The sequence below is a fragment of the Mobula hypostoma genome, chromosome 7 (genome assembly GCF_963921235.1).
Source record: "Mobula hypostoma chromosome 7, sMobHyp1.1, whole genome shotgun sequence".
NCBI lineage: Eukaryota > Metazoa > Chordata > Chondrichthyes > Myliobatiformes > Myliobatidae > Mobula > Mobula hypostoma.
This window is the reverse complement of record NC_086103.1, coordinates 82,802,046-83,955,478: the sequence shown is the minus strand read 5'-3', so window position 1 is coordinate 83,955,478 and position 1,153,433 is coordinate 82,802,046. Positions and strand designations below refer to the sequence as shown.

At 41.8% G+C, this 1,153,433-nt stretch overlaps 2 protein-coding genes and 1 long non-coding RNA gene across 9 annotated transcripts; 1 reads left to right on the top strand and 2 right to left on the bottom strand.

Annotated features, from left to right (window-relative positions):
- The first annotated feature begins 229,222 nt into the window (after positions 1–229,222).
- LOC134349413 (dedicator of cytokinesis protein 2-like) lies at positions 229,223–961,492 on the top strand. Its single transcript, XM_063053680.1, has 52 exons — positions 229,223–229,346; positions 309,319–309,402; positions 310,872–310,912; positions 312,318–312,373; positions 315,675–315,771; positions 336,489–336,637; positions 341,811–341,946; positions 344,852–345,006; positions 347,321–347,402; positions 353,567–353,702; positions 371,003–371,078; positions 375,770–375,849; positions 379,759–379,884; positions 390,915–391,039; positions 391,671–391,769; positions 401,067–401,139; positions 401,895–401,998; positions 437,518–437,698; positions 437,919–438,016; positions 447,301–447,390; positions 451,326–451,426; positions 457,123–457,257; positions 466,494–466,602; positions 471,342–471,412; positions 497,068–497,174; positions 557,130–557,269; positions 597,869–597,961; positions 744,563–744,661; positions 775,123–775,217; positions 814,235–814,313; positions 823,917–824,017; positions 830,934–830,992; positions 834,518–834,666; positions 840,665–840,750; positions 842,689–842,845; positions 845,073–845,113; positions 860,079–860,169; positions 867,901–868,020; positions 874,234–874,323; positions 875,712–875,816; positions 915,656–915,797; positions 923,346–923,427; positions 929,270–929,354; positions 931,225–931,311; positions 933,070–933,246; positions 944,458–944,541; positions 947,993–948,130; positions 949,049–949,176; positions 954,815–954,989; positions 956,832–956,949; positions 958,310–958,470; positions 961,245–961,492. Exons 1-52 carry the CDS (start codon positions 229,304–229,306, stop codon positions 961,272–961,274), a joined length of 5,466 nt encoding a protein of 1,821 aa, XP_062909750.1. The 5' UTR covers positions 229,223–229,303; the 3' UTR covers positions 961,275–961,492.
- LOC134349414 (protein INSYN2B-like) lies at positions 607,334–692,988 on the bottom strand. 6 transcript variants are annotated; one of them, XR_010018664.1, is made up of 5 exons: positions 692,713–692,988; positions 687,324–689,382; positions 657,755–657,829; positions 613,191–613,561; positions 607,334–607,816 (listed from the first exon to the last, which is right to left on the bottom strand). XR_010018664.1 is itself a non-coding variant. In XM_063053685.1 (4 exons), exons 2-4 carry the CDS (start codon positions 688,538–688,540, stop codon positions 607,783–607,785), a joined length of 1,326 nt encoding a protein of 441 aa, XP_062909755.1. In that variant the 5' UTR covers positions 688,541–689,382; positions 692,713–692,988; the 3' UTR covers positions 607,334–607,782. The 6 variants fall into 6 exon arrangements, 5 of the variants coding, with proteins under 5 accessions (XP_062909755.1, XP_062909752.1, XP_062909756.1 ...); XM_063053685.1 differs by lacking the exon at positions 613,191–613,561; XM_063053682.1 differs by lacking the exon at positions 607,334–607,816 and having other exon boundaries at positions 612,014–613,561.
- LOC134349415 (uncharacterized) lies at positions 757,635–952,063 on the bottom strand. Of its 2 annotated transcripts, XR_010018666.1 has the most exons (4): positions 951,824–952,063; positions 773,210–773,348; positions 771,363–771,740; positions 757,635–759,274 (listed from the first exon to the last, which is right to left on the bottom strand). It is a non-coding gene; the product is annotated as an uncharacterized LOC134349415 (long non-coding RNA). The 2 variants fall into 2 exon arrangements; XR_010018665.1 differs by lacking the exon at positions 771,363–771,740.
- Positions 961,493–1,153,433: the final 191,941 nt, after the last annotated feature.

Below are 1,153,433 nucleotides of genomic sequence, written 5' to 3'. Positions count from 1 at the left end.
TGAAACCAAGTAAAATAAGTGCCAGTAAGATTCCAATCTCAGATGAGTTCAGTACCTTTTATGCTCACTTTGACTGTCAAAGCATGGACATACCTTGGCAAGCTCCCACAGACCCCCAAAACCCTTGCTTTCAGTCTCTGAGGCAGACTGAAGTGAGAGCATCTTTCCGGAGGGTGAGCCAATGGAAAGGATCCAGACCAGATGGAGTACCTGGCCGGGTACTAAAGACCTATGCTTATCTCAACTGGCTGGACTGTTCACTGATAGCTTTAACCTCTCACTTCTGCACTCTGAGGTACCCCCTGCTTCAAGCAGGCTTCAATTATACCAGTACCAGAGAAGAACATGGTGAGCTGCCTCAATGACTATCATCCAGCAGCACTTACATCCAGTATGATAAAGTGTTGGAGATGAAACTAATCAATTCCTGCCTGAGACGTGACTTGGATCCACTCCAATTTGCTTACTGTCACAATAGGTCAACAATGGATACCATTTCATTGGCTCTTCACACAACCCTGGAATATCTGGACAGTAAAGAAGCATATGTGCTCTTCATCACTACAGCTTGATATCCAATGCTATCATCCCCTCAAAACTATTCAGTAGGCTTCAAGACCTAGAAATCAATACCTTTTTGTCCAACTGGATTCTGATTTCCTCACTTACAGACCTCAGTCAGTTCAATTGGCAACAACATCTCCTCCACAATCACCATCAGCACAGGTATACCTGTGCTTGTGTGTTTAGCCCTCTGCTCTACTCACTTTATTCTAATGACTGTGAGGTTAAGCAAAGCTCCAATGCCATACTTAAGTTTACTGACGACACCATTGTCATTGGCTGAATCAAAGGTGGTGATGAATCAGCATAAAGGAGGGAGACTGAAAATCTGGCTGAGTAATGCCATAACAACAACCTCTTACTGAATGTCAACAAGACCAAAAAGATTATTATTGAGTTCAGGATGAGGAAACTGGAGGTCCAAAAGTCAGTTCTCATTGGGGGATCAGAGGCAGAGAGTGTCAACAACTTTAAATTCCTCAGTGTTATCATTTCAGAGGACCTGTCCTGGGCCCAGCATGTAAGTGCATTTACAAACAAAGCACATTGTGCCTCTAGTTCCTTAGAGGTTGCAAAGTTTTGGTATGACACCTAAAACTTCTATAGGTGTGTGATGGACACAATATTGACTGGTTGCATCACAGCCTGGTGTGGAAGATCCAATGCCTTTGAATGGATACAGCCCAGTCCATCAGGAATAAAGCCTTCCCCAATACTGAACACATCTACAAGGAGTGCTGGCACAAGAAACACAGTCCGTCATCAAGGATGCCCACCATCCAGGCCTTGCTCTCTTTTTGCTGCTGTCATCAGGGAGGAGGTACAGGAGCCTCAGACCCACACCACCAGGTTCAGGAACAGTCATTACCCCTCAACCATCAGGCTCTTGAACCAGAGGGATAACTTCACTCAACCTCACTCACCCCATGTCTGTACTGTTCCATCAACCTATGGACTCTATTTCAAGGACTTTTCATCTCATGTTCTCGATATTTGTTACTTACTTACTTATAATATTTATTTGTTTGTTTGTTTGTTTGTTTGTTTATTTATTTATTTTCTCTCTCTCTGTATTTGCACAGTTCATTGTCTTTTGCACATTTTGGTTGTCCTGTTGGGTGTGGTCTTTCATTGATTCTATTATGCTTTCTGTATTTACTGTGAATGCCCACAAGAAGATGAATCTCAGGGCTCTATATTATGACACATATGTACTTTTAGAATAAATTTACTTTGAACGTTGCACTTTGAACAGCAGTATGGCTAAGTGCCACTGGCTCAAAGATGTCTTACAAGAAAGTTCCCTGCCCACTGTAATTCTCTCACCTTTCAGTATTTTATCTGGTTGTCTCCCCACGTCTATCAGTATGTAGTAGTGTTTTAGTAACGCTGCAGTGCTATTGAGGTGACAGCTATAGTTGCCTGCATCTGGCCGATCTGTCACTTCGAGGTGAAGGATGTTGCTGTGGGCATTCTTGGAGAGTGGCACTCCATCCAGGCGCCAGTGGATGCCATCCTGGAGCTGATCTGAAGTCGCATTGCAACTCAGGTGTACCAACTGATTGGTATTATTTACAATAGTGTCTGTGGAAGATAAATAGATAGATACTTTATTGATTCCAAAGGAAATTACAGTGCCACAGTAGTATTACAAGTGCACAGATATAAATATTAGAAGAGAAGTAGAAAGATTAAAAAAATAAGTTCCCACAAACAGCCAAACAGGAGGGGGTCATCACTTCCCCAGCAACAGGTTGACTCATTATAAAGCCTAATGGCCGAGGGTAAGAATAGTATGTTAACTCACGTGTTAACTCTGCTGTAAATATTGGAAGGTGGTCAGAACTTTCCCAGCAAATATAACTGGGACTTTTTTGAGCAAGAACATAACTGTATTTATATAGGGTCTTTTGTAATCTCATGAATTCCTCCAGTGTGGTCAGTGCATAACCCAACATGACACTGGAAGGAGATTTTCCTAATCAAGTCAGATAGAGAGGATGAAATATGCTTGATATCTGTATTGTTTCAATTCAATCTTCCAATTTCAGAATGATATGGGTTCAGTCCTTGTCTTTAGACACATAAGCACCACACTGAAATAGGATTCCGTTCTGGAGTCCTTCACTGTTGGCAGTGCCATCATCCTTGGAAATATTAAACTTAAGCCCTCTCCTCTCTCTGCAGATGAGAAAAGATAATTCTCTACCACTTCAAAACTAAGTTGAGTACTATGGCCACTATCCTACCAACATATTTACTCCATCACCAATACTGAAAACAATAAATTAAACATAACGTATTATGTTATATTTTCAGTTTTTTTGATAATTGATTACTGCATTTTTTCTTATAAATAAGTACCTGTTCTTCAGATATCAAATGTGATTAAATGAAAGTGTTGTTTAACTCTTGTGGCCAGCTTTAGGTGACTGAGAACTGCTCAGAAAATATCATTAAAGCTACCTTAAGCATCCCAGGTGTTATAAGTTCTCCCCTTCCTCACTTAGTGTCCCTCTTTTTCTTTCTCTCTCTCTCTCCCTCTTTCTCTCTCTCCCCCCACCCCCCTCTACCTCTCTCTCTCTCTCTCTCTTTCTCCTCCTGTACAACTTTTGTTTTTCTCTTTCCTTCTCAGGTTAATTTTGCTCTCTCCCTGTCCAGTTTCTCCCTCAGCATTCCAGAGTTCTGAAGAAAGCCTTCATTGGTCCCAAAACTATGACCCTCACAGACTGCAGAGAACTGTTATAATTCCCAGTACATGGAAGAGTACTTTTCTTAGCGGTAACCTTTGGGAGACCACTTGTTCATTCTGATGGCCTCCTCACATCTAAAATGAGGGACACAGCGGGACAGCAGATAGTGCTGCTGTTTCACAGCTCCAAAGACCCAGATTTTATCCTGGCCTTGGGTGCAATCTATGTGGAGTTTTTAGGTCCTCCCTCTGGTTACGTGTTTTCACCTGGTGCTTTGGTTTCCTCCCACCTCCCAATGTCCTGCTGGTAGGTTATGTAAGGGGGTTTCGTCTTTTATGTTACTGCGGAGGCTAATTAAAAGGCTTCTTTGTTATGTTAAACGCTGAGAAAACTTTGCGCTAGCAGCTTGTTGTGGGTTAAGGGGTGATAAGAGGATGTTACGAACCAATTGGGGTAGTTGTTATGACTTTATTGTATGCCATGGGGTGTTGGGGCAGAAGGCGGGAGAGAAAGAGAGAGGATGGACCAGGTGCTGTGAGTCCGCTAACGGGGTCGGACCCCGAGCGGGGCGTTCATCGAGGGGGGGGAGATGGAGACGGACTTGTGTGGAGCGGCTGGTCGACCACCGTTGATGGTCCCAGGTGGCCGGTCGAGGTGGTCCGAGGGGTCGCATGGTGAAGAAGAAGGTTCTTGAGCTCCAACTGTTTTGTGCACGAAGAGCTTGAACTTTGATAATTGTGGTGCCTTTTATTTTCCTTTTATATTTTATTCTCTATTAATTATAAAGTTCCAGTAATATCTATAAACTGTAAATCATTTAATTGTATCTGGTGTATTGTCTGTTATTTGGGCGGGGTGGGGTACATCACACAGCATCCACACAAACTAATTACCCAGTTTGGCGGGGCCGAGGGCTGTTTCCCTAGACGACAGCGAGCCGAGCGACCCTGAGGGTGGCCGGGGGGCTGCAGTTATAAAGTCATGGAGTCATTCGGCATGGAGACAGGCTCTTTGACACAACTGATCTATGTCGACCAAGATCCCTACCAAATCTAGCCCTATTTAACTGTCCACATTGCTTTAAACCTTTCCCATCAAAGTACCTGTCCAAGTGCTTTTAAAGTGTTGCTATTAGAGCTAATTGGTTACTGCAACTTGCAAACTCTAGTTAGGAAGGTTGGTAGGAGAGTTGGGCAGGGAGTGAGAACTTGATGGATACATAATGTTGAAAAAGGAACAGAAAATAGGAAGGGAAATAGATTTGACGGGTTGCTCTGTGAACAGCAATAGACTGGATGGGCCAAATAACCTCTTTGTATATTGTAGAACTGTAAGCTGATCTTCCTGGATATGTCCATGGTGTCACCTCACAGCAGTTGATATAGCTCCCTCTATTGTAGGACTGCAGAAAGAAGCCTTTCCTTAAGTGTAGTCAAGAAATGGTAAAAAAGCACCAGGTATTACTTACACTTCCATTCAAATGCCATTCTCACTGTTGTAATCAGTGACGAGAACCACAAACAGAGCAGCCAACGGCCAACCATCTGTCAGAGAAGGGGCAAGACAGAAATCAGATTAGTGTACAGAAAACTGCCCTGAGCTTCAGCTAATAAAGCTGAAAGGAAGAAGCCCCTGTGCTCTGACTGTTGTAACTTGGGAGTTGTAAAATATTAGTTTGTTGCAGTCTAATTTGATTGATACACACCATGCTGAAAATAAAAGGGAAATAAAGATTCTTGGTTTTTATTGCACCTTCACAATGTGAAGATGCCCCAAAAAGCTTCAGTGCCAATGACGGGCTTTTAAAAAAGTTCTCACTGTTGTTGTGGTAGAAATTCTAGTTACCTCCCCCTTTCTCTTTAGGGATTGCTAAGGTATTCATTTCAAACTTCTTCCTTTTCAATACATATTAAACAGCTAAACTAGTCCTTTTATGTCAATATTTCTCAAATGAAAATAGTACAGTTTTCACATTGAAGAAATGGAATAATATAATGTGTTTCATTTCTGTGAAATAGTTTGATGAATTTCATAGATGGTGCAAAAGGCACAAATATTTTATTTTGTTTTTTAAATTTTATTTGGAGCTTTAGCATAGTAACAGGCCCTCCCAGTCCAATGAGCCCATCATCCAACTAAACACATGTGACCAATTGAATATTATTCCACAATTCAAGGTTTCTTACCGGGAAGCTTTGCAATAGTGATAAAAGGGAATACTGTTGGTCAATGTAGGGTACGCAACACTAACCATAGGCGTTCACAAGAGGAGTCGTCTCTCTTCCTCAGACTTTCTCTGATTAACTCTACTAACGGACGACTTGGTGTGATATCAAGAGTAAGGTCTTGGCACAGGGAAAGATGTTAAGAGATGACCTCGTCCATGAGAAGAAACACATGTGATGCAAAGTTGTAACAAGTAGAACTACTGTCTTGTAGTTCCAGGGACTTGGGTTCAGCACTAACCTGTGGATTTTGAGATTATGAGGGTTTCTTCCAGGTGCTCTGCTTTCTTTCCACATCTCAAAGATGTGTGAGTTGGTAAGTTATTTCACTGCTGTAAGTTGTTCACTATATGTAGTGTAGGTGGAGGGACTGGTAGAGATACAAAGGCTCTAGGGAAAATTACTTAGGCAATGGGATTTTTCTAAACGTTAGTATAGACTAATATGTGGAATGGTATGCTTCAATACCATATGGAAAACAGTGTTCTAACAAACAGAGTTGTTAGATATATATTCACCTCTCCATGCACTGTAGAATTAACATTCATAGTCCATGCTGGGCTCTATCTACCTCCTGATGTTTATTCAGTGGAATTGAAAGACTCATGTGAAGAAAGGTGGGAAGTACATCCTCCAACTAGGTGAAAAGAGAAAATCTGTAGATGCTGGAAATCAAAGTAATACACACAAAATGCTGGAGAAACTCAGCAGGCCAGGCAGCATCTATGAAAAAGAGTAAACAGTTCAAGTTTCAGGCCCAGGTGGCGACTGTTTACTCTTTGCCATAGATGCTGCTAGCCTGCTGAGGTCCTCCAACATTTTCTGTGTATTACAAAAAAACAGGTGAACTCATTCTTCTCATTGATATCTGTGGGCTGTTGTTACCTTTACATTTTACACATGAAGTTATAACTGCAAGAAGGAGGCTATTTAGTCCACTGAAGCATGCCATTACATTGTGAGAGTAATATTTCTCAGGGCTCCTCAATATGCTTTCTGATGAGTGCCTAATTCCCCTTTGAAAAACCTCACTGTTTTTGTTGGAAATATCACACAACAGATAGTTGTAAATAACAAATAATCTGCATTAAAAAAATCTCTTCCCTGTGCATTTTTCATATTTTCATATACCTTTAGATCTGAACTTCCTGGTCATTGAATTATACACTCATGAGAACAGTTTCTCTCCACATACTCTGACTAAGTCTGTCAGGGGTATGAACATGTCCATCAAATGATCTCTCAAAGTTGAGAAAAGAAAGGCTGCAGATATTGAAAATACAAAATAAAAACAGCATGCACTGGGAAGTCGGCAACTATGGAGAGAAAAACAAAGTTCATATCTGAGGGAGGGACAGTTCAGATGGAGAATCTTCAACCTGAAATGTAGCTCTGTTTTCTTGTTCTTTGATGCTGCCAGACCTGCTGAGTATTTCAGACATTGTTCCAAAGACAGCCACCTCATACCTGGAACCCATGTAATATGCAGTATTTTTATTCTACAAAATGAAGTTTCCTTCATGCTGACAGCAGTTTGTTTGACGCTTGGAGTAATAAACGTTTGATTAATTCAGTAATTATAATCCAGGCAATGGTTCAACACTGGTCAAACTCAGTGAGATCAAACTACTAAAAATTAGACATACAACAAATTTTAAGTTGCAAAGAATGGGAGGAGGGAAGAAAGAAAAAAATATCTGTGCTGGTAGAACTCAGCGGACTTTGATTGATTCAAATGTGGTAGTTTTGAGCAAAGGAGAAAGGTTATTGAAAAGCAAAGAAGTATTTCTAGAGAAAGCATAGAGATGAAGGTAAATTAATCTGAACCATCAGGAAGAAACAGGAAAAGTGATGGTCAATTCTAATGGCTTGTTATCTGAAATTATTGAATTCAGCACTGCGACCTGAGAGGTGTAACGTGCCATTAGATGGCTCCTTAATGCTCTACAGGAATGGCAGATTGTTGCCCATTGATTAGGCTAGGCTAAAGTTTTTCATTCAGCCTTCTAAATATCACTCTTAAGTGAAAACTACAGTTTGTCAGTTACATCTATCTGTAGCTACAAAGCGAAATCTGTATTGTTCAGACCATTGCCATATTTTCCACTTGCACTTCTTTATAGAAACATAGAAACATAGAAAATAGGTGCAGGAGTAGGCCATTCAGCCCTTCGAGCCTGCACCGCCATTTATTATGATCATGGCTGATCATCCAACTCAGAACCCCACCCCAGCCTTCCCTCCATACCCCCTGACCCCCGTAGCCACAAGGGCCATATCTAACTCCCTCTTAAATATAGCCAATGAACTGGCCTCAACTGTTTCCTGTGGCAGAGAATTCCACAGATTCATCACTCTCTGTGTGAAGAAGTTTTTCCTCATCTCGGTCCTAAAAGGCTTCCCCTCTATCCTCAAACTGTGGCCCCTCGTTCTGGACTTCCCCAACATCGGGAACAATCTTCCTGCATCTAGCCTGTCCAATCCCTTTAGGATCTTATACGTTTCAATCAGATCCCCCCTCAATCTTCTAAATTCCAACGAGTACAAGCCCAGTTCATCCAGTCTTTCTTCATATGAAAGTCCTGCCATCCCAGGAATCAATCTGGTGAACCTTCTTTGTACTCCCTCTAAGGCAAGGATGTCTTTCCTCAAATTAGGGGACCAAAACTGCACACAATACTCCAGGTGTGGTCTCACCAAGGCCTTGTACAACTGCAGTAGTACCTCCCTGCTCCTGTACTCGAATCCTCTCGCTATAAATGCCAGCATACCGTTCGCCTTTTTCACCGCCTGCTGTACCTGCATGCCCACTTTCAATGACTGGTGTATAATGACACCCAGGTCTCGTTGCACCTCCCCTTTTCCTAATCGGCCACCATTCAGATAATAATCTGTTTTCCTATTTTTGCCACCAAAGTGGATAACTTCACATTTATCCACATTAAATTGCATCTGCCATGAAATTGCCCACTCAGCCAACCTATCCAAGTCACCCTGCATCCTCTTAGCATCCTCCTCACAGCTAACACTGCCACCCAGCTTCGTGTCATCCGCAAACTTGGAGATGCTGCATTTAATTCCCTCATCCAAGTCATTAATATATATTGTAAACAACTGGGGTCCCAGCACTGAGCCTTGCGGTACCCCACTAGTCACCGCCTGCCATTCTGAAAAGGTCCCATTTATTCCCACTCTTTGCTTCCTGTCTGCTAACCAATTCTCCACCCACACCAATACCTTACCCCCAATACTGTGTGCTTTAAGTTTGCACACTAATCTCCTGTGTGGGACCTTGTCAAAAGCCTTTTGAAAATCCAAATATACCACATCCACTGGTTCTCCCCTATCCACTCTACTAGTTACATCCTCAAAAAATTCTATGAGATTCGTCAGACATGATTTTCCTTTCACAAATCCATGCTGACTTTGTCCGATCATTTCACCATTTTCCAAATGTGCTGTTATCACATCCTTGATAACTGACTCCAGCAGTTTCCCCACCACCGACGTTAGGCTAACCGGTCTATAATTCCCCGGTTTCTCTCTCCCTCCTTTTGTAAAAAGTGGAGTTACATTAGCCACCCTCCAATCCTCAGGAACTAGTCCAGAATCTAACGAGTTTTGAAAAATTATCACTAATGCATCCACTATTTCTTGGGCTACTTCCTTAAGCACTCTAGGATGCAGACCATCTGGCCCTGGGGATTTATCTGCCTTCAATCCCTTCAATTTACCTAACACCACTTCCCTACTAACATGTATTTCGCTCAGTTCCTCCATCTCACTGGACCCTCTGTCCCCTACTATTTCTGGAAGATTATTTATGTCCTCCTTAGTGAAGACAGAACCAAAGTAATTATTCAATTGGTCTGCCATGTCCTTGCTCCCCATAATCAATTCACCTGTTTCTGTCTGCAGGGGACCTACATTTGTCTTTACCAGTCTTTTCCTTTTTACATATCTATAAAAGCTTTTACAGTCCATTTTTATGTACCCTGCCAATTTTCTCTCATAATCTTTTTTCCCCTTCCTAATTAAGCCCTTTGTCCTCCTCTGCTGAACTCTGAATTTCTCCCAGTCCTCAGGTGAGCCACTTTCTCTGGCTAATTTGTACATAACCACAAATTACCCTACAAGCTTTTCTCTTACATGTCCCCATCAATAGAAAGTTCATTGTCTGAGAATATATACTTTTTCTGACCACTATGATGCAGAAAAATCAGGCGATGTTCTTTTCACCTACTGTATCTTTGACTGTTTTAACTTCTCTGCTCCCATCACCCACTCTAACCATCCCCCAAACCCAAGCACACAGTACTCTATTTACTTCATACCAATTGCAATCTGGTCACCAGTCCTGATGCAGGGTTTTGACTTGAAATTTCACAATTCCTTTCCTCCTACAAATGCTGGTTGACTTGTGGAGTTCTGATTGTTGCTCCAGAATAATTTATATTTATTTCAAATATTCGACATCTGCTGTTTTTCTTTGCTTTTCAATATTCCCAAACAGTGTAATAAATAACGCTTTCAAATGATTTGCTATTTGTCATGCCAGCTTTTGTTTTGAGTTAGACGTACAGTTTCCATGCAGGCATATTCGAAATTACCTCATACCCAGTCAGCTTTCTCTGGCCCAGTGTAATTGCCCATGTTGAGCTCTGGATTACTCTCATTTCTGATGCAATGTGTAGAATAAACCTATCTTTGGAATTCCTACAAAATCTCATGTGGTCCTTCGCTATAGAACTAGGCTAGCAATGCTGCACAGCCAGAGACAGTGTCATTTTCCAAAAGAGGTATTAAAGTTAGACTCTGCTGATGGATGTCAATGCTGCTCTGCCCAAAATCTCAAGAAATTGCAGACAGCTGTGAATGCAGCCCGGTCCATCACAGAAACCAGTCTCCCCTTCATTGACTCTCTTTACCATTTTTCTGTATTGGGAAAGCAGCCAATGACTCCTTCTGCCCTGGTTATTATTCTCCTCTTCCTGCTGGGCAGAAGATATTAAACATTGAGGACATGTACCACCAGACACAACAACTTTTATCCTGCTATTATCAGGCTCTTGAACAGCCCTCTTATGTGATAAAGATGAACTCTTGATCTTCTAATCTATCTTGTTGTGCCCCTTGCTCTTCATTTGCCTTCCTGCGATTCATTGTAAAGTTACATTTGACATTTCATTTTCCCTGTTTATTACTTTAATGTTCTTAGCTATGGAGTGATTTGTCTGGATGACACACAAACAAAAACTTTTTCCTGTATCTCAAGTGATAATAATGAACTAATTCCAACTCCAATAACATGTCAGAATGGTGCAATTGCTTTGGTTTATTTCTGTTTCTCATCCATATCATTGAGAACACATTAACCAATTCTCTCAGTTCTTTTGCTTATCAGAGCTTGTTAAATTCCTCCAATACAATAGCCATCACTTTTAAAAACTCCACACAATATACCAGATGGGGAAATAAATTCATATTCTCCATTAAGCAATTTTAAAATTAACATTAAAGTCAGTAAACCTCGATTTACTTATTCTTGCCCCATAGGTGTTCTGGACAGACTGTCACAATGGCGTGGTACTTCTTTGACCAGCTTTTAAATCCCAAGTTATGAGCGGGAAAATAGATGTTAATGTTAAGTGTTAGTTTCAGTATTATAATTTCATTTGATATATTATGCTATATTTTTTCCTTCCTAAGTGGAGTAGAACGGCCCGTTCAAACAGAAGATATGACGAAACTAAAAGCATTATGTTAACGCTATTTATTTATTTTAAGATGTTTTAGTAGTTTTTACCGCTATTCAGTTAACTCCGAATAACCCCTGACAGTTTCAAAATGAACACCAAAAACACTTCAGAATAAAAATGTTCAATCCACTCCAACGAAGTCTCGCAACCTGGCAACATCCTGACACTATGTGTGTCTGCATCTGATAATGGCTCAGGGTTAACTTTAGACGAGTGTTTTCCCTCTGAAATCTCGCACTCACTGTAGTTTAGAAACATTAAGTCCATTCACCGTCTGCCCCTTATACATGAGAAGTCTATCTTACCTTACATGAGACCTTTGCCGTTCATCTCCTACTTGAACAGCAGAGGTTCACGCGCTGTGCTTATAAATATTTCTGAACCGAGTTATTTTTGCATAACTCTGAGTAAGGGATTCCTTCCGGGGGTTACCACAAAACGAAAGCTACAGGAATTTTAGATACTCTTGTCTCTCGCCCATTTTAACTTTTTTTTCGCGTAGGCGGGTTAGTAGAGTGTATGACAGGTCGAACCATGGGGGCAAAATGTTGAATCATCGAAATTTTACGTTCGAAAAGTAACAGTGAATAAAATACAAAATTTAAAGCAACACTAAAGCCCTGAAAATCTGAAGTTAGAGAAAAAAATGTTGGAACTATAAGGCAGATCAGGTGTCATCTGCATAGAGTTATCCTTTCAGGTCGAAGACCTTCCATCGGGCATGCTAATCTTTCTTATCTTTTTAACTATACACCAATAATTTCGATCCGCAGCAATTAATTGTGGTTCTGGTTACGAAAGTTGTAAGTTCCATTCAACGCTTTAGAAAATAATTTCTCAAACCCTCTATCTCAAATGTTCCCGTATAAAATCAAACATTGCTTTTGACCATGATTCTTGTTATCACCGATAGCTAAAGAAAAAGGAAAAAATGCCATTTGAAATGCCATTAATTTACGAGAAAGCACAATATTAAATTCATCGGCAAAAAACCATAAAACATATCAAATTAAAAGATGCAGGCATCCGCTTTACACATTACCTCCTGAAACTTGCACATGTCAATGTCTAGGGCTGCGAAATACCAATGTTGTTACTGTTTTTATAGTTCAATACCGTTCTCCGTGTTAGTTTTTAGTTTAAATCTCGACAGTTGTCACCGATATCCTTACAAATTATTTCTGAACGTTAGATCGAAAATAATTACACATTAAACTGATTTCGTTGTTAGTTGCTATTAAATAAACATCGCATTGATAAAGTTTACAATAAATTGCATTACATATGATTCCGTTCCATTGCATTTACCTTGTATCTCGTAGTGCGGTGCTACTTGTTCCCTCACACCTGAACTCGACTGTCAAGCGTCTTTATAACTGATATCGTGCGGAGGTGTGGTGATGCGGTGAAACGAACTGAAAGTGGAAAGATTTCACCACGTCTTTGAATAATGGATATGAAAACAACCGAAAGACTCGGCCATTTTACTTTGATGTAAACAATATTTCAGATATGCGACTCTCTTTAGTATATTTCCCTGGGAGATCCCCTCACTCCGTTATTATTTTTAATAATGTTCCGTGCTGTTAGTCAGTCTCCCGCATCATCTTTCACAATCACACCTTTAACTCTGATTTGGCACGCTTTGCCCCCCACAGGCACCTTTCTTCTCCCACCCCCTCCCCCACTGAAAAGGTAGTCATTACCTTTTTCAGTAACTTTCCAGAAGTTTGATTTTTGGTGCAGTTATGTATGATGGAAATAGGATGGAACCCCGGACCAATAAGAACCAAGGGAATCAGAATAAAATGAAGCAGTTGAGGATCCAATGAAGTTTGAACAAAATTACCTTTCATAAATAGAATAAGTGGCAACGTTTACTTTTATCCAGAAACTAAACTTTATTCGTGAAAATACAAGCAAGCAATAAAATGTGATCAGTGTATGTCTCTATACTATATTCTGCCAGTAAGTCAATCTGCAATGGAGACACAGGAAAGTACAGATGTTGTAGTTATACTTGCAGTGCATCGATGCCACTATTTAAACAACGCACTTTGAAGTATGTACTTACATGTGGTAGTGGGGCAGGCTAAAGTGGGACTGAGCCCTTGCACCATGAAACCAATAATAATGGCAACCTCATATATTGGTTAGAACACTAAAAGAATATTATATTTTATACATTTATTTTGAGGGTATGCTACATCGTAGGTATTGGTAGGTGACTGTCAGAATGACGCATTCACGTACGCACACGTCAGACTTTTTCGTTTGGAGTTTTCCAAACCGGGTTGCTCTCGCTCTCACTCGTTGTTTCGTCACCTCACGTACTGGATTATTCCAAAAAGCAAACCCCGCTTCCAAGATTTACTTCCCATAATTTTGCTTAAACCTCGGGGAAATTCACATCCCGGAGTCAAACTTCCTCTCCCAGCGCTCTCCGCCCGCTTCCACATTAGAACCCCTTTGACGCTGACTTGTTCTTCACTTTCAGTTTCTACTCCGTCCTGTGTGTAAACGCGAGACAATACATTTATGTAATGCTGAGGGACAACCCCTGTAATAACCCGACCGCTCTGTGTCCACTCTCTGGCTATGCTACATGCCTTATTAGTTCCGTATAGGAATATTTTTGTGTGTCAGAATCAAATCGCACCTAAATTAAGTTGTCATGTAGTATCTAAACAACATTGTAAACAGAGGGAAAGGGCCCGGAAACTGGAGCTCGGCGTTGAGATTTCCGTGTAGCACTATAGAAGTGGCCAAGTTCATCCCAATGTTCTTTTGGCTCAGTGATAGTGGATGCCATTTTACTTTGTAGTAAAATAGTCCTTAGTTCAGTGGGATATCCCTCGACAGGACACCTTCAGCAATGATTCACATATATGTGCCACCAAACATCTTGCTGCAAAGAATTAATAGCAGAGGGAGGAAACTAACAGAAGCCCAATTAATAGGTATTCTTAGAAAAGGAAGACTGGTGAAATTTAGCATTTCTTTCTGTGGTAGCTCTTTGAAACAGTTCAGTATCACAACTCGTTTTCCTTCTCATTGAGTCATAATGCAATGCAGAACAGAAATAAGCCCTTGGACCATCAATTTCACTGTTGCCATTAATTACCCATTTACACTAATTTCATTTCAGTCTTTTCCATGCTCAACTCCTCCCAAATCCTATCCCCATTGATCGACAATTGTCAATCTACACTGCTCAAGCAACCCATGGCTCACACATGTTGGTATGTGGGAGGAAACCAGAGCAAACTGAGGGAATTCGCCCAATCCTGGGAGAACATGCCGGCCTCTACACAGGCAGCATTAGATGTCAGGATGAAGCCCGGGGTCACTGCGAGCTGTGAAGCCACTTTGACATTCCGGACCCTTGCAAAGTCTATGTTCCTTTAGAGTTAAATTCTACAAATAATTCAGATTGTTTGTTTAAAAAGTTATCAACCTCAGAGTGAAATAACTAGTCATTTCCTTCTATCGCTTTGTCAATCATTTTAAATCAATCCCTTCTGTCTCTAGTCTAACTTCTAAGTGGAATCAATTTGCTGCAAGCTGTTATCTTAAAAGCTCTATTAATTTACGTAGCTTCTCTTCTCTCACCAATACAATCCAAGCAGTCCTTCTATGTAACTGTATTTCTTCATTCCTGCTAACATTCTGCTCCTTCTGTTCGGCCTTCACACCTTTTCAGAAGTATGATGACCAAATCTCCGTAAGACACTCTGATGTCTAACCAGTATTTTGCAAAAGCTAAGTTTTTTAAAAATATATTCAATGGTATGAGGTACAATACCAGTATCCATTTTCCTTGTTGTTTCTCCTGTTTGATCTGTCACTTTCAACAAATTGTGAATATGCACTCGGCCTTTTGTTCTTGTATCCTAATCAATAGATGACTGTACAATTCCAATGACCCTCAGGAGTTTGATGGTACTGCACTACCAGACTTTCCAGACGGTTGGATGCTCCTCATACTAATATTACAAAACACACTTTTAATTAATGTTTTTCCAAAAAGTTAAAAAAATTGTACTCAGTTTTCTGGTGAACCTGTTGCATTTAAAGAAAGCATGGGAAACAGAACTCCATTGAGGTTGAATGGAAAGTGGGAAATGGGGGCTGAGGGAATTCGGGAAGAGTATGAGAAACAGGGCCCTGGTAAGTTTGAACAAATGTCAGGAAATGGAGCCCCAGTTAATGTAAATGGATAATGGTGAGTTGAAACAAAATATGGGGAATATGGCCCTGGTAAGTTTAGCAGAAACTAAGAAACAGGGCCTCTGTGAGTTTAAAGCCGTAGAATGTTAAATTTGTGTGAGCAGAGTTGCTGCTGAGTTTAAGTAGAACACAGGAAGCAGGACCTTGGTGAATTTAATGCAAAGGCAGAAAATGGGGCCGGGGGTGGGGGGGTTGAAAGGGAATGGAGGAAGTAGCATTCCATGGCCCATCTCACCTACTGTCACCTTTCTATCAGTTCTATCTCTCTATAGTTAGATGTTTGTCAACTTCACCAGCTTTCCACATCCACCCGAAATAACCCAGAATGGCTGGTATGGTGGATCAGTGACAAGTGGCTGATATCATGTTTGTGATACCAATAAATTTAAGTTACTTCCACTTTTGCCTGAGGTTCACTACTGCTGCCTGGCATTCTATTACATTCTATGAGCAAGAGCTTGGTCTGAGTGATTTGCTTCATGATTGCCCTTAAAGAAGAATAGAGGAGTTTGAGAAATGAACTCCACAGTTTGCAGATTAGGTATAGCAGTAACATAAAAGAAGCAGATGAGGGCTGAATTGGAGGGATGCAGAGATCTCAAAGCGATACAGTGTAAGGAAAGCTTGCAGAGATAGTGAGACTGATTGAAAGCAAGAACAAACCTTCTCTGGAATATGAGCAAGTGGAGATGAGTAAGATACAAGAGGCACTGCAGGTGCTGTAAATCTAGAGCAATACACACAATGTGTTGGAGGAGCACAGCAAGTCAGGCAGCACCTCTGGATGGGAAGAAACTGTCAATGCTTCGGGTCGAGACCCTTTATCAGGACTAACAATTTGTCTTTGTTATGATTACTGCTGTAGTCAAAATCCTTTTCAAGATTTACTAACCCTTACACTGCAGAAAGGTGATGCAGAGAAGTTCTCAAGGTTCCTTGATTGAATTATTTGTTTACAATCCCATATCATCATCATCATCATTATGTGCATTGTCACATGACATGGGCAGTCATGGTCTTCCATTTGCCTTTAATCTGTGCCTGTGAGGAAGACCCCCTTCACACTGTTCTTATTCTTTTCTCTATCCATGACCATGATTGTTCTTGGCAAATTTTTCTGCAGGAGTGGTTTGCCATCACCTTCTTCTGGGCATTGCCTTTACAAAATGGCTGACCCCAGCCATTATCAATACTCTTCAGAGATTCTCTGCCTAGCATCAGTGGTCACAGAACCAGGACTTGTGATATGCAGAAGCTGCTCATACGACCATCCACCACCTGCCACCTGCTCCCACGACTTCTCATGACCATGATCGTGGCGAAGGGGTGGAGGGAGGGGTGCTAAGCAGGTGCTACACCTTTCCCAAATGGAGGGAAGGAATGCCTTACACCTCCTTTAGTAGAGATGTGTAATACAATCCTATAAGCTTTTGCTAATGGTGAGGAGACTGCCTGATTACGCATAATTGCAGAGTGCAGTAGTAACAAACAATCTACTGGAGAAACTTGAGTCAGGCAGCATCTGTGGGGGCTGAGGAGTTTTTGATGTTTTGGATTGAGGTCCTGCATCAAGTTTAGAAGGCAGTGTCTGGACCTGAAACGTCCACAAATATGGCTCGCCCACTGAGTTCCTCCAGCAGATCGCTTGTTTCTCCAAATGCCAGTACCTGTAGACTCCAGAGTCTCCAGTGGAACAGGAGCAGGCTGCCACCCATTGTTATTTTGCTCGCATCCTCAGGAATCTATGGATATGCTTCTGAGATTCCTCCTCTCCTCTGTAGACCTTTGTATCCTACCTGTTACCACGTTTGTCCCTTTCAAATGCATAAACTCAGTTCATTTGTGCATTGCATTCTTCTTTACCCCGCCTCCTTTTTCACTGTTAAGCACATCACTATGCATGGTCACCAATTTTCGATGAAAATCTGTCCAAATCCATCTGTCCTGAAATGCTATATATCTGCTTTGAAAATCAGGCAACGAGGATTTGTTTTGTAAGCCACCTTCAAGTTTCTCCTGTCAGCTACTCCCCTTTGTTTTCTTCTGTTAAAGTCACTTATAATCTATTTCACCACTTTCCCTAACATCAAATGGATGATCACTTTTCTCTGTTCAATCTGAGATGTGGAACCACCAAATACCTTGCTGAAACCTTTGTTTATGGCATCAAGCATTCCATCCTCAACAACCACCTTGCCAAAGAAATTTAATTAAGCTCATCAGACGTAACCTTCTGTTTACAAATCCCTTCCCTAAATATTATGCCATTCATCAGAATCTTTCCCAGTAATTTCATTAGCACTGACGTGAGATTGGCTGTTATCATGCCAATAACATTCCAGTCTTCCAACAGCATTCCTATAATCAAAGAAGATTGAGAAATGGTGTTCAGAATATGTGTTATTACCTTTCTTTTCTTATAAGTGCTTGGGATGTGCTTTATCTGGAACTGATCACTTATCCACATTTATAAATTCTGGACTTCTTAATATCTGTTCCAATATGTAAAACTGCAAAGATTCAGCAACAATCTCAGATTTTTGGTGGTGCCAGTCCAACACTTTTTCCATACTATAGAATATTGTTCTTACTAAAGCCCAAATATAATTTGATATTGCTTTATTCACATGCTTTTCAGCTGAATACTACATTTTTCAGTTGAATAATGAGTTGAATGGGAGCACGAAATATGCAAACACTCTGGTTTCTGGGTGTGGTCTCCTCACGTTCTGAACTTCAATACTGTCTCTGCTTCCACACAACCTGACTACAGATGTTGGCCCAGGTCCTGAACCTCGTCAGGACTCCCGGCTCAAGCCCAGACTAATAAGTGAACCAGATGCCAAATCCTCAAGATTTCTGAACAATCAGATACCAGATTATCAATCTGAATATCCCTACTTTCCTCTTTAGTGCCAATGTCTGTATCACCATGGTTTCCCAAAAGATGCAGGCAAAGTATTGATTATAAACATTATACATCTTCAACCTTCACACTGAACTATTGTTTTGCTAATCAATATAGCTGGCTCTTCTAATTACAGAATATTAGAAGATATTTTTAATTTTACTGGCCAATATTTTTGCACAAATTGGAAATCAAAAATACCGTAGATAGTAAAATATGAAAAGTTGAAAATTCTGTAATCAGCAAATCCAGCTTCAGTGGAAAGACAAATGTTTCTGAACTGATGAAGGATCTTTGAATTGAAACATTTACTTTTTTTCTCTTTTTGTCTCGATGTTGCCTGACCCTCTGACTTTTTCCAGTATTGTTTTCTTTACCATACCATTTTTTGCTTTTCAAATGTCTTTATTACTTCACCCTGCACCTTTTATAGCCCTCAAGGCTTTAAACACTATTGTCTAAACTTTTGTTTGCTTTATCCTGACCATTAAGTCACTCTGCATGCATACATGGGTGCGGAAATGGAACCCATCTTTTTATGTTAATTAGAACCTACTTGACTGAAGTTTATCCGTTGACTCATTACAATAAATACTTTCCACTGTTTCGGCACTGGTTTACCCTCAAGTTCAAAGTTAATTAATTATCCAGGTACATATATGTCACCATATATAACCCTGAAAATCATTTTCTTGCAGGCATACATACTAAATCCAAGAAACAATAGAATCAACGAAAGAGTGCACCTAACAGATGGACAGACAACCAATGTGCCAATACAAAAGAAAACAAATAAATAAATAATTAACAATAAATATTGAGAACATGAAATGAAGAGCCCTTGAAAATGAGTCCATAGTTTGGGGGAACAGTTCAATGATGGGGTCAGTGAATTTGAGTGAAGTTATCCCTTCTGTTTCAAGAGCCTGATGGTTGAGGGGGTAATAACTGTCCCTGAACATGGTGGTGTGAGCCCTAAGGCTCCTGTACCTTCTTCCTGATGGCGGCAGTGAGAAGAAAGCATAGCCTAGACAGTGGGGGTCCTTGATGATGGTTGTTGCTTTCCTGCGACAGCGCTTTGTACAGATGTGCCCAATGGTGGGAAAGGCTTTACCTATGCTGGATAAGGCTGTATACACTACTTTTTGTAGGATATTTCATTCAAAGGCATTGGTGTTTCCATACCAGGCCATGATGCAACCAGGAAAGTAACTGCATATGGTCCGCTTATCAGAGAAGGCACTTATCTCTGTTTTGTAAAATTACTGTAGTCTAGAATTTTTTTTACTGCTATTTTAACTCGGCTTTATTCCAAAACTATTGAAGGCAAATGTTTTTCTGCTGTGATGCTTCCAACATACCCTGGTTCATTCTGTAAGATAAAGTCCAGTGCCATCCTTTCTCGTGCTTTGCATCGATTAAAGCAATTCTCTGAATGCTTCCACATGTTGGTGGCTGATTAGATATCTGCATTAACAAACAGGTGTACTGTGTAACTAGTAAAGTGGCCACCGAGTGTATTTTTCCTCTTATCACACAATTTGAAAACAAAAAAGAATAAATGATTAACTAGCTTCAATAGCTATAATCACCTGCTTATATTTAATATTTTGAGTATAGACAGGTAACTTTGAAAAAGTACATATTTAGAATGATAACACATCCCAACTAGAAGAAAGCTTTTGAATATTCAAATAATGATGGTTGGTACGAGAGTTTCTAACCACAAACTGTAGATACCCAAATGTATCTTGTTTGTTACAGTGTTAAGGGATGCATATAAAAAAATAAAACAAATGAAAATGAAATTTTAAATTTAAAAATTGGCATGTCCTGAAATATGCCTAAAGTGACAGGAACACACCTTTGACAATATGTTAATAAAGAGCATCTACGGCAGTAAAGCAGCATCTATTATCCAGTGTTTGTCCCTCCTGTTGTGTGTGGTCTTCCAGTGATTCTATCGTGCTTCTTGTTTTTACTGAGGCTGCTTGCAAGAAAATGAATCTCAGGTTTGTATATGGTGACATATATATACTTCGATAATAAATTTGCTTTGAGCTTTGAACATTGAACTTAATACCTTCTCTGATCTCATGCTGAAGTTTTCAATAACTACCAATAACCATTGGACTCTACTCAATACATCATGTGTACATCTTATCTCTCCAAAGAAGGTATCTCAGGAGGCACTGCTTCAAGAAAGCAAAATCCATCATCAAAGTTCCCCACTCTTCAGGCCATGCAATCTTTACACAATAGGAGGCATAGAAGCCTGAAGTTCCACCACACTAGATTCAAAAGCAGCTATTTCCCTTGAACCAACCTGCACAACCCTCATCACTACCCTGCTATTGCAATGCATTCATTTAGATTACCCTTCCAGGGGCAGCAGTTTGGGAGCTGGTAAAGGCATTGACTCATAACTACAGTGACCCAAGTTTAATCCTGACCTCCGAAGTTGTTGGTGTGGAGTTTCCACATTCTCCCCACGACCACATGGGTTTCCCCGGGTACTCCAGTTTTCTCCCCTATCACAATAACTTGTCAGTTAAGTGGCCACTGCTAATTGCTCCTAGTGTAGGTAAGTCTGGGAATAATTGATGGGGCAGTGGCAAAAATGAAATGGGATTAGTGTAGAGGGGTGGATGATTGGAGAGGGCTTCATGAATTGAAGGGCTTGCCTATGTGCTTTATGACTCTAATACTCTAATTCTCTCCTCACTGGCATGTAGCACTGTTCTCTTTCTATCTTTGCTGTTCATACCAACATTGGCTACAATCAAAATGCAAAAAGCTGAAGGACTCAAAGGATCAGGCAGCACTATGGAGGGAAATGGACAGTCAGTGTTTTGGGTGGAGACCCTTAACCTGTATTGAAAGACAGAGGGGAGATAGCCAGTATAAAGAGATGGAGGGAAGGGATGAGGGATGGAGCGAGAGCTGGCAGGCAATAGGTAGATCCAGCTGATGGGGGGGGGGCGTGGGTGGGAGGGCATGTGTAGTGGGAAGGGGCTGATTGGCGCATATGCAGAACTGGAGCATGCCAGAAGGTAGAAGGTTAAAGGTGGAACTCAGCAGATTAAACAGTATGGGTGAGATAAAGACTGGGAAAAGGAGATCAATGTGCTTTACTGTATATACATTAGAGCAAATAGAACTCCCTATTACATGAAAGGACTCAGGATAAATATTTGATCATTGATGGCTTTCCTCCCCACTTCCTGACTTCTGTCTCACTATTTCCACACTCTGCTCCTCCATCATCCTAACATTTCCTCCCCTTCACCTGGATCCACCTATCACCTGCCAGATCTTACTCCAACCCTTTCCTCCATGCCTTTATCCTCGCTCTCTCCTCTTTATCTTTCAGACCAGATGAAGGGTCTTGACCCAAAAAGTGGACTGTCTATTTCCCTTCACAGATGTTACCTCCTCGCTGAGTTTCTCCAGTGATTTGTATGTTGCTCCACATTGCAGTGTTTCCACTTGGGCCAAATTTAAGGCCTGTTCCCCATTCCACCGCAGAATGTTTTCCAGCTGCTCAATGGCATCCTTGACCCTGAAACCTGACAGGTGAAATAGCTATGTCTCGTCTTACAAAAACCTTTACCCTTCCCTAACTCTTGAATCTCCTATTGCAGCAGCTCATGGCAATCAGTTGTGGGACCCTTGGGATAATGAATGTGGGTCTCTGCATTCACCAGTTAGAGAGTGTGAAATCACAACATTTAAGTCATATGGTGACTACATCCTGAAGGAAAGCAAACATCTTGGAATGAAAAAGCCTGTACAAAATAAAACACCAGAATCGGCTAAGTGGATTTATTACATTGTGGATTACTTCTATTTTTATTTATAAATGTTAAAAAAATATTCTTTACCTTTTCTGCCTTAAAAGAATTTAGTCAATCATGGATTACACCAAACATCAGATCTGGCACAGAGTCAATCAGATTATAAGTTTCATTAGTATCAACATAAAAAGAAAAAAAAAACAAACAGATCTACTAACTTGCAGAGCTGACTGCAAAAGACCTAGAGGTTGCTTTCCAATTTGGACCAGGAAGCCTGTCTTTCTTTTTGGTATGATGTCACTTTGTGTGTTTTAAAAGCAAGTGCCCTCACTGAGAAAGCAAATGTTGAGGTGATATGTTTGATACTCTTAGGACCTTGTTGGAAATGTATAAAATAACATTAAACATGGTATTTTCGACTGTCTAGAAGAGTAAAAAACAATGTTTAATGTGGGAAAAGTCATTAACTTGCTTGCAGAAACAATATTTGAATGAATGGACAACTTACAGCACAGATATCCTTGGAATCTGCAGTATGTAAAATTTACTGATTCATTTAAATGCAAAAAAACAATTTCGTTCAAAAATTACTGTTTTGTGGCAAAACTTATGAGTAATTTGAGGCAAAACCTGTGGTAAGTGTAATATGCATGGGAGGGAAAAGGTACCTTTGGACTTATGGTTCCCACAGGTCTCCACCAGAGGGATTTCCCTTGTGTCATCTGGTCTGTTGTTTAACTAGGTCATTGGTTTATTATTGTTATGCATACTGAGGTACAGTTAAAATCTTGTTTTGCATATAGTCCATATAGATTATATGCAAAACATTATAACATTGCATTGAAATCATTCAAGGTAAAAACAGTACCAGAATGCAGAATAAAGTGTTGCAGTTACAGAGAAAGTATATTGCAGGTAAGCAATAAGGTGCAAGGCCATAACAAGGTAGATATTATGGTTAAGAGTCCATCTTATCATTCTAAGGGGCTGGTGAATAGTCTTATAATAGCAGGATAGAACTGTCCTTTAGCCCAGTGGTATGTGCTTTCAGGATTTTGTATCTTCTGCCCTGATGGGAAGGGGGAGAAGAGAGAATGTGGACTTTGATTATACTGGCTGCTTTATGGAGTCTGCAAGGTGTGGAGAGGGGAGTCTATTGAGGGGAGTCTGATTTCCATGATGTGTAGAGCTGTATCTACAACTCTCTGCCGTTTCTTCTGATTACAAGCAGGGCAGTTGCTATACCAAGCTGTGCTGTATCCAGATAGGATGCTTTCTATGGTGCATCAATAAAAGTTGGAGAGGGTCAAAGGGAACATGCCAGACATCAATAAAAGTTGGAGAGGGTCAAAGGGAACATGCCAAACTTCATTAGCCCTCTGGGGTGCTGCTGAGCTTTCAGGCTACTGGTGATCTTTACTCTCGCAACCATCTCGACACAAATCAATAGGGTTTAATTGCACAAGTAATCAGCAAATCAATGATAATTAAATGTTGTCAACACTTGGAGATGGAAAGACTACTAAATATTTTATAGTATTTAATCATCCAAAAATTCCCATGTAGTTAATCTCTTATACTAATATATCTCCTATCTATGAATCTCTTGTAAACTTAATCATCTCCATCATGGGCACTAGCCTCTGCAGTATCCAGAATATTTTCAAGGAGCAATGGTGACATCCATTAGCAAGGACTTCCATCACCCAGGACAGGAACAGCTTCTTCTCCATTGCCAACCGATTTATGAATGGACATTGAATCCATGAACACTACCTCACTACTTTTTTTATTTTTTATTTTTGCACTGTTTATTTAATTTTACTATTTAATATATATATTAAATAGGTTCACAAGTTGGGGTCGATGAGCTCTTCGATTAATGGCAATACTTCATGGCATAAAAAAAGATTGGGAACACCTGCCCTAGAGATTGAGTTCCATTTTGAAAATGATGCTTGAAACTTCTTTCATCACCTTTTCAGTCCATGCATTCAGAGAGTGGCAGCTTGTCCAACTAAGTATTCTCTCCCCATCTTCTTCAGCATACATCCCCTCCTATTAGTTTTTCAATCAGTCAGTGCCAACAACTTGGTCATCAAAATCTTCTATTTCAGTTGAGTGTTGATGACATATTTTCATCATAGTGACATTTGAGAGGCATTTAGACAGGCACATGAATGTGCAGGAATGGAGAAATATGGATTATGTTCAGTTTAATATGGCATTATGGTTGGCACAGATGTCATAGACCAACGCGTTTACCTTGTGCCAGACATTTCTATGTTCTGTATTGATTTGTCAGATTGGAACTGTTATTTGCATTGACTTTTTGGAATCATTTTGTTGCATTACAAGAGAAAATGGCTAATTACAGCATAGATAAAATCATAATTTGGCTCTCTGGTAGAAGATACAAGCCTCAGGTCTTGCACCACCAGGTTCAAGAACTGTTGATACACCTTAACCATCAGGCTCTTGAAGAAAAAGGGGTGACGTCAGTCAACTTCACTTGCTCCATCATTGAAATCTTCCCACAACCAAAGGCCTTAGTTTTAAGGACTCTTCATCTCATGTTTACTATTATTTATTTATATTTGCATTTGCACAGTTTGTTGTCTTCTGCACTCCAGTTGATCTTTCACTGATTCTGTTATAGTTACTATTCCACAGATTTGAATGGTGATGAAGGGTCTTGGTCCGAAACGTCAACTGTGTACTCTTTTCCATAGAAGCTGCCTGGCCTGCTGAGTTCCTTCAGCATTTTGCATCTGTTGCTTGGATTTCCAGCATCTGCAGATTTTCTCTTGTTCGTGATTCTACATGACCACAAGAAAATGTATCTCAGTTGTATATAGTGACATATATGTATTTAAATAATAAAATTTACTTTGAACTTTAGTAAACCTTTGATTCATAGAAACATAGAAACATAGAAAATAGGTGCAGGAGTAGGCCATTCGGCCCTTCGAGCCTGCACCGCCATTTATTATGATCATGGCTGATCATCCAACTCAGAACCCCGCCCCAGCCTTCCCTCCATACCCCCTGACCCCTGTAGCCACAAAGGCCATATCTAACTCCCTCTTAAACATAGCCAATGAACTGGCCTCAACAGTTTCCTGTGGCAGAGAATTCCACAGATTCACCACTCTCTGTGTGAAGAAGTTTTTCCTAATCTCGGTCCTAAAAGGCTTCCCCTCTATCCTCAAACTGTGACCCCTCGTTCTGGACTTCCCCAACATCGGGAACAATCTTCCTGCATCTAGCCTGTCCAATCCCTTTAGGATCTTATACGTTTCAATCAGATCCCCCCTCAGTCTTCTAAATTCCAACGAGTACAAGCCCAGTTCACCCAGTTCATTCAAGCCCCATTGAACAGCAATGGCCAATGTATTAATTCCATACAAAGGGTTGCTCCACTGATGAAATACACTTTTTCTGGATAAACTCATAGACATATACCTTGTCAGATGCAAGCAAACAATACCATTCTTCTTAGTAAGGAGAGGTAGAACACTTTGCCTTGTGTCCAGTCTGGTATCTGTCAGCATGGACGTGATTGGTTAAAGAGTCTGCTTCTTTGCTTTGTGACTCAATGACTAACACTTCCAATTGCCAAACATTTTGGGATTGATTTAACTGGTCATGGGCTCAGCTAATAGTCAGTTATTCTAAGACATCCCACATTCAGGCCAGGACGTGTGGAGAGATCGAGGCTGATCTTCCTGATGTTCCATTGCATCAGTGAGGTTCATCTGGAATCCAAAGGCCAAGTCTAGTCATTCTAGAAATCCCAATGTTACAGTGGGAAATCTGCACTACACTGGTCTAGGAGAATAGGATCAGAATTCCTATTGGCTTAATTGGGGATTCCTGAAATAAACATCGTGGATAAAGGTTAGCTATTTGATTTTTACATATGCAACACACATCAAAGTTGCTGGTGAACGCAGCAGGCCAGGCAGCATCTCTAGGAAGAGGTACAGTCGATGTTTCAGGCCGAGACCCTTCGTCAGTTAGTCCTGATGAAGGGTCTCGGCCTGAAACGTCGACTGTACCTCTTCCTAGAGATGCTGCCTGGCCTGCTGCGTTCACCAGCAACTTTGATGTGTGTTGCTTGAATTTCCAGCATCTGCAGAATTCCTGTTGTTGTTTGATTTTTACATATTATAGTTTAATATTTTAATTGTTTTTGTGTTATTAAATAACGTCTGTTATATTGATAAGCTCTTGTTGGGTACAAAATGGATGCTTTCTTACATTACAGCAGTAACTATTCTTTGAAAATAATTCATTGACTGCAAAGCATTATAGGACAAGTTGAGAGACACAAATGTTTCTCATAATATTTGCAAGATGTGTTTAATAACAATTATTTTTGCAAAGTTTATCAAGTTCTTCTTGTTGTACGTTACTCTTAATTTTCTGAATGGTGGCTCAGGGTTGGATTATCAGAAGTTATAGCTGCTGCTGTTGAGGATGAAATTGGGGAAGGAAGTGATGGCCCATGTGGAAGGAAGTGGTAGCCTCAGAGGGGAACATCTCTGGTGAAAGTGATTGTCAATAAACAGTGTGACAAGGTACTCACTGACACAATTTCTTTCACTGCTTGTTTGTCATAATGCTAAGAAAGAAAATTCTCATTGATAGCTTTATGAATTGTGTAATGTGTGTGGCTTGTTCTCTCATTGTTTAAAGGTAAGAGAATTCTATAGTTTACGTGAGCTGACTGGACTGCCAGCATGAACCGGAGGTGAAATCAAAGCCAACAGACCATGTTTTGCTGACCTAAACCAAGTTGTGGTGTGGCTTGACATTAGAGAATCTACAAAGATCAGGAGTAGTCCATCCTCCCCCATCAAGCTTGCTTCCCCTTATCAATATACTCAATATTGAACTTTTACAATAACTCACAAGAGAAAATCTGCAGATGCTGGAAATCCGAGCAACACACACAAAATGCTGGAGGTGAAACTTTTACGTCGACTGTACTTTTTTTCCATAGATGCTGCCTGCCCTGCTGAGTTCCTTTAAAATTTGTGTGTGTTTCTACTGTTTCTCCAAAATATACTCATTGACTTAGTGCCACAGTTCCCTCTTTCCATTCCCCTTAAAAATGGTAAGGTGGTCCAGGATCTGAACCCAGTAACAATGAATGGTGCTAAACAGCAACTCCTTTGCTTGCATCTTCGAAACAGCTCTATTTCTATCTTTGATATCCCTTTTTTTTTCTTTTTCAAAGTTCTTTTGAAGAGCCTGACCTGGAGTTACACTCTGACTTCACGACCACCTGCTTTCAGATATCCGAAGGATGTGGCCTGGAAGTCTAGTGTACTTTCAGGGTGCTGGGTTTTCGTAGCTCTGGAGATGGGCTGATTCAAGGCCCCAGTGTCCCTGACTGAGGTATTCTGGGAGAACATGGAACATCAGGAGCAGCGGGATAGATGCCAAGGACTGTGTGTCTGGAGACCTGAGCTCTCTGGGCGCAAGAGCTCAGAAAAAGCAATGCAACAGACTTTTAAGATCATAAATCAGTGAGTTGTTTGTTATGTCTCCCCCTCACTATGAAATGGAGATACCTCTTTCTTCCTTATTAGGGAGAAAGAGAGAGCCTGTGGTATGTCGAATTACTGGGTGAACGAGTAGTCTTTGGGGTACTGAAGTCTGTGTCTTTATTGATGCTGTGCTGCACACTTGAGCACTCGATGGAGGGGAAGTCGATGTTTTTTTGCTGGTGGGGGTCTGCATACCATCCAGGAGTCAAAAAGGTTGAGAAGAAATCTGGCTGTAGTTTGGCTTGATCTGGCAAATGCATATGGTTCTGTTCCCCATGTCCTGATTGAGTTTGTGATGGAATTCCTATGGATTCCTGCGAAGGTGAGGAACTTTGTTATGCAGTAATACAACGATTTCCGAATGAGGTTTTCCACTCAGCAGTTTACAACTAGGTGGCAGAGCTTGGATGTTGGAATCCCAATGGGATGTGCAATTTCACCCATCCTTTTTGTGTTAGCCATGGAGGTTATTGTGAAGGCTGTAGAATCAGTGGGACCAGGTGTTGCACTTGATGGCGGAGAGGAGTTACCACCAATACGAGTGTTCATGGATGATCTTACCCTTTTGGGTCCCAGCACGGAGGCAGTGGAAAATGTACTATCTAGACTCGAGGAGCTAATGGATTGGGGAAGAGTGAAGTTCAAGACCAAGAAGTCAAGGAGCCTTGTTCTTAGGAGAGGAAAGCTGGTTGACTTTCATTTCACCCTTTGTGGAGAGGAGATTCCATCCATTCAGGACCAACCAGCTAAGAGCCTCGGGCAATGGTACACAGAGGAGCTGAGAGACACCAAGAGGGTTCAAGAGACAGCAGAACATAGCAGCAGAGGTCTGATGTCTGTTGACAAGTGTGGCTTGCCTGGCAAGTTGAAGTTGTGGTGCTTGCAGTACGGACTGATGCCACAGATAATGTGGCCGCTAACTGTCTATGAAGTGGAAATGTCCCATGTTGAGGCAATGGAATGGAAGATCAACAAGTATGTGAAGAAGTGGCTTGGAGTACCGAGCAGCCTCACCAATGTTGCAATCCACAGTAGCCAGACAAAGCTTACCATCCCAGTGCAATCCTTTGTTGAGGAAGTCAAGGTAACCAAGGTAAGATCATTCTTGATGCTTCAAGACTCAAACGACCCTGTCATCAAGAACACCCAGCTGGATGTGAGATCAGGCAGGAAGTGGTCAGCCCGTGTAGCAGTTGATGAGGCAGAGTCCAGATTGAAGCACAAGGAGACGGTTGGGGCTATCCAGCTAGGCCGCCAGGGACTTGGATGGACAACCCACAGGTGGTGGTCATCTTCTACAGGTAAGGAGCACCGTGAGCTTGTAACACAAGAAATACGAGCGGTAGAAGAGGAGAAGAGGTTAACTGAAACAGCTGGCCTGGCCAAACAAGGGGCTTGGACCCGGTGGGAAAGTGTTGAACAGCGACATCTATCTTGGAATGTTCTGTGGCAGATGGAACTGCTCCGCATTTCTTTTTTATGCAGAGCAGTGTACGATCTGCTCCCAACACCTGCTAACCTCAGCACCTGGTATGAAGATAAGACAGACAGGTGTGCTGCTTGTGGCGAGAAGGGAACACTTCAACATATCTTGAGTGCATGCAGAGTCAACCTTTCCAGTGGCATGTACACTTGGAGACATAACAACGTTCTCAAAGTCGTAACAGAAGCGGTTGAGCAGAGAGTACTGCAGCACAACTTATCTCATGCCCCATGCTGCACAGAACATCACATATCATTTGTGAAAGAAGGCTCCAAGTCAAGGGTGTACAGCATAGGCTCACGATCAAGCATACTTTCTTCAGCCAATGATTGGTGTGTCAAGGCCGACCTGGACAGGAAAGGCAGTTTCCCAGAGCAAGTAGCTTTCACAACATTGCGTCCAGATATAATCGTATGGTCTGACAGCAGTAGAGAAGCGGTTATTGGTGAACTGGGAAGACAACATCAGTGAAGTCCCCTGGGAAGACAACATCAATGAAGCTCATGAGCGCAAGTTAACCAAATATGCAGAGTTAAGATCAGAGTGCAGAGACAGAGGGTGGAAGGTCTCATGCTATCCATTCGAAGTAGGCTGCTGTGGGTTTATTGCATTCACTCTCCAGAAGTGGCTGCGTGACCTTGGCTTCACTAGAAGAGAGATCAAGTCAACCAGCAGGGCTGTAGCTGAGGCAGCAGAGAAAGGATCAGCATGGGTGTGGACCAAGTACGTCCAGAGGGGCAGATAGTCAGACAGTGTATACATATCTTGCAAACCCTTCAGTAGTTGCATAGACACCTGAAGACCAGACTATCTGTTGGATGGAAGTGACCAACAACTCTGATAGAGGCAGATGCCAAGTTTTTAAGCTCACCAGTGGGAGGTGGTGCTTTAGCACTGCTGGCCCACCACCTCGAGGGAGTCTTGATCATAAGCGGGCCGAAACTCCTGAAGACAGGTGGCAGATCAACTGATGATCCCACTGGTGATAGCACAGGACAGTTAACATCTTAGTCCACGTGTATTTTGTAACTCTAGCTTCTGTGAGAAGTATAGCTTAAACCTAACAAAACCTGCAACAGTGCAGCATTCCCTACTGTGCTAAGCTTAAATCTCTTAGTTGAATAGAGTAGGATTGGAAGGAGAGAATTAAGAGGGGAGATTTTTCAGCTGGGGCTGTTTCTTTGGGTGCGAGTGAGACTGAGCAGTGATCTTACTGAGAAGCATAGAAGGGTAGAGAACCACAAATCGTTTCCCGAGGCATGGCAGTCAAATACCCAAGGGCATAAGGTTAAGGTGAGAGGGGAATGATATAAAGGGGGATCTGTAGAGAAAGCTTTTCATACAGGGGATGGTAGATCTATGGAACAAACTATGAAAGGAAGTAACATACATCAAAGTTGCTGGTGAACGCAGCAGGCCAAGCAGCATCTACAGGAAGAGGTGCAGTCGACGTTTCAGGCCGAGACCCTAGTGGTGGGTATAATTACAAGGTTTTAAAGATATTTGGACAGGTTCATGGATAGGAAATGTTTAGAGAAATATAGGATAAACATTGGCAAATGGGATTGGTGTTAAAAGGCACCATGACCAGTACAGATGAGTTGGCTGAAGGGCCGGTTTCTGTGCTGTATAATTCTATAATACTCAATGGAGGTCAAACCTGCTCCCAGCAAGCTAAGCCAACACATAAACATAAATACTAAGATATTCAGTAAAATGTCCATATTGCACTTTAGTCAAAGTTATCATTCAGGAAAGTAATCCCAATTGTCACTCTGACTAACTAAATGGATCGAGGGAAAAAGTTACTAAAGTTCCTCCCACTCTATACCTAACTACCCCCATTACTCCACTTGCTGATGCATGTCACCCTCTGCCCTTTGGTTTGTTCCCAGATGTGAAGTTATCACATAAAAGTTTCCCATCTAGAAGCTAAGGAGTTTCCATTATTTTCATTGGGAATCCACAGCCAATCAGTTGATTTCCTCATCACTCCATTCAGTGATGGGGCTGGGGGGCATGGACAGAGGGGCAGGCAGGGGTATGTGAAACTCAAGTAGATAGAAGGATTTGGGCAAAAGTACAAATGGAAGAGTAAACTCTTCTGTGAGATAGTACACTTCTCCTGCCATGTTAATCATTGTTGACCAGAAAACTACCAGCAGTATGCTTTGATTACTTCTTAGTTCAATTATGAAAAACTATTTTTAATAAATACCATGGCTCCTGAATGGAACTACTTGAATGGTATGTGCCAAGTCAGTACCAGGAGGCACAGTGCTCAAGTCCCAGTGAGGACAGTTTGGGAAATGGTAAAATGTTTTGGCACAAGGTTATGATAACAATGAGATTGTTTAGTGCTGAAGGAGCCCTCTTCGGTGTCCTAACTTAGCACAGATGATCTAGGAGTGGCTGAATACAAAATGATTACTTTGAACATGATGGGAATCCAAATGGTTGTTCTGTGTTGCTAGCACAGTGCTTGACCTGGCAATCAGAATCCTTTCAGATACACACTAGTTCGACATTTCTCCTCCTTCCTTTCAACCTCCTGGGATCTGAATTATTTACCAATAAAAAGGGAATGATTAAGCATATCCTATGAGTTGATTGAGGGATAAATATTATCCCAAACTTTTATTTAACCTTGAAAATGAGCCAGGCCTTAGTTTGATCTCTTCGGCAGTATCCCAACAATATGGAGACATCAGCCTATATCCTCAAGTCTCTGTAGTGGAACTTGACCCCCTGAACTTCTGACAGAGGCAAAAGTTCTTGTGGTCATAAAGAGACACGTCATAAAATCAGGCCATCTGGCTTACCAAGTCTACACCAGCCATCAGCACAAATATTTATACCTTTGTAACATTAATGTGATTTCTTACTCTCTCTACAGTTCCAGTAACTCTTCTCAAATTCACACCTGCACACCAGAGGTATGACCACCAGGTAACCCTGTATAAATAGTAGCAGGCTCAATAAGCTTTTTTCGAACATTTTGAAGGAGGAAAATCCAATTGCAGAGGTACTTTCGTCATCTAGTGAGATGATTTTAACCCCCATTTATTGTAATGTGAAGAAATGCAACAGTTAACACAGAGCAAGCTCTTCTAAACTCCAGTGGCCTTATCCAGACTCTCTGATTTTCTTATCTTTGTCAGTCACAGAGTACTTCCATGTGGCAGAAATTATACCAGGAGGCCACCTATTACCATTAATCATGCTTTGACAAGCACTATGATGAAATTCTGGTGTAAGTCCTGCTGCAACCTTTTTAGTATCTAACAGGCTTGAGAAAGAAATTGAAGCCTTTTGCAAACAATTTGATCACTCCTAGAGATATGGATCAATTACGTTGTTTTTGATGCCTGTGTTCTCCATGCCCGGATGCACTAATGTATGAACATGGTCAGATATGTTCATTGACATCCAATGGGCATGCCGTGTATGTCTGGATACTGCTGCTTCACATTATTTGTAGGTTCATGGCACATCACTGTGCAGTCCACTCACGCAGAAGTAAGCTGTCCTATAAATTTAATGTCTGTACTCAACAATTGTGAAATCCATCACTAGGAATCACTTTTGCATAGGTGCCCTCTGCCTCACAAAAACCAGGTTGTGGCTCCAAACTGAAATGCAGTCGAAATTAGGCACCCATCGCCTTCAATGCTGTCTACTGATCCCATATATCACCCAAGACATTCAAGATTCCATAACCTGCTGCAGGCTTGTTTCCCCAGTACCCTACATCAAACAACCCACATATCAGAATAGGCTCACCTATCACTTTCCAGCTAGCCTCTTTCCCCTCCTCCTACCTTCTTATTCTGACCTCGCCCCCCCCCCCCACCCCCAGGACTGAGAAGAAAGGGTCTCAGACTGAAATTCATCTACCTATCTGCCTGACCTGCTGAGTTACTCCAGCATTTTTTATGTGTACCTTTGGACTTACAGCATCTGAAGACTTTCTTGTGTTTAGGCTCTGAAAGCTTTATTAATGGAAGACCAGTTCCATTGTGCATGATGCTTCTAGTGTTTGTTTGCCTGTAATCAATTGCATATTCATTGCAATTTTCTACGGGAGATATAGGAGAATCATTACCCCACCTCTCTGACTGATAAATTGTCTTGGCATGTGTTGTGTAATTTTCATTTATTACTTAAGTCTTCAACAGGTGGTTAAACAAAAGGAAGGGGAACAGAAATAAGAAACATGGGAGGACTTTTTTTATACTGCAAGTTAACTCCATGGTAGAAACTAGAAGGAAAATTGCTGGGAGTCCAAACAGAGAGCTTAAGGTCTCTGGCCATATATTCTCATACTGGTACAGGGGAGAAATAGGGATTATGTAACAGAAATGAACGTCAATACAATGGGTCTTCCTGACCTTTACAAAGAAAATCAAAACTAACCTCAACCACCTGTGTAGGATAAAGAGGAATTTATGGTTGTAAGGGGAAACTAATGATGGATACTTCCTGAGTGGCTGCCCTAGCAACCAGCTCCGCCTCTTAAACAGAAGCATGTTTGTATATGTAAAACAAACAAATATAAATCAGCAGATTTAGCAAAGGAAGGGAAGGTAACACTGGCAGTTCTTGGAAATCTAGTTTTTGTGTTGCTGAAGTACATTTTTCAGTGACACAATGTATTATTTTAAGTGTTTTTAAAAAATTTGTTCATGAGATAAGGAACTATCTGTTCTGACCATGATTTAAAAGATGGTGGTATCTGTACTGCTTTAATCACAGCAGAACGTAGAGTCACAGAGCAACAAAGCAAGGATAGAGATCCTTTAGCCCAACCAACCCATGGCAATCGCAATGCCCATCCAGCTAGTCCCAATTTCCTGCATTTGGCCCATATACCTCCAGGACCAGCACCTACATGTACCTGTGCAAGTGGTTCTTAAGTGATACTATTCTGCCTGCCTCAGTCACTGCTTCTGGCAACTCATTCCCTATACTCACCATCCTCTGTGTGAAAAAGATACCCCTCAGATCCCTTTTAAATATCTCCTCCCTCACCCTAACCGAATGCCCACTGGTTTTGGGCTCCCCTAATCTGAGGAAAGGCCTGCTACCATCCACCATATCTGTGCCTATCATGATTATAATTAATAAGGTTGGTATTCACTTCCTGAAGTTCCAAGGAATAATGACCTAACCTGGTCAAACCATCTCCATAATTCAGTCCCTCTAGTCCTAGCAACGTTGTCATAATTCCAGTCCATGCCCTCTTCTTGTTATTACTTTTGGGCAGGAGGTACTCGTGCTACCAAGTTTAGGAACAGTTATTGACTTACTGCAATTAAGCGTGTAACCAGCATGGACAACTTCATTCATGACTACTCTGAACTGATTCTATAACCTACAGATTCACTTTCAAGGACTCCTTACAACTCATGCTCTCAGTATGATTTTTATTTGTATAGTTTGTCTTCTCTTGCATATTGGCTGTTTGTCTGTCTTTGTTTATGTACAATTTTTTTGTAAAATTTTGTTTTTTTTTCCTGTAAATGCCTACAAGTAAATGAATTTCAAGGCAGTATATGGAAACATATACATACTTCGATAATAAATTTAATTTGAACTTTGAATCTTTTCTGCACGCTTTCCAGTTTAACGACATCCTTCCTATATCAAATACTTTACACAGTACTCAAACTGTGGCCTCATCAATAACTTATACAACTGTAAGATAATGTCCCAATTTCTATATTTCTATATTCAGCTGACTGATGATAAATGCTTTTATCACCACCTTGTCTACCTGAGGTGTGGCTTTCAATAATCTATGCACTTGTACTCCTTAGTCCTTCTGTTCCATTACTGCACATTCCCTAGAGCTCTACAATTCAAAGTACATGTCCTATGCAGGTGTGATTATCCAATACTTCTCTGAACTGAAATCCATTTGCTACTCCTTGGCCCACCTCCCTAAACAACCAAGATCCCCCTGTAATGGTTATAGAGAACATATGGAGAAGGAGGTCAAAAAGTAGATATTGAAAATCTGAAATATAAACTAGGAATGCTGAAAAAACTCAGCAGGCCAGGCAGCATCTGTGGAGGGAGAGCAGAGTTTCAGGCCAATGGCTTTTCATCCTATGTTAACCTCAGATGCTGCCCACCCTGTTGGGTATCTCCTGCATTTCCAATTTCATCCCCACAAGGCCATCAGATACTACTTCAAGACTAGGATACTGTGACATTGAAGGTATGGCAATAGATTTCTGAGTCCAGGTGATCTGTGGCCCAGAAGGAAACTTGCAGAGCAAAGCTGTTCCGATGCTCATGGCTGCCCTCGTTCATGTGAGGCAACAAAGGCCGTGGTTTAGAAGATGTGGCCACAGAAACCAGATGGTAAACTCTCTGACCATGGTATTCAGGTGATGGAGAAAATATTATTCAGACTGTCAATCAAGCAGATGGTTTTATGTTTGGAGTATTGTAAATGTTTTGGAGCTGTACTCATTCAGGCAAATGAGGGGTATTTCGTCACATTCCTGATTTGAGCATTGCAAACGGACAAGTATGGGAAAGTCAACAGGTGAATCACTCACTGAAGAATGCCCCATCTCTTGTTCAATCTTACCTTCATAATATTTATGCGGCTAGACTAAATGAGTCAATGTTAACAACCAGGATGCATATAGTGGGGGATTTGTCAATGCTAATTCATACAAATTGTTGACTCTTATTTTCCTCTTTCTTTGAAGCTGTTTTTACACTATTCATGACACACCTGTGTAAACAACTTATCTTTGCTATAAGCTTTGGTGTACATTTTTCCACATTATATTGTTCTGTTCCTGTGGACAGTTCACATCCCAAACTGTTGATAAGTCATAAATGAATGAGTAGGAGAGGATCACAGAAGCAGCTATTTATTTATTTACTGAGATACAGCACAGAATAGGCCCTTCTGGCCCTTTGAGCCATGCCACCCAGCAAACCCCAATTTAACCCTAGCATAATCGCAGGACAATTTACGATGTCCAATTAACCTACAACCTGACAGGAGACGAGTAGGTGCAGGAAGAGCAGCTGCCAGCCAACCTCACTGCCTCAATGAGTGAATCTGCTCAGGGTTCCCAGGTCTGCCTGGCTCCACCTAGCTACTACTGCAGCTTTGGGGAGGTGGCGCTGAAAAACAGCATACAGAAATTCCCTATAATCCACCCCTCCCCCCACACACCCTGCAGAAGATGGCTACAGCTTTGCAGCAGCCAGCAATTCCATTTCCATTCATCATCCAGTCTCCCAAACACTTTATCTGCCTTTGTTTGGCCTCATTACACATTTTGTGAAGCTCATTATGCACTGTCTAAAATACCACCTCCAATTCCACTGTCTCTTTCCCTGTCTCTCAATCTGACTCATTTGCATTTGGCTCCCCCGAGTCAATGGACACGTTCTGGAGCGTCCCCAGGGGTACTGCCCCCCACCCAACAGTTCTGACATAACCCTCCAGTCAGTCATGGCTCAGTGATAGTTCCCTTTCCTCATGGACAGATGGCTGTCAGCTCAAGTCACACTCCAAAGGACCCAGTCTATGTTCAGTTACATGTGCAGTGCTGAGGGAGCTGTGTACAGCTCCGCACTTGATTTTTCTCCAGAATAGGTTTACTCTTAACTGAAGCAGACAAAAATTCAGTTCTAATCTTATGAATTACACTTCCTCATTGCCTTTAAACTCTATATCAATCACTGGAAATGAGAGATGTGTAGGGTACTCTAAATGTGGTCTGCCAATGTTTAGTAGTAGTTGATAATAACCCTTCTACTTTTCAATTCTTTCAGGTAAAATATTCAACCCCAGGTGTGCAGAGCACAGAAAGGTGCCTTAAAAGGGCCTGCAATATCATGAAGGATCCCACCCTCCCTGCTCATTTGTCCCACTGCCATCAGGGAAGAGGCTATGCAGCGTCCACGGCAAGACCAGTCTCAAAAACAGCTATTTTTCTCAAGCTGTCAAGCTGATGAACACCTCTACTCATTAACCCACCCCGCCTCACCCTACATGCACTACTTTATCATGGCAAAAATAATCTTGAACCTTGAATCTTTAACCTTGATCAGAGGTGCAATCTGTTCCTTCAGGAAAGTTGTTTCCACTGGTAGGTGAGACTCGAACTCGGGGCATAGCCTCAAGATTTGGGGGAGTAGATTTAGGACAGAGATGAGGAAGAACTGGTTTTCCCAGAGAGTGGTGAGTCTGTGGAATTCTCTGCCCAGTGAAGCAGTGGAGGCTACCTCAGTAAATATAGTTAAGACAAGGTTGGATAGGCTTATGTGGAAAAGGCAGGTAGGTGGAGATGAGTCCATGGTCAGATCAGCCATAATCTTATTGAATAGCAGAGCAGGCTCGATGGGCCAGATGACCTACTCCTGCTCCTATTTCTTATGTTCTGACGGACCACACTTAGAAATCATCTATTGACAGTGAGGTACCTTGTGGCACCTCTACAATGCAAACACTCACTGTCTTGTGTTCTTCCAACAACTTCGTAACATGTCCATTGTTACCCCTTTCATCTCTAGAGAGGAATATTATCGTGTACTTTTAAAAGTCTGTATCCAATACAAGATGTCTGAAGTCATTTGGGAAATCACTTACTCAGAAACAGGAAGGCAACATTCATCATTAGGATTTCCACCATCTGAACCATACCCTCCTCTTTATGCAGCCATCAGGCAGGAGATCCTGGAATCTGAAGACTCACACTTCAAGGGTCAACAGCAGCTTTTTATCTATTGCTATCAGGTTTTTGAACTAACCTGAAAATCTTAATTTTCTCTCAGATGATATTTCATTCAACTTATGTTATTTTTGTTTATCATGTCATGTAAATTATGTATAATTTATGTTATATTTTTCATTCTGCTAAACCAATTTTATCCCCCCCCCTCTATTCCCCATTGTGACCTTTTACATTTTTTCAGCTGCCTATTACTTCCCTTTAGGCCCCCGCTCCTTCCCTTTCTCCTGTGGTCTACTCCCTTCTCGATCAGATTCCTTCTTCTCCAGCTCTTAACCTTTCCCAGCCATCTGGCTTTGCTTATCACTTTCCAGCTCCCCCCAACCTTTTATTCTGGCAGTTTCCCTCTTCCTTCTCTGTCCTGAAGAAGGTTCTTGGCCCAAAATGTCAATTATTTATTCATTTCCATCGATGCTGCCTGACCTGCTGAGTTCTTCCAGCATTTTGTGTGTGGTGCTTTGGATTTCCAGCATTTGCATACTTTCTCATCTTTATATTAATTTGTTATTGATGTTTATCATATTTATAATGCACTATACTGGCACTGTAAACAAGCAAATTTTCATGGCATTTATACTCTGGACTTAAAATTAAACTTAAACTTGAAACCTGAAACATTAAGGAGGTTGCCATGTAAAAGTTTCAACACTCCAAATCCATGCTGACTGTTACTTCATGGACATAATGGTGTAAATATTCCTCAGGCTCATAATGTGAAAATTCATTTCAAAATTCTATCTGTTTTTCTATGTTCGACGTAGACAATTGTCCAAGAAAAACAAAATATTTCAATTGGTCACCATTTCCACTGAAGCAAAGGATTAGTTCAAACACCCCTCTAATTCAGACTTAACGAACACAACACCGACTTTGCACGCGCGCACACACACACGCCCCACACACACCAAGCACACAAACGTAAACTCGCCTGTGTCCACACCTAACATAACATTTCTCCTGAATCCAAACCATTCACTATTTATAATAGGGGGAAGGGGTGTTGGCTGAATGACCCCCTCGCTTCAGTGTTGGGCTGGGAAGGTAGCGCCGACTCCCTAATGCCTGCTGCTACTGAAGGTCTGCCAGTGCCCCTTGCAGGGCCTCCACCAAGGGATATACAAGGAATCCAGCAGAGGACAGAGAAGCCCTTACTGGGTTTGAAGAATTACCTTTCCCCCTTACTGGCCTCCTGTCCTCCACACTGCATAGAGGGTGGGAGTGGGAACCCATTTATCTTCTCCTTCAGGACCTTGGCTCTGAGCAGCACAAAGAACATCTCCTTACGGATCATGCGGGATCCCCCACTCCCGGTCTGCTTACCCAACTTCTGTACCTAGGTATATGCACCTTGTTCTACATAATCCAACCTTTCTTACAAATGGACGGCTGCATTTCTGGGACACCTGACTGCCGGTCCCAATAATCACTCTTTCCAAGTGGGGAGTCACAGCTGTAACCAGCTGCCCCATCATGGTAGGGGTTAGTTTAGAATCCTCTGGCCGACTACCACAACAACAGTATAAGCATGTAATTAGATCCCACTGGCAAAGGGCTCTGGTCCCTTCCTCTGCTGTGCTCCACTCCACCTGGGGCTTTAAGTGGCACTCAAGGTGGGAAGGGTCCTTGACCCTGACTGCTGCTGCCACCCAATCTCATAATGATGCGTAATGCCCAGGGCAAATGAGCAGCATCCTCAGCATGTTATTGATCATGTGTTGGGACATTAGGCCACCTAAAACACATATCTTTCTTCTAGATAGGCTCACTCCAGTTCCCTGCTCATCCCATATCTTCAACAACCATGTGGCCTGAGGCCTTCCTGGCTTCTGTCTGTACCTACCTCCTAATCTCACAAACTCCTTAGCAGAGAATTCCCCGATCTCTGATGTCATGAAGGGGCCCATTGTACCACTCCCCACAGTTTTTTGATCCTTCTCTTCCTCTCCCTCCCGTGAGGAAAAGGCCGATGCCCTCCATAGCACGTATGGGACTGCGTGATCACTGTCCTGGCCTGTATTGTTTCAGTTGCATAGGGGAGAGAGTGATCATTTCAAGGGAGAATCATAGGACTCCACTCTCCCCTCTCTTTATCCTCACCATCTAGCCAGACAGCCCCATTCCCTAATCACACATAGGGATAATTGCCTCGCCATGTCAAGGTTTGGACCTTAATGGGATCCCATCGCTAATTAGCCTGTCAGGCCACTTCTGACTGCTGCACCTTCATTAGCTGACAGGCTATCTTTGTATTCTTACCTTCTAGCTCTGTGGCCCGAGTCCATGCTAACCGGACGACTTCCCCCATGATGGCACTGTGCTGATACAGTACATCTACCTTGTTCTTAAAACCTGTATCTCCCGCTCTCTCTATGTGATTGTGTCATGCTGGTGCCTTACAATGGCTGACGGCAGCCAGAATGCACCCCTCTGACTACCCTTCCTCTTGGCGATCCCTGCTTTCCTAAGTCTGAACATGATGTGGTATCCAATTTTCACCCCATTTCTGACCAGTCTACGGGCATCCTGTAGTCTGTCAGTAGGTTGGCAAGACTCCTAAATCTCACACTGTTGTCTGTCGACTCTGGAACTTAGCACTACTCACAAAATTGTTATGGGGAAACAAGTTCATGGGTTTGGTAAGTGAGGCAGAAGACACTGATTATGACTAAGCACATTAACCATTTATTTACAAACAAATAGTAAAACATATGTCCAAACATCTAAGACAAACAAATACTCACCTAAGCCACCCTGAGTTACAAAAAATATGACACTGAACATTCAGTAACACTTCAACCTCAACAGGTATTTTATTAAGCCTTCTTAAGTTTGACAACTACAAAACAAAAATTCACGAACAGATACTTAGTTAAGTGCCTGCGTGCGCCCTCCTGTGTCAGCAACATACCTCCCCAATGGTTCTTCAACACTGGTTGTGACCTCAGTGAGAAGAGAGGCCCCTGAAGACAAAGGAAAGTGAGCAAGTTTCTCACAAGTGCTATTCTTATGTTCCTGAGGCACCTGAACTGGATACCAGGGCACTGGCAGGCAAGGCAACCAATGGGGGAGAGCTGATGCATCTCTTGATTGGGTCGACCAATGACCAGCACGGTGGAAGCGGCTTTCGACTGGCAAGTGAACTAACCGTTCACATCTGCTCCAAGTGACTTAACTACGTTCAGATTTTCAGCTTCCCAAGCACCTCCTCCTTCGTAATAGCAATGACACTCACATCTGCCCCCGACACTCTCGCATTGCTGGTATTCTGCAGAAGACTGACACAAAATCTCTATTAATTTTATCCACCATTTATTTTTCCAATTACTGCCTCTCCAGTGTACTTTTCCAGTGGGCCAATATCCACTCTTATCCTTCTTTTACTTTTATATATCTGAAAGAGCTTTTCGTAATCTCTTTGCAACACACAAAATGCTGGAGGAACTCAGCAGCTCAGGCATCATCAATGGAAATGAATAAACAGTCGATGTTTTGAGCTGGGACCCTTCTTTAGGACTGGAAAGGAAGGGGAAAGACACCAGAATAATAAGGTGGGGGAAGGGAAGGAAGAGAACTAGAAGCTGATAGGTGAATCCAGGTGGGTAAGAAAGATAAGGAAGGACTGGGGAGGAAGGAATCTAATAGGAGAGGAAAGTGGACCATAGGAGAAGGGGAAGGACGAGGGGACCCAGGGGACAGTAATAGGCAGGTGAGAAGAAGTGGGGAATAGAAAAAGAGGAGAAGGGGAGGGATTTTTTTTACTGGCACAAGAAATTTATATTCATACTGAAGGCTAACCAGACAGAATATAGGTGTTGCTCCTCCACCCTGAGGGTGGCCTCATCGTGGCTCAGCAAATGACCTCCCGCGCTGGAAGCAGTCTGCTGAATAGAGCTGAAAGCACTGAGCACTGTGATGAAAAGTGCCTGATGAATTTTAATACAGTGAGACACAAAGTATTATATTTCAAAGTGCATTTACTGTCAATGTATGTATACATTATACAACAGGGGTCGACAACCTTTTTGCCTCTGTGGGGCGGATCGCGTATTAATGAGTGGACGGTGGGCCAGATAAATGCCATAAAAAGCTTGAAATATGGGAATTATCCATTTAAATACATCTACTTATGTTTTGCCTCAAATTAATGCTAGAAATGCCAGAAAATCATTCGTGCTTAACCAAGAATGCCAATTGGAAATCAAAGTTTTTCTGTCCCACCATTGCTGGTGCCCCATCAGTTGTGACGCCAATTAGCTTCGACACATTAAGTTTCATTTCTGACATGATTTTCAGGAAAGCTTCAAAAATGTCTGCTCCAGTAACAGTGTCCTTCATAGGAATTAATTGAATAAACTCTTCATAAATTTGAAAAGTTGTGTTCACTCCTCACACAAACACTGCTAGTTGAGCAGTGTCTCTCAACTCTGTAGTCTCATCATGCGCAATTGAAAAACAATGCAATCCGTTGCAGGCATCCCTTAAACAACTTTTAACATCAGCTGACATTTCTTCAACTCGCCGTGTGATCGTTCTTGCTGACGGGCTGATAGATGCAAAAACAATATCCACCACTGCCAGTAAACATTCTTTGACAAACTCAGCTTCATCTTTTCTGCAATACCTTTTGAGACTTCATAGTTGGCACGATATTTCCTTCATTTTCACTGCTTTTTCGGCACTCAGCGTCTACATTCCTGCGTTTTGCATTCATTGCCATTGGAATTTTTTCCTTTGATTTTATTTCGAAACGCGAGTTATTCAACAAGTATCATGGCACATGTAAATATCTGGATATTTAGCGTGGATTTCTTGTTAAAACACAGTGACGCTGTTTCTGTTCACAAATTTGAACGATGCCATCTGAAAACCTGCGCGTGCACGGAGAGTATCTAATAATATCAATAGGGTAGTCTGCCTTCCCGTCATTGGTACGTACCAGTGTTTGGTTTGGAACAAAACGGAAACTGCGGCCAGTGTAACAAGACGCCATGCATGTCCATCAGTATGGTCGCGTGAAACACTCAGAAAAAGGAAAAATCGCTCGCCGGCCGGTCAAAATACCTTCGCGGGCCGTAGGTTGCCTACCCCTGTTATACAACTTAGAGATTCATCACCTAACTACAAAACTGTACAAAGAGAATTGAGAAGAGAAAACAAAATTTGAGGTACAATTCTAAGTGTGATATAAGGACTGTGTGATTTGGTCGCTTTTTGAAAGTAGCGGAGCAGGTACGGAAATGGATTAAACATGCCGTGACTCGTGCTTTATCAGAATCAGTATCATTAATGCTGACATATGTTGTTTTGCTGCCGCAAGTCAGTGAAAAACATAGAAAACACGAAGTTACAATAACAAGCATATGAAATAAATAAATAGTGCAAAAAGAGAGCAAACTAGTGAAGTAGTTTTCATGGGCTCATGGACCGTTCAGAAATCTGATGACAGCGGGGAAGACACTGCCCCTGCAATGCTGAATGTGAATATTGAGGCTCCTGTACTTCCTCCCCGATGGTAGTAATGGGAAGAGGGCATGACGTGGATGGCGAGAGTCCTTAATCATTGATGCTGTTCACCTTCTTGAAAGATGTCATGATGTTAGTCTTCGAGGTAGATATCACAGGGTCACCAGATGCAGGGCTTTGCACAGGTATAATTTATTTTGCCTTTCAAAGTGGGCATAAAAATGCTGAGCTCATCTGGGAGATGCACAGTGCCATAAAATATAAGAGCAAGAAGGTCATATCTATCTGTTCTAAGCTACTTATTTAGAAAACTTGTTCTGAGGGGGCTAATATTCTTGCAGGCTGGTTTGTCAGAGCTGTAGGGGAGGGTATGAACTAAATTGGCTGGGGGCTGGGAACTAGAGAAATAGGGCTGAGGTTGGGATACAGGTCGATGCAGTGCACAGTGAGACTGTGAGGAAGGAAAGGCAAACGTTAGGGCAAAATGGCAGTCAGACGATGAGGTGTAGCATGACACAGGTGCAAAATTGAAAAGAGTGATGAATACAGGATTTAAGTGTTAGATTTGAATGCACACAGTTTATAGAATCAGGCAGATGATGATCTCTGAGATGTGGCTAACAGAATATCACAGTTGGGAGCTTAACATCCAAGGATAGACCTTGTATTGAAAGGAAAGGCAGATAGGCAGCAATGTTGGGGTGGCTCAGCTGGTAAAAAAATGAAATCAAATCTTTAGAAAGAGGTGACATAGGATCTGAAAATGTGGAATTAAGAAACTGCAAGGATAAAAGGACCCTGATGGGAAGTATATACATGCCTCCGAACAGCAGTTAGGATATGGGATATAAATTTCAATAGGAAATAGAAAGGACATGTAATCAGGACAATGCTACAATAGTCACGGGGGATTTCAATATGCAGGACAATTGGGAAAGTCAGGTTGTTGCTGAATCGGAAGAAAGGGAATTTGTAAAATGTCTAAGAGATGGCTCTTTGGAACAGCTTGTGGTTGAGCCCACATGGAGGGAGGCAATTCTGGATGGGGTGTTGTGTAATAAACCAGATTTGGTTAGGAAGCTTAAGGTAAAGGAACCCTTGGAAGACATTGACCATAATATAGAACCATAGAAACATAGGACACTACAGCACAGAAAACAGGCCATTCAGCCCTTCTAGTCTGTGCTGAAACATTATTCTCCTAGTCCCATTGACCTGCATCCAGTCCACAACCCTCTAGACCTCTCCCATCCATGTACCTATCCAATTTATTCTGAAAATTTAAGAGTGAGCGCACATTTACCACGTCAGAGGCAGCTCGTTCCACACTCCCACCACTCTCTGAGTGAAGAAGTTCCCCCTAATGATCCCCCTAAACCTTTCCCCTTTCACCCTAAAGCCATGTCCTCTCATATTTATCTCTCCTAATCTAAGTGGAAAGAGCCTATTCACATTTACACTGTCTATACCCCTCATAATTTTGTAAACCTCATTCAAATCTCCCCTCATTATTCTACGCTCCAAGGAATAAAGTCCTAACCTGTTCAATCTTTCCCTGTAACTCAACTCCTGAAGACACAGCAACATCCTAGTAAATCTTCTCTGCACTCTTTCAATCTTACTGATATCCTTCCTATGGTTAAGTGACCAGAACTGTACACAATACTCCAAATTTGGCCTCACCAATGTCTTATACAAACTTCCCATAACATCCCAACTCCTATACTCCTATATATGATTGAATTCACCCTGCAATTTGAGAGGCAGAAGATACAGTCAGATGTATCAGTATTACAATGGACTAAAAAGAATCACATAGGCTGCCAGTGGTGTAGTGGCATGGTGTAGTGACTTCTGGTCAAGTTAGCACCTGCGTATAATGCTCCTTTGGTCCATATTTTCTGGATAGCTCATGGAACTATATATTTTATTTCTTTTATGTCTTTTACATTTGTTTTTCACTTTGAATGTGATTCTGGAATTGTTGGAGCCTGTGATTTGCAGCTTGCAATGGGGAGAAGGCTGTAAGCTGATGTTCAACTCTATTTCACCGATTAAAGCTTACATTGTTCGCTGATTAAAACAATGAGGGAGATTGAAACACCAGCTGCCAGAGAGTGGAGACTGCCTTTTTATCGCAGGTGAGATCGCTCTGCAATGGAGAGGGGCTAATGTTACCTTTTTCTCACTGGTGAGATCATTCTGCTTTGAAGATGGAAGACTGTCTTTTCATCGTTTGTGAGATCGCACTGTTATGGAGAAGGAGAATGTTGCCCAGGTTTTCTGCGTTTTGGATGTGGACTTGGACTGAGGACTTCTTTTCAGTCTTATAGTCTTTTTTGTATCCTGTGTTTCTTGCCTGATGGTTCTCATTTTTTTGCGTGCGGGGAGGGGGATTTTGGGGTCGATGTGCCCGTTCTGTTTTTGTTCATTTTTTTGTGTGGGGAGGAGGGATTTGGGGGTCGATGTGCCCGTTCTGTTTTTGTTCATTTTTTTGTGTGGGGAGGGGGATTTTGGGGTCGATGTGCCCGTTCTGTTTTTGTTCATTTTTTTGTGTGGGGAGGAGGGATTTGGGGGCTGGTGATCATTCTTTTCTTTCTTTGTTTTGTGGCTATCTGCAGAAGAAAGTTTTCAGACTGTTATAGTTCGATAATAAATGGGTGAATGGTTCCGCGTTCGAACCTGGCCGGTTCCTTGTATGCTTTCCATCCGCACTGGGTTGAATGTTGAGCTAGCAACTTGGCCTCATAAAAACAGTAAACTCCTATGGAGATGGCAAATATGCTGTCCGACATGCCACAAGATGCAAAAAGGAACAACATCAACAAAATGAATTATAGAGAGAGGAACTGATTGGAAAGGGACACTAGCAGGGATAATGGCATAACAGCAATGGCTGAAGCTTCTGGGGAGATACATCCCAAAGAAGACAAAATATTCTAAAGGGAGGATGAGGCAACCGTGATTGATAAGGGAAGTCAAAAACAGCATAAAAGCAAAGGAGAGGGCATATAATGGAGAAATAATTAGTGGGCAGTTAGAGGATTGGAAAGCTCTAAAAACAAGCAGAAGGCAACTAAAAACAAACCAAAGGAGAGAAAAGATGAAATACGACGATAAGGTAGCCAATAATATGAAAGAGGATATCAAAAGTTTTTCAGATATATAAAAAATAAAAGAGCTGAGAATGAATATTGGACCACTGGAAAATGACAGTGGGGAGGTAATAGTAATGGGGATGAACTTAATAAGTATTTTGTGTCAGTCTTCACTGTGGAATAAATCAGCTTTGATGGAATGGCAGAGCAAACTCAATGTGCCAAATGGGCTAAATCTGCTCCCATGTCCTATGGTGGCATGGTCTAGAATCTCTGGGTTGTATATGGTCAGGCAGTAGATATTTGTACTTTGATAATAAATTTATTTTGAACTCTGAACATTGAATAACGAAGGTGCAGTGCAGTTATGGACTAATGTGGCAGTGGGCCCTTGTTCCGTGCCACATTTTCTACAACTACTTGAGGAAGTGGCCATTGGAAGTGATGAACTTAAAAGCAGAGGCACGGTAAATGCACTGGTACTTGAGTGAGATTTAAAGAGGATCCCTGCAGGCCTGCGCTCCAGATGATTCTACTCATTAATGTTTGACCGCTAGAGAATAAACTGGATTACCTATATCCACATCTGAACTATCAGAGGATGTGGGACATCTGAACACACAACCTGACAGAAGCGTGGCTCCAGGATACCATGCCATCCAGCTAGAAGGACTCACCTCCATAACAGATTACAAGTCCATCCTGTGCATCAATGACAGCAACACGTCCATTCCTGATAGGCAGAATGCCTTCTATGCGTGATGTGATGCATTAATTGGTGTGACTCTTAGGAAAGCCCCATCTCCCATAAGGAACAGGCATCCCTCTGGCTGCAGCTGAGATGAGGATCCTCGCCAGAGTGAATGCACGCAAAGTTGCAGGACCTGATAACATACCTGGTTAGATGCTGAGGAACTGTGCAGCTCGGCTAACTAAGTCTTAACAAACACCTTTGCATATATCTTTGGAACAGTTCACTGTTCCTGAGACATCAAGGCAGCCACAATCATTCCAGTGCCCAAGAAATGGTAACTGGCTGAAACTATCACCTCCCAGTGGTACTGACTTCAACAATCATGGAAATTCCCTCCTCCCAGCTACATCGGACCATTTCCAGGTCACCTACCACTCAAACTGGTCCAGTGATGATGCTATAGCTTCGGGCCTCCACTCCATCCTGTCCCGCTCACAGAGCAATGCCTAGTATGCCAGAATGTTGTTCGTTGACTTCAACTCGGTGTTTAACACAATTATCTCTTTGAGGCTGGTGGGAAAACTGTCCTCATTTGGACTCAGTACCCGTCTCTGTAACTGGATCTTAGACTTCTAGTCAGAAAGAACCCAGTCAGTCCAAGTTATCAGCAATATCTCAAGCTCCATCACACTGAGCATTCGTGACCCCCAGGGCTGTGTGCTCAGCCTGCTGCTGACTCATGATGGCACTGCCAGATCCAGCTCAAACTGTGTCATCAAGTGGCTGGCCTCATCAGCAACAAGGATGAGTTTGCACACATAGAGGAGGTAGAGAGGTTTGTTAAATGCTGTGAGAACAACTTGACTCTCAGTGTGGACAAGACAAAAGAGATGACTGTGGACTTCAGGAAGGCACAGGTCGACCACTCTCTATTGCACATCAATGGCTCAGCTGTGGAGAGAGTGAAGAGAACAAAGTTCCTTAGTGTGCACATGACGGACAAACTAACCTGGACTCACAATACCTCCTCGCTCATCAAAAAAGCACAGCAGCATCTACACTGTCTGAGAAGACTGAGGCATGCAAGTCTCCCAGTCCCCATTCGAACACCTGTCTGCAGGAGCACCATCAAGAGAGTCCTGTCTGGTTGCATCATTCCGTGGTATGAAAGCTGCAAGGCATTACAGAGGATAGTAAATACTGCCAAGAGGATCACCAGGGTCTCCGTCCCCCACCACTTGTGGCATTTACCAGGAGCATTGCAGACGAAGGGCCCCCAAACCATTGCTGAGGATTGCTATACCCCATATTCCACAATCTCTTTGACCCACTACTGTCAGGAAGAAGGTACAGAAGCTTCAGGGCTAGGACCATCATACTGGGTAATAGCATCTGCCCTCAGGCTGTGAGACTAATGCCACCTCCAAAGTTTCGTCATGCGGGCAGCGAGCTGTTTGTGTTCTGTTTTCTGTTTACTTGTGCTGCAAATTCCATGCATTTTGGATTATATTTTTGTAACTTATTTGTGATAATACTTTGACGTATGTGCTGTGTGTGTGATATACCTGTATGTTTTGTGGATACGCCATGGTCTGGAGGAACATTGTTTCATTTGGTTGTATACATGTGCAGCTGGGTGACTTGAAATTGAACTTGATACGTGGATAAAATGGAATTGCTGGAGTCACCCTCTCACTGTAAACTTGGCTCATTAGCTAACTGTACCAACAGCCCCATGTCTCAGCGGTGAGAAGTCTACATTCCATAAGCAACACAATTTCGGCATGATTTGGGTTTAACCAAGCAGAAAAGTTGGGGATGTTCCGATTAAGGAACATTGATTGTAGCGAATACTGTGTAAATACTGCCCTATACGCAGCTATCGGTCACCAGAAAATGACAAAAATGGCATAAAATTACAAAAATGCATTTTTATCAATTTTTCAACTTTGACCAATGGTTGAAATAGATACTATTATAGCTTGTTTTTGAATGGAATATGGGCTCCACAAGCTGAACAGTCTTCTGTACTATAGACAATCTGTGGTGCTATGATGCTGAAAAACCAGCATCTCATTAGACCACCAACAAACATAGAACATAGAATAGTACAGCACAGTACAGGTCCTTTGGCCCACAATGTTGTGCCGACACTCAAACCCTGCCTCCCATATAACCCCCCACCTTAAATTCCTCCATATACCTGTCTAGTAGTCTCTTAAACTTCACTAGTGTATCTGCCTCCACCACTGACTCAGGCAGTGCATTCCACGCACCAACCACTCTCTGAGTGAAAAAACTTCCTCTAATATTCCCCTTGAACTTCCCACCCCTTACCTTAAAGCCATGTCCTCTTGTATTGAGCAGTGGTGCCCTGGGGAAGAGGCACTGGCTATCCACTCTATCTATTCCTCTTATTATCTTGTACACCTCCATCATGTCTCCTCTCATCCTCCTTCTCTCCAAAGGTAAAGCCCTAGCTCCCTTAATCTCTGATCATAATGCATACTCTCTAAACCAGGCAGCATTCTGGTAAATCTCCTCTGTACCCTTTCCAATGCTTCCACATCCTCCCTATAGTGAGGCAACCAGAACTGGACACAGTACACCAAGAGTGGCCTAACCAGAGTTTTATAGAGCTGTATCATTACATCGTGACTCTTAAACTCTATCTCTCGACTTATGAAAGCTAACACCCCCTTAAGCTTTCTTAACTACCCTATCCACCTGTGAGGCAACTTTCAGGGAACTGTGGACATGTACCCCCAGATCCCTCTACTCCTCCACACTACCAAGTATCCTGCCATTTACTTTGTACTCTGCCTTGGAGTTTGCCCTTCCAAAGTGTACCACCTCACTCTTCTCCGGGTTGAACTCCATCTGCCACTTCTCAGCCCACTTCTGCATCCTATCAATGTTTTTCTGCAATCTTTGACAATCCTGTACACTATCTACAACACCACCAACCTTTGTGTCATCTGCAAACTTGCCAACCCACCCTTCTACCCCCACATCCAGGTCGTTAATAAAAATCACGAAAAGTAGAGGTCCCAGAACAGATCCTTGTGGGACACCACTAGTCACAATCCTCCAATCTGAATGTACTCCCTCCACCACCACCCTCTGCCTTTTGCAGGCAAGCCAATTCTGAATCCACCTGGCCAAACTTCCCTGGATCCCATGCCTTCTGACTTTCTGAATAAGCTTACCATGTGGAACCTTGTCAAATGCCTTACTAAAATCCAATGCACTACCCTCATCTATATGCCTGGTCACCTGCTCAAAGAACTTTATCAGGCTTGTTAGACACGATCTGCCCTTCACAAAGCCATGCTGACTGTCCCTGATCAGACCATGATTCTCTAAACGCCCATAGATCCTATCTCTAAGAATCTTTTCCAACAGCTTTCCCACCACAGACGTAAGGCTCACTGGTCTATAATTACCCGGACTATCCCTACTACCTTTTTTGAACAAGGTGACAACACTCGCCTCCCTCCAATCCTCCGGTACCATTCCTGTGGACAACGAGGACATAAAGATCCTAGCCAGAGGCTCAGCAATCTTTTCCTGTCACAATGGCGGGGGCATTGGGAGCAAGGGTGGATCCAAATGCAAGACACATCTTGTGAGGTTACTAGATTTAGTTTATTGTACGATACCAGGAGACCAAGACAGAAGCAGGAATAGCGAACAGGATAAGGACTCAGGACTACGACTGGGCTGGGACCAAGGGTCTGGGATTGGACTCGGAATCGGCTCCCAGAACTAGAGGAGACATGAAGAGGCTAGGGTATGGACTCTGAGCCCGAGACTGGGCAAGGACCCAGTACCTGGGTCTTGCCTCGGGCTCGGACCCCAGAACCAGGCATGGACATGACATGGACTAGGGAGAGGAGGAACATGGAAAACAGAGCCTCGGTCTCGGGAGAGCAAGTACATGGAACCATGGACACATACACAGAACAGAGAGCCAGGACCCCTCCTTGGGTACAGGACATAGGGCCGGGACTCATGACCCTCCGTGGGGCAACAGCAAGACGGCCTGACTTACCCCACGGAGGCGAGGACAAGACAAGACAAGACATGACTCTCCGCGGGGTGATGGCAAGACGGCCAGACTTACCCCACAGAGGCGAGGACAAGATGAGAAAAGACATGACTCTCCGCGGGGCAATGGCAAGATGGCCTGACTTACCCCACGGAGGCAAGGACAGGAGGAGACATGACTCCTCGTGGGGCAACGGCAAGACGGCCAGACTTACCCCACGGAGGCGAGGACAAGACAAGACAAGACCAACATGAGTGAACACCAGACAATACCTATCTAGCTCTGGTGATGGAACTAGACCGAAGTGCAGGCAGGGGCTCAGACGAGGGCTAGAGGTGAGAGGGGCAGAGAAGGGATTCAGACAAGGGGGCAGGACAGGAATCACAGACCACCAGGGCCAGGACTAGACTGAGAACTGGAAGCCGCCAGGGCCAGGACTTGACAACGTACTTGGATGCCGCCGGAGCCAGGACGTGGTGCTTGGAACCTCGAGGTGGTGCCGAGCTCAGGATTTGGCCCAGGAACAGTAGACACCGGCTCCTGATTCTCTCCGGCAGGTTAACTGACAGACCCACCTTGATGAGGAAACTTTGCAGGCTCGCTTCGGCGAGGTAACTGGACAGGGTTGCTCCGATGAGGAAAGGCGAATTACTGGCACTCGCTTCGGCAAAGACTAGGCTTGCTCCGGCCAGATGACATTGGCACGCCGTACCTTTGGTGACTTTGCAGACACTCCCGCACCGAACGGCTGAAAGCCGGACACTATAAACTACCAGTTCAGCCGAGTGTTAATTGCCTCTTATCACCAAAGTCGAGGGACACGGGAAAACAGGGAATCAACAGTCCGGATCGTAACATAAACAAGCTAAATTTAAGGGGACCCTGATCCAGACCATGACACTTCCCTCGCCTTGTGGAGTAGCCTGGGGAATATTCCGTCAGGCCCCGGGGAGTTATCCGTCCTAATGTATTTTAACAACTCCAACACCTCCTCTCCCTTAATATCAGCATGCTCCAGAACATCAACCTCACTCATATTGTCCTCACCATCATCAAGTTCCCTCTCATTGGTGAATACCAAAGAGAAGTATTCATTGAGGACCTCGCTCACTTCCAAAGCCTCCAGGCACATCTTCCCACCTTTATCTCTAATTGGTCCTACCTTCACTCCTGTCATCCTTTTTTTCTTCACATAATTGAAGAATGCCTTGGGGTTTTCCTTTACCCTACTCGCCAAGGCCTTCTCATGCCCCCTTCTTGCTCTTCTCTTTCTTTTTAAATCTTTTTATTGAGTAAGTATACAAAAAAGGTAAGCCATATAAACATTAATACAATGTTAAAGTATAATAAAATTCCAAAAGATAACAATACCAAAAAGAAAATACTACAAACAATGTAATTTAAGCATAAGAAACCAAGATAACATAATAGTATACTAGATTTTATATATATCAATGGAAAAAAAGAAAAAAAAAAACCCAAAAAAAAACCCACCGTGCAGCTAACTAAAAGCAAAGCAAAGCAATGGGCTAACTTGAAACCAAACAGAGTTAAACTTAAAATCACGTCCTCAATCCCGACCTCCATTAAAACAGTGAAAAAAAACAAGAAGGGTAAATATTACATTAAATGAAAATATCGAATAAAAGGTCCCCAAATCTGTTCAAATTTAAATGAAGAATCATAAAGGTTACTTCTAATTTTCTCCAGATTCAAACATAAAATCGTCTGAGAAAACCAAAAAAAGGTAGTTGGAGCATTAAGCTCTTTCCAATGTTGTAAAATACATCTTTTCGCCATTAAAGTAAGAAATGCAATCATTCTACGGGCTGAAGGGGAAAGATTACTAGAAATTTTAGGTAGTCCAAAGATAGCAGTAATAGGGTGAGGAGAGATATCTATATTTAATACCTTAGAAATAATATTGAAAATATCTCTCCAAAAAGTTTCCAAAGTAGGGCAAGACCAAAACATATGAGTTAAAGAGGCTATCTGCCCCGAACATCTATCACAGAAAGGATTAATATGCGAGTAAAAACGCGCTAACTTATCTTTGGACATATGTGCTCTATGCACCACTTTAAATTGAATTAGGGAATGTTTAGCACAAATAGAGGAAGTATTAACTAATTGTAAAATCTGCCCCCAATCATCCACAGAAATGGTAAGCCCCAATTCCTGTTCCCAATCTACCCTAATCTTATCAAATGGAGCTTTCCTAAGTTTCATAATAATATTATAAATCATAGCCGATGCACCTTTCTGACATGGATTAAGGTTAATTATCGAATCTAAAATATATATAGGAGGAAGCATTGGAAAGGAAGAAAGTATAGTACTTAGGAAATTTCTAACTTGTAAATATCTAAAAAAATGTATTCTTGATAAGTTATATTTATTAGATAATTGTTCAAAAGACATAAGGGAACCATCTAAAAATAAATCCAAAAACCGTAAAATACCCTTAGTCTTCCAAGTTTGAAAAGCGCGATCCGTAAAAGAGGGAGGAAAAAATATGTTACCTAAAATAGGAATCGCTAACCCGAATTGATTAAGATCAAGAAATTTTCTGAATTGAAACCAAATACGCAAAGCATATTTAACGATCGGGTTAGAGACCTGCTTAAGGCGTTTCGAATCAAAAGGAAGAGATGAACCTAAAATAGAACCAAGTGTATAACCCTGAACAGATTGTAATTCCAATGCTACCCATTTAGGAATAGATAGTATATCCCGGTCAAGTAACCAAAATTTCATATGTCGAATATTAATAGCCCAATAATAAAATCTAAAGTTAGGTAATGCTAAACCTCCATCTCTCTTAGCTTTCTGTAAATGTATTTTACCCAGTCTCGGATTCTTATTCTGCCAAATAAATGAAGAAATTTTAGAGTCGACTTTATCAAAAAAAGATTTAGGAATGAAAATTGGTAATGCCTGAAACACATATAAAAATTTTGGCAAAAAAAACATCTTAACTGCATTAATACGACCAATCAAAGTTAAATATAAGGGAAACCATTTAGATGCTTTAGATGCCGAGAAAGCTTTTGATAGAGTAGAATGGCCTTATTTATTTAAGGTGCTTGAAATGTTTAATTTTAGCTTGAAATTTATATCCTGGATTAAACTGTTATATCACTCCCCTGTAGCCTCGGTTCGTACTAACTCTTTAAACTCACCTTTTTTTCCTCTCTTTCGTGGTACTCGACAAGGCTGTCCTCTTAGTCCCCTATTATTTGATATTGCATTAGAACCTCTTGCAATTGCTATTCGAGAATCTTCAAATATTACTGGGATAACTCGGGGATTAAAGTCCCATAAATTATCACTCTATGCTGATGATTTACTTTTATATATTTCTAATCCTGAGAGATCTATTCCTGTTGTTTTAGAGTTATTAGCACAATTTGGTCTTTTCTCAGGTTATAAATTAAATCTTAGTAAGAGTGAACTTTTTCCGATTAATAAACATCTTCCCTTATATTATAAATTTCCATTTAAATTGATTAATAATTACCTTTCATATCTTGGGATTAAAATTACTTGTAAACATAAAGATTTATTTAAGACTAACTTTTTACCATTAATAGACCATATTACTCAACCTTCTTGCTCTTCTCAGCCCCATCTTAAGCTCCTTTCTTGCTTCCCTATATTCCTCAATAGACCCATCTGATCTTTGCTTCATAAACCTCATGTATGCTGCTTTCTTCCACCTGACTAGATCTTCCACGTTACTTGTCACCCATGGTTCCTTCACCCTACCATTCTTTATCTTCCTCACCGGGACAAATTTATCCCTAACATCCTGCAAGAGATCTCTAAACATCGACCACATGTCCATAGTTCATTTCCCTGCAAAAACATCATCCCAATTCACACCCACAAGTTCTAGCCTTATAGCCTCATAATTTGCCCTTCCCCAATTAAAAATTTTCCTGTCCTCTCTGATTCTATCCTTTTCCATGATAACGCTAAAGGCCAGGGAGCGGTGGTCACTGTCCCCCAGATGCTCACCCACTGAGAGATCTGTGACCTGACCAGGTTCATTGCCTAGTACTAGATCTAGTATGGCATTCCCCCTAGTCGTCCTGTCCACATACTGTGACAGGAATCTGTCCTGGACACACTTAACAAACTCTGTCCCATCTAGACACTTGGAACTAATCAAGTGCCAATCAATATTAGGGAAGTTAAAGTCACCCATGATAACAACCCTGTTATTTTTGCACCTTTCCAAAATCTGCCTCCCAATCTGCTCCTCTGTATCTCTGCTGCTACCAGGGGGCCTATAGAATACCCCCAGTAGAATAACTGCTCCCTTCCACCTGGTGGAAGTTACTGACTTCCACCCATGCTGACTCAAAGGAGGATGCTGCTACATTACCCACCCTTTCTGTAGCTGTAATAGTATCCCTGACTAGTAACGTCAGCCCTCCTCCCCTTTTTCCGCCCTCTCAATCCCTTTTAAAGCACTGAAATCCAGGAATATTGAGAATCCATTCCTGCCCTGGTGCCAGCCAAGTCTCTGTAATGGCCACTACATCATAATTCCATGTATGGATCCAAGCTCTCAGTTCATCACCTTTGTTCCTGATGTTTCTTGCATTGAGGTACACACACTTCAGCCCTTCTACCTTACTGTCTTTACACCGTTTATTCTGCTTCTCTTTCCTCAAAGCCTCTCTGTATGTTAGATCTGGCTTTACTCCATGCAGTTCCTTCACTGCTCTATCGCTCTGGGTCCCATCCCCCTTGCAAATTAGTTTAAACCCTCCCGAACCATGCTAGCAAACCTATCTGCAAGGATATTGCTCCCCCTCGAGTTCAGGTGCAACCCATCCAAACTGTACAGGTCCTACCTTCCCCAGAAGAGATCCCAAAAATCTAAAACCCTGCCCCCTGCACCAACTCCTCAGCCACGCATTCAACTGCCATCTCCTCCAATTCTTATCATCACTGTCACCTAGCACTGGCAGCAATCCTGAGAACGCCACCCTTGAGGTCCTGTTCTTCAGCTTTCTGCCTAGTTCCCGTAACTCACACTTCAGGACCTCATCCCTCTTCCTGCTTATGTCGTTGGTCCCTACATGTATCATGACTTCTGGTTGCTTTCCCTCTCGTACCAGGATGACGTGCACCCGGTCAGAGACGTCCCGGACCCTGGCACCTGGGAGGCAACAAACCATGCGGGTGTCCTTCTCACGTCTACAAAACCTCCTGTCTGCTCCCTTGACTATAGAGTCTCCAATGACAACAGCTCTCCTCTTATCCGTCCCACCCTTCTGCACCACAGGGTCAGAGGCCCTGCCACTGTGGCTCACACCTGGTCGGTCGTCCCCGCCAACTGTATCCAGAATGGTAAACTTATTATTCAGGGGAATGGCTACAGGGGTGCTCTGCACTACCTGTCTGCTCACCTTCTCTTTCCCCCCTCTGACTGTCACCCAATGACCTGCTTCCGACAACCTGTCTGGTATGGAGGGGCTACTGCACAGGACCGAAAGAAGCTACAGAAGGTTGTAAATCTAGTCAGCTCCATCTTGGGTACTAGCCTACAAAGAAGTGGAAAGTGCAATAATTTGGCCACATCACGGAGAGCAACAATTTCTCTGACAATATTGCAGAGACCAGAGGAGCTTGGAAACATTAAGCAGTCAACTGCAAACTCCTTATCTGAGCCTGAACTGTCAAGTAATCCAAAGGATACCCTTCAGGTAGTCACAGTGATATCAGCAGTGGGTTGAGTAGAAGAAATAATATGCAGCTGAAACTCCCTTGCCACTTGAGAAAGGCAGGGAGATTTACACAATGATGAAGCTAACGATAATAGTGTGAAGGAAAACATTGACACCAGGAAGTGATGCAACATGTGTTACTACAATCTTGCAATTCCAGATGAGTTTAGAACCTGATTAATGATGTGTTTATATTCTGGAGATTCCTTCCTTTATTTCCTAATGATCTCTCAGGAATTGAACATCATCTTGAAAGGATATTATCGCCATTCAAATGCAACACAACAGTCTACTGTCAGTTCCAGGACACCTAAACATAACCTGGGATCTCTGTGTTTAAAATAATGATCTCTATCTGCTGACTAGGCTGGCATTTCCTTCACATCCATCATTGTCTTTATACATTGACCCACTTTATCGTTTGAACTCATTGCAAATGGATAACAAAGTTTTCTGTGATCTGATATTGTGCCTAATAACTCACTGAATGAATCAGATATCAAGTGTCATTGAAATTTCTAAAATGTCAGGTTTCTGTACCTCCTACCTATTGGTAACAGTGAGAAAAGTGCACGCTTTGGATGCTGGAGGTCCTTAATAATGGACGCTGCTTTTCTGAGACACCGCTCCCTGAAGATGTCCTGGGTACTTTGTAGGCTAGTGCCCAAGATAGAGCTGACTAGATTTACAACCTTCTGCATCTTCTTTCGGTCCTGTGCAGTAGCCCCTCCATACCAGACAGTGATGCAGCCTGTCAGAATGCTCTTCATGGTACATTTATAGAAGTTTTTGAGTGTATTTGTTGATATGACAAATCTCTTCAAACTCCTAATGAAGTATAGCTGCTGTCTTGTCTTCTTTATAATTGCATTGATATGTTGGGACCAGATTAGATCCGCAGAGATCTTGACACCCAGGAACTTGAAACTACTCACTCTCTCCACTTCCGATACCTCTATCAGGATTGGTATATGTTCCTTCGTCTTACCCTTCCTGATGTCCACAGTCAACTCTTTCGCCTTACTGAGGTTGAGTGCCAGGTTGTTACTGCAGTACCACTCCACTAGTTGGTATATCTCACTCCAGTGCGCTCTCTCGTCACCACCTGAGATTCTACCAACTGTGTTTGTATCATCAGAAAATTTATAGAGGGTATTTGAGCTATGCCTAGCCACACAGTCATATGTTATATAGAGAGTAGAGCAGTAGGTTAAGCACACACCCCTGAGGTGCGCCAGTGTAGATCATCAGCGAGGAGGATATGTTATCACCAATCCACACAGATTGTGGTCTTCTGGTTAGGAAATCAAGGATCCAATTGCAGAGGGAGGTACAGAGGCCCAGGTTCTGCAACTTCTCAATCAGGGTTGTGGGAATGATGGTATTAAATGCTGAGCTGTAGTTGATGAACAGTATCCTGACATAGGTGTTTGTATTGTCCAGGTGGTCTAATGCTGTGTGAAGAGCCATCTGCCATTGACCTATTGTGGCGAAAGGCAAACTGCAATGAGTCCAGGTCCTTGCTGAAACAGGAGTTCAGTCTAGTCATGACCAAATTCTCAAAGCATTTCATTGCTGGAGATATGAGTGCTACCGGGCGATAGTCATTAAGGCAACTCACATTATTCTTCTTAGTCACTGGTATAATTGTTGCCTTTTTGAAGCAAGTGGGAACTTCCACCTGTAGCAGTGAGAGGTTGAAAATGTCCTTGAATACTCCTGCTAATTGCGTGGCACAGGTTCTCAGAGCCTTACCAGGTACTCTGTCTGGACCTTCCACCTTGCGAGGGTTCACTCTCTTTAAAAACAGCCTAACTTTGGCCTCTGAGATAGGTGCAGCAGGGATCTTCATAGCTGTAGTTGTGCTCTCCCTCTCAAAGCGGGTATAGAAGGCATTGAGTTCATCTGGTAGAGAAGCATCGCTGCTATTCACACTATGGGGTTTCACTTTGTAGGAAGTAATGTCTTGCAAACCCTGCCAGAGTTGCCGTGTATCCAATGTCCACTCCAACCTCATTCAAAATTGTTCCTTCACCCTTGAAATAGCCCTGTGCAAATCATAACTGGTTTTCTGGTACAAGCCTGAGTCACCAGACTTGAATGCCACAGATCTAGCCTTCAGCAGACGACGTACCTCCTGGTTCATCCACGGCTTTTGGTTTGGGAATGTACAGTAAGTGTTTGTGGGCACACATTCATCCACATAGGTTTTAATGAAGTTGGTAACAACTGCAGCATACTCATCCAGGTTCAAAGATGAATCCCTGAATACAGTCCAGTCCACAGATTCAAGTCAGTCCACCATGTATCCCTTCATGCCCTGACCAATCAAGAATCTATCAACCCCTACCTTAAATATACATAAAGAATTGGGCTCCAGAGCTGCCATCAATTCTGCCATCCAAGTCATTGAAGTATAACGTAAAAAGAATCGCTCCCAACATAGACCCCTGTGGAACACCACTTGTCACCCACAGCCAAGCAGGAAAGGTTCCTTTTATTTCCATTCTTTGTCTCCTGCCAATTAGTCATGGCTTTATCCATGTGAAGAAATCCACAGATTTACCAGTCTCTGGATAAAGAAATTCTCTGTTCAAAAGGACACCCCTCTATTCTGACGCTGTCTCCTCTGATCTTAGATTCTTCCACCATAGGAAACACCTTCCCTACATCCAGTATATCAAGGCCTCTCACCATTTGATAGGTTTTGATAAGGTCACCCCTCATCCTTCTGAATTCCAGTGAATAAAGGCCCAGAACCATCAAACACTCTTCATATGACAAGCTATTCAATCCTGAAATCATTTTTATGAACCTTCTTTGAATTTTCTACAATTTCAGCACATTCTTTTTAAGGTAAGGGACAAAAACTGCTCACAATACTCCAAGTGAGGCCACATCAGTGTTTTGTAAAGTATCAACATTACATCCTTGCTTTTACATTGAAGACATTTTGAAATGAACGCTAACGTTGCATTTGCCTTCCTCATCACAAACTCAACCTTCAAATTAACCTTTGGGATTCCTACACAAGGACTCCCAAGTCCCTTTGTACCTCAGTTTTTTTGTATTTTCTCTCCATTGGCTGTAGTGGCCACACCACATGAAAAGAAACATCATGGCGCTTAGAGTGAGGCATGCTGAGCAGGAATCCAATGAGTTAAAAAACCAGTAGATGATGCACCTTCTTCCGAAGGGGATACCAGAAAAGGAACACTGTATTCATTGAATGAACTTTGACATCCAGAATGCACTAGTTCAGCATACCACTAAGCCCCTCTGGTGCACATTTCAAAAGAAGACAAAATGATTCTCCCGGATGAGGGAAAGGGCACAACCTTCAGGCAAAGTGTGACCATGAAGGAAAGATTAAGAAGGACTAACTCCAACAAATGTGCTTTGACAAGATGGCTGCAGCATGGATTTGTCCCATCATTTTTGAGTACACAAATCACTGGCACATGTTGTGAAATTTGTTGTGTTGCAGCAGCAGTAATTTACAATGCGTAATAATGAAAATGTTATAAATTACAATAAGGATATATAAAAAATAAAATAAATAAGTGGTGCAAAAAAGAGAGCAAGGATTAAATAAATAGTGAGCTAGTGTAAATGGGTTCATTGCCCATTCAGAAATCTGATAGTGGAGGGGAGGAGGGTATTTTTGGAATGTTGAGTGTGTGTCTTCAGGCTTCTGTACCTCCTTCTCAATGGTAGCAAAGAGAAAAGGGCATATCCCAGGTGATGGGTGTCCTTAATGATTGATGCCGCCTTCTTGAGACATTGCCTTTTAAAGGTGTTCTTTGCTAGTGCCCATGATGGAGCTGGCTGTTTCAAATTTCTACAGCTTTTTCGGATCTTGGGCAGTACCACCCCCCCATACCAGACAGTGATGCAGCCAGTTGGAATGCTGTCCATGGTTCATTTGTAGAAAGTTGCTGGTGTCTTTTTGATGACATAGCAGGTCTACTCAGACTCCCAAAGAAATATAGCTGCTGTCATGGGTTTTTTACAATTGCATCAATATGTTGGCCCAGGATAGATCTTCAGAGATGTCGACACCCAGGAACTTGAAACTGCTCACCCTTTCCACTGCTGATCCCTTGATGAGGACTGATGTGTGTTCCCTTGACATCCCCTTCCTGAAGTCCACAATGAACTCTTACGGACATTGAGTGCAAGGTTGTTGTTGCAACATAACTCAACCAGCTGATCTGTCTCACTCCTGTATGCCTCCTTGTCACTATCTGAACTATCATTCCAACACTAATTGGTCCAGGCACTTGAAGCTGTTATATTACCGTCTGAGGGAGGGATGATGGAGATGTTCACATCACCCCTGGCATGACTGCTGGACTGTTAGCACCTTATCCACTCTGTTCTCTCCATCTGCCTGGCTTAAAGACATTAGCTCAACAGAAGCAATGCTGTATATATAAAAAAAGACAATTGCAAAGTTCACTAAGGCAGCTCTTCTATGATAGTGCCTTGCAGATGGCCTGTCAACTCCCAGCCTATGGGAGCCACAGAATATCCACAGTATAAGGACTGCCCTGAAGACTACCTGTGAAGTGCCTCTTGGCACTCATCTGACAGCAGGATCCAGGATCTAACCCTCTGCAAATCAAAGGGATTGGAAGTTCCATCTTTATTCTGGAAATAGCGCTGCAGGCACCTGAACATAGAAGTATTGGAGAAAACCATGGTGGAGTGACTGCAAGAGAATAAGCGTTTTGCTCTTTGCCATGATATGTATAGGTTGTTCTATGCTGTAAAGCTCTCCGTGTCAGAACCTCATGCCGAGAACTCCCAGTGTCGGATCCAATAGGCAGAGTAGCATGCCGTGGAATCCTGCAGAGGAACACCATCCATCATTCTCTCATCTGATAAATGCTCTCAGAAGGAGAAGAGAATGGAGCAAACATGCACTGTAAATCCTGGGTAGAAACCTCTATACCGATTGCCACGTATGGGTCAGTGGTGCCACCAGCGACCGAGCTTGCAAAGTCTCTAGGGACGTATCTGACAGACCTGAGATAGCTGGTGAGTGAACCAATACAAGGGATAAACCTATCTGATCTCATCCTCAGCATATGTAGCTGTCCAACATATTTTGGTAGACATGACCATTTCCTATTCACTTTGCAGTTGATGTCCCACATTGTGGATAGCCCCTTTATATTATGTGGCAGTGCTGCCATTCTCAACATTATGGATTTAGAGCAAATCCAGCAGTTTTAAACTTGTTATATTAAACCATCGCTGTTACCCAATGTTATGCCAATCTGTAACAAAATAGTTTAGCCTATCCTGTTATCTAACATTGCTGGATTGTGACAAAAATGTATGAATTATTAACAGCATTATTTGTGTGCCAAGTAGGTGACAGAGATGTGACCGTAATATGCACATGTAGTCACGAGGAAAGCTATAAATAATGAGGCAAATGGGGCAGTAAAATGGCAGACAGTGCCTATAAAGTTTATTCACCACCCCCCGCCAGAAGTTTTCATGTTTTATTGATTTACAACGCTGAATCACAGTGGATTTAATTTGTTTTATTTTACACTGATCAACAGAAAAAGACACTTTCGTGTCAAAGTGAAAACAGATCTCTACAAAGTGATATAAATTAATTACAAATATAAAACACAAAATAATTGATTGCATAAGTATTCACTCCCTTTTAATATGACACACCAAATAATCACTGGTGCAGAGAAATGGTTTTAGAAGTCATATAATTAGTTAAGTGGAGATCTCCTGTGTACAGTCAAGGTGTTTCAATTAATTGCTGTAAAAATACACCCGTATCTAGAAGGTCCAACTGCTGGTGAGTCAGGATCCTAGCAAAAACTGTACCATGAAGACAAAAGAACACTCCAAGCAACTCTGCAAAAAGTTATTGAAAATCACAGGTCAGGAGATGGATGCAAGAAAATTTCCAAGTCACTGAATATCTCTTGGACTACAGTTAAGTCAATCATCAAGAGATGGAAAGAATTTGGCACAGATGTAAATCTGCCTACAGCAGGCTGTCCTCAAAAACTGAGTGATCATGCAAAAAGGGGACTAGTGATGGAGGCCATCAAGAGACCTATGACAACTCTGGAGGAGTTAAAACTTTAGAGGCTGAGATGGGACAGATAGCGCATACAACTGTTGCCCGGGTGCTTCACCAGTTGCAGCTTTATGGGACAGTAGCAAAGAGAAAGCCACTGTTGAACGAAACTCACATGAAATCTCAGCTAGATTTTTCCAGAAGGCATGTGGAAGACTCTAAAGTCTGTTGGAAGAAGGTTCTATGGTCTGATGAAACAAACATTGAACTTTTTGGCCATCAGACTAAACACTATGTTTGGAATAAGCTAAACACCACACATCATCAAACACACCATCTCTACCATGAAGCATGGTGGTGGCTGCATCATGCTGTGGGATGCTTCACTGCAGCAGGCCCTGGAAGGCTTGTGAAGGTAGAGGGTAAAATGAATGCAGCAAAATACAGGGAAATCCTGGAGGAAAACCTGGTGCAGTCTGCAAGAGAACTGTGACTTGGGAAAAGGTTTGTTTTCCAGCAAGACAATGACCCCAAACATAAAGCCAAAGCTACACAGAAATGGCTTAAAAACAACAAAATTAGTGTCCTGGAGTGGCCAAGTCAAAGACCAGACCTCAATCCAATTGAGAATTTGCTGCTGGACTTGGAAAGGTCTGTTCACTCACGTTTCCCATGCAAACTGTCTGATCTTGAGCAGCTGTGTATTAAACAATGGGGAAAATTGCAGTGTCCAGATGTGCAAAGCTGATAGAGACATATCCACACAGACTGAAGACTGTAATTGCTAACAAAGGTGTATCTACTAAATACTGACTTGAAGGGGGTGAATATTTATGCAAACAATTAAGTTGTGCTTTATATTTGTAATTAATTTAGATCGCTTTTTAGAGATCTATTTTCACTTTGACATGTAAGAGTCTTTTCTGTTGTTCAGTATCAAAAAAGCCAAATTAAATCCTCAGTGATTCAATGTTGTAAAACATGAAAACTTCCAAGGGAGGGGTGAATACTTTTTATAGGCTCTGTAATAAGATAAGCAATTATTTGAAGTGACAAAGATACATTTACAATAGAATTCAGACAAGCAGATTATCTGGACCATTGCGTATTAATATACCAACACGTTTAATTCATTCTTTAAAAAACATTTGTACACTATAATTTTTCCAGTAAATTAAGGGAGCAAGAGAAACTGAACTGTAGATAGATAGCCTGTCCTGCAATTATATTATTTTTTGATTGACATCTCAATCAATCTTGGAGGGGAATATCACACTATAACTATTTAAAGTAAGTCATGAAAACCTGATTATACATTACAAATAAATTAATAGAAATATAAGCACTATAAATAATGATGCATATGATGTTATATGATATTAATAAAGGTATGCTGTAAAATGTTATAACCTCTACATTCTGTACCTTGTTTGCTTTAACTCTTAATTACAACATCTCTACATACAGTGTGATTTTAAAAATTCTCACCCTTGATAATTGATGACAAAGATCAATTTGATCACAATCAGTACCTGACTCATGATTCTTATCCAAGGATTTAAATCAATTATCGTCCCCGAATTGTATCCACCATGAAGTGGTTCTGATGTTTCAGAAGTTTCCATCTCTGGCTCAGTTCCCAGATTATACACTACGGTGACACTGAGATCATGTTGAAGCTTGTTTATTTAGTCTGGACTTCAGATAATATCCCAAGTGTGGCCTGACCAGCATCTTGCACACTGATGGATTAAGTAAATCGATATGCCTTCCCTTTCCCTGGTATAAGTGTGTCCTATCAACACTTACTGAGCTGGCACAATGCAAAAGCTTTGATGTTTAACTGACCATGTCTGCTTAACCCCATAGATGAAAGATTTTACAGTTTCCTTTATTAACAAATTCACCTCAATGATTTCAGCTGCAGAGTAGAGGTTTGGCACACAGATTCCGCATGGTCATGAGAACAGTAGGGACAAAATGGAATCAAGCATTGACTTCCTATAATATCTATGGAAAATCATCTCTCTGCTGTGCTTGCAGAGATAATAAATACTACAGAGAGAGCATGATCTTTACGTTCAGTTATTATTTGTGTCCCATTTAATATACTTCCAATATTTTCCATTCTGAATAGAAGATACTTACAATTGTTTGGAGTAATTTGTACCTGCTGGTAGTGAACTGTCTGTCAATTATCTTAGAGTTTACCACTAATCCATTCAGGTACGTACCCTTCCTTGAATCTCTTCAAGTTGTGGCAAGATTGCTCAAGGAACCAATTGATATATTTCATACACCTGTCATTCTGAGATGCTCAGAATGGGCATTTTGATTTTCCTTTATAATTTTAAAATGGTGGCATGGTAAAGTGGTGGTGAGCACAATGGTTTACAGTACCAGCAAACCGGTTTCAGTTCCCACCAACACACACAAAATGCTGCAGGAATTCAGCAGGTCAGGCAGCGTCTATGGAAAAGTGTAAACAGTTGACATTTTGGACCGAAACACTTCTTCAGACTGAGAAGGAAGGGGCGGGATGTCTGAATTAAAAGATAGGTGGAGGAGTTAGCTGGAAGATGATAGGGGAAGCCAGGTAGGTGGGAAAGGTCAGGGCTGGAGAAGAAAGAATTTGATAGAGGGGAAAGTGGACAATAGGAGAACGGGAGAGGGGAGGGGACCCGGGGAAAGTAAAAGGCAGGTGAGAAGAAGTAAAAGGTCAGAGTGGAAGATATAGGGGTTGGGGAATTTTTGTTCACCGGAAGGAAAAATCGATTTCATGCCATCAGTTTGGAGGGTACCCAGATGGAATATAAGGTGTTCCTCCTCCACCTTGAGGGTGGCCTCACCTTGACATGTTGGAAAGGGACAGGAATCGGAATTTAAATGTTTGGCCACCGGGAAGTCTCATTTGTGGCAGATGGTGTGGAGGTGCTCGATGAAGCGATCCCCCAATTTAAGCCGGGTCCCACCAATTAGAGGAGGCCGCATCAGGAGTCCTGGACACAATAGATGACCTCAGCAGATGTTCAGATAAACCATTGCCTCACCTTGACTGTATGAGGCTCTGAATGGAGGTGAGGAGGAGGCGTACGGACAGCGATGGCATTCAGTTTGCTTGCATGGATAATTAGTGGGGAGGAATGAGTTGACAAGGGAATCACGGAGGGACCTATCCCTGTGTAAAGTGGATGTGAGGGAGGTAAAAATATGTTTAGTAGTAAGGTTCCTGAGTAGTAAGAAATCTGATGTGTCGGTATTTCAGTGGAGTAAAGGAAATTACAGTGGCATGAGAGAGGAACTGGCCAAAGTTGACTAGAAAGAGACACTGGCGGGAAAGACAGCAGAGCAGCAGTGGCTGGAGTTTATGCGAGAAATGAGGAATGTGCAAGACAGGTATATTCCAAAAAAGAAGAAATTTTCCAATGGAAAAAGGATGCAACCGTGGTTGACAAGAGAAGTCAAAGCCAAAGTTAAAGCAAAAGAGAGGGCATACAAGGAAGCAAAAATTAGTGGGAAGAGAGAGGATTGGGAAGTTTTTAAAACCTTACAAAAGGAAACCAAGAAGGTCATTAAGAGAGAAAAGATTAACTATGAAAGGAAGCTAGCAAATAATATCGAAGAGGATACTAAAAGCTTTTTCAAGTATATAAAGAGTAAAAGACAGGTGAGAGTAGATATAGGACCAATAGAAAATGATGCTGGAGAAATTGTAATGGGAGATGAGGAGATGGCAGAGGAACTGAAGAAATAATTTGCATCAGTCTTCACTGAGGAAGACAGCAGTATACCGGACACTCAAGGGTGGCAGGGAAGAGAAGTGTGCGCAGTCATAATTACGACAGAGAAAGTACTCAGGAAGCTGAGTAGGCTAAAGGTAGATAAATCTCCTGGACCAGATGGAATGCACCCTCGTGTTCCGAAGGAAGTAGCTGTGGAGATTGCGGAGGCATTAGCGATGATCTTTCAAAAGTCGATAGATTCTGGCATGGTTCCGGAGGAATGAAAGATTGCAAATGTCACTCCGCTATTTAAGAAGGGGGCAAGGAAGCAAAAAGGAAATTATAGACCTGTTAGCTTGACATCCGTGGTTGGGAAGTTGTTGGAGTCGATTGTCAAGGATGAGGTTACAGAGTACCTGGAGGCATATGACAAGATAGGCAGAACTCAGCATGGATTCCTTAAAGGAAAATCCTGCCTGACAAACCTATTACAATTTTTTGAGGAAATTACCAGTAGACTAGACAAGGGAGATGCGGTGGATGTTGTATATTTGGATTTTCAGAAGGCCTTTGACAAGGTGCCACACATGAGGCTACTTAACAAGATAAGAGCCCATGGAATTACGGGAAAGTTACATACGTGGATAGAGCGTTGGCTGATTGGCAGGAAACAGAGAGTGGGAATAAAGGGATCCTATTCTGGTTGGCTGCCGGTTACCAGTGGTGTTCCGCAGGGATCAGTGTTGGGGCCGCTTCTTTTTACATTGTACATCAACGATTTAGATTATGGAATAGATGGCTTTGTGGCTAAGTTTGCTGACGATACGAAGATAGGTGGAGGAGCCGGTAGTGCGGAAACGGAGTGTCTGCAGAGAGACTTGGTTAGATTGGAAGAATGGGCAGAGAAGTGGCAAATGAAGTACAATGTTGGAAAGTGTATGGTTATGTACTTTGGCAGAAAAAATAAACGGGAAGACTATTATTTAAATGGGGAAAGAATTCAAAGTTCTGAGATGCAATGGGACTTGGGAGTCCTCGTACAGGATACCCTTAAAGTTAACCTCCAGGTTGAGTCAGTAGTGAAGAAGGCGAATGCAATGTTGGCATTCGTTTCTAGAGGAATAGAGTATAGGAGCAGGGACGTGATGTTGAGGCTCTATAAGGCACTGGTGTGACCTCACTTGGAGTACTGTGGGCAGCTTTGGTCTCCTTATTTAAGAAAGGGATGTGCTGACGTTGGAGAGGGTACAGAGAAGATTCGCTAGAATGATTCTGGGAATGAGAGGGTTAACATATGAGGAACGTTTGTCCGCTCTTGGACTGTATTCCTTGGAGTTTAGAAGAATGAGGGGAGACCTCATAGAAACATTTTGAATGTTAAAAGGCATAGACAGAGTGGATGTGGCAAAGTTGTTTCCCATGATGGGGAAGTCTAGTACGAGAGGGCATGACTTAAGGATTGAAGGGTGCCCTTTCAGAACAGAAATGCAAAGAAATTTTTTTAGTCAGAGGGTGGTGAATCTATGGAATTTGTTGCCACGGGCAGCAGTGGAGGCCAAGTCATTGGGTTTAGTTAAGGCAGAGATTGATAGGTATCTGAGTAGCCAGGGCATCAAAGGTTATGGTGAGAAGGCAGGGGAGTGGGACTAAATAGGAAAAAATGGATCAGCTCATGATAAAATGGCGGAGCAGACTCGATGGGCCGAATGGCCTACTTCTGCTCCTTTGTCTTATGGTCTTATGGTCCTTTGGAGATGGTGGAAGTGTGGAGTATAATGTGTTGGATTATGGTTTGAACGTTCTCCCTGTGGCTGCATGGATTTTCTCCTGGTGCTTTGGTTTCCTTCCATAGTCCAAACATGTACCAGTTGGTAGGTTAATTGGTTATTGTAAATTGTGCTGTGAATAGGCTAGGATGAAAATCGGGGGATTGCTGGGCAGTGTAGGTTGAAGGGCCAGAAGAGCCAATTCCACAATGTATGTCAATTAAATAAAAAATAATAAATAAAAAATTCTCAGCTAAAGTTATAATTGTTCTGCTGTAATATACTCCTAATTCACTATTATGCTTCTTTTAGTTTGTTATTCATGATTACTAGATCTATTCCCTTATAAAAACACACCTACCCTAGTAACTCCTGTTACTACATAACTAATCAAGCTCGTTTTCTTCTCCCTCGTCAACCTTCAGATATGATCACATTGGATGAAGTCTACCATCTCTCCATATCTTCAAAAGGGTTTCCTAAATCTTTAAATTCCCATTGGATTTCCCCCATAACCTTTAAACACTCAGTGCCAGCTTGTAAGTCTTTTTGTCAACATCAAAACAGAAGTCTATATAAGCTGGACTGAACATAGCTGGTTGGTGAAATTAACGACTTTGTAGGTAGCATGATATTTCTGCCCTGTGAATATACATCTATGTCAATGAACGAACTTGTAGCAGTCCTACGTTTGTACTATATTCTAAGGTTACGCGCTCAGACAAGAAAAGAAGACATAGAACCATATAACACAGAAATCTTTGCTTCTCAAAGACATGTGGGTTGGGAGGTTGATTGCCCTGGTGTGTTGGAGAGAACAAGTTATAGCGAATATTATGTGGGAAATGAAATGCTATGAGCTGGACTGAATGGCCCCCTTATATATCATTTGGAAGTAAGGAATCTAAACGCATTGAAACTGTAAAAAGAGGTTTGTGTAGTTGCATCACCAAAATGCTACAAAAAGTTAATGTTGCTTGTAAGAAAGTGGAATAGAAGTGTATAAGCAAGCTTACAAAACCCTGGATGGACTACGTGTGGGAAAGTGTGAAGGTTCTGCCTTTACACCTTTGATAAATACAACAGATTCATCAGAATGATATTTGAAATATTACAAAGAAAGAGGACACCATCCAGGGTTGGATTCTTTGGAAGTTAGATGATTAAGTGATGGTTTAATTGGACTTCTCAAGCCAAAATGGATCCTGCACTGGTTCGATTGCATTCGCTCCTTATCCCTGTAACTTTCTCCTAGACCCTGCCATTCACCTAAACACTAGAAGCAGTTCTTAATGGCTTGTTAAAGTCTCACTATGCAAACTAGCCTTGCATAAAGTTAAACTGTCAATAGTAGGGAAATGAGTGAGAATTGGGAAATTTTAATTTCACATGATAAGTAGTAGAATCATAGTGATAAGGATTGTTTGAGGCTACATCATGATGTTGACCAGCTGGAAAGTTGAGTGGAACAATGGCAGATGGAATTTAAACTCCACAGCATTTAAGAAGCAGCTAGGCAGCAGTTGAATTGCCAAGGCATTAAAGCAACAGATCAAGTGCTGTGAAGTGGAACTAGTATCAATAAGTACAATGGTCATCATGGATCTGATGGGCTGAAGTGCCTGCTTTGTGCTGTATCACTATAAACTTCTGGGGAGCTAATTTGAGAATGATCTTAGAAACTATTTCTGCTGGCTAGAGAATCCAAGATTTAGTGTCATTCTAAAATTTAAAAACTAGCTTTTGAGAAATGAGATTAGTTAATAACTTGACATACGGGGTTTCAGAGTGTTGAACTCTCTTCAACAGATGGAAATAGGATCAGGTAAACTATTCATTTGAAATATGAGAATAAGAGATTTTTTGTTAAGCAGAGCATGAGGGGATGGGAAAAATGTGTAAAATTATGTCACTGATATCATGCATTAGAACAGGTGCTAAACTGCCAACTCGATTCACTGTTCTTACAATTTTCCTCATCTTTGTAACAAGGCAGGAGTAAAAAGACATAACAACTAAAAGCTGGAATAAGCTGTATTGGTCCTCCATGTGTGAACCAATTTCATGCTTGGTTGAAACTCTTTATCATCTGAATAACTCTTATTTTCAATTGTAATAAAAATCAGCCTACGTTGGTCTTGAAATACACAAAAGATAAAAGTCCACAATGTCAACAATCCTTTAGAAATTCGCAACCTGTGAAAAAAGAAATTTCTCATCTTAGTCCCAGATGAGCTATCTTTTCCCCTGAGATTATGCAGCCTAATTCTCCTCTCTTCAGCCTGAAGACTCTGCACACTCCCTCTTCCAGAATCTTTTATGCTTCAATGACATTTAACCACTGTAAACACAAGATAATCCAAGTCAATCTGTTGTAAATTAAGCCACTTCTTTTTAAATCATTCCAATGAATGCATTATCTCCAAGTAAAGTTTATCCTTTAATATGAGCAAGGTTATTTGTGTCAGATTTAACTACAGCCCTGAACTGCAGGAATGTCCTAATAGAGACCACATACATAGCTCTTGCTTTCCTAATTACTCTGTTTACCAGCATGTTTATTTGCAATATTATAAAGGAGCACATCAAAAGCTCCCTTCGCACATTACAAAAGATGCAGGGGGCGGGGTGGAGAGAGAGAGAGAGATTTCAGATCATGTCAGTTTAACTGTGTGCAATTGTCTTTCTCATTCTCTTAAGAATTTTATATTATTATTTTTGATCACTTTAAAATGTATGAGGATGTTTCATTTTTATTTGTTTTTGAAAGTTAGGAAATACTTTTTAAAGTGTGTGGAAGTAGAAAGGCATCTTCAGATGTGCTGCTTTATAAAATTGTAAATAAACATTCAGTTAAGCAAAGTAATTGGGAAAGCAAGATCTATTTATGTGGTCTCTATTCAAGACTGTGGTTTGACCTGGCATAGAGTACTGGATGTAGCTTTGCTCATATTAAAGGATAAGTTTACCTGGGGGATAATCCCTACACTTAGAAACATAGAAACATAGAAAACCTACAGCACAATACAGGCCCTTCGGCCCACAATGCTGTGCTGAACATGTACTTGAATGATTCTAAGAAGGAACAGGTGAATTTATGAGAGATTGAGTTAGATTAGTTTGAATCTCCAGTGATTTAGAATGCAGGAAATGACATTAAAAGATTCTGGGCGAGGGTAGATGCTGAGAAAATGAATCCTCAGGCTGCAGAGACAAGATTATTCTCTGTAAAAACCACTTCTCAGAGTCTGCCAGCCTGGGTGTTATTTATTTCTCTCTTTGCTTCCAGTCTGATCACCAATTCTCAATCCATGTCAGTACATTATCTGAATCCCATGCACTCTGGTCTTGTTGTTCAACTTCCATGCAAGATATTATCAAATACCTCCTAAAAATTTTAAAATGCCACATTCTCTGGTGTCCTATGATCTATTGTAATTGGCACATCCTCGAAGTGTTGCAGAAAAGTTGTTAAATATGATTTTCCTATTAGTTCTACTGAATTTCAATATTCTCTGCATGTTCTTTTTATCAGATTATTCATTATTGATTGTTGCATTTTCCCTAACTTGATGTTAGTCAGAAAATGAACTTCTTAAGCTCATTGTACCGAATTAATTCATGTTTTTCAAAATGAAGGTTTATATGGCCCCTCAGAACTATTTCCAGCATCTTGCTCGCTACTAAAGTTAATCCAAATAGTTAGCAATTATCCTGTTTATCCTCTCCTCCTTTTTGAAACAAATGTACAACGGAAACAATTTTCATATACTGTACTTTGTACCACTCCCGAAGCTAGGGAGGATTTGAAAATGATAGTCAGAGCTTTCACAAGATCCTCCCTTGTTTCTTTTAACAACTTGTCAATGCTAAATCCAGGCCTAGTAAAATATCTACTGTCTAAATCCCTAATCTCCATAGTACTTCTTTTCTAACAATGTCTATAACATAGATTCCCAAAGTGGGTGATATCACCACCCCCCCCGCCCGAGGGACGTGGGAGTTTCTAAATTGGTGATAAAGATAAAGGAGGTGGTGGGGGAGGGCACACTAAAAGATAAAGGGGGGCAGCTGAGGGATTACAAACTTAATTTAAGAAATTAATTTCTTATGATAAGCATTTGCTCCTCAGTGCCTTATAATTGATTACAATGATCATGAAATCACCTCATCTCTTCTTACTGTTCTCTTTGCTCAAAGCGCATAATAATTGTTGAAAAGCAATGTGACACTTCTATGTTTAGCATATCATGAGAAATCTGGACTAAGGAAATTGTGTTATTTCCAGGCTCAGCATGTACATTATTGCGATTTACAGTGTTGGCTAATATAATTCCCATGCTCTAATCATGCAGTGATGCATTTCCTGTGAATTAAGCTGTGGCATTCAATGGGGTAAAGTTCCGAATCTGCCCTTTCAAATGGTCTTGTCCACATTTTTCTAGCCCACAGCTCAACTGGGATATAACTGCCCATTTTATGTGCCTTCAGGCAGAGAGTCAGGTTTTGCCTGAGCTTTTATGATGTCATAAATTTCCCTTTTATTGATTGCAATACTTGAGATTGGATTTAAACAATAAGCAATTGACTGTATTGTTAATCCGTCAGGAAAATAAAGTATAAAGTATAAATGGCAAAAGCAGACCATATGAAGCCCAGCAAAGAGGGTGTCATGGGGCCAGGGGAACATAAACTCAGCATGAAAAGAATATTTGCAACTTCCATCCATAAACATGAGAAACAGTTAAAAGAGGATGTCTATATTGTTCAGAATCTCTTCTCACCACTACTGAGACGACATGCTATCGAGAAGCTAGACCTCACTGTGAGGTTGAATGCACAGTGGCAGGAGAAGTACCCAGAATTTGTTCATGGGCCTGGGGGTTCTGAAGGAAGAGCACCTTATCCAACTAAGCTCCAGTCCCACTAATAAGCAAAGTCAAAGCTGAACTTGAGAGAACGGAGACACTTGAAATCATAGCTGGAGTGAACAGACCTATTGACTGGTGAGTGGGCATTGCTCATGTTCCCAGGCTGGACGGCACAGTGATAATCTGTGTTGACCTAACAAAATTGAATAATGTGGTGAGGCAGGAAAAGTTTATTCTGGCCTCTGTTGAGCACACATTGGGTATGGTGGGTGGAACAAAGTTCCTTACCAAACTAGAGGCAAGCTCAAGGTACTGGCAGATCTGTTTAGCTGAGTCACAGAAGCTCATAATCTTTATTACAGCATATAGAGGGACTGGAAGGAATGGTCTGCCACATGGATAATATACTCATTTTCAGAGGCTCCAGTGAAGAACATGACAAAAGAGTCAAAGCTGTCTTGGGGAAACTAAAACAGTCTGGACTCACCCTGAACAAAAAAGAAATGCAAATTTGCAATGTTGTGGGTGAAGTCCGTGGGCTACCAACTGCCCTCAGAGAGAGTGCAAATAGATACAGATGAACTGACAGGAGTTCCGAACAGGGAACAACCTATGAATGTATCAAAGATCCGCAGTTTCCTTGGCATGGTAAACCAGCTGAGAAAGATTTCCAGATTTGGCAGAGAAAGCAAAGCTACTATATGACCTCCTATCTCAGAGAAACATTTGGACCTGGGACGCACCACAGAAGTTGTTCTCATCACTTAAAGCAGAGCTTAGCTCTACGCCAACATTGGTGTTCTTTGATCCGAACAAGGTAACCAAAGAATGCACACAAAATGCTGGAGGAACTCAGCAGGCCAGGCAGCATCTGTGGAAAAAAGTACAGTCGACATTTCAGGCCAAGGCCCTTCAGTAGGACTGGAGAAAAAAAGATGAGGAGTAGATTTAAAAGGTAGGGGAGGGGAGAGAGAAATAGGTTCATTAGGCTCAAAGGTACATTTAATGCCAGAGACATATATGCAATATACATCCTGAAATTCTTTTTCTTTGCAAACATAGAAGGTGATAGGAGAAACCAGGAGAGGAAGGGATGAAGAGCTGGGAAGTTGATTGGTGAAAGAGATACAGAGCTGGAGAAGGGGCAGTCTGATAGGAGAGAATGGAAGGTCATGGAAGAAAGAAAAGGGGGGAGGAGCACCAGAGGAAGGCAATGAGCAGGGAAGGAGATAAGGTGAGAGAGGGAAAAGCGGGTGAGGAATGGTGAAGGAGTTGGGGGGGGGCATTACCAGAAGTTCGAGAAATCGATGTTCATACCATCAGGTTGGAGGTTACCCAGATGGAATACAAGGTTTTCTTCCTCTGTCTCTACCACATCTGCTCTCAAGATGAGGCTTTTCATTCTAGAGTGAAGGAGATATCCTCCTTTTTCAAAGAAATGGGCTTCCCTTCCTCCACCCTCAACTGCGTCTCTTCCATTTCACGCAAGTCTGCATTTACCTCATTGTCCCGCCACCCTACCAGGGATAGGGTTCCTCTTGTTGCTACCTACCACCTCATCAGCCTTATAATAGTAGTGTAGAAGCTGTCTTCAGCTCTGTCATTCTCTGATATGCTTCATTCTAGCCTTAGTTAATCTCTTATTCTTTAATTATAAAATATTCTTAAACTTCATTTAACTTTATTTGATAGTATTTTATGCCCTCTCTTTGCTTTCAAATTTCCCCTTTAATTTCACTCCTGCACTCTCTAGGCTTTATGCTCTACAGAGATCTCAGTAGCTGATGCAACATTCCTTTAGTTTTGTTTTAAGCTGGGCTTAATGCACCCCCTTTCATCAATGTTCTGCAGAGTCAGTGAAGTACAGACACAAACCCTTTGGCCCATCCTGCCCACCCTGATGATGGAACCATTTGCCTGTGGTTTGCCATATCCCTCCAGACCAGGGGTGGCCAACACTTTCTATGCCGTGGACCAATACCACTAAGCAAGGAGTCCATGGGTATCCGGTTAGGAGTCCCTGCTCCAGGCTTTCCCCATCCATATACCTAACCAAATATTTCTTACTTAAATTTTGCACTTCATCTGGCAGCTTGTTCCATTTATGTATAGAGTATATGCCAGCCTCTGTGTGGAAAAGTTACCTGTGTTCCTATTAAATGTTTTTCCTTTCATCTTAAAGCTCTCTATTTCTTAATTCCATGACACTGGGAAGCATTCCATGTGATATTATCTTCTTAGGTCCCCCATGATTTTATACTCCTCTATAAGATCACCATTCAGTCTCCTATGCTTGAAGGAATAAAGTCCTAACCTGCTCAGCCTCTCACTATAATCCAGTACCCCGAGTCCCAGCAACAGCACAGTCAATCGTTTCCGCACTCTTTTCAGCTTCATGGCATGTTTCCTATGGTAGGGTGACCAAAACTGTAAACAATACTCAATGTGTGGCCTCACCAACATCCCATTTAACTGCAACATAATAGTCCAATCTCTGGAATCAATGCTGTGACTGATTATGTCCAATGTATAAAAAGCCTTCTTCAATACCCTGCCTACTGTGATGCCAGTTTCAAAGAACCGTGTACCTGATCTCTAGCTTTCTCTGTTTCACAGCACTACCCAATGGCCTGCCATTCACCATGAAAGTTCTATCCTGGTTTGACTAAAACCCTACTGTAATTCTTGACAGACTTCTTCACTGTCTGCGATGTTGGAGACATCGGTTTTGGCCCTCACAAATGTATTTGTCACTTGTCACTTGGGCGGCCTGGAGCCATAGTGCTTAGCACAATGTTTCACAGTACAGGTGACTGGTTGAATTCCCGCAGCATCCTGTGGCTATGTAGGTTTCCTCCCACAGTCTGAAGATGTACCGGTTTGGAACTTAATTGGTCATTGTAAGTTGTCTTGTGATCAGGTTTGGATTAAATCAGGGGTTTCTGGGTGGGATGGCTCTAAGGGACAGGAAGCCTTATCTCAATAAATTTATGACTGTACCTCAATAAATAAATAAATAACAGACAGAAGTTATTCCGGTAATAATGTTGTATTGCTGCATAAAACAGACAGATGAATGCTTAGCTCCAGCATTGGAATTTTATTTTAGCTTGTCACACCAGACAGTCAGCCATTCTTGTCTGGCGCGTAGTGTCAGGATTGGTCTCCTTTTGGATTAACCGGGTCACGAAATGAACATTCCTGACTCGACCCTTTTTACTTTGACTGAGGGTGAGTGGCTAGCTTGACGCTCAAACCGGCACGGATGGAAAGCATGCTCGGGGTGGCCCGACTTGGATTCGAACTCGGGAGTCTTCTCTCCAGAGTCCGGCGCTGATGCCATTGCACCCACAGCTGGCATAACATGACATGAGCAGATACCCACATATGAAGTTCTTTTTTGATTTTGGCCTTTCTCCTTCTAATGAATCTCCATTAGTAAATACATGCATATGCTACTTGTTCATCTGATCAACTGATGATGCAAGTATTGGCAAATGATCAGAAATTACTTAATGAAAAATAGTGGCATCAAAAGCAAAACATTTCCTGACATCTCCTTATTCCAGAGTCAGTGCTTTATGTTGGGCTTGTGTTTTACAGATTTTGGTAACTGATAGCCTCATGGTGTGAGCATGGTGGTCCATGGATCTGTGCTTAATGGCATTGGTCCCTATCATAAAGAAGGTTAGCAATCCCTGAACTACAGGATATAAAGTAATATTAAGCATTTTAGCTGCAGACTAAGTGGAAGTATTATTTATGTTCCATCTAATTCAGTAAGGATGGAAGTCATGAATAAAGGTGGTATGCATGCAGAGATTGAGATATTGGTGCAATTGATCGGGGAGTCATTTTCCAAAAGAATCTCAAAGGAGCAGTGGATGATTTATGGAATTAATTTCTGACATTATGACCTGGATAGATGAAGGTATAGTTATGAATGGTGGTGAAGTTATAGTTTGATCATATGAGGTGTCAGAGGAGGAAGAAAGGGGAGTACTTGGGTGGCTGAGGGAATTTGGAAGTGCTGACACAGATTTTTAAATCGAGACATTGATGGACTGGGAACCGTTCGAGATCGATGAACACACAGCTGAGGATATTTCCCTTCCTTGTCCCTTGGAACACTGAGGTCACTGTAATAGAACCTTCTCCTTGTTGAAAATAACAAAAGTTAGCTCATGCAGCACCTAGCAAATAACATCCTTGGGACATTCCTGGTCAGTATCTCTTGTGACCTCTCCACTTACCCAAAGAGCCATTGTTTTGTGTCAGTGACCATGTCTCCATAAAGGGGAAGATAAACCCACAGGCAATACTTTTATTTCAGAAGGAAAATCTTATTCACTGTTGAAACAAACAAAGCTGCTAGTAGTTGATGAGCTCCACTCTCAGTTCCTGCTTGGTTTCTCAGACACATGGCTGATGGGAAGCATCAGCAAAAACTGCAGACAGGCTCCAGTGGGAAGGAGGTTGCATTGACTTTGGACCATTCACTTTTAGCTTGAACTTGCATCCCATAATTCATAGGATGTATTTCAAAATCCTCTTGGAGTGTGCCCACTTGGCAACATGATCATATGAACCAATGGTAAATGATAACCAATAGCCAGAGTTCAAGATACAGATAATTCTTAATAATATCTAACCTGATGACTTTCTTGTATACAGTGTGTCATAAGACCATTAGGCCATAAGATATAGGAGCTGAATTAGGCCACTTGGCCCACCTAGACTTCTCCACCATTTCATCATGACAGATGCATTTCCTTCTTAGCCTCAGTCTCCTGCCTTCTCCCCATATCTCTTCATGCTCTGACTAATCAAGAATCTATCAACATCTGCCTAAATATACCCAATGACTCGAATTCCACAGATTCACCACTCTCTGGCTAAAGAAATTCTACCTTATCACCATTCTAACTGGATGCCCCTCTATTCTGAGGCTGCGTCCTCTGGTCATAGACTCCCCTACCATAGGAAACATCATCTCCATATCCGCTGCATCAAAACCTTTCAATGTTCAATGAGATTTCCCCCTCCCCCGCTCTTTTGAATTCCAGTGAGTACAAGCGCAGAGTATTAAACGGTTCTCATATGCTAAGTCTTTCAATCCCGGAATCATTTTCATGAACCCCTTTTGAACCCTCTCCAATGTCAGCACACATTTCTTGGAAAGGGGCCCAAAACTGATCGTAATACTCCAAGAGAGGCCTCACCAGTGCCTTATAAAGCCTCAACATTACATCCTTGCTTTTATATACCAGTCATCTCGAAATGAATGCTATCATTGCATTTGCCTTCCTCATCACCTGCAAATTAATCTTTAGGGAATCCTGCAGGAGGACCGCCAGGTCCCTTTGTACTACATTGTTTGTTTTGCACCAAGGACTTGCATTTGCACAGTATTTTTATTTTTCCTTTTTTGCTGTATTGAGTAATTTCACATGTAATTTATATTCAGTATGTTTTCTTTGCCTACATGCCAGTAAGATGCTACAAGCAAGTTTTTTAATTTGCTGCACCTCACGGTATTGTGTACATGTTAGAAACTCAACTTGCCTGATCTTAATTTTGCGCAAGAATCTAAAAATGTTGATTTCAAGTCCACAATTCAGTGCCCATTTCCATTTTGATTTTAACTAAGTTCAGAAAGGGATGTACAACTGGTTACTGGTCTGTTATCACAGATTTTACAGAGTTGTGCATGATTAATATCTAATCCAATTGAGAAGAGAAGCATTCTGAAAGCATTAAAATATCCCTCGATTTTTTTATCCTCTATAAATAGTTCTGATACAAAACAATTGCAAACAGATTATTTTTAACAATTGTGATTTTGCAAAACCACTTAAAAAGATATCAGGATATGCAAAAAGTTTGAGTATTTTTTTAAAATTTATTCTTCCTCATCAACCAGGCACAGACAGCTAAACAAAGTAAAAGCTCAACACTACTTTTGATATCAGGAACTTTGGGAATTACCACAAGTTTGCAGTTTCAACAAATTTTGAACCGGTAAATGGTTTACCACTAAATGAATCTTGGTAAAAATTCATCTAATTCCCAGAAGATATCTCAGAACTGACTCGTAAGTAATAAAAATATTTTCCACCCTCTTATAAATGAACTGCAAAGACCACTTCCCCTCGTCAACCTATGCTTAAATACGGTACAAGACATCAAAATAGTAGGCAGCCGTTGATCCCAGGGGATGATGGGTTTCCACTTCTGGCGGACTGTGTCCTCTCCAGGGTGCAAGCCTGGGTGGGAAGATTAGAAGAACCGACTATTGCCCATGCAGTGGGTTCCTCCTCTCCACGTCACTGATGTAGTCCAAGGGAAGGGCAAGGGCCGATACAGCTTGGCACCAGTGTCGTCGCAGAGGTTGCTGGAGTGAAGCTGTGAACAACATCAAACTGCCTTAAGGACCCCGGCTCCGGATTTCCTCCTTGGGGTTTACTCCCAAAGCCTTTTCCATGGATGGATATGACTGCAAGGCAGCGGATGTTTAAAATCAAAGCTTTCTTTCTCCTAGGCGGGCTACTGTCAAAGGCTGTCGAGCCCCACCTGCCCGAAAAGAAATCAAAATAACATCTAGTTTATTGCATTGGATCGCAAAATGGATAGCATTAACTGAAACATCCACTCTTGATGATGCAAGGAAATTTAGATAGAGATGTGCTCACACTGGTGCCATACTTCTACGAGTGGTATGCCAGCACTGTCGATCCAGTCAAATGCAACATGCTCTGCTGGAGTGAAAAAACTTCAATCACACCATCAGCTTCACTTGTTGGACCACTATACCTTTCCATCATTTTACCTCAACTTACCCATCAAGATGCATATTCCATTCACCGATCACTTACTGTGTACATAAACACTTTATACTGGTTCCCAACTTGTTCTTTTCTAGTATGCCTTGTTCTCTGTCCCATGCCAGCTAGTTGCAGCTGTGTTGTTTGTTTTCCAATAACATATTGAAACATTAAAAATAAGTTGTTTGTGAATATAAAATTGACTAGAACAAAAGCTGATTCGTAATTTTGTAGATGGCAGAAAAATCTGTGTTATTGTGGATGTGTAGAAGATTGTCAAAAAAGACAGCAGAATAGACATACACAATGCTGAATCTCAACAGGTCAGGCAGCATCTATGGAGAGGAAAATACTGTCAATGTTTCAGGCTCAGGTTCTTCATCAGGACTTGAAAGGGCGGTGGGGGGGGGGGAGGGGGAAGAAGCCAGAATAAGAAAATGAAGGGAGTGGAAGGAGGACAAGCTGGAAGGTGTAGGTGAAGCCACGTAGATGGGGGAGGGGGATGAAGTCAGAAGCTGGGAGTTGATTGGTGGAAAGGTAAAGAAGGGCTGAAGAAGAAGGAATCTGAAATGAAATGAGAGTGGACCAAGGGAAAAAGGGAGAGATGAGAGGCAGATATTAGAGGGCATAGCTTTAAGATGAGAGGTTAAGCTCGGCACCTCAATTGATGAAGGCAAGCATGCTATATGCTTTCCTTACCACTCTACTAACAAAATAAGGATGGCAGTGTTTAAAAGGCATTTTGGCTGATGTATGAACATGTAGGGAAAGGAGAGACATGGATCTCATACAGGCAAATTTAGTTTATGGTACTTTAATTTGGCATCGTTTTTGGCACAGACATTGTGAGCTGAACTGGCTCTATGTTCTATGTTCTAAGAGCAGAGTAGGCCATTCATCCCTCTGTGTGAATTCCGTAATTCAATCTGATCATTGGCTCATCATACAAATTCAGTTTCTTTTGGCTTTCTTGGAGTCTAGATTCATAAGAGTCATAGAGCAGTACGCACAGAAATGTGCTCTTTGGCCCATCTAGGCCGTGCTGAACTGATATTCCACATAATCCCATCAGCTTCCACCTTCACTATAACCCAGGAATTGCCCTTCCCCTTTAAAACCTCCTCCGCTATCTTGTCTAAAACAACAGAATCCTGGAACATTGAGCTCTCAGTCCTTTCCCTCCTGAAATTAAGTCCTTTTAATGGCTACAATATCATAATTCCATGTTCTGATCCATGTTCTAAGATCATCTGCCTTACTTGCAATACTCCTTGCACTGCATTGTTGCCACCATGCTCAACCTTTTGATTCCTGTCTTTGTATGTAGGCTTAACATCACCCTTCCCCACAACCACTCCACTATGTGCCCTGGCACTTTTCTTTCTATCTGGTTTAAATCCCTTCTCAAATCCCTTGATCTCTTTAAGCTCCTAGTAGTATATTCCAACTCCATTCTGAATATATTTAGTGATTTGGCCTTACACATCTTCTGTACCTTTCCTGTTGCATAAAAACATACGGGATTCTCTTTTTTTCTTGAAATTGAAGGCATTGTATCAACATAATTTTTTGGGTAGAAATCAGCCTTGATTTAGAGATAGCACACTTGTCCTTAAGTCAGGATGTTGTGCACTGAAATTTCACCCAGAGACTTGAGAGTGAAAATAGTCAGGATAACTGGATATCATTTAAATACATCAAGAGTACTATGGGTAGTTTTGGTCTCCTTATTTAAGAAAGGATGTGCTGACATTGGAGAGGATGCAGAGAAGATTCACTCGAATGATTCCGGGAATGAGAGGGTTAACATATGAGGAACGTTTGTCCGCTCTTGGACTGTATTCCTTGGAGTTTAGGAGAATGAGGGGGGACCTCATAGAAACATTTCAAATGTTGAAAGGCATGGACAGAGTGGATGTGGCAAAGTTGTTTCCCATGATGGGGGAGTCTAGTACGAGAGGGCATGACATAAGGATTGAAGGGCGCCCTTTCAGAACAGAGATGCAAAGAAATTTTTTTAGCTGGAGGGTGGTGAATCTATAGAATTTGTTGCCACGGGTGGCAGTGGAGGCCAAGTGGGTGTAGTTAAGGCAGAGATTGATAGGTATCTGAGTAGCCAGGGCATCAAAGGTTATGGTGAGAAGGCGGGGGAGTGGGACTAAATGGGAGAATGGATCGGCTCATGATAAAATGGCGGAGCAGACTCGATGGGCCGAATGGCCGACTTCTGCTCCTTTGTCTTATGGTCTTATGATATATCGCGCCCCCCCCCTTCCATTTTTCATGCAGAGATCATGGGAGCAGTAATCAGATAGATTTAGTGTAATGTAAAAGCTTCTTGGATAAGGTTAGTGTTCCTTCATTTGAGGGTATGCTGGCATGGATGGAGGATTGGTTCATCCACAAATGGCCAAACAAGTCTGTTTTATAAGAGTAATGAAATGTTTCAGGAATTAGTACTCCAGCTTCATGTATTTACAATTTTTATTGACAATAGGTACTAATGATAAAATATATGTGGGGATGTCTTTTGGGGGGACAGAAGGAGACTGCATAGGATAATGTGACTCAGTTAAAAGGTCAGCGATGGAGAAAAATATGGTTAAAATGAGGCTTGATAGTAAGCATATAAAAGCCGAATTCTGTTGAAAGAATTTGAGTATTAAAAGTTGATGATCAGGGAGATTTGGGTATTGGCTTTCAGGTACTGAAATATGCAGTTGAAATGATAGTCTTGATTGCAAGTGAACAAAGGAATGGAAGTCTTGCCATAGCTAGGCAGAGGTTTGGTGAGACCACACCAGTAGAATTGCAGAATGTGCTGGACGAATCAAGCTCCTAGGACCTGGTTAGAGTGTACAAGATATCTCCTCAAGGATGACTCATGACAAAAACTGTTTCAGTCTTGCAGCCATGCTAATTGGGTGGGGGTGGCCATCATTCATATCTTCTCTCTCATTCACACAAATACCCCTACGCCAACTGTTAAACAATAAGAGCCACATATCCCGGTAAGTTGCAAGGCAGCAACTGACTAACTGGAAGTACAAGTAACTAATCAGGAATATGATTTCTTGTGGAGAACAGGGACAAGTGCATTTTGTGAAGCTTAATCAAAGGGATTTATTTGATATCAAGGGGATTAGAGGGATTAAACAACAATTTGGTATTGACCTTTGTGTAGAGCCTCAAGCCCATTCAGTCCAAGAAGTGTTGACTATATTGTTTACATCTTCACAACGTTGCAATAGAAAGGCTAATACTCTACCATTTGTAGGTGCCCAACATCTGACTGCTGCAGTAGTCTTAGATGATAATAATGAAAGATCTTTAGGGAAACGATGGGGAAAATCCTGGGAACTATAGAACAGTGAGTCGCATGTTGTAGCAAAATTGATGGAGAAAATTCTTAAGGATAGGATATATGACCATTTGGAAACCAATGGCCTAATTAGGGAGAGGCATCATGGCTTTGTGTGTGTGAGATCATGTCTTACCAACCTGACTGAGTTTTTTGACAAGGTGATGATAGAGATTGATGAAGGTAGGATGGTGGATGTTGTCTACATGGATTTTAGTAAAGCATTTAACAAAATCCCTCATGGGGGGCTAATCCAGAAGATTAAAATGCATGGGGTCCACGGTGAATTGGCTGTTTGGATTCACAACTGGCTTGTGTATAGAAGGCAGAGTGTAGTGGTTGAAGGTACTAATTCAAGCTGGAGGTCTGTAGTTAGTGAAATTCTGCAGGGATCTGTGCTGGGACCTCTGTGTTTGTAATGTATATAAATTACCTGAATGAAAATGTACATGGGTGGGTCAGTAAATTCACAGATCAGACGAAGATTGGTAGAGTTGTGGATAGTGTAGAAGATTGGCAAAAAATACAGCACCCATTTGCAGATATGGGCAGAGAAATGGCAGATGGATGTGAGGTAAATATGAGATGTTGCTCCTTGGTAGGGCAAATGCAAAGAACTAGTACACTGTTAAGGGCTAGATCCTTAACAGTGTTGTTGAGCAGACTGATCTTGGAATTGAAGTTCATAGCTCCTTGAAAGTGGCTACACAAGTCACTAAGGTGGTTAAGAACGCTTATGGAATACTTGTTTTTTATTAATTGAGGTATTGAGTTCTAAAGTCAGGAAGTTATGTTGCAACTGTGGAATAGTGACAGAGCTTAGGAGACAATAGCGCCTGACAGCAACTCCTTTGCTTGCATCTTCGGAATAGCGGCCAATAGTGAGACCGCGCTAGCAGGTCCCATTCCTGCAAAGAGCCAAAGTCAGCATGTAACTTCAGGTCGGGATCTTCACAAGAACCCTGAAAGGGAAGAAAAAGAGATATTAAAGATAGAAATAAAGCTGTTTCCAAAGATGCAAGCAAAAGATTCGCTGTTAGGCGCTATCGTCCTCCTTAAGTATCCCTTTCAACGCCATTTTCTGCCTTCTATCCATAACCTTTAATGCCCTTACTAATCAAAAAACTATCCACACCTGGTTTAAATATACTTAATGACTTGGCCTTCACAGCTCTTTCTGGTAATGAATTCCACAGATTCACCGATCTCTGGCTAAAGAAATTCCTCCTCATTTCTGTGCTAAAGTGATGTTCGTCTATTCTCAGGTTATGCCATCTGATCCTAGACTCCCCTATTATAGGAAACATCCTCTCCTCATCCACTCTATTTGGGCGTTTCAATCTTCAGTAGGTTTCAGTGAGATCCCTCCTCATTCTTCTAAACTCCAATGAGTACAGGTGTAGAGCTATCAAATGCTCCTCACACATTAACCCTTTCTTTGCTGTAATCATTCTGGTGCACCTTCTCCGGCCGTCCCCAATGCTAGCACATCTTCTCTTCGATAAAGGGCCAAGTAGGTGGAATTTGAGTGATAATACATAACAGGGAAATAAGTGGGGTAATATGATTAATAGATTGTTCTGATTGATAACACTGATCGAAAGAAATGGGCTGAATGTTATTAAAATGGGAAAATAAGTAGTAAACACAATTCAGCAAAAGATATAGATCGATGCAATCTCAATGTTCATCCTGGCAACCTGCCCATTATGTTTGAGTTAAGAAGGTTACTGTCACTTAATAGAGAGTAGCTGATGCATAATATTGACAAGATTTGGCTATGTCCAGAATCATGGAAGAAGATAAGAGCCAGAGCAAAGCTTTCCGTGCAATGATGTTAACAGAGAACAATCATCAGTATCAATGTGACAAGTCAAGCCTGAAATACTGCTATTACTATGAAGACAACTACTCCAAAATCCAGATATCCAGCTAAGGGCTAATCATATCATATGTTTGGACACCCAATAATTTTTGTAAAAGATTCTCATTCAGCAGTTTGCAATGAGCATTGAAGTCTGTGCAGATCAATAACTACTCCGATGATTCTGAGAACAATGTAGTTATTCATCATATATGTCAGACTATGCAGGTCTGGATAGAAAAGAATATTTGTAACTCACAGATTGATGGACCACTGATACAGGAATATCTGCCACGACAATGAATGATCTTTAATGATTTTCACCGTTTCCAACTTCAACTCCACATGGAAATTCAAGGGTGTTTCCTTCCTGTTGTATTGTATCTGCTGCATTGCAATCAAAGTGTCACTGGATAATTTGTACTGTACCCTACAATATTTAATTTATGCGCTTTGTTTTGTTTGTCAATGCGTAATTCATTTGTAGATTTAATTCTTACTTTCCTAAGTTATTATGTGTGTAATGTGTACTACTGTGCCTTACACTCTGCCCCAGAGAAACATTACCTCATCTGACAGCACACATAAATGACAATAGGCTTGACTTGACTTGCCCTGACTTGATTTGAACTTCCCCATGTCTGAAAGTGCCTTCATCATAAACAAAATTCAGGAAACAGAGTGTAAATTCCTGACTTCATTCTCATCTTGTTCAAAAAGGGAGAGAGAAGCCGAATCCAAAACATGACATAAGAACCTGCCTTGAGATCAAGATGGGTCCGAATGGGGCATCACACAGACCTTCAAAACCTGAACATAATGAATTGGCATCAGGATTATTATCACCAGCATATGTCAAGAAATTTGTTAACTTAGTGGCAGCAGTACTGCAATACATGATAATATAGAAAAAAATAAGTAACTCAGTTACAGTAAATATATATATACACACACACTAAATAGTTAAGTTAAAAGTGAAAAAACAGAAATAATATTTAAAAAACTGAGATAGTGTTCATGGATTCAATGCCTATTTAGGAATCGGATAACAGAGAGGACGAAGCTGTTCCTGAATTGCTGAGTGTATACGTTTAGGTTTCTGTACCTCCTTCCTGATGGTAGCAATGAGAAGAGGCATGTCCTGAGTGGTGGGGGCCCTTAGAAATGGACGTCACATCTTTGAGGACCGCTCCTTGAAGATGTCTTGGATACTACGGAGGGTAGTACCCAAGATGGAGCTGATTAATTTTACAGCTTTCTGTAGCTACATTCAGTCCTGTGCAGTAGCTCACCCTCCACCCAAGCTAGACAGTGATGCAGCCTTTCAGAATGTTATGTGGAAGTTTTTGAGTGTTTTAGGTGACAAATCAAATCTAGTCATATTCCTAATGAAATATAGCCACTGTCTTGCCTTCTTTATACCTGCATCAATATGTTGGGACCAGGTTAGATCCTCAGAGATCTTGACACCCAGGAAGTTGAAACTGCTCACTCTCTCTACTTCTGATCCCTCTATGAGGTTCCTTCATCTCACCCTTCGTGAAGCCCACAATCAGCTCTTTCGTCTTACTGACTGACGTTGAGTGCAAGGTTGTTGCTGTGACACCACTCCACTAACTGGTATATCTCACTCCTGTTCACCCTCTCCTCTCCAGCTGAGATTCTGCCAACAATGGTTGTATCATCAGCCAATTTATAGATGGCATTTGAGCTGTACTTAGCCACACAGTAATGGGTATAGAGAGAGTAGAACAGTGGGTTAAGCATACCTCCCTGAGGTGCACCAGTGTTGATCGAGGAGGAGATATTATCACCAATCCACACAGACTGTGGGCTTCTGGTTAGGAAGTCAAGCATCCATTTGCAGAGGGAGATACAGAGGACTGTGGGAATGATGGTGTTAAAAGCGGAGCTATGGTCAACAAACGGCATCCTAACATAGGATGCATTGGAGGCCGGTGACTAGTGGTGTGCCTCAGGGATCTGTACTGGGTCAGGTTTTCAAAGCTTGCAGAGGGAATTAGGCCAGTTAGAAGAGTGGGCTGAAAGATGGCAGATGGAGTTTAACGCGGATAAGTGTGAGGTGCTACATTTTGATAGGACTAATCAAAATAGGACGTACATGGTAAATGGTAGGGCATTGAAGAATGCAGTAGAACAGAGTGATCTAGGAATAATGGTGCATAGTTCCCTGAAGGTGGAATCTCATAGGATAGGGTGGTGAAGAAAGCTTTTGGTATGCTGGCCTTTATAAATCAGAGCATTGAGTATAGGATTTGGGATGTAATGTTAAAATTGTACAAGGCATTGGTAAGGCCAAATTTGGAGTATTGTGTACAGTTGTGGTCACCAAATTGTAGGAAAGATGTCAACAAAATAGAGAGAGTACAGAGAAGATTTACTAGAATGCTACCTGGGTTTCAGCACCTGAGTTACAGAAAAAGGTTGAACAAGTTAGGTCTTTATTCTTTGGAGCGTAGAAGGTTGAGGGGGGATTTGATAAAGGTATTTAAAATTATGAGGGGGATAGATAGAGGCAACGTGGATAGGCTTTTTTCATTGAAAATAGGGGAGATTCAAACAAAAGGGCATGAGTTGAGAGTTAGGGAGCAAAAGATTAGGGGTAACACAAGGGGAAACTTCTTAATTCAGAGAGTGGTGGCTGTGTGGAACGAGCTTCCAGTAGAAGTGGTAGAGGCACGTTCAATATTGTCATTTAAAGAAAAATTGGATAGGTATATGGACAGGAAAGGAATGGAGGGTTATGGGTTGAGTGCAGGTCAGTGGGACTAGGCGAGAGGAAGCGTTCGGCACGGACTAGAAGGTCCGAGATGGCCTGTGCTGTAATTGTTATATGGTTATATGGTTTATATTGTCCAAGAGATCTAAGCTGTGTGAAGAGCCATTGAGATTACGTCTGCTATAGACCTAGAGTGGCGGTAGGCAAATTGCAATGGGTCTACGTCCTTGCTGAGGCAGAAGTTCATTCCAGCCATGATCAACCCTTTACCGTAAGGTTAGGCGATAGTCATTATGGCTGCTCAGACTACTCTTCTTGGGCACTGGTATAATTATTGCTATTTAGAAGCAGGTGAGAACTGCCGACTGTAGCAGTGAAAGATTGAAAATGGAGATGGGGGGAACCTCGCCACACAAAGGAAAATGATTAAAAGTTAACCATTCCATCCTCAGACATCAACGCAGGAGTTAAAAACAAACTGCTGGAGAATCTTGACAGTTTGAGCAGCATCTATGGAGGCAGAAGGAAAATCAATATTTCAGATCAAGATTCTGCATCAGGACTACGTTGGTTAGTTCAATGTCTTGGGACCAGTCAGCTTCTCCTGCTTTAGTAATTGGTTTATTAGCAACACATGTACCATGATGCAGTGAAAAGGTTTTGTTTGCATGCCATCAGCTATATTATCTCATAAATAAATATATTGAGGTAGAACAAAGGGAAAGCCCTAAACAGATTTCAGAAGATAGTGTTACAGTTACAGAGAAAGTCCGGTGCAATTTAGATAAATTAGTGCAAGGGCCATAATGAGGTAGGTTGAGAGATCTGGTTTTCTGCCACATCATAAAGCCAGAAGCAGAGAAGTTTGGTCATAAATCTATAGCTCCATTCACAAATCCTCAGAAAATGAAAAGGGCCTCACCCAGCATGACCTGGACAACATAGAGAGATCAACCTGTGTGTGACTAATATCCATGCCAACCAAGCATGAAGAATTGTCATCTATAAGAAGGGAAATTCTAACAGCTTTCCCTTGACAAAGTATAGTTTGGTACAGTGTTGCCAAATCTTCCATCACCAACACCCGGGGAAGGAAGGGGGATCGTGGTTTGAAGAGGAGTTACAATCTGAGAATGTGGCTTAGAGTTCTTCACACTAAAACAAAATATGAATTAGCAGCATAATCGTGTATTTGTCACTGCCTGGATGAGTACAGCTTCAACCGCACTCAAATGGCTCATCATAAACAAGAAACAAGAGGAAATGTGCTTCTGCATAAGAATAACACTTAGACTAACTGAATTAAACAGCTTTCTCTGTGTTGTCATTAGCCAGTAGTTAATCACTTTTTAATTAAGCAAACTGCAGATTGGTGACTTTCAATCTACTCCATACCATTGACGCTCCAGCTAGATGGTGCAGGGTTGATGTGGCTGAACTGAGATTAAACCAGACAAGATACTTAATGAGTCCAAAAAAATAATGAATTTCATGTCATTGAGAAGAGCAAGGATTTGGCCCTAACCTTTCAAATAAACATCTATCTGCTCCTTGTGAAGTTGCAGCCCTAAAATCAATGCAAACCTGCTTCAAATCACATATGGGCCCATAATTGTGTAGCCAAAAATCGGTATAACATTACTGACAATGCCTGTGCAATTAAGCATTTGTAAGGGATGCAGAAATACTTCAGCTGTTGAACTCACTCTAAAATTGAGTTTTGTGTTTGGAAAGTACAATAGGCATAGTGAAAACTAACTTCACCATGGACGGTCCCAAGCTTGGGTGCTAAAAGAGGGGGCTCAGGCATAGGGCTAGCAACCCCATCCCATAAAAACCCAGAGCTGCAGAAAAGCCAATACAACTTCCAAAGATCTCATCCCTAGGAAAGGAAGGATATACCAAGAAGATTGGCTACATCTGGGGGCAACTTGAAAGAGAGGCCCAGAACAGAACATTCTGGCAAGCAACTGTGAGCAGCTTATGACCAGTATGGGTGATGGACTAAAGAAGAAGAAGATAGAGAAAAGTGTGAAGTCGTGAGGTTTCTCAATTTGATGATGGTCAGCATCAAGTTTTGCAAAAACTTGGACTTTGACAATAATCACATCAATTTTTAATGTTATTTGGCATTCACATTTGATCATTAGATTTGATGTGCACAAATGCGCATAAGTACAAATGGAGATTTAACTCTTTGGCCTAAATTTCTCACAGTGGTGTTGAGCTCAATTTGCTTTTAAGATTTCTCCCAAATGCAAAAAGGAATTCTGCATTGTAGTTATATGAATGGGTGTACACTATAATTGATATGCAAGATGGACTTTCGGTTTTCCAAGGTTAAGGAAAGGGGTCAATGTGTTGGGTGGACGCATCCCTAAGTGCATCACTACATACTTGAAAAAGTGATCCTATGTCAAAACTCGTAAGTGTATCACAGCCATTCCAGATCTTAACTCATGAAGTTCACCACACAACCAATTAGCCATGAGCTTTCCTCCTCACATCACAAGTGTTTCCAAGATGGCAACCAATCAGCTGCTTGAAAATTGGCCAAGCATTTGGAGGATACTCCACAATTAACAGTGCAATAATGATGCCTCCTTGTATGGTGATGAAATGTTTACATGTAAATTGGCATGATTGGAGAACAACTCAAACCAACCATCAGCCACCTGAGCTACACATTTTCTAGATCAATTATAAATTATAAAATTATTGTAGCATGGAAAAAGCACTATAGTGCCAAATTTGTGATTCTAATTCCCACCCTTGACAAAAGAGATGGTTGTTGATTTCAGGAGGACATGGAACGACCACTCTTCGCTGCACATCAACGACTCCTCCGTAGAGATCATTAAGAACACCAAATTTCTTGGTGTTCACTTGGCGGAGAATCTCACCTGGTCCCTCAACACCAGCTCCATAGCAAAGAAAGCCCAGCAGCATCTCTACTTTCTGCGAAGGCTGAGAAAAGTCCATCTCCCACCCCCCATCCTCACCACATTTGACAGAGGTTGAATTGAGAACATCCTGAGCAGATGCATCACTGCCTGGTTCAGAAATTGCACCATCTCGGATTGCAAGACCCTGCAGCGGATAGTGACGTCAGCTGACAAGATCATCGGGGTCTTTCTTCCTGCCATTACAGACATTTACACCACATGCTGCATCCGTAAAGCAAACAGCATTATGAAGGACCCCACGCACCCCTCATACAAACTCTTCTCCCTCCTGCCATCTGGCAAAAGGCACCGAAGTATTTGGGCTCTCACAACCAGACTATGTAACAGTTTCTTCCCCCAAGCCATCAGACTCCTCAATACCCAGAGCCTGGACTGACACCAACCCACTGCCCTCTACTGTGCCTATTGTCTTGTTTATTATTTATTGTAATGGCTGCACTGTTTTGTGCACTTTATGCAGTCCTGGGTAGGTCTGTAGTCTAGTGTAGTTTTGTGTTGTTTTATGTAGTTCAGTGTAGTTTTTGTATTGTTCATGTAGCTCCATGTTCCTGAAAAACGTTGTCTCATTTTTACTGTGTACTATACCAGCAGTTATGGTCGAAATGACAATAAAAAGTGACTTGACTTGACTTGTCTTGACTTGACTTGACCTGACCTTGCTGTTTAACGTTGCCATTTACAATGATTGGGAGCAGACTGATCATGGGCTCATGTCCAGAAGAACTGGATTAATTCTGTTCTTCATTTCATATCCTTTCATATCAGTGCAGAATTAATTGAACTCAGGTTGTTTATGGCAACTTGTTTATATCCAGGAGTAACACACTAGTATTGTGTAAGGATTGTTGTTCATTCTTTATCTAATTTCTGTGGATGGAAGTAAGGGGACTCTTGAGGTGTCTAAACAAAGTTTAGTTTCATCATTTATGAGTCAAGATACTTCTTTCTATGCCAGCTCATTCTCATTCAGTTCACTAAACCAGGATTTCATAAATTATGTGGGAGGTATCATTTGAGTGGATTGAATTGACAGCAGGGAACCCTGGGACTTTCACAAAGAAATCTGTGAGTTGGGTCATTAATTTCAATATCCACCTAGGTTAGTTTTATTTGCGTTATTAGACTTCTAAAAACATAACAATGTGAATGATGAAATACTATGACCAGTCTCTATTCAAGCCCTTCAATATAGTACATCTACACACACATACCCATGCACATACAGCTGGGTCAAGTCATTCTGTGATCATACGGACTCTTGCAATTATAACTTATAAAATCATAGAAACTGGAACTGCTCTGCTCTGTCCACACTACCCATCAAACATGCTTTCACACTAATCTTACCAAGTACCACACACCCCAGAGTTTATCTCCTATCAACACACTAGGTGTGATTTATAGTGAGCAATTAATACACCAACCCATATATCAGAATCAGAATCATGTTTATTATCATTGACATATGTCATGAAAGTTATTTTGCATCTGCTGTATAGTTCAATACATAAAACCTACTATAAATTACAATACGATACATATTAAAAGAATTAAATGAACTAAGTAGAGCAAAAACAATGAGAGAATGTTCAATGGGTTCATTGTTTGTTCAGAAGTCTGATGGTGGAAGGGAAGAAGCTGTTCCTAAAATGTTTCATGTGTGTCTTTAGGCTCCTGTATCTTCTTTCTGATGATAGTAATGAGAAGATGAGGAATTCAAGGATCCAGTTGCAGAAGAGGTGCAGAAGGCTAAGTATTAAAACTCGGTGATTAATCGTGTGGGACAAGCACTGAACTCCAGTCGATGAATTGCTGTTGTCCGGATGGTCCAAGGCTGAGTGGAAAGCCATTGAGATTGCATCCACTGTAGACCTATTGTGGGGGTAGACAAATTCACAACAGGTGCAAGTCATTGCTTGGGACGAGTTAATTGGGAAACTAGAACACCTGGAACAACCATGCAAACTCCACACAGAAAGCATCTGGGGTAAAGAATGAATCCAGGTTGTTGGAGCTGTGGGGCAGCAGCTCTGCAAGCTGTTCCACTCTCCCACCTGAAATGAATCATCCTTTGAAAACAGTATAACATCTTCTCAAGTTATTTGTTTACACCTCCTTACCTCGTAAAGTCATTGACCAGGTTTTCACTGCTTGACTTAAGTCATCCTGTTATCAGTTCAGATTTTGCTTGTTTTCTTCACAAGTAAGTGACTTCTTTCTACTCGCTCTATATATCAATAGATAGAGTGGACAGCCAGCGCCTCTTCCCCAGGGCACCACTGCTCAATACAAGAGGACATGGCTTTAAGATAAGGGGAGGGAAGTTCAAGGGGGATATTAGAGGGAGGTTTTTTACTCAAAGAGTGGTTGATGCGTGGAATGCACTGCCTGAGTCAGTGGTGGAGGCAGATACTATAGTGAAATTTAGGAGACTACTAGACAGGTATATGGAAGAATTTAAAGTGGTGGGTTATATGGGTTTGAGGGTCAGCACAACATTGTGGGCTGAAAGGCCTGTACTGTGCTGTATTATTCTATGTTCTATTGCCAAAGTTACCATAGAAATCCAATATTATTGTAGACTGGTGGTATCTTTCTTTGCCCTCATCAACCTTTCTTAGATTCTACTCTTTTCAATGTTTCTGCTATTGAATGGCACCAGCACTAATATTGTTACGTCTCTCTTCCATCAAAAGGCGTGGTTCAACATGCACCAGCAGCCCAACCTGTGAAGGATACTGATTGCAGCTGAGCCTCATTCTGATCTCAATGTGCATTTGCAAATGTGTTCTTTCCAAAACATTCTAAGCAGTACATGCAGCAGAATCAATTTATTTCACTTGCACGTTGGAATAGACTCTGGAAAATAAAGCAGTGTTCACGTAGTAAATGGAAGAAAGCTGCAGGTACTGGAGATCTGAAATAAAAACAGAAAATGTTGAAATTACTTACATAGTTAACATTTCAGATTGAAGATTCTTCATCTGATAAAAGGCTTCGGATCTGAAGTGCTAACTCTGTTTCTTTTTCCACAGATACAATCTGACCTACTGAGTATTTTGAAGTTTATTGCTTTTTATGTTTTGCTCCATGTGCTGGCACTCCAGGAATAGATAGAATAGACCAAGCAATTAAGCAGAGTGTGCTGACCTGATACCAATGTATGGCTGCTTTTCAGTTGTAGATGAATACCAGACAGTGACACAGTTCCCTTTCTCAGTCCTTGGAATGACTACATTCTTTGTACCAAGGGTTATCCCAGTCTGATAGAGATTGCACAAGATGATTTCACTATCATCCTATCCTGCCAGGAGAAATTGAAGCATTTCATTCCAGTATTATGGTTTGGTGCTAAATTTAGTTTGTAGGATTGAAAAGGTGTTGTGCTAAATAATTGATCAATTTGTACCCAGTCTCCTTCTCATCAGTGGCTGAGTTAGCATTTGTTGGCGCTCAGAATTCAAAGCAAACATTGTCAGAACAATAGCATATTGACAGACTTCATGGGTTGGTAATTCCAAAGATTTAAAGTAAAATTTCAGAGAAATCAATTCAAATCTCAACCCAGCAATTGGGGAATTTAAATTCAGTTGAATAATTCATCTGGAATTTTTCATTTAGAAAAGTTAGTCTCATAACTATGACCATGAAACTAGTGAACTGTTGTAAAAACTCCATCTGGGTCATTAATGAGCTTCAAGCAAGAAAATTTATCATCCTTATCCTGTCTAGTCAATTTCTAAGTACAGACACATAAATCAAATTTATTAACTTTTGAAATGGCAGTTCAGTTTTCTTGAACCATTTAAGAAAAACACAATATTAATAACATCAAATTAGTTCAGGACATTTACAAAGACAGGTGTGTAAAAAGGGCCCATAGGATCATTGGGGACCAAAGACAGCAAAACCACAATCTATACCAGCTGCTACCATCCGGGAAATGGTACTGCAGCATAAAAGCCAGGACCAACAGGCTCTGGGACAACTTCTTCCACCAGGCCATCAGACTGAAGAACTCACGCTGACTTGAGTGTATTCTATGTTACACTGACTGTTCTATTTATTATAAATTACTATGATTGCACATTACACATTTAGACGTGGACGTAACATAAAGATATTTACTCCTCGTCAATATGAAGAATGTAAAAAATAAAGTCAATTCATTCATCCAAATTCATTCATTATCCAGCATGAAATCAGATAACAATTAATTCTTGACATAATAAAGGCTCATGTCCACCAGCCAAACTTGCAGAGGCATTCTTATGAATATTTGGGAACTTGTTCATAGGTCTGGAGAACTGTCCCATAAACTAGTCAAGCAATTGCCTGACATAGTCTTATATACATGAATTTTAGTCGGTGTCCTAGATTCCTGCATCGTGAGATTGGACTATCCTGAACTCTTCCATCATGAACCTACAATAAAGCAGTATCCTACAATTCATCCATGATGGGATTGCAGTGATGGAAGATCCAAAGACAGGGTTGACAAAGGATGCTTAATATTAACCTCAACTCTGTTTGAACTGGGATATTAATAATAAAACTAATCTTATTTATATAGCACCTTTCATACATTAAGATGCAGGCTCAAAGTGCTTTACATGGATTGTAAAGACAAATCAATATAGTGATAAAAATAAGAGTCAAAATTAAATATCCTAGGACAATTCACATAAACATTTTAAAAATGGCAATTTTACCAAAGTTCCTGTACCTTTTCCAATCTATCCCAATTTCTCCTCCATTATATTTCTTTTATTTATTAAAGAAATTTTTTTTCTAATTTTATCTGGAATAATAGACATCCAAGACTCAGGCTTTCCTTGTTATATTTGCCGTATGATAGAGGTGGCTTACAGCTACCAAATCTTAGATGGTATTTCTGGGCAGCCCAAATTAGAGCAGCAGTGTTTTACTTTGTTAAGGATCACTCCCCTACTTGGGTTTCAATGGAATGCCAGTCGATCAATATCCCTCTACAACCATATATGTATTAAGCAGATAAGAAGAAACTGGTCAAACAAGCTAAAAACCCTTTCTTAAAGAATGCAATAATGGTTTGGCATGATGCTCTTGTGTATTTGGGAGAGGCATCACAGTTATCCCAGTTTACTCCTATCTTTGGTAATGATAGCTTCCGGCCCGGCAGAGCAGACCCTGATTTTAAAACTTGGTCGACCCGAGGCATAGCTAAGGTGTTTGATCTTTATAATGGCAATACATTTATGTCATTTGAAGAACTCAAGGCCACATATGGAATTCCAACAAAACACTTTTTTAAATACTTTCAATTGCGAAGTTTTATTATGTCCAGGCAAGGTTACAGTTTGAAGCTCCCGCCTTTATCTACCCGAGAAGACATCACTCTGAAATTATCTGAAGCTAGGGGATATGTGTCTGTATTATACAATTTGTTTGCAAGTAAATGCAAAGAGTCATCAAACAACATACTACAAGCATGGAGAACTGATTTGCATGAGAATCTGTCAGAAAAAGAGAGGTCAGAAGCTGTTCCTTAATTCAAACCCAGTCAGTGAACACTCATTCTAAATTACTACAAGTGGATAACCAGACAGTATATTACTCCAGTCAGGTTGCATCACGTTGACCCCAACATTCCAGACACATGCATTAAATGTAACCACCAAAGGGAGTCTCTCTTCCATTGTATGTGGGAGTGCCCCCAGATAATCTGCTTCTGGAAGAAGGTGCTGGATTTGATTAGTCAGATTATTGGAAAAAAGGTGCCCCTTGATCCTAAGTTATGTATTCTGAATATTTATCCAAAGGACTTTGTAACCTCCAAAAATGTAAGGTCTCGGCTCAATGTTTGTTTTTTGGAAGCCAAACGCTGCATAGCCTATTCATGGAAGAAACCAACAACCAGCGGACTCTCACAATGGCTGAAAGGAATGACTTCTTATCTTGCTCTAGGAAAGATAAGCTACATCATGAAAAACAAACTTGGCAAATTTCGGGAAATTTGGGACATTTTCTACAAGTTTCTGGAGAACAATATTCAGGATGATGAAAGTAACAAACTGAATTGACTGCTTTTTTAATGTCGGGGCATTTGCTTTTTTTGTGTGTTTTTTTCCTTTAGATTTCTTATGCATTTTATTTTTTCTTTTTCTTTAACTTTATTGTACTTTCAAACCTATGGATGATCTAATGTGTTTTCTTTTCACTCTGTAAAAGCAATAAAGAGATGTTTAAAAAATATATCATAAGACAATCATGATGTAGTATGAAATGTAATTGAATTTACCAAATCGGACAAATGTAATTAACATCAACAGGCATTAAGTAATCCTACAAATTAAAAAAGTAGGTTTTTAGAAGTGTTTTGAAATGCTCCACAGTACGAGACTGGCATATCTCTAGGAACACGAGGCAAACCAATATTCACGGATCTAAGATTGCAATCAGGGACATAAGGGGATAGACACTCCAAAATATACAGAGGAGCTAGATTATTCTGAGCCTTATATACAGTAAAGAGTATTTTAAAACTGACCCTAAAAGGCACAGGCAACCAGTGTAATGATGCCGAAACTGGTGAAATCTGCTCAGGTTTTCTGTTTTTGGTTAAGGTTCTTGCTGCTGCATTTTGAACAAGCTGCAGCCAATTTATATTTTTCTTAGGCAGTCCTGAAAAAAATGCATTACAGTAGTCTAATTGGCTAAAACCAAAGTGTGTATCAATTCTTCTGCAACTTGAGATGCTATAAGAAATCAAACTCTTGCAATGTTCCTTAAGTGAAAGAGCACTGTCTTAATAATATGGTTAATATGTGATTTGAAATTTAGTTTGGAGTCAATAATAACACCTAAGTTCTTTACTTCTGACTTGATTTGTAAGGCCAGACATTCAAGTTTATTTCTATGATTCACATTTTTTATTGCTATCAATAACCAAAATTTCCTTTTTTTCCCTTATTTATTTGTTCGATTGTTCATTTGTTTATGTATCTATCTATTTATTTATTCTTTGTTTATTTGTTTATTGAGGTACAGTGCAGAATAGGTCTTTCCATCCCTATGAGCCAGATCACTCAGCAACCCTCAATTTAACCCCAGCCTTATTATGCGACAATTCACCATGACCAATTAACTTACCGTCCGTTTAAGGAAATTCAAACTTATCCATTACAGAGGGTGTAGAGCTTCAGTGTCATCTGACATAACAGTCAAATGGAGTTGTGTATAACTTATAAAGCTGTAGTAATTCACCTTATGTTTTGAGATAATCTGACTTAATGCGAGCATGTGGAGTGAGAACTGCAAAGGCCAAGAATTGATCTTTACGGCACACCAAACACAATATTATGGATCTTGGGTACATGATCACCACATGAACTTTCTTCATTGTATGTAAGATTGAAACCAGTTTAAGCCTTTACTGGAAAGACCTTCCATTGACTAAAGCAGTTTAAAATAATGCTGTGATCTGTGGTATCAAATGCTGTGCTCAGACCTTAAGAGAACAAGAACTGATAAGTTACCTGTATCAGCATTAAGCTGTAAGTCATTAACTACTTTAAGCAATGCAGTTTCAAAATGGTTCAAATGGTTTAATTTAATATCTGAGAATGTATGCAGTATACAACCTTAAATTCTTACTCTTCACAGAGACATCTACAAACCAGGAAACCCCAAAGAATGAATGATAGCAAAATCAGAACCCCAAAGCCACCCATCCCCCACCCACACACCAGCAGCAGAAACATGAACCCTCCGCCCACTTGCGCCGGCAAAGAAACCACAGTGCCCTCCTCCATGCACGCAATAGTAAAAGCTCCCAACGAGAACTTGATCTAGAGTTGATAAAAAATTACAGTCCATAATGCAGCACTTTGCTGTCTCAGACAGGTTCTCTCACCAGCGAGCAATGGAGATCACTCTTTCAGCAATAAGAGTGGGAGACCAGCAGCTCGCTGTTCCGAAGTTCCAATCTTCCATGTCGCTTCTCCAAGCCCCTCGACTTGAGGACTGACAATTTCTCACTCTCCATCAAGAGAAAGAGAGAGAGAGGGATTGCTCAAGTACAGGGGCCTTCTTTCAACAAAAGCGCACACTACCTGCTGTCCCAAAGTTTCAGTCTCCCACGATGCTTCAGTCAGCAAAATTGGTGAGGAACTGGGTCATCTATGGGGCTGCTCCCTGAAGGTGCACGTCTTCCAGGTTGCACCTGGAGATATCGAAATGCCAGGCCGCACGGCTAATGTGAAAACCCACCGCTTGCGGAGAACTGTAGTTGTGGCTCCAGTTTACATAGTCCAACAGAATCCTAGCCACCTTGAAAAGAAAAGAAATACATAAGAAAGGAAGGATAAGCTGTCGTGTGGACGATCTGGAAGAAGTTTGGCTAGGTCTGCAAAAGCCTTTGGTGTCATCTTTCCTAACGCCTCCCACAATCTGTATTATAATTTGATCTAAAACCTGACTAATACTTGTCAAGAATCAGGAGACTTCTCATCTGTTGTTTCCCTTTAGTGGTAAGTCAATGGTCCTCCTTGTTGAATCCAAGGAGTTGTGGCATCCATGTACTCGAATGGAGAAGACTTCAATGGGCATCATCAAGAATGCCTTAAAGCTGGAAATTGATGAGGTGATAGTAGATGTAAATCCTTCCACTATCTGTACTCTGAAGGCTTGACACATGCCCCACTCCAACATTACGTATATTGCCATCCTTCTTCAATTAAATACTTGGAAGATCATGACGTGTAATGCTACACAAAGTCGAGGGACCAACCAGCTATATAAGTTAATAAAGTCCATGTACAATAGTGGAGGCAATTCCACAAATAGCATATCAAAATTCTATCTTCCAGTTATATTTATTAATGCATTGTAGTGATTAAGCAGCAAGGGACTTCAAAAAGCACCAAGTTCCTCCAAACATATGGAGTGGATGCTTCACTCTGCCTTCTCCTTGGGTAAACGAAAAACATTCTTTAATCTGCTTTATTCATTCCATAAGATATCAAGAAAAGGATGTCTTTATCTCAGGAAAAAAATGTGTCTATTTAAGCTTCCCACAGTTGTCAGTCAGCTTTCAACCTTCAGCAAGGCAATGGGAGATACAGAATCAAGGGTAGAACACTCTAGTGATACAGGTCTCTTCCGGTTAAGATGGTGCTACTGAACATATGCGACAGCTTCTGGTAGTCAAAAAGATAAGAAATCTGACTAAAACCATCACTAAAAATACCTTTTCTGTGGTAAATTGTATTAAAATATCATCACAAACAGCGAAGGGGTAAGCGATAGCAAGGCAAGTTCATGATGTCTTGCAGAATTGTTGCAGTTGGCGTTCCGATTGGCCCAGGTATAAGGTTGGATTGCTCTGGGCGCTGAAAGAAGTCGGGATCCAGGCAGAGAAGTTTCAATGCCCGGTCAGCTGGACGGGTGTGAGGTTGGATCACTCTAGGTGCTGAGCTGACCTGAAGAGCTTGAGAGTGGCTTCAGGCTGAGTAGTGGAATCTGGGCCTGGAGCGAGTTGCTGGTCAGTATGTTCTAGGCCCTGATCTTTTTGCTGCAGCTGAGTCTGAGTGTAAGGTACAATGCACTGTTTAGACAATGTAAACGCCAGACCAGATCACAGTCAAGAACCGATTTCGCTCACTCTCCATGATGTTCACTTGTCTCTACAGGGCACAGAATCTTTCACGGTTCTGTCATTAGTTCAATTTAAATGCAGGCTCAGATATACTGAAAAGGCGGGATGTCAGTCAGGCCTAGAGCCAATATCACTCGTACTCTCTATGGCACTGAGGCTATGAAGACTGCCCCGGCTGCTGTGCTCCATGCCCGCTAATATGCTGAACTGACAAGTGAGGCTTTGGGCCTACTTTGGACTGCTCTGGGGATCAGAAATGAGGACTCAATTTTGGTTCAGAATGCTGTTGTTGTTTGCTTCAATTGTTTTATTTTTATTCTTTTTTCTTTAATTGGGTTCTTTTGGGTTTCTTGCTTTGTGGCTACCTGTGAGCAAGCAAATCTCAAGGCTGTATAATTTAAAAATTGTTTGTCAATAAATATATCTTGAATCTGCTCGTATTATTGACCTCTGTTGTCACGGATAATAAAATAAAATAGCTGAATTAACTGGGCCTGGAACACACGCACTCTTACAACTCAAATATATATTTTTTACTTGTGCACAAACAGGACGGCATGGCCCCTGTCACCCACTCTGTTCTGAGATCTGAACAGAAAACTGCTATTTTTATACAGAATTGGCTTATCAATTAGAGATACTGTAACTGATTTAGTTATTTATTTATTATTATCTTTTTTTTCTTCTTCTTTATTATGTATTGCTTTGAATTGCTGCTGCTAAGTTAACGAATCTTATGTCATATGCCGGTGATAATAAACTTGATTCTGATTCTGATATTGACCATTTGGTAAGTTGTATATGTTTGAATTCCTTACTCGCAAGATCAATCCCCGTTCGCAATAGCGGTGTTCAAAGTAAGCCGAGACTTCAAGCTGACAAATGATGATATTTTGCAGTTAGTAAAGCAATTGTCCACCATTATATATCCTTCCAATATTCCTACCTCGTCTGTCTCCAGCACCTCCGATTGTGTAAAGGGATGCTATGCTTTAAGAAGACCTTTCTAGAAAAGGCTCACTTGGCTGGCTTGAGTGAACACTGCCATCGTCATCCCAGAGTATCTCATCTGTACTTCGCAGAGTTGTCTCCAAAGGTCTCACGTGACTGCAAATGCCCAGGTTATCTTTGCCTGGATGTTGTCTTTAACCCTTGCCTTACCACAACTTCCACACCTGCCATCTTAGAAATCAATCTGGTGAATCTTTACTGGACACCATCATTGGGAAATACCTGTATTTGGACTCCTTTGTTGGGGAGACCAAAACTGTACACAGCACGCCAGGTGTAGTCTCGTCAAGTTTCAATTTAATTGCAACAAGACGCCCTTGATCCTGTACTCAAGACTCCCAGTAATGAAGGCCAACATACTAATTGCCTCGTTAACTAGTGAGCTGCATATGCATGATGCTTCTTGCTCTATTTCTGCATCAGCTATATCCAACCAGGGCCATTCAGATAATATTCTGCCTGTCTGTTTTCCCCACTGAAGTAGATAACTTCACATTTATCCACGACATAACTTTTCCGTGATATACTTACATGATCACTCAACTTGTCCAACTCACCTTGAAGTCTCCCTACCTACTCTCATACTAATAATCTCACCCAGTTTGGTGTTGTTGGGAAACTTTGGAAATAGTGTATTTGATTATTTCATCCAACTATGTAGTGATTACCTGGGTCCCAAGCATTGATCACTTTGGTGAGCCTAAAACCCTCAAAAAATAACCCGTTCAGTCCCTTTTACTGCTTCCTGTCTGTCAACTACCTTCCAAAACATGAGAGTATATTACCACTCCCCCCCCCCAATGCTGGTGACAAAACCTGCAAGAAAAATGTGTCGAGCTGCAGGTCTTCACTGACACATGGGGTAGGTAAAGCTGCAATTAGATTGGCTAAGGAGCGTTTGTGATATTGAGATACAGTAGTTATAGACAATAATTTTAGTGAAGTGGTCCTTCTGAAGAAGGTTTGGTTATCACAGGAAAGGCAAAAGTGGTAGACAGGGAGTGCGGGATTCTCCTGTAGCCATTCACCTCAGTAACAAGTATATTGCTTTGTGTATTGGTGGAGGTGAGGTGGGGGCATGCTGTGGCCTTTCAGAGGAGAGCAACAGCAGCCAGGTATGTGGTACCAGAGCTTGTTCTGATGTACTGTAGGGGAGGGTGGAATCTAGGAAAATTGTAATGATAGGAAACTTGATTGTTAGGAGGTCCGACAGAAAAAACTGGGGCTGAGAATGTGAGTCCAACAAGGTGTGTTGCCTCCTTGATGCCCAGGTCAAGGATGTCTCCAAAAGTCAGAGATTTTTCCATCTCAGTTAGTTAGATGAGATCTCAGAAGACTGGAGGATGATTAATATGTTTCCTTCAAGAAGAGCTACAAGGGAAAACCAGGGACCTATGGCAATACACAAAATGCTGGAGGAACTCAGCAGGTCAGGCAGCATCTATGGAAATGAATAGAATAGCAGTTTTGGGCTGAGACCCTTCTTCAGGACTGAGGAAGAAAGAGGAAGATGCCAGAATAAAACGTTGGTTGCGTGGGGGTGGGAGGTAGGGGAAGGAAGCTATCTGGAAGGTGATGGGTGAAGCCAAGTGGGTGGGGAAGATCAAGGGCTGGAAAAGAAAGAATCTGATAGGAGGGGAGAGTGGACCACCGGAGAAAGGTAAGGAGGTGGGGACCCAGGGGGAAGTGATAGGCAGGTGAGAAGAGGTAAAAGGTCAGAGTGGGGAATAGAGGGGGAGGGGGAAATTGTTTACTGGAAAGAGAAATCAATATTCCTGCCATCAGGCTGGAGGCTACCCAGGCGGAATATAAGGTGCCTCTGGGCAGCCTTGTCTTGGCACAAGAGTAGGTCATGGACCGACATAACAGAATAGAAATGGGAATTAAAATGTTTGGTCACTGAGAAGTCCCGCTTGTGGTGGATGGTGTGGAAGTGCTTGATGAAGTGGTCCCCAATTTATGACGTTTCTTACCAATGTAGAGGAGACATCAGACACAATAGATGAGCCCAGCAGATTCACAGGTGAGCTGTTGCGTCACCTGAAGAGACTGTCTTGGGCCCTGAATGGAGGTGAGGGAGGAGGTGTATGGGCAGGTGTAGCACTTAGGCCACTTGCAGGGATAAGTGCCAGGAGGGAGATAAGTAGGGAGAGATGAATGGACAAGGGAATCATGGAGGAGACTGTGAAAAGTTGTGGGGAGGGGAGTGAGGTGGTATCTATAGCCTAGTGCACCTTGCAACACAGCTAGGAAAGTTGCTGGAAAGGATTTTACTTGTATTTGGAAAGTCAAGAACCGATTATGGATGATAAGCATTGTTTTGTATGCTAGGAAAAACATAGTCAACGGTAGAGCCCTGGAGAGTGTTACTAAGTCCATAGTTCGCTGATACATATGAAAAGAATGGAGAAGAAAGTGCATGTAATACATTCTGTATAGTTGTACAAATTATTAGCTAGGCTGTACTGGGACTATTGTGTCGTTCTGTTTGCTAGGGTTCAACTGAGAGGATGATGGGTATATGGAATGAGCTGCCAGAGGAAGTGGTAGAGGAACAGTCACAATGTTTAAGAGCCTTTTTTTATAGTGCATGGATAGGAAAGATTTAGAAAGATACAGTGTAAACTTAAATAAATGGTATTAGTATAGATAGGCATCTGGTTGACATGAAAGAGTTTGGTCAAAGAGCCTGTTTCCTGCCTGCCCATGCATTTTAAGTTTTCACACTAAGTTTCTGTGGAGGACTTTCAATAACTTTCTGAAGATCCAGATATCTTTATTTCTCCCTTATCTATTCTACTAGTTGATCTTCAGAAAACCACAGTAGTTTTCTCAAATTTGATTTTCTTTTCAAAAATCCATACTGACTTTACATAAACAAATTGCTATTTCTAAGAGTCCTGTTAATGCAGCCTTTATGATAACAACTAGCATTTTCCCTATTACAGATCCTGGGCTAAACATTCTGCATTTCTCTAATTTCCCTCTCTCTCTCCTTTGTTAAATAGTAGAGTCATATCTTCCACTCTTGAACTGGCAGGATCTATTGTCTGACTTACAAAATTTTGGATAATAACAACCAGTACACGCATTATTTCAATGTTTCCCTCTTCACTAATGTGGGATGTATATCATTAGGCTCCAGTGACTTAGTTTTCAGTCCCATTAATGCCTCCAAACTATTTTTTTCCTCCTACTAATTTCCCTTAATTCTTCATTTTTCATTAGTCTATTGGTTCACTTGCATTTTGGGGAAATTATTTGTGTAATTTTCTATGAAAACAGCATCTGTTTAATTGGTCTGTCATTTCTTTGTTCCCCAAATGTACATTCTGTTTGAATTATGCTTCTGACCATGAGGGAGTTGCTATTGTGTTCACCAATCTTTCCCATTTTGCATATGTATAATCTTTTTGCAACCTAATTTACAAGTTTCCTCTCATACTCTATTTTGGTTCATATAATTAACCACTGGTTTCTAATTTACAGATTTCTAATTGCTCCAGCCATCAGGCTTGTTCTTTTCTGTGACTCTTCGTGGATCTAATACTGTGATTAATCTTTCTTGTTAACCATGATCTAGTCACTTTTGCTTTAGAGTTGTGTGCCAGAAAGGAATGTAGTTCTTGCAATCTTTCATTCTTTCCTTAAATACTAATTATTTTCTATCCACTAGCACACTTTGCACCAATACTCTGCAATACATTCTGGCAGACCACTCCTCATATCCAGTAGTTTTTGTTTAAATTTAGGAACCTAGTTGTTAGCTTGAACCTAGTTCTTCACTTTTCATCATAATGAAGAATTCTACCATGTACAATCACTCTTCCCCACATAGCAGGATTATTGTCTACCTGACAGTCTTGTCACTTACTACATATTCACCTGTACCCTGTTCATTTCTGTTCACTCTTGTCCCCGCCGTTCACTCGTATTCCTTACATTCACTCCTTTTCACTCCTGTTCCCCTGTTCTCCCATTCCCTCCTGATCCCTGCTATTCACTCATGTTCCCTCCTGTTCACTCCTGTTTCCCCATTCCCTGCTGTTCACTCGTGTTCCCTCAATCCTGTTCCCCATTCCCTCCTGTTCACTCCTGTTCCCTCATTCCCTCCTGTTCACTCGTGTTCCCCCATTTACTCATGTTCCCCCATTCTCTCCTGTTCCCCTCTGTTCACTCCTCTCCCCCTCTGTATTCACACTCCTCTCCCCCTCTGTATTCACTCCTGTTCCCCTCTGTTCACTCCTTTTCCCCTCTGTTCACTCCTCTTCCCCTCTGTTCACTTGTGATCCCCTCTGTTCACTCATGTTCCCCTCTGTTCCCTCCTGTTCCCCTCTGTTCACTCCTGTTCCCCTCTGTTCACTCCTGTTCACTTATGTTCACTCCTGTTCACTCCTGTTCACTCCTTTTCCCCTCTGTTCACTCCTGTTCCACTCTGTTCACTCCTCTTCCCCTCTGTTCACTTGTGATCCCCTCTGTTCACTCGTGTTCCCCTCTGTTCCCTCCTGTTCCCCTCTGTTCACTCCTGTTCACTCCTCTACCCCTCTGTTCACTCCTGTTCACTCCTCTTCCCCACTGTTCACTCCTGTTCACTCCTTTCCCCCCGTTCACTCCTGTTCACTCATGTTCCCCCTGTTCACTTCTGTTCACTCTTGTTCCACCATGATCCCTCCGTTCACTCCTGTTCACTTGTGTTCCTTCACATTTACTTATGTTCACACTTGCCCCCTCCTGTTCACTCATGTTCATTTTGCATCATAATAGGACCAAATGTGTCTTGAAGATGCCCTGTAAAAATAAAACCAATCGATACTCACCTAACCACGCCATCTTCTGGGGTTTAGATGGTCTGACTCTCCATAATATGGATATCTTGTGCAGCCTCTTCATAGGCTCAGCCCTGTCCCACTAATTGGCAGCCATGTTTTGCTGCCGGGATTTTAATATTTAAAGAGCATCTGATCAGTCGTCAGCTCTACTTTGGATTCTATTTCAGTGTCTAGTTTAGAACCCTATCCTCATTTCAGTCTTATATCATGTCTCAATTCTAGTCTCAGATACTCCAGCATTTGTATTCAAAGCATCCTCGCCTAGGTCTCTTGTCACAGTATCAAAGGGACTTGCATTTCACTTGATTATATTTGTGACTGTTGGAGGTCAAGTATCTTAGTTGACAGGGAATCAGTTCAGAGTTTTTCACAGTAGTGTCGTATTCTCAACCTCTTCTTTTGGTTTCTTCTGCCTTCCAAATACACTTTCTTTATCCACCCATGCTTCTCCCTTCTAAATCTTTGTGCATTTTCCATCCTCCTACAAACTAGTTTAAACTCTCCCTAACATCACTGACAAAACTCCCTATGAGACTATTGATCCATCTACAGTGTGATTCATACTGGTCCAACCTTCTCCATGCAGTTCCACTCTCCCAGAAATCTGAAGCACTCCATCTTCCACTATCATTTCAGCAAGTTATTCATTGGTACTCTTTTCCTACATCAATAAAAGAATTCTAGAGATCACTCTCCCAAATCATACCTTTTAGCTCCCTAACATCTGTCTTGGGTAGCAGGGTGGAGATAGGTCTCTGTGAAAGGAGGTGTAAGGCACTCTTTCCCACCTCTAGCCTGCAGACCACCCTTCGGAAAGATGTAGCACCTGCTTAGCCCCTCTGATCAGGGTCGCGCAAAGCCATGGGAGCAGGTCATGGATGGTTGTATCATCATCTGGTGCATATCACAAACCTGGTTACACGACAACTGACGCCAGGCCATGATCAACTTCTGAAGAGTATTGATAATGGCTGGGGTCACCTGTCTTGTAAAGACACAGCCTTTAGAGAAGACAAATCACTCCTGTAGACAAATTGGCCAAGAACAGTCATGGTGAAAAGACCATGATCCCCTATGTCTTAAGACATGGCACATAATGAAGATGATGAGTGTCTGTCTATAGGATCTTAAACTAGTTTGTTGCCATGTAATAGGTAAATCACCATTAAATATAGTAACTGATTCAGGCCCTTGAGTCTGCTCCACCATTCAATCATACCTGATTTTTAAAAATTCCATTCTCTCCATAAATCTTAAGTTACTTACCAATTAAGAATCTACCAATCTTTGCCTTAAATACACCCTATGACTTGACCATCACAGCCCTCCATGGCAATGAATTCCACAGTTCCCCACTCCCTGGCTGAAAAAATTCCTCCTCATCTCAGTTTAAAAGGGAGTTCCATTTTTTCTGTGTCCTTAGATACCATATCCTTCTCTAAATAGAAAAATCCTTTCCATATCCTCTTTGTACAGGCCTTTCAGTTTCTGGCAAATTTCAGTACAATCCCTCCTCAGTTTTCTTAATGTTATCAATATAGACCATAACCTTTGACTCTTCAGCTTCATCCTTCAGACTATATACAACTTCTCAGTGACAATTTTGACTCCAGGCCTAGGAAGAAAACATGCCATCCTGTGAGCTCGCCTGTGTCCACTCAAAATGTCTGTGAGACTCCCTAACCGATGAATCCCTCATTAATGACGTCACCATACTCCCACCACCCCAAAACAACAGAGCAACCAGTGATGTTCAACACACATATTGTTTCACATGTTCATTACATGATGTTCTGATGCAGGTACCAGAGCTGAAATATTGACTGTTTCTCTTTCCTCAGATGTCCCCTGAATTTCTGTGGCCTTGATTCTTGCTGTGGACATGGACATTAATTAGAAGTGATCATCACACAGGAAGATGCCCTTTAGAAATTACCATAAAACAATAAAGCTATCTGCTTGACCCTCCTCGTTCAGCTTGCAGACAACTGTTCCCTTTTCCCTCCAAAGCCATGTTGGGCCCCATCCTGAAATATGCTTTCCAAGTAATTCCCAACATGCTTACACTGTAGTAGAAGTCACCTTGTGTGCAAGCTCTGGAATCTAGAGTTTGAGCTCCTTCATCAGGTGACATGATGTTCCAGGTCACAAGTACACTGGAGTTCCCATTCAGCACATAGCATCACAGAATTATTACAGCACATGTCCCTGACCTGCTTTTACTTTTATTTTGTTAAGAATGCTAACAATACTTTGTCAGAAAAAATCCAGATTCCTGAGCTGAAGTAAAAAAAAAAGTAAAATAACATTTAAAAAAATAACGTTTTGTTTTCTTTTATAAAGTTAGTCTGTACTTAAATGCATAAGGGGCAGGGGAATACAGTTGAAGTGATTTCTTAATAATTGCCACCACTGATGATGACTGATAATTAATTGGAATACACAAGATGCTGGAGGAAATCACCAGATAAGGGAGTGTCTCTGGAGAGAAAAGGACAATCGGTGTTTTGTACCACTCGGTTACTCCAGTATCCTGTATGATGCTCTAGATTCCAGCATTGGAGATCATAGGTGTCCAGCACAATGGTCAGATAGTATAGGTGGAAGAGTTTGTTTTAACATTGTAGGATAAAGAGGATATGAATGAAAGCAGTTCCAGGAACCAGAATTTAAATTATGAGAAAGATTAAGACTTCTGCTGACAGTCTTACGGGAAAGTTGCTATGACTAGAGGGCCTGAGTTGAAGGGAAAGGTTGACCAGGCTGGGATTTGTTCATTGGAACATAGGCGAGTGAAGGGCAACCTCGTAGAAATGTCTAACATTAAGCAGAGGCATGGATAAGATGGATGGTAATAGTCTTTTCCCCAGGGTTGCAAAGTCCAGAACTAAGGGGCATAGGTTTCAGATGAGAGAGGAAAAATTTAAAAGAGATAAACATGAGAAATTCTGCAGAAGGGTCTCAGCCCAACATGTTGACTCTTTCCCCATTTCCATAGATGGTCCTCCAGCATTCATGTGTGTTGCTTAAGATTTAACAGAGAGCTGAATGTGACATTTCTACAGAGAGGGTGGTGAGTATCTGGAACAAGCTACCAGAGGAAGTGGTTGGGGTGTGTTCAATTGTACCATTTGAGAACTATTTGGATAGCTACAAGCAGAGCAATGCTTAGTGGGATATGGGCTGAAGGCAGGATATTGGGAGAAGCCGGGTGGGCACTGTGCTCATCATCAACTCAAACACAAAATAATCTGCAGATGCTGGGGTCAAAGCAACACCCACAACACGCTGGAGGAAATCAGCAGGTCGGGCAGCATCCATGGAAACGTAGACTGATCTTTTCCATGGAAGCTGCCCGACCTGCTGAGTTTCTCCAGCATGTTGTGAGTGTCATCATCAACGCATTGGGACAAAGAGCCTGTTTCCATGTTGTATTACCTTACCACTCTATAACTCCTTGGTGGTGGTACTTCATTTGCAAGTTTATTTTCCATAGCCTCAAGTTCACTCAAGACTCCCTTTCTCAAAACACCTAAGTGACTTCATACACAGTAACTTTAACATTCATCCTCGGGAATCAACATTCAACGTTATCCACACACCAGATCCTTGGGAATCTGCTCTCAGCCCCATCCACACTCCAGATCCTCAGGAATCTGCTGGCATCCCCATCCACACTCCAGATCCTCAGGAATCTGCTGGCATCCCCATCCACACTCCAGATCCTCAGGAATCTGCTGTCAGCCCCATCCACACTCCAGATCCTTGGGAATCTGCTCTCAGCCCCAACCACACTCCAGATCCTGGAGAATCTGCTGTCAGCCCCATCCACACTCCCGATCCTCGGGAATTTGCTCTCAGCCCCAACCACACTCCAGATCTTCGAGAATCTGCTGTCAGCCTCATCCACACTCCTGATCCTCAGGAATCTTCTCTCAGCCCCAACCACACTCCAGATCCTCAGGAATCTGCTGTCAGCCCCAACCACACTCCAGATCCTCAGGAATCTTCTCTCAGCCCCAACCACACTTCAGATCCTTGCGAATCTGCTCTCAGCCTCATCCACACTCCAGACCCTTGGGAATCTGATGTCAGCCCCATCCACACTCCAGATCCTCAGGAATCTTCTCTCAGCCCCAACCACACTTCAGATCCTTGGGAATCTGCTCTCAGCCTCATCCACACTCCAGACCCTTGGGAATCTGCTGTCAGCTCCATCCACACACCAGATCCTCAGGAATCTTCTCTCAGCCCCAACCACACTCCAGATCCTCATGAATCTGCTGTCAGCCCCATCCACACCCAGGAATCTGCTGTCAGCCCCATCCACACTCCCGATCCTCGGGAATCTGCTGTCAGCCCCATCCACACTCCAGATCCTCGGGAATCTGCTGTCAGCTCCATCCACACTCCAGATCCTCGGGAATCTGCTCTCAGCCCCATTCACACTCCAGGTCCTCGGGAATCTGCTGTCAGCCCCATCCACACTCCAGATCCTCATAAATATGCTGTCAGCTCCATCCACACTCCCGATCCTCGGGAATATGCTCTCAGCCCTATCCACACTCCAGATCCTCGGGAATCTGCTCTCATCTCCATGCACACTCCAGATCCTCAGGAATCTGCTGTCAGCCTCATCTACACTCCTGATCCTTGGGAATCTGCTCTCAGCTCCATCCACACTCCAGATCCTCGGGAATCTGCTCTCAGCCCCATCCACACTCAGAATTATTTTGCTGAAACTTTTATAGCTACGGGGATGAAAGGTAAGAATTAGGTTATATTTTTGTTGATCATTTGAGGTTGTGGTAATGATATTAGTTCCTTAAAGATCTTAAAGTGCTGATGTAATCCTTAGTTTGGGGACATTAAAATCCTTGACAGCTTTTACAGATAGCAAACCAATAGAGGATGTTAATCATCAAAGATTCCTGAGGAGTTCCATTGTTCTCATAGAGTCAGAGCATCATATCGTACAGAAACAGGCACTTCGGCCCAACAGGTTTTGCTATCCCTCAAGTCCTACCTCTACTAATCCCACTTGCCAACACTCAGTCCATAGCCTACTATCATTCGTAAATCAAGAGCTTATTGAAATGTTGTGGTAGTCTCTGCCTCCCCTCACCATCATCTCAGGCAGTGCATTCCAGATTGCAACTGCACTCTGGGTAAATAATTCTTCCTCAGATCCCCTCTAAACATCTTATCCTCACCTTAAGCTTACAAAATCTGATCTTAGACACCTCGACCACAGGGATGTGTATTATTATCCGCTCTGCCCATAATTTTGTATGCCTCTATCAGGTCTCCTTCAGCCTCATCTGCTCCAAACCAGGCTGATCAAATCTCTCTTTGAATCTGAAATGCCCCATCCCAGACTACATACTAGGGAACACCTGCATTCTAGCCCACAATCTGTCCTATTTGAATTCAGCAAGGAGCTGGTGCTTCTCTAGGCTTGCAGACAAAGTAAGTGTAAGATATTAGTTCTTTTCCACAGATGCTGAGCCCTACTTAGTGACCTCGGGACCTTAATATTACACTCCTTTGATTGAAATACTCTCACCTAATTTTCTGCCCTTTGAATCCAACTAAATGTCAGCTTTGGTCATTTTGGAATGGGCAATGGTAGCAACTAAGTTGGAAATTCATTTTGTTGAATAACCAAATAAGGTTTTATGAAGCTTCAAATGGCATTAATAAAGAGGGAAGCAATCTTGTACATGTCTCTAGGTGTGTGAATACAGACCATTGTCATCCAATGTCCATTTTGGCGATGATTTACTTCCTTGCTGTCTGTCAAATACCCTAATGCAGCTCACAAACAACATCATCAAGGTTAATATCAGCGAGATTGTCAACCACATCGATCTGAGTGACAGTGGGTGCTGTTCACTAATAGACCCACCACCCGAACACTCACAAAAAAAATGATCACATTAAATCTGCATTTCACAGTTACACCACAGTATATATCCACAGCTTACTTAACTTTGAGCTTTCCTTGTGCCTCCAAACATAGTGTTGCAAACAAAACTACCTTTGTCTAGATCTAGGATGACTTGGGTGTGCAAGTGCTACTTCTCACGATCCACTGTGAGAGCGTCACAGGAAGAATCCACCAACACTTTATCTAGTTGGGTTTCAGGAAAGCCACTGTCAGTGACACTTCTCAGAGAAGCTATGCCTGAAAGAGGCTGTGTTTCCATTTGATGGACCTCACTCGCGTCAGTGAGCTCACAATGACTCATGCATAAGCTAGCAGATGTGCTTGCACTGTTCACACAGCAGGCTTCACAGTCACGCCCCCTTCTGTCCTCAGGGTCATTCCAACTCACACTTTATGGCTCATAGATTGCTGATGACCACTGTGTTAGGGAGATTGTTGACTCCGTAATGCACAAGACCACACTATACCTACTTCTCTGTTGACTCATTGGACAGGCATTTGCTTACATTGACAGCTTCCCTGAAGTTAATGGATTCTGAGTCTGCACTTGCATCCTTATGGAGACCTCCCTATTAACTTCTTATCTGGAACATCAGGCTGTACAGTAGCTTGGAGGGTCCTTGCCAGGGTAGATAACAGTACTGTTTCAGAATGGACACCACCTTCTTCAATGGCACATTTTCTGTCACTGTTCTACATCAGTGGGAGAGCATTTTGGAGATAGTGATCATAATTCTATTTCCTTTACAATAGCATTGGAGAGAGATAGGAACAGACAAGTTAGAAAAGCGTTTAATTGGAGTAAGGGGAATTATGAGGCTATCAGGCAGGAAATTGGAAGCTTAAATTGGAAACAGATGTTCGCAGGGAATAGTACGGAAGAAATGTGGCAAACATTCAGGGGATATTTGTGTGGAGTTCTGCATAGGTACGTGCCAATGAGACAGGGAAGTTATGGCAGGGTACAGGAACCGTGGTGTAAAAAGGCTGTGCATAAATCCAGTCAAGAAGAAAAGAAAAGCTTACAAAAGGTTCAGAGAGCTAGGTAATGTTAGAGATCTAGAAGATTATGAGGCTAATAGGAAGGAGCTTAAGAAGGAAGTTAGGAGAGCCAGAAGCGGCCATGAGTAGGCCTTATGCGGGCAGGATTAAGGAAAACCCCAAGGCATTCTACAAGTATGTGAAGAGCAAGAGGATAAGATGTGAAAGAATAGGACCTACCAAGTGTGAAGGTGGGAAAGTATGTATGGAACCGGAGGAAATAGCAGATGTACTTAATGAGTAACTTAACTTCAGTATTCACTATGGAAAAGAATGTTGGTGATTGTAGGGATGACTTGCAGCAGACTGAAAAGCTTAAGCATGTAGATATTAAGAAAGAGGATGTGCTGGAGGTTTTGGACAGCATCAAGTTGGATAAGTCGCCGGGACCGGATGAGATGTATCCCAGACTACTGTGGGAGGCGAGGGAGGAGATTGCTCAGCCTCTGGCAATGATCTTTGCATCCTCAATGAGGATGGGAAAGGTTCTGAAGGATTGGAGGGTTGTGGATGTTGTTCCTTTATTCAAGAAAGGGAGTAGCGATAGCTCAGGAAATTATAGACCAGTGAGTCTTACCTCAGTGGTTGGTAAGTTGATGGAGAAGATCCTGTGAGGCAGGATTTATGAACATTTGGAGAGGTATAATGTGATTAGGAATAGTCAGCATGGCTTTGTCAAGGACAGGTCGTGCCTTATGAGCCTGATTGAATTTTTTGAGGATGTGGCTAAACACATTGATGAAGGAAGAACAGTAGACGTAGTGTATATGGATTTCAAACAGGCATTTGATAGGGTACCCCATGCAAGGCTTATTGAGAAAGTAAGGGGGCATGGGGTCCAAGAGGACATTGCTTTGTGGATCCAGAACTGGCTTGCCCACAGAAGGCAAAGAATGGTTGTAGATGGGTCCTATTCTGCATGGAGGTCGGTGGCCAGTGGAGTGCCTCAGGGATCTGTTCTGGGACCCTTACTCTTCGTGATTTTTATAAATGACCTGGATGAGGAAGTGGAGGGATGGGTTAGTAAGTTTGCTGATGACACAAAGGTTGGAGGTGCTGTGGATAGTGTGGAGGGCTGTTAGAGGTTAGAGTGGGACATTGATAGGATGCAAAACTGGGCTGAGAAGTAGCAGATGGAGTTCAACCCAGACAAGTGTGAAGTGGTTCATTCTAGTAGGTCAAGTATGATGGCAGAATATATTACTAATGGTAAGCCTCTTGGCAGTGTGGAGGATCAGAGGGATCTTGGGGTCCAAGTCCATAGGACACTCAAAGCAGCTGCGCAGGTTGACTGTGTGGTTATGATTGATGAAGGCATACGGTGTATTGGCCTTCATCAATCGTAGAATTGAATTTAGCAGCCGAGAGGTAATGTTGCAGCTGTATAGGACCCTGGTCAGACCCCACTTGGAGTACTGTGCTCAGTTCTGGTCGCCTCACTACAGGAAGGATGTGGAAGCCATAGGAAGGGTGGAGAGGAGATTTACAAAGATGTTGCCTGGATTGGGGAGCATGCCTTATGAGAATAGGTTGAGTGAACTCGCCCTTTTGTCTTTTGAGCGACGGAGGATGAGAGGTGATTTGGTAGAGGTGTATAAGATGATGAGAGGCATTGATCATGTGGATCGTCAGAGGCTTCTTCCCAGGGCTGAAGTAGTTGCCACAAGAGGACACCGGTTTAAGGTGCTGGGGAGTAGGCACAGAGGAGATATCAGGGGTAAGTTTTTTACTCAGAGAGTGGTGAGTGCGTGGAATGGGCTGCCGGCGATGGTGGTGGAGGCAGATACGATAGGGTCTTTTAAGAGACTTTTGGATAGGTACATGGAGCTTCGAAAATAGAGGGCGATAAGTAAGCCTGGTTCTAAGGTAGGGACATGTTCAGCACAACTCTGTGGGCCGAAGTGCCTGTATTGTGCTGTAGGTTTTCTATGTTTCTATGTTTTGGTATACAATCTTAACTTTTAAACTATTGTGCTGGTATTGCTGATATTACTGCCTCTTTTCCTCTCTGAACAAAAAAGGTTCCTCCTGTGGGCAGTGTGATCTACCTGCCTCTTGAGACCTTGTCAATAAACCTGGGCATGTGCTTCAGTGGCATATGGAGCTCTCATCTCAAGATTTTTAAGAGAAATTTTGTTTAGTACATGGATGTGAGGGATATGGAAAACTATGGTCTAGGTGAGAATCAATGGGAAAAGGTAGAACAACTGTTTAGTATGACTAGATGGGCTGAAGGGCCTGTTTCTGTGCTGTTGTACTCAATGACTATGACTGTATTTCCTCAGGAATTATTGGGCATCCATGGGGAAGAATATGACACTCCCCAGTATCTAGGAAAGTACTGGTGGAATTATGCATGTGTGCCTCTAAGGGCTGGCTGAAAGGATCCCCACTATGTCTGAATGCCAGCACCAATGATAAATTTGATTAGTAATGCCCACAGTTCCTGAAACAGAGTGATGTCACTTTATGGTCTGCTGCTGGCACATGTTGCAATGATGATATAACATACAGAAGTTGCAGTTGATGAATATCCAGGCCCCTGTTTTGAATTTCAATAATGTACTACTGGCAATAAAGTGTTCTTTTTCCTCTCTCTCCTTCCAAATAGAGAACTTCCTCAGCCTCATCGAGCAATCTGATAACATTGTGGTTTCACTTCACATGATTCTCAATGACTCAGTCCTTGGTGAGTTATTTCATGACCTCTTACTGAGTTTCAATGAAAATCCGATTCTGACCTGAGTTATGTGATGTGAGAGTCCATGATCCATGTTAATAGATGAGTAGGTTCGGGAATACATTGTAAATGTGCATTGTTTGTCTATGTATATAGATTCATAGAGTCATAGAAAGTACAGCACAGAAGCAAGCCCATCTAGTCCATGCCGAAACCATTTAAACCATCTACTCCCATTGACCTGCACCAGGACCATAGCCCTCCATACCCCTATCATTACATGTACAAATCCAAACTTCTCTTAAATGTTGAAAGGGAGCTCGCATGTGCCATTTGCACTGGCAGCTTGTTCCACAACCCTCTGAGTGAAGAAGTTTCCCCTCATTTTCTTTTAAACTTCTCACCCTTTGTACTTAACCAATGAGCTCGGTTGTAGTCCCACCCAACCTCAATAGAAAAAGCCTACTTGCATTTACCCTGTTTATACCCCTCATAATTTTGTGTGCCTCCATTAAATCTCCTCTCAATGTTTTATGTTCCATCGTATAAAGTCCTTACTGATTCAATCTTTCCTTATAACTCATGTTCTCCAGACCCAGCAACATTCTTATAAATTTTCTCTGCACACTTTCAACCTCATTTTTATCTTTCCCACCAAAACTGCACATGATACTCCAAACTAGACATCACCAATGTCTTATACAATTTCAACATAACATCCCATTTCCTGTACTCAATACCTTGAATTATGAAGGCCAATGTGCCAAAAGATTTCTTTATGACCCTATCTATCTGTGACACCTTTCAATGAATTATGGAACTGTTTTCCTAGATCCCTTTGTTCCAATGCCCTACTCTTCATTGTGTAAGACTTACCCTGGTTGCTCCTACCAATGTGGAACACCTCACATCTTCTGCATTAAATTCTATCTGCCATTTTTCCTGCTGGTCCAGATCCCACTGCAAGCCATGATAGTCTTCCTTGCTATCCACTACACCCCTAATCTTAGTGTCATCTCCAGATTTGTTGATCTGCTTAACTACATTATCATCCAGATCATTGATATAGATGACAAACAATAACTGATCCAGCGCAAATCCTTGCAGCACACCACTAGTCACAGGCCTCCAGTCAGAGAGGCAACATTCTACTACCTCTCTCTCGCTTCTCCCACAAAATCGATGTCTAATCCAATTTACTACCTCACCTTGAATGCCAAGCAACTTCCAATGAGAGACCTTGTCACATGCCTTGCTAAAGTCCATGTAGACAACATCCACTGCCTTGCCTTCATCAGTTTTCCCGGGAACTTCCACGAAAATCTCAGTAAGCTTGGATAGACACGACCTACCATTCACAAAGCCATGTTGACTAAACTTAATCGGCCCATGCCTATCCAAATACTGATATATCTAGTCCCTTAGAATACCTTCCAATAGCTTCCCTACTATTGCTCACCGGCCCTAAATCTTCTGGTTTATGTTTAGAGCCTTTCTTAAACAACGGAACAACATTGGCTATCTTTTAATCCTCCGGTACCGTACCTGTTGCTAAGGCTGATTTAAATATTTCTGCTAGGGCCCCAGAACTTTCTGCACTTGCCTCCTGCAGGGTCCAAGGGACACCTTGTCAGGCCCTGGAGATTTATCCACCCTAATTTGCTTCAAGACAGCAAACTTCTCCTCCTCTGTAATTGGTATAGGGACTATGAAGTTGCTGCCATTTTGCCTCACTTTTATAGACTCAGTATCCATCTCCTGAGTAAATACAGATGCAAAAAAAGATTATGACCTCTCCATTTCTTTTGGCTCCAGGCTCCATTCTGATCTTCCAGGGGACCAATTTCATCCTTTACAATCAGTAGCCCATAATATATGTACAGTATAGATATGTGTGTGTGTGTGTGTGTGTGTGTGTTTGATATGTTTGTTCATGTATATGTATATATGCTTGCTTGCGTGCATATACTTTATTTGTGTAAGCACAAAAGTAAATTCACTTTGAACTTTGAATATATTTGTGTACCAATGCTCTCATTTACAGAGATTTGTGAATGTATGCATATGCCTATGGGTTTAGTATTCCGGGCACAATTTCAGGGTTTCCAGATGTCATTAGGCTCTGAAATTATGAATAATGAGGGACAAAAAATCAATCTGCTGGAGGAGTTCAGCAGGTCAAGCAGCATCTGTGGGGAAAAGAAATTATTGATGTGTCAGGTTGATATTCTGCATAGGTAATGAGGCTCTGGGTCCATAGACCATAGACTCTGGGAAGATAGGACAGATGGGTGAAAGACGGGATATGGCTGGATAAAACCAACACAAAGAAATTAAAGGAGTGAATTTTGGACACATAATGAGAGGATGTTTTAACAAAATTATATCAAGAGCAGAGACTTAGAAATGGCATGCACATAAACATTTAAACATGGTTTGATAATTATCTAACATAAAAATAGAAGCAGCAGTAGGCTCTTCTGAACCTCATATCTTCTTCTTGGCTGATCTCTTACCTCAACACTACTTTTTTTTGCACTAATCTTATGTAATTGAGCATCCTAAGTTCAAAGTTCAAACTAAATGTATAATCAAAAAAATATATATGTCACAATGTACAACCTTGAGATTAATTTTCTTTTGGGCAATCACTGTAAATGAAAATCAGACAATAGAATCAATGAAAGACTACACCCAACAGGATGGACAACCAATGAGCAAAAGACAACAAACTGCAAAAACAAAAAGAAAAAATAATAACTGAGCAATCAATATTGAGAACATGAGATGATGAGTCCTTGAAAGTGAGTCCATAGGTTGTAGGAACAGTTGAGTAATGGGGCGGGTGAAGTTAAGTGAAGTTATTTCCTCTGGTTCAAGAGCCTGATGGTTGAGGGGTAATAACTGTTCCTGAACCTGATGGTGTGAATCCTGAGGCTCCTGTTCCTCTTTCCTGATAACAGCAGCAAGAAGAGAACATATCCTGGATGGTGGGGGCCCTTGATGATGGATGTTGCTATCCTGCGAGTGTGCTCTGTGTAGATTTGTCCAATGGTTGGGAGCACTTTATCCATGAAGAACTAGGCCATATCCACTATTTTGTGTAGAATTTTCCATACACGGGCATTGGTGTTTCCACACCAAGCTGTTATGCAATCAGTCAGTATATTCTCCACCATTCATCTACAGAAGTTTGCCAAAGTGTTAGATGACATGCTGGAACTTCACAAACTTCTAACGCACTTATGTATGGGCCCAGATCAGATTCTCTGAAATGATAACTCCGAGGAATTTAAAGTTGCTGACCCTCGCCACCTCTGATCCCTCAGTGAGGGCTGGCTCATGGATCTCTCGTTTCCTCCTCCTGAAGTCAATAATCATCCCCTTGGTCTTGCTGAGAGTTTGTTACTGTAGCACCAACTAGCCACATTTTCAATCTCCCTCCTATATGCTGATTCATCACCATCTTTGATTTGGCCAACCACATTGGTGTCATCAACAAACTTGAATAAGGCTTTGGAGCTGTACTTAGCCTCACACTCACCAGTATAAAGAGAGAGGAGCAGGAGCGAAACACACAGCCTTGTAGTGCACGTGTTCTGATGGTGATTGTGGAGGAGGTGGTGTCAATTTGAACTGACTGAGGTTGGCAATTGAGCAAATCAAGGATTCAGTTGCATAAGAAGGTTTTGAGACATAGGTCTTGAAGTATTTTGATGAGTTTTGAGGGGATAATCGTATTGAATGCAGAGCTGTAGTCACCCTAATGTATGTGGCTTTGCTGTCCAGACGTTCCAGAATTGAGTGAAGAGCCAATGAAATGGCATCTGCTGTTGACTTGTTATGACAATAGGTAAATGATGTGGATCCAGGTTACTTTTCAGGCAGGATTTGATATGCTTCATCACTACCCTCTTGAAGGACTTCATCACAGTAGATGTAATTTCTACTGCACAAGAGACAATGAAGCAGGTTACCATTATCTTACTGGGCACCAGTATAATGCAAGCCTGCTTGGAGCCGGTGGGTATGTTATTCTTTCAAAGCAACAGTTAAAGGTATTGGGGAACATTTCAGACAGTTGATCAGCACAGGTCTTAAGTACTTGGCCAGGTACAACACTCTGGGCAGATGCTTTCTGTGGTTTCACTCTCCTGGAACATGCTTTCACATCAGCCTTAGTGACTAAAATCACAGGGTCATTGGGAGCTGAGGGAGTCCATGAAGATGTCTCCATGTTTTGATGTTCATTGTGAGAATAAAAGGTATTGAACATCTGAGAGTGAAGACTTGTTGTCATGTATGATGCTTGGTTTCACTTTGTAGGAGGTGATAGCACTCAGCCCTGCCACAGCTGCCTAGAGTCCTTCAGTGATTCTAGTTTAGTCTGGAATTGCCACTTCACATGTGATTTGGTTTTCTGGAGTTCATACCTGGACCTCTTGTATATAACTTGATGGCCAGACCTGTATACCGCTCACCAAGCAGATTTGAGGTCTCATGGTTTCTACATGACTTCTGGTTAAGGAAGTCCCTAAATGATTTTGTGGGAGCACACTTGCCTACGACTGTTTTATAATGCCCATGACGAGCTGTGGTGTATTTGTTCAGTCCTTGAATGCAGCCTAGTCCAATGACACGAGCAATACCCTAGCCACTCCTGTGCCTCCCACAACCACCACTCATTTGTTCTTATCTCTGCAGCCCTGATCTTTATCCTCTGCCTGTATGCTGGTAGGAGGAGGCAGTTTTCCTGAAATGCAGTCTAGGCATGGAACAGAAGGCATTCCTAATCACAGTGTAACAGTGCTTGAATGTGTTGGCACCCCTGCTGCTGCAGGTGATATGCTAATGATAATTGAGCAGAGATTTCTTCAGGCAAGCCTGGCTGAAGTCCCTGAAAATTTATTGGAAGGAGTCAGGGTGAGCTGTTTCTCATTTGCTGATCGTGACACTCAATACCTTGAGCGCATGCTTAACATTGGCCTTTGGTGGTATGTAAACTGTGGTCAGGATCACAGAGAACTCCCTCAGTAAGTAGAATGGTCAGCACTTAATCATTAGACATTCCAGGTCGAAGGAACAAGACTGCTGTGTTTGAGCACCACAAAGAGTTTATCATGAAACAGAGACCCCCCCACCTTTTGCCTTCTCCAAATCAGCAGCCCAGTCCATCTGGTGTATCTTACAATCATATCCAGTGAGTCCGAAGTAAGACACGTCTCCATTTAACAAGAGAACAGCAATTCCTCACTTTCCTCTGATACAGCAAACTTGCCCTTAATTCTTAAGTCTTGTTCTCCAGTGACTGTACATTTGCTAAAAAAAGTCCATTGGAGTCTTTTCCATTCAAGTCTTGAATATACTTAGTGATTAAGCTGAAACAGTCCTCCTTGGTAGAGAACTCCAAAGCTTCATTCTTTCATCATCTGTTGTTGAAGATTCCTTCTCATCTCAGCCCTGAATGACTAATCTCTTGCCTTTAGACTGTGACCCTTTGATGCTAATCAATTCAACCAAGAGAGGCAACATTGTCCCATCTAATGTATCGTGTCCTAGAAGAATGTTAATTTTGTCATTGAGATGGGTCCTGTCTATGTAATCTCTCCTCACTGGACAATCCCTTATCGAAGAAGTCAAACTAGTCAACTTTCAATGCACACCCTTTAAGACAAGTATGTCCTATCTTGGGTAGCAAGACCAGACATCCACATGATATTCCAAGTATGGTCTCACCAGGGACCTACCTAAATTTAACTAATGCACCTTTACTCTTGTACTCACATCTTTCAGCAATAAATACCAATGCACTATGTGTCTTCCCTATTGACCGGTGTACCTGTATATTAACTTACAGAGCTTCACAGACACTCCAATACTTCCAAAAACCACATCTTAGCTCTCAGTCTTTTGTTAGGTACCACGCTTTTCTCTTTTTTTCTACCCATGGGAATGACCATACATCTTTTCACATCAAATCAGCATATCTTTACTTTTTAGAAAGCACATTACTCGGTACAAAATTGTGAACAAGTTTATAGAAAGATTGGTCTTGGACCCAAGTGTTCGAATTATGTACAGGTCAATCTGCAAGAGTAAGTAGAATAGTGTAACTTATGGTGGTCCAAAGTTAATGCATTCCAGCTGTAGCTGACAAATTTTGCTATGACGTTTTAATGCCTTTTGCTGGTGTTCTGCTCTCCCTTCATGAAGGCAATGAGAAGAATAAAGATGTGTGTAAAAAAATGTGCCTGCAGCTTTGGTCTAAGTTGCAGCTGTATAAAACTTTAGTTTTGCTGCAACTGTGGTACTGCATTCAGTTTTGGTCACTCCATTATAAGAAGGATGTTAAGGGTTTGGTGAGGGTGTAGAAGAGGTTTACCAGGATGTTCTCCTGGTTTCGAAGACAACTGCTATAAGGAGAGGTTGAACAAATATGGGTAGTTTTTTTCTGGAGTGGTGGAGGCTGAGGGGAAATCTGATAGTGGTTTATAAGAATATGAGAAGCTTAATTGAGGTAAGTGTTGGCATGTGGCCAAGTGGTAAAGGCGTTTGTCTAGTGACTTGAAGGTCGCTAGTCCGAGCCTTGGCTGAGGCAGCGTGTGTGTCCTTGAGCAAGGCACTTAACCACACATTGCTCTGCGACGACACTGGTGCCAAGCTGTATGGGTCCTAATGCCCTTCCCTTGGACAACATCGGTGGCATGGAGAGGGGTACTTCCAGCATGGGCAACTGCTGGTCTTCCATACAACCTTGCCCAGGCCTGTGCCGTGGAAACCTTCCAAGGCGCAAATCCATGGTCTCATGAGACTAACGGATGCTTAAAAAAAAAATTGAGGTAAACAACCAGCATCTTTTTTCCTAGAGTTGAAACACAGTGCCTATAAAAATTATTCATCCCACCCCCTCAGAAGTTTTCATGTTTCATTGTTTTACAACATTGAATCACAGTGGATTTAATCTGGCTTTTTAGACACTGATGAACAGGTAAAGACTCTTTTGTGTGAGGGATGGTGTAGTGAAGAGGATTGGGGATATACAGAGAGCTAATGTAGGTGAATATAGCTAAGCTCAATCTTCTGATCTGATGAACTCACTATTGTGATTGAATGCATCACTGGGAAACATGGCCCTACTGATCATTGCATGTCTGGCTTACACATCCAGTATGACGTTCAGTCACTATGTCTTGACTAGTCTACACTGCTGAGGCCACATCTGGAGTGTTGTGTACACTTTTGGTCAGCATGTTATAACAAAGATATCATTAAATTGGAAAGAGTACAAAGAAGTTTTATTTGAATGATACCGGGACTCAGGGACCTGAGTTATTAAGACCAGAAGACCATACGATTTAGGAACAGAATTAGGCCATTTGGCTCATCGAGTCTGCTCCACCATTTCATCATGATTGATCCATTTCCCTCTCTGCCTCAATCTCCTGCCTTCTCCCTGTATCCCTTTATGCCCTGATTAATCAAGAATCTATAAACTACTTCCTTAAATATCCACAATGACTTAGCTTCCACAGCTGCATGTGGCAACAAATCCACAGCATCAGCACTCTCCGGCGAAAGAAATTCCTCCTCATCTTCATTCTAAGTGGACGTCCCTCTATGCTGAGGCTGTGCCCTCTGGTCTTAGACTTCCCCCACCATAGGGAGCATCCTTTCCACATCCACGCTTTCAAGGCCTTTCAACATTTGATAAATATCAATGCGTTCCCCACCCTCATTCTTCGCAATTCCAGTGAATACAGGTCCAGAGCATCAAATGCTCCTCATGATACGCCTTTCAATCCTGGAATCAGATTGTGCCAGATTGGACTTTATTCCTGGAAGAGTAGGAGACCATATAGAGGTGTATAAAATCATGATGGGCCTAGACAGAGTGAATGCACACAGTCTTTTTCTCAGGGAAGGGGAATCAAAAACTAAAGGACAATGGTTTTTTGAGATTTAAAAGGGCCTTGAGGGGCAACCTCTTCCCACAGAGGGTTGTGCGTATATGGAATGAGCTGCCAGAGGAAGTGGTTGTGGCAGTATAATAACAGCATCTAAAATGGGTGCATGGTTTCAGGAGATATGGGTCAAGGGCAGGAATTTATTGTTTCCCAATTACTATCACTGCAGAGTCCTCCTATCACAAGCCCTGTATCTCCTCATGGGAGGGTTATGGATAATACACAGGGAGAGGACATTCAGTATAAAATTGTGCCATTATTGACCCAACATTGTGGGCCAAAGGACCTGTCAAGTGTTGTAGTGTTCTATGTCCTGTGAGTTCAGGAAACTAAACCTCAAGATCTCCACCATATCAGTAAGGATTCAGACCTCCACTTTATTTTCTAATCTGTGGATTGAATTAACAATTTCTCAATGCACCTTTCCTGATTATCTGAATCACTTTTAATATATCTGATTAGCCTGATAGTGAAGGAAGATTATAGCCAGTCTGTGCTCTTGAAAATCTCATTCGGTAATAATTGGTTTTGCTTCGGCTGTGTGTTTACTTATTAGAAATTCATTTGACAGTCTGTAACAGGATGGTAGGACTACCTTAGTGTGAGGGAAGATGTTGACCTTTAAGGTATGTACGAATTCAGTATTCACTAACACTTGGCCCTTTTCTTCCTGTTGTCCCAGTTAGTCTTTATCTCATAACTAGTATCAAATGGACAGATTAGTTCAAACATAAAGTTGGTTTTAGTAACAGTAGACCAGCATTTGGGGTCGGGTGTTACTCCTACAGTACACAGAATGATCTTGTGATGATCAAGATCTTCAGTTCCCAGATTCATAGAATAATTATTTGATGTAATGGTACCTGATATCAGTTCCAGTACAAAGTACTTTATTGATCTATTTCAAGTTCTCACATTTGTAGCATTTAGTCTTGCTGCTTTTTCCTCAGATTGGGGAATCAAGAACTAAAAGACGTAGGTTTAGGGTGAGAGAGCAGAGATTTAGTACAAACTCAAGGGCAACCGTTTCACACAAAAGATGGTGTGTATATGGAATGAGCTGCCAGAGGAAATGGTTAAGGCAAGTACAATAGCAACATATAAAAGACAATTAGAGAGGTACTGGAATAGGAAAGGTTTAGAGGGATATGGTCAAACGTGGGCAAAGAGGCCAATTTAGATAAGCATGGATGTGTTGTGCTGAAGGGATTATTCCATACTGTATTACTCTATGACTCTATCCTCCTATTTGTTAAAATGACAGCACAAACAGCACTCTTCCAGCTCCAGGGGAGTGATGCTACTTAATAAAGAAATGTGGCAATGATGATTGGTGTTGATGGTGGTAAAGTTCTTGTATAGGACCAGAGTGTATTGGATAGGTTGAGGAAGACACAGAAGGCATCTTTTTATTTGAAAGAAGATTCTCTAGGACAATAGACAGGCATTGCTGGTCAGGGATTAAATGGCAACACAATGTTGATGCTGTCTTACAGTTCCAGAGACCCAGGTTCAATCCTGGCTTGGAGTTCTGTCTGAATGGGCATTGTATGTTTTCCCTTTGTTTTAGATGCAACAGAGTGGGAAGGATTAAAGAAGGAAGGTTGGCATTACTAGTCAAGGAAAATGTCACAGTAGTCCTGAGTCAGTACAGACTGGAGAACTCGTCTAGTGACATGTTATGGCTGGAACTGAATAATAAGAAAGGTATGACCACGTTAATGGGGACCACGTTAACAGACTACCCAACAGTCCAAGGGATTTAGAGCAGGGGTCCCCAAACTTTTTTGCACTGCGGACCAGCCGAGCCGGGGGGGGGGGTGGGTGGGTGCGGGGTAGGGTTGCCAACGGACAAGAGCAGCAGTCAAATACGTTGTGTTTACCCTGAGAAAGACTACCATGACCATGAAGCCTTGCGCGGGCACCTGTGTGCGCATGCGTGTATGTGCCGATTCTTTTCTACAAATTGTTTTTGACAATTCTGTTCGGGGGGGGGGGTGTTAATCATATAATTTCCTGGTTTATCATTGAAATATAGGTGATAAGTGGCTAATACACTCAATTTCATTTCTAAAAGGGTTTATCTAATGAATTTAAAGAATTTAATATTAAACACACAGAGCTTATTTTGCTCGTATGAATACAGTGATAAGTCAATTATCAGGGGAGGACAGGGGAGCTTGAAGTAAGCGTTGAATGAACTTCCAGTAGAAGTGGTAGAGGCAGGTTCAATATTATCATTTAAAGAAAAATTGGATAGGTATATGGACAGGAGAGGAATGGAAGGTTATGGGCTGAGTGCAGGTCGGCGGGACTAGGTGAGAGTAGCGTTCAGCACGGACTAGAAGGACAGAAATGGTCTGTTTCCGTGCTGTAATTGTTATATGGTTGTATAAGTCGCTTATAAGCCAATAGCATCATAAACGTTTTAAGTAACGTTTGGATATTAAACACACAGCACGTATTTTCCCCCTATGAACATATAAAATCATTGCAACACACCAATATTGCTGAATCAGTGGGAGCCCTGGGCTTGTTTTCCTGCAACCAGACGGTCCTATCGAGGGGTGATGGGAGACAGCGATACTCGAACGGGGTTCCTTATGTCCAGTCTATTCCACAATTTAGTTTTCGTTGCATTCATTGCAGAGGTACGGTGGAAATGGAAGCAACATTTTCAGTGCTTTCGTAACTATCTCAGGATATTTAGCCTTGACTTTGATCCAGAATGCCGGCAGAGATGTTATGTCAAACATACTTTTCAGCCCGCCATCATTTGCAAGCTCGAGGAGTTGATCTCCTTCCTGCACTGACATGGATGACGCACGGTAATGACCTCGCGTGCGTTCAAGCTCAACAGTGGCTGTGACAGGGAATGAGGAAAGGTGCAGCTGACTCATATCGTCAAATCATATCGCTTCCTCGTGGCCCGGTAGCACATGCTTTGCGGCCCGGTGGTTGGGGATCGCTGCTCTGGAAGATGAGAATGGTAATCCATGCATGGTATCAAAAGGGATTAGAGGATCTTAAATGCATTTTTTTTGCATCTGTAATTATTCAGAAGATGGATACAGACTACATAGAAGTAAGGGAAAATGGTATCAACTTCATGGACTCTATACAGATTACAGAGGAGGAGACATTTGCTGTCTTGAGGCAAATTTGGATGGGTAAATATCCAGGGTTTGACAAGATGTTCCCTCGGACCCTGTGGCAGGCAAGTGCAGAGATTGCTGAGGCCCCAGCAGAGATATTTAAATTATCCTTAGCGACAAGTGAGTTGCCGGAGGATTGGAGGATAGTCAATGTTGTTCTGCTGTTTAAGGAAGGCTCTAAAGATAAACCAGGAAATGATATGATGGTGAGCCTAGTATACTAAGGGACTGAATATATGACTATTTGGATAGACATAGACTGATTAAGGATAGTCAGCATGGCTTTGTGCATGGTAGGTTATGCCTAACCAACCTTATAGAATTTTTCAAGGAAGTTTTCAGGAAAGCTGATGAAGGCAAGGTAATGGATGTTTTCTATATGAACTTTAGCAAGGCATTTAACAAGGTCCTGCATGGGAGGTTGGTCAAGAAAGTTCAGTCACTCGGCATTCAATACCAGGTAGTAAGTAAACTGGACTAGACAGTGGCTTTATGGGAGAGATCAGAGAGTGAAGTAGATGGTTGCCGCTCTGACCGGACTAGCGAAGTGCTGCAGGGATCGGTGTTGGGTCAATTGCTGTTTATTATCTATACCAATGATTCGGATGATAATGTGGCTAATGGGATCAGCAAATTTGCAGATGACACCAAGATTGGGGTGTAGTGAACGGCAAGAAAGTGGGATCTGTACCGCTAGAAAAATGAGCTGGAAAATGACAGATGGAATTTATTGCAGACAAGTGCAAGGTGCTGCATTTTGGTAGGATCAACCAGGGTAAGTCTTACACAATGAATGGTAGGGCACTGAGGAGTGTGGTAGAGCGTGGAACTGGGAATACAGGTCCATAATTTATTGTTAGTGGCGGCACAGGTTGATAGGGTCGTGAAGAAAACTTTTGGCGCATTGGCCTTAATAAATCAAAGTAATTGAGTACAGGAGATGGGATGTTATGTTAAAGTTTTATAAGACATTGGTTGGGCCTAATTTGAAGCATTGTGTACAGTTTTGGTCACCTCCCTACACGAAAAATGTAAATAAGGTTGAAATAATACAGAGAAAATTTTCAAGGATGTTGTTAGGTCTGGAGAACCTGAGCTATAAGGAAAGATTGAATAAGTTAGGAATTTATTCCTTGGAACGTAGAAGATTGAGAGGAGATTTGATAGAGGTATATGAAATTATGAGTGGGTAAAGATAGGTTACATGCAAGCAGACTTTTCTTTTGAGGTTGGGTGGGACTGCAGCTAGAGATTGTGGGTTAAGGGTGAAGGGTGAAAAATTTAAGGGGAACATGAGGAGAAACTTTCTCATTCAGAAGTTTGTGAGAGTGTTAAATGAGTTTCACAAATGGTGCATGCAAGCTTGATTTCAACGTTTAAGAGAAGTTTGGGCAGGTACATGGATGGTTGGGGTATGGAGGGCAAGTTTAAATGGTTTGGCACAGACTAGATGGGCTGAAGGGCTTTTTTTTTTGCTGTACTTTTACATGACTCTATCAGTTTCTGTGGGATGCTCCAGTTCTTCCTACATGCCACAGACGTGCTGATAGATAATCGTGGCATTGAAAAGAGGCAGAAAGAACCAACAGGAAGTTAATGTGCAATTGAGAAAGAATGACTTGAAAGTCTGTGAGGGAATAAGGAAAGGGGAAACAAGAGTGATGGGATTATTTTGAATCAGCCATCATGACCTGACAAACTAAAGTGGTAATAAGTAAGTGAGAGGTTATCAGTTAGGTTTCCATAAAGAAAGTACTACATGAGAATAGTCTCTGAATGCCTTTGCTTTGGGGAACCTTGGGAGTTCCCTGCATCATCTCGACGTGCTTCTGTGGACTGTGGGCTATCTCATCACCTCAAGTGTCAAATTTGCTGATTTCTTATTGTGGCAGTGAACAGCAAATGATGAGAGTTGAAGGAGATCAGCAACAGCAGGGTGCAATGACCTTGAAATTTGGAAGTTATGAATAACAATGAAACATCTTTTCTTGATGATAATCAGCATACAATTAACTGTATTCAAATAATGCATAAGTCACACCAAATATGGACATTAATTTAAAAATACAAACATACATGCATTCATATATTCAACAACCCAATTAAATTCTGGAAAAATGGATTAGAAAAGTTTTGATATGATTTGGTTAAATAGACCTATCATTGTTTAGGCCACAAAGCTTAAACATTCTGATTGCAACAAACTTTTCAAGTCACACTGCTGTTTAAATCACTTTGAGGAGTTTCACAGTAAAGCAGACACCCACCCCAGATATTCTGTCTTCACCCTGTCCCATGGTGCAGATGATACAAAAGCCTGAAAGCATGTACCATCAGACTCAAGGACAGCTTCTATCCCAGTACCTACATCAGGTTGTGTCTATTGATTACAGTTCAGCATGCAACACAATCATACCCTCAATACTAATACTAAGCTCCAAAACTCCCTCTGCAACTGGATCCTTGACTTCCTCATCAAGAGACCATAGTCAGTAAAGATTGGAAACAACATCTCCTCCATGCTGACCATCAATACTAGCACGTCAAGGATGCTTGCTTAGCCAACTGTTCTACTCTTTCTATACCCATGACCACACTGCTAGGAACAGCTCAAATGCCATCTGTAAATTTGCCGAAGACGTAACTATTGCTGACGGAATTTCAGATCGTGATGAGGAGCAAGGTTAATCAGCTGGTTGAGTGATCTCGAAACAGCAGTCTTGCACTCAATATCAGTAAGACTAAGGAACGTCTGGGAGCGGAGAGGACTCAGCCTTACCACCAAGCTGAAGGTCTACTGTGCAGTGGTCCTTACCACCCTCCTTTACGCCAGCGAGACCTGGACTGTCTACAGCAGACACGCCAAAGAGCTCAACCACTTTCACCTGAGCTGTCTCCGCAGACTCCTCCACATCAGGTGGCAGGACAAAGTCCCCGACACGGAAATCCTGGAACGAGCTGGGCTCTGCAGCGTCTGCACCCTCCTGCTGAAGGCCCAAGCCAGGTGGGCTGGACATGTGGTCGGAATGCCAGACAGACGATTGCCTAAGCAGCTGCTGTACGGAGAACTGTGTCAGAGCAAGCGCTCAGTCGGGGGGCAGAAGAAACGTTACAAAGACTGCCTCAAAGCGTCCCTCAAAGGCCTGGGTGTCGACATCAACATGTGGGAGACGCTTGCCCTCGACCGTCTAGCTTGGTGCAGCAAGATCACCACAGGAGCCCGAGCAGCTGAAGTCAGGCGCAACGAAAGCGTGCTGTGCGCAAGGCCCGAGCGGCATCCACTGCCACGACAGCACCCACCCACTTGTGTCCCACATGTGGGTGAGCCTTCAGGGCCCGGATTGGCCTCATCAGTCACCTCCGGACCCACAGCCACCAATCTCCCATTTGACTTTGAAGCCATGGTCATCTTTGACTACAAAGGACGAACAACAACAACAACATCAGTAAGACTAAGGAATTGATTGTCAACTTCAGGAAGGGGAAGTTGAAGGAATGTGCATCAGTCAAAGATAATGCCTCAAAAAAAAAGCGACATCCATGGATTCTCAAGGAGGGGATATAAGAGCCTGAACTCACTCACTCGACATTTTAGGAACAGCTCTTTCCCTCTCCACCATCAAATTTACCAATGGACAATGAACCCATGTACTCTACCTCACTATTTTTTACTCTCTTTTTGCACTACTTATTTCGTATATTGTATTGCAATTTATGTTTTTTATTATGTATTGCAATCTGTTGTTGCAAAACAACATATTTCGTGGCGTATGCCAATGATATTAAACTTATTGCTACCCTGTGCCAATCAACCACCTCCCTCGGATTCCTGGATTATGATGCCTGAATGCTTCGATGGAGCTCCAACCTGATGCTGCAACTTCCTGTCCCAGTGCATCTTGCACTTAGAGCTGCAGCCATCTCTGTATTTTATGGACTGAGCCAAGACTGCCTTCATCATCTCTCACACAATTGGGTCAAATTGTTGTGATAGTGTCTGCCTGAGTGTTCTTGGAGCCGGGACAGAAGGAGATGGTGAAGTTGAATTGCTTGAAGAAGTGGTCCCAGCAAGCCTGACATGGGTTGAGTTGGCATGTCTATTGTATGCACATGATGTTCTCGTGGTCATTCCAGATCAGGAAGGGCTCTGTGTTTCCCAACAGCCTGTGTCTCCATTCCTCCAAGTACCCCTTAATGGTGAATAGCTTCCTGCCTCCTACTCCATAATGACACTGTGTAGATTTGAACTTGTACCAGTAGAAGGACCAAGGGTGTGTCTTTCCATCTAGTCCTTGCTGGGAGAGGATGGCTGTATCACTCACATCAGATGCATCCACCTCTACCATAAAAAGTCCAGAGAGTTTCAGATGTTAGAGAATGGGAGTGATGGAAAAGTGTTTCTCAACCTGCTTGAAAATGTAGTCTGTGGTAGCTGACCAGGTTATCCATGAAGTTTGTTACTTGGGGAAGGAGGTGAGAGGAGCAATGATTTAGCTGTAGTTTCAGAGGAAATGGTGGTAGAAGTTGGAAAAGCTCAAGATACATTGTAGCTGTTTGAGGGAGTGTGGTCAGGTGCACACTTTCTCTGGGTTCATGTTATGCCGTGGGTAGAGAGGACATTGCCCAGGAAGGAGACGGCAGGGATGTGGAACTAGCGTATTTCTACTTTGCAGTACAGTTGGTTTTCAAAAAAGTGAAGGACTGAATGGATGTGACAGATGTGGTTTTGGAGGCCCTTGGAGAAGATGAAAATGTTGTGGAGATTGCATGTCTCAGAGGATCTTGTGATTTAGCCTTGAAAAACAGCTGGACTATTGGAAAGTTTGAAAGGCATTACCAAGTATTCGTAGTGGATAGTAGATTTTATAAATGCCATTTTCCATTCATTCCCTGCCAGATCAGTATCAGGTTGTACATGCTCTGTAGATACAGTTTGGTGAAGATCTGGGTTCCGCAGAGTGTTTTGAATATGTTGTCCATCACCAGGTGAGGGTAACAGTCCTTAATGGTGTTTTTTGTTGGTAATAGGTGACCCCCATCTTTCTTTTTGACAAAGAAGAATCCTGCATGGGTTGTAGACTGGGATTATTGCATGAAGCCATGCTGGAGAGCTTCGGCAATGTAGTCATTGATGGTTTGGGTCTCTGGAAGGAAGAGTGAGAACAGATGACCTCAGGAAGGGGTGATGTCCAGAAGGAGGTCAACCGCACAGTCTTGCAGTCTGTGAGGCAGCAGGGTGTTAGTTTCCCTCTTACTGAAGGTGATGGCATGGTCGTGATATTCCTGTTAGAGTTTGGTGAGGTCGAGGGCTTTCTTTGTCTCTATAGATTTACAAGGTGAAGTTAGCTGAGGCTGCAGGCAGGTAGGTCCCCAACTCAGCAGTGAGCCAGATCACCAGGAGAAGTGAGGGTCATGCATGGAGAGCCAGGAGTAACTCAAGATAAGAGGAGTGTTTGGTGAGTTGATCAGGAGGAATGCATGCATTTGCGGTGCTCTCTGATGCTCATGTGCACATGTCATGTGCATGCTCTGACCATCGCAGACTCCAAGGAACATTTCTCAATGACTATAATGCAAAAGGGGTGAGAGATAAACCAGAATCCACCAGAGCCTCCTATGAGCATATAGCCGTTGGGCTGTGAAGGACAGAAAGTTATTCGTGCTAAGGTCCTGGAACGAGAGGTCGGGGAGAACTTACCAGATTGAAGGCCCCTCGACTCTACGTGGTGGTGTCATTTCCTGGATGCAGTAGGCATTTGATGTGTTGGCGGTCGGCTGTTCCGCAGCAGGCACACAAATTGTTTCTCCACCAATGCCCATACGCTTGAAGTATTAATGGAGTTCTCCCTAGCTACCTGGATTCTGGAGGCATTGCTGATGATGGTCCTCCAGCCTGAAATGGTTGTGGGAATGGAACTGGGGTTCTGGCTGATTATCCAGTGGGTCATTCCATAAGATGCTTGTCAACAAGGAGGGCTGGAGTGTTGAGGCTTTTGAAGCTGGTGAGCATCTCCAGGGTACACAGCTCACCTTTCAAGCACCCCCAGAGGCTGTGGTAGTAATAGGACAGCAGTGCTTAATGCCACTAGGCCAGATGACTCCAGGCTGGGGGCAGTGTTTGGCTGTCCAACTGACATCTGCCCCTGCGCACTGGCTCATGCAACCTCTCACCCTGGTTCATTGGTCCCTTCAAAGTTATCAATCACCTACCATTTCCATCTGCCACTAACCCTTATGATTACACCTCCCTTCCACATGTCCTACCTCAAGCCCATTGTCCATGGATCACCCAGCCCACCTGAGTCTGCACCTTTGAAAACCAGGATGGTGGAAGGTGGTCCAGTGTACACAGTTTTTTGTTTGATGGATTCATGTAGTCTTGGATAGGACGTGTGGTACCTGGTCGAATGGAAAGGTATGGTACAGAGGAGAGTTCTTGGGTGCCATTCAGTCTAATTTTGACTCCGTCACTCATCAAGGAGTACCACTGGACCCATCTGGATTATCCTGGGCCATTGAGTGCTGGCTGTAGTTGGGGAAGGGGAGGGGATTCCTGTCAGGCCTGCACCTCCCAGTGTCCACCCAGATAACAGTAGTCACCTGCCACTCATTTCCAACTCATCACCTGTAGCCTATTTAAACCCCTCTCTCATCCACAGCCCTTGATCGCTCAGCCAACCAACCAGCCTCAGATAATTGTTCCTTACCTTCAGTGACCTTGTTGCCTTGTCACGGTAAGTCTCTGTTCTTTCTTGTCTTGTGGTCCCTCATGCCTTGTCACTGCTAAGTTATCTCTGCTGCTCTGTGCTTGGGTCAAGCCTCCTCTACATTTCCTGATACAATGTGTGAATGGGATAGGGAATTAAAATATTCTGCAACGGGGAGCTTTGGATGGCCATTGCAGACTGAATGTTGCTGTTCTGCAGAACGGTTGAAATGTAACGTTTACTACCTTGATATATTTATGTATGGCATGATCTGCCTTGATAACACATAGCCAAAAGCTTTTCATTGTATCTCAGTACATGTGACAATAATTAACCAACACCTATAAACCTTTCTGTAAGATTTTGTTTTGATTCTGTTTTCTCTGACTGGGTTCTAGCGTGTTTCTTTATTTCATGGCTGTTGGTGGGAAGGTGAACCTCAGTTTTGTATACCGCATATGTACTTTGATAATAAATGTCCTTTGAGTTTTGAAGTAAGGATTTGTATTTTCCAATGAGCACCAAGGCAAGCAGAATTGGGCTTCTATTTCACACTATTTCATGTTTAACTGCCAGGTACCATTTTCTTTTCTTTAGGGACAATGCAAAGGAATTTCCTGTTGCTGATATATTATCACATTGTTAATAATGAGCTCCTGCTAAATACACAATATCAATGGCCTTTCTTGCATTGTGAAAAATTGAATCTCTGGCTCATCATGTGAGAAAATACTGCTTCTTTCCAAAGTGAGTAGGAGTTATTACTGCCCGTTTCACTGCAGGGGTACATGTCGAGTCAGAGACACAGAACAGACCACACACAGCTGCCACACATTCATGATGCAGCTGGCTTTCTGTAGAAGTTATTTCTGTCCTGAATCTGAGCCGAAGGCACACCCACAAGTTTGGTCACCTCTTCAACAACACCACTTCACAGGTCTCACTTCACATAGGAGTAGTTAGTTATGTGTTGTTCAGCTTTTAACCCTGCTTTTCTGTTCCCTTTCATTGATTGTATTTACTTTTTTCCTCTATCCAATGAAAATTTATGAGTCAAGCTGGCACTATTAACATTTCACTGTGACCCTTCCACATTTCCATTAGTTTCAGTCGAAAGGTGTTTCTTAGTTTCAGTCTAAGATCCATTTTTGAGATAACTTCTCCTTATTCTAGAACAAATAATATATTTTTATCAAAGTGCTTAATTTTCTGAAAGTGACTGTTAGTGGTTCCCAAGACTTCCAAAATCAATTAATTTAAACCAAGTTTTCTAATCTCCCCTCAGAATCTGATAACAGGAATCCAATTTAAGCTACTTTGGATTTTTTTTGGGGAGTATTTTAAGTATCCTATTTTCCCGTGGGTTTTCTAGAAACCGAGCAATCACTTAGTAACAATCCATCAAATGTGTATTGACAAGTTATTTGAAGTTATTTCATACAACAGGAATTAAAACTTATTGATCTGTGACTTTTCTGCTCTTCAACATTTCCACTGTTGACTGTAACTCTCACAGTTTATCCTTGTGTGCATAGTTTATATGTAATGTGAAAAATGATTGAACAATGAACAGTAAAATCCAAGAAAAGGCCTTTCTGTTCACCAAACATTCTGCCAAATTATCTTCTGCCTGTACGTGACCCACATCCCTCCATGCCCTGCATATTCATGTGTCTATCTAAAAGCCTCTTAACCACCACAGTTATATCTGCTTTCATCACAATTCCTGGCAGCCTTTTCTCGGCACCTACCATTACAGGTTTCAAAAAAAAACTTGTCCCACACCTTCCCTTTAAACATTTCCCTCTCACCCTGAATAAATGTCATCTGTTATTTGACCTTTCTACTCTAGGGAAAAAATTCTGACTGTCTATCTTATAGAAGCATAGAAACATAGAAAACCTACAGCACAATACAGGTCACAAAGCTGTGCCGAACATGTCCTTACCCGAGAAATTACCTAGGGTTACCAATAGCCCTCTATTTTTCTGAGCTCCATATACCTGTCCAGGAGTCTCTTAAAAGACCCTATCGTATCCACCACCACCACTGTCACCGGCAGCCCATTCCATGTACTCACCACTCTCTACATAAAAAAACTTCTGATATCTCCTCTGTACCTGTATCTAAGTTTCCCATAATTTAATAAATTTCTTTCAAGTGCCCCTTCAACCTGCTATAGAAAGTTGTTTAATTTGGTAGAAAATAAAACCGAGAAGAGGTGTATTCATTAACTGCAAGAGATTGAAACGTGTAGCGTTGAAAGGGACCGGTATGTTTTTCTTATGAAACACGGAAAGTTAATGTGCAGGTGTAACGTACAATTAGGTGGTAAATGGCACAAAAAAAAATTTAATGTAAAGAGATTTAAAAATAAGATAAAAGTTTCTTGCTGTAATTACATTGTGAGACTGCATCTGGAATATTATGTATAGGCTCTGATGTCTCTATCTCAGGAAGGATATATACTGTATATGATAGGGAGTTTTTTTATCCAAAGGGTGGTCTGTATATGGAATCAGCTAACAGAGAAGGGTTTGACATTTAACATTTAAAAGATAATTGGGCAGGTACATGGATAAGAAAGTTTCAGAAGGATATAAGTATTATATAGGCAAATGGGACTAGTTTAGATGGGTGTTTTGATTAGCATGGACAAGTTAAGCCAAAGAACCTATTTCCATACCATGTGTGTCTTATATTTTAGGAATTAACAGAATTAACTGAGGTCCAGAGGTTCAGTACAGGAAAGTGGCATTGATGTAAAAGGTCAGCCAGAACTTATTGAATGGGAGAATCGGTACGAAGAGCTGAATGGCTAACTTTGTCTCAGTTTCTAATATTTACATGTTCATGCTCTTACAATTCAAAATGCAGAGGAGAGATTTCTGAGCCTCTGGCTAGGATCTTTATGTCCTTGTTGTCCACGGGAATGGTACCGGAGGATTGGAGGGAGGCGAATGTTGTCCCCTTGTTCAAAAAAGGTAGTAGGGATAGTCCGGGTAATTATAGACCAGTGAGCCTTACGTCTGTGGTGGGAAAGCTGTTGGAAAAGATTCGTAGAGATAGGATCCATAGGTATTTAGAGAATCATGGTCTGATCAGGGACAGTCAGCATGGCTTTGTGAAGGGCAGATCGTGTCTAACAAGCCTGATAGAGTTCTTTGAGGAGGTGACCAGGCATATAGATGAGGGTAGTGCAGTAGATGTGATCTATATGGATTTTAGTAAGGCATTTGACAAGGTTCCACACGGTAGGCTTATTTAGAAAGTTAGAAGGCATGGGATCCAGGGAAGCATGGCCAGGTGGATTCAGAATTGGTTTGCCTGCAGAAAGCAGAGGGTCGTGCTGGAGGGAGTACATTCAGATTGGAGAATTGTGACTAGTGGTGCCCTACAAGGATCTGTTCTGGGACCTCTACTTTTCGTGATTTTTATTAACGACCTGGATGTGGGGGTAGAAGGGTGGGTTGGCAAGTTTGCAGATGACACAAAGGTTGGTGGTGTTGTGGATAGTGCAGAGGATTGTCAAAGATAGCAGAGGGACATTGATAGGATGCAGAAGCGGGCTGAGAAGTAGCAGATGGAGTTCAACCCGGAGAAGTGTGAGGTGGTACACTTCGGAAGGACAAACTCCAAGGCAGAGTACAAAGTAAATGGCAGGATACTTGGAAGTGTGGAGGAGCAGAGAGACCTGGGGGTACATGTCCACAGATCCCTGAAAGTTGCCTCACAGGTAGATAGGGTAGTTAAGAAAGCTTATGGAGTGTTAGCTTTCATAAGTCAAGGGATAGAGTTTAAGAGTCGCGGGATAGTGATGCAGCTCTATAAAACTGTGGTTAGACCACACTTGGGGTACTGTGTCCAGTTCTGGTCGCCTCACTATAGGAAGGATGTGGAAGCATTGGAAAGGGTACAGAGGAGATTTACCAGGATGCTGCCTGGTTTAGAGGGTCTGTATTATGATCAGAGATTAAGGGAGCTAGGGCTTTTCTCTCTGGAAGGAGGAGGTTGAGAGGAGACATGATAGAGGTATACAAGATATTGAGAGGAATAGATAGAGTGGATAGCCAGCACCTCTTTCCCAGGGCACCACTGCTCAATACAAGAGGACATGGCTTTAAGGTAAGGGGTGGGAAGTTCAAGGGGGATATTAGAGGAAGGTTTTTTACTCAGAGAGTGGTTGGTGCGTGGAATGCACTGCCTGAGTCAGTGGTGGAGGCAGATACACTAGTGAAATTTAAGAGACTACTAGACAGGTATATGTGGGGGGTTATATGGGAGGCAGGATTTAAGGGTTGGAACAAGATTGTGGGCTGAAGGGCCTGTACTGTGCTGTACTGTTCTATGCTCATTCACATTTAAAATACAGATGAGGGCAGGAGGATTTCTACATCTACAAAGTTTGTAAGAAAAATGATACATAGTGTTGGTAAGCTCATGGGGATTGTGATGTTTAATTAGAATTTGAATTATGTTTAATGTCATATGTTGTGAAATTTGTTGCTTTGCGGCAGTGGTATATTGCAATACATAATAGAAAAATACTACAAATTACAATAAGAAATGTATATAATGATTAAATCGTCCCAGTGGCTATCATATAAGTGGACAGAGTTAGAGTGGAGATTTTGTGGGTTCAGCAAAGAGATGCTTCAGTCAGAGAAAGCAAAGAAAAAAAGTTATAGGTAGAGCTTTCTCCCCACCTTCATTACACTTGCTTAATTAGAACTGCAGAGATGCCAGGCAGGATAGTTAAGTGCAACCCTTGCGGGGTGTGGGAAGGCAGGGAGACCTCCAGTGTCCCTGATGACTACAGCTGTGAGAAGTGCATCCAACTGCAGCTTCCAGCAACCAGTTTTAAGCAGTTGGAGCTGGAAATGGATGAACTCTGGATCATTCGGGAGGCTGAAAGGCTGGTAGATAGGACATAGAGAGGTGTAGGACACAGGAAAATGGGTGATAGTCAGGTAGGGGAAAGGGGTTAAGGAGCCAGTGTAGAGTACGTCTGTGGCCATTCCCCACAACAACTTGTCGGGGGGGGGGGTGTATTACCTAACAGAGGAAAGTCACAGTTTTAGGGTCTCTGGCACTGAGATTACCTATGTGACTGAGAAGGAAAAGAGGAGAGGAGGTGTGCTGTAGTAATAAGGGATGCATGTCCATTCAAATACTTTTATAACTGGTCCTTTAGAATACATTCCAATAACTTTCCCACAACTGACGTCAGGCTCACTGGCCTATAATTTCCTGGTTTATGTTTCGAGTCTTTTTGAAACAGCGGAGCAACATTGACAATCCTCCAGTACCCCTCCTGTCACTCGAGATGATTTAAATATCTCTGCTTGGGGCCCCGGCAATTTCTGCACTTGTCTCCTGAAGGGTCTGAGGGAACACCTTGTCAGGCCGTGGGGATTCTAAATGAGTTGTACAAAACGAGAGGGGAAAACAAGGAAAAAAAAGTAGTGTGGTAGTGTACATGGGTTCATTGTCCATTCAGAAATCTGTCGGCAGTGGGGAAGAAGGTGTTCTGGGAATGTTGTGTGTGTGTCTTCAGGCTCTTCACCTCCTAGCAACAAGGAGAGGGCATATCCTTGGTGATGGGGGTCCTTAATGATAGATATCACCTTTCTGAGGAATTGCCTTTTGAAGTTGTCCTTGATGGTGGGGAGGCTTGTGCCCATGATGGAGCTGGCTGAGTTTACAACTTTCTGCAAAGTTTACAACTTTGTGCAGTGGCCCCTTCATGCTAGACTAGTTAGAATGCTCTCTGTGGTACATCTGTAGAAATACGTGAGGTTCTTTGGTACATACCAAGTCTCCCCAAACTCCTAATGATACTAACATGCCTTCATTGTAATTCGTATTTATTGATTGATTGATTAATTGATTGATTGAAATGCTGCGTGGAACAGGCCCTTCCAGTCCTTCGAGCTGTACTGCCCAACAAGCCCTGATTTAACACCAACCTAATCACGGGACAATATACAATGACCACTTAACCTGCCAACTGATACGTCTTTGAACTATGGGAGGAAACTGGAGCACCCGGAGGAAACCACTGTGGTCACGGGGCGAATGTATAAACTCCTTACAGGCAGTGGCAGGAATTGAACCCAGGTCATTGGTACTGTAAAGTGTTGTACTAACCACTATGCTACTGTACCATGCCACAACTTATTTAATATGTTTCATCCAGGATAGATCTTCAGAGATGTTGACACCCTGGACCTTGAAACTGCTCACCCTTTCCAATTCTGATCCTTCAATGAGGAATGGAGCGTGTTCCCTCAAGTTTCACTTCCTAAATTCCACAATCAATTCCTTAGTCTTATTGATGTTGAGTGCAAGGTTGTTGTTGTGATACAACTCAACCAGCTGATCTGTCTCGCTCCTGTATGTCACTTCGTCACCATCTGAAATTCTGCCAACAATAGTTCTGTCAGCAAATTTATAGATGGCGTTTGAGGTGTGCCTAGTCATGCAGATGCAGAGAGAGTAAAGCAGTGGGCAAAGCATTCATCTTTGGGGTGCACCTGTGTTGATTGTCAGTGAGGAGATGTTATTTCCAATCTGCACTGATCGTGGTCTCCTAGTGAGGAAGTCAAGGATCCAGTTGCAGAGGGAGTTACAGAGGCCCAGGCTTTAGAGCTTGCTGATTAGAACTGAGGGTATGATTGTGTTGAATGCTGAACTGTAATCAATAAAAAGGTGCCTGACATTGGCATTACTATTGTCCATTCAGGTGATCGATACAATTAACCTGTTTCTAATCACCGAGGTAAAGGCTGCATGCTACGTTCATACACTTTGTTTCCAGATGCTGCATGTGACTCAAAGCAAAGTATTAAGTGGCCAGACATCTTTGAACATCAATAAATCACCATATGAATAAACTATATATTTAAGGTACTTGAAAGAAACAAGGGGGAAATAATGGAAAATCTGACCACAACCTTTTCTTGGCAGGGAGTGGAAGAATACCATTGTGCATTGTTCATTAAGAAAAGGAGATAACGCTGTATTGAGTTACGAAGGGACATCTGTGGAGGTGAAATTACTTGAAAAGATTCTGAGGAAGGAATCTCTAAAAATCATAAGAAAATTAGGAAAGTTTGTAATCAGGTCAACTTAATTGTCATACACACTGGACAGGGATGACAGGGAAAATAGGTCCAGCCTAGTTTAAAGGTCAAATTAGAAGGCACAAAGAGTCATTATGTTAGTGAAGTGTTTAGATTACAACGCACAATGAGCTGAGGCAGAGATAAACAAATGGGGAATGGAATATAGGAGAAATGCAGGAGAGCTATTGATAGGATAAGCAGTGTCAGAGTAGAAAGACAAAACCATAGAGCATCGAGTTATTGTGAGAGTGGTGGAAATGGCAGTCTGGCAAATGAAAGCAAAGTTCCATCCATCAGGCAGAAACAGACAACTTCTGCAGAGATCAAATACTACAAAGAAAAGTGGATTACTGATGAAATTGAAATTGTGAAATTTCCAAGTGCTATTAATTGATGGAAGTTTTTTGGATCGGTGGGTTATTTTTGAGCTCTCAGTCACAATGCTCCCCAGTGTATTACTGGGTGGCATTACTGGTCAGGGATACTATTACAGCTACAGAAAGGGTGGGTAATGTAGCAAGATCCTCTTTTGAGTCAATATGGGTGGAAGTCAGGAACAGGAAGGGAGCAGTTACTCTACTGGGGGTATTCTATCGGCCCCCTGGTAGCAGCAGAGATACAGAGGAGCAGATTGGGAGGCAGATTTTGGAAAGGTGCTAAAATTACAGGGTTGTTACCATGGGTGACTTCAACTTCCCTAATATTGATTGGCACCTGATTAGTTCCAAGGGTTTAGATGGGGCAGAGTTTGTCAAGTGTGTCCAGGATGGATTCCTGTCACAGTATGTGGACAGGTCGACCAGGGGGAATGCCATACTAGATCTAGTACTTGGTAATGAACTGGGTCAGGTCACAGATCTCTCAGTGGGTGAGCATCTGGGGGACAGTGACCACCGCTCCCTGGCCTTTAGCGTTATCATGGAAAAGGATTGAATCAGAGAGGACAGGAAAATTTTTAATTGGGGAAAGGTAAATTATGAGGCTATAAGGCTAGAACTTGCGGGTGTGGACTGGGATGATGTTTTTGCAGGGAAATGTACTATGGACATGGGGTCGATGTTTAGAGATCTCTTGCAGGATGTTAGGGATAAATTTATCCCAGTGAGGAAGATAAAGAATGGTAGGGTGAAGGAACCATGGGTGACAAGTGAGGTGGAAAATGTAGTCAGGTGGAAGAAGGCAGCATACATGAGGTTTAGGAAGCAAGGATCAGATGGGTCTATTGAGGAATATAGGGAAGCAAGAAAGGAGCTTAAGAAGGGGCTGAGAAGAGCAAGAAGGGGGCATGAGAAGGCATTGGTGAGTAGGATAAAGGAAAGCCCCAAGGCATTCTTCAATTATGTGAAGAAAAAAAGGATGACAGGAGTGAAGGTAGGACTGATTAGAGATAAAGGTGGGAAGATGTGCCTGGAGGCTGTGGAAGTGAGCGAGGTCCTCAATGAATACTTCTCTTTGGTATTCACCAATGAGAGGGAACTTGATGGTGAGGACAATATGAGTGAGGTTCATGTTCTGGAGCATGTTGATATTAAGGGAGAGGAGGTGTTGGAGTTGTTAAAATACATTAGGGCAGATAAGTCCCCGGGGCCTGACGGAATATTCCCCAGGCTGCTCCACAAGGCGAGAGAAGAGATTGCTGAGCCTCTGGCTAGGATCTTTATGTCCTCGTTGTCCACGGGAATGGTACCGGAGGATTGGAGGGAGGCGAATGTTGTCCTCTTGTTCAAAAAAGGTAGTAGGGATAGTCTGGGTAATTATAGACCAGTGAGCCTTACGTCTGTGGTGGGAAAGCTGTTGGAAAAGATTCTTAGAGATAGGATCTACGGGCATTTAGAGAATCACGGTCTGATCAGGGACAGTCAGCATGGCTTTGTGAAGGGCAGATCGTGACTAACAAGCCTGATAGAGTTCTTTGAGGAGGTGACCAGGCATATAGATTAGGGTAGTACAGTGGATGTGATCTATATGGATTTTAGTAAGGCATTTGTCAAGGTTCCACATGGTAGGCTTATTTAGAAAGTTAGAAGGCATGGGATCCAGGGAAGTTTGGCCAGGTAGATTCAGAATTGGCTTGCCTGCAGAAGGCAGAGGGTGGTGGTGGAGGGAGTACATTCAGATTGGAGGGTTGTGACTAGTGGTGTCCCACAAGGATCTGTTCTGGGACCTCTACTTTTCGTGATTTTTATTAACGACCTGGATGTGGGGATAGAAGGGTGGGTTGGCAAGTTTGCAGATGACACAAAGGTTGGTGGTGTTGTGGATAGTGTAGAGGATTGTCGAAGATTGCAGAGAGACATTGATAGGATGCAGAAGTGGGCTGAGAGGTGGCAGATGGAATTCAACCCGGAGAAGTGTGAGGTGGTACACTTTGGAAGGACAAACTCCAAGGCAGAGTACAACGTAAATGGCAGGATACTTGGTAGCGTGGAGGAGCAAAGGGATCTCGGGGTACATGTCCACAGATCCCTGAAAGTTGTCTCACAGGTGGATAGGGTAGTTAAAGCTTACGGGGTGTTAGCTTTCATAAGTCAAGGGATAGAGTTTAAGAGTCGCGATGTAATGATGCAGCTCTATAAAACTCTGGTTAGGCCACACTTGGAGTACTGTGTCCAGTTCTGGTTGCCTCACTATAGGAAGGATGTGGAAGCATTGGAAAGGGTACAGAGGAGATTTACCAGAATGCTGCCTGGTTTAGAAAGTATGCATTATGATCAGAGATTAAGGGAGCTAGGGCTTTACTCTTTGGAGAGAAGAAGGATGAGAGGAGACATGATAGAGGTGTACAAGATAATAAGAGGAATAGATAGAGTGGATAGCCAGCGCCTCTTCCCCAGGGCACCAATGCTCAATACAAGAGGACATGCGTTTAAGGTAAGGTGTGGGAAGTTCAAGAGGGATATTAGAGGAAGGTTTTTTACTCAGCGAGTGTTTGGTGCATGGAATGCACTGCCTGAGTCAGTGGTGGAGGCAGATACACTAGTGAAGTTTAAGAGACTGCTCGACAGGTATATGGAGGAATTTAAGATGGTGGCTTATATGGGAGGCAGGGTTTGAGGGTCGGCACAACATTGTGGGCCGAAGGGCCTGTACTGTGCTGTACTATTCTATATTCTATGTTCTATGTATGCTGTAACTTTGCATGAATAAACCAGCACATTTGGCAAACTCACCGCTGCTGTACGAGAGATTTCCTTTGTCTGTTGTCCTGATCAGAGTTGTAATTAAGATTAGCCAAGTATTCAGGAGAGTTGCCTTCACAAAGGCAAACTAAAATGTAGATGTAAAAGTACTGGAGATCCTCATCAGTCAGCATCTGTGGTGCATGATCTGTCAAATATCTCCAGCATTTTCTGTTCTTACTTCAGGATTATGGTCTTTACTGTGTATGATGTTAAATTTGTATGTAACGGTAGTTAGGCCACAGAGAATACAGCCTGGTGACTGCAGGATGTAATAGTCAGAAGGAAGGCAGGAAATTTGTGAGAATATTGGTAGGTCTGCAGAATTGTAGGTGTAAGGAGAGCCTGGTCAGGCTGAGTTTTCTTAGTGAGAGGGACTGAAGGCTTAATTGGAAGTGTATGGTATGAGCAGGAGCATGGACAGGGAATCTATTTCCTTATGGAGAGCAGGCAACAAATGGAAACATTTAAGACAAAATTCATAAGGCATAAGACATAGGAGCAGAATTAGGCCATTCAGCCCATCGAGTCTGCTCTGCCATTCTATCACTGCTGATCCCAGATACCACTCATCTCCATACATCTGCCTTTTCACCATGTCCTTTGATGCACTGATCAATCAGGAAATGATCAACTTCTGCCTTAAGTATACCCACTGATTTGGCCTCCACTGCAGTCTGTGGCAGAGCATTCCACAGATTCACTACTCTCAGGCTAAAAAAATTCCTCCTTACCTCCGTTCTAAGAGGTTGCCCCTCAATTTTGAGGCTGTGACCTCTAGTTATGGTACCCTCAACAAAGGAAACATCCTCTTCACATCCACCCTATCTAGTCCTTTCAACATTTGGTAAGTTTCAATGAGGTCTTTGCTCACTCTTCTAAATTCTAGTGAGTACATGCCCAAAGCTGCCAAACACTCCTCATATGTTAATCCCTTTGTATCATCTGCAAACTTTGCCACAAAACCATCAATTCAATTATCCAAATCATTGACAAACAAAGTGAAAAGTAGCGATCCCAATCCCCTAAGGAACATCACTAGACACAGGCCGCCAGCCAGAAAAGGCCCCTTTTCTTCCCACTTGCTGCCTCCTGCCTGTCTACTATTACTCTATCCATGTCAGTATCTTTCCTGGAATGCCATGGGATTTTATCTTGTTAAGCAGCCTCATGTGTGGCACCTTATCAAATGCCTTCTGAAAATCCAAGTAAATGACATCCATTCCCTCTCCTTTCTCCACCCTGCATGGTGCTTCCTCGAAGAAATCTAACAGATATGTCAGGCAAGATTTCCCTTTACAGAAACCATGCTGACTTTGACTTAACTCATCATTAGTTTCCAAATACCCTGAAACCTCATCCTTAATGATAGACTCCAACACCGTCCCAACCACTGAAGTTAGGCTAACTGGCCTATAATTTCTTTTCTTTTGTTTTCTCCCTTCTTAAAGAGGTGAGTGACATTTGAAATCTTTCAGTCCTCCAGGACCATGCCAGAATCAAGTGATTCTTGAAAGATCATGATCAATGCATCCGTTATCTCTTCAGCAATCTCTCTCAGGGCTTTGGGACGTAGTCTGTCTGGTCCAGGCGACTCATCCACCTAAGTCCTTTCAGTCTGCCTACCACTTTTTCCTTTGTATTAGCAATAGCACTCACTCCTGCTCCCTGATACTCATGGACATCTCTGCTAGTGTCTTCCACAGTGAAGACAGGTGCAAAGTACCCATTAAGTTCATCTGACGTTTCTTTGTCCCCCATTACTACCTCACTAGCATCATTTTCCAGTGCTCCATTGTCAACTCCCACCTTCCTTTTACTCTTTATATAACTGAAAAAACTTTTGGTATCCTGCTTTATATTATTGTCTAGTTTGCCCTCATATTTAATCTTTCCCCTTCTAATAGCTTTTTAGTTGCCTTTTGTTAGATTTTAAAAGCTTCCCAATCATCCAACTCACTCACCTTTGCTACCTTCTCTGCCCTTTCCTTGGCTTTTATGCAATTCGAAAAATATGGAAGGATTAGAAAAAGTTGAGGAAAGGATTTATTTTAAATTCAATGGGATTTGGATAAGGCAAGAAAGGTTCTGTTAAAGTGCCCTGAAGAGCCATTACTTACAAGGCTATAGTCTAAGAGCTGGCAAGAAGGTGAAGCTTATCATCGGTTTATGGCCAAGATTGATACAGTGGACTGAATCTATATTTCCTATGGTTTTCCAAGATTTTGTGATTCCAGGGGTCAATTGACACTATGTATATTCTTGATCAGCATCTCAACATAGGTGCTTATTTCAGGTGTGGTTAGAGGGAGAAGGAGCTGATTGCACTAGTGAAAAATCCAGGCAGATAAGCGAAGGTTAAATGTGGTTTCAGAGCCAATGGACGTGACTGCAATGATACATGTGACTTGTTCAGAATGCGGTGGGAGGAAGTGGAGGAACTCCAAAGAAGCCCAAGTGATGACCAGAGGGCTTTGGAGAAGTCGCGATGATCCATGTTCCTATGGCAAAGATGGAATAATTGTAGAAGGACTTTGAGATCACTAGACGAACGCCTTAACGACTTGGCCACGTGCCCAACAATAATTAATGATTACACTTAGTGTTATGACTAATAATTATTGCTGATGTGTTTACCCAGTAAGATTTTAAACAATCTAAACTTTTTTCTAATATTTTAAAATATATTGAAACCATTTAAAATCTTCAAGGCTGAAAATTAGTAAAGTTTAAAAGAAAAAGAACTAGAAATTAAACTAAATGTATGACCCTTGTTTCAGTGACATTTTAGGCCGAGACCATTCTTCAGGACTCAAAAGGAAGGAGGAAGATGACACAATAAAGTGGTGGGGGGGAGTGGAAGGAGACTAGCTGGAAGGTGCTAGGTGAAACCAGGTAGGTGGTAAAGGTAAAGGGCTGGAGAGGAAGGAATCTGATAGGACAAAGGGAAGGAGAAGGTGAGAGGCAGGTAAGAAGAGATAAAAGGCCAAAGTGGGGAATACAAGAGGAGGGGAGGGGAGGGAAAATGGTTGTTTTACTGGAAGGAGAAATAGATGTTCATGCCATCAGTTTGAAGGCTACCCAGATGGAATATAAGGTGCTGCTTCTCCACCCTGAGGATAGCTTCATCTTGGCACAAAAGAAGGCCATGAACCAATATGTCGGAACAGGAAAGAGAATCAGAATTAAAACATTTGGCCACTGTGAAGTTCCACTTTTGGCAGATGGAGCACAGGTGCTCGACGAAAACCTTTCCCCAATTTACAACGGCTCAATATAGAAAAGCCTGAATCAGACAACCGGACACAATAGACGATCACAGCAGATTCGCAGGTGAAATGTTGCCTCTGCTGGAAGGACTGTTCGGGGCCCTGAATCGAGGTGAGGGAGGAGTTGAATGGGCAGGTGTAGCATTTAGGCTGCTTACAAGGTTAAGGGCCGGGAGAGAGATTAGTGTGGAGGGTCGAATGGACAAGGGAATCATGGAGGGAATGATCCCTGTGAAAAGTGGAGGGGAGGAGGTTGACTAATGGTAGGATCCCTTTGGAGATGGCAGGAGTTGTGGAGGATGATGTGTTGGATGCGGAGGCTCATGGGGTTGTAGATAAGGACAGGAAGAACTAGTTTTAGGGATACCTGCTTCATATTTCCAAGGCCTGCTGAATACAGGAGGAAGATAAGACTGGGGGAGTTGATGCATCCCAACGTTCATCTCCTGGTCTAGCATGAGGTAGTTTAGAAGACAGGGTATTAACATTTGATTCAACAGGTTGCCAACAATAGGAATATAAATAATTTTTGAATTGGCATAGATGCAGCACCATTAGAAGAGAAGGAACAATTAGCATCTTATTATTGATAAAGGAGCATTGGCATGTTCCACTTAGGATAGAAGGTGGCTTTACACTAAGCTTTGCAATAATTGACTGGGGAAGAGAAAGTTTAGTCAATATTGATTAAAGATACAGCAAGAAAAAAATAATGTGCTATTTGCAATTTCAAGGAGAGAATTTTGAATTTAAATGCTGGTGCACTGCAGTTAGCTGCTATAGGACAGAACCTAGTGGAAGGAGATGAAGGAGAGGATCTGTAGAGTGGATACAGCAATAAAAATCCCTTATTATCCTCATGATGACATTTAAAAAAGCAATTTTGTGATTAGTTGATGCTAGCAAGACCCACATTTATTATTTGACCCTAATTGTCCTTAATAAGTGGTTCTTGAACTGCAGTAATTCATCTGATGGAAATGCTTGAACGGTATTAATGGGGAGGAAGTTGCAGGGTTTAGATCCATTAACAGTGAAATATTTTCAACCTATGATGATTTGAAACTTGGAGAGAAGCCTGTTTGGGAGGCATGTCAGAATAGCCTGGGCAAGTGACTTCAATGCATTTTGTTGATACATGAATTCTCCAGTCACTGAACATGGTGGTTCTGGAGACATCAGTCAAATCGATGGTGTTTCTTGAGAGTTGTTGATGCTGATCCAGGCAAGTGGAGACCGTTCATCAGGCTGTGCCTGTGCCATATACAGTAGCTGGTAGAAAGGTGTTGGTGTATCAGGAAAAAATGGCTAAGAAGTACTGAAATAGAGGGCAGTCACTGTAAAGAGGCCTGGTCCAAGTGGGCTAGAAGCAAAGGTGAGGGCTTTCAAACCACAAGTGGTTTGGGAACAGGTGAGTTACATTCCCCGAAGGGTGGAAAGAAGTTATTCAATGTAAGACAATAAATCAAAGATTACAGAATTAAAAATAACACAGGAAATTACACATACGATCATTGCTGAACTACTAATATGGAAGGAAACTAAGATGTGTACAGGAAATATGTTTTTTTTCCAGCTGACCCATCTTAATAGCTGTGCAAAAGGTTTAGGTCTTGACTACGTTAATTAGTTGGGAGAAAGGGATTGTACATGAATGGTCCAATCAATGACCAAATAGGCAGGAGCTTAGACCTTATCGAGTCATCAATAAAGGCATGCACTACAATTTCAAACTCTTCTTCTGAATGGTCAGGTTTTTATCTGAGTAATCTAATCCAGGTAAAAGTTGAAGACTGTACAACATATGGCTTACTTTAATTGCATTGTGATGTCTTAGTGCCCATCCACTGAGGTGGTATGCAGAATAATTCTTTCTGATCATCAGGGCCAGACTGACAAGCCTTAAAGGATTTATGAGAGACAGGACTGGTAAAAGAATGAAGCAGTTCAACAAAGCAATGACCTGGGGAGGCAGGGAGATGTAAGGGATAGAAGGAAAACAAGTGGCAGGGTTATGTTGGGAATTGCAGCAAAATAATTAAAAAATGAGCACTACAATTTCAAGAGTTTAAAAAAAATACCATATTTTTGAAATAATAGACGTTTTAAAGAAGTAACATTCAAAGTGTTTCAGTTTGTCAGTCCAGTCCTCCCTTCAAAAAAAGTAGTGTTGTTTTGTGCCGAAAAATGAACTTGTTAGTAATACTGAAAGCAAGAATGCTAACGAGGTTGAGCAGGCAGAAAGTTGAGTGTAACATCCCCACTAACTCCTGGGAATTCCTAACTTATGACTTCTCGAGTGTAGACAGAGTTCTTGGGATGGAATTAAGAATCTTGAGTTAAAAGAAACCCTCTGTAAATGGCATACCTCCTAAATATCCACCCACTCTTCCCTTCAAGCACTTCCTGTCCTGTCTGCAATAGAGACTGTGGGTCCCACTTTGGCTCATCAGGAACAATAAAACCAGAGTGGAAATAAATCATCTTTGAACGCAAGGCACCACTAAAAAGAGACTAATTTTACGGAGTAAACAGGGAGCTGTTTTACAGAATGGAAGAATGTTTATATTCACAATCCCAGAATGGTAGTGTTAAGGCTGCCTACTTTTTTTTGTATAAAAATATAATTTGAACTTGGGACTGGACAAGGAGTCAGAAGTTTAATCATTGTGGATAAAATATAACTCAAAAATAACATAATGGTGTGAAAAGTACACTAAAAGATAGCATGGGGAAAAAGCCTGGTTTAAAGGTTAGATGGCAGGTAAAGCTCAGTGCGGAAAATCTATCGATTGACTTTGTGAGGTAGATAGAGGAGGGGCAGTGGTGTCAGAGCAGAGAGACCTAGGCAAGTTTGCAGAGGGACATGAATTCTTGAAGGTGAGAGGAAACTGAGGAATCACTGGAGTAGACATGGGAGATCAGTGTAATTCTAAAAAGAGTCACGAAAGCAATATGGAGCATACGCAGGCGAAGATATTACGTAAGCAACAGAAGATGCTGGAGAGACTCAGCAGGCCAGGCAGTATCTATGAAAAAGAGTACAGTTGATGTTTGAGGCCAAAACCCTTCAGCAGGACTGGAGAAAAAAGACGAGTCAGAGTAAGAAGGTGGGGGAAGGGAGGGAGAAACACAAGGTGATGGGTGAATCCGGGGAGGTGGGGGAAGGGTGAAGTAAAGAGCTGGGAATTGGATTGGTGAAAGAGATTCAGGGCTGGTGAAGCGGGGGAATCTGATAGGAGAGGACAGAAGGCCATAGAAGAAAGAAAATGTGGAGGATCACCAGGGAGAGGTGATGGGCAGGTAAGGAGATAAGGTGAGAGAAGGAAATGGAAGTGGGAAATGGTGAAGGGTGGGGGCATTACCAGAAGTTTGAGAAATCGATGTTCATGCTATCAGGTTGGAGGCTACCCAACCTGCGTGTGGCCTCATAGCAACAGTAGAGGAGGCCATGGACCGACAGGTCAGAATGGGAATGGGAAGTGGAATTAAAATGGATGGCCACTGGGAGATCCCACTTTTTCTGGCAGATAGAGCATAGGTGCTCGACAAAGCGGTCTCCCAATCTACATCGGGTCTCACTGATATACAGGAGGTCACACCAGGAGCACTTGACACAGTATATGACCGCAACAGACTCACAGCTGAAGTGTCACCTCACCTGGAGGAATTGTATGGGGCCCTGAACGGTAGTGAGGGTGGGGTGAGGTGTCGGGATGGGTGTAGCACTTGTTCTGCTTGCAAGGATAAGTGCCAGGAGGGAGATCAGTGGGAAGGGACGAATGGACAAGGGGGTCACGTAGGGAGCGATCCCTGCAGAAAGCAGAAAGTTGTGGAGAAGGGGGAGTTGTGCTTTGTGGTGGGATCCCATTGGAGATGGCAGAGGTTCCAGAGAACTATGTGCTGGATAAGAATGCTGGTGGGGTAGTAGGTGAGGACAAGAGGAACCCTATTCCTGGTGGAGTGGTGGGAAGATGGGGTGAGAGCAGACATGTGTGAAATGGAAGAGGTATGGTTGAGGGCAACTTTGATGGAGGATGAAGGAAAGCCCCTGTCTTTGATGAAAGAGGACATATCCTTCTGGAATGAAAAGCCTCATCCTGAGAGCAGATGCAGTAGAGACAGAGGAATTGAGAGAAAGGGCGGTATTTTCACAAGTAACAGAGTGGGAAAAGATATAGTTCAGGTAGCTGTGAGAGTCAGTGGGTTTATAATAGACATCAGTAGATAAGACTGTCTCCAGAGATGGAGACAGAGGGATTGAGAAAGGGGAACTGTCTTGATGAGCCATACTCAGGTTGGAGGAACAACACTTTATATTCCGCCTGGGTAGCCTCCAATGTGATGGCATATACATTGATTTCTTGAACGTCCAATAATGCCCACCCCTTCATCATTCCCTACTCCAATTTCTCTCTCTCTCACCTTATCTCCTTACCTGCCCATCACCTCCCTCTGGTGCTCCTCCCCCCCCCTTTCTTCCTTCCAGGGCCTTCTGTCCTCTCCTATTAGATTCCTCCTTCTCCAGCCCTTTATCTCTTTCACCAATCGACTTCCCAGCTCTTTCCTTCACCCCTACCCCGCCTCTTGGATTCACCAATCATTTTCCTCACCACCTTCACCTTCTTTCTTTGACTCCTCATCATTTTTTCTCTAGTCCTGATGAAGGATCTCGGCCCAAAACATCAACTATACTATTTTCCATAGATGCTGCCTGACCTGGGAGTTCCTCCAGCATTTTGTGTGTGTTGCTTGGATTTCCAGCACCTGCAGAGTTTCTCTTGTTTGTGAAGGGATTATGTAAGTATCATTATCTTAATTAATTGTGTAATTTGTAAACTGCAGGGCCCTCTTGCTGAGCTGTACTAATTCAATAACTAGGTATGGGTCATCGATCTACTGCCTCATAGCTCCAGCACTTGGATTCATCTGGATCTTGGCTGTTGTCGGTGTGGAGCTTGGATGGTCTCCTTATGACTGGATGTTTCCTCTGGGTACCACAGTTCCCTCCTACTTCCTAAAGATGTTCTGGATGATAGGTTAAACAGCAATTAAATATTACCCATAGTATGTATTTGTCTAGTAAAATGTGTGGAGAATTGATAGGAATGTGGAGAAATTGGATCGGCGTAACCGGTTGCTTGCTGGCTCGCACAGAGTTTCTGAGCTGAGACCCTACTTCTATGCAGTATGGTTCCATGGCTCTAAGTTCGAATGTGCTTTCAGACTTCACAGTGGAGAGGTATAGCTGAAGTTGTACCACTTTTTTTGTCAATTGTCTCAATGACGGCTTACAACATCCATCACTTCCAATTAGAACTGATTGTAATGAGTCAGAGGCAGAAGTCAAATGTTCAGTGTTAACTGGAAATGGCAGATATTCAAAGATATAAAGCTTGGGACTTTTATCTAAAATCAACATGTATCCTTCATCAAATACATTATCCCTACTAGGTCAATCTCTTTGTAAAATCATTGACTGAATCAGGAATCCATAAAAATTTGACAATTATGACACAGAAGAATGCCATTTGGCTGTGTGTGTCTGTGCTACCCAACTATTGATCTAGGAGGAGTGAGGAAAGATGGTGCCAACGGATTTTACAGTTCCAGGTGACTTCTGACAGTTCATCCATGAAACACCTTATTCCTCTCCTCTTATACTATTTCTTTCTTTTCTAGGTAGTTGGGATTCTGTCGGAGTCCGTGATCTATAATTCAAACTATGGTTCTTCGCAAGCGGTGGGTTTTCGGACTGGCTGATGGCCCTCTCACTTTACTATCCCCAGGGATGACCTTGAAGACATGCGCCCTTGGAGAGCAGCATCGTGGATGACCTGGTTCCTCACTGATTTTGCCGGATGAAGCCTTGTGGGAGACTGAAAGCAGGCGGCGTGTTTTCTAATTGATGGCTGCTGTTGGAAGAAGACCCCTCTACTCGAGCAATTTCTTTTTCCTCCCCCCGCCCCTCTCTTTTGATGGAGAGTGAAAGCCTGTCAGTCCTTGAGATGGGGGGGGGGGGTCTTGGAGAAGTGACATGGAAGTTTGTAACAATGGAAGAGTGAATTACTGGTCTCCGTTCTCCTTGTTGCAGTAGTGACCTCTCTTTTGCTCGATGGAGAGAGAGGGAGCCTGTCTGAGATAGCAAAGTGCTAGTTTATAGACTGTAGTTTTGGTGGATTCTGGATCATGGTCTCTTTGGGGTGGTTTTATTGTTGCTTGCGTGGTGGAGGCATGGAGTGGGGGTCAGTGCTTCTGCTGGTGTGAGTGGGGAGAAAGGGGGGGTTGATGATTTTACTGCTGCTTGTGCAATAGGGTGGGGGAGGGGAACTTTGGGGCTTTGATATTTCTATCATTCATTCTATGGGCGTCTCTTTTCTCGTGGATATTTGTGAAGAGTACAAATTTCAGGTTGTATGCTGTACGCATTCTGCAATATTAAATGAACCTTTGAAGTACTTAGCTCACTCATTTCCAAGCCATTGATCTGTGGTTTTGTACTTTGGCAAATTTTCATCCAGGAATCTTTAAACAAGCTGACTTTCTGCCCTTCCCCCGCTCCCTCCCCACTCTCTCAGCCAATAGGTTCTAGATGCTTACTATTCTTTGGGTGAAAAACAATTTTCCTCAAATCCTCTTTAATCTTAAATCCAAGCCCCCTGTTTGTAAACCTCTATCAAGGGAAAAAGATTCTTCCCCTTCAACCTTGCTAAGGGCCCTCATATAATTAGGAACCTCAGTGAAATCTCTTTCATTTTCCATTTTCCTTTGATGTAAAGAAAATAACTCAAACTACTTATTCTGTCTTCATAATTGAGATTCTCCAATCTTGACAGCTTTGTATTTTATGTTGCCATAACTCCTTGTGTTGCAGTGACTAGCCATGCTAAAGCTCACATGCTATGCATTCTAGCATGAACATTCCACTTTAATATTCTGTGTCTTGACTGATAGTTGTCCCTTCTAAATTACCTCATCTACCTGTCCTGCAACGATTAGGCATCAGTGGATGTGCAGTCTAAGATCCAGCTGATCCTTTACTCTTCTGAGCCCCTTCTCATACATTGTGCATTCCCTTCCCTTGTTTTTCCCCAAAAGCATGATCTCATTCTTATTTAATGCCACCTGGCTCTGTGGTGCCCTCCTAACCAATATATACCTTCCTGCCATGAGTTTTCTTTCCCACTAAAACCACGCTGTAATTTTTGGTATTATTAGTAAACATCTTAACTGTAGCCCCCAAATTTAAGCACATATCATTACACGTACAACGAAAAGTAAAAAGCTGGGTAAAAATTCTGTGGAACCTCACTGAGACAATGTTCGGTCCATTGCTTCTTTCGTTTTCCCAACCAAGCTTCTATGTTAGTCTACCCTGAATGTCTTTTTGAAATCATTGTAGGCTACATCAGCTGTGCAATTCTTACCAATCCTCCTCAAAAAGTTTAATCAATTCAGTCAGGTGCAACCTCCCTTAAAACAATCCAATTGCTCTTGAAGAATCTGTACTTTTCTATAAATTTCCTGATGATGCAACCGTTGTTGGCAGGATTTCTGATGATGACAAAAGGGCGTACAGGAACGAGTTATACAGTTAGTTGTGTGGTGCTGCAGCAACAGCCCTGCACTCAACGTCAGAAAGGGCAAAGAGCTGCGTGTGGTCTTCAGAAAGGGAAATCGAGGGAACACACACCAATCTTCAGAGAGAGATCAGAAGCGGAGAGAGTGATCAATTTCAAATTTCAGGGTGTCAATATCTTTGAAGACATAAGCTGGATGCAATATATTGATACAGCTCTAAAGAAGGCAAGGCAACGATTATATTTCATTAGGACTTTGAGGAAAATTGCTTTGTCAACTAAAACACTCAAAAACTTCTACAAATGTACCGTAGAGAACATTCTGACTGGCTGCATTCTATCACACCATCTGGTATGGGTGGGGTGGTTGTTGGGGGCTACTGCACAAGTCGAAGTAAGTTGCAGAAATGAGTAAAATTAGTCATGGGTACTAGCTTCTGTAGTATCCAGGACATCTTTGGCTCAACGGGACTTCGGCGAAGGTAGGAAATCTGTGTAGAATACAAACAGAAAGTATATTTGTGAGGCCGGTTTTCTGTGCTCGGTGTCAAATGTGGGAAGTCCTGGAGACTCCCAGCCTCCCAGATGACCGTATCTGCACCCAGGTGCTTCGAGCTGCAGCTCCATAAGGGCTGCATTAGAGAACTGGAGATGCAGCTCAATGACTTTTGTCTGGTCAGGGAGAGTGAGGAGGTGATAGAGAGGAGTTATAGGCAGGTGGTCACACCAAGGCCTGGGGAGGCAGGTAAGTGGGTAACAGTCAGGAGAGGGAAGGGCAAGAGACAGATGCTAGAGAATACCTCAGTGGTTGTCCCCTTTAACAATAAATACTCCTGTTTGAGTACTGTTGGGGGAGACGGCCTACCTGGGGGAAGCAACAGTGGTCACACCTCTGGCACAGAGTCTGGCCCTGTGGCTCAGAAAAGTAGGGAAAGGAAGAGGATGGCAGCAGTGATAGGGGCTGTATAAATAGGGGGTCAGACAGGCGATTCTGTGGATGCAGGAAAGAAACGCTATTGGTAGCCAGGGTCCGGGATGTTTCTGATTGCATCCATGATATCCTGAAGTGGGAAGGAGAACAGCCAGAGGTCGTGGTACATATTGGTACCAACGACATAGGTAGGAAGAGGGAGGAGGTCCTGAAAAAAGACTACAGGGAGTTAGGAAAGAAGTTGAGAAGCAGGACTTCAAAGGTAGTAATCTCAGGATTACTGCCTGTGCCACGTGACAGAGAGTATAGGAACAGAATGAGGTGGAGGTTAAATGCATGGCTGAGGGATTGCAGCAAGGAGCAGGGATTCAGATTACTGGATCATTGGGACCGCTTTTGGGGCAGGTGTGACCTATACAAAAAGGACGGGTTGCACTTGAATCTGAGGGCAACCAATATCCTGGCGGGGAGGTTTGCTAAGGCTATTGGGGAACCGAACTGAAGTGAAGGAGGAAGGGGAGGTTGGCTCACAAACAGAGAAAGCTTGGAGACAGTGCGAAAGGGAGGATAGGCAGAGGATAGAGAAGGGATGTACTCAGACTGATGGTTTGAGATGTGTCTATTTTACTGTGAGGAATACTATGAACAAAGCGAATGAGCTTAAGAGCATGGATCGGCACTTGGAGCTATGATATTGTGGCCAATACAGACTTGAATGGCTCAAGGGCAGGAATAGCTACTTCAAGTGCCAGGCTTTAGATGTTTCAGAAAGGACAGGGAGGGAGGCAAAAGAGGTGGGGGCATGGCACTGCTGATCAGAGATAGTGTCACGGCTGCAGAAAAGGAGGAAGTTATGGAGGGGTTGTCTACAGAGTCCCTGTGTGTGGAAGTTAGGAATAGGAAGGGCTCAATAACTCAACTGGGTGTTTTTTATAGACCACTCAATAGTAACAGGAACATCGAGGAGCAGATAGGGAGACAGATTCTGCAAAGGTGTAATAATAACAGGGTTGGTGTGGTGGGAGATTTTAATTTCCCAAATATTGATTGGCATCTCCCTAGAGTGAGGGGTTTAGATGGGGTGAAGTTTGTTAGGTGTGTTCAGGAAGGTTTCTGGACACAATATGTAGATAAGCCTACAAGAGGAGAGGCTGTACTTGATCTGGTATTGGGAAATGAATGTGGTCAGATGTCAGATCTCTCAGTGAGAGAGCTTTTTGGAGATAGTGGTCACAATTCTATCTCCTTTACCAGAACATTGAAAAGGGATAGGAACAGAAAAGTTAGGGAAACGTTTAATTGGAGTAGGGAGAAATATGAGGCTATCAGGCAGGAACTTGGAAGCATATATTGGAAACAGATGTTCTCAGGGAAATATACGGAAGAAATGTGGAAAATGTTCACTGGATATCTGTGTGGAGTTCTGCATAAATATGTTCCAGTGAGACAGGGAAAGGATGGTAGGGTACAGGAACTGTGGTGTAAAAAGGCTGTTGTAATTCTCGTCAAGATGAAAAGAAGAGCTTACGAAAGGTTCAAAAAAACTAGGTAATGATCGAGATCTAGAAGATAGGCTAGTAGGGAGGATCTTAAAAATGAAATTAGAAGAGCCAGAAGGGGCCATGAGAAGGCCTTGGCAGACAGGATTAAGGAAAACCCCAAGGCATTCTACAAGTATGTGAAGAACAAGTGGATAAGACGTGAGAGAATAAGACCATTCAAGTGTGACAGTGGAAAAGTGTGTATGGAACTGGAGGAGATCGCAGAGGTACTTAATGAATACTTTGCTTCAGTATTCACTACGGAAAAGGATCTTGGCGATTGTAGGGATGACTTGCAGCAGACTGAAAAGCTTGAACATGTAGATATTAAGAAAGAGGATGTGCTGGAGCTTTTGAAAAGCATCAAGTTGGATAAGTCACCGGGACCGGATGAGATGTACCCCAGGCTACTGTGGGAGGTGAGGGAGGAGATTGCTGAGCCTCTGGCGATGATCTTTGCATCATCAATGAGGATGGGAGAGGTTCCGGAGGATTGGAGGGTTGCGGATGTTGTTCCCTTATTCAAGAAAGGGAGTAGAGATAGTCCAGGAAATTATAGACCAGTGAGTCTTACTTCAGTGGTTGGTAAATTGATGGAGAAGATCCCAAGAGGCAGGATTTATGAACATTTGGAGAGGTATAATATGATTAGGAATAGTCAGCATGGCTTTGTCAAAGGCAGATCGTGCCTTACGAGCCTGACTGAATTTTTTGAGGATGTGACTGAACACATTGATAAAGGTAGAGCCGTAGATGTAGTGTATATGGATTTCAGCAAGGCATTTGATAAGGTACCCCATGCCAGGCTTATTGAGAAAGTACGGAGGCGTGGGATCCAAGGGGACATTGCTTTATGGACCCAGAACTGGCTTGCCCACAGAAGGCAAAGAGTGGTTGTAGATGGGTCATATTCTGCATGGAGGTCGATGACCAGGGATCTGTTCTGGGACCTCTTCTCTTGGTGATTTTTATAACTGGATGAGGAAGTGGAGGGATGGATTAGTAAATTTGCTGATGACACAAAGGTTGGAGGTGTTGTGGATAGTGTGGAAGGCTGTCAGAGGTTACAACGGGACATTGATAGGATGCAAAACTGGGCTGAGAAGTGGCAGATAGAGTTCAACCCAGATAAGTGTGAGGTTGTTCATTTTGGTAGGTCAAATATGATGGTAGAATATAGTATTAATGGTAAGATTCTTGGCAGTGTGGAGGATCAGCGGGATCTTCAGGTCCGAGTCCATAGGACACGCAAAGCTGCTATGCAGGTTGACTCTGTGATTAAGGAGGCATGTGGTGCATTGGCCTTCATCAATCGTGGGATTGAGTTTAAGAGCTGAGAGGTAACTTTGCAGCTATATAGGACCCTGGTCAGACCCCACTTGGAGTACTGTGCTCAGTTCTGGTCGCCTCACTACAGGAAGGATGTGGAAGCCATAGAAAAGGTGCAGAGGAGATTTACAAGCATGTTGCCTAGATTGGGGAACATGCTTTATGAGATTAGGTTGAATGAACTCGACCTTTTCTCCTTGGATTGATGGAGGATGAGAAGTGACCTAATAGAGGTTTACAAGATAATGAGTGGCATTGGATGGTGTGGATAGTTAGAGGCTTCTTCCCAAGGCTGAAATGTCTAGTACGAGTGGTCATAGTTTTAAGGTGCTTGGAGGTAGGTACAGAGAAGATGTTAGGGGTAAGATTTTTACGCAGAGAGTGGTGAAAGCATGGAATGGGCTGCTGGCGGCGGTGGGTGAAGGGGAAATGATAGGGTCTTTTAAGAGACTCCTGGATAGGTACATGGAGCTTAAAAAAAATAGGGGGCTATGGGTAAGCCTAGGTAGTTCTAAGGGAAGGACATGTTCGGCACAGCTTTGTGGGACAAAGAGCCGGTAATGTGCTGCAGGATTTCTATGTTCTATGTTCTATCTTCAAGGAGCGGTGCCGTAGGAAGGTGGCATCTATTATTTAAGGGTCACTACACCTAGGACATGCCCTCTTCTGATTGTTACCACCAGGTAGGAGGTACAGAAGCCTGAAGGCAGACACTCAGTGATTCAGGAACAGCTTCTTCCCTCTGCCATCTGATTTCTATATGGGCATTGAACCCATAAACACTACCTCACTACTTTTTATTTCCGTTTGCACTATTTATTTTAACTGAACTATTTCATAGACAGATCATGTGACTCACTGTGACAGTTTTTTATCTGTATCTATCATGTATTTCATTGCACTGCTGTCATAAAGTTAACAAACTTCACAACATATGCCAGTGATATTAAACCTGATTCTGATTCTCTGTGCCACGTTCCAAACTGGCAATTTTCTAGTTTCCCTGCATCATACCTGATGTCTGAATGGATTGAACTTTTCAAGGCCTATGCCATATCCCCTCATGTTTCTTGGGTATGTCAGTTTAAATATGGTTGACCCATCTCATACAGTATATTCTCACTGAGTTCATAATTTTTAATATTTTGCCTATCTTCCCCTTATGGTGCCATCTGTATCAACACCCCCTCCTGTGAAGATAGACAGAGGGAATTCATTTGGAACATATGCTGGCTCCTCACATTTCTTTTACATTCCAACGGTAGGTTGGTTAGCCTCTGTAAATTTCCTCTTGGTGAGTAGTGGATCTGTGTAGGAACTGAAGGTATTGATAAAATATGGATTAGTGCAGACCGGTGTACAAAGGTCAGCACTGACTCAAAAGGATGAAGGACCTGTTTTCTCGTTATAATGCTTAATTACAACTGGGTGTTTTTTCATTCTTTCAAATGGATTTTGTTTGTTCTGAATCCCATCTACTCTTCATTAAGTACCTTCCACTGTACTGTCAATCAATTACATTTAATTTATCATTTCCAGGTCTCTTTTGCTAAATATGTGTCTAGCAGGTAACTTTCTGTAACATATAAATTTTATTCCAGCTCTGTCTTTAACCATTTTCTATAACTCTGCTAAATCCAGCTGAATTATGCTCACTGTCTCCCAAGTGCTCTCCCACTGTCATATTTTTTATTTATCCATGTCCATGATCTAAACCTCTCTAGTACCACTCCTGTTGGGCTTGCTATACACTAAGTTTAAAACATACATTTCAGGAATTCTACACTCTCCACACTTTCTATGTCCTTCATGCAGTTCCTGTTTCAGTTATTCTAGCTGAAATTCCAATTTGACAGCAAAGCTCCAATAACCTGTCACGTCTCAGACTTTATTAAAGCTGGACTGGTAGATCTTCTCAAGCATTGGATGTTATTTCTATTAATACCCAAAAACAGTTTAAAATGTGACATAATATGTATCATACATAAAATGCTGGAGGAACTCAGCAGGCCAGGCAGCATCTATGGAAGAAGTACAGTCAATGTTTCGGATCTATTGTTCATAGTACAGTATAGTTATTTTTTTAAATGAAGTAGGTGAGTTTAAAGGGAGCATGGGAACAGGACCTGGTGAGCCAGGTTCTAAACCATTAGGATTTCCAAATAAGTGGACCATGGATAATTAAAGTTTTGCTCTTTTACTATTTTGGTTTTTGCTGTTCTCAGAAGCATGCATGAATATTTGTTCAGCAATTTCTCTCTGGCTGTTTGCACTTTTCTATAATGCATTCACCAAGGTGACTGTCATAAAAACATGTAGGGTTCTCAGTAATATTAACTGTAATGTTAACTGTTAACTGCTAATAATAAAATGGCTTCTCGGTAGTGTTATAATGAAATAGCTTCTTTGTAATGTTAACTGATGAGGTAATGTTCTTTGCAGCTGAAATGTTTGGGTTATAATTATAGATAACAGGGAACTATCCAATGGAAGTTATGTTATTCTATCTTTATGTGTGGGAAGCTGAGTGAGTGCACTGGAAGTTTGGCGAGGAGAGGCGAAGAGGAAGGACGTGCGGGAAGCGCCCTGGTAGACCACTGTGTTTGGTCCCAGTCCGAGGGTAGAGGGGTTTGGAGGAGATCGAATGGTGGAGAGAAGACCTCTGTTTCTTGAGCTCCAACGATTGTGCACAAAGGGAAAAGGGGATGGGAGGTTTGAGAATATCTCAGCCCTGTGGAGCCCTTCGGACAGAGGTGGGATGCAAAATGTGAGGAGGCTTTTAAATCGCTGAAGGAGTTGCTGACCCAGGCACCGGTGCTGGCTTCTGCGGACCCCTGACTGCCCAATGTACTACACACCGATGCCAGCCGAGAGGGATTAGGGTCCATCCTGTATCAAGATCAGGGTGCCGGGTTGAGACCTGTAGCATTTGTCAGCCGGAGTTTGTCGCCCTCCGAGAGGAACTACACCACCCACAAGTTGGAGTTCCTGGCGCTGAAATGGGCGGTGGTGGATAAGCTGAGTCACTATCTCTATGGGGCCAAGTTTGAGGTGAGGACGGACAAAAACCTGCTCACTTACATCCTGACCTCAGCGAAACTGGATGCAAAGGGCCATCGGTGGTTGGTGGCATTGTCGGTATATGATTTCAGCCTGATGTACTGGCCGGGGAGCCTGAATGCTGATGCGGACGCTTTGTCCCGACGGATGTGTGAGGAACTGGAGAGGGGTGAGAAGTGGGAGGGCATTCCTGCCCCTGGGGTGAAGGCCATGTGTCAGTTTGCTATCACGTTGAAGGCTGAGGAGAAGGAGATGCCGTATCGTGCAGTGGATCCACTGGGGGCTTCTGATGACACCCTACCCCCAGTTTACTGTGACCTGACTGCTCTGAAGACCAAGCAGCTGCTGGAATTGAGTCCAGGGGAAGTGGCAGCTGCTCAGTGAGATGACCTGGGCATTGAAACCGTTTGGTACGCGGTGGAAAAAGGGGGATATGGTGTGGGCGGAGAAGACGAAACATGCTTCGGTGCCTCCATTACTGAGGGAATGGCCTTGTTTGAAGTTGAGGAACCAAATTTTATACCAGGTAACATCACCTCTGGACTGACCTCAGTGTTGGCAATTGGTGTTGCCTGAGAAGTATCGGAAGATTTCATTGAAGTCATTGCACGGCGATTCTGGACATTGGCGGGTGGAAAAGATGTATGGATTGCTCAAAGACCGGTTTTACTGGCCTCGAATGAAGTCGGAGATTGAAGAGTACTGCAAGTCGTGCATTCGCTGCATATGCCGGAAGACACTGCCTGTACAGGCCGCTCCTCTGTCATACCTGCAGAGTGCAGGGCCCCTGGACCTGGTGTGTATGGATTTCCTGTTCATAGATCCCGATGCCAGCAACACGGAAAATGTCCTAGTCATCACGGACCACTACACTAGATATGCTTTCGCTTTTCCTACCAAGGACGAGAGGGTGAATATGGTGGCAAAAGTGTTATGGGAGAAGTATTTTGTGCATTATGGCCTTCCCCGGTGGATACATAGTGACCAGGGACGGGACTTTGAGAGTAAGCTCATCTATGAGTTACTGGGCATGCTGAGAGTTGAGAAATTGAGGACCACGCCCTATCATCCACAGGGCGATCACCAGCCAGAGAGGTTTAATTGGACCCTGCTAGACATGTTCGGGACTCTGGAGATCAACAAAAAGAGCTGATGGAGCCAACATATTGGGCATCTGGTTCACTGTTACAACTGTACACGCAATGAAGCTACTGGGTATTCACCCTATTATCTGATGTTTGGGCTCAAGGCAAGGTTGCCCATTGACCTCTGTTTCGGGATTGACCTGGGTGATGTACCGCTGAAACATTATTTGAGAGCTGAAAAGGGCTTGCGAATTGGCCGGGGTGGTGACTGCCAAGCAGAATGGGGAAATAAAGGAGGTATGACCAGAGAGCGAAGTTCTCCCAACTCCTGCCAGGAGAACGAGTCCTCATAAGGAATTTGAGTTTACCTGGAAAGCACAAGTTGGCTGACTGCTGGGCGGCCACACCCTATGTGGTGGAGAGTCAGATGCCAAACCTGTCGGTTTTCCAGGTGAGGCCAAAGGGCGGGAAGGGGCCTGTCAAGATTCTCCATCGGAACCACCTGTTGCCCCGGGACAAGAGGTGCAGGTAGACCTAGAGACCGACTTGGAGTCTACACCTAGCACGAGGACTCTGCAGGGGCACAGGCCCAGGGAAGTGCCCACTGTGAAAGAGACGGAGCCGGACCCAGCCCCGGAAAGGGATACTGATTCAGAGGATGATGATTCGGATGAGTGGTACATCCTGCTGTTCACTAACTTCCCCGTGATGGAGGAAGAGACTCCAGGTCCTTCTCCCACTGCGTCAGGTGAGGTGAGGGGGCTGTTGTTGGGCAACAGGGAGTACGGCAGGACTCGGTGGGAGAGAAAGTGGGGCCCGAACCCGAGGCAGGGGGCTCTGGGTTGCAGGGGGGTTTGAGTGACAGATCGTGGGAGGTTTTGCCAGGTAGTCCCAAAGTGTCTCCAGTAGTGTCTGAGCCGGAGGAGCTAGAAGAGGGGGTACAGAGGACTCAGAGGATTAGGAACACCCCCGGAGAGGTTGGCCTATGTGATCGCTACTGTTTTGGGGAGTTATGTCACTGCTTTCTGCTCTTGGATTGGGCTCTGTATTTTGCAGGAAGGGTTGGCGAATTATCTGAATGTCACGAGAGCATGACTAAATTTGGTGGGGGGAGCATGTAGGGTTCTCAGTAATAGTAACTGTCATGGTAACCGTTAACTGCTAATAATAAAATGGCTTCTCGGCAGTGTTATAATGAAATGGATTCTTTGTAATGTTAACTGATGAGGTAATGTTCTTTGTAGATGAAATGTTTGGGTTATGATCATAGATAACAGGAAACTAACCAATGGAAGTCATGTTATCTCTCTGTATGTGTGGGAACCTGAGTTAGTGCACGGGGAATTTGGCGAGGAGAAGTAAAGAGGAAGGACGTGTGGGAACCGCTCTGGTAGACCGCCATGATTGGTCCCAGTCCGAGGGTCGAGGAGTTCGGAGGAGATCGAATGGTTGAGAGAAGATCTCTGTTTCTTGAGCTCCAATGATTGTGCACAAACTGATTAACTCTGATAAGTGTGGCACCTTTTTCTTTTATATTTGTTTCTCTACTAACCACATAGTCACAGTAAGATTTATAAAGTGTAATCATTTATTCGTACATTGTGTACTGTCTGATGTTTTACGTTGTGGGGTTTGTACCGGGGTGCATTACACAGCATCTATGCAAACGTGAGACACAGTTTGGCGGGCAGACGGCGGTTTCCCCTAGACAAACAGGAGCTGATAAAGCTGTGTGTTACAAACAGAAAATGTTGGAAATGCTCAGGAGGCAGACAGCATCCATGAAAGAGAATCACTTAACGTTTCAGGACTGTGACCCTCATGAATACCACATTAGCAGGTAGTCAATACACTTAGCAGACCCTCCTCACCCTCTGTATCGAATACCCACATTGACCATCTTTCTGTGCCTTCAGCACTACGCTCACTTGTGTATGTTTAAACAGGGTTTTTTTAAACAAAATATACTTTATTCAAAAATAAAATTATGTACAATAAACCATTCAATGACTCAATCCTTTACAGATGTTTCCATTATGGTCTATACATTTCCACACTTTTAGCCACCCACGTGGCAATCCGTTAGTTCACCTTCTCACACCATTGTTGAGGGGTATACTTCCCGCCACCCGACCCCTCCCACTCCCGCGGGAAAAGAACCCTAAACAGTGGTCCTTCCACACCGGGCCCTTGCGGTGGCTGCACCAAGTTTCAGTGCGTCCCTCAGCACGTACTCCTGCAGCTGAGAATGTGCCAGTCGGCAGCATTCTCCCATGGACATCTCCATGTGCTGGAAGAGTTTCGGGCCGACCAAAGAGTGTCTTTCACCAAGTTGATGATCTGCCAGCAGCACCGGATGTTGGTCTCCATGTGCGTCTCCGGGAACAGCCCGCAGATCAGACAGTCCTCTGTTACGCAGCTGCTGGGGATGAAACGTGACACTAGCCCGTCTATCCTCCTCTGCACCTTCTCTGCGAACTCACAATGTGCAAAGAGGTGGGTCACAGACTCCTCCTCACTGCAGTCCTCCCGTGGGCAGCGGGGTGTGGAGACGACGTTCCGGGCGTACAGGAGGGATCTGATTGGGAGGGCCCCTCTCACCGCCAGCCAGGCGAGGTCCTGGTGCCTGTTGGTGAGGTCTGGCGATGAGATAATTTGCCAGATGAACGGGACGGTCTGCTCAGGGAACCACCCCACTGTGTCCATCACGTCCTTCTCCTGTAGGACATTACGTGCCGACCACTGCCTGATCGCCCTGTGGTCAAAGGTGTTGTCCTGGAAGAACTTTTCTACAAAGTCTGACTGTATGAAAGTATGTCAGCCTGACTCCAGACCTGATGGGGGAGCCGTCTGTTTCCCACCCATTGACTTAGACTGCACTACAGACGTCTGTGTAGAGCAGTCTGATCCAATTCCGGATTCCCTCCCCAAATCCCATTTTGGAGAGCACATCCGCCATGTATGTGTGTGATATCCTGTCGAAGGCCTTCTCCTGATCCAAACTGACCAGGCAGGCGTCCACTCCCCTGTCCTGCACATAGGTGATAGTGTCCCTCAGCAGCACGAGGCTGTCAGAGATTTTCCTGCCTGGTACAGCACAGGTTTGGTCTGGGTGGATCACCTGTCCCAGGTATGGCAGCAACGACCAGCTGACTGGGGCATTGAGCGGGAGTGGGGCCAGGCCCGTCCTTTGTAGCCAGGGCGACAGGTAGAACCTGGGCACATAGTGGTACTTGGTGCCCACATAGCTGGGTTCTACACACAATCTGACGCAGCCACACATGAAGCTGGGCATCAGGGTGAGTGCGACATTGGGGACGTTCTTGCCCCCATTGTCCAGGGACTTGTGCATGACGGCCCAACTGACCTGCTCCATCTTGGATCCCCAGACGAATCTGAAGCCAGTTTGGGTGATTTCCGAGCTGTAGGAGCAGGGGACGGGCCACACCTGCGCCAAGTACAGCAGCCCTGAGAGCACCTCACACCTAATGACCAGGTTCTTGCCTGTTATTGACAGGGAGCGCCCTCCCCACATTCCCAGTTTCTGTTTCATCTTGGCAGTCCGCTCCTGCCAGTTCTTGTTGCACGCCTCGGCCCCTCCGTACCAGATCCCCAACACCTTCACGTGGTCAGACCTGATGGTGAAGGAGACACTGGATCGGTCGGGCCAGTTGCTGAAGAGCATGGCTTCGCTCTTCGTGCGGTTGACCCTGGCCCCCGACGCTAGCTCGAACTGTTCGCAGGTGCCAATCAACCTGCGAACTGACCTCAGATCAGAGCAGAAGATGGTGACGTCGTCCATGTACAGGGAGGTTTTCACTTGGGTCCCTCCACTGCCTGGTAGCATCACCCCCCTTATACCCTCATCCCTCCTGATGGCTTCCGCAAAGGGTTCTATGCAGCAGACAAACAAGACGGGGAGAGGGGACAGCCCTGCCTGACTCCAGACCTGATGGGGGAACTGTCTGTTTTCCATCCATTGACTTAGACTGCACTACAGACGTCTGTGTAGAGCAGTCTGATCCAATTCCGGATTCCGTCCCCAAATCCCATTTTGGAGAGCACATCCGCCATGTACGTGTGTGATATCCTGTCGAAGGCTTTCTCCTGGTCCAAACTGATCAGGCAGGCATCCACCCCGCTGTCCTGCACATAGGTGATGGTGTCCCTCAGCAGCGTGAGGCTGTCGGAGATCTTCTTGCCCGGTACAGCACAGGTTTGGTCCGGGTGGATGACCTGTCCCAGAGCAGACTTGACCCTGTTGGCGATAGCCTTGGACAGGATATTGTAGTCCACATTCAGGAGAGAGATGGGCCTCCAATTCCTAATGTCCTCCCTTTCCCTCTTCTGCTTGTAGATGAGGGTGATGATGCCCTTCCTCATGGACTCAGACATGCAGCCGGCCAGAAGCATAGTGTTGTACACTTCTAGTAGGTCAGGGCTCATCCAGTTCCACAGAACCGAATACAACTCAGCCGGTAAGCCGTCGCTTCTGGAAGTCTTGCTCGACTCAAAGGAATGGATAGAGCCTGTCAACTTGTCCAGGGTCAGTGGCTGATCCAGACCCCCCTGCTTGCCGTCGTCTAAGACCTGCATGATAGATGACAGGAAGATGCGGGAGGCTGTGGATTCTGTAGCCTTTTCATCGTACAGACCAGCATAGAAGGACCTGCAGATCCTCAGTATGTCTGTCTGCGAGGACGCGACTGAACCGTCCTGTTCCTTAAGGTTGAGGATCACAGAGCTCCCCCTATGCACCTTTTGGAAGGAGAAGTGTGAGCAAGTCTCATCCTGCTCCATGGTTTGGACCCTTGATCGGAAGATGATCTTGGAGGATTCAGCGGCGAAGTGTCGGGCTTGTCGGCCCTTCACCTCTCGCAATTCCTCCCTGACATCCACCCCCTTCGACTGCAGGAGGAGATGTTGCTGCAAATCAATCTGGAATTTACGCAGTTCCGTCTGCTCCTGCCTTGCCTTCTGGACACCCTTGTGAATGAAGAACCTCTTGATGTTCTCCTTGGTGGCTTCCCACCAGAAAACCAAGGAATCAAAGAAGGCTTTCAAGGTTCTTCAACCTGTGTACTCCCTCTCTTGCTTCTCGATATTCTCTGGGGTCAGTACCTTTACGTTCAGCTTCCACAGGGTCACAGTTTGAGGATAAAGGGGAAGCCTTTTAGGACCGAGATTAGGAAAAATTTCTTCACACAGAGAGTGGTGAATCTGTGGAATTCTCTGCCACAGGAAACAGTTGAGGCCAGTTCATTGGCTATATTTAAGAGGGAGTTAGATATGGCCCTTGTGGCTAAAGGGATCAGGGAGTATGGAGGGAAGGCTGGTACAGGGTTCTGAGTTGGATGATCAGCCATGATCATACTGAATGATGGTGCAGGCTCGAAGGGCCGAATGGCCTACTCCTGCACCTATTTTCTATGTTTCTATGTTTCCACATTCCCCTGCCTGCCTTCTGGTCCTCCCACAAGTGACAGGTGGCTCACAGAAGGCAGTGGTCCGAGAAGAACACAGGCGTGACATCGATGGATCTGACCATGAGGGACTCTGAGAGGAAGAGGAAGTCGTTCTGTAGCAGAGTTTGGTTCACAAACAAATGTTTTGCCTGTTTTCTTTCTCTAGATGTTAGTGCTGTTGTACCAGACTGAGTGATCTAAAGCTTGATGATTTTTACAAGATGCTGCAATGGTTTATTGGTTGTTTTGCATTAAAATATTAGAGATGTATTTAAAGACACACATCCAATATAGAAACATAGGTAATGGAGATAGGAGCAGGCTATCGTGTCCTTCAGATCTTCTCCACTATACATCATGGTTGAATCCCTTCCTCTGAACCCTATTCCTGCCTCGTCTCCATTCCCTCTGTGACATTATCTTTGCCATTATTCAGAAAAGTTCAATGACAGAATTGTGTAAACAAAGTAATCACTAAGGATGATCAATGGTAATTGCCGTATAGCTGTGAGGAAAATGGTATGCAGCCGGAAGTGTAGGAACTTGTGATGTGTAATAAGCAAAGCTGCAAATTATTTGGCCTTAATTTTCAGGGACTTTTCCCTGTGAATTAGGGCCAGTGTTATGCATGTTTTAATACAATGGCACAAATATCTAGGAAATGGGTCATCCTGCATAGGAGATATTTATTTATTTAGTACTATAATGTGGAATAGGACCTTTCTGGCCACCAAGCCATGCCACTCAGCAGCCCAACTATTTAACACTAGCCTAATCACAAGGCAATTTAACCTACTAACTGGTACGATTTTGGATTGTGGGAAGAAACCAGAGCACCCAGGGAAAACCCACTCACTCATAGGGAGAACATACAAGCTCTTTATAGACGGTGCCGGATTTGAGCTCCAAACTGCAGAACAGCCCAATCTGTAATAGTATCACACTAACTGCTAAGCTACCATGGTGCCCTTACAAAGCAGATACATGTCACTCAGTGAAATGCATGATGATAATATTTGTCTGGACTCATATGTTTCTGGTTTCTGGTTGCTGCTTTTCGTTGGTGCTTTGTGTGATGTTGATCGGGTGGGCAGGCTCTGCAGCCTGTGGAGTGAATGGCACAACACATGATTGAACTGAACTGAGCTGAAGCTGGACATATCTGGACTGTTTTGTTGACTTTGTGGTTGATGTTTTATATTGTGTTTTTTACTTGCGTTTTTGCCATTTGCACAATTTGTTCTTATTTTCGGTTGCGGCTTTGGTGTTTTTCTTTGAATGGGTTCATGATTTTCTTTGTTTTTTGGCTGTCTGTGGGAAAACGAATCTCAGAGTTGTATACTACATACATACTTTGATAATAAATGTACTTTGTATCTTTGAATCATTTGAAATGCAGCAACTAACAGATAGAAATCATTTGTAATACACACAAAATGTTGGAGGAACTCAGCAAGTCTGGTGGCATCTGTGGCAGGGAATAAATAGTCAACATTTCGAGCTGAGACCATTTATCGGGGCTTGAAACATCGACTGTTTATTCCCTTTCATAGTTGCTGCTTGCCTTGCTTCTCTAACGTTGTGTGTGTGCTGTTCAAGATTTCCGGCATCTACAGAATCTCTTGTCAGTAACAAACTGGGATATCTGTCGAGACTTCAGATTCATAAAGGACAGCCTATCAACAAGTGGGTTAGAGGTATAAGGATAGGGCACTCTGCTCACTAATAAGGGAAGAATTTTTATCATGTGCCTCCAAGTACCCCAAAGCCACATCTTTAACAATCAACTCCAACATCTTCCCAATCACTGAGGTCAGACCAATCAGCTTATAATTTTCTTTCTTCTGCATCTCTCCCTTCTTGAAGAGTAGAGTGTCAGTTAGAATTTTCCAGTCTTCCAGAACCATTCCAGAATTTAGTGATTCTTGAAATATCATTACTAATGTCTCCACAATATCTTCAGCCATCTCTTTCAGAACTAAGGGGTGCACACCATCTGGTCCAGGTAACTTATCCACCTTCATTCCTTTCAGTTTCTCTAGTAATGGTAACTTTACACATTTCATGAGCCCTGACACCTGGCACTTCAACCATACTGCTGTTGTCTGCCACAGTGAAGACTGATGAAAAATACTTCTTCAGTTTGTCCGTCATTTCTAGTTCCTCATTACTACCTCTCCAGCATCTTTTTCCAGCAGTCAGATATCCACTCTCATCTCTCTTTTACACTTTATGTATCTGAGGAAGCTTTTGGTATCCCCTTTAATATTATTGACTAGCTTACTTTCATATTCCATCTTTAGTTTCTTAATGGTTTTTTTTAGTTGCCTTCAATTGATATTGCCTCCATGACATTGGCAACCTTGATTTTACCTACCCCTTTTTAGCATGTAGTTCACTCAGAACCATTCCTGTTATCATGAAACATGCTGATAAATTAGCACAGTAGTGATCTGGCAAGGTGACCTTTATGTTCCAGAAGACAAATGAGAACTCTCAGGCAGATCCTCAACCTCCCAGGGAATCATAGCCATGCATTAAACATCCGGACATTATCTCCCACAAGAGCACGGACCTTATAGCTCAGGTGATCATCTCCTCCAATAGTCTTCAAACTTGTCGAACCTCAAGTTTGCATTGCCTACTTCAGCTTTCTGTCAAAGATCCACAACTTGGACTGTCATGGCAGACAAATTGTTTCAGCTTGATCTTTACCAGGCTTACTTCTTCCCACCCCAATTTCACACATTCGACCCTAGTCCAGTCCTTTCCCACCTGCAGTACATAATTTTACTCTGATATTCTTCACTATTTTCCCAGCTTCCCATTCCCTGATCCCAACCAGTTCATCTTTACAAAGGATGTTCAACTCCTCTACATCTCCAGTCCACGTGAGGAGGGTCTGAGGGCCTTTCATTTTTTTTCATGAACAGAGGCCCAACCAGTTTCTCTTCACCAATACAGTCATTTGCATGACTGAACCTATTCTGTCAGTGAACAATTTCCCTCAAACTCCGCTCACTCTCCCGATGAAAGATGTAGTCATGGCAATTCACTTGGCCCAATTTACCCCTACCCTTTTATGAGATATGTGAGTCAGTCTTTGCTTCATTTCTTTTCTGGCTCCCACTCTCAATGGTATATTAATGACTGACGATGCTGCTTCCTTTATTGATGATGAACCTCAAAATGACATCACTTTTGCTGCCAATTTCCATCCTGCTCTCAACATCACATAATCTATGTCTGACTTTTCCCTTCCTTTTCTGGATCTCTCTGCCTTTATCTCAGTTGTTGGATTACCCTAGGCATCCTAGTTCACAGACACTTACTGCTATTTCAATGATACTTCTGTCACTTTTTGGACGGACCTCTACTACAATAAAGATGAGCTCTTCTCCTCACAAATTACCCCATCATGGCCCTGGCATCTTCTACCTGCTCCACACCTGCTCCATAGCTGTAACTGCAATGCAATGTTCTGTATACAATTATTGCTTTTCCCTTAAACTACATCAAACTATTTATAACTTGAAATTATCTGTACAGTTGGCTTGCAAAAGTAAGTTAATCACTGTATCTCGGTACCGGTGACTATAATAAACCAACGTCAATAGCAATAGTTTAACTTCATTCCATTCTCCTCACTCCTCTGTCGCCATTGTTTTTGATCCAGTGATGTGACTCTCCAACCAACTGGTTCCTTCTTCCTGAATATGACCTCTCCTCTACCATGGTTGACAGAAGCCTTGGCTATATCTCATCTATTTCCAACTCTCTATTCCCACCCTTAACTCCTCTTAGACAGAGCAAGAATAGGATTTTCCTGCTCCTCGCCTTCTATCTGTTCATACTCCATATTTCAATGGGCCTTTTTTCATACATTCCACAATCCAATACATCCTCCCCTTCACCTTTCAGCATTTCAGGACTATGCCCTTCAGGACTCTTCCCCCTTAGTCACTCTTCTTCAAACCACCATACATCTGTAGCTTTTATAACCAAACTTTTACCTCTTGTCAGTGCCCAGGAAAAGAAGCAGACTTCCCAGGTGAAGTAGCAATTCACACACTTCTTCCAATCTAGTATTTTTTGCTTGGTGTTCACAGCTCTTCTACTCTGTGGAAAATCAATCACAGACTTGACGATTACTCAGAGGAACACCTGCCTTCAGTTCATGGGAGAGGCTCTCAACAATCCGTCAGAGATCACTCCTTGCAGCAGGCCGAATTGGGCCAGAGGTCACTCCCCATAAAAGGCCACGTCAGGCACGAGGTCGCTCCCCAGGACAGGCCACGTCAGGCTGGAAATCACCTCCTACAGGAGGCTGTGTCAGGTCAGAGGACACTCCCCATGGTAGGCGGCTTTGGGCTAGAGGTCACTCCCCATATGAGGCCAGGTCAGGCTCGAGGTCACTCCCCATGGGAGGCTGCTTCTCGACAGATGAAGGCCCCATAGAAGGACTGTCAAGCTGTTGCTTTCCTTTATGCTGATGGAGAATGTTTACAAAATTCTGAGACATATGTGATTATCGGTGTGGACTGTAGTTTATCTTGGTCTTCAGTTTTTCTGTGCTTTCTTTCTTTTGCCAATTGGCAGATGGGTAAACTGTTACTATTTCTGGGTGAGGGAGGGGTTGAGCCTTTGATGTTATTGTCACTTTTTTTTTGTGGGGGAGGAGTCCGGCAGTTTGGGGCTTGATGTTTTAGTTGGTGTGTCTGGGTGGACAATCTGTTAGTCTTTGTGGGAGAGAGAGGTTGGGGGTTCAGGGTTTGATGTTTTAATTGGTGTGTCCGGGTGGACAATCTGTTAGTCTTTGCGGGAGAGAGAGGTTGAGGTGTTTGGGGTTTGGTGGTTTGTTTCTTTTTCTTTTATGTGCAGGAGGCCAGCCTCAATAACTTCCTCTATTTTTCTGTATCTTATGGCTATCTGGAGAAGTTGAATCTCAGAGTTGTATTCTGTGTACATACTTGGATAATAAAAAGAACCTTTCAGCCTTTGAACCTTCATACTGAGTTAGTGATATAGTGTTGCTATATTGAGGTTGTGATTAGGATAGTGCTGGCTGGTTCACGAAAAGGAACAGTTCTTGAACCTGGTAGTGTGGGATTTCAGCTTCCATACTTCCTGACCAATAATAGCTGTGAAGAGATGCTATGGCCCAGATGGTAGGGATCTTAAATGATAGACATTGTCTTCCTGATACAGTGCCATCTGTACATATTACCAATGGTTTTATGCTGTTTTGTCTGAGTCCTCATTTCCCAACTACTCTCATTTTGTAACCTTAGTCATATCCTTCCTCTACAACAGGTTTCATAACATTCTTGATCAGAGACCATTTCAACATACTATCCAGATGGCATCCCTGGTCTCATTATATCAGAGATAGTCAATCCACTCTGCCCTCCCTTGCAACATAAAACTTTCTTTCTCTGTTATTAGATCGTAGTGCATTGATACCAATTCCAGACAGTCTCCATTTAGACAATATATTCCTTTCTAGCAAATCAAATAGTCCCCAAAAATCCATATTGCCAATGTTAGTCATAGAGTTCTAAAAGTATACAACCCAGACGTACGCTTTTTGGCCCATCAAGTCCAAAGTCACACTAACCACCAAACGGCCATGTTTTTGCACTAGTCCCTCCCTGACACTTTTTATTCTTCCCACCCTTCAACTTTCCCCAGTACACACCACACGCTAAGATGTGGATTAAGGCCAACCATCATTTTAACCTACTTTTGGGATGTGGAAGGAAATCAGAAATTATAGGTCGGTAAGTTTGACATCGGTAGTAGGTAAATTATTCGAAGGAGTACTAAGAGATAGGATCTACAAGTATTTGGATAGACAGGGACTTATTAGAGAGAGTCAACCTGGCTTTGTGTGTGGTAGGTCATGTTTAACGAATCTATTAGAGTTTTTCGAGGAGGTTACCAGGAAAGTGGATGAAGGGAAGGCAGTGGATGTTGTCTACATGGACTTCAGTAAGGCCTCTGACAATTTCCCGCATGGGAGGTTAGTTAGGAAGATTCAGTCGCTAGGTATACATGGAGAGGTAGTAAATTAGATTAGACATTGGCTCAATGGAAGAAGCCAGAGAGTGGTAGTGGAGGATTGCTTCTCTGAGTGGAGGCCTGTGAATAGTGGTGTGCCACAGGGATCAGTGCTGGGTCCATTGTTATTTGTCATCTGTATCAATGATTTGGATGATAATGTGGTAAATTGGATCAGCAAATTTGCTGATGATTCAAAGACTGGAGGTGTCGTGGACAGTGAGGAAGGTTTTCAAAGCTTGAAGAGGGATTTGGACCAGCTGGAAACATGGGCTGAAAAATGGCAGATGGAGTTTAATACAGACAAGTGAGAGGTATTGCACTTTGGAAGGACAAACCAAGGTAGAACATACAAGGTAAATGGTAGGGCACTGAGGAGTGCAATAGAATAGAGGGATCTGGGAATACAGATACAAAATCCCCTAAAAGTGGCATCACAGGTAGATAGGGTCGTAAAGAGAGCTTTTGGTACATTGGCCTATATAAATCAAAGTATTGAGTATAAGCCCGAAGGGTCTCGGCCTGAAACGTCGACTGCGCCTCTTCCTATAGATGCTGCTTGGCCTGCTGCGTTCACCAGCAACTTTGATGTATGTTTATTGAGTATAAGAGTTGGAATGTTATGGTGAGGTTGTATAAGGCATTGGTGAGACCGAATTTGGAGTACTGTGTGCAGTTTTAGTCACCAAATTACAGGAAGGATATTAATAAGGTTGAAAGAGTGCAGAGAAGGTTTACAAGGATGTTGCCAGGACTTGAAAAACTCAGTTACAGAGAAAGGTTGAATAGGTTAGGATTTTATTTCCTGGAGCGTAGAAGAATGAGGGGAGATTTGATAGAGGTACATAAAATTGTAATGGGTATAGATAGAGTGAATGCAAGCAGGCTTTTTCCACTGAGGCGAGGGGAGAGAAAAACCAGAGGACATGGGTTAAGGATGAAGGGGGAAAAGTTTAAAGGGGACATTATTGGGGGGCTTCTTCACACAGAGAGTGGTGGGAGTGTGGAATGAGCTTGAGGCTTAGTCCTGACTATGACCAAGGCCATGCAGCTGCCCCTGCCGTCCATCAATGAACCAGTGAATTGGACTTGCAGCATTCCACATTAACAATGTCCAACAGCTTCTTGCGAACATAAGAAAAGCAACAAAGATGATCACTCACTGTTAATTGCTCACTGCCTTCGCACAATGATGCTTCTCTGACTCAATCAGCAACACGATCTGCACCAAGTCCAGCTCCTTCAGTTTTTCTACCAATGAGCAACTGGCTGATGGGATAGACCAGCAGTACTTTAAGTTTTTTAATATCTAGCAGGGTCTTGTGATCATAAGAAAGTACATTTAAAAAGCACAACAAACACCTTTGGTTGAACCCATAAAAGCCACTGCAATCGAACCCAGTGCCATCTTACTAAAATCATTTAAATCTCTTCCCTCTCACTATAAACTAAGACCTTCTTGTTTTGAACTCCCCTGCCCTGGGGAAAAGTCTTTGGCTGTTTATCTTATACATGCCTCATTATTCTATAAAATATATAATCCGTGTGTGTAATAATTGATGTTTTTTATGAGACTGCCTGATCCATCTAAACTGTGCTTCTCCTGGTGCATCCCCTATTCCTCCACTACTTTCCTGTAACCTATTCCTTCTCACAAGCCTTTCAACAACTCTCACAACCACAGGCTTGATTTTCTTGCCTCCCATTCAAGCCAGGGGCAATTTATAGCAGTCAATCAGCTTTTCAGTACATCTTTGGGATGTGGAAGGGAACTGAAGCAGCCAGGGAAACCCACACATCATAAGGAGAATTTGGCAAACTTCACACAGACAGGACACTCCAATCATGTTTGTTTTTCTTTGTGGATTTCTCCCAGCTGCTTTATATGCTGGAATTTCCAATGAGACAAGACCAGTAGCAAAGCAGTAACCAGGTTCATTTTACTTTTATTATAAGATAGAATATACAGTGCTTTTTTTTTAGATTATATTATGAGGACACACAGTCCCCTTTTATTGTCATTTAGTAATGCATGCATTAAGAAATGATACAATGTTTTTCCAGAATGATATCACAGAAACACATGACAAACCGACTTAAAAACTAACAAAAACCACATAATTACAACAGTGCAAAGCAATACCGTAATTTGATAAGAACAGACCACGGGCACGGTAAAAGTCTCAAAGTCTCTCGAAAGTCCCATCATCTCACGCAGACGATGAACCTCCAGTGCCGCAAACTTGCCGATGCAGCATCCTGGAAGCATCCGACCACAGTCCGACTCCGAGTCCGTCTGAAAACTCTGAGCCTCCGACCAGCTCTCCGACACCGAGCACCGAGCACCATCTCTGCCGAGCGCTTTGACCCCGACCCCAGCAACAGGCAATAGGCAAAGCCAAGGATTTGGGGCCTTCCCCTCCAGAGATTCTCGATCGCACAGTAGCAGCGGCAGCAAAGCAGGCACTTCAGAAATTTCAGAAGTTTCTCCAGGTTTTCCTCCATACTTCTCACGGCTGTCTCCAATAGACAGTAGTTTACAGTGAGATTTAATTTTTTGTGCTTTGCTTCATAATATTGAAACAGTGAACAGTAAAGTTCTTACACTAACCTACCTTCACACTTGTAGGGATGAACCACTACATTCTCATGCTCATTCTTCCCACTGAGGCTGATTCCATTCTCTGATTTGGGTGACCTGATGAGAATTTTCGGTAATTTTCCACTCTTACTTCGGTTTTAGAACATAGAACATGGAACATAGAACAGTACAGCACAGAAACAGGCCTTACAGTCTGTAATGTTGCGCCAAACCAGCTGAAAAGTAAATAAAAAAAACAAAGTCAAATCACTCCTACCTACACAATGTCCATATCCCTCCAACTTTCTCACATTCATGTGTCTATCTGAACCTCTTTTAAAAAGCCTCTAATGTATTAGCCTCTCCCACCATACCAGGCAGCGCATTCCAGGCGTCCACCACCCTCAGACTGAAAACTTACTTTCTCATCCCCTTTGAACCTATCCCCTCCCACCCTTAATGCATTTCCTCTGGTATTAGACATTTCTACCCAGGGAAAAAGATACTCCCTGTCTATTCCATCCATTCCTCTCATAATCTTAAAAACCTCAGTCAGATCTCCTCTCTGCCTCCATTGGTCCAGATAAATCAACCCAAGTCTGTCCAGCCTCCCATGATAGCACATGCCCTCTAAAACAAGGCAGCATCTTGGTAAACCTCTTCTGCACCCTGGTTTTCTGGTATCTCCAGTACTTTGATATTGTTTCATTGTTATGCTATCTTGTCCTGTCACACTGAAATCATAGTCATATAGTACCAATACTGGCCCCTCAGTCCACTCTGTCTATGTCATCCATCAAGTACCCATCTATACTCATCCCTTTTGCCAGCACCATGGCCTTTTATACCTTGGCATCCACTATTAATGATGCTCACCACTCAGGATATACTCTCTTCCCGTTACTGTCATCATGAAGCTGGCACAGGACCCTAAAGCACACACTCAACATTTTAGGAATACTTTCTCCTCTGATTTCAGAAAGGTGCATGAACCCATGAGCATTACCTTGTTATTCCTCTTCACACTGTTTGTTTATATTGTTCATTGTAATTTAGAGTAATTTATGTCTGCACTGTACTACTGCCACAAATGTCAAATTTCATGACTAATGCCAGTGTCAATAAAGCTGATTCTGATTTTGCTTCTGAATTAAATTACTTGTACACAATCTTCTTAAATATTGTGAGAGTTACTGTTTCAACCACCATCTCAGGCAATCTGATTGAAACTCCAATCACTTTCTGGATGAAAGGTCTCTTCCTCATATTTGCTCTAATCTTCTCACTGCACATTTTACAAAAAGATTGCACAGGATGTTATGGTCTTTTTCATTTCCATATGTCACGAGCCTTGCGGGCCTGTGTACCTGTATTTAGAAACATAGAAAACCTACAGCAAAATACAGGCCCTTGGCACACAAAGCTGTGCCAAACATGTCCTTACCTTAGAAGTATCTAGGGTTACCCATAGCCCTCTATTTTTCTGATCTCCATGTATCTATCCAGGAGTCTCTTAAGAGACCCTATCGTATCTGCCTCCACCACTATCACCAGCAACCAATTCCACGCACTCACCACTCTAGCATAAAATACTTACCTCTGACATCTCCTCTGTACCTACTTCTAAGCACCTTAAAACTGTGCCCTCTTGTGTTAGCCCTTTCATCCCTGGGAAAAATCCTCTGACTATCCACACAATCAATGCCTCTCATCATCTTATACACCTCTATCAGGTCACCTCTCATCCTTTGTTGCTCCAAGGAGAAAAAGCCGAGTTCACTCAACTTATTCTCATAAGGCATGCTCCCCAATCCAGGCAACATCCTTGTAAATCTCCTCTGCACCCTTTCTATGGTTTCCACATCCTTCCTGTAGTGAAGTGAACAGAACTGAGCACAGTACTCCAAGTGTGGCCTGACCAAGGTCTTATATAGCTGTAACATTACCTCTCGGCTCCTAAACTCAATTCCACGATCGATGAAGGCCAATGCACCGTATGCTTTCTTAACCACAGAGTCAACCTGCGCAGCAGCTTTGAGTGTCCTATGGACTCAGACCCCAAGATCCCTCTGATTCTCCACACTGCCAAGAGTCTTACCATTAATACTATATTCTGTCATCATATTTGACCTCCCAAAATGAACCACTCACACTTATCTGGGTTGAACTCCATCTGCCACTTCTCAGCCCAGTTTGGTATTTGTTAATTGTTGTTTTATCTAGAGTTGTTAAGCCATTGTGCTTTCTGTTTAATCTTGTCAACCTTATTTTGATTAGCGTGAGATTTCAGAGTACTGTGATTATTTAAAGTAGACCCCCAAATTAGCGCTGATTGCGGGCTCCTTGTGTGTTTTGATAATGATTCATCTTGCAGTATCACTCGCTCAAGCCACTGACATTCAGTTGGAATTCCTGTGAATGAATTCTTGTTTCTGTCTCAATATGTGAGTCTGTCATTCCTCTGCACTCTGGTTCAGTCACCTGTCAGCTCACACTGTGACACCAGGTGCCAGCATAAAATAGCTTGTCAATCTAGTCTTCAATGTTGAGTTATAAAATTATCACTTACCAAGCAAATGGTGCTAAATGGCAACACCTTTGCTTACATCTTCAGAAACATCTCTATTTCTATCTTTGATATCTCTTTTTTTTCCTTTTCAAGGTTCTTTTGAAGACCCTGACCTGGTGTTACACCTTGACTTTGGTTCCTTGCGGGAATAGGACCCACTCTCAGGGATTCACAACCGGCCACTTTTTGATATTCCAAGTACGCGGCCTGGAAGGCGAGTGTGCCTTCAGGGTTCCAGATTTTCGTGGCTCCGGGGCCATGCTGTTTCTAGGCTGATGCCCCTGACTGAAGGGTCGCGGGAGAACACGGAACATCGGGAGCAGCGGGTTAACTGCCGGGGGTTGTGCGTCCGGAGAGCTGCGTCTTTTTGGTGCTGACTCTCTGGGCGCAGGGCTCGGAAAAAGCGACGCAACAGACTTTTAACATCGTAAATCAACAAGTTATTTGTTATGTCTCCCCTTTCACTGTGAAACGGGGACATCTTTTTTCCCTTTATTAGGGAGACAGAGAGCCTGTGGTGTGTTGAATGAATGGGTGAATGAGTAGATTTTGGGGTACTGCAAGTCTGTGTCTTTATTGATGCTTTGCTGCACGCTTGAGTACTCGGTGTGGGTGCTGATGCTTTTTTGCTGGTGGGGGGTGAGTTGGGGGTCTTGCCTTGCTACTGCTTGTGCGTGGGAGGGTGAGGTGGGGGGGTGCTTTGGGCTTCTATTCTTTTAACTGCCATTTATTCTTTAGGGTAGCCCTCTGTTTTCATGGATGTTTGCAAAGAGAAAGAATTTCAGGATATATATTGAATATATTAAATGTACCTATTGAAACCTATTGAAATGTTACTTCTAACTTAGATTCTGCGCTGTTGAAATGACTAAAGCATTACCAACTAATACAATTCTAATATCTAAGTAAGTTCCATTTGAATAGCTTCATGTGCCTTGAGGAGATCCTCCCTAGGGAATATCGTGAAAAGAAAGAAATATTTATTTTCTTTAGGGATTTTGTCTGTCAGAAATGTAGAGGAGGCATGACTCAAATGTAAAGCAGCAGAGAAGATTTAGCAGTGAGAGGTAACTTTAATAACAAACTGCAAAATAACAAGGTACAGGTAGCCATGAAACAAGGGAGAACAGAAATTTAACACAACAGACCACAATGTAACTCAGGAGCAACTGGTTGAGACTGGCTGGTTTGATGGGTGAACAAGGGCTATGGGTGAGAGATGGTTTTAAATAAGCTGCAGGTGATGAGTTGAAAACAAATGGCAGGTGATTCCTGTTAGCCAGCGAGGCAAAGCTAATAGTATTTCAGAGGCTTTTAGATAGGTAGTGACTATACAGGAATAGAAGGAAATGGATCAAGTGCAGGCAGAAGGGATTAATAACTTAATTTTCATCATGTTCATCATCAACATCATGGGCCAATGGGCCTGTTCCTGTCTGTACTGTTCTGTGTTCTACGTGTACTGTGAAAGGTCTTGTCTTCCAAAACTTCTATTCCTTCAAGATCTCATGACATTGTTTTAGAGAAAAATACAGGTTCTCTCAAGTTTCTGGAACAATATTTATCCAATAACCAGTGTCAGTTAAAAACGGGTTGTCTGTTCATTATCACACTGCCGCTTGCATTTTTCCTTTAATAGTTTTTTTTACTCCAGAGTATCTTATTGATTGCAACTTTCTTTGAGGCACTATAAGAGCTGCATAAAAGCACCATGTCAGTTCTATTGCTAGTCTTGCTAGGCAATTTACCTAGCCAAACAATGAAAATACAACAAATGGTTTTAGCTCTTCAGGGCCACGGGCAGCAAAATGCATCCAAAGATCCCATTCTTGATAGTTAATCATTCATATATGCTAAGGAATCAACATGTTGAAGTTCATCTGAGACTCAGAACTGACTGTAATCTATACTCTCAATACATGGGCAAATGCCACATGTTATTAATCGATATGCAATCTGTAAAAATGGTCATTTTCAGGACAAAGATAAAATGGATCCTTTTCAAGGATGTGTCTGTGCTCACTTACAGTAGATGAGAGAATGTGTAATTTTGACAGGCACAGTAACTATTGTCTCTTCTATTAAAAAAAGCAACTGTGTTGGTTAACAGAGTATGACGAGAGGACTAGGCAAGGATGATAAGGGTTCAAGTGCTGGATTATCGGAGACTAGAATCGAGATGAAATTTCAACATGGAGACAAGAGCAGGGTTCTGGAGTAGATGCTAGATGAGAACCTGATGGCACTAGACGAGAATCCAAATGAGACAGAAATTCTAAATGCAATTGCAGATGGAATCAAAGTTGAGCTGACGATTGAGCACTAAACCTGAGTTCAGGTGCTCATTAAATATCCAAATCCTGGCGCAAAAATATGGCCGCCAATTAGTGGAGCAGTCCAGAATCTTTAAAGTGATTGTGCCAGCTATCCATTCTCCAGAGAATCCAAGCGTCTAAACCCTGGAGGTTGGCACGGTTGGGTGTGTGCCGTAACATATAACATATATTTAAAATTCATGATCTGAATTGAAAGTGTCATCAATCATCTTGATTAATCAATGCAAGTTGATCACTCAGAGCCTGCAGACTGAGAGAGGAGAAAGTCTTAATGTGGAGTGTTGCTGGAGCTTGAGAGATTTACCACAGGCAGTGGCTGAAACAGAAACTATTGAATCTTTTAAGGAAAATGTTGAAAAATGTGTGCAACAGGGTCAGAAGAAGTTGATTTTGGATTACTTTAGTAAAGCACAGCTAATACCATGGGTCAAATAGTTTAGTTGCTTATGAAAAATATCCTTTTTCTTGGGTAAGAGAGCTGGAGAAAGAGGGTTAATAAGATCATTGGTAGAATATATGGATGACAACACCTTGTGTCTCCTGGTGAAGGGGGATTGTCGCATTGTTTTCTTTTCGGTTGGGGACATTTACAATCGACTCTCAACTCAGTTTTGGAAATACCCAAATATTCATCTTCCAACTCTAGAGTCAGTTGATGAAGAACATCTCATTGAGTGATTGTGATTGTGATTAAAGATATATTTATCGAAGTGAAAAATACTTGATATTGCAATTGTGTGAATTAAGATAAAAAGTGTCACGTTTGATGATTGCTGAAGTGCTTCAGAGCAGAGTGTCACTGGTCTCCTGCATATTCAATATTCTAAGAGTGTGATTAGACTCTATTTTTTTATTTTCACTAATGGGGAATTCATTAGAAATCAACACGAAGGGATTTTTCTGAGACTCATTGCTGTAATTTTTTGCATTCTGCCCTATCTCATCCCTTTACCCTGAACTATTCGTTACTGATCACTCTCTCATCTGAGATTTGATGGCTAAATTCCTTACAAAATCTCATTCAAGAGTTTGTCTATAACCCCCACTATATTTTACACTCCGTTCATCTGTGGGAAAGTCACATGGTTGAATCCAGGACTATGAACACCTGGTATCTGTACACATCCTTTCAAAATTGTGTCTCACTAACACATTATTGGGGACGATTGGAGATGGGCAGCAAACACTGAGCTGCATCCTAAAATATGAATTAATTAAAAACAGAAATTTTCAGCAGCAGTGGTGCTGAGGTCAATGCTGAGTCCAGCAGATTAATTAACATAATCTGGAGTCAAAACTGAGATTTTCAAGACTGAACGATCCAGCCTCACTCCGGTGTCTGGCTCTCTTTTCTGGGCTGCCATAAAGATGTATGTGAGATTAGTGGTGATGTTGGATGCCCAGTCTTCACTCCCACCCTTCCCATTCCATGGCCTAACTCTGCTGCCATATCAAACAGTCACCCTATTGTCCGATGTGAAGCTATGAAGAGAGAGCGAATATCACAACATGTCAACCTTTCAATCTGTGGGGAGCAGAATACTTGTGCAAAATGAACCACAGTTTATAAATGGATATAAGCATAAAAATAATGAGAGAGTATACTATGCTTGACATGCCTCCAAGATGAATATCACAAATATCAATTTTTCCAAATTCCAGTAATTTTACTTTCTTCCCCTTCTCTCCTTTTCCACTCTACATTCTGACTCCCCTCTTATCCCTTTTCTTCTCCTCACCTGTCTGTCAATCCTTTCTGGTGCCTCTTCCCTTTCTCCCATGGTGCACCCTCCTCTCCTATCAGATCCCTTCTTTGGCCCTTTACCTTTCCACCTATCACTTCCATGCTTCTCACTTCACTCACCCCTCCCCCACCCACCTACCTTCCCCCTCATCTGGCTTCGCCTATCACCTTCCAGCTTGTACTCCTTCCTGTCCCCCAACTTCTTAGTCTGGCTTCTTCCCCTTTCCTTTGCAGTCCTGATGAAGGGTCTCTGCCCGAAATCCCTTGGAATAGAAGCTACTTGACCAGTATTTGCTATGTGTTATTCTGGATTTTCAGCCCCTGCAGAGTCTCTTTTGTTCACGTAACACTAAGGTATCCTTTAAGGAAAGGTGGATGGATAGTTTGAGAAAATGGTGGGGTGGGAGACACAAGAGGTTATAGACACTGGAATGTGAATCAAAACAAAACAACCTGCTGGCCAAGCATCATCTGTGAGAGGAAAGGGAATGTTGACCTTTTACGTCAAAACTCTGCATCAGATACAATGAGAAGAACTTCTCCAAAGTTGGCATACCTTGAAGAGACTTCACAACTGAGTAGTAACATGGAGACACAAGAGACAATCTGGAATTAGGAGCAACAAACAATCTGCTGAAGTAATTGAATTAGTCAAGCAGCATCTGTTGATGGGGAAGTATTTGGTGACTAAGATTATTTCAGAATTACTCTAGCTGAGTGCCAGCATTTGACGGGCCAAGTAACCTCCTCCTCTGTTGAAACTGCCTTTGGCTGTTTCCTGCTTCCTAGTATCCTGTCCTGATTTTCAAGATCCACAATGTAATAAAATCACAACTCATCACAATTTTTTCCTACTCTCCTTCCAATTTGACAGCTTACCTTCATGGTGGAAGTCCTTTCTCAGCAATTAACTGTTGTAGCATATCCTGAGGTTGTGAAATGGATTTACATCATTGCAACAATTCTCATCAGAATAACAAGTCAAGATTAAAAGAAATACAAAGCAGACTCATGGATGGAATCCTAATCAACATCTACAAAACACTGGAGGAACTCAGCGGGCCAGGCAGCATCTGTGGAAAAAAGTACAGTCGATGTTTCGGGCTGAGACACTTCAGCAGGAATTCTCATGCTCTGTTGTTAATTTGAAAGATAATACAAAAATTTCAAAAGCCTCAAAATTTTAAAATCAATGTTTTAATAACTTCAGTGACAAGTGTGTAACAGTGACAATGACAAATTGCATAAAGTTGATCAGGAGCTACTTTTATACAATGTTCAGAGCTAGTCAGAGTTGTTTTGTCAGCTTTTGGAAAATAATGGTTGCTGTTCCCTAAGAGGTTGAAGACTTCCTGACTGGTAAAATCAGAGTGGGTGAGATGATTCCCTAGCAACCTCAATAACCTCATCTTGAATGTTACCAACCAGCATTTCAGACTTGTTCAAACAACAAACCGCAAGAAGAACCCAGTGGGTCAAGTAGCATCAAAGGAATAGTCAACAGTTTGACTCAAAATCCTTCCTCAGGACCTGATGCAAGATTCCTAACCGAATGTGTCAGCTATCTTTTCCCTTCTACAGATGCAGTTGGACCTGATTCCTAACCTAATGTGTCAGCTATCCTTTCCTTTCCCTTCTACAGATGATGTTGGACCCAGTGGGTTCCTTTTTGCTCCAGCATCTGTAACATCTTGTATCTACACATTTCGAATGTGCGTTTGCTGTTGTAACGGTGACCTGAGTCACTGGAGAGACACTGAAGCTGGAGATATAGACACCCTTATTTATCACGACAAGCAGGTATTCTCCTGGATATCCTTTTGGTAGAGTCTCCCAAACTCAAAGTACACCACATTTTTATACTTTTAAGATAAATGTAACAGCAGTGAATTCAATACAATTTCAGTAGTTACAACATCATCATTTAGTTCAATATATTGAGTCTGTCAGTGGTTCCTTTGAGTTACATATCAGTGGGAGACACTTCTGAATATTCAAATCCCTTGGCTGGGACAGAATAATTCACACAGATAGTCCAAAAGCTTCTGGGGACAGAGAACCCAGATATCCAAAATTAACAATGTAAGGGCTGGCTCTCTGAATACACAAATACCCCAAATTTTTCTAGATCAAATTTGTCTATGAACATATTTTAGAATTGATTTATTAATGTCACATATACTGAGATACAGCAAAAAGCTTATCTTGCATACCATTCATACAGATCAGAGCGCTACTCAGGGAATTGAGGTAAACCAGGATAAAACAATAGCAATGCAGAATAAAAGGTCAAATAGCTGCAGAGGAAGGTGCAGTGTGGTGCAGGTTTCACACACTATGTGACAAAATCAGTGTGGTCTACAAGCTTCCTTGAACTCGGTCACAATGGTGCAAACAACAGCCCATGGTTGCCTGGCTTGATGTAGAAAAGTTAACATTGTTTTGTATTTGGCAAAGAAGGATGCCTCATGGTCACTTTGCACACCATACCTCTTAGCAACCAACCCCTGCTATGGGCCAGCAGCTTGTGATTTGAAGACAGTACTGTTTAGATTAGATTAGATTATGAGGACACTCAGTCCACGTTTATTGTCATTTAGAAATGCAATGCATTAAAAAATGATACAATGTTCCTCCAGTATGATATCACAGAAACACAAGACAGACCAAGACTAAAACTGACAAAAAACACATAATTATAATATACAGTTACAAAAGTGCAAAGCAATACCGTAATTTGATAAGAACAGACCATGGGCATGGTAAAAAAAAGTCTCAAAGTCCCGATAGCCCCAACATCTCACGCAGACGGTAAAAGGGAGAAACTCTCCCTGCCATGAGCTTAAAGCGCCGCAAACTTGCCGATGCAGCATCCTGGAAGCACCCAACCACAGTCCTACTCTGAGTCTGTCCGAAAACTTGGAGCCTCCGACCAGCCCTCCGACACCGAGCACCATCTCTGCCAAGCGCTTCGACCCCGGCCCCAGCCGCCAAGCAACAGGCAAAGCCAATGATTCAGGGCCTTCCCCTCCGGAGATTTCGGATCACACAGTAGCGGCGGCAACGAAACAGGCATTTCAGAAGTTTCACCAGATGTTCCTCCGTGCTCTCATGTCTGCCTCCATCAAATCAGTATTGTGCACGGCGTCCTACTTGACAGATAACAGATGTTCATCACCGGAGAGACCGCGCACGCTGCGTTGTGCTGCCATCTTCTCCTCCCTCCTTGCAATGCTGCCCTTTTAACCTCGAACTGACTCCTGCTTGCAATTTACATTAAGAACAGAATATCCAGTTCTCATTTGAATTAACAACTGTTCCATTCCCGCAAATTCCTGAATCCCTAATAGGTTGCCCAGACCCACATCTCCCTCAGGGGAGACATGTTGCTTGGCTGTGTTATTGAATTCTGCCACATCTTTGATTGGCACAGACTGTGAAGTAGAATCGCTTACTGAAGCTTCTTGTTCTCTGGTTAGCACACTGAAGTACTTACTTACAGTTTTAAGGAAAGATGACACTGTGTGTAACCAATGTAAGGGATATGTGCTCCACCCAGTGGAGTCAGAGATATATGCACCTTGGAACACAATGGGATTCATTGTGACTTTACTTCTCTCGTGTTCTCGGTTGATCCACAGCTTTGCTCATCTCCCTGGATTTAGTTTCAAACTGCATCGGACTAGGTGACTATCATCAAATATGATCCAGGAATCACAGAATGTTTACTGTGAGGAAAGAGACTATTCAGTCTGTCAGATCCATGCCGGCTGTTTGTAATCCAGTTAGTCCATCGCGTCTCACTTATCTCCATTAGCCTTGCAAATTGAATCCTTTCGATTGACAGAGTTAGACATGCTTTTTGGCCCAGGCCAGTCATCTTTTCCCTTTTACCTTAAACTGATGTTTAAGGATGTAACTAGTAGAGTGGATAGGGGAGAACCAGTGGATGTTGTATATTTGGATTTTCAAAAGGCTTTTGACAAGGTCCCACACAGGAGATTAGTGTGCAAACTTAAAGCACACGGTATTGGGGGTACGGTATTGATGTGGATGGAGAATTGGTTAGCAGACGGGAAGCAAAGAGTGGGAATAAACGGGACCTTTTCAGAATGGCAGGCGGTGACTAGTGGGGTACCGCAAGGCTCAGTGCTGCGACCCCAGTTGTTTACAATATATATTAATGACTTGGATGAGGGAATTAAATGCAGCATCTCCAAGTTCGTGGATGACACGAAGCTGGGTGGCAGTGTTAGCTGTGAGGAGGATGCTAAGAGGATGCAGAGTGACTTGGATAGGTTGGGTGAGTGGGCAAATTCATGGCAGATGCAATTTAATGTGGATAAATGTGAAGTTATCCACTTTGGTGGCAAAAATAGGAAAACAGATTATTATCTGAATGGTGGCCGATTAGGAAAAGGGGAGGTGCAACGAGACCTGGGTGTCATTATACACCAGTCATTGAAAGTGGGCATGCAGGTACAGCAGGCGGTGAAAAAGGCGAATGGTATGCAGGCATTTATAACGAGAGGATTCGAGTACAGGAGCAGGGAGGTACTACTGCAGTTGTACAAGGCCTTGGTGAGACCACACCTGGAGTATTGTGTGCAGTTTTGGTCCCCTAATCTGAGGAAAGACATCCTTGCCATAGAGGGAGTACAAAGAAGGTTCACCAGATTGATTCCTGGGATGGCAGAACTTTCATATGAAGAATGACTGGATGAACTGGGCTTGTACTCGTTGGAATTTAGAAGATTGAGGGGGGATCTGATTGAAACATATAAAATCCTAAAGGGATTGGACAGGCTAGATGCAGGAAGATGGTTTCCGATGTTGGGGAAGTCCAGAACAAGGGGTCACAGTTGGAGGATAAAGGGGAAGCCTTTTAGGACCGAGATTAGGAAAAATTTCTTCACACAGAGAGTGGTGAATCTGTGGAATTCTCTGCCACAGGAAACAGTTGAGGCCAGTTCATTGGCTATATTTAAGAGGGAGTTAGATATGGCCTTTGTGGCTACGGGGATCAGGGGGTATGGAGGGAAGGCTGGGGCGAGGTTCTGAGTTGGATGATCAGCCATGATCATAATAAATGGCGGTGCAGGCTCGAAGGGCCGAATGGCCTACTCCTGCACCTATTTTCTATGTTTCTTATGTTTTTTACTAGTTTAGACTCTCCTACCCTAGATGTGAACTTCCCACTATTCAGGACATTTACAAAGACAGGTGTGTAAAAAGGGCCTGGAGTCTTCAGAAGTTTTCTGATGACTCTGCCATAGTTGGATGCATCAGCAAGGGAGATGGGACTGAGTACAGGGCTACTGTAGGAAACTTTGTCACATGGTGTGAGCAAAATTATCTGCAGCTTAATGTGAAAAAGACTAAGGAGCTGGTGGTAGACCTGAGGAGAGCTAAGGTACCGGTGACCCCTGTTTCCATCAAGGGGGTCAGTGTGGACATGGTGGAGGATTACAAATACCTGGGAATATGAATTGACAATAAAGTGGACAGGTCAAAGAACTCTGAGGCTGTCTACAAGAAGGGTCAGAGCCGTCTCTATTTCCTGAGGAGACTGAGGTCCTTTAACATCTGCCGGACGATGCTGAGGATGTTCTACGAGTCTGTGGTTGCCAGTGCAATCATGTTTGCTGTTGTGTGCTGGGGCAGCAGACTGAGGGTAGCAGACACCAACAGGATCAACAAACTAATTTGTAAGGCCAGTGATGTTGTGGGGATGGAACTGGACTCTCTGACGGTGGTGTCTGAAAAGAGGATGCTGTCCAAGTTGCATGCCATCTTGGACAATGTCTCTCATCCACTACATAATGTACTGGTTGGGCACAGGAGTACATTCAGCCAGAGACTCATTCCACTGAGATACAACACAGAACGTCATAGGAAATCATTTCTGTCTGTGGCTATCAAACTTTACAACTCCTCCCTCGGAGGGTCAAACACCCTGAGCCAATAGGCTGGTCCTGGACTTATTTCCTGGCGTAATTTACATATTACTATTTAAATATTTATGGTTTTATTACTATTTAATTATTTATGGTGCAACTGTAACAAAAAACAATTTCCCCCGGGATCAATAAAGTATGACTACTACTACTATGGGGATTATTGGGGACCTGAGTCACCCCAACCACAAACTGTTCCAGCTGCTACCTTCCGGGAAACGATACCGCAGCATAAAAGTCAGAACCAACAGGCTCTGGGACAGCTTCTTCCACCAAGTCATCAGATGGATTAATTCATGCTGATTCAAATGTAATCTATGTTATATGACTATCCTGTTGTACGTAATATTTATTATAAGTTACTATAATTTGAATGGAGACGTAACGTAAAGATTTTTGCTCCTCATGTATATGAAGGATGTAAGTAATAAAGTCAATTAAATTCAATTCAATAAATGTTTGAACATTCACTTTATCAGTCTTTCATGATTTTATGTACTTCTATAGGTTCCCCTCAACCTCCTATGCTCCAGGAATAAAAGTCGCAGTCCATCTGGACTCTCCTTATAACTCAAGCCCTCTGGACCTAGTAACATCCTTGTTAAACTTCTTTCAGGTCGAGACCCTTCGTCAGGACTAACTGAAGAAAGAACTAGTAAGAGATTTGAAAGTGGGAGGGGGAGGGGGAGATTCAAAATGATAGGAGAAGACAGGACGGGGAGGGATGGAGTCAAGAGCTGGACAGGTGATTGGCAAAAGGGATATGAGAGAATCATGGGATGGGAGGCCCAGGGAGAAGGAAAAGGGGGGGGGGGAACCCAGAGGATGGGCAAGGGTACAGTCAGAGGGACAGAGGGAGAAAAAGGAGAGAGAGAGAAAGAATGTGTGTATATAAATAATGGATGGGGTATGAGGAGGAGGTGGGGCAAATAGTGACGTAGTGTTCAATAGTCCAATTTAATCAGGGAATGTATACAATATCCAACCTAAAATTCTTACTCTTCATAGACATCCATGAAACAGAAAAAAACCCAAAGAATGAGTGACAGAAAATGTTAGAACCCCACCCAGTGATATCCCCATTGACAAACAGCAACAAAAGCACCAGCCTCCCCCTCCTGCTCCTGCTCCATTGAGAGAGAGAGAGAGAGAGAGAGATTGCTCGAATGCAGGGGCCCTTCCATCAGCAGCATACACCTGTCTGCCATCTCAACCTTTCAATCTCTCACGACGCTTCAGTCAGTGACATTGGTTAGCAGCTGGCTCATCCACAGGGCCTCACCCCAAAGACGTATATCTTCCAGGCCGCACCTGAAGATATTGAACTGCCAAGCCACACGGCGAGTTTGAGAACAAGAACCTCCACCTGTGGAGAACTGTAGTTTGAGCTACAGCTGTAGTTCATGGACTCTGACAGGACCCCAGCCCCCTTTAAACAAAAAGAGTGACATGAAAAAAGAAGAATAAAAACTCAAACAACAGGAATTCTGCAGATGCTGGAAATTCAAGCAACACACATCAAAGTTGCTGGTGAACGCAGCAGGCCAAGCAGCATCTATAGGAAGAGGCGCAGTCGACGTTTCAGGCCGAGACCCTTCGTCAGGCCTGAAACGTCGACTGCGCCTCTTCCTATAGATGCTGCTTGGCCTGCTGCGTTCACCAGCAACTTTGATGTGTGTTGCAAGAATAAAAACTGTTTTGTGGACGAACTAGAAAAACTTGTCTGGGTCTACAAAAACCTCTGGTACCATCCTTAGCTCCTCCCACTCCTGTTCATGGAGTCCATGGTCCACTCAGAAATCTGATGAAGCTTTTCCACAAATGTTGAATATGATTCTTCAGGCTCCTGTCCTTCCTCCCTGTTGATAAAAATAAGAGGGCAAGTCCTGGATTGTGAGGGTCTTTAATGATGATGCCATCCTCTTCAGGCACAGTCTTGTGAAGATGTCCTTAATAGTGGGGATTCTAGTACCTGTGGTGGAGGTGGCTGAGTCTAAAATGCTCTGCAGCTTTTTTAAAATCATAAACCATAAGACCTTAAGACATAGGAGCAGAATTAGGCCATTTGGTCATCAAGTCTGCTCCACCATTTTATCATGGCTGATCAATTTTTCCACTCAACCCCATTCTCATACCTTCTCCCTGTATCTTTCACGCCCTGACAAATCTAGAACCTATCAACCTCCACGTTAAATACAGACAATGAGCTGGCCTCCACAGCTACCTTGGTAATGAATTCCACAGATCCACCAAAGGTTCAAAGGTTCATTTATTTTCAAATGATACAACTCTGAAATTCTTCTTCCTCGGGTAGCCATGAAACCAAGAAAGAAAAGAAAAGAAAGGCAGCACAATCATCAAACCCCCACCAAATACTGGCCCCTCTCAAAAAAATAAACAAAACATCGACCCCAAAATTTCCCTTCTCCACGCAAAAGCAACGAGAAAGGTCGGGTGCAAATAATAAAATGCAAAAAAAAAGACGGAAAGAGTCTATAGTCCAAGTCCACATCTAAAACACAAAAACCTGGGCAACATTCCCAGAGCAGAATGGTAGGCTCACCCCTCTTCATTACAAAGTAAAGCAATCTTTGGTGATCAAAAGACAGGTAGCCGGTGCTCATCTTCTGCATTCGCGTCGATGTTTCAATCTCCCTCATTGCTTTAATCAGCGAACAATAGAAGCTTTAATTGGTGAAATAGAGTCGAAAATTGACTTCCACCCCAACCAGCAGCCTGCCCACCATGAGATTCATGCATGCAGCCTCTGGCTCCTGAAATCCCCTCAGAGACTGTGGCGCACTAAAACATTGAAACATACTCGAAACAGCAAATCACAAGCCTCAACAGTTCCAGAATCACATCCAAGATGAAAAACAAATATAAAAGACATAAAATAATCCTCTGGCTAAAGAAATACCTCCTCATCTCCATTCTAATTTGATGTCCCTCTATTCTAAGGCTATGCCCTCTGGCCCTAGACTCCCTCACTATATGAAACATCCTCTACATATCCGCTCTATCTAGGCCTTTCAACATTCAATAGGTTTCAATCCCCCTGATTCTCTTAAATTCCAGCAAGTACAGGCCCAGAGCCATCAAACGCTACTCATATGATAACCCTTCATTCTCATAATCATGCTGCTGAGCCTCCTCTTCACCTTCTCCAATATCAGCAAATTCTTTCTTGGATAAGGGGCCCAAAACTGCTCACAATACTCCAAGAAACACACATCAAAGTTGCTGGTGAATGCAGCAGGGCAGGCAGCATCTCTAGGAAGAGGTACAGTCGACGTTTCAGACCGAGACCCTTCGTCAGGACTAACTGAAAGAAGAGCTAGTAAGAGATTTGAAAATGGGAGGCAACTTTATGTGTGTTGCTTGAAATTCCAGCATCTGCAGATTTCCTCGTGTTTGCACAATACTCCAAGTGAGGTTTCACCAGTGCCTTATAAAGCCTCAGCATTACATCCTTGATTTTATATTACAGTATAGTTCTCTCGAAATGAATGCTGACATTGCATTTGCCTTCCTTACCATTGACTCTCCCTGGACAGTTACCTTTAGTGAATCCTGCATGAGGACTCCCAAGTCCTTTTTCACCTCAGATTTTAGAATTTCTGCCCATCTAGAAAATAGTTTATGCTTTTGTTCCTCCTACCAATCTTCATGACCATACTCTTCCTGACACTGTATTCCATCTGCCACTTCTGAATGCTAACACCACAACTCCTTCCTCACTACAGTCTCAATTTACAAATTAACCTTTAGCGAACCCTGTACAAGCACTCCCAACTCCCTCTGCACCTCATTTTTTTTTGTATTTTCTCTCCACATAGAAAATAGTCAACTGTTCATTTCTTCTACCAAAGTACATGATCATACACTTCCCAACACTGTATCCATCTGACACTTCCTTGCCCATTCTCCTAATCTAAGTCCTCCTGTACACTCTATGCTTCCTCAAAACTACCTGCACCTCCACCTATCTTTCTATTGTCTGCATAACTAGCCACAAAAGCATCATTTCCATCATCCAAATCATTGACATATAATGTAAAAAAAGCAGTCCCAGCACTGACCCTTGCAGAACACCACTAGTTACATCTTTTCTGCAGACAACCAGAAAAGTCTCCTCTTAGTCTCACTCTTTGTTTCCTACCAATCAGCTAATCCTCTATCCATGTTAGTATATTTCCTGTAATACTATGGTCATTTGTGGCAACTTGTCAAAGGCCTTCTGAAAATCCAAGTACACAACATCCACCAATTCTCCTTTGTCTATCCTACTTATCTTTTCTTCAAATAATTTCAACAGATTTGTCAGGCAAGATTTCCCTTTTGACTTGCTGACAGTGGCCTATTTTATTATGTGCTTCCAAGTATGCTGAGGCCTCATTCTTAAGAATCAACTCTAAGATCCTCCCAACCACTAAGGTCTGGCTAACTGGCTTATAATTTCCTTTCTTCTACCTCCCTCCCTTCTTGAAGCATGGAGTGATATTTCAATTTTCCAGTGTCCGGAATAATGCCAGAAACTAATGATTCTTGAAAGATCATTACTGATGATGAGGTAGTTGGTTTACAAACAGAGGCAATGTGTTCTGAGACTCTTAGCAAGGAGAGGCTGTTGATAGGGCAAAATTGTAATCAACAGGATGAATTGCATCATAAAAGGTGGACAAATTTGAAAAGGGTGAATACGGGACTGAAAGGGTTATATTTGAATGTGCACAGTATACAGAATAACATAGATGAAATTGTAGCACAGTTACAGATTGGCATGTACGATATAGACATCACTCAGTTATGGCTGAAAGAAGAATATAGCTGGGAGCTTATTGTCCAACGATACACATTGCTTTGAAAGGACAGGCAGCAAGGTGGAGGGGATGGTGTTTCTCCATTGGTAAAAAATGAAATCAAATCATTAGAAAGAGGTGACATAGGGTTGGAAAGTGTTGAATTATTGTGGATAGAGCTAAGGAACTGCAAAGGTTAAAAGACTCTGATGAGATATATATATATATATATATATAGATCTCCATTCAGTTGTAAGGATGTGGGAGATAAAAGTGGGAGATAAGAAATGCATGCGAAAAGAGTAATGTTACAATAGATATGGGGGAATTTCAATATGGAGGTATTTTGGGAAAATCAGATTGGAACTGAATTCCAAGAGGGAGAATTTCTAGAATACGTGTGAGATGGCTTCTTAGAGCAGCTCATAGTTGAGTCCGCCAGAGGATCAGCTATTCTAGATTGGGTGTTGTGCAATGAATTGATTACAGAGCTTAAGGTAAAATAACCTTTAGGGGAAGTGATCATAATATGATCGAATTTACCTTCAATTTTGAGTAGAGAATCTAAAGTCAGATGTATCAGTATTATAGTGGAGTGAAGTCCAGGTGTCACGGGGTGGGAAGTGTATGAAGTTACCATAGATAGAGAGAAGGTTCTTGGGAAACTGAAAGGTGTGAAGGTAGATAAATCACCTGGACCAGATGGTGTACACCACTGGGTTCTGAAGGAGATGGGTGAAGACATTGTGGAGGTATTGGTAATGATCGTTCAAGAATCATCAGATTCTGGAATGGTTCCAGCAGAATGGAAAATTGCAAATGTCACTCCACTTTTCAAGAAGGGAGGGAGGCAGAAGAAAGGAAATTATGGAGAGTTAGGTTGATCTCAGTCGTTCGGGTAATCTAAGAGTCAATTGTTAAAGATGTGGTTTTGGGGTACTTTGGGCAAATGATAAAATTGGCTGTAATCTGCATCGTTTCATCAAGGAAAATCTTGCCTTGAAGAAAAAAAGTTGGAATTCTTTGAAGAAATAACAAGCAGGAGAGACAAAGGAGAATCGGTCGGTGTAGTGTATTTGGATTTTCTGAAAGCCTTTTGACAAGGTGCCACACATGAAGCTGCTTAACAAGCTATGAGCCCATGGTATCACAGGGAAGATTCTAGCACGGATAAAGCAGTGGCTGATTGGCAGAAGGCAAAGAGTGGGAATAAAGGGGGCCTTTTGTGGTTGGCTACCAGTGATTTGTGGTGTTCCTCAGTGGTCAGTATTGGGACCTCTTCTTTCCACATTGTTTGCCAATGATTTAAATAATGAAATTGATGGATTTGTGGCCAAGTTTGTGGATGATATAAAGATAGGTGGAGGAGTGCTGGGAAGCAATGCGTTTGCAGCAGGACTTAGATAAATTGGAATAATGAGCAAAAAGGTGGCAGATGGAATAAAGTGTTGGAAAATGTATGATAATGCATTTTGGTAAAATGAACAATAGCGTAGACTATTATCTAAATGGAGAGAAGGTTCAAACATCAGAGGTGTAGATGGACTCATGCAAGACTCCCAGAAAGTTAACACAGGTTGACTCTGTGATAAAGAAGGCAAATGCAATGTTAGCATTTATTTCAAGGGGAACAGAATATAAAAACAAAGAGATAATGGTGAGGTTTTATAAGACACCCGTCAGGTGTATTTTCAATAGTCTTGGGACTTATATCTCAGAAAGGGTGTATTGTCATTGGAGAGAGTCGAGAGGAGGTTCACAAGGATGATTCCAGAATGAAGTGGTTAATACATGAGGAGCTCTTGGCAGCTTTGGGCCTGTACTCACTGAAACTTACAGGTATGTGGCGGGATATCATTGAAACCTACCGAATGCTGGAAGGATTAGATAGAGTGGAGGTGGAGACGATATTTCTAATGGCGGAAGTTGATAGATTCTTGATTGATCATGGCTTGAAGGGTATATGGGGAGAAGGCAGGAGATTGGGGCTGAGAGGGAAAATGGAGCAGCCACGATGAAATGATGGAGCAGAATCGATGGACCAAAAGGCCTAATACTGCTCCTATGTCTCATGGTCTTGTGGTCTAATTCCTCTACAATCTCTTCAGCTATCTCTTTTTGAACCCTGAGGTGTATTCCATTGACTCTTTAGTTTTCCATGCACCTTCTCCCTAGTAATAGCACTCATTTCTGCCCCCTGACGCTCTTGAACTTCTGGCATACTGCTAGTGGCATCCACAATCAAGGCTGAAGCAGTTCATCTGCCATTTCCTTGTTCCCCATTACTACCTCTCCAGTGTCATTTTCCAGTGGTCTAATTCTATTCTCACCTTTCTTTTATATATCTGAAAAAATGTTTAGTATTCTCTTTAATATTATTGACTAAATTACCTTCCTATTTCCTTTTTTCCCTCCTTATTGCTTTTTTAGTTGTGCTCCATTGTTTTTTAAAATCTTTCCTAATCTCTAACTTCCCATTAATTTTTGAAGTACTATATGCCTTCTCTTTTGCTTTTATGGTGTCTTTGACTTCTCTTGTTAGCTGGGTTTGTGTTATCCTGCTTTTAGAATACTTTTTCTTTGGGATGTATCTCTCTTTTGCCTTCCAAATTGCTCCCAGAAACTCCAGCCTTTGCTGTTTTGCCACCATCCCTGCTAGTGTCCTCTTCAAGTCAACTTTGCCAGCTCCTCTCTCATGCCTCTGTTATTCCCTTTACTCGACTCTAATACTGATACATCTAACTTTATCTTCTCCCTCTCAAATTGCAGGGTGAATTTGATCATATTGTGATCACTGCTTCCTAAATGCACCTTTGTTTTAAGCTCCCTAATCAAATCTGAGTTATTACAGAACACATATCGAGAATAATCTTTCACCTAGTGTGCTCAACCACAAGCTGCTGAAAAAGTAATTTCATAGACATTCTACACATTCTCTTTCTCTCAGCACCAACTTGATTTTACAAATCTACCTGTATATTGAAATCGCCCATAACTATCATAACATGGTCCTTTAGACAAGCATTTTCTATCTCCCTTAGTAATTGTAGTCTACATTTTGGCTATTGTTTGAAGACCTGTATCTAACTCCCATCAGGGTCTATCTCCCTTTGCAGTTTCTTAACTCTACCCACAAGAGTTCTTCATCTTCCAATCCTAGTTACATCTTTCAAAGCATTTGATTTAATTTTTTAACCCCCCCCCCCCGCATACCTGCCTGTCCTTTTGATACAACGTGTATCATAAGGCCTTAAGACATAGGAGCAAAATTAGGCCATTTGGCCCATCGAGTCTACTCCACCATTCAATCATGGCAGATCCCTCTTCCCCCTCCTCAGACTCACTCCCCGGCCTTCTCCCCGTAACTTTTGATGCTTTGTCCAATCAAGAACCTACCAGTCTCTGCCTTAAATACACCCAACAACCTGGCCTCCACAGTTGCTCCACCCTCTGGCTAAAGAAATTTCTCTGCATCATTGTTTTAAATGGACAACCCTCTATACTGAGGTTGCACCCTCTTGTTCTAGACTGCCCCATCATGGGAAACATCCTTCCCACATCTACTCTGTCTAGACATTTCAACATTCAAAAGGTTTCAATGAGATCCCCCCTCATCCTCATCCTTGGATGTTAAGTACCCAACTATAATCTTTCATCCACGACTCAGTGATGCTCAAAATGTCATACCTGCCAAACTCTAACAAATTCTGTGCAACAAGATTATTTACCTTATTTCATATACTGTGTGCATTCAAATATATAACTTTCAGTCCTGTATTCATCACCCTTTATGATTTTGTCTCCATGTAACACTGCAACTCATCCCACTGACTGCAATTTTGTCCTGTCATTGGCCTGTTCTTCCTGACTGTCTCACTACTTCTTGTGCATTGGAGCCTCCACCCCAGCTGGTTATGCAACCAGTCAGAACCTGCTCCATATTACATCTGTAGAAATTTGCTAGAGTCCGTGCTGATATATCAAATATCCTCATACTCCTAATGAAGTATAGCCTTTGGCATGCTCCCTTTTGAGTATTGCTAGTACATATTCTCCAATACTCCACCTGGAAATGATTCAAGACACCATCCTTTCACTTTACAGTATGCTTATATATATATATTATTCTTCTTCAGTTTTCTGAAACTTTGGTCTATAACTCCTTCATCATACCCTATAGTCCCTAGAGTATGAACAGAAATGCTGCCTTCTTTTGGTGACAGTTATCTGTGCATTTAGAGTCCCGTGGCAGTGAGTCAGCCATAATTGGTGGCTGCACTTTTCCCTTTGCATCAGCAGATTGTGGGTTTGTAATCTACAGCAGAGTTTTGAACACAAAAATGCACGCTGGAAATCCAGCGAGGGGGTTTTGCCTCTGTAGTGCTGATTGAAGATATTAAGATATTGGCTTGTGTAAGAGCAGTGACGGCTTCCTTAATCCTCACCCAAATTTTGTTCTTCACCAACCAATGTTAAAATAGTCGATCTCACTGTTAGTGCATTACAAGTTGATGAAACCTGACTGCTGTGAAATGGGTGCCATTTCCTGTGTTAGATTTCAAATATACAATGGGTGTGTTGCATTTTCTAACCGATTCACACCTGTTAAATGCAGTTGCTGCCTTCTTTTATAAACTTCAAATCATGTTTTCATTAGCATATAGATATCTCAACTAGCCAATATCTCAATCACTTTTGGCTTTTTCATTCAATACTTCAGTGCTAAGGATTCAAGAACAGTATTTTCAAACCTTTAAAACTCTACATGCACAATAGGATTTGAAGTAGAATCAAACTTCTTGGTTATACAGTGCCACAGTGCCATTATTTTTGTAATATGGAAAACTGGCCTAAATCAGCAATGTACTAGCAACAGTAATTTGTATTTCTGTAGCAAAATATCCAGGCTGTCTTTTGAAGTGCTATCAAATATGATACGGCACTGAACAACACGTGTAGATGAACAAAAGCTAGTTCAAAGAGTTAGTTAGATTTTAAATTGCTTCTAAAAAGGTAAGAAGGCTTGGTGAGTTGGGGAAGTGATTCCAGAGCTGAAGTCATGGCTATACGTGACTATTGGATTTCTGATTAATGGCAAATGATGTGACTTTCACCAGATGTATTAATGGTGATGGAAAGGGAAATACCTTTCTCCATTCTCCACAATGAACATGCTTACTTTAGGCACCAGTGTGGCTGTTTTGCAAGAAGGATATAAAACCACAAGAACACAAAGGATCTTTAACAGGCAGCTGATAATAAATTTAAGGACATGAAGTCATCAAAAACAGAGGTGTATGGAATGGAGAGATTGGAAAGTTGTAGACTGAGAGTTCAAAGGAACAACTAGGATAACACACTGAAAGGATCTGAAAATAAGCATGATAATTTTAAGATCAAACATGTAAGCGATGGGCGAATGGAACATATTGAGAGTTAAGATGGACAGCAGAGAGTGGAATGAGGGTTGCTGCTCAGGAATGCATTTGATCAGCTAAAGCTCAGTGTAACAGCTATGACTGTAAGTTCAAACTTTCTGTCCCATGCTTCTCTTCCACCTGCTGAACCTCTTACTCCTTCATTAAGATAGCCTTTTATATTTCATATGCATTACCTTTCCACAATTCAGCATCATAACTACTTTTAATGATGTGGGTCCTTTTAGCACCTTGGGTGTAAAATGATGATGCTAAAGAAATTCGGCAAGTCCCCTTTGACATGTACCATTTCTTATGGAAGCATCACTAAAAGCATCCTATTAAGATGCAGCATGTTTGGTATGGCAGCTGTTCTGCATGAGATGGCAAGAAGCTGGAGATAGTTGTGGACATGGTTCAGTACATCATGAAAACCAGCCTCCACTCTTGTCTCCACTTCTCGCTGCCTTGGTAAAACAGTGAACATAATCAAATACCCCCTCCTCCCAGGCATTCTTCCTTCTTCCCCCTCCCATTGGACAGAAGATACAAAAGCCTTAAAAACATGTATCACCAGAGTCAGGGACCATTTCTATCCCACTGTTATAAGACAGTGAACAATATCTTAATATGATAGGATGGACTATTTACCTCACAAAATATCTCATCATGGCCTTATACATTGTTGTCTGCCTGCACTGCACTTTATCAGAAACTGTAATACTTTATTCTGCATTTTAGTATTGCTTTTCCTTTGTACTACCTCAATGTACTAATGAGATGAAATCATTTGCATGAATGGCACATAAAACAAAGTTTATCACTGTACCTCAGTATATGTGACAAAAATAAACCTATTTACGAATTTCCCAATTACTAATTGTTGTAGTGACAGTTGCATTAATCTGCACGCAGCAAGAATCCACAAACAGTAATGAAATAACGACAAGATAACTAGTATGACATAAATCATCAGAAAGTGTTTTTGGCTAGTGTGGTCTCGACTTTCAGAGCACTGGGATGCTAATATGATGACACATAATACAGAAACAAAGTTAACAGAATGGAGGAAAATTTGGCGCTTTCAAAAGCTGCAACACACAGTTTGTCACTGAACTGATAACACTGAGGAAGTTAAAGATGCTGACTTTCTCTTTCTACCTCTGATTCCCCCTCGGTTTCTTCCTCCTGAAGTCAATAATCAGCTTCTTGATCGTGCATGGTTCCATTTTCCAGTTATTAGAAGATTTAATAAATGGAAATAAAAGTTAACGGTTTGTTGATTGCCTGAATATTTGTTGTATGAAATCTGGTGGAGAGAGCATTCACCCTTACAAACCTTCTTAATAGTATATTTATTGGTCAAACATGCATCATCGCAGACAACCCCTCCCCTGCCCCAACCCAACGTTTAAACAGGACAAAAAGCCTAACCATTTCCCATTCCCACTATTGTCATTTAGCAAGTGACAAGCCAACAATCTATAGAAGGTACAAACGCTCGTACATCATTTTATGGTATTAGCTAGTGCAGAAGATATTTGCACTGAAATTATTTTGAGCAATAATTGACAAATACACGTTCAATTTTAATCAATTAGTTGCTGGAGGAGAATTTCACAGGCTGAGATGATGTTGCAAAGCCAGATTTGTTATCATTATTCTCTAATTGGAATAATTATGTGTTGATAGTTCATCTATTGACAAAGGTGTACAATTAAATCTAATTTCTTCACCCAGAAACAAAATGGCAAGTTGCATTTGTAGTCGGTAAATATTATGGAAGGTGGTTTTAATAGATTTCAATGGAAACAGAAGTGAACATGTGATTCATCAGTCATACTGGAGAAACGTTGGAAGAAAATGAAGGAGATATCAAAGTTTTGTAAATTTATTATCGAAGTACATTTTTGTCACCATATACACCCCTGAGGTTCATTTTCTTATGGGCATACTCAATAAATCTAATGACCATAATAAAATCAACATAAGACCGCACTGAACAGGGCTGACAATCCGTGTGCAAAACCCAACAAACTGTGCAAATATAAATAATAATAATCATAATAATAAATAAATAAGCAATAAATATTGAGGACAGATGAAAAGTCCTTGAAAATGAGTCCATGTGTTGTAATGGGGCAAGTGAAGGTGAGTGAAGTTATGATGTTATTCCTTTGGGTTCAAAAACAGGATGGGATTTCTCTGTAAGGTGGCATAGTTTCAATGGGCCAAAATGAACTCCATCTATGTTGTAAGGAAACACTGAAATAACAAAGACAGCTGATGATGGAGCAGATGACTAGTGAGAAGCTCAACACCATGCCAAGTTTGCCTTCTGTCTGGCCCAGCTACATTTTTCAAGGATGGAAACTGCAGAGGGGAAGATAAGTGATAAGATTAGTCCACTATCTGACTGGAGTATTTTGTGTTCAAAGTCTAACAGGTAATGTGAAAAACCAACGGCAGCACAAGAATTTGAAGAGGAGCTAAAGAAGGAGAAGTCTATGCCTCTGGCATTCATTATTGGCAAAAATAAAACAGACTGCTGGAGGAACTCAGAAGGCCAGACAGTCTGAGGGATTGACAACATTTCGGGTTTAGAGCCTACATCAGGACTGAGAGTGTATAATGAGATAGCTAGAGAGGTAAGAGGTAAAGCAGGAGTTGGTATGTGATAGGTTCATCCAGGTGAGGAAGGTTTGATGAATAAATGAGGCAGGTGGCTTTGGAATCAGTTATTGGCCTTCCGATGCTGTGAGAAACTGCATATAAGTACATTTTTTATTACACCATTTTGTTTCTGTAGAATTACAGTCTAATTGTTATTCATTTATATGGTTTCCATGTTAACTCAAATCACTCACAAGTGTTGAGCCTTCTTTAGTTTCCCTTTGAAGTTCCTCAATTTCACAAACATAGTAATTAGTTTTCACACAATTAAGGATATTTTGTTCAAATTGGAAAGGACAGTTACCCCTCTCCTTTTAAGGAAGATACCACAATGTTGCAACAGAACACAAAATGCCAGCTAGTTTTGAGCTTTAATTAAGGTCTGTGATCAGGCCGGATATCCATAGCAACTAGACTGTCTAGGCTTGACTTTATTAGGAGGTGTGCAGATGGAAACATCACTTTCAAGTTTACATACATCTGTAATGTAATAACATTGCTATAAGGGCTGCATGCTTTATTAAAAAGAACTGCACTGAATGTATTACTTCTGGGAAATTCATTGCAAACATTTTCTCACTTACCCACCATACCACTGGGTGGCAGTAAGAACACAAAGGCAAAATAACTTGAAGAGACGAAAGATTTAGAGCAGGGTTTCCCAAATTTTTAAAGACATGGACCCCTACCATTAACTGAGGGCTCTGTGGATCCCAAGTTGGGAATCCCTGGTTGAGAGGAACATGGACCAAAGTGGAACTAGCATAGTTGAAAACCTTGGTCGGCATAAGTGGGTTGGGCCAAACGACTTGCTAAACAGTAGTGTGTCTTCTATGTAGATTAGTGGATCACACAGATTTGGGAAAACTGAAGGGGTTGGAGGGGACCAGCTGCAGAAATCATTTTTTGAAGAATTGCCTTTAAAGGTCAGAACTGTTGGAAGAATTCAGTGGGCCAGGCAGCATCTATGGAGTGAAATGGACAGTCAATATTTTGGGTGGAGACTCTTCATCTTGATTCATTCATCTTGACCCAAAATGTTGACTGTCTCTCTTATTTCCCTCCAGATTCCAGCATCTACAGTCTATTGTAACTTCTCCTTTAAGGATTATTGCTGTGATCATTCATCATTCTCTGGTTAAAATGTATTATCCATTCAGTTGTGCACTTGTGTTATGCTGTGATCAAAAAAAATGTAGGCTCTCAATTTAATATCATAATGCTTGTATCACCAAATGAGTCATTCAGACCTTGTACAAAAAATGAGCAGAAGGTAATCCAAAGAGAAAACACTAACAAATTTTTAATATGTGCTGTGGAGGGAGAAGCAACATCTCCAGATTGATGACCCTTCCTGCTATTAGGGAAAGATCATCTGCGTGAAATATCAGTACCCTCTCTCTCCAACAAGTTCAGCTTCGTTTCATGCTGGCACCCTGCATTTTTCTGCTCCTGTCAATAAACTACTTTAGACTGAAATATGGATGGGTGGGGTGGTGGGAGGGAATGAAAACTAAAAACAAGTACCCCGTGATGCATTGGTTTAACAGTTACTTATCACTACACGACACTACTGAAATATCACCCGGGGATGTGCCGAAGTCCTTCGACAATACTATACAAGAATGAAATAATCTGACACACATGCAAACTTATTCTTCTTCCATTTAACGGAATACCTAATCCAACAAAAGAAATCCACCCTGTAATTTCAATTCTGATAAATTGTTATGCCAAGATGAATATAACAGTTTTTCAATAAAATCCTTCAGGCTCCTATATAATAAATAATTGTCAAACTGCAGTCTTCCAATTTCTGTCTAAGGGGCTGAGCATTCTCTCTGCTACAGGATCTGCATTTAAAGTTTATGTCTCTAACTTATTTTACCTCATGGTTTCCACTCATAGCTAAACTACTCTATGATAATCACCATGTTATCTTTTAAATGTCTGAAACTATATCTGGGAAGCTAGAACATTACATTTGACAGGTGACAGCTTCTAATCATCATCATCAATGCTTTCAGCTGGTGAACTGGATGACTTGAATATATGCAGTTGACATTCTCTCTTTGCACATGAGCAGAGGTTGAACATAAAGGAAAACAAGCCCTTATTAGCTCAATGCAATGATGTGTTCTTGCAAGGTGGAGTGGCCTACTCTGTAGGCAATCAAATACTTCAAAAGAAGAGCATAGCTAGCGATGGTACAGTGACACAACTAGTATAGGTGCTGTCCCATAGATCTAGAGACCCACCTTCGATCCTGACCTCTGATGCTGTGAGTGTACACTTGACATGTTCTCTCTGTGACCATGTGGCTACCTCCAGAGGTACTGCTTTCTTTCAATATCTCAAAAATGTGCAGGTTGGTATGATAATTGCTCCTCGTGGTAGTAACATCTGGGAGAGGAAATGGGAAACCAGGAAGAATCAAAGGAGATTACTAAGTGAATGCTTGATAGTCAGCACAGACACGACAGGCCGAAGGGCCTGTTTCTGTGCTGTATGATCATGACTCTATGACAAGGACTATGCAGACTTTGGATAACAAACATTGGTCACTTCACATTGGATGCAATACCTTAGCTGTTGTCTTAAGCAGTAGAGTTACCACTGCCATTGAGCCTGTTAACTGGAAGAAAAAAATCTATATTGTCTAAATGTAAGTCCTCCTATTCTTCATTACAATTGGAGATATGATGTGCAATTCAGGTTAGTACTAGAAAACGTATTGTTTGAATTCAGGGAAAATCCCCCGAAGCCTCTCTGCAACCTCTTCGCAACCCACGCTGCTATCCAGCATTGTGTCATCAGGAGAATTAATTCCTTCAGATAAATCATTGATATAATGTAGATTGTGAACAACTAGGGACAGGTATCAAACCTTTTCATTATAATCTCTATGATTCAAATGGATTTGTCAGACATGATTTCCTTTTCATTAATCCATGCTGACTCTGCCCGTTACTGATTATACATCTAAAATACTCTGCTGTGATTTCCTTAATATGCAGTTGTAGCATCTTACACTCTCACATTAATCGGAATTGTACATCACAACTCAATTGTAATGAGGATCTGAAAGACTTGTATTTACATAAAACATTTTCTGCCAGTATTAGATCATCTTTTTACATTCAATCACTTACTTTTTTCAGTACAGGAAATGTGCCAGCCAATTTGCACTGAGAACACTGTGATAGCAATCTCTTTTAGAGGGATAATCATTAGCTGGGACCTCTTTGGCCAAAAAGATGCCTATTGCCTCTTTCATGGCTATCTGTGAGATCAGGACATTAAAAGGAAGCATCTCCTAGATGTGTGTACTTAACTTTCTAACCTGGGATTTGAAATCAGATTTCTGATTTGGAGGTAACTGAGTCACCACAGTATACTGTAGCTGATATGAACACATGGTAAGATGATCGCCATCGTCGCTAGGTCGCATCTGGAATTTCCAGTTGGCAGACGATTTTCCTCCGTGCCACTCTGTCCCGACACTTGTCCACAACATCCCTAGTCTTGTCCAGCTTGGTCCAATCCTTGATGTTATCCAGCCACATTGTCCTTTGCCTTCCTCATCCTTTCTTTCCCTCCACCTTTCCATATAGCAAGTCCGACAAGCTGTTATCTTTCTGAGTAACGTGTCCACAATAAGCAACTTTTAACTTCATGATCTTCTCCAGCAATATCCGTGGTCTATTAACTTCGGAAAAAACCCTCTCATTTGAAACTTTCTCTACCCAGCTGATCTTCAACATTCGTCGATAGCACCACATTTCAAAAGCATTAATTCGTTTTATGTCATCCTTCTTCAGGGTCCATGTTTCTGATCCATACCTCAGCACTGATCACACATAGCACTCGAGGAAGCGGATTCTACTTGCACAGTAGATGTTTCAGCTTCATGAACTGGGTTTTAGCCATACCTATTCTCCTTCTGATCTCAACTAGGCAGAGTGCTTAAAGGATGTGCAGACCAGCTAGCTGAAATTCTCACCGACATCTTCAACATCTCCCTGAGCAGCACCATTCTTCCTGCGTGCTTCAAGTCTGCCACCATTGTCCCCGTGCCGAAGAGGTCTTGAGTGTCCTGCTTCAACAACTACCGTCCCGTCGCACTCACATCCATCATCATGAAGTGTTTCGAGAAGCTTGTCAGGAGGCACATCAAGACCCTGCTGCCCCCCTCACTGGACCCCCTGCAGTTCGCGTACCGTCCCAACCGTTCAACAGACAACGCTATTGCCATCATATCCACCTGGCCCTAACCTATCTGGACAAAAAAGACACATACATTCGAATATTGTTTGTAGACTTCAGTTCAGCATTCAACACAATCATTCCTCAGAAACTGATTGGAAAGCTGTGCCTACTGGGCCTGAACACCTCCCTCTGCAACTGGATCCTAGACTTCCTGACTGGGAGACCTCAGTCGGAGTGGTCCAGATCGGAAGCAGCATCTCCAACACCATCACACTGAGCACGGGGCCCCCCCAGGGCTGTGTGCTCAGTCCACTGCTGTTCACTCTGCTGACCCACGACTGTGCTGCAACACACAGCTCGAACCACATCATCAAGTTCGCAGATGACACGACCGTGGAGGGTCTCATCAGCAAGAACGATGAGTCAGCATACAGAGAGGAGGTGCAGCGGCTAACCAACTGGTGCAGAGCCAACAACCTGTCTCTGAATGTGAAGAAAACAAAAGAGATGGTTGTTGACTTCAGGAGAACATGGAACGACCACTCTCCGCTGAACATCAATGACTACTCCGTAGAGATCGTTGAGAGCATCAAATTTCTTGGTGTTCATCTGCGGGAGAATCTCACCTGGTCCCTCAACACCAGCTCCATAGCAAAGAAAGCCCAGCAGCATCTCTACTTTCCGCGAAGACTGAGAAAAGTCCATCTCCCACCCCCCCATCCTCACCACATTCTACAGAGGTTGTATTGAGAGCATCCTGAGCAGTTGCATCACTGCCTGGTTCGGAAATTGCACCATCTTGAAACGTTAGACCCCGTAGTGGATAGTGAGGTCAGCTGAGAAGATCATTGGGATCTCTCTTCCTGCCATTACAGACATTTACGCCACATGCTGCATCCGTAAAGCAAACAGCATTATGAAGGACCCCACGCACCCCTCATACAAACTCTTCTCCCTCCTGCCATCTGGCAAAAGGCACCGAAGTACTTGGGCTCTCACAACCAGACTATGTAACAGTTTCTTCCCCCAAGCCATCAGACTCCTCAATACCCAGAGCCTGGACTGACACCAACCTACTGCCCTCTACTGTGCATATTGTCCTGTTTATTATTTATTGTAATGCCTGCATTTTTTTGTGCACTTTATGCAGTCCTGGGTAGGTCTGTAGTCTAGTGTAGTTTTGTGTTGTTTTACGTAGTTCAGTGTAGTTTTTGTATTGTTCATGTAGCACCATGGTCGTGAAAAACGTTGTCTCGTTTTTACTGTGTACTGTACCAGCAGTTATGGTCGAAATGACAATAAGAAGTGACTTGACTTGAACTTCACATCTCCCATCATCTGTCAGACAACTACCAAGATAATCAAACTTTCGCACTTGTTCAATGATAGGCTGAATTAATTTTCAGGGTCTGAATATTGCATGAAAGGCTATCATTTATTCCCATTCCTGCCTTTGGTAATTAGTAATTTGGTTTATTATTTTCACACGCACCAAGATGAAGTGAAAAACCTCATTTTGCAAACCATCTGGTCAGATCACTTCCCAACATGAGTATATTGAGGTAGTATTTATTATTTATTGAGATACAGCACAGTATAGACCCTTCCAGCTCTTCGAGCCACATCGTCAGCAATTATCTGTCCCTGAGCCTGGCAGTATGTGCTTTCAGTCTTGAAACTTCTGCCCAAAGGAACTGTGGAGAGCAGAGAATGTCCAGGGTGTGAAGAATCTGATCATGTTGACTGGTGTACCAAGACAGTGAGAAGTGTAGACTGAGTCCATAGGGAAGGCTGGTTTTCACAATGAACTGATCCGTGTCCAGAACTCTCTGCATTTTATTGCTGCCTTAGGTAGAGTAGTTGCCCTACCATTGCTTTCTATAGTGCATCTATAAAAATTGGTGGTGGTCGAAGGGGGCAAACCAAATGTCCTTTGTCTTACATAGAAACATAGAAACATAGAAAATAGGTGCAGGAGTAGGCCATTCGGCCCTTCGAGCCTGCACCGCCATTTATTATGATCATGGCTGATCATCCAACTCAGAACCCTGCCCCAGCCTTCCCTCCATACCCCCTGCTCCCCATAGCCACAAGGGCCATATCTAACTCCCTCTTAAATACAGCAAATGAACTGGCCTCAACTGTTTCCTGTGGCAGAGAATTCCACAGATCCTCTTTTGGCGCAGGCGTGACCTGTACGAAAAGGACGGGTTACACTTGAATCCTAGGGGGACCAATATCCTGGCAGGGAGATTAGCGGGGGCTACTGAGGTGACTTTAAACTAGAATGGTTGGGGGGTGGGAATCAAATTAAAGAGGCTAGGCGTGAGGAGGTTAGTTCACAACAGAGGGATGGGAACCAGTGCAGAGAGACAGAGGGGTGTAAAGTGAGCGTAGAAGCAAAAAGTACAAAGGAGAAAAGTAAAAGTGGCAGGCCGACAAATCCAGGGCAAGCATTAAAAAGGGCCACTTTTCAACATAATTGTAGAAGGGCTAAGAGAGTTGTAAAAGAGCGCCTGAAGGCTTTATGTGTCAATGCAAGGAGCATTCGTAATAAGGTGGATGAATTGAAAGTGCAGATTGTTATTAATGATTATGATATAGTTGGGATCACAGAGACATGGCTCCAGGGTGACCAGGGATGGGAGCTCAACGTTCAGGGATATTCAATATTCAGGAGGGATAGACATGAAGGAAGGGGAGGTGGGATGGCGTTGCTGGTTAAAGAAGAGATTAACGCAATAGAAAGGAAGGACATAAGCCGGGAAGATGTGGAATCGATATGGGTAGAGCTGCGTAACACTAAGGGGCAGAAGACACTGGTGGGAGTTGTGTACAGGCCACCTAACAGTAGTAGTGAGGTCGGAGATGGTATTAAACAGGAAATTAGAAATGTGTGCAATAAAAGAACAGCAGTTATAATGGGTGACTTCAATCTACATGTAGACTGGGTGAACCAAATTGGTAAAGGTGCTGAGGAAGAGGATTTCTTGGAATGTATGCGGGATGGTTTTTTGAACCAACATGTCAAGGAACCAACTAGAGAGCAGGCTATTCTGGACTGGGTTTTGAGCAATGAGGAAGGGTTAATTAGCGATCTTGTCGTGAGAGGCCCCTTGGGTAAGAGTGACCATAATATGGTGGAATTCTTCATTAATATGGAGAGTGACATAGTTAATTCAGAAACAAAGGTTCTGAACTTAAAGAGGGGTAACTTTGAAGGTATGAGACGTGAATTAGCTTAGATAGACTGGCAAAAGACACTTAAAGGATTGACGGTGGATATGCAATGGCAAGCATTTAAAGGTTGCATGGATGAACTACAACAATTGTTCATCCCAGTTTGGCAAAAGAATAAATCAAGGAAGGTAGTGCACCCGTGGCTGACAAGAGAAATTAGGGATAGTATCAATTCCAAAGAAGTAGCATACAAATTAGCCAGAGAAAGTGGCTCACCTGAGGACTGGGAGAAATTCAGAGTTCAGCAGAGGAGGACAAAGGGCTTAATTAGGAAGGGGAAAAAAGATTATGAGAGAAAACTGGCGGGGAACATAAAAACGGACTGTAAAAGCTTTTATAGATATGTAAAAAGGAAAAGACTGGTAAAGACAAATGTAGGTCCCCTGCAGACAGAAACAGGTGAATTGATTATGGGGAGCAAGGACATGGCAGACCAATTGAATAATTACTTTGGTTCTGTCTTCACTAAGGAGGACATAAATAATCTTCCAGAAATAGTAAGGGACAGAGGGTCCAGTGAGATGGAGGAACTGAGTGAAATACATGTTAGTAGGGAAGTGGTGTTAGGTAAATTGAAGGGATTGAAGGCAGATAAATCCCCAGGGCCAGATGGTCTGCATCCTAGAGTGCTTAAGGAAGTAGCCCAAGAAATAGTGGATGCATTAGTGATAATTTTTCAAAACTCGTTAGATTCTGGACTAGTTCCTGAGGATTGGAGGGTGGCTAATGTAACCCCAATTTTTAAAAAAGGAGGGAGAGAGAAACCGGGGAATTATAGACCAGTTAGCCTAACGTCGGTGGTGGGGAAACTGCTGGAGTCAGTTATCAAGGATGTGATAACAGCACATTTGGAAAGCGGTGAAATGATCAGACAAAGTCAGCATGGATTTGTGAAAGGAAAATCATGTCTGACGAATCTCATAGAATTTTTTGAGGATGTAACTAGTAGAGTGGATAGGGGAGAACCAGTGGATGTGGTATATTTGGATTTTCAAAAGGCTTTTGACAAGGTCCCACACAGGAGATTAGTGTGCAAACTTAAAGCACACGGTATTGGGGGTAAGGTATTGGTGTGGGTGGAGAACTGGTTAGCAGACAGGAAGCAAAGAGTGGGAATAAACGGGACCTTTTCAGAATGGCAGGCAGTGACTAGTGGGGTACCGCAAGGCTCAGTGCTGGGACCCCAGTTGTTTACAATATATATTAATGACTTGGATGAGGGAATTAAATGCAGCATCTCCAAGTTTGCGGATGACACGAAGCTGGGTGGCAGTGTTAGCAGTGAGGAGGATGCTAAGAGGATGCAGGGTGACTTGGATAGGTTGGGTGAGTGGGCAAACTCATGGCAGATGCAATTTAATGTGGATAAATCTGAAGTTATCCACTTTGGTGGCAAAAATAGGAAAACAGATTATTATCTGAATGGTGGCCGATTAGGAAAAGGGGAGGTGCAACGAGACCTGGTTGTCATTATACACCAGTCATTGAAAGTGGGCATGCAGGTACAGCAGGCGGTGAAAAAGGCGAATGGTATGCTGGCATTTATAGCAAGAGGATTCGAGTACAGGAGCAGGGAGGTACTACTGCAGTTGTACAAGGCCTTGGTGAGACCACACCTGGAGTATTGTGTGCAGTTTTGGTCCCCTAATCTGAGGAAAGACATCTTTGCCATAGAGGGAGTACAAAGAAGGTTCACCAGATTGATTCCTGGGATGGCAGGACTTTCATATGAAGAAAGACTGGATGAACTGGGCTTGTACTCGTTGGAATTTAGAAGATTGAGGGGGGATCTGATTGAAACGTATAAGATCCTAAAGGGATTGGACAGGCTAGACGCAGGAAGATTGTTCCCGATGTTGGGGAAGTCCAGAACGAGGGGTCACAGTTTGAGGATACAGGGGAAGCCTTTTAGGACCGAGATTAGGAAAAACTTCTTCACACAGAGAGTGGTGAATCTGTGGAATTCTCTGCCACAGCAAACTGTTGAGGCCAGTTCATTGGCTATGTTTAAGAGGGAGTTAGATATGGCCCTTGTGGCTACAGGGGTCAGGGGGTATGGAGGGAAGGCTGGGGCGGGGTTCTGAGTTGGATGATCAGCCATGATCATAATAAATGGCGGTGCAGGCTCGAAGGGCTGAATGGCCTACTCCTGCACCTATTTTCTATGTTTCTATGTTTCTATTCACCACTCTCTGTGTGAAGAAGTTTTTCCTAATCTCGGTCCTAAAAGGCTTCCCCTTTATCCTCCAACTGTGACCCCTCGTTCTGGACTTCCCCAACATCGGGAACAATCTTCCTGCATCTAGCCTGTCCAATCCCTTTAGGATTTTATACGTTTCAATCAGATCCCCCCTCAATATTCTAAATTCCAACGAGTACAAGCCCAGTTCATCCAGTCTTTCTTCATATGAAAGTCCTGCCATCCCAGGAATCAATCTGGTGAACCTTCTTTGTACTCCCTCTATGGCAAGGATGTCTTTCCTCAGATTAGGGGACCAAAACTGCACACAATATTTCAGGTGTGGTCTCACCAAGGCCTTGTACAACTGCAGTAGTACGTCCCTGCTCCTGTACTCGAATCCTCTTGCTATAAATGCCAGCATACCATTCGCCTTTTTCACCGCCTGCTGTACCTGCATGCCCACTTTCAATGACTGGTGTATAATGACACCCAGGTCTCGTTGCACCTCCCCTTTTCCTAATCGGCCACCATTCAGATAATAATCTGTTTTCCTGTTTTTGCCACCAAAGTGGATAACTTCACATTTATCCACATTAAATTGCATCTGCCATGAATTTGCCCACTCACCCAACCCATCGAAGTCACTCTGCATCCTCTTAGCATCCTCCTCACAGCTAACACTGCCACCCAGCTTCGTGTCATCCGCAAACTTGGAGATGCTGCATTTAATTCCCTCATCCAAGTCATTAATATATATTGTAAACAACTGGGGTCCCAGCACTGAGCCTTGCGGTACCCCACTAGTCACTGCCTGCCATTCTGAAAAGGTCCCGTTTATTCCCACTCTTTGCTTCCTGTCTGCCAACCAATTCTCCACCCACATCAATACCTTACCCCCAATACCGTGTGCTTTAAGTTTGCACACTAATCTCCTGTGTGGGACTTGTCAAAAGCCTTTTGAAAATCCAAATATACCACATCCACTGGTTCTCCCCTATCCACTCTACTAGTTACATCCTCAAAAAATTCTATGAGATTCGTCAGACATGATTTTCCTTTCACAAATCCATGCTGACTTTGTCCGATGATTTCACCGCTTTCCAAATGTGCTGTTATCACATCTTTGATAACTGACTCCAGCAGTTTCCCCACCACCGACGTTAGGCTAAGGAAACAGAAATGCTGGAGCAATTTCTTGGTCTCTACATGGTTGAACCATGACAAGCTATTTGTGATTTTTATACCCAGGAACTTGAAGCTCTCACCCAGCATCACCTCCATGTTATTGATACATACAGGGGTTTGTGCTCCACCCCACTCTCTTGTTTTGCTGACATTGAGGAAAAGGTTGTTCTTATGATAATGTCCCACTAGGATTTGTATTGCCCTCCTGTACTTCATCTCTTCATACTTTGAGACCTGGACTACTATAGTGATATCATCTGCAGACCTATATTTGGAGATAGAACAGAGTCTGGTCGCACAAGGACCAAAGGAAGGTGGCTGAAGATGCAACCCTACTGAGCATCAGCGTTGAGGATAATCATGGTAGGGGTGTGGTTGTCTATCCTTACAGATGGCGGTCTGATGCTCAGAAAATCAAGGGTCCTATTGAGAGTGTTGTGCTAAGTCCTAGGTCTAGGACTTTGGAGATGAGTTTGTTTGAAATTAAGGTTTGAAATTAAGGTGAGGCTGTGGTCAATAGATAGCTGATATCGTTATGGTCAAGTTGATGTGTGCTGTGACCAGCATCTAGAAGCATTTCTTGACGGTGGATGTCAGGGCCACCGGGTGGTCACTACTAAGGAACATTACTTTTCTTATTTTCTTTGGCGTCAGTGTGTGATAGTGGTCTTCTTAAAGCACGTAGGATCCTCAGATTAGAGTAAGTAGAGTTTTAAAATATCTGCAAATACTCTGCTAGCTGATCCATGCAGGATCGAAAGACCTGACCAGGAACTCCATCTGCACAAGATGCTTTCTGTGTGTTCACTCTCTGGAAGACTGATTTGATGTCCACAACAGTGATTGTGGTTACAGGTACTTAGGAGGCTGTCAGGGTGGCCAATACCAATCTCATTCTCCTCAAATGTGCATAGAATGCACTGAGCTCATTAAGGATAAATGTCTTGTTGTCAGTGATACTGCCAACTTTATTTCACAGCCTATTGTAGCATGCAAAAACCGCTACAGATGACAACTGGTCAGGAACTCAAGTTTGGACAGGTACCGTCTCTTGGCAACACTGATAGGTATATGAAGGTCATAACCGGATATCTTGTATAGATAAGGGTCTCCTGGTGTGGGTGGACTGAAGTGATCTCCTGGTTCAGCCATGGTTTCTGGTTGGGGAACACTAGGATTGACCTCTTCAGTACACAGTCCTCTACACCCTGGCTGATGAAGTCTCTGATGGCATAGTCATTTAAATTGGCCACTGAGTTCTTGAACTTGCGCCAGTCCACCAACTCAACATAGTTACATAATAGCTTCTCTATTTTCTCAGAGTAGCACTATATGAATTTCTGTACCTGTTCTTCTCATTTCAATTTCCTGTTGAGACACAGAGAAAAAGAGCAGAGCCAAAGTTTGATCTGGTTTGCCAAAGTGCAGGGGAATGGATCGATAGGCATCTTTAAAGATTGGGTAGCAATGATTGATGGTGCTTGGGCCCCTCTTGTGACAGGAATCATGCTGGTATTATTTTGGTAGCACCCTCTTGAAGTTGCCCTGGTTGAAGTCACTGGCCGTGATTAGGAGGGTTCAGGAAATCCCATTTCAAGGCTGTTGCCTGTGCAGTAGAGCTTTTGGGTACATACTTCTTATCGACCTAAGATGGGAATGTAGACAGTCATCGGGATTGCTGTAGTAAACTGCTCTGGCAGGTCGTATTGGTGGCACTTCTCCGTTAGATATTCCAAGTCATGTAAGCAGGAACTCAGTAGAACAATCACATCAATTAGTAAGTAGACCTCTCCACCACTTCCTTTACCCAAGGAAGCTGTACAGTCCATCCAATGAAATGAGAGGCCATCGTGTTGTATTCTTGTTTTGAAAGGGGAGTGGTGAGCCACTTCATGAACTTCTGCCTTCCTTCAGATACAGGAACTCTGATCATCAGGGGAAGGAAGCTTCAGGATTTAGACTCAGCAGCAACGAAGGATTGACAAAATATTTCCAAGTTTGGATTGTGGTTTGAGGGGGGATAATGCTGCCCCTGTCCATATTGATGGTAGAGGTGTTTGGGACTTGCTCTCAGAGAAGCTCAGACAACTAACTACTGTGTATTTTGTAGATAATACACAGTGCAGCCAGTTACCCTGCTGATGGAGGAAATGAAAGTTTCAGACAGTTGATGGAGAGCCAGTCAAATAGGTTGGTTTGTCCTGGATGGTGTCAAGACTTGGAGACTGTTCCATCAAATCTTAATACTTTAGATTTAGATTTGCAAGTGAACCAGATGCCAAAGTAATTTAAATGCTGTTTGACGTCAAGGACTGTTGCTTTCAACCAGGGCTGTGATGAGGTTTGGAGCCAAGTTGTTCTTGCAAAACCCAAACTGGGCATCAGTGAGTAGGTTAATGGTTGGTAAGTGCCGTCTGCAGCACTGCTGATGACATCTTATGTCAGCTTGCTGATGATGAAGTGCAGCCTGATTAGGCAGTAGTTAGCTGGATAGGATTTGTCCTGCTTTGGTGAACATGACAGACAGTTCCTGACTAATTTCCAACATTGTTGCATAAGTGCCAGTGTTAGAAATGTATAAGAACAGCTGGGCTAAAGGCACAGCTAATTCTGAGCACAGATCTTCAGTAATACATATGAGACAGACTAACCCCTACTGACATCAATGGATCTGGGGTTGAGAGGGTGAACAACTTTAAGTTCCTCGGCATCCACATCACCAAGGATCTCACGCGGTCTGTACATACCAGCTGTGTGGTGAAAAAAGCACAACAGCACCTCCTTCACCTCGGACAGTTGAAGAAGTTTGGTATGGGCCCCCAAATCCTAAGAACTTTCTACAGGGGAACAATTGAGAGCATCCTTACTGGCTGCATTACTGTCTGGTATGGGAACTGTACTTCCCTCATTCGCAGGACTCTGCAGAGAGTGGTGCGGGCAGCCCAGCGCATCTCCAGATGTGAACTTCCCACTATTCAGGACATTTACAAAGACAGGTGTGTAAAAAGGGCCTGAAGGTTCATTGGGGACCCAAGTCACCCCAATCACAAACTGTTCCTGCTGCTACCATCCAGGAAATGGTACCACAGCATAAAAGCCAGGACCAACAGGCTCTGGGACAGCTTCTTCCACTGGGTCATCAGACTGATTAATTCATGCCAATACCATTGTATCTCTATGTTATATTGACTGTCCTGTTGTATATACTATTTATTATATATTACTATAAATTGCACATTGCACATTTGGACAGAGACGTAACGTAAAGATTTTACTCCTCTTGTATATGAAGATGTAAGTAATAAAGTCATTTCAATTCAATACATGTTGACTCATCTTTGCTTTACTAAATGCTTTCAGCTAATATCACATGAAATGAATTGAACTGACTGAAGATTGATTTCTGTGGTGGTGTTGATCTCAGAAGGGAACTGAGTGAATCTCGCACTCTGCATTTCTTCTGAATTTGTTTGTAAATGATTCAACCTTTTCTTCACACTCACACTGGGCCTGGCAATTGTGAGGGTAGGGATACTCTTGGAGCCTCCTACTCACATTAGTTGTTTAATTATTTACCAACATTTACACATACTGTAGATAAGGCAGGACTGCCAAATTCTGATCAGATCTATTGGCAGGAAATCACTTAGCTCTGTCTGTTGTGTGCTGTTCTTGCTGCTTAGCACACAGGAAATACTGAACTGCACCTTCACTGGGCTCACACCTGATAGTTTGGTCCGCCTGACGCTGCTCCTGAAAGTCCTTCCACATCCCTTATTGGACGAGGACTGAGCCAACAGCCCTGGTGAAGGAGACTGGTGGTGAGTGTACACACTGCCGCAGTTGCAGCTGGTCCACAGTAACTCCTGGTACCCATTTTTGAGATGCAAGAACAGCTCAGATTCTGCTCCATTCAGGACACCTGCGGTGCTGCAAAACAGGATAAAATGGAGACAGCTAGGTGCCTCCACAAGAATAATATGACTGTCTTTTGCAGTCATAGAATCAAAGACTAAAACATCATGGAAACAGACCCTTTCATTAACCTGCCCATGTCAAGCAAGATCCCCATCAAAGATTGTTCCATTTGCTCACATTTGCCCAAATCTAAACCTCTCCCATTCATTTACTTATTCAAATATTTTAAACATTGTTATTGTCTCTGCCTCAAATACTTCCTCTGGCAGCTCATTCCAATTGTATGAAAACATTGCCCTGCAGGTCCCTTTTACATCACTCTCCTCTCACTTTTAAATCTTAGCCCTCTAGTTCTATTTTCCCCAACCCAGAGACAAAAAAATACTCTGTGCATTCACCCTATCTATGTCCCACATGACTTTATACACCTTCAGAAGGATACTCCTCAGTCTCCTTCACATCATGGAATAAGGACCTAGCCTGCCGAATCTCTTTCTATAGCTCAGGCCTTGAGGTCCTGGCAGCATTCTTGTAAATCTTCTTTGAACACATCATTCCTACAACATGTGCAGCCTTACCAACATCCTGGATAACTGCAAATCAATCTTCCAGCAATGTTATCATGGACAGATGCGTCTGGTGCAAATCGAGTAGTGAGGATGAGGTCAAGCTGGTTTGTTACTGTATTCACTCATTCATCGTCTACCATAGACCCACTATGGGATCTCTGATCTTCAGCTCAGTCTGTAGTGATGAGATAATTGATGGTTATTTAGCAACCGTCAGGAAGGTTGAGGATTGGCATTATTTTAAAGTGAAATTTTTTCAGGTTCTCTAATGTCAGTTCATGGCCTCCTCTACTGCCATAGTGAGGTCACTCATGTTGGAGGAGCGCACCTCATGTTCTGTCTGGGTAGCTCCAACCTGACATCATGAATATTAATTTCTCTAACTTCCAATAATTTCTCCCCCTCCCCCTTCTCTTTTTTTCATTCCCTTTTGTGGCTCACCACTTACCCCTTCTAATCACCTCACCTGCCTATCACCCCTCTCTTGTGCCCCTTCTCCTTCCCTTTCTCCTGTGACTTCTCTCCTCTACTAACAGATTCCTCCTTCTTCAGCCCTTTATCTTTCCCACCTGCCATTTTCCAGCTTTTAGTTTCATCCCCTTCCCCAATTACTTACCTAGTCCCTCACCTGGTTTCACCTATCTCTTTCCAGCCGCTACTCCTTTCCCTCCCCCACCTCCTTATTCTGGTTTCTTCCCTCTTCCGTTTCAGTCCAGTTGTGGGCTCTCTACTTGAATTGTCGACTCTTTATTCCTCTTCATAGATGCTGCCTGACCTGCTGAGTTCGCCCAGCATTTTGTGTTTGTTGCTCAGGTGTTTTTACTAATTATTTTAATTTAAAATAAATGATAACCTTGTACTTGCAACATCTCCATTGCTAGACTTTGTAGATCTAAACAGAGATATTACCATCAACATACATCAAAGTTGCTGGTGAACGCAGCAGGCCAAGCAGCATCTATAGGAAGAGGCGCAGTCGACGTTTCAGGCCGAGACCCTTCGTCAGGACTAACTGAAGGAAGAGTGAGTAAGGGATTTGAAAGCTGGAGGGGGAGGGGGAGATGCAAAATGATAGGAGAAGACAGGAGGGGGAGGAATAGAGCCGAGAGCTGGACAGGTGATAGGCAAAAGGGGATACGAGAGGATCATGGGACAGGAGGTTCGGGAAGAAAGACAAGGGGGGGGGTGACCCAGAGGATGGGCAAGAGGTATATTCAGAGGGACAGAGGGAGAAAAAGGAGAGTGAGAGAAAGAATGTGTGCATAAAAATGAGTAACAGATGGGGTACGAGGGGGAGGTGGGGCCTTAGCGGAAGTTAGAGAAGTCGATGTTCATGCCATCAGGTTGGAGGCTACCCAGACGGAATATAAGGTGTTGTTCCTCCAACCTGAGTGTGGCTTCATCTTTACAGTAGAGGAGGCCGTGGATAGACATGTCAGAATGGGAATAGGATGTGGAATTAAAATGTGTGGCCACTGGGAGATCCTGCTTTCTCTGGCGGACAAAGCGTAGATGTTCAGCAAAGCGGTCTCCCAGTCTGCGTCGGGTCTCACCAATATATAAAAGGCCACATCGGGAGCACCAGTGTGAGAATCGGGAGAGATATTACCATGATGTGCAGTCAGTAAGTGTTCAGTAACACTGGGATGGTTGGGTCGAGATTTTCACATTCTTATGTTCTGTCAGTACAATATTAAGATATGGACCTGATTTCATAATCTAATATTGATAACAATTATTCAATGTACTCCAGGGATTTTATCACCTGCAGTTAACACCCCAGCCTCCCTCCTCTTCAAATTACCACAGGTCCAGTACTTTTCATCAACTAATAATAAATAGATCCAAAGAAATAATCACAATTTAAATTAAACATCAAAAACTGTCACATAGTGTAGATGCCACACTTACTGGAGCAGGATGAAATTGTCTCCCATTGGTTAATTGAGTACTCCTTCAAAAGGCTTGATACAGAAAAAATAAATGATTGCACATCTTAAACATGCTTTCTCCCCGCCACTGGCACGCTGTCAATGCTAATCTGTCATCTACAAAATATTCTGGAACAGTTCTTCGAGGCTTCCTTGTCATCCTAACAAGCTGCATCACTGCTTGGAAACTGCACTGCAGTGGGCAGGAAGGCTCTATAATGGGCAGTCAAAACTGCCCAACGCATCACCTGCCATCAAACACATATATACAGAAAGATGGCGGAAAAGGGCCAGTAACATCATAAAGGATCTCACCCATCCTGCTCGTTGTCTATTCACCCCACTCCCACGAGGGAGGAGGCTGCATAGCGGCCACTCCAGGACCACCAGACTCAAACCCAGTTACTTTCCACAAGCATTAAGGTTGATCAGCACCTCATCCCACTGACCTACTCATCCATGCTCCCAACCACCACTGCTTTATCTACTATAATATACGTATATAATGTAACATACTACTATATGTACAGACACTCCTCTGCCAAGCGTCACTTTATAGACATACAATCAATTTATGTATATAAGCTATCCTATGCATTTATACGTTTGTGTGTTTTAATTATTATTGTGTTCTTTTGTGTTTTTTTTGTGTTGTATTGGATCTGGAGTAACAATTGTTTCATTCTCTTTTATACTTATATACCCAGAACGATAAGGGCCACAGACACTGGGGAACATCAGCACCTGCAAGTTGTCCTATTCCATCCTGATGTAGAGTCGTAGAAAAGTATAGCACAGAAACAGATCCTTCAGTCCTTCTGGTCCATGCTGAACCATTTAAACTGTCTACTCCCATCAACCTGCAACAGGACCATAGCCCTCCATGTCCCTACCATCCATGTACCTATCCAAACTTCTCTTAAACATTGAAATCAAGCTCACATGCACTGCTTGCACAGCAACTCATTCCATACTCTCACGGCCCTCTGAGTGAGGAAAATTCTCCCTGTGTTCCCCTTAAATGTTTCACCCTTCACCCTTAACTTTAACCTCTAGTTGTAGTCCCACTAAACCTCAGTGGAAAAAGCCTGCTTGCATTTACTCTTTGTGATGCTATATTCCTACTACTCCATCACTGCAAGATCAAATTCCCAGAATACCTAACCACACCAGCACTGCAGAGAAACGTTCATCACAACAATTGCAGAGGTCTAAGAACTTGTCATTTCACTATTTCCTTAGAGAGATTAGGGCCGGAGCAGCTGCCTTAACCATGTATGAAAGGGCTAGATTCCAAAGACTTCTCGTAATTATTAGAATATTTTCAAAAAGGCACATGTGATATTAATCAGACCTAATTTATTTTTGGAAAATTATCTAAAATAAGTTATTTCCACTCTCAGAAAATAAAAATTAACTTTCATCAGTGTGAGTAAAGAACGGGCATGTTTTTATTAAGCTGCCTGATTTGCTGAGCTTTCAATATGGGACTTTATTGTCACTGATTTTGGCACATGTAACATTCAAGCAAATGCAAACTGTTGACTAGCAAACAATCTGCTGAGAAACTCAATGGGTCAGGCAGCATTCCTGGGAGAAAAGGATCTGTCAATGCTTCAGGACAGAGTCCTGTTTGTAGATCCTGGGTAAGATAAAAAAAAAAGCAGGGAGAGTGGGGTTGACACATTATCAGGTTAGAGGCTGTGGAGGGGAGACCTCCTGATCAAATGAGATCTGTGATGCAGCGGGAGATTATGACCTATTATTGGTTCATTGTACTAGGTTTGGTTAGAGGAGGTATCCAAGAGCTGTTACCTGGCCTCTACAAGGTAGAGTCAGTCTGCCAGACTATGGTCCTGGTCTGCAGGTTGCAAGACAAGGTTGAAATTGGTGTAAAGTGAATAGAAGGCCTTACTTTTGGTGGGTGTGAAGTTGCAGTGGATCAGGGAGTGAAAAAGTTGAGGCAATTGGAGATGAAAAGTTTGAGGAGGACGTAAAAGCCCAAACAGGATGTCCAGGTTTTGGAGACGTGAGGAGTGTTGATCAGTGGAGGCGTGGACTCAGGCAAAACATTACCTTTATCTCTTTTTCCCTCTGCTCACCTGAAATCTTCATTAAAATGAAAGAAACATAACTTTTATTATTTGGTCAAAACATCAAAAATCCAGTTTCAAATTTGCATTTAAGCCATATTCAGACATGCACAAACTGAAGTGGTTGTGGTTCACTTGGAAAAGTAAATAATAGAATTAGAGTTGAAGGTTAATCAAAAGATTTTCTAAGCACCTTCAAAACTACCAGAGCCTGGCAAAATTCTCCCATTCACATGGAAACATGAATATTTCATAGCATAGTGAACCAAAAGCCTAGTCATTGCATTCCAAATTGTGGCATAAACGTATTTATGCTTCTCTTTATGTCTTTACTTTTTTATTTTTCTCCTTCTTTGAGTTCAATATCTTTTTGCTGGTTTCCCTCAAACTTCCTGTGATTTGCTATGAATCTTCATAGCAGTCATAGAGTCCATTCTCGCGTACGGATGTGAGGCGTGGACACTCACCAAGACTGTGCAAAAGTCCCTAGATGGTTGGTATAAACAAATGCTCCGGATGGCTCTCGACGTGTGTTGGCAACAGCACATGACGAACGTTGAGCTCTATAATGACCTACCGATGCTCACCACTAAAATCGAGGTGAGAAGACTGCAACTAGCGGGACACTGTCTACGCCACCCCGAGCTACCTGCTAGCCTAGTCATCATATGGGAGCCCAAGCACAGGAGGATGAACCCTGGGCGCCCTCCCAAGACTATGGTCAACACGCTCCTAGAAGACAGCGGTGCGGCTAAAGTAGATGAACTGAACACACGGATGAGGGAGAGGGAGAAGTGGAGAGTCCGTCATCATGCCCGACGCCGGCCCCCTTAGGCCTGAGTCGATGTAGTAGTTCCTGTGATTTGTCACTGTTTCCTATTATTTGTCTCCCTGTTGTGTGTTTGACTTTGAATTTTTCTCATTACCTTCTTGTGATTCCCTTTGACATCTATCCCTCATCCACTTGGTTTCCACCCAGTACCATTCTCTCCTCTTTCTCTCTGGTGCATTATCTTTCACCTATCACTCCACCTCTTTCTCGACTTCTGCTTCTCTTACCCTGTTTGTGGCAATGGAGTGTTTGAAAGAGGGTCTGAGCCAGTGATTCAAAGATTCAAAGCACATTTATTATCAAAGAATGCATGAATTATACACTTTGAAATTTGCCTGCTTACAGACAGCCACAAAGCAATACACCCAAATAATCCAAATTAAAAAAGAGTAAGACCAAGAACCTCTGTGCAGAGAAAGAGAGAGAAAAAGAAGGGACAAATCCTGCAACCAGCAGAAGCAAGCCAACAGTATTCCAAACTATACTGAGTCCCACATCTGCCTCCAGAGCAGCCTGAGTAGGCTCAAACCTTGGTCCCCAGTTCATCATACAAGTGGGGCAAAATCACAGAGCAGTCAGGTCAGTTCACAGCTTCGGTGCCATGGAAAAAGGAATGAACATTCGCAGGAGACCAAGTGAGGTCAGCCCAAACCTCGTCTCCATCCCCAACATTCGGTCTTCCAGTTTATCTGTGCTGGCGGTTAAATTATCCAAGCACCAGGTGGTGCCTTGCTCTAGGACCTGGACCCGAATGCTATGATATGTTTGGGTTGCCCAGCCTGAAGTCATTCCTGATCCCATTAAATCAGCTTGGCACTTATAGTGATCCAACATCACCCCTGGGTTAGGTGGATGGGCATCAAAACTCTTTCACATTGACTCCTCTCCAAATCTCTCACTCCATCTCTGGCAGTGATACAAACTCCGACTGCAACCATGGCTCAGACACATTGCACCACACAATCCCTCAGCAAGGCTCATCCCCCAGACCAGCATCACCTCCACGTGCCTCTTCACTGCCAGCGATAGTTCACCACAATTTACTTCAGAAAAGATGTTATAAGCAATGTTTTTAGTCAAATATCTTGGCTTTCAATCTACCATTAAGCTGTCACAAATCTTTGATATGCCATCTTAAACTGGAAGTCCCTTATCAGAGATTAGGAAACATTTAACTTACATGGGCAAAGGAATAAGTTGACACTTGGTTTGACATCTGTATCAGGTGTGGATGTGATCAGAGCTGAAAGACCAGGTGCTCAGTATACTTCTGAATGCTTTGGCTACATATGTCATACACAAATCTGTCCCTTAATGCATCAGAAAGTCCATCTCTAAAGTCACAGTCTGGGAAAGTTTGCACAGTTCTGCAAAGTATTCAGAAATGCATTCATCCTTTGACTGGTTCCTTTCATAAAATCTAAATTGCTCAGCTATTACCAGCAGCTTAGGGCTCACCATTTTATAAAATTGTCGAATTTTGTCCAACATCTTGCTTGCTGACTCTTCAGGGGTTACTAAGTTGAGTAGGAGATTGTAAGTTCTTGCACCCATTAAGCTAAGAAGTGTGGGGACTTTCTTTTGTTAAACCACATCATTTACCTTAAAATACAGTTCAACCCTCTCGATATATGACTCCCAGCCTTCATTAGCGCTATCAAATTCACCAACTTTCCTGACTATAGCCATAGCCATGTTATTTTCGCTTTAACTTTAATAGTTGTGCATCTTTCACCGTGTAAAATGTAGTTACTCACACCTGCTGTTGTTAGTGTCCCTGATGGCTTTCTCAGTACTATTTAACTCTTTCCTCATGTTTTGTCCCGTAACTGTCGGTGTAGTTGGTGATATTCTCTGACATTCAGTTTCGCACTCAGCAACAATTTATTGTGGCTATGAAACTACATATCAATTAAAATAGAAGCACACATGTGGGAGATGGCTTTAACTGGTGTATTCACATTGTAGCTAGAAAGAGAAAGAGAAAACAATGCACAATCCTAATCAACAGATCAATACGCATGCGTAGATGACAGATCATATATAGTACTGAGGAGAATCATTGCTCTGAAAGAAATGGGATCCATGCATTACAACTTCTAATAAAATATAGCTACATTTGTGTCTTCTTTGAAGCTGAACAATATGTCGGGTCCAGTTTAGATCCTCAGAGATATTGACACCCAGGAATTTGAAATTGCTCACTCTTTCCACTTCTGATCCTCTATGAGGACTGGTGTATGTTCCCTTGTCTTACCCTTTCTGAAGTCCACAATCAGTTCTTTGGTCTTACTGACATTGAATGCAAGGTCATTACTGTGACACCACTGGTATATCTCACTAGCTAGTATATCTCACTCCTGTATGCCCTCTCATCAACATCTGAGATTATGTCAACACTGATGGTATTGTCACCACATTTATAGATGCCATTGAGCTGTGACTAGCCACACAGTCATGCGTGTGGAAAGAGTAGAGCGGTGGGCGAAGCACACACTTCTGCACGTTGGTTGTTTGTCAGTGCTGTTGGGTGTGGTCTTTCATTGATTCTATTGTGTTTCTCAGATTTACTGCAAGAAAACTAATCTCAGGGTTGCCTATGGTGAGACATATGTACTTCGATAATAAATTTACTTTGAATTTTGAACTTTGATATGGATCATGTGGAGGCAGAACTGACAGTTTAACTTAGCATTCTGTTTGGCACCAACATTATGAATCAAAAGGTCTTCCCTGTGCTGTACTTCTCCATGTTTTGTGAAGGGAGAGAAAAGACTGTGTTATACATGGAGTAGTCTGGAAGAATCCTTTCAGTCAAAGGAACATCAATGCTGAAGCAAATTTCAAAGACGTTAGAAAAAAAAATATTCCTTGGCCTGATTACTCTGAATTGTGTTCTAAGCTTTTAAATATTCATCAGGAATTCCTCCTCTGTTTTATGAGGATGGGTATGGCAGACGAGGATTTTCTTCTCCAGATTCCTCAATGTGTTGCTGTTAAATCCAGTAGATCACGGAGCCAAACAAGTCAATTCACTGTCAATTTGTGTTCTATGCTTAGTATCCCACACTGAATTAATGGATCAACTGAAGCCAGTTTATTTGTCTCATTAACACTTAGTTTTTGGTAGGTATAACTGTTTCAAAGCAGGGTGGAAATTGGCTACAATAAAACCCACATCCCTGGCATAGTCTTGGCCAGGAGATGAAGACAGCACAGAGCCTTACTCATGGAGCTGCAAGTTGCCAAGAGTAAGTAAAAGGTGGGGGAGCTGGTGGAACTAAGTAATTAGGTTAAACAGCACTTCCTATTCTTGGCACTCACTTGTAACTGACAACTTTTCTCTGCTAGTTTCTACAAGGAGGAAGTTTTCTTTGAGGACCTCTTTACCGCAGATTAATCAAACCATTTTTAGATGACTGGTTAGTTTGTTCAACAAATTAAAGAGGAAGCACATCCAATCCCAAATTTTAAAATAACTCACAACTCTCAGCAAGTTGCTCAGACTTTCACAATTTTCCTAGAATTCCAAAATGACCACTACGATAAAGCATATAATCAAATTGCAAATGTTTAAATGTTTTATCAGTGGTGGAGGCAAGAGCCTCCTGACAGGGAAGGTCAGCTAAACATTACATGTTGAAGCCGATAGACAGACGTCAAGCCAGTGTAGGTAGATCAAACAGTTCTATGTAACAGAAAAAAAATTCCCTCAGAACATAAGCTGATATTAGTTTAAATTCTCCAAATGAATAACAGCTTTGTAGAACAACCATAAAATCTGTTAATCATACAATTGTTACGGAATATTAGAATATCAATACTTTGCACATTTGACTCAAATTTCTTTGTTCAGTCTGATTACTCCACTTATAAGATAGGTCCACTGAATCATAAAGTATGGATCCCTCTGTGAGTACACATTTTCTGGGATTCAGTGCCGTGTCTGATGATGTGGTCATGCAGAGAGCATGCTCCAGCCTGCAGCCTGTATTCAGAAGCAAATTTCCAGCTTGTTTTTATTCCACAGCTTGCTTGCAGGGAGATTGGATGATTGAGAAATCTGAAGACTTCAGAGGTGTACTGCTGGGAGATTGGAGAAGAGGGTGCGTCAGTAGGGGAGACAAGAGTGGAATGGGAATGGGGACAGGGGATAGAAAGCATAATTATCCTGCTGGATCTTCAAACAATGCACCCAATGCCTATCAGCCAATTATACTCTGCAATGCTCAGTGTATTGTGAATCTTGACCAGGGTCCAGATTGTGTTATGGCATTATTTGTGAATGGTGTCTAAGCAGGTTTCAACAGGTTGAATCAAACGTGATGATGGATTGGCATGCAGGAAGGAGAGTAACAATCTGGTTGAGTTGCTCATCAACAACAACTTCACCCTCAACGTCAGCAAAACCAAACAGCTGATTATGGACTGCAGGATGAAGAAGCTGGAGGTCCATGAGCCGGTCCTCATCAGGGAATGACAGGTGAAGAGAGGCAATAACTTTAAATTCCTGAGTGTTATCATTTCAGAGGATTTGTCCTGGATCCAACATTTATGTGTTATTACAAAGAAAGCATGGCAGCATCATTACTTCTTTAGGAGTTTGCGAAGATTTGGCATGTCATCTACAGCTTCGACAAACTTCTATAGATGCATAATAGAGAGTATGCTGACTGGCTGCATCACAGCCTGTTACAGAAACATCAATGCCCTTCAATGGAAAAGCCTGCAAAAAGTAGTGGACACAGCCCAGTCCATCTCAGGTAAAGTCTTCCCCACCACTGAGCAGATCTACAAGGACTGTTGTCGAAGGAAAGCAGCATCCATCATTGAGGATTCAACCATCTTCTGGAAACTTCTAGTAAAGCTGGCGCTACCAAACACATGCAACAGTTCACTGATAGTTAAAAAATGAAGAAATCTGACTGAAGCATCACCAGAAATGCCTTTTCTAAGGTAAATTGGGTTAAATTATTGCTGCAGACAATGAAGGAGCAAACGATGGAGAGGCAAGTTCGAGGGATGAGCTGAGATGGCGTGTTGGAGATGAAGTAAGCCACTCAGAGATTAGTGGTCAGGGCAATGAAGTTCCAATTCCCGTACAACTGGTCCGGGTGTGATGCTGGATCACTCTAGCCACCGATACAGCTGGCCCAGGTGTTAGGTTGGATTGCTCTGGGTGCTGAGCTGATTTGAAGAGCTTGGAAGTGGCTTTGGACTTGATGATGAAACCTGTGCCCAGTGTGAGTTGCTGAGTGGCAGGTTCTAGGGCATGAACCCTTTGTAGCATCCAGGTTCTAGTGTGAGGTATGATCCACTGTTTAGACAATTTAAATGCCAACCCAGACTGGAGATGATAGCTGATTTTGCTTCACTCCTCTCTCCAGGGCCTTTCAGAGCTCAGTTGTTTAGTCAATTTAAATGCCAGCCCAGATAGAGGCAAGAGCCAATCGCACTCACTCTCCACAATGGGCACTCCCCTCTCCATGGTGCTGAGGCTATGAAGACTGCCCCAGCTGCTGTGCTCTGGGCCTGCTAACATGATAAACTGATAAACGAGGTTTTGGACCTAATCCAGGCTGCTCCGGGGTTCGTATCTGAGGACTCAATTTGATGTGGAATGTTGTTGTTCGCTCCTAGTGTTTGCATGGTTTATGTTTTTTTTTCTTTTTCTTGTGCATCAGGTGTTGGTCATTTATTTTTATAGTTTTCTTTAATTGGGTTCTTTTGGGTTTCTTGCTTTGTGCTACCTGTAAGCAAACAAATCTCAAGGTTGGATAATTTTATACATTCTTTGATAATAAATGTACTCTGAATCTTTGGATCTTGGATCTTTGAATATAGGCCATGCTTCTTTCTCACTGCCGCCATCAAGAAGGATGTACAGGGATCTTAGATCTCACATCACCAGGTTCAAGAACAGTTACTACCCCTCAACCACCAGGCTCTTGAACAAAAGTGAAAATATTGCTGAAAGCCATTAAATTGTGTAGAGAAGGGATACAGGACCAATTGTTTTATATCGTTCATTGCTGTTTGCCTAAAATGCCTTAAGCAGGTCCCATTTAAGCCAACCCCCTGCACCATTCATTGTACCTTGCTGCCTTTGTGGTTGAAACGTCAGCACTGGCTCATCGTGAAGTTTCCGGAAATGCTGAAGTGAAAGCGTTTCAGACATAGCTCTGCAAGATTACAGCTCTGCTACGTTTGTAGTTATCAGCAGTCTCCAGATTGACGGCCTTCAAGGTTAACCAAACCATGCCTTCTTGGAGCAGGACGGTGAGGGAGAGATATGGAGTAGGTAAGAGAAACCAGCTTTAATTATTTCAGCACGTATGTACTACTAAAAAAGTGAAAAATTGTACAAATTTGCCACAGAACTTCTCTCTGTCAACAGGATGTGGCTAACTTGTTTCAAAATTGGAACTGCTTGAAGAAGCTAAAGCAGAAATTGGAACGAGATGGCATAAATCTAAAGTAAAGTCTATCAAACATAATATAAAAGTAGTTGTTTTAATTTTCTCCATGACTTCTTTGGTAATGTTCACAGTAAAACAATTTTAAGTTTCAAATTTTACATCATGTTAATTTCAACAACTCTTTGGTCTAGAGATTATGTTGAGGCCTTCCGTCTTGGTTAGAAAGACCTTAAAACAGATGCCCATCAGCACTTCGGATTGATGTGGATAAATGATGGAGAAAGTGAGTTGTGTGTCTGATTGATAGTGGCTTTTTCCATGAGATTATTGAGGAACTTGTTTACCTGGAGGTAATCAAGCAAATACAGATTTATTATTATTCACTAATTCATGTGCCTAACTAACCCTTTGGTTAAGATCTTCGGACATTATTTTAACCACATGCATTTAATTGGAGTACTTTAAAATCTGATGTCTACTTCCTGACAATGATACTGCAATCTTGTCCCTGCACATATTATTTGTGTCTCTTATCCCAGTAACTTTTCTGATCGGTCTTTATTAAGGAAATATAAAATCTATTTCTGCATGTGGTTTTACCGTGGTTAGCCATTTCAATGCCAAGAATTTATAAGAAATTCCCCTTTTAATTGTATGCCCTTGTCATGCATTCTTTAAATCCTCTCTGCAACTACTTTCAATTATGTTGTGCATTAACAAATGGGAAGCAAGCATCAGCTAAGCTTTACAATCATTCAGTTTGATAAATGTAGGCCATAATCTTCCTTTGCTCCCAGATCAAATCTCGATCAGAACACAGAATCTGAAACATGTGGCTATGTGTTGTGATGTTAAAAGCCAGCTGATAATGCAGATTGAGCTTTTAGCTCACCTCTGTCAACCTTCCTTTGCTCTTTGATCAGACTTATTTGAAGATTTTCATAACTGATATCATTACACCTAAGGTCTTAATGTATGGAAGGGATAAGGCAACATTTGGTTATATATCTAAGAGATGATTGTGTGAACCCTTACAATGGTAAAGACAGTCCATAGCTTAATTTTAGATAATATTCAATTCAGCAAATCACTCTTGCCTCCCTAGTGTTAATATTTGATTAATTGAAGGATTCATGTGCGGTAACTCTTTACTGATTTGTAGCATGGATGTATGTAAGACAATAAGATATAGGAGAAGAATTTGGTCTTTTGGCCCATTGAGTCTGCACTGCCATTTCATCATGGCTGATCCATTTCCCCCTTATTCCTAATCTCCTGCCTTCACCCCACTCCCTTCATGCTCTGACTAATCAAGAATCTATCAACCTCTGCCTTAAATGTACCCAATGACTTGGCCTCCACAGCTTCATACGGCAACAACTTCCACAGATTCACCACTCCCTGGCTAAAGAAATTCCTCCTCATCTCTGTTCTAAATGGACGTCCCTCTATTCTGAGGCCATGTACTCCGGTCTTAGACTCTCCCATCATAGGTGGGAAGGGGATACAACAAACAAGAGCTTTAACTTAGGTGCACTTACTTGTCTCATTGAAGCAGCACAATGTGAATAGTCTAGAGTGAATGCAATTTGGGAAATTCATTTGAAAGGGCCCTCTTGTAAATGGCAAACACTAAGAATTGCATCTCTATATTTTAATGATATTAAACCAGTATTGTTCACACAAACAGTGCTTGTAGGAGTACAATTTTGATTGAAATTTTCTTTAGGAGATCCATAGCTCAAAGATGTCGGGAGTCCATCTAATGTTGCACTGTGGCATACTTCCTGTTCTAATGCAAATGCTTGCAGCTGCTGTCATGTGGCCTGTGTGCGCGATCACTACAACTTCTGAAAAGGGTGTGTCAAAACAGCAGCAAAACCCTTCAAGCTTCAAGGGAGTGTTGTTACTTTGTGAATGAAAGTTGCAGTGAAGAGTGGGCAAGAGAATATTCTTCGGATCTCAGACTGCCTGATGAAGAACAGTGCCTAGAGAAGGCATGCCCTTTGTACAAGGGAATTTTTCAGGGATACATCCATCTGCACTTGGCAAGAGGTGTCAGGCAGGTCTAATTAATGCCAAAAGACCATAAGACACAGGAGCAGAATCCAGAACAGGCATGATAGGCGAAGGGGAATTGGTTGATGTTGTGTAGTTGGATTTTCAGAAGGCATTTGACAAGGTGCTGCACATGAAGCAGCTTAGCAAGATAAGAACCTATGGTATTACAGGAAAGATACTAGCATTGATACAGCATTGGTTGATTTATAGGAGGCAAAGAGTGTGAATAAAGGAAGTCTTTTCTGACTGGCTGGCAGTTACTAGTGATGTTCCCTAGGGGTCTGTGTTGGAATAGTTTCTTTTTACATTGTATGTTAACGATTATGTCTTTATGGCCAATTTGTGGATGATACAAAGATAGGTGGAGGGGCAGGTAGTGTTGAGGAAGCAGGGAGTCTGCAGAAGGACTTATACAGATTATGAGAATGAGCAAAGAAGTGACAGGTAGAATACAGTGTGGGGAGTGTATGTTCATGCACTTTGGTAGAAGGAATAAAAGTGTAGACTATTTTCTAAATGGAGAGAAAATTCAAAAACCTGAGGTGCAAAGTGTCTTGGGAGTCCTCTTGTAAAATTCTCTGTTGGTTAACTTGCAGGTTAAGTCAGTTGTAAGGGAAGCAATTGCAGTGTTGGAATTCATTTCAAGATGACTGGAATATCAAAACAAGGATATAATTCATGGGCTTTATAAGGTACTGATGAAGACTCACTTGGAGAATTGTGAGTGGTTTTGGGCCCTTTATCTAAGAAAGGATGTGTGGACATTTAGAGGATTCAAAGGAGGTTCACGTAAATAATTCCAGGAATGGAAGGCCTATGATATGATGGCTGTTTGATGGTTCTGGACCATTACTCACTGGAATTTAGAAGAATGAAGCAGGATCTCATTGAAACCTATCAAATGTTGAAAGGCCTAGATAGAGCAGAGTTGGAGACAATGCATCCTCTAGAGGGGGAGTCTAGGACCAGAGGGAATAACCTCTGAACAGAAGGATGCCTATTTAGAACAGAGATGAGGAAGAATTTCTTTAGCCAGAGAGTAGCGAATCTGTGGAATTTGTTGCCACTACTGGCTGTGGATCCAGGTCAGTGGGTGCATTTAAGGTGGGAATTGATAGATTCTTGATGTCATGGCCTGTAAGGTTACTGGGAGAAGGCAAGAGAATGGTGTTGAGAGGGAAATAGCTCAGCCATGATTAAATGGCAGAGCAGACTGGATGGGTCGAATGGCCTAATTCAGCTCCTATGTCTCATAGTTGTATGGTCTGGTTCTACCATTCACCCCATTGAATCTTTCCACTCTTCCAACATGGCTGATTTATTTTCCCTCTTATCTCCATTCTCCTGCCTTCTCCCCGTTACACTTGATGCCCTTACTAGTCAAGAACCTATCAACCTTTGCTTTAAATATACACAATGACCTGGTCTCCAGAGTTGTCTGCGGCAATGAAATTCACAGATTTACCACCGTCTTGTGAAGGAAATTCTCTCTCATCTCTGTTCTAAAGTGATGTCCTATTCAGAGGCTGTGCCCTCTGGTCATAGACTGCCCACTGTAGGATACATCTTCTTCCCATCCACTATATCTAGGCCTTGTAATACTTGATAGGTGTCAATGAGCACCCCCTTTATTCTCCTAAGCTCCAGCGAGTACAACACAGAGCCATCAATCGCTCCTCATACAATAAGCCTTTCATTTCCGAATCACTCTTGTGAACCTCCTCTGAACCCTCTCCCATCTCACCACATCCTTTCTTACATCAGGAGCCTGAAACTGCTCACAATACTCCAAGCAAGTCCTCACCGGTGTTTTATAAAGCCTCAGAATTACATTCTTGATTTTATATTATAGTCTTCTTGAAATGAATACTAAAGTCGCATTTGCCTTCTTTACCACCAACTCAACCTGCAAATTACCCTTTAGGGAATCCTGCACATGGACCACTAAGTCCCTTTCTAACCCTGATTTCTTAATTTTCCACCTGTATAGAATATAGTCTATGTTTTTATTCCTTCTACTGAAGTGCATGACTATATACTTCCCTACATTATATTCTGTCAACCACTTCTTTGTCATTCTCCTAATCTGTCTAAGTCCTTCTGCAAAATCCCTACATTCGGAATGATACTAGATCGTCCACAAACTTGGCCACAAGGCCATCTATTCCATGATTGGCATATAATGTGAAAAGAAATGGTCCCTATACTGACATCTGCGGAACACCACTTGTCACTGACCCCTCTTAGAAAAGACCCTTTTATTCATACTCTGCCTTCTACCAATCAGATAACTTTATATCCATAGTACCCATGGGCTCTTAACTAGTTAAAGGCCTTCTGAAAATCCAAGTAAACAACATCCACTGACTTTCCTTTCTCTATCCTGCCTGTTATTTCTTCAAAGAATTCCCTTAAGGAAACCATGCTGACTTTGGCCTATTTTATCATGTGCCTCCAAATACCCCAAAAACATATTTTTAATAATGGACTCCAACATCTTACTAACCATTGAAGTCCGGCTAACTGGTCTGTAATTTCCTGTCTTTTGCCTCCTTCCCTTCTTAAAGAGTGGAGAGACATCAGCAATTTCCCAGTCCTCCAGAATCATTCCGGAATCTAATGATTCTTGAAAGGTCACAATTAATTCCTTCATAATCTCTTCAGCTACCACTTTCAGAACCCCGGCGTGTAGTCCATCTGATACAGGTGACTTATCTATCTTCAGACTTTTGAGATTCCCAAACATCTTCACCATATGCTCCCTGACACTCTCACATTTCTGGCATTCTGCTAGTGTCTTCTACAGTGAGGACTGATGCAAAATATCTGTTAAGTTTGTCCAGCATTTCTTTGCCCCCCATTATGACCTCTCCAGTGTCATTTTCCCTTGATCCCATATCCACTCTTGGCTCTCTTTTACTCTTTATGTATCTGGAAAAACGTTTGGTATCCTCTTTTATATTGCTACAGGAACCTAATCTGTTTGCCTGCAAACAAGGAAAGCCCTTGTGGATAATCCTGTGAGTTTAAAAAAAGTAGACAAATTCTCCTCTCTTTGAGTATGGAGTTTAAGTTACCTCCTTAAAAGTATAAGGAATCAAACTATGAGATACGGCAAGAATCAGCAATAAGCTGGTAATATCTTGATTCTGGGAAAAGTGTGATAATGACCGTGGTCTCCATGGACTAAGCAGTCTAGGTACACATGCTGTTGTGTTTAAGGTGACAGGAGATCACAGATCTCCACAAGGTGCATTAATATAGTCTGAGGGTTATGTTGCATGGAATCGGGGGTGGGTAAGGTGGATGGATAGGTTAGTGGCACCTGGTTGTCTGAAGGGTTAATAATAGTTGTTTTGCAGGCTAATGATGTCAAATTATCACAGCTGATCTGATTTCTGTACTATTATTCAGGCGATTTGGGTGAGTTTCACAATGCAGGAAAGATTCAAGGGTTAACCAAGATCTTGTTGAAAGCTCAGAGGTTAAATATATTAAGAAACAGACCCAAGCAACACACAAAAAATGCTAGAGGAACTCAGCTTTTTTCTCAGCCTTCAGCATTTTGTGTGTGTTGCTCAGATTTCCAGCATCTGCAGATTTTTTCTTGTTTGTGACGAAACAGACCCATATTGCTCTACCGTAAGTTATGCTGATTCTTATCTACACTGAAGTGTATTTTTTATAGAGTTTTATTAAAGTACTTCTCGGCCTCTGTATCTGATGAATGGTGACTTTGCTCACAATAACGTCCAAATAAGTTACAATATGAAAGCAGCCACAAGTGCCATTCAACAAATGATATCTCAACATTAGTCAATAACTCTAATGATATTTAGTCATTTTATTGCAAAATGTCTTTAAATATCCTTTGTATTTCCTTAACTTGTCTGAACAATACAACAAATCATCACCTTTGCCTCAGTGACAATACCACCATTGGTGCCCACTTGGGATTTGAGCAGAAACCTCTGCACTGACATCTGAAGCATCTTTCACCAGACGGTTGAAGAAGTTTGGGACGGGCCCCCAAATCCTAAGATCTTTCTACAGGGGCACAACTGAGAACATCCTGACAGGCTGTATCACTACCTGGTATGGGAACTGTACCTCCCTTAATCGTAGGACTCTGCAGAGAGTGGTGCTGACAGCCCAGCGCATCTGTAGTTGTACATTTCCCATGATTCAGGATATTTACAAGGACAGGTGTGTAAAAAGGGCCCATAAGATCATTGGGGACCCAAGCCATCCCAACCACAACCTATTCCAGCTGTTACCATCTGGGAAACGGTACTGCAGCATGAAAGCCAGGACCAACAGGCTCCAGGACAGTTTCTTCAACCAGGCCATCAGACTGATGAACTCTCGCTGATTTGAGTGTACTCAATATTACATTGACTGTTCTATTTATTATAAATTACTATGATTGCACATGGCACATTTAGATGGAGACGTAACATAAAGATTTTTACTCCTCATGTATGTGAAGGATGTAAGAAATAAAGTCAATTCAATTCAATTCATTCTGAGAGAGATGCTGCACAACAGCTCTGTTTTCATTTCATCTGAATACCATCTGAAATTAAACAGAGGAAATATTTCTGAATATCCTGTCTGATGTTTATGTCAACCAATATTCAAAGCATCCTATCTATTCCCATCTCTGTTTATGTGAGAGTAAGTTATAATAATAATATAAATGTTTCTCCCTTGCATGAGTCAGTTTTGTGTCTATAAAAAGACAAATGTTGCTGTGCTGTGGAAAATGTAAGCTCCCCTTGGTGCCATGAGATTTTCAGAGAGTTGTAAATGAAATTGGATTAAGGAAAATCTTATTCCCCGTCCCCTGGGCTTGCTTTATGTACCAATTGTTGTTGCTTGGATGACTTTGAACTCTTCCCCTATCCATGGAGCAAAATTGTGCCTAAATTCCCTGCTGTCGTAGAGTGAGATCAACTGCTTTCATGGCAGCACGTAAGTGTAGATCATCATTGCCTCCATCATTTGTGTAACTCTTCTTGGCCTTGGTTTCCTTATTACATTTTGGCATGAGGAAATATACGAGTCACTAAAAGAACACAAGAACTTAGGAATAGGAGTAGGCCAGCGGTCCCCAACCACCAGGCCGCAAATCATGTGCTACCGGACCGCGAGGAAATTATATGAGTCAGCTGCACCTTTCCTCATTCCCTGTCACACACTGTTGAACTTGAACATAGGGTTGCCAACGGTCCTGTATTAGCCAGGACATCCTGTATATTGGGCTAAATTGGTTTCTCCCATACAAGATCTCCCTTGTCCTGTATTTCCCCCACTAAGGTAGAGCATTCCTATGCAACCTTTCGTGCCGATGGGTAGAGCATTCCTATGCAACCTTTCGTGCCGATATGGCGTAAAGCGAAGAAGCAATTACCATTAATTTATATGGGAAAAATTTTCGAGCGTTCCCAGACCCAAAAAATAACCTAGCAAATCATACCAAATAACACATAAAACCTAAAATAACACTAATGTATCGTAAAAGCAGGAATTATATGATAAATACACAGCCTATATGAAGTAGAAATAATTTATGTACGGTATAGTCTGGAAGATTAAACCAAAACCGATTTGTGGAGAAAAAAATCGACACGCCATGCGCACAGAGTTGCCTGTGTAAGGCTTCATGGTCATGGTAGTCTTTTACAGGGTAAACCCAAGTGTCCCTTATTGGGAGTGAGAACGTTGGCAACCCTAACTGTAAAAGACATGTTGAGGTGAGTTTAACCCTACTTGAACCCCCTCTGGGTCAGCTGGTCCGCAAGAATATTGTCAATATCAAACCGGTCCGCGGTGCAATAAAGTTTGGGGACTCCTGGAGTAGGCCACTTGTCCCCTCAAGCCTGCTTTGCCAAAGTCAAAGTCGAGTTTATTGTCATATACATCAGTACATCAGTACATGCAGATATGCAGAGGTGCAATGAAAAACTCAGCAGCGTTACTGGGATGAGGGCATCGTATAAGCAACATTCACACCAAAAACATTAGTGTAAATCAGATGCTGCTTGGCCTGCTGCGTTCACCAGCAACTTTAATGTATGTTGAGTGTAAATTATTCACAATTTTTGCAAGAAAAAACACAATTCGAACAAATAAACAAGGTCCATTTTAATGTTCATAATGTTGCTAAACTGCAGTAATTTATTGAACTGAGGTGTTATATTAAACGATTCAATATAATCATGACTGATCTCTGCTGGCCTCAACACCTCTCCTGTTTCAGTTCCTCATAACCCTCAATTCCATGATCTTTTAAATATTTATCCATCTCTAACTTAAATATATCTTAACTTTTGGCTTAGTCCACTCTCAGGGGAAGGGAATTCCTTTCTGTTACTGTTTGTTTTTTCCATCATTCAGGGGGAATTTGGTAGACATGGTGAGTATTATTATGACTTTCAACATAGAAAAGTACAGCACAGGAACAGGCTCTTTGATGCACAATGTTGTGCTGAACTAATTAAGCTAAAGGCACCTAATCCCTTCTTCCTGCACATAGTCCATATCACTCCATTTTCTGCATATTCATGTGCCTATCGAAGGACTCTTACATGCCTGCATGTATCTGACTACACTCCTGGCAGTGTACTGCTGGCCCCACCACTCTCTGTATTTGCTCTGCACATTTCCTTTGAACTTTCCCCTCTCTCCCTAAATGCATGCCCTCCAGTACTAAACACTTCAACTCTGGGAAAAAAAGATACTCTTTGTCTACTCTATCTATGCCTCTCATAATCTTATTAACTTCCATCAAGTTTCCCCTCAGCCTCCATCACTCCAGAGGAAACAATCATTTTTGTCCAACCTCTCCTTTCAGTAAATGACTTTTAATCCAGGCAACATTCTGCTAAGCATCTTCTGCACCCTCACCAAATCTCCATGTTTTCCCTCTAATGGGGCAAGCAGGTCTGAATGCAATACTCCATACATATTCAGTGTAACCAGACTTTGATCAAGTGAAGCATATAGTAACCTCCTGACTCAGTATCTCGACTGATAAAGGCCAGCATGCCACATGCTATCTTTCCCACCTTATCGACACGTACGGCCACTTTCAGGGAGATATGGACTGGGGTGCCAAAATCCCACTGTATGTCAACACTGTTAAAAGCCCTGCCTTAACTGTGAACGTGCCCAATCACAAACAAGAGAAAATCTGCAGATGCTAGAAATCCAAGCAATGCACCCAAAATGCTGGAGGATCTCAGCAAGCCTGGCAGCATTGATGGAAAAGAGTATAGTCAACATTTCAGGCTGAGACATTTCAGCAGGATGGTAGAATAAAAGATGAGGAGTCAGAGTTAGATGTTGGGGGGTCGCGGGAGGGCAGGAAGAAACACAAGGTGATAGGTGAAACTGGGAGGGGGAGGGGAGGGGTGAAGTTAAGAGCTGGGAAGTTGATTGGTGAAAGAGATACTGGGCTGGAGAAGGGGAAATCTTATAGAAGAGGTCAGAAGGCCATGGAAGAAAGCAAAGGTGGAGGGACACCAGAGGGAGGTGATAGACAGGTAAGAAGATAAGGTGAAAGAGGGAAAAGGAAATGGTGAAGGGGGGCAATTACTGGGAGTTCTAGAAATTGATGTCCATGCCATCAGGTTGGAGGCTACCCAAATAGAATATAAGGTGTTGCTTCTCCAACCTGTGTGTGGCCTCATCGCGGCAGTAGAGGAGGCCATGGACTGATATGTCCAAATGGGAATATGAAGTGGAATTAAGATGTGTGGCCACTGGGAAATTCTGCTTTTTCTGCCAAATGGAGCATAGGTGCTTGGCGAAGTGGTCTCCTAAACTACGTCGGGTCTCATCGATATACAGGAGGCTACACTGGGAGCACTGGATACAATAGATGACCCCAATAGACTCACAGGTGAAATGTTGCATCAACTGGAAGGACTGTTTGGGGCCCCAAATGGTATTGAGGGAGGAGGTGTAGGGGCTGGTGTAGCAGTCGTTCCACTAGCAAGGATAAGTTTCAGGAGGGAGATCAGTGGGGATGGATGAATAGACATTGGAGTTGTGTAGGGAGTGATCCCTGCGAAAGCAGAAATTAGGGGAGAGAGAAAGATGTGGTTGGTGTTGGGATCCTGTTGGAGATGGCAGAAGTTATGGAGAATTTTGTGCTGGACAGAGAGGCTGGTGGGGTGGTAGCTGAGAACAAGAGGAACCCTATCCTTGGTGGGGTGGTGGGAGGATGGGGTGAAGGCAGATGTGTGTGAAATGGAAGAGATGCAGTTGAGGACAGCGTTGATGATGGAGGACAGGAAGCCCCTTTCTTTGAAGGAGGAGGTCATCTCTTTCGTTCTGGAATATAAAGCCTCATCATGAGAGCAGATGCAATGGACCAGGTGAATTTCAGGGCAGGGTGCAAGTTGGAGGCAAAGTGGATGAAGTTGACGAGCTCCGCTTTGGTGTAGGAAGCAACAAGAATGCAATCATTGATGTATCATCGGAAAAGTGCGGGAGTGACAGCAGAGTAGGATTGGAACATAAACTGTTCTACATGGCTGACAAACAGGCAGGCATAGCTGGGATCCATGCAAGTATCCATGCTATCCCTTTTGTTTGAAGGAAGTGGGAGGAACCAAAGGAGAAATTATTGAGAGTGAGGACAAGTTCCACCAGACAGAGGAGAGTGGTAGTGGAGGGGAACTGGTGGGGTCTTGTGTTCAGAAAGAAATGGAGAGCTTTGAAGCCTTCCTGGATGAAGGTGTATAGACACTGGACATCCATGGTGAAACTCAGATGCCTGGGGCTAGGGAACTTGAAATCAATGAAAAGATCAAGAGTGTGTGAAGTTTCACGGTTGTAGGTAGGAAGTGACTTATCTAGGGGGGGATAAGGCACAGTTGAGGTATACAGATATGAGTTCAGTGGGGCAGGAACAAGCAGAAACAATGGGTCTACCTGGACAACCGGGTTTGTGAATCTTGGGTGGGTAGGAGGTAGAAATGGGGTGTGTGGGGTGCGAGAACTATGAGGTTGGTGGCAGTAGATGGCAGATACTTAGAGTTAATAAGGTTGGTAATGGTATGAGAGACAGTGGCCTGGTGCTCCTTAGTAGGGTCCTGTTTGAGGGGTAGGTAAGAGGAGGGGTCTGACAGTTGTCGCTGGGCTTCAGCAAGATAGAGGTCAATCTGCCAGACTATTACAGTACCTCCTTAATTGTGCATTTGATGGTGAGGTTAGGATTAGTGTAGAGAGAGTGGAGAGCAGTGCGTTAGGAAGGAGTGAGGTTGGAATTGGAGAGAGTGGTGGGGTCGAGATTGTTGATGTCCCGTTGGAAGGTGACAATGAAAAGATACAGAGCAGGCGGAAGACCAGAGTGGGGTGTCCAGGAAGAGGAGGGATGAAAACGGGAGAAGGGAGTCACCAGCGCAGGGTGGTGAGTCCTTGCCAAAAAAAAATTGGCACAGAGATAGAAGCGGCAGAAGAAGAGCTTAACCATGTACTTTCCTTTTAGATGGTCTACTAGATTGCAACAACTCACATTTCGCTTGATTAAACTAACTTTGATTAAAAGAAACAAGAACTTGTTTCCATTCTTGTATGCTGTGGCACAGCTGTTATCTGAGCAGCATTGTGCTGTAGCAGCGGCTGAGTCTGCCCCAGTACTACAGCAGTCCTAGTTCGATCCTGACCTCAGGTGCTGTTTATATGGAGTTTGCACATTCTACCTGTGATATCATGGGCTTCTACTAAAAGCTCCAGATTCCTCCCAAAGGTTAATTGGCTAATCAAAGCTATCCATTGTGTAGATAGGTAGCAAGAGAATCAGATCAACTTGATGGGCAGCTTATAGGGAGATAAGGGAGGCCATGGGACTTGGTAAAGTTCCAAGTTTATTGTCATAGACGTAAGAACCAGGACTTAAGTGTCACAAAATTAGCTTTATGCAGCTGCAGCATAGTACATTGAAAACATCACAACAGAACTTATGTAAACCTAAATTAAAATAAATTGTCCATACCTTACATAAAACAATAAACAATTGAAAACATGACGACGTTGGTACAAATTGAGAAAAATATAATCTGAAGTAGAGTTAAGATTTTTCAGGTCTGATAGCTGTTGGGAAAAAACTGTTGTTGAAGCTTTGAGGTGTGGGTCTTCAGGACCCAGTGATCCAACATTTTAGTTCTGATTCTGTCACACTGGCGAGGCATTGGGAGCAAGGGTGGACCCAAATGCAAGACACATCTTATGCGGTTAATTAGATTGTTTATTGTTCGATACCAGGAGAGCAAGGCAGGAGCAGGAAATAACGAACTGGACAAGGACTCAGATCTACGACTAGGCTGGGACCAAGGGTCTGGGCCTGGACTCAGATTCGGCTCCCAGAACTAGAGGAGACATGAAGAGGCTAGAGTATGGACTCCGATCCTGAGACCGGGCAAGGACCCAGTACCTGGGTCTTGCCTCGGGCTCGGACCCCAGAACCAGGCATGGACATGACATGGGCTAGGGAGAGGAGGAACATGGAAAACAGAACCTCGGTCTCAAGAGCAGGTACACAGAACCATGGACACATACACAGAACAGAGAGTCAGGACCCTTCCTTGGGTACAGGACATAGGGCCGGGACTCACACACAGAACGGAGAGCCGGGACCCCTCGTTGGGTACAGGACATAGGGCCGGGACTCATGACCCTCCGCGGGGCAACGGCAAGACGGCCTGACTTACCCCACGGAGGCAAGGACAAGACGAGACAAGACATGACCCCCCGCGGGGCAACGGCAAAATGGCCAGACTTACGCCACGGAGGCGAGGACCAGACAAGACAAGACATGACCCCCCGTGGGGCAATGGCAAGACAGCCTGACTTACCCGACGGAGGAAAGGACAGGACAAGACCAACACGAAAGCACACCAGACAGTACCTATCTAGCTCCGGTGATAGAACTAGACCGAAGTGCAGGCGAGGGCTGCAGACGAGGGCTAGAGGCGAGAGGGGCAGAGAAGGGATTCAGACAGGGGGTAGGACAGGAATCACAGACCGCCAGGGCCAGGACTTGACTCGGAACTGAGAAGCCACCAGGGCCAGTACTTGACTTGGTACTTGAATGCCGCAAGGGACAGGATTTGACTTGGTGCTTGAATGCTGCCAGGACCAGGAGTCGACTTGGTGCTTGAATGCCGCCAGGGCCAGGACTCGACTTGGTGCTTGAATGTCCCCAGAGCCAGGACTTGACTTGGAACCTCCAGGTAGTGGCAAGCTCTCGACTCGACCCAGGAACAGTAGACAGTGGTTCTTAATTCCCTCCGGCGGGTTAACTGACAGACCCACCTCGGTGAGGAAACTTTGCAGGCTCGCTTTGGCAAGGTAACTTGACCAGGTTGCTCCGGTGAGGAAAGACGAATTACCGGCACTCACTTCGGGCAGAGATTAGGCTTGCTCCATCCAGATGACATTGGCACGCCATACCTTGGTTACTTTGCAAACGCTCCCGCACCGAATGGCTGAAAGCCGGAGACTATAAACTACCGGTTCAGCCGAGCGTTAATTGCCTCTAATCACCAAAGTTGAGGGACACGGGAAAACAGGGAATCAACGGTCCGGATTGTAACATAAACAAGGTAAATTTAAAGGACCCCGATCCAGACCATGACAGATTCCCATTCCCATTCTGACATGTCAGTCCATGGCCACCTATGATGATGTTACTTTCAGGGTGAAGAAGCAACACTTTATATTTCATTGAGTAGCCTTGAACCTGATGACATGAATATCAGTTTCTCTTTCTGGTAAAAAAAATCCCTTCTCCTTCCCTCTTTTTTCCCCACTCTGGCCTCTCACTTCTTCTTTAGCTGCCTATCACTTCCACTGGTGCCCCTCTTCCTTCCTTCTCCCTTATGGTCCACTCTCGTCTCCTACTAGCTTCCTTCATCTCCAGTCCTTTCCCTTTCCCACTCACCTGGCTTCACCTGTCACCTGCTAGCTATCCTTCCCCTCCCGAACCTTTATATTCTGTCACCTTCCCCCTTCCTTTCCTGTCTTGAAGAAGGGTCTTGGCCAAAACATTCACTCACTTCCATGGATGTGACCTGACCTACTGAGTTCCTCCAGCATTTTGTACCTCCTGCCTGATGGCAGCAACAAGAGGGCATAGCCTGGACGGAAATGCGCTGATAGCTGGCATTAAACTTGATAGACTGAACAACCTCCCCCTACATCAAGAGAAAATTTGAGTATGAAGAAAAGAATTCATGGAGGTTGCTAAGAATTTGTTTTATTTAGAATCAGAATCAGATTTACTGATAATATTTACCTGATGTGAAATTTGTTTTATGACTGAAGTATAGTGCAAAAACTTAAAAGTTACTATAAATTACAAAAATAAAAGGATGTTCAAAAATGGAATAATGAGGTTCATGGGTTCATGAATTATTCAGAAATCTGAAGGTGGAGGGGATGAAGATTCTGAATTTTAGATTGTGGCTCTTTAGGATCCTATACCTCCTCCCTGATGGCAGTAGCAGAAGAGGGCATGTCCTGGATTGTGAGGTTCCTTAATTTTGACTGTCTCCTACTTGAAGTGCCATCTCTTGCAGACGTCCTCAATGGTGGGTCAATTACTCATTATAATATGGAAGGCTTTGCCCTGAGGGATGAAGAAAGCAGACTCAGAGATAGCTTGGAAAAGGAAATTGTTTATTCAGCTGAAAACAGAAGTTGCAGGGCTGTAGGAAAGGCAGGAGGGCTAATTGATAGCTGTTTCAAAGAGGGAGGGCAACCTAAGGTAGTCCAAAGGACTTTAATCAATATTAGACCAGAACAACAAGACTTGGAAGATAGCTTTGTGGAAAACGCCTGTCAACTGTGCAGAATCTAAGGCCAGGGATGGGTGAACAATGGTATCTTTTTGCGCCAACACGTGTCTTGAGAAAGCTTATCAAAGCTGGGCTAATTAAAAAACGGCAGCACATATCCAATCTTTGAATTAGAACAAGATAGAAACATGGTTGTCAAGGACAATTAATACTGAGCGAGAATGAGAGACAACTCAAAGAGACAACCAGTGTTTTAAAGTCTCCAGAGGGAATGGTTATACACTTAAAGTCAACAATGATTGTCTCCTGCTGTGAGCAACAGCAAAATGGTGCTTTAATATTTTCCAAAAGGCTTTTAAAAATCACTATTTGTGTTTGCCAGAAAATAACAGTAATCATAGATCATTGCAGGCAATAGCTTCTATCAGATTTTACTCCTCTCCTTTGAATTTTCATGCTCCGATTTCCAATAACAATGGGACTTTAGTTACAGCTTGAAATCTTGCACTCAACAGCTTGTTAACTAAAGAAGTTAGGGGTATGGTTATTGACAGTAGTTTCGTAGTTATAAGATCTGAATAGATAAATTCTTAAAGTTCAAATTATAGTTTAAGAAACTGAAGTTCGATTCCAAATCTTCAGAAAAGGAGTAATGATAGCGATAAGATTGTTGAACAAATAAGGATTAAATATGAGGTTCAATTGCATTTGTTCTGTTGTACCATATTGGGTTGGTATTCTGACTTCTGTACCTGAAAGTTCACAAGACAATTTTATAGAGTCTATAAACAGAGTTTGTTTTATCAAACTGAGGAGTTAGGAGCTATAGGGTATGATCTTAAAGTTCTAGCTATACTTACCTAGGATGGAAAACAGAACAGTTCAATTCTAAGGCTGTGGAAATTCTGTGCTCCCTTTGCCAATAGATTGTGTACATTGTTCCTTTTGCTTTCAATCCTGAGGTCAGTGGTTGGGTGTGTGAGTGGATTCAGGGTTGTGAAACAAAAGCTGAGATGCAACTAGCCATGGCTCTAATGAATACTGCTGCAGCTGTGAAGAGGTATATTGTTTTCACCCTGTTTTTGCTAAACCATTGTGAATTCTTGGCCACTCATTTTTTTTTTGAAGTGTGGACTAAGGTGTCAGTGAAACCTTATGAATCTTAATGCAATTCATCTCATGATCTTTATCCGATTGTATATTTAGATTACTGCAAACTTCTGTCATGATAAAAATATTGGCGTTATTGGCCAGAGCTTGGATGGACACATGAATGTCATTCATGTTTGCTTGGGAAGCCTGAAGCAATAATGACTTCTAGTGCATGAGATGCCACCTATTCCTCACTGAAATTGTGAGTGGTAATCAATGGTACGTGTTGTGCAGAGCCAGCTTAAAAGTACAGCAGAGATTGGCTGTGATGTTTTGGAGTGACTAGGACAGTGAGAGGCATTTCCATCTTGAATCTCTTTGTAGTGAGTGTAAGAGCATGGGCAAAGATATTTACTCAGAATGTCACCTATCAACTTGGTGATTGCCTTCGGAAACTAGAACCTGTTCTTCAGACAGATGCAGGTGAGATGTAGAGTTTCTTCATTGGGAGATGCTCTTCGCTCCCTACTCTGAAGTCCCTAGGGTATCCTGTGTGACTTGCCACGCTTCTACAGATACTGAAGCTTCTAGCAATGGGGCACATAGAAGTGTATCTTAGCAGTTCAGTTTTGGTTGGCTTTGGGATGTGTTGGCAGTATTGAGCAATCTGTTTTGAGGCTGCCCAATGAGATCACCCAGTGTCAGCTGAGTATCCCTTTAATCATTGAAAAGCAGGAATACAATCTGAACTGCTTCCAGTTCTTCTGAGGTTGCTCTGTGATGATCACTGTGCTGAGATTTGAGCAACTGGTATTGGTTGTGATGCACAAAATGTGTTACATAGCCTATAGTGTCATTAGGTGTGCACCTTACTTCCAGGTAAACAGATGGGCTAACATAGATAATGACTGGAAATGACTCTCTAATTTCACAAAAGTCTAATTTCCATGAAAAAATAATTGCTGAAGTGATGTCTATGCAAAAATTGATTTCTGATTGTGTAGACTTGAAAAGAAAGAGAAGTTTTAATCCTCCTGTCTAATGTTATAGTTCAGTCTGGTGTCTGTGTGACTCCAGTCCAAAACAAGATGATTAACTCTTTTTAATTGCCCCTTCCTTGAGTAACTAACAATATAGAATATTTGCAGGGCTGCAAGGAAGGTGTCTATCCTCATACTGTATTGAAATTAGTGTCTAACGGAAGAATCTGCATGAACTGAAGTCATCTTCCATATTCTGTGTTGAGCTTGATGGGATGTAGCACAGGTAAAATAACTAACTTGATTCTCATTTATTTGCCTTAATGAGGATATCAGAAATGGGTCAACATCTCATATTGCTTTGAAATATGCACCACTGCACATGCCAAAGTCACCTTATTAAATGTTGGCAGGTTAATTATCCTCTGTGGGCCAAGAGAATGGTTCCGTGCTCTATTACTCTGTGAACCTATGACTAATATCCTGTTGTAGATTTATTTATGTAAATATCTTGGGCTGCTTTCCTTAACCCCTTCCCTGAATGGATGGAGGAATTGGGAGGCACTGTGCTTTGTCTACAGTGGAGATCAGATCATTCAATTCATGATGAATTGTAGGAGTGATTATTCCCATACCCACATGAATGTTGGCTGAATGTTCAAATGCAGAAAGCATGCCCATGGAAACATGGGTCAGGGACATGTCTTAAAGTCACTCTATGAAGAGCCTGCAAAGAGTTGGGGGGAGTTGTCTGCAGGTTGTGAGGCTAGAGTATTCCTATAGTTTTAGTCCTTCCCTCTATCTTGTCGAGGATGTCTATGTTTAATAGGCTGTTTATCTCTATCAAAGTATTCTGATCCCTGCAGTATGGCTTCCGGTCTAAGAACAGCCTGATTATTTCCTAATTCTACCACTGATGATCATTCACAGAAGAAAATAAATAACTAGGACTGGTAGTGACACCACACTCTGCAAGGAGTCCTTGATAGAAATCCTCACTCCTAAATGTTATTAAGGAGAAGGAGCAGGAAGGAGTATTTATCATTATATATACATAGAGTGAAGAAAAAGCTGCCAATAAGGCACTGAAAACAATTAAATGTGTGCTCCTGGGCTAATGCTGTGAAAGCATGCAGCTCCTGGAGTGTTAGCAGCGTTACTCGGTAATTTCTGTAAGATGTTCTACATGATCTCTTAATGGTCTGTCATTTTATTGGAAATGATAAAGAATTTCTGGAAAATTGCATAAGTGGCTAGCATGCAAACTGGAGAAGAGTAGAAATTCATCCCTAGCAGTGTCTGATGAACATATACACAAGATCTGCTTCACCAGCAGATATGGCAACATGTTACAGCACCTTACAGTTATTGTGCTTGGAAATAGGCCCATAGGCCTGCCACATCCCTGCCTTGTGTGCTAATTCAATTTGCTTGTATTAGGTCTATATCCTACAGTGATTTCCCTGTGGAATTTTTAATATCTGTTGAAAGTTGTGATTGTATCTGATTGCACCATTTATTCTGACAGTGAGCTAGGGATATCAACCATTCTCTGTGTAAAAAAACTTATTCCTCAAATCTACTTTGAAACTCCTCCATAGATAGGAAAGTTATTGAGGGATATGGGCTAAATTAAGGCAAACAGAACTAACACATGTGACCACTTTTGTGGGTTAGCATGTATCAACTGGGCTGAAGGGCATGTTCTTATGCTGTATATCTCTATGACTCTGACGCCTTCCTCTCACCTTAAAGCTATGTCCTCGTACTCCTATGTACTCCTACTCTGGGAAATAGATTCCACCCTATGTATGCTTCTTATAATTATAAATATTTCTATCAGATTATCCCTCAGACTCTTTTGATCCAGGGAAAACAAACCCATTTTATCCCATCTCTCCTCTAAACTAATAATCTACAACCCACACATCATCCTGGTGAATATCCCTGCTATATCCTTCTCCTTGGAGAATACAGATGGGATTTGTCAGTCTTTATACATTCTCCTGACATCTATAACCTTCTCCTTCTTAATATAGACCTGCAACAGATTACCCACATACCTCTCCCAAGACTCATTGCATTCAGTGCCCTTCTCCTTGATGAATACAGATGAGGAGTAATCAGCAGAACTTTTCCCACTTTTCCTGGTGGCATATATAGACTACTCCTTTGAACCGCAATGGACTCCATTCTTTCCCTGACCGTACACTTGATCCTAATTTATAGAATGTATTGGGATTCTCCTTATTCTTGCTTGCAATTTCTGTGCTCTTAATCTCTTTCTTGTGTTCCCTCCTACATACTCTATACTTCTCAAAAGACTTCATTGATTCCATATTTATATATCTTCCATCTGCTTCCTTTCTTTCCTGATCAAACCTTCAGCATACCTTATCATCTGAAGTTCCCTAATATTCCTATCTTTGTCTATGACCCTTAATAGAACATGCTTGTCCCGAGCTCGTTCTTGTACAAATGCCACCTACCCTGGAAGTGATGCCAATAATTCAAGTATCTGAAGCAGTCCTTGCCTATACCCTTCAACTCTCTCTAACACATGGCGTAAAGAGATTATGACCTTAGTACTTACTTACTTATTCCGCTGGCATTTAGGGCAGAAATGAAGGTCCTTAATCCCTGTTTGTCTTTGGCCATCTTGGTTTTGGTCTTGATGACTTTCAGGGCTTCCTTTATCGTGCCAGCAGCTTCCTTTCAGATTTCACTATTGTCGGCCATGAAAATCCCGGGTGGAGACTCAGGAATACCATTATACACAGATGTAGAAGGATACTTCACTGCTGTTTCCTAACAGTTTTTTTGACCAGTCAGGATTGTTAGCCCTGAATTGAACCACCAAAGCAAGAGGAATAGTGGCTCTCTCTACGTCTGGCGTCTAATCTCAGACCTATTTGGCATGGGTGATCCTACCAAGGGTCAAAGCATAAGGCTTTGTGTCCAACCAGCATAGCTCTCTGGGTCATTGAGGAATGCAAGCCTCTAAATCATGACAAGGTTGCAGTCCATTTGGAGGTATGACTCTAGAAGTTCTGCTTTTTAACCTCTCCAACTTCTTAAATGTGCTGTGTAGGATCTCATCCTTCCACTTACTCGCATCTTTCATACTTGTGTTCACTATGATTTCTGACTGTTCTTGCTCTCTCTTCAGAATGTTCTTTACCCTGTCTGAGACCATGTGACCATAAGACATAGGAGCAGAATTAATCTATTCAGCCCATCGTGTCTTCTCTGCCATTCCATCATGGCAGATTTATTATCCATCTCCACTCCATTCTCCAGCCTCTCCCCATAGCCTTTGACATCCTTACTAAACAAGAAGCTATCATCCTCTGCTTTAAATATATTGAGTAACTTGGCCTCCAAAGCTATCTGTGACAATGAATCCCACAGATCCACCACCCTCTGGCTGAAGAAGTTACTTCACATCTCTGTTCCAAAGCAACATTCATGTATTCTGAGGCTGTGGCCTCTGTTCTGAAGTCATCTATTATTAGAAACATCCTCACAAAGTCCACTCTATTTGACAGGTCTCAAGACATCCCCATCCCTCATTCTTCTAAAGTTCAGCAAATACAGACCAGTGCCATCAAACTCCTCTCAAGTTAACCCTTTAAATCCTGGATCATTCTTGTGAAGATCTTCTAGACCCTTTCTAGTTCCAGCACATCCTTCCTTAGATAAGGGGCCCACAGGAGCTCACAATACTCCAAATGCATTCTGGCCAATGCTTTATAAAACCTCAGCATTACATCCTTGCATTTATATTCTAATCTTCTCGAAATGAATGTTAACATCGCATTTGCTTTCCTTTCTACTAACTCAATCTGCAAGTTAACCGTGAAGAAATCCTGCACTTATACTCACAAGTCCCTCCAATTTCACTTCCATTTTTGAATTTGCTCTCTGTTAGGAAAATAATCTGAACCTTTATTCCTTTTACAGAAGTGCATGACCATACAGTTCCCTAAACTGTATCCCATCTGGCACTTCTTGCTCATTCTCCTAATCAGTCCTAATCCTTCTGTGGACTCCCTCCTTCCTCAACAGTACCTGCACTTCCACCTCACTTTGTATCAACCTAAAACTTGGCCATAAAGCCATTAATTCTATCAACCAGGTTATTGACATATAACGTGAAAAGAAGTGGTCTCAAAACAGACCCCTGCAGAACCCCACTAGTCACTGGCAGCCAAACAGAAAAGGCCCACTCTGTGCCTCCTGCCCAGTCAGCTATCTCTGATCTTGGCACCAGGGAGGCAATACATTATTCCAATGTTTTGCTCTCAGCTGCAGCAGCGCCTATCTATTCTCCTCACTGACAACAAATTCCCCACAACCAATGCTTGCTAAGATTTTTCCTCTGCTCCTGTGATCCACAGCCAAACATGGTACCACCAAGCTGGCTTCTTTCACTGATTTCCTTCAAGAGGCCATCCTTCCCAACATTATAGAAGATAGTATTTTTGTGTGATTACAGAGGACTCCTGCACTTTCTGACCTTTTTGGTAGTCACTCATCTTCTCCCTTTCTGCACCTGTGCTGTGATCAGCTCACTAAACATGCTATACTATATATGATATTTTCCACATCTCAGATGCTCCATCACATCCATCTACAGTTCCAACTGCTCTATGTAGTCTGTCAGGAACTGTGCACACTTCTAGCAGGTGTGCCCACTAGGGAAAATTTGCTGATCTTCCACATTCTGAAGTAGGTACACATCATTGCTCTGGTTTCCATATTCTTTATGCCCAATCCTTTCCACTTAGAGAAGATAAAATCCTTACCTGGTCCTTACTCACCCTCCTTACTGAAACCGGATTCTCACCAAAGTCCACACTTCAACCTTAATAGTGTCATATCAGCCACACAAAACGGGCAGTTCCTAAGATGCTCACTCCCTCATTACTTGCTCTCTTTTTATACCTCCCAATCACCACCAAGCCCACAGGTACCAGCAGTACTGCAGATGCCCTTAAAATGGTAACTTGGTAAATTGGTTTATTATTGTCACGCGTGCTGAGGTATGGTGGAGTATGCAGATAATACAGGGGAAAACAATAATAGAATGCATAATATATTGTCACAGTTACAAAGAGCAATACAGGCAGACAACAAAGTGCAAGGTCATGATGAGGTAAATAGAAGTATCTCTCTGAATTATTAGAACTTTCCTTCTTTGGAATATAATCATGTTTCTTGACAATTGCGTTTATGCCTTAAACACCAAGGCAATAATATTGTCCCGTGCTGGACAAGGACACCAATCTAACCACCAGTTCCTACAGATCTTCAATAAAATTAGAAAATGCTGGAAATATTCAGCAGGTCAGGCTGAATAATGATGAACAGAATTAATGTGGCAAAGAGTAAACAAATTAGCTTTGAGTTGCAGGGAGAGTCATGGAATGATGGACAGGACAAAGGGGATATGTCTGCTAAGGAAACAGCAAGGTTGTGCTGGAGATCACAGTACTTACAGAGCTGCTTGAATTATCAATTACAGAGGGCAGTTTGAGAAAGAGGACAAAGAGACATGTTTAACGCTATTGTTGAACCTGAAATCAAATCGAGGGTTTTGAAAATGCCAGTAGATTGGATAGGGTCTGGAAGAGGGCAAACAGTTTATATTACAGATAATTTCCAATAAATGGATCTCCAATTGCTTATTACAGAGAAAGGACTGTAGAAATCTAGCAGTTAATTCATTATTGCATGCATGCACCCTTGTTTTACTCATACACTAGCTGTCAACCACAATTATAGTGCATTATAAATGGGATATAAGTACATCTCAAAAATAGTTACTGGTCTTATTTTGATGGACATTCTATGATCCTTCATTGCTGTGCTAAACAATTTCAACCAATATAAAAGCAGAATGCTGCAACTACTCACAGGTCAGGCAGAATCTGTGGCAAGGGAAATGGAGTTAGTGGGATAGAGAATTAAAGGGGATGGTAATTTAAAGCTCATTGTCTCCACTTTGTTAGACAGTGAGCCACAGACATCAGTCTGAATTAGAACAGCAAAAGCAAAAATAAAATAGTTTCTAGAATATATCTAGCAATGGCATTTCAAGCCAGTTCCCATTGATTCTGCAAGCTAAAGCACACTGTATCAGGTGAAGAAAGTTCTCAAATTTACCTGGTCCATTTCTGACACCTCACTCCCCTTTCTCGATCTCACTGTCTCCATTGCTGGAGGTAGCTTATCTACTGTTGTCTATCATAAACCCACGGACTGAACTATATAAATCTACCTGAACTATACCTCTTCCCACCCTGTTACTTGTTAAAAATGCCATCTCTCTTCTCTCAATTCCTCTGTCTCCATCACCTTTGCCCTCAGGATGAGGATTTTCATTCCGGAATGAAGGAGATGTTCTCCTTTTTCAAAGAAAGGGGCTTCCTTTCCACCACTGTCAATGCTGTCCTCAACTGTATCTCTTCCATTTCATGCAGATCTGCTCTTACTCCATTCTCCCACCACTCTACCAAGGATAGTGCTCGCCTACCACCCCACCAGTTTCCACATCCAGCATTTAAGTCTTTGGAACTTCTGCCAACTCCAACGGGATCCCACCACTAAACATATCTTTTCCTCCCCTCCACTTTCTGCTTTCCACAGGGATCGCTTCCGATGCGATTCCCTTGTCTCTTCCCACTGCCCTCCCTCCTGGCACTTATCCCTGCAAACGGAACAAGTGTTAGACCTGCCTCTACACCTCCTCCCTCACTACCACTCAGGGCCCCAAATAGTTCTTTCAGGTGAGGCAAAACTTCACCTGTGAGTCTGTTCGGGTTATATACTGTGTTCAGAGCCCCCAGTGTGGCCTCATGTATATCGGTGAGAATGGACATAGATAGGGAGAATGTCTGCCAGAAGAAGTGGAATCTCCCAGTGGGTACCCATTTTAATTCCACCTCCCATTCCCATTCCAATATGTCAATCCATGACCTCCTCTACTATCGTGATGAGGCCACACTGGGGTTGGAGGAACAACACCTTATATTCCATCTAGGTAGCCTCCAACCTGATGGCATGAACATCGATTTTTCGAACTTCCTGTAATGCTCCCCCCTCCTTCACCATTCCCCTCTTCCCTCTCTCACCTTATCTCCTTCCCTGCCCATTGCCTCCCTCCAGTGTTCCTTCCCCCTTTTCTTTCTTCCATGGTCTTCTGTCTTCTCCTATGAGATTCCCCCTTCTCCAGCCCTCTATCTCTTTTGCCAATCAACTTCCCAGCTCTTTACTTCACCCCTCCCCCCTCCCAGTTTCACCAATCACCTTGAGTTTCTCTCTCTCCCCTCCACCTTTTAAATATATTCCTCATCGTTTTTTTCTCCAGTCCTGCTGAAGGGTTTCGGCCCGAAACATCAACTGTACTTTTTTCCATACATGCTGCCTGGCCTACTGAAATCCTCCATCATTTTGTGTCTGTTGCTCAGGTTTCCAGCATCTGCAGACTTTCTCATGTCAGATGAGGAAAGTATTTGTTTTAGGTGGAATGCTTGCCATGAACAGGCAGCTCAGAATATTTCCTGATTAACTTCACGGCAGGTAGTGCCTCCATTTAACATCGGAAGAGACAGGTGACATTCTTGATGTGGCAGCCCGCCTTTACTGGTCTACTGGAGCTGAATCTGGAAGCTCTGTTGAAACTCCAGTGCACAACCGTCAGCATGCTGCAGGATTGAAGATGTCACATTTCTGCTGAAATTTTAAGTAGGCTTCCTGTCTGGGTGAGCTCAAACGGTTCACAGTCTTTCGGGTTGGACTGAAACCACTGAGTCACAGGCAAAAATGATATTTATTGAACCTTGAGTAACATTATCATTCATTTGAAATGAAAGAGATGTGCATCATTTGCTGTTAAATCAGGAGGAAACAGTTTTAAAACACAGCTCCTGCTTTATTGTTTGCTGCGTATGTTCAGAAAGAGGATGGATCACTTTCGTAACCACAGAGGATGAAAACGTTTAGTATACCCATTATGCCTGTATTTCTAAATGAGAAAGAAAGTCATCTAGGAACCAGCACACTGAGAAATACCTTTTAGATCTATTATACATACTGTACATTTACAATGCATGGGGAAGTTATATCACATACATTAGACAGATGGTGAATTAGATTTGTACTAAAAATGTTTCATGTGTATGCATTTCCTTTCAGCTTCTCACTTTATAATTTCCTATAAATGGAAACGGATATATCAACTTATTATTGCCATACTAAGAGCCATCGGTTGGACTTTTGTCCCTGTAGACCTGCATGCTCTAATAAACTCCAATGCTGCAATATTTGCCTATGTAATGTGTCTTCAAGTTTCTCTCAAATGTGAGGTCCTATATTTATGTTGTGATTTATATAAAACATCATACTGGTGACTCTTACTTATGTACACATGAGTTACAGTCATTGAAATATGTTCAGAATCTCTGTGTGTCATATTTGCACACTAGTAGAGCCACTGCCTCACAGTTCTAGTGACTTTGGTTCATTTCTGACCTTGGATCCTTTCTGAGTGGGGATGGCATCTTCTGCTTGTGACTACATGAGTGTCCTCCAGGTGCTCCAGTTTCCTTCCTTTTCCTGAAGGCATATTGGTTGGGAACACTTCTCCTGCAAACTGTTGGGATTGTCTATTGTATTCAGAGCTCCCAATGTGGCCTTTTCTACATTTGTAATCATTGAGGTAATCACGGTTGAAAGGTTTTTAGTACAAGTCTAGGTCAACATCTTCTTGACTTGTATGATGTAGTTTCCCTGCTTGAAAACTATATGGTTTTGCAAGTTGTGTAAGGTGTATTGGTGCTCTGCAAGGTGGGTGATCTAAGGACTACTGTGAGCCTTGAAACTTCTTCTGCTACGCAGTCTCTAAGACTGGACTGAGTTCTAGAATGTTCACCAGCTTCTGCTGCTGCTGCAGGTTGTCTATCTCTAACTGGTTGCTAGGCTCCCATGATGGTGGCCACCTCTGAATGGTTGGCACAATGCATGCAGCAATATATAAATGAATAGTTAGCAGAGGTTGAATAGCCCGCATTGAGCGCAATGGGAGTGAGTTTCTCACACAACAAGAATAGGTCCATCTTTGGTTCTATTAAACTCAACTCCTCTTGAGTGGATAAGTTGCTGAAAGATGCCCTGTTCAACAGAAATATTCATGTATTTCCTCTCTGTTATATATAAACAAATGGTTCAAATGGTTCGATTTAATGTCAGAGATGTATTCAGTGTACAACTTGAAATTCTTACTCCTCACAGACATCCACGAAACAAGAAACCCCCTTAGAATGAAGGATAGAAACACCAAAACCCTGCAGCTTCCCCCCCCCCACTACCATGCACAAGGAGCACCGAATCATTGACCGCACCCTCCCCCTTCACTTGTGCTAGCTGAAGCACTGGCAAACCACACCCTCCACACCCTGCAGGCAATAGTAAAATCCCTCCAAAGAGACCTTGATCAAAGAGGCCAACAAAAACTACAGTCCATAACCCAGCATTTTGGTACCTTAGACAGACTCTTTCTCATCAGTGAGGGAGAGTGAGATTGCTCCTGCAACAAAAGCAGAGACCAACAACTCACTGTTCTGATGTTACAATCTTCTGCATCTCTTCTCCAAGTCACCCCCCCCCCCATCTTGGGGACTGACATGCTCTCATCCTTCGTTAAGAGAGTGGGGGATCTCTTGAGTACAGAGGCCTTCCTCTGACATCAGCCTGCTGTCTCAATGTTTCAGTCTCCCATGGCGCTTCAGTCAGTGACATCACTGAGGAACCCAGGTCATTCACAGGGCATGTCTGAAGGTGTACATTTTCCAGGCCATTCCTAGTGTTAGCGAAGTGCCAGGCTGCTCAGCCAGTCTGAAAACCCCGTGTAGATCACAGACTCTGATAGGACCCCAACCACTTTGAAAAGAAAAGAAATGCAAAAGAGAAGAAGGATAAGGGCAGAAATTTATCACTACATTGATTAGAACTGCGTCTATGAACATACCCAATTTTTGCTTGTCTTCTAGTAACATTCATGAGTCTTCATGGGCTCAGTCTGACTTCTAGCTGACTATCTGTTTGGAACAGAAATTCAGTGAAGCATAACACATGCAAAGTGCTGGAAGAAATCAACAGGTCAGGCAGCGGCAATAGAGAGGAATAAGCAGTTGTTTTTCAGGCCAAGACCCTTCATCAGGAAGAAAAAGTGAAGAAGTCAGAATTAGAATCTGGGGTTGGGGAAAGAGTACAAACCAGAAGGTGATAGATGAAACAAGGTGGGTGGGGGAGGGGGCTGAAGTGAGAAGCTGGGAGGTTGTAGGTTGGAAAGATAAAGGGCTGGAAAGGAAGGAATCTGATAGAAGAGGTGAGTGGATCATGTGAGAAAGGGAAGGAGGAGAGGCAACAAGGGGAGGTGAAGAGAAGAGGTAAGATGGGAGCCAGACTAGGGAATAGAGGAAGAAGGAAGGAGAAGGGAGAAAAATACTGGAAGTTAGAGAAATCAATGTTCATGCCATCAGTTTGGAGGCTACCCAGATGGAATATGAAGTATTGCTCCTCTGACCTGAGAGTGGCCTCATTGTGGCAGAAGAGAAGGCTATGAACCAACATGTTGGAATTGGAGTAGGGTTGAAATTAAAATGGTTGGCCACCAGAAATTCTACTTGTTTCAGAAGGAGCGACAGTGCTCAACTGAAGAGATATGATTCAAATGTCTGGCCTCATTTACATCAGATCTGTGTTCTAGTGAGGACTATTGTTCTAAAATCCACTTATGTCAGCCCTACCACCTAAGCAGGTTCATAAATGCCATGGAGGGATGATATGGTCAGTAGTGTGCTGAGGCAACAGAGTCCCCATTAGGGAAGTAATGTCCAGCTGATTCCTTCAGAGCACATAAAGATAATGCCAAATATACCTCGTCTCCATTGCCATTGGAGCTGATGCTGTTCCCCTGTGAAAAGTCAGCAGGTGACCAGTTTATGTAATTTGTGATATTGCATACAGCAAGTAGCTCACACTGGTTCTGGATTCTCAATGTTCACAGAATCAAACAGAGTTGCATACCAAAAACAGGCTCTTCCACCCACCCAGTTTGCTTTGATCTGCAAGCACCCATTTTTACATGGTAGCAACCCTTGCCCATTTTTTTTCTCCCCACATTCCCATTAACTCCCCCCAGAGTTCACCACTCATCCATACACTCGGTGCAATTTATGGTAGTCAATTCAACTTTCATATTTTACGATGTGGGAGGAAGTCAGAACATCCAAAGGAAACCCAGCTGAGCGAAGAGAGAACCCTCCAAACTCCTTGCAGTCAGCAACAGAATTGAGAATCGAACCCAGATCATTGAAGTTGTGAGACAGCAGCCCTGGCAGGTCTGTCATAGTGCTGACCATATTTAAGTTCCATTTAGAAAGTAAGCTGACTTCTAAAGGAAGTCAGCCTTATTGTTAGAAACCAGTTGTGTGACCCACCCTAAGTGGAGCACATTGCCATTTCGTTGGGGTCAGTTAACACAAGTGTTGACTCTGTTCCTGCGGTGCTACAGGTTAAATAAATATATTCCGCACAACTACACATTGAGTCTTGTATGTACAAGTTCTTCCTACTGGGCAGCTAAGTGATTTAAACAACAGCATCCCTTTGTCATCATATTTTAAGCCTCTGCATTTTCTTTAGTGAATAGTAAAAATTCACCGTCCAATCTTTAGTGAATAGATTCAGAATTGAATAGTTATGATCCATAAGTGAGATTTTGTCAAGGAAATGGTGCTGAAATTTTAGCTTGTTTGTGCTGTTGCAAACAGAGCAGAAGATTTTAATGTGCAAGGTCAAACAGGGGATTTCAGATGAAAGCACTATGTTCAGAGAAGAGGTGTTCAGAGTCATACAACAGAGAATTAAGCAGGTTGGGTTACCATGTCTATGCTGTCCACCAATTATCTATCTACATAATCTCATTTACTAGCCCACTCTGCCATGGCATTCAACTCAGCTATATACTTCTTACCACATCCTCAGAGGGTGCACTCCAGATTCCAACCACTGGTTGGATTTTAAAAAAACCCTTCCTTCCTAAAACTGTACTGGGACCTTTGCTGTTTGTAATGTATATAAATGACCTAGATGAAAATGTATATAGGTGGTTATGTTTGCAGACAAACATTTTGTAGCTCTGTAATGAATATTTATCTTTACAACTCAGTAAGAGAATGCAGAAGCATAAGATTTTTTTTAAGGATATGGGCATTTTGGCTTGACAATCCATGCAGCAGAGCATTTAACACTAAGGCAACATTAGACCTAATGTATAATCATCAATAAAGTCACTAATATTCAATTAAAACCTTGAGTTATGGGAGATGGTGGTAGTTGATGGAGTTCAATCAACCCAGCCACAGGACATCACTACTGAACTCTTCCTGTGTAGCAATGAGCTGTACTCATCAGTAGACCAACCATCTTCAGCGTTTCATCAGTATTCCCTTATCATGCTGTTGCAACTGCAAGATTCACTAATGATTGCAAAGTGTTTGGTCCATTCCCAGCTCTTCAATTAATATGTCTGCACGCAGGAAGCCCTGCATTACATCCCTGCTGCGTTAGTAAATATCGCAGGATATTTGTCCTAGAGGAAATAGACATCTCCAATAAGTGTGTGTAACTACCTCCCATTATCAAACTATGATACTGGCATTACTACCATCACCAACCTTGTGGTGACCTTTGACCTGAAACTTAACAGGACTTGCTGCATGTAAAATGTCCTGGAGTGGGGTTAAGATAGTAAATTTGTTTATTATTGTCATTATGTACCAAGGTACAGTGAAACATTTTGTTTTGCACTCCATCCATACAGATCATTTCATCGCATCAGTACCTTGGGATAGTGCAAGGAAAAAGCAATGTTACAGTTACAGAGAAAGTGTAAACAGGCAGACAATAAGATGCAAGGCCATAATTTGATAGATTGTGAGGTCAAAATGCCATCTTATCATACTAGGGAATAGTTCAGTCTTATAAATGCAGTATAGAAATTATCCTTGAACCTGATGACTTGTGCTTTCAGGCTTTCTCTTATATATTTTGCCCAATGGGATGAGAGAATATCTGTGGTGGGAGAGGTCTTTGATTATATTGGCTGCTTTACCAAGGCAGCAAGTCATGTACATAGAGCCCATGAAGGAAAGGCTGTTTTTTGTGATATCCCGAACAGTGACCACAATTTTCCCTAAAGTTTCTGAAGCTGGCTGTTCTTCGGTGAGTTGTGGTCCTTCTGACTTCCCAGAGCCAGAGGTCAGGTGTACAACTCTTTATCTTTTATTTGATTTGTTGGGTGCAGTTCCAAAACCACTCAAAATTCTCAACGCTGTCCACAGCAAACAAATCATTTTAAGATCAACTGATAGCTTAACTTAATGTCCACTCCTTCCATTGGTGGACCATGGCAGCAGTGTGTATAACTGTCAAAAGCCAGTGTAAAAAGACAAAGAGGCTTATTTGATAGCAATACCTCTGGTGATGGTGGTAGAAAAAATGGGAACAGATGTGTGGGAAACCACCATCTTAGACTTCATGCACTTCATGCTCTGTACTTACCTACATATTTCGCCATTCTTCATCCTTAATGTGTTGAAATTCAAGAACTTTTCTCCAACCAACACTATAGGAGTAAGTTCAAACAGACTATACTGTTCAAGAAGGAGGCTCATTACCAAAACATCAAGGTAATAGAAGTACAGTTGTAAATGCTGTATCACGCATTAATGTTAAAGTCTGATGAAAGAAAAAAATACAGTGTTCCTCTTAATGCACATTCTGTTTCTTTCTTTGTTCACTTCTGTTTTTGCCGGTGTCTCTTTACAGATAGTTGACAGTTATGGGCTCATATTTGATTGTGTAAGTTCTTCTGTACCCAATGAGCCACTGTTCAAACCCAAAACTAATTTGTTGACTGAAATATCTGAATTTGTACTGAACTCCAATGTGTTCAGCTTGAGAAAAAGCAGGAAATTAATCTTGTAACTTGAGAAGCAATGGCATTAATTTGTATGTGTTTCTAAATTGGAACACAGAGTAAATGGAGAAACATAAAGAAAGCTGCCAGAGCAACTGTTTTTTTAATCAACCAATAACGGCACTGTGTATGTGTTTGCTTCATACATGCATGTCACACATTTACATACATTGCACTGCCTTTCCTTTTCGAAAAGGAAGAGAGGTTCATTTCTATCTATAACACACAATGTACGGCCCATAACACAGGTTCTTACAAGAAGGGTCTGGTAATCCATGCCCTGCAAGATCCAGTAGTTTTCCAAATGGTGTCATTATCCTGGATGTTGCAATTGCATAAAATACAGAAAAGTACAGCAAAGGAACAGACCATTTGGCCCAACGATGTCCTGCCAAACTACTTAAACTAATGAGACTAATCCCTTCTACCTGCACACTCACCATGTGCCTTCATTCTAGTCATATTCGTGTGCCTATCTAAATGCCTCTGTCATATCTGCCTCCACCACCAACCCTGGCAACATATTTCAGGTACCCAGTACTCTTGTTGAAAGGAAACTTTCCCGTGTATCTATTTCAAATTTTCCCAATTCACCTTAAGTGCATGCTGCAAAAAGAGCTGGTTATTGATTCAGGATGATTGGGGGATATTCTTGCTGTAATAGACAACCAGAATGCAATACTCCAGGTGTGGCCTAACCAGACTTTAATAAAGCTCCAACACAACTTCCTGAGTCTTGTACTCATTGCTTGACTCATAAAGGAAAACATGCCATGCACCTTCTTTACTATCCTATCATCTTGTGCAACCATTTTCAGGTAGCTATGGACTTGGAGCCCATATCAGCACTGTTAATGGTCCTCTCATTAACTGAGTATTTTCCTAGAAACATAGAATCATAGAAAACCTGCAGCACAATACAGGCCCTTCGGCCCACAGAGTTGTGCCGAACATGTCCCTACCTTAGAAATTACTAGGCTTACCTATAGCCCTCTATTTTACTAAGCACCATGTACCTATCTAAAAGTCTCTTAAAAGACCCTATTGTATCCGCCTCCACCACCGTTGCTGGCAGCCCATTCCACGCACTCACCACTCTCTGAGTAAAAAACTTACCCCTGACATCACCTCTACACCTACTCCCCAGCACCTTAAACATGTGTCCTCTTGTGGCAACCATTTCAGCCCTGGGAAAAGGCCTCTGACTATTCACGCGATCAATGCCTGAATTGCTGTTACATTTGATCTTCCAATGTGCAATGCCTCATGCTTGGCCTGATTACAGTCCATCTACCATTTTTCTTCCAGCCATAACTGCACTTCTGGTATTGCAAACAATGCACAGGGATCTCTATGTGACTTCATTTCCTTAAAAGGAGTAATGAGTGGCATCATTCAATATGAAGACATAATGATCAAGAAATTACAGCTGCAGGTTCAACTACCACTCCCAGGGCATTTACCCACATGAAACCAAGCCCAACTTTCCGAGACATAAGTAAGATTTGGACAAGGACTAGGGCCTCAATAGCAAACAACACTGAAGATCAGAGACTGAGGTACCATGGCAAGTTCACTCTGGCTGAGTGTGTCCAGGTTCCTGACTGAACAATGTAGGAAATATTCATCCAATATAGGAAGGTATATCTTTTTTTAAAGAGCACAATTAGCTTTAACATATTTTTCTAGGAGAATTTGACAAAATGTTTTTGGTGAGAGCATTGTAAATGTGTTATCGGCCACTGATGTATTCCCTTTATTTGTAGTTCCCCGATCACAGGTTTTTTGTGTCGCTTGTGGGGTTTGTATTGGATGCACTTATTGATTTAACTCACCTGACTCAATTCAGTGGATAATTTTGTCACAAACCCTCAAAAAACTGGCACAAGAGTAGAGCATTCTGTCTCTCAAGCCTGCTGAATTATTCTATAATATAATGGGGAGGTGGTCTGATATTGAGATATTGACTTCAGTTCCACTTTCCTGGTCCAATAATGCCTGACTCTTATAATCAAAAACATGTTTATCACAGTCTGAACTCTATTCAATGATTCTTCTTCAACCTAATTGCAATTGATTTCATCTCATATATCCACAAGGTATCCTTGCATTGCATATTGTATCACTTCAACATACCATTTTCAGAAGGTAGACACAATTCCATCATTTTGTTTGAACTGTTTCTGTCCATGATTTGAGCCACATTTTCACATTAGCTTTTTCATTCTGTCATCAATATCTGGCTTAACTAAGCCTAGTCAAACTTTTCTATAACCCCTTTGGAAGTGTAGCATCATTCCATAGTTGAACCAGAAGTAAACTCATCAATGTCCTATCTTTAAACTTGAGCACCCTTGTAACATTCATTTATTTAGAATTTCTTTGACAACTAGTTCTCACTCATTTCTCTGTTGCATCATTTGATATTGGTTTCATGAAGCACTCAAGCAGAAATGAATGAAATTGGAGATTGTAATCTGGAAATATATCTTCTGGTAAACCATGACATGAAAAATGTATCTCAATCTTCTGTAATACAAGACCCTTGTGAATCTCTTCTAAAATTTGTTTTCTCAATACACTTGGTATGACACAACCTTGTCATGTTTACAGTTCGTATTTTAAGTAACGTGTAATTTCTTGTCTTCATTTTGGCATTTGCTTCATGCTGATTATTTCTTACATGTTTTTCATGTAAGCTATCTTCCCAAATCCCCAATGAGTATCTTCAATGTGACGTTAATGCTTTAACACCCTATTTCCAAATTCTCAATTGGTAACCTTGACAACGCATTTTGTCTTCAACTCCTATATTCAATCACATAATCATACTGAGACAACAAAAAGACCCACTTTGCTTGCTGAGGCTGCTGTTGTCAGTGTAAGAGATTTAGGCCCAGGAACAGCTGAGAATGAACATATGACTGTGCATTGCGGGAACAGATGAAATATTTTCTGTCCGAAGACAATTCCTAATGCTTCCTTTTGCTTTTAGACTCTTCATCAATATGATGCAATCACCATTTGCTTTTTATTGATGACCATCCATTACATTATCGATTACAGATCCTAATCAATATCCAAAGCATCAGACATGTTGAGTTGTAGTGAGCTAACGAAGATTCACTTCCCAGTTTCTTTTTACAGAAGTCATATTCTCTCTGCTGTTTTTGTTAGAATACCATTTTTCATTTTTCTTCAGTACCTAATATCATAATAGATCTAGTATTGCTAGATCCAACAAATAACTAGCAGAGTCCCATATCATGTCAAGTAAAGAAGAGTTTTGTAACGTTTTCAAGTATTTTTGCCTTTATTTTTGCTTCCATTTTTTATTTGACTAGTTCTACTCCTTTTGAAGTTTAAAGTAGATGAGGGACACTCCGTCAGCTCTGTTTCACTGTTACTTTACGAAACAACACAGTCAACATAGAACAGGCCCTTTGGTCCATGATGTTCTACTGAATTTCATTAACTAGTGCTTAAAAGCTGAACTAAACTAGTTTGGCTGTATTTGCATCCACTGTTACCCCTGCCAGCGTATTCTAGGCATGCACTATTCCATATAAGCAACTTGCCTTGCACATCTCTTTAAATGCATACAACAGGAATTCTGCAGATGCTGGAAATTCAAGCAACACACATAAAAGTTGCTGGTGAATGCAGCAGGCCAGGCAGCATCTGTAGGAAGAGATGCAGTCGACGTTTCAGGCCGAGACCCTTCGTCAGGACTAACTGAAGGAAGAGTGAGTAAGAGATTTGAAAGTGGGAGGGGGAGGGGGAGATCCAAAATGATAGGAGAAGACAGGAGGGGGAGGGATAGAGCCAAGAGCTGGACAGGTGATAGGCAAAAGGGATATGAGAGGATCATGGGACAGGAGGTCCGGGAAGAAAGACAAGGGGGTGGGGGGAAACCAGAGGATGGGCAAGGGGTATATTCAGAGGGACAGAGGGAGAAAAAGGAGAGTGAGAGAAAGAATGTGTGTATAAAAATAAGTAACAGATGGGGTACGAGGGGGAGGTGGGGCATCAGCGGAAGTTAGAGAAGTCGATGTTCATGCCATCAGGTTGGAGGCTACCCAGACGGAATATAAGGTGTTGTTCCTCCAACCTGAGTGTGGCTTCACCTTTACAGTAGGGGAGGCCGTGGATAGACATGTCAGAATGGGAATGGGATGTGGGATTAAAATGTGTGGCCACTGGGAGATCCTGCTTTCTCTGGCGGACAGAGCGTAGGTGTTCAGCAAAGCGGTCTCCCAGTCTGCGTCGGGTCTCGCCAATATATAAAAGGCCACATCGGGAGCACCGGACGCAGTATATCACCCCAGCCGACTCACAGGTGAAGTAACACACATCAAAGTTGCTGGTGAACGGAGCAGGCCAGGCAGCATCTGTAGGAAGAGGTGCAGTCGACGTTTCAGGCCGAGACCCTTCGTCTGGACTAACTGAAGGAAGAGTGAGTAAGAGATTTGTAAGTTGGAGGGGGAGGGGGAGATCCAAAATGATAGGAGACGACAGGAGGGGTAGGGATAGAGCCAAGAGCTGGACAGGTGATAGGCAAAAGGGGATACGAGAGGATCATGAGACAGGAGGTCCGGGAAGAAAGACAAGGGGGGGTGACCCAGAGGATGGGCAAGAGGTATATTCAGAGGGACAGAGGGAGAAAAAGGAGAGTGAGAGAAAGAATGTGTGCATAAAAATAAGTAACAGTTGGGGTACGAGGAGGAGGTGGGGCCTTAGCGGAAGTTAGAGAAGTCGATGTTCATGCCATCAGGTTGGAGGCTACCCAGACGGAATATAAGGTGTTGTTCCTCCAACCTGAGTGTGGCTTCATCTTTACAGTAGAGGAGGCCGTGGACAGACATGTCAGAATGGGAATGGGATGTGGAATTAAAATGTGTGGCCAGTGGGAGATCCTGCTTTCTCTGGCGGACAGAGCGTAGATGTTCAGCAAAGCGGTCTCCCAGTCTGCGTCGGGTCTCGCCAATATGTAAAAGGCCACATCGGGAGCACCGGACGCAGTATATCACCCCAGTCGAGTCACAGGTGAAGTGTTGCCTCACCTGGAAGGACTGTTTGGGGCCCTGAATGGTGGTAAGGGAGGAAGTGTAAGGGCATGTGTAGCACTTGTTCCGCTTACACGGATAAGTGCCAGGAGGGAGATCAGTGGGGAGGGATGGGGGGGACGAATGGACAAGGGAGTTGCGTAGAGAGCGATCCCTGTGGAATGCAGAGAGAAGGGGGGAGGAAAAGATGTGCTTAGTGGTGGGATCCCGTTGGAGGTGGCAGAAGTTACGGAGAATAATATGTTGGATCCGGAGGCTGGTGGGGTGGTAGGTGAGGACCAGGGGAACCCTATTCCTAGTGGGGTGGTGGGAGGATGGAGTGAGAGCAGATGTACGTGAAATGGGGGAGATGCGTTTAAGAGCAGAGTTGATAGTGGAGGAAGGGAAGCCCCTTTCTTTAAAAAAGGAAGACATCTCCCTCGTCCTAGAATGAAAAGCCTCATCCTGAGAGCAGATGCGGCGGAGACGGAAAAATTGTGAGAAGGGGATGGCGTTTTTGCAAGAGACAGGGTGAGAAGAGGAATAGTCCAGATAGCTGTGAGAGTCAGTAGGCTTATAGTAGACATCAGTGGATAAGCTGTCTCCAGGGACAGAGACAGAAAGATCTAGAAAGGGGAGGGAGGTGTCGGAAATGGACCAGGTAAACTTGAAGGCAGGGTGAAAGTTGGAGGCAAAGTTAATAAAGTCAACAACCTCTGCATGCGTACAGGAAGCAGCGCCAATGCATGCTCTGTAGTATTAGACATTTTGGCTAGGAGAAAGATACTAGCTGCTACTTTATCAAGGGAGGGGCATTTGTCCAGTTGAGCTACTATGGTGTTTGTGTTCAAACACTCTTTTATGTCACTACAACCCTAATGAATTGTAAGTTATCTACATCTTCTTCCATACGGCTTCTCAATACATTTGGGGCAGGTTTCAGCTTGCAATGGGTTAGTTTTCCAATTGATAAGGTTATGAACATTGTAATCTAGAATATCTGTCCAGGTATTCTAAGAACATTGTTGTAATACTTTCCTATTAAATTGCCTCAGTCAGAATATGAAGCATCCATTCTGAGCTCCTGACATTAATGTTCAGCGCCAATCTCTGCACACTGATATAGTAAGCTACAGTGTTTGCTGACCATAGTAGTGTACTGACCTTTCGTCTGGTCCATCGCCTCAGACTTGCCTATAATTGCTTTCAAGTTCACTGTGATCTTCATTATTGATATTTTGCAAAATTAACTTGGGTCTACATTCTTGTCCCTTTCTGAGTAATCTGAACAATTGATGCTCACATCAATGCACTGACTATTAAGATGTTGCCCTGTTTTTCATCATTGCCACTTCTAATATAAATGCTACATAACTACAATTCTTCACTGCCATTGCCATCAACACTGTAGACTTCCTCTTCATATCTTCTTGTGTGCAAATGTTCTTTCTATGAAGATATCATAATACTAGAATTATCTTTTCATATATTTTCAGATTTCTATTCCAACATAAAAAGACAATACATCCATCAATTTCATGTTGACTACCAGACTACTCCTATCTATTCTATTTCCCCAATTCCTTCCCTTTAAGCTATTCTCTTTCACATGCCCTTCCAATTCTCCTAAAGTAATTCACAGTAATCAGCTGACATATCAGCAAATCCTTGGAACCCGGGAGGAGATTAGAACACGCAGTCACAGGAATAACCCACAAATTGCACACAGTCAGCACCCAATATCAATGCTGAAACGAAGTCGCTGAAGCTGTGAGGTGGCGCCTGTATCTATTGCACAACCACGCTGCATATTCTGACTCAGACTTCAGTTTTAGGCTTAAATGTTGAGGATGTGATCTTTCTTTCCCATAGTCAAAACGTGTCTCTGTCTTAAATAGACTTATACGGTAAATGGCTTCTTTCATACTTGTAGTAGCAGTCTGCAGCAGTCACAACTAAATGGACAAACTTCTGCTTTCTATAATACTAAAAAGAATTGCAAATTGAATTGGAATTGAAATTGGAATTAGTTTATTTTTGTCATGCCGACAGAGATACAATGAAAAGCTTGTTTTTCATGCTGTTCATACAACTTATTACACAATGCATTGAGGTAGAACAAAGTAAAACAATAACAATGCAGAATGAAGTGTGGAAGCTACAGAGAAAGTGCAGTGCAGGTGAACAATAAAGTGCAAGATCATAACAAGGTAGATTGTGAGGTCAGGATCTGCCTTATTGTACTATGGAGCTATTCAGTAATCTTGCAACATTGGGGTAGAAGCTGTCCTGGAGCCTGGTATTACATGTTTTTCTAATGGAAGAGGGGAAAAGAGAGAATGTCCTGGGTAGGAGGTGGTGTTTTGGTAGAGAAAGCAAGAAGAATAGAGTCCATAGAGGTGAAGATAGTTTCGGTGATGTGCTGAGATGTGCGTACAACTGTCTGCATGTTCTTGCGGTCACGAGCAGAGCAGTTACCAGGCCAAGCCACATGTGTGCAGATAGGATGATTCCTATGGAGCATTGATAAGAATTGGTAAAGGTTAACAGGGACATGCCATATTTCTTTAGCCTGATGAGGAAGTAGAGGTATTGATGAGCTTTCTTGGCATGGCATCAATGTGTTTGGACCAGGACAGTCTATTGGTGATGTTCACTCCTAGTAACTTGGAGAAGTCAACCCTTTCAAACTCAACACCTTTGATATCAACAAGAGCATGGTGATGCCAGCGTGCTACACTCTCTTGGTTGATATCTTACAGAGAGCTCATGAAAAATTATTTTTTACTTCTCCTGCAGCTGGTTTTCACCTTAAATGTGTTTCTGGGACTGTTAGAGTCTGTTATATACTGTTTGGAGATTGTTCAAGTGACCCAGCACTTTGCTTTTCCAAGAAGATTCTTGGAAGTGAGTGTGTACTCAGACAGCCTCAATGTGAAGAAACTTCGAGACGGGGTGTGAGCCGATGTTTGACTCCATTCCATCGGTTAAAACATCCATTAATCACTGATTAAAGTGTCGAGGTAGATCGAGGCATCGAAGAGAATGTGAAGGGTGAGCGAGAGTTCAGCACCGAGAACTTTCCTTTTGATGGCTGCCAAAGAAGGAGTCTGTGAGTGGCCACTCGCTGTGGCAGGCGGGTAGACCTCTGCCTCGTGTGGTGTCCCCCTCTTTCATTGAATGTCAGTGATATTGGAGGGTGGTATCGTGGTTCCGCGTTTATGGATTGGACTATTGTGTTTGTGGATTGTGGATATTTCCAGACATGATCTTTAGATTCAGTGTTTTTTTACCGCTGTTTTGTGGTGCAAGGGAGGGCTTGCTTGGGGGGCGGGGTCGATGCTGGTGTTAGTTATTAGTGTGGGGGAGGGGTTATTTGTTTGGGGGTTGATATTGGTGTTAGTTACTTGTGTTGGGAGGGGTTGTTTTGGGGGTCGATGTTGGCGTTAGTTATTGTGTGAGGGAGGGGTTGATGGGGGAGTTGAGATTCTGTTAGTTATTTGTGTGGGGGAGAGGTTATTTGGGGGGGTTGATGTTGGTGTTAGTTATTTGTGGGGGAGGGGTTGTATGGGTGGTCAAGGTTCTGTTAGTTGTTTGTGTGGTGGAGGAGTTGTTTAGGGGGATCGATGATGGTGTTAGCTATTTGTGTGGGGAGGGGTTATTTGGGGGGGTCGAAATTGTATTATTTATTTGTGCAGGGGTGGGGTTGCTTGATGAAGTCGAGATTCTATTAGTTAGTTGTGTGAGGTGGGGTTTGTTTGGGGTGTCGATGTTGGTATTAGTTATTTGTGTGAGGTATGGTTTGTTTGGGGGGGTTGAGCTTCTGTTAGTTATTTGTCTTGAGAATAGTTGTTTTGGGGTCGACGCTGGAGTTAGTTATTTGTGTGGGGGAGGGGTTGTTTGGGGTGGTCAAGGTTCTGTTAGTTTGTGTGGGGGAGTGGTTGTTTAGGGGGATTGATGTTGGTGTTAGTCATTTGTGTGGAGAGGAGTTGTTTGGGGGTTCGAGGTTGTATTAGTTATTTGTCTGGGGGAGGGGTTGATTGGGAGTTGTTTAGGGAGGTCGATGTTGGTGTTAATTATTTGTGTGAGGGAGGGGCTGATGTTGGAGTTACTTATTTGTATAGGGGTAGGGTTGATTGAGGAGTCGATATTGGTGTTAGTTATTTGTGTGAAGGAGGGTTTGTTTGGGGGAGTCAAGATTCTGTTAGTTATTTGTGTGGGGGAGGGGTTGTTTGCGGGGATTGATGTTGGGGTGCTAGTTATTTGTGTGAGGGAGGGGTTGATGGGGGGGTCTATGTTGGTGTTAATTGTGTAGGGGAGTGATTGCGATTGTTTGGCATTCTGATGTTTTGTTAGTTATTTGTGTGGGGATTTTTTGGGGGGTCGATCTTCTGTCAGTTACTTGCATATGGTGAGGTTGTTTGGGGGGGTCGATGTTGGTGTTAGTTATTTGTGTGGGGGAAGATTTATTTGGGTGGGGTTGATGTTTCTGTTAGTTATTTGTGTGAGGGTGTGTTTGTTTGGAGGGGTCGATGTTGGTGTCAGCTATTTGTGTGGGAGAGGGGTTGTTTGAGGCTCGATGGTCTGTTAATTATTTTTGTGAGGGTGGTGTTGTTTGGGGGTGTATGTCCTGTTATTTATTTTTGTGAGGGAGTCATTGTTTGGGGGGTTGTTGTTTGAGTTTCTTATTATGTGGGGTAGGGGTTGTTTGTGGGTCAATATTCGTGTTAGTCATTTGTGTGGGGGATGGGTTGTTTGGGGGTCGATATTGGTGTTTGTTATTTGTGCGGGTGAGGGGTTGTTTGGGGAGTTTCAGTGTTGGTGTAGTTATTTGTGTGGGGGATTGGTTGTTTGGCGGTCAATGTTGGTTTTAGTGTTCTGTTAGTCAGTTGTGTTGGGTCTGGTTGTTTGGGGTCTGGTGTTCCTGTTCCATTTTGTGGGGGTGGAGCTGTGTTTAAGGATTGATAATTGGGATGCTGTTCTTTCTTGTGCAGTGTTGTTGCGTTTGATGTTGCTCCATGAACAACTTTCACGTTCTTGCTTTGTTTTGTGGCTACCTGGAGAAGACAAATTTCAGAGTTGTATATGGCTAAAACTGTTTGATAATAAATGAACTTTGAACTTTTGAACCTCATTAAAATACAAGTAAGGGTTTTTTTTACATAATCAGTGGTAATATTTCTCTTTCACCTTGTGATGAAAAGCAAGATCTTATCATTATTGTCTTGATTTTTTAATTCAGATTTAGCTGGGAGCTTATCTGGGAGTAAACTTCTGAAGTACTTCAAAAGAGAATTTTTGAGATCTCCTAGGGTCCAAATTGTATTGTTTGTGATCAAATTTAGCATTGTATCATATCATGCTAACTAAATGATTAATTATGTCCATCTTAAGCTTGTATATATTTAGCAAAATATTGCCCAGCTCAGAAGAAGAGAAGAGGTGAGAGTGTAACCAGAATGGGGAATGGAAAAACAGAGAAGGGGAGGGGGAGTAATTACTAGAAGTTAGAGAAATCTATGTTCATGCCATCAGGTTGGAGACTATCCAGTGAGTGTCGCTCTTCCAACCTGAGTTTGGCCTTATTGTCACAGTAGAGGAGACCATGGACAGACATATCTGAGTTGGAATGGGAAATTGAATTGAAATAGTTAGACACTAGGAGACCCGATCTTTTGGAGTGGACAGAGTGGACAGTCACAACAATTTCTCTTTCAGCTCATCCCATTTTCTCCAAACCAATGGTATTGCTATGACACTCACAAGCTCTCCAGCTAGATCTGCATTTTCAGCATCTTTATAGAATAGTCTATGTTCCAAGCCTAATACTGCCCAGTCTTTCTCTGTTACATTTATAACTGTATTGGTGCTGCTTCCTGCATTATTGCAGAGCTTATTAGCTTTATCAACTTTGCCTCCAAATTCCTTTCTGCCCTCACATTTACTTGTCCTTCTCTTGGCACCTCTCTATCCTCTTTTCTGAAGACAGACTAGCTACTGATATCTTTACAAACTCATTGACTCTCCCAGTAATCTTCCCACGCTGTTACATGTAAGAATGCTGCTCCTGTGTCTCGGTTCCTCTTCCCACCCTGTTACATGTAAGAATGCTGCTCCTGTGTCTCGGTTCCTGATTCTGCTGCATTTGTTCTCAAGATCAGGCTTTTCATTCTAGAACATCTGGGATGTCCTCTTTTTTGCCCTTATCCATATTTCCTCTATTTCCTGCATGTCTGCTCTCAAAATTTGTTTCCCACAATTGTCAGGATAGGTTTCCCTTTACCTAGGATTTGACTAGCTTTTGTATCCAGCACATTATTCTCTGTAACTTCCAGCTTCTACAGTGGGATCCTACCACTAAGCACATCTTTCTCTTCCCCCTCCCAAATGATCTCCCTGCAAGCAAGCTACACCAGTCCCTGTGCCTTCTCCCTCACCAATATTCAGGGCCTCAAAACAATTCTTTCAGGTTTGGGATCACTTCATCTGAGGGGTTGTTGTGATCATCTATTGTATCCGGTGCTCCTGGTGCAGCTTCCTTTACATTAGTGAGTCACAACTCAGACTGGGGAACTGCTTATAATGTCATAGATCACTACAGCACAGGAACTGAACTTTCAGCCCATGTAGTCCATGCCGAACTGCCTTGTCCCAGCAAACCTTACCTGGACCACAGCCTCCTATAGCCTCGCATTAATGTACTATTTCAACTTCTCTTAAGTGCTGCAATTGAACCCGTATCCACCACTTCTACACTCAGCTCATTCACACTTACAGCACCCTATAGGTGAAGAAGTTCCTCCTCAGGTTCCCTTTAAATGTTTCACCTTTCACTCTTAACATATGACCTCTAGTTCTAGTCTCAGCCAACCTCAAAGGAAAAAGTCTGCTTCCATTAACACTACCTATATCCCTCATAATTTTGTATACCTCTATCAAATTTCTCATCATTCTCTTATGCTCCAGGAAATGGAGTCCTTATATAGTCAGCCTTTCCCTGTAACTCAAATCCTCAGTCCTGGCATTATTCTTCTAAATTTTCTCTGTATTCTTTTAATCTTATTGACAGCTTCCCTATATGTAGGTGACCAATACTGCACAAAATACGCCAAATTTAGCCTCACCAACAGCTTATATAACTTCAACATAACATCTCTACTCCTATACTCAATGATTTGATTTATGAAGGCCAATGTGCAAAAGCTCTCTTTGTTATCCTATGTACATTTGACACCACTTTCAAGGAATTATGGATCTGCATTGCCGGATCCCTTTCTTTCTACCACACTCCTCATGCCCTACCATTTACTGTGTAAGTCCTGCCTTGGTTTGTTGTTGCAAAATGCACACTGCACATGTGTCTGCATTAAATTCCATCTATCATTTTTCAACCCATTTTTCCACATAGTCCAGATCCTACTGCAAGCTTTGATAGCCCTTTTCGCTGTCCATTATGCCCCAAGTCTTGGCGTCATTTGCAAATTTGCTGATCTAGTTTACCATATTATCATCCAAATCATTAATTTAGATGACAACAACAATGGACCCAGTGGACCATGCCTGGGTGGTGGGGGGCCTTGATGATGGATGCTTTCTTGTGACAATACTCCTTGTAGATGTGCTCAATGGTGGGGAGGGCTTTCACTGTGATGGACTGGCCTGTATCCACAAATATTCGTAGGCATTTCCATTCAAGAGCATGGGTATTTCTATACCAGACCATGATGCAACCAGTTAGTATACTGAGTACCATGCATCTATAGATGTTTGTCAGATTTTAGATGGTATACCAAATTTTCACAAACTTCTAAGAAATTAGAAGCACTGCTGTGTGTCCTTTGTAATGGCATTTATGTTCTGGGCCTAGGACAGATCATCCGAAATGATAACACAGAGGAATTCCTCTGTGGATCCTTAAACAACTTTGAATTGAGAAGTGAACATCTTGTGGAATTTTGTATAGACTTGTTGTGTATTAGTTTGCTTTTGAGGGAAATAACATTCAATCATTTGATGAGTTTTCCACATACACTGAAAATTGTGTACTGACTGAATTGAGCAGTATTTTAAAGCAAGTGGAATAGCCAATGAGAAAGGAGTATCAGTTTTGCTGAGTGCATTGGATAGAAAAGCATATTGTTTTCTTAGATGTTTGACTGCTCCCACCAAACTAGCCAGATTGAGCTTTGCTAATATTGTGAACGCAATGCAGGAACATTAAGAACCAAAGCCTTTGTTGATTGCAGAATGCTTTAGATTTAATAAGCAGAATCAAATGGAAGCTTGTATGGACTGACATAGACTGGCATTTGTGAGAGATAAAAAGGAAAGGAATATATAAAACTGATTTGGTAAGTGCATTTAACTGTCATGTGATGGAAAAGTATAGTGATTATACTCAGATTTATACAGATGGTGCTAAGGAACCTGAGACAGGAGTGACAGGGTTTGCGGTGGCTATACCAGCAAAAGAAATCGGAATCAGCAGAAGAACATCTAAGAAGTTAGGGGTGTATACAGTGGAGACGCTGGCAGTGTTGGTTGTCTTGCAATGGATGGAGAAAGCTAGACGAGTCAAAAGTGCTGATATGCTCAGTTTCATCCTCAGATCTAGCAAGTTTAAGGTCTTTTCACTCAAACAGTCGGCAAGATGTACTTTTTGAAATCCTTCAGTCAGTCACAAGAATTGCAAATCAGGGAGGTCAGGTAAAATTTCTATGGGTTCCAGTACATGTCGGGGTGAAGGGGAGTGAGGGGGTGGATGAGATGGCAAAGAGGGCATTAAAGAACGAAAATATAGAAATGCACGTTAGTATCAGTAAAGCAGAGGTTAAGCGTTTAATCTGGGAAAAAATCAACCAAATGTGGCAAGAAAGATGGGACAGGGAGGGGAAAGGGACACATTTATATCAAATACAAAAAAGTCCTGACGAAGGGTCTCGGCCTGAAACGTCGACGGTACCTCTTCCTATAGATGCTGCCTGGCCTGCTGCGTTCACCAGCAATTTTGATGTGTGTGACAAAAAAGTGTTGCAGGTATTAGGGTAGGTGGTGGATACAGAAGAGAGGAAACTGTGTGGACCAGGTTAAGGCTGGGGCACTGTGCATTAAACAAAACATTGAAAATGATAGGGAAACACCAGGCAGGATTGTGTGAGGAATGTCAGGAAGAGGAGTCAGTAGAACATGTAGTTCTGAGTTGCAGGGCTCACAACACGCTGGAAGAACTCAGCAGGTCAGGCAGCATCCGTGGAAAAGATCAGTCAATGTTTTGGGCCGGAACCCTTTGTAAGGACTGTCCTTCGTCAGTCCTGACGAAGGGTTCCGGCCCGAAATGTGGACCGATCTTTTCCACGGATGCTGCCTGACCTGCTGAGTTCCTCCAGCATGTTGTGAGTGTTGCTTTGACCCCAGCATCTGCAGATTATTTTGTGTTTCTGAGTTGCAGGAGGTGTGGGATATAGAGAGAGATGATGAGAACTTAACTAAGGGAATTGGGGGTGCAGGAATTCACATTAAAAGGGTTGCTTGGCATGGGTGAGAGAGCACAGGTTGGGGCATTTTAAGCTTTTTTAAGAGGTACAGGGTTTTTTTTTATAGGATATGATAGCTAAGCAGGAATAGGGTACTAGGATGGCCAAAGATGGGAGGATAAAGTGTAGGTTAGGGTATTATGGGTGTGTGATTGGGTGAAGGGATTTATGATGTAAGTCTATTGCACACTGTGGAGCAGAAGGTGGCGGTAATGCACCATCAAGCTGGGTGCCAAATGCTGTAAAATAAGATGGAGAGAGAGAGAGAGATACAGCGGGCAGCATCGTTTTGCGTGCAGCGGAGTGAGCCGGGAGCAGAGTGAAGGCCTGAGGGCTTTGGCTGAACGGGCTTAGGCAGAAACATGCAAGGCGAAGAAGGTTTGGTTTTCAATTTTTCCTGCTATTTGAGGAAAGGGGGGAAGTATGAGTGTGAGGGCAGCTTGTTGTTCTCGGTGCCGGATGTGAGAGGTCCTGGATTCTCCCAGCCTCCCGGACGTCCATATCTGCGTCAGGTGCACCGAGCTGCAGCTCTTAAGGGACCACGTTAGGGAACTGGAGCTGCAGCTCGATGACCTTTGTCTGGTCAGGGAGAATGAGGAGTTTATAGAGAGGAGTTACAGGCAGGTGGTCACACCGGGGCCACCGGAGGAAGATAAGTGGGTCACGCCTAGGAAGAGGAAGGGGAGGGGTCAGATACTAGAGGGTATCCCAGTGGCTGTACCCCTTGACAATAAGTACTCCTGTTTGAGTGCTGTTGGGGGGAACAGCTTACCTGGGGGAAGCAACAGTGGCCGTGCCTCCGGCACGGAGGCCGGCCCTGTAGCTCAGAAGTGTAGGGAAAGGAAGAGGAGGGCAGTAGTAATAGGGGACTCGATGGTTAGGGGGTCAGATAGGCAATTCTGTGGACGCAGTCAGGAGACCAGGATGGTAGTTTGCATCCCTGGTGCCAGGGTCTGGGATGTTTCTGATCGCATCCAAGGTATCCTGAAGTGCGAGGGTGAGGAGCCAGAGGTCGTGGTACATATAGATACCGATGACATAGGTAGGAAAAGGGAAGAGGTTCTGAAAGGAGAATACAGGGAGTTAGGAAGAGAGTTGAGAAGAAGGACCGCAAAGGTCGAAATCTTCGGATTACTGCCTGTGCCACGCAACAGTGAGAGTAGGAATGGAATGAGGTGGAGGATAAATGCGTGGCTGAGAGATTGGAGCTGTGGGCAGGCGCGGGTGTGACCTGTACAAAAAGGATGGGTTACACTTGAATCCTAGGGGGCCCAATATCCTGGCGGGGAGATTTGTGAAGGCTACTGGGCAACCTTTAAACTAGAATGGTTGGGAGGTGGGAATCAAATTGAAGAGACTAGGAGAGAGGAGGTTAATTCACAAATAGAGAAAGCTAGTAGACAGTGTGTAAGGGAGGATAGGCAGGGGACAGAGAACGGGAGCACTCAGACCAAAGATGTAGGGGAGAAGGAAGAAAAAGATAACAAAGTTGTTTGTTCCATTAGAGATAATAAGAGAGTAAGAGGTGGAGATTTTCTTAAATGCATCTATTTTAATGCTAGGTGCATTATAAGAAAGGTGGATGAGCTTAGAACATGGATTGATACCTGGAAATATGATGTTGTAGCTATTAGTGAAACCTTGTTATAGGAGGGTTGTGATTGGCAACAAAATATTCCTGGGATTTCGTTGCTACAGGTGTGACAGAATCGGAGGGGCAAGAGGGGGAGGTGTTGCATTGCTTGTCAGAGAAAATATAACAGCAGTGCTTTAGCAGGATAGATTAGAGGACTCGTCTAGGGAGGCTATTTGGGTGGAATTGAAGAATGGGAAAGGTGTAATGACGCTTATAGGGGTGTACTATAGACCACCAAATGGGGAGCGAGAATTGGAGGAGCAAATTTTTAAGGAGATAGCAGATATTTGTAGTAAGCACAAGGTTGTGATTGTGGGAGATTTTAATTTTCCACACATTGACTGGGTGTGCAAAATAGTTTTTTGCAGCAATACATAGAGGTACCAACTAGAGAAGGGGCAGTGTTGGATCTCCTGTTAGGGAATGAGATAGGTCAGGTGACGGAGGTATGCGTTGGGGAGCACTTCTGGTCCAGTGATCAAAATGCCATTAGTTTAATATAATTATGGAGAAGGATGCGACCAGACTCAGGGTTGAGATTTTTGATTGGAGAAAGGCTAACTTTGATAAGATACAAAAGGATTTAGAAAGAGTGGATTGGGACAATTTGTTTTATAGGAAGGATGTAATAGAGAAACGGAAGTCATTTAAGGGTGAAATTTTGAGGGTGCATAATCTTTATGTTCCTGTTAGGTTGAAAAGAAAGGTTAAAAGTTTGAGAGAGCCATGGTTTTCAAGGGATTTGGAAACTTGGTTCGGAAAAATAGAGAGATCTACAATAAATATAGACAGCTTGAAGTAAATGAAGTGCTCGAGGAATATAAAGAATGCAAAAAGAATCTTAAGAAAGGAATTAGATAAGCTAAAAGAAGATATGAGGCTGCTTTGGCAAGTAAGGTGAAAGTAAATCCGAAGGGTTTCTACAGTTATATTAATAGCAAAAGGATAGTGAGGGATAAAATTGGTCCCTTGGAGAATCAGAGTGGACGGCTATGTGCGGAGCCAAAAGAGATGAGGGAGATTTTGAACAATTTCTTTTCTTCGGTATTCACTAAGTAGAAGGATATTGAACTGTGTAAGGTAAGGGAAACAAGAAGGGTAGTTATGGAAAGTATGATGATTAAAGAAGAGGAAGTACTGGCACTTTTTAGGAATATAAAAATGGATAAGTCTCTGGGTCTGGACAGCATATTCCCTAGGACCTTGAGGGAGGTTAGTATGGAAATAACAGGGGCTCTGACAGAAATATTTCAAATGTCATTAGAAATGGGGATATTGCCAGAGGATTGGCGTATTGCTCATGTTGTTCCAATGTTTAAAAAGGGTTCTAAGAGTAAACCTAGCAATTATCGGCCTGTGAGTTTGACGTCAGTGGTGGGTAAATTGATGGAATGTATTCTTAGAGACGGTATATGTAATTGTCTGGATAGACAGGGTCTGATTAGGAACAGTCAACATGGATTTGTGCGTGGAAGGTCATGTTTGACAAATCTTATTGAATTTTTTGATGAGGTTACTAGGAAAGCTGACAAGGGTAAAGTGATGGATGTTGTCTATATGGACTTCAGTAAGGCCTTTGACAAGGTTCCACATGGAAGGTTAGTTAGGAAGGTTCAATCAGTGGGTATAAATATCGAAGTAGTAAAATGGATTCAGCAGTGGCTGGATGGGAGATGCCAGAGAGTAGTGGTGGATAACTGTGTATCAGATTGGAGGACGGTGTCCAGTGAGTGTGCCTCAGGGATCTGTACTGGGTCCAATGTTGTTTGTCATATATATTAATGATCTAGATAATGGGGTGTTAAATTGGATTAGTAAGTATGCAGATGATACTAAGATAGGTGGAGTGGTGGATAATGAAGTAGGTTTTCAAAGCTTGCAGAGATATTTAGACCACTTAGAAGAGTGGGCTGAAAGATGGTAGGTGGAGTTTAATGCTGATAAATGTGAGGTGCTATATTTTGGTAGGACTAATCAAAATAGGACATACTTGGTAAATTGTAGGGCATTGAAGAATGCAGTAGGACAGAGAGATCTAGGAATAATGGTTCATAGTTCCCTGAAGGTGGAATCTCATGTGGATAGGGTGATGAAGAAAGCTTTTGGTATGCATAAGGATAAATAAGAGCATTAAGTATAGGAGTTGGGATGTAATGTTGAAATAATATAAGGCATTGGTAAGGCCAAATTTGGAGTATTGTGTACAGTTGTGGTCACCGAATTATAGGAAAGGTGTCAACAAAATTGAGAAAGTACAGAGGAGATTTATTAAAATATTGCCTGGGTTTCATCTCCTAAGTTACAGAGAAAGGTTGAACAAGTTGGGTCTTTATTCTTTGGAACATAGAAGGTTGAGGGGGGACTTGATAGAGGCATTTAAAATTATAATGGGGATAGATAGAGTTGACGTGGATAGGCTTTTTCCATTGAGAGTAGGGGAGATTCAAACAAGAGGACATGAGTTGAGAGTTAAAGGGCAAAAGTTTAGGGGTAACATGAGGGGGGACTTCTTTACTCAGAGAGTGGTAGCTGTGTGGAACGAGCTTCCAGCAGAAGTGGTTGAGGCAGGTTTGATGTTGTCATTTAAAGTTAAATTGGATAGCTATATGGACAGGAAAGGAATGGAGGGTTATGGGCTGAGTGCAGGTTGGTGGGACTAGGTGAGAGTAAGAGTTCGGCACAGACTAGAAGGTCCAAGATGGCCTGTTTCTGTGCTGTAATTGTTATATGGTTATATGGTTATAAGGATGTTATCCCCCAAGAGTAAGAAGGTCTCCACAGTGATTAAATCATTAGGCCTGAATGGAAAAATTTAAAATTTACTATGCTGTGGATGTCTATATAATAATATATTATACGATTATACGTAAAGACATATATAAATTTGAGACGCATTCTATATTGAGTTGAAGTTTATAGCTGAGCAGGGAGATGTGTTCTGTATTCGATATTTCAGTAATATTTGAGTAATGTTGTAAATATATTGTTTGATTAAGCATTCATTTTTGTTTAAATGGTCTATTATAGGTTAGAAGAAATGCAGATAAGTGGCATGCGAAATCACGCCACCACATCGTACATGCTTAAAGTAAAATCAAAACTAACATACACTGTTTCAGACTCCGGTCTTTTTCTTTTTATTAGTTTTATGTTTTGGAGTTACAAACCATAACATCCAGCATGTTCTGCACAGTTGTAACAACAACAAAATGGTGAGTGGATGCATCATTAGGAAAGGAACAACCAGTGAAGAGAAGAATAGAGCTTAAAGTCCTTACTGTGAGGAATATTGTTTCAGCTAATGGAGGAAAGGCAATCTAGGGTGCAGAGAATAGGGATTCTCAATGGAAAAATACCAATGGTAAAATGGAGGGTTCTTGAACTCAGCTACTTAAAGAAAGATTAGAAGTTCATTAAAAAGAAAGGCCCAAAGACTTGAAGAAGGGGAGTATAAAAGACTGCTCGAAGAATAGCTTTAGAGAACAGACGCATCAGCAGGATGCAAATGATCCATTCCTATGCTATAATTTCCACCATCTGCAAAACTACTCCACAGGGTGTAGAAATATTGACCTAGGGTATCTTTAGAACAGTATACACACTGAGAAGCACTCAAAAAACCTGTGTTCACTGCCCCTTGTGACCCCTCCCAACTTTATGCTTTAGCTCTGTCTATACAAATTATAAGGTACAGGAGCAGTATTAGGCCATTTGCTCCATCAAGTTTGTTCTGCCATTTCATCAGGGCTGATCCATTTACCTCTCAGCCCAATCCCTTGCTACTTTCCATATCACTTTATGCCCTGGCTAACCAAGAACCTATCAACCTCTGCCTTAGATATACTCAATGACTTGGCCTCCAAAGCCACCTATGGCATTGAATTCCACAGATTCACTAATCTCTGGCTAAGGGAATTCCTCCTCATCTCTGTTCTAAATGGACATCCCTCTATCCTGGGACTGTGTCCTCTGGTCTTAGACTCCCCCACCATAGGAAACATTTTTTTTTATGAGCGAAGTATTAATATGGATCAGTTACTTATTCAGAATCAACTAATCACCATTGCTAGCTATAAGCGTCTTTTTTATCTTGGCTGATAGCATTGGTTGTGTAAGGAGCACCAATCAGTGACTTACCGTATGACGGTTATGAGATGAGTCTCCTTCTTCCGAGTATAATTTACTAATGCAGTTTGGGTGAGCCATTACAGTTCTCTATACACCAGGATGGTGTTCATCAACTTCAGTTCACCATTTAACACGATCATCCCTCAGAGGCGGGTGGATAAATTCTCCTCTATGGGATTCAACACCCCTCTCTGAACTGAATCTTGGACCTCTCGACAGAAAGACCCTAGTCAGTCTGGATTGGCAGCAATATCTCAAACTCTATCATATTGAGCACTGGTGCCCCGGTGCTGCTGCCGACTCATGACGGCACTGCCAGGTCTATCTCAAACTGCATTATCAAGTTTGCTGATGATATTTTGTTTTATTTGTTGTGTGTAATGTGGGTGCACCATGCTCCAGAGGAACATTGCTTCATTTGGTTGTAATATATACAGTCAGCTGATAACCTTGACATTTTGGGTCGTGAAAATAAAAAAAAAGTCTACAGATGTAGGAAATCAAAAATAAAACAAGAAGTACTGGAAGCACTCAATAGTTCAGATGGCATATGCAGGAATTAAGTGACTATTTCAGGGCTGAGACCCTTTGACATTATTGTCTGGGAGGTGGTAAAATGTTGGGGTGATTAGAGAGGAGGGTAACGAAGAAGTTGGGGAGTTTATGATGCCTACCAATATTTAATGGTGTGACCGCAAAGAAGAACGAAAAAGCTTCAGACATGCAGGAAACACTCAACTAGTCAGGCAGTACCTACATAAAAAGAAGTAGTTAATATTTTAACTCCAAAAGATGGATGAAGAGTCCTAGATATAAGAATGTTCAGTTTGTTTCCTGCTGAGCAGTTGGACCAAGAGGTAGCCATTGCTGCTCAGTGGTTTTGAGCACCACTGGTAGAAAGCCAGAGCACAAACCACTGAGAAAGATCTATGTAGTTCACAATTCTGAGGAAACACACAGTATGTTTGGTACAGATCCAATGCAAGGAGGTGGGATATAGGAATGACTTATTGGATCTTCTCAGAGTGATAGAGTAGTAGGACACTTTAGATGTGATATTGGTGAACTTGAATGTAGCTTTCTGATACAGATGGTCATCTAATGTCTTGCAACTGGCTTTATCCTGTGATGCTTGGTGAAACAGATAATTGGATGTGAAGGTTTTTGGTGCTGATATCTTGCTAACTTTAATTCAGGAGATATTTGGATATGATGTTGAGGGCACGTGGCCAAGTGGTTTAGACGTTCGTCTAGCGATCTGAAGGTCGCTAGTTCGACCCTCATCTGTGGCAGCGTGTTTGTGTCCTTGAGCAAGGTACTTAACCACACATTGCTCAAGTGTCTGTGCGAGGAGTGGTGCCCCACAGACTTCCAATCTGCGCCTTGTAAGGCATGAAAATGCCCGACGCAGGCTTCTCATGGTCTGAGTTGACGTTCGACATTCGACATTCCCCTTGAGGGGGCAGGTTCATTTTCTTCCGTTGCAGTTAGTATATGTTTGGCACCCACCAACACCCATTCCCACACAATCTCCTTTCATCAGCCTACGGTCCAAAGCTGCCACTGAGAACAAAAGAGACCTGTTGGCTTATTCACTTGCGGGCAGCATTAACTTGACTGTGTCCGTGTAAGGAGTAGTGTGCATTGCAAACACTAGGTCTTCCTTCCTTTTGACAGCAATGCTTTTTGTCTCTTATCTTCTTCATTGTGCATTAAGCCTGACCTAAATGGGAAAGTCACTGGGGTTCACCTCAGTGTTTGTTCTGTGCCTTTTTGAGTACAGTTTCCCTGATCTTTATGAGTTCAGAACTGTGGGTCAGATCTAGGCATCCATCCATAATTATAACTGATAAGGATTGCACCTTCTAGGATACATGAGATATTCAAAGCATGCCTTTTGCTATCAGCAGTTTATATGAGCTCTCACATAAATATATGAACTGGCATGCCAATGTGTGAAGTTCCACCCTTCAGTTGAGATGTTAAGTCTTCCTGCTTAGGTTGATGTAAAAACATCAAAGCAAATTTTCTCAGTGAAAAGCATGCAATTTCTCCCCATATCCTAGCCAACAATAATCCTGCAACATAACACAGAAACAAATGTAGTTCTAGTAGTATTTTTATTGTCTTTTATGGGGTCTGGATGTCTTCTGATTAGCTGCCAGGTGTCATACTTTAAAAAGGGTAGCTGAATTTCTAAAATATTTTATCAGTTATAAAATGCTTTGAGATGTTTGGAGAAAGTCAAAAATGCTTTAGAAATGCAAATTCATTCTAAAGCTGCCAGTGAAGCTTTATTATGTTCTATATTACTTCATGTACAGTCATTTATTATTTCTTTATTTATTGAGATACAATACAGAATGGGCTTTTCAAACCATATTGCCCAGCAACCCCTGATGTATCCCTAGTCTAATCATAGGACAATTTACAATGATAAATTAACCTACCAGCCTGTATGTCTTTGGGCTGTGGAAGGAAACCGAAGCACCTGAAAGAAAACCACATGGTCAAGGGCAAAACGTACAAACTCCTTAGAGGCAGTGGCGGGCATTGAACCTGGGTTGCTGGTACTATAAAACATTATGCTAACCCTTACCATGGCACCCCGAGTGATGGAGTGATACAGCTCAGAAACAGGCTCTTTGGTGACTCTGCACTGACCATCAAGGACATATTTGCATTACTCCTATTCTAATCTAATTTTATATCCATATCCTATCAACGCCACCCATATTCAACCACATTAGGAGCAACTTATGTTGGCCAATTGACCAAACATCTTGGAGATATGGGTGGAAATTGAAGCACGTGGTGAAAACCTGTGTGGTCATAGAGAGATCATGCAGACTCCACACAGAAAACACTATAGGTCAGGACCAATCCACATTCAATGGTCAGAGAGGGCAGTATCTCTATGAGCTGCATCAGTGTCCCACACTCTTCCCACTGCACAAGGAAAAAATGCAAAACAAATCCAATTTTTATAATAAGACCAAAAGAAGATACAAAAGAGAAGTAGGAAAAGGCCATTCTGTCTATTGCTAACTTTCCCCCCGCACCACTTCCCTGTGCAAACCACATATATTATCTCTAATATCCAACACTCCTTTGATCTCTGTCTTTAATATACATGCTCATCGGAACACAAGTATTGCTTGGGTAAGGACTAGACTTCAGTGAATCCTACCTTATGTTACCCTTCCAACCGAATTTCTAAAAGCTCCCTAGTATTCATACCTCAGGCTCTTGGGTTACTTGTTCAACCAAAAGTACCTGAAAACATTGAAGTCTACAGATCAGTAAAACAGCCTGTTCAAGGAAGTTGAGTGGAACAGCTAGATTCTAGAAATAGAATTCAAGGGACAAAGCAGAGGTAAAATCTAAGGGATGTAGGAGGGGATTTGGGGCAAGGGCAGGAAAATCCACTAGCAAGCTCTTTTCTATTATAATATTGCATAAGCAATAAGCCATTGAAACATAGTAATCCATTCTCTTACTGCAGTAGTTGATAATTTGGTGCTGTGAAAACCTGTGCCAACCAACTAGCGGCAGTATTCAAGGACATTTTCAACCTCTCACTGCTACGGGCAGAAGTTCCCACTTGCTTCAAAAAGGCAACAACTATACCAGTGCCAAAGAAGAATAATGTAGGCTGCTTTAATGACTGTCGCCTGGTAGCACTCACATTGACAGTAATAAAAAATGCTTTGAGAGGTTAGTTATGACTAGGCTGAACTCCTGCCTCAGCAAGGTCCTGGACCCATTGCAATTTGCCTATCATCACAATAGGTCAACGGCAGATGCAATCTCCATGGCTCTTCACATGGCTTTAGACCACCTAGACAACACAAACACCTATGTCAGGATGCTGTTCATCGACTATAGCTCAGCATTTAATACCATCATTTCCACAATCCTGATTGAGAAGTTGCAGAACATGGGCCTCTGTACCTCCTTCTGCAATTGGATCCTCGACTTCCTAACCGGCAGACCACAGTCTGTGCAGATTGGTGATAATACATCCTCTTCGCTGACGATCAACACTGGCGCACCTCAAGGGTGTGTGCTTAGCCCATTGCTCTACTATCTGTATACACATGACTGTGTGGCTAGGCATAGCTCAAATACCATCTCCAAATTTGCTGATGATACAACCATTGTTGGTAGAATCTCAGGTGGTGCACATTTTTAATAATCTACTCAATATACGTAATGGATTTACTTGTTTATTTATTATTATGCTTTATTTTTTTTCTCTCTCGCTGCTGGTTTATGTATTGCATTGAACTGCTGCTGCTAAGTTAACAAATTTCACGTCACATGCTGGTGATAATAAACCTGATTCTGATTCTGATTCTAATTCCTTTTGGAAACTCATATGCCATATCATCCGTGAAAGTGGCTGCAAAAGTTGATAGGGTAGTAAAGTAGGGATATGGCATGCTTGCCTTTATTAGTTGAGGTATTGAGGTCAAGACTCAGGAAGTTATGCTGCAGCTTTATAAAACTCTAGTTAAGCCACAACTGGAGCATGAGATTCAATTCTTGTCGCCCCATTATAGAAAGATGTGAAGACTTTGGAGAGGGTGCAGAAGAGGTTTACCAGGATGCAACCTGTTTTCAAGAGCATGTGCTATGAAGAGAGATTGGACAAACTTGGGTTGCTTTCTGTGAAGTGATGGAGATTGAGGGGAGACTTGATTAAAGTTAATAAGACTATGAAGAGGCATAGATGGGCATCTGTTATCTTTATCTCAGGGTTGAAATGTCTAATAGGCATGTGAGCAGGGGTAACTTCGAAGGATGTGTGTGGTGCGAAATGTTTTACACAAAGGGAGGTTAGTGCCTGAAATGCTCTGCCAGAGGTGACAGTGAAGACAAATACGATAGAGCTGTTGAAGAGGTGACAGTGAAGACAAATATGATAGAGGTGTTGAAGAGCTGACAGTGAAGACAAATACGATAGAGCTGTTGAAGGGGCACTTAAATAGGCACGTGAATGTCAGAGAATGGAGTGATATGTTTGTATAGTCAGAAGGGTCTGGTTTGATTATGCATTTCAAAGATTTGAAGTACATTTATTTATCAAAGTACATATGCAGCATACAATTCTGAGGTTCGTGTTCCCCACAGTCACAAAACAAAAAAACCATGGAACTAACCATTTCAAAAAAAAAGTCAAACCCCAGTTCCCTCACACAAAAAAATTGCAAATGGCAACAAAAAAAGAGGAAAAACAGAACATAAATCACAAAATTAAAAGGCATTACGTATTTCAGTTCAGTTCAGTGTTCATTATCTGCCACCCTCATTCTAAAGTTTCGTAAAAGTAGCAACCATGGCGATTAAACCTTGGTCTGGCCACACCCTCCAAAAGCATTAGCAGAAAGAGATCACTCGATCGCAAGAACCTTCCTTTGAGAGCAGTGCGTGAGAGGGAGAGAGAGATTGTCATATGCAGACCTCTCCTCGGGCAGCAGTGATCAAGGGGCTGATAGACAATGCTGAACTCTCACTCGCCCTCTGCACCTGCCTCGATGATTTCAGTTTTTCCTCAGTAATTTAATCCACAAGATTGGTGTGAGATGAAGTCGATCATGGGCCTGCACCCTGTTTCCTGGCTTCCTGGCTTTGCTCACAGCCTCCTGGTGACAGCAAAGCATCTGATCACCCAATTGGCTGAAAATGCACTGCCAAAATGTAGATAGAGGCTCTAACTGTAGTGGAGTGTGTATCAAGCTTCAAATTCCTTGGTGTCCACATTTCCGAGGATTTCACCTGGTCCCTGAACTCCTCCATCCTGATCAAAAATGCGCAACATGTCCTTTATTTCCTGCGGAGCATCAAGAAAGCTCACCTCTGTCCCAGGATACTGACGGACTTTCACCACTGTACCATTGAGAGAATACTCACCAACTGCATCTCAGTGTGGTATGGCAATTGTCCCGTATCGGACCGCAAAGCACTCCAATGTGTGGTGAAAACTGCCCAGCGGATTATTGGCACCCAATTGCCCATCATTGAGAACATCTACCATAAACGCTGCCAGGGCAGGGTGAAAAACATTATCAGGGATGTATCTCACCCTAACCATGGACTTTTTATTCTCCTCCCATCCCGTAGGCACTACAGGAGCCTCCACTCCTGCACCAGCAGGCACAGGAAAAGCTTCTTCCCTAAGGCTGTGACACTGCTGAACCTCACATCACAGCGCTAAGCAGTATTGCACCCATATTGTACTGTCTCTGTACTTTCATATTTGTGTGCTGTATCACTTTTTTTATTCACAGTTATTTTGTAAGTAACACTATTCTTTGCATTTCTGGTCAGATGCTAAATGCATTTCATTGGCTTTGTATCTGTACTCGGCACAATGACAATAAAGTTGAATCTAATCTAACAGTAGCAGAACCACATCTGAAGTAAAAAGAAGATGCAAAAGAAGTGGAAGAAGTTGTTTTGTAAACCATCTTGAGGATATCGCCACTGGTAGTGTTGTTGTTGTTGTTGTTGTTGTGTTGTTGTTGTTGTTGTTAGTGTTGTTGTTGTTTTTTCGCTGGCATCATCCTTCTTCTACTACCCATTGTTTTCAGGGCTATAACGTCAATGCTTCCCCTCCCCCACCCCTTTGTCTTTCAAATTACTGGTCTTTCAACTGAAGCTACAAGCATTCTTCAAATCCTTCCCCATCTTTCATTCTTCAGTCCTGACGAAGGGTTCCGGCCCGAAACGTCGACTCATCGTTTCTAACTGATGCTGCCAACCTGCTGAGTTCATCCAGCGTACTGAAAGTGTTGCTTCCATCTTCTTCCAGTGATTGCCAATGAATTCAGCACAACATTGTGAGCCAAAAGTTTTGCTCCTGTGCTGTGTTGTTCCACGTTCCATGTTTTATATTCTCTTCTTATCAGTTCTGGGATAGCCCCGCCCACACGCAAATGTAACTTACTGACCTCCTCCCACCCCACACATTCCAAATAACTTTCATGCTAAAATAGAAATGCAAGTCCCTTCTCTTTCCAATACAGTTTTTCAGACTGGCTTATGAATGTTGAAAATCTCAAGGACGAGCACATCCATATGCCTCTGCCCTGACTGTTGCCTTAGCTTTCAAACACATCAGGCGCCCCTCTGCACTCATTCAATCAGATGTGGGCCAATATTCAGTCAGCAGCCAGTTCATTCCACTTGCCGCCAGATTGAATCATTATCTATGGTGTCTGTAGCACAATCTCTCATCAGCATGCCTACTGATATTGAAAGACAAAAGAAATTGAAGCTTGCCTCAAAGGTTATTGAACCCATCATATTTACTTCTTCCATTTCACACATGGCTACCTTAATCATGCTTCAGATATGCTCCTTTTCGCTCTCTGCACGTATCTAAATGATGTGCAGTGAGACAGGACAGTGATTATTATTTTTCCCACTTTTGGTAATCATCATCAAGGTTAGTGCTGAATAATGGAATACTTCTCTAACTTTAGCGAATTACTATCAGCATGAAGCATCATATGTTAAATACACAGTAAAACTTCCTCATATTCTGTCCTATCAGACATTAGCAGGACAGGAATAAAACTGGTTACTGCAGATTCATGTTGGTATTGTGAATGAATCCCAGAATAAAGTCAATCTTTTGATTCATGTTCTTCATTCAATCTCACTGTGTTATTTAAAAGAATGCACACTAATAGCATGTGCTGTTGCCTCACATTTCCAGAGACCTGGGTTCAAAGTTCAAAGTAAATTGTATTATCAAAGTACATAAGTCACCATATACAAGCCAGAGAATCATTTTCTTGTGGAATAAATCCATAGAATAATAACCATAACAGAATCAATGAAAGACTGCCCAACTAGGGCATTCAGCTAGAGTGTGGAAGACAACATACTGTGTAAATACAAAAAGAAGAAATAATAATAAATAAATAAGCAATAAATATCAAAAACCTGAGATGAAGAGTTTGAAAGTGAGACCATTGGTATGGGAATATTTCAATGATGGGGCAACTGAAGCTGAGTGAAGTTATCCCCTTTGGTTCAAGAGCCTGATGGTTGCAGGATAGTAACTTCCTTGACCTGGTGGTGTGAGGCCTGAAGTTGTTGTACCTTCTTCCTGATAGCAACATCGAGAAGAAAGCATGCCCTGGGTGGTGGGGATCTCTGATGATGGATGCTGCTTTTCTGCAGCAGTGTTTCATGTAGATGTGCTCAATGGTTAGGAGGGCTTCACGCTGTCTGAAATATAACCAGAAGAAGGAAGAAAATCACAGACTAAGGCAGCATCCACGGAAATGAATAACAGTCAATGTTTCAGCTGAGATCCTTCATCAGGGCACTTCAACTCGATGAAAGGTCCAAAACGTGGACTGTTTATACTAGATCCCATGAATTAGAAGTGACCAATGTATCACTGAAAACTTCAACCAATTACTGACCCTCCAGTGCCAGTCTCAGACTCTTCAGAAGAGAAGACATATAAGCAATGTCAAACTCCCACTGGTCTGGACCCAGGCATATGCCAGGCTCTTAAACTCTTGCTTAATGTCTCAATCCACAACTTGAACACAAAATAATCAATTCACAGTGCAGTTCTGAAAGCAATGGAAATTATGTTGTCTTTTAAATGAGATATTGCATTAAGACATTGCTTTGCTTTTCTCTTCTGATGAAATTATAAGATCTCACAGCACCTTTTGAAGCAGATAGTGGGAGTTCTGTTGACTGAATCAATAGGTGTTATATATTGTAACTTGAAAACATTAAACTAATTCAAAGGAAGACACAGAAGTCCAAAATGCAGGTTTAACTGTGTTTACTTTAAGCGAGGCATGCACGTATCACCTGGTAGCTTGAAAATGTATGCAATTCATGTAATGTATTAAATACACAACATTCCTCCCTGCTCAGCTATAAATTTTAACTCAATAGAGAATGCTTCTCAACTATACACAGTATATTACAATATATAATACAACTACTATATAACATACATCCACAGTAGAATACATTTTCAAACTGTCCCAATCAGGCCTAAAGACTTAATTGCTGTGGAAGCGTTCTTACTCTTGTGAGATAACGTCCTGCTTGACAAGGGGGATCACTCTGCTTGCCAGGTGAGATTTGTGACTGTGAAACTATCTCAAGTTCTGGGGCCTCCTCCTTGGTAGTTGTAGAAGTTGACTCTGAGACTGCAGGAAGTGGTTCTGACAGTGGTAACCACCTTTCTTCTTCTAGTTTGAACACCTTGATCTTGGGAAGGCACATTAAGTTCAATGGAGTATTCTCTTATTAATCCTATTGCTCCTTTTATGATCTGATCTTTCCTTTTGATTTCCTCATCCACAACATCTTCTGATGAATTCTCTGTTTTCGTATCTCCACTGATTCCTTTTTTTTTGCCCTTCCATTCATCCAGTTGGGCTTTGGTCTTTGCATCAACTTTTACAAGCAGCTTTCTGTCTCCCACTTGAAGTTCATGAAATAGCCTTCAGCAACACAGAGAAGATTCTGGTTCTTTATACTCACAAAAATCAAGTGCTTGCAACTTTCCAGAACTCCTTAAACTCTCTTCCAGCATAAAACCAAGCCACATTTTGCCGATAACTGCCTAAATGATATATCAGAAGTTTTCGCAGATATGCTGCATAAAATAACTTTTGTAGTCAAGCGACAGCTTTCTGCATTTTCACACATCCTCTGAGTGGCATGGTCCTTCCTTGATCCAATATACTTTTCAACTAGAAACACAGAGGTTGGCACCAACACCTGTTTGCCCTCTGTGTGGGAACAGTTCATGGTGCTCTGCCTGCTGACAATTGTGGCATCATCCAGTACCTTTCTTAAATTGCTTTCAGATGGCTTCATGGCAGGGGATGTGGCATGCAAATAGTAGATGGATCTCCAAGCAAATTGTCATTGTCTCAGCCAATCACGTCCCCACAATGCTTATCTTCTTGTTTTTCCCACATACAAGCTCAATGTGGCTAGCTGACTGTCACAAACATCATTCCCAAAGGAGTTACCTTTTCTCCAGTATAAGTTTTTAGCAGGATATCTGCAGGCTTCAGTTTAGTGTCAAACTCATGTTGTGGGATGACTGAAACAGTCAAAACAGTGTCTAATTCAATTTTAATTAATGTTCCATTCTCTTCTGGTGTAAGCCATATTACTTGTCTATTGTTAATTTTTGCACTATAAGTCTCAAGGATAAAGAGTCCTGTGTCACCATCATCATTATCAGATTTTTCAGCAATAGAGGGCAGATTAGTGCTCTTTTTGGAACAGCAACTTGACTTTTTAACTTTTTCTCTTCTCTGTGCAGTCCATTTATTTTTGTCTGTCCAACATGCTCTTTGTATGTGACCTTTTTGTTGCATTTTCTGCAAGCTTCACCTTCAAATCTGCATTTGTGAGCCCTTGCCACAATGGTAACACAATTTCCTTGACCATGCTGTTTTCTGATTAGATACTGCAATTTTATTCATGCTCACTTTGATTCCTGACTGCAACTTAATTGCATCTTTGTCTGCAGTTTCCATTGAAACACCAATTTCAACTTCTCTTTTGAATGTAAGTTGTGCTTCTGTTATGTCATCAGCAACAATGAATATAGAATAGAGTCAGATTTTATAAATAAGTATAAACATCTACTAAACTCTGCTCAACACTAGTGAAAGTAAACAAATGACTAACTTAACTGGAAGTTAACTGCTATACGGCAATTTAATAAACAGCCAGGCTCTGGCACAGTTCTTAAAGTGGTAAATTCAAAAGTCCATGTGATTTATACAGTCAGTAAGGAGAGACATCCCTGAAAACTGATTTCTTTGAAGACGTGATGTTACTGCTGATCCCAGCTGAGAGATGCCTTGTCCAAAGAATTCATGATGAAGGAAATAAAACTGCTGAAAGGAACTGGCCTTTTCCTGGAGGGTGAACACTTCACAAACGTTCCTGATCTTGCAGGGGTTATCTCAGATGCAGGCCACTATTCCTGAATGAAGATTCAATAAGGGTGATCTTTTATAAAATCACCGAACAACACCCACTTTACTCAATCCTTCGGGTTCCCATACTTTAGTGAGGTCTTCACTCTCCAATACTAGACTGTAAAGGTGAAACAGAGGTACAACAAACAAAAACTGGCAGTGATTGGTGAAAATGCTGGTACAACATGTTTGTACCTTACAATAGAAAGCAAAAACTCCACTTTAAAATGAAACTGCGTCATGAGACGAATTCGCGGGAACACTAACTAATGAATTAACTGATGAATTAACTGCATGTCAACAGGTGTTTCCCCTTTATATACCTGTTGGGAACATGCCATCACGTGACCTCACACTGGCGGGAAAATTACATCACTCCACCATCACAAGGCCATTACATCATGGTCACGAGATACCCATGAGGTATGTAGCACTTCAATTAGGAGTTGATTTTTAATACTTTCTTGTAATCTTCCACAAATTGAAAGGTCTGTCAGTGCATCATTAAGCCATTACTGAACTGACAATTCTCAGACAATCTCTACAATTTAGCCACATACACTGAAATGGATTGCCCTTCCTTTTGATTCCATTTCTGAAATCTAAAGCCTTCTGCAATCAACAGTAACTTCAGATCCAAATGTCTCTGCATTACTTTAGCAATAGCAGCAATACTCATGTCCACTTGTTTGGTTGGCACAGTGAAAATTTGAAGCAAACTGTATGCCTTTAAACTTAATGCACTTAGCAGAATTGGTACTCTTTTCTCAGTAGCTATTTCAGTTGTTTCAAAATATTGTTGAATTTGCTCAAATATACATGTTCCAGTTATCTTTTGTGTAATCAAATGCACCAATCCTTCTGACATAGCCAGCCACTTATGCTCTTTTTATAAGATTATTATCACCTAGTGCTCACTGTTATGAACCAGAGAATTCTTCCATTTTCTGACTTCTTTTTACAAATTCTATTATGTCCTCTTCTGAAGATCAAGCGCTGAGCTGCTTTTTGTAACTTGACTTTCTCTGCATGTGCTATGCTGTGTTCTTTTCACTTGTGATTGCTCTTGATGTACTTTTTTTGTTTACATGTCTCACTGCACTTTAACAGGTCAGTTTTCGGGTTCATATTAAAAATACATCATCACCAATGTTATGTTTAGTTCAGAAGAAGAAATGGGAGTGTGAAATGCAGGCCTAACTTTGTGCTTACTTTAAGAGAGGCATGCATGTATCACATGATAGTGTGGTGATGTACATATTTCATGTATTTGCACATATAACCCATAATGAATTATTTAAGCCAACAGGAATACTTAGTAAAACAACATATATACAAGCTTACCCAAATATAATTGAAATATTAAATACACAACAGTAGACACTCTTCAACAAAGGTCAAAAATAGCTCACTTGTAAAGTGTATTTAATATTCCAGCAACACACATCAAAGTTGCTGGTGAACGCAGCAGGTCAGGCAGCATCTCTAGGAAGAGGAGACCCTTCGTCTCGGCCTGAAACGTTGACTGCACCTCTTCCTAGAGATGCTGCCTGGCCTGCTGCGTTCACCAGCAACTTTGATGTGTGTTGCCTGAATTTCCAGCATCTGCAGAATTCCTGTTGTTTGTGTTTTTAATATTCCAGAATTATTTGAGTAGTATTGTAAATATATTGTTAGATAAAGCAATCTTTGTTTGTTTACATAATGCATGATAGGCTGTATATAAGAAGTACATGACTGGCATACATCATTACACCATCAGATCATACGTGAGAGCCTCAATTAAAATAAAAAGAAAAAAAAGTAGACAAGTACCCTGGATCCTGTGTTTTCTTTTGGATTAGTTTGTGAAGTTACAAAACATAACAGTAGCAATGAGGAAGTTTGCAACAAACCTGATATGACTACAAACACAGCACATTTTTTCTTTGGAAGGAGAGAGAGAGAGATGTTTCAGTTAAATAAAAAGGCAGGGGGATCTGCTTCAGTGCATATATCTCAATTGAAGAAATTGTCCGACCATTGTCAGTTCAATGTTGGTCTTAATGGTGCACTGAGATATTGTTTAGTTTGTGGAATCTCTTAAACTAAAAACAGCTTTCAAAAACAACTCCTAATTGAAGCACAACTCACAATTAAAAGAGCAGTTGAAATTGCTGTATCAATGGAAACAGCAGCTAGGGATTTATATGACTTGCAGTCAGGAATGAAAGATAGGGTGAACAAAATTGCAATGTCTGAACAGAAACCTGCCTGAAACAACAGATTGCGTTATTGTTGTGGCAGGAGATCACATACTGTACAACAGAGCAATGCAGGTAAAACTGGATTTTACTAAACTAAAGCCGGCAGATGCAGTGCCTATAACAAGTATTCACAGCACCCCCCACCTTGGAAGTTTTCATGTTTTATTTGTTTTACAATATTGAATCACAGTGGCTTTATTGTGACTTTTTGACACCAATCAAAAGAAAAAGACTCTTTCGTGTCAAAGTGAAAACTGATCTCTACAAAATGATCTAAATTAATTACAAATATAAAACACAAAATAATTGATTGCATAAGTATTCAGCCCTTCAAGTCAGTATTTAGTAGTTGCACCTTTGGCAGCAATTACAACCTTGAGTCTGTGTGGATAGGTCTCTATCAGCTTTACACATCTGGACGCTACAATTTTCCCCCATTCTTTTTTAAAAATCTGCTCAATCTCAATCAGATTGCATGGCGATCAAGAGTGAAAAGCCCCTTTTACAAGTCGAACCACAAATTCTCAATTGGATTGTAGTCTGGACCCTGACTTGGCCATTCCAGGACATTAACTTTGTTGTTTATAAGCCATTCCTGTGTAGCTTTGGCTTTATGCTTGGGGTGATTGTCTTGATGGAAAACAAATCTTTTCCCAAGTTGCAGTTCCCTTGCAGACTGCATCAGGGTTTCCTCCAGGATTTCCCTGTATTTTGCTGCATTCATTTAGCCCTCTACTTTCACAAGCCTTTCAGGAGCTTTCAGTGAAGCATCCCCACAGCATGATGCCCCACCACCATGCTTTGTGGTAAGGGTGTTCTGTTTTTGATGATTTGTGGTGTTTGGCATATGCCAAACATAGTGTCTAGTCTGATGGCCAGAAAGATCAATTTTGGTTTCATCAGACCATAGAATCTTCTTCCAGATGACTTCAGAGTTATTGGTTACCCATACACAGTTATTGGTAGCCCAGAAATGGCACGATGTACACCAGCATAAAATTATAAAGAAAGTATAGTTACCAAATTTTCAAATTTAACTAACAGTTACAGAAAAAGAAAAGATAAATAAAAGTGCCTATTACAATTAAACCAGTTCAAAGTGCACAAAAACATTAGAGCTCATTTCTGGAGTAGTCAGGGGTGTATCTTTTCACTCATGCTCTGGACCCATGGCCTATGTGAAAGCACCCAGCATATTCCAAACTTCCCTTGGAGACCATCTCGAATGAACTGGCTTTCAGGAGTATTGGCTCTTCCTCTTTGGAGTCATTCATCTGCACAAAGCATTTCTGCGATGTGGAGTCTCCTTACAACGACATTCTTGGATATCTTCCCTTGTTTCCCACTCCACAGATCCCACCAAAACACTCCATACCAGATTAATGGTCCTTCAGAAAACTCTTCCCCACAGCTCTCTAGAGCCTTCGCTCACATCCCGCAATCCTGATTGGCTGACAAACATTCCTAAGTTGGACAACATGGCTCCTTATCTTTAGCCAAGGCCAAAGCACTCTTTCCAGCATAACTCATTGTTTTTACAGAAAACTGCTAAAGTAATCAACTTCACAGCATAGCAGTAGAAATCTTTACCAGGGCATAGAGTTCCTCGCTTATGCTCACCATTCTGCTTAGGAGGAACTTGCGCCTTCTCAAAAGCAGCTCTGACAAAGTTTTCAAAAATTCTCTCCAGTTCTCTTCTTTCATGCTCCCATGAGCCTTCTCACAATGGGAGTATTTGCTTCCACAAGAAAGGAAGCTTCACCTTTTTCAAGCAGAGCTGGGCAGACCAACACTGGTCAATGGTAAATGTGTCAAGTATTGGTTGTAGAAGGATCTATAAAGCAAAGTAACTTGAGAACATGTGCCAAGTAGGGCTCTAGCATAAACAATCTGTATGGATGCATCAGAACTTGGTCCCACTAAACTTTCAGGAATAGTATTTTGCACTTTAACATTTCCCTTGATACACTGATTGGAATGTTTCCTCTCTGAGATGCCAGCCTGTTCCTTTACTGGGTCCCTCTATAATTTTGCTTCTTTTCCTCTCTGTTTAATTAACCACGGACTTACTTTTTGAAGATTTTCCTGTCCCTCACAGTCTCGTTTGAAATGTCCATCTTCTCCACAGTTGTAACAGAAAATAGTGGCTGCCTCTGTAGTCAAGAGACCTTCTTAAGCAGCAGTCCTCTGCATCATAAGGCCTTCAGGTGGTTCAGGTTTCCCAATGGACATGTCACATTTAGCTGAAACATCAGCAGACATCCATCGAGTCAGCTCAGCTCGAAGGGTTTTTACCTCATTCCTGAAAAGTTCTATCTCTGTGGCATCAGGGGTCACTTTAGCAGCAGACGCTAACACTGAAGACACAACCTGCCTTTAGAAATGTCCCGCTTCTCAATCATGATTTCCTTCTCTCTAAATTCTCTGAGTAACTCGATAAAAGAGGGTACATCTTGTGGTTTGAATACGTAGAGCAACCAAGCCATGTGACAACCAAAAGCATCTTCCAGAGCTTTCAGGTAATTAGCTGACGAGGCTAATGGATTTCTGCCTTTAGGAATTTCAGTTTATCAGCTGCCAGGCCCTTTATCTCTCTACCAGTCTCTGTTTTATCAGATTATCTGAGCACTAACATTCATCCAGAAACTGAGATGCCTGCTCAGCCCAAGCCTCATATTCTTCTTCCCCACTGGGGTGGGCTTGACTGCAGAGAACACTCCCAGCCTACAATAACTTTGGCTCTCCACAGATACACTTCGGCATTCATCAACCAGGGATGTAATAGCTGAAACCAGCTTAGAATTTAAATCACCCGCTGGAGGATCCATTAGATTTTTCACATCAGCCAACTCCTTTCCCTCACTTCGCAGAAACGAAAACGTTTTAACGTTTTCACTCACACCTACATTCCCCCCTTCTCTAAAGATTTGGTCTGGCCATGGCCCTGCCCCTCCAGGTGCCCCTATCAGGTAGCGTAACTTTAGTCACAACACTGATAGCCAGGACTAACAGGACATCCGTACCAGCCGATTGGTCAAAATGCTGTTCAGTCAGTGTAGGTTAAATAATTCACACTTTTATTATGCTCTGAGCCCATAATCTTCTAATCTTTTTAACACTGGCTTGAGACTTTGGAGATGTTCCTTGTCATCCTCACCAGGAAGTGTGAATTCTTTAACTTAAGCATTACTGAGTGTGGTTACACCATTGACACACAGCATTTACACAAGTGTGCTGAGAAAATCAAAGCAGTGGGGGATGTCCCAAGGCCAAAGGATGTGTCACCTTTGTAGTGCTTTTTAGAATTCGTCAATTACTATATTAGGTTTGCCCCAAACCCGTCTACTTTGCTCCACTCCTTGAACTCATCACTACAGATCAGGAAGAAATGGCAATGGAAAAAGCAATGAGAGATGTCAAAGGCAAAGAAAACAGTGTAATCAGACAATGTACTCACTCATAATAGTCCACATTGTCCATTGAAGGTTACCAGTGACACCTTGCCTTATGTTAAATATGTAATCATGTCACATGTTAGAGTTGATGGAAGTGAACAGACCATAGTCTTTCCCTTGCATTCTCTTACCACAATAGAGAAAATATATGCACAGATTGACAGGGAAGCCTTGAGTCTGCTTGTTGTGTAAAACATTTCAACCAGTGTTATATATATTTTGTGTGTGTATATTGCATGTATTATATTATACATAATATATGCAATATTTTCAATATTACACAAACACTAAATACACAGCACTCCTCCCTACTTAGCTATAAACTTCAACTCAATATAAAATGTACCTCAACTGAAATATGTAACATATTGTTCTCTAGTCATCATATAATATATATGTTGTGTACTTAATATGAAAAAATCTTGAAAATATTCGGTTTCTTTGAGCATTCTTTGTTTGATTACATAATTCTTTATGAGTTATATGTAAGAAGTGCTGGTATATGCAATCATACAACCATGTCAGATGTGAACGCCTCAATAAAATAACAAGTAGGCTATATCTTGTCTCCTGTGTTTTTCTTTCAATTATTTTCTGGAGTTACAAACCATAATAACTTGCACAGCATCGCACAGCTGTCTCTTTGATAGTACTCTGCAAGGTTTCTGACATTGCCACCGTGGTTTCATTCCAGGACATCCTTATCAGGATGTAAAATACTTCAGCATGTCCTGTGGTTATGGAAGGTCAAGTACAAATATTACTTCTCTTTTTTTTCCTTTCACAGAACAGCAAAATGAAGCACTCCACTTCATGTTTTGTAGAGTAAAGTAATGGCATAGTGGAGATTTGATGTATGGCCAGGATCACCCGCAAGGGTTTGAAGGATGATGGGATTGCCCATGTAGATTTCATGCATTCTGTTGGAACAATGTGTTGCAGAGTCAGGTAGCTTTTTACACAGAATTGTAGAGGATAGAAAATAGATTCTGCACTCAGTCCATGTCACCTTTTATACTTCAGTCGACAAGAACCTCAGGATCACTAACAGTTACCCACCCCACAACCATCAGGCTCTTGAACAAAAGGGGGTAACAACATTCACTTGCTCATCCATTGAGATGTTCCACAACCAATTATAACATTCTTTATCTTGTTATCACGTGTTCTTGTTATTTATTGCTATTTAATTTTGTTTTGCAATTGCTGTTTGTTGTCTTCTAAACTCTAGTTGATCTTTTATTGATGCTGTTATAGTTACCATTCTATAGATTTCCTGAATATGCCTGCAGGAAAATGAGCGCCAGGGTTGTATATAGGGACATATATATATATACTTTGATAATAAAATTTACTTTGACTTTGAATACTCAGTTATTCTTTTTCCATCTATGCCATCCAAACTATCCTTTCCTTCTCCCTCCCATTTTTCAGTATCTTCACCATGCTGATGCTTTTTCTGCTGGTGGGGGGAGGGGGGATCATTGCTTTGTTGCTGCTTGTGCATGGGAGGAGGGGCTGTGGGACTTTGGGGTTCTAACATTTAACTGTCTTTCATTCTTTGGGGGCACTTTTCTGTTTTTGTGGATGGTTGAGAAGAAAAAGCATTTCAGGATGTATATTGTATACATTTCTCTGACATTAAATGTACCTTTGAAATCTTTGAAAATGAATATTAAAACTTACTTGGTCTACATCCTGCTGTGACAATTCTTTATGTGTTAAATGTATGTGACTGGCATACGTGACTGTGACAAGTTCCAAAGCGGAATCTCTCTTTGGGAAAATAAAGTCTCATCTAAATTACCTGTTTAATTCTTTACTGATTATTTTACATTTCTCAGCTTTGGTTTTAATTGCCCCTCCCTGCTGTCTCTTTCTCTGCTTTATTAATGTCACTTATTATTCTAAAGATCCTGTTAAATTAACATTCAGATTTCTCTTTTCAGGAGAAAAGAACCCCAGTCCAATTAATATTTTCCAAAGCAGTACTACCATATTTCTTCTATAGTGTTTTAAAATTCTTTCTTTCACCTTCCTTGCTCCTTTATTTTCTTTTTATAAACACCATAAGGCCATAGGAGCAGAATTAAGTCCATTCGGCCGATTGAGTCTGCTCAGCCATTCCATTATGGCTGATCTTTTATCCCCTTCAAGCCCAGTATCCTGCCTTGTCCCTGTAACCATTGATGCTCTTACTAATCAAGAACATATTAACGTCCATGTTAAATATACCCACATTCATCTCTGGAAATGTATTTCACTGACTCGTTACCCTCTGGCAAAAAACAATCCTCCTTATCTCATGTTCTAAAGGGATGTCCTATTCTGAGCAATAAAATAAATAAAATGTTCATTGTATATTGTTATCCATTTCTGATCTAACCAGGGTTCTCTGTAAGGTCATTAAATGGACTAAATCACTATTACTTTGTGTGCTCTACTGTGTATACTGCAGATTACAGAGATCTGTAAAAATGGTGACAGGTGAAGGCAAGAAGTTGTGGGCAAATGGCTGGGGTGGGTGTGGATTGGTTAGAGATTAGCCTTTTAAAGTTGTGTTCTTTGGAGGTGGTGGAGATGGTAGTGGGGCTCATGCAATCCTGGATTGACCAGCGACCAGTGAGGTGAGATTGTCGGATGCTTTAGGGGTGTTGGTAAGAATGGGGAAATTCCCAAAGGATGGCAAGTAATAGTCCCAGAGCAGTGTTTTAAAATGTGATTGCCCTGGGAGTACCTAATATTTGGTGTAGTAGGATATCGTGACGTTAATAAAATGAGTGCTTCATGGGAACTAAATAATTTGATGTGCATCTGATGCAGGAAACATGTGAGATGTGCTGGTGGAATCTCAGTTGGACATACTTTGTTTGAATTTCCAGATGCCCAATTCCAACTGGTGGCAATTACATTCCACTCTGGGGCAAAAATCAACTTTCAGCTACTTAGAAAGGAAGGAGAAAAAAGCTGGCTTTTTATCTCTGAATTTCTAAGCCAATACATTTCACACTATTTCATTGCTTGTCAAGTCTATCCACTAGAATTAAATCCCTATTAGTTTGCTTTATTACAGTATCATTAGCTTGTAAACTGCATTTGTAATTTGTATAATTACACAGAGAGCTGCTTTTATTCTTAGATTCTCACTTTCTAAATAATGTGATTTTTTTATCTGTATATCCAAATTAAGTCCTTATCTATCTGTCCCAATTAATTTACCAATCATATCACCTTCCTTCAAAGCTTTTAACTTCTTCCATAAATATGTTCCTGATTTCTCAGTGTAGATTACCCCTCAACTTGTTTTTGTCAGAATGTATTCAGTTTCATTAATGCAGAAATTAATTTTCCGACTATATACTCATTCTGTGAGAAAATTAATATGTTCTCGTAATTTGTCACCGTCCTCCTTAGTGTTGACTGTTCCTACCAGCCTGACAAAAATTGGTTGTCTACACCTTAGGAAATTATTCTTTTTGATTCCAAGTTATATCACTCTATTGTTCCCAGGGCATTATCTTCTAACTTCATATTATCTTCCAGTTCTCAGTTTCTAAATTATTTGATAAATAATTTTTAAAATATGTCTGCTGTTAGTAAATTCACAAAATTTGCATTTGCAATTCATCACCATAGTTCATTCACTTACTGTCTTTATTTTAAATATGGTGCATATTAACCTAACAAGATAACAATTTCAATCATAAACCGAAACCCAATTGTGTTCTATAGGCATATAAATAGTAAAAGTGTAACACATGGAGAAATGGTTGTTATTAAGGACCAAAATATGGAAACTTGTACATGGGTGATGAGAATGCTGGTGAGGTACTAAATGCCTACTAAAGTACACTTGCACTTACCTTCATCAGGGAAAGTAGTAAAAGTGAAAGAAAAGATAGTGAGTTGTTAGATAAATTGGCTGGTATGGGTGAATCACCAGGATAGACACATTCCTTGATTCTGAGGCAAGTAAAAGGGAAAATTGTGGAGATACTGACTGTAGCCTTTCAATTCTCCATAGAAGCAGGATGGTGCCATGGAAGAAAGGGGAATATTACTCACTTGTTCAAGGAGGGAGTAAGGATAAGCCCAGCAACTAAAGGATACTCATTTTAACCTCAGTGGTATGAAAGATTTTAGAAACTTTGATCTAGTTCAGCATTCATAATTGCCCAGGCAAAAATGGATTAAGTAAGTTAACCAATATGGATTCTTGAGGGAAAGTCCTGTTTAACCACTGATAGAATTTCTTGATGAGTTTTTTGGTAGAACTGAAGAGAGGGTGCAGTTAATGTTGTATATGGGCTTCTAATGATTTTAACTAAGGTGCCATATTGCAAGCTTAACAGAAATGTCAGAGTACATAAACTGAACATTGATAATATGGACACAAAGTTGGCTAAAAAATTGACAATTGATATTTCTCTTGAGTGGTCGGATCTCAGAATATAGTAAGTTTAGCCTGAGTCAGAACTGCCTGTTAACCTGCTGTATTCTATCTGTTATTGATCTAGACTTGAGGTTGCAAGCCATAGCTTCTAATTTCATGGATGAAACAGAATTTTCCAGTAGTATGAACTAGAATGGGCAAATGGAATGTACTGTGAAGAACAGCTGGCAGGGTAGATCAGCTGGTAGAGTTTCTGTCCCATGGCTCCAGTAACCAAGGTTCAATCCTGACCTCCAATGCTATCTGCGTGGAGGTTGCACTGTCTTCTGGTGACTGAGGGGGTTTCCACTCATTCCTCTGATTTTCTCCTACATCTTAAAGAACGTACAGTTGATAGGTTAGTTAGCAACTGGAAAAATTGCCTCTCGTGTGTGGCTGAGTGGGAGCTGATGATAATAAACACATGAAAATGATGTGGTACTGAGGAAGCAAGTTCACGGGTTTGGTAAGTAAGACAGAAAACACCGATTACAAATAATCCTTTATTTACAAACAGTAAAAGATTTGACCAAACACAAAATACTAAGGAGATACTTAGCTAGAAGTGCATGCAGGCCCTCCTAAGTTTGCAGCATACTTTTCCAATAGTTCTTCAGCACTGATTGCAACCTCAGTGTGAAAATGAGGGCCCTAAAGATAAATGAAGGGGACCTGCATCTGGTGACATGTAAACTAACCGCTGTCCCCCGCACACACAACAGATATAGTACCAGTGTAAGTTGTGCATGTGGATTTAGTGGGTGACAGGAGCCAATTCTGTGCTGCACAGCTCCATGATTAGATGTGAGGTGATGGATTTTGATAGGATGAATAAAGAGAGACTATATTGAATAAAGGGCACAAATTATGAAGGCAGAAAACTAGTTTGAGAACGATGATAATATCACATACATGATTTTGGGCTTTATCAATACAGGGTGAAAAGTAGAAATGTCACCCTCACTCTGTAGAAAACATGACTCCATCATGAACTGAGGATTGTGTTTCATTCTGTCTAGGAAAGAGTTGGAGGCATTATAGAGTTTTGAGAAAATATTGTAGAGGGTAAGTCCTGAATGAGAAACTATAGTTACACTGACAAATTAGAGAAACGTGGCTGTTTTCTTTGGAGAACAGAAGGCTGAGGGGAGATTTGACTACATAAAATGATGAGGGTCTGGATGGAGTGGATACAGGAGGCTGTCCCCATTGGTGGATGGGTCCCAGACCAGGGGTGACAGGGAAGAAAATTAGAATTGACATGGAGACAAACCTTTTTGACACAACATGGCTGGAATCTATAAAGCACAGCTTGCTGCTGAGGTGGAGGTGAGTTCCATTGTGGTTTTAAAAAGGGAACTGGCTAAAAGAAATTGCAAGGCCACAGAGAAAGAAGAAGCATGTGAAATTGTTGGTTTGTTCCAGACCGGAAGGGCAGTGTTATGATCATTGTGGGGATTTATACATGCCAGTGGATTGGGAAAATCAGGTCGCACTGGATCTCAAGAGAGAGAATTTGTAGAATGTCTGCGAGATGGCTTTTTAGAACAGCTTGTTGTTGAGCCCACTAGGGGATCGGCTGTACTGGATTGGGTATTGTGTAATGAACCGGAGGTGATTGGAGAGATTGAGGTGAAGGAACCCCTAGGAGGCAGTGATCATAACATGGTTGAGTTCACTGTGAAATTAGAAAAAGAGAAGCCGAAATCTGATGTGTCGGTGTTTCAGTGGAGTAAAGGAAACTACAGTGGCATGAGAGAGGAACTGGCCAAAGTTGACTGGAAAGAGACACTGGCGGGAAAGACATCAGAGCAGCAGTGGCTGGAGTTTATGCGAGAAGTGAGGAATGTGCAAGACAGGTATATTCCAAAAAAGAAGAAATCTTCGAGTGGAAAAAGGATGCAACCGTGGTTGACAGGAGAAGTCAAAGCCAAAGTTAAAGCTAAGGAGAGGGCATACAAGGAAGCAAAAACTAGTGGGAAGACAGAGGATTGGGAAGTCTTTAAAACCTTACAAAAGGAAACTAAGAAGGTCATTAAGAGGGAAAAGATTAACTATGAAAGGAAACTAGCAAATAATATCAAAGAGGATACTAAAAGCTTTTTCAAGTATATGAAGAGTAAAAGACAGGTGAGAGTAGATATAGGACCGATAGAAAATGATACTGGAGAAATTGTAATGGGAGATGAGGAGATGGCAGAGGAACTGAACAAGTATTTTGCATCAGTCTTCACTGAGGAAGACAGCAGGATACCGGACACTCAAGGGTGGCAGGGAAGAGAAGTGTGCGCAGTCACAATTACGACAGAGAAAGTTCTCAGGAAGCTGAATAGGCTAAAGGTCGATAAATCTCCTGGACCAGATGGAATGCACCCTCGTGTTCCGAAGGAAGTAGCTGTGGAGATTGCGGAGGCATTAGCGATGATCTTTCAAAAGTCGATAGATTCTGGCATGGTTCCGGAGGAATGGAAGATTGCAAATGTCACTCCGCTATTTAAGAAGGGGGCAAGGAAGCAAAAAGGAAATTATAGACCTGTTAGCTTGACATCCGTGGTTGGGAAGTTGTTGGAGTCGATTATCAAGGATGAGGTTACAGAGTACCTGGAGGCATATGACAAGATAGGCAGAACTCAGCATGGATTCCTTAAAGGAAAATCCTGCCTGACAAACCTATTACAATTTTTTGAGGAAATTACCAGTAGGCTAGATAAGGGAGATGCAGTGGATATTGTATATTTGAATTTTCAGAAGGCCTTTGACAAGGTGCCACACATGAGGCTGCTTAACAAGATAAGAGCCCATGGAATTACAGGAAAGTTACATACATGGATAGAGCGTTGGCTGATTGGCAGGAAACAGAGAGTGGGAATAAAGGGATCCTATTCTGGTTGGCTGCCGGTTACCAGTGGTGTTCCACAGGGATCAGTGTTGGGGCCGCTTCTTTTTACATTGTACATCAACGATTTGGATTATGGAATAGAGGGCTTTGTGGCTAAGTTTGCTGATGATACGAAGATAGGTGGAGGGGCCGGTAGTGCTGAGGAAATGGAGAGTCTGCAGAGAGACTTGGATAGATTAGAAGAATGGGCAGAGAAGTGGCAAATGAAGTACAATGTTGGAAAGTGTATGGTTATGCACATTGGCAGAAAAAATAAACGGGCAGACTATTATTTAAATGGGGAAAGAATTCAAAGTTCTGAGATGCAACGGGACTTGGGAGTCCTCGTACAGGATTCCCTTAAAGTTAACCTCCAGGTTGAGACGGTAGTGAAGAAGGCGAATGCAATGTTGGCATTCATTTCTAGAGGAATAGAGTATAGGAGCAGGGATGTGATATTGAGGCTCTATAAGGCGCTGGTGAGGCCTCACTTGGAGTACTGTGGGCAGTTTTGGTCTCCTTATTTAAGAAATGATGTGCTGACGTTGGAGAGGGTACAGAGAAGATTCACTAGAATGATTCCAGGAATGAGAGGGTTAACATATGTGGAATGTTTGTCCACTCTTGGACTGTATTCCTTGGAGTTTAGAAGAATGAGGGGAGACCTCATAGAAACATTTCGAATGTTAAAAGGCATGGACAGAGTGGATGTGGCAAAGTTGTTTCCCATGATGGGGGTGTCTAGTATGAGAGGGCATGACTTCAGGATTGAAGGGCACCCTTTCAGAACAGAAATGCGTAAAAATTTTTTTAGTCAGAGGGTGGTGAATCTATGGAATTTGTTGCCACGGGCAGCAGTGGAGGCCAAGTCATTGAGTGTCTTTAAGGCAGAGATTGATAGGTATCTGAGTAGCCAGGGCACCAAAGGTTATGGTGAGAAGGCGGGGCACTGGGACTAAATAGGATAAAATGGATCAGCTCATGATAAAATGGCGGAGCAGACTCGATGGGCCGAATGGCCTACTTCTACTCCTTTGTCTTATGGTCTTATGGTCTTATTGATATGATGGCTTGAATGTTCTCCTGTAATGTGATCTGTCTGCAATTCTCCCTTAACCTCCTCACTGAACCTTGCTTTCTTCTTATGTCCTCCAGTCAGTCTCAGTATCTCCATCGCACCTCTTCCTTTAACCTGCATCCCTTCTTCCCTGAGCCTTTCTGTATTACAGAGTCTCATTAATGTTTTATTTGTTGGCAGATTATATTGTGCAATCTGTCGTGCTTTAATCCATATAAATACTAATGGGCCACACTCATGGTTTGAGGCTCAGCTGTTGTATAACAGGGATCAGCAAACTAATTAAACTACTAAATTGCATGTCTTCAACAAATCCACATTTTGAGGACTCCAATTCCTTGTGGCTATTTAGAATGATACTAGTTTTGCTCAAGGGGAAGGGACTCGAAGGGTGGCAGTTCCTCCATCAGTAGAAGTGCCAGGCATGGTATAGAGCATCCAGACCTACCACTGAGTGAAATGGTGACTGAGAAATGGTAGCAGGTTGCTGGACAACTGGAGAAAGGAACTGCCTTCTGCTCACTTTGCACGGTGTTGTGGTAACTTCATACCTTGCTATTTGGTGCTTATTGAGAAACAGAACTGAATAAAGGCTGTCTGAAAACAAAAAACTGTTTATCACTGACATAGAACTTGCCATTGTTTTGCAATATGTCATTAGATACTACCTGGCAATTTGTTTTCATTGCTATTTTTGACAAAAATATTATTGTGCAATCTTTGTTAATTGTTTTAAACATTCTGTTTTATTTCTATCTCTGTGTCATGCACTGCCATGAGTTAATTGGATTGTTCATTATTTTATAAGGTTCCCTCTGTAATGTCATTTGCAGTGATAAATCTACAAAGTAGACTGGCTTCCTTCTAATGCTACAAGGTTTCATTTGTATTTTTAGATCAATGCAATCTCATTTATTTTTAGCTCAAATAACTCTGCACATTAGAATACACTGGTCAAAATCTCATTCAAAGTCAAAGTCCACCTTATTGACACAATGTGCAATTATATGAATGCACAAGAACACAGCTTCAGATTAGCAGCATTATCAAAAATAAAAACATAAATTATACACAATTTTACAAAAATTAACCCAATTAGCAGAAAAAAATGAAGTCCATTGCAATGTAAAATGATCAAAGTGGAAATAATGTTGGGGTAATGATTTCTGCCCATTCTATAATTGTGAACTAAATATATCTACAGAATTGAGGCGAGAAGACGGATTGGAGAACAAACAAAAGCAAATACCGCTGCACAGATAAAAGTTAAGCATGACAAACTATAGGCCCATGGGTATTTAGGCATAGATTAAAACAGCAAATGCAGCACTGACACTGGACAATTTTTTTCAAAAGTGTTGCTTCCTCAGAATTTTTTTTTTTGTTTATGATAAACTGCTTGAAGGTGAATACAAACATAATTTCAGTCTACTTGTATCACGTAGGAATTTGGAGAAACAACAAATTAACTTTTATTGAATATAATGTGTTTAATTGCATAATGGTGCTGATGCTTTGCAATAGTTCAACTGTTAAAAATACTTCGTTAATAATTTTCATTTGTACTCAGTATCTGAGGCTTCTCACTTAAGTGTCCAACAATAATTCACCAGCCAGCATTGATGGATTCCAGTTGCCCTGGTATCTTTTCTCCATGACCACAATGTCCTGGTGAAAACTTTCACTATGCTCGTCACTAACAGCACCAAGATTTGCAGGGAAGAAGTCTAAATGGGAATGCAGAAAATGAATCTTTAGTGACATGCTGCATTTCATGGTTTGATATGCTTGAAGCATGCTTTCAACCAGCTGCATGCAGTTTGGTGCTCTGTAGATGTTGAGAAAAATTTCAACAACTCCCTTGAATGCCTTCCATGTGATTTTCTCTGGTCCCACTGGAAATTCTACATATTGCCTGTCATTGATGATCTGTTTGATTTGTGGACCAACAAAAATGCTTTCCTTAATCTTGGCATCAGTTATTCTGGGAAGCATCTGCCTCAAATATCAAAATCCTTCATAGAAATTTTTGTGCCTGGTGATAGCAAATTCCATCCCTACAGTCCTGAACCTAATAATTATTACTAAACCCTGTCCTGCCGTGCAGCAGCCGGGCCACCTAAACATGCCCAAGCATGCCTGGACAAGATAGGAATCTTTCCAGCTTACATTGTAGGCAACATTTTAATTGACTTGAGTTATGAATTGAAATAATAAACATGAGTTTATTTTATACATGGTGCATGATAGGAAAATGTCATGGTGATTTTCATGATCAGTAATCCAAAATTCATAAGATACACCTAAAGGTATTCAGGAAGCAAAATCTTTGTTGTCCAGTGTTATAGTTCAGTTTAGGCTGCCTTGCAGAGTGCTGTGTGGGGATAGGTCTACAGCATAAATATTATATTCCACACAATGCCCTAGAGACAGTTTCTAATCTTAAAATCTTAGAGTATTTCCTTCCCAAATGTCTCAGCTTTAGTCTGGATTTGACTAGTGTATTCGAGTCTGCAAAATTACTAGGGGAGGAGGAAAAGTGAAATAAAAACAGAAAAAGCTGGAAACACTCAGCAGGTCATCAACATCAAAGTTCAAAGTTTAAAGAAAATGTTATTATCAATGTATATATATTTGACCATATACAACCCTGAGATTCATTTCCTGTGGGCATACTCAACAGATCTATAGAATAGTAACTATTACAGAATCGATGGAAGACCACCCAATTACAGCATTCAACTAGAGTGCAGAAGACAACAAACTGTGCCAATGCAAATATAAATAAATAGCAATAAACAATGAGAACATGAGAGGAAGGGTCCTTGAAAGTGAGTCCATAAGCTGTGGTAACAGTTCAATGATAGGGCAAGTTAAGTTGAGTGAGGTTATCCTCTACTGTTCAAGAGCTTGTTGGTCAAGGAGTAGTAACAGTCCTTGAGCCTGAGGCTCCCGTACCTTTTTCCTGCTGGCAGGAGTGAGAACAGAACATGACCTGGGTGGTGGGGATCCCTGATGATGGATGCTGCTTTCCAACAGCAGCGTTTCATGTAGATGTGATCAATGGTTGGGAGGGCAACAGTGGAAATAGAAGCAGAGTTAACAATTCAAATCAAGATATCATTTACCAAAATAGAAGTTTGCATAATCTGAGAATGCAAGTTAAAATTTATACTATTAAAAGAATATCCCTCTACATTTCTAAATTACCCATTGCATGTTACATTACAGTCAGAACCTTACTGATTAGTGAATGAACCAAACCACCTCATGTAATGCCAATACTAAATGAAATTTCTGAAGTATTTTATTTCTAATGTGAAGGTATGGTATTTAGAAGTGAGGAAATGTAAAGGGCTTGCCCACGAAAAAAATTAAATGACCAATTTTGCTCAACATGACCATGTTCTGATTTTAATTGTTTTTATTATTTCTAGTTATCTTCAATTTTGAGGCCCAAAAGGATCCTCACCTCTCTCTGTGTGTCGGAGATACAGTACAAATCTTGGAAAAGTGTGAAGGTAAAGTGGGAAGCAAAGAAAGACTAGTAGCATGAGACCACTGGAGGTTGGAGGCCCAGCAGCAGCCTATTCTGGGGTCAGAGGACTGTCTGTGTGTGAGGTGGGAGGAAAGGGCCTTGTTTTGCTGTTGTTGATTTGTTATTCTGCTGAACATAGTGGGCATGTTGTATTGTAGCTGGATTGACTGACAACACCTGCTGGCTGCCCCAGCATATCCTTAGCAATGTGATGATTGTTAGCACAAATTTCACATTCCACTATATGTTTTGATGTACAGGTGTAAGTAATTGAATCAGAATCTAAAGTTATGTAAGGAGGAAATGCAATGGGAAACGCAATGCTTTGTTTGCTGTTTATTATAGAAAGAACAAAATAATCTCATGGTAAGGCAACTGAATAGCAGCCATAATATGGAAGGAAAGTTCTCAATTTCTGATCTGTTGTTTTGCTTGGCATTCACATCAAGTTCTTGCTTTATCTTATTCAGCAGTTTTCCTGTGAAGAGTTTCCATAAGTGAAAATAAACAGGAACATTTTGGAGAAAAAGAATCACAAAAAATAAATAACACGGATTCTGGAAATTTGAAATAAAAATAGGCAATACTCGGTGGAATAGCCAGCATTGGTAGGGTAGTGAACTATTAATGTTTCAAACTGATGACCTTTCAGCAGACTATTACCATTATTTCTCTCTCCGGAGCTGTTAACTTATCTGTTGGGTATTCCCAATATAATGCTCATAAACAAGTATATTTTCTGGTATTTCCCAACTTGCTTTGTACTGTAAGTCAATGATCGTTATCAGTTGGTAATGGTCTCAACTTTTATAAGAAATCATATAAGGTTACTAATTACAAATTAACTATGTCACCCAATCTGTCTCTTAAGAATGTTTTGGATTACTAATCTTTAGCAAATCTTTTATAATACACTACTTTCCACTTGAGTGTTTATTCTTTTTAAGGACACAAACTAAGGAGGGGTACCAATCATCAACATTGCTCCTTGATCCACCTCCACCATTCAATAACATTGCAACTGATGTGGCTTTGGTCTCAATTTTACTTTCTGCATGTTTATCATAACCCTTTAGGACGCCATAGACCAAGCAACCACCCATTCTAGGCATAATGTGGACAATACCACTAATCTGTTTACCAACATTGGGTCCATCTCTATTCAAACTGCCACATTACCAGGTTTTTCCAGACTTCTTTATTTTCATGAGCGTTACATAATATGCATAACTCAACCACACTTTCAATTATACACCATGATATTGTAAGTGCACACATACATTTAGGGTATATTAGTTAAGTTTGTGAGGTGATAAAAATGGATTTTTGATAAATTTAGGTGAATCGCATTGGAAAGATTGTCCTGAGCAACATAATCATCATTGTGTTCTATTGACAGCCCTAGCCTGATTCTGCTCCCTGAGTTTTACTAAATCTTTATCTTTCCCACAGGATGGTATAAAGGATGTTTGATGAAAAACAAGTCACAGATGGTGAGTCACTATCACGCTCATTTTGAATTTTAGCTCTGGGCTCTTGGATCTATGCATGTTTTTTTTAAAGGGCTAAATTCCCATTAATGCAATTAATCTCAAGTTTACTCAATTGAGATTTAGTTTGACTCAATTATTAATAAAAGATCTTTGTCAAAGATTACAGTTAAATAATACAGTGAAAGCTGAAATGTCAAAAAAATAATTGTGGGTGAATAAATTTTCAGTATTTCAATTACAGCCATATGTGGCATTGAGCTTCTTGTAAATTCTATAATCTGATTTGCCAAGACATGGAACCGCATGGCAAACAAGATGTGGTTGAAATCAGTCACTGTATATACCCTCGGTGTAGTCTTCTGGCCCTCTCAATCAGTTTATGAATACAACAAAACTCATTCAGAAATCTTAATAGTTTCCCATTCTTCATTTTCTGCAAACTGTGGAAGTTCAATATAGTTTAAGCAATCATATTAAAGTCGCAGTTCCGAAGACATTGGCTGTGTTTTCATTTGTTTCCTGTAGATGGGTATGTTTCATTAACTGTTAACTCAAACATCAGGCTAAGCTTATTAGAATAACAGATTGCCCTTTCTGCAGGTGACAAATGCCTGGTTAAGATCACACAAGACATATAGTAATTATTAGGAGAGCAGAATATTCAGTAGGGATGTTAATCTTTTAGCATTAATTTAAGTAACACATTTACAAACTATATTTTATGTGATATATATCCCTTCTCATTACAGAATTAGTTTGCCAGATATTATCAGAATGGGCTTTGCTTCTTGAGGCAATATCATTGTTCTAAAGAATGGAAACTGGAATTTCAAATTTTGACCCAGACAGTTAAAGTTGCAGTGACTAATTTTTCACTAAATGTTCCGGAAATACACCTTTAAATGTGCCACTGCAATCTGATAACTATAAAATTTGTTGAGATGTTCACTAAATCAACTACCATTCTGACAGACCTCATGAGCCCGACAGTGATTTCAATGACAGCGTCCTTTATCTTAATTTTTTTTCAAAAACTAACATAGAACAGCTGCTTTAATGGAAGCTGAAAAGTGTGTCATCATTATTTTATTTGTAGGGACTCCTTACTTGTTCCATATCAAAGACCACATGCTCTTAGCTCCTAGCTAATGTTCTGTGTTATTACATCAAAAAAATGTTGCAAAACAACACACGTTAGAGAATGAAAATATTTCTGCGTTTGCCATCATAATTCTATTTTATGATGGCAATAGATATGATTTGATTCTATTCCATAATTCATGGACAAATGTTTGAATGATTATAGTAATGTAGAGATATCCAAAAAATCTCTAGATATCTAAAAAATTTCTAGCATGGAAATCAGTGATGGCATCTGCTAATGGAGATCCTGTTTATTTTGCAGGGTGTATTTCCAGCATCATTCGTCCATGTCAAAGAAGCTATCATTGAGAAAAGAGGGTATGAATTAAAACTGAAGTCTTCTAATATCACCCTTAACTTTTGTTTTTTTGGGTATTTATTCAAAGGATAGAGACTTCACGGGCTGAGCCAACACTTAGTTTCTTAGTTACTCTTATAAGGTAGTGTTAAGCTGCTTTCTTGAACTGCTGCATTCCTTGAGGTATAGATACTCCACAGTGCTGTTAGAGAGAATGTTCCAGGATTTTCAGCCAGCGACGAAAACGAAACAACAATATTATTTCCAAGTCAGGATGGTGTGTGGCTCGGAGAGTAACTACCAGCTGGGTGTGTTCCAGTTTGTTTGCTACCACTGTCCTGCTAGCTGATGCAAGTTGTGGATTTCGAAGGTGCTGTCTCAGGAGACTTGGAGAGCTGTGGCTGTGCACCCTGTGAATGGTAGAGACTGTTGCGACTGTGTGTTGATGGAGGAGTGAGTGAATAGTTGCAGATCAGATGCCTTTTCATGCAGACTGATATGTCCTTGAATGTTGGTGAATCTGAACTCATCCAGGTAAGTGTAGAGTATTCCATTACACTTCTGACTAGGACCATGTAGAAAGTACAGAGCATTCCATGACACTGACATGGACCATGTAGAAAGTGTGGAGGATTCCATCACATACCTGACTTGGTCCATGGAGATAGGTGACCAAGTTTGGTAATTAAGGTGTGAATTATTCACTGTAGAATTCCTAACTTCTGACCTGTTCCTGTAGTTATAATGTGTGTATGGCTATTCTAGTTCTGTTTATTTAAGCTTTAACTTAACCAGCTAGTAACAAGCTGGTGTGTTGTAAACACTCGTCCAAATACTATTTAAACTGCAATAGGTCATGGTAATTTACATTCAGGTTACATTTCCTTTTGTTTGGAGCCTTGGACCTGCATTAGATGAGTTGATTGCAGAGTAGTGTCTTTTATCAAAGAGTTACAATGGGCATTTAAACTGTAGTTCTGTACAGTTGTGGATGTAATGAGACAGAAGCACGGGAAATCATCACTTTCTACTGGTTGCATTGTCTAATTTTGAAGTACATTGAGCAGTGTCCATCCAATTGATAACGGAAGTGAACCCGACAGGTTGGATTTATTAAGCTAAGGGATATGTTGTCAGCAAGTAAAACATTTATTGTCTATCTCTTCTTGCCCCAAAACCATTTACAAGGTTGTCTCAGGGGGCAGTTAAAAGTCAACATCTTACAGGGTTGGGAGTTCTGACAACGTTATCACTGATAATAAATTTTCAATTCCACTTTTAATTGCTTGGATTTGGAGTTAAACTCCTTTCCGTTAATCAAGGACATTGGTCTGTGCTTACTAGCCCAATAAACATAACCACAATATACAGTAACGGCTTACAAGTTTAGGTGCCTTGCTTGGAAACAAGCACCAAATGTATCCTAATGCCCAAGACAGGCTCTACAGGCTGCAAGTCATCTTCTAAATTAAAAACTAAAGTCATGTTATGGTAAAAATGCCATGACAATGTTGAACAAAATCATCACCATAGTGAAAAGTTGAGGCCATGGTGTGTGTTGTGACTGTGAATGAAGTCACCAACAGACACCAAAGCCAATGATATAGAAGTCTTTATTCAGTAGACAAGCAGGCATCATACTGGAGACACTCTTAGAAGAGGCTCACTGATCCAATATTGCATGACATTTTATATGCTAAAGATCAAAGATAATGGCAGGGCAATTCTATAGTTACAATGCATCCACAATGCTTCCTTTGAATTACATATAATTTTTAAACACATAAATATTCACACCAATACTCCAGACACCCAGAGTGAATACTAATCATTGTTGACTCTGAGTTGCATTCATGCATATGCAGACATCGCAGGTCAATAAGTGTTTCCTGTTTTGCAATCAATCCCAGATAACATCTCCAACAACACCGTCATTCAGACACGAGGAAATCTGCAGACGCTGGAAATTCAAGCAACACACACAAAATGCTGGTGGAACGCGGCAGGCCAGACAGCATCCATAGGAAGAAGCACAGTCGAAATTTTGGGCCGGAGTCTCAGCCCAAAACATCGACTGTGCTTCTTCCTATGAATGCTGTCTGGCCTGCTGCATTCCACCAGCATTTTGTGTGTGTTAGCATCATTCAGAGCTGCATTTTAAACTTAATCTACAATACACATTCAGATCTGAAGACTGACAGCTGTTGAAATTAATATTTACTATATTACGTAATTCCAGAATAAGCCCTAACAGTGTGCAGAGCAACATGTGGGAAAAGGAATGTAAATGAAGATGAAACGATATGGCATCTCTAATAAAAGAATTACAGGACAATCTTATTTTGAAGTAAAGAGAGAATGATTGAGACAAAACCAAATGGTACTGAAGATAGGTTTGGAGGGGACCTCGTGACGATAACTTGTTGTGATGTGCATCGGGCCAGTTCTTACCAAAGGCATGTAGATGTTGAAAGAACAACTGAGGAGAATTGTTGAAGTTTATGCATAAAAACCTCAGGCAGTTCAAAGTAGGAGCTTGAAATGAGTGCTAAATATTCCTTGTGACTGATCATTCTAAAAAGAACATCCAATACAATTAGCTATTACTGACAATTTAAAACAAATTAGGCAATTCGTTGGATATATTAAAATAGTTGAAAGTTAGAATAGAAAAAAAAGATGAAGTACAGGAAGCAATAAAAAGATACTGAGTCTACACTGTGCTGTCAATAATTGCAGGCTTTCCAGTGAAATAACCTTCTTTATCCTCGAGCATAGCTCAACCTTAGTTAACTCAAAAACATTTGATTTCAGAATGAAACAAAAGCACCCGACTTTGGAGGCAGGGAGTAGATGTGGCGGCAGCTGCAGATAAAACAGAGGATGGATGGAGTCTTCCTCAGAACTTTGCATTTTATATAATCAGCACCTGCATTATTTGATCTCATATCTACTGTACATTAAAGTGGCCCCCGGCATCTAAACAAAGACCTTCCAAATGTTAAAAGATGTTCCATGGATTTTCAAATTCAATGAAAACAGCAGCAAGTTAACAAAATGGACATCCTAGGTGGGCTGATAGATATTGGTGACAGGTGCAGGACAAGGCCAATGTGACAAAGAGCAACTAGACTAAATTACATTTTGGTGCTCCACTTAATTCCAAGTAATTCCTTGTGTTGAAGCTGCTAGAATAGCTCAGTTAATTTTGCATAGAGGTTTGAAAACTGAAAATTCTCACTAACAGACGGTTATCTCTGTGGTCTGCAATTGCATAATCCCTGCCTGTGTTTATTCACTACGTCACATGTTTCATTCCAGAAATGTGGAGAATGTTTCCTCTGCTGAAATGCCATTGGTGCAGGAGGTCACCACCACACTGAGGGAATGGGGTAACATCTGGAAACAACTCTACACGGTAAGGAGTCATCATAGTTTTGCCATTTACTTACTCTTAAACTAAATGTTTTACAAAGCCCTTTCTGACAGCAATTAAAAGTCAACCCTTTATTCGGCCTGCAATCACATTTATGCTCGGCCAGTAAAAGATGCACATAAATAATCTTGTAAAATATATTATTAAAGTCATAGAATCATAGAAAACTACAGCCCAGAAACAGGCCCTTTGGCCCATCTAGTCCATGCAGAACCGTTTAAACTGCCTAGTCCTATTGACCCACACCTGGACTATAGCCCCCTATAACCCATCCACGTACCCATCCAAACTTTTCTTAAATGTTGAAATTGAGATCTCATCCACCACTGGAGCTGACAGCTCATTCCACACTCTCACCGCCCACTGAGTGAACAAGTTTCCCTTCATATTCTCTTTAACCTATGACCTCTAGTTGTAGTCTCCCTCAACCTGCTTGCATTTACCTTATTTATACCCCTCATAATTTGGTGCACTAACTTAAACCAAGCATGCTGCTAGCTTTAAGGTCACTATTAATAATATTAATGTGACATAATTAGATTTAGATTCAAATTCAAATCCTTAGCTTTCAAGGAGTAAGATAAACCATCAATTCAAACCCCAATTATCAGCTCAAACTGCATGGTGAGAATTCTTCAGTGACTTCACCACCCAGACTGGAGTTGAATGAAGGTCAATCTTTTGGGACAAGTTTCTTCTTGCGGATACACAAGGCTGTTGGGCAGCTCGAATTCCAAAACTTAGTAAGCAGGAAAAACACGTAGGATAATGTAATGGGTGACAGGTGACGCATGTTGTTCATAATAGAAACTGTTCTACATAATTCACAAACACCATCATTGAGTCGTACTGCTTTAAGAGACAGTGTCTGCCATAATGACATCAGTGTAAAGTGACATCTTTTACCTTAGTTCATAATGGAAGTACATAAAAAGCACATAAAATGACTTTGGCGTGTTGTATTGACAAAATCCTACATAGGTGACCATGACACTCTCAGAAGATTCCAAAATTTCAGAGGTACTCAACAACAGTTGCTTTGAAGCTGCTGGAGTTTTGGAAGCAGCAAGCTACTACGTGGTTTTTACAGGTGGAAGCCCAATTCAGGCTGCAAGAAATCACCATGGACAATGCCAAAATTTTACTATGTCAGAGCATTGCTAAGTAGTTCTACTGCAGCCAGAGTGATGAGCCTACTAGAAGATCCACCAGCACGTGATAAATTTATCACTCTGAAAATTCATCGATTATTAGCTTTGTACTGTCTGACATTTTGCACATCAAACAGCTTGCCCAGCCTTGGTGATGCTGGGCCTTCAGAACTAATGGACCACATGTTATCTCTCCTGGGCAATCACCACCCTTATTTTATTTTTAAAGAACTCCATGCAACAAGTGCCTAATCCAGTTCGCAGACCACCCCCCATCTCCCCAATATAGCTGTAAAGGACTATAGGGAGCTTGCTAAAATGTCTGATAGTCTACACTCAGCCAGGGGAAGGTGCATTGTTCCTCCTCCTTTCCCTGTCTCAAGAAGCCCTTTCAGTAGAGCTTTCAGCAGACTCATGCTCGCGGCTCTGAACCAGAACACGCCGGGTCTATGTTTTTAACATGCATGCTTTGGCACGAACATCAAGAAGTGCCGACTGCCATGCAGCTTTGATAGAGCCAGTGCATTGGGCTATCCAAGATCTGTGAACACTGTGACCTCCAGTTGCTAGGATCGTCTTTTGTTAATTTTAGACAACCTTTCAGGTTCAGCATTTCCTGTGTGACATGGGCACTCAACTGAGTGGGCTGCCAGCATCGCCCATGGATTATAAGGCAGACAGCAATGGCCTATTCCTGGAGGTTGCCAATGGCAACAGCATCTAGACTTATGGGACATGACAACTGGCAGCTTAACTAAACCACCGCCACCAATTGTGACGCACTGCTTCTGTGGATGATGCTACACATGGGACTCCGTCTAGGCTAAAATAGCTAAACCTCTGCTCAGCACAGATTCCCTGTGCAGCAAAGGACTGTTAGGAGATCTTAACATTTGCCGGCTTGTGGATGCAAAAGCCTTTTGGACATTACCCTGTACCCAGTAAGTTCCACCACATGTGAATTCACTCACCTGCTGGGCAAATTCACAACCCTCACCAAGGGCAGGTCATGCCTTACGAGCCTGTTTGAATTTTTTGAGGATGTGACTAAACGCATTGATGAAGGAAGAGCAGTAGATGTTGTGTATATGGATTTCAGCAAGGCCTTTGATAAGATATCTCATGCAAGGCTTATTGAGAAAGTAAGGAGGCATGGAATCCAAGGGGATTTTGCTTTGTGGATCCAGAACTGGCTTGCCACAGAAGGCAACGAGTGGTTGTAGACAGGTCATATTCTGCATGGAGTTCAGTGACCAGTGGTGTGCCTCAGGGATCTGTTCTGGGACCCGTACTCTTCGTGATTTTTATAAATGACCTGGATGAGGAAGTGGAGGGATAGGTTAGTAAGTTTGCTGATGATACAAAGGTTGGGGGTGTTATGGATAGTGTGGAGAGCTGTAAGAGGTTACAGCGGGACATTGATAGGATGCAAAACTGGGCTGAGAAGTGGCAGATGGAGTTTTACCCAGATAAGTGTGAAGTGGTTAATTTTGGTAGGTCAAATATGATGGCAGAATATAGTATTAATGGTAAGACTCTTGGCAGTGTGGAGGATCAGAGGGATCAAGGGGTCCGAGTCCATAGGACGCTCAAAGCAGCTGCGCATGTTGACTCTGTGGTTAAGAAGGCATATGGTGTATTGGCCTTCATCAATTGTGGAATTTAATTTAGGAGCCTAGAGGTAATGTTGTAGCTATATAGGACCCTGGTTAGACTCCACTTGGAGTACTGTGCTCAGTTCTGGCCACCTCACTACAGGAAGGATGTGGAAGCCATAGAAAGGGTGCAGAGGAGATTTACAAGGATGTTGCCTGGATTAGGGAGCATCCCTTATGAAAACAGGTTAAGTGAGCTCAGCCTTTTCTTCTTGGAGCAACAGAGGATGAGAGGTGACCTGATAGAGGTGTATAAGATGATGAGAGGCATTGATCGTGTGGATAGTCAGAGGCTTTTGCCTAGGGCTGAAATGGTTGGCGCAAGAGGACGCAGGTTTAAGGTGCTGGGGAGTAGATACGGAGGAGATGTCAGGGGTAAGTTTTTTACTCAGAGAGTGGTGAAGTCATGGAATGGGCTTCCGGCAACGGTGGTGGAGGCAGATACGATAGGGTCTTTTAAGAGACTTTTGGATAGGTACATGGAGCTTAGAAAAATAGAGGGCTATAGATAAGCCTAGTAATTCCTAAGGTAGGGACATGTTTGGCACAACTTTGTGGGCTGAAGGGCCTGTATTGTGCTGTAGGTTTTCTATGTTTCCATTTTCTATGTTTCTAAGCCCACGTTTCCCACTACAGTCAAAAAGTTTGGGGTCAAGCACCACATTTCCGCACCCATGCACGTAGACTGGAATCATAAAAGATGGCCAGTGAGAAGTCTGATTTTGCTAACATAGAATAACCTTTGGGCTTCACCCATCCACATGGTCCCTAAGCCCAATGGTGGTTGCCATCCATGCAGCAATTACCACTATCTTATTGAGGCGTCCACTTCAGATCGTTACCAGGTCCCACATATTCAAGACTTCCTGGCACATTTAGCCAGAAAAATAATTTTTTTAAATATGGAGATAGTCAGGGGCTATCATCATGCACTGAGAACATTCCCAAACCTGATGTTAAAATCCCATTTGGCCTATTTGTATGCCACTAGGGCTGCAAAATGCAGCAGAGGCTTTCCAGCGACTAATGTCAGTGTTAAAAGATTTAGATTTTCTTTTTGTTTACCTAGACAAATTACTTATCACCAGTGCATCCAGAACTGAACAATTATCACACCTCAGTAACTTTTTAACACTTAAACCAACACAGGCAGATTATTAACTCCGCTAAGTGCCAGTTGGGTATTGACTCTCTCAGCCATTGCAACTCCACAGAAGGTTCAACACCCCTACCATCAAAAGTCATCACTATTATGAACTTCTACACTGCTACGCACTACCAAAGCACTGCAAGAGTTTTTAGGTGTGGTGAATTTCTACAACCGATGCATTCAGCATGCTGCTGAACTTGTGCTATCTTGGTATAGTGTCCTTAAGTGCAGTGCCTCTAACCACATGCATGACTGGTCAGCTGATAACACCAGGGCAATTAATGGCACCAAATGAGCTCTTTTAAACATGACCCTACTGGCACTTCCACCTAAAGCCATCACTACCAATGCCTCAGACTATGCTCTGAGTGTTGCACATGAACATTTGGTGGAGGCGTGTGGCAGCCACTCACCTTCTTCAGCTGGCCTCTCCGCCACCCTCCCCACCTCCACCCCCACCCCAACGAGAGGAAGTACAGCACATTTAACCACAAGCTTCAAACTTCTCAGTATCTCTCTGGACATCTGCTAGTTTTGTTTTCCACTGGAAGGTCAGCATTTCACAGCGATTGTTGACCACAAGTCTCTCGTGCTTACAATGGCTGAAGCATCAGACACTTGGTCTGCATGTCAGCAATGTCACCTGCCTATATTTCAGAATTCAATACTGACTTACAGCACATTGAAGGGAAAAATAATGGTGTGGCTGATAGCCACTTAAGGCTTGCTGTCGAAGTCTTACACAATGGAGTTGAATATGCCAGCATGGCAGCTGACCAAACTACCGACCCAGAGGTCCAGGCTTATCAGACAATAGCAACACACATCAAAGTTGCTGGTGAACGCAGCAGGCCAGGCAGCATCTCTAGGAAGAGGTACGGTTGACGTTTCAGGCCGAGACCCTTCGTCAGGACTAACTGAAGGAAGAGTTAGTAAGAGATTTGAAAGTGGGAGGAGGAGGGGGAGATCCAAAATGATAGGAGAAGACAGGAGGGGAAGGGATGGAGCCAAGAGCTGGACAGGTGATTGGCAAAGGGGATATGAGAGGATCATGGGACAGGACGTCCAAAACAATAGTCATGGGCCTGTGGTTGACTGACATCAAGTTTGGGGATGCAGGACTTTTTTTTCTGTGCAATGTCTCAACCAGTCGCCCTCAACCCATGGAAACTAGGGGCATACTGTTTTTAACTCTTTTCATGTCCTCTCGCATCTGGACAGGAAGGCTTCAGAGAAACTGGCTGCTGTAAAGTTTGTGTGGCATGGCCTCAGGAAGGATGTGCAACACTGGAGTGCAGCCTCTGTTGAGTATCAGCGGGCAAAAGTTAATGGTCATGTTTGGGCACCATTGGCACATTCTGAGGTCCCTGAACGATGGTTTGACCACATCAATGTGGTCCTCTGCCCCATGCACCCCAGCCGTTCCATGCGTCTCCTTACCATGGTGGACTCTATCACCAGGTGGCCAAAGGTTGTCCCTCTCACATCGATGATAGCTGTGGAGATGGCTCGGGTGTTCATCAATACCTGGGTCATTCAGTTCGGCACCCCATCTGATATTTCTTCCAACCGCTGTCCCAAACTCATATCACGCCACAGCATAACACCTGCAGTCTAATGGCCTGTGGGAGTGGTTTCACTGTTCCTTACAGGCTGCTCTGAGGGCCTCCCTGACAGATGAGAGTTGGCACAGTTGTCTCCCAAGGGTCCTGTTGGGATCCAGAATGGCTCCAAAAGAGGACCTGCAGTCCTTCACAGCTGAGTTGGTGTACAGGCAGCTGTAATGGGTACTGGGTGATTTTATTCTTGGTGTCACAACTGACCCGTCAGTCTCTTAACAGCATTTCACCCTCCTCAGGAAACTCAATTCTTTTACACTTATTCCTACTTCCTATCATGCTATACAGAACCCTTGGGTTCCAGTTGACTTACGTTCTACCTCGATTATTTTTGTCCTCCATGATGCACATCAACACCCCCTTAAGCCCCTTTACAATGACTTACTCTACATTTTGGAATGGGGCAAAAAGACTTTAATTGTAGGTAGGAAGGATAAACCTGAACATATTTCAGTAGATCGCCTTAAGCCAACTGATCAAGATCCGGATGTTTCCATTACTGTACCCTCTGTATCACGACATGACCACATGCATGTCAGCACACCACTGGACGAGCCAGAAGCACCTGCAGTTACTCAAAGCAAAGCATATAGGATCCGAGCCAGGAGACTCGTAAGAGCTCCAGACAGACCTACAATGCTGGTTTTGGTGAGTTCTAGATCGTTTGGGGGGGGGCTGTGTAGGGTTGGTAATGTAATGGGTGACAGGTGACACATATTGTTCATAATAGAAACCGTTCTACATAATTCACAAACACCATCATTGAGTTGTTGTGTTCACTTTAAGAGACAGTGCCTGACGTAATGGTATCAGCGTAAGGCGACTGCTTTTGGTTTGATTGTAATGGAAGTAAGGGATTGCAGCTTTTGTTAAGCATATAAAATGACTCTTACATATATTATTCACAGAATCCTACAAACACCTTAACACTCCCAGACCAAAGACTGAGCTTACATGTTCTCATGATGAAACTTACACAGGAAAGGCTGTGGTTAGGTTGAAATTAAAAATATTCAGACTGTGTCATCACAGGAAGGTAGGAATATGTCACAGTCCCTTGAGAGTGCAATGTCATTCAACTGATCTGTGTCAATTTTACCTACCTGTCTTAATTCTACAAGTACTTAAATCTTTACTGCACTATATATACCAAGATGAACTTCTAAAATTTTCAGTTGATCTTGATTTTCAATTCTTATCTAGTATTCCGGATATCCATACTCGATTTTATGATTCCTGATTTTCAACCTGAACCTCAGTAGAGAACATTGCAAACGTAACAGTTCTCTCCTGACATGTTAACAATATTGCATTCTCCACTGACACTGTCTGGCCTTTTCAACATAGCCAGAAATTTCTGTTATTATTTCAATCCCTCCGTACTCACTAGATCCCCCAACAGTTACATTAATCATAAATAACTTGCTTTATTACTCATAAATAACTGATTTGTTCAACTTTTCTAAGCAATTAAACCATACATAATGGAAGCAGTCATCAAGTTAGGCAGCATCTCTGCAGAAAGAAACAGAGTAACCCTTCAGAATCATCATCAGAACCATCAGAATCGCTGGTATGCCACCTCCAAATGTCAGAGATCAAAATTGTTACATTCCTGGCAGATTTTGCAGTCAATCTGAGAGACATCAGTGTTGGGATTTTAAAAAAAACTCATATTTTCGCCAAATTATAAGCTTCTAAAAATTTTGTTCCCTTTATCAAAAAAGAAAGAAATCTCAGACCAATCCTCCTTCAACAGGCTATAGACATTTACTCCTAACTTTCCTACAGTGCGGAAAGAAGAGGTGGTCTTTTCAGAATCAAAATCAGCTTTAATATCACTGTATATGTCATGAAATTTGTAACTATGTGGCAGCAATGCATTGCAATACTTTAAAATTAAAAGTGTGAATTACAGTAAATATATATAAAAGTATAAGTTGAATTAAGTGAGTAGTGTAAAAGAGGCAGTGAGGTTCAATGTCCATTCAGAAATCAGATTGTAAAGGGGAAGAATTTGTTCCATGAATCATCAAGTGTGAGCCTTCAGGCTCCTGTACCTCCTCCCTGATGGTAGCAATGAGAAGAGGGCACGTCCTGAGTGATGGGGGTCCTTAAGGATGGATGCCATCTTTTTGAGGCATTGCTCCTTGAAGATGTTCTTGATACTACGGAAACTCTTGCCTGTGATGGAGCTGAAGGAGTTTACAACTTTCTGCACCTTATTTTAATCCTGTGCAGTGACTCCCCCACCCCACCGCCCAATACCAGATGGTGATGCATCCAGTTAGAATGCTCTTCACGGTATATCTGTAGAAATTTCAGGAGAGGAGGGATGAAAACTGTTGTTGGCAATATAAAGACAGATCAAACTTTATTCCCATAACCTACATACAATCTGCTAAATGATTTTCTTTCTGTACTTTGTCCTGTACTTTGTCTGGCACCCGGCATTCTCTCATCTGTGAAGGATATTCCTTTCTAATCATCACTAATATATTAGCCTTGCTTGCTTGTCACATCTGTTTTTCCAGCAAAATTGAAATGCAGTAACCCCTTGCTCTCTTGTTCCCTCTGGGAGCTGGGTTAAAGAACTGTTAAATCAAGGGTTGTCCTGCAGGGAAGTTTTCTGTGCATCACAGTCAAACTGTGGGACAGATAATAGATTCTTTAATTTATGGTTACAATTCCTCACATGTGGTGCTGGAAAATATCAAATCTTTTTTTTTTGACATTCTAAGATTGTGGGAACTTTAGGGTTCAATATTACTCAGTTGAACTCACAGAATGTCAATAGTTTCTCCGAGTTACCATGAGTGTGAATTGAGGGGCAAATTGCTTGTAGTGACTGATGAGGTGTTTCTGCTCAGTGAATCAGATACCAGATCACTCTTGCTTTAGTTTAAGCCTAGTATCACTCACAATGCAAATGGATTCATTCATGCAGTGGGTTTTCGGACAGGAGAAAATAAGATTGCTTGCAGGACAAAGGATCTTATCTGGATTCTGCCAATTCATTGCCTGAAAATGGTCAGTAACGCAAACACCAGCAACTGATACACCAATGGGATGGTTGATGGTCAGCACAGAGTCAGTGAGCTGAAGGGTCTATCTCTGTGCTGTATCCCACTATGACCTTACAATAAATAAAATGTGTCGATGCTGGAATTCTAAAATGTTTAAAAAGTACTGGTATTACTTAGAAGGTCAGGACACATTTCAGGTTGAAGACCATTCCTCACAACTGAGGAGACAAAGTGAGATTGTTACGCTCATCGTACCAGTGCAGGAGGGAACAGGTCATTGTACCAGTGCAGGAAAGAACAGCTCATCATACCAGTGCAGAGGGAACAGCTCACTGTACCAGTGCAGGAAGGAACAGGTCATTGTACCAGTGCAGAGGGAACAGCTCATTGTACCAGTGCAGGAAGGAACAGGACATTGTACCAGTGCAGAGGGAACAGCTCATCGTACCAGTGCAGAGGGAACAGCTCATTGTACCAGTGCAGAGGGAACAGCTCATCGTACCAGTGCAGAGGGAACAGCTCATTGTACCAGTGCAGAGGGAACAGCTCATTCTACCAGTGCAGAGGGAACAGCTCATCGTACCAGTGCAGAAGGGAACAGCTCATTGTGCCAGTGCAGAGGGAACAGCTCATTGTGCCAGTGCAGAGGGAACAGCTCATTGTACCAGTGCAGAGGGAACAGCTCATCGTACCAGTGCAGAGGGAACAGCTCATCGTACCAGTGCAGAGGGAACAGCTCATTCTACCAGTGCAGAGGGAACAGCTCATCGTACCAGTGCAGAGGGAACAGCTGATCACACCAGTGCAGAGGGAACAGCTGATCACACCAGTGCAGAGGGAACAGCTCATCGTACCAGTGCAGGAGGGAACAGCTCATTGTACCAGTGCAGAGTGAACAGCTCATCGTACCAGTGCAGAGGGAACAGCTCATCGTACCAGTGCAGAGGGAACAGCTGATCACACCAGTGCAGAGGGAACAGCTCATCGTACCAGTGCAGGAGGGAACAGCTCATTGTACCAGTGCAGAGTGAACAGCTCATCGTACCAGTGCAGAGGGAACAACTCATCGTACCAGTGCAGAGGGAACAACTCATCGTACCAGTGCAGAGGGAACAGCTCATTGTACCAGTGCAGGAAGGAACAGCTCATTGTACCAGTGCAGAGGGAACAGCTCATAGTACCAGTGCAGAGGGAACAGCTCATTGTACCAGTGCAGGAAGGAACAGCTCATTGTACCAGTGCAGAGGGAACAGCTCATAGTACCAGTGCAGAGGGAACAGGTCATCGTACCAGTGCAGGAGGGAACAGCTCATTGTACCAGTGCAGGAGGGAACAGCTCATCATACCAGTGCAGAGGGAACAGCTCATTGTACCAGTACAGAGGGAACAGCTCATTGTACCAGTGCAGGAAGGAACAGCTCATTGTGCCAGTGCAGAGGGAACAGCTCATAGTACCAGTGCCGAGGGAACGGGTCATTGTACCAGTGCAGGAGGGAACACCTCATTGTACCAGTGCAGAGGGAACAGCTCATCGTACCAGCGCAGAGGGAACAGCTCATCGTACCAGTGCAGGAAGGAACAGCTCATTGTACCAGTGTAGGAAGGAACAGCTCATTGTACCAGTGCAGAGGGAACAGCTCATAGTACCAGTGCAGAGGGAACAGGTCATCGTACCAGTGCAGGAGGGAACAGCTCATTGTACCAGTGCAGGAGTGGGAGTGTGACAGGGAATTCAAGTGGTAAGCAATGGGGAGCTCAGGGTCACCCCACAATGCTGTCCTTGGTCTATGATTGGAGGGATACGTTTCCTCACAAATAGAGACTAAAATAGTGCACTCTATTCCAAGGGTGATCTTACAAAGGTATTGTATAGTCATAACATCACTATCTTATTGTTTCATTCCAATCCTCTTATAATAAATGCCAACCTACCTCATGCCTTCTGAAATGTTTGTGCTGTCTATATTTTGCAATTTGTTACAGCACACTTTTCTCACTGTGTACAACTCACGGTAGTTTCTCACAGATGAGAAATGTATTTTTATAGTCTTCTCATCAAAGTGCATAATAGTACACTTTCTCGTATTATGTCCCATCTGCCACTATCACACTCACTGAGGTGGTTGTGTTCCTTTGCAAACACTTTGCTCCTCACAACTAGCTTGTCTAATTATCAAATCTTTATCTTCATATGTGTTATTAACCTGGATTGTAAATCCAATTTAGGGCTCTGAACTAATCCTCAGGAGCACCTCTCCTCTTCTGGCTCATGAAAGGATTACCTAGTTTACAAAGGGGGGGGGGTGTGTTTGTCCTTGCTGACCAGCAGTAGAAGCTCCAGCACTCAAACACTGGTTAAAATTCAGTCATAAATTAAAAGAGACAATGTTGAAAATATATATTGAGTTGGGCACCATCTTCGGAAAAATAAGTGGTTAATGTTTCAGGTTCAGAACCTTCATCAGAAGTGGGGAAAAGAGAAAAACAACCTGGTTTTCACCAGCAGAGAAGGCCTGAGATAAATGGATGGATTGTCTCTGAAAGAGTGAGAAAATGTGGACTAATGGAGAATATTAGAGAAGCAGTTAAAAACATTTCATGTTTAAAGCTTTGGAAGAGTGTCATTAATGTAGTGACTTAATTTGCATGAATGTACCTCTTGCATCCAATTGTCTCTTCAACTAGTGAAAAATAAGATGGTGGCCAAAGATAATGATTTCTGAGAAAGAAGACTATTTAAAATTGAACCTAGATCCAATGCCGTGTACTTACTAAGCCTTTAACATGCTAGATGGAGTATTGGAGGGACTATCCACGCTGGCATAGATTATTGGTAATTATGACGACATGTCAGGCCAGGCACAAAAGGCACTGATCTTTGTTAATTAAGATAAATTTCTGAGTAAGGTCAAGTTAAGTATTGATTTTAATTTTTAATCTCTGTTGAAAATTAAATAATTCTGAGTTTGCTTTACCACAATGACCGTAAGACCATAAGACATACAAAAAATGCTGATATTATCTTAACCTCAGGGAACTAACACATAGAAAACAATAGGGTGCATGAGTGAGATCTGTTGCCCTGCATTGTTATAATGTGGGGACAAGTGAAAGGGTAAACATTTGTCTTCAGACATTGACAGATGAGTTTTAGAATGTGCCATGCATCCTGAGTAAGCCTTGTGGAGCCAGTGATTATCTGCCTTTTCCACAGCTGGTTTTATAAAACCCTGGCCACTTATGTTAGTCAAGGGTATGCAGACATGCTTTGTGGCATCCATGGTCTGTCATAAGGTAGAAGCTGGGAATGGACCCAAGTGCAAGACACAGACACTGAAGTACTAGGGACAGGACTAGGATACAGGCTGATGGCAAGGACATGGACACGAAAACCAGGAACTTGAAACAGGACTGGACAAGAGAGCTAGGAGCCTGGGCTTGGACTCAGAGCCAGAGACTGGACAGGGACCCAGTACCTGGGACTTGCCTCTGGCTCGGACCCCAGAACCAGGCAAGGACGAGGCTTGGCAGGCAGGCAGGACGAGGTTGGAGTCTTCAGACTTGAGGGTAGAGGCGAGACTTGGCAGAAGGCAGGAGGCTGGCGTCTTCAGGCTTGAGGCTTGAGGCTAGAGGCAAGGCTTGACAGGAGGCAGGAGGCTGGAGTCTTCAGGCTTGAGGCTAGAGGCTAGAGATGAGGCTTGGAAGGAGGTAGGAGGCTGGAGTCTTCAGGCTTGAGGCTAGGCAGGCTCCTCCTGGGCGGGGCGCAGTTCATCAGGGCAGGGCGCAATACTCCACCCGATGGAGGATTGGGACAGGAAGGGACAGAACCAACCGTAGGTAACGGCAAGATGGCCTGGCTTACCCGACAGAGGCAAGGGATAGGAAGGGAGCTAGATACAGGGTGGCTTCAGGACAAGACTGCAGGCAAGACGAGGCGAGAGTTACCAGCAAGACAAGGCAAGGCTTCAGGCAATTCAAGACAAGACAAGAACTTCAGGTGAGGTGAGAGTTATCGGCAAGACAAGGCAAGGCTTTTGGCAAAGCAAGGTGAGACGAGAACTTCAGGCAAGGCGAGAGTTACCAGCAAGACAAGGCAGGGCTACAGGACAGGAAACAGAAGGCAGGAGAAGGGATACAAGGAGTAAGGACAAGAACAATCCAGCAGCCACACCCTGGTCTCTGAAGGTATTATGCAGCCAGCCCCAACTAGCATCAGCTGCCTCAATTAATGCTTAACAGGAACAGAAACAGGGTAGACAGGAAAACCTGGAGCAAGGGTCGATGGACCAGACCGTGAACCGGAATACGGATTTCATGGACTGGACCATGACATGGTCATGAGTTGTGAAAGTCAAATTTTTTTACTATTAATTTTATAGGTTGTGGGCATCACTAGCAAGTTCACTAAAGCTAAATGTTCTTGAAGGTGGTATGTAACTTCTGTGAATAATTCATGGGAGAAGGTTCCAGGATGTAGACCAATGAGGATGCAGGAACTATAATATATTTCCAAGTCAAGATAATGATTTCCTTTGACTGGGAGCCTGCAGGCGATGATGCTCCCTTGTATTTTCTACCATTGACCTTCTTTGTGGTAGGGGACATGAGTTTGCAGGTGACAAATAATTACAGCGTACTTTGGCAATGGAACACTCTGCAAACACAGTTCACCAATAGCAGAGGGATTGAATATTTTGGGCTGTTGACTGTGTGCCAATTCTGTGGGTGACTAATGACATTCTTCAGAGTTGTTGAGATGACACCTACAATCTAGATTTATATTGGGAAAAATTTGTGGTATCACAAGATTCACTCAGCAGTGTATCAACATCTATGGAGTTGAACCAGCTGTGTTTCTGTTCAATGCTGATTCCCAGGATGTTGATGTTGGAGATTCATCAATATCAAGAGTGGGCTTTCAGTTTCTCTTTTGTTGTAAAAAGTGATTGGCCCTTATAGAGACTGAATTGTGATTATTATTTGTCCATGTTTGAATTGGATTGCTGGATGCAGGTGTGGGCTGTTTCATGTGTTGACAAGTTGCAAAAGAGATTGAATATTATGCAAGCAACAGCAAACATCCCCATTTCTAACCTTATCATGGAAAGAAGCTTATTGATAAAGTTGTTGATGATTTATCCTAGGTGCGATGCTGTGGCTGGGAAAACTGATCACAAGCATTTGCATTTATACAATGTATAACGACAATGTTACAGTGTTTCCCTTAGCTATTTATTGATTTCAGTTTTAGCAACACTTCTTTACACTTTACTTGATCAAATTCTGCCTTGATGACAAGGGCAATTATCCACTCTATCACAGCCTTTCAATATTCAATAGGTTTAAATAAGATCCCCTCTCATTCTTCTAAACTGTACTGAGTAGAAGCCCAGATTCATCAAACGCTCCACATACATTAACCCTGCCATTCTGCCATTCCTGGGATCATTGTCATGAACTTCCTTAGGACTCTTTCCAATGCCTGCATATCTTTGCTTATAAGGGGCCCAAAGCTGCTCACAATACTCCAAGTTTAGTCTTTCTAAAGCCTTGTCCTCAGCATTACATTTTTGCTCTTATATACGAGTCCTCTTGTAATGAATACTAACATTGCATTTGCCTTCCTCACCACTGACACAACTTGCAAATTAACTTTTAGGAAATCCTGCACAAGGATTATCAAGTCCCTTTCCACCTCTGATTTTTGAATTTTCTTCCCATTTTGGAAATAGTTTAGCCTTTATTCCTTCTACCGAAGTGCAAGACCATACACTTCCCTCCACTATATTCTACCCGTTACTTCTTTGCTCATTCTCCCAAACTGTCTAAGTCATTATACAGACTCCCTGATTCTTCAATACTATGTACCTGTCCACCTAACTTCATACCATCTGCAAACTTGGCCACAAAGCCATCAATTCTGTCATCCAAATCATTGAAATATAACATGAATATAAAGCAATCTCAACACTGATCCTGCGCAACACCATAAGTCACTGGCAGCCAACCAGTATAGTCCCACTTTTTGCCTCCTGCCAGTCAGCCAAACTTTCCTGTAATACTATCACCTGTTGTTTTGTTAAGCAGCCTCATGTGTGGCACCTTGTGAAAAGCAGTCTGTGTATCCAAATAAGTAACATCCAATGATTCTCCTTTGCCTATCATACCTGTTATTTCCTCAAAAAATTCCAACAGATTTGTCAGGCAAGATTTTCCCTTAAGGGAACTATGCTGAATTTAGCCTATTTTATCATGTGCCTCCAAACATCCCGAAAACTCATCCTTAATAATGGACTCCAACATCTTCCCAACCACTGAAGTCAGGCTAACTGGCCTATAGTTTCCTTTCTTTGGCCTCCCTCCCAGTGGCGGCGCCAGAGATTTTTTCTTGCTGGTGCTATAGTGGGGCTGAATTATTCTGTGATGGTGCTGAGGGATGTACCCTATGGTAATATGTATTCGCAAGGCCAGACGTGTGGCGTTCAGAAGTCTGCTTCAAACATTACGTGCGTACTATAAATGCCTCTATTGATTCACAAGCAACAGCAATTGATAAATATAATATAGAAGTGAACTGTGACAGTGTCAACAGCATCGGAGACAACCCGGGCTACACAGAGCATAAACAAACAAACCAACAGAGCATCCGACCCACAACGCACAACGAGAATCATGCACCAATCCCGCAATCAGCGTCAAATGCGTGCTTTTCAACTGAAAAACACAACACTAACCCACAATGTCATAGAAACATAGAAACATAGAAAATAGGTGCAGCAGTAGGCCATTCGGCCATTCAAGCCTGCACCGCCATTCAGTATGATCATGGCTGATCATGCAACTCAGAACTCTGCACTAGCCTTCCCTCCATACCCCCTGATCCCCGTAGCCACAAGGGCCATATCTAACTCCCGCTTAAATATAGCCAATGAACTGGCCTCAACTGTTTCCACTGCTATTCGCATTACATAGACAGACAATGCCAAAAGATACACCGTTATTAAAGTCAAATAAGGCAAACGACAGATGCAAGGCTTTACCAGGAGTTGGACAAATTGTACTCTGACCATGCAATACCTCAATTAATTTGGCTACTGAATTTAAAACAAAAATCAACAGAATCACCACTTGGAAGTCTAAGCAAAACCGGTCGGCTTAATAGCAGTAAATGTAATAGTTTAGGATTTGCAGAAAACATAAGGACTGTGGGGTATCCACCACAAAATAATAATAATAATCAGCATTAGTTTTGGCCCAAATTTTAAAAAAAATCAACTGCACTCACCATTGATGTTTTCAGAGAAGCACAATCCGTCTGTTGTGATTGGTGGTGAAAGCATCAATGATTTTCTGGATGTCAAGTGCCTTGGACCTCCGGCTGTTTATGCCCAACAGGGCCAAGTTGCTGTTCCGAGTATCGCCACTGCTATCCGTTAGGTAGTTTTTGAGGTGTCTGACGCAAGAGAAACTCCGTTTGCGTGAGGCAGATGTCACAGGTAGAGTCAGTGATATGCAGATTAGTTTGTATAAATCTATAAATGCATCGCTGTAGGGTCTCACTGGAGCTAGAAATTCCACTGTGTAATTCACTGTCTGTCCTTGCTAGAGACTCAACCACAGCTCTCATATACTCATGATTTTCTTGGACAATCTTTGCATGTCCTTTGTCAAGCATATATCCTAATCTTGAACTGTCTTGTTTTCTCAATCTGAATTCGGCCCATGCCTCATAGCAAACTTATGAGCTGCACTTACATGGTGGGTTTTGAAAGCTGTTGTAGCTTTCCGCCAGTTGCCGTAACCGGTGACAGTGAAGGTAGACTCAGAATGGAACCCATGTCCTCCACACAGGAAATGTCGGCATGCAAAGCAGAACATAGTATCATTTGTGATCGAATATTCCAGTCAGTCAAACCAGCCATGAATAAAACTCCTTGGCTGGTTGCCAAACTTGTTGCGAGCAGTGAAGTGTACTTTTTCAATGCTGGCCGACGAGGACCTTCCTCAGGCTGCTGGCTAACATCGCTAACGGTATTCCCACTAGCACTAAGAACAGCTTCATCTACGTTCTCTTCCGAATCCCGCTCCATTTCTTGTTCCTCTACTTTGCCCTCACACTCCTTCGATGAACTGCTGTTGTCCTCGTCCCCACTTACTTCTTTCTGCATGTCACTTTCAATTAAGACATGCTCAGGCTGAGACACCACTGAATCCTCTGGATGAGGTTGTTTTCTCACTAAAAATCGATCCATTTTTCACGCCTGCCAAAATAATGCACGTGCCAGGCCGACACTAGCTTGTAAAAGTACAATGTGTGTGTGGCATCCGTTAGTCTCGTGAGACCACGGATCTGCACCTGGATGTATACTATCAATCTCTCATGTGAGTGAGAGTGAGTGACGTCATCACCTTAAGTGATCTCAGATCAGCTTAACTGATCTGAGGACAGCAACGGCAAGATATTGACAACGAACAAATAAGCAGAAGTGTAGAGTGGATCTGACAGAGTTTATAACTTTATTGTTGCGTGGGTGCTATGGTAATTGGGGGCACCATTTCACTCGATCAACTCGAGAAATAAGCTGTATTCAAAACTATACAGAGAAAGCAAAACAGCTGCAATTTGTATGTGAAATTTCAGTTAATTTCTTGGTGGTGCTACGCCGGTGCTATTGCAATTTCAGTTGGGGCTATAGCACTAGCTAGCACCACCTTAGCGCTGCCTCTGCTCCCTCCCTTTTTAAAGAGTGAAGCGACATTTGTGATTTGCAATTTTCCAGTCTTCCGGAACCATTTAAAAATCTAGAGTTTCTTGAAAGATCATTACTAATGCCTCCACAATGTCTTCAGCTACCTCTGTCAGTTCCCTGGAGTGAAGTCCCTCTAGCCCAGGAGACTTATCTACCTTCTGTCCTTTCACCTTCTCCCTATTAATAACATGAAATAACAATATAAAGAGTCCTTAAAAAGAGACCATTGGTTGTGGCAACACCAGAAACAGAATTAGTGCAGTTATCCCTTTTTGTTCAAGAACCTGATGGTTGATGGGTAGTAACTGTTCTTAAACCTGGAGCTTTGAGTCCGGAAGTACCTTCTGCATGATAGCAACAGTGAGAATAAAGCATGGCCTAGGTCCTTGATAATAGGTGCTGTTTATCATATAGATGCGCTGAATGGTTGGAAGGACTTTACCCATGATATACTGAGCTGAATCCACTACCTTTGAGATTTTCCTCTCAAAGTTATTGGTGTTGCCTTACCAGGATGTAATGCAGCCAGTCATCACACTTTCCTCCACACATCTATAGAAGTTTGTGAAGGTTTTTGATGACATGACAAATCTCCACAGAAAATCCTGAGGAAGTAGAGGCACAGTCATGCTTTCTTCGTAATTATATTTATATGATGGGTCCGGGAGAGGTCCTCTAAGATAATGACACCCAGAAATTTAAAGTTACTGACCTCTCCACCTCCGATCCTCCAACATGTACTGGCTCATGGACCTCTGGATTCCGTTTCCTCAAGTCTACAATCAGTTCCTTGGTCTTATTGACATTGCGATTAAAATTAGATTTTACACACAATTTAAAATATTAATGCCTAAGAAATGGATTTTAACCTTTTTTATTGTAAACTGGAGATGTGTGTGACACTAAAGGTATTTGGCTAAAACTATGTCAATATCAATGGCTAACACCCAGAAATGTATGCTAAAGTAGTACCTGAGGTGTTTGTGACGGAATCAGACTCAATTCAGAACATGTCCCAAGAGTTGTTCGATTCCTTCTAAAATCCCTTAAAGGAACACCACCAAGGCTGACCTGAAGGACACAAAGAATGCAGCAGAGAGCAGGAGAAGTCCCTAGGATTAAGAGAGAAACCTAGACATTCTCATCAGTAAGATGAATACCAGCTAATTATTTTTTAAATGCACAATTAAGGCATTGGTGAGGAGTATTGTGTTCAGTTTTGGTCACCAAATTACAGGAAGAATATAAATAAGGTTGAAAGAGTGCAGAGAAGGTTTACAAGGATGTTGCCGGGACTTGAGAAACTCAGTTACAGAGAAAGGTTGAATAGGTTAGGACTTTATTCCCCGGAGCGTAGAAGAATGAGGGGAGATTTGATAGAGGTATATAAAATTATGATGGGTATAGATAGAGTGAATGCAAGCAGGCTTTTTCCACTGAGGCAAGGGGAGAAAAAAACCAGAGGACATGGGTTAAGGGTGAGGGGGGAAAAGTTTAAAGGGAACGTGGGGGGGGGGGCTTCTTCTCACAGAGAGTGGTGGGAGTATGGAATGAGCTGCCAGACGAGGTGGTAAATGCAGGTTCTTTTTTAACATTTAAGAATAAATTGGACAGATAGATGGATGGAAGGTGTATGGAGGGATATGGTCCGTGTGCAGGTCAGTGGGACTAGGCAGAAAATGGTTCGGCACAGCCAAGAAGGGCCAAAGGGCCTGTTTCTGTGCTGTAGTTTCTATGGTTCTATGGTTAATTATTAAGAAGATTAATGGAAAAAGGGACCATATTTCAGCACAATTTTCAACAAGGCAGTTTTACATGTAAACAACAACTCAAATATCACCAGGCTCCCTGTTTGAGACAAGTCAAAGTCAAAGTCACGTTTATAATCGTACGCACAAGTACATGCAAGCACAGATGCAGTGAAAACTGACCAGCTGCAGCATCAGAGGCATATAGAAACTTACAAGCAGCATTCGTGAGAAAAGAATAAATTAAACATATTATACATAACTTAGACAAGAACACAATTAGAGCTAAAAAGTATAATTTAATGCTAAGCAATCAAAGCAGTCATAATGTTGCTAAACTCTGGTGATTAAGTTAGTTCCAGATGGTTCAAGAACTGACTGGTTGAAGATGGGAACGCTCCTTTTGTCATTAATGATCTGTCAAAAAATTCTGAAGGAACGCTGACTTTAATGCATTAAGTCAAACATCAGCATTTCTCGCACAGCTGTTGAATTAAAACTCCTCTATGCTACATGGGACAAGCAATCAGAATATGGGATAGAGTCTGGACCTGGACTTCATTGTTCCTCACTAAGGGTACCAGAGATGTTTGGGATGGAGAATGGTTTTGGTGTGGCCAAAAAGACCTATGCTGGGAATTCTGAAAAAAAATCTTCACAGGAGGTGACTCCACCTGTACGCTCAAGAGTAAAACTCTTACAGATTTATAACTTGTTTTCAACATTGCAGACAAAACTGCACCTCACAGAGATCTCCATGACAACCTTCTGCAATGTCTATCTGCTCTCATCACTTATTTTCCCACCAGTAATAAAGTAAATTACCAGTATGCAGAACTGTTAAGTGTGACTGACCCTTTAAATATGGTTGTTTCTGAGCTTTCACTATTAGTAAAATCTGCTTAGAGTGAACAGCTATCATTTTTTTGGATCAACATGATATAAACTTTCACAAGTGATCACTTGTGAGATGTTCCCAACCAGAGATATCTAATGAGAATGTAATAATCACCTTGAGAGATGAGGACTTGGCATTAAACATGTGTTAAGGGATCCTGGAATGCAGGCAAAATTGCTTCACTCCAAGTTACAGCAAATTAACAGCAACAGGTTTTTTGGTAAACTGAAGATAGACCCATAAAGTATAGAGTATTATCTGAGACACTAGATGCCATACCTCTGGCATGACCATCATTTTATCCATTCGGATTACTACTAATCTAATAAGGACAAATAATTCACAAGAGATTTCAGATGCTAGAATCTGGAGAAAGGCACAAAATGTTGGAGGAGATCAGTAAATTAGTGGCGGTAATGCACCATTAAGCTGGGTACCCACCGCTGTAAAACAAGAAGAAGAAGATCAATAAATTAGGCAGCATTCATGGAGAAAAATAGACAGTCAATGTTTCAGGTCAAAACCCTTCACCTGGACACAAGCCCTTCCATTAACACAAGTCACAGAAAGGCTGTGATTTGTTATGTCTTTGATAGAGGTGTTTTGAGGTTTCATCACAGACATATTGTTGTAGCAGGATGATATGTCACCAGATTTCAGCTCAGATGATACTAATTAATCAACTCTTTTCCCATATTTCAGGCTGGTAAGAAGAACAGGTTCAAGCAAGTCCGCAGCATGATGTTTGAATTGATGGAATGGCGATCGCAACTGCTTTCGGGGACTCTGCCAAAGGATGAGCTGAAGGAACTGAAGCAGAAAGTCACTTCCAGAATAGACTATGGGAACAGGTATGTAAAAAGAATCACACAAAATACAGAACTATACCCACCTTCTCCCATAATCTTTCCTCCCTCTCTCTCCCCCTCTCCCTCCATTCCCAATCTTTCTTCTCTCACTCTGTTGTTCCCCCTTTCCCCTTTCCCCGTCTCTGTCCCACCACTCTCTCTTTTTCTTTCTCCATCTCCGTCCCTGCCCATGGGGTGGGTTTAGGGAATATAATACAGTATGCTTTGTTACTAGCTTGTGCAAATTATCAGTCTGGCCCTTCCAGTTTAAAACAAGGCATTAGAGTGCAATTCCAGGTGTAAGTGTCAGAAAACCTTCCCACAGTTATATAATCATAGTTTCTTGCATTTGTTCTTGAGTTCTCGGTGGAGGCTGCTGATGCTTTCATCCTGGTGGGGTGGGGGGTGGGGGTTGGGATCATAACCTTGCTGCTGCTTGTGGACAAATACAAGGTGGCAGGTGATAGGTGAAACCGGGAGAGAGGGAGGCCTGAAGTAAAGAGCTGGGAAGCTGATAAGTGAAAGAGAAAAGGTTTGGGGAAGAGGGAATCCGATAGGAGAGGGTAGATGATCATGGAAGAAAGGGAAGGGGAGGAGCAACAGAGGGACGTGTTGGACAGGTAAGGAGATGTAGAGAGAGAGGGAAATGGGAATGGGAATGGTAAAAGTGGGAAGTTACAAGAAGTTCAAGGAATTGATGCTCATGCCTTGAGGTTGGAGGCTACCCTTACAGAATACAAGGTGTTGCTCTTCCAACCTCAGTGTGACCTCATCGCGACAGTACAGGAGGCCATGAATAGACATGACAGAATCGGAATGGAAAGTGGAATTAAAATGGGTGGCCACTGGGAGATCCCGTTTTTTCTGGTGGACAGTGTGTTGGTGCTTGGCGAAGCGGACTCCCAATCTATGTCGGATCCGATGTACATCATTTCACATTTTTCTGGTTGCACACCTTCTGTCAATTCTCAACCAAGCTCTGTAACCTGTAAATGTCCCATTCTAACCTATGACAACCTGCTACACTAGCCACAACACCAATAACTTTCCTATCATCTGCATACTTACTAAGCACACTTCAATTTCCTCATCCAAGCTATTTATAGGGGTTCCAGAACAGATCCCTGTAGAACACCACTGGTCACTGACCTCCTGCTAGAATACACTCCACCTACAACCACCTTCTGCTTTATGTGCTTAGGCTAATTCTGAATCCATGGAGCCGGGTTTTCCTAATTCCTAACTTCCTGAATAAGCTTCCCATGGGAATCTTGTTAAGCATATTAATAAAATCCATATGCATCACATCCACTGTTGTATCTTCGTCAATTGACTTTGTTACTTCCTCAAAGAATTCAGATAGGCTCGAGAGGCACAACCTGCCCCTCACAAAGCCATGCTGATTATTCCTAATCTGGCTATGCTTCTCCAAATACTCGTAATTCCCATCTCTAAGAATCCTCTCCAATAGCTTGCCCACCACTGACATATGACTTACTGGTCTATATTACCCAGGGTTATCGCAGTTACCTTTGCTGAATGAAGGAATAAAACATGGCACCTGCTCCTACTCCAGTGGCCAGTGAGAATGTATGTGACCAATTAATGTACTAACCCATACATCTGTGGAAAGTTGGAGTAAAGTGAAGTACCCAGAGAAAACCCACAGTCATGGGGAAAACATACACATTCCTTACAGACCGTGGCAGAATTGAGCACAGATCGCTGGCTCTGTAACAGCGTTGTACAGTGTCTACATTATTGTGCTGCCCCAACGTATCATTCTTGTATTCATAACTCTACTCTTTGTTTTTGTCACTTTAGCATTTCTCTTTGCATCACCTTAGTTTGCACTGTTACACTTTGCACTATTCTGTTGGTTTTGAGTTCATCATTGTATTTATTGTCTATTTATTATTGCCACGTCTATTGTTTACTCTCTGAACTTCATGCAAGCAAGGGATTTCATTGCACTTAGGTATCTATGACAATTAATAAGCTCAAAACTGAAAACTAATAAACTCACTTGAGGGAAGAAAAGAGTATTTGGGGTAGTGACTGAACTCTTCCTTGAACAGTTTGATATGGTGACATGGACAGGAAGCATTTATCTCTGATTCTTACATTTGGTGTCAGCCTAGACTAGCAGGAATGGAAATCATTTTCATGATCTCATAAGACCAGACTTCAAGAGCACATGAAAACAGAAGAAGTAGGTGGTTCATTCAATATGATAACCACCAATCTGTTTCGGCTTCATTCTCACTACGATACCAGTTGCACCCAACAGGGAACTTTCAAAACTATATCTATTGCCTTCTTCAATACCTCCAATAATCTTGCCTCTGCAACTATTTGGGGTAGAGAATTCGAGTGGATCTCCACCTGCTGTCAGAAGTTCCCATATTCTTCAGCTTTAAATGACCACCTCCTTATGTTCCCTTGATCAAGGTTCTCCCAGTACTGAAAACTTACCCACGTTTGTCCTTATATGTTTGAATAGGATCATCCACCTCCCCATTCTTCTGAACTCCAAACAATGCAGATACAATTCTTCTACCTTCAAGTAGTAGGACAAACCTCTCAGCATTGTAATTAGGCTTGTGAATCTCTTTTGCACTGACCCCAACACTTATATATCCTTTCCTACATGTACATTGTAATCCAGTTGTGACCTGAACAACACTCTGTATAATTGTAACAAAATTTCTCTATTACTAAATCCCAACCCCATTGCAATAAAGAACAATACGTCACTTGCCTTCTTAGCTACTTGGTATAGCAGACAGCTAAGTTATTTCTGGTTTAGGCACAAGTACAGCTCAATCTATCTATACTCCTCTGATTTTCAGCTTTGTAATCTTTGCAAAATACATGACCTCACACATTCTTACATTAAACTCCAGTTGCAAATTTTGTCTGTTGCTGAACCTAATACGTCATTGCAGTATACTCTGTCACCTAGTTCCATGTCATTGGCAAACCTGGATTCATTATCCTCCACTGTCCTCCACAGACATTAAGGGATTGATGGTCAAGAAATTATCCTTGGGGTACTCTATAAGTCACAATTCCCAACCCAAAAAAGAGCCTTTTATTCCATCCTCTGTATCCAGCTCTGACACAGAGTGGTCTACAGGACTAAGCCCTCCAGCAGCAAATCCTACAGATCTCAGAATGGCTACTGTGATGCTTCTGCAGAGGCATCATTTGGCACAAATTACTCAGATTTATTCTGCTCCTGATTGCTGGTTGCCCCATTACAGGACAGATGTAGGGGATACAGAGATGATACAGAAAAGATTTACTAAGATGCTGCATAGTTTAAAGTGTATAAGCTATAAGGAAAGACTGGACAAACTTGGGTTGTTTCTCTGGTGTGTCAGAAGCTGACAGAAGACTTAACAGAAGTTAATAAGACCATAAAACCATAAGACAAAGTAGCAGAAGTCGGCCATTCGGCCCATCGAGTCTACTCCGCCATTTTATCATGACCTGATCCATTCTCCTATTTATTCCCACTCCCCCGCCTTCTCACCATAACCTTTGATGCCCTGGCTACTCAGATACCTATCAATCTCTGCCTTAAATACATCCAATGACTTGGCCTCCACTGCTGATCGTGGCAACAAATTCGATAGATTCACCACCCTCTGACTAAAAAAATTTCTTCGCATTTCTGTTCCGAATGGGCGCCCTTCAACCCTTAAGTCATGCCCTCTCGTACTAGACTCCCCCATCATGGGAAACAACTTTGCCACATCCACTCTGTCCTTGCCCTTCAACATTCGAAATGTTTCTATGAGGTCTCCCCTCATCCTTCTAAACTCCAAGGAATACAGTCCAAGAGCGAGCAAACATTCCTCATATGTTAACCCTCTCATTTCCGGAATCATTCTAGTGAATCTTCTCTGAACCCTCTCCAACGTCAGCACATCCTTTCTTAAATAAGGAGACCAAATCTGCCCACAGTACTCCAAGTGAGGTCTCACCAGTGCCTTATAGAGCCTCAGCATCACATCCCTGCTCCTATACTCTATTCCTCTAGAAATGAATGCCAACATTGCATTCGCCTTCTTCACTACTGACTCAACCTGGAGGTTAACCTTAAGGGTATCCTGTACGAGGACTCCCAAGTCCTGTTGCATCTCAGAACTTTGAATTCTTTCCCTATTTAAATAACAGTCTGCCCGTTTATTTCTTCTGCCAAAGTGCAAAACCATACACTTTCCAACATTGTATTTCATTTGCAACTTCTTTGCCCATTCTTCCAATCTATCCAAGTCTCTCTGCAGACTCTCCATTTCCTCAGCTCTACCGGCTCCTCCACCTATCTTCGTATTGTCAGCAAACTTAACCACAAAGCCAATAAGCTTAGGTAAGGTAAACAGAAAAATTTTCGTGCGGTTGGAATGTTAAATACTAGAAGAAATGCACTTAAAATGAGAAGGGCAAGTTTAAAGGAGAAGAGTGGAGTAGTTGTTTTACTGATAAGTGCTTGGAATGGGCTACCAACAGTAGTGGTGGAAGCAGATACAATAGCAGTGGTTAAGATGCTTTTATGTAAAACATGAAAATGAAGGGAATGGAGGAATATGTATTGTGTGCAGGTAGAAGAAATTTTGTTTAATTTGTCCGTGTGTTCAGCAGAAGCATCATGAACTGAAGGGCCTGTTCCTGTGCTGTACCATTCTATGTTCTATATTCTCGTCACTTGCTTATACTTGGGCATTTTTCACTTTCTGTGGCAAATTAAGGATACCCCATATTTCCTCAGATCTCAACTACATAAGCATCAAGTGAAACTAAAAACAACATCCTCTCAAGTTGTATTTCATACTAACAATCCTGCCTTGTCCAAATTCACCTGTTAAGCATACACTTGGTTCACACCGAAAGCCATGCTACTAATTCCCACTTAGCTCTTCATCACAACACCCCACACACAAACGGGAGAAATCTTGTTTGACACCCTCAATAAAAGAAGTCTGTAAAACAGTAGAATGAAAGAAAAGACATGGACTTACTTTCTGTCGTATGAATAACATAACTTTACCTAGAACAGAAACAGGCCACTGAGTCTGTGTCAACCATTGTACTCAACTATACTACTCTCATTTACTGGCATTTGATCCATGGCCTTCTACACTTTAACAATTACTTATTATCTGTGCAGGATACTTGAACTTGACCTTGTGGTCAGAGATGAGAACGGCAATATTATGGACCAAGACAAGACAAGTGTCATCAGCTTATTCCATGCCCATGAGCAGGCCACGAAGCAAATCACTGAACGGATAAAGGAAGAAATGGTATTAGTAATTTTCTCTGGCTGATGTGAGGTCCAAGTCTGGGTAAACATGATAGTCTATGGAAACTCTGTTGGTGTTTGCATAGACTACCACATCTATCTCCGGGCGATGTGTAAAGAATCTTCTGTAAATGAAACACAACAGTGTTCTGGGTTACCCCGCCATTGAATTGTCTCACTAGAGAGAAGGAGTAACAGCGCTCCCATAAGTAGTTCATGGCCTTACAGATAAGCTTTCAATTTTGTTACAATACATTTGTTAGAATCTGTTAATGTTTATAGCCTAATTCTTCCAGAGACCAAAGAAAACTGAAATACTGGAGATTAAGTTGCAAATATTATATTCTTATCAGTGGCTCTCAACCTTTCTCTGCTCGTGACCCACTTGTAATTTTCATTTACCTCTGCAGACCCCATGCTCTATACTCTCCATTAGTTGCTAAAGTTTTTTTTTGTCAACTGTACTATTTATTCTATTATACAGTTAATATTTAAAGTAGACCAAAAATAATTTTAGCAACTAATGGAGGCTATAGGTATTATTGAAAGGTTTATATGCATTATTATATGTTAAATGTAATGTTACAGGTGTATATGAAAAATACATTTCTGAATAATATATATACTAGTCTTCCAACCAGCAATGAAAAAATGCTTACAACAGGAATTCTGCAGATGCTGGAAATTCAAGCAACACACATAAAAGTTGCTGGTGAACGCAGCAGGCCAGGCAGCATCTCTAGGAAGAGGTGCAGTCGACGTTTCAGACCGAGACCCTTCGATTACTCCCTTACTCACTCTTCCTTCAGTTAGTCCTGACGAAGGGTCTCGGCCTGAAACGTCAACTGCACCTCTTCCTAGAGATGCTGCCTGGCCTGCTGCGTTCACCAGCAACTTTTATGTGTGTTGCATGAAAAAATGGTTAATATTGTTACCTTGGGTATTTAATGAGATCCTTGTGAGTGATGCAAACTAGCGCGTTTTTGAATATCTGGTTGCAACTTGGTAAAGATAATCGAAGATCACCTCTTTTAACAACATCAAGACAGTTATGAGCTTTTGATAGCAGGTGAAGACCTTGACTAAAACCATATTCAACTGGATAAGAGAGGGGAAATCCAATTAATAACAACTTTGCTTCTCTAGGAGCTGTGGACACTTATTTTGAATATCACTAGTTATCAGAAGTTTCGTTTGCTGTGTTTGGGTTTTGCTTGAACTGTTCTATCACTCTGCTACTCAATAAGAAATTCTTGCAATATGTCAACATCATTCACATTCATCCCAAATGGATCCACCACCCAGTCTGGGATATGGATCTCCAACAGGTCTCTAAACCAAAGTTCCATATCACTGTGCAATTGTTTCAAGTGATCAAGATATATCACCATCGTCATCTTGCAATTGTATCCTCCTGCTGCAGCCAGCCCCACCCAATCTGCAGTTTGTGATTTGGGGGTGGGTGTGGATGCCGATTTGCGCATGGTGAAGCAGGAGGAGAGATAAAAATTGACATGTTGCATCCCGTACACAGATTTACTACAGCTGTTTTGCTGCCTCATTTGCATCATCTGTCATATTTTCCCTTTCATTTCATTCAGGGTTCCAATTAAATTACACATGTTCAGTTCTTTATTTTAATTTTGCTGCATCGCCCACTTGGGGGCCCACATGACCCATGTTGAGAACCATTGCTCTTTATAACACAGTAAAATCTTGAGACAGACACAAACTTTCCTTTTGCACTGGCTTTTTGCTCCTCATGCAATTTAACAATCACACTTCATTAGTTTGCTGAAGTTTCAGCTTGGCTCTCTTTCTCACATCAGTTATATAAATTGGTCCTGTACCTGAGCTCATTAGAAGGTGCATAGGAGAGTACTCCTGGTCACTAACCATAGCAACAGAGCCGTGTGACAAGAATTAATTCCAACTGTTCCCAGTAGACTTTAGATATGTTTCCTTTAAGGGAGCAGATTGGGAAATGCAGGTACAATTGCTTGCAGAACCTTAATGAAGATCTATTTATTTTTCTCTAAGCTATTGATGAAATTTTCTTTAATCCAGCGGCTGTCTTCCCACTAATGCTAGGAGTGTGTAACATTACACATCTAACCTCCAGCTTTAGAACTGGGAACTGCTCTTGTAGCTATATCATAGACTCTGAATTCAATTCCTGGTCCAAAGATTTGAGAGCAGTATCCACAATTCAATATCTATGTGAGAGCTGTGGTCAATGAAACGTTGTACGGTCCTCTTCATTATGCCACCAAACCAGGGTCCACAAAGCACATGGAGGAACATTCATAACATAACAGGGATTTGCAGAGTCATTCAGTACTTCATGTTCTGCCAAACAATTACATTAAAACCTCTGCTGAGCTTCTGGAAAACAAAGCTCTGAGATTTAGGATCTTGCAGAGCAGTGGAAGAAGAAACTGTCTGTTTGTGAGGAATTGGGAGGATGACAATCAGTTGAAGATAAATGTCAAGAATGAAACAATAACTGGGGACACAAGGGGCTGCAGATGTTAGTATCAAGTATAAAAAAAAAGCTGTTGAAAAAAGAAGTAGATTAGGCAGTATCTGTGCAGGCAAAGTGATAGTCTACTCTCCCTTTGTCTTTATCGATGATGCCTGACTGCTGAGTTTCACCAGCAGTTTGTTTTTGGCTTTGGAACAAGAACCACTTTGGTTGGGAGTGGTGGAGGTTCAATACTTCTGTGAAAGAGCAAGTGTTAGGAAGAGAGGAGTGGAGTGGGAATCAACTCAACCACAGCATGTAAACTTTTGAGAGACCATTTAAGGAGTCAGGATCCTAGATCTGACTGCTTTCTCAGTCTTATGTAAATCCAAAAGGAAGATTCAAAGTAAAAATAACTCATTTCCTATCCTTGTTTCCACAGTCCCAGAACCAAGCTGACAGCTGCACCTTTGCCCGTATGGCATCATCCCCAACTCACGGCCTGTATGTGTTTGTACGAAATTTTGTGTGTCGAATAGGAGAGGACTCTGAACTCTTCATGGCTTTGTATGATCCACAAAAACAGTCAATTATCAGGTGAGTCTACAAACAACCCAAAAGGAGCTTTGCTTTGGCCACCAATAGCTCATTCTATTCTTAGTCACACAGCTAGTGGTAAACTGCTTACTTTCCGAATTTAATTGAATAAAATTCTTTAGATAATTTACCAAGTACAATAACTTAATGCTAATGAGTGCTGAGACACAGAGTCATAGAGCACAACAGCAAAGAAACAGGTCCCATGGCTCACCTACCTGAATCTGGATCATAACCCTCCCATCCATATACCTATGTAAACTTCTTTTCAATGTTACAACTGAACCCGCATCAATTACTTCCCCACTTGTGCCACCCTCTGATTGAAAAGGTTTTCCTTCAGTTTCCACTTAAATATTTAATTTTTCACCCTGATTCTAATCTCACACAACCTCAGGGGAAAAGGCCTGCATGTATTCACCCTATCTGTAGCCCACATTATTTTGTATGCTTCTGTCCTCACCCCTCATTCTTCTGCACTTCGCTGAATAATGTCCCAAACTATTCCACCTTTCCCTTTAACTCAGTCCCTCAGGTCTCAGAAATTACCTTGTAAGTTTTCTTTCCGCTCTTTCAAGCTCTCTGATATCTCTGTTGTGGTATGTAACCAGAGATTCAACATAACATCCCAACTCTTGTACTCAGTGTGACAATGCATGGAGACCAAAGTTCCCAAAGCTCTCTTTACAGCCCTATCCCTACCTGTGATGCCACTTCCAAGGTGTTATGGATCTGTATTTCCAGATCCCATTGTTCTACCACACACATCAATGCCCTATCATTCACTGAGAGGATAACATTTCAGCCTATACTCTTAGAATGTCTTCTCTAGGTCCATGTGCTTCTTAGAATTACAGAGTTATACAGCACAGAAATGAGCTTTTTGTCCCACCATATCTATGCTAACTATTTATCTATCTCCTCCAATCCCACTTGCCCATATTAGGATTGTAACTTGCTATGCCTTGAAATTAAGTGTCTGTCTAAATTCCTTTTTAACATAGTGATCGTATCTGTTTCCATCACCTCCTTTGGCAGTGCTTTCCAGATACCAACCACTCTCTGGGAAAAGTACCTACACCTCATATCGCCTTCCTCTAAGCTCAACCCATGTCCTCTTGCTTTAATAGCCATATCATGGGATAAAGATTTTGACAATCTATCCTATCTATAGGGTACATAATTTGCACCTACCTTCAATAGGTCATCCTCAGCCTCCATCCCTCCAGGGAAAACAAGATAAACTACTCAGACTCTCTCCAAAATAAAGTCCTCCAATCCATGCAGCATCCTGGTGAATCTCATCTGCACTCCCTCCAGTGCAATCACATCAATCCTTCCTTTCTAATGAAGCTGCCTTGTGGTTCCAGTAGTGTGTCTCTTTACTGGGCTGCTGGTGACTTGGGGGATAAGGGGATAGGGACAATTCAAAGAGAAAACCAAAACATTAGAATGGGGCCCACATTAGAGTCATTAGTGATGAGTGTAAGAATGGAGAGGTTTGTATTTTTCTAAACTGTGTGAACATTAGCAGGGCAGTAAGAGGGGATTATTTTAATTGTGTGTCACTTGCTTATCACTTTGAGAAACATATTAACCAAAAGATCATAAGACTATAAGATATAGGAGCAGAATTAGACAATTTCAAACATTGAGGTTGCTTTGTCATTTCATCAGGGCAAATCCATTTTCCCTCTTAGCTCAAATCTCCTGCCTTCTCCCCATATCTCTTTATGCCCTGACCAATCAAGAATCTATCAACCTCTGTCTTAAAGACATGTAAAGACCTGGTCTTCACATCTGCCTGTGGCAATGAATTTCACAGATTCACCATTCTCTGGCTGAAGAAATCCCTCCTCATCGCCATTCTAAATGAGCACCCTCTATTCTGATGCAGTGTCCTCTAGTCCGAGACTATCCCACCATAGGAAACAACCTCTCCACATCCACTGTATCAAGGTCTTTCAACATTTAATAGGTTTCAAATAGGTAACACCTTATTCTTCTGAATTCCAGTGAATACAGGTCCAGAGCCATCAAAAGCTCTTAGATGACAAACGATTCAATCCTGGAATCATTTTTGGGAATCTCCTTTGAAGCTTTGAACCTTCTCCAGTGTCAGCATATCAACAGTAATCAGCACATTAACAATAATCATTCATTGACAGGCATGTGTACAGTTATCAGGTGGCAGGAAGTGTGCAACCAGCCCATTTCTTGATGCCGGCAAAAGGCCGCTGAAGTACAACGCATACATCATCCTCAGAACCTAAGCTTTACTAACTTGGCTGTTTCAATTCTCCCTACCTTCCAGTGAAAATTATTTAGTGCGATGGGGCAGTACAGGACTTCCAAAAGAAATCGACATGTTGAACAATCTCAAAGTGGTGTTCACTGTAAGTATTAAAATGTATCTTGGACCAATATTGTTTTTCTTTAAGGAGAGTCTCATCATTTTCAACTGAAAAGCCAAGGAATAAAATAATGGGTGAAATGATGGATATTTAGAAGCTTTGTCTTCTGGCTTTGAATAAACATGCCATTTGATATGATACCAACTTATCAAATATAGAGATATATTCTTACATTCATTTCTGGATAAGCATTGCTCATAATGTTAACGTTTATGACCCATCTCTAAATGCACTAGAAAAGATGGTGGTGAGCCACCTTACTGAACCACTCTCAGTTTTCCTATGTTGCTCCTGCAAAATGTACTCCGAACATCAGTAAAAGGCCAGTGAAGCACTTTGCCCTCAGATCATGCTAACCTGTGGGCGGTGGTGTTCCTGAGCATCTGCAGAGCTGAGTAGCAGAAAACACAGATTTGGAGGGTGCTATAGTAGTAATCTTGCTCAGTAACTGCAGTGGATTTTGCAGCTAGAACACAGAGCAGTCACTATGTGCCATTGGTGAAGGGAATTAATGTTAATTTCCTGTCTATGATAAGATGAGTGACAATAGTTTGAATACCAAAATCAACTTCAATGAACTGGCCCAAGAAGCAAGAGAGTGGTTCCTGCTTCTACTTACCATCCATTGATCTCCTTGGAAGCTGGCTGAGATGGAATGCCATGCTTTGATGGATGCTATGGTCTTGGTAGGATGGTCTTGTGATGGTCAGGGGTGGTAAATAAATAGAGGGCTCCCGTCAGTCTCAGAATCATGACAGATTAGAAACAATGACACAAGACATTTTAAATGCAGCAAATCTGGAATAATACTCAAACACCTGGAGGAACTCAGAGGGTCAGGCAGTAGCTATGGAAGGAAATGTATAGCTGCTATTTCAGAACAAAATCCATCATCAGAAATGAAAAAAAGAGGGGGTGTGGCGATCAAGAGAAGGTAGGGAATGGTGGGGGAAAGGTGGAGCAACTTTCTTCCCTTTACTCCATGTTCCGCTGATGTCTCCTCTCAGACTGCATCTTCTTCAGCCCGTTGTCAATTCCACTTATCACCTCCCAGATTCTCAAATCATTTCCACTTTTACCTCTCTCTAACCTACCCATCATGTCCCTCACCTGCATCCACCTATCACCTGCCAGCTCTTGTTCCTCCCCTTCTCCACATCTTCTCATACCCCTCTCCCCTCTTTCTTTCCACTCCTGAAGCATCTTGATCTGAATTGCTGACTGTCCGTTTCCATCCATAATTGCGACCTGCCCTGCAACGATGCAGCTCTCACCCTTCGAATTAGTTTCAGAGTTAATTCAAAGAACAGTCGTTATTACTTCACCTTTGTTATTAAGTTCTTTTGCCCATGTTGGCTCTGCCTCGGGCTGCCCATCCTCCATTCTCAGAACGTCCTGTACCACTTCAAGAATGTCTCTCAGTGGGTATAGGAGATTCAGAGAGGGGAGGGTGAGCAGCCGGAGGATGTGCCGTAAAGGTATCAATGACTTAGGCAAGAGCAGGGATGAGCTCCTTCAAATGGATTTTTAGGGAACTGGGCAGAAAGTTAAAAAGCAGGACTTTCAGGGTTGTAATTGTAGGATTCCTACCCATGCCATGTGCTAGTGAGGTGCGAGACAGAATATATAATGCAAAGGATTTAGTACAGGATGGAGGGCTTCAGATTAATGAAACATTGGGCTCTCTTCCATGGCAGGTGAGATCTGTAGAAACAAGATTGTTTGCTTCTGAACTGGAGTGGAACCAATATCTTCACCACGTTTGCTAGTGCTACTCAGAATGGTTTAAACTGTAGTGGTGAGGTATGGAAACCACAGGAAGCAGGGTAACAGATGGTGGGTTGAGAGTAAGGAAGATGGTATGGCAAGTAAGTGTGAAAGGAAGGAAAGTAGGCTAATAAACATGGTGGGACTGATGGGCTAAATGTGTTTATTCGAATGCATAGGAATATTATGGGTAAGGAGGATGAATTAGAGCCTGGATAGGTACATGGAATTATGATGTTGTTGCCATTACAGAGACCTAGTTACATCAGAGGCAGGACATGTAACTCAGCGTTCCTCGAACATGTTGGTTTAGTCAACATAGATAGGGGGAATGCAAAAGAGGTTGAGGGTTTGCACTGCTGAGAAGTAAGAATGCCATAGCAGTGCTCAGCAAAGTCACACTGGAGAGCTCATCCACAGAGGTAAATTGGGTGCAACTCAGAAATAAAGAAGATGCACTTACACTGATGCGATTCCACTGAAGGACTCCAGTATCCAGCAAGAGGTGGAGGAACAGAGATGTGGACAGATTATGGAAAGGTGCAGAATAACAGGATTGTCATAGGGAATGACTCTACCTTCCCCAGTATTAACTCCCCAGATAGGGTAGGATTTCTTCAATACGTCCAAGAGGAGTTCTTGAAATGGTAGGTGAAGAGTCCAACTAGAGGAGAAAACATATTGAACTTGGATTTGGGAAATGTGCCAGGCTAGGCAACAGACCTGATAATACTTGAATATTTTTGGAATAATCACCACAGATCATGGGGGGAACGGACTAAATTGGGGAACAGCAAATTACAACAGGGTAAGAATAGCAAACTGGTGCTGTTTGGGATCAGCTTTTGTGAGACAAGTCCATGAGTTGTTTAAAGATCAACTGAGTTCAGTTCAGGATTGACATGTTCTGGAAAGGAATAAGGACAAGGATGGAATCAAGATTAGATAGATCTATTGTCACTGACATATAACATGAATTTTGTTGCTTTATGATAGCAGTATAGTGCTAAGACATCATATCTATCAATTATAAAAAAAAGTAAATAGTTGAAAAAGGAATAAATTTAGTCAGGAAGAAAAAGAAAGTAAACATAAGGTTTAGAGCTAAAATCCCTTGTAGAACAGAAAGATGGGAAGAAAAGCAGGCAATTAGGCTGAAAGACTTGGTGTTCAGGATGAAGGAGAATCCCAAGGCTTTCAACACTTAAATTAAAAAAAGAGAATAACTGGGGAGAGGATGTGTCCACTAAAGGATGAAGGAGGAGATCTGTGCTTGGAGGCAGAGCAAGCGGTTGAGGTACTAAAAGAGTACTTTGCGTTAGCATTTACTGAAGAGAAGGATTTGGATAATAGTGAAAGCAGAGTGGGGCATGCTAATATGTGGAGACATTTTGAGATTAAGAAGGGAGTAGTGCAAATAAATAAATAAATCAATTAAATTAAATAAGTAGTGCAAAAGGAGAGAAAAATGTAAAAAAGCAATATAGTGTTCATGAGTTCATTGCCCATTCGGAAATCTGATGGTGGAGGGGAAGAAACTGTTTGTAAAGTGTTGATTGCGTGTCTTCAGACTCCTGTACCTCCTCCTTGATGGTAGCAATGAGAAGAGGGCATGTGCCGGGTGATGAGGGTCTTTAATGATGGATGGCATTTTTATCAGGCATCACCTTTTGAAGATGCCTTTGATGCTGGGGTGGTTAGTTCCCATGCTGGATCTGACTGAGTTCGCAAGTTCCTGTAGAATTTCTGATCCTGTGCAGTGGCCCTTCCATGCCAAATTAGAATGCTTTCCATGATACATCTGTAGAAATTTGCGAGTGTCTTTGATGACATACCCAGTCCTCTCAAACTCCTAATGGAATATAGCCATGATTGTGACTTCTTTAATTTTGCATCAATATGTTGAGATAGATCTTCAGAGGTGTTGACATCCAGAATCCTGAAACTGCTCATTCTTTCCACTGCTGATCCCTTAGTAAGGACTGGTGTGTGTTCCTTCAACTTCCCCTTCCTGAAGTCCTCAATTAATTTCTTGGTCTTACTGACATTGAGTGCAAGTTTGTTGTTGTGACACCACTGTATCAGCTGATCTGTCTCACTCCTCACCAAATGAAATTCTGCCAACAGTAGTTGTTGTGTCATTAGCAATTTTTTAGATGTGTTTGAGCTGTGCCTAGTGACACAGTTGTGGGTGTAGAGAGCAGGGAGCAAAGCATGCATCCTTGAGGTGCGCTGGTGCTAGTTGTCAGTGGGAAGAAGTTATTTCTGATCCGCACTAACTGTGGTCTCCCTATGAGGAAGTCAAGGTTCTAATTACATCAGGAGATGCAGAGGGCTACATTTTAGAGCCTGTTGATTAGTACTGATGATATAATGGTGCTGAATGCTGAGCTGTAATTAATAAATAGCAGCTTGACGTAGGTATTGTTATTGCCCAGATGATCCAGGGTCAAGTGGAGAGCCAGTGAGATTGCATCTGCTGTAGACCTATTGTGGCCAAGATCCTTTAACAACATTGTGATACAGAAGGTTCTTGGGTTCTGGGTCCATAGTTCACTGCAAGTGGCTTTGTAATTGGATAAGGTGATAAAGAAGGTGTATGGCATGCTTGGTTTCATTGTTATATGTGCTGAGTATAAGAATAAGGAAGTCAGCTATATAAAACTTTAATCAGATAGTACTTGGAGTGTTGTGATCAGTTTTGTTTGCCGCAGTATAGGAAGGATGTGGAGACTGTGGAAAGGGTGCAGAAGAGGTTTATCAGGATGTTGCCTGGATTAGAGAGTGAGGTATCAGAAAAGATTGGACAGACTTCACTTGTTTTCCCTAGAATATTGGAGGCTAAGGGGGAGAACGGATAGGGTTTTTTAAACTTATGAGAGGGATAGGTAGGATAGACATTCAGAATTGTTTTCCCTAGAGCAAAAATGTAAACACTTTTTAAGATAAGAGGAGGTAAGTCTAAAGGCAATGAGAGGGACATGTTATTTAGCCAGGAAGTGTTAGGTGCCTGGAACAGGTTACCAGGGTAGTAGTGGAAATAGTTAGGTGGAGTTAAGAAGATTTTTGAGAGGCATATGTGTATGAAAGGAAATGAGCCATAAAGATTAAATACAAGAGGAGAACATTTAGTATAAATTGACAGCAAATTCAGCACATCATGGACGGAATGACATGTCCAGTGCTGCACTGATCTATCTTCTACATTCTATGTTTGGACTATCACTGCAACAAGGCTCAAATGAGGTGAAATATTATATAATTACACTGAACAACAAAGGTTTTACTTCTAGAATACTTTTGTGCGTTTCCTCTGGATTTTGGGCTTCTGATCATAAAAATCACCAGGAAACTTCCCTATTACACACCACTTTTTTAATCACCTGTATTTGTTATTTCAATTCATAATTCAAGTCAGAATAATTGATACCAAGATTAAGGAAGACATTTTTGTTGGTCCACAAATCAAACAGGTCATCAATGACAGACAATTCCAAGAACTTCTAGTGGGACTGGAGAAAATCACGGAAGGAATTTAAGGGTGTTGTTGTAATTTTTCTTGGGAACTACAGATCACCAAACTATGTGCAGTTGGTTGACAACATGCTTCAAATATACAAAAACTGTGATGTTCAACATATCACTAAAAATTAACCTCCTGCATTCCAACTTAGATTTCTTTGCTGCAAATCTTGGCACTGTCAGTGACAAACATAGTGAGAGTTTTCACCAGGACATTGTGGTCATGGAGAAATGATATTATGGCAACTAGAATCCATCAGTGCTGGCTGATTATTGTTGGACACTTAAGCGAGAAGCCTCAGACACGGAGTACAAATGAAAATTATCGGCAAAACATTGTTAGCTTAGTTAGATATTGCAAAGCCCTTAGTTAGATATTCCTTCAATTCCTGTTATGCAATTATATTCAACAACATTTATTTTCTTGATTCTCCAAATTCCTACGTGATACAAGTAGTCTGAAATTATATTTGTGTTCAGCTTCAACCAGTCTATCAGAAGCAAAAAAAGACATTCTGAGGAAGCAGCACTTTAAAGAAGATTGTTGCCCAGTGTTAACTGTATAATTATGGGTTCAACTGCACTTTCAAGATGTTCAATAACATCCAAGAGAAAGCAAACTTCTTAATTTGCACCATCCTAAATAGTCATTCCTAACAGAACCCAAAAATAACTATGCACTGGTGAGCAAGTACAGCTTCATGGCAGTCGAGATGACACCTACCATTCCTGCGAAAATGATGCTCTTAAACATTATTGTATTTAGTTGGAAATAATCATGCTTCATTTTATTTAATTCCAGTGTGTAAATGTCAAAACATAATTTCAGATCAATGTTCTTCAAATTATTTCTGTAGGATCTTGGAAACAAGGATTTGAATCGGGAAAAAATTTATCTGATTTGCCAGATAGTTCGAGTTGGGAAGATGGATCTGAAAGAAACAACCCAGAAGAAATGCACCCAAGGGTTAAGACGGCCCTTTGGAGTGGCAGGTAATCAGTAATTACGCAAAATATTGTGTTCCAGTATTGCTGGCTGGAAATATGACAGAGGGTCAGTATAATTTATTGTGACTGCAACAATGCTTAACAGAAATAGGATGTATGAGAGAATAGAAGAATCAGACTTTGAATTACAACAGGTACAGATAATTTGGTTTCAAAGAGATAACTCATCTGTGAATAGCAGCTTAAACTAGACCTCGGGGTTCAAAGTAAGTTGGTGGAAAAAATAATTAAATCTTATTGATAAATTTACCTGAAAATTTTCAATTTTTTTCTCTGATAAAAGCTTAACGTGAGGAATTCTGATGTCTAATAAGCTAATACTTTGCAACTCAGGAACAGTATTACTGACAAGCTCCTTAGCTAGGGTTGTTGCCGTTTAGTCTCCACAACAAGTGCTTGGGAGTTCAATAGCTTAATGCTTTTCCTTCACTATTATGAGTTGAAATGCTTTTGAGTTTCCAGAATTAAACATGATCTTGACTATTTCCTGCTCATTTCACGTTACTCCATAATTTTGACAAGGCGTTTCCTGTCAACGGTCATTCTTGACACCTTGAGGACCTTCCATGTCACAAGATTGATGTTCTTCCCCAACAACACCCTCTGTGAAACATCAGGACTACACTATCCTGGAAAACAAGCCATTGGATACTCACATGGGTTTCACCAACTGGCAGCACAGTATCTACAAGCAATCTTGAGTCTTACCTTCAAAATTGCAATGACCTCCAAATGCCTCATCTTTAGGGTAGCCCCCAATCTCCCAAACTGCAAATGGTTCACAACTTTTTTGGCTCAGTTTGTTACTGATCCTGATTGCCCAAATTCTTTAGAAATGTACAGAATCCTGCTGATTGACCCAGGTTTGACCTGGTCTTTCCCCTAACCCACTCACCATAAAAAATATATATACCTCCAGCAAGGAAATGACTTTCCGCCAACCATGATCCCAGCTTGCTGCCTAGTAACTTGTCTCAACTGCTCTCCAGCTCTAACCGGTCTTGCATTTTGGTGAATGAATTACACACTTTTGCCCAAGAAAATGTGTGATGCTGAGTCTACTATGATTAAGGCCTTGAGTGTAACAGGAATCAATGACCCCAACTATTACTGGCACACTGAACCCATATAGAATGAGCACAAACTAACTGGTACACTTGAATACTAGGGTTTGCGGAGTTGCCTCCAAACCACAGAAGAGCATGCGCTACAGAACCAGTGTGACAATTTTCCCATTCTTTACATCTGTTGTTCAGCATCTATGTGTGAAGTTTAACCTACGACTACAAAAAAGGAGGCTACTTGACCCAACAAATACTGGTTAGCTTCCAATTTCCCCAATTTATTCTCTCTCAAAATGCCCCTCAGCTCCCTTTCAGTTAATTTGCTGAATACCTATTCGAAGTAGCTTATAGTAACTTATCAACCTACCAGCATGTCTTTGGGAGATGGGAAGAAATCAGAGAACCTGACAGAAGCCAGTACAGTCACAGGGAGAACAAATTCTACACTGCACCAGAGGTCAGAATTACATGCAGATGAGCAGCAATATTAACTGCTGCAGCACCGCCTTGCCAGTTGTATATTATTGGTATGCTAGTATGAAGAAATGAATGGTGTTAATTCAAATCAGGTAAAGTTCGTCATTCTACTTTTTGGCCTTTAACATGTCTAGAAAGTTAAATGTCACTCTATAGATTCTCCAGAGACACTGAATGAACATTTTTGGCAAATTCAACTATTTAGAGTTGATTACAGATTGAATTTGTTTGGTGATAGGAAGGAACTTCACAGAATATTATCCTTCCAACCTTCCAGATGTTTGCTTGTAGTTGATGCCTTCCTGAGAGTATTTCATCGGTTGGCTCAATTCAACATTTCAGCTCTGCAGCTAGATTTTGAAAGAAATGGGCTTGATGGAATGATTTTTTTTTTGTCATTCCATTCAATTCTACGTTTCACTATTTTTATTTTGTCATTCAGGAACAGAAAAAGTAGCAGGACTTACACATTATGACATTAGTGAGTCAATAGTTCGATATAAGCACTGTGTGTGTGCGACTATTGAAGCTATCCATAGCATAAAGTCAATGTGCTTTGTAATTGGCTCATCCAATCAATAAATACTGAATTTGATACTTTTGTTCCCTGAGCAAATCACTTACAAAATGATTCCTAATTTCTAATTGACATGCCACTTCTCATACTTTTCAGTTTTACAAACAAACATTGCACAGAACTTATTGTGAGCAGCATTTCAACAAACTCCAGTGAAACAAAAAAAATTGATGTTAAGTATAACTACTTCAAACTAATCTTATGATAGCTTAAGGGAACACAGATCTGAATTGGTACAAATCAAGATTAACGCTGATATTACAAATAAGAAAAAATCTGCAGATACTGGAAATCCAAGCACACACAGAAAATGCTGGAGGAACTCAACAGGCCAGACAGCATCGATGGAAAAGAGTACAGTGGTTTCATGCCAAGACCCTGCATCAGTCCTGTTGAAGGGTCTCGGCCCAAAAACGCCAGCTATACTCTTTTCCATTGATGCTGCCTGGCCTGCTGAGTCCCTCCTGCATTTTGTGTGTAATGATCTTCACATACGAATTAACATCTCATCTCGTGAAATTGATCTGTTGGACAGTAGTGGTAAATAGATTAGAAGCTGAATATTCAGATTTTTTGGGAGATACAGGATGCCTCTGGAAAGATAAATAATGGTCATTGATTTGAACATTTGAATACCTACTTCATGATTTAACAAAGTGACTTTGGAATTGAATGTTGCATTGCTGAGTTGTGGATTTTTCTGAAACCTTTTCCAAGTTACATTCCATGCAAAACTTGCTGCCCAAATAAAATTCTACATGGATTTACAATGTGATATGTCTACATTATATAGATGCTACTGCCCACTATCTCAATATGGAAAATACCATTTTCAAAGCCAAAATATAATGGCTACTGATTTTCTTTTCCAAGCTGCAATAAATTGCAATATTGAACATGGCATTTCATTTGCAGTCCTTTGACCTGTTAAGCAGTAGATATAAAACTTCTTGAAAGATTGAAGTGTGATCTCCAAAGCTAATACACTTGCTAGAATATACTGTTAAGTTTTTGACCATCAAGAGCCTATGAATGCTTGTGTATCTAACTTCAGTGCATTGTGAAGTTCCAAAACAATGTGAGTGGCTATTCAGCCAATCATGCCTATGCTGGCTCGTTCAAATCGAGTTGAATTGGATTTATTTTCAAATGCATAAGAACACATATACACAGGTGCAATGAAAAACTTACTTGCAGCAGCACCACAGGCACACAGCATCACATATGCACCATTTACAAGAAGAACAAAATCTAAATTATACTCAATTTTTACAAAGAAAACTCAACGAGAGCAAAAACAATTAGAGCAATGTGATTAGTGTTTTTTGCAGATTGTTTCAAGAACTGAATGATTGAAGGGAAGGAGATGTTTTTGAACCTGGTGGTATGGGGCTTCAGGCTTCTGTACGTCCTGCTTGATGGTAGCTGTAAAAACGATGCCATGGCCCAGATAGTGGGGATCTTTGATGATGGATGCTGCCTTTTACTGATAGTGGGGAGGGATGTTCCTGTGATGTATCGGGCAAAGTTCACTACTCTCTGCAGCTTCTTAGATTCATGCACATTTAAGTCAGGATACTTTCAAAAGTACATCTGTAGAAGTTTATTTGAGTGTTCTGTAACAAGCTGAATCTCCTTAGCCTTCGAAGAAGGTAAAGAGGTAGACATGTTTTCATTATGATTGCGTCTATGTGCTAGACCTGGGGCAGGTCATCTGATATGTTAACACCAAGGAATTTAAAGCTGCTGACTCTCTCTCCCAATGATTCTACAATGCAGATTAACACATGTTTGCAATCCTTTCTCTTCCTCAAAGTCATCTTTCAGCTCTTTAATTTTACTGATGTTGACCATGAATTGGTAATTGCAGGATCTCTTAAACAGATGTCCTATCTTGCTCCAGAAAGCTGGCTCATCACCACTTCAAAGAGCAAATCGCTCCAAATATTCTTTCACACAGGATATCCTTGATATGTCAGTTCCCACTTAAATGTCATTGAATTTATATCTCCCATCCCATGAGCCAGTCTAACAATCCATTGCATATAATACACTTTTTTGTGTTAACCTTTTACCTTTTTAAATCATGTGAACACTTTTGATTTTAACATCTTTATCAAATCCAATCCTTGACCATCTATTTTATAGAGAAATTGAACATTACGGCACAATACAGGCGCTTCAGCCCAAGACGTTATGCCAATCTGTTGACCTTCTCTAAGATCAATTTAACCTTTCTGTCCTGCATAACCCTTCATGTTTCAATTATCCATATGCCTATTTAAGAATTTCTTAAATGTCCCTATCTATCTGCCTCTACCACCAACCCTGGCAGGACGTTCTACACAACCAGTACTCACTGTATGCAAAGAACTTAACTCTGACATCCCCCACCCCTATACATTCCTTCAATCACCTTACAGCTATCCCCCCTTCTATTAGTCATTTTTGCTTGGGAAAAAGTCGCTGGTTGTCCACTCTGTCTATGTCTCTTATCATCTTGTACATCTCTGTCAATTCACCTGTCATTCTCCTTCGCTCCAAAGAGAAAAGCACTTGCTCACTCAACCTATCTTATAAGAAATACCCTCTGGTCCAGGCAGTATCCTGGTACATCCTCTCTGAATCCTCTGAAAAGCTGCTACATGCTTCCAGTAATGATGCAACCAGAAATGAACACAGTATTCCAAGTGTAGTCTAACCAGAATTTATAGAGCTGCAACATTGTACAGGAAATTGAACTCAAGAGTCAACAGGTACTAAAGCCTTATGCCTTCTTAACAATCCTATCAACATGTGCAGCGACTTTGAGGGATCTATGGATGTGGACCCCAAGATCCTTCTATTCCTTGATACTACCAAGAATCTGCCATTAACCCTGTATCTGTATTGTAACTGCAACTTCTGTTAACACTGAAGCCATCTTAACATACTCAGAAACAAAAATCTAAGCAAGTATTTTTCATCGCAAATGAAGGCATATGTAACTACACAAGTCTGGTCCTGATTAGTATAACAATTTCTGAAAACAGCAGAAGAACTTTATTCTTAAATAGTTGAAGCACCAAGCAACCTGTCCATTTCAGACACTCACCATTAAAATTGAGCTTTCCCATCTCAGATTCACACCAAAGTCCCACATGTGCAGCACAAAAAAAAAATTCTCGTTCCAAACCATAGATAATTTTTCCCACAGACACTTCACTTTTTTCAGTTACAATATCCTAGTATATCAAGGGAGTAGGAACTAGAGCATCAGTTCAGAAGTGAAAGGATACAGAGCAAGGTTGAAGTCAGGGCCAATAAAAACAGGCATGAGCAAAGTATAGATATATTGGGATGGACAGTTTGAAGTGCATATACTTTATTGCTGGCATTTTATGGATAAAGGTCTATTCATGCATGTGAAGGCAGACTCCGGTGGATTGAGCGGACCAGACCAATGGAGGGTCCAACGGTCAAGAAGGCGGTCTCTGCAAGCATCGTGGAATGCGTAGCGCACACAAGACACAAAAGATGTCCTGGTCATCCACTGCGCCTAGTCCCATCTCCAGCCGTCTCGACTCTGTCTTGCCACTGGATCCAGATGGGAATTGGGAAGAGAGAGTGAGGCTGACGCTGCGCAACTCTCCCTCACTTAAATCCAAATCACGCGCTAGTCTCGGCACCATAAGAAGCTGGCTGGTGGCATAGTGACATCAGTGCCGGACTCTGGAGTGAAGGTTCCCAAGTTTGAATCCAGTTGGGCCACTCCTGGGCACGCTTTCCATCCGTGCTGGGTTGAATGTCAAGCTAGCAACTTGACCTCGTAAAAAGTACTAATGGTGTCGAGGTCTTCATTGATGATGATGGACGAACCTTATTATGGGTAATGTGTTGAACTTAGAATGTGGATCAGTACATGGAACTATGATGTGGCCAGTACGAAGACTTGGTTGAGAGAGGGATGGGAATGGGTGCTGAATGGCCCAGCATTTTGATGTTTTAGAAAAGATAGAGAGGGAGATTAAACAATAGGGAGGTGGTAGGAATTGCACAACTAATCAGAGACAACCAACATCACAGCCACACTCAGAGGGCTCATCCAGAGTCTATGTGGATAGAACTCATGACTAGAAAGCATGCAATCACTGTGATGAATTGTACTGAATGAATGAGAGTGGGGAGTATCACTCAGAGGGCTCATCCACTGAGTCTATTTGGATAGAACTCAAAACTAAAAAGGATGCAATGACTATGGTGGGATGAGTGAGGGTGGAAAGTATCAGAGGTGACATTATGGAGGTTTGTTCACTGAATCTATATCGACATAATTCAAAAATAGGAGGAGTGCAATCACAGACAGGATTGTACTACAGAGCTACTAAAAGACACCAGAACACTGAAGGACAGATATGTAGGCAGATTCAAGAAAATTGTGAGTAACACTAGAGTTGCTGTCATGGGAGACTTCAACTTCCCAAATATAAACTGGAACTTTCTTAGTGCAATTGACTTAGATAGGGTGGAATGTGTTACATGCATCCAGGAGGGTTTCTTAAATTAGTATGTAGATAGTCCAACAAGAGGAGAGGTTGTAATGGACCCGTCATTTGGTTAATAAGCCTGGCCAGATGATTGAACTTTCAGTGGGTGAACAGTTAGGGAACAGTGAACCAAACTCCTTAAGTTTTAAGATAGCTATAGATAAGGATACAGACAGCATACACCTTGTGGGAGAATATTAATTTGGAGTAGGGCAAATTACAAAAGCATTGGACAGGAACTAGGGCAGGTAATTGGAAACAACTGTGCCGGGTGTCTTTAGGAGCATTACGGTGGGTAAGTCCCCATAGCCTGATGGGGATATACCCCAGATTATTGAGAGAGGAAAGAGATAAGTTTGCTGGTGCTTTTACCAATATTTTTGTGTCCTCTCTAGCCACAGGCGAGGTCCCAAAAGACTGGAGAGTAGCTAATGTTGTTCCATTATTCAAGAAAAGAACCAGAGATAATCTTGGAAACTATAGATCACTGATTCTCATGTCAGTGGTAGGAAAGTTACTGGAAAGTATTGCTAGGAAGAGGATTTATGAGCATTTGGAAAGCCATGGCCTAATTAGGGAGAGCCAGCATAGCTTTGTGTGAGGTAAGCTGTGTCTTACTAACTTGACTGAGTTTTTTGATGAGGTGCTGAGGATGATTGATGGAAGTAGAGTTGTGGATGTTGTCTTCGTGGATTTAATAAGATGTTTGACAAGGTCCCACATGGGAGACTCATCCAGAAGATTAAGATGCACAGGAATCATGGTGAATTGACTGGTTTGATTCAGAACTGGCTTGCCCATACAGGACAGAAAGTAATGGTCGATAGGATATTCTAGCTGGAGGTGTGTGATTAGTGGAGTTCCACTTGTATCCATACGGGGAGCTCTGCTTTATGTGATGTATATAATTGACCTGAATGACAATGTAGATAGTATGTTAGTAAGTTTACAGATTATATGAAGTTTGTTGTGTGTTGTGGATAGTGTGGAAGTCTAGAGAAGAATACAGCAGGATATGGATTAATTGCAGAAATGGGTGAAGAAATGGCAGATGGAGTTTAACCCAGACAAATGTAAAGTGTTGCACCTTGGTAAATCAAATGTGAAGAGACAGTACACCATTGTCATACATTGCAAGACGGTTAACAGTGTTGATAAGCAGAGGGATCTTGGAGTCTTCGTTCATAGCTCCTGGAAAGCAGCTACGCAGGTTGATTGGGATAGGGTGGCCCAGAAGGCATATGGAATGCTTGCCTTTATTAGTTGAGGCACTGAGTTCAAAAGTCAGGAATAAAGTTGCAGTTTTATAAAATTCTAGTTAGGCCCCATCTGGAGTATAGCATACAGCTCCAGTTGCCCCATTATAGGCAGGATATTGAAGCTTTGGGGAGGGTACAGAAGAGTTTACCAGGATGCTGTCTGGATTAGAAAGTGTCTGCTGTAATGGGAGGTTGGACAAATTTGAGTTGTTTTCTCTAGAGCAGCAAAGGATGACAAAAGACTCAATATCCCAGACGGAAGACTCAGGTTGTGAGTGCAGCTCCCCTTATGAAAAGGGAAGAAGGGAAGGCTCGCTGGGCTACAGGTACAATTGAAATGCAGAGGCCTTAGAATCCCACTCCTGACTATTCTACTGGTGCATGTATAGTTTCTGGAAAATAAAATTGAAGACCTCAGAGCAAGATTGCAGTCCCAGAGGGACTGCTGTGTACTTTGTTTCATGGAAACAGGATGTATCCCTGCTGCTTTGGGCACAGCGTTGCATCTGGATGGCTTCATCATTCTCTGTAAATTCAGAACAGTTGAGTCTTTTAAAGGTAGAGGAGGGGTTGTCTGCTTCATTATTAACTCATTGTGATGCACAGACATGATGGTTCTGTCTCAGTCTGCTCATCTAAGCTGGAATGTCTAGTGGTCAAATGTTGTCCATTTTATGTGCCAAGGGAATTTTCCACCGTCATCCTGGTAGCGATTTACATTCAACTTCAGGCCAATGTCAGACAGGCACTGGAGGAGCTGAGTACCATGATTAGCAGTCACAAAACAGCGCACCCTGATGCCTTCCCTATCATTGTGGGGGTTTCAACCAGGTCAGCTTGAAGAAGTCTCTGAACAGATACCAACAACATGTTACTTGTGGAACCAGAGGATTTAACACACTTGACCACTGTTACATCACCATTAAGAATGCTTACCTAGCCATTCCACACTCACGCTTTGGAAAGTGCAATCACCTGTATGTACTTCTACTCCCAGCATATAGGCAGAGACTGAAGACTGCAGCCCCAGTGATGAGGACCAAGAAGGTATGGACAAGGGAGGTGGAACTGGTGGAGTGGGCAATATTCAGGGACTCATCTTTAGATCTGAATGAATATGCCACAGCTGACATCGATTTCATCAAGACCAATGTGGATGAGTATGTGCCCTTGACAACATGCTGGACAGACCCAAACCAAAAGCTGTAGATGATTCTGCAGATTTGTATTCTGCTGAGGGCCGGATCTGTCCTTTCAAGACCAGTGATCCAGAAATATACAAGGTCCAGGTACATCTATGGAAGGTTATTTTAATAGGGAAAATCAATTCCAATTGAAGACAGAATTGGAATTAAGTGAGCTCTGCCAGGGTTTGCAGGTCATTACTTCCTATAGGGTGAAATCGGACATCATGAATGTCTGTGGTGCTTCTCTCCCAGATGAGCTAAATGCTTTTTATGCATGCTTTGAAAAGGAGAATAAAACTACTCCTGTGTGAACCCCTGCAACATCTGGTGACTCTGTCATCTCTGTCTCAGAGTCCAATGTCAGAACATCTTCAAGGGTGAACCCTTGCAAGGCATCAGGTCCTGATGGTGTACCTGGTATGGCACTGAAAACCTGTACCAACAGCTGGTGGGAGTGTTCAAGGACATCTTTAATCTCTCACTGCTGCAGCTGGAGGTTCCCCACCCACTTCAAAATGGCACAATCATATCAGTGGTCATAAAGAACAGGGTGAGCTGCCTCAATGACTATCAACCAGTTGCACTCATATCTACTGTGATGAAGTGCTTTGAGAGGTTGGTCATGGCCCAAATCAACTGCTGCGTAAACAAAGACATGACCCTCTGCAATTTGCATCTCACCATAATAGGTCTACGATGGATACAATCTCACTGACTCTCCACTCAGCCTAGGATCACCTGGACAATAGCAATACCTGTACCAGGCTGCCATTTATTGATTCAACACTATCATACTCTCAGTATTAATCAACATCTCCAAAACCTGGACTTTTGTGCCTCCCTCATCAGGAGACTACATCATTGTAGATCAGAAATAATATCTCCTCGCTGACAATCAAAACTGGTGCACCTCAAGGATGCTACTTAGCCCACTGCTCTATCCTCTCTACACCCAGGACTGTGTGGCTTGGCACAGCTTGAATGCCATTTATAAATTTGCCGATATCCAATCCGGGAGAGATCATTCTTTAAAAATCTAATCTACACGTTTGTAATCAAAACTAATTAGCATAGGATTTTTGTTATCTAATACACAACTTTAGGAGAGCTTTTGTGGTCATCTTAAAGATCTGAGACAGGACTGCGGTTTAAGCTGAATAACAACTGAGTGATAGTGAATTAATTTCCTTTGAATAAACAAGTGACAATTGATTGTTAACACATTGAGGTTAATGTGGAAATTGTTTACTGCAATGGTGCATCCTTTCACTTTCCTTGATTCTGCACATCTGTATTCCATCAGACTCTGCAAAGTAAGTTTGCTAAATGTAAATGTCAGTGGAGTTAAGTTGAATTGACCTCTGGTGAAATTGATATTAAAAGAAAATTTAAAATTACTTTCAAGAGTGTTATATCTATGTTGCATACTTGTCAGAGAATTTTTAAAATAAAGCTCAATACATAGTGGTAAATCTTTTATTTTAGCATACTATGGCGATTCTACATGTGTGGAACTATTGAGTTACAGGGAAATCAGCTTGTGTTTATATCTAGTAGCAAACAAGTGAGTGAAATCAGTACCACCACCCCCAAGCAAAACAAAGAGTTGATAGTTCATAATGTTTTTCCTCATGATTTATTTGTGGCTCATCCATCTACCCTTATCTTGTTTTCACAGCTGTGCTATCGCTCCAAGGAGTAGTTGTGGCCAGCACAATGATCATAGTTTTGTAGGCTTACAACTTATTTGAGAAAACACAGGATGTCCACAAGGTCACAAAGCTTTAGCAACATACAGCTCTTTTAACCCTATATTCAAAATTTTCTTCCACAATGTTATAGTGTGGTTTGACTGAGTAATATACATTATTCAGTGCATCAACCTGAGAGAGGGGTGCTCAAAAGCATAGAACATTTTCTCAATTCTGATTCCATGGTTGTTCCTTGTTTTCTGGTTACTATTTCTCCTGTCACATGTTTCTTGTAAGCAAGCTTTGTCAATTCCATCATGCTTCACCTACCACCAATCCATCACCCAAACTTCTCTCTTCAACTTCCATTCAACCTTTGGGTTCAATGATACATCTACCAGCAGATTCAGTCTCCTTCTCAGTGTAATTTTTCAGAACAAGACATGTCAGGTTCTCTTTCCTTAGATGCTTGGAACGTATCAAAGATTATACAATCTGGTTACCCCATTTGAGGCAGGATGTGGAGGCTTTGGAGAGGTGCAGGACACGTTTAACAGGAAGCTGTCTGGATTGGAGTGCTTTTGCTATAAGAGGTTGGACAAACTTGGATTGTTTTCTATGAAGTATCAGAGGCTGAGGGAAGACCTTATGGATATGTATAGAATTATGAGAAGCATAGTTGGGTGGACAGAGGGAACATTTTCCCAAGGAAGAAATGCCAAATACTAGGTGGCATAGCTGTAAGATAAGAGGACTAAAGTTTAAAGGAAATGTATGGGGTAAATTATTTTACACAGAGAGTGGCAGTGCTAGTAATGTAGTGCCAAGGTTTGTGATATAAGCAAATATAAAAGTGGCATTTAAGAGGCTTTTAGATAGATACATGACTGTGCAGAGAATGGAGGGACTTAGATCATGGCAGTAGAAAGGATAAATTTAATTTCACATCATTTTAGAACAGACACTGTGGGCCAAAGAGTGCATTGCCATGCTGCAGTCTTCCATGTTCCACAGCAACCCTGTGGATTCAGGAACTGATTCCAATAACAGACATCAGCGCAAACCTGAAGGGCAAAGATTGTAATGAAAATAAATTCAACTGATCCTAACTCATTCCACAAGGATTCCATTCAGGCACCAGAAGGAGAAGCCTTATCCTACACCTCTCTTTCATTCCAGCTGCAGATATGTCAAACATTGACTTTCTGTATCTAACATCAGCAAGAGTCAATATTAGTGTTAGGAGTGAGAACGTATTTTATGAAGTGGTTATTTTAATTATACCATTCCATCAATTAATCATTCCATCAGCTTCACTGATAGCAAATAATTACTGATAACACTCACAACAAAGATTTTGCTTCCTGAGTACTTTTGGGTGTGCTTTATGTATTTTGGGCTGCTGATCATGAAAATCACCATGAAATTTTCCTATCATGTGCCATTTTTTGAAACCATCTATATTTGATATTTCAATTCATAATTCAAATCAATTAAAATGTTGCCCACAATGTAAGATGAAAAGTTTTCTATCCTGTCCAGGCATGCCTGGACATGCTTGGGCAGGGCGGATGCTGAATGGCAGCACAGGCTTTAGAAAGGCTATAAAAGCATCACACACATACCGTTCTAGGCATTGTGTTTACATGTATATTGGTTTGAAATCACACTGATTTGCATAGTACATTGTATGTACTCATTATAATAAAATAATTATATTTTTCAGAAGATTCATAATAGCAAATTGTCTCACCGATGTTGTAACAGCCATGATACTTTCTGTTATATTTGTGGGGCGTATACACTTAAATCTCAGGATGGAGCATGACTCCTCTTATTAAGAAAACCTATAGGCTCTACTTCGGGTGTAAAATTGGTGACCAAAACAAAACCCGGGCTCCTCCCATTTTTTGCGCAACGTACACTGTTGACCTCAGAGCTTGACTCAGAGGTACTCGGAAGTCAATGCCATCTGCTGTCCCGGTGACATGGCAAGAGCAGAAGGATCATGTCACAAACTGCTACTTCTGTCTGACCAGTGTGTCTGGTTTCTCTGCTTAAGAAAATAAATCCATTGAATACCCCAATCTCCCTTCAGCCAGGAGACCTGTGCCACATGACGATGATTTTCCAATACCAAAGCCACCAGAAATATGGAGTCTAGAGGAGGCAGGCAAAGATGCCATGATGTAAGAGCCAGGAATGGAAAATGATATTGATACTGACACAGATTTTGAACTCTTTATGTCAAGTAAGCCTCATCTGATAACTCAATCAGAGTTAAGTGACCTGGTCAGAGACTTGGGTTTGTCAAAGTCAAAAGCAGAAGTCCTGGGTTGAAGACTGCAAGGATGGAATCTGCTGTTACCAGGCACAAACGTTTCCATGAAGGATTTCGATATTTGAGACAGATGTTTCCCAGAATAACTGATGCCAAGATTAAGAAAGGCATTTCATCAAGCAGTTCATCAATGACAGGCAGTTCAAAGAACTTCTAGTGAGTCTGGAGAAAATCACATGGAAGACATTCAATGATGTTATTGAAAATATTCTTGCACAGGGCACCAAACTGCTTGTACATGCAGCTGGTTGACAACATGCTTCAAACATACAAAATCATGAAGTGCAACATATCACTAAAGATTTATTTTCTGTATTCCCATTTAGTCTTCTTCTATGCAAATCTTGGTGCTGTCAGTGACGAGCGTGGTGAAAGGTTTCATCAAGACATGGTGAAATGTATCAGGCAAATGGAATCCATCAGTTCTGGCTGATAACAGTTGGACATTTAAGGAAGAAGCCTCAGACACTGAATACAAATGAAAATTATCAATAAAACATTTTTAGTTTAGTTGAATTATTGCGAAGCATCAGCACCATTATGCATTTAAATGCATTATAGTCAATAAAACTTAATTTCTTGTTTCTCCAAGTAGCCTGGAATTATACTTGTGTTCAGATTCAAGCCGCCTGTCATAACCACAAAATTTTTTGAGGAAGTAACACATTAGAAAAAAATTGCTATCCAGTGTAATACATCACATGGAATGTCCAACTCAATCCTAAACATAAAGCACTTGCTGAAGTGATGTATGTGCTGAGATTTCCAGCATCAAAAGATGGAGGACAGCAAGTAACAACACTGAAAGCAGGAACAATGTGAATTGTACACACAGGTTGCCATCTCCCAGCCTGATTTGGATCCTACCTTCATTAAATTTTTTCCGATTTCTCAAAACTTCAGCTATCTAAACTGCTGCAGCTCAAAAGAATAAGACGGTTAATGAAAGCCAGGTTCTTCCAACTACCAAAGACAGAAGAACAAATTAATAACAATAAAACTAATAATGATGTAAACTGAGTTCAAATTCTCATACATCATGTTAGGATTGCAGTTCGTGGTTTCTGGATTTCTAGGTCTAGAATTCATATCCAGTGAGAAAAACACACCAACATTGAGAGAGGTTTTCTCCCTGCTACCAATATGCACCACTCTTTGGCTTTCTGTAACTTTTCTACTTTGACTTCTAGCGTTTCCTCTGGTGCTGTGTGTCTTCAGAGGATAGAAGACATTAAAGAGGTTTCATGAAATCACAGAATCTCAAAGGGATTTCTTCAACTCATCATGCCTGCAGCTTTGGCAGAGCATCTCAAGTAGCCCTACACTCCTACCCTTTCTCCAGAGTTTAGATGCTCTCTTTGTTCTGAGATCTGCGAATAAAAGTTCCTTGATGTCCTCTGAATGATCACTCATTGCTAAAGAATGGGTAAATCTCCAGAGATTCTTCTTGGACAACTCAGTATAGGAATGCCTGGTACAACGAGCTACTCCAGGTTTCTTAAGTTGTCTCACTCCTGAGTTGTAGTCACAAAACAAATAACTCTAGATTTCTAAAGAGGACAAATAAAATGCTAACACAAAATAGTGGCACCCTGGTGCAGCTGTTAAAGTCGCAGCCTCACAGCACCAGAGACCTAGGTTCAATCTCTGATATTAAACTTGATTCTGATACTGATTCAATCGTGATCTCAGATGCTATCTGTGTGAACTTTGCATGTTCTTCATGTGAGCAGGTGGGTTTGCTCTGGGTGTGCCAATTTCCTCCCATGTCTCCTAAAAGTGTGCAAATTGGTAGTTTAAGTTGTCCCATGTGTAGGTGAATGGTAGAATATGAGATCAGTGGTGTGGGGGTGGTGTGGCTGGAAACAAGGAAAGAATAAAATGGAATCAGTGTGGGATTAGTTAAAAAAATGAGTCCTCAATGTTTAGCACGGAAACAATGGCCAGCTGAACCTTTATCCAAAGTGTATCACTCAATAACTTACAATACATTTGAGACAACATAAATATATACATATTGTAACAACATTTAAAGCTCAAAGGAAGTTTTATTATCAGAGTACATATATGTCATCACAAACAACCCTGAGATTCTTTTTTTCTGCGTAACACTCAGGAGTTTAAAATTACTAACCCTCTCTACCTCTGATCCTCCGATGAGGACTGGCTCATGGACCTCTGGTTTCCCTCTCCTGAAATCTACAATTAGTTCCTTGGTCTTGCTGACAGATTAGATAATAACTATATATTATATAGTTACTTACTTGAACTAATGTCTATAATTGCTTCTGACTGTATTTCAGTATTTAGAGGTTAGAATGAAAAGGTATTAAAAAGTTGGGGAATGAGTAAAGAGTCGGCAGGAGAATTTGAGCCACTGAGAGAGTGGTGGAAACAATTTATTTCTTCCTACAATCACAAGGGTGAGAATAATTATAAATTGGATCATATTATGCCCATTTTACATTACAAATTTGATCAATTGCAGGAATCCGTCATCATATGTGCAATCAAAAATCAAATACTGCAGAAGCTGGGAAATCTGAAAAATGTTAGAAAAGATCAGAAAATGAAACAGAATGAAAAGAAACAGAATTAACGTTTTAAGTCTTAATTAGAATTGGAAATGTGGATAAGTAAGTAGCTGCAATATGTCCAACTCAATACAAATTTGGAATCATTTAAATAATTTTGTATGACTTCTGTTTCAATCCCAATTAATAAGATTTATAGACTCAAGATGTTCACCTCAAGGAGGTAGATTTATGTCTGTTATTTAGGATAACAGCTTGTCAGGAGGATGAAATAGATTTTCCCCCTGAATAAACTGTGAAGGAATATGTGGTTCATTTGAGCAAAGACACTATTTGTTCACAGTTTCTAAGCTATTTGTTAGGTTTAAGAAGGCATCCGTTAGTCTTGCGAGACCATGGATCTGCGCCTGGAAAGTCTTCGCTCTCCAGGGCGCAGGCCTGGGCAAGATTGTATGGAAGACCAGCAGTTGCCCATGCTGCAAGTCTCCCCTCTCCACGACACCAATGTTGTCCAAAGGAAGGGCATTAGGACCCATACAGCTTGGCACCAGTGTTGTCGCAGAGCAATATGTGGGTAAGTGCCTTGCTCAAGTACACAACACATTCCCTCGGCTGGGGCTCGAACTCACGACCTTCAGGTCGCTAGTCCAATGCCTTAACCACTTGGCCACGTGCCTACACAGGTTTAAGAAGAATGATTTATAAAACATCTTGAGGCATACAAGTGAATAGGTTGTATGTTTGTCACAATGGTCAGTAAGCCAACCCGCTACCTCACAATTACCCAGTTTCTGTCTGACCTAAAGTGCTGCCTGCATGGATTTCCCATGATCACGCTGTGATCAAGTGCTGCCTGCGTGGATTTCCCATGATCACGCTGTGATCAAGAGGGTTTCATCCAGCTGCTCTGGTTTCCTCCCAATCTTAAAGGGGTAAAATTTAGTGGATTAATTTGCCACTGTAGATTGCCCTTCATATGGTCGAGTTGTAGAATGCAAGAGGTTGAGCGGTGTTGATGGGAAACTGGGAAAATATAATGGATTTGTGTGGGATTAGTGAGAAATGAGTGTTTGATTTTTAGCGAACCAAAGTCTTGTTTCTAAAACACAAAATACTCTGCAAATAGTCTTGTTTCTGTACTCTGTCTTTCTATGATCCTGAGTCTATCAGATGTTTTACCTACAAAAGAGGAGATTTACTGAATTTATTCTCTGGCACCTGCCTCAGTGGGATAGGTTACTGCTCTAAGAAAGAGTGACAGAAATATTATATCTACCTTTGTCAGTCTGCCTTCCACTAAATAAGAGAATTAACAAGTTGTACCTAATCATCAAGTAGTCGGCATATGGACAGTTCTCTGGTTCATGCAATTCTTTAGCTATCAGACATCACAATGTTGCACTTTTAGCCAAAGGAACAGAAAATCCTTTTATGATGATGATGAACCTTTCATATCACAGTCTCCAAAACTATTACTAATGATGTATGTTAATTATTTTCCTTTTGGCAGTCCTTGTGCTGCACTTGATGGAATTTGTAAAAGTCAGTTGTACCTTAGCACACACTATTATTAAAGACTGTAGTGATGCTTCAACTCTGCTTCATTTAATATTTTCTGTCTCCTTCCAGTTATGGACATCACTGACATTGTGAAAGGCAAAGCAGAAAGTGATGAAGAGAAACAGCATTTTATTCCTTTCCACCCGTGAGTCAATTTATCTCATAAATTCTTTGCATAGAACTTGTGTAGGCAGTTATCTACAAGTTTGGATTGGATAGCACTCATGAGAATGTTTTATTAGGTCTTTATAGTTATGTTAATTTGAGAAAGAAATCAGATGTAATGATTTGTTTTAGTCAATAATTTTTAATGGCAGTCCCACCACTTTAATCCCATTAGTCCTTTACTTCTCATGAAGTCATTCCAAACAGCTCTGTAATCAGTCCAAATGGTGTTTGCAAGAAACTCTCCCCACCACCACCACTATATTAAAGGGGTCACAAATTATTTCTAACAAAGGAAAATCTTCTCTTACTTTTTAAGATTTCAAGCCATGAGTAGGATACAATCAAATTTCTAACAAAATCAGGTTTATTATCTCTGATGTATGTCATGGAACGTGTTGTTTTGTGGCAGCAGTACAGTGCAAGAATTAAAAGCTTACTACAGGTTACAATAAATAAATTGTAAAACAGGAATAGTGAGATAGTGTTCCTGGGTTCATGGACCATTCAGAAATCTAATAGTAGGGAAGAAGAAGCTCACCCTAAAACATTGAGTGTGGGTCTTCAGGCTCCTGTACTTCCTCCCTGGTGGTAGTAATGAAAAGAGGACATGTCCTCGATGGTGAATGACCTTAATGATGGATTCTGCCCTCCGTAAACACAATCTTTTGAATATGTCCTCAATGGTGAGGAGAGTTGTGTCTACAACCCTTTACAGCCTCTTGCAACCCTGTGCATTTAACCTTCATACCAGGCTGTGATACAACCAGTCAGAATGTTGTCCACTGTTAGAGTCTTAGGTGACACACTAGAATCTCCTCAAACCCATAACGGAGTATAACCACTAGTGTGCCTTCTTTGTGATTGCATCAATATGTGGACCATAGGATAGATCCCCTGAGATCTTGATATCCAGGAATTTGAAGCTGATCACTCTTTCCACCTCTGACAGCCCAAACCCCCACTCCAACTCATGAAGACTGGTGTGTGTTTTCCCAGTTTCCCCTTCCTGAAGTTCATATTCAGTTCCTTGGTTTTGCTGATGTTAAGTTCAAGGTTGTTGTCGCAACACCACGAACCCAGCTGATCTATCTCATTCCTGTACATCTACTTATCTCCATCTGTAATTATGCCAATACTGTGGTATCATTAGATAATTTATAGATGACATTTGAGCTGTACCTAGAGAGCATAGAGGGGTGAACTAATTACACATCCGTGAGATACATCTTTCCTGATTGTCAGTGAGGATGAGGTGTTATTTCCAATCTGCATTGACAGGTGGTTAGGCATGTGAATGGTGTGTGTGTGCGTGTGTGTGTGTGTGTGTGTGTGTGTGTGTGTGTGTGTGTGTGTGTGTGTGACTCTTAGCTTCACCAGTCATGTGCAAGAAAGTGAATAACAGTCAGATTTATTTCTGATGGCTTACCAAGCAGATATTATGATTAGGTGGCAGGGCAGGGTGGTGAATTTGTGGAATTTTTTACCACAGGCAGCTGTGGAGGCTAGGTCGTTGGGTGTATTTAAGGCAGAGATTGATAGGTTCTTGATTGATTGGATGTGGCATCAAAGATAATGGTGAGAAGGCCGGGGAGTGAGGTTGAGGAGGAGAAAAAAGGATCAGCCATATTTGAATGGCGGAGCAGACTCAATGGGCCAGATGGCCTAATTCTGCTCCTATGTCTTATGGTCTTATGGACTAATTGTTCTTCTGTTGGCCATAGTTGTGTATGCAACAAGCAACCAGGCATGTGTTTAAATCCCACAATGGCAGCTGAAATTAAGAGTAAATGTCTGTGTTCTGATGGACATGAAATTACTTGCTTTATGCAAAAAATCTCCTCTGGTTAACCCATTATCTTGGAGCAAAGGAAATGTACTGCCATTATCTTTAACGGAAGAGATCTGTATATGCTGGAGATCTTGAGCAATACACTCAAAATGCTGTAGGAACTCAACAAGTCTGACAGCATCTATGGAGAGGAATAAACAATTGATGCTTTGGGCCAAGACTCTTCAGCAGGACTGGAATGGAATGGGGCAGAAGACAGAATAAAAAAGTGAGAGAGGGGGAAGAGTACAAGGTGACAGATGATAGGTAAAACCTCATGGGGGGAAGTTGGGTGGGTAAGGGAGAGTAATAAAGTAAGAAGCTGGGAGAGGATAGGTGGAAGAGGTAAAAGGCTGAAGAAGAAGGAATCTGATAGGAGAGGACAGTGGGCCATGGATGAAAGGGAAAGGGGAAGGGGAACAAAGGGACATAATGTGCAGATATGGAGAAGAGAAGGGACGAGAGTTTAAGCAGAAAGGGGAATGGAAAAAGAGAGTAAGGGGAGAGGAAGAATTTCCCAGAAGTTGGAGAAATCGATACTCATGCTATCTTTTGGAGGCTATCCAGGTAGCATTGCTCCTCCAACCTGAGTCTGCCCTCATCATGGCAGTAGAGGAGGTCATGGAGAGACATGTCCGAATGGGAATGGGAAGTTGACTTCAGTTGAGTACTGGGAGATCCTAGCTTTTGCAACAGACAGAGCGAAGGTGTTGCCACATCTGGAAAGGGTGTTTGGGAGCCTGAGTGTTGGTGAGAGAGGAGGTGTGTGGACAAGTGTAGCACTTGTCACACCTTCAGGAATAAGTGCCAGGAGAGAGATCAGTGGGGAATGGGGGAGCAGGTAGGTGGACATGACAGTCATGTAGAAAGCAATCTCTACAGAAAGCAGAGTGGGGAGGGGGAAGGAAAGTGGTAGGATCCCACTGGAAATGGCAAAAGTTACGAAGACTGATCTGTTGGATACAGAGGCGTGTGGGTTGGTAGGCTGCTGCCTTTATCTAATTTGCTTCTATGTGTCTCCAAACCAATCATTGTGGTTAACTGTTAACTGCTGGCAAACTGAGAAGGTATTTAGAGACTGACAATGAAGATCAGTATTATTTGTGGCAACCACACCTCATAAGTGATTGAATAAAAGTCTCTTAATGCTCCTTGCTCATAGGCACCTACAAAAATTAACCTGAAGGCTATCAGGAGGATCTGCTGTTGCTACCTGTGCCTCCTTAGTCAGGAGAAAATAGAATGTAAAGTGAATGAGATAGAGTGTGTGTGAATATGAATGCATTTGCAAGACTGCTGTCTGAGATTATGTGTGAAAGTATGTGTATACTGCAAGAACGTTTCTGGTCTGAGAGTGTGGGAGCATGTGTGAGAATGTTTGTGTGTGTGTAATGCTAGAATCTTTAAAATTTGTGAGTGGTTGTGTGTGAGTAGTGTGAGTGTGTGTGGGGTGACCGTGAGAATGTGTGTGAGTGTGTTTAATAAGAGTATATGGGAGTATGTGTAAGAAGGTGTGAGTTTGTGTGTTCATACTATGTATTTTGGAGTATTCATGAAAATGTGTGTGTGTGTTTGTGTGCAAGCATGTGTAATTTGATTGTATGGCAATGTGTATGAGAAAGCATGTGAGTATTTTTGTGAATATGAACGTGTGGGTGTGTGTAGGAATGTAAGTGCTTGTGTGTATAATGTGACTATATTGGAATTGGTTAACAAAGAAAATTTAATCATTTCCTATTACAATGAAAAGCAAACATTATTTCTCCTCCTACTCATACATACATATGAAAACCGTCATTATACTTAATTAAAAATAAGTGTTCTACTAATTCAATTTGCAAGTTTGGAATTGTTCTCTGACGGGTCAAAAAATTGGATTGCGATCTGTTATCCAAACCATGAATGCATATAGTGTTGATTAATCTTCTCCCTGAGTTGGGACGGAATGAGAAGCCAATGGGAAAGAAAAGAGATGGTTACAGCAGAAGGCAGCCAACCTGCTGCACCCATTTACTGCAGGTAGTGACTGCAAAGCTCTGTACTAGTGTGACAGTAGTGAAACTCTGAAATGGAATATAGGATTTGTTTTAATAGTTGATGTAATAAGCAACTAAGTGTGGGCACAGGTTCTCGGAATTTAGAAGTGTACATGTAGATCCTTAATATTATGAAAAAAGTATGCATATGTCCATAATCTCGTGGAGACACAAGAGATTGCAGGTGCTGGAGTCTGGAGAAACATACCAAGTGCTGGACAATCTCAGTGGGTCAAGCTGGATTTATGGAGGGAAAAGGACAGCTGACATTTCAAGTTGGGACTTTTCATCTCAAATCCATAACCTCATGTTTTTTTTAAGATAGTTAATGATAGGAAAATTGTTCCTGCTTGTCGTCCCAACTAGTGCATGTCTTTGCATTCACACCATCCAACTTAATGGAAGTGAAAGGCACTTAATGGAACATTCAGCGAAAAGTCCAGGAAATGGAGGAAAAACAAATACATTGACAACAAATTCTGCTGACCAAATTGACAGTAAGACACCCACTAGGGTTAACAGTCCTCCTGCATTATCCTAGAGCCTTGAGGATTTATAGATATATTTTTGGATACGTACTGGGGAAAAAAATCCCCTTCTGTTTTGATCAAGAGTTTATACCTGCCTCTAATGATAAGAAGACCTAAGATGCAAAGGATAGCAGGATTATTGACAAACGCTGTTTAGATAAGAAGATGTTAGGTGTGACCACATTGCATCCAGATATCTTTACATCCAGCCTTTTGTATTGATATTTTGCATTTACATTTCTCTTGTGTGTATTTCTTTTCTCACATTTTGCAGATTTGTGGCAGAGAATGACTTTTTGCACTCTTTACTTAATCGAGTTATCTCTACGAAAACCGGGGATGAGAAAGGACAAGGTAATCCCTTCGATCATGCTTGCATTTCTTACTTCCTGTGTTATTTGTACATCAGAATAAAGTAAGTTTATATGTTGTCACTATTATCAGCAAATTATAAACACCAAAGGTTCTGCAGATGCTGGAAATCTTGAGCAAAATATGGAAATGCTGGAGGAACTCAGCAGCATTTATGGAGGGGAATAAATAGCCAATGTTTCAAGCTGAGACTGCCAGTTCTGATGAAAAGTCTCAGCCAGAAATGTTGACTGTTTATTCACCTTCACAGATACAGCCTTACTTGCTAAGTTGCTCCAGCATCTTCTGTGTGTTATCTGCAAATTAGTATTTTGCTTCAGATGCCGTTGGATTGAGGAAGTGTTCGATATATCGGGCTGGATTTAGACAGTGCTGGGCATGACAATAAACTAACTACAACAATATTGGGCAAGGTACCAGAATATTGAAACAGGTTTGAATACATTACTGGAGCATGGACATTAGCTTCATAACAATGTCTTGATATCTTGTAACCTCTTGGATTATTTATGTGTTTATGCAAGTACTCAGCAGGAAAAATGTGAACAGGACATAGAGACCTTTATGCATTTCCTTGACTAGAACTTAATAACAATGTAGAATTTTTGTTCAGATGCTACCAGCATATTATGCCAGCATATAAAAATATATCTATGCTCCACCATAGAATGTTAAAGCACAGATGTTCTGAATACAAACTGAACTGAATTGAATAAGACCCATAGAACTGGGGCTAAAGTTGGTTTGAGCTTGTATCCGGAAAGATGTTAGCAGCCAGGTCTAGTGAGATGTCACTTATTCCACTACTTGGTAAATCAAACTGAAGATGCTGCATTTGAGGGATAGGAGTGGACTGCTTCTGTTAGTCCCACAGAACCGACAGCCACTTGTTACAAATTGAAGAAGCCTATAGGATTTGTCAAACTTAATGAACAACTGGCCAATGTGCAATGGAATCCTCAGCAATAGCTATTTGAATAATTCAGATTAGACATTGATAAAATCAAAGAGATTGTTTGGTTTCTGCTGTGTAAACTCTATTGTCTAGTAAATAATTCAATTACATTTCTCTCTCCTTCAACTGCTTATCATCCCCTTTACCTGGATCCACCTTTCACCTACCAGCTCTTGCTGCACCCCTTCCCTTCACAATTTTATACTGGCTATCTGCTCTCTACCTTTCAGTTCAATTGAAGAGTCTCAACTCAAATTATTGGTTGTCTAATTCTCCGTTGCCTGACCTGCTGATCTCCAACACTTTGGCCATTGCTCTCCTTGGTAATTGACTGACTTCAGAATTCCGACATCCAAATTGAACTTAAAAGGAGCTTTTGAGCATTATTGTGGCCACTTCTTTGTATTTTCATATTATCCCCACCCCCATTCTCTCTCTCTCACTCTCTCTCCTTCTCAAATTATCATTCATGTTTTTGTTACCTCAATACTTGAATCATTCAGTGCTGTCCTAATCCAGATCTTCCACATACTCTGGACTTAACACAATCAAAAACTCTTCATATTCTATCTCCCACCAGGTTTGATTCTTTGATCATCCAGGCGCTTGCTGACTTATATTCGCTCCTGGGCCACAAACATTGTAAATTTTAAATTCTCATTCTTTTATTTAAACCTGTCCAAGACATTGCCCCTCTATTTTTTCTGAAACTCTTCTAGCCACCAGAACCTTCCTTAATCCCCAGTCATTCATGCTTAAAAATCCCCGTGATGGTGCTTTTCTTATGAGGTACTTCATAAGAATAATAATGAGGCACAAAATAATAAACACAATTTCTTATTGTTCCCTACCACTGAAATCCATTAACTATTCAGGAACTAGGTTCACAACCAATTGTTCAATCAGTGAAGAAATTATTTGACATGGATTACAACACAAACATTGCAACCTTTTTCTTCTTGAGTTGTGTGAAACCATTTGAAGTGAATCCTTAAGCCTACCCTCTAATGATTTGCTACTAGCAGTGAGACGATTCATATCAAAAGGTGCATGGATTGTTTAAAAAAATGAGAAGGAAAGAAACAAAATGGGTCTTGAGATTGAAAATAGAAATAAAAGTGGAAGCAGGGCATACAGCTTCTTGAGCTTGTTGCATTATTCATTAATATCCTGGGTACTTCTTGATCTGAAGTCCACACTCTCAGCCAGTTCCCAAATCCTCAAAATGAAAGCAGAAAATGCTGAAAATACTCAGCATCTCCTTCAGATTTATGGCTTTTGTTAGGATCTAGCAAATGGTAGAAATCTAGATGTCTTTCATTGTTAAACAGGAGAATGGTGGAGTGAGCAAAGGGAATATAGGATGGACAGTAAAACAGACTGGATGACACTGATGTTACTGGTACCCACACAGAGAGGGTGTGAAAGACAGTGGAGCAGGAGTGAAAACAATCAGCTGAATGAGAAGGCTGTGCAAGAGAAAACACTGTAGTTGCTCGAAATCTGAAATAAAACAGAATACTAGAAAAGTCCAGATTGTCTGGAAGTATACTTGGAGAGAGGATAATGAAATTCACATTAGAGGTCCATGATATTTCATCAGAGCAGGTCAGTTAGATACAATTTACAATGACCAACCAACTTACCAACCGGTATATCTTTGGACTATGGGAGGAAACCAGAGCACCTGGAGGAAACCCACACAGTCGGGGGAAAACATATCAATTGTTTATAGGCAGCAGTGGGAATTGTACCCAGGTTGCTGGTACTGTAAAGAATTGTACTAACCACTATGCTACCATACTGACTTTGACTGTAAGTAACAGCAAAGTGTCAATATATTCTGTCATTAAGATGAGAAATATTATGACATTTCATTTACAACTTGGAATATATTGAATAATCTTAATACAGTCTTGCCCAAAATCAAATTATTTCTCCATTTTATAATTTAAAGAAAAACATTGGCAAAATGTTTTAATAAGTTGAAATATAACAGAAACTGGAAATGCATATATTAAGTATTCCCTCTATATTTTGCAAATGGATTGGTACATCATGCCTAATTTTCAAATATTTATTAATGCAACAATCTTCAAAAAAATGTGTTTCATGCATAATTAGGACAGCCTAGGGACATATATTGTAGTCCATGTTTCAACAATATGTCAACACTAAAGTAGTTTCAGTGTATTTATGTAATTTATGAAGACATATTTGACAAATTATGTTGAGGCTACAAGTGTCAGATGTTAAGTTCTTTCTTTTTAATCTGACTTTGCTGCACAAGTAATTTTCATCGATCTTCTGGTGTTGTATAATTGAACCAATTTATGTAAATGTACTTATATTAGTTTATTTGGAGACACAGCACAGAACAGGTCTTTCTGGCCCAATGAACCATGCCACTCACTTATTTACCCTTAGTGTAACCAGAGGACAATTTACTCTGATTAATTGACCTACATTAGTAGATTAATTGGTCAATGTAAATTGTCATGGAGTGTGGGAGGAGACCAGAGCACCCGGAAGAAACCCATGCCTTCTTGGGGAGAAATGTACAAACTCCCTACCGAGCTCGCTGGAATTGAATTCTGAACTCCGACGGCCCAAGCTGTAATAGTGTCACACTAACCGATACACGGTTTACCACATATAAACTGTGCTACCGCAGTTTATAGTATGCAATAGTAGGGTCATTGATGACCAGTTTTACCAGTCAACAGAATGTCACATTAACTGAATATAACTTATGCTTTTCCTTTAGCTACTAATTATTTAAATATTTTACAGAGGCCCCTGGACTTAAACACCCAGAAAGAACTAGTCCACTTCTGATACCAACATCTGGAACCACATAGGGAATTGCCAGTAAAACACATTTTTCTCCATATCACATTAAAAAAAATAAACAAGTTTCCTTATTTCATTTATAGGCCTGTGGGTGACCATGAAAATGTTGGTGGGGGATGTATCCCAGATCAGAAAGGATTATCCACATCTGGTGGACAGGAACACAGTCGTTGCCAGGAAACTGGGATTCCCAGAGATCATCATGCCAGGTGGGTTTTTACTATTTGTCTTTCGTGCAATAAGAAATCAACAAAATTAACAAGGAATAGAGAATCAGGAATTTCCAAAGAAAAACTATGGAAAATGTTTGATTTATGCTGTTGGCCATGTTATCTTCTAATAAAAACTCTGTTACTTGTATGTTAAAATGAGCACAACTTCACAATTTACCTCATCAAGACACTTGCATTTTATTGTCGCTAGTAAGGCACTTCCTCTGTAACTGTAACACTATTTTCCATACATTTATTGTTTTTCTCTCATACTAGCTCAACGTACCTATGCTTTGAAATGATCTGTATGGATGGCATGCAAAACAAAGTTCTTCACTGAATCTCAGTTCATGTGAGAATAATAAACTAATTGCCAATTACCTTCATTAAAAAAAAAGGAAAACTAATCTTTGGGTGAATAGACCAGAAGACATAGGAGCAGAAATATACCATTTGGCCCATATTCTCTGCCATTTCATCATGGTTCATCCATTTTCCTTTCATCCCAATCTCCTACCTTCATGCCCTGACTAATCAAGGATTTATCAACCTCTGCCTTAAACATGCCCGTGTATAGCATGGTCAAATGAAAATAGAGATGTTCTCTCCCACAAGCAAATGGAATAAGGATAACATTATAAAAATAGACTATTTATTTATTCATTCATTAGTGGGACCTTATCTTTTAGAAGCTGTCAGCCACAATTGTTTTAGGTAGTGTTATTAGCCAAAGTATGTGGCATAATCATATTACAAACTATGTTGGCATGCATGATAACATATGAAAGGCAAATCCTACCAGTATGTGGACGCTACTCCCACACCAATTTACCACAGAAACTGCCAATCTTTAGTTAGCGTCTCTTAAAGACACAGCCGAAATGGTGCAGTTTCCAGATGGCCCTGTAAGCTTTGTTTAAAACAATTTGCTGATTGGTTTCTGCAGGTTAGTGCTATGGCTCTACAAGAGTTTGGTACTTTCAGGTCCACTACACAAATAATTGGCTCCCAGGCATGACACTGCTAATCAATATGTTAGGAGGAATAAGAACATGTTACACAACCCTTCTGTAGGGGGATAAGAAGGACTCAAGTGGAGATTATATCTGTCCACCCGATGGCTTGGATCTTTGACAAGGCAATATAGCCCCTGGGAATCTCTGTAAAGAAAATGTTCAATTTGAGGCAAACTGAAGATAATATTTTTATTAATTTGTCTTATTTACTGCAAAAAGAAGCAAAATAGAATATTCAACTGTGGTTTACATTGCCATGAACTTGGAAACCTCAGATCATCAGAAAGGATTGGAGAGAATAAGGACAGAATAGAAAAAAAGGAAATAAAGTAGAATTGAAGTAAAATGAGAGGTTGATGGTTGATGCAGATTTGATGGACTGAAGGGCCTTTTTCATATTATACCTCTCCTTGACTCTATGGGTTAATAAGACATTGGGTGATAAACTCATGAACTCTGTCGCTAAGGGCAAGCTTGGAAATTCCCTCTGGGGTAACACACCAGCTTGTTTTGAAATTCATCACTATTCCTTTATCAAAAAGAGGATTGGCGTATTGCTCATGTTGTTCCATTGTTTAAAAAGGGTTCTAAGAGTAAACCTAGCAATTATTGGCCTGTGAGTTTGACGTCAGTCGTGGGTAAATTGATGGAAAGTATTCTTAGAGATGGTATATATAATTATTTGGATAGACAGGGTCTGATTAGGAGCAGTCAACATGGATTTGTGCGTGGAAGGTCATGTTTAACAAAACTTATTGAATTTTTTGATGAGGTTACTAAGAAAGTTGACGAGGGTAAAACGGTGGATGTTGTCTATATGGACTTCAGTAAGGCCTTTGACAAGGTTCCACACGGAAAGTTAGTTAGGGAGGTTCAATCCTTAGGCATTAATATGGAAGTAGTAAAATGGATTCAGCACTGGCTGGATGGGAGATGCCAGAGAGTAGTCGTGGATAACTGTTTGTCAGATTGGAGGCTGGTGACTAGTGATGTGCCTCAGGGATCTGTACTGGGTCCAATGTTGTTTCTCATATACATTAATGATCTGGATGATGGGGTGGTAAATTGGATGAGTAAGTATGCAGATGATACTAAGATAGGTGGGGTTGTGGATAATGAAGTAGGTTTTCAAAGCTAGCAGAGAGATTTAGGCCAGTTAGAAGAGTGGGCTGAAAGATTGCAGATGGAGTTTAATGCTGATAAATGTGAGGTGCTACATTTTGGTAGGACTAATCAAAATAGGACATACATGGTAAATGGTAGGGCATTGAAGAATGCAGTAGAACAGAGGGATCTAGGAATAATGGTGCATAGTTCCCTGAAGGTGGAATCTCATGTGGATAGGGTGGTGAAGAAAGCTTTTGGTATGCTGGCCTTTATAAATCAGAGCGTTGAGTATAAGAGTTGGGTTCTAATGTTGAAATTGTACACAACATTGGTAAGGCCAAATTTGGAGTATTGTGTACAGTTCTGGTCACCGAATTATAGGAAAGATGTCAACAAAATAGAGAGAGTACAGAGAAGATTTACTAGAATGTTACCTGGGTTTCATCACCTAAGTTACAGAGAAAGGTTGAACAAGTTGGGTCTTTATTCTTTGGAGCGTGGAAGGTTGAGGGAGGACTCGATAGAGGTATTTAAAATTATGAGGGGGATAGATAGAGTTGACATGGGTAGGCTTTTTCCATTGAGAGTGGGGGAGATTCAAACAAGAGGACATGATTTGAGAGTTGAAGGGCAAAAGTTTAGGGGTAACATGAGGGGGAACTTCTTTACTCAGAAAGTGGTAGCTGTGTGGAACGAGCTTCCAGCAGAAGTGGTTGAAGCAGGTTTGATGTTGTCGTTTAAAGTTAAATTGGACAGCTATATGGACAGGAAAGGAATGGAAGGTTATGGGCTGAGTGCAGGTCGGTGGGACTAGGTGAGAGTAAGAATTCAGCACGGACTAGAAGGGCCGAGATGGCCTGTTTCCATGCTACAATTGTTATATGGTTATATGGTTATAATGTGGTGATTTATGTTTAACCATAGTTCAATATTCCAACTCAGCAGTACACCAATGTATGGCTATGTGAAACTGACACCTTAAATAACCTGCTCTTCAATCAATCAGTTTACAATTCCTGGCTATCTGAAAGGAAAATTCAGGATGAGAGAAGTAGGCAAAATAGAGGTTTACACTTCCATCAGCTGCAGTTTATCATTCAGATGAGGATGTGAGATGGAAGCAAAATCATACAATTCAAAAATCCCAATGGCTTAGCAGCTGGCTCACTAGGTGATGTTTGCCAAGCTCTTATCCTATTTTATCCTATTTGCAAAAGCCCTAGTTCTTACACTCTCCTTAAACTGATCAGACTCCAATTCAATTGAGTTGTATGGAAAATTTGCTAGTGTAGCATCATTCTGAATATCTACAGGGGAGATTGATATCGATATCAACATCTGTTGTTGACACACACAAAAAATGCTGGTGAACGCAGCAGGCCAGGCAGCATCTATAGGAAGAGGTACAGTTGATGTTTCGGGCCGGGACTCTTCATCAGGACTAACTGAAAGAAGAGCTAGTAAGAGATTTGAAAGTGGGAGGGGGAGGGGGAAATCCGAAATGATAGGAGAAGACAGGAGGGGGAGGGATGGAGCCAAGAGCTGGAAAGTTGATTGGCAAAAGGGATACGAGGCTGGAGAAGGTAGAGGATCATGGGACAGGAAGCCAGAGGAGAAAGAGAAGCGGGAACGGGAGCCGGCGGGTGGAGAGCAGGCAAGGAGTTATAGTGTGAGGGACAGAGGGAGAAAAAAGAGAGAGAGAGAAAAAGGGGGAAAAATACATTAAAAATATATTAAATAAATAAATAAATAAGGGATGGGTTGTGAAGGGGAGAAGGGGCATTAACGAAAGTTTGAGAAGTCAATATTCATGCCATCAGGTTGGAGGCTACCCAGACGGAATACACCGCCCCCCCCCCCCGTCTTCTCCTATTATTTTGGATCTCCCCCTCCCCCTCCCGCTTTCAAATCTCTTACTATCTCTTCTTTCAGTTAGCCCTGACGAAGGGTCCCGGCCCGAATCGTCGACTGTACCTCTTCCTAGAGATGCTGCCTGGCCTGCTGCATTCACCAGCATTTTTTGTGTGTGTTGCTTGAATTTCCAGCATCTGCAGATTTCCTCGTGTCTGTTGCTGACAGTTATGTCTTATTTTATTGTGCTAGGGAGGGAGAAAGTTGTTTGTGAGTTTCCTGTGTGTTCAGCTTTTAGAGCTGTCACAAACAGCTTTGAGGTATATCAGCACCAGTTGATCTTTATGTATGTATCCGTTAATAGAGATTATTGGAAAGTTAGTGAAGGAGGAATGGCACAGTTACTAGAGTGTGACATCTAAGTACTGAAGGTGCACTCACAAACCAAACCACGTGAACCAAGTCATGGACCTTCTTGCAGAGGTGCATCCAGACCCTTGAGGCTTTGAGGCTACTATTGACTGAGGCTAGTGAGGCTCTCCATCCCTGTGCTAACAACATTCTGCTGGATCAATAGTGTCCTGACCAGCTGTATCACTCAACACACATCAAAGTTGCTGGTGAACGTAGCAGGCCAGGCAGCATCTCTAGGAAGAAGTACAGTCAACGTTTCAGGCCGAGACCCTTCGTTGGGACTAACTGAAGGAAGAGTTAATAAGAGATTTGAAAGTGGGAGGCGGAGGGGGAGATCCGAAACAATAGGTGAAGACAGGAGAGGGAGGGATGGAGCCAAGAGCTGGACAGGTGATTGGCAAAAGGGATATGAGAGGATCATGGGACAGGAGGCCCAGGAAGAAGGAAAACGGGGAGGGGAGGGGAAACCCAGAGGATGGGCAAGGGGTATAGTCAGAGGGACAGAGGGAGAAAAAAGGAGAGAGAGAGAAAGAATGTGTGTATATAAATAAATAATGGATGGGGTACGAGGGGGAGGTGGGCATTAGCGGATGTTTGAGAAGTCAATGCTCATGCCATCAGGTTGGAGGCTACCTAGACGGTATGTAAGGTATTGTTCCTCCAACCTGAGTGTGGCTTCATCTTTACAGTAGAGGAGGCCATGGATAGGCTGTGGAATGGGATGTGGAATTAAAATGTGTGGCCACTGGGAGATCCAGCTGTATCACTGTTTGGTATGGGAATTGCAAGCCAGTTGACCCATGGACCCTGCAACAGAGTGTGAGGAGCGCTGAGAGAATCATTGGGGTCTCTGTCCTTCCCATTCAGGAGATATAACAGAAGTGTTGCATTCACATAGCCCTCAGCATTGGCAAGGACCACTCCCATCTGTCCCAAAATTTCTTTGACCTCCTACCTCAGGTAGAAGGTACCATAGTATAGAACAAAGACTATAAGGCTGCATAACAGCTTCTTCCACCAGAATGTGAGACATCTGAACACCCTGTTGTATGCTGTTTTATGGTGTGTCAGGGCCAGGTACACGATGTTCAGAACAAGACCTCAGCCCATGCCATAATGCTGTTTATTTAGTCAGTTATCTCCCTGCCACCTAAGAGCATGTTACATTAAATTGGAACATTTATTGATATTCATTCAGTGCCTGCATTTCAGTGCCTGGTTACCACCCAGTATATATTATTTATCAGAACACCAGTAGCAATAATTCTGTTGCATATTAAACTACAGTATATGTTATATAAGCACATGTCAACTTGTACATCTCCAGAATATATCTTTCATCTGTACATATTATTTTCTAGGCTCTATGGAATATTTATACTGTGCTTTGCATGTGAGGAATGTTGCTTCAGTTAGTTGTATACACGTGGACAGTTGAATGACAATAACTTGAACTTCACCACTGATTTCACCACCTTCTAAACTTGTTGTGCAAAGACCTTCTTGGACTCTGCAATAGAGGATTTTGCTTGCATATTTTACTCCCTCCAATAAACACTCCAGTGTTGAAAACCATGGAGTCAACTCTTTCTTGTGAATATAATCTTCAGTAGATCTACAGCTACAATAAACTCTTGAACGCCTTTCTTTAAGGTGTTTTCTTTGAGGTGCCAGTTTTAAGCAGATCGGTCAGCTTTAAATGTATTAGCTACTCCTGGCTGGGTGACTGCTGTGGAACATAACTGATCATCATGGCTGCTCCCATACTCCATACGAATGAAGTAGCAGAGTGAGCTTGGCCTGCTGCCTGCACGAGAGGCAAAGAGCACAGGTTAACAACTCAATGCAGTCCCTGCAAACATTTTACCTCCCAAATTTCTTCTTCCTTTTCTGGTATTGTTACTCAGTAATTAAACCATTTTGCCAGAAATTGCACAGTCAGACCACCATTTCATATACGCACGATCTTCAGGAGAAAGAAAGCACTTGCATTCTTATAGCACCCTTTGTTACCTCAGTACAATTAATAAACCAAATGTCTGAAATGCAGGCACTGAATGAATATCAATAAATGTTCCAATTTAATGTAACATGCTCTTAGGTGGCAGGGAGATAACTGACTAAATACACAGTATTATGGCATGGGCTGAGGTTAAATCTTGTTCTGAACATCGTGTACCTGACCCTGACACACCATAAAAAAGGACACTTTCATATCAAAATGCTACTTCTAGACTTCCGCTCGGCATTCAACACTATTTTCCCACAGGCCCTGGTAAGCAAACTCCTACACTTCGTTCTAAGTACACCACTGAGCAATAGTGTGTTAGACTTCTTAACTAACGGACCTGAGACAGTCAGAATGCACAACTGCTGCTTCCTCCCCATCATCCTCAACATCAGGGCTCCCCGGGGCTGTGCGCTGGGCCCATTGACGTACACTCTGCTCACTCATGACTGCATGGCCAAACACCTGAGCAATCATCATCAAGATTGCTGATCATAAGACAGTCGTGGGGCTGACCAGTGTTGAGATAGCCTACAGAGAGGAGGTGAAAGAGTTTGAGGCCTGGTGTCAGGCAAATTATCTCTTCCTTAACGTCAACAAGGCAAAGGAGATGGCTATTGATTTCAGGAGAACTCGCACCACTTACACTCCCATTTACTTCAGTGACATAGTAGTGGAAACAAAGCAGCTTTGAACTCCCGGAAGTGCACATCACATACAAGCTCTCATGGTCCTAGAACACTCCTACACAGTCAAGAATACTCACCAATGCCTCTACTTTCTGAGGAGGCTGAAGAGAGCTGGACATTGCTTATCTATACTCACGTCATTCCACAGATGTGCAATAGGGAGTGTCATGACAAGCTGCATCCCTGCCTGGTACAAAAGTTGCATTGTGGCAGACCGGAGGGCTCTATAAAGGTTGGTCAGAAGTGCCCGCTGCCTACTGGCTTGCCTACCATCAAGGACATACATACAGAAAGGTGTCAGAAAAGGGCCAGTAATATCATGAAGGATCCACCCACCCTGCTCTTGTCTCACTCCCATCAGGGAGGAGGTTACATAGCATCCACACCAGGACCATGGTTACTTTCATGAGGCAGTAAGGTTGATTGACACCTCTACCCACTAACTCCACCACTACTTTATTATATCCTGTCAATAACCTTATGTGCAGACTAGTGTCTCTTTAGAGATACACAATTTATGTACACTGTAAAAACTATCTTGTGTATTTGTTTTGATTGTTTTTTAAAATTATTATTGTGTTCTTTATCTTTGTGTTAGTTTTGTGCTGCATCCGGAGTGACAATTATATCTTTCTCCTTTACACTTGTGTACAGGAAATGACATTAAACAATCCTGAATTCTGAAAATAGGGATTTAAATCTTTTAATTCTGAGAACATTGTACTGGGTCTGAAATCTCCAAGTAGCTTTCTGCTTCCCAAAATAACTGAATTTTTTAAAATAAAGCCTTGAGTCTTAATGCAAATTTAAGGAACAAAATCAGTATAAGAGCAGGGGAATGATTTAAAAATAGAGAATTGTGCCATGTCAAATTTCTACCAGTCTCAAGTTTGATTCACTGAACAATGTACTTGATTTCTCTTCCCTGCATGTACCACTCGAGATAACCAACTGGTATTTATATATAACACAAAATGAAGCCACGTCAATGCATTCAGTAGCTTTTAGCATTACCTCTTAAGTCCTTTATCCTTAACAATAGTTCAAAACAAAATCAAGCCATTCCAGAATTTAAGGATGAGGATAAGAATGAATATTGTTTATTCTATGTGGTGTGGGAAAATTGTTCATCTAAGTCTGCACTTTTTAGAGAGCATTAATTCTAATGTTTCTCGGGTTGTAGGTGGTTACAGTCCTGCCTGTTGTGATCATACTTTGAGCAGCTGTGAACTGGCGTCATTTGGCTAGCTTCTCAATGCCCATATGCCTTTTTTCTAATTTTGACAAGGGAATTTATTCTCCTCCACATGGGACTAGATTATGTTGTCAAGAAGAGAGGACATAGTTCAAGCACTGAAGTTTCTTTTTTAACATCCCATTGAATTGGTCCCAGCTCTCTCAAGAACTAGTTGCTAACACCTTTGATTTGTCTTCATCAGAACTTGACTATTTTCATTAGGATTCCGCCAAATTGCAGGTGTTTTAACATATAGGATAAACTTCATGACAATGTTGGGTATCAAAGGAATTAAACATGGCAGTGGAATGAATGAAGAGGGAGTATTACATTAACTAGCTGGACAGAGATAATAACATGTAAAATATTAAAATAAGGCCGAATGATGCATTTAAAATAAAAAGTGTTTACAAAGAATTGAGGTTGACAGAAAGAGAAACAGGATTTCATTCTGATGCTGGGAAAGACAAACACCTCTCATGTTTGAGTTTCCTGTACAGGCTTCCCATCATCCTGCGTTGGGATCATTAACTCACTTGTTTAGAGATACAACATGGAATAGGCCCGGCCCTTCCAGCCCAACAAGCCACACCGCCCAGCAACCTACCGATTTAACCCTAGCCTAATCACAGGACAATTTATAATGACCAATTAACCGACAAACCAGAATGTCTTTTGATTGTGGGAGGAAACCAGAGCACCGGGAGGAAACCCAGGTGCTCATGGGAAGAATGTACCAGCTTTCTTACAGAGAATGCCAGAACTGAACTCCAAACTCCAACCCCTGAGCTGTAATAGCATCACGCTAACCACTACCCTACCGTGATGCAGTCTGTACATTGACTTCATTTCTACAATAAGGCGTTCGAGTGTGAAGTACATCTCACAATCACAGAAGTTTAGCAAGCACATTGAGGCCATTTGGCTACTAACTCCATTGTTCCCAAGAAGAACTATCCAGCTTGATCTGTCTTTTTATCTCTGGGCCTGTTTCCCCATTGATTATGACACATTAATCCAAGTATATCTCAACCGTGACAATAGCTTCTGCCTCTTTCTCTCTTTCAGGCAGTGAGTTTCACACCTTGAGTCATACAGAGTAGTGAAGTTAAAAAAACAAATCAGTTAATAAGCTATAATTTAAAATGAAACTGTTAGTTCTTGTAATGATGATCCATGGGGAGTGTGGGGAGGATTGTCTATGAATCCATTTAGTTTACGAAGGAATGTTCCTCAGGATAGCAAATCATCCATCCTTACCAGGTTTGACCTGTATGTAACAGATGTGTTAGACACTGAAATGGTTTGGTCCGGAAGGGACAATAAATACTGGGGCAACACACAAGTGTGCTAGAGGAACTCAGCAGATCAGTAGCATCCATTAAGGGAACTGTACAGTCAGCAATTTGGATCTTGACACTTCATCTGGATGGGACAGAAAGAGGGGAAATTGTTCAAATAAAGTTCTATTCAAAAGGTTCTAAGGAACATCTAAACAAGCCTGATGCATTTTGGAGACAATTCCTGTGGACTGATAAAGTTAAAATAGAACTTCTTTGCCTCAATGAGCAAAGGTATGTTTGGAGAAAAAAAGATGCAGAATTTCATGAAAAGAACCCCTCTCCAACTGTTAAGCATGGGGGTGGATCGATTATGCTTTGGGCTTGTATTGCAGCCAGTGGCACGGGGAACATTTACTGGTAGAGGTAAGAATGAATTCAATTAAATACCAGCAAATTCTGGAAGCAAACATCACACCCTCTGTAAAAAAGCCGAAGATGAAAAGAGGATGGCTTCTACAACAGGATAATGATCCTAAACACACCTCAAAATCCACAATGGACTACCTCAAGAGGCGCAAGCTGAAGGTTTTGCCATGGCCCTCAGTCTCCCAACCCAAACATCATCAAGAATCTGTGGATAGACCTCAAAACAGCAGTGCATGCAAGACGGCCCAAGAATTTCACAGAACTAGAAACCTTTTGCAAGGTAGAATGGGCGAAAATCCCCCAAACAAGAATTGAAAGAATTGAACTCTTAGCTGGCTACAGAAAGCATTTTCAAGCTGTGATACTTGCCAGAGGGGATGTTACTAAGTACTGCCATGCAGGGTGCCCAAACTTTTGCTTCAGGTCCTTTTCCTTTTTTGTAATTTTGAAACTGTAAAAGATGGAAATAAAAAAGTTTTCTTGCTTAAAATATTAAAGAAATGTGTCATCTTTAACTTTATGCCTTTTGGAAATCAGTTCATCTCTTACTCGCTTAGCTATTCACAGTAACAGAAATTTTGACCGGGGTGTCCAAACTTTTGCATGCCACTGTACATTCTTCACTTGTTTCGGTGGGTTTCCTCCCTCATTCCAAAGACGTGTTTTAGAAGCTAAGTTGGTCACGTGGCTGTAGTTGGGCAATGTGGGCTCATTAAGTAGAAAGGGTGTGTTACTCTGCTCAACCAGATACTTTCTAAATGTTGTGAGGGTCTCAGAATCCACCACCTTCCCAGGCAGTGCACTAAAGGTTGAAACCAGTCTCTGGTGAACCATGGCATACTGTGCTCCAACTGTGGCCTAATTATATGACTTCTATGTAGCTGATACCTGTTTAGACTTAGGAGATGGTGTCCTTTTTATCATGTTTTCCCTCATATACTAAAATATTATAAAACTACTCATGTCAGAACAATTCTCTCCCTCATTAAACTATAGGTGATGTGAGGAATGATATCTACATCAACATTCAGTATGGAGATTTTGACAAATACAACAAGACCACCCAGAAGAATGTGGAAGTGATAATGTGTGTCTGCAATGAAGATGGCAAAATTATTCCGGTAAGAATTTTTGCTTTGATTTTATGGAGTCTGATTAATGGAAGTCAACAGTCTTATCTACTAGTCCTCTCAGTTGACGATTGGTGTTGAATTAATCTTGGTTCAACTTGAACTTCAGTGTGTGGGGAAGTAGAGTCAATTCAAATGCCACTCCAGATTATTAACGGCTGGAAACCCAATGGCATGGAATTCCAATGGGAAAAAGTTGAATTCTCCTTGAGGTTAGCATCCACGGGGCCACAACCAGGATGCCAGGTCAAGATCTCTGGGAGATGTTGGATCACTGGTGACAATTACTAATAGTCAAGCAGTTAGACCTCCTGGAAAGAGAAGGATACACTGATGGTACAGGTGGGATTGGTCAATAACCAGAGGTGAGAGAATTTGGATCAACAATAAGTGAATGAGAGGGGAACTGAGGTTTCAGAATAGCATGGATCTTGGAGGAAGGTGGAATTAATGGATGAAGCATGATTAAAGGAATTGTAAAATGAACGAAGAGTTTTAAAAAGATCATTAAGTATTCTGTATCAGTATTTGGCTGTAGTTTTGCTGTTTAGTTACTTGAAGCTGTGTTATTATGTATGTGTTTAGGCAATCTATTTTACATGCCTACACTGTTCTGGTGCAGAATTCCATTTGCTTAGGAGCAGGAGACAAGCTGGTCAGTGAATACCGATCGGTCATCTACTATCAGGTCAAACAGCCACGCTGGATGGAAACAATCAAGGTCAGTGCAACTATTACAAAACTGTTTATAAACATAGGTTACAAGGAAAATGTTGCATGTTACAGCATCTTCCATATAATTTCAGGTCATTCAAAGGAGCATGTTTGAAGTGAAGTCAGTGTTGTAGCATTGGTAGCTGAGACACTCTAGTTTTAAACACTATGGCATGTTTTGTTGATACCATTGTGATATCCTCAGTGCTAAGACATTGGACTAGTAATTCATTTACGCTATGTTACTGTAACCTTCAGGTTCGGCCGGCAGGCATTTGTCTAGGGGAAGACAGCCTCTGGCCCAGCCAAACTGAGAAATCTCGTTTCTGTAGATGCTGCGTGATGTGTCGCCCTGTTACAACTCTGCACCGCAAAATATCAGACAGTACACCATGTGCAATTAAATGATTGAACTTTATAAATCTTAATCTGATTATAGGGTTAGTAAAGAAAATAAAAAGAAAAAAGGCCCATTTTAATGAACCAGTCTGACGTGCACGTTGGAGCTCACAGTTCCACCCATTCATTCCCCATCAAGCTCATCTGAGCGTCAGGGACCCTCAGACTCTTGATCCAAATCCACTCTGTTTGGCGATCTACCAACTCTCTCCACTCGTCTCTTTTCTCTTCATCTCTCACTGACGAAAGACCACGAAATTCCTTCTCTCAGACCCACAAGAAAGAACAACATGCCCCTCACTGGATGGCGCACATTTCAAAGCCCCTATTATCTCTAGTCATAACCCAAACATTACTGCTACAGAGAAACTGAGCAGTGAAACATTACAGAGAGGCCATTACATTAGCAGTGAAACCTTACAGCGTGTTACATAACTTTAATTCTTAGAGTAAAACATGAAAGTAACTATTTCCATATTGGTCTGAGTCACTCCAGGTATTTCTGAGAGTGATTACAGAGATGATGCTGTTCCTTGTGCAATGCTGTCATTGGAACATTGTGGGAGGACTTATAGCATGTGTTTCTTGGAACAACCAACAGAGGCTGGCTCAGAAATCTCAGGTGGCTGGCACGGATATCCTGATGTCTACTATCCAGCTAGCCCCACACTATCTCTGCATACAACCAGTTATCCAAAATGGATCTCATCATCAGAACCAATCCTCAGCCCCAACATCCATTCTGGATCTGCTTTGCAGATCTCATCACCCACAATTCTACCTAGCTGGTTATTTTCCTTGGCAACGTGACCTTATCCAGCATCCTCCCTGACTGCACAATACTGCTAGATCACAGATGCAATAGGAAAAAAGAGAGGGAAGCCTACATTCATAACCTATTTTAACAGCAACCATGTATGAATTAGCCAGCCGGTGGCATAGTGGCATCTGCACTGGACTTCGAAGCGAATGGTTACGGGTTCGAATCTGGCTGGCTCCTTGTGTACTTTCCATCCTGCTGGGTTGCGTGTCAGGCTAGCAACTCAACCTCGTAAAGTAAAACAGACTAATGCTAAAGAATGACAAGGTTACCACTCGATTCACCACAAGGTGCGGAGAGGAACAATAACAATGTGTGAACTAGGTTTTTGAGGATAGTGAGTCTGACAATTGTTTATTGATTTTGAGCTGGGGAGAATACATCCCCAGGCTGCTCTGCATGTTTGGCAGGGTATAAGGTCTCATTATGGTGATGACAGGATATAGTCACGTGACAATCTGATATCCGAATGTGAAGCATGAGAGGGGACATGAATAGGAAATAATACCTTACTGTTCACTTGACAGTGGCAAGGTTTAACATCAGAAACAGACAAGGATCATCGATGTCACAGTTCCCAAGTACACAGGATACAATATGGTGATTTCTCTCTTCACAGACCTTCAAACACACATGCAAAATTTTCAGTACTTCGCAACCACGACAATTTAAATGTGTGATAAAATTCAAACGTGTTGCAGATGCTAGAAAACTAAAATAAGAACATGTTGGAATTATTCTGCAAGCCAGGCAGCATCTGTGGAAAGAGATACTGTTAATGTTTTAGGTCTGTGACCACAAACACATTTACACTTGCACACTTCTAACATAGTGATGTATCCAGGCGTCACAACAGTAACCTGGCCATTAATGTCAGCGAGGTGAAAGAGGTGGTTACTGAGCTAAGAAAATAGTTGCGTGAACAGAACATTATTCTCATAAACAGAAATGCTGTAGGGGTGGTCGACTCCTTCTAGTTCCCAGGCATCTGTATCACCTACGACCTCTCCACGTCCTTACATACTAATGCAGTGATCCTGAAGGTATATCACTGCATGTACATTCTTATGCATCCGAGAACATTTGGCATATCCATGAGGATTTTTTTTTAATTTAACTGATGTGACATAGAGCATTTGCATTTCAGCTTGGAATGTCATCTGCTGTGCTCTGGACTGATGAGTGGTCAGCACTGCTCAGTCTATCACTTCCTTCCATCCACTCCATCTCTCTGGTGCTTTGCATCCAGAAGGCTAACATATCATCTCAGGTGCCTGCCACCCTGGTGATCTCCCTTTCTCTCTTCTACTTTTTGAGAGAAAATACAGGAGTTCGAAAACCTGGGTGACCAGATTCAAGAACATCTACTTCCCAATATTCTCAGTCCTCTAAACCTATTATCTCTTTCATATCTCTTTACTGGTGGTGCTGCTACATCTTGAACCGTGAATTCTTCCTTTTCCGATATTGTTACTTTAGCACTTCGTTTTGCACTACTTCAGTTTGTGCAAAAATACTTCCAGCTTTCCTTTTCCTTGCACTCATCACTGGTATATTTATGATTGCCATGCATAATGTTAACACTATGAGCTTCATCCAGACGAGGAATTACACTGCAGCATGGTGGATAAGGCAATATACGTATCTGATTTGATGTGACTTCCCAGATGTGCAACTATACCTGAACTGCAACATAATGCGATGTTCGAGGAGGTGACCCATAGGAGGCATCGTGGTAAAAAAATTGATCCAAAATCAAAACAAAACAATTGCACAAGCCTGTGAACCCAGATGGAGCTGTTATACTCACATTGCATGTCCACGGTTCCAATGATTGCTTCAAAGCATCAAATTCCGTATTTTGATCCTTTAGTAGCAATTAGCAAATGTACAATTAAACATTATTGAATGTTATCTAAGTGGTCAGCAAAGATATGACCTCCGCTGGTCCCAAGCTGCAAACTGACGTGAAACAAGCATGAACATGTAACCTTTGCTTTTAGCACGCCTGCATTAATGTGATGAGTTACCATAATACACATAATAAATGCACCACACAGAATACATGGCTCCCGCAGAAGGGATTAAGAGAAGTTTCAAGGCTATCCTAACGGAAAAATGATTTGGAGAGACAAAATTGAAGGAGGAGCGGTTGAGAGCTCTGCTGGGAAGAAGGAAGGAGAAGATGGAAAAAGAAGTCTGGCTTGGAGATGAACAGCCTTCAAGAGGTTGCATGTTGGGAAGAGTGTATAAGATAAGAAGAAATGAATTCATGCCGGGATTTGAACACAGGAGATAAGATTTTTTAACATGAGGCTTTAATAGACCCAAAGCTAATGTAACCATTATTTTTATTTGCTCTCAGGGTATAAGTATTACTAGCAATATAATAGTTTATTGTCCATCACTGACTCCCTCCACAAGCTGAGGTACTAATTAGACTCAATAATATTCGTGGCTTAGAGACACTTATTGATCAGACTGGAACAATAGTAAGGATTGAAGGATGTTAAATGAATCTGTAGGATATATTGCCCCAGAAGTTGTGGAGGTCAATTCATTGGGTATACTTAAAACAGAAGTTGATAGGTTCTTAATTAGTAAGGATGTCATAGGTTATAGGAAGAAGACAGGAGAAATCAGTTGAAAGGAAAACAAACTATCCATTGTATAAATGGTGGAGCAGATTCAAAGTGCCAAATGGCTTAATTTTGCTTCTATGTCTTGTGGTCTTATGAACCAGGTGCTTTCTTTACAACAATGCAGTAGACCCATGTTTAACATTAATTAGCTTAATTTTAAAATTCAAGTGCCAGATTTAGCTACTGATTTGAACTTACGTTTCAAGTGGGGCCTCAAACTTGTACATAGATTGAAACACTAAGTGCTGGATACACTAAGCAGTTCTGCTGGTATTCATGAAGATTTGTGGTCAATTCAAAGGTCATTGAAGTTTAACTCTCTCTTCCCACAAATGCTGCCTGATCTGCTTAGATATTCAGCACTTATTGCTTTTATTTTTCTGCATTTGTTTACTTTTTAAATTTGTGCCTTTAAAGTAATTGCACAGAACCCAGCTTCACATCTGGTGAATACAAGTGGTTTATGTGCAATTGCATCCCTTTAAGAATTGCAGCATGTGATCAATGACACTCACTGTCTATACTGCTGCTTTGTAAAGGCTAATTTATACTTGTGCGTACTAGCTCACGCTGGAGCCTATGCAAGTGGCCTACGCCATTGTGAGCATTTATACTTGTGCGTTGGTGTGTCTGCATCACTCTGCAATTCACTGCCAAAACGTTAGTTGGCAGTGGGGTTTCTATGCCACTGTATTGAGTTTCTTTGTGTTGAAACCCAACACGAAGAAACTCAAACTTCAAACAATGGCAACTGGAGCTGAAGGAGGGTGAATTTTCAGTGCTTGTCCAGCCACTGAGAGGCATGGACGAGGAAATGGATTTCAAATATTTTCAGATGTCGGCAGGTAGATTCGACGATTTGGTTCATTGTCTCCAACCATTTATTTTGCATCAGTGTACGTACAGTATCCTCAGAGACTGGCAATCACCATTCAAGTTTTAGCTTCAGGTGGAAGTCAACAGGCTGTAGCAGCTAGCTACAAACTGGTGTCAAGCACACTGTCCTCCATAACTTGGGAGGCCTGTAAAGCTTTATGGAAAGCATTGCAATCAGAGTTCCTTCCCTGCCCTTCAGTCGCCCAATGGGAAGCTATTGCAACGCAGGAGGAAATGCAATGCTACCAAGCGGACCAATCACAGTTGTTGCGGTCTGTGTCACCGCAATGTGTAGTTACATTTTTGGGGAGGTGCACGTCAGGCTACGACGTAGGGTACAGTGTAGCGTACGCGGCTACGTAGGGTGTTTGCTTGGTAGAAATGTCCAGGCTTTTTTTGTAAGTTTTTTTTGTTAAATAAAGCTCTAGTGTTTTTTTTAGCTCCATCCACTGCTGTCCTCCAACATGATAGGAAAGTAAATAAAGACAGAATGGCTGATCCTTATCAGGTCCAATAGTACCAATAGGGAAGGGAACAATAACATATTCAGGCATTGAAGGCTCTTCATCCAAACATAGATCTTTACATGCATTTGCTGTCTAACCTGATAAGTGTTTCCAGTATTTTCTCTTTTTAATTTAGAAAATTAATTTAATATTTTTAATTTAATTTACTTCTAAAATAATTGTGTACACTCTGATGCTTGTCCTAGACTCTAAGCAAGCTGAAATAATTTATTTTCTTTCCACGTTATCAGCTCTATTTGCTGCTTAATTCCACATCTGTAGACAGCTCACTATGCTGTTAGTGTTATCAAGAGCCAAAGCCTATGTGAATGGCCTTCCACATGGAGGCTTCACAGATTTTGCAAGATAACTGGGTGGTCGTTTAAAACTGAAGTGGTTGGGAAATTATTTTTACAGAGGTAGTAACAATCTGGAAATCTCTGACCTAGAGGATTGTGGAAGCTGAATTACTGGAGGTATTTTAAAATGCATGTTTGAAATGTCAAGAAATTGAGAGCAATGCGGAACAGGCACAGAAGAGGAGCTGAGGGCTGGGACAAATCATATTGAATGGCTGGGCTGGTAAGGGTTAAGTGATCCACTGCTCCTGCTCTCTTGTACTCTTGAGCCTTGGCTGGGTTCTGCCAATTTCCTCTGTAATGGGTGCGTATTGCAGTCTAGGACTTTGCTGAAGCCTTGATCATGTTTAGCCACATTGAAGTTCCTGATGAATTTCAGGCCTACACTTGAATCCAGCTACTTAAATGGGACAGCAGAGAGCTGCCTTTTGACTTCTCGCTCAGAAAGTGTTGTCAGCTTCACTATGTTAATGACAAAGAGAGTTTTTATAACTTCACTGCAGTTGTCAAAATGGCAACTGATGTCTGACATACTCTTATTGGTTTTGTAATGTTCATTAATGTTACTTTAAAACTCTTAAAGTATAAGTATATCACAAAGTGGAGGAGCAAGCTCCATAATGACTGCAACTTCTTAAAAAGACAATTACCATAATCTTCTCTGTGCTTCCATGGAAGATGATCAATAATTAATCACAGCAATTTCAAAATGAGCAAGAGCATGTCAAGAATTTGATTATTTTCAGCGAACAATCATTAGGACCTGATTGATGGGGAAGAATCAGAATATTTATTTTTTAATTAAATATGTAGTGCAAAAAGAAAGAACAGAGATAGTGAGGTATTGTTCATGGGTTCATTGTCCATTCAAGCGTATGGTGGCGGAGGGAAAGAAGCTTTTCCTGAAATGTTAAATATGTGTTTTTAGGCTTCTGTACCCTCTCCTTGATGGTAGCAATGAGAAGAGGGCATGTCCTGTGTGGTGGGAGTCCTTAAAGACAGATGTCAACTTTTTGAGGGACCATCTTTTGAAGGTGTCCTGGATGCTGGGGAGGCCAGCACCCATAATGGAGCTGGCTGAACTTAAAACATTCTGCAGCTTTATCTGACCCTGAGCAGTGGCCCCTCCGTACCAGATAGTGACACGACTAGTTAGTATGCTCTCCATGGTATTCAATCTTTCTGTGATTAAAGACTAAACCATTAAACAACTCAACAGTCAGGTCATTTCTGTATTTGCTATTTCCTCTCCTTGTTCTGTGATGAATGACTTATCAGAACATCATTCGTTCATCAGTTTGACAGATTTGAGTTTGCCTGCTCGTGGACACTTTGTAAAGTCTCAGTGGGATGCGATTCCAGCATCTGCAGTCTCTCGTGTCTCTATGAATCTACAGACAACACTGCTCTGCTTTTCCTAATAGATGACCTCAAACACTGCCACAAGTTTTGCTTTATTATTTAAGCACAGACATCAATTTTAAAGTGACACACATTATATTAACATTGATTCCGAGGGAATCCACAGTTAACTGAACTAAAAATGTTGTTCCTGCCAAGTTTATGCATTTCAATGGAACATTTGGACGTAGTACAACACATCACTGTTTATTTGGGGATTAGTCCAAGGTAACAAGGATGAATTCCACTTCAACTAAAGTCAAGATATTGAGCCATAATTTGAAAAAACCTGTTCCTAAAATATCATGTGTATTTTCAGGCTCCTGTACCTTCTTTTTGATGGTAGCAATGATAAGAGAGCATGTCCTAGCTGATGGGGGTTCTTACTGATCCTTGAGGCTTTGCCTTCTGGAGGTGTCCTCAATGCTGGAGTGGCTAGCAGCTAGTGATGCAGCTGGCTGAATTTATGACTTTCTGCAGATTTTTCTGATCTTGTGCAGTGGCCTCTTCATACCAGATGCTGATGCAACCAGTTGGAATGTTCTCCACGGTACATCTGTGGAAATTTGTGAGTGTCTTTGGTGACATGCCAAGCCTCCTTAAACTCCTAAAGAAATATAACTGCAGCTGTTCCTTCTTTGTAATTACAGTACATCAATATGTTGGGCCCAGGATAGATCTTCAGTGATGTTGACACCCACGAACTTGAAACTAGTCACCCTTTCTACTGCTGATCCCACAGTGAGGACTGGTATATGTCCCTTGACTTCCCCTTCTTGGAGTCCACAATCAATTCCTTGATCTTACTGACTTTGAGTGCAAGGTTCACACACACAAAATGCTGAAGGAACTCAGCAGGCCAGGCATTTTGTGTGTGCGCTTGGATTTCCAACACCTTTAGATTTTGTTCTGTTTGTTGTTGAGTGCAAGGTTGATGTTGTTACATCTCTCAACCAGCTGACTTATCTCAGTCCTGTTTGATTTAGGATCAAGCGTTGTTCTGATCCTAAAGCTGTAACAAGGCCTTCCATGATGGAGTACTTCCAAGTAGGTGAAGCCACCACAAGCCCTAATGATAAAATAGCTGAAAAGATCTTTGTTTAGAAAACCATGCCAGCAGATTGCTGGCTGTAGTTTGCCCATCAGAAGCACTTAAATTAAAAGAAATAAAATTAAGTGATTGAAAGCATTTTAATTTTAAAAAGCACAAACGTTTGTAAAGGAAATTCAGCTAGTTCAGAAAAAAATATTACTTTTCCTTCTCTCCTGTTTCTTTCCATTCATGTGTAAGGCCATATGCCATGTGTAATCTGGCACAAGTTCAGCAGAATTTGTGACTCCACATCACTGTTGGTGGATTGAGCTAGAACATGTCTGCTATTCTATTCGATGCTGAATTCCCATCGGAGCATGTTTGGGAAATTGAACCTGCTGTTGGAGATCCACCAGAAAGTTGTGCATTTCTGTGTGTGATCCCTCCAGGGCATGTTGGTTGGGGCTGGTGATAGAGTGAGAAGTTAGGAGAAGTTGGTTAAATGCTCACAAATTGGTAATTCCCTGTACCTTAGTCAGCTCCATCATGGGAACTAACCTCCATGGTACCCAGGACATCTTCAAGGAGTGATACCTCAAAAAGGTGGCATCCATCATTAAGGACCACCATCATTCAAGACATGCCCTCTTCTCATTGCTAGCATCAGGGAGGAGGTACAAGAGCCTGAAGGCACACACTCAATGATTCAGCAACAGTTTCTTCCATCTGCCATCAAATTTCTGATTGGACATTGAACCCATGAACACCACCTCACTACTTTATCTTTTCAATTTTTGGACTACTTATTTAATATAACTATTTAATATATACGCACTTACTGTAATTCAAGGTTTATTTTCTATTATTATGCATTGCTTTGTACTGCTGCTGCAAAGACAACAAATTTCATGACATTTGCCAGAGATATTAAACCTGATTCTGATTCTGATTCTGAAGTTCCGGCCCAGAGTTCCTTGCACGGTGTTCTCCTATCGCATACTATTGCAGAGGAAAATGCTGTTTACTCTTTTTTCCAACAGCAGAAGAGGAAGAGGGAGTTCTTAACCAAAATATGAATATTTGTAAAAATACTTAAACCAAAATCTACTGATTTCTTCTTAGTATTGGCTTGAATTGATAAATATTGAGAAAGCTAAATGAAAGGGAGTCATTTGGAAAATGTGCAAAGTGAAATATAACATTGTATCTGAGTTATCAAGTTAATGAGTACAACTGATTAATTTTCTCACAATTCTGCCTTTTACTAGTTGGCTATTCCAATGGAAGAAATGCAAAGGATACACCTGAGATTTATGTTTAGACATAGATCATCACAAGAATGTAAGTATAACCTACATTTAAGAGCCAGTTATATTTATGCAGCATATTTCATCAAGCTAGATAAAGTATGTTGGCAAATTGTATCTCCCCTGGCTGTGCATGCATGCTGCACCCACATTTTCTGGTTTATATCCCCTTATACTCTATTTCCTCTCAAAATCTCCCCTCACACGCTGCGGAGTGTTGTCAACACAGCTCAGTCCATTATGCGAACCAATTTCCTATCCATAACATTACATCTTTTTCATTTTCTGCTGCCTTGGTTAAGCAGCTAATATAATCAAAGACCCTTCCACCCCGGACATTCTCTCCCCTCTCTTCTTCCATGGGTTAGAAGATAAAAAAAAGCTTGAAAGAAATTACCTCCAGACTGAAGGACAGCTTCTAACCCACTGTTTTCAGAATTTTGACAGACCTCCCAAGCACTAAAGATAAACTCTTGATCTCCAAATCTACCTCATTGAGACCCTTACACTTTATTTGTTTGTTTGTTCACATAAATATGCACTTTCTCAGTAGCTACTGCACTATATTCCACATTTTTTTTCTTTTTGCTACCTTAATGTACTTAAGTATGGCATGATCTGTCTGGATGTCATGCAAACAAAAGCTTTTCACTGTGTCAGGAATATAGCAATTCCTATTCAATTTGTTCACCTCATTCTCGATGAACTCTTTGGCTTTCCTTGTCCTCTCTGTTCTCTTTCCCTCCAATCTTCAGATTTGATGGGCTTTACTTTCTTTATAACTTACAGCAAAAGACAAAAGTGAGAAAAATTTTGCAATGGCCTTCGTAAGGCTGATGAAAGATGATGGTACGACACTGCAGGATGGTACTCATGAATTGGTGGTGTACAAGGTATGTGGTCCTAGCTTTACAAAAATTGGATAAGTATTGCTCTCCTGACAGTAGCAGATTGACTGAAAAGACATTGAATTGATTTTGGATTGCTACTTTTTATATGTAATTATCAAATGTTACATTTCATTACTTTGGTGAATGTTTGCAATAAACTTGGGAAGGGATTCTGATGCTGGGAATGGAGCATCTTTCATTACAAGGCACCAAATATAGGCAGCATGCAACCTTTGAGAGGCAGGGAGAACAAATATAAAGGGACATTTCACATTTAATGGCAAAACCATGTTGGTGTAGAAGAGAATCTGAGGATTTGAGTCTGTAGTTCCCTGAAGGTGGTTGCATAGGTTGATGGGGTGGTGAAGAAGGAGTTTGACATGCAAACCTTTATTAAGGCACTGAATTGAAAAGTCTGGAAGTTACGTTGCAGCTTTTTGAAATTCTGGTTAAACTGCATCTGGAGTATTGCATTCACTTCTGGCTGCTCCACTCCAGGAAGGATATGAAGGCTTTGGAGAGGTGCAGAGGGGGTTTACCAAGATGTCGCCTGGATTAGAGGTTCTTCACTATAAGGAGAGGTTGTACAAGTTTGGGTTGTTTTGTCTGGACTGGTGGAGTCTGAGGGAAGATCTGACTGAAGTTTATAAGACCATGAGAGGAATAGATAGAGTAGACAGTCAGTATCAAATGAAGACATTTTAGAAGGTCACAGATAGACACAAAAAACATGCAGGGAATGGAAGGGATATAGACCTTGTACAGGCAGAAGAGATTAGTTTTGTTAGCAGTTTAATTAGTTCAACACAACTTGGTGGATGGAGGGCCTTATCATGTGCTGTTCTGTTCTCTGTTATATAGGGGTAGTACAACTTAATGTAGCAGAATGCTCATTTGCACTACCTTATACTTTAATACTTTATACTTTATTGTCGCCAAACAATTGATACTAGAGCATAAAATCATCACAGCGATATTGGATACTGTGCTTTGTGCTCCCTTAGGCGTAGCATTGGGAAAAAAAGATCCAAATCCCAATTTTTTATACTCCACAAAACATCAATCCACAATCTTTTAAAACAAGAATGAATTTTGGTGCCAAGTAGATCCAGAAGGTAGCATAAGCAACAGGATGAGGCATTTGTTTAATTTGTCTCTGGAGGTGAATGATACTAGAAATGTTATCTTCAATGCCTTTTCCCAGAAAATACCCAGTGAGCCTTCTTCTCTGATCTATAATGCTGGCTTCCCACAATGGTACACTTGGAGATTTCAAACTATTGACCATGAACAAAGCAGTAATTTCCAAAAAAACTCATTATAATTTCCAAAATAATCTTGGAGATTAGGAATTAATCTGTAGCCAATGTATCAATCACTAATTTTATGAAATAATTTTTTTAATCGCCATTTGTAAATTCAGGATGTTGGACCTATGTTTTTTTTAGCTATTGTTTCAGCTCACATCAAAGTTCAGGGTCTCATGTTCATTACTATTTTCCTTTGTCATGTATCAGCTGTGATATTATTTTAAAATTTAAGTGTCGAAACACCCCATTACATTTCCAGATGCTTAGCAAAGCATCAAAACTAAAAATGATATGGGCAGTAGGAAATCAGTAGGACAACTTATGAGAAATGAAGAGGTTAAGGAGAGATTCATCTGTTTAGTTTTGTTCACAGTAGGTTACGTACTTTCCACAGTCTGGTAGCTGTGACAGATTGCACTGCTCAAACCTACTTGTGCTAATAACATTAATGTCGACTCACAAAGCAGTGAGCACCCTGGGTCAGTAAAATGGGATGTTGTTTTGGAAATACAGATTCCCTTTCTTGAATCAGTTTGATTTTCATGACAATTCAGACAATTCAGCAGTTTATCTAATCTTTTGACCATTTATTGTAATTTTTTTTAAAATCTGTTTCTTAACACTTCTTTTGGGTCAACATTTGACCTTGGTCCAGCAAAGGTTTTGATACTGGCAATAAACCTGTTTCTCAACACTTCTTCCTGTGTGGTTGTCGTCTTCTTATCGTGTCCATGGACAGTCTATACATGGCCCAGCCAGAACTGGACACATTTTTGTGCCTTGTTGTTGAATTCGGCAAGATCTGCAACAGTACAGGGTTCAAATCAATGGTACAAAAATGTTGAATACACTACTTGCTGCGTGTGGTGGTGGTAGAATTGGTTGAAACAGCGCCACAATGTGAAAGCTTTTATTGTGTAGTGGGGTTCCCCGATGATGGATGCTGCTTTCCTGTGACAGTGCTTTGTGCAGATGTGCTCAATGGTGGGGAGGGCTTTACCCATGATAGCTAGGCCCGTATCCACTACTTTTTGTAAGATTTTCCATTCAAGAGCATTGGTATTTCCATAGTAGGCTATGATGCAGCCAGTGAATATACTCTCCACTATATGTATATCTATAGAAGGTAGTCAAAGTTTTAGATGCCATGCTGAATCTTCACAAACTCTTTAGGAACTAATGTTTTATAGTATTGCATTATTATTGGTAGTGTTGTTATTGTTTCTATATTTCATTTACATACATAATTTGTTACTCAGTTTGTATTTTATACCTTTTTAACGATTTCCATGAAACTCTGAGTAATTAAGGCATCCACCTTAATTGGGTGAAAATGTGCTGCTCCAATCTGTCCCAATTAACCAGAAGCTACTGTGTTCAAAATGTTTGACATTATTTTGTGAAAGCATAGTCAGAATTAAATCTCATCTTATCATGTCCTGTCTCAGTAACCCCCTGTGTATTTTGGTGTAATGGTTTCCCTGAAAGCAGCAATCACTAAAGACATTTTATTCAGTCCCTTCTCTCTTCATTCCACTAACAAGGACAATGTAGATTGTGTTTTTTTCTTCTGACAAATGGGACCAATAGATTCAATGTTCCCCTTCATCATTCATATATTGACCTTCCACAGCTTTCAGACTGTGGAAAGTACTTCTAGCACTTGCCCTTCTCCAAATGAATGAACTACATGTTCTGAGGACAGCTTGCAATTCTTATCACTGTTGTACAATATTTGACCTTGATCCAGCAAAGGTTTCAACACTGCCAGAAAAACCAGGAGTGAAGCAGCATTTAATTGTAGACATAAGTAAGTCCACAGAACCCTACTAACCACACTGGAAAAACTATTGTATTGCAACAGAGATGGAGTAGAGAAGTAAAGAAATCTAGTTACAACTGTATTGCCTGGAGTATGGAGTATTGATTTGTCTTGTTATCTGAGGAAGGATCTACTTTAGAAGCAGTACAGAGAAGGTTCACCCAGTTGCTTTCTCAATAGAAAATGTTGTCTTATTAGGTAAAACCAAACAGTTTGGGTCTGTACTGCAGAGTCTAGAAGAGTGAGAAGTCATCTCACTGAAGTAAACAAGATTCTAAAGTTGTTTGAAGGGTAAATGCAGATTGCCATTTGCCCCAGTGAATCACAAACAAGAGAAAATCTGCAGATGCTGGGAATCCAAGCAATACTTACAAAATGCTGAAGGAACTCAGCAGGCCATGCAGCATCTAGGAAAATAGTAAACCATCGATTTTTGAGCCGAGATCAGCCCAAAACATTGACTGTTTACTCTTTTCCCAGATGCAGCATGGCCTGCTGAGTTCCTGCAGTAATTTGTGTATGTTGCCCCAGTGAATCTTGGGAATTCCTTACTTCAGATGGTTGTGGTTGTTCAGGCTACAATGAAGACTGAAGCAGGAAGATCGGGACTGCAGAGTCATGGGAATTGAGCAGCAATTTGTGATGGCCAAGGATTAGGTCAATTGCTATTTTACCTAATGCTGGATCAACGTCAAGGAGCTGCATGGCTTCATCCATCTTCCATTTTTTGTATTCTTACTTAAGTACAGTAAGCTTTCACTGTAAGGTATGAATACACTTCATAGGTCCTTTATCTTTTGTATCTGAATAATCTTGGAAGGCTGTATACTCCCTAAACACAGCTTCACTTTCCCATGGGCTGACAAAAGGGAAAAAGGATCTAGTGCTTTCCCGGTGTATATGATGAAAAAACTCTTCTTGGGCTTCCAGCTGGGCACAGGTATCGATTATACCTGATGTTTCAATGACAAACTCTGCCATCTTCTTCAAGGATGATGCCTGAGTATGTCTAGTCCAGTGGTATTTAACTGAGGGCTGATGTCCTTGTCCTGGCATCTCAAAAGGAATGCTAAAGAACAAGAAAGCTTTGCCTTTTCTTTACACAATGATTCAATGCCTGAGAGTGTTTATTCATGATAAAAGGAAATATGTTGCTCATCAACTGTGGAGGGTTGATGAGGCACGTGGGTGGGAATCAGTTACATGCAAAGGGCTGTGGCTTCAAGCTCTTTGAGGCTGAAGGTATGTTGTTGGGTTACTCTGATGCACCTCTGCCCAATTGTGCTGCAGCTCAGATGAAGGGGTATTGCAGAGATGGTGCATTGGAGCCCACATATTGTGGTGTGGTAGGGTGTGGGACTGTACTGTTGGAGAAGTGGAGGGGTGCTGGGTTTTACCATCACCTGCAGCTCTGGAGACAGCTGCCACTGTCATTCAGGACAGGACTGAGGTGGGCTCAGCAAGGTGGCATGAGATTTGAGAGTGGAGGATCAGGACTTGGAGTATTGGAAAATGGCACAGAGTGGACGTGGCAGACTGGATTCTGTCAATTCTAAACAAGTATGTGGAGACAGATAGTTATAGTTAATGCCAAGGGTATATATTGAGAGTGTTGGGGAAGGTCATTCTACTTTGTAAAGTCTTGAGGAAAAGATTAAATAATTTATTTAGCTGTGGCAAAAACAAACTGCAGGGATAATTCTGCGGGTCAGACAGCATCTATGAAGGCAGTGAAATCATTAACCTGCATCAGGATCCCAGCCTGAAATATCAACTATCCATTTGCTGTTTGACCATCTAAGTTCCTCCAACAGCTTGTTTTTTTTTTCACTCCAGATCCCAGCAGCTGCAGTCACTTGCATCTCTAATTTATTTACCTGTCAGGGTTAACCATCCGGTACTGTACTGTACTGTGCATGTCATTTTGGTAATGCTTACAACAGTTGCATTCAGGACAACGTGATGTAATTTTCCCTGCAATACAGCCAAAGTTGAAATATTGTTTCACCCCTGTGCTTTCATTTCCACAATGCTGAACAAAAATGTTGTGCAATTAAATTTCTAAGCACTTAATTTGACACAATGTGAGTATTTAGCTAAAATATTAGCAGAAATCCAATCACATTCTCCAAGACAATAGACAATAATGAGCTTACATTAAACTTTAACAAGATTGCACTTGGAGAACTCTGCAAAGAATGTAGGAAGGAAGTCAGGCATTAGGGAATATAGCAATGTTTCTAGATGCTGCTTGGCACAGCAAAGTGTGGCTTTTCTCATTAGAATAAAATTAATTAAATAGAAATATTCCAAAATTATGGAAATGTTGCTCAGTATATACTGAACAAAGTTGAAAGAATATGGGAGTGGAGTTTATAAATGTGTTTAGAAAACTCCTGCATGATGGGAAAATGCTGGTCCTAACGATGTAAATTCAATAACCTGCTGCTGTATTTCATTGTGTGCCTTTGCCAGTACATATGACAATGAATCTACATGTACCTGTGAAATATTAACATATTCTCACAAGGCCACTTGAACAAGCTGGTTCAGTCAGAGAAGATCTAATTACATTTTCTCTGAACTCAATTTTAATTCCTGAAATAAAGTGATTCCTGATGATGATTGAAGAGACTATCAGAGTTTAAGGGCCAACTTAAATTGGTGCCAGCTTTTTTTATTCATTTTGAGTCAAAAAGTACATAAACGACTGATGATGAATATTAACATGAAAAACATTTTATTTTCTCCACATTCCCAACAACTCCCCTCAGATTCTACCATTTGCCTAAATACTAGCAGTGACCAGCCAACTCACCAATCCACACTCCTTTGGGAAGTTGGAGGAAGCCAGGGCATTTGGGAGAAACCCGCCTGGCTGGAGTCTGGGTTTGATCCAGGATGCTGCAGCTGTTGGGCAGCAGCTCTACTGCATTATTCTGGTGCTTTTGTGTTACAAAGGAATCAATTATCGAAGTTACTTGTTTCATGTAAATATGGGAATTTCTTTTTTTAATTAAGCTGCACTGCATGCATTGGAAATGTCTGTTTTGCACAGACTGGAGTAGCATCGAAATCCCATTGTCCTGAGCAATCTCAATTAAGTTTCATTCTATTCTAACTTCTGTCCTTGTAGCAAAACGATCAACCTGCGCTTTGATACTGTTTTATCACCTCATATGTTACCTGACTGCTTTGTCCCTTTCCTGCCCAGGACCTCAGGCCAAGGAAATTTGTATGTCCCCGTTGACCTTCACTAGTTTCATCAATGCACCACAGAATGCATCCTATCTGAATGCATCACCTTTGATATGGAACTACTCTGCCTCTGACTACAAAAAATTGCAGAGAGTTGTGGACACAGCTCAGTCCATCAAAAAAAACAACCTCCCCACCAAAGACTCTGTCTGCATTTCTTGTTGCTTTGGAAAAAGAGCCAACATAAACAAAGACCCCATTCTCTCTTTCTCCCACTTTCATCATGCAGAATTTACATAAGCCTGATAGCATGTACCACCAAGCTGAAGGACAGCTTCTATCCCACTATTATAAGTCTATTAAAAGGTTCCATAGAACAATATGATGGACACTTGACATCAAAATCTGCCTCATTATTGTCTTGCATATTAATGTTTACCTGCTCAATACTCTCTCTGTAGCCATTAGATTTTATAGAGTCAGAGAGTCACAGAGAAGGCCAACACAAATACAGGCCCTTTGGCCCATCTAGTCCATGCTGAAACCATTTAAGCTGCCTACTCCCACCAACCTGCACCAGGACCATCGTTCTCCATACCCCTTGCATCCATTTATCCATCCAAACATCCCTTTAATGTTGAAATCAAGCTTGCATCCACCACTTATGCTGGCAGCTTATTCCACACTCTCATGACCCTCTGACTGAAGAAGTTTCCCATCATGTCCCCATTAAACTTCTCACCTTTCACTCTTAACCCATGACTTCTGGTTGTAGTCCCACCCAACCACAATGAAAAAAGCCTGAATGCATTTACCGTATCTATACCCCTCATAATTTTGTTTATCTCTGTCAAATCTCTTTTCAATCTTCTATGTTCTAAAGAATACAGCCCTAACCTATTCAATCTTTCCTTATAACTCAGGTCCTCCTGACCCAGCAAAATCCTTGTAAATTTTCTCTGTACTCTTTCAACCTTGTTTGCATCTTTCCTCTCGGTAGGTGACCAGAACTGCACACAATACTCCCAATTAGGCCTCACCAATGTCTTATACAAATTCAACGTAACATCCCATCTATTGTACTCAGTACATTGATTTATGAAGGCCAATGTGTCAAAAGTTTTCTTTAGGATCCTGTCTACCCGTGACACCACTTTCAAAGAATCATGGACCTGTATTCCCAGATCCCTTTGTTCTACCATACTCCTTAGTACCCTACCGTTCAGTGAGTAAGACGTATCCTGGTTGGTCCTACAGAAGTGCAAAACCTTGCACTTTTCCGCATTAAATTCCATTTGCCATTTTTAAGCTAATTTTTTCTGCTGATGCAGATCCCTCTGCAAGCCATGACAGCCTTCCTCACTGTCCACTACACCCCTAATCTTTCCCCAAATTTGCTGAGCCAGTTAACCACATTATCATTGATATCATTGATATAGATGACAAGCAATAATGGACTCAGCACTGATCCCTGCAGCACACCACTAGTCACAGACCTCCAGTCAGAAAGGCAACCCTCTACTACCACTGTCTGGCTTCTCCCACAAAGCCAATGTCTAATCCAATTTACTATCTCATTCTAAATGCTAGGTGACTGAACCATCTTGACCAGCCTCCCATGCGGGACCTTGTCAAGTACCTTGCTAAAGTCCATTTAGACAATGTCTACTGCCTTGCCTTCATCTACTTTCCTGGTAACTTCCTCAAAAAACTCCATAATATTGGTTAGTCATGACCTACCACACAGGAAGCCATGCTGACTATCCTTAATCAGTCCATGTCTATGCAAATACTCAAATATCTGATCCTTTAGAATAACTTCCAATAACTTTCTCATAACTGATGTCAGACTCACCGGCCTATAATTTCCTGGTTTATGTTTAGAGCCTGTTTTAAGCAGCAGAAAAATGTTGGCTAACTTTCAATCCTCTGGTACCTCCCCTGTTATTAAGTATGATTTAAATATCTCTGCTGGTGGCCCACCAATTTCAGCACTTGCCTCCCACAGGGTCCAAAAGAACACCTTGTCAGGCCCTGGGGATTTATCCACCCTGACTTACCTCAGGGTAGCTAACACCTCTTGCTTTGTAATCTGTATAGTGTCCATGAAATTGATGCTGCTTCGCCTCACTTCTATAGACTCTGTATCTGTCTCCTGAGTAAATGCAGATGCAAAGAATTCACTTAAGATCTCCCCATTTGATTTGGATCCACACAATGATTACCATTTTGGTCTTCCAGAGGTCCCTTGCAATCTTTTTCTCTTAACATATCTGTAGATACCCTTAGGATTCTCCTTCACCTTGTCTACTAGAACAGCTTCATACCTTCCTGATGTATTTCTTTAGTGTTCTCTTGCATTTTTTATACTCCATAAGCAGCTCATTTGTTCCTACTTGCCTATACCTGCTATGCACCTCTTTTTCTCTCTTAACTAGGGCCTCGATATCTCTTGAAAACCAAGGTTCCCTACACTTGTTATCTTTATCTTTTATTCTGACAAGTATATACAAGCTGTGATCGCTCAAAATTTTGGTTTCTGAGGGTCTCCCACTTTCCAAGTACACCTTTACCAGAAAACAACCTGTTCCAATCCACACTTGGCAGGTCATTTCTGATACCATCAAAATTAGTGTTTCTCCAGTTTAGAATCTCAACCCACAGCAGACCAGTTGCTGGATGCAAAGTGTTCCCCTACACAAACTTCTGTCACCTGCCCTGTGTCATTCCCTAACAGCAGATCCAGTATTGCACGTTCTCTTGTTAGGACGTCTACCTACTTATTACGGAAACTTTCCTAAGCACATTTGACAAACTCTATCTCATCTACTCCTTTTGTAGCATGGGATTTCCAGTCAATATGTGGAAAGTTAGAATCACCTACTATAACAACCTTATGTTTCTTGCAACGGTTTGCAATTTCTTTGCAAATTTGTTCCTCTAAATCCATAGGACTGTGTGTGGTCTGTAGTATAGCCACATTAACATGGTTATATCTTTCTTATTTCTCCTTTCCACCCATGACACCTCACTAGTCAATTTCTCCAGTGTGTCCTGACGAAGTACTGCCGTGATATTTTTTTGACTTGTAACACCATCCCTCCTCCTTTATTCCCTCCCGCTCTGTCACGTCTAAAGGCAATGGAACCCCGGAATATTGATGCGCCAGTCCTACCCTCCTGCAATCAAGTCTCACTGATGGCTACAACGTTATAATTCCAGGTGTTGATCCATGCCCTGAGCTCATCTGCCTTTCCTATGATATTTCTTGTCCAGAAATATAGGCAGCTCAGGACACCAGTCACACCATGCTCAACCTTTTGATACCTGACTTTATCTGAGGTCCTACCAATACCTGCTTCCACCACCTCTCCACTAACTGTTTTTGTATTCTGGTTCCCATCCCCCTACAAACCTAGTGTAAACCCCACTGTGCAGTACTAACAAATGTTCCTGCTAGGATTTGGTCACCCTTCAATTCAGGTGCAAACTGTCCCTTTTGTACAGGGGACACTTCGCCCAGTGACAAAAATCTTATGCCTTCCCTCCTACACCAACTCCTTAGCCACGTGTTAATCTGTATAATCTTCCTATTTCTGCCTCACTAACACGTGACATAACTAGCAATCCTGAACTCACAACCCTCGAGGTCCTGCCCTTTAAGTTAGCATCTAACTCCCTGAATTCCCTATGCAGAACCTTGTCACTTAATCTACCCATGTCATTGGTACATACATGGACCACAACCTCTGGCAGTTCACCCTCCCACTTCAGAATGCTGAGGACTTGATCCGAGATTTCCCAGACTCTGGCACCCGGGAGGCAATATACCATCTGGGAATCTCATTCTCAGCCCTATCTAATGAATCCCCTATCACCACAGCCCACCCCTTCTCCTCCTTCCCTTCTAAGCCACAGGGGCAGACTCAGTGCCAGTCCCAACCACTGTTATTTTTCTGTTAGGCCATTCCCCCTAAGAGTATCCTGTTGTTGAAGTGGTTGGTCAAAGGGGATCTCTGCACTGGCTGTTTCACACCTTTCCCCTTCCTGACTGTCAATCAGTTTCCTGTGTCCTGTGCCCCGTATCCTGCACCTTGGGTGTAACTACCTCTCAGTATATCCTGTCTATCACCCCTTCAGCCGCCTGAGCGATCCAGAGTTTAGTTCATCCAACTCCCTATAGTGGATTGTTAGAAGCTGCATCAGGATGTAGATCTCGCAGCTGCAGACATCAGCGACACTGGAGCTCTCCTTGCCTTCCCACATCCTGTCATAAGAGCATTGTGTTACGGCTTTCACCTTGTACTGTCACCATGTACTTATGTTTTGAAATTTTCATTGTATCTTGGTGCATATGTCACTGAATTCTTTGGCACGCTAGTATAGCGGTTAATGCAATCTTTTTAAAGCGCCAGCGATCACTGATCGGGGTTCAGTTCCTGCTGCTGTCTGTAGAGAGTTCGTACTGTTACGTACCCCAGCAGAAATGGATCACTCAGTTGGAGTCTGGATTACTAGAACTAAGAAAGTTTTATTAAAGAAACAAGCAACACAGTACTCTAATCAAAAGGATAATGAATGCAACAGTTCAGCAATGATAAACATACATGTACACAGAATTAAGATAACAGGATCAATCAAGCTCTATCGCTGTCTAGGGGTAAATAACCAGTTTCAAAGTGACGCAAAGTTCAGTTCAATTTAGTTCAGTTCAGTTCGCAGTAATCGCTGCCGTGGCGATGAACAGTGGGGGGAAGGAGAGAGAGAGCAAAACGAATGAATATTCAAAAACGGCTTCCACACACAGACCTTCGCAGTCAGCTTTCGGGCGAGTCCTTTGTGATGTCATCTGAGGTCACCGACCGTGACCCCTCCGTTTCCCAATATGATCGTTTCTCTGCGGTGAACCCAGCACCCAGGCAAGGGTGGACACACACCAGGTTCCCGCCAATCGTGCCTTTCCACGCTGTGCGTCTAAGGCCTGGTCCCGCAACCGGCCTTCCAAAACTTCCCACCGATTTGTGAGAGACGCACCGCTTCCAGGGTCTCGTTACCTCGGGTGTCGTGTGTGTCCTGCCTTAGCGAACCTGTCCCTTTTTATACCCCTGCTGGGGTATCGCCTGTCCATCACTTCAAACAGTTCAGGGCTCAAAGGGGGATCAAATCTTGACAGCTCTCTTTCCGTTCCTTCATTAACATCTCCAAATGCTGCTCCATTGTTTTCCTTATCTCTCTCTCTACTGAAGCCAGGTGGCAGACCAACTGCTGATCCCACTGGTGCCAGCACAGGACAGCTCACATCGTAATCTATGTGTATTCTTGTCACAGTATGTTCTCCCCAGGACTGCGTGGGTTTCCTCCTGCACTTTGTACGTTCTCCCCGGGACTGCGTGGGTTTCCTCCTGCATTTTGTACGCTCTCCCCGGGACTGCACTGGGTTTCCTCCTGTATTTCGTACGTTCTCCCCCGGGACTGCATGGGTTTCCCCCTGCATTTTGTACGCTCTCCCTGGGACTGCGTGGGTTTCCTCCTGCATTTTGTATGTTCTCCCCGGGACTGCGTGGGTTTCCTCCTGCATTTTGTATGTTCTCCCTGGGACTGCGTGGGTTTCCTCCTGCATTTTGTACGCTCTCCCCGGGACTGCACTGGGTTTCCTCCTGCATTTTATACGTTCTCCATGTGACTGCGTGGGTTTTCTCCTGCATTTTGTACATTCTCCCTGGGACTGCGTGGGTTTCCTCCTGCATTTTGTACGTTCTCCCCCAGACTGGGTGGGTTTCCTCCTGCATTTTGTTCGTTCTCACCCGGACTGCGTGGGTTTCCTCTTGCATTTTGTACGTTCTCCCCGGGACTGCGTGGGTTTCCTCCTGCATTTTGTACGCTCTCCCCGGGACTGCACTGGGTTTCCTCCTGCATTTTGTACGTTCTCCCCCGGGACTGCGTGGGTTTCCCCCTGCATTTTGTACGTTCTCACTGGGACTGCATGGGTTTCCTCCTGCAATTTGTATGTTCTCCCCGGGACTGCGTGGGTTTCCTCCTGCATTTTGTACGTTCTCCTTGGGACTGCGTGGGTTTCCTCCTGCATTTTGTACGTTCTCCCTGGGACTGCGTGGGTTTCCTCCTGCATTTTGTACGTTCTCCCTGGGTCTGCATGGGTTTCCCCCTGCATATTGTACGTTCTCCCCGGGACTGCACTGGGTTTCCTCCTGCATTTTGTACGTTCTCCCCCGGGACTGCATGGGTTTCCCCCTGCATTTTGTACGTTCTCACTGGGACTGCGTGGGTTTCCTCCTGCATTTTGCATGTTCTCCCCGGGACTGCGTGGGTTTCCTCCTGCATTTTGCACGTTCTCCTTGGGACTGCATGGGTTTCCTCCTGCATTTTGTACGTTCTCCCTGGGTCTGCATGGGTTTCCCCCTGCATATTGTACATTCTCCCTGGGACTGCGTGGGTTTCCTCCTGCATTTTGTACGCTCTCCCCGGGACTGCGTGGGTTTCCTCCTGCGTTTTGTACGTTCTCCCCCGGACTGCGTGGGTTTCCTCCTGCATTTTGTTCGTTCTCACCCGGACTGCGTGGGTTTCCTCCTGCATTTTGTACGTTCTCCCCGGGACTGCACTGGGTTTCCTCCTGTATTTCATACGTTCTCCCCTGGGACTGCATGGGTTTCCCCCTGCATTTTGTACGCTCTCCCTGGGACTGCGTGGGTTTCCTCCTGCATTTTGTATGTTCTCCCTGGGACTGCGTGGGTTTCCTCCTGCATTTTGTACGTTCTCCCCCAGGACTGCGTGGGTTTCCTCCTGCATTCTGTACGCTCTCCCCGGGACTGCACAGTGTTTCCTCTGCATTTTGTATGTTCTCCCTGGGACTGCGTGGGTTTCCCCCTGCATTTTGTACATTCTCCCCCAGGACTGCATGGGTTTCCCCCTGCATTTTGTACGTTCTCACTGGGACTGCGTGGGTTTCCTCCTGCATTTTGCATGTTCTCCCCGGGACTGCGTGGGTTTCCTCCTGCATTTTGCACGTTCTCCTTGGGACTGCATGGGTTTCCTCCTGCATTTTGTACGTTCTCCCTGGGTCTGCATGGGTTTCCCCCTGCATATTGTACATTCTCCCTGGGACTGCGTGGGTTTCCTCCTGCATTTTGTACGCTCTCCCCGGGACTGCGTGGGTTTCCTCCTGCGTTTTGTACGTTCTCCCCCGGACTGCGTGGGTTTCCTCCTGCATTTTGTTCATTCTCACCCGGACTGCGTGGGTTTCCTCCTGCATTTTGTACGTTCTCCCCGGGACTGCACTGGGTTTCCTCCTGTATTTCATACGTTCTCCCCCGGGACTGCATGGGTTTCCCCCTGCATTTTGTACGCTCTCCCTGGGACTGCGTGGGTTTCCTCCTGCATTTTGTATGTTCTCCCTGGGACTGCGTGGGTTTCCTCCTGCATTTTGTACGTTCTCCCCCAGGACTGCGTGGGTTTCCTCCTGCATTCTGTACGCTCTCCCCGGGACTGCACTGTGTTTCCTCTGCATTTTGTATGTTCTCCCTGGGACTGCGTGGGTTTCCCCCTGCATTTTGTACATTCTCCCCCAGGACTGCGTAGGTTACCTCCTGCATTTTATACGTTCTCCATGGGACTGCGTGGGTTTTCTCCTGCATTTTGTACATTCTCCCTGGGACTGCGTGGGGTTCCTCCTGCATTTTGTACGTTTTCACCTGGACTGCGTGGGTTTCCTCCTGCATATTGTACGTTCTCCATGGGACTGCGTGGGTTTCCTCCTGCATTTTGTACACTCTCCCCGGGACTGCATTGGGTTTACTCCTGCATTTTGTATGTACTCCCCTGGGACAGCGTGGGTTTCCTCCTGCATTTTGTACGTTCTCCCTGGGACTGCGTGGGTTTCCTCCTGCATTTTGTAAGTTCTCCTTGGGACTGCGTGGGTTTCCTCCTGCATTTTGTACGTTCTCCCCCGGACTGCGTGGGTTTCCTCCTGCATTTTGTATGTTCTGCCTGGGACTGCGTGGGTTTCCTCCTGCATTTTGTACGTTCTCCCCCAGACTGCGTGGGTTTCCTCCTGCATTTTGTTCGTTCTCACCCGGACTGCGTGGGTTTCCTCCTGCATTTTGTACGTTCTCCCCGGGACTGCGTGGGTTTCCTCCTGCATTTTGTACGCTCACCCCGGGACTGCACTGGGTTTCCTCCTGCATTTTGTACGTTCTCCCCCGGGACTGCGTGGGTTTCCCCCTGCATTTTGTACGTTCTCACTGGGACTGCGTGGGTTTCCTCCTGCATTTTGTATGTTCTCCCCGGGACTGCGTGGGTTTCCTCCTGCATTTTGTACGTTCTCCTTGGGACTGCGTGGGTTTCCTCCTGCATTTTGTACGTTCTCCCCGGGACTGCGTGGGTTTTCTCCTGCATTTTGTACGCTCTCCCCGGGACTGCACTGGGTTTCCTCCTGCATTTTGTACGTTCTCCCCCGGGACTGCATGGGTTTCCCCCTGCATTTTGTACGCTCTCACTGGGACTGCGTGGGTTTCCTCCTGCATTTTGTATGTTCTCCCCGGGACTGCGTGGGTATCCTCCTGCATTTTGTATGTTCTCCCTGGGACTGCGTGGGTTTCCTCCTGCATTTTGTACGTTCTCCCCGGGACTGCGTGGGTTTTCTCCTGCATTTTGTACGCTCTCCCCGGGACTGCACTGGGTTTCCTCCTGCATTTTGTACGTTCTCCCCCGGGACTGCATGGGTTTCCCCCTGCATTTTGTACGCTCTCACTGGGACTGCGTGGGTTTCCTCCTGCATTTTGTATGTTCTCCCCGGGACTGCGTGGGTATCCTCCTGCATTTTGTATGTTCTCCCTGGGACTGCGTGGGTTTCCACCTGCATTTTGTACGTTCTCCCCCAGGACTGCATGGGTTTCCCCCTGCATTTTGTACGCTCTCCCCGGGACTGCGTGGATTTCCTCCTGCATTTTGTATGCTCTCCCTGGGACTTGGGTTTCCTCCTGCATTTTGTACGTTCTCCCCCGGGACTGCATGGGTTTCCCCCTGCATTTTGTACGCTCTCACTGGGACTGCGTGGGTTTCGTCCTGCATTTTGTATGTTCTCCCCGGGACTGCGTGGGTATCCTCCTGCATTTTGTATGTTCTCCCTGGGACTGCGTGGGTTTCCACCTGCATTTTGTACGTTCTCCCCCAGGACTGCATGGGTTTCCCCCTGCATTTTGTACGCTCTCCCCGGGACTGCGTGGATTTCCTCCTGCATTTTGTATGCTCTCCCTGGGACTGCACTGGGTTTCCTCCTGCATTTTGTATGTTCTCCCCCGGACTGCGTGCGTTTCCTCCTGCATTTTGTTCGTTCTCACCCGGACTGCATGGGTTTCCTCCTGCATTTTGTACGCTCTCACTGGGACTGCGTGGGTTTCCTCCTGCATTTTGTATGTTCCACCCGGGACTGCGTGGGTTTCCTCCTGCATTTTGTACGTTCTCCCCCGGACTGCGTGGGTTTCCTCCTGCATTTTGTATGTTCTGCCTGGGACTGCGTGGGTTTCCTCCTGCATTTTGTACGTTCTCCCCCAGACTGCGTGGGTTTCCTCCTGCATTTTGTTCGTTCTCACCCGGACTGCGTGGGTTTCCTCCTGCATTTTGTACGTTCTCCCCGGGACTGCGTGGGTTTCCTCCTGCATTTTGTACGCTCACCCCGGGACTGCACTGGGTTTCCTCCTGCATTTTGTACGTTCTCCCCCGGGACTGCGTGGGTTTCCCCCTGCATTTTGTACGTTCTCAATGGGACTGCGTGGGTTTCCTCCTGCATTTTGTATGTTCTCCCCGGGACTGCGTGGGTTTCCTCCTGCATTTTGTACGCTCTCCCCGGGACTGCACTGGGTTTCCTCCTGCATTTTGTACGTTCTCCCCCGGGACTGCATGGGTTTCCCCCTGCATTTTGTACGCTCTCACTGGGACTGCGTGGGTTTCCTCCTGCATTTTGTATGTTCTCCCCGGGACTGCGTGGGTATCCTCCTGCATTTTGTATGTTCTCCCTGGGACTGCGTGGGTTTCCTCCTGCATTTTGTACGTTCTCCCCGGGACTGCGTGGGTTTTCTCCTGCATTTTGTACGCTCTCCCCGGGACTGCACTGGGTTTCTTCTGCATTTTGTACGTTCTCCCCCGGGACTGCATGGGTTTCCCCCTGCATTTTGTACTCTCTCACTGGGACTGCGTGGGTTTCCTCCTGCATTTTGTATGTTCTCCCCGGGACTGCGTGGGTATCCTCCTGCATTTTGTATGTTCTCCCTGGGACTGCGTGGGTTTCCACCTGCATTTTGTACGTTCTCCCCCAGGACTGCATGGGTTTCCCCCTGCATTTTGTACGCTCTCCCCGGGACTGCGTGGATTTCCTCCTGCATTTTGTATGCTCTCCCTCGGACTGCACTGGGTTTCCTCCTGCATTTTGTATGTTCTCCCCCGGACTGCGTGCGTTTCCTCCTGCATTTTGTTCGTTCTCACCCGGACTGCATGGGTTTCCTCCTGCATTTTGTACGCTCTCACTGGGACTGCGTGGGTTTCCTCCTGCATTTTGTATGTTCCACCCGGGACTGCGTGGGTATCCTCCTGCATTTTGTATGTTCTCCCTGGGACTGCGTGGGTTTCCTCCTGCATTTTGTACGTTCTCCCCCAGGACTGCATGGGTTTCCTGCTGCATTTTGTATGCTCTCCCCCGGAACTGCATGGGTTTCCCCCTGCATTTTGTACGCTCTCCCCGGGACTGCGTCGATTTCCTCCTGAATTTTGTATGCTCTCCCTGGGACTGCACTGGGTTTCCTCCTGCATTTTGTATGTTCTCCCCCGGACTGCGTGCGTTTCCTCCTGCATATTGTATGTTCTCCCTGGGACTGCGTGGGTTTCCTCCTGCATTTTGTATGTTCTCCCCCGGACTGCGTGCGTTTCCTCCTGCATATTGTATGTTCTCCCTGGGACTGCGTGGGTTTCCTCCTGCATTTTGTATGTTCTCCCTGGGACTGCATGGGTTTCCTCCTGCATTTTGTACATTCTCCCTGGGACTGCGTGGGTTTCCTCCTGCATTTTATACGCTCTCCCCGGGACTGCACTGGGTTTCCTCCTGCATTTTGTACGTTCTCCCCCGGGACTGCATGGGTTTCCCCCTGTATTTTGTATGTTCTCCCCGGGACTGCGTGGGTTTCCTCCTGCATTTTGTACGTTCTCCCTGGGACTGCGTGGGTTTCCTCCTGCGTGTTGTAAGTTCTCCCTGGGTCTGCTTGGTTTCCCCCTGCATATTGTACGTTCTCCCTGGGACTGTGTGGATTTCCTCCTGCATTTTCTACGCTCTCCCCGGGACTGCGTGGGTTTCCTCCTGCATTTTGTTCGTTCTCACCCGGACTGCGTGGGTTTCCTCCTGCATCTTGTATATTCTCCCCGGGACTGCGTGGGTTTCCTCCTGCATTTTGTACGCTCTCCCCGGGACTGCACTGGGTTTCCTCCTGCATTTTGTACGTTCTCCCCCGGGACTGCATGGGTTTCCCCCTGCATTTTGTACGCTCTCACTGGGACTGCGTGGGTTTCCTCCTGCATTTTGTATGTTCTCCCCGGGACTGCGTGGGTTTCCTCCTGCATTTTGTATGTTCTCCCTGGGACTGCGTGGGTTTCCTCCTGCATTTTGTACGTTCTCCCCCAGGACTGCATGGGTTTCCTGCTGCATTTTGTACGCTCTCCCCCGGAACTGCATGGGTTTCCCCCTGCATTTTGTACGCTCTCCCCGGGACTGCGTGGATTTCCTCCTGCATTTTGTATGCTCTCCCTGGGACTGCACTGGGTTTCCTCCTGCATTTTGTATGTTCTCCCCCGGACTGCGTGCGTTTCCTCCTGCATATTGTATGTTCTCCCTGGGACTGCGTGGGTTTCCTCCTGCATTTTGTATGTTCTCCCCCGGACTGCGTGCGTTTCCTCCTGCATTTTGTACGCTCTCCCCGGGACTGCACTGGGTTTCCTCCTGCATTTTGTACGTTCTCCCCCGGGACTGCATGGGTTTCCCCCTGTATTTTGTACGTTCTCCCCCGGGACTGCATTGGTTTCCCCCTGCATTTTGTATGTTTTCCCCCGGACTGCGTGCGTTTCCTCCTGCATTTTGTTCGTTCTCACCCAGACTGCGTGGGTTTCCTACTGCATTTTGTATGTTCTCCCCGGGACTGCGTGGGTTTCCTCCTGCATTTTGTACGCTCTCCCCGGGACTGCACTGGGTTTCCTCCTGCATTTTGTACGTTCTCCCCCGGAACTGCATGGGTTTCCCCAGCATTTTGTACGCTCTCCCCGGGACTGCGTGGATTTCCTCCTGCATTTTGTATGCTCTCCCTGGGACTGCACTGGGTTTCCTCCTGCATTTTGTATGTTCTCCCCCGGACTGCGTGCGTTTCCTCCTGCATATTGTATGTTCTCCCTGGGACTGCGTGGGTTTCCTCCTGCATTTTGTATGTTCTCCCCCGGACTGCGTGCGTTTCCTCCTGCATATTGTATGTTCTCCATGGGACTGCGTGCGTTTCCTCCTGCATATTGTATGTTCTCCCTGGGACTGCGTGGGTTTCCTCCTGCATTTTGTATGTTCTCCCCCGGACTGCGTGCGTTTCCTCCTGCATTTTGTACGCTCTCCCCGGGACTGCACTGGGTTTCCTCCTGCATTTTGTACGTTCTCCCCCGGGACTGCATGGGTTTCCCCCTGTATTTTGTACGTTCTCCCCCGGGACTGCATTGGTTTCCCCCTGCATTTTGTATGTTCTCCCCCGGACTGCGTGCGTTTCCTCCTGCATTTTGTTCGTTCTCACCCAGACTGCGTGGGTTTCCTACTGCATTTTGTATGTTCTCCCCGGGACTGCGTGGGTTTCCTCCTGCATTTTGTACGCTCTCCCCGGGACTGCACTGGGTTTCCTCCTGCATTTTGTACGTTCTCCCCCGGAACTGCATGGGTTTCCCCAGCATTTTGTACGCTCTCCCCGGGACTGCGTGGATTTCCTCCTGCATTTTGTATGCTCTCCCTGGGACTGCACTGGGTTTCCTCCTGCATTTTGTATGTTCTCCCCCGGACTGCGTGCGTTTCCTCCTGCATATTGTATGTTCTCCCTGGGACTGCGTGGGTTTCCTCCTGCATTTTGTATGTTCTCCCCCGGACTGCGTGCGTTTCCTCCTGCATATTGTATGTTCTCCATGGGACTGCGTGGGTTTCCTCGTGCATTTTGTATGTTCTCCCTGGGACTGCATCGGTTTCCTCCTGCATTTTGTACATTCTCCCTGGGACTGCGTGGCTTTAATCCTGCATTTTGTATGTTCTCCCCGGGACTGCGTGGGTATCCTCCTGCGTTTTGTATGTTCTCCCTGGGACTGCGTGGGTTTCCTCCTGCATTTTGTACGTTCTCCCCCAGGACTGCATGGGTTTCCTGCTGCATTTTGTACGCTCTCCCCCGGTACTGCATGGGTTTCCCCCTGCATTTTGTACGCTCTCCCCGGGACTGCGTGGAATTCCTCCTGCATTTTGTATGCTCTCCCTGGGACTGCACTGGGTTTCCTCCTGCATTTTGTATGTTCTCCCCCAGACTGCGTGCGTTTCCTCCTGCATATTGTATGTTCTCCCTGGGACTGCGTGGGTTTCCTCCTGCATTTTGTATGTTCTCCCACGGACTGCGTGCGTTTCCTCCTGCATATTGTATGTTCCCCTGGGACTGCGTGGGTTTCCTCCTGCATTTTGTATGTTCTCCCTGGGACTGCATGGGTTTCCTCCTGCATTTTGTACATTCTCCCTGGGACTGCGTGGGTTTCCTCCTGCATTTTTTACGCTCTCCCCGGGACTGCATGGGTTTCCCCCTGTATTTTGTATGTTCTCCCCGGGACTGCGTGGGTTTCCTCCTGCATTTTGTACGTTCTCCCTGGGACTGCGTGGGTTTCCTCCTGCATTTTGTACGTTCTCCCTGGGTCTGCTTGATTTCCCCCTGCATATTGTACGTTCTCCCTGGGACTGTGTGGATTTCCTCCTGCATTTTGTACGCTCTCCCCGGGACTGCGTGGGTTTCCTCCTGCGTGTTGTACGTTCTCCCCCGGACTGCGTGGGTTTCCTCCTGCATTTTGTTCGTTCTCACCCGGACTGCGTGGGTTTCCTCCTGCATTTTGTATGTTCTCCCCAGGACTGCGTGGGTTTCCTCCTGCATTTTGTACGCTCTCCCCGGGACTGCACTGGGTTTCCTCCTGCATTTTGTACGTTCTCCCCCGGAACTGCATGGGTTTCCCCAGCATTTTGTACGCACTCCCCGGGACTGCGTGCATTTCCTCCTGCATTTTGTATGCTCTCCCTGGGACTGCACTGGGTTTCCTCCTGCATTTTGTATGTTCTCCCCTGGACTGCGTGCGTTTCCTCCTGCATATTGTATGTTCTCCCTGGGACTGCGTGGGTTTCCTCCTGCATTTTGTATGTTCTCCCCCGGTCTGCGTGCGTTTCCTCCTGCATATTGTATGTTCTCCCTGGGACTGCGTGGGTTTCCTCCTGCATTTTGTATGTTCTCCCTGGGACTGCATGGGTTTCCTCCTGCATTTTGTACATTCTCCCTGGGACTGCGTGGCTTTACTCCTGCATTTTGTATGTTCTCCCCGGGACTGCGTGGGTATCCTCCTGCGTTTTGTATGTTCTCCCTGGGACTGCGTGGGTTTCCTCCTGCATTTTGTACGTTCTCCCCCAGGACTGCATGGGTTTCCTGCTGCATTTTGTACGCTCTCCCCCGGAACTGCATGGGTTTCCCCCTGCATTTTGTACGCTCTCCCCGGGACTGCGTGGAATTCCTCCTGCATTTTGTACATTCTCCCTGGGTATGCATGGGTTTCCCCCTGCATATTGTACGTTCTCCCTGGGACTGCGTGGGTTTCCTCCTGCATTTTGTACCCTCTCCCCGGGACTGCATGGGTTTCCTCCTGCATTTTGTACGTTCTCCCCCGGACTGCGTGGGTTTCCTCCTGCATTTTATTCGTTCTAAGCCGGACTGCGTGGGTTTCCTCCTGCATTTTGTACGTTTCCCCGGGACTGCGTGGGTTTCCTCCTGCATTTTGTACGCTCTCCCCGGGACTGCACTGGGTTTCCTCCTGCATTTTGTACGTTCTCCCCCGGGACTGCATGGGTTTCCCCCTGCATTACATTTTGTACGCTCTCACTGGGACTGCGTGGGTTTCCTCCTGCATTTTGTACGTTCTCCCTGGGTCTAGTGGGTTTCCCCCTGCATATTGTACGTTCTCCCTGGGACTGCGTGGGTTTCCTCCTGCATTTTGTACGCTCTCCCCGGGACTGCGTGGGTTTCCTCCTGCGTTTTGTACGTTCTCCCCCGGACTGCGTGGGTTTCCTCCTGCATTTTGTTCATTCTCACCCGGACTGCGTGGGTTTCCTCCTGCATTTTGTACGTTATCCCCGGGACTGCGTGGGTTTCCTCCTGCATTTTGTACGCTCTCCCCGGGACTGCACTGGGTTACCTCCTGCATTTTGTACGTTCTCCCCCGGGACTGCATGGGTTTCCCCCTGCATTTTGTACGCTCTCACTGTGACTGCGTGGGTTTCCTCCTGCATTTTGTATGTTCTCCCCGGGACTGCGTGGGTATCCTCCTGCATTTTGTATGTTCTCCCTGGGACTGCGTGGGTTTCCTCCTGCATTGTGTACGTTCTCCCCCAGGACTGCATGGGTTTCCTGCTGCATTTTGTACGTTCTTCCCCGGACTGCGTGGGTTTCCTCCTGCATTTTGTTCGTTCTCACCCGGACTGCGTGGGTTTCCTCCTGCATTTTGTACTTTCTCCCCGGGACTGCGTGGGTTTCCTCCTGCATTTTGTACGCTCTCCCCGGGACTGCACTGGGTTTCCTCCTGCATTTTGTACGTTCTCCTCCGGGACTGCATGGGTTTCCCCCTGCATTTAGTACGTTCTCACTGGGACTGCGTGGGTTTCCTCCTGCATTTTGTATGTTCTCCCCGGGACTGCGTGGGTTTCCTCCTGCATTTTGTACGTTCTCCTTGGGACTGCGTGGGTTTCCTCTTGCATTTTGTACGTTCTCCCTGGGACTGCGTGGGTTTCCTCCTGCATTTTCTACATTCTCCCTGGGTCTGCGTGGGTTTCCCCCTGCATATTGTACGTTCTCCCTGGGACTGCGTGGGTTTCCTCCTGCATTTTGTACCCTCTCCCCGGGACTGCATGGGTTTTCTCCTGCATTTTGTACGTTCTCCCCCGGACTGCGTGGGTTTCCTCCTGCATTTTGTTCGTTCTCAGCCGGACTGCGTGGGTTTCCTCCTGCATTTTGTACGTTCTCCCCGGGACTGCGTGGGTTTCCTCCTGCATTTTGTACGCTCTCCCCGGGACTGCACTGGGTTTCCTCCTGCATTTTGTACGTTCTCCCCCGGGACTGCATGGGTTTCCCCCTGCATTATGTACGCTCTCACTGGGACTGCGTGGGTTTCCTCCTGCATTTTGTACGTTCTCCCCCAGGACTGCATGGGTTTCCTGCTGCATTTTGTACGCTCTCCCCCGGAACTGCATGGGTTTCCCCCTGCATTTTGTACGCTCTCCCCGGGACTGCGTGGATTTCCTCCTGCATTTTGTACGTTCTCCCCGGGACTGCGTGGGTTTCCTCCTGCATTTTGTATGCTCTCCCTGGGACTGCACTGGGTTTCCTCCTGCATTTTGTATGTTCTCCCCCGGACTGCGTGCGTTTCCTCCTGCATTTTGTTCGTTCTCACCCGGACTGCGTGGGTTTTCCTCCTGCATTTTGTACGTTCTCCCCGGGACTGCGTGGGTTTCCTCCTGCATTTTGTACGCTCTCCCCGGGACTGCACTGGGTTTCCTCCTGCATTTTGTACGTTCTCCCCCGGGACTGCATTGGTTTCCCCCTGCATTTTGTACGTTCTCACTGGGACTGCGTGGGTTTCCTCCTGCATTTTGTATGTTCTCCCCGGGACTGCGTGGGTTTCCTCCTGCATTTTGTACGTTCTCCTTGGGACTGCGTGGGTTTCCTCCTGCATTTTGTACGTTCTCTCTGGGACTGCGTGGGTTTCTTCCTGCATTTTGTACTTTCTCCCTGGGTCTGCGTGGGTTTCCCCCTGCATATTGTACGTTCTCCCTGGGACTGTGTGGGTTTCCTACTGCATTTTTAACGCTCTCCCCGGGACTGCACTGGGTTTCCTCCTGCATTTTGTACGTTCTCCCCCGGGGCTGCATGGGTTTCCCCCTGCATTTTGTACGCTCTCACTGGGACTGCGTGGGTTACCTCCTGCATTTTGTATGTTCTCCCCGGGACTGCGTGGGTATCCTCCTGCATTTTGTATGTTCTCCCTGGGACTGCGTGGGTTTCCTCCTGCATTTTGTACGTTCTCCCCCAGGACTGCATGGGTTTCCTGCTGCATTTTGTACGCTCTCCCCCGGAACTGCATGGGTTTCCCCCTGTATTTTGTACGCTCTCCCCGGGACTGCGTGGAATTCCTCCTGCATTTTGTATGCTCTCCCTGGGACTGCACTGGGTTTCCTCCTGCATTTTGTATGTTCTCCCCCGGACTGTGTGCGTTTCCTCCTGCATATTGTATGTTCTCCCTGGGACTGCGTGGGTTTCCTCCTGCATTTTGTATGTTCTCCCTGGGACTGCATGGGTTTCCTCCTGCATTTTGTACGTTCTCCTCCGGGACTGCATGGGTTTCCCCCTGCATTTTGTACGCTCTCACTGGGACTGCGTGGGTTTCCTCCTGCATTTTGTATGTTCTCCCCGGGACTGCGTGGGTATCCTCCTGCATTTTGTATGTTCTCCCTGGGACTGCGTAGGTTTCCACCTGCATTTTGTACGTTCTCCCCCAGGACTGCATGGGTTTCCCCCTGCATTTTGTACGCTCTCCCCGGGACTGCGTGGATTTCCTCATGCATTTTGTATGCTCTCCCTGGGACTGCACTGGGTTTCCTCCTGCATTTTGTATGTTCTCCCCCGGACTGCGTGCGTTTCCTCCTGCATTTTGTTCGTTCTCACCCGGACTGCATGGGTTTCCTCCTGCATTTTGTACGCTCTCACTGGGACTGCGTGGGTTTCCTCCTGCATTTTGTATGTTCCACCCGGGACTGCGTGGGTATCCTCCTGCATTTTGTATGTTCTCCCTGGGACTGCGTGGGTTTCCTCCTGCATTTTGTACGTTCTCCCCCAGGACTGCATGGGTTTCCTGCTGCATTTTGTATGCTCTCCCCCGGAACTGCATGGGTTTCCCCCTGCATTTTGTACGCTCTCCCCGGGACTGCGTCGATTTCCTCCTGAATTTTGTATGCTCTCCCTGGGACTGCACTGGGTTTCCTCCTGCATTTTGTATGTTCTCCCCCGGACTGCGTGCGTTTCCTCCTGCATATTGTATGTTCTCCCTGGGACTGCGTGGGTTTCCTCCTGCATTTTGTATGTTCTCCCTGGGACTGCATGGGTTTCCTCCTGCATTTTGTACATTCTCCCTGGGACTGCGTGGGTTTCCTCCTGCATTTTATACGCTCTCCCCGGGACTGCACTGGGTTTCCTCCTGCATTTTGTACGTTCTCCCCCGGGACTGCATGGGTTTCCCCCTGTATTTTGTATGTTCTCCCCGGGACTGCGTGGGTTTCCTCCTGCATTTTGTACGTTCTCCCTGGGACTGCGTGGGTTTCCTCCTGCGTGTTGTAAGTTCTCCCTGGGTCTGCTTGGTTTCCCCCTGCATATTGTACGTTCTCCCTGGGACTGTGTGGATTTCCTCCTGCATTTTCTACGCTCTCCCCGGGACTGCGTGGGTTTCCTCCTGCATTTTGTTCGTTCTCACCCGGACTGCGTGGGTTTCCTCCTGCATCTTGTATGTTCTCCCCGGGACTGCGTGGGTTTCCTCCTGCATTTTGTACGCTCTCCCCGGGACTGCACTGGGTTTCCTCCTGCATTTTGTACGTTCTCCCCCGGGACTGCATGGGTTTCCCCCTGCATTTTGTACGCTCTCACTGGGACTGCGTGGGTTTCCTCCTGCATTTTGTATGTTCTCCCCGGGACTGCGTGGGTATCCTCCTGCATTTTGTATGTTCTCCCTGGGACTGCGTGGGTTTCCTCCTGCATTTTGTACGTTCTCCCCCAGGACTGCATGGGTTTCCTGCTGCATTTTGTACGCTCTCCCCCGGAACTGCATGGGTTTCCCCCTGCATTTTGTACGCTCTCCCCGGGACTGCGTGGATTTCCTCCTGCATTTTGTATGCTCTCCCTGGGACTGCACTGGGTTTCCTCCTGCATTTTGTATGTTCTCCCCCGGACTGCGTGCGTTTCCTCCTGCATATTGTATGTTCTCCCTGGGACTGCGTGGGTTTCCTCCTGCATTTTGTATGTTCTCCCCCGGACTGCGTGGGTTTCCTCCTGCATTTTGTACGCTCTCCCCGGGACTGCACTGGGTTTCCTCCTGCATTTTGTACGTTCTCCCCCGGGACTGCATGGGTTTCCCCCTGTATTTTGTACGTTCTCCCCCGGGACTGCATTGGTTTCCCCCTGCATTTTGTATGTTCTCCCCCGGACTGCGTGCGTTTCCTCCTGCATTTTGTTCGTTCTCACCCAGACTGCGTGGGTTTCCTACTGCATTTTGTATGTTCTCCCCGGGACTGCGTGGGTTTCCTCCTGCATTTTGTACGCTCTCCCCGGGACTGCACTGGGTTTCCTCCTGCATTTTGTACGTTCTCCCCCGGAACTGCATGGGTTTCCCCAGCATTTTGTACGCTCTCCCCGGGACTGCGTGGATTTCCTCCTGCATTTTGTATGCTCTCCCTGGGACTGCACTGGGTTTCCTCCTGCATTTTGTATGTTCTCCCCCGGACTGCGTGCGTTTCCTCCTGCATATTGTATGTTCTCCCTGGGACTGCGTGGGTTTCCTCCTGCATTTTGTATGTTCTCCCCCGGACTGCGTGCGTTTCCTCCTGCATATTGTATGTTCTCCATGGGACTGCGTGGGTTTCCTCCTGCATTTTGTATGTTCTCCCTGGGACTGCATGGGTTTCCTCCTGCATTTTGTACATTCTCCCTGGGACTGCGTGGCTTTAATCCTGCATTTTGTATGTTCTCCCCGGGACTGCGTGGGTATCCTCCTGCGTTTTGTATGTTCTCCCTGGGACTGCGTGGGTTTCCTCCTGCATTTTGTACGTTCTCCCCCAGGACTGCATGGGTTTCCTGCTGCATTTTGTACGCTCTCCCCCGGAACTGCATGGGTTTCCCCCTGCATTTTGTACGCTCTCCCCGGGACTGCGTGGAATTCCTCCTGCATTTTGTATGCTCTCCCTGGGACTGCACTGGGTTTCCTCCTGCATTTTGTATGTTCTCCCCCAGACTGCGTGCGTTTCCTCCTGCATATTGTATGTTCTCCCTGGGACTGCGTGGGTTTCCTCCTGCATTTTGTATGTTCTCCCACGGACTGCGTGCGTTTCCTCCTGCATATTGTATGTTCCCCTGGGACTGCGTGGGTTTCCTCCTGCATTTTGTATGTTCTCCCTGGGACTGCATGGGTTTCCTCCTGCATTTTGTACATTCTCCCTGGGACTGCGTGGGTTTCCTCCTGCATTTTATACGCTCTCCCCGGGACTGCATGGGTTTCCCCCTGTATTTTGTATGTTCTCCCCGGGACTGCGTGGGTTTCCTCCTGCATTTTGTACGTTCTCCCTGGGACTGCGTGGGTTTCCTCCTGCATTTTGTACGTTCTCCCTGGGTCTGCTTGGTTTCCCCCTGCATATTGTACGTTCTCCCTGGGACTGTGTGGATTTCCTCCTGCATTTTGTACGCTCTCCCCGGGACTGCGTGGGTTTCCTCCTGCGTGTTGTACGTTCTCCCCCGGACTGCGTGGGTTTCCTCCTGCATTTTGTTCGTTCTCACCCGGACTGCGTGGGTTTCCTCCTGCATTTTGTATGTTCTCCCCAGGACTGCGTGGGTTTCCTCCTGCATTTTGTACGCTCTCCCCGGGACTGCACTGGGTTTCCTCCTGCATTTTGTACGTTCTCCCCCGGAACTGCATGGGTTTCCCCAGCATTTTGTACGCACTCCCCGGGACTGCGTGCATTTCCTCCTGCATTTTGTATGCTCTCCCTGGGACTGCACTGGGTTTCCTCCTGCATTTTGTATGTTCTCCCCTGGACTGCGTGCGTTTCCTCCTGCATATTGTATGTTCTCCCTGGGACTGCGTGGGTTTCCTCCTGCATTTTGTATGTTCTCCCCCGGTCTGCGTGCGTTTCCTCCTGCATATTGTATGTTCTCCCTGGGACTGCGTGGGTTTCCTCCTGCATTTTGTATGTTCTCCCTGGGACTGCATGGGTTTCCTCCTGCATTTTGTACATTCTCCCTGGGACTGCGTGGCTTTACTCCTGCATTTTGTATGTTCTCCCCGGGACTGCGTGGGTATCCTCCTGCGTTTTGTATGTTCTCCCTGGGACTGCGTGGGTTTCCTCCTGCATTTTGTACGTTCTCCCCCAGGACTGCATGGGTTTCCTGCTGCATTTTGTACGCTCTCCCCCGGAACTGCATGGGTTTCCCCCTGCATTTTGTACGCTCTCCCCGGGACTGCGTGGAATTCCTCCTGCATTTTGTACATTCTCCCTGGGTATGCATGGGTTTCCCCCTGCATATTGTACGTTCTCCCTGGGACTGCGTGGGTTTCCTCCTGCATTTTGTACCCTCTCCCCGGGACTGCATGGGTTTCCTCCTGCATTTTGTACGTTCTCCCCCGGACTGCGTGGGTTTCCTCCTGCATTTTATTCGTTCTAAGCCGGACTGCGTGGGTTTCCTTCTGCATTTTGTACGTTTCCCCGGGACTGCGTGGGTTTCCTCCTGCATTTTGTACGCTCTCCCCGGGACTGCACTGGGTTTCCTCCTGCATTTTGTACGTTCTCCCCCGGGACTGCATGGGTTTCCCCCTGCATTACATTTTGTACGCTCTCACTGGGACTGCGTGGGTTTCCTCCTGCATTTTGTACGTTCTCCCTGGGTCTAGTGGGTTTCCCCCTGCATATTGTACGTTCTCCCTGGGACTGCGTGGGTTTCCTCCTGCATTTTGTACGCTCTCCCCGGGACTGCGTGGGTTTCCTCCTGCGTTTTGTACGTTCTCCCCCGGACTGCGTGGGTTTCCTCCTGCATTTTGTTCATTCTCACCCGGACTGCGTGGGTTTCCTCCTGCATTTTGTACGTTATCCCCGGGACTGCGTGGGTTTCCTCCTGCATTTTGTACGCTCTCCCCGGGACTGCACTGGGTTTCCTCCTGCATTTTGTACGTTCTCCCCCGGGACTGCATGGGTTTCCCCCTGCATTTTGTACGCTCTCACTGTGACTGCGTGGGTTTCCTCCTGCATTTTGTATGTTCTCCCCGGGACTGCGTGGGTATCCTCCTGCATTTTGTATGTTCTCCCTGGGACTGCGTGGGTTTCCTCCTGCATTGTGTACGTTCTCCCCCAGGACTGCATGGGTTTCCTGCTGCATTTTGTACGTTCTTCCCCGGACTGCGTGGGTTTCCTCCTGCATTTTGTTCGTTCTCACCCGGACTGCGTGGGTTTCCTCCTGCATTTTGTACTTTCTCCCCGGGACTGCGTGGGTTTCCTCCTGCATTTTGTACGCTCTCCCCGGGACTGCACTGGGTTTCCTCCTGCATTTTGTACGTTCTCCTCCGGGACTGCATGGGTTTCCCCCTGCATTTTGTACGTTCTCACTGGGACTGCGTGGGTTTCCTCCTGCATTTTGTATGTTCTCCCCGGGACTGCGTGGGTTTCCTCCTGCATTTTGTACGTTCTCCTTGGGACTGCGTGGGTTTCCTCTTGCATTTTGTACGTTCTCCCTGGGACTGCGTGGGTTTCCTCCTGCATTTTCTACATTCTCCCTGGGTCTGCGTGGGTTTCCCCCTGCATATTGTACGTTCTCCCTGGGACTGCGTGGGTTTCCTCCTGCATTTTGTACCCTCTCCCCGGGACTGCATGGGTTTTCTCCTGCATTTTGCACGTTCTCCCCCGGACTGCGTGGGTTTCCTCCTGCATTTTGTTCGTTCTCAGCCGGACTGCGTGGGTTTCCTCCTGCATTTTGTACGTTCTCCCCGGGACTGCGTGGGTTTCCTCCTGCATTTTGTACGCTCTCCCCGGGACTGCACTGGGTTTCCTCCTGCATTTTGTACGTTCTCCCCCGGGACTGCATGGGTTTCCCCCTGCATTTTGTACGCTCTCACTGGGACTGCGTGGGTTTCCTCCTGCATTTTGTACGTTCTCCCCCAGGACTGCATGGGTTTCCTGCTGCATTTTGTACACTCTCCCCCGGAACTGCATGGGTTTCCCCCTGCATTTTGTACGCTCTCCCCGGGACTGCGTGGATTTCCTCCTGCATTTTGTATGCTCTCCCTGGGACTGCACTGGGTTTCCTCCTGCATTTTGTATGTTCTCCCCCGGACTGCGTGCGTTTCCTCCTGCATTTTGTTCGTTCTCACCCGGACTGCGTGGGTTTTCCTCCTGCATTTTGTACGTTCTCCCCGGGACTGCGTGGGTTTCCTCCTGCATTTTGTACGCTCTCCCCGGGACTGCACTGGGTTTCCTCCTGCATTTTGTACGTTCTCCCCCGGGACTGCATTGGTTTCCCCCTGCATTTTGTACGTTCTCACTGGGACTGCGTGGGTTTCCTCCTGCATTTTGTATGTTCTCCCCGGGACTGCGTGGGTTTCCTCCTGCATTTTGTACGTTCTCCTTGGGACTGCATGGGTTTCCTCCTGCATTTTGTACGTTCTCTCTGGGACTGCGTGGGTTTCTTCCTGCATTTTGTACTTTCTCCCTGGGTCTGCGTGGGTTTCCCCCTGCATATTGTACGTTCTCCCTGGGACTGCGTGGGTTTCCTACTGCATTTTTAACGCTCTCCCCGGGACTGCACTGGGTTTCCTCCTGCATTTTGTACGTTCTTCCCCGGGGCTGCATGGGTTTCCCCCTGCATTTTGTACGCTCTCACTGGGACTGCGTGGGTTACCTCCTGCATTTTGTATGTTCTCCCCGGGACTGCGTGGGTATCCTCCTGCATTTTGTATGTTCTCCCTGGGACTGCGTGGGTTTCCTCCTGCATTTTGTACGTTCTCCCCCAGGACTGCATGGGTTTCCTGCTGCATTTTGTACGCTCTCCCCCGGAACTGCATGGGTTTCCCCCTGTATTTTGTATGCTCTCCCTGGGACTGCACTGGGTTTCCTCCTGCATTTTGTATGTTCTCCCCCGGACTGTGTGCGTTTCCTCATGCATATTGTATGTTCTCCCTGGGACTGCGTGGGTTTCCTCCTGCATTTTGTATGTTCTCCCTGGGACTGCATGGGTTTCCTCCTGCATTTTGTACGTTCTCCCCCGGGACTGCATGGGTTTCCCCCTGCATTTTGTACGCTCTCACTGGGACTGCGTGGGTTTCCTCCTGCATTTTGTATGTTCTCCCCGGGACTGCGTGGGTATCCTCCTGCATTTTGTTTGTTCTCCCTGGGACTGCTTGGGTTTCCTCCTGCATTTTGTACGTTCTCCCCCAGGACTGCATGGGTTTCCTGCTGCATTTTGTACGCTCTCCCCCGGAACTGCATGGGTTTCCCCCTGCATTTTGTATGCTCTCCCCGGGACTGCGTGGATTTCCTCCTGCATTTTGTATGCTCTCCCTGGGACTGCACTGGGTTTCCTCCTGCATTTTGTTTGTTCTCCCCCGGACTGCGTGAGTTTCCTCCTGCATTTTGTACGTTCTCCCCCGGACTGCGTGGGTTTCCCCCTGCATATTGTACGTTCTCCCCTGGGACTACGTGGGTTTTCTCCTGCATTTTGTACGTTCTCCCCTGGACTGCGTGGGTTTCCCCCTGCATTTTGTATGTTCTCCCTGGGACTGCCTGGGTTTCCTCCTGCATTTTGTACGTTCTCCCCCGGACTGCGTGGGTTTCCTCCTGCATTTTGTACGTTCTCCCTGGGTCTGCGTGGGTTTCCCCCTGCATATTGTACGTTCTCCCTGGGACTGCGTGGATTTCCTCCTGCATTTTGTACGCTCTCCCCGGGACTGCGTGGGTTTCCTCCTGCATTTTGTACGTTCTCCCTGGGACTGCCTGGGTTTCCTCCTGCATTTTGTACGCTCTCCCCGGGACTGCACTGTGTTTCCTCCTGCATTTTGTATGTTCTCCCCCGGGACTGCACTGGGTTTCCTCCTGCATTTTGTACGTTCTCCACCGGGACTGCGTGGGTTTCCTCCTGCATTTTGTACGTTCTCCCCGGGACTGCGTGGGTTTCCCCCTGCATTTTGTGTGTTCTCCCTGGGACTGCGTGGGTTTCCTCCTGCATTTTGTACGTTCTCTCCCAGGACTGCATGTGTTTCCTCCTGCATTTTGTATGTTCTCCCTGGGACTGCATGGGTTTCCTCCTGCATTTTGTACGTTCTCTCCCAGGACTGCATGTGTTTCCTCCTGCATTTTGTATGTTCTCCCTGGGACTGCGTGGGTTTCCTCCTGCATATTGCACGTTCTCCCTAGGACTGCGTGAGTTTCCTCCTGCATTTTGCACGTTCTCCCGGGGACTGCGTAGGTTTCCTCCTGCATTTTGTACGTTCTCCCTGGGACTGCGTGGGTTTCCTCCTGCATTTTGTACGTTCTCCCCGGGACTGCATGCGTTTCCTCCTGCATTTTGTACGTTCTCCCCGGGAATGCGTGGGTTTCCCCCTGCATTTTGTACGCTCTCACCGGGACTGCACTGGGTTTCCTCCTACATTTTGTATGTTCTCCCCCGGGAATGCGTTTGTTTCCTCCTGCATTTTTTATGTTCTCCCTGGGACTGCGTGGGTTTCCTCCTGCATCTTGTTCGTTCTCCCCGGGAATGCGTGGGTTTCCTCCTGCATCTTGTTCATTCTCCCCGGGAATGCGTGGGTTTCCTCCTGCATTTTGTACGTTCTCCACCGGGACTGCGTGGGTTTCCCCCTGCATTTTGTACGTTCTCCCCGGGACTGCACTGGGTTTCCCCCTGCATTTTGTATGTTCTCCCTGGGACTGCGTGGGTTTCTCCCTGCATTTTGTACGTTCTCCCCGGGACTGCGTGGGTTTCCCCCTGCATTTTGTATGTTCTCCCTTTGACTGCGTGGGTTTCCTCCTGCATTTTGTACGTTCTCCCCCAGGACTGCGTGTGTTTCCTCCTGCATTTTGTATGTTCTCCCTGGGACTGCATGGGTTTCCTCCTGCATATTGTACGTTTTTCCCTGGGACTACGTGGGTTTTCTCCTGCATTTTGTACGTTCTCCCCTGGACTGCGTGGGTTTCCCCCTGCATTTTGTATGTTCTCCCTGGGACTGCCTGGGTTTCCTCCTGCATTTTGTACGTTCTCCCCCGGACTGCGTGGGTTTCCTCCTGCATTTTGTACGTTCTCCCTGGGTCTGCGTGGGTTTCCCCCTGCATATTGTACGTTCTCCCTGGGACTGCGTGGATTTCCTCCTGCATTTTGTACGCTCTCCCCGGGACTGCGTGGGTTTCCTCCTGCATTTTGTACGTTCTCCCTGGGACTGCCTGGGTTTCCTCCTGCATTTTGTACGCTCTCCCCGGGACTGCACTGTGTTTCCTCCTGCATTTTGTATGTTCTCCCCCGGGACTGCACTGGGTTTCCTCCTGCATTTTGTACGTTCTCCACCGGGACTGCGTGGGTTTCCTCCTGCATTTTGTACGTTCTCCCCGGGACTGCGTGGGTTTCCCCCTGCATTTTGTGTGTTCTCCCTGGGACTGCGTGGGTTTCCTCCTGCATTTTGTACGTTCTCTCCCAGGACTGCATGTGTTTCCTCCTGCATTTTGTATGTTCTCCCTGGGACTGCATGGGTTTCCTCCTGCATTTTGTACGTTCTCTCCCAGGACTGCATGTGTTTCCTCCTGCATTTTGTATGTTCTCCCTGGGACTGCGTGGGTTTCCTCCTGCATATTGCACGTTCTCCCTAGGACTGCGTGAGTTTCCTCCTGCATTTTGCACGTTCTCCCGGGGACTGCGTAGGTTTCCTCCTGCATTTTGTACGTTCTCCCTGGGACTGCGTGGGTTTCCTCCTGCATTTTGTACGTTCTCCCCGGGACTGCATGCGTTTCCTCCTGCATTTTGTACGTTCTCCCCGGGAATGCGTGGGTTTCCCCCTGCATTTTGTACGCTCTCACCGGGACTGCACTGGGTTTCCTCCTACATTTTGTATGTTCTCCCCCGGGAATGCGTTTGTTTCCTCCTGCATTTTTTATGTTCTCCCTGGGACTGCGTGGGTTTCCTCCTGCATATTGTTCGTTCTCCCCGGGAATGCGTGGGTTTCCTCCTGCATCTTGTTCATTCTCCCCGGGAATGCGTGGGTTTCCTCCTGCATTTTGTACGTTCTCCACCGGGACTGCGTGGGTTTCCCCCTGCATTTTGTACGTTCTCCCCGGGACTGCACTGGGTTTCCCCCTGCATTTTGTATGTTCTCCCTGGGACTGCGTGGGTTTCTCCCTGCATTTTGTACGTTCTCCCCGGGACTGCGTGGGTTTCCCCCTGCATTTTGTATGTTCTCCCTTTGACTGCGTGGGTTTCCTCCTGCATTTTGTACGTTCTCCCCCAGGACTGCGTGTGTTTCCTCCTGCATTTTGTATGTTCTCCCTGGGACTGCATGGGTTTCCTCCTGCATATTGCACGTTCTCCCTGTGACTGCGTGAGTTTCCTCCTGCATTTTGCACGTTCTCCCGGGGACTGCGTAGGTTTCCTCCTGCATTTTGTACGTTCTCCCTGGGACTGCGTGGGTTTCCTCCTGCATTTTGTACGTTCTCCCCGGGACTGCGTGCGTTTCCTCCTGCATTTTGTACGTTCTCCCCGGGAATGCGTGGGTTTCCCCCTGCATTTTGTACGCTCTCACCGGGACTGCACTGGGTTTCCTCCTACATTTTGTATGTTCTCCCCCGGGAATGCGTTTGTTTCCTCCTGCATTTTGTATGTTCTCCCCCGGACTGCGTGGGTTTCCTCCTGCATCTTGTTCGTTCTCCCCGGGAATGCGTGGGTTTCCTCTTGCATTTTGTACGTTTTCCCCGGGACTGCGTGCGTTTCCTCCTGCATTTTGTACGTTCTCCCCGGGACTGCGTGCGTTTCCTCCTGCATTTTGTACGCTCTCCCCGGGACTGCGTGGGTTTCCTCCTGCATTTTGTACGTTCTCCCCGGGACTGCGTGCGTTTCCTCCTGCATTTTGTACGCTCTCCCCGGGACTGCGTGGGTTTCCTCCTGCATTTTGTACGTTCTCCCCGGGAATGCGTGGGTTTCCTACTGCATCTTGTTCGTTCTCCCCGGGAATGCGTGGGTTTCCTCCTGCATTCCAAAGACATACAGTTTAGGCTAATGAGTCGAGAGCCCAAAACGGCAACACTTGCGAGCTGACTTCAGCAGAATCTTCAGGCTGTGTTGGTTTTTGATGTAAAACAAAGCATTTCACTGTATATTTCAATGTTTTGATGTACATGTGGGAAATAAAGTTCTCTATTTATTGCTTATTTATTTATTATTAGTTTGTATTTAACTTTTGTGTTTGCACAGATTGTTGTCTTTTGCACACGTGTCCCAAGTTGGCGTGATCTTTCATTGATTCTGTTATGGTTATTATTCTACAGGTTTATTGATTATCCCACAAGAAAATAAATGTCATGGTTGTAAACAGTGACATATCTGTACTCTGATAATAAATTTACTTTGAACTTTAAATAAGGCTGATCTCTTTAAGGAACAGCATGGTAGTGTAGTGGTTAGCATAACACTATACAACCCAGGTTCAATTCCTGCCTCTGTCTGTAAGTAGTTTGTACATTTTCCCCGTGACCCCATAGGTTTCCTCCGAATGATCCTGCTTCCTCCCATATTCCAAAGATGTACAGGTTAATAGGCTAATTGATCACATGGGTGCAAATGAGTGGTTCAGACTCATTGAGCTAGAGGGGCCTGTTAATGTGCTGCATCCCTAAATTAAAAAATTAATTATACAACAATGACAAATTGCCCTGATGACCAGTTGTAGTGACTCCTTCCTGTATCTCTAGTTCACATGGTGCAGGGAGGATGGAATCTGCCACTGTCATAAAGGCCTGTAATATTCAACTCTTAAACCAAGTGATATATTTACCTACTCAGATCATGTGCTTTAAAACAAAACATATTTGATCTCGTTCTCTGTTTGCTTACGGTCTACAGGGTGACAGCAAGAAGTTGGAAGATGCCAGTATATACTCCAAGATGCAGTCTACCCGTCAAACCAGTGATTATAAAGGTTCTACACTCAGCCGCAGTAATACAAATGCAGGTCTCTCCAACAGTTTCAGAGACACCTTCATCATCACTTCAGTTGTGTGCTCCACAAAACTCACGCAGAATGGTACGCATGTGTTAGAGTTTCTTACTATTTAGGCTGTACTCTGGGTGTTCTCAGAATTGTTTGTTTCTTCCTCCACAGATGTTGTTCAACCTGTTGATCTTTTCCCAGCATTTTCTCACCATGCTCTGTGTTCCACAGCATCTGTTGGATTTTTGCCTTTGGCTGAAGGTGAACCTTGTTGAACAGCTCTGATAATAATAGGTTGCTTTCTTTCACACAGTGGGCTTGCTGGGTCTCCTGAAGTGGAGAATGAAACCAGAACTCTTGCAAGAAAACCTGGAAAAACTGAAGATCGTGGATGGGGAAGAGATAGTTAAGGTATGGTTAAGTTCTGTACTAAATCCTTTTCTAGGCTCTATATCTTCACCAAATTTCCTTTGCACTTTTCATGAATTTTCTTGCCAACCCCAATATCACATCTTCAAATGGCAATTCATCAACAACCAAGGTTAAACCACAAAGTATCTGATGGGCAATCAAAAGTATGTTTGTGATGTCTCTGAAAGTGAAAAAGAATGTCACAGTTTCCCAACCAGTTATCTTCCTATAAAGCTGAACTAAACTTTATTATTGTGTTGAGAGCTGAATTGTTTTATCACGATCTCTACAATTGCAGATTGACTATGATGCAATTGAATGATAGTAAATAGGTTCAAGAGATTAACTAGGTAACTGTTACTCCAATGCCCTAAAAATCTTCATGATTGAATCATCTATTGGCTTTAAAATTACTACTGAACAATGAAATTGTCTAATAGAAATCAGAATGACTGATTAATTTGAACTGAACAACATTGAATCTAAAGTAACAAGTACAAAATTCCGCAGGAATTCAACAAGTTCCTCCAACACTTTGTGTGTCTAGTTCAAGATTTCCAGAATCCTCATAACCTCTTGTGTTTCTGAATCTAAACTGCTCGGTAATTTAATAATTTTATGGAGTGTTAAAAGCAGCCTCCAAATTTGAGGTCAGTGACTTCAGAGTGAGTCAAAGCGAAAAAGAAACTGAGCTGAAAAAGTTGCCCAGTCTTTAATTTTTGCAGTAATAAAAACATCATAATCAAGATCATTTCTGCAGAGTCCTCAGGCAAACCCATTAACACATCCTGTTCTTTACTACAGGCCTCCCATGTGTAAGGTAATATATTATTTCAGTTGATTAGTCTTTGGAAAGGAGACTACCTATGGTTATGCCAAATCTCTAAAACAAATGTATAACTGTTCACCACTTTAGTCTAACCTGCAGGGATTTTCAGAGCCCAGACATGGTAAATTGATTAGTCTTATGTGACACTCTCTTTCTTTGGTGCTTCAGTATAGTCACCTGGGATAAATTAGGCTTGAAATGGTGACAGCTCCAAGGGTTACATCAGCTACATGGCCAATGGAGAGCTACCAGTCACTGAACTGGAAAATCAGAAGAAAGAACTAGGAGAATGTTTCTGATGCAGCAAATTGTTGATGTTGGAACTTAATATCCTGAGGAGAAGGTGGAAGATAATTAAATAGAAGCAAGCAATTTTCTAGAGGGTCAAAATAAGCTGCAGAGAGTTGTAAGCTTAGTCAGTTCCATCATGGGAACTCCATAGTATTCAGGACATCTTCAACGAGTGATGCCTCAAAATGGTGGCACCCATCATTAAGGACCCTCAGCACCCAGGACATGCCCTGTTCTTATTGTTACCATCAGAAAGAAGGTACAGAAGCCTGAAAGTGCACACTTAACAATTCAGAAACAGCTTTTTCCCATCTGCCATCCGATTTCTGATTGGGCATTGAACCAATAAACACTACCTCATGACTTGCTTATTTCTATTTTTGCACTACTTATTTGACTTAACTATATAATATAAACTTACTGTAATTCACAGTTTTTTCTATTATTATGTATTGCATTGTACTTCTGCAACAAAGACAACAAAATGTCATGACATGCAGTATGCCGATGATATTAAACGTGATTCTGATTCTGAACTCAGTGGGTCCTGCAGCCTCCATAGGGGGAAAGAAGCTGTTGATGTTTTGCATCAAAATGTGGAAAAACTCTGAAATGTCTACAGTTGCTCTCCACCCAAAATGATGCTCGACCTGCTGAGTACCTCCAGCAGATTGTTTGTTGTTCCAGATATCAGCATCTACAGTTTTTTGTGTCTGCATTGATAAAATGGCAATTTTTATAGAAAATGACAGGTTTATTTGTAAAGGACAATGAAGCAACAGCTAAGAAGAGAGACTTGCTTTTACAAATGTTATACAAGGATAATGGGTCAAATAGCCTTAAGGTGCTATTAATACATGGTGTTGACAGCAGTATCCTTTCAGCAACTGTAGAGTCTCTAAATTTGAGCACTCACAGACTATGTAGGTTTCTGTATGAACTAATTCTGCAGAGTTTAATGTGAGTTAATTTTATAGGAATTGTGGCTGGAATACCGAACCCTCAAATTACTTTCCAAAAGTTACTGCAGAGTGATCTGTTCAGCTGAGTGGTTCATACTGCTTATTAGTGAACAATATATTCACAGGATTTCCCTAAGGAGAAGCATACGGTTTCGTACCCCGTAACTGGGTTGCCAAACCAGCAGAAATGGACCACTCAGCTGGAGTCTGGATTACTGGAACTAAGAAAGTTTTATTAAAGAAATAAGCAACAGAGTACTCTAATAGTAAGGATATAAATGCAACAGGTTAGCAATGAATAAACACGCATGTACACAGAGGTAGGATAATAGGATCAATCAAGCTCTATCGCCGTCTAGGGGTAAATGATCAGTTTCAAGTGACGCAAAGTTCTGTTCAATTGAGTTCAGTTCAGTTCGCAGTAATCACTGTTGTGCCGTTGGGGGCCGGGGGGCGGGGGAGAGAGAGAACGAATGAATATTCAAATCGGATTCCAAACAGACCTTCAATATTCCTCGCAGTCAGCTTTCGGGCGAGCCCTTTGTAATGTCTTCTGAGGTCACTGACTGTGACCCCTCCATTCCAGATAGGATCGTTCTTCTGCGGTGAACCCAGCACCCAGGCAAGGGTGGACACACACACCAGGTTCCCGCCGATCCGTACCTTTCTACCCTGTGCGTCTATGGCTGGTCCCGTGACCAGACCTCCAAAATACACCCACCAACTAGTGGGGGGTCACACCGCTTTCAGGGTCTCATTACCTTGTGGAGTCATGTGTCGATTGCCTTAGCGAACCTATCCCTTTTTATCCCCCTGCTGGGGTATCGGCTGTCCATCACACTTCAAACAGTTCAGGGTTCAAAAGGAGCCGGTCTTGACAATACTCAGACCGGTGTCTCCTTCCGTTAAACTCTCTCGTCTCTTCATTAACATTTCTAAATGCTGCTCCATTGTCTTACTTATCTCTCTCTCCTGAAGACAGGTGGCAGATCAACTGCTGATCCCACTGGTGCCAGCACAGGACAGTTAACATCTTAGTCTATGTGTACTTTTGTAACCCTCTTTCGTCACACCCCCTCCTTTAAGGATTTTTACCGGGGTAAAAATTATAAGCATGAATACATTATTAGATACACACAAATATACATTTTCATCAGCTATTTGGCTAATACAGAGAATTTTAAGTTGTCAACACCTGGACAGACAGTCAGCAATCACACTTTCCATTCCTTTTATACGTGTTATTTTAATAATCCTTTAAACCAGGCTCCAATTTAGCAAACTTCATAGTGGCCGAAAACACTGATGAATTGTGATCAGTGTAACCTCTCATTGGGTTTCGTCCCGGACCACGATAACAAGGGTCGTCCCATCCTGACTTAGTTTTCTCTCGCAAGGGCTTAGTAGGAGGGGAAGGGGTGGTAACCGCAAAGTTATTGCAAAACTTCCTACAGTACCCCACCATCTCCAAGAGCCTTCTGAGGGCCCTCTTGTCTGTCGGGGTTGGGATGTCAGAGATAGCCCGCATCTTAGCTTGCATCGCCGCCAGCTGCCCCTGTGTTAACACAATTCCCAGATAAGTGACCTTCGCGTGGTCGAACTCATTTTTTTCAAGGTTCACTATCAAACTGGCTCCAGACAGCCGTATTACATCGCCAATATACACTTCTGTGTTCTTTAGCCCTTTTGTCACTGAATTACTCATTCTATAGGAGTGTTGCTCACTAGGGTGACCTAGCGTGCCAAACACCACCTAACGTCCCAGTTCTTTGCATCGCCTCGGGACAATCAAACACACGTGTGCGAGCCGTTTAATTAGATCCCCTAACGGGTTGCTTTGTTCGGGGATTAAGGGAGAGACCTTATCACCAGATGCCTTCTTCCATCTGGTCAGTACCATACTCATCTTTTCAAAATGGTATTTCCCCTTATCAGGTGGCACCCTAGCTTCATTGATTTCCGCGCTAACAGCGACTAGGTTTGTTAGCATATCAAAAGCCTGTGACCGTCTCAGTTCGTGTCTGCAATAATCAATAACATCCTTCCTCCTGTGCAGCCAGAAAAACTCTCTCATGGCTTCGCCGACTGTTTCCTTCAGCACCTCAAAATGCCCACCGAGGGGTACCTTGTGGGCCAGGTTAAAAATCTCATCTCCATAACTCTTTTGCACCACCCCCCATTCCTCATCTGCGGTACTTGGTCTCCCTTTCTTCCTTAGCACACCCTCCTCCACACAATAGCCTACTGGCTTTCTTTTTAATCCAGCTTCAGAGAGAGCTGTTTCCTCGTCTCGCTCCTGTGCCTGCCAAAGTCCTTCTTTTCTAATGATAAATCTACCTTAATTTCCCCACTTCCTCCTGTTTCATTACGCTCCTTCTTTTCACTTTCTACCCCCTCCTCGTACAAGGCTGATAGAAACGTCTCAGCAGTCTCTCTGGACATACAGCGAGTCACTGCGCAAACAGGATGAGCCTGTGAGTCCATGGGCGGGGCCTCAATGCTGGCAGGCTGACCTGTCAATCTCACTGCCGAGAACACAATTCCCCCGGCGAGGTCATTACCGAGCAAGACTTCCACGCCTTTCATCGGTAATTCGGGCCTCACCCCGATCGTGACTAGTCCGGAGACCAAGTTGCTTTGTAGATGTATCTGGTGCAAGGGTACTGCTTCTGTCCCTTCCCCAATACCTTTGACCCTGACCTCCCCAGTCTGGGTCTCTGAACTAAACTCTAACATACTCTTCAATATCAATGACTGACACGCTCCCGTGTCTCTCCAGATCCGTACTGGAACTGGGTTTAACCCCTCCTTCACCGACACCAATCTGGCCGAGATAAACCTCTTGCGCCTTTCCTGAACTTTGGCAGACCTTTCCTCTCATAGCGGTTCGTTTACCAGCTCGATACAGCCAGTCGAAATCGCCGTTTTTCCTTTCCCCATCTCCTTCTTTGGGGCAAAGCACCTGGACGCAAAGTGTCCGACTTTCCCACAATTATAACAGACGACCCCAGGAGACTTCCTACCAGACTTCTCCTGGTCTACCTTATCCTTCTCACTAGTCCCCGGCTTACTTTCTGACTTTTCTGGCGGACTCTCCCCGCCGTCCTGACTACCCTTCTGGCAGCCTTTACTCGGAGCAAACTTCGTTTTATGTGTCAACGCGTACTCATCCGCTAACTTAGCAGTTGTGGCTAACGTGGCTGCCTCCTTCTCATCTAGGTAGGGTCTCATACCCTCAGGGACACAACCTTTAAACTGCTCAATCAGGATCAGCTATAGCATTCTGTCATAATCCCCATCTACCCCTTTCGAGGCGCACCAACGCTCACAATATGTCTGCATCTCACGGGCAAACTCTAAATACGTGCGGTCCCATTGCTTCCTCGCATTCCGGAACCTCTGCTGGTATGCCTCCAGGACCGACTCATAAATCCTGAGGATGGCCTCTTTCACCACCTCATACCTCTGGGCATCTTCCGCGGACAAAGCTGAATAAGCTTGTTGGGCTTTTCCTTTAAGTACACTCTGAAGCAAAACAGCCCACTTATCCCTTGGCCAGTCCTGCCTTGCAGCAACTTTTTCGAAATGGAGAAAGTACCGATCCACGTCGGTATCGTCAAATGGGGGAACCAGCCTAACCTCCTGGGTCTCCCTGAACCCTTCACCTTGGTTCGGCATGGGCCTCTGCTCTGCCATCATCTTTAACCTCTCCAGCTCGAATTCCCTTTCCCTCTGCCTCTCTTCTTGCTCCAACTGTTTGTCCCTCTTTCTCTCTTGCCATTCTAACTGCTTCTCTTCGTGTTCTAGCTGCCGTACCTGGAACTCGTGCTCGAGTCTCAGTTTTTCAATCTGCACCTGTACTGCGTCTCCACCAGGTTTTCCAATAGATATCACCTCCAGCTCCCCTTGGGGAAACACACCTTTAGATACATAGTGCTCTACGATAGCTCTGTGTATCTCCTCTCTCCTCATTATCGACTTCCCCTTAAGAAGATTCAACCGTTTGGCCACAGCTGCCAATTCCGCTTTCCTGGCATCCTCTAATGCCTCCAAGGTCGGCGCCTCTAGAAATTCCTCAATCTCCATTTCTGCTGTTTGCCTTTTCTTTCTTTCGGGAATTTTAACCCAATCAATTTACCCCATCCCAAATTTAGCGTTCAAAATCGCGGATGAGACCCCCACTTATGTTACGTACCCCATAACTGGGTTACCAAACCAGCAGAAATGGACCACTCAGTTGGAGTCTGGATTACTGGAACTAAGAAAGTTTTATTAAAGAAATAAGCAACAGAGTACTCTAATAGTAAGGATATAAATGCAACAGGTTAGGAATGAATAAACACGCATGTACACAGAGGTAGGATAATAGGATCAATCAAGCTCTATCGCAGTCTAGGGGTAAATGACCAGTTTCAAGTGACGCAAAGTTCAGTTCAATTGAGTTCAGTTCAGTTCGCAGTAATCACTGTTGTGCCATTGGGGGCCGGGGGGCGGGGGAGAGAGAGAACGAATGAATATTCAAATCGGATTCCAAACAGACCTTCAATATTCCTCGCAGTCAGCTTTCGGGCGAGCCCTTTGTAATGTCTTCTGAGGTCACCGACTGTGACCCCTCCGTTCCAGATACGATCGTTCTTCTGCGGTGAACCCAGCACCCAGGCAAGGGTGGACACACACACCAGGTTCCCGCCGATCCGTACCTTTCCACCCTGTGCGTGTATGGCTGGTCCCACGACCAGACCTCCAAAATACTCCCACCAACTAGTGGGGGGGGGGCACACCGCTTTCAGGGTCTCGTTACCTCATGGAGTCGTGTGTCAATTGCCTTAGCGAACCTGTCCCTTTTTATCCCCCTGCTGGGGTATCGTCTGTCCATCACACTTCAAACAGTTCAGGGTTCAAAAGGAGCTGGTCTTGACAATACTCAGACCAGTGTCTCCTTCCATTAAACTCTCTCGTCTCTTCATTAACATTTCCAGATGCTGCTCCATTGTCTTACTTATCTCTCTCTCCTGAAGACAGGTGGCAGATCAACTGCTGATCCCACTGGTGCCAGCACAGGACAGTTAACATCTTAGTCTATGTGTACTTTTGTAACCCTCTTTCGTCACAATACCCAAGAGGGAGTGTTGTGGCTATGGAGATCTTTGAGGGCATCAGAAAAAAGGAAACAGAACCTTATAATAATGGAAGCTAGACACATGAGAGAACCATGGAAAGATGGGATCAGAAATAAACTGATTAATCTCCCAGTATTTTCCCACCAATAAGTGACATCATGGATAATCTGTGACCTAGCTCCATAATACTTCTGGTTATTAAATGATTACCAATGATAGATTTAAAATTTACAATTGGTTTATGATCAGTTTCTGTTTGCAGAAGTTCCAAATTTCTCTGACCCTTTGCTTGTGTCAGTGTTACCAAATTTCACTCCTCTCGAGCCTGGATCTAGTGTTTTACCATCTCCTCAGAAACCAATGGCAGCTACCTCTATCCAGTTACCTATTCTCTTAGATTTTCCTCATATTAAATTGAAAAATACCTTTAAATGTCTCAACAAAAATGAAGCCTCAGTAATATCTCATGATTTAAACTTCTGAATCCAGGTAATATTTGCATAACTCTCACTGTACCCTATGATACACCCTTTCTGAAGTATGACACCCACGTCTGCTAATGGTTCTCTGACTATGGATCAACCACAGTCATGCAGCATTTTCCATTTTCCTTTCTGTTTATTGACTGCACCATTGTGTGTCATAATACTGATATGTGAATAAAAGACTCCTAATTTTCTTTATAATTCCCATTACTTATGGATTTCTATTATTGAAATGGAACTTGACAATGCTGTCTAGCAAACTGGATGAATTTGCTTCCCTCAGGAAATGTTGTTCTGCAGAAGGGGTAGTGGGAATCTGTGAACATTGGTATAACTGGTGCTTTCTACATTGAACCTAACAGCTAAAAGAATGAATCACACACAATGCTGGATGAACTTAGAAGGTCAGGCAGCATCTAACACAGGTTAATAAGCAGTCAACAGTCAACATTTCAGGCTGAGACGCTTTATCAGGTCTGGAAAGGAGGGGCGAGAGAGGCCAGAGTAAGAAGTTAAAGGGAGGGGCAGGTGATAGGTGAGACCAGGAGAGGGGAAAGGTAGATGGATCGGGTGTAGTGGTGGAGTAGGAAACTGGGAAAGGACAGGTGGATGAGGTAAATGGCTGAAGAAGGAATCTAACAGGAGAAGACAGTGTACCATGGAAGAGAGGGAAAGAGAAGGGGAACCAGAGAGTGTTGATAGCAGGTGAGGAGAAGAGGACAAGTAAAAGGTTAACCAGAATGGGGAATGAAAAAAGGGAGAATTTGAAGAAATTGATGCTCCATTAAAGAATGATAAATTGGGGCAAAGCCAATTAAATGCAAATGAAACATGCAGCATCAGTGTAAATAACAACAGATGCATCAGTGCAAATAACAATGGAGACATAAGTGTAAATAATGACAGAGACACCGGTGTGAATAACGACAGGAACACCAGTGTAAATAACAATGGAGACACCGGTGTAAATAATGACAGAGACACCGGTGTGAATAACGACAGGGACACCAGTGTAAATAACAATGGAGACACCGGTGTAAATAATGACAGAGACACCGGTGTGAATAACGACAGGGACACCAGTGTAAATAACAATGGAGACACCGGTGTAAATAATGACAGAGACATCAGTGTAATAACAGAGACACCGGTGTAAGTAACTACAGAGACATCAGTGTAAATAATGACAGAGACTCCGGTGTAAATCATGACAGAGACACCGGTATAAAATGACAGAAACGCCAATGTAAATAACAACAGAAATGTCAGTGTAAATAATGATGCTATGAAGTTGGCTGTTGGTTTGCTCTTATACCAAAGATTTTCACGTGTTTGTGGAGATAATTAGAAGCATCTTTCAGAAGTCTGTGATCAATATTCTTCATAATTCCAGGTTATAAGTATGAATTCAACAGGGTGTTCATGTTTTGTGTGAGGAGTTCACAATCTCAGGTTGTTGGCTTCCAAGTGGAAGACACAAGTAAAGATCTAGATCGAGTCCTAACGAGATGTGTGAGGTCATGTCTTTCAAAGATCACTAGAGTAAAGATGATTCATTATGGAAATAACCGATGACCTATCCTTCATTTAATTAAAGTTCCTTCAGGACACTCTGGATGCACTCTTCAACATCATGATGGAGCATTCTCACACAGATAAATATGACATCCTTGTCTTCGATGCTTTGGTAAGGCACTTCTTGTAACTTTGCTAATGTAATTTTTGCCGGTTCCTTCTATTGTTGGGTTTTCCCTGTGGAAAGTAAAGAGAAATTAAGGAAGGCTGATCAAGTCTGGGTAGGCTGTTTGTTCCATTCCAGCACTCTTCCTTATGCCAGCCCATGGGATTTGTTTGAAGCATGTACAATATTTGGGCTACCCTAAACCTCTTAAATATCTTTGTGGAAGTGGTGGTGAGCTGCCTGCTTGATACTGTCCAGGTTGTGATTTGTGATTGAGCTTGCTATGTACACCGAATGTTGAGGAAGAAAGGGTGATAAAGTTCCACACACCATAGTCCTTGCTTCTTCCGTGCAACCCCTCCTCCCGCCAACAGGGAGGAAGATACAAAGGCCTAAAAGCACGGACCACCAGGATCAAGAACAACATCTTATTACGTCCTGCTGCTATGACTATTGAACAGACCCTTGTATGATAAGCTGTACTCTTGACCACACAATCTACTTTAACCTGGCTTTGCACCATATTGTCTGCTTGCACTGCACTTCTACTGTAATCAAAATACTCTAAACTGCTTTCTTTTACTGATTTCACACGTGCTACCTTGATGTATTGATGTGAGTAATGATTTGTATGCAAAACAAAGTTTTTCACTGTACCTCGATACAAAAAAAAACTATTTTCTTATTTGTGGACACAGATTCTGCAGATGCGGGAAATCCGAAGTAACACACTCAATCCCTTCTGGTGTCTCCAGCCTTCCTCAGCTTCTCGGACACCATGCTCTAGTCTTCTGCCCACCCTGGATCTTTTCATCTCTCACTACTGACAGGACATCAACCATCTCGACTTCAGTACTTCTCACTCCTATTCAAACCCTACCCCCTATGAACACACTGTCCTCCACTCACTCCACACCGCTATCAACCTCATCATCAAACCTGCAGACAAGGTGGGGTGGTGGTGGTGTTGGTGATGGTGGTGATGGTGATGGTGGTGGTGGTGGTGATGGTGGTGGTGATGGTTGTGGTGGTGGTGGTGATGGTGGTGATGGTGATGGTGATGGTGGTGGTGGTGGTGATGGTGGTGGTGATGGTAGTGATGGTGGTGATGGTTGTGATGGTGATGGTGGTGGTGATGGTGATGGTGATGGTGGTGGTGGTGATGGTGATGGTGATGGTGATGGTGGTGGTGGTGGTGGTGGTGGTGGTGGTGGTGATGGTGGTGGTGATGGTAGTGATGGTGGTGATGGTGATGGTGGTGGTGGTGGTGATGGTGGTGGTGGTGGTGGTGATGGTAGTGGTGGTGGTGATGGTGATGGTGATGGTGATGGTGGTGGTGATGGTGATGGTGATGGTGATGGTGGTGGTGGTGGTGATGGTGATGGTGGTGGTGATGGTGATGGTGATGGTGATGGTGGTGGTGATGGTGGTGATGGTGATGGTGGTGGTGATGGTGGTGGTGGTGGTGGTGATGGTGGTGGTGATGGTAGTGATGGTGGTGATGGTGGTGATGGTGATGGTGGTGGTGGTGATGGTGATGGTGATGGTGGTGGTGATGGTGGTGGTGATGGTGGTGATGGTGATGGTGGTGGTGATGGTGGTGGTGGTGGTGGTGATGGTGGTGGTGATGGTAGTGATGGTGGTGATGGTGGTGATGGTGGTGGTGGTGGTGGTGATGGTGATGGTGATGGTGATGGTGGTGGTGGTGGTGGTGGTGGTGGTGGTGGTGATGGTGATGGTGATGGTGGTGGTGGTGGTGATGCTGTTTTACTCTGGAGCTTCTCTCTGTCTTTTACATTGGAGCTTCCATACCAGGTGGTGATACAAGCAGTCAGACTGCCTTTCACTGTACATCTATCGAAATTTACATGGAGCTTAGGTGACATTCCAAATCTCCTCAAATGCCAAATGAAGAAAATCCTTTGATGTGCCTTACTCATGCTTTTTATGTCAGATGAAGTTTTTAAAAATCCGCTTGAAATCTAATACAACTGCCACCCTCCCCCTACACCTTGATCAGTCCAATAAGGTGGCCAAATTTCCACCTGTTTTGTCCATTTACTAGACTCTTCATTTTAGGTGTCTTTCAATAGATGCCACCGCAGCAGTTTTTAAAACCTTTCTCTCTTATTGGAGTCCGGTTTGCAGGTAACATTAATATATTCCAGTACAGCTCAGGCTAAGGTAATCCAACTAATACTGATGTAATTTGAGCCTTTCTCTTCAGAATTTCAATGTGTATCAGTGCCAAAAGATATACAGAGCTCAGCACTGATTGCCTCGATCTTCCCTGTGCAAGCTGACCATGGGAAATGCAAGCCATTGCCTTGAATATTTGACGCGAAGACCTCAATCTGGGACAGTGTTGTTGCTATGCAGAGCTTCTGCAGCAGCTGCTGCTCCTAATTCTTTAATAACGTGGTTGCAACAGAAATAAAAATTATTATGATGAAGCTCTCTGTGGTCCTTCCCTTTCGGCAACCTCTATGGATGCAAGGCAACAATTCAGTTTAATTTGATGGTCATCTCAAAGCCCTGCTAAGAACAAGGGAACAGGAATGGCAATATGAGACTGCACTAATAATGCAGAAGACCAATCTAACAAGCAGAGCAATAAGAATTTAAATCCCATCATGGCTGGTGGAAAGTCAGAATGGAGTCAAATCCTCAGTGGTTCTAATTATGCTTGTAATACAATGAAATCTGGCATTCTTGCTATCTTTGTACTTTATGGAGGGCTCTAGCCTCAACAACTTGTTAACTCATAACTGGACAAACAAGTTACACAGGGCAACTGCGGATGCACAATAAAAGTCAATCTCCCTGTTGCTCCCACAATCTAAAAGTGACTAATAACAAAAACATACAACCACAGAATGTTCTTCAACTACCTTACCAGCTTGACTTGGACAATAACTGGTGCTTCAACAGAGGATAAGAATTTGGAATTTTCTTCACAAGGCTACAATAGGAGTATCATTGGTGTAAGTAATACAGCACCTCTAGGAGTAATTTGAGCTACATATTCCCAGAGGTGTAATTAAAGATGTGTGCACTGGTTGTATCCACCTTCATGAGATCATGAACTCTTTGTCAGTTCTCCATTCATGTTCTTGACCCCACTCCTGGCATTGACCTTGACAGTTTACATTGTATCTTTTAAGGGTTTTGCCCATTTGCAGTGAAAGGACCACTCTCCTATTCTCTACCCCCATGAACCCTGCTCATCTCCATATCATCTATCAAGACAGAACACAGATCAGAAGAGCATAGGAGTCCATTTGTCCAGGATCTCTGTGCCAGCCATAATGCCAATGTGAACTAATCCCACCTTCCTGCACATAACGTATATTCCCCCATTATGAAGGGTCTGAGCCGAAAGTGTTGATTGTTTACTATTTTCCATAGGTGCTGCCTGGCCAGTTGACTTCCTTTGGCATTTTGTGTGTGTTGCTTTGGATTTCCAGCATCTGCAGATTTTCTAGTGTTTGTGATTCCCCCATTACTGACCTGTCCTTGTGACTGGCTAAATGGATCTTAAATGCCACTCACACACCAGCTCCCACCGTTTCCCTGGTAGCACATTCCAGTCACATATTACTCTCTGCATATGAAAATGGTTACTCCATACACTTCCTTGAAACTTTCCCCTCTCACCTTAAAGCTATGTACTCTAATAATGTTATTTCTTGCCTGAAGAGAAAGATGTTGACTATCTACCTTATATACACCCATCATGATTTATATAGTTTCGATTGAGCTTGGATTATTCATGATTAATTCTAATACCTTTCTTTAACTTAGTACCAGTGAAGCATATTGGTCAAAGTACACAAAGCAAGCCCTGTAAGAGAAGTTCAATAAAAAAAAACAAACTCCTGTTTCAGGTTGACACTGTCATCAAAGCTGATGGTTGTAATATTATGCGTTTTATTTTACAGATATACATAATAGGATTGATCGCAGACCGGAAATTCCAGCATTTCAATGCTGTCCTCGAAGCCTACATTAAGCAACATTTCAGTGCTACTTTGGCTTATAAGTAAGTTCTATTGCTGAAACTGGTAGTGATTGCTGCCTTGCTTTTAATTGGATCATCCTGTATCACTGCATGATTAAAGTCCAACAACTCAGACCAACTAAGTGCTTACACATACAGTACATATAGTGCCTTGCATTTTCCTATCATTAGTGGAGCACTGCTGATAGATGTGAATATTATGGAGTGCATATTTATTACCATTGTGAGCGCACAACTCCTTATATCTTCATCTGAGGAAGATCAAGAAAAAAAATTTCATGTGGAAAATCTAATAATGGTCACTAATAAAGGGAGCAAAGTGTCTTTATCTGAAGAAATTGGACAGCTAAATCTTCTTTTCTGTGGATTAATTGTAACAAGTTATACTAATTCATCTTAGGTAATGCTTTAAATAGGGAAGGTGTGGGGAAATAGAACACGGGGAGAGAATTGAGAAATTGGAGATGCAAAGGAATGTGGAATCTGATTTTAAGATTCCCTTAGGGTTAACTTGCCGGTTGACTTGATAGTAAGGAATGCAAATGCAATGATAGCTTTCATTTCAAGAGAACTAGAATATAATTGCTGAAGTTTTATGAGGCATTGTTCAGGATGCATTTGAAATATTTTAAACAATTTTGGGCCCCTTATCTAAAGTAAGGTTTTCTTGTCATGGAAAAAGTCCAGAGGATGTTCATGAGAATGAAAAGTTTAATATATGTGGATCCTGTGATGGACTTCAGAGGATTTCAATGAAAACTAATGCATACTGAAAGGCCGACATAGAGTAAACGTGGAAAGGATGCTTCCATCAGTAGCTGAGTCTAGGATCTGTGGGCCATCACAAAATAAAGGAGCATCCCTTTAGAATTGTGGGGAGAAATTTATTCAGCAGATGGGAAGAGGAGCTGTGGAATTCATTACCACAGAAGTTTGTGGAGATTCTGTCACTAGATGTAGTTGAGTCGAAAATTGATAGGTTCCTGACTGGTAAGGGGATTGCGGGGGAGGGTGTAAGGTTTAGGTGGACAATGTGAGAGAATGGGCCTGAGGCAAAGAAATCAATCATGATTGAACAGTGGAGCAGAGCTTAATTCTGTTCTAATATCCTATGGTCTTAATAGACAAGGTACGACTTAGAGGAAGATGGTTTATGCAGAGTTTAAGCATGATCATTGACTATTTGGACAAATTAAATGATTTCTGTGTTGGTAATTTTGTGTTAACCTATGTGTTACTTATCCTAAAAATTTTTCTTCTCTAACCAACAAATTTCCATCCCCTCCTTCCTCTCCTCCTTGAAAGGTCACAGCTAATTTTACAGTGCTTCATCATTTAAAAGAGCCTCTCCTGTGCCTTTGCCAGTTTTTCAGTTTTTCTGTATATCTTCACTGCCAACCAACTGGAACTGTGAAATTCCAGGGAAATTAGAGGGAAGTGAATCTTGGAAAACCTCTGCCCCTGAAGTTGGTGAAGGCCAGGTGATTGGATGTATTTGGGGTAGAGATTGATAAATACTTAAAAGAATAGGAACTGAGGGTGATGGGGACTTGAGGCCTGCATTGATCAGCAGTGATCATTTTGAATTATTAAGCAGGCTCAAAGGGCCCGACGGCTTGCCTATGCTCCTTTTCTCTTGTACTGTTGGATCCATACACTGGGAAAAGCCATTTCCAAAAATAATTAGGAAACACCGTTGTGAAAAAAAATCACTTTCTAGCAAGAAGAAAGAGAGAAAATAGGAAACATTAAACAAAACACAAACAATGGTAGCTTGTAGGTTATAAGTATACAAACATCATAATGATAGCTGGGTAGATCTCCATATGCTTACCCCAGGAACACAAAAGTGAATCTGTCTACTCTTCATCATCGACTGCAATTGTTTCAGTGGGTGGATTGGTGATAAGCAAAATCACAGGGTTTTTTTTTGTCTCGACCTTGCATCCTTATGCTATCCTGCATTATGAGTTTTTGCTATTAGCATTAATACATTATTGAAATATGGTGAGACTCGTGTGACAAATCCATATTCTCTTGAGGAGGAAATAGATGATATTGAAGGGAAAAAGAAATTGGAAGCATGGATTAGGAAATACTGTTTTGTAATGTGGTAATGGGGACTGATAGTACCAACTGAGAAAAATGACCAGGGTGAGTAGTTGTGATGTCTGTAGACAGGAGTAAAAGAGTGAATAACATTGAACAGAAGGAGTAGACCAGGAAATAGTTACAAAGCTCACTGAAACTACTCCACAATTCAATATGATCATGGCTGATCTTATATCTCAAGTCTGTCTTCTTGCCTCATCTCCATATTCATTGATGCCCTTGGTTTTCAGAAATATATTAATTTCAGTTTTGGAAATGTGCAGTCATTGAAAATTTCACCTACCAGGGGATGAGTGGTAAGGATGAAAGCAATTTCTCTTCATTTCAATCCTAAAAGGCCAACCCCATTTCCCACACGATGATGAATCTGTCTTTCAGCATCAATCCTTAATTAGAAATATTAAAATAAAGAAGGTATATCTGTGAAAGTTGGAAATTTAGTTTGCTTTGGTTCTTTGCATACTTAGGATCAAAGGGATGATATGCAACTGAAAAGATAGTGTGCATGATACCACTTCGGTTTAGTTCAGTCTTCAGTTTAATCAGTTTGAGAGGCTTTGTTCACAAGTTGTGGCCTTATTTTTGATCATTTTCTAAGTTATAGTATATATAATCTTTCTGCATAAATCAATAGAACACCTCTGTAGCAGCAAAAACTAATCCAAAATCAAAAGAAAACTGTTGCCGCTAGCCTGCGACCACCAGGGGGTTGTTACACTTGCATGACACAACCTCTGCTCCAACAAAATGATTATTATGGTGACTAGTTATCATAATAAATATGCAACACAAAATACAAAGCAAATAGAAAACATATATATATATATCTCCTACAACCTCTATATAAACTCAAGGGAGTTCACAGTTTGAAGATTCCAACATTGATTCTGCCTCCTGTACAAGTTGATTACAGACATTTCCCTTCTTTTCGAGCTTGGTGTCTTGTATCCTTAAGATCAGGTGTTGAGGTATCACTTTATTCAGCTAAGGAAAACAAATTATTCAGGATCTCTGTACTTATCCTCTAGTAACCTGTTATCAATTTAATGATGCCATAGGTAGACTCTGGAGTTCAGTGAAATCATTTTTTCCTATAAAGAATCTGAGTGGCAAATTTTAGATAGTTGTGGATTCTCTAGTGTATAATAATGGGAGCCAGAACTGTAGTAGTAAAATCTAACGTGATTGGATTTGATGACTTCATTTAAACAGGTCAAGAGGTTTATACCTGGCAGAAAATAGCTAAATCGAGGCCTGATGAGGCAACATTCAGTTGTATTAAAATTAATTTCATTAAGCAGTAAGAAAATACACAAAACAATAGTAATAGTCAGCGTTGCCTTGTTCTGTCAGTATGAAATGATCAGATAATGTTACAAAATAAAGAAAATTCCATGCTACCCCACAATCTACAAAATATTCTTTCTGTGTCCTGCCCTGAACTTGACCACAGGCTGTAATCCTTTAATGTTCTAAAGCCTTTAGCTGCCCTGGTGCATAAAAACCCACAAATTGCTGGAGGAACTGAGCTGGACAAAAGAATGGCTGACTGATCCTTTTCCATCACAGATGCTGCTTGACACCCTACGTTCTGTCAAGCATTGTATTTTGCACCATATTCCAGAATCTGCAGTCTCTTTTGTCTCCTTTTCACTGCCTTAATTGCCTTGCAAAACAGTTTTTTACAGATCACATATTCTGATTAGTTTATTGTAATATACACCAGAGTGCAATAAAATCCCTTGCTTGATTGAAGCTCAGAGAGTAAACAATATACATGGAAATACTAATAAATAGAACAGTGAGTGTTAAACAGCAGAAAAGGTGCAAAGATATTATATACTACAGGAATGCAGAAAGAAATGCTGAGGAGTGTTTTGGTAGCTGCTTGTCATCTTTCTAGCAACTTCAATCGTGGTGAATGACAATTAAGGAATTTATACATACATAAGAAACATATTCTAATTCCCAATATAGCTAGCAATTTACTTATTGCTTGTTGCTGTGAGGAATAAATCTCCATATAACACCTGATAGAAGGTCTTGGCCCAAAATATTGACTCTTTACTCCCTTGCATAGATGCTGCCTGACTTACTGTGTTCATCTGGCATTTTGTGCGTGCTCCTCAAGATCTCTAGCATCTGCAGAATATTTTGTATTTGTAATTCACTTAATATGTTTCTTCCTTCTCAAAAGAATAATTTTGTTTTCAGTTCCTGCACCTGGCATCTAAAACTTTTTGTTGTCAGTATTTAGCCAAATAAGGGTAAATCAACTCAAGAAAGGAGACAGAAATGAAGGACAGATCTTAAAGAGACTATAAAAACACAGTCTCCTGCTCAAGCAAAACATTTTCAAATGGTACTGGAATTTCCACCTAGAAGTACATGTCAAATGTGTGAAGAATTGTGAAGAGTTTCCTGCATTATTGCAATATTTACCTTTTTGAATATTGCAAATTTGCTCAGGTCACCATTTAATCAGTTTTAGATTTACTCTTTCCCAAATAATGAATTATTTATTTCGCTAAGAGTATTTCAATCAATAACTTTTGATATCTGAAGACTCGATATGCTCAGTCTTTCACACTTGTAGCTCCTCTCTGTGGCACATTCAGGATCTTCATGCCTTTCTTGGGTGTCAGTACCTAGAGATGAACATATTTTGAACACTTGATCTTCTGCAGGTTACAGCAGGATTCTGTTCCTGTGAACTGTATGCAAGTTGGAATTTTGACTACAGACCGAGATCCCACATGGCAGAAGATGCCTGCAGCCTTGCAGCAGCCAACAACGGCATCCTGCCAGTTTCCCAAACACTCCTTCATATGTATGAGGTGTCCATAAGTTGGGCATTCATTAGCTGGAGGCTGCCAGTGCCATAAAGGGAACTTTTCAATGATTCAGTATCTTATTTTCTCTAGTGACTCCCAGCTTCCTTTTCTCAGAGCCATCTCTGTTTCAGGAGCAGCCCCTTTGCTTCTGAGTCAAAAAGTCGGTAGATTCACATTAATTTTGAGAGACTTAAGCAAAAACCTGGGGCTAATATGTTGGTGTGCTGCTGAGGGATTTCTGAACTGCTGAATGTGCTATCTTGCAGATTGATTTTAAAAGGAAGCACTGTCTCCCCTCCCAGCTTAATATACACAATCTCGGAGCACCATTTCAAAACTCTAAACAGTCCTCTGGATAACATTTATTTCTCAGTCAACATCTCTTAAAACAGATATTCTGGTTTTAATTGCACTGTTTTATGGTAGTCCTTGCTCTGGGCAAATTGACTGTTGTATTTCTTACACTGCAGTATTTCAAATGGACTTAATCATTTGTAAAGAGCTTTAGGCAGATGCTGTAGAAGGCCATAAAAGGCACTTTTATATAATTCAGTATTTTATTTTTTGAGTAAGCTGTTTTATCAGTTTCTGGACACCAATTCTACAAATTCTCTTCAATTTCTTTAAATATGCTGGTAGATATTTCAACATCAGTTATTTTATTTGAAGATCCCAAGGTTCCATGCACATTAAAATCAAGTTACTAACACATGTACATCGCTATTTAATAAGCTGTTTATTGATTATTTTCTCGCTTGGATATTGTTCTAGAAAACTGATGACAGTTTTGAAGAACTACCTGGACATATGTTGTGAAGGCAAGCAGTGTGAACCAATCTTACGCACTTTGAAAGCACTGGAGTACATCTTTAAATTCATTGTGAGGTCGCGATCATTATTTGCACAGTAAGTTCTAGACGTTGATTTAATTAATTTATTAAATGATAATTTAACTTTTCGTTCAGACTGCTGGCTTAAAAAATAAATTCCAGCTTGATTTTTTAAAAAGTAATGTCAGTCAGTCCATTTGACTTTACTATTTAGAAAGATTGTTCAGTTGGAGGACTTCAATGAATCCCAGAACGAAGAGATGAGAAAGATATGCCAGAACAAATACTGTAGTATCTGGAACAGTTATTGACTTGCTCTCAATGATGAATAATAAACAGTTGAGCGTGCTTTCCTCTGCATCTTAGCTGACACTTTATGATGGAGAATCATTAGTAAAGTCATTATGTATGGTACATAAAAGGATATAAAGTTGCTGGGAAAGCTGCTGTTTTACAGCACCAAAGATGTGTATTCAATCCAAATCTTGAATACTGTCTGCATGGAGATAGCACTTACTCCCTGTGGCCATGTGGGTTTCCGTTCAGTGCTCCAGTTACTTCCCACATTGCAAATTTATGCATTTGGCAGGTTAATTGGGTATTGTAAAAAATAAAGTCAATTCAATTCAATTCATTCATATGCCTGTCTAAGAGCCACTTGGATGGTACTTTCATATTTGCCTACACTATCAACCCAGGCAGCACATTCTAGATACCCACCACTTTCCAAGTAAAAAAATACTTGCTCTGCACATCTGCTTTGAACTTATCTCCTGTTACCTTCAACGTCAAATGCCTCTAGTATTAGGCATTTCAACCCTGGGATAAAGAAACTGGCTGTTATAATGTTATACATCTCTATTAGATTTCCCCTCAGCCGCCACTGCTCCAGAGAAAGGAGTCCAAGTTTGTCAGTCCCTTTTCTTATAGCACATGCCCTCTAATCCAGGCAGCATCCTGATGAACCGACTTTGCACCCTCTCCAAAGTCTCAATGTTTTTCTTATTTTGGGGTGACCAGAACTGAATGCAATACTCTACATGAAACCTAACCAGCATTATGAAGCTGCAACATTGTCATTTCCTTAACTAATAAAAGCAAGTGTGCCATATGCCTTCTTTACCAGCCTATAGACCTGTGTAGCCATTTTCAGAGGGCTTTATACCTAGACCCCAAGATCCCTCTGCACATCACCATCATTATGAGTCTTGCCATTAACAGTGTACTGTTCATTTGGCTGGTTAAACTCCATCTGCCATTTCTCTGCCCGTATCTGCAACTGATCTTTATCTCACTATATGCTTTGCCACACTTCTATGCTATGCACAACCACAGTACAGAAGTGCTAGGCATATATAAAAAAAGTCTTTAAAGTGAAGATACTTACAAAAATAAATGAGAAGTTTCTGAATATCAAAAAAAAATTCTATAAGGAGCAGTAAACAATAAAAATTTAAATCAAATCAATAAAGGCCATCATTCGCCTTTAAAACTGCAGTCAGCTCTCTTAGGTACACTGCTGTGCAGTTTCATAAGAAAGTCAACTGGTAGGTTTTTTTAAACATCTTGGAGAACTTGCCAAAGATCTTGGAGACTTTATCTGTCTTGTATGCTTCTGTCTCACTGGATAATCCCAGTCTACCTCAATGATGTTGAGGTCAGGGCCCTGTGGAGACCATACCATCTGAAACCAGATAAAAAATCTAGGGTGTCTAAGACTTTTGCACAAAATATAGATAGATATCACAAATATCGGAGGCTCATTATGGAGAATCCATGTGAAACATCAGTAGTCACAGACCTCCAGCCAAAATGTCCCATTGATCACTAACTTCTAACTCCTTCTAACTTCTATGGGCAAACCAATTCTAAATTCAAACAGCCTATTCACTGAGGATCCCATGGAATTTAATATTCTGGATGCACCTCCCACAAAGGACCTTGTCAAATGTCTCACTAAAATTCATGTGGACAACATTCATAGCTCTGTCTTCATCAGTCATCTTCATCATGTCTTTGAAAACCTCAATCAAGTTAGTAAGACAAACTTGCTCCTCCCAAGCCCATAGCAAACTTCCTTAATTAGCCATGTATTTGCCAATGTTCATCAATCCTATCCCCATGAATCCTCTCCTGTAACCTCCATACACAGATGTGGGTCTAACCAGTCTGTTGTTTCCAGGATTATATCTATTTCCTTTCTTGAATAAAGGAATAACATTAGCTATTCCTCTAGAGAGGACATGAAGATATTGATCAAGGTGCCAGAAATCTCATCTATTGCCTCTCTCAATAACCCATCAGCTCCTGGGCATGTATAATATTGTTTATGAAGTCCAAACCTGCTCCTTTTTTGTCTTGAAATGTCCAAAAATTAGCACACTCCACATTGATCAGTTTATTCTCCATGTCCTTCTCTTTGGTAAATACTACTGTAAAGTACTCATTTAGGACCTCATCCACATCCTCTCTCTCCAAGCACATATTCCTTTCTTTATCCTTGAGTGATCCTATCACTTGTTCCCTAGTTATCCTTTTGTGTGTATATTTAATGAGAAAGTGGGGAGGATAAAAAAATAGGATTACCATCAGTTTGGTACAAATGGGTGGTTGATAGTTGATGTGGACCTCGTAGCCTGAAGGACCTATTTGGCATTGTAGCTCAGTTAGAAGAGCTATTACTTTATGGCTCTTATGATCTGTATTCAAACTTGGCCATGGGTGTCCATGTGATTTAGTACCTTTCAATTCTATCTTTGTGAGTTACCTCCTGCCATATCCCACAAACATCTGTGGGTAGATAAGTTGGCCACTATAATTACTAATGAGTAGGTGAGTAGTAGAATTAGCTGATGGGAATGTGAGGAATATAAACATTAAAGTTAATATAGAATGAAGGTAAATGAGTTGGTGAAGTTTGGCATCGACTCACTGAGCTGACAGCCTGTATATGGGTCTCTCTGTGGCTCTATTTCCAGCAGCAATCATAGAGCATGGAATGACACAGCGCGGCACAGACCCTTCAGCCCACAATTTTGTGCTGACCTTTTAACCTACCTCAAGATCAATCCAACATCTCACTTCCACATAACCTTCCACGTTCCTTTCATCCATCTGCCTAAAGAAATTTAAAATGTCTCTAATGTATCTGCCACAATACCTGGCAGTGTATTTCCTCCTAACACCTTGAATAATTCACTCTTGTATTAGCCATTTCCTCCCTGGGACAAAGGTGCTAGCTGTCCATTCTATTCATCCCTTTTATTATCAACACACATCTATAAAGTCATCTTTCATCCTCCTTCCCTCCAAAGAGATCATTGCTAACTCACACAACCTATCCTGGTAAATCTCCTCTGCACCCTCTCTAAAGCTTCCATATCCTTCCTATAATGACAAGACCATAACTGAATAAAATACTCGTGTGGTCTAACCAGAACTTGATAGTGCTACAACATTACCTCTACCTCAAAGCTCTTGAACTCAATCCCCAGACTAATGAAGGCCAACACACCATATAGCTTCTTAAACACCTTATCAACTTGTGCAGCAACTTTCAGCGATCTTCCACAATTGCTACATAAGGTGTCTTCCAAAGAGTCATCTTAGCTCTTGCAGTGGATTGCATGTTTCTGAGCCAAAGAGTTGTCTCAAGCTTCATACCAACACCAGAGCACCTTAACTGGGAATGATACTTGGAGACTGATGTGTTTTCAGAAGAATTATTCTGCACTGACCATTTTGTTCTATAGCCCAGTGATCATTAAATTAACTGTACTCATTAAACAGGAATTATTTTGAGATAATGTAATGAGCAGTTATCACTGGAGGATATTTGGAATAAATGGGTCTGTTCTTAAATTGGAAAGAGGTAACTAGTGGAGTGCACCAATGTTCAATTATTTACCATAAATATCAAAAGCTTTGAAAAGTGGGTGGAGTATAAGCTATCCAGATTTGTTGATGACATAAAGGTATGTGGGAAGGCAGACTTGATGAGGAGATTGAGACCCTGCAACAGATATAGTTAGGTTGAGTAAGCAGGGGAAAAAATTAGGAAAATGGTGTTCAATGTGGGAAATTATGAGGTCAGCACTTGGTTAAAAGGAATTGTATTCTTCATGGAGGTCGGTGACCAGTGGTGTTCTGCAGGATCTGTTCTGGGACCCGTCCTCTTTGCAATTTTTATAAATGACCTGGATGAAGAGGTAGAAGTGTGGGTTAGTAAGTCTGCTGATTACACAAAGGTTGGGGGTATTGTGGATAATCTGGAGGGTTGTCAGAGGTTACAGTAGGACATTGATAGGATGCAGAACTGGGATGAGAAGTGGCAGATGGAGTTCAACCCAGATACTGTGAAGTGATTCATTTTGGTAGGTCAAATTTGAAGACAGAATACAGTGTTAATGGAAGGACTCTTGGCAGTCTGGATGATCAGAGAGTTCTTGGGGTCCATGTCCATAGGATACCCAAAGCTGCTGTGGAGATTGACAGTGTTGTTAAGAAGGCATATGGTGTGTTGGCATTCATCAACTGTGGGACTGAGTTTAAGAGCAGTAAGATAATGTTATAGCTATATAAGATCTTAGTCAGACCTCACTTGGAGTACTGTGTTCAGTTCTGGTCACCTCACTACAGGAAGGATGTGGATACTATAGAAAGATTGCAGAGGAGATTTACAAGGATGATACCTAGATTGGAGAGCGTACCTTATGAGAATGGGTTGAGTGAACTTGGCCTTTTCTCTTTGGAATGACAAAGGATGATAGGTGACCTGATAGAGGTGTATAAAATGATAAGGGGCATTGACAGTGTGGATAGCCAGAGGCTTTTGCCCAGGGCTGAAATGGTTAACACGAGAGGGCTCATTTTTAAGGTGCTTGGAAGTAGGTACAGAGGGGATGTCAGGGATAAGTTTTTCACATAGACTGGTGGCTGTGTGGAATGCACTGCCAGTGACAGTGGTAGAGGCAAAGGAGTGGGTAGTGTTGAGGAAACAGAGAGCCTGCAGAGAGACTTAGATAGTTTAGGGGCATGGGCAAAGAAGTGGCAAATGAAATACAATGTTGGAAAGTGTATGGTCATGCACTTTGGTGGAAGAAATAAACGGGCAGACTATTATTTAGATGGGGAGAGAATTAAAAATGCAGACATGCAAAGGGACTTGGGAGTCCTTGTGCAAGATACCCTAAAGGTTAACCTGCAGGTTGCGTCGGTTGTGAAGAAGGTGAATGCAATGTTGGCATTCATTTCTAGAGGTATAGAATATAAGAGCGGGGATGTGATGTTGAGGCTCTATAAGGCACTTGTGAGACCACACTTGGAGTATTGTGTGCAGTTTTGGGCTCCTTATTTTTGAAAGGATATACTGACATTGGAGAGGGTTCAGAGAAGATTCACAAGAATGGTTCCAGGAATGAAAGGGTTACTGTATGAAGAACATCTGGCAGATCTTGGGCTGTATTCCCTGGAGATTAGGAGAATGAGGGGATATCTCATAGAAACATTCTGAATGTTAAAAGGCCTGAACAGATTAGATATGGCACAATTATTTCCCATGGTAGGGGATTCTAGGACAAGAAGGCACAACTTCAGGATTGAAGGGCGTCCTGAGATGCGGAGAAATTACTTCAGTCAGAAGGTGGTAAATCGTGGAATTTGTTGCCACGGGCGGCTGTGGAGGCCAAGTCATTGGGTGTATTTAAGGCAGAGATAGATAGGTTATTGATAAGCCAGGGCATCAAGGGTATAGGGTGAAAGCAGGGGAGTGGGGATGACTGGATAAAGTGGATCAGCCCATGATTGAATGGTGGAGCAGACTCGATGGGCCAAATGGCCTACTTCTGCTCCTAAATCTTATGGTCTTACGGTCTTATAGATGCAATAGGGTCTTTTCAGAGACTCTTAGATAGGTACATGGAGCTCAGCAAAATAGAGGGTTACGCGATAGGATAATCCTAGGCAGTTTCTCGAGTAGGTTACATGATTGGTACAACATTGTGGGCCGAAGGGCCTATAATATACTATAGATTTCTATGTTCTATGAATCAGAAGATTATTTCTAAATGAAGAGTGAGTTAAGTATAAAGGCATGCAAGTGTTCTTGTACAGCAAATAATTAGGAAGGCAGATGGCCTTTCAAATGGTCTTTAGTGCTAGGTAGTTAAGAGTTTTAAATTAGAGAGGTATTGTTGCAATATACAGGGTGTTGCTGAGGCCATTCCTGGAGTACTGTAAGCGGTTTTGGTTCCTTTATCTGAAAGGGATACACTAGTTTTGGAGGTTGTCCTCAAGAGAGAATCTGGACAAATTTCTTGAAAAGGACATTTGTCCTACCTCAAATGACTAACAAGTTCAGTGCTTAGGTGAATAAGGAATGATCGATAAAACATGTATGATTCTAAAGGTGGATGATGAAATATGTGCTTGCACTAGAAGGGGCGATTTGAACGAGGGAATTTGGGACAGTCATTTAATCCTGCATAGCAACTTCTTCTTGCAGAAGGTGATTAATCCCTGGAGCTCCTATTCCCAAAGGATTTTAGAGTCTAGATCATTGAGGTATTTGAATATGAGGGAGAGAAATAGTTTTTTTAAAGGTTGGAAGAGTAAGGGCAATTTGAAACTGAAACATATAGAAGAGGACTTGAAAACTGGAGCAGATCAACCATGGTCATATTGAATGGCAGGGCAGGCTTGAACAGCTAGCTGGCCTAATCCTGCTTCTACCTTAGACATAAGACTATAAGACATAGTGGCAGAATTAGACCATCAAGTCTGCTCTGTCATTTCACCATGGCTGAGAAGTTACCAGTCTCCTGCCTTCTATCCATATCCCTTCATACCCTGACCAATCAATGATCTATCAACCTCCGCCTTAAATATACATAAAGATTTGGCCTCCACAGCTGCCTGTGACACTCCTACCATAGGAAACATCCTTTCCACATGTATTCTACCAAGGTCTTTCACCATTCAATCGGTTTCAATTAGGTCACCCCTTATTATTCTGAATTCCAGTGAATACAGGCCGAGTGAATACTTTCTAATATTCTTGTATGTTCTTGGATGGTATGAATGCATGCATGAATACAAATCATTCATTTATGAGGATAGTAGAGGAGGTAAATTTTGAATCTGTTTGGACTTTTAAAACAAATAAAAAACAAAATATAGGTCTAGAAATACTTCTGCACTTCCAAAAGAACATCACACAGAGATAGATGTGTGTTGAGCCAGTAGAACTGTTGTCCTTAAGACCCCACAGCAAATGACCCCAACTTAAAATGTCCTGAACATCTCACAGTACAAGGAGTTTTCCTCTAATACCTTTGCCTTGGTGGAGATGGCTAACGAATATAGGTAGTTGGAGAAGCAGTCACGTTAGGGCCACATGTGGATTTGATGGACAAAGAACAACAGGGTAGGTAAAGGAGAGTCAGAACTTTTGGGCAGTCAGAGGAGCTTGAGGATAGGGTTAAGGTAAAGATGAGTGAGGGTAGTGACAATTGACAATGGGCTAGGGCCAGCATCATATTTGACTGCTGAGGAACTGTGATCAGTTTCTGGTAGGTGTTTTAGAAATCTCTCCAATGGAAAGGATGACTCCATAGTCTTTGAATTGGAAGCAAGCGTGAAAGAAGATAGCAGCAGTGTCAGCTCCCTGAGGAGAGGGCTTTGTGGAAGTGAAGAGTAATAATAACCTCAGCAAGACACTTGGAGGTCATTTGTAGGTGTCCCAGAGGCAGCAGCCTTAAGCAGGGCCTCACACAGAGCTTGGAGCCTAGTTTTCCAGGTAAGAGACAATGTGATAGCAATGGTTAGAAAACATGTTTAGCACTAACAATCTGACATGAACTTCCAGGAATGAATGTCTAAGGAATGTCAATTCATGCCTTTAAAAAATATAAGTAAAAAATAATTGAATTTCAGAAAGTTGTGAAGAGAGAAGAAAGGGATAGAAGTAATGAATCATACGTACTCTTTGAATTCTCATTGATTTCCAATACACCATTCATGCAATTTCCAACTTGGAGAGAACATTGTACAGCCCAAGAACATGTCCTTCAGTCCATTTTGAACTCTAACACCTCCCCTTGCAAAGCAATGCTAATCTCTCTGTAAAACAAATGCTTGTTTTGCATATTTCATTTAAACTCCCCCCACACTCACCTTTAACCAATGTCCTGTAGATTCATATCCCCACCTTGGGAAAATGCCTTTTCTGTGACTTACATAACTTTATATACTTTTATCAAGTTGCCCCTCAGTCTCCAGCCTCCAGAGAAAACACAATGTACGTTTGTCTAACCTCTCATATATAGCTTTTCAACTCCAATCCAGGTTTATCCTGGTGATTCTCTTTTGTGTTCTCCAAATCATCTATATCCTTCCTGTAATGCAGTAACCAGAACTCCACACAGTACTACAGATGTGGCCTGACAAAAATTTCATACTGTTGCACCTGACTTCACAACTTTTATACCCAATGCCCCCACCGATGAAGGCAAACATCCTGTACCCCTTCTTTACCACCCTTTCCATTTGTATTGGCGCTCTCAGGGCTCAATGGATTTGCACCCCAAGATCAATCTGTACATAATTGCTCTTGAAAGTCTTGTCATTTACTGTATATTTCACTCAAGCATTTCCCCTCTGAGTGTGTCACCTCAAACTTGTCTGGATTAAACTTCATCTACCATTTTTCCAACTAGATAGATAGATAGATGGATAGATCCTGATCGACATCCTACTATACATTTTAATAACATTCCTTACGATCTACAACTCCATCAATTTTCATATCATAGAACCCATTACTTCTTGGTTTTTAAGAATCAAAAACCAAAATTGGCATTACTTTAATGCACCTTCCGATGCTGTCCATGTAGAGTGTGCAGGTTTTTCATGAGACTGTGTGGGTTTCCTCTGTGAACACTGGTTTCCTCCCACATCCCAAGACATTTGGGTTTGCAGTATAATTGGCCACCCTAAATTTTCCTTGGTGTATAAATTGATGGTAGAATCTGGGGATAATTGATAGGAATTTAGGGAAGATAAAAATGGGATCAGTGTAAATGGATACTTGATGCTGGTAGCCTGAAGATCAATTTTCATACAGTATGACTATATAATAAATACAAAAAATGGTTTGCAGTATTAACAAGGGCTACAACAAAATGTTAAAATCCTTTCTTAGAAATGCTTTACTTATAAATATTCACAGATTATTTTCGGTTTATGAAATTCAGTCTTATGTTTTAAAAATGGAATGTTGCTCCCCCATCTACAAAGCCTTTCTCTTTGTCTCAGACTGTATGAAGAGAAGGAGCAAGCTGAGTTTGAAGAATCACTGAAAAGGCTGTTTGAATCCATCAACAACCTGATGAAGAGCCAGCAAGTGACAACAATTCTGCTGCAGGTCAGGTGGCCTCTTCGCCTACTACAGATGTAACCTTTTAGGAACTTTCTGTGTGCTGCAATGAAAAAGATTTGCCTTCACATCATAAGTGGCTACAGAAAAATAACTCACATTCATGGGTTCACCAAGAGTCTGTGGGAGGTTATTGTCACTGGAAGAAATAACCAGTTAACCACCTGACACTGTTTTTCTATGTAGTCTTAAAAGTCTTTCCCATTTTATATCTGCACTGTTTCCTTTTCAAAAGTCACTGTTTCCATCTGGAATGCACAGCATAAAATACTGATCTGATAAATGACTTTCAAAAGGATTTGGATAAATGCTCGATTGAAAGATATTTGCAGGTCTATGGGGTGAGAGTAGAATGGGACACATTTTTCAATAAGTCAGTAAATCTTTTACTGATTGCCATTCATCCATCCTATATCATTTGTCATTCTACGAATGATGATTTGAATGGCTATTTTTATTTGTCAGTCCTACCTTCCTTACCTGCCAACTGTCCAACAGTGATGTCTATATTGGTAGAGCTTCAGTAGCCTGAATGGTCTATGTGTTGAATGAGACTGTGTAGCTTAGGTGGTGGTGTGGATTGATCTATTGAAATTATTCTTATATCCATGCTCAAGGTATGCCTAATTTTCCAATATACAATTGTTCATCTATTATCTTACTCAAAATTCTTCCTACCTTTTACATCATTCCTTGCTAACCATTGCTTCCCCTCTCATTGTTTCACAAATGCGATAGAAAAAAATCTTTCATTCTTAAAGGATAATGAAAGAAATAAAGAAAGTGAGAGAATGTTGAAAGGAAGAAACAAAAAAACATAATTTTGGAGAAAGAGAAGGGAAAATAACTTTAGAGGCCTGTCAAAGACATTTGTTCTGAATCAGGGTTTCGGCCTGAAACTTGACAATCCCTTTTTTCCAGAGATGTTGTGCAGCCTGCTGAATTCCTTCAGCAGGTTGTTTGTTGCAGGAAAATAACTTTCAGTCTTATGCTCGTTTATCACATTTTAAAATCCCTCTTTCAACAAGTTTATTTTTTGTGATCTGTAACCGGGGGCAATGAAGCAAGTCAACTACACTTCCTTTGTAGCTGCAACACCATATTTAGCATTCTGTTTTCATTTCGACAACCTTGATATACTTATGTATGGCATAATAAGTATCATGCAAACAAAACCTTTTCACTGTATCTTGGTACATGTGACAATACGTAAACAAACCAATACATAAAATGTGAAATGTAGAACAGTACAACATAGCACAGGCCCTTGGGCCCACAATGTTGTGCCATCCCCTTAACCTACTCCACGATCAATCTAGGCAATCTCTCCTATATAGCCCTCCATTTTTCTTTCATCCATGTGCCTATATAAGAATCTCTTATGTTTACAAATCTCTTAATATTTAAAGCAGAGGTTGATAGATTCTTTATTGGCAGGACTTGAAGGGATACGGGGAGAAGGCAGAAGACTGGGGCTGAGAGGGAAGATAGATCAGCCATGATGAAATGGCGGAGCAGACTCAATGGGCCAAATGGACTAACTCCGTTCCTATGTCTTGTGGTCTCAAATGTTGCTGATGTATCTGCTTCAGCTACCACCCCTGGCAGTGCATTCTATGCATCCATGTCCCCACTATACTTTCCTCCCAATACCCTGAAGTCATGCACTCTTGTATTAGCCATTTCAGCCCTGAGAAAATTTCTCTGGCTGTCTCTGCCTCTTATGACCTTGAACACCTCTATCAACTCTCCCCTTATCCTCTTTCTCTCCAAAGAGAAAAGTCCTAACTCACTCAACCTATCCATATAAGATCCAGGCATCATCCTGGTAAATCTCCCCTGCAGCTTCCTAAAGCTTTCACATCCTTCCTATAATAAGATGATCACGACTGAATTCAAGTCTCAGCTAATGAAGACCAACACACCTTAGGCCTTCTTAACAACTCTATGAATTTGCACAACAACTTTGAGGGATCTATGGAGGTGAACCCCAAGATCCCTCTGTTCCTCCACACTGTTAAGAATCCTGCCATTACCCCTGTATTCTGCCTTCAGTGTTGGCCTTCCAAAGTGAATCGCATCACACTTTTCTGGATTGAACTCCATCTGGCAATTCTCAGCCCCGCTCTGCATCCTCTCAATGTCCCACTGTAACCTAAGTCAACTTCAACACAAACCTTTGTCTCATCTGCAGACTTACTAAACCACGCTTCATTTTCTTTAACCAAGTTATCCAAAAATTTCAAAGAGAAGGTGCCCTAGAACAGAACAGATCCCTGTGGACTGGTCACCAAAATCCAGACAGAATATGCTCCATGTACTACCACCCTCTGTGGACAAGCCATTTCTGAATCCACGCAGCGAAGTTTCCCTGGATTCAATAACTCCTGATCTTCTGAATGAATGTACCATGGAGAACCTTGTCAAATGCTTTGCTAAAACCTATATACACCAGATCCACTACTCTGCCTTCACCAATATGTTTTGACACTTCCTCAAAGAATTCACTCAGGCTCATGAGGCAAAACCTACCCCTCACAAAGTTTTGCTGATTATCTTTAATCAGCCTATGCTTATCAAATGCTTGTAAATCCTTTCTCTAAGAGCTCCCCATTGGTTTCCCCATCACTGACATAAGATTCACTGGTCTACTGTTCATCCCTTTGCCTTTCTTGAAGAAAGGTATAACATTTGCCATCCTTCAGTCCTCTGTGACTGCTCCTGTGGCCAGTGAGGATGCATCATCACCAAACGTGCAGCAATCTCTTCCCTCATTTCTCACAGTAACTAGGGGAATATCCTGTCTGACCCCAAGGACTTAACTATCCAAAGGTTTTTCAAAAGTTCCAGCTCATCGTCTTTGTTAACATCAACATGTTCCAGCGTATCACAGTCTGTTTTCCGCTGACCTTACATTCTTCAAGGTCCCTCTCACTGGTGAATACTGAAGTAAAGTATTCACTTAGGTCCTCCCCTACCTCTTCCAATTCCAAGTAGATGTTTCCCCTTTCTTCGTTCCTGCCCTCACTTTAGTCATACTCATGTTTTTCACTGATATGAAGAATACCTTAAGCATTCCTTGATTTTGCTAGACATTTCAAAACATAGAACATAGAAAAGGACCGTCTGTTTGTCTGTGCTGAACATGATACTAAATTAAATACCTTCTGTCAGTACACGATCCATACCCTTCTATTCACTGCATATTCATGTATCTATTTAAAAGCCTCTCAAATATCTCGATCATATTTACTTCACCACTACATCTGGCAGCCTATTCCAAACAGCTGTCACTTTTGTGTAAAAAAAAACTTACCTCACCTTTCAGTTTTCCTCTTCTCTGCTTGAAGGTTTGACATGTCCACTGTGGGTAACATGTTCTGCTTGTCTACTTTATTATGCCTTTCACAGTTGTAACATAAAATTTTTAAAAATTGTTTTAAATAAATAAAATTTTAAAAATAATCGGGTAGAATGCCTCATCACCAGAACTTCCCAACAGGCACCAGGACCTTGCTTGGGGCCCTCAGAGTCAGGTTCTTACTGTACAGATAACACATCATTCCCAATGTACCTGGGATGGATGTAAAGGACAACAGGCAGTCACCTACCTCTTTGCAGGCTGTGGATTTGCTTAGAGGATGTGGAGAAAGATACAGAGGTCCCTATTCCAATTCATCTCCAGCAGCTGTGTAACGTAAGACTTTCAAGTCTATGGGCTGTTCCAAGGGGTGTGGGATGCACTGAAACTTGGTGCAAACAATACAGAGACTTTTTAAGGAAGTACCTCAGTCTAGACCCCTTCTGCTGCTGCACTTGGAAGGACTGAGTTGGGTGGGGCCCTCAGCAATGAAAGGGCATATCACCCAAGTGGTCACATTGGTGGGAATAGAACTACAGTGTTTTTAAAATAAGTTAACACTACTAAAATGTAATGATAATATATGAACAAGTTTGCACTTTTTCTTCTCATATACATTATGAATAAAGGTTATTTTTGCAATATCTATCAGGTCTGCCATCAGCCTCTAACACTCCAAAGAAAGCAATTTAACTCTGCCACTCTCTCCTTAAAGCTCATAACTACTAATACAGGCAGTATCCTGGTAAATCTCTTCTGCATGCTTCCCAAAGCCTCCACCACCATTACGTAGCCAATGCTTCCCCTCTCATTGATTGAACTAAGATAGCATTTCAGAGTGAAAAACAAGCAGCTGGAGGAACTTAGTGGGTCAATCAGCATCTGTGGAGGCAAAGGGCTAGTTGATGTTTCAGGTTGATTCCCTACGATATTGCTCAGTTGCAATTAGAGAGTTTAAAAAGGCAGTGAAGAAATCCGGAGCAGAAATTTAAACGCTAAGGCCCTGTCAGTCCAAGCACCACTCTTGAAGCTCTCACTCTCTAAGATTCGGCCAGAGTAAAGATCAGTTTTACATAATTATTTTTTCTACAGAGAATCGGAAGTAGAAATTAATTTTGAGTTGTTTTGTCCTCCTATTAAAATGGTGACCACATTGGAAATACTGTATGGATGTTTCATAACCTTGGAGGAGGAATGTAACAAGCCTGCTGTGGTTTAATGAATGCTTCAGAAACAGTGACAGCTTCAATACACAAGTTATTGTCAGCCCATTAGTTCTCAAACTGTGAAGACAATTGATGTCTGTGAACTGTAGGCTTGCAAGGATTCACTAATTCAGTTTATCTATTCCTTTCCCTGATCCCAGGTTGCTTCTTTGAAGTACTTGCCCTCTGTGCTGCATGACGTAGAATCAGTATTTGACGTCAAATTATTGAGGTAAGATATAGCTTGCTGAAGAGGCATTGTCTTTATGGAGAAAACTTTTGTGTTATATTTACGTCTTCAGTCAGAAATAGAAAGGCTTGAAAGGATTTGAACAGCTATGCAAGTTTGTATAGAATCATAAAGCAATTCATTATGGAAACAGGCCTTTTGGGCCATATCCTCCATATGAACCAGGATGTCCATCTAAACTACTCCCATTTGCCGGCATTTGGCCTACATCCCTCAAAATCTTTTCCATCCATACACTTGTTCAAGTGTCTGAAATGTTATTATTGTACCTGCCTCAAATGCTTTCTCCGGTAATTCGCTACGTGTGCGCACCACCCTCTAAATGAAGAGGTGGCCCGTCAGGTCCTTCTGTAAATCTTTCCCCTTTTCACTTAAGCCCATGCCTTCTGGTTCTTGATTTACATTCCCTGGGAGAAAGATTGTGTGCATTCACCCTACCAATGCCTGTCATGATTTTATACACCTCTGTGAGATCATCCTCATTCTCCTCTGATGCGGTCAATAAAATCCTAGCCTACCCAACCTCTTGCCATAACTCAGGCCTGCAAGTCCTGCCACCTTCCTTGTCCTCTTTCCATCTTAATGCTATCTTCCTCTGACATTATTTCAAAATCTTTACCACAATCATTTTATTTTAATCTGGAAGTGAAGTACAATGTACCAGATGAGACATGAGAAATAACATATGAGGTATAGTGTCAAAGAGTGATGGGTCTTCAGCCCACTGATGACTTACTGTCACGAACCACCCAATCACAATACTCTTACATTAACACATTTTTCTTATTCTTTCCACATTCTCATTGAGTCCTATTTGTTTCTACCATTTAATCACACACAATTTACTGTGCCGAATTAATCTGGCCTTTGAGATATGAGGAGAAATCAAAGCACTGGCAGGAATCTGGGCAATCACAGGGAGAACTTGCAGATGTCCACATGGGCAGAACTGAGTGCAGGTTGCTGGCACTATGAGACAGTGACTTTATTACAGTGTGTCAAGAAGTCACAACTAACAGATCAGGTAAAGAAAGACTGAAAAGACCTTTTTAAAACAAGGCATTATTGATTAAAAGTTTCATGGATTCATAAAGATATAAAGCATGAAACTGGCCTCTTGGCTCAACACGTTCATGCTGACTAGTATGCGTATTTCCACCAATCTCATTTGCCTGATTTTGGCCCTTATCCTTGTAAACCTTTCCTGTCTATGTTCTTATCCAGATGACTTTTAAACATTTAATTGTACCCACCTCTACAATCTCCTCTGGTAGCTTGTTCTGCATAACCACCACCCACGCTGTGAAAAACGTGCCCTTCAACTCTCCATGAAATCTTTCCCCTGTCTCCTTAGACCTATACCCTCCAGTTATAGACTCCCTTCTTCTTTTTTGGCCATTAGCTCCCAGTGGTTACCATTAATGACCTCCTGTCTCCAACATCCAAAGACGATGGAATGATTGGAGTTTATCAATGTTTCTATAATCCATTGTATCTACTGTACAGGGGATTAGCCTGTACATCCTCATCAGAGCCCTATTCGCCAGCCTTTCCCATTTGCACTTCTGACAATAGGGATGTAGGGTTGGACTTTGAGAGGCATAGATTCCCTTGATCTGCGAAAAAGACAGGGAGTATCTACCTTTTCTGTGTTTCATGTAAATTTGTAAACATCTATAGTGTCATCCTTTACTCCAGGGGATACAGTCCCAGACTATTCAATTGCTCATTATAACTCAAGACTACCAATCCATGCAAAATTCCTGTAAATCTCTTTTGTACACTTTTGCTTAATTACATCCATCCTATATCATGATGGCCAGAACAGCATATAGTGCTCCAAGTCCACCCTAACTGACAATAAACAATGAAGGACACACACTGATCCCTGTGACATACGACAGGTCATCCTTCATTACCATTCTCTAATTCCTACCACCAAGCCAATTTTGTATCCATTTTGTTATTTCATCCTAGATCCCATGTTCTATCCTTCTAAAACAGCCTACAAATTGGAATTTATCAAAGGCATTGCAGAAGTGCACGTAGACAACAACCACTACCCTGTCCACATGTCATCTTGGCCACCACCACAAAAGCCCTCATTCAGCTTTATGAGATATGATCTCCCACAAACCAAGCTGTGCTGACTATTCTTAATCTTTCCAAATGTAAATAAATCCTCTTCCTCAGAATTGCTTCCAGTAACTTTTTCCTCCAGAGATGAAACTCTCACCGGCTGTAGTTCCCTGACTTGTCCTTGCAGCCCTTCTTAAAAAAAGCCATCCTCTATGAGTCATAAAGTCAAAGAGTGCCACAGCACGGAAGTGGGACATTTGGCTCATCTAGTCCATGCCGAACTTTTATTCTGTCTGGTCCCATCAACCTGTACCTGGGACATATTCCTTCATACCTTCCCATTCATGTAAACATCTTTTAAATGCTGAAATGTCACCTCTACCGACAGCTTGTTCTATACACACACCACCTGCTGAGCGAAGAAGTCCCCGCTCAGGTTCTCCTTAAATACTTCACCTTTCACTCTAGTTCTAATTTCATCCAACCTTAGTAGGAAAAGTGGGCTTGCATTTCCCTATCTGTACCCTTTGTATACTTTTCCTTCATCTTTCAGTACCTTATCCATGCTATTTAAAATACAACAATATCTCCCAGTGCCTTGGCAGTCTCCTCCTTTGCTTCCTAAATTGTCATACAATACACCTGCTCAGGGTCTTGGGACATTTTCATGCTCTTCAGGACTGCAGGAACCTTGTTCTTAAGTAAATAGGACTCTAGCACAATTATAATGGCACTCTTCACTTCCCTGAACTTATTAGCATCCATGTCTATTTCCACAGTTATGGAGTATTTGCTTATCTCCCATAGCTTCACACATGCAGATTACCACACTGGTCCTATGCTTTTCCTGGTTACTCCTTTGTTTTAAATATTCATCTGGAATCTTTTAGGATTGTCCTTTAACTCATTTGCCAGGAATATCTCGTTCAAGTGTAAAGATTTAAAGTGTGGAAGGGAAGCAGTCAGTCCGTGTGCAGTTTATCATTCACCTCTGTAAATTCCCTTTCGGTTACCCATGTTTACCCTGAAGCCTGTTTATTTTATAATGCAAAAATCACAAGCATTACAGCTGGATTGCTGCATGCTCCGTTTAATTGTGCCATAAAGTCTGTTTGTCATGAGCCTATGAAATAGTTCAGTCCTGTTTCACTTTCTAACATCAAACTTCGGGTGAACTTTGAACTAAGTTACCATGGTTAAAACTATCTTTTCTTTTGTGATACCATCTCTTTCCCTGAAATGGCATTTGTTAAGCATTTTGGGCTAATCAAGGTGAGAGTTGTCACTATCCCTATCTAGAATACTGTCCTTTCCTAGTTATCCATTCCTGGCTGCACTCTTAGTCCCGATGTAGGGTTTTGACAAGAAACATGGGTAAGTCCTTTCTCTCTACAGATGACTTGGCCAGTTGAGTACCTCTAACAGATTTTCCATTGCCAATGTACATTGTCAGAACCAATGACTCCCAAATGAAGCAGAGGTGGAAGCTAAATAAGCCTCTCTCTCCTCCACCCTAAACAAAATAGATCAGTTCTGATGTCGGAAACATCCACTCTAACCTTACTAGGGAGAGGCAACGAAAGGGATTAGGGGAGTGACAGTAGAGCTCCTGCCTTGCAGCTCCAGAGACCCAGTTCTATCATGAACTCAGGTGCTGTGTGTTTGGAGCTTGCCTGTTCTCTCTTTGACCTTGTGGATTTTGCCTGGATGCTCTCGTTTTCTCACAAATCCAAAAGTTGAGAAGGTTGGAAGATTAATTGCCTATTCTGAATTGCCACTAGTGTGCAAGTGCGAGGTGGAATTTACAAGGGTCTTTGAGGTAATGTGAGAAAAACAAAATGGGATTAGAGTAAATGAGGATTTGTACGTTGGCAGAGATTCAATGGGCCATATGGTCCATTTCTGAGCTGAACGACTCAATGATATTTTCATTTCTCAGCACAACTTTGATTGAGATTGCCGATTAATGGCATGTCAGAGGCAGAGTTTTTTGTTTTACTCTACTGCCTTTGCTCACAGTGACTCATTTCACAGCAATCCTTTCAGATAACAGGGGAGTTTGATTTTGTTTCTCTGGGCTGGTTTACAACCCATCTCCAGTGGTAAAAACCAACTGAGGACAATTTCTAAACAAGCAGCTCATTTTCATTTAATTTCTCTCAGCTGTTATCATCTGGAAGACACTGCTCAAAGAGTGGTACCTGCAGATTTAACATTAGCTTTTAAAAGTAATACTCCAGTGGTGCATCATTCCCAGATTCTGAAAGCATTCTTAGGATTAACAATAAACTCTGAGTATACAGTTAAAGTTGAATTACATAGTGAAAATACCTCAAGTGTTAAATGGGTTATGCTTTGGAAATTTTCTGTCAAGGCTTACAGAGCAGCATAAAACAAAATTCTTTTAAGTATTCATTAAGAATTAGCAAGCATGATAAACAAAATATGTTTGATTCAAGCACTGCAAATAACATAAGGCATTGTCAGAAAATTATATACAGTAGTATATAATGTTACAAATTGCAATGGTCTAATAGAACCTCTGTTGGATCCTAATGTTTTTGCGATTCAGAGGTTCAGAAGTCAAGAATGAGGCGTAAAACTTGTTGCTTACAGCCATTTTATTAAGTGTTACAATGAAAAGAACTACCAAAGAAAGAAGAGCCAAGAACCACTAAATCATGATCGTCTCATACAAAACACCTAACTCTGACTGAAAAGATAACGCTCCAGTTATAACAATTAACAATTAAGCTATAAAATGGCCAGATTCAAATGATATGACATCTGCAGCATAAGAACTAAGAAGATTCTAGAAAAATTACTGGAAAGTTCACTGAATAATTACACATATATAGATAATTATAGATAAATACAAGCAAGCATAGGAAAGATAAGCTATAAAAACTAATTCTAATCCTGAACCAACATTCCCCACTTTGATTCTAAATCACACATTTAAAATCATCACATCTGAAATTTCAGAGGCAGACAACTTGTGGTACCAGCATTAACTGTAAAATATTCAAACACTCACCTGGAGTTATGAAAACATTGAAGGATATGTTGTGACAGTGACTAAGTCACTGGAGAAAATGGATAAGTTGTAGAAATGAAAGTGTTTATTCGGCACAACAAACAGACACTCTCATAGAGACCCTCTCAGTAGAGTTTCACAAACACAATGTACATCTCATTCTTATAGCCTTACGATCAAATTAACAGCAGGTGATTCAATACAATTTCAACAGCTATAATGACATTGTTTACATCAATACTTTGGGTGGATATTGTTTCCTTTGAAGTGCATGTCTACAGTGAGAGACACCTCTGAATGTTCAAGTACCTTTGCTGGGACAAGCTTGCAATGCACAATTTACATTAAGAACCAAAGACTAGTTCTTGCTTGAATTAATATCTGCTATTTACACGTATTCCAGGTACTCCCTAACATATCCTCTCCTTGGTCCCTGTAAGTTTGAATCAGGTTCACAGATTTACGAAGTGAGACGGAAAGCACTGACTGTGAATAAGTATATTAATCATTTATTTACACACAGTAAAAATTTGACCAAACATTCGTGTTCCCCGAGTTATACAATCAATAAACATCCTTAGCTAAAAGCACATACAGAGCTTGTGGTTATGTGCACCGCTTGCCTTAAACAAAGGAAGAGAGAGCAAGTCTGCATGTGCTATTTTATACCTGGGACATTTGAAACTGGACACCAGGTGACTAACCAATGGGGAAAGCAGCTGCAGTTTTTAAACTGACCAACCACGACGGATGCGACTTTCAGAATATGCCATGCCCCTTCCCCCACCCCCACAAATCCCCAAAAGGATGAAAGAAATATGTTGCAGGAAGGAGAAATTCTGAGGATCTAATAAAGGAGCAGCAAAAATTACCTTCACTTCAGATCCCTTCCTTAATTACCAACCTATCATATCCCTGTGTGCCTACATATACACCACCTATTATCTCTAATTGACAATTGTGAGATGGATACGAGATGGCAATAAAATGTTCCAGATATTTGATTACATCCCCTTCTTGTACATATTTGACTTTGTTAATTCAACCAGCCCTTAAAATGCAGCTTTGAAATTCTGTGCTTGTTGCCTCCTTTCCCACTGGCCCATTATACTTTGATCACTTACCTTCATCCTTTCAATCTGACAACGTTACCTTTATGTGAACCTGCTACAGAGTAAATACTGGCCGCCACTATTAAAACTATCAATAGTGGCGGCCAGTATTTACTCTGTAGCAGGTTCACAGAAAGGTAACGTTGTTTCTGGTTCACATTCCATGCCATGACAGAAGATTATCAGAGTGATCTGACAACGGTCTCTCAGTCTCTTTAATCTACGAACAGGAGGGTTTGGGGTGTCTCCAACTGAATAGCTGCAAGGACCTCACCCCAGTTGCACCCCCCCCCCCCGTATGTCCTTTTAATTGCTGGCCCAACCACTGAAAGGACTAGCTGATTTGTGTTCACTCACCATTCAAGGTGGAGAGGCTGGCTTCTGATGCTGTGTGCAATGTCTTCTCTCTTTCTCAGTCTGCCAAGATTGTGGATTGAACGAAGGGTGGACCCTGATGCCTCTGCCATAACCCGATCCTTCCCATCTATTTTCCCAATAACTTTATGTTCTGATCTATATAACTAATCAACTACCTTCCAGAACTGTTGTATTTTTAACACTTTATTCATGGCTTGCTGACAAGCTCTGTCTCTGTCTTCTGCATTTGCATTCCCATTCCTTTTCATTTGTTAGGTCTGTTTCAATCAGGAGGTTGAAGGTCATTATTTAAGTTTTCTATAATGAGATTTTTAGTGGGCTGACTCACTTGTTCTGCTGTGCTCCCTCAGGTCCTCTATGGTCAGCAGTGGTGAACTCTCATTTGCATTTGTTACGTACCCCGTAACTGGGTTGCCAAACCAGCAGAAATGGATCACTCAGTTGGAGTCTGGAGTACTAGAACTAAGAAAGTTTTATTAAAGAAACAAGCAACACAGTAATCGAAAGGATAATAAATGCAACAATTCAACAATGATAACCACACATGTGCACAGAATTAAGATAACAGCATCAATCAAGCTCTATCGTTGTCTAGGGGTAAATGACCAATTTCAAAATGACTCAAAGTTCAGTCCAGTTTGTAGTTCAGTTCGCAGTAATCGTTGCCATGGCGGTGGACAACGTGGGGGAAGAGAGACATAGAATAGGAACAACTGATCATTCAGAACGGCTTCACTCACAGACCAGCGGGATGGCTCACAAACAGCATTTGGGCGGGTCCTTGGTGATGTCACCTGAGGTCACCGACTGTGACCCCTCCTCCAGATGCGGTCGATCCTCTGCAGTGAACCCGGCACCCAGGCAAGGGCGGACACACACCGGGTTCCCGCTGATCGTACCTTTCCACCCTGGTCGTTGTCTGGCACTTCTCACCCACTCGTGAGAAGCGTACCGCTTCCAGGGTCTCGTTACCTCGGGTGGCGTGTGTGTCTGTCTTAGCGAACCTGTCCCTTTTTATCCCCCTGCTGGGGTATCGCCTGTCCATCACTTCAAACAGTTCAGGGCTCAAAGGGGGGAGCCGCTCCAGACAGCTCTTCCTCCCACATCCCTTCATTACACATCTCCAGACGCTGCTCCATTGTTCCTTATCTCTCCTTCCCCTGAGGGCAGGTGGCAGACCAACTGCTGATGCCACTGATGCTAGCCCAGGCCAGCAAACATCTTAATTTTATGTGTATTCTCGTAACACTTCCCCCCTTTAAGGATTTTTACCGGGAGGTAAAAATTACAAACATGACTACATTATCTGATACATACACAATATACATCTTTAACAGTTATTTAGCTAATACAGAGAATTTGAAATTGTCAACACCTTGACAGACAGTCATCACATTTTCTGTTCCTTTTACACGTGTTATTAATAATCCCTTAGACCAGGCTCCAACTCAGCAAACTTCATAGTGGCCAAAAACACTGATGAATTGCGACCAATGTAACCTCTCATTTGGTTTTGTCCCGGACCACAACAACAAGGGTCGTCCCATTCCGACTCAATTTTCCCTCGCAAGGGCTTAGTAGGAGGGGGACGGGTATTGACCGCAGAGTTATTGCAAAACTTCCTGCAGTACCCCACCATCTCCAAAAGCCTTCTGAGGGCCCTCTTGTCTGTCGGGGTTGGGAGGTCAGCGATAGCCTGCACTGTAGCTTGCATCACTGCCAGCTGCCCCTGTGTCACCACAATTCCCAGGTAAGTGACATTCGTGTGGCCGAATTCATTTTTTCCAAGGTTCACTATCAAGCTGGCTTCAGACAGCCGTGTTAAATTGCCAATACACACCTCTGTGTTCATCAGCCCTTTAGTCACTGAATTACTCAAAAAATATGGGTGTTGTTTACTTGGCTGCCCTATTGTAACTGACATAACCCAACGTCCCAGTTCTTTGCATTTCCTCGGGACAATCAAACACATGGGTGCGAGTCGTTTAATTACTCCTTCGGGGATTAAGGGAGAGACCTTATCAGTAGACCTGGCCAAAACAATAGCCTTCTCCCATCTGACCGATCCCATCCTAATCTTTTCAAAATGGTTTTTTCCTCTTAGCAAGGGGCCCCTAGCTTCATTGATTTCCACGCTAACACCGACTAGGTTTGTTAGCATATCAAAAGCCGGTGACCGTCTCAGTTCGCGTCGGTCATGATCAATAACATTCTTCCCCCTGGGCAGCCGGTAAATCTCTTTCATGATTCCACCAACTGTTTCCTCCAGCACCGCAAAATGTCCACCGGGGGGTACCTCGTGGGCCATGTTAAAAACCTCATCCCCATAACTCTTTTGCACCACCCCCCACTCCTCATCTGCGGATGCTGTACTTGATTTCCCTTTCTTCCTTAGCACCTCCTTATCCGCACAATAGCTTGTCAAGGCTGTGTCAGAGAGAGCGGTCTCGGCCAAAACCATCAGCCCCTCGTCTCGCTCCTGCGTCTGCACAAATTCTTTCCTGGCTACTGCTACGTCCGTCCCAGCTCCCTCACTACCTCTTATCTCACTACACCCTGTCTCATACAAGGTTGGCAGAAATGTTTCAGCCAAATTCACCATCGCGGGCGGGGCCTCCATGCTGGCAGGCTGACCCGTCAATCTCACGACTGGGAACACGATTCCTCCGGCGATGTCATTACCGAGCAAGACTTCCACGTCTTTCATCGGTAATTCGGACCTCACCCCGATCGTGACTAGTCCAGAGACCAGGTTGCTCTGTAAATGTATCTGGTGCAAAGGGACTGACTCTGTCCCTTCCCCAACACCTTTGACCTCTACCTCCCCAGTCTGGGTCTCTGAGCTAAACTCTAATACACTCTTCAGTATTAGTGACTGACACGCTCCCGTGTCTCTCCAGATCCGCACTGGAACTGGTTTTAACCTCTCCTTCACTGACACCAGTCCGGCCGAGATAAACCTCTCGCGCCCTTCCTGGACTTTTTCAGACCTGTCCTTCCCTAGCGGTTCGCTTAACAGCTCAATACAGCCATTCAAAATTTCCGCTTTTCCTTTCCCCGTCTCCTTCCTTGGGGCAAAGCACCTGGACGCAAAGTGTCCGGCTTTCCCACAATTATAACAGACGACCCCAGGAGACTTCCTACCAGACTGCTCCCGGTCTACCTTATCCTTTTCACTAGTCCCCGGCTTACTTTCTGACTTTTCCGGCGGACTCTCCCCGCCGTCCTGACTACCCTTCTGGTAGCCTTTACTCGGGGCAACCTTCATTTTATGCGTCAACGCATACTCATCCGCTAACTTAGCAGTTGCGGCTAACGTGGCTGCCTCTTTCTCATCGAGGTAGGGTCTCATACCCTCAGGGACACAACCTTTAAACTGCTCAATCAGAATCAGCTGCAGCAGTCTGTCATAATCCCCCTCTACCCCCTTCGAGGCGCACCAATGCTCACAATATGTTTGCATCTCACGAGCAAACTCCAAATACGTGCGGTCCCACCGCTTCCTCGCATTCCGGAACCTCTGCCGGTATGCCTCCGGGACCAACTCATAAATCCTGAGGATGGCCTCCTTCACCACCTCATACTTCTGGGCATCTTCCGCGGATAAAGCAGAGTAAGCTTGTTGGGCCTTCCCTTTCAGTACACTCTGAAGTAAGACAACCCACTTATCCCTCGGCCATTCCTGACTTATGGCCACTTTTTCGAAATGGAGAAAGTACCGATCCACATCGGTATCGTCAAATGGGGGAACCAGCCTAACCTCCTGGGTCGCCCGGAACCCTCCACCTTGGTTCGGCACGAGCCCCTGCTCGGCCCTTATCTTTAACTTCTCCAGCTCAAATTCCCTTTCCCTCTGTTTCTCCTCTCTCTCCAACTGTCTGTCCCTCTCTCTCTCTTCTCTCTCCAACTGTCTTTCTCTCTCTTGCCTTTCTACCTCTTTCTCTCTCTCCCGCCTTTCTAACTCTCTCTCTTTCTCCGGCCTTTCTAACTCTCTCTCTTTCTCCTGCCTTTCTAACTCTCTCTCTTTCTCCTGCCTTTCTAACTCTCTCTCTTTCTCCTGCCTTTCTAACTGCTTCTCTTCGTGTTCTAACTGCCGTACCCGGAACTCGTGCTCGAGTCTCAGTTTTTCAAGCTGCACCTGTACCGCGTCTCCAGCAGGTTTTTCAATAGACACCTCCCCCAGCTCACCTTGGGGAAACACACCTTTAGATACATAATGCTCTACAATAGCTCTGTGTATCTCCTCTCTCCTCATTGTCGACTTCACCTTAGCAAGATTCACCCGTTTTGCCACAGCTATCAATTCCGATTTCCTGGCATCCTCTAATGCCTCCAAGGTCGGCGCCTTTATAAATTCCTCAACCTCCATTTCTGCTGTTTGTCTTTTCTTTCTTTCGGGAATTTTAACCCAATCAATTTACTCCGTCCCAAATTTAGCGTTCAAAATCCCGGACGAGCCCCCACTTATGTTACGTACCCCGTAACTGGGTTGCCAAACCAGCAGAAATGGATCACTCAGTTAGAGTCTGGAGTACTAGAACTAAGAAAGTTTTATTAAAGAAACAAGCAACACAGTAATCGAAAGGATAATAAATGCAACAATTCAACAATGATAACCACACATGTGCACAGAATTAAGATAACAGCATCAATCAAGCTCTATCGTTGTCTAGGGGTAAATGACCAATTTCAAAATGACTCAAAGTTCAGTCCAGTTTGTAGTTCAGTTCGCAGTAATCGTTGCCATGGCGGTGGACAACGTGGGGGAAGAGAGACATAGAATAGGAACAACTGATCATTCAGAACACTGCCTCACTCACAGACCAGCGGCATGGCTCACAAACAGCATTTGGGCGGGTCCTTGGTGATGTCACCTGAGGTCACCGACTGTGACCCCTCCTCCAGATGCGGTCGATCCTCTGCAGTGAACCCGGCACCCAGGCAAGGGCGGACACACACCGGGTTCCCGCTGATCGTACCTTTCCACCCTGGTCGTTGTCTGGCACTTCTCACCCACTCGTGAGAAGCGTACCGCTTCCAGGGTCTCGTTACCTCGGGTGGCGTGTGTGTCTGTCTTAGCGAACCTGTCCCTTTTTATCCCCCTGCTGGGGTATCGCCTGTCCATCACTTCAAACAGTTCAGGGCTCAAAGGGGGGAGCCGCTCCAGACAGCTCTTCCTCCCACATCCCTTCATTACACATCTCCAGACGCTGCTCCATTGTTCCTTATCTCTCCTTCCCCTGAGGGCAGGTGGCAGACCAACTGCTGATGCCACTGATGCTAGCCCAGGCCAGCAAACATCTTAATTTTATGTGTATTCTCATAACACATTTTACCTGACATTGGAGGACTTCAAGTGCATCCTACATTTGCATTCAAGGAGATAGGAATGACCTGAGTCCGAGCCTCTTATTTGCATTTCATGAGACACTTACTGTGACTATGTCTCAACTTCGGAAAGTTCTTTCCAAAAGAACTAAAACTCAATCTGTGCATTGAAAATACCCGATATATATTTGTTTAAGCTTACGGAATATTCTTGTTAAGAAAAGCAATGTTTTAGGTCACTCCACTGGTGTTCCCATCTCCCTTCTAAAACAAATCTAAATCTCCCAATTTGAGTGTACACAAATCACAAGTTTCCCAAAATGTCAATTTCTCTCTAAAATGTGGGAATCTCATATCTCTAGAGTTGGGCCTCTCACATTTCCATCACCTTAATCTGGATTCCACATGGCCTGTGTGGAATCTCCGTCTCTATCTCTAATACTGATTCCAAAGTAAAGAAGTAAATAGACATTGACTTTAAACAGAGATAAGACAAAACAAAATCCATGCTCACATTTTTCTTCCTTCTGAAGTTCATAAATAAACTGAAAAAAACTTGGAACAAACATTTAACACACAATGAGTAGATATTCAAAGGAAAAGAGAAGATGGATGGGGCCCCACACAATTTCACATCAATTAACAGGATCTTCCTCTTGGATTAATTTGAATATCCCCCAATACAGATGGCTTAGCACTCTCTCTCTCTATCGCTCTCTCTCTCAAGTGACAAAAGTCATATCAGATGAAAAAAGTATTACTATGGTGTGACAGGTGGAAGGGTGGAGATACGTCTCTACCAAAGGAGCTGTAAGGCATTCCTTTCCTCCGTCAGTCTGCAGGTCACCCCTGAGCAAGGTGTAGCACCTGCTTAGTCCAACAATCAGGGTCACGTGAAGCCACGGGAGTAGGTGGTGGCTGGTTGCTGCATATCACAAAACCACTGTTGCCAGGCAGATAGTCTGTGAAGAGCATTGATAATGGCTGGGGTCATAAGTCTTTTAAAGTCTTTTAGAGTGTGGCCACACCTCTTGCAATATTTTTGAACTCAAACCATTCATGTTTTAGTTACTTTCAGTGGTTAAACATTCAGCAAAACATCTTTTAGCACATATTCACACCACCCTCCAGAATCTTAGATCGTAAGGCTTTGAAACACAGAATTCTGGAAGTTATCGGTCATAGACAAGCATTTAACCATCCCCGCATCAACAAAAATTCCAACATCTTCTGAGCTTTCCAAATTCAAAATGCTCGATATATAAAATTCTGATTATATGACCTGGTTATCTTACAGTATTGGGCAATGTGTCCTAGTTTAGAACAACTCATCCTTCTGGGACCATTCATTAGTTCAGACCTTTGTTTCCACTTAATGTGTAGGGGCTTTTTTGATTCTTCTGGTCAAGTTAGGTCTATTATGACTGGTTCACAATCTTATTTGTATTCAGCCAGAGTTCTGGGATCTCTTGACACAATCTGAATACATCCTCCTGTCTCCAGTCTCTGCTCATTAGGGTTGCTGTGGCCATGTTGTTGGTTCTGTAACTATTATGTTTCCTGACTCTGACTTGTCCTTGTAATCTGTCCTGTCCAAGAATCTATGACAGCACCCGCCTTACTAAGTGCATCTATCCCCAGGGTAGTATATTTCTTGCCTTTGAATCTCACAAACAGAAGAGATTCAAAGACGTCTTAACAGCCAACATGAAGAAATGTAACATCGACATCAACAATTGGGAAACCAATGCCAAGGACAGGAAACTCTGGCAAGCCATCATCCGAGAAGGAACAGCAACTTTCAAAGCCAACAGATGTGCAGAATTAGAAGAAAAGAGAAGAAAATGGAAAGAGAGGCAGCAACAACCAAAGCCCGATCTGCCATCTGGAACTACCTGTCCTGAATGTGGAAGAACTTTCAAAGCCAGGATTGGACTCATAAGCCACTTGAGAGCCCATAAGTAGATCAACAGAATGAAGACCATCATCCTCGACCTCGAGGGACAGCCACAACGATATTTCTTGTTCAGCAATATTCTTAACTCCACTGGAAAGCGCACTTCCTCTAACTCAAATACTAGAGGATCACTTTTTCTCTGCCTTCACTCTTTATCCTCTCCTATACCTGTAAGATAAATATCCTATCCAGTCATGGGCAAGGGTAGTTATCAATACTAAAGCTTCTGTGTCCACTAACATATCACATTACTGGCTCCCTATTGTGTACATCCATGGATGACCAATTCTGGCAATGGGGTCTGCCGATAGCTGCTTGTCAGACTTGGAAGCTATCCTTCCAAGTTCTATAATCTGGTTAGTGGTCAATCTGGGTAGGGAAGGTTTTGCCGTGGTTTCTGCCTGCCTCAATAGGTAACTGTCTCACCTTCTTTCCCTCTTGCAGCATTGCCTTTGAACCATGGCTTGAGACACCATAGATGAAACGAACCATCTCCTTTACCCTTCTAGCAGTCCCTTGCTTAGTGTCCTGGTTGGTGGCAAACAAAGCAAGTTCTTTGTGTGTTTGCAGCAGCTATATCCACTACATCACTTTATGACCCCTCTTCCCTTTTTATTCATCTATTTCTCCAGCCCATGAAACTATTGTGGAGTTATTCCCAAGTCAGTTATTCCCACCTCCTGGTGGGCTGAGCTCAGTCCTCGAGCATTTCAGGAAGATTTTATCGTACCTCCCCTGATTGTCCAGCCTTGAGTATTCTTCATAAGCCTGGTAATTTTACTTTGCATAGTCCATGCCAGGTTCATCGACATCATCATTCCCCAGTTACTCTCTCCTCCTCCAGATCATTGCCTCACTACTTCCCTAAAGTTCTGATATCTTCCTTCATTGCTGGCGTTCCCACTATTTGCCCATGTTCTATCTTGCACCTCTGGGTTTATACTGTCCCACATACTTCTTGGGTTTTTAGCTTTAACCAATATGTGTACAGTATGTGTTTGGGTGCATCTGGTAGGCAGCTTTGTCCATTCCCTGTTCAACATTCTCAAGTTTATCGAGTATATACTCTGTGAGCTCTCTCCCCTTTCATAACTGAGCCCATGATGTTGCTGTATCCTTTTTACATAGAAAGTTAAGTATTCCAGTATTATTGTCCCTCTTGGGCTTTGGCTCTAGGTTTTTCCACACATGCAGTCAAACACACATTTACAAACAATGCACTGCGATACAGTTTCCCAGGCGAGTATACATGCACCTCTCCGATATCTTCCACACTACCCAAGTGCTGTCAGTAGTCACGCTACATTTACCTTGTTGCTTACCAAATGAGAATACACACACCCCTCTGGCATCAAGGACAATCAGAAAGTACCTTTTGAAACTGGCGGCCTGGTCTCAACAAAATGTCTAGCTTCATTTAGAAGCTTGTCCCTTACACAAAGCATACACACTACTCTACATTCACATACACCTCTCCAGTTCTCATCTGTATTCTCTGCTACTTCGTAATCCCATGGTCGTTGGCATAAGCAAATCTAAGCATGGCATGTCATGATCAGATGTAATCACCCTCCTTAGACTGCTGAGGTTACTGACCATGTAATTGGTCACAAACGTATCCTGGGTTGACAAGTGCGTCCCTTAAATTACATATTTATAGTGGAAGACACCTCTAGGGCATAAGGTATAGAGATCCTGAGATGTCCAGTCGTCAAGATCCCCTTCTTGGCCTCGCCAGTGTAGTCCAAAGGAAATCTTATGAAGCAAAATGTTTGGCACCAGCTTGGCTGCAGGAGCTGCTGGAAGGATGTGCAATAATGTCCAGCTATCTTAGGGGCTCCACTCTGGATCTACTGTCTCGGTTTAGTCCTGTAGCCTTCACCAATGCCAAAGCTATCCACAAGGCATTGGAGCTATTTACTCATAGCTGGGGATCTGGTTCATGAGCACCAGGGCATGTCCTCACACTGGTGGGCCTGCGTCCTCTATGTCCTCTGTAGTTCAGCCTGAGTCTGAGTCTCTTGATGACTGGAAATCTCAGGATCTCCATACCTTTTGCGCCAGCTTGTGATGATAACCACCACCACCACCACAATTCAGTTTCCATGTCTTGCCAGCACTACATGAGGCTTGCTGTTGGAGAGCCTCTGTACTGGTAGGGAGAGACTCATACATTCAGCTCTCCTTTTCAGGAGCCAGCGAGCCAGCGGTGGAAGCTGTAAGTGAGAGCGACAAGCACCACCCACTATATACCGTGCTAGATGAATCACAACAACCATTGCCTGAATTAATATCTGCTATATTCACATAACTCCAGAGTACTCCCTACCAGGGTATTTATATAATTATCATAATCGAGTGCATTGTCCTTATAGGTATGTATACTTTAAGTAGACACATTTATGTGAGTTTGAGCAGCTCTCGTAATGATGGCCCTTATACAAGTAATTGAGTTGTAAATTATGATAAAACAAATATTATAGTTTGTAATATCGAGTAACCGCAGTTTTCTAGCTTTGATTTGATAGTCAAAGAAATCCCATCAATCGGATTGATGTATTTTAGCTGCTTCTTTATGGATATGATCAGCCAGATCAGTTATGTCTTCAGACTCATCAGATATCTAAGTACAATACTCCTTGGCTATAACTGCATGTGTTCCCAACAAGGGAAGATGTAATTCCATCTGATTTTGGAAACCATTTTATGCATTGCAACCATTTCTGTTGCTGCTCTCTGCAGATGTGTCATTGTTGACTCTTTATAAAGCTGTAGCAATATTTTTAATTTCTCATGGTTGGTTGAAATACAACAACAAATAACATCATAATAAACATCGTGCCCAGTAGTTAACAACTTTGTTCGACGACTTCTGGATGATAACTTGCTCACTCTAGCCTAGCCACGTAGGCACTGAGTCGGAGTTACTAGCACATTAACCTCAGTACCTGTTGTCTTTCTTGGGCATCTTGGGCACTACTTTGGCTCACTTGCAGCATATATCCACTTATTTTTACCTTCTACTTTCACAGCTGAGTTTGTAATCAACAGCCCTTCATAAGGTCCTTCCCACTGAGCTCCTAGTGGCTCTTCATGTGGTTTCTTGATCACCAGAAATCAATGTGTGTCCTCCTTCTATGGATCACTCCAAGCAACAGAAACCAGTTGAGAAACAGATTGAACAGCCTGGGTTAGGTTCACACAATAATTAACTAAACTCTCTGCCATAATATGTATGCTTACCTCTCTGAGGTCAATAACACCAGGAGGTGGCATGGGTCACCTTGTTACACCCTCACGTGGGCTTAATTTAGTTTTCTTCTTTGGGTTTACTCTGATGCTACATAAGACCATAGGAAGGGCCATAGGCTATGATGCACCCTCTTCATGGTACCCTGTCATTGTTTGATCCTATTCATTTGTTTGACTTGCCCTGATGATTCTGGATGACGTGGACAATAGAAAGACCATTCAGTGTTCACAAGTTGACATAATTCCTAACAAACACTCCCAGTGAAATGTGTTCCTTGGTCAGAATCAATGTGACAGGGCAATCCCTTTCTCGAAATGTAGTCCTTGCTCAGTTTTTGCTGTACATATGGCAGTGGCTTTTTGTGCTGGGATAGCTTGATAGCTTATGCACTATTGCCAGTACATTGGGGTGTCCTTGGCACTTTGGTAAAGTAATATAGTCCACTTGTAGATGCAAAAATGGTCCTGTTGGGGCAGGAGCACATAGTTGTAGTAGTTTTTCCACTGTTCCAAGATTGGTTTTCTTGCACATAATACATATATCTGTGCCCTGAAGAGTTTTTACCCTGGACTTTGGATTCTCACACCACTGGAAGAATCTGTTAATTATCTTTTTCCACTCCAATACTATAAGTCCTAAGGAATGTATCTGATGTTGCATGGAAGGAAGCAATTTAGTTGGCATGACTAGTTTGTGATTAGTGTCATCGCTGCATTGAACTTGCATCTCTCGACCACCATCTATGTTTGTCATAGGAAAGTACAGCACAGAAACAGGTCCTTAGGCCTTTCTAGTCCATGCTGAGCCATTTAAATTGCCTACTCCCATTGACCTGCACCAAGATGATAGCCTTCCATACTCCTACCATCCATGTATCTATCCAAACTTCTCTTAAACATTGAAATTGAGCTTGCATACACCACTTGCACTGGCAGCTCATTCCACACTGTCACAACCCCTGAGTGAAGAAGTTTTCTCTCATCCTTCCTTCAAGTTTTTCACCCTCCACGCTTAACTCATGACCTCTACCTGCAGTTCTGCTCAACCTCAGTGGAAAAAAACCTGCTTGCATTCACCCTATCAATATTCCTTATAATTTTGTCAAATATCCTAATCTTCTATTTTTTCAAGGAATAAAGCTCTAACCTATTCAATCTTTCCATATAACTCAGGCCTTCCAGGCCCAGCAACATCCTTGTAAATTTCCTCTGTACTCTTTCAACCTTATTTACATCTGTCCTGCACACAGTATGTTGCTTGATTTTCAGCATTGGCAGATTAGCTCTTGTTTGTCACAATGTTTCAAATTAGGCCACAGTAATGTCTGAAACAATTTCAATATAACACGTTATCTCCTGTACTCAATACTTTGATTTATGAAAGCTAATGTGCCAAAAAACTTTCTTTATGACCCTATCAACCTGTGATGCCACATTCAATGAATTATGGACCTGTATACCCAGATCCTTTTGTTCTACCACACTCCTCAGTGCCCTACCATTCACTACCACAGTTGGTCCTACTGAAGTGCAACACCTTGCACTTGTCTGCATTAAGTTCCAAACACCATTTTTCAGCCCCAATCTTGGTGCCATCCACAAATTTCCTGATCCAGTCAACCACATTATCATCCAGGTTGTTGATATAGATGACAAACAACAACAGACCCAGCACCAATCCCTGTGACACTCTACTAGTCACAGGTTTCCATTAAAAGAGACAACCATCAACTACTACCCTCTGGCTTCTCCTGCAAAGGCAATGTCTAATCCAATTTACTACCTCATCTTGAATCCCGAATGACTGAACCTTCTTGACCAACCTCCCATGTGGGACCTTGTCAAGTGCCTTGGTGTGCAAAATCACTTCCGGGTTTATTAGAGGCATTTCTTTGTAATGGTTTGCCTCTTCATGGCATGTTATTATCCATGCATAGTTATGGTCACCATAGTCTACTGATGACGGTCAAGGCATGAAGGGATATAGTGGGAAGGTAGGAGATTGTGGCTGAGAAGAAAAATGGATCACCCATGATGAAATGGTGGAGTAGACTCGAAATGACCTACTTCTGCTCCTATATCTTATGGTCTTATAGTCTTCCATGTTCAGTTGGCAACAGTGGATCTGGATTCACTGGACCTGCTTGCTGGATGATGATATTAGGTGTCCATTTGGACCATCAAGCTGCTGTTAGTTGAGAGACCCTATTCATTGACCGTAAGGTGCAAACTGAATGAGTACATCAAGTATTCAAAATATGATCAAGCATAATACTGGAAACAGCCATATCTGCCAGGTAGGTTGCTTGTAAACACACACCTCATTCAAGTGGCACACAATCCAATTTTGCAGATAGTAGTCAAGAACATAGAAAAATAACTCTTTATCTCCATGTTCCTGACTCAAGACTGTTGCCATGCAACCATGTTTTTCACTGGTGTACAGAGTAAAAGCTATACCAGTGTAAGGAATACATAATGCAAATGTTGTACATGATGTTGTCTTTGGAGTTTGGAATGCTTCTAACTGTTCTTCATTAGGAGACACATGGTCTTCTGAGCACTTGCTGTCCTTCAACAAATGGTTGGGTGGTTGTGCAATTTCAGCATATGAATGGACCATGTTCTGCGGTAGTTTCACAAATCCAGAAATGATCAGAGTTACTGGACTGTTGGAGGTGGTGATGCTGATTTGAAAGTCTTTGCAAAATCCTCAATATTTCCCAATTGCCTTGAGAAATTTTATGTCCCTGTTGTTGCGTGAATGAAGTTATTGGAGAAAATTACTGGTAGGTACAAAATAGCTTCTTTATTCAACAAAACAAGGTACAGCAGGGATCATATGGAGATGCTTTCGGTCAAAAGATCTACTGGCCGAACATAGGACTCAACATTTTATGTGCCAAACATCAAAGGACTATTCCATATTTACAATGTAGGGACCATGCTTCTTTTGAAACGACATACAACCTTCACACCTCCTGATTCGCATCCACACAACAAACACCAAATGAATTTTAATCAGCATTGTCTGGTCTGAGATTCACTGCTTTTAGGAGCTCATTGTTCAGAGCTGTACTCCAAATTAAATCCACAACACATATTCAGATGTGAAGACTGGTAGCCAAAGTCAACTGCTAAATGTATAAGTCCTAAACCCAAAAATTGCTCTAACAGTTCCAAGTAAATCATTTATTTTGTTGCAATTGTTCTGTGACCCTCGGAGGATAAATGATTGAGTAAATAAAGCACATCTCACTCATGCTGCTCTGCAGTGTCAGATGCAATCAAGACATCATCCATATAATATATAATAGTCAAGTCAATGGCTGGTAAGTCTCTTAGATGTTGTCTCGTTGTCTCAGAGACATGTGGTACACAGTGGGTCTGTTGTGGAACCCTTGTGGTAGCCTCATCTACTGGGTATTGTTGTCCATTAATTGTAAAGGCCAAGCACAGTTGACATCTGGGCACCAGTGCTTTGGACCAGAATCTACTGGCCACATATATAACTGTAAACCACTTCTGTGATGGCTTCAGTGCATTGAAAGTAGTTGATGGATTGGGCCACAAGAGGAGTTAGCTTGTCAATACATTGATTAACAACCCTGTAAAACAGTGGCAATCTCCAGATGCTCTTCATTTTCTTAACAGGCCAGACTACACTGTTTAAAGACAGTGATTTTTAAAATCAATCCCTCTTTCATCCAACTGGTTAACAATACATAAAATAAAATACCTTCCATAGTGTAAAATTTTGGCACATCTGCTTTCAGACCATCTATAAAAGTTGACGACAGTTGAGCATATTCAGATTTCTCCATGTTATCTTTATTTGCTTCATGAACTTCTCTGTAACTCAACCACACTGTTCTGTACCATTCCACAGAATCAGAAATGTCTCAAAAGTCTTTTCCTTATACTCAACCACCTTCCTCCCATCATTCTGTATTAGTGTCAGTTCCTCTAACTACCTCTTAATAGCTTTCCAAACACCTTGTAGATTTTGCCTATCATCTCATATGTCAGTGTTAACTCTATGAGTTTATTGTCAGATTTACTGAGGAGATAACATAGTAGTCAGAAATTAGAAACCATCATATAGGGGGGAGAAGATGGCGGCATGAAGGCAGCGCACGCGACCACTTCAGTGGTGATGTCTGTTATCTGTCAAGTAGGGGACCGTGCACAATCCTGATTTGATGGAGACAGACGTGAGAGTACGGAGGAACATCTGGAAAACTTCTGAAATGCCTGCTTTGCTGCCGCTGCTACTGTGTGGTAACCGGAATCTCCGGAGCAGAAGGTCCCGAAATCCTCGGCTTTGCGTATTTCAGCGTCCGGGGCGAGGTCAAAGGCACTCGGCAGAGGATGGCGCTCGGGAGGCTGTATCGGAGAGGCTGATCGGAAGCTCAAAGTTTTTGGATGGATGGACTCAGTGTTGGCTGCTTCCAAGGCATCAGCAAGTTGACGTTGCCTGGAGGTTTATGGCAGGGAGTTTCTCCCTTTTGCCGCCGCTGTCGGGGACTTTTGAGACTTTATTTACCATGCCCATGGTTTGTTCTTCATCAAATTATGGTATTGCTTTGCACTGCTGTAACTATATGTTATAATTACGTGGTTCTGTCAGTGTCAGTCTTTGGTTTGTCCTGTTTTCTGTGATATCACTCCGGAGAAACATTATATCATTTCTGAATGCATGTATGCATTTCTAAATGACAGTAAAAGAGGACTGAGTGTTCTCATAATCTAATAGGTTCAGACTGCATATGTTCTTGGTACACTGAATCTCAGCCCAAGTCTTTGAACCTTCTTTTCTAAGATACAAAACCTCTTTGGACCACTTAATCAAACTTTTTTGGTTTGGATGGTTCATAAGAAACCACCTGCCTCCTTTTGCAGGATCCATCTGCGTTCCTGTGCATTTTCATTTGCTTAGTCTTTGCTTGGGAAAGTTGTGATATGGCTGCCAAGCCGATTGCTCCACAAGTGCCAGCTTCACTTGAGATGCTAGAGTTCACGTCATGTTCATCCTGGGGTTCCTCTGAGTTCGGATGGAGGCACTGTTTTGAAGTACTGTCTGGTGTGGGGGGTGTGCCTCAAGGAGGAGGGCCACTGGCAGTTCGCCTTGAAGTTCTGTGCAATGTACTTTGATTCAATTACACTTCTGTTGTTCTCTCACTTGCTCAATTAATGCACAGATCTGTTCTTTAGACTTTTCACTATCTCTGTCACACTGATTTTGTAATGTAGTAGTTTTCCTTTTCCTTTTTTCATTTGACAAGTCAAGTTTCCCATTTGTTCAGTCAAATGTTTCAGTTGTTCAATCAAACCATATATTTGATCTAACTCAGCACGTTCTTATTTTCTTAATTGTGGCAAGACTGCTAACATCTCCAACAGCTAACTTCCATTAGACTCAAAACTAATAGTATATTTCATCTTTATTTCTTCATTAAACTTATCAAACTCAAATACTTTGTTCAAATAGGAATGCAAACCTTTAGTCATCTGTTCACACATAACAACTGGAGGTTCAGTTCCCCTTATTACCGGAAAAGGTTTCTGTAATTTATCCATGGTGTCAATTCTCCTTTAAATTCCCTATGCAGAACATCTAATACATACATGCTTTCATCAATGGATTATAATCAAAATTCCAATGTCACTAAATCTGTGCACCCAAACTCCACACATGGTACTCAGTCAACTTGTACAATCAAACAATAGTAATCCTAAGGCACATTTAAGTTAAAGTAGAATAGAGTTTTCCTTTACTTTTAGATTTCCTTTAGATGGTGTGTTGAAGCAAAAACTAGCTGTTTCTCTGATGATTAGGAAATTAAGGAGAAAGATCTTACCTCCTATTAAATGTGTATATTAAAATTTTCCACTCATCTGGGATTCCTGCACATCCTTAAATCTTTGCAACCATCCTGCTGATTATACCAAACTGCGGATCATGGTGCTTTTGCAATACAGAGGAAGACAAGAAAGAGGCATAAAACTTGGTGCTTACAGTTGGTTTGTTAAGTCTTTCAAGAACAAAGAATGAACAAAGAAATTGTGGTTGTCTGATACAAAACACCTAGCTCCCACTGAAAAGAAAACATTACAGAGATAACAACTAACCGATGAAATAATCAGATTCAAGTGGCATGACACCTACTGAAGAAAAATGAAGAAACTTTTAGAAAAATACAGAAGCAGTCATACCACTGGAATATTCACTGATTGATTACACATAAGATAAACTACAAAAATAAATACAATTCTACACCTTAATCAACACCTCTGAAACTGTGATTCCTGCATTACAGCCTTTCAGGTAATTTGCCCTTACAGAGTTCACAAATCATTGCCCAAAATTTTGAGATATAAAATTAAATTCCGTCTCACAGAATTTATGCAGAAAAATAAGCAATTTTTTCCAACTTACATTTCTAGCTGCATGTACAAATGACATAACTTTAATTTATGGAAAATCATGAATCGTCATCTCTAGGAATGGTCCCTCTGGTATTGTTGTACTTCCATGTCCTTATGCAGTGTTAATCCTAAAACTAGGTAGAATATTACTGGGAGCATAATTTATTCCAGTAAAGAAGTTTATTCCCAAATGACAAGAGGAACAGTTCTGTCTACTATCCCATGAAAGTTTCCCAATTTTATCTATATCCTTCTTATTTTATAATACAAAGATGAAACCAGTGACAATTTGATTGTTGTAACCCTCCCTTTGATTGTAATCTCCTTATTCTAATCACTTGTTATTCCCCTGTCACTGAATTGGAACAATACCCTTTCAAGAGATGGACAACCTTTTTGTTGTTTTGACCATTTTCACACAAGTCTCACACATAGAAGTTTCTGGTGGAATGCAGCAGGCCAGGCAGTATCTATAGGAAGAGGTACAGTTGACGTTTCGGGCCGAGACCTTTCGTCAGGACTAACTGAAAGAAGAGATAGTAAGAGATTTGAAAGTGGGGGGGGGGGTGATCCAAAATGATAGGAGAAGACAGGAGGGGGAGGGATGGAGCCAAGAGCTGGACAGTTAATTGGCAAAAGAGATATGAGAGGATCATGGGACGGGAGGCCTAGGGAAAAAGAAAGGGGGAGGGGAGGGAGAAAGAAAGAGGGAAGGTCTCACAAGTCTGTTTGGCTGGAAAGTGTTCTGATTTTATCATTATTTTGAAAGCCGATGACAACTACTTTATTGAGTATTAATAACTTTGGAAGCTTTAGGTAGGACAATGATTATTGTTTCTCTGTGGATTTGAATGTTTTGTTGATGACCATACCACAGGGTGTTCAAGGGAAGAAGAGACAGTTCATTTCTTTCAGTTCACAACCTGCTTAAAAAGTTAATTCCCAATGCCTATGGTTCTTCACAGCATGCTAAGACATGAGACATGGTCAGTTTTCGTCTGTGAAGGCTGCCTGACCTTTTTTACTGCTGGTTTAATTTGAGTTAAATGCACTCACTGCAAGTTTGGCTATAAGTACTAATAAACAGATAGAGTTGCCTGCTGTGTTCTATGAGTTGATGCTGCAATTTGACATGACCGGCATAACCAATGAGTAACAAATCAGAAATGTTCATAATCTGACCCAGCTAAGGAATGTTCTCCCACCTGAAACAAATCAAATTGCTCATTCTCATTTCTTTGTGGTTACTACCATCAATTGTGCCAGCAAGTTTATTAGGAAGGCAGTAACCCACACAGTCCTCATTAGTCCAATCCTTTATTATTAATCTGTGCAAGGATTGAATATATCAAATAGACAGGAATATTTATACAGCATCCTATTGCTTTATAATCCAATAGACGAAGCAGCACATTTTGGGTGTTCTCACCACCCTAAGGCAAAGTTGAAGAATCAGCTCATGCCAAGGGCCTGCAAGCAAGGATAAGCTGAATGGCACATTCTGGTTTCCACACGTCCTTTCAAAAGAAAGGGAGGCTATTTGGCCCATCAAGTCTGTACTAGTTCACAGAGTGATGCCATTTCCCCGGCACTGATTGATTTGCCCTGTAGCTTGTTGTTCTCATAATCCCATCAGCTATGTTTCATCACTGGCTTATACACTGGGAACAGCTTGCAGCAGCCACTTAACCTAACGGCCTGACATGGGAGGAAACAAAAGCTGATGCAGTTACAGTAAGAGAGTGCAAACTCTACACGGACAGTCCCAGAAGTCAAGGTGAAACTAGAGTCAACTGAGCTGTGAGACAGCATCTCTTCCAGCTGCATCGCAATGTGAATTTTAGCAATCATTTCTTGGTGCTGTTGACTAAAGAGTATATGTTTGTCAGGGCACTGGTAAAACTATCATATGGCTTTGGGATCCCCTCAGTTCACTTGTACTTGCAGTAAGAGTTTTAGTTTAACATCCCCTTCCCGTTCTGTCAGTCTAGATGTAAGCGGTACTAGTCTTATATTCTCAAGTCCTATGATGGAGTTGAACAGTGTCTTGTCTCTTGCTCTGCAGCCAGCTCCTGTTGGAGTTTTACACTGTCATTCCACCAAACAAGTTGCAGAAACAGAAGATCCAGTCCCTGACTGATATCGTATGCAGCGAGCTCTTCAAGAAGAAAGGTAAGTCCATCACAATTGCTCTGAGGTTGGTAGGGGGGAGTGGGCTCATGAGGACTGCGGGGTACAGGAGAAGAGCTGAAATTATATTCACAAGTGTACAGATGTATGATTGAATTTTTCCCTGTTCTTGTTAGCTATCACCATTTCACCTGCTTTATCTCAGAGGTGGCAAGTTACATTCAGCTTATCAGAGATATCATCAAGAGAAATAAGAAGGAACTGTAAATGCTGGAAACAGCAGATCAGTTGAAGGAGAAAAATGTTAACTTCTCAGCCCAATGATCATTCATTAGAGCTAAGAGTTAGGTAGAAATCAGATATGTTTGAAATTGCAAAGAGAGAGATGTATAGAGAGAATTGGGTTGCCTGTGATAGAGTGAAGATGAAGAGAAAGGGTCATGTGATGGTACCAGCTAAGATTGCATAGTAATGGTGTATTAAATCCAGATGATCTGTTTGGAAGAGGTTTAAATGAAAGGAACTGAATGAGAATATAGAAGAGAAAAAATGTATAGACTAGAATGGTAAGATATAAACATAAGAAATCAGGAGTACGTCATTTGGCCCTTTGAGGCTGCCCTAAAATTTCACACAGTTGTAGCTGGACCTCCACCTCAATGTCACATCTTGCACTTTCCTTGTACTCCTTGATGCCTTAAGCATCAAACAATCTTTTAAACTGCTTGTTACATGTATTAATCAGCTTGGACTCATCAGCTAACAAGGTAGAGGATTTCACACCTTCTCCACCTCTGAGTGAAGAGATTTATTCTCATCTCAGTACTAGATATTTCACTTCATGTACCCAAAACCATGACAGCTGGTTCTGATATAAGAGCCTCAGGACTCGCACCACCAGCTTCAAGGACAGTTACTACCCCTCAACCATCAGGATCTTGAACAAAAGGGGATAACTACACCCATAAAACGCTGGTGGAACGCAGCAGGCTAGGCCTGCCGTGCTCCACTAGCGTTTTGTGTGTGTTGCTTGAATTTCCAGCATCCGCAGATTTCCTCATGCTTGCGTAACTACACTCATTCTCTTTGTGATGTTCCCACAACTGATGGTCTCACATTAAGGACTCTATCATGTTATTTCATACTCAATATTTTTTGCTATTCATTTATATTTGCATTTGCACAGTTTATTGTTCATTGATCCTGTCGACACTTACTGTTCTATAAATTTGCTAAGTATGTCTGCAGAGAAAACAATCTCAGGGTTGTATGTGGTGACATGTATGTATCAGATAATCATTGATATGGACCTCAAGTTCCGATTCCTGTGATAACCCATTTGTCACTGCCTGCAACCCTGAGGAAGGAAGCAGGGTAGGAGGAATTGTGGTTAAAACAGTTAAGGAAGTCTGAGCTGGTAATAGAATTTGTTTGCTAATACCAAAAAAAAATGACATTGGTAATTTTACTTCAGTGCATGACATGCGACAAATTAATTCTGTACTTTAAACAATGGGAAGTTTCCAAGAGAGGACCAGCATTTTATAGTTGCCTGAATTTAATGGCTAGAAAGACCTCCAGCCATATTCAATTCAACATGGAAATTGATTTTTATGAATCTTACTGACAACAAAAGCACAAGACCAAACTTCCATAATAGTTGGACCACGGCTAAAGATCAGTACATTACTCCTCTAATTGTAGCTCATGTTGCTTGCAATTGTTAGCTGCAGTTCCACCTTTTTATCTGTATGTAAATTTGACTTGCTTAACTTTTTAACCATTTGCAGAACCTAAGTGATGTGACATGAGGTATTATGATACCTGCAGCTTTAACCATGCAGTAATCACTTAACTGCACTGGACATAGAAATTATTTTTCTCTGCTGTTCATGATTTTTTCAACATTGAATATCATAAGCACTTATATCCTATAAGTACTTTATTATCAATCGATTATTGGTTTCAATAACATTTCTACTGAGTATAGTCAATACTTGGTAGGAGCAGTATGGAGAGTAGAGTAGGTGTTACTGCATATACTAGATTTGAAAGCGATGTGAGGGAGATCTCACATCTTTTCTTTTCTTTGAGCTGGAGCAGGTCACACCAATCTGGCCATAATTCAGAGTTAGTTTATCTGTTTTGAACAACAGGACAGATAAGGGAAGTGGAAGTCTGAATATTTTACTCATTATAATTTTTTTTGTCCAGAACAATAGGGGTGTTGCACCATGGTTTAATCCGCTGCAGTGATGAACATGGGTACAGGTCTCAAAAGTAGTGTGCTACCAGCATCAGCAAAGGAATCATTGTGGTTGCAAAGGGAAAAGTTCAGATGCCTCGGGTTAGAAGAGTAATTCTAGAGGTTATAGCATACACAGACATTTTCATCATCCCCTCCAGTCATTTTGAGATCTGTGGGGATAAACCTGGTCAGACATTAGCAGAACATTTTCTGAAATATTCATGGTGGTCTCAGGCAGAACGTTGCATTCACCTCATGAGTCATAGCTCAGTATGAAGAGGCCCAATAAAATAACACGGTCTCTGAAAGTATTCCATAGGTAATTCAAGTTGTAAGTATTTTATCTTCCTTTCCCTGTGCCTGTGAATTGTCATGACAGAGTAATAATACTGTGACAATTGCTCACAGAATAAATACAAGGTCCTATCTAATTTGACCATTACTTTTAATGTAATCAGCAATCTACATTTGTGGATGCAGGTACAGTAAATAATTTAGCAAGCTACAGAATACTATTCTTCATTGCTAGTAGAACTGAATACATAGAAACATAGAAACATTGAAAACAGGTGCAGGAGTAGGCCATTCAGCCCTTCGAGCCTGCACCACCATTCAGTATAATCATGGCTGATCATCCAACTCAGAACCCTGTACCAGCCTTCCCTCCATACCCCCTGATTCCTTTAGCCACAAGGGCCATATCTAACTCCCTCTTAAATATAGCCAATGAACTGGCCTCAACTGTTTCCTGTGGCAGAGAATTCCACAGATTCACCACTCTCTGTGTGAAGAAGTTTTTCCTCATCTCGGTCCTAAAAGGCTTCCTCTTTATCCACAAACTGTGACCCCTCATTCTGGACTTCCCCAACATCAGGAGCAACCTTCCTGCCTCTAGCCTGTCCAATCCCTTTAGAATTTTATACATTTCAATAAGATCCCCCCTCAATCTTCTAAATTCCTACGAGTATAAGCCTAGTCGATCCAGTCTTTCATCATATGAAAGTCCTGCCATCCCAGGAATCAATCTGGTGAACCTTCTTTGTACTCCCTCTATGGCAAGAATGTCTTTCCTCAGATTAGGGGGCCAAAACTGCGCACAATACTCCAGGTGTGGTCTCACCAAGGCCTTGTACAACTGCAGTAGTACCTCCCTGCTCCAGTACTTGAATCCTCTTGCTATGAATGCCAGCATACCATTCGCCATTTTCACAGCCTGCTGTACCTGCATGCCCACTTTCAATGACTGGTGTACAATGACACCCAGGTCTCCTTGCACCTCCCCTTTTCCTAATCGGCCACCATTCAGATAATAATCTGTTTTCCTATTTTTGCCACCAAAGTGGATAGCCTCATATTTATCCACATTAAATTGCCTCTGCCATGAATTTGCCCACTCACCCAACCTATCCAAGTCACCCTGCATCCTCTTAGCATCCTCCTCACAGCTAACACTGCCGCCCCGCTTACAGAAGTAGAGAGATTATGAATCCGTTATTATGGGGCATTGATGAGGCCACCTTGGAGTACTTTGTATAGTGTTGAATTAGGATCAGATTTATTATCACTCACTTACTGTATATGACATAAATTTTGTTTTGCAGCAACAGTACGGTGCAAAATGTAAAATTACAAAAATAAATAAAACCATTATTGAGTTTGTGTTCATGGACATTCGGAAATATGATGATGGAGAGGAAGAAGCTGTTTCTGAATCATTGAATGCGGGTTTTTAGGTTCCTGTGCCTCCTCCTTGATGGTAGTAATGAGAAGAGGGCATGTCCCTGATGATGAAGGCCCTTAGTAATGGACACCATTTTCCTGAGGCACCAGCTCCTGAAGATGACCTCAGTGATGGGGAGGGCTGTGCCCCTGATGGAGCAGGCTGAGTCTATAACCCTGGCACCATTTTGTGATCCTGGGCCTTGGAGAGACCATACCAGTCTGTATTGCAATAAGTCAGAATGCTCTGCATTATACATAGTGAGGCCTCACTTGGAGAACTGTGAGCAGTTTTGGACTCCTTATCTAAGAAAGGATGTGTTGACATTGGAAAGTGTTCAAAGGAGATTCATAAAAATGATCCTGAGATTGAAAGGCTTATCTTATGAGGAGTGTTTTATGGCCCTGGGCCTGTATTCACTGGAAGCTGTGGAGGCCAAGTCTTTATGTGTATTTAAGGCAGAGGTTGATAGATTCTTAACTGGTCAGGGCATGAAGGAATTTGGGGAGGAGGCAGGGGACCCGGGCTGATATGAAAATTGGATCAGCCATGATGAAAAGGCAGAGCAGACGCGATGGGCCAAATAGCCTAATTCTGCTCCTATATCTTGTGGTATGATTGTCTTATGTCAGACGTAGAATTTTGGAAGTGCAGCCCTTGTTGCAATATGTGGTCCTTTTGAACGTAGAGGATCTCAAAAATGGCACTGAGAAAATGACTGGTCCATTTGTCCAACTGATGTTAATGAAAGAATAAATACTTGGCAGGACAGCATTATTCTTCAATATCTGCTTGAGAGGACAGGTTAACATCTTATTGAAAGAGTAGGGCCTTGGACAGTGCAGACCGTATTACTGCTCTGTAATGTCAGCCAGATTACATGTTGAATCAACAGCCTTCTGACTCAATGTTTGTTTATGGCTGCAATGATAGATGGAAACAGAAATGGCCAAAGCAATGTAATAATGCAATTGAGCTTACCAGCTTTGGAAACTATACAATCCTTTATTGCTCACCAAAATTGCAAGATTCATTCCTGTGTTCCATGATTCACTCCATGAAGAGTGCTACTCAAAGATTAATGCACCACATTAGTGTCATGCCCATGACTGGTAATTAAAATCAATTGCCCTAAAATTAAGAGTGGCTGTGGATCTGGCACACTGATCTTTGCAACCAGACTGTTCCACCACTGACAAGATTCACTGTGAACAGAGTCCAATGGACTTAGAGCCAACTTCCTTGTTTCACCCAAGTAAATATAGGACTTGTTGTAATTGTTAAAAAATGCAGCCTGTGATGCCAGAATAATGAGACCAATGTCTAGCTTGGATTTATTCCATGAGATATAGGAGCAGAATTTGGCTATTTAGTCCATCAAGTCTGTACCGCCATTTCATCCTGTCTGATCCATTTTCCTCTCAGCCCCAGTCTCCTGCCTTCTTCCCATATCCCTTCATGCCCTGACCAATCAAGAATCTAAAAACCTCTGCCTTTAATATCCCCAGTGACCTGGTCTCCACAGAAGCCAGTGGCAACAAATTCCACAGACTCACCATTCTCTGACTAAAGAAATTCCTCCTCATCTCAGTTCTAAATGGGCATCCCTCTATTCTGAGTCTGTGTCCTCTAGTCTTCAACTCTCCTGTTATAGGAAGCATCTATCTGGGCCTTTCACCCATTGATATGTTTCAATTAGGTCACCCCTCATTCTTCTTCATTCTAGCGAATACAGGCCAAGAGCCATCAAACATTTTTGTGCACCTCTTTTGAACCCTCTCCAGTTTCAACACATTCTTTGTAAGATAAAGGCCCCAAACCTACTCACAATACTCCAAGTGAGATCTCACCAGAGTTATAAATTCTTAACATTACATCCTTGTTTTATATTCTAGTTCTCTTGAAATAAATACTAATGTCACAATCGCCTTCCTCACCACAAACTCAGCCTGCAAATTAATACGTAGGGAATCCCGCTCAAGGACTCCCAAGGCCCTTTGCACCTCAGATTTTTGTATTTTCTTATTATTTAGAACATATTCATCCTTTTCATTTCTTCTTCCAAAGTGCACGACCACACCCTTCCTGACACTATATTCCATCTGTCACTTCTTTGCCCATTCTCCTAATCTGTCCCAACACGGACCCCTGTGGAACGCCACAAGTCACCGGCAGCCCACCAGAAAAGGCTCTCTTTACCTCCTGCCAACAGCCACTGCTTTATCCATGCTGGAATCTTTCCTGTAATACCATGGGGCTCATAGCTTGTTAAGCAGCCTTGTGTGTGGCACTTTGTCAAAGGCCTTCTCAAAATCCAAGTATACGACATCAACCAATTCTCCTTTGTCTATCCTGCTTGTTATTTCTTCAAAGAATTCCAACAGATTTGCCAGGCAAGATTTTCCCTTGAAGAAACCATGCTGACTGCAGCCTATTTTATCATGTGCCTCCAAGTACATTCGATACTTTTGGAGGTAGAGATAAAATGAGTTAAACAACGCCACGTTTCATTACATTTCATTTTATAAAGATTCCAGTGCTAGTCAAAGATCAAAGTAAACTTATTATCAAAGTATATAGTGTGTGTGTGTGTGTGTGTGTGTGTGTGTATGTATGTATGTATGTATATATATACAACCCTGAGATATGTTTTCTTGCAGGCGTACACAATAAATCCAGAAAATACAATAGAATCAACAAAGGGACCCACCCAGCAGGATAGACAAACAATCAGTGTGCAAAGGACAACAAACTATGCAAATATGAAAGAGAGAAAAGCTAATAAATACTTTAAGTAAGAAATAAATATCAAGAACATGAGATGATGAGTCCTTGAAAATGAGTCCATATGTCGTGGGAACAATTTTGGAAATATGAGTGAAGTTATCCCATCTGTTTCAAAAGCCTGCTGGTTGAGGTGTAATCACTGTCCCTGAAACTGGTGGTGCAAGTCCTGAGGCTTCTGTATCATCTCCCTGATGACAGCAGTGAGAAGAGAGCAATTCCTGGGTGATGGGCATCCCTGATAATGGATGCTGCTTTCCTGCAACAGTCCTCCATGTAGCTGTGCTCAATGGTGAAGAGGGCTTTACCCCTGATATACTGGGCCATATCCACTAATTTTGTAGGATTCTCCATTCAAGGACATTGGTGTAGATACATAACAAGAAGAAAAAGTCATTGCTTGATCTTGAAAAGGGTAATGAAGCAGAACAGATACGAGAAGTGTCCCTTAGCCATAGTGATCACAATGAAGCAAATTTCAAGGTTAAGTCTAATGGCTAAGATAATAAATTATAAACAGCATAATATAAAAATAGTATCTAGATTTAAAGAATATGAACTGAGAAAAGAATTTGGTAAAATGCCAGCAGACTGATAATCTGAAATCTGATTTAATTAATAAAATTGATAACAAGTCCTTTATTGAAAACCAAACCCAATCAAGTTAGCCTGGGATACCATAGATTTATAATGAATAAAGGAGAAATTAAAAAATACATGCTAATGTGGTTGGATAATAAATAAAAGATGGAATTGAATAGAAAACAAACAATAGATACGAGCTGCAAATTGAAAACTTATAACAACAAATTATAAAGGAATTAAAGGGTTTTGAAATTAGAATATTTTCAAAAGCATTCAAGATTATAAACAAAAGCAGAAATTATTTGTATTTATGTAAAGGTTTTTATGAGCTCAGGTGTTGCAAAATGCTTTACAGTCATTGAAATACTTCTGAAAAATAGTTACTAATATAATGTAGGAAAGTTGGCAGGTAACTCAGTAAACCCCCACAAAAAGCATGTGATGATAATGTTTTATTATTATTGGTCAGGTAAACTGGGGCTGTGGCTGAACATTCAGTTTGTCAGCAATTCAAGGATAATGCCTTCCCAAAGTGGAGCCAAGTGCCGCCAAGTGCCAGCTCAGTTGCTCAAACCTGTGTTTCTGAAAACATGACTTTCTGACTTGGGACTTATGATGTTACAAAGTGAGTCACAACCAACATGTACAGAGGGTTGTGCTGCATGTACAGAGAAAAGGAAATGGAAGTAAATGCTAAAAATCATTGAAGTGGGAGAATTTTAAAGAGCCTATACTAGTAAAGAGTGGCTGAACTGGATAGGTTAATTCATGATCCTACCTAAGTTATGACTTCTGTAAAATAGAATTCTTGTTAAATAACAAAGCATCATATCACACTTTTGTTCACATTTCACTTGTCCCCACAGAACAATCAGTGAAGACAGGTTTTAGTTGCTAAAATAAGCCTTGCAATCCAGTTAATTTTCTTCTGACTGTACATATGTATACACAACCAAATAAAAAAAACATACTTCCGTACCACACGGTGCACCCACAAAACATATAACACACACAGCACATCAGCCAAAATATTACCATAAATACTTTAACAAAATACAATTCAAAATGCATGCAGCACAGGTAAACAGCAGAGTATATAGTAAACCTAGCTGACCTAGTGACAAGACCTCAGTGGTAAGGTATTCGTTAGTCTCACAGTCTGGGGGAAGAAACTGTTACACAGTCTGGCAATCCTAGTCCTGATGCTTCTGCACCTCCTCACTGACAGCAGTGGGTCAACAAGATTGTGGGATGGGTGGTGCGATCCTCAGCAATGCTTTGGATAATCTGAGAACCATCAGCTTTGCTGCTTATGTAAGAAACTATGACAAAAGGAATTATTCTTCTATAAGCACAGAAAATTGGATTTGTAAGCTGTCAAGAAAAGCTTTCCATTTCACCAATCTGGATGTTAATTTTGAGCTTACCATTAATCTTTATACACAGAGTGCTGACATCAAGATATAAAGCCAGACACACACAACACATTAGCTGCAAAACTGGGTCATGTAGCAATGTCTTTAAGTGCTCAAGGTGACAGTTTGCTTCTATTATAAATCATGTCTTTCATATGACTTGTGATGCTCAGCAAAACAGGGAGGAGGGTTGTGCTGCATGAAGTATTTTTTGTCACCAGTCCTGGTGGGATGCTGATTAGGGATCAATCTTACAGTAATGGACTGCAGCAATCAAACTTACACCAAATGCCTATTACGCACTTGCCCACACTGTTAACCCAGGCAACCTGCTCATGTTCTATACCTTCACTGTATGGTCTGGTCAGTTTTGACCCGGCCCAAAAATCCCCTCATAACAAGTATCTATACCATATTTTGAACCACAGATCTATTTAGAATGTATAAATAGCCTATCTGACATTAATAAATGGGTGATTAATTCTTAATTAACGTTTCAGAGATCTAAAATCCATTTCAATAGATACAGGTCAAATTTGACCTGGAACAGCCTCAATGTACAAAAATTTGTAGCACCTGTACAAAAGTATAAAATTTTTAAAATATTTTCATTTTTGCACATTTTGGGTCACTTTAGGAAAAGTCAGCAAATTTCAGCTAAAAAACATGGCAGTTAGGGTGTTTTTACTGCTGTCAAATATCAAAAGGGGTCAAATTTGACCCAAACGGTATGTAAGGGTTAAAAGTGAGGTTCAATTTCTCTTCAGTTTTATCCTGGGATTGAATAGGAAAAGATTTGGTTGCAGACAATGTTGTTGAGTGGGAGTTTTGCCACATGATACACAACAGTGTCTAACACAGCTCTAGCAGAAGGATCCCTCTTTCTGTTGAGAGTCAGGTTATTTAGCTGATAGCATTGCCAAGAAATCTGTATGATGGAGAGAATGGGGAGAGTAAGCCCAAAAAACTCCATCCACTGAGGAGGAAGCAGCAGAGAAAAACCTCTGTTTGAAAGAGCTTATCCTCCAAGGGCATTGATTCTATAACTAACTTTCTAAGGTGTAATGTGTAGATACAAAAATTCTCAAAGGACGTGGCTGCAGAGATTTGCCATTTGTACAGGTGGAGGAGCAGCCTCAGGTCTGTTCCTGACCAATGCTTATTCAGATCACATTAATTCCCTCTTGCAATTTACAGAGAACATCGGCATTCGGAGCTGACACTGACTTATTATCCAAGGATGAAGTGGAGTTCACATCACTGTTTTAAGAATGGTTAATGATAATAATTAACTGACGCTACCTGGGGTGCCCATATTCCAGAAGTGGGCAGAAATGAATATTCTCCAGTGCACATCAATTTCTGTCTTGTCTTTGCTGTGCTGCTATGGACATGGTTGTGACTAAACTAAATCATAACTTCAAGCCATGTTTATAAAACAATCAGGATAAAAAAACATAGGCAATTAATTTGCTGCTGTCACATGTACCAGGATACAATGATAAAAATTGTTTTGCATGCCATGCTAAGAGATTATTTCATCTCTTTGTTACATCAAGGTAGTACAACACAGAATAATGTTATAGTTACAGAGAAAGTGCAGTAAAAGCAGACAATAGGGTTCAAGGTCATCATAAGGTAGCTTGTGAGGTCAAGAATCCATCTCACTGTAGAAGTCTTACAATAGTTGGATAGTTACAACAGACTTTTGCACCTTCTCTCTGGTGGGAGTGGAGAGAAGAGAGAATGCCCAGAGTGTGTGGAGTCTTTGATTATGTTGGCTGTTTTCCCAAGGCAAACTGAGTCCATGAAGAAAAGGCTGGAAGGCATGATGCGCTAAGCTGTGTCCACAACTCTCTGCAGTTCTGGTGGTCTTGGGAAGAGCAGTTGCCACACCTAGCTCTGATGCATCCAGACAGCATGCATTGTATAGAAACCAGAGGAGGGTCAATGGGGGCATTCTGAATTCCCTTACCTCTTCAGGAACTACAGGCACATGAGCATTTTCTTTGCATGGTTGGATTAGGACAAACTATTGGCAATATTTGCACTTAAGAATTTGAAGTTCTTAGCCCTTTCTACCTCAGTACCGTTGATGTAAACAGGAGCATGTGTACCACCTTCTTCCTAAAGGCACTGTCCGGCTCTGTTGTTTTGCTGATGCACACTACCCGAGGGCAGTGTATTCCTCGTGGTGGTGGAGTACCGCCTACCTGTGGTGGAGGAGGAAGATGGACATGAAAAAAGCTCCCTGGGCTTGGATGGCCATGATTCACACTGCGCTACTTCACCATGGAGACCAGCCAAATCGATCTCAGGAAATGGAATGGTAACATAATGACTGCTCTCATCATGAGCAAGAAAAAACAATCTATGCTGCTGGGGCAGGAACCCAGCTCACGTGGCTCTAGTAGTTGTTGGCACATGGGCTGCTGGTACTGCATTCAGTCTCAGGGGGTCTCTGATATCATGAAAGCCAAACTTCTGCAACCAGACGCTACATAAAGGTTGGGTCTGCTGGTGTAGAATTACACCTGGGTTACTTCCATGCCAGAAGCGCTCAGCTCTAGCTCCACAGTGAACCATGTGCACATTTGGAACTGTTCTGTTTCTTGTTCTTCAACACCTTTGGTCTTCAAATGTCCCATCAAGCCTCAGCTGCAGGCTCCTACGCCATGGTCCAATGTGTAAGCTCAGCCCCTGGAGAGCCTCCTTTCCTTCCCTTACATGGTGATTATCCAGGGACCAGGAGTCAGCTGCAGTTGTGAGTGTCAGATCAAGCAATGATGTGGCTTTTCCTTCATTTTTGGTGAAAGAAGGCAGCACAAGTAAAGGATAATAGTGAGAGAACAGTCAAAGTACAGGATACCTACCTACACTATCCACATAAAGTCGCTGAGATGTGAGAAGGCCGATTAAATGTGCGTATGCTTGCATCCTTTATGGTGTCGTGGAGACTTTTGGCAGGGAAACCAGCCCATCAAATCTGTACTGGCCAACACCACTCATTTACACCAATCCTGCCGTATACTCTTATTTTACGTGTTTCTATCAATGTCCCCCATATTCCACCACTCAACTTGCATACTAGGTGCAATTCACAGTGGTTAAGTAACCTATTAGACTAGATGCAGTAAGAAACTGGATAAACAAACAAATTTACAGGAAAAACGTTGCTACTCCCAACAGACAGTGCCAGAAGTCAAGAATCAACTTGTTTCTGTGGTGCTGTGAGGTAGAACCCTTCCGGTATGCCACTGTGCTGCCCACAGCCTTTATTAACATCCATAAACCTGACTCTGTGATGGTGGTTACAATATCCATCAGCAATCTCTGTCCTAGGCAGCTGTACCAATGTGGGATTGACCTCCGCCCCTTTTGTAAGGCACTTAGATCATAAGAAATAGGAATAAAATTAGGCCATTTGGCCCATCGAGTTTGCTCCACCATCCAATCATGGCCAATTTGTGTTTTCAACTCCATTGCCTTTCTTCCTTCCTATAAAGTTAAGAATATATTAGTCTCTGCTTTAAGTACACTCAGCGACTTAGCCAGCACAGCCCTGTGTCTTTCTCCTGCATGAAGTGTGTTGTGGCTTCCAAGTAATGAGCCTGTCCTCCTTACTGGATTGTTATGGAGCCCGTTGAGGTCAGTGTGAAGCTTGAAGTAATGTTGTTTAATGGTAGGTTACAGAGATTATTGAGGGATGTTTAACACTGAGTAATGTGTGAGGCAAACAGTATAAATAGTGAAAGACTGGATTTGGTGACATCATCCACTGGTGTGAGATCCCTAATCCTTCCTCTCGAACTACATTCATACCTTGGCCGTGTCATTCCATTTTGAAGTATCTCACTCTTAATACCATTTCTTTCCAAAGATACAAGAGATTGCAGATACTAGAATTTGAAGCACAAAGAGTCTGCTGGAGAAACATCAGTGGATCAAGTAGCATCTATGGGAGGAAATTGTTAATGTTTCAGATCAAGACTCTGCATCAACACAAGAGATTCTGCGGATCTGAAAATCTAAAACAACACATACAAATGTTGGAGGAACAGGGCAGATCAAGCAGCATCCATAGAGTGAAATAAGTAGTTGATATTTTGGGCCGAGACACAAAACTTAAGAGCCCAAAACATTAACAGTATACTCCCCACAATGGATGCTGACTGATCTGCTGAGCTCCTCCAGCATTGCTCTAGGAAAACGGAAAGCTATCTACAAGGGAAAGGCAAGATCAATCTTAGTGTAGGTTAAAAGGTCAGCACAATGTTGTGGGCCAAAAGGCCTATACTGAGCAGTAGTGTTCTATGATAATTTTATTTATGAAATCTTGCATCAGGACCATCATTTCATCACTTATTTATAAACCTGCATCACATCCTAGGTGCTAGAATATTAATTACTTCTTTCCTTTATCCAACACAATTGAGAACTGGAACTTGTATTCATTGGAGTGATTTCCAGTGGAATTTCCAAACTTTTACTGCTCACCTCAAGTTTCTGCCAAACCAATCAACAATCATCCAGTGATAACCTCTACAACTCATGGCTTATACTGGTGTCAGGATCTCAGAAAGCGACATTAAGAGTATGGATCATCAGTGGTAGGTGGTCATAGCCAGGGTGAGGCATCATTGTCTGCTCTTGCTAATGATCCTGTACTGTGCATTTGTGATGAGACCTTGATGTTTAAGGTCAGCTTTAATTGTGTCGATTTCTCTGATGTTAACTCTAATGCCATGGCAATCTGTCACTGATAGCATGTCAAGTTTCACTGGCCTTCAAAAACAGTGATGACTGAGAACTTTTTCCTTCAAAGCACTTGTGTATAGCATACAAAATGACATGTCCTTAAGAATAATGGACAGGTTCACTAAATCGACTAATTAGTGGATTTGAAACAAAGGAACAGAATAATGATTGTATAACTAGCTTTGGGGGATGGGTGCAGGGGTGGTTAAATTATGAGGTTGTGTAGCAAAACAAGTTCGGTGCAGATTGCTGTGCAAGCTCTCATGTCACTATAAGTGTACTGAACTACTTACTGCCCATTATGCCACTGGTGATCAGGGCAGCAATGAAGGTCCTTCATCTCTGGTGGTGTTCAGGGCTTCCTTTATCATCTCAATAGCTTCCTCTTGGCTTTCATCACTGTCAGCCATGCAAATCCCAGACTGAGACACAAAAATGTCATTCACAATCAGATGTAAAAGGGTTCTTCATTTCTGTTTCCGTAACAATTTTGTTTTTGCCAATTATAGTCGTTAGCCCTGAGCTGAACCCCCATACCTGAAGAACTGGTGGACCACTCTTTGTCTGGCCTCTACCTTTTGATCTGTTGGGATGAGTGAACCTACCAAGAGCCAAAGTATAAGCCCTGACTCCAGCGAACATAGCTCATCGGGTCATTGAGGCACACAAACCTCCAAACCCAGCGACTCGAACATCTTGCCAACCACTTCAGTCAGGCTAACTAGCCTACACTTTTTTTTTAAGATTAGATTAGATTAGATTATAAGAACACTCAGTCCTCATTTATTGTCATTTAGAGATGCATGCATTAAAAAATGATACAATGTTCCTCCAGAATGATATCACAAGAAAACAGGACAAACCAAGACTAAAACTGACAAAACCACATAATTATAACATATAGTTACAACAGTGCAAAACAATACCGTAATTTGATAAAGAGTGGACCATGGGCACGGTAAAAAAATTCTCAAAGTCCCGATACCCTCATCATCTCACGCAGACAGTAGAAGGGAGAAACTCTCCTTGCCATGAACCTCCAAGCGCCGCAAACTTGCCAATGCAGCACCATTGGAAGCCCCCGACCGCAGTGGACTCTGAGTCCATCCGAAAACTTCAAGCCTCCAACCAGCCCCTCCGACACAGCCTCTCCGAGCACCATCCTCTGCTGAGCGCTTCGACCCCGCCCCGGCCACCGAGCAACAAGCAAAGCCGAGGACTCAGGGCCTTCCCCTCCGAAGATTCTGGACCACACGGTAACAGCAGCAGTGAAGCAAGCACTTCGGAAGTTTCACTAGATGTTCCTCCACACCCTCACGTCTGTCGCCATCAAATCAGGATTGTCCGCAGCACCCTACTTGACAAATAACAGACATCACCACCAGAGTGGCCGCTGTGAGCTGTGTCGCGCAACCATCTTCTCCTCTCTTCCTTTTGTATCTTTTATCCCCCTCCCTTTTTAAAAAGTCGAGTGACATTTGCAATTTTCCTGTTCTCTGGAACCATTCCAAAATCTAGTGATCCATGAAGGATCACCAACACCTTCACAATCTCTTCAGCTACCTCTTTCAGAGCACTGGGGTGCTTTCTGTAGCCTTTCTGGTTCAGGTCACTCACCTGCTTTCACACATTTCAGATTTCTAAGCTATTTCTTAGTAATAGCAATTGCACACACCTTTGTCCCCTGACACTCAAGATACTGACATACAGCTGGTGTCTTTGACAGTGAAGATAAGTGCAAAATACTTACTGAGTTTGTCCGCCATTTCTTTGTCCCTATTACCTCTCCAGAATCATTTTCCACCAGTCTGATATCCACTCTTGCCTCTCTTCTATTTGTATATCAGGGAAAAAATCTTTTGTTATCCTTTTACATTATTGATTAGCTTACTTTCATATCTCATCATTTTTCTCCTTATTGTTTTTTAGTTGCTTCTGTTGGTTTTTAAAAGTTTCCCAAGCCTCTAGCGTCCACTAATGCTTTACTATATTGTATGCCCTCTTTTGTTTTTATGTTCTCTTTGTTTCCCTTGTCAGCCACATTTGATTCATCGTCCCTTTAGAATGCTTCGTCTTCTTTAAAATCAGCAGATCCTGCTGCTTTCAAATTATTTCCAGAAACTCCAGCCATTGCTACTCTAACATCATCCCTACTGGGATCCTCTTCCAAACAGCTTTGGCCAGCAACTCCCTCGTGCCGCTGCAGTTTCCTTTACTCCACTGTAATACCAATATATCTGATTTTTGCCTTATCCCTCTCAGCTGTAGGGTGATTGAATGAATGAACCTCAAGGTAGTAAATGGTGACATATACATATTTTGATGATAAATGTACTTTGAGCTTTGAATTGTATCACATTATGATCATTGCCTCCAAAGAATTCTTTTACCTTAAGTTCCCTAATCAAATATGGTTCATTACACAGTGCCCAATCCAGAATTACCTTTTCACTAGTGGGCACAACCACAAGCTGCTCTGAACAGTCATCTCATATGCATTCTACAAATTAAATTTTCAACCTGATGAAAGACCATTCAGCTCGTCTCCCAGGGAGCGAGCCCTGGAGAGCATCACTAGTGGAAGAGCTGGCCTTGCAGGAGCCAGCCACCAAGCCTGCATGGATTCCAGCATGTCCACTATGACCCTGTTCTCTCTCACACCACCTCCAGTGCCTCCTCCCCGGCTGGCTGTAAGAGGTGACGCCGCAGTAAGAGGGCCTGGTCTGCGCAACGTCTGAGGCGACGCAGCTGCCCGGCTGTCAGTCTCGCCAATGTACCGATGAATCGGACTTGGAATATTTTGTATTACCAATATCAATAGGGTCTTGCAATCACAAGAAAAAAAAACATTTAAGACATGCATTTGCACCATTTTTTTGGACCTGGAGAGGCCGCTGCGACCAAGCATGCTGGAACCTAGATGACTGGAAGTAATGAGGTGGTGTGCATGGACCATTCATATATCAGGTAGCAGAGGAGATGATGATGTTTCTGATTTGTTGAATATGTGTCTTCAGAGTTCTCCATCTCCTCCCTGATGATGGTAATGAGAAGAGGCCATATCTCATATATCCTTTAGTGCATCGAGAAGGCTGCATTGTCTCTTGAAGATGTCCTCGATGGTGGCGAGGGTTGTGCCCACGATGTAGATGGCCAAGTCTACAGCTCTCTGCAGCCTCTCGTGATCCGGTGCATTGGAGGCTCCATACCAGCCTGTGATGCAATCCGTCAGAATGCTCTTCACCGTACACTGGTGACATGACGTGACAAACCTCCCCAACTTCTGGATTGGACTGTGAAACAATCATCACCAAATTCAGAAGCACGCCAAGCCATCATATTTGGGAACCAGTTAATTAGTATTTGATCCCCTTTCTTCTCATATTTTGGAAGAGTCTGGAATCTGATTCTGGAAGGGTCTGAACAGACCCTACCATTGTTAGCTTTGCTTGCCCAGGTCAGATCCTACCAGAGTAAGAAAACTAAACTTTGGTACAGCCGGTAGAAAGTTGTGACTCCACATCACTCATCTATATCTACTTGGCTTTGTATTGCTGCTTTCTCATTGTTACTTGATTCATATTTTGGAGTTTTATAATATCTTGTCAAAAAGTTTACCTTCTTGTCAACCTTGTCAGTGAGGTCCCAAACCAAAAATGAATGACAAAGAACATTTTCTCACGAATCAAGATAGATGAATTTACTAACGCAAACACAAGGAAATCTGCAGATGCTGGAATTTCAAGCACACATAAAAATTGCTAGTGAATGCAGCAGGCCAGGCCAGCCAACTTACTCCAGTTGGCTTTAGGATTCGTTTTCGAGCCTTTCAATTTGGACCTTCTGAGGATCCCAGGTACTCACATTTTATTGACTCTGCCTCCCCATCGCCTCTCCCGTCAAGCTCTGAAGGCGACCCTCTCCGCCATGAGGAGGTACTTGGTGTCCCTATCCCAGACCCTTCCAGACCTCAGGGGCATTTTTTCGCCGTCTGTAATGGACCTGCCCGTTATTTCATCCTCCATCAGATCCGTGCCTGCAATCGCCATTTTTTTGACTTTGTCATGTTAGGCAAGGATTGCAAGATCTTCCATGTGCAGACCCCAGAGTCTGTTGGCCCCGACGCTAGCAGGCATGAACTTCGGATTGCGGCCCCTGCCATTGATCTCGCCGGATCCAGCACTCCAGGGCATATTCAAAACCTAGACTCCAGCAACAACCATGGACACCTTCAAAGTGATTGTGCAACCACCAGCTGCGACTCCAGCCTTGAAATCCAGGCCAGGTCTTCACATGCTGCTATTGTGACTCCCGTCTCCCCTTCCCCCACCACCACTCTGCAACCCCGTCTCCCTCAGATCCCACTGTCAACTCCTGGACCCTCGGAAGCTCCTTCTTCCTCTCATCTCAACCCTCCCCTCTCCACTGACACCACCAGCCTCCCTCCCCACCTCCCCTCTGATCCCACTTCTTGTCCGTGCCGGGTCTTTACCATCCCCTCTGACCTTCAAATGTCTGAGGCAGAACGCTCTGCCGTCAGTAAGGGCTTCACCTTTGTCCCGCTTCGCCCACACCTCAGCGAGTTCTGCATTCGCCATGACGCTGAACTCTCTTCCGCTGGCTCCGTCTTCGAGCCTACTTCTTTGGCAAGGACTCTCCCACCCCCCACCGATGACCCCTTCTTCCGTCTTCAACCCTCCTCCTCTTCATGGAGGCCCCACTCTAGTCTTCTGCCTGCTCTGGATCTCTTTATTGCTAACAGCTGACGGGACATCAACCGTCTTGACCTCACCACACCTTGTTCCCATTCCAACCTCACTCCTTCCAAACGCTCTGCTCTCCACTCCCTCCGGACTAATCCTAACCTTACTATAAAACCCGCCAATAAGGATGGTGCTGTTGTAGTCTGGCGTACTGACCTCTACCTTGCTGAGGCACAGCATCAACTCAAGGATACGTCCTCTTATTTACTCCTCGATCATGACCCCACTAAGGAGCACCAGGCCATTGTCTCCCACACCATCACCAACTTTATCCACTCAGGGGATCTCCCAGCTACTGCTACCAACCTTATAGTTCCCACACCCCGCACTTCCCGTTTCTACCTCCTACCCAAGACCCACAAACCTGCCTGTCCAGGTAGACCCATTGTCTCAGCTTGCTCCTGCCCCACCGAACTCATTTCTGCATACCTAACCACTGTTTTATCCCCCCTTGTTCAATCCCTTCCGACCTATGTTTGTGACACTTCTCACACTCTGAAATTTTTCGATGTTTTTAAGTTCCCTGGCCCCCACCGCTTTATTTTCACCATAGATGTCCAGTCCCTATATACTTCCATCCCCCATCAGGAAGGTCTCAAAGCTCTCCGCTTCTTTTTGGATTCCAGACCTAACCAGTTCCCCTCTACCACCACTCTGCTCCGTCTAGCGGAATTAGTCCTTACTCTAAATAATTTCTCCTTTGGCTCCTTCCACTTCCTCCAAACTAAAGGTGTAGCCATGGGCACCCATATGGGTCCCAGCTATGCCTGCCTTTTTGTTGGCTTTGTGGAACAATCCATGTTCCAAGCCTATACTGTATCTGTCCCCCACTTTTCCTTCGCTACATCGACGACTGCATTGGTGCTGCTTCCTGCACGCATGCTGAGCTCGTTGACTTCATTAACTTTGCCTCCAACTTTCACCCTGCCCTCAAGTTTACCTGGTCCATTTCTGACACCTCCCTCCCCTTTCTGGATCTTTCTGTCTCTATCTCTGGAGGCAGCTTATCTACTGATGTCTAATATAAGCTACTGACTCTCACAGCTACCTGGACTATTCCTCTTCTCACCCTGTCTCTTGCAAAAATGCCATCCCCTTCCCACAATTCCTCCATCTCCACCGCATCTGCTCTCAGGATGAGGCTTTTCATTCCAAGACGAAGGAGATGTCTTCCTTTTTTAAAAAAAGGGGCTTCCCTTTGCCCACCATCAACTCTACTCTCAAACACATCTCTCCCATTTCACGCACATCTGCTCTCAACCTATCCTCCTGCCACCCCACTAGGAATAGGGTTCCTCTTGTCCTCATCTACCACCCACCAGCCTCTGGGTCCAACATATAATTCTCCGTAACTTCCGCCACCTCCAATGGGGTCCTACCACTAAGCACATCTTTCCCTCCCCCCTCTCTCTGCTTTCCACAAGGATCGCTCCCTACGCGACTCCCTTGTCCATTCGTTCCTCCCCCATCCCTTCCCAGTGATCTGCCTCCCGGCACTTATCCGTGTAAGATGCCCTTACACTTCCTCTCTCACCACCATTCAGGGCCCCAGACGGTCCTTCCAGGTGAGGCGACACTTCACTTGTGAGTCGGCTGGGGTGATATACTGCGTCCGGTGCTCTCGATGTGGCCTTCTATATATTGGCGAGACCCGACGCAGTCTGGGAGTTCGTTTTGCTGAGCACCTCTGCTCTGTCTGCCAGAGAAAGCAGGATCTCCCAGTGGCCACACATTTTAATTCCACGTCCCATTCCCATTCTGATATGTCTATCCATGGCCTCCTCTACTGTCAAGATGAAGCCACACTCAGTTTGAAGGAACAACACCTTATCTTCCATCTGGGAATCCTCCAACCTGATGGCATGAACATTGACTTCTCTAACTGCCGTTAATGCCCCACCTCCTCTTCGTACCCCATCCCCCCCATCCGTTATTTATTATTATATATTTTTTTCTCTCTCTCTTTTTCTCCCTCTGTCCCTCTCACTATACTCCTTGCCCATCCTCTGGGATTCCCTCCTCCCCCTTTCTTTCTCCCTTGGCCTCCCATCCCATGATCCTCTCATATCCCTTTTGCCAATCAACTATCCAGCTCTTGGCTCCATCCCTCCCCCTCCTGTCTTCTTCTATCATTTTGGATCTCCACCTCCCCCTCCCACTTTCAAATCTCTTACTATCTCTTCTCTAGTTAGTGTGTCAAGGGTCTCAGCCTGAAACGTCGACTGTACCTCTTTTGTAGAGATGCTGCCTGACCTGCTGCATTCACCAGCAATTTTTATGTGTGTTATTAGATGAATTTACTATTCTTTTGGATCACATTATTAAGGCCTTTTCTTCCCATTCCCCAAACTTCCCATAAACATAGGCAATTTCTTCTGCCCTGGACTAAATTGTAATACTAATACCTGTATCTTGAAGTGGATGAGGCCGTTAGATTCAGCTACTCATTCCGCTAACAGAAGCAAAGTCCTGTGACAATTAATAAGTCTGCTGTTCAAATATGATATTAGGCGTTCACTTTCAGGCAAAGGTGTATTTGGATTTTCATTGATTGGATTCATGAGGAAATTAAAAAAGCTTATATTAAACAGTGCAGAAATGTTAATTTCCCCACAGGATTCCTAAAGCTCAAAGGACAACAAATTTAAACATGAAGAATAAAAGGAGAACAAAGTTGTTAGAGAATTGGACCAATGGTAACACAGCATTGGAGATTGTAGTTAACAGCTGAACTTCCTGTGTCCCTGTGGGAATGTGAAAAGCTGGTGGTGTGTACATTTGAGGCAGAGAGGCATGATTAACTACATAACATTTGTAAACAAAACTGTACAGTTAAAGTAGCAGTATTGTAATGAACTGATGTCAATTTCATGCAGAACTGAAACTTTAAATTTAAATAGAAATTTAACCACTGACACCGTGGAGATTAGTGTCAATATTTCCAAATAGATTAATTCTTTAACTCATATGAGTTGAATGGTAGTAGAACAGTCCTTCCTGAGGTCCAAAATTGTTCACAATTGCACTGAGGTCAAGTAACATTTAAAAAAATTTATTTGAAGGAATTATGAAACTATTAAGTTTAGACTTCAGCAAAATTACTTTTCAATTTGTAGGTGCTTAAATAATTAAAATTGATAAATAAAGGAGAATCAAAAAACTGAAAGACATCTGAAAGGGAAACAGAAGGTGTCAGAGTTTTTTTTAATTGTTCAGGCAGCATTTACGGAAAGAGAAACTCAACTCTTATAAAAGGGCTTAGATCTGGAACATTAACTATGTTTCTTTATCCACATATGCTGCCTGACCTGCTGAGTCTTTTTGCCAATTCCTGTAAAATAACTAGAAAACATATTGCAATTACTTGGTAGGACCTCACAATTGATGACTCAGCAATGAGGAAGGAGAAGAGTTCAGGTGCGTGGAACCCTGCAGGTTCACTTTCACGTCACCACCCATTCACGCAGTATCTGTTGGGTTTAATTCTCAACAGCGCTGTTGGTGTACCTTTGCCAGAATGACTGCAGGACTTCAAGAAGGCAGCCCATCTTCTCAAAGGTGATTAAGAATGAGCATTAATTATCAGCACTGTCTAATTTCCAGGAGTAAATAAAAAATGTTTCTATGGAAGTATGTGGACATAATTCAACCCATTTAGTGTCACCCAATATATCACCCCCACATTTTACATGCACTATAAATTTAATTGATATTTAATCAAATAGTAATTCAAATGAACAGTAAATAGGATATTGATTTGGAGAAATGTACTGGACTTACCTTATCATAGTAACATATTCATGATGGTAACCAATTGCTAAAGAGGAGCTGAGACAAAGGATTGAAAGAAGTTGGACTTTATACACATGTAGTGAGGAAAACGAAAGGCAACATTGATTAGCAAGTAAGGAAATCAACATGGGACTGAAGAAAAATAAACAACAAAAACTCAAAGAATTCAGAAAAATACCAGGAAAAGAGAAAACAGCTATCCTGAAGAGAATGAAAGGAAAAGCAATTGATAACCCACTGAAGTGGCTTTGCAGTTATTGAAACTGAGGGAAGAGGCACTAACGAAACCGCTTAAGTCTGCTTCTGAAACCATTGCATTTCTTAATCCAGAGCAACCCACACAATATGCTGGAGGAATTTAACAGGTCAGACAGCATCTATGGCAGGGTTTTTCCCACCGGGGTTTCACAGAACTCTATGGTTCTGCAAGAGATCGTGGTTTAAAAAGAATTGTTTTTTGGACTTTATCCCATGCTAGCGCTCATAGTGGTGGACAGTGGCTGAACAGCCCCATTGGAGGTCCCTCAGCCCAGTAGGACCATGTTTATTTGGTTGAGTCCATTCTCAGTTTTGATGCGTGATAGGGGAGAACATTAATAAACCGGTGAGCGCTGTATTACACAGAGAGGAGGATGGTAGGCTAAAAAAAATTTCCCCATTCTTCTTTACAAAACTGCTCCAAGCTCTGTCAGATTGCATAGGGATTGTGAGTGAACAGGACTTTTCAAGTCCAGCCACAAGTTTTCAATTGGACTGAGGTCTGGACTGTGACTTGGCCGCTCCAAGACATTAACTTTGTTGTTTTTCAGCCCCAATCCTGTGCAGCTTTGGCTTTATGCTTGGGGTCATTGTCTCGCTGGAAAACAAATCTTCTCCCAAGTCAAAGTTCTTTTGCAGACTGCGTTAGGTTTTCCTTCAGGATTTCCCTGTACATTGCTGCATTCATCTTACCCTCTGCCTTCACAAGCCTTTCAGGGCCTGCTGCACTGAAGCACCCCCACAGCATGATGCAGCCACCACCATGCTTCACGGTAAGCATGGTGTGTTTTTATGATGTGAGGTGTTTTGTTTAGTCTGATGCCCAAAAGCTCAATTTTGGTTTCATCAGACTATAGAACCTTCTTCCAGTGGACTCCAGAGTCTCCAATATGCCTTCTGACAAACTCTAGCTGAGATTTTTTTTCAACAGTGGCTTTCTCTTTGCCACTCTGCATAAAGCTGCAACCAGTGAAGCACCCGGGCAACAGTTGTAATACACACAGTCTCTCCCATCTGAGCCACCAAAGCTTGTAACTCCTTCAGAGTTTTCATAGGTCTCTTGGTGGCCTCCCTCACTAGTCCTCTTCTTGTACAGTCCTCTTCTTGGCAAGGATGTGATCAATAGGTGGGAAGCCTTCAAAGGAGAAATTTTGAGAGTGCAGAATTTGTATGTTTCTGTCAGGATTAAAGGCAAAGTGAAAAGGAATAAGGAACCTTGGTTCTCAAGGGATATTGCAACTCTGATAAAGAAGAAGAGAGTGTTGTATGACATGTATAGGAAGCAGGGAGCAAATAAGGTGCTTGAGGAGTATAAGAAGTGCAAGAAAATACTTAAGAAAGAAATCAGGAGGGCTAAGAGAAGACATTAGGTTGCCTTGGCAGTCAAAGTGAAGGATAATCCGAAGAGCTTTTACAGGTATATTAAGAGCAAAAGGATTGTAAGGGATAAGATTGGTCCTCTTGAAGATCAGAGTGGTCGGCTATGTGCAGAACCAAAGGAAATGGGGGAGATCTTAAATAGGTTTTTTGTGTCTGTATTTACTAAGGAAACTGGCATGAAGTCTATGGAATTAAGGGAAACAAGGAGTGAGATCATGGAAACTGTACAGATCGAAAAGGAGGAGGTGCTTGATGTCTTGAGGAAAATTAAAGTGGATAAATCCCCGGGACCTGACAGGGTGTTCCCTTGGACCTTGAAGGAGACTAGTGTTGAAATTGCAGGGGCCCTGGCAAAAATATTTAAAATGTCGCTGTCTACAGGTGAGGTGTCGGAGGATTGGAGAGTGGCTCATGTTGTTCCATTGTTTAAAAAAGGATCGAAAAGTAATCCGGGAAATTATAGGCCAGTAAATTTAACGTCGGTAGTAGGTAAGTTATTGGAGGGAGTACTAAGAGATAGAATTTACAAGTATTTGGATAGACAGGGACTTATTAGGGAGAGTCAACATAGCTTTGTGCGTGGTAGGTCATGTTTGACCAATCTATTGGAGTTTTTCGAGGAGGTTACCAGGAAAATGGATGAAGGGAAGGCAGTGGATATTGTCTACATGGACTTCAGTAAGGCCTTTGACAAGGTCCCGCATGGGAGGTTAGTTAGGAAAATTCAGTCGCTAGGTATACATGGAGAAGTGGTAAATTGGATTAGACATTGGCTCAATGGAAGAAGCCAGAGAGTGGTAGTAGAGGATTGCTTCTCTGAGTGGAGGCCTGTGACTAGTGGTGTGCCACAGGGATCAATGCTGGGTCCATTGTTATTTGTCATCTATATCAATGATCTGGATGATAATGTGGTAAATTGGATCAGCAAATTTGCTGATGATACAAAGATTGGAGGTGCAGTAGACAGTGAGGAAGGTTTTCAGAGCCTGCAGAGGGACTTGGACCAGCTGGAAAAATGGGCTGAAAAATGGCAGATGGAGTTTAATACAGACAAGTGTGAGGTATTGCATGTTGGAAGGACAAACCAAGGTAGAACATACAGGGTTAATGGTAAGGCACTGAGAAGTGCAGTGAACAGAGGGATCTGGGAATACAGATACAGAATTCCCTAAAAGTGGCGTCACAGGTAGATAGGGTCGTAAAGAGAGCTTTTGGTACATTGGCCTTTATTAATCAAAGTATTGAGTATAAGAGCTGGATGTTATGATGAGGTTGTATAAGGCATTGGTGAGGCCGAATCTGGAGTATTGTGTTCAGTTTTGGTCACCAAATTACAGGAAGGATATAAATAAGGTTGAAAGAGTGCAGAGAAGGTTTATAAGGATGTTGCTGGGACTTGAGAAACTCAGTTACAGAGAAAGGTTGAATAGGTTAGGACTTTATTCCCTGGAGCGTAGAAGAATGAGGGGTGATTTGATAGAGGTATATAAAATTATGATGGGTATAGATAGAGTGAATGCAAGCAGGTTTTTTCCACTGAGGCAAGGGGAGAAAAAAACCAGAGGACATGGGTTAAGGGTGAGGGGGGAAAAGTTTAAGTGGAACATTCGTGGGGGCTTCTTCACACAGAGAGTGGTGGGAGTATGGAATGAGCTGCCAGACAAGGTGGTAAATGTGGGTTCTTTTTTAACATTTAAGATTAAATTGGACAGATACATGGATGGGAGGTGTATGGAGGGATATGGTCCGTGTGCAGGTCAGTAGGACTAGGCAGAAAATGGTTCGGCACAGCCAAGAAGGGCCAAAAGGCCTGTTTCTGTGCTGTAGTTTCTATGGTTTCTATGGTTTTGAGGACAGTTGCTCCAGGCAGATTTACAACTGTGCCATATTCTTTCCACTTCTTGACGGTTGACTTAACTGTACTCCCAGGGATATTCAGTGACTTGGAAATTTTTTTGTATCCATCTCCTGACTTGTGCTTTTCAGTAACCTTTTCACAGAGTTGCTTGGTGTGTTCTTTTGTCTTCATGGTGTAGTTTTTGCCAGGATACTGACTCACCACCAGTTCAACCTTTTTTGTTTTATGGCGGTTGGTGACCAGTTTTCAGTGCATTACCGCCACCTGCTCGACTTCTTGTGTTCCAACCAAATATATCCTGGAATTCTCTACTTTTGACAACCTAGTTCAGCCTGCAGTTCTCTATTAGCATCACTCAATTCCTCGTGAATGCTTAATGCGCTCATTAGACAATGCCGCAAACTGCTATTCTTCCCTAATTTTGTCACGTTTTCATGTAGTTGCATTACCTCAATTACACTGATTTCACCTACATCACTTGTAAGACTAAAATCGTCTTGTTAAAGAATAGTAATTATCGCACATTATACTTTTAAAATTGCTGTTTTTCCAAGTCTATCTGCTTTTTCAGGTTTTCCTTTTCTTGGATCACAGCCTGCAGTAGCATCGTACTTCTTTGCCATCTATTTTACATAATCTTATCACTTTGCCTTGCTGAGCACTATCCTGACAAATCACTAATAGCGATCCATTTCGTAAAATCTTTGCTCCTTTAATCTCGCCAATAATTTTGTTGAGCATCTTCGTCAAACGGATCGGGTTCCAATCACCAAAAGACACCCCGTCTTCACTTAGTTTTATAATTGCTTTAATCTCATCTTCTTTCCATTGTTTTGCTGTCCTGTTTTGATCATCCGCTGACTCCTCAGAGTTTGATATTCTGTACCTCTGCTTTCTTTTCTTCCTCTTTCCATTCCGTTCCTCTTTCCCACCAACCTCCATCTCTAGTTCACTTCCACTCTCGCCGATAACTTCCTTCAACAGCTTGGCTCTTTCCTTGATGGTCTCTCTTTCTGCCATTTTCCAGTGACCTCCACAATCAACTCATCAAGTTCAATCCTAGCAGTCCAACCTTCCTTCCTTCCTTCTTTTTTGTTTTATGGCGGTTGGCAACTAGTTTCCAGTGCATTACCGCCACCTGCTAGACTTCTTGAGTTCCAACCAAATATGTGCTGGAGTTCTCTACTTTAGACAATCTAGTTCAGCCTGCAGTTCTCTAGTAGCATCACTCTGTAGTTGCAATTCCTCATGAATGTGCTCATTAGACAATGCCGCAAACTGCTATTCTTCCCTAATTTTGAAACGTTTTCATGTAGTTGCATTACCTCAATTACACTGATTTCATCTACATCACTTGTAAGACTAAAATCGTCTTGTTAAAGAATAGTAATTATCGCACATTATACTTTTAAAATTGCTGTTTTTCCAAGTCTATCTGCTTTTTCAGGTTTTCCTTTTCTTGGATCGTAGCCTGCAGTTGTTTACTGAGACGTCGGAGTTCTTCTTCATTTGCTTCCATGTTTTCATTTTATAATCTGAATGTAGATAATTCACTTTGCAACACATTCCTTTTCCTTTTGTATCCTTGTAGTAATTTCCTCCATTTTCCAATCTCTTTCCAACTCACCGTTGTTCTTGCCGGGTACTTCTATTTGTTGTTGGAGTTCTGCACATTTACCCTGGGCTTCAACCATAAAATCTGAGGATTTTCCTTAAGTTCTGAAACATTTCTTAAATTCTTGACCATTTGCTATAAATAGGTTGCCGTTAAGATTCCATCTCCCCTGCCTGTGAACTGTTGGATCCTCCATTCAGCGTTTCTTTGACTTCTTCCCACCTAATCCCTTTAATACCAAGATACTTTTCTGCAGACTTGACGATAATTTTAATTTTCTCAGTTCTTTTGCTTGTTTGCGCTGAACAATTAATTGCATCCACCATAAAAAGCACAAAATCTTTTCTACTCATTAATAGAGTATCCTTATTTTTCATATTACAGCTCTCACAATTCACCAGTTTATTATTCCCTGTATTTGCTTGCTTGACAGCCTTTTTTTCATCAAATTCTTTCACTGCCTCTGCATAACTGATTCCTTGAGTTATTTTTACATATTGTCTCAGCTGCCTTCTTGCTATAAATGCACCCTCGATAAGCTGCGCTGTGTTCCTCGCCACAATTGCAGCATTTCAGCCCAGCTCCTGCTTCACATTTCCCATATTCATGTTCTCCAGTGCATCTCCCACATCTTTGTTTTCCTCTGCAGACCGCCGCAATGTGCCCGAATTTCTGACATTTATAGCATCTTAAAGGTGGTGGTATATGTATTCTAACCGCATAACACATACACCCTAAGTAAATTTTAGTCGGCAATCTCTCTTTATCAAAGCTAATCATTACCAATAAACTATCACACTTTTTCCCATTTCTGGTAACTTTCAAACGTTTGGCCTCAATAATTTTTGGTCCTTTTATGTTCTGTTTAATCTCATCCATAGTAACTTTTGTTGGTATCCCCGAAATAGCTCCTCTAGTCCACTTTCTATTGTTGGGTATTGAGCATTGTACTTCTTTGCCATCTATTTTACGTAATCTTATCACTTTGCCTTGCTGAGCACTATCCTGACAAATCACTAATAGCAATCCATTTTGTAAAATCTTTGCTCCTTTAATCTCGCCTATAATTTTGTTGAACATCTTCGTCAAACGAATCGGGTTCCAATCACCAAAAGACACCCCGTCTTCACTTAGTTTTATAATTGCTTTAATCTCATCTTCTTTCCATTGTTTTGCTGTCCTGTATTGATCATCCGCTGACTCCTCAGAGTTTGATATTCTGTACCTCTGCTTTCTTTTCTTCCTCTTTCCATTCCGTTCCTCTGTCCTGCCAACCTCCATCTCTAGTTCACTTCCACTCTCACCAAAAACTTCCTTCAATAGCGTGGCTCTTTCCTTGATGTTCTCTCTCGCCAGCATTTTCCAGTCACAACTCAACTCTTCTCATCTCATGCCCTCCATCAGCCAGCAATTCAACCTTTCAGCTACTGGTGTATTTTTACTACAATCAATTGAAACACCTTGATTGCACACAGATGATCTCCATTTAACTAATTATGTGACTTCTAAAACCAATTGGCTGCAATTGTGATGATTTGGTGTGTCATATTAAAGGAGGTGAATACTTACGCAATCAATTATTTTGTGTTTTATTTGTCATTAATTTAGATCACTTTGTAGAGATCTGTTTTCATTTTGACATGAAAAAATCTTTTTCTGTTAATCAGTTTAAAAAATACAAATTAAATCCATTGTGATTCAATGTGGTAAAACAATGAAACATGAAATCTTCCAAGGGGGTGTGAATATTTTTCATAGGCACTGTATGTTGGCATCTGTACCAATGGTGCCCCATCAAATGGTGGCTACATGAGAGATTTTATTTCTCTTGTATGAAAAGAAAATCCTGATGTTGTCACAACACACTGTTTCAACATTACAAATAGATTTTCATGCTGTAAATAGCATTAATTAAAATCAATTTACGACTTTTATTTAAATTAAATCTACCCAGCCTACCTTTAGAAACATTAAATCCCATTTTTGTTTAAGCCGGTTATTTAACAGCAATTTGTTATATTTACCTTATGAGTTTTTAAAATGTATGAAAGGGAAAGAAAGAGATTAATTTCAAGAAAGGTAAGCTAAGCTTAGCTACCTGTCTTTTTCAAGAAAAGTTTGCTAAAAATTCATTCTCTACTCAAAAAAGCATCAACAATTATTTTTGGACGCAAACACGAGGAATTCTGCAGATGCTGAAAATTCAAGCAATACACATTAAAGTTGCTGGTGATCGCAACAGGCCAGGCAGTATCTCTAGGAAGAGGTACAGTCGATGTTTTGGGCTGAGACCCTTCGTCAGGACTAACTAAAAGAAGAGCTAGTAAGAGATTTGAAAGTGGGTGGAGATCCAAAATGATAGGAGAAGACAGGAGGGGGAGGGATAGAGCCAAGAGCTGGACAGTTCCTTGGCAAAGGGGATATGAGAGGATGATGGGACAGGAGGCCCAGGGAAAAAGAAAAGGAAGAGGGGGGGAAACCCAGAAGATGGGCAAGGGGTATAGTGAGAGGGACACAGGGAGAAAAAGGAGAGAGAGAGAAAGAATGTGTGTATATAAATAAATAACGGATGGGGTACGAGGGGGAGGTGGGGCATTAGCGGAAGTTTGAGAAGTCAATGTTCATGCCATCAGGTTGGAAGCTATCCAGACAGAATATAAGGTGTTGTTCCTCCAACCTGAGGGGGTTGTAGGTGAGGACAAGGGTAACCCTATTCCTAGTGGGGTGGCGGGAGGATGGAGTGAGAGCAGATAAGCGTGAAATGGGGGAGATACGTTTGAGAGCAGAGTTGATGGTGGAGGAAGAGAAGCTCCGTTCTTTAAAAAAGGAGGACATCTCCCTCGTCCTGGAATGAAAAGACCTAGAAAGAGGAGGGAGGTGTTGGAATCTTTCTGTCTCTATCTCTCGAGACAGCTTATCTACTGATGTCTACTATAAGCGTACTGACTCTCACGACTATCTGGACTATTCCTCTTCTCACCCCGTCTCTTGCAAAAATGCCATCCCCTTCTCGCAATTCCTCCATCTCTGCCGCATCCCTCTCAGGATGAGGCTTTTCATTCCAGGACGAGGGAGATGTCCTCTTTTTTTAAAGAAAGGGGCTTCCCTTCCTCCACCATCAACTCTGCTCTCAAACGCATCTCCCCTATTTCACGTACATCTGCTCTCACTTCATCCTCCCGCCACCTCACTAGGAATAGGGTTCCCCTTGTCCTCACCTACCACCCCACCAACCTCCGGGTCCAACATATTATTCTCCGTAACTTCTGCCACCTCCAACGGGATCCCACCACTAAGCACATCTTTCCCTCATCCCCCCAGCTTTCCACAGGGGTCGCTCCCTACGCGACTCCCTTGTCCATTCGTCCCCCCCATCCCTCCCCACCGATCTCCCTCCTGGCACTTATCCTTGTAAGCGGAACAAGTGCTACACATGCCCTTACACTTCCTCCCTTACCACCATTCAGGGCCCCAAACAGTCCTTCCAGGTGAGGCAACACTTCACCTGTGAGTCAGCTGGGGTGATATACTGCGTCCGGTGCTCCCGATGTGGCCTTCTATATATTGGCAAGACCCGACGCAGACTGGGAGATCGTTTCACTAAACACCTATGCTCTGTCCGCCAGAGAAAGCAGGATCTCCCAGTGGCCACACATTTTAATTCCAAGTCCCATTCACATTCTGATATGTCTATTCACGGCCTGCTCTGCTGTCAAGATGAAGCCACACTCAAGCTGGAGGAACAACACCTTATATTCCGTCTGGGTAGCCTCCAACCTGATGGCATGAACATTGACTTCTCTAACTTCCGCTACAGCCCCACCTCCCCCTCGTACCCCATCCGTTATTTATTTATATACACACATTCTTTCTCTCTCTCTCCTTTTTCTCCCTGCGTCCCTCTCACTATACCCCTTGTCCATCCTCTGGGTTCCCCCTCTCCCCCTTTTCTTTCTCCTTGGGCCTCCTGTCCCATGATCCTCTCATATCCCTTTTGCCAATCAACTGTCCAGCTCTTGGCTCCATCCCTCCCCCTCCTGTCTTCTCCTATCATTTTGTATCTCCCGCTCCCCCTCCCACTTTCAAATCTCTTACTAGCACTTCTTTCAGTTAGTCCTGACGAAGGGTCTCGGCCCGAAACCTCGACTGTACCTCTTCCTAGAGATGCTGCCTGGCCTCCTGTATTCACCAGCAACTTTGATGTGTGTTGCAACAGTTATTTTGGATTATTTTATCTGCAACTTACTGATCACGCTCACTTACCATGGGCTATATATATAATAATTTTATAATGGGGTTCCCTGAGACCTGAAAATTATTTCAAGGGTTCCTCTGGGTCAAAAAGGTTGAGAAAGGCTGATCTATGGATGTGAGTAAACAGTTAACTTTTCGGGCCAGAACCATACTTCAGAACTGAAAACTTGGGGAAAGATATCAGAATAAGAAGGTGAAGCGGGAGGGAAGAAGGCTAGCTGGAAGGTGAAGGTGAAGCTAGGTGGGTGGGAAGGTCAAGACCTGAGATGAAGGAATCTGATAGGAGAGGAGAGTGGTCAGTGGGAGAGAGGGAAGGAGGAGGGGACCTGGGGGAAGTAATAGGCGGATGAGAAGAGGTAAAAGGTCCGAGTGTAGAACAGAGGGAAGGCGGGGGAATTTTTGTTTACCGGAAGAAGAAATTGATATTCATGCCATCAGGTTGGAGGCTACCCAGATGGAATAAAAGGTGTTGCTCCTCCAGCCTGACAGTCACCTCATTCAGACCCTGTTCTGTTTTCCAGTGTGAATCCTAGTGCAGTAGCAAAATGATCATCATTTACTGGTATTTTTCAGTATTCTCTAAAGATCAACTCATTAATTAGCTATTTTCAGTCTTTGTTGTAAATAGCTAAGACATTTTATGCTATTAAGCAGTCTCTTGTGCCTCCATCTACTGTGGAACAATTATTTTTTGTTTCAAGATTGTAATAACACCCAGAATATCTCAGGATGAAGTTCAAATTTATCACACTAAAGTCCATAAGGAACAATAGTGGAATGTGTTGGGTTAGTCATATAATAATTTGTTTGAATCATGATTTATCTATATTTCATGACCTAGATAGAGTGACATTGTTATGAAGCAAGTGATATACTGATAAACAGTATGCAGTGTGTTCCAACAAGGACACATTCTTCTTCTTCTGAGGCAGTCCCCTGGGACTGTGGATGACTTTCTTCCATTCCAGTTTTTGAAGTTCAGAGATAGCTGATGGATCTATTGTGGGACTCACAGGATAGAAGATGGGTGGATAGGGTGGCTGTGTGTGTAGTTTGTGAGGTGATGTATTTCTTCCATAATTGCCACAGGGTTTCTGTGTGCATCTGATGCATGGACTTGTGGTTCTTAACATCAACACAAATGCTCCTTTGCTGCTTTGAGTGTCAACAGCCAGAAATTTCCAAGATTCAATAGGGATGTTGCATTTCTTCAGGGAGATTTTGAGCACATCCTGGAATATTCTCCTCTGACTGTTTGATAATCTCTTCATATGCTTGGAATTTACATTGTATTTTTCCAGAATCTGGTTTTAGGCAAACAAGTGATGTCGCAGTCCAGTGTGGCTGACTGAGAGTATTGGGATTCTTAGTGCTGAGGGTTTTGGCCTGGGGAAGAATTGATTTGCTTTTCCTTCTGGTGAATGTATTTGTGGAGATTGCATTGATTGTATTTTTCCAAGATAGGTAGTACAGGTTTCAGAAACATAAGCAGGAGAGCGGAAATTCAAGTGAGTAGAGTTCAAGGCATCTACTCACTGCAACTTAGAAGAATGAGTGGTGACCTCATTGAAACTTATCAAATGTTGAAAGGTGTTGATAGAGTGGATCTGGAGAGGATGTGTCCTTTGGTGTGGGAGTCTAAGACTAGAGGACGCATCCTCAGAATAGAGCGACAACCTTTTAGAATGGAGAAGCGGAGGAATTTCTTTAGCCAGAGAGTGGTAAAATCTGCAGAATTCTTTGCCATATGCGCCTATAGAGGTCAGATCCTAAGGCCGAGGTTGAAAGACTCTTGATTATTCAGGACATGAAGGGACACAGGAAGAAGGCCAGGAGAATAGGGCTGACAGGGAAAATGGATCAGCCATAATGAAATGGCGGAACCAGATGGCCTGGTTCTGCTTCTGTATTTTATGGTCATGTGGAAATTATTGCTGCATTGTAGGTCATGTATTTTGTGCCTTTTCAGGGGTCTTTATCTTCAAAAACTCATTTCCTCTATGACTGAAGACTGCAGATAGTACAGTGAAGGCAATGGTGACCATTAAGGATATGTTAATGTTACTGTGTTGTAACAATTCTTCATAATTCTACTTTACTGTACAGGAGAATAGCATTAAATGGGGCCTTGGTGAAATATCTATTCGATGACTCAGATAAAATGCATGACAAAATCATTGTGCAGCTTATGAAGGTATAATCATTAAACTGTTCTCCGTAAGTTATTCAAACCAAGATTCCAAATACCTATCACTGAAACCTCCCCTAGATGTTTAATAATTAATTCTGACATATTTTGGTCAATTCAATTTGACTTCAGCCCAGACATATTGTATTGGTGAGTTACAAGTTTACTTGTCACTGGGCAACTACTTAACGAAAAGCAAGGCTCAATAAATTTATTGTGAATGTCTCTGAGATAAAACCCTGCATGATATGTTTCTGATGTTCATACGAAATTTACAAAAAGAGAGATATCCCTGTCAGGATTTATCAGCATCTTATATCAAGACTTTTAATGAATTTCATTAGACAACCTGCAGAATATTTTGAATGTGAGTAAACTCAAGAAATCCTAATTTACAAAATGAATGAAAGGATTATAAATAATAGAAGACAGTGCTATTCGATCATCTAGTGAGATTATGGTTGATCTTTTGCCTCCAACTTTCTATCTAATCCCTTGACCCTTTATTTCTTTGTGCCAAAATGTATTGATTTAAGCCTTATTTATCTCAACAGCTCAGTGTCTACATACTAATGGAATACAGTTTCACAGCCTTGCAAGTAAAGAGATTCTTTTTCCTCATAAGAAACAGAAAATCCTTGTAAAAAGCAGCAAGTCAGACAGCATTTGTGGAAAAGAAACAGAGCTAATGTTTCTGATCTGAGATCATTTGTAAATACTGAAGAAGAGAGAAAACCACACACACACACACACACACACGCTCACACGCGCATAGTTGGAGGTATTTAGCAGGTGAGATTGCGTACAGGGCTTTTTAAAAGTTTTTGGCCCCCTATCCTTTGTTCACATAAATGAGTGATTTTGATCAATTTAATTGAGAATTTTTACTTGTGAATTACATGCTTCTTTTTTCATAGCAGAGCAGAAAAAAAACAGGGGAAATTGTAAAGCATGAAAAACTAAACTTTCAACAACTGAAATGTCAGGAGTTCAAAAGTCTTCATCCCCATTTTCTCAGCAGTTAGTTGAACCCGTTTTTGCAACTAATACAGTCAGTAGTCTTTTTGGATAGGTCTCTATTAGCTTTGCACAATGTTAAGGAGCAAGATTTGCCTATTTCTCCTTGCAATATTGCTCAACTTTGCCAGGTAAGGAGCAAACTTGAGGTCTTGCCAGAGATGTTTGATCAGGTTAAGATCTTTCTTTTTCCTTTTTCCAATATTTTTTACTGATTTCTATACAGAAGAATACAGAGTCTAAGAGAATACATATTATAAAACAAAAGAAAAAATATAATAATACCAGATACAGTATATTGAATCACATTAATGAACTCCTTACTCTGTATTCAGATAGATTAGATTAATTTGTGTATTAGAATATAAACAATTTTATTTTTAAAAAAGATCTACACCCACTACCAAAGTTGAAGCTGTTTGGGGGAAAAAAGAAACAAAAACTTATCAGATAATAAAATATGCTATTAACCAACTTCTGTACTTCAACAAGTCAAAGATTATGAAAATAGTTTAAAAACAACCCCCACAAATTTTGAAAATCTTGGTTAGATTCAGAAATTGAACAACAAATCTTTTCTAAATTTAGGCATGCCATAACATTTCATAACCACTGAACATGATTAGGTGAAACAGCATCCTTCCATATAAACAAAAGTGCCCTCCTAGCCATAAGAGAGATAAAAGCCAGAATGTGCAGATCAGATGTCTTCAAAATGATATCTTTCCTTCCAACAATAACAAATAGGGCAGTCAAAGGATTAGGCTTAAAATTTACTTTAAAGTGTACAGAAAAAGTTTGGAGTATTCCTTCCAATATTTTCCAAGACTTGAGCACGTCCAAAACATATGAATAAATGAAGCTTCTCCATTGTTACACCTATCACAGTAGGGAGATATAGCCATATAAAAATGAGATAACTTATCCTTGGTCATATCAGCCCTATGAACCACTTTAAATTGTAAAAGGGAATGATGAGCACATAACGCTGAAGTATTAATCAATTTAAAAATCTCATTCCAAGTTTCATCAGAAACTGAGGTCTGTAAATCTTGTTCCCAAAGATTTTTAATTTTGTCTAAAGAATCATTTCTCATTCCCAATAACATACGATAAATATTGGATATTGAACCATTATAGAATGATTTCACATTAAGAATTTCATCTAATACATTCTTATCAGGACTATTAGGAAATGTATATAATTGAGATCGCAGAAAATCTCTAATTTGTAAGTACCGAAAAAAATGGGTTTTTGGTAAACTATACTTAGTTGACAATTGTTAGAACAAAGAAGGACTTCCTCCCTCAAACAGATCCTGGAAACATGTAATGCCAAATCTTTGCCATTGTTTAAAAACTACATCAGTCATAGAAGGCTTAAAAAAATAATTTAAAAAAATGGGACTAGAAAGGGAGAATCTCAATAAACCAGTGTTTTCTAAATTGGATCCAAATCCTCGAAGTATTTTTGACTACCACATTTTCAGTTATCTTACTTAAGGATAAATGAAGTGACGATCCCAAAAGGGCCATAATAGAAAATTTATTAACCGAGTTAGCTTCTAAAGAAACCCACCCGGGACAGTCCTCGTAATTAATATAGTATAACCAAAACGTGAGATTCCATATGTTAGCTGCCCAGTAATAAGATCTAAAATTTGGTAAAGTTAAACCTCCATTCTTTTTAACTTTCTGGAGATGGACTTTATTCAGTCGAGGATGTTTATTTTTCCATATGTAAGAGGATAAAATAGAGTCCAGAGTGTCAAAAAAGGATTTGGGAATAAAAACGGGTAATGCCTAAAAGAGGTATATAAATTTAGGTAAAACATTCATTTTAACAGAATTAATTCGACCCATCAGTGATAACAAAAGGAGTGACCGATTTGATAATGTTCTTTTTATATAATTTCATACAGTAAGAACATTTTCTTTAAATAAGTATTTATACTTCTTAGTAACTGTTACACCCAAGTAAGTGAATTGGTTTCTTACAGCTTAAAAGGGTGGTTAACATCAGTTAATGGCAAATGATTCAAAGGAAAAAGTTCACTCTTGTATAGGTTCAGTTTATATCCAGAAAACTGACTAAAACAAGAGAGTACAGAAAGCACAGAAGGTAATGAAGTTCCAACATTAGAAATGTAAAACAATAAATCATCCGCATAAAATGAAACTTTGTGGATAGTACCCTTCCGTAAAATACCAGTGATATCATTAGATTCTCGAGAAGCAATAGTTAAAGTTTCTAAAGTCATGTCAAAAAGCAAAGGACTCAAAGGGCAACCTTGTCTGGTTCCACATTGAAGTTTAAATGGTTTAGAATTCTGAGAACTAGTAAGAACCTGAGCAAAAGGGGACAAATACTGTAATTTAATCCATTGAATAAAGTTGGACCCAAAATTAAATTTTTCTTAAATAAATAATGCCATTCAAACCGATCAAAAGCCTTCTCAGCATCTAAGGATATCACACACTCCGATATCTCCTTAGAAGGAGAAGAAGTAACATTTAATAATCGACGAATATTAAAATGCGAATATAGATTTTTAATAAAACCAGTCTGATCGTCAGAAATGACAGATGGTAAGATATTTTCCATCCTTACGGCCAGAACTTTAGCATCAACATTAAGTAAGGAAATTGGTCTATCTGAAGAACATTCAGTTGGGTTCTTATTTTTTTTAAGGATAAGCGAAATAGAAGCTTCGTAAAAAGATTGTGGCAACCTACCTGACTTAAAAGAATCTGAAAAAACTGAACATAAATGAGGTATAAGCGAAGAAGAAAAAGCTGTATAAAATTCTCCAGAAACTCTGTCAGGACCTGGAGCTTTCCCTGAATGCAGTGAACATGCAGCTGCGGCTATTTCTTCATGAGAAATACATTGATACAACTGTTTTCGGTTATCAACAGAAAGCATAGGGATATTTATTTTGTCTAAAAAATTATCCATTACAGTGTTATCTTTATGAAGATTAGAACTATGAAGTTTGGAATAAAAGTATCATTTATTTCTAAATGATCAGTTGTTCTAATACCGTTAGCTTTATAAATTTCCTTAACCTGTCATTTAGCACTAGAAGTTTTAATTTGGTTAGTCAATAATTTACTTGTTTTATCTCCATGAAGATAAAATTTATTTTTATCCTTTAGGAGTTGAGTTTCAATAGGGCATGTTAATAAACATCATATTTAGTTTTCATTTCAACCCGTCTTTTATATAAAACAAGATCTGAAGTCAAAGCATAGTCTTCATCTAATTATTTCAGCTGATTGGCTAAATTAATTCTCTCTTTATTAGCTTTTTTCTTAACACTTGCAGTATAAGAATTGATTTGTCCTATAATATATGCTTTAAAGGCTTCCCATATGACAAGGCTAGAAGTCTCCTCCACTGTATTCTCAGATTAAGATCTAACTGGGCCACTCAAGGACATCAATTTTCTTCATTTGAAGTCACTCCATTGTTGCTCTGACAGTGTGCTTTGTGTTACTGATCTGCTGAAAGATGAACTTCTTCCCCTGTTTAAACTTTCTGGCAGAAGCTAGCAGGTTTTTTATCCAGGATCATCTGTAGTTAGCAGCATTCATCGTCTCATCAATCCTGACCAGATTTAGAAACATAGAAACATAGAAAATAGGTGCAGGAGTAGGCCATTCGGCCCTTCGAGCCTGCACCGCCATTTATTATGATCATGGCTGATCATCCAACTCTGAACCCCGCCCCAGCCTTCCCTCCATACCCCCTGACCCCCGTAGCCACAAGGGCCATATCTAACTCCCTCTTAAATATAGCCAATGAACTGGCCTCAACGGTTTCCTGTGGCAGAGAATTCCACAGATTCACCACTCTCTGTGTGAAGAAGTTTTTCCTAATCTCGGTCCTAAAAGGCTTCCCCTCTATCCTCAAACTGTGACCCCTCGTTCTGGACTTCCCCAACATCGGGAACAATCTTCCTGCATCTAGCCTGTCCAATCCCTTTAGGATCTTATACGTTTCAATCAGATCCCCCCTCAATCTTCTAAATTCCAACGAGTACAAGCCCAATTCATCCAGTCTTTCTTCATATGAAAGTCCCGCCATCCCAGGAATCAATCTGGTGAACTTTCTTTGTACTCCCTCTATGGCAAAGATGTCTTTCCTCAGATTAGGGGACCAAAACTGCACACAATACTCCAGGTGTGGTCTCACCAAGGCCTTGTACAACTGCAGTAGTACCTCCCTGCTCCTGTACTTGAATCCTCTCACTATAAATGCCAGCATACCATTCGCCTTTTTCACCGCCTGCTGTACCTGCATGCCCACTTTCAATGACTGGTGTATAATGACACCCAGGTCTCGTTGCACCTCCCCTTTTCCTAATCGGCCACCATTCAGATAATAATCTGTTTTCCTATTTTTGCAACCAAAGTGGATAACTTCAGATTTATCCACATTAAATTGCATCTGCCATGAATTTGCCCACTTACCCAACCTATCCAAGTCACCTTGCATCCTCTTAGCATCCTCCTCACTGCTAACACTGCCACCCAGCTTCGTGTCATCCGCAAACTTGGAGATGCTGCATTTAATTCCCTCATCCAAGTCATTAATATATATTGTAAACAGCTGGGGTCCCAGCACTGAGCCTTGCGGTACCCCACTAGTCACCGCCTGCCATTCTGAAAAGGTCCCGTTTATTCCCACTCTTTGCTTCCTGTCTGCTAACCAATTCTCCACCCACACCAATACCTTACCCCCAATGCCGTGTGCTTTAAGTTTGCACACTAATCTCCTGTGTGGAACCTTGTCAAAAGCCTTTTGAAAATCCAAATATACCACATCCACTGGTTCTCCCCTATCCACTCTACTAGTTACATCCTCAAAAAATTCTATGAGATTCGTCAGACATGATTTTCCTTTCACAAATCCATGCTGACTTTGTCCGATCATTTCACCGCTTTCCAAATGTGCTGTTATCACATCCTTGATAACTGACTCCAGCAGTTTCCCCACCACCTACGTTAGGCTAACTGGTCTATAATTCCCCGGTTTCTCTCTCCCTCCTTTTTTAAAAAGTGGGGTTACATTAGCCACCCTCCAATCCTCAGGAACTAGTCCAGAATCTAACGAGTTTTGAAAAATTATCACTAATGCATCCACTATTTCTTGGGCTACTTCTTTAAGCACTCTAGGATGCAGACCATCTGGCCCTGGGGATTTATCTGCCTTCTAGTCCCTACTGCTGAAAAGCATCTCCATATTATAATCATGGGATGATCCTCCTGTCCCATGATTCTCTCATATCCCCTTTGCCAATCACCTGTCCAGCTCTTGGCTCCATCCCTCCCCCTCCTGTCTTCTCCTATTATTTTGGATCTCCCCCTCCCCCTCCCACTTTCAAACCTCTTGCTAACTCTTCCTTCAGTTAGTCCTGACGAAGGGTCTTGACCTGAAACGTCAACTGCACCTCTTCCTAGAGATGCTGCCTGGCCTACTGCGTTCACCAGCAACTTTGATGTGTGTTGCTTCCATATTATAATGCTACCTCCACCATACTTTACAGTAGGGATGGTGTTTCCTGGCTGATGCACAGTATTACATTTACACCAACGTATCACTTCGAGTTGAGGCCAAGAACTTCCACTTTAGTCTCATCTGAACACAAGACCTTCTTCCAAATCTTTACAATATCCTCTCAGTGACATTTTGCAAAGTCTTTACAGGGCAAGTTTATGTCTTCTATTTAACTGGGGCTTCTTCCTTGCCACTCTCATAAATTTCATTGTTAACAGGTTTTGAAATTTTTCTTTTGATTTGATATGATGGACAATGATCAGTTCAAAAATCTTACATTAATATATTTTAAATTTTAAAAATGAGACAGTAAATTGTGGAAATAATTGTGGGTGCTGAATACTTTTCAAGGCACTTTAGTTAGGTGGTAAATCAATTAGTTTTCAATTGTAAGGTAGGTTGGGGGAAGGATGGTAGAACAAAGGAAATATTTCTGAGAGTGTGACACCAAATGTGTTAATCTAGACATGGTGGATAGTCAGAGTCTTTCTCACAAAGTGGAAATGTCAAATACTAGGGGGCATAGCTTTAGGGTGAGGAGGAGAAATTTAAAGGAGTTATACAGGGTGGCAGGATGGAGATAAATCTCTACCAAAGCTGGTGGAAGGGCCTCCTGCTCTCTGCTAGCCTGCAGGTCACCCTTGTGCAAGGTGAGGCAGCTCGTTAGTCCCCTCCTCCCCCGATCAGGGTCACATAAAGCCATAGAAGCAGATTGTATGAGTAGCTGGTGCATATCACAAGTCCTGATGCCAGGCCAACAGTCTCTGAAGTGTATTGATGTTGGGGTCACCCATCTTGTAAAGACGCTGCCCAGAATGAGGTAATGACAAACAACTTCTGTAGAAAAATTTGTCAGGAACAATCATGGTCATAGACCATGATCATCTATGTACATGGCACAGCACATAATGATGATGTGATGCTATGGGCAGGTTTATTATGCAGAGAACTGTAGTGCCTTGGCAGGAGAGGTGGCAGAAGTAGTTATGTGGTGAAGTTTAACAGGCACTTAGATAGACATGTATAGCAGAGAAGAGAGGAATATAGATTATGTGCAGGTAGACAAAATTAGTTTGGATTGGCATTATGGCAGCACAGGCATTGTAGACAAAAGTGTTGGTTCCTGGGCTTCGTTGTTCTCATTCTAAGTTGTACACTAGTGACAATTTACAATCTGTTTCAGTTGTCCTTGTCCCTGGAATCCTTGGAATTGAGAAGAATTTGACATTTTTTGAAAAATATTCTAATTCTCTCTTTGAAGCACCTTTCTTTTTGTTTATTTGTTGCCCAGAGTGGTTGCCTTAGGAATCCGGCACATGGTTGATGTGGTCCTACCTTTGGAGTAGGTTGAGGGTGCAGGCACTGTTGGCTGGGACAGAACACTGATGTTAATTTAACATGCAAGATCCCAGCAGAGCTCAGCAGGTCAGGTGGCATGTATTTGGGGGAATGAACTGTTGACACTGTGGGTCGAGAACCCCCAGCTGGATGATAGGTGCTGCTTGATCTGCCGCATTCCTCCAGAAATGTTGCTCCTCATTCCAGCATCTGCAATCTCATGCAGATACTCTAATACCAGTTCTCCTATCCTGCTTGGAAAGATATAATTTTGAAAATTCTCAAGCTACTTTCCCATTGCCTTGCTGTGCAAGTCATTTACGCTGCTTGGTAGATCAAGAGCCTTACGTCAAGGACAAATCTACACAGTACAGGTAGCTGAAGACTATGTATTGATATAGTCTTAGATTTCATCACCATTGTCTGTCTTCACTGAGAGCCGGACCCTGAGGTGTGGGAGGGGATCCCCACTGTCCGTACCCACATGAACTGAAATCAGAAAATGCTGTAACTGCTCAGCTGGTCAGATAGCATATGCAGAGAAATAGAAATAATGTTTCTGCTCAGAAACCTTTCATCAGTACTTGAGTATGTTTAGAAAGAAAACAAGTCGCATTGCATAGATAGTGGGACATAAAACAAAGGAGAAAGTCTGGGATAGACTAGGAAGGATAAATTTTAGTAGTAATGGTAGAAAAATAATGAAAAATGAAAGGTATCCCTAGAGAAGATGTATAGTAAATAGAGGTTGAGATTTGAATGGTAGAATGCCACAGCTAGCAAAAATATTGTCTCACAGTTCAAGTGACCTGGGTTCAACCCTGACCTCTGGTGCTGTCTGGAGGGTACACATTCCACCCGTGACCTTACTATTTTCCCTGGGGGATCCTTGCGTAGGATTTGGGTAACTATGAGTGCTTGATGGCTAGTAATGATTCATCCTATTTCTGTTCGGTACTGCACAAAATACATGGAAATTTTGCACGCAGCATGCTTGTTTTCCACCACTCGCCTACAGAGCAGGGCCAATTTAAAGACCTTATAACCTGCGCATTGTTGGGATGTGGGAAGGAACAAATATGTTTGGGGGAAACGCAGACGGTCACAGGCTCCCTACAGAGAACAGGGTAGGATCAATGCAAGGTCTCTGGAACTAGGAGGAAGCAGCACATTTAGATGTGCCACTGTGTCACCCTGTGCCCAGAGTGGGAGGGGAAGTGATGAAGATGTTAGAAATATTTAACAGGTATCTTGTCTGCCGTCAGCCCTTGTGTGTTTCTGTTGCCTTTTGCCAGGCAGGGATAGCACCAAGGCTTGGCAGGTCATTGCTATGGACTGGAATGAGGACACATGCATCACAGACTGAATCTTAGTTCAGGAGATCTTTGAAATACTTCAAAAATATCTTCAAAGGTACCTGGCGTAAATAACATATGGTTATATTACATCATTCCATGTCCATTAAAGCACAGATATAAAGCTTCTGCGTGGTCTAACAGGAATATCCTGCATATACAATGATCCTCTGAGGAGAACAAAGAAACAAAAATTAGAATTTAGTGCAAATAATCTCTAACTGTCTTAACAGTTATAATTCTTGTAATTAGACTACTAACGTCAAGTAAATCCGGTCATTGTCTTGTGAATTCTATTTGCCATTTTAGTATGCAGATGTTGGGCACTATCTGAATATGGATGCGGCCCCGCATCCACATCCTCATCCAGCCTCATTCCCTTATAATAGTATTTGAGATGAAAAGTAGGAAATGCTTAAAGCTGTAATTTACAGATCTGTTGTCCGTAGTGTCTGTCAGATTTAAATTTTCCTGTTTTGGATTGGCAGGCATGCACATTCCTGATATGTATGAGGCAAACTTGAGTGCAGCCTTTTCTAACATTATACTATCTTATTTTGGGGTGATAGTTAGGGTGGGGGTCTATGTCCTGGTTGCCCCCTGCCCACACACAGGGTGAACCAGAGTCATGACCCAAAAACAACACTTCTGAGTAAAGCCCCCTGTGAGGAAATCGTTCAGTGCTGAGGCAAGCTGCATCATACCAGTATTAGTGATGGAATCCTGGAGCTTATTGTTTTTTTTGCTTTATCCCATTTCCAGGTACTTCTAAACTACTTTTCCTTCAGTCACCTTCTGTAGCTGTACCTGGACCAGGTGAAATTTGTTTTTTTGCAACGGCACGTTAAAGTACTCTGGAGCTGTTTGAACAATGGAACACCTTGCTAAAATTATTTCTGTCAAAACTACTCCCCCCACCACAGCCTTGCATATGACTACATTGGCACAAACAACTTTTCAAAAGTTGCTTCCTCAAAAATTTGCTTTTGCTATGTTAGACTATTTGAAGCTGAACAAATATAATTCCAGACTATTTGTATCACACAGGAATTTGGAGAAACAAGAAATCATCTTTTATTGAATGTAATGTATTTAATTGCATAATGGTGCTGACGCTTTGCAATAGTTAACTAATCTAAAAATGTTTTGATGATGATTTTTATTTGTATTCAGTGTCTGAAGCTTCTCACTTAAGTAGCTAACAATAATCAGTCAGCATTGATGGATTCCAGTTGCCCTGATATAGTTTCTCCATGACCGCAATGTCGTGGTGAAGCCTTTCACCATGCTCATCACTGACAGCACCAAGATTTGCAGGGAAGAAGTCTAAATGGGAATGCATAAAATGAATCTTTAGTGACATGTTGTAATTCATTGTTTTGTGTGCTTGAAGCATGTTGACAACATCTTTGAATGTCTTCCATGCAATTTTCTCCTGTTCCACTAGAAATTGCATATCATTGATGACCTGTTTGATTTTTGAACCAATGAAAATGCCTTCCTTAATCTTGGCATCAGTTATTCTGGGAGAAATCTGTCTCAAATTTCGAAATCGTTCACGGAAATGTTTGTGCTTGGTAACAGCAGATTCCATCCTTTCAGTCTTCAACCCAATAATTCTGCTTTTGACTTTGACAAACCCAAGTCTCCGACCAGGTCACTTAACTGAGATTGAGTTATCAGATGAGGCTCACTCAACATAAAGGGTTCAAAATCTGTATCAATATCAGTATTGTTTTCCATTCTTGGCTCGTACTGTCATGGTCCGGATCGGGTTCTATTTAAATTTACTTTGATTGTGTTACGATCTGGACCGTTGACTCCCTGTTTCCCTTTGGTTCCCTGTTTTCCCGTGTCCCTCAGGCTTGGTGATTGGAGGCAATTTACTCTCGGCTGAACCGGCAGTTTATAAGTCTCCGGCTTTCAGCCGTTCGGTGCGAGAGCATTAACGAAGTCACTGAAGGTACTGCGAGCCAATGTCTTCTGGCCGGAGCAGGCCTAGTCTCCTCCCAAAGCAAGTGCCAGCAAGCCACCTTCCCTTGTCAGAGCGGGTCAGTCAAAGTTAACCCGCCCGGGTGAGTCAAGAGCTCGCTGCTGCTTGTAGCGTTCTTGTGCCCAGTTATAGTACTGTCCATCGTTGTGTGGTCTCCGTATCCATGTCCTGTGTCTAAAAGGGGTCCTGGCTCTGTACCCTGGAAGGGGAAGGGTCCTGACGCTGTGTCAAGAAGAGTCCCAACTCCGTCCTGTGTCTAAGGATGATTCCCAGCTGAATGTTTTATGTCCTGTGTCTGAGTCTTTCCAGTGAATAAGAAGAGTTCCTGGCTCTGGAGGCTTCAAGTATCAAGTCCTGGCTCTGGGGGTTTCAAGTATCAAGCCCTGGTTCCGAGGTCCGTGTTCCGAGCCCTGGCTCCGATGTCTGTGTTCCGAGTCCTAGCCCAGACCCTTAGTCCCAGCCTAGTCCAGGGCCTGAGTCATCCATTACACTATTCCTGCTTCTGCTTTGCTCTCCTTGTAACGAGCAATAAACTCAATTTAAGTTAACCTCACAAGACATGTTTGTGTCTTGCATTTGGGTCTGCTCCCAGCACCCCCATGTGACACTTTCATCATGACATCTTTGTCTGCCTCTTCTGGACTCCATGTCTCTGATGGCTTTGGTACTGGAAGACTATTGTCAAGCGGCACAAGTCTAATGGCTGAAGGGAGAATGGGGTATTCAAAGGATTTCTTGTTTTTAGCAGAGAAACTAGACACACTGGTCAGACAGAAGTGGCAGGCTATCACATGATTCTTCTGCTCTCGCCGTATCACTGAGATAGCAAATGACACTGACTTCGAAGTACCTCTCAGCCAAGCTCTAAGATCGATGGTGCATGTTGCACACAACAAATGTGAGGAGCCCCGGCTTTGTCTTGGTCACCAACTTTGCACCCAACGTAGAACTCGTAGGTTTCCGGAATAAGAGGAGTCATGCTCCATTTTTGAGATTTAAGTGTTTACTTGCCACAAATATAACAGAAAGTATTGTGGCTCTTGTAACATTGATGAGATATTTTGCTATCACAAGTACTCCTGAAAATACAATTACTTTGATACAATATGCTATGTGCGAAAATCATGTGCATCAATACAATGGCAAACAGATATACATGTAAGTGCAATGTATAGAATGGTGTGTGTGTGATGCTTTTATAGCCTTTGTAAAGCCTGTCCTGCCATTCAGCATCTGCCCTGCCTAAGCTTGCCCAGGCATGCCTGGACAGGATAGAAAACTTTTCATCTTACATTGTGGGCAACATTTTAATTGATCCGAATTATGAACTGAAATATCAAATAAAGGCAGTTTCAAAAAAATGGTGTGAGGTAGGGAAACTTAATGCTGATTTTCATGATCAATACAACTACACTCAAAAGTACTCAGGAAGCAAAATCTTTGTGGTCTAGTGATATTAATAAACATCACCACCAATGAAGCTTGATGCTAACTGAATCCAATATTATGTAGTTTCTATTCTACTCTGCTGTATAAATACTTTACTCAAACACATTGTGGTAGGACAAGTAGAGAGTTACAGCCAACTCCAGAAATTTAGATAATATGATCTAAATCTAAATCTAGATCTGAAGTGAAACATTGGATGTAAACCTAGCATTCTCAAGTATTTGCTAACTATGTGCTTAATAGTAATATTGAAGTGACAGTTCAGTTCTTGGTCAATGTCAGGGTTAGTGGCTTATGGGTAGAAATGCTATTTTGATGATCAATTTGTAATGCTTTTCTTATTTGAACTTATTCTTGCTGAGAGTAGACAGGGGTATTTGATGCCTTCTGGTATTTCTTGTTGTGATTTGACTAATGTGCAGTGTAGGCAATAAATATTAGAAGATCATTTCATCATCAAGAGCCTCATAGCTAATCCCCTAATTTCTGTTATCAGATCTACTTACAGTAGGGTGGATAAATTATTTGGGGAAACTAAATGTTGATGTGTTGAGACCTTATAAATAGTTGCATCGATCCAAAATGTCTGAGAAACCTCAAAAACAAAAGCAAATGTTACTTACAGAAATAACAGGGAATTAAAGGAAGTAAAACAAAAATTGTATCACTTTGAAATTTAAAGAAACTTTTTTTAGGAATAATCAGCAGATCAATTGGCACCCATAGAGAGTGAAATTGGGTTAATGATTTAGACTAGTAGTCTATACTGGTAAAAGTTCATTATCCTGAACTTTTAACTTTATTTCTCTTTCCACATACACTCCCTGACCTGCTGAGTATCCGCACATTTTCTGCTTTTAATTTGTGACGTTGTTCCTGACATAAATAAGGAGAATGTGAAACTTATGTACGCATTGCTCCTTGTGCAGCATTATCACACCCAGAATAGCTGGAGCCAGTTGCTAGGGTCTTGCTATGTTAAGCACCGTGAGTTTTCTAATCCCTTTTACCGGTCTTTACTCTGCCATGCAGGATCTTTCTCCTATTAATAATTTCACTGATAGGAATATCTGGATCCCTTTCTGTAACACTCGGAGATCACTCATTTTCCCCTCCAGTCTTGGCTTCCTCCAAGGCAGCCACAATGTGGGCTGCACACCTTTCAGGTCTGATCCCCAACTCGCAGATGTGTATCAGCTTGTCAGAAGCTGTTGTCAGCTGAGATTGATCCTGTTGAGAAACAGCACTGATCCCATTTCAGCTGATGAAACTGCGAGTAAATCACCCCAGATCAAACTGTATTTCGGACGATTTTGTGATTTATTTTTCTTTAGGCCATGATTGGAAACAAAAAATATCAAAAGACCATTGGGGGTGAAATCCAATTTCCAGGCAATAGCCTGCACATCTTTGTTCTCTGTCCATGTTTGTTCGGTGCCATGTCATATGATGTAGGCGATCATGATATTTCCATGACCATGATTGTACTTGGCAAATTTTTTCTACAGAAGTGCTTTGCCATTACCTTTTTCTGGGCAGTGTCTTTACAAGATGGATGACTCCAGCCATTGTCAATATTCTTCAGAGATTATATGTGGTCACACAACCAGGACTTGTTATATGCATCAGCTGCTCATACGACCATCCACCACCTGCTCTAATGGCTTCACATGACCCTGATCAGCAGGGGGTGGGGTGGCTAAGCAGGAGCCACACCTTGTCCATGGGTGACCTGAAGGCTAGCAGTGGGAAGGAGTGCCTTACACCTCCTTTGGCAGAGGCGCATCACCACCCTTCTATCCTTGTAAGGTAGCAAATTCTATTCCTCCTTTCCCTCAAAATGGACAATAATTGGTTAACTCTTCAGCTTGTTGACTTTTCAGCTTGCAGTTTGAATGTCTGCAGTAATGCATTGTGTAGGTGGCTCAGTTAATAACTACATTGAGAACTGTGGTAGAGGGTGAATGAAATAAGGTGTTTCATGGCCTCATATGTAGCCTGTGTGAGTTCACCAGTTTCACCGTGTTAATGGAATTGCTGGCCATGATGGTTTTTCATTCAGAGGGATATCAGTGAGATCTGTAATATCTCTTGTTTAAAACTAAATGGGCCGGATCTTACTTGGATTTGCATCCTATTTGCAATCACCACATATGGTAATCTTGAGATACACTGACCAGCTCCAGATGTGGCTGGCATCCTGGACTACAGTGGTGTGTCCTGGGTGGTGTCTGGTCTCCAACAACAGATGCCTGAACCCCCATTCCCAAATTGTCCTAAAAGATTCAATGGCTGACTAAGCTTTCACCCAGTTTGACATGTTTTCAAAGTTGTGAAGACAATGAATGTCTGTGGCATTCAAAGATATTTAAAAACTGAAAGACAGAAAATAAATAGTTTAAAAGATCAAGCATACAGAAAGACAAAGAAACTTCTAAATAATAAAATAATGAATAAAAACAAACTAACTTTTAAGAAAGACATCTCGACTTTGCCTTTCCTTTTTTTTTGCTCGTCTATGAAATCAGGGTGGTCCATGATCCTCTACCAGCTTTAACCTGTGTTGTATCTGAGAGCCAGTTCCAGGTAAACCTTTTGGATATTTCAGCAGGATCCATCTCTGCACTGGAATCCATTAGAAATCCAACAATGTAATGTTTTGACGATTAGAATGCCCATTTAGCATGTTAGTTTTTGGCTTATATGTTTGATGACCCACTTGCAGAAGCTCTGTCTACTGACAAAGTCAAGGTCAAGACCAAGTCTATTGTGATGCCGTTTGTGGTTGAAAAGGCCACCAGCTCTTGCAGCCTGTGATCATACATAACTCTTCTCCTTTTCTATTGTACAGTTTATTTGTTTGTCTGTTGTACGTGCATCACCTGTGCATGATTCATGTGTTATTTTTGTTGTTTTACTCAGTCCAAGTGAGTTTACTTTGAAGGGTATACTATTTTCTAAAATAGTGTGATTTTAACAACATAACTCTGTCCAAGTTTCCAGTGAGAATGAAACTTTTAGTTTTCTTTCCTCCTCTTTGTGGAGCCTATTTACTCACTAAACCTGACTGACTCTCCTTGAAGGTGTTGATCATCTTTTCCTGGAGTTTTAGCCCTTTTCCTTAACCTGTTCTTTCGCAAATGTATTTGCTATTCTACTCTGAACACGTTGGTTTCTGTCCTCTGAGCATATTAACCACTCGTTCATGAAGCTTCCATTCAGAGTTCTCTTGAATATGTTGACCATCTCCCTTACAGTGTTGACTAGCCTCTCCTGAAAATGTTTATTGAAAATGCTTTTCATTTTCTGCTGAAGCCAATCAACTTTTAAGCTGATGGTCAGCCTCCACATAACATATGAACCACGTTCTCACATTGTGTTAATCAGCCTTTCCTAGAAATCTTAATCAGTTGACCATGAAATTGCTAACTCTCTCTCTGAAGTTGATTCTCCAGAAACTCTAAGGGCAATATTTTGTATGCAACAGAAGTGATTATTGTTGTCTGCAGTTCCAAGTGTCAAAGACCAATTCAACATTACCAGAAAGATTAGTCCTCTCTTCTACATTCACATCCTTTGGTGCTGCTTTTGAATAATGATGAGGGACAGGAAACATGGGACATTTTCTTCTCATTGGCCCAAGTGTCAAAGGCCAACTATTGCATCCACCAGCTGCCATCTTTGGCCATTCAGCTAAGATCAGAAATTATGGCCGGCTGGTTGTGCTTACTAACTTACTGTTGTAACTTACTTAAAACTGTCAGGAGAATCAAGATGGATGGTGTGTATGTATATTTTCCCTTAATCTCAGGACCTCTACCAGATGGTTTGGCGCAGTATCCTTGCTAGTCCTCATTGTGCTCTCTTCTGGACTGAAATCTCAGATGTTGTTCCTGGGATTTGTTGGAGCCACTCTATCAGTGCAGGTGTCACAGCTCCAAGCGCTCCTGTCACCACCGAGATTACATTGGCTTTAACCTTCCACGTTTTTCTATCTGCTCTTTCAAGCCCTGGTATTTCTCCAGCTTCTCATATTCTTCGTTCCTGATGTTACTGTCACTCAGGATTGCCACATCTATTACTATTGCTTTCTTCTATTCCTTGTCCAGTATTACTGTATCTGATTGGTTGGCTCATACCTGCTTATCAGTCTGTCATTGTCCACTACCTACTTGGAGTGTTTCCCATTTGGATTTGGGAGTGTCCAATCTATACTCAGCGTAGTTGTAACTGGACACAATTCCTGCAACTTTGTTGTACAACTTGGTCAGTGTATGCTGTCCCCACCTGCAGCTTGCACCCTGCTACTACGTGCTGGATGGTTTCAACGGATTCTTCACACATTCTGCATCTTGGTCTTGTTTGCTGTGATAAACACCTGTTTGGATTTCTCTTGTGTTCAGCACCTGCTCTTGTGCAGTCATGATTAGAATCCCTGTGCCGTCCCTCAGCCCTGCCATATCCAGCCATTGGTAGGACTTTTAAATGTCAGCTACCTCACATACTGTGCAGTAGCTTGCCCTGCCACGGCCTCTGGGCCTCAGCTCTGCTTTACCCACTTCTATTTCTGCATCTCCTGCCTGCTGACTGAGGTATTCTCCTAGCAGGTCACCCTTAGGGACCATCTTCCTGACATACTCATGGACGTTGCTAATTTCTTCCAGGACTGTGGCCTTGACACTTCCAAGTCTTGATCCTCCTTTATTCCGACGTGTGTACAGTCATTCGCCATTGGGCTTTGGGTGGAATCCTTCATGTATTGTTAGTAGTTGCCAGGTCTTGATGTCAACGCCATCCAGTTCATTCCTGGACCAGTACAGTATTGCCGCTGGGTCCCTGATGACTATTAGGGTGAGTGCGTTGATGGCTCTGATCATGTTTTTCCCATTCAGCTGGACTTTGAGGACCTGTCTCACTCTTTGGAGGTACTTGGATGATGCAGCCTTGTGTCCTCATTGTGGCTTCCATGCACCTGCAGGATGCCCAGGTATTTGTAGCTGTCCTGTACATCTGGTGTGTGCCCTTCAGGTAACTCTGCTACTTCAGTCTTGATGTGTTTGCCTCTTTTCAAGACCATCCAGCCGCACTTTTCCAGTCCAAATGACATCTCGATGTCTCTGCTGTACACCCTTGACAAGTAAATCAGTGAGTCAGTATCGCTTTCATTTCTGGCATACAGCTTGATCTCATCCATGTACAGGAGGTGACTGATGGTCACTCCACTCTTGAACCTGTACTCACATCCACTCTCTGAGGTAATCTGGCTGAGGGGGTTCAAGCCTATGCAGATCAGCAGTGGGGATAGTGCATCACTCTGGAATGTTCCACATTTGATGGTTGCTTGTGCTATTGGCTTTGAGTTAACTTCTAGCATTGTCCTCCAACAGCCCACTGAGTTCTTGATGAAGGTTCTTTATGTCTTGTTGACCTTGTTCAGAGACAGGCATTCCAGGAACCATGTTTGGGACATGGAATGATATGCTTTCTGGTAGTCAATCCAGGCTGTGCTTTGGTTTGCTTGCCTGGTCTTGGAGTCTCGCAGGGCTGCTTTGTCCACCGGTAATAGGTGCTTGGAGCCTCAGTCAATCCCCGTCTAAGCAGAGCTCAGTAACTTACACACACCTTCTTCAGCTTGGTGGCTATGATGCCTGATAGGAGCTTCCATGCTGTTGACAGGCAGTTTATAGGCCTGTAGTTTGATGATGTTGAGGATCCTTCATTATGACTACCGTCCTTCCTTGAGTTAGCCGGTCAGGGTGGGAGCCTGCTGCAAGCAGCTGGCTTATCTGAGCTGCCAGTCATGTATGTAATGCTGTTAGTCTCTGGTGATGTCCAGTTCTTCTTACTTGCTATCCGCTGCTGGACATCTCTGCTATGATGGTGACTGGTTGTTCCTCTGGTAGATTGTAGAGGTTTGATTGTAGGTCTTTCAGTCATTGGGCACTGGTGTTGCGTGATGCTCGTTTCTCCTATATGCTCTTCCAGTACTCCTCATTTGCTCTTTTGCTTCGTTCATGTACTGGCAAGTTGTTAGTCTGGATCTGTTCCAAATACTTTCCCAGGTTCTTTGGAGAAGAATGCATTTATTCACCAAGATAAGTCTTTGATCTTCACACCAACTTTGATGTGTGTTGCTTGAATTTCCAGCATCTGCAGAATTCCTGTTGTTTACTCTCCACTATATTTCATTTTGTAGCCCAGCATTTCTAGGACTAGTGCTGCTGATGCACATTTCAGGCTACTGGTCGCAGTTATGTTGGAGATTACAATTGTGAGTAGTGCTTCATTAGCTACTTCTAGTATGCTGCCTGTTGGAATTTCATCACTAAGTCTGGGGAGCCTAGTTCATTGATTGACACCAGTTCACCAGTTTAGCAATGATCTTCTTTCTGCAGCAATCAGTGTCGATATGTCCTGAGGTGAGGTTTGAACTTGCATTTCCTGTGTACAAGGTGATGCTATTTCCTTTGCACTATCTGGGAGTTGTGGAGGTGGTTTAAGTCGTGGTTCCTGATTGGCTTGGTTCTGTGGCGATGTTGCTGTGGTGAATTGTGTTTGTACGTCTTCCAGTTCAAGATGTGATAGCAACCCTTTGTTGGCAATGTTTGATTGCTGAGTAACCAGTCGTTTTTCTGTGAATGTGGATGACAGTCTTCACTGTTGCTAGAGTCCCCACATGGGCTTGACGCATCCTCTTTCATGTAGGTTGCTGTTGAAGTAGCATTCCATTAATTCTATGTTGTCCAGTCTCGTCCATTTATGGTTTGTTCCAGTAGCCAATTTATCACCAGTTAGTCCTGGTTCCCCAACAATTTGCCCGGACCTTGTTAATCTGGGCAAAGTTCGAGCTGGCCTTACCTTTCTTGTCCTTGTCACTCTAATCCGGAGGTTTTTGTGGGCAGATATAGCATGAAAGTGAGGGGTCAAGCTCAAAAACCCTACCAGACTGCCACCATCGGGATCCACACCTGAACCTCCACACCACAATGGGTGATGGGGCAAAGCCCGGATGGTTCCCAGTGTTGGCCTCCACTCCCAGCAGCCTCAGGCTTGGCCTGTTTAACAGCGGCGTCCTGCTGATAGTTGCACCCAGTGACCTTGCAGTGGCCTATGCTACCTCATAGCTAAACTATCAGGTATTCAAAATCACTTCTTTCTATACATCTCTTGGGCGTTGATGCTTATTGTGGTTCAGTTCCAAAAGAGGCAATCACTGACATTCCTAAGTGGTTTTGACTCATAGGTGAATCTAGATTCAGTTGTCAGCCTGATTGATAATCTGGGCTGAATCGACCAAAAATATTCCTTTAATTGGATACATAAGAGGCTGCACGTGCTAGAACCTGGAATGAGAAACAATCTGTTGGAGTAACTGTGGTTTGGGCAGCACCTATGGAGGGAAATGGAGAGTTGACATTTTGGGTCAAGTCTCTTCCTCTGGACTGACAGGTGGAGGGGTATCCAGTGAAGAAAAGTGATAGTCAGATAAAGTCAGGTTGAAGGGACCCAACCCAAAATGTCAACTGTCCATTTCCCTCTACAGATGCCACCTGACTTGCTGAGTTCCTCCTGCAGTTTGTTTTTTTATTCTTTTACATTATTTACTCTTAGACTGCTTTAAATGTACCCAATGATTAGACCTCCACAGCGGTCTGTGACAATGAATTCTACCTAACTAGCCTATCTATGAATTCCACCAAATTACCCCAACTAATGACCACCCATTCTGCCCCTTTGCCACCAACGGTATTGATCTTGGCCATTTGTGAAAGTCTTTATTTTAACCTAACTCCAATAATGTTACATGCACAAAATACTGGAGGAACTCGCCAGGTCAGGCAGTATCAATGGAAAGAATAAACAATCGACCTTTTGGACTAAGACCCTTCATCAGGACTGAAGAGGAAATGCCAGAACTAAAAGTGGGGAGGGGAAGGAGGGTAGCTAGAAGATGAGAGATTAAGCCAGATGGGTTGGAATGATAAGGGGGTGGAGAAGAAAGAATCTGATAGGAGAGGAGAGTGAACCACAGGAGAAAGGGACTGAGGCGCATGTGATTGGCAAAGGAGATGAGGTAAGAGGCCAGAGAGGGGTATATAAGAAAAGTGTAGGGAGAGGGAACATTTTTTTTACCAGCAGCAGAAATCAATATTCTATCAGATTGGAGACTACCCAGAAGGAATATAAGGTTTTGCTCCTCCACCCTGAGGGTGGCTCCATTGTGGCACAAGAGGAGGTTATGGATCGACATGTTGGAATGGGAATTAAAATGTTTGGCCACCGGAAAGTTCCACTTTTGGCGGATGGACCAGAAGTGTTCGATTAACCCATCAAGCATTTAACCCATTAATGTTATACTTAATGGATGTAAATATTCTAATTGAAAAGTCTTTTGTATAATGCTGCCATAGTTTTTCAAGATTGTTTGCAGCATTGTCCGGAGGTTCATCCAGCTGAATGATACTGTAATAAACAGCAAGCTAATCATTGTTTATCAATGGTACTATACATCAAAGGTTGAACCAAGTTGGAGTGAGGCTCATGTTCATTCAGTCACAGCAATGTACTGTAACCCAAAACCACCCAAAAACTGTCCCCTACTGCACCAGACACATTGTAAGATCACCAGGAATAGGCACTGTTAGCCTCAAGGGGCAATACTCTATAATGTAGTTGGCCAAATGGTGACCTTCAATCATCAATTTGACACTGAAGCCCTAACAGTCAGAGGCTGTTTTCAAGTTGCATTACTTTAATAGAATAAACAGTAAGTTTAAAAACATTTTTCATTCTCAGGATGCAAGATCATGTGCAAAGTCAGCATTTAATGCCATTTCCAGAATTTGTGGTACATATTGGTACCAACGATATAAAGGGATGAGATCCTGAAAACAGGATACAGGGTGTTAGGAAGGAAGATAAGAAGCAGAACCTCAAGAGTAGTAATCATGGATTTACTGCCTCCACTGTGGCACGCGACAGTGAGGATAGGAATAGAATGAGATGGTGAATAGAAACGTGGCTGAAAAATTGGAGCAGGGAGCAGGGATGCAGATTTCTGGATCATTGGGACCTCTTCTGGGGCAGGTGTGACCTGTACAAAAGGGATAGGTTGCACTTGAATCTGACGGGGACTAATATCCTTGTGGGCAGGTTTGCTAGAGCAGTTGGGAGCGGTTTAAACTACTGGCAGGGGGATGGGAGCCAGTGTGAAAGAGTTAAGGATGAGCCTGCAGGTTTACAAGTAGATGATGGGTGCACTATGAATGTAAGGAAGGACAAGACAATGGTTGGGTACAAATGCTGACAGTGCAACGAGTTCAATTGTACCACAGAGGCAAAATTCACAAGGGCAAAGAATACAGATCTGAAGGTGTTGTATCTAAATGTACAAGCATTCATAATTCAGTGGATGAACACTTGGAGCAATTAGAGATTGGTCGGTACGACCTTGAGGGCATCATTGAGCCATGGCTGAAAGAAAGTTATAGTTGAGAGCATAATATCAAAGGATATACTTTGTATCGAAAGGACAGGCAGGAGGCATAGTTGGTGGTGGGCTATGTTGGTAAGAGATGGAATTACACCTTTAGAAAGAAGTGACATAGGGTCAGAGAATGTTGTATCTTTGTAGGTGGAGTTAAGAAACTGCAAGGGTAAAAAAGCCATTATATGAATCATATATAGACCTGCAAATAATAGCCAAGATGTGGGGCTGAGATTGTAAAGGGAACTGGAAAGAGTGAGTAGTAAGGGTAATGTCACAATTGAAATGGGCACTTCAATATACAAGGGGATTGGGAAAATCCGATCGCAAGAGGGAGAATTTATTGAGTACTTACAAGATGGCTTTTTAGGCAATCTTAGATTGGGTGTGTGTAATAATCCAGATTTTATTGGGGAGCTTAAGGTAAGTGAACCCTTAAGAGGCAGTTCATAATATGAGTGAATTCATACTGTAATTTGAGAGGGTCAGATGTATCAAAATCACAATGGAATAAAGGTAACAACAGAGGCATGAGTGAGGAGCTTATGCAGGTGGTTCAGTGGGGGATACTGGCGGGGATGATGGCAAAGCAGAACTGGCTGAAGTTTCTGGAATAGTTCACAAGGCACCGGATAGATCTGTCCCACAGAAGAAGTTCTCAAATAGCAGGGGTAGGCGACCGTGACTGACAAGGGAAGTTAATGACTGCATAAAAGCCAAGGAAAGGGTATTTAAAGTGGAAAAAATGAGTGGGAAGTGGATGATTGTGAAGTTTTTAAAATCCAACAAAAGGGAACTAAAAAAACCTTAAGAAGGGAAAAGATGAAATACGAGGGCAAACTAGCCAATAATATAAAGCAGGATACTAAATTTTTTTCAATTATATAAAGAGTAAAAGGGAGGTGAGAGTTAATATTGGACCACTGTAAACTGATGCTGGTGAGGTAGTAATGGGGGACAAAGAAATGTCAGATGATCTTAATGAGTACTTTGCATCTGTCTTCACTGTGGAAGACACTAGCAGTGTGCCAGAAGTCCGTGAGTGTCAGGGAGCAGGAGTGAGTACCATTGCTATTAGAAAGGAAAAAGTGCTAGAGGAACTGAAAGGTCTCAAGGTGAATAAGTCATCTGGACCAGATGGACTACATCCCAGAGTTCCGAAAGAGGTTATTGAAGGAAAATATAGGCCAGTTAACCTAACCACAGTGGTTGGAAAAGTGTTGAGTTCCATTATTAAAGATGAAGTTTTGGGGTGGTTGAAGACTAATGGTAAAATACATCAAAGTCAACATGGTTTTAGAAAAGGGAAATCTTGCCTGACAAAGCTGTTAGACATTTTCGAGGAAGTAACATGTAGGGTGGACAAAGGAGAGGCAGTGGATGTCACTTACATCGATTTTCAGAAGGCATTTGATAAGGTGCCACAAATGAGGCTACTTAACAAGATAAAATTCCATGGCATTACAGGAAAGATACTGGCATGGATAGAGGAATGGCTGACAGGCAGGAGGCATTGAGTGAGAACAAACAGGGTCTTTTCTGGTTGGCTGCCAATGACAAGTGGTGTTCCTCAGGGGTCAGTATTGGGACCACTTCTTTTCACATCGTTTGTCAATGATTTAGATAATGGAGTAATGGCTTTGTGGCAAAGCTTGTGGATGATATGAAGATAGGTGGAGGGTAGGCAGTGCTGGGGAAGCAGTGTGATTGCAGCAAGACTTAGACAAATTGGAAGAATGGGCAATAAAGTGGCAGGTAGAATTCAGTATTGGGAAATATATGATAATGCATTCTGGTAAAAGTGCAAACTATTATCCAAATGAGAAGAAAATTTAAACATCGGAGGAGCAGAGAGACTTAGGAGTCCTTGTGCAAGAGTCTCAGAAGGTTAATTTACAGGATGAGTCATTGGTAAGAAGGCAAATGCAATGTTGGCATTCATTTCAATGGGAATAGAATATAAAAACAAGTAGATAATGCTGAGGCTTTATAAGACACTAGTTAGGCCACACTTGGAGTATTGCCAACAATTTTGCACTGCATATCTCAGAAAGGACGTATTGTCGTTGGAGAGTCCAGAGAAGGTTCACGAGGATGATTCTGGGAATGAGGGAGTTAACATATGAGCAGCGTTTGGCACCTTGTACTCATTGGGATTTAGAAGAATGTGGAGGGATGTCATTGAAACCTACCAAATATTGAAAGGACTAGGTATGGTGGATGTAGAGAGGATGTTTCCTATGGTGAGGCTATCCAGAACTAGAGGGCACAGCCTCAAAACTGAGGTGCGACCCTTTAGAATAGAAAGGAGGATTTTTTTTTAGCCAGAGAGTAGTGAATCTGTGGAATGCCCTACCACAGACAGCTATAGAGGCCAAGTCCATGGGTATATTTAAAGCAAAAATTGATAGTTTCCTGATTGGTCAGGGCATCAAAGGTTATGGTGAGATGGCAGGTGTAAGGGGTTGAGTGGAATCCGGGATCAGCCATGATGGAATGGTGGAGCAGACTCGATGGGCTGAATGGCCTAATTCTGCTTTTATGTCTTATAGTCTTATTCCTGTTGGGCTAACTGTAAGAACAGCTGGTGCAGGTTGACATCCCTGAATGGTCAGTCCAGTGGATAATTAGGAGTTCACATCCTGAGTGTGATCTGTGACTCTAGCCACATGTAGTCTGGAGACTGACTTTGTGAGGAAGGTTTGTTTGGTTTCCTGACAAACATTGGTTCTAATTATTTAGTCACTGAAAGAACAACAGTTATCAGTTTAGTAATCCCAGGTCCAGAAGGTAACAATCCAGAGACATGTACTCTAATCTCCCACAGCTGTTCTGGAGTTAAATTCACTTAATAGCCTGGGTACTAAAACAAAAGTTATGAGAAATAATGGCCTTAGCCTTGAAGGATTTTATAGAATTCTTTCAGCTTCACCAATGTGCTTCAGGAATGGAAATATGTTATCTTTACCTAATCTGGATGATATGTGACTTCCAAATGCCCCCATTCACCACAGGGATTGGTGCCAGGTCCTTCATTGTCCTTCGTAGAAATTAATGAATTGGAAGAGAATATAAATAGCATGATTAATAATGCAGATGACAACAAAATTGGTGGTAAATGATGTTGTTTAATGTTACAACAGGACCTCGGTCAAATAGAAAAGTGGGCAAAAGAATGGCAGATGGAGTTTAACTTGGACAAGTGTGAAGTGATGAAGTGTGGGAGGGCAGGACATACACAGTGAATGGCAGGGCCTTAGGGAGTATTATTGAAAAAGTGAGACCTTCAGGTACAAACACAAGGAAACCTGCAGATGCTGGAATTTCAAGCAACACACATTAAAATTGCTGGTGAACGCAGCAGGCCAGGCAGCATCTATAGAAAGAGGTACAGACACCGTTTCAGGCCGAGACCCTTCGTGCCTGGCCTGCTGCGTTCACCAGCAATTTTTATGTGTGTTCCTTCAGGTACAAGCATCCTCTCGCAATACACAAAAACTAAAACCAACTGTCAGGTTAGCAACGTAAGTCATTGGCTGCAGTCTGCCATCACTGCAGGGCTTGTATGTGTCCAGGTTGAGTTTTTAATGAGTGAGTGGATAGGCTGGGACTGATTACCCTGGAATGAAGAAAGCTGAGAGGCGGCTTTATAGAGGCTTATAAAATTACGAACAACGTAGCTAGAGTAGATAGTCCCAACCTTTTTACCAAGGTAGTGGATTTTAAAACTAGAGATTTAACTAAGAGAGAGAAAAAATTGAAAGGGGACCTGAAGGGCAGATTCTTCACCCAGAAGGTGAATGATTTGACAGAGGAAGTGGTGGGGGTGGAGATAATTATAACTTTTAAAAGGCATTTGGATGTACATGGGTAGGGGCGGTTTAGAATGATATGGACTTAATGAGGTAGGAATCTTGGATGGCATGGGCATGTTGGGTCAAAGGACTTGTCTAGTTATATGAATCAAAATGCTCGAGCAAACCACTCAGTTCAAAAGCAATGCATGTGATGCCCAACTCTTGAAAGCTGTAGTAAAAATAAACTCCATCCAGCAGTTTTGTTATCAGATCCACTGATTATCAGTACATATCTCCAGTCGTGTAATCACATCCTCAAGCTGTTGAGTCTTATTACACCTGTCAGTTCTCAGAATGTGACTTCAAACTTCTTTTTTCAGAATGCCGGGACATTCTGCTCCCCATGATAACTGACGAGCTGAAGACCCTATTAGTGGAAAAGGATGATCAGCATCAAGAGCTGAAGTACTGCATCGAACTACTCAACAGCATTCTTGAGGTGTTGAGTGAAGCCAGTGAGGTAGGTGATTGTAACAACAGCACCACCTATTTCATTCTTGATCTATTAATGGTCGTACCAATTTCTTTTCTCACATGCATTGTGCTAATAGAGAAATTAAATCTCTGAAAAATATGGATGTTTTGTAACCATAATGATTCTGGCTGAAGCAAGTGTGATGCATTGTATCCTGCTGCTAATTTTATAAACTTCAAAGTTTGAACTGAATTTATTATCAAACTAGATATATGTCACCAAGAGATTCATGTTCTTGCAGGCATACATAATAGAATAATTACCATAATAACCCTTTGGTTCAGGAGCCTGACGGTTGAATGGTAATAACTCTTCCTGAGCCTGATGGTGTGAGTCCTGAAGCTCCTGTTCTTTCTTCCTGATGGCAGCAGTGAGACGAGAACATGTCCTGTGTGTTGCGGGTCACAGATGACGGATGCTGCTTTCCAGCAGAATTTCATGTAGATGTGCTCAATGGTGGGGAGAGCTTTACCTGTGATGACTGGGCTGTATCCATTACTTTTTGTAGAACTTTCTATTCGAGGGCATTAGTGTTTCTGTATCAGACCATGAGATGTATATATAGATTTAATATATTCAGCAAACTTGAATATTGCACACAGCCACACAGTCAAAAGTGTAAAGCAAGTAGTGCAGGGTGCTAAAGCACACAGCTTTCTGATGCACCATGAAAGACTCAGTTGCAACTGGAATTAGATTTGCAAGCAATAAACTAATCATCTATCAACCTATGCTGTACCTTATCATGCCCCAATCCCCACCTCTGCATTGTTAGTTTTGTATTATGAATAGAAACATCTGAATACACATTGGAAGTATATGTTGAAAAAGACAATGATAGAGTCATAGAGTTGCGCAGCATGGAAAGAGGCCCGTTGACCCTGCTCGTTCATGCTGACCAAGGTGCCCACGTCAGCTAGTCCAATTCACCCATATTAGTCCATATTCCTCTTGACCTTTCCTATCCCTGTACTTATCCAAGTACCTTTCAAAGTTAATTTAGGAGTGTTGAACTATCAGAGGAATGAGGTCCAAGGAAGTTAAAGCTTCATATCTTCCGTCACCTTTCTTCTCGGTGGTGTTCGGATGTGAATTTATGAAAGCAACTAATCCACCTTGAAATATTTAATCTTAGCCTCAGATACTGCTTGTTGAGCTGTCAATAATTAGGTTATGCTCTTATGCTCCCTGTTCCCGCAGAGCTTGGTTCACATTTTTCCTCAATTTCTTAGGATTATGCATTGTATATTATCATAATGGATACCTCCACCCTCACAAACCCACTTTCCTCACCCTCACGGTGTGTGGAAAATGCTGAATTTTGCTGGACTAGGAAACTGACTGTAATTATCTATAGGACATGGAGTTAAGTGTAACCATGTGAATTAAGTTGTTACTAAGATCATCTTAAATTTCCATTAAGTGCGGGAAGTTCGCAGGGATGGGTCAGGGATAGTATAGTGGTTCACACAACACTATTACAGCTTGAGGCATCGGAGTTCAGAGTTCAATTCTGGAGGGATCTTTAAGGAGTTTTTATGTTCTCACAATGAGCACATAGACTTCCTCCAGGTGGTTCAGTTTCCTCCCACTGTCCAAAGATGTACAAGTTAGTAGGTTAATTGGTCATTGTAAATTGTCCTGTGATTAGGCAAGGGTTGCTGGACAGCATGGCTCATTGTGCTATGTCTCTAAATAAAATAAAATAAGTAGTTTTTCTATAATTTCATATTTTATTCACAAATAGCATTTCCCTGTTGTTACCTCATGTAAAGATTACATTGGCGTGGTCTTTTGGGATTGAGTGTAAAATTGGTTTTACAAACCATTGAATGACGTGTCATTGTAGAACCAAAATTACACCAGGTCTTCCATTTCTCCTGCTGGGTGGGTGAGGTTAAATCATTCCTGTCACTCTGGATGTGGCATTCCAGCTAAAGGAAGAATACTTGCCTGATGAGTCAGAACCAGAAATCCTCAAGGAGCCCGGCATCAATCATGTTAAATAAGTCCATTTGTTTGGCATTCGATCCACCATCCAAAACACACCTTTGTCTCTGCCATTAGCTCACAGTGGAAGTGAGGTGCATACCATCTGCAAAATGCACCCCAATCATTTGCTCAGGTTACTACAACAACTTCTGAATTTAACACCTCTAAAAATAGAAAAGAGCAAGTGCATAGGAATGCTGCCAAATGCAGGATCACCTCCAAGTTGTAAGCTATCCTGACTTGGAAAAATATCCTAATATTTGCTGGGTCTAAATGCAGGAAATTCCTAGCCAACACCAGGAGAAGGAGGGAACATTGACTCAGGCCATGAGAGGCCTGTGTCAGGCATTTTTATGCCTCACAAGGCGCAAATTGGAAGTCTGTGGGAGCGCCAATCCTCGCACAGACACTAGAGCAATGTGTGGTTAAGTACCTTGCTCAAGGATACAAACACACTGCCACAGCTGAGGCTCAAACTAGCAACCTTCAGATCACTAGATGAACACCTTAACCACTTGGCCATGTGCCCAACACCAGAAGGACCACAGTAATTTAAGGAATCCAACATGTACTTCCCAAGGTCAGTTGGTTAGGGGTGGCCGATAAATGCCTGTCTTGGCAACAATGCCCAAATCTTAAAATATAAAATAAGAATGGTTAATTATCAGATGCACACTTCTATCTGTGTCATCTGTCCAGAACCTACTTGTCAGCATGACATGATTTATCTAGATCGCAGAGTAACAATTAAACAGTTATCCAAAAGGGCTGTGACACAATATTGAATTACTGGTGGGATCAGTCTTGGTCGCTTCAGTTAACACTGGAAAGGTAAAAGGTACGAGGCAAACTAAATGAACAGATTAGGCATTTAATGCAAAAACAAATTATTTTAATCCTATAGACCTAAGTTAGGTGAAATCTCAAATGGTTAAAGTGAACATCAGTGTGTTAATGTTGCCAGTTCAAGCTCTTCCATTTTCAATTGTCTGTATGCTTTGGAGAGATCCAGAATCAGGATGAGAATCAGAAACAGGTTTAATATCATTGACATATGTCATGAAATTTGTAGTTTTGCAGCAGCATTACAGTGCAATGCATAAAATACCATAAATTATATATATATATAATTTAATTAAATTAGCGCAAAAAGGGAGCAAATATAGTGAGATAGTATTCATTGTTCTGATGGCGGAAGAGTAGAATCTGCTTCTAAAACATTGAGTGTGTGTCTTCTGGCTCCTGTACCTCCTCCCTTAATAGTAGTAATAAGAAGGAAGCATTTCCGAGCTAATGAGGGTCCTTAATGATGGATGCCGCCTTTCTGAGGCTGGGAGGCTAGTGGCCGTGATGGAGCTGGCTGAGGTTGCAACCACCTGCAGCTTTTTGCAATCCTGTACGTAGTCCCTCCATGCCAGACAGACATGCAACCAGTCAGAATGCTCTCCACAGTACAGCTGTAGAAGAGTCTTTGTGATATAAAAAAATCTCCCCAAATTCCTAATAAAATATAGCCACAGTCATGTCTTCTTCATAATTCAAGGCTCAAAGTAAATTTATTATCAAAGTACATATATGTCACTATATGCTACACTGAGGTTTATTTTCTTGAGGGTATTCACAGTAAATATAAAGCAACACAACTGAATCAATGAAAAACCACATGCACCAATGTGAGGAAGACAACAAACGGTGCAAATACAAAAAGAAAAATAAACAAAATAATGTTAATAAATAAAAAAAGCAATAAATATAGAAAATTGAGAAGAAGAATCTTTGAAAGTGAATCCATAGGATGAATTGACTGAAAGTGGCTTCTCTAATAATTTGAATCGCAGGCGTGACCTGAGAAGGACCATCACATTTCCGGCTGAACTTAATTACGAGTGTTTCAGTCTTTTACTTAGCCCTCACATGTAATACTTTGTCGATGGATTTTATTACAGCCTTCCATTCCCATTAGCTCTCTGAAAGACCACCACCATCCATGATGTGATTTATAGGGTGACAAAGCCTTAATCTGATACATCAGATGCGAAGTCAAATAACTGATTATTTCATGCTACATGTGCATTATGCTGTGTTGTAGCTTCACAGGTTGACACCTCATTATTTTTAGGCGAACATCAGTCACTTTTCAGAAATTTCAAAATTCAAAGTAAGTTTAATATCAAAGTACATGTCACCATACCATGAGGTTCACTTTCTTGTGGGCATTAACAATGAAAAAACTGCACATAAGAAGACGGTCAAACAACCAGTGTGCAAAAGACAACAAACTGTGCAAATACAAAGAAAAGCAAATAAAATAATAACACTTAATAAATAAGAAATCAATATCAATAACATGAGGTGAAGAGTCCTTGATGGTGAGTCAATAAGTTGTGGGAACAATACGGTGTTCGGATGATTGTTTGTCCTCTCATTTAAGAGATTGATGGTTGAGGGCTAATAACTGGTCCTGATCCTTGCGGTGTGAGTCCTGGGACTCGTGTACCTCTTTCTAGATGGCAGTAGCAAGAAGAGAGCATGACCTGTATGGTGGCAGTCCTTGACGATGGATGCTACTTTCCTGTGACAGGTCTCCTTGTAGATGTGTTCAGTGATGGGGAGGGCTTTACTTGTAAAGGACTGGGCTGTATCCACTGCTTTTTGTAGGCTTTTCTGTTAAAGGGAATTGGTGTTTACATATTAGGCCATGATGCAACCAATCAATTTATTTACCACCACGCATCTATAGAAACTTGTCAAAGTTTTAGATAAATGTTCGCTAACTTCTAAGAAAGCAAAGGCACTGCCGTGCCCTTCCTTGTAATGGAACTTACATGCTTTGCCCAGGATAAATCCTATGAAGTTATAACATTGAGGAATTTCAATTTGCTGACTGTCTCCAGCTCTGATCCCCTGATGAAGACTGGCTCACGGACCTGCAGTGTCCTCTTCCTCAGTAATCAGCTCTTTGATCTTTCTGACAGTGAGTGAGAGTTGTTGTTGTGGCTCCTCTCAGCCAGATGTTCAATTTTCCTCCTATGTGCTGATTCGTCATTACCTTTGATTCGTTCAATGACAGTGATGTCATCCGAAACTTAAATGTGGCATTGGAATTGAACTTATCCCCATAGTTGTAAGCATCAAGTGAGTAGAGCAGGAGGCTAAACACACAGTCTTGGGGCCCTGTGCTGATGATGATTGTGGAGGAGACCTTGTTGCCAATTGGAACTGGCTGGTGTCTGGCAAGTGAGGAAATGAAGGGTCCAGTTGCACAAGAAGTTATCAAGTCCTATGTCTTAGAGTTTATTGGTCCGTTTTGAGGGTATGATTGGATTGAATGCCGAGCTGTAGTCATCCTGATGTATGAATCTTTACCATCCAGATGTTCCAGAGTTGAGTGAAGAGCCAATAGGATGGGATCTGCTGTTGATCTGTTGTGTAGGTAGACAACTTGGAGTGGATCAAAGCCACTCCTTAGGCAGGATTTGATACGTTTCATCACCAGCCTCTCAAACACTTCATCACAGTGGACGTAAGTGCTACTGGATGAAAGACGTTGAGGCAGGTTACCACCTTCTTCCGAGGCACCGGTATAATTAAATGCTGCGTGGAGCAAGTGAGTACCTCAGACTGCCAAAGTGAGAGGTTAAATATATCAGTGAATGCGCAGTTAGTTGATCAGCACAAGACTTCAGTACTCAGCCAAGTACTCCAACTGTGCCAGATATTTTCTGTGGCTTCGCCCTCCTGATGTGGACGACGTGATCTGCTCACATTGGCCTCCTGGACTGAAATCACAGGGTGCTCACAGGCTGTGGGAGTTTGTGAAATTGTCTCCATGTTGTATTACTCAAATGAGCATAAAAGTCATTGAGCTCAACTTGGAGTGAAACCTTGTTGTCGCATATGTCTCTTAGTTATGCTTTGTAGGAGGTGATAGCATTCAAGTTCTGCCACAGCTGTTAAGTATCCTTCAGTGATTCCAGTTTGGTCTGGAATTTCAACTTTGCATATGAGACGGCTTTCTGGTGTTCATAGCCGATCCTCTTGCATGTTACTTCATGGCCAGACCTGAACATCACTAATCTGACCCTCAGCATATGGCAGATCTCCTGACTCATCCATATCTTCTGGTTTGGGAAGACTATAAATGATTTGTGGAGAAACAGTCATCTACCATGATTGACTTTATGGTATATTCATTTAGATCCTCTGATGAGCTCTTGCTCAAGTTCGATGACTCAAAGCAGTTCCATAGCACCTCCTCTGCAACCTGTTTGTTGTTCTGACTTCTGGAGTCCTGCTCTTTAGCCTCTACCGCTATGCAGGCAGGAAGAGGACAAACAAATGATCAGTTTTCCTGAAAAGTGGTCTTGGGATGTAATGGTAGACATTCCTTATGGTTGTGTAGCAGTGATAGAGTGTGTTGTGACCCCATGGTTCTGTAGGTTATACGTTGATGATAAATGGGCAGAGATTTCTTCAGGCAAGCTTGAGTGGAGTCTCCAGCAATGATTTGAAAGTCATCAGGGGAGGCTATTTCTTGTTTGCTACTCGTGGTACCCAGTACATCGAGTGCTTGCTTAACATTGGCCTTTGGCGATATGTAAACTGAGATCTGGACCATAGAGGAGAACTCTATTGGAAAGTAGAATGGATAGCACCTAATCATTAGATGTTCCAGCACAACAACACCACTATGTCCAAGCACAATGAAGAGTTTATCATGGAACACAGGCCCCTAACTTTTTCCCTCTTCGAATCAGCAGTGCAATCCATCTGGTGGATCAGGAAGCCTTGTTGTTCTTCCTAGGCACCGGTATAATTAAATGCTGCTTGATGCAAATGGGTACCTCAGACTGCCAAAGTGAGAGGTTAAAGATACCAGTGAATGCTCCAGTGAGTTGATCAGCACAGTCTTCTGTACTCAGTTGTTATACTGTGGTATCTTCTGCCTGACAGTAGGAGGTCAAAGATTATGGGACAAATGAGAGGGGTTGTTGACAATGCTGAGGACTGTGCAAATGCAGAGTCTCTGGTATATGTCCTGGATGAGAGGGAGAGAGACCCAGTGATTTTCTCAGCAGTCCTCACGCTCTGTCGCAGGGTGTTGGGTTCAGATGCCTTGCAATTCCCATACCAGATGGTGATACAGCCATCTGTAAAAATTGGATTAGTGTAAATACATAAGTGCTCAATGGTTGGCATGGATTAAGTCAGTCAGAGAGTCTGTTTCCATGCTGTGTGATTCCATGAATCTATAACAACCCAGAAGCCTGGTGATTCCATCTTGTGACCTCTCAAAACTCATTGTCGTTTTGATAGCATGGAGTCCAGTATTGCACACTATATTCTCAAGGTAATCTTATTAAGACTTAATGCTGGCTCATCATTGTATCCTTGTTTTTATCATCTCAAGTTTTCATTTGCATTTTAAAACTTTATCAGCCTTCGATGCCTGGTCAACCTACACCTCAGCATTCTTTGTTCTGAAGTAATTGTTCTCTGCCATGTACAGTTTTATTACAGTAACAAGTCTTTAAGACTCCTTGCTAATCTTATAACTGTCATGAAGAATGCAATAACATAGGAATGCATTTATATGGTGATTCTCACTTCTGTTTCAGGAATCGCAAGTTATTTTAAGGCATTTTTGTTGTGTAGCCAGCTGTTGAAATAAGGCAACTGATATGCGCAAACTAGCTCCCACAAACTCCACATGGAGACGCCCACAGTCTTTTTGCCTTATTTTTATCTTATTTTATTTTATTTAGAGATATAGCACAGTAACAGCCCTTTCAAGCCCAAAGAGAACACGCTGCCCAATCACACCTCAGAGATCAGTGAAGGAAGAAAACTGGCCTGTATATTATGAGATAACTCTTGCTGTTCTTTGAAATCATGTGGTGGGATATTCTGTACTGAACTGAGAGGGGTTACATGTTTTTTTTAACATCTCATCTCAAGGATGGTATTGCTGATGGTGCAACTGTAACTTGTCTTTGATACTGCAGTAATATTTCTGCGTGGATCTACATATTCAACCCTAGAATGAGACTTGATTCACAAAGAATTTAACTCAGAGATGAGAAAGTTGCTAGCTGAGCTACAGCTGACTACAACTGTGCACTGGAGAGTCTTGGTAAATTATTTATTGGGCCACATTAATGCATCAGAGACCGAATGAAGTAGAAGCATTATCAAGTCAGAGAATTATACAACATAGAAACAGGCCCTTTTGGTCCATCTAGTCTATGCAGATCATCAGTACCCATCTACACTAATGCAAATGTTATCTTTCCTTCCGATTCTACCAACTATCCATACTATGGGCAATTTACAGCGGCTGATTCACAGAACAACAAGCGTGTTTTAGGGAGATGGGAAGAATCTGGATCACCTGTGGGAAACCCATGTTGTCAGAGGAAGATGGACAGGACATGAGGAGATTGACACATTGATTCCAACCATGGGCCACAGAGGACATGCAATCCCCTCATTTAAGCAGCTCTCCACCAAGTGAAGAGTGGCAATATCCATGCTGATGTGGGCATCAGTAATGGGGTGTCTTCTTGTTGGCATTCTGACAGCTCAGCAGCCCGGGCTGAGCAAAGGGAAAGCTGTGGCTTTAAAACCAGGCAAGGGTGTGATCATGACTAGTGTAATGGAGCTGTAAGTCGCAAATGCTTATGCCGCTCACCCTTGTAAGTCAGAAGATGTTTGCACTAAGAGGGAAGTGTGATGCAAAAAGGAGAATTAGAAGTCAGTACATTACTGCTGTCTATCCACCCTTCTAGGCCACTGAGCCAGTGGAAATGTTAGTTACAGTCATTTGTTGTTAAGGACATTTCTTCACGAGGGCAGTAGATCTTTAGAACTGTTTGCCCAAGAGGATTGAGGAGGCGCAATCTAAAATATATTGAAGACAGAGACTGATAAGATTTTACATATTACTTGAAACAAGGTAAATGGGGTCAGTGCCAGTAAGTGATGCTAAGGGAAAAGATCAGCCACAAGATGGCCCCTTCAGATTACAAATGCTGAATTATGTACTTTCCATACATATGAATGACCATTTGGGAGTCCAGCCATGTGGATTTGCTGTCTTCTGCAAGGCTGCTGGCATCTTCTGCCATGTGGCAACTCAATTTACAGCAGTATTCCTACTTGCAAACTGTTTGAGTTCTAAATAGCTTTCAGGAACTGAACCCCGACATAACCTGGAAGGACCTGTAATCCTTATAGAATGGTGGAACTGGAATGAGGGGCAGAGTGGCCCACTCTCGCTTCTCCTTCTTTACGTCCTGATGCTCCTACAACAGTAGATGCCTTCAGCTGGTGCTCTTCTCTAAAAACAGCACACTACAAATGTGATAATCAGTATGTTTACCACTGGCAAAATGCTGCAGTCATGATAAAGAGGTGTCAGCACTAATTTCAGCTGTGACCTGTGCTGAAATTCAGTTTGATAACATTGCTCCTTCTAATGTATTCCTGCAGTGACTGCCAGATTGCTGTTCTTGGGTGTCCACAATCAAATGGAAAATGTGTGTGAGGAACGAGTTCACAAACAGATGCTCACGCCATAAACAGTTCATTTGTCTGAGGAGTAATGTGAGGAGGAATTCGGAAAGAGACTCAGAGCTAGTTACAAGAAGAGAGGCATTTCCAGTAGACACAGATGCACTGGTGGTCATGGCCATCGTAATGAACATCACTGTGATAGCATATGAATGTTAAGTATCTGTTTTGATCAACAGCTATTGATTTAAGGTGAATTTGGTGATTGGGCAATCCTGTCCAGTCAGGAGGAAGTGGGATTTATTCATTGATCTTGAGTGTACACATCAGGTCATTGAACTCCCTGTGCAGTGCATTCAGTCTTTCAGACTTTAAGCCTGGCATTAGGCTGTGGGCGTATTAGCTCCCATTATCTTCAGAGTGTGCGTGGACCGCATCCTGCCTCCCTCCACCAACATATCCAGCACAATGAGGAAAATGCATAGTTCAAAGTTCAAAGTAAATTTATTATCAAAGTACATATATGTTACCATCTACAATCCCAAGATTCGTTTTAGAAACATAGAAAACCTACAGCACAATACAGGCCCTTTGGCACACAAAGCTGTGCTGAACATGTTCCTACCCTAGAAATTACCTAGGGTTACCCACAGCCTTCTATTTTTCTGAGCTCCATGTACCTGTCCATGAGTCTCTTAAAAGACCCTATTGTATCCACCTCCACCACCGTCACCGGCAGCCCATTCCACGCACTCACCACTCTCTACATAAAAAACTTACTGCTGACATCTCCTCTGCACCTACTTCCAAGTACCTTCAAACTGTGCCCTCTTGTGCTAGCCATTTCAACCCTGGGAAAAAGCCTCTGACTATCCACACGATAAATGCCTCTCTTCATCTTATACACCTCTATCAGGTCACCTCTCATCCTCTGTCGCTCCAAGGAAAAAAGGTCGAGTTCACTCAACTATTCTCATAAGGCAGGTTCCCCAATCCAGACACCATCCTTCTAAATCTCCTCTGCACCATCTCTATGGTTTCCACATCCTTCCGATAATGAGGCGACCAGAACTGAGCGCAGTACTCCACGGGAGGTCTGACCAGGGTCCTATATAGCCTAAACATTACCGCTCGGCTCCTAAACTCAATTCCATGATTGATGAAGGCCAATGCACCGTATGCTTTCTTAACCATAGAGTCAACCTGCGCAGCTGCTTTGAGCGTCCTATGGACTCAGACCCCTAGATCCCTCTGATCCTCCACACTGCCAAAAGTCTTACCATTAATGCTATATTCTGCCATCATATTTGACCTACCAAAATGAACCTCCTCACATTTATCTGGGTTGAACTCCATCTGTCACTTCTCAGCCCAGTTTTGCATCCTATCAATGTCCCGTTGTAATCTCTGACAGCCCTCCACACTATCAACAACACCTCCAACCTTTGTGTCATCAGCAAATTTACTAACCCATCCTTCCACTTCCTCATCCAGGTCATTTATAAAAATCATGAAGAGTAGAGGTCCCAGAACAGATCCCTGAGGCACTCCACTGGTGACTGACCTCCATGCAGAATATGACCCCTTAACAACCATTCTTTGCCTTCTGTGGTCAAGCCAGTTCTGGATCCACAAAGCAAGGTCCCTTTGGATCCCATGCCTTCTTACTTTCTCAATAAGCTTGGCATAGGGTACCTTGTCAAATGCCTTGCTGAAATCCATATGTACTGCATCTACTATTCTACCTACATCAATGTGTTTAGTCACATCCTCAAAAAATTCAGTCAGGCTCTTAAGGCATGACCTGCCTTTGACAAACCCATACTGACTATTCCTAATCATATTATGTCTCTCCAAATGTTCATAAATCCTGCCTGTCAGGATCTTCTCCATCAACTTGCCAACCACTGAATTAAGACTCACTGGTCTATAATTTCCTGGGCTATCTCTACTCCCTTTCTTGAATAATGGAACAACATCCACAGCCCTCCAATCCTCCGGAACCTCTCCCGCATCCATTGGTGATACAAAGATCATTGCCAGAGGCTCAGTAATCTCCTCCCTCGCTTCCCAGAGTAGCCTGGGGTACATCTTGTCCAGTCCCGGAGATTTATCCAACTTGATGCTTTCCAAAAGCTCCAGCACATCCTCTTTCTTAATATCTACATGCTCAAGCTTTTCAGTCTGCTGCAAGTCATCCCTACAATTGCCAAAATCTTCTTCCGTAGTGAATACTGAAGCAAAGTACTCATTAAGTCCCTCTGCTATCTCCTCCGGTTCCATACACACTTTTCCACTGTCACACTTGATTGGTCCTATTCGCTCACGTCTTATCCGCTTGCTCTTCACATACTTGTAGAATGCCTTGGGTTTTTCCATAATCCTATCCGCCTTCTCATGGCTGCTTCTGGCTCTCCTAATTTTTTTCTTAATCTCCTTCCAGCTAGCCTTATAATCTTCTAGATCTCTATCATTGCCTAGTTTTTTGAACATTTCGTAAGCTCTTCTTTTCTTCTTGACCACATTTACAACAGCCTTTGTACACCATGGTTCCTGTACCCTACCATCCTTTCCCTGTCTCATTGGAACGTACCTATGCAGAACTCCACACAAATATCCCCTGAACATTTGCCACATTTCTTCCATACATTTCCCTGAGAAGATCTGTTCCCAATTTATGCTTCCAAGTTCCTGCCTGATAGCCTCATATTTCCCCCTACTCTGATTAAACGCTTTCCTAACTTGTCTTTTCCTATCCCTCTCCAATGCTAAGATAAAGGAGATAGAATTGTGATCACTATCTCCAGAAAGCTCTCCCGCTGAGAGACCTGACACCTGAAACCAGGTTCATTTTCCAATACCAGATCAAGTACAGCCCTCCTCTTGTAGGCTTATCTACATATTGTGTCAAGAAACCTTCTGGAACACACCTAACAAACTCTACCCCATCTAAACCCCTCACTCTAGGGACATGCCAATCGTTATTTGGGAAACTAAAATCTCCTACCATGACAACCCTGTTATTATTACACCTTTCCAGAATCTGTCTCCCTATCTGCTCCTCAATGTCTCTGTGACTATTGGGTGGTCTATAAAAAACACCCAGTAGAGTTATTGACCCCTTCCTGTTCCTAACTTTCACCCACAGAGACTCCGTATGCTGCCCGACCTGCTGAGTTCCTCCAGCGTGTTGTGAGTGTTGCTGAGACTCCGTAGACAATCCCTCCATGTCTTCCTCCTTTTCTGCAGCCGTGACACTATTATTGATCAACAGTGCCATGCCCCCACCTCTTTTGCCTCCTCCCTGTCCTTTCTGAAACATCTAAAGCCTGGCACTCGAAGTAACCGTTCCTGCCCCTGAGCCATCCAAGTGTCTGTAATGGTCACAACATCATAGCTCCAATTACTGATCCACGCTCTAAGCTCATCTGCTTTGTTGATAATACTCCTTGCATTAAAATAGACACATCTCAAACCACCGGTCTGAGCACGTCCCTTCTTTATCACCTGTCTATCCTCCCTCTCGCACTGTCTACAAGCTTTCTCTATTTGTGAGCCAAACGCCTCTTCCCCCATTTGGTTCCCAACCCCAGCAATCCTAGTTTAAACTCACCACAATAGCCTTAGCAAACCTCCCCGCCAGGATATTGGTCCCCCTGGGATTCAAGTGCAACCTGTCCTTTTTGTACAGATCACTCCTGCCCCAAAAGAGGTCCCAATGATCCAGAAATCGGAATCTCTGCCCCCTGTTCCAATCCCTCAGCCACGCATTTATCCTTCACCTCATTCTCTTCCTATACTCACTGTCACATGGGCACAGGCAGTAATCCCGAAGTTACTACCTTTGAAGTCCTGCTTCTCAACTTCCTTCTTAACTCCCTGTAGTCTTTTTTCAGGACCTCCTCCCTTTTCCCACCTATGTCATTGGTACCAATATGTACCACAACCTCTGGCTGTTCTCCTTCCCACTTCAGGATATCGTGGACGTAATCAGAAACATCCCGGACCCTGGCACCTGGGAGGCATGCTACCATCCATACTTCTTTGCTGCATCCACAGAATTGCCTGTCTGACCCCCTAACTATAGAGTCCCCTATCACTGCTGCTATCCTCTTCCTTTCCCTACTCTTCTGAGCCACAGGCCAGACTCTTTTCTTGTGGGCATTCACAATAAATACAAAGAAACGCAACAGAATTAATGAAACACTGCACACAAGATGAACAACCGATATGCAGAAGACAACAAACTGAAAATACAAAAATAAAACTAATAGTACTAATAAGTAAACAAGCAATAAATATTGAGAACATGGGAATAATAGTCCTTGAAAGTGGGTCAGTAGTTTGTGGGAATATTTCAATGATAGGGCAAGTGAAGTTGAGTGCCAAATCTATGCAAACTTCAAAGAAAATGGAGGTGCTGCCATGCCTTCTTTGTAATGACACTTACATGCTGGCCCAGGACAGATCCTTTGAGATCATAACACCACGAAATTTAGAGCTGTTGGCCCTCTTTTTTTTGTAATTCCAATTTTTATTATTATTTATTCTTATTTTACAAAGCAGCACAGCATGTCATAGAGCAGATAGAGTACAGCATATTGACACAGCCATCCCATGACAGGAAAACAAGTAAAATTTACGACCCTCTTCATCTATGATCGCTCAGTGAGGACTGACTCATGGACCTCAGTTTTCTCCTCCTACAGTCAACAATTAGCTCCTTGGTCTTGCTGACAGTGAGTGAGAGTTCGTTGCCATGGCACCGCTCAGCCAGATTTTCAGTCTCCCTCCTACTTGCTTAATGGGCACAAAGGGCCAATTCACTGCCATGTTTCCATATCAGATTCCTGTACACTACGAGCATCTGTTCCAGCTGAAATACATCTCCCCTTTCTGTTGTACATCCACCTTCAAGCAATGAGGTCCAACAGTACATAATTCCACTGATTTACCTGTCTAACGATGAAATGCAGGTATTGGCTATGTGCTATCAAATATCGAGTGATTAGGGCGAAAACGTTAGTGTGTTAGTTGAAAGCATCACTTTCCCCATGCTCAAATCAAAGCTATCAGGTTTAGAATCAACATTCAGATGAGAAATTTAGAATGGTATTTTATTAATTTAGAAGAATATGAGGATGGAAGAAATGGGGACTGAGTTTGAATGTGCTAGCGTGGACATGATGGTCTGAATGGCTTCGTCCCGCATCATAAATATTTGAGTGGACTATTGTTGATATTTCAGGTGCTTCAGCCAACATTTGAAGCAGTCTGCAACTTTGTAGCCTTGCTTCAGTGCAGCATTGTGATATGAAAGCTGCAATGCAACTTTGCCATTGAATGCACGGTATCCAGGGTGCAACGCTCTTCAGCACCTGCCCTGCATCCTCGTCAATATTGTCAGAACCTTTGGTGCTGCTCTTTCTAAAGTGTTTTGCTCCATCCTGTCTCTGTTGTTCAGCACCAGTATTGCAAATAGCTACTCATTAAATTGAAAACATTTCTTCCATCTGGGGCTGTGAACCAGTTAGTGGAGGGAGTATTTACTGTAATTGCAGATTGTGGTTCAGATTCCAAATTATTAGAGATTTTGCAATCAAGGCTGATCACAGAATATACACAGAGCTTTATATCTTAGTAGACAACTGTCATGCTCGAAGTATACGCATGTTTTAATCTTCTTTTCACTGGCTAAGTCAAACACAAATATTACCAAAATAAATTAATGCATCAAACTTCAGTGAATGAAAAGCCACAAACATGCCAGATCAGAGTTAGAGGTTTCTGCATCTCATATGTATTCAGTGGAACTGTATCTGTGAACTTATACTGGGTTATTATTCTGACTACAGTTTACCTGAATGGACAGGTGAGTTTATCTCGGGTGTATTTGAAACTAGAGATCAGGAAATTTACAAATCCAATTTTCAGAGCTAAAAAAAAGTGATGGAGACACAAGAGACTGCAGATGCTTGAATCTGGAGCAACACATAATCTGTTCGAAGAACTCAGTGGAGAGAAAATTCAATCACAAACAAGAGAAAATCTGCAGATGTTGGAAATACAAGCCACACACAAAATAGTAGAGGAACTCAGCAGCCCAGGTAGCATCTATGGAAAAGAGTAAACAGTTGACATTTCGGGCTGAGACCCTTCATCAGGACTGGAAAATAAAGATGAGGAGTCAGAGTTAGAAGGTGGGGGGAGGAGAGGAAGAAACACAAGGTGATAGGTGAAACCGGAAGGGGGAAAGGGGTGAAATAAAGAGCTGGGAAGTTGATTAGTGAAAGAGATACAAGGCTGGAGAGGACAGAAGGCATGGAAAAAAGAAAAGGGGAGGAGTAGCAAAGGGAGGTGATAGGCAGGTAAGAAGATAAGGTGAGAGAGAAACATCGACTGTACTCTTTTTCATAGATGCTGCCTGGCCTGCTGAGTTCCTTCAGCATTTGGTGTATGTTGTGGGGAGAAAGCATTGTTGACATTTTGGGTTGAAACTCTGCATCGGGACCTGAATCTGGGTTGTACCAAAGTAATTATTCTGGCTTTGTGAGATGAGAAATTGGTAAGTGCCAAAAGCATGCAATATGAGAAGGGAAGAAACAAGTTAGTCTTTTCTGATGACACAACTGTTGTTGGTAGAATCTTAGATGGTGATAAGGTGGCATATAGGAGTGTGATAGAGTAGTTAATTGAAAGATGTTGTAACAACAACCTTGCACTCAATGTCACTCAGAAAGACCAAGGAATTGACTGTGGACTTTAGGAAGGGAAGTCGAGGGACCACAGACCAGATGTTATCAAGGGGTCAGCAATGGAAAGGATGAGCAGTTTCAAGTTCCCAGGTATCAATATCACTGAAGATTTTTCCTAGTCCCAACATGTAATGTACTGATGTAATCATGAAGAGGCTACGCCAGTACTATATTTCATTTCAGAGCTTGAGGTGATTTGGTATGTCATCACAGACTACAGCAAATTTATACAGAGGTACCATGGGAAGCATCTTAACTGGTTGCATCACTGTCTGATATGGAGGGGCCACTGCACAGGGTTGGAAAATTCTGCGGAGATGAGTAAACTGAAAAGAAAATGCCTTAAAAAGACAACATCCTTCATTAAGGACCTGCATCACCCTCTTTTCATCCCATCTGAGAGGAGATACAGGAATCTAGGAACAGCTTCTTCCTGTCTGTCGTTAGATTTCTGAACAGATAATGAGGTCTTGAAGACTACCTCATAAAAGTCAACTGTTTATTCATTTCCATAGATGCAGCCTGACCTGCTAAGTTCCTCCAGCATTTTGTATGTGCAACACTAACTCACTACTTTTTACTTCTTCCTTGCACTACTTATTTATTTTTAAATGTATTTCTTATTATAATTTATAGTGTTGTGGAGCTCTGGGGGCACGGTCGACAGCTTGCTCCAGCAATCCTAGCAGCCAGCACTAGTTATTGTTCTTGTTTTAAAATGGGTTCATGGGTTTATTGGGATGTTCAAGTTCATTTATCGTTATATTTTAGCTTGGGTTATAGTTGTTCACTTGTGTTTTTGTGGGTTACCCTGACTGTAACTGGGGTGTGTGATGGTCACCTCCCCCATCTGTATGAGACTGGGCTGGTTCTCACTGAGCGATGGCACTCTGACTGTTATTGTGCTTGTTGCAATAAAACTGGCTATAGAGATAAATGAGCTCTTCTCATCTGTCATCATGGACCGAATGTTGGCCACTTTAGGGTCAGGAGTGGGATTAGAAATTGATAGCAAAATTGAAGAGCTACAACATGAGATGGAGCGCCTTAAGATTGGGGTGATAAGTTGAAGGACAGAGCGATATGCCTTCCCCGCACTCCCGGGTGATAAGTTGAGGGACAGAGTGATATGCCTTCCCCGCACTCCCGGGTGATAAGTTGAGGGACAGAGCGATATGCCTTCCCCGCACTCCCGGGTGATAAGTTGAGGGACAGAGCGATATGCCTTCCCCGCACTCCCGGGTGATAAGTTGAGGGACAGAGCGATATGCCTTCCCCGCACTCCCGGGTGATAAGTTGAGGGACAGAGCGATATGCCTTCCCCGCACTCCCGGGTGATAAGTTGAGGGACAGAGCGATATGCCTTCCCCGCACTCCCGGGTGATAAGTTGAGGGACTGAGCGATATGCCTTCCCCGCACTCCTGGGTGATAAATTGAGGGACTGAGCGATATGCCTTCCCTGCACTCCCGGGCTGAGCTCCCGAATACAGGATGCTGACCCGGAAGGAGTACTTGGAACCAAGCGCCAAGCCTTCCCAGGGAACTCTGATGAGGTGAGCAGACCCAGGCTCCCCAATCCGGATACACCGTGGAGTGCATCACCCGCCACCCTCGCGGCCTGTGCTGGGGAACCCAAGATGCCGCACCCACGAGAGGATGGGCAATGCTGCAGGCACTACCAACGCCACTGGAGAACGAGAAGGACTAAAGGGTTCCAGCAGTTAAAGCCACAAGGTCCACCCTGAATCTACCCAGATACAATGGTACTGGCTGTCTGGAGCCTTACCTGGCGCAAGTCAAACTTGCCACATGGCACGATGGGTGGAGCCCCACCAAGATGGCAGTGAACCTTGCCCTGGCGCTGGAGGGGGATGCCTTGCAGCCCCTCCTCAAGCTAACACTGCCTGAGCAGTGTGACCACAGGGCCCTCATAGCTGTATTTCACGCCAGTCCCACTGTGTGCCGTGGAACGATCTCTGCTACCTGTGTGGTGAGGCAGGTCATGTGGCCTGGGACTGCCCCACACTAGCTCCACATCACAGCCCAGTGTAGCTATCGGGAATCTCTGAGTGGGCAGCGCTGCCCGAGACCTCCAGTAGAATCCCTCCATCGTCCTTTCTCCGGGTGGGCCACTTAGGTGAAGAGAAAGGCTTATACATGGATTGCGTGGTGGAGGCATGAGATGCCATGTGCTGGGAGACATGGAGTAATCTGCCTGGGTGTCCTCCCCAACACAGACCAGCCATCCCCACCTGGGTAAGCAACAATGTAGATCCAGCTGGCTACGGTAACTGGCGACTGTGAGGCATGTGAGGAAAGAGGAGGCTGCGTATCACAGTGCGGAACACTGCGTATCACCATCTGTGCAGTGAGCTGGAGAATGATCCTGTGCTGGCCCGGGTGAGGGGAGGACAGTGGCTGGAGTGGGCAGAGGTCTCTGCCCTGGATCCAGAGACCAAAGCCCTGTACTCTCAGCAGGGCACACTGAAGGTGTGTGAAGGGTTGCTGTTCCAGCGGTTGCTGCTTTCCAATGGCGACAGACATCTCCAGCAGCTGGTGGTCCTCCGAGGGCACTGTGACACAGTGCTGCAATCGGTGCATGGGCTGGTGGCGGCTGACCAATTCGGGTTTGCAAAGACATTGGGCAAGCTGCACAAATGCTTCTATTGGCCTGGGTGCAGGCAGGATGTGCTGCGATGCTTGCATGTCACAGAAGGGTCTGGACCACCAGTCTAGGATGCCAATATTCCAGTACCTGGTGGAGGCCCCAGTATGGGTCTACTGTACTACTCCACCCAGAAGAAGGGACCATCCCCCAGGCTGGGAGCCACTGGAATGGTCCGGGAAAGGCGCTCAGCTGCATCTCTGATGTGGTATACTGGGTGCGGTTACCTCAGTGGTGGAAGACTGTCATGATCTACCAGGACTGTCTGGCACTGTATTGGCCGTTGGTCACCACTGACCCAACGAGGCTGGAGGAAGGAAGTGACCCCCCCAGGTCCCTTGCCTCTTGCCTCACCACACAGAACCTCCCCTGGGGGGCTACAGACTTCACCCCAGCACCCCAGGTGGCGGCGACAACCTCCACTGGGACTTCCAGACTTTGTTGTGGACTCTGGGGTTGCTGGGGATGGTGTACCCCTCAGGTGGGGGCAGTTTGGTGCTCCGGGGGTGTGATTGACTGCTTGCCTCAGCATTCCTAGTGGCCAGTGCAACTTATTGTTCTTGTTTTAAAATGTGTTCATGGTGTGTGTGTTCAGTAGAGTTATGGTGAGATGTTCACATTCGTTTATTGTTACATTTTAGCTCAGGTTGTAATAGTTGTTCATTTGTGCATTTGTGGGTTGTCCTGACTGTAACCGAAGTGGGTAATAATCACCTCCCGTGTCTGTATGTGACTGTGTTGGTTCTAGAAACATAGAAAGCCTACAGCACAATACAGGCCCTTCGGTCCACAAAGCTGTGCCCAACATTTCCTTACTTTAGAGGTTCTCATTGATGGCATTCTGTCTGTTATTGCTTGTCACAATAAAAACAGCATTTGAGATAAACGAGCCCTTCTTGTCTGTCATCATGGACCAAATGCTTGCCAGGGTATATTTTATGTACTACACTGTACCACTGCTGCATAACAACAAATTTCATCACCTGCAGTATGTCAGTGATAATAAACCTGATTTTAATTCTGAACTCTAACAAAATACAGGAAAATGAGCTTGTCTTATCCAACCTGCTGTTTCATCAGAGAGGCAAGCAAATAACCTCATGAGTCCAGCCCAAGCACTGGCAAGTATTAGATTAAACAAATTTCTGAGCATGGGATTGCAAAGATGTCATGGTGTCTTCCAGTAATATATCATGGAAACAAGTCATCTGGCTCAACTTGCCTCTGCTGGCCAAGGTCCTTTCCCAAGCTAGTCCTATTTACCTGATTTTGGCCTATTTGAACCTTCCCTATCAATGTAGATATCCAAAAATATTTTGTTCCTGCAAATATATTGTTAGTCGGAATGTTTCAGGTAGGATGTGGAGATTGCATTGACTAAATGGCAGGTCTCTGCATACCTGAGGTCCCTGACAAATACACATGACAATTCAGCACAGAGATATCCATTGAATCAGTTACTCAGCAGCAAATCATAGAACAAACCCACAAATAAGGAGGTACTGTAGTGATCTGGCAGATTAACCGTTACCTTGCTGAGGCCATGCAACAACTCTCAGACATCTCCTCTAACTTACCCCTTCAGCAGGACCTCACTAAGGAGCACCTGGCAATTGTCACCCGCACCATCTCTGACCTTCTTATATCTGGTGATCTCCCATCCACTGCCATCAATCTCATAGTTCCCGTACCCCGCACCTCCGATTTCCACCTCCTTCCAAGATCCATAAACCTGCCTGTCCAGGTAGACCCATTGTTTCTGCCTGTTCCTGCCCCACAGAACTTATATCTGCATACCTTAACTCAGTTTTATCACCCCTGGTTCAGGCCCTTCCTAACTACATCCGTGACACTTCGCATGCTCTTGATCTTTTCAATGACTTCAGGCTCCTGGGTCCTGGTTGTTTCATTTTCACTATGGATGTCCAGTCACTATACAACTCCATTCACCATCAGGAAGGCTGGAAATCTCTCCACTTCTATTTGGACACCAAGACCCAAACAATTCTTCTCCACCACCACTCTCCTCTCTCTGGCTAAACTTGTCCTCATTCCCAATAATTTATCTTTTGGCTCCTCCCACCTCCTTCAAACAAAAGACGTTGTCATTGGCACTTGCAAGGGTTCCAGCTAGGCCTGATTTTGCCGGCTATGTGGACAGTCAGTGTTCCAAACTTACAATGGTATCACTCCCCAGCTTAGCCTATGCTACACTGACGACTGCATTGGTGCTGCTTCCTGCACCTATACTGAGCTCATCGACTTCATCAACTTCCATCCTGCCTCAAATTTACCTGGACCATTTCTGACACCTCCTTCCCCTTTCTCAATCACTCTGTCTCTATCTCTGGAGACAGCTTATCCACTGGTATATTTTAAACCCACTAATTCCTACAGCTACCTGGACTATATCTCTTCTCACTCTGTCACTGGTAAAAATGCCTTACCCTTCTCTCAATTCATCCCTCTCCATTGGATTGCCTCCCCCCCTTTACCATTCCTCATTCCCTTTTCCCTCTCTCACCTTATCTCCTTACCTACCCATCAGCTCCTTCAGGTGCTCCTCCTCCTTCCCTTTGTTCCTTTGGCCTTCTGCTTTTTCCTATCAGCTTCCCCCTTCTCCAGCCCTTAATCTCTTTCACCAATCGACTTCCCAACTCTTCACTTCACCTCTCCCCCTCTGCCAGTTTCACCTATCACCTACTACCTTGTGCTTCTTCCTCCCCTCCCCTCATTTCTTACTCTGACTTCTCATCTCTTTTCTCCAGTCCTGATGAAGGGTCTCAGCCCGAAACATCGACTGTTTACCCTTTTCCATAGATGCTGCCTGGCCTGCTGAGTTCCTCCAGCATTCTGTGTGTATTACCCTGTACTTCTATTTCCAGCATCTGTAGATTTTCTCTTCTTTGTGACAGAACTAGCCCTGATGACTGCTGGTCTGACCACCTCCTAATCTACAAAATTATCTCCATCAAAACATTAACATCAACAGGAGCATTGGCTCAATGAGATTAACTGTAAATGTGAAATGTGATCTGAAATGAAAGTCTGAAAAATTGTGTGTTAGTCTGCGAGTGTGATATGAAATGTGAAGATAAGAAATCAAGGCAATGGTCACAATACCACTCAGCTTGATCGATTGTGTACTCACTTCACCGGCTGTGACACTTATTATGTATGAACTAGGCAATAAGTAGCTTAAGGTTCACTGATCCAGATAGCTTGGAAGTGTTTTGTTTCGTAACTTCAAAACATTAAACTAATTAAAAGGAAGACACGGGATTCCGAAATGTGAGTCTAACTTTGTGCTTTGACTTTAAGCGAGACGTGTACGTATCACGTGATAGAATCATGATGTATGCAATTCATTTAGACCATAACACCATAAGACATAAGAGCAGAATTAGGCCATTTGGCCCATCAAGTCTGCTCCATCATTTCATCATAGCTGATCCGTTTTTCCTCTTAGCCCCGATCTCCTGCCTTCTCCCATATCCCTTCATGCACTGATCAACCAAGAACCTATCCATCCCTGCCTTAAATATACGTACATACTTAGTCTCCACAGCTCCCTGTGGCAACGAATTCCACAGTTTCACCACTCTCTGGTGAAATAAATTCCTTTTCATCTCCATTCTAAAAGGATGCCCCTCTATTCAAAGACATCCTTGCCATAGAGGGAGTACAACGAAGGTTCACCAGATTGATTCCTGGGATGGCAGGACTTTCATATGAAGAAAGACTGGATGAACTGGGCTTGTACTCATTGGAATTTAGAAGATTGAGGGGGGATCTGATTGAAACGTACAAAATCCTAAAGGGATTGGTCAGGCTAGATGCAGGAAGATTGTTCCCGATGTTGGGAAAGTCCAGAACGAGGGGTCACAGTTTGAGGATAAAGGGGAAGCCTTTTAGGACCGAGATTAGGAAAAACTTCTTCACACAGAGAGTGGTGAATCTGTGGAATTCTCTGCCACAGGAAACAGTTGAGGCCGGTTCATTGGCTATATTTAAGAGGGAGCTAGATATGGCCCTTGTGGCTACGGGGATCAGGGGGTATGGAGGGAAGGCTGGTGCAGGGTTCAGAGTTGGATGATCAGCCATGATCATAATAAATGGCGGTGCAGGCTCGAAGGGCCGAATGGCCCACTCCTGCACCTATTTTCTATGTTTCTATGTTTCTATTCCCACCGTATGAAACAGTCTCTTCACATCCACTCTATCAAGGCCTTTCACTATTGAATAGGTTTCAGTGAGATCTCACCTCATTTTTCTGAATTCCAGTGAATATAGGGCCAGAGCCATTAAACGCTCAAAATATGACAAGCCATTCAAAGCTGGAATCATCTTCGTGAACCTCCAAGTGAGGCCTCACTAATGCTTTATAAAGTCTCAACATTACATCCTTCTGCAGTTGTACAGGGCCCTGGTGAGACCACACCTGGAGTATTGTGTGCACTTTTTTTCTCCAAATTTGAGGAAGGGCATTCTTGCTATGGAGGGAGTGCAGCGTAGGTTCATGAGGTTAATTCCCGGGATGGCGGTCTGTCATATGTTGAAAGACTGGAACGACTGGGCTTGTATGCACTGGAATTGATGGACCTGCACCTATTGTCTATTGTCTATCGAATTTAGAAGGACAAGAGGGGCTCTGATTAAAACATATACGTTTGTAAGATTATTAAGGGATTGAACATGCTAGAGGCAGGAAACATGTTCCCAATGTTGGGGGAATCCAGAACCAGAGGCCACAATTTGAGAATAAGGGGTAGGACATTTAGAACAGAGTTGAGGAAAAATTTTTTCACCCAGAGAGTTGTGGATCTGTGGAATGCTCTGCCTCAGAAGGCAGTGGAGGCCAATTCTCTGGATGCTTTCAAGAAGGAGTTAGATAGAGCTCTTAATGGTAGTGGAGTCGAGGGATATAGGGAGAAGGCAGGAACGGGCACTGATTGTGGATAATCAGCCATGTTCACAGTGAATGGTGGTGTTGGCTCGAAGGGCCGAATGGCCTACTTCCTGCACCTATTGTCTATTGTCTATCCTTGTTTTTATATTTCAGTCCTCTTCAAATGAATGCTAAGATGACATTTGCCTTCCTCACCATAGACTTAACCTGTAATTAACCTTTGGGGAATTCTGCACAAACATTCCCAATTTTCCTTGTGCCTCAGTTTTTTTTGGATCTTTTTCAGCGTTTAAAAATAGTCAACCCTTTCATTTCTTCTACCAAAGTGCATGACCATAAACTTCCTGACACTGTATTCCATCTGCCATTTCTTTGTCCATTCTCCTAATTTGTCTAATTCCTCTGTAGCCTCTCTACTTCCTCAAAACTACCAGCTCCTCCTCCTATCTTTATATCGTCTGCAAAATTTGCAACAAAGCCATCATTTCCATCATTATGTTAACATAGAACATAAAAGGAATTGGTCCCAACACAGCCCGCTCTCGCACACCACTAGTCACCAGTAACCAAGCAGAAAATGCTCCCTTTATTTCCACTTTTTGCCTCCTGCCAGTCAGCCACACTTTATTCAAGCTAGAATTTTCCCTGTGATACCATGGGCTCATACCTTGTTAAGCAGCCTAATGTGTGACACCTTGTCAAAGGCCTTCAGTAAACTCAAATACACATCAACTGATTCTCCTTTGTCTATCCTGCTTGTTATTTTTTTCAAAGAATTCAAACAGATTTGTCAGGCAGGATTTTCCCATGAGGAAACCATGCTGACTATGGCCTATTTTATCATGTGCTTCCAAGTATCCCGAAACCACATCCTTAGCAATAGACTCCAACGTCTTCCCAACCACTGAGGTCAGACTAACTGGCCTATAATTTCCTTTCTCCCTTCTTGAAGAATGGAGTGACATCTGCAATTAGCAATTTTCAATTTTCCAGTGTTCCGAAGCCATTCCAGAATCTACTGATTCTTGAAGGATCATTACTAATGCCTGCACAATCTCTTCAGCCACCTCTTTCAGAACCCTGGTCCAGGTGACTTATCCACCTTCAGCTCATTCAGTTTGCCAAGAACCTTCTCCTTAGTATTGATAACTTCACACGCTTTGTGACCCCTGACACCTGGAACTTTCACCATACTACTTGTGTCTTCCACAGTGAAGAATGATGCAAACTACCAGGGGTGATTGATAATTTCATGGCCTAAGGTAAAAGGAGTCAATTTTAGAAAACCTAGCACATTTATTTTTCCTACATTTACACACTGAGTCCAGCGGTCGTGGAGAATACGGATCCCTCCTTTGTAGAAGTCAGCGTCTTGGACTTCCATAAAGTGGTCCACAGCAGGGGTGATTGATAAGTTTGTGGCCTAAGCTAGAAAGAGATGAGTTATTAACTTCAAACTTTCTGCATTCTCACTCAAGGAGTTGAACTGCACGTGCATGTAACAAGAGCTGTATAACTCATCTCCTTCTCCCTAAGGCCACGAACTTATCAATCACCCTTGCTGTGGACCACCTGGAGGTCTAAGACGTTCTCGTTACATCCACGTGCAGTTCAACTCTTTGAGTGATAATGCAAAAAGTTTGAAGTTAATAACTCATCCCCTTCTACTTTAGACTACAAACATATCAATCACCCCTGCTGTGGAGCACTTCTACAAAGAAGGGATCTGTATGCTCCACGACTGCTGGACTAAATGTGTACATGCAGGAGAGGACTATGTTGAAAAATAAATGTGCTAGGTTTTCTAAAATTGACTCCTTCTACCCTGGGCCATGAACTTATCAATCACCACTTGTATTTATTCCGTTCGTTCGCCATTTCCTTGTCCACCATTACTACATCTCCAGCATAATTTCCCAGCAGTCTGATATCCACTCTCGCCTCTCTTTTACACTTTATGTATCTGAAGAAACTGTTAGTCTATTATTGGCTTGCTTACTTATGCATTCCATCTTTACATTCTTAATGACTTTAGTTGCCTTCTGTTGGTATTTGAAAGCTTCCCAATCCTCTAACTTCCCACTAATTTTGCTGTTATGTACTCTCTCTGTCGTCATCCCTGCCAGTGTTCTTCTGTCCAATTAATTCTGGCCAACTCGTCTCTCATGCCTCTGTAATTCCCTTTACTCCACCGTAATACTAATACATCTGACTTCAGCTTCTCCTTCTCAAAATTCAGGGTGAATTTAATCATATTATGATCATTTCTCCCCAAAGGTTCGTCTCCCTTAAGCTCTCTAATCAATTCTGGTTCATTGCATAACATCCAATCAAGAATAGCTGTTCCCCTAGGGGCTCAACCATGAGCTGCTCTAAAAAGCCATCTCATAGGCACTCTAGAAATTCCCCTTCTTGGAATCCAGCACCAACCTGATGTTTCCAATTCCTGCTTATTGAAGTCCCCCATAACTATTGTAACATTGCTCTTCAACATGCTTTTTCTATCTCCCATTGTAATCTATGTCCACATCCTTACTACTCACATTAGGGTCTTTTTACCCTTACAGTTCCTTAGCTCTATCCACAATGATTCAACACCTTCTGACCCTATGTCACCTTTTTCTAATGATCTGGTTTCATTTTTACCAACAGAGCAACACCACCCGCTCTGCCTTCCTGCCTGTCCTTTCAATACAATGTGCCTTATTGGACATTAAGCTCCCAGCTATAAGCTTCTTTCATCAATGATTCAGTGATGCCTACACCATCATACATGTCAAGCTGTAACTGTGATATAAGTTCATCTATCTTATTCAGTATACTGCACACATTCAAATATAACACCTTTAGTCTTGTATACAGCACTTTCGATTTTGTCCACCTTTTATTGCAATTCATCCTGTTGACTGCAATTTTGCCCTATCATCAGCCTCGAGTTTCACTACACATTGCCTCAGTTTGTAAGCCAACTACCTCATCACATGGTCTGTACACACCGGCTGTGTGGTGAAAAAAGCACAACAGCGACTCTTTCACCTCAGATGGTTGAAGAAATTTGGTTTGGGCCCCCAAATACTAAGAACTTTTTACAGGGGCACAATTGAGAGCATCCTGACTGACTGCATCACTGCCTGGTATGGGAACTGTACTTCCCTCAAACACAGGACTCTGCAGAGAGTGGTGCAGACAGCCCAGTGCATCTGTAGATGTGAACTTCCCATGATTCAGGACATTTACAAAGACAGGTGTGAAAAAAGAGTCCAAACAATCATTGGGACCTGAGTCACCCCAACCACCAACTGTTCCAGCCGCTACCATCCAGGAAATGGTACCGCAGCATAAAAGCCAGACCAACAGTTTCTTCCACCAGGCCATCAGACTGATTAATTCATGCTGATACAATTGTATTTCTATGTTATATTGATTGTCCTGTTGTACAGAATTTTTATTATACATTACCATAAATTGCACATTGCACATTTAGACAGAGAAGTAATGTAAAGATTTTTACTCCTCGTGTATATGAAGAACATAAGCAATTCAATTCAATTCAATTCAGTCTTCAGTACCATCACTCCAGTTCCCATCCCCCTGCCAAATTTGTTTAAACTCACACCAACAACTTAGCCAACCTGCCCACAAGGATATTAGACTCCCTTGGGTTCAGGTGTAACCTGTTCCTTTTGTACAGGTCATATCTTCCCCAGAAAAGATCCCAATGAATCGGAATCCCTGCCCCACACACCAGTTCCACAGCCACACATTCACCTGCCAAATCATTCTGTTCTTACCATCAGCAGCACGTGACTTATACAGCAAACAGAGATTACTACCCTGGAGGTCCTGTTTCTCAGCTTTCTACCGAACTCCCTGAAATCTTTTTTCACGACCTTCTCACCTTGTCTATCTATGTTATGTTTACATATAACCTGTAATGAATTGCTTAAATGAAGTAGAATGCTTAATCAACAATATATTTACAATATTACTCAAATATTACTAAAATATTAAGTACACAACACTTCTCCTTGCTTCACAATAAACTCCAACTCAGTAGAGTGCATCTCAACTACATACACAGTATACTACATAACACAACTACTCGATGTAGACACACACAGAAACGTAAATTTTAAATTGTCCCATTTAGGCCTAAAGATTTAATCGCTGTGGAGGTTTTCTTACTCTCGTGGGACTTGTGGTTCTGAAAATAATCTCAGGTTCTGGGACCTCCTCCATGCTGGTCGTCAAAGTTGACTTGGAGACTGCAGGAAGTGGTTTTGACAGCGGTAGCCAACCATTTTCTTCTACATTGTGCAGCTTGATCTTGGGAAGGTGCATTTAGTTCACTGGAATATTCTTTTATTAATCCTTCTAATATTCCCTTTATGATCTGATCTCTCCTCTTGGTTGTCTCGTCCACAACATCATCTGTTTTCATATTTCCAGTGACTTCTTTCTTTTTGGATTTCCATTCATCAAGCTGGTCTTTGGTCATCTATTTTTACAAATAGCTTTTTGTCCCCCACTTGAAGTTCATGCAATATTCTTACTTATTTATAATCACAAAAGCCAAATGCTTGCAACTTTCCTGAAACTCCATGAACTCTCTTCCACCTTAAAACCAAAGATTTCATAAATAACTGCCTGATTAACATAGCAGAAGCTTCCTCAGATATGTTGCTTACAGAAGTTGTTGCTGTTGGACCAGTGCTTTCGTCTCTTTCGTGATTCCTCTGACCAGCATGATTCTTCTTGGTCAAATATGCTTCCCAAGCAAAGGCAAAGAAGTTGGCATCAATGCTTTTTGTTGGTGTACAGCATGAAGACAGATCTGGCATCATCTAGTACCTTTCTTAATTCACTTTCAGTTGGCACGGTTGCAGAGGATGTGGTATGCAAACGGTGGATGGATCGCCAATCAATTTGTAGTTGTCTCAGCCAGTCATGTCCCCACAATGCCAGTTCTCCTGCTTTTAACACAATGTGGCTTGTTCGTTATTGCTTTTCACTGTTACAAATGTCATTCCTACAGGAATTATTAATTATGCATTATAAGTCAGTATGAGTTATTAGTTGAATATCTGCAGGCTTCAGTTCAATATCTTTGAATGCTTCTCACACTCATCTTGTGCAATGGCTGAAATAGCCAAGTCAGTGTCCCTTTCCATTTTAAGTGTGTATTGCTTAGTTTTTACATTGTAAATTTCAAAGCTCAAAGCTACATTATCATTTGTCATTCTCATCATTACCAGATTTTTCATCAACAGCATGCAGATTAATACTCTTTTTGAAACTACAACTTGACTTTTTATCCTTCTCAGTGCAATCCATTTATTTTTGTATGCCTGACATACTCTTTGTATGTGTCCTACTTTGTTCCATTTTCTACAAGATTTTCCTTTAAATCTGCAATGATCTGGTGTATGTGAACAATAGCCACAATGGTAAAACAATTTGTTTGGCCAGGTCCGTTTCTGTTTAAACATTGCAATTTTGTTCACAGTCACTTTCACTCCTGAATGCAGCTCAGTTGCATCCCTGTTTGCTGTTTCCATGATACATAATTTTCAACTGCTCTTTTAATGTATGTTGTGCTTCAGTTAGGAGCAACTTATGAATGCTTTCTTGTAGGATTTTGCAAACTAAATGATCTCTCAGTGCATCATTAAGCCCATTACCGAACTGACAATAATCAGACACACCGTTCAATTCAGTCACATAGGCTGAAATGGACTCCTCTTACTTTTGACTCCGCTTATAAAACCTGAAATGTCCGGCAATCAACAATAGTTTTTGTTCTAAGCATTCCTGCATTACTTTCTCAATAGCCGCAAAGCTCATTTCTGCTGGTTTTGTTGGAACCGTTAAACTTCAAAGCAAACAGTTAGCCTTTAAACTCAGTGCCTCATCAAAATTGGTACTTGTTTTTCATTGGCTGTTTAATTTGTTTCAAAATTGAATACAATAGGATCTTTCAAGAGACTCCCGGATAGGTACGTGGAGCTTAGAAAAATAGAGGGCTATGAGTAACCCTGAGGTAATTTCTAAAGTAAGTACATGTTCGGCACAGCATTGTGGGCTGAAGGGCCTGTATTGTGTTGTAGGTTTTTCTATGTTTCTAAAATACTGTTCAGTCCATTCAATATATAGAATTTCAGTATCTGTTGTATAATCAAGTGCATCAATCTTTCCTATGTATCCAGCCATCTCTGCCTTTTAAAATGACTATTATCACCCAGTACTCACTCTTTATGAGCCTGTGAATTCATGTTTTCTTCCTTTTTTTAACTCAACAGTTTCTGCATGTGCTGGGTTGCATTTTTTACTTGCTGTTTGTTGCTGCGCGTTTTTAGTTCAAGTGTCTTGCTGTGCTTCAGTAGGTTGGTGGCCGTCTCGGGTTGTTTTAAAAATACATCATTGCCACCGTTATGTTTGTAGCCCCAAAACATTAGCCTAGTTCAAGGGAAGACACAGAGTCCGAAAAGTGAGACTAACTTCATATTTTGACTTTAAGTGAGGCACACGCATATCATGTGGTATCATCATGACCTATGTAATTCACTTATTTTTACATATAATGAATTATCTAAACAAACAAGAATGCTTAATCTACAACATTTTTACAATACTACACAAATACCACTGAAATATTAAATACACAACAGGTAGAGCATTGGCTTGTTTGTATATGTGTAGAACTGTTTCTTGTTGAAGTACGTGAACAGTTCTCAAGCAGTAACAGAAGAGCATGTTCAGCTCAAACATGAGGAACAAAAAGCAATCCCATATCACGTTTCATTGAGAATCTGGGGACCATGAGGAATGGCTCAAGTTTTCCCCCCCTTGCTTCCAAACGATCATCAATGAGACTCAATGTACTTCTGCAAGTGCTGGGACTCTCTGTTCCTTTACCCCAAAGGGCTACCCTTTGCAAAGTGACCATTGACAATTTCAGTCACAATTACCATTACAATCAGGTTGATCTTATCTTCCGCAGTATCCCACACTGGAAAACTGTCTCTGAGTTAGAAACTACGAAAATCGTTGTTATGTTGCCCATTTGATGCAGATGCCAAGATTCTGTTGCAGTTTCCATACTTCTGCACAACTGAAGAAGGTACATTGACAACATTTCAATGGCACTTCAATAGGAAGGGTTCAGAGGAATCTAGTCCACACATGGACAAGTTGGACTAGCTTAAATGGAAATCTTGGTTGGCATGAACCAACTGGGCTGATGGGCCTACTGCCGTGCTTTGTGAGTCCATGCCTCTGTAACTGATCTGGCAGGGTGTAAGAAATGAATGCAAATTGTGGATTTCAGGCAACTGCAGAATTTCTCTTGTTTATAATTTTATGAATCCAGTTTGTTTCAGTAAAAAAAGGAAGTGAAGGGCCATCTGGGAGGGAAGGGTTGGATTGATCTTGGAATATGATTAAAGGTCAACAAAATATTATGGGCCAAAGGTCCTTTATCATACTGTACTGTTCTATGTCCTATGTTTTATAATATATCACTGATTTTCCATCAGGGTATAATTCACACAGTAATTAATTGCATCTTAAACAAGAATAAGATGTTCATTAACACAAGAAATTCTGCAGGTGATAGAGATCTTGAGCTAAGGCTGGTTATTGTTCGACTGCAAACCCCAGTCAGAGGAGTTAGCAAGTCCTTCAATGTACCAACTATTTGAAGCATATTGTGTTTGCTTTCATTTGAGAAGGGGATTAGAGGTGATGAGGTTCCTAAACACCACTTTATCCTCATGGGTGATGGATGTCTTAGGTTTGGGAAGGACTATCAAAAAAAAACCTTGGCTTGCTGATCCATTGCATTCATGCACTTTAACATCTGTGTTCCAAGCAGCAAGACTACGTATACTTGAAATGCTTCTGTCCAGAAGGACTGCAGCCGCTTCTCACACATTCCAATTACTTACTAATAACCCATTGCCTGTGGAATGTTGGCAAAGCCAGCAATTGTTCGTCTCAATCTCTTTTTGTGGCTTAAGTACACCTTATTATTTCTCAGATTTATTTGCCTGTTGAGGTAAGTGTCACAAATCACTAAAGGTACTGAGCTGGTTAACAAGGAAATAAAGAAAGACAAACAAAGCACCTGGGGTCATTTAAGGGGGAAAAGTATTGATGAACAGAAAAGCTATTTTCAACTGGTGACACCATACCATAGTTTTACTGTCAGATTTAAAACAGATAATAAAATGTTTTATAATTATGCAAAATGGAAAAGCATGTCTAAAGTGAACACAGATCACTGGGAAGATGATAAGAGGGCATTAATATTGGGTAAAATGGAAATGGCTGAGGCCCTTAATGACTATTTTGTGTTGGTATTCATGATGGAAGACACATCTGACAGGCGAAACAGAGATGTTATGGATGCAAAAGGAGGTCTCTAAAGAAGTAGTGATGAGAAAACTAGTGGGCCTAAAGGTAGACAAGTCCCCTGGTCTTGATGGAGACAGATGTGAAAGCACAGAGGAACATCTGGAGAAATTTCTGAAACGCCAGTTCGCTGCCGTTGTTACTGCGCGATCGAGAATTTTCCGGAGGGAAGTCCCCAAAATCCCCAGCTTTGCCTGCTGCTGGCGACCGAGACTGAGGTCGAATCGTTCGGATAGAGATGGTGCTTGGAACTCGGTGTCGGAGGGCTGATCGGAGGCTCGAAGTTTTCGGATGATTCAGAGTCGGACTGTGGTCGGGCTTGGCAAGGAGAGTTTTCTTCCTTCTCCTGTCTATGTGAGATGTGGGACCTTCGAGAAACTTTGAACTCTTTTACTGTGCCATGGACTGTTTTTCTTCAAGTTATGGTATTGTTGCACTGTTGAAACTATGTGTCATAATTATGTGGTTTTGTTAGTTTTTTCAGTCTTGGTTTGTCCTGTCTTTTGTGCTATCACACCGGAGGAATATTGTATCATTTCTTAATGCATGCATTACTAAATGACAATAAAAGAGGACTGCGTGTCCTCATAATCTAATCCTGGGATACTGAAAGAAACAGCAGAAGTTATAGTAGACTTGTGATAAATTATCAAAATTCTCTTGATGCTGGACAGGTCCTGGTGTATTGTAAGGCAACAAACATCACACCACTGTTTAAAAAAGTTTGGGCCATTAACTTAAAAATGTTAGAATGGAAAATGCTTGAAGCTATTATTAAGGAAGAAATAGAAACATCTGGATAGCAGTGGTTTCATCAGGATTCATGAAGGGCAGGTACTGTTTGACAAACTTACCGAAATCCTTTCAGGATATTATGAGCACTGTGGATAGAGGGAAATAGATGTATGTTATATACTTGGATTCCCAGAAGGTATTCGATAAAAGACTTATCCATAAGATAAGGGTAATTGGGGTAATGTGTTAGCTCAGATAGAAAATTCATTGACCAATGGAGGGAGGAAGTTAGGATAGTTGTGTGCTTCTCTGGTTGGCAGTTGTAGTGAGCAGAATGCTGCATGGATCGGTGCTGGGTCTGGAACAGTTTATGATATACGTTAATGATTTGGAAAAGAGGACTGAGTGTACCATATCTAATTTTGCTGATGACACTAAATTCAGTGAAAAAGCAAGTAGTGCAGAGGATATGGAGAGCCTACAGAGAGATATTGATAGATTAAGTGAGAGTGAAAGGGTCTGGCAAATGGAGCATTTGTAAATGGGAAGTCATCCACCTTGGAAGGGAAAATAGATCAGATTATTCAAGTTCAAGTTTAATTGTCATTCAACCATACATGAACATCTATGAAAACAGCCAAACAAAATAGCATTTAGCCTGGGGCCAATGTACAAAACACAGTACCAACAGTCATATACAGCATAAGGCACATATTGCACATGAAATAACAATATGCATACATTCATTCAAAAAATATATATAATACAGCTCAAGTCTCTAAGTCCATGAATGATGCTGGCAAGAGCAAGCCTGCAGCAGTCTGCAGATAAACACAATCCAGTTTATCTTCCACTGGGTGAACACTAGGGGGCAGCACTGCACCATATTGCCTCCAGGCACCTACTCCGACGCTACGCTCCTGGGTGGCTGTGAACAGGCATGGGCCTCATCCCCACTACAACCAAGGCCATGCAACGCACATCCCACCGTCTGTACCACCAATAAACCAGTGACCACTTTCCACATCACCAATGTCCAACAGGGTCTTGCAAACACAAGAAAACTGACCAAGATAATCACTATCTTGACTGCATTTATAGAATTGCAGTCTATTGTTAGGATGCATACTATCTCCGTGCACCAACTCCCAGTGCCTCTCTATTTCAGGTATCAACACAGTCCACACCAAGTCCACTAATGAGCAACTAGCTAATGGGATAGACATGCAGAATTTGAAGTTCTTATTGTCCAGCAGTATATTGCGAATGTAAAAAAAATACATTTAAAAAGGAAAATAACACCTTTAGTTGGCCTTGTAGAGACTACTGCATCAGAGAATGCAGCCATTTTACCATTTGTCATTTAAATGGTGAAACGTTTTAGCATGCTGTTGTGCCGAGGGACTTGAGAGTGCACGTGAAAAGTCTGGCTTGCAGGTGCAACAGATTGTCAAAGGCAAACAGAATGTTGGCCTTCATCGTTAGCAGTATTGAATTTAAGAGCAGGAGGTCTCTGCTGCAACTGTACAGGGTAATGGTGTGGTTGTACCTGGAGTACTGCATGAAGTTCTGGTCTCTTTACTTAAGGGAAGATATACTTGCTTTGGAGGTTGCTCAGAGGAGGATCATCAGGTTGATCCTGGAGATGAGGGAGTTAGCCTAAGAGTCGAGATTGAATCATCTGGGACTACACCGACTGGTGTAGACCTAGATGCTCATAGAGGGATCAGAAGTGGAGAGAGTGAGCAGTTTCAAGTTCCTGGGTGTCAAGATCTCTGAGGACCTAACCTGGTCCCAACACATCGATGCAGTTATAAAGAAGGCAAGACAACAGCTATACTTCATTAGGAGTTTGAAAAGATTTGGCATGCTAACAAATACACTCAAAGACTTCTATAGATGTACTGTGGAGAGCATTTTCTCAGGCTGCATCACTGTCTGGTATGGGGGGGGAGGGGGCTACTGCACAGGACCGAAAGAAGCTGCAGAGAGTTGTAAATTTAGTCAGCTCCATCTTTGGTACTAGTCTACAAAGTACCCAGCACATCTTCAAAGACCAGTGTCTCAGAAAGGCAGCATCCATTATTAAGGTCTCCAGCACCCAGGGCATGCCCTTTTCTCACTGTTACCATCAGGTAGGAGGTACAGAAGCCTGAAGGCACACACTCAGTGATTCAGGAACAGCTTCTTCCCCTCTGCCATCCGATTCCTAAATGGACATTGAACCCTTGGACACTAACTCACTTTTTAATATACATTATTTCTGTTTTTGCACTTATTTTTAATCTATTCAATATACCTATACAATAAATGATTTACTTAATTATTGTCTATTATTATTTATTTTTTTCTTTTTCTTCTACATTATGTATTGCATTGAACTGCTGTTGCTAAGTTACAAAATTTCACGACACATGCTGGTGATAATAAACCTGATTCTGATTCTGGTTCTGAATTCAGAAGAATGAGGGGTGAATTTTATAGAAACATATAAAATTGTGAAAGAGATACATAAGATGGAGACAGGAAAGTTGTTTCCATTGGTAAGTGAGACTAGAACTAGGAGACAGAGCATCAGGATTCAGGAAGTAGGTCATGACATTGCAGGGTGGAAGCCAGAGCTAAGAACAAGAAAGATAGTAAAAATATTTTTTTTTGTACGCCAGGAAACTGAAGGGTGACCTTATAGTATTTCCTAAGGAAGCATTTGATAGGTAGCTATATGGAGGAGGTTTTGCTTGTTGAAAAGCTGAAAACAAAGAACAATTAATGTCCAGCACCATTACTAATGTGAGATTTAGAATATATTTCCTCACCGAGAGACTTGACAGACTTCAGGAGCATAACCTGGATACTTTAATGGAACACCAGAAAAAGCATGAAGGGAAAATGACTAGAAGAATATGCTACTGGAGATAGTTGAAAGAAGATTCTCACAACATTTTTGTGCATAAACACGGGTGAAGACCAGGGGACATAATGACCTGTTACTGTGTGGTACATCTGATGGGTGACTGAGTAGCCTCATGAAAGTGACTCTTTACTACCTGCTTCACATTGAACTGTACTCAAGAGCAAGAAGTTTCTCCATTTGAGTTAAGCCTGCCACAGAAAGTTAAGACTCATTACTTTATATCTAAATAGTCTTGAACAAGATGAGAAGTTTTTAATTACTGACCTTTCTGGGCTGAAACTTAATTATTTCACATGGAGAACTGCAATCCTCCAGGCATTAATTGTTTATCAGTCAGGTTGTTTTCACTACAGGTGGTCGCGGAGATGAGTATATTGCAGCTCTCCCTTCCCACATGAACTTACTGCATATCTTTCTTTAGGAGTATCTGCTAATTGTAGTATTGTTCTTATTTTTTAGTGATCTCAAAATCCCTGGCTCTACCATCTTATTTTGATGATTCTTGCCTGTCATTGGAGCTGGGCCCACTGACACTAGTTTCTCTCTGTATTTCAGTAAAGTCACCAGTTGTTGTGTATGTTTGATGGCCAATAGCATGTCCCAAGATGTTGAGAGGGAAATGGATAAACCGGCCATTGTTAAAGCTAGATGCAGATTGGCAGTTGACTCTTCTCCAGCTCAGGGAATTTTAGAACACAAATTGTTGGCCTAACTTTCTTCCTTTACATAGGACATAGATTATTACAATGCAGGTACAGATCCTTCAGCCTATGATGTTGTGTTAGATTAATTAAACTGGCAATTAAATCCAAGCAAAACCAATCCCTTCTGTCCCTATTCCTCCATTCTTTCGCATTCATGTACCTACTAAGAATCCCTGAAATGCTTCTATTATACCAGCCTCTACCACCACCCCTGGCAGTGCATTCCAAGCACCCACCACTCCTTGCGTAAAAGAACTTGCCCTGAACATCTCCTTTAGACTTACACCCTCTCATGTTAAATACATTCCCACTGGTATTAGATATTTTCACTCTTTCTTAACAGCTTTTCAAACTCTGAATTATTTTTATCCCAGAGAGACTACAGAGGAGAGTTATTTGCCAATTCCTGGGAGTTATAGTTAAGAGGAGAGATTGGATGGGTTGAAATTATTTTCTGTGAAACAGAGAAGGTGAACATGAGATTTAAATAGATGTTTAACATTATTAAAGGTCTGGAACAGGGTGAACAGAAAGAAGTTATTTTCCTTGACAGAGAAGTCAATGTTTAAGAAACTTTGGGTTACATTAATTGGCAGAAGAATTAATGGGGATTTCAGGAAAAAGAAGTCTTTTCATTCAGAATTCTCTGCCTGAAACGATTGTGGAGGCAGAAATATTTAAATAAGTACTCAGATGAGTTTTCAAGTGCTTAACCAAAAGTTGATGGACTGAAAATGATCTAGGATGCATAATTTTTATGGCCAGAATCACACATGATGGGTGAATGGACTTCCTCTGTGCTATAAATTCTATGATTTAGGAGAATTATTTGTAGATATGCTTAATCAGTATCAAAAATGATGTCTATGTAACCATTAACAAGAGAAAATATGCTGATGCTGGTAATCCAAGCAAAATACAAAATGTTGGAGGAACTCAGCAGGCCAGGCAGCTTCTATGGAAAAGAGTGCAGTTGATGTTTCAGGCTGAGATCCTTCAAAGTCCTGCTGACTGTACTCTTTTCCAGCATTTTGAGTGTGTTGTGTGTGTCTATGTAACCACTTTTAATTATTCCTTATTGTAGATCAGAGTGATTATAGTCACAACACAAGTGCTCATCTCACACATACACACACACACACAAACACACACACACACACACACACACACACACACACACACACAGAGTTAATCAATAGTCTGGAACAATTCTCTTTTAACTGGAATGCTGACAGATTAGGTCTAGTTAAAGCACTTTTTACATTGTTAAGACCTCCTGAGTGCTTTTTAGCCAAAGTACCTTTGAAGGACGGTCACTGTCAAAATGTTGATTCATACACTGTAAGCTCTTAAAAATGGCAGACGTAAATGACTAGATTATGAACTGATGGCTAAGAAGAGAAATTAGTCACACATTATTTTGTTGTTTAGCCTTTGTGTAGTTCGGAATGGATTTTTCTTCATAAATGTTTCATAATAATGAGCATTATCTGACACTCCATAGAACTTCTTGTGCATTGCTCAAGAACACAATGAGTCTTCTGGTTAGGGAGCTACTGGAACGATATCATTTCATGGCTGGTTGTCCTATTGGAACACCACAGGGGAACTTGGACCATACTGCCCTCTGGTACTCCCAAGAAAATTAGTTGAATTGTGAGGGAAACCTTGACCAAAATTCTATCCCCATCCATAAGTGCATTTTCAAGAACCTCAGATCTTCAATGTCCCACTAAATCAGTGACCCTTCACTGACCCTACAGTCCTATCAACCCACATTCCTTACACCCACTCCATCTGCCCATCATCCACACACTCGTCCAACTGGTTCCTCTCCACCATTGTCCCCATCTTTTCACCCAACCTCCCTCATTTGATTCCACACTTCATCTTCCTTTCCCATCAGACTCTACAAGTGGAATCCTTGTTGCTTCCACCTATCACCTCCCAGCCTCTGTTGCAATTTCCGCTCTCCCCACACTTTCTGCCTAGTACCACTTCTCACCTGCTTCCACTTGCCAGTTATTGTCACACCCCTTCCCTTCACCTATTTATACTGTCACCACTCTAACTTTGAGTCCAGATGAAAGGACTTGATCAAAAACATTGTCTCCCTGTTCCCCCCCCCCCCACAATCGGTGGTGCCTGACACATTGAGTTCTTCTAGCATCTTGTGTGTTGTTCTACTTCTTTTGTTCCCTCTTCCATGTGCAAAAACTGTTGGAACTTTGATTAGTGCCTGCAAAATCCTGGCAAGCTGGTGATCCCAGATGTGCCCCAGCTTTCCCTCAGGCCTGTGGCTGGCTTCCCAAGCTTTGCCTCAGGAGTGCAGGACTGGGTCCTACCTTGTAACTTAATTCTGATGGCACAGGATAAAGGCCAAAATGACTATTGACATTCACATCATGCTATAGCGGTCTTGAATCAAAGAATTACATACACTTTCTCTTCTCAGATCCGGCTAAAGTTGATTGATTTCCATTGGTCCTAAGCCTTACCGGGCATGAATTACGCCCTATCTCTGATTATACATAGAATGGCATTCTATTGTGCATTCAGAAATAAGGTACTACAGGTCTTTTCCTGATGACCAGACATATAGTTTAGGGTCCGATGGATTTGTGATCAGTTGTTTCTGACATTATGAACACTCTGCGAAGATGAAAAACCCCCATGATGTCATGATCACATCTCATTATTGACAAATGCAAATGGTCAAACTGAGTCTCAGATTTCTCTAGCTTCATCTTCGGAGGCTCACCAGGGCTAAATCTGTAGCCCTCCTTCAATAGGTCCCAGTACCTTCACATGTGTTAACATATTAACTCAGAGAGTGCTTCCCTTAATGATAAGAACATCATTACCAAAGACATTCCATAGATGTGCTGTTATGACTCAGGGTCAGGTTGTGGAATCTATGTTCCTTGTCCTACACTTACAAGGATGTTACCTAGCTTGTGAAATTGTTACTGCAGAAAGTTTAACTAAAAATAGCAAATCCAGCATTCGTTAATGACTAACTAGAGAAAGCAAGGACATATTGTTACTCTCTCTTCCTTTGCATGGGGCAATGCCTTGTTCTGATTCTTCTTATGTCTAACTACCTCAATGAATCCAACTTCCTGCACAACTGTTGGCTGAGGAATGAGCATTGACTAGGAAACCAGAAAGAATTTCCGTACTGCTCCTCAAGATTCTCTCTGTCCAATGAGGCAGTAATATTGCATTTACTAAAGCATTCAGAAGCAAGCATCTTGGAGAACTATCCCCAAAGCACAGTTGTAGGAGCATTGGTCTGTGAGGTGAAAGAATGATCTTTGAGTTGGGACTGGGCAAGTGAGAATACATTGGATTGGAAGAGGCAATGGGAGTTTGTAGACCCAGCCAGATCCATCATGGGCACAACCTTCTCCATCTTCAAGAGATGGTACCTCAAGAAGGTGCCACCTATCACGAAAGATCCTCACCATCCAGGACTTGTTACTGTCCTGAAGGGTGGAGATACAGGAGCCTAATGATCCACACTCGACAATTTAGCAACAGTTCCTTCCTCTCCACCAGCAGATTTCTGATTGGCCCATGAATCCATGAACATTACCCCATTATTATTTTTGTTACAGTATTTATTATTGTAGTTTATAATAATTTTATTTTTTTTTCACAGTAGTGATACTGCAAAACACTAAAAACAATAAGCTAAGTCATGATAATGAATCTGATTCTGATTCTGATGAGTTGGTACATCTTAACCCAGGAGGGAGAGAAAGAAATAGAACAAATACAAAATAGGAAGATAGCAGAGTGAAAGCCAAGAGTGCTGTTGGTGTATCAGAATTATTAAATGTGCCTGAATCTAGACCTATAATGGTATTTGGAATTTTGTCCTGAAGTTGAAGATTGTATTATCTGGTGATTATGGTGATTTATGTACTTCGTTTCCTGCTATCAACTATCTTCTTTAACACTGATCTTTTCTTTTCTCTAGGACTCAACTCACAGCCATCTTCAGGGAATCATAAATAATTTGCTACGAACTGTGAACCAGACAATTATTAAGATGGGAGGCCACAAACTGGTTGTAAGTACTTTCATGGGGTGAGGGCTAGTTTCTCGGTCTATTTTGTGTGAGTGATCTCTGCTCCACACTGCATCTCAAAGGCATCATGTATTCAACAGGCTTAGTGCTGTCAGTGAAGCACAAGGTGATTGGTGATCCTTGGAAGGCTCATAAACTGAACAACTCTTGTCATATTATGGTACTAAGTTCTGGAGAAGATCACATTTTCCACCATCTCTGCTACCGATAGGTCTGACTGTGCTGTAGAAGACTAGTTGGTGATAGGTGTAATGTGGTTGCTCCATTTTTCTTATATCTATCATGAAGCGATATGCTGGGTAAATTAATGAGTGCACATGGTAGGCTACAAAGTGAAGTTAAAATGTTCCCTTGAAATGTTGGACCAATGTTTCTTATTCTCTTCTACAGCTGGATAGATCCTATGATACTGATAAGACCAATATTCAAAGACGCCAACTTTTCAATAGCTGTCTAATAAAGAAAATGGAAGCTTTATTGCTGCACACTGTTTCCATAGGAACAGCTCACATAGAATTACTTCTTGGTACTTGCTCTTGCTGAAAGCTCAGTCTTGAATATAGGGCGTGGGGAGGTGAGAGCTACAATTGCAGATTTATCTGATATTTCCAGGAGATGAACAGAACTTTTCCTCACATAATAAGATGCTTTTTGACAAAATTTTTTGCCACATGACTGTGTATGATTCATTGAGGCTTAATTCCTCATGGGCTACTTAAGCTTTTCCTCGGTGCTGAAAAGCAAGTTAGTTAATTATATCCAAGTACCTTGACACAGGACTAAAGGTAGACAATTATACTTTTGGCAAAGTCCGGATGAGGGCCATGTCAGGAATCATTAGTCATTAAGCTGGGACTGTGTTTAACATGGCATGCTGACCAAGGACAGTGTTTAAAGTCAGGAAGTTAGCTCCAACCCTTGTGTTAACCTCAGACCTTACTTCAGCCTTGGGTCTTTGGAGACATCACAGGGTTAGGCTGATTGGCAAGGTCATTGCATTACCCTGGCAAAGCAGGAACATCTTAAAATGATGTTGAAATATCAGATGAGAGCTAGTTGCAACAAAATAAATTTTTCCACCAGACACATAGTTGATTGAAAATTATGCCAGGTCGTTGCCCAATTAGCTGGAGGTCTGAGGGAATGTGGTTTCAAAAATGGCGCTTGAAGATGTCGCACCGAATTTATTGTAGGCTCAGAAAGGAAGAGAGTGTGAATAGGCCATTCAGCCCTTTGAGCCTGCTATGATTCATCAAGATTGTGGCTAAGTGCCATTTCCTGCATTATCCTCATATTCCTGGAGTCTCTTGGCAATTGGAAAGTTATTTGAGTACTGTAAATTACTTCTGGTGTAAGTGGTGGAAGGAGAACCAAAGGTATGTGTGAGAGAGAATAAGTTACAGGAAATAAGTGATATGCCTGATTGATGGGATATGTCTGAGAGCAATGTAGAGTTGATGGACTGATGAAAGGATGCGGTCGGAAATGTCAACTATTCATTTCCCTCCACAGGCGCTGCCTGACCTGCTAAGTTCCTGCAGCATTTTGTGTGTTGCTCCAAATTTCCATCATCTGCAGTCTTTCTTGAAAATTTCCTTGTTGTAGCCATCACATTTGCCATTAACAACCTACTGCTTTTAATATTAATGACACGATTATTCATGCACATATTTCTGACAAGATTGGTAAATCCTTGATGAGAATAGAAATGTGTGCAGCAAATCACAAGGCAATTTGCTTTCAGAACTTGCAACGGATGCTGTTACACTGATAAACCAAAATAATCTGGAAGCATGAATCATTTATTCTTTTCTCCTCTAATTAGACTGAACCTATTTGAACGGTTGACCAGGATAAGCTGCCCTAACTATGGTTTTTGGTCAGGTTGAATAACAAAGATAGCTCAGGCTGAGACACATCAGAATTAATTTGTTCTCTGAGGTTGGAGTTGAAGCCAAAAAGTCACAGCAATTAAGGATGTGAGGTTTGATGTCTCATACAGGAATGCTTAATACTTTCAGCAAAGCATTGGTTTTCAAGATAACAAGCCAATGTACACAACCCAAAGGAGTGTACATTTTCTGGACAAATAGTTGCACGGAACATAACTAATGTGATATGTGCACTGCTCGTGCTGAATACAGCACTGTCACAATCTGGGAATGCATAAACCAGTTGTATAATGAAAGTTCACTGTCAGCTTCTGAACAGTAAGTGGCAATGGGCTGTACGTAAATGCCAATTCTGCCAACAGTGCTCGGATCCAAAGAATTCACACTGAATGCAGATATTTTAAAATGTTTATTCATTTTTCAAGATGTTGGCAGCATTTATAACCCAGCCCTGATACGCCTGAACAGAACAACTTGCAAGGCCATTTCATAGTCAACTACTGTGTCACATTTAGGCTAGACTGGATAAGGGCAGGAGATTTTTTCTCCTTAAGACTTTGATGCGTCAACTAAGATTTTATTACAATCTAATAGATTTATGGTCATCATTAATAAGACTTTCTATTTTAGATTATTAACTGAGTTTAAAAGGGCAATGTTGTTAGAGTTTATTTTATTTAAGTGCTGAATGTTCCTGGCTATTATATGTAAGAAATAGTATTTGATTTGCAAAAGAAATAAATAAAATTTATGGTTTGCTTTTCTCTGAAAACTATAATCTTTAACACTACATCCACTTGCACAACATGCACATTGGAATGCTAGGTGCTTTAGTCACAGTGCCCATTTGATTGTATCTTGCAGCTTCATGATTTTGACAAGTACTTCAATTTTTATATATTCTCAGTTTGCATGTTCTTCCTTTGACCATGTGGGTTTCTTCCAAGTGCTCCGGTTTCCTCCCACAATCGCAAAGAATGCTTTGTTGATTGGCCTCTGAGGGGTAGAATCTAGGATCATTGTTGATGGGAATGTGAGGAAAATTTAAATAAAGCAATTAGTGTGGGATCAGTGTAAATGGGACCTTGATGTTTGACATGGGACGGCCTATTTTTATGCTCTATGACTCTGTGGACACCACAGCCATGTGAGCTGAAGTAGAGAAATGAGAGTTCAGAAGTATATGGGTTAAGCATATGGAAATAGGACTAATTCAATGAGACAACTTGGTTGGTGTGGATGAGATATGCCAAAGGCTCCATTTCTGTTTTCTACAATTCTGTGACTCTTTAACACATTCAAGGTGGTACTTAAAGAGCTAGAAAGCTGAAATGTGTCTAAATGTTCCATCTCCATTTGCACAACTCCAGGATGAGACAAAGACATAGTAAGTGACACAGCAGTAATTGCTCTGGTGTGTTAGTCACAGGTTCCGTCATAAGTATAACTTTGTCACAACTTGGGGGAAAATGCATCATTACAGTGGAGCGCAAACCTAAACCAAAGTTTATATCCAGGGTTTAAGTTTAATTGGGGATAATGGCCGATTGTCAATAGAATGAGCATTTGTTTCACCTCAGCTAGTCATTGTGAAAGTCTGGACCAGTATTATTTCTCAGCCTTATACATATATCAGTCCTAGCCTGCTCAGTGCAAGATGTTCGGGCTAGTGAGCTGTGACCACAACAGCACAATAAAAGACATGACTCCTGTGGAATGGATCCTCGGGCAATATAGAACAACCACTAGTTAAGGTCTTGGTAGTGAGTAGTATAACAAACTATAGATACACTGGGTCTAGGAACAGAAGTCCTCAGCTCAAAAAAACAGTATCCTTTTGTTGATCTGTAAAGCAAGGTAACATGAAATAACTTACCTTTTGGGAACCAGTACTCTTCAGGACTGCTCTTCCCTTGACTTCATGACTGGTTAGAGTTTGACAGATGTCGCTCTTGTTTGAGGGCAAAGAATCAAGTTATACCTCCCGTGAAGTGACAAAACTTGGTTACTTAATGGATTGGTGATTACGCACACTCCTGGACGTATCACAGCCTCAAACACTAGGAAGTCCCAAGAACTTTCTCTGGTGCGCTGGGATTCTCTGATTGCAGTAAAACCAGGCAACTCAGAGATGCAGCTATTGATTATCTATTGCAGTTCAAATGTTGCAGGCTCCAATTCAAGAAGGTGGAAACTGTGAAACTAACCTGTGAATTGGGAATGCCAAGGTGGTGCAGATGATGGAATTGTTGGCTCATTGTACCGGTGATCTGGCTTTGATCTTGACCTCTGATGCTGTCATAGTGGAGTTTGCACATTATCCCTATACCTGCATAAGATTCCTCCAGGTGTTCCAATTTCCTCTCAAATTCCAAAGATATGCATGTTGGTTGATTAATTATCACCGTAATTCACCCCAAATGTTAAGGACCCTTAGCATTGCCAATGATCCCTCCCATCTGTGCAACAATCTCTTTGACCTCCCACCACCAGGCAGGAGGTACCGTAGCATTAGAACAAGAACTGTTAGTGTGGGAAACAGCTTCTTCCCCTGGGCCATAAGGCTACTGAATTCCCTGTCACCATCCAGATCTCACCACTTGTGAAGCACCAGTAGCATTTTACTGTTTACTTTTTAGTGTGTGTCATAAATGCATTTAATGATTTGTTGATTTGTTTGTGGTAATATTACTTTATGTGTCGTGTGTGTGAGTTATATGTACTGCATTGTGCACTTTTGTCTGGAGTATTGGCCAGAAACAATTACAGTCTTCAAATCAGTGAATTTGAATGAATTAAGGACAGTGGAAGTAGACAAGCCAATTGTCTTTGTTCTTGCCATGAGGTTGGAGGATGCTGCCATTTTGTGAATCTGTATCTTCCATTTTGTGAACTGGTTTTGCTTGGCTGAATCATTGTTTTAAAGTAGACACAGTGATGCACCAGATAATCTGCTGGACTAAGAAGTTATTTGAGAGGTGTGCTTTGGTATAATATAATCTGCTGGTTTGTGAGTGGTGAGGTCTGTGTCTGCCCTGAGCGATTCAAGCTGGTTACTAGTTTGGTAACTGATTTAGAACAAAGAGCCATAACTTACCAGTTGTCACTTGTGGAAGAGGGCAATAAGTGAACGCTGGCTTGGACCAGAATCAATAAGAAGTTGACACTACTTAGTCATATGACCTCAAGCCAACATTTGAACTTGTAAGGAAAGTGTATAAAATAAGAAGCTTCAAATGTGAGGCAGCAACAACTCTCTGGAGACTAACCATCATGGGCATGAAGGGCCTTTAATGCTGACAAGTATTCGGTGGGGTAAATTCACGTGCTTTTTAATTGAGACAATAAAGGTACTTGTAAGTAAATACAGATTCTCTTTGTGTGCATAACTAATAATTATTACTGGGGCGTAATTCATATAAAAGGAGGGTGATTTTACGTTGAGGTGGTCTACGTGTGTACGGTTGAATGACAATAAACTGAAATTGAAATTGAAATGTGTGCATGAGTGGTAAAATCTGTAAGCATTTATACGTGGACAATAACATGGGGGTTATGTAAAATCAGTGCAAGTGGGTGCTTGATGGTCAATGTGGTCTTGTTGTGCCATAGGCCTACGAGTGCTCTGCCTAATTCTAAGTCAGGATATTAGAGAGACTGAAAATGACTTTGAGTAGTGGATACATCCTACATAAAATAAAGTTCAAAGAGGTCTATTTTCATTTCACCCAATGGTGTGGAGACTTTCTAAGAACTGAGGGCAGTGGTGTTACATCTTTTTGAAAGATGGTTGAGATAAAATCATTTACACTGATGGTAAACAGACTTCAGCTGCTAATCACAATTCAGTAAGCCTCTGTTAAATTGTAGCCCTCCTTCCTCTAGTCCCCATTTTGACTTTTATCTCTTCTTCCCTGCCTATTACACTCCCCTTGGATCCCCTCTTCCTTCCCTTTCTCCTATGGTCCACTCTCCTCTCCTATCAGATTCCTACTTCACTTGCCCTTAACCTTACCACCCACCTGGCACCTTCCAGCTAGACTCTATCCCCTCACCTCCAAATTTTTATTCTGGCATCTTTTCCCTTCCTTCTCAGTCCTGAAGAAGAGTCTTGGCCTGAAACGTTGACTATCTATTTATTTCCATAGATACTTCCTGCCTTGCTGAGTTCCTCCAGCATTTTGTGTGTGTTTGTCTGATAAACTATGCTGCTGCAAGTGTTTAAAGGACCTGACTAGACAATGATATTCCCACATGACTGAGGATGACCGTTTGCAGTTTAAACACAAATGGTTTTACAGTTTGGGTAATGGGGAAGTAGTATTCAGTGCAGTTACAGGGACATACAAGGTGGTGATGTGGATTGCACAAAACTACATGTATTGCGCCTTCTCTCAGGGATGGCTATAATTATATTGTCATCAGTTTCCATTATTCACGGGGATATATGAATTAATAATTAAAAACATGTTGTCAGGAAGTGTACTTAGATAAAAGAATCTTAGAAAGATTCATGATGGAAAAGTGGATTCCACTATATGGATTTTGATGAAATATTTCACTAATATAGGTGAGGGAAGTTTATAGAAGCTCAGTGCATAAGTCATTGTCTCATCTTTCCTGCAGTAATTTACAGTATTGGTGAGGTTCATTTTTGCAATGATGGAAATCTGCCAGCAGTTTCAGGAATATGCAATGGATCTATAGATATTCAGAGATTGGTGTCTGTCAGTGTTTGCTTTTCCAAAATGGGAACTTTTTTTTGGTTTCCTCTAAGACAATCGGCGGAAATTAGTGAGATAGTGGGAACTTTACAAATTATTCTTGCTCTCAAAAATCTGAAAAATGCTCATTACATTTTTAATGATTGGCAAATCAGTAACTGTGGAGGTCTGGGACGCAGAGTTTGGAAATATCGCAGAAGTAGAAACATTCAGTGTATTTAAAAAAAGTATTGGGATGCACACTTGAATTACTGAAGGACAGGACTATGGACTAAAAGTTGAAAATTGGATTAGACTGGATAGATTAATTTTAGCCAGCACAGATACAATGGAGCAAATGGTCACTGGTCCTATGATTTTCTATTCTATATATGTCATTTCATTCCCTCGGGTAATTATTTCAGAATTTCTAAAAGAAGAATCAGGTCTACTATCACCTCCTTTGATGACATAAATTAGTTGTTTTGCAGCAGCAGGACAATGCAAAGATATAGAACTACCAAAAGGCATAAACGGAGCAAAACAACAGAATAATGTGGTTACATGGACTGTTCAGAAATCTGATGGTGGAGGGGAAAACAGATTCTGAATTGTTATGTGTGAGTCTTCAAGCTCCTGTACCTGTTCTCTGATGGTAGGAATGAGAAGAGAGCATGTCCTGGATGGTGAGGGCCATAGTGATGGATACCATCTTTTTGAAGCACCTTGACTTGAAGATGTCCTCGATGGTGTCTAGAGTTGTGCCTGTGCTAGAGCTGGCTAAGTCTACAGCTCTTTCCAGCCTCTTGGAATCCTGTGCCATGGAGGCTGCATATCAGGCTGTGATCCAATTAATTAAAATTCCCTCCATCATACATACAAATCTCCATAGGAATTTGTAAGAATTTTTGGTGACATACCAAATATTCTCGAATGCCTAACAAAGTAGAGCCATTGCTGTGTCTTCTTTGTGATTACACTAGTATATTGAAAACTGGTTCATATTTTAATTTTAAGAAATGAATGAGGTTTATATTTATCCCAAATATGTGGCCTAATCTATATTGCATTCTTTGTAAATTCTACAAAGAGTCATTTAGAGATTAGGGTTTTCTACCCATACAATTTCTTCAACTTGGTTAGCCTCTTAGCCTTCTGCATGACAGCCCTGTGACTGTACACTGCAGATCCTATGGAGCTGATAGTTGACAATTAATGTACGGAAATGGAAAATTCATGTCACTGTGATCATTAACCCTTAGTAGGGAGTTTACCTGAGCAACACCACAATACCATTCATTATAAAATCCAGGTGATGATATCCTTTTACCATCTCAAGCTTATTACATGTATTGAAGAGCATATTTAATAGGCAACAAAATTATCAGTAGCTGATCTGTAACTCTGTGCATAAAACAAGGTGCTTCTTTCTGGTTGCCCATTGCCATGGTCTTACGAAGGCAAGTTGGCAATTTTATGCAGTGAATGTTTCATTTCTCAGTTTGCCTTGGCCAACGATCTCTGGCGATAGTTTACCAACCACCAGGCGGCCATTTACACTCATCCTATATTAATCCTAGTTTATTTTCCCCTCATTCCTGTCAATTTCTCCAAGATTCTATCATTCACCTTCACACATGGATTCACAGTAGCTGATTAACCTTATAAGCTGCACATCCTTGGTATTTGGGAGGAAACTGACTGACTATATAAAGCCCACATGGTTATAGTGAAAACGTGTAAAATCCAAAATAGACAGCAGCAGAGGTCAGGATTGAATCGAGGTCTATGTGGTTGTGCCAATGTGCTGTATTATGGCTGATGCTCCAGTGGAATTGCAAACAGTGTTCCAGAGCAATATAGCACCCGTAGAGTTCGTTGGGCCCACCCTGTCCAGGCTGATCACCCAGCTAGTCCCAATTTCCTGCCTTTGGCCCATATCCCTCAAAGCCCAGCCACACCATGTCCCTATGCAAATACTTCATAAATGATGTTATTGTATCTATCATAACCAGTGCCTCTGGCAGCTCATTCCATATACTCGCATGGAAAAATATTGCCTCTCAGATCTCTTTTAAACCTTTCTGCTCTCACACTAAACCTATGCTCCCAAGTTTTGGATTCTGCTACCATAGGAAAAGGACTGTAACCATTGACCTTATCTATGCCTCACATAATTTTAAACACTTCGTTAAGGTTGCTTCTTTTTCTCCTACGTTCCAAAGAATAAAGATCTAGCCTGGCCCACATCTCCCTATAGCTCAGGCCCGCCAGTCTTGGTAACATCCTCATAACTCTCTGTTTTTTCCCCTGTCTTTTATGTAACAGGGTGACCAAATCTGTACACAAGTCTCCAAGTTCCTCTTTGGAATGCTTCTCTGGTGTATGTTAAAGATTTGCTTAAAAAATTCTTGAAATCCAATTTTCTAACCACACATTAGTTCAGCTCTTGTATGTATTTTCTTCTCCTTTGGGTTTGGCGCAGTGCTATAAAGAATTAAGAGTGTATGTTACATTACCAGCATATTTAATGACTGGTAATGCTGACGAATATTCTGCTGATACCTTGTACAAATTTGTAAAGGTCCGCACCACCAAGGTTATTAATTAATAAGCTGAGGTCTGATACAGGGACACATTACTGCAGTGTAATTGTTTTGCTCATATACAGACAAAAATGTCACTGCATGCCCAACAAAGTTCATGCCAAAATGCTTTGAGATCTTGACATGATCAAGTGCTTATTGTTGGTACAAATATTTATTTCTATATGTTGATCAGCAGAAATAGATACTCCATTGTGAAAAATGAAAAGCCAAGTTAAGCTAAATGAAAAGTGAAACATTTTTAAAAATATCATTGCTTGTATGTATTTTACAATTATATTCAATGCCGTACAAAGAGAACTTTTACTCTAGTACAGACAATATACAAATGCACAGTACTTCATGTGCCTGTCATACAAGTGCTACTCTCATTTAGTGAGGTAAGACACATATCTTACAGGATCACATGCAATTATCAATTTTTACTATTTCACAATTTTCAGAATAGACTTTCATACCTTCATCTCTAACAATTGGTAGCATCTTTTTTATTCCCTTTTACAAATTCATTCCCATCTTTTCTACAGGGTTTCATTGCTAATAGTTGACTGTTCTTTTCCATTGATGTATTCGTCCTCTGGTACCTCGTCACTTGTCCATCTTCATGTGGGGATGTGAGTCTCAGTAGTTGTTGATCTGTGGATGAGAGGGAAAGGAGAGCACAGTCCAGCTCAACTCTGCTCCACCTTGACATCCACAAACACTGCATATTCCTGCAAGTATTATTGGCAAGAGCTCAGGAACAGCAGCCAACCTGATCTGAGTGCTCCATATCAACTTGGATATACTTTGCTTGCAATCTGTATGATGGACATCACCTGACTTCACCTTGGTTTAGGATTGGGGGAATATAACTTTATTTAAGTTCCATTTCAACTTCTGGTTATTCAATCTAATGTAAGTATTCCTCTTTTGTTAGTTACATTGTTTACTGGCATGTAGGTAACAACATATTGACTGTGCTGCCATGAAATCTCCTCAAGTCCATGAATCTGCATCCCTGATTTTGAGAAGCACCGAGTATTATTCTTCATTTCTTCTTACATTTGCTAAGAAACTGGGTAAAACTCACATCAAACAATCTATTTTTACCTTGGTTATTTGTACTCTCTGGTAGACTCAAGTAGTTCTACAACCTTGGCAGCACTTACATTTTTGGGATAACTCTTCCAAGGTTTTGTTTTCACAGATCTGGGCAGGTCACAACCACAAGCTTATTGAATGGGGATTCCTGTCTAAATTCTTCACTTTCTTGCTGAACTTGTATTGTTAATGAATGGATCACAGTCCATACTGTGTGCTCCTCTGAACTCCCTAAACTCAAGTTACAGCTATATTTCTTCAATGTGCTCTTACCTTGCCTAGAGTTTGGAACTTACCTATTTCTTTGATAAATGCAAACAGCTTATTATTCCTCCTCACTTCCTTGACCTTTCTTTTATCCCAAGCTGTTCGTTAGTAATTATAGGCAATAACAGGACCAAATACATCTCTTTCATCTGGGATTAGACCACTTACAGTATCTTCTCATTTTTTATATATAAGTTCACATAGTATGGTACTGGAAACAAATCACATTTACAGAAATACCTTTAATATTTTTGCATAGGACTGAAATTTCCTGAAAAATTTCAAGAAGAAAAGAAAGGAGCACAAAATCTGAAAAAAAAAGGACTGTAAGATTTCCCAGCATATGAATTAAAAAGTCAGTGTAATGTTCAGATAGCCCCGTTTAGGTCTATTTCTGCAATTTGTTACCTTGTTAGCATGGATTATCATCAATTACTTCAAAAATAATGACATAATTTTTAAAAAGTAATGTCTTTTCCCCTTTAACACTATAAAGTTGAAATGTTTATTAATTTGTAAATAACTGTTACTTTGGAGTGCTGACTTCATTTTTGCTCAGTGTACTTGTGTACAGTTCAGAGGAAGCTAACGTGATCAATCAAGGATAATGATACGTGGAACATCGGAAGAAATTGGGATTGCTCATTTTCATAGCAGGGAAGCTCTAGGAGATAAATACGTGTCCAAGTTAAGAGGAATTTTCATGGAGCACTTTGGGAAGGACTGTTCTCACACATAGGAAGATAAATAATGTAAGATTTATGTTATTGTCAAGAGAAATAAAAGGAGAGAAATTTGCTTATGAAGCAAGATAATGAGATGAGGGATGCAAGTGCAGTCATATATTGTATTCTGGAATGCATTCTTGAAGGGTGTTGGAAGTAGGGATTTAGAGGTGTGGTGCTCATGGTAGCGGTAGAAGAAGGTTCAGTAGTTTCCTTGATAAAGTAACATGTAGATAAACAATGGGGAAAGAGTAGGGAATGGGGCTCACTGCATAACCCTTTCAAGGAGTAAGACCAAGGAATTGATTGTGGACTTCAGCACGGAAAAGTCATGAGAACATACACCAGTCTTTGAGGGTTCAGTGTTGGCAACATGAGTAGCTTCAGGTTCCTGGATCGGCATCTCAGAACATCAGTCTTGGGCCCAACACAGTGATGCAATCATGACGAGGGCACACCACCAGTTCTACTTCATTTGGAGTTTGAGGAGATGTGGTATATCACCAAAGACCCTTGCAAATTTCTGCAGATGTACAATAAAGAGCATTCTGACTTGTTGCATTACAGCCTGGAATGGAGCTTCTAATGCACAGGATTGCAGGAGGCTGCAGCTCCACCATGGGTATAACCTTCTCTATCATTGATGACATCTTCCAGAAGCGGTGCCTCAGGAAGGCAGCACCCAGCACTAAAGACCCTCACCATTCAGGATGTGCCCTCTTCGCTTTACTACCATTGAGGAAGAACAGCAGGACCTTGATGACCCACACTCAATGTTTTAGGAACAGCTTCTTCCTCTCCGCCATCAGACTTCTAGAAGTCCATGAACATTAGCTCATCATTTACACTATTTTTGTAACTTATAGTAATTTTTTGTCTTGCACTGCTGCCACAAAACAATGAATTTCATGACATGCATCAGTGATAATAAACCTGATTCTGATACCGATTCAGATAAGATGGTTAATTATTCTCTGACACTTAAGTGAATCCAGTATTTATTATGTGATTCCAGGCTTGAAATTTAACCTACAGATGGTCACAGAAAGAAAATAATATCAGGGTTGCCGAGATTTTCTGCTGTTTTGAGTTTATGGGAATGGGAGGAGAGCTTGAATCTAACCGCCCCATTGCAATATCCAACAGCACACAAGTCAGATGCAAACTGCAGAAAGCATGTTATTCTCTTCAGCTTGCTGGCACAATCTTGCCTCATTAGTAATTTAGATGGGTTCAACTTACAGACTGGCTGTGTCAGAAAGTGAATTGCATGTAACAGTTCGAAAAATAAAACCATAACAATGGATTGGTTAACTTGTCATATAGGTTTAACTGGTGTGGTAACCTCTTTGAAAATCTGCCATACTTACCTTTTCTGGTCTGAGTTCCAGGTCCATACTAATGTGGTTGATTTTTAACCGGCTTATGAGGTGTCTTAGGAATCACCAAAGTCACAATTACTTTGATTACAGAAGGATGGTACATACTGACCTTCCCACAAGAGGTTGCTTTCCTGAAATGTGTTACTAACGGCTCCTTTATTGCTACCATTGGATGAATTTCAGTTCCTACTGATGAAAATACACTAAATGTTTTTGTAATCTAATCCATAAAATCTTTTCTTGAAATCTCTATTCTGGTGCCAGTCCTGTGTTCTCATCTCTTGTTACAGCTTTTGTCAACAATGGAAATAATTGATCACTTGTCTTCTTCAATCTTTTCCAAACTTTCAGAAGTTTTGTTCTCTTCAGGTAGAACATGATTTTGATTTTCCTCCGTGATGATATCCTCTCAATCATGGTTGTTGTTAGTATTTCCATGGTTTAGTATCTATAAGGGCAAAAAAGAGCTAGCCTTACCAGTGCCATCTCCATCCTGAAAATGAATTTTAAGTAAAAATAGGGGAACTGCTCCAGAAAGTAAATTCAGCACTCCAAAGTTGAAAGTGAGAAATATTCTTTAAAGTTTTGGCATTTGATACCACAGCACTGGAAAGATTTTGGGAAGCACAGTAGAGTCACTGCCTCACATCGCCAGGTTCAATCCTGACCTCAGGTACTCTCTGTGTGGAGTTTGCATGTGACTATGCGGATCTCCTCTCACATCCCAAAGATGTGCAGGTTGGTAGGCTAATTGGCCATAGTAAATCGCCTTTAGCATGTGGATGAGTCGTAGAACCTGTGAGGAGTTGATGGAATGAGAGAAGAATAAAAAAAAAGGATTAAAGTAGAAATGGTAAAATTTAATTACTGATGGTTAGAGCAGACTTGCTGAAAGGCCTGGTTCTGTATTTTGGGACTCCATTCTGGTTTGCAGTCCTTTTGGAATATGGGTCTGAGTGCAGAATTGGGACACTTGTAGTCCAATCAGTGTTTTATGAAAATTCATCTTCTCTTCAGTCAATGGCCACATGTTTGAAAATTAGAATGCTAGCTACTTATTTGCATTACTCTGCACTTTTGTCATCCCTCTGCCCAATGAAGGGCAATGTATGGGAAGAATGAAGAAGATAATATAAATTTACTTCCTGGCAAGAAATGGGATTGGGTACAAGAAAGTATGACATTATGATTTCAATTGCTATCTAAATCTGTATTAAAAGATGAAATTCTGCTAAACATTTCTAAAATAGGTTGTTTATGCAGCAAACATTGTTATGTTTGTAGGAATCTCTGTTTCTGTGGTAACCAGTGTCTCCACAGTGCTCACAGCTTACCCACACTATCTGAAGCAATATCAACCATGCTTGAAAGTTAGATTTTGTGAAGGGCCTGGTGTCTGCAACCCACCATCTTTACCTGCTCTTCCTTTCACTTGAGTCTTTCTCTCTCTTTCATTTTTAAGCACCTCTGGGTCTTCTCTTTACTGCATTCTATATAGTTTTACAAACCAGCCCAACTGTCTGATTGATGAGAGGCCATCTCTTAACCTGTAAATGCCAAGGATGTTAGGACCAACAACATTTAATGTGCTCATATGACATCTCTTTTTGTCATTGCTGATGCAGCCATTAACCTGTTTATTTGGGTCATTGTTAGACATAATAATATGTTCCTATACTGTTAACACTACAGATTATTCTTAGGCTAAGAAGTAATCGCCTACCCTACCACATTCCTGGATTCAACATGTTTTTGTGAACATTTATGGCATATCAAATTATGCAGCTATCTTACAAACAAATATTTGCCACCACATGCAGGACTTGAGGTGAATAGCAAAGAAGATACTGAAAGGGAACAATGTGTCAGAGAAAGGATAGGGTGAGATGCAGGCTGAGATGAGAGCAAGTCTGCATGTAACGTAAATGTAGGACACAGATTGTTAGGTGACCCAACCTGTTTCTCTGCTGTATGTTCCATATAAAGGCAGAACATGCTGGAGGTCAGGTAGAAGGAAGGTTAAGGTTCTGTGTGGACATCATGGAACATTATTCTAAGGATCTGCACTTTGCAACACTTCAGGTTTCAATTCACCATCCAGCATAAGCAGATTTATTTTTAATGTATAAAAGAGTCACCACTTGAACACCAAGAGCGAGATAGAACTGCAATGCTGAATCTGACGTTAAAAAGCAGAAAGATAATGGCCATTAAAAACACGAGAATGCGCATGTTTCCTCCTTTGTCAATAATGAATGAGACTGCAATCATTATTATTGGAGTGAATTGATTTTGCTAGCTAACTTGGAAGCTTAAGTGCTCCATTGCATCCATTATTGCTGTGTTCTCTTCTGTTCATTAATCAGATATAAACTCATTATCAGACACAGTGCTGCATTAACCAAATGTAGCTCTAAAATGATCCATCAACTTGTACCAAGTGACCTTAATTCGGCAGATGATATGGGTCACCTACACTGTTACGGTGTTATTTCACTTTGCAGTTCCACAATGCTACGGTAGTAGAAGAGGTCTCAGTGTAACTTTTCTTACCTCAACACCTTGTGGTTTGTCCTTTTGCAGATAGCTGGGGTAACTGCATTGCTTTCCTGGTCTAATACAACTGGCTGCAGCTCCCCTGAAATGCAGATGTCCCTCAACAGCCCTTGATTTTCAAAAGTCACACGGGACAAAAAAAACCCACTATTTTTCAGGCAGGTAATTTGACAGCAATTGCTCACAGACACCAAAAACAGGTTTTCTTAGGCTTGCGTGGTTTATTCTTCATCTCCTGTTTCTGCCTAGTCTGGTTGTCAGTATTCCCTCTGGATAGGTGCTGCTGCTGTGAACTTTCATCCTCGCTTTCCAGGGCTCGGAGAACATGATGGAATCTGCCTTCCTGCTGTCTAAAGTCGTATTCTACACTAGGGAAAAAATATAGATAGATCAAATAGAACTGCTGCCAATTAAAAGTGTAACAATACCTTAGAGTTAGTTGCCCAGTATACTACAATCCCTTTCATCTTGTGTTTACTTTTCCATTCATTGGAACATGAGATAGACATCGGAACCTGAGCCCAAATCCTTTCTGACCAATCAGATGAAAGTTTCCTTGGTCTTTTCAGTGATGAGCAGCTTTCAGTAGCAAAAGACAAGCAAGTCTCAACAAACTGATAATTTCACGCAGGACAATGTGAAGGAAAGCCATTTGAAAAAGGAAGCATTGTTGCCTTTTGTCACAAGGTTGTCTACAATTTAGACTGTACAGAGCTCATGATCACTTGAAAATACTTAACAGTCACATCTTTGTGAGGACAAAATTATTTGCTTGCATTATATTAATTATATTACCAACAGTGTATTATATTGTTTTTGTAAGAAGGACTTTTGGAAGCCTCTCCCTGCATTCCCTTAGCCCGGTTCTTCAGGATCTCCAAAATTCACCCTCCTTCATCCTTATAAGATACATGGACTGGGGAATTTCTTAGATAGCACCCATTTCTCATGATTAATAAAGCAAAGAGTTTACTTTCACAATCCCTGTAATATAATACTCGAAGTTTGGGATTATTTTTAAAGAATTTCCTGTCCATTGGTACCAAGAACTCAACCATGTGAAAAGAAGTTATCAAGGTGGCTTTCCCACATGCTATTTAAATATTGTTGCCATGGTTACTTATGAAAATGCAGAGGCCTTCAATTTATTAGAAGCCAAGTGCAATATATTCCTTTGATAATTCTTGAAAGCTAAATATTAATCTAGGGGATCAACTATACATTACCAGAAATAGCTTCACCAGTCTAATAATTTATCTGGCTTTGCCTGTTACTAGGGTTATTCCCACAGGGATTAGTTAAACATTAGTCATCCAAAAGGCAGGCCAGGTTAGCACAAAATATCTGAAGCTTTCTGGTTGACCCATCCAGACCTTAGGGAATGAGATGAGAAATCAGTTTAAGATTAGTCAGTTTAATTTTTTTAAATATAAATGACGCAGTGTTATGTAAATGTCTGCAGTAAGATAAGGTTGCTTTATTAAAATAACAACTTGAAAGTTTATGATTCAGCAACATGCACAAAAGTGTAAGTGAACAAAGCACAAAGCTAGATCTCAATTATTACTCACAAGGTGGTGTCTGCTTGAACAGAAACCCCGAACACAATATACCAAGTATGTATAGGTGAGGAAGAGCCTTGTCTCAATTCATGTCATCTATCCAGATTCCCATTTCAGAACCATCAGATCATGCTGTGTAGAAAAAAAGCTGTTCAACTCTGTGTACCTGTGCTGTTGTGATGAAGAGTTAGGCATTTTCCCATTCCCTGTTTTCCATCATAATCCTTCAGATTTGTCCTTCGCCACTTCATTTTTAGGGCATAATTGAATCTACCTCCAACATCTTTTCAGGAGTTACCTTCCAAATTATAACTATTCACCATTGTACTGATAGAGTACCTCATTTTCTTATTGAATGGAATTCTTTCTAAGTTTACTGCAATACCTCAAATCATTGATGATCATGGAATGTCATTACAGATGTTTAGAGAAGTAACAATTCCTGAAGTGTTTTACACTGGGCTTATTCAGTAATCATGAGCGTTGAACAGCTGTGTTTGTGTTTCTGGAAGCAATCTTCCAGTGTTTGCTTTTCCCATCCTATTATGTATCTCAGAATAATATTAGCTAATTTAGCTTTATCATAAACTTTCAATTTGTGATATTAGAAAGTACCTCTCCTGGTTGTGGTGCTTGAGTTTCACTTCATCTGCTCATCATATTATACTGAATATTTTAGTAATCTTGTGGTTCAAGCTCCTTATTAACACACCAGCAATGAGCTCACAAAGTGTATCTTAATAACAAATGAATTAAGGTTCTTCTGCTTATTATTGTTATTCAGTGGTTTCCATATTTCTATAAAGGCCCCTGCAGTTCCACTCAAGCAGAATCGTTCAGTTTTAATAAAGAAATTAACAACTATTTACATATAATTGCCCACATAATACACAACAAACACATTAATCAATGCATTTAAATAGTGCACAGAGTGAATTTAACTGCAAAATAATTTTCATTATTATTGTTGCTCGATTGTGCTTCCACATTACTTCATTGAAATGAATGAAATGTTTCTGGGCCTTTAGAATATTACAGCTCCAGAAGATTACAGAGAGAGTATTTCTGACATTTACTCATATTAACCAAAAGTAGTAAAGCCATGGCTCTGTGATATTGATTAATTTCAGTCAGTGATTTCATTAGATGGTACTTATTGAAAAATAAATGTTCAAAACTTGTCAGCTAAGTTATTCACACATCATTGTGTTGATTGTAGAGAGCTTAACTTAAAATGATTTTACATATTATTTTTCAACATTAGACTTGGTTAAATATCAAGCATGGATCTTAACTTGGCCATTTCTTTGGGAGACTAATGTTTGAATTTTCCATGAGATAAATGTGCTCACAGTATACAAATCAAGACAATTATTGGACTGTTGAGGCTATTTGTATATTTCAAGCTGATAGTCAGCCTTTGGCTTTCTTTTGTATATAACAAAATGTACATAAAATTTTCTAACAGGTATTTATTGTTTTGGGCTTAAAATATACTGAAGGTTTTTGCGTTTTGAGAATTAACCATGGCAACCATATTTAAAGTAAGACATTATGATGCAGACCTTTGTAGGCACTCAGATAAAGAGAATTCAAACTGTATGTAAAAAATAAATAACAATACATAATTTTCTGGGCAAAGAGTGAAATTAGGATTAATTCTTTCATTCTTTTCAATTGTTAGCACATGCATGAAGGTTATCATTAAGTTCAAATTATCATTCTTCTGTTCTATAAGACCCTCAAAAGAATTTTAAAAATGCATTAATTTAATAAGATCTCTAACAGGGTACAAAATTCAAGTGAATTTTGATTTATATGTACATCCCAATGTAAATAGTGGTTCTAGATTGATTGAATCCCCATTATTAATGGTTCAAAAACAATACATTCAGAAATGTCCTTTCCCCCATAAATAGCAAGCCAATATTAATAGAATAAACCCTTATAAAATGTGGCCTAACATTAGAGTGCAAAAAAAATGGGTATGTAGATATAAAGATTAATAACGGAGCTGATTTAGGGATTAGGCACAAGAATAATTGTTAGTTAACAGGTACTAAAAGTTTAAAAAAAGGGTGAATAGAATATTAGTATTTATATCCAAAGGATTTGGAATGTATAGGGTTGAAAATTAAATAAAATTTTAGTTTATTATACAAAGTTCTGCTTTAACCAACCCTGAAGTTAAAGTCTTAGCATGGAAACAGGCTCTTCGACTCAGCATATCATGTGGACCAGTTTTACACTCGGCTCTGTGCAATGCACATATTGATTATAGAGATGGTATCAGAGTGACACTATGTCAAAAGGATTAAAATATTAGTATAAGTTGTGACAACAAGCCTTGCAGTTTTCCTGTGTTCGGTAAATTAAAGTTTATCTGATCAGAATTTTCTGGATGACTAAAAGACTTGGGTGGATAGGTAGAGCTATGTTGTCAGGGCAGAGATCAGGAAGGTGAGTAGAAATTGGAAGGTTGATGGAAATATTAAAGTTAAACTGCGTTAATTGAACTGCAGTGGTGAAGTTAACCAAAATGTGAAAAGCGGCATGGATAGGTTTTGTCAAGCTGAGATATCATGGATCTCAATGAATGAAGACTAAGTGGGATTGCACTTGTCTCATTCTGCCCTGCAGAGCTGATGTATGGTTAGAATGACAATAAAGTTTTTTGAATCTTGAATCTTGAATTGATCATATTCAATAGCATAACTGGTGTGATGGGCTGAATGGCCTGCCCTATTTCTGTGTTCTTAATCTCCGTCATTGTTTCTTCTACCATGAACACTAAAAGTTAATATTCTACTTAAGTTTCAGAAACAGCAGCAGGAGTAGAACAGCTCCCCAGCCCCGCCAACCTCGAGCCTATTGCATGCATCATACTAGCTTTAGTTTTGCTTTCAAACAAATATTCAACTAGTTCTTTTTTAAAAAAAAATGTAGACATCAACAACAGAGTGGCAAATTAATTTTGGTTTGTGTTTCTTCACTATCTACTAAATTTGTGGGAATAAAACAATTTCATGTATATATGACATGTAAATTTCTAGTTTTTGTCCTGATTGATCTCCAGCTGGATACAGTTGCTAAGTAGAAGAAACAGTGTACTGGATCAACTTTAACAACCTAGCTACCTTGACCAAGTTCAGATCAGTAATCACAGTGGTTTATGCCTTAGGTTTAGTCTTTACAACAATCTCTGAACGAGCTGTAGTACATGAGCTTTTTAATGCTACATCACGCCAGGTTGTTATCTTGTGAATTCTAGTTAAAATTATCTTTTTTTTACTTTTAATGCAATCCTTTTCAAGAATTCTTGGATTAGCTTGTTCAGAACTTTATTCTCCTCAAATATTCCAAGACTTTAAATCATTTTCATGAGGCAATGCTAAGACAAGTTGGAGAATATCAAATTATTGCCATTCATGGGCTTTCTTCACACATGCTAATTAGTAATCCTTGGCTCCATGTCAGATTTCATGACATGTGGTGACATTTCACCTGAAGGATCAACATTGCTGTTCAGAAATGAGCTCAGTGGAGACCTCATTTCACTTGTTCATTTAGATTTCTTTGACAGATCTAAGAAGGTAGATCCTATACAACCAACGATAATAGCCTCTGATGTTTCTTTTGGAATATGACACTGGACTCTTCACTGAGTTCAACTCCTTCCACATGAGAAAGCCATTGTAGCTGACATAATGGTTTTACAACATTTAGACATCAGAGGTTGAGTTCAGGGACATTTTGTGGTGGAAGAATCGGAGCCTTAGATTTCTGTCAGACACCTAGACTGAGGAACCAAGGGTGCTTGTGTTGGAAAGAGTGACTGGCAATCATGTTTTTTTCACCATCTCTATTTCTGCATTTCAGTTAGTTCATAAGAACAATTGTCAAATATTCATGAATGCCCTATTTTTGTTTACTGCGTCTAGGCCCTTGTAGAATTGGAGGCACTGTCACTTTTGAGCAAACCTAAACATTTTGATAAACCTTTGCATAACTGTAGTACAGTGTAATTTTGTGAAATTAGAATCTAAAGCATCCTAGGAAAGCAATGCAACCACTCTCTTTATCTCAGGGTTCAGCAAAATAGCTGTCCTATGAATGTATCCTTTTTAACTATCTTGCTACTTTGATATTTTCAGGGACCTTTGAGAAAACTCCAAATACCTCACCCTGAAAATGCAGAACCATTTGCAATATTTTTATAATCTGTCTTCTTGACAATCAGCTGAATTTTCTAAGATACGCTTATGTTACATTTATCAGCTTTGGACCCTGGAGTCAAACACATAATCTAGCACCCTTGGGACTTGGCAGATTTGATTTGATGCAAACCTACATTTCATTGTATGTTTCGATGTTTCGAAATATACATGACATAAAACTAATCTTTAATTCTGAATCTTTAAAAATATTTTCTAGATTATTAGATGCTACTCTTTTTAATACCCAAAATTATTTTGTTTTACTGCATTACAGGTTACACAGTAGCCCAATAAATTTTCCAGCAGAATCAGTAAGTAATATAAATTACTCCTGACCCAGCTCCAGTTGTCAATTTATTTCATGTTCCTGATGAGCACCTAGCCCATAGTATGGAGCCTGGTCCTAGGTCTATTCTAGTTCATTGGGTCTGGCTGATTACCCACCTGTCCTCTGGATCCCTGGCTCACATAGCAAACTAATGAGTCAGCCAGATGCCAAATCATTAAGAGTTTCTGAACAATTAGATTCTGGATCATCAACATTTTGTTGTAGGTCTTTAACATAGACAGTCTTCAAGAATTGTTCAAAACATGTTGCGCATGCTGCCTTTCTAATAGAGCTGGAGGTTATCTATTAGTTTGATGTCAGGTCTATTTTAGTCTTCATCACATTGCTGGTGACCTGGTAGTGTGAAGCCTCTGCTCACATTGCTGGTGACCTGGTAGTGTGAAGTCTCTGCTCACATTGCTGGTGACCTGGTAGTGTGAAGCCTCTGCTCATGTTGAGTGTCACTGACTATAATTCCATGAACGGAAAATTTGGGGAGGTTCTTCGAGGGCATTGAGATGAGCACCGTAAATAACTCCCCGCAATACGGTAAGAGATGGCTGGCCGGTGGCATAGTGGCATCAGCGCCGGACTTCGGAGCAAAGGTTCCTGAATTCGAACCCAGCCGGCTCCCCAGGCATGCTTTCCATCCGTGCTGGGTTGAGCGCCAAGCTAGCAACTCGACCTCGTAAAAAAGAAATTGCCTGCTACAGAAACATCAACAGCAAAAAGTTGATGGCCTATGCTCTCTTGTGAGTTTAAAAGGCAATTTCCTTCCTTTTTTATAGGGTAAGAGACAAGTCAAATTGTTCATCACCTGATTAACTAGGAGATAATAAATAACAAGTTGAGAACTGCTTGATATTATACTCCGTTTTAAAATTTATATATTTAAAAATTTATATATATTTTCAGTTATACTTTTCCATTGACTAAACCAATTAGCTACTTAACTTTTAGCTTCAAGAATCCTCACTTTCATTTAAATTGGCTTGCTAGAGTAATGGTTAGTGTAACTCCATTACAGTGCCAGTGATCCGGATTTAGTTCCATCGCTCTCTGTAAGGTATTTGTACTTCTCCCCGTGACTGCGTGGGTTTCCTTCCACGTTCCAAAAACGTACGGGTTAGTAGGTTAATTGGCCACATGGCTATAATTGGTTGGCGCAGTCTCACTGGGCCAGAAGGGCTTGTTACCACACTGTATCCCAACATTTAAATCTAAATCATTTAATATAACATTGTCATAGATTAGATATAGAGTCTCCATCTTTATCAAATTCTCCAATTTTAGACAAATGATGTCAAAATGCTTCCTTTCCAGATGTGTTCATTTCTGCATATTATTGTGAGGGCAGCTTGAGGTGTTTTGAATTCTTCAATGCTTTCTCCTTATTTAATGAAAAATTCAATATGAAATTAAAAGCATTTTGGATCACAGCTTTCCTGTTTATAAAGTGGTGCAAATGATTTGAGCCAACATCCAATAAGAGCTTGGAACGAGGTTTTCTCCCCTCAGTAGATTTTCCCTGATATTCACTAATATCTCAAGTGACGACACAGTCAATCTGTTTTTATAATCCAGGGTTAGTCTTCCCTGTTGATTTGCAAACTCAACATAAAAAGTGTATCCTGTGATTTGATGCAATCACCTGCTCCAAACTTGCTGTTTAATTTAGGCAGTTAGTAACCCGATTCAATTTAATAGAGTTTTGCCTTATCTCAAACTCTACTGGATAGACCTCATTATGCTTCTGTGGAGAATTTTTCATTGTATTGAGAAGAACATTATCAGGAACACTGTGGAGTGCTGTCCTCAGCTCCATTTACATGACAAAAGCTTCCATGCCAAGAGCAGCAGAACTGATGTTCAGCGAGGTTGGAGATTGAATTATGGATGGTTCCATTTTTCTTATGTCTCCATGCTTTATTCCCTCCCTTTATTCTTTTTAAATCATGATTATGTTCACTGAATGATTGCCCCTGGATTATAAATTAGGCTTGCCAATTAACCCACTCCACCAGGCAGATTTCATGAACTGCAGGTTCTTCAGTAAGTCATTAAGATCTGTCTCTGCTGAAGGCTTATCTCAACCAGTAAATTATGAGTTTTTTTTTCAATTTTCAAACAGTACGGAATTGTATTCAAATGAAAAAAAAAACACTCAATATGAATGACTGGTTTGGCTTAGTTGGGGGCAGATTTGTTTATTATTATTACACTCATGATTACAGGAATTAGGCTTTAAACATAAGCTCGACATTAAGCAAACATAAAGTGTAATTTAAAAATAATAGAGGGGAAGCTGGAAATAACAGGCTATTAGTTGGGCATTTGTACTTGAGAATCTATTATAAAGGGTAACAGGACACTGAGAAAAGATCAATGAAATAAGGTGGATTCACAAACCTGAACCTCTGTCATTCTTATCAGAGGTTTGGGGGGAAGAAATTGATCAAACTGATAAACCAATGAACCAGTGAATATGGTGCATTTGTATTCTCAGGAGGCCTTTGTTCAGTCATCAGCTCACTGAAGATTAAGTTTCACAGCTTATTGACTCATTGATCAATATTCATGCATACATCCTAGCTATTGGTAAATTTTTCACTTAGCACACTCACAACTACTTTCCAGCTGAGGTTAATGGAATACACTGGAGAGGCTGTCAAGGTATGGTCTAGATTTCAGTTCTAAGGATGTTTGGATAGGCTGGATGTATTTTTCCTGGAGCTCAGTGGTGTCCTGATAGAAGTGCACAAAATTATGAGGAAACGGGAATAAATAATGTAGTTTGTAAGAATCTTTTACCCATGGTGACATTGTCTAAAATATGAAGGCATGGATGTAAAGAGAAAGATAGGAGGTTTAGAGCAGATTTGAGCAGCTGTTTTTACATAGATGCTTGGCACTTGGACAAGAGTTTGAATCATTAAAGCATAAAAGGCTATGGACCAATTTGCAGGCAATAGGGCTAATATAGATATGTTCATGTGGAGTTTGTGGTTCAAAAGGCTTGATTCTGTGCTGTATGACTCTTTCAATCTACTAAATTGAATAGGCCAGTTCTAATTGTTTCTCTGTAGCTTTGGGTCTGACTGATCGCATGACAGCATAACAAAGTACACATCCCAGTAATCCAAGATGAGAAGTATTTTACAATACAATACCAGACTACCTAACTACCTACTTCCCCGCTGGTCTGGAGGCTAAACTTTTTTAGACAGCAAAGCTCAAGTTGAATGAAGGAATTCGTAACTTTGATCTGGGGTCCCTCCGCTGCCTGTAACGTGTTTGTACCTTCTCCCCGTGACTGTGTGTGTTTCCTCAGGTGGCTCTGGTTTCCTCCCACAGCCCAAAGATGTACCGGTTGGTAGGCTAATTGTTCATAGCAAATTGTCCTGTGATTAGGCTCTGGCTAAATTGGGGGAATGCTGTGTGGTGTGGCTCGATAAATATAAATCAGCAGTTTTAATGCATGAGGGGCACCAGTTTAGGTGAGAGGAAGAAAATAGAATGAGGCAAATAGAATTAACTTCTCAGATTTTGATTATTTGCCAAAATGGTTGCAGAGCTGCAAGAAGATGCTCAGCTACACTTTCTCCAAGGCTGTTAGGATGAGCAATAAATGCCATCACTGCTGGAAAACCACCAATCCCACAAAAAGAAGATTTCCTTGCTTCACTGATAGTTCTGGGGCACCCTTTGTCAAAACTCAGCTTGTCTCACCAGCGACTGGGCTCCAATTTATTTACATACTGCCTGTTAGGCCATTGGCATTTAAGGAAGCAATGAAGATCCTATTTGGTGACATCTTTTTTACAACATATTCTGGGTACTGATGTGAACACAGTATTAAACAGTGTTCTAAAACCCTGTTAACAGCAATCCTACCATAAGTTAATTGCCTCTAAACAATATCTATTTAATACAACTTCTTGTCAACAATCAAATTTTGGAGACAGTGCATATAGATGATAATCTACTTATATTAGCATTCCTTGAGCTCTGAATTCTTTAGTGATTGAAATTTTTATACTCAAGCCTAGTTTTCTGACTGTGTTTAGAATTGCTTATGCATGTTAAATTGGGTAAAATTAATGTTTATTACAAATTCAAAAGAAAAAAAAGTGCAAGGTTAAATGAGAATCGTAGCAGAATTGCAACCATCTTTCTTTCACTCAATAATTAATTTCTTTATCCATCAAATGCAAAAACAGGTCATGACGAAAAAGCAAGAGTTTTAGTTTTTATGGAGAAATGAAAATGTTTGCACAAATATGTCTATGCAAAAGTTGTGTTGTAGGACAAAATAGAACCTGTTTTAATGTCAAAGGGATTTTCACGGATCCGCTAGATTTTACATATTACGTGGATGATCTTTATTCAGAGTACTTAGTAAAATATTTTCAATGATCAAGGAAATCAGTCATCAAATATTAATGCTCTAGTGCTACATACGGAGTCCTCAGGCATAGTACCATAGCGGTTAGCACAATGCGCAACAGTACCAGTGATCTGGATTTCAATTCCTGCCGCTGTCTGTAAGGAGCTTGTACGTTCTCCCTGTGACCATATGGGCTTCCTCCAGGTGCTCCAGTTTTCTCCCATGGTCTCAAGATGTAGCAGTTGGTAGGTTAATTGGTCATTGTAAATTGTTACATGATTGGGCTAGGGTTAAATCAGGGTTGCTGGGCAGCACGGTTCAAAGGGCTGGAAGGACCTACACTACACTGTATCTCAATTAAAAATAATTTTGCCTTTTCCATATTGATTACTGTATCAATGATCTGAGAATAAAAGTTGAGTCCAGGAGCAAAAGCTGTGGATGAGTTTAAGTCTCTTCATTGAGGATAAGGAGGGTTACTACTGATGACTTTGAGTGTAGGCTGTAGTGTGATGTTATGGAAGAAGGTGCCAGATTGAGATCCAGCTCTGTGCCAAGGTGGTGGGAAGGGTATTGAGATTATCAGGCAAGGCTGAATTGGCAGCAACACTGATCTTTCTGTAAGAAGATTGTAAACTTGAAGACCCATCTAAATTTGAGAGTGCAGCCAGATTTTTCAGTTTAATTCTGCAATTATTGGATTCTACTTATATAAGCAGGCAAAGGTTTGAGATCCCTGAGCAAAGTTGGAAAATCTGAAGTGTACACAACGAATCAGCAATCCTGGGCCAACTGCTGTTTGATCTTGGAGTATTGCTGGATGGTTCAATTTGTAGATCTCCCCAAACTTAAGCTCTAGAGAGAAGAATAAGTACCAGGCCACTAATGTAATTAAAATGTACTTCATTGCTTTGAATTATTTCCTAATGTTTTTAAATGTTCTAATTTTTTTATTGTTTTACTTTTTTTGTCTCTTTTAAAATTTTTAATTTAATCTTGTTGTCAACAGCACTTTTTAATATTGTGAGTGTTTTCGAGTCTTTGATAAACTTGAAGACATTTACAGAGAATCAATTTTAATAACACTTTGACAGTTAGGAAACTGGGAATTCTGTTTTGCCAGCCTTCAAAAAAACTTTGGTGATATAGCCCATATATTTCATTTGAAAAGATCCTGCTCTGGGTCCAGCCTCATTAACAAGCTGGGAAAACCTTCCCAATGGAAGTTTGCGCTGAAACACCTCTTCATATGAAGAGAGGCACACTTCTCCATGCGGACAATCCATGCCAATGTTAGGCTGACAGTTCAGTCTTTACTGAACTATGGATGTGGTTTGGCTAACTTGTACAAACAAGGACTGTGGGAGATTAATAGATTTTCATCAAATTGCTTGGCATTGGAACTTGGTGTGTCAACTGTAGACTAGTGTAATTAGGCTTCATAGTTCGCTGTGTTTTTTCAAAGCTTTGGAGCATAGAAATATGGTGGTATTTCTTCCTCAAGTGGTTCAATTTTTTAAAAATTAGTTTTTTTCTTCGCTTATTAGATTGTAGTCCTACATTCTCAGACTTAATTGGATGGTGTTGTAATGTGGATCTGTCAGAGAGAAACCTCAGCTGGAGCTAGTTATTTTTTTTAAAATACAAGCTACCCTGTAAGCTTTTCAATAGGTTAGTGTAGAGAGAATTCATTCACTTTTTACCCTGGGAATGTGTAGCAGAGTAGTTATCCGGAATGGGAATACTGTTCATTGTGACTAAGCGACATGCCAAAGATAAACATTTTTAATGTTGGCACAGTGTGAAACACCAACCAATGTACCAGTAAGTTGTCATTTTACACAATATTGGATTCTGATTAAATAATAAGTAAATGAAAGTGTTTTCTTTAAACTGGAACAAACATGTTTGAAATCATTTCTAGGTAAATTCCGCAAATTCTGAAACTTGACTGGGTACGTGCGTCATGAGTCACCCATGTGACATTGGCTCAGTTTCTGTGCCAGCACCAAAGGAGTGCTTCGCTTGCATTTCCAACTATGGCATTGCATTCAGTGGTGCAATGTGGCCTCCTCAACACTGAAGAAAGCAAATGCAGATTGGCTTATCACTTCTGCAAAGCACTTACACTCAATCTGCAGGAGCAATGCTGATCTTCTGGCTGCTTCTCACTCTAATTTGCAGACCCACTCCCACTCAATGGCCAAACTCCAGCTTGAAGAGCAATACCTCAGAATCAGTCTGCATATTGAGACTTCTGGACTAAATATCAAGTCTTCAGATTTCACAATCTTGCTTTGTCTGTATTATAACTGTCCATTTCTGTTATATGTCATACATCTGTGATATTGACTTAGTTTCTTCCTCTCCATTACAGCTTGAATTTCTGGGCATGTCCCACACACCTGCTAATAGCAACACATTACACCGGCAAATATCTATCATCACCCATATGACTTGACCTCACCTATCACAGATATTCACTTTGTCCTATTCATTCCCCTGCTTCTCTGCAAGCTAAAATGACCTTCATCCTATCGCTTTCCCAATGTTAACTCTGTTTCTGTCTCCACAGATGCTACCTAACCAGCTGGGTATTTCCAGTATTTTCTGTTTTCATTAGAGGTTTCCAGCAAAGAATCAGGACACTTTCTAAGCTGTGCTGTGGGACCACAGAACTGTGTTGCCTTGGGTGCTCATCACTGGGCATTCAAGGGACAATATGAACTTTCTCCCATGTACTTGATTTGGAGATCCATAAGGCAGTAAGATGTCATAGTCACATGATGCAGTATGGAAACAGGCCCTTCAGCCCATCATATTCATGGCAACCATCAAAAACCCATTTACTCTAATTCCACACTAATCCTATTTTATACCCCTCATTTCTGTCAGCTCTTCCCAAATTCTACCATTCACCTGCTTACTACAGACAAGTGGCAGTGCCCGTCATTGGGTTGTGTGAGCAAACTGGAGCACATAGAGGAAACCCAGAGAGAGAGTGTACAAACTCTATACAGACAGCATTAGAGGTCAGTATCAAACTCTGTATCTGCCTCAATGAGGAGATGGCTCTACCAGTTCCAACACTATGTCATCCCCTTTGCTCCTCCAACTCATCATCATACAAAGACTAATCCACACCCAATCAGCTTCCTTCCCCTTCAACACTGATCCCCGTTCTGGGAAACACCACCATTACCTGACTTGCTGGTTCATTTAAAGTGGTAACTACCTCCAATATTCTCTATGCCATGCCAGCCTTCCCAATCTTTATCTGCATGCTCTGAATTCCATGTCCCTGCTAACCACTGCCCATCCTTTCTGACTTTGTGCTGAATCAGTTTCTGAATGTGAGCTCCAAAACAGCATGGGGTGTGCTTCACCCCTTACCCTTCTCCTTCTAGCCACATGATCGACCTTTTGAGCTCAAACCTGGCACATGTGCACTGTCCACCACAATTTTTCACTTGATGTGTTGTAGCAGATTTGGCATTGCATTTTATGTATGCCTGGTTTTGCAAGGTAGTGTGAGGTATATGCTGGGCTATAAGATTATTGAATGTGATGGTTTATATTTCTGCAACTGTGCCATACTTCTTGTATGCCCAATTTAAAGCGACTAGATATATTCTGTGTCACATTTAATATTATTGCAATGCTGCATCACACAATAGTAGGTGTCTTCCACTGAGGTTTGGGGTTAGACTGTGAATGTCGATCTCCACTTTATGTGAAGTTAGGACTTCCGTCTCCACAAGGACTATGTGGTGATTACATCTACCAGTTCCATCATGGATTGATGCATTTGCCACTGGTACGTTGGTAGATGAGATAACACAAAATAATTTCTCCTGTTAATTATCTCATTACCTTAGATTGGGCATAAACGTAGACCATTTTCTAAACAGGCAGATAATTCAAAAATCCAAAGTGAGTCCTTGTACTTGGGAGTCCTCATGCAGGATTCTCTAAAGGTTAACCTGCAGATTGATTCGGTGTTGAGGAAGGCAAATGCAATGAGAGAATTAATTTTGAGAGAACAAGAACATATAAAAAACGGCTGACGCTTTATAAGGCATTGGTCAGTTTGAACTTGGAGTATTGTGAGCAGGTTTGGGTCCATATATATAAGAAAAGATGTGCTGACATTGGAGATGTTTGGAAGAAGGTTCATGAGAATGAAAGGGATATTTTATGAGGAGCATTTGATGGCTCTGGGCCTGTACTGGCTTGGATTTGGAAGAATAAGGGGGTATCTCATTGAAACATATCAAATGTTGGAAGGTCTTGATAGAGTGGACGTATCCTCTAGTGGAGGATACTAGGATCAGAGGGCTTAGCCTCAGAACAGAGGTGTTGTTCCTCCAACCTGAGTGTAGCTTCATCTTTACAGTAGAGGCGGCCGTGGATAGACATACCAGAATTATCAACATATCAACACCTTATATTCCATCTGGGTAGCCTCCAACCTGATGGCATAAACATTGACTTCTCTAACTTCCGCTAATGCACCACCTCCCCCTCATACCCCATCCGTTATTTATTTATATACGCACATTCTTTCTCTGTCTCTCCTTTTTCTTCCTCTGTCCCTCTAACTATATCCCTTGCCCATCCTCTGGGGTTTTTTTTCCCCCACTCCCCCTTTTCCTTCTCCCTGGGCCTCCTGTCTCATGGTCCTCTCACATCCTTTTTGCCAATCACCTGTCCAGCTCTTGGCTCTATCCCTCCCCCTCCTGTCTTCTCCTATCATTTTGGATCTCCCCCTCCTCCTCCCACTTTCAAATCTCTTACCAGCTCTTCCTTCAGTTAGTCCTGACGAAGGGTCTCGGCCCGAAACGTCGACTGTACCTCTTCCTAGAGATGCTGCCTGGCCTGCTGCATTCACCAGCAACTTTGATGTGTGTTGCTTGAATTTCCAGCATCTGCAGAATTCCTCATGTTTACGTTTAACAATCAAACAACAATATACAAACTATGCCAGATGGAAATAAGTTCAGGACCAGCCTATTGGCTCAGGGTGTCTGACCCTTCACGGGAGGAGCTGCAAAGTTCGATGGCCACAGGCAGGAACAACCTCCCATGACGCCCAGTGTTGTATCTCGGTGGAATATGGCCGGAGTCCAACAGCAAAAAGTTCAATATCCGGGCTACAACCACGTTCCTCAATCGTAATATGACCAGGATCGCACTATCTGTTGTTAACCAGAACAGCAAGCACCCAAATCCTTTACGCTTTCGCTCTCAGTGCACTTCCGGTCAGCCCAAATGGTCTGGAAGCCCTCCATGGAAAAGTTGTGGTCAGGTATGACCATGTGCAGTCCAAGTGGAGAACTCCTCTTCTCCATAAGTCTCTGTTGTCTAAACCGCTCTGTTCGCTAAACCGGCCGGCATAAGCGCAATCAGCTGGTCCCTGGAATAAACAATGCGCCCATACTGCTGCCTCGTTAATGAGACGTGTCCAAATGTAACTATTTCCAGCGCTAAAAACCCAAATAAAACTCTCTCCACCAGCATGTTAGAGAGGGTGCAGGTTCAACGTGTTACCATGAAAAAAATACAACAAATAACATAATTTTAAAAAGTAAGAAAACTAGTCGGAACGGCTGTAACAGGCTGCACGCTCGACCGGCGAATGCACATTTGTTGCCACAGGTAGCTGTGGAGGCCAGGCCATTGGGTATATTTAAGATGGAGGTTGATAGGTTCTTGTTTAGTCAGCGTGTGAAAGCTTATGGGGAGAAGGCAGGATAATGAGGTTGAAAGGGAAAATGGATCAGCCAGGATGAAATGGCAGAGCAGACTTCATGGGCTAAATGGCCTAATACTACTCCTATCCGTTATGGCCTTACATGCACATCTCAGACTGTCTACACTTTTTGCTGCCTCAGTAAAGCAACCAATATAATCAAAGACCTTGCCCACAATATAATCAAAAATCTTCCCCACAATACAATCAAAGACCCTGCCGACTCCAGACATTCTCTCTTCTCACCTCCAACTATTGAGCTGAAGATATAAAAGCCTGAAAGCACTTACCACCAGACTCAAGGACAGCTTCTGTCCCACTGTGATACGACCATTGAATGGTAAAAGCTACAGTGTGGCACAGTCTAACCCAAAGTTCAAAGGAAGACAACCACCATCGTGTCATATAGCACTACAATCATATTAAATGTGATGCAGAATAGACCTAGCAGCTTAAAACTGTACAATTTTAAAGCTGTTTAATACCAAAAGGTACTGTACAGTTACAGAAATGTGTACCATCACACTCAATAGCCCTAGTTTGGTCAGATGGACTCTACACTTCACAGTCCACCTTGACATGGTCTTGCACCTTATTGTCCGTCTGCACGAAACCTTCTCAGTGTCCATAGTACTTTATTCTGCTTTCTGCTTTTGCTTTTCCCTTGTGTACTGATGTGATGAAATGATCTGTATGTATCAATGGCAAAACAAAGTTTTTCACTCTATCTTAGTACATGTGACAATTACTAATCTAACTTAATTGACTGATAGCTTAGTCGGTTGTGCACTGCCAATATACTCTTGGTGGTGGACTTTGTAGGGGCACAGGATATAATGTTCCATTGCTTCAGTGGGTAGGTAATAACAATAATTTATGGCATGAGTTTTGATGGCTTTGAAAGGTTATTTACAATTAAAGCTCATTAGGATATTTTCTACCATAAAGGTACCACATAAATGGATCAGCTGTGACATGCTTCTGATTGTGCAGAAATCAGCTTGTCACCATTAGCATGGGAGATTTGGTTCTGTGCTTTGTAACTGATTATGTCTGCTATTACATTGTAGCTGTATTATTACCAGGCCACTGTATGAAACAGCTTTAAATCTTGGTTCTAAAAAATATGTCTTTGGTCATTAATCAAGAAATGTTATCACTAAAATCAGTGCAATGCACTAGCCAATGTCTCTGTGACCTTTTCAACGGGCTTCACATCTCCCCTGTGTCTCATCACCAATGTGCAATGCATTGATTAGTTGCCAAATCAACACCTCTTCATTAGCTGGTTTGTCAGCAGTCTGGGCACTTCATTAAAACAATGGTTTTGTTTGGGGTTATGTACTATAATTCATTTGAATAGAGGAAAGCAAATGAAGGACCTTAGCCACCATGAAATGGTCAAACAACAAGCAGAGACGTTACTCAGTCTTAACTCTCTTTTCAATTAGATTACAGATTATCTTTACTAGATTTCTATTTACCCCATATACTGCTGTCACAACAAAATAGCCCTTAATATACCAATTCTGCAAGGGTATGAGTTAAAGACAGGAATAGGCTAAGTGACTGCTCAAGCATTCTGCATCTCTCAAGACAATCATGACTGATTCTGTGTCTTGGCCATTTTAAGGCACAGCCCTTATGTCTATTAATTCCCTATCAGAAATCTATCCATTTCACATATTCTATGAAAAATAATTCCAAAGTGCTTGAATCCTTCTTCTCATTTCTAAATATCCAACCACTTATTCTGAAACGGTACTGCGCTCCAAAGGATAGCGGTAAACAAAATGATCCATTCTGTATCTATTTCAGTCTTGACGGCTTCACTGCACCAAAGCCACAGTGTTTAAAGGTCACTTTTCCAGTTAAGTTAATTCACAGTGAACTTGGTTTTAAAAGAGCATGGGTTGCATGAGAACAACTTGCTTGAAGTTGGAGAGAGCATATTATTTAAAATATTGATAAGGCTTGAATAGTATAGAAAGGGTATTTGGAAAGGTGAAGAATGTCCTTTGCTGGGGTAAGCTTAAAGTAAACAAAAAAGAATATTTGGAACATCCAGGTATCAGTAAAACATGAAGGAGAGAAGTTGAAACCTTATTGCACATAAGACAGAGAAGCAAAATTAGGTATTCAGCCCATCATGTCTGCTTTACTATTCAATCATGGCTGATATATTTTCCCATTCGACCCCATTGCTCTGCCTTCTCCCCATAATCTTTAATGCCCCTGCTAATCAGGAACCTATCAATCTCCACTTTAAATATACTCAATGACTTGGCCTCCACAGCTTGCCATGCTATGAATTCCACAGATTCACCTGTTCTCTGTTTCAAGAAACTCCTCCGCACCTCTGGTCTAAAGGGATGTCCTTCTATTCTGAGGCTGTGCCCTCTGGTCCGAGACTCTCCCACTATTGGAAACATCCTCATGATATAGCTTTTTGAAGATTAATCAAGCACACTACTGTGCCTCAAATACTTTTCTGTAATGCGAATTCCTGTAATTCGATTTGAAATAATTGCCATCACTTCAGTCTGCAGAGTTTTTGCTCACCAGCTTGATGACAAAAGGTGTGAAAATAAGACTTAGATGGCAGCAGTCTTGTCTCTCAGTCAAAAGCATGGGTATTAAAATTCACTCCAGAAACTTGTGCATAATATCCTAGGTTGACCCTCAAGTTGTTCAGTGAGCAACATTGCATTTACAGAAGTGGAGGTCTTTGAAGGAGACATTAAGTTAAGTCTGTTCATGGGTGGATGTAGTGGACTGAATGTGGCCAGGAGAAGAATTCAGCAAGTGTCTTGGTGAATATTTAACCCATGAACTATATCATGAAAATAGTATTGGATAGAAGTTCAATGACATCTTGATGTTTTATTTTCAACGTTATACAGTTCAAAATATTATTTTTCCTGAAGTGAATTGGGACAGTGACCAAACTGTTTGACATCGCACTACAAATATGAGTCAGCATTTCTCAGCATGAATCAGTCATGTTGGGAGCATTGCCCATTCGCTGATCATTCCAGATTCTGTTTAGTTTTTTCAATTTCTGCCAATGCAGTAGTTCTAGTGGGTAACCATACCTTCCTATTGCATTTCTGAGTTCTTGCATCTTGAGTCAGTAAAGGAGTAGATTAATGTCTTTCCCATTGTTTGGTCTGGGTGCATCTGAGTAGAGGGCCATCTATAGAAACCTGGTGAAACTTCCAGAAATGTTGCTCTTGCAGATCTAGGGGCAGTTCACAGACCTATGAGATCTGTGAGTACCAATTACACAGGAAGCCTATATATACTTAGACAGTCCTAGCATTCTGCACCCACCACTGTATCCTACCTCATCTCAGCTATTGTCCAACTACATTCAGGCAATCTGTCTATGATTACTCTGGAGTGAATCAATTTGCCACAATACAAGTCAGTGTTACATATCTTGCAGCACTGGGTAAATAAGAACTTCAGTGCTTTGCATACTGTCACAGAGATTGTTTTCAAACTGTTAACATACTTTGGACTATTTGTTAGGATTCTTAGCTTTATTACAAATGCCCTAAGGCAGATTCTGAACATCACACAAGTCTAAACGTCATCCACCATGGTGGATCTGTCAACTGTTGAAGCAAACATATTATTTTTATCACTATTTAAATTCACAGAATTGAAAATCAGGTGGATTTTGCGATGTCCACCCAACTTGATGGCAGTGTACACCCAACAGAAAGGTAAATCCACCATACAGTTAGATTAAAGACAATGGGATACCACTGACAACATTTACATCTTTTCTTCATGGTTAATTTCCCTCTATGCCCAGTGTTAATCAAAAGCAGAATAGGTTTCATGTACTTGGATCATTTGAGGTAACTTGGAATACATTTTTTTGGTTTTCTTTTGACCTTGCTGTGCTCTCTATGGGTTCTGATTGATTCTGGCACATTGCAAATAGTGTAACAATGAGGAAAAGTTGACAGTTTGGCCACTGGCCATTGATGAACAGAGTATAATTTAAATTCGGGAGTTTTGAACACCAGGGTACTCCATAAGGAAGAAGATTAGACCCTGTTAACTTCAGGTCTTTGGAATTCTCCTTCACAGGACAGATGTATATTGAGTAGTCCAATACTTGGCGAAAACGTCTACCAGTGTATGAGTTTGATCATGGTCTCTGACGTTAAGTTTATGTACTGTCTAACTGGGTCTTGTTTCTTACTCTATTTTGAATATTTATCTAACTTGCTCTTAGATAATGTTTATTTTCCTTTAAATTTATTTAAGATAGCTGCTGTTATTTTGATTCTTCACCACTTTTCTTTGGATTTTGAGGATTTGAAATTGACTGTATACAATGTTCATTCCTGTACTATACCTATCTCTAAGGCACACAAAAGGATTATTGATCTGATACAAGTAGAAACATGACGGGCTATTGCCAACTTATTGTTTCTCCTAAATCCCTCCCAATTCCCATTGCCAGCATACACGATTGCAGAATTATTTAAGGTTCAGTCCCTGCACCTTCACATGCTGGGTAGAAGCTGAGGACAATTTCTCTTGGACTTGGAAAGGTGAATGAAACTGTTGACCAGAGAGTAAATCTGCCTGTGTCTCTAAAGCTTAGATAGGCTATATTGACTTTTACAGTTCTGCACTTCATAAAAGAAAATGGTTAAAGAACAATTTACTTCCTAGTAGAAAATTATTTATCAATTTAATAATTGAATTGTGATTTAATTGACAGGAATACTGTGAACAGAAACATAGACAGACAAAAAGGAATGCAGACGCTAGAAATTTTAAAAAATGATATGCAAGAAGCACTTAGTGTTCAGCACCATTTGTGGAAAGAATTAGTGTTCCAGTTGATGATTCTTTCTTATCACAAACAAGAACTGTTATACTTTGTGACTTCAAAACATTAAACTAATTCAAAAGAAGACATGGGAGTCCAGGAATGCAGATCTAACTTCATGTTTACATGAAATGAGGTATTCCTGTGTCATGTGGTAGCATGATGACATAAGCAATTTATGTATTTATCCATAAAACACATAATGAATTACTTAAATGATCAAGAATGCTTAATCAACCAAGATATACATATATATATACATACACATATATATATATATATATATATATATACACATACACAAGGTTACACAAATATTATTAAAATTCACAACACTCCTCCCTGCTATAAATTCCAACTCAATAGAGAATGTATTTCAGCTATATGCGCAGTATATTGTATAATACAACTTCTACATACAGATATCCACAGCATAGTAAATCCTAAATTGCCCCATTCAGCACTAAGGATTTAGTCAGTGTGGACAATTTCTTACTCTTGTGGGATAACATCTTTCCTGACATGAGGGATCACCCTGTTTGGCAGATGAGACTTGTGGCTGTGAAACCAATCTCAGATTCTGTGCCCCTCTGTGGTGGTTGTAGGAGCTGATTCTGAGATTGCAAGAAGTAGTTCTGACAGCAGTAGCCACCTTTCTTCTTCTTTCTTTTTCTTCTTCTAGTTTGTGCGTCTTCATCTTGGGAAGGTGCATTTAGTTCTCTGGAGTACTTTTTTATTAATCCTATTGCTCCCTTTATGATCTGATCTCTCCTCTTGGTTTTCTCATCCACGTTTTCTGATGAATCCTCTATGTTTGTATCCATTGACTCCCTTCTTTTTGGCCTTACTTTCATCCAGCTTGGCTTTGGTCATTGCATCTACCTTTACAGGTAGCTTTTTGTCTCCCACTTGAAGTTCATGCAATAACCTTAATGTACGCAGAGTAGATTTATAATCACAAAAGCCTACTGAAACTCCTTGAACTCTTCCAGCTTAAAACCAAATATTTTCCAAGTAACTGCCTGATTAACGTGCTGTTGTAGTCAGACCACTGCTTTTGTCACTTTCACAATTCCTCTGAGCAGCATGGTCCTTCCTTGGTCCAATACGCTTTCCAACCAGAGGCACAGGGATAGGAACTAACACCTGTTTACCCTATGTTGGGCAATGGTTCATGGTGTTCAGCATGGAGACAGGTGTAGCATCATCCAATACCTTTTTTTAATTCACTTTCAGTTGACTTTGTTGTCGGGGATGTGGCATGCAAGAGGTAGATGAATCTCAGTCAATCACATCTCCACAATGTTGGTCCTTCTGTTTTTACCACGTAAACGATCAATTTGGCTTTTTGTTTGTTGTATTTCACTGTTATGAATGTCATTCTCAAGGAGTTATCTTTTTTCTAGTATAAGTTCTTTGTTGGATATTTGCAGGCTTCAATTTAGTATATTTGAAATGCCTTTCAAATTCTTTTTTTGCAATAACTGAAAGAGGTGAACTAGCATCTTATTCCATTTTAATTAATTTGCCATTCACTTCTGGTATAAGCCATATTACTTGTCTATTGTTATCTTTTACACTGGGAATTCTAAGGCTACGCAATCCTGTATCACTCTCATAATTGTCAGATTTTTCATCAGCAGCAGATTAGTGATCTTTCTGAAACTGCAACTTGGCTTTTTATCTTGTTTCTCTTCCCTGTGCAGTCCATTTATTTTTGTCTACCTGATATGATCTTTGTATGCATCCTAACTTGCTGCATTTTCTGAAAGTTTTGTCTATAAACTAGTGTATGTAAGTCCCTGCGACAATGGTAATGCTGCTTGTTTGGTAAGACCGGTTTCTGCTTAGACATTGCTATTTTGTTCACACTTCACTTTCATTCCTGACTGCAACTCAGTTGCTTCTCTGTCTGTGGTTTCCATTGAAACAGTGATTTCAGCTGCTGTCTTCAATTTAAATTCTTGTTCAGCTAGGAGCTGTTTTTGAATGCTTTCTAGTAAGATTCCACAAACTAAATGAGTATGTTTAAGGGTATCATTAAGCTGATTATCGAACTGACAATGCTCAGTCAATCTCTTCAATTCAGCCACATTTGCTGAAATGGACACCCCTTCTTTTTGATTCTGCTTTTGAAACTAAAGTGTTCTGCAAACAACAATGGCTTTGGTCCTAAATGTTCCGGTATCACTTTGACCATATCAGTGAAGCTCATTTCTTCTGGTTTGGTAGGAGCAGTCAAACTTCGAAGCAAACTATATGCCTTTAAATTCAATGTGCTCAGCAAGATTGGTATTTGTTTCTCATTGGCAGCTTCATTTGCTTCTAAATACTGTTCGATATACTCAGAAGAAAATTCTAGTTATCTGTTGTGTAAACATGTCTAACTTTCCAATGTAGCCAAATATTTCTGTTTTTTTAAAGATTATTATCAATCAGCACTCACTTTTTATGGACCCATAAATTTTTTCATTTTCTTACTATTTAAAAAAAACTCAATCGTGTCTTCCCTTCCGAAGAACACGTGCTGGGCTGCTTTTATTTTTAACTCGACCGTCTCTCACTGCATTTTTTTTACTGTTGGTAGCCATTTTGGGCTCGTTTTAAAATACCTTGTTGCCACTGTTATGTTTTGTGACTTCAGAACATTAATCTAATTAAAGAAAGATATGGGAATCTGGGAATGCGGGTCCTACTTAACGTTTACTGTAAGTGAGGTGTCCACATATCGCATGGTAGTGTGATGACGTATGCAATTCATGTATTTATACATATAACCCATAATGAATTATTTAATTGAACAAGAATACTTAATCAACCAATTTATATACAAGATTACACAAATATTATCGAACAAAGACAAAACGATTTTTCAATGCAGAGAGAGGACATCTTAAAACTTGCTGCTTATTCCTGATTGTGCTGTATGATCACTGATCTTAAACATTAACCATGTTTCCTTTACCAGAGATAACCTCTGACCTGCTGAGCAATCTAAAATCCTTAACTACTTAGTGAAGAATCTCCTGGCAGAGCCCATGTACTTAGTAGTTGGTCAGTTCTTGCTAAGAAGTGATAGACAATCATTTGGTTATGAGCTATTAAATGTTTTCTCAAGGATTTTCTGCTGGTAAAATAGTAGCATCTTAAGCTCAAGGAATCATAGGTAAAAGTTTTGCATGTGGCACCAAGGCCTTTATTTTACCCATTGCGGATTACGTAAAAGAAATCAGATGTGTCCATTGGGTTGGGAAGTGATGGTCAAGTGAGAGACTTGCTCTGGAGTAGGATGGAGGCAAAGAACAGATGCATACAGGATGGGAACAGGCTCTTTGGCCAAATGGTCTGTGCTAATCAATAGGTGAGGCAACACTTCACCTGTGAGTCGGCTGGGGTGATATACTGCGTCCGGTGCTCCCGATGTGGCCCTTTATATATTGGCGAGACCCGACGCAGACTGGGAGACCACTTTGCTGAACATCTACGCTCTGTCTGCCAGAGAAAGCAGGATCTCCCAGTGGCCACACATTTTAATTCCACATCCCATTCCCATTCTGACATGTCTATCCACGGCCTCCTCTACTGTAAAGATGAAGCCACACTCAGGTTGGAGGAACAACACCTTATATTCCGTCTGGGTAGCCTCCAACCTGATGGGATGAACATCGACTTCTCTAACTTCCGCTAAGGCCCCACCTCCCCCTCGTACCTCATCTGTTACTTATTTTTATACACACATTCTTTCTCTCACTCTCCTTTTTCTCCCTCTGTCCCTCTGAATATACCCATTGCCCATCTCTGGGTCCCCCCCCCCCCACCTCCTTGTCTTTCTTCCCGGACCTCCTGTCCCATGATCCTCTCATATCCCCTTTGCCAATCACCTGTCCAGCTCTTGGCTCCATCCCTCTCCCTCCTGTCTTCTCCTATCATTTTGGATCTTCCCCTCCCCCTCCAACTTTCAAATCCCTTACTCACTCTTTATTCAGTTAGTCCTGACGAAGGGTCTCGGCCTGAAACGTCGACTGCACCTCTTCCTAGAGATGCTGCCTGGCCTGCTGCGTTCACCAGCAACTTTTATGTGTGTTGCTTAATATTCACATCTGATTGTTTCATTTGTCCATGTTTGGCCCATATCCCTTGAACTTATTCTTATCCTTGTACCTTTCCAAATGTCATTTAAATGTTGTTAATGTACCTGCCTCAACTATTTCAAATGACAGCTCATTCCATGAGCTGACCACTCTCTAGGAGTAAAATTTGGCCTTTGGGTTCCTATTAAATTTCTCCTCTCATACTTTAAAACTAATTCTTGATTCCCCAAACCTGGGGAAAAAGGCTGTTAGTATTTACCTTATCTACACCCTCATAATTATATACACCTCTATATACATAGCTTTCACCTATCCTCCAATGAAAAAGTCTCAAACTTCTCCTTAGTCCCTCGAGATACAGCAGCATCCATGTAAATCCCCAATGGACCCCTTTAGAGTCCAGATGAATATTCAGAAAGATCAGGAATGGGAAAGATGTTGGTAAGAGTTTCTCAATGTTTGGTGGATTTTGAGTTGAAAGTTTACCATTTGGTATTGTTGAGAAGAATTTGTAATTATAGTTGATGTTGATTGTCCTGGGGCCAAGTTCTGCAAGAGGAGATTATGGGTGGAAGTGTGGAAAATGTATGGTGGGTGGCTGGGAAGGGTTATGAGTTTTAGGAAAGGAGAGAGGTGATAGCATGGTGTGGCAATGAAGGAAATCCAGTGAAGTTCAAAGTATACTCACCCAACTCAGGTTTCAAGTGCCAGATTGGAACAGTCCACACTTAACTTCACTGTTGCCCAATCACATGTTTCAGCACAAATCCCTTGCTTTTGTGATAAATAGTAAACATATAGACTTAAATATTAAGGCTATTATTAATAATTTTGCAAGTGATTCTGAAATTCGTACTATGGTTGGTTGTAAAACCTGAAATTCTATGATGCAAGATAATATCAATAGATAATAGAGTGAGTACATGAAATGGAATTGAATCCAGGGTGGTATGTGGTAAAGCATTTAGAAACAAGGATAAAGAGATATATGTATACAATAAATGTAGGTGGGGAGGGGAAAGAAAAGGTCTTTGAACACATCAATGTGTAGAGGGCACCAGATATATAGATACATCGGCTATTAATGGAAGATATAATAAGATTATAGAACGTGCTAAGGAAGTTTATGAGGATATTGCCAGGGCTGTAAAACTGAGGTTATGAAGAGAAACTGGCTAGGTTGAGGTTGGTTTCAGGGAAAAAATGGAAGAGATTGAATTGACATGAACAAAGTGATAAGAGAGCTAGAGAGAATGTATAGGGAGGAATGATTTACCATGACAGTGATATCTATAATCATAGAGACAAAGAATTATGTAATTACTGTAAGACTGGGAGAGCAATGAAGGAAAAAATAATCATCCAAAAATAGTGAAGTCTGCGACTGCCAGAGTTTCTGCCCATTGTTCCACTTTCCTCCCTCATTTCAAAGATATGCTAGTAGTTAGTCGGCCGTGGTAAAGTCAACCCTTAGTACGAGTAAATGGCAAAAACATAGCAGGAACTTAATAGGCATGTGAATCAGAGTAGATTGTGAGGCTACTGGGAAATAAAAAGAGGGAATGAGAGTGGTTGGATGGTTGAGATGAGACCCAAAGTGGACTTGATGAGCCATAAGTTTCATTTCTTCACTGTAGTAAATAAATAAGTAGATTATCAATTTTAGATGTCACACATCTCACTACAAATGCTCTCCACATTCCTTTGGTGGTTTTCGTTACTTATTTACTCATCTTCCAAGTAATCTCCTGTTTTGGAAGTATCCTTCTTCCCCTGCACATTCACTCATATAATCCCACTTGTTCTCACCCACATTTCTATCATCTACTCACCTCACCCCTTTCTCATTATCTTGATTTATCTTACCTTTTCCTAGCTCTGTCCAGACATCAGTGACCCAAACACTGGACTATTTTCCTTCCTTAACAGGCATTGCTCAAAGTGCAGAGCATTTCCGACATTTTCTTTTATATTTTGGATTTCCTGCATCATCAATATTTTGCTTTTGTGTTAGCAGAACTCAAGCAGGAATGGATTGCTTCAGTAACAAGAAGTGTCAAGACATGGTGAGAATTAATAGAGATTTTTAAGATTATAAGAAATTTTAATAGGGTTGGAAAAGCTGTTTTCACAAGTAGTGAGACAGAAGCCAAAATTCAGAATTTTAAAATAGTTGGCAAAAGAACCAGGCTGGAGATGAAGAGAAATATTTTGTACATAATGAAATATTATAGTCTGGAACCTACAGATGAAAAGCTGATGCACGCAGATTCAATATTGACTTTCTAATGCGATTTAGGTTGATACTCAGAAAAAAAAGTTTTGAAATTTATTAGAGCTGTTGGGCTGTTGAAGCAAACTATGAAAATGGCCAGGCTACCAGATGATACTGATTGCCTGCTTACCTGCTAACTCACATGGCAGAGGATATCTGGAACAGAACTGGGTCTTAGTGAATTGGTGGGTGGAGGTGGGTCAGAGATGTTAGAGACTCTTGATTAGATCCTACCAGAGAGGAAGGATCTGGATATGGCATTGGTATGGCATTGGAAGGAGGTATTGAGGCAATTGGAATGATGATGGTCAGGTACAGAGCATTGGGAGCATGATGTGAAGAAGATTTGGGACCTTTGAGAAGGAGTTGTTTAGGATATTTGGGGGTGCCCCAAGTTCATGGTCTGCATCTGAGATTGAAGCTTATGGAGTGATATCGGGACAGTGCAGTGTGGAGAGAGATGTAGAGTCTACAGATTGAGGACTTTGGTCTGATTTGTACTGTCTGGATTTGGACTTGGGTCTGATGCTTGTAGTCTTGTCATGGATGGAATCAGATATCAGGAGGTCATGGAGGATTAGATTTCATCACACCTGGGGGCAAAGTTATGAGGAAAGTTTGGATGGAAAGCAAAGATGAATGGTGAGTCTTAATCATAATCCTTGTAGTGCCTCATTAAATAGTTCAGTTGCAGATTATGTATCATTGAAAAACAGGTTTGTTTAGTGTGCATCTACCTCTCCATGCTGCTTCGAAAAATGTGATCTAATTTTCCAGCTGGGATTGAAATTATCCAATCTACATCTAATATGGAAAACATGGTATTAGTGTCAGGGTTATTTATGATCAAAAGTGCCAGGGTGAATTTCCAGTGAGGGTTGATTCATCCTGAGAATAATTGCAATCTCTTTCTTCACCCAGTAAATGGTTTTCAGATACATTGTGCTGAAAAAAAAAACACAGACTTGGACAACAGATTGTTTATGTCAAAATCTTTTACAAAAGTAAAGAACAGAGTTTTTTCATTTACAGAGCCAGGAGAGTAAAGAGAGGCCAAATGGCCTTCCTGCACTGTTTGATTCTTTCAATCCCTTGCAACAGTCATGCATATATTTCAGAAGAGCAAAGACAGAACCATTGAGAAGAAAAAACATATAAATCTAAGATAGAAATACTCAGCACATCGGGCTGCATCAGTAAAGAGAGAAACAGAGTTAAAGACCTTAAACATTAACTCCTTCTGATGAAAGGTCTTTAACCGGTAATGTTGACTCTGTTTCTTTCTGGATAGATTCTATCTGTCTATTCATTTTAGAATTAACACAGAGCATAGAATAGCACAGCACAGGAACAAGTCTTTTGGCCCACAACGTTGTGCCAACCGAGTTAAGCAAATGATATTCCATCCTCCCTGCCAGCACATGATCCATAGCACAACATTCATGTGTCTATCTAATAACCTCTAAGACATCACCTCAAGTCTACTTTCACCACCACCCTCGGTAGCACAATCCAGGCACTCACCACTTCCTTTGTAAAAAATATTTCTCCCATACATCTCCTTTGAACTTTCCCCATTTCATCTTAAATGCATACCCATTTATTATTGAAGATTTTGGAACTTTGGTGGAGTACTATGTAACTGTTCCCAGCATCTGTGCTCAAAACAACAGAAATTAAAATGTTAGGGGCCTACCCAGATAACTTCAACATTATTAGTAAAATTAGATCCTAATCTAAGGATTTAATATGCATATAATTATATAATATTCTGTTTTCTCTGTATTTTTTTCTTATCTACACAGAGTTTGCTGCATTAAAGCAATGCCTTTTTCTGGGTTCTGCAGGAATATATTAGCACAGGCATTGCTTTTATGGTTGAAACACAGATCTGTACATAAAACAAAGCAAATCTTCCAGAATCTATGTTAAAATAATTCACATATTTTAAATGTCACCTTAATATACTGTAAGTGCATCAATTTCTCCACAATGATCCATAAACAAACAAACTCCTCCACAAGTTATCCATCCTCTTCAGGGCAGCTCTGTCAGACCTCAATGGACTTTAGTATCTTTGGTCAAAGGTGTATGTGGGGGCTGAGGTGATGCTGGGGCAGGATAATAAGTCATGGTTCATATTACGCACTGCCAATCATTGATGCTGATCACAGCGTGGGAGTGTGTGCATGTCGGGATGGCTGAGATCTGACATATCACATGGTACTGCTTCCTAGCTGTAGTCCTATTGCTTAATGTTGTTAAAATTTGAATTTCCCTTTCAACTTAATAATACCCCAGTGTAAAGAATAATGATGGTTGCAAATCCAGTAGAACAAATTCTTAATCCTTGGCAGTACTAGAATTGACCAGTGCCATACAAGATCTGGTCATGATTCCCAGTTAATATCCCTTTCCATTGATCTCATCTGCATTGTTTCCTTGGTTTCTGTTCTGGACTTGCATGAAGGTGGCAACTTTGAACTGAGAATCTTAGTCTGATGTTTAAATATGACTTGGCAGGCCATCAATAATTTAGATTTATAGAATCTAATTAAATAAAATTTGACATTAGCCCCTAATAAGGATTTTTGGGCTATCTAAAATTTTGTCAGAGGTAGATTTCTAAAAGTGACTTATAGAGCAGCAGAGATGAAGAAAGAGAAAGCTTTAAGAAGGAAAGAACTAAACAGAAAAAGTGTCAAAAACATCTCCATTCAGATATTTTTAAATTAATATTTATCCCAAAACTTTTCAAGTGTTGGGTTAATCAGTCTCACTGCATCTACTGCAGTGAAGCATCCTGTCTTCTAACAGCTCAAAATTTCATTCATATTAACCTTGTGTTATTTTGTTTCCTGTGGGAACCCAACATGTTCACAGTAAAGATCCCAGAATTCACAAACCCATTTACTGGATACATATTTCACTATATTGTTCTCACTCAACACATTGTTCTTGGTTCTGTATAAGCGATTAGTTCTCAAATCACAGTCTTTCTTTCTTCCTTTTCCCTTGACAAGTTACCGACTTCCACTTCTGTTTGAAGGTGCCCTCCTCTCCCTTGAATTGTCATGCCCAATCATTCTCCTTTTCCCTCTGCAACACCTAATTCCCTTTTTCACCACAACCCCAAATCCCCTTTCTCTACATAACAGTAAATTTCCTTTATCTCTTTTCCTTTCCTATTTCCCAAATTCTGAGCACCTCCTGAAACCTCCTCAGTTTCATTCCCTCAGATTTTCTCAATACATCAGCAGACCCTGACCTCTAGCAAAACTGGGCTGACTTCACTGGATAGTAATAAGAAACTGCAATTGTAAAGGTCTTCATGTGCCAGGAGATGAAGCTTGTGGGTATTTAAATAAGGTACATCAATTAGATGTGTGGACAGCTACAGTGTGGTAGTGCTCAATTTGAACAATTGGTGATTGCTGAATTTTGTTAGATACTCTCCTTACCAAGCCAAAGGCTTGTCCCCTTTTTTTTAATATATTTATTTTTATTGAAGGAATGACACAATACAGAATATATAATGGATTACATTTTCCTCCATTTTGCTTTAGTATCGTACCCCCAAAACAAACCTCCCCCCCACCCACCCTCCCCGAACATATCATGGCAGCTAATATATCTACAACACAACAATTCACAAATACAAGTATGGACATTTCACAACCGTACCCCCACACTACTTCAATACGACAGCTCATACACATCTGCAACATGTCAGATGATCCAAATTACACTCATATTTACAATTCATCAACCACCCTGTGAGGTAAATTATAAGTGTGTTAAATGAGAGGCAACTTCCTAAGTACAATCAAATGCCCTCAACTAGTAGGTAATTCCTTAAGACTCCCAAAATATGATAAGAAAGGTCCCCATTTTGAATAGAACTTTTTCACAGACCCCCTCAAAGTGAACTTAATCTTTTCTAATTTCAGAAAAAACATTACATCTTCTAACCAAGCAGCAGCAGTTGGGGGAGTGGCAGATTTCCAAACCAGCAAAATTCTCCTACGGGCCAATAGCGATGTAAATGCAATGATATCCGACTGGCTTGCATTTAAACCCAAATCATCATCTGCCACACCAAATACAGCTATAAGTGGGCAAGGTCTCAGTGTCACACCCAAAACCTCACTGATAATTTTAAAAACCAGTGCCCAATAGTCATCAAGCCGAGGGCATGACCAAAATGCATGTATTAAACCAGCCGGAGAGAAGGAACACCTGTCACAGCCAGCGTCTGTCCCAGGGTATATGTCTGCCAGTCTGGCTTTACTTAAATGTACCTTGTGTAAAACTTTGAATTGTATGAGCCCCAGTCTAGCACATGATGATGAGAAATGAACCCTATTCAATACTTTTGCCCAATATTCTTCCGCAAGGTCCATACCGAGGTCGTCCTCCCACCTACTCTTAGTTTTGTTTAGATCTTGAACTCCCAAAGACATCAGCTGAGAGTATAGTTCAGAAATCAGCCCCTTATTGTTAAAGCTAAGAGTGAATTTTTCCCATAACATAGCAGGTGATAGAACAGGAAAAGAGGGAAATTTTTCCTTGACAAAGTGGCGAATCTGCAGGTATTTAAAAAAATGATTATGCGGAAGGCCATACTTACCACGCAGGTTATCAAAGCTATCAAATATGTTGCAATATCCAAGCATGGCTTCCAGCTACAAAATTAAATCAAATCCTTTGAAGGCCACTCAGTGCATCAGGCAAGATTATGTGGTACTTCTCACAGAAAATCAGTGGAATTATCCCCAATATCACCGAATATCAAGTATCTGCTTGACATTTCTGGCACTTTGATGTGTGCAAACTGTAATTTGTTGCATGTAAAGCATTTTTGGATGTCCTGTAGAAACAGAGTGGTACATAGAAGCAAATGCTTCTGTCAGAGCTGATTCTGTGTGTGTAGCCACTGGCAGAATGCCCACTGACTGCAACAAGTACTTTCACTAGTATAAACTGCACTTCAGATCATCTTGGAAAGGATTCCAGCAGTATGTATTTTGTTTACCACAGCTGTGCATTAATCCGCAAGGGAACCATCTGGTTTCCTGTTCTTAAAAAAAAACAAACCTATACTGTGAGCAATCTGTTCATGACAGCAACTAATTAGGTCACAGTCAAGTCAGTTTTTAGTGTTTACAGTCCTCCATCATTGGAATAGGGCCAATTGCTTTGCATTTGGGACAATTACAGTACCTGCCTTAGGGCCTGAAAGGTTTCGGGTACTGCTGTATTAGGATATAAAAATCAAGTAGCTTTCTAAAAGTTTTTTTTCAATTCACTTTACTGGATTTGTGCAATACTGACAATGTCTGCATATATTGCACATTGTGATTGCCTTCACAAGGAGACGGTGGGCCATTTTTTGGAACCAAGGCATCTGCTCTACTAAATCAGGGGTTCCCTACCTGGTGTTCACCGAGCCCTCGGTTAATGGTAGGGGTCCATGGAATTAAAAAGGTTGGGAACCCCTGTTCTAAAGGTTCTGAGAACACTGATGAGTTGGAAGTTCCAGAAATCTGACCCATCCAGCAGTGATGCTGTGTACAATCCATCAGTAGACTTTTAGGTTGACGAATGAGCAGTCAAACAAGGAAAATTTTATTAAACCATAAATCCTGAAGACATAGAAACAGATTGGACCATTTGGCCCATTGAGTCTGCTCTGCCAGTCCCTCATAGCTGATTTATTACCTTCTCACCCCATTCTCCTGCCTTCTCCCCATAGTCAATGAAGCCCTGACAAATTAAGAACCTATCATCGGACATTTTAAATATACTCAGTGTCTTGGCCTCCACAGCTGTCTGTGGCAATGAATTCCACAGGTTCGCAACCCACTGGCTAAAGAAATTACTCCTCATCTTTGTTCCAAATGAGGCTGTGCCCTCTGGTGCTAGACTCACCCACTAATGGACGCATGCACTCTAATTCACTTTATTCAGGCCTTTCAATATCCAATAAGTTTCAATGAGATACCCCCTCCCTCATTCTTCTAAACTCCAGTGAATACAGGCCCAGAACCATCAAAGGCTCCTCATACATTGATCTTTTCATTTCCAGAATCGTTCTTGTGAACCTCCTGTGGACTCTCTTCAATGCTAGATCATTTTTTCTTAAGCAAGGGATACAAAAATGCTCACAGTACTCCAAGTGTGGTCTGGCCAATGCTTTATAATGCCTCAGCATTACATCCTTGCTCTTATATTATAGTCTTTTTGAAATGAATGCTAACATTGCATTTGCTTTCCTTACCACTCAACCTACAATTAATCTTTAGGGAATCCTGCACAAGGACTCTCAAGTCCCTTTGCACCTCTGGTTTTTGAATTTCCTCTGCATTTCAAAAATATTTTATGCCTTTATTCCTTCTACCAAAGGGGATGACCATATACTTCCCTGCTCTATATTCTACCTGCTACTTCTCCGTCCATTTCGCAAATCTGTCAAAGTCCTTTTTTTGTTTATTGAGACACAGCATTTTGAGCCACACCACCCAACAGCCTTGATTTAACTATAGCCTAATAACAGGAAAATTTACAATGCCCATCTATCCTACCAACCAGTATATCTTTGGACAGTGGGAGGAAACCAGGGCACCTGGAGGAACCCCATGCGGTCCATGGGGAGAAAATACAAAACCCTTACAGACAGCGGCAGGAAAGTGCAAACTCCTTCTGCTGACTGTCTGATTCCTCAACCATACCTGCCATTCCACCTATCTTCATATTGACCACAAGCTTGGTCACAAAGCCATCAATTCTGTCATCCAAATCATTGACATATAATGTGAAAAGAAGTGATCCCAACACTGACCCCTATGGAACACGAGTAGTTACCAACAGCCAGCCAGTATCCTTTATCTCCACCCTTTGCCTCCTGCCAGTCAGCCCATCTTCTATCTAGTACCCTAGATTGTTATCTTGTTAAGCAGCCTCATGTGCGACACCTTGTCATAGGCCTTTTAAAAATCCAAGTAAACACTATCCACTGACTCCCTTTTGTCTATTCTGCCAAATATTTCCTCAAGGAATTCCAACAGATCTGTTAGGTAAGATTTCCCCTCCAGGAAAGCATGCTGATTTTGGCTTATATAAACATGTGCCTCCAAGTACTCCAAAACCTGATCCTTAATAATAGACTCCAACACTGAAGTCTGGCTTACTGCCTTATAATTTTCTTTCTTCTGCCTCCCTCTCTTCTTAAAGAGTGGAGTGACATTTACAATTTTCCAGTCCTCAGAAACCATTACAGAATCTAGTGATTTTTGAAAGATCATGACTAATGTCTCTATAATCTCTTCAACTACTTATTTCAGAATGCTGGGGGATAGTCCATCTGTTCTAGAAAATTACCTACCTTCAGACCTTTCATCTCCTCAAGCACTTTTTCCTTAGTAGTAGCAACTACGCTCACTTCTTCCCCCTGGCACTCTCGAACATCCGGCATACTGCTAGTGTCTTCCACAGTGAAGACTGACGCAAGTACTTATTCAGTTTATCTGCCAATTCTTTGTCTTCCAGCATCATTTTCCACAGATCAATATTCTCTCTTGCCTCTCTTTTGCTCTTTATATTTCTGAGAAAAAACCTTTGGTATCCTGTTTTATATTATTGACTGGCTTACCTTCATATTTCATTTTTTCTCTGCTGATGACTATTTAGTTGCCTTCTGTTGATTTTTAAAAGCTTCCCATCCTCTAACTTCCCATTAATTTTTGCTATAATTATATGCCTCTCTTTTGCTTTTATGCTGTCTTTGACTTCCCTTATCAGCCATGGTTGCCTCGTGCTCCCTTTAGATCACTTTTTCATCTTTGAGATGAACAGTATTTATACTATGCCTTCCAAATTGCCCCCAGTAACTCCTGCTATAGTTGCTTTGTATTGCTGGAGTTACTGGGGGCAATTTGGAAGCTATAGTATAGATACTGTATCTTCTAGTGTCCCTCTTCAAGCAATTTTGGCCAGCTCCTCTCTCGTGCCTCTGTAATTCCCTTTACTCCACTCTAATACAGAAATCTGACTTTATGTTCTCCCTCTCAAACTGCAGGGTGAATTCTATCTTGCTATGATCACTGCCTCCTAAACTCCATAATCAAATTTGGTTGAGTACACAACACCTAATCCAGGATTGCCTTTCCCCTAGTAGGCTCAACTAAAAGCTGTCGTAAAAAGCCAGGTTGTAGGCGTTCTATAAATTCCCTCTCTTGGGATCCATCACCAACCTGATTTTCTGAATCTAGTTGCATATTGAAATCATCCATGACTGTCATGACATGCCTTTTCTATCTCCTGTTGTAATCTGTATCCCACATCCTGGCTACTTTTCAGAGGCCTGTATATAACTCCTATCAGGATCTTTTAACTTTTGGTGTTTCTCAACTCTACCCACGAAGATTCTGCATTTTCCGATCCCATGTCATCCCTTTATGAGGATTTGACTTGAATATTTTCTGACAAAGCCTCCCTACTCCCTCCACCTACTTGTCTATCCTTTTGATAAAATATGTGTGCTTGCATGTTAAGCTTTCAACTATGATCTTCTTTCAACCGTGACTCAGTGATGCCCACAGCGTCACATCTGCCAATTTCTAGCTGCACGACAAGATCATCTACCTTTTTCTGTATACTATATGCATTGAAGTATAACTCCTTCAGTTCTGTATTCATCACCTTTTTCAATTTTGCCCACATGTTACACTTCAATTCATCCCACTGACTGCAATTTTGCCCTATTATCTGCCTGTCCTTCCTCACAGTCTTGCTAAATATTGCTTCTCCTTGTATTCCAACTGCCCCATCCTCCAGTTCCCATCCCCCTGGCAAATTAGTTTAAACCCTCCCCAGCAGCTCCTGGAAAGCTGTCTGCAAGGATATTGGTCCCCTTTGGTTTCATGTGTAATCTATCGTTTTTGTACAGGTCATACCTTCCCCATAAGAGATCCTACTGGATGATAAATTTGAAATGCTATCCCCTGCACTAATTCCTCAGCGATCCATTCATCTGCTAAATCATCCTATTCTTACCCTCACTGGCACGTGTTGCATGCAGCAATCCAGAGATTACTATGTGGAGGTCCTGCTTTTTGTCTCTCTACCTAACTCCCTAAAATCTGCTGCGCAGGTTGATTGTGTGGTTAAGAAGGCATATGATGTATTGGCCTTTATCAACCGTGGGATTGAGTTCAAGAGTTGAGAGGTAATGTTATACCTATATAGGACCCTGGTCCGACCCCACTTGGAGTACTGTGCTCAGTTCTGGTCACCTCAGGAAGGATGTGAAAACTATAGAAAGGGTGCAGAGGAGATTTACGAGGACATTGCCTGGATTGGGGAGCATGCCTTATGAGAATAGGTTGAGTCAACTTGGCCTTTTCTCCTTGGAGCGACAGAGGATGACAGGTGACTTGATAGAGGTGTATAAGATAATGAGAGGCATTGATCATGTGGACAGTCAGAGGTTTTTTTCCCCAAGACTGAAATGGCTAACACAAGAGGACACAGTTTCAAGGTGCTTGGAAGTAGGTGCAGAGGAGATATCATGGGTAAGTTTTTTATGCAGAGAGTGGTGAGTGCGTGGAATGGGTTGCCGGCAACGGTGGTGGAGGTGGATACAACAGGGTCTTTTAAGAGAAGCTTGGATAGGTACATGGAGCTTTGAAAAATAGAGGGCTATGGGTAAGCATAGTCATTTCTAAAGTAAGCACATGTTTGGCACAGCATTGTGGGCTGAAGGGCCTGTATTGTGCCGTAGGGTTTTAGCGTTTCTATGTTTCTATTTCTCTTCAGGTCCTTCTCCCTTTTCCTACCTATGTTGCTGGTACAAATGTGACCACAACCTTGAGCTGCTCACCTGATCCAAGTTATCCCTGAACCTGCCACCTAGGAGGAAAGATACCATCCAGCTGTCTCTTTCACATCCACAAAATCTCCTGTTTTCTCTTCTAATGATGGAATCCCCTGTCACTGCTGTACTCTTCTTCTCCCTACATCCCTTATGAGCCACAGACCCAGTCTCAGTGCCAGAGACCCCGTTGCTGCGCCACCCCCTCAGTAGGTTACCGCCCCCACCCCCCAGAAGTAGCTGAAGTGATATACTTATTATTGTGGGGAATGACCACAGGGGTACTCTGCACTGACTGCCTAATCCCTTTCCCTCTCCTGACAGTCACCTAGGTACCTGCATGCTGCAGCCTCGGGGTGACTACCTCCCTGCAGCTCCTATCTATCAATCTTCATTACCCCATATGAGTCGAAGGTCATTGAGCTTCAACTCCAGTTCCCAGACTGTCTATAGGGAATTGCAGGTCAGTTCACTTCATGCAGCTGCATTGATCAAGGGGACTGTAGGTCTCCCAAAGTTTCCAGATCTCACACAAAGAACATACCACTAACCCTGAACCCATTCTAACTACACTAGCTATGTACTAATAGACGTAAAAAGAAAAAAATACTTACCTGAAGCTTACATAGAACCTTTGCTGTACTTGCCCAAGCCTGTTCTTGCTAAAGCCTGTTGAGCCAAAGCCTCCTGCTCTAACAATAGCCCACTCCAACAATGGCCACTCCATTTACACCTCCCTTCTTTTTATTGACACAAATTTTGACTCACTCGTGATGAGACATGTTCTATTCAAGTTGCAATGTTGTCTCTCTCTCACTCAGTACTTCAAATTATTGTCCCTTGAATATGGTTAGTCAGTGGTGTTAAGATTCTTAAATGTTTTTGGAATCACATTCATTCAGGCAAGTGGAGAGTATTCCGTCATGCTCCAGCTTGTTCCTTGTAGAAAGTCTTTGGGGTATCAATGGTGAGTCAGTCTCTGCAATATAGTCTGATTGTGTTTGTTATATTAGTTTTGATGTTGCTAATCCAGTTAGGTTTCTGGTTCATGGTTAGCTGCAATGTTGACAGTGGGATCTCAGTAGCAGTAATATGAAGGAAATTGGTTAGATTTTCTCTTGTTAGATTCAGTCATTGATATGTTTTTTTGAATGCTGCTTGTTACATATCACCCTTTGCCTAAACATTTACTAGGTTTTGCAGGAGGAAGTCGTGAACCGCTTTATTTTCTCAGGAAATGAGAATAATAAATTGAACATTGTACAATCATCAGTGAACAAACCAATATATCAATTTTCTCCAAGTCTCATCTTTTTCCCAGTCAATGCACTTTTATTCTTATCAAATGTGTATTTCTGAAAGTTCTATCTAAATTTGCTTCCATCACATGATCTAATAGTTCAATGAAGATCATAACCTTCTCTGTAAAACATCTCGTGATATCTTCTTATTCCAGTAATTTTAAACAGCACCCTTAGTTATGTACCCACCTGTCAATGGAAATAATTTCTCCCCAATGCCTCTCAACAACTCTACTAATACTCTCAGTTCAACCTTCTCTGTTTTGCATCAGTGTATCTTCTCACCTGACACGGCTGGGGCCCCTCATGCCCAATATCACTGAATGATTCTCCTCATCCAGACCCTACATTCCTCCTTAAAGTGAGATGCCTGGCATTTGATGTAGAGCTTCATTTAAAAACTACCTAATGGTTTTAAAGCAACACACATAAAAATTGCTGGTGAATTCAGCAGGCCAAGCAGCATCTATAGGAAGAGGTACAGTCAACGTTTTGGGCTGAGACCCATTGTCAGGACGTAATGGCTTTAAAAGTTGTAGCTTAACTACAGAAGATGCAGCTTTACAAAAAGGAACAGCTTGACAATATTTCCCTCTTTTGTGCCATAATTTCTTATTTTACATTTGACAGTGGTGATATTTTTGATGGAGGACTTGAGCTGGAATCTCTAGTGAGTGGATAATTGCTCTCTGTGCTCCTCACTTGATTATCATTTGCCTTTTAATAGGCAAAGCACAAAGAAGCTTAAGAAGTTACAGTCCATCTATCTTTAATATACAAGAGAGTGTGACTTTAAAGCTTGTGATGGTTAAATGCTGACACATTTCATACAAAAATTTAAAATGCAAACAGTTACAAAAAGTTACACTCAGTGGCTACTTTATTAGCTAACTCCTGCACCTTACAGTGGCCACAGAGTACAGCGTGTACGTGTGTGGTCTTCATTGCTGTAGCCCATTCACTTCAAGATTTGAAGTGTTGTGCATTCAGAAACGCTCATCTGCACACCAACATTGTAACATGTGATTAGTTGAGTTATTGTTGCCTTTTTGTTAACTTGAACCAGCATGGCCATTCTTCTCTGACCTCTCTCATTAAGCAAGACATTTTTGCCCACAGAATTACCACTTACTGAATTTTTTTTTTTTGTTTTTCACACTATTCTCTGTAAACGCTAGAGACCGTTGTGCATGAAAATTCCAGGATATTAGCAGTTTCTGAGATACTCAAACCACCCTGTCTGGCACCAACAATCGTTCCACAGTCAAAGTAATTTAGATCACATTTCTTCCTCATTCCAAAGTTTGGTCTGAACAACAACTGAACCTCTTGGCCACATCTGCATGCTTCTATGCATTTAGTTGCTGCCATGTGATTGGCTGTTTAGATATTTGTATTAATGAGCAGCTTACAGATGTACCTAATGAATTCTGAATAAACAGAAAAGTCTGGTGATTGTGTACTCATGAGCACACAAGTAATTAGTCTGAAGACAATAACAAAATCCATGCAGTTTTGAACTTGGATCTTTGAATACTTGGAATTGTTTGGAAGCCCATCCAACCTCATTATGGCAAGTAGGTAGAAGTTGTTTGGGTTGGGCTGGATTTGGGCTCAAAAAATTGGTTTTGAGGTTTGGATTAACCCACTCATCCATTCTTCAGATGTCTGTAGGTAGTTTTCGGATGCTCAAAATTTCTGAGAGTTACAGAAAACTGAACCTTGAGTATCCCCTCACATTCACAGTCTGACTTCAAGACACAGATCAGAATTGATTGTCCAATGCTGAATAAATTTAAAAAATGCTAGTATTTAGATCTTTAATCAATCTCAAAAGTATTAATTTAAGAACACACAGTGTCATATTCAGCACAAAGACTTTTATTTCTGCGTTTACTTGATTTCCTGACACTAAAACAGTAAATTAAACACAAGACAATCAGTCATCTGAGCCTATTTATCTTGTTAAAAATAACCTTGGCTTTGTAACCTCATCTCCAGTTATTTTCAGTTTCATCAAGGGAAGAGTGTTGAGCAATTGAAGAACATTTATTTTCTTTTAAGGATGTGTTGCTCTTATTATAGACCCCTTTTGTACTTGAGTCTGAAACTCAAACACACTGACCTACTTCTCCAGCCTAGGATTACCATTCATTTCAACCCTCCTCTTTGACATGGTTCACATCAGGCAAGCAGTGAAGCTGAAAGCCAGTTATATACTGTGGTGCTGCATCCATTGGGAATTGGACTGAGATGGTTTGAATTGATGTAATTTTTTTTAGTAATTGTCAAGTGGGCTGTTGAATAACAAAATGAGACCTTCACTTCATTTTAACTGTTAGCGTTACAAATTGTATTCTCAAAATGGGTTATTTCATATAACAAAGGTTTTTGTGATAGTTTAGTTACTCAGTATTGGGATTGTAACCCTTGTTTTTTTATATAGAGTCCTAGAGCTCTACAGTACAGAAAAAGCTCCTTTAGTCTACCATGTCCTTGCCAACATTTTGCCAATGCATACCGTTCCTAATTTTCCTGCCTTAGAGCTGTAACGTGTGAGTGTGTCTGAGTCTGCCACCTCTGCTGGTAGCACATTCCAAATATTAATCATTGCGAAAAAAAATTTCCTCAGATCCTGCTTAAGTCTCTATCCGTTCACCTTTAACAGATGTCTTTTTGTTTTTAAGACCTTACCAGGGAATAGACATTCTGTCCATCTTCTCTATGTCTCTCATAATATTATACACTTCATCAGTTCAACCCCCAGCCTTCTTTGCAGCAAGAAAAAAAAAATTCTCTTCCTTCAACTGAAGTCCTCTGATCCAGGCAACTCTTGAGTTTCAGTAGACTGTTGTCTGGATACTGTACCAGGATTGGAGGACTTCAGCTCTTCAGTTCTTCCTTGTTCTCCATTTGCAACCTAAAGATGTGAGTGTGTTTATGGAACACCATCTAGTTCAATCCAATACATAGATGTCACTCAAAGATGTTGGTTCAAGAACAGTAATCTTGCATGCAAATATATCAAAACAGGGTCATTAGAACAGAAATTATCAAAGTGCATTAAGTAACAGATAATCTAATTTTGTGTTGGTTGCAGATGAACATTAGGCAGTACATTGCAGGAAATTCCTTTTCTTCCTTAAATTATGCCAAAGCATTCAGTCCATGCATATCTGAGAGGGCTTAATACCTTGGTTCAATGTTTTGTGAAGTTAAAATGCACCCATGTATCTAGCCCTTGCATTCTCTGGATGTCCGGAAGTGCTTTACACCTTATGAAATAGCTTTGATGGAGTGACACTGGAGGAACTTGGGAAATACAGCAACCATTTTTCCATAGGAAATGGAAAGTGGAATATGAGAATGGTAAAGTCATTTGTGTTCAGTAATATTGCTTTATGACTCTATCTTGGCCACAACTCTCAGATCCTAGGATTCTAGAATTCTGTGTGGACTCATTAAAAAATACTTGTGAACTTCACACCCATTTTAGAGTGGATTCTTTCAGTAGTCACCAGACAGTCAGTTGAGATTTATATACTAAGGCTTTTGGAATGGAACCTATATCATGGATCAGTGATGAGGTGTTACTAGCTGCACCACAGTTGATGCTTACATAAAAGCTAACTCATCCGGTGACTCCCTTACTACTGCACTGAAGTGCCAGCATAGAAGACTAATCAATTGGATGAGAATCCCAGGAACTGGAGGAGGAGTAGAAAATTGGAAGGAGGAAATGGTACTCTTGAATTTTTCATGTCCCTTTAATGTTCAACAGTAATTTCTTTGTATTTCACTGTTTCACCCTGAACTGCCGTACAGAGTAAAAGTACGGCAGTTTGGGGTCTGAATGATTTACGCTGCCATCCTTAACCTTCAGTGTTTCCCCAACCACAGTGTAATTGTAAAGATCCATCGTACATTTCTCATAATAGCAAGTTCTTGTAGTTCCGATTTTAATGCTTCTTTAGTCAATGGTGTGGAAAGAAAGATCTTGCACCTGTATGGTACCTTTCACCACTTCCATTCAAAATCAATATACTCCTGATGCTGAAAATCTGAAATTAAAGCAGGACATGCTGAAAATACTCGGCAAGTCAGGCGACACCTAGAACACAGGCACACAGATGTTGCTTGATCCAGAGGTTCTTTTCGGCTTTTAATGTTTCTCAATCTTAAGATCTCACAAGACAGTTTGTGAAGTACTTTTTGAAATAGCACTGTTTTAATTTAGAGAATGTGGCAGCCAACTTTTACAGGAGTGCTTAAAAACAGCTGTGACATTGGCACCAGATCATTTAATAACTCTTGGGTCATTATGAGTCAGGGAATTAGGATGACTCTCTCACTCCTTTTGGACATACCATGGTATCATTCATATCCAGCTATGCAAACAGACAGGGCCTGTTTGATATTTCAACATAAGGATGACAGCTCTTATGGTGTGCGCTCTCTTAGTTCAGCTCAGTAGTGTCAACTTGGATTATGCACTCAATTCCCGGGTATGGAGCCCAAACTTTCATCCTCACAAATATCAGTCAAATGAACAGATTAGGAAAGAAACATTTCATGGGATGTATCCATCAAATCTCTCTGTTCGTATATCATTCATTGTACTGTGAACTGAGCAAGCATGTAAGGAGGCAGCTGAGAGTTGCCTAAGCTCCTGAAGTCTTTCTCTAAATTTCTCAACTTCTGTCTCCATCTTTATGATACCCTTTAAAAACCTTCCTCCTTGAAGAAGTTTACTGAGACCTCCAATATCTCCTTAGGTGGTTACCAAGATGACTAATAGCAAACCTGTGGAGTGGCATGGGATATACAGTGCCTTGTAAAGGTATTCAGTCTCCAACCCTTTGTTCACATAATTGTTCCTATACATCCAGGGATTTTAATCAATTTTACTGAGAATTTTATGTGTATATCACATGCTCCTTTTTTCACAGCTGAGCCTTAAAAAACCAAGGAAAATTGTAAAGCATGAAACACTAAAAATTCAGAAACTGCAATGTTGGAAGTTCAGAAGTATTCATTCCCCTTTCCTCGGGACTTAGTTCAACCACCTCTCACAGCTATTACAGCCAGTAGTCTTTTTGGATAAGTCTCTACTAGCTTTGCACAATGTGATGGAGCAAGATTTGTCCATCCCTCCTTGCAAAATGTTCAAGCTGGTTAAGGTTTGGACTCTGACTAGGCCACTCAAGAACATCAATTTTCTTCATCTGAGGCCACTCCATGGCTGCTGTGGCAGTGTGCTTTGGGTTATTGTCTTGCTGAAAGACAGATTTCCTCCCCAGTTTAAGCTTTGTAACAGAAGCTAGCAGGTTTTTATCCAGGATCTCTTTGTATTTAGTAGAATTCATCTTTCCATCAATCCTGACCAGATTTCCAGTCCCTGCTGCAGAAAAGCATCCCTATAGCATAATGCTACCTCCACCATGCTTTACAGTAGGGATGGTGTTACCTGGCTGATGTGCAGTATTAGATTTATGCCACATATACCGCTAAACAAATCATATCCTTCCCCATAAACATTTTGCAAAGTTTCACTCAGAAGATACTGTAAAGATGTGGAATAAGGTTTTGTGGTTGGATAAGACTAAAGTGGAACTATTTGGTCTCAACACAAAGCGATAAGTCTGGCATAAATCAAATAGCACTTATCCGCCAGGTAGCACCATCCCAACTGTAAAGTATGGTGGAGGTAGCATCATACTAAGGCGATGTTTTTCAGCAGCAGGGACTGGAAACCTGACATGCAGTATCATGTGGTTGTAATACTCACTTATGTTAACAAAGAGTTGGCAGCTGAATACCTTTACAAGGTACTAAATAACTACATTAAAAGCATTATGTAAATGAAAGCTGTTGCAAAGAAACAAGAGAAAATAGTAATAAATGAGTGAACTGCTATACCTGTAGATGATACAGGCGGTGTTCTGACAAGTGCTGCAGTTACTGAGGTCCTGGCCAGTCCGATAGAAGTTCCTCCTTTAATGTAAAGATGATCAGTGTAAATAAAGGAAAACAGAATCTCACACCAACTGATTGCACTGGAGTGGGCAGTAATGGAATGTGGAAACAGGTGAATCATTCAGTCAACACATCTGCTCACAAACATCTGTTTGAAATTGTCATGGTCCCATTCCAGGAATATTTAAAACTTTTTATCTCTTGAACATCTTTTAATCCATTAAACTCATTATGATTTGAAGCATTATGGAGAGAGATAAAAATTTGCTATTTGTCAGGGAGTTCATAAGAAATAAAAGAAACATATATATTCTATACATACACTGTGTTTTGTGTGTGTGTGTGGGGGGGGAGGTGGGGAGGTCAAACATATTTCTGGCAATATCCTTTGCCACATCCTTGCTGATGAAGCACATCTCCATGGCATGATGCTACCTCCACCATGCTTTACAGTAGGGATGGTGTTACCTGGCTGATGCGCAGTATAGCCATAGGCTGGCATGGTAGTGCAGTGGTTAGCACAATGCTTTACCACACAGGTGACGCAGGTTCAATTCCTGCCGCTGCCTGTAAGGTGTTTGTGTGTTCTCCCCATGACTGTGTTGGTTTCCTCCGGGTGCTCTGGTTTCCTCCCACTGTCCAAAGACTTACTAGTTGGTAGGGTAATTGGTCATTGCAAATTGTCACATGATTAGGCTAGGATTAAACTGGGGGGTAGCTGGGTGGTGTGACTCAAAGAGCCTACTCTGTGCTGTATCTCAATAAATAAATAAATGCACATCATAGTGAGAGCAGGAGAAGAGAAATCGAGAGAATGTGCTCAGAAAACTAATATCAGCTTGGGATGGAAATGATGTTAATTCCTGTCTCAATAATATTCGGGTGATAATGACATTAATTATTTTTGTATATGTGATTTACCTTATATACTCATCCTCCATTTTCTATATTTTATTGGATAAAATATTCATCTTTATCAGGAGGTTTTGCTATAGTTTTGACCTCTGTCAGACTGGTCAGACAGTCTTTGTTATTCAGTAAATAGAAAAGTTGCTGTAATATGCAGTTAGAATAAACTCTGACCATTTAGTAATTAGACCAATTGCTGCAGAACGCTGTTCAAATGCAAGATTTGGTGAGTAAATAAATTCATTGGTTGACATGCCGGTGTCTGTAGATACAGTCATAAATGTGACCTATGCTGTAATGAGGTCAAAAAGGACATTCAATGATAATGAACCTGGAGATGATTACATATTCAGGTAGCAAGTTCAACAATGGAAGCAGAGTGTCTGACAATAGATTTGAATAAACATTGAGAGTCCTCAGGAAAGAAAACAACAGACTAATTTATTGGCAGCTTATTGAATATTGAATTCAGTAGCAAAGCAACGTGCTTCAAGGGACTGGGCAAAATAGGAAAACAAATCAGAGTACAGGGCATATTGGTTAGAGCTCAAGGCAGAGAGGGTGAGAATGTTGGCAGAGAATAGTTTTTTTAAAAAAGAAGAGTAAATACCACATTCTTAATTGTTGATGAGTAGCCAAAATGTGTGCAAGAAGAGACAAAGATTAATTATGGGTCATGGGAGAACGGCAGAGTTTAAGTGATAATCTGAGGAGAGGAACTGCCTGTGTCTGAGTTGGTGACATCTTGGCATCTCTTGTGTCTCCAGACAGCACACAGAAACTGTGGAGGGTCAATACTGTGCAAAAGACCAATGTCAACCCGATATTTGATAGAATGCATTCATACCTAGTATGTCCCTGAGGGATAAAGCACTGAAAGAGGCCCTTTAGTGCTTCAAAGCCATGCTAACCATCAACCACCAATTTACACTGATCCTACAATCCTCCTCCTCCCCTTCTTGACTTGATCAGCCTGTCATCCTTCACTCTCTCTCCCTGCCAGTCTACCAATCATCTTTGACCACTGTCTCACTTTTCATCTTTACACCAGGTAAAGGCTCTTAGATATGACTCTCTTAGATAAGCACATGGATGAATGAAAAATGGAGGTCTATGTGGGAGAGAAGGATTAAATTGATCATAGAGTAGGTTAAAAGATCAACACAGCATTGTAGCCCGAAGGGCCTTTATGGTGCTGTACTGTTCAATGTTCTATGTTCTTATCCTTCATCTTCACTCAGTCCTGATGCAGAGCTTTGACCCAAAGTGTCAACAGTTTCTTTCTCCTCACAGATGCTGCACAATTTACTAAGTTCCTCTAGCAGTTAACGATGTTAATCATACTCAGTATCTCAATTCTCCCCAAATTCCCATCAAATCTCCACAGGTTCTGCTATTCACCCACATACCAGAGATGATATTACCTGGCCAGTTAACCTTTAACCCACATGCCTTTAGAAAGAGTCACGCTCAATGATTCACAAACAGCTCCTTCTCCTCTATCATCGGATTTCTGAATTGTCTGTGAACCCATGTTATTCCTTTTTTCACTCTTTACTTATTTTTGTAATTTATGATAATTTTGAGTCTTTGCGCTGCACTGCTGCTGCAAAACAACAGATTTCTTGTCACCCAAGTCAGTGATATTCAGCCTGATTCCGATTCTGATGTGGGAGGAAATGCATGCTGTCACAGGAAGAACAAGCAAACTCCACAGAGGCAGCAAATGATCTCTGACAGTTCAATAAACCAAACCAATTTGTTCATTTAATATCATTGGGATAGTTTTCTCTGGAAGCTCCTGCAATTCATGGAGGTGATTCCACTGGTTAAAATACTGCTTCATACCTGACCAAAGTAGTCACTCAAGTACCACCCCAATACTATGTGCCTACTGCTGATCTCAAAGGCAAGACATGGTATGGCAACTGCTCTGCCCAAAACCACAAGAACTTCCAGAAATTGGTGTTTGAAAATACAGTCACACTCTTTGAAACCTGTCCCTCGCAGAATCTCTCTTTACATTTATTACAATTGTTCTACTCTTAAATCTCAGTTCAAAGACTGACAGAATTATTAACAATGTCCTCTGTAGCTGTAACATGATATTCTGCATTCTGTTTTCTTTTTCCTATATATTGTACTTATGTATGGCATAATCTTCCTGAATCTCAGTAAACTCGATAATAATGATTCAATAATAATTCACTATAGTAGGTCACAGCTTTTGTTTGCATGCCATCTAGACAGATCCAGACTGAGGTGGTACAAAAGCAAACAAAAAGAGATTGCCGTATACAATCTTACAGTTGGAGAGAAGGTGCAGGGCAAGTAGACAAACAATGGACAGAGACCATGATGGATTAGACTGACAGACTGATGGATTAGATGATGGATCATCTTTATCATGTACGAGGTCCTTTCAAGAGTGTTAGAGAAAAAGGACAGAAGCTGTCCTTGAGCCTGCTGGTATGTGTTCTCAATGTTTTACATCTTCTACCTGATGGAATGGGAGAGAGGAGAAGATGATGGTGTGGGAGGATGATGTTAGCTGTTTTCCCGAGGCTGCATGAAGAGTCAGTGGAGGGGAGTGTGGTTTTCATGATGGACTGGGTTACGTTCACAACTCTGTAATTTATTATGAAATTGGGCAGAGCAGTTGTCACACTAAGCTGGGATGTATTTGGATCAATGCTTTCTTTGGCGCCTCTCTGTAACTTAATTCACTTCATCATTTGCCAAGACCCTGTAGAAGTAGTTCAGATTTACCAGAATGATAGCAGTGATTGAAACCTTCAGTTCAGAGGAGAGAAGGAGAAACTGAAGCAGTTCTCCTTGGAGCAGAGCAGATTAAGGTGGTATTCAGCAGAGATGTCTAAATTGCCACGTTTTATTTTAGGGGGCAAGGAAGAGACAGTTTGCAGTTGGGATAGAAACCAGAGAACACAGCATTAAAGTTAATAGGAAATAAGGAGGTGAACATTTTGTGGTTGGCAGACTTTGAGAGCATTGACAGAAGATAATTTAATAATATTATATACTTCATAAAGAAATAAAAAATACAGGGCTATTGGAAAGGGCAGGGGAATGGGAAAACTTTGACTGTTCTTCAGAACTACTTTCTGTGAGACAGGATTCTATGATTAACAGGGGCCTGCCAGTCTTTGCTGATTTCAGCTGGTTCAGCTCTGATTATGAAATGAGATCCCTGGTGGCCACCAAGCTCAGCTAGCCTCAAAAACAGAAAACTCAGTCAAAGGAGGAAGCTGTCTATTGACTGCACCAATCAAAAAGCAAGGCTGTCTTGCCCAATGATCTGATTAGTATTCACCCCCTTCACAACATCAGTGACAGTGAGTTATTTTGTCTTTATCACATCTTTAATGTGGGATATCACTATGCACAATTTGGCTGCCAAGGTGCAAATATAACATTCCAAAAGTCACCTTCATTCATCTTTGGGGCATTTCAACATTGCTAATGGCACACAGTTTTTTCCCCCTAATGACGAATTGCTTGTTATTAACTTTGAGGAGCTGCTTCTTCTGATGATTAATTAGTGCAGAGATGAACTGACTAACTCACTGACAGGACTCTGGATTAATGACTATCTCTTGCCCCATTAATTCAACTACATCACACTGCTACAAGTTAACTTCCAATATCCACTACCTTCAGCAGATTGTCAACAATATGGTAAGAAATAGGCAGGCAACATCCTATAAACCTCAAGTCTGTTAAAGGGGTCCTGTTTGCTAATCTGCTAAATTGAGATTCCGTTGATTTAAAATCCTACAGTGGAGCAGCTGGATAAGGAATTGGTCTTTAAATTACTTGAGACTAGTTAGGTTGTAGATCCTCTGTATGCTCTGGGCTCCATATCATTTGATGCCATCGTCTAACAAAAACTTATTGATCTCCTTTCAAAAGCTTCAATTAACTCCCAGCGAACAGATCCTTTTAAAAGAGGATGCTCCAGAAGTTCACTGAGCGGAAAAAAATGAATGCTGCTCTAATTCATTCTTGCCTTGAAGTTAAGGTTATGGCCTTCCTTGATTACTCTCTAGACAAAAGAGTTTCCAGTGCTGATGTAAATTAATTTGCTTGACAATTTAAACATTTCAGTTTGATTAAAGCATTAGTCAGCAAGAAAACAGGTCCTTCACCCCACTAACCCGCTCTGACTATTAAACATATATCTGCACTAATCTCGAGTTATTCTCCAAACATTCTCATCAACTCCACCTGTAGTCTACCTCTTACCAATACTCTGGGAGGATTTGGAGTAGGCAATAGGCCAACAACGTTCATATCATTGGGATATGTGAGGAAATTAGCATACCCCGGGGAAACCCATGTGGTCACAGGAAGAAGATGCAAATTCCACCCAGGCTACATTGGTGGTTGCGACCGAATCTGCTGAAGCTGTGAAGCAAAACCTTTATGTTGTGCAGTAATGTGCAGACTGGTCAACAGTTAATTCCCCCAGACTTCAATAATATCTGCATGTTTTTCACAAATATTCAGTCGTGCTGTTGGTGCTGATTATATGAGTGGATGAACCTGTCATGTGATATCTGTCACTTTGCAGAGATGGCTTTGGGAGTGGGGGTGGGGAAGTGTGAGGATGATACTCCAACCAATATTTTTTTGGGTGTACAGTGCTTGGCTAAACAAATAAGTTTCCATGAAGTACGAATCTATGTTACAGTGTGAATCAAGTTTTGTTTCTGTAGCTAGTGCTTTTAGTTGAAACAGTATCTTTCATGACATGTATGGAGTCTGTGCTAAGACAGAGCAGTGGAGTTAATGATATAACATAAAGTAATGGGAGCTGCGTCTGCTTCTCATTCTTGGGGTGCGACTGTGTCTGACCCAAGTTCTTTGTGACATGAGTCAGTGAATTAATTGAAGCTCTTCCTATGGAGGCATTATGCAAGTGAAGGAAGGGGAAGTAAAAGAGAGGGGAGGGTGGAGATAAAATCGTGAAACAGATATTGCATAAGTGTATCAGAGGCCTCTCCTTCTCCAAAGATTCTCACGTACATATAGACATGACATTCAAGCATCATTTCACATTAGTGCCCTGAATATTTGGATGCACTTCACTGGAGCTTCCTCCACATGCTTGCATTAGAGGTCAGAGCTGCAGCCTCTACTTTTAGCAGTCTAACAGCCAGACAGGTACCTGAGCTTCCACCCAACTCACCCTGATTAACTGGCCACCGCTGAGATGAAATAAAGACACAAGTGCTGGAAGCACTCAGCCACATAGACAGCATCTATGGAGAGAGAAGCAGAGTCAATGTTTCAGGTCTGAGGCCATTCAATAGAACTGGGAAAGAGAGAGACATATTATTTTTAAATTGGAGATTTGGTGTCAAAGGTAAATTAAAATTAAGTTGCTCTCTCGCTTTCTCAATTCCAGTCTCGGACGTTAAACATTAACTTTATTTCTGTTTCTACAAACGCTGAGTATTTTACACACAAAGTGTAGCTAGTCAGTAGTGTTTCTGGCATTTGCTGTTTCTATTTCATATTTCCACCGTTCACAGAATTTTTTTGTTATTTTGATCAAGGAGATGGTCTGATGCATCTGTAGAATCAATAGTCAGAGGAAACAGTACGAAAGGCCCTGGCCCCAGTTTCACTCAATGTGACTATTTCACAATGGATTACACAGGGCACCAATAAAAATGTGCACTGATAATCAGCATCTATGCATCTTCCAGTCCAAAACATAGAAATCTACAGCATATTACAGGCCCTTCAACCCACAATGTTGTGCTGACCATGTAACCTACTCTGACAACTGCCAAGAATTTCCCTACCGCATAGCCCTCTATTTTTCTAAGCTCCATGTGCATATCTAAGAGTAGCTTAAAAGCCTGACCCTATCTTTCTGGGGACTCATTTTGTGGATACTGGATCTCTACCTAAACTTGAGTGGGGTGGCAATATCTGCTATAATTTGGGAATTACATGAAAGATACCACACAATCAGCCCAAATGATACGCAACAATATGCTTCACAAAAATCGTTTTTTGCTGTTGAGATTCAAGCACAATACCTGACACTTCTTTGCACAGGTTTCCAACTTCTATTAAAACAATTCACTGTTGTGTTATCGTACTCACTCCTCTTCCCAAGTTCATTGCTTGGGAAGAAGTGTGAGTGTGGTGAGTAAGAAAGTTCCTTAGTGAGGAACTTTCTTCTGAATCCTCCATTAGAACTAATGGAGTCTATCTAATATTTATCACATCTCACTTTGATCTTGCCAGATAGTAGCATTTCCTCATTATCAACAATATCAAACATTTATATGCTACAAAATGCACTATGGTTACTTAACTGGAACCACTCAGACAGCCAGATCTGTTGACCCGATCACCAAAGAGGACAAGCACAGCAGGTGCAAGAGAATAACACTTCCTGTGAGTTTGCCTCCATCCCTGACCTGAAATTATGAAGCTAATCCTTTGTCATCAGTGCATTTGAATATTGCAACTTCCCACCCATGAGCACAATTCAAATACCTTCACTGGCAGTTCAGTGAAGTGGTTCTTCAAAGGCAATTTAGGATGGGCAGGTAAAGCAGGTCAAAGTTTGGCAACACACACACACACAATGCTGGAGGAACTCAGCAGACCAGGTAGCATCTGTGGAAAAGAGTACTTGTATAGTCGATGTTTCAGGCTGAGACCCTTCATGAGTCCTGATGAAGGGTCTTGGCCCGAAATGTCGACTATACTCCTTTCTACCTGGCCTGCTGAGTTCCTCCAGCATTTTGTTTTGTGTGTGTTGCTTGGATTTCCAACGTCTGTAGATCTTCTCTTGTTTGAGATTACCAGCTGTTACCATTATAATGTATGTTGGATCTTGTTGTGCACACATTGGTGGTGAATTTATTCCATTACAACTGTGAACAAAATTCAGGCATATTTAAATGGTAGTCTATTATTTTGGAGAACACTGGCAAGATTGGTATTGGTCCAGAAATCCTCAGTGTCTCATCTTTCCTTAGACACTCTTTCTGGTAGATGGTTGACACTGAATTTTTTACAGGATCCCAGGATGACCGGGTAACACTCCATCCAATGAATTTTGTCTGTGTGCCTATTTTGCGTATAAGCTGCGCAGAGAAATGTCAGCATTGGGAATGGTGCAGTGCTGAACTCACTAATGCATACGCAATTCACAGTGTAAGCTGGAACTTTTAAATTATCTTAGTAATTTTTCTTACTTGTACTTTGGGGCATAAGGTCTGTTATATGAAACTGTTTCAGTAAAGTTCAGACATGCAAATGATGATATCATTAAAAGTATATGAAAGAGCTTAACTCTACCTCACAGCAATACAGACAGTAAGCTCACACTGACAGCAAAAACAGACAATGCTGGAAACATTCAACAGGTTAAGCAGCAATTGTAGAGAGAGACCCAGAGTTAACATTTACAGTCTGAGACTGGAAATAAGTGAAAATAACTTAGTTTTATTTTACCTCATTTACCGCATCTCCAATTTTAAAATAACATACTCTTTTTCTTCCTTTCTTTACCTCCCTGTCTCCAGCTCTATCAACATCTTTTATAAACCTACCGATTCACATGGCTATCTTGACTATACCTCTTCCCACCCTATCTCCTGTAAAAAAGCTAATCCTTTTCCTCAGTTCCTTTGTCTCTGCCACATTTGTTCCCAGGATGAGGCTTTCCCTTCAAGGACTTCAGAGATATCCTCCTCCTTCAAAGAACTGGGTTTCCCTTCCTCTACCATTGCTGCTGCCCTCACCTGCATCTCCTCCTAATGCACTCACCCCATCTTCACGCCAACTTAACAGGGATAGAGTTCCTCTTGTCCTTACCTACCATCTCTTGTGTCTCCGCACCCAGCACATCACTCCCCAAAAATACAGCCATCTTCAACGAAATCCTATCACCAAGCACATTTACTAACCCCCCCCCCACCCCCATCCCCAGCTCTCCTCTTCCTGCAGGGATCACTCCTTTGGCGATTCCCTTGCCCATTCCTCCTTCCCCACTAATCTTCCTCCTGGAAACAGAAATGTTACACCTGCCAATTCATCTCCATTCAGGGCCCAAACAGTCCTTCAGGGTGAGGCAACACTTCACCCGCAAATCTATTTGGGTTGTCTATTGTATCCAGTTTTCTCAATGCAGCCTGCTCTGTATTGATGAGACTCAATGTAAATTAGGGGGCAGTTTTGTTGAGCGCCTCCGCTCTATCTTCCAACAACGGAATTTCCTGGTGGTGAACCATTTTATTTCCTATCCCCCATTCCCATTCAGACATGTCAGTCTATGGCCTTCTCTTCTGCCAAGATGAGTCCACCCTCAGGGTGAAGGAGCAACACCTCATATTCCATCTAGGTAGCCTCCAACCTAATGGCATGAATATCAATAATTTTTTTTCTTTTTTTTCTTTTTTCTTTCCCCACTCTAGTCACTTACCTTTTTTCCTCACCTGCCTATCACTTCTCGCTGGTGCCCTTCCTTATTCCCTTTCTCCCACAGTCCACTCTCCTCTCCTATCAGATTCTGTCTTCTCTAGCCCAACACCTTTCCCACCCAGCTGGCTTCACATATCACCTTTTAGCTTGTCCTCCTTCCCATCGCTCAACCTTTTTATTCTGGTATCTTCCCCCTTCCTTTCCAGTCCCAATGGAAGGTCTCACCTGAAATGTTGACTGTTTATTCATCTTCATAAATGCTACTCGACCTGCTGAGGTCCTCCAGCAATTTGTGTGTGGTGTTTTCTTTCTTCCCCTGTTTTATCGAAAGGCTTCAGACCTGAAACATTAACTCTCCTCAGATGTTGCCTGACCAGCTGAGAGTTTTCAGAGTCTTTTTTGCTTTTGTTTCTGGAGTTGTTTTTCATCAAGCTCTGTCCTAAACTGTGTTTTCAGACTAAATATCATTACTGGTCATGTTTATAAGTAAATTTCTATTTTAAATATTCATACACCTGCCACAGTCAGATCTTTAACTCAGTGTGGAAGACAGTAAGTGAAAAAAGATAAAGTGCAGGACACATATATACTTCAATCTCCGTTTTACACACACACTCAGTGGCCACTTTTTTAGGTACACCTGTACACCTGCTCGTTAATGCAAATATCGAATCAGCCCTAATGTGGCAGAACTCAATCCATAAAAGTATGCAGACATGGTCAAGAGGTTCAGCTGTTGTTCATACCAAACATCAAAATGGGGAAGAAATGTGATCTAAGTGACTTTGACCATGGAATAATTGTTAATGCCAGACGGGGTAGTTTGAGTATCTCAGAAAGCACTGATCTGGGATTTTCATGCACAGCGGTTTCCAGAATTTACATAGAATGGTGTGAAAATAAAAAAAAAACAGCGAATGGCAGTTCTGAAGGTCAAAATGCCTTGTTAATGAAAGAGGACAAAGCAGCATGGCATGACTTGTGCAAGCTGGCAGCAAGGCGACAGTAACTCAAATAAGTACACGTTATAAAAGTAGTGTGCAGCAGAGCGTCTCTGAATGCACAACAGATTGAACCTTGAACTAGTTGGGCTATAGCGGCGGGAGCCCACGATAGACATTCAGTGACTACATTATTAACTACAGGAGCTAACTAACAAAGTGACCACTGAGTGTATAACTACTATCAATAATTTAATGCCATCATTAAACTTCTGATAAACCTGTTACACTTAATCACATGGAATCATAGAATTGTACAGTGTGGTAATAGGCCATCCAGCCTATCTTAACGACAATGACCAGTGGGTATTCTCTTGAATTAAAACCATTGCTGAATGTTTGGTCCATAGTTCTTCAATGCATAAGTGATTCAAGTGCTTAACTAAACACTTTTCAAATCCTGTTACCTTCCTGTCAGCAATAGCTTCAAATATAGGATGGGCAGCTGTGTATCAGGAAATGAATGCTTCCCACTTGGGCAGCACAAAGGTGTGGCTTGTGGGGCTGCTGCTTCACACCTCCAGTGATCCAGGGTCAATCCTAACATTGGTGGAGTCTGTGAATGGAGCTTGTGTTCTCCATGTGAATGCACATGGGTTTCCTCAGTACATTCCCACATTAAAAGGAGAGGTAGGTTTTTTCACACAGGGTGTAATGGTTAGATGAAATGAAGTAGTGGGAGGGTAGATACAATTCCAATAGTTAGAAGACATTTAAACAGGTACACTGGTAGAGAAGGTTTGGAGGAATATAGGCCAAATGCTGACAAATGGGACTAGCTTGGACAGACATATTGATTGGCTGTATAACTGTAACTTTCTGTATGGATTAGTATATTCATTGGTCACCCTTGCTCACCTCAAGTATGTAAGGGAGTAGTTAACAGATGACGGAGCTTTTATGAGAATAGGTTACAGTGAAAATTAGTTGGGAATGGGAATGAAAGGAACTCGTGGGCCAATTGACCACCTTCTATGTCAAAAGGACCATATGTATCAAAATATGAAATGCATATGCAGGAATCTATATTGGAAATGCAGTAAGTAACATTGGAATAAACTGTTACAGTTCACAGTACGGCCTCTAGAATGTCATCTAGTATAGGGGTTCCAAACCTGGGGTCCACGGACCTCTCGGTTAATGGCGGGGTCCACAACATGAAAAAGGTTGGGAACACCTGCTCTGGTGTATGAAGGTGCCACAGTAACGTAGCAGTTCGTGCAATGCTATTACAGCTCAGGGTGTCGGAGTTCCGAGTTTAATACTGACGTTATTTGTAAGTTTGTACTTCCTTCCCATGATGGTGTGGGTTTTCTCCAGGTGCTCTGGTTTCCCCCACAGTCCAAAGTCATACCAGTTAGTAGGTTAATAGCTCATGGTAAACTGTCCTGTCATTAGGCTGAGGTTGAATTGGTGGGTTGCTGGGTGGTACAGCTCACTGGGCTGGAAAGGTCTGTTCCACGCAGGATCTCTAAGTAAATCAATAAACAAAATGGTGCATGGGATTGGCTGGATGAATATAGCAGGTCATTGCCTGAGAGTGTCAGTGTGAAAGAGCCAGTCAGGGTCCAAACAAAACTGATACAGGAATGCATTTAAAAACGCTAACACAAGGAAATCTGCAGATGCTGGAATTTCAAGCAACACACATAAAAATTGCTGGTGGACGCAGCAGGCCAGGCAGCAATTTTTATGTGTGTTGCCTGATACAGGAATAATGGCATATTGCCAGTGATCAAGGTAAGTCCCGAAACAATAGCAGACCACACCAAAGGAGGTCTGATATCTGTAGAGAGTGTTGGTGGAAGTGGAGTCTCAGTGGCTTTGGCTGGTTTCTTGATGAATACTGTTGATCTGTCCAGTCCTCCCCCCGCCCCAAAAAAAAATAGAGAGGAGCTTACGCTCCTTGGCCAGTTCATGACTAAAATGTGAAATGGACTCCCAGGTTCATTATAAAGATCCCAATGGGATCCTGCTTGGGAACTTGCCTGTTTTTGTGCAGTAACCTTGGTGAATGTTAGTATGGGAACAGCTGTGCATCATCAACAGGTTTGAAATGGGCCCTTAGTATTATTAAGGATCCCACCCATCCAGCCTCCATCCTCTTTGACTCTAATGCATAAAAGCAAGAATGATCAGGATGAGAAACAATTTCTTCCCTTAGGCCATTGGGCTTCTGAACTCCCTGCAGCATCACACGTGAAATGTCACTGGTTAATCTGTTCTGTACTTTACAATATTTAATTTATGCACTTTACTTTGTTTACTTATGCGTAATTTTTTCTGCAGATTTTACCCTTACTTTCATAAGGATGAGGATGTTAGGAGAATTCAAGGTGACTTGGATAGGCTGGGTGAGTGGGCAGAAACTTGGCAGATGGCATTTAATATGAATAAGTGTGAGGTTATTCACTTTGGGAGCAAGAACAGGAAGGTGGTTATTATCTGAACGGTGTGGAGTTAGGTAAGGGAGAAATACAAAGAGATCTAGGGGTACTTGTTCATCAGTCTCTGAAGGTGAATGAGCAAGTGCAGCAGGCAGTGAAGAAGGCAAGTGGAATGTTGGCCTTTATTACAAAGGGAATTGAGTACAAAAGCAAGGAAACCCTTTTGCATTTGTACAGGGCCCTGGTGAGACCACACCCGGAGTATTGTGTGCAGTTTTGGTCTCCAGGCTTAAGGAAGGACATTCTGGCTGTGGAGGAGGTGCAACGTAGGTTCATTAGGTTAATTCCTGGGATGTCTGGACTGTCTTACGCAGAGTGGTTAGAGAGACTGGGCTTGTACACGCTGGAATTAAGGAGATTGAGGGGGGATTTGATTGAGACATATAAGATTATTAATGGATTGGACAAGATAGAGGCAGGAAATATGTTGCAGATGCTGGGAGAGTCCAGTACCAGAGGGTATGGTTTAAGAATAAGGGGTAGGTCATTTAGGACAGAGTTGAGGAGGAACTTCTTCTCCCATAGAGTTGTGGAGGTGTAGAATGCGCTGCCTCAGAAGGCAGTGGAGGCCAATTCTCTGGATGCTTTCAAGAAGGAGCTGGATAGGCATCTTCTGGATAGGGGAATCAAGGGTTATGGGGACAAGGCAGGAACCGGGTATTGATAGTAGATGATCAGCCATGATCTCAGAATGGCAGTGCAGGCTCGAAGGGCTGAATGGTCTACTTCTGCACCTATTGTCTATAAGTTATTGTGGGTTAAATGTGTGTTATGTATATTACTGTGCTTTGCACCCTTGTTTAGAGAAAATTTAACTCGTTTGAGGGTATACATGTATATAGTTAAGTAACAATAAACTTGACTTGTCTTGACTAGAATAAAATATTTCAATGTGAATATATGGTTATTTCAATGTGAATATATGATTATTTCAAAGAAACATTTAAACGACAGAGAGTGAGTAACACAGATATATGGAAGTGAAAACACTCTGCACTCTGCTTATTTCTATCGATAACTCCAAAACAATTATTACTTTGTAATTCTACATTATATTCTTGAAACTTACTTTTGATTATGTTTACTGGTTTTTTTAGAAAGGGAAGAAATAAAAACTGGGCAGAAAACAAATATAATAATAAAAGCTATAGATTTACAATATGACAGAGGGAAAAACAGAGCACTGAAAATCACTGAATTTGGTTCTTAGTAGAATGGTGAAAATACCAAACTAACATATTGTAAATATATTTTAATTATTTAGTTGAATCGAGAAAGTAGTTTTAATAAAAATATTTTACTCTTTACATTCTACCAAAAATCTACATATTATGCATAGGTCCTAAGTGAAAGGTCTCACATCAAAACTTCGATTGGTTATTTATTTCCATAGATGCTGCCTGATCTATTGAGCCTTTCCAACATTGTGTTGTACCTTTATTATCTACTAGATGGATTTGGATTAAAATGCTAAAAGATGAATTTAAGAAGTTATTTCAAGTGAATCATTCCTGTTCTTTCATCTACTGATTACCGCTGATAAAGAGTCTCAGCCCAAAATATCAACTGTTTATTCCAGGGGTTTCTAACCTGTGGTCCATGGACCCCCTAGTTAATGGTATTGGTCCATGGCATAAAAATCATTGGGAAGCTCCGGTTTATTCTTTGCGATTGACGCTGCCTGACTGGTAGAGCTCCTCCAGCATTTTGTGTGTCTTACTCTGGATTTCCAGCATCTGCAGAATCTCTTGTGTTTATTCCTGTTCTTTGATAAAAGAAAGGGAGAAGCTCAGAGGTAGATCATTTGCTTGTTCAAATCAGGAAGTAAGGAAGATCCCAGCAATTAAAGGCTATTCAAATTAATCTTGTTTACGAGAAAACTTTTTGAAACATTGGTTCATGACTGGATACTAAACATATGGAAGAAAATGGAGTAACTGAACCAAACCTAAGTTATAGACAAATGTTGGGCAGACTAAGAGTTTATTTATTGGAACATGGAGGCTGAGGGGAGACCTTATAGAGGTGTATAAAATCATGATAGTCATATATATAGTGTGTGCATACATAGTCTTTTTCCAATATTTTCAAAAAACTGGAGGATAAGTTTAAGGTGAGCAGGAAAAGATCTAAAAGAGGCCTGAGGGCAACTTCTTCCTGTCGAGTTTAGTGTGTATATGGAACGAGCTGCCAGAGAAAAAGTGGTGCAAACAGGTACAGTAACAATATTTAAACAACACTTAGGTAAGTAGATAGATGGGAAAGGTTTGGAGGGATAAAGGCCAATCATGGGCAAGTGGGAATGGTTAACATGGACATGTTGTTCAGCTTGACGAGTTGGGCCATTGGGCCTGTAGCCAAGTTGTATTGCTCAGTCACTTTATGCCGACAATGTATTACTAAGGACATATTATGCTTGACCAATTTGATAGAATGTTTGATATGGTAACAGCGTTGATGAGGATAATAAAACTGATGTGTTACACATGGACTTCCAGAAATCTATTGATAACACTTATCAACAAAGTTGAAGGCATGACGGAAAAACAACATTGATAGTGTCAAGCAACACACATCAAAGTTGCTGGTGAACACAGCAGGCCAGGCAGCACCTCTAGGTTAAACCATCATTGGCTCAGTAACTGGCAACAATGGCTTGTGGTGAATGGTTGTTTTTTAGACTGTTGGAAGGAGGATAGGGGCATTAGAGTTAGGGTCTTTGACATTCTTTTATATCTTTAAAAATGATCTACACTTGAAGGTGCAAGTTGAAATTTCTAAATTTGCAGATCACACAAAATTTGGCAGTATTGTGAACTGTGAAGAGGATAGTGACAGTTTGCAGCAAGTTATGTGTTGGCCAGTGGAATGGGCAGACAGACACGTAGCAGATGGAATTTTATAAGGAGGTTGAAGCATACTGTTCTAAAGGTGATGGAGGAGAGAGGAAGTTACGGATATGTGTGCACAAATCAATGAAGATAGCAGGGCAAGCTGACAAAGTAGTTAACAAACCATGCACAATTCTTGGCTTTATCCATAGAGGAATTATGAAAAAAATCAGAAAGTAGTGAACCTTTGTAAAACACTGATCAGCCCTTAAATGGAGTTACACTCACAAAATGTTGGAGGAACTCAGCAGCTCAGGCAGCATCTGTGGGAAAGAGTAAACAGTCAGAGTTTTAGGCCGAGACCCTTCTTCAGGACTGTTGGAATGTTCTGTTCAGTTGTGGTCACCTCCTTATGGGAAGGATGTGAAGGCATTGGACAGTATTCAAGATAGATTTACAGGTTTCCTGCAATGAAGGGCTGCAGTTACAGGGGTGGATTAGAGACACTCGTCCTGTTATCCTTCTGTCTCCACAGAACAGAAGGATGAGGGGATATTTGGTAGAAGTATATAAAATGAGGAGAGGTCTGGAAAGTGGGAAGCTATTTCCATTGGTGGAGGGTGCTACTGACTAAAGGACACAAGGATAAAATAAAGGGTAAGAGAGGGAGGAGTGACATTAGGAAAACTTTTTTATGCATAAAACAGAGTGGGAATAAAGGGTTCCCATTCTGGCTGGCTGCCGGTTACCAGTGGAGTTCCACAGGGGTCAGTGTTGGGACCGCTGCCTTTTACGATGTATGTCAATAATTTGGACTATGGTATCAATGGATTTGTGGTTAAATTTGTCATGATACAAAGATAGGTGGAGGAGCGGGTAGTGCTGAAGAAACAGAGAGCCTGCAGAGAGATTTAGATAGTTTAGGGGAATGGGCAAACAAGTGGCAAATGAAATACAATGTTGGAAAGTGTATGGTCATGCACTTTGGAGGAAGGAATAAACAGACAGACTATTATTTAGATAGGGAGAGAATTGAAAATGCAGAGATGCAAAGGGACTTGGGAGTTCTTCTGCAAGATATCCTAAAGGTTAACCTCCAGGTTGAGTTGGTTGTGAAGAAGGTGAATGCAACGTTGGCATTCATTTCTAGAGGTTTAGAATATAAGAGCAGGGATGTGATGCTGAGGCTCTATAAGGCACTCGTGAGACCACACTGGGAGTATTATGCAACACACATCAAAGTTGCTGGTGAACACAGCAGGCCAGGCAGCATCCGTAGGAAGAGGTGCAGTCGACGTTTCAGGCCGAGACCCTTCGTCAGGACTAACTGAAGGAAGAGTGAGTAAGGGATTTGAAAGTTGGAGGGGGAGGGGAAGATCCAAATTGATAGGAGAAGACAGGAGGGGTAGGGATAGAGCCAAGAGCTGGACAGGTGATAGGCAAAAGGGGATATGAGAGGATCATGGGACAGGAGGTCCGGGAAGAGAGACAGGGGCGGGGTGACCCAGAGGATGGGCAAGAGGTATATTCAGAGGGACAGAGGGAGAAAAAGGACAGTGAGAGAAAGAATGTGTGCATAAAAATAAGTAACAGATGGGGTACGAGGGGGAGGTGGGGCCTTAGCGGAAGTTAGAGAAGTTGATGTTCATGCCATCAGGTTGGAGGCTACCCAGACGGAATATAAGGTGTTGTTCCTCCAACCTGAGTGTGGCTTCATCTTTACAGTAGAGGAGGCCGTGGATAGACATGTCAGAATGGGAATGGGATGTGGAATTAAAATGTGTAGCCACTGGGAGATCCTGCTTTCTCTGGCGGACAGAGCATAGATGTTCAGCAAAGCGGTCTCCCAGTCTGCGTCGGGTCTCGCCAATATATAAAAGGCCACATCGGGAGCACCGGACGCAGTATATCAACCCAGTCGACTCACAGGTGAAGTGTTGCCTCACCTGGAAGGACTGTTTGGGGCCCTGAATGGTGGTAAGGGAGGAAGTGTAAGGGCATGTGTAGCACTTGTTCCGCTTATACGGATAAGTGCCAGGAGGGAGATCAGTGGGGAGGGATGGGAGGGATGAATGGACAAGGGAGTTGCGTAGGGAGTGATCCCCGCAGAATGCAGAGGGGGGGGGAGGGAAAGATGTGCTTAGTGGTGGGATCCCGTTGGAGGTGGCGGAAGTTACGGAGAATAATATGTTGGACCCGGAGGCTGGTGGGGTGGTAGGTGAGGACCAGGGGAACCATATTCCTAGTGGGGTGGCGGGAGGATGGAGTGAGACCAGATGTACGTGAAATAGGGGAGATGCGTTTAAGAGCAGAGTTGATAGTGGAGGAAGGGAAGCCCCTTTCTTTAAAAAAGGAAGGCATCTCCCTCGTTCTAGAATGAAAAGCCTCATCCTGAGAGCAGATGCGGTGGAGACGGAGGAATTGCGAGAAGGGGATGGCGTTTTTGCAAGAGACAGGGTGAGAAGAGGAATAGTCCAGATAGCTGTGAAACTCAGTAGGCTTATAGTAGACATCAGTGGATAAGCTGTCTCCAGAGACAGAGACAGAAAGATCTAGAAAGGGGAGGGAGGTGTCGGAAATGGACCAGGTAAACTTGAGGGCAGGGTGAAAGTTGGAGGCAAAGTTAATAAAGTCAACGAGTTCTGCATGCGTGCAGGAAGCAGCGCCAATGCAGTCATCGATGTAGCGAAGGAAAAGTGGGGGACAGATACCAGAATAGGCACGGAACATAGATTGTTCAACAAACCCAACAAAAAGGCAGGCATAGCTAGGACCCATACGGGTGCCCATAGCTACACCTTTAGTTTGGAGGAAGTGGGAGGAGCCAAAGGAGAAATTATTAAGAGTAAGGACTAATTCCGCTAGACAGAGCACGGTGGTGGTAGAAGGGAACTGATTAGGTCTGGAATCCAAAAAGAAGCGGAGAGCTTTGAGACCTTCCTGATGGGGGATGGAAGTATATAGGGACTAGACATCCATGGTGAAAATAAAGCGGTGGGGGCCAGGGAACTTAAAATCATCGAAAAGTTTAAGAATGTGAGAAGTGTCAAGAACATAGGTCGGAAGGGATTGAACAAGGGGTGATAAAACCGTGTCGAGGTATGCAGAAACGAGTTCGGTGGGGCAGGATCAAGCTGAGACAATAGGTCGGCCAGGACAGGCAGGTTTGTGGATCTTGGGTAGGAGGTAGAAACGGGAAGTGCGGGGTGTGGGAACTATAAGGTTGGTAGCAGGTGGATGGGAGATCCCCTGAGCGGATAAAGTCGGTGATGGTGTGGGAGACAATGGCCTGGTGCTCCTTAGTGGGGTCACGATCGAGGGATAAATAAGAGGAGGTATCCGCGAGTTGTCGCTGTGCCTTGGCAAGGTAGAGGTCAGTACGCCAGACTACAACAGCACCCCCCTTATTGGCGGGTTTAATAATAAGGTTAGGATTAGTGCGGAGGGAGTGGAGAGCAGAGCATTCCGAAGGAGTGAGGTTGGAATGGGAACAAGGTGTGGTGAAGTCGAGACGGTTGATGTCCCGTTGGCAATTAGCGATAACAAGATCCAGAGCAGGCAGAAGACCAGAGCGGGGTGTCCATGAAGAAGAGGAGGGTTGAAGACGGGAGAAGGGGTCATCGGTGGGGGTGGAAGAGTCCTTGCCGAAAAAGTAGGCTCGGAGACGGAGATGGCGGAAGAAAAGTTCCGCATCATGGCGAACATGGAACTCGCTGAGGTGTGGGCGAAGGGGGACAAACGTGAGGCCCTTACTGAGAACAGAGCGTTCTGCCTCCGACAGTTGAAGGTCGGAGGGGAAGGTAAAGACCCGGCACGAATGAGAGCTGGGATCAGAGGGAGGAGGGGGGAGACTGGGTGTGTCAATGGAGAGGGGAGGGTTGGGGTGAGAGGAAGATGGAGCCTCCGAGGGCCCAGGAGTTGACAGTGGGATCTGAGGAAGACGGGGCTGCGGAGTGGTGGTGGGGGAAGGGGAGACCGGAGTCACAACAGCAGCACTTGAAGACCCGGCCTGGAGCTCAAGGCTGGAATCTTGAGAGCTGGGATCAGAAGGGGGAGGGGGGAGGCTGGGGGTGTCAGTGGAGAGGGGAGGGTTGGGGTGAGAGGAAGATGGAGCCTCTGAGTACCCAGGAGCTGACGGTGGGATCTGAGGGAGACGGGGTTGCAGAGTGGTGGTGGGGGAAGGGGAGACGGGAGTTGCGGTAGGGATCGCTCCCTACGCAACTCCCTTGTCCATTCGTCCCTCCCATCCCTCCCCACTGATCTCCCTCCTGGCACTTATCCGTGTAAGCGGAACAAGTGCTACACATACCCTTACACTTCCTCCCTTACCACCATTCAGGGCCCCAAACGGTCCTTCCAGGTGAGGCAACACTTTACCTGTGAGTCGACTGGGGTGATATACTGCGTCCGGTGCTCCCGATGTGGCCTTTTATATATTGGCGAGACCCGACACAGACTGGGAGACCGCTTTGCTGAACATCTGCGCTCTGTCCGCTAGAGAAAGCAGGATCTCCCAGTGGCCACACATTTTAATTCCACATCCCATTCCCATTCTGACATGTCTATCCACGGCCTCCTCTACTGTAAAGATGAAGCCACACTCAGGTTAGAGGAACAACACCTTATATTCCGTCTGGGTAGCCTCCAACCTGATGGCATGAACATCGACTTCTCTAACTTCCGCTAAGGCCCCACCTCCCCTTCGTACCCCATCTGTTACTTATTTTTATGCACACATTCTTTCTCTCACTCTCCTTTTTCTCCCGCTGTCCCTCTGAATATATCTCTTGCCCATCCTCTGGGTCCCCCCCCCAGCTTGTCTTTCTTCCCGGACCTCCTGTCCCCTGATCCTCTCGTATCCCCTTTTGCCTATCATTGTCCAGCTCTTGGCTCTATCCCTCCCCCTCCTGTCTTCTCCTATCATTTTGGATCTTCCCCTCCCCCTCCAACTTTCAAATCCCTTACTCACTCTTCCTTCAGTTAGTCCTGACGAAGGGTCTCGGCCTGAAACGTCGACTGCACCTCTTCTTACAGATGCTGCCTGGCCTGCTGCGTTCACCAGCAACTTTGATGTGTGTTGCTTGAATTTCCAGCATCTGCAGAATTCCTGTTGTTTGGGAGTATTATGTGCAGTTTTGGGCTCCTTCTTTTAGAAAGGATATACCGACATTGGAAAGGTCCAGAGAAGATTCACGAAAATGATTCCAGGAATGAGAGGGTTACCGTATGAGGAATGTCTGGCAGCTCTTGGGCTGTATTCCCTGGAATTCAGGAGAATGAGGGAAGATCTCAAAGAAACATTCCGAATGTTAAAAGGCCTGAATAGATTAGATATGGCAAAGTTATTTCCCATGGTAGGGGATTCTAGGACTAGAGGGCACAACTTCAGGATTGAAAGATGTCTATTTAGAACTGAGATGTGGAGAAATTACTTTAGTCAGAGGGTGGTAAATCTGTGGAATTTGTTGCCATGAGTGGCTGTAGAGGTCAAGTAATAGGGTGTACTTAAGGCAGAGATAGATATGTTCTTGATTAGCCAGGGCATCAAAGGGTATAGGGTGAAAGCAGTGGAGTGGGGATGACTGGAAGAATTGGATCAGCGCATGATTGAATGGCAGAGCAGTCTCCATGGGCTGAATGGCCTACTTCTGCTCCTATATCTTATGGTCTTATGGTCAGTCTGTGTTTGGAACCTGGAATGCACAGCCTGCTGATATGGTGCAAGCAGGTTCCATTGTTATCTTTGAGAGATAATTAGATAGATTCAATCCATGATGTAGAAAAATTTGCAGGAAAGAGATGGCAACATGACAGTGCTCTGGTAGAGAACTGGTGCAGACAAGATGGGCTGAATGGCCCTCCCTCTTGCAGTGACCATTCTATGACTGATTCTATACCACTTTTCCTGCTATGCTTTCTTGACAGAGCAGGCTGTTCCTTTAATGGCCAATCTCTGTCACATTCCTGCTACTTGCGCTTCAGCATGGGGAATATCGTAATACAAACAAAATGCTTCCCTCACCCACATCTCCTCCTTTTCCCAAGCATGCACCCTCAACCCATCTCCCCGCTACATTAACAATCAGTAGAGTTCCTCTTGTTCTTACCTACCACTCCATAAGCCTCCGCATCCAGCATATCATTCTCTGCAACTTCCACCATCCTCGATGGATTCCTACCACCAAAAGCATCTTTATCTTCCCCTTCCTCCCACTCACTCCATTTTCCACAGGGATCACTCCCTCCATTCGTCCCTCTCTACTAAGCTCCCTCCTGGCACTTATTCCTGAAGGAACACCAGCCTATTCATCTCTTCTCGCCTCCATTCAGGGTTCCAAACGGACCTTCTTGGTGAGGCAGCACTTTAACCTGCAAATCTGCTGTGGTCATCTATTGAATCTGGTGCTCCTGAAGTTGCCTGGTCTGCTTTGGTGAGACCCAGTGTAGATTGGGAAACTGCTTAGTCGAGCACCTTGCTCCATCTGCAGCAAGCATGGTTTCCCAGTGACAAATCATTTCAATTCCACTGGCCATTCCCATTCTGTCATGTCCATCTAGGGCCTCCTCTTCTTCCGTGGAGAGGCCACTCTCATGTTGGAGGAGCAACAGCTCAGTTTTCATCTGGGTGGCCTCTGACCTGATGGCATAAACATTGATTTCACCCCCTTCTGGTAATTTTTCCCCTCCTCCTTCCCTCTTCTTCCATTCCCCACTCTGGCTTTCCTCTTACCCCCTTCTTTTCTCCTCACCTGCCAAGCACCTTTCCTTTCTCCCATGGTCTATTCTCCTCTCCTGTCAGATCCACTCTTCAGCTCTTTACCTTTTCCAACTATCACCTTCCAGTTTCTCATTTTATCCCCCCTCTCCCGTCCACTTACCTTCCCCTCACCTGGCTTCACTTATCACATTCTAGCTTCTACCTCTTCCCCTCCCCACACATTCTTATTCTGGCTTTTCCCCCCTTCCATTCCAATCCTGATGGGGAGTCTTGGCCTAAAACATCGACAGTTCATTCCTTTCCACAGATGCTGCCTGACCTGCTGAATTCATTAAGCATTTTGACTGTGTTACTCTGGATTTCCAGAAAATGCAGAATCTCTTAGTGTTTACGGGGAATATTATGATTTGCTCACAGTACAGGTTAAGTAAGAGTTATAATGCTTCAAAATATAAACATTGAACAAAAGTTTAAAAAAAAGGTTTTGTGGATGGAGAGATGAAACACAGTGGAGTAGTTGTTGTTTTAGTTACCTGCTGTAAGTGTCATTGAAAATAAGTATGACATTCACTTATGGAATTTCAAGACAACTTCTACGTAGAATTCCATAACAACTATGGAAACAAATGTCAGAAATGACAAACAGCAGGCACGTACCATCATATCATTCATTTTAATGGATGTGAACAAAGATGAACTTACATCTGAGGCTTATAAAACTGAAAATACAGGTGAAAATGATAAGAATTTTGATGGAATGCAAACAAAAGATGAGGATGGCTTAGAAGGTATATTAGAAAAGTCTGAAGATCAACACAAAGGAAAAATAGCAGGAGCTTTTACACAACTATTACAACTTAAAAAGAAATCAAGGAAGGCAAAGGGCTCACTAAAGCATTAGTGGTGCCATCTTGCATATGCGAATAAGGAACTTGATTGATAAATACCTTAAAGTTCTTTTGGCAAAGAAAGATGAAAGTGGTATTGTAGGAAGACCTGTAGACAGATATAAAGGAGCTTTTACTGTAAACCAATAGCCAGAGGGATGCTGCACTTAGAGTATATAATGATCGGCCTGGATGGTATTCAACTGATAAAAGTGAAGAAGCTGACAGAGGTAGCAATAGAGGCACTAACAGTAATTGTGTTAAGTGACTGCTGTGGGGAGCACTAAATGATCAATCTCTGTCCTGGCCAATTTCAAATCAGCAAAGGTAAAGATCAGGCCAGACTTCTAATGTAGGCAGTTGATGTAAGCTTTAATTTCATATCCTGTTGCAAAATTAATAAACAGCTACTCAGATGTTCATAATTAGTGAATGTCAGGAACTTCCATAAGGGCAGAAAGGAGGACAGTCAGCAGAGGATTACAAAGTGCAGATTTAGCATGAGTATTTTATATGAATTTGGGAATAGGCAAACATGTGGGATACTGTATAGACTATTTTAGGAGGCTTTTGATATTTAGCAAGAAAGAAACAAATCCCCTCGCCTTTCACTTCCAACCCTATTGAAGAGATCAGTATTGTTTACTTTTAAGTAGAGTCCTGACACAGGTTTTTGATCTGAAATGTTGACAATTTCTTTCCACCCACTGATGCCGTTTGACCTGCTGAGTTCTTCCAGCAGATTATGCGTTGCTCCAAGTTTATGTTCGTCTTGTGAGTGCTGTGTACCTGAAACTCACTGCCCCTGATGATGCTGCAGGTAAGTATTCACTGCACCTGGGCATACGTGTACTTGTGCAGAGGACAATAAACTTGACTCTGACTTTGAAAATATCATTGCCTTGATGGATTGAAGCACTGGCTTGAGTCTAAAAATAAGTGCCTGAACAAGGCCCTTGGATTTGTTCTGTAAATGAGTCCATGTCATCAAAATTAAGTGATGCTGAATTTCTAGAAATTAAGCTGTATTATTTATCTTTTTATTCAGTCCTTCTATTGTCTTTCCTCTCATTATCTTTGTATGTGTCTCTAACCTCGACGTTGTCCAAGACCTTTGTTGTTGCCCTCTTGGTTTTGCTATGTTTTAATTCACCACTGGTGGCGAGCAGCCAATTCTGCCTGTTTCCTGCAAGATGTGAAAAATGACTTGTTTGCTCAAACCGTTGGGTTCTAGCCCTCATACTTCCTCATGTGGTTTGTAGGGAAATTTAGGTTTAGCAGACTGTCAGAGCCCTTCTCACAGAGTGGAAATAGAGGGCTTAGCTTTAAGGTGAGAGAGGTGAAGTTTAAAGGAGATATGCAAGGCAAATATTTTGCACACATTCCGTGGTAGATATCTGGAATATATCTGCCATGGTAAATGGTGGAAGCAGATAGGATAGTCTCAGTTAAGAGGCATTTAGACAAGCATATGAGTAGACCTGGAATGGAAAGATGTAGACCAATTACAGGCAAATGGGATTAGTTTGGATTGACATCACATTGACACAGATATCATGGATCATAGAGCTGTACTGCTTTATGTTCTGTGATCACATTCCTGCGAAGACATTTGAGACAAGTTGTTGTTATGGTTGCACATATAGGATAGTGCTGAGTAGGCAGGGAGATATGAATTGGGGGATGTCTAGATGAATTTCTTTTGGGTGGGAAATGGGCCAGACAGCTGTGGAGATTTCCATTTATAATAGCAATCTGAAGACAAGAAATTAGCTCCATTGAATGCTGAGAGAAGGCAAGTATTCATTTTGTATCATGTCAGTGTAGACTCCATTAACAATATAGCCTTTCTGTTCTTGGTAATGTCTCGCATCATAGGCCCACAGTTCAATTTGTTCAGCCGATCTGCATAAGTTATTTCCTATATTTTCTGAGGACAAGACTGTCACAAAACTAGAGGGGTGCAAAATAGATTTATGAGGATAAAACTAGGACTGTAGAGTTTGACTATAAGGAGAGGCTGGAAAGGCTGTGACTTTTATTTTCCTGGAGAGTAGGATAGTGAGGGGTGAATATATGGAGATTTATAAAATCATGAGGAGTATCAGTAAGGTGAAAATCAGTCTTTTTTTCCCAGGGTAAAGAAGTCTAAATCTATAGGGAATAAGGTTAAGTTGAGAGGCAAAAGATTTCAGATACCTAAGGGGCAATATTTTCACTAAGAAAAAAGTGAGTATACAGAATGAGCCAGCAAAGGAACTGGTGGAAATGGGGTGGCGTGGTAGCATAGGGTGAAGATTTTCCAGGCACAGATCCATGGTTTCGCAAGACTTAACAGATGCTGTAGATTTCTATGTTTTATGATTGCTGGGCGGCATGGCTTGAAGGGCCAGAAGGGCCTATTTTGCGATGTAGCTCAATAAATAAATAAACAAACAAATAAACAAGCAAACAAATAAATAAATAGAGGTGGGTACAGTTACAATGTTTAAAAGATATATAGACACATATGAAAGATCAAGAGTGATATGGGCTAACTGGGACTGACTCAGTTCGCCAGCTTGGTCAACATGGACAAGTTGGACTGAAGCACCTGTTTCTGTGCTGCATAACTCTATAACATGGGGAGATCATTCAGCGCATCAAGTCTGTTCCACCTCTCAAGGCAATCCCATCTATTCTGTTTCCTCCCTCATATCTCTGTAGTCCATACACTCTTGTGTGTTCATTGACTCCCCCAAACCCCTATTCTCCTGCCATCCATTCATACACTGAGGTCATAGGCAGTGGCTCATTAACCTTCAACCAACACTGGAAGGTGGGAGAAAACTGGTGCAGTCACAGGGAGAAAGAAATCCTACAAATACAGCACCGAAGTTCTGGTTCGAACCTGAGTCACTGGACCCGTGTGGAAGCACTATGAATCATACACCATTCACTGCTCCGGTGAGACCACGCCCACCACCACCTTTCTCATGGTCAGTCTATGAGGGGAAGAAATTAAGAAAGTCATAGTCACAAATGGATTGCCAACATGGAGATAGGGAAACGCCACATTTTGAAACATTAGCTGAAGCGTTTGCAGGATTATGAGGGAGTGCAAACAGTTTGAAAGCTCTTTCAAAGAGCCAGAATTCTAATAAGTTGAATGACCTCTTTTGGCTTTATAAAGTTCCATGATCATAATTATAGCGGGTGCAGTTCAAATGTCACTGTCCTGGCCGGACAGAATGAAACCAGGAAACTTGCTTCAACCTCATGCCCAGAAAAACTTCCTGAACTGTGGGCTGTTTAGAAGTAATGTGGATACTTCTCCTTCATTCTTCAGCCTGTTAATTACTGATGGCATAAGGCAATCTTACAATGCCTCCCCAGGCCTCATCACCCAGCTCTGGGAAAGTCAAGGTAATGGGGTCACGTCACAACATTAATTCAATCACATTTAGATCGACAATTCTTCATTAAAGCTAGATCAAATTGCTGAAGCTCCTGCTTCACCAGATGGGCTGCAGCCAAGTAAGAAGGCTCTCTATTCATGGTAAATAACTGATAAATTCAGTCTGACCAGTGTTGGACACCTTCCTGCATCACATTAAATAAAAGAATATAGGAGCAATAAAACAACCATAGCCCAGATGGGAAAACTAATTGGTTTATAGGCAGAAAAAGTCTAATTTTCATAATTACAGTGTAATTATCACACTACACCCTATAATTTCTGCCACTGTCTTTATGTAGATTATTTGATTTTGTCAAATGCTTTTTAGTAGTTACAATGCTGATTTTACGCGATATGGTAAAACAAGTGTTGGCACACCATCCAAAGGCTCCGAAATTTTGATTTGTTTATAAATCTGGAATGTAACACGGGTGGCTAAAACATGCTGTAGCTTGCTCTAACTCAAATCTCAAGACACAACCCATTTCTCTCATTATGTAACATTCCTTATCAATGTTATATACGAGTCTCTTCTTACAGGTCTTGATAGTACATTGCAATCACTTTTCATGACAGCATATGTGAGAGCAACAACGCAATTTATTTTGTTGTTGTTAAACTTTCTTTATGGATGACACACTCCAACCTAACCATTGCATGGGTCCCAAATATTTCCAAGACTTTCAGGATTCCAAATAACTAATTAGAATAGGAATAGGAACAGTGAGACAAGCCAACACCAAGTGGCAATGCTAATACACATGATGGAACATACAAATAAGTGTCATTCACAGTGAATGGCTCTGATAGGACTTTGAATGTAACATACACCATTCCTGAATAATAATTTTGTCAATTCATTTACTATACAAACTAGTTCTCTGAGGCACAAAGAAAGCAACAGGTATGTTTACAAACATCTGAAGAAAGATACCAAAAGAGATAATAACTTTAAAGAAAGACTGACCAAGCCAGGGCTGCTTTCTATAGAATCTGCAAGGCTAGGGACCAATAATAATATGTTTAAAAAGGAAAATACAGCCGGGGGGTGGGGGGGAGGGGCGGGTTCAGAAACATTGAGCCATAATTATAAGGTAGCATAATTTTCAGAAAAGGAGTTTGGGAGTGGTATCTGTAGAGAATTTGTAACCCACTGTCATGTAGGATGGCAGAAGAAGTTCAAAGATGTAAAGGAGAAGATAACATTGAGGAATCTTTGTGTGGAGTTGGTCTGAGTGACCATTTTCAGTATAATACCATTTACTTACTAGATCTTGACATGATACAACTAATTCAAATATGGGTAATTGCCAAGTAAAAACAGAAATGCAGAAATCTGAAATAAAAGCAGAACACACGCGAAATTCTGAGCAAACCAGACAGCAAAGTTAACGTTCCAGGTCATCTATCTCTCATCAGTTTCTGGAAGACTTTCTAATGAGCAGTACTGTGATGTGGCTGGAAGTGCCACTAAAATCACAGCCCCATCAATTGGGATTTCATCCTGACAACCAGTCTTGTCCTTGTGGGATTTGCACATTCTCTCTGAGACTTTGTGGGTTTTCTCTGCTGCTCCAGTTTCATGCTGGTTTTTTGGTAGAGTAGTTGGCCATTGTAAATTTTCACAAGAGTAGATGGGCAGTAGAGGAATTGGAGGGGAGTTGATGCAAATGTGAGATAGTTGGGTGGCTGAGAAATAAGTGGGTGAATGGGGTTGCTGACATAGACCCAATGGGCCAAATGGCATCATTCTATTTCATGAGAAGACATAAAGTCAATGTGAAATATCAACTTTTTCTCACTCCATAGATACTGCCTAACCTGCTGAGAATTTTCATCTTTTTCTGTTCTTATTACAATCCAGATAATTCATTGATTCATCTATACTGCCAAGTTAATTATCACTTATTGTCATTTAACTTCTAAATTTACATTGACATCTAATCCTCTGTTTGTACCATCCTGCTTTTGGAATACCTTTGTCCTATGAACGGGGTGAGCATTGTACTTTAAGATCACTAGTAGTTATTTGGTTGTTTATTTTACCTTAGTGACATGAGTACAAAATAAGAAAGTCACAGCAAAGTTGTTAAACCCTCTCTGAAGTATTGTATTTACTTCTGAGTACCACATCTTAATTAATACAGACCCAAGAATGGATGTAGTACAGAAACACCAACATGAGAATGGGCTTGGAGTGTTAAATTATGTGGACTGATTTTATATGAGCGTGTACAGTACCTCTTGATCATTAACGAATAAAGGTGATTTGATGAAGCTACGTAGAATATTCATAATATCCAGTAGGCTCAATGCAGAAGAAATATTTCCTCTGGTCGGGAAACTAAGAACCAAATAATATTAAATTTAAGGTTTAGTCAAGGAAAAACATCAGGATCACTCTGCCATGCAAAATGTCATAAAGACCCAGAACTTTTAACCCAAAAGACTGTGAATACCAGGTTAATTGGAGCTTATAAGAGCAAAACTGGTGGATTTTTATTAGCCTGGCATCATGAAGGATGTGGAGCTAAGCTGATTTTAGTAGAGCTCAAGAGGTACAGGATCTGGTAAGTTGGGGAAATGAGACTTAGGGCTATGCCTTCCTTGTTTTTCTGTCTCTCATAGTGTGCTCACACAGTCAATTCACTGACTATATCCACCTCGATAACCTTCTGATGTCAGTAGACCAAGGGATATTGGTATGTGATTAAATTCCAAGGAGCCTCTAAATATTAAAATACTGGGAAAGAAGTGTTATGAGACAAGTGTTACAAAGAACTAAAAATGTAATAAAAGTCACCGTACCCTTCATTAAGTGCTTTTGTTTTCTCCATGTCCTGAATTACATTCAGAAGGACTTTGATCTTGTATTCGTTTGACTGTAGAGTGTCCTCGATGAACTGCATCCTGCCTTGTAGATCAAATAGGTCCCCTTGTGTCAGATGGATTTGATTAATTTCCTTAATCTTTTTGCTTGCTTGAGGTTTTATTTCTGTGCTACAGGAAGCTGTATGATTACCAACATTGTCCAAAGCAAGTTCAGTGTCTGAGATAACTGTCTTGCTGTTGTTTGGTGAGCAGGCCCTTGACTTTGGCACATCTGTGACCGCTCGTTCACCATTACCAATACATGCAGGATGAAGGTCTGAACACTCTGGCCAAACTTTATCCTCCCAATGACCTGCCCCTTCAGGTTCAGCTGCAGTTGATAGCTGTGTGGTCACAGATTCTGAATCATGTAGCGCAGAACAATTTAGATATGAAGGATATCCACCCAGAATACTCTCAGTCAAGGAGGCACCAGTATTGGAATGGGGAGATCCGGGATCTGATGGGTGGTCTGACACCACTAATTTCCCAGCGTTATGTGCATCTGTTGACATATCTGGAGAGTTGCATAAATCTGACACTTCACTTAGTGCCTTTTGTGGCTTCAGCTCTGATGCTTTTGATAAGGGCTTCCTTCTACCCATGCTGCAGGTGCTTGGTTGGGGAGATGCTCCTGCAGCTCCTTTCACCAGTGTTAAACTTGGTTCCGAGCACTCAGCCTGTGTGGCAGCATCAGTGGCTCCCAAAGCCATGTCTTTCTCAGTGGGGGCAACCCCTGCAGCTCTCACTGACTCAATCATCGCAGAACCCTTGGCTGATTTGCTGCTGTTCCTCAATTTACTTTTGAACCTCGGAAGGTGCTTCCTCAGACTGGGCGAAGTCTGAATAGCGATACTTTTGAGAAAACCTTGCCTCCTGGGAATCGCCAGTGAGCAGCTGGCTAGTCCCTGTGGTTTAGGACGTTGTGCTTTGCCTTTAGGGACAGGTTTGCCTTCAGCCTTCTCCCTCATGTTGGGTACTTGTTCCTCTTTGAAGTGAACTTGCTGAACTTTGCTCTTGCGCTCTTGCACTTGGTTGGTGGAGTCGGCTGAGTTTTGACCCTGTTTAAGCTCAAGGGAGCGTGCTTTTGAGTCCTGTAGTGGAGCGCTATTACATCTGGAAGGTTGCAAGTAATTGCGTTCTTTGCGACCCATTACAGTACTCAGTGGCAAGAGGCAAGGTTGAGGCTGTTCATGAGAATTGCAGATGGAAACAACTCCCTGGCCAAAACAGTTAAAATTAGTGTATCTCAGATGAACCACAGCACAAGGTCAATGGGTAAAGTCTGGAGTGTTCATAATGCTAAGTAAACTGAAGGAGATTTAACAGTGGAGAACAGACTTTTTATCAACACCATTAGCTCTGCTCACAGTGGACTGACAGATGGGAAGGTTGACAAGAAAAGAAACAAAGTTGAAGTATGCATCAGAAAAGAGACCTTCTCATCTCTAGGTTTACGTGGAACTGTACAAACTGTGCTTTGTGGCTTTGCAGTGTAACCTGGCCCACATCATAAAATGACACAAGAGCGTTTTAAAGGTTGTCACCCGACCATGGAGCATAAAGTGTAGAAATGAAATGATTCTGTGCAGTCAATCTCAAATAAGAGTAGGAGTTACTCAAGTTTCTGGGAAGGCTTGGGCTGAGCGAAGGGAGAAGCCACCACAGCTCCTATGACAAGTTCCTTGGGTGTGTCCCCTTACTTGTGATGATATTTTCAAGTGGGTTCCACTGAGAATAGTCTCCATCCTGCAGAGTCCTTTCCTTCTCAGCCAGAAAAACCCAATCAGCTCCAAGATCAGAAGGAGATCAACGTCATAAAATTAAATCGAAGCAAGGTTTATTGGAGTATATCCCATTGATTTCTGTTGAATGCCAGGTCGAGACTGCTGAGGCAATCTTCAGTAACTTTGAAATTTGGATGCATGCCCTAAAAAACAGAGCTGGAGACTTGAGAACACAGTGGACAACTGGCTGCGGAAAATCACAGTTGTTTCTGGAAATGAAATACAAAAGAAAAACCATTTAATGTTTTGCTTGGGCTGAACATTTCAATTTAAGAAGAAGGATAATGTGATTTCCAACTCTAGAACACCTTCTGCACTGGTAGTCTTTGATTTCCTTCAAAGCCTCATCTCAACCCCCAAAGGCTCGGTTTCTGAAGGATTTTGGTTTTCCTCTCTACAAATTTCTAGCTTCCATTTATAGAGTTTGGTAAATTATTCAGGCTCAGTCAGGAAACTGATGTGAGCTCAAGATTCATTAATCAGCTGGGATTCTTTTGCAGCAACTGCTACTGGAGAAGCCCATGGATGCATATCAACTGGGTAAAAATGGGAGTGACACTGCTGCAATGAATTGAGAACAACGCTGAAGGGTAGAATGTTACTGACAGGACTGTGTCTGAACACCAGGATTCTAAGAGAAGGGGAGAGTAAAACGAGAGCTTTAAAAAACTGAAGAAGAAAGAGTCAACGTTGGATTCTTTCCTACTGTCGACCGTTATTTTGTTACAACTCTATTTAGGAATATGAAGAGAGAATTTGCAGCATATGGAACATTTCACAATTTCAGGATATCCCAAAGGGTGTGCTTGCCAAAGACTTCAGTGAAGTATTTTTCTAGTTACAATAATGCAGGGTAATTCAGTAAAAATATTGGCTTGATGGTGAGAACACTGACTGAACGTTCAGTACACATGAGTTGTTGATCCTCCAGGTCTGTCTCCAAGGTTTGGAGCAGTACTTCAGAAAATCCATGGTAAAACTCAAAGGCAATTGAAAATAAAAGTTTTTTTTAAATTTCAATTCCTTGGAATATTTCATTTAATAATTAGAACTACGGGTGACGTATTGTGTTATGGCCATCTAGGTTGTGGAAATTCACCCTTACAGAGTTCAAAAATTGCTACCCAGAAAGGAAGTTATGTGAAAAAGTAACTAAATAAACATCAAGTTTTATTTTTTCAACTGTGTTTCCTGACATATGCACAGATGATGGGCTTCACATTATGGAAAATCATGATAGGGACCATTTCCTAGGAACTCAACCCACAACCCCCTAGCACTCCCCACCCGCCATCCCCAACACGTGAATGTCATCAGGATGTTATTGGACTGGTGACATGCTTGGAGGCCAGTAACAATGTGGTTAAAAACATCTATAGATCCTACCACAGCTGGCAACCCTAAATACTGTGTATAGTTCAATAATAACTGACACTAATGCATATCCCAAACATGCATTTATCAGGAATACACTAATTGTAGTAGAAGTTGTACACGATTCTAGACATATTAGTAAGCATTAATGTAGACCTGTTTTTCTGTTCGCATCTATTCTGCTGTAGAAAGCATTAAACAGGCCATATCTAGTTAAGACAAATGGAGAGATTAACAGTAAAACACTACATATTGAGGAATTGATAGGTCTTCTTAAAGAATATTGTTACATTTGGCCTAATTAAGACAGCATAAGGAAGTACTATAAGAAAGAATAAATTATTTTAAATAGTTTACCATTTTACGAAGAATGTAGATACTGAAATTACCATGCACCCCTTCCCCTTTGGATCTGGCATTATATATTTATAAGATAAAAGACATTTTATATATTTTAAAAATTTTTAAATATATGTATTTTCAGTACATACATGTATTGGAAACTACTCTAGATTGCATAGACAAACCCTCATCTGACCTGAGCGTGCTCTTGGATCTTACAACTGGATTTTATGACCATGGTTTAAGCAAAGAGGAGTTTTTGATCTCTGTTCACTGACCTCTGCTGGTGTGTGGGTATTAGAATAAAGACAAGGTCAGACTGGACCATAGCCACTGCTCGTTGTCTAGATTTGAAAGGTATACAGGATAGAAAAGGGAAAAGCCACAGGAACAAATTGTAATTGACCATCAGGACTAATTTCATGTGAGAAAAGTCATCACAATTATTATACATTTTTGCTCATACAGTTCTATTGAAGTATCATTTTCTCACAGTTACTTATTACCAGTGAACAAATGTGAATTTTTACTCCATAATTTCTCTGCAAACCAGTCACAGCAAAGATTAATACCTCAGAGATAGACGTTGACTAGAGACAACAAGAAAGCTTTGACTGCCGAAGCTGTTAGAAAAAACAGATGAAAGAGTTGTGTGAAACCAGTACAGATCCGTCAGCATTTTAGCAAGACCCACATTGCCTGGGCTAAGAAAGCCTCCTTAAATTATAATTTTAAAGGAAAATAATGTAACGTCCTTAACATTTACAAACAGGTATTAACTAGGACTAAATTCTGTCATTAATAATCTCCTAGAAGTAGGTCAGGTCTCAGGAGGTCTTCAAGTAAACAGAGTTAAGGGAGACTATTTGACCCATCCAACCAGTTCATGCATTTCTGTTCCTCCTCAAAAATTGTAATTGTCTCCTAAAAGTTTCCAGAACATTTGACAGTGTAAACCCTTAAAAAGATCACTTATTTTTTTTTAAAAGAACACCCGGTAGTCACCACTTTAGACTGAAAACAAGCAGGAGAAGGTAAAGCCTGTAACATAACCACAATCATGTCTCATGTTTACCCATCTTCAATAATCTGCAGTACTTCAGACTGAAGACTGACTGATTGAAATGAGGCTGTAGTGCGTGATTACATAGCCATACACCAGGGAAATGTAAAAGTTGGACATTGCCTATGTGGGTACAGGAATATATAAATTGTTAAGTGGCTGCAAAGTACTATTAACTAAAGGACAAGCCAGCTAGTCTGTGATTCTGTGTCTCCCATCTTTCATCCAACACCACACTCTCCTCTCTCCTTCTCTGTATGTCTCACCCAACTCTTCCTGTCTCCTCGCTCTGTCTCTCTTCCACCGACTCTGTTTCTCACCCTATCAAACCAGTTCCCCTGAGCAGTTCCTCTAGCTGGGGTAGCACCTTGTGGCTGCTACAGAGCTGAGGGGCTAAGGTGAGACTGGTCGAGAAGCCAAGCAGAGGAGACGGGACTGAACAACCTTGAGAGGGCCACTGTTTGTGATATATTAAATAAAGCACCAGAATAACTCAGCAGATGTGGAGCAGGAAGCAGATGTGAAGATGAAGTGATTAAAATCCACAGTCTGTCTGAAAACATACCTGCCACCTCATAGATCATTATAGCTGTAGCTTTAACACTGATTTAAGATGCTGATTTGACTCACACAGGGAGGTTAATGCACGTTGCAAGGCTGCTTAAAAGCACATAACGAGTTACCCCCTTTTATTAGCCACATGCTTTAGCATTACATGGTAAGTTCTGCAGGCTATTATTGGTACTGAAATACTCCTCACCTGCTAATTCCCCCGTGGTGTGCAATATCCATGGCATGCAATGAGAGCGAACACGGGGGTCCATTTTCAACTCTTCCCTCGAGGACACCTCTGAAGTTAGCAACCTGACGAAAGCAGCAAAAGCTTTAGTGAGACCCACTCCTCAGCCAGCACCTGCTCTCCAAACCCTAGCCCTCATTTTTTTTTCCAGGAACAGGGTAATCTGGTCCGAATATGACTTCTTGTCCTGGTGAAGCACGAAGCAGAGAAAAAAAATCTCAACAGAGCTTTGTTCAGTGATACTGTACCATGCCACCAAGAATCAGCTTTCGAATATTTTCAATCTGAGCTGCAGCAGTGGTAGCAAATAAAGCAGAGGCAAACTCACAGTGCTGTCGCTCTCTCTCTCTCTCTCTCCTTCCTTCCTTCTCTCTCTCTCTCTCTCTCTCTCTCTCTCTCTCTCCCCCCCCCCCCCTCACACACACATTCCACGTGAGAATTACAGACCACAGTCAGACCAAAGGGGTCTGAGTTAGGAGTAGAGGTGGGATTTGAGTAAATAATTATCAGTGAGCCAGTCAGTTTATCATTCCCAAGCCTGCCTGAGGTTGTAAATTACTGGTGCTTTGGTAAATACTGTTCTCTCCATCCAGTCTCAATCTGTTCCACAGTCTGCCTATCAGTGCAATCTGCTCATTCCTGTGCATCATTAAAAGGGCAATGGAGCTGTGCATTTGTTTCTGTTGATTCACTGATTATATCAGATCCCAGTTTCCTATCATGTCCTCACTATTCTCCCCAATGCTCCACCAGCTCATTAAACATTTTGCAATGCAATAATTCACACAGCAAAAAAGTCACTGACTGGATGGTTTTATTGTTGCCTCTTGAGTTATTTTGGACAGTGTGAGGAGGTTGGATTATAATCTCCAACTACTCTACAGATATCTCCCAGAAAATGATTAATGACACTGAATCCTACTTTAATGTCCGGTGGGATTACATTTCCAGTGGGTATTGCTAGACCTCCCACCCTGTATAACAAAGGCAGATTTTAGTATAGCCCACCTTGAAGAAGATACTCTGTGAATTGTGAAGTTGATGAGAATCCATATCATTTATTGTCTCCAGCATTTCCCACTATCCGTTCCTTTACATGCCTTTGATTTGCTATGACTAGGATAGAGCTCTGTGGACCATGTCTCACTTTCATCATGGATGAAGCTTTTAATATTTTGACCATAGGGCTATAAAGTCAAGCTCTGTGCAAATGCTCTTCTACCACACAGATCTCAGACAGCAGTCGGGTGGAGAATAGTCTAACCTAGGCACTGAGGCCAGCTGTGCTGCCCCAACTGCTCGTGTGACTCAGCTCAGCTAACTCAGCACTGAGGGCCCCAAAGAACCACATGACTAAGAATAAATCTCTGCTGACCAACTGCAACCTGGATGTGGAATCCCTTCTGAACAATTTATGATTCATGGATATTACTGAATTGGAAATAATTCAGAAAACATGTAGCTCCAGTGGTTGATGTTTGGGTTGGGTTGCTCTCCGATCTTGGCAACTTACTTGCAAACATTCTGTCACCATGCAAAACATCAAAAGTGCACTGATGATGTCTCTTCACATGGTGATGAAACGGTTGCAAGTAAATTGCTAACATCAGAGAACAACTCAGCCCAACCATATCATTGAGTTTTGTTGTGAATGTTGATCTCAAACAGAGAGTCATTTCGCCCTAGCTACCTACTTCCAAGATCACACGAATAAAAGAATGGGATTATCTCTCATGATCACTAATCAGTCACTGGCTAGAAAGCATGTGAAGTCAGGATGACAGCAGTGAACTCCAATCTCCACCCGACTCCCTTCCCACAGCAACACACACACACACACACACACACACACACACACACACACAATCTGTCAGCCATGAAGAATTACTAATCGACTGAGGAACTTGGCAGAGGTGGTCAGTGCTTGGAGAACATCAGAGCTTGATGTAATATTGCTTTCTGCTTTGGGATTGCACAAATCCTCATTCCAAGATGCCGAGTTTATGGATGCCTTTTGTCTCCCACAAAACACCAGAAATATTGACGAAGTAAATCTCACTGCCTGTGTGAGGATATTTCTCCTGAATTCTTTTCTAAAACAATCCAGTGGTGATTGATATTCAGTTGGAAATCACATTTGCCTAAGCCATAGGATGACTGAAGAGGGAGATAGCAATGTTGCTGTGGTCCATTAGATGTTACGTGGTTGAGTTTTATAGTTTCTAATGCATTTCAGACTAACATGTTAAATAGAATAGCCATGGAGATATGAGTTTACACAGATGTGTTGATATCCATATCTGTATACACACACACACACACACACACACACACACACACACACACACACTCTCTCTCTCTCTCTCTCAGAAAGAAAGAAACAAGTACACCCACAAAGATCCAGCTACATTTCACTCACAGTCATGCACATACAGGCAGAAATACGTCCATAGATTACAGAGCTGCAGTCCTGCCTTTCTAGGTTAAACACAATTCTTTATTCTTGTAGGTGTATGTTATTCTATCTACATTAAATAATTCCTTTGTGATTTCTTGAAAGCACCAATTGCTCTCTATTTCCTCAGTTGTTTTAACCATGTTCACTGCTTTATTATGAACACTTCAATAAAACTTAACCAACATTTTCCTTTTACAAAAGCATCTCTGAACCTGCTCATGATTTATTGGTGTTATAAATTAGGCTATCGTATTGATTCCACCTCACACCATTCACTTTTGACTTTGCTTCTGCTAATTATTTGTCTCTTCCTCTTCTGAGGAAAATGGTTTTCATGGAGCTAGGATTGTACACAACCATTCCTTCCTCTTCTGTTGTATAACACCAGTAAGTGAAAATTGCCCATCTTCTCAGCCACAGTGTACGTCACAGCCAAGCTCACAGCAAGTCCGAAGTCTCTGATAGAAATAAGAAGCAGGAAATCTCACCCCTATTAGATTTACTGTAAACTTCACCCACTCAGACTTCCTATCCCTTTGCACTCCTGAGGTTGAATTTTTCTCTTCCATGAGATCAGGCAGTTCATCGCCAAATAAGCTCAGAGTTCATTCTGCTGGGCTCACTCCACACTATCTTACATGTTTAATCACTCAAGCACTGGGGAACGTGGAAGTGGGATATGGATTTGGGAAGTCTAATCCAAGAACTTGAGTCAGAAAAAGGAGGCTCTGCAATATAATGTTAAAGTGATACTCCACCCTCCAATATTGACATAAAAGCTAACACTGAACTAAGAAGTGGAGTAGGGCTTCTCTCTCAAGTATGTAGTCAGTCTTCTTCAGTTAGCCAACATTATTGTAAGGCAATTAACTGATCAAACAGTTCTCATTTCTGCTCATAGGATTTTACTGTGTTCTTATTGGCTGTTTCATTTGCTCTTTATTTAAAGCAGGACATGATACCAAATATAGTTTGAGTTATTTGCCAAAAAAGGGCTGCAAGATTGTATGAAGAAAAAACATTTCTTTAAGAAAATAAGTTCTAACAGGCATTTAGAGTAATTGTACTGCTTTCTGCCAGTTGATCTGCAGTGGAATTGCTAATGAATTGCATAGACAGATTTATAATAACAGACTTTAACAGTGTTCAATTAATAATTCAGCCAGAAGTGTCACCATTAGTAATACCAAGGAACCCACAAATCATAAATTGCATTCAGAGTGTGGGTTCTTTAAATTATTAAAGGCTGTCATTAATTTAATTCTATGGACAATCCATGACTTAGTCAGTGTTACATTTACCTCTGAATCTGAAATTGTGTGCTGAGGCCGTACACTGGTGGCTTGGGCACAGAATAAGGGTTGACAGCCTGGCACTGAACAAGTGCTAAACATGTTGGATGAGCTGATTAAAGCGAGCTTTCACATGCTTACGGAATCTACCATTCCATAAATTGCTTCAAGGTGTGTCGACGCAATATTGTCCCAGACTTTCACAGTAATGTCGAGTTTACCTGGGATATGCTCAGAACTCAGATGAATACAAATTTAAATATATTTTATTTGAGCTATTAAGTGAAATTGTTTCTGTATGTGTAGTGTACTTTGCCCTCATTTCTCCATCCATTATGTACACAGAACCTAACAATTTTATATCAAGGTTTGGAGCCACACTTCTTAAGACTGTGATGTTCTTTTAGCTGGAGACAAACACAACTCATTACATAGCAGTATGTTTGACAAGTTCATGCTGTGTGACAACTGATCTAACGAACTGCAGGTACATTCCCGCTCATCTATGCGATAATTTGTTTTCCTCAAAGCTGTAGTTAGCTGATGTAATGGAGTTTTAATTAGAGAGTTCATGGAAGAAAGGAGAAGTTGTCCTTAGTCGTTGTCAAGTCTCTATGACCTTCATCTTTTCCAAAACACTACTGTCTCTTTGCTAACTTGCTCCAACATGCTCACTGATAGACACAACTCTATTCCTAAATGCTTACGTTTCATGTTTCTCCTCCCTTGATCAATTTCTCCTCAAGTAACTATAGATTTCAGTGGTCTTTATATTCCTCCATCTTTCACCAGTTCCCAGTTTCTTCTGAAGGTTATAGCTGCCACAGCCCTCTGTTCAAGAATTCTATCCCGAAAGTCCCTGCCTCCTCACTTTTTCCCACCTTCTTCATAATCCTCGACTGTCCTAACAATCCTAAAGACATCTTTAGTTTGTTTATTCTGGTCCATCAGAGGCACTGTGTAAATGCACAAAGATGATAAAAGATCTTTAGCGAGTTTTGCAAGATCACAGTGATGATCCATCTTTCCACACTAGCTTGAGACAATGTGAAGCAGATATCATGAACTAATCCACCGTGTCTTACAGAGCTCCTCTTTCACAGTGTGATGGGGGGGGGGAGTGTCCTCTTCACCAGTGCATGGAACCACGTAGCAGGGGTATGTGCTGGTTCTGAGCAGCAGGTTTACAGGACAAGTTGAACCTCTATCCTTTATCCTGATCCAGCTCAGATAGGTCCTGTGGGAAGTGAAAAGGAATCAAAACTCCAAGAGCAATAGAATCACAAATGTTTGCTGATAGTTACAGTTGAAGTCAGAAGTTTACATACACTTTAGCCAAATAGATTTAAACTCAGTTTTTCACAATTCCTGACATTTAATCCTAGAAAACATTCCCTGTCTTAGGTCAGTTAGGATCTAGTTGGGGGCTTGCTGTTCTGGTTAACAATGGATGGTGCAATCCTGGTCATATTACGATCGAGGAACATGTTTGTAGACCGGATATTGAACTTTTTGCTGTTGGACTCCGGCCATATTCCACTGAGATACAACACTGGCCATCACGGGAGGTTGTTCCTGCCTGTGGCCATCGAACTTTGCAGCTCCTCCCGTGGAGGGTCAGACACCCTGAGCCAATAGGCTGGTCCTAGACTTATTTCCGTCTGGCATAGTTTGCATATTGTTGTTTGATTGTTTGTGGTTTTGTATTGCTATATTTATGCACTATTCTTGGTTGGTGCAGCTGTAATGAAACCCAATTTCCCTCGGGATCATTAAAGTATATCTACCTTATCTATCTATGTAGTGAGATTAAGATAACATTCAAGTAAATGTGGTCAATGTAATGGACATTTCCAACAAGAAAGAATTTAGTCATCTACCCATGATATTCCGTGCCATGAACAGCATTGATTCCCCCACCTTTAGGTTGGCCAGGAGCGGTCACGAGTGACCAGAAATTTGACTGTACAGGCAGACGAATTCTATAGCTCAAAAGCTTAGAAACCTGGAATAGCTAATTTTTTCCTGACCAGCAACACCACCTGCATTTGTCTCTCTAAGCTACTCAATATCTTCTTTAAAAATACATTTCTATTCCTTTGCTGTCACCGCATTAACTCTGCTCAACAGTCTGCAGACATCAACTGACAGCACTTTAAAGAGACCGGAGCAGATGAAAGAAATAGCTAACCAAGGTAATTAGGAATGGGCATTAAATGCTGGTTTTGCCATTGATGCCCACATCCCTTTAATTAAGTGAGGTGCTCTCTGTAAATTTAAAGCAGACCCTCTTCAGTGTATACAATAAGTATTTCTGAATATTCAATCTACTAACGTGCCAAGACTGTTTTTTCAATTTGCGTGATACAAACAATAAATTCACTTTTATCAGGAATGTCTTCTAATATGAAAATAAATTGGCTTGATGATAAATAATTTTCTGTGTCACTCATGTGTAATCACCCATCTATCCTGATAGGGATCCCTTGATAGTTACAACACAGGTATCTTATAATTAATATTGTCCATTTTACCTAAACTCCTGCTTGTGAGCCTAACTTTAGATACAACACTGAGTCATGTCCTCGGCAAAAATTCTCTGATGACTCAGCAATATTTGAGTGTATAAAGGGAGGACAGGAGGATGAATGCAGGCCCTGGTGGAGGACTTTGTCAAATGGTGCAAGCTGAATCATCCACAGCTCAACATCAGTAAAACAAAGGAGATGGTGATGGACTTTAGGAAGACTAAGTCTACATTGTTTCCTGTTACTACTGAGGACCTACAAGTACCTGAGCGTGCACCTGGATGACAGACTTCAGTGGAGCACTAACACAGAGGCTATGTACAAGAAGGGCCAGAGTCACCTCTACTTCCTAAGGAGACTGAGGTCCTTCAGAGTATGCAGGCCTCTCCTTCACATGTTCCACCAGTCTGTTGTCGACTCTTCTATGCGGTGGTGAGCTGGGGCAATGCCATCAACACGGCTGATGCCAACAGGCTCAATAAACTGATTAAAACAGCTGGCTCTGTTATAGGAGTCAAATTGGACACACTGTAGGCTCTGGTAAAACAAAGGTCCCTACAGAAAATCCTGGCAATTCTGGACAATGTTTCTCACACTCTGCATATCACCTTTGCTGAATAGAAGAGCACTTTCTGTAATAGACTAAGACAACAGCGCTTCTCCCAAGTGCACTATCGGAGATCATTCTCACACTTGGCCATTAGGCTCCATCATGAGACAACCTATAGCCAGGGAAGTGATGACCCCCTCCTGTTAGACTGTTTGTGGTAACTTATTTTTCATTCTTTCTACTTCTCTTCAAATAATTATATCTGTGCACTTGTTATGCTGCTATGACACTGCAATTTCCCTTGGGATTAATCTTTCTATCCATTACCTATTGAAGCAACAGGTTGTGGTGAATGGAATGGGAAAACAAAAATACTTATATTGAATGCAAACAACAGGAATTCTGCAGATGCTGGAAATTCAAGCAACACACATAAAAGTTGCTGGTGAACACAGCAAGCCAGGCAGCATCTCTAGGAAGAGGTGCAGTCGACGTTTCAGGCCGAGACCAGTCCTGACGAAGGGTCTCAGCCTGAAACGTTGACTGCACCTCTTCCTAGAGATGCTGCCCGGCCTGCTGTGTTCACCAGCAACTTTGATGTGTGTTACTTATATTGAAGCTGAGCCAGTCGAGCTGTGTGGTGGCAACACTAACTGCTGTGCTACTCTGCTACACACTGAGGCAGGATGGTCCCATGGATCCATTAGCCCCCAGAAGCTGAGGATGAAAGGTATGAATGAAGGATGGCCCTAAGCAGGGCAAAAGGAGTTCGATGGAAACAAAGCCTCTTTAACCACAATGTCTTGATTTGCCTTGGGCTTGTCTTAGTGTGCAGGTAACTTAGAGTCTAAGTTAGACCCCTGTTGATTGTACCCTAAACTGTTTATCAATAAACTAGGTTCAGTATTGCCCAGTTTCTTTGAAAATGGATGCGAAACATTTTAAAAGATCAAGACTTAATGTGATAACTTATTCTGTTGAACATTATAGACAGCACAAGAATATTGGAAATAGTCCATAAGACCCAAGAGCAGAATGAAGCTGCTCGGCCTCTAGAGTCTGCTCTGCCATTCAATCATGGCTGATTTATTATCTCTCTCAACCCCATGCTCCTGCCTTCTCCCTGTAACTATTGGCACCCTGACTAATCAAAAAACTATCAACATCTTCTTTAAATACAAATGTATATCTAATGATTTGGCCTCCACAGCAGTGTGTGGCAATGAATTCCACAGATTCCCCACACTCTGGCTCAAGAAATACCTCCTCATCTCTGTTAAAATGGGATATTCTTCTATACTGAGGCTGTGCTCTCTGGTCCTAGAGTCCTCCACTATAGGAACCATCCACTCCATCTAGATCTTTCAATATTTTACAGGTTTCAATGAGAACACCCTTCATTCTTCTAAACTTCAATGAGTACAGGCCCAGAGTCATCAAATGCCTCTCACACATTAACCCTTTCATTCAAAGGATCATTCTCATTCTCATAAACCTCGTCTGGACCCTTTCCAATGCTAGCATTTCCTTTCTTAGATAGGGGGCTCAAAATTTGCTCACAATACTCCAAATGTAGCCTGACCAGTTCTTTATAAAGCACTGAACCTCCCAAGACCCTTTGCATCTCAGATTTCTGAATTTCCTCCCTGTTTATAAATTAGTCTACAATTTATACCTTCTACGCAAGCACATAACCATACGCTCCCCTATACTATATTCCATTTGCTATTTCTTTGCCCATTTTCTGTCTGTTTGTCTTTTTGCAGACTCCTTTCTTCCTTAATGCTACGTGACCCTCCACCTATCTTCACATCCTCCGCAGAAACCTCAGAATTAAATTTCACAGCTAGATTAATTCATCCATCCACTAGGAATAAGAAACAGAAGCATGATACACTGGCCTATGTTTTCTCTTAGTCAGCTTTTTTTGGTACGTGCTAACTTTGGTTCAAATTAAGTGAGTCTTCCTTTGACAAGCCAAACTCTCCATATAGATTTATATAGACAACAGATTGCCCCATGATTTCCACCTTTTCTTTCTCCTCACATGCACATGAAATTAGTTCCCGGTTAGCTGAATGGAAGGTTTGCTTATTCAAGTATACTTTTGCAACAGATGCAGCTTGAACATCTGATCTGAGATAACATGTGTTGCATGGAGGGGCGATGTGTGGTTTAAACTTGAGTTGCAAGGGGGTGGGAACCAGAGTGCCAGAACCAGTAGTGGAGAGGTTGAGGAGACAGAAGTTATTAAGACTGCAGACAAAGTCAGGAATCAAAGGTTGAGCATGGTGCGATGAATGTTCTGAGCTGTGTATATTTCAATACAAGAAGTATTGTAGAAAAAGCAAGTGAGCTCAGGGCGTGGATCTACATATGGAATTATGATATCGTAGCCATTAGTGAGACTTGGTTGAAGAAGGGGCAGGACTAGCAGCTCAGTATTCTAGGGTTCCATTGTTTTAGATGCGACAGAGTGGGAGGGATGGTGTTACTAGTCAGGGAAAATGTCACAGCAGTTCTCAGACAGGACAAACTGGAGAATTCATCTAATGAGGCTTTATGAGTCAAAATGAGGAATAAGAAAGATAGGACAACGTTAATGGGCCTATATTATAGTTGGTGATTTTAACTTTCCACATATTGACTGGAACTCCCATACTGTAAAATTATTAGATGGGATAGAGTTTGTCAAATGTGTTCAGGAAAGATCCTTTAATCAGTACTTAGAAGTCCCAACAAGAGCATTGTGATGCTTGATCTGCACTTAGGGAATGAGACAGGACAGATGACAGAAGTTTTTCTAGGGGAACAGTTAATATCTAGTGATCATAATGCCATTAGTTTCAAAGTGAACATGCAAAAAGATAGGTCCAGTCCACAGGTTGAGATTCTAAATTGGAGAATGGCCAGTTTTGATAGTATCAGAAAGGATGTGGCAAGTGTGTTTCAAACAGGCTGTTTTCTGCCAAAGGAATACTTGGTAAGTGGGAGGCCTTCCAAAGTAAAACTTGGAAGTCCAAATCTTGTATGTGCCTGTCAGAATAAAAGGTAAAGATAACAGGTTTAAGAACCTTGGTTATCAGGAGATATTGAAGCCACGGTTAAGGAAAAAAAAGAGGTGCATAGCAGGTGTGGGCAGGTAGGAACAAATGAGGTATTTATGGAGTATAAGAAATGTAAGAAAGAAATCAAAAGGGCTAAAATAAGGCATGAAGTTGCTCTAGCAAACTAGGTGAAGGAGAATCCTAAGGGATTCTACAGATATGTTAAGAGCAAAATGATTACATAGGACAAATCTGATCCTCTAGAAGATCAGAATGATAATCTATGCATGGAGGCAAAAGAGATGGGGAGATCTTAAATTGATTTTTTTTTGCATTTGTGTTTACTCAGGAGATGGACACAGAGTTTATACTAGTGAGGCAAAGCAGCAACGTGGTCATGGACCAAATACAGATTACAGAGGAGGAGGTGTTTGCTGTCTTGAGGGTGGATAAATCTCCAGGGCCTGATGAAGTGCTCTCTCAGACCCTGTGGAAGGTAAAGGCAGAAACTGTAGGGGCTTTAGCTGAGATACAATATTTAAATCATCCTTAGTGACAGGTGAGGTACAAGAGAATTGGAAGATACCTTCTGCTGTTCAAGAGAGGCTCTAAAAAAAAACCTGGAAATTTTAGGCTAATGAGCCTGACATCAGTAGTGGGAAAGTTATTGGAATGTATTCTAAGGGCCTGGATATATGAGTATTTGGATAGGCATGGACTGATTAAGGATAGTCAGCATGGCTTTATGCGTGGTAGGTCATGTTAACCAATCTTAGGGTTTTTTTGAGGAAGCTACAAGGAATGCTGATGAAGACAAGGCAGCGGATGTGTCTACATGGACTTTAGCAAGGCACTTGACAAAGTATCACTTGGGAAGTTGGTCAAGAAGGTTCAGTAACTTGGCATTCAAGGGAGATAGTAAATTGGATTAGATACAGGCTTTAAGGGAGAAGCTGGACTGTGGTAGTAGATGCTTGTCTCTCTGACTGGAGGCCTGTGACTAGTGGAGTGCCGCAGAGATCGGTGCTGCATCTATTGTTGTTTGTCATCTATATCAATGATCTAGGCGACAATGTGGCTAACTATATCAGCAAATTTGTGGATGACACCAGGATTTGGGGTGTAATGGACAATGAGGAATTCTATCAGAGATTGCAACAGGTTTTGGACCAGCAATGGCAAATGGAATTTAATGCACAGCACTGTGAGGTGTTGCACTTTGGTAGGACCATCCAGAGTAGGTCTTACACAGTCGATGGTAGGACACTGAGGAGCATAGTAGAACAAAAGGCTTGAAAATACAGGTTTACAATTCATTGAAAGTGGTGTCACAAGCTGATAGGTTCGTAAAGAAAACTTTTGGCATATTAGCCTTCATAAATCAAAGTATTGAGTACAGGATATAGGATGTTATATTGAAGTTGTATAAGAAGCTGGTGAGGCCTTACATGTGCAGTTTTGGTCACCTACCTGCAGGAAAGATATAAATAAGTTTGAAACAGTACAGAAAAAAGGAAGGATGTTGAGGAACTGAATTAAAAGGAAATATTGAACAGGTTAGGACTTTATTCCCTGGAATGTAGAAGACTGAGTGGAGGCTTGAAAGAAATATACTGAATTATGAGGGGAATAAATAGGATAAATGCAAGCAGGCTTTTTCCATTGGGGTTATGGGTTAAGGGTGAAAAGTGAGAATTTTAAGGGGAATATGAGAGGGAACTTCTTCACTCAGAGGGTTGTGAGAGTGTGGACTGAGCTGCCAGTGCAAGTGGTGCATGGAAGCTCGATTTCAATGTTTACGAGAAGTTTGGATAGGCACCTAAATGGTAAGGATATGGAGAGCTCTGGTCTGGGTTCAGGTCAATGGGAGTATGCAGTTTAAATGGTTCAGCATGGACTAGATGCATTAAAGGGCCTGTTTCTGTGCTGTACTTTTCTATAACTCAATGACTCTAAGACATTTTCATCAATGTCCCTGTCTTTATGTAGACTTTTTTTGATACCTATCTGTCTAATTACATCCCACCCATACTCTGGTCACATTGACTGCAGCCTGGAGATTATTAATAGAATTCACATAATTTTTTTTAGCAAATCGGACTTTTTCACTTATCCTATGTAACAGCTTCCCTTTAATCTCCAGTTTGACAGATGTGACAAGGTGATAGGGGCACCTTTCAAGGGGAGTGAAACCCCCACATAAATAAACTCTAGGCTTTGGTGTTTGGTGAGCACTTTCCGTGAACACATTTGTGAGATGAATCAGTAGTCTTCTGGTCTCAAAATTCAGTAATGCTAGACTTCTGTGCAAAAAGCAGCATGGGGCATAAACGATTGCAATAAATAAATAAACTTTTGTAAGATTTACTGCAATTACAAACTTGTTGGTTTGAACATTTATCAGATACACAAGGTTACTCATATTGGCACCTTGTTAGAATTGTAGTGACATATATATACTCACCTGAATGTTATGTCAGATTTGCTTTTTAGCTTGCTGCACAACATGATTCTGTATGTGCAGAAACCAGTACAATAATCAGCAGACAGATGTCTGCCAAATAGAAATGCTTTGCATCGGCCAGAACACAACCGTCAACACATCGACTGACAAACACTTTTAAGAGAAAGAGAAAATTGGGCCAATTTGCTCTTGTCTAAATTATTTTAAAAATGACAAAAATGACTGAGTGGGAGCCATGGATGACGGAAAGCAAGGAGCTTCATTCAATATATCTTGACGACAATGTAAGTGCTAAGAGAGGTTTTAGTTAAAGAAGCCTGGTTCTAGCTTTCTCTATTATTTGTCTGTGTTGCTTTCCTTTAGGTGAAATAAACATTGGAGATCTGTAACATTAATTTAAATCAATAGAGATGGTTTATTCTGAAAAGATATATTCTCCAAAGCCTGTGGACCTTTAAAAATCTTAGAAAGCCAGCACAATATCTCTAATATGTTTGATGAATCCACTTCTTTCATTTGGTCTGTTTCTGATATTCACTAACGCTTCTTTCTTCCTAAACAATGGATAGGGCAGATTCAACAACAAAACAGACCATCTGATGGGAAAACTTAGTTGTCCCATCAGTAACTTAGTGATAAAATAGCGCTCGCCTTCAAAATCACCATCTCCTTGAATCTATGAATCTGACAAATGATGTCTATGTTAATCCCAATTTAAGGCCTATTCACTGTAGGCCCAGTTTGCTTGCTCACTTTTCTCCTTCGTTAACCTTTATAAACACACAAGGTGATCTTAGAGAGATTGCTGTTTGTGGAACATTGCTGTGTGTGTTTTAATTTGTTTCTGCATTACAACAGTAATCACCCCCAAACATATTTTTATGGGCCATGATATGTATGAGGAAGTACTAAGTTAGTAGAAGATGTCTTGTTAGTAAGCAAATCTTAATTTACTACACTATTGGAACTGTCCGCCTCAATAGAACTGTCCCATTGCCTGCTGAACCAATAGGGGAAACTTCTGCCTCCAGCCTGATAGTATGAACATTGATTTCTGGTAATTGCAACCCCCACCCTGGTCCTTCACCATTCCCATTTCCCGCTCTCACTTTATCTCCTTACCTGCCCATCACCTCCCTCTCATGCTCCTCCCCTTTCCCTTTCTTCCATGGCCTCCTGTCCTCTCCTATCAGATTCCTCCTTCTCCAGCTTTTTATCTCTTTCACCAATCGACTTCCCAGCTCTTTACTTCACACTCCTTCTCTTGTGGTTTCATCTACCAACTAATACCTTGTATTTCCCCCCCCCCACCTTCTTACTCTGATTTCACATCTTTTTTTCTCCAGTCGGTGGCGGGTCTCGGCCCCAACTGTTTGCTCTTTTCCATAGATGCTACCTGGCCTACTGAGTTCTTCCAGCATCTTCTGTTTGTGGCAGGAAACATAAAGCTTGTTCAATATCTCTTTTCACAAATGATCAATGTGAATGCAAACTCTGTTATTTCCATTCTGAGAAGAAACCCATTGTGGAGCATTTCATCAACATTCTGTCATCAGAACATGAAGACACACTCTTCTATTAGCAAGCTGAGTTGGCATCTTGCCAGAAGTTCGCATTCTTTTATGTAAGTTAGAAAATTAATTCCAGTATTCCTGCTGGTGAATAAACAAAGAGTGGTTGATTTGTTAATCACTTTTTATAGTGTTATTCTATTTTCTCTAGCTTGTAGTTTCTGATCTGCAATTTTAGTGGAATGTTACCATTCTGTGGAGTGATATTCACAGTAGACACTGCTTGGTGAATTTCACAAAATGTGTTAGCTGGAAAGCTTGTCAGAAGCAAAAGTCCAAAAGTCTTCAGGCCAGTAAGGGGAGTAAGGGAGGAGGAAGGAAGCGATGTAAAAAAAGGTGGGGTTGACAGATTGATATGTGCTGAGAAGGTTAAAAGCTAAAGATGTTGTGAAAAAGGGACAAAATTACAACAAAAATAAGGGAGTCTGTAAACAATGTGACTCTCTTAACATGGGTCAGTAATTGATATGCATGTTAAATGATTATGGGCGCAATAGATTTTTTTTTGACTAACATGATCTGAACTGGAGCCTTAGATTTTCCCCATTCAGTTGAAGAAATGATTTCCAGACTGCATTGCTTTAGGAAGCATTGCCTGTTATGGGAGTTGGATGAGATGCTCTGAATGTGCAAACTATAGCAGCTGGAGTTTCTTGTGCAGAACTGTGGGATTGTTTGCTTTGTGTTTGGAAATATTTCAATGAAATGTTTTATTATTGCTGATGTTATGGAAAAAATTCTGATGTACATGCACACATCTCCTTAAAGGCTACTACACTAAGTCCTAAAAATCCACAAGAAATGGAAATGGGAATACAAACTTCCACAAATATTAAGTGTGTACACCATTGAAGCCCTCTTCCTTCTAGTGCATCATCCCAAATACACACAATGTGCCTTGTTATGTTCTAAATGCATTAGTAAGCACATTGAAACATGTAATTTTCCAAAACAAAATGATGTAAATGACTTCCATTGAAATTTACAAGCAGTGGTAAGTTTAAAATCACAAGTTGCAGTTGTATAACTATTTATTCTATTCTATTCAGATAGTGTAGAGCAAGGAGCCAATAGTCAGTGGCTTGGAAATTGATCACTGTCTTTTGATAGACTGTGATCGGCCCCTCAACAAATACATATGCATATGGGTATATTTACACAAAGGGAGATGATGAAATCTGGTGTAGGAAAGAACTCATAAAGCTGGAAAGAGTGCAGCAGAAATTCATAAGGGTGTTGACTTGGACTTGTGGAACTGAGTTATGGAAAAGGCTTGAGCAGGTTGGGACTATTTATATTGGAGTGCAGGAGAATGAGGGCAATCATATAGTGCTGTATAAAATCATGAGGGGCACAGGTAGGGTCAACATGTACAATCTTTTAGCTAGCATTGAGAATCAAGAACAAGTAGACATTGGTTTGAACTGAGAGGGGAGAGATTTAATAGGAATCTGACAGGCAACTTTGTCACACAGAAAGTAGTCAGTATGTGGAATGTGCTGCCAGAGGAAGTGGTTGAGACAAGTACATTAACAATATTTGATAAATACTTGGGAAGCTACATAGATAGGAAAGGTTTTATGCATTGGACCATAGGAAAGGGTCTATGAACCCCAGGGTGGGAACCCCTGGTTTAAAGCGATTTGTGCCAAACACGTACCAATGGTACAGGGAAAGGATGGTAGGGTACAGGAACCATGGTGTACAAAGGCTGCTGAAAATCTAGTCAAGAATAAAAGAAAAGCTTACGAAAGCATCATAAAACTAGGTAATGATAGAAACCTAGAAGATTAAAAGGGTAATAGGAAGGAGCTTAAGAATGAAATTAGGAGAGCCAGAAGGGGCCATGAGAAGACTTTGGTGAGCAGGATTAAAGAAAACCCCAAGGCATTCTACAAGTATGTGAAGAGCAAGAGGATAAGACGTGAAAGAATAGGACCAATCAAGAGTGACAGTGGAAAAGTGTGTATAGAATCAGAGGCAATAGCTGAGGTACTTAATGAATACCTTGGTTCAGTATTTACTAAGGAAAAGGATCTTGCTGATTATAAGGATGACCTACAGTGGACTGAAAAGCTTGAGCATATAGACATTAAGAAAGAGGATGTGCTGGAGCTTTTGGAAAGCATTAAGTTGGATAAGTCTCCGGGATCGGACGAGATGTACCCCAGGTTGCTGTGGGAGGCAAGGGAGGAGATTGCTGAGCCTCTGGTAATGATCTTTGCATCTTCAATGGAAATGGGTGATGTTCCGGAGGATTAAAGGGTTGCAGATGTTATTCTTTTATTCAAGAAAAGGAGTAGAGATAATCTGGGAAATTATAGACCAGTGAGTCTTACTTCAGTCGTTGGTAAGCTGATGGAAAAGATCCTGAGAGGCAGGATCTATGAACATTTGGAGAGGCATAATATGATTAGGAATGGTTAGCATGGCTTTGTCAAAGCCAGGTTGTGCCTTATGAGCCTGATTGAATTTTTTGAGGATGTGACTAAACACATTGATGAAGGTAGAGCATTAGCTGTGGTGTATATGGATTTCAGCAAGGCATTTGATAAGGTACCCCATACAAGGCGTTTTGAGAAAGTAAGGACACATGGGATCCAAGGGGACCTTGCTTTGTGGATCCAGAATTGGCTTGCTTATAGAAGGCAAAGAGTGGTTATAGACGGGTCATATACTGCATGAATGTCGGTGACCAGTGGTGTGCCTCAGGGATCTGTTCTGGGATGGCTTCTCTTTGTGATTTTTATAAATGACCTGGATGAGTAAGTGGAGGGATAAGTTAGTAAATTTGCTGATGATACAAAGGTTGGGGGTGTTGTGGATAGTGTGGAGAGCTGTCAGAGGTTACAACGGGAAATTGATAGGATGCAAAACTGGGCTGAGAAGCGGCAGATGGAGTTCGACCCAGATAAGTGTGAGGTCGTTCATTTTAGTAGGTCAAATATGATGTCGGAATATAGTATTAATAGTAAGACTCTTGGCAGTATGGAGGATGAGAGAGATCCTGGGGTCCAAGTCCATAGGACACTCAAAGCTGCTGTGCAGGTTGACTCTGTGGTTAAGAAGGCATACGAGATGCATTGGCCTTCATCAACCATGGGACTGCATTTATGAGCCGAGAGGTAATGTTGCAGCTATACAGGATCATGGTCAGACCCCACTTGGAGTACTGTGCTCAATTCTGGCCGCCTCACTACGGGAAGGATGTAGAAACTATAGAAAGGGTGCAGAGGAGATTTAAAAGGATGTTGCCTGGGTTGGGGAGCATGCTTTACGAGAATATTTTGAGTGAACTTGGCCTTTTCTCCTTTGAGTCACGGAGGATGAGGGGTAACCTGATAGAGGTGTATAAGATGATGAGGGGCATTGATCATGTGGATAGTCAGAAGCTTTTTCCCAGAGCTGAAATGGTTATCACAAGAGGACGTAGTTTTAAGGTGCTTTGAAGTAGGTACCGAGGAGATGTCAGGGCTAAGTATTTTATGCTAGGGTGATGAGTGTGTGGAATGGGCTGCCGGTGATGGTGGTGGAGGCAAATACGATGGGTTCTTTTAAGAGACTCCTGGATAGGTACATGGAGCTTAGAAAAGTAGAGGGCTATGGGTAACCCTAGGTGATTTCTAAAGTAAGTACATGTTTGGCACAGCATTCTGGGCCAAAGGGCCTGTATTGTGCTGTAGTTTTTCTATGTTCTATGTTTCTATGTACAAAAGGGGTTAACTTAGATGAGATCTTGATTGTCATGGATGAGTTGGGCTGAAAGGGTGGCATAGTAGTGTAGCAGTTAGCATAACACAAATAAGGTACCAGTGATTAGTGATCAGGTTTCAAATACCCCCCATCGTTTGTATGGGACTTGTAGGTTCTTCTCATGACTGTGTGGATTTCCTCCAGATGCACCAGTTTCCTCCCACATTCCACGTAAATTCTGGCAACACACACACGCTTTCCCAAGTGCATATTCAGTCCATGTTGGTACTTGAGGCAAATGATGCATTTCAAAGGTTCCAAGATTCATTTGTTATCAAAGTATGTATGCAGTATACAACTCTGACATTCTTCTTCTCCAGATAGCCACAAAACAAAGAAAACCGTGAAAGTCAGTTCAGACAGAAAGAGCAAATCCACCCCCTCCCACACAAAAAAAAGAATGGCAACACTATCATCAACACCCAAACCCCACTCCCTTGCACAAAAAAAAACTGGCAAAAATGCAACAAGAACATTGACCCTCAGAACCCCATCTCCTCATACAAAAATACAATGAGAAAGAATGCACAAAAACACAGAATATGAAAATCATAAGACTAAAAATAGTCCATATTCCAAATCCATAAATGCAGAAAAATCAGTAAAATCCTCCAACATCATCAAAAAAAGAGAGACACAAAGGCCTACCCTCCAGGCACAGTGACAGGCCACAAAGGCTTTCTCTTCGGGAGCAGAGCAATCCCACCAGCAATCAGCAGGCAGGTAGTCACGACTTGCCCTCTGCATTCACTTCAATCTTTCAATCTTCCCCATGGCTTTAATCGGTGAAATGGAGTCAATCATCGGTTTGCACCCTGGTTCATAGTTCCTTCGCTGGGTCATTCAGTCGATCTCCAAACTGTAAATCACAGGCTCTAGCAGTTCCAGAAACACATTCAAGATGAAACTCAGATGTAAAAGAAGAGAAATAAATAGTTTCATGGTCTATCCAGAAGATGTCAAGCAAGGGAGCATTGTACTCAGGCACCATCTTGGGGTCACTCTATGCTTAACTGTTTCGATATACATGTGACAAATAAAGCCAATCTGGTAATCTTTCATCTTTACCATGCCAAATAACCCAATGACTCAATGACTGAGTTCAGGAAGTATTCAGATGGATTGATGGAATGTTGGCTATTATCTCCAACAAGTCAGGACTCTTCATAAGATAAGTGATATACCATAGGCTAGTGTGGTAGTCTAGAGGTAACAAAGTGGATAACATAACGATATTACAACAGCAGTGACCTGGGTTCAAATCTGCCACTATTCTTCCCATAACTGCGTGGGTTTCCTCTAGGTGTTCCAGTTTCCTCCCACATTTCAAAGACTAAGGGTTAAAAGGTTAATTGGTCACATAGTGTAATTAGGCAGTGTGAGTTCAGTGAGATGGAAAGGATTATTACCATACTGCATCTCTAAGAAAATATTTGTACAAAGCATTGCCAGGATCTACTTGGAATACCAGTCCCTCTTCTGGGCACACTAATCCAAGCATTAGTTTTCCAGACAATACTGTTTAGTTTCATCAGAAAATAGTCTTAAACCTTCAGAAGTTAAATTATAAAGATCTTTTGCTTGTATTCCCATGAGCAAGAATGCTAAGATGTTGTCTAATTAGTAGAGAAATGAGTTAGAGACATAATAAGGTAAGTATAGAGAGAGAGAAAATTTGTTGGGCTAGTGAAGGAAGATCACACGAGAATGAAGTTACAGATTGGCCATTTGGGACAGAAATTAAAAGGCACTTATTCACTTAAAGGGAAGTGTGGGATAGTACTCTGACAGCACAGATCTGGGTCAATTGGGGTAAGCTTTGGCTTTCTAGACAGCAGCATGTAAAGAATGTTTAGAACAGATTTATCTACTGTCTCTTATACAAGCAAGTAGGTGAACCTGTAGTCAGGTGTAATAAGGTCAGGAGATCAGAACTGGAGAGGATCAACAACTTTAAATTCCTTGGCATTATCATTTCAAGAGATCTGTTGTGGGTCCATGCCTCCATTACAATGAATGCTTGACAGCACCTCTACTTCCTTAGAAGTTTGCGAAGATTCGGCATGTCATCTAAAACTTTGACAAATTTCTGTAGATATGTTGTGGAGAGGATATTAAGTGTTGCATCATAGTCTGTAATGGAAACACCAATTTCCTTGAATGCAAAAGTCTAAGAAAAGTAGTGGATACAGCCCAGTCTCTAAGGGGTAAATCCATCCCCACCATTGAGCACATTTACAAGGAGTTCTGTCAGAAGTAGCATCCATGATCAAGGATATCTACCATCCAGGCCATAGTCTCTTCTTGCTGCTACCATCAAGAATGGAGTACAGGAGCTTCAGGTCCCACAGGACCCACACGTCCAGGTTCAGGAACAGTTATTACCCCTCAACCATCAAGCTCTTGAACCAAAGGGGATAACTTCATTCAACTTCACTCAGCCCATAACTGAATTGTTCCCATAACCAATGGATTCACTTTCAAGGATTCTTCATCACATGTTCTTGATATTTATTGCTTAGATATCATGATTTTGTTTGTTCTTTTTGTCTCTTTCTGTATTTGCAGCTTGTTGTCTTTTGTACATTGGTTTGTTTTGTGTGCAGTTTGTCATTGATTCTTCTGTGTTTCTTTGTATTTACTGTGAATGCCCAGAAGAAAATGAATCTCAGGGTAGAATACGGTCACATATATGTACTTAGTTAATAAATTTACTTTTGAACTTTTTAGTGTATCACAGTTCTGCAGGACTGCGCAAATCGTCCTCTCTAAATGCTTTGTATGACATACTTCCTCCGGACTGAACTCCTTCTATAGACAAAAGACAGCTAAGAAATGGCCCAGTTAAAGCTTCACTTACAGGTCTGTTTGTTGAAAAAAAATGGAGATCTCATTTGCTAAAATTAGTTAACTATCTAGCCATCTGATTAATCTGGTATAAGTGGTGTTCTGAAGGTATATGGTCTTAAGTTAACTCAAAGAGGTTTAGTTTTAGTGTCATTAAATCAATCAACCTCTTGTTGCCTTATTATTCCTGTAGTCCATAGAAAAAAACCATAGAAAAAAATATAGAAACTACAGCACAGAAACAGGCCTTTTGGCTCTTCTTGGCTGTGCCAAACCATTTTCTGCCTAGTTCCACTGACCTGCACACGGACCATATCCCTCCATACACCTCCCATCCATGTATCTGTCCAATTTATTCTTAAATGTTAAAAAAGAACCCGCATTTACCACCTCATCTGGCAGCTCATTCCATACTCCCACCACTCTCTGTGTGAAGAAGCCCCCCCTAATGTTCCCTTTAAACTTTTCCCCCCTCACCCTTAACCCATGTCCTCTGGTTTTTTTCTCCCCTTGCCTCAGTGGAAAAAGCCTGCTTGCATTCACTCTATCTATACCCATCATAATTTTATATACCTCTATCAAATCTCCCCTCATTCTTCTACGCTCCAGGGAATAAAGTCCTAACCTATTCAACCTTTCTCTGTAACTGAGTTTCTCAAGTCCTGGCAACATCCTTGTAAACCTTCTCTGCACTCTTTCAACCTTAGTTATATCCTTCCTGTAATTTGGTGACCAAAACTGAACACAATGCTCCAGATTCGGCCTCACCAATGTCTTATACAACCTCATCATAACATTCCAGCTCTTATACTCAATACTTTGATTTATATAGGCCAATGTACCAAAAGCTCTCTTTAAGACCCTGTCTACCTGTGATGCCACTTTTAGGGAATTTTGTATCTGTATTCCCAGATCCCTCTGTTCTACTGCGCTCCTCAGTGCCTTACCATTTACCCTGTTCTTGAATCTCTGAGTGTGTGCTTTCAGGCTTTACTACCTCCTACCTGATGGTAACAGTGAGAAATAGGCATGCCCTGGGTGCTGGAGGTCCTTAATAATGGATGCTGCTTTTCTGAGGCACTGCTCCCTAAAGATGTCCTGGGTACATTGTAGGCTAGTGCCCAAGATGGAGCCATCTAGATTTACAACCTTCTGCAGCTCCTTTCGGTCCTGTGCAGTAGCACCACCACCCCCATACCAGACAGTGATGCAGCCTGTCAGAATGCTCTCCATGATCCGATTTACCACATTATCATCCAGATCACTGATATAGATGACAAATAACAATGGACCCGACACTGATCCCTGTGGCACACCATTAGTCACAGGCCTCCAGTCTGAGAAGCAATTCTCTACTACCACTCTTTGGCTTCTTCCATTGAGCCAATGTCTAATCCAATTTACCACCTCTCCATGTATACCTAGTGACTGTATTTTCCTAACTAACCTCCCATGCAGGACCTTGTCAAAGGTCTTACTGAAGTCCATGTATACAACATCCATTGCCTTCCCTTCATCCACTTTCCTGGTAACCTCCTCGAAAAACTCCAATAGATTGGTCAAGCATGACCTACCACGCACAAAACCATGTTGACTCTCCCTAACAAGTCCCTGTCTATCCAAATGCTTGTAGATTCTGTCTCTTAGTACTCCCTCCAATAACTTACCTACTACCAAGGTTAAACTCAAAAGTCACCCAAAATTATTCATCAACACCAGCATTTTGTACAAATATGTCATTAAAGTAGTAGAGGTTACATGCTCACATCAAGAGGATAATTAATTCAGAAGATGATTCAGTTATAGATCCCCTAAGAAAGAAATAGTAAGATTATGATTTCCCAATTGCAGGAATTCTCAAATTACACTACAGCAGGTGAAATGATTTTGAATTGTATTGTTGAAAGCAGCTGCAAATTTGCACACAACAAAATCCCACAAAGTTAATGATCAGGAAGAGATAAGATGACAATATTAAAAGAAGAAAGTACAGCAGCATCACAACAAAGAACAGACCTAACGTGAACAAAGAGGAAAAGAGAAGAGTCCTTTGTAAGCAGCATATCCTTTGAAGTGAAGATGCTAACACAAGTAGATTCAGAGGGGTACTGGAGTGGAGAGGGAGTGGTTTAGATCCCTGGGATCATGATGGGGAAGATGGTGCCTATGCAGATCAGTTAGATTCAACTTCCACCATTACTGGAGCTACTGCAGGTGTGGACAGGCATGTTTATGTATTTGGGGAGAGTATAAATTAGCTTGACAGGGAATGCAAAAAATCAACAAAGACTGAAGGAAGAAAGCTGACCTGGAGATGGAAGGCAGAAAGTTAATGAGAAGGGCTAAAAGGCTGAAATAAAACAAAGGTTAGAACAAAAAGCAGTGTGCCCAATACTGTATACCTCAATGCAAGGAATATAGCAAACAAGGCAGATTAGGTGAAGCACTATTAGACACAAGAAAATATATGATAGCTATTGCAGAAGTATATAAGACTGGCAACTTAACATTCATGCTTCAGCTGAGATATAGACATGGATAAGAAAGGAAAGGTTGTGGGGGAGGGAGTGGTAGTATTGATTAAAATAACATTTACAGTTGTGAGAAATAAAGGTATGAAGCAGGGGTCATCTAATGAGGCTGAAGGCACTGAATTAAAAATGAAAAAGGAGACAGTAACATTGTTTGACCTCCAAACAGTCTGAGAGAGCTAGAAGGGAAAATATGAAACAGGTTCCTGACTGTTGCATAAGCACTGGGGCAGTAGTAGTGGGAGACTTCAATGACCTAAATATTGCAAGACAGGTTACAAAGTACAGAAAAAAAACAAAGTCCATTTGGGTGAAAACCTTTAGCTAGTGTGTGATAAACCACATAAGTGTAGAGAAGCCCTGAATTAATTAGGCAGGTAGAAGGAACAGTTTTTGTGGTACTGATCATAATTCAGCTAAATTTAGAGTAATTCTAGAAAAGGACGAAGCTAAAGGAGTAATAACAATTCTAAACTGAGGTCGGGCCAATTTTACTAAACGTCAAGGTTATTTGGTGAATGTGTATTGGAAACAGCAGTTTGAAAGTAAATTAATTTCAGTATACTGGGAAGAATTCTAGAAAGAAATCCTCCGTCCCAGGATACTGACAGACTTTTACCGCTGTACCATTGAGAGCATACTCACCAACTGCATCTCAGTGTGGTATGGCAATTGTCCCGTATCGGACAGCAAAGCACTCCAGCGTGTGGTGAAAACTGCCCAGCGGATTATCGGCACCCAATTGCCCACCATTGAGAACATCTACCATAAACGCTGCCTGGGCAGGGCGAAAAGCATTATCAAGGATGCTTCTCACCCTAACCATGGACTTTTTACTCTCCTCCCATCCGGTAGGCGCTACAGGAGCCTCCGCTCCCACACCAGCAGGCACAGGAAGAGCTTCTTCCCTGAGGCTGTGACCCTGCTGAACCTCACATCACAGCGCTAAGCAGTATTGCACCCATATTGTACTGTCTCAGTACTTTTATATTTGTGTGCTGTAGCACTTACTTTTTATTCACAATTATTTTGTAAATGACACTATTCTTTGCAGTTCTGGTTAGATGCTAACTGCTTTTCATTGGCTTTGTATCTGTACTCGGCACAATGACAATGAAGTTGAATCTAATCTAATCCATATGTTCTCACAAAGATAAATGACAAAACTGCCAAATCCAGAGCTTAAAATGTAGAATAAGACAGGAAAGGAGAGGGAATGTCAAGAACAGAGGGCTTTACATCTCAGATGGCCTGTGAAAGTATTGGAAGTATAGGAATGAAATTCAGATGACTATGGAAATAGTAAGGCTAATTCAGGACTGGAGGTTTTCAATAAATATTTTGCAATCTCTTCACATTAAAGGGCATGACACTGAGGTTGCAGTGTGAAGTACTGGATCAGGTGAACATAACAAAAGTAGAACTATAAGGCATTAATATCTTTGAAGGTGGATAAAATGCCAAATCCAGCTGTTTAAAAGGAAACAATAAAAGGGAAACTACAAGAGTCTGCTACAATTTTAAAAATTTTCATAGATACATTCAGTTTTAGAAGGGTAATAAGGGACATGAAACATTGTGAATTACCAATTCAATGGAATTTTGTGAGCTTACAAAGAGGGTCATTGAGTTCAACATTTGGATGTTATAGTCCAGGCGGATTTTGCAAGTCTTTTGGTAAGGTCTGGTATTTGATTTACAAGGATGTTGCCCAGATTGGGGAGCATGCCTTATGAGAATAGGTTGTGTGAACTTGCCCTTTTCTCCTTGGAGCAACAGAGGATGAGAGGTGATCTAATAGATGTGCACAAGATAATGAGGCATTGATTGTGTGGATAGTCAGAGGTTTTTTTCTCAAGGCTGAAATGGCTAACACAAGAGGGCACAGTTTTAAGGTGCTTGATACTAGGTACAGAGGAAATGTCGGGAGTAAGTTTTTTACGCAGAGAGTGGTGAGTGCGTGGAATGGGCTGCTGGCAATGGTGGTGGAGGTGAATACAATATTGTCTTTTAAGAGACTCTTGGATAGGTTCATGGAGCTTAGAAAAATAGAGGGCTATTGGTAACCCTAGGTAATATCTTAAGTAAGCACATGTTCGGCACAGCGTTTTGGGCTGACGGGCCTGTATTGTGCTGTAGGGTTTCTGTGTTTCTATGTTTCTATCTCTCTTCAGGTCCTTCTCCCTTTTCCTACCTATGTTGCTGGTACCAATGTGTACCACAACCTTGAGCTGCTCACCTGATCCAAGATATCCCTGAACCCGCCACCTAGGAGGCAAGATACGGTCTGGCTGCTGAAGGGCCTGTATTGTGCTGTAGGTTTTCTGTTTCTATGTTCCTATGGCAAGATAGTCAAGAAAAAGTAAAAGCCCGGGATAACTTACAAATGAGGTCTGAATTTGGCTCAATAGCAGAAATATTTGATGAGGGTTTTGAAGCAAAAAGTGTGTCATTAATAAGTTTCAACAGGGTTTAGTGCTCTGTCTCCATGTTTTTCTATCATACATTAGACCAACATATAGTTAACATGATAAAGAAGTTTGGAGATGAAACAAACATGACTATGTGATTGAAAGTGAGAAAGAGGGATTTAGACTGCAGGAGTTATTGATCTGATCAGTTGAATAGAGACATGACAAATGAGATTTAATCCAGTCAAGTTTGAGGTAATGTACTTGGAGAGGCACAACATAATGAAAGAATATATAATAAAAGGGAGGAAATTGGCTCATGTGGAGGAATTTTAGAATATATATCTACAGATCCTTAAGGGTAGCAGGACATTTGGGATGTATGAGAGCTAAGTAACAGAATCTATGTGGTTGGAAATAAGGAACAATAAAGGAGCTGTTATCCTGCTTGATAGCTTTAATAGGCCAGCTAGTAAGCAAAGTGAGATGGAGTAACAAGCGTTGCAAATCTGCAAATAGACTGGTTAAATGGAGAGGATGATAGCAGGAGACTTTACCTGCCTAAAAACTTGCCCAAAGCTATAATTATGCCAAAGAAGAAGTTGTGGGGTAGAAAACAGAAGTTCAAAGAATGTTCAGGATAATTCTGATAAGAAAGAGACATTGTTGGATCTGATCCCAAGAAATAAAGTAGTTAAAAGGATGGCCAACATCACAGGAATAAATATCATATGGAAAAGGCAGGATGCTGGGACCAGAGGCAAGGGTTGGGAGGGTTCTGCTCCCTGCTCTGTGCTGGACTGAGACAGTAGCTTGCTCTGGCTACTCTGAGCATCATGTCTAAGGACTCACTTTCATTCTAAATGCCCTTTGCTTATTCTTATTGTTTGCACAATTAGTTTCTTTTTCTCTCTGTACATTAGCTGATTGACACTCTTCTTTGTTCTTTTTGGTTTCTTTGTTTTGCGGCTGCCTGTAAGGAGGTGATTCTCAAAGTTGTAGGATGTGTACATCCTTTGAACTTTATGATTATAAAGGTTACACTAGTTATAGAGAAAGGCAAGGAGCAGCCCACCTAGCATTCTGGAAGTTCTGGGCAGGGTTAATTGTAGTGAATTAAAATAGTATCTGGTGGGATAATAAAATATATGACAAAGACAGGCAGGAAAAAATAAAATAGAGTAATCAGAGGACCTTTAAAGAGAAGCAGTTGTGTTAGAGTGTATTGAACAAGGTAAAAGAAGAGGGCAGCATGCAATTTCTGCCTTTTGATGGAAGGAGAGAATAGAATTCAGCAGAAAAAAGTAGCATGTGACAAAACAGCACCTGGACGATTTGACACTAAATATAAGGAGAAATATGAAGGAAAATATACCAGAAGAAAAATTTAGACATTAACATAAATGAGAACCTAAGATCATCTGTATGTCCCTAAGCAATAAAGGACCCAGTTTCTGCGTTAAATAAAGACCTATTAGTTTGAAATGGTTATCGAATGGTGACTGAGGTGAATTACTTTACTAAAGTTATTATGATTAAAGGTCTTGTCAGAAAACCAGGCTATATCAATTAAGTAAGTTAGATGTCTGAGAAGTTACAGCATTCCCCAAAGTGGACAAGGCTGCCTAGAAACCTTGAAGAAACCAAGCTCAGAAAGCTGCTGTTGACATACTCCTAAACATACTTGGATCGAAGAATTGTGCCTGAAGACTGGAAGTTTGCAAATGTAGTAGCCCTAAGATGAAAGAATCATGATAAGCAGGGTTACAAATTGAAGGCATTAAACATGAAAAGCATGTTCCTTTTATTTAGCATCTTTCCCAATCTCAGCAGATCCTAAAGTACATTACAACCCATGCAATCCTTTGAAGTTACTGCTGCAACATTAAAAAATCCAATATTTAATTTGTGCATAGCAAGGCCCACAAGCTTTAAGTGATGTTGGTTAAAGGATAAATATTGACAAGGGTACTGGAAATAAATTCTACCTTGTAGGATTTTTACATCCATTTTTGAGGAAGCATGTGTTTTGTTTAGCATCCCATGAAGTAACCATCAGCCAGGCTGAAGTACTATACTGGAGTGTCAGCTCAACAACAGGAGAAAAGAAAAAGATTCAGCCAATGTTACAGACTGAGATGGGGGAATGGTTCTGGAATAAGGAAATGGCAGAGAAATTAAACAAGTATCTAGCAGTTGATGCCACAGAAGGTACAGTAAGCCTCTTGGAAATAATGGAGAACTACAAGTCAGGAGCAAAGAAAGATTTCCAGAACTTGTGATCAATAAAAAAAAAGTGCTGGAAAAATAAATGGACTGTTGGGCAGTAAATCCATAGAAGTTGATATCTCACACCCTCAGACTTTGAAAGGATAGCTAAGGAGTTAGAAAATGCATTTTTTGTTATCCAACGGAATTGTGTATATTTTATTATGGAATCAATAGAGTAAAAAGTAAAAAATGGAACTCAGCCTTTAAAAAAGGGAAGGAGATAAATCAAGAAACTATATAAATAAAGAGGGAGGGAGATAAATCAAGAGGGGAGTGGTCATTGCTTTACTGCTGCTTATATGACGGGGGAGTTGGGGTGGGGTGGCTCTGGGGTTCTAACATTTAAAAGTTATTCATTCTTTAGGCACTCCTCTGTTTTCATGGATGTTTGTGAAGAAAAAGAATTTCAGGATGTATGTTGTATACATTTCTCTGACATTAAATGTACCCATTGAACCTATTGAATTTACTTTTGGTTGACTCGATTGCAGGGAATATGGTATGCTAATGGTGGATGGATCTCCAATTAAATTGTAGTTGTCTCAGCCAATCATGGCCCCACAATACAGGTCCTCCTGCTTTCAACACATACAACACTAATGTGGCTCATTGGCTGTTGTATTTCGCTGTCGCAAATGTCATTCCCACAGGAGTTATCTTTTCTCCAGTTTTGTTCTTAGTTGAATATCTGTAGGCTTTGACTCAGTATCTTTGAAATGCTGTTCAAACTCATTTTGTGTAATGACTGAAACAGTTGAGCTGATATCCACTTCCATTTAATTAGTTTCCCAATTCACTTCTGGTGTAAGCCATATTGCTTGCCTATTGTTAGTTTTCACATTGCAAACGTGAAGGTTATGCTGTCCTGTGTCACGCACATCACTATCAGATTTCTCATCAACAGCATGCAGATAAGTGCTCTTTTTGAAACTGCAAATTGACTTTTTAGCTCTTTCTCTTCGCTATGCAGACAATTTATTTTTGTCTGCCAGACATGCTCTTTTTATGCATCCTAATTTGTTGCATTTTCAGCTGGTTTCACCTTTAAGCCTGTACTGGTCTGGTGAATGTGAGCCCCAGCGACAATAGTAACACAATTTGTTTGGCCATGCTGATTACTGTTTTGAAGTTGCAATTTTGTTCACACTCACTTTTCTTCCTGACTGCAAATCAGTTTAGTCTTGGCTGCTGTTTCCATTGATACAGCGATTTCAACTGCTTTTTAAAATGTGAATTGTGCTTCAGTTAGGAGATATTTTTGAATGTTTTCTTGTAAGATTCCACAAACTAAGTGATCTCTCTGTGCATCATTAAGTCCAATGCTGAACTATCAATGCTCAGGCAATTTCTTGAAATTAAACACATAAGCTAAAATTGACACCCCTACCTTTTGGTTCCATTTATGAAACCTAATACATTCTACAATCAAACAACATACATCAAAGTTGCTGGTGAACGCAGCAGGCCAGGCAGCATCTATAGGAAGAGGCGCAGTCGACGTTTCAGGCCGAGACCCTTCGTCAGGACTAACTGAAGGAAGAGTGAGTAAGGGATTTGAAAGCTGGAGGGGGAGGGGGAGATGCAAAATGATAGGAGAAGACAGGAGGGGGAGGGATGGAGCCGAGAGCTGGACAGGTGATAGGCAGAAGGGGATACGAGAGGATCATGGGACAGGAGGTCCGGGAAGAAAGACGGGGGGGGGGTGACCCAGAGGATGGGCAAGAGGTATATTCAGAGGGACAGAGGGAGAAAAAGGAGAGTGAGAGAAAGAATGTGTGCATAAAAAGAGTAACAGATGGGGAACGAGGGGGAGGTGGGGCCTAGCGGAAGTTAGAGAAGTCAATGTTCATGCCATCAGGTTGGAGGCTACCCATACGGAATATAAGGTGTTGTTCCTCCAACCTGAGTGTGGCTTCATCTTTACAGTAGAGGAGGCCGTGGATAGACATGTCAGAATGGGAATGGGATGTGGAATTAAAATGTGTGGCCACTGGGAGATCCTGCTTTCTCTGGCAGACAGAGCGTAGATGTTCAGCAAAGCGGTCTCCCAGTCTGCGTCGGGTCTCACCAATATATAAAAGGCCACATCGGGAGCACCGGACGCAGTATATCACCCCAGTCGACTCACAGGTGAAGTGATGCCTCACCTGGAAGGACTGTTTGGGGCCCTGAATGGTGGTAAGGGAGGAAGTGTAAGGGCATGTGTAGCACTTGTTCCGCTTACACGGATAAGTGCCAGGAGGGAGATCAGTGGGGAGGAATGGGGGGGACGAATGGACAAGGGAGTTGTGTAGGGAGCGATCCCTGCGGAATGCAGAGAGAGGGGGGGAGGGAAAGATATGCTTAGTGGTGGGATCCCGTTGGAGGTGGCGGAATTCTACAATCAACAATGTTTTTTTTTCTAAATGTTCTTGCATTACTTTCATGATTTCAACAAAGCTCATTTCAGCTGGTTTTGTTGTAGCAGTCAATCTTCTAAGCAGACTGTATGTTTTCCCACCAATTGCACTCAGTAATACTAGCATGTCCTTATCATTGGTTATTTCATTTGTTTCAAGTTACTACTCAATTCTTTCAGTATACAATAGCCTGTTTTCTGTTGTGCAATCAAACTCATCATCCTTCCAATATCACTCGGTCCTCAGAGTTTATGAACCTGTGAAGTTCATCTGTTTACTGCTTTTTTTTATTCAACCCTCTCTATCCCCTTGCAAAGAAACACATGCTGCACTTCTTAAACTGAAGCATCTCTCTCTCTCTCCCCCCCCCTTATGAAGTTAAAAAACATAATATGTTTTTAATTTGAACATCTTGCTGCGCTTCAACAGGTAGGCAGTCATCTCAGGTTTGTTTCAAAACTTCTCATCATCACTCAGTAGATTTGTAACTCCAAACAAATTAAAAGAAAAACACGGGAACCCCAAATGCAAACACTAGGAAATCTGCAGATGCTGGAAATTCAAGGAACACACACAAAATGCTGGTGGAATACAGCAGGCCAGACAGCATCTATAAGAAGAGGTACAGTCGACGTTTCAGGCCGAGACCCTTTGTCAGGACTAACTGAAAGAAGAAGTAGTAAGAGATTTGGAAGTGGGAGGGGGAGGGGGAGATCCAAAATAATAGGAGAAGACAGGACAGGAGCTAAGAGCCGGAAAGTTGATTGGCAAAAGGGATACAAGGCTGGAGGAAGGAGAGGATCATGGGATGTGAGGCCTAGGGAGAGAGAAAGGGAGAGGGAAGCCCAGAGGAAGATGGAGAGCAGGCAAGGAGTTACAGTGAGAGGGACAGAGGTAGAAAAAAGAGAGAGAGAAAAAATGGGAATAAAATAAAAAATAATAAATAAGTAAGTAAGAGATGGGGTAAGAAGGGGAGGAGGGGCATTAATGGAAGTTAGAGAAGTCAATGTTCATGCCATCAGGTTGGAGGCTACCCAGAATATATGGTGTTGTTCCTCCAACCTGAGTGTGGCTTCATCTTGACAGTAGAAGAGACCATGGATAGACATATAAGAATGGGAATGGGAATATATTTACAATATTACTCAAATATTACTGAAATGCTAAATACACTGTAGTGTTTTAGATAACAGGTGGGGATGGATTGAGTGTTTGTTAATGAATGGAAGACAGAGTAGAAATAAATTTTATTTTGAATTGGGAGATGGTGATAAGTTCCATAAGCCATAGTTATGATAACACAGCCTTTTATAAATGATATCAATAATTTGGAAAGAGGATCAAATATAACATATCAAAATTTGGTGATGACACAAAGCTGGATAATACGTGAGCTGTTATGAGGAGGTGCTAAAGGTGAATTAGATAGGTTATGTGAATGACGAAGTTGTGCCAGATGGAAAATAACATGCAATAATGTGAAATTATTACTTAAGTAGAAAAAAACAAAGCTTATGTATTTATTAAATGTTGGAATTTGGAAATTTATTGACATATAAAGGGACCTTGGTGTTCTTGTACTTAAAAAAAGTATTGTATGTAATAAAGCAATATAACGAACAATTATGAAGGTAATTGTTAGCTTCTTTTACACCGCATCTAGCTCTCCCTAGCTACGTGGAAGTGTATTTTCAGGACAGAGAATCCTGAGGTGGCAGTTCTATGGTGTGAGGAGAAATTAAACAGACCGGGCCTGTATTCACCTGAATTAAGAAAAATGGGAGTTGAGTTGTTTGAAAATTATGAGATTTTTAAGGGGGTTAACAGGGTAAATGCAAGGATATTTCCTGTGGCTGGAAAGTTTGGAGTCAGGAGTTACGGTTTCACATTTAGGGTTCGAAACAGAGATGGAAACAGCATCGAGTAGTTGTTTCAGATTTTCTCTCCATTGCACCATTGAAGGTTCAGCTGTTTCAGTTATCCAGTATATTCAAAATAAGGAAGATCAGATTTTAGTTATTGCAAAATTCACTGGATATGAGATTTGTTCAGGTAAGTGTCACCGAGGTAAAATATCAGCCATGATCTTGTAGGCATTGAGGCAAAAGATCAACCATAATCTTAAAGACAACAAGCAATCTGCTGGAGGAATTCAACAGGTCAAGTAGGATCTGTGGGAGGACAGAAATTGTTGACAATTTGGATCGAAATCCTGTATGAAGACTTGATGTAGTGTTCTTACCTGAAACATCAACAATTCCTTTACTCTCACAGATGTTGCCCAGCCCACTGAGCTCCTCCACCACACTAGTTGCATCTCCAGTTTCCAGCATCTGCAGTCTGTTGCATCTCCTTAATCTTAAAGGCTCTGAGGTAAAAAATCAGCAATGATCTTACCAAGTGGTGAAGAGATATCAGGGACAAAGATTCCTCTCCTTCTCCTGCCTTTATTTTTTATATTTCATGGCTGTTGAATGGATCTGGAAATAATAGGCATTCAGACCATCAAGGAGGGTGGTACAAATGAGACAAATCTGATTCCAAAGGATGTGAGATCGGAATGGGAAAACATTTCCTCCTCATCTGAACACCCCAGAAAAAGAGAAAAAAAACTACAATAAAAAAATCCAGAAAATTGACAGAACATTAACTAATGACACAAAAATACAGATAAGGGATAACCCTGGGAGCCAGTGTTCTGTAAGTAATGTCGGTACTTCACTTAAGTAGCAAGATTAATGAGGTGGAAAAAGGAAAGAGAAGGATTGGACAGCAGGAGAACAGTCCAAGGCTTGCCTGATTATATTTATTATTTTTATGCTGAATTAAGCTACTTTATATAACAATGGGACCTCCAGTGTTATAGTATAGCTGAGAGCATAACAAAGTCCACTTCTCTCCCCATAAAGTCCAGCAGCTCTGCATCTCTTTGCTTGGGTTTTCAATTTGTCTATTATCTCTTTGCCTGGTGACCACTGATAGCTCCTGCTCCAACAACAAATGGAATTTAAAATTCATGTGTATGGTTTTAAATGCCATTCCGTCTTCACTTTCTTGAGTGTAACTTGGTCTTCAATGCAATGGCACAGGAACACAAAAGGTGTTCACAGAATTTTGGTGGAATCACGTTTGGTTTTGCTGTTTTGGGTTCCGTACCTTTAAACTGATGTACTTGCCTTGCTGTGAAAGCACAGTAAATGCATTATGTTTATTCCTTGGAAAAGGGATTGTCCAATGAAAAGAGGGATGATTATTCAACTCAATGGTGTTTAAAAGATATGAGCTGATCTTATTGAGAAGGATTGACAGAGAAAGTGCTGTGAGATTGTTCTCTCAGGTTAAAAAATCCAGAACATAGGTGCAGACTCGCAGAGCATTTAAAACTGAGATAATACATTTCTTTATTCATGAGTTGTAAATCTTTGGAATTTTTACATCAGTCTGTGAATTCTTAATTGTTGAGTGTATTCAAGGCTAAAACAAATTGGGCAGCTATTTCAAAAAGGCAGCACTGGCATTGTGATCCTGAAATTGGAATTTAGAAAGATATTTCTAAATTCCTCCTTTAGCTATTCTTTCAAAACTATTCTTTGGTCTCTGCAGTTGTTGTATAAGCAGAATATTAGTGTCACGTTGGTTCCTTATTTTAAATGATTTTTATGTATTGCAGTGCTTTACAGTGTAACAGGATAATGTTAATATGAGGTTGTGAGCCACTGCCATCTTTACAGCAGGCTTGCAAGTTGAATGATTGTGTTCTCAAAGATGTGATTATTGACCAGAGTAAAAGTTCATGACTGAATTTCTTCGAAACTCAACAAAGTCTCAAATACTTGAGGCACATTTTATTATCGGGTTGGCAAAGCTTTGGTAGAACTGGAAAATTAAGTACAGGACTGTGTTTTAAATTGAAGGGTTAAGGTGCGAAGTGGGGTGAATAATTAGTAATTGCTAATTGATTTATTATTACCACATATACTGAGAAACACTGAAAAAATTTGTTTTACATTTCATGTATCATGGAAGTAGTATAAGAGGGGAAAAGCAGATTGCGGAATAGAATGTTACATTTGCAAAGAAAGCACAGAGCAGGTAAACAAGTAAATTGCAAGCGTCATGGTGAGTCTATTGAGATATCATGAGTTCATCTTCATCATGCAAGAGGCCCATTCAAGAGTCCATAACAATGGGCCAAATTGCCTGTTCCTATGTTGTACTGTTCTGTATCCAAATGTAGGCATCTACTTGAGGACGTAGCTATTATTATCCCCGTCTAAATGCCCAAGACAACTTCTTCTTCAATCAGTCTCTCACTGTGTTAAGTAGACATAGGCCAATCCTGAGTAATGAACAGGTTTCATTTTTACAGATGTAAGTAAATTGATTTGGTTCATAACTCAGAAAATACACGAAAGCCACTGAATATGGCATTCGTTCCTCCATAGTTTTGCAATGAATGCAGCAAAAGCACACCAGGCTCTTAAGAATGAACAATTATTAAAAGTGGAGGGACGGAGTAAACTTGTTCAGCCATTCCTGAGAAGGAAGCTGTGACTACACATCAAACTTCAGAATCTAATAATATTATTGGAGCTTGTCATCTGCAATGGTATCCATAAATTGGTCATTTGTAATCCACAGACATCTTGTAGTTTCAAAAATTGAGTTGGAGGCAATGAAAAGTGTATCATCATATTTCCATGTCAGGATTTAGAAGGAGCTTGTGATGTTCCCACATGCCTGAAGCACTTGTCTTCCAGGTGATGGATTTTGCTTGCTTTGTTGAATTTAGGTTAAGCATCTCAAAGCTGATACACAATATATATTGCAACAATGAATCACTGGTTGGAGAGAATGAATGCGAGGAGTAATGGAGGTGTTGTCAAAGCAGATAACTTTTGCTCTGGATAGAGTGAGCTTCTTGTCCATGGTTGGCATTGCCTTCTTTCAGATAACTGGAGATTTTTTCAACACATTCCTGGCTTGTGCTTTATTGAATTTGCAAAAGTCTTAGAGGTCAGAAGATGACTCCCCAAACTTTTACTTGCTCTTGATGCCACAGACTTACTGTTCAGTTAAATTTCTGGCAAATGCTATCTCTACTTGGGCACTATTGGATGTCTCCTTTTGTTGTCATTTGTGTGGGACAGATTAGTGCAAGCCTATTTATTGTCCAGTTCTTAGTGAGTGTGACCAATGACTGCTTTATTACAGAAGAGTCATAAGTGATTAACCAGAACTATCTCTGAAAAGGGACATAAGTTCATAATATAAATTACTAATGACTTTATCATTGGTTGAATACCTGAGTTGGTGTGGTCCTTCATTGATTCTGTTATGGTTATTTTTCTATGGAGTTATCGAGTATGCCCACAAGACAATGAATTTCTAGGTTTGTATATGGTGACATAGATGTACTTTGATAATAAATTTCCTTTGAACTGAAATGGTTGGGCCTAGAACAATAGGAACGCCTTCAATGACATCGAGAAGCTGAAATGATTAAATTCAACAACCACAGTCATAATTCTTTCAGGTAGCAATAACTTGCTCTCAGACAGTTTTTCATGACTTGGAATTTCCTTTTGTCCTTGGTCCTATGTTGTGTTGATATCATGGACATCCTGTCCTTCCAACTGTCCCATTTACTATGGACTAATCATCATTGACATTACATTTATATAGACCCATTAACCATGGAACTCATTATTAACAATGGAGACCAATTTAAACAGATGGGCAGAATATTACAGTGTGAAACAGAAGATGAAACATGATCTAAGCATATAATTGAAGATTAAAATCTAGTGATTTGATGAACAATAATTTCATCTCAACAAAGCTAATGTGCTTCTTGTGCATGAAGGATATAGCTCTTTTTCATGACTGTGGGAATAGGAATTAAGGAACTTACATTAATATAGTGTCTATCTTATCAGAGCAATTCAAATTACTTTATGAGTAACAACTCACTTTGGAAGCTTGATAACTACATCAGTCCAGTTGCCGTTTTCATGATATAATGACCTATTAGTTTTTACTTAATAGTCTAGTGGAGACGTGTTGGCCAAATACCAAAAGAAATTTTGTGTATTGAGATGAGCCAACAAGGATGCTTAATGATTTGGTATGACAACTGCTTTGAATGTGACTGCGAGAAGCTGCAGGAGTTGTGGGTATAGCTCAGCATACATGGAAACAGACTCCTTTGTCCTCGCACTGCACTTTCTCTGCAGCTAGTACACTTTATTCTGCATTCTGTTATTGTTTTATTTTGTTCTACTTCAACGCATTGTGTAATGATTTGATTTGTATTGACAACATCCAAGATAAGCTTCTCACTATATCTCAGTACATGTGGCAATAAAAAAACAAATTTAATTCAATTGAGTTCCAATGGAAAATCTTATCTGAAAATCAGGATCTCCAACAGTAAAGCACTCACTTACTAGCGGCAGCCTAGATTGTAAAATTATAGCTACAATCTCCTTACTTAGAAATCAAAATGTGACAATTTAATATCACACCACTATTTGATGAAATTCCAATACTTCTTAGGGAATATATGCAGCATTCACTCTGAAACAGAATAAAACTCTAATAAGCCATATCTGACCATTTGAAAGTTTCAATAGTTCAGCATTTGATTCATATAATGATACCCATGCTCCCAAAACTCACTGCAGCTCTTTTGTCAGTACACCCTTGAAACTGACTAGGTTGACTGGAAATTTTGTAATAGTACTGCGTAATATACAAAAAGAAGTGAATATATTAGGAAATCATGTCCAATGGTCCAAAATGTCTGCTATTTCAGTCCCATCAATGCCCCATTATTGGAATTTTACTGTACTCACTTTGCAAACATTGAAAATGACAAAAGATATGAGAAGGAAAAGAATGAGCCACCATTATCCTGAATGGATTGACGGTGCATTGAATTTCCTCCAAAAGGTCAAAAGAGATTCATTAGGCTAATTTCTGGATAAAATTGTTGTCCTATCTGGAACCTGAAAATGAAGGATCTGCATTGTTTAAGGATAGAAGAAAGATGGGTGACCTTGTTAAAACATACTTATACAATCCTAAAGGGAAATGGCGTTGTAACTATCTGAATGCAAAACAGCTTGGTAAGGAAACTGCTCTGCTCATCACTGCAATAAACTGCAGAATCATAGTCATAGTCATAGTCATACTTTATTGATCCTGGGGGAAATTGGTTTTCGTTACAGTTGCACCATAAATAATTAAATAGTAATATGTAAATTATGCCAGGAAATAAGTCCAGGACCAGCCTATTGGCTCAGAGAAGGGAGGAGCTGTAAAGTTTGATGGCCACAGGCAGGAATGACTTCCTATGACGCTCTGTGTTGCATCTCGGTGGAATGAGTCTCGGCTGAATGTACTCCTGTGCCCAACCAGTACATTATGTAGTGGATGGGAGACATTGTCCAAGATGGCATGTAACTTGGACAGCATCCTCTTTTCAGACACCACCGTGAGAGAGTCCAGTCCCATCCCCACAACATCACTCGCCTTACGAATGAGTTTGTTGATTCTGTTGGTGTCTGTTACCCTCAGCCTGCTGCCCCAGCACACAACAGCAAACATGATCACACTGGCCACCACAGACTCGTAGAACATCCTCAGCATCGTTGACAGATGTTAAAGGACCTCAGTCTCCTCAGGAAATAGAGAGGGCTCTGACCCTTCTTGTAGACAGCCTCAGTGTTCTTTGACCAGTCCAGTTTATTGTCAATTTGTATCCCCAGGTATTTGTAATCCTCCACCATGTCCACACTGACCTCCTGGATGGAAACAGGGGTCACCGGTGCCTTAGCTCTCCTCAGGTCTACCACCAGCTCCTTAGTCTTTTTCACATTAAGCTGCAGATAATTCTGCTCACACCATGTGACAAAGTTTCCTACCATAGCCCTGTACTCAGCCTCATCTCGCTTGTCATAGTGGTTTGAGGGGCCTAGTGGTCTACTTCTGCTCCTATTTCCGTTTATATTCTTGTGTGTCTGTGTTTACTGACAGGCTATCGGCATCTCCATCAGCCTGTTGTTTAGCTATCCAAGTCATCTGATCCTGTCATCAACTTTCATTGTCTCTTTTCCAGTTCATTTGTTGCTGAATCATCCTGGGATGATTTTCCAATCCCTAAATCCACAATCAAACAACATTGATCCCTATGGGAATAACTAAGACAGCACAGATCAGAAACTATAGCTAGCTGAACATAAATATTTGTATGAGATGCATTGAAACCGTACAATGATACAGCATGAGAACAGACCCTTCAGCCCACTGAGTCCATGCTGACAATCAAGCACGCATTTACACTAATTCTGCACTGACCTCATTTTATTCTCCCTGTATTCCTATCAGATCCTGTTAAATTCTTCTGCTGTCCTCTGACCAATTTACAGTAGCCAAATGAATTGCCAATCTTCAAGTCTTTGACTTGTAGGAGGAAACTGGAGCAACCAGGGAAAGCCATGCCATCTCAGGGAGAAGGTGCAAATTCCACACAGACTAGGTGACCAAGATACATATTAAAAGAGCTAGGTAGGCATTGCCAGATTACAGGAGTGGTGAAAAGAGACAGACATGTTTTTGAGGTGACTTAATAACCTAGAAATGAAACAGCTGAAGACAGATCAAGGACCGTAAGCTCTCAGGAAGCCTGTTTTGAGATCTTGTCACTTCTATAAATGGATCTTTGCAAATTCATCAGAAGTAATTCGAGATGAATAATAGTCAAAAATGGTAACACTAGATAAATCACAGTCAAGTTCAAAGTGGTTCGTCCTTCAAAAGGAAGCAAAAGCAATTGGATCCACCCTCATTTTTACATTATGTCTATCTGCCAAGCAGGGGACTAGGCCTATCTTTAAATTGAATTCCATTTTCCTTTGCCACATACAGCCCCTTTCCACTCACTACAGCAATTAATGAGGCAGAGACAAAGTGTCAGCACAAATTATTTTTACAGCTAAAAAATTGGAAGCATCATTGAAATCAGAGGCATCCCCACCCACCCAGCTGATTATTCAGAGAGAATATTGTAGTTGGTTGTGAGGGGGAGAGGACAGATCAGATCTTGATGGAAAAGCTATTTAAAACTAAAAGAATCACAGTTAACTAAATGGTGCCCGCTATTGTGGCACTGCCCTCGACTTCTCCAGGTGAACCAGTTTTCAGAGTTAAACAATGTTCTCAAAGATTACAAATGAAGCACTTTTGGGTTTACATTGCTTGTTCCTCTGGCAGTACAGGAATGATACTCTGCTGGTTATGTAAGGTACATTCTAAGGAAGGTAATTTTGAGTACTGGTTACTTCTACTAATAGATCTTTGCAAATTTATCTGAAGTAGTTAGAGTTGAATTATGGACAAAAGCTGCCAAACTGAAGTAAATCAGAGACAATCTGATTTGAATGAGAAAATGTTTTGTCTTTCAAAATAAAGGCCGTTAGTATTGATATGTCCAAATATAGATTAAGTGACATGCAAGTAATGAAATCTGAAGATGCTGCAAGTAATCAATTTGGAACACAAGTATTAGCAGTGTGCTTGGTGGCAATTGATGACTTTTGATCTGTGATGCCCAAGTGCTCCAATATTGTGGTTTATCACAATGTACTGGTTTTTTTTAAAGACTAATGGAGAGTGATTACATTTAAGGAATGTTTGATCACTCTTTAGCATAAGCCTAACTTCCACTTGATAGGTGACATATCAGACAGGTTGCCTTTCATTATTTAGCCGTTATCAAGTTGGTTATTTTTCTCATTTAACTTCATTCATAACAGGATATTCATATTTGTTACTCCTCTCAACATAATGATAAATACTTAGCTCTACATATAAAGGCTGTAAGAACAAGTTACAGTTTGTCTACGAAGGCATCCATTAGACTTGCGAGACCATGGATCTGCGCCTGGAAAGTCTTCACTTGCCAGGGCGCAGGCCTGGGCAAGGTTGTATGGAAGACCAGCAGTTGCCCATGCTGCAAGTCTCCCCTCTCCACGACACCAATGTTGTCCAAGGGAAGGGCATTAGGACCCATACAGCTTGGCACCAGTGTCGTCGCAGAGCAATGTGCGATTAAGTGCCTTGCTCAAGGACACAACACGTTCCCTCGGCTGGGGCTCCAACTCACAACCTTCAGGTAGCTAGTCCAATGCCTTAACCACTTGGCCACATGCCCACACAGCTTGTCTACATAACCCAGAATATTAGCAGAAATGATGGGATTTTGGTACCAAAATGGTAATGCAAGAAACTAAGAATTTTATCTTTGAGCTCAACAGACCTATGAAGTGGTCTTCAAAATACTAAAAGGCAAAGAGATTCCACGTCCCATTCCCATTCTGACATGTCCATCCACGGCCTCCTCTACTGTAAAGATGAAGCCACACTCAGGTTGGAGGAACAACATCTTATATTCCGTCTGGGTAGCCTCCAACCTAATGGCATGAACATCGACTTCTCTAACTCCTGCTAGAGCCACATCTCCCCCTAGTACCCCATCCGTTATTTATTTTTATACATACATTCTTTCTCTCACTCTCCTTTTTCTCCCTCTGTCCCTCTGACTATTCCCCTTGCCCATCCTCTGTTCCCCCCCCCCGTCTTTCTCCCCGGATCTCCTGTCCCATGATCCTCTCATATCCCCTTTGCCAATCACCTGTCCAACTCTTGGCTCCATCCCTCCCCCTCCTGTCTTCTCCTATCATTTTGGATCTCCCCTTCCCCCTCTCACTTTCAAATCTCTTACTAACTCTTCCTTCAGTTAGTCCTGACGAAGGGTCTCAGCCTGAAACGGCGACTGAAACTCTTCCAATAGATGCTGCCTGGCCTGCTGCGTTTACCAGCAACTTTGATGTGTGTTGCTTGAAGGCAAAAAGAGATGTCTTGTCAAATTGCTAGTAAAACAAATTAATAGATTTTTGTTAACTAAGGATATAGGAATAGTGGGTATGTAAAATCAGGTAACGCATTAGCAACAACCTCATTGAAGGTGGAACAAGCTTATACCTGACTCCTGTCCATGTTCTGTGGAATATACTGTACATTATCAATATTGACGTGTACTCTTACTGAGGAAATTACCACCTATCAATCTACTGTCCTGGATTATCACTTTGCAAGTTGTTGCCTGCCAATTAATCATGACTTCACCACCGTGGCTCATGAACCAAGATCAAAATTTTGCTTTTTCAATGCATTTTCAAGTCATGTCCTGACTTCTGTCTCAGCTTCCCTGTTACTTCCCATTGAATTACTCCAATTGAATCTCCAGGACAAATGCAGCTTTGGAAGATCAATTGTTGTCCTGCTGTCAGTCTGTGCTGTCATACACTGAGTCTTTTGTTTCTGCTTAATAGCTATTCGGTTTATCTAAAGAATTATTATAGGTACTTACTAAATTGTGAAACTAAATGCAGATGGTGTTCCTATCTGAGTGTACAAAACCACAGAAATATGAGAAGAGTATTTTGTTCCCTAACAACTTCAATTCCATTCAATGGAGATATCGCTCAGTTGCTGGTATGAACGATGATCTGGGCATGGTGTAGAACCCAAGTAATTGATCATGCTCAGCATTTCTTTATCAGCACCTCCAATTCCATATCTTTGTCAGCTAGAGAAATAAAAGATGTTGGTGTGTGGAGCACAGCTACTTCCAAGTGATGCACCAATTTTTAGTGGAACACCCTTCTGGGGTTTGAAAATGGATACTAGTGGTTGATGATCAGTAATGATGGTAAAATCTCCCTCATACAAATGCTAGTTGAATCAATTTATATTCAAACAAGACTCAAGGCCTCTCTGTCAATCTGTGCCTGCAGCGGTAAGAGACTGTTATACAAAGGCACATCACTCATAATAAGTGACATGACTGCATCTATACCATAAGGTAGACAATGTGGATCATAATGTGTAAGTACAGCCTCTGACATCACCATTCTTTTGCCTTTTGGAAAGCCACATCACACTGTTTTGTCAATTGCCATTTTTTCACTATCTACAGTGAAGGGTTCAAGGGGTAGAGCACAGTAGCCTGTTTTGGCAGGAACATATTACAATAATTGACAAATCCTGAAAAGCACCTCAACTGTGACACGTCCTTTGGTCTTAGGGCACCTAGCACTGCTTAACTTTTCTCACCATACTTGAGTAATACTGGTGTATCAATTCCGTGATCACAGTAAGTGATGCTTTGCATAAGGAATTCACACTTGTTACATCGAGTTCTGAGCCCATAACCTTCTAATATTTTTTAAACTGTCTTGAGATTTTGGAGATATTTCATGTCATCCTCACCAGTAACAATGATGTCTTCCATGTAACACTAAGTGCTTGGAGAGCCATGCAGCACCTACTCTATAGCTTTCCACTTGTGACAAAGCCCCTTGCTAGTGTTTATGGTGAGAAACACTTTGGACTCTTCTTCCATACCCATCCGTAGGTGGCCCTTAACTAATTCAACTTCACTGAAGTGTCTCACTTGACAAAGGTTTGTGAAGATATCCTCTAACCTGGGCAGAGGGTATTAATCTCCTTTCAGTACTGGGTTGATAGTGACCTTAAAATCACCACAGATCCTAATATACCCATTCTTCTTGGTTACTGAGAACACTGGATTTGCCCTTGTGCTCCACTCAACTTCAGAAAGAATTCCTTTGGCCTCCATGCAATCTAGCACAGAGGCTTCTTTATCATGGATAGTGTAAGGAACTGGATAGGCTTTATTAAACCTGGATATGGTGTTTTTATTTAACACTATTTTACACGTGATATTGTACTATCGTATGTTTGAATTTTCCAATGTCATCCTTGAACACTGCTGAGGAATCAGCCAGTACCCTTCTTAATTATTTTCAGTTGACTCTTTTGCAGGGAATGTGGCATGAAAATGGTGGAATCCAATGAAATTGTAGTTGTCTCAGCCAGTCATGTCCCCACAATGCTGGTCCTCTGGTTTTTACCACATTTATGCCCAATGTGGCTTGTTGATTGTTGTGTTTCACTGTTACAATCATCATTCTCAGTGTAAATTCTCAGTTGGATATCTATAGGCTTCAATGCAGCATCTTTGAAATGCCAATCAAACTCATTTTATGGAATGACTGAAACAGCTGAACCAGTGTCAAATTCCATTTTAATTATTTTGCGGTTCACTTCAGGTGTAAGCCATTTTGCTTCTCTCTGGTTCATTTTCACATTTCAGATCTCAAGGCTACCCAATCCTGTGTCACTCTAATCATTGTCATATTTTTCATCTGCATGCAGATTAGTGCTCTTTTTGAGATTGCAACTTGACTTTGTCTATTTTTCTCGTCCCTGTGCAGTCCATTTATTGTTGTCTGCCCAACGCTTTCCTTGTATGTGTCCCGCTTTGTTGCATTTTCTGCAAGTGTCGCATTTTAATCTGCTTTGGCCTGCCACAACAGTAACATATTTTGATTGGCCAAGCATTTTTCTGTTTAGATGTTACAATTTTGGTCATGCTCACTTTCAAACTCATTTGTATTTGTTTTTCTGTTTCCATTGATACAGGTATTTCTATTGTTCTTTTAAATGTGAGTTGTGCTGTACAGTAAGAAGCCATTTTTGAATGCCTGCTTATAAGATTCAACAAAGTAAACGATCTCTCAATGCATCTTTAAGTCCATCATTGAACTGACCATTCTGAGTCACTTTCCTCAATTCAGCCACGTGTGTGGAAATGGACTCTCCTTCCTTTTGATTCCACTTATGAAACCTAAAGTATTCTGCAATGAGCAATGGTTTTTGATCTAAATGTTCCTGCATTACTTTCATGATATCAGCAGAACTCATTTCAGTTGGTTTGGTTGGAGCAGTCAAATTGCACACCTTTAAACCCAATGCACTCAGCAAACCTGGCAGTCACTCCTCATTGGCCATTCCATTTCCTTCAAAATACGGTTCAATTTGCATTACCTAGATACATTACTAGGTACATTACCTAGTCTTGTACAATCAAATGTGTCTTTCTTTTCAATGTAGCCAGCCATTTCTCCTTTCTTATGTTAACTCCAAAACATAAACTAATTGAAAGCAAAAACAGGAAGTCAGGAATGAATGTCTCAGTTTGCATTTCCTACTTTAGCAAGACATGTACATCTGACGTGGCGGCATATTGACGTATGCCTTTTACATACTTTTACGTATAACTCACAATGCATTATGTAAACAACAAAGAATGCTTAATCAAACAATATATTTATAATATTACTGAAATACTAAATGCACAACAAATATATGCTGGACCCAGGACGATTCTCTGAAATGATATCACCAAGGAATTGAAAATTAGCAAATGCTAGTCAACCATTCGGGTATGGTCAAATAGTCTTTCATTGTAACAATTTCACCACCCTACTTTGCTACTACCACAGTGAGCAGCATATCAACAGCAGGGACTTCTGACCAGAGATGTACCAAACCTTTCTTTTTGTTTCAAGAGTAAACTGTGCATGTAAAATATACAAGGGAAGTACAAAACAAATATTAAATGTCTTTTTACTTTACATTTTTAGGGTTGACCATTCTGTATATCTGCAGTCTTATCAAATCAATATGTTCAGAGTGTCATTAGTTAATATGCAGTATATGACTTAGAAAGCACCAGTGCCACTTACGTGGCCTTTTAGAACAATATGCCCTTCAGGTGTTAGTTGTACTGTGATGCAGGACCCAACCAGTACCCACTGCCAGCAGAACCTTAGATTGTATTTTCTAGTATCAAGGATATAAAGCCATCTAATATAAAAATTCTGCAGATACAAAGCCTATGTGCATCCTCAGCAAGTACTACTGCAGCCTGGAATGAGCCAGACGGAAGCATTCACTTGCAGACATCTTATTGCACAGGAGGACTGACAAGTTTTGGACGGATCAAATAGCATCATCCACTTTGCTGTAGATTTTCCGGTAGTCCTTGATATTTGTGTTAGTATCCATTCCTGGAAATAGCCTGCAGAGTCCTGTGTTAGGCAGCTGCTCAGGATGAACCTTGGCAAGGACACATCCTTTTACAGACTTCTGTACAAATCCGCTAACAACAGAGAGGTGGATGATTGGCTTATCCTCATCACAGTCATCTTAATAGAACAGTGCTGGAGGTGAGACTGACTGTGCATGAAGGATCTGATGAGAAGGGCCATTCTCACTGCTAGCCAACTAAATTATGCTGCCTATTGGTGAGTTCTAGGAATGAACCACTCTGCCAAATAGCTTTGACAAATTCTTCTGGGAACAATCACACAGAGTTCCGTCATGTTCTTCTCCTGCAGGGTTTGCATACTGACCACTGCCTGGTAGACATGTGGTCTCTGCAGAGGCTTTTTCACTCGGTAGTGTGGAAAAATCTGACTGAATATAGCACTGGATGGCAACAAGGTCAGAGGCATCCTTCACAAAACTGGGAACAGCTTCTAACTGGTGTTGTTCTATGTGGATGATCTGTCAGTTTTTTGTATGAGAGAGATGGGCTGGGGGTTTTATGCTATTGTTGCCTTTCTTTTCTGCAAGGAAGGGGGTTGGGGATGAATATTATTGTCACTTTTTTCTGCGAGGGACAGCATTGAGGATTTGATGTTATTGTCACTGTTGTTTTCTGTGAGGGAGGGGATAGTAGGTTTTGGGGTTAGAGAGTTTTGTTTCTTTTTCTTTTTCGTGCTGGGAAGGAGCCAATACTTTTTTTTACAAAATCTCCATGTTTTCTCTGTATTTCATGGCTATCTGGAGAAGATGAATATCAGAGTTGTACTGTACATGCATACTTTAATGATAAAAAGAACCTTTAAACCTCAGCACATTGTGGCAACTAGTAATTGCTTAACTTAGTTCTACTCATAGCTTGATACAAATATGTTTGTGAGAATTAGATCAATATTGGGTACACTTTCTCCACTGTTCTCTGGAGACACATGCACTATGACTTGTCAGAAATGCTCTTCCTTGGTTTTTCCAGATGAAATGCTCCCACGATGGTTCTTATGGTTCCAACACAGCAATCTAGGCCAGAATATAGAAGGAGTTTCATTGGGAAAACAGCAGTTTAACTTTCGAGTGAAAGTGGAAATAAGAAGCCAATGCACTTTAGTAATTATCCAGTTTCTAGCTTCAAGGGAAAAGGTCTTGAGTACTGTGCTCAATTCTGGTCGCCTCACTACAGGAAGGACGTGGAAACATAAAAAGGGTGCAGAGGAGATTTACAAGAATGTTTCCTGGATTGGGGAACATGCTTTATGAGAATAGGTTGAGTGAGCTCGGCCTTTTCTCCTTGCAGCGACAGAGGTGACCTGATCGAGGTGTATAAGATGATGAGGGGCATTGATCGTGTGGATAGTCAGAGGCTTTTTCCCAGGACTGAAATGGCTATCAAGAGAGGGCATAGTTTTAAGGTGCTTGAGAGTAGGTACAGAGTAGATGTCAGGGGTAAGTTTTTTACGCAGAGAGTGGTGAGTGCGTGGAATGGGCTGCCAGTGGCAGTGGTGGAGGCGGAAACGATAGGGTCTTTTAAGAGGCTCCTGGATGGATACATGGAGCTCAGAAAAATAGAGGGCTATGGGTAAACCTAGATAGTTCTAAGGTAAGGACATGTTCAGCACAGCTTTGTGGGCCAAAGGGCCTGTATTGTGCTGTAGCTTTTCTATGTTTCTATCCATACATGATAACACATTTCTTTATTGGTGCAGACTAAGAATTCAATCACTGTTTCCATGCCCACAGCTAATCCAAATTAGTAGATTAGATGTTGTATTGAGTACAATGCTGCAGAAATGTAAATGACACTTGGCTGTAAACTAATTTCTGAAGATGATAAGGAATACAGTGGATTCCGGTTATTTGGGCCACCGATTAATCGAGGCAGCCACTTACTTGGGACAACATAAAGAACAAAATCAAATCGAGAGAACAGCCAGGGTTCCCTTTGTTTATTTGGAACATTATGCTGCTTATTTGGAGCCGGAGACTGTTACCGAACATTTTCTAAATAGCGTCAGTCACATGCTCCTCGTGTAGTCATTAGACACTACGCCATGCTTAGAGCAAACAGTTTTTAATAGTGTCACTTGTGTGCTTGTGTTCAAAAAATAGTAACTTCTGTCACTAATAGTTGGCGAGTAGTAAACAGCCAGTCAATTCTGAACTTTTAGCTCACTGTAGTTTCAGGCTTGGAGATGCCAGAAACAGCCAGGAATGAAAATAAAATGATTTCACTACTATAGCAAATTAGGAACTATAAAGAATTTGAAGGTATCAGCAATACTCTCGAACGTCACAATTGAAATAAAGATTTGGACGATGCAATTGTCAAAAGCACTGTTTGAAGACAGTTCACTGTCTGAACTAAGTGTCTGCTGACTTTGTTCATTTACAGCCAATCAAGATAACAGATCAGTGGACACTGAATAAGTTCCTGCATTGTTGACTTTTACACAGTTTTATAGTACTGTGCTAGTTTTGATAGTGTTTTAATTTATTCTATATTTCACTTACATACATAATTTGTTAATCATTTAAATGGTAGTTTGTCTTTTTTATACCTTTTTAACTGTTTTCCATTAAACTTTGGCTGATTAGGGTAGCCACTTAATTGGGCCAAAATATACTGTTCCCAATGTGTCCCAATTAACCAGAATCCACTGCTGCATCATCACCTCACAGATGTGTAATCTTTGCTTTCAAGATGTTCAGAGAAAATGGAAACATGTCCTTTGGCCCACTGAATCTTTGCTGGCCATCGCACACCCATTTAAACTAAATCAGTTTATTCTCCCCCACAATGCCATCAACTCCTCCCCCACCAGCCCCAGATTCTACTGAAAGAGAGATATAGAGATAGAGATATTGAGATAAAGATAGGGTGAGCGAGAGAGAAGGAGAGAGAGTGGAAGAGAGAGAGAGAGAAAGTTGGGTGAAGAAAAATATCTATTGCAATGAAAAATGAGTTTATCACTAAGATTAATGATGTAAATATAAAATCCAGGCCTTTCAGAAATGACAGAGAGAAACCTGCGGAATGGAAGGAAGTTCAGATTTATCCACAAGAGGCAATTGCTGTTAGGTCTGGTGAAAATATTAAATCTGACACTGATGTGCTTCTGTATACCAAAGTAATTAAGGGATATGAAAAAGAAAGACATGTAGGGTCAGGTCACACTTCAACCATGAACATGCTGAATGGTGTGAAAAGAGCTTAAAAATCTAAATAGCAACATAAAAAGGGAAGAAGCTATTTTCCAAAGTAAGCAAAACAAGTCCTTTATTAAAAAATAAGACATTTGAAGAACTGACACTCAGTAAGCATTGTCTAGGGTTGGGTCCACTGATGTCTTAAGAATGAATGACAGAATCAGAGATTTGTTTCAACACAGAATAGGTTCATTCCACCCCTCAACTCTATACCTGTTCCTATTAGAACCATCCATCACCCCTTTCCCTCTCTCTCCACAGACCTTGCATTGGTTGGACTGTGAAGAGCAGGACATTTGCAATAAAGGTACCTACCAACATGGGTACCAGCCACGAAGGTTTGCTAAGCTGCCTCTCTTTTAGCATTCAAGCTTAATTCGCAGATATCCTAACATTTCTCATGCCTTCCATGCTCACCTACCACCCCACTGGCCTCTGTGTGCAGCATATAATTCTCCATAACTTCCGCCATCTCCAGCAGAGTCCCACCACAGGCACATCTTCCCCCCTCCTCGCCCCCACATTGGCTTTCCACAGAAATCGCTCCCTACATGACTCCCTTGTCTATTCATCCCTTCCCACTGATCTCCCTCCTGGCACTTAGCCTTTTAAGCGGAACAAGTGCCATACCTGCCCCTACACCTCCTCCCTCACTGCCATTCAGGGTCCCAAACAGTCCTTCCAGGTGAGGCGACGATTTACCTGTGAATGTGTTGGGGTCACCTATTGTATTCAGTGCTGCCAGTGTGGCCTCCTGTACATTGGGGAGACCAGACGCAGATTGGGAGACGGTTTCACCAAATACTGTCCGCTAGAAAAAGCGGGATCTCTCAGTGGTCACTCTTTTTAATTCCACTTCCCATTCCCATTCCAATATGTCTATCCATGGCCTCTTCTACTGTCGTGATGAGACCACACTCAGGTTGGAGGAACAACACCTTATATTCCACCTGGGTAGGCTTCAACCTGATGGCATGAACATCAATTTCTCAAACTTCCAGTAATGCCCCCTCCCCTCTCCTTCACCATTCCTCATCCCCTTCCCATCTCTCATCTCATCTTCTTACCCACCTACAGCTCCCTCTGGTGCTCTCCTCCTTTCATTTTTTCCATGGCCTTCTGTCCTCTCCTATTAGATTCCCCCTTCTCCAACCCTGTATCTCTTTCATCAATCAAATTATCAGTTCTTTACTTCACCCCTCACCCTCCAAGTTTCACATATCACCTTGTGTTTCTTCCTCCCCTCCTTCCACCTTCTACCACTGACTCCTCATCTTTTTTTCTCCTGTCCTGATAAAAGGTCTTAGCCCAAAATGTCGACTGTACTCTTTTCTATAGATGCTGCCTGGCCTGCTGAGTTCCTCCAGCCTTTTGTATGTGTTGCTTGGACTTCCGGCATCTGCAGATTTTCTATTGTCTGTGATTTCCCAAGCCCTCTGTATTTGCAGAGGCTGCTGTTTGGAATATCCATCTGCCCTGTATGGTATTTATTTCCAAGTCCTCTCCACTTCAAAGAATATCACTTACTTTTAATGCCATCACCTTCTGTGCTGTAGACCCGGGGTCCTTTCTGAATATAATCTCCTCCTCTCATGACTTGGTATTAACTACCATGTGCACCCAGGGGCAGAGTTGTAAAATAGAAACAAGATGTCAGCCACTTAAACCAGAGGTGCATAAAAATTTCTTCTGTCAGTGTGTTATGAATCTCAGGAATTTTCTGCACCAGAAGGTGTTGAAGTCCATATTATTAAATATATTTAAGGTGGAGATCAATAAATATTTGGTAAGTTGAGGAATTAAATGTAATGGGGAACTGGGGCAGATGAGGTGTTGAAGCCAATATAGATCAACCATGATCACATTGAATCACCTACTTTTGCTCCTTGTTTCTTGAGATCTTGCATGTTTTCTGTTCTACCTCTGCTGACTATTCATGCCTTACTACTCCTATCTAAGGAGATAGACCATAACCTCATTACCTCCTGAGAAACAGTGAGTGACTGTGAGGGAAGACTGGTAGATTTCACATCGTGCTGACAGACAGACATCAAGGGCTGCTAGAAGATCACCAACTCAGTGAAAGGTGAACTTTGGTTAACCTGAAACATTTGGTTTCCCAGCACAGTGAGAGGTCTGTAAGGGAATGTAGCCAGCTTGCACATCCCAGGCTGCAGGGATGCATACTGAGGGACACACTGAAACTTGTTGCAGTCAGTGCAAGAGCTCTGTGGGGAAAGATCACAATCTACGTTCTTACTGTACATGGAGGGTCAGCACTGAGTAGGAAAACCCCTCAGATGTTGAAATGGTGTATCACCAACCAGGCCACATTAAGTGGTAATTGTGCTATGACTTAAGAAAAATGCGGTAACACCACTGAATATATTGACAATGAATGTCAAAATTTTGCACTGTTTCTTCCTCTGTAAAAATTTCTTACCATAAATAAAGTTTACTTTTAAAATATTTCTGACAATAATGAAATGTTTCAGCATAGTGATGCAAAGCCTGATGATATTTATACAGTGTTCTAGAAAATGTCTAAATTTAAAGTGTAACTTCCATGGGTGCTATTGTTCTTCACATCAATTGCTAGTAGTGTTAAAGATTAATTGTCAACTTCCCAGATGAGATTGGAAGGCTTGCAGCCTGCTCAATGTAGAAAGAGGAAGGGAGAGTACGATTAGAAAGGTGCAATTTGGCAGTGCAGAGGAGAAGGTGACTCCTAGCAGACTCCATATTTCTCAGCTGGAGTTGCTTCACCCTCCAAGGAGAAAGAAAACACGCAGCAGTCAACATCATTGTGATTCATTTGGCCAGAACACAAGAGGCATAGGTTTAAAGATCCTTTCAGTTATTTTATAGAAAGAAACTTGAAAAAAAGGATATAGAAGTAGGGCTTGAAATTACATAAAGCAACATACACAAAATGCTGGAGGAACTCAGCAGGCCAGCAACATCTATGGAGGGGAATAAAAATTTGACATTACTGGTTGAGACTTTTCGTTAGGATGGGAAAGGGGCAGAGGCCAGAATAAGAAAGTAGGGGATGGGGAAAGGATAAGGAGGGAGTGATGCACTATCAATTACTCCAAAAGACTGAAGGTAGAGTAAATACTGAAAGGCTTTTATTAGCAGTAAAATGTGACCTCGACCATGCTGAGTATCTGCATCTCAGAAACAGATTCAGGTTTAATATCAGCAGCATATGTCATGAAATTTGTCATAACTTTATGACATCAGTACAATAAATGATAAATAAATATAGAGAAAAACAATTACAATAAGTATATATATATGTTTATTAAATAGTTAAGTTAAAATAAGTAATGCAAATAAAAACAGAAATAAAAAAAAAGTGAGTTAGTGTTCATCGGTTCAAAGTCCATTTAGAAATTATATAATGATTTTCATAGCTGATTGCCTCTTTTCTTCCTCTATTGCAGAGTAACTTTGTGGCGTGTATGACTGCAATACTTAAACAGATGACTAACGAACATTATTCCTGCTACCTGGAATCCTTTCACACTAACCAAGACTTGGTCGTAAGTAAACTTTCATTTGCTGATGAATAAGCAATAAAGCAAACATGCAACCTTTCTGTGTTAATCCATCAGATTTTGCTACCATTATACTTTTTTAAGTAAGGAAAGTCACCTTGTTTTAGAGTCATGGAGTCTTACAGCATAGAAACAGGCCCTTCAGTTCAGCTTGCCCATACCAACAAAGATGTCCATCTGCACTAGTCCAATTTTCCCATGTTTACCCTAAACCTTTCTTATTCATGTACCTGTCTAAGTGTCTTTTAAATTTTGGTATCTTACCTGCCTTACCACTTCTCTGGCAATTCATTCAGTATAGCTACTACCCACTGTTTGAAAATGTTTACTCTCAGGTCTGCTTTCAATATTTCCCCTCTCAGCTTAAGCTTATGCCCTCTATTTTTGATTCTCTTTCCCTAGGATTTCTCTAGGACTGTGTGCATCTTTAAAATTCTGGGGAATGTTAATCGCACACCCTTGTTTGTTTATGTTGATACAAACACAGAGAATACGGCATGGCTTTGGAGCTAATTCCGCTGCGCTGTGGTCACATCAAAGAATGACTTTGTAAAGCCTTTTCTGTAAGGAGTTGCTGATGAGGTCTAAAACTACAGCAAGTTCTTTCTGCCTTTCCATATTACCTCATGACCTAGAGGGAGGCTATTTCATCCCATTGAGTTTATGATTGAACACAGAGCAAAACCACACCTCCCCCCCATTAATTGTGGAGACAAAAGAGATGACAGATGCAGGAATCTGGAGAATCAGACAAAGTGTTGGAAGAACTCACTGGGTTGTGCAGCATTTGTTGGGGAGATGGAATTGTCAACATTTTGGGTCAAAGCTTTGTATCTGGATTGAGAAAAGAGAGGAAATATAGCCAGTATAAAGAGGAGAGGTGAAGTGATGCAACAGAGGCAATTTGTGGACTGAGCAGGAGATGAAAAATGAAGGGCGGATTATACCAGGTGGAGGTGGATTGTCATTCAACCATACACATGAATAACTACAATCATACAGCCAGGCAAAACAGTGTTCCTTTGGGGCCAAGATGAAAATCACAGTATCAAATGTCACACACGTATATAGCACATATAATTATGATAGCAAAAAAGCATACAGTTACAAAAAAATATATAGCCCAAAACCCTGAGTATCTTGGCCTGTAGATTTATGGTGCATGGATATTGTCTTGGAGCCACGTTTCCGCAAGAACAAGCCCTTAGCATTCCCCATGTCACATAACTGCAGCCACAGAAGTATACAATCCAGCTTCTCGTCCACCGAGTGAACACTGGGGGCAGCACTGATGGGAGGGACCAGACCCGACCCAGTACACAATCCAGCAGCACACAGCCAGCTCTGACATCTATTTCCCCGGTGGCCACAACAGGTATCCACGCAGCATGGGGGCCTAGTCTGCACCAAAAGCAAGACCACTCAGCTCCCCTGCTGCTGAACCAGTGAATCAGACTCACAATATTCTACATTAGTCCAGGGTCACTGAAGCGATAAGACAGCAGCTGTCACTGGGCTGCCTTGAGCATGGTACCTGTTTGACAGAGTTACTGCTAACGCACTGTAGTGGTGACTTCAATTTGTTGTCTGGTGGATTATACCCTGTACGGACTTTGACACAGCTGTGAGTAACAGTTATGCAGTCTTATGTAAACAAGGCTCAATAGGTAACTCCTTAGTCAACCCAGTCACGTAATTCTGTCCTAGACTACACATATTGAGAGAATAAGTTGTGTTAGTACAAATTGCTTACAACATAAAAGGCGAGCTCCAGACTGGCCACGTGTGCCCTCATTTTTCATTATACATGAACTTGGAATATCCTTGCAATGCACATATCTCAGTCCCTTGCCACTAATAAGTGATTTCAAGTTTCAACGTTGATGCATTAATTCAGCTTATAAAACTGCAGCAGCTGAAGCTCACTGCAAGTCCTACTGCTCCGATTCAAATAATAATGAGACATCAGTTAGCACTGCAAATGGGAAACCAGGGAAGCAGAGATTTAGGGAATTCACACAGTGATATTACTGAAAGACAGTGGATAGACTCAAAAAACCTTTCTGCAAAAGAGATTGAAATCTAAATAAGTGCATTAATTACAATTAATTAAATTAGTTAGACCTCAGCTAAACTTGGAGAGAATAAGCTGTGATATAACTGTGGTATGATAAAACTGAGGTTTTTCAAAAGTGATAAAATGATTTAATGAGGTAGATAGCCATGGTGTCCCCCTGTATACAGCTGCCAGGAGAAGGTGTCAGAGCCGGTGGGCTCCACTGAGGGGTAGTGTAACGCAGCGTCCAGGCTGGAGTTGGTGCTATCCACCCCCACCGCCCCCCCGCCCAGTGCTCGCTCGGCAGAAGCCAAGCTCTCGTGGTCATCTGCAGATCTCGGCGGCATTGCATGGCTTGAGTTTGGACTCTTTTATTGAGTGGCTGCATCTTTCTATCTTATACGTGCTATTTGTGCTTTGCGCTTTGTGTGACTGTTACTACTGTGTTTTGTACCTTGGCCCCAGAGTAATACTGTCTCATTTGTCTGTATTCATCAGAATTCATGTATGGTTGAATGACGATTAAACTTCTATTGAATAGAAATGATTTCTCTGATGGATGATTCAGACGGAGGCTGCAAAATTACAGCTGAGCCATAAAGGGATGACATCCTAAAGTACTGCTACATTAAAGTTTCTGGACATCTGAAACTCCCTCACTTGCTTTCTTTCTCTTCCCTGGTATGTCTAACCACTGATATACAGTTTTTCAAGGAGGTCACCAAGAAAGCTGACAAAGGAAAAGCAGTGGACTTTGCCTATATGGACTTTAGTAAGATCTTAATGAAGCCCCACATGTGAAGCTAGTCCAGAAGGTTCGGTTGCTTCAGGATGAAGTAGTAAATTGGATTCAACTTTGTCCTAGTGAGAGAGGCCACAGGGTGGTAGTAGATGGTTGTCTCTCTGAGTGGCGCCTCTAATATGACTAGTGGTGTGCTGCAGGTGTTGGTGCTGAGTCCATTGTTGTTTGTCATTTATATTACTGATCTGGATAATAATGTGGTAAACTGGATCAGCAAATTTCAGATGACACTAAGATTGGGTTCGGAGTGGGCGGCGAGGAAGACTATCAAAGTTCACAGTAGGATCCAAACAAGCCGGAAAAATGGTGTGTAAAATAGCAGATGGAATTCAATGCAGACAAGTGTGGGGTGTTGTATTTTGGCAGCACAAATCAGGTACAGCACTGCGGAGGGGGTAGCACAAAGGGATTTGGAAATACAGATCCATACTTGCCTGAGTATATTGCCACAGCTAGATAAGGTTGTAAAGGGAGTTCTTGTCATATTGGCCTTCATAAATCAGAATATCGAGTGCAGGAGTTAGAATGTCGTGTTGAATTCATATAAGATGTTGGTGAAGCCAGATCTGGAGAATTGTGTGCGGTTCTTGTCATCTACCTACAGAAAATATATCAATAAGATTGAAAGAGTACAGAGAAAATTCACAAGGATATTGCAATGATTGTGGACATCAGTTATAGGGAAAGGTCGAACAGGTTAGGACTTTATTCTATAGATTGTAAGAGACTGAATGGAGATTTGTTAGAGGTATATAAAAATATGAGGAGTATGCAACAGGCTTTTTCCACTGAGTTTGGGTGAGATCAGAATTAGAGGTCATACTGTGGATTAAGGATGAAAGGTTAAATACTTAAGGGAAACGAGGGGAAGCTTCTTCAGTGTGGAGTACGAGTGTGGGATGAGCCAGCAGCAGAAGAGGTGGGTGCATTTTAGCAGAGTTTGGATAGGTACTGTGCATGGATGGGAGGAATGTGGGGGACTGTGGTCCAGGTGCAGAGCCAACGGACTAGCAGAATAATAGTTTGGTACATACTAGATGGGCTGAGGGGCTGCTTGGTGCTGTAGTGCTCTATAACTCTCTCTCTCTTCAAGTCTCCCTCCACTCTTTCTTTCTCTCAGGCTCAATTAAAATGTATAAAACTCAGATTTCTGTTTACCAAAATGCTTAAGGCTTATAAATCTAATGGTTAAAATACAGATTAGCCATGATCTAACAGAGTAATGAGATAAGCTTGAGAGTATGAACACCCCCTCATCTTTCCTCTATTTCCATGCAAGCCTGCTCCCTCTGGTGGTTGCAAGTGTCCGAAGTGAAAGGTGTTTCAAACACCCCACCATGGTATGTTTTAAAGAGTGGGCAGGGAAACAGTGTGAACCTGCTGAAGAAGGTAAAAGGGCAGTGTAGATTTTACTCAGTTGGAAGCAAAGCAGCTGGGAACCCATTTTGCTCTGAGATTAGTGGTGCTGAATCTGACCTGAGAGTGCTGCTTTCTGGGCCTAAGACTGCTAATGACCATTGAATCTATGGTATTCTCCAATACTTTATTAAGTGACCTGTTGCTCCACCATATCCCTGTGCAGCCCTGCACGGATCACCTGATACATTCATTACCTTGTCAGAAGTGCTTTCTCATACATTTTGAAAAAACTTGATCATGGACAAGGATAGATCTGGTCCTAGGGTTGAGGTTCTTAATTGGAAGAAGGCCAAATTTGAAGAAATGAGAAAGGATCTAAAAAGCGTGGATTGGGACAGGTTGTTCTCTGGCAAGGACGTGGTCGGTAGGTGGGTAGCCTTCAAAGGAGAAATTTTGAGAGTGCAGAATTTGTATGTTCCTGTCAGGATTAAAGACAAACTGAATAGGAATAAGGAACCTTGGTTCTCAAGGGATATTGCAACTCTGATAAAGAAGAAGAGGGAGTTGTATGACATGTATAAGAAGCAGGGAGTAAATAAGGTGCTTGAGGAGTATAAGAAGTGCAAGAAAATACTTAAGAAGGAAATCAGGAGGGCTAAAAGAAGACATGAGGTTGCCTTGGCAGTCAAAGTGAAGGATAATTCAAAGAGCTTTTACAGGTATATTAAGAGCAAAAGGATTGTAAGGGATAAAATTGGTCCTCTTGAAGATCAGAGTGGTCGGCTATGTGCGGAACCAAAGGAAATGGGGGAGATCTTAAATAGGTTTTTTGCGTCTGTATTGACTAAGGAAACTGGCATGAAGTCTATGGAATTAAGGGAAACAAGTAGTGAGATCATGGAAACTGTACAGATCGAAAAGGAGGAGGTCCTTGCTGTCTTGAGGAAAATTAAAGTGGATAAATCCCTGGGACCTGACAGGGTGTTCCCTTGGACCTTGAAGGAGACTAGTGTTGAAATTGCAGGGGCCCTGGCAGAAATATTTAAAATGTCGCTGTCTACAGGTGAGGTGCCGGAGGATTGGAGAGTGGCTCATGTTGTTCCGTTGTTTAAAAAAGGATCGAAAAGTAATCCGGGAAATTATAGGCCAGTAAGTTTAACGTCGGTAGTAGGTAAGTTATTGGAGAGAGTACTAAGAGACAGAATCTACAAGCATTTGGATAGACAGGGACTTATTAGGGAGAGTCAACATTGCTTTGTGCTTGGTAGGTCATGTTTGACCAATCTATTGGAGTTTTTCAAGGAGGTTACCAGGAAAGTGGATGAAGGGAAGGCAGTGGATATTGTCTACATGGACTTCAGTAAGGCCTTTGACAAGGTCCCGCATGGGAGGTTAGTTAGGAAAATTCAGTTGCTAGGTATACATGGAGAGGTGGTAAATTGGATTAGACGTTGGCTCAATGGAAGAAGCCAAAGAGTGGTAGTAGAGAATTGCTTCTCCGAGTGGAGGCCTGTGACTAGTGGCGTGCCACAGGGATCAGAGCTGGGTCCATTGTTATTTGCCATCTATATCAATGATCTGGATGATAATGTGGTAAATTGGATTAGCAAATTTGCTGATGATACAAAGATTGGAGGTGTAGTAGACAGTGAGGAAGGTTTTCAGAGCCTGCAGAGGGATTTGGACCAGCTGGAAAAATGGGCTGAAAAATGGCAGATGGAGTTTAATACAGACAAGTGTGAGGTATTGCACGTTGGAAGGACAAACCAAGGTAGAACATACAGGGTTAATGGTAAGGCACTGAGGAGTGCAGTGGAACAGAGGGATTTGGGAATACAGATACAAAATTCCCTAAAAGTGGCGTCACGGGTAGGTAGGGTCGTAAAGAGAGCTTTTGGTACATTGGCCTTTATTAATCATAGTATTGAGTATAAGAGCTGGAATGTTATGATGAGGTTGTATAAGGCATTGGTGAGGCCGAATCTGGAGTATTGTGTTCAGTTTTGGTCACCAAATTACAGGAAGGATATAAATAAGGTTGAAAGAGTGCAGAGAAGGTTTACAAGGATGTTGCCGGGACTTGAGAAACTCAGTTACAGTGGAAGGTTGAATAGGTTAGCACTTTATTCCCTGGAGCGTAGAAGAATGAGGGGAGATTTGATAGAGGTATATAAAATTATGATGGGTATTGATAGAGTGAATGCGAACAGGCTTTTTCCACTGAGGCAAGGGGAGAAAAAAAACAGAGGACATGAGTTAAGGGTGAGGGGGGAAAAGTTTAAAGGGAACATTAAGGGGGGGCTTCTTCACACAGAGAGTGGTGGGAGTATGGAATGAGCTGCCAGACGAGGTGGTAAATGCGGGTTCTTTTTTAACATTTAAGAATAAATTGGACAGATACATGATGGGAGGTGTATGGAGGGATATGGTCCATGTGCAGGTCAGTGGGACTAGGCAGAAAATAGTTTGGCACAGCCAAGAAGGGCCAAAAGGCCTGTTTCTGTTCTGTAGTTTCTATGGTTCTATGGTTCTATGGGTTTTCTCCAGCTATGCTGGTTTCCTCCCATATTCCAAAGATGCCCAGTTCAGTTAGTGAATTGGCCTCTGTAAGTTACCCTTTTGGTGTGTAGATTTGTGGTAGAATCCAGAGAAATGTTGACAGGTGTGTGGGGAGAAGAAGAAAAGCTGTATTGATGTGGGATTGTTCATGGTCAGAGCAATGTGATGGGCCAAAGGGCTTGTTCCCCTTCTGTATCCCTCCATGACAATGCAACACACTGCTCTGCCTAACTGGATGAAGTGCTTCTCAGCTCACCTCCAATATGTCTTCTATTCTGCTGGTGATTTGTATAATAGATTGCTTATATTCGTATCTGGGGACTAATTTTTAGTTTCTGGTTTCCAGTGCAATCCAGTGAGGTGGGATCCACCCAAGTGCTCCAGTTTGGAAGAGAGCTCCCCTGGAGATAATTAGCTGCTATAATTTTAGGTACTTGGCCAAATCACCTCGAGGACTTGTTTTATTCTGGAAGAAAAGAACAGCTGTGCTTGGCTGGCATTTAGATGAAAGGTTGCCTAGAGCTTCTTGGAAAGCATTGCCTATTAACTCCGTACACATTTCAAAATTCCTTTTCCAATATACAGTCTCTTATTTTATCCACTTTAATAACCATTCCATGTTCTTTTTGTATTATAATCCAGAATTTCATGATTAAAGTGTTAGGAAGTTGCAGAGAAACCTTTATTTGTCACTGGGGGCTTGAACTAGGAATGGTTCTACTCTATTTCTCAGTATTGAGTGTTTCTCAGCCATGAGCCTGTGCATGCATTTGCTTCAGCGACTTCATAATGCCCCAATTACAAATTTCTGGACGATAAGACAAAAAGAATAGCAGATGGCTGTTAAAGTGGGTAAAAATAAGAAACTCTATGCTGGAACAGGAATTTTGAGATGTGCACTGAATTAAAAGGCGCTGTTTTCTTCACAGCTTGCAGTTGTCTAAATACCATCCAATCATAACTGTGCTCAGCTTCCAAAATCAGATAACATCTGAGGGTGATTTGGCTGTGTACCTGAAACTGCAGCATCAAAGTATCTCTAGGCAGTCCTATCATTCAAACAGAGAATTTGATTTGAACTAGACATTTTAATCATGATGAATTGGTGAGGCTTGAAGTGTACATTATGGCCTTGAGGAAGACTTTCCAAATGTGACATGGGAGTTTCTGCCTTTGACAGCAATGCATTATTTGATTGGGAGTGGCACCTTAAGGAACCCTGCTGGAACTAATGTCGATGTATTTCAATGACAATGACCCTAATCCGTCTGGAATTTTATAACATATGCTGGATTTTATAACTAATCCAGGCAGCCTTCTGGTAAAACACTTTTAGATCCTTTCCAGAGCTTCCACATCCTTCCTGTAACAGGAAGATCAGGGAATGAAACCCACAGCATCAGGACTACAGGTAGTGGAGCTGAGGGCGAGAAAGATGGTATGGCAAGTGAAAGAAACAACAGTGAGAGAGGCTTGCTGGACATGATGGGACAGACGGGCTAGGGTGTGGTTACCTCAATATACTACAGGGAGGGAGGACCACCTCAAAGCCTAGATCAGTGCATGGAATGTTGATGTGCTATTACAGAGACCTGTTTCTATGAGAGATTAGATTAGATTAGATTATGAGGACACACAGTCCTCTTTTATTGTCATTTAGTAATGCATGCATTAAGAAATGATACAATGTTCCTCCAGAATGATATCACAGAAACTCAAGACAAACCAAGACTTAAAAAAACTGACAAAAACCACATAATTATAACATATAGTTACAACAGTGCAAAGCAACACCATAATTTGATAAAGAACAGACCATGGGCACGGTAAAAAAATGTCTCAAAGTCTCTCGAAAGTCCCATCATCTCACGCATTCGGTAGAAGGGAGAAACTCTCCCTGCCATGAGCTTCCAGTGCCGCAAACTTGCCGATGCAGCGTCCTGGAAGCACCCGACCACAGTCCGACTCTGAGTCCGTCCGAAAACTTCGAGCCTCCGACCAGCCCTCAGACACCGAGCACCGAGTAACATCTTTGCCGAGTGCTTTGACCCTGGCCCCGGCAACAGGCAATAGGTGAAGTTGAGGATTTGGGGCCTTCCCCTCCAGAGATTCTTGATCACACAGTAGCAGCGGTAGTGAAGCGGGCATTTCAGAAGTTTCTCCAGGTGTTCCTCCGTGCTTCTCATGTCTGTCTCCATCAAATCAGGATTGTGCATGGTACCTGCTTACAAATACGATACCATTTTGGAGCGGCGCGCCGCCATCTTCTCCTCCCCTCTTTGCACTGATAGCTCAATGTTCCTTTAGATATGATGTTGGGGGCGGGGGTTAGATCATAGAACATAGTACATTGCAGCACAGAAACAGGCCCTTTGGTCACAATGTTCTGCCAAGCCAGCTAAAAAGTAAATTTAAACAAAAACAAAATAACACTACTGGTGAGACAGAATGTTACAGCAGCACTCAGAGATAACACACTGGAGGCTCACGCACAGAAGTAATTTGGGCAAAGCTCCAAAATAAGAAAAATGATACTGACAGAATTATACAATAAACCCCCAAATAAACATCAAGGGTGGAAGAACAGATATGTAGACAGATTATGGAAAAATGCATGGTCAGCAGAGTTGTCATAGAGGTGTCTTTAACTTCTCCAGTATTGTTTGGATCTTCCCTCATACAAAAGGCTTAGGAGGGGTAGGATTTCCTCAGTGCATTCAAGAGGAGTTCTTGAAACTATATTTGGAGAGTCCAACATGTATAAGAAACATACTGGACCTGGTTTTGGGAAATGAGCCAAGCTTGGTGACACACAATCAAAAGAAAATCTGCAGATGTTGGAAATCCAACCAGCACACACAAAATGCTGGATGAACTCAGCCGGCCAGGCGGCATCCATGGAAAAGAGTAAACAGTCAACTTGATAGTGGGTGAACATTTTGGGAATAGTGACCTTAACTTACTATGATTTAAGATAGTTATAAGTAAGGATAAAATTGGATCTTGCTGGAAGGTACTACATTGTGGAAGGACAAATTATGACAGGATAAAACAGCAGCTAAGAAGCATTGACTAGGAGTAGCTGCTGTCAGACAAGTTCATGTCTGACATATGGGAGTTGTTTAAAGACCAGTTGATCAGTGTTCAGGATCACAAGTTCTAGTAAGGATAAGGATGGTAAGATAAGGAAACATTGGATGTCCGGAGAGATCCTAATTTTAACCAGGAAGGAAAAGGAAACATAAGTAAGATTTAGAAAGCTAAAATCAGACTGGACCTTTCAAGAATATACAGAGAGAGAGAGAGAGAGAGAAAATGCCCATGCCCAGATAGGTGATTAAGCAGGCCAAAAGGGGCAGTAAAATGTGGGCAGAATCAAGGAGAATACCAACATATTTTATATGTATATTAAGAAAAAGAGGATAACTAGGAGGGTGTATGTAGGTCCACTCAAGGATAAAGAGGGAATCTGTGCTTGGAGTCATGCCAAATAGCCGAGGTATGAAAAGAGTGCCTACTTTGTGTGAGTACCCAAATGAACGACTTGGATGATAATGAAAGTAGAGAGGGACATGCTAATGTGCTGAAGTATTTTGAGAATCAGGAGGAGGTAGTGCTGGTTCTTCTGAAAAGCATTAATTTGGATAAGTTGTGCAAAAAGAGAAAATAAAGTAGTGAGGTGGTGTTCATGGATCCATTCAGAAATCTGATGGCAGAGGGGAAGAAGCTGTTCCTGAATTGTTGAATGTGTGTCTTCAGGATCCTGTACCTCCTCCCTAATGGTAACAATGAGAAGAGGGCATGTCCTGGGTGATGGGGGTCCTTAATGATGGATGCCACCGTTTAAAGGCATCGCTCCTTGGAGATGTCCTGGATGCTGGGATGCCTAGTGCCAATAACGGAGCTGACTGAGTTCACAACTTTCTGTATGTATCAATGCTGTGCAATGCCCCCCACCCCCGTACCAGTTAGAAAGTTCTCCACGGAACTTCTGTAGAAATTTGCAAGTGTCTTTGGTGACATACCAAATTTCCTCAAGCTCCATGAAATATAGTCGCTATCATGCCTTCTTTGCAACTGCATCAGTATGTTGGGCCCAGGATAGATCCTCAGAGACGTTGACACCCTGGAACCTGAAACTGCTCACCTTGTCCATTTTTGACCTCTCAATGAGAACTGGTGTATCTTCCCTCATCTTATCTTTTCTGAAGTCCATAATCAATATTTTGGTCTTACTGATATTGAGTGCAAGGTTGTTGCTGCGACACCACTCAATTAGCTGATCTACCTCACTCCCGTACATCTTCTCATCACCACTTGAAATTCTGCGAACAATAATTGTGTCGTCAGCAAATTTTTAGATGACATTTGAGTTGTGCCTAGGCACATAGTCATGGATGTAGAGAGAGTAGAGCAGTGGGTTTAGCACATCCTTGAGCTGCACCAGTGTTGATTGTCAGAGGTGGAGATGTTATTTGCGATCCGTATGGACTGTGGTCTTCCAGTGAGTAAGTCCAGTTGCAGAGGGAGGTACAGAGGCCCAGGTTTTGAAGTTTTTTGATCATAACTCTAGGAATGATTGTGCTTAGCTGTTGTCAATAAACATAGATCACATCTGCTGTTAACCTATTATGGCAATAGGCAAATTGCAGTGAGTCCGGGCCCTTGCTGAGACAGGTGTTGATTCTAGCCATAACCAACCTCTCAAAGCACTTCACCATGGTAGATGCGAGTGCTGCTGGATAATAATCATTAAGGGAGCTCACCCTGCTCATATTGGACACTGGTACGATTGTTGCCCTTTTGAAGCAGGAGGAAACTTCTGACTGTAGCAATGAGAGATTGAAAATGTCTTTGAACATACCCTACAGTTGATTAACTCAGGTTTTCACAGCCATACCTGGTGCACCATCAGGGCTTATCACCTTATGAGGGTTCACAGTCTTGAAAGACGTTCTGATGTTGGCCTCCAAGGCAGAGGTCACAGGATCACCAGATGATGCTGGTATCCTCGTAGCTGTAGTTTTATTCTCTCTTTCAAAGCGCGCATCAAAGGCATTGCGCTCATCTGTGATTAAAGCATCACTACCATCCATGATGCTAGGTTTTGCTTTGTAGGAAATAATGGCCTGCAAACCCTTCCAGAGTTGATGTGCATCCAATTCTGCCTCTAACCTCAATAAAAATTGTTCTTTTGCTCTTGACATAACTCTCTGTAATTTGTACCAGACCTCCTTGTATAGTGCTGAATCACCCGACGTTAATGGTAGACCCCTTCATAACACTGCGGTAAAGATCGATCTTGGCTTGGGGTCCAGGCCCATAGCTCACTGAAAGTGGCTACTCAAGTTGATAAGGTGGAAAAGAAGACCAATGAATAGCATGCTTGTCTTTATTGGTAGCTGGATTGTGTATATCAGAATTCTGTCTGAATTAGAGTGTATGAATTATGAGAAAGCATTGGACAAACTTGAGATGTTCTCCCTAGAGTGCCTAATGCTAAGGGGTGACCTGATAGATTTTTATTATTTAATTATGAGAAGCATAGACAGGACAGACAGCCAGAATCTTTTCCCCAAGATAGAACTGTCAAACATCAGAGGATATATTTTTAAGGTTAGAGGGGGAAATTTAAAGGTGACTTTAGGGGCAATTGTTTTTTTAATGCAGTTGCCTGGAACAGATTAACAGGGGGTAATAGTGTAATCAAACAGATTGGTGAACTTTCAGAAAATCATGCCATTGCTGAGGGATGGATTCTCAAAAACACAAATATCAGGAAATCCTAATTCGATAGAAGAGGTTATTGGTAGCAATTGCACTTCTATTTTCATATTTCTGAATCAATATTTCTGAGCCAAAATTTATTGACTTCATATCTGAGCTGCCAAAGAAAGTGATTTCCACACTTTGGATAACAGGAACATGAGAATGCTTAAAAGAAACTTTTGAAACCAAAGGATTCTCCATGAAAATCGGTGATCTCCTTTCAAAAGCCAATGGCAATGGAAATTGGACTAATTTCAGTTCAAGTAAGAAGAACTTGTAAAACAGAATCTGCCTTGCTTTCCAGATAGTCAACTGTGATGTATGAATTTATATACTGTAGCACTTCATGAAGAGATCTGAAAGTAACTCCTCAGCAACCTATGAGTATCATCAAGTAAGAAGGTGGCAAGCTGTTCAGCACACTGCAGTGAAAGATTTGTATAGTTTGTCTACTGCACAGAGAATTTCCATCAGGGTAATGAAAAAAATGAGTCCTCAAGAGGATTGTCAAACATTTTAGTTGATTAACAGAATCTTCTACATTGAAGCATTCTTTCATGATTGAGCATTTAGTCTTAGAGGAATATTAGAGTTCCAAGATGCATAAAAGATCAAGGTTCAGTGAATTCACTTTCTACTATCCTGGTACTTTGCACAAAACAATGATATCATGATTAACAATTGATCGTTAGAATACATCTCTATCAATTGTTCAACTACAGTCCCTCATGAAGAAAAAAATGCCAGCAATGAATTCTCGGTTATCTGTGTTGCTCAATAACACTGTACCCCAGTTAAGATTTTCTTCCTGACCAGACCCATGGGTTTGAGCAAGACTTGCTCCCACTCCACTTTTGACTAAGGCGGCTATTGAGGCCAGTGTGAGAAGAGCAAGAGGTGGTTGATGGCATAAGCAGTTGAGTACTTTAATTTGAAGTCTGCTCCTTCTGACAATTATGCAGGTCTTCCCTGTGCTCCTGATACATGGCCTGAGAGTTCTGAATACCATCTTACAGGTTTCATCTCCACTTTGAGTTGTCATGGGCCAGAGATTCTCAAGTCTCAGTGAGAATAATCCATTTTTCTAAGGATGTTTTGAGCGTATGCTTGAATCTTTTTTCTTTATCTGTCCTGTAACTGATTCCAATGGCAGAGTTTCAACATAAAGCGAGTGTTTTCAAACACAGGCCTAGCAAACAAACTAGCCCACTCAATGGAGATGGCTGAATTCATCTTGGGTCTTGGTAACGGTACAGTTAACCTACAGAAGTTTAACTAATTTACATTTGAATGAATTTATACTAGCACCTTGGAAGCCTATTTTAATGGCTTAAAGCTGATTTCAAAGGTTCAAAGGTCCAATTTAATGTCAGAGAAAGGTATACAATATACATCCTGAAATGCTTTTTCTTCGCAAACATCCATGGAAACAGAAAAGTTCCCCAAAGAATGAATGACAATTAAACGCGAGAACCCCAAAGTCCTCCCCCCAGCTCCCCACTCCTGCGTGTAAACGGCAGCAAGCAACAATCCCCCCCAAAAAAAGCGTACCCGCTACCGAGCACAAGCGTGAGCTAGGTGATAGCAAAGACACAGACTTGCAGTTACCCCAAAGACTATCACATTTCATCCGGCATTTGACAACCCACAGGTTATCTTTCTCCCTAATAAGGGAGAAGGAGGTGTCCCCCATTTTCACAGCGAGCGGAAAACATAACAACAACCTGCTGGTTTACAATGTTAAAAAGTCAATTTCATCGCTTTTCACAAACTCTGTGCCTGAAGATTGCAAAAATCTCGGGTCTTTGAGCCCATAGCAAAAGATTTTCCAGCCTCCCCGACGACACACGAGTCTCCTGCCATGACAGTGACACTTGATCTGCCCGTCTCCAGGGCTCCGAGATCTCAGGCTTCTGAATCCGAGCCGGACTGTCCGGCCAAATCCTTGGCATGCCGAACAACAATGGCCGGTCCTGAAACCCCGAGAATGAGTCCCATTTCTGCAAAGAACCGAAGTCTGCAGGTACTCCAGGTCAGGGTCTTTAAAAGAACACTGAAAAGGAAAAATAAAGATATTAAAAATGGAAATAGAGCTGTTTCCAAAGATGCAAGCAAAGAAGTCACCGTTTAGCGCCATCGTAACTCCATCTCTTATCTTCGAGAAGTATTGTAACTTTGAATTTACACCTCTTGAGCATAAGGCTGCGTTCGTTCGTGGTTCTGTTGCCCCGAAAAATTAAATAATCTTTCATAGAATATACACAAAATGCTGGAAGAACTCAGCAGGTCAGGCAACATCTATGGAAATGAATAAACTGTCGATGTTTGGGCTGAGACCCTTCGTCAGGAATGAGGAAAATGCCAGAATAAAATGTCTGGTGTAGGGGAATGAGGCTAGCTGGAATGTCACTGGTGAAGCCAGGTGGGTGGGAAAGGTAAAGGGCTGGAGAAGAAGGAATCTGACAGGAAAGGAGAACGGACCACAGGATAAGGGGAAGGAGGAGGGGATCATTACCTTGTTTTAGAATTCTGATGAGAACAAAAAACATATTACTTCTTAATCCTCCCTTTTACTGAGATCATACCCAAGCACAACACCTTAATGATCTCATTGTCTCGTATCTTCATCTTTTCTGGTTACCTTCCTCTACATTCTTTCAATATCTACTTGGTGTGAGTTAATCATTTCAGATTCAGACTCAGAATCATTCATTCATTACATGTACATCAAAACATACAGTTAACAAGCAACACTACCTAAGGATGTGCCAGGATTTGTTGCCTCACATTATGCAGCCAACGTTGCATGCCCACCATGTTGACCAGAATAACACAAGCAATAACAGCAACAGCAACAAAACAAAAACAACAAAACAAGTCTTTTCCTATCCTACTCCACCTACTCATATATACAGATAGGCCTCAAACCTCAGGGCACGCCACTTCCATGCCTTCAACCTCCAGGCCCAGGTCTAGACTCACAGATTCTGGACATACTGACCCAGGAGCTTTGACCTTCACGCCTTGACTCCCAGACTCGCTGACTTCGAGTCTTCAACTTCAGAATTTGACCTTTAGTAATGACCCCAAGGCTAACCAGTCACGGGACTTTGAGCTCCAGGTCTTGAACTCTGGACTTGCACGGGCCTCTATTCCCGGACTCGCCAACCTGGAAGTAACAAGATACTGCTGACCTCTGTCGTTGACCATGAGGATTGCTCTTCTTCCTACTCAGTGCCTGCCCTCTCAACATCCATCCATGAGGGATCACTGGCCTTCAACCATGAAACGCTCTGACCAACTGCTGCTGTCCCTGACTCTTCATTAACAGTCCCTGACCTCTAACTCCCTCTCATCCCTGTCCTTAAACCCTAACCTGGCCCCTAATTCCAGATTTTTCTCTCTGAGGTTGATGAGAGTGCATCCTTCAGGAGGATGAAACCACAGAAAGCATTAGACCCAGATTATGTACCTGGCCAAGTATTCAAGACCTATGCTGGACTGACATCTTTAACGTTTCGCTTCAGCAGTCTGAGGTACCCACCTGCTTCAAGTAGGCTTCAAATATACCGATACCCTAGAAGAACGTGGTAACCTGCCTCAACGATTCTCACCCAGTAGCACCTACATCCATTGTGACGAAGTGCTTTGAGCGGATGGTCATGAAACATATGAACTCCAGCCTGCGGATTGACGTGGATCAGCTCCAACTTCCCTATTGTCACAACAGACAGGTGTCATTGCATTATTCAGCTCTGCAACGTCTGGACAGTGAAGATACATACAACAGGATTCTCTTCATTGTCTATTGCTCTGCATTCAACACTATCAGCCCCTCTAAACTAATCAATAACCTGTAAAACCTAGGCCTCAGTACCTCCTTGTGCAATTGGATCTTCAATTTCCTCACTTGTAGACTCTACAGTTACCATCAGCACAGGTGCACCACAAGGCTGTATGCTTAGCCCCCAGCTCGACTCACTTTGTACTTATGACTGTGAGGCTATGTACAGCTCCAATATCATATTTAAGTTGGCTGACGACACCACTGCTATTGGCCAAATGAAAGGTAGTGACAAATTTGCAGAGGGAGATTGAAAATCTGGCTGAGCGGTGTCGCAACAATCTGTCACTCAATATCAGCTAAACTAAAAATCTGATTATTGTCTACAGGAGAGGGAAGCTCGAGGTCCATAAGCCAGTCCTCATTCGGGTATCAGAGGTGGAGAGGGTCAGTAATGTTAAGTTTCTTGATGTTATCATTTCAGAGGATCTGTCCTGGGACCAGCACCTAAGTGCTGTTACAAAGAAGGTACGGCAGCCGTCTACTTTCTTAGAAATTTGCTCAGATTCAATATATTATCTAAAACTTTGACAAACGTACACAGTGGAAAGTATCCTTACTGATTGCATCACATCCTGGTATGGAAACATCAATGCTTACGAAAGGACAAGCCTACAAACAGAACGGATACAACCCCATCTGGAAATCCCTCCCTATCACTAAGCACACCTACAAGGAATGCTGCCATTAGAAAGCAGCATCTCTCATCAAGGAACCCCACAACCAGGTTCATGATCTTTTCCTGCTACTGCCATTAGGAAGGAGATCCAGGAGTCTTAGGGCCCACACCACCAGGTTCAGGAACAGTTATTACCCTTCAACCATCAGGTTCCTGAACCAGAGAGGGTAGTTTCATTCACCTCAAAACTGAACTGATTCCACAACCTATGGACTCACTTTCAAAGACTGCACAATTCTTGCTCTCAATGGTAGTTATTTGTTTGTTTGTTTATTGATTGCACATTTTTTGTCTGTCTTTGTTCATGTGTAGTTTTTTCAATGTGTTTATTTGTAGCTGCTGATAATATGAATCCCAGAATTGTACTATAGAGACATATACATTAATTGGTCATTGTAAATTGCCCTGTGATTAGGCTGGGGTTAAACTGGAAGATGTTGCGTGACATGGCGCAAAGGGCTGGAAAGGCCTATTCTGCGCTATATCTCAATAAAATAAATGAATTAAAATTTAATTTGAACTCCCTGCACTACTCCAAAATGATCCCTATGAATGTAAACTTCACTCAAATTCACTCACCCCAACACTGAACTGATCCCAAGGCCCATTGACTCACTTTCAAGGACTCTTCAATTCATGTGCTTGATATTTATTGCTTATTTATATATTGTTATTGTTTTTTCTTTATTTTGGCTTTGTTTTCGTTGGCACATTGGTTGCTTATCTGTCTTTCTTGTATGCAATTTTTCATTGATTCTATTGTGTTTCTTTGTATTTACTGTGAATGCCTGCAAGAAAATGAATCTTAGGGTAGTATAGAATGAGAATATGCACTTGGATAGTAAAGAAATTTACTTTGAACTTTTGAACTTAGATGGACATTGCAGATCAACACTATCTTGACCAGGTTTCACAATTTTTGTATTCATTTTCATAATATTCTAAATGTGTCTCATCAGTGATTTATAAAGTCAAAATGTTGTACTAACGTTTTGGCTCAGTGTTGGCTACATAGCGGAATTGTGGAATTGTTATTGGCCAGAAAGAGACCATTCAGCCCACTGAGTCCATAAGACCATAAGACAAAGGAGCAGAAGTCGGCCATTTGACCCATTGAGTCTGCTCAGCCATTTTATCATGAGCTGATCCATTCTCCCATTTAGTCCCACTCCCCCGCCTTCTCACCATAACCTTTGATGCCCATTTAGTCCCACTCCCCCACCTTCTCACCATAACCTTTGATGCCTTGGCTACTCAGAGACCTATCAATCTCTGCCTTAAATACACCCAATGACTTGGCCTCCACTGCTGCCTGTGGCAACAAGTTCCATAGATTCACCACCCTCTGACTAAAAAAATTTCTTCGCATTTCTGTTCTGAATGGGCGCCCTTCAATCCTTAAGTCATGCCCTCTCGTACTAGACTCCCCCATCATGGGAAACAACTTTGCCACATCCACTCTGTCCATGCCTTTCAACATTCAAAATGTTTCTATGAGGTCTCCCCTCATTCTTCTAAACGCCAAGGAATACAGTCCAAGAGCAAACAAGCGTTCCTCATATGTTAACCCTCTCATTCCCGGAATCATTCTAGTGAATCTTCTCTGTACCCTCTCCAATGTCAGCACATCCTTTCTTAAATAAGGAGACCAAAACTGCCCACAATACTCCAAGTGAGGTCTCACCAGCGCCTTATAGAGCCTCAACATCACATCCCTGCTCCTATACTCTATTCCTCTAGAAATGAATGCCAACATTGCATTTGCCTTCTTCACCACCGACTCAACATGGAGGTTAACCTTAAGGGTATCCTGTACGAGGACTCTCAAGTCCCGTTGCATCTCAGAACTTTGAATTCTCTCCCCATTTAAATAATAGTCTGCCCATTTATTTCTTCTGCCAAAGTGTATAACCATACACTTTCCAACATTGTATTTCATTTGCCACTTCTTTGCCCATTCTTCCAATCTATCCAAGTCTCTCTGTAGACTCTCCGTTTCCTCAGCACTACCGGCCCCTCCACCTATCTTCGTATCGTCAGCAAAGTTAGCCACAAAGCCATCTATTCCATAATCCTAATCGTTGATGTACAATGTAAGAAGAAGCGGCCCCAACACGGACCCCTGTGGAACACCACTGGTAACCGGCAGCCAACCAGCATAGGATCCCTTTATTCCCACTCTCTGTTTCCTGCCAATCAGCCAACGCTCTATCCAGGTATGTAACTTTCCCGTAAGCCCATGGGCTCTTATCTTGTTAAGTAGTCTCATGTGTGGGACTTTGTCAAAGGCCTTCTAAAAATCCAAATTAGCAACATCCACTGCATCTCCCTTATCTAGCCTACTTGTAATTTCCTCAAAAAATTGTAATAGGTTTGTCAGGCAGGATTTTCCTTTAAGGAATCCATGCTGAGTTCTGCCTATCTTGTCATATGCCTCCAGGTATTCTGTAACGTCATCCTTGACAATCGACTCCAACAACTTCCCAACCACCGATGTCAAGCTAACAGGTCTATAATTTCCTTTTTGCTTCCTTGACCCCTTCTTAAGTAGCGGAGTGACACTTGCAATCTTCCTGTCCTCCAGAACCATGCCAGAATCTATCGACTTTTGAAAGATCATCGCTAATGCCTCCGCAATCTCCACAGCTACTTCCTTCAGAACACAAGGGTGCATTCCATCTGGTCCGGGAGATTTATCTACCTTTAGACCATTCAGCTTCCTGAGTAGTTTCTCTGTCGTAATTGTGACTGCGCATGCTTCTCTTCCCTGCCACCCTTGAGTGTCCGGTATACTGCTGATGTCTTCCTCAGTAAAGACTGATGCAAAATACTCGTTCAGTTCCTCCGCCATCTCCTTATCTCCCATTACAATTTCTCCAGCATCATTTTCTATCAGTCCTATATCTACTCTCACCTGTCTTTTACTCTTTATATACTTGAAAAAGATTTTAGTATCCTCTTTGATATTATTTGCTAGCTTCCTTTCGTAGTTAATCTTTTCCCTCTTTATGACCTTTTTAGTTTCCTAAGTCTAAGGCATATTCAAATAAAATTGGCTAAAACCATTAACCCTTACGATAAGACATAGGGAAAGAATTAGGCCATTCAGCCCATCATATCTGCTCTGCAATTCAATCATGTCTGATTTATTATCCCTCTCAATCCTATTCTTCATTCTTCTCCCTGTAACTTTTGATACTGTTATTAATCCAGAACCTATTAACTTCCACTTAAATATACTCAATGTTTTAGCCTCTACTGCCATCAGTGGCAATATATTCCGCAGATTCATCACATTCTGGCTGACAAAATTCCTCTTCATCCCTCTTCGAGAGGGACATCCTTGTATTCTGAAGCTGTGCCCTATGGACTTATGAAAAGTCCATATTGAATTATGAATGGCCCTATGAAAAGTTTTAGACTCTCCCACTATTGCAAACATCATTATCCCATCTGCACTATCTAGACCTTTCAATATTAGATAGGTTTCAATAAGAATCCTCCATCCATTCTTCTAAACTCTAGTGAGTACAGATCCAGAGCCATCCAACATTCCTCATCCATTAGCTTTTCCATTCCTGGGATCAATCTTGTGAACCTCCTCTGGACCCTCTGACTTCGCCAGCACATCCTTTCTTAGATAAGGGGCCCAAAACTATTCACAATACCGCAAGTAAGGTCTGACCAATACCTCATAAAGCTTCAGCACTTAATTTTTACCTGTCCTTTACATGTTCTGCCAAGAATGTTGACTCTCTGTTCCACTGATCCATGAACATTCAAATACTCGGAGCTGTTTCTTTCTACCTAAAAAATCTCTGTTTAAACTCATTTCAAGAACTTTTCTCCTAGGATAATAACACCAGCTTCTCCATTCTACTAGCTGAAGTCTTTCACCCCAGGAACCACTCTTGGAGCTCTTTTCTGCACGCTCTTCAGATCCTTCACTTCCTTTCTAAAGCACAATGACCAGAACTGGATTCAGTCGCCCAGTCATGGGTTAACTGGAGTTTTCTACAGATACAACAGAGTTCCACTGGTAAACATCATATATCATCTTTCAGTCTGAAAAGTCAGGCATTTAGGCACTTCAGGCTAACTGGAAATCAAAAGCTACAGATGCTGGAAAATTTGAAACAGGAAAAAAATGCTGGAAACACTCAGCAAGTAAGACAGCATAACGAGGTCACCCTATCTCCAACTAGAAGGGGCCACAACTGTGAACATAGAATACAAATCAGTATCAGGTTTATTATCACAGTTAACTTGTTGTTTATAAGAATGGAGGTACCTGTGTTTCACTGGAAGGATTTTTTGGGTTCCTGAATCTCAGAAAGAAAAGAGATGAAATGACACATCTTGTACCCCCAGTGGTTTCAAAATCAGGAAAGGTCCACTCAGGACCAACATGGGAAGAAACCGCTTCACCTAGAGGGGAATGAATTTTTGGAATTCTGAACCCCAAATTGCTATGGAGGTTCAGTCGGTGAGTCTATTCAAGGCAGAAATTAATAGACTCTCGGAAACTAAGATAATTCAGAGTTTTGAGATTAGGCTACAAAGTGGTGCTGAGGTAGAAAACAGCCATGTTTTATTGAATACTGGAACGAATACAAAGAGCTGAATATCCTACTCTTGTTCCAACTTCTTGTGTTAAATTCTTCTATTGAATTCCAACTTTTGTTAGTTAAATTCCATTTGAATACCCTGGGGAGGTGTTTAGTGCTGCAATTTATAAACATCAATATTTCTCTGTTTCTCTTGAATATTTAAAAGCAAAAAAATGTTCTTTGATGAATGAAAGGTCATACAAGTAAAATATCAGGGTAAAAGCACTGGTGTAAAGAATCACAAGAAAGTTAGAAAAAAAAGGAGGGCATTAAAGAGGAAGGTGAACACTTAAATGTGGAATATGTGTATAGAGGAAGGTCAGAGCAAAGGTTCAGATTAGGTTATTTCCTTTTACACAAAAGCGTAGTGAAATTCCGTGTACGTGGGAAATTCACAGTGCGAACGGTCTATATAGTAATAATGAATTGAAACAATAAATACAATAATGACCACAAAATCAATGGGATAATCCAGTAGTGAAAATTGGAACACTGCAAAAAGAAATGCTAAAGCAGGGGTTCCCAACTTTTTTTATGCCATGGACTCCTACCATTAACCGAGAGGACCCTGGAGCCCAAATTAGGAACTCCTGCTCTAAAGTGACAATAACAGAAGCATTAGAATTAAGGGATTGAGACTGTGGCAGCACCACTGGAAAAGAAAAGTATAAAAGGAAGGAATTAAAATGAAATTATTCAAGAACAACAATAACAAGTAGTGCTTATATGGGGTCTTCAACATAGTGAAATATCTTGAGTTTTTTTTCTCTTGGAAGCTGCTTGGGATTTTTAGCCAAACCTGTTGTTTGTTTTTTTTTTAATCTTATAGGTCATTGCTTAGTTTAATTAATCTTCTTAAGGATTATCCTTTTAATTTCTTTTTTTAAATAATAAAATGGATTATAATATTAAATTAATTAGTCTTAACATGAAAGGATTAAATCATCCTTTGAAACGAAATAAGATTTTTGCCTACATTAAAAAAACTTAAGGTCCCAATTATTTTCTTCAAAAAACACACAAACGTAATTCTGATAATTCACACCTTTTTAGCTGATGGCGAGGCATACACTTTCACTCAAGTTTTCAGGCCAAAGCTAGAGGTGGCTCAATTTTTATAGAAAATACAGTTCCTTTCGTTCAACACAAGGTTGTTTCTGATACTAATGGATGATTTGTTATAGTATCAGGGAAACTAGAGTATAAATTGTTGGTATTTGTAAATGTTTATGCCCCAAATATAGATGATCCAGGATTCTTTGAGTGATTTTTTTCGTTTTTGCCTGACCTGAGTGTGTATTCATTGGTGTTGGCAGGAGACATTAATTTCTGGTTAGACCCAATTTTAGATCGGTCCTCTTCTAAGCCAGCGACACTTAATAAATCACCCTCGTTTATCCATTCATTTTTACTGAAAAGTGGTGTTGTTGATATATGGCGTTTCTTATATCCAACAGATAGAGAATTCTCATTTTTCTCCCATGTTCATCATACGTATTCCAGAATTGACTATTTTTTTATTGATAACCAAATGATTCCATTAGCTCGATCGTGTGAATATAAAGAGATTGCTATCTCTGACCATGCTCATGTGCTTTTATCCATAAGTCTTCCTGGTTTTCCTCAGATAAACAGATTCTGGCATTTTAATTTAACTCTGTTATCTGACAAGGATTTCTTAAAGTTTTTGGAGAGGGAAATCACTCCTTTTTTTTGGAAGAGAATACAGTGGAGGAGGCTTCTAGCCTTATCATATGGGATGCCTTTAAAGCATATATTAGAGGACAAATCATTTCTTATACTGCAAGTGTTAAGAAAAGAGCTAATAAAAAGAGAATTAATTTAGCCAATTAGCTGAAACAATTAGATGAAGAATATGCTTTGACCTCAGATCCTGCTATATATAAAAGACAGGTTGAAATTAAAGCTAAATATAATTTTTTATTAACATACCCTATTGAAACTCAACTTTTAAAGGATAAAATTCAATTTTATATCCATGGGAATAAAACAGGTAAATTATTGACTAACCAAATTAAAACTTCTAGTGCAAAATGACAGATTAAAGAAATTTATAAAGCTAATGGTACTAGGACAACTGATCATTTGGATATAAATGATACTTCTAGAGAATATTATTCTAAACTTTATAGCTCTGACCTTCTTAAAGATAATACTGAAATGGATAACTTTTTAGACCAAATGAATATCCCTACACTTTCTGTTGATGACCGGAAACAGTTGGATCAACATATTTATCACAAAGAAATAGCCAAAGTAGTATGTTTGTTGCATTCAGGGAAAGCTCCAGGTCCTGACGGATTTTCTGGAGAATTTTACAAAGCTTTTTCTCCTTTGCTTATACCTCATTTATGTTCAGTTTTTTCAGATTCTTTTAGGTTAGGTAGGTTACCACAATCCTTTTACGAAGCTTCTATTTCGCTTGTCCTTAAAAAGAGTAAGAATCCAACTGAATGTTCTTCATATAGACCAATTGCTTTACTTAATGTGGATGCTAAAATTTTATCTAAAGTTCTGGCCCGTAGGATGGAAAATATCTTACCATCTGTCATTTCTGACAATCAGACTGGCTTTATTAAAAATCGATTTTCACATTTTAATATTCGTCGATTATTAAATGTTACTTCTTCTCCTTCTAAGGAGATATCGGAGTGTGTGATATCCTTAGATGCTGAGAAGGCTTTTGATCAGGTTGAATGGCATTATTTATTTAAAATTTTAGAAAAATTTAACTTTGGGTCCAACTTTATTCAATGGATTAAACTACTGTATGTATCCTCTTTTGCTCGGGTTCTTACTAATTCTCAGAATTCTAAACCATACAAACTGCAACGTGGAACCAGACAAGGTTGCCCTTTGAGTCCTCTGCTCTTTGAACTGGCTTTAGAACCTTTAGCTGTTGCTTTTCAAGAATCTAAGGATATCACTGGTATTTTACGGAAGGGTACTATCCATAAAGTTTCACTTTATGTGGATGATTTACTGCTTTACATTTCTAATGTTGGAACTTCATTACCTTCTGTGCTTTCTTTACTATCTTGTTTTAGTCAATTTTCTGGATATAAACTGAAACTACACAGGAATGAACTTTTTCCTTTGAATCATTCGCCATTAACTGATATTAACCTTCCTTTTAAGATTGTAAGAAACCAATTCGCTTATTTGGGTGTAACAATTACTAAGAATTATAAATGCTTATTTAAAGAAAATTTTCTTACTCTATTAAATTATATAAAAAGAGCATTATCAAATTGGTCGCCCCTTTTGTTATCATTGATTGGCTGAATTAACTCTATTAAAATGAATGTTTTACCTAAATTTATAAATCTTTTTCAGGCATTACCTGTTTTTATTCCTAGATACTTTTTTGACTCCCTGGACTCTATTTTATCCTCTTACATATGGAAAAATAAATGTCCTCAACTGAATAAAGTCCATCTTCTGAAAGTTAAAAAGAATGGAGGTTTAGCCTTACCAAATGTTAGGTTTTATTACTGGGCAGCTAATATACGGAATCTCACGTTTTGGTTATACTATATTAATCACGAGGACTGTTCCGGATGGGTTTCTTCAGAAGCTAACTCGGTTAATAAATTTTCTATTATCTCCCTATTAGGATCTTCACTTCCTTTATCCTTAAGTAAGATAACTGAAAATATGGTAGTCAAACATACTTCAAGGATTTGGATACAATTTAGAAAACACTTTGGTTTATTGAGATTCTCCCTTTCTAGTCCCATTTTTTTAAATTATTTTTTAAGCCTTCTATGACTGATGTAGTCTTTAAGCATTGGGAAGGATTGAGCATTACATGTTTCCGGGATCTGTTTGTGAGAGGAAGTCTTTCTTCGTCTGAACAACTGTCAACTAGATATAGTTTACCAAAAACCCATTTTTTTCGGTACTTACAGATTAGAGATTTTCTGCAATCTCAATTATATGCATTTCCTAATAGACCTGATAAGAACATATTAGATTAAATTCTTAATATGAAACCATTCTATAATGGTTCAATATCCAATATTTATGATATGTTGTTGGGAATGAGAAATGATTCTTTAGACAAGATTAAAAATCTTTTTGAACAAGATTTAGAGACTTCAATTTCAGAAGAAACTTGGAATGAGATTTTTAAATTGGTTAATACTTCATCGCTATGTGCTCATCATTCCCTCTTACAATTTAAAGTGGTTCATAGGGCTTATATGACCAAGGATAAATTATCTCGTTTTTATAGATATACATCTCCCTATTATGATAGGTGTAACAATGGAGAAGCTTCACTTATTCATATGTTTTGGACTTGTCCAAGTCTTGGAAATTATTGGAAGGAAATATTTCAAAATTTTTCTGTACTCTTTAAAGTAAATTTTAAGCCTAATCCTTTGACTGCCCTATTTGTTATTGTTGGAGGAAAGATATCATTTTTAAGACATCTGATCTGCACATTCTGGCTTTTATCTTTTATCTCTCTTATGGCTAGAAGGGTGCTTTTGTTTATATGGAAGGATGCTGTTCCGCCTAATCATGCTCAGTGGTTACGAGATGTTATGGCATGCCTAAATTTAGAAAAGATTCGTTGTTCAATTTCTGAATCTAACCAAGATTTTCAAAATCTGTGCGGGTTGTTTTAAAATTATTTTCATAATCTTTGACTTCTTGTTAAAGTACAGAAGTTGGTTAATAGTATATTTTATCATCTGATAAGTTTCTTTTTTCTTTTTTTTTTCCCAAACAGCTTCGGCTTTGGTAGTGGGTATAGAGCATTTTTTTCTTAATAAAATAAAATTGTTTATATTCTAATATTAGATTCGATTAGATTATGAGGACATGCAGTCCTCTTTTATTGTCATTTAGTAATGCATGCGTTAAGAAATGATACAATATTCCTCCGGTGTGATATCACAGAAACACAGGACAGACCAAGACTGGAAAACTAACAAAAACCACATAATTATAACATATAGTTACAACAGTGCAACAATACCGTATCTTGATGAAGAACAGGCCATGGGCACAGTAAAAAAGTTCAAAGTCTCTCGAAAGTCCCACATCTCACACAGACAGGAGAAGGAAGAAAACTCTCCCTGCCATGCCTGAGCACAGTCCAATTCTGAGTCGTCCGAAAACTTCGAGTCTTCGATCAGCCCTTCGACACCGAGTACCGAGCACCATCTCTGCCGAATGCTTCAACCTCAGCCTTGGTTGCCAGCAGCAGGCAAAGCCGGGGATTTTGGGGCTTTCCCTCCAGAGATTCTGGATCGCACAGTAGCAGCGGCAGCGAACTGGGCATTTCAGAAGTTTTTTCCAGATGTTCCTCTGCTTCTCACATCTGTCTCCATCAAATCAGAATTGTGTACAGCCCCTACTTAACAAATACAATATCATTTCACTAGAGAGCTGCGCACGCTGCGTCACGCCGCCATCTTCTCCTCCCGCCTATATATGAACTAATCTAATCCATATGAATATCGAGTAAGGAGTTTGTTAATGTGATTCAAAATACTGTATCTGGTATTATTATATTTTTTTTGATTTAGAGCATGTATTCTCTTGAACTCTGTAATCGTCTACATATAGAAATCAAAATTGATAAAAATATTGAAAAAGAAAGAAAGAACAACAGTAACAAGTAGTGCTTATATGGGATCTTCAACATAGTGAAACATCTTAAGGGACTTCATAAGAATATCAGAAGAGAAAATTTGGTACTGTAACCAGATAAGGGAAAGGATAGATAATCAAAGGCTGGTCAACAAGGTAGATGTTAAGGTCAAACAACAGGAATTCTGCAGATGCTGGAAATTCAAGCAACACACATCAAAGTTGCTGGTGAACGCAGCAGGCCAGGCAGCATCTGTAGGAAAAGGTGCAGTCAACGCTTCAGGCCGAGACCCTTCGTCAGGACTAACTGAAGGAAGAGTGAGTAAGGGATTTGAAAGTTGGAGGGGGAGGGGGAGATCCAAAATGATAGGAGAAGACAGGAGGGGGAGGGATAGAGCCAAGAGCTGGACAGGTGCTTGGCAAAAGGGGATATGAGAGGATCAGGGGACAGGAGGTCCGGGAAGAAAGACAAGGGGGGGGGCGGGACCCAGAGGATGGGCAAGAGGAATATTCAGAGAGACAGAGGGAGAAAAAGGAGAGTGAGAGAAAGAATGTGTGCATAAAAATAAGTAACAGATGGGGTACAAGGGGGACACATTTTAATTCCACATCCCATTCCCATTCTGACATGTCTATCCACGGCCTCCTCTACTGTAAAGATGAAGCCACACTCAGGTTGGAGGAACAACACCTTATATTCTTTCTGGGTAACCTCCAACCTGATGGCATGAGCATCGACTTCTCTAACTTCCGCTAAGGCCCCACCTCCCCCTCGTACCCCATCTGTTACTTATTTTTATGCACACATTCTTTCTCTCACTCTCCTTTTTCTCCCTCTGTCCCTCTGAATATACCTCTTACCCATCCTCTGGGTCTCCCCCCACCTTGTCTTTCTTCCCGGACCTCCTGTCCCATGATCCTCTCGTATCCCCTTTTGCCTATCACCTGTCCAACTCTTGGCTCCATCCCTCCCCCTCCTGTCTTCTCCTATCATTTTGGATCTCCCCCTCCCCCTCCAACTTTCAAATCCCTTACTCACTCTTCCTTCAGTTAGTCCTGACGAAGGGTCTCGGCCTGAAACGTTGACTGCACCTCTTCCTACAGATGCTGCCTGGCCTGCTGCATTCACCAGCAACTTTGATGTGTGTTGCTAGATGTTAAGGTACTATTCAAAGATAATACGTTTAATTAGTTTATTGATACAGACACAATTTGAATTGATGCACTTACAGGTAACTAGCTTCCTATCTGCAGTTAGTGTGGATGGCAGTGTTGATGAGGACTGGCCTTGTAATTTCCAAATGGGCTTTTATTAGGTTCTTGATTCACCGTCTTCACAATCTGAGATGACTTTTAATATTTAAAAGTCCTGGAAAGAAATGCAACATGCGAAATTAGTAAGTTCCAAATCCATGAGAAGCACACCATCTCTAAGAGAACTGAATACTATTCTCTTCATTAGACTCAGAATATGGGTAATGTAACAGGGCTTCAAGTTCAAGTTTATTGTTATCTGACTATATATATACAACCAAACAAAACATTCCTCTGGGCCACAGTTCATCCGCGAAACATATATCACACACAGCACATAAAAAATGACCACAAATAAGTTAATAAAATATAAAGTATAATTGAATGTGTATGTAGTGTGCAGCACAGGTAAACAGTAAACAGCAAACGGCTCACTGTCCTAGTGACAAGAGCTCGGAGGTGGCAGGATGTTCACTGGTCTCACAGCTTGAGGGAAGAAGCCTTAAGCCGTCTGCCAGCCCGAGTCCTGATGCTCCAGTAACTCCTTCTTGATGGTAGTGGGTCAAAGAGATTGTGGGGTGAGAGATAGAGATCCTCAACTGTGTTTGGTTCATTCAGGGGAAGTTTGATGACATTTACTTTCTAATTCCTGATTTCTTTGGGAGAGTGAGTAAGATGTAATAATGAGGATGATCATACTGGAATCAACCTATTCCTTCTTTGAATAATGTGATGGACAGGAGGGGAGATTTGTTGCTTCAATGCCAGAGCCACAAGCAGCATTCCTCCAGCTCCTTAAACAAGGTCTGGACCATATAGGATCTGTATTTTGCTGGGCTGGAGATCATCTCATGTAAGAAGTAAGTGTCCTGTAAGCGTGAGTCAATTTTGTCCCATAAACTAGTTTCAATCACTTTAGGGAGTCAGAAAAATTTTCCAAGTGTTATTCCCTTATTTGGCCATTCTTTTTGTCTGATTTTTTGCATGTTTTCTGGAGGTCACTTGGACTAGTCTGTTTAGAGGGTCTCCACAAGAAACCCAACTATGGGAATGGCTGTTCACGTCAATGTCCATCACTTTTATCGTCCTTATTTTCTTCTGTGCATCCTAATCTATTCAGCCGAAGTGCATTGGAACTGCCCAGATGGAAGTTCTGGAACTTTGAGAAACAGTTGGTGTGTGATAGTTGCTCTGTCTCGGCCTGATTCCAGAATCAGTATAAAATGAACATGCACTGTTGTTTAATGATGGTGATAGTGTTTTTCAGGGACTGACATTATCACTAATGAGCTAAGCAAAAGGGGCGATGGTAGTGAATGTGATCATTTAAACAGAAGAGGGTGTGTCCGATGAGCCAAGACTGATATCACATTTACATTAATTATGAATCATGAAATATAGACTATGGTAGAATTTGATGGGCGGTCTATCGTTAGTACATAGACATTGTCAAGTTACTGTCTGCAAAGCACAGGAGTTCTCAGACGCACCATATTTACCAATCAGAAGAAATGTAAAGCTTCCCATTGTTCATGCTTAGAAACATCAATGTGCAGGAAATGGAGGGATATGGATCACGTATAGACAGAAGAGATACAGATTAATTCAACACTGTGTTTAGTACAGACATTGTAGGCCTTTGTTGTACTGTTCTATATCCATTATTCAAATGTAATTTTCTGTGCTTAAATTATTAAAGCATTGAACTCCTGCTTCAAAGAAAGTTTACAATTGGAAAAGTCCCCTCATTTGTTGTGAAGCCTTAATCCTTAAATTTCAATCAAGATGATTGGTCAGTTATTTCAGTGCTACATGTAAGAGACAGATTTCTCCTGTTCATAATTCACTGGTTTTGTCACTTGTTTCTTACCAATGGATTTTGCCCTCAGGATTTCTTCATGGAAACGTTCATTTTGTTCATGGATCTGATAAAGAAGAATGTCTATCCTGCTGACTGGATGGCTATGAGAATGGTGCAGAACAGGTAGGGTCTACAATCATTATTGTCATTATATCAGCTATGTCACAGTTGATTTTACTCTTCTTGTCTCTGAGTTAGAACATTGTAAGTTCAAATTCCGGTTGAGATATTCTAGCATATAGCTCAAGCTGCCTTTTCACTGAAGGGTGACATAGTGCCTTCTGAATGGAATGTTAAACAGGGTTCACCTGACCCATCAAGTGAATGTACCATTTGAAGATAGGAGTTATTATAATGTCTTAGCTGTTAACTTCTCAGGATCAGAATCAGAATCAGGTTTATTATCATCGTCAATTGTGTTGTGAAATTTGTTTCTATGGGAAATTCTGAGTTTGTAGAAAGTACTTTAAAAATATAAGCCCTTTCTTTGTCTATACATATTACTTTACATCTAACTTTGAGTTGGTCCAGATGTATTGGTAAGACATTAAAAAAACAATGGAAATAAAAGGTTAGAATTTGTTTTAGTTTGGGAATCTGACTGTGCACAATGCCATCACAGAAATCTTCCTTTTTGTTCCATGTCTGAGATAGTTGTCTTGAATTGAGGCAGCAGAATGACATTTATCTATCATGTTACTTTTCTTGAATGCAGATAGTTAAGCAATAATGAATATATGTCTCTAATGATTAGTCAGAAGGTTTCAAGTGCAGTTACAGCTTAACTCTGGTTTGCAGCAGAACAAAAATCCACTCTCCTTCGAGGAGAACAGTATATAAAACACAGTTTGAAGATTTTGTGGAAAGATAGAGGGTATATTATTGTTCAGTGCTTGTGTGAGAAAACTCAAAGAAACATTGCAATTGTTTTTGAATTAATCATTGCACTAAGTCTGTGAAAAATCTATTCTGGTTTAAGATGGTGCTGGTGAAACACAGTTACGCCTTGCTGGCACCAAGCAAAACTATGTTATTAATTACATAGTAGTTCTGAAATAAGATTACTGCAATCAATAATCTGTAACTTCCCTTGTGGAGCTGAGTCTCTGAACTGTACAATCTGGCATCTTTGCAATGTGAACTGAAGACTCAAAGGTGCAGTATGGTTGCGGCATTGTGTGTACAGGCTGAACTGAGGCAGTGGGGCCCCGCCCAAGAGCAAGGAATGAGGCAATGTTTGGCCATTCCTGGAGTGGACTTGGAATTGATTCCAAGCAGTAGAACCGAGGCAAGGCAGATTCTGGGCCCGAGAGCAAGGAACAAGCTGATGTTTGCCTGCTTTAAATACAGGACCAGATTAGAAAGGTCGGGTATAGGCCACATCGAGGCAGCGAGACCTGGGCCCGAAAGGAAACAGTGGCAGGGCCCAAGTACAAGTTTGGCCGATTTAAGTGCCAAACCAGATTGTAAAGATCAGGGAGTTGGGGCCAAAGGTGAAGGACAGGCCGGTGTTCAACCCACTGTTCAGCGAGGTTTACTTGTCTGTGCTGAACTGTGAGGCTGTGGTCTGAACTAATGGGCTCCTTCCTGGACCAGTTTACCTTTTATTCTTTGCACAATTTGTTCTTTTTTTTTACACATTGGGTGTTTGCCGGTCTTCTTTTTTAATGGGTCCTATTAAATTCCTTTGCTTTGCAGCTACCTGTAAGGAAATGACTCTCAAGTTTGTATATAGTATATATACTTTGATAATAAATGTACTTTGAACCTTCAACTTTAAACCCAGTAAAAATAACACATCTTTGTAAAGCGTTTAAATGCAAGGGAAATGCTGGGTCCAGAATAATGAGAAAGCCACAAGCCCATGTGGGTAAAATGACCAAAGCAGAGACATGGATAACCAGGAATTATCCATATAAAAGCTAGGAAGCATGAACTTAGAGCACAGAAGATAGAACAGAATGGCACAGGAACAGGCCCTTCAGCTCATTATGTTGTGCTGAACTAATTAAATCAGTAATATAATACCCAAGTGAACTAATCCCTTCTTCCTATACAACGTCCATATTCTTACATTTCCTGCACATCCATGTACCTATCTAAGTGCCTTTAGAATGCCTCCATTGCATTTGCCTCCACCTCCACCCTAGACAGCGTATTTCAGGTACCTGCCACTCTGTGTAAAAAAAAACTTGCCCCACAATATCTCCTTTGAACTTAACCTTTTTCACCTTAAATGCTTGCCTTCATGTATTATCCATTTCAATACTGGGAAAAAGATACTGTCTGTCTACTCTGTCTATGCCTCTCATAATCTTACAAACTTCTATCAGATCTCTCTTCAGCTCTCCTCAGAATCCAGAGAAAGCAACCTCAGTTTGACCAACCTCTCCCCATAGCAAATGCTCTCAAATCTAGACAACATCCTGGTAAACCTCTTCTGCACCCTTTGAAAAGCCTCAGTCAGCAGTTAGTGTGATCTATTCCAGCTCAGGACATCAGATTTCAGAGTTCCATTCTAGTGGCCTCTGTAGGGAGTTTGTGTTTTCTCCCCATGACTGCAAAGGTTTTGTCCAGGTGCTCTGGTTTCTTCCCATAATTGAAAAACATTTCGATTTGTAGGTTAATTGGTCATTGTAAATTGTCCTGTGATCAGGTTAGTGTTAAATAGATAGGTCACTGGGTAGCACAGCTCGTTGGAGGGCCTGTACTGCACTGTAAATAAATAAATAAAATGGGGCAACCAGAACGGAGAGAAATACTCCAGACACTGCTTATCTTGAGTTTTATAAAGCTGCAACATAACTTCCTGACTCCTGAACTCAGTTATATGATTAAAAAAGGCAAGTAAAGGCATGCATTTACCAACCTATCAACCTCTGTAACCACTCTTAGGAAGCATGGATTTCGACCCCAAGATCCCTCTTCACATCAACACTATTAAGGATCTTGCCAAATTTGATCTCCCAAAGTGAAAGAGCAAATTTACCATCCTCACTGAGGTGTTGTAACATCAACTAGACAGTCAGCCAAACTTCTTTCAAAAATGACATGATAGTCAGGGTATAGCCTCCTAGATCTCTGGTTTTATTGCTGACTCAATGGCATGACATGGTGAATAATGTGTGAAACTGAAAATCAACAGAATACAGTACAATTACCACACTGTTCTGGTCATACAAGTAAATATACACAGGTAAGTAAGGACTTCGTTAAATTTTCTACAGGTAAATATTTTCAGATTCCAACGAGTAAATAGTATGATTAAACCATTAGCATCTAGATTAGCGTCTAATAAACTCAAAATAACATTCTATTTCAGCCAAATCTTCTTGATACCTTTAGATTAACTTCTAAACAATACAACATCAACTGACAAGCAACGCTTCTGCATAGAAGTGACCTAATACAGATCTGAAACTACTCATGAATCTGCTTATTCATATAGTAAAAAAACAATTGCACAAAGGGCAGAACAGCAAATCTGTACTGAAATATCAGCTTCCTCATACCCTTTAAAATGAAGGGATTACTTGATTTTATATTGTTGTGGAGACAAATCTCGTCATCAGCATGTGGTTCTACAATCAGAAAAGGTCTGAACAGCTAGAGATTAATATTAGTTTGTTCCCATGGTTTAGTTTAATCAAAGGGATTGCATGTATCACCAGGTCCAGTAAGGAGGGGTGGGTGACAATTGTCCTGTTGAATTTTAAACCTAATTTAATCATGAAATGCCCAGATTAACACATTACCAATATCTGTCCATAACTCTAATTTCTCAGTAACATACAGTATAGGTCATTGCTTCCTTGGACACAAAGCTAACAGCAATTTGGCTTTTTCATTAATTGTTGACATCCAGTCTTGCCTTTACGTAAAACGAGTCATTATCTAATTGAGGAGTTTACCCCGTGGTACTGATGTGGAACCAATGTTGCTGAACTGGGATGTTGTCTCTTTGGTTAAGCAGGTAGATCTTGCATCTTTAACCATACACCTGATGACATAAATGGTAAACAAGAATGAAAAACTTTCAGACCAATCAGCCTGAATAAATAGAAAATGAATAGAAAATGGTTGTATACGTTGATGTATGTGTACTTTGATAACAGATTTACTTTGAGCTTTGAACTTTGGAATAGCGTAGTTTCATCTAAATGGAAGAAGGGCCTGGAACACAACAGGCAGACAAGACTAGAGCTGAGGATTTGGGCAGATAACTGTGAATTGTTCCAAGTAAAAGACTTCTCAACAGAAAGGTAATTTTATGGACCATGTTCTGTTAAATGGGAATAATGTAGATGTGTAGTTGATGCTCGGTATGGACAAAGTGGGTCAATTGTCCTGTAAGTATGCTGTGTAACTATATGACTCTAGTGAATCGGAGGCTGTAGGAGAAAGTGTATTGGTTGGGCAGGAAAATTGTAAAGAAAAAACAAATGACTTATCATTAAGTGGTAAGAGACAGTTATTGATGAAAACCACTATGGTGACAGATAAAAGGAAAACTGGGAAAAGATTGCCAATTTGTGACAGTGATGGTCAGGGAGTAACATTGGATGGTAATGTGTAAAACCTGTTGCAGTATAAAACCTCGGATAGGCCACACTTGGAGTATTGTGTGCATTTCTGGTCACCTCATTACAGGAAGAATATGGAACACTGGAAAGGGTACAAACGAGGGTTTCCAGAAACCAGCCCATATTGGACCATATGAACTATAAGGAGAGATTGGACATATCTGAGTGGTTTTATATGGAGTGTTGGAGGCTGAGGATAGACCTGATAGAAGATTATGACAGGCATAGATAGGGTAGGCAAACAGAACCTTTTTTTTCCCAAAGCGTAATACTAGAGGGCTTAGCTTTAGGGTGAGAGGGGGAAAGTTTAAAGGAGATGTGCAAGGAAAGTTTTCTTACAAAGTGAATAGGCTTCCAGAAGCAGTTGTAGAAGCAAAAATGATAGTGGTATTTAAGAGGCTTTTAGATAGCTATTGTACATGAATATACAGGCAATGAAAGGACATGGATCATGTGTAGGCAGTAGGGGATAGTTAAATTTGGTGGGCTGAAGAGCCTCTGCCTGTCTATGGACAAGATGCCTGTGTTGTGCAAACAACAAGTGAAATCATCGATGCAAATCTTCCTACCAGCAGTGTACCATTCACAGAAAACCCATCACACCTACACTGCCAATCGCCTGAATGCAAGTTGGGATTGCCATTCCAGTGTGGAACTGGTACATCCAATATTAAAACTGGAAGGCTGTGGAATTCTCAGTACAATAGCGAGGATCGGTTCCTCTAACTGAATCAGCAGAGGAGTGCAGGAGGGAGGAGAATTGGACTCTCACGTTGGAAGTTCTAGTAGTGGCATTCTCTCACAGTTGCAACAGTTTATGTGGGGTTTGCACATTGCTCCCATTACCACATATGTTTCCTCTGAGTCTTTCAGTTTCCTCCATCATCTGGAAAATGTTTGGGTTGGTTGGTTATTTAATTGTCCATTGAAAATTATCTCCAGTGTGTAGGTAAGTGGCAAATTAGTGGGGGGATGGGGGGCATTTCACAAAATGTGAGTAGAATAAAATAGATTAGGTTATAGGATTGTTTTAAAAATGGGTGCTTGATAGTCGGTCAGAGGGCCTGCTGCCATGCAGTATCTCTAAGCGCTAACGTCACACACAAAACGCTAGAGCAGGATCTATGGAAAAGAGTACAGTCAATGTATCTGGCCGAGACTCTTCACATAAAGAGTCTCGACCCCAAATGTCAACTGTACTCTTTTCCATAGATGCTGCCTGGCCTGCTGAATTCCTCCAGCATTTTTGTGTGTGTGTGTGTGTGTGTGTGTTTGTTTCTTGGATTTCAACCACCTGCAGATTTTCTCTTGTTTGTTACCAAGTGTTAGCAATGGTGTTGAACCAAACCAGAGGATAATTTGCTCTTACAGCAAATTGATTAACATGTTTGTGCCTAATTCCTTGCTGTATAGCTTTAAAACAGGCATTAAAGTTGGGCACCAAGTTAGCCTATTAGCCTAGCAGTTAGGCAAATCAGGGAAATCTCAGGCCCTCAAAAGGACCCAAAGGAAACTGTGTTTGAACTATGGACTGGATATAGTGATGCGTTTTCTGGATAAAAGTAAATGGGATATGTATCTGAAAGGAGTGTATCTGCAGGGCTATGTGAAAGGGGAGTTCTAGACAGAGGCGTGGAACTAACTAGACTGTGCATACATGAGGACTATGCACTCAGCTGCCAATTGGTTTCCTGCAATTAATAAGCAATCTCTTCTGATATCTCTATCAATCCATCTGGCAACTGGTCCAATGGAAAAGTTGAGTCTACAGTGATGAAGCTAACTAATTCACTCATCAATAATGCAAAACTTAATATTTCCATCATTAAGTAATTGTCCAATAAGTGATAATGAAACTATCTCAATTCCTTCAGGCAACAGGAAATTGCTTGAATTTCCAGCATCTGCAGATTTCTTCGTGTTTGCGTCAATTACTTCAGGATAAGGCAACATCCATTTTGTGGAATTCTACACCATTAACTTTGTAATCAATATTTTTAACTGGGTAATTGTAAATGTAGCTGTCCTGCTACTTTCCATGAATTCTGATTTCCCATTTCCAAATTCTTCCTGGCCTCCATACACCTCACATGCGCTGAGTTTCTGTCTTTTCCCTCCAGAACCTCTGGTGGCTTTTCTCCAATGTGAGTCTGTACAATGCCAGCAAGTTAATCATGCATGCAAGTGTTCAAATGCCAAGTCTGACCTGTTCCAACTGCAACCTCCACACTTGTTTACTCAGCAGCCAGAGTTAGTAGATAACTTACTTTATTCATAAAAAGACACAAAAGAACAAACACAGTGCAAAAATTTTTACATTCTTGGTGTCATTTGTACTGAAACTGGTTTGCTACTGTCACAAGTACTGAGATACAGTGAAAAGCTTGTCTTGCACTCTGTCCATACAGATCAAATCATTACACAGGGCATTGAGCTAGAATAAAGTAAAACAATAACAATGCAAAATAAAGCATAAAAGCTACTGAAAAAGTGCAAGATCATAATGAAACGAGTTGGCCTGTGAGGCCAAGTATCTATCTTATTGTACAAGGGTACATTCAGTAGTGATAACACTTTTTTAAAAACATACCACTTTGCGGACCCCTGGGGTGGTACACCATTTCAATATCTGAGGCCCTTTCAAAACAGACAGCCCCCCACCCCCATGTGTGTCAGCGGAGGAAACCTAGACTGTGGAACTTCCCCACAAAGCCTTGCACTGGCTGCACCAAGCTTTACCTTGTTCCTCAGTATGTGCTCCTGCAGAGCCTGGACTGTGCCAGTGCCCTTATGAACATCTCTCTGTGCTGGAAGACTAAAGTGTGACAGACAGACAAAAGAGCATCCACCACCAAATTAATCTTTCAGCAGCATTTAATGTCTGTCTTAGTCTGTGAATAGCCTGTGGATCAAATAGTTCTTGGTTACATAGCTGCTTGGAATGAACCAAGAAGTCGTCTTGCATCCTTCTCCACATCCTCTTTGGAAATTCAGTTTGCGAAGAGGTGGGTGAGTGTCTCTTCCCCATCCCAGCCATCCTCAGGGCAGCTTGCATTGGGGATGATATATTATCTGTATAGGAACAATCTGACAGGAGCCTCCCCCCCGCCGCCTCGCTATCAGCCAAATGAGGTTTGTAGTTAATGCAGAATTCTTGCATGATCTTTATCAGACGCAAATCAATTCAGTTCCAGACTGCCTTCTCATTTCTACTCGCTTCCTTGTTCTCACTTCCCAGCTGAGGTGAGTGAGAGCGCAGTCAAGGATCAAGTCCCTCCTGGGAAGATTCACTCTTTCAATTAAATTATTTTGATGTTTTTCTCAAATTCAAATAGGCTAGATACAGATTCTCACACAACATTGTATAAGCTTGGCGATTTGTTATGTCTGATTGTGGCCAAAAGATAAATACATTCCCTCCTCCATCCACCAGCAAAGCATATATCTTTTGAACTAAAGTTATAAACCACATTTATCTATCGTTTGTACTTTCAACGAGAATCTTTTATTGCCCAGGAGACATTGTGAAGACCTGGTGGAAATAATATTGTAAAGTACGCTGGGATACAAAGTCTTTCTTTGTATCAAAGGTTGAGATTCTTCATCTGGATTCAGTGACTTGACTATCCATTCCCCTCCATAGATGCTGTCTGACCTGTTGAGTTCCCATTGTTGATTTGTCTTGCTGGGGTACAAATTTGTCTTTGGTTGCTAGTGCTAAACAAACATTGTGGTATTGGTTGCCTATTGTATTCCCAACATTCATATCTATTGCTTTGTGCTCCCGTTGGTAAAGGGATAGGTTCCCATTGGTTGATGCTAAAGGCATCTGTGCAGCACTAAAAGATGGCACCTCACATGAACACGAACATGCTCCAAGATATGCAAAATAAAATATGGATCAGTTAACCCATTACTAATTACTCCTGAGTTGATATCAAGCCTGAGAAGAGAAATGAGAAGCCAAATATTGAGTCAAGGTTATACCCTGGGGTTACAAATTCAACAGCACAGGATGGGTATGTGAATCAGAACCTGAAGTAGGCTTAACACCTGGAAGGATGGCTTTTCAAACTTTCGTACAGCTCCTGTTGCCTTCATCTGACATGTACACAAATAGATATTGTGAATATATAGTCCCTAAGTTATTTTATCATCCTTAGCATTTTTGTCTTTTTCATTTTGTCATTAAACAATCATACATTGATTCCCAATCCTACTTCTCTCTCCACATTTTCCATCAATATTCTTCATTTGACTCTCATATATGCTGTTCTACTTTTCCACTGTTCTGTTTCTTCTTCAATCCTTTAAATCTCATTGGTTAAACACAAAGAGAGGGCATTGTATTTGTATGCTGACTTTTACATTCCTCTAAGCACTTTACATACATCATTGTTATATAGGAAACATAGTTGCCAGTTTTGGCACAATGGGTTCAATCAGGCAGATATGTGACAGTCAGCCAATCTGTTTTATGCAATGGTGGGTGATGTAAAAGCATTTGGCAGATTACAGAAGAATGTTTAACTGAAATTTCTTTTGAAACAGTGCAGTTGAAAACGTTAATGCCGACTGAGACTGCATCTCAAACCTGACATATCCTCCAGCATTACCATCTTCCTGAGCACAGCAGAAGACACAAGTAATAAGAGTCAGGGGCAGGTGGAGGGGATGGGAGCAGGAGTACCCACCCTATTATAGATGTGTATCCTTCTAATTTGAATATGTCTAACTTGAACCCTTCAACTTTTAGCTCATAGTCAATAGCGAAACACCATGGTAAAGAAGTACTCAAAAAACACAGCTTCTCAATGATTGTACTCTTTTATCAACATATATGTCACTATATTCTAGCTAGAGATTCATTTTCTTGCAGGCATTCACAGTAGAACAGAGAAATACAATAGAATCGATGAAAAAATTGCATACTAAGACTGACACAACCAATGTGCAAAAGAAGACAAACTGCAAATGAAAATAAAATAAGTAAATAACGAATACTGAGAATCTGATTTGTGGAGTCTCTGAAAGTAAGTCCATAGGTTGTGGAATCAGTTCAGAGTTGAGCTGAATGAACTTATCCATGCTCATTCAGGAGCCTGATTTTTGAAAGGCAATAACTGCTTCTGAACCTAGTGGTATGGGACCTAAGGCTCCTGTACTTCCTTCCTGATGGCAGCAATGAAAAGATAGAATGGCCTGGACAGTAGAGATCTTTGAAGATGGATGCAGCTTTCTTGTGGCAGTGCTCCTTGTAGATGTGCTCAGTGGTTGGGAGGGCTTTGCTTGTGACAGACTGCAGATGGATAGTGGTATCTGCTCCACTGACCGTGGCTATAAGACCCTTGCTTTCATTTGCCATACCGCCTAATGAAGATTGGGAGTTATTCAATGACCCTATACTCCATTTTGCAGAACCCCTGCACATTTACCTCAATTACCTGAACTTAGATAGCAGTTTCTCTCTTTCTCTCCCTTTTTCCACTCATGCCACACAATGAACCCATCTATCGCTTTGCTCACCTCTACTGAACCTGCAGCCATGTACACTGTTAAGCAATGCAATTGGAATCCAATTATTATTTTCAATTGATGCACAAGCACACTAGTTTTCTAAAGAAATTATATTTCAGTATGACAGATAGGACAATATACATCTGGTTTAATACTGCTTTAAGCCTCGGGCTCTTAATGATTGGAACTGGTAGCAAGAGAATGTATAACAGGGAGGATGAGGGAGAGCAAGTAAATGAAATTAAACAAAAGGGAAAGTTATAAACCAAAACCCAATCAAATGGTGCTGCCTGCATCTTTGAGCAAGGAGAATAGCAATAAAAATTGATAAAACCAGAACAACCCAAACTCATGAGCACTTATATAGAGTTACAAAGCAATATCCTCTTGGCAACATAGGCTTTTGCAACACAAAAGGGGGTCATTTGACTCATTATATTTGTGTGGAGTGTTTTGTCCTATTTACAGCAGTCCTCTGCATTTTTTCCATCTATGTAATCGATCCAACCACTTCCATTCAGTTTAGTCTACTTGGTTTCTGAGGTCTGGGAAATGCAACCAAAGCAGATTAAAAAAAACATAATTTGGCATAAAAAGATTTTACCCTACCTTCTGTTAGTGCACAGGTTGCTCATCGACCCTCAGCCCTCCCCTCACTATCTACCCTTTGACCTGTGCTTGCACTGGCCAACCAGCCCACTCCATTCACCATTCATTTTCCCCATTGACCCCACTTTCCCCCACCCAGCCCCCATTCTTCACCACTCTCCCCTACCACCCATCTCCTCTCCACCACCATACATCCTTCATTTTCTGCACTTACACCCACCCTTCCCTCTTCCCCTCACTGCCTCATCCCCATCCCCTCATCCACACTCATCATTAACACTTGCCCCACTGTCCTCTTTAACACCTCCCTCAAACATCCACGCTTCCCTTCCCCCCACAGTCCATCTTTGCCCCCCCACCTCACCATCCACCCCTGCTCCCCACCCCCCATTACTCACTCTTACTTCATGCCCCGGGCTGATTCAGTTACACTAGAACCAGGCAGGATGAAGCTGGGTTTGATATTTGAACCAACTTTACTTTATACTTTATTGTCACCAAACAATTGATACTAGAACGTACAATCATCACAGCGATATTTGATTCTGCGCTTCCAGCTCCCTGGTTTAAAAATCGATAGTAAACATTAAAATTTTAAATTATAAATCATAAATAGAAAATAGAAAAATGGAAAGTAAGGTCATGCAAAAAAACCGAGAGGCATGTCCGGATATTTGGAGGGTACGGCCCAGATCCGGGTCAGGATCCGTTCAGCAGTCTTATCACAGATGGAAAGAAGCTGTACGAGTCTTCAAGCTCCTGAGCCTAAGAGGGACGAGAAGTGTGTTGGCTGGAAACTCTCTCTAACCCTGATATACCAATCTCAGTAAGACATTATGCTTAAATAAAAGGAGACAATTACTTTCCCTTACTACAACCCTCCCAGCTTTTGAAAACTGAGATTGTCTTTCTTTGTCCATCAATGTGCAGAATTTTTTTTTTACAGTTTATGGCTAAACTCTCCCTCTGTCTGTGGGGTAGATTTCAGATTAAAACAAATTTCCAAGCTGCTTTTATTTATTTTTCAATGTGAGAAAGCAGGTGCATGGATATTCCAGCTGGAGATGGATTGGTCTGCTCAATAGTATTTCTGCTTCCCTTGTTCTGTCACGTTCCACTCAGACCACCTCTGCCAATGTTTAATTACACCATTTGAGATTCCATTTGTTAATTCCAAATGAAAAAATTATGATTAACTCTATACAGACTAACTGTTTACTTCAAAGCTTGCTTGACTGCTTTCCAGCATTTGTCTGGTGCTGCTAATTTGCTTCACTGTTGGATTAATCGGTGAACATTCAGTATGCGACCTGCATCTGAAGCCAGCCCGGACTGGTGAAGGAGTACAATTCCCTGCATTGTCCTCTTGTTGGGACATGCACTAGATCAGCTTGTGCAGCTTCACCCCAGTTCTTAATGAGTGTAAAAACACTCAGCCAAGTTGGCTAATTGGGATGCTGTTAGTATGCCATTATTGTTGGCAAATGGGGAAAATTAAGAAAGACACCAGCATAAGTTAATGAGGTTCTGAGAGAATTAAAGTTCAGAAATCTTCCCTTGCCTTGCATCTCATTCCTAAGTAGCTATAAATGGATATGTTAATAACTAACGTCATGCTTATTTTATTGCAACTAAACCTGTTAGCCAAGAAATGAGATTGACACCAAATGGAATACTTGCTGTTATATTGTCTTTCAAAACAGATAAGCAAATGATTTGGGGAAATCCAGATGAATACATCAAATGCTACTGTTACCAATGTTTAAGTTATAATACAGAAAAAATATCGTAAAGAGAAATGAAGAAATACACTGACTTTAACCTAAGATAAATCTTGAAATTTAGAAACATTTTACTCCCTTTACAAATTGAGAGATGACTGGATCCATAAAGGCAGTGGCTGGGTAAGTGGTAAGCTTGTGCATGCTGCTTTCGGTCTGGAATGCCATGAAAATAAAGCTACATCTAATTTCAAAATCAGATTACAATGAGCGGATAGATCATTTTTAAGTCTACGATGCAAGTTCAATTAAATGGAAGCCCCATGCTCTCTGCTACCTGGCGGTTTTGTGTGCCTAGGTGACTAACAGGCCAAGGTTCAGAGCAAAACCCTAAACATACCTTGACCCAAAAACATCTTTCAACTTATTGTTGATGTTGGACTACTTAAGTGCCACATGGCATAATTGTAAAAATGCTTGGTCATGTTGCACATGAGACAAGTAAAGCAGTTCGTAGCTGTCATTTTAACCCATTAGGACTGACCCCACATCTAAGCAAAATATTTCACATAGAGAAAATATCTCATATGGAGAAGAAAACTGTAATTCCCAGTCTCTGATCCTAGTATATAATTGATTGTTTTGATATGAGGGTACAGAATGTTTAAACAAAATAGTAAGTTTTAATATGTAAAATTTGTATTTCCAACTTTCTCAAGAGCAGCTTCACAGGATGCTCAAGCTTCAGGATTAGTTTCATAACTCTTGACATTGCCATTACAGTTAATTTTACAACCTGAATTCACTTTCTCTGTAAATGCAATACTATATTCTGTTTTCTTTTCTGGGTGGCATGCAAAAAACAAAAGCTTTTCACTCTATTTCAGTACATGTGACAAAAGTAAACAGTACCAATAGCAATACGAATATCAATATTTCCTATCTCCTTCCATCTTTCAGCAGAGAACTTGATACTTGCTTGGTGGGGAATGAAAGGGACAAGGGTACAGATGTGCTATAAAGTCCCATGTTCCACATGAAATGTTTATGAACATCTAACTGGTGGCAGCTTGTTTCTGAAGTTAAGTTTTTATTCTCCCTAAATTCCACCCTCCTCTGAAATTCCTGAGAGGCAGATACTGACTCTGTGACTTGTGTGCACTTCTAGCAATGATTTCAAGGTAATCTGAAGACATACAAAGCAGAAGGTTTAACCGTTAATCTCACTTATACAATAAGGTACAAAATAAGTATTTGCCTTTTACAGTGATACTACTCCATAAATCCAGTGTTTCAAGAGAATTACAGAGAATAGGACTGGTCCTCTGGTTGAAATTTTAAATTGGAAATCAGCCGATTCTGATAGCATCCAAAGAAATCTAGTAGCTGTGCATTGCAATAGATTCTTATCTGACAAAAGAATACTTGGTAAGTGAGAGGCCTTCAAAAGTAAAGTATTGAGGGTATAGAATTTGTATGTTCCTCTTAGAGTAAAAGACAAGGCTAACAAGTTTAGCAAAGACCATAAGACATAAGAGCAGAATTAGGCCATTCAGCCTTTTGTGTCTGCTCTGCCATTCCATCATGCCTGATCCCGGATCCCGCTCAACCCCATATACCTGCTTTCTTGCCATATCCTTTGATGCCCTGACCAATCAGGAAATGATCAACTTCCGCGTTAAATATACGCACTGACTTGGCCTCCACCGCTGTCTGTGGCAAAGCATTCCACAGATTTACTACTCTCTGGCTAAAAAAAAATTACTCCTTACCTCAGTTTTAAAGAGTCACCCCTCAATTTGCGGCTGTGCCCTCGAGTTCTGGATACCCTCACCATAGGCCTCTCTAGGTCCACCCTATCTAGTCCTTTCAACATTCAGTAGGTTTCAATGAGATTCCACCACATTCTTCTAAATTCCAGTGAGTACAGGCCCAAAGCTGCCAAATGCTCCTCATATGTTAACCCCTTCATTCCTGGAATCCTCCTCGTGAACTTCCTCTGGATTCTCTCCAATGTCAACACATCATTTCTGAAATATAGGGTCCAAAACTGTTGACAATACTCAAAGTGTGGCCTGACTAGTGTCTTATAAAGGCTCAACATTATCTCCTTGTTTTTATATGCTATTCCCCTTGAAATAAATGCCACATTGCAATTGGCTTGCAACACACATCAAAAATGCTGGTGAATGCAGCAGGCCAGGCTGCATCTATAGGAAGAGGTACAGTTGACGTGATAGGAGAAGACAGGAGGGGGAGGTTGGAGATACGAGGCCTTTTGCCAATCAACTTTCCAGCTCTTAGATCCATCCCTCCCCCTCCTGTCTTCTCCTATCATTTTGGATCTCCCCTCCCCCTCCCACTTTCAAATCTCTTTCTATCTCTTCTTTCAGTTAGTTCTGACGAAGGGTCTCAGCCCGAAACCTCAACTGTACCTTTTCCTATAGATGCTGCCTGGTCTGCTGTGTTCACCAGCATTTTTTCTGTGTGTTGCTTGAATTTCCAGCATCTGCAGATTTCCTCATGATTCCAATTGCCTTCTTTACCACAGACTCAACCTGTAAATTAAACTTCTAGGAGTCTTGCACAAGGACTCCTAAGTCCCTTTGCACTTATGTTGTCTGAACCTGCACCACATTTACATAATAATCTGCACTATTGTTCTTTTTACCAAAATGCATTATCCTACATTTTTCAACACTGTATTCCATCTGCCACGTCTGTGCCCATTCTTCCAATCTATCTAAGTCCTGCTGCAATCACATTGCTTCCTGAGCACTACCCACCCCTCCACCAATCTTCATATCATCCGCAAACTTCTCCATAAAGCCATCAATTCCATTATCTAAACTGCTGACAAACAATGTAAAAAGCAGTGGTCCCAATACTGACCCCTGAAGAACACCACTTGTCACTGCCAGCCAACCAGAAAAGGCCCCTTTTATTCCCACCGCCACCAGCCTGTCAGCCATTCCACTATCCATGCCATTATCTTCCCTGTAACACCATAGGATTTTATCTTGTGAAGCAGCCTCATGTGTGGCACCTTATCAAATGCCTTCTGAAAATCCAAGTAAATGGCATCCACTGCCTCTTCTTTGTCCACCCTGCTTGTTACTTCCTCAAAGAACTATCAGATTTGTCAAGCAAATTTCCCTTTCCAGAAACCAGGCTGACTTTGACTTATTTTATCATTAGTCTCCAAGTACCTCGACACTTCATCCTTAATAATAGACTCCAACACTTTCTCAACCACAGAAGTTAGGTTATCTGACCTATAATTTCTTTTCTTTTGCCTTCCTCCCCTCTTAAAAGTGGAGTGACAATTACAATCTTCCAGTCCTTTGGGACCATGCAAGTGATTCTTGAAAGATCATGACCAATGCATCCGTTATCTCTTCAGCAACCTCTCTCAGGACTCTGGAATGTAGTCCATCTGGTCCAGGTGACTTATCCCACCTTAAGACCTTTGAGTTTGCCTATCACTTTTTCCTTTGCAATAGCAATGACACTCATTCCTGCTTCCTGGCACACACGGACTTCTGGCACACTGCTAGTGTCTTCCACAGTGAAGACAGATACAAAATACCCATTAAGTTCATCTGCATTTCTTTGTCCCCATTACCACCTTACCAGCATCATTTTCCAGTGGTCCATTGTCAACTCTCACCTCTTTTGCTCTTCATATACCTGAAAAATACTTTTGGTAACCTGCTTTATATTATTGGCTAGTCTGCCTTCATATTTCATCTTTTCTCTTCTTATAGCGTTTTTAGTTGCCTTTTGTTAGATTTTAAAAGATCCCCAATCTTCCAACTTTTGCTACTTTATATGCCCTTTCCTTGGCTTTTATACAGTCCCTAACTTCATTTGTCAGCCATGGTGGCCTACCCCAGTGATTTGAGAACTTTGTCCTCTGTGGGAGACATCCATCCTGCGCCTTGTGAACTATTCCAGAAACTTCAGCCATGTCTTTTCTGCCGTCATCCCTGCTAATTGGGTAAGCTCCTCTCTCATGCCACTGTAATTCCCTATATTCCATTGAAATACTGATACATCTGACTTATGCTTCTCCCTCTCAAATTGCCGTATGGACAATGTGGAAGGATGTTTGAAGTCAAAACACTGGATGGATTTGAACTGGTTTTAGTATTTGAGGATAATTTGAGGGTATAACTGTCTTCTGATTTAGAAGTGATTGTATAGTGAGGTTAAACAATGATTTGATTCTATGGGTGATTTGATCACTGAAGCCTAATTCAATCAGTACTCTGCTGAAAAGACAGAAGTTGTTTCTATCAAAGAAAGCACTCTGCTGCCACAGGGCATGAACAACATCTGATTACTCTCCATCATCAAGCAATTTCACAAGTCTGGGGTTGAGAAAAATCAATTAATGCAGGCATATAATTCCTGCACGGGAGGACAGGCATGAAGACAGTTAGTTACCAAACAACAACAAAGGCAGAGCTGCATTTCTGTAGCAGCCTTTATGACCTCAGAATGTCTTGGGACAATTTACAGTCAATGACAAGTTCATAAATTGCTCTGTGTTGCAAGGTTATCAGTTGCCAGCAAGTCTGAGATGAAATAAGTAAATTGGTAGTTTCATTTATTATTGTCACATGTACTGAGGTATAGTGAAAAACCTGTCTTGTATACTGTTCATATAAATCAATGCATTACCATAGTGTATTGACAAAATACAAGGTAATGTAATAACAGAATGGTTATTAAAGTAAAATTACTCTTGTAATGCAATATATTGGCACATAGCAAGGGTCCTCAAATGTAATATGTTTAAGTGATGCAATTCTGACAGATAAATAATACTGGCGATGTCAAAGACTACTTCCTTTCACTTCAAAATAGTGCTGTGTGATATTTCATGTCAACCTAAAAGAGAAAACAGAGTTACAACTGGCATCACATTTTTGCTTGGAAATAAATTGCTTTAACTGTGATTTACAAAGTTGTGCTGATGATAAATGTAAGCTGTGAATGGTTGCCTGATGTTTTATGATGGTCGATGACAGGGTGAAAATGGCACAAGCACAAAGCTTATTTGCATGGAACAACAATTTACATTTGGATGAGACACATTTGCACGCACAGTGTGGGCTTCGCTTGAATAATATAGCTAGTGTGGTTTTGAAAGTAAACTGAAGGAGCTCACAAGACAGTGATATGTTTTAAACAACAACAACAAAAGCTCATCCACTTGTTGTGAAAAAAGTCTGCATTATGGTGTGAAGTAAAAGGTCCAATTACTGGAATGAGTTCATCCTGTAAATTCAGTGTCTTCCTTTCTGCCTATATTTGCAAAGGACTGGTAATTGAATTACCTCTGCCTGGCTAGAGATTTTAAATGACCAGAATATCTAAAGAGAGATCTGAAGAACTCCAGTTGAGAGACTGTAGTAATTTCAATTCAACATCTGACACTTTCTTTCTAGTCTCCATACTACAAGTGGAACCCTGAATTTATGCAGAGCTACAGTATCTACATAGCTACAGAAAGGAAGGAGCATGGTGGGGGAAGGGTAATCTGCTGATGAACTGGTGAGGTGTGATCAGTTGATCACTTCATCCTTCCTTTGATTTGAGTATTTTCCTGGACTTATTTTTAAGGGGAAATCCTGTTGACCATAAATAATTGTAATTACAAATTCATCTTCGATTAGCACTGTGTTTTTGACTCCCCTCATCCCCATCCCACCTCTTCAACTGGGCCCTGCAAACAGGCTTTAGTTCTTCTCTCCTTTCTAGTAGCTGTTTCAGTACTTTGATGGAATTCTTAAAATGTTATAATGCTGAATAAAAGTCCTCACATGGTATTGGTGAGATACTCAGAACAAGGTTCAGGTGGAAAGGCAGTTCCAATGCGACTGCATGTTCACAGTGGAGTTACGTTGTAGGTGGGAAAATATTAACATGTGTATTTCCCTACATCTGCTGTCGCAGTTGTTGAAAGCAGCTAACTGTATACCATAATGTAGTGCAATGTAAAAACAGACAAGTCATCATACCCTGTGTCTCATTATTTTTTGATAATGTAACTCAATTGCTTCTGACTGTGGAGACTTTATTAATATTTTGTAAATATTACAGCTCTGTGAACATTTCAGACGCACCACCTTCTCTCCTCCCATTGTCCAGTCACAGACCTCAGTGCTCTCAGGGAATTGCTTGGGTCCTGCAGCACTGGGTAACTTCTGAGACTGTGTGCCACAGAGACTCTCTACTGTACTGTTGCCCAGACAACCATCCAGCCCTATAAAGTAGGTGCAGTGAAATCTTATCACTAAGTAAAATGAAGGATCCAGTCACGGGAATATTTTGCTTATTTAGTTTGATTTGATAATTGATATTAAAATACAACTGTATCAAAATCTGACCAATATGCAATTATTCTTATGAGACACCAAGCGCATCATCCTTGATAACTGTCTAACATGCAAAACCCACAAAGGAGATTTAATTTATATTAGTTTACACTGATATAGAGACACATGGAGAAGCTTTATTTACTTTATATAAGGAACAGCCTAAAGGGAGACTTACATCTGCCCAGTATTGTACATGAATATTAAGGACTTAATACAATGTGTGCCTGTCAGAAATACTGTGTTTACATTCTCTTAATTATTATTGCTGACCTGCAGTGCTTGACATTATTGAAGAAGTGTCTGAAGAGCAGTCACAAGTCTGTTAATTTAGATGAAACCATGAATCTTAGTTTTAGGGCAGCACACCAACTCTATCTTCTTTCAATTGACCTTTTAAGCGCTTTTTCCCCGCTGTCTATTCACATTATGCTGCAGTCAAACTCTGCCATGTTTTTTCCCATTCTAACACACTTATCTGGCCCCTATCAGTTTGTGAGCACCTCATTGTCCTCACTATCCTTCTAGGTATCTAACAAGCTATAATCAGCCTGCTGGTGCATTAATTGGCTATGTAAATTGCTCAGTTTGAAGGTGGGTTTGTGAGACAGGAGAATCAGGTTGAAGTTAATGGATATGTGGAAGAGAGTAAGTTACCGGGCAATAAGTGGATAAATGAGATTGTTCTAAAAGTCAGTATGCTCAGTGGGCCAAGTGGCCCCCTTCTTGCTGAAAGAAAATTTGAAATGTATGATAATGTTGACTAATCAAGAAAAGTGCTCTGTTCCTCAAAGCCTGTGTATGCAACAACAAAAATAATTGGTATATTATTGATTTGGATTTTAAAAAATTGGCATGGATGGTAAATTTACAGATAGCTCCAAAATTGGTGGTATGGTGGATTAAGAAGGTTACTTCAGATTATAATTGGTTCTAGATCAACTGAGAAGTGGTTAAAGAATGGCAGATGCAACTTGACTGGGACAAGTTTAAGATTTTGCATTTTGACAGGTTAAACCGGGGCTGGACTCACATAGTAAATGAAAACACCCTTGAAGATATTTTCAAGTAGAGAGACCCTGAAAGTGAAGACATAAGTTGACAGGGTGGTGAAGAAGGCATACAGCCCATTGGCCTTCAATCAGCAGCATAGTGAGAACAATGTTCTCAATGCCACAACTGAAATTGTAGGTGAGACCTCACTTGGAGTATTGTGTGAAGCTTTCATCAACTAGCTATAGGAAGGATGTCAATACATTGGCAAAGGATGCAGAAAAGTTTCCTAAGGATATTACTGGGACAGGAGGGCTTGAGTTATAAGCAGAGGAGGATGGATAGGCAGGGGCTTAGGAGGCTGAGCGGTAACCTTATAGAAGAATACGCTCAGTAGCCACTCTTTTAGGTGTACCTGTATACCTGGTCATCAATGCAAATCTCTAATCAGCCAATAATGTGGCAGCAATTCAATATATGAATGCATGCAGATATGCCCAAGAGGTTCAGCAGTTGTTCAGAACATCAGAATAGGCAAGAAATATGATCTAAGTGACTTTGATCATGGAATAAATGTTGGTGCCAGTTGGGGTGGTTTGAGTATCTCAGAAACTACTGATCTCCTGGGATTTTCATGCACAACGATCTCTAGAGTTTACAGAGAAGGGTGTGAAAAACATAAAATATCTGGTGAGTGGCAGTTCTGTGGACAAAAAGACCTTGTTAATGAGAGAGGTCAGTGGAGAATGGCCAGACTGGTTCAAGCTGAAAGGAAGGCAACAGTAATTGAAGTAACAACAGTGATGTGCAGAAGAGTGTCCCTGAACGCACAGCACATCGCACCTTGAAGTGGATGGGCTATAGTAACAGAAGACCATGAGGATACACTCAGTGGCCACTTTATTAGGTACAGGAGGTACCTAATGAAGTGGCCAATCAGTGTATAAAAACATATCATCAGTCAGGTAAACTATCACAGTTTTTATCCCAGGGTAGGGGTGTCTAAAGCTAAAGGGTATAGGATTATTGTGAGAAGCAAAAGAATGAAAGGAGATCTGATGTGAAAGTTTGTTTCCACAGAGGCTGGTGGTATATAGAATGATCTGCCAGAGGAAGCTATAGTAGTAATTTAATTGCAATGTTTACAATGCATTTAGATGAGTGCACAGATTGGAAAAGTTTAGAAGGGTGTGGGCCAAATTCAAATATGTGGGATTAGGCCAAGAACACAACTTGGTCTGTGTTAAAAAATTAGGCTGAAAGGCCGACTTCCACATTAGTAAAGTCTGACTTGTTAATCCTAGGTTAAATTTTAAATTCATTGAGGAGTTGCAGACATATGTTTAAACAGACATAAAGAAGAGAAAATGTGAGAAATTCTTTTACCCATGTAGGCAATTCAGAGCTAGTCCAGGAGATCTCTCTGGATTGGTTAATCCCATTTCCTGTCAACCTTTTGTACAAAATGCTCTTTGCCCCAGACAGAAACTGCTCTACTGCTAATGAATTCAAAACACAAAACATTTTTTCTCATCAAAGCACTCAACCCTTTGTTGATTACATTCTGCTCTGAGTACAGCAAGTACTCCTGGCTTTGGAAGTAAAACATTATCATAGACATAAATTTCCAAGTAACAGCTCAGTATGGAACTGGTGTGAGATCCTGAACATCTTCCTAATATTCTCTTTCCATCAGTAGTAAAGCGAGTGCAACAGCACGTTGTGAAGGTATCGCATTGCATTTAATATACACACTTAATGGATGAGTGGTATCGCTCAATCCTATTACAGTCTGACTGCCTTGATTTATAATATTTGTTTCAGACTGACCAAAACTTACACAATTACATAATGGCTCCACAGTAGTTCAGTGGTTACCATGACACTATCACAGCTCGGGGCATTGGAGTTCAGAGTTCAATTCTGACATCATCTGTAAGGAGTCTCTACATCCTCCCCATGGGATGCATGGGGTTTCTCCAGGCGCTTCAGTTTCCTCCCAAAGACCGGACATACCTGTTAGTAGATCTATTGGTCATTGTAAATTGTCTCGAGATTAGGTTAGGGTTAACTTGGAGTTGTCAGGTGTTGCTGGGGTGGCATGGCTCAAAGTGCTGTAATCTATTCAGTGATGTCTCTCTACATAATAAAGGAATGTGATCGTCTCCTGCACAATCACCATCACACAGGGCAGCACAAGACTGTGAATAGCCCCCTCCTCCACTCAATTTTAAACTATGACTAAGGGGCTAAAGTATAGCTCCAATGCCATATTTAAGTTTGTTGACAACACCACTGTTGCTAGTCAATCAAAGCTGGTAACAAATCAGCATTTAGGAAGGAGATTGAAAATCTGGTACTACAGCAGCCTCTCACTCAATGTCACCAAACCAAAGAGCTGATTATTGACCACAGGAGGAGGAAACCAGAGGTCCATGAGCCGGTCCTCACCAGGGGATCAGAAGTGGAGATGATTAACAACTTTAAACTCCTTGGTGTTGTCATTTCAAGGGACCTATCCTGACTCCAGCACATAAGTGGTATTACAAAGAAGGCATAGCAGTGCCTCTACTAGTCCATGAACGTTCGTCATCTCATCTAAAGCTTTGACAAACTTCTATTTATGTACAGCAGAGATTATGCTGACTAGTTACATAATGGCCTGGTATGGAAGCGCCAATTCCCTTGAATGAAAAACCCCACAAAAAGTACTGGATACAGGCCAGTAAAGCCCTCACTACCACTGAGTACATCTATAAGAAGCGCTATCACAGGAAAGCAGCATCTATCATGAAAGAGCCCCACTATCCAGACCATCCATTCCTCTTGCCGCTGCCGTTAGGAAGGAAGTACAACAGCCTTAGGTCCTACACCACTAGGTTCAGGAACAGTTATTATTCCTCAACCATCAGATTACTGAACCAGACTGGATAACTTCACTTGCCCCAAAATTTAATTGATTCACAACCTATGGACTCTGCAAGTCACATTTTCAATACTTATCACTTATTTATTTATTATTTTATTACTATTTTGTTTTTCTTCTTGTATTTACACAATTTGGTGACTTTTGCATCCTAGTTATTTGTCAGTCATTGTGTGCAGTTCTTTTGCTGTTTAAGACAGCCAGACTGCAAAGATTTCCAATTGATTCAGTATAAAGCTAACTACCTGTCCAACAGATATTGTTATTGTTCTTTAAGGGTTTTCTTTATCATTTCTAATGTATTAAACACTATTATTTACTGAGGTGAGTGACATATAGAACTTCAACTGATATAACATAGCATATCGTACAACTGTATCTATAATCTCAAATAAATTTTGGAATTTTCCTAACCTAATCTCATTTTTCTCCTGCACTTTTACATGAGATATAACACAATGATAGTTTTGGTTTGGTAGGATGTAAAACCAGTAAAAAAACAATAGCTATTCTCCCATCATTGGCATCTTGGACAATACTCAATTGAAACTGTTATTTGTAACAGTCCAAGGTGAATAAGAGTGAATAGTGTAAGTTCTACTAATGCTGGACACAAGTCTTCACTCAGACTGTCTCAACACCTTCTCATATTGGCAAGGTAACTCAGGAAGATTGATGTTGAAGATGTAGCAATATCAGCCAAGTGATTTGGGGAAGGTTTTAATGTAGCTGAGTTTGGAGAAAGTTGTGGAGATAAAATGGAATAATGGAGGTAGATCTCCCTCCAGATGTAGCTACATCTGGCTGCGATTGATCTGATGTAAAAGAGACATTAAATATAGAAAGTTAAAAGCAATATTTCTCAGCACTGACATAGAACAGGAGCATGACTGAACCAGCTCAAGTATTTATTAGCCCATTTCAGTTATTTGATTTCTTTTATTTATGCATCTAATCCTTCACTCTTTAGGTTCTTGAATATTATTGCTCTTAAAAGCTTTTTCCTGTTTCAAAAGTCTAAATGTTCTACCATTTTGTGTAAAGATATTTCATATTGCCTCAAAAATCCTTTGGTAACTTACCTTGAACTCCAAGGCCAGTTTGGTACTTGCACATTACCAATAGAAAGCCCAGCACTATATGTGCAATTGTAAGACATAGCTTTCTGATATTGGAAAAAATGGGACAATACTTGAATCTTGTTTTATACTAGGCCATTGCATCTACAGTATTTGTTTTAGGTGTCATTACTAAAGGAAGAGGTCACTCATTGTCTAGGCAATGTACTCCCAAAGTTTGTTTTCAATCTCTTCAGTCCGATCACCACCAATCACACCTCCAGACTCAACAACCCATTTCTGGTAGCTTATGAAAACATCTGTTCATCCCAGATAAAATTCGCTGAGCTGTGACTGACCTTAGTCTTCTATGAGGTAGCCAATATATTTTCACCATTCACCAAAATAGCACATTGGCAAAGCAGTTAGTATTATTGCCTCACAATTTCAGAAATCTAGGTTCGATACTGACATGTACAGCACATTCTCTCTGCGATCACTTAGGTTTCCTCTAGGTCTTCCAACATCAGCTTATCTCCCCTACACTACGTGCCTGTGATTATGCTGCACAAAGTTTTAAATTGCAATTATACATACATGTACTTTTCAATTTTTACTTAGACTTCGATGATGAATGTGCTTGACACTACTATTGGTAAGTGGCCAAAGAATCAAAGGGGGAATTGATGGACATGTTAGAGAGAATAATCTGCAGGGCTACAAGGAAGTAAAAAGGAGATGGAGAGTTTGACTGATGTGATTTCTCTGCTAAGCGTTGGCTTAGACACGACAGGCTGAATAGACTCCTCCTTTAAGTTATGCTTCTGCCTTTGCACAATCTAATGGTATCATCTAAATCAAATGAATTATTTATACTACAAAAATTTTGGATATCAGAAGCAGTGCTTCAGAGATTCCCCTTATCACTGACTAGGACCCTGTGTGAACAAAGTCCTTCTTGTGAGAGCTCCTCATCTTCAGTGACTCCTTTATGATACCAGGCTGTAACTATGGTCTTCATGCAGAATTTTTCAGATACCTTTTCAAAGCCCATTATTGATCAATCTCTAAGCAATGTTCAGTAGCTTCATCAAAGGACAACTCCATTAGGTTAGTTAGACGTAATCATCCTTTTAACAAACCCTGCTCATTCTTCCTAATCAGTTAATACTTTGCTAAGTGCTCACTTACTCTCATCATGATGATGAATTCTAGCAATTTCCCCTACTACTGATGCTAGACTAATTAGCCCAAAGTCATTTTGCTTTATTCCTTTATCCTTTTCTTTCAAATGAACTTCACTATATTTAAATTTTGAAACCGGAGTAGACCTGGGATGTGAATGCGCTGACTCATTGAGTTAATGGATGTTATAGCTTTGGCGTGAGACTGTCCACTTTTTACCTTTAGCAATGTATATAGGGCTAAATCAAAGAGTCCCTGATGACCTGATTCTTTTCAATAAAGCTTTCTACCTGATCCGAACAGGTATCAATTTGATGAGCTCTGTATCTTGTAATTAGAACATTTAAGGCTCTATTCACTTCATTTAAAGTTTTGAGGCAATCAAATTATGTATGTAGGCCATATTAGCATAATTCAATTTACTGCATGTCTTATTAAGACGGTATGTTTATGTACACGTTCTTGAAAGGGGAACTAATTTTAGTTTTTGCATGACCAGAGAGGTCCAGAGGGGATGTATTTGCAGACTTTTTAAAATTATATTTTCAAATGCCTTGTGTCAAATGGAATCAGGCAAACCATTTGGTGAAGTTGATAAGCTATCTAGTGTTACCCCTCTGGTTAGAGCCATACAGCTTCCCTCTCTACAGACTGGAACTATCCTATTTGATATGTATATAGGACAGTAGAAACCACTTCTCAGAACTGAGTGACCTATAATTCAATTTTAATATGCATAAAAGAAGCAGAGTCTTATTTTCTGACCTTGAGATGTAGATACTGATAGTAAGAATAAAATTTATTGCTTCTCCCGAATTACTGAGTCGACTAAGCAAGTGGTTCTGCTGAAGCTGACAGTCCCATGGGAAGATAGCTTGGAAGAGGCCTTTGCAAGGAAGCTCTCCAAGTATGCAGGACTGGTCAGCGACTGTCAGCAGGCTGGATGGAGAGCAAGGTGTCTCCCAGTGGAGGTTGGTTGTAGGGGATTCACAGCCCATTCTTTAGTTAGAGCCTTCAGCATTTTGGGCATCGAGGGAGAGAGGAAGAGGAGAGCCATCCGCAGTACCACCGATGCAGCAGAGAGGGCCTCAAGATGGCTGTGGCTCAAAAGAGGGGAGCCATGGAGTCATAAGTAGCTAGCCATCTGGACACAAGCTGGGGTCTGATCAGCCCCGGCTGGGTCACCTGGAGGAGGGTGTATGATGTTGAAAGACCCAAAACACCCGATGATTCCAGGAACATCACTGAAGATGTGTCCAGAATCATCAATAGATGTATGTACACAACATATAACAAGATAATGTGTGACTGGATCCCTTGTCTGTAGGACTTAATAGAAACTGTTGGTTTTGCAAAAGTCAAGATTGTCTTCAATATTATTTTGCTTTGTACCAAAATGCAGACTTTAGTCAATTTCATTTTCAAACTTGTAACGGTGCTATTTGGATTCACAATATTTGCAATGTTGGTACAACACCAAAATCACAGGGTTATGATATTTTATGGCCTTTATTATTGCCTAATGTAATAGGCACTGAAAAATAACTGAGATAAATCTACTTTAAATCTACTTTATTGACCCCTTCCTGTGACTATTGTTCATCTCTTCTGCAATGCATTGGAACTTTATACCATCAACTCCAAATTCAGCTCCCTGCCAGCTACTGATACAGTACAGTAAAAATTATAGTGGCTGATAACGTTGAATGTCCATGTGAAAATCCAGTTGCTGGAATGATTAGTTGAGTTTAAAGGGGCAAAAAGTGTTGTTCTTGATGAAATTTCCAATGTGAAGTATTGTTCCTCCCTCTGGAGAAATGACTGACGAAAAGAAAACAGAAAGAAAACTGCTGGAGGAATTCAGTATTTCAGGGAACAGATGTGGAAGCAATATCTCTTTTAGTGAAATTTCCATTGTTAATTAAAATGAGGTTCCTGTCACATGAAGTTTTTGCTTATTTAGTCTGGTTTGATAATTGGTATTAATTTATGATAACTGTATCCAAACTCAACCTCCACATACTTATCGATACAATCAATTGAAATGCAAAGCATGTTACGCTTTGTTGGCTGTCTAAAATGCACTAGACATTTAATTTATATTAGATTACACTGACAAAGAGGGACATGGAGAAGTTTTATTTACGTTTACAATGTACAGCCTAAAGAGAGATTTATATCTTTCTGGTATTGTACATGATGATTAAAGTCTTAATAACATGTGTGCCTGTCAGAAATACATTCTCTTAATCATTACTGTGGCTTGCAGTGCTTGACTTTATTGAAGAAGTGTCTGAAGAACAGTCACAAGTCTGTTGATTTAGATGAAAACCATGCATCTCAGTATTATATATCTCATTGATCTCACTTTAATTGTCTATTTAAATACATCCCCCTTCCCCCAAGTGTATTCACATCATTCTGCAGTTAATCTATGTCACAGGTCTCCTTCCTTCTGACACACTCCTCTGACCTGTTGGCTTCTGAGCACCTCATTACCCTAGCCTTCCTTCTAGGCATCTAGCAAGTTGAAATTGGCTGGTTGGTGCTTTAATTGGCAATGTAATTTATTCTGGCCTGTCCCCTAAAACCCTCACTAATTTTTATAGATGCACCCATAGAAAGCATTCTTCTAGGGTGCATCACAACCTGGTATGGAAGTTGTCCTGTCCAAGACCAAAAGAAGCTGCAGAAGATCGTGAACACAGCGCAGCACATCACACAAACCAACCTTCTGTCCATGGACTCGCTTTACACCACACGCTTTTCGGAGCACTGCTGCCAGGATAATCAAGGACACGACCCACCCAGCCAACAGACTTTTGTCCCTCTTCCCTCCGGGAGAAAGTTCAGGAGCTTGAAGATTCGTACGGCCAGATTTGCAAACAGCTTCTTTCCAACAGTGATAAGACTGCTGAACGGATCCTGACCCGGATCTGGGCCGTACCCTCCAAATATCCGGACCTGCCTCTCGGTTTTTTTGCACTACCTTACTTCCCATTTTTCTATTTTCTATTTATGATTTATAACTTAAGTTTTTAATATTTACTAATTTTAACTATTTTTAATATTTAATATTTGTAATCCAGTGAGTGTGAAGCGCAGAATCAAATATCGCTGTGATGATTGTACGTTCTAGTGCCAGTTGTTTGGCGACAATAAAGTATAAAGTAAATTCGTCCCCGCATAGCTGGGTGGGTGGCCAAAGAACCAGAGTGAAGCTAATAGGTATATGTAAGAGAATGGGTAACGGGGCAGGAAGTGTGGGAATAGGATTGTTTTAAGAGTCAGTATAGATTCAGTGGGGTAAACTGGCTCCTTTTCAACTCAAGTGTTGCTCCTCCCTCTCCAGAAATATCTGAGAAAAGGAAAAGAAAACAAAAACTACTGGAGGAATTTGACAGGTCAGGCAGCAGATTTAGAAGCAATGGGATGGGTGATATTTTGGGTCTGATACTAGGACTAGACCCAAAATCTTTCACTATCCTGCCTCCAGAAATGCTGCCTGACACGATAAATTCCTCCAGCAGTTTGTGTGTTGCTCCAGAGTGTAGCATTATGAGTCTCCCTTTGATAAAAGGAAAAGCCTGATTATTCTCTTCCACCTCTATCCTTGCAGGTTTTAGATGGTGAGATAGTAATCTCTTCAAATTAATATCTGACTTTGGAATCAATTTAAGAAATCTTGCAACCTTGAAGGGGAAGTAGCCATATCTTCTGTTAGAACTCGCTGGTCATCTTTCTTGGCAAATCAGGGAAAGGAGATTTAGTTTTGCCAGTAGTTGCTTAAAACCCCACTAACAGGTAACATAAGAAACCCTCTACAATTTTGCGTAGCAATATAACAGCAGCCACATTAACTTTAATGGACAATAAATAATTCAGGATTTCATTTTGCAAATATGCAGTCTTAGTGTTTGACTCCTGTGTATTTTAGATTACTATTAAGATGTGCTTACATGCTGATAAAGTGTGGAAGCTTATATCAATCTCCATTATAAATAAGAATGTTGAGAGCAAAGCCTCAACTTTGCTAGAAAGATAAAAAATAATTTATAGACTTTTGCTTTTCACTGTTTATTCAGACAAGGGGTAATTGTTTTATAATTAGTATAAACAGCTTAAGAAGATATATGTGAGAGTTCAGCATAAAGAATTCAAACAATAAAATAGTTACAAACAATAAAACTGTCCTTAAATCCTTCACTGATTAGCTGGCGGTGGTACTTAGACATTTTTAACTTCTCCTAGCTTCATTCTGAGGTTTCCAACTGCTTTAAGAAGACCACCATCATTCCATACCTAAGAAAAACAAGGTAACATGCCTGAATGACAACCCCCTGTAGCTCTGATATCCAGCATCATGAAGTGCTTTTAGAGATCAGTAATGGCACCAATAATTCCAATTTACCAGACAAACTTGACCCACTGAAATCTGACTCATGCGGAGATGGGTCTAATGTATACACCATTTCTCTAGCCCTATTTTCATCCCTACAGCATCTGAGCAGTAAAGACTCCATTGTTAGATTAGCATTTATTGACTACAGTTCCATCTTCATTATTACAATTCCAAGCGAATGAGCTTAAAGCGTGGATCAGTACTTGGAGCTATGAGATGATTCCTGCCCCCGAGCCATTATAGAGACTTGGATGGCTTAGGGGCAGGAATGGTTACTTTGAGTGCCAGGCTTTAGATGTTTCAGAAAGGACAGGGAGGGAGGCAAAAGAGGTGGGGGCGTGGCACTGCTGATCAGAGATAGTGTCACGGCCGCAGAAAAGGAGGAAGTCATGGAAGGATTGTCTACTGAGTTTCTGTGGGTGGACTTTAGGAACAGGAAGGGGTCAATAACTCTACGGGATGTCTTTTATAGACCGTCCAATAGTAACAGGGACATTGAGGAGCAGATAGGGAGACAGATTCTGAAGAGGTGGGACAATAACAGGGTCGTCGTGGTCGGAGATTTTAATTGTCATCTTCACAGAGCAAGGTGTTTAGATGGGGTGGAGTTTGTTAGGTATGTTCAGGAAGGTTTCCTGACACAATATGTAGATAAGCCTACAAGAGGAGAGGCTGTATTTGATCTGGTATTGGGAAATGAACCTGGTTAGGTGGTAGGTCTCTCAGTGGGAGAGCATTTTGGAGATAGTGATCATAATTCTATCTCCTTTACCAGAACATTGGAGAGGGACAGGAACAAATGTTAGGAAAGCATTTAATTGGAGTAAGGGGAAATATGAAGCTGTCAGGCAGGAACTTGGAAGCATAAATTGGGAACAGATGTTCTCAAGGAAATGTAAGGCACAAATATGGCAAATGTTCAGGGGATATTTGCATGATGTTATGCATAGATACGTTCCAATGAGACAGGGAGAGGATGGTAGGGTACAGGAACCATAGTGTACAAAGGCTGTTGAAAATCTAGTCAAGAAGAAAAGCTTATAAAAGGTTCAAAAAAATAGGTAATGATAGAGATCTAGAATATTATAAGGCTAGCAGGAATAAGCTTAAGAATGAAATTAGGAGAGCCAGAAGGGGCCATGAGAAGGCCTTGGTGAGCAGGATTATAGGGAAAATAGGGCCAATCAAGTGTGACAGTGGAAAACTGTGTTTGGAATCGGAGGAGATAGCAGAGATACTAAATGAATACTTTTCTTCAGTATTCACTACAGAAAAGGACCTTGGCTATTGTAGGGATGAATTACAGCGGACTGAAAAGCTTGAGTATATAGACATTAAGAAAGAGAATGTGATGGAGCTTTTGGAAAACATCAAGCTGGATATGTCACAGGGACCGGATGAGATATACCCTAGGCTACTGTGGGAGTGAGGGAGGAGATTACTGATTGTCTGGCAATAATTTTTGCATCATCAATGGGGATGGGTGAGGTTCTGAAGGATTGGAGGGTTGCAGGTGTTGTCCCCTTATTCAAGAAAGGGAGTAGAGATAGCCCAGGAAATTATAGACCAGTCAGTCTTACTTCAGTGGTTGGCAAGTTGATGAAAAAGATCCTGAGAGGCAGGATTTATGAATATTTGGAGAGGCATAATATGATTAGGAATAGTCAGCATGGTTTTGTCAAAGGCATGTCGCACCTTACAAGCCTGATCGAATTTTTTGAGGATGTGGCTAAACATATTGATGAAAGTAGAGCAGTAGATGTAGTGTATATAGATTTCAGCAATGCATTTGTTAAGGTACCCCATGCAAGGCTTATTGAGAAAGTAAGGAGGGCTGGGATCAAAGGAAACATTGCTTTGTGGATCTAGAATTGGCTTGCCCACAGAAGGCAAAGAGTGGTTATAGACGGGTCATATTCTGCATGGAGGCCGGTGACCAGTGGTGTGCCTCAGGGATCTGTTCTGGGAACCCTACTCTTTGTGATTTTTATAAATGACCTGGATGAAGAGGTGGAGGGATGGGTTAGTAAATTTGCTGATGATATAAAGGTTGGGGGTGTTGTGGATAGTGTGGAGTGTTGTCAGAGGTTACAATGGAACATTGATAGGATGCGAAACTGGGCTGACAGGGGGCAGATGGAGTTCAACCCAGATAAGTGTGAGGTGGTTCATTTTGCTAGGTCAAATATGATGGCAGAATGTAATATTAATGATAAGACCTTTGGCAATGTGGAGTATCAGAGGGATCTTGGGGTCCGAGTCCATAGGACACTCAAAGCTGCTGCACAAGTTGACCCTGTGGTTAAGAAGGCATACGGCGCATTGCCCTTCATCAACCATGGGATTGAGTTTAAAAGCCGAGTGGTAATGTTACAGCTTTATAGGACCCTGGTCAGACCCCACTTGGAGTACTGTGCTCAATTCTGGTCACCTCACTACAGGAAAGATGTGGAAACTATAGAAAGGGTGCAGGGAAGATTTACAAGGATGTTGCTTGGATTGGGGAGCATGTCCTATGAGAATAGGTTGAGTGAACTTGGCTTTTTCTCCTTACAGTGGCGGAGAATGAGAGGTGACCTGATAGAGGTGTATAAGATGATAAGAGGCATTGATCGTGTGGATAGTCAGAGGGTTTTTCCCAGGGCTGAATTGGCTAATGTGAGGGGCACAATTTTAGGGTGCTTGCAAGTAGGTACAGAGGAGATGTCAGGGGTAAGTTTTTTACGCAGAGGGTGGTGAGTGCATAAGAGACTCCTGGATAGGTACATGGAGCTTAGAAAAATGGAGGGCTATGGGTAACCCTAAGTAATTTCTAAAATAAGTACATTTTCGGCATAGCATTGTGGGCCGAAGGGCCTGTATTGTCCTGTAGGTTTTCTATGTTTCTAAATTCATCTCCAAACTCCTAATCCTAGGTTTTAACACTTCCCTTTGCAACTGGATTCTTGGCTTCCTGACCAACAGACCACATATCTATGTAACACTGGCACTCCAGAACTCTGTGTCCTTAACCCTTATTCTACTCCCTATGTATTCATGACTGCCTGGCCAGATTCTACTTTAGTTCCATCTACAAATTTGCAGATGACACTACTGTAGAAGGCCATATCTTAAATTATGTTGAGTCGAATACAGGAAAGAGGTAGAGATCCTAGTGATGTGGTGTCATGACAACAGTCTTTCTCTCAGTGTCAGTGAAGCAAAAGAGCCAGTCATTGATTTCAGAAGGGGATGGTGCACATATGCCTGTTTCACTAATGCTGAATTCAAGAAGGTTGAGAGTTTCAATTTCCAAGGAGCAAACATCACCAATGGCCTTTTCTCAGGCCACTCTCAGAGTGGAGGAGCAACACCTCATATTCCATCAAGGTAGCCTCCAACATGATGGATTGAAACATAAAAACATAGAAACATAAAAAATAGGTGCAGGAGTAGGCCATTCGGCCCTTTGAGCCTGCACCACCATTCAGTATGATCATGGCTGATCATCCAACTCAGAACCCTGTACCAGCCATCCCTCCATACCCCCGATCTCTTTAGCCACAAGGGCCATATCTAACTCCTTCTTAAATATAGCCAATGAACTGGCCTCAACTGTTTCCTGTGGCAGAGAACTCCACAGATTCACCTCTCTCTGTGTGAAGAAGTTTTTCCTCATCTCGGTCCTAAAAGGCTTCCCCTTTATCCTCAAACTGAGACCCCTCCTTATGGACTTCCCCAATATCGGGAACAATCTTCCTGCATCTAGCCTGTCCAATCCCTTTAGGATTTTATGCGTTTCAATAAGATCCCCCCTCAATCTTCTAAATTCCAACGAGTATAAGCCTAGTTGATCCAGTCTTTCATCATATGAAAGTCCTGCCATCCCAGGAATCAATCTGGTGAACCTTCTTTGTACTCCCTCTATGGCAAGGATGTCTTTCCTCAGATTAAGGGACCAAAACTGCATACAATACCCCAAGTTTGGTCTCACCAAGGCCTTGTACAACTGCAGTAGTATCTCCCTGCTCCTGTACTCGAATCCTCTCGCTATAAATGCCTGCATACCATTCGCCTTTTTCACCGCCTGCTGTACCTGCATGCCCACTTTCAATGACTGGTGTATAATGACACCCAGGTCTCGTTGCACCTCCCTTTTTCCTAATCGGCCACCATTCAGATAATAATCTGTTTTCCTGTTTTTGCCACCAAAGTGGATAACCTCACATTTATCCACATTAAATTGCATCTGCCTTGAATTTGCCCACTCACCTAACCTATCCAAGTCACCCCGCATCCTCTTAGCATCCTCCTCACAGCTAACACTGCCACCCAGCTTTGTGTCATCTGCAAACTTGGAGATGCTGTATTTAATTCCCTCATCCAAGTCATTAATATATATTGTAAACAACTGGGGTCCCAGCACTGAGCCTTGCGGTACCCCACTGGTCACTGCCTGCCATTCTGAAAAGGCCCCGTTTATTCCCACTCTTTGCTTCCTGTCTGCCAACCAATTCTCTATCCACATCAATACCTTACCCCCAATACCGTGTGCTTTAAGTTTGCACACTAATCTCCTGTTGATTTCTCCTTCCAGTAATTTATTTTTTCCTCCCCCCTCCGCTTGCTCTTTTTTTATTCCCTACTCTGCCCTTTTATCTCTTCTCCTCGCCTGCCAATCACAGCCCCCTGGTGCCCCTCCTTCTTCCTTTTGTTCTGTGGTCCATTCTGCTTTCCTTTTAGTTTCCTTCTTCTCCAGCACTTTACTTTTCCCACCCACTCTCTGCTTTTTAAAGTGGATATCAAAGATCACACTTTTAGAAGAAGGGTATTGTCTTTTCTGAATGTCAATAGTCCCTTGTTGACATAAAATATGATTATTTACTCAGTTTTTCTTCACAATGATCTAGAAAAGATGTTGAATCAGAGGTATTTTGACAAACATTGAAAAGATTACAAAGATTATTGCAACTGACAAATTAAAGCCATTGTTGTTAATCAGTTTCTCGAAGGAAGTATTTTGCATACTTTTCAGAATTTGCCTGCATCGACAGAACAGCTGTTAAATTACTCTTTTGTGATTATTTTATGTCAAATCATAACAACAAAATAAGTCAATAAACTAATGTTTAATAGCTAACAATTTAATATTAGCAAGCACTTTGTCTGCACGTTGATTGTATAGATTACATGGGTAATGTAAAATCTATGGACTCAGATGCTGGGAGTCAGAAATAAAGAAAGAGAAAATGCATCATTTGCAAGTCATGTGTGGAACGTTAAGTAGGGTTAACGTTTCATGTCAATGGCACCAAGATTGAAAGGTCACTGACCTGAAATGTTAACTCTTTTCTCTGTCCACAGATGTTCTCTGAACCGTGAAGCACTTGCAGCAAATTCTGATTTTTAAATATTAAGGGAACTCGGGCTGTGGGGTTACAGTAGGTGATGAGGTACAAAATTATCTATAAACTTAGTGATGAAGTGGACAATGAGGAAGCGGCTCCTTCTATTTTTGTATCGGTGTGAATTATTGTCCTATTAATAAGCATTCATTCATCCAGTGCAACACACTGAAAATGTTGGAGGAACTCAGCAGATCAGGCAGCATATATGGAAATTAATAAACAGTCAAAGTTTTGGGCCGAGTCCCTTCTTCAGAACTGAAAAGGAAGGGGGAATATGCCAGAATAAGAAGGTAGGGGGAAGGGAAAGAGGCTAGTTCAAAGGTGATATGTGAAGCCAGGTGGGTGGGAAAAGTGAAGGGCTGGAGAAGAAGGAATCTGATAGGAGAGGAGAGTGGACTGCAGGAGAAAAGGAAGGAGGAGGGGACCCAGGGAGAAGCAATAGGCAAGTGAGGAGAAGTAAAAGGCAAGAGTGGGCAATAGAGGAAGCTGGGGGCGGGGGGGGGGATTTGTTTACAGGAAGAAAAAAATCGATATCCATGCCATCAGGTTGGACTGTACCCAGACAGAATAGAAGGTGCTGCTCCTCCACCCTGAGGGTTGCTTCATCTTGGTGCAAGAGGAACATTGAGTGGCTTACTCATCTTGACAATAATATGACTGTTAGCCAGTGAGAGAACCAGTGTTGTTTTTTTCTACTATTGCTCCTGTACATTGTTCTGTAGAACCTGTTATCATTAAGCTGGAAAGAGTATAAAGGAGGTGTTGCTAGAAGCGGAGGGCCTGAGTTATCAGGGTTGTGGGGTTATAGGAGTTGGGGGGGTCTTTATTCCTTGGACCACAGTAGGCTGAGAGTTGACCTTATAAAAGTGTATAAAATCATAAGAGACTTTGGCAGGGTGAATACACATAGTCTTTTCTCCGCAGCAAAGGGGAATCAAAAGTTAGAGGGCATAGGTTTAAGGTGAAAGGGGAAAGACGCAACAGGGACTTGAAGAGATCATTAGGTTCGCTGGCAACACAACAATGGTTGGCCTCATTAGCTGCAATGATGAAACAGCATATAGGGAGGAGGTAGAGCAGCTTGTGGACACCTCCTCTTTAGCCAAGAGAGCACAGCAGCATCTCCTCACCTTGAGGAGACTGAGGCAAGCAAGATTACAGCCACCCTCCTTCTCCAATTCTCAGCACATTCTACTGGAGCATCTTCAACAATGTCCTGACCAGCTGTCTCAGTATCTGCTATGAGAATTGCAGTGTATCAGATGGCAAAACCCTGCAACGTACAGTGAGTACTGTTGAAAACATCATCACAATTTCTCTCTTCCCACTCAGGACATATATCGGAAGTGCTGCCGCATACACAGTGCCTCCAGCATTGTCAAGGACCCCCCTCCCCCCATCCTTCCCACAATCTCTCTGACCTTCTGCTATCAGGTATAAGGTACCACAACAGAAGAACCAGGACTGTCAGGCTGGGTAACAGGCTGTTCAGACTGCATTACACCCTGCTGCCACCCAACACACACGTAAGCTCTGTCTGAATACCTCCTCCCCAAACTCTCCAACTCACAGACTCGCACTGGTCAATTTTCATCTCTCATTGCTCCTGGCTATATGTAATACCTCTGATTTAGAACCATGTGCTATTTTATTAATATAGTGATGCTGTTGGGCATTTTTTTGCAGATCCCCTCAAAATGCAAATCTAAATATTAAAAAGTGTTCCCTTAATTACATTATACAATTTAGAATTTCATTTTGCTCTTTAAAATAAAAACTCAGTTGATTAAGTTATGTTCATTGTAATTAACTAATAGGACTTGTTTACATTTTTTCTCTTGAGAGTGTGGGAAAACAAATGATAGCCATTTTTTTTCTAGAGAGTGCAGGATCAAATGAGGTTCAAGAAGTTTTGGAGATGGGCAGCGAACATAGTGGAAGAATATGGTGAAACACTCACAGAACCAGTTTTGGAAGGATAGATACCAATGTCTGAAAATCCTCACGCAGATTATGGTCTCACAGAGAATGTGCAGATAACTTTTAGTTAGCACAAGCATTGGAGAAAGTTTGAATTTTTTTCCTTGGATAGTTCATGGATCTTTTTTAACTTGGACTGGTTCTTCAGCGTAGAACCGTTCTGGTACCATGAGTAAACAAAGTGGATTGATTACGCAACAATGAGCTCCAATGATTATGTGCACCTTAAAGATTGATATATATGCTGTATATGATGGGCCTTGTTCTTTATTTTGTTTGTTATCATTTAAAATATGTTGTCAATACAATTTCAATCTAAGATTATACTGATGTGAGTTAAATTACTGCTTCCTGGCAAACAGTAAGTTTGCACGGGTGTGTCAGGCAGGAAATAGTCATATTTTTCACCATTATTGTCCATGCATTGTAGAGTTATGTTGCTGTTAGTTTGTCTTCACAGTAAGAACTAACTCATTATGAGCCTACAGTGAGAGGATTATATTTACGACTGCTTGTTTTGTTATAATAGAGCCAACAACATTATAACGCCTTACATAAACATGCACCTTGCACATTATGTCAACCTGACAATCAGAGTGACCATGCCACTCAGGGACTTGTGCTAACATTATTTTATGACTGTATATGCTGAATCATAACTGTACGTGCTGTGTGTGACTATATGTACTATCTTTTTCACCTTGGTTACAGAGGAACGATGTTTCATTTAGCTAAATATCAATGAATGATTAAATGACAGTAAATTTGAACTTGCTAAATGCACTCTTCACCACCCTGTCTACTATGCGACTGCTTTCAGTGAACAGTGCAAATGTATTCCCAGGTCCAGCTGTTCCACAATGCTTGTCAGAGACCTACCATTCACTGTGTTGGTCCTACCCTGGTTTCACCCTCCAATATGCATCACCTCAACTTATCTAAATTGAAATCCTCTCTCAATCATTAGGATCTCTTTACATTCCGTTATAACCTGCTTCACTAACAACAAGACTCCTTAATTTATTATCATTAGCAAACTTACTAATCATGCCATCTACATTCATATTAAATTTTTTACATAAATAATGAATTATAGAGGTTCCAGTGCTGAACCTGGAGGAATTCTACTCGTCACAGGCCTCCAGTTGGAGCATCAACCCTCTGCTTCCTATTATCAAGCCAATTCTGAACTCACCTTACCAGTTCTCCCTGAATCCCATGAGATCTAGCCTTCCAGATCAACTTGCCATACTGAAAACCTCGAGAAGATTCGTCGGACACGACACCCCTTCAGAAAAACATGCTGACTATTTCTGATCAGGCCTTGACCATCTAAGTAATGGTAGATCTTGTCCTTTAGAATTCCTATCAGTGAACTTTCATACAACCGATGTGAGGCTCTCCAGCCAGTAGCTCCTTGACCTGCCCTTGCTCCCCTTCTCAAATGGTGGAACAACATTAACCACCTCCAGTCCTCTGGAACTTCGACAGTGGCAAAGTTCTCTATAAGAGCCTCTGTAATTTCTTCCCTGGTCTCCCATGAGATCTCAGGATGCACCTGAATCCCTTGAGATGTTCAATACCCCTTGATTGTCTTTTGCCTTTAACCATGCAGTGGTATTAAACAGCAACCAATTAACCTGTAGGTTTTTTCAGATGAAAATGGTGGAGAAAAAAGTGTAGCACTCATTTATTGTACTCCAAACCTGAACACAAAGCACTGTAAAAATACTTGACATAATTACATCATCACATCAGAGCAGCTTCTCAAAGTGAACCCCAGCTCAATGTTGGAGGCTGTGTATTATGTACATTTCCATCAATTACATTACCCTTTAAAAACTTAGCGGTACATCTTTGCATTTGAGAGCATCCAGGGAAAGTGCACGCAGACAGGACATACAAATTCCAGAAGGACAGAAGTTAGAATCAAAACCACATCCTTCGAGCTGTGAGGGAGCAGCACCAGCTGCCACAGCATGGCACACTTTCTCCAAATGACACTGTTAGCTGCTTTGTACTTTGGTGCCAACCTCTATGAAAAATGTTATCATTGCAAAGACTCTGCACACATTTTATAAAAATGCATTACCAAGGATGATAGTAATTAACAGTATGCAAATATAAAAATATGAAGGAACTTATATAAGTTGTTTCTTGAAAGGGGAAAGGAACCCACAATGGAAAAATCTACCATTGTTAAGCTGAGGCCATCTCTTCTTTTCATCCAAGGTTAACAAAAGGACAGAGAACTTTTATGTTATCTATCTGGGCCACATTTGATCCCTTTTCACATAAACGTAAAGAAAGCTCAGTTCACAGGATTCGTTAAACAACTTGCAAACCTGTAACTTGATAAATCTGGATTAACTTATTGTATTTTTTGTTTGCAGAGTGTTTTTACGAGCTATTAACAAGTTTGCAGAAATCATGAACCAAAGATTCTTGGAGAACATGAATTTCGAGCAACAGGTATGAGACAGTACTCAATATTAAATACATCAGTCATATAGTCATAGTCATACTTTATTGATCCCAGAGGAAATTGGTTTTTGTTACAGTTGCACCATAAATAAAAAATAGTAATAAAACCATAAATAGTTAAATAGTAATATGTAAATTATGCCAGTAAATTATGAAGTAAGTCCAGGACCAGCCTATTGGCTCAGGGTGTCTGACCCTCCAAGGGAGGAGTTGTAAAGTTTGATGGCCACAGGCAGGAATGACTTCCTATGATGCTCTGTGTTGCATCTCTGTGGAATGAGTCTCTGGCTGAATGTACTCCTGTGCCCACCCAGTACATTATGTAGTGGATGGGAGACATTGACCAAGATGGCATGCAACTTAGACAGCATCCTCTTTTCAGACACCACCGTGAGAGAGTCCAGTTCCATCCCCACAACATCACTGGCCTTACGAATGAGTTTGTTGATTCTGTTGGTGTCTGCTACACTCAGCCTGCTGCCCCAGCACACAACAGCAAACGTGATAGCACTGGCCACCACAGACTCGTAGAACATCAGTGCTATCATGTTTGCTGTTGTGTGCTGGGTCAGCAGGCTGAGGGTAGCAGACACTAACAATATGAGCAGAGCCACTGGTAGCCAAGTGCGAGCTCAGGAATGTAACCTGACTGGAAAATGATTAACGTTTTTGCAGCTTAGAGGGTCTTCCACATTTAGAGCTGGCTAAATGTGAAATTATTAGATTTTTACTTCACAAACTTGATGTGGAAGAAAATGCCCTTGACTACTTTACAGAGGTCAATAAGTTGATTAAACCAAGGAAGATCGGTTGTATACTTTGAAATGGTCAGTGAAGTGGATTTTGAAGATAGCTGAGTTTCATACTTTAAGCCAACTTTAACAAATTAATATCTTTAATTAGCAGAAGGGTATGGGAAATAGGGATTTTCCTCCTTCGAGCAAGATAGACCTAGAAAAGATTTAATGGATATTCAGTTATGAAATTATTTGGTTAAGTAAAGAAGTAGAAAACTCTCCATTAATAAGGTCAAAAAACAAAAGTCAATGATTTAAGATAATTGACAAGTAAACTAAGTAAGTTCTGTTTTGCAATGTGAATTGTTACACTCTGGAATGTATGCCTTAAAAAGGTTGGAATCAGATTCCGTTTTAGCTTTTCAGAGGTAATTAGATGTAGAAAAATATTACAGGGTTATAGGAATGTATTTGACTTATTAGATAACATTTTCAAAACTGCACAAAAATGAATGCAGAATGGCCTCCTTTATCCTGTAATATTTTAAGTGTTGTGATTGTTCTTTTTAAAGACAAACGGCATGGGTAAAAACACTAGAACTATTTTACTTACAGAATAACAACAACGGGTTTTGCTCCAGCCCGACCACGTGAGATGAGCTCACCAGCATCATTTCTGGATATGGGTGAACCACCCACATTGCCCACTGGGAAATGAAGTTCTTTATTATGTACACACTTAATATCATATTAACAATCAATGAATAGTTGATTCTCTGTTGATATTTGTAAATATTAATGTCTATCTTAAAAATAACTCATTTAGAGCAGTGGTCCCCAACCACCGGGCCGCGAGGAAACGATATGAGTCAACGGCACCTTTCCTCATTCCCTGTCACGCCCACTGTTGAATTTGAACGCATGTGAGGTCATTACACACACGAGGTCATGACCCACGCGTCATCCATGTCAGCACGGGAAGGAGATCAACTCCTCGAGCTTGCAAATAACGGCGGGCGGAAAAGTATGTTTGACATAACATCTCTGCCGGCATTCCGGATCAAAGTCAAGGCTAAATGTCCTGAGATAGCCACGAAAGCACTGAAAACGTGGCTTCCATTTCCAACATTTTTCTGCGAAGGGGAGTTTTCTGCAATGAATGCAATGAAAACTAAATTGGGGAATAGACTGGACATAAGGAACCCCCTTCGAGTATCGCTGTCTCCCATCACCCCGCGATAGGACCATCTTGCTGCAGGAAAACACGCCCAGGGCTCCCATTCATTCAGCGATATTGGTGTGTTGAAATGATTTTATATGTTCATACGGGAAAATATGTGTTGTGTGTTTAATATCCAAACGTTACTTAAAATGTTATGATGCTATTGACTTACTTGTATAACCAGAAAACAATTACAGCACGGAAACAGGCCATCTCTGCCTTTCTAGTCCGTGCCGAACGCTATTCTCACCTAGTCCCACCGACCTGTACTCAGCCCATAACCCTCCATTCCTTTCCTGTCCATATGCCTATCCAATTTTTCTTTAAATGATCATATCGAACCTGCTTCTACCACTTCTACTGGAAGTTCGTTCAACACTTGCTTCAAGCTTCCCTGATAATTGACTTATCACTATATTCATGCGAGGAAAATATGCGCTGTGTGTTTAATATTAAATTCATTAGGTAAACGCTTATAGAAACACAATTGAGTGTATTAGCCACTTATCACCTATATTCCGGTCATGATTAACACCCCCCCCCCCCACCGCCCCCCGAACAGAATCGCCAAAAACGATTTGGGGGGGGGGGGGAACAGCAGGTATCAGGTCACACATGCGCACTGGTGCCCGCGCAAGGCTTCATGGTCATTGTAGTCTTTCAGGGGTAAACGCAACGTATTTGACTGCTACCCTTGTTCGTTGGCAACCCTACCCCCCGCACCCTCATGGTCGGCCGGTCCGTAAGAATATTATCAATATTAAACCGGTCCGCAGTTTAAAAAAAGGTTGGGGACCCCTGATTTAAAGAAAAAAAGAACAAAGTTGTATCTTACACAGTCTTAGGTCCTCCGTAGTCACTTCACAGGTAACAATTTATTCCATAAAGCCCATCTGCAATTGTCCATAGAAAACAGAGAAGCTAATTTATGCACAGCAAGACCCCACAAATATATAACCTGACAATACCCAGACAAACAACAGGAATTCTGCAGATTCTGGAAATTCAAGCAACACACATCAAAGTTGCTGGTGAACACAGCAGGCCAGGCAGCATCTCTAGGAAGAGGTACAGTTGACGTTTCAGGTCAAGACCCTTCGTCAGGACTAACTGAAGGAAGACTTAGAGATTTGAAAGTGGGAGGGGGAGGGGGAGGGGGAGAGGGAGGGGGAGATCCAAAATGATAGGAGAAGACAGGAGGGGGAGGGATGGAGCCAAGAGCTGGACAGATGATTGGCAAAGGGGATATGACAGGATCATGGGACAGGAGGTCCGGGGAGAAAGACAAGGGGGGGGAACCCAGAGGATGGGCAAGGGGTATAGTCAGAGGGACAGAGGGAGAAAAAGGAGAGTGAGAGCAAGAATGTGTGTATAAAAATAAATAACGGATGGGGTACGAGGGGGAGGTGGGCATTAACGGAAGTTAGAGAAGTCAATGTTCATGCCGTCAGGTTGGAGGCTACCCAGACGGAATATAAGGTGTTGTTCCTCCAAGCTGAGTGTGGCTTCATCTTTACAGTAGAGGAGGCCGTGGATAGACATGTCAGAATGGAAATGGGATGTGGAATTAAAATGTGCGGCCACTGGGAGATCCTGCTTTCTCTGGTGGACAGAGCGTAGGTGTTCAGCAAAGCAGTCTCCTAGTCTGCGTCGGGTCTCGCCAATATATAGAAGGCCACATCGGGAGCACCGGACGCAGTATATCACCCCAGCTGACTCACAGGTGAAGTGTCGCCTCACCTGGAAGGACTGTCTGGGGCCCTGAATGGTGGTAAGGGAGGAAGTGTAAGGGCATGTGTAGCACTTGTTCTGCTTACAAGGATAAGTGCCAGGAGGAGATCAGTGGGGAGGGATGGGGAGGGACGAATGGACAAGGGAGTCGCGTAGGGAGCAATCCCTGCGGAAAGCGGGGGGGGGGAGGGAAAGATGTGCTTAGTGGTGGGATCCCGTTGGAGGTGACGGAAGTTACGGAGAATAATATGTTGGACCCGGAGGCTGGTGGGGTGGTAGGTGAGGACCAGGGGAACCCTGTTCCTAGTGGGGTGGCAGGAGGATGGAGTGAGAGCAGATGTGCGTGAAATGGGGGAGATGCATTTGAGAGCAAAGTTGATGGTGGAGGAAGGGAAGCCCCTTTCTTATAAAAGGACACCTCCCTCGTCCTGGAATGAAAAGCCTTATCCTGAGAGCAGATGCGGCGGAGACAGAGGAATTGCGAGAAGGGGATGGCATTTTTGCAAGAGACAGGGTGAGAAGAGGAATAGTCCAGATAGCTGTGAGAGTCAGTAGGCTTACAGTAGACATCAGTGGATAAGCTGTCTCCGGAGATAGAGACAGAAAGATCTAGAAAGGGGAAGGAGGTGTCAGAAATGGACCAGGTAAACTTGAGGGCAGGGTGAAGGTTGGAGGCAAAGTTAATAAAGTCAACTAGCTCAGCATGCGTGCAGGAAGCAGCGCCAATGCAGTCGTCGATGTAGCGAAGGAAAAGTTGGGGACAGATACCAGAATAGGCACGGAACATAGATTGTTCCACAAAGCCAGCAAAAAGGCAGGCATAGCTAGGACCCATACGGGTGCCCATAGCTACACCTTTAGTTTGGAGAAAGTGGGAGGAGCCAATGGAGAAATTATTAAGAGTAAGGACTAATTCTGCTAGACGGAGCAGAGTGGTGGTAGAGGGGAACTTATTAGGTCTGGAATCCAAAAAGAAGCGTAGAGCTTTGAGACCTTCCTGATGGGGGATGGAAGTATATAAGGACTGGACATCCATGGTGAAAATAAAGCGGTGGGGGCCAGGGAACTTAAAATCATCGAAAAGTTTAAGAGCGTGAGAAGTGTCACGAACATAGGTCGGAAGGGATTGAACAAGGGGTGATAAAACAGTGTCGAGGTATGCAGAAACGAGTTCGGTGGGGCAGGAGCAAGCTGAGACAATAGGTCGGCCAGGACAGGCAGGTTTGTGGATCTTGGGTAGGAGGTAGAAACGGGAAGTGCGGGGTGTGGGAACTATAAGGTTGGTAGCAGTGGATGGGAGATCCCCTGAGCGGATAAAGTCGGTGATGGTGTGGGAGACAATGGCCTGGTGCTCCTTAGTGGGGTTACGACCGAGGGGTAGATAAGAGGAGGTATCTGTGAGTTGTCGCTGTGCCTCGGCAAGGTAGAGGTCAATACGCCAGACTACAACAGCACCCCCCTTATTGGCAGGTTTAATAATAAGGGTAGGATTAGTGCGGAGGGAGTGGAGAACAGAGCGTTCCGAAGGAGTGAGGTTGGAATGGGAACAAGGTGCGGTGAAGTCGAGACGGTTGATGTCCCGTCGGCAGTTAGCGATAAAGAGATCCAGAGCAGGCAGAAGACTAGAGCAGGGTGTCCATGAAGAAGAGGAGGGCTGAAGATGGGAGGAGGGGTCATCGGTGGGGGTGGAAGAGTCCTTGCCGAAAAAGTAGGCTCGGAGACGGAGACGGCGGAAGAAGATTTCTGCATCATGGCGAACACGGAACTCACTGAGGTGTGGGCGAAGGGGGACAAAGGTGAGGCCCTTACTGAGGACAGAGCGTTCTGCCTCCGACAGTTGAAGGTCGGAGGGGATGGTAAAGACCCGGCACGGATGAGAGCTGGGATCAGAGGGGGGAGGGGGGAGGCTGGGGGTGTCAGTGGAGAGGGGAGGGTTGGGGTGAGAGAAAGATGGAGCCTCTGAGTACCCAGACAAACTGTTTTAATGTTATTGTTGAGGGATAATTATTGTGAAAGGATACCAGGAGAAACTCTCTGTTCATATTTAAAACAGAGCGGTAGTCTTTGCAGTCTACCTGAGAGAGATGTTGATGAGGAATCAAAATTGAAGAATGTGCAGAGATCACTCAGTACTGCAGCAAAGTGACTCAAATTGTGTGCCCAAGTTTCTGCAGCAGGACCTGCGTCTGCTACCTAATGCTAACAACATCAGCCTTTACTGATTCATGGCTGTTTTTAAGAACATACGCTGTTAGATTATTTGGAGATTTAACAGTTCTTTGAACTCTGATCTATGCAATCTTCCTTTTATCGTCAAGTTAATGAGGCAAGGTAGGTTGGGGTTGCCCATGTCATCTGGTCATCTGGTTCTCTGAATTGCTCAGCAAAACAGATCACAGAAGGGACATTTTCTCCATGGCGTCACATGCTGGGGATTTTCCTCATAGAACTTTGAGCATCTAATTAAAAATAAATAAGCACATCAAAGCTTTTGGACCAAATAATTAGAGAAGATTACTTCACAGAAAAAGTAACAGAAGGAGAAGTAAGATTTATAGAATAATGGAGAGTGACTTCTTTATGGCATCAGACTTCTAAAACAAAGAGCAGTGTTTCTGGTGAGTAGGTTAGTTGGTTACTGTAAATTATCTTTGGTGTTGGAGAATTGTGAGGGGATATTTTAACTGGCATGTGAAAACAGGTCACAAGGCAATATATAGAGGAATGGGATTGTCCAAGAACCTTTATAGACGTGTTGGGCCAAATACCCTCCTGTGTCAGAAGAAAATACAGAAATATATGATAAATATAACAATGTCACACTTAGCAAGAGCATTAATTGACTGTGTTGTGGAGCTTTCAGATGTGATGTCTTGGGAAAGAATGACCAGAGAGTGGTGAAAGAAACACTGATTTGAATTCAGGAATACATAAGGAGGAAGACAGGAGTAGGGTAATAACCCAATGTGGACAATGAGAATTAGTGTAGATCAGCAAAATGACTGGCATGGGAATGGTTGGTGGAAGAGATGTTATAAAACATAGAACATAGAATAGTACAGTGCATTACAGGCCCTTCGGCCCACAATGTTGTGCCGACTCTCAAACCCTGCCTCCCATATAACCCCCCACCTTAAATTCCTCCATATACCTGTCCAGTAGTCTCTTAAATTCCACTAGTGTATCTGCCTCCACCACTGACTCAGGCACCAACGCACCAACCACTCTCTGAGTAAAAAACCTTTCTCTAATATCCCCCTTGAACTTCCCACCCCTTACCTTAAAGCCATGTCCTCTTCTATTGAGCAGTGGTGCCCTGGGGAAGAGGCCCTGGCTATCCACTCTATCTATTCCTCTTAATATCTTGTATACCTCTATCATGTCTCCTCTCATCCTCCTTCTCTCCAAAGAGTAAATTCCTAGCTCCCTTAATCTCTGATCATAATGCATACTTCCTAAACCAGCATCCTGGTAAATCTCCTCTGTACTCTTTCCAATGCTTCCACATCCTTCCTATAGTGAGGCGACCAGAAATGGACACAGTACTCCAAGTGTGGCCTAACCAGAGTTTTATAGAGCTGCATCATTACATCGTGACTCTTAAACTCTATCCCTCGACTTATGAAAGCTAACACCCCATAAGCTTTCTTACCTACCCTATCTACCTGTGAGCCAACTTTCAGGGATCTGTGGACATGTACCCCCAGATCCCTCTGCTCCTCCACACTTCCAAGTATCCTGCCATTTACTTTGTACTCTGCCTTGGAGTTTGTCCTTCCAAAGTGTACCACCTCACACTTCTCCGGGTTGAACTCCATCTGCCACTTCTCAGTCCACTTCTGCATCCTATCAATGTCTCTCTGCAATCTTCGACAATCCTTTATACTATCTACAACACCATCAACCTTTGTGTCATCTGCAAACTTGCCAACCCACCCTTCTACCCCCACATCCAGGTCGTTAATAAAAATCACGAAAAGTAGAGGTCCCAGAACAGATCCTTGTGGGACACCACTAGTCACCAATCCTCCAATCTGAATGTACTCCCTCCACCACGACCCTCTGCCTTCTGCAGGCAAGCTAATTCTGAATCCACCTGGTCAAAATTCCCTGGATTCCATGCCTTCTGACTTTCTGAATAAGCCTACCATGTGGAACCTTGTCAAATGCCTTACTAAAATCCATATAGATCACATCCACTACACTACCCTCATCTATATGCCTGGTCACCTCCTGTTAGACATGATCTGCCCTTCACAAAGCCATGCTGACTGTCCCTGATCAGACCATGATTCTTTAAATGCTTATAGATCGTATCTCTAAGAATCTTTTCCAACAGCTTTCCCACCACAGATGTAAGGTTATAGTGCTGCACAATTCTGCATGTCTTTGACAGGGAGGTTAGCTGATATCTGGAGGTCTCATCACAAAAACCAGTAAAAGTCAAGTCAATTAAGCATTTCAGAACTGGGAGATATAATTGACAATTTATAATATTGAAGCTACAAGACACCTTAATGGCTAAAAAGAAAGCAACCATCATACAATCATTGATTGCCCAGTGATTACACGTTTTATTGGAGATTTGTCTAATTGAAGAGTATGTCGGACTGGAGGGGCTGAATTGCTTGTCCTTATTACCGTGCCCCTTCTTGCATTCTGACTACAAATCTTCAGATGTTCACAGTAACACTTTGTCACAACATTATAAAGGAATCATTCCAAGAATAGGTCAATATATAAAAATCTTGTATAAAACGTATAAAATAGAGACATTGGCACAATTAGGTTTGACAGAATCTTGCGTGCATTACACAAACGATTCTGTAGATGCCGGAAATTCAGAGCAACACACACTAAATGCTGGAGGAAGCAAGTCAGTCAGGCAACACCAGGAAATAAATAAACAGTCAATGTTTTGGTCAGAGACCCTTCATCAGGACTGGAAAGGACGGAGGAAGATGCCAAGAGATGTCCATCCTCTCTCACCTCATTTCAGGGCCCCAAACAGTCCATCCAGGTGAGGCAACATTTCACCTGAAAAATCTATTGACATCATCTACAGTATCCAGTGCTCCTGATGGATGAACTTCCTCTACATTGGTGAGACCCGACATAGATTAGGGAGCCACTTCGTCAAGCACGTCCGCTCTATCCACAAAACGTGTGATTTGCCGGTGGAAAGTGATTTTAATTCCTATCCTCATTCCTGTCTGATATGTTGTCCATGGCCTCCTCTACAGCCACGGTGAGGCCACTCTCAGGTTGGAGGAGCAACAGCTCACAGTCCATCCAGGTAGCCTCCAGCCTGATAGCATGAATATTAACTTCTCTAACTTCTGGTAATTCTTATCACACTTCCTCCTTCCCTCTCCTTCTATTCACCACTCAGGCCTCTTACCTCTTCTCCTCACCTGCCTATCACATCCTCCTGGTGACCTTGCTCCTTCCCTTTCCCTCTCCTATCTGATCCCTTCTCCTCCAGCCCTTTACCTTTTCCACCTATCACCTCCCAGCTTCTTACTTCATCCTCCTTTCCCCACCCAGCTGGTTTCACCTTTCACCTTTAGCTTGTCCTCCTTCCCCTCCTGCCACATTCTTATCCTGGCATCTTCCCCCTTCCTTTCCAGTCCTGACGAAGGGTCTCTGCCTGAAACGTCAACTGTTTATTCAATTCCATGGATGCTGCCTGACTTGCTGAGTTCCTTAAGAGTTTTGTGTGTATTGCTATATATAAAACATACTTTATTTTATTGTTTAAAAATGCTGTTTTTTCTCAATAACTGAAATGCCAGGCTAAGCTCTAACATTGAGGTGTTATTTAAGTAGCGAATGGGTTTTGAAATGTAATGACATTTTTATTCAATTTCTGTGTAACTTAAAATGATTTTTTTCCTGTAGCTGTGGAATAACTACTTTCTTCTGGCCGTGGTCTTCATTACCCAGGATTCACTGCAACTGGAACACTTTTCTCAGGCAAAATGCACCAAGATCTTGAACAAGTAAGTGCTGTACTCTAACAATATGTTAATCAATCCTGGATATGACACATTATGCATTTAAAACATACTCTATACAATAAGAAACCCAATTCCATCTGCTCATGTAGTCTGTAATTTACTAATTTATCCCTTTTAAAAAGTAGGCCGGTGTCCATTGATTAAACTTATTTTTCAGTATTTTTACTTGTTGATGGATAAATGCATTACCTTGTTGGTAGTGGATTATCATAATACTTAGTTGTCATATGCACAGGTATATTTGTGGTTAACAACATAACCTGTACAAAATTATACAAGGAAGAACACAACTAGAACAAAATAAAGTCCATTGTAGTGCAAAGTGCTTCTTCCCTTCCGCCATCAGAATTCTGAATGGACAATGAAACCACCCGTGAACATTACCTCACTATGCTGCTCTCTGTTCCAGTTAATTGGGCTTTCAGTTAGCTGTGGCAGCTGGTAATTTGGAACAACACTTTAAAAAAATTATTCGAGAGTAAATTGTCGGGATTCTATTTGATTATTTGAGATATCTTGTATTTTAATTGGAGCAGGAGACTTGCCGAATATGTTCTTATTAGTGTCAGCCGCACACACCTATGTGACTGTTAGACACTACACTGTGCTTAGAGTAAACAGTTTTTAAGTAGCATCAGGTATGTGTGTGTTTATGTTCAAAAAGCAGTGATTTTTGTTACTGATAGTTGGCGAGAAATAAGCAGTAAGACATTTCAGAATTGTTTTGCTGGCTACCGTTTCAAGCGTTCAGGCTTGGAGATACAAAAACGGCCGGGAGTGAAAATAAAATTATTTCACCCTTTCAACAAGTTAGGAACTATGAAGAATCATCTGAAGGCATCAACACTCATCTTGAATGCTATAATACTGTACAAAAGACTTAGGCTCAGATATGTATAGGTAGGGTGGCTAAGTCTTTTGCATAGTATTGTACTCGTCAACGTGGAGTGGTGAGTGAGTTTGTAAATCGGGCGGGACCAAAGGGTGTTGGGAATGGTGAAGGAAGAGCACTTCAGGGACAGTGTGGAACAGGTGGCAGAGAACAAGTGCAGGGGCAGGGTGTGGCGGATGTGCAGACACACCCAGCCTTGAGACACCAGGCAAGGGCATTTGATTCTGAGCAATTGGTTTATGTTTTATCTATACATCATTTGTGCACACTAATCATTGTTTATGAAGCTACAATTTCAATGGTCCTGCGAGAGACCAAAGCCAAGGACTCAGTACCAGATATTTGTTTCAGACATCTTGTGATCCTCATCTGACTGCCAGAGCTTCACCGAGGTTGGTGTTACCTTGCATGGATATCGGTGGGGCGGGGGGGGGGGGAATCATGGATTTCAAACACTGATGGACGGGTCACGAATAATGAACAGTTTATTTTCCTCAATGCACTGAATTTCAGACAAGGTTACAGTGTCTCATTGCGTCAAGAGAGGGAGCTGTTTTTTCCAGCACAGACCTCTAGGGTGGTGGAGTTTTCCAAAGTCTTCCACTGTTATGCTGCTTTGCAATGAGGAGTCAGTCATACAAAGATGGTTGTGGCTACACCTTGTCCACAATGGTGCACAATTCTCCCTTGCACTGTACATGTTGTTGATGTTCACAGCTCTGAGTCAGAAACTCTTTTATTTACTAGTTCCTACAACAGTGAAGTTCTTGCCATCACGTTGCTGGCTACTTTCTCAAGGGTGATTGAAGGATAGTATGTGGCCCAGCATCACTATAAGTCCTGATACAGAGAAAGCAGTAGTCTCAATAATGATTGCTAGGTTAACCAATACAATTGACTGTATTTTGTGTTAACTACCAGTAAGATCAAGAGATTAAGACATATGTCAGATATACGTATTTCTGAAGAATTAAGAATGCTTTGTCTTTCATTTTATGCATATAATACCCCTCATTATTTTTAACATCTTGATGCATTAAGGCTGATTTATACTTCTGCGTAGTAGCCTACGCAAGTGGCCTACACCGTTGTGAGCATTCATACTTGTGCATTGGTGTGTCTGCGTCGCTCTGCAATTCGCCACCAAAACGCTAGCTGACGGCGGGGTTTCTATACCACTGTGTTGAGTTTCTTCATGTTGAAACTCAACGCGAATAAACTCAAACTTCAAACAATGGCAACTGAAACTGAAGGAAGGTGAATTTTCTGTGCTTGTCCAGCCACTGAGAGACATGGATGAAGAAATGCATTTCAAATATTTTTGGATGTCAGCACATAGATTCGACGATTTGGTTCATCATCTCCAACCATTTATTTCACATCAGTGTACGCCCAGTATACTCAGAGACTGGCAATCACCATTCGAGTTTTAGCTTCAGGTGGAAGTCAACAGGCTGTAGCAGCTATCTACAAACTGGTGTCAAGCACACTGTCCTCCATAATTTCGGAGGCCTGTAAAGCTTTATGGAAAGCATTGCAGCCAGAGTTCCTTCCCTGCCCTTCAGTCGCCAATGGGAAGCTATTGCAGCGTAGGAGGAAATGCAATGCTACCAAGCGGACCAATCACAGTTGTTGCAGTCTGCGTCGCCGTGACGCTTAGTTACATTTTTGGGGAGGTGCGCGTCAGGCTACGGTGTAGGGCAGGGGTCCCCAACCTTTTTTGCACTGCGGACCGGTTTAATATTGACGCTATTTCTTGCGGACTGGCCTACCCGGGGGGGGGGGGGTAGGGTAGCCAACGGACAAGGGTAGCAGTAAAATACGTTGTGTTTACCCCGAGAAAGACTACCACGACCGTGAAGCCTTGCGCGGGCACCTGTGTGCATGTGTGTATGTGCCGATTTTTTTCTACAAATCGTTTTTGGCGATTCTGTTCGGGGGGGTGGTTAATCACAACTGGAATATAGGTGATAAGTGGCTAATAGGGGTTTCGTTTCTAAAAGGGGTTACCTAATGAATTTAATATTAAACACACAGCGCATATTTTCCTCGCATAAATATAGTGATAAGTTAATTATCAGGGGAGGACAGGGGAGCTTGAAGTAAGTGTTGAACGAACTTACAGTAGAAGTGGTAGAGGCAGCTTTGATATTATCATTTAAAGAAAAATATGGACAGGAAAGGAATGGAGGGTTATGGGCTGAGTGCAGGTCGGTGGGACTAGGTGAGAGTAGCGTTCGGCGTGGACTAGAAGGGCAGAGATGGCCTGTTTCCGTGCTGTAATTGTTATATGGTTATATAAGTCACCTATAAGTCAATAGCATCATAACATTTTAAGTAACGTTCGAATATTAAACACGCAGCACATATTTTCCCCGTATGAACATATAAAATCATTTCAACACACCAATATCGCTGAATCAGTGAGAGCCCTGGGCTTGTTTCCCTGCAACAAGACGGTCCTATCGAGGGGTGATGGGAGACAGCGATACTCGAAGGGGGTTCCTCATGTCCAGTCTATTCTGCAATTTAATTTTCATTGCATTCATTGCAGAGATATGTTGGAAATGAAAGCAACGTTTTCAAAGCTTTCGTGGCTATCTCAGGATATTTAGCCCTGTCTTTGATCCAGAATGCCAGCAGAGATGTTATGTCAAACATGCTTTTCAGCCCGCCGTCATTTGCAAGCTCGAAGAGTTGATCTTTTTCCCGCGCTGACATGGATGATGCGCGGGTAATGACCTCGCATGCTTTCAAGCTCAACAGTGGGCGTGACAGGGAATGAGGAAAGGTGCAGCTGACTCGTATTGTTTTCTCGCGGCCCGGTAGCACATGCTTTGCAGCCCGGTACCAGTCCGCAGCCCGGTGTTTGGGGACTGCTGGCATAGGGTACGTAGCTACGCCATACCTATGGCGTAGATTTGATGCAGAAGTATAAATTGGCCTTCATACTTGCCAAGAAAAGGCTGGTACTTAGCAATCCATCACTGATGATTGACAGAGTGTTATTCAACCTCTCTGTCCTCAGAAAGGACTAATTCAAATTGTTCACTGTCCTTGCTGCCTACAGTTAATTGTTGATAGAGGAATGCTTTTTCTAAACCACTAGTCCTAGGTCATATTTGTTTGAGTCCAAGTCGTTGCCATGGTGTACATCAACAGAGAATTAAGTACATTCTGCAGGTCCACAGAACTCAAGTAGTTCTACATGGCCTTCCTTTATTTCATTACATGGACAGAATATCGCCAAGGTTACTGCATCTCTGGCCTGACTCAAAGTTTATTAATGAGTGCTCCAAAGAAAAGGAAAGACTCGGTTTTATTCCTCAGATGTCATCACCTTAGGATGAAGTGAACTGCTTTAGTGTCAATTAAGTGCTTCACTTGAAATGGAATCACTTTAGTACGATATTAAAGTGGCAGGCAAAAAACAAGATCTCACAAATAGCTCTACGATGATAAGCAGATGATCTGCTCAACTGCTAATGACTGAGCAACATATATTGACCCTGACACCAGGGAAAACCAAAATAATACCACCTTGTAGAGCAAATATTTTGTCCAAGGACCCCAGCTCAAACATGCAGCATTCTCTCAAGCATATACTGGACCAGCTCATGAATTCTGTGTGGAACTTAACCTGTGAAATTGTGATGCTGAGGCAAAAGTATCACAGCTGACACAAGTCATGGTTTAAAACAGTAATTACAATCTGCTTTGGTAGCATCTTAAATCCACTCTTTAAAACTTCATCGATCAGAGTCATATGCCCATATTTTCCCTCTTCATGTTAAGTTTAAGAATGCAGATTCCTTGGGTAAGAGCATGAGATTGAGAGCACAAAGTTCAGACTAGGTATCACTTTTTCAAATGCTATGCATTACTGTGTCTCCCCAAAATAGTACCTACAGTATATGCTAGTGGTGCTAATTTATTCAGATCCCATATTAGGTTTTGAATTAACATATGCACCCTGGAACCATACATTATCTTCTGTTGATGACTCTAGTGCTTTCATATTAGAGTTTAATGCTTCAATGGGTCCTTCTCCTAATTTTGAATGGCTCAACACATGTTCAACAGCAGGGAGGATCTCCTTAGTAATGCTATTTAAAGCTATCATTTATGATTAGTTGTTTGTTCATTTCTTCTGGGTAAGTTATATTGTGTAATAAAAATTCAGGCAGCAATGCAGCTGTTTTTATTGACTTTGACACCATGGATAAACCCTTTCATGTTTTGTGTCAGCAATGGCATCTAGAGTATCTCTATAAGCTGAATCTTCACTCTCACTAACTTGAGCTGACCGGAGGTGCTTGGAAGAGGATATGCCAATACACATGGTGGGCTGTTGCGTGCTGAACTAACTGACCAGTGTGAGGCCCTTCATAGAGTAGTACCACATGAAAACATGCTGACCTAGATTGTCACTGTGGTTCCCATTAGTCTTGGAACCAGCCTTCCAATGAGGAGAAAGAGCACGATGAAGAACAGGAATCTGAAGGGTTCATACAAGAATTATAATGTCAATTCCAACCATATTTTAACATCCCCAACAGAATCAAAATCTGGTTTATTATCACTGGCATACAGTACAAACTGACATAGTAAAGTGCAAGAGATAATAAATTGCTATAATTTACAACATAAAACAAATAAATAGTACAAAAGAGGAAGAGTGAGGTAGTGTTCATGGGTTCAGCACTATTCAGAAACCTAATGGCAGAGGGAAGAAGTTGTTCCTAAAACACTGGGAGTGGGTCTTCAGGCTCCTGTATTTCCTCCCTTGTTGGTAGTAATGAGAAAAGGGCATATCACAGATGGTGAGGGACTTTCTTACACCTAACGTGCTTTCTGTTATTAATCGTCACAGCAACTGTTGAGGCACAATAAGAAGTAAAATCTATTACAGAATGAACATTTCATGATAAATTTATAAATGGCATCCATAACATGTTCAATATGATAATCAGCCCTCTTCATTGTCTGGGTGAGAAACTTAAGTGGAATTCTGAGGTGTAGGTTTTCCACAGAGAGGCTGGTGGTTATCTGGCATGAGCTGCCAGAGAAGGGCAAGGCAGACACATCTACAATATTTAAAAGGCATTTTGGATAGGTGCTTCAATAGGAAGGACATAGATATGAAGCTAAATGTAAGGAAATGAAATGAGTGCAACATGAAAGAGGTGGCTAGGAAGCCTGTTCCTATGCTGTATGTCTGCATGATTCTATGATTCACAGCATTTTAAGAAGCACCTGGATGAACATTTGGCTCACCAATACATAGAATACTACAGATCAAGAACTGGTAAATATCGCTAGGTAATTAATGGTCGACAGGGACATGACCAAAGGACCATGTGGTATGGCTCAATGACTTTTAGTTAGTGGAGTATCGTGATTTTCATCCCTATTTCAAAAGCTGTTGAGCTCACCCTTCAAATCTCATCAGCTCTCCTTACTTGGATTATCTCCTCTGCCTCACAATTTCTGTCTTTTGACAGGGCAAAAAAGATTGAGAGCCTCCTCTTGCTGAGAGGGAGACAAGCATGGGTGAGAAAGATATGAAAGTAGGAGCAGAAGTAGTAACATTAGACTTGCTTCTCCATAGCTTATCTTCTAACTCAACTCCACTTTCCTCCTCTGACTCAGCTCAGAACTTCATCAGTCTCAGCTAGAACACACTCAGCATTGATTAGCCCTCTGGAATAAGAAAATCTAAGGACAAGCACCTTCTGAGTGAAGAAACTTGCATTTCTTTCAGTTCTAAATGGATAACCTTTCATCTTTAGACTGAGTAGACATTTTTCCAATTGTCTTGTAAAAAGGTTATTGGTTTATAAATCAGCACTGCAGGGTAACTATCTGGCTTGATCCCATGTGTTGTTCTGCAGTGTTTCCTACTAAAGTTTGGACAAGTGAGTGATTATGTGGGTGGAATATATTTGCTTACAAGTTTTGGCTGTTATACAATTTTTTAAAAATTAAAATGCTCTTTTTTTTCAGGTATGGGGACATGAGGCGACAGATTGGGTTTGACATTCGTGACATGTGGTACAAGCTTGGTGAGTGAAAGATTATAGCCCAGAAATTCTGCTTGATAAATAACAATTGTAGAGCAAAATCAAGGACTCGTTACAAGATGCACAATTATCTGTGACTTTCCACTGTGCGACAGATGTGCTGATGCATGCAGATACATGTATTAGCATCATGACTTGCAAAGTCTGCCTCAAAAAGACTTTCATGACCTATAACATAGAAAATAGGTGCAGGAGTAGGCCATTCGGCCCTTTGAGCCTGCACTGCCATTTATTATGATCATGGCTGATCATCCAACTCAGAACCCCGCCCCAGCCTTCCCTCCATACCCCCTGACCCCTGTAGCCACAAGGGCCATATCTAACTCCCTCTTAAACATAGCCAAGGAACTGGCCTCAACAGTTTGCTGTGGCAGAGAATTCCACAGATTCACCACTCTCTGTGTGAAGAAGTTTTTCCTAATCTCGGTCCTAAAAGGCTTCCCCTCTATCCTCAAACTGTGACCCCTCGTTCTGGACTTCCCCAACATCGGGAACAATCTTCCTGCATCTAGCCTGTCCAATCCCTTTAGGATCTTATAAGTTTCAATCAGATCCCCCCTCAATCTTCTAAATTCCAACGAGTACAAGCCCAGTTCATCCAGTCTTTCTTCATATGAAAGTCCTGCCATCCCAGGAATCAATCTGGTGAACCTTCTTTGTACTCCCTCTATGGCAAAGATGTCTTTCCTCAGATTAGGGGACCAAAACTGCACACAATACTCCAGGTGTGGTCTCACCAAGGCCTTGTACAACTGCAGTAGTACCTCCCTGCTCCTGTACTCGAATCCTCTCGCTATAAATGCCAGCATACCATTCGCCTTTTTCACCGCCTGCTGTACTTGCATGCCCACTTTCAATGACTGGTGTATAATGACACCCAGGTCTCGTTGCACCTCCCCTTTTCCTAATCGGCCACCATTCAGATAATAATCTGTTTTCCTATTTTTGCCACCAAAGTGGATAACTTCACATTTATCCACATTAAATTGCATCTGCCATGAGTATGCCCACTCACCCAACCTATCCAAGTCACCCTGCATCCACTTAGCATCCTCCTCACTGCTAACACTGCCGCCAAGCTTCGTGTCATCCGCAAACTTGGAGATGCTGCATTTAATTCCCTCATCCAAGTCATTAATATATATTGTAAACAACTGGGGTCCCAGCACTGAGCCTTGCGGTACCCCACTAGTCACCGCCTGCCATTCTGAAAAGGTCCCGTTTATTCCCACTCTTTGCTTCCTGTCTGCTAACCAATTCTCCACCCACACCAATACCTTACCCCCAATACCATGTGCTTTAAGTTTGCACACTAATCTCCTGTGTGGGACCTTGTCAAAAGCCTTTTGAAAATCCAAATATACCACATCCACTGGTTCTCCCCTATCCACTCTACTAGTTACATCCTCAAAAAATTCTATGAGATTCGTCAGACATGATTTTCCTTTCACAAATACATGCTGACTTTGTCCGATCATTTCTCCGCTTTCCAAATGTGCTGTTATCACATCCTTGATAACTGACTCCAGCAGTTTCCCCACCACCGACGTTAAGCTAACCGGTCTATAATTCCCCGGTTTCTCTCTCCCTCCTTTTTTAAAAATTGGGGTTACATTAACCATACACACAAAGCCTGGGATGGTCTTGTCCAGCAGTGTTCATGGTCTATATAAGGCCTATTTTTGTCTTTGTTTAAAATGACCTGCATGAGAATGATCGGAAGGGGCATTCAGTCCAGCACTGGAGAATTCTTTGACTCTTATTTACATATTAACGTACTTCACCCTGGTGATGGTGCTCCCTTCATCAATTCCCCCACCCCACCCATTACCCTAACCTTCTCTGAATGTGATGTCAATGTTCATTGTAAAAGTTTGCTTTCATTTTGAGCCTGACCATTACACTCAGCAGTATCTCCCATTGATCTGATCCAACTCTCAATGTTCTTATTCTAACCCAATTAATTGGCATCCTGATCCATCCCAGCACTTTGATGCAAACTCTTTTCTTCTGTACTTTCCAGAAGCCTGATTTGTGGGAGGTCTGATGTACAACACATGGTAATGTGGGTTTCTCCTGCTTATAGAAACAGGCAATGTCAGAACCATGAAAGAATATTCATTGGCCTGCAGTGCACTGATGGATTAATAGATCTTTCCAAGTGGGAAGCCCTATGTCTTTTCATTGAGAATTCATCATTTATGCAAATCAGCTGGAGGACCTATCACAGGAATGCTCTGTCCAATGTAACTCTGAATTTGTGTTATCGATTCAGGTCAACTGCTTCTGTCACATAATTTTCTGATCCAGGACATTGATGGACCTGAGATATTAGACGTGGCCTGACTAGCATCATCACCATCGTTATGTGCTGTATCATATGGTGTAGGTGATCATGGCCTCATGATTGTTCTTGGCAAACTTTTCTACAGAAGTGGTTTGCCATTGCTTTCTTCTGGGCAGTGTCTTTACAAGATGGGTGCCCCAGCCATTATCAATACTCTTCAGAAATAGTCTGCCTGGCATCAGTAGTCGAATACCAGGACTTGTGACATGCACCAGCTATTCATAAAACCATCCATTACCTGTTCCCATGACTTCCCTAATTGGGGGGTTAAGCAGGGCTGTACTTTGCTCAAAGGTGAGCTTCAGGCTAATGGAGGGAAGGAGTGACTTATACCTCCTTTAGTAGAGACGTATTTCCACCCTGCCACCCAGGGAAGGAGTAGAAGCTCAATCAGAATTATTATCCTTGAATCCTTTGGTCTAAGCCAGGCCAATGCCCACTCCAGCTGCTAGCTATTCATCTTTCAGGAAAATATTCTTCAGTGGGAGTGAGGAAGACAGGGTGTGAGTTTTCTGCAGTCTCTCTACACTCATGGTGGTCCTCTGAAACCAATCATACTCGATGTTTTGTGTCCAAGGGCACCCAGACATTGTTCAATAGCACCCAGGGTCTGAGACTTCAGTTAAGGGGGGAAGAAAGTTAGAGGCAAATACAGCAACCAGGTTCTGATCTGGTATTTGGTTTATTATTGTCACATATATTGTGATACAGTCAAAAGCTTTGGTTTGTATGACATCCAGACAGATCATTAAGTACATCGAAGTTGTACAAAAAATAGAAACAAAATACTGAGGGTAGTGTTAGATTTACAAGGGAAGTACCGTGCAAGTGAGCAGATAAAGTGCAAGGGCAACGACAAGGTAGATTGAGAGATCATGAGTTCAGCGTTTACGTAAAAGAAGTCCATTCAAGGGTGTAAATGCATTATAGATTAAAGATGAGAAAATCGCTACTAATACTCAGCAGTTCAGGCTGATTTTTTTTTTCTCTCCAGGGATGCTACTTGGCCTCTTAAGTGCTTCTAGTGTTTGTTGTGTTTTTTTATCTCAGATTTCCAGCATCTGCAGGTTTTTTTCCCTCCTTCAGGTTGGGTTTGCTATAAGGGGTATTTTCGGGCATCCACTTCACTAATGAGTCCTCATTTACATTTTAAATGACAGCACAGAACAAAATCCACTTCATCCCGGAGATGGTCGGCCCAATTCTCGAAATGACGTTGATTCCGGAGGTTGAACTTCGCAAGGCCACAATCCCGATCTTCTTTGACATGATGCTGTGCGAGTACTCTGTGTTTAATAACTTCAGGAAGGTATGCAGGAGAAGATGAACATTGATGCACAAACCTTCACAAGGCAAAGTCCAGAGTGATTTATGATGCACAAGATAGTTAAAGACATAAGAACCTCTGTCTGCTAAGCAGAATCTTTAGGTGGGAGGCAGGATGAGAGGTGGGGGAAATAGAGGGAGCAATGTTGTGTAATGCTTAGCCATTATAATTGCACCATAAGGATGTCTATCAACAATTAGAATTGGACAAGCACAATATAGCTGGTGCTAGCCGACACAAAAATTAGTGACGGATGATATGCATTCTATTAAATGATAGCAAGAAGGTGCACAATTGCTACTCTGAAAACATGCCGCAGAGTAATATCAATTCATTATCCCTTATCTCCGAGATACATTTCATTGCAATCGATGAATAGAATTCTGAATGTAGAATGCAATGTACTAATGTGATTATCTTACCTAAAGGAAGTGAATTGTTATTTTTTAATTTATTTATGCAATGAATGTGGTCGGTGCTGCTATTTATTGTCCAACATTAACTGCTCCTGAATTATGGAGTCATTTATAAATCTGGTTTGAAGTCACATATACAATGTTTGCAATGAAACATCGAATGATACTTTAAAGATATTGAAACCACCTATTAGGTGCAGGAAACTCTCGCTTTGTGCTATTGTGAATAACACAAGGCAAAACAATAGATGAACATTTATGTTTATTGGCCCATATTGAAACTTTCAGGATGAGATCCAGGGAAGGTATTAATCAGTCATCCTGGCACTTGACGTTTAAAGACACAGTATTTGCTCTATGAATCAATACTTGCGGTGTTTGTATATCCAGGAAGCTACCTCTCAACACTGTAAAAATTATATAAAAACTATATTTTGAATATCTGGGGTATTGTGCTCAGAGCCCTGTGGACGATCCGTAAGTGTTTGAGTTGGTATCTTGGTAGCTGAGATATGCTTCAATTATATTTACAACATAGGACAGCGAATTTGCTATCCCAGTGGACATTAGTTAGCTAACAATGCAATAGCTTTATCATTGCTTTTACTAAGTAATGGGTCCACACCTGACTGAGTCTTGGAACAGACTGAATTGAAATAAGACAACCTTGTCACCCTGGTGCTTTCCTCAATTTTTTCTCAATGAACTTCCCCTCCAAGCCTCCTGCTGGTGGGGAGCAACTCTACAGGATTAGTGGGAGCCTGTTTAACCTACTTAGCAAAGGACAGTCAGTGAGGCACACACTATTCCAAGCCATGTCAGAGGAAGAGATTACCAGTCAGATGAAGAGAAAGGTTCAGGAATGTGTTCAAAGCTTCAAAGATGTGGAAAATACCAAAAGAGCTGGGAATCCCTAGCTATCAGCCACTCAAAAGTGGAGGGAGAGCACTTGGTTTAGTGTTGAGAACCTTGAGTCCAGTCTGTGTGAGCAGACAGAAACCATGTGTGCCAACAGAAGGACTGCATCACTTCATATGCTGCCAACTCTCCTGTCTCATTACTCACCTCTTGATCCATTTGTAGAAAGGTTGTGTGATTCCCACATTCACCTCAACAGCCATCTCAGAACCCAGAAAACCAGAGGGTAAGCGAGGGACCACTTAAGAAGAACAATACAAAAGAACACATGCGTATTCAGAAATTCAGCACAAGGTCATCTTCGGTTTGTTCACTGAGGCACATGAGAGAATTGGGCTTACACACATCTTCAAACAAAGGACCTGTACCAGTTTCCTCACTGTTTCAACCTGACCTCCAACAAAAAAGGGTCTACAAGGAGTTCTTAGAGAATAGAAACTGCTTCCTTAATCTCAGGAGCTACCTCTTAATGAAGGTGGATATTGGTGAAGAAAATTATCATCACTTTCATTACTCCAGCATGGATTTTGGCTCCCTGAAGAAATGATTAAGACCTCAAATGCAGTACACAGCTCAAGGTCTATCCATCATTAGTGATCCTCTTCATCCTGTGCTCTTCTGAGATATTGGCCTTGAGCAAAAGGCGCTTCAAAGCCTGAAAGAGATGCCATCAGCAGGATTTCCATAAATTCCTGCTAATAATATAGCCAGAAAAATGAAACTACATCAGTATGCTCTCCTAGGCCACATAGGTCCCAGTTACAAATAGTACAAAATAATGGGCAAAGCATGTTACTTTCAATCCTTATATCATACTCTACATCAAAATTTTCTTGAAAATATCACTGACTGCTGGGAATCTCTGGCCCGTGTGGATGAAAATAGGGTATTTACAATGGAATTAGAACCTTGAGTCTATTTCCCAGTTTCGGTGGCAGAAGGCAACCATGGCGGACAAGGGAAGTTAAGGACTGCATAAAAGCCAGTGAGTGTCAGGAAGCAGGAGTGAATCCCATTGCTATTACAAAAGGAAAAAGTGTTAGACAAACTGAAATGTCTTCAGGTGTATAAGTCACCTGGGCCAGATGGACTATATCCTAGAGTCCTGAAAGATGTTATTGAAGAGATAATTTTCCAAGAATCACATGATTCTCGCATGATCCCAGACGACTGAAAAATTGCAAATGTCACTCCACTCTTTAAGAAGGGAGGAGGACTAAAGTGAGGAAATTATAAGCCAGTTAGCCTAACCTCAGTCGTTGGGAAAGTGTTGGAGTCCTATTAAGGACGAGGTTTCGGGGTACTTGGAGGCTAATGATAAAATAAGTCAAAGTCAGCATGGTTTCTGTAAAGGGAAATCTTGCATGACAAATCTTTTGGAATTCTTCGAGGAAGTAATAAGCAAGGTGGACAAAGGAGAGTCAATGAATGTCATTTACTTAGATTTTCAGAAGGCATTTGATAAGGTGCCTCACATGAAGCTGCTTAACAAAGTAAAATCCTATGCTGTTACAGGAAAGATACTGGCATGGATTGAGGAATGGCTGACAGGCAGGAGACAGTGAGTGGGAATAAAGGGGCCTTTTTTATGGTTGGCTGGCAGTGACAAGTGGTGTTCTTCAGGGGTCAGTATTGGGACCACTGCTTTTTACATTGTTTGTCAATGACTTAGATAATAGAATTGATGGCTTTGTGGCCAAGTTTGCAGATGATACGAAGATAGGTGGAGGGGTAGGTAGTAGTGAGGAAGCAATGGCATTGCAGAAGGACTTAGACAAATTGGATAAATGGGCAAAAAAGTGGCAGATGAAATATAGTGTTGGGAAATATATGATAATGCATTTTGGTAAAAGGAACAATAGTGCAGGCTCTTATCTAAACGGGAAGAAAATTCAGACATCAGAGGTGCAAAGGTACTTAGGAGTCCTCATGCAAGACTCCCAGAAGTTTAATTTACAGGTTGAGTCCATGGTAAAGAAAGTAAATGTAATGTTGGCATTTATTTCAAGGGAAATAGAATATAAAAGCAAGGAGATAATGCTGAGGCTTCATAAGACACTATTCAGGCCACACGGAGTACTGTCAACAGTTTTGGGCCCCATATCTCAGAAAGGATGTGGTGTCATTGGAGAGAGTTCAGAGGAGGTTCATGAGGATGATTACGGGAATGAAGGGGGTGACATATGAAGTGTGCTTGGCATCATTGGGCCTGTACTCACTGGAATTTAGAAGAAAGCATGGGGATCCCATTTAAACCTACTGAATATTGAAAGGACTAGATAGGGTGGATGTGGAGAGGATGTTTCTTCTGGTGGAGGTATCAAGAACTAGAGAACACAGCCTTAAAATTGAGGGGTGACATTTTGGAGCAGATATAAGGAGGAATTCTTTTAGCCAAAGAGTGTTGAATCTGTGGAATGCTCTGCAACAAACTATGGTGGAGGCCAGGTCTGTTCGTATATTTAAAGCAGAAGTTGATAGATTCCTGATTGGTCAGGACATCAAGGGATATAGTGAGAGGGCAGGTTTATGGGGTTGAATGGGATCCAGGATCAGCCATGGTGGAGCAAAGTCGATGGGTTGAATGGCCTAATTTTCATTCTATGTCTCATGGTCTAAAGGTGTTCACCACTTTGCGGACTACCTCTCCTCCCCACAAGGCACCTCATGTTCCAGCTGTGGCAGAGTCTGCAGATCCCACCCTGGGTCCAGTTAGTAATCACTTGCACACAATCAGTGACCTGAAAAGCCTAAAATGTCCAGAACTGGATTAAATGTGATCCTGACAGATGAACAAAGGCTCACAACCAATGAAGAATATGTTAAGGCTGATACCTCAATCTCACAACCAAGAGGGACAAAGTAGCAAGTTGATGGAAACAACCCTACCTGCACACTTCATCCAATTCAAAGTTGTAGACTACATTGACTTGAAAAGTATGTTGCCATTCCTTCTTTGTCACTGAATCTAGATTGGGGGATTAACTGCAAAGGAGCAGTACACTTTTAATGGCAGGGACCTTAACAGCACTGATGTACAGAGGGACCTTGGGGTCCAAGTCAGTAGCTGCCTGAAAGTGGTTGCACGTTGATAGGATGTTAAAGAGGATGTGTGCAAGCTTACCTTTAATAGCTGAGGCTCTGTGATGAAGAATCAAGTTATGTGGCAGCCTCATAAAATTCTGGTTAGGCTGCTTCTGAAGTATTCATTTATTTCTGGTTGCTCCATTATAGGAAGGATGTGGAGGCTTTGGAGATTGTGCAGAAGAAATTTACCAGGATGTTGCCTGGATTAGCGGATTATTTTCTCTGGAGTGACAGAGACTGAGGAGAGATCTGATTGAATTTTTAAAAATTACTTTTATTTGTTTGATTGTTTATTTGTTTATTTAGATTGTTTAGATTGTTTATTTATTTATTCCGGCACAAAAACCCACACTGCTCAGCTACCCACTTATTTCATCCTAGCTTAATCACAGGACAATTTAAAATGACCAATTAACCTACGAAGTGGTACATCTTTGGATTGTGGGAGGAAACTGGAGCAACCAGGGAAACACACATGATCACAGGGAAAACATACAAATTCCTTACAGATGGCATTGGAACTGAGTTCCAAACTCCCATGTCCTGAGCTGTAACAGCATCATGCTAATGATTACACTACCATGGCACCACATGGAAGACATAGATAGAGTTGACAGTCAGTAACATTTTTTTTCCCTAGGGTTGAAGTGTCTACTAATAGAATTAATTGTGGCAACAAGGATTATTTTAATTGGGAATCATTAGCTGAATTAGTTCTACACAACATCATGGACTGAATGTCCTGCTCTTGCACTGTATTGTTGTAGTTTCTATGTAATTCCTGGAATAGCAGGTGAAGATTTTCAGCTACAATTCAAAAAGATGACTTGCCGTTACCTGCTCTGGGACATTTTGATATGGGAAATTAATGCTGGTCTTGCCAACAATGAGCACACCCCAAAAAAGCCAAGCCACTGTAAATCCAGCATCTGGATATCACAGGATATCACTCTGGAATTAATTGGAAATCAGAAGAACCTGTGATGGACCCGGAAGGACACAAAGGATGATATTGATTTGATGCACATATGGTCTTTCTTATCTGTTGCGTTATTGTGTACTGTATTTAATGTGTCATTAAAACTTGAGTATATATTATTCAATTAAGCATTCTTGTTTGTTTAAATAATTCATGGAGGATTATGTTACGCTACCACATGATACGTGCATGCCTCGCTTAAGCATAAAGTTAGATTCGCATTGCAGACTCCTGTGTCTTCCCGTGAATTAGTTTAATGTTCGAAGCTACAAAACGTAACATGTGTTTTCCACACTTAAGAGTTTTCTTCCAATCAATATGATAGAAACATAAGCACTGCTTGATAAAGCTCTCTCAGAGAGGTAGCAAGAGTCCAGAAATACTGTAGAAATATGGGGAACATTGTACTAGAGACCAATAGAATATAATGCAAGTTAATGAGAAATATTTTTGTACCATTTAAATATTTTTTTCTGGTCAGAATGAATCCCTTTCAAAAACTTGTTTTCCCAGATACTGTTCTTCTGCTTTAGTCTTTGTTATATTGCATATTCCAAGTAACTAATGATATTTTTAACAGTTTGAAGATGAGATCATCTTGAAATTGGATCATGCAGTGGAAGGTGGATGTGGTGATGAACAATACATGCAGCTCTTCCAGACAATGTAAGATTTAGTTCACTTAGAAATTTGAAGGCACAGAGAAAGAGAGACACAGAGACATGCATCGAGCTAAACAACATGGGGTTGAGACATTTTGGCAAGAAATAAAACAAAACTAGGCAGCCAGTATTTTTTGTAGAAAATTAGTAGGAAAGGGGATAGGGAGGGAGGCACCAAAAAAAAAACAGAGAACAAGGCAGGATTTTGGAAAGCTTTCAAAGAGAGTATCAGGGGTTAAGAATGAACTGATGATGGAGTGAACACAATAGTCTGTGAAGAAGGCTTCAGTTGAACTTGTGGGAAAAGCTACTGAGGTTGCTATTGAATAAAATGCAGTTGAAGGAGAGGATTAAGAATTCACAACTGAATGCATATAAATAAACTGGATCTATTCTAACTTACTCATTTTTGAATGTAACCTACCTCCTGACCTTTGATGTTTTCCCCTCACCATTTCCAAGCTCCTGTATCTATTTCCCAAAGTTCCCATCGACTGAATTCCTATCTTCCATACAGCCATCTCCAATCCACCATCCCACCTTGCTGACTTATCATCTTCCAATCTCTGATCCATGTATCTGGGGCACAGTGATGCAAATTCCTTGTTAGAGCTCTGAATGATGACAGAGCCTTCTCATGTTATTAATCTTATTACAACTATCAAAAAGATAATAAACAGAAACAAAAACATGATTTATCCAAATCAATGTCCTCATGTTCTGGAGGTTCCAGGTCGATCTATAAATTCTAGCAATTTTAATTACCAAAGAGGGAGCTATTCAAAGATTCTGAAGTTGTAAAATGATCTGAAGCTGTGATAATGGGTTAAGCATTATGGTTCAGGGGCTGATGTTGCTGAGCTTCACGTTTTAGGATCAACATTTCCTTCATGCTCTGCTTCTTCAACTTTGGATTTGCCCCATTTTAATGCTGGACTAGACTGTAAAACTTAACCAGCTAATGCTTTGTTTCATTGATTGTCCTCAAAATAAGCCGAGTGTTAGGAATGATAGTCATAGCCAGTTGTTTGCAGTGGAGATTATTGGCTTATTTTGACTTTACTGACCCCTTTGCAAACATTCTCAAAAGTTCAAGTTTCAACCAACAGCCAGAGAGCCAAATATTTGTTTGTACCCAGCTAAATAGCAATATAGAAAGAACAAAATATATGAGGTTTGGAAGTCTGAAACTGAAGACAGAGAATGTTGATGAATTGCTAAAACCAAGTTAGGTTAATATTCCATGACAAAGTCAACAGTGATGAGAAGTCATCCTGGCAATACCTTTCTCCTTCAGATGGCTGGCATTGTGTACTTGGGTCTTGGAGGATTGTATATGTGCTTGGTTGGTATCCATGCACATCCCACTAGGTGCTGTATTCCCTACAGTGGTTCTGACTCTTTGCCAGAGTTAGGTCAAGTCAACACAAATCCTACACCTTCTGCAGCCCTGGGGAAGGAGGGAAATTGCCGCCGGACTATATATATCTATATATATATATCTCTGTATGTATTTTGAATTTGCCTCAGAACAGTCCTATAAAAATGTAAGCTTTTTTAATGAAAGCAGATAATAGGTAGCTGCTCTGTGCTTTAACAGCACCAACAGAGTTGCTGCCTCACACCTTCAATAACTGGGGTTCGATCTGATCTCTGGTACTGTTGGTGTGGCGTTTGCATGTTCTAACTCTGAATGAAAAGGTTTCCTCTTTCATCCCAAAGATGTGGATATTGGATGCTTAATCAGCCACTGTAAATCTCTCCAAATTTGAGTGGGAGATTGTGAAGTGGCTTGACTAGAATGTGGGGAGAATAAATTGGAATCATCTTGAAATAAATTGGCATAAATGTAAAAGACAGTCAGAATAGACTCAGTGGCATGAAAGGCTTGTTTCCATTATTCTCTAATGACTTTCTGTGACTTTGTAATTCTTTTCTTCAGCCTTCTTGAATGTGCTTCAAAACATCCAAAAATTGCAAAGTCAGTGCAACACTTTGTCAGCCTGGTAAAGAGTCTCCTGGAGAAACTACTCGATTACAGATTGGTGATGACAGATGAGAGCAGGGGAAACCGCATGAGCTGCACTGTCAACCTGCTGGTACGTATGCTGAGCTTTACTTCAGCTTGTCTGTTTAATACCTTTCACTCTGCCATTTCCATCTCTCTCTTTTTCTCACCAAGACTTGTCATTCCCTCCTGAAGCTTCGTAGATTCTTTCTCTGCAATACTGCTTTGTCTGTCCATGTGATTTAGCTTTAGAACAACTCCCCTAATTAATTAAGGGCAGTGATATTCTCATTTATTACAGCTGTTTCCACCTTCACCCTCCCCACCAATCAGGCTCCATCTGACCATTTCTTTATCTTTGTCTACTTCCACCAATCCCTTACCTGCCTCTGTCTCCCAATTTCACCTGTACCCCTTTCCCACTTGGCTTCATCTACCCATCATTCTTTACCACTCCTTGGTCCACCATGCATCTCAGGCTCCTATCTCACTCTTTACCCTTTGCTTTTTATTCTGGCTATTTTCTCCTCTGCACTTTCAGTCCTGATGCATACTCTCAAACTGAAAAGATGCTAGTCAACTCATTGAGTTCCTCCAGTATATTGCTTGCTACTCCAGATTATAGTATCTGGAGTCTTTTATGTCCCTCTTCTCTAATTACCCCTTCTTTTACTTACTGACTGTTTTGGTGCTGGGCATTGGGACATTTTTCATTTGAGGCACAATGCAAAATTCAGGCTTGTCTTTTCTTCAGAACAGGACAAAATATTAAGATATGATACATGTTCTGACAGTGGGACATGATCTACAGGGAACTTTCAGATGTTATCCTCGACTACAGAAGATAATTAGCTGTTATTATTATGGCACTCTCCAAGGGTGTGTTGAGTTTTGGCAGGCAGAGATGAACTGAGCCTTCAGAGGTAGTCAGTGCAGACTTAGGAGGCTGAATAACCAGTTTCCATGTTGTATGATTCTAACAAGGGTTCCCATCTTTGGGACCATGGACCCACCGGTTAATGGTAGGGGTCCATGGTATAAAAAAAGTTTGGGGACCCCTGGGTCTGAGAGCACAAGAGAGCACAAGAGAAATGTTGTGGTAGGCAAGAAAGAAAACAAAATTGCCTAAGAACATCCCTGCAAAGATTGGCAATTATCTTGCAAGGTTTTGGTCACTTCCTTAGGTTTATGTTGAGGGATTGATGAAGATTGTCAAAATGGCTTCTAGTTAACTTGTATAATTTAACAAAAGAGGGATTAAGTCCAGGTAATTAACACTCTATAAGCACTCAATTCTGAAGAGATTTGGAAACTAATGTAAAAATTAAATTTTGTCAAACATGTTATACTGATAAGGGAATCGAAGTAAAGAGTGACATTCCCAACAGTGAAGGGATGCTGCTTCAATGGCTCATGAGTTCTTATCTTCAGATTCATTAAATTCCAACATCAACAGTCAGGGTATGAGCAAACAATTTACAAACTTTAGCCTGTAAACTGGTTTTATTTCACTGTTAGGTTCTCACTAAGAACCAAATTTCAGAAAATATGAGCTCGCCAGACTGCAGTCTGCTGGGCATAACTACACTATCTAGTTATTAGTCTTTGAGTCCCAACACATTTCAAACTCAAGGCATAAACTAAACTAGATCAAACCTGACGCACCTAGAGGTTAGCAAACCATTTTTATCAGCACTACAACTTATTTGTTGTTCAACAGCAACCCCCACCCACCCCCCAACTAATCAGTTACACTGAGGCTTACTATTGTCTGCAACTTGTAAACTGAAAGAACATTGCCTGCAGTACATGAAGGTCTGTTGATTGAATACACAATATCAGTGCTGACATGAAGCACTCAGTGACTTTGGGGCCACTACCAGGAACCTGAATGCTTTAGACATGGAACCTTAATGAGTTCAATATTAGTCAAATTAGGAATCTTGACCTAAAACATTGACTGCCCATTTCTCTTTTCAGAGCAACACTCAGTGGTTGAAGTTGCTTATTCACCTCCCTCATCTCCTGCTCACTCAACCTCTCTGTCCATAGCAAGAGGTAAAGTGTTCAGGTTCAGTGTCTAATGAAAAGAGCATATTGAAAGTAATAGATTGCTTTCATTATTTCCAGATCTCATTTTAAAACAGGTCATTGTCCTGGTCATGGTGGGTGACAGAATTCTCCTGAAACATTTTGGGGTCAGTGTCTAGAACACAGAAGATCTTTGGGTCCACTACTCACTGACCATCAATCACCCATTTAGATGCTATTTCTGTGTGTTGTCTAAGTAAAGAAATGCTTTTTGTTTGTGTCTACAGAATTTCTACAAGGATATTAATCGAGAGGAAATGTACATAAGGTACGTGGGTCAACAGTGCCGTGTCATATTTCACGAGTTTTTTTTCTAAGGGAAAATAAAGAGTAAACACTTGACATTAAAGAGCTGCATATTATTTTAAAATGGAAATTGGGAACAAAGTAAAATATTGAGTAATCAAGAGGAAGCAAAAATGAGTGAAGGCAAAGATAAATCTTAGCTAATATCAGGCTTATGTATGTGCTGTGGCAGCTTTTCAGACTGTGACTAAACCTCATCATACCTCTTCAGTCCTTACTCAAAACATTGAAATGAAAATCTGCAGTAGCTTTTCTCAGCACCTAGAGACTTCTGGGATCGAGAAGATCTCTAAGTTATGTTGCAACTTATATCCCTAGAGCTGAGGAGGTTAAGGAATTATCTTACAGAGGTATATAAAATCATGAGGGACATGGATAAGGAGGATAGCCATAGTCTTTTTTTCCTGAATAGAGAAGTCTAAAAACTACACTACAAAGAAACAAGAACAGTATAAGGAAACTTGAACCTTGTTGGATGGCCATTGAAACCAAACTAATTGAGAAGTGTGCATAGGAAAACAATGTACTATCGATAATTGTCTTATCTACATGGAACTTCAGTGACATATAAGACCATTAGACCATAAGACATAGGAGCAGAATTTGACCATTCAGCCCATCAAGTCTGCTTTGCCATTCCATCATGGCTGATCCCATATTCCACTCAAGCCCACATACCTGCCTTCTCACCATATACTTTGATGCCTTGACCGATCAGGAAATTACCAACTTCCACCATAAATATACCCATGTACTTGGCCTGTCCCTGCAGTCTGTGGCAGAGCATTCCACAGATTCACTACACTCTGACTAAAAAACTTCCTCCTTACATCTGTTCTAAAAGATCACCCCTCAATTTTGAGGCCATGCCCTCTAGTTCTGGATACCCCCACCATAGGAAACATCCTCTCCACATCCACCCTATCTTGTCCTTTCAATATCTGGTAGGTTTCAATGAGATCCCCACGTATTCTTCTAAATTACAGTGAGTACAGACCCAAAGCTGCCAAATGCTCCTCATATGTTAACCCCTTCACTAACCCCATATTAGGGTTATTAAATCCTTGTTGCCCTCTGAAGTTAATAACCCATTTGGTTCCATCATTTTTCATTATGATCCTGGAAAGAATTCAACAAATTATATAACTGCATCTGCAATTGGTGATTATATTTAGCCTTTAAGAATCAAGAGAGTTAAGGATACGGATACACTTAGGAAGGTATTTCTTGAACTTAGAGAGAAGACAGCTGAAAGCATACTTCCAGTGGTGGAGAACTAAATCAAGAATAGTTCAGAGATCTAGAAGACTTGTAGAACTTGGGAAGTTAACAGGGAGTTAGAGAAAAGAGAGTATGAGGGCACAGAGAGACCAAGAAAAAGATTTTCAAACCATTGCACTGTAGAGGCGAAGTGTGTGAACAGAGGTAGGCATAATGGATGAAGAAGGCAAGAAATTGAAATATGGACAGCAGATTTTGCAATGACACGTGTTCAGAAGAGAGATTTGTGTCTAGCCATTGTATTCCAGAAACCATCATACATCAGGGTTTAGTTGCATCTGAGCTTTATGTTAATCTATCATCCTCACAGCAACCTTCCCTCTGTCAGTATCCTTCATCACAGTTACTTGCACATCTGGACCCTGTGGCAGGACACGTGCACCAGTGGCAGTAGTGTGCAGGAAGTAAGGATCATCTCTGGGAGCTCTCAGCATTGACCCAATTCCAAGAAATCTCCTGGCATCAGCTTATATATTGTCAAGGAAGCCTCCTTCTGATTACCACCTACCAACAAAAGTCAGCTGATGCATTAATGTTATTATTTTGAAAACACTTAGAAGATCTGAAGGTAACAAGGACACAGACTGCATGGAGGTCTTCAAAGACTATCACTGAGAGTGGCTTGATATCTTTAACCACAAACTGATGTCATCATGTCCTAAAGGACAAACTGGGATGGCAGCAGTTAGTGAACCAACACATAGAATAAACCTACTTGATCTCATCCTCCCAGTCTGCAGGTGGATTTGCATGTGTTGGCAACAGCAAAAGTAGAAGTGACAATGGCAGTCTTCGTGGAGACAAATTTTCACTTCACGCCTGCACTGTGTTGAGTGGCATTTTACACCTGTGCATGGAGTTGACTCAGACCATATCTGACAGATCAAAACTGGACATCTGTGAGATGCTGTGAACCAAAAGCAGCAAGAAAGGTGTAATCAGCCATAGTCTGTAACCTCATGGCCTGGAGTTTCCTTCATTCTACATTATTGTCAAGTCAAAAGATTACCCTGATTCAGTGGGTCATACAGAAGAGCATGTTTGGAGCTGCGTTACGTGCACCTAAATATGAGGTGCCTGCTTTGTGAAGTTGCAACACTGGATTATATTTGTGCAAATCAACAATTCATAGTATTTATCAGTCCTATAAATAGAGTACAAGATCAGACTAAGCTCTACAGTCTGATGGTGGACAATGGAACAACTTAGCACATAAGTACTAAAGTCAAGTTTATGCCTTCATGACCATATTCAGTCAGAAGTGCCAGGTGCATTATCCATCTCAGCTTCTTCCTGCCATCTTTACCATTTTTGAATGTGGTCTTCAACCAGTTTGATTCACTGCATGCCATATCAAGAAACGGCAAAAAGCACTGCCTACAGCAAAGGCTCTGGAACCAAGCAACATTGTGCGGTAGCAGTGAAGACCTGTATTCCAGACACTATCTCCAATTCCATACCAGTGTTTTTTTTCATCATTGTTACAACATTGGCATCTCCCTGAAGAAATGTAAAAGAAAAAGCAGGCTAAATGCAATCCAGCTATTTACTGCCCAATCTGCCTACTCACAAACTTCACCAGATGGAAGGTGTTGTATCTGTGCTGTTCAGTCCCACATACTCACCAATAAGCAAAAGAAACAAGCTGCTGGAGGAACTCAGCAGGTCAGACAGTATTTCTGAAGGGAAGTAGACAGTTGACGTTTTTGGTCAAGACCCTGTACCTTGATAGAAAGAGAAGGAATGTTGAGATGAAGGAGGGAAGAGTGGAACTATTGACAGAGGTGATAGGTGGAGGTAACAAAGGATTACAGACAATGGAACTTTTATTTCATAACCTGATTCCCCCTATTGCTTGCCAGTCCTTGCTCCACTCCTTTCCCTTACCTCTTTATTATGGCATTTTCTCCTATATTTTTCATTCTGATGAAGGGCCTCAATCTGGAAGTTTGACCGTCTACTTCGCTCCACAGATGGTGTCTGACCCATTGAATTTCTCTGGCAGTCTGCCTTTTTCCCAGAACCTGCAGTCTCCTGTTTTCCCGTACTATAATATGCTCCGTGATGCCAAATTGCAATTTTTCCAGGACCACTTGATTGTAGACCTGACCTCAACTTTGGTCCAAACATGGACCAAAGATTTGAACTCCCAAGGTGTAGTGACAGTGCTGCCCACAGCTGAGTGGCAACATTTGATGGCATGTGATAACAAGGAGCTCTGGCAAAACCGAAGACTTCACCTTGGCCCATTATATCCATTCTAGATTTTTGCCCATCTACACAAATCTTATTTTCCTATACATACCATCCTATGCCTTTTATATGTCTGTCCAAATGTCTCTTAAATGTAAAAATTTTGATTGATTCTACTACATCCTCTAGCAGAGTTCTGTATATCAACCATTCTCTGCGTTAAAAAAAAACTTATCCCTCAGTTCCCATTTAAAGCTCCTTTCTCACATTTGAAAACTATGCCTTCTTGTTTTTGATACCCCTTCTATGGGTTAAAAAAGGATTTTAACTACCTTTTTTATGCCTCTACTTATCTAAGCCTTTATGTCACTCCTCAACCTCCTACGCTTAATAATCCAAGTGGATCTTGCACTAAAAGTATAAACGGTCCCTAAATTAGCACCAGCTAGCAGACTCATGGAGTCTACTGGGAGTCGAGGTGAGAACTGAAGGAAAGGGGAAAAATCCCACTGATGTAATGATATTAAGAGGTTTAGATGAAGAAGAGAATTGAGGCAAATCAAGGGGACTTAACCAGCCTCTAGCAAATGACCCATAAATTTGTTGATCTCAGGTACATTAAAACTAGGAGACTTCCTTTCATCTGAAATAACACAAGGTGTTTTGTTATATTGCACTAATCCTTGAGAAGCTCAGTTGTGTGGATAAGGCCAGATGTTAAATGCACCTTTCCACCAGTGATAACTTAATGAGCCAATGAAACTTACTCTGCTGTGAAAAATGGCCAATCAATGAGGCTTGTATGAGTAAAATAATAAATAATCAAGACTTATTATTGGCATTAAAAGGGAAAGATTTCCATTTATAGAGTTATTAAATGTTAAAATCTCCCAATGTGTTTTTAATTAATGAAGTATAATCCCTGTTGAAAGTTAACATGTGTATGACAAGCTCCAGAAAACATTAATTTTTTTTTCACAGATAATTAAGTACAGATAACTGTTGGCCAGGACAATGGAGAACTTCCATAGTTTTCTCTGAATGGGTATTTCATTCACCTGAGAGGACAGCTCTCAACTCAACCCATTTAATAATGAGTTGTAAGGACACAGTCTAGAAAGGGATAAATCGATGGATGTCAGGTGGGGTGCTATGTGAAAGAATGAGAGGTTCTCTATCAGAAATAAGAATTTAGTAAGTAGAAAACTCTCTAAATGAGGAGAGACATTAATCAAGGTTCAAAGTAAAATTATTAATAAAGTACATATACTGTATGTCACTATTGAAAACCCAGTGATTCATTTCCTTACAGGCCTACTCAATAAATCCATAATAGAATAATAACCATAATAAAGTTAATGAAAGAACACACTAACAGGGCTTATAACCAGTGTGCAAAAGACAACAAACTGTGCAAATATGAAAAGAAAGAAATAATAATAATAAATAAAGAAGCAATAAATATCGAGAACATGAGATGAAGAGTCCTTGAAAGTGAGTCCATAGGTTGTGGGAACATTTCAGTGACGGGTCGTGAAGTTGAGTGAAGTTGTCCCCACTGGTTCAAGAGCCTGATAGTTGAGGGGTAATAACTGTTTCTGAACCTAGTGGTGTGAGTCCTGAGGTTCCTGTACCTCCTCCCTGATGGCAGCAGCAAAAAGAGATCATGACCTGGGTAGCCAGTACAGGGATCTGAGTATGCTAGTTCATGTGAAACAAAAACATTAGGCACATCAATTAGAAAGACAAATGTATTATCTATTATTGCAAAGGGTTCAAGTTCAAAGGTAACAAAGTCTTGCTGAGATTGTATGGGGCTTTGATGAATCCTCCTTTATGTCACTTCAAGCAGTTTTGGTTGTTGTACCTGAAGGAGGAAATACTGTACAGAATAGATTGAGCAGATATGAGTGTAATCTGTTGGGAAAGAATGAGCAAATCTGACTTATACTTATAGGAGTTTAGAAGAATTTGGTGATTACAGTGAGGCATATAATTTTCTGATGAGGATTGAAAGGGTTTAGCTTTATGATGAGAATTGAGCTAAAGTCTGTCAGAATTTCAGTATATTTAATTTTGAAGTTGACATCTTTTTTAGAGAGTGGATCAGGTGGGAAAGATAGCTTGAGGGAAAGGCTCAGTTGTTTTCTTAATGATATTGTGGGTTGGAGAGTTTGTAGTATCTGTAGTATCAGGCAGCTGTGGAGGCCAAACCTTTACGTATATTTAAGGCAGAGGTTGATAGATTCTTGATTGGTCAGGGCATGAAGGGATATGGGAGGAAGGCAGGAGATTGGGGCTGAGAGGAAACATGTATAAGCCATGATGAAATGGTGGAGCAGACTCGATGGACCAAATGGCCAAATTCTGCCCCTATATCTTATGGCTTTATAGTCCGATCCATGCTGTCTTCTGTATCTATATGTTCTTACAAAAGCTGCACCTCCATCAGTATAATGCTACCTCACTGCTCAAATGTGCTCGGAGGTTCAAACCAATCGCCTTCCGATTTAAACGAGAACAACAAAGGAGGAAAGGGCAGCTAAATTTGCCTAAACCCTACGGTGTGCACTGTGAATATTGCACTGTAAACAAACAACCCATCTCCTAGTTACGTTTCTGTTCTCACCCTTCCTCTTCAGAGCAAGAACAAGAATGGTATACTATTCCCACCACCCTCCACATTCAAAGGGTTATTCAGGGATTTTCACCATCTTTAACAGGATTTCACCACTTGACTCCTCCCCTTTCATATTTCAAAGGGATAATTTTCTCTGCACTCCTTCGTACACTTTTTAATTTCCACCATCTATCCCCTCTTTCATGAGGCTTTCTCTTGCAGCTGCCAGTCATGGAACACATCCTCTCTTTTACCTTTTCTCTCCTCTCCATCTAGGATTCAACACAGTTCTTCCAGGTGAAGCACCAATTCTTTTACATTTCTGCCAATTTACTCTTTTACTTTTGATGGTCAGAATGTGGTCTCCTCGACATTGAAGAAACAAAACCTGGATTCACTGTTCCAATGAAGTTCAACATAAGCTTAAGGAACAGCATCTAATTTTCTGCCTGGGCAAATTACATCCCTAGTGCATTTGACAATTTCAGGCAGCCATCCTTTTCCCTCCATGTACTCTCGTACTCTCATATTTCAATCTGTTTTTGTTTTTGTCTCTTATCATTAACTTTAGGTAGGAACACAGACAAATCACTGCACGCTGCTAACATGCACCAACTCTGAAGTATTTGAGTATCAGGCAGCAGCACAGTCCACCCTGAAGCCCATCTGGACTGCCCGCCAGCTTCCCCTTCTCCTGGCCAACTGCCGGCTTCAGCTTCTCCTTCTCCCAGCCCATCCTCCTGCTTCCCACTCAACCCACATGCCAGCTTCTCCTTCTCTGAGCCGACTGCCGGTTTCTCCTCCTCCTGGCCAACTGCCAGGAGTTCTCCTTCTCCGACTCATCAGCCAGCTTCTCCTTCTCCCAGCCAAGTGCCAGGCTCTCCTTCTCCAACTCATCCGCCAGCTCCTTCAAAACCGTGACCGGCAGCTCCAAACAACAAACAAATCACTGATATGGTAGACCAGCTACACCCATTGTTCTTGGAGTTCAGTATAGTTTTACAATCATAAGAAAAAACATTTTAAAAAGAAAGTGGTCCTTTATTTGACTACTGAGGGGCTGCTGCATTTGAATGTGCGCCATTTTACCAACAGGAAAGGTTCAGAAGGATATAGGTTAAACATGGACAAGCGGCACTGGTATACAGTATATGGCTATCTTATTCAGCACAGATGAGTTGGACTAAAGGACCTGTTTTCAATGTTGTTTGCCTCCATGACCTGCCAATTCTTCAAGTAATTTTTTCCTTAACAACATTGGTCTGCTCCCTATCAGAGATGCATTACCTATTCTCTCCATCCATCCACACGCTGCAACACAAACAGGCGGCTTGTTTTCTTACCTTTCCTGTTTTTTTTTATGAAGAGCTCATCATCTGAAATGTTAACTATGTTTCTTTCTCCACTGGTGATCCCTGACTTGTTGAGTACTCCAGCATTCTTTATTTTGATTGCCACTATGTGTAGTTCTTCTGCCTGCAGTTATGAAGTATTGTTAGTCATAGTTTGTCAGAATTGGACAGAGTATATATTGTGACTCCAAATCTGTTACAGTTCTGTGGAGCAGACTGATGATTAATGGTTTCTGTCCGACATTCACGTATAAATAACTAGTCCATCAGCTCTTACCAAAAAGCTCTGCTTAAAATCTTGTAGGTATGTCAGTAACATTGGTGCTGGGAGGGAGTTGCTGACAATTGTAGCCTGCCCTGCCCTAAACTAAAATTAAACTCCCACAAGAAGCTGAAGCTATGTATATTATTCATCAGGAGGACTCCTGTACAAAGACAATAATCTAATCCTTGCAATCACGTGGAACGTATTAGAGTTTTGCTGCAATGGTTTATAATGTAATTGAAGCCTTTCAATTGAATTACTGCCTTGTAATCACTCCAAGGTGTTACATCTAAATGAAATTGTTCTCTAATTCATAATATTTTTCCAAAGGTTCCCATGTATTATTTGAATTGCCTTCTTATGTTTATTTTTCAATCCATTCCCTACTGTGTTACTAGCTATGAGGGTTAGTATTGATTCCTTGCCCTGGAGATCAGGGAGGGCTCCAGGATTGATTCCATCTCCCATCTGCCAAAGTCTAGGTTTGACCAAGCCACCAGTTGTAACCTTTGGGCAGGCAGACTGGTGTTTCCTCCCCTCATTTTTTAAGGATGGATCTCTTCCAAGATGTACATAAGTCACAAGAGGAGTGAAGGTTCAGTAATATAGTAATGGAGTTGAAGATCCTTGTATAGAACAGATACACAAAGAAGATTAAAATCTTAGAGAACACCATACAGTGTAAAAGTCTGTAACTTAAGTGAGAAAGGACAAAATCCTGGAAAGAAAATCATGCATTGTTATGGCATCTTCTTTACTCCTTCCTACTGTTCAAATTTACTCAATAACAAGTCAGAGCTTTGATGAATTTCAGATAAGTTGGTTAAAGAAAGCAGAGTTAACTTTGTGCAACAAATCCTCAGCTACTCAATACAATACTACCTATCAGATTCTTCTGGCAATAATTGATTTAGGTATTCTGTGTTTGTGTCATATCAGTGTGTCTTCAAGTTCAAGGAATGAAGTAAGATAGAGCCATTAAGTTGCATCTTCTTGTATGCAACTCCAATGGAAATCATCAATTATTCCCGTTTAGGACCACTACAGGCGAAATCCACAGTCAGAGCCATGGGTACTTCAATAAGCAACATCATCTTAAGATGCTTAAAAAAATCTATCAAGACTTAAAATCAATGAAATGATGGCAGACTTGGGTTGAGAGTTCCCCTTTAAGAAAGTGGAAGCGGGGACACCGTTCGAGTCTGCAGGTTCCATCGAAGTGCAAAGGGTTTAGACTTCCATTCCCAACTATCCTGCTGCTGAATATACAGTCTCTTCGAAAATAAAATTCAAGACCTCAGAGCAAGTTTACTGTACCAGAGGACGTCAGGGACTCCTGTGTACTCTGCATTATTGAATCATGGCTCACACCCACAACTTCAGATGCAGCATTGCAGCTTGATGGCTTCACAATTCTCCACAAGACTTATAAAGATAGAAGTAGAAGCTAAGTCTTTTAAAGATAAAGGAAGTGGAGATTGCTTTATGATTATCTCACTGTGATGCACAGACATGGTGTTGCTGTCTCATGCCTACTCATCCAATTTGAAATATAAAGCAGTCAGATGTCATCCATTTTATCTATCAATAGAGCTTTCATCATCATCCTGGTAACGATATACATTCCACCTCAGGCTAACGTAATCAACGTACCCTGGTACATTCCCCATTATTGTAGAGGATTTCAACCAGGCCAGCTTGAAGAAGTCTCTGAACAACTACCAGCAGTTTATTGTCTTTTGCACATTGGTTGTTCGTACATCTTGCTGGATGTGGTCTTTCATTGATTCTATCACGTTTCTTGGATTTACTAAGTACACCTGCAAGGAAAAACTTTGAACTTTGAACATATCACCTGTGGAACCAGAGAGGCTAACATACTTGACCACTCCAAGGAGGGGTGGGGGGGATAAGATTGTCATATAATTCAGTTGTATTAGTCTTGGAAGAACTGAACCTTTGAAAGCATCATGCATCAGAGAGGCCCAGTAGGGTGTTATGTCTTTGAAGACCCTCTGATAGTAGGATCTTCACCTACTTGGTCTCATGACCTGAGGTTCCCAACCACATGTTATGGGCAACCATAGTGATGGACACTATGTTAACACAGGTAAGTTCATTAAATCAGTATCTCAGGAGCTGAATGCCACTCTCAGTAAGTTGTAGCTCACACTGTGCAATTTGCAAGGTGTCACCTCTGGATTTAAAAAAAAGTATTGTGCTGTTAGCAGCTAAAAAGAGAGTGTTACCTTGTCCAGTTTCCAGAATAAAATGTTTTATCTGGATACTTTTCCAAACATAGTATATTTATACCTTTACCTTAAATTCCTGACAGTTAATTCTTCAACCTTGCAATCCCGTCAGGGTGAACTACAATTTGTCAGCTGCTCAACTGTGACAGGTTCAGACAATTTGAAGAGTACAGTTGTCGCAATTCTGGTGCCCACTCTTGAAGCATAGCATTTCTCCAGCAGCACGGTATAAACACTAATATGGGTTTACTAACTTCAGTTCGGACCATAGGTCATAAGAAAATAGGAGCAGTGATAATCCATAATTCCTCTCAAGCCAGCCCGGACTTTCAGAAAGTAAACTTCAATATCACTTCAATTCTCCAAATCCTGTGAAACAGTTAGAGCCTATAAATCCATACTTATGTTTATATATTGTCTGATTATTCTAAGTTCATGGGGAATAGAATTGCAACTTTTTAAACCCCTTACTTAAGAAACATTTCCTATCTTATCCCAAGCTCTTATATAAGCTCAAACTTATTTTCCTAAAGCAGCAACCCCTTGTGCCGAAAACTTAGAGTGCTGAGATGCATTTTAAGGTGAGGGAGAAGATATGCATTACAAGTCACATGAAAAACATTAAGTAAGCAAATAAATTAAATCCTCCTTCCCTCACTATGTGTATTAGGAAATAGACTGACTTCCTCTTGAAGAGTATTAGCTCGTGATTCTGTTATCAGGTGTATCTACACAGAGAGCCACAGTTATTTTTGTCCTTGTTCTTAAATGTGATGATCTTCCTTTGAACTGATCTGTCTCTGCATGAGTTTATCTCAATTCTCAGGAACACTGATCTTAAAACTACAACTATTGCTTCCAAATCTCTCCATTGTCTTACTTTCCTAATCTTAGCAAATTTCTGCAGTCCATTGATGTCCGTGCCTTTAACTCCCTAAAATAGTCTCCTTTCCACAAACTTCACATCATGCATTCCACCTTTAAAACCTTAAAGTCTCCCTAAAATCAGAAACTGCCCTAATGTCTCCTATGCAAATTAATGTCAGATTTTCTTTGACATTTGATGACATTAAAATTGGTAAAATTTGTCATGAACATCTGATTCACATTTACATGACCTAGTAAACCACCTCACATGTATCAAATTCAGAAACAGTTAACATCTAGTAGAATTGATCCTTGACTGCAATTCCCAAACCTCCTCATAACTGATGAGAACCAAGTACAAGATTGAATAATAATCGGAAGATGCTGAAATAACATCTCCAAGGCTTTGAAAAGTGAGCTGATCTTTCTTTTCATAAGAGCAGTCCCTCCTGTCTATTGCCAGAATATTCTTAGCTTTTGAACCATATTTTTCTGTGTACTGAACATCAATCAAATATTTTGAGCACTGAACTTCTGAAGGAATCTGTTGGTCTTGGTAGATTTTGAAACTTATAAATTTAGATGGTTGCGTTGGATTTTGAGGATTAGTTGCATATTCTAGGCTTATGTTCCCTTGGGTTTTTGATGGCCAGGCTGTGTTCCAGCTGAAAGCTTGTCAATTATTGGGTTGTGGGCCAGTAGATTTTGTGTCATCTAATACTGCCTGGACATACAGAGTAAAATCAATGAGTTTAGAATCACTGATATACAGGGAGATCTTGGGGTGCAACGTTATAGCTCCCTGAAAATGGCCACACTGGTAGGTAGGGCAGAAGCTTGCTTGCTTTCATAGGCAGGGGTATTAAGTATAAGAGTACAGACATCGTATTGCAACTATAAAATACTTCGTTTAGGCCACACTTGGAATATTGTGTACAGTTTTTGTCTCCATTCTATGGAAAGCATGTGATACCACCAGAAAGAATGCAGAAGACATTCATCGGATATTAACTTTAATGGGAGATTTTAGTTGCAGGTAGAGGTTGGATAAGCTAGGGTTGTTCTCACTGGAGCAAAGGAGGCTGAGTGATGATCTTATTGAGATCTATAAAATTATGTGGGGCATAGAGAGCGAGGATTTTAGAGTCTTTTTTTCCAAAGTCAAAGGAATGTTAAACCAGAGGAGTTACTTTAAGGTGAGAGAGGAAATATTTAAAGGAGATCTAAGAGACAAGTTTTTCCAAACAGAGGGTGACGAGTATAGAACAAACTGCCAGATGAGGAGAAAGAATTTGGATAGGAACGGAAGCAGGATATAGGCCAAATGCAGGAAAATGGAATTAGCGTGGATAGGTATTCCCATTAGCATGGACAAGTCAGCTGAAGGGTCTGCTTCCTTACTGTACAACTCTATCAGAATCAGAATGAGGTTTAGTATCATAAGAACATAAGAAATAGGAGCAGGAGTAGGCCATCTGGCCCATCGAGCCTGCCCCGCCATTCAATAAGATCATGGCTGATCTGTCCGTAAACTCAGCTCCATCTACCTGCCTTTTCCCCATAACCCTTAATTCCCCTACTATGTAAAAATCTATGTAACTGTATCTTAAATATATTTAGTGAAGAAGCCTCAACTGCTTCCCTGGGCAGAGAATTTCACAGATTCACCACTCTCTGGGAAAAACAGTTTCTCCTCATCTCCGTCTTAAATCTTCTCCCCTGAAACTTGAGGCAATGTCCCCTAGTTCTAGTCTCACCTACCAATGGAAACAACTTTCCTACTTCTACCTTATCTATCCCTTTCAAAATGTTGTATGTTTCTATAAGATCCCCTCTCATTCTTCTGAATTCCAGAGAGTATAGTCCCAGTCAACTCAATCTCTCCTCATAGGTTAACCCCTTGGAATCAACTTGGTGAACCTCCTCTGCACTGCCTCCAAAGCCAGTATATCAGTCTTAAAGGATGTGAAATTTATTGTTTAGCAGCAGCAGTACATTGTAAATACATGAAATTGGTATTAGTTACAAAATAAATAAGAAGTGCAAATAAAACGAATAATGAGGTTGTATTCATAGGTTCATGGACCATTCTTGAAGATGTCCTTAAGGGTGGTAATAGCTGAGTCTTCAATTTTGCAGCCCCTTGTGATCTTGTGCATTGGACCCTCCATACTAGGCTGTGATACAACCAGTCAGAATGCTCTCCACTGTACATCTATAGACAGTTGGAAGTGTCTTTGACGACACACCAAATCTTCTGAAGTACAGGCATCAGTGCATCTTCTTCGTGACTCCATCAATTTATTGGACCCAGAACAGATCCTCAAAAAATATTGACCCCCAAGAATTTAAAGCTGCTCACCCTTTTTACCACTGACCCTGCAATGAGGACTGGAGCATGTTTTTATAAATTGCTTTCTGGAGTCCACAGTGAACTCCTCGGTCTTTCTGACATAGGGTGTAAGATTGTTGTTATGACATCACTCAACCAATTGAAGTATCTCACTCCTGTACACCATCTCAATGCCTTTCTAACTCTATGATGTTAGGAGATGAGAGAGTTGCAGCCTGGAATCATAAAAATATCGGTGGTGAAAGGGAAGACCAAGGAAGATACAGGATAAAAGAAACATGCTAAACTGTTCAAGGTTATAAACTTCTGTTATAAAGTAGAAATGCACTGCTGCAGCCTCACAACTCCAGAATCCTGAGTTCGATCGTGCCTGTGTGGAATTTGCACATTTTTCTTGTGACCACGCGAGTTTCCTCTGCGTACCACAGTTTCCTCACATGTCCTAAGGGCAGTCATCGAGTTGGCTGTTGTAGATTACCTCCAGTGTAAGTTGGCAGTAGAAGAACCACTGGGAATTGATGGGCATGTGAAAGAGAATAGCTTACCTGAAAGAAAGTGGGAGAATAGGATTTCCCTGAGAGCCAACATAAAAAGATTCAATAGGTCAATGAGTCTTCTTCTACATTATGATAAAATAGCAAAAAATAAAATTGCTGGAAATGCTCAAAAGTTTAAGAAGCCTCTCTGGAGAGAAAGAAAACTCCAAAACTAGTATTTGGATTATTGTGAGCAGTTTTGGTTCCCATATCTAAGAAAGGATGTTGGAGAGGATCCACTGGAAGTTTAGAAGGATGATCCCAGGAATTGAAAAGTTAAAATATGAGGACCCTTTGATGGTTTAGGGATCAACCTTAACCTCAGAATAGAAAGAAGTCCTTTAGAGTAGAAATGAGGAGAAATTTCTTCACCCAGAGGTTGGTCAATGTGTGGAATTCATTGCCAAACGCAGCTGTGGAGGGGAGGCAAAGTCATTGGGTATATTTAAAGTAAAAATTGATAGGCTCTTGATTGGTCAGGGCGTCAAAAGTTATGGGGCAGAGGCAGAAGATGGAGTTGAGAGAGAAATTAAATCAGTAATGATCGAATGGTGAAGCGGATCCAATTGGCCGAATGGCCTAACACTGCTATTATTTCAGATTGATGCCTCTTCATAAGATTTGCTAAATAGTCATCAAACCAAGATGTTAGCTCCGTTTTTCTCTCTCCATAGATACTGCTAACCTGTTGGCTGTTTTTATTTCGGATTTCCAGCATCCATGTTTTGTTGTTGTTTTTGCTTTCTAAAACAGCAGATGCTAATACGATTTTATAGAGACCTGGGGGCTTCCAGAATAAGCAATACATTAAATAAAAATCAAATGTAGTGATATTATCATGAATGGTCTCAAGAAATTTCTTTTAGATTAGTTCCTTTGCCATTTTACTGAATACAGGAATCTATTTAAAATAAATGAGGGGAAGACAAGATGAGCTCATTAGGCCTTCACACATCAAGTTCAGTGACAATAATTTCTAATCGTTAGCAAGTCACTCTACTAAGCCCTATTACTAAATATTATCCTAGTCCTGCAACCTGTGGGAAAAATTATGTTCACTAATGAATGTTATTTTGACAGTATTGATTATTGTAAACATCAAAATCATATAATTTGTTAAATTTTTCTGAAGTTAATTACTGCTTAGTAATTATAGGGAGAATATTGTAATCTTCAGCATTGCTCAGAGTTTTGTTTGTGCTCTACAGGTATCTGTACAAGCTTCGCGATCTGCACCTGGAATGTGAGAACTACACTGAGGCTGCGTATACACTGCTCTTGCACGCTAAGCTGCTCAAGGTTAGGAACATTCCTTGCAAATTACAACTTCATGGCACCTGCTGTAAAGATAGGAAAAGAATCAAATATTCTAATTAAATCAAGGTAAAAAAAAATGAGCCGCATACGGAGAAAGTGAGGAAGAACATTCACTTAGGGCTCAAGAAGATAGTTGTTGAAATGTTCAACTCTGGTCATTAGCACTGAGCATGCAATATAAAGGTGTCAACACATTTATGTCAGAAGACGACTTTTTTGTTGTGACTATATAATGTACTAGCAACCTGACAGAGATCTCTAAATGTCGAGGAGAAAGAAACTGCGGAAATCCAAGGATCCAGATTCCGATAACAGCATATATTTTGATTCTTGCACATCCGCCATGAGATTTAAACTGGTGCACAAAGGGAGGTGGGCCACCTGGTAGTCATTTGACACTAGCGTCTTACAACTCTCAGCTCAGGAAGATTATTAAGGCCTTGTCACCACAGCATCAGTGTTTTCAATGACAGATGAAATGGGAGTGACTCTGAAATGGTGATCATACTGAATATGGTAATATTCTAATAACTATCAGTTATAATGGGTGACTTCAATCTACATATAGATTGGGTGAACCAAATTGGTAAGGGTGCTGAGGAAGAGGATTTCTTGGAATGTATGCGGGATGGTTTTTTGAACCAACATGTCGAGGAACCAACTAGAGAGCAATCTTGTCGTGAGAGGGCCCTTGGGTAAGAGTGACCATAATATGGTGGAATTCTTCATTAAGATGGCGAGTGACATACTTAATTCAGAAACAAAGGTTCTGAACTTAAAGAAGGGTAACTTTGAAGGTATGAGACATGAATTAGCTAAGACAGACTGGCAAATGACACTTAAAGAGTTGACGGTGGATATGCAATGGCAAGCATTTAAAGATCGCATGGATGAACTACAATAATTGTTCATCCCAGTTTGGCAAAAGAATAAATCAAGGAAGGTGGTGCACCCGTGGCTGACAAGGGAAATTAGGGATAGTATCAATTCCAAAGAAGAAGCATACAAATTAGCCAGAAAAAGTGGCTCACCTGAGGACTGGGAGAAATTCAGAGTCCAGCAGAGGAGGACAAAGGGCTTAATTAGGAAGGGGAAAAAAGATTATGACAGAAAATTGGCAGGGAACATAAAAACTGACCGTAAAAGCTTTTATAGATATGTGAAAAGAAAAAGATTGGTTAAGAAAAATGTAGGTCCCCTACAGACAGAAAGAGGTGATTTGATTATGGGGAGCAAAGACATAGCAGACCAATTGAACAACTACTTTGGTTCTGTCTTCATTAAGGAGGACTTAAGTAATCTTCTGGAAATAGTAGGGGACAGAGGGTCCAGTGAGATGGAGGAACTGAGGGAAATACATGTTAGTAGGGAAGTGATGTTAGGTAAATTGAAGGGATTAAAGGCAGATAAATCCCCAGGGCCAGATGGTCTGCACCCCAGAGTGCTTAAGGAAGTAGCCCAAGAAATAGTGGATGCATTAGTGATAATCTTTCAAAACTCCTTAGATTCTAGACTAGTTGCTGAGGATTGGAGGGTGGCTAATGTAACCCGCACTTTTTAAAAAAGGAGGGAGAGAGAAACCGGGGAATTATAGACCGGTTAGCCTAACATCAGTGGTGGGGAAAATGCTAGAGTCAGTTATCAAAGATGTGATAACAGCACATTTGGAAAGCGGTGAAATCATCGGACAAAGTCAGCATGGATTTGTGAAAGGAAAATCATGTCTGACGAATCTCATAGAATTTTTTGAGGATGTAACTAGTAGAGTGGATAGGGGAGAACCAGTGGATGTGGTATATTTGGATTTTCAAAAGGCTTTTGACAAGGTCCCACACAGGAGATTAGTGTGCAAACTTAAAGCACACAGTATTGGGGGTAAGGTATTGATGTGGATAGAGAATTGTTTGGCAGACAGGAAGCAAAGAGTGGGAATAAACGGGACCTTTTCAGAATGGCAGGCAGTGACTAGTGGGGTACCGCAAGGCTCAGTGCTGGGACCCCAGTTGTTTACAATATATATTAATGACTTAGATGAGGGAATTAAATGCAGCATCTCAAGTTTGCGGATGACACAAAGCTCGGCGGCAGTGTTAGCTGTGAGGAGGATGCTAAGAGGATGCAGGGTGACTTGGATAGGTTAGGTGAGTGACCAAATTCATGGCAGATGCAATTTAATGTGGATAAATGTGAGGTTATCCACTTTTGTGGCAAAAACAGGAAAACAGATTATTATCTGAATGGTGGCCAATTAGGAAAAGGGGAGGTGCAACGAGACCTGAGTGTCATTATACACCAGTCATTGAAGGTGGGCATGCAGGTACAGCAGGCGGTGAAAAAGGTGAATGGTATGCAGGCATTTATAGCAAGAGGATTCGAGTACAGGAGCAGGGAGGTACTACTGCAGTTGTGCAAGGCCTTGGTGAGACCACACCTGGAGTATTGTGTGCAGTTTTGGTCCCCTAATCTGAGGAAAGACATCCTTGCCATAGAGGGAGTACAAAGAAGGTTCACCAGATTGATTCCTGGGATGGCAGGACTTTCATATTCGATCAACTAGGCTTATACTCATTGAAATTTAGAAGATTGAGGGGAGATAATATTGAAACGTATAAAATCCTAAAGGGATTGGACAGGCTAGATGCAGGAAGATTGTTCCCGATATTGGGGAAGTCCATAAGGGGGGGTCTCAGTTTGAGGATAAAGGGAAAGCCTTTTAGGACCGAGATGTGGAAAAACTTCCTCCCACAGAGAGTGGTGAATTGTCGAATTCTCTGCCACAGGAAACAGTTGAGGCCAGTTCATTGTTTATATTTAAGAGGGAGTTAGATATGGCCCTTGTGGCTAAAGGGCTCAGGGGGTATGGAGGGAAGGCTGGTACAGGGTTCTGAGTTGGATGATCAGCCATGATCATACTGAATGGCGGTGCAGGCTCGAAGGGCCGAATGGCCTACTCCTGCACCTGTTTTCTATGTTTATGTTGGTATCAACTATGATATCCATAAGATATTTAGCAGGTATGACTTGTATTTTACAGTGTATTACAAACATGAAAAATGCTGCAGATGCTGGAAATCCAAAGCAACAAACAGAATGCTGGAGAAACTCAGCAGATCAAGCAGCATCTAAGGAACAGAGTAGAGGATGTTTCGGCTTGAAACATTAACTGTTTACCCTTTTCCATAGATGCTGCCTAACCTACTGAGTTCCTCCAGTGTTCTGTGTGTGTTGCATTCAACTGCTTATTAAATGATTTTAGGATGCTTGGTCCATAAAAATATACCATTAATAGTAGCAAGCCAAACTTAATCTGACATTGATCTCCATTTTAACTGTAGCTCTTCGGCTTTATTCAATATTCATCGACACTCTTCCCTGCAAAACTCTATTAATGTCATTGCAGAATCACAAACTGTCCTGTTATCCACAGATTTTTTAGGGAAAGAATTCCAGGTTTCTGCCAACATTGGTATGAAATTTCTCTTCCCAGTTTTGCTAAAGAATGATATTGGTTTGTATTTATTCATGCAATCACTCTGTGTGTTAGCAGACAATGCCTCCTGTACTCACTGAGGAACAAATTCTCTACATCTTAACAACTTAATAACTAAACTATGTTGGATTTCAATGAGGTATTGTTCAGAAGTGTTCTATTTTTAACCTGTCCTTATGAACTTATCTGTTATTTTTTATCCTAAGTTTCATTGTACTTACATTATTTTCCACAGCCTTGGTTTATTAGGGACATGGGATGTCCAGACTTGATTGCAATGAACATGAGGTTCATTAGGGATATGGGATGTCGGCCTTGATTGCTATGAACATGAGGTTTGTAGGGATATGGGATGTGAGGAAGCAGAGTTTTATCGCAGTAGCTGCATGAAAGGTCAAATGGCCTGACAGAATTATATTTGTTTTTGTAGTAGTTTGCTCTTGACTCTTCAAGAAACTCCTACCTGGTGCAAATCATTGAATGATGCAACTTCAAACCTCTGCAATTGATTCACTGATGTACATAAGAGAGAGCAAAATAAAGGGGGCCATTTGGCTTTCTTCTCTCAAGATGCCATCCTTGTTCTCTTCAAGAAATAAAATCATATGATACTGAAAATTCTCAGCAGGGCCAGACAGCATCTAGGAAAAGAGGATCAGTTAATGCTGCAGCTCCAGAATAAAGGGAAAACAGTTTAGTCTTCAGGGGAATAAAAGGTGGGGGAATGATGGGTTGGACAAAGGAAGTGCCTCTGATGGGTGAAGACAAATGAGTTAATCATAAACACAAGAGATTCTGCATGTGCTGGAATTCTAGAGCAATACACACAAAATGCTGGAGGGACCCAGCAAGTCCGGCAGCATCTTTGGAAAAGAATTAACAGTTAAGGTTTTGGGCTGACACCCTTCTTCAGGACTGGAAAGGAAGGGGAAAGACACCAGAATAAATTAATGTAGCAGTTATGAGTCAGTTATGATCAAATTATACCTTTTATCAACATCACTTGGTTCGGGACATGCTTCACAGGATAGACTATACTAAATGGGAAAAAAACTGAGACAGAAAAGATCAGTTACCGAACACGAAAGAAAAGTCAGATGCTAAATTAGGAGATTTCAATATAGAGTTCAGAAGATTGCAACGTGCTCAGATGGAAGACAAAATGTTGTTGCTGAAGCTTGTATTAACCTCATTGTGACAGTGCGAGAAGCCACAGACCAACAGCTCAAAATTGAGATGCTGAATAAATGTCATGAGTACCCAGGGGGTCACTGCTGTGGACTAGTGGCAGGTGCTGCATCTGCATAACCTCTGCAGGTACGCAAACATCTTTAGGAATTATGTTGGAGAAATAGTGTAATAGCTCTTTTCAAATCTACCTAATACTTAAAAAATAGAAAAGACATTTCAAAAAATGTGCCGGTATTATAGATGTTTCCAAGGATTATGTTAATATTTAAGGGAGCCTGTAGCTAAAATGTCAATGTTTACAGGGATATTTAAGAAGTTTGACTGAATTTACTGTAGAGGCCATGTAATTATTTCCTGTCTGTCTGTGTTGCCTGTGTTTTATTTTGGATTTCAGTAATTCGTCACGTGTTGGGACGTGGTAGAAGTAAAGCCATTAGTTTAGTTAGAGATAGAGACTAAGCAGAGGTTGGATATTTTTTATTGACTGCTTATTTCACTTTTTACACTAATTATGCTTGTTTCATTAGCTTTTAAAGCAATATAAGGTCATTTGGCTTTGCTGGTTTTGTAATAAAGAATTGAATGTACCTTTTCTCGATTTGGAACTTAGTTGTTTGGAGGTGGCTCACACAGTGTCATTTCCTTCACTCAGTCTCTCAGCAGTTTTGGTTGTTTTTCAAATAGCCGCTACATTTACAGAGATCGTCAGTGAATGGGGCAGTATTTGCACTGGTCTCCAGGGAATGCTGCAGTATTTGTGAGCTGCCTAGGGAGTGTCAGTATTTCCAAGAATCCTTAAGGAGTGTGTCAGTATTTATGCAGTTCTCCTATGAATGTGTTATACATACAGAGAACATTTTCCAGGGGATGTATCGGTATTTGCCGAGATTTTCAGGGAGTGGGTCAGTATTTTTGGAGATCTCCGGAAACTGGCATTGTGTATAGAGATCTTCAGGCAATTTGTCTGCATTTGTGTTGATTTTCAAAGAGTATTTCAGTACTAACAGTAATATCCAGGGAATATGTAAGTATATACTGAAAAATCCATTTAATATGTTAGTATTTACATAGGTCGCCTTTCAAAGTGTCAGTATTTATAGAGCCCTTATTTACAGGACTCTTCAGGGAGTCTGTCAATATTCACAGTGGTCTTCAGGAGTTTGTCATTACCTATAGATGGTTTCCTGAAAGGTATATTTTGGTTTACAGGAGGATTTCTTGTTTTCAGATTTTCCCCAGTGTTTTAACCATCTCTTTTTAATGTTCCTTCATTAAAATTCAGAAATTGGTTAATCATGAAATTACTAATAAGTGATTCTTACTTTAGCTGCCAAATGTGATTCAGTAAGAACAGTAAGCTCCTTTATAGACTAAAAAAATGAAACATCTTGGAGACAATGGGAGGAACACAATGGGTTAGCCAGTGTTTAGTTTACACCAGATAGAGTAGCCATTGAAATGAGGTTGTGCTCCAGGTGATAAGCAGAATGAATGTCAAGTCAAGTCAAGTCAAGTTGCTTTTTATTGTCATTTCGACCATAAACTGCTGGTACTGCACACAGTAAAAACGAAACAATGTTGCTCCAGGACGCTGCTGCTACATGGAACAACACAAAATTACAGTAGACTAAGTGAGACAATACAAGGCTACACTAGGCTACCTAAGACAACACAAAAACTACACTAGACTACAGACCTACACAGGACTACATAAAGTGCACAAAACAGTGCAGGGCAGTACAATAATTAATAAACAAGACAACAGGCACAGTAGAGGACAAATTACAATATAATAATAAATGATGTAGATGTCAGTCTAGACTCTGGGTATTAAGGAGTGTGATGGCTTGGGGGAAGAAACTGTTGCACAGTCTGGGCGTGAGAGCCTGAAAGCTTTGGTACCTTTTGCCAGATGGCAGGAGGGAGAAGAGTTTGTATGAGGGGTGCGTGGGGTCCTTCACAATGCTGTTGGCTTTACGGATGCAGCATGTAGTGTAAATATCTGTAATAGCAGGAAGAGAGACCCCAATGATCTTCTCAGCTGACCTCACTATCCACTGCAGGGTCTTGCGATCCAAGACGGTGAAATTTCCGAACCAGGCAGTGATGCAGCTGCTCAGGATGCTCTCGATACATCCTCTGTATTGAATGTGGGGAGGATGGGGGGGGTGGGAGATGAACTTTTCTCAGACTTTGCAGAAAGTAGAGATGCTGCTGGACTTTCTTGGCTATGGAGCGGGTGTTGAGGGACAAGGTGAGATTCTCCACCAGGTGAACACCAAGAAATTTGGTGCTCTTAACGATCTCAACGGAGGAGCCGTCAATGTTCAGCAGGGAATGGTCGCTCCGTGCTCTCCTGAAGTCAACAAACATCTGTTTTGTTTTGTTCACATTCAGAGACAGGTTATTGGCTCTGCACCAGTCCGTTAGCCGCTGCACCTTCTCTCTGTATGCTGACTCATCGTTCTTGCTAATGAGACTGACTGTGGTTGTGTCATCGGCGAACTTGATGATGTGGTTCGAGCTGTGTGTTGCAGCACAGTTGTGGGTCAGCAGAGTGAACAGTAGTGCACTGAGAACAACCCTGGGGGGCCCCCGTGCATCCCGAATGGGGTCAATTTTAGGATTATTTTAACAATATTAGTATTTTATGTTACTAATTTCATGATTTATGATTATTTTAACAATGTTACATTTGAAAATAAATGTTGATTTATGGGAATAATGTTTCAATGTGTATAGGCAACAGGTAAACCTGCAGGAGGGTAATGAGTAGGAAGAGATAGTCGCACACTACACTAAAGAACTAATTATTCATCTTTAGATATGGTACAATATGGTGATGAAGCATTTCACAAGCAATATTATCCTAAGAACAGTGCACTCTTGGCTGGAGCTGTTGTGTTGAAATCTAGAACTTGGGGAAGGAAGAATTAAAATGAAAAGGATTGTCACACTCAAAAAAAAAGACTTACAGGCAGTGGATTCAAGAAACTTATGAGGACTGACTCAGTTTTTATTCTCTGCTTTAGTGGTCTGATGAGCAATGTACATCCCACGTTATGCCGAGAGATTTTCAGATTTCGCAAACGCAGCGTCAGCTGAAAGAGAACCTGTACAAAACCATCATTAATTACTTTGACAAGGGAAAGGTGAGTGTAAGTGCTTGTGCTTGAACCTTCCCTGAGCAGGACAAGTCATTGTGTTTAATTTAAAATTTGTAACCGTGAGGAATGTTATTGCTGCAAAATGAATCACGCCCTCATCTTGGATACACAGTCTCAAGCCCATGTCCTCTCAGGTTGAGGGGAGGGGCATTGAAGTTGGGCTGGTTCTTCAAGCTTTAACATTAAGCAACATCCTATGTTATATGGATATGTTCTATATTTCACTTCTAACAATGTGGCTGTTGTGAATGTAAACAGAAGCAGTTTCTTACAAAGCCTTCATCAATACGGGGACCTGGATTGAAAATGTGCTCTTTAATATTGAACAGGGAACTATATTGGACTTGCCCTTGCTCTACCAGTGATGTTGTTTCCACAAGTGCTTGTTTCGTGCAAGTAGCCTCAAGTATTTTATAATGATGACCATAGCAACACAAAATTATTGCAAAACAAAACCGTCTGGTTTATTAATCTTCTTTTGCGGAGTGAAGTTGCTGCTGACACAGTGGTGACACAGTTTGTACTGCTGCCTCGTGACTCTGGGGAGCCAAGTTTGATCCTGGCCTTTGGAACAGTCTGTGGGGAGATGAGACATAATCCCTATGATAGCAACACACATCAAAGTTGCTGGTGAAAGCAGCAGGTCAGGCAGCATCTCTAGGAAGAGGTACAGTCAACGTTTCAGGCCGAGACCCTTCGTCAGGACTAACTGAAGGAAGAGTTAGTAAGAGATTTGAAAGTGGGAGGGGGAGGAGGAGATCGAAAATGATAGGAGAAGACAGGAGGGGGAGGGATGGAGCCAAGAGCTGGACAGGTGATCGGCAAAAGGGATATGAGAGGATCATGGGACAGGAGGTCCGGGGAGAAAGACAAGCGTGGGGGAACCCAGAGGATGGGCAAGGGGTATAGTCAGAGGGACAGAGGGAGAAAAAGGAGAGTGAGAGAAAGAATGTGTGTATAAAAATAAATAACGGAAGGTGTATGAGGGGGAGGTGGGGCATTAGCGGAAGTTAGAGAAGTCGACGTTCATGCCATCAGGTTGGAGGCTACCCAGACGGACTATAAGGTGTTGTTCCTCCAACCTGAGTGTGGCTTCATCTTTACAGTAGCGGAGGCCGTGGATAGACATGTCAGAATGGGAATGGGATGTGGAATTAAAATGTGTGGCCACTGGGAGATCCTGCTTTCTCTGGCGGACAGAGCGTAGGTGTTCAGCAAGGTGGTCTCCTAGTCTGCGTCGGGTCTCGCCAATATATAGAAGGCCACATCGGGAGCACCGGACGCAGTATATCACCCCAGCCGACTCACAGGTGAAGTGTCGCCTCACCTGGAAGGACTGTCTAGGGCCCTGAATGGTGTTAAGGGAGGAAGTGTAAAGGCATGTGTAGCACTTGTTCCGCTTACAAGGATAAGTGCCAGGAGGGAGATCAGTAGGGAGGGATGGGGAGGAACGAATGGACAAGGGAGTCGCGTAGGGAGCGATCCCTGTGGAAAGCAGAGAGATGAGGGGAGGGAAAGATGTGCTTAGTGGTGGGATCCCACTGGAGGTGGCGGATGTTACAGAGAATAATATGTTGGACCTGGAGGCTGGTGGATGGTAGGTGAGGACAAGGGGAACCCTATTACTAGTGAGGTGGCGGGAGGATGGAGTGAGAGCAGATGTACGTGAAATGGGAGAGATGCGTTTGAGAGCCGAGTTGATACTGGAGGAAGGGAAGCCCCTTTCTTTAAAACAGAAGGACATCTCCCTCGTCCTGGAATGAAAAGCCTCATCCTGAGAGCAGATGCGGTGGAGACGGAGGAATTGCGAGAAGCGGATGGCATTTTTGCAGGAGACAAGGTGAGAAGAGGAATAGTCCAGATAGCTGTGTGAGTCAGTAGGCTTATAGTAGACATCAGTAGATAAGCTGTCTCCAGAGACAGAGACAGAAAGATCTAGAAAGGGGAGGGAGGTGTCAGAAATGGACCAGGTAAACTTGAGGGCAGAGTGAAAGTTGGAGGCAAAGTTAATAAAGTCAACGAGCTCAGCATGCGTGCAGGAAGCAGCGCCAATGCAGTCGTCGATGTAGCGAAGGAAAAGTGGGGGACAGATACCAGAATAGGTATTGTTCCACAAAGCCAACAAAAAGGCAAGCATAGCCAGGACCCATACGGGTGCCCATAGCTACACCTTTAGTTTGGAGGAAGTGGGAGGAGCCAAAGGAGAAATTATTAAGAGTAAGGACTAATTCGCTAGACAGAGCAGAGTGGTGGTAGAGGGGAACTGATTAGGTCTGGAATCCAAAAAGAAGCGGAGAGCTTTGAGACCTTCCTGATGGGGGATGGAAGTATATAGGGACTGAACATCCATGGTGAAAATAAAGAGGTGGGGGCCAGGGAACTTAAAATCATCGAAAAGTTTAAGAGCGTGAGAAGTGTCACAAACATAGGTAGGAAGGGATTGAACAAGGGGTGATAAAACCGTGTCGAGGTATGCAGAAACGAGTTTGGTGGGGCAGGAGCAAGCTGAGACAATAGGTCTGCCAGGACGGGCAGGTTTGTGGATCTTGGGTAGGAGGTAGAAACGGGAAGTGCGAGGTGTGGAAACTATAAGGTTGGTAGCAGTGGATGGGAGATCCCCTGTTGTTTTCGTTTTTAAAATCCCTATGATACCGTTGGTTTTCCCAGGTTTCCTGCCAAATTTTATCAGGTTTTCCCATGGTTGCCTGTTGTAAATTATCCCCAGTTTAAGAGAGTATGAGGAAAGTCAATCAGGGTTTCATGTGACAGAATAAGTCACAGGAAAGTAAATGGGGGAAGAGGATTGATAGGCTGTTTTGAAACCTGGTGAAGACTCAAAGGGGCAATTAGTCCCCTTTTCGGTTGTAAGAAAATGTGAATTTTGCAGTCCTTTCCTTGTTTGGCCTCAACTTCAGAACCACAAATGCAGTTTTCTTTTAAGTGCCCTCTGAAAATGGGTATTCAGTTAAAAGATATTCAGGAATAGATAATAAATGCTGGCATTTTGAGAATGTCGAGACTGCAAAAAAAAGAATATAACCAAAAAAACTGTTTGCTGGCCTCGGTTGAGCTTACAGTCAGTTTCTTCATTCAGATGTCTAGCAGGGTGGAACACGTGCCCCTGTATTCTTCACTGTGACTAACGCACACACAAATAATTTAAGTTATGTCTTTACTATGAACATTTTAAAGGAAACAAAGACATTTTGTTCCTCTGGAGATTTTCCTTTAAGGCCTTATCAAGTCCAAAAATTAATTGTTTTTATTAGCTATAGTGGCAGCCATTTGATTTACAAAAGGCAGTCAGAAAATTTGCTTTAGTGTAATATACTAAATTGTGGAAGGTTATCAAGAATACAAGAGAACTTAACAGCTCTTCTTCAAGTAGGACCATGGGATGTTGGTTTAGTGTCTGACCTGAAGGACTGTCGGGCAGTGGACGCAGTGACTTTTTCAGTGTTGCTGTACCCTCAGAATGGATAAGCCATTTGCACAGGGAGCACTGCCCTTGAGGATCTGGTATGACTATGCTACTAGTCAGACAAACTGAAAGTGAAATTCTACCTGCTTTTGTTCACTTCATGGAAATGCTTCTGTTTTTATAAGCAATCTTGCTATTCTGTTTCTATTTATTTTTTCCATGTTGCTTGGTATCAGTTTATATACAGTCTTTCTATTCATTGTTGTATCCTCCACGTGAGATTCGAAAGGAGAGTAGAAATTTCTGGTTGGGTCTATGGGGGTGAATTAATTCCCCAAACTGTTGACGTAGCTAAAAGAGACACAAGCCATTCACTAGGTGGAGAAGACAAAGCGAAAAAAAAGGAAAATTTAATAAGGCAGGCTTTGGGACCCAATCTGCACCAATCCTGATACAATTGAGGACCAAACATATGCCAATCAGGATGGCTAAGACAATTTTGCCAACATATGCCAGCCAGCATGGGTGATACATTTCTGGACAAAACATATGCCAAACAGCATGGTTAATACAATCTTGCACCTGACATGTGCCTGCAAATAAGAGTGATACAATTCTGTGCCCAGCATGTGCCAGTCAGCATGAGTGATGCAATTAGGACTCTCGGCAGTAATTTCAACTTGATCTAAGCACTAAGGACTACTAGTCTTGGCAGCCATGACCTTGCATACACGTGAAAATGCAATGCATATAGTCAACCAATAAATCCATCTTTGCAGTTACAGTCATGGGAAACCTTTCAGGCCAAAAAATATATGGACAGGCCAAAGCAACAAATTACTAAGCTATCGTTACAAAAAATGAAAGCAATAAAAAATAAGAAAAAAGTCTTGGAAGAGTCATCTCAACAATCTCAGAACCCAAATGAGTCAATTAAAAATGGTTGCAGTGCAATCACTTAAAATTTGCATTCAATTCAGCAACCAAGTTATAAATCAGTAAGGTCTCACGAAGTGTAATCAGGTGATGATAAGATAACCTAGTTTTAATGACGTGTATTGAGAGATGAATATTGATCAGTGTACCAGGGAGATTTCCTTCTCCCTTTTCTTGTTTTTTTCCTATTGTTCTTTTAGTGCTTTGGGAGCCTTTATACCTCCTTCAGAGGGCAGTTATGGCCATAGTTTAGCACAGAACATAGAACAGTAGAGCACAACACAGGCTCTTTCTCCCATGATATCTACTCCAAACATAATGCCAAATTGCACTAAGTATCTAAGGAGATACAAGAGACTGCAAATGCTAGAATCCGGAGCAACACACAAACTGCTGGAGGAACTCAACGGGTCAGGCAGCATCTATGGAGGGAAATAGACAGACAATATGTTGGGTCAAGATGATTTATCTGGAAGCAGATCCTTTATCAGAATGTTGATATGCAGGTAAAGTGCCTTTACCTGCAACTTTGAACTTTCTTTTCCTTCCATTGATTCTGCCTGAGCTGTTCAGGTTTTCCTGTGCATTGCATGTAAAGTAGATTTCTTCAGTGTCCATGAACAAATGTACATGAAATTTCTTCAGCTTGGTTTTAACATTTAAGACAAGTCTGGATAGGTACATGGATGGTAGGGATATGGAGAGCTGTGATGCCAGTGCGGGTTGATGGGAGGAGGAGGCAGTTTAAAAGGTTTCGGCATGGACTAGGTGGGCCGAAGGACCTGTTTCTGTGCTGTGCTTTTCTATGACTAGATCTAGATCTTCTCAATCCCTGCATATTCATTTGTCTTTCTAACAGCCTCATAAACACCATTTGTGTATCTTCTTCTGTCTCTACCACTGTTAGCCTGTTCCAAACACTCTGTTAAAAACTTGTGCCACACATCTCCTTTGAACTCAGTTTACATACATGTCCTCTAGTACTTGGCATTTCGACTGGGAAAAAGGTTTTGACTGTCCATCCTGTATAAGCTGTCATCATTTTAGAAACTTATATCAGGTCTCCTCTCAGTTTTGAATGTTCCAGAGGAAACAATTCAACATGTCCAACCTCTCCTTATAGTTTATACTCTCTAAACCAGGCAGCATGCTAGTAAACCTCTTCTGCTCCCTTTCCTAAGCCTCCACATCCTCCCTCCAATGGGTGATGAGAATTGTGCACAATACTCCAAGTTCAGACTAACCAATGTTTTATCGAGCTCCAACATGACTCCCTTACTCTTATACTCACTGCCCCTTGTTTAATATCACCTCTGAAAGACATCACCTCCTGTAGGGCATCATTCCATTGGTCATCAGCACTCTGGAGTGATAGCTTGTGGTTTTGGAATTACCTCCTCCATCTCCTGGTTTCTTGTGCTCTCTTCAACTCTTTATTATATATCTCCAACTATCTCCCAGCCTGCCCAAAACAGATATTGGCAGGGAGTTCTCTTTTTCCACTGCCCTGCTCACTGTAAGGGACTCTTCCTCAACTGAGATACAACTAATCTCCACAAAATGAAGAGCTGTTTGACAACTTACAAAATAATAATGAGTTGTAGAATCACAATGCTAGACATTGTACGTCCCAAAATCCACTTTTAATTTGAAAGTAGGCTCTTCATTAGTTAGATGTATGTTCAGTCCCAAATATATGAGGTGAAAAGATAGAGCAAAAGTGGTAAGAGGAAGTGGAATGGTTTACTAATGTATACACCCACCAGTCCTCCATTAAATTACTCTACCTGAAATGGTCACAGCTCAGAGACCTCTTGCTAATGAGACTGCTTCTCTTTTAGATGTGGGAGGAAGCCTTGAACCTCTGCAAAGAGCTGGCAGAACAGTTTGAAATGGAAATTTTTGACTATGAGCTTCTCAGCCAGAATCTGGTAAGTTTCCATGAGCAGCCTGCTGTGACAAAATGCTTCAAGATGCCAATTCTCAAGCTGTCAGTTCCAAAACATTTTTAAAAGCTCTAAAGAATGTTTCTCTGGAATCCATTGGCTGCCAGATATATGTTAGGTGCATATATTTCCCTCATCAACTTTCTTGCCTTTTGTTCTTTCCATAATCACTGAACGGTGCCGCAGAGTCTGCTAATTCCTTGAGGGGATTGTGTTGGTATCCACTGTAGCAGACACCAAGGATGTTAGTGCAACCTGAAACACAGCCTTGCTTCATTGTAACAGTATGATCAGTGAATACAGCTGCAGGCCCAATTACATTTTTCTGGGATAGAATTTCCACACAAGTGTGATGATCATGTGGACCAGCGGTGGTTCCCAGGCACAGTGAAAGAGAAATATGTCCTTAATATTTTGTGGGAAAACTAAGCCCTTTGATTACTACTTCTCCCTGCTCAGGGCTAATTGGATGTTGAAGGCTAGTTTCTGCAACATCTCACCTTAGTATAATGCCCCACAAGTCAGGCTAAACAGTGAGCAGACTGTTTGGATATTTAAAGGGATAGTTCTCCACTGCCTTCATCCTCTCAAAGCACTGATGTAAGAATTTAGCAAAAGGGACTCAATGTCAGTCACTTTGCCTTCAACAAGACCATGGGTGACATTTACTTGAATTCCAATTCATCTACACTTTCTCCTTTCCAACGCTTTGCTGTACTAAGATATAGTCTTTAAGAGCACTCTACCACAGAGATATGCAGAGAGCTGGAGTAGGCTTAAAAAGTTTACCTTGTTCTGTATGAGCACATTTACTTCCATTGTCCTGACCCCACTATTCAGAGATGAAAGGTGAGGGGCTGAAGAAGAAGGAATCTGATAGGAGAGGAGAGTGGACCAAAGGGAAAGGGAAGGAGGAGGGGATCCAGGGGAAGTAACAGGCAGGTGGAAGAAGTAAAAGGTCAGACTGGGGAACTGAGGAGGTGGGAGTGGGAGGAATGTATTTACTGGAAGGAGAAATCAATATTCATGCCATCAGGTTGCAGGGTACCCAGACAGAATACAAGGTGTTGCTCTTCACCCTAAGGGTGGTCACATCTTCACACAAACAGAGGCCATTGAGCGACATGCTGGAATGGGAATGCAAATGGGAATTATAGTCCTTGGCCACTGGGAAACCCCGCTTGTGGCAGGCGGTACAGAGGTGCTCAACAAAACTGTCTCAACAATAGTTTGGTTAGACATAAAAGTCTGACATTCACAATGTAACTAAAGTGCTGAGTATTTAGAAAAATTATAAGGATAAAAGCATATTGCTCACAATGTTATACTTATTTCTTCATAAATAACTGACATCTTTGCTTGTCAACCCACAGAAACAGCAAGCCACGTTCTACGAGAACATCATGAAAATCTTACGGCCAACTCCCGATTACTTTGCTGTTGGTTTTTATGGTCGTGGTTTCCCACTATTCCTCAGGGTGAGTCTTTGATTTCAGAATTTTGGGAATCAGAATGGATATATGGTGTTGTGCAAATTCATCAAGCAAAGATGGGCAAGAGTGATGAACGGGGAAAGGCATTTGCAATGTGGTCTAAGACATACAGTTTAAGCTTGCCGGTATTTAGATGGGTAAAAACTTTGGCTCATTTAGTACTGGGTGTTGGAGCTTCACCTTTTAATGATTTGAGGAACCATTAAGTGAACTAATGATGAAACAACATAAACAATTTCCGCAGAAAGTCTGGATTTCCAGCATCTGCAGAATCACTTGTGTTAATGGTGAGACAGAGATGACGGGCAACAATGCACACATAGAACCTGAGAGGGTTTCAGATGAGTAACAGCAAGAAGGTGAGAAATTTCAGAGAGTCAAAGTTAGATTTTGGGAAAACTTTGGAGGTAATGTTGTGGGATCTTGAAGAGAAGGCATTTGGTTCATTGTCTGACTATGATGAATAGGTAAACAGAGAAACAGGTGAGTGTGAACCCAATCAGCTGAAGGAGGGTGACAAAGCATTACAGGTGAGCAGAGCAGTCAGTTACAACAAGGGCTACAAATGGCAGGCACCCCAAAATGAATAACTTTAGTACTCTATAGATGTGGGAAACTTAATGATAGGGTTCACAGAGAGGATGAATATAGATCTGAAAGCAAAACACTTATTGAGACTATAGGGAGGAAAGGGAGCTCCATGCTTGGAGGAACTCAACTAGTCAAGCAGCAAAGGAGGGGGGAAAAAGACTGTCGACCTTATGGGTCAAGACACTTCATCTGGACTTGCAATGGGAGGTTAGACTCCAGCTATAATTTGATAGGTCCCGTGGATTATAAGTAATTTTCCTGAGAAAAAAATGATGTTGATGGCAGTAACAAGGTTGTGCCAGAAGAGAGAGAATTGGTAATATTATTAACTATTTGTGATGGACAGAGTGAAGGTGCATGATGAAGTAATCCCCCAATCTATGTCATCCTTTGCCACAATAGCAGGATTTCCTGGTGACTGCCCATTTCAATTTGACTTCCCACTTCCAATTCAGTCCATGGCCTCCTTGACTGCTGTGGTGTGCTACACTCAGATTGGAGAGCAATATCTCACATTCTGTGTGGGTAGAAGACTGTAATCTGATGACATGAACATTGATTTCTCGAACTTCCAGTCATTTCTCACCCCACCTCTTTTTCCATTTTCCATTCTGGTTCCCGTATCACTTCTTCTCTTCCCCGGCAATAATCTCCACCTGGTGCCCCTCCTCCTTTCGCTTCTTCCATGGTCCACTGTCCTTGCCTCTCAGATTACTTCTTCTTTAGCCCTTCACCTCTTCCACCTATCACCTCCCATTTTGTACTTCTACCACTCCCCCATCCACCCGCACTTCTCCCTCACCTGCTTTCACCTATCACCTGCCAACGTGCTCCTTCCCCAGCCCCTACCTTCTTATTCTAGCCTCTTCCTCCTCCCTTTCCAGTCCTAATGAAAGGCCTCAGTTCAATTGTAGACAGTTTCTCCCCCTCCATAGCTGCTGCCTGCCTTGCTGTCTTCCTCCACCACTTTGTGTGTGTTGCTGAAGAGTCGCAGCATCTGCAGAATCTCTTGTGTTTTATCCTCTGTCCTTTGCTCCACTGAGTCCATACCAAACAGCAAGTTCCCAATTATACTAATCCTGTGCTTAGACAGTTTTATTCTTCCCATATACTGCATCCATCAACATAACCTCTCACTTACACATTTAGGGGCAATTTACCGTGGCCAATTGATCTAACACTTGCAAATCTATGGAATGTATGTGGAAACTGGAGCACCTGAGGAAACCCACATTGTCCCAGAAGGATATGCAGGCCCCACACGGGGAGTACCAGAGGTCAGGACTGAAATTGATTGCTGGAGCTATGATATGTCAGCTCCACTACCAGCGCCACCGTGCTGCCTTAGTGTTGGTTCTCAGTATTCTTGATAACTTGCTAAAGAGTCTCCATCATCGGTCAACCCACTGAATCAAGATTTCTTCTGAAGTAACACACACGAAATGTTGGAGATCTCAGCTGGTCAGGCTGAGTGGACAATAGAGAGGCCGGGGTGGGAATTTTGTTCACTGGAAGGAGAAATTGATTTTCATACCATCAGGTTGGAGGCTACCCAGATGGTGTAGGCTACCCAAGGTGTTGTTCCTCCACCCTGAGGGTGGCCTCATCTTGGCACCAGAGGAGGCTACAGATCGACACATTGGTATGGGAATGGGAATCAGAATTACACCCTCCAAACCTGATGGTATGAATCTTGATTTCTTCTTCCAGTGAACAAAATTTCCTCTATTCCACACTCTGACCTTTTAGTTCTTCTCATCTGCCTATTACTTTCCTTTAGGTCCCCTCCTCTCTCTTTTTCTCCTATTGTCCATTCTCATCTCCTATCAGATTGTTTCTTCTCCGACCGTAACCTTTCCCATCCACCTGACTTCCCCTATCACATTCCAGCTAGCTTCTTTCCCCTTCCCCAACCTTTTAATTCAGACATCTCCCCCCTTCCATCTCAGCCTTGAAGAAGGGTCTCAGCATGAAACGTTGACTGTTTACTCTTTTCCATAGATGCTGCCTGACCTGCTGAGTTTCTCCAGCGTTTTGTGTGTGTTGGTTTGGATTTCCAGCATCTGGAGACTTTCTTGTGTTTCTAAGATACATTCTGGATTCTTTTGAGACCACAACATCTGACTCATTCACCACACTCTGTGATACTCAGCTAGAACAAAGAAACTCTGATGTACGTTTGGAATTTATTACATAAATTTCCTCTAATTTATCATATATTAAACCAGTTCATGTCTTAGTGCTGTAAATTTTCCACTGGGATATAAATGGGAAGCGATGCCTAAACTTACACTGATTTTGAAAATGTCTATCTGTAACCCTAATTTATCAACAAATATCATGGGAAAAATGTAAATATCAGAATAAGTATTCATAACCTCAGGAAAGGGCCACGTTAATGATGAAAATTAAATTTTCAAGCCATCTAACCAGTATTCACACACATTAGTGAGTAAAGAACCTGTTACTGGGAAGGTTTTCTAATTTTTATGTGAGTCATTCAGGAAACATAAAAATGTATTAACAGACAGACAATTGAGAACAGGCCTTGATATGGATAATTTCTAAAGTCACTTCAAATATCACAATAAAATACCATGGAAAGTAACTTTGCTCCTTGATTCTGAATTCAATTTCCCACATTATGAAGTGTGTCGAAAGGGTAGGGGAGAAAAAGAGCAAAAGAAATTATTTGGTGTTCAACGTTACAATGAGTAGAGAGAATATAGCTCAGGGCATACAACGATGGATCATCTGTGATTGGAAAAGTGGATTTAGGGAGAATGTGACACAATATCCTCACAGCAATAGAATATATTCAGACAGATGATAGAAAGGCTGGAGACAAAGCAGAGTTATTTAGTGGGAATCTCTACTTTTCATATGAACCAGAAAGTGGGTGGGAGTTGGTGACCTAGAGATTCTGTCATGTAATGCAATGATTTAGTGTACAATATGATCAAATCTTTAAAATGCAGAAAAAAAACATGTGGGAGATGCTCAAAAATGAATTTAACTTGGCATGTTTCCAATACATCTCCCAAGGGAACAATTCTTACTTTGCAAATAAATCAGCCTTGCACATCACATAGATAAGACATATAACATGCAAAGAAAGTTGCATAAAAATTGTAAACTCTTTTGTTGGGGAGTGAGAAAAGCAAAGGAGGTGAGAAAGTTACTGATACTGCAAGAAGGGAAGAAGAAAACCAATTTTAAGGAAAGCCTAGATGAACATGACCAAATTGCACTTACCGAGTCATAGAGCTTCACAGCATAGAAACATGCCCTTGACCCAAAGCTGACCATACTGGCGAAGTTGCTGAACTGAAGCAACCCTGGAATTGGCCATGTCATTCTAAATCTTGTTCATGTCCAATTGCCTTTCTAGTGTTGCAATTGTACCCATCTGTACCACTTCCTCTACCACTCTACCACTTCCTCTGTCATTCTTATTATAGAAGAAGTAGAATAATGAGGGGAAATATCTGCTCTTTGAAAACAGAATGGAAACATTGCAAATGGAAACATGGAAATGAGAGTCTTGTTAATGAACTAGCATCAGAGTTTACAGTGGATAAGGTTCCATTTCCAGGAAACCAGTAATGGCTGCGGCTTATTAAAATTAAATTGTTGCAAAGCCTCACTAAAGTTGAGGTTCTGCAAGTCCATTCTGAACCTTATTGGCTGCAATGGGATATTCTGAACATCACACATTTACTATTTCATTCGAATTAACATATTGTAACATCAGCAGAATTTTAACAGGGCTTCAAGGGTTAAGTTACAAAGGTAGATCCATCAGGTTGGTATTCCTTGGAATTTAAAAGGTTAGAAGCTCATTCTGTGTTTATTTAAATTAATTAATTGAATAATTTGACCTGGAATTACACGCCGACTACAGTTCTTTGCGGGAATGGGACCTACTCTCGGGGTTCCATAATCGGCCACTATTCGACATGCCAAAGGCTCGGCCTAAGATTTCGGCATGGATTCAGAAGCCTGGGGTCTCAAGGAACTGGAGACGGGTGGATCAAGGGTCGGTGTCGCCACAGGAGACCCGTGTGTCATTGGGGGAAGTCGGAACATCTGCTGTGTGCCTGGGGACCCGGGATCCTTGTGATCTTCAGGCACAGAGCTCGAAAAAAGCAACATAATGGACTTTTAACATCGTAAACCAGCAAGTTATTTGTTATGTCTCCCTGCTCATTGGAAAATGGAGTCATCTCTTTCTCCCTTATTAGGAGAGAGAGAGCCTGCGGCATGTTGAATTATCGAGTGAACAATGTAGTCTTTAGTGAACAACACAAGTCTGTGTCTTTGCTATTGCTTTGCTCAAGCTTGAGTGCTGGTAGCAGGTGCACTTTATTTTTGCCAGTGGGGGAGGGAAATTGTTGCTTGCTGCTGCTTACACGCGGGAGGGAGGGGAGCTGGTGGGGGGGTGAATTTGGGGTTCTACCATTTAACTGTCGTTCATTCTTGGGGCACTCCTCTGTTTTTGTGGACGGTTGCGAAGAAAAAGCATTTCAGGATGTATATTGTATACATTTCTCTGACATTAAATTGTACCTTTGAACCTTTGAAATGCCTTCTGTTGATGGGAAGCCTGGTTATGTAGATCATAATCTTAAAATCAGAGTGAGGACATTATGTATAAAAGTTAGGAAGCTCGTTTTCATATAAAAAGGTCTGAATTTTGAAACTCTCTCCCAATTATCAGTAGATATCTGTTCAACTGGTGTATTTATTTGGAGTTCCATTGATTTTGGCTATCCAAAGATGCTAAAGGTCATGGAAGGAGGACAGCACTAGGAATGAGATAAAGGTTTGAGGGCTAAGTGGTCTATATGGATTCCTATAACCACAATCCGCACCTGAAGGCAAAAGTATTCTATAATTTAACACCTGTTTTGAATCAACTTAAGACCATAAGACCATAAGACAAAGGAGCAGAAGTCGGCCATTCAGCCCATCGAGTCTGCTCCGCTATTTCATCATGAGCTGATCCATTCTCCCATTTAGTCCCACTCCCCTGCCTTCTCACCATAACCTTTGATGCCCATTTAGTCCCACTCCCCCACCTTCTCACCATAACCTTTGATGCCCTGGCTACTCAGAGACCTATCAATCTCTGCCTTAAATACACCCAATGACTTGGCCTCCACTGCCGCCTGTGGCAACAAATTCTATAGATTCACCACCCACTAGCTAAAACAATTTCTTCGCATTTCTGTTCTGAATGGGTGCCCTTCAATCCTTAAGTCATACCCTCTCGTACTAGACTCCCCCATCATGGGAAACAACTTTGCCACATCCACTCTGTCCAAGCCTTTCAACATTCGAAATGTTTCTATGAGGTCTCCCCTCATTCTTCTAAACTCCAAGGAATACAGTCCAAGAGCAGACAAGCGTTCCTCATTTGTTAACCCTCTCACTCCCAGAATCATTCTAGTGAATCTTCTCTGTACCCTCTCCAATGTCAGCACATCCTTTCTTAAATAAAGAGACCAAAACTGCCCACAGTACTCCAAGTGAGGTCTCACCAGTGCCTTATGGAGCCTCAACATCACATCGCTGCTCCTATACTCTGTTCCTCTAGAAATGAATGCCAACATTGCATTCGCCTTCTTCACCACCGACTCAACCTGGAGGTTAACCTTAAGGGTATCCTGTACGAGGACTCCCAAGTCCCATTGCATCTCAGAACTTTGAATTCTCTCCGCATTTAAATAATAATCTGCCCGTTTATTTCTTCTGCCAAAGTGCATAACCATACACTTTCCAACATTGTACTTCATTTGCCACTTCTTTGCCCATTCTTCCAATCTATCCAAGTCTCTCTGCAGACTCTCTGTTTTCTCAGCACTACCGGCCCCTCCACCTATCTTCGTATTGTCAGCAAACTTAGCCACAAAGCCATCTATTCCAGAATCCAAATCGTTGATGTACAATGTAAAAAGAAGCGGTCCCAACACGGACCATTGTGGAACACCACTGGTAACTGGCAGCCAACCAGAATAGGATCCCTTTATTCCCACTCTCTGTTTCCTGCCAATCAGCCAACGCTCTATCCACGTATGTAACTTTCCCGTAACTCCATGGGCTCTTATCTTGTTAAGTAGCCTCATGTGTGGCACCTTGTCAAAGGCCTTCTGAAAATCCAAATATACAACATTCACTGCATCTCCCTTGTCTAGCCTACTTGTAACTTCCTCAAAAAATTATAATAGGTTTTTCAGGCAGGATTTTCCTTTAAGGAATCCATGTTGAGTTCTGCCTATCTTGTCATATGCCTCCAGGTACTCTGTAACTTAACTGCAACTTAATAGTTTGTGTTACTCTTTAATCCAGGAGCTGAATAATGTGACGCTCAGAGACTGATAATGCTGATATAAAAAGATTGAGGAAATTTGCAAGTAGTGTAATTATGTTCCCAACATTTGAGCTTCCTGATGTTTTAATGTGCAATATTTGCTTTACATTGCTTATTGCATGTGTACCTTGGGATGCATTTTAACATCGTATCATTAGCAAAATATATTAACTTATGAGAGGAGGTTAGCAGGCTGGAATGTGCAGAGGAAAAGAAGGCATTTAACATTAATGATTTAAAATGATGTGCTGGGCAAGTTGTAAACCATTCTTTAGGCTTTTTCTCCCTCATTCTTGTTGCAATTGGTAACTGTATGTCTTGAACTCAAATCCACCCTCAAAGTGTTTAAGAGGCAGAATTTTCATAGCCACTCTAAGCTCATAGGGCAACTACTCGATGATCATAGAAATAGTGTTGCAGTTAGTCTACCTTTCTTGACTTCCTTGAGCATATATACTTGAAGAACTGCAAGCATATAAGGACACAGCTACACTGATGGAAGTGAGAGAGGCAAAGGAAAGTCCATTGTTAGAGAGCAGAAAATGAAAACATTCTTTTGTTTTCTTACTTGTGTATCCTATTAACTAGTGGAGCAGCAGAACTTCCCAACATTCTACCGTTGACACTAACCGATGAAAAATGCCGTGGCAGTTTAGTTGCTTTGGACGTAATGGGTCAAGTGTAGACGTCACCCATCTGAGTACACAAGTTGCTGAAAAAGGTTATAAAATGCTTAAGGTTCACTTGTTTCTTCCTTTGCTAGTCCAGAGGATGGATTAAACCAGGAGTCATAGAGCCAGAGAGCATGGGAACAAGCCATTTGCCACAACACATCCATTTCAACTAATGGGCACCATCCGTATTTATCCCATCCACCGAGACTTGGCCCATAACTTTCTATGCTGAGGCAATTTTAATGCTCCTCTAGACACTTGTTAAAGTATTATCAGCAACTCTGCTTTTACCACTCTCTCTGGCAGAACATTCCAGGTATACACCTCCTCTGGGTTCCTCTGAGCTCCACTTTAAATCTTTTACTTTTCTTCCCAAGTGTTGTAGCATCCAATATCTTGTTGACACTGCAGACTAATTTTTGCAATTATTTGCAGTCACTTGTACATCCTAGAAGTTTTGTCAGGAATATAGTAAAACTGTTGTGTTTATACTGTACCAATTTTGTTCCAATCTAAACCTACCTTTTTTTTGCAATAAACATCTTGCATGATGGATGCTATCATTAAAATTACCAGCCTTACACCCTGTATCTTTCCACTGGGGATTATTTACTGGTGTGGAGAACTACAGCCTGCTTCAGCCCTTTATTCTGGCTATTAGAAGGTACTTGCTGACAAATGGGATATAAAAAATTATCATTACTCAGGTTCAATCCTTAATGAATAAGCTCACATGCCTTGAAGGAACAATCTGTCCATAGTGTCTCTGTGGAAAAGTTGTGAACTAACATAAAGGATAAGGAGAAAAGAATCAAGTGAAGCATTATAATTGCGGCATTCATCATCCCTAATCCCTGCTTTGTGAATTCTGGCTTTGATGCTGTTCTGCCACTTCACCTTCCTAAACCCAAGAAACAAGACTTGTTTTGTATTTGGGTGACTGAAGCCCAAGTACCTGTAGGTTTTGTGATGAAGGTACTTGCCTCCCCTTTTGCTAACTAGCCTGCCTTTGGTATTGACACAGGAGGGTAAAGCAATGAACAGGAAGACAGACACAATTGCAGTTGACAACACGGATTGAACTGGGACTTGGCAGAGCATGAGGCAGGAGCTTTTGAAGAAAGGAAGAGATAATTAGAATGCTGTAAACAGTCATATAGTTAAACAGCACAGAAAGGCTCTTTGGCCCAACTGGTCTATGACAACCAAGATGCCCTGTCCAACCTGCTTCCATTTGTCAGTGTTTAGCCCATAACCTTCTATACTAGAGGTGTCAAACTCATTTTAGGTCACGGGCCGGATTGGGCAAAATGCGACTTCATGCGGGCCGGATCAGTTGTGCGCGCACGTTCGCCCACAGCTTTCATTGCCTTCGTTTTTTCAACCTGCTCTCATGTGTCTCGGTCTCTGCTATAACTACAAAGTGTTTCACTTTACGAATTTTGTTTCTTATGAAGATTGCATAGCAAGCATTATTTTTATTATTGGTATTAATTTACAGTCGTAGGCTACAAGAAAGTTGCGATGAGAGAGAAAAAACAATGCTATTTTGGCTAAGATTGTTTTGTGAGCCACACACTTTCCATTAATAAACCATTTGAAATTGAACATTAGCAGACACAAATGTAGACCTAACGAAACAAATTGTAAATGTAGGCTACACAACTGCACCTACTTTTTATTAGCCTGCTTCCAGCAATCAAATTCACACAATGAACACAGTTAGCCACTAATTTTTATTGAAGAGATCACACTTACAATAATAGAATGGTCAGAAAATGAATGAATTACAATATTATGACACTCAATATTTCATAATGCATTTTGCATACACGTCACAGTGCATCGAACGTGTCACTCATTTTTCACTTGCTGCTTCCAGACACCTAACATCTCTTGGCTTTAACCAGCCTGTCAACATCAGGGACCAGTTTCTGGGCAGTTGTGATTTTCATTATGTCATTTAGATGTCTGTGTGTCAGCTGCCAGCGCAGTTTGGATTTGTTAATGTTCATTATGGAGAACACCTGCTCACAGAGATATGTTGTCCTGAACATGCAAAGGATCCTTAAGGCAAGGTCTGTCATCTTGGGGTACATCGGTCCCAGGTATTGATAGAATGAGTCCAGACCCACAGTCTCAAATTTATGTTTCAAAGCCGAGTTACACTGAATTTCAATTCGTTCCATTTGGAGTTCCTTCAGCACATCTAATGCTGCGTTGATGGCAAACGGCGAGCAAAATAGTGAGAATTCCTTCTCGAGCTGACTGCAGACTTGGAAACGATTCCGAAACTCACTCTTCAGCCGTGATATTTTGTACTTGTACCTGTCCATGTTGTCATTACTCCCATGAGCGACACGCACAGACTGCAAAGAGGGGAAATGAGCTGGGTTGCTCCGGGATAGTTGCACCTCCCACAGGCCTAATTTAATTTGAAAGGCACAATTGCTGTCGTAGTATTCCGTAACAAGTTTGTTGTGGCCTTGCATTTTAACATTAAGCACATTTAAGTGCTCTGTTATATCCACCAAAAATGCAAGATCATGAAGCCAGTCTGGGTCATCCAACTCTGCCACTGGCTTTCCTTTCTCGTTCAAGAATAGTCCAATTTCCACACGTAATTGAAAAAAACGTTTGAGCACAACCCCTCTGCTCAACCAGCGGCCTTCAGTGTGGTAGGGTAGGCCGTGTCCAATATTACTTTCCGACAAAAGAGTGTCAAATTGCCGATGGTTGAGTCCCTTGGCTCTAATAAAATTTACTGTTTTGATTACTACATCCATGACATTGCCCATTTTCAGGCTCCTGCTACATAACGCTTCTTGGTGTATAATACAATGGAAATTCCAGAATTCCTGGTCTGGATTCTCTGTATGAACTTTCTCTCTGAGTTTTGCAACAACACCTGCCTTTTTCCCAACCATGGACGGTGCGCCGTCTGTTCCCACACTGACAGTGTGACTCCAGTCAACCCCCAGTCTGTCCAAGGCCTCGACGAGGCTGGAGAAAACATTGTTCGCCGTTGTGGTGTTTGTCATGGGCACCATCTCCACAAACTCCTTGGTAACGGTCAAAGTTGCATCAACATCACGAATAAATATTCCCAATTGAGCTACATCAGTCACGTCGGTGCTCTCATCAATTGCAATAGAGAAGGCAATAAATGACTTCACTTTGTCTTTTAGTTGACTGTTCAAATCTCCTGCAAGGTCCCCGATTCTCTCTGCCACAGTATTTCTTGACAAGCTGATATTACCAAAAGTCTGCCTCTTCTCAGGGCACACCAGCTCAGCCGCTATCAGCACGCATGCTTTGATGAATTCCCCCTCTGAGTATGGCTTCAGCGCAGCAGCTATTTTGTTGGCAATAACATAGCTGGCCCTGACAGCTCCATCATGAGTCTCTCGACTTTTGGTGAACACTGATTGCCGTTTTTTTCAGAGCTGCTTCAAGCTTGTTTACCTTTTGCGTTCTGAGCCGTCCTGCGTACTTGTCATATTTTTCTCCGTGTTATGTCTCATAGTGTCGTTTGATATTGTACTCTTTTGCCACAGTCACTTGTTGAGAGCATAGCAAACACACAGGTTTGCCGTTGACCTCACAGAGGGAAAAACAATCTTTCCAATTATCGTTGAATATCCGACCTTCGATGTCAACTTTTCTTTTCTTGGAAAGCATTTTGAACCACAGCGGCAAACAGTCTCAGCCTTGCTACAGGTGTTACTTACCTGAGTACTCTGTGTGTTTATACTGTGTCTGACGATGTACCTGGGGCCCTGGTGGTCTTCAGTGCAGGGTGGTAGGTGCTTATGCACAGCGGGTGGTTAACGGCCGCCTATTGTTTTCTGAGTACAGACAGCAAGCTGCCGGCACAGCAGGCAGCACACACAGCGATGGGAGAGAGAGCGGCTGCCACACAGATATATAATAAATGGTCATGAATATACTTTTTTTCCCCAAATCATGCTGTGGGCCGGATTGGACCGGGAGTTTGACACCCCTGTTCTAAAACTTTCCAACCTATGTACATCTCCAACTGACCTTTAAAAGTTGTTATTGCCCCTGGCAACTCATTCCACACCGATACCACCTTTTGTGGAAAAAAATTGCTCCACAGATTCCTATTAAATCTTTCCTCTCTCACCTTAAACTTTTGCCCTCTATTTCTTGAAAAAGTCTAGTCACTTTATCTGTGCCCCTCACAATTTCATCTCAGTTTCAAACTTTTAAATATCAAACTGTGCCTCCATTGAACAGTGGCTGTACTCATACAGTACACTAAAATCAACTAAACTTACTTCTGCAGCCAAGATGTTACACTGAGTACTTCTACACATTATTGTGGAGTTTATTAGTATTCAGATGTATGTTTATCCAAACGAACAATGTTGCTACTCACCAATGCTTTCATATTTGTTTTCTTATTAAGTCATTACTTCCCTCCCTATCCTTCACCAGGTTGATTGGTCCTTACCCTTCTCTCCTGAAGACACCAACTTGCTGAATAATGGGGTTGGTTAAGCCCTAGGAAAGGACTTTATTTTGCTCCTGAACCATGACACAGGACAATGAGGAATATGGCTGTGCAAAGCACCACAGAACCAAATCTGATACTCTCCCCAGTGGAAGACCTTTCAGGAACAGAAGATTAATATGGAACAATAGAAGGAATTTGGACCCCATTCCTCTTTCAGTAATAAGTAACAGTGGCATGTCAATGGTCACATCCTCTGAGGCTCAGAAGTTTGATTTCAGATCACTTTCTGATACGATCCTGGCACTGTTGTGTTTCAGCTGAGATATTAATCCAAGGGTTTTATTCCTCCGTTGGGTGATGCCAGATGACACGTTTCCCACATTGCAGCAGTAACAACAGACCTTCACCAGTTGTCATTTACTTTGAAATATTCTGAGCCTGAAAGAATTCAGTACCACACTCATGTCCTCTTGTTTGAATCTCCCCCATTCTCAATGGAAAAAGCCTATTCACATCATCTCTATCTATCCCGCTCATAATTTTAAATACCTCTATCAAGTCCCCCCTCAACCTTCTATGCTCCAAAGAATAAAGACCTAACTTGTTCAATCTTTCTCTGTAACTTAGGAGATGAAACCAAACCAGGCAACATTTTAGTAAACCTCCTCTGTACTTTCTCAATTTTATTGACATCTTTCCTATAATTTAGTGACCAGAACTGTACACAATACTCCAAATTTGGCCTTACCAATGCCTTATACAATTTCAACATAACATCCCAACTCCTATACTCAATGCTCTGATTAATAAAGGCCAGCATACCAAAAGCTTTCTTCAGCACCCTATCCACATGAGATTCCACCTTCAGGGAAATATGCACCATTTTTCCTAGATCCCTCCGTTCTACTGCATTCTTCAATGCCCTACCATTTACCATGTATGGCCTATTTTGATTAGCCCTACCAAAATGTAGCACCTTGCATTTTTCAGCATTAAACTCCATCTGCCTTCTTTCAGCCCACTCTTCTAACTGGCTTAAATCTCTCTGCAAGCTTTGAAAACCTACTTCATTATCCACAACGCCACCTATCTTATTATCATCAGCATACTTACTAATCCAATTTACCACCCCATCATCCAGATCATTAATATATATGACAAACAACATTGGACCCAGTGCAAATCCCTGAGGCACACCGCTACACACCGTCCTCCAATCTGACACACAGTTATCCACCACCACTATCTGGCGTCTCCCATCTAGCCACTGCTGTATCCATTTTACTACTTCAATAATAATGCCTAACAATTAGACCTTCCTAACTAACCTTCCATGTGGAACATTGTCAAAGGCCTTACTGAAGTCCATATAGACAACATCCACTGCTTTACCCTCATCAACTCTCCTAGTAACCTCTTCAAAAAAATTCAATAAGATTTGTCAAACATGACCTTCCATGCACAAATCCATGTTGACTGTTCCTAATCAGACCCTGTCTATCCAGATAATTATATATACCATCTCTAAGAATACTTTCCATCAATTTACCCACCACTGACGTCAAAGTCACAGGCTGATAATTGCTAGGTTTACTCTTAGAACCCTTTTTAAACAATGGAACTGCATGAGCAATACGCCAATCCTCTGGCACCATCCCCGTTTCTAATGACATTTGAAATATTTCTGTCAGAGCCCCTGCTATTTCCACACCAACTTCCCTCAAGGTCCTAGGGAATATCTTGTCCAGACCCGGAGACTTATCCACTTTTACATTCCTTAAAAGCGCCAGTACTTCCTCTTCTTTAATCGTCATACTTTCCATAACTACCCTTCTTGTTTCCTTTACCTTACACAATTCAATATCCTTTTCCTTAGTGAATACCGAAAAAAAGAAATTGTTCAAAATCTCCCCCATCTCTTTTGGCTCCTCACATAGCCGTCCTCTCTGATTCTCTAAGGGACCAATTTTATCCCTCACTATCGTTTTGCTATTAACATAACTGTAGAAACCCTTTGGATTTATTTTCACCTTACTTGCTAAAGCAGCCTCATACCTTCTTTTAGCTTTTCTAATCTCTTTCTTAAGATTCTTTTTACATTCTTTATATTCCTCGAGCGCCTCATTAACTCCAAGCTGACTATATTTATTGAAAATCCCTCTCTTTTTCTGAACCAAGTTTCCAATATCCCTTGAAAACCATGGCTGTCTCTCAAACTTTTAACCTTTCCTTTCAACCTAACAGGAACATAAAGACCCTGCACCCTCAACATTTCACCTTTAAATGACCTCCATTTCTCTATTACATCCTTCCCATAAAACAAATTGTCCCAATCCACTCCTTCTAAGTCCTTTCGCATCTCCTCAAAGCTAGCCTTTCTCCAATCAAAAATCTCAATCCTAGGTCCAGTCCTATCCTTCTCCATAATTTTATTGAAACTAATGGTATTCTGGTACATTTTTACAACAAACTTGCTAACAACCTGAAGTCAGACTCATTTAATTAACTTTCTAAATGGAGATTCTCCACTTTCCACTTTGCAATTCAAACACATGGCTCCCAATAATTTGTCCAAGTCAGTAACATAGCCATTCTCACACCATATTCTAAAATTACTACAAATTAAAAAATTTAAGGCCCAACTGAGCTACCTTCTGTCAGTTCCATGATATGGTAAGAGAAATACTGAGCTAAGGCATCAAGTCAATGTTGTTTCATCTGTTTTGATAGAGGGTCATTGAACTGATTGTTAGCTATTTCCATAAATGCTGCCTAGCCTGATGACTAGCCCCAGCATTTTCTTTTGGTAATCCTCTGTGCTATTTTCTCAAATGGTTGTCAGTCCCATTCAGAGAAATAGTATTGTAGTTCCAAGTTCAGTTGTTTTCTGCATCAGACAAGAGTACAAGTGCATTGGCAACTGACCATCTGTCCATCTAAAACACCCAACTTTCAACATGTAGACAGGCTTGAGCTGGAGAGAGCTGGCAAAAAAAGGTAGTCACATTCAGCTGGACCTTGAATGTTTTAACCAATTTTGCCCAAAGTGTTGGAATTTGGATAATCTGAAAAAAAATTTCAGTGACAGAATAGAAAGTGATTCTCCAGAAAAGATGGATGGAAGTGTGGAGTGAGGAGTAGGAATGTTTGGAGCTATGGCACGTGACCTAGAAGATTGGTTCAAAAAAATTAACATTTCCTACAAATGCAATTGCAATTCAGCGAGTTCACTTAAATAGATTTCTCCTCATTCAACACATATGGTCAAAGATTGTTTGACCTAAGACCAGCCCAGTATATTGAAATTTATACTTCATAGCTACGGATGAAAAGTGAGCTATATTCTTTCAACTGACGAAGGGTCTCGGCCCGAAGCGTCGACTGTACCTCTTCCTAGAGATGCTGCCTGGCCTGCTGCGTTCACCAGCAACCTTGATGTGTGTTGCTTGAATTTCCAGCATCTGCAGAATTCCTTGTGTTTATATATTCTTTCAAATTTTTCTCTGCACAAATATTTAATACAGAGATTTTTTCCATTGTTCAATGAATTAACCAACTCAAAAGTAATTCCAGAGGTATCAAAGGAAAAGTTAAGTGCTAGTATTCAGTTGAAGGATTCACCCTGCAGATTAAGTAATCTAATATAAAAATTGACTCTAAGTGCTTTACTAGGGGAGTGTTGCAACATTGGAAGAGCTATCATTTGGTCAAATCAAGTTCATACAATCCAGGTCATTTGCAGATGTTCACCTTGTGGAAAATGGAGAGTATTGTAACAATAGCTATGCTTCCAAGTTATTTAGAGCCGCAGAATCATAGAAAAGTACAGCACAGATACAGGCCTTTCAGTCTATCTAGTCTGTGCCAAACCATTTAAACTGCCTACTCCCATTGACTTGCATTGGGACCATAGTCCTCCATACCCTTACCACCCATGTACTGTCCCAAACTTCTCTTAAAGGTTGAAATTGTGCTTGCTTGCATGAATTGTGCTGGAAGCTCATTCCACACTCTCACAACCCGCTGATTGAAGAAGAATCCCCTCATGTTCCCCTTAAACTTTTCACCTTTCACTCTTAACCCTTGGGTTTTAGTGCCACGCAACCTCTGGAAAAAGCCTGTTTGGATTTACCCTATCTATACCCCTCATAATCTTGTATACTTCTATCAAATCTCCTCTAAATCTTCTAAGTTCCAAATCATACAGTCCTAACCTACTCAATCTTCCCTTATAATTCAGGTCCTCCAGACTCAGCAATATCCTTGTAGATTTCATCTGTACTCTTTCAAACTTAGTTACATATTTCCTGTAGGTAGGTGACTAAAACTGTTTACAATACTTCAAATGTGGCTCCATCAATGTCTTATGCAACTTGAACATAACATCCCTTCTCATGTACTCAATACTTTAATTTATGAAGGCCAACATGCCAAAAGGTTTTTTTAGCAACCCTATCTACGTTATGCCAATTTCAACCAATTATGGATGTGCATTTCTAGATCCTTTGCTCTACCACACTCCTCAGTGCCCTACCATTCATTGTGTAAGACCTATCCTGGTTGGTCCTTCCGAAGCGCAACATCTCACACTTGTCTGTATTAAATTCCATCTTCCTTTTTTCAGCCCATTTTTGCAGCTGATCCAGATCCCACTGCGAGCCATAATAGCCTTCCTCACTGTTCCAATAAACCCTCAATCTTGGTGTCATCTGCAAATTTGCAAATCCAGATCATTGATATAGATGACAAACAACAATTACCACAGCACCAATCCCTACACACTCCACTATTCATGGGCCTCCGGTCAGAGAGCCAGCCATCTGCTACTGCTCTCTGGCTTCTCTCACAATGACAATGTCAAATCCAATTTATTACCTCATCTTCAATTCCAAGCGACTGAACCTTCTTGAACAACCTCCCATGAGGGACCTTGTTAAGTGCTTTGCTAAGGTCCATGTAGACAGCAGTTGGCCCTGGCTTTTATGCTGCGGTACTATTCAGTCATAGTCATACTTTGTTGATCCCAGGGGAAATTGGTTTTCGCTACAGTTGCACCATAAATAATTAAATAGTAATAAAACCATAAATATTTAAATAGTAATATGTAAATTATGCCAGGAAATAAGTCCAGGACCATCCTATTGGCTCAGGGTGTCTGACCCTCCAAGGGAGGAGTTGTAAAGTTTGATGGCCACGGGCAGGAATGACTTCCTATGACGCTCTGTGTTGCATCTCGGTGGAATGAGTCTCTAGCTGAATGTACTCCTGTGCCCAACCAGTACATTATGTAGTGGATGGGAGACATTGTCCAAGATGGCTTGCAACTTGGAAAGCATCCTCTTTTCAGTCACCACCGTCAGTGAATCCAGTTCCATCCCCACCACGTCACTGACCTTACGAATGAGTTTGTTGATTCGGTTGGTGTCTGCTACCCTCAGCCTGCTGCCCCAGCACACAACAGCAAACATGATAGCACTGGCCACCACAGACTCGTAGAACATCCTCAGCATCGTCCGGCAGATGTTAAAGGACCTCAGTCTCCTCAGGAAATAGAGAGGGCTCTGACCCTTCTTGTAGACAGCCTCAGTGTTCTTTGACCAGTCCAGTTTATTGTCAATTCAAATCCCCAGGTATTTGTAATCCTCCACCATGTCCATACTGACCCCCGGATGGAAACAGGGGTCACCGGTACCTTAGCTCTCCTCAGGTCTACCACCAGCTCCTTAGTCTTTTTCACATTAAGTTGCAGATAATTTTGCTCACACCAGGGTTAATCGGTGTGTGCCTACGGTTAGTGGGGGTGTGGCCAGGGATATTCGGCATGTGCCTAGGGTTTGTGGGGGTGTGTGCCCCCTTGGACGTTAGGGTGAGGGTTAGGGTTAGGTTGAGAGTATACGGGCAGTGAGCAAATCAGCCCTCTTGTGCTTTTTGATCTCCTCATTTGAGATTCAATTTCACACAACCCTGCCACTTTGATCTGGCCCACGCCTTCATTAACAAGGTCCATCACTTCCCTTTCTTGGATCTTGCCCTTCCTGAACAAGGTAATCAGGTTTGTGGGGGTGTGGCCAGGGTTAATCGGGATGTGCCTAGGGTTTGTCGGGGCTGTGTGCCCCCTTGGACGTTAGGATTAGGTTTGAGTGTTGGGCTGGTGGATGTATATGAGTGACTGGCATTAGGGTTAGGGTTAGGGCTAGGGCTAGGGTTAGGGTTAGGGTTATGGTTAGGGCTAGGGCTAGGGCTATGATTAGGGCTACGGCTAGGGCTAGGGTTAGGGCTAGGGTTAGGGTTAAGATTAGGGCTAGGGTTAGGGGTAGGACTAGGGTTAGGGTTAGGATTAGGGTTGGGGTTAGGGGTAGGGCTAGGGTTTGGGGTAGGTTTAGGGTTAGGTTGAGAGTATGCGGTCCTTGAGCAAATCAGCGCTCTTGTGCTTTTTGATCTCCTTTTTGTGCTTTTGATCAGGGTTATTTGGGGTGTGCCTAGGGTTTGTGGGGGTGTGGCGAGGGTTATTCGGGATGTGCCCAGGGTTTGTGGGGGTGTGTGCCTCCTTGGACGTTAGGATTAGGTTTGAGTGTTGGACTGGTGGATGTATATGAGTGACTGGCATTAGGGTTAGGGTTAGGGTTAGGGCTAGGGCTAGGGTTAGGGTCAGGGTTAGGCTGAGAGTATGTGGGCAATGGGCAAATCAGCCCTCTTGTGCTTTTTGATCTCCTCACTTGAGATTCAATTTCACACAACCCTGCCACTTTGATCTGGCCCACGCCTTCATTATGGTTAGGGTTAGGGTTAGGATTAGGGCTTGGGCTGGGTTAGGGTTTCCTGGATGGCAGCAGCTGGAATAGATTGTAGTTGGGGTGACTCAGGTCCTCAAAGATCTAACGGCCCTTTTTACACACTTGTCCTTGTAATTGTCCTGAATCATGGGAAGTTCACAACTACAAATGCGGTGGGCTGTCTGCACCACTCTCTGCAGAGTCCTGCGATTAAGGGAGGTACGGTTCACATACCGGGCAGTGATGCAGCCGGTCAGGATGTCTCAATTGTGCCCCTGTAAAAAGTTCTTAGGATTTTGGGACCTCTACCAAACTTCTACATAAATGAAGATGGCTTAGCAATTCATGTATGTTCCAGAGACCTGAGTTCAACTTTAACTCTATGCATTTTCTTTGTGGTATTTTTATATTCGTCCCATGTCTGGGTGGTTTCTCCTGGGTGCTCCAGGTAATTCACAGATCCCAAAGATGTGGCGATAGATTAGTTGCCTCTGTACCCAAGGCCTTTACGATCTCTTTTAGTAGGAAAATAAGCTTGATGGCTTTTTAAAAGACAATCTAGTTAGTTGTCATTTGCACAGTTACAGTGAAAAGCCTATTCGGCAGCAGCATCGCAGGCGCATAGAAGCACGTAAGCAACATTCACAAAAAAACATAATTTAAACTTAAATTATGCATAAATCTGACAAGAAATAAAATTTGAACAAAAAGGACCAAGTGTTTAAAGTGTTCGTAATGATGCTGAGTACTAATAAGTCATTCTGTTTGTAGGGAGATAGCTGTTCTTCAATCTGGTGGCGTGAGGCTTGAGGCTCGAGGCTCCTGCACTCAATGGCCACATTACTAGGCACACCTGTACACTGACTGGCTTGTTATGCAAATACATAATCAGCCAATCAAATTGTAGCAACTCAATGTATAAAAGCATGGAGCCATGGTCAAGTAGCAGGTCAAACACAATAATGGGGGAAGAAGTGTGACTTAAGTAACTTAGACTATGGATTGATTGTTGGAACTGGACAAGGTGATTTGAGTGTCTCAGAAACTGCTGATATCCTAGGACTTTCAATCACAGTGGTGTTCATTAGAGCATCTCAGAATACCCATTACATTAGGTCCAGGAGGTAGCAAATAAAGTAGCCACTTAAGTGACCACAACTTTGTTGTAGGGTTTGGAGCCTTGTGTGCCTCAATGACCCAGAAAGTAATGTGGACTGGAGTCAGGCCCTTGTGCTTTAGCTCTTTGTAGGGTCACCCATACCAAACAGATCAAAGGGTAGAGGCCTGACTAAGAATGGTCCACTGGTCCTCCAGGTTTGGTGGTTCAGCTCAGGGCTAACAACCCTGATTAGTCAAAAAACAATTGTTATGGAAATAACAATGAAGAATCCTTCTAAACAGACGGGGGTGGGGGTGGGGACCTTCATTGATGTTCTACATGCTAGCGGTGTAATGGGCAGTAAGAAAGTAAATGAATGTATGTCCTTTAAATCTGCTCCATTCACAAAGTGGACCCTTATCTATTAAAAGGGGTTGTATTGACGGACAGGTAATGTACTTGCGAATGGATAAAAAGCCACGCCTTGAGTCCAGAAGACAGCACACATCATAGCAGAGATCATACCAATGTTTTGCAAATATCCCCCGGTTTAAACTAACTATATCCTCAAATTTGACTTGAACAGCCCTCATTGCAGAAGAATTCTGATGAATACTGTCAATGAGTTTACAGTGTCTTCTGTATATATTTTGTGAAATATATTGTTCTCCTATTTAGACTCCTCAACCCATTGCCAACACCCCCAACCCCACTTCTTCCTGCCCCTTTTTAATGTAGAGATGCATCCATCACTGATGTACTGAGCAATACAGTCCTGAAAAATCCCACATTAGGATTATGCAAAGTGAGATAATCTCAGATGTGGTACTGATGGATTACTGTAATTATTGTGACAGAGGCAGAGATAGAAATAAAGGAGGATAGAATAGAGGGAGAGTGTAATGTGGAGGACTTCAGAAACAAAAATGATTGTCACCATGCATTTTGTCAGATTCCAGACATTTTCAAAACAGTTCATTAAAAAACCTCAAGGTCAGAGAATGGATGTTAATATTAGTGATAACTGCATTAAAGACAAATGATTTATCTGTGAACCTCTGCAGATTTTTATTTTATTAGAAATGAGCTTTGAAAATCGTTCTGTCTGCTTGTCTGTCTGAATCACAGACATGTTTGAAACGTACAGTACAGGATAGATTGCAATCAAAACCAAGGATGTCATTAAATAAATACACAGCATTACATTAGCCTGGAGCCGCAGCAGTTCATAGAGACAAAGAGCCAAAAATGCTGCATTATTTATAGAAACATGATGCCTGCAATACAAAATGGAATTCTGACTACACTTCATGAGTTTGAAGCTTGTGAAAGAGAGTTAAGTATCAGAGGCCAAGTACAATGTGGTATGGGGACCAGCAAAGCAGATTAGAAACCTTGTATGCCCAGGATTTATCATCTGCTCATCAGTCTCTTCCCATTTAGGTTACACGTCATTTGCCAATACCTTCCCCACAGTAGCAGAGCAGTTAGTAAAATCACTTTACAGTGCCAGCAACCACTGATCAGGGTTCGATTCGCACCTCTGTCTGTAAAGAATTTGTTTGTTCCCTCAGTGACCCCATGGATTACCTCCCATTGTGCAAGGATGTATAGTTAGGGTCAGTAAGTTATGGGCATGCTATGTTAGTGCCAGAAGTGTGGCAACACTTAACAGGGTGCCCAAATCAGCACAATCCTCACTGACTTGATGCAAACAATTCATTTCACTGTATGTTACTGAATATCTCCTCTTTGCACTCTCAGACATTACGCAATTCCGCAACTCAAAATGTTGATCATCCCTTTGCCTCCACAGATGCAACCTGACGCCCTAAGTTTCTCCAGTATCTTGTTTACTTTTCAAAGGATTTATCATTACCTGCTGTTCTATCAACAGTTCTGTTATCTACTGTTAGTTTTTTTAATGTCATATTATTTTAATGTTTTTTTTCTTTCTAAATATCAGCCACTGTTGAGTTATATGATCCAGGATCCTAATCAAAGCATTAGAGTTCAACTTCCTTTCCCAAAACTTGAAGATGTAATTTAGGGCAAGCCGAATTTCTATCTTCCAGACCATACAACGTCCTTGTGAATCTCCGCTGCGCCCTCTCTTTTAAAGTAATGTTTTTCTGTATTGTAGTGACTGGAACTGTGCAAAGTTCACAAGTTGTGGCTTAATAAACATTTCCGTCATAATCTGCCTACACTCTTTTAGTTATGTCATAGTTGACATCGCCCATGTCTTTCTAATAACTCTATGTTCCCTTGCACTTCTCAGTATCCTGTACCTTGTAAGGAATTATGAGGGGCAAGGAGAGGATGAATGCACACAGTTTTTTTTTTCCTCCAGCGTTAGACAATCCAGAATTAGAAAGCATAGGTTTAAAGCAAGAGGGGAGAGATTTCATAGGAACCCGAGTGCAATGTATATGAAGAAGCTACTAGGGGAATTGCTTGAGCTGGGAAAACTGAAAATCGCACAGTAGTGTAGTGGTTAGTACAATGCTTTACACTACAGGTGACATGAGTTCAATTCCCACCGCTGACTGTAAGGAGTTCCTACATTCTCCCCATCACTACGTGGGTTTCCTCCCACAGTCCAAACACCTACCAGCTGGTAGATTAATTGTTCATTATATACTGTCCCGTGATTAAATCATGGAATTGCTGGGTGGCATGGCTCAAAGGGCTGGTAGGGTCTATAAATAAATAAACTTAAAAGAAACTTGTACAGGTAGATAGACAGGAAAGGTTTAGAGTAGGGGTTCACAGCCTGGGGTCCACGGATCCCTTGGTTAATGGTACAGGTCCATAAAAAAGGTTAGGAAACCCTGGTTTAGTGTGATCTGGGCCAAACTTAGATTGGAATCTTGGTTGATATGGACTAGTTTGGACAAAGGGCCTATTTCTAAGCTTTTTTGCTCCATGACTCTATCCTCTATTTGTTATATATTCTGTTTGATTCCTCCTTGCAGAGGCCATAATGCTTTTAGACCAGCATCTCACCAAATGTTGTTCCTGTCTGCCTGCTGGTCTCTACATTCTGAGCATAACAAAGAGCTGAATTGGAAGCTGCCATGAATATACAGAATCAGATTTATTATCACTGGCATGTGTCGTGAAACTTGTTAACTTAGCAGCAGTAGTTCAATGTAATACGCAATATACAATAAATAAATTACAGTATATGTATATTAAATACATTCAAAATTGTGCAAAAACAGAAGTTATATATATTAAAAAAGTGAGGCAGTATTCAAAGATTCAATGTCCATTTAGGAATCAGATGGCAGAGGGGAAGAGTGTTTCTGAATAGTTGAGTGTGTGCCTTCAAGCTTCTGTACTTCCTTCAATGAGAAAAAGGCATGCCCTGGGTGCTGGGAGTCCTTAATAATGGATGCTACCTTTCTGAGACATCGCTCCTTGAAGATGTCCTAGGTACTTTGTAGGCTAGTACCCAAGACGGAGCCAACTAAATTTACGACCCTCTGCAGCTTCTTATGGTCCTGTGCAGTAGCATCCCTACCCCAGACAGTGATGCAGCCTGTCAGAATGCTCTCCACCGTATACCATAGAAATTTCAGTGTTTTTGTTGACATACGAATTCTCTTCAAACTCCTAAGTATAGTCACTGTCTTGCCTTCTTTATAGCTGCATCAATACGTTGGGACCAGGTTAGGTCCTCAGAGATCTTGACACCCAGGAATGTGAAACTGCTCACTCTCTCTACTTCTGATCCCTCTATGATGATTGGTATGTGTTCCTTCGTCCTACCCTTCCTGAAGTCCACAATCAGCTCTTTCATCTTGCTGACATTGAGTGCCAGGTTGTTGCTGTGGCACTACACTAGTTGACATATCTCACACCTGTACATCCTCTAGTCACCATCTGAGATTCTACCAACATTGGTTGTATTGTCAGCAAATTTATAGATGATATTTGAGCTATGCCTAGCCACACATTCATGGGTATATTAGAGAGTAGAGCAGTGGGCTAAGCACACACCCCTGAGGTGCACCAGTGTTGATCGTCAGCGAGGAGGATATGTTATCACCAATCTGCACAGATTGTGGTCTTCCGGTTAGGAAGTCGAGGATCCAGTTGCAGAGGGAGGTACAGAGGCCCAGGTTCTGCAACTTCTCAATCAGGATTGTGGGAATAATGGTGTTAAATTCTGAGCTATAGAACATCATCCTGACATAGGTGTTTGTATTGTCCAGATGGTCTAAAGCTGTGTAAAGAGCCATGGAGATTGCACCTGCCGCTGACCTATTGTGGTGATAGGCAAATTGCAATTGGTCAGGTCCTTGCTGAGGCAAGTGTTCAGTCTAGTCATGACCAACCTCTCAAAGCATTTCATCACTGTCGATGTGAGTGCTACCGGGTGATAGTCATTAAGGCAGCTCACATTATTCTTCTTAGGCGCTGGTATAATTGTTGCCTTTTTGAAGCAAGTGGGAACTTCTGCCCCTAACAGTGAGAGGTTGAAAATGCTTTCTCATCGTAGTCTTCCTGTTCTTTCAGCACCAACCAAAGCTGTTCATATATAAAAGGAGAAGACTAGGAGCTGTGGAAAAGAGTGAATGAAAGGACAGTTGTATTTATGTCAGAAGGGGGAGAGAAATGAAGAAGCAGTAAAATTTGAGGGAGGATTAGGTCAGAAGGCATCACCATCTTGGTTGACTATAGCCAATAGAACCAACAGAATTAGCAACATCACCTCCCAGCGTGCTTCACTTCAGACAGGTGCACCTTTCTCCCACCAGTCAGCACCTGGTATGTCTAGTTATCAGCTACCTTATCCAAGAGGAAAAGTCTGTCACTGAATTCTTTGTGACCATCCTAGTTGAAGAGTTGTGGGCACAGGCTATAAGATGCAGTAGTGAGGCATTTGCGAGTGCTAAGTAGGTAGAGCATAGGAGTTCTGTTGATGAGGTGGTCAATAAGTGTTTGATAGGGTATGTGGTGAATTGCAGAATGGTTGAGTGTAGTTATGAGGTTGATGTGAAATAGTAATTGAATGCAAATTCACTGAACTTAACCATTTGTCTGATCTCATTCACCCCTCAATCACCATATCCAATTCCCAAGGCCCACACCCCTGCTATTAATCTGCGTGATTGTTACCATTCCCTTTTCTTATGTTTCTGGAGAACCTCCTGAGAACAAATGTCATCTTCCCTTTCCCCCTTCACTCCCTGAACTGTTTCAGCACAGTCTGGACAGTCCACCTACTCACCTGTATCCAAACTTCTCTTTTCTATATCAGATGGCCACAATGGCTCTGGTAGAATGTGTGTTTCCATTATCTATAACACCACTGATGGGTCAGGAGCACTATTTGTATTACATGGGCTGAAGAGGTTATATCACATTCAGGAAAAGCTGTTTAAACCTATGCTCTGAAGCAAACTACAGGCAGTTCTGCTATGAAACAACTTTCTACAACAGGAGGTGTCTTAGGAACGCAATCATTGTGTTACAGCAGAACGGCCTATGTGTTGACCCATTCAGAATTTAAATTTGCTATTAGCAGTGCACCTTTAGCTGTAACCAATATATCGTATGTCACGGGAACGGTTGGCTGTACATAGATATTATTCTTGTTGTTAGGCAGTCAAAAGCTGCCTCCATCATCAGGTGAACATCACAAATCCCTTGCCTATGTTCTGTACTTAACCAATTTAACCTCTGTTGATTCTCTCTTTCAGGGTTGGGGACATTAGGAAAGGTGCACTGAAACACAAGTTAATTTGCAATTCTATGCAGCCCCCATCAGATAATCCAACACGATTGTCTTTGTGGAGTAATTTGTCTTCAGGCCAGGTTTAAATTTATTTTTACATTTAAATCTACATTTTAACTGTGTGCAAACACAGATATTTTTAAACTGCTGGTGCTGGGAGTGAACTAAATTGCAGAACTGATTGTCAGTAGGTGTAAGGGTAATGATGCTACTGAGCGAACATTTATTTATATCCTTGCTAATAGACACAGGCAAGAAGTCAAAGAACATCCAATTTAAGCTACCTCAGTGAAAAGTTTAGAAAATGTTTTGGAATGGGTTGAAAGAAGAAATAAGACAAGATTCCTTCCCTCGAGGCTGCTCTGTTAATCTAACACATTAACTCGACTTTCCGGCCTTTCCTATATCCTCCGTGGTACCGTTAATCAACAAAATATCCTTCTCAGTCTTAGAAACTTCAATTGACCTAGCAAACTCTCTCTTTTGGGAAAATGTACTTCCTGTTTCAGCTTCTGAACAGTCCAACTGTCATAGGTTATATAGCATGGAAATAGGTCCTTTGGAGCCATTTGTTCGTGCTGACCAAGGTACCTACCTGAACTAGTCCCACATGACTAAGTTTGCCGCATATCCCTTCAACCCTTCCTATCCATTTAGGTGGCTGTTTAGCTCTGAGTTTCCCACACCAGGTAAAAGAGTACTTACCTGACAAAAAGGTATATGGTTGTGGTGGTTGGAGGTCAATAACCTCATCCTCAGGACATTACTGCAGGAGTTCCTTAGGGAAGTGTCCGTGGACCAACCATCTTCAGCTGCCTCGTCAATGACCTTCCTTCAATCACAAGGTCAGAAGTGGGGATGTTCGCAGATTACTGCACAATGTTCTGCACCATTCATGACTCCTCAGATAGTGAAGCAGTTCATACCCAAATGCAGCAGGACCTGGACAATATCCAGACTTGAGCTGACAAGTGGCAAGTAACATTTGAGGCTCTAACCATCATCCCTTGACATTCAGTGGCATCAACATCACTGAAAACCCTACTATTAAGAGGATTCTGAACTGGTCTAGCCATATAAACACCGTAACTACCAAAGCAGGTCAAAGGCTAGGAATTCTGCAGCATGTAACTCACCTCCTGACTCCTCAAAGCCTGTCCACCATCTACAAAGCTCAGGTCAGGAGTGTAATAGAGTACTCACCACTCGGCTGGATGAGTTCAGCTCCATCAACATTCAAGAAGCTTGACGCCATTCAGTAAAAGGCAGCCCAGTTGATTGGCACCCCTTCCACAAGCATCCAATCCCTCCACCATTGACAAACATTTGCAAAAGTGTGTACTATCGACAAGATGTACTGCGACATCACACCCAAGTTCCTAAGGCAGCACCTTCCAGACCCACAACCACTACCATCTAGATGGATGAGAACAGCAGATACCTGGAAACACCAGTACTTGGAAATCCCTCTCCAAGGCGCTCACCATCCTGACTTGGAAACGTATCACTGTTCCGTCATTGTCCCTGGGTTGAAATCATGGAATTCCCTCCCTAACAGCACTGTGGGTATACCTACACCTCAGGGACAGCAGCAGTTCAAGAAGGCAGCCCATCACCACCTTCTCAAGGGCAACTAGGGATGGGCAATAAATGCTGGCTTAGCTGGTGATACCCACATCCCGTAAATGAATAAATCAAAAAAAGGTTATTTATTTCTTATTCACTGGCAAGATCTCCAGTTATTGTTCATCACTAATAGCCTTTGAATTGAGTGGGCTGCTAAAGCTTATGGTAGGATGTTTAAGGGTCAAATGTAGCAGAAAATCTCTGGTAACATTTAGATAAGACAAATGAGGACAACATAACAAAAGTGAACGAGTTGAGTTTTAATGACAATGTGGCAGTTTCATGCTCACTGTTACTGAGCAACTTCTTGTTATTATGATTATTGATCTGAGGAATTCAGGTAACTCAAATCGTTAGACAGAGTCCCTGCACATCTAAACCCGCAAGTTAACTGTTACTTCACCACCTCTGATTCTTCTATGTTTAAGGGACTGTAGTCCCAGTCTGAGTAATCTCTCCTCATAAGACTCTTCTCATGTTCTTACCACTATATTCCCACCTCTCTGATTGGAAACACAATCCATGAATCTTGCTGACACTCAGTTCTTTACAATGACCTCATCCTTTGCGTGTTCCTCCTTTGCCCCTGTTTATATGCCATCTCCCATCCTGCCCTTTCCCTTGTTCACACCGTAATCCTGGTTCTGGGCCTTCTCTATCATATCCTGCTCATGTTGCATGCTATGATGTGTTTTGAAACTCATTTGATTAAAATGCAGACTGACTTAATCAATATACAAATTCACCTTTAGAGTCTGTAGAAACCATAACCATCCCTCATCTTCTCGTTTTCCTTTGATCACTTATCTTGTTCTGCAATCAGATGGTCAACAGTTCAAAATATTGTAATGAAATCATTCTTCTACCATATCACCAGACTGTCGTGAAATTTGCATCATCCAAAACACTTTCTAATTATAGTTCTATTCATTGATCCCTATGAAGGTAGTAGCCATCTAAAATACTTTATAAAATACCCATCTTACTTCCTTGCACTTTTTGTTCTAGGTTGTGTTCCTGTGTACCCACATACATTTACTCTGCTATAGGCTTTTATCTTTCACTCGTATAAAAATATTCCATTTTGTCTTTCATAAATCCATAATTGAACTCACATGTCCCTGAATTAAATACCGTCTTCAACATTTTACCAGCTTAATTTATCTATATGCTTTGTATTTTCCTGATCCTACCTGCATAACCCACAATCATTTAAAAACTGTAAACACAAGAGGTTCTACAGATGCTGGAAATCTTGAGCAACACACACAAAGTAGTGAAGAACTCAGCAAGTCAGGCAGTGTCTATTGAGGGGATTAAACAAGCGACATTTCAGGCCAAGACCCTTCATTAGGACTGGAAAGGAAGGGGAAGAAGCCAGAATAAGGAGCTGGGGGAAGAGGAAGGAGTATGATCTGGCAAGTGATAGGTGAAATCAAGTAAAGGGGAAGGTGGGTAAGTGAGGGTGGGGCAATGAATTAAGAAGCTGGGGGAACACCTTCTCCTTCATAATAGTGACTACACTCACTTCTGCCCTCTGATGTTCTCCAACTTATGGCATTGTGCTGGTACCTTCCACAGTCAACACTGACACAAAATACTTGAGAGTTCATCCACCATTTCTTTGTCCCCCATTACTACCTCTCGAGTTTCACTTTCTATTGGTTTGATACACACTCTCGCCTCTCTTTTACTTTTTATATACCTGAAAAAAACTTGTTATTCTCTTTTATATTATTGCCTAGCTTACCTTCACATTACATCTTTTCTCTCCTTATTGCTCATTTCATTGCCTTTTGTTGGTTGTTAAAAGCTTCCCAATCCTCCAGCTTCTCACTAAATTTTGTGATATCCTATGCTCTCTCGCTTGCTTTTATGTTGTCCTTGACTTCCCTTGTCATCCTTGGTTTCCGAATCACCCTTTTAGAATATGTCTTCTTCTTTGGAATGAATCTCATTTGTACATTACAACTTACACCCAGAAACTTCACCCATTACTACTTTATCATTGTTCCCACTAATATTCCTTTCCAATCACCTTTAACCAGCTCTGTAGTTTCCTTTATTCCACTGTAATACTGACATCTGACTTTACCTTCTCCCTCTAAAACTGCAGGGTGAATGATATCATATCATGATCACTGTCTCATCAGGGTTCCTTCATCTGAAGTTCCCTAATCAAATTAGGTTCATTATATAACACCTAATCCAGAATAATCTTTTCCATAGTTGGCTCAACTACAAACTGCTCTAAAAAGCATTCAGCAAATTCCTTCACTTAGGATCCAGCACCAACCTGATTTTCTCAATCCACCAATGGGGATGGGTAACGTTGGCCTTCTTACACGACTTTTCTAACTCTCATGGTAATTTGTACCCCACAACCTGGCTACTATTTGGAGGCCTATATATAACACGTATCAGAGTCTTTTTACTCTTGCAGTTTCTTAACTCCACCCACAAGGATTCTACATCTTATGAACCCATGTCCCTTCTTTCGAAGGATTTAATGTAATTTTTTAACCAACAGAGCCACCCACCCCCTCTGCCTACCTAACTGTCCTTCCAATGTAATGTGTATGATTGGATTTTAAGCTCCCAACTGTGATCTTCTTTCAGCCACAATTCAGTGATGCCCACAATATCATACCCGCCAATTCCCAACTGCATTACAAGATGATCTACCTTATTCAGTGTGCATTCAAATATGACAGCTTCAGTCCTGTACTCATCACCCTTTTCAATTTTACCCTCGTGTTACTGGAAATTAAATCCTTATCCCCTTCTAAACTTTGTCTTCTTCTTTAGTCCAGAGAGTCTTATAATGTCTCTTGCATTCTCCTTCCCATTTACTTTATCCTCACTTTTCAAAACTGTTGAACTCACCCCCAGCATGATTTAGTGAAACAATTTGCCTGGACCCTGGCCCTAGTATAGTTCAGTAAAGCCTGCCCTATCAGAACAGCTCCATCTTTCCCCAATACTGGTGCCAATGCCCCATGAATTCAAATTCACTTCTCCCACACCAATCTTTGAGCCACACAGTTAGTTGTCTGATACTATTAACCCTTTGCTTGTGGTTCAGGTAACAATGCAGAAATGACCATCTTTTAGGTTCTGAAGTTTGACTTTGTTTCCTGCTGCTGAGCAAAACTGCTCTCCTTGTTCTTCCTTCTTCCTATGGAACTGACATGGACCACAACTACTAGATCATTCCCATCCCACTCCAAATTGCTCCATAGGTCAGACAAGTTGTCCTGAGCACAGGTACCAGGCAGACAACACAGCCTTCAGGACTCTCGATCCTTGTGACAGAAATTTGTCTATTCCCCAGTCTATACTTTCCCTAATCTCAGCTACTTTTCTCCTCTCTCCTCCCTCTTGGATGCCTCCCTGAACCATGGTGCCAAGGTTTAATGCTTATCCTTTCTATAGCCCCCACTCTCATCCTCACAGGGAGGAAACAATCTCTGACCTTGTGGACAAGCTCAAGTTCTGAAGCTCCTTCAGCACTACCAGTGGGATCCCCCCTACCTGCCTCACTCACAGTCATACCCTCTTGTCCCTGGCCACAGACCAAATTTGAAGTATTTAGTCCAATGGATGTGACTGCCTTCTGAAACTTTGTGTTTTGGTAACTTTCGCCCTCCCCAATGCATCACAGTGTTTGAAGCTCAGACTCCAGGTCATCAACTTTGAGCCTGAGTTTTCCTGAGCAGCCAACACTTGCTGCATATGTCATCACCAGGAACCACAATGAGGTCCTCCAGCTCCCGCACCATGCAACTAAACCCTGGATCAGAGAAACTTTATGACAAAGAAGGAAGCTGTTTTGCCTATAGCACCTACTCTATACTGGTCAATAAACAGTTACCCATCTTAAACTGGTAAATAATCTTTAATCTGAAATGTAAACTCTGCTTCTTTATCAATAGGAGCTGCTTGACCTGCTGAGTATTTCCAGTATTTTCTGTTTTTTTCTGTATATCTAGCAAATGGTTCTGGGGTGTCTTTAAGGGTGAACTCAAAGTAGCTCAGCTCAATGGATTATTTTTCTTACATCTTTCATCTAAACTGACCTAAATCTAGGGTTTCTAAATCTGTCATTCAGTGGTGAATGGGCAGAATTTTAGTCCAGCTAAGTAATATTGGGAAGATTTTAGATCTCTGCTGCTGAACCAACTCCTTCCCTCGACCATTGAAAGTGTAGAGTCTGACTGCATCCCAAAATAAACTCTCAAGTACATACTTCACTATCGCTATGACCACCTCTTTTAACCTCTGTAACTCTGACCAATTATGTTCTGGCCTCCATTCATTTGCTGTTGAAACATCCATTCATGCAGTTCTTACTCCATATTCATCCATAGTAACACACTCCTCACAGGATGGCCACTTTTTACCTTACATCATAAAAACTGCTGAATGCACCCCAATTCCAATAAAGTTTCATTCACTCAGTAATCCTTGCCCTTAGACTTACAATGACTCCTGATAAAGCAGTGATTCGCTTCTAAATTTGTCTTTCCTATATCCTGTGATATTATTCCTCCCTATTTCTACAGCTTTCTTCAGTCCTACAATCCAGTCAGATTACTCTGTTAATCCATTACTAGGTGATGCACCATCAATAACTCCAAAAGACTGGAAGTAGAGTAAATACTGAAAGGCATTTATTAGCAGTAAAATATAACCTCCACCATGCTGAGTATCTGCCCCTGGACTGAGAGGAGGAGCAATGGCGCAATCACCTTTATTCAGGGGTCTGTGGGAGGATCCACAGGAGCAGTCAGCAGAGGGGTGTGTCCAGACAGGTAACCCAGTTACAACATATATATGTGGTTTACAACACTGGCCTTCTATAAACCCCTGATTTTAATTGCTGGAACGTTGGCATTCATTCTTGCAGCTGCCTGGTCTCTCAACATCACCCCCACGATTTATTTCTGGAATGACACCTTTAAACAAATTTCTGACCTTCTGCCTTAATAATACATACAAAGCTGAAATTGATAGAGCTTTTCAATGGGTTGGGCACTATCTATAGAGAGAAAAAATAGTTAAAATTTCTGTTTAATGACCGTTAAAGATTTGAGTCTGAAAATCAAGCTCATCTCCCCACAGATGCTGCCTGACCTATAAAGCACATTCTCCTTTTACTTCAGATTTCCAGGTCTTCTATTTTCTAATAATTTGTTGTGCAGCTTGGTGTCAAATATTATATAATCAAGTTCTCGTGTTGTGTCATGGGAAATTTTATTATATTGAAGATAGTACATTCATGCAGGTTATTGCTGCCTTTATTGCTAAGCAACTAAAATCAGTTTATTCAACCATCAAACCCCAGTTTTGGCATTTGATAACACATGAAGTGGGGGTGGGATGATGATATAATTGGCCTTTTTAATTGAAAGATCAAAGAAGGTTCTTGTTCTTGCAAGTCGCCAATTATTAAAAAGTGTTCGGTGTTTGCGGAGCTTGAGGGAGAACAGCATCAGATTCAACCAGACCCCATTCCTATTATTTGCTGATACAGCACTGTCAGAGAGAAAAAAAAAGAGGGAAATCTGGCCAGATAAAATTACAGTCTTAGACCAGCTTCTGAATTTAAATAGAGTATAATTTACTTCATAGTGAAAGCAAAAGGTATTACATAGTTGGAATTTTAAAACAGTACTTTGGAAGAAGTTTATAAATACTGAAGTTTAATAGAACATTGATCAGGATTATCAAATTAACACAACTTTGTAGCTGAAAAATATTCTCTTTCATTTCTGGAATCAAATCAGCAGAGAAGAATGAATCACTGAAGGCCCATTAACCCATCTGTAACAATCCTGTGATTACTCCACTCTCTCACCACCCACCTGCTCAGCAAATAATTCCCAAGCTGTCACTTCTTACCCTACTGAGGAATGCTTTCTAGGTGCTCATCAGCCTTAAAGTCAAAGAGATCTCATTTGCATTGGTAAATGTTGAGTCACAATTCTGAAACTCTCTACCTGATGACACTAAAATAAGACATACGATACAAGGGCAGAATCAGGCTATTAAGCCCATTGAGTATGTTGTTTCATTCAATCATGGCTGATTTTTTTTCTCAGCCTCATTTTCCCACCTTCTTGTATCCCTTAACCCCCTTACCAATCAAGAACCCGTCAATCTTTGCTTTAATCACCCTCAGTTACTGAGCCTCCATGGCTCCGCTGCAAAGAATTCCATAGATTTATCACCATTTGTAATTTGAAATTACCTTCACCTAGTTTTAAATGGAAGTGGATCAGGTGGCCAATGAACTAACAAAAAATGTAATGCTTGTTTAATTACTTTAATGAGGTTGGGTCCCTCCTGCTGATTCTCTGTTCAAATTTTAATATCATCTGCTATGTTTTTTTTGAGCTCTTAAGAACATGAAACAGAGGCAAGACAATCTATACAGGATCTCATAACTTTTCAACCATCTGATATGGCCATGCTTAATCCAGTTTAATGAATATTTTCCCCGCTGTTCCCCATATCCTCAAAATGGTCTAAGGTCCAAAAATCTGTTGACATTGGTTTTGAATGTACCAGAGCCCTCAGAGAGCAATTATTGCAGAGGTTTCTAAGCCGTTGATTCATCTCAATTCTACACAGGTGACCCCCCTTACATTATGATTGTACTTGCTAGTTCTAGCCTTTGTCAATGCTTCTCATTTGTCATAGTCATAGTCATACTTTATTGATCCCGAGGGAAATTGGTTTTCGTTACAGTTGCACCATAAATAATAAATAGTAATAGAAATAGTAATAGTAATACTACTATTAGTAAACAGTAATAGTCATGGAAATAATAAATAGTAATAGAATAGTAATAGAAGAATAGTAATAAATAGTTAAATAGTAGTATGTAAATTATGCCAGTAAATTATGAAATAAATCCAGGACCGGCCTATCGGCTCAGGGTGTCTGACACCCCAAGGGAGGAGTTGTAAAGTTTGATGGCCACAGGCAGGAATTACTTCCTATAACGCTCTGTGCTGCATCTTGAAGGAATGAGTCTCTGGCTGAATGTACTCCTGTGCCCACCCAGTACATTATGTAGTGGATGGGAGACATTGACCAAGATGGCATGCAACTTAGACAGCATCCTTTTTTCAGACACCACCATGAGAGAGTCCAGTTCCATCCCCACAACATCACTGGCCTTACGAATGAGATTATGAGATTACCTCACATTCTCCTTTACTCCAAACCTTTTTAATTAAGTCCATAAGACATCGAAGCAGAATTAGGCCGTTCAGCCCATCGAGTCTGTCCTGCCTTTCCAACCTGGCTGATTCATTATCGTTCTCAACCCTATTCTCCCATCTTCTGCCTGTTCCTTTGACACTCTTGAAACTTTATCTAATTGCACTAAAGCAATTCTCTTATCTCTTATGAATTTGGGAATAATTGTCACTGAAAAATTATTGGAGAGGCAGGCATTAATAACTAATACATATCTCTGAAAACATAATAAATAGAAACAAGGATGACCAATTTGACACCTTATTTCTGTTCTCTCATTCTAATCATTACTAATCCTATATCTTTATCCCACTCCTGCTTTGATCCTGTACCCCTTGCTTTCTTTAATGTCTAAAAATCCATCTGAGAATCTCTGTCCGCTAGTGTGTCATGCTCACAGATGTTCACAATAGAATATCACAGACTTCATGTTCCATGGGTTAAGACTCCAGTTTTAGTTACCAGTCAAATTTCCATTCAAAATCAAATCACACAATACACAAATATTAACTCCATGATAGATCTCTAGGTTTGAATTAAAGTTTATTTTCAAAGCTGGTGAAGTGATTTGGGAATAATGAGAACATAATCAATTATAGATGGTACCAAGATTTACATACACTACCCTTCATTTTTTGTTCTATTTATCAATACATACAACATAAAAGAGTAATTTTAGTCCACCAAGTCAATCATCAACCAGCTATTTACACTAATCCTGCATTAATTCATCTCTCTTTTTAAGTGCTCCTAGATTCTACCACTCACTTACATTAGGGGAAATTTACAGTGACCAATTAACCTATCAATCCAAATGTGTTTAGGATTAAATCTGTCTTTAGGGAGAAAACCAAAGCACCCAGAGAAAGCCCAAGCAGCCATAGTAAGAACATATAAATTCCACACAGATGGCACCCGAGGTCAGTACTGAACCCAAGTCTCTGGCACAGAGGCAGCAGCCAATTTAATAACGGGTTATTTCAAGGATAAGCTCTGGGCCTTGGTTAATAGAGAATATCAAAGCCCATTCACCTTGGACTTTCTAAAGCAACATGATGGGAATCTTTGCAACCTCTTGAGGGGTAGGAAGGTACTTGGAATCATGTCTCATCTGGAATTTGGCATTTGTAATCTTGCCTCAGTATTGTAGCAGCTTGGAAGTATAGATTAGGTTCCCATGTTTTAAAGATGGACATTAAATGCTTAGACAGATGATTCAGATGAAGACTGTTGCTAAAATGTCACAAGTGTCTCATATCCAGTCATGCTTGCTCTTCAAACAGACTGGGCCAACTGGGCATGCAAATAAATAAGGTTAATTCAAGAGCACAAGACTATACAAACTTTGGCTGCGTGGTTAACAGAGAGCAAGAACGTGTTTGACTTCAGGAGGATATTGATAGTCTGCTCAGTTGAACAGTAGCAATACGATTCAGTTCAGAGGTCAGTGATGTAATACACTTAAGGGGGAGCATAAATATCAGACAGACACAATAAGCCAAAAGAGACTGGGAGGCGTGGAGGAAAAAAAAAGAGATTTCAGTAACCACTTAATCAGCTAATAAAGTGACCAATAAGTGTATGTCCGTAGTCTTCTGCTGCTGTAGCCCATCCATTTCAAGGTTTGACATCTTGTGCATTGGCAGGTGCTCTTCTGCACAACACTGTTGTAACACTTGGTTATTTGAGTTGCTGTTGCCTTCCTATCAGCTTGAACCAGTCTGGTCATTCTCCTCTGAGATCTCTCATTAACAAGGTGTTCCTGCCCACAGAACTGCTGCTCACTGGATTTTTCTTTTTGTATTCATTCTCTGTAAACTCTAGAGACTACTGGGTGTGAAAATCCCAGGAGATCAGCAGTTTCTGAGATATTCAAACCACTCTATCTGCACCAACAATCATTCCATGGTCAAAGTCACTGAGATCAGATTTCCTCCCCATTTTGACGTTTGATCTGAACAACAACTGAACCTTTTGACCATGCCTGTATACTTTTATTCATTGAGTTGCAGTCACATGATTGGCTGATTAAATTTTCCATTAACAAGTGTACAAGTGTACCTAATAAAGTGTACGTACATGAATTGTTAATGTTTGCAGAACAGAGTACAGAAAGTGCTTGTGGTTTTCATTACTAGCCATCAGAGAATAGGGGAGGGATAGGAGGAACTTAATGTTGAGCAACATCTGTATTGAGGGTGGTGTGTGATGTAGGAACAGTTGATGTATCAGGTCAAAACCCCGCACAGAATAAGGGAGCAGAGTGGTTTAGATTAGATTTATTTATCTATTTATTTATTTATTTTAGATTAGGTTATGTCAGAATCAAGTAAAGCACCGGTCAGCTCACAGCTTTTTACAGTTTTGGTCATCAGGTTACAAGGAAGGTGTGATTGCATTGGAGAGGGTAAAGAAGCTGTTGCCTGGACTGGAAAACTGAAGATAAGCTGGGACACTGAAGGCTGAAGGCAGAACTGAAGTGTAAAATATGACGAGGGCCACGTCAAGCAGAAGGACTTCATTCCCTTGGTGGAGGAGTCAGAATAAAAAAAAACAAGGAGCGGATAGATTTAAAGTGCTTGATAGAAGGATTAGAGAGGCATTGAGCAACACGATAAATAAGTCTACATTGTCTGGACAAGGATATGTATGTACATGTACAATGCAAATCTTACTTGCAATGGCATCACAGGCACCGCATTCATAAGAACATAAATAGCATGGTAGTGCAGTGGTTATCACAATGCTTTACGGTACAGGCGATCCGCGTTCAGTTCCCACCGCTGCCTGTAGGGAGGTTGTAATTTCTCCCTGTGACCACGTGGGCTTCCTCTAGCTGCTCCAGTTTCCTTGCACAATCCAAAAATGAACCAGTTGGTGGGGTAATTGGTCACTGTCAACAGTTCCCTGATTAGGCTAGGATTGAATTGGGGGATTGCTGGGTGGTGCAGCTTGAAAGATTGGAAGGGCCTATTCTGTGCTGGATGGCAAAAAAAAATAAACAGACAAATTACACAGGAAGGAGCTCACTTTGTGCAAAAAAAAACAAAGTCCATTATAGTGCAAAGTGATCATAGCGTTGCTGCACTGAGGTAATGATAATGATTGTGCAAGTTGGTTAAAGGACAATATGGTGAAAGGAAAGTAGCTCCTCTTGAACCTGGTGGTGTGGGACTTCAGGTTTCTGTACCTGCTGTGAGAAGATGACATGGCCCAGATGTCCAGGATCTGTACCTCCTGTGAGAAGATGACATGGCCCAGATGACCGGGATCTTTACCTCCTGTGAGAAGATGACATGGCCCAGATGACCGTGATCTGTACCTCCTGTGAGATGACAGGGCCCAGATGACCGGGATTTCCTTGAGGCAGATCCTCTTGGTGATACTACAAATGGTAGGGAGGGATATGTCATGACATGCTGGGCTGAGTCCACTACTCTCTGCCACTTTTTACATTCCTGGGCAGCTAATTTGCCATTCCTGATGATAAAGCAACCTGTCATGATTCTTTTTCCAGCAGAGAATGGTGGGTCTGGAACTCATTAACTGAAGGATGGTGAGGAAGGGGTGAATGGAGTGGAAGTTGTGGGAGGTGAGATATCAAGGCAGGAGCCCTCATGACATTTAAACAGAGCCTGAATGTGTTCTTGAAGAGCAATGGTTCGGTAGCTCTTTTCTGAGTGGCATGGTCTCAATGGAACAAATTGCCCCCTTTTACCAAATATATTTTCCATGGTTCTGTCACCCCAGGCCACCATTCAGACTCTACATCAATATCAGTTCTGCAGAGCTGAGCAGAATGCACTGCTCACACTCAATGACGCTTCTCTAAGATACAACACAAAGGAAGCATCACCATTACCAAGGTGGTCATGTCAAAGATGCATCAACCCTGGTCAAGATTCAGAGATTAAAGGCACCTCATGTACAGAACCCCCTTCTTTGTCTCTCTGGTTGTCTAGACTCTCCCGGTTGTCATTCACAATCACCTTTTCTGCTCCTGTGATCTCCTTTGAGGTGAGACTGCACTCTGGTAAACAATCCAAAAATTCCTCTCCATACAGTATTTCCTTATGGCCTAGAAAAAGACCATTCAGTCATTTGAATCCATTCTCCAAGTAATTTTCCCCAAATCCTAGCTCCCCACATTCTGCTCAGTTCTACTCCTCACTTACACTAGGGGCAATTTCAGATTGCCCAATTCTACTAGTGTATTGTACAAACTGATGGTATGTACTGTAGTTCTCATCTTAATATTGTTAATTATTTATAGAATGACAAGATCACTTAACCTCCAATACTAATGGAGATTAGTGTGATTTACACTGAAGTTATTGTTTCTGTATGATGGATATATAATGTTTATGTCACAAAGAAGAGAAAATCTGCAGATGCTGAAAATCCGAGCAACACACACAAAATGCTGGAGGAGCTCAGCAGGCCAGGCAGCATCTAGGAAAAGAATATAGTCAATGTTTTGGTCAGAAACATCGGCTGTACACTTTTCCTAGATGCTGCCTGACCTGTTGAGTTCCTCCAGCATTTTCTGTGTGTTGCTATAATGTTTAGGTGTTTATTTTGGCCCAAAAAGCAAGAACAATGAAAGGCAATATATAGGGCAGTGGTTAATTTGCAATTAAAGTCACTGTGCAGTGTTATTATCCCACTATAAATGGCACATTAAATCAGAGAGAGCAAATAAAGTGTAGAGTCCACAGATCTAGCACAATTCTGAAGAGATGCTTGAAGTACTAAAATTTTTTCCAACAAAAAAAAGGGAATTAATAGATTGCTCCTCAAGCTTAGAAAATTTCTTTCGCCATTCGCTGATCCATTCTAAAGATTTGATTATGAAGGGTTTAAGTCATCATTTCATTTACTGGTGCTGTGTTCTGATTGGCTGTATAACATTCACACTTCAGCAATGATATTTCATCAGCTGTGAAAGGCTTAGGAATATCTAGAGTTCTGAAATAATCTGCACAAATGCTAAGTATTTATTATACTGTGAACGGATCATTTTTCTGCTTTCCAATCTGGTCATCATGTTCTTTGAATAACTTTGCTGCCTGAAAGTACCAATACAAGGTAGCTCACATGTCCATGCTCACAGGGTCAAGCGAGACTGGCTCATTTCATGCAACAAGAAAGCAGGCTAAGAACAGGGTCTCCTTTTGTTTCATCCCACAGAACAAGGTGTTCATCTACCGTGGGAAGGAGTACGAGCGGAGAGAAGACTTTCAAGGTCAGTTGATGACAGAATTTCCAAATGCAGAGAGGATGAACACAACATCGCCTCCAGGAAATGACATCAAAAACTCCCCTGGACAGTGTATCCTTTAGGATTGCCTTCTATATGGGTAGCATCAGCAGCTGGATAACAATCTGCTCTTCACTCTGTAGCTGAATATCTTGAAGAGCTGTTCATGGGTCTGCTATTGTCAATTTTGTTTAATGATGATTGAGGTTCTGTATCAGTTTATCCCAATATCCCACTGCCATTCTCATTATAAAAGCAAATTAATAATTGATCCATATATCCCAGGTCTAGATGTTAAAGAACAGTGGAGTATTTAATACGGCTGCCTCACAGATTCACGGACTTGGCTTTCATCCTGACCTTGGGCGGTGCACCTGTGTTGTTTTCTCATTCTTTATGACCAGATGTCTGTTCTCAAAAATGCACTGGTAAGTAAATGGGTTATTGTAACTTACCTCTAAACAGTGAATGTCAATGACAAGAATAATCAAAGGAGAGTTGGGCTGTTTAGGATAGAATAAGTTGCCAATGTACAGTGGAAAAAAGAAGGGTCTGTAATTTCATACTTTTATCATAAGAGTTATCATTGCTCTGCAGTGCTAAATGCGTGATGGCTACTCTTCCAAAATCCAGCTCCATTGAGGTTAGTATATTGTGCATTGAATACCATTGACTAAGGATGAAGTTACAGCCCTACAAAACAAATAAATTCTACAGAATTGTGGCCTGTATGATATTCAGAACCATGCTGATAAATGTTGTGAGCAAGGACTCCCAGGGAACAAGCCTCCTACAGACTGAGTGGTTAGTGAAGGCAATTTGGCTCACAGTCAATTGCTAGATTCATGATTGATGAAAATCAGGAAAAAAAAGCTGCAGATGCTGGAAATCCTCAAATAAAAACAGAAATTTTCCCATAGTGGGGAGATGGCGGCACGACACAGCTCACAGCGGCCACTCCGATGGTGATGTCTGTTATTTGTCAAGTAGGGTGCCGTGCACGATCCTGATTTGAAGGAGACGGATGTGAGAGCACGGAGGAACATCTGGTGAAACTTCTGCAACGCCTGCTTCGCTGCTGCTGTTACCGTGTGGTCCAAAATCTCCGGAGGGGAAGGCCCCAAGTCCTCAGCTTTGCTTGTTGCTCGGCGGCCGGGGAGGGGTCGAAGCGCTCGGCAGAGGATGGTGCTTGGAGAGGCTGTGTCAGAGGGGCTGGTCGGAGGCTCGAAGTTTCGGATGGACTCAGAGTCCGCTACGGTCAGGTGCTTCTAGTGGTGCTGCATTGGCAAGTTGGTGGCATTTGGAGGTTCATGGTGGGGAGAGTTCCTCCCTTCTGCTGCCTGCATGGGATGATGAGTCTATCGGGACTTTGAGACTTTTTTTTACTGTGCCCATGGTCTGCTCTTTATCAAATTACGGTATTGCTTTGCACTGTTGTAACTATATGTTATAATTACATGGTTTTGTCAGTTTTAGTCTTGGTTTGTCCTGTGTTTTCTTGTGATATCATTCTGGAGGAACATTGTATCATTTTTTAATGCATGCATTTCTAAATGACAGTAAATGAAGACTGTGTGTCCTCATAATCTAAATTGCAAGCAATGCTCGGCAGGTTAAACTGCATCTGTGCAAAGAAAAACAATTAAAGCTGCAAGTGTGGGACCCTTCATTTGCCTGTTAACCCAGTCTATTTCCAGGGACACTGCCTGAGCTGCTGAGACTTTGCAGCATTTGTTGTTTTGGGTACCATGGTATCATAGCAGTTAGAGTGCTATTACATGTCTGTTCAGAAGTCAAGAGTACAATTCCAGCATCCTCTGTAAGAAAGTCTGTCTGTTCTACATGTGACTGTATTGTTTCCCATAGCAGCTCTGGTTTCCTCCCACAGTCCAAAGACATACCAGTTAGTAGGTTAATTGGTCATTGTAAATTGTCCTGTAATTTGGTTAATATACAATAGGTGGGTTGCTGGGTGATGCAGCGAGTTGAGCCAGAATGCCTGATCTAAATAAGTAAACTAACCTTTGTGTGATCCCACACCAGTTACCCGGATGAGAATGTGTGGAAAATGATTTTTTTTTTAGGATTAGTATAAGAGAGAGCTTTGTCAACAGAAAAGAGGAGGAGGAGATGGCGGCGCGACGCAGTCTGCAGCGGCCACTCCGGTGATGAATATCTATTATCTATCAAGTTTTGTGCCGTGCACAATCCTGATTTGATGGAGACAGATGTGAGAGCACGGAGGAACATCTGGTGAAACTTCTGAAATGCCTGTTTTGCTGCCGCTGCTACTATGTGATCCAGAATCTACAGAGGGGAAGGCCCTGAGTCCTCGGCTTTGCTTGTTGCCCGGCGGATGGGGCAAGGTCGAAGCGCTCCGCAAAGATGGTGCTCGGTGTTCGATGATGGAGGGCTGGTCGGAGGCTCGAAGTTTTCGGACGGACACAGAGTCGGCTGTTTCCAGGGTGCTTCATCGGCAAGTTTGCCACGCTGGAGGTTCATGGCAGGGAGAGTATCTCCCTTCTACCGTCTGCATGAGATGTTGGGCTATCGGGACTTTGAGACTTTTTTTTTACCGTGCCCATGGTCTGCTCTTTATCAAATTACGGTATTGCTTTGCACTGTTGTAACTGTATGTTATAATTATGTGGTTTTGTCAGTTTTAGTCTTGTTTTGTCCTGTGTTTCTGTGATATCATACTGGAGGAACATTGTATCATTTCTTAATGCATGCATTTCTAAATGACAATAAATGAGGACTGAGTGTCCTCTTAATCTAATCTAATCTAAACGTGGTGGGCCAAAGGGCCAATTTCCATGGTATATATCTCTGAGTGTGCACTAGTCTGCACCCAAGCTAAATTCATCCTGTATTCTAATAACTAAAATCATTATCCTTCAGATACACTGTGTACAGATGAGCAAATTTCTGCAATACTGAGTGTGGGAAATGACACTCATGCATCTGGAGTTTTCAGATCAAACTCCTGCTTATTTACTGACTCAACTGATCACAACATGACCACTAATAACTGGGCCACTATTGACATTCTGTGGTAGCTGTAAATAGATAGCACCTTGTTATTGATATAGAGAAACTGTGGGTGAATCCATTGGAAGTTAGCATGAATATTAGACAGACGGTGATAGATCAAATATAGAATTTTCATCAGTGCCAAGAGCATGAAACACTTTACTGCGTAGAATGTTGAAACAGAGCCTTGACACATTTAGCTGGGAGCTTGATGCACGTGTACAGTATTGCATATGGAAAAAGGGGGAGATGAAAGGGGGAAGATAGGAAAACTAATTCGCCTGAGAGAAACTTAAAAGAAATAAAATCACCATCTCAATCAGTTTTGCCAAATGGTTGCTTTTGTAGCATTTCCTGTGCCAGGACCCTGCTACTTATATGGATGAGCCAATATCAATATCAATTTAAAATCTAAAGACTCTACAGATCATTGGCTCGAGGTGCTTTCTTCCCTGCATTTCTGTTTTCACTATTGACAACTTTGTCTCTTGCCTAGATATGAGGATTTGATCTAGTTGGGATTTGGTATTGACCCAGATGAAACAGTCTTGTAGCAAGACGAATGAGTAGCACACACGTGATGTAAAAGTAAAAGGTTGGAGATGCCGAAATTTAAATAAAAACTGAAAATGTTGGAAGCACTCAGCAGATAAGGCAGCATCTATGAAGGAAGAGGCGGGGTTAATGATTCAGGTCAATAATCTTTCATCTGATAGAGGAATGTCTCAGCTAAGATGCACAACTTAATCAGAGGATTAACATCTCATATTTCACCCGTGTAGTCCACCTGAACATTGCACTCTCCAACTTTGGAAAATAAAGATAGGCTTTATTTGTCAGATGTACATTGAAACATACAGTGAAATGCATTGTTTGCATCAAATCAAATCAGCAAAAATTGTGCTGGGCAACCCATAAGGGTCACCACACTTCCAGCCCCAACATAACATAGCCACAGTCCACGAACTCTGGAACTGTCATAGTGTTTTGCTAACCGTCATGTTACCATACTGCCCCAACTTCCAGTGCCTGCTTCCTTTCTGTTCCTTTTCTCTTTCTTCCAATCCTACCCAGTCCAGCCCTATCACACTGTTTCTTTCCTCCCCTCCACCCAGTCCATTTGACCATCACCACACACTCCTCCCACATAGTCCCCTTCCTCACTGTTCCAGCCCGCCCTTCCCACCTCCCTCAATTGATCCCATTCTCTCCCATCAGATTTAATAATCTTCTGCCCTCTGTCACTTCCACCTGTCATCTTCCAACTTCTGACATCATTCCCACTCTCCTCTTTTCCCCACCTGCCTATCACCTCCTCACTTGTGGGTTGACTTGCCATTTCTTCTACAAACACTGCCTAACCTAGTAGAATATAGTATTAATGGTAAGACTCTTGGCAGTGTGGAGGATCAAAGGGATCTTGGGGTTCGGGTCCATAGCTGCTGCGGAGGTTGACTCTATGGTTAAGAAGGCATATGGTGGGGCTGGCTGGTGGCACAACGACATCAGCGCCGGACCCGGGAGTGGAGGTTCCTGGGTTCGAAACTAGTCAGGTCCGCACCCAAGTATGCTTTCCATCCGTGCCAGGTTGAGTGTCAAGATCGCAACTGGACCTCGTAAAATAAAGGGAAAATACTGTGAAAGTGTCTGTGTGAGGAGTGGTACGTCACAGAGTCTCTCTCTCGCTCGCTCTGCGCCTTGTAAAAGCCAGGAAAAAGACATCATCATGGATGCATACACAGATACGCAGACGCACATGCACAGTCGCGCTCGCACGCATGCACAGACGCACACGCACAGACTCGCGCTCGCACACAGGCACAGACGCACACACACAGACTCGCGCACGCATGCACAGTCACGCTCGCATGCATACGCAGTCGCGCACACACAGACTCACGCACGCAGGCACACGCCAAAAAAAAAAGAAGGCATACGATTCATTGTTCTTCCTGAATCGTGGGATTGAGTTTAAGAGCCGAGAGGTAATGTTGGAGCTCTATCGGACCCTGGTCAGACCCCACTTGGAGTACTGTGCTCAGTTCTAGTCGCCTCACTACAGGAAGGATGTGAAAACAATAGAAAGGGTGCAGAGGAGATTTACAGGGATGTTGCCTGGATTGGGGAGCATGCCTTATGAGAATAAGTTGAGTGAACTCTGCCTTTTCTCCTTGGAGTGACGAAGGGAGAGGTGACCTGATAGAGGTGTATAAGATGATGAGAGGTATTGCTCATGTGGATGGTCAGAGGCTTTTTCCCAGGGCTGAAATGGCTAGCACAAGAGGGCACAGTTTTAAGGTGCTTGGAAGTAGGTACAGAGGGGATGTCAGGGGGAAGCTGTTTGTTTTTTCAAAATGCAGAGAGTGGTGAGTGCTTGGAATGGGCTGCCAGCAACAGTGATGGAGGCAGATATGATAGGATCTTTTAAGAGATTCCTGGATGGGTACATGGAGCTTAGAAAAATAAAGGGCTATGGGTAACCCGAGGTAATCTCTAAGGTAAGGACATGTTCGACACAGCTTTGTAGGCCGAAGGGCCTGTATTGTGCCATAGGTTTTCTATGTTTCTATGTTTCTAACCTACCCTTCACCTTTTTTTATTCTGGCTTTCTCCTTTCTATCTTTCAGTCCAGCCGAAGGGTCTCAACCCGAACATCAACTCTCCATTTCCTTCTATAAACCTGCAGAGTTACTCCAGCATTTCGGGTGTTGTTCCAGATTCCAGCATTTCCAGTATCTAGTGTCTTCATTGGACACAATTAAGAACTCTCATTTTCATGTCTTTTGGGGAAAGTAGCCGCCTTTCCACTGGGCCAACTCAATCACTTTACCACTGAAACCTGTGCCAGCACTCTGTATATTGTGAGAAAAAACAGCCGCTAGTCAAAACCCGAAAAAAAACTTTGTTGCAGCAGTCTAATAGTAAATGATCATTATAAGAGTAGAAGCAGGACAGAAACTTTGAGATCGATCAAGGATTAAGCTCCCCCTTTGTAATTCCTTTAACAATAACAATACGGGATTAATTTACAAAAATAATTTTATGGTTTCCATGGAGTGCCAATTAATCTCCAGTTGCTTGTTGCTAAGCAGGCACTGATTATGCTTAAAGGGGTTCTACTATTTTGGGAAATCTGCATTAGCAAGGACTATGGTGAACAACCGTTTGGCAGTCCAACTCACCAGTTGGTTTGGCTCCCAGACAGAGTTCGACACCGGCCTTTCAGCGTGGTGCTGACAAAATGGTTGCAAAAGGCAGGTGCTATAGATGCTGAAAATCTCCAGTTAAAAGAGAAAATAGAGAGTGTATTCATCAGCTCAGGCAGCATCTGTGGAGAGCGATATGGGGTTAATGTTTCTTGTTGGTGACCTTTCATCAGAATTGGGGAGGGTTAGAGATGGACCAGTTCTAAGATGCAAAGAAAAAGGGAAGTGAAGGGAGGAAAATAGAGGGGAAGGTCTATGATAGGGTAGAAGAAGGAGGGATCTTTTGACAACGTGAGACGAGAGTGTAAGGTTAATGGGACAAGTAACTAAAGGAACTGAGGCTAAATGGGTGAAGGTAAAATTGAGAATGGATTTTGGTGGATACTAAAAAAACACCAGTGACCTAACAATAATGACAACAGCAATAACAATTTATCAGGATCTTTTACAAAGAAGGAGGCCATTCAGCCCATCATATTTAAGCTGGTTTTCAGAGCCAATTCTCTGTAACTTATCTTTTACATTTCAATGCACTCTACACAGATTTTATAAAAGCTATGTAGCATTACTCCCCTTAAAAGTAATTGAATTATTAATTACTTCCTTTTGCCTTTTCACTTCCGAATCCTTCAACCAAATGATTCTTCAGCACAACCTGTAATAGTGAGTCTGTGTTTGATTAAATATAGCGGGCCGCATCTACCACACAAAGTGCCATTAAGTGTTGACAAAGCTCTCATATCCTGTTTAATGTGCTTTAATAAGGCTTAGTTCAATGTTAAGCTCGTTATGACTGAATTTATTGGTTGAGCTGCTATTCTGCATAGCTGCTTTGAGGTACAAAGATTTGAATTTCTGCATTTGTTTAGGTCGTACAGCAAGGAAACAGGCCCTCCAGCACAGACTTCCTGCTGAGTTTGAAATACCATCTACAGAGATCCAACACAACCATATTCCCATTAACACCCTCCAGATTCTACCATTTATCCACAGAGTAGCTAACTAACCTATTTACCAACATCTCTAGAATGTGGGACGAACCTGGAGCATTCGGAAGAAACCCACACGGTCACAGGGAGAACGCAGACAGCAGCAGAGGTCAGGATTGAACCCAAATCATTGGACCTGTGGGGCAACAGCTCGACTAGTTGCAGCACTATGGCATTCTCATCGTTGCTCTTATTGTTAGAATCCTCAAGTGTAGGAGTGGAAATTTGTCGGATCAGTTACTCGGTAACCACTATCAACCAACACCCCCACCTCCCCAGTACCATTTTCCTCCTTTTGCCTTCCCAATTCACCAGAGTAGGAGTCATGAGCATTTATAACTGTAACTGTTACACTGTGCTGCTTACTGTATCCTTAACCTGTGTTCACACAGTCATACAGTGCTTCACTGTCCAACCAGTCCTTGAGGAGCAGTCCCGTTTCAAGAACAAGCCAGTGCCTGACCAGGTTATCAAGTAAGTATGACTGTAGCTTACCGGGACTGTAAGAAGCAACATGTCTCATTCTTCAAGATCATTCCCAGATCATCACTTTTGTGCTGTCAGCTCTGTCTTGGCATTTAATAGATGAGGAATGATATGTATACTACAATTCCAACCGTGGAATGGCACTGCATTTGGGATTCAGGAATATCCCTCTTATCCTTTGCTGAAAAAGAGCATGGGTGTGTGATTTGGAGGGACAGGATGCCCAATATGTTAAATTGAGACAGGGGACCATGTTCATATCAAAGCAGATTAGAAGAAGCCTTTGTTCACACCTTTGGGACAAACTGCTGATAAACAGGATGCATTCTCCAACTTTCTAACATCAGGACTAAAGAGTCACAGCATTGATAGGGCAGCCATGGTTTGCTCTGTACCCTCTCACAGGATTCCTGTAGAGCTTAAAACACAAGGAATACTAATTAACTAAAGTTACTTGAGATTTACTTCCGGCTACTATGCTAGTGGGGTCCCAAGGGGAGTGCAGTTTTGTGGGTGAAACACTGAGATCCCACTTCACCATTTTGATGTGTCAGAGATCCAAGGAAGAATCCTGAAGAAGAGCACAGTTGTTCTTAATATCCTCAGCTTGAAAACAGAGGGACATCCCTTTAAAAACAGATGAGGAGGAATTCCTTCAGTCAGTAGCGGCACATTTGTGGAATTCATTGTCACAGAGGGCTGTGAAGGCCAGGTTATTCAGTATATTTAAGGCAGAGATTGATAGGTTCAAGATTGGCAAAGGGGTTAAGGGTTACAGGGAGAAGGTGAGAAAATGGAGTTGAAAGAAAATCAGCCATGACTGAATGGTAAAGCACGCTCAATGAGTCATATGGCCTAAATTCTGCTCCTGTATCTTGGAGTTTTTGGGGTTTATGACAGAGCTAGGAACATCTAGAACAGGGTTCCCAATTTATTTTATGCCATGGACCCCTACCATTAACTGAGGGGTCTATGGATTCCAGGTTGGGAACCCCTGGTCTAGAATATCCTCTAGAATCAGAGAGGATAATTAGTTAATTGTCTAAATATTTAATTTGATCTTTTTCTAATAGCTCCAATGCTAGAGAAGCAAACTGCTTTATCGAAGAACTATTATCAAACTAGACCCCAATCCAGAACTATTCAAGCAGATACAAAAGAAAATGCTTCCCAGTTGTTGTAGGAAAGGAGAAGCAATAGGAAGTGTGTGGGTACATAGAAGTCCTATATAATTGAGGTCTTAAATTACCAGTGGTAAGCTCAAGATCTGAGAGGACATTAAAGGGAGGAGGGGACTAGAGAAAATGCTATCTACCAAGGAGAGGAATGGGAGGACTGATTTTCAGAAGTAAGGTAAGGTGAAAGATGGATAGGTTGAGTAAGAGACCTGCTGAAGAAAGGTTTGTACTGCATAAATGATTGACCAGAAGACTGAAATCAGTGTCCATGTGTACTACCTATCCCACACTCCAGGTTTACCTCTAGGCTAGACATCTCCACTGACTTTCCTTTGGCTGTGGGTTATATGTATTATACCTGTACCCAAGTCACCCTTAACCCCTAGGCCCCAGCATCACATCCTTGGGCGAGTCTTGCGGTTCTTGCTGCAGGACCAGGAGGATTATGTTTGGTGGATCAGTAGATTTTGCATCTACCTCCAGCCATGGTTTCTGTGCCAGATCCGTGGTTCCTTTCTCAGGGGCTTTGAGAGAACAGGCTAGCTTGACATTTAGAACAGGAGGTTTGATCATGATATTCAAATACTCTGAACATAGGGGATGCTTCCAACTTTTAAAGCTGTGCTGCCCTCTTGTGCTCACTCTGTGAAATGTATTTATAAACTCTTCCCACTGACAGGTTTGGTATGGATGGTATCTCTGATGGTTGTCCATAGTGAGCAATATCAGAATAGCTGTCCATCATTTGGCAGAGAGATCGTTATGGAGAATGACTGTGAGGAAAGAGGATGTCAGACACAGAATAAAATGGACTGTGGATCATTGTGCAAGGCCACCAAACAAATTCCAACCCTTTTGACTTTGACAGAGAATGGCACAAAAACTGCACCTCCATTTCCCAAAATGTTTCTGACTGATGCAAAGGACTTAGCCTGAATGCAGAAATTACATTTGCCCTGCTACCTGAGTCCAGGTCTAATCCGTATGCTTTTAAGCCAATAGTCTTAGGGAACCTATGAGCTTCAAACCACTGAGAAACATTATGGTAGTGTTGCTGTGATAGGGATATGTAATACCAGTCTGTATATAAAACTACTGTATTATCCTTGGCCCTGTGTAAAGGTGCTGCGTTATCTCTGCACATACGTAAGGAGCTTTGTTGTCTTAGTCCCCATGTCAAGGAACGTTCTGCATATAAAGTTCATTCCATAAGACTTTTTGCCCCAACAGTTAACTCTGTTTTAGATGGTCATTCTAGGGAAAGAAGATAATGCTCTGGCTGCATTGCTTATTTTATCAACATTACTTTCCCTTGGCAGAGTGTAGTAATCTACACATTAAAATTACTATGTTCTAGCCTGCAGCCAACCCATCCCTATTGAAACAGTAACGAAATATGTGCAATGGAAATTATTTCCCATTGCAGAAAACTTGATGTGTTGAAAGTTGACAAATATTTAACAGTGCATGTTAAGTGAGTGAAACCACATGTATTATCTCTAGGGAGTGGATAAAGGGAAACTATTCCACGGGGTTGAAGATTATTTGGATACAGGCATAACAAGAAAAAAAGAGGCAAAACTGTGGATTGTATATGGCATGGTGATGTACAGGGAGTGTGGGGGGAAGTGGATATTTGAAAACATTCCAATCTCCTGGGCACTCATTTATCCAGTGTACACCTCTCCAAAGGAGTTCCATCCTCTTCCACTAGGCCTTGCTTCTGAAAATATACTCCTCTAGTCAACCCTTGCTTCTCTGTTCTTTCTCGGTAACTAGGATCTTCTCCAGTTCCACCTCCCGTCCAAACATCTCAGATCTTGTATTTGTACAACTAGAGCTTGAAAGTATTACCTCAGTAAATATGGCTAATGGAAGTTAGTGATACAACATGTGTCATGGTGTGCGCCCACAGACAGCTGAACCCAAGTGGAACAACAAGGAATGCCCATGTTGAGACAGCAACAAGGGTATACTCATCAGAACTCCAACTGAACTTTAATGGCTTGATCGAGTGACACAGTGAGACAAATTATTATCGAAACACAGACACAAAAGGACCCTGCGATGAGCCATAATCGAGAGTCTGCTTTAAATAAATTAAACAATCACCTGTAATTAACTTGTCAAGATTAAACAGAAAGCTTAGTAACTCCAGTAAATGCAGGTGTCCGAGAAGATAGAAATCCATTGCTCCGTGACTTGCCACGAAGACCCACAGGCCAGCCTCCATCCCTAAGGCCAGCACTTGGCGGCCCAGAGAAACTTGAAACGGGCCTAGGAAATTTGAAACAGTGCTGGAAAACTTAGGGCTATTGCAAATATAACTTAGAAACATTGTCAAATTCGGAAACAGAGTCAAACTCAGAAATATAACTCGGGAACATGGAATAGTTTTTGGAAATCTGGAGGGTCACGGGAGACACAGAAACCTTAATGACATTGAACATAAACGAGAGAAAATCTGCAGATGCTGGAACATAGACGAGGGAAGCTCGAAACATCGACTTGGGACGAGCACTGAGAATAGAAAGCACACTTGTGTCCAGCCGACCGATGTTCAAGCCAGTGTTGTACGTCCGCTTGGTCCATTTATGGAGCAGACTCCTGCCATGGTGTGTGCTGACAGAAGACTGAATCCAGGTGCGGAGCAACGACAAACTCCCACTTTGAGACAAACAAGTTTATTCATCAGAATCCCAACTGAATTTTTGTGGCTTGACCAAGTAACTCAGAGAGATGAATCATTCTCGAACCACAGACACAACAACACCTCACAATGAGTGCTGATTGAGAGTCTGTTTCAAATAATCACCTGTATTTAACTTGACAAGATTAAACAGAAAACACCAGAGCTTAGTGGCTCTAGTTTAGACAACAATTAGTAAACACACATGCTTGAGAAACCTAGAAACCCAACGCTCTATGGCTCGCCGCAGAGGCCCACAGGGCGCATGACAATCTGCCTGCCTGCAACAGCATCTTGGGGATGTAGACACACCAGACATATCCAACAGTTGACCTGGTCCACTGCCCTGAGCACAGATCTGTCATTAAAGATAAATATGCTGTATACTTTCTTGTTGCTTTATTTCTGCATTTATGGCATTAATGTGTTGATTTGGATATAGCTGAACTGTGTTAACAAGCATTAACATTACATGAATTAGAGACAGTAACTACAGTTGCAGTATAGGTTCAATAGGTACATTTAATGTCAGAGAAATGGATACAATATACATCCAGAATATTGTTGACAGGATTAGAACAGTGTATCCAAATAATGATTAAATTGCTAGAAAAAAATAAAAGTTTGAGTCTATTAATTTTTTTTCAGTTTCTTCATATTTGGCTTTTGTAACTCTGGTCAGAAACCAGAAGCAGGTCATGTTAATAAAATTCAAAGTCACTCCCCACTCTTCACTACAACTGTCCTTCCAACCTATGGCTAGAAAATAAAACAACCAGTGGCTTCCCTTTACTGTCCCCACATTTCTTCAATTAATGAATTTTAGCAATATTCCAACCTCAGTGTTATAAATAAAATCCTACGATGTTGATCCATCCCAGTCAGTCTAATTGCCCTGTTGCATGAGTACTCAATGCTCTCTGGTCAGTTAATATATAACTCCTCAATAGCCTATACACTTCCCACCTGATCTAAAAAGACCTATGTTGTTTTTATTGGGGTCATACCTAATTCATAGACTTAATGGCTAAAAGCATTTATTACACAGAAGGCATGCTTAATATGACAACTCCTCTTTCCAAGACTGCAAGAAATTGCAGAAACTTGTGAACAGAAAATCAGCCTTCCCTCCATTGACTCTGTCTGCACTCCCTGCTGTCTTAAGAATTCCACCAACATAATCAGGGATTGCTCCCACCCTGGTCATTCTTTCTTCTTCCCCAACCTTCCTATCAGGCAGGAGATAGCAAAGCTTCAGAACGTGCACCACCAGACCCAAAGACAGCTTCTATCTCACTGTTATAACAGTTTTGAGCAAATTAATTATGAACTCTTGGTCTTTCGATTTACCTTGTCATGACCGTGCAAATTATTTGTCTCCCTGCACTGCTACTTTTTCTGTATCTGTAACACTAAACCCTGTAGTCCCTTTTTACTTTCCTTTTGAACAACCTTGATGAACTTGCATATGGAATCATCTGCATGGATGGTATGTAAGCAAATGCTTTTCACTGTATCTTGGTACCTGTGTCGATAATAAACTGATTACCAATTACTTTACTTGTGCACACTCTAAAGATATACTGCTTTAGATAGCCCATTCACATAGACCTTCAATTGAAGAAATCCTCAGAGAAGTAGAATTCTAGACAGACCAATTGATTGAATAGACAACCGGAGTTTTGTCTTGTTCTTAGCATTTTACCTTTTCACCCACAGGCCTGAGTATAAGAAAAGTCACAGTAAAGAGGGAAAATGACTTTGAATTTCATCAGCATGATTTGATTCAGTTTTCTAATCTAACAGTTTTTTATCTTGTGTGTTAGTAATAGATAGGAACTCATTCATTTGTAACAACGGAATGCTTGCTTAAGAGGTGAGGGTATAGTGTGATTAATTATATGGTGTTCCTGCAGCTTTGGGCTTCATTCTGTATGTTACTTCATACCTTTGGTTTCCACAGCTTCTACAAGGCAAATTATGTGCAGAAATTTCAGTATTCCAGGCCGGTCCGGAAAGGAGTAGTAGACCCAGACAACGAATTTGCTGTAAGATGCATATATTTATTATGTTAACTAAGATTAATAAAATCTACATTTTCTTTAGATAGATGAGGCCTTTCTTTGTCAGGGAAAGTACTGAGCACTAAGCACTGCTAAGATAGGACAAAGAGATTCTCTTTCCAATTCATGTTGGGATTGCCACATGTACATTTAATTTTTTTCTTTGAGAGTGTTTTATTTTAGTTTATTTGTTTATTTAGTGACACAGTGAGAAGTAGCCCCTCTGGCCCTTTGAGCCATGCTGCCCAGCAACTCCACAATCCAGATTGACCTTAACTTAATCAATAGAAAATTTACAATGACTAATTAAACTACCCAGTACATCTTTGGACTGTGGGAGGAAACTGGAGCACCTGGGAAAAGCTCACGCATTCCACAGGGAAGACATACAGACTCTTCACAGAGTGGCACAGCAATTGAATTCTGAACGACGGAAAGCCTGGAGCGGTAATAGCATCCAGTGGCCATACCTTGGAGCCCTCTCAAACTGTTCATGTAATTAATATTTGCTATGTTTGTAACACCCTTCAAAGTTCAAAGCACATTTATTAACAAATTATGTACACTATATACAACCTTGAGATTTGTCTCCTTACAGACAGCCACAAAACAAAGAAACCCTATAGAATCCATTAAAAAAAATGTCAAATACCCAATGTGCAAAAAAAGGAACAAATCGTGCAAACAATAAAATGTAAACTATTAACACTCAGAACTAAAGTTCATGCAAGTGAGTTCACAGCAATGAAGCCAGTCATCACTGTAGCCAGTCCTGGAGTCCATTAGTTGCAGACCACAGCCTCAGTTCAGTGTAGAGACAAGTAAACCTTGCCGAGCAGCAAGGTGAACACCGACCCTAACCTCACCTTTGGCCCCAACACTCTGACCTTTTCAATCTGGCAAGCGCGCTTAAATCAGCCAAACATTGGCTCAGTAATCAGTCTTGGACCCAGGCCCTGACACATTGATTCGGCCTGTACACAACCTATCCAGTCTGGCCCCACATTTAAATCAGTCAAACATTGGCTCATTACTCACTTTTGGACCCAGGCCCTGACACATTGATTCGGCCCAGTCTGGCCCCGCATTTAAATCGGTCAAACATCAGCTAGTTCCTGGCTGGCTCTCGGGCCTGGGCCCCTCTGCCTTGACTCAGCCTTATTTTTGTCTCAAATCTACTGCTTTGAATCAGCTCCAAGTCCATTCCAGCAGTGGCCAAACATCGGCTCATTTATCACACTTGGGCCTGGGCCCCACTGCCTGATTAGGCCCGTTCACACCATGCTGCAACTACCCTGCACCTTTAAGACTTCATTTTACACCACAAAAATGATAGGTTGTATGGACAATTCAAAAGCTCAACTCCAAAAGGGACGTTACAGGCTATTGAGTGCAGTGATTGTTGTCCAGTAAAAGTTTGATTAATAGAGTAGTTAGTCGATTTACTTGCTGCCATTAAGGCATCGCTATGTTTCACCAGTGCCATCTTAAACCAGAACACTTTGTGCTGCTGCAGCAGAAAATTACTCTTCATTGTGTTTATAGCTCAGTGATGCACACCCATGGCAATAAACTTGAGATATGATAACAACTCTCTCCACCCAAAACTTTTATACATTAGTTTGGGAGTAAAACTATGATTGGTTAATACTACCTCTGTCCTAATGAACCCATGTCTTTGCATTATTAGCCCCTCTACCTGCAACTACTTGTTCTACAGTGATAGAAACCTTCTAGATGTTTTGCTGTTAGACTATCACTTGTACAAAAACTCCATGTGTCATTGTGTCAAGACAACAGGTATAGTCATAATTCGGAACAAGTGATTAATTTAACATTGATTTATCTCTTACAGTCTATGTGGATTGAAAGGACCACCTTTCTCACAGTTTATAAACTACCTGGCATTCTCCGTTGGTTTGAAGTCAATTCTATTTCTCCTGTGAGTACAAAATTGCTCAGATCAATCATCTCATGAATGTCTTCTGTAGGGTTCACACTTGACAGGTAACACCATACTTACTTGATAATTAAGCTCAGAACATTGCATTTACATGGTAACTGTATGTACAAACATTTGTATAACACTACACTCAACTGGTATTTTAATCTACAGCACCAAACTGACCTGGTAGCCATGACTACAACACCACACTCACCTGGTAACTGTGCTTATACCCAACAACCAACAATCCCCAAGTTAGGTCAGCTTCAAAAATCAAACAAATCCAGGTATACTCTATACTTTGAGGAACATACTCCACAACATTGAATATAATCAGTGTGAGAATACAAGTGGCATGGTTAATTCTTAAATTACAGATACATATCTCCTTATTCCTGAAGCTTATTCCATTAAAATGTAAAGCTTGGACAGTATTGCAAATCTGTTGGTTTCTGGTACATGACAGAAAAATGTTCTCTTTCAAGCTGACAGCAGATGTTCTGCAAGGTAAATAACCTTCAGTTTTTATTATAAACTCTTGCTGTCTGCCTGAGATTACCTTGTTTCCCACTAAAGGTCTAAAATGAAGTGCAGTACATTTAGATTAGATTAGATTAGGTTCAACTTTATTGTCATTGTGCTGAGTACAGATACAAAGCCAATGAAATGCATTTAGCATCTGACCAGAAATGCAAAGAATAATGTTATTTACAAAATAACTGCGAATAAAAAAAGTGCTACAGCCCACAAATATAGAAGTACTGAGACAGTACAATACAGATGCAATACTACTTAGCGCTGTGATGAGAGGTTCAGCAGTGTCACAGCCTCAGGGAAGAAGCTCCATTTAATGAAAAAGTTAAAAAAAAGTTGCAGATGCTTGGAATCGGAAATAAAAACAGGAACTTAGAAATATTCAGCAGGTCAGACTGCTTCTCGGTAGAGACAAACAAGGCTATCATTTCAGATGGCATACTTATCACATTGCCTTTGAGAGGCGTACAGACCACAATCAGCATCAGAATCAGGATTAATATCATCAGCATATGTCACAAAATCTCTTGTCTTTGTGGCAGCAGTACAATGCAATACATAATAACAGAAAAAAGCTGTGAAATACAGTAAATATATATATATATAAAATAATTAAATTAAATAAGTAGTGCAAAAATAGAATAAAAAAGTAGTGAGGTAGTGTTCATAGGTTCAATGTCCAATGAGAGATCAGATAGCAGTGGGGAAGAAGCCGTTCCTGAATCATTGAGTATTTGCTTTCAGGCTTCTGTATCTCCTTCCTCATGGTAGCAATGAGAACAAGGCATGACTTGGTTGATGTGGGTCCTTAATTTGGGATGCCACCTTTTTGAGGCATCGCTCCTTGAAGATGTCCTGGATTCTATGGAGGCTAGTGCCCATGATGGATCTGACTCTTTGCAGCTTATTTTGATCCTGTGCAGTAGCATCACTATACCAGATGGTGATGCAACCAGTTAGAAAGCTCTCCACAGTCCAGCTGTAGAATTTTTCAAGTGTTTTTGGTGACATACAAAATCTTGTAAAATTCCTAATGAAATATAGTCACTGTCATGTCTTCTTTGTAGCTGCATCAATATGTTGGGTGCAGATTAGATCCTCAGAGGATGAAATAGCAGAAATGGCTGGCAGGAATGCACCTTGTTTAGTCTTGTATCTGTGCTGCCTTCCCTGTGAGCTACCGATGATATTCTGAATGGCAACTTCTTTCCTGCATTACAGAGCACCATCAGCCCACTGGAAAATGCAATTGAAACAATGGAGAAAACAAATGAAAAGATCCTAACCTTGATCACCCAGTACCAGGGGGATGAGAACCTCCCCATCAACCCACTCTCCATGCTGCTCAACGGTATCGTTGACCCGGCAGTCATGGGTGGGTTTGCCAAGTATGAGAAGGTAAAGTATTTATTGGTTTATTCAATCATCCCTTGAATGACAACAGAATAAATCATTCCAGCAAGACAATAATTCTCAGACAGCTAACTCCAAAGAAAGAGTCTAACTACAGAGAAGAATGAAACAGAAAAGACTAAAATTCAATCTGTGAACTATCATCTCAAATAGTTCTGCTCCAATACTGGCTCAGTGAGTACATATCTGTTACTGTATTACACACCTTTTAAGATTTTGTGCTTGTTTTTTAGTAGTATCTGTTAGAACAGAGAATCCCATATATGGTTGATTTGAGTTGTTCACCGATTCTGGCAGTGTACTTGCCAACGTTTCATCACCATTCGAGGAAACATTAACAGTGCATTGACAATGTCTGCTTGCATAGTGACGAAATGTTTACAGCAAGTTGCCAAGATTGGGGAAGAACACAACCTGACCATCAACCACCCGAACTACACTTCTTCCAAATTATTTCCAATCCCATATATGTCTGTTATATACCATTTACTGTAGCAGTCTGAATTGATCGGTTATTGTGAATGCCCATGGAATACTCAGCTTTATAAGAAGTCAAGGAAAGTTTACTAAAGATCTGGTAAGACTTTGGCTGGAGATTTATGTTTATTTCTGGCCAGCACTTGAGTAGGATATCCAGAGTACAGAAGAGAGTTACAGCTTTGGCAACAATGATGAAGGACTTTGGTTATTAGGGGAGAGGGATAAGAAGGGAAGTGATGGAGGGATTGCAAAACAAGGATGGGAGTTTGATCTTCTGAACCAAGTGAATTTGAATATGCAGATACTGACACAGACATGACATGTGCACGCGCAGACACAGTATATACATTTACACACATTATACAGGCTTCTCCCACCTTCTGAAGGTAGAGCATTCCTGTGAAACGGTTCGTAAGCTGGAATGTCGTAAAGTGAAGAAGCAATTACCATTTATTTATATGGGAAAATTTTGTGAGCATTCGCAGACCCAAAAAATAACCTACAAAATCATGCCAAATAACACATAAAACCTAAAATAACAGTAACATATAGTAAAAGCAGCAATGATATGATAAATACACAGCCTATATAAAGTAGAAATATTTTTCCACAATCATTGCCTGAACTGTTCTCTGTAGCAAAAATCTCAAGCAAGCGCCATCGGCAAAAAATCTCAAGCAAGCGCCATCGGCAAAAACACGGCGCAAGCGCTGTTGGCAGGAACACTCTCTCCAGTGATCTTTAAGCTATGAAGTTGCCAAATCATACTAAATAACACGTAAAAATACACAGCATATATAAAGTAGAAATAATGTATGTACAGTGTAGTATCACTTACGGGAATTGGGAAGACATCGAGCACACTGATGATGGTGTTTAAGCTGAGTCATCGCAGGTTGGGGTGGTGCAGTGGCCCCCACCCTCCCAGCCGCCGACCGATACATTGCTGCAAAGAATCCAGCGATACAGCGGTGGCCGGGAGGCACACAGCACATCTTTAAGAAAAAAGCAGAAATAAACATGCTAATTAATTACATGCCGGGCGGCACCTAATTAATTAGCTTGTTTATTTTGGCTTTTTTCTTAAAGATGTGCTGTGTGCCTCCCGGCTATCGGTGCATGCTCCGCAAATCGTTATCTGTCCGCGTCCTGGGGGTTGGGGTGGTGGGACACTGGGGTGTCGTCTGTTTCCATCAGGGCAGGCAGGTCATCTTCTTCTATGTCTGCCTGCCTCGATGTCGAAGGTCGAGGTTCATCGTCTGCTGTGGCTGATGTGGAAGTCTTGAAAAACAACAGTATGCTTGACTGCTGAGACTCGTGCATTTTTCTATCATACAGTTCTTTGTAAGGACTCAAGCCATCTTGCAAATATGCCCTGAACCAAAGTACCCTTTCAAAATTAAAGTCGTACTTTATCATTACTCATTCGGTTTCGATTGTTATTCTTTCCTCTTCCAATTGCATCAGCTCTTCATCAATCAGTTCTTGGTCATGGGATGCCAAAACCTCTTCAACATCAGCTTTGTCAACTTCCACAAGCCAAACTCACTTTGTCCTTATTTCGTTCACCATGATCAAAACGCTTAATTATGTCTAGTTTTACACTGAGTGTAACACACTTACGAGCTCTTTTAGGCTTTTCTGATACTTTAGAACTCATCTTGCTAATGGCTGCTCACAGGCACGTGTTTAAACAATGCCAGCAAGAATGCAGTTCCGAATCTGGGGGGAGAGCGGCAGTTCGGGGCACGCGCTGCCTTTTATCGTGCGCTGATTTTTTTCGCGCGCTGCCTTTTATCGAACACCTTCTGTTAGCGAAAACAGGGAACTAATGTAGGTCTTTCCTAACAGTGAAATGTCATAAAGCGAACGTTCGAAAAGCGGGGGACACCTGTATACATGCACATGCCCACTTGTATATACACACACACACACACACACACACACACACACACGTATAATACACACTCTGAGATATTTCTTTTGATGTGACCTATTAAATGTCACATAACATTAGATGGCTATGCTCACAGAAGCAGATGAGGTTAGTGCAACATTAGTTTCCTTCATGCTTCATTAGGGAGAGAATAACATCCAATTACAGGTGATAACAAAGATGTAATGTGAAAATGTAACAAAGTGCATCAAATGTCCTAATAATGCTCAGGTGCAGGTAGCATAAGAACACTAAAGGAACATGATGGAGATTGATCATAAAGTCATTCTGTGAAAGTAATCTGTGTTTATAGAACACTGCAGTACACAGAATGCATCTGATCCAAAGCATGATTAAAATATCTATGAACTGGCTTCTACTGCTCTAACCAATCATGGTCCAGAGTAAGTAATGAGTTCGGACTATGTTACAGTTAAGAGTTGGTCGCCTCTACAGATTGATCTCGCATAGTGATATAAAACTCCCAGAGTTTTTACAAGTAAACTGTAAATAAAAGAAGGCAGTGGTTTAGCAGTGGTCCTGAATGTAGACTCAACCAAGACATTGCAATTTTTGTGGGATGGTGCCTTTACATTCAACTGAAGAAGGCATAAGACCTCAAGACATAGGTGCGGAATTAAGCAATTTGGTCCATCGAGTCTGCTCTGCCATTCAATCGTGGCTGATCCTTTTTTTCCACTCTTCAATTCCACTCCCCGGCCTTCTTCCCGTAACCTTCGATGGTGTGGCCATTCAAGAATTTATCAATCTCACCTCAAGTCACCCAATGACCCAGCTTCTACAGTTGCATGTGGCAACAAATTTCTCATATTCATCACACTTTGGCTACAGAAATTTCTCCACATTGCTGCTTTAAATTGATGCCCCTCTATCCTGAGGCTGTGCCCTCTTGTCCTAGACACCCCCACCATGGGAAACATCCTTTCCACAGTACTCTGTCTAGGCCTGTCAACATTTGAAAGGTTTCAATGAGATCCCCCCTCATCCTTCTAAATTCTGGTGAGAACAGACCCAGAATCATCAAACGTTCCTCTTATGATAATCCTTTCATTCCTGGAATCATCCTTGTGAATCTCTGTGAACCATCTCCAAAGCCAGAACATATTTTCTTAGATAAGGAGCCCAAAACTGTTCATAATACTCAAGGCAAGGCTTCACCAGTGCCTTATAGAGCTTCAGCATCACATACCTGCTCTTGTATTCTAGACCTCTTGAAATGAATTGCAACATTGTATTTGACTTCTCAACTGACTCAGCCTGCAAGTTAACCTTTAGGGTATTCTGCACAAAGATTTTAAGTCCCTTTGCATCTCAGAATTTTGGATTTTCTCCCCATTTAGAAAATAGCCTGCACATTTATTTCTACTACCAAAGTGCGTGATCATGCATTATCCAACATTGTATTTCATTTGCCACTCTCCTGCCCATTCTCTTAATCTGTCTAAGTCCTTCTGCAGCCTTTCTGTTTCCTAAACACTGCCTGACCCTCTACTAATCTTCGTATCATCTGCAAATATGGCAATAAGGCCACCTATTCCGTCATCTAAGTCAGAGGTCCCCAACCACCGGGCTGCGGACCGGTACCGGGCCGCAGAGTGTGCGCTACCGGGCTGCGAGGAAATGATATGATTTGGCGATTTGAGTCAGCTGCACCTTTCCTCATTCCCTGTCATGGGCCACTGTCGAGCTATTACGCACACGAGGTCATTATGCGTCCATGACAGCGCAGGAAGGAGATCAACTCCTCGAGCTTGCAAATGACGGCGGGCTGTGAAGTATGTTTGACATAACATCTCTGCCGGCATTCCGGATCAAAGTCAAGGCTAAGTATCCTGAGATAGCCACAAAAGCACCGAAAACGTTGCTTCCATTTCTAACATATCTCTGCGATGAATGCAACGAAAACTAAATTGCGGAATAGACTGGACATAAGGAACCTCGTTCAAGTATCGCTGTCTCCCATCACCCCTCGATAGGACCGTCTTGAGCCCAGGGCTCCCACTGATTCAGCAATATTGGTGCGTTGCAATGATTTTAAATGTTCATACGGGGAAAATATGCACTATGTGTTCGATATCCAAACGTTACTTAAAATGTTATGATGCTATTGACTTATATAACCATATAACAATTACGGCACGGAAACAGGCAACCTCTGCCCTTCTAGTCCATGCCGAACGCCACTCTCACCTTGTCCCACCGACCTGCACTCAGCCCATAACCCTCCATTCCTTTCCTGTCCATATACCTATCCAATTTAACTTTAAATGATAATATCGAACCTGCTTCTGCCACTTCTACTGGAAGATCGTTCAACACTTACTTCAAGCTCCCCTGTCCTCCCCTGATAATTGACTTATCACTGTATTCATGCTAGGAAAATATGCGCTGTGTGTTTAATATTAAATTTGTTAGATAAACCGTTTTAGAAACGAAATTGAGTGTATTAGCCACTTATCACCCATATTCCGGTTGTGATTAACACCCCCCCCCGAACAGAATCGCCAAAAACGATTTGTAGCAAAACAATCGGCACGTGCACGCATTCGCAAATCACACATGCGCACTGGTGCCCGCGCAAGGCTTCATGGTCATTGTAGTCTTTCTGGGGGTAAACCCAACGTATTTGACTGCTACTCTTGTCCATTGGCAACCCACCCACGCCTCCCCCCCAGGTCGGCCGGTCCGCAAGAATATTGTCAATATGAAACCGGTCAGCAGTGCAGAAACAGTTGGGGACCCCTGATCTAAGTCATTGACATACAGCATAAAAAGAACTGGTCCCAACACTGACCCCTGCAGAATACCTCTAGTCACTGGCAACTAACCAGAAAAGCATCATTTTATTCCCAGTCACTGCCTCCTACCAATCATCCAATGCTCTAACCTAGCAATGCTCCAGCAACTTTCCTGTAATACCATGGGCTCTTAACTTGGTAAGCAGCCTCATGAGTGGCACCTTGTCAACGACATTCTGAAAATCCAAATATTCAACATCCACTGTATCCCCTTTAGCTACCCTACTTGTAATCTCCTCAAAGAATTCCAACAGGTTCATCAGGCAAGATTTTCCTTTAAGGAAATTATACTGACTTTGTCCTATCTTGTCCTGTGTCACCAAGTACTCCATAAGCTCCTCCTTAACAATTGACTCAACATCTTCTCAACCACTGAGGTCAGGTTAACTGGTCTATAATTTCCTTTCTGCTGCCTCCCTCTTTTCTTAAAGAGTGGAGTGACATTTGCAATTTTCCAGTCCTCTGGAACCATGCCAGAGACCAGTGATTCTTGAATGTTCATTACTGATGTCTCTGCTCTCTCTTTCAGCCTTTTGAGTACCTTCTACCATGTAATAGTAACTGGACTCTCTTCTCTTCCCTCACACCCTTCAACACCTGGAACACTGCTCATGTATTCCATAATGAAGACTGATGTAAAATACTCATTTAGTTCATCTGCCATCTCCTTGTCCCCCATTATTATTTCTCCAGCCTCATTTTCTAGTAGTCCTTTATTCACTTTTATCTCTAAATTTTTATATACTTGAAAAAGCTTTTTCTATCCAGCTTGATATTGTTTGCTAGCTTGCTATCATATTTCATCTCTTCTCTTCTAATGATTCTTTTGGCTGCTTTCTGTTGGTTTTTAAAAGTTTCCCAATCCTAAAAGCGTCCTGCTAATTTTTGCTTTGTTATGCCCTCTCTTTTGCTTTTACATTAGCTTTGACTTCCCTTGGCAACCACAGCTACAGTATACTATATTGCCATTTGAGTATTTCTTTGCTTTTGAAATACTTCTATCCTGCACCTTCCTCCAACAATGGCCACTCCAGTTGTCCCTTCTGTACTCCAAGGCGCGTTCAAAATTGCGACAATAATTTTGTGAGAAATTATTCTGGTGTTGGAAAAGTTGAATGAAAAAAATAGTTTTGAAAGGCATTACATGTTGGAGTGGAAGAGGCACAAAATGCACCTACCCTCAATATTGTGTACCACTTATCATAGAAGTGGCGAGATTATTAGTCATCAAGGAGAGATTCTGCTATCTGTATTAGGTGGAAGGATCAGCTGCAGTACTCACTCACCAGATCAGGAGATTTCATTCAAAGTTCAAAGTAAACCTCATTATTGAAGAAGCACATATATGTCACCATATATAACCCTGAGATCAATTTTCCTGTAGACATACAAATCTATAGAATGGTAACTAACAGGATCAATGAAAGATCAACCTGATTGCAGAAGACAACAAACTGAGCAAATACAAATATAAATAAACAACAATAGATAATGAGAACATGAGATAACAAGATAAAGAGTCCTTAAAATAAGATTGCTGGCTATGGGAACATCCTAATGGATGGGCAAATGTTTGTAGTTAACCCTTTTTGTTCAAGAACCTGATGGTTGTGGTGTAGTAATTGTTCCTGGTGGTGTGGGTCTTGAGGCTCTCGTGCCTTCTACCTGATGACAGCAGCGAGAAAAGACCATGACCTGGGTGGTGGAGATCTCTGATGATGGATGCTGCTTTCCTACAACAGCGTTTCATGTAGATGCGCTCAACGGTTGGAAGAGATTTACCCATGATATACTGGGACGAAACCATTACCGTTTGTAGGATTTTCCCTATACACCCTGGATAATGGCCAAAAAAGCCAGCTGTAGTCAATTGTAGAGGAAGAAGTGCAAAGGAAATTGAGAGATTCAGGGTCATGAGGTGAAGCCTGAAACTTTACAGGGGGAATAAAATGACTGGCAATTATGGCCCTGGTCATTAGAGGAAAGTATTGTCAGCACTGAGGAGAAGGCACCCCAATAGACACTTACAGGATTGTAGTCCCCAGTCCAAACCAAGAGGGTTATAGACCTATGTAGACACATGTGCACTTTAATTCAGCAACATGGTTGGCACAGATATCGAGCGCCGAAGGGTCTGTTCCTGTTTTGTATGATTCTTTGTTAATGCTGTAAATGATCTTGTCACTTTTCCCTGCTACTAACAAGCTACATTCATAATGAGGCAGGGGATCCAATTGAAGCACAGTCTTCCTCACACCATGCACTGAATATCACATGTGAACAAATAAATCTAGATTTATTAGATTTGCAGGGGGGTGGGAACCGAAGTGAAGAAGCAGAGGACAGGGAGGTTGAAGCACAAGTAGAGACAGTTTGTAGGGAGTTTGTGAGGAAGGATAGGCAGATGATTGAGCAAAGATGCACTCAGCCTGATGGTTTGAGATGTGTCTATTTTAATGCAGGAATCAATATGTGGAACTATGAAGTTGTGGCTATTACAGAGACTTGGATATCTCAGGGGCATGAATGGCTGCTGAGTGTGCCAGGTTTTAGATGTTTCGAGGACAGGGAGGGAAGCAAAAGAGGTGGGGGCGTGGCTTTGCTAATCAGGGGTAGTGTCACAGCTGCAGAAAAGGAGGAAGTCATGGAGGGATTATCTACTGAGTCAGTGTGAGTGGAAGTCAGAAACAGGAAGGGGGCAATAACTCTACTGCATATTTTTATAGACCCCCCCCCCCCAATAGTAACAGGGACATCAAGGAGCAGATGGGGAGGCAGATTCTGGAATGGTGCAATAATAATAGGGTTATTGTGATGGGAGATTTTAATTTTCCTAATATTGACTGGCATCTCCTTAGAGCAAGAGGTTTAGATAGGGTGGAATGTGTTAGGTGTGTTCAGGAAGGTTTCCTGATGCAATATGTAGATAAGCCAACTAGAGGATAGGCTGTACTTGATCTGCTATAGGAAAGTGAATCTGGTCAAGCATCAGATCTCTTGGTGGGGGATCACTTTGGAGGTAGTGATCACAACTCTATTTCCTTTACCATAGCGCTGGAGAGAGATAGGAGCAGACAATTTGAGAAACATTTAATTGGGGTAGGGGGAAATATGATGTTATCAGGCAGGAACTTAGAAGCATAAATTGGAGCAGATGTTCTCAGGGAAATGCACAGCAGAAATGTGGCAAATGTGAGGGAACATTTGTATGGTGTTCTGCATAGGTATGTTCTACTAAGACAGGGAAAGGATGGTAGGGTAAAAGAACCATGGTGTACGAAGGATATGGAAAAGTTAAGAAGAGAAGAAAAGCTTCAAAAGGTTCAAGAAAATAGATACTTTTTTAAAAAGATAGAGTTCTAGAAAATTACAAGATTGCTAGGAAGGAGCTTAAGAATGAAATTAGGAGAGCTGGAAGAGCCATGAGAAGGCCTTGTCGAGCAGGATTAAGGAAAACCCCAAGGCATTCTACAAGCATTTGAAGAGCAAGAGGATGAGCTGTGTCAGAATAGGGCCAATCAGGTGCGATAGTGGAAATGTGTGCTTGGAGTCAGAGGAGGTAGTGGAGGTACTTTGCTTCAGTATTCACCAGGAAAAAGGATCTTGACAATTGTGAGGATGACTTACAGTGGACCAAAATGCTTGAGCATATACACATGAAGAAAGAGGCTGTGCTGGAGCCTTTGAAAAGCATTAAGTTAGATGGGTCACTGGGACCAGATGAGATATACCCCGGACTACTGTGGGAAGCAAGGGAGGAGAAAGCTGAGGCTCTGGCAATGACCTTTGCATCACTAATAGGGACAGGAGCAGTACCAGAGGATTGGAAACTTGCAAATGTTGCTCCCTCGCTCAGGAAAGGGAGTAGGGATAACCCAGCAATTATAAACCAGTGAGTCTTACTTCAGTGGTGGGCAAGATATTGGAGAAGATCATAAGAGGCAGGATATATGAGCATTTGGAGACACATAATATGATTAGGGATTGTCAGCATGGCCTTGTCAAGGGCAGGTCATGCCTTATGAGCCTGATTGAATTCTTTGAGGATGTAACAAAACATATTGCTGAAGGTAGAGCAGTGGATGTAGTGTATATAGATTTCAGTAAGGCATTCGATAAGGTTCCCTATGCAAGCCTCATTCAGAAAGTAAGGAGGCATAGGATCCAAGGAGACCTTGCTTTGTGGATCTAGAACTGGCTTGCCCACAGAAGGCAAAGGGTGGTTTGTATTCTGCATGGAGGTCAGTGACCAGTGGTGTTCTGCAGGGATCTGTTTTGGGACTACTTCTCTTTGTGATTTTTATAAGTGACCTGGATGAAGAAGTAGAAGAGTTGGTTAGTGAGTTTGCTGATGACACAAAGGTTGGGGGTGCTGTGGATAGTCTAGAGGGTTGTCAGAGATTATAGCAGGACATCGATAGGTTACAGAACTGGGCTGAGAAGTGACAGATGGAGTTCAGCCCAGATAAGTGTGAGTGGTTCATTTTGGTAGGTCAAATTTGAAGACAGAATATAGTATTAATGGTAAGACTCTTGGCAGTGTGGAGGATCAGAGAGTTCTTGGGTTTTATATCCATAGGACATCAAAGCTGCTGCGCAGGTTGATACTGTTGTTAAGAAGGCCTCTGGTGTGTTCGTATTCATCAACTGTGGGATTGAGCTTTAGAGCCATGAAGTAATGTTACAGCTATACAAGACCTCGGTCAGACCCCACTTAGAGTACTGTGTTCAGTTCTGGTCACCTCACTACTGGAAGGCTGAGGATACTTTAAAGAGAATGCATTGGAGATTTACAAGGATGTTGCCTGGATTAGAGAGCGTGCCTTATGAGAATATGTTGAGTGACCTTGGCCTTTTCTTCTTGGAGCATTGGTGGATGAGAAGTGACCTGACAGAGGCGCATAAAAGGATGAGAGGCATTGATTGTGTTGATAGACAGAGGCTTTTTCCCAGGACTGAAATGGCTAACACAAGGGGACATAGTTTTAAGATCCTTGGAAATAGATACCGAGGGGATGTCAGGGGTAAGTTTTTCACACAGAGAGTGGTGGGTGCATCGAATGCTCTGCCAGAGATGTTGGTGGAGACAGATTCAATAGGGTCTTTTAGAGACTTAGATAGGTACCTGGAATTTCAAAAAATAGAGGGCTATGCGGTCAGATAATTCTAGGCAGTCCCTAGAGTGGGTTACATGGTTGGCACAACATTGTGTGCCGAAGGACCTCTAATGTGCTGTAGATTTCTATGTTCTATGTTCTGCCCTGATTACTGCCATTACCTGTGACTCCTGAAGAGTGGCATCTGTCTTAAAGCACTCAGTTCTCCATTCTATTCTAGCTGTGGACAGTTGTATGTAAATCACGCTACCCTATCATGTGGCGAAATAAGGGTTTTGTTTGGTGCTGCTGTATAGTGGGAAATTCCCAATCCTGGAGATGTCTGTCTTCACCTCCTGCCTGCCCTTTCTTATGGTAAGTCTTTCAGGACTCCTGACACCTTACTCACCAAATCTCTTAGCATGTTATACCTTACACCAGCCACGTATCTCATCGAACAAGGCTTTTTGGAACTGTCTGTACCTTCTGTCTCCTTCATGGCAACCATCGTGCTTGCTGCAGTGGTATGGTTGCCATGGGGAGTGTGTCTTTAAAACTTGATGCCCTTTACTTGTTACTATGCAGCAAAATGTGGAGAACCGTGCTGAACTAGAAATTATGCTTGTCCTACTTCTGCATGCAAACCACCCAATTGTGCTGTCATGATGCATTTGTTTTTAATATTGCCATTTTCCACAGGTTTTAACATAATATAGAACAGAATTCTAATACACAAATTTAACGTGTCATCCATTTTCAGACAGAATTGTTTATAACTCCCTATCTTACTCAAACAGCTGGGTGATATTTTGGTGGAAGGCAGTGAGTGTTTGTGATTCCATGCTTAATTACTCTGCTCTTTCAGGCTTTCTTCACAGAGGAGTATTCAAGTGAGCACCCAGAAGATTGGGAGAAACTTGCTCGACTAAAGGATCTTATAGCATGGCAGGTGAGAATGGAGGATGGACTTTAGTGTATCAGATCTATTTGTATCTTGTATAAAACCCAACTCATAAACCCACTCACACTTTCCATGTGGATTCTCCACACACTCCACTTACACAGTTCATAAAGGATTCCTCACAGAAAACCCATTTACAAGCTCTGTATAGAGTCTTTTTCACACAATTCACACCCTACGGCTCGAATTGCTGTATGTGTAAACCCATTCATCCTTCTCATATATAAATCCATTCACATGCTCTGCAGAGAGTATCTTTATAATCAGCAACAAACAATCTGCTGGATGGACTGAGTATATCAAGAAGCATCTGTTGGGGAGAAAGGAATTATTGACATCTTGGGTCAAAATCTCACATCTAGTCCTGATTTAGGGTTTCAGATCGAAACATTGACAATTCCTTTACCCGCATACACAAATGATGCTGCTAAATACTCTGAGAATCCAGCATCTCCAGTCTCTTGGATCTTCTCTTTACAACAAACCACATTTCGATTATCTGTATAGAACTGATGTACATCCAAACCTATGTAGTCTCGTAGTCTTCACAGAGAATATTTTATGTCCAATCCCATACAGAATATTTGTAAAGGATCTTGGTTGACCTGTCTTATTCATATAATCATTGCAGAATTTCTAAGCATTACCTTTAGAAGACTTGTTGTCAGACTGTCAGATCATGTATTGTTCCTCATTTGTTTTATTGGAATAGTCTGTCTTCACCTGCAGTTTTTTCCCTTAACAATGTCATTCTATTGATCAAGCAAAAGTTCTCAATGCAATAATACTATTGGTTTCTATAGCCCCGGTGATGGAACATCACTGGTAAGGAATTATGATGACTGATATTACACGTAATTATGCAACAAACCTATCAATGATTTGGAATAAAATCCTTTTCCAGATCAATAATAAATAAGCAATAAGTGGACATTTGTCAACTACTAATTCTGACTATGGGATAGAGTTCTGAACATTTTAGCATCCCTTTTCTGTCTCACAAATGACCTTTCTACCTTACTCTGAAAATTCTTATAATCAGTAAACAAAATTATTATAGAACATTCATTGAAAAGGCAACATTTCTTAATACCCTGCTGATTTATTCTCAGATTGCTTGTCACAGTATTCAAAAGATTAATGCTCAGTTCCTGAAAAATCCAGGATAATCCCGGAGTGTTTCCTAATCTAATCCTTAGTCCTGGAGGCTTTGTGAATGGAAGCAAAGGTCAGATTTTGGGCTGTAGTTTTAAAACCCTTTTTGGGGAAGCTTTAGTGATTTTTTTCCCTTCTTTTGTCTCTATTCACATGAATAAAGGTATTTACTGTTTTTCTCCTGTTTCACGTTGCCAGGCGATGGAAGGAAGGGGGCAGAGACTTCTGCCAGCAGTGGGTGCCGGGTAATGGTGCGCATGTCTGCTGTGTAAAGTGTCCAGTAATGGTGGACAAGGCGAGAGGAGAATGGCGGAGAATGAGACGGGATTTTTTTTTTCTTATTTGTTTGCAGACAACACGAAGGTTGGTGGTGTTGTAGATAGTGTAGAGGATTGTCAAAGATTGCAGGGAGACATTGATAGGATGCAGAAGTAGGCTGAGAAGTGGCAGATGGAGTTCAACCTGGAGAAGTGTGAGGTGGTACACTTTGGAAGGACAAACTCCAAGGCAGTGTACAAAGTAAATGGCAGGATACTTTGTAGTGTGGAGGAGCAGAGGGATCTGGGGGTACATGTCCACAGATCCCAGAAAGTTGTCTCACAGGTGGATAGGGTAGTTAAGAAAGCTTATGGGCTGTTAACTTTCATAAGTCGAAGGATGGGTTTTAAGAGTCGCGATGTAATGATGCAGCTCTATAAAACTCTGGTTAGGCCACACTTGGAGTACTGTGTCCAGTTCTGGTCGCCTCACTATAGGAAGGATGTGGAAGCATTGGAAAGGGTACAGAGGAGATTTACCAGCATGCTGCTTGGTTTAGAGTGTATGGATTATGATCAGGGATTAAGGGAGCTAGGGCTTTACTCTTTGGAGAGAAGGAGGATGAGAGGAGACATGACAGAGGTGTACAAGATAATAAGAGGAATAGATAGAGTGGATAGCCAGCGCCTCTTCCCCAGGGCACCACTGCTCAATACAAGAGGACATGGCTTTAAGTAAGGGGTGGGAAGTTCAAGGGGGATATTAGAGGAAGGTTTTTAACTCAGAGAGTGGTTGGTGCGTGGAATGCACTGCCTGAGTCAGTGGTGGAGGCAGATACACTCGTGAAGATTAAGAGACTACTAGACATGTATATGGAGGAATTTAAGGTGGGGGCTTATATGGGAGGCAGGGTTTGAGGGTCGGCACAACATTGTGGGCCAAAGAGCCTGTACTGTGCTATACTATTCTATGTTCTATGTTCATGCTGAATTGTGTAGTGAATGGTTCTACATGATCATGAAGGAACAGGAAAGCAAGCCCCATGGTTTGTGGTTCTCAGTTTTATAAAGGTGAAAATTTAAGCTTGTTTCTGTACATATGAAAGCAGAAATTTCTGACCTTTAACTCAGTCACTACCCTTCAATATCCAACAGTAACATTGACATTTCACCGGGTGGTTGTGGTTTGCGATTTTAAGACCACAGGACAAAAAGCATCTTGTGCTGACTGGTTCACAGCTGCAGCATTTCCACACGTGGGATATGACTCTGCACCTGTGATTCTCAATGCATTGAGCCCTCCATTTTATCTTTGGCACCGAGAGCAGTTCAGCAGTGGCAATGGTGCCAGACAGTTTCCAGAGATACAGAGTTCAGAGTCAAGGACCAAGTTGTGGAAGTTGATCATTTGTGGATGGCACCCATAGGGTAAAGATGTGCATAAAGCTGTCACATTCTCAAAATAAATCCATTAGGTTTACAAACTTTTAAGATGGTCTGAATCACAATAGATTTCATTCACTCACACTGGTTAATGTGATATTTTCTAAAATGGTCTTACAAACAATCTCCTTGTGATTTAAACCATCAACTGAAGACAAGATTAGATAACAGTCTGCTGCAGAAGTCAGTGGACCAAACAGCACCTATGGAAGGAAAGGAATTGTTGACAATTTGGAAATAGGACTTTGACCTGAAATGTCATTACCCTCCACAGATGCTGCCACCATCAGTTAAGTTTTCACTCAATTTCAGGATCTGCAGTCTCTTGTGTCCCCATGATGGCTTTGCTACTGTCTGTCCTCCCCCCTCAATTCCAAACTAAGTTAAAGTAACTTTGAAGATGAATAGCTCTGCTTTCCTGAGCCATTCACCTGAAATTTGCAGCACTGGGAAATCCCCTCCTCTTGATAGCACCACTTCCTCAAACAGACACCAGTCCTGTTGCGGTGGTTGCAATGCTCTGGTCACAGTGCTGTACTTTGATTATGGTAGGATGAGAGTTTTCTTCTCTTCATGTTCACCAGCTGCCGCTGCTCGGAGCAGGAATAAAACTTCATGGGAAGAGGGTGTTGGATGACCTACGGCCATTCCATGATCGAATGGAGGAATGCTTCAAGCAGCTAAAGATCAAAGTAGAGAAGGAGTATGGAACAAGGGAGCTGGTAAGGGGACTTGAATCAAGGTAACATGGTTCACCAGGCAGAAATGAGCAAAGTTCCAATACGTTCATCTGCTGAATTTTCTGTCATACACACACACCTGTGATGGAGAAGAGTCCAAGTATATAGATCAGGAAGCATAGCTCTTCCGGTCCCTATTCTGACCCTGACCAGCCACAACATCATAACTACAAGCTCTCAAATCTTTTTGTTTATCGGCCAAGGGACAGGATTTAAGATGCCCAGTAGCCACAACCTTGTTTGACTCCATTTTCCAAACATGTGAAGAGCACTTGCTAGATTTTGTGCAATGAAGGTGCTGATGTGTTTGCAGAGAATTCCCACTTTATTTATTTGTTTTTATTTAGAGATGCAGTGTGGAACAGCCCCTTCCAGCCCTCTGAGTCACACTGCCCAGCAACCCCCAATTTAACCCGAGCCTAATCATGGGACAATTTACAGTGACCAATTAATCTACTAACCGGTACATCTTTGGAGAGTGGGAGGAAACAGGAGCACCCGGGGAAAACCCACACGTTCTATGGGGAGGGCATACATACTCTTTACAGAAGTGGTCAGAATTGAACTCTGAACTCTGACCCCCTGAGCTGTAATAGTGTCACGCTAACTGCTACACTACCATTCGTACAGACAAAGACATGCAGAGGTGTTCTCATTCTTTATCAATTAGTGGAGTGTATGTTTTTGCAACTTACTTAAAGAGCAGGCCATGTCTTGCTTTAATGAGACATATCACCGACAGTGTGACACTCAGCCAGTGTTGCACTGCATTGCTAGACAAGATTATGTGGCCAGGACTCTGGGGTGGGATTTCTGACATGGAGATGACAGACTTATCAATCCAAAAGTTGACTACTGCAACTTCACACACCTGCTTTCTCTCCTGGATTTATCTTACAGCCGGACATGGATGACAAACGGACAAGTCGGCCAAGATCCATGCTGCGGTCCTACCGACAAGTGTCCATGATCTCTCTCTCCTCCATCAACAATGAAGGCAGCATATCAACCAAAGGGAATGCTGACAGGTAAGGCACAACAATGTATGCATTGCCATTTCTGCTCTCAGTGGAAATTGACCATGACATTATTAAATGTTAAGTCCATAAGACCATAAGATATGGGAGCAGAATTAGACCATTTGACCACAAGTTTACTCTGCCATTTCAGCATGACTGATCCAAATTTCCTAAAAGCCTTAATCTCTTGCCTTCTCCCCATATCCCTTCATGCCCTGACCAAACAAGAATCTATCAATCACTGCTTTAAATATACATAAAGACTTAGCCTCCACAGCTCCCTGTGGCAAAGAATTCCACAGATTCACTACCCTCTGGCTGAAGAAATTCTTCCTCATCTCTGTTCTAAAAGGATGCCTCTCTATTTTGAGGCTGTGTCCTCTGGTCTTAGACTCTCCCGCCACAGACTCCATATCCTCCTTATCGAGGCCTTTCACCATTCGATAGGTTTCAGTGAGGGCTCCCCTCAATCTTCTGAATTCCAGTGAATACAGGTGCAGAGCCATCAAACACTCTTCATAAGACAAGCCACTCAATCCTGGAATCATTTTCATGAACTTCCTTTGAACCCTCTCCAGTTTCAGCACATCCTTTCTAAGATAAGGAGCCTAAAACACCTTACGATACTCCAAGAGAGGCCTCTCCAGTGCTTTATAAATCAAATCATTACATCCTTGCTTTTATATTCTAGTTCTCTTGAAATCAACACTAGCATGGCATTTGCCTTCCTCACCACAGACTCAACCTGCAAGTTAACCTTTAGGGAATCCTGCACAAGAACTCCCAAATACCTTTGCACCTCAAGTTTTTTGTATTTTCTCTCCATTTAGAAAATAGTCAACTCTTTCAATTCTTCTACCAAAGTGCATGACCATACACTTCCCAACATTGTATTCCCTCTGCTATTTCTTTGCCCATTCTCCTAAGTCCTTCCATAGTCTCTTTACTTCCTCAAAACTACATGCCCCTCCATCTTGTCTGTCCCTTCACATGGTCTGCAAACTTTGCAACAAAGCTATCAATTTCGTCATCCAAATACATATAATGTAAAAAGAATCGATCCCAATACAGACCTTAGTGGAACACCACTAGTCACCAGCAACCAATCAGAAAAGACTCCCTTTATTCCCATTCTTTGCCTCCTGCCAGTCAGCCACTGTATATCCACGCTAGAATCTTTCCTGTAATACCATGAGCTCATAGCTTGTTAAGCAGCCTTATTTGTGACACCTTGTGAAAGGCCTTCTGAAAATCCAAGTAACTGATTCTCCATTGTCTATCCTGCTTGTTATTTCTTTAAAGAATTACAACAGATTTTTCAGGCAAGATTTTCCTGTGAGGAAACCATGCTGACTGTGGCCTATTTTATCATGTGCTTCCAAATACCCTGAAAGCTCATTCTTAATAATTGACTGCAACATCTTCTCAACCACTGAGGTCAGACTATCTGGCCTAAGGTTTCCTGTCTACTGTCTACTGAGTGGAGTGACATTTCTAATTTTCCAGTCTTCCAAAAACTATTCCAGAATGTAATGATTCTTGAAAGATTATTACTACTGCCTCCACAATCTCTTCAGTCACTTCTTTCAGAACCCTGGGGTGTACATTATCTGGTCCAGGTGACTGCCTACCTTCAGACTTTTCAGATTCCCACGAACCTTCCTTCCAATAATAGTAATTTCACGCACTTCATAACTCTGAATCCTGGAACTTCCAACTTACTGCCTGTGTCTTCCACAGTGAAGACTGATGCAAAATACTTATTCAGATCAGCATAATTTCCCAGTGGTCTGATATCCACCCTTGCCTCTCTTATACACTTTATGTATCTGAAGAAATTTTGGTATCCTCATTAATGTTACTGGCTAGCTTACTTTGCTATTCCACCTTTACCTTCTTAATGATTTTTTTAGTTGCCTTCTGTTGGTTTTTAAAAGTTTCCCAATCCTCTAACTTCCCACTAATTTAACTGTGAAGAAACTGAGCCTTTTTCTTGGCTACCTATATTCAGATTCTGAACATATAAGATTGCAGAAAGACTTGCCAAAGTCCTTGAACTTTAAAATTAATTATTCAGAACATGACATATAGAAGTCCTAGAATTTATGCAAAGGATGATGGCAGTGAATATCATCCTTTTGAAATCAAGTCCAACTACATACTCTCACTGTATCCTCCCTTCAGTCCTTACTTTCCATTTACCAAATCTATGCTTACTCAAAAATCACTATGTGATGGTATTGTGTTTGCTGACCAAGAAATTCTAAACACTAATTAAAACCTTAAGCACCTTCCAGTATAGGTAACTATAGGTACCCTCACTAAAAGAAGGTTAGACCATAGTTACCCAATCTTCAAAGACTAGTTCACTTCCTTGTTTATTCCCCTCGGGGAGTTTAGTTGCCAATACTCACTGTTGGAGTGGTGGGTCCCCACTCCCTACCATGGAGGAGATACTTCCAGCTAACAAAGTAGCTTAAACACAGTTTATTTATTTTCAGTAATACAGGTTTCAATTCAAACAACATTCTTAAAACACATTTAAAATGCACAGATAATTTATATCATATAAAATACTTCCAAATTATAAACCATTTCAAAAACAGCAATGATTTCCAAAACATAGGTACAATTCCTAAAAGCCAAAAAGACATACCAACAAGCTGCAGACAAGCCAATCATCTGTCACAGAAATCGAAGACAAGGGATTAGATTTTAGTTCACCTTGTGTTTACTTAATGCTTCTTGATGTTTCTTATTATTCCTAACAAGCCTGAACAGCTCTCTACATTTATCCTGATTTTCTGCCACTTGGGTGACTTCACATACATGTGATATTTTTTCAGACACCTTTTAACACAAGTGCTTTAAAAGCTCTGGAGACAGTGTTCCTGAAGTTCCGAAGCTTTCTCTCTGAGTATACAAACCTTCCAACTATTAATACATCAGCTATTTGAGAATATCGATCTAGTCTACAAGCTCCCTTGAAGTAAACAACTTAGCAAATGTTGTCTAGTTTGAAACCAGCCCAATTAAGTAAACCCAATTAAATGTTTTATACTACATCTCTTAATCAGTTAGTCGAGGTGCTGTGGGGCCAGCAAGTCTGCTCTATAGATAGTGCTTGCTTGCAAAGCTGTCTTTCAATTTCAAAACTGATTATTGCTTGCCATTTACATTAAGAACTGAGGTTAGCTGCTGCTTACAACGAGCAGCTAAACAAAGAATACTTTTGGAAATTTAACTTATTCAAAAGCAACTGCTTGATCTTTAGAAGCTCACAGTTGCTGAGCTTGGTAAAAAAGAAAGGCCCGCTGGCTCATTGACAGTGAATATCCATCAGAAGTACAGATCCTTCCTGAAAACCCCCCAGTCAAAAACAACAACCCAGCATCTGGCCCTTCCCACATTCCACCCAGACTCTCCTACACCCACTCCAGCACGCATATCTTGCCACTGATACTTTGCTTCCCACACCTTTCATCTCACACACCCAGGCAGTTCCACATTCCTGGCCCACATTTCAGTCCTAGCTTCTCATCCCAACACATTTTTATCTTCAAATTCAACAATTATGTTTTGACCCAATGAAATAATCCATGTAAAACTGCTCTCCCTACCCTGGCTCCTGACTTCCATCTGGATTGAACATGTGACTGTGTGACTGAAGGTGCAGTCTAACTTCTAAACTGTAACTGATGGAGTCAGAGTGCTTGGGGTCTGTATTTTACAAAAAACACACATCCTCTGAGAGTGAGGCTGCTTCCCATGGTTCTCACAGGGAAGGATTATCCAGGTCCAGCTCTTCCTCCTGATCACCTTTCCTGAGCCTGGAGATGGGTAATGTCTCTGTGATTGCATTGGGCTACAGTAGGATTAATATTATTGATGATGCCCTATTCAGACAAATAGAGTGCCTATGTTCACTAACTGGCCTCACAAAGCATGACCCTAGGCTAAGTAAAATTTGTGATCAGGAAATAACATATTGTTGAGAACAGGAATGCCCTCAATGTATGCTCAGTGTATTAGATGTCTGCTAAATAATAGCACCAAGTGTTTTAAAGTTCATAGGACTAACATGGTGTAGATGCAATCAGATTTGAATTAACAATGTAAGCAAGAAAGGCTTGTTTCAAATCTACTGGTCCATCTACTTCATATGGCCTACACAATGAAATTTGAACAATCCAACATTTCACAATGTAGCCAGTCTCTCACTACCAGTACCCACTCCCTCAAAGCTGGTAGCCACTTTGCACAACCAGTAACCATTTTTTCTAATCAGTAACCATACGCCACTAAACCAGTAATCCAACCCCTTACAGCTCATAACTATTCCTCTCAACCAGTAACTCACCCCCTTGCAGCTAGTAACCACTCCTCATAACCAGTATACAATGATCTCACAACTAATAACCACTCGCACTCAGGCAGTAACAACCCACTTGCAAATAATAACCGGTCCTTACAACCAATAACCCAGAGCCAATCCATCAGTTACCACCTGCTCAAAACCAGTAACCATGCCATTATAGCTAGTAACCACGCCATCACAACCAACCAGTACCTATCTCTTAAAACTACTGGCCACACCTTCACAACCATTTATTGCTATCAGCTCCAATAAGTTCCCCTTGACAAATACCTAGAAATTGTGATAATATGGAACAATATTTTTGTCTGGTCAAAACACAAACAAGAGAAAATCTGCAGATGCTAGAAATCCAAGCAACACACATTATGTGTGTGTTGTCTGGTCCTAAGTTCAGTTTCAATAAAGAAATAACTAGTTAAGGTGATGTGCTGCGAGTTGGGCAAAGGTAGTGATTGTTATGTTTCTTCTGTATACTGACATGAGTCTAATGAGCTAATATGCGGAGAATTCTGACACGCAGCCACCTCCTGGACTTCGGCCCACTCATGAACAGCCACATTTCCGTGGGCCATCCACGTGAAAGCAAAATTCTACAGGTTCTGATACTTGCTTTAGTGATTTTCAAAGGATACTTTACTGAATTCTCAATCAATGAAGCTTAGCTTTGTAATTCTAACTCAACCGTTACCTGCCATGCAATGTATTTACCAACTTCTCCCTCACAAACCCACCTCCACTTGATTTGCCAACCCCCAAAAGCAGAGGCAACCTCCATTCATCCTCAAAGCCTACTTACCCTTCCACATACCCGAGACTCCCCACCCCTATTTCTGACTCTTATGCCAATAACACAACCAAATGCATTTATAGATCTTAGTTTCTGCATCTCTAGCGTTCATTCCTAGATCCTCTTCTAATTCCCAACCCTATTCCTAAAACTAGGCCTTCCAGCCTGTAAATGCCTCAATTTAATGTTTGTTGGCCAACTACAGAACTCCTAACACAAGTACCTTTCAACTTCTAGTCAAAGTGAATGCTTACAGGTCGCATTTACTTCTTTCCTGTGGAAGATATTCATTGATGATGTGTCTTCAGGATAACTCCCACTATTTTCACTCATCATCTTGAACTACAGAAAGCATGTCCAAAATATTGTGGCTGTTGAACTCTTAATCTATTTTATTAAGCAATTGATTGTATATTGAATGTTTATTTGTGCATTTAAAATCAAATGAGTAAGCTTTTGTGTTCCTTTCATCATTATAACAGTGTTAGTCCAGACAGCCCAAGACCAAGGACACCAATCCTGAAGATGGAAGAGAAGGCACCTGATCGAGCCATCAAGGAGGAAGGGGAGATCAAATTAAGGAAGGAGAGAAAGCGACAGAAGAGGAGCAGTGTGGTGTTTGCAGATAGCAAGACAGAGATGACAGAGTCAAAAAGGGTACAGACAGCTTTACATGTTCCTGATCCCATGTTGGGTAGCATCTACATCACACGAAACAGGCATGACATAATCTAACTTGCAAAGTTTTTTTTTAAAGGACCCATCAAATTGTCATCCTCAGCTGTTACTCAAGGTTCCAGCAAACTAATTTACCTAAAACTCCATAAGCTCATATTGACACTGCCACATCAACATCAATTGAACTTCACTCCTTGTTCTGAGTACTTATTAGTCTGGTACACCTACAGGTTGAAACCTCTTACAGTAACCATGACCAAGCATTCTGGACCATACCAATGAGCCTTCACGTGTCATCTATTGTACATTGGTGTGGGAATGGCAAGTGGTATACAACATTTTGTTTATGAACTGAAGTTGCACTAATGATGTAGAATGGGTTGAGTCAATTTCTTTAGAGAGGAAGTGACCAAGAGACAATCTAGTAGAGCTATTTAATTTCATGTACAGCCAGAGTAACCAAAGAGAAAGTTTCCAATGGGTTTACGATTGCTCAGACATTAGCTGATCAGTAGCTGAATCTTATATTTGGAATCTTATATTTTCTACGTAATGACTCATCAGTTAGTCTGCTTGGCGAATTCATCAGATCCTGCTACATCTATTGTGGGGTGAGGAAGTGTCCTGATACAATTTTTCAAGCCAAGATGTCAACAATTCCTCTCTCATCCACAAATGCTACTCAACCCACTGAGTTCCTCCACAGATTCTAACATTTGCAGTCTCTATGTAATGAATGATTAGGATACTGTGCCTGACAGTATGGTGAATAATAACTCAGTAACAGTCTTCAAACAGTAAAAGAATACAATTCAGAGGAGAAAAATTGGTATGAGAGAAGTGCTGAATGTACGAGTAACCAGACTGGTCGTCAGCAAGGATAAGTATTTAATGGGTTATGTATCTTCCATAGATGTTATTCTTTTCCATAATCCATTGATCACTTCTATCCAGCCCAGTGGGTCTGAAGCATGGCCTGGAAGAGATACATGCTGTTGGGAATCATCAATGGAAGTGAAAAGTACAAATGCAGTTTATAGATCACCCATGACAAGACCAAAGCCCCAATGCAGCTCAGTATGAACAGGATTCTACAGCCTCAGCAGTTCTTCCATACCTTAAGTTTTCTCAACTGACTGTATTTACCTGGCAAGCATCCCCTTAGATGGCATACCATTTATGTACACAGTGTTAAATAAAAGGAAGAACAAATGGAAAGCAAAGATAAATTTGCAGTGATCTCAGCCAATTCCTACTGAATTCAATTGGACTACAGCTTGTAGAACTGGTTTGCAGTTTAATACCACTTGACAATCCCATTACAAAGTCTATGGCTTGGTTGGTTTGGGAACTGCTGCTGCTACTTGGGGGCTATTGAAAAGGGTGGGGCTGGAGCACACAGCAAGGTAGAGCTTTACTCTCTGTCCTTGTGGTGTTTGTTAGGACAAGGTATTTAACCTGTATAGGGAAGATGTTCGCTGAGCAATCTGATGAAGGGTCACACATGCTGCCTGACCTTCCCAACATTTTCTGTTTTTATTTTAAAATTCTATCACTTGCATATTTTTATTTTAAATATTACTTACTCAGTAAACTCCTTTGGCACACTGGGTGGCACATTGCAGAGGGAGCTTGTTTTGCATTTAACTGTGACATTCCTGATCTTGGATCATTTGATATTGGTGCTGATGGACTGAGAAATAACAAGCCCTCTTTAACAGGACCATATCCATTTTTTTGATGAACACTGTATTCACAATAACCCCCACCTTATCTGCTGCAGCCTTAACCTCTTGACATAAGTGTTTTTGTCATTTTTAGCTGTCAAGGAAGCAGGAATTTATGAGTGACACCAACCTGTCAGACCAGGTTGAGCAGCATCCAACTTCAATGCTGAAACAGATGAGTTTTGCCAGCAGATCAATGCCAACGATTCCAGGTACAGTACAGAGAAACCAATGAACTAATAGTATTACTGTAAATAAAAGGCCCATTGTCCTCTTTTAAGTCATCAATAGGTTAAGTAAATACTTAATTTAACCTAGTCCTGATGAAGGGTCTTGGCCTGAAACGTCGACTGTAGATGCTGCCTGGCCTGCTGCGTTCACCAGCAACTCCAGAACGAGGGGTCACAGTTTGAGGATAAAGGGGAAGCCTTTTAGGACCGAGATTAGGGAAAACTTCTTCACACAGAGAGTGGTGAATCTGTGGAATTCTCTGCCACAGGAAACAGTTGAGGCCAGTTCATTGGCTATATTTAAGAGGGAGTTAGATATGGCCCTTGTGACTAAACGGATCAGGGGGAATGGAGGGAAGGCTGGTACAGGGTTCTGAGTTGGATGATCAGCCATGATCATACTGAATGGCGGTGCAGGCTCGAAGGGCCGAATGTCCTACTCCTGCACCTATTTTCTATGTTTCTATGTTTCTAAATGTGTTGCTACTTAATTTAATATCTGTTGGATCATGGGAATTTTTGATCCCTAGCTTCATTTCAGAGTTCAAGAATGAGTGAGAAACTTTGTTTCTTCAATAATCATTTATTTAAAGACTAAAGAAAGAAACAGATACTAAGCAGATAAAAGAATGATAATACAAAGCAGATAGAACATGTGAAAAGAAAGAAATTAAAGATGGAGGGAGTTTTTACAAAAATCTATCACCATTATAGTCCAAATAACAGAAATTCCTTAGATAAGATTAAACAAATCAATGGTGGTACAATCATAGCACGTGTATAATGCGCTAACTCATAGCCAATTAAAAATGAAATGCTGACAAACCATTATGTAACTTCACCACATTTGCCGGTGGTGGCAAGACAGCATATGTTGTGAAAAATACATGAGTTCATTAAAGATGCAAATTGTTAAAAATAAAAATTATATCAGTAAAAATGAAACTATGGTTAAAACTACAATTTTAGTCTTGCATTAATTCAACTAATATCTGATAAAAGTATATAAAAACCAATTCCGACACATCCAACAGATGGCAGCACAGTCAACGGAATACTCCCTCGAACCTGCACCTTAATATCCGGAAGATTTCAGCAATTTTCCTATAGTTTGTACCTACAAGTTCTAATTCCAGAGATTCCAGCTATGCCAAAAGTGTCAAAAGAAATAATATGTCATAAGGCACGGACTTAGATGGCCGACTCAGTTGTAAGCTGTCAGGTTCTTGACAACCCAGGCATTTGGTGATTCATTTAGAACTAAAAACTCTTGACCCATTGCTTCTTCTTTAACACTTTAAAAGAGTTGAGATCTCCATGACTTTTTTTTAATCCTTTCCAGCTCTAATTTTTGCTGTGGCAAATGGAAGTGAAGAACGAAGCTTTGAGGAGAATGCAATGAAGAGAATGAGTCAACCAATGTTTGTGGTGGCCTCTGAGGAGAATGAGGGGGACAAAAAGGGCACTCTGAAAAGCAAAAAGGCTTCATTTTTCAAGAACCGGGTAAGTGGTCAGAATTCATGAATACTCTTCCTTTGACAAGAAATGTGTTTTTGAGAAACTAGTTTTCCATAATCAGCTTCCATCACATTGAATGTAAACACCATGAATTAAGCAGGATTTCACCACATTAATATGGCAAGAGGGGCATCTCTATTGCTTGGACTATCTATGAGAGTCATAGTCAAGAAATTGTTGGACATGTATAAAAGTTTGTTCAGTCATTCAGTTAGCTCTTGGTTTATCTACATCTCAATACTATTTATCCATGTTTGCTTAATGCTCTGTCTACCTTAAGAACATATGAAATAGATGCAAGGCACAACCATGTAGCCTCTGAGTCTCCTCCAAACTTTATCATGATCCTTCCTCAGCTTCTAACTCAGTGCCATTTTTCAGCCTGCCCTGTATCTCTTAATTTCACAATACCTATTCATCTCCATTATGAATGACCTCAGTAGCCAAACCTCCGCAACCTTCTAGAGTTGAGAATTCTGAAGATTTTCCTCACAAGAAACCATTAATCTCAGTCTCAGTGGAGAGAGCTCTAAATTGAAATTCTGTAGGAAGAAGTAATCCCTAATTATAGTCCAGTTGTGGCTCTTCATGTTGATAGCTGTGACTAAGACAAAACATCCCAGACCTCCTAACACAATACCAAAATGACCTCCCCAGGAATTCCTTAGTTTTTCTTTAAATTCACAGCACTGAGGCCATTTAGTCTATCATAATGTCATTATCAATCTCATTCCCCCACATATTTTCCCCTCTTGCATCATCTTAGCTGCATAGAATTATACAGTGTAGCAATGGGCCCTTTGGACCAGTGTCTATGTTGATCTATGAGATGGTCACATTTTTCTGCATTTGGCCCATACCCTTTTAAATGTGTCTTATCCTTGAACCTGTCCAAATGTATTTTAAAAATTGTAACTTTATCCGCCTCTACCACTTCCTCTGGCAGTTCATTCTATATACACACCATCATCAACACTTCCCTCACAGGTCCCTTTAAATATTCCCCCTCTCGCCTTAAACCTGCACCTTCTTATCTTAGACTCCCTGATCTTGGGAAAAAGGCTATGACCTTACATTTTATGTATGTTAATCATGATTCTGTATCTCTATAATGTCACTCCTCAACCTCTTATTCTCCAGGGATAAAGCTACCTATCCATTCTCTCCTCTTAACTCAAGCTCTCCAGTCCCAGTGGCATTCTGGTGAAACTGATCTGTACCCTTTCCAGCTTAATAACATCCTTTCTAAAGAAAGATGACCAGAATTACGCACAATAATCCAGGACTAGTCTCACCAGATGTCCTACACATTGTACTCAATTCACTGATCAATGACAGCAAGTATGTCAGCTGTCTTCTTTACCACCCTGCTTATCTGTGTTATCACTTTTAGGAAACATTTACTTGTACACCTAGTTTTTTTGGTTCTACAACGCTCTCCAGGCCATACCATTTACTGGCTAAGTCCTACTCTGGTAAATTTGTCAAAATGCAACACTTCACACTTGTCCAAATTAAATTCCATCCTTGTCCACTTAACAGTTGATCTAGATCCCATTGTAACCTTAGATAATCTTTTTTCCCTGTCCACTATATCACCAGTTTTGGTAAGATTATGAATGTGGCAGAAGTGGTATAAAGGAATAAAGAATTCATGCTATAAACACAAGAGGTTATGCAGATGCTGGAGATCTTGAACACAAAATGCTAGAGGAATTCAACAAGTCAAGCAGCGACTATGGAGGGGGATAAACAGTCAATATTTCAGACCGAGACCTTTCATCAGAACCAGAAAAGAAGGAGTCAAAAGCTAAAATAAAAAGTGTGTGTGTGGGTGGGGGTGGGGGGGGTGCGCACGTAGGGAAGGAAGGCAAGCTAGCAGTCATAGGTAAGACTAGATGACTAGATGGTGATGAAGGTATCGGGGAGAGGAATGAAGTACGAACCTGGGAGGGGAAGAAGTAAAGGGCTGAAGATGAAGGAATCTAATAGGAGAGGACAAAGGACCATGGAAGAAAGAGAAGGAGCAGGGGAACTTGAGGGAGGTGTTGAGCAAATGAGCAGAAGAGGAGGGCTGAGAGGGTAACCAGAATGAGGAATGGGAAAAGATAGAAGGAGGAAGGGAGGGGAAAATATTGGAAATCAGAGAAATTGATGCTCATGCCATCAGGTTAGAGGGAACCCAGATGGAATGTGAGATGTTACTTCCCCAACCCAAGACACCCTCATCATGGCAGTAGAGGACATGGACAGACATATCAGAATGGGCGTGGAAATCAAATTGAATTTGGTAGCCACCAGAAGATCCTACCTTTTGCAGTGGATAAAGCAAAGCTGCATGACAAAGTGGTCTCCAATCTGCATTGGCTCTCACCATTGTCCAGAGTACACGCAGTACTGTAGATGACTCCAACAAACTCATGGGTGAAGTGTCACTTCACTTGCAAGGACTGTTTAAGGCCCTGAATGGTGGTGATAGAGGAGATGTAGGGGCAGGTGTAGTACAGGTGACACTTGCAGAGGTAACTGTCAGGAGGCAGATCAGTGGGGAGGGATGAGTGGACAAGGGAGTTGGGTAGAGCATGATCTATATGGAAAGTGGAAAGGGAAGGAGGAAGAAAAGATGTGCTTAGTAGTAGAATCTCATTGGAGATGGTGAAACTTATAGTTAATGATGTGCTGGAGACAACTGAAGAATTCAAGCTGTTGTCCTAATATTTTCCTTCTGAAATATGACTTTTTTTTTCTTTTTCTTGCAGCTGAGCTCAAAAAGCACAGAAGACAAGTAGTCCAAGGATAAATTTCCTTCATGCGTTCGTGAAATGGGCTAGTAGGTGTGGCCTGCCCAACTCCAAGGAAATGAAGCACACATGCCACTGTCATCTCATTGCAATGAGACAAAAAAAAACATTTCTAAACCTCATTGGTATATCATTCACAAAATTTCATGTTCAGTAATATTAGTCCCTGCCTGCTGGGACCTCAGGAATAAATCATGTTAAAGATTCTTGTATGGTCGGCTCTCTTTCACAGTATTCATCTTCCAGAGGAAGCAATAGTTGCTACGGCAACACAGAACCAACAATTATTTAGTGGTATACTTGGACAAAGTGAATTCCCAAAGGCTTTGGGAATGTGAAGCATGTGACTCATGTACGAAGTTCATGTTGTTTCACAGTCCAAGCTGAGGCCAAAATATGTTAATTTCACATTACTTCACTGCCCTGATTAAACTGTACTGTCTGATCAGGATGTCTTTGCCTCTAGGAGATTGTAACTTGTAGCTGTCGGTCAGGTTTTGGCAGAAGAACAGGACCTTCCTCAAACTTCGATGGGTACTTCATCTAAAGCGTGAGAAGCAACTTCTCTGCCTTAATTGGCCAGTTATCAGGTCAGATAATAACATGGAACATGGTGATTGGTGAAGGCCATCAGCCTGCAAGCCATGCCTCCATACCTATAGGTCTCAGCTGGTCTGCAGCTCCAACTCATGTTCCTCACTTTGCTTCATTTCCATTTATGTCAACCTGAGGAATATTCAGCAGTCTTACAGCAAAATATATAGTACTCCATTTTCCCTCCAAAATGTTCCAGCTCTGAGGATTATCTTACTTTTGAACTTCACTCACTCCCACTGCCACCACACACACACACAAACACACACACAAAAACACACACACACACACACACACACACACAGAGATTTCATTACCTTCTCCATCCAATCCTTTTAACATATCTTGTTTCAGTCATCCACTTTGTAGAGAATAAGTCATAGTTATGTAAGGCATACTCATGATTTTAACTATTTAAGCAGCAATATTACTGAAGTGATAACACTTTAAATTGATTATCTTCAGATATAAACAGCTGGTCCTAAGATAGATTCCTTTAATCCAGAATCCACTTCCCACACAAACACATTTTAGTGCATTGTATTTACTGCCGCTTTCTTTAAACTGCAATTATTTATCCAGGGCACTGCAACCAAACCAGGGAAATCTAAGTACAGCAAAGCAAAAGCTTGCAAGAGCAGCTTATGGCTGCAAAGGTCCTTGCCCCATACAGGTTTTTCAGGTCTACCAGGTGCACTGAGGGCCTAAATCTGACCTAGATGATATAAAAATGAATATTTGTAGAACTTCTTGAAGCAGACAGCACATGCTGAAATCACTACTGTAATGGGAGAAGCAAACACATTCAGTTTCCTTGAATAGTACTGTGATTCTGATTTATACATCTGAAGAAATCTTATTCTAACAACTCATCCAAAAGGCAGCATTTCCCATAATACAGCACTCTTATGTCACTGAACTGATGCATCAGCTTGTACTGTGAGCTCTAAAATGGCAGTTGAATCGCCAAAGTTTTCAGGAATGTTGATGTTACTGCTGAGTCACCTCTGACAACTGAGTTTTGTCTTCACCCTATCTAGCACTTCAACTTGAACTATTAAATACTTCTTTTCACATAATTCTACAAACATTGCCCCTTATCCCCTTTGTCTTTGTTTCTTGTTCACTTTCTCCACAAATAGCTTCTATCTAATTGTGGCATTGGAAATCATATTCCCTGATGTTGTGGCCCCCAACTTCCTCAAACACATTGAACTCAGGTGAGTCTGGTAGTTGAAGGTGACCCGGAACACTGCTGAATCAACCTTTTCTTTGGAAAATGGATTCACACAAGAACAGGTCATCTCACACACTTGGCTTAAGACCTGGGAGGGCAATGAAGGAAGAGGAAGAAAAGTGGAAATGGAGCAATATCCAGAAAAAGTATGCAATTAGCGTTAGGCTTAGGAAAAAGGAGCCAGCAATAAAACAGGCAAAAATATACCGTCAGGTGTGAATTTGGGAAGGACAATTTTCAAAATTGTTTGGGATAAGAATGCAAAGAAGGACCAAGGATGAAGGGAGAACTAAAAGCTGACATGGACCGAAAGCAAAGTAGAGATTTGAGTCTGAAGATTGTTAACAGAGAGAGCAGGGAATATTTCTGGGTTTCTTTAATGTTGTTTTTTGTTTGTCATTAGTGTCCTGGCTAAGTTAGCAAACACGTGAGGCTTTTTGGTAAATTTTAGGCAATGGTGCTTGTAACAGAAATATGCTTCTTCAGTTCTGTGTAATCTCGATTGATGTTATGCTGTTATTCACCTTGGTGTGTATGTTTTCATCACTTGTACTTGTTTGTTTTTGTAATCTTCTTTCCTCACTAAGATTGATGTTTTTAATGGTCACTGACTACTAAGTCATCTGATTTTTTTTAATGCTGTTTTTAAATCTCTCCCTTATTTTACCAAGCTTTTCGTCATTCCTTCTCATCTTTTCACTTTAACCTGCAGTGCACTTTGAGATAATGTCTCAGTGACTTATGTGGAGATGTTTCCCTAACAAAGAAGTTGCATATGAGAAGCAAGTTGTTGTTGGCATGGAGAGATCATATTGGCATAGTGATAATGATTGTGGATGGAATCATTCTTTCAAATGGAAGAGTGCGGACAACTGTCTTTTATGATCTTTGGTAATGTGTATGGAATTTAAATCTGCTCATCAAAAACCAAAAACATTTTCCATTTGCAATAGCTACTGGATGACATCAGGACTGAGTTGCTAGAAAAGAGGGAAGAAAGTCACCCTTGGTCAGGCTGTCACATCACTGCACACGGTGTCTGAGTGAAACTCATTCAGAGGAAATAATGTGAGTTCAAGTGTTGGGCATTAGGTCACCCATGGACTTGTTCACAGCAGCCTATTCCTTCCATGCCTTTCTGAAAGAATGGACTGAGATTGAGCAATTGTCTTAAAGGCAGAGTGTATAGCCTGCCAAAGGAAAGTCCATGTTTTTAACCCATTAAACAATATCACTAATCACTTGATTGCTGTAGTTGTAATCAGCTTCCAACTGGAGTTGTCTATGACCCCTTCAGTTCCTAGAATCTAAGAAAGACACTTTTCTTCATTGGCTGTGCTAACCAGTTGAAAGATCTTTCCAGTTAGTTCTAGTCTCCCGCAAAGTTCTACTGTTCTGCTAAATTAGTTTTTTTTTCCACTTTAAAAGTTACTATTCAATTGTTTTTCACCACCCTTTCAGAGAATTGATGCTATCTGCATGCATTCTACTCATTTCCCTCTGGTTTGTTCCTCCAATCACTATCATCTGGTTACCTGAGTCATCTGTCAGTGAATTACTTTTTCTTTATTCACTCAATATATCAGCTTTCAAATGCAGAAGCAAAGAAACACAGAAAATAGGAGCAGGAGAGGTTATTTGGTCCTTCTCATGTTTAATTTCCAACTTCAGTATCCTGCACGTTCCTTTTCCTCACATCCATTGTTTTCTTTGGCAGCGAGAGAAAATCTGAATCTCACTTCTGGATATGTTGTAGAGAATCTACTGCAGAGAATTCCACAAGTTACCATCCACCTATAAAAGATTTCTCTGATCTGAATTCTAAATGGTATATCCTCTATTTAGAAGCAGTGTCCCTCCCTCCATCCTGGCCTGAATCCACCAGCCATTAGGAAATTCCTCCCTTTGACTAGTTTGTCTAATCCTATAGTCTTATTGAATCTGAGAATATGCTTCCTGGTGTTATATACATTGTACCAATGATAGAATAACCACCAATTGCAGATTTATGGTTACTACACTCACACTTCCAATCCAGTATTCACAATGTGTCGTCTCTACGATGCTGGAACCAAATAATTTGCAGAGCACCTGTTCTCACCTTGAAGGGTCAATCCTGAACTTTTGGTTAATTGTCATTCTAATTCACCATCTTTCTCCCAGCCGGATGTTCCTTTCTGTGACTTCCTGCAATGTTATGATGAGGCCCAACACTAGCTCAAGAAAGGGTAGCACTGGCCCAGCTAATACAGCCTCTGCCTCTCAGCACCAGGGACCTGAATTCAATCCTGACCTTGGGTGTTCTCTGTGGGGAGATTGTATATTCTCCCTGTGACTACTTGAGTTTCCTCCCACATTCAGGGTTTGTTAGCTGCTCTAAGTATGTAAATGAGAGGTGGTATCAGAACATTGTTGGTGAAAATGCAGGGAGAATAATAACTGGGATCAATGGAAATGGATGGTTCTTGATTGGCACAGACTTGGTGGACTGAAGAGCCTGTTGTAATGATGTATGACTGGGTAATTTCTCATCTTCCACCTAAATGTCTGCAGGATACAATACCAAATTCTCCAACCTTAACTAACTCACACTTTTTCTGACTGAGAGCTCATGTTGTCTGCCATCATTATTTCCCCCCTTTCCTTGCCTTGCCTGGCCCCTTGACCAGATCTTAGGACATAAAGTTTCACCCTGTTTGTGGCACTAATGTTATACTATTTATCACTTTCATTCACCTTTTCATCTACGTAAATTAACTTATTTTTCTCTTTCCCAGTTCAAATGAAGGAGAGTGCCCAAGGTCAGGGTTAAACTCGGGTCTTTGGTGCTGAGAGGCAGAGGCTCTACTAGCTGTGCCACAGTGGAGTTATTGATCCCTGATAACTCTTCCCATATCGATCAGAAGCTGTTTCTGGCTCAACTAACAAGCTGCCAGACAGGATTATTTACAGCCTCTGATCTGAGTTGGTTCAGTTCTCATTCACCACAAAGTAATTGGCCCCAGAATGATCACTGATTAAACCTTTGTTCCACTGACTGAAGCCACAATTTAGGGATTTGATCAATGTTGCATTATTCCAATGTTGCTTCTCTAGACTGTATTGTAAATAATTAATGTTAGTGTTTCCAGAGGCACTTTATTAATTTCAAAGTCCACCTTATTGTTTCCTTTTAAAGGCTTAAATGATAGATATAACCATAAGCTCCTTGCACTGTACAACCAGATAAAAGAAATCATAGTTACCTTTGTACCTGATTCCCATTTCCTTTTATGTCAAATATTTATTGACTTCAATCTTGAAAGCACTCAACTGCCGAGCACTTACTTTCCTCTCAGGTGGAGTTTTCCAACATTCATAGCCTTCTAAATTAAGACTTCACATTCCATTCTGAAATGGGCAGCCCTTCATCCTGTAACAATACACATTCGGTCAGTTCATCAGAGACATCAAACTTTCCCTCTTTATGCTACAAAGAGATTGTATCTTGTTCTAAATTCCACTGAGTGTAGAGTAATCTTTAATCATTCCTCATCATTCCTGAGAAAAATACATCCTTCTTTGGGTGTGAAATTTTTTGCATTGTACATTGCTTATTTTGCAAATCATACATAATTGATTTAGCTAAAGCAACAGATTCAGCCTGAACAACAAACACACTGCTGGAGGAACTCAGAGTATTGAGCAGTATCTAGCAGAGGAAAGGAATTGCTGATGTTTTGGGTCAAACCCTGTGTGGTCCTTATGCAGGGTTTCAACCTCAGATGTCAACAATTCCTTTCTTCTCACAGATGGCCTTCAATTATTTGCTGATCCAGATTGCAGCATCTGTAATCCCCTGTATCAAGAATATGTTAAACAAATAGAATCCCACCATTCTTCCCAGAGACAGGAGGGGTATTTGCTAGATTAGACCATAAAATAATTAAGACATAGGAGCATAATTATGCCATTTGGCCCATCAAGTCTGCTCCACCATTCAATCATGGCTGATACTTTTTCATTGTCATTGGTCTTTGCAAAATCGGAGTTGCTATCCGCTTCAGGCGAGTGGGGTACCTGTAGGACAGGCCAAGCTGGTGCAAATAACTCATCATCATATGCTGCACACTGCAGGATGTAGTAATGCATGGACTGCAGCTGTGCTGGGTAGTTCCAGAGTCTGAGTGGGGCCTAGACAGCAGGTGGAGCAGGAGGAGTAGGACGAGGCTACAGCAAGAACCCACAGTGTCATCTCCCAGGTGAATGGGGAGGGAAAGATTGTCAGAATCAACTATAAATCAACTCCTGATAATAAACCTGCAATATCCCCACTGCATGCTGAATGACCTCTGCCGTCTCATCAAAATATCCAATAGAATGTGTCAATAATCCGGTGGGACAGTCCAAATGCTGTTCATAAATCTCATTCAATCTGGCTTAATGGGTTCATTTCCACTGCATGCAACACACATCCCTGCACTAATTACTTAAAAAGATTACTGCAATGTAATTTATTTCCAAATATGATTATTTTCCTGTCTCAAACAGACACCCTCTCCCACACCTGTTCCTCTTGGATACCTCATCTGGCCTTTTACCTTCTCTCAACCTTTCCACTTCCAACTGCAACCGTGACATCAACTGTCTTGCCTTCTCCTGTCCCCTCACCCACTCTAAATGCACAACTCTGCACTCACCCCACACCAATTCCAGCCTTTAAAAAGTAGCCCATATGAAGGGTCTCAACCTAAAATTTCAGCTGGCCACATCCCTTTACAGATGCTGCCTGACCCATTGAGTTCCTTCAGCTTTTCGTGTCTGCTCGGTCTCTTGTGTCTGCTTGCTGCAACATCTCCATGTTTGCTGAAGAGGGGAGCATTTTCAGCCTCCGTGTTCAGTGAGGAAGGCAGATTTGGCATTACAGCCATGTGGAGTGTTCTTTTAAGGACAGTCGTGATGTAAGGTGTGGGAAACTGCACCGGAATGGGTGCAATCTTACCAGGGACTGTTTAGGCTCTAGTTTAGTGCTTCAAAGTTTAAACCACCCTAACACCATTTTAATCCCTATTTACAAAGGACTGATATCTCTTTATCATTAGACAATAATCTTTTAGCACATTAAAAATAATTGTAATCCAATTTATTGGACAAGGAATGAACATTGCTCCAGGTGTGATCTCAAGAAAAGCTTTATACAATGACCATAGGCCACTTCTGGGTGCTCTAAGCCTTTTGCATTGAAAGGTAATAAATTATTTACATCTCTAACTAATTTTTGCAAAACTTTCATCCAAGGCCTGTGCCTATTTCTTTATTGGCTGTATGCTGGCTACCATGTTTGTACTACATCTACAACCATAGTCAAAGGCAAACTTGTGGCTTAACTTTGGCTCCTGAGGAGAACAGCATTTTGCCTTCTTTGGGTCCTGGTTATTAGTGTATTAAGGGACACCCAATGTGTTGTTATTTCAGAGAGTTAGATCCATTTAGCAGTTACATTTGGATGGATCCTTTACCTACAACATCACCTCTCAAAAATATCTGTATTCTTTGAAAGGCACAGAAGTCAGTAAGTGCTTTGAAAATTTCTTATTTTAGATGTTTCATGGATTCAGTTGCTATGAAAACAGCACAAGAAATTATCACAAAGCAATTATCCTGGAAAAGCAAATTCTCCAAACATTTTCATTCAGAAGCCCACACTCAAAAGCAAAGCCAAAAGGATGAAGTGTCCCAAGTTTACCTCCCTGGTTAGGGGATCTCACTAATTTAGCTCAGAGTGTAGTTTATTTAAATGCTGTAGCATTTTTCCATCTGCTCAAGGTTACAATGAAGCTAGAGAAGGAGGGATTGAAATATGTGGCTGGCACTAATTATGGAGTGTAGTGGACTCTGCTTTTTGAATTTGGTTCTTTTGAATTTCAGAAATTTAATAACTGAGTTACAACATATTTGGTGCTTATGGACAAGAACAAACTTCTAAATTGGTTTATTATTGTTACGGGCACTGAGGTACAATGAAAAACCATCCATGCAAATCAATTTCTTACAACAGTGCATTCAGGTAGTACAAAGTAAGACAATAATGGAATGCAAAATATAATTTTACAGTTAACGGAGATTCTGCAGTGCAAGTAGACAATAAGACCATATGACATAGCAGCAGAATCCGGCCATTTGATCTGTTGAGTCTGTGCCACCATTAAATCCTGACTGATTTATTTTCCATTTCAACCTCATTCTCCTGACTTCACCCTGTAATCTTTAATGCCCTTACTAATCATAACCTATCAAACTCTGTTTTAAGTATACCAATGACCAGGCTTCCACAGCTATCTGTAGCAATGTATTCCACGGAATCACCACCGCCTGGCTAATGAAATTGCTCTTCATCTGGGTTCTAAAGGTATGGCCTTCTATTCTGAGGCTGTACCCTCTGGTGCGAGACTCTCCCACAATTGGAATTATCCTCTACGCATCAAGTCTATCTAGGGCTTTCAATACTTGGTAGGTTTCATTGAGATCTCCCCTCATTTTCCTAAACTCCAGTGAGTATAGGTCCAGAGCTACCAAATGCTCCTGATACAATAACCCTTTCATTCCTGGAATCATTCTTGTAAACCTCCTCTGAACCTTCTCCAATGCCAGCAGATTCTTTTTAAAATATGGGGCACAAAACTGCTCGCAGTCTTCCAAATATGCTCTAACCAATGACTTACAAAGTCTCAGCATTACATCCTTGTTTTTATATTCTATTCCCCCTGAAATTATTGTTAACTTTGTATTTGCCTTCCATACTACTGACTCAATATGCAATTTAACCTTCAGGAAATCTTGCTTTCAGTCTCCCAATTCCCTTTGCATCTCTCATCTTTGAGTATGCTCACCATTTAGAAACTAGTCTATGCCTTTATTCCTTTCACTAAGTTGTATGATTATACACTTCTCTGTACTGTATTCCATCTGCCACCTCTTCGTCCATCATCCTAATCTGTCCAAGTCCTTCTGCAAACTCTCTGCTTCTTCATGACTACCTACTCCTCTACCTGTCTCCATATTGTCCAAAAACCTGGTCACAAAGCTATTAATCCCATCATCCAGATCAGTGACATATAACGTGAAAAGTAGCATACCCAACAGTGACCCCTGCAGCACACCACTATTCACCGGCAGCCAACCAGAAAAGACCCCCTTTATCCTTACTGTCTGCCTCCTGCCAGCCCGCCAACTCTTACTTTTCCTGTAATACCATGGGCTCTTATCTTATTTAGCAACATTATGTGCAGCACATTAACAAAGGTCTTCTGAAAATCCAAGTTATAAACGTCCACCAATTCTCCTTTGTCTATCCTGCCTGTTATTTCCTCAGAGAATTCCAATATATTTGTCAGGCAAAATTTCCCCTTAAGAAAACCATGTTGTCTTCCACCCATTTTAACCACAAAACCACATCGTTAATAATGTACTCTAACATCTTGCTAACCACTGACGTCAGGCTAACTGACTTATAATTTCCTGTCTTTTGCCTCTCTCTCTTAAAGAGTGGAGTGACATTTATGATTTCCCATTGATCCGGTACTATTCCAGAATCTAGTGATTTTGAGAAGTCATTATTAATGCCTCCACAGTCTCTTTAGGTACCTCTTTCAGAATCCTGGGATGTAGTCCGTCTCATCCAGGTGACTTATCTACCTTCAGATGACTTATCTACCTTCAGACCTTTCAGCTTCCCAAGCACCTTCTCCTCAGTAATAGCAACTGAACTCCCTTCTGCCCCCTGATACTCTAGAATTTCTGGCATACTGCTGCTGTCTTCCACAGTGAAGTCTGATGCAAAATACTTGTTAAGTTTGTCCACCATTTCTTTGTCCCTTATTACTGCCTCTCCAGTGCTAGCAGTCTGATGTCTACCCTTGGCTCAGTTTTACTCCTTATATACCTGAAAAATCATATGGTATTCTCTTTTATATTATTGGCTAGTTTGTCTTCATCCTTCATCTTTTCTCCATTTCTTTTCAGTTGCCTTGGCTTGTAAGAGCTTCCCAATCCTCTAGCTTCTCAGTAGTTGTTGCAATGCTCTCTCATTCGCTTTGTCTCTTTTTGACTTCCCTTATTAGCAAAGGTTGCATCATCCTCCCTTTAGAATGCTGCTGCTTCTTTAGGATGACCCGATCCTGCATCTTCCGAATTTCTCTCAGAAGCCCCAGCCGTTTCTGCTTGACTGTCACCTCTGCTGGTATCCCCTTCCACTCGCTTTTCCCTGCTCATCTCTCAAGCCTCTGTAGTTCCCTTTATTTCACTGTAGTACCAATATAGTGGTACTTTTCACTTCCCCCTCTCAAACTGAACAGTGAATTCTATCATATTGATCACAATCCCTAACAGTTCCTTTACCTTAAACTCCCTAATCATAACTGGTTTATTACACAATACCCTTTCCCTAGTGGGCTCAATCACAAACTGATCTAAAAAGACATCTCATACACACTCCATAATTTATTTTGCTCTTGGGGTCCAACACCAACTTAATCTTCCCGAACTATCTGCGGATTGAAATTCCCCGTGGCCATCATAACATTGCCCTTTTCACATGACTTTTCTATCTCTGACTGTAATTTGTACTCCACATCCTGGTTATTATTTAGAAGCTTGTATATAACTTCTAAAGGGATGTTTTTAACCTTGCAGTTTCTTAACTCTACCCATTAGGATTCTACACCTTCTGTTCTCATGTCACTTCTTTTTAAGTATTTAATTTGTTTTTTTTACAAGCAGTCTCACGCACCTGTCTGCTATTTCATTTTGACATGTATACTTGGTTGTTAAACACCCATCTTCTTTCAGCCATGACTCAGTAATGTCCAAAATGTCATCCATGACAGTTTCTAACTGTGCTACAGGATTATCTACTCTAGTTCATATACTGTATGCACTTGAATGTAATACTTTCAGTCCTGTATTCAGCACCCTTTTCAATTTTTCCCCATGTTACCTGAATTTAAATTCTTACCCCTTTCTAAACTTCTTGACTTGTTTTTTTTTGAATACTTGATTAACCACTTCTGCATCCTCCTTCTCTTTTACTTTATCCTTTAATTTTCCAAGCTATTGAAACTAACCCTCACCACCACCATTATTTACTTATAATCCTATCCACTGCCCTACTTATGCAATTTGCCAAAATCCTGGTCTCATCGTGGTTCAGTTGAGCTGTTCATCAGACTGCTTCTGCTTTTCCTATTCCCATATTGTGCCAATATCCCACAAATTCAGACCCACTTCTTCCACACTGTTCTCTGAGACATACATTTAACTCTAATCTTATTAACCCAGTGTGAGTTGGTACATGCTCTGGTAACAATTCTGAGATTATTAACTTTTTGGTTTTGTGTTTTGAATTTATTCCTACCTGCTGAAATACACTCAGCAGAACCTCTTTCTCCGTTCTTCCTACCTCCTTGGTGCCTTTTTTTTGTGGACCACAACAACTCGATCTTTCCCCTCCCACGACAAATTCCTCTGCAGGTCAGATGAACCTGAATACAAGGCAGACAATATAGCTTTTGGGACTCTCAATCCCTATTACAGAGAAGATGCAAAGACATAATGATGTAGAGTGTGAGGTAAAATATCCCTTTTTACCATAGTAGTGAACCATTCAATAGTTTTGTAACAATAGGACAGAATAAGTCCTTGAGCCTGGTGATATGCTTTTTCAAACTTTTGTTTCTTCTGCCAGATGGGAGGACGGGCTAGAGTGAATGTCTGGAGTAAGTAGTATCTTCAATTATGCTGTCTGCTTTACTGAGGTAGTGAGAAATATATGAGGGATGGTTGGTTTCCATGATGTGCTGAGCTGCGTCCACTACTCTGCATTTCCTTGTGGTCGCCGGTAGAGAAGTTACCATACCAAGCCTTGATGGATCAATAAAACCTGGTGACAGTCAAGGGGAACCTGGCAAATTTTGTTGCCTCCTGAGGATTAGAGGCAAAAGTGAGCTTTCCTGGCTGTGCCGTCTACATGGTTGGATGAGGACAGGCTGTTGGAGGTTTACCCCTAGAAACTTGAAGATTTTAACCATCTCAGCCTCAGTCCTGTTGATGTTGGCAGGAGTATATGCACAGCAAACTTCCTGAAGTCCATCATTGGCTCTTTTGCTGACTTTGAGTGAATGTTTGTTGCAATGGCAGCATATCACTTGGTCTTCTTTCTTGTTCTTGTAATTCAACTCAAACCTCCACTCCAAAGAGCTTTGATCTCTCACTGACTAATAGATCAAATGCAAATATAGGAATATTTGACCTAGCTATGCTGTTTTACAGAGGTGTTTGTTCTTTAGTTCCCATGTGTTTATTGCATATCACTTCCAGAACATGGGAGTGAGGATGTGGAATCCTAACTTAAAGCAAATGTAGACCTGCAACTAATAAAGTGACCAAGTGATGACTGAGAGCTTAGACAATTTTGATACTGACCGTAAAAGAGTGACTTAGCTGAAGTTGTAGTATTTGACAGAGTCCTGTAGGTTGCAATAAGCCCTGATGGAAGATGGGAGTTGTTCTTCAAGTTTGAGTTGGGCCTTGTTATAACAGTGAAAGGTGCCACAGACAGAAAGGTGGGAGTAAGGTGGCCAATTAAAGTGACTTCTAGTGCCTGCATTAAATAAACTGAGTAGATTCTGCAACAAATGGGTTAGATGATCGCCTGTGGATGAAAACCCATCAGGGTGTCAATGAAGAACAAATGTACTCACAATCTGTTGACTACCAAAGAAGTCCAAGTCCCATACAGAGAATCTGAGACTGGACATGACTAGCCTTTTAGTAAGGGAGCCATTTTTCTCCTTGAGCAACCCCTGCCACCACCTCCACCAAAATCTCCTCCTCCTTCACTCCATGAGTATTTGTTGCCCGATGTAATCCCAAAAAAATGACCATATTCACTTACATGTCCATGGGAGCCAGCATTCAGTTGTAGGACATGGAACAATACAGCACAGGAACAGGTCATTTGGCCAATCATGTCATGAAGAACTTCACAGCCAAATTCCATGTCTGTCTACCAATGACTTTTCTATCAAATGAGACTATATTGTCATCCAACAACTTTATGGTTTCTTTGACTAATGCAAACCCCATTTCCTGATTTCTTTTTTTCCCAAACTATCCTGAATGCTGCAGCCTAACCACGCCCACTCCCCCAAACTGTCTACCTACCCTCCCTTCTTCAGTTATATGATTATCAAACAGGTGCTGAAACATAATAGCTTGGACTTCTGTTCAAATCTCATCATGGATGGTGCTAATGTCAAATTTAAATTATTAAATATATTTGGAATGACAAGCCATAAAACTTAGACCATGAAACTTTAAGACATAGGAGCAGAACTTAGGCCATTCAGCCCATTGAGTCTGCTTTGCCATTCAATCGTGGCTGATTATTTTCCCTCTCAACCCCATTCTCCTACCTCTAACCTCTGACATGTGTACTAATCAAGAACCTATCAACTTTTACTTTCAATAAATATAATGATTTGGCTTCCACAGTCATCTGTGGCAGTGATTTCTGGAGATTCACCATCATCTGGCTAAAGAAAACCCTCCTCAACACTGTTTTAAAGGGATGTCCTTCTATTCTGAAGCTGTGCCCTCTAGTCCTAGACTCTATGACTTTTGGAAACATCCTCTCCAAGTCCACTCTTTCTAAGTTTTTTAATAATTCTTCCTTCTCTATTTCAGTCCCTTTTACTCCCACACTTCTCCCATCTTCATGGCAGGCAATATTGCCACCACATGGACAGATCTTTAAGAGCACTACTCTGCTTCCAGTAGGTTGTCGGGAAATGAGGTGACAGATATGAGCTCAGTGAACATGCAAGTCTGTGGTATTTGTACAGACAGTTTAATAGGCAAGACATATTAGTATACAATCTTAATGTGAGCAAATAGGATTAATATAATTGGACAAAGATGTTATCATGGAGATGGTGGACTGACAGTACAGTGCCTATGTTGTACAACCCTGATTTTGATGACTTTAAATAGAGTAAAGCCACAAGAACTGAAATGGATGGAACACCCAGCAGATCAGTCAACATCAGTGGAGAGAAAAACAGTTAATGTTTCAAGTCCAGAACCTTTTGACAGACAGGATAATCTTGGATCTGAAATGTTAACTATTTCTCTTTCCATAGATGATTCTTACATGCTGAGTGATTCAAACATTTTATTTCTGATGTCCAGCATCTGCAATTTTCAAACACACCATATCAAATCTGCAGAGTGACAATATTCCATTTTGCACATTTTGGTCACACTTGAAGGCTCATTTGATCACAAGGTAATCCACCAAAAAATTAAATTTAAAGGTTCCTGCATCTTCCCAGTCCCCTGTGCTCATAGCACTATTTCAAATGCTGTGGCTCAGCTACCTTCTCACCTCCGATTCAGAAGACGTTATTTCAAATCCTACTGTAGAAACTTGAGCTCCACTCGACGCCCTTGCCAGATATGAGGAAGTACCACATCATTTGCATTCTATGCTTCCAAAGCATCCATTAAAGTGGATCTCACTCATTAAAGCTCCTGGGAGAATTCCTTTGGTAACTGCACAATATTTATCCAACAATCGGCTTCACTAATACAGTTCACCAAGTCGTTATGGTATCATAGTTAGTGAGAGTTTGCGGCTTGAAATTGTTCAGTTTATTTCTAAACAACAAATATGATTACACTTCACAAGTAGGTAATTAACTGAACATGAAGTATCGAGGGACTTCAAGTAATTCTTCTTGTAGCCATCTCAATGAATCCGTACTACCATTTCACAACCCTCAACCTTTATGAACAGTCACCTCTTCTGAATGCAAGAGGACTAGTCAAGTAAATATTTTGCTTTTCTACCTACCTTGTTTTAAAGACAGATTTGTTTGGCTTAGATCCCCATCAAAGTTTGGCAAACACAGGCAAAATTCCCTCTTCGATATTCTTGTGTTTTAACTCCCCATGGTTCTACAGCTAAAGTATGTTTGCGATTTAACAAACACAAATACATTTAAATTATAGCAGCTGACTTTCAATGGAAAACATTGCTTGTTGCTTCATTATATCATTCGGCTCCTCCTGTAACAGTCATCATTACTATCTGGGGTATCTCTATAAGCAGGTAAATAAGCCATGACTGTTGACATTGATAATATTTTATTCCAAAATATTCTTTTTTCCCTGTATTTTCTTTCCCTGTATGTTAAAATAAATTCCTAGTGCCTTAATTTCCTCAATAAGTGAATAGCACCTGCATTCTTGAGGATTATAACATTCCAGTAAGCTAACAGGTCAAAATTTATCATCACTATCTAAATATGAAGACAAATCATCAAGGTGTGAATCAGTAATGGTGAGGAGAACTTCAAAAGCCGAATTTTTTTATGCCATAACTAGTCCGGCTTTGTTTCAGTTTTCACCAGTGTAGAATAAAGTGTTGCTCACTGGCTGTTTAATGGCTTTGATTTAAAGCACATGATCCAGTGTTTTTACAGGTCACTGAATAATCTGTGCTTTGCATCTATGTTGTTAATGATTGGTAGCCTGAAGAGCAATGATCGGCTTTAGCTCCCCTCTGTCTCACCTACTGATGACCTTTCACTGTAGATAGGTGGATGGATAGTGGTATGGGCACGATTCAATATTTGTGCACATTCTTGCCATAGAGGGAGTACAAAGGAGGTTCACCAGATTGATTCCTGGGATGGCAGGACTTTCATATGATGAAGGATTGGATGAACTAGGCTTGTACTCGTTGGAATTTAGAAGATTGAGGGGTGATCTGATTGAAACGTATAAAATCCTAAAGGGATTGGACAGGCTAGATGCAGGAAGATTGTTCCCGATGTTGGGGAAGTCCAGAATGAGGGGTCACAGTTTGAGGATAAAGAGGAAGACTTTTAGGACAGAGATTAGGAAAAACTTCTTCACACAGAGAGTGGCGAATCTGTGGAATTCTCTGCCACAGGAAACAGCTGAGGCCAGTTCATTGGCTATATTTAAGAGGGAGTTAGGCCCTTGTGGCTACGGGGATCAGGGGGTATGGAGGGAAGGCTGGGGCGGGGTTCTGAGTTGGATGATCAGCCATGATCATACTGAATGGTGGTGCAGGCTCAAAGGGCCGAATGGCCTACTCCTGCACCTATTTTCTATGTTTCTATGTTTCTATGTCATTGTGCCGAGTACAAATACAAAGCTAATGAAATGCAGTTAGCATCTAACCAGAAAAGCAAAGAATAGTGTTATTTACAAAATAACTGCGAATATTCATTTTTATGTGGGCAGACTCCATAAATCCATAATAGAATAATAACCATAACAGAATCAATGAAAGACCACACTAACTTGGGCATTCAACCACTGTGCAAATGACAACAAACTATGCAAAGACACGAAGAAAGAAATAATACCAATAAATAAATAAGCAATAAATATTGAGAACGTGAAATGAAGAGCCCTTAAAAGTGAGTCCATAGGTTGTGGGAACATTCCAATGATAGGGCAAGTGAAGTCAAGTGAAGATACCCTCTTTGTTTTAAGAGTCTGCAGACTTAGGGGTAATAACTGTTCCTGAACTTGGTGTGAGTCCTGATCTTTGCTACCTAGATGTTCCAAGGTTGAGTGAAGAGCCAATGTGCTGGTATCTGCTGTGTACCAGTTATTTTGGTAGGCAAATTGGAGTGGCTCCAAGTTGTTTCTCAGACAGGAGTTGATGTTTTCAAACCAACCTTCCAAACACTTCTTCTCTCTTGATGTAAGTGCTGCTGGACAATAGTCATTGAAGCAGGTTACTATGCTATTCTTAGGCACTGGTGTAATGTGAAGTAGGTGGGTACCTCAGACTGCCGAAGCGAGAGGCTACGTATATCAGTGAACATTCCAGCCAGTTGATCAGCACGGATTTTTAGTACTTGGCCAGGTATCCCATCTGGGCCGAATGTATTTCATGGGTTCACCTTCCTGGAGGCTGCTCGCATGTCAAACTCAGAGACTAAAAACACAGGATCATCTGGGCTGTGGGAGTTTGCGATGGCTCTTCCATGTTTTGATGGTCAATGCGAGCATAGAAGGCATGGAGTTCCACCACTGTCAAGCATCTTTCACTGATTCAAGTTTAGTCTGGAATTGCTACTTTGCCCATGAGATGGCTTTCTGGAGATCGTACCTGGACATCTTGTAACTTTCTTGGTCACCTGACTTGAATGCCTCTGATCTTTCCCTCAGCAGATTATGGATCTCATGGTTCATTCAGGGCTTCTAGTTGGGGAAGATCCTAAATGATTTTGTGGGGACACACTGTTCCTCAACTGTTTAATAAAGTCTGTGATAACCATGGTGCATTCATTCAGATCCACCAATGAGTCCTTGAACAATGCCCAGTCTACTGACTCAAAGTAATTCTGTAGCTCAGGGATGGCCAAGCTATGGCACATGCACCAAAAGTGGCACATTGGATGATTAGAAGTGACGCATTGCACCCCAGTGATAATAATAAAAAAGTAAGTCTACTCATGCAAAAAGTATTAACCAAAATCTGATTTGTAGAACAAAAAATTCTAACAGGAATTCAAGTAGCTTAGAGCTAGAAATGGGTTTTACTGAGAATAAATCTAAAACTCAGCATTTATTTTTAGCGATTTTATTATTTTGTGCACATCTTTTGGCAAATGTTATCTTCTTTCACATTAATCTGTTTTCAATTAAAGAAAATGTTCAATGAGTCAAACTAGGAAAGAAGGACTTTTGTTCTGCAGTCGTTCCATAACTGTTCAATACACGTTTGATACTTGTTTGATCCTGAGGCGCCAGGCGTCTGCACCAGCGGTGCGTCACAGGTTTTTGCCAGTCAGTTTACAATTGACACTCGTACGCTACGGAGTTGTGCTTTGTTCGTCCTTTGTGAACATTTGCTGTTTTGTACTTTTTTGAAAATTAAGCCTTGTTTTTACATTCAGTTGCCCATCACAGTGCAAAAGAAAATGAGCAAAAGAAAAGCAGAAGGTGATAGTAAGCATGAATTCAATGAACAGTGGGAAAATGAGTTCTTTATTTATAGTGGCTCCATCAGGAAAACCGTTGTGCATTGTTTGTGAAAACACTTCCTCACATAATAAAAGACAGGACCTTAATAGACACCATAAAACACAACATCAGACTGAAATAGAAGGAAAACTGAAGCTAGTGCTTGGGTCTGAGTTACAGAAAGAATATGCGATTTAGAAAAAGGAAGAAATCAAAAGAAGACAAAATATATTTGTTAAAAGTCTCATTAAGGTAAGAAATGTTTATCTTGTTTTTATATTAGATCAATATATCATGTAAAAATGCTAAATATGTCTATATTAACGTATTTTTACTAGAATTAAATGGGAGTACAAGAGTTGTATGGCGCATCTGAAATCGTGCGTGAAAAAATTGACGCATGGAATGTAAAAGGTTGGCCACCCCTGCTGTAGCTTCTTATCTGCCTCTGGAGCTTTGTTCTTTACCATCTGCATGTATGCAGGTAGGAGAAGGACAGCCAAGTGATCCAACTTACCTAAATGTGCCTGGCCATGGAATGGTAGGCATTCCTAATTTTACTATAACAGTGGTCTAGTGTGTTGGAATCTAAGAGCTACAGGTTATATGCTGATTGTAACTTTGCAGGGTTTTCTTCAAACAAGTCTGGTTGAAGTTTCTGATTATGATTTGAAATGCATCAGGATAGATCGCTGCTTGTTTATAGACGGCATTAAGCAGTAACTCAAGTGCTTTATTTTAATTGGCCACTGGCGATATGTAAACTGTGGACAGGATTATGGAGAACTCCCCTGGTAAATAGGTTGGGTGACATTTGACTATCAGCTGTTCAAGGTCAGAGGAACACAAGATCAACAAGATCGTCACATCAGAGCACCACTGAGAGCTTATCATGAAGTACACCTAACCACTTCTTGTTTTTACTGAATCAGCAATTCCATCCATTTGGTAAATCAAGGTGCTTTCTGGTTTGATTGCTGTATCTCGGTGCTAGGAGAACGAAGACTTGCACAGACATAGAACACAACAATCTCTCATTTCTGTTTGTTACTGCAATCTTGCACTCAAGTCTTCAATTTTGTTCTCTGGCAACTGCACATTTGCTAACAAGATGCTGGGTAGAGGTGTCTCATCCATTTGCATTTTCAGCCTTGTTGATTAGGACTCCATAGTTTCTCACTCCTTTTACATACAGTTTCCAAGGATTCTCAGACCAGGAAATAATACTGGGGAAGGGAAATTCTAACAACGGCAACATTTTCCATTGTAGAAGGTGGTGAATCTTGGGAATTTTTTACCCTAAATGGTGTCAAGGCTATATCATTACAGGTACTTCAGGACAAAGTATTACATTTTTAAAAGATTAGGGAATATGAAGCATTACTTTATATACAGTTTAGTTTAATTGTGCTTTGAGTGCATTATGTTAAGAGATTTAAAGTTAGAGTGGCATGTCTTCTTTTATGACTCATATTCCCAAGCAGTTTAGCAGCACCCCACTTCAAACAAAAACTCAGAAACTACCCAACTTGCCTGCAACTGCCAGTCTCCCAGATGCTTGTGTGTATGGGGTTTCAAGGAGTATTAGAGGTGAGTTAATAAAGGTGTATAAGATCATGAGAGGCATAGAGTGGATAGCCAACACCTTTTTCCAGGGCTGAAGTGACCAGAGCCAGATGATGTCCATTTAAGGTGAATAGAGGAATGTTTATGGGAGATGTCAGAAATATAGTTCAAATAGTGGTGGATACCTGGGAAGCAATGCCCAGGGTGGTGACAAAGGCTGAAAAATAAGGACAGTTAAACAACTCTGATATAGGCACATGGATGTGAGAAAAATGGAGGGTTAGATTGGTCGTGGAGTAGGCTTCTTATAGCTCAGCACAATACTGTATGCCAATGTGTCCATACTGTACTTACTGCTCTATATTCTATGATTGAATGTTATGGGGAGCTGGCACAGAAGAGAAATGGAGGTCTGGGCAGATTAGACATGATCAAGTTAAATGGTAGGGAGAATTGAAGGGTGAAATGGTCTATGTCACTCTTATTTGCTTCCTTTCTTATGTAGATACTCTGCTGCTGGAAGTATTTTAGTAGAGGGGTAAGTTAAAAAATGAATGTTGAGTTATTATATAAAAAGCAGAGAGGTAAACAGAAGAACTGGTAGACCAGATACTGTAGGATTCTGGAAGCTAGTTTAAGAATGAGAAGGAATTGACAGATTGGAGGGAGTTAAGGCTGGAGGAGAAGGTTCGGAAATAGAAATTATTATGGATTTCAGGAAGGTGCTGTCTGACCATTTCCTACTGCACATCAACGGCTTCTCTGTGGAAAGAGTCAAAAGCACCAAGTTTCTTGGCATGTACGTACATTACTGGTGATCTCATCTAGTCCCTCAACACCAGCTCTTTAGCTAAGAGAGTACTGCCGTGCCTACACTTCCTGAGGAGTCTGAGGCAAGCAAGGCACCATTCTCCCCTCCCCCCATTCTTGTCACACCATCGCGAGTGTCCTGACCAGCCGCTTCACCGCCTGCTATGGGAATTGCAATACGTCAGATCGCAAGACCCTACAAAGGATAGTGAGAACTGCTGGTAACATCATCGGTGACCCTCTACCCACCCGTCATTCAGGATTCAGGACATATATCAGAAGCATTGCATATGCAGTACTCCCACATTGTCAAAGACCTTTCCAATCCTTCCCATAATCCCTTTGACCTACCGTCAGACAGAAGGTACCACAGCATAGGAAATAGAACTGTCTGGCTGAGGAACAGGGCCGTTAGATGTCTTAGCACCCCACTGCATCCAGCACACATGTATACCTAAAGTCCTGAAGAAGGGTCTCGACTCAAAACATTGACTGTATATTCATTTAAATAGATGCTGCATTCCTCCAGCAGTTTGTGTGTGTTGCACATATATACCCGGTCTGAATACTCTGCTGCCTGAGGTTCCTGCCCCACTCCCCAATTCACACTCTCATCTTGTAATGGTTGGTTTTTCACTTTTCATCTTTTATTGCTGCTGTTTCAGAATCAGATTGAGGCTTAATATCACTGGCATCTGTCATGAAATTTGAATGCAACAGTACATTGCAATATATAATAATTTTTTTAAAGCTATAGATGAATATATATATATATATATATATAAATTATATTAAGTTAATGGTGCAAAAAAAAAACAAAATAAAAGTCAGGTAGTGTTTATGGGTTCATTGCCATACAGAAATCTGATGGCAGACAGAAAAAAGATGTTCCTGAAATATTGAGTGTGTGCCTTTAGTCTCTTGTACCTCCTCCTTGATGGTAAGCAATGAGAAGAGTCCTGGGTGATGGGGGTCCTTAATGATGGATGCAGTCTTTTTGAGACATCGCTTTTTGAAGATTTCTTTGATGGTGGAAGGCTTGTACCCAATATGGAGCTGGCTAAGTTTACAAATTTCTGCAGTTTTTTTTCAATCTTGTGCCATGACCCCTCCATAACAGATGGTGATGCAATTAGTTAGAATGCTCTCTAGGATACGTCTGCAGAAATCCATGAGTGTAACTGGTGACATATCAAATCTCCTCAAACTCCAAATGAAATATAGCCATTGTCATGCCTTCTTTGTAATTGCATCAGTATGTTGGGCCCAGAATAGGTCCTCAGAAAGGTTGACACCCTGGAACCTGAAACTGCTGTCCATTTCCATTTCCGATCCCTCCATGAGGACTGGTGTGTGCTCCCTTGAATCACCCTTCCTGAAGTCCACTATCAACTTGAGATACACCCTTCCTGAAGTCCACAATCAACATTGACAAATGTACGGTTGAGACACAACGTTGACAAATGTACGGTTGTACATTTCGGAAGAAGAACTAATTGGGTAGATTATTATTTAGATGGGGAGAAAATTCAAAAATCGGAAGTGCAAAGGGACTTGGGGGTCCTCGTGTAGGATACCCTAAAGGTTAACCACCAAGTTGGATTGGCGGTAAGGAAAGCGAATGCTATGTTGGCATTCATTTCAAGAGGAATAGTGTATAAGAGTAAGGAGGTGTTGATGAGGCTCTATGGGGCATTAGTGAGACCTCATTTGGAATACTGTGTGCAGTTTTAGGCCCCCTATCTTAGAAAGGATATACTGATGTTGGAGAGAGTTCAGAGAAGAATTACGAGGATGATCCCTGGAATGCAGGGGCTAACATATGAGGAGCGTCTGTCGCCTCTTGGCTTGTATTCATTAGAGTATAGAAGAATGAGAGGGGATCTCATAGAAATGTTTCGAATGTTGAAAGGGTTGGACAGAGTAGATGTGGAAAGGTTGTTTCCCTTGGTGGGTGAGTCCAGGACAAGAGGCCATAGTCTTAGAATTAGAGGATACCCAGTTAAAACAGAGATGAAGAGAAATTTTTTTAGCCAGAGGGTCGTGGATTTGTGGAATTCGTTGCCACATATGGCTGTGGAGGCTCGATCATTGAGGGTGTTTAAGGAGGAGATTGACAGGTAGCTAATTAGTCAGGATATCAAGGGATATGGGGAAAAAGCCGGAAATTGGAACTAGATGGGTGAATAGCTTAGCTCATGGGGGAGCTGCGGAGCAGACTCGATGGGCCAAATGGCCTACTTCTGCTCCTTTGTCTTGTGATCTTGTGAACTCCTTGGTCTTAATGACTTCAAGTGTAAGGCTGTTGTTTCAACACCACTCAACCAGCTGATCTATCTTGCTCCTGTACACCTCCTCATCACCATCAGAAATTCTGCCAACTATAGTTGTGTCATTGGCAAATTTATAGATGGTGTTTGAGCTGTTCCTAGCCACAAAGTTGTGGATATAGAGAGAGTAGAACACTGGACTAACATACATCCTTGCACCAGTGTCGATGTCAGTGATGAAAAGATGTTATTTCTGATCCACACTGACTGTGATCTCCTGGTGAGGAAGTCAAGGACCCAGTTGCAGAGGGAGGTACAGAAGTTCAGGTTTTGGAGCTTGTTGATTAGGTATGAGGGTATGATCGTGGTCGAAAGCTCAGCAGCTTGACATAGATATTGATTGTTCACTGATCTAAGGCTGTAAGATTGCATTGTTGTAGGCATATTGTAGTGATAGGCAAAATGCAGTGGGTCCATGTGTTTGCTTAGGGAGAAGTTGATTCTGGCGATGACCAACTTCTCAAAACACTTAGTCTCAGCTGATGTGAGTACCACTGGGTGATAGTCATTGAGACAGCTCACTCTGATCTTCTTGGGCACTGGTATGACTGTTGCTCTATCAAAGCAGGTGGGAAACTTTGAACAGAGCAGTGAAAGATTGAAGATGTTCTTGAACACCCATGCCAGTTGATTGGCACAAGTTTTCAATGCCCTACCAAGTACACCATCAAGGCCTGATGCCTTGCATGGGTTCATCCTTTCAAAAGATATTCTGAGGTCGGCCTGCATGATAGAGATCGCAGGATCACCAGATGCTGCAAGGATTTGCACAGGTATAGTTTTATTCTCCCTTTTGAAGTGTACTGTATATAAAAGGCATTGAGCTCATCTGGCAGTGAAGCGTCGCAGCCACTTATGATATAAGGTTTTGTTTTGTAGGAAATAATGGCTTGCAAACCCTGCCTAGCTGACATGCATCTGATTCCCTCTGTAGCTTCAAATAGAATTTTTTTTTGCCCTTAAAGTAGCCTTCTGGAGGTCATATCTGGACTTCTTGTATAGTGCTTGATCTTGATTGCCACATATTCACCCCTCAGCAGAATACAAATCTCCTGGTTCATCCACAGCTTTTAGTTTTGGTATTTACAATGTGTTCTTTAAGGCACACACTTATCCATGCAGGTGTTGATGAAGTCAATGACAACTGTGATGCATTCATTCAGATTTGAAGATGAGTCCCTGAATATTATCTAGTCCATCAACTCAAGTCAGTCTTGAAAGTGCTCCTTCGTCTCCCTTGACTATACCTTCTTGGTCATCATACTGGTGCAGTGGTCTTGGGTCTCTGCCTATACACTAGGAGTAGAAGTACAGGTAGGTGATCAGACTTTCCAAAGTGTGTTCATGAGATGGCATGGAAAGCAGTCTTGGTGGTGATATAACAGTGGTCAAGTGTGTTGGCTCCTGTAATTTCACAGGTTGGTGGTAGTTGTTCAGAGACCTCAAAGTGACCTAGTTGAAATATCCACAATGACGGGGATGGCATCAGAGTGTGCTCTTTTGTGACTGCTGATTATTGTGCTCAGCTCCTCCAGAGACTTTCTGATATTAGCCTGAGGTGGAATGTACACTCCTACCAAGATAATGGTGTAGAGCTCCCACGGCAGATATAATGGTTGACACTTGACCGCAAGGTGTTCCAAGTTGAGTGAGCAGGATGGAGAAAGATCTGCCATGTCTGTGCACACAATGAGTTTAACTTAGAGTATACGCCACTTCCTCTATCTTTAAATGACTGAGCTGTCCTGTCTTTGCAGAGAATGGTGAAGCCATCAGGTTGCAGCACTGCATCTAAAATGCTAGCTGTGAGCCTTATTTCCATAAAGCAAGGTACACAACAGTCCCTGATGTCTCTCTGGTTTTACAATCTTGCTCTGAGATCTTCAGTTTTATTTTCCAGAGACTGTATATTCTTCACAAGAATAATTGGAAGTTGTGGGGTGGGGGGGGGGGTCACACTTATTGGTGCATCTTGACAAACAGACATTTATTCTACTGCTTGTTTTATTATAATAGTGACATTATGCTTATATAAACACGCAGCTCGTGCTTTGTCAGTTTGTCAATCCTCAGTTCATGCCACTCAGGGGCTTGTGCTAATATTATTTTGTGACTGCATCTGTAGATCGTACCTTTATGTACTCCGTGTGTGACTATATGCACTGTGCTTTGAACCTGGGCCCCAGAGGAATGATGTTTCATTTAGCTGTATACATGTTTATGGTTGAAATAAAGTGAACTTAACTTAAAAGATAGAGGCTAGGAATGAAATAGTTATCATTCCATAAAAGGACATAGAGAAGTAGATGTGGATACATGAATGTCCTGAGGAGATGGTGCTCGATCAGAAAGGTTTACAGAAATCTAGAAAAGCAGGGACCTGAGGACATGAATGAGAGAATGGGCTCTGAGATAAGGGCCAGATATGGGACAGCATGTTATCAGCTAAATTTTATAAAAATTGTAGTTTATTTTGGGGTGAGTGGTGTGCAGTCTCAAAGGAGAATGGAAAGTTTCAGTCCAATGATGACAAAGGCCATGAGTAGGAGGGGGCAGGGTTGGAAATGGAAACTGATGGTCTCAAGCAAGCTTTGAAGTTCTTGCCATGATTAAACCACATCTTGTTTGTTCTCTGTCCTTAGATGCAGTCTCTACTATGCAACCATCTCATTACTGAGAAAGCAGAGAAGCAAAGGGATTGGTGGGATTGCTCTGAGACATGGCATTGATGCAATGAGCCCAATTGGCCTCCACCTATGCATCAGAAAGTATGAAATTCTGAAATCTGCAGTCCTGGCATGGGGAGCATGAGTTTTCTATAATACCATTGCAATTATGTTGATGAAGATTTGAACGAAAATTTGTTCTTTCATCACAAGAAAGCAAAATGATCTTGTCTTTAACAGGGGACTACAATATTCAATCCATGCCAATGGAATGATGTAATAGCGTACACCATTGTGATGGGTCCCTGCAGCTGAAGGACAGGCTCAGTGAGAATGGCAGAATTGAGTAATCCAAAGACGCTGAGTTATTGGTCAACACAGCTGCAAAGTTTAGTAAACAGGCTGCACCCAGGAAACAGCTGACGGACTGTTGGAAATACATTGGCCTTTGAAATGGAAAATAATGCGGAGAGTGTTGTTCCCATAACAAAGAAGGAAAAGCTCAAAGACACCTCCATTGACCTTTGGAAAAGAACTTTGGGGACTTTCCACAAACTTGAATATTTTTTTCTCTCATTCACTGAAGATAGCTCCAACATAAAAGATACCTCTTTGGCACTTCAATTGCCTTTTGACAAAGTGTTTGATTTTGATCACTAAGGAAGAGATTGGAGATTTTTGCTAGTGTGTGTAACAGTACTTTCTGTATAAGAATTTTAATTGCCTCATGCACTCACCTTTGCATATTCAGCTGTGAGAATTTCAATAAAAAGCTATGAAATTCAGAGAAACTTGTCAACGTGGATTGAGAGTTGGTTTACAGAAAAGTGACCAAGTATTGATTCTCCTTGAACTGGCAGGTTGTGATTAGTAGGGTATTACAGAACCTGGAAGCTTGTTCCCAATTATCCATAATCTACATCAGTGATTTGGCTGATCCAAATATTCACCAAACTCCCTTAGGAAATTTTATTGAAAGGGTTTGGGAAATCCAAACAACACCATAACCATAATTGGTTTACCTGACCACCATTTCAACTTCTACTTCTTGCCAAGTCATTAACTTCCTCATCTCACTCGTCTGATTCCTCTATTTCTTCATTCTCCACCCAAAATTCTCCCGCTAGCAAAGGGCCACATTTTGTACTACGTGCCTTTCTTCGTTCAAATTCAAGATTCAATGAAAAAAAAACAAAAATTCAAGACCCAATTAAAAAAAAGACAAACACCTGATGTGCAAGAGAAAGGAGCATTAAAAGCCTTTTCCTGTTTGTAATGATGTGTTCATATGTTTCACAAGCATGCTTCGCTCCAGGAACTGCAGTCAGTTTAACCAGCATACCAGATTCACCAAATACATACACCATCCACTGAAATCCTGCACTGATTGCTTATGTAAGTAAGCACTCCCCAAAGCTAATCAAAACATTTAAGCATTGATACATTGCCATCAAAGCTTGATGTGAGCAAGGCTCCATTCCATCATCAACTAGTCAATGCTATCTCTGTATCTAAAAGTGCTTAACTGCCAAAATAATATCAACTGATTATAATGTATCCATGATGTACTTGTCAGGAATACACCACCTGCAGAGTCAGATCTTTCAGTTTTCTCACAACACCTCAATTCATCACCAAGCAAGTATCTGAAAATCAGCTTTTCAGTTTCCTTTTCCCCTTGATGTATGGGTCATTCCCCTCATTTAGAATCCACTCCCTTTTAACATTACTAAGAGATAAGTTCTCCATCGCTCAGGGTCGACCATGGACATTGCATCCGAGCTGCCTAGGTATGCGAATCTGGACGGTAAGGTATGGAGAGCAAGCTGTTGCCCATGTAGCAAGCTCCCCCTCTCCAAGTATCTAATGAACCCAAAAGAACTGCACAGACCAATACAGTTTGGTATCAGCAATGTCGCTCGAGTTGCCAGTGATTGTTGAACTCAATGTCAACTGCCTTAGGGACTCTAGCTCCAGGTTTTTCCCATGGAGTTTACTCCCGAAGCCTTCCCTATGAGTGGGTACAGCTGCAAGGCAGCAGAGTTTTGAGATCAGAGTTTTCCTTCCAGATGAGCTGCCAATCATGGCAAATGAGTCCTATTTGCCTGAGGTGCTGAGTTCTGTCATTATCAAATGAAGAAGGAAAATAAAGTGCTAGCTATTTTCCATGAAGAATTTCAGGCAAGGGAAGTCATTCAGCCCATCAAAACAATTCTGCACTTTCCACCCATAACCCATAATTGTCCAACACTCTGCATGGGTTCTAATCCACATGTTCATCACTACAACTAAACAAAAATCTTGGTATCAGTCTCAAAGTGGAGTTACAGAGCAGAGAAACAGCCCTTGCAACTCAACATGTCCATACCATCCAAGGTTCCTTCCTGAGCTAGCTGTATTTGTCTGTATTTGGCCCAATATCTCCCTAAGCTTTTCCATGTACCTGTATGTGTATTTTAAACTTTGTAATTGTACCCATTTCTGCCACTTCCTCTTGCAGTTTGTTCTGTACACCTACCACTTTCTGTGTGAAAATACTGTCCCTGAGATCCCCTTTAAATCTTTCCCTCTCATCTTAAATCTGTATCCTATAGTTTGGGGTTGTGGTGAGGGCAACTATTAACCACTATTCCATAAGGACTCATCATGCTCTTGTGCATTTCGGTCCAGTCACCTCTCCCACCGCTATGCCTCTCATATTTTTGCGGATTTCTATGAGGTCAGCCTTCAGTTTGCTTTCCCTTTATACCAAATTTTAAAAAAGCATTTCCATGTCATCAGTGTGAACAACACATATTTTCTAGACTTTTCTGATAAGCAAATAGTTTTTTAAAAATCCAGCAGGTCTGCAGGTATTTAGGAGAGAAAAACTTTTAATGCCTGACGTATTAGCTTGAAATCTTATTTTTCCCTCCACAGATATTGCTTATGCTACTAAGCATTTCCCATGTTTTGTGCTTTTACTTAAACTTCCAGCATATACAGTTTTTAGTTTTGTGATTTCACCTGCTGTATGGTGTGCCAAAGTACTCAATAATTTAGCCATAAGCTTATCCATGAATTCTATACAATTGATGATATTTTTCAATATCTCGTGAGCTTTGCTGATTGATTCTACAAAATCAGTTTGCCTAAATGAACTGTAATCTGCCCAGAATGGATCATTGTCAGCAATGGTCCGTGTTGGATTTGACTCAATTTTTTACTTTTGTCTGTGAAGTAGATGTGTATCAGTCCCAATTTCACTCTGGTAAAGACCACTGTGTTAGCCATATTGAGTACAGGAGCTGGGATGTCATATTACAACTATTCAAGTTATCAGTATTTGTGAAATCACAGTTTGAATATTATGTGCAGTTCTAGTTGCTCAGCTATAGGTAGGATGTCATGAAGCTGGAAAAGGGTACTGGTTGTCTTCCTGAATGGTATAGACTAAGGGGAAACCCGTAGAAGTTTATAAAATTATACGGGACATAGGAGTAATAGTCACAGTCTTTTTTCTCAGGTAAAATCAGAGGACATGGGTTTAAAATGAGAGGGGAAAGATTTAAACAGGAGCTAAATTTCATACAGAGGATGCTGTACGAACCTGCTGGCAGAGCAAGCTGTAGAGTTGGGTACAATAACAATGTTCAACAGAGATTTGAACAGGTTCATAGACACAAGATTCTGCAGATGTTGAAAAACTTGAGCAACATAAGCAAAATCCTGGAGAGGAATGAACAGTTAAAGTTTCAGGACAACACTCCTCTATAGATGTTGCCTGATTTGCTGCGTTCCTCCAGCATTTTGTGTGTTGGACAGGTACATGGAGAGGCAAAGTTTAAAGTGATATGGGCCAAATTTAGGCAAATAATACGAGCTCAGAAAGACACCTTGATCAGTATGGAACAAATAGATCAAGCTGGCACCTTTTCCACACAGCTTCTTTCTTAAGTAAGAATAGCAATACTGTACACGGTGCTCTAGATGTGGTCTACTATTGCCTGACGTAACTGAACCTCAGCCTCGTGATTTTGTATTCAACTCCTTCAGTAATGAACAATAGTATCCTATTATCTTTTCTGCTGCACTCTACTCTTTCATAAATCATGAACTTTAGAATTCTGTTACCATTTACATCATATGATTTTTAATTTTGTTTCCTGCCAGGATAGACAATTTTTCCCACATTTCCTCTCATTTGCCAGGTCATTACCGCTTATATATATATCCCTGCGTAGCCTGCTTATCTCCCAGTGGCCACACATTTTAATTCCACATCCCATTCCCATTCTGACATGTCTATCCACGGCCTCCTCTACTGTAAAGATGAAGCCACACTCAGGTTGGAGGAACAACACCTTATATTCCGTCTGGGTAGCCTCCAACCTGATGGCATGAACATCGACTTCTCTAACTTCCGTTAATGCCCCACCTCTCCCTCGTACCCCATCTGTTACCTATTTTTATACACACATTCTTTCTCTCACTCTCCTTTTTCTCCCTCTGTCCCTCTGACTATACCCCTTGCCCATCCTCTGGGTCCCCCCCCCCACTTGTCTTTCTCCCTGGGCCTCCTGTCCCATGATCCTCTCGTATCCCTTTTGCCTATCACCTGTCCAGTTCTTGGCTCCATCCCTCCCCCTCCTGTCTTCTCCTATCATTTTGGATCTCCCCCTCCCCCTCCAACTTTCAAATCCCTTACTCACTCTTCCTTTAGTTAGTCCTGACGAAGGGTCTCGGCCTGAAACGTCGACTGCACCTCTTCCTAGAGATGCTGCCTGGCCTGCTGCTTTCACCAGCAACTTTGATGTGTGTTGCTTGAATTTCCAGCATCTGCAGAATTCCTGTTGTTTACCTCGTTTTCACTTCATTTTGTTTAACATGCTTTCTGAAAGAGCATATAAATGCCATCATTCTCTACATTTTCTAACTTCAACACTGATATGAGCCTAGGGCATGGATCAACATTAGAATTATGACATTGGAGCCATTAGTGAGACTTGTTTGCAGGAGTGGCAGGACTGGCAACTCAGCGTTACAGAGGTTCAGTTGTTTTAGTTGTGAAAGAGTGGGAGGGATTAAAATCGTATTACTAGTTAAATATGAGAAACTATAGTTAAAAACTAGAGAAAAATGTTATGGCAGTGCTCAGTCAGGACAGACTGGACAATTAATCTAGTGAGGCTTTATGGGTAGAACTAAGGAATAAGAAAGGTTTGACAATGTTAATGGGCGATATTATTGACCACTCAACAGTCCGCGGGATGTAGAGAACAAATCTGTAGAGAGGTCACAGACTGTTGCAAGACACATAAGGTTGTGATAGTAGACGATCTTAACTTTCCACATATTGATTGTAAAGGGGCATAGTGATGGGAAAGAGCTTGTTAAATGTGTTCAGTAAAGTTTCCTTAATCAATACATAGAAGTCACAACTAGAGAGAGTGCAATACTAGATGTCCTATGAGGGAAAGAGACAGGGCAGGTGACAGAAGTTTGTATGGGGAACACTTGTATCCAGTGATCATAACACCACTAGTTTCAAGGTAATTATGGAAAAGTATAGTGCTGGTCATCAGGTTGAGATACTAAACAGGAGAAAGGCCAATGTTGATAAAATCAGAAAGGATGTGGGAATGGTTGTTTTCTGTCAAAGGTGTATTGGTAAGTGGGAGGCCTTCAAAGTGAAATTTTAAGAGTATAGGCTTTGTACCTTCCTGTCAAAATAAAAGGCTAGAATAACAGGTTTAAGGAACCTCGATTTTCATGAAATATTGAGGCCCTGGTTAAGAAAATAGCATGTATAGAAAGGCAGGAACAAATGAGGTTCTAGAAATGCAAGAGGAACACTTAAGGAAATGAGGAGAGCTAAAAGAAGACATGACGTTGCTCTAGCAACAAGGTGAAGGAGAATCTTAAGAGCTTCTACAGATATACTAAGAATAAAAGGATAGCAAGGGACAAAATTGAAAGATCAGAGTGAAAATCTATGCATGGAGATGAAAGAGATGGGGGCAGTTGTAAATAGATATTTTGCATCTGTGTTTACCTCAGGAGACAGACACAGAATCTATCGAAGTGAGGTAATGGACTCTCTACAGATTATAAAGGAGGATATGTTTGTTGTCTTGAGGCAAAGAAGGGTGTGTAAATCCCCAGGGCCTGACAGTGTTTTCCCCCGGAGGGTAGTGCAGAAATTGCAGGGGCTGTATCGGAGATACTTAAAACATCCTTAACCACAGATGAGGTACCAGAAGATGGGAGGATAGATAATTTTGTTCCTTTGTTTAAGAAAGGCTCCAAGAATAAGACAGGAAATTATATGATGGTGAGCCTGACATCGATAGCAGGAAAGTTTTTGGAAGATATTCTAGGGCACTGGATATATGCATAAGTATTTGGGTAGACAGGGACAGATTGGGGATAGTCAACATGGCTTTGTGTGCGTTGTCATGTCTAACCAATCTTATAGTGTTTTTTGAAAAATTTACCAGAAGAGTTGATTAAGGCAAGGCAGTGGTTGATATCTACATGGACCTTGACAGCATTCCGCATGGGAAGTTGGTAAAGAAGGTTCAGTCACTTGGCACTCAAGATGAGGTAGTATATTGGATTAGATATCGGCTTTGTAGAAGGAGCCAGAGTGTGGTTTTAGATGGTTGCCCCTCTGACTGGATGCCTGTGACTACTGGTGTGCCACAGTTGGATCCATTGTTGTCTGTCATCTACATCAACAATCTGGATGATAATGTGCTAAACTGGATCAGAAAATTTGCAGATAACACCAAGATTGGGAGTGCAGTGGAGAGCAAGGAAGACTATCAAAGCTTGCAGTGGGATCTGGAGTTGGTGAGCTGGGCTGAAAAATGGCAGATGGAATTTATTCCAGACGAGTGTGATGTGTTGCACTTTGGGCGGACCAAATAGGGTAGGCCTGACATGGTAAGCGGTAGGGCACTGAGGAGTGCAGTAGAACAGGGGGATCTGGATATACAGATCCATAATTCCTTGAAAGTGATAGGGTCATCAAGAAAGCGTCTGGCCCATTGGCCTTCATAAATCAATGTATTAAGAACAGGAATTGGGATGTTATCTTGAAATTGTGTAGACATTGGTAAGGCCTTGTTTGTAGTTTTCTGCCTAGTTTTGGTCACCTGCATACAGGAAAGATGTGAACAAGATTGAAAGAATACAGAGAACATTTACAAGGATATTGCTGGGTCTTGAGGTCCTGAGCTGTAGGGAATGACTGAAAAGGTTACAACGTTATTCTCTAGAAACTAAAAGACTGAGGAGAGATTTGATAGTGGTATAAAAATTATTAGGGCTATTGATAGCATAAATGCAAGTAGCTTTTTCCATTGAGGTTGGGTGAGACTAGACTAAGAAATCATGGGTTAAGGGTGAAAGGTGAAATGTTTAAGGGAAGCATGAGGGGGAACTTCTTTGCTCAGAAGGTGCTGAGAGTGTGGAATGAGCTCCCAGTGCAAGTGGTGGATTCAGGTTTCATTTCAACATTGAAGAGAATTTGGATAGGTACATCAATGGGAGGGGTATGGTGGGCTATGTTCTAGGTGCAGGTCAATAGGACTAGGCAGTTTAATGGTTCAGCACAGACTAGATGGGCTGAATGGTCTGTTTCTGTGTTGTAGTGTTCTATCACTCTTTTATGACTAGGAGGGAAGGAAGTGGACATGCAAGTCATTCACCCCACTATCGCCCCATATTTGTATGGGAATGTAGTGTATGTCAGTGGGCACAGAATATATGACCATGAAACCATAGAGGGAATGCTATAAAGAGAAGGAACAGGAAAGTGTATCTGGTAATCACATCATGTTGGAGCTGTTGCAAAATATAGATTTGTAGAGGGCTAATCAAACCAGGATTGTTTGAAGAAAACCATATACAATTATTAACAACATATACCCTGCAGTGCCAGAGGTCCCAACATACTAGACCTCTGTTATACTAAGGTAAGGAATGCCTATCTTTCCATGCCAGACCACATTTCAGTAAATCTGATCACTTGGCTGTCCTCCTCGTACCTGCATACAGGCAGAGGCTAAAGAGCAAAGCTCCGGAGATGAGGACAACAAAGGGATGGTTGCAGGAGGCAGAGGAAAGGCTATGGGATTTCTTCAAAGCAGTGAACTGGGCTGTAATCAAGGACTCATCTTTGTATCTAAATGAATACACCATGGTTATGACGAAATTTATTAAAACAGTTGTAGACAAGTGTGTCTCCGCAAAATCATTCAGAGTCTTCCCTAACCAAAAGCTCCGGATGAACCATGAGATCTGCAGTTTGCTGTGGACCAGATCAGAGGCATTCAAGTCTGGTGACCAAGAAAGTTACAAGAGTTGTCACTATATTCTCTGGAAAGCCATCTCACGGGAAAAGTGGCAATTCAGGACTAAACTTGAATCAATGAAGAATGATTGACAGTGCTTGCAGAGCCTGAGTGCTATTGTCTTTTATAAAGTTAAATCAAACTACATGGGCAAAAACAGACCTTGGTTCCAGATGAGCTCAATGCCTCTAAGCCTGCTTTGACCATCAAAACATGAAGGACACATCATGAACTCCTACAAACCCTAAAGATCCGGTATTTTCAGTCTCTGAGGCTGATGTGCGAGCAGCCTTCAGGAGGGTGAACCAATGAAAAGCATCTGGCCCAAATAGGTTACCTGGCCAAGTACTGAAGACCTGTGCTGATCAACTGGCTGGAGGGTTCACTGAGATCTTTAGCTTCTCATTTCGGCAGTCTGAGGTAACTACCTGCTTTAAGCAGGCTTCAGTTATACCAGTACCTAAGAAGAACATGGTGAGCTGCCTCAATGACTGTTATCCAGTAGCACTTACATCCACAGTGATGAAGAGTTTTTGGAGGCTGGTGATGAAACAATCAACTCCTGCCTGAGAAGTGACTTGGATCTGCTCTATTTTGCCTTCAGGACTAACAGATCCACAGCAGATGCCATTTTATTGCCTCTTCTCTCGACACTAGAACATCTGGACAACAAAGATGCATACATCAAGATGCTCTTTATTGACAACAGCTCAGCATTCAATACCGTTATCCTGTCAACACAAATCAATATGCTTCAATTATTTGGCCTCAATACTCCCTTGTGCAATTAGATCCTTGATTTCCTCACTTGGCAGACCCCGGTCAATTCGGTTTGGCAACAACTCCTCCACAATCTCCATCAACACAAGGCTGCATACTAAGCCCAGTTACAATACCATATTCAGGTTTGCTGAACTGTCTTAGGTCAATTCAAAGGTGGACACATATCAGCATGTAGGAGGAAAATTGAAAATCTAACTGAGTGGTGTCATAACAACAACCTCTTACTCAATGTCAGCAAGACAAAGGAGCTAATTATTGACTTCAGGAGGAGGAAACCAGAGGCCTATGAACCAGTTCTCATTGTAAGATTAGAGGTGGAAAGGGCCAGTAACTTTAAATTCCTCTGTGTTATTATTTCGGAGGGTGTGATCTTGGCCCAGCATGGAAGTGCAATTACAAAGCAAGCACATGAGTACTTCTACTTCCTTGGATGTTTGCAAAGATTCAGCATGACATCTAAACCTCTGACAAACTTCTACAGATGTGTGGTGGAAAGTATATTGACTGGCTGTACCATAGACTTATATGTAAACACCGATGCTCTTGAATGGAAAATCCTACAAAAAGTAGTGGATACAGCCTAGTCCATCATGGGGAAAGCCCTCCCCACTATTGAACACACCTATGCGAAGCTTTGTCACAGGAAAGCATGATCTATCGTCAGGGACCCACACCAGCCAAGTCATGCTCTTTTTTCACTGCTGCCATTGGGAAGAAGGTAGAGGAGCCTCTAGACTCACACTACCAGGTTCAGGAACAGTTTTTACCTCTCAACCATCAGACTCTCGAACCAAATGGTATAATTTCAGTCAACTTCTCTTGCCCCATCATTGAAATGTTCCCATAACCTATAGACTTCCTTTCAAGGATTCCTTATCTAAAGTTCTCGATGTTTATTGTTTATTTATTGATTTATTGTTATTATTATTATTTATTGTATTTACATAGTTTGTTGTATTTTGCATACTAGTTGAATACTCAAGTTGGTGTTGTCATACATTGATTCTATTATGGTTATTATTCCATTATGGATTTATTGAGCATGCCTGCAAGAAAACGAATCTCAGCGTTGTATATAGTGACATATATGTTCTTTGATAATAAATTTACTTTAACCTTTGAACTTTGAAAAACTATCTCTTCTCAATCGACAGTTGCACCTTTCCAGGAATCAGGAATCTGGGCCAGACTTGGACAAGGGGTTTTGTCCTAAAACTTTGATTGCTTCTTGAAACTAGAAGTGATTAATTATAAGAGTAATAATATAAATAAAATAAACCAAATAAACAGAGTTTGGTAAGCCCATCGCTTGAAGTGGGAAAGAAGATTGAAGGTTAATGATTACGTTAACAGTCACACAGGAGATAACAATGGTGATTACGAAGATTGAAGATAATTCTAATTAAACTTCAACTAGAAATTTAACCAGAAACATCTGATGAGTCAGATTTGGTCCTTTCAGTGATTTCCACTTCAAATGAATAAGGGATGAAGTTTTTCTCCACATGACACTTCTTTTAGGGTGCTCCAGTGAAAGTTAAGACAAAGTTATCATGTGATCATGGTTAATACTGCAAATGCTTGTGATTGGGTGGGGAGAGTCTGAGAAAGAGTCAGTGTCTATGGAAGGGAATTTAATGGGTGGAGAGATCTAATGAGAAAAGAGGGTGCCTCTGTACTGTGGGAAGAGATTCACTGGGTGGAGGAACTGGTGAGAAAGATAATTTCATGACACAAATTTGAACCTTCAAGCTCTCTGCACCAACACCCACTCCTTGATCTACTGGTCTCACTGAAGAATATTTAGACCTAGAATTCAATTCCCTGTCCAATTTCTTGAACCCCAGTCATCAGATTCTTCAAGTTCCCCAACCACTGACTCTTGAACCCTCATTCCTCCTTGGCCCCTATGATCCCTTGATATCTATCCCGACCCAACACCCTAAGATCCTTCTAACTACCTTGGGGAACCCAATGAAGCCCCACTTTCCTCCCACTCACTGACCCTCTCTATTATCTGCTCCACCACACTTCCTCACCGAGGCCACTTTCCTCATTGCCATTCCTCAACTAGATCACAAAATCTCCTCCTATATATACACAATGCCCTCATTAAACCTTTAACTGCTGGTCTCCATTCCCTACCCACTGAGTCCACCTTCAGAGTTGCATTGTACTTCCTAATTTCCAATAATATACAATACCTATTTACTTGTACCCAAGGCCTTAAGACAAACTATTTCTCAGCAACTGGTTTTGATCACTTTGATTTTTAACTGGATTTAACTTCTACATCCTCTACAAGAAGATGGGTGAATAGATTATAAAGGTGCAAAAATGACTGCAAACAGCATCTTTTTTTTACCTTAAATGTGTTTCTGGGACTGTTAGAGACTGTGATTTACAATTTGGAGATCGTTTGAGTATCTTAGCACTTTGCTCTCTCCGAGAAGATTCTGGGAAATGAGCACATGTGCAAAGAAACTTTGAGACAGGTCACAAACTGATGTTCAACTCCATTTCACCAGTTTGTGTCCATTAATTTCTGATTAAAGCATTAAAGCGTTGAGGAAGACCGATGCATTAAGGCAAATGCGGAAGGTGAGCAAGAGTTCAGCGCCAGCTGCCTTCTTTTTGATCACTGCCAGAGAAGGAATCTGTGAGCGGCCAGTTGCTGTGTGGCTCACTGTGGCAGGTGGGTAGGCCCCTCTGCCTCATGTGGTGTCCCTCTCTTTTGATGAATGTTGGTGATATCATAGGATGATATCGTTCTTCTGTATTTATGGATTGGACTATTGTTTTTATGTACTGTGACTTTTTCAGACTAATAGTTTTTATATTCAATCACAAACAAGGGAAAATCTGCAATGTTGATTTTCTCCAGTCCTGCTGAAAGGTCTCGGCCTGAAATATCAGCTATACTATTTTCCATAGATGCTGTCTGGCTTGCTGAGTTCCTCCAACGTTTTGTATGTGTTACTTGGTTTTTACATTGTGTTTTTATCGCCTGTTCCTTTACTGTTTTGTTGTGTGGGGGGAGGGGGATTTGAGGGGTTGATGATTGGGATACTGTTCTTTTTTTTTGTGTGTAGAAGGGCTGATGTTCCTCTCTGAATGACTTTCATATTCTTTCTTTGTTTCCTGGCTATCTGGAGAAGACTAAATTCAGAGTTGTACGCAGATACATGCTTTGATAATAAATGAACCTTTGAACCTTTGAAAACAAATTCTGGGATAAGATTTGCTAGAGGGAAAGATATTTGAAAAAGAAATGGTTATAACAAGTGTGGTAAGAATTGATAGTGTTTCTTTAGAAAGATGGAGCAAATGTGATTGCCTCTGTCTAGAAGATAGAACATGAGCACTCTAAGTATTCTTTCCTCCTTGTGGCAAACAGTAATGTTATTGGAGATCCTTTGATGAAACAATTGTCAGTCCAGACTTTTGAGCATAACTTTCTGAATATGCTGATTCAGAGGCAATAATGGAAACAAATCTGAGACCAACCATTTGGTTGCTGACTGAGAAACCTAACTGTACATGCACTGACTGTTGTTTTTGCCCATATTGAATAGCAGCAATAATTTTAAATTGTCCATAATGTCTTGGGAATCCACTGATGTGTGCTATATTAATGAAGGAGTTTTATTGTAGTTTATTAAACATATCATTTCCTTATGACAAACAACATTTTGGTACAGTAAGCCTTTGCTAGCTCTCATTCCCTCATTATTTTTCCCATTAACTTATTCTCTCTGCATCCTCATCAACACTCACACCATTCTCCTCCTCCTCCTCCTGGAAATCACATACACAATAGGGGCAATTTACACTTGTCAACTAATCTACCAATCTGATTTTGGGATATGGAAGAAAATACAGAGCACGAATGTGCAAACTCCATCGAAATCAGTATTGCTCGCGGAGGCTATGATGGCCTTACTGAACTGTCGACTATCCCCTAAACAAATTAATTCATATATTGCTCAATCCTATGTCCTCTAGTCTTTCTGTTGTGACCTTCTTGGTCTTGTTCTTTCCAGTCAGGAACAGAGCACTCATATCAAATGAATATTATTAGAACTTGCTCAGTTTTCCAATGTTTTATATAAACATGCATCAGTAAGCATTAATTTGGATGCCACCTAAATGACACAGGCAAGGTGATTCAATTACACACACCAGAATTTTCAAAGTAATGGGAATCTAGTCCACACCAGCCTGATATACTACATCACTGAGATATCTCTCATGATATTGTTCACAAAATTAGAAATGTTAATGTTTACAGCAATCCAGCAATCATTTTGCCACTTTTTCTGACTCCTGTAATACAATTAAATTGCTGAATAAATCTTGCAAATGGCTAACCCATTTACAAGCCTTCCACACTTGACAGATGACACACAATTGCTTAGGGATAGAGTATTTCTTTTGTTACTTTCTGACCACTGAACTAAATCTACCAAATTTAATTTGCTTCTGGACATTTGGATCAATGTTATCACTCGATCGCCATAGTTTCTTTTCGAAGTTACCTACCTACACATTAGCAGTAATTTTTATTTCCTTTTCTGCCCCACCATGTAATTGCTTGCAGTATTGCTTTGCTAAAACTCTCCTCTACCAGCAAGTATTGAACGATGGCCAAAATTACCATAGGCAAAGTAAAATTGTGAGTGCGTGGTTGTCTCACAAATGAAATGTTAACAGAGCTCCCATCTGCTCCCTGATACAATTTCAAAGAACTGATGTTCTGGCCAGTACATAACGGTTGGTCAAAGTCACTAAAACAGAGCAGCTGTTTGCGATCACACTAATATGCCCATGTTAAGGTATGGTATGTAAATAAATGCAGAAAACATTTAGAGTTCATCTGAAATGTTAACTTTGTTTCTCCACTGATGTTGCATGACCTGACATTTCCTGGTTTTATTTCAGATTTGCAGCATCAGTACTTTATTTTGCTTTTCATTTGAAGTACTGTATTGCCTTAAAGTGCCTTAGGTTGACTGGAGAGCACGTTGAATGTTATATAAACAGAAGCCTTTCATCTTTTTTTAATTAACTTCCCTAATTCTCTGTTTTAATCAAAGCAATAGCTGGCATCTAAATTCTAATCTAACTTCATCTGGTTCTATTCAAGGAAGTGCTGTGCTGGCCTCTGCCTCAAATGTGCTTTGTTAAGGCAGGCAGTTCTTTTTCTACATTACAATAAAAAACACCATGCATTTAAATAACACATTTAAATTCACTGCACTATTTTTAAAGAAAATTAAATATTTTGCCTTTAGATTTTGGAACAAATTAGCAAACCACTGTTCAAAGCTGCAAGTTTTAATAAACATCTTTATGGAGGAAATGAAGTGGGATGGACAGATATGGAGAAAGAATTCCTGATCTTAATGCTTGCTAATTGAAAATGTTGAAATAATTAAAGCCATGGATGTGCAAGAGGTTGAATTTGCAAATATCTCAAGGCGCAGTTATTGGGAGGATGTTGAGGGGTGTGTGAAGGGAGAGAGTGGTGACAGGAGATATTTCAAAGCATGGGTGAAGGTTTAAAGTTGAGGCAATGCCTGGCTGGGAGCCAATGTATTAAGTTTCACTGGTCTAACTGTAGCCTATCTTAGGGTAACCCTTCCTTCTCCACCCATTTGTGAAAGTGATTTCAGATAACAAGTCTCACTCTTCAGAAACTCTTCCAAATAGCCATTCAGTTTTGTACCACCGTCTACATTCTTAAAAACACTCAAAATTTGCCCACTTGACTGAAATTTTATTCAAATGAACTGCATTTTAAAAAAGGATCTAGTGCCTTCCTGACATATGTGACGAATAAACTCTTCTTGGCTTTCCTGCCAGGTACAGGTATCGAATATAACCAATGCTTCAATGACCAACTCTGCCATCTTCTTCAGGGATGATGCTTGGGTGTGTCTAGTCTGGGGGCATTTTTCTTGTATTGGGTATATGGTATTGGGAAGAGCACGCTTTACCCTCATCAACTTTCCTAGTAACCACTTCAAAAAATTCAATAAGATTTGTCAAACATGACATTCCATGCACAAATCCATGTTGACTGTTCCTAATCAGACCTTGTCTATCCAGATAATTATATATACCATCTCTAAGAATACTTTCCATCAACTTACCCACCACTGACGTTAAAGTCACAGGCCGATAATTGCTAGGTTTACTCTTAGAACCCTTTTTAAACAATGGAACAACCTGAGCAATATGCCAATCCTCTGGCACCATCCTCGTTTCTAATGACATTTGAAGTATTTCTGTCAGAGCCCCTGCTATTTCCACATTAACTTCCCTCAAGGTCCTAGGGAATATCCTGTCAGGACCTGGAGACGTATCCACTTTTATATTCCTTAAAGGCTCCAATACTTCCTCTTCTTTAATCATCATAGTTTCCATAACTTCCCTACCTGTTTCCCTTATCTCACACAATTCAATATCCTTCTCCTTAGTGAATACCGAAGAAAAGAAATTACCCCCATCTCTTTTGGCTCCACACATAGCTGTCCACTCTGATTCTCTAAGGGACCAATTTTATCACTCACTATCTTTTTGCTATTAAAATAACCGTAGAAACCCTTGGGATTTATTTTTACCTTACTTGCCAAAGCAACCTCTTATCTTCTTTTAGCTTTTCTAATTTCTTTCTTAAGATTCTTTTTACATTCTTTATATTCCTCAAGCACTTCATTTACTCTGTGCTGCCTATATTTATTGTACATATCTCTCTTTTTCCGAACCAAGTTTCCAGTATCCCTTGAAAACCATGGCTCTCTCAAACTTTTAACCTTTTCTTTCAACCTAACAGGAACATAAAGATTCTGTACTCTCAAAATTTCACCTTTAAATGACTTCCATTTCTCTATTACATCCTTCCCATAAAACAAATTGTCCCAAACCACTCCTTCTAAGTCCTTTCACATCTCCTCAAAGTTAGCCTTTCTCCGATCAAAAATCTCAACCCTGGGTCCAGACCTATCCTTCTCCATAATTATATTGAAGCTAATAGCATTGTGATCACTGGACCCGAAGTGCTCCCCAACACAAACCTCTGTCACCTGACCTATCTCATTCCCTAACAGGAGATCCAACACTGCCCCTTCTCTAGTTGGTACCTCTATGTATTGTTGCAAAAAACTATCCTGCACACATTTTACAAACTCCAAACCATCCAGCCCTTTTACAGTGTGGGCTTCCCAGTCTATGTGTGGAAAATTTATATCTCCCACAATCACAACCTTGTGCTTACTACAAATATCTGCTATCTCCTTACAAATTTGCTCCTCCAATTCTCTCTCCTCATTTGGTGGTCTATAAGAGTTACCACACCTTTCCCATTCTTCAGTTCCACCCAAATAGCCTCGCTAGACAAGCCCTCTAATCTATCCTGCCAGAGTACTGCTGTAATATTTTCTCCGACAAGCAATGCAACACTTCCCCCTCTTGTCCCTCTGATTCTATCACACCTGAAGCAATTAAATCCAGGAATATTTAGTTGCCAATCACACTCCTCCTGTAACCATGTGTCACTACTAGCTACCACATCATACTTCCAGGTATCAATCCATGCTTTAAGCTCATCCACCTTTCTTATAATGCTCCTAGCATTAAAATAAATGCATTTAAGAAATTTTCCACCTCTTTCTTTCTGTTTATCACTAACGGTGCAAGCAACTTTACTATTTTCTTTTTCTTCCTTCTTCCCTACATCTGTTCCTATGCTATTGTTCCCCTCCCCCTCGTGTCTAGTTTAAATCCACCACAGCCTCTCTAGCAAACCTACCTGCAAGAATGTTTGTCCCCCTCCAGTTCAGATGTAGACAGTCCCACCGGAACAGGTCCCACCTTCCCTGGAAAATTGCCCAATTATCTATAAATCTGAAGCCCTCCCTCCTGCACCAGCCACGTGTTGATCAGCGCTATCTTACTATTTCTAAACTCACCTGCACGTGGCACTGGTAGCAATCCTGAGATTGCTATCCTGGAGGTTCTGTCCTTTAACTTGGCGCCTAACTCCCTAAACTCACCCTTCAGGATCTCAAGGTTTTTGTTTCTACTCTTCTGTTGTTGCTGCTTGCGTTGCTCTGCTGAACACTGTGGGCGTACTTTGTTGGCACTTGTGGGATGTCCCAGTTTATCCTCAGTTGGTGCTGTTTTTTCATGCAAAAAAAATACATTTCACTCATTGTTTCAATGTACATGTGGTAAATAAATAAATTTAAGTGTGAATCTAAGAGGAGTTGAGCAGGTTGGGACTTTCTCTATTGGAGTATGGGAGAATCAGAGATGATCTTATTCATCAGAATATCATTATTAGGGGCGTAGATAGGGTAAGTGCACACAATTTATCTCCCAAAATTGTGGAATCAAGAACTAGAGGGCAGGGATTTAAGTTTCGAAGAGGGGCATTTAATAACAATACAAGGGACAACTTTTTCAATGAGAGGGTGGACAGTAGATGTAATGAGCAGCCAGCGGAAGTGGTTGAAGCAGGTACATTAATATTTAAAATGTATTTGGCTATGTATATGGATAGACAAAGGGTTAGAGGGAAATGGGCCAGATGTGGACAAATTGGACTAGCTCAAATGGGAATCTTGGCCGGATGAAGGAACTGTTTCAGTATATTACTCTGTTGTTATTTAGCAATAATTCCCTGGAGCTTCCTTGCAATTTTCTCTGTACTTCCCTGGGAACTTATGATCAGATAGTATGGGGAAGATTTTGTGTGTGTGTCTCTCTCTCTAACTCATCCTGTGTCTGCTCCAGGATCACCTAATGTGGTAGTATATAGAGCAGTACAGCTCAGGATCCGCCATCAACCATGATGCCAATCTTTAATCCCATCTGCCTGTACATGGTTCATATCCCTTCATTTTCTCCCTAGTTATGTGCTTTTCTAAATGTTTCTTAAATGTTGCTTTATATCTGTTTCCACCACTTCTCCTAGCAACATATACCAACCACCTTCTGTGTAAGACCTCCTTAAACTTTCTCCCTCTCACGTTAATGCTATGCCCTTCAGTATTTAGGATTTCTACCCTTAGAAAAAGACTTCAACTATTTATCCTATCTGTGCCTCTCGTAATGCTTTAATCAGGTATACTCGGCCCCCAACCCTCCAGAGGAAAAGAAATGAAGTTTGTCCAATCTCTATTGCTAACATTCTCTAATTCAGGCAATATCCTGATGAAACTCTTCTGTACCCTCTCCAGAGCATCCACGTCCTTCCTGTAAATGCAAATAGAAATGCACACAGTACTCCAACTGCAGCCATTGCTCACAGCTGCAGTAAAGCTTTATGCAGCAAAATGCAGTCAGCTTTATTTTGCATAGAAACCATTCTGCTTCTTACATAGTACCTCAGAACTGAGGATGACTTGTTTTCACTCTGATTCTAGCCTCCAGTGTACTGAGACCAATGTGAGACCCTCAGCCTTTGCTTCACTGGGGACAGGAAGTGCTTGACCAAGCAGGCTGGAGGGTAGCTGGAATGTTTTCTGTTCGTCCTCCACACGTTGTCATTGGCAACATAAAATGATGTCAATGAAAAGCCTACCTTTCTTCAGGAGAATTAGGTAATGTAGAAGTACAAGTAGGCAACTTGACTTTTAAAGTTTGGTCCATCATTCAAGAGAGTCATGGCTGCTAATACACCTCAGTACCTTGTCCCACCTTCTCTCCCTATCCCTTAATCCCAGTGGCATTTAATGAAAAGCTCTTCCTTAAGTATATATAATAACTTGACCTTCACTGGCTTCTGTGGTAGAGAATTGCATAGGTTCTATGCCAACAGGCTGAAGAACATAGATAAAGCATGGTTAAAGTTCTATGTCCTCCTGAGAATCTTTTAGTATAATAAAGGCAGATTTATTGTATTTATTATATCCTGCTAAACATTCGTTGGGAATGGTTCATAATACAGCAGATGGAGCTTTACTCCACAGGAAACCTGTTTTGCATCAACTCATTTAATGTTTAACAGAACAGTAGAGGGAGTTTTATTTGGTACACTGAAACTGCACAGTTTTAAGGGAACTTTACCAGTAACATTGTGACCTACTGTATACTTGACTGGTTTGGTATGGCAGAGGGAGGTTTCTTCTTTTTCATCTGCTCTGGAAAATATGTTGAAAAATATCCTCCTCTGCTGCATTAGAATTGATTAACTAACAACATGTAAAATTGATATATTAATATCTAAATCTTGGGAGAAAACCCACATTATTATTAACATCCTAATGCACCAATTCCTTTGCTTTAGAGAAATTCCTTTGCTTCATTCACCTAGTTCACTTATTGTGATCCTGAACAAAAGTTTCCAGTAAATTTACAAAAAACTACTTGTCTGAATGTTTGCTGTGATGTACATAATTTTCAATCAGATTTGTTGTCTTCTGGATTGTCGTTTCATTGAGACAAGTTGGTTCCAAGCTGTACTTTGGAATTGTGAAACCAAGGAGAACTATTTGCATTATCAGTGGTCATCTCCATGTCCTACCAAGACCTCTGCTCAGTCTCATCTAGTCCCACACATGCCTGTCTCATAGTGACAACATCTTCCTTACTTAGACTGTGACAATTATTGTGAGAGCACCATTTCTCCAAACCTCACATGGTCTCCTCCATACCATTTATGGTCACTATTTTCTGCATTACTCTTTGCCTGGGATCACACAATGTCAGCAATCTGATACAATTCCATTCCTACCTCCTTTTAATCTCCTGCCCTTTGCTCTTTGTGCATCACCACTCCATTTAGGCATCATCATAAAATGGGAAAAATGAAAAAAATAGATTCTCTATGGTTATTGGCCATTGCAACCTTGTTGTATCTGTATTTCTTTGTTGATTGTTAATTTGAGTTAGATAGGACTACATACAATAAAGATAGCAAGTACGTCTTTACATTAATTTCTTGTGCCTAGAAACTGGAAGCTGATGTCTGATGCCTGTCCTACACACCCAAATCGCTTCCTCTCCCCACCCGTAAACAACCCTGTCTCTCTGCTTCACTTTTCTACCCTATGATGATACTTAATATTATCTAAGACGAAGCTTTATAAGGCACTTTTGAGGCCTCACTTGGAGTATTCCAAGCACTTCCGGTACCCTTTAGCTAAGAAAGGATGTGCTGATAATGGAGAGGGTTCAAAGGAGTTTCACGAAAATGATTCAGGGATTGAAAGGCTTATCATATGAGAAGCGTTTGATGGCTCTGGACCTGTACTCACTGAAATTCAGAAGAATGAGGAGATGTCTTTGAAACTTATCGAACATTAAAAGGCCAAGATAGAGTGGATGTGGGAAGGATGTTTCCTAGTGGGGGAGTCTAGGATGAGAAGACACAGCTTCAGAATAGAGGGATGTCCACTTAGAACAGAGATGAGGAGGGAATTTCTTTAGATAGGGAGTGGTGAATCCGTGGAATTTGTTGCCACAGGTGGTGATGGAGGCCAAGCCATTGGATATATTTAAGGGAAAGGCTGATAGATTCTTGATTTGTCAGGGCATGAAGGGATACGGAGAGAAGGCGGGAGATTGGAGCTGAGGGAAATGGATCAGCCATGATGAAATGGTGGAACAGACTCAATAGGCCAAATGGCTTAATTCTGCTCCTATATCTTATTGTCTTTTGGTCTTATAGCCTTAGTAGCTACATCTTCCATCTGCTCCAAAATCCTTTATATAGCTCAGTGTCAAATTTTGTCTGAGTAAACACCCATGAAGTTCTTTAGAATGTTTTACTTAATATATGATAACATTTGACCTTATGGTATAGGATATTACTGTCATACATCATAGAAACAGGCCCTTCAGACACTGGGTCCATGATGCCCATTAGAGCCACACTTACATTTATCCTACACTAATCCCATTTTTATCTCCCCACATTCCCACCAAGAGGCTACATTTGAAGTATTGTATTCAGTTTTGGTCATCATGTTATAGGAAAGATGAAATTAAACCAGAAAGAGCATGGAGGAGACTTACAAGGGTATTGCTAGGAGACAAGGGATTGAGATATCGAGAAAAATTGAGCAAGTTGGAACTGTTTTCAATAGAGCATAAAAGAACAAGGGGTGATCGTGAAGGGCATAGATAGGGTCAATATTCACTGTCCTTTTCCCAGAGTTGGAGAATCAAGATCTAGAAGACATGGGTTTAAGGTGAGAGGGAGAGATTTAATAAGAACCTATGGGGCAGCTTTTACATCCTCAAGGTGGTTAGTATATGTTATGAACTACTAAAAGAAATGCTTGAGACAGATAGAATAACAACATTTAGACCATAAGACCATAAGACAAAGGAAAAGAAGTCGGCCATTTGGCCCATCAAGTCAGCTCCGCCATTTTATCATGAGCTGATCCATTCTCCCATTTAGTCCCACTCCCCCGCCTTCTCACCATAACCTTTGCTGCCCTGGCTATTCAGATACCTATCAATCTCTGCCTTAAATACACCCAATGACTTGGCCTCCATTGCTGCCTGTGACAACAAATTCCATAGATTCATAACCCTCTGGCTAAAAAAATTTCTTCGCATTTCTGTTCTGAATGGGCGCCCTTCAATCCTTAAGTCATGCCCTCTCATACTAGACTCCCCCATCATTGGAAACAACTTTGCCACATCCACTCTGTCCATGCCTTTCAACATTCGGAATGTTTCTATGAGGTCTCCCCTCATTCTTCTAAACTCCAAGGAATACAGTCCAAGAGCAGACAAGCGTTCCTCATATGTTAACCCTTTCATTCCCGGAATCATTCTAGTGAATCTTCTCTGTACCCTCTCCAACGTCAGCACATCCTTTCTTAAATAAGGAGACCAAAACTGCCCACAGTACTCCAAGTGAGGTCTCACCAGCTCCTTATAGAGCCTCAACATCACATCCCTGCTCCTATATTCTATTCCTCTAGAAATGAATGCGAACATTGCATTCGCCTTGTCACCACCGACTCACCCTGGAGGTTAACCTTAAGGGTATCCTGTACAAGTCCCATTGCATCTCAGATCTTTGAATTCTCTCCCCATTTAAATAATAGTTTGCCCGTTTATTTCTTCTGCCAAAGTGCATAATCGTACACTTTCCAACATTGTATTTCATTTGCCACTTCTTTGCCAATTCTTCCAATCTATCCAAGTCTCTCTGCAGACTCTCTGTTTCCTCAGCACTACCAGCCCCTCCACCTATCTTCGTATCGTCAGCAATCTTAGCTACAAAGTCATCTATTCCATAATCCAAATCATTGATGTACAATGTAAAAAGAAGCAGTCCCAACATGGACCCCTGTGGAACACCACTAGTAACCGGCAGCCAACCAGAATAGGATTCCTTTATTCCCACTCTCTGTTTCCTGGCAATTAGCCAATGCTCTATCCACGTATGTAACTTTCCTGTAATTCCGTGGGCTCTTATCTTGTTAAGTAGCCTCATGTGTGGCACCTTGTCAAAGGCCTTCTGAAAATCCAAATATACAACATCCACTGCATCTCCCTTGTCTAGCCTACTTGTAATTTCCTCAAAAAATTGCAATAGGTTTGACAGGCAGGATTTTCCTTTAAGGATTTTCCTTCTGCCTGTCTTGTCATATGTCTCCAGGTACTCTGTAACCTCATCCTTGACAATTGACTCCAACAACTTCCCAACCACCGATGTCAAGCTAACAGGTCTATAATTTCCTTTTTGCTTCCTTGCCCCCTTCTTAAATAGTGGAGTGATATTTGCAATTTTCCAGTCCTCCGGAACCATGCCAGAATCTATCGACTTTTGAAAGATCATCGCTAATACCTTTGCAATCTCCACAGCTACTTCATTCAGAACACGAAGCTGCATTCCATCTGGTATGGGAGATTTATCTACCTTTAGACTATTCAGCTTCCTGAGTACTTTCTCTATCGTAATTGTGACCGCACACACTTCTCTTCCCTGCCACTCTTGAGTGTCCGGTATACTGCTGATGTCTTCCTCAGTGAAGACTGATGCAAAATACTCATTCAGTTCCTCTGCCATCTCCTTATCTCCCATTACAATTTCTCCAGCATCATTTTCTATCAGTCCTATATCTACTCTCACCTGTCTTTTACTCTTTAGATACTTGAAAAAGCTTTTAGTATCCTCTTTGATATTATTTGCCAGCTTCCTTTCATAGTTAATCTTTTCCCTCTTAATGACCTTCTTAGTTTCCTTTTGTAAGCTTTTAAAAACTTCCCAATCCTCTATTGTCCTACTAATTTTTGCTTCCTTGTATGCCCTCTCCCTTGCTTTAACTTTGGCTTTGACTTCTCTTGTCAGTCATGGCCGCATCCTTTTTCCATTCGAAAATTTCTTCTTTTTTGGAATATACCTGTCTTGCATCTTCCTCATTTCTCGCATAAACTCCAGCCACTGCTGCTCTGCCGTCTTTCCCGCCAGTGTCCCTTTCCAGTCAACTTTGTCCAGTTCCTCTCTCGTGCCACTATAATTTCCTTTACTCCACTGAAATACCAACACATCAGATTTCGGCTTCTCTTTTTCAAATTTCACAGTGAACTCAATCATGTTATGATCACTGCCTCCTAAGGGTTCCTTCACCTCAATCTCTCCAATCACCTCCGGTTCATTACACAATACCCAATCCAGTACAGCCAATCCCCTAGTGGGCTCAACAACAAGCTGTTCTAAAAAGCCATCTCGCAGACATTCTACAAATTCTCTCTCTTGAGATCCAGTGCCGACCTGATTTTCCCAATCTACTCGCATGTTAAAATCCCCCACAATTATCATAACACTGCCCTTCTGACAAGCCTTTTCTATTTCCTGTTGTAATTTGTAGTCCACATCACTGTAGCTGTTTGGAGGCCTATAAATAACAGCCATCAGGGTTCTTTTACCCCTGCGATTTCTTAGCTCAACTCATAAAGATTCTGCACCTTCCGATGCTACATCACCTCTTTCTAATGACTTAATATAATTTCTTACCAATAAAGCCACACCTCCCCCTCTGCCTACCTTCCTATCCTTCCGATACACCGTGTATCCTTGGACATTCAGCTCCCAGAGACATGCATCCTTTAGCCACATCTCAGTGATGGCTACAATATCATACCTGCCAATCTGTAGCTGTGTGACAAGATCATCCACCTTATTCCTTATGCTGCGTGCATTTAAGTATAACACCTTAAGATCAGTATTTGGTACTTTTCGCTTTGATTTCACTGTAACTTTATTGCACTGCAACTCGTCCTAATGGCTACAAATTTGCCCCATCACCTGCCTGTCTTTCCTGACATCTTTACTGCTCAATATCTTAGATTTATTTCTGTTTTCCCCTTCCTCCGCTCTATCATTCTGGTTCCCATCCCCCTGCCAAATTAATTTAAACCCTCCCTAACAGCTCTATTAAAACTTCCTGCCAGGATATTGGTCCCCTTCGGGTTCAGGTGTAACCTGTCCATTTTGAACAGGTCATACTTCCCCCAGAGGAGATCGCAATGATCTAAGAATCTGAATCCCTGCCCCCTGCACCAGTCTCTCAGCCACGCATTCATCTGACTAATCCTACTATTTTTGCCCTCGCTAGCACGTGGCACAGGTAGCAATCCCGAGATTACTACCCTGGAGGTCCTGCTTCTCAGCTTCCTTCCTAACTCCCAGAAAACTCTCTTCAGGACCTCCTCCCTTGTCCTATCTATGTCATTGGTACCAACATGTACCAAGACAACTGGCTGCTCACCCTCCCCCTTCAGAATATTCTGGACCTGATCCGAGACATCCCGTACCCTGGTACCTGGGAGGCAACACTCCATGCAGGTATCTCTATCAGGCTCACAGAATCTCCTGTCTGTTCCCCTGACTATGGAATCCCCTATGACTACTGCATTCCCCTTCTCCCTCCTTCCCTCCCGCACAACAGCGCCAGGCTCAGTGCCAGAGACCCGATCACTGTGGGCGTCCCCTGTCAGGTCATTCCCCCTAAACAGCATCTAGAACAAGATAGATGCTGTGGGGGACAGCCACAGGTGTGCTCTCCATTATCCAGGCATTTTCCTTCCCTGTCCTGACAGTCACCCAGTTTTCTGACCCCCGTAAGTTAGGGATGACTACCTCTCTGTAGCTCCTGTCTATCACCTCTTCACTTTCCCTGGTAAGCAGTAGGTTACAAAATACAAAATACTTTGTAAAATACTTTACTAAGCAGTAATTAACAAAATACTTAGACAGGTGCATGGGAATGCATTGACCTGTTGGGCTAAAGAGCCTACTTTCCACGCTGTATGGCTCTACAGCCATCCTAAAGCTGTTTTCACCAACTTTGAACTCATATACATTCTGATTTCTTTTCACCACACAATTGGCAGCTGTTCCATCAACATCTTGACCCACTCCAGAATACTTCTGCTCTCTGTTTCCTTCCCCAACAGTCCACAGCTTGTTTTTATGTCCATCTCCAAAGCATAAAGTAGGAGTTGATAGAATGTTCTGGCAAAAGAATAAATCAGGGAAGGTAGTGCACCGGTGGCTGACAAGGGAAATTAGAGATAGTATCAATTCCAAAGAACAAACATACAAATTAGCCAGAAAAAGCGGCTCACCTGAGGACTGGGAGAAATTCAGAGTCCAGCAGAGGAGGACAAAGGTCTTAATTAGGAAAGGGAAAAAAGATTATGAGAGAAAACTGGCAGGGAACATAAAAACTGACTGTAAAAGCTTTTATAGATATGTGAAAAGATAAAGATTAGTTAAGACAAATGCAGGTCCCCTACAGACAGAAACAGGTGAATTGATCATGGGGAAGAAGGCCATGGCAGACCAATTGAATAACTACTTTGGTTCTGTCTTCACTAAGGAGGACATAAATAATCTTCCGGAAAAAGTAGGGGACAGAGGGTCTAGTGAGATGGAGGAACTGAGGGAAATACATGTTAGTTGGGAAGTGGTGTTAGGTAAATTGAAGGGATTAAAGGCAGATAAATCCCCAGGGCCAGATGGTCTGCATCCCAGAGTGCTTAAGGAAGTAGCCCAAGGAATAGTGGATGCATTAGTGATAATTTTTCAAAACTCTTTAGATTCTGGACTAGTTCCCGAGGATTGGAGGGTGGCTAATGTAACCCTGCTTTTTGAAAAAGGAGGGAGAAAGAAACTGGGGAATTATAGACGGGTTAGCCTAACATCGGTGTTGGGTAAAATGCCAGAGTCAGATATCAAAGATGTGATAACAGCACATTTGGAAAGCAGTGAAATCATTGGACAAAGTCAACATGGATTTATGAAAGGAAAATCATGTCTGATGAATCTCATAGAATTTTTTGAGGATGTAACTAGTAGAGTGGATAGGGGAGAACCAGTGGATGTGGTATATTTGGATTTTCAAAAGGCTTTTGACAAGGTCCCACACAGGAGATTAGTGTGCAAACTTAAAGCACACGGTATTGGGGGTATGGTATTGATGTGGATAGAGAATTGGTTGGCAGACAGGAAGCTAAGAGTGGGAATAAACGGGACCTTTTCAGAATAGCAGGCAGTGAGGAGTGGGGTACTGCAAGGCTCAGTGCTGGGACCCCAGTTGTTTACAACATATATTAATGACTTAGACGAGGGAATGAAATGCAGCATCTCCAAGTTTGCGGATGACACGAAGCTGGGCGGCAGTGTTAGCTGTGAGGGGGATGCTAAGAGGATGCAGGGTGACTTGGATAGGTTAGGTGAGTGGGCAAATTCATGGCAGATGCAATTTAATGTGGATAAATATGAGGTTACCCACTTTGGTGGCAAGAACAGGAAAACAGATTACTATCTGAATGGTGGCCGATTAGTAAAATGGGAGGTGCAACAAGACCTGGGTGTCATTATACACCAGTCGTTGAAAGTGGGCACGCAGGTACAGCAGGCGGTGAAAAAGGCGAATGGTATGCTAGCATTCATAGCAAGAGGATTCGAGTACAGGAGCAGGGAGGTACTACTGCAGTTGTACAAGGCCTCGGTGAGACCACACCTGGAGTATTGTGTGCAGTTTTTGTCCCCTAATCTGAGGAAAGACATTCTTGCTATAGAGGGAGTACAAAGAAGGTTCACCAGATTGGTTCCTGGGATGGCAGGGCTTTCATATGATGAAAGACTGGATCGACTAGGCTTATACTCTCTGGAATTTAGAAGATTGAGGGGGGGATCTTATTGAAACGTATAAAATCCTAAAGGGATTGGACAGGCTAGATGCAGGAAGATTGTTCCCGATTTTGGAGAAGTCCAGAACAAGGGGTCACAGTTTGAGGATAAAGGGGAAGCCTTTTAGAACCAAGATGAGGAAAAACTTTTTCACACAGAGTGGTGAATCTGTGGAATTCTCTGCCACAGAAAACAGTTGAGGCCAGTTCATTGGCTATGTTTAAGAGAGAGTTAGTTATGGCCCTTGTGGCTAAAGGGATTAGGGGGTATGGAGAGAAGGCTAGTACAAGGTTCTGAGTTGGATGTTCAGCCATGATCATACTGAATGGCGGTGCAGGCTCGAAGGGCCGAATGGCCTACTCCTACATCTATTTTCTATGTTTCTATGTTCTCCACTTGCCTTGAGGAACATAGATTCAGCAATATTCAAGAAGCTTAGTGCCATGTAGGGTGATGCAGCCTGATAGATTGGGAACCCATACACTCACCTAAACATTTAATTCCTTCACCACCAACCTACAGTGGCTGAAAAGTATTATTTATATGTGCCATTAATTTCCTGCATAGCAACTTCCAAACCAATGACCTCTACCATCAAGAAGATCAAGGACAGCAGGTGCACGTGAATACTACTATCAATGGCTTCCCATCTAAGATGCACACCATCATTACTTGGAAACATATTATAGTTCCTTCATCAGTATTAGGTCCAAATCCTGGAGTTCTCTGTTTCAGATTATTGAGAGTGATCTTTAATGAGATGAAGTTATTGGTTCAAGAAGATGGCTCACCTCCAGCCCTTAAGCACAGCTTGGGATGCAGAGTCATTAGTGGCCTCGTCAGCTGAACCTGTTTCCCAAATAATGAATTATATAAGCAGAATGGACTGGCCAAACAATGCAAAAAGTTTGAAGTTAGTAACTCATCTTCTTCTACCCTAGGCCACAAACTTATCAATCACCCCTGATGAGTTATAAACCTCAAGCTTTCTGCATAATCACTCAAAGAGTTGCACGTGCATGTAACGAGAGCCGTATAACTCACCTTCTTCTACCTTAGGCCACAAACTTATCAATCACTCCTTGTAAAGCAAAATCTGAATGAAAAGAAAGTTGTTTCAACAAAGGGAAATTATTCAGTCTGAATAGTACTGAAATCATTACAAGGATCTCTGTCTCTCTCTCTCTCTCTCTCTCTCTCACACACACACACACACACACACACACACATACACACACACACACACACACACACACACACACACACACACACACAGAGACACACACACAAATTGCTCTGCACGTACAAAGCATTAATAGACTGACACGTTTTGAAAAACACATAGTGATATTTTGTTTTGGGCTTCCCCTCTGCATATATTTGTCTTTGGACTCTTTTGCTCTGATTAATAGTTTCTGGGCAATGTTTGTTTTGAGCACAAGGATGGAGATTCCTGTAAAATACCAGCTCAGAGTTTGGAGCCGCCAGGTGTAAGACATCTGCTCAAAGCAGCCCCCGACAGCAAGCCCAGCACACGCGAGGTGTTTCGATGTAATCTCTGCAGACTGCTGTAACCAGGAGAAAACCAGTCCCAGCCACACAGACTGAGAAGCTCACCACCCGAGTCTTGTTTGGTCAGCTAACAGGGCTGTTCCTTTGGATTCTGACTTGTCAGCTTGATATCGATCTTCTGTGGTTATAACAACTTTAACATTGCCTGGGTTATCCTCAGTATTCTCTTATTGAATTGTTGTACTTCCAATGTTCATTTCATCTCGAAATTTGGATACACAAAAAGAACAGAAAATTCAAATGTGCAGGAATGTAAGAAGCTGGGGAGTAAAGTGAGTTCTACCCAATTCTTTACAGGCTCATCTCCTCTGACTACCATATAAGGGACTGACTCAAGAAGGCAACATCTATCACCAAAGATCCCCACCATCCAGGCCATGCCATCTTCTTGTTGCCATGATCAAGCAAGAGGTGTGAAAATCTGAAGTCCCACACCACTAAGTGCAAGAACAGCTACTTCCTTTCAGTCATGCGGTTCTCCAACCATCTGGCACAACCCTAATCATTACAATTTGCAACACTATAACCAGAATAATAACACTTAATTTTTTGTTCTAATTGTGTTCTTTTCTCAATAAAAATAGATGATTTTGTTTAATCTTGTGAATGTTGCCTATCTGATGCCCATGTGCTTGTGATGATGCTGCAAGTTTTTCATTGCACTGTGCATACATACATGAGCTTGTACATATGACAACAAACTTGACCTTGACTTTGAAGTGTGACCATTTCGAATTTCCAGATTCAAGTTCGTTTATTATCTTAGCACAGTACATTTTAAAATAATGACAAATATAAACTCATGTAGACTTAAATTAACTCTAACTTTCTCTTCATTGTAAGGGAAAAGATTTAAAAGAGGGGCTCCAATAACAGACATAATTGACTAGAATAATGTTTTTATGTATGTTGGTGGGATAGTCACAGAGAAATCGGTGTAATGGGTCAGTCACTTATAACAGAGCAGTGCAGAAATTTCTTTTCTCAGATGGTAGTAAATCTCTGGAATTCTCCGTCCTCAAGGTGGTAACCATCAGGTCATCAGATATGTTTAAGGTGAAGATAAATAAATAATCAAAAAATTCAGGATTGAAGGTGTTGGGGAACTGAGATGGAAGAAGAGTTGATGCCAGCACAGACCAGCCATGTTCATACTGAATGGTGTGGCAGTCTTGATAGACCAGTGAGCTCAAAGTGAGAGTGAAAACCAGAGCCCTAATAAGTTTAAAGATAGTGCAGAGACCTTGGCTGTGGTCAATTAAAGCTTGTATCTGCCAGAGTATAGAAGAGTGAGAAGGCCTTGAAACATACAAAATCCTTTTTCTTGATAGGGTGGGTGTGATGAGAATTTTGCTCTTGTGGTAAAACCTAAAACTAGGGTAACTGCATAAGATGGATGCGATACAGTTTTTATTCTTGCATGGGGATATAAATCTTTTGAAGTCATGTCTTCAATGTATTATAGATATAGAATCTTTAACTAACTCCAAGGCTGAGATAGATAGATTGTTGATAAGCATGATGATGAAAGGTTACTGTGAGTAAAAGGGAATACAGTGTTGGATTATAACCGGATCAGACAAATGGCAGAGCTGGCTAGGTGGGTTGCCGTGTGCTACTTTGTATGATGATATTTAGAACATAGCAAAGCTTAGATTAAGTTAAGTCATCTAATGCAGAGTAGGACAAGGAGGTGTGTCTGGGAAGGCACTGGAAAAATCAAATTTGCGGTTTATAAAACAGTGGGATGGGGCTTCAGCCACAGACAGGCAATGTTACAGAGCTGCATAAAGCAAAGACACAAGTCCAAAACTCATCTTAAGGACTATGGCAGGAAGGTTGCAAACACTCTAGTTCAGTTTTAGGCACTTGCAAAGGAGTGGAAAATGGAGTAAATGATGGAGGCAAATGTAACAGAAGCAGGACCCAGCAGAAGGGGGAAGATATCCTGGCCTTTCTTCTATTCCGTATGTCTCCATCATTTGCTTAATTTCCCTCCCACTTATTTAAATATTCTACCTAATTGTCCCTCTCCTGCACTAACTACATAGCCATGATTGCTTGAATAACAACTTTGACTTCCCAAATATTTCACTGTAGGACATTTCTGCACTCATAAACACATGTTTCGGGAACAATTGGACAGCTTAGTAATAGTAGAATGCTCAAGAGAATTAGTGGCAAGTTAAAACTGGGTGTCATGAGTGTCATGTGGAAGTAGATGCTTGCAAGTGTTGTTGCTTGGGGACAGAACGTAGATGAAAAATTGGAAATGACCAGGAATAGATCATTGAAAGAGAGCCAATGTAATGCTGGGGGGAGACTGAAAAAAAAATAGTTCTTCCCTGGACGAATTAGAGCAGGAGGAGATGGCACAACGAGCCAACTAATAGAACTGCTTGCTCCCGTGGTCCGAGTTCATTCGTAATCTCCAGTGCAGTGTGTATGGAGCCTGACCATTTTCCCTGTGAAATATGGTCTTTCCTTGGATGTTCTAGTTTCCTCCCACATCCAAAAGACTGGTGGGTTGGCAGGTTATTGGCCACTTTAAATTATCCTGGGGTGTTGGTAAGAATCTGGGGTGAATTGATGGGACTGTGGGGAGAACAAAGTGGGTTAGGGTAGGATTAATGTTAATATGGGTGCTTGGCCATTGGCATAGGACCAATAGGCAGAAAGGTTTTTTTCTATATTGTAGTTCTCTATGGCACTATGACTGTATGAGAACCAAATGCCCACAGTGAGCTGGGTGTTGGAGAAAAATGGTTTAATTGTGTCTGCAGCAGGACAAGAAGTAAGGTTGGGGATAGGTTAGGTTAGGATAGATAGAAAGTAACTGTGCAACAGTTTCTTCCCCCAAGCCATCAGACTCCTCAATACTCAGAGTCTAGACTGACATCTACATCATTTATTATTATATTTTATTTTGTCCTCTACTGTGTCTATTGTCTTGTTTATTAATTATTGTACTGCCCTGCACTGTTCTGCGCACTATATATAGTCCTGTGCAGGTGTGTAGTCTAGTGCAGTATTTATGTTGTTTTACGTAGTCCAGTGTAGCCTTGTGCTGTCTCAACATCGTCTAGTGTAGCTTTGTGTTGTTTCATGTAGCACCAGGGTCCTGGAGGAAGGTTGTTTCGTTTTTATTGTGTATTGTACCAGCAGCTTATGGTCGAAATGGCAATAAACCTGACTTGACCTGTTTATCTCATAGGAAGCTATCTGTCCCTATGATCAAAACAGTTTAATACTAACTAATAATAGGACTATGATTGGAATGAGTTGTGAGTGTTTTAGAAACTGCTAATATTTTTAGTAAGCTTGGAGAGAAAAAGAATAGAAGACTTGAGTGTTTTTAAACAGAGGTGTGATGGCAGATTTGAAGGAATAGGGCCTTTCTTAATGAGAGAGTGGCGTTAACCTTATCAGCCAGGAAGGGAAGTCACACACATAAAAGTTGCTGGTGAACACAGCAGGCCAGGCAGCATCTCTAGGAAGAGGTGCAGTCGACGTTTCAGGCCGAGACCCTTCGTCAGGAAGGGGAGTCAGTAGTTTATTGAGAATATAACTGAGGGATGGGTTTGCAGAGAGCATAAAAGGGGTGAGAGAGAAACTGAAGAAAGATACAAGTTCCGTGCCAGTCTGGCCATTAACAATTTGAACCAGTGAGCTTGGGAAAGGAGGGGATCCTGAAGATTAGAGTGCATGAGATGTTACATTACAGTAAAGAACTATATTTGTAGAATATCTTTGCAGGCATATACGAGGGGTGATTGATAAGTTCGTGGCCTAAAGTAGAAGGAGTCAATTTTAGAAAACCTAGCACATTTATTTTTCAACATAGTCCCCTCTTACATTTGCACACTTAGTCCAGTGGTTGTGGAGCATATGGATCTTGGACTTCCAGAAAGTGTCCACAGCAGGGGTGATTGAAGAGTTGAACTGCACATGCATGTAACAAGAGCTGTATAACTCATCTCCCTCTACCTAAGGCCACGAACCTATCAATCACCCCTGCTGTGGACCACCTGGAGATCCAAGACGCTCTCGTTACATGCATGTGCAGTTCAGCTCTTTGAGTAATAATGCAGAAAGTTTGAAGTTAATAACTCATCTCCTTCTACCTTGGGTCACGAATTTATCAATCACCCCTGCTGTGGACCACTTTTACAAAGAAGTGATCCGTATGCTCCACGACCGCTGGACCAAGTGTGTATATGTAAGAGGAGACTATGTTGAAAAATAAATGTGCTAGGTTTTCTAAAATTGACTCCTTCTACCTTAGGCCACAAACTTATCAATCACCCCTGGTATGTTAACATCTCCTACCTTGAGATTTCATTTTTTGCAGACATATGCATGAAAAGAATCCTGCAACGAATATTGTGTAGAGCTGGAAAGAAATTATACTTAATAACATTATAGTTTAAATATTACAATACTTTTTTCCATCCTAGGATTCTTGTAGACAAACTCTACAGTTTCAGCTTTAATCCTCTGGCGGTCCTGGAGAACTGGCAACACTAGGCATATGCTCAAAAAGCAGCCGAGGGATCACACTTGCAAGTCTCAAATAGGCAGGATTCTCAAGAGTCTGAGTTATTTTATTTATTAGTGCAGCATTTCCTCAGTATCCTGTAAATGGACCATTCAACAAGATTTCCAATGTAGCCTAACTGGTTAACAGCACCTGCTGTATATATATATATTTGTACCTCTGAAGCCTCCACACACCTGCTCTTTTGTTGTGAGGAACTGCACCAGAACTACAAAACATTGATTAGGGAGCTCTTTAATTCTGACATTTTGTCTATTGACCCTCAAGGGATGGCAGAAACTCTGACAAGAAAACAAACTATACCTTTGACTCTTTATCTTAATCTGTCTAATTGACAGATCTAAAAGTAGAAAGATATTTTCGATTATATTTTAATAGCTTTCTTTTTGGGGCTTTTGGGAGATATTTAAAATATAGTGTGAGATAAGTCTTACTGCTTCCATCGGACTCTGTCCTCTGCTCTTTTGAGGAGAGCGGGAATTCTCTTATAAATGCTTCCTGGACCTAATTGTTCACACTGATTGTATGGTGGAAGACCAACAACCTCCTTCAGGAGAAACCAGACGAAGCCCTCTTGGTAGATTATGTCTTAGATTGGACTTTCACTCAAAATAGGAGATGAATTTTACTGTTTACTGCTAAGGAAATTGAACACAAAAGTAGGGAGATTGTGCTTCAGTTACATGTGGTACTAACAGCTCAGGAACAGGCCATTCTGCCCACCATATCTGTGCCAACCACGTTGCCAAGCTACCTAACCCATCTGACAGCACATCCTACCTGTTCATGTATCTGCTAAATGACTCTTAAACATCACTATAGTATCTGTGTTTTGGACTTCCCACTCTGGAGAAAAATGACTAACTATACGCTCCATCTACTTTTCTCATAATTTTATATACAGTGGATGCTGGTTAATTGGGACACATCTGAACCAGTACATTTTGGCCCATTTAATCAGCAGCACCAATTAACTATCTGTGATGTACACAATCCCACATCCATTTTCTGGCTTTTGGACCAATATATTTAACTGTCTTTGCCCCAAGTCCTGGAATTCCCTCCTGAGCCTTCTCCAGATCCAGTAACATGCTGTTTGGATCTTATCTCTGACAACTCAGTGAACATATGCAGAAAACATGTATGACATTTGTGACGAATGGCCAAGAATTGTTTAAGAAGGGAATGTAGGGAGATATTGGTGGTGCAGGAAAGAATCTGAAAAAAAAGTTCTGCAAATAAAAAGATGTCGTCAGCAGAACGATGAAATCACAGGAATTACAACCAAGCATTCAACACTGCAGCACATAGAAGTGCAATTTTTAATTTGTTACCATGCCACCTGAGTTTCTGTCAGTGACATCTCAGATAGTTCAGGTTGCAAACCAGCCGCTTCACAGCTCAGCAACCAAGATTCTGCTGTGACATTTGGCCTGTGTGGAGTTTGCATTTTCTCCCTGTAATCGCACGGGTTTCTCTCAGATGTTCTGGTTTCTTCCCACATCAGAAAGGTATGTGAGTTGGTAGGTTGACTGGCCATTGTGATTTGCTCCCAGTGTTGTAGATTGATGGAATGTATTGCAGGGAAGGGGTTGGTGTCAGTGAGAGGCTTGTGAGGGGTAATTAATGGGTAAATAGGATGGCTCTAAAAACTCATGTGGCCAAATGGCCTCCCTCTAGGTTATAAGAAAATATTAGGAGTACTGTAACTCAGAATTAGAGGCCTCTTGGTTCAATATAATTCTAAAGTCCTGTCGATGTAAACCTAGGCTGATACTAATGCAGTATTGGGGAGTTGTCCACTGTTGCAGAAGCCAATTTTCAGCGGAGACCCATAACTGTGTACAGGCCTTGCTGCCTTGCTTGGTGAACTTCACTGAGACAGATTGTTTTAGGGATTCAATTGCATTGATTGGCTGAAGCTGCAACTGACTTTGGACAAACTTGACTAGGACTTTCCTGCTCACAAAGTACAACAAGGAATTGAATTGCTGGTTCCGTGCACATGATTTAACTTATGATTGCACTGGAGACAATGCTAAGGACGTGGCCTGGATTTGGGCCATCAGTTATGAGAAGACACTGGATGAACTGAGCTTATTTTCTGGTGCAAAGACAGGGTGACTTGATAGGGATAACTCTATATAAGATTATAAGAAGCATAGATAAGGTAGATAATCAAAATGTTTTCCCATGTTAGGGATATCAAAAATGAGAAGGCATTCAAGTTGACCCAGCTCACATCAGGGTTCCATTTCTGTGAACAGTTCACAACCAGGATGGTGCAAAGATCAGAAATGCAACCATCAACTGAGTTCTCACACATTTGAAGATGCAGCCCTGCAGCTGCTGACAAATCCAACCCACCAGCTCCCAAATAGTCGTTTATATGTCGGTAATTCAGGATTGGTAGCAGGGGTATCTGTTTCAAGGTAAGAGATGGGAGTTTTAAAGGAGATCTGGGTTGTAAGCTTTGTAGAGTGTGTAGTTATAGGGTTTTAATCCTCATATCTGTACAGCAGTGGCTGATAATTGTGTGGTAATGAATAATCAAGCCAGTGTTTTTCCAATTTAAAAGCTACATTCACATTAGATATCTTCATAAAGATGAGAATATATTCTCAGTCCAAGCTACACTGACTTAAATAGGCACAAGTGAAACTACATTATGTTCATGTGTAGCTGTGATCCAATTTCTCAACCTAAGTGTGTAGACTTGTGAAGAGTGTCTCTGGTTTAATGGTGAATGCTTGTGGATGTAATTGTCATGAAAATATGCTTATTAGTGAAATCAGCCTTGATATTCAATTGCAGAATGATCGCCTTTGAAGCCTGAAGCTAGCAGTTGTTCAAACATGCTTTACATATGTGTGCAGAGGCGGTTGGCATTGCTGTGGTGACGATGTTCTGTATACCATGCATTTTTGTTATCTCTGGAATGCAGAAGTCTGACAATGAAATGCTGGCTCTAATGGAACAGATCAGGTGTATTTAAAGGGCTCTTTAAAGGGATAGTCCTAATTTGGTTCATTTGGGGGCTTGACCATAGAGGGCAAAGCACCAATGGACAGTGCATCTCTATATTTTACAGGTGAACCCTGTTAATTTTGAGAAGTTGGAATGGTAAAATGCTCCAGTCTTTGTCACAGGTGTCCTCCCCTATTTTTATGAGGCCTCACTGAGCGTTGGAGAATTTAAGAATTTATTTACGTAACCACGCACCCCCTTAACCCGACCAGTAAGTCATCCAATTTCACCCATTGACTGAGATCTGCCTGTTGAGAACTGCCAGTTTGAGAGCTTCCAGCAAAGAGGACATCCACAGGTAAGTCTGCACTTTGCTTACAGTTTTCCATTGTTATACAGCATTGGTGATTCAAATGTCTCGGAAATTCTGTCTGTCATCATCGTTTAACTCCATACATATTTATGGTAAATATATTTCAGTTAAATATGCATATACAATGATAAAAATGTTTATGGAAAATGCAACAGAACTTATACATTTTTAATTGTACAGTACAGTGCAGAAGTATTAGGCATATATATATATAGCTAGGATGCCTAAGACTTTTGTACAGTACTGTATTTGTCAAATTTTGGCTGAGAGACCTTGACAAGGATGATTTGGACCCAAGTGCTGGAATATCCGAGGCTGGAATCAAGACACGTTATAAAGCTGGAATGAGAAGTGAGAAAAATCAAAACGCTAGGCGATATCTCAAGTTAAGGTTTACCATTGAGCACTGAACCTCAGTTCAAGAGCTCTCTAAGTACTCAATTCTTGGCACCCAAAACATGATTGCCATTTAGTGGGACCATAATGAATCCATAAAGGGGCCACGCCAGCTATCCCTACTGCAAAGAATTAGAGCATCTAAACCCTGGAAGCTGGCACGATTGGGCATGGCTTGTAACAGGACCTCTTCCTCTATGGCCAACTCCAGGTGGCCCTGGCCACTCGGAGAGACAGTGATGGTAGTCAAGGATTAGAACCAGATCCAAGATGTCTTTTTCAGGCACCCAACATCTTTTCACAGGTCCGAATCTTTTCCAATTCATGTGGTATTGCCAAACACCCTGAGCAGTTCATGAGTCCAAAATTATACTCACTGTGAAGACCTGTTCTGCATCGATAAACCTGAGTGGTGGTGGGGCTCAGGGAATGGTGCTGACAGGTTTTAATTTAGAAATGTGGGAAGTGGGATTGATCTTAAGTGTCTTGGGAAGCTGCATGAGGTGGGCCACTGGGTTTACTTCTTTGAGAACCTTGAAGGGTCCAATGAATTTGGGCACCAATTTTGTGGACTCCACCCAGAGAGACAGATTCCAACTCAACAGACAAACCCATTGCCCAGGCTGCAAATCTGATCCCTGCCTTCACTTATTGTTACCTTTTATTTCAGCCTTCCAGGTAGAAGTTAACAAAATCTCCCTTGCTTAGTCCATTTCTCCTTGCAGTGTAGGATGAGATCTTTGACTGCAGAAACCCCAACCTCAGCCTCCTGCTCAGAGAATAGTAGTGGAGAATGCCCAAAATGCCATACAAAAGGGGACATCCCATGCACAGAATGTCATACAGTGTTGTGGGCAACCTCTGCCCATATCAAGTGGTGGCTCCACTCATCCGGTTTTTCAGAGGCCGATCATCTTAGGGTAAATTTCATATCTTGGTTCATCCGGTCCATCTAGCCATTGGACTGCAGGTAAAACCCACAGGAAAGAAAACCCACTCTTGCCCCAATCAGCTTGCAAAATGCCCTCCAGAAATATGGTGTGAATTGTGGACCGTGATCTGTGATGATATCCATAGGAAAACCACGGATTTTGAAGACTTGGCCTAGGACAATTTCGAATATCTCCACCTTGGATGGTAACTTGTCCAGGGCAATGAATCTGCAGGCCTTTGAAAATTGATCAATAATTACCATGAAGATGATCTTCTCCCTGGAAGGAGGGAGACCCATGACAAAGTCCATGGAGATGTACACCCATGGTCTGGATGGTACACATAGAGGATGGAGGAACCCTTGAGGTTGTGTACAGGGCTTCTCGCTTCGGGCACACACCTCGCATGCCTACATGTATTGTTGAACCTCTTGCTATTCTTGGCTACCAATACCTTCTTTGAATGAACTTGACGGTCCTGGCAATCCTTGGGTGAGCAGTCATTCTCGAAGAATGACCCCACTGGTATACCTGTGACCTGACTGAGCTTGAGACAAATAGCCAACCCGGAGAACCATCCTTAGGAATCTCTGCTTGTGCCTGGGCCTTGAGAACAAGCTTGTCGATTCCCCAACAAATTGGTACTCTCTCTTTCGCTTGGAGCAAAATGCTGTTCCACTCTTTTGGGTACATCAAACTGATGAGACAAGGAATCTGGTTTTTGATTCTTTGATTCCAGTCGATTGGTCCAAATTTAAAACGGTTGAAGAAAAGAGACAACATGACCTGCCTGGAATTCAGTTTCTTGGCCTCCTGTATATGAGCCAGGTTCTTGTGATCTGTCCAGACAATAAGAGGGTTCTTGGCCCCCCTCAAGCCATTGACACCATGCCTCCAAAGCCAACTTAACTGCTAATAACTCCCAATTCCCAATGTGGTAATTTTTCTCTGCTGGGGATAGCCGCCGGAGAAGAATACACACAGGCAGAGTTTACTGTCCAAAGGTGACCATTGAGACAACACTGCACCCATTCCGATGTCCAAAGCGTCCACCTCCATGATGAAGGGAAAGTCCAGGTTAGGTGAAACCATGATGGGAGTAGATGTGAACCAGTGCTTAAGCTCTGTAAAGGCAGCCTCCTCTTCGGTAGTCCAGACAAAGGTGCCCGTGCCTTAGGCTACGTCCACACCAGACATGACAGGTATCTACACTAGGCGTTTTTCAAAATATCTCTGTCTACATTAAAACAGATATCTGGGCGAATCTACTCCTACTGGGCATGCGCAGACACATCTACAGAAAATAAGCGAAGAGGAAACGGTATAATATTTACGTTTCTGCGGTGGCGTTCTGCTATTTCCATTGGTCAAAAACTAGAGTACCAACAACTACAGCGAAAGAAAGTTTTCAACAATGTCTTCGAGGAATACAAAGAAAACCTCCGCTGGAAAAAGCAGACCGGACTTCTTCATTTAGACAGACAATGAAGTCGAGCTGTTTCTACGAGTTACAAACAACTACAAAGTCAGCAAAACAGTGGAGAACGTGGAGATGTTTAACTCCAAACAAGCTATTAACGTAGACAATAAAGTAAACAACACACACATGAAGCCGTCCTCTACCCAAGATCAACAAGAGAGTGGAATCTTCTGCCGCCAGACCTGCGCAGTATTTCTGACATTAATATTTTTAAAGACAGACGCAATGAAATCAACTTAGGGGATCTAGTCAAAAAAGCTCACTTTACAATTTAACTCTCACGCCGTTCACACCGACTGCACATTATAACAGTTGTCTGGCAGTGCTTGCGCAGAACCAAGCAGAAGCAGAAAAGGCATTGTTGTTGTGGTGTTGTCATGACAGCATTTTTAAATATCTCCGTTTACCCCGTCCACACTACAACGCGCAACAATCATTTTCAAATTTACACACTCTGGAGAGTGTTTTAGAAAAGCTCCATTTTCGGGGGATTAAAATGCTGTTTCAATGTTGATGAAGGGTCAAAATGAAGAGAAAAAGCTTTGTTTTCAAAATTATCCTGCATAGTGTGGACATAGCCTGAGTTAGAGTTGTCTACGGAGCTGCCACCTAACTGAAGTTCCTGATGAACTTCTGGTAAATGTTAAAGACTTGTTTGATACTAGATGGTTGTGGGCAATCTTTGACTGGGTCTTCGTAGGGTCTATATTGAGATTGCCGTTGAAGATGATTGTCAATGTGGAAAAGCTTGGTCGATGAGGACCTCTAAGTCCCATGTTGGCTTTCCTAAGGTGAGGGCATGCTTTAGTTTGTCCCAGAGTCTGTGGCAGTACAGAATGGCAAAGGATTCCCTGTCCCATCCACTGTCTTCAGCCAAAATTGGGAACTCAATAGTGTAGTCGGCCATGACTGACTTCCCTGATGCAGCTTTATCAGAACTTCCGAGGCTCTGTATGCACCATCAGGATGATAAAATGCCTTTCTCCTGGTTGCCATGATGTCCTCCAAATCCACGCAAATTTCTGACCTTCATTCCCAGTGTGTGGTGGCCCAGGTGAGGGTTCTCTGAGTCATGAAGGCTATTTTTCTGCACTGGAAAGGAAACCGGGACAGCTGGAGTTTGAACACCAACGAGCATTAGTGAGGAAGCCCTGGCAAGAACCTCTCCAGGGTCGGAAGATGTACTGGCTCCACAGATTGATTGACAGCCTTACCAGAGTGATCCTGGGATCCGCCTTGTGATAGCTGGCATACAGTGGCCTGGATCCCGCATCTCCAGGTTCTGTCTGGAAATCCTCTCGCTGTTGACAGCCACAGCAGCTGAGAGATTCTGACACGCCGCCAGATCCGTGTTGGCTCATTCAGACTGTGACCTCAATCATTCCGTTTTACTGATCTTGAGTATAAAGTTGTTGCTGTGACACCACTCAACTAGATGATCTATCTTGTTCCTGTGCACCTTCTTGTCACCACCTGAAATTCTGCCAACAATAGTTGTATCATCAGCAGATTTATAGATGGCATTTGCGCTGTGCCTAGCCGCACAGTAATGAGTGTAGAGAGAGTGGAGCAGTGGACTCAGCACACATTCCTGAGGTGTGCCAGTGTTGATTGTCAGTGAGGTGGAGATGTTATTTCTGATCAGCACAGATTGCAGTCTCCTAGTTAGGAAGTTAAGGACCCAGCTGCGGAGGGAGGTACCAAGGCCCAGTTTCTGAAGCTTTTTGATCTGAACTATTGGAAAGATAGTGCTAAACGCTAAGCTATAGTCAATAAGCAGTATCATAACACAGATATTTGTATTCTCCACCTGATCAAAGGCCAATGAGCTCACTTCCACCGTAGACCTACTGTATTGTGGTGACAGGCAAATTGCAATGGGTCCAGGTCCTTGCTGAGACAGGAGTTAATTCTAGCTGTAACCAACCTCTCAAAGCACTTCATCACCACAGATGTGATTGCTACTGGACAATAGCCATTGAGGCAGCTCACCCTGCTCTTCTTGGGCACTGGTATGATTGTTGCCCTTTTGAAGCCAGTGGGGAACTTCCAACTGTAACAAATAGAGATTGAAAATGTCTTTGAACACCCCTGTCTGTTGGTTGGCACAGGTTTTCAAAGCCCTACCAGGTACTCAGTCAGGGCCTGTCTCCTCCCAAGGGTTCACCCTCTTGAAAGCTTGAAAGACAACCTGACGTCCACCTTGGAGACAGAAATCACAGGGTCACCCATTGCTACACGGATCCTCACAGCTGTAGTTTTATTCTCCCATAAAAGGCATTGATCTCATCTGGGAATGAAGGACCACTGCCATTCATGATGTTAGGTTTTGCTTTGTAGGAAGTAATGGACTACAAACCCCGCCAGAGATTATGTGCATCTGATTCTGGCCCAATCTTGTTTGGAAGTGTTCCGTTGCTTTTGAGATAGCCTCCACAAGTCTTATACAGACCTGAGTCGCCAGACTTGACTGTCACAGATCCAGCCCTCAGCAGATGACAAATCTCCAGGTTCATCCACAGCCTTTGATTTGTGCATGTACGGAATATAAGATGATGAGAGACATCGATTGTGTGGACAGCCAGAGGCTTTTTCCCAGGGCTGAACTGGCTAACATGAGGGGACATAGTTTTAAGGTGCTTAGAAGTAGGTACAGAGGGGATGGCAGGGGTAAGCTTTTCACACAGAGAGTGGTGGGTGCATGGAATGTACTGCTGGCAGTGGTAGTGGAGGTGGATACAATAGGGTCTTTTAAGAGACTCTTAGATGGGTACATGGAGCTTAGAAAAACAGAAAGCTATGTGGTAGGGTAATTCTAGGCAGATTGTAGAGCAGGATACATGGTCGGCACAACATTGTGGGCTGAAGGGCCTGTAATGTGCTGTAGATTTCTATATTTTATGTTCTATGTTCTGGTAGGCACATACTCATCCACACAGGTTTTAATGAAGTCAGTGACAGATGTGGTGTACTCATTTAGTCTTGAGGACGAATCCTTGGATACAGTCCCGTCCACTGATGCAATGTTTCCCATTATGCAGAAAGCTACCTGCAATGTCCTCTCTTTATCCTACTTCCCCCATTCCCCTATCTCCACACTTTTATCTTCAGAGTCCAACAGGAAGCTCTACTTTGTCCCTTTACGTCCACAAACAACACACAAAACTATCTCTTTTAACAATCTGTCTTATAACCCTCTCCAAGAAGGTGAACTATACCTTTTTTCAACCTTGATACAGTTATTGTTATATTAAAGATCCAGGGACTTTGGGTCAATCCTATTCCCAGTGCCCTCTGTGTGAAGTTTGAATATTCTACCCATAGTCATAGTCATAGTCATACTTTATTGATCCCGGGTTTTGTTACAGTTGCACTATAAATAATTAAATAGTAATAAAACCATAAATAGTTAAATAGTAATATGTAAATATGTAAATTATGCCAGGAAATAAGTCCATGATCAACCTATTGGCTCAGGGTGTCTGACCCTCTAAAGGAGGAGTTGTAAAGTTTGATGGCCACAGGCAGGAATGACTTCCTATGACACTCAGTGCTGCATCTCGGTGGAATGAGTCTCTGGCTGAATGTACTCCTGTGTCCAACCAGTACATTATGTAGTGGAGGGGAGACATTGTCCAAGATGGCATGCAACTTGGACAGCATCCTCTTTTCAGACATCACCGTGAGAGAGTCCAGTTCCATCCCCACAACATCACTGGCCTTACGAATGAGCTTGAATATAAGCACCCTCATGGGCTCCCTCCTACATTCAAAAATTAGGCAATCTAATTAACTACTGCAAAATACCCATTAGGGTATGGAAGTGGAAAAATAGCAAATTAAGTTTAGTTTATTCCATAGCATGAAAAATAGTTAGCTAAAGGAGCGATGAGGAAAGTGGAAGCAATGTGAGAAGCCAAATAGTCTCCTTTGATCTGTATAAATGGTTTCTGACTAAGGTAAATTCAAACTCAAGCTCAAGTTAAGTTTAATTATCATTCAAGTATACATGAATACATCCAAATGAAACAGCATTCCTCCAGGGACATGATGCAAAACATGCACAGCCCAACGCAGTGCAAGGCACACACACAACACATATAAGATAGCAAGCAAACACACAGTCAATCAAAAAATATTTATAGTCCAACCCCCTGAGTGACAGATCCACAAATTGATGTTGCACAGGTGTGCAATCAGCAAGGAAAAGCAGTTCCTGGCAGTCCACAGACAAAGTCATATGCATAATACTGCTTGTCATTCCACAAATCAAACACTAGAGGCAGCACCAATGGGAGAAGGCAGTCCCCAATTGAGAATGCATGCCACGCTACACCACCTCTGGCATCTCCTCTTCTGAACTACAGCAACAGGCGACCCTGCAGCTTGAGGCCTAGTCCTCGCTACAAGTAAGGACACACAGCTCTCCCTACTGTCTGTCTTGCCAACAAACAAGGGAAATGGGCTTGCGGCATCTTACATTATGTGTCCAACAAGCTCTTGTGATTGCAAGAGAAACGCCTAAGACAATCACCCGCCATTACACTGCATGTCGCCGTCATGCACCAACTTTGATGCCTTCCGGGAGCAGGCAGCAGCTCAATCTGCATCAAATCCAGCTCCTCCATCTCCTTCACCAACACGCAGCATGCTGAAGGAATAGACCTGCAGTACCCAAGGTTCCTAAAGTCCAGCATTGTCTTGCAATCATAAATACGATGTTCAAAAAAGATATCAACATCTTTGGTTGGCCCCCGAGACATCATTGCATCCAAATGCTCCAAATCCTACTGCAAGATGATCACAAATTCTAATCACACATCAACTCCATCCCATAAATATTGAAAACCTCTTCAGATCAGCTCATCCTAATTAGTCATTCATTATTGTGTCTTTGTTACATCAGTCCCCTACTCTCCTGGTTTATCACCCATATTATACCCACCATAGAGATCATAAGACTTAGGAGCAGAGTTAGGCCATTCAGTCCATCAAATCTGTTCTGCCATTCAATCACGGCCAATTTATTATCCGTCTCAACTCGATTCTACTGCCTTCTCCCAATAACCTTTGATGCTCTTACTAATCAAGAAGCTATCAAACTTTGTTTTAAATATACCCAATGACTTGCCCTGAACAGCTCTCAGTACAATGAATTCCAGAGCCATCATCCTCTGGCTTAAGAAATTCATCCTCATCACCTTTCCAATGGCCTATCCTCATATTCTGAGACAGTGCCCTCTGGTCTTTGACTCCCCCAACATCCTCTCCACATCCACTCTATCTAGGTCTTTCGGTATTGAATAGGTTTATCATCCCAATCTCTGATACTGCTTATTCTTTGTCTGTTCCACTGTGGTGGCACTAAAGACTGATGATACTGGAATCTGGAGTAACAAGTACTTATGTAGGGCTTTGATTTGAAAAGTCAACAGTTCTTTCCCTCCACAAATGATGCTGGACCCATTGTATTCTCCCAGCAGTTTTTTCATTGTTGTTTCACAGTGGCAAAACAACAATACACTAAGTTGCCCCATCATTGAAATGTTCCTAGAACCAATGATATTATTTTAAGGACTCTATCTTGTTATCTCACGTGCTGGTTATTTATTGCTATTTATTTATATTTGCATTTTCAAAGTTTGTTGTCTTCTGCACTCTGGTTGATCTTTCATTGACTCTGTTATAGTTACTATTCAATAGATTTGCTGTATATGCCTACAGGATAATGAACCTCAAGGTTTTATAAGGTGGCATAAATGTACTTTGATAATAAAATTTACTTTGAATGTTCAACTTTGACCTTTGGTTTTAAGTTGTATCTATAAGCTCCAAGTTATATCAGGAAGATAGGAAACACTTATTGCATAATGGTGACATCGCTAGATGAACAAGTAACATCAGAAAAGTAAACCAAATTAACACAAACTGTGCACATAATTGTCCAATCTTGAGCAACAAACAGTCTGATGGAGGAAATCAATGGGTTAAGCAGCATTTGTGTAAGGAAAGGAATTATCGATGTTTTGGTTTGAAACGGACATCATCGTTGTTCCAATCAAATACTCTTTACAGATAAGTACTCTTCCATTGAAACTGCCAATATTCGCTAACTTAGATTGAATGCTTCTACATGTAATTTGCACTAACTAATCTAATTTCTAGGCACCTGTTTCACCAGCACCCCTAAACTTACTGCCACACTTTTCACTGACCAGAAATGATCACTCTTGTTTCCAAATCTCTCTATATCTTTTCTTCCAGCCCCACAGACTTTTGGTATCACTGCAGTCCATTTTATGGTAACTTGTGTATCCATAATTTTATTGGCACCACCACTGACAACATTCTACCCAATACTTATTCTCAGTCTCCTGCTTCAAGCCTAAACACCTCTTCCTGAGTAAGCAATTTGTCACAATGGTTGTAGCTCCTCCTGCAGATCAGTGTCACAGTTTTAATATAGATGGGTGCAAATGGACCCGTTATTGTGCCCTATTGCTTATTTGTGACTTGCTTGTGATATTTGCCGAAACAGTTTGTTCAAAGTTTCATATATATACAGTACAAGTCAGTTATGTTTTGCAAAGGAATTAGAAGGTTAAGTTCAAAAACAGAAAATATTTCTTGCATTTAATTATCATTGCTTTGTTTCTGATGTTTGAAGTTTTGATCGGTGTACTGTCAATATCAACTGCAAACACACGAGAGCTACTTGAACAGGTTTTCAATCACACTGTCAGTTGTTTGACAACTACCTGCAGTTTTCTTTCATAGTACCAAAGAACTTAAATAGCCATGACGATGTGTCTAATTAATCAACACTTAAGCAGCGAGCCCAGTTCTCACGTAATGTGTTTGGTGTTAATATTTCTTCTGCATCAAATTCTGCAGAGCTGACTTACACACTCTTTACTACATAACAAATTGAGAGGTTTTTCAAACAGAAGGGAGTTGAGAAGCCCAAATTCTAACTGAATTGAATGGACAAATGCCAATTAGACACGAGAGGCATTTGCAAATCCAAAAGAAACAATGACCCCTCAAGCAAATGCAACCAGAAGGAGAAGGGCCACTGTGAGGGAACACATGCAAAGTATAATCCTGAGGCACGTGAAGTGGCCAAGCAACCAATGGCCAAAGCAGGGTAGTAATTCAGCAACATGACTCCCTCAACAACTCACCAAAGCTGAAGACACTGAAAATTTATTCATATGGAACTTAGAACAGGGTGGGCTGCATTGTGTGGAGAAGGTTTGACAGGCTGGGCTAGTATCCACTGGAGTTTACTAGGGTGAGAGGAGCTTGCTTGACAGGACAGATGTGGAAAGGATCTTTCCTCTTTTGAGGAAATCTAGAACTAGGGATCACTGTTTAAATATAAAGACCTGCACATTAGATACAAAGATTAGGCGTATTTTCCACTCAGAAGATTGTGAATGGAAGTTCTCTTTTTTCGTTAAAGGTAGTACAGGAAGATTCTCTGAATGTTCTTAAGGCGGAGGTGTTCGGTGTAGATTGGAATGAGGTTAATTTTATTTAATAATACAGCAGGGTTGAGGGCTGAGTGGTCTAACTTTGGTCTTGATTCATTTCTTATATCTTCATATGCTCAAAAACAAAATAAAGGTTTTGACTTCTCGAGATCAGTCAGTCACAGCAAGAAGGAGCAAAACTCCACTGATTAAACTGTTGTCACAAGTTTCCCACTAAACCATAGCTTGCAACATGCACAGTGGACAAAATTGTTTTGAAATTGAACAGTGCAGGACTTTTCAGATGACATTGTGCCACTCACAAGCCTAGCCCAGTGACATCTAACCACAATCCAAGCTTCTAAGTCTGATATTGCCTTGAGTGGGCATATTCCTGTTTGACATTTTCCTGACATTAGCAGGAATATCAGAGAGCTGTTGTCATTTGACAGTCGTAAATGGAATTGTTCTGTTAGCTCCTTATGCACCATATTGTAACTAGGGATGATTTAGTGAGTTAGAGGCGTTATATAAATGGACGTTGTAGCTTTTTAATATCTAGTACCTCACAGTCTGTTGTCTTTGGGACATTGTCACAAGCAAGGCAGCTACCATATTTCCCACTATGCACATAGAACAGTACAGCACTGGGACAGGCCCACAGTCTCTGTGCTGAACAGTCTGAGGATAAAGGGGAAACCTTTTAGGACCGAGAAGAGGACAAACTTCTTCACACAGAGAGTGGTGAATCTGTGGAATTCTCTGCCACAGGAAACAGTTGAGGCCAGTTCATTGGCTATATTTAAGAGGGAGTTAGATATGGCCCTTGTGGCTAAAGGGATCAGGGGGTATGGAGAGAAGGTATAGGGTTCTGAGTTGTATGATCAGCCATGATCATACTAAATGGCAGTGCAGGCTCGAAGGGCCGAATGGCCTACTCCTGCACCTATTTTCTATGTTTCTATGTTTCTATGATGCTGAATTAACTTAGATCTCTTCTACCCATACATTATACATTTATCCCCATTATCTGCATGTCTAAGTGCCATCTAACAGTCTCTTAAGTGTAATAAATCCCTTCTTTGTAGAGGTCGGCATCTTGGACCGCCAGAAAGTGGTCCACAGCAGGGGTGATTGATAAGTTTGTGGCCTAAGGTGGAAGGAGATGAGGAGAAACTTCAAAGTTTCTGCATTTTCACTCAAGGAGTTGAACTGCACGTGCATGTAACGAGAGCTGTATAACTCATCGCCTACCTTAGACCACAAACTTATCAATCACCCCTGCTGTGGACCACTTCTACAAAGAAGGGATCCGTACACTCCATGACTGCTGGACTAAGTGTGTACATGTAGGAGGGGACTATGTTGAAAAATAAATGTGCTAGGTTTTCTAAAATTGTCTCCTTCTACCTTAGGCCATGAGCTTATCAATCACCCCTCGCACATCACTAGATACAACATGGAGATTCATTTTCTTGTGGGCATTCATAGTAAATACAAGAAACACAAGAGAATCAATGAAAAACCACACCCAACAGGATGGATAAACAACCAATGTGCAAAAGACGACAACCTGTGCAAATATAAAGAAAAAAGAAATAATAAGAAGAAATAAACAAGCAAAAAATATGGAGAACATGAGAGGAAGAATCTTTGAAACTGAATCCATAGGTTGTGAGAACACTTCAGTGATGGGGCGAGTGCAGTTGAGTGAAGTTATCCCCTCTGGTTCAAAAGCTTGATGGCTGATAGGTAGACCATAAGACATTGGAGCAGTATTAGGCCATTTGGCCCTTCAAGTCTGCTCCACCATTCAATCATGGTTGATCCTTTATTCCCCTTCTCAGCCCCACTCCCCAGCCTTCTCCCCGCAACCTTTGATGTTGTGTCTAATCAAAAACCTAATTACTGTTCCTGGTGGTTATGGGACCTGAGGCTCCTGTACCTCCTTCCTGATGGCGGCAGTGAGAAGAGTGAATGGCTTGGATGGTGGGGGTCCTTGATGATGGATGCTAATTTACTGCGACAGTTCTCCATGTAGATGTGTTCAATGGTGGGAAGGGCTTTACCCATGGTGGACTGAGCCATGTCCACTGGTTTTTTTGTAACTTTTTCTGGAAAGAAACAGTTCAAGAAGGCAGCTCATCTCTACCTTCTCACAATCAAGCAACAATGGAGAATAGTAGCTGGGTTCTCTAGGGAAACTCACTTTCTAATAAGGTGTACAGAATTCTCTAGTCTGTGGACGAATGAGCCTCCGATGTTTCCTGCACTAAAGTAACACACTCTCCTACACTGCCACTCCCTGACAATAGGTTCCTGACAATCCCTTTTTAAAAGGTGACTCATTCACAGCAGCAAATGCATTCAAAATACAACATCTTAAAACTGAGTGCAGGGCCTGAGGCTGAAAGATCAACCATCCCGTTGCCTCCACAGAAGCAGTATGACCCATTGAGTTCCTCAAGCAACACACATCAAAGTTGCTGGTGAACGCAGCAGGCCAAGCAGCATCTATAGGAAGAGCAGCAGGCCAAGCAGCATCTATAGGAAGAGGCGCAGTCGACGTTTCAGGCCGAGACCCTTCGTCCTGACGAAGGGTCTCGGCCTGAAACGTCGACTGCGCCTCTTCCTATAGATGCTGCTTGGCCTGCTGCGTTCACCAGCAACTTTGATGTGTGTTGCTTGAATTTCCAGCATCTGCAGAATTCCTGTTGTTTGAGTTCCTCAAGCAGTTGGTTTTCACTCTAGATTCCAGCATCTGCAGTCTCGTGGGTCTGAAAAGAAAAGTGATTTTTTGTTTCCATTTGCCTGAGAAGTATAAACACCACAGCAGTGGGCTGCAGGCTCAAACAACTCATGCTCTGTTTACACTATATACAGATTTCCACTAACTCCAGTTGCAATGACTCTTACCATTTGTTTGGTCACAGAAATACATTTATCAATTGGAGGCTCAGCTACTGGGGGAAGGATGTTCAAAATTCAAATAAATATATTATCGAAGTATGTATACGTTACCACATAATGCCCTGAGATTCATTTTCCTGCAGGCATTTACAGTAAGATAAATACAATAGAATTTCTGAAGAACCTTACATTAACAAAAACTGTTGAACAACCAATGTGCAAAGGAAGACAAATTGTGCAAATGAAATACAATGATACCAAGAACATAAGTTGTAAATGGTCTTTGAAAGTGAGTTTGTAAGTCATAGAATCATTTCTAGAGTGTGGTGAATGAAGTTAGCTACACCGGTTCCAGAGTATGACTGTTGGAGGGTAACTACTGTCTCTGAACCTGGATGGTGTAGGACTTAAGGCTTTTGTACCTCCTGCCCATTTGTAGCAGCGAGAAGAGAGCATTGCCTGGATGAGGGGCTGGGGGAGCAGTGGGGCAGTTGGGGAAGGGTGGTACTTGATGATGGACGCTGCTTTCTGGTGACTGCGCTCCATGGAATTGTGCTCAATGGTGGGGTGATTTTGCCTGTGATGAACGGAACTGTATCCACCACTTTCTGTAGACCTTTCTGTTCCTGTGCATTGAAGATACCATGCCAGGCTGAGCCCATGTGGAACCATTAAAAGAAATTCATGGCACATTGGTGCTTCAGCCTGCAACCCAAAACCATCATTAGGATCTTTGTCTCTTTCACTCTCTGTTTGCTGGCTAATATTGTCCTCTGTTCTCTGTCTCTAATGCTGGGTGATGTTGTTTCTTTCTTTCTGTCATTCCTTGTAAGTATCTTCCTTTCTCCCAATCTCACCTGCTTGATTTTAACCTCTAACTCTTTATTTCTCATTCTCTTCTGCATTTGCTGTATCTCTTTCTTCCCCCTCTCTCTGTCTTAACTCTCTCTCTTGTCCCAAGCCTTGTTATGTCTTCTCTGTTCTTCTGTTTATTACTTGCCTTTCTTTCTCACTCTCTACTTTATTGTCTCCTTGCTTACTTTCTATATCTTCCCTTTCATCTTACTTATTGTTGTCCTTTTGCTTATGACACATCACTCTCCTGCTCTCTCAAGCATCCTCTTCTTCTCACTCCCTCCCTCTTTCTCTCTCTCTTCCTCTCACTCCTCTCATGTTTTTCCTTTCTCGCTCTTTTAATCCCAATCTCCTTACCCTACCTCCATCCCTCTCCTTCTTTCCCTCCCTCTTGCCCTCCTAAATCCATGCCTGCTCCTCCTTCACCCTCAGTATCGTTGATGAGTTTACCTATGGATTCCCCTAATGATTGGCTGTGGCAGCTATTAATTCATTGTTGGCAACAACAAATGTAATTTAGAATAAAACACATCATCTGACTTTAGACTTCCTCTTGCTCCTGACTCAAGGGCTGAATTTGAAGTGACTGGCAGAATACAGCATTTGCTTTATAAGGCTGATTGTTAAGTTTTTTGGCAAGCCTGATCCAAATTCCTAACTATACATGAAGAGCTGGAAAGCAGCAATATGCCTGGGAAATGCTTGTACTCTCCTCTATGGAGATAAGTAGTGACTAATTAACAATGTAACTTATAAGTGATAGGTGGACAAAATTGGACAGAAAGAGGGAATCAAACTGAGGAAGAAAAAAAAGGGACACAAAGCATGGGGTGAGAATGTGGTGGAGAAGAACAAGACCAGGGAGGAAAGAAATAGAGGACAAGATGGAAGTGTGGTGATATCACGTACAATGATATGCCAGTATACTGAGCATGCGCGGGATTGCCAGAATGTTCCAGCACGTTGCTAGGTTAAGATGTGTTTGTTTATTACTGTAATTAAAAGTTCTCTAATTCTTTCAGAATATGATTCTTTACTGTTAACTCACGGTGCATTTAAACAGAAGTAACATAACATGGTATCAGAAGTGGTTCTGGAAGAATAATACGGGAGAATCGAGAATCGAAGATAATCAAAAAAAAGAGAAGAAAAAAAGTTCAAATTGTAAACAGTAAAATGGAAGGTTTACAACTCCCACCAAAACTGCAATGTAGCTGTGAATTGGAGGATATTCAAGCAACAGTTTGAACTGTATTTATCGGCGATTGATTATGAAGAAAGATCGTAAAAAACCAAAGCTGCGCTTTTGCTCCATGTAATCGGCAATGACGCAGTAGAGGTATATAATAATTTTGTCTTTGACGATGGAGATAATTTCAATTTAAAGTCGATAATGGACAGATTCGAAGTATTTTGTATACCTAAGCGTAATTTAACGTGGAGCAACATAAATTCTTTACATGTGCGCACAAAGCTGCTGAAACAATTGATCAGTATGTTATTGAGTTAAGAAAATGTAGTAGAACATGCAAGTTTGGATTGCTCACGGACTCTTTCATTAAAGATAGACTTGTTTGTGGCATTCAAGATAATGCTCCGAGGGAAAGGCTGTTGAGAGAGCAAGATTTAAATTTTGAAAAAGCTTCAGCACTTTGCTAAGCTTCTGAGACCGTGACGTTGCAAGCTGAAGAGCTTTTTGTCAAAAACTGCAATGTGAACGCTGTAAAAAAAAGCACGAGTGCATCAAGAAATATTATAATACGTCGACGAAACCGACAGAGAGCAAGACAGCATTGGAAAGAAAAAAGTCATGTGATCGCTGTGCACGAGAACATCTTCCAAATCAGCATCCCGCATATGGCAAAATTTGCAATGGCTGTAGCAAGAATCATTTTTCACACTGTTGTAAAAGTAGAAAGAAGGAAAATAAAATGAAACAAGTAAATGCTGTGCTTGAAGATGAACGTGAGGAAGTTTATATAGCTGTGCTTTGTGAAAATAAACAAAGTAAGAATGACTGGACTATTCCATTGCAAGTGAATCAAAACAATATTCTGTTTAAACTTGATACTGGAGCGCAAGTAAATGTTCTTGCAGAATCTGAGTTTAATGCTTTAAAGCCAAGACCGAAGTTATATCAGATAAATATAAAAGTGACTGGGCATTCAGGTACAGACATTCCAGTTAAAGGAACATGCGTGGCAAAGGTATCGCACAAAAGTCTTTTTGCACACGCTGTCATTTGTGGTTGTGCCAAAAAATGTAGTCAATTCCGGGTTTATCTGCCTGTGAAAGACTTAATTTGGTGAAAAGAATTTTTGTCTTGGATAGTGACACAAAGCTGAAGTGACAGAACGTTGCATTACAGTCGGCAGAAGGTGATGTAACTTGATTGCACGTCCAGTGCTGACATGGAGAATATAAAAGCAGTAGCTGCAGTGTCTGAGACGACCAAACAGGAGGCAATTGATGATGTGAAAAGGCAATGGCAGGAGGTGGTTGCTTCAATGCAAGTGGTAATGAAAGAGACACTGAAAGAATATGAGATTCAGTTTCATCACCGTCTAGAGCAAGAACGCTCACAGTGCGCACAGTATAAGGAAGAAGTGAAAGCACAAGTGAAGGAATTGAGAAGTTGTATTGAAATGATGAAGTCGCAGCATAAAAAAGAGATTACACAGTTAATGAATGAATTCAATGAAGAAAACATCTGTATTTCATTACAAATGGAAATGGAACGCGAATTGACTGATCTAAGGAAACATTTGTCTGAAGGACAAGGAGACAAAGTGGGGATACAAGATAAAAGGAACACATGGACACAGACCAGATCATACATAGTCCAAACAGAGGAGGGAATGGTGTTAAGAAAGAATCGCAAAGGCTTTAAAAAAGAGCCAACTTCAGAGTTTCAGTTATCTGATATAGATGTGTTTTGATTAACGTTGTTAATTTTTTTTTCTTTTTAAGGAAAGGAAGATGTGGTGATATCACGTGCAGTGATGTGCCAGTACATGATTGGACAGAGCACTGAGCATGCGTGGGATTGGCAGAATGTTCCAGCACGTGACTGGGTTAAGATGTATTTGTTTACTACTGTAAATAAAAGTTCTCTAATTATTCCAGAATATGATTCTTTACTGTTAACCCACAGTACGTTTAAACAGAAGTAACATAACAGGAAGGATGACAGAAAAATACATATAAGGCAGGAGGAACACTGTAAGAGAGAGATAAAGAGACAAGTAGAGACATGAGTATTGCAGAAGAACAAACATGAGAGGGAGAGAGAGACAGAGAGAAAGATCATGCTTGCGAGAACAAGAGAGTGAAGTGACACAAGTGAATGTGACACAACTTGGGCAAGATGAAAGAGAATGTACAGAAAGTAAGAGTGAGGTGACAATAAAGCAGGAGGGGGGAATGAAAGGAAAGAAAACAAGCAGATAAACAGAAAGAAGATAGTAGAGACAGCAGAGGATTTATGGCAGGAGGAAGAGGTGAGAGAGAGACAGAGGGAGATATACAGCAAATGCAGAAGGAAATGAGAAATAAAGCGTTGGAGGGTAAAATCAAGGAGGAGAGAGTGGAAGAAAGGAAGAAACTTTCACGTCATGATGAAAGTTCTCAGCCCGAAAAGTCGACTATACTCTTTTCTTCAGATGCTGCCTGGCCTGCTGAGTTCCTTCAGCATTTTGTGTGTATTACTGTTGCAGAAGAAGGAGGGAAAGAGTGAATTATCAAATGTATAGTGTGTATCAAGATGAAGCCAGAGGATATCCAGGTTTTAAAATTTACTGTAAACCCTTGAGTTTAGGAGGTTTGCTCGAAAACCAGTTCATGTCTTTGTTTCGTGATTCATTGTGGCCCTTCTGTCCCTTTGAGCCATGCCACCTCAGCAAAACTACAGTCACTATTAACCCTAACCTAATCATAGGACAATTTACAATGACCAATTATCCTTCCCGGTATGTCCTTGAATTGTGGGAGGAAACTGAAGCACACGGAGAAAACTCATGTATATCACATGTATATCATGTACAGAATAGTGCTGGACTTGAACTCCAAGCTCCGGAACACCCCAAGCAGTAATAGCGCAATAATAACCTATTAGATACGTGGGTTATGACCCAAGAAAAAAATAGCTGGAGTCACCTAGCACCTAGCAAGGGTGTTTATTAGCTGTGTCAAAAAATCAAACTTAAAAAAACTGGCAAAAATCATGGTGAAAAACTGCCAAAATTTACAAAAGAATATCTACCGAAAACACAATAATAATTCTATACTTAGTTCATGTCCAGTGTGAACTCCTGGTAGTCCTGATCTCTCAGTCTCTGACGCAAAGAGCTCCTTTTTATTCGGCACTAGGACATAGCGTCTTAATTACCAACAAATTTAACTTAAGACTACACTTGTACTAGAAAGATGCACCCCACAATGTATATTACAATCATATTACAGAATAAACGTAAGTATCTACCTTAAATACAGTATAGAAAAAAACACATACACATTTATACATCCTCATAACAAAAGAAATGAATATTCCACTGCGTGTGACAGGAAAGGCACCATAACGCCACCCTGAGTGCATCAGCTCAGTGTAGGACCCATTATGAACACATACTGGGGAAGACAGTGAAGTGCACACACTCAGCAGAATGACAAGGTGGGTATTAATTTCATGTGTGTAAGGAGTGCGTTTACCGAGTGCTCTCTATTACATAACTGCTATGCTACAACGGCACCTATTATCTGATTTGATTCATAAGGTTAAGGTAAAGGAACACTTTGGAAGCAGTGATCATAACATGATAGAATTCAGTTTGCAGTTTGAGAGGGAGAAGCTGAATCAGATGTATTGGTTGTTGTGAAATTTGTTATTTTGCAGCAGCGAGACATTACAATACATAGTAGTAAAATATATATTACAATAAAAAGAATGGTATATATAAAAACAAATCAATAGGTAGTGAAAAAAGAGGGGAAAAACTGAGCAAGTGTACATGGGTTCATTATCCATTCAGAAATCTGATGGCTGAGTGTGACGAGAGATCTAAGCAGGGATAGTTAGGACCCAGGTGCTGGAGTATCTGAGATTAGAATCCAGACACTCAGATGAAGACAGTGTTCTAAACTAGATGCTAGATGAGAATACAAAGTTCAGCAGACAATTGAGCACTGAACCACACTTCAGTTCAAGTGCTCCTTGAATATTAAAATCCTGGCACCAAGACATGGCCGCCAATTAGGGGGGGCAGGCCAGAGTCTTAAAACTGCTGCACCAGCAATCAATATTCCAGAGAGTCGGGGATCTAAACCCCAGAAGCTGGTGCAGTCGGGTGTGTAATCCCAATGGCCGACTCCTGATGGTCCTGGCTGCTCGGAGAGGTGATGATGATTGTCATGGATGAGAGCCGGATCTAACACGTCCCTTTCAGGAACCCAGCACCATTCCTCGGGTCCTGTCTACGAGAACTGCCCAACACCCTTAACAATTCGTAAATACAATGAAAACTTGTTCCCTATCGACAATCCTGAATGGCGGTGGGGCTGATGGTGGTGGGGGCTGAAGGACTAGTGCTTACAGGTTTTCATTTGGAAATGTGGAAAGTGGGATTGATCTTTAGGTTCTTGGGGAGCTGCAAGGTGTAAGCACCAGGTTTATTTCTTTGAGAACCTTGAAGGGTCCAATAAACTTGGGTGCCAATTTCCTAGACTCCACTCGGAGAGGAAAATCCTGAGTAGACAGTCAGACTTGTTGTCTAGGCTACAAAGCTGGTATCTGACTTCTCTTGTGGTTAGCCTTTATTTCAACCTTCCAGGTAGAGGACAACAAAATCTCACTTGTCTTAGTCCATCTTTCCTTGTAAGGTTGGCAGAGATCTTAGTCTGCGGGAACCCCAACCTAGGCTCCTGCTCAAGGTAGAGAGACAGAGCATACCCAAATTGGCATTCATGTGGGGACATCCCATGCACAGAATTCTGTTAAGTGTTGTGAGCTTCATCTCCCCAATGGTCAAATGATTGCACCACTCATCTGTTTTTTCTGAGGCCAGGCATCTCAGGGTATGTTCCATATCATGGTTCACCCACTCCATCTGGCAGTCGGACTGTGGGTGAAACCCAGAGGAAAGACTCACTGTAGCCCTGATTAGGGTTACAAAATGCTCTCCAAAAATGTGACGCAAATTGTGGACCCCAATTCACCACAATATCCGCTGGAAATCTGTGGATCCTGAAGATTTGATGCAGGACAATCTCAGCCATCTCTGCCACTGACAGTAGTTTATACTTTATACTTTATACTTTATTGTCGCCAAACAATTGATACTAGAACGTACAATCATCATAGCGATATTTGATTCTGTGCTTCCGACTCCCTGGATTACAAATTGATAGTAAATATTAAAAATGTAAATTATAAATCATAAATAGAAAATAGAAAAATGGAAAGTAAGGTAGTGCAAAAAAACCGAGATGCAGGTCCAGATATTTAGAGGGTACGGCCCAGATCCGGGTCAGGATCAATTCAGCAGTCTTATCACAGTTATAAAGAAGCTCTTCCCAAATCTGGCCATACGAGTCTTCAAGCTCCTGAGCCTTCTCCCAGAGGGAAGAGGGACGAAAAGTGTGTTGACTGGGTGGGTCGTGTCCTTGATTATCCTGGCAGCACTGCTCCGATAGCGTGTGGTGTAAAGTGAGTCCAAGGACGGAAGATTGGTTTGTGTGATGTGCTGCGCTGTGTTCACGATCTTCTGCAGCTTCTTCCGGTCTTGGACAGGACAACTTCCATACCAGGTTGTAATACACCCTAGAAGAATGCTTTCTACGGTGCATCTATAAAAATTAGTGAGGGTTTTAGGGGACAGGCCAAGTTTAGTTTGTCCAAAGCAATGAATTTGCAGGTCCTCAAAAAACGATCCACAATTACAATTGCCCTGCTGAATAGTCTTGGCCTGAATCGTCGCCAATTTACTCTTTTCCATAGATGCTGCCTGGCCTGCTGAGTTCCTCCAGCATTTTGTGTGTGTTGCTTTGGATTTCCAACAACTGCAGATTTTCTCATGTTTGTGAATACAATTACCATGATGACGGTCTTCCACTTGGAAAGTGGAAGACCAATGACAATATCCATGGAGAGGTGTTCCCATGGTCTCCCCTGAGCAGTAGAGGATGAAGGAGCCCTTGATGTTGGTTGCTGGGCTCCTTATTCTGAGCACACACCTCACATGCCTGCATATAGTGTTGATCCTCTTTAGCCATTATAGGCCACCAGTATCTTCTCTTAATGAACTCACGGGCTCTGGGAATGCCTGGGTGAGCAGTCATTCTAGATGCATATCCCCATTGAAGTACCTTAGACCTGACAGAACTTTGGAGGACCGTCCCTGGGAATCTCCTCTTCTGCCTGGGCCTTGCGAACAAGTGCGTCGATTCCCCAGTGAATTAGTTCCATTAATGTAGCTTGGTGTAAAATGGTGGTAAACTGTTCCTCTCTTTTGGGTTCATCGAACTGAAGAGTCAAGGCATCCAGTTTTTAATTCTCAGTCAATAGGTCAGAACAAAACTGAAGCAGTTAAAGAAAGAGGCCTGCCTGGATTCCTAAGTATAAGCCAGATTTTGTGGTCTGTCTATACAATAAAGGGGTTCTTAGTGTCCTCAAGCCAGTAACTCCATTCCTCCAAAGCTAAGTTGACTGCTAGCACTTCTCTTTTTTGATGTCATAGTTCACCTCTGCCGGGGATAGCCGTCTCGGGCAGAGCGCACACAGGTGCAGTTTATTGTCTGTTGAGACAACACAGCATATACTCCAGCATTTGATATGTCCACTTCCATGATGAAAGGAAGGTCCAGATTAGGTGAAAACAAAATAGGAACTGTTGTGAACCGCTGTTTGAGTTCTGCACAAGCTAGCTTCTGCTTTAATAGTCCAAACAAAAGGGCCCATAGATCTCCTAGTTAGTGCTCTCAGGGGAGCCTCCACTCAGCTGAAATTCTTGATGAACTTTCTGTAAAAGTTGGCAAATGCCAGGAAACATTGGACTTGTTTCATATTGGATGGTATTGGCCAATCTCTGACTGCCATTGTCTTAGTAGGATCCATCTTGAGATGGCCATTAGAAATAATAGAACCCAAAAAATGAACAGTGGTTAGGTGAAGTTCAGATTTCTCCAGCTTGACATAAGGTCCATGATCTAGAAGCCTCTTTAAAATATCTCTGATGTGAGCGATGTGCTCCTCCACGAACTTCAAGAAAATTAGGATGTCATTCAACTAGACAAAAGCATACTTATCAAGAGCTTCGTGGAACATACTGTTTATAAAAATGCCGGTGCGTTAGCAAGGCTGAAGGGCATGACTAGGCACTCATAGTGTCCTGTCGGTGTGTTGAAGGCAGACTTCCACTTGTTATCCACTTGTTATGCAGACTAGATTATATGTACTTTGCAAGCCTACATTCCATAAAGCAAAGGAGCAGAATTAGGCCATTCAGCCTATCTAGTCTGCTTCACCATTCCATCATGGCTGATCCCAGACCACATTTAACCCCATACACCTGTCTTCTCGCCATATCCTTTGATGTCCTGACCTATCAGGAAACTATCAATTTCCGCCTTAAATATACCCACGGACTTGGCCTCCACCACAGTCTGGGCAAAGCATTCCACAGATTCACTACTCTCTGGCTAAAAAAATTCCCCCTTACTTCTGTTCTAAAAGGTCTCCCCTCAATTTTGAGGCTGTGCCGTTTAGTTCTGGATACCCCACCATAGAAAACATCCTCTGCGCATTAGGTAGGTTTCAATGAGGTCCACACACAGTCTTCAAAATTCCTGTGAGTACAGGATGTTGACCCCTCCACTCCCAGAATTATCCTCATGAACCTCCTCTGTACTCTCTCCAATGATAACACATCACTTCTGAGATATGGGGCCCAGAACTGCTGAGATGATTGTTGATTCGAGAATACTCTTGCCCTTTTGAGAATCTCAAAGGGAGTGTTCTTGAGTGGAACAGGGTAATGATTCTTGGTCAATATGTGATAAAGCCCTCTATAATCAATGCATGACCACAGACTCTCATCCTTTTTCTGTATGAAGAAGAAACCTGCACTGGTTGGTGAGGTGGAGGGCCAAATGAATCCCATGGCAAGAGCCTCCTTTATATGCTTCTCCATCGGGCTTCTCTCCGGGTGTGACAGCACATATAATCGAACCTGTGGAGGACAAGTATCAGGCAGTAGGTCAATTGCACAATTGTAGGGTCAGTGCAGTGGAAGAGTTGAAGCTTTTCCCTTGCTGAACACCTCTTCTAAATCCTTGTAGACGGAAGAGATTTTGACCAGTTTGGGTGTTACAGCTATGCCCGAACATCCCTCCAAGGACGACTCCTGAGGCTCTTTAAGTAGTGGAGGTAATTCAGCAGAACTCAGTATCTCCTCCATAGGTTCACTAGAGTCTTGACTAGAAACAGTCCAAATCTTCATCTGTGTCCTCAGACAACAACAACAACAAGGCACTAAAAACAAGAGAAAATCTGCAGATATTGGAAATCTGAGCAGCAAACACAAAATACTGGAGGAACTCAACAGGCCAGGCAGCATCTATGGAAAAGAGTACAGTCGATGTTTTGGTCTGAGACCCTTCAGCAGGACTGGAGAAAAAAAAACATGAGATGTAGAGTTAAAAGGTGTGGGGAGGGGAGGGAGAAACACAAGGTAATATGTGAAACCAGGAGGGAGAGGTGTGAAGTAAAGAGCTGGGCAGTTGATTGGTGAAAGAGATACAGGGCTGGAGAAGGGGGAATATAATAGGAGAGGACAGAAGACCATGGAAGAAAGAAAAGCGGGAGGAGTACCAGAAAGGAGGTGATGGGCAGCAAGGAGATAGGGTGATAAAGAGAAAAGGGGATAGGGAATAGTGAAGGAGGTGTGTGGTATTACCAGAAATTCGAGAAATTGATGTTCATGCTATCAAGTTGGAGGCTACCCAGCCAGAATATAAGATGTTGTTCCTCCAACCTGAGTGTGATCTCATCACAACACTGGAGGAGGCCATGGATAGACATATCGGAATGGGAGTGGGAAGTGGAATTAAAATGGGTGGCCATTGGGAGATTCCACTTTTTCTCACAGATGGAGCATCGAGTCTGCTCCACCATTTCATCATGGCTGATCTATTTGCCTCTCAGCCCCAATCTCCTGCCTTCTCCCTGTATCCCTTCATAGCCTGACCAATCAAGAATCTATCAATCTCTGCCTGAAATTTGCCCAGTGGCTTGGCCTCCACAGATTCAACACTTCCTGGCTAAAGAAAATCCTCCACATCTCCATTCTAAGTGGACATCCTCTATTCTGAGGCTGTGTCCTCCGGTCTTAGACTCCCCCAACATAGGAAACATGCTCTCCAAATCTACTCTGTCGAGGGTTTTCAACATTCAGTAGGTTTCAATGAGATCCCCTCGCCATTCTTTTGAATTCCAATGAGCCGTTGAATGCTCCTCATATGAAAAACCTTGCAATCCCAGAATCAGTTTTGTGAACCTCCCTTTGAACCCTCTCCAATGTAAACACATCCTTATTTGGATAAGAGGCCCCAAAACTGTTCACAATGCACTAAATGAGCCTTCACCATTGCCTTGCAGAGCCTTAACATTACATCCCTGTGTTCATAAACTAATTATCTCAAAATGAATGTGAACATCACATTTACGCTCCTCACCATCAACCTGCAAATTAACCTTTAGGGTATCCTGCATGAGGACTATAAAATCCCTTTGTACCTCAGATTTTTGAATTTTCTGTATGTTTTCTTTATACCAAACTGCATGACCATAAACTTCCCAACATTATATTTCATCTGCCACTTCTTTGCCTGTTCTCCTGATCAGTCTGAGTCCTTCTACAGCCTCTCTACTTCCTCAACCCTACCTGCCTCTCCACTTTTCTCCATATCATCCGCAAACTTGGCCACAAAGCCATCAATTCCTTCGTCCAAATCATTGACAAATAATGTAGAAAGTAGTGGCCCCAACACAGACCCCTGTGTGACACCACTAGTTACCTGCAACCAACCAACAAAGGCTCTCTTTATTTTCACTCTTTGCCTCCTGCCAATCATTGAATGCTCTATTCATGCTAGTATCTTTCCTGTAATAGTCATAGTCATAGTCTTAGTCATAGTCATACTTTATTGATCCCGGGGGAAATTGGTTTTCGTTACAGTTGCACATAAATAATTAAATAGTAATAAAACCATAAATAGTTAAATAGTAATATGTAAATTATGCCAGGAAATAAGTCCATGACGAGTCTATTGGCTCAGGGTGTCTGACCCTCCAAGGGAGGAGTTGTAAAGTTTGATGGCCACAGGCAGGAATGACTTCCTATGACGTTCTGTGTTGCATCTCGGTGAAATGACTCTCTGGCTGAATGTACTCCTGTGCCCAAACAGTACATTATGTAGTGGATGGGAGACATTGTCCAAGATGGCATGCAACTTGGACAGCATCCTCTTTTCAGACACCACCGTGAGAGAGTCCAGTTCCATCCCCACAACATCACTGGCCTTATGAATGAGTTTGTTGATTCTGTTGGTGTCTGCCACCCTCAGCCTGCTGCCCCAGCACACAACAGCAAATATGTTAGCACTGGCCACCACTGACTTGTAGAACATCCTCAGCATCGTCCAGCAGATATTAAAGGACCTCAGTCTTCTCAGGAAATAGAGACGGTTCTGCCCCTTCTTGTGGACAGCCTAATATCATGGGCTCTTAACCTGTTAAGCAGCCTCATGTGTGGCACCTTGTTGAAGGCCTTCTGAAAATCCTTTGTCTATCCTGCTTGTTACTTCTTCAAAGAATTCCAGCATAGATTTGTTAGACAAGGTTTTCCCTTAAGGAAACAATGTGTCATGGTCCGGTCCATGAAGTCCCCATTCCGGTTCATGTTCCGGTCCATGGACTCAGGACTCCGGGTCTTCCAGCTCTCCCTTGTTTGAGTTAATCATTGGCACCTGATTCCCATCTTTGGGCTTGCAATATTAGTAGCCTTGGGATTGTGTGTGGGCTGCTGGTTTGTCTTGTCAGTCTCCCTTGGAGCAACCTGCTGGTGGAAGGCTAGAGCAGCCAATTACCATCTTTAGGCTGCATTGGGGAACTATCCCCTCATGGAGCCTTGCTGTGAGTAGTCATAGCTGTCTTTGTGGTAGGGATCTGGCTGTTTCCATAGCCGGCTGATGTTGCTGGCCGAACTGAGACTTGGAGCTACCCTGGAGCAGAGATGGAACTGTCTGTTGTTCTTTGGTGTTTGTCTCTTCTTGACCTTGCCTCTGTGGGGTAAGTCAGGCTGTCCTGCCGTTACCCAACAGGTGGACCTATCCCACCTTGGTGTGGAGATGAAGTTGAGTCCCGGCTTGTCGTAGGATAAGTCCTGGCTCTGTCTATGTTCTGTCCTGTCTCATGTTAGTGTTGTGTTAAAGATGAGTCCTGGCTTTTTGAAGGATAAGTCCTGGCTCTATGTTGATGTTCAGTTCCCAGTCTGTCTCTCAGCTCCAGCCTCCGAGTTATCAGCCTCCACATTTCAAGACGACGATCCCGCAGCCAAGCTCCTAGAGCCCTCACCTCGATGATCCTGCAGCCAAGCTGAAGTCCCAAGACCCCAGATGGCAGCCGAGTCATGTCCTTGCCCAGTTCTGGGGTCCGAGCCTGAGGCAAGACCCAGGTTCTGGGTCCTTGTCCAGTCTCGGGCTTGGAGTCCAAGTGTTGTCTCCTGGTCCATGGTTCTAGTCCTGGTCTCGCTTTCCCTAGCCCTCGTCTGTGTTGTTGTCCCTGCTCCTGGTCTGAATCCTGTCACATCCCTACTCTAGTCAAGTCCTGTTCCTTGTACTTCAGTGTCTGTGTCTTGCATTTGGGTCTGTTCCCAGACCCCCCATTGTGACACCATGCTGACTATGGCCTACTTCATGTGCCTCCAAATACCCCGAAACCACATTCTTAACAATTGACTCCAACAACTTCTGAACCACTGAGGTCAGAATAACTGGCATGTAATTTCCTTTCTTTTGCTCTCTCCCTCAGAGTGGAGTGACAGTTGCAATTTTCCAGTCCTCTGGAAACATTGCAGAATCTGTTGATTCTTGAAAGATCATTACTAAGGCCTCCACAATCTCTTTAACCACCTCCTTCAGGACCTAGGGGTGTAAACCATTAGGTCCAGGATGCTTATCTACCTTCGGACCTTTAAGTTTCTCATACACCTTCTCCCTAGTAATGGCATCTTCATTCACTGCTGCCCCCTGACACTCTTGAACCTTCAGCATACTGCTAGTATCTTCTGCAGTGAAGACTGATGCAAAATACTTGTTCAGTTCACCCACCTTTACTTTGTCCCCCATTACTACCTCTCCACCATCTCTTTCCAATATCTACTCTTGCCTGTCTTTTATTCTTTATATATCTGAAGAAACTTTTGGTATCTTTAATATTATTGGCCAGCTTACTTTTGTATTCCACCTTTTCCTTCTTTATGAATTTTTTAGTTGCCATCAGTTGGTTTTTAAAAGCCTCTCAATCCACTAACCTCCCATTAATTTTTGCTCTATTATATGCCCTCTCTTTGGCTTTATGTTGACTTTGTCTTCTCTTGTCAGCTACAGTTGTATCATCCTACCTTTAGAATACTTCGCCTTCCTTGGGATGTACCTATCCTTCACCTTCAGAATTGCTTCCAGAAACTCCACCCATTGCCACTCTGCTGGCATCACTGCTAGTATTCTCTTCCAATCAATTTTGGCCGGATCCTTGCTCTTGCCTCCATAATTCCCTTTACTCCACTGTAATACTGATACATCTTTAGCTTCTCCTTCTCAAATTGAATTATATCATATTACGATCATTGTTTCCAAAGGGTTCCTTTACCTTAAGCTCTCTAATCAATTCGGATTCATTGCACGGGGACTTCCGGGGTTCAGTATGGTGTGAGTCGGTGTGTGTGAGTGTGGCTCCTGATTTTTATTGGAAATCTACCTGTTTATCTTTGCCGTATGCTCAAGATAACTGAATATTTATCATTGTGAACAACGCGGGACATAGCTGGACATTGAAATGGTGAGTAGAATGTACCTTCGAAGTAAAACTGGGGAAAAAGATCGTGAAGCCTCGAGCAAGCAGACTGATATTACAGTAATGGCGTCGTTGCACGCTGCTGGACCCGGACCTGCGCTACCCGATGACTTGGAGAGGCTTCGTTTAGTACTTATTTCTGACATGACACAAGCGGTGCATTCTGCCCTAAAAAGAGAACTTGAAGATGCTTTATCATCAGTGAATGCTACCATGGAACAAATTGTCGTCTTACGAGTCACACGACGAACGCATTCGTGGGGTTGAAGACGGCCTGAATGATTACAGTGACCGACTGGTGAGCGCCGAAGCCGCCATTGCAGTGTTGCAGAGCAAACGCATTTCTGAATGGAAAGCTAGATGACCTCGAAAATCAGTCGCAGAGATCCAATTTGAGAGTGGTCGGCATTCCTGAAAATTTGGAAGGTTCGGACCCTGTTAAATTTATGACCGAGTTTTTTGACGAAGTGCTGGGGACAACTTTTTTCCCAAGGCCTCTCGTACTTTCGCTTGCTCTCCGAGTTGATGTAAACCATCCGGTGTCTCTGGAGCCAAGCAAACGAGACCAAGAACGTTCCTGGTTTGCTTTCACTCCTTTCAAGATGAGCAACGCATCATCAATAGACAGAAGCAGGAGCTGTATTTCCGAGGACACTGCGTGTTTTTTTATAAAGATTTTAGTGGGGAGCTGGGTAAAAAACGAGCAGCTTTCAAGGAGGTGAAATCCCTGCTTTACGGGAAAGGGGTCAGGTTCGGCCTCTTGTATCCTGCCCAGCTCCGGGTCATACATGAAGGTGAAAAGCATTATTTCGATACACCAGAGGCAGCCAGAGAGTTTTACCATTCCCACTGGGGAGAAGAACAAGAAGAGCAATGACTTTTTTTAGGTTATTCATGCAGCATTAAAGGGGCCTCATGCCGAGGCAAACTGTTAATTTTCACAATCCACTTCTTTGTTCATTTTTTCCAGTTTAATTTGTGGAACGTGATCGGGTCGAACTGCTATGCTGCTGAAACTGATTAACAAAAACTTTCAACCAGCAAAATGTAAATATTTGGGATTTGTATCTCGGGCGTTTAAGTTGCCTAGTGTGTTTTTTTGTTTTTAATGCTTAGCTTGACCTGTGTTATCTTTAGCCTATATGTTATACTAAAGGTAGTATAAGTGATAGGATAAATTTTAAGGAGGGGAGCCACCCTAGATTAGATTGAAAGTTGGGCTGTATGGGGAACGCCTTGGAAGTTTTTTTTGTTGGGTAATGCCTGTGATCATCCTCAATTGGGGAGGTAGATCTAGGTTTCGGGGGTTAATTGGGTTTTTTTGTTTGTGTAAAGGGGTGGGGGGAGTGTTTTGGGGGATTACCATGGTAGTTTATTCTTTTGTGTGTTACGGATTGATCAGACTCTCTTTTTATTGTGCGTTATTGTGTGCAACTTATGCCCTCGCACTGTTTTGGATTGTAGGCCCCGTGTGTCTTTTGAAATGGTTAACGTGAGTGCTGCTGGTGGAGGCCACCCTGTGAGGTTTATTTCTTGGAATGTGAAGGGGCTCAATGGTCCGGTTAAAAGAGCTAAAGTTTTCTCTCATCTGAAACAATTAAAAGCAGATATACTATTTCTACAAGAGACACCTTTAAGAGTTAAGGACCATAATAGACTTCGTAAAGCATGGATTAGTCAGGTTTTTCATCCCAGATTTAATAGTAGGTCCAGGGAGGTGGCAATATTAATCACCAAAAGAATGCAGTTCATACCATCTGATGTAATCAGTGACCCTAATGGTCGCTTTATTATAGTCTCTGGCTCTCTCTTTCAGATACCTGTTATTTTAGTAAATGTTTATGCTCCTAATTGGGACGATGTCCAATTTGCAAATAAGGTTTTGTCATTAACACCTAACCTGAATACACAAGCTAATCTTTTCCAGAGATTTGAACTGTGCTATTGACCCACTGCTTGATAGGTCTTGCCCTAGGGGAACATTGTCTGGTATGGCAAAGGCCTTCTCAGACTCAGCAGAAAGCAATTGATTGGGCAGTCAAGGTCAAGTGACCAAACATTTTGAAAAGCTCAAACAGATAAATAGAGGGCTAGCTCAAGCAAAGCGGTCGTGCGTGAGTGGGCCAGTGAAGGAGGGGAGCTTTGAGGCTTTGATTCGAGAGGCTTCGACGAGAAGAGGCGGAGGGCAAGCTAGCTCGCAGTTAGTTTTTACAATGTCTCCTGAGACGGTGATGTGCCTCTCATGTGAGATGTGGCAGTCTTGGGGGAACTCCCCTCTCCCACAGTCACATCTGCCAGAAGTGCATACGGCTGGGTGATCTGGAAGATCGTGTAAGGAATCTGGAGCAGCAGCTGGATGACCTTTGACTCATAAGGGAGAATGAGGCAGTCATAGATGAGAGCTACAGGGAGGTAGTCACACGTAGGCTGGCGGAAGCAGGTCGTTGCGTGACAGTCAGAGGGGGGGAAAGTGAAGGTGAGCAGACAGCTAGTTCAGAGCACCCCTGTAGCCATTCCCCTGGATAATAAGTTTACCGTCCTGGATACTGTTGGCGGGGACGACCGACCAGGTGTGAGCCACGGTGGCAGGGCCTCCAGCACTGAGTCTGACCCTGTGGTGCAGAAGGGTGGGACGGAGAAGAGGAGAGCTGTCGTCATTGGAGACTCTATAGTCATGGGAGCAGACAGGAGATTTTGTGGACGTGAGAAGGACACCTGCATGATTTGTTGCCTCCCGGGTGCCAGGGTCCAGGCTGTCTCTGACCGGGTGCACGACATCCTGGTACGAGAGGGAAAACAACCAGAAGTCATGATACATGTTGGGACCAACGACATAGGCAGGAGGAGGGATGAGGTCCTGAAGTGTGAGTTTCTGGAACTAGGCAGAAAGCTGAAGAACAGGACCTCAAGGGTGACGTTCTCAGGATTGCTGCCAGTGCTACGTGACAGTGACAGTAAGAATTGGAGGAGAAGGCAGTTGAATGCGTGGCTGAGGAGTTGGTGCAGGGAGCAGGGTTTTAGATTTTTAGATCATTGGGATCTCTTCTGGGGAAGGTGGGACCTGTACAGATTGGATGGGTTGCACCTGAACTCGAGGGGGAGCAATATCCTTACAGGTAGGTTTGCTAGCATGGTTCGGGAGGGTTTAAACTAATTTGCGAGGGGGTTGGGACCCAGAGCATTAGAGCAGTGAAAGAAGTGCATGGAGTAAAGCCAGATCTAACATATAGAGGCTTTGAGGAAAGAGAAGCAGAATAAACAGTGTAAAGACAGTAAGGTAGAAGGCTGAAATGTGTGTACCTCAATGCAAGAAACATCAGGAAAAAAGGTGATGAACTGAGAGCTTGGATACATACATGGAATTATGATGTAGTGGCCATTACAGAGACTTGGCTGGCACCAGGGCAGGAATGGATTCTCAATATTCCTGGATTTCAGTGCTTTAAAAGGGATAGAGAGGGTGGAAAAAGGGGAGGAGGGGTGGCATTACTAGTCAGCGATACTATTACAGCTACAGAAAGGGTGGGTAATGTAGCAGGATACTCTTTTGAGTCAATATGGGTGGAAGTCAGGAACAGGAAGGGAGCAGTTACTCTACTGGGGGTATTCTATAGGCCCCCTGGTAGCAACAGAGATGCAGAGGAGCAGATTGGGAGGCAGATTTTGGAAAGGTACAAAAATAACAGGGTTGTTATCATGGGTGACTTTAACTTCCCTAATATTGATTGGCACCTGATTAGTTCCAAGGGTTTAGACGGGGCAGAATTTGTTAAGTGTGTCCAGGATGGATTCCTGTCACAGTATGTTGACAGGCCGACTAGGGGGAATGCCATACTAGACCTAGTTCTAGGTAATGAACCGGGTCAGGTCACAGATCTCTCAGTGGGTGAGCATCTGGGGGACAGTGACCACTGCTCCCTGGCCTTTATCATTATCATGGAAAAGGATAGGAGCAGAGAGGACAGGAAATTTTTAATTGGGGAAGGACAAATTATGAGGCTATAAGGCTAGAACTTGCGGGTGTGAATTGGGATGATGTTTTTGCAGGGAAATGTACTATGGACATGTGGTCGATGTTTAGAGATCTCTTGCGGGATGTAAGGGATAAATTTGTCCAGGTGAGGAAGATGAAGAATGGTAGGGTGAAGGAACCATGGGTGACAAGTGAGGTGGAAAATCTAGTCAGGTGGAAGAAGGCAGCATACATGAGGTTTAGCAAGCAAGGATCAGATGGGTCTATTGAGGAATATAGGGAAGCAAGAAAGGAGCTTAAGAAGGGGCTGAGAAGAGCAAGGGGGCATGATAAGGCCTTGGTGAGTAGGATAAAGGAAAACCCCAAGGCATTCTTCAATTATGTGAAGAAAAAAAGGATGACAGGAGCGAAGGTAGGACCAATTAGAGATAAAGGTGAGAAGATGTGCCTGGAAGCTGTGGAAGTGAGTGAGGTCCTCAATGAATACTTCTCTTCAGTATTCACCAATGAGAGGGAACTTGATGGTGAGGACAATATGAGTGAGGTTGATGTTCTGGAGCATGTTGATATTAAGGGAGAGGAGGTGTTGGAGTTGTTAAAATACATTAGGACAGATAAGTCCCCGGGGCCTGACGGAATATTCCCCAGGCTACTCCATGAGGCGAGAGAAGAGATTGCTGAGCCTCTGGCTAGGATCTTTATGTCCTTGTTATCCACGGGAATGGTACCGGAGGATTGGAGGGAGGTAAATGTTGTTCCCTTGTTCAAAAAAGGTAGTAGGGAGTGTCAGGGTAATTATAGACCAGTGAGCCTTGCGTCTGTGGTGGGAAAGCTGTTGGAAAAGATTCTTAGAGATAGGATCTATGGGTATTTAGAGAATCATGGTCTGATCAGGGACAGTCAGCATGGCTTTGTGAAGGGCAGATCGTGTCTAACAAGCCTAATAGAGTTCTTTGAGGAGATGACCAGGCATATAGATGAGGGTAGTGCAGTGGATGTGATCTATATGGATTTTAGTAAGGCATTTGACAAGGTTCCACACGGTAGGCTTATTCAGAAAGTCAGAAGGCATGGGATCCAGGGAAGTTTGTCCAGGTGGATTCAGAGTTGGCTTGCCTGTGGAAGGCAGTGTCATGGTGGAGGGAGTACATTCCGATTGGAGGATTGTGACTAGTGGTGTCCCACAAGGATCTGTTCTGGGACCTCTACTTTTTGTGATTTTTATTAATGACCTGGATGTGGGGTAGAAGGGTGGGTTGGCAAGTTTGCAGATGACACAAAGGTTGGTGGTGTTGTAGATAGTGTAGAGGATTGTCAAAGATTGCAGAGAGACATTGATAGGATGCAGAAGTGGGCTGAGAAGTGGCAGATGGAGTTCAACCCAGAGAAGTGTGAGGTGGTACACTTTGGAAGGACAAACTCCAAGGCAGAATACAAAGTAAATGGCAGGATACTTGGTAGTGTGGAGGAGCAGAGGGATCTTGGGGTACATGTCCATAGATCCCTGAAAATTGCCTCACAGGTGGATAGGGTAGTTAAGAAAGCATATGAGGTGTTAGCTTTCATAAGTCGAGGGATAGAGTATAAGAGTCGCGATGTAACGATGCAGCTCTATAAAACTCTGGTTAGGCCACACTTGGAGTACTGTGTCCAGTTCTGGTCATCTCCCTATAGGAAGGATGTGGAAGCATTGGAAAGAGTACAGAGGAGATTTACCAGGATGCTGCTTGGTTTAGAGTGTATGCATTATGATCAGAGATTAAGGGAGCTAGGGCTTTACTCTTTGGAGAGAAGGAGGATGAGAGGAGACATGATAGAGGTGTACAAGATGATAATAAGAGGAATAGATAGTGGATAGCCAGGGCCTCTTCCCCAGGGCACCACTGCTCAATACAAGAGGACATGGCTTTAAGGTAAGGGGTGGGAAGTTCAAGGGGGATATTAGAGGAAGGTTTTTTACTCAGTGGTTGGTGCGTGAATGCACTTCCTGAGTCAGTGGTGGAAGCAGATACACTAGTGAAGTTTAAGACTATTAGACAGGTATATGGAGGAATCTAAGGTGGGGGCTTATATTGGAAGCAGGGTTTGAGGGTTGGCACAACATTGTGGGCCAAAGGGCCTGTACTGTGCTGTACTATTCTATGTTCTTGATGTTTATTCAACAAAATGGTTATGTGGATCCTTGGAGATTTTTGAATCCATCAGTTAGGCAGTTCCTTCTTTTCTCATGTTCACCACTCCTACTCCAAGGATTAGACAAATTGAATACACTGCTATAGTTATATCTGGTCACTCGCCTGTGAAACTGGACCTAAGTTTTCCTTTAAACGTTAGAGAATGGCCTCTGTGGAGACTTAACCCCTTTTTGTTTTCTAATGAGAAATTTTGTAGTTGTATATCGGCTAACATTGAGACATTCTTTTGAGACTAACAAAACTGAGTTGATATCGTACTCTTTACTTTGGGTAACTTTGAAAGCTTACTTGAGGGGTCAAATAATATCTTGTACTTCACATGCCAATAAAGAGCATAGGAAGGAAATGCAAGTGTTATTGCAATCTATTTTGGACCTGGATAGAAAATACTCTGAGGCACCCACTGCAGAATTATATAAAAGCTGGGTTGATTTGCAAGCAAAGTTTAATCTTCTATCTACAAACCTATCAGAACAATTAATTCTTAAGACACATGGCCTCTATTATGAATATGGTGACAAGACGAGCTGGCTTATGGCTCATCAGTTGAAACGTCAAGCTGCATCACGACTTATTCCCCAGATAAGTGACATGCACCAAAACTTGACAAGCAATCCAAAAGAGATTAATAACAGCGCTCCTGATGTGTGAATAGGGTTCCCCTGGTCCTCACCTACCACCCCACTAGCCTCCAGGTCCAACATATTATTCTCCGTAACTTCTGCCACCTCCAACAGGATCCCACTACTAAGCACATCTTTCCCTCCCTGCTCTCCGCTTTCCGCAGGGATCGTTCCCTACATGACTCCCTTGTCCATTTGTCTCGTCTTGTTTCTCCCCCCCACCCCCAATCCCTCCCCACTGGTCTCCCTCCTGGCACTTATCCTCGTAAGCGGAACAAGTGCTACACATGCCCTTACACTTCCTCCCTTACCACCATTGAGGGCCCCAGACAGTCCTTCCAGGTGAGGCAACACTTCACCTGTGAGTCGGCTGTGGTGATGTACTGCGTCCGGTGCTCCCGATGTGGCCTTCTAGATATTGGTGAGACCCGACGCAGACTAGGAGATCATTTCATTGAACACCTATGCTCTGTCCACCAGAGAAAGCAGGATCTCCCAGTGGCTACACATTTTAATTCCACATCCCATTCCCATTCTGACATGTCTATCCATGGCCTCCTCTACTGTAAAGATGAAGCCACTCTCAAGTTGGAGGAACAACACCTTATATTCCATCTGGGTAGCCTCCAACCTGATGGCATGAACATCGACTTCTCTAACTTCTGCTAATGCCCCACCTCCCACTCGTACCCCATCCGTTATTTATTTTTATGCACACATTCTTTCTCTCACTCTCCTTTTTCTCCCCCTGTCCCTCTGACTATACCCCTTGCCCATCCTCTGGGTTCCCCCCCACCCTTGTCTTTCTCCCTGGGCCTCCTGTCCCATGATCCTCTCATATCCCCTTTGCCAATCACCTGTCCAGCTCTTGGCTCCATCCCTCCCCCTCCTGTCTTCTCCTATCATTTTGGATCTCCCCCTCCCCCTTCCACTTTCAAATCTCTTACTAACTCTTCCTTCAGTTAGTCCTGACGAAGGGTCTCGACCTGAAACGTCGACTGTACCTCTTCCTAGAGATGCTGCCTGGCCTGCTGCGTTCACCAGCAACTTTGTGTGTTGCTTGAATTTCCAGCATCTGCAGAATTTCTGTTGTAATAACATCTTTGCAACTTTTTATTCCTCTCTGTATGCCTCAGAGTTCCCCTCAGATAAAACAAATATGGAATGTTTTTTAGATAATTTGGAAATACCAACTCTTGACCAGAGGAGGTGGAGAACCTAGATCAGGCTCTTGGGCAGGAAGAGATTAATAATGCCATTATGGCTATGCAGAGTGGTAAGTCCCCAGGTCCTGATGGTTATCCAATAGAATTTTATAAGAAATTTAAGGATAAGCTGATACCGGTCCTTCTAGAAGTGTTTCAGGAATCTTTGGAGAATGTCTCCTTACCCCCCTCTCTTTCACAGGCAGCTATTTCACTACTTCAAAAGGACAAGGACCCGACTCAGTGTGGATCATATCACCCCATCTCACTTTGAATGTAGATGTGAAAATTTTGGCTGAAGTGCTTGCATGCCGTTTAGTACGTCCCCTTCCCAAGATAATTTCAGACGGATTCATTGCACAATACCGAATCCAAAATAGATGATCTCATAGTGGTTCTACCATGAGCTGCTCTACAAAGTTATCTCATACAGATTCTACAAATTCATCCTCTTGGGATCCAACACTAACCTGATTTTCCCAACCTACCCGCAAATTGAAATCCCCTATGACTATTGTAACATTGCCCTTTGGACATGCATTTTCTATCTCCTGCTGTAATTTGTGAACCATATCTTTGCTACTTTTTGGAGTTCTGTATATAACTCCCATCAGGGCTTTTTTCCTTTGCAGTTGCTTTGCTCGGCCCGCAACATTTCTATACCTTCTGATCCTATGTCAAATCAAATCAAAATCTAATCAAATCAAGTTTAATTGTCATTCAACCATAATAGATACAGCAAACAAGTGTTCCTCTGGGGCCAAAGTGCAAAACAAGCAAAATAGCATGTTCAAAATGGTGAGCAAAGAAGCATATTCACGCAAAAGAAAAACATATGTATAGTCCAAAACCCTCAGTGTCATGTCCTATAATTGATGGTGCAGTCTCCCAGCTGTGTGCAGATGCATTCAATCCAGCCTGTCATTCCACTGCTCGAACACAGGAGGGCAGCACTGATGGGAGAGGCCAGCCATTCCCCCCACCTCTCCTCATTAGAAAGACATTTCTTTCTAATAATTTGATTTCATTTTTTTTTACCAACTGAGTCACACCACCCACTTTGCCTATCTGCAACACACATCAAAGTTGCTGGTGAACACAGCAGGCCAGGCAGCATCTCTAGGAAGAGGTACAGTTGACGTTTCAGGCTGAGACCCTTCATCAGGACTAACTGAAAGAAGAGACAGTAAAAGATTTGAAAGTGGGAGGGGGAGGGATGGATCCAAGAACTGGACAGGTGATTGGCAAAAGGGATGTGAGAGGATCATGGGACAGGAGGTCTGGGGAGAAAGAAAAGGGGGAGGGGGGGGAAACCCAGAGGATGGGCAAGGGGTATAGTCAGAGGGACAGAGGGAGAAAAAGGAGAGAGAAAGAATGTGTGTATATAAATAAATAACAGATGCGGTACGAGGGAGAGGTGGGGCATTAACGGAAGTTAGAGAAGTCGATGTTCATGCCATCAGGTTGGAGGCTACCCTGACGGAGTGTGGCCTTACTTTATACTTTATTGTCGCCAAACAATTGGTACTATAATGTACAATCATCACAGCGATATTTGGTTCTATGCTTCACACTCCCTGGATTACAAATATTAAATATTAAAGATATTAAAAATAGTTAAAATTAGTAAATATTAAACATTTAAATTATAAATCATAAATAGAAAATGGAAAAATCGGAAATAAGGTAGTGCAAAAAAACCGAGAGGCAGGTCTGGATATTTGGAGGGTACGGCCTAAATCCGGGTCAGGATCCATTCAACAGTCTTATCACAGTTGGAAAGAAACTGTTCCCAAATCTGGCCGTACGAGTCTTCAAGCTCCTGAGCCTTCTCCCGGAGGGAAGAGGGACGAAAAGTGTGTCGACTTGGTGGGTCATGTCCTTGATTATCCTGGCAGCACTACTCCGACAGCGTGCTGTGTAAAGTGAGTCCACGGACGGAAGACTGGTTTGTGATGTGCTGCGCCATGTTCACGATCTTCTGCAGCTTCATCTTTACAGTAGAGGAGACTGTGGATAGACATATCAGAATGGGAATGGGATGTGGAATTAAAATGTGTGGCCACTGGGAGACACCAGCTCTTCTTTGAGTTAGTCCTGACGAAGGGTCTCGGCCCGAAATGTCGACTGTACCTCTTCCTAGAGATGTTGCCTGGCCTGCTGCATTCACCAGCAACTTTGATGTGTGTTGCTTGAATTTCCAGCATCTGCAGAATCCCTCGTGTCTGCCTATCTGCAGTTCCTTTTGATACAATGTGTATCTTTGGACTTTGAGCTCCCAGCTATAATCTTCTTTCAGTCACAACCCAACGGTGCCCACTATATCATGCATACCAATCTGTAACTGTGTTACAAGATCATCTACCTTATTTTGGATACTACATGCATTTAAATACAACACCTTCAGTCCTGCCTTCATCACCGTTTTCAATTTTATCTCCCTCTTACGTAGCAGCTCTTGACTACAATTTGCCCTATCAATTTCAATTCAATTCAAATTTAATTGTCATTCAACCATACATGAATACCCATGAATACATCTAAATAAGACAGTGTTACTCTAAGGTCAAGGTGCAAAACACAGTACCAACAGCAAGCACACATAGCACATTCAACCACATTAGGATATCTGGAGTATACAGCCATGCAAAAGAAAAGCCTAGAACCAAGCCATGATGCCACAGACATCTGCAGTCGACACACAGTTCGGCTTATGGGGGGGGAGGCAGGCGGAGGGGGGCGGTGGTGCAGCACCAAATCAACTCCAGCCTGGACATTACGCCACACCGCCACCAAGACGGTTACTCACTATTAGTCAGTACACTTCCATCAACGCAGGCAGCAGCACAATACGTTTTCTCCACCTACGAGTAGCTCGCTGATGGAGTAGACCTGCACTAATTTAAGTTCTTAATGTCTCACAGGATCTTGTGATCATAAAAATGTATTTATAAAGGACAATAGCACCATTTGTTGACCCCATAGAAGCTGCTGCAATTGAATGTGGCGCCACCTTACCAGAACCAGAAGATATCATCAGCCTGTATTTGCATCCAGTCTTACTCCACATTCTTTATAAACCAATAGCCACATCCTCAGCACCATCACTCCAGTTCCTATTCCCCTGCCTAATTAGTTTAAACCCTCCCGAATATAAGGATAGATTCAGGTGCAACCCGTTCCTTTTGTACAGGTCATATCTCCCTCAGAAGAGAACCCAATGATCCAGAAATCTATACCCCTACTCCCTGCACCAGTTCCTTGGCCATGCATTCATCTGCCAAATCATCCTATTCTTACTCTCATGACACATGATATGGGCAGCAACTCCAGCAATCCTGGATTTCCTGCTTTTCAGCTCTCCACCGAGTTCCCTAAAATCTCTCTAAAACTTCCACACCTTTCTGAACTATGCTGATTTGTACCAAGACTTCTAGCTGCTCACCTTCCCCCTTTAGAATGCCAAGGCATCAATACCCCAGCACCCGGGAGGCAACATACCATCTGGGTGTCTATCGCGCTCACAGAATCTCGTCTGTTCCTCCAACTATGGAATCTCCTATCATCACTGCAGTCCTCACCTCTGTTCTCTTCTTAGCTACAACAATAGATTCAGTGTCAGAGACCCAGTCAGTGCCAATCCCTCATAATAGAGCCATTCCCCTCAAAAGTATGCAAGTGAAATACTTATTATTGAGAGGAATGGCCACAAGGGTACTCTGCACTGGCTACCCATTTGCCTTCCTTCCGCTCTTTAAGAAGGGAAGGAGGTGAAAGACAGGAAATTATAGACCAGCTGGCCTGATTTCAATGGTTGGCAAGATGTTAGAGTCCATTATTAAGGATGTGGTTTCTGAGTAACTGGAGGTACACGATAAAACAGGTCAAAGTCAACATGGTTTCTTTAAGGGGAAATCTCGTCTGACAAATCTGTTGGAGTTCTTTGCAGAAATAACAGGCAGAATGGACATAGGATATTTCAGTGGATGTTGTTTACTTGGATTTTCAGAAAACCTGTGACAAGATGCTACACACGAGACTGCTAAACAAGGTAAGATTCTTTGGAATTATGGGAAAGATACCAGCATGGACAGAAGATTGGCTGACAGGCACAAGGCAAAGAGTGAGAATAAAGGGATCATTTTCTGGTTGGCTGCTAGTGGTTATGTTACATGGAACGGGGCAAACCCAAATGCAGGACACTGGCATGGAATTGAGTTAGGATGCAGACGAGGGTGTGAGAGTGGCTGGAGCTGAACGGCAAACAGGAGGGTGAACAGGAAAGCAGGAGGCAGGCAGAAGTTATCTTGACATGGAGTGTAGAAAGGCAAGCAGTAGACAATACTTATCTTGATACAGAAAGACTGAGTTACACAGGTAACCCCGGTACTGAAGTAAAACTTAGAATACACATTCCTAAGTGCCCGGGAACATTAATCACCACACTGGCTAAAACAATGATCTGGCAATGAGTGGATGCAAAGCCCAGGTTTTTATGCTTCAGGTCTTGGTGAGAACCAGGTATGCCGCCATCAAAGGGAATTCGAAGAAAATAGGGAAGTGCATATGTGGAAGTGTGTGGTCATACACTTTGATTGAACGACTAAAGGTGTAGCCTGCTTTCTAAATGTGGAGAAATTTCAGAAATTGAGGTTGTAATGTGACTTGGGAGTCCTAGTGCAAGATTCCCTTAAGGTTAACTTGCTGGTTGAGTTGGTATTAAGGAAGGTAAATACAATGTTAGCATTCAATTTGACAGGGCTATAATATAAAAGCAACAATGTAATGCTAGGGCTTTATTGGTCAGCTCACTTTGGAATAGTGTGATCAGTTTTGGGCCTTGTATCTAATAAAGTATGTGCTGGCATTGGAGAAAGTCCAGAGGAGATTTACAAGAATGATCCCAGGAATGAAAAAAATAACCTATGCGGAGAATTAGATGTCTCTGGGCCTATATTTCCTGGAGTTTAGAAGAATGAAGGGTGATCTCATTGAAACCTAACGAATATTGAAAGGTCTAGACAGAGTGAACTTGGAGAGTATCTTTCCAATATTCATTAAATTTAAAGTTGTCACTGACCCTTTCCACCACTGATACTCTAATGATAGATTGCTCATGGACCTCCAGATTCATCCTCCAGCAGTCAATAATCTGCTCTTTAGTTTTGCTGACGTTGTGTGAGAGGCTATTGTTGTGGCACCATTCATGCAGATTTTCAATCTTTTTCCTGTATGCCAATTCATCATCTCCTTTGATTCAAGTGGACCAAGTACAGGATTGTGTGAGATCATGAAGCCTGCAGGTCCAAGGGTATATATCTTTTTAGGAGCTTGTGAAGGAATAAACCCGTCAGGGAGGTTGCCATAAAATGAAATCCATGACGATTTAAACTTTTCCTATTGAAGTAGTGGCCATCTCATCACTTGTAGTCAAAACGATATTTGAAGAAAGTTATATTGAACAGATACGGAAAGAAGGCATACCACATGGGAGAAAGCAACTAGTGGAGAGGGCAAATACCCAGACAGATTGGTTGGACTGAATATATTGGTTCTGCATTATAATTGTGACCCAACTCTATATATTTTTGAGTGTTAGAACTTAAGAACATGAAGTGTCATGGTTTTAGCACCTTGATCTTAGGAGTTTAGTTAGATGAATGGAGAACTCAATCTCTTGATACTGGGCTTCAAGCTGACACCAGAGGAAGACAGATTTAGTCTATCCAATTCTGCAGCTGCCTAAACTGATTGGCCAAGGGAAGCTGCCAAGTGTATGTTCCCTACTGCAATATCCTTTTCTGCTTGGGATGCACTGCACATTCTCTGTAACTGCAAAACTATGTCTGCATTCTGTTTTCTTTTTACTATCTCGATGCATTTATGTATGGAATGTTCTGTCTGGACAGCACATCGACAACAACTTTTCATTGTCTCTTAGTACATGTAATGATAGTACACCATCACCAGTACTAATATCTCATGCAGTCGGGCAGGTATGGGTTTATTTTTGTAGGGGTTGAGCTTTTGCCATCACGGAAATATTCACTGCCATTCTCAGAACCTAGAAAGTGGACTAGATTAATAGAAGCAGTGAGAGTAATGGCCACTGCTTCATCCTTCACCCACAGGGTCTTTCCACTCTCACTACCATTGTAGTATCTTCTTCATGTTATCATGGGGGTCAGATAGGTGATTCTGTGGACACAGGAAAGAAACACAGATGGTAGTTTGCCTCCCAGGTGCCAAGGTCCAGGATGTTTCTGATCACGTCCACGATATCCTGCAGTGGGAGGGAGGACAGCCAGAGGTCGTGGTACATTTTGGTACCAACGACATAGGTAGGAGAAGGGAGGAGGTCCTGAAAAAAGACTATAGGGAGTTAGGAAAGAAGTTGAGAAGCAGGACTTCAAAGGTAGTAATCTCGGGATTACTGCCTGTGCCACGTGACAGTGAGCATAGCAATAGAATGTGGTGGAGGATAACTGCGTGACTGAGGGATTAGAGCGGGGGCAGGGATTCAGATTTCTGGATCATTGGGACCTCTTCTGGGGCAGGTGTGACCTGTACAAAAAGAACAGGTTGCACTTGAATCAGAGGGGGACAAATATCCTGGCGGGATGGTTTGCTAAGGCTATTGGGAAAGTTTAAACTAGAATTGCTGAGGGGTGGGAATCACACTGAAGTGATGGAGGAAAGGGAGGTTGGCTCACAAATAGAAAAAGCTTGGAGACAGTGCAAAAGGGAGGATAGGCAGGTGATAGAGAAGGGACGCGCTCAGTCCAATGGTTTGAGATGTGTCTATTTTAATGTGAGGAGTATCATGAATAAAGCGGATGAGCTTAGAGCATGGATCAGCACCTGGAGCTATGATGTTGTGGCCATTACAGAGACTTGGATGGTGCAGGGGCAGGAATGGCTACTTCAAGTGCCAGGCTTTAGATGTTTCAGAAAGGATAAGGAGGGAGGCAAAAGAAGTGGGGGCATGGCACTGTTGATCAAGGATAGTGTCACGGCTGCAGAAAAGGAGGAAGTCATGGAGGGTTGTCATGAGTCTGTGGGTGGAAATTAGGAATAGGAAGGGGTCAATAACTCTACTAGGTGTTTTTTATAGACCACCCAATAGTAACAGGGACATTGAGGAGCAGATAGGGAGACAGATTCTAGAAAGGAGTAATAATAACATGGTTGTTGTGGTGGGAGATTTTAATTTCCCAAATATTGATTGGCATCTCCCTAGAGTGAGGGGCTTAGATGGGGTAGAGTTTGTTAGGTGTGTTCAGGAAGGTTTCTTGACACAATATGTAGATATGTTGAGAGGCTGTATTTGATCTGGTGTTGGGAAATGAACCTGGTCAGGTGTCAGGTCTCTCAGTGGGAGAGCATTTTTGAGATAGTGATTACAATTCTATCTCCTTTACCATAGCATTTTCAGAGGGATAGGAACAGACAAGTTAAGGAAATGTTTAATTAGAGTAAGGGGAACTATAAGGCTATCAGGCAGGAACTTGGAAGTATAACTTGGAAACTGATGTTCTCAGGAAAACATAACAAAGAAATGCGGCAAATGTTTAGGGGGTATTTGCGTGGAGTTCTGAGTAGATACCTTCCAATGAGATATGGAAAGGATTGTATGGTACAAGATGTGTGGTGCACAAAGACTGTTGTAAATCTCATCAAGAAGAAAAGAAAAGCATGCAAAAGGTTCAAAAAACTAGGTAATAATATGAATCTAGAAGATTATAAGGCTTGCAGGAAGGAGCTTAAGAATGAAATTAGGAGAGCCAGAAGGGGCCATGAGAAGGCCTTGGCAGACAGGATTAAGGAAAACCCCAAGGCATTCTACAAGTATGTGAAGAGCAAGAGGATAAGACGTGAGAGAATAGGACCAATCAAGTGTAACAATGGAAAAGTGTGTATGGAACCAGAGGAAGTAGTGGAGGTACTTAATGAATACTTTGCTTTAGTATTCACTACGGAAAAGGATCATAGCAATTGTAGGGATGACTTGCAGTGGACTGAAAAGCTTGAGAATGTAGATATTAAGAAAGAGGATGTGCTGGAGTTTTGGAAAGCATCAAATTGGATAAGTCACTGGGACCAAATGGGGTATACCCCAGACAACTGTGGGAGGTGAGGGAGGAGGAGATTGCTGAGCCTCTGGCAATGATCTTTGCATCATTAATGAGGACGGGAGGGGTTCCAGAGGATCGGAGGGTTGTGGGTGTTAATTATAGACCAGTGAGTCTTACTTCAGTGGTTGGTAAGTTGATGGAGAAGATCCTGAGAGGCAGGTTTTACGAGCATTTGGAGAGGCATAATATGATTAGGAATAGTCAGCATGGCTTTGTCGAAGGCAGGTCGTGCCTTACGAGCCTGATTGAATTTTTTGAGAATGTGACTAAACACATTGATGAAGGTAGAGTAGTAGATGTAGTGTTTATGGATTTCAGCAAGGCATTTGACAAGGTACCCCATGCAAGGCTTATTGAGAAAGTAAGGAGGCATGGGATCCAAGGGGACATTGCTTTGTGGATCCAGAACTGGCTTGCTCCCAGAAGGCAAAGAGTGGTTGAAGACGGGTCATATTCTGCATGGAGGCCGGTGACCAGTGGGGTGCCTCAGGGATCTGTTCTGGGACCCCTACTCTTTGTGATTCTTATAAATGACCTGGATGAGGAAGTGGAGGATTGGGTTAGAAAATTTGCTGATGACACAAAAGTTGGGTGTGTTGCGGATTGTGTGGAGGGCAGTCAGAGGTTACATCGATAGGATGCAAAACTGGGCTGAGAAGTGGCAGATGGAGTTCAACCCAGGTAAGTGTGAGGTGGTTCATTTTGGTAGGTCAAATATGATGCCAGAATATAGCATTAATAGTAAGACTCTTGGCTGTCTGGAGGATTAGAGGGATCTTGGGGTCCGAGTCCATAGGACACTTAAAGCTGCTACACAGGTTGACTCTGTGGTCGAGAAGGCATACAGTCCATCAGCCTTCATCCATCGTGGGATTGAGTTTAAGAGCCAAGAGGTAATATTGCAGCTATATAGCACCCTGGTCAGACCCCACTTGGAGTACTGTGCTCAATTCTGGTCACCTCTCTATAAGAAGGGAGTGGAAACCATAGAAAGGGTGCAGAGGAGATTTACAAGGATGTTGCCTGGATTGAGGAGCATGCCTTATGAGAGTAGATTGAGTGCACTTGGCCTTTTCCCCTTGGAGTGGGGGAGGGTGAGAGGTGACTTGATAGAGGTGTACAAGACAATGAGAGGCATTGATCATGTGGATAGTCAGAGGCTTTTTCCCAGGGCTGAATTGGCTAGCACGACAGGACATAGTTTTAAGGTGCTTGGAAGTAAGTACAGAGGAGATGTCAGGGGTAAGTTTTTTACTCAGGAAGCGGTGGGTGTGTGGAATGGGCTGCCGGCGGCAGTGGTGGAGACGGAAATGATAAGGTCTTTTATCCAGACTCCTGGATGACTACATGGAGCTTAGAAAAATAGAGGGCTATGAGTAAAGCCTAGGTAGTTCTAAGGTAGGGCACGTTCGGCACAGATTTGTGGGCCGAAGGGCTTGTCTGGTGTTGTATGTTTTCTATGTTTTTATCATGCCCAGCATCTGATCGTAGAAAGCAGAAAATCCTCCAATTAAAAAGCGGGAAGAACGAAACCATTATATCTCAGCGCAAACTGCTAAGCCATAAATCTACCCCTCTCCTTGGCAACTCCCTGAAGTCAAATGAGACTCCAACAGGTACCATATTTCTATATCCTATGAGCTTCTGACCACATACTCTAATCACCAGAAAGGGTGTCAATTTCCACATTGCCATATTTTCATCCCATATCACCTGTTAGTGAAACGCCTGATCCATCTTCAAACCTGACTATTCAATGTCTTGCTAGTCCTTCCTCCATAAACTGAAAACATCCAAAAATCTGCTCCTAACATAAGCAGTTTACCCACCACTCATTCACGTGATCACGAACATGGAAATAATTTGGAAGGTTTGTAGCTCAGGTGTTTGATGGTTGGTTTGAGTTGTTCTCCGATTTTGGTAATTTACTTGCAAAACTTTCATCCCCATGGGAGGAGACATCATCAGTGTGCTGATGATTGTGGTGTGTCTTCTGAATGCTTGGACTTTATATACTTTTAAATCAGCTGATTGGACATCATTTCAGAAACTCATTTGTGATGTGGAGAAGAAATCTCATGCTGACTGGCTGTGTGGTGAACTCATGCATTGTGGCCAGAAATTTTGCCCACATCAGCTCAAGGTCTATATGCTTGTTTACAGAATTGTTCCTGGAAAACCATGCTTCTAGGAATGCTCTTGCATGTCATCACTGACATAGTTTGGTTCCTAGCTGATTATAAAATTACTATACTTGAATTAGAATCCCTCTCTGAATTTACTCCTCTATATACGGATTATACGGAATAAGGTAGATGAACTTGCAACACAGTTGCAGATTGGTAGGTATGATGTTGTAGGCATCACTGAATCGTGGCTGAAAGATTATAGCTGGGAGCTTCATGTCCAAGGATACATATTGTGTTGAAAGGATAGGTAGGAAGGCAGAGGGCATTGGTCAGTTGGTAAAAAATAAAATCAACTCAAAGAGGTGACATAGGGTCAGAAGGTGTTGACTCATTGTGGATAGAACTAAGGACCTGCAAGGATAAAAAGACCCTGATGGGAGTTGTTTACAGACCCCCAAACGGTAGTAAGGACGTAGCCTACAAATTACAATGGGGGATAGAAAATTCATGCCAAAATGGCAATGTTACAATCGTCATGGGGGATGTCAATATGCAGGTAGACAGGGAAAGTCAGGTTGGTGCTGAATTCCAGGAGGAGGAATGTCTAGAGTGCCTTTGAGATGGATTGGCTGGAACTTCTGGAAACAATTCAGAAGGCACAGGATACATATGTCCCAAAAAGGAAGAAATATTCTAAAGGGAAGATGACACAACCCATGGCTGACAAGAGAAGCCGACATAAAAGCCAAAGAGACGGCATTTAATAGAGCAAAGATTAGTGGGAAGTTAGAGGATTGGGGAGCTTTTAAAATCCAACTGAAGGCAACTAACAAAGTCATTAAGCAGGTAAAGATGGAATACAAAAGTAAGCTAGCCAATAATATTAAAGAGGATACCAGAAGTTTCTTCAGATACGTAGTGTAAAAGAGAGGCGAGAGTGGATAGTTGATCACTAGAAAATGATGCTGGAGAGGTAATAACGGGACACAAGGAAATGACAAAGGAACTGGATAAGTATTTTGCATCACTGTGAAAGACACTAGCAGTATCATGGAAGTTCCAGGTGTCAGGGGGCATGAAGTGTGTGAATTTTAAATAGCTAGAAAGAAAGTTCTTGGGAAACTAAAGGTCTGAAGGTAAATAAGTCATCTGGACCAGATGGTGTACACTCCAGGGTTCTGAGAGAGGTGGCTGAAGAGTTCATGGAGGCATTAGTAATGATCGTTCAAGAATCACTAGGTTCTGGAATGCTTCCAGAAGACTGGAAAATTACAAATGTCACTCTACTCTTCAAGAAGGGAGAGAGACAGGAAAAAGGAAACTATAGACCAATTAGTCTGACCTCAATGGTTGGGAAGATGTTGGAGTCGATTATTAAGGATGAGGTCTCGGGGTACTTGGAGGCACATAATTAAATAGGCCACAGTCAACATGGTTTTCTCAAGGGAAAATCTTACCTGACAAAAGAAATAACAAGCAGGTCAGACAAAAGAGAATCAGTTGATGTTGTGTACTCGGATTTTCAGAACACCTTTGACAAGGTGACACACATGAGGCTGCTTAACAAGCTACGAGCCCATGATATTTTAGGAATAATTCTAGAATGGATAAAGCAGTGTCTGATTGGCAAGAGGCAAAGAGTGAGAATAAAATGAGCCTTTTCTGACAGGCTGCCGGTGTCTAGTAGCATTTCACAGGGTTTTGTGTCGGTTCTGATTTTTTTTAATGTTATATGTCAATGATTTGGAGGTATCAAAATAGTTGTTGTGATGTGTCTACAACTTTTAGTAATAGACTAAGAAAACTACTCTACTCCAAAGAGCGCTATATGAGGTCATTCTTACCCTTGGCCATTAGGCTCTATAATGAGTCAACCTATAGCCAGGGAAGTGATGACTCCCTCCTGTTAGACTGTTTGTGGTAACATTTTTTATTATTTCTACTTCTCTTCTAATATTTATATCTGTGTATGTGCAATGCTACTGTGACAATGTAATTTCCTTTGGGATTAACAAAGTATCTACCTATCTATCTGTCTAGTGTGGTAGTGTAGTGGGTAGTGCTTGTCACTCTCATTTTTGGCTTCCACTGCTGGCAAGCAGTCTCACAGAAAGGAGAGCCAAATGTTTAAGTCTCTCCCTACTAATACATAACCTCTCCAAAAGCAAGATTCTTGTAGTGCTTGCTCGCTGGTGACACACAAAAACTGAACTCCTTTTGGACTCAGGCTGAACTACAGGATGGAGAGGAGGGCTGGCCCCTTCACACGTAGCATGCAGACTCATTGGCATGTGGACAGACCATGATGCTCGTGAACCAGATCCCCAGCAATGGGTAGATAGCCCCATTGTTTTGTGGGCAGCCTCAGGAGAGACAAAGGCTACGGGAGTAAACCCAGACAGCAAATCTGGAGTGGAGACCCTAAGGTGGCTGGACATTATTGAACATCCTTCCGGCAGCTCCTGCAGCCAAGCTGGTGCCAAACGTACTGCTTCATAAGCTTTTCTTTGGACTACACTGGTGAGGCTGAGAGGGGGATCTTGGTGACTGGGCATCTTAGGATCTCCATTCCTTCCGCCTAAGCTTGTGATGATGATCATCACCCATTCTCCTTCGAGACAGATAGATGCCGAACACCACCAATGATTTGGATGATGAAGTTGATGGCTTCATTGCCAATTTTGCAGACAATGTGAAGATAGCTGGAGGAGCCGGTAGTTTTGAGGAAGCAGAAAGGCTACAGAAGGACTTACACAGATTAGGAGAATGAACAAAGAAATGGCAGATGGAGTACAATGTCGGGAAGTGTATGGTCATGCACTTTGGTAGAAGAAATGAAAAGGTGGACAACTTTATAAATGGAGAGAAAATACCAGAGACTGAGATACAAAGGGACTTGGAAGTCCTTGTGCAGGATTATCTAAAGGCAATTGGATTTACTGTGTTGTCTAGAAGACACTTTGCCACTCACCTGTAAGGCCTCTTCAGTTCTAATCCATGGTGGGTAGTTTTCCAGTTTATAAACTCAGTGAGTTATTTAAAGGTATAGCAATCACAAGAGTCATAAAGGTAATGAGAGGGTTATTAGTCTTATCTTTGCATAAATGAAGGTGTGAACTATTGTGGAGATGCCTGGGTAGAGACGTTAGGACTGCATTGTAAGTAGCTGATAGGTGGTGTTGTATACCACCCCCTCTGTTCAGGCATGGGTTTTCCAGTCTGACAAAGGTGGCTTCTTTAACCCTTCTTTCAAACCACCTGGCCTCCCTGTCCAAAATGTGCACATTGTTATCATGCAAAGGACTGTCCTTTGTCTTTATGTGTACATATATCACTGAGTTTTGACCTGAGGTGTTAGCCCTCCTATATTGGGAAGTGGTTGTTTCTTTCTCGCCGATATACAGATCTCTGCAGTTTTCATTGCACTGGATGACATATAGAATATAGTACAGCAGAGAATAGGCCCTTTGGCCCACAATGTTGTGCTGACCCTTAAACCCTGCCTCACATATAACCCCCCCCCCACCTTAAATTCTTCCACATACCTGTCTAGTGAAATTTAGGAGACTACTAGTGTATCTGCCTCCACCACTGACTCAGGCAGTGCATTCCACGCACTAACCACTCTCTGAGTAAAAAAACCTTCCTCTAGTATCCCCCTTGAACTTTCCACCCCTTACGTTAAAGCCATGTATTGAGCAGTGGTGCCCTGGAAAAGAGGCGCTAGCTATACACTCTATCTATTCTTCTTAATATCTTGTATATCTCTATCAAGTCTCCTCTCATCCTCCTTCTCTCCAAAGAGAAGGTCCGTGAAGTCCGAATTCTGGTTCACGGACTGGTCCATCGATCCTTATTTCAGGTTTTCCGGTTTTCCCTTGTTCTGTTAGTGCCTTAATTGAGGCACATGATTCTCATTTTCCACCAAATACATAAACAGCTCCTGGGTTCAGCTTCAGTTGCTGGACTGCTCCCTTCTCTTCCCATTCCTTCTGAAGCCTTGCCTGCAACCTCTGCCTGAAGCCTTGAACTGAAGACTTGTTTGCAACCTCACCTGCATCCTCGCCTGTATCGTTGTCAAGTTCTACTGCCAGAACAAGAACGGAGCCTTGCTGTGTCTAGATAAGGAACTGTCTATCGTTGTTTGGAACGGTCTCTGTGTCCACGCCATCGCTAGATAGGTCCAGCTGTTTGTGGCTACCTTGTGTTGGGAACTGTCTCTGTGTCTACGCCTTCGCTAGGTAGCTCCGGCCGTTTGCTGCTACCTTGAGTTGGGAACTGTTTCTCTGTGTTCTGTGTATGAGACCCGGACCTAAGTACTGTTCCCAAGGAGGGGTCCTGGCTCTGTGTTCCATGTTCTTGTCTCTCAAGACCAAGGCTCTGTGTTCTGCATTCCTGTCTCGCAAGACCAAGGCTCTGTGTTCTGCGTTCCTGACTCCCAAGACCAAGTCAAGGCTTCGGGGTCTCATCCTGTTCTTGTGCCACGCCCAGCCCAGGAGTATCTCGTCTAGTCCAAGCCACGTCCAAGAACCTCGTCTAGTCCAAACCAAGGCTTTGTGTTCTCGTCCTGTGCAGGAGTTCCATGTCCATTCCTGTGGCCACGTCCAGTCCTGTAGCCATGTCTTGTCCTCGCCTAGATCTGGGGTCCGAGCCCGAGGCAAAACTAAGGTTCCGGGTCCCTGTCCAGTCTCTTGCTTGGAGTCCTTATCCAGGTTCCAAGATCCCAGTTCCTCGTCCAGGTCCTGCTTTCCTAGTCTAGTCCTAGCCCAAGCCCTGTATCCTAGTCTCATCCAGGGCCTGTGTTTTGTATAGTGTCATTTCTTACTGACTTCCTTTGCTTTCTTTATACATCTAGTCCTGTTCCTTGTACCTCACTGTCTGTGTCTTGCATTTGGGTACGCTCCCAGTGCCCTCCATATGACAGAACAGTCCAGCCAAGCATAGACCCAGCGACACAGACACTGTTGTGTTACTCTCGCCATCCTGTGTTCTCTCCTGTTGTATGCCCCCCTTACCTGCCCATGTTGTCCATAGTCTGGGGAAGTCATTTGGGTCGCGAGGAAGCCCCCATGGGGCGGGGGTAACGTCATGGTCCAGTCTGTGAAGTCAGCATTTCGGTTCATGGACCGGTCCATCGATCCTCATTCCAGGTTTTCCAGTTTTTCCTTGTTCTCATGGTGCCTTAAATGAGGCACATGATTCTCATTTTGGGATGGCTACATAAACAGCTCCTGGGTTCAGCTTCAGTTGCTGGACTGTTCCCATCCCTTCCCATTCCTTCTGAAGCCTCTGCCTGAAGCCTTTCCTGCAGCCTCTGCTTGAAGCCTTGACTGCAACCTCTGCCTGAAGCTTTGGCCTGAACACTTGCCTGCAACCTTACCCGTGTCCTCACCTGTATTGCTGTCAAGTTCTACCGCCGGAACAAGAACGGAGCCTTGCTCTGTCTAGATAAGGAACTGTCTATCGTTGTTTGGAACTGTCTCTGTATCCACGCCTTCGCTAGGTAGCTCTGGCCATTTGCCACTATCTTGTGTTGGGAACTGTCTCTGCGTTCTGTGTATGAGACCCAGCCCTACATCCTGTTCTCAAGGAGGAGTCCCGGCTCTGTGTTCCAAGTTCCTGTCACCCAAGACCAAGGCTCTGTGTTCTGTGTTCCTGTCTCCCTAGACCAAGTCAAGACTTTGGGGTCTCGTCCTGTGCCTCACCCAGCCCAGTAATACCTTGTCTAGTCCAAGCCATGTCCAAGAACCTCATCTAATTCAAGCCACATACAAGAACCCCGTCTAGACCAAGCCACGTCCAAGAACATCCAAGTGATGTTGTGGGGATGGAACTTGACTCTATCACAGTGGTGTCTGAAAAGAGGATGCTGTCTAAGTTGCATGCCATCTTGGACAATGTCTCCCATCCACTGCATAATGTACTGGGTGGGCACAGGAGTACATTCAGCCAGAGACTCATTCCACCGAAATGCAACACAGAGTGTCATAGGAAGTCATTCCTGCCTGTGGCCATCAAACTTTACAACTCCTCCCTTGGAGGGTCAGACACCCTGAGCCGATAGGCTGGTCCTGGACTTATTTCATAATCTACTGGCATAATTTACATATTACTATGTAACTACTTATTACTATTTTCTATTACTATTCTATTATTATTTATTATTTCTATGAATATTACTACTTACTAATAGTAATATTACTATTTCTATTACTATTTATTATTTATGGTGCAACTGTAACAAAAACCAATTTCCCCCGGGATCAATAAAGTACGACTATGACTAACCTCGTCTAGTCCAAGCCACGTCCAAATACCTCGTCTAGTCCAAGCCACGTCCAAGAACCTCGTCTAGTCCAAGCCACGTCCAAGAATCTCGTCTAGTCCAAGCCAAGACTTTATGTTCTCGTCCCGTGCAGGAGTTCCATGTCCAGTCCTGTGGCCATGTCCAGTCCTGTAGCCATGTCTTGTTCTCACCTAGATCCGGGGTCTGAACCCAAGTCAAGACCAAGGTTCCGGGTCCCTGTCCAGTCTCTGGCTTGGAGTCCTTGTCCAGGTTCCAAGTTCCTTGTTCCTTGTCCAGGTTCCACATTCCAAGTCTAGTCCTAGCCCAGGCCCTGTATCCTAGACTTGTACAGTGCTTGTGTTTTGTCCAGCATCATTTCTTCCCCACTTCCCTTGCTTTCTTTACACATCTAGTCCTGTTCCTTGTACTTCAGTGTCTGTGTCTTGTATTTGGGTCCGCTCCCAGTGCCCTCCATATAACAGAACTGTCCAGCCAAGCATAGACCCAGCGACACAGACACTGTTGTGTTACTCTCGTCATCCTGGGTTCTCTCCTATTGAAAACGCCCACCCCCCCCACCCGCCCATGTCATTCATAGGCTGGGGAAGCCTTTTGGGTCGCCAGGAGGCTCCCATAGAGGGGAGGAGGTAATGTCATGGTCCAGTCCATGAAGTCTGCATTCCATTTCACGGATAGGTCCATCGATCCTTATTCCAGGCTTTCCGGTTTGCCCTTGTTCTGTTAGTGCCTTAATTGAGGCACATGATTCTCATTTTGGGCTGGCTACATAAACAGCTCCTGGGTTCAGCTTCAGTTGCTGGACTGTTCCCTTCCCATTCCTCCTGCAGTCTCTGCCTGAAGCCTTGCCTGCAACCTCTGCCTGAAACCTTGGCCTGAAGACTTGTCTGCATCCTCACCTGTATCGCTGTCAAGTTCTACCGCCGGAACAAGAACAGAGCCTTGCTGTGTCTAGATAAGGAACTGTCTATCATTGTTCGGAACCGGCTTGGCTAGGTAGGTCCAGCCATTTGCCGCTACCTTGTGTTGGGAACTGTCTCTGTGCCCATGCCTTCGCTAGGTAGGTCCAGCTGTTTTCCACTACCTTGTGTTGGGATCCATCTCTGTGTCCACGCCTTCGTTAAGTAGGTCCGACCATTTGCCGCTACCTTGTGTTGGGAACAGTCTCTGTGTCCACACCTTCGCTAGGTAGGTCTAGCTGTTTGCCGCTACATTGTGTTGGGAACTGTCTCTCTGTGTTCTGGGTATGAGTTCCAGCCGTATGTCATGTTCCCAAGGAGGAGTCCCTGCTCTGTGTTCCTGTCTCCCAAGAGCAAGGCTCTGTGTTCTGTGTTCCTGTCTCCCAAGAGCAAATCAAGACTTCGGGGTCTTGTCCTGTCCTTGTGCCTTGCCCAGCCCAGGAGTACTTCGTCTAGTCTAAGCCATGTCCAAGTACCTCGTCTAGTCCAAGCCACGTCCAATAACCTCGTCTAGTCCAGGCCAAGGCTTTGTGTTTTCGTCCTGTGCAGCAGTTCCATGTCCATTCCTGTTGCCACATGCAGTCCTGTAGCTTAGCCACGTCCAGTCCTGTAGCCATGTCTTGTCATCGCCTAGATCCGGGGTCCGAGCACAAGCCAAAACCAAGGTTCCGGTTCCCTGTCGAGTCTCTGGCTCGGAGTCCTTGTCCAGATTCCAAGTTCCTTGTTCCTTGTCCAGGTCCCACTTTCCTAGTCTAGTTCTAGCCCAGGCCCTGTATCCTAGTCTTGTCCAGGGTCTGTGTTTTGTCCAGCGTTGTTTCTTCTCCACTTCCCTTGCTTTCTTTACACATCTGGTCCTGTTCCTTGTACTTCAGTGTCTGTGTCTTGCATTTGGGTCTGCTCCCAGCACCCTCTGTATGACACTCTCTGCAATCTTTGACAATCCTCTACACTATCCACAACACCACCAACCTTTGTGTCGAATGCAAATTTGCCAACCCGTCCTTCTACCCCCACATTCAGGTCGTTAATAAAAATCACGAAAAGTAGAGGTCCCAGAACCGATCCTTGTGGGACACCACTAGTCACAACCCTCCAATCCGAATGTACTCCCTCCACCACAACCCTCTGTTTTCTGCAGGCAATCCAGTTCTGAATCCACCTGGTCAAACTTCCCTGGATCCCATGTCTTCTGACTTTCTGAATAAGCCTGAATAATTTCTGAATAAGACTTTCTGAATGTGGAACCTTGTCAAATGCCTTACTAAAATCCATATATATCACATCCACGACACTACCCTCATCTATATGCCTGGTCACCACCTCAAAGAGCTCTATCAGGCTTGTTAGACATGATCTGCCCTTCACAAAGCCATGCTGTCTGCCCCTGATCAGACCATAATTCTATAAATGCCTATAGATCCGATCTCTAAGAATCTTTTCCAACAGCTTTCCCACCACTGACGTAAGGCTCACTGGTCTATAATTACCTGGACTATCCCTACTACCTTTTTTGAACAAGGAGACAACGTTCGCCTCCCTCCAATCCTCCGGTACCATTCCCGTGGACAACGAGGACATAAAGATCCTAGCCAGAGGCTCAGCAATCTCTTCCCTCACCTCGTGGAGCAGCCTGGGGAATATTCGGCCCTGGGGACTTGTCCGTCTTGATGTATTTTGACAACTCCAACACCTCCTCTCCCTTAATATCAACATGCTCCAGAACATCAGCTTCACTCATATTGTCCTCACCATCATCAAGTTCCCTCTCATTGGTGTATACCAAAGAGAGGTATTCATTGAGGACCTTGCTCACTTCCACAGCCTCCAGGCACATCTTCCCACCTTTATCTCTAATCGGTCCTACCTTCACTCCTGTCATCATTTTTTTCTTCACATAATTGAAGAATGCCTTGGGGTTTTCCTTTACCCCACTTGCCAAGGCCTTCTCATGCCTCCTTCTGACGTTCCTTTCTTGCTACCCTATATTCCTCAATAGACCCATCTGATCCTTGCTTCCTAAACCTCATGTACACTGCCGCCTTTCACCTGACTAGATTTTCCACCTCACTTGTCACCCATGGTTCCTTCACCCTACCATTCTTTATTTTTCTCACTGGGACAAATTTATCCCTAACATCCTGCAAGAGATCCCTAAACATCCACCACATGTCCATAGTACATTTCCCTGCAAAAACATCATCCCAATTCGCACCCGCAAGTTCTAGCCCTATGGCCTTATAATTTGCCCTTCTCCAATTATTTCCTGGTCCTCTCTGATTCTATCCTTTTCCATGATGATGCTAAAGGCCAGGGAGCAGTGGTCACTGTCCCCAGATGCTCACCCACAGAGAGATCTGTGACCTGACCCGATTCGTTACCTAATACTAGATCTAGTATGGATATATATATGTCTGGCTGTAAGATCCTTGGGTTGGATGAGTTTCTGTCCAAGTGTAGTTGTAGGTTTGAAAAACACAGGGATTTGGTATTCATTGAAAATCCTTCTGAGTTTCTCTGAAACTCCAGCTTTATATAGGATGACTATGTTTTCCATCTGCTTTGCTCCTTACCTCTTCGATTAGTGTCCCTGATGGTTTTTGTTGCTGTCTTGATGAAGGCTGATTCAGGATAGCTGGAATCTTTCAAGGCTCCTCTAAAATAATTGTGCTCCTTGTCGGCACGGTTATGTAGTGTTCTGATAACCCCTAACTTATGTTCTAATGGGTGATGAGAGTCAACTTACAGGTATTGATCTGTGTGGGTTGGTTTCCTGTAAACTTCAATATCTTGATGTCCATTTTCTTTGATAAGCACTGCACAGTCTAAAAAAGCCAGTCTATTGATCGCAATGACTTCGCATGTAAATTTGATGTTGTTATCCATTGAGTTGATATAATGTGTATGTGCTATGGAGGTTTGCTGAGATTGGTGGTAAGGTATGTTGCAATGTTGTAAGTAACTGAGTTAATGCTGCTCACGATTGGCCTGACAGGGACTCCTTGCTTGTGGATCTTGAGGAGTGCTTTGGCGCTAGGCAGGGCAGCAGAGACTTTCACCCTAAGTTGTTCTGCTTCCACTTCTAATATGTTGTTACTGCAGATAGCGGTTTCTGTGGCGGTGATGAGGTTCACCGCTGGCACATTTTGAGGAGTAACAGCAAAGTTTAACCCTTTTGCAAGGACTGCAGTCTCTGAATTGGTAAGTTCCCTTTCAGTCAAGTTCTTTACCCACATCCCTGAACAGAGGGGGTGGAGTACGACACTACCTCTCAGCTACTCACAATGTCCTCCTAACAGCTTTACTCTGGTGAGTCCACTAAGGATCGTTATGATGGCCAACTAACCTATCAATCAGCAAGTCTTTGGGATGTGGGGGGAAACCAGAGCACCCAGAGGAAACCCACATTGGCACTGGGAGAAACAGACAGCACAGGGTTTCATGATTCCTGGATCACCAGAAGTGTGATACTGCACACTTTCAAAAGAAAATGTGTGAAACAGATAGTTCAAAAATATTGGGCTGCATCTCTTGTGAAAAACAGACTAGATTGGGTGAAAGTGACTTCAAATTCAGTATCCCTTGGTTCCACAGACACCTACTTCCCCTTTTGCTCTCATGACATTTTCGGAGCACAAGCCTGATGAATGCAAATTGTAATGTTAGATTAATATCGTTGAGTTTTACTCAGATGTCTTGGGGCGAAGTTTTATTCACAACCAATTAAATAAGGCATTCCAAGGCAGCCTGTGTTGGACAGGTTTATGTGCTCAGGGAGAATAGGAACCACCACTGTGCCTCAAGCAATCCTTTTGTCTCCATGCAAATGCTAAATTAATTGTTGGCAGCCTAGTGGATGCACCAGAACCAGGCAGTCAGCATTCTAACAGTAGTCAAAAAGGGATTAAATAAACTCCACCAGCCGTTGCCATTAAAAGATAACTAAATCAGTTCTGTTATGCAAAGAAGAATGATGCCCAGGCCAAGTACAAGCCAAAGCTAGCAGCACCGAATTGAAATGAAAGGCTGAAAGAACCGCTGTTGGTTGTGAATTAGGTTACACCCATTGTTTCCTGGCTCTTCTCTAAACTCTTTTATTGAGGAGTGGAGGAGATCAGCAATGGGAATCATAGTGTCATACAGCACAGAAACAGACTATTTGGCCCAACTGGCCCATACAGGCACATTAGTGTCATTTACTCTTTCCAATCCATGAGCCTGTCCAATTTCCTTTTAAATCCCGTTAGTGTATCTGCTTTAATGAATTCTTCTGGCAGCTCTTTCTACATACCGACCTTCCTCTGGGTGAAAAAGTTGCCCCTCAGGTTCCTATTAAATTTCTCCCCTGTCATCTTCAACCAATGCCCTTTAGTTCTTCATTCCCCTCCCCTGGGGAAAAAAGTGTACATTCACATTATCTGACCCCCTGATGAATTTTTTACATCTCCATACAATTACCCCGCATTTTTGTGCTCTAATGAATAAAATCCTAGCCTGCTGTGTCACTCTCTACAATTCAGTCTCTCAAGTCATAGTATCATCCTTGTAAACCTTTTCTGCACTTTTTGCATGTTAATGGCATCTTTCCCATAGCAAGGTGTCTTAAGGTGAATGCAATATTCTAAATGCAGTCTCGCCAGTGTTTTGTACAACTGAAACATAAATGTAGCCTCACCATTGTCTTAGGTAACTGCAATATGGAAAGAATACAAAGAAGAACAAAGACTAGGAAAAGATCAAACCACTTCAGTGTACTGCAGAGTCTTGCTTTATTGTTCTTTACTGATGTACTTTTATTTACTTGACCTTCCTTTACTTCTTCCTGCCTCTCTTCTGCTTTGCGAATGCAGGCTCTCTTATCAGACTGTGGTATTTGCTCCATTCCATCTTCTAGACTGGCTGTTTATGCTTTGTTCCGTTGGTCTTTGACTTGCCCACGTCCTCCCCATGTCCATGGTCCTTGACTTGCCCACATCCTCCCCAGGTCCACGCTATCTAGTCCTCTCGATATTCAGTAGAGTTCAATGAGATTCCACCCTCATTTTTCTAAACTCCAGTGAGTACAGGCCCAGAGTTCACATACCAATCCAGTGGTTATACTTTTTTCATAATAATAACAATTTCCATATCTCTCCATTCTCTGCACATTCATTTGCCTCCACCATCGCCCTTGGTCCTGTATTCTAGACACCCTTAAATATTGGCTAATTGCATCTGTGGGAAGCTTTCAACACTGAAAAAATTGCAATGCCTGAATGTCACAAATCATCACTGATGTTAAAATAAGTGAAATGATCTTGACCCGAATAAACTGGCCTGGGAGATCTCTCCAGTAATGTGGTGAGCAATAAATTGCAGAGATATTGCAGAGATCTGCTGGGACCATGTGGAAAGATGCTATGACACAAAAGTTGAATGAGATCTCAACCTCCAGGTGCAGAGTAGCTTAACATGAGAGCTCACATAGAATGTCACATAGCTCAGTGATGACAGCATTGGAAAACCTGAGCCTATGAATATGTTATTCATCAGAAGGGCCCCAGCTAGGATGTGATGTCTCTGAAGAACTCTGAGGAAGTAGCATCTTTGTAGGTAGTCATGTCTCTGCTGTCAGTCGTGTCACCCACTGAATTATTGGAGGAACACACCCTGTTCATTATAATGCACTCTGTGGACCACAGGGTATAACATACATTGTAGAAGGTGTTTCAGCATGCTGCAACGAGCCCAACCTCACGTTTCTTAATATCATATAACAAGAAACGCAAGAAATTGGAATTGTCTGTATGGGAGACTGCTCCAGCAGCTTGTCAGTTGCACTGTGACACTTCAAATTGTGTCAGTAAATTGGCTTTGGGCAAACGATCAGGTCATTAATTTCAATGCAAGAAAAATATGAAATATGCTAAAATGAGTTACCTAAGACGATGGTGAGCTAAAGAATGGGTGCTAAACACCTCCGTTTCTCAGCTTTAAATCATTAACATCATAATTCCAGAAAATAGTTGACACTGACATTACAGAGCAAAAACTCAAAGTTGCACACTATAGAAGAATATGTTTGATGGCTATAAAATTATTAAGTGGGGCAAAAAGAATGCGTGGACTGGATTTGGCAGGTAAAGTGAAGAAATCTTAAGAGGTTCCATAGCTGTATTACAAGTACAAGAGTGGCTATAGAAAGAGTAGTTTCCTTAGAGATCAACAGGGCCCCAATGTATCAAGTCGCAGGAGATGGGTAGGATATTTTACAAGTATTTCTCCTTGGTGTTTGCTGAGGAGAAAATCAATATTACTCAACAGATAAGGGAAAAAATGGGGATGGTTTGGAGGTCTATCATATCACCAGTGAGGAGATATTTGCAGCCATAGGGCCCAAAAAGGTGAATAAATCCCCAGGGTCTGGCCAAGTGCATCTTTCGACCTTTTGGGAGGATAGAGGAAAAATTGCCGAGGCTCTTATGGAGATACTTGCTTTACCGTTAGCCTCTGGTAAAGTTCCCAAGACTGGAGAGAGCCTATTGTTCCAGTGTTTAAGAAGGGTAGGAAGAACAAGCCAGGCAACAATAAGCACTCACTACCGACTTGGTAGTGGGGAAGATATTGCAGCGAGTTCTGATGGACAGGATGTACCTGTATTTGAATAAACAATACCTGATTAGGAGTAAAGAGCATGATTTTATGTTTGGAAACACATGCTTAACGAAACTTGTAGTTTTTTGAAGTGGTAATTGAAAATGTAGATGAGGGCAAGGCAGTGGATGTAGTTTATGTGAACTTTAGCAAGGCATTCAAAAAGATCCCACATGATAGATTGGGCTGGAAGGTTAGGTTCTATGGAATCCAGGGAGAGTTAGTTAGGTGGATTCACTATTGACTTAGAGGTAGGAAGCAGGGGGTGGCGGTTGAAGGTTGTTTATCTGAATGGAGGCCACAGGGAAATGGTCGATGTTTAGAGATATCTTGCAGGATGTTAGGGATAAATTTGTCCCAGTGAGGAAGATAAAGAATGGTAGGGTAAAGGAACCATGGGTGACAAGTGAGGTGGAAAATCTAGTCAGGTGGAAGAAGGCAGCATACATGAGGTTTAGGAAGCAAGGATCAGGTAGGCCTATTGAGGAATATAGGAAAGCAAGAAAGGAGCTTAAGAAGGGGCTGAGAAGAGCAAGAAGGGGACATGAGAAGGCCTTCACGAGTAGGGTAAAGGAAAACCCCAAGGCATTCTTCAATTATGTGAAGAACAAAAGGATGACAGGAGTGAAGGTAGGACCGATTAGAGATAAAGGTGGGAAGATGTACCTGAAGGCTGTGGAAGTGAGCGAGGTCCTCAACGAATACTTCTCTTCAGTATTCACCAATGAGAGGGAACTTGATGATGGTGAGGACAAGATGAGTGAGGTTGATGTTCTGGAGCATGTTGATATTAAGGGAGAGGAGGTGTTGGAGTTGTTAAAATACATTAGGACGGATAAGTCCCCGGGGCCTGACGGAATATTCCCCAGGCTGCAGACGACTCAAAGATTGATGGTGTTGTGGATAGTGTAGAGGATTGTCGAAGATTGCAGAGAGACATTGATAGGATGCAGAAATGGGCTGAGAAGTGGCAGATGGAGTTCAACCTGGAGAAGTGTGAGGTGGTACACTTTGGAAAGACAAACTCCAAGGCAGAGTACAGAGTAAATGGCAGGATATTTGGTAGTTTGGAGGAGCAGAGGGATCTCGGGGTACATGTCCATAGATCCCTGAAAATTGCCTCACAGGTGGATAGGGTAGTTAAGAAAGCTTATGGGGCGTTAGCTTTCATAAATCGAGGGATAGAGTTTAAGAGTCACGGGGTAATGATGCAGCTCTATAATACTCTGGTTAGGCCACACTTGGAGTACTGTGTCCAGTTCTGGTTGCTTCACTATAGGAAGGACGTGGAAGCATTGGAAAGGGTACAGAGGAGATTTACCAGGATGCTGCCTGGTTTAGAGAGTATGCATTATGATCAGAGATTAAGGGAGCTAGGCCTTTACTCTTTGGAGAGAAGGAGGATGAGAGGAGACATGATAGAGGTGTACAAGATAATAAGAGAAATAGATAGAGTGGATAGCCAGCACCTCTTCCCCAGGGCACCACTGCTCAATAAAGAGTACATGACTTTAAGGTAAGGGGTGGGAAGTTCAAGGGGGATATTAGAAGAAGGTTTTTTACTCAGAGTGGTTGGTGCGTGGAATGCACTGCCTGAGTCAGTGGTGGAGGCAGATACACTAGTGATTTAAGAGGCTACTGGACAAGTATATGGAGGAAGTTAAGGTGGGGGGGTGGTTATATAGGAGGCAGGGTTTGAGGGTCAGCACAACATTGTGGGCTGAAGGGCCTGTACTGTGCTGTACTATTGTGTTCTAAGATGGAACAGTGACCGAGGAGTACAACTGCATAGTTTATTGAAAGCAACACTACAAATAGACATGGTGGCAAAAGAGGCATTTAGCATACTGGCCTTTAGCAATCAGGGCTCTAAGTATAGGGGTTGGGACATTTTTTTGCAATATAGAAGTCATTGGTTAAGCCACACTTGAAGTATTCAGCATAGTTTGGTCGCCCTATTGTAGGAGTGATGTGGTTAAACAGAAGAGTGCAGAAAACATTTTTGGAAATATTGTCAGGACTCTAGGGATTGGATTATTTGGAGCGGTTGACCAGGTTGGGTCTCTAGTTACTGCAGTGTAGGAGAATGAAGGGTGAATTTATGGAGGTTTCTAAATTCATGAAAGGCATGGAGAGGTAGTTGGTAGCAGTCTTTTCTTCAGGGGAGTCCAAAACTATGGGGCATAGATTCAGAGTGAGATAGGACAAATTCAGAAGGGAGTTGAGGGCCAACTTTTTCATTCCGAAGGTAGTGAGTATATGAAGCAACCTGATAGAGGAAGTGGTTGGAGAGGTACATGCAAGGATGGGTCTTGGAGGTGTTACGAGAATACACATAAAATTAAGATGTTTGCTGGCCTGGGCTAGCATCAGTGGCATCAGCAGTTGGTCTGCCACCTGCCCTCAGGGGAAGGAGAGATAAGGAACAATGGAGCAGCGTCTGGAGATGTGTAATGAAGGGATGTGGGAGAGAGAGCTGTCTGGAGCGGCTCCCCCCTTTGAACCCTGAACTGTTTGAAGTGATGGACAGGCGATACCCCAGCAGGGGGATAAAAAGGGACAGGTTCGCTAAGACAGACACACACGCCACCCGAGGTAACGAGACCCTGGAAGCGGTACGCTTCTCACGAGTGGGTGAGAAGTGCCAGACAACGACCAGGGTGGAAAGGTACGATCAGCGGGAACCCGGTGTGTGTCCGCCCTTGCCTGGGTGCCGGGTTCACTGCAGAGGGTCGACCGCATCTGGAGGAGGGGTCACAGTCGGTGACCTCAGGTGACATCACCAAGGACCCGCCCAAATGCTGTTTGTGAGCCATGCCGCTGGTCTGTGAGTGAAGCCGTTCTGAATGATCAGTTGTTCCTATTCTATGTCTCTCTTCCCCCACCTTGTCCATCGCCATGGCAACGATTACTGCGAACTGGACTACTAACTGGACTGAACTTTGAGTCATTTTGAAATTGGTCATTTACCCCTAGACAACGATAGAGCTTGATTGATGCTGTTATCTTAATTCTGTGCACATGTGTGGTTATCATTGTTGAATTGTTGCATTTATTATCCTTTCGATTACTGTGTTGCTTGTTTCTTTAATAAAACTTTCTTAGTTCTAGTACTCCAGACTCCAACTGAGTGATCCATTTCTGCTGGTTTGGCAACCCAGTTACGGGGTACGTAACAGAGGATTATGGGCTGAATGCAGGAAATTAGGACTCAATGGGTGGGCACTGTGGTTGACAGGGACCGTTGGGCTGGGGGCCTGTATCTGTGCTGTATTGCTATTAAAACATAACTAAATCAGTTTGGACTCCAAAGCACAAACATATCTACCACATGCAACTGCCTAACATCATACATTAAATCTTGGAACAAAATATGCGTAACTGTTACATACTGCAGTGTGAAAGTTTTCTCAATTAGAATAAATGTCTCCAGACTCAAAAGATTTGCAATCTATTTACGTGTTTAATAACAAATGACAGTTAATAAGACCGCACGTTGAACCCTGATTTGAGAACAGTAAAATAAATTAGGATATGTTTATTTAACGGGTTTCATACCCGCAGGACATCTCAACACACTTCCGACGTGATATCATTACATAGGTAGGTATGCTTTGAAGCACTGTGTAAATGGCAGTAGGAGTGCACCTCCTCTTAAGAACTACTTCTTCCGCACTGCTGTCAGATTTCGGAACTAATCACTTCTGTCACATCCCTTCCTGGTGCCGCTGCCATGTTCTTGAATTTTAAATTCTTCCCCTCTTGGTTATTCCATTACTGACACTTCAGTGTTTATTTTTGTACTATTTTAAATTGAATTACAACCTTTAAACCATTTTGCTGTTTTATGCTCAACATTGTATTTTTTGCTGCATTTGTATTCATTACTACCCTGTATACTGTTTACTCTCTGAGCTTTATGTGAACAAGGAATATCATTGCACCTTGCTGCATATGACAATAAACTAATGTAATCAATTCTAAATTACTGACCTGTCAAACCTATCTGCCCCATCTGTGACAGGGTCTGCAGGTCCCATACTGACCTCATTGGTCACTGCTGAACCCCTAGACCTGGAATGGAAGCTAGTCTTCCTTGACAAGTCATCCGGGCAAGATGTTAGAGTCCGTTATAGAGGATGAGATTCTGAGGTACTTGAAGGCACCCAATAAAATAAGCTGAAGTCAGCATGGTTTCCTTTAGACATGATGGGCTGAATAGCCTATTTCTGCTTCTATGCCTTGTGGTTTTATGGTTTACAGCATAGACTGAAGGGATTAGTTTAGTCAGGTATTTAGTTACTCGTTTAGTTAGTACAACATCATAGGCTGAAGGGTCTGTTGCTATACTGTACTGTTCTGTGTCAACAATACACTTTGGAACCTGAGGGCTTAATAACGTTACATTTTCCAGGACAGGAAACCTCCCTTGTAGAAAAGAATGTTGTGAATCTCCTGCCTGTTTTCCTGATGGTGATTGTTATGTTTACCAGGAATTACACATGGCACCTTCATCCTTGGGTATTTGCTATGTCAATCATGCCCAGAGGGATGGATCTTCGGGGGAAGGTCTGGGCTGTACTTTAGCAGTTTCTCAAGTTATTTAGCTCCCCATCACAGCTGCTCTTTGAGCACTGAACAAACAAAGAAGAATCAAATCAATTGCTGATGGTATTGGTAATTGATTTATGATTGTCACATATAGGGAGGTACAGTGAAAAGCCTCCATCTGTGTGACCAGTCAAATCATGCCATACATCAAGGAAGTAATATGTAAAACAGAAAATCGAATATCGCATTACGGTTACAGAGAAAGTTCAGTGCAGGTAGGCGAATAAGGTGCAAGGACTGTAACGACATAGATTGCGAGATCAAGAGTTCATCCATAATGTATGAGCAGTCTGTTCAAGAGTCATGTCAGTGGGGAAGCAGTCCTGGTGTTCCTAATCTTTTGTATTCTCTGCCCAATGGGAGAGGGAAGAAGCAAGGATGACAAATATGAGAGGGGTCTTTGATTATGTTGGCCACTCTACTGAGGCATCGGGAAGTGAAAAGTAGAGTCAATGGAAGGGAGGCTGCTTTGCATGATCTGTTCACAACTCTGATGTTGGCAATGTAGAATTAAGTCTGTTTCTATCAGAACTGGCTAGTTGCATTACAAAACATCGATCTGCTAAATTGACTGTTTTTCTTTCTCCACAACCATGCTGGGACCAGCTGTGTGTTTGCTACATCTCTACATTTCACATTCATTACATCCTTTTGATTATGTTCTCATTCACTTCTCTCATTAACCCATCAACTAGTTGACTTCATCTAAAGTTTAGCTCCATGACAGGCTTGTCTTCATTCTGCCTGAGTTATTCAGTTTGCTTTATTCATCCTTCCACACTTATCTCTACAATTAGAATTGATTTATAGGATTACATGCCCCAGAAACAATTGTTTCAACTCAGTCCACACCAACCCATTGACACTACTTCAGTTTTATTCTCATCATGTTCCCATTAATATCTCAGAATCTACCCCTCACCTTCACTCTAGGGGTCAATTAAGCTCACAAGCATGTGAGTCTTTAGGATATGGGAGGAAGTGGGTGCACCCTTGGAAAATACACATTCACAGGTAGAGCATGAAAACTCCACACAGACAGCATCTGAGATCAGGATATTACCCTGGTCAGTGGAACTGTGAGACAGCAGCTCCACCAGCTACACCATAGTATTGCCCCCATGTATGGAGGAGCGCTGATGTTGAACTGTTACCCAATGCCAGGTATTATTCCAAGTTTTTCTCGTCTCACAAGTCCCTTTAGTTTTGCTGGAAATATGCACAATTAAATAAATAACATTAGAATCATAAAAATCAGGAACGAGTAGGATATTGGCCTTATCAAATCCACCATGCCACTGACTAGGATTGAAAATATCTACCTTGAGTTCCAGAGATTTGTCAATCTCAGTTTTCAGAATCAATCGTCAGTAGAAAAGCAATCCCTTCAAGACAATGTTCTGAGAAACAAAAGTACTGTAGGAGGAGTGGTCTACCTGTGCCTAATTTATGGAGATTAAAAAGAGTTGTACATTCAAAGATATCAATAATAAATTGACTGTTCCAACTCCACTTGCAGGTTTGTAGATGATACTACCATCATGGGCCACATCTCAAATAATGATCAGTCTGTGTACAGGAAGGAGATAAAGGAAAGAGCCTCTTCTTCCTCAGGAGACTAAAGAAATTCAGCATGTCCTGTTGACCCTTACCAATTTTTATCAATGCACCAGCTTCTATCCCACTATTATCAGATTCTTGAATGGGGTATGGTAAGAGGGACTGCTAACCTCACAATCTACCTCGTTATGATCGTGCACTTTATCATTTACCTGCACTGTACTTTTTCTGTAGCTTTTACATTTTATTCTGCACTATTATTGTTTTACGTAATCTACCTCAATGCACTGCGTGATGATTTGATCCTCATGAACGGTTTGCAAGACAAGCCTTTCATGTGACAATAATAAATCAATATCAATAATGAGATGACTCAATAATTCTTTCCTATTCTGATCCCATGTGTCAAATAGCCAAACTGTGTGCATTCAAAATCTTAACAACCAGCCGTTGGAAGATATGAGAGGTGATTAATAGGTAAACGTGAATGACTACCAGTTTGCCTCAAGCAGTCTATATCAGCACTGATAAAATCTCAGGACTTGCAGTTGGTTTGGAGCCAAAATACAAGGCACCGAAAGTAATTGTGCAGTATAACTGTTATTACCACATATTTATTTTGAAAGGCAACACTCACCAGATAAACTCCACACACTGTACTCTCCCAGGGTCTGCAGCTAATTTTCTTTTTAACAGCAGAGTCTCCCCCTACCCATGCGTATTGGCTGGAACCATATCATGCTCACATCACTGTAGCTTCAGCTGTATCAAAACAAAACATTAATACTGGGCCAAAGTTTATGCATCTTGTATAAAAGTTATCCACACTGTTTGTTTTCTTTCCGACTGTGGATTTTGAGCAGGTGGTGAGATTAGCAAGAGAGGAATTAGCGAGGTGGAGGATTTGTTGGTGGGAGGGGGGTGCAATTTTAAAAGTTTGAACATTTGTTCAAAGATGAGGCATTTGAGGAGATGTGAGATTAGGGCAATAGAAAGAGGGGAAGAGGATTCATAGCAAGTAACAGAGTTGAGGGGAGAGTGATTATAAATGGGAAGGGACAGAATTATAGGAGGGGCAATTTCTGAAGCAGAAAAGAGATTTGCAGGAGATGAGTGGTTTGGCAAGAGTAAAGATATTGGGAGTGGTGAGGGGATGAGGAAGTGAGGGGAAGTGTATTTGGGGAGGGCGTTGCAAGGGTTGTGGAAGGTAAGGGTATTGTGAAAGGGAGAAGGGTTGGGAGGTTAAGGAGTTTGTGGACAAAAGGAGATTGGATGTTAAAAGGTTTGGCGGGGGTGGGGTGGTGTTGAGGTACCTGTGATGTCAATGAACACTCTGGTTTTATGCTTGATCTAAAGCTGTGGCCTTCAGCACAGATGAATCATAACACATGATCGAGTCTTCAGCCTACTAATCAACCCAAGCTTCATGCAGGTAGTCTCTGGGCTTTACATAGATCCCTCCTTATCCCTCCATTTGGTCCTAAGTGTAATGGTGGTTGTCACCCATGTGGTGATTACCGATGTCTTAATGAGGCCACCACCCCCAATCGCTACCCAGTCCTAAATACTCAAGACTTTTTAGCATCTTTAGCCAGAAAGTTAATTTTTTCCAAAGTAGTCCTAGTTAGAGGCTACCGTCAGGTGCCTGTGTGCTTGGAGGACACTCCCAAAATGACTGTGAAAACCCCTTTTGGCCCCTTTTGAGTTTCTGCCATGATTCCTGATGCCATGACCGCCCGGTCAGCCTCTCAATTGTGTTCCTCCCTCCTCAGTAAATTCAATTTCTACTTGCCATCATGGCATACAGCACTCTTGGATTCTTGCTGACCTGCATTCCACTTTCTTGAATGTATTTTGGTAGATCACCTTAAACCGGCCCACCAAGATTTGGAGGATTCTCCTACCTTGCCCCTGCCATCACAACATGACCATGAGCATGTCAACGCACCTGCAGTTCCTCCACCCATGGAACGTAGGACCCGAATAGGACCCTAGTTTCCATCCAGGGGGTCAGTGTGGACATGGTGGAGGATTATAAATACCTGAGGATACGAATTGACGATAAACTGGACTGGTCAAAGAACACTGAGGCTGTCTACAAGAAGGGTCAGAGCTATCTCTATTTCCTGAGGAGACTGAGGTCCTTTAACATCTGCTGAGGATGTTCTACGAGTCTGTGGTGGCCAGTGCGATCATGTTTGCTGTTGTGTGCTGGGGCAGCAGGCTGACAGGCTGAGGGTAGCAGACACCAAAAGAATCAACAAACTCATTAGTAAGGCCAGTGATGTTGTGGGGATGGAACTGGACTCTCTGACGGTGGTGTCTGAAAAGAGGATGCTGTTCAAGTTGCATGCCATCTTGGACAATGTCTCCCATCCACTACATAATGTACTGGTCGGGCACAGGAGTACATTCAGCCAAAGACTCATTCCAATGAGATGCAACACAGAGCGTATTAGGAAGTTATTCCTGTCTGTGGCTATCAAACTTTACAACTGCTCCCTTGGAGGGTCAGACACCCTGAGTCAATAGGACTTATTTCCTGGCATAATTTACATATTACTATTTAACTATTTATGGTTTTATTACTATTTAATTATTTATGGTGCATCCGTAACGAAAACCAATTTCCCCCGGGATCAATAAAGTATGACTATGACTGTGACTAATCGAACAGCTCATCTGAGCCCGGACAGGCACACAATGCAGGTTTTAGTTAATTCGGGGGGGGGGGGGGTGCTTTGTAGGGTCATGTAATTGGTGGAAACAGACATTATTCACAACCACTGACATTGAGTTGGGGTTTCACTTTAAGAGTCTGGTCGGATGTGATAACTTAGTATGTTAAGTTCTGTTACCACGCTTTTTGTGTTCAGAGTTTGGAGTACAATAAATGAGCTCTTATGGTTTTTCTTAAACATAAAACAGCTTTCATCATTTTATTTGTAAAAATCTACACATAGGCAAAACCTCAGATGTTTTATTGCAACATTTACTCCTCTGGCACTGCATTATTAGCTTCATTGGTGACATGTACAATACATTGAAACATACTGTGCACTGAAGTATGTTGTTTGTGTCAAATCAAATGAGTGAGGATTGTGCTGGGCAGCCTGTAAGTGTTGCTATGTTTCCAGAACTGTCATTACATGCCAACAACTCACCAGCCCTAACCGTACTCTTTTAGAATGTGGGAGGAAAGCAGAGCACCCAGACAAAACCCATGCTGATATGGGGACAACATACAAGCTCCTTACGACAGTAGCAGGAATTGAATCACAATCTTACAGTTGGCATCAGGTATTCCTCTGGAAAGAAATCCTGGCAATAGTTCCACACTTGCAACAGAATTGAAACATTATAAATCCTACTACAATAAAAGTTATTTTTAACTTCTGTTCTCTTTAATTTCAGGCCATATGATGGTCAGGTCATTATATATAGTTAAAGTGGACATAGACAAAAATTTGAAAGATTAATGAATTTAAGGTTAATAATAACTGATACAGATGATGAGTTGAGGCTAACATAAACCTGTAAGGATTATATTGAATCATGGGATAGATCTGAGAGGCCAAGTGCCCTAATTTCACATATGTTCTTTCTAGTCTGAAATAAGTACAGAAATATTAGATTTAACACAACAGTGAGTACCCACTTAAAAAAACATCCAGATTATCTGGGTCAATGGTGCTTCATAGTCATTAAGCACGGAAATAAGCCTCAACCTCCCAAGTGTGTGCTGACCATCAAACATTCAATATCACTAATCCTACACAATTACCATTTTATTCTCCTCCTTGTTTCCATCAGCTTCTCTCAAATTCTATCATTTACCTGCAGTAGGGATAATTGACGGCAGCCAGTTAACGTACCATCCAAATATCTATGAAATGTAGGAAGAAGTCAGATCCTTCAAGGATACCACAATAGAGAGAACATGCAAACCCAACACAGACAGCACCGGAGGTTAGGATCCAACCTAGTTGCTGGAGGTTAACCCTCTAGATCGTTGGAGATAATTGGTATACAATTAATTCAGTTCTGTAGAAGGGTCTCAGCCTAAAACGTCGAATATCCATTCATTTCCATAGATGTCACCTAACCTGCTGAGTTCCTCCAGCATCTTGTATGTGTTGCTTTGGATTTCCAACATCTGCAGGCTTTCTTGTGTTAACAGTCATCAGGTGTCTAAAAGATTTATTCACAATTAAATATATGATTAAACCACAAGAAACTTGTTTGTAACCCCTGATTAATGTAATGTTAACACGAGGAATTCTGCAGATGCTGGAAATTCAAGCAACACACATCAAAGTTGCTGGTGATGTTGCCTGGCCTGCTGCGTTCACCAGCAACTTTGATGTGTGTTGCTTAACGTAAGGTTGATGTGTCATATATCCAGGCTGCTGTTAGTATTCCAACAGAGGTGATAAAGTCTTTCTAGACATGAAGATCCCTTTGGATTATCTATTTCAGTGCATGCAAGAAAATCCCACTTTCAAATCCGGTGGTTAATCTCCCTTTAGCTTTTCTCCTCTTTGGAAAATAATCTTACTTTCTCCATTGCCTCTTCTATTGAAAGTCAATATGTGTGAAAGACTACTTGCTGTAAATAACATACCGATTGCAACTATAATGAGATTATCTCAATTAATCATGGATTTAAAGCAATGTTATTTACAATTAGTATTGTAATCATCAGTTTAATTATGTTGAATCTTTTAATTACTACCCAGACATGAATAATTCATTACATTGCAATTATCTCCATTCTTTGATGTTTTGATGAGGTTATTGACAGAAAATCTGCTTTCTTTCATTATCTATGGATACTTGAGTCATTCAAGTATCTATTTATTTTATATTTACAGCATCAATAGTGTTTTCCTTTTGTATTCATTGTTTGGATCCATTTGGTTGGGGGCATTGTGGATAGTGTAGAAGGCTGTCAGAGGTTACAGCGGGACATTGATAGGATGCAAAACTGGGCTGAGAAGCGGCAGATGGAGTTCAACCCAGATAAATGTGAAGTGCAAGCATGAGGAAATCTGCGGATGCTGGAAATTCAAGCAACACACACGAAAAATGCTGGTGAACGCAGCAGGCCAGGCAGCTTCTATAGGAAGAGGTGCAGTTGACGTTTCGGGCCGAGGCATCAACTGTACTTCTTTCTATAGATGCTGCCTGGCCTGCTGCATTCACCAGCATTTTTTGTGTGTGTTGCTTAAGTGTGAAGTGGTTCGTTTTGGTAGGTCAAATAAGATGGTAGAATATAGTATTAATGGTAAGACTCTTGGCAGTGTGGAGGATCAGAGGAATGATCCTCTGATTAATGAAAATGAAAAGAAATAGAAACATAGAAAACCTACAGCACAATACAGGCCTTTCAGCCCACAAAGCTGTGCCGAACATGTCCTTACTTGAAATTACCTAAGGTTACCCATAGTCCTCTATTTTTCTAAGCTCCATGTACCTATCCAGGAGTCTCTTAAAAGATCTTATCTTATTCGCCTCCATCACTGTAGGCAGCTGGAGTCCATTCCACGCACTCACCACTCTCTGCTTAAGTTGCTTAAGTGTGAAGTGGTTCATTTTGGTAGGTCAAATATGATGGTAGAATATAGTATTAATGGTAAGACTCTTGGCAGTGTGGAGGATCAGAGGAATCTTGGGGTCCAAGTCCATAAGACACTCAAAGCTGCCGTGCAGGTTGATTCGGTGGTTAAGAAGGCATATGGTGCATTGGCCTTCATCAATCATGGGAATGAGTTTAGGAGCCATGAGGTAATGTGGCAGCTATTTAGGACCCTGGTCAGACCTCACTTGGAGTACTGTGCTCAGTTGTGGTCGCCTCACTACAGGAAGGATGTGAAAACCATAGAAAGGGTGCAGAGGAGATTTACAAGGATGCTACCTGGATTGGGGGGCATGCCTTATGAGAATAGGTTGAGTGAACTTGGCCTTTTCTCCTTGGAGCAGTGAAGGATGAGAGGTGACCTGATAGGGATGTATAAGATGATGAGAGGCATTGATCGTGTGGACAGTCAGAGGTTTTTTCATCAGGGCTGAAATGACTAGCCCAAGAGGGCACAGTTTTAAGGTGCTTGGAAGTAGTACAGAGGAGATGTCAGGGGTGAGTTTTTTACGCAGAGAGTGGTGAGTGCGTGGAATGGACTCCAGCTGACTACAGTGATGGAGGCGAATAAGATAAGGTCTTTTAAGAGACTCCTGGATAGGTACATGGAGCTTAGAAAAATAGAGGACTATGGGTAACCTTAGGTAATTTCAAGTAAGGACATGTTCGGCACAGCTTTGTGGGCTGAAAGGCCTGTATTGTGCTGTAGGTTTTCTATGTTTCTATTTCTTTTCATTTTCATTAATTGTCTCTATTTTAAAAAGAGATATCTGTATAAAACATTTGTACTTATTTTATGGAGAAAATATGTGTACAAAATATGGAAAATAACTGGCAAGAAATAGAACCAGATTTCAGGAGTTTGTATGTGAACCAACTGTCCATTCCAGCTGTTCATTTATTATCAGAAAAGCATGTTTACATAAATCTGATATGAGATCCTGTGCCTCCTATAATACTTTCTCTTGTGTTTCCATTTTGTTTTGTTCTCTGAGTCTAGAATTCATTGTCAAAAATAGTAGAGGTGGAAGAATGTAAAAAAAGAAATAAGATAAAGGCAGGAAATACTCTACAATGGGATGAGCCTTGATTGTTCATTGCTATCCTGCACAGACTTGACGGGACAAATATTGTCCATTACATGATGATTCTTAAGAGTTGGTGGGAAGAAGCCATACAGAGAGTGGAGAGAATGTGGAACAAATTGTAAAGTAAGGATGGTTGAAGAAGGTAGCATTGCTGCAGAAATGTCATGGCATGATGCTTAGACCATAAGGCCACAAAACATAAGTGCAGAATTAGCCATTTTGTCCATTGAATCTACTCAGCCATTCAATTATGGGTGATCTATTTTCCCTCATAACCCCATTCTCATGCCTTCTCCCCTTAACGTTTAAAACCTTTACCAATCAAGAACCTCTCAACGTCCACTTTAAATATACCCAATACCATGGCCTGTACAGCTACTTTGGCATTAAATTCCACAGAGTCAGGTTTAATATCATTGGCATACGTTGTGAAATGTGTTGTTATGTGACAGCAGTACATTGCAATACATGATAATAATAACTGTAAATTGCAGTAAGTAGACATATATTTTAAAAGTTCTATTAAATATGTAGTGCAAAAAGAGAAAAGAAGGTTTAAAAAAGTATATTCACTGTTCTCTGGCTAAAGAAATTACTCCTCATCTCTTTTCCAGAGGGATTACCTTCTATTCTGAGGCTGTGCCCTCTGGTGCTGGACTCTTCCATTATTGTAAACATCCTCTCCTCACCCACTCTGTCTAGGCCTTTCAATATTCAATAGGTTTCAATGATATTCTCCCCTCATTCTTCAAAACTCCAGGTCAGTACAGGCACAGAGTGATCAAATGCTTCTCATACATTAACCCATTCATTCCTGGGATTATTCTTGTAAACCTCCTCTGGACCTTCTCCACATCCTTTTTTAGATATCAGGCCCAAAACTTGCTCACAATACTCCAAATGTAGGCTGACCAATGCTTTATAAAGCTCAGCATTCCATCCTTGTTTTTACACCCTAGTCCTCCTGAAACAAATGCTGACATTGCATTAATTTTCCTTACTACTGACTCAACCTTTTAGAGAATTCTACATGAGGACTCCCAAGTTTCTTTGCATCTTTGTTTTCTGAATTTGCTGTCTGTTCAGAAAACTGTCTATGCCTTTATTCTTTCTACTAAAGTGCATGACCATATACTTCCATACACTGTATTCCACCTGCCAATTCTTTGCCCATTCTCAGAATCAGTACAAAACCTTCTGCAGACTCCCTACTTCTTATTAAACTACCTGCTCCTGCACTTATTTTTGTATCATTATTGTGGCTCTATTGTTATCCCTGCTAGTGTCCCCTTCCAATCAACTTTGGCCAGCTCCTCTTTCGTGCCCCTGTAGGTATCTTTACTCAACCATAATACCGATACACACAATTTTACCTTCTCCCTCTTAAATGGTAAGGTAAGCTGTACAGTCTTCAGAAAATAAAATTGAAGACCTCTGAGCAAGATTGCAGTACCAGGGAGACTTCAGGGACTGCTGTGCACTCTGCAACACAGAGACATGGCTCATTCCAGCTTACTGGATACAGAGCTGTAGTCCAAGTGCTTCACTTTCCCCTACATGGGCCGGGCAGCGGTGTCAGGTAAATGCAGAGGCAGTGGACTTTGCTTCATGATTAATTCACCCTGGCACACAGATGTGGTGGTTCTGTCTCTAGTGGTCAAGTGTCACCTGTTCTACAAGTTGAGGGGGTTTTCTGCCATCATCCTGGTTTTATTGCACGTTCCAGCCCTGGCTAATGTCAAGCTGGCTCCGGAAATGCTGAGCAACATGATCAGCTGTCACGAGGCAGGTGCCTTCCTGAACTTTGCAGGGAACTTCAAGCAGTCCAGATTGAAGAAGTGTTTTGACAAACTATCACCAAAGTATTACCTCTGGAACTAGAAGAGCCAACACACTTGATCACTGATACAGCACCATCAAGAATGCTTACTGTGCAATTCCACACCTGACTACACTTCTACTCCCAGAATACAGGCAGTGACTGAGGACCACAGCACCAGTGGAGAGGACTATGAAGGTATAGTCAAGGGAGGTGGAGGAGTGATTACAGGACTCCTTTGCATTGTGGAACCAGAGCATATCCAGCAATTTATCTTTGGATTTGAATGAATGACTTCGTAAGACCTATGTGGATGAGTGTGTATCTTGGAGAATTTACCGGACATACCCAAACCAGAAGCCATGTCTGGTGATTGAGAATTCTACAAGAAGTCCAGGTGTGACCTATGGAAAACTGCTGTAAGAGCAAGAAAGCTATTCTGAGTGAAATTAGAGGCACAATTGGATATACGACAACTATGCCGTTACTTCCTATAAGGCAATACCTAACATCATAGATGGCTGTGATGCTTTACTCCCAGATGAGCTTAATGCATTTTGTGCAAGCTTTGAAAAGGAGAATAAAACTATACCTGTGCAGGTCCATGTCACACCTGATGACCCTGTGCTACCTATCTCAGAGGCTGACATCAGAACATCTTTCAAGAAGGTGAACAATCACAAGGCATCAGGTATTAAAGACTGTTGCTAGCCCAACTGGCTGGAGTGTTCAAGGACATCTTCAGCCTCTTACTGATGTAATTGAAGGTTCCTACCTGCTTCAAAAGAGCATTGATCATTCCAGTGTCAAAGAAGAGCAAGCTAAGCTGCCCCAATATTTGTCACCAGATGGCACTTACATCAATTGTAATGAGAGCCTTGAGGGCTGCCTATAGCTGGAATTAACTCCTGCCTGAGCAAGGACCTGAGTCTGCTGCAACTTGCATACAACCACAGTAGGTCTACAGCAGGTACAATATCACTGGCTCTCCACCTTTGCCTTGGACCACCTGGATAGCGGCAATAGCCAAGTCAGGAGCTGTTAAACATAGAAACATAGAAAATAGGTATAGGAGTAGACCATTTGGCCTTTCGAGCCTGCACCGCCATTCGGTATGACCATGGTTGATCATACAACTCAGAACCCTGTACCTGGCTTCTCTCCATGCCCGCTGATCCCTTTAGGCACAAGGGCCATATCTAACTCCCTCTTAAATATAGACAATGAACTGGCCTCAACTGTTTCCTGTGGCAGAGAATTCCACAGATTCACCACTCTCTGTGTGAAGAAGCTTTTCCTCATCTCGGTCCTAAAAGGCTTCCCCTCTATCCTCAAACTGTAACCCCTCGTTCTGGACTTCCCCAACATCGGGAACAATCTTCCTGCATCTAGCCTGTCCAATCCCTTTAGGATCTTATACGTTTCAATCAGATCCCCCCTCAATCTTCTAAATTCCAATGAGTACAAGCCCAGTTCATCCAGTCTTTCTTCATATGAAAGTCCTGCCATCCCAGGAATCAATCTTGTGAACCTTCTTTGTACTCCCTCTATGGCAAGGATGTCTTTCCTCAGACTAGGGGACCAAAACTGCACACAATACTCCAGGTGTGGTCTCACCAAGGCTTTGTACAACTGCAGTAGTACCTCCCTGCTCCTGTACTCGAATCCTCTCACTATAAATGCCAGCATACCATTCGCCTTTTTCACCGCCTGCTGTACCTGCATGCCCACTTTCAATGACTGGTGTATAATGACACCCAGGTCTCGGTGCACCTCCCCTTTTCCTAATCGGCCACCATTCAGATAATAATCTGTTTTCCTATTTTTACCACCAAAGTGGATAACTTCACATTTATCCACAATAAATTGCATCTGCCATGAATTTGCCCACTCACCCAACCTATCCAAGTCACCCTGCATCCTCTTAGCATCCTCCTCACAGCTAACACTGCCGCCCAGCTTCGTGTCATCCACAAACTTGGAGATGCTGCATTTAATTCCCTCCTCCAAGTCATTAATATATATTGTAAACAACTGGGGTCCCAGCCCTGAGTATTGTGGTACCCCACTAGTCACCGCCTGCCATTCTGAAAAGGTCTCGTTTATTCCCACTCTTTGCTTCCTGTCTGCTAACCAATTCTCCACCCACACCAATACCTTACCCCCAATACCGTGTGCTTTAAGTTTGCACACTAATCTCCTGTGTGGGACCTTGTCAAAAGCCTTTTGAAAATCCAAATATACCACATCCACTGGTTCTCCCCTATCCACTCTACTAGTTACATCCTCAAAAAATTCTATGAGATTCGTCAGACATGATTTTCCTTTCACAAATCCATGCTGACTTTGTCCGATCATTTCACCGCTTTCCAAATGTGCTGTTATCACGTCCTTGATAACTGACTCCAGCAGTTTCCCCACCACCGACGTCAGGCTAACCGGTCTATAATTCCCCGGTTTCTCTCTCCCTCCCTTTTTAAAAAGTGGAGTTACATTAGCCACCCTCCAATCCTCAGGAACTAGTCCAAAATCTAACGAGTTTTGAAAAATTATCACTAATGCATCCACTATTTCTTGGGCTATTTCCTTAAGCACTCTAGGATGCAGACCATCTGGCCCTGGGGATTTATCTGCCTTCAATCCCTTCAATTTACCTAACACCACTTCCCTACTAACATGTATTTCGCTCAGTTCCTCCATCTCACTGGACCCTCTGTCCCCTACTATTTCTGGAAGATTATTTATGTCCTCCTTAGTGAAGACAGAACCAAAGTAATTATTCAATTGGTCCGCCATGTCCTTGCTCCCCATAATCAATTCACCTGTTTCTGTCTGCAGGGGACCTACATTTGTCTTTACCAGTCTTTTCCTTTTTACATATCTATAAAAGCTTTTACAGTCCATTTTTATGTTCCCTGCCAGTTTTCTCTCATAATCTCTTTTCCCCTTCCTAATTAAGCCCTTTGTCCTCCTCTGCTGAACTCTGAATTTCTCCCAGTCCTCAGGTGAGCCACTTTCTCTGGATAATTTGTATGCTCCTTCTTTGGAATTGATACTATCCCTAATTTCTCTTGTCAGCCACGGGTGCACTACCTTCCTTGATTTATTCTTTTGCCAAACTGGGATGAACAATTGTTGTAGTTCATCCATGCAACCTTTAAATGCTTGCCATTGCATATCCACCGTCAATCCTTTAAGTGTCATTTGCCAGTCTATCTTAGCTAATTCACGTCTCATACCTTCAAGGTTACCCCTCTTTAGCAGTGGAAAGAGTGAACAGTTTCAAGTACTGCATTGCCAACATCTCAGAGGGTCTATTCTGGGCTCAACATATTGCTTTAATCATGAAGAAGTCATTCCTTTATTAGGCTTTTGAGGAAATTTGGTATATCACCAAAGACTCTAGCACATATCTAGAGATATACCGTGGAGAGCACTATCTGGTGTGGAGACTCCAAAACGTAAGTTCAAAACAAGCTGCAGAGTTTTGTAGACTCAGCTTGTTTCCTGATGGGCACTAGCCTCCCTGCCATCAAGGAAATCTTAAATAAATAGGTGTCTCAAATTCAAGTTTAATCATCATCATTCAACCATAAACAAAACAGTGTTTCATGGCACCCATCATTAAGGACCCTCCCTATCTAGGATATACCCTATTCTCATTACCACCAGTGGGGAGAAGGTACAGGAGACTGAGGATGTAAATGCATCATTTTAGGAGCTGCTTCTACCCTCTTCCAAAGGTTTCTGAACAGCCCATGGGCACTACCTCAGTATTTTGCTCTATTTATTTATTATTTTATATATTTATTATTGTAACTTAAGTCATATTTTATATATTCCATTGTGCTGCTACAGCAAAACAATAGAGTTTATGACATATATCAGTGATAATAAACCTGACTCTGATTCAGATTCTAAATTCTATCATATGATGATCACTGGCACCTAAGGGTTCCTTTACCTTAAGCTCCTTAATTAAATTTGGTTCATTACACAACACCCAATCGAGAATTGTCTTTTTCCTAGTGGTTTCAACCACAAGCTACTTCAAAATCCTTCTTTTGGGCATTCTATGAATTCAACATCAACCTGATTTTCCCAATCTACCAAGATATTGAAATCACCCATGACCATTGTAACACTGCTCTTTTTACCTGGCCTGTTCTATCTCCTGTTGTAATTTGTAATCCACATCCTGACTACTATTCAGAAGCCAATATATAATTACTATCTGAGTCTCTTTACCCTTGGAGTTTCTTATTTCTACCAACAAGTATTCTACATCTTCTGTGTTCCCAAGTCACTTCTTGATAAGGATTTTATTAACCCTGTGCTGATTTGCATGAGTGTCAGGTAACAATCCAAAGATCATTACCATTTTTGATTCTGTGCTTAAATTTATTCCCTAGCTGCTCAAATGACCTTATCAGAACCTTTTGTCTTCCTTTGCTGTTGGTACTAACATGGACCACAACAATTGGATCTTTGCCCACCACTCCAAATGCATCTGCAAGTCAAATGAAATGTCCTGAATCTGGGCACAAAGCAGACATCACAGCCCTCAACTTTTGATCCTTGCGGCAGAGTTTTGTGTCTATTCCGCTGACTATGCTATCCCCAATTACAACTATGTTTCTCCTCTCTCTCCCCTCTAGAATAGCTCCCTGAACCATAGTGCCACGGTTTGTTTCCTTATCCATCCTACAGCCTTCGTTCTCATACTCACACAGAGCAATAATTACAGGTCAGCTCAAGGGCTATAGATCCTCAAGTACTACCTTTGTATCCTCCTCTGTACCATATTCAAGGTCACATCCTCTTGTCTCTGGCCACAGGCCAAATTTTGAGCAGCTAAACTAATATGTTTGACTACTTCCTGAAATATAATATCCAGGTAACTCTCCCTCTCCTAATGCATTGCAGTGTTTGAAGTTCCAGTTCCATCAGTTTTTAGCCTGAATTCCTCAAACAACCAACACTTTCTGCAGATGTGGTCACCAGGAACCACAGTTGGTTCCACCAATTTCCATATCTTGCAGCTACAACACATCACATGGTCCTGCATCTCTACTGTATTTAATTAGTTGTAATGTGGTACCTTTTTAGTGAAAATTACTTAACTGTTTTTACTTGCTACTCAGCAGTTCCTCCTTGCTGAAACATCTTGAGTCAAAGCCTCAGACCTCAGATTCCTACACTGTACCACTCCCACGTGGCCATTCCAAAATGCCCTCTGTGTCCTTGGCCTCTGCCTCTTCTGACAAAAGCCTCAGTTCCTCACTCTAACTCTGTCCACTCTAATAAAGGCTGCTCCACTTATACCTAATTTGTTTTTTATTGGCCCTTACCAATTGCCGAATAATACAATCAATCTCAAACTCAGCAGAAAATCCCAAAAGGACCCATTTGCTTTACAAGCCTGGTGCTACTTAGGTCAAATCAAGGGAAAGGAATATGAGGGAAGTAAAGGATGAGGAAACAAAAATAAGAGAAGGTTTATGTGGAGTATTGAGGACTATTTCAGTCAAATGGGTTGTTTCTGTGTTGCTGTGAGATAGTTAAAGTGAAGAGTTGATTGCCTTTGTATTTTGTCCATGGAAGAACCTGATTCTAATTATGCATCAAGATAGCTACCTGTAGATGGTGAGGTGTAGACAGAGGTTTAGGTTTGGTAACACCATTTCTAGGAATATCTTTCATCAATTAAAATGGATGGATGTATTTAAATTTCAAGAGTATGGTCATTGGACCAAAAGGCCTGTTTACCATGCTATATAGATCTTTGACTATGAATCACTCTTCCCACTCTGATTTTCAGTGTGGATTAATTGGCTATTGTCATTTCTCCTCTCTCGTCAACAACTGTGCCCCACAGAAAAGCCAATGCCTACAGCTTTGGATACATTGCTAGCCAACTACATCTGGATCTAACCACAGTGCAGAACATTATATTTCTACTCCGTAAGATGTTTACGTATCAAGACATCAGGCAGAAGACATGGCGATCTGCCAATATGAAAGAGAAAGGGGAATGTACTGGGTCTATTCACCCTAGATGTCTTGAAAAATCCTAAAATACTTAATATGAGAGAATCTGAATGTTTTACAGAAGAGAAATAGAAAAATGAGTTAGGGATTATTGAAAAGTACTGGTAATTTTAACAGAAATGAATGCACAGCGCAGAATGGGAACCATTTTGTCACATCTTCTAGCTAGGTTCTCCTAGTGGCCATCCATTTCAATTTCCCTTCCCATTTGTCCACAATAGGTCAATGGCAGACACAATCTCAATGGCTCTTCACACGGCCTTTGGCCACCTGGACAATACAGACATCTATGTCAGGATGCTGTTCATCGACTGTAGCTCAGCATTTAACACCATTGTTCCCACAATCCTGATTGATAAGTTACAGAACCTGGGCTTCTGTACCTACCTCTGCAATTGGATCCTCAAGTTCATAACTGGAAGGCCACAAGCTGTGTAGATTGGTGGTAATATCTCCTTCTTGCTGATGATCAACACTGGTGCACCTCAGGGGTGTGTGCTTGGCCCACTGTTTTACTCACTCTATACCCAAGACTGTGTGCTTAGACATAGCTCAAATACCATCTATAAATTTGCTGATAATACAACCATTATTGGTAGAATCTCAGATGGAGAATAAAGGGTGTCCAGGAGCGAGATATACCAACTGAAAGAGTGGTGTCGCAACAACAACCTTGCCAACGTCAATAAGACGAAAAAGTTGATAGTGGACTTCAGGAAGAGTAAGATGAAGGAACACATACCAATCCTCATAAAGAGATCAGAAGTGGAGAGAGTGAGCTGGTTCAAGTTCCTGGGTGTCAAGATCTCCGAGGATCTAACCTGCTCCCAACATATCGATGTAGTCATAAAGAAGGCAAGACAGTTGATATGTCAACAAAAACACTCAAAAATTTCTAAAGATGAACTGTGCAGAGCATTCTGACAAGGTGCACCACTGTCTGGTATAGGGAGGGAGGGCATACTGAAAAAAGTTGCAGAGGATCATAAATTTAGTCAGCTCCATCTTGGGGACTAGCCTACGAAGTACCCAGTACATCTTCAAGAAGCAGTGTCTCAGAAAGGCAGTGTCCATTATTAAGGACCCTCGGCACCCAGGACATGCCCTTTTCTCACTGTTACCATCAGGTAGGAGATACAAAAGCCTGAAAGCACACACTCAGCGATTCAGGAGCAGCTTCTTCCCCTCTACTATCTGGTTTCTAAATGGGCATTGACCAGTGAACACTGCCTCACTTTTTAAATATATATTATTTCTATTTTTGCACAATTTTAATCTACTCAATATACATTTACTGTAATTTATTTATTTATTTTTCTTCTATATTATGTACTGCATTGAACTGCTGCTGCTAAGTTAACAAATGCCGGTGATAATAAACCTGATTCTGATTATGATTATGATTCATTTCTACTCTGAAGTATCTGTCAATGACCTCCACTACTACTACAATGAAACCAAACTCAGGTTAGAGGAACATCACCTTATATTCCATCTGGATAGTCTCCAAATTGACGGCATGAATGGTAACTTTTTCAGCTCCTGGTAACTACTCCCCTTTGCTTCCCTTCCCCCTCCTCATCCCTCACCTTCATGACCTATCAATCATTTTTCTCTGGTTCCTTACCACCTCCCCTTTACCCCCTTCTCATTCCCCACCACCTCCCCTTTACCTCCTTCTGGTTACCTATCACCTCCCCTTTACCTCTTTCTCATTCCCCACCACCTTCCCTTTACCTCCCTCTGGTTACTCACCACCTTCCACTCTCCTCTTCAATCAGATTTCTCCTTCTTCAGCCCATTACCTTTTCCAGCTATCACCTTCCAGCTTCTCACATTATCCCCTCTGCCACTCATCCACCTTTCCCTCACATGGTTTTCCCTATCACCTCCAAGCTTGTACTCCCCCCACTCCCCCTCCTTCTTATTCTGATTTCTACTCCCTTACCTTCCAGTCCTAATGAAGGGTCTCAGATCAAAATGTCATCTGCTGATTTCCCTCCACCGATGCTGCCAGACTTACTGAGTTCCTCCAGCATTTTGTCTGTTTTAGCTTCTGTGTTTTGTTTTTTTAATTTAGTCTATGGCTACTCAAGATTTCCAGAATCTTCAAAACCTCTTGTGCCTCTAAAGAACAATTAGTTTCTGGAAGGTGGAGAGTAATGGTTTCCACAGCCAAATAACAGGTCAATTTCATTCTCTTGTTCAACCAACCTGGAGTTGTTATGGTTATGGAATTTAATTGAATGATCTGGTGATTTGGTGATCTGCTGTCCTCGGAGATGACTGACAGCATGAGCTGCCTTGTGGAGAAGACCAGAGATGGGCCGTGGGGCCATGATAGACTCCATTTCAAAGCGTTGAGGATGATTGAAGCCTCTAAGCAAATGCAGACAAGATCAGCAGTCACTCTTCATGGAGGTCATGGGCTTGACGGTGGTTGGTAGCTGGGTTGGTGTCATCTGGACCCAGCGTGGCAATCACTCTTCATGGAAGAACTGACATTGTGCGGTTGTTCTCTTTGATGCTACAGAAAGAGGCTTTTGAATTTATGAAATTTACGTGATTACTGAACTGTAGTTTATATTGGTTTCCTTCAGTTTTCTTTCTTGTTGCCGATTGGAAGGTGGGTGATGTTATATTTTGTGTGAGGAAGGGGCTGGGGATTTGGGGTCTGATGTTCTTTTTGATGTTTTTCTGTGCGGGCAGTCTGTTAGTTTTTTGTGTGAGAGAGCAGTTGGGGGTTTTGATGCTATTGTTGCTGTTTTTTTTCATGAAGGAGGGGGTTTGGGGTTTTAGATGTTCTAGCTGCCATGCTTCGTGTGGGTGATCATTTAGTTTTTTTGTGCAAGGGAGCGGGTGGGTGGGGGATGTTGGGATTTGCAAACTTCATTTTCTTTTTCATGGAGGAGTTGATGTATTTTCTTTCAAAAACTTCAATGTTTTTTCTGTATTTCATGGCTCTCTGGAGAAGATGAATATCATCAGAGTTGTATTGTACCTGCATACTTTGTCAATAAAATGAACTTTTGAACGTTTGAAACAAATCTAACACTTTATTTTCCCACACTTGTGCACTCCGCAACAGACAATCTGCAGGAGGAATTCAATATGTCAAGCAAAATCTCCCGGAAGAAAGGAACTATCAATGTCTCAGGTCAAACCTCTGCTGCAGAACACCACCTTCTCCTTCCTCCCTTAGCTTTCTTCATTTTCACTTTCCTCCTCCGTACTTCCTATTCATTCCTCACTGTCCTTTCACCTCATTTCTCTTCTCTCCTTCCTTTTCTTCCTCTCCATTTTCTTCCCAGTTAGCACTAAATCTAATGGTCTCACAACAGACAAAGCTCCACTGCATGAACACTGTCTGGCAAGCGGTGAACCTTTGCAGTTATATTACAACAATTCCTAACCATCCATGCCAAATGTTTCTGAAACGTAAAAAGAGAAAGCAGTTGGCACATTATCTGCATTTGTCATCAGCCTTGTAGTGGAGACATTGAGGGGGCTGAACTGTAAACCTATAGCTGAGAAAGCAAAGTGACCTTCACAAACTGACAATATGATTGATTACCACTCAGTAATTATCAGTTTAAAAAATCAACTGTTCATGTAACATAAAAAGATCCAGGCATTACCTTTTGAAATTCAAATGTATTTGGCTTAAGGAAAAGTCCCTTTTGAAACGGATTGTCTCACTTTTTTGTAAACATGAGGGTATTGCAAATGTCCTTGAACTTGCAATCACAGAGTCAAAGGACAAAGTGAAAAATGGCTGTGATAAGAGCTGGACAAAGTCAAATTAAAAAATTAAAAGTCACCAATCAAAGGAATAATTGTCATTGGGAGAGTGTCTCTGTAACAATGAACAAAGAGAAAAATTATATGTCTTCTTCAGTATGTCCTGAAGCATTTTACAGTCCATTTGGCAGTATAGTCTGCATTGTAGTATAAAGAAATGCAGCAGCTAAATTGATAATAATATTTCACAATTGGTCAAGTAATACTATAAATGAAGAAAGACACATTTGTGCCACCTGGGTTCACCTAGCATCTTCCAGCTAGCCTCCTTGCATTCCCCCCACCTCTTTATACTGACATCTTCCCCCTTCCTTCTCAGTCCTGGAGAAGAATCTCAGCCTGAAATGTCGGCTATCTGTTCATTTCCCTGATGCTGCCAGAGCTGCTGAGTTCCTCCAGCATTTCGTGTGTGTTGCTTTGGATTTCCAGCATCAGCAGAATTTCTCGTGTTTGTATTCTGAGCACCACTTGATGACTTCTGTGCTCTGGAGGCAACAGATTTGCATTTGGTCATTCTGGAAAATTTGAATGATGCTGTTGAATTGAAGTCCTGAGATTTGTGCCCACAATTGAAGAAAATTTATTGTTTTCCTTCCACGTCCAATTGTTTGCTTATAGTCTTCAATAGGTTGTTTGAAATACATGGAGAGAATAGTTTGATAATGTGAATGGTCTTTGTTTCATTTTGTTCCCGTAACTCAACTCCAAAGGCTCCAATGTAAGAGGTAAATTTCTCTCTTACTTTATTTCTCAACTGCAATGCTTCCAAAATTAAAAGGAGCAAATGGTGGAACAGTTCAGAATGTCAGCCAGATTCTGTGGGTGGAGAAACAGAGAAGGTGTTTCAGATTAATGCTTGAATGTGAGCTGGGATGATGGTGCTGTCAAAGTATCCAGTCACAGCAAGATCAGGCCAGCCTGATGCTACCTAATTTCCAATTTCTTGGGATGACAGTGGTGGTTGGAAAGACTTCGTCTTCCAAAATGGCAGACATTCTTTGTAATGAAGGCATGAGGTAGAACATAAAGCATTGGACACTACAGCCCGGGAAACAGGGCCTTCAACCCACAATGCTGTGCCAAATCAGCTACAATGTAAATAAAAAAAAACCTCAGAAATGAATCCCTCCTACCTACAAAATGTCCATATCCCTCCATATTTCTCTCATTCATGTGCCTATCTAAACATTTCTTAAAAGCCTCTAATGTATTAGCCTCTCCCGCCATATCAGGCAGCGCATTCCAGGCGTCCACCACCCTCAGAATGAAAACTTACCCCTCACATCACCTTTGAACCTACCCCCTTCCTCCTTCAATCCATAGCCTCTGGTGGTAGATATATAGATTACGAGAACACTCAGTCCTCTTTTATTGTCATTTAGAAATGCATACATGCATTAAGAAATGATACAATGTTCCTCCGGAGTGGTATCACAGAAAACAGGACAAACCAAAGACTAACACTGACAGAACCACATAATTATAACATATAGTTACAGCAGTGCAAAGCAATACCATAATTTGATGAAGGACAAACCACGGGCACAGTAAATAAAGTCTCAAAAGTCCCTGAGTCGATCGACTCCCGAGTTCCTGATAGCAGGCGGCAAAAGGGAGAAACTCCCTGCCATATATCTCCAGGGACCGACAACTGCCAATGCCTTGGAAGCAGCCGACCACAGCCGACACTGAGATACCCCAGAATAAAGATAATCTCTGCCTACGCCTGACGAAGGGTTTCGGCCTGAAACGTAGACTGTACCTCTTCCTAGAGATGCTGCCTGGCCTACTGCGTTCACCAGCAACTTTGAGGTGTGTTGCTTGAATTTCCAGCATCTGCAGAATTCCTCGTCTCTCCCTACTCTATCCATGCCTCTCATAATAGGGAATTACAGAATTCTATGTGTGCAACGTTGATGAAAGCGAAATATCTGACAGTGAAGAATTTTGCCATTCCAGCTAAAGTGTTGATCTTGTACTTTTAATTGGTTGAAATCTCAGAGAAGTGCTGTCAAAATGAATTCACCAACCTGAACAACCATTCACAGCTCCTATGTCCATATTATATACAGAATGCAGAGGCACTTGGAATATGCCGAAAATGATGTGATTAAGCAAGAGAGTGTTGAAAATATTCACAGGAATGCTGCCTAGACAGGAGGGTTTGAATCATAATGAACAATTGGATAGGATCAGACTATTTCCCTGGAATGGAGGAGGTTAGATGGTGACTTTATAGGGGTGCATAAAATTATGGGGGCATAGATGAGGTGGATAGTCATAGTTTCTTTACCCCACCAGGGCAGGGGTGTATAAAACTAAGACTTAGCTGAGAGGAGAAAACATAAAGGGGACTCAAGGGGTAGGTTTTTCACAAAGGGGGTGGTCAGTATATGGAACGTGTTTCCAGAGGATATAGTAGAGGCAGTATAGTATAGTACAATTTCTGACATTTGGACATGTACAGAGATAAATAAAGACTTAGAGGATATAGACCAAATGCCAGAAAATGGGATTATTGCCGACAGGCACAAGATACACTGCAGATGTTGAAAATACGCAGCAACACACACAAAACGCTGGAGAAACTCAGCTGGTCAGGCAGCATCCAAAGAGGGAAATGAACAGTCAGCGTTGTGGGCCAAGACCTTTCATCAGGATTGGAAAGAAAGAGGACAAAAGCCAGAATAAAAGATAGGAGCAAGGGGAGTAATATGAGCTGGTGAATTCAAAGTGGGTGGGGGGTTTGAATGCATGAACAGGGTGGACCTATTTCTGTGAATCTGTGAATTTAAAATCAAATTGCAAAGATATGATAGCAGAGCCTGGAATTTCTCAGGAAGGACTGAGTAAAGAAAGCAATGAAATTTTTACCAGAAAGATATCTTTGCAAGCATGAAAGAGTTATTGATTTGTTAGTAGCCCAATATTTGTGCTGTCGCCTTACGGCACTAGCGATTGGGTATGATCCTGATTTCAGGTGCTGTCCATGATGATGTGTGCTTTCTCTTTATGGCCTGGGTTAGCTCATACAGAGGGGTGCGTTAATTATCTGCAGTAAATTATCCCTTAGTGCAGGTGAATAGTAAAAAGAATTGGAAAGATGATGGGAATGTGAGATAGAATAAGTTGCAGGGTTACAAGGACATAAGGAGAGGGAGAATGGGACTGCTTACTTCTTTGCTCTACAGCATGGACCCACCAGGCCAAGTAGCTTTCCTCTGTATTAAAGTAAGTATGGTATTTCCACTCATAGAGGCAGGTATTTCCACATGTAGAGGAATGCCAAATCAGGAGCCATAAATTGTCTTTACTAAGAGCAGAGTCAGGAAGTGGACGGTGTGGAGTGGCTGAGGTGATAAATTTGATGAAGCTAAGTGAATGTATGAGGGAAAAAGAGAAGAATGTGAACATTAGATGTGGCAGAATGGGAAGAGACACGTGGAAAATTGAGAGAAGCTCACTGGGACAACTGACCCAATTAATTGTGCAAATTCCCTGTGATTTGATGTGTCACTAGAGGGAATCCACACAACATATACATCATTGCCATAGCTACACAGTGGTGGAAGGAATGAAATGCTATTCCTGAACAGGTGTGTGAAGAATATTCCATTTCACTCCTGTTTTGAACTTTGTAGATGGTAAAGCAATTTAAATGAGTTAAACTGAGGATGAGCCAAATGCTCAGTTACTGCATATAAAACCCCTGGCCTACTTTTGATGAGCTTTGCCTGACCCAAGGATGCTGGTTGGTCAATCACTTTGGAGGTTATTAAGTTAGATGAAGCAACACTCACAACACGCTGGAGGAAATCAGCAGGTCGGGCAGCATCAGTGGAAAAGGTTGATCGACATTTCGGGCCGGAACCCTTTGTCAGGACTGTAAGGGGAAGGGGCAGAGGCCCTATAAAGAAGGTGGGGGGAGGGTGGGAAGGAGAAGGCTGGTAGATACCAGGTGAAAAACCAGTAAGGGGAAAGATAAAGGGGTGTGGGAAGGGAGACAGGGAGGTGATAGGCAGGAACAGTGAAGAAAGAATAGGGGAAAACACAATGGGTAGTAGAAGGAGGCAGAACCAAGATGGAGGAGGTAGGCAGCTGGGGGAGGGGGCAGAGTGACATAGGGATAGGGGAAGGGAGGGGAGGGAATTACCGAATTATCAGCATCTGCAGATTATTTTCTGTTTAAGTTAGATGAATTTTTAGTTTAAATTCCATGAAGAATTACCACTAGTTTCTCATTATCGATACTGCATTTTTCTAAAAACAGAGATGTCTTGTTGCCAGTGACCAGTAAGTGTCATGGTGGGTGAGTTTCACTTTACAGCAGCGAGACAGAGAGCTGGAAGGATTTAATTTAGAAGATTGAGGGGGGATCTGATTGAAACGTATAAGATCCTAAAGGGATTGGACAGGCTAGATGCAGGAAGATTGTTCCCGATGTTGGGGAGGTCTAGAACGAGGGGTCACAGTTTGAGGATAGAAGGGGAAGCCTTTTAGGACCGAGGTTAGGAAAAACTTCTTCACACAGAGAGTGGTGAATCTGTGGAATTCTCTGCCACAGCAAACTGTTGAGGCCAGTTCATTAGCTATGTTTAAAAGGAAGTTAGATATGGCCCTTGTGGCTACAGGGGTCAGGGGGTATGGAGGGAAGGCTGGGTTCTGAGTTGGATGATCAGCCATGATCATAATAAATGGCGGTGCAGGCTCGAAGGGCCGAATGGCCTACTCCTGCACCTATTTTCTATGTTTCTATGTTTCTATCTCATTGGTTGGCATATTGGTTAATTGAACAGTGACTGTCAATAAAAAGAAGGTAAGAAGGAGTGGAACAGATATTGTGGATCAGTCATAAAAAGAGTGGCTCAGTGCAAGGGTGGGATTTTGAGGGTTTGGCTTGGAGAGGATTTGGAGAGGGCTCAACAAAGGCAGATAACACCTTTAAGCTTTCTTCTTTAAACTACACAGATAAACTAATAGCTTAGCAGATTTGTATATGAAACTTAAATTAGGTTACTGAAAACATAGTCAACCAAAAATACATCAAATTACAACTAGTTAGGTTAGGTAGGGTGTGTTATAGCTGCATGATATGGAAGATGGTGGATCCCATTGTGGTTCCTGGTGACCATATCTGCAGCAAATTTTGGTTACTTAAGGAACTTGGGCTCAAAGTTGATATTCTGGAAACTGAGCTTCAAACATTGGGAAACATCAGGGAGGGGGGGGAGAGTTACTGGATGCTGTGTTTCAGGAGGCAGTCAAACCCATTAGATAAACTGCTTCAGATTTATTCTGTGATCAGGCACAAGGGGATGTGAATGTGAGTGAGGCAGGTGGGGTGGGGGTGGTCTAAGAGGTAGTTCTAGGGGAACCTCAGCCCTTGAGCTTGCCCAGCAGGTCTGAGTTTGTTGCTCACTATAAGGGCGAGAGTGTGGGCAGTAGGAAGGATAAGTAACTGAACCGTGACACTGTTGATTCAGGGAGCCATTCAAGAGGGAGGTGAGAAGAGAAATGTAGCTGTAATTGGAGAAAGTCAGGGGAATAGACAGTTTCTATTTCGCAATGACTAAGAATCCTGCAGACCTGCATGGTGCTTAAGTTTGGGGCTATTTCATCTGACCTGTAAAGGAATTTGGAGTGGTAGGGGAAAGATCTAATTGTTATGGCCCATGTTGATACCAACAACATGGGTAAAACAAGGAAAGAAGTTCTGTTGAGGGAATTTGAGCAGCCTAGCAGTAAATTGAAATGCAGAATCAATAATGTAATAATCTCTGAATTGCTACCTGAGCCTCGTGCAAACTAGCACAGGGCCAATATGATTACAGTGTTAAATGTCAGATTCGAAGATTGGTATGGAAGCAATGGTTTGAACTTGTGGTACATTGGTACCAGTTGCTCTGATGGGACGGGCTCCAGCAGAAGCAGGCTGGGAGCAGAGTGCCAGCAAATCACATCACGAAGGTTGGGGATAAAGCCTTAAACTAAATAGTGGGGTGGGGGCAGGGGGTTTCAACAGACTAACAGACTGGGAACTAGAGAGCTGGAGAGATTTCTGAAATCTCCAGAATGTAAAAATAAGACAGGAAGTTTAGAAAGAGATGATAATTTAACTTCAGGCAACATAGAGACAAATTTGAGAAGGGGGTGGTGTATACAGGACTGAAAATGTTAATTTTAAATCCATGCAGTATATGAAACAAGGTTTGTGAACTTATAGCACAGTTAGAAATTGGCAAGTTTGAGGTTTGAGCATCACAGAGCCCAGGTTGAAAGATCACAACTTTCCAGTTGTCTGATATCTACTCTTGCCTCTCTTTTGCTCTTCATATATCTGAAGAAAAAAGCTTTAGGTGTCTTCTCTTGTATTATTAACTAGCTTACCTCCATATTCCATCTTGCCTCTTTGTATGGCTTATTTAGTTGTCTTCTGTAGATTTTTAAAAGCTTCCCAACCCTCTAACTTCCCTCTAATTTTTGCTCTATTATATGCCTTCTCTTCTGCTTTTATGCTGTCTTTGACTTCCCTTTTTAGCCACAGTTGCTTCATTCTCCCTTTAGAATACTTCTTCATCTTTGGCATGTATCTATCTTGTGCCTTCTGAAATCCAAGCAGCACACACAGTATGCTGGAGGAACTCAACAGGGCAGGCAGCATGTATGGAAAAGAGTACAGTCGACATTTTAGGCCGAGACCCTTCATCCATCTTCTTGCTGCACACAGTGGTGCCAGGATAACAACCACTTCCTCAATGTCCAATAAAGAAAAGAGCTGAATGTGGATTACAGGAGGATTGGAGACAGGCTCTCCCCGATCAACATCAATGGGTCTGCAGTTGAGAGGATGAGTAGACTCAAGTTCCTCAGTATACACATCACTGATGATTTCACCTAGATCGTACACACGGGCTTTGTGACAAAAAAAAGCACCTCAGGCGACTGAAGACATTTGGCATAGGCCCCCAAATCCTGAAGACCTTCTACAGGGGCACATTGAGAGCATACTGACTGGCTGTATCACCACCTGGTACCGAACTGCACCAACCTGCATCGTTGGGTACTGCAGAGAGTGGTACAGACAGCCCAACGCATCTGTGGATGTGAACTTCCCTCCATTGGGGACATTTATAGCAGCAGGTGCAGAAAGAAGGTCTGGAAATCATCGGCGACAGCAATCATCCCAACCATAAACAGCTTCAGCTGCTTCAGTCTGGCAAATGGTACCACAGCATTAAAGTGAGGACCAACAGGTACGGGACAGCTTCTTTCTACAAACCATTAGACTTTTGAATTCACATGTCTGTGATGGAGTCATAATGCAAATATTTTTTACTTGCTCACATTGTGGGATGGGTGTAAGATTTAAGTAAATTCTAACTGAATCTACTTATATACCCAGTGCCCAAACCTCAGCCTTATCATTCTGGCCATTATTCCCCTGCTAAATTAGTTTAAACTCTCCCCAACAGCTCTAGTAAACCTGTCTGCAAGGATATTGGTCCTCCTTGGGTTCAGGTGTATCCCATCTTTTTTGTACCAGTCATACCTTCCCCTGAAGCGATCCCAGTGATCCAGAAATCTGAAACTCTGCCCTCTACACCAATTCCTCAGCCACGCAGTTATCTGTCAAATCATCCTATTCTTTCCTTCACTGATGCAGGGCACAGGTAGCAATCCAGATGTTACTATCCTAGAGGTCCTGCTCTGAAGCTCTCTTCAGAACCTCAGAGTTCATTGTTCATTTTTAGATTTATTATCTAAGTACGCGTACATCTCGTCACCACATAAAACCCTGAGATTCATTTTCTTGCAGGCAATCACAGTAAATACAAGAAACAAAATAGAATCTATGAAATACCACACTTGACAGGACAGACAACAAATAATGTATAAAAAAAGGAATAATAATAGTTATTATAATAAATAAATAAGCAATAACTATTGAGAACATAAGATGCAGACTCTTTGAAGGTGAACAATTCACGGATGGGGCAAGTGAAATTGAGCGAAGTTATCCCCTCTATTTCAAGAACATGATGGTTAAGGGGTGTTGGCCAGAATCCCTCTACAGATCAGTTTAAAAGTCAGTGAATTTGAATGAATCAAGGACAGTAGAAGTAGACAAACCAATTGTCTTTGTTCTTGCCATGTGCTTGAAGGAGATGGAGGCTGGTGTTTTGTGAAGCTGCTCTACATCCTCCATTTTGTGAACTGGAGTTGCTTGCAATTACTATTGCTTGCTACTTCTATTACTAAGGAGCATATCCTTGTAACTGTTCCTGGACCTGGTGGTGCAGGTGCTGAGGCTGTACTGTCTTCCTGATGGCAACATTGAGAAGCGAGCTTGGCTTGGATGGTGGAAGCCCTTGATAATGGACATCTTCCCTTTCCGTACCTATGTCTTTGGTACCAATATGTAACATGACTTCCAGCTGATCACTCTCCCCCTTTATAATTTAAAGAGGAGACTGTTAAGTTCTTTTTTAGTAAGTGTGCAAATGTTTACAGGTAGAATATAGTAGAATGAGGTTGAGAGGGAATAATAATTTAGCCATGATGGAATGGCAGAGCAGACTTAATGTGCCAGTTGGCTTAATTCTGCTCCTACCACTATGGTCTTATGCATGCAGACTGTCTCCAAGTTATGAATACCTGATTTATGGACACCTCATATATGTACTGTATATAAATAAACTTAGGAATGAAATTCAAAATCCCAATGTGTTTGCTCCTACAAATGACACAACTAATTTCTTCTCCCTCTCTACTATTAGTACATGTTCTACACATTAGTGTGAAGTACTTCTGATGCCATTCATACAATTCTATGGAGATATGTTTTTGTGTATTTTTTGATTTTTGGACACAATTAATTCAGCACATCTGAAACAATGGAACATATTCATAACCCAGTGACAGCCTCGAAATAGGAAAGGATTCATCACTGATTGCTGGAGCAACTGTGGAAAGGAATACACTCAGTGGCCTTTTTATTAGGTACACTTGCTCGTTAATGCAAATATCTAATCAGCCAATCATGTGGCACAAATTCAATACATAAAACCATGCAGACATGGTTACAAGTTTCATTTGTTGTTCCGACCAAACATCAGAATGGCAAAGAAATGTGATGTAAATGACTTTGACTGTAGAATGATTGTTGGTGTCAGATGGGGTAGTTTGAGTATCTAAGTAACTGCTGATCTTCATGCACAACAGTTTCTAGAGTTTACAGAGAATTCATTTATTTACTGATACATCATGGAGTAAGTCCTTCAGGCCCTTCAAGCCATGCTGCCCCAGCAACCTCCGACAAAGCTGATTAACTCTAACCTAATCATGGCATAATGTCCTATGACCAATAAACCTACCCGTAATGTCTTTGAACTGTGGGAGGAAACTAGAGGAGCTGGAGAAAACCCACATATTCCACATGCAGGACATACAGAGACTCCTACAGAACAGTGCCGGAATTGAACTCCAAACTCTAGGACATCCCAAGCCGTAATAATGTCAGGCTAGCTGCTATGCTGCCGTAGCACCCCATGGTGGGAAAAAAACAAAACACCCAAAGAGTGGCATTTCTGTGGGTGAAAATACCTTCTTAATGAGAGAGGTCAGAAGAGAATGGTCAGAGCTGACCAGAAGGTGACAGCAATTCAAATAACCATGCATGGCAACAGTGATGTGCAGAACAGCATCTCTGACTGCACAGCATATCATATCAAAACCTGAAGTGGATTTTAAAGCAGCAGGAGACAATGAACATACAGTGCACTCTATGGCCTTTATTAAGTAAAGGAGTTACCTAATAAAGTGGCCACTGAGTGTAGAGATAAGGTTTCAGGTAAAAAAAAACTCCCTTTTCTCAGATCTAGGATAGAGGGATATAAGGATGATTTTAAAGTGTAGAAAAGCTGGCAGTGGCATGGATCGGACAAAGTAAATTTTTGTGACAGGGTAATACAAAGGCAAATGTGTTGATAGAGGTAATTCCTGGGTGACTTTACTTTTTATGAGTAATATATTGCTAACAGTACAGCTGTGGGAAATGCCCAAGACATCAGGCTATGCTCATATATAAACTAAAATGGAATTAATATTACGGATGATTGGCTCACAAAAGAACTAGCTTGTTCTGATAGACAGAATGTGATTGTCACCTAAAGTTGGAGAATTTGCTATTGAGTCCTAGCACTTGCAAAGCACCCAGAGAGAAGATGAGGTTTTGTTCTTCAGCCTTGCATTTGAGCTTTGCTCTAACTGTGAAGGTGTCCACATCGTCTGACAAATAGCAGGATAGAGAGTGGGAGAAAACAGAGAGATCAGACTTCCTCCTGAGGACTTATTGTAGAGTTAGCATGGTCCAGCAAACTATTCTGCCTGCAAAGGCTATTGAACATAAGATTCAAACACAAGGAAATCTGCAGATGCTGGAATTTCAAGCAACACACATAAAAGTTGCTGGTGAACGTAGCAGGCCAGGCAGCATCTCTAGGAAGAGGTACAGTCGATGTTTCGGGCCGAGACTCTTCGTCTTGGCCCGAAACATCGACTGTACCTCTTCCTAGAGATGCTGCCTGGCCTGCTGCGTTCACCAGCAACTTTTATGGACAGAAGATTGACGTGATTATGTACCCATCAAAATTGGAAGGTAAAGGTATAAAGCCAGGAGGTGCAGACATGTGAAGACACACAACATCAGGTTCAGAAACAGCTACCTTCCTACAACCATCAGCTTCTTGAACCAACCTACACAACCGTAATCCTATCTCAGCAATGAAACTTTATGGACCACCTCTTGCGCTACTGTGAACCTGTTTCTGTACTAATGTTTTGCTTTGCAGCCTTTTACTTCACTACCTTGCATACATTACGTATGATTTATGATTTATGTTCTCTGTGTTGTTCTAAATCTACATGCCTGTGATGTTGCTGCAAGTCTTTCATTGTACCTGTGCATATGACAAACTCGATCTGACATAAAGTGGCTTATGAAAATAATGAATGTGTAGAAGTTTGGTTTGGTTGAGTAATTGTGAAATTGTATTGATGCCACTGGTGGAAGGGAATTCTTTCAAGTATGCATTATAATGGACAGCTCCACTCCCTCCTGAGTCACTCCATGTTAGCTTTTCTCCAGGTGAACCTGGAGATCATTCAGCAGATAAACTATTTATGGTAACAGTCATGATTTCCAGAATGTTATGTGTTTGGTGCTTCAGGGCCATACAAAATGTGATAGTAATCTTCACTGCATATCCAATTTAAATTTTCGTATTTGAATGTTTGGAACAGCACAAACATCATCCTTTCCCATTTTGTTTGAATTACCTTCTACTTCATCCACTACCCTTCATCTTCCCCTCACTGAGAGCGTCTCCAGGATCGAGCAGGAGTCACACAAATGTGGAAACAGCAGTCAAAGGCCTCCTAAGTATCTTTTATTTTGGGACTGCAAGATTATTATGAACATCATGTAACTAAATTTTACAGGAGTCTCAAGTTGCAAGAACCATGACTGTTACACCATTTTAGGAAGAGAAAACAAACAGAGCTTCCCAAAGACTGAGATAAGAGTCTAGAAAGATTGGTGTTGTGTGAATCTGGGTACAACAGGCTGGCATGCTTTGTCTATTTACAGCAAACACTTGCCACAGGGTGAATTTATAGTCAATAGCTGCTAGCTTCACCGAGACCTCCTGTACTCAATCTAACACTTAACAATACACATAAAGCACACAAACATCTGAATGGAGTTAAACAAAGATTAGAATTCCCCTTTGAAACAGTTATTATTTAAGAGTTATGGAAAAAAATTGCTTGGAAGCTATGAGTTTTAAGTTTATTGTTGTCACAGGCGTGCATACACAGGGTATAATTGGCGTGAAAATTAACTTGTTACAGCAGCAGTAACAATACATTAGAAGATGAGGTCAAACTCAAGTTAACATAAATATAGATGATCATACATTATACAGAACTAACACGTCTGCAAAATAAACAACAAGCTAGATCACTCGTGCAAGGTTGAGAAAGAGAAAGAAAAAATATACAGTAGTCAAAGTTAGTGTTTTGATTTTTCAGGTCAGTTTAAGAACCTGCGGTTTTGGAAAAATGTCTTGTCAATGTCAATAATGTCTTAGTTGATTCTAGATTATTCTGCCTCTATTTTATTATTTCTTTCCTTGAATAAGTTTAGCAATTTTTTGTTGCACACTACCTGAGAGGGGAGATAATGTCATATCTTGGAATGTGCAGTTTCAGTAGTGGCCTGGAAAGAGTTTGTAAGTGAAAATAAGAAAAAAATGTAGATCATAGAATAATGCCATGAGATCTTTGTTTCCATCCGAAAATAAAATTAAAAAAAACTCAATTTATTAGTACCTATATCCAAAGGATATATACAAATCACTTAGTTAATTTGCTGTTATAAATTGCCCTGAGTGTGTGGGTGAGTGAGAGAACCTGGGTGGAGTTATTGATAATGTACGATTAATGTAGGACTAGTGTAAATGTGATCTTGATCATCAGTGCAGACTAATCTAGCCAAAGGGCTGTTACTATGCTGAATGTCTCCGACTCTATGACATTTGTATAAAATAGATTAGATTAGATTATGAGGACACGCAGTCCTCTTTTATTGTCATTTAGTAATGCATGCATTAAGAAATGATACAATTTGTTCCTCCAGAATGATATCACAGAAACACAAGACAAACCAAGACTAAAAAATACTGACAAAAACCACATAATTATAACATATAGTTACAACAGTGCAAAGCAATACCATAATTTGATGAAGAACAGACCATGGGCACGGTAAAAAAAAAGTCTCAAAGTCTCTCGAAAGTCCCATCATCTCACACAAACGGTAGAAGGGAGAAACTCTCCCTGCCATGAGCTTCCAGTGCCGCAAACTTGCTGATGCAGCATCCTGGAAGCACCCGACCACAGTCCGACTCTGAGTCCATCCGAAAACTTCGAGCCTCCGACCAGCCCTCCGACACGAAGCACCGAGCAACATCTCTGCCGAGCACTTCGACCCCATCCCCGGCAACAGGCAACAGGCAAAGCCGAGGATGTGGAGCCTTCCCCTCCGGAGATTCTCAATCACACAGTAGCAATGGCAGCGAAGCAGGCATTTCAGAAGTTTCTTCAGATGTCCTTCCGTGCTTCTCACGTCTGTCTCCATCAAATCAGGATTGTGCACGGCCCCTATTTAACAAATACCATATCAATTCGGAGCGGCCGCAGGCGCTGCGTCGCACTGCCATCTTCTCCTCCCCTCCCAGAATGCAGGAAGTACAGAAAATACTCAATAGGTCAGACAACATCTGTGGAAAGAGAAACAGAATGAATACTTCAACTTGAGATGATATTTATTTCTCATTACATGGATGCTGTTTTCTGAGTATTTTCAACATATTTTGTTTTTATTTTATACCACTGTGATTTGGATGGCAAATCATAATTGAGACCTTCTCTACCTTTCTGAGTAAAAACAAAGATCTCATGGTACCATTTTGAAAATGATTAGGTGATTTTTCAAAAAAATTCTGCCTCATCTAATATCATTGTTGCATTTGTTCTGGTATTTTTAAGTAGAATTTAAAAAAGATTAGCTTTATTTGGCACATGCACATTGCAACATGCACCGTTTGCATTCAAAATCCACATAGTGCTTAAGGCAGCCTCAGGTTTTGCCACTTCTAGGTCTAATGTAACACGCCCATAATTTATTAACCTTAATAATCTGTGTGTCTTTGGAATGTAGGAGGAAACCAGAACACCTGGAGAAAACACATATGGTCACAGGGAAGAAGTACAAACTCCTTCTCGACATTCTATCACTCCTACATATTCATTCCTTTCAGAAGTATTGACTGTAAAGGAGTCACGTGGAGGACCAATGACTTTCACCCTCCTGACCCAGAACTCAGAGGATATTGAGTAGTCTACCACCAGTAAGACATGTCTTTTCTGGTCTGTCTGCTAGCTCATGTTATAAACTTAATGATGCACAAACACAGAAGATTAGCTACAGTGTGTTTACTGGCAGACATAATTTCAGGAGTTATTGAACAGCTAATGACTTAGTCATACAAGAATCAAAGTATACCTCTCTAAGGAGCTCATTACCAATTCTTGTAATCAGAATCACAATCAGATTATTCTTGGCAGTATAATTGCAAATAAAAATATTATAAATTACAAAGATAAATAGGATTTAAAAAAGGAACAACAAGGTAGCGTTCAAGGTTTCCTGGACCATTCAGAATTCTGATGCTGGAAGGCAATATCTGTTTCTGAATCACTGAGTTTGGGCCTTCAGGCTCCTGTATCTCCTTCCTGATGGTAGTAATGAGAAGTCGGCATGTCCTGTTTGGTGATAGGTCCTTAGTGATGGATGTTGCCTTCTGGAAACACCATCTCTTGAAGATATCCTTGATGGTGGGGACGACTGTGCCCCTGATGGAACTGGCTGAGTCTCTAACACTCTGCAGTCTCTTGCAATCCAGTGCATTTGAGCCTCCACACCAGACTGTGATGCAACCAGTCAGAATGCTCTTCACCCTACATCTGTAGGAATTTGTAAAATACTTTGGTGGCATACCAAATCTCCTGAAACGCCTTATGAAATAGAGCTGCTGGCATATCTTGTTTGTGATTGCATCAATATATTAGTCTCACAATAGTTACTCCAAGAAGTTGATGCCCAGAAACGTGAAGCTTCAAGATTCAAGATTGTTTAATGTCATTTCTATTACACAAGTGTAAAGGAGAATTAAATATTTGTTACTCCTGATCCAATGCAGCACAAAAAGAAACACAATCAGATAAAGAACACAATAATTTAAAAAGCACAATAAATATGAAGACATAAGATAGCTAGATAGATTGCAGTGTTACATTAGGCCCAGGAGTGCCTGTAATTAAAATGACAAATCAGTGGTGGTGGGGGTGGGTTAATGGATCGAGATGTTGGTGAGCATTACTGCTTGGGATAAGTGACTGTTTCTGAGTCTGATGGTCCTGGTATAGTTCCACATAGAATAACATGAGTATAGATTTGCACACTTCACTACCAGTGTTGCGCCGCCGATGAAAGGAGGTGTGTGAGTATTGTGAGTTCTTCTGAAATCAATAACCATCTCCTTTGCCTTGTTGACATTGAGGAAGAGGTTATGTGCCTAGCACCAGGCCTCGAGCTCTCTCTTCCTCCTCCTCTCTGTAGGCCGCCTCTGTTGTATTGAAATAGACAACATTTACCTTTCTGGCAAGTTTAGTGCACATCTTACGAAGATTTTACAACTTCATGGCATTTGTTAGTTTCTTTTTCAAGTCTGTTAGTGAGTTACTCAATAGTCCTGTTCTGTTTACCCACTATTCTAACCCCAATCCCACCAACATCTGCTTAACACAATTTTTCAATCCCACTTTTAATCCCTGTTCCTCCACTTCACCTGCAACCCCCACAGTCCCAAACACTACTGTTACGTACCCCGTAACTGGGTTGCCAAACCAGCAGAAATGGATCACTCAGTTGGAGTCTGGATTACTAGAACTAAGAAAGTTTTATTAAAGAAACAAGCAACACAGTACTCTAATCAAAAGGATAATGAATGCAACAGTTCAGCAATGATAAACATACATGTACACAGAATTCAGATAACAGGATCAATCAAGCTCTATCGTTGTCTAGGGGCAAATGACCAGTTTCAAAGTGACGCAAAGTTCAGTTCAATTCAGTTCAGTTCAGTTCGCAGTAATTGCTGCCGTGGGAGATGGACAGTGTGGAGGAAGGAGAGAGAGAGAGAGAGCAAAAACGAATGAATATTCAAACGGCTTCCACACACAGACCTTCGCAGTCAGCTGTCGGGCGAGTCCTTTGTGATGTCATCTGAGGTCACCGACCGTGACCCCTCCATTTCCAGATATGATTGTTTCCCTGCGCTGAACCTGCTGAACCTGGCACCCAGGCAAGGGTGGACACACAACAGGTTCTCTCCGATCGTGCCTTTCCATCCTGTGCGTTTATGGCCCGATACTTCCCACCGACTTGTGAGAGATGCACCGCTTCCAGAGTCTTGTTACCTCGGGTGTCGTGTGTGTCGCCTTAGCGAACCTGTCCCTTTTTATCCCCCTGCTGGAGTATTGCCTGTCCATCACTTCAAACAGTTTAGGGTTCAAAGGGTGAGCCGCTCTTGACAGCTCTCCTTCCCCTTCATTAACATCTCCACATGCTGTTCCGTTGTTTTCCTTATCTCTCTCTCTCCTGAAGACAGGTGGCAGACCAACTGCTGATTCCACTGGTGCCAGCACAGGACAGCTAACATCTTAATCTATGTGTATTCTTGTCACACTACACAAACTTTCTAGGCCGATTTCCTTAGTATGCTGTATAGCGGAAAAGCATGAACGATGGGCCTTTCCTGTGTGAAGTACGCTCAGTGGTGCAGAGTGCCTCGTGCTTTGTGCACAACTGTTTTTCTCCACACCCAACCCTCAACAATATGTCGGTTGTTCAGCCACATATTTAAACCAGCGCTTTCCAATTTAAAGGTTTGCTCATTTAACTGTGTTGATTTTGGAGGTAGGCATCAGTAATCTCTAAGCACTTGGGTTTGGTTTGGCTCTGGATTTGATCTCATTGTACTTGGGTAAACTTTTAATTTAACACCCCTAATGTGCATCTCACAAAGTGCTTTAGATGATACACATTTGCTTATTCCAATACTGCATTATTTCACTGTGATAAGTTCTAAGGCAAAAGCTTACTGAACTCTGCATCTAGGAGTGTGAAGAATAGTGAGACTATTTATTTACTGTAAAGGTTGGGCTGGCATTTCGTCATTATGAACTTAGAACAGACCAAATAGATCTGAAAACTTTATGGTCCTATAAAATTTAACTGATAAGCTCCACCAGGGCTGGATTTCAAGTACATAAAATATAATAGGGTTTTAATGATTCATGGACGATATGAATGATAAATAAATACAGACTTGCTGATAATTTCATTGGTGGAAAGCTGTGGAAACAACAGGTCAGAAGTCCGCTGTTTTCCTGGCAATGCAGAACACACTAGTTGCCTTGTCTCAAATTACTTTTTATATTACATTCCTAGTTATTTTATGAAGGGAATTGTCTGATTCGTATCTGGCAGATTTATGGTGGCTATATTTTGTAAACTTTGGAGAATGCACTGATATTTCCTGAGTTTATTTTGATAAATAGAATGACATCTGCTTTTTTTATTATTAGTTGAGCACAAAACATCTTATGTTCATTAAGGTCTAGAATTTATAGGAGCTGTCGGTGGAGGGTGACCCAATTTATATTTTGGCATTACACATTTTCCTTTAAATCCTATAATGGAAAATACTCCTCCATCTGGGACAGAGGCCTGCTGGTTGGACATCATAGACAAGCAACAAGGAAAGAGTGGAAGGTAATGGGAATCAGAGATGCAGGAATCTGAAAGGCTGCCGGATGGAGGGGTTTTGAATTGTGAAGTTCTTTGCCCCTCCCACTTCTCCCAAGTGCAACTTTCTTCCTGGTCACCTGTCACATTGAAGTCCTTAATGGGCTAAAAAACAGGGCACAAATTTCCTGGTGGGGCACCTGTGGTATGGACGTTAGCTTTGTAATAACTACGTTCTTGAAGTCCATGTTCTTAGATTGATTTAAAATGAACACATTGGAATTACGTATCGGTACAGTGCTATCATCTCTCGCACTTCATGATGTGCCCTAATTTCAACATGACCTCTTAGTATAAGGCCCAAATGGTAAATATGGCCAGTAGAATACAGAACACAAAACACCACCACAGGAACTGGTCCTTAACCCATAATGTCTGTGCTGAACACGATGCTGAATTCAATTAAATCTCTTCCAGTTATGATCCATATCCCTCTGTTTTCTGTGGATTTACGTGTCTGTCTAACATTTCTGAATTGCCACTTTTGTATCTGCCCATTCCAGTCACCTACCACTCTCTGCTTAAAAGCAAATTTACCCTGTACATCTCCATTAAATACTTCCCTTCTCACCTTGCATATATTCTTGACATTTCAAACCTGGGGAAATGATTCTGACTGTCTATACCATCTATGCCTCTCATAATTTTATAAGCCTCTATCAGGTCTTCCCTCAGCCTTGGCTGCTCCAGAGAAAACAACATTTAGCAACATTTCCTTATATTTCTGTATGTTTGTGGTCTTCTTCTGCTGTAACATCCACGTCAAGGTTCGATGTGTAGTGCTTTCAGGGATGCTATTCTGAATACCATTGTTGTAAGCATGGTTATTTGAGTTACTGTCGCCTTGCTGTCAGCTGAAACGGTCTGGCCATTCTCTTCTCACCTCTCTCATAAATAGTCTGTTTTTGCTCACTGAACTGCTGCTCATTGGATTTTTTTTTTGTTTTTTTGTACCATTTTCTATAAACCTGAGAGGCTATTGAGTGTGAAAACTCCAGGAGATCAACAGTAACAGATACTCAAACAATCCTGTCTGGCATCAACAATCATTCCACAATCTAAGTCACTTAGATAACATTTCTTCCCCATTTCCTCGCAGTCTCGCAATTCCTCCATCTCCGCCGCATCTGCTCTCAGGATGAGGCTTTTCATTCTAGGACGAGGGAGAGGTCTTCCTTTTTTAAAGAAAGGGGCTTCCCTTCCTCCACTATCAACTCTGCTCTTAAACGCATCTCCCCCATTTCACGTACATCTGCTCTCACTCCATCCTCCCACCACCCCACTAGGAATAGGGTTCCCCTGGTCCTCACCTACCACCCCACCAGCCTCCGGGTCCAACATATTATTCTCCGTAACTTCCGCCACCTCCAATGGGATCCCACCACTAAGCACATCTTTCCCTCCCCGCCTCTCTCTGCATTCCGCAGGGATCGCTCCCTACGCAACTCCCTTGTCCATTCGTCCCCCCCCCATCCCTCCCCACTGATCTCCCTCCTGGCACTTATCCGTGTAAGCGGAACAAGTGCTACACATGCCCTTACACTTCCTCCCTTACCACCATTCAGGGCCCCAAACAGTCCTTCCAGGTGAGGCAACACTTCACCTGTGAGTCAACTGGGGTGATATACTGCGTCCGGTGCTCCCGATGTGGCCTTTTATATATTGGTGAGACCCGACGCAGACTGGGAGACCGCTTTGCTGAACATCTACGCTCTGTCTGCCAGAGAAAGCAGGATCTCCCAGTGGCCACACATTTTAATTCCACATCCCATTCCCATTCTGACATGTCTATCCACAGCCTCCTCTACTGTAAAGATGAAGCCACACTCAGGTTGGAGGAACAACACCTTATATTCCGTCTGGGTAGCCTCCAACCTGATGGGATGAACATCGACTTCTCTAACTTCCGCTAAGGCCCCACCTCCCCCTCATACCCCATCTGTTACTTATTTTTATGCACACTTTCTTTCTCTCACTCTCCTTTTTCTCCCTCTGTCCCTCTGAATATACCCCTTGCCCATCCTCTGGATTCCCCCCCCTTGTCTTTCTTCCCGGACCTCCTGTCCCATGATCCTCTCGTATCCCTTTTGCCTATCACCCGTCCAGCTCTTGGCTCTATCCCTCCCCCTCCTGTCTTCTCCTATCATATTGGATCTCCCCCTCCTCCTCCAACTTTCAAATCCCTTACTCACTCTTCCTTCAGTTAGTCCTGACGAAGGGTCTCGGCCTGAAACGTCGACTGCACCTCTTCCTACAGATGCTGCCTGGCCTGCTGCGTTCACCAGCAACTTTGATGTGTGTTGCTTGAATTTCCAGCATCTGCAGAATTCCTGTTGTTTTTCTTCCCCATTATAGTGTTTAGTCTGCCTAACAACTGAATCACTTGACCATGTCTGCATGCTTTTATGCATTGGGTTATTGCCACATGATTGGCTGATTAGCTCTTTGCACTAACAAGCAGGCATACAGGTGTACCTAGCAAAGTGGCCACTGGGTGTGGTGCATACCCTCTATTCAATGCAGCATCCTGATAAACTTCTTTTACAAATCCTCCAGGTCTCTACGGTTATGGTGCAACTAGAATTGAGAACAGATGTACACATTGTTATTTATTTGAACATTCAGTAATAGTTATTGTGTGGACAGGAATACTGCTATTTATAACTTACCTGTATGTTACAAAGTGCTGTAACAGGTTTGTTTTTTGAATAAATCACTGTCCAGTTATCATCAGCTTATAATCTGCAGCACCAGGAGTCGCAACACACTCTATACTACTGCTATACCACAATTAGAAGTACCTATGGTTCCATGCCTTATCTGCATTTTGGGAAATCTGATCTCCTGGCTGGCCTCATAGCTGCATACAGGCAGAGGCTCTAGAGATAAGGACAATGAAGAGACAGTTGTGGGAGGCAGAGGAACCGCTGAAGGATCGATTTGAGTTGGTGGTTTGGGCCGTTGTTCAAGGACTCATCTGTGGTTCTGAAGGAATACAGCATGGCTGTCACTGAATTCATAAAAACAGTTGTCAACAAGTGCGTCCCCAGAAAAATCATTCAGACTCCTCCGCAATCAGAAATCCTGAATGAACCATGGGATCTGCAACCACTGAGGGCCAGATTAATGGCATTCAGGTATGGCAACCCAGCAAGGTGCAAGTGACCAAGTATGATCTCCAGAAAGCCATGTCACATGCAGTGTGACCATTCCAGACCAAACAAATCACTGAAGAATGCTCAACAGCTGTGGCTGGCCTCGAACGCTATCACCTCTTACAAAGTGAAACCAAGTGACCAAAGACTTTGTTGCCAGAAGAGCTCAATGCCTGCTATGCTTGCTTTGAATGTCAGAACAAGGAGGACCCTTCACAGGCTCCCACAGCCCTTGATGACCCCATGATTTCAATTCAGGAGAATGAACCCACGGATAACATCTGGCCCAGATGGGGTACCTGGCTGAGTAATAAAGATCTGTGCTGATCAACTGGCTGGAGTGCTTATTGATATCTTTAGTCTCTTGTTTCAGCAGTCTGAGATACCCACCTGTTCCAAGCTGGCTTCTATTATCCTGGTATGTAAGAAGAATGTGGTAACTGCCTCAGTAACTATCATCCAGTAGCACTTACATCCACTGTAATGAAATGATTGTAGAAGCTGGTGCAGAAACATATCAGCTCCTGCCTGAGAAGTGGCTTAAATCCATTCCAATTTGCCTGCTGGCACAACAGGTTCACAGAAGATGCCATTTCATTGGTTCTGCACTCATCTCTGGAACATCTGGACAGCAAAGGTGCATACATCAGGAGGCTGTATTGACTACAGCTCAGCATTCAATACTATCATTCTCCAAAACTAAATCAATTAGCTTCAAGACCTTGGCTTCAATACCTTCTTCTGCATCTCGATCCTCAATTTTCTCACTTGCAGACCACTATCAGTTCAAATTGGCAACAGCATCTCCTCTATTATCTCCATCAGCACAGGTGCATCGCAAGGCTGCGTGCTTAGTCCCCTGCTCTATTCGCTTTATAATTAAAACACTGAGGCTAAGCACAGCTTCAAGCTATATTTAAGATTCTTGACATCATAACTGTCACAGGCCAAATCAAATGTGGTGAAGAATCAGCGTATAGGAAGGAGATTAAAAATCTGGCTGAGTCGTGCCACAACATCCCCCTCTCACTCAATGTCAGCAAGGCCAAGGAGCTGATTGTTAACTTCAGGAGGAGGAAGTCAGAGAGTCCTCATTGGAGGATCGGAGGTGGGGAGGGTCAGCAACTTTAAATTCCTCGGTGTTTTCATTTCAGAGGACCAGACCTGGGTCCAGCACATAATTGCAAGAAAGCGCAGCAGCACCTCTACGTCCTCTGATGTTTGCAAAGATTTAGCATGACATCTAAAAGTTTGACAAACTTTTATAAATGTGTAATGGACAGTATATTGTCTGGTTTCATCTTGCCCTGGTATGGAAACACCAATGCCATTGAACAGAAAATCCTGCAAAAAGTAATGGATATGTCCCAGCCCATCAAGGGCAAAGCCCTCCCCACCATTGAATTCATCTACATGGAGCGCTGCTGCAGGAAAGCAGCATCCATCAACAAGGAGTCCACCACCCAGGCCATTCTCACTCCTCACTGCTACCAATAGGAAGAAGGTACAGGAGCTTCAGGACTCACACTACCAAGTTCAGGAACAATTATTACCCACTAGCCATCAGGCTTTTGAACCAATAGGGATAGCTTCACTCCATGCAAGGCTTATTGAGAAAGTAAGGAGGCATGGGATCCAAGAGGACATTGCTTTGTGGATCCAGAACTGGCTTGTCCACAAAAGGCAAAGAATGGTTGTAGACAGGTCATATTCTGCATGGAGGCCGGTGACAAGTGGTGTGCCTCAGGGATCTGTTCTGGGACCCCTACTCTTCGTGATTTTTATAAATGACCTGGATGAGGAAGTGGAGGGATGGGTTAGTAAATTTGCTGATGACACAAGGGTTGAGTGAGTTGTGGAAAGTGTGGAGGGCGGTTAGAGGTTACAACAGGACATTGATAGGATGCAAAACTGGGCTGAGAAGTGGCAGATGGAGGTCAACCCAGATAAGTGTGAAGTGGTTCATTTTGGTAGGTCAAGTATGATGACAGAATACAGTATTAATGGTAAGACTCTTGGCAGTGTGGAGGATCGGGGGATCTTGGGGTCCGAGTCCACAGGACACTCAAAGCTGCTACACAGGTTGACTCTGTGCTTAAGAAGGCATATGGTGCATTGGCCTTCATTAATCATGTGAATGAGTTTAAGAGCCAAGAGGTAATGTTGCAGCTATATAGGACCCTGGTCAGACCCCACTTAGAGTACTGTGCTCAATTCTGGTTGCCTCACTATAGGAAGGACGTGGAAACCATAGGAAGGGCTCGGAGGAGATTTACAAGGATGCTGCCTGGATTGGGGAGCATGTCTTATGAGAATAGGTTGAGTGAACTCAGCCTTTGCTCCTTAGAGCGACGGAGGATGAGAGGTGACCTGATAGAGGTGTAGAAGATAATGAGAGGCATTGATCATGTCAACAGTCAGAGGCTTTTTCCCAGGGCTGAAATTGCTAGCACAAGAGGGCACAGTATTAAGGTGCTTGGAAGTAGGTACAGAGGAGATGTCAGGGGTAAGTTTTTTACACAGAGAGTTGTGAGTGCATGGAATGGGCTGCCGGCGGCAGTGGTGGAGGCGGAAACGATAGGGCCTTTTATAAGACTCCTGGATGGCTACATGGAGCTTAGAAAGATAGAGGGCTATGGGTAAACCCTAGGTAGTTCTAAGGTAGGGACATGTTCAGCACAGCTTTGTGGGCCGAAGGGCCTGTATTGTACTGTATGTTTTCTATGTTTCTCTATTTCTATGTTTCTAACTTCACATGCTCCATCCCTGAACTCTTCCCACAACCTGTAGACTCACTTTCAAGGACTCTTCATCTCATGTTCTTTATATTTATTGGTTATTTATTTATTATTATTATTTTTCTCTTTTGTATTTGTGTGGCTTGTTGTCCTTACACATTAATCGTTTGTCTGCCTGTTGGGGGATTGATTCATTGATTCTATTCCATTTCTTAGATTTACTGTGTATGCTCACAAGCATCCAGATTTCAGCATGGCTTTTCACTGTGCAAGGCTGACTCCTCAATACACCACAGCTGTGGGCAGTGTACAACTGTAGTTCCCAGCAGTGCACTTACAAGAAGAACAATCTTTGTTCTGCCATGCAGCAACAGACCAATGCACCTTTCCTAGTGTTTGGGAGTCCATCATTGGCGAGTCTGGAGTTTGAGGCCTACTGTTCTGTGATTGGCATGTTCTGGGATCGAGTCGGAGGATCAGGGCCCAAGGGTTGAATCAGAATTCTGGAAGTCAAGGCCTACTGGCCAGAGCAATGTCTGCGATTCTCTGCATTTTCAATGGGGCCATCAATGTCCAATGTTTGCTAGCCTAAGTCATAGAGAAGTACAGCACAGAAACAGGCCCTTCAGCCCATCTAGTCTGAGTCTGCTGGAGACCTGTCCTAGGGTCAAAGGACTGTGTATGTGTGTGGGTGGGACGGAGGAATGGGGCCTGCTTTGCTGTTGTTGCTTTGTTGTTTGTTGTGTGCTGTGGTGTTCTGCTGTGCTGGTTAAATTATGTTGGTACCAGAATGTGTAGCAATAGTTGGGAGCTGTCCCCTACGCACCCTTGGCTGTGTTGGTTGTTAATGTAAATGGCGCAATTCACTGTATGTTTCGATGTACATGTGATAAATAATCTTGAATCTTGAATCTTAAATCTTTTGATTTAAATCAAGATTTAAATGCAGGATTGAAATCGAGGACGGGAACAGAAGGTGTTCAGCACTGTCTGCCTGGATTTGACCAGTCTCCCTCTCACTCACTGCTACCAGGGGTCGGTGCAGGAGACTTGGCTTTTGGGCAAGATTTGATCGGTGTGGTTTGTGTATTTGACTCTGTAGTTCATGTTATATACAGTATGCTTCTGATTTCTGGTTCTTATTTTTGTATTGTTATTTTGTGCAATTTTGATTGGGGCAGACTGCAACTAACGAGCAACATAGTGCAAAGTTGAACTGAACTGTACTAAACTGAACATTCTTGAACTGTTTCAAGGACTCTGTGGTGTGATGTTTAATATTCTGCATGTTATTCACTCGTTTTTGACCATTTGTGCAACTTGTTCTTTTTTTTGTGCATTGGGTGTTTGATGTTTTCTTTGAATGGATTCCATGGTGTTTCTTTGCTTCATGGCTGTCTGTGGGAAGATGAATCTCAGGGTTGTATACTGCATACATATTTTGAAAATAAATGTCTTTGAATCTTTGAATCATTGACTTTAAATCTTTACGGTCATAAATCATTTCTGAGCATCCGACTTTTCATCTGTCATTGGTATAAATGTTGAATGCTGGAAGCCTTCTACTGATCCTGGTAAATATTAATGAAGCTTTCTAGCATTTTGTTGAGAAAGAGTTCCTGACTTTCTCTCCAATGTTACCTTTGTTGTGAAGCATAGACCTGCCCATATTCCATGACAAATTCCATCCAATGGTACTATATCAAACCCCTGCAAAAAAAGTTTATGTAGATAAATGTCTTTGACTACAAGTCAGTCAGGTTGTGGCCTGCATGGAATATCCACAATGAGACAATGGATCCTGTAGGATGGTTCCTTGAGAAAACTGTTCAAGTTCCTTGGCAGGATACCTCATCACCAAACATTACCAATAAGCATCAAGACCTCAGTTGGCCAGTTGTAAGAAGAGCCCTCCCATTCAGAACCTTTGGGGCACCCAGAAGCTTAATTTTACTGCAAGCTCACGCTGACCTCAAGGTGGTTGCATTATGTATGAGATTGCTATTGATGCCTCCTGGATCATGCACTTGCCAATGTGGTCTGAAAAGAGATGTATTAGTCTCTGTTGAGGTCCATCTCCAGCAGCTTCATAACACGCCCTTTAAACTCATAATTATACTGAAGGGAGCCATTTGGCCTAGTCAGTCTATGTAAGCTCACAGTACTCCACTTACTCTCACTCCTCACTCCCTGGCATCAACTTCCCCACCTTCTCCACCGGCCCCACCCAGACTCTTCTCCACCCACCCACACTGATTATGGTTTGTTCTCAGGACATATACATCAAACTACTGATGGAACAGCATCAGCTTGGGGAGGATGCACGTTGATCTGCCCAAGATTTGCTGGTATTCACTTGAAAGGAGTGGTCCACCACCAGGCCCTGTTGACTGGTACAGCACAGGGTGCAGGAGAACGCGCTGAAGCTCGATGCAGCTGCCGCAAAGGTTGTGTGACAAAATGTTGCAGTACAGGGTACTAAAGTTACGCAGAATAGAATCAGTTCCTACGGCCAGATCTTTCATTCTGGCAAATTGTCTACCTGAGCTGGTCACATTTTCCAGTATTGGGCCCATATCGCTCTAAACATTTCTTATCCATGCACCTGTCTAAATGTCTTTTTAATGTTGTAATTGTCTAGCCTCGGTAGCTTCCTCAGGTAGCTCATTCCATATACCTGACATCATCTGTGTGGGAGAACTGTGTGTGTGGGTGTCCTCCCACCACTTGATATTGAGAGCTGGGAACTGTGTAATAACCACACAAACTCATTGCTAATGGAATATTTAAGGTGGAAATATTGATACCATGTTGGCATAATGTAATTATTGCAAGAGGATGTAATGATACACCTCGTACACTGAATAGAGACAATGCAATGTTCCTTATCATACAATTGTGCTGTAAGTTTCATGAATAAATTACAGTTTTGAAAAAAGGAAGTATTGTTACTTTTTCTGTCTTCCAACAGACTAGTCTTGGTGAATATCAGTCTCAGCCAGAATTGTCGACTGTTTTTGCATAAGAACATAAGAAATAGGAGCAGGAGTCGGCCATCTGGCCCATCGAGCCTGCTCCGCCATTCAATAAGATCATGGCTGATCTGACCGTGGACTCATCTCCACCTACCTGCTTTTTCCCCGTAACCCTTATTTCCCTACTATGCAAAAATCTATCTAACCTTGTCTTAAGTATATTTACTGAGGCAGCCTCCACTGCTTCATTGGGAAGAGAATTCCACAGATTCACCACTCTTTAGGAAAAGCAGTACCTCCTCATCTCTGTCCTTAATTTACTCCCTGAATCTTGAGGCTATGTTCCTAGTTCTAGTCTCACCCACCAGAGGAAACAACTTTCCTGCCTTTATCTTATCTATCCCTTTCATAATTTTATATGTTTCTATAAGATCTCCTCCCATTCTTCTGAATTCCAGCGAGTACAGTCCCAGGTGACTCAATCCTTCCTCATAGTCTAACCCCCTCATCTCTGGAATCAACCTGGTTAACCTCCTCTGCACTGCCTCCAGTGCCTGTATATCCTTCCTCAAGTGAGGAGACACAGTACTCCATACGTGGCCTCGCCAGTACCCTGTATAGTTGCAGCATAACCTCCCTGCTCTTAAATTCAATCCCTCTAGCAATGAAGGCCAACATTCCATTTGCCTTCTTGATAACCTGCTGCACCTGCACACCAACCTTTTGTGATTCATGCACAAGCACTCCCAAGTCCTTCTGCACAGCAGCATGCTCCAATATTTGACCATTTAAATAATAAACTGATCTTCCATTTTCCCTTCCAAAGTGGATGACGTCACTTTTACCAATGTTGTACTCCATCTGTCAGACCTTTGCCCACTCATTTAACCTATCTATATCTCTCTGCAGACTCTCTGACTCTTCTGCAAAATTTGCTTTTCCACTCAATTTAGTATCATCAGCAAACTTAGATATACTACACTCAGTCCCCTCTTCCGGACCAGTAATGTATATCGTGAACAGTTGTGGGCCTAGCATGATCCCTGCAGCACATCGGTCACTATTGATTGCCAACCAGAGAAACACCCATGTATCTCGACTCTCACTGTCTATTGGTTAACCAAATCCCTATTCATGATAATACTCACCCCCAGCTCTATGCATCCTTATCTTATGGGTAAGTCTTTTATGTGGCACCTTATCGAACACCTTCTGTAAATCTAAGGAAATAATGTCCATCAGTTCCCCTCTTGTTATATCTCAAAGAACTCCAGTAACTTTGTAAAACAGAACCTGCCTTTGCTGAATCCATGCTGCATCTGCCTGATGGATCCATTTCTTTCGAAATGCCTTACTATTTCTTCTTTAATGATAGCTTCATGCATTTTCCCAACTACAGATGTTAAACCAACTGGCCTATAGTTACCTGCCTTTTGCCTAGATCCTTTTTTGAACAGTGGCCCTCCATGAATGCTGCCTGATCGGCAAAGTTGATTCAACATTTTGTATATGTTGCATAGGGCATATGAAATATTTTGGAATATCGGCATTGATACATCCAATTTCTGTTCAGATATTTTTTTGAACCATTTTATTAATGCAGGCTGTCAGATCCTGGAGATCTGCAGCCATAAAATCTCCACTACTTTCTCCTTGATAATGTTAATTGCTGATGGGTAACATTTTCTTCTCCCCTCTCTGTGCAATGTGTGCTGCAATCCTCCTGACAGGATCTGAACTCAAAAGTTCTGAAAAGGGAGCCTTTAGTAGACAGAACAATGAAGTTTGTTTTTCACTCAAAGAATAAGCTATGCTTCTGTCTTTTCATTTATGTCTCACAACAGATTAGTCATTTCAGAATCAACACATACAAAATGGCGGAGGAATTCAGTAGGTCAGGCAGCATCTATGGCAATGAACAAACAGTTGACATTTCAGCCCAAGACCCTTCTTCAGGACCAAAAAAAAATAGAAACAGAGAAAACTTACAGCACAATACAGGCCCTTCGGCCCACAAAGTTGTGCCAAACATGTCCCATCCTTAGAAATTACTAGGCTTACCCATAGCCCTCTATTTTTCTAAGCTCCATATACCTATCTAAAGGTCTCTTAAAAGACCCTATCGTATCCGCCTCCACCACCGTTGCCGGCAGCCCATTCCATGCACTCAGTACTGTCTGAGTGAAAAAACTTACACCTGACATCTCCCCTGTACCTTTTCCCCAGCAGCTTAAACCTGTGTCCTCTTGTGGCAACAATTTCAGCCCTGGGAAAAAGCCTCTGACTATCCACACGATCAATGCCTCTCCTCATCTTACCAGGTCACCCCTCATCCTCCGTCGCTCCAAGAAAAAAAGGGTTCACTCAAACTATTCTCATAAGGAATGCTCCCCAATCCAGGCAACATCCTTGTAAATCTCCTCTGCACCCTTTCTACGGATTCCACATCCTTCCTGTAGTGAGACGACCAGAACTGAGCACAGTACACCAGATGGGGTCTGACTAGGGTCCTATATAGCTGCAACATTACCTCGTGGCTCCTAAATTCAATTCCACGATTGATGAAGGCCGATACACCGTACGCCTTCTTAACCACAGAGTCAACTTGCGCATCTGCTTTGGGCATATTATGAACTCGGACCCCAAGATCCCTCTGATCCTCCACACTGCCAAGAGTCTTACCATTAATACTATATTCTGCCATCATATTTGACCTACCAAAATGAACCACTTCACACATCCTCTGGGCTCCCCTCCCCCTTTCTTTCTCCCTATACCTCCCATCCCATGATCCTCTCCCTACTTCAGCCTCATATCCCTTTTGCCAATCAACTTCCCAGCTCTTAGCTCCATCCCTCCCCGTCCTGTCTTCTCCTATCATTTTGGGTCTCCCCTCCCCCTCCCACTTTCAAATCTCTTACTATCTCTTCTTTCAGTTGGTCCTGACGAAGGGTCTCAGCCCGAAACGTCGACTGTACCTCTTCCTATAGATACTCCCTGGCCTGCTGTGCTCACCAGCTTTTTTATGTGTGTTGCTTGGATTTACAGCATCTGCAGATTTCCTAGTGTTTGCCTTTCACACTTATCTGGGTTGAACTCCATCTGCCACTTCTCAGCCCAGTTTTGCATCCTATCAATGTCCCATTGTAACCTCTGACAGCCCTCCACACAATCCACAACACCTCCAACCTTTGTGTCATTAGCAAACTTACTAACCCATCCCTCCACTTCCCAGTTGGGTGAAGACACCCAATTGAAAGTTGAAGGGAGGGAATGAGGGTAGCTGTAAGGTGATGGATGGGTGGAGAAGAAGGAATCTGATAGGAGAGGAGAGTGCAAAGAGAAGATTTAAACTACTTTAGAGTACCTAAGGCTGTACTGTGAAGAGCCAAAGTAAAACTATGTTAAACAAATTAGTTGAATAACCTGGGATGCCTAAGTAATTCAACCAAAGAAAACTACTTGTGCTTAATGTGAAATCTGGATTGGTGCTGCATCCCATAACCAGCTACGCTCCCAAATTCTATCACTTAGTTCCAGAATTTGTTAGCTTTGACCTCACACATTTTTAGGTCCCTATACAGAACACTGAAATGTTTTAATGGTATTTTTTAAATGCTGCAGAGGCACAGCTATTAGATTAGATTAGATTCTGAGGACACGCAGTCCTCTTTTATTGTCATTTAGTAATGCATAATACATAATAATGCATGTATTATTAGGGCTAATGCCTTACAGCAACAGTGTCTTGGGTTGACTCCTGACTTCAGGAACTGTCCGCGTGCACCTGTCCAGGGTTTCCTCTGGGGTCCCTGGTTTCCAAACACGTGCAGCTAATTGGCCACTGGAAATAGCCTTTAATATTTTAGTCAGGTTTTCTCAACCTTTTTTTGCTTTTAACCGAGGGATCCGTTGACCCTAGGTTGGGGACCCCTGGTTTAAGTGAGTGATAGAAATTCAGAGGTGGGAGAGGGGGGAATGATAAAATTTGTGGTGAATTTAAAAATAGGATTAATATGAGAACAATATAAATTGGCAATTGAATGTCAGTACAGGCTCAATAGACTACAGGGCTGGTTACTGTGCTATAACTCTCTCTGTCCCTCTGATTTTATGGCTTCTGTGAGCTCCTTAAATCAAAATGGTTAAAGGTAATACAAGTGAACTGTAATTAGAAAATTATTCACTTTACTAAACAATTTAAAAATTAAATACTCATCTGACCTTAGCACAAAATAAAGTCACAAAGTGAATCATAATGTGTACACAGAAAAAAAATTAACACTTCATCAAGTATTTGTAGATATTAACAACATTGACATAGTTTTAAGGCGAGAGTTGAATTTCAGAGACTAGGGTTTGTTTAGTAGAAAATGTGGTAAATAATGGCAGAGCCCTGGAAATAGGGGCTGCATGAGGCCAGATTTGGAGGAATATTTATGCAGGGTGGAAGATTTGGATAAATTATAGAGATGAGGGGCAGTTCAGGAATTTGAATATGGAAATTGGAATTATATATCTGAGACTGTCAGATCAAGAAGATGGAGGTCAGTGAACATAAAGTTTAGGGGTGTTGAGAATTTGGCATGAATTAGAGTCAAGGAACCGAATTCTGGGATTGTTGTCAGCAGTAGACCACACATCCCCTCGAGTCTAGTCAGCCAGCAAATTAAATAAAGACTGATTTGTACATTAAATATATTTTGTTGTGTTCATTCTTTACCCTGTGCAGCCCTTGTCTAACAGCAAGAGACTGAAGGTTTAACACTCCAATTGATCCAGCCTCTATAACATCCAGCATGTTGATGAAACAAAATAGATGGTTATGGGCTATATAGGAAGGAAGGATTAAATTGATTGTGGAGATCATGAACTGAAGGGCCCATACTATGCTGCATTGTTGTAAATTCAGTTAGAGGAAGAACATTTCTTATTACCCATTCCCTTTGTTTCCAGATTTCCCTCCTAAATAATTGAATTGTAATTACAAGATGCTCTCTTACGCTGTTGACTCCACCAATAATCTATTTAAAGTTTTCTTCTAAACTGCTGGGATTCGAGTCAAATTGAGGAACTTGACCAATTCAACCCTCTTTCCCCCGGATGCTGCTACATATATGCCCTGTACTCTCTTCAAGTTTATCAGATCATGTCAGCAGTACGGTGTCTGTGAGGGAATGTGGCATTGTAGGTAGGATTTGGTTGAGGTTGTGCAACAGTTGTAATGAAAAACATACTGCAATGCTGCTGCAAGTAAATTTTTCATTTTACCGGTGCACAATACAATACAATGGCCTTTTTTCCTTAGAGCAACGGAGGATGAGAGGTGACCTGATAGAGGTGTATAAGATGATGAGAAGCATTGATCGTGTGGATAGTCAGAGGCTTTTTCCCAGGACTGAAATGGTTGCCACAAGAGGACACAGGTTTAAGGTGCTGGGGAGCAGGTACAGAGGAGATGTCAGGGGTAAGCTTTTTACTCAGAGAGTGGTGAGTGCATGGAATGTGCTGCTGGCAATGGCGTGGAGGCAGATACGATAAGTTATTTTAACAGACTTTTGGATAGGTACACGGAGCTTAGAAAAATAGAGGCCTATGGGTAAGACTAGTAATTTCTAAGGTAGGGACATGTTCAGCACAACTTTGAGGGCCGATGGGCCTGTATTGTGCTGTAGGTTTTCTATGTTTCTATGTGGTAACATTGACTTTGAAAAAATAATTATTTCTTGCCCTTTTCTCTAAGATACAAATAAACAGTCTCTTTGCATTTTGACTGAAGGCTTAAATTATTTGTGTTAGCATTGGTTTCAATTTGCATTGATTTTTCAGGACCCTTGAGATCAAAGTGGACAATTTTGTATTTGTATAATTAAAAAAAAACAGAAAATGCTGGAAACGCTTGGAAGGTCAAGAAGAAATACAGAGATAACAACGGCAGAGATACTTTACACCTATGACTGTGTGGCTAAGCACAGCTCCAATGCCATATTCAAGCTTGCTGACAGCAACACTGTTGTAGGCTAAATTATAGATGGTGATGAATCAGCATACAGGAGAGAGATTGAAAATCTGGCTGAGTGGTGTCATAACAACAGCTCTCACTCAACGCCTGCAAGACCAAGGAGCTGATTATAGACTTCAGGAGAAGGAAACCAGAGGTCCATGAGCCAGTCTTTATCGGATGATCAGAGATGGAGAGCGTTAGCAACTTTAAATTCCTGAATGTTACTATTTCAGAGGACCTGTCCTGGACCCAGCACATAAGTGCAATTGTAAAGAATACACAGCAGTGCCTCTACTTCCTTAGGAATCTGTGGAAACTCAACATGGCATCTAAAACTTTGACAAACTTCTATGGATGTGTAGTGGAGAGTGTATTGACTGGCTGTATCGCAGCCTGGAATGGAAACACCAATGCCATTGACCAATCCTACAAAAAGTGATGGATACGCCCAAGTCCATCAAGGGTAAAGTCACTGAGCACATCTAGAGAAAAGCAGCATCCATCATCAGGGAACTGCACCACCCAGGACATGCTCTCTTCTTGCTGCTGCTATTAGGAAAAAGGTACAGGAGCTACGTGACTCTCTCAACCAAGTCAGGAACAGTTATTATTGTTAGCCATAGGGCTCTTGACCAAAGGGGATATCTTCACTCAATTTCACTTGTCCCATCATTGAAATGTCCCCACAACCAGTGGACTTATTTTCAAAGACTCTTCATCTCATGTTCTCAATACTTATTGCTCATTTATTTATTATTTCTTTTTTTTTGTATTTGCACAGTTTTGCACTCTGGTTGAATGCCCCATTTGGGTGGTTCTGTTATGTTTATTATTCTTTAGATTTATTGAGTATGCACACAAGAAAATAAATCTCAGGTGGCATATATGCACTTTGCTAAAATTTATTTTCAACTTTGAACTTTAACCAAAAAAGCACATGGACAGTGGCTGCTGCAGTGCGGTGATAAGACAGTTTGTCAATGTAATTGGCAGTTTATTGGGGAATACTTGATTCAGCAATTCATTCCTAAAAAATTGTATTAGCCACAGGTACTGAATGAGATATCAAGAGTGACACCCAAAAGTAAGAACTTTCTAACTCAGAGGAGAGGTCATTACAAATTGAGCCACATATGGCTATCAATAGGTGAAACTATGGAGATATAGTGCGTACATCCACTTAAATCTGGGTGTGACATAAGCATACTGGAAATTATGTCTGAGTTTTTAGTGGACAATCCAATTTGCCATTTGTAGGGGAGGCAGGCCTATCAATCACCCCAGTGCTTCATACCACATCCTTAAGATTGCCCAACTTTTACCATACAGAGGTAAAAGAGAGTGTGGGCTTGTCTCCCACTCTCCCACAGCATAAAGGTGATGAATTAACAACTACAGTTGAATCTAATAGCCAACAGTTAAGTGACAAGTTCTTAAATTTCCTACCTGGCAGCTATTAAAAATCATGATCTCTTGACAGTCAATTAACTCCTTTTGCCTGCTGCCAGAATACTACTATGACACGTTTCACATTTCTTGTACTGGTAATCCTGCTCAATGTGGGCAGAAAGATATGCAAATAAATCAGATTTACAAAGTTGAAGTGGATCTTTTCACTTCTATTCATGAGCCCTGTGCTTTTATTTAATTCTACAATTACACCCCTATTATCATTCATTACAATGCTGTTCTGTAAAGTGAGAAGGGAAAGGAAGAGAACAACAAATCGTGTAAACTATGGCTCTCCCTCAGCACCTGAATTTTGCTTTTCTTAAAATCTAGATTATGAATGGAATAAATTAGAACAAAGCTGAACTATTTCATTGCAGGCAGTTGGAAGAGTCTACATGACCCATAGAAATAGTGGAGTAAATTTTGAAGTTGGTATTAAATTAATCGGGAGGGAAAGCAGTGGAAGGATAAAGTGAAAGAAAACAGGAGAAGGAGCAACAGAAGACAATAGAGAAAGCAAAGGGAAAGAGATTGTGAAAAAAATTGAGAGACAATGAAAGAAAAGCAACAAATCTATGAGCTGCAGGAGTGTTAGCAGGTTGGAGCTCTTCATTATCAACCAGAAAGTGCCAGAAATAACACTTATGTGGGTGTTCACGTGTGTCTATTTTACACAAAGTGCATGTATTTCCTTTATACTCAAGGACTTTGAACATAGAACATAGATTAGTACAGCACAGTACAGGCCCTTCGGCCCGCAATGTTGTGCCGACCCTCAAACCCTGCCTCCCATATAACTCCCCACCCTAAATTCCTCCATATACCTGTCTAGTAGTCTCTTAAATTTCACGAGTGTATCTGCCTCCACTACTGACTCAAGCAGTGCATTCCATGCACCAACCACTTTCTGAGTAAAAAACTTTCCTCTAATATCCCCCTTGAACTTCTCACCCCTTACCTTAAAGCCATGTCCTCTTGTATTGAGCAGTGGTGCCCTGGGGAAGAGATGCTGGCTGTTCACTCTATCTATTCCTCTTAATATCTTGTATACCTCTATCACATCTGCTCTCATCCTACTTCTCTCCAAAGAGTAAAGCCCTAGCTCCCTTAATCTCTGATCATAATGCATACTCTCTAAACCAGGCAACATCCTGGTAAATCTCCTCTGTACCCTTTCCAATCCTTCCACATCCTTCCTATAGTGAGGCAACCAGAACTAGACACAGTACTCCAAGTGTGGCCTAACCAGAGTTTTATAGAGCTGCATCATTACCCTGTGACTCTTAAACTCTATCCCTCGATTTATGAGAGCTAACACTCCATAAGCTTTCTTAACTACCCTATCTACCTGTGAGGCAACTTTCAGGGATCTGTGGACATGTACCCCCAGATCCCTCTGCTCCTCCCCACTACCAAGTATCCTGCCATTTACTTTGTACTCTGCCTTGGAGTTTGTCCTTCCAAAGTGTACCACCTCACACTTCTCCGGGTTGAACTCCATCTGCCACTTCTCAGCCCACTTCTGCATCCTATCAATGTCTCTTTGCAATCTTCGACAATCCTCTACACTATCCACAACACCATCAACCTTTGAGTTGTCTGCAAACTTGCCAACCCCCCCCTTCTACCCCCACATCCAGGTTGTTAATAAAAATCACGAAAAGTAGAGGTCCCAGAACAGATCCTTGTGGGACACCACTAGTCACAACCCTCCAATCCGAATGTACTCCCTCCACCATGACCCTCTGCTTTTTGCAGGCAAGCCAATTCTGAATCTACCTGGCCAAACTTCACTGGATCCCATGCCTTCTGACTTTCTGAATAAGCCTACCGTGTGGAATCTTGTCAAATGCCTTACTAAAATCCATATAGATCACATCCACTGCACTGTCCTCATCTATATGCCTGGTCACCTCCTCAAAGAACTCTATCAGGCTTGTTAGACACGATCTGCCCTTCACAAAGCCATGCTGACTGTCCCTAATCAGACCATAATTCTCTAAATGACCATAGATCCTATCTCTAAGAATCTTTTCCAACAGCTTTCCCACCACAGACCTAAGGCTCACTGGTCTATAATTACCCAGGCTATCCCTACTACCTTTTTTGAACAAGGGGACAACATTTGCCTCCCTCCAATCTTCTGGTACCATTCCCGTGGACAATGAGTACATAAAGATCGTAGCCAGAGGCTCAGCAATCTCTTCCCTTGCCTCGTGGAGCAGCCTGGGGGATATTCCATCAGGCCCCGGGGACTTATCTGTCCTAATGCATTTTAACAACTCCAACATCTCTTCTCCTTTAATATCAAAATGCTCCAGAACATCAATCTCACTCATATTGTCCTCAGCATCATCAAGTTCCCTCTCATTAGTGAATACCGAAGAGAAGTATTCATTGAGGACCTTGCTCACTTCCGCAGCCTCCAGGCACATCTTCCCACCTTTATCTCTAATCGGTCCAATCTTCACTCCTGTCATCCTTTTGTTCATCACATAATTGAAGAATGCCTTGGGGTTTTCCTTTATCCTACTCACCAAGGCCTTCTCGTGCCCCCTTCTTGCTCTCCTCAGCCCCTTCTTAAGCTCCTTTCTTGCTACCCTATATTCCTCAATAGATCCATCTGATCCTTGCTTCCTAAACCTCATGAATGCTCCCTTCTTCCACCTGACTAGATTCTCCACCTCAGTTGTCACCCATGGTTCCTTCTCCCTACCATTCTTTATCTTCCTTACCTGGACAAATTTATCCCTAACATCCTGCAAGAGATCTCTAAACATCGACCACATTTCCACAGTACATTTTCCTGCAAAAACATCATTCCAATTCACCCCCATAAGGCTATAAGTTCTAGCCTTATAGTGTTATATTTTGCCCTTCCCCAATTAAAGATTTTCCTGTCCTCTCTGATTCTATCCTTTTCCATGATAATTTTAATGGCCAGGGAGCGGTGGTCACTGTCCCCCAGATGCTCACCCACTGGGAGATTGTTGACCTGATCCAGTTCGTTACCTAATACTAGATCTGGTATGGCATTCCCCCTAGCCAGCCTGTCAACATACTGTGACACATGTAAGAATTACAACACGGAAACAGGCCATCTCGGCCCTTCTACTCCGTGCCGACCTCTTACTCTCACCAAGTCCCACCGACATGCACTCAGCCCATAACCCTCCATTCCATTCCTATCCATATATCTAACCAATTTAACTTTAAATGACAACATCGAACCTGCCTCAACCACTTCTGCTGGAAGCTCTTTCCACACAGCTACTGCTCTCTGAGTAAAGAAGTTCCCCCTCATGTTACCCCTAAACTTTTGCCCTTTAACTCTCAACTCATGTCCTCTTGTTTGAATCTTCCCCATTCTCAATGGAAAAAGCCTATCCACGTCAACTCTATGAATCCCCCTCATAATTTTAAACGCCTCTATAAGGTCCCCCCTCAACCTTCTACGCTCCAAAGGATAAAGACCTAATTTGTTCAACCTTTCTCTTTAACTTAGGAGATGAAACCTAGGCAACATTTTAGTAAACCTCCTTTGTACTCTCTCAATTTTATTGACATCTTTCCTATAATTCGGTGACCAGAACTGTACACAATACTCCAAATTTGGCCTTACCAATGCCTTATACAATTTCAACATTACATCCCAACTCCTATACTCAATGTTCTGATTAATAAAGGCCAGCATACCAAAATCTTCCTTCACTACCCTATCCACATGAGATTCCACCTTCAGGGAACTATGCACCATTATTCCTTGATCCCTCTGTTCTGCAGCATTCTTCAATGCCCTACCATTTACCATGTATGTCCTATTTTGATTAGTCCTAACAAAATGTAGCACCTCACATTTTTCAGCATTAAACTCCATCTGCCATCTTTCAGCCCACTCTTCTAATTGTCCTAATTCTCTCTGCAAGCTTTGAAAACCTACTTCATTATCCACGACGCCACCTATCTTAGTATCAGCTGCATACTTACTCATCCAATTTACCACCCTGCCATCCAGATCATTAATATATATGACAAACAACACTGGACCCAGTACAGATCCTAATTCCTATTTCCTATATCCTAAATCTTCTTGTTTCTAGCCTCACTAGCACGTGGCCAAGTGGTTAAGGCACTGGACTAGCGAGCTGAAGGTTGTGAGTTCGAGCCCCAGCCGAAGCAACGTGTTGTGTCCTTGAGCAAGGCACTTAATCACACATTGCTCTGCAACGACACTGGTGCCAAGCTGTATGGGTCCTAATGCCCTTCCCTTGGACAACACTGGTATCGTGGAGAGGGGAGACTTGCAGTATGGGCAACTGCTGGTCTTCCATACAACCTTGCCCAGGCCTGTGCCCTGGAGAGTGAAGACTCTCCAGGCGCAGACCCATGGTCTTGCAAGACTAACGGATGCCACCTCAAGCACGTGGCACAGGTAGCAATCCTGAGATTGCAACCCTGGTGGTCCTGTCCTTCAACTTTGCACCTAACTCCCTAAATTCTCTTTGCAGGACCTCCTCCTTCTTCCTATCCATGTCATTGGTCCCTTCATGGGCCACGACATCTGGCTGCTCACCCTCGCTCTTGAGAACACTGAGAACTCAAACTTAAGGAATGGAGTTGGACATCAAATGCATTGCTTCCCTAAAATGCTACTACTGTGGACATTTATAAAGAGCATTGTTGTAACATGGCTGTAACTTCAAATTGGTTAAATCCAAAATGACCATTGATTGGCAAAATGATAAACCCCAAGAAAATTGTGATACAGGAAGAGGGTGGCTGATCATCAAGATATTGTGTATCCAAAGCCTGGATAAGGAGAGTAATATTGAAATTACATGATAGAAACAAGCAATTTCACTCAGTGAACCCTGACGGTATTTTATTGTTTGCATAAGCAATCATGCTAGTCTTTATGTCCCTATTGTGTTCTGGACCACTTACTCACCTTCTTTCAATCATCAGACTACCTGTCTAACTATACACTGGTCAATGCTATTCATAGAGTTAGTGCTCAAACTGCTAGGTCAGGTCACTCGTCTGAGTGCTACTGGTACCATGTAACCCAGTACTACCTGTCGCATGGTCAGGTGGTTGGTAACTAAACCGTCGCCCCACCAGGCTTGCCTGGCGAGGAGGGTGGCTAGACGCCCTGCAGGATGAAAAACAAGACCTGTCAAGGGGCGGATGAACCCTCTCGTAGGGTCAACTGTCATCTAGCAAACACGTGCCGTGAAGTGCGGAAAGGCATCCCTTGCGTTGAAGCTTTGTCTGGCCATTCACTGCAATAGAACTTCCCCCAGCCGTCTTGGACTTCAACATGCCGCTGGATCCAGGAGGGGATGTCAAGAGAGTGGGTCTGGACCTGTGCAACCCCCTACTCATCTAAAATCCACTCACATGCACACTCTTCTTTTCTGAGGAATGGGGTACCCACTAACTGACTGAAAGGAACCATCATCATCCTATGGGATGGATAGCCAGAGAGACTCAAACTACCAAAGTAGGTGGCCAGACTGTAACCATACAAGCACACAATTCACAGGCTCAATCCGTGCCTATTGATTGAAGTAGTAATTTGTGTTAAAACAGTGTCAGGTATGCTGCATGTCAACCTGTAAACCACCTCGTATAGGAAGAACTGTTCTGGTGACATATAATCTCAAATTAAGCCAATCCCACTTTCCTTTGTCTTCTAGTCTGTAATTACTTTTTCTTTTCAAATAATAGAACAGTCTTTGCGCCTTTACACAGTGGCCCAGGAATTGTTGCAGTGAAGTGCTATGGTGCGACAGACCGGTGATTACTTCATTTGCTACTGCGAACTCCATCAAGTGCTGGAGCTGCAGAGTGAGTGATACACAGAGGTCGGAACCCAGAGCTCTGTTACTGGACACTTGTATGAACAGCATGTGTTTCTGAGGAGCTGGGGGAGCCATATCAGAGTTATAGGGTCATAAAGTAATACAGCATGGAGACAGGCCCCTTGGCCAATATGGAGCATGCTGACCAAGATGCCCACCTGTTAGTCCCATTTGCCCATATCTCTAAATCTTCCCTTTTCTTGTACCTGTTCAAGTGTCTTCTAAATATCTAAATATCTTTTAAATGTTGTATTTTACCTGCCTAAACTATTTTCTCCAGCAGATATTTTGTTGCATGAAGAAGTTGACTGTCTTGTTCCTTTAAATATTTTCCCTCTCTACTTAAATCTATGGCCTCTAATTTTTGGTTCACTTTCTCTGGGAAAAGTTATTCAAGAGTTATGAATAATTGGTTAGCAGGTATTAATTAAAATGAGAACCAGTCTTCAAATCAGTCTTCAATGCACTGAAGTGAGGCTGTGGCCTGATCCAGCTGCTCCAGGCTTCATGTCTCGGCACTCACTTTCATTCTAAATCTATCTGCTACTTTTATTGTTATCACAATTTGTTTTTCTTTCCTCTTTCTGCACATTGGGTGTTTGACGGTTTCTATTTTTTTATATATTGGTTCTTTGTTTTGTGGCTGCCTGTAAGGAGATGAATCTCAAGGTTGTATAATGTATACATACATTGATAATAATGATGCTTTCTTTGATCTTTGAATTTAAAATTAAAACTCATTCACACTTTAACTTCTACTGTACCAGTCATTATATGCAGGACATTCTGATTCTGTACCACTGTAATGACATGGGAAGAAATTAAATGAATTTTCATATCAAATGACCCTCACCTTGAGATCAGAGAAGGCATTAAGTGGCCATCAACACACATAAAGGTTGCTGGCGAACGCAGAAGGCCAGGCAGCATCTCTAGGAAGAGGTACAGTCGACGTTTCAGGCCGAGACCCTCGGCCCGAAACATCAACTGTAGGAAGGGTCTTGGCCCGAAACGTCGACTGTACCTCTTCCTAGAGATGCTGCCTGGTCTGCTGCGTTCACCAGCAACTTTTATGTGTGTTGCTTGAAATTCCAGCATCTGCAGATTTCCTTGTGATTAAGTGGTCATCTCCTGTTTTATCCCTGCCACTTAATACATTGCTCAAAGCCTGTCTGTTTTACCACTTAATATTCTTGCTATTTGAATATCCAGGGAGACATCTCAATACTGTAACAGAAGTTAGAATATTTTGGATATCGGGAATTTTGTTGTTTGCACTCCTCTGGCATTCGAGTATTCAAAGATGTTCAGCCATTTGAACTGTGCTCCCATCATGGCTACCTGTTCACATTCCAAATATTAGTAAGGAGGGAATTTTAGCTGTAAACACCATTGGTAATAATTTATTGTTGTCTTTGTATTTAAGTATAAAATGTGACCGAAAGCACAAGAGGTGCTGGAATCTGGAACAACAAGCACTTTATTGGAGTAATTCAACGGGGTCAAACAGCATTCGTGCAGGAAAAGGATGTGTCAATATTTCAGGTCAAACCTTCAGGTCAAACCCCAGCGTCAGGTTTTTGATTCAAAATGCTAAAGACAAGACAAAAAAGAAGAAGAGACAGAAGAGAAACAAGGTGGAAGAGTGGGGCAGAATGAATGGAAAATACAGAGCTGGTTTGAGAGAATGGATAAAGCTAAGAGAAGGACAGGAGGTCCTGATGCAGGGTCTTGACCCCAGACGTTGACAATTCCTTTTCATCCACAGATGCTGATCAACCTGCTCATCTCCTCCAGCAGGTTATTTATTGATAAAACATTGCCATTAAGTGCAGTATGGAGAGAGAAGAAATCCAGTAGGCCTGGTAATGATGAAAAAAGACACTTCATACCTAACTCCTTCCAGTCTCTAGTGACTTAATCGCAACAGCTTAAGGTCAGGAATCAGAGGGAAACCTGAGGAGAGAAGAAATGCTGTGAAATTTGAAAGCCTCGATTGAGTGATGTTCTGAGGCAAGCTTCAGGCGATCTCTTTTATGAAGATGATTTTCCAGCAGTGTGAACCACTCAAGCCAGCTTGACCTAATTTCCTGAGCAAAGCTTATATGTGGAATGCTGACTAACGCAGACATCGAACAGAATGCAAGAGTGAGTCACAAGTGACCTCTCAAATACATAGGCAGCATGAGCAATTTGGTCCTAGGGGTCTGTTTCTGTAGTGTATTTCCCTATGCCTGGAGAGGACGCTAGCACAATAGGTCCTTCACAACCACATGGTGTCTCTAAGGCTCCATACCAATAAGAATACTTCAAGTTCAAATTCAAGTTTAATAGTCATTCACCATACCCATGAATACAGCCAAATGAAGCAGTGTTCCTCTGGGGCCAAGACACAGTACCAACAATCACATACAGCACACAGCACAGCACAGCACACATATAGTTACAACAGCAGAAAAACATACAATCACAAAAAAGTATATAGTCCAAGTCCCTGAATGGCATGACCTGTAGATTGATGGTGCATGGGATGTTATCCTGGAGACACATTTCTCATATAACAAGCATTCAACAGTTCTTCATCATGCGCTAGTGAAGCCGCAAATGAACCCAATCCAGCCTGTCTTCTGCTGAGCAAACACTGGAGGGCAGCACCAATGGGAGTGGCCAGTCTTCAACCCAGCCTGGACTCCAGTGCACCTGCCACGCCTCTGTCCTCTTCCACACCACCTCCACTATCTCCTTCTCTGGGTGATTGCAGGTGAGACAGTGGCATGAGGGCCTGTTCTACGCAATAACCGAGCACACACAGCTCCACCGCCATCAGTCTTTCCAATGAACCAGTGAACCAGACTTGCAGTGTTCTACATTACTATTGTCCATTACAATCATTTGCACCATTTGTTGGACTGTGCCTTCTTCCTTGGGTGGTTGTGCAAGCAACACTGTATGCAACAAGTTTAGCTCCAACACTATCCAGCAAATTGCTTGTGGGGTAGAGCTGCATATTTGATGTTTTTAATGTCCAGCGGCATCCTGCAATCAAGAAAAATATGTAAAGGATGAAGAATTACACCAGTGGTTTGACCCAGAGAGACTGCTTGTGACCAAACATACTGCCATCTTTCTTGAAGCTCTTGTGCTTTATAAGGTGGCAGCAACTCTGTCTACAGCACGGTTCCACAACAGCAAGGTGAGAACTAATAACAACACTATCTTTAGTAGCATTTGATAAGTGAGAAATGTTGGCTAAGACAGCAACAGAGCTCAATTGCTCACCTTACTTAAGAGGTAGATGGGGTCTTAATTTAACCACTTATCTGTGAGGTAAACAAAAAAGTTTTCTCACGTTGACTTGTAGTATATTTAATATTTCAGTAATATTTAAGTAATATTGTAAATATATTGTTTGATTAAGCTTTTCTTCGTTGCTTACATAATTCATTATGGGTAAGATGTAAAAAGTATGTGAATGTCACTAAACCATCAAGTGACATATGTGAGCACCTCACTAAAAGAAAAAGTAAGTAGATAAATATCCCCGCCCTTTCAATTGGTTTCTGAAGTAAACATGACTCTTGGTTAATAGAGCAACCAATTAATCATGTAAAAAATCTTTGACCAATTGATCTCCTTGGTCATTGAGTTGAACCAAGATACTGCAAATGGCTGTGTGACTTAGATTCATAGTGTGATCAACATTGAAACAGGCTCTATGACACACCTAGTCTGTGTCAACCATTGAGCACCCATTCCAGTAATCGTACTGTAATCTCATCTCCCAATACCTCCATCACCTCCCCTCTTTCCCCCTTCATCTCCCCTCCCACTGCCTCTTGCCAATTATGTGCACTAAGAGCAGTGTACAGTAACCAATTCACTGTCAACTTGCATGTCTTTGGATCATGGGAAGAAATGGGAAGGCCTACAGGAAATCCACCGAGTCACAAAGAGAATGTGCCAACATACAAACTCTGTGTAGACAGCACCGAAGGTCAGAAATGAACATGGGTCACTGGGACTCTAACAACGATGTTGAAGTTCTGTGCTGCCATCTGCCTTGTGTGCAGTTCTGGTCACCCCACTACAAGATGGATGTGGAGGCTTTGGACATGTCGCTGAAGAGGTTTATCAGTTTGCTGCCTGGATTAGAGGATATTAGATATAAAGAGAGGTTGTACAAACTAGGAGTGCTTCCTCTGGAGCATCAGAGACAAATGAGAAAAACTATTAGAGCCATAGATAAAGTAGAGAGTCAGGTCTCATAACCAGGATATCAATGTCAAATTCTAGAGGGCATAAATTTAAGGTGGGGGGGGTGGTAAGTTTAAGGCAGATGCAGGGCAATTTTTATACAGCCAACAGGTGACTGGAATGGACTGCAAGAAATGGTAGTGGAAACAGATAAGATCATGGCATTTAAGAGACATATAGACATATACAGGAAGATGAAGGGAATGGGATGTCACGTGGATCTCAGCGGGAATGAGCATCAGGGTGGCATTGGATGCATGGCTGGGGCAGTATGTTACAAAGTGATGAAATGATGCTGCAATAATGCAACTCAAAGAATAAATCTTCCACTGCTGACAAGCCAGAGTAGAATTGGATCGTTTGTCGGGAGGGTGCAGAGTAGTGTACATTGGTAGAAAGCTCCTCCTCACATTAAGGCTTCTGTAGACTGTGCAAGATATCTTGAGTAATACTAAATATATGGTTGGCTTCCACCATAATTGATGTCACTTTATATTGAAGGATGTGAAGCAATAGGTTTTCCCATGAGCTGTTGAGAAGCCAACAAATAATCACAGTCAAATCAATGCAAATGTTTTTAAACGATTACCTTCTACAAAAAAAATGGATATAATTGCAGGTGATAAAGGAATCTTGGCCACACTATTTCAAGTTAGTAGCCAATTTTAGGTGAATTGGTGTCCTTTAGGAAATTGTCTCAGATGCCCCTGGGCTTGTTTCACTTCAGGGAAGCTGACGTCAGTGCAGTGCCAGCTGTGGGACTAATGATGTTATTGACCCTGAAGGTGACTTTGCTTCCACTGCTGGCAGACATTTGGGGGGATATCAATGTTGTTGTTGACTCACAAAAAAAAGCATGGAGCACGTTCTGTTGGCTCCAGGACTGGAACAGCACCACTACGTCACTGCCTGCATCTCTCAACCTCGTTGTTCAAAGGCCAGCATTATGGTTGGTAATTTACCAAAGCTCCCTTCACTGGTTTCAGCCTTGGTTTGAAATCAGTTTTCAGTTGTGCACTGCTCCAACATCAATCTGCAGTTAGGTTATAGGAGTTGATTGGATTGATACACCATATGCCCAGAACAAGAGTGAATGCTGTGTTGCCTCTCCTCTGTGTCTTGTCTTATCTCCCTGGTCGTCTTTTCGTCCACTATGCTACAACAACCATAAAGAGGGTACTTCAAACACTGATTTAATTCCCACCCACCCCTCACGGTTTCCTACTGAAACTGGCCAGGTTCCGATTTCATGAATCTTTGTGCTAATTCCATTGTACTTCTCTCAACAAAGCATTGGCCCATTCTA

Bases quoted from the DNA above. Each gene is read 5' to 3' on its own strand.
- LOC134349414 (XM_063053682.1), bottom strand. From the start codon at position 688,540: ATGGGTCGCAAAGAACGCAATTACTTGCAACCTTCCAGATGTAATAGC. The intron at 657,830-687,323 runs GTACGGTGACTT...TTTACATTAAAG, and splicing joins ACAAAAGCACTTAATGAAGG to GAGGAACTTCTATCGGACTG. The intron at 613,562-657,754 runs GTATAGCAGTTC...TTTTTTCCCTAG, and splicing joins ACCGCCTGTATCATCTACAG to TGTAGAATACGACTTTAGAC.
- LOC134349413 (XM_063053680.1), top strand. From the start codon at position 229,304: ATGCCTTCTTGGAGCAGGACGGTGAGGGAGAGATATGGAGTAG. The intron at 391,770-401,066 runs GTCAGTGCAACT...GCCTTTTACTAG, and splicing joins GCTGGATGGAAACAATCAAG to TTGGCTATTCCAATGGAAGA. The intron at 874,324-875,711 runs GTAAGTTTCCAT...GTCAACCCACAG, and splicing joins AGCTTCTCAGCCAGAATCTG to AAACAGCAAGCCACGTTCTA.